General features: G+C 43.9%; 5 protein-coding genes and 1 pseudogene across 19 annotated transcripts; 3 read left to right on the forward strand and 3 right to left on the reverse strand.

Annotated features, from left to right (window-relative positions):
- Positions 1-85,466: 85,466 nt before the first annotated feature.
- Positions 85,467-683,912, forward strand: KALRN (kalirin RhoGEF kinase). Of its 14 annotated transcripts, none has more exons than XM_042954425.1 (60): positions 85,467-85,669; positions 213,290-213,364; positions 220,941-221,055; positions 248,158-248,350; positions 248,769-249,281; positions 275,582-275,704; positions 302,393-302,584; positions 306,262-306,393; positions 309,807-310,037; positions 328,762-328,884; positions 363,768-363,959; positions 373,361-373,569; positions 377,116-377,290; positions 391,453-391,648; positions 400,917-401,083; positions 408,658-408,777; positions 414,941-415,159; positions 418,836-418,985; positions 421,802-421,916; positions 425,698-425,813; positions 426,276-426,398; positions 434,234-434,416; positions 436,028-436,146; positions 439,224-439,290; positions 439,860-439,969; positions 455,927-455,996; positions 458,393-458,482; positions 463,575-463,667; positions 467,913-468,024; positions 469,791-469,981; positions 470,417-470,518; positions 471,834-471,976; positions 474,974-475,076; positions 548,048-548,294; positions 611,344-611,627; positions 612,822-612,926; positions 616,363-616,458; positions 626,016-626,146; positions 630,537-630,603; positions 631,397-631,500; positions 631,697-631,766; positions 632,115-632,201; positions 633,067-633,159; positions 633,954-634,004; positions 634,872-634,949; positions 638,253-638,438; positions 639,110-639,281; positions 642,833-643,071; positions 644,776-645,032; positions 648,624-648,747; positions 649,880-649,939; positions 664,008-664,035; positions 664,517-664,688; positions 666,264-666,385; positions 667,045-667,176; positions 668,789-668,953; positions 670,700-670,778; positions 678,178-678,378; positions 681,380-681,518; positions 682,101-683,912. In XM_042954425.1, exons 1-60 carry the CDS (start codon positions 85,603-85,605, stop codon positions 682,644-682,646), a joined length of 8,964 nt encoding a protein of 2,987 aa, XP_042810359.1. In that variant the 5' UTR covers positions 85,467-85,602; the 3' UTR covers positions 682,647-683,912. The 14 variants fall into 14 exon arrangements, with proteins under 14 accessions (XP_042810359.1, XP_042810346.1, XP_042810348.1 ...); XM_042954412.1 differs by lacking the exon at positions 85,467-85,669 and adding an exon at positions 163,369-163,400 and having other exon boundaries at positions 414,968-415,159; XM_042954414.1 differs by lacking the exon at positions 85,467-85,669 and adding an exon at positions 163,369-163,400 and having other exon boundaries at positions 373,361-373,530; positions 414,968-415,159.
- On the forward strand, positions 122,302-124,241 carry LOC122229387 (annotated as a pseudogene).
- Positions 683,913-690,475: 6,563 nt separating the features above from the next.
- Positions 690,476-723,325, forward strand: UMPS (uridine monophosphate synthetase). Of its 2 annotated transcripts, XR_006207361.1 has the most exons (7): positions 690,476-690,705; positions 699,563-699,716; positions 701,491-702,168; positions 704,524-704,699; positions 706,341-706,455; positions 707,889-708,076; positions 722,959-723,040. XR_006207361.1 is itself a non-coding variant. In XM_042956010.1 (6 exons), exons 1-6 carry the CDS (start codon positions 690,550-690,552, stop codon positions 723,126-723,128), a joined length of 1,449 nt encoding a protein of 482 aa, XP_042811944.1. In that variant the 5' UTR covers positions 690,476-690,549; the 3' UTR covers positions 723,129-723,325. The 2 variants fall into 2 exon arrangements, 1 of the variants encoding a protein (XP_042811944.1); XM_042956010.1 differs by lacking the exon at positions 707,889-708,076 and having other exon boundaries at positions 722,959-723,325.
- Positions 723,326-737,485: 14,160 nt separating this feature from the next.
- Positions 737,486-858,839, reverse strand: ITGB5 (integrin subunit beta 5). Its single transcript, XM_042955044.1, is given in 16 exon segments — positions 737,486-738,220; positions 738,883-739,049; positions 740,428-740,547; positions 744,058-744,161; positions 748,617-748,839; positions 770,870-771,299; positions 779,848-779,982; positions 788,793-788,882; positions 790,731-790,826; positions 792,507-792,583; positions 792,586-792,667; positions 815,048-815,216; positions 824,877-825,126; positions 837,147-837,351; positions 847,281-847,366; positions 858,734-858,839. Coding segments are annotated over 16 exon segments (2,400 nt in total). The 5' UTR covers positions 858,804-858,839; the 3' UTR covers positions 737,486-738,124.
- Positions 858,840-870,475: 11,636 nt separating this feature from the next.
- On the reverse strand, positions 870,476-894,982 carry MUC13 (mucin 13, cell surface associated). Its single transcript, XM_042955394.1, has 12 exons — positions 894,838-894,982; positions 892,446-892,925; positions 888,448-888,570; positions 886,956-887,062; positions 883,229-883,284; positions 881,362-881,525; positions 878,825-878,950; positions 878,365-878,497; positions 877,674-877,711; positions 875,778-875,862; positions 873,326-873,524; positions 870,476-871,712 (listed from the first exon to the last, which is right to left on the reverse strand). Exons 1-11 carry the CDS (start codon positions 894,980-894,982, stop codon positions 873,326-873,328), a joined length of 1,656 nt encoding a protein of 551 aa, XP_042811328.1. The 3' UTR covers positions 870,476-871,712.
- Positions 894,983-927,894: 32,912 nt separating this feature from the next.
- Positions 927,895-1,017,923, reverse strand: HEG1 (heart development protein with EGF like domains 1). The gene is made up of 18 exons (XM_042954357.1): positions 1,017,605-1,017,923; positions 989,139-989,426; positions 987,193-987,474; positions 980,124-980,477; positions 978,861-979,196; positions 974,702-974,968; positions 972,669-974,057; positions 970,248-970,364; positions 969,502-969,621; positions 965,278-965,381; positions 962,097-962,155; positions 961,687-961,847; positions 957,168-957,302; positions 951,860-951,902; positions 951,689-951,726; positions 938,901-938,988; positions 935,633-935,807; positions 927,895-933,166 (listed from the first exon to the last, which is right to left on the reverse strand). The coding sequence occupies exons 1-18, from the start codon at positions 1,017,921-1,017,923 to the stop codon at positions 933,017-933,019; spliced, it is 4,425 nt and encodes a 1,474-aa protein (XP_042810291.1). The 3' UTR covers positions 927,895-933,016.
- Positions 1,017,924-1,037,253: the final 19,330 nt, after the last annotated feature.

The following is a 1,037,253-nucleotide window of genomic DNA, read 5'->3' on the forward strand; positions in this document are numbered from 1 at the left end:
ACAAAAGGCCCTTTTCCCCACTTCACATAGACTCAGTAAGGTTTTAACCCGGGAAGACTCTGGGTAGTATATGGCCACTGGTTCTGTGGGAGTTTGTGGCTCTAGGAGCTCCTAGAACCACCAGCATTGGCCCAGACACAGACATCAGTGTGGTCACAGAAAAAATAAGTGGGGAGGGGGATGAAAAACAAGAGAAAACCTTTTGAGTGCACAAGAGATTTCCCTTGGGAACTCTAAAAAATGTAGGAGTAGAGGGTTATTGCCAGTAACAAGACAGATTCTCATGTACCACCTCTAAGGGAATGCAGCTTCCTTCTACCTTGGCTTTTGAGAGTCACTGCTTGTAATGAGAAATATTAGTGATGAGGAGCCAGAAAAAAAGTCTGAGAGACACTGAATCATAGGAAAGAGAAGGTATTTTCTTGGCCTGGCACTATGGACTCAAGCTCATAAGAGACACAGAAGCAGACCCATATCCCTCAGGCCTTACCATTTCAGTGCGCTCCTTCTTCCTACTGCCAGTATCTGCATTTTGGTGCTTGAGGACTTCATCTGGAAACCTGGAAGGTCACTAGGCCTGAGGTACATGGCAGTTCAGACATTCTGAGAGATTAACTGTCCCCTGTCCCCTAGAGCATCTTTCAACCAATAAGTGATGGGAGATGATGTGTAAATATCCCAGCAACCTCATCCCTTGGGTGGGATAATTCCAAGGTATATGTTTTGCATTGTTCCCCAGCAGGATTAAGCTGTGGTTGTCCACTGTATAGTTGGCTTAATAATTCACTTTTTATTGGCTGTCTTCCCCTCCCTGACTCATTTCCTCATGCTCTTGCTGGTATTTCCTTGGATTAAATCCCAAATAAACTACTTGCTCTCAAATCTTTGTTTCAAGGTCAGCTTCTGGAGGATCCCAAACTAAGACAATTCTCCATGATAAGTTAGCATCATGGCACACACATTGCCAGAGAGCTGCTAAATGAGAGACACCCTTCCTCTTATTCCTCTCTTCTCATCTAAGGGAGTGGGACCGGCACCCAGAGACCTATGCGTGTGTTGTATGTACTGTCATCTGTGCAGGCCTGGTATTGTGCAAACATGTTCACAGGCATTGAGGAATCTCTCATTGTGATCTTCTCAATTTCCTCACTGTTAAATGGAAGGTGATCACCATGGAAAGAGTGATGAGATGCTGTTCTGATGGGGGATGAGGCGAGCCACCTTTATTGACAGTGGCATCTCTTGAACTGTGTTCCCTGGTGTTTTGGGAGATGCTTAATAGGAGACCCAAAAATCAAGTTCCTGAGGTCGCATGTTTAGGAATTGCTGAGTTAAGCAGAGACTATTTTATGGTAAGACTTCTCAGGATCTTTAATAAGACAAGGTGCATTGTGATCTCTGAGAGATGGTGTTTTCCAAATCTCTCTGACCATAGACCTTTTGAGGAAACATCTATTAATACCCCACTGAAAACATTTTGGGAAGTAATGGTAGAGAGACACGTATTTTCCTTCTTCCAAACTCATGTCTTTCAATCATGAGTGTTTTGAAATGAGTTCTGGCTTCCATCCCAGTGGTTGAAATGTCTTCTGTCTTCTCTCTTCCCTGTGAAGCTAGACTTTGGTGGGGCTGTTACTCCTTAGTATATATGTAAAGTACCATAATCATCATAAGACCCAGAAATTTCCTGGCTTTTGCAGTCTCCAGACTGTGTTCCTATACATTAATCCTCACAACATCCCAGGAGGTAGGTCTTCTAGATCCTTATTTAATCGTTTATTTTTTTAATGTGTATTTATTTTTGAGAGAGAGAGAGAGAGAGAGTGAGCAGGGGACAGGCAGAGAGAGAAGGAGACACAGAATTCAAAGCAGGCTCCAGGCTCTGAACTATTAGCATGGAGGCTGATGTAGGGCTCGAACCCACAAACCGTGAGATCGTGACCTGAGCCAAAGTCAGGCTTAACGGACAGAGCCACCCAGGTGCCCCTAGATCCTTATTTAATAGGTGAGGAGTCTAGAGTTCAGAGGTTTTCCCAGGATCTCTTGGTAGTACCTCAGTGCAGGAAAACTGGGATTTGAAGAAAGCAACACAAGCAAGGGACTGTGATTTTCTCTAGATGGTCTGAACTTTGGGTAAAGATTCAGTCAACAGAGCAGACTTTTCTAAGACTTCGGGGTTTGAAAATGTCATTGGACCAGGTCCAGAGAGAGATGAAAGCACATCAGTTCTCAGAGGATGACATTTGGGATTCCTCCAGGTGGTCTGTGGGCTGGGTCCATGACACCACCAAAGGAGGTAGCATCCTGAAGAAGACGGGGTTTCCAAAGTGAACCTTGGGCTTGAATTTTTGCTCCATCATTTAGCAGCAGTGTGACTTTGGGCAAAGTACTTAAACAGTCTGAATCTCAGTTTCCTCATCTCTGAAGCAGAGAGAATAATATTTTTCATGGGGCTGCTGTGAGGATGAAATCAGATAGTATACCCAAATTTCTTCACACAGAAGGTGCCTGGCATATAATAAAATGAAAAAGAAAAATCAGCTCTTACTAGTAGAATAGTATCCACAATTTTTACTTTCTGGCATGAATTAATCCATTTAACAAAAACCAGACATCATTTTTGTTGGTGCCTTACTAGAAATAGTGCTGTTTTCTAATGACTTCTGGCAGTAGTTTTAAAAAATTGTTGTTGTTTGTTTTGGGTTTTATTTTTTGTAAAAATAGGATTAAGCGAGATAGGTCTTTGCAGTTTTTTTCCCCTCCAGTTACACAGCCCATCTACACTCCCTCACACTCCACCCTGCCCCCTGAAAAGAAGGAAAAAGAACAAATTGAGAACGTATGGAACCACAACTCAGAAACCTGAGTGTTTTCCATTTCAGCTTTTCTTGGAATAATTTGATGAAAAGCCTATGCTGTGGTTTTAAATGGCATTAGGGTGCCCATCTTCTGTCCCTACCCCTAAGCTCCTGAACATGATTTATATTTCCCTATTTTAAGCTAGTGCAGATTTATGAGACTTTAAACACCATACTTGGAGTTATTGGAGGTTTAAAGGGATTAAGCAGGTCCCACAGTACCTGAGGGGTGTACAGGTTGTTTGAAAGATTTATCAGTATTTCCATGTTAAAATCCACTTTTCAAGGATTCTCATAGCCTGGGTCTGAATCTATGTATTTTGGACAGAGGAATGAATTTTTAGGATTTCTCTTAGGTGGAAAAAAAAAAAATCCATCCATCTATTGCTTCCTGCTTTGTTGTATGGGTTGTGCCTCTGCCCTTCACCTCTTCATCTTTCAAGTCTAGCTTGCTTTGTCTTCTCTGGGGTTTCCTTTCTTGTCTCTGTCCCTGTCTTCTCTCAAGCAGTCTCTTGGTATTCCTCTATGTTCACGTGTTCACAAGCCCCGCCTCTAACCCATGAACCTAACAGCAGCTGGGAGGGAGTCTGATACTTCCCTGCTTGAGGGGGTCAGGGAAACCTGAAGGCAGGGGAGGACTGCAGCGGGTGATAGATATATGGCTGTGTAGGTGGGAATGCCTTATGCCACAGGGGTGACAGATCCCCAGGTTTACACCAGAGGGTGCAATGACTCCGTTGCTGAGAGGGGCTGGCTGGAGTCTGGAGTTTCCAAATAAAGTGCCCATTCAAGGCAAAGAACACAAAATTCCTAGGCAGTTAGGTTTAAGACAAGCTGTATTGTGTGACATTGAAAATAGGTTCAGGGCACAAAGTGGGCACATGCTCTTTGTCATTTTCTACCAATGCTGTGAAAAGCCAACGTTCTTCTCATTGCCAAGTATTTTCTCATCAGCCTCCACTTCTTACCTCTCCGATTTCTTCCACATCCTAGCTCTGCCCACCCTGTCAAATCACTGTGGGTGTAGGGAACATGAACTCATTTTAATATCAGCCTGAACCAGACATCACTTGGGAAGGAAATCAGAGAAGCTATTCCAAAGTCTAGTAAAAATAACTTTAGTGAGTACATACTCTATGATTCCATTTATATGAAAACCCTAGAAGAGACAAATCTAATCTATAGTGACAGAAAGCAGATTGGTGGTTGCCTGGGCGAAGGTAGGGGAAGATTAACTGAGATGGGACACATGAAAATGTTTTGGGATGCTGGAAATGTTCTTTGTCTTGATTATGGCAATGTTTGCACACCTTAGAACTCATTAAAATGTACAGTTAGAACACGTATAAGTTATACCTTAATTTTTTAAAAAAAATTTAATGTTTATTTTACAGAGAGAGAGAGAGAGAGACTAAGAAAGAGACAGAGTACAAGTGGAGGAGGGGCAGAGAGAGGGAGACACAGAATCCGAAGTAGGCTCCAGGCTCTGAGCTGTCAGCATAGAGCCCAATGCGGGGTTCCAACTCATGTACCGTGAGATCAAGACTTGAGCCAAAGTCAGATACTTAACTGACTGAGCCACCTGGACTCCCCTATACCTTGGTTTTTAAAAATGTATCCTATGGGCATCCATACTCCTCACCCCTCTCTTATGATAGATAGGGGAAAGCTGAGTATAAATCTTAGAAGGTTCCCTAATCTGTGGCTGGTTGTTTACCCAGCCTATGCTATCTGTCTACACAGAGCATGGAGATAATCCAAAGCAGTAGATAAACACCTAATCAGTTTTAATTGACTTTGAAATGCTTTCTATGCCTTTACTTTCCCTGAGTACAACCTGACTGACAAGGGCAGAAGGGAGCAGGCAGCCAAGAAATGTGGTGGGGAAGCCAGATTAAACAATTACCAGGGAGAGACAAGAACAGGGTGAATGACCACACAGATGATAAAGAACTGTTGACTTTGTAATATGAACTGCGCATTGTATGAAAGTGTAAAGGGATTGGTGAGGGGGAGCAGATGCTCATTAGAAATCAAACCAACCACACTGAACGGTCCTGGCATTTAGATTACAGGAGATCTTCACCAACTTCATCTTTTCCACATCTCTAATTACATCTTTGATATTGCTTAAGTCAGGCACAGTGCCCTATTCATTTTGGCTCCAAATATCCACTTTAAAGTTGGCCAGGCTCACCCAAAGGATGATGTAAATAAATCAAGGATGGAGTTAAGATTTAGGACACTGGAGTTTTGTCCCTGGTGTGTGACCTTCTGAAAAATTACTTAACTTATTTATTTGCTCACTGATTCATTTATTCAATAAAATTATGGAGCACCTGCTATTAATCAGGTGTTTTGCAAGACACTGGGGATACATGGCTCTAGGCATAACTTTCCTCATTTGTAAATGTTCATTCTGGGATCCTTGCACCATCCCCCCACTGTGTCCATGGATAGTATGGGTAGTGATGTAGTCAGGCTCTGAGACCCTCAGGGCTGTGCCTCAATGATAAAGCTGACTAGGAGGTATAACAAAAATCGGACTCCCTAACTTCTCTGATCTGTATCTTTCCAAAGGATAATTCTAGGCCACTTAAAGCATCTTTGGCATAAAAAGTTCCATGGAAATGAAATTAAGCATTTTAGTTTTGTTTGTTGAAAAAATGCCCTTAAAAAACCTTCTTAGGCAGTTTTTAAATTAATTCCTCACTGCTTCGAAGCACAAACTCATATATAGTTATAAACTAAGTTTATGTTTGAGCTCATGCAGAGCAGTAGACCAAGGCTTTTGTCTAGCCTTCCCCTGATTTGCCACATCCCCTGTCCTACCCACCCCCTCCCCAAGCAAGATTTAGAAGTCAACAGACACAAAATTGCTTCTCTTCCTGAAGTTCTTCTCACACTTATCTTCAAGTATACAAATTCTGTTCCTTTTCAGGTCAGCAAACCAACTTTCAGAAGAGTCTGACAGAGTAGGACTCAAATTCTACTGTATAATATGTGACCCAGGGGAAGTTCCCTAAATTTTCTGTGCCTCATCTTGAAGTGGGAATAACAATATCTACTTTGCGTTGTTGTGCAGTTTAAATAGGATAATAGATATAAAAATATCTAGCATGTAAAATATCTAGCAATTGTAGAAAACAAATTTATGGTTGTTATTAAAGCCAAGCAGAAATGAAGTCTGGGGATTGAAGGGAAAAAATCCCCTGCAGAGATAGAAGTAGTCCATTGATTCTTGGAATGGAGGAACCAGGACTTTCAGCCTTATTGAGTGGGTGGTAACTATGGGGGATAGGACCATCAGGTTGTGAAACTCATACCCCCAATCTGGAAGAAGGGTTTACTTTTTTATGAGGTAAATTAAGTCATCCATATGCCCTTGACTCAAGAATGGAAGAGTTTTTCTCTTTAACCCAGTATCCAGCTATAGGAGGAATGCATATGGAACAATGATGGAAAAAAAGTCATGCCCAGCTAGCTGTGATGGCCACATCAGCAGACACAACAGTCAGATTACTTCCATATTCTCTTAGGAAAGGTTCAGATCTCCTGGCCCTTTCCAAAGAGCACTGTTCCACCCAACAGGTCAAAATTAGTGTCACAAAGAGGGCTGAGAACCCGAAGATAGAGTATGCCTGCTGATCCAAGAACAACAGACAACTGGCTCAGGCTGTGATTAAAGTTGGTTGGAATTCACAGCCGTCAGAACAATGGCCACATTCATGAACTGAACTTCTGCTTACTCTCCTATTCCAAAGTTCTTCGTCTTCCTTCCACATGGACAGCCAGCTGTGCTGGGAGATTTGTGTGTTAGCACCTGAAAGTGTTGGATGGACTTGATTACTGTGTAATAGAATCTAACATGAATGACTTGAAAGTATAGTTAAAGGATGAAAAACCTATCTGTAATTACTGGGGACCGCCCCCCCCAGGCCCTTACCAAAGAAAAGCCCACTAGATTGTAGAGATCCTTATGAGCAGGGACTATATCTGTCTTCCTCACTGCTTTATATCCAATATCAAACACAGATCTTTGGGGGAAACTGACCATCTTGGTTTGCCTGGGACTCTGGTTTTAGCACTAAAAAATCCTGCATCTCAGGAAACCCCTATTTCACAGACAAACTAGGATGACTGGTTATTCCAGGCTTGGCACATAGTAGATGTTTAAAAAAATTTAGTTAAACAAAAGAAATTAAATAAATAAGCAGTAGAAGTGTAGCTGGAATTATAATGCAATACATTGGATAGGAGTCTACCTTCAGCAGATGCTGGTTTGAAGTTGAGTTTGGTGAAACCAGCATACTATTTTGATTGTATATAGGTCCAGTCTTGCTTTAAATATCATCTCATTTCTGTCCCTCCTTTTACCTTTTTTAAATACATCTGGGCCATCAGTCAGCAATAGGCTGCACAGTTTCAAAACTGTCAAAACATGGTGAAAATATGACTAAGATTTCTAAAGTCTTTTCCCATTTGGCAACTTTCTCGCCCCATCTACATGGAAACCAGGTGTTTTAAACTGATCCATAATATACACTTGGGAAGGAAGAAGCATTTCTCCAATCAAAGTAAACAACCCTTTATTGAGTGACTGCTCTGGGCAATGTGCTGGGTGCTGCAGGGCATTCAGAATTAGTGACATAGAATCCTTGCCCTTAGCAGCTCTCAACCTAGCAGGGGTGTGTGTGAATAAACATATATATGTATTTATGACATGAAGCAGGCTTGACACATCCATGCTATTTTAATGATTTCAGTTGTGCCCTATGTGACTGTGAGAGAATGGGAGATCAATTTTGAGATGTCATAGAATGCCTTCCAAAAGGAGGTGGGCTTTAGGGTGGGCTTTGAAGAAAGCAACAGGACATCAAATACTGGCTATGTGGTGAGGAGAAAGCAACTTTCCAGGTGGAAGGAGTAGTATGGATGTGACAAAGAGTTGCATTAGGCTATTCATCACCTGAACCTGTAGGGCTTTAACTAAATGGAGGCATCATATTCTTTGCAGGAGCTCCAAGGTGGCATCAGCATTCTAGGCTCCTTTCCTCCTTCTGCTCCATCATCCTTAGCTTGTGGCTTTGTTGTCTTCTGCTCCTAAGATGGTTACTCTACGTCCAGCCTCCTGTTTGTGGACCAGGCAGGAGAAAGAAGAAAAGAATGAAGGAACAAAAGGAGAAGAGAGAAAGGAGAGGCATGTGTGAGGGAAAGGCAGGGTCCATATGAAGAGGGAGAACATTTTCCCCAACTCCCAATCTGACTCTCAGAGTCATGTCTCATAACAAGAAATGGGTTACATGGCGCCCCAGGTATAAAGGAGTTGGGGCAGGGAGCATTTTAGCTGGGCACATTGCTCTTCTGAATAATATGGCAATTCTCTTAGTAAGGAGGCATGACTTTGGGGTAGATAACCAGCAGTGTCTGTGCCTTTGAGTAGAAAGCTAGGGATGGGGACAGGGCAGGGATTGCTGGGTAGAGAAAGAAAAGTAGAATCTTGGACATGAGATGGAGTGTGAGTGTATGTGTAGGCAGGACAAGATAGAATGGGATGACTTTGGAGGGTATGGAAAGGAGTAATTTGAAGAAGATAAGATTGGAAAAATATACACCAAATGGAGCAGACATGGGGTTTTTATTTGGCTCTTTAATTTCTCTGCAGAAGGTCCAGCACAGCCTAGATGATCCTGTTTCACATTCTGTGCGGTGGCTTTCATCCTTTACTCGCTGCCTTCGTCTTCCTCAGCCTCATGTTACCAAGCATCTTGGGTAGAGATATAAAAAACACCACTTTCACACTTGTCCCCTCATGTCATATAAAAAGATGATAATGGAAACATTTAAACCATTTTCTTTCCCTAAATTCACCTGTTATCCATATTTTAATTTTATATTATTATTATTCCTGTATTCTATTGATAAACTCCTTTAATTCCCTTGGGCACCATACTATACCAACTTTTACACCATGAACAGTTGTGAGTTGTGTACTGCTAAATACTAATTGGAAAAAAATGTATATACAGAAACATTATACTTAGAAATATACACACATAGATTTCTGTATATAGATTTCTGATTAGTATTTAGCAATACTAAAATTGTATCTCTCTCTTGCTCTCTCACACACACACTCATGCACACACACATACACACACACACACACACACACACACACATTTCCCATCCATAACTGTCTTTTGAGAGTCAGATTTGTTCTTCAGCTTTGCAATTTCTTTTGTACCTTAATGTAATTTGCTTTGGTCACTCTCTAAGCTACAATTCTGAATAATTTTCCCATTGCTTGGCTCCAGCCCTTTTTTCTTCCAGGATAATAGTTTCTGAAGATAACTTTAAGCATTAAGAACAGTTGAAGAACCACAAAGAGTTTACTAGTATTAGAGGAAATTATGACATTCTTTATTACTCTAAGTCAGGAGTCAGCAAAACTTTTATTGTAAAAGGCCAGATAGTAAATATTTCCAACTTTGCAGACCATATGGTGTCTGTCACAACAACTCAGCTCTGCTGCTATAACACAAAAGCAGCCATAGACACTAATTATATGAATGGGCATGGCTGTGTCGGAATAAAACTTTATTTATCAGACCCCTGCTTTAAGTGAACAGCAGAGATTCTCTCCCTTGCTCTACATCTCTCTCCATCTCTTTCTCTCTCCTTTTTTGTTGTCTTCTTATCACCATCTTTCTTCCATTTTTGTTTTTATTCCTTCTTCATCCCAACCTGTTTCTTGCTTTCTTTTCTACATCTTGATTTCCTTCTTGTCACTTGCTACAAGACATATCCCCAAGGGATGCTTGGCAGATCCTCCTTAGCCTCTTGAGATGGCATCAGAGAGGAAACTTTACTCTTCCTTGAGTCCACTTGGTGACACAGAGAGGCTCCTGGGGCTGACTGGATTATATGTCTGGTGACTTCTTAAGCATATGTAACTCTTCTTGGCTAGCTTAAGATATGCTTTAGTTTATTAGCTGCAGAATTCCTTCTGGCTTCCTTGGACCTGAATCTTTGAGATGACTAAAGAGGTCTTTCTTTTACAATGTCAGTGGAAATTGGCATGTATTTGAATGTTCTTTAATCTTTTTGAGTGCCCCTATCTTTTTAGGATAGGCAAGGCTGGCAGGTAACATGGGTGTACAGTCAATGACAACTTCCTTAGGATCTGGAGGAAATCCATGTTACTTTACCTGCTGCAGATTTCCTCATCCAGGCAGGCTTTTTGGCCATCACAGGCTTCCCCCGAAGACAGGATGAGAAGGAATTTGCTTCAGTTGGAGCAGGAAAGATTAAGAGTAGAGGTCAGGAAGAACTTTGGTTCTGTCACAACTGTATATTGAACAAGGCCAAGACCAGGGGATGTTTTGGCGTTCCCTTGGAATTGTTAAAAGAACAGGACAGATTACTTCCTATGCTTACTCTAAACAGAAAATAGTGTGACAAAGGAAGCAGCTTTGTGTTAGAAATTTCCTGTGCGGTATGGGCTGAGGGCTGGGAATCACGATTTGAGGCCCAAATATCTTCTACCAGCTTCCTCTATGCAGACCAACCCTCAGGATGCTGGCTGATCACTGCAACAGGGAGAGCCACCCACCCTTCCAGTTTCTGAATGACTCTGATAGTTTTCCTGCTTCAGAATTTTCTAACTCCCTCTTATTCTTTCAGTTGTCTCTCAAGTCTGCACAGCTAGCTCCATTTTGAAAACCAGATAGAAACAAACATTTGGAAACTTGATCGTACTGTGGAACGACTGTCTGTCTGTCTGTCTGCCTTCGCTGCCCAAACTTCAGGGACAGATGATTCAGGTCTGCTGCTTCCATTCCCCTCAGGACACATTGGCCCCTGTCCTATCTGCAGCCAGGTTCTGCCCTCTGCTTTCTCTCTCCAGGCCACTTGTAGCCTGCACTGACCAAATCCTGTCTCCATGCCCCAGTCCTTGCTGCCCCTCACTTCTCTGTGACATCTGACATTTTGGATCTGTCTGCCTGCCGACACCGCTTGTCTCCTATCTCCATGGCCAACATGCTCCTGTGACTTGTCTTTCTCTGTTTCTTTCATGTATTGGCTTTATTTCCACACCTTGCCTGGGAAAGCCAGTTGGCAAGCTATTGTAGAAATTCAAGATTATGGAGTCAAAACCTGGTTTGGATGGTGTTGGTGGGAAAGGAGGCAATGGATGCCATTTCAAAGGAAAACTTTGGCTTAATGAGAGCATGAAGGCAGGAAGTAGAGAGGGCAGAGGAGCCAGGCAAGTCTCCTAGGGTTCTAGTCTTTGACACTGGGATAATGAAGTCGGTAAAGTCAGGAAGAGGTGCTGGTTCCAAGGCAGATTTGATTTGAGTAGAAAGCAGGACATAGAAGTGGATAATATGTCTAAAGAGGGAAAGTTAATGGAAATGGATAGAAAACCTTTTATCTCATTTGCTGTTGCTGCTTCAGCCAACTTCTGGCTCCTTGATCAATATTTCCAGCTCCCAAGCTGTCCCAGGCTCTGCACTGACTGTTCTAATTGCTGGAAGGACACTACCACCTGGATGCCTATCATCCTTCAGACTCCTCGAGTGGGAGATGTGTTGTTATAGGGAAATAGCCTGGAAAACTGGCCTAGGAGTCATGAGTTCTGGGGTTGGCTGTGTGACTTGGGGCAGGTCACTTTACTCTCCAGTTTATAGTTTTCTCATCAGTGAACTGAGGGGTAAAACTAAATAACATCTTTGAAAGAGAGAGGGAGGGAGAGAGAATGGGGTAGGGACAGAGAGAGAGGGGGAGAGAATCCCAAGCAGGCCTGATGTGGGTCTCAATCACACGAACCATGAGATCATGACCTGAGCTGAAATCAAGAGTCAGATGCTTAACTGGCTGAGCCACCCAGGCACCCCTAAAAGTAAGTAATATTTAATCACTTTCCTGTATTTCCCCAGTTTGGTTTCTCACCTAGATTGTTTTTTCTTCTGTTAGTGGTGCCGCCATTTTTTCAGTTGCCTAGTGCCCAGAGGTATCCTGAACTACTGTTTACCACCATTCCCTCTTTCCTGCCCACATCTTCTCCCCTCCACATATACGCTTTCAACACATGCTATTGCTCTGTCCTTCTTATTGACTTCCACAACCTTCTGCTTCAGTCTCACAGCCATACCCTCCTTGAATTGTTTACCACCTGCTCTTAGACTGTTGCTATGGACTCTGGATTGCCCCCTCCAGTCTCCTGGGCATGTCTACCTTCCTAAGCATTTCTTCCATCCTGTCCCATTCTGATCCATTCCTCCTTAAATCTTCAAAGAGGAGTGGAGAAAAGGCAGTGTCTGTCAAGACTGAGAGTTTTTTTTTCCAAAATACTTGTACCTTAATATCTCTCCTCCTTCCTCCACCCTGACATTCTTGTACTCCATGTAAGAAAGACTCCCCAGGGGATGATTCCCTCTCTTTCTCCTCATTGTGAAGAATCATGTTATGAAGTTTTAAATATTTAAATATAATGTAAAAATTCTGAGACCATGAAAATCCCATATATTCCTCACATGATAACTGCTATTTCCTTGTAAGTACATGGAGCTTTACCACATTTTCCCCCACATTTTTAAATTAATTAATTAATTTTAAAAGTTTATTTATGTACTTTGAGAGGGAGAAAGAGAGAGCAAGCTGGGGAGGGGCAGAGAGAGGGAGAGAGAGAGAATCCCAAGCAGGCTCCACACTGCCAGCATGGAGCCTGATGTGGGGCTTGAACCCTTGAACCGTGAGACCATGACCTGATTTGAAGTTGGATGCTTAACCAACTGAGCCACCCAGGTGCCCCTATCACCTTCTTTTTAACAAAAATTATTTTAAAAAATAGCTTTATTGAGGCATGATTGATATTTGATAAATTGAATGTATTTAAACTGCACAATTTGATCAGTTTTGACATAAGCATACACCTAAACAACAATTGACACAATCAAGAACATACCCTTCACCTCCAAAAGTTTCAGTGTTCCTCTTCATTGTCCCAACTTCCTGCTCCTCCCCTCCCAGTCTCTGCCCTGCTGTTCATCTCTAGACAACCACTGATCTGCTTTCTGCCAGCATAGATCACTTCGCATTTCCTAGAACTTTATATAAATGGAATAATTTAGTATGTGTTTTTTTTTTGGTCTGACTTCTTTCACTCAGCATAATTAGTTTGAATTTCATCCACATATTATTGGTATAGCAATAATTCATTTCTTTTTATTACGAAGTAGTAGTCCATCGTGTGTATATATGGTAATTCGTTTATCCTATCACTTGTTAATGGATTTTTGGATTGCTTCCAGATTTTGGCTATTATAAATAAAGCAGTTATGAGCATTTGTGTACAAGTCTTTGCATGATATATGCTTTTATTTCTCTTAAATACCAAGAATGATTGAGTCATACGGCAGGTGCATGTTTAACTATTTAATAAACTGTCAAACTGTTTTCTGAAGTGGTTGCACCCTTTTACATTCCCACCAGAAGTGCAGGAGAGCTCCAGTTGTTTCACATTTTCACCAACACTGGAGATGAGCAAGTCTTTTTAATTTGAGACATTTTAATAGATTGTGGTATCTCAGTGGTTTGGAAATTTGTATATCCCTAATGACGAATGATGTTGAATATTTTCTCAAGTGTTTATTTGCCATCCATGTATCTGCGAATATGGGTTTCTTTTCAAATCTTTTACCCAATTTTTAAAAATTGGGTTGTTTTCTTATTTAAAAAATTTGAGGGTTCTTTATGTATTCCAGAGACAGTCCTTCATCAGATATGTGATTTTCAAATATTTTCTCTGATGGCTTGTCTTTTCATTATCTTAATATCTTTTTTTTTTTAAATTTTTTTTAGCGTTTATTTATTTTTGAGACGGAGAGAGACAGAGCATAAACGGGGGAGGGTCAGAGAGAGGGAGACACAGAATCTGAAACAGGCTCCAGGCTCTGAGCCGTCAGCACAGAGCCCGACGCGGGGCTCGAACTCACGGACCGGACCGCGAGATCATGACCTGAGCCGAAGTCCGACGCTCAACTGACTGAGCCACCCAGGCGCCCCTCTTAATATCTTTTAAAGAGTAGAACTTCTAAATTTTGTTGAAATTTCATAATTACAAGTTTATAATTTTTTCTTTTAGAGATTATGCCTTAGGTGTCATATCTGAGAAATCTTTGCCTACTCTAAGGTCACAAAGATTTTCTTCAATGTCTTCAAGAAATTTTATAGTGTTAGATTTTACATTTAGGTCTATGATCCATTTGGAGTTAATTTGTGTGAGATATTGATCTAAGTTTATTTTCTTTTTGCATATGGATATTATGTAGGCAGAATAATGCCTTTCCCCAAAGATGTCTATGTCCTGGCCCCCAGAACCTGTGGATATGTTATGTTACATTGCAAATGGGAATTAAGGTTTCAGATGCAATTAAGATTGGTAATCAGATGACCTTAAAATAGGGAGATTATCTTAGATTTATCTGGGTGGGCTCTATGTAATCACAAGGGTCTTTAAGAGTGGGAGAGGGGGACTGAAAGAGAACCAGAGAAATGGTAGTGTAGAATGGAATTGGCCTATATTGTTGGTTTTGAAGATGGAAGAAGGGAGACATAAGCCAAAAAAAAAAAAAAAAAAAAAAAAAAAGGCTTCTAGAAGATGGGAAAAGCAAGGAAACCGTTCTCCCCTAGAACCTCTAGAAAGAATAGGAATCCCTTTTAATACCTAAATTTTAGCCCAGTGAGACCTGTTATGGACCTTTGACTTCCACAACTATAAGATAATAAAATGTGTGTTGTTTTAAGCCACTAAGTTTGTGGTAATTTGCTATTTGAGTCATAGAAACTAATACAGGTTTTCAGTTTTTCAGGCACCATTGTAGACTATCCTTATTATACCAAATTTCCTTTGATCTTTGTTGAAAATCACTTGAACATAAATGTGTGGGTTTGTTTCTGGACTCCATTCTATTCCATTCATCTATTTTTCTATCTTAATGCCAAAATCACATTGTCTTGATCACTCTAACCTTATAGTGAGTCTTGAAGTTGGATAGGGTAAGTCCTCCTACTTTATTCTTTCTCAGATTTTTGACTTTTCTAGTTTATTTGGATTGAACCAACTTGTCAATATCTACAGAAAAAATAAAAACAAAAAATGAAAAAACCCTACAAAACAATCCTCTGGGATCTTAGTTGGTATTGCATTGAATCCACAGATCAATTTGGAGAAAATTGATGTCTTAAGCATTTTGAGTCTTCTGACCCATGACACAGTATATCTTTTCATTTATTTAAGTCTTCTTTAATTTCTTTCAGCAGTGTATTGTAGTTTGCAATGTGTGGGTCTTGCATATCTTTAATCAGAGTTAGCCTTCATCTTTATATTTTTCCAAGCAAATGTAAATAGTGATTTTTAAAATTTCAATTTCTAAACCTTCATTGCTAGTGTAGAGAGATACAATGTATTTTAATGTTGGTCTTACATCCTGAAATCTTGCTAAACACATTATTAGTTCTAGAGGCATTTGGATAGATTTCATGGAATTTTCTAAATAACCAATCATCTTGTCTGTGAATAAAGTTCTACCCCCTACTCTCTAATTTGGATGCCTTTAACTTCCTTTTCTTGCCTTATCATACTTGTTAGAACATCCAATACAATGTTGAATAGGAGTCAGAGTGGACATACTTGCTTTGTTCTGATCTTAGGGGAAAAGCAGTCTTCTACCATTAATTTTAGTATTAGCCATAAGTTTTTTAAAAATGTTTTTATTTATTTTTGGGGGGTAGGGGCAGGGACAGAGAGGGCAGAGGATCTGAAGGAGGCTCTGCACTGACAGTAGGTGAGCCCGACGTGGGGCTTGAATTCACAAACCATGAGATCAGAATCTGAACCGAAGTCAGATGCTCAACAAACTGAGCCAACCAGGTGCCCTGGCTTTTTTTTTTTTTTTAGTAGATGCTCTTTATTAAGTTGAGGAAGTTCCTTCTATTCCTAGTTTGCTGAGAGTTTTGATCAAAAACGAATATTGTATTTTGTCAAATGCTTTTCCTACATCTATTGAGATGATTGTATGGTTTTTCTTTTTTAATATGGTATATTAATTTTCTAGGGATGCTGTAACAAAGTACCACAACTGGTTGGCTTAGAAGAACAAAAATTTATTTTGTCAGAGCTCTGGAGGCTAGAGGTCCAAAATCAAGGTGTCAGCAGGACTGTCCTCCCTCTGAAACTGGGTGGAATCCTTCCTTGCTTCTTCCTAGCTTCTGGTGGTGACCATCAATTTTTGGCGTTCCTTGGCTTGTAGCTGCACCATTCCAGTCTCTGCCTCTATTGTCACATGGTGTTTTCCCTGTATGCCTCTTCTTCACAACACGTTTTTCTATCATAAGAACACCAGTCATATTGGACTAGGACCTACCATAATGACCCCATCCATAAGGCATTACATCTGTAAAGACCTTATTTCCAAAGTAGGTTATATTCACAGGTACTGGGGATTAAGATTTTAACTTATCTTTTGGGGGGGACACAATTCAACCCATGACATATGGTAAATTACATTGGTAAATTTTCAAATGTCAAACCAACCTTTCATCCTTGCAAAAAATGCACTTTATTATAATGTATTATCCTTTTTATATATTAGTGGATTTGATTTGCTAAAGTTTCATTAAGAATTTTGCATCTATGTTCACAAAGGAGAGTGGACAACAGTTTTGTTTTTGTTTTTTTCTTTTCTCCTCTTCATTGGTCTTTGTTTAGTTTTAGCATAAGAGTAATGTTGGTATTGGGGTGCCTGGGTGGCTGAGTGTGTTAAGTGGCTCAGGTCAGGATCTCATGGTTCATGAGTTTGAGCCCTGCATTGGGCTCTGTGCTGTCAGCTCAGAACCTGGAGCCTGCTTCAGATTCTGTGTGTCTCTCTCTCTCTGCACCTCCCCCACTCATGTTCTGTCTCTCAAAAATGAATAGACATTAAAAAAATTAAAAAAAAAAAAGAGTAATGTTTGCTTCATGCAAATAGCTGGGAATTATTTCTTCTTCTTCCCTTTTCTGGAAATGTGTGTGTGGATTGGTATTACTTTTTAAATGTTTCATAGAATTCACCAGTAAAGCCACATGGGTCTTGAATTTTCTTTATGGAAAATTTTAAGCTACAAATTTAATTTCTTTTATAGATATATGGCTATTTAAGTTATCTGTTTCTTCTTGAGTAAGCTTTAGTAGTTTGTGCCTTTCAAGAAATGTGTCCAGGGGTGCCTGGGTGGCTCAGTCGGTTAAGCGGCCGACTTCAGCTCAGGTCATGATCTCGTGGTCCGTGAGTTCGAGCCCCACGTTGGGCTCTGTGCTGACAGCTCAGAGCCTGGAGCCTGTTTCGGATTCTGTGTCTCCCTCTCTCTGACCCTTCCCCATTCATGCTCTGTCTCTCTCTGTCTCAAAAATAAATAAACATTAAAAAAAAAAATTTAAAAAAAAATTAAAAAAAAAGAAATGTGTCCATTTTATGTAAGTTGTTGAATTTATTGGCATAAATAGCTCATAATATTTCCTTTTGTTGTTTTTACATCTCCATTATTTATAGTGATGTCACCTCTCTCATTCCTGCTAATAGTAATTTGATTCTTCTCTCTTGTTTCCTTATTTCAGTTTGGCTAGAGATTTATCAATTTTATTGATCTTTTCAAAGAACACAGTTTTGGTTTCATTGATTTTTCTCTTTTTTTTTCAGTTTTTCAGTTATCTATTTCATTGATTTCTGCCTTTTTAAAATGCTGTTCTTATGCTTTGGGTTTCATTTACTCTTAAGGTAGAACAGGAGATCCCTGGTATGAGATATTTCATTTCAAAATAGGTATTTTACTACTCTAAATTCCCCTCTAAATACTGCTTTAACTGTATCCCACAGATTCTTATATGACATATTCATTTTAATTCACTTTAAAATTCTTTCTAATATTCCTTTCAAGTTCTTAGTTGAGCATGGATTATTCAGAAATATGTTATTAAGTTTCCAAATATTTGGGGGATTTCCCATATATTTGTCATTGATTTGTTTTTATTTTTCTTTTGAAATATGACTTTTTTATTTTAAAAATTTATTTATTTAAATTCAAGTTAGTTAGTACACAATATAGTATTGATTTCAGGAGTACAGCCCAATGATTTACCACTTACATACAACACCCAGTGCTCATCCCAGCAAGTGCCCTCCTTAATAATGCCCATCACTCATTCAGTCTAACCCTCTACTCACCTCCCCTCAAGCAACCCTGTTTGTTCTCTGACTTTAAGAGTCTCTTATGGGTTGCCTCCCTTTGTTATCTTACTTTTCCTTCCCTTCCCCTATCTGTTATGTTTCTCAAATTTCACATTTGAGTGAAATCACATGATATTTATCTTTCTCTGACTGACTTATTTCACTTAGCATAATATACTCTGGTTCCATGCACATTCTTGCAAATGGCAAGATTTCATTTTTGCTGACTGGTATTCCACTGTATATATATATGCCACATTTTCTTTGTCCATTCATCAGTCAATGTCATTGATTTCTAATTTAACTCTATTGTGCTCAGAAAACATACTTTATATGATTTAAAAAAACCCCAAACAGGGGCGCCTGGGTGGCTCAGTCAGTTAAGCCTCTGACTTCAGCTCAGGTCATGATCTCACAGTCTGTGAGTTTGAGCCCCGCGTCGGGCTCTGTGCTGACAGCTCAGAGCCTGGAGCCTGCTTCAGATTCTGTGTCTCCCTCTCTCTCTGCCCCTCCCCTGCTCATGCTCTGTCTCTCTCTGTCTCAAAAATAAATAAAAACATTAAAAAAATAAAAAAAAAAACCCAAACAACTGAGGTATAATTTACCTACTAGTCTGCATGGGGTTAATCCTTTTAAATTTGTTAGAGACTTGTTTTATGGCTTAGCACATGATTTATCTTGTTACATGTTACCTGTGCACTTGAAAAAAATGTGTACCTGCTGTTGTTGAGTGGAGTATTCTATAAACATCAGTTGGGTTAAATTGCACTGTTCATATTCTTACTGATGATCTGTCTCCTTATTCTATCAATTATTGAGACAGATATTAAAATGTCTGACCATAATTATCAATTTGTCTGCTTCTCCTTATAGTCCTATCGGTTTTGCTTCATATATTTTGAAACTCCCTTATTAAATGCAAAAACTCTTTGAATTGTTACATGTATCTGATGAATTGAAATGTCCCTCTTGATCTCTGGTAATATTCTTTGCTCTGAAATCTTCTTTGTCTGATAATGATATAGCTACATACATTTAAGATTTTAATACAAATTGCCAAATTGCCTCTCAAAAATTGGTGTTATATAAGGTTTTCCCCCATTCTGGTTCACATTTATTGAGACTTTGATATGAAACTTCTTCTAAACATGTAATGTTTCTTCTGAATTTGGGATCAGCTAATACTCTTGCCAGACTTCTGGTTCTCTATCTGCACAAGTAGCTGTTAACAGCTCTGCCATCATGTGTATGGGGGAGTACAGGAAAGGGTTTAGGCATGGGGTTAAGCGGAGGCAAAAGTTAGAAAAGACAAATGAGAAGTACTTTCATTGTCAGAAAAGGTGGTAGGTAGGGGGGCATCTGGATGCTTTAAGGCAATTTAAGGTATCAGATGAATTAGATCTCATGGCAGTGAACTTGTGATCTCAGCGTCACTATTAATCATTTTTAAGAAATGGAGCCTGATAGATGTACCCAAGACTGGAGACAGGCAACAGTACTTATATTTTTAGTGGGTGAAAAAAAATGTGTGACATTCAGTAAAGAAAGTGATGAGTACTGGGAGCTAGAAAGGGTTCACTAAAATCTTACTTAATTCATTCTATTTGCTGTTAGAGTTACCCAGTTAATAGATCTGGAAAGGTCCCAGGTGCTTTGAACCGGAGAGAGGTGGAACCAAAGACGTTGTTAGAGATAAATACATCCAGGAGTGGGCCATCAAATTTAGACTAGGACCTGGTTTTCCTATTCCGTGTGTTTTAACACATTAGGTCAGGCCACAGCCTCTCCATCTGCCTGGATGAGGCAGCAGCAACACCTCCCAACACACCACATTAAGTACTTAGGTCTAAAGAGCCTCTGTTTTGTAGTCTCTGCAGTCACTAGAACTATAAACAGAATACTGGCTAATTATTGTTTAATTATTGCTTAAAAAACCAATTGGCACAATACAATCACTGCATTAATTACCCCATACAGCATCTGCTTTCTTTTTTGCCGTCATCCCCATTCCTCCCCAGCCCCTCTCCCCACTTTAATTGAAATTCAGCTTGCCGTAACACCTCCTTTCTCCAGGCCAACTGGATCTCTCCATTCACACGAGGGAGAGGAACAAAACAGAGAAGGCCCCCGGGGATTAGGGAGTTTTGACAGCTGTCCAAGAGGAGCTCAGAGATACGGGCCAAGTACAGAGGCAGGACAGAGACAAATGAGAGAGAGAAGAGAGTGACAGAGGGAGGGAGAGATGGGCAGGGAGACATCGCAAGAGGAATGAGTGGGACAAAGAGTCACAGAGACAGGCAGAGATGTTTAAAGGGGCGCTGAAAAGGGGAAAAAGGAAACGAAAGGCTAAAAACGAGAGGAACTAAGGCGAGACGGAGAGGAAAATGCGAGAGGCTCAGGAGGGGAGGGAGACAGGAGAGAGCTTTGTCAGGAAGGAGAGGGAAAAGTCCGGTCTCTGAGGACAGGTCAGTGCAGCTTGGGTACCGGTCTGAAGAGGAGGCGGGCAGGCAGCGTGGGGTTCCCCTCGCATACCTGGGCGCCGGGTGGGGCGGAGGACCGCCGCCGGGCCGGGAGCATCGCAGCGCGAGCGGAGAGCTGAGCGCGCGGGACCGCGGCGGCAGGGCCCCTGGGCGAGCCCGGCGGCCCCGCACTAGCCCGGCGGCCCCGCCCCCTCCTCAGCCGCCTCCTTCGCCGGGGCTTTTCCTGCGGGGCTCAGGAAGCCGGCCTAGTGCCGCCACGAACAATAGCTCGCTGCTCGGGCTCGGCTCCGGGAGAGGCCGAGGCGCGGCCGCGGGGGAGGGAGGCGTCCGCGCCGCCGGGGGCCCGCGGTGAGCGGCCGGCCCGGGCCGGAGCTTCAGTTCAGCTCCGCGCCGTCCGGGTCATTGTTGGCCGGGACTGAGGGAGCGGGAGCCGGGGGAGGAGCTGGAGAGGCGACGGCGGCGGCGGCGGCGGCGGCGGCGGGAGCCAGAGGGGGAGCCAGAGAGCGAGCGAGCGAGCGCGGGAGGGAGGAGGTAGAGAGACAGGGAGGGTGGGAGGGAGGAGGAAAAATAAAGAGGAGAGCCGAGCAGGGCTGAACAATAGAGACAGGCGGACGGGCGAGGAGAAGAGCCAGCTGCCGCTGCTGGGGAAGAGCGGGCGCCCAGGCAGCGCGGACCCCGGCCCCGGCCCGGTCCGGCTCCGGCCAGACAGCAGGGCGGCCAGCGCCCGCAGGGAAGGGGTACCATGGGGGAGCCGGCGGCAGGCGCCCCCAGCCCGCCGCGCGCCTCCGCCTGAGGGAGGCTGGGCGTCCTCTGCCCCAGCCCCGCCGTCCCAGCCGCCCGAGCCGCCCGCCCTCGAAGCCGCGAGTCCTCCTGGTCTGCGGCCGCGGCCGCTGCGCCCCGCGCCCTCCGCCCAGCGGGCGCCCCGCAGCCCTCGGCCCCGGGCTCGGCCGGCCCCGGCTGCCCGCGGACGCCTCCCCCAGTCATGAACCCCCCGGAGGGGGCAGCGGAGGAAGGAGGAGCAGCCGACTCGGACGTAGATGCCTTTTTCCGGACAGGTAAGCTGGGCAGGGCGCGGGGGGCCCGGGGGAGGGCTGCTGCTCGGGACGCGGCGTCTCGGACAAGTTTGGGGAAGGAGGGCTGTTGCTGGGGTGTGCGTGTCGGGGGGCAGTCCTCCGTGTCGTCGGACTGGAGTTGCCGAGATTCTTGTTGTTATGGCAATGCTGCTTGCGTTTTGGGGAGGGGTGGGGGCTGGGAGCCCGGCACCCCTCGGCGTTCACCCCACTTGCGAGAGTCGGTGTTGGGGAGGCGGGAGGCGGTCCCCTCGGCCGCCTTCTCCTGGAGCGCGGGGATGGGGCGATGTTGGATCACTTTGCAGCGCGCGGCTCAGCTACCGGCGTCCCCGGCCCCTCCCTCGTCTCCCCCCTCCCCCAGCGCCTGTCAGCCAGCCTCCGGCAGCCCTGGGCTGGCACCCCATCTGGGGCCAGGGGCCCGGGGTCCTGACGTGTGGAGAGGGGCAAGAGGGGACCGGGAGTCGCTCACGCTGCAGACTGACAGTCAGGAGCCGGGCGGACCAAGGACGGTCATGCCTGGTGCGTGTGGGGAGTCGGCGTCTCGGACTTAAGAGGCAGACCGGGCTGGGAGGGCGGTGGGCGCCTTGGACCTCCTCCGTGTCCTCCTCTTCTCCAGTTCTGGGAACGGATGAGCTTTTCTTAGGAATCACTCATTCCTGGAAGTGTGAGTTAGCGTCCTCCTCATACACACCCACTGAATCTTTTGCTTGCCTGTGGTATAAGAGCCCCCAGATCTGTCTTTACAGCTGTTTGTTGCCCCTGCCACCTCCCATCCCCCAGGTCTATAGCTCTTGCTCCCGGGCTCCACAGCCCGTTCTCCAAAACAGACACCGACCACCCTCGTCTCCCACCACCTGTGGCCCTATTTCTCTGGCAGCCAGGGATTCCCCATCTCCCGTTTACCTGTGGCTTCCGCCAGTTCCTCATCTCCCGTGTCTGGAACCATTTTGTCTGGAATCTTTGTCCCAAGGAGTCCAATAAGTTATGGGGACCCTGCACATCTGCCCTGTCCTTCCATAAGTTGGATTAGAGGACATGAACTGGTGGGGTCAAGGATCAGGTTAGCTCTGAAGGCTCTCTGCACACCCATCTGTTTCCTAATCTCATTGCCTTGCCCTAGAGGTCATCTCTAGGGAAGAGGGTGGGGTGCTTTGTTGGGGAGACTTGTGGCTTTAGAAGTCAAGACTTGATTGGCCCATATGTTCATTTTCTGGTTGGTCTGAAGAGGAAAGAGCTGGAGGGCAGGAGATCATGCCAGGGCCTGGAGAAAGCAGAGGAAGCCTCTGTTATACGCTACTGCTTCCAAGGGCTCAGCACCCCCCCACCAAATCAGTCTCTATCTCTTGCACTCACACATACTCACACACACTGCCCAGGACCCAAAGCATGGATTCTAAAGAGGTGCCTGACCTAAGTTTATAACTTGACATCTAGGTTGTAATGTTCTGGGGCCTGAGTGATAACCTGAAATACTCATCAGGAGGTCTCCTCTGACACCCGCTGCTGCCCCACCCCCCACCCTCTCTGTCCTCCCATCTCTGGACAAAGTCTGCCTTTTCTTAGCTCTAGGGAAAAAAAAAAAAAACTCTTGGAGTGTGACCTTTCCCACCTTCCTTTTCTGGATCCCACTTTCATCTTTTGACAACCACTCCTCCTTCACCTTTCTTATTACCTAAACATTAGTTCCTGTCCATTCCTTGTCCCAGGCCCTTGGGCTGAGTTCAGTTTCTGGAGGTTTGATAATTTTGACAAATTCACACAGTGTTAATGGTGTTAATGGCCTATAATGGTCCAATGTGTTACTTTTCCCAGGGCCTTTCCAAATACAATGTGTGGCTTATGTATGGCTCAAATCACAGAATAAATAGCAGACTAGGGTCTGTCTCCTGCGGGACTCCTGTTGAGGATATTCCCCTTCCTCCTTGGGGAGCCTTTTTTTGGGGGGGGGGTTAGATCTGATGTGCACTTAGAATCAGAGAAAGGTTAAATCTGCAATGAAGAAGGCTGGAAATGACTGATGACCTGTAACAAGTTGCAAGTGGGGATGCACACTGCTGGTCGCTAGGTCTAGGACTGCTTTCCTCCCAGCCCCCCAACATGGTCCTCTGTGCTTTGCTTCCTGATTTTACCCTCACTAGTCTCTAGCCTGGGCTCTTGCTGAAGATTCTTAAGCCTGGGATAAGGCCACATTTTGTAACCTTCTCCCTTCTGATTCTCCATCATTATGGACCATAGCACTGTACCTGGTAGCTAGACAGATTATAAATTTATTCAGTTGAACTGAGAAAACTTCAAACACATTTTCAAAGTCCCTAGCACCAAAGTTACCGCCTACTTTCTGGTGGAAAATTTTGCATGCACAAGGACGAGACTGGCAATTGCTTTGTCAAACCCTGGCATACTGTGCTTCTAATTAGGAATGTTTCAAATAATTCTGTCATTTTGGTCCCTTACTAGTCCTCTTCTGATTATTTTGGTATCTCAAGTCTCCTGACCAATCGATAAAGCTATATTCCCTAAATTTCAACTCCCTTGCACACATGTACATATGCACACACACAAACACACACACATACACACATGTACACACACCAGCCCACTATTCTTATTGGTGGATTCCATATTGTCTTCTTAGGAATTCTCTGTTCTAAGCCTGGGAGTGTGTCACAATAGTTTTATTTATCATTTTTATTAGGTAGAGGAGGGGAAATATGGGAGCTCAAAACTGGGAATAGAAACCAATTGGAATAGAAAACCAACAAGGACTCGGGGCGCCTAGGTGGCTCAGTCGGTTAAGTGTCCGACTTTGGCTCAGGTCATGATCTCACAGTTCGTGGGATCGAGCCCTGCATTTGGCTCTGTGCTGACAGCTCGGAGCCTGGAGCCTGCTTCTGATTCTGTGTCTCCCTCTCTCTCTAACCCTCCCCTACTCATGCTGTCTCTCTCTGTCTCTCAAAAATAAATAAATGTAAAAAAATTTTTTTTTAAAAAGAAAACCAACAAGAACTTTTCAACTCCTACTGGGAGTCTTCTGCTGTCCAGGGTGCTGTGGAATACAAAAGAAATATTCAGAGTGGTCTTTGACCTCAAAGAACTTTTAAAAGGAGTTTGACAATTATTGCTCAATTGGAGATTAATTAATTGGTAAACATGGTTCTATAAGATAAGAAGTTGACAGAACTATAGATGAGGTAGAACCAAAGGTAGTTCTTAAAGGGGTTGGAGAGGGAGGAATGCCATGGGCAAAAGGCACATAGGAGTTTGGGGCATGGACATTGAGGTTTCTGGGCTGACCAAAAAAAGGGGTAGGTTAGGGAGGAATAGGAAACAGGGATAGGTAAGTGGGGCAGGACAGATAGGGAGAGTCTGGGAAATCCAAGAAAGGATTTGGATTTGATTAAGAGTTAGTAGGGAGTCATTTTAGGTTGAGCAAGGGCATATCATGAAGAAAGTGGCAGTTGGAAAGGTTAATCTGGGGGTAATATGACTGATGAAGTGGAAAAGGGAGAGAAAGAATCCAGGGAGATGGAAAAGTGATTCAGAGCTGAGGGGGAGGGGGCTTGCTCTAGGTTGGTGGCAAAAAGGATGGGGAGTCAGGGACAGCTCTGAGAGACATTTTCAAAGACAGAAAAGTGGGGATTTGTTGACAAACTGGCTATAGGGGGAAAAGAAAAGTAAGCCCATGAGGAAACAGAAGTAGCTGGGTTGAGAGTGTAGAGGACTAACAGTGTGCCATTGACATGGTCTGATTGGGACAGGAACCGATTTGCAAGGCAGGTAATGATATTGGCTTTGGAACTAGTGAACTGGAGATGACTGATGGACATCCAGGTGGAGTTTTTTTTATGTGTGTGTGGGGAAAATGGGACTCAATACAGGAGCACAGGCAGGAGATTAGGGCTGGCGCTGTGGACTTGGAAAGCTTCTGGGTCAAGGTTGGATGCAGCTGAAGCTTTGTGAATACACCATTTGTCAGAGGGAGGGACTGGAGGAAAGAGGGGAAGAACTAAAGTTAGAATTTGGGGGATAAACCCTTATTTATAACATGGCAGCAAAGGAGACTTGATCTTGGAGACCCCAGGGAGTCAGCGTGGGTTCTGAGGTGAAGACAGGCTGCAGACAGGGTGAGCAAGAGGAGTGCTGGGTAAGTGTCACCAGATGTGATAAAAACAAGGCCACTGTGAGCTCTCAGGAGTGCAGTATTAGAAGAGGCAGTCAGAGTAAGGATTTGGGGTGGTGGATAGGAACCCATTACTTGCACAGTTGATCAGTGAAAGGAAAAAGAGATTGGGTGCCAGTCAGAAGGAGTGTTAGTATGAAGAAAAGGAGTTTCATTTTTTTGCCAGAGAGTCAGAAGAGGTTTGCAGGTGGAAGGGAGAAAGCTTGTGGACAGGGAACACTGCAGATGCTACATTAATTGTTGACTTAGATACCTGGAACCTGAGACAAAAGTAGGTTCCCTAACAAAAATAAGAGCTTAGCTTTGGTGAGCAGAGGAGAAAATTCTTTTTTTTTTTTTTTTGAGACTAAAAGGAAAAAAGTTAAAAGTTATAAGTGAAAAGAGATTGATATGGAAATATCTTCTACCTATATCTTTCTGTTGAGCTTTGGTCCTGTGAGTCCAGACATTTTCAACTGAAGTGTTTGCTGCTACTTGGACTTCAGCCAGCTTCAAACTCAACTCTGTGTGTCTTTCCAACTCCCCGCATTAACTTCTTCTCTTGTCTTCTTAGTTCTGTAAGTGACATCTCCCCCCCTCTCCCAGTCATGATAGTTAAAACCTTGGTTTTGTCTATGAGGAGTTTCTTTCCTCTAACAAATCCTATTGAATTATCTGTCATCATCAGCCCTTCCTGTTCATCGACAGCCTCTGCCCTAGTCCAGGACCTGTTATGCTGCCTGTGACCTCCTTTCTTGTCCCTTGGAATCTGCTCTCTCACCCCCACTCCAAATTGGCACTGCAGGCAAGATGGCACTAATTTCATCACGTTGCTGCCTGGTTTATGAACCTACAGTGACTTCCTAGTGTCTTCAGGGTCAAGTCTGTACTTCATATCTCAGCTCCAGCCAGGCTGCTTTTCTCACTTCCCAAGGGCATCATCTACCTTTGCACCCCCACTTTCCAAATCCAGTTCATTCTTCAAAGGCTTGCGTCCTACCTTCTTCTGGGAGTCTTCACAGCTCACAGGACCAACTGTCTCCTCTGAATTCCTAAAACACTCACTTATCTATACTCATATTCTCACTGTATTAGTGGTATTATATTGTTTTTAGCCCTTTCATACGCATAAGGCTTGTCTCCCCCATTGAAGTTACTTGTTCTTTGCAGGTAAGGAAAAAGATATTTTAAAAACCTTGAAATTCATCAAAAACAAAAACAAATCACCTCCTCATAATATAGATAAAACAAAATTGGTAAAGTATATGCAGTTGTTAAATCTAGGTGGTGGTATATTGATATTTACTATATGATTCTTTAAACTTTTGTCTCAGATGACAACCTCATTCTTCCTGGACAGAGGAACTGGACAACATCATGTCCAGATCATCAAGAAGATGTTATTTTGGAGTAACACCTATTTTGTGCAATTCTTTGAGTAAATATCACCTCTCCATCTGTGCAGTGCCAGGCACTGAAGGGGAGTGGTTTCTTCTGCAGGAAAGGAAAACATCTCTTTTTGACACTGGGCTTGATGCGATGCTCCAGAATCATGCTTAATTCATGTTTGTTTTCCTTTTTGATTCTCTTCTACTTCTACCCACCATGAATTGGGCTTTAGGTCACATCACTTTCCAGGAACTTCTTGGGGAGTATGGAGAGGACTTTTTTTTTTCTGGAGATGGAATGTTGTTAATATTTCTAATATTGTATTTATGCAGGCTATTTCTACATTAATATATTTTAGAACATATCAACGACAGCCAAGCACACTATAAGATTTGGGAGGTTTTGCTTTATCCTGTGCCACCAATCATAAATAGCTTGATTATTGACACATTCTGTTCAATTGTATTTGAAAATCCTTTGGGGGAATGGAAGAAGTGTTGGAACAAACTGAAGCTGTAGAAAGAAATTAGGTGAGAAGTAATAAAAATCTCTGTGGCTCTAAATATCAGTAAAACACTAGAACTGGTGAATTAGGAGTCCTTCTCAGATGTTAGAGAATTAACACTTTTACTTTACAGACTTCTTTCTGCTTCCAGAGGTAGGCAGTATGGTATAGTCCAGTGGTTCTCAGGTGGTGACAATTTTGTCCCCCAGGGAACATTTGGCAATATCTGGAGAGTTTTTTGATTGGCACACCTTGGTATCTAGTGGGTAGAGGTCGAGTGTTCTGCTAACATCTTATAATGTACAGGACAATAAAGAATTTTCTAGCCCCCAGATGTCAATTGTGTTGAGGTTGAGAAACCCTGGGATAGCCTGAAGATCATGGGCTTTGGATCAGATAGGCCTGACACTAACCAGGGGTAGAATCTTGGGTAAATTATTTAATCTCTCTCATTTTCAGTCTTTTGCAAAATGGAACTAAGAATGCTTATTTCACAGGTTTGGAGGACTAAATAGGAAAAACGTGTTAACAGCATCTAGCCATTTCTGATACACAGTGGTAGCACAAGACATCCTAGCTGCCCCTGTTGTTCCTGTTTCAATTATTAGGTGAATATGCTTACACACAGGCTGGGGGATCTCCAAAAAGAGGTGTTGTGTAGGGCTTTTTCCAGGAGGTGGGAGAGGGTGCCAGAGAGGTACATGATGAAGTACAGGGAGCCTGTGTGTGGAATCAGAAGGTTAGGGTTTGGGCTTCAGCTGTCTTTTATTCATTCATTCAGTCATTTGTTTGACAGATATTTATGGCATACCTACTGCAGCCATGTACTGTTCTATGGGAGTGTATAAAATCATTACAACAAAGAATATAGAGCAGGAAGGGGAATGGATATAAATATACCCCTTCAGGGAGCACTTGGATATAAGAGGTGGGAAAGGAAGGAAAAGCCTGTGAAGGAGGCTGAGAAGGTCAGACAAGAGAGCAGGAGATGAACACTCCCCTTTGAGCTCTACTTCTCTGAATGACTTGGGCAAGTGACTTTAATATCTGTGTAGGATGAGGATAATAGCCCTCTCTCCCCTTTCCTGTATAGGGCTGCTGAGAGACTCAAATAAGATACTGTATGTGAAGGGTCTTTATAAGTTGTACAGTTCTATCCACATATATGTAGATAGTTCCTTCTAAATCGAACATTCTATTACTCTAAGTGCCTCTCCTGACAAATATTATTTTATTTAATCTGACCTCTATGAGATCTTTCCAGTCCAGGAAGAAAGCAGTCCTTTTCAATTTGGTTTCCCAAAGGGACTGGATGGGGCACCCTTCTTACAACAGGTCAGGACACTTCTGTTCTCTCTCCCTCCACAAAAGTATAAAGATGCCAACCCCCCAGCCCTCCAGACCCTGGCACATGGCCCCGTGCTTTCTGGAGGAGCCCAGTGAGAATGGAGTTCTTGCTTCTGCCAAGCCTCAGGTGGGTGCAGTGAATCAGTCCTTTCCTGCTCCTTCTCTGTCTGCATGCAGTTCAGACTCCTCCTGCCACTCCTTTGTGTGTGAATGACTGGCAGCAAAATAACTAGGAAATGATTGACGGCCACAGGGCTGTTGGATCAATAGAGCTGCTTGAAATCGTGTCTACTGAGGAGTGAGGGAACAGAAAGAATAAGCTGGGAGGACAGAGGAATTAATTTAAGGAAATAAAGAAACTGTTGGGGAATTAGCTTTGTCTCCTCCCCTTCTGCGTTATTAGAAGGGAACTGGAGACTAGCTAGAAAACATGGATACAAGGGATAAACAGGTGGGAAAATGAAAAGTGGCTGATGAGCTGTGCTGTCAAGGAAGTGGTTACTTATTGAGCTGAGGCTTGAAAGATGGGTGGGATTTAGATGGGGAGGACAGAAAGTGATGTGTTCCCATGTTGGGACAGTGTTAGAAGGAGGTATGAGGGCCCATGGCATGTTTGGGCCAGTAAGTGGTCCAGTTAATGTGACTCAGGGGATGCAGGTGGAGGGTCAATGGGAGATAAAACTCAGAAGGGGGTCGGGACGAGGTTGATTGATTGCTACATTTATCAAACATTTACTGGGCTCCCAGAGCCTACAGGGCTTTAAATGACAGGCCAAGGAGTTTGGTCTTTATCTGCAGTTTCCTTTTGGGAGCTGCTAAAAATTTCTGGATGGGATGGAGGCACGATCAGGAAGATAAATTTGGCAGCCCCATGGAGGGTCAAATGGAATGGGGGAGGAACTTTTGGCCAGTGCCGGATTAGGAGGCCACTGTGATAGGTCTGAACTTGAGATGCCACAGTGGAAATGGAGAGGAGGGGGTGGCTGTGAGGGACCTTGTGGACCTAGGGTCCATGGGACTTGACAACTTGAATGTAGAGGTGTCAAGGAAGAGGCAGTAATCAAGGATGATGCCAAAGCTTAGAGCCTGGGTGACTGGAGGGATGGAGGTACCCTAAATGAAAATCAGGAGTTAGGAAGAGGAGGAGCAGCTATAGGGAGGCAGGAGGAGAGGGAGGATTTGGGAGTTTACTTTGGGACATGTTGCATTTCAGGTGTCAGTGAAATAGCTAGGGGAGGTGTCGGTTCTGTAGGCGGGTAAGGAAGGGAATCTGGAGCTTTGGAAGGAGGCCAGAGCCAGAAATATAGGTTTGGGAGATATCCGTAAGAAGTTGTGGCTGGAGCTATCAGAGTAGATGAGATAATAAATGAAAAGCATGTACAGACTTAAGGGCAGAGGGCCAAGGACAGGGCTGGAGGAGAACCAGGGGAGAGCAGTGCTTGGAGAAAAATGCTGCAGATGGGTTGAGGGAGATGAGGACTAAGCATACAGACTTGGTTCTGGAAATTGGGGGATCAGCAGTAACCTTTGCAAGAACAGTTTCAATCATGTAGGGGAGGTGGAATTCAAATTGCAAGGGGAATGGGGAGTGAGTGGATGGGAGGAAGTGGTGGGAGTGCATAGAGATGACTCTTTGGAAAGGTTTGGCTGTGAAAGGAAGGTTAAAAATAGTGAGGTAGTTGGAGATGGGTAGCAGTTGAGGGGAGGCTTTTTTTAGGTAGGGAAGATACATGAATACCTAGGGGTGGGGAGGAAGAAGAAGGCAGGCATGGGGAAGAGAATGAATATTTAGGAAAGAGAGAAGTGGTGGATGGAGGAAGGTCCTGGATGGGTCTGGAGAGGTGGATCTTAAGGTCAGCTTAGAGATGAGCCTTGGGCCAGAGAAGGGGGTGGGGTAGGCAGACCTTAGTAAAGTAGCTGGCCAGAAAGGACCTTGGCTGAGGGCTCAATGTGCCTGATCAACAGCCCCACTAGAGGGAGTATCAGCTGGTTGGAGGTCTGGGGGCTACTGGTGGTGTGCTTGAGAGGGTAGCACGAGCTGAGGGCAGCTGTGAAGTGGACAGGCTGGGTTGGCATGGCCCTAGGAGGCCCTTGGGCAGAGAAGATGGGGAGCCGGCTGGGAGATCCCAAATTAGCAATCCTTTTCGAAGTGCTGGTGGCTTCTTTTTGTAGACTGAGGTGGGATTTGCTTCAGCCAATGGTGGGGTCTGCATAATTATCTCCTGCAGAGTATTAGGCAGAGAGGCAAGTCCCTGGGCTGGAGGGTAAGTGAGTAGAGGAGAGAGGGAGGTAGACCCATGCAAGAAGGTGTCACACGGCTTCCTGAGGAGGGGTACAGGCCTGGTAATGAGGCAGTATGTCTGTCAAGGATGGGACCTGCTCTTGAATTTCTAGAATTTCCTTAGAATTTCTAGAAGTCTCAGAACAAAGAGGAAGCAGAGTAGGGATTATGGGAGAGCCTCTTGCACATTCTTCTCCATGAGTGGGAACCCTTCACACAAGAGGGAAGATGCCAGTAAGCACACCCATTTCTTTGGCCCCAAAGCACTCCCTCTGGCTCTCATTTTAGGGGCAAATCCAAGAGCTGTCATCAAGTGAGGGGTCTTAGGTGGCCCTCCAGAGTGAGGGGAAGTAGGAATCCAGGGGCTGCTATTACCATAAGGTGGGGTGTGTGGGACTGGGTTTAGAATCCCTAGACTTAGAAGAAGTGGGAGTTTCCTTAGGTATGGCTATAAACAGTAATAGAAAGGGCATTATAATAGAGTGTAATTGTATGTATATGACTATTTTACACATATATTACGATCATATTATTAGATAAATCTTTACATTGTCCAAATGATGAAAATTATGATGCTTCAATAATTTCTTTCCCTCTCTCCTTCCTTCCTTCCTTCCTTCCTTCCTTCCTTCCTTCCTTCCTTCCTTTCTTCCTTCCTTCCTTCCCTCCTTCCCTAACAGTGCAGAGATAGATGAGGATGAAATTTTTGAGCTTGCAACTACAGTTATTCCAGGGCATGGCAGTCAGGGACTGGGAATGTAGCTAAAATCCCTGCCTTTTACACTCTTACCCTGCAGTGAGGGACAATGGCTGTATCTATTGGGGGGTGGGGGTGGGGAAACAGTATTGAGTTGGCAGCTGGACAGTGGGCCTAGGAAGAGGCCCAGGAGACTGGCAGATGGTTAATTGGATGTGACAAAAGGGGGCTGGGAGGAGGAGTCTGGGGTCTCCTGGGGGATTCCTGTCTCTGACTTCTTACTGTCCTAGAAATGATGTGAGGAGAGAGAGGAGTGGCTCCAGAAACAGTTGAGGAAAAAGGTTGGCAGGACTCCATGTTGGGTATGTGGCCATGGAAGGACAGAGTGCCATTGGGAGTAATGTCACAGCTTTAATTTGGAGGATGGGTGCAAGATATTAAGTCTCTTGTCTGTACCCCAGTGCATTGGCACATAACACGCTCAGATACTTAGATATAAAGAGAATACTTAACCAAATATTGGAACAATTTTCTAGCTATTCTTTCTGATCCCAACAACTGAGTTTTGACAACCAAATATCATTATTACTTTTGATAAGAACTGGACAAAGAACTGGTTAATTTTAGCAGAATATCAGATTTCAGTGAGTGGATCTCTTCATTCATTCTTACACTCATTCATTTAAGTGTCAAACACCAGCTGTACACCTACTAAGTGCCAGGCACTGGGAATACACAAACGAGTTGGAAATAATCTTTTCCACGGGAGGGTAACAGTCTAGTGGGATTGACTGATGCATAAGCAAACAATTGTGTTGTAGCATAGTAAGTGCCATAAAGAGGATTGGGTGTTGTACATTGAACGTATAGAGGGAAGATCAACAGCCTCACCTGGATGGGTGTGGGATTCAATGAAGAGGGGGTGCCTAGGCTGAAATAGATGAGGAGGTGGTGAAAATGAAGACAGACCACTGTTCAAGAAGTTTGGCAGTAAAAGTAAGGAGAAAATGAAAACAGTAATTGAAAGGACATTTTGGGAGTACAGTAGTGTTCTGTTTCTTGATCACAGATGTGATCTGTTTGTGAAATTTCAGAGACCCATAAACTTATGTGTACAATTTTATGCATACACATTGTGCTTCAATAAAAATCTTTAGGGGTGCCTGAGTAGCTCAGTCAGTTGAGCATCTGACTCTTGATTTCAGCTTAGGTCAGGATCTCACAGTCTTGAGATAGAGCCTCATGTCAAGCATGAGATTCCCAGTTAAGAGGTTATCTCGGGAATGGAGGGACAGTTCTTCTTCTGTGGCCATGGGAAAAGACCAGGTGGTTATAGGTCAAATGCTAGAGCTTTTATTAAACTGACCTGCATCTTCAGATAGCCAAGGTTATCTGACAGACTGAGGGATACTGAGAGCCTGAGAAGAGAGGAGATGAAATGGATCTATTTGCTGGAGAATGAGTGAGAATTGCATGAAAAATGATCTGTCCATTGGAGTTCAGAGTGGGCTGGGGATGCAGGCTTCTGCATCTTGCTCAGCCCTGGAGACTCTGGAGTGGATGTGACACCAGTGGACTCTTGAGTTCTTGGGTGGTGACTGGACAAGATGTCCGGGGTAGGGATGAGATGTGCAACAGACTTGTTTGGAAACTAGCCTCTTCCCTGAACCTTAATGAACATTGATGACCCTAACGCCTCTTGGAGGCCCTACCTTGGAAAATGGTCATGTCTAGTTTCCCCATGTAGGCTGTACATACCTTTTGCTTTGGACTTGTTTGTATTCTTCTCAACACCCAGATCAGTGCCTTGTGGTTAATACTTGCTTGTTTAGTATTTGTTGTCTTGCGTTTTTTTTTTTTTAAGAGCTATTTATTGGTGTGTAGGTCATTTGGGAGTTTCATAATAAAACACTATACTAAGGAAATAAATCATTTTTTTTGTGCGTGGACAGGCAGTTCTACCTTAAACAAATAGACTTATGAAATCAATATTGACTATGAAATATATCCCATAGCTCTTGTTGCTTCTGGATTAATTATAGGGGATCCCTTTTATTGCTTGCTTATAATATTCATATATTTCATAGCCACGGGAAAACTGAAACTTCACTCTTTCTTCAGAAAAACCCATGTAGAAAGTTCAAACACACAAATGGATTAGCTAGTCAATATTGAATGAGTGTCTGCTATGTGCCAAATATTATGCTAGATATTAAGGGTGCTTCTAAAGATGGGCAACAAATGGTCCCTATTTCTGAAGAGTTTATGGTCTTGTTGAGTTTAGGGGACTGAAATAGGAAAAAATGGCTAATTGGAGATCAATCAGAAAGGGAGTTTCACTCACTCATTGATTCATTTAATATGTGTTTATTGCCAATAAGCTAAAAGATCATTTAATTTAAATAAGTGGTAAACAAGGTCGCATTTAGAGAGATTTGATTTTTGGTATACCTTCATAGAACATTTATTTTTTATCCTACAGTTATTTTTCTATTATAAAAGCAATGCTGACTTAGTGTAGAGTATTTAGAAAATGTGATGGAGTGTAACGGATGGAAAAGCCACTGTAACCTTCTCGCCCAGAGAGAGCCCCTATGTTAATTTGAGATACTTCCTTGTGGTCTTGTTTCCTATGTGCATTCTCTCCCTTGATCTATGGTTTGTTTTTTGATCATCAAATTAAGGTGAAAAACAAATTGACGGGTGATAGACTTTTTCCTAAATGAGGCCATTTTTCCCAGTTAATATAAATATATGATGTACGTTTTTTTGTGTACAGTATACACATATCTGTTGAGCAAAGTAAGACACTCATAAGCCAATTAGCCTTTATATGGGGATAATGTAGGAAGACAGAGGATATGTTGGTTTTTTGGAGGGGTAAAGGCATTGATGCTTATTGTTAAAACAATAGTTATGCAAAACAAAAGTGCCAAATCTAAAGTCAAAAGCAAATACTATTTCTCCCTTCTCCTCCCTGATGTTAAGATAAATTCAACAGACATACATGCCTGTTGAATATACAAGTACATGTTTATACAAATGCATAGCTTTCTTTTTTATTGTACTTAACAAAAAGAGAATCGTGCTATACCTGTTATTCTGCAACTTGTTCTTATCACTTTATAATCATGGACATTTTTCCATGTCAGTACATATAACTCTACCTCATTTGTTTTAGAGTTGTGCTACTTTCTGTTGTATGGATGCGCCGTGTTTTATTTAACCGTTCTCCTAATGATGGACATTTATAACCTGGCTTTTCTGTGGACCAGTGTTTGATCTGGGACATTATTTTGTCCAAAGAGTAGCAAGAAGGGTCACCCATTATTTGATCTTTTTCAAAGGTGACTGTAGGACGACTAATCATAGGTTCGGGATGTTCTCTGCTTTTATCCTCAGAAGAGCGTGAGGACAGCTAGTCCCTGTTTTCTGAAGGGTACCACTCTATGTAATATTTAAGGATGCTTTTGTTAGTGACATTTAAATAAGTGGTCTAGGCCATTAGCCTCTTTTGCTGTGTGTCTTTAAGTGATTTAGGAGCCAGATTTGCAGTCATAATTAGCCAAAAAAACCCAAACCAAAACAAAACAAAAAAACCCACATGTGTTCTGTGGGCTTGAGTGAAAGTTAATTCCAATACCACAGGTATGGAAGTGTTGTGTTTTAGGTTGTGTGTGCAAAAGCCATAGTCTGCATTTGACTAGAAGAATCCAAGGATGTGATTTGAGAGACCTTGGTTTCCAATGCTCCCCACCATTAATTAGCTCTGTGACTTGGCCAGGCCAGTTAACATGTCTGTTTTTACAGATGGGGCCTCTCTTTCCTCATCTGGAGAAAGTGGTAAACATACTTGTCCTGCCATACCTCATAAGAAGAGTATGAGAGAAAGTGGGATAATAGAAGATCACTTTGGGCAAACAAAATTGCTGACTAAATGAAAGGAATTTTCATCAGCTGCCTTTCTCTGAGCTCTCCCTTGGTTCTAAGTGTGGTTGAAAGCTGAGCTAGGGGACTTGGATGGGAGTGACAGCCCGTACTGTGTTTGAGGACTGTACATTTTTTCATGTCTGGTAGGAAATTGGCAGCACTAGAGATGGAGTGAAACGTTTCATGATATGTTCCATTTGCTTTTGGAAGAGACACGTAACGTGTGTATAGGAATGAAGAGTGGCTGGTCTAACTGCCCAGAACAGGGGAGGTTTTCTTTCTGATGGGTGGCAGTGTGGCTCAGTTGCAAACTTTCTCCTTATTACCCAAATATGCAAAGAAAATGTAGCTTTTAAATTTTCTAACATGGAGCTAATCTTTCTCATGAAACCCTAACCCACCTTAACTAGTTTATAGTATATCAAGGTTTTTTTTTTTTTTTTTTTTTTTTTCTTTTTTTTTCTGTTCTCTTCTGGATTAGTTTTTTTGGATGATTGTTTTTTCAGATAAATTGCTCAATCACTCAGATTTTCTCCCATTCTCCCACTTCTCTTCAGTATGGCGTCTGGGTGTGTAGAGGTGGGGGAAGGGAGAGAAGGGTGCTTGGAGCTACTGTGTAATGACTGGTCTGGTCTGATGCTTGCACTGGTATTTGCAAAGGTGTGGCTAGACCTGTCTTGCTTTTTGGGGTATTTTGTTGATACTCAGCACTAACATTCATATTCTAACTATTTGCCTATGGAGTCGAAGTCCCTGTACATGACAGCCTCAGTGTTCTGACCTCAAGCCTTTGGTCACTGACTCTCTGAGTACCTCTGAGTACCATTATCATAGCCTCTTCCACCATGTGGATTATGGTATGTGATTGATTGGTAGGCATTCTACAGGCCCATTGCTTCCTCAGGGGTGGCCTTAGGGTTGTCCAGTGTCATCACACCCATTGAGATCTTCTTTTCTAAAACTGCCTCCCTAAAACCTATCGGGTGTTCAGTTGCTCATATAGGAGGAAACCAAGACCCTGGTGTCTGATTTCCTAGGCTGAATTTTCCTGTGTTCTCCTGATGTTTGATCCTTCCCTCATGGCAAGAATCTCTCTGTCACTCTTTTTAAACTTTATTTATTTATTCTGAGAGAGAGAGAGAGAGAGAGGGAGGGAGAGAGAGAGAACACATGCATGCACACATGCATGAGAGAGGGAGGGGCAGAGAGAGAGAATTTCATGCAGGCTCTGTGCTGACAGCTCAAAGCCCTACACAGGGCTCAAATTCATGAACTTTGAGATCATGACCTGAGCTGAAAACCATCCAAGAGATGGATGTTTAACTGACTGAGCCACCCAGGTGCCCCCTGAATACTCTTTACCTCTCATTTAAAGTGATCTTAATGGTTAAGTCCACCCAGTGTGGATCTTGATATGTTAATGGGAGTTGAGAATTAAAGCTGCATAGTAAAAAAACTCGTATCCTGGACGTTAGTAGCTGAACATTGATGCTTTCTCTTTGTCTGCTACTGTAACTAACCTAAACTTCCATGAGACAAGTAGATGCTTCTGGCAGCGTAAAGGGAGGATAAATATATGTAATGACATATGAAAGAGAAAAATACATTATATTTTAAAGAGTATTATCCTAGTTAAAGCAATAACTTTGGGAAGAAAAGGTTTAGAAGTGGAGCTTCTAAAGCTGTCTTCTTTAGGATTCCATCCACACACGTGTGTTTCTGTGTGCACGTAAACATGCCAGGGTATGATGATGTTGATTCTTCCTGCAGGCCTTTAGTGAGCACTCCTGACATCCCTTGCACTGTGCTAGAGAGGGGAGTATGGTACAGCCTCTGTCTTCAAGGGGCTCCCAGTCTTCAGAAGGTGAAAGAGTGGCAATGGATTATACACAGAGCTGCACTGCTGAATCCTGCTTTTCGAGAGGTTGGTGTTTCAGTCTGGTAACGTGACTGATGTTTGAGTTAGAAGTCTTAATGGGACTGGTGTCCCCTTACCTTGCTTGGATCTGCTTTTCAGTCCCCTAAAATGGCCAGTTCTGGTTAGTTTTGCTTTTTCCAAAAAAAACTAATTCCTTTAGCATCGGTCTAAGTTTCCATGAGCATATATTCTATAGAAAGGCCATGGTAAACAAGATCAATTTAAATTGATAATAAATAAATAGAGAAATGAAGTCCAACTCAGGGCTGTTGCTCTGCTTCTTCTGTGATGGAGTTGTTTGTTGTTTATAACTAAAATTCTTTCATCACTTTTAGCACAGGAAAACTTCTGTGTTTTATAGGGTGTTTCCACTCCAAGGCTCTGGGGCTCAAATAGTCCTAGTGGCTATGAGCAGTGTTTCTATTTTGACCAGGGAAAATGGGAGCTTTGGTCTTTGTGAAGGTGGCAGAAACTGGGAGACTGGCAAGTCAGATGGGCCAGGAAAGTACAGAGCAGAAATAAAAAAGCAGGTAAATATGGTGCCAGATGGTTGGGTCCAAGAGGAAAGAGTAGTGGGCTAGGTGCCAGGAGAACAGTATTGTTATTGATAAACTTGGTAAATCCCTTTCCCTCTCTGACACTGCTGAGAGTATTGAGCTAAGTGGCCTTGAATGCACCTACAACATTCTGAGCCAACTGGACACCAGAAAAGTCAACAGGGATAGAAACCAGGTGGTAAGTAGTCTCAGGACATTTATGCCCTGGTTCTGTGAAGACTTTCCATCCTTCTGAGGCTTTCTGTCTGCAGCTTGAGACTGCTTAGTCAGTCCACCTGGTGCCAGAGCTAGTAGGTGACCCAGCATTCTTGCTTGGGGAAGAAGGGCTCTAATTTCCTTGGGGAGAATCATCCTGGTGGTTAGCAAGTGGCCTCAAACTATTTTGGCCCTTAGAATCTTTTGAAATAAGGACCAAGTTCTGGGATTTCTGGGCCTGTGTTGAAAAGGCTATACTTTCTCAGCTTGTTCCTTTGGATCCCAAGCCTATAATTAGAGATATACCTCAATACCCTAGATAATGCCTTCATCAAGGCTCCATCAGAGCTTCTCTGGCAAGGCACAGGGAGGACTAACTTATTGATCTTCCTGCCAGCTCATGTCCTTGAACTTTTCTTCTTTTGGGTCAGATAGTGAAGATAGTGAAAGCTACCCGAAATCTTCATTTCCTAGGACATGTGCAAACCCAGCCACATCATCTCAAAAGGAGGCATGAGGTAATTAAGCAGCTTTCTTGGCTTTCTTCTAGGTTTCCTTCCACCCAGAACTCCTTATCCTTTCCTGCACATTCCGTAGACCTTCAGAGAACTCACATTTTGACAGAGAGAAACATTCCAATTTTGAAAAGTACACTAAAACATTCCAGGTACATGGTATGACTACGCAATGGAATACAGGGACACAAACCAGGGAGTGGGGAAGCCTATTTAGGCAACTGTGGTGGTATGGTGGTCATAGAGTAAATGTGCTTCAATGGCAGTTGGAAGATGAGCTCATTATCCAGTGTGACATGGTGGAGAGGGGCATTCCTGGCAGAGGGAGAAGGGTGGGCAAAGGCAGAGAGTTGTACAAGGTCATGGAGTTAGAGGTTATAGGGTGAGAGAGACTGGAGATACATGTGAGATTTTGGATTTTCATATTCCAGGATTTGGATTTTATCCTGTAAGCAGTGGGGAATCATAAGGGATTGAAGTGATGGAATAAAAATTATAACTTAGGCCAGTACAGTGTTGGAAGGGACACAATTGGAGATGAAAATTCTAGTTAGGAAACTACTGAAAGATAGTTGATGATACAAGGGATGTAATTGTGGTGGATTTCATGTCTAGTTGATGTAAGGTTGAAGGGGTGGTAAAGTGTCAGATAATCAACAGGGTTTTGGCTTTGGTTGTGGATAAAGGGCGATAGTGCTTTCACCAAGACTGGCACCACAGAAATCACACTGGAATCCTAGGAGAATTTCACAAGCTACCAGAACTTTTTACTGTGAAAGGGTTTAGCACTGCTGTATTCTTGCACTTCTTTCAACATTTTGAATACAAAACATAAACAAAATGACTGGAGGCTGGACAATTACACACCCAGATATCTTATTCCATGAGGATGGCAAGTGTGCATGCCTGTGTATGTGCATATATGTGCTTGTGTGCATGTGTGTGTTGTTGCTCATGCTCTGGATGCATATGTGTGTGCTGCTTCCATCATACTGGGTTCTCGACACAGTATCATTTTTCAGTATTATAATTCCCATCACCTCCCAGAAGTGCTCCCTTTAGGATCCATTTCTGCTTGGCTCAGTGTGCACAAACATTCCAGTGGGATTGATTGCTTGTGTCAAATTAATTTTTTCCCTTTCCAGGGAGTGTCTGCCATGTGCAAAATGGGGAAATCCCTAGGCCTCTAGCCAAATGCAAGTTCAGATAGACGAGTAAAGTCAGGCTTGGGTCAAGAATTGGCTTAGATGGCCACAGAGGCTGCACCTGTATACTTAAGACACTTTTCCCAGCATGCTTTGTGTCTGTTCCTAGGCAACAGGAAACTTGAGGCTGGGTAGAGATGGCTGCAGATGAGAGGCTTGGGTCTTTGTAGTATTAGCTGTGGTACCACTTCCTGATCTCTGCTCCATTTTCCTGTTACTGATTTATATAAAGGTTGCAAAAGCCTCTGGAAGCAAATGGAGAAAATGCTGACTGTCTTTCACCTGACTGCTGGGCAGTCAGTTTGCTGGACAAACTTTGGAGAGAAGCTCTGGGGTAGTTTTCCTTTCGGCCCCAATCCTGATGCTTCCCTGCAGGTTTTGGTGGATACTCAGAATGGACCTCCTAGGCCTTTCCCTAGCAGGTAGCCTTTAGTTGCATGGTGCTCAGCCAGCAGTCTTATCATATTATGCCTGTCTCCAGACACCAGACCAGGGACCTTTCCCACAGTTGGAACCATTGGTTAACTGACCTGTGTACACCAGGGTGGTCTAGGCTATGATGAACTAATTTGTATCTCAGCAGTTGAAGCTTTGTGAGATGTATGGTAAAGTTACCCTGAGGATGGTTATGTGTTCTTTTCCTATAACCTGAAATTCTGAAAGTCCTGATTAGCATTCATTTACTCTAAGTTCAGCTTTGTGGCTAATGGCTACCAGTAGTTCGAACCAAAGTTTCTTTAGAGGTTTATTGTCTATAGTCTAGTTGAATATAGCTCTTTAATTAGTGTGATTATGGCAAGTATCTTAGCTCATTCAGGTAACCATTAGCCTTCAGAACCTTTGGAACTTGAAGAAGTCTGATGAATTCCTCATCCCAAAGAGTAAAACGCTTAACTTCCACATTATCTCGTGTAACAGTTACTTCTTTTGGTGCGTGTATGTGGGATTTGGATTCCATTTGCGAAGAACTTTTACATAAATCAATAACAGAAATGATTTTTAGCATTTCCCAACAGATTCTGTAACGTATCACTTCTAGTGGAGGGCACACATCAGACTTGGTTATACAATTTAATTCTCTATAATTCTTATAGAATCTGATTGTAATGTCTGGTTTTTGAGCCAGGACAATTGGATTGCTGGAGGGGTACTGAGTTCACTGAAGTCTGCTAAACCGTTTCCAGAGTGTTTCCTCTTCCCCACCTCTCATGACACCCAACATGTCTCTTGAATCCAAAAGGAGGTCATCTAATTTCTTCCCTTTACCCAGTTTCTAAGCTCTTAGAGCCATTCAGTATATTCTACCTAGTTTGTTTTGATGTATTTATTTGATTTGTTATCCACAAGGGTAATTCTCTGACTGAGACTTTTTTCAGACCATCCTAATTATTTTATCTAGCATTATGCTAGTCGTGGAATAGGCATATTTGTGACTTTCCCTTTGGTTTTTAGTTTTCCTCATGAGAAAGACCAAGGTAGCTACTCAGATGAGGTCCTTTATGTCAGACCCAGAGCCAAATATGTAATCATGTGCTCCCTTAGGTTTCCCAGAGGCCCTAGGACTGTAGAACTCTAGATCTGGCTGGACCTGATGCCAAAAGTGGCACCATGAAATCCAACCCTGAATCTCTTTAATGTAGAGCAGAAGGACAATTCCTTTAGGACTCTGTCAAATACTCTGGTGGGTGCCATTTTTTCCATGTCAAGACTTTTAAATTCTTATGCATTTAAATAGTTCTGTATCCAGGTAAATGCTTTATTCATTCCTTCTGGGACTCTTGATATGTGCACTTGTGGGGCTTTGTTCTCTGGGACTTTTCCATTTCTGGGCTGTTGGATTCAATTTTATCTCCCCATACATCAGCTTATGGTGAGAACCTTGCAAATTCCTGGAGAGCCTTTGTGGAGGTTAAGAACAAAGGAGGTAATTTATCTCCTCAAGTGTCAGAGCTTTTAACCCTATGTTAGTTGTAGTTGGGGCTGTGCTTTCCAGATACTTCTCAGCCCTTGAAAGGAAATTTGCATATGATTGTTTCATTTTTTTTGGAGAGGGACTTACCCCAAAATATGAGCAGTGGAAGGCTGTTCTGTTTGGATGTCAGTAGAGATCTTCTCAAGTTTGCTGGCTGGCTTGTAGCACAGACTGTGGCTGCAGTATGGTACAAAGGCACATGTCCCCAGTCTGGAGAGCCCTGTGTGCTGCTCTTAGCTCTGCGCTGGCCTTCTGTGTGTTCTTGGACAGGCCACCTCACCTCCCTGGGCTTGAGTTTCTTCACTATAAAGTGAAGGTGCTAAAAGGGATTGTTACTGAGGTTCCCTAAGTCTCTAAGTCATTTTGAGGTCATTTTGAGAGTCTACTTAGGAGAAGGTCCTCCTTTGCTTATCTCAGCTCTGAGAAAATGCTGGCCTATAAAGATGGACTGGGGTGGGGGTGGGTCCTTATGTTTGCATATGACACACAACATTCAGAATAAATTACCACCGGCTGATCTGTTCCTAGCCATTAAAAATCCAACAATAATGAACTAGCTTGCCAATCTCTGGGTGAGTTGTATGAATAAATTCTGAGACAGTTATAGTATCCTTAGTTCATACTTTTATAGGACCTGCCAGATATTTATGGGCTTCCTAAGAAAGTACAGTCAACAATTTTAGGGTAGCTATAATCTATTTATAACAACTATCCTTAAACATGGTTTGTTTCCTCTCCTGGTCTGTAAAGAAGATTTTTAAAGGAAAAAAAAATTGTTTGAATTTTCTCAGAGCCTCCAACTTCTTTAAATTGGATATTTGGCAAATCTCTTTCCCCAGAGATACTCGTCTTGGCTGGCCCTGCCAGATCTTTTCCCTCCCTATTAGAGGGAGTTTTAACTTCCATTGATTTATCCTTTACCACATTTGGCTTGGTCAAGAGTTGGTGGGGAGAGCAGTTGTCAGAGTGCTCCTTCCTCTGGACATTATACCTCCCGGACCATATCCTGTTGTTGTTGTTGTTGTCGTCCTTCTTTTTCTCCTTCTCCTCCTCCTCCTTTTCTTTCTTTCTCTCTTTCTTTCTTTCTTTCTTTCTTTCTTTCTTTCTTTCTTTCTTTCTTTCTTTCTTTCGAGAGCATGATGTGGGGCTCAATCTGTGAGATCATGACCTGAGCCAAAATCTAGAGCCAGATGCTTAACTGACTGAGCCACCTAGGTGCCTCCTGTTCTTTTTCTTAGAACCTCCCCCACCACATCCCATCTTCTGCCACTCTGTCTTCAGATACAAGTATTATTCTGGAAGCCGGGCAGAGGGTGAGAAACTGGGACTGAGGAAACAGAAGCAAGGTTTAAAGGCCAAGAAATTCTCTAAGTTTATAGAATGGCCATCAGTCAGACCAGAGAGCATAGCAAGGTCAGAGTGCACTTCAAACCCAGATTCAGGACAGCAAGGGGCCAGGGAGGAGGAAGATAGATAAAGGCCAAGAAGATGAAATGGTAGAGGGTCAGTCAGGGAAAGCAGTAAAGGATCCACTCAGCATCTGGGGCATCTGCAGAAGTGAAGGGGCTGCAGGAGAGGGAGAGATGGATGGGAGTTCCAGCTATAGAAGTCTTATTGATTGAGGAATCTCTTCACTTTGTCCCTGTCCCCTGCATGTACAGGTGCCAGCTCCCAAATAGGAGGAGCCCAGTGACAGCACCTGGTTGGGCATGGTTCTTGCTGTCATTAGCTGCTATCCCCATACCTCCCTCTGGATCAAGTCATTCCATGAGGCTTTGCCATTTCTGCTGCTCATGGGCCTTCTGTTTTCTCCATTTAGTGAGCCTGCCTGTATCCAGGCTATTTTCTAAGCTTGGAGTTACAATTTGAAGGTTCAAACTATCTTACTGTTAAGAAAGTGAGACACTGGGCATCCACATTCCACACAGGACATTATCATTTAGTCCTAGAGGGTCTTCATATATGTAACTTTCCCCTTAAGTTCATGATAATGGAGCTACTACCTGTCTTTCTCTGATGCCACATCTTTGCGTTGAGTCCTTGGGTGCAGTTAACTCACTCTGATGGGTGGGCCAGGTGCTCTTTCTGGCCACAGATAAAACAGATTGTACCCCGAAGCGGCCCATTTATCTTTGTCCTTTTATTCTGTAAACACGGGTGACCCTTACTATTTTTTAATCCAAACTCTCCTCTGAGTTCTTCCCTCCCGAGCTTGCAAGTTTGGAAGTTATACACCTCCCTGTGGCGCCAGAGAGCATCAGCCTTATCTGTGGCCTGCCTCAGCACTGCAGGCTCTGTAGTCCTGACCTGCAATTGGATTTTTCTGGGATTTCCTACTAGAATTGATCCAGCCCAATGAAATCGTGAACTTCCCTGTAATATCTGTCTTTGCATCCTTTATCAATGGATTTAATGTCTCCTTCAACCTTTTCCAAATTGGCCCTTCCATCCTCCAGGCTGAAGATGAAAGTGTCTCGATTTATAATTTTTTTTTTTTTTTTTTTTTTTTTTTAGCATCTAGGTTTGAGTTTTGGAAGTAGCTTTTTAAAATGTAATGTGAGAAACGTCACTGTGCATCACTTATTGGTTAATACCTGGTTGAGTCCAGCTCTTGTTCCATTGGAGATATGCTCCTCATAATCCTCTTCCTTGTCCTCTCCTTGCAGAGACTTTCATTATTTGAAAAGAAGGGATTGGGTAGGGCAGAGGTTCCCAAACTTTCTCGGCTCATGGTACCTTCATGCCTCACTAATTTTCCCATGGCACCATTAGGCCAAACAAGACACTTAATAGATCTGTTCATAAAGTAGTTAGATCCCCAAACCTTAACAAGTACTTATGTACTTTACTAACAATGTAGTAGCCATTTGAAAAAGTAGTACACATAAATTGAGAGGAAAGTATTTTTATTTCATTCCTTAATAACCAAGGTTACTTACTACTGAGACATATGTACCTGTTGGGCACTGCACAACTTCTCAGACCTTGGAATCAGATTAGATATTACTCCCTTCATTTCCTGCTGTCTATTGATTATTGTGTTATGTTTGTTTTTTATCATAGCAACTGCCCCAACTCCAGTTTTGCAAAGATCTGATGTCATTGAAAGGAATGAAGTACAATTTAACGTTGAAGCTGACAACTGTCTTTTGCTAGTAGCCGTGTGGTGTTTGACAGACATCAAACATTGATATATTTCCCTCAAACATTTAAACATTCCACAGAGAACTGATGAATTTTCTGTGGTGCCTGGGTGCCTTGGTCATAGTTTGGGAACCACGGGGATAGTGGCATAAGTGTTGGGGAATCTTTTCTGGGGGTGATTTTAGTGCTTTTTATCTCCTCAGCATAGTTGCCGTTCTCTAGCTTGCCATATATCTCCTGAGAATCCCTTAGATTCCAGGTGGCTGTGATTATTTTTTTAATTAAAAAAAATTTTGTTTAATGTTTATTTATGTTTGAGAGAGAGAGAGAGAGAGAAGAAGAAGAAGGAGGAGGAGGAGGAGGAGGAGGAGGAGGAGGAGGAGGAGGAGCAGAGACAGAGAGGATTCAGAGCTGGCTTTGTGCTGACAGCAGCAAGCCCAGTGTGGGGCTTGAACTCACGAACTGTGATATCATGACCTGAGCCAAAGTCGGGTGCTCATCGACAGCCACCCAGGTGCCCCAAGTGGCCATGATTCTTAAGGAATGCTTTCTCTCCACCCTCCATCTGCTCTGCTGACCATTCTTGAGACTGATTTGCACCTCTGATATAAGAGGCCTATATCAGAGGTCTCTTTCATGAGAAAGGGCTACATCTTGTTCCCCTTAAAGAGAGGAAGGGGAGATAAAAGCAGCATTAAGTAGCGGAGCTGGGTGGGGTGGGGCTGGAGGCTCATATTCAGGATGAGCAACATAATTTACAGGGCCCAGTACAAAATGAGAATGCAAAGCCTCTTGTTCAAAAACAGGAAAAAGTGCCATTAAAGGTGTCAAAATATAAAGCCTTTCCTTTCTCCCACGGTCTCTCTCTTGACCTGCCATGTGTTTTTTAAATGTTGTGGTCCATTAGCCAGTACAGACTCTCACAGGTGCCTGGTCCCTTCTCTCTTGTCATTTGGATTGCTGGGTCCTGTCAGCTGCTGGACTCACCCCCTGGCCAGGGCCAGAGAGGATGAGCCAGGCGTCTCCCTTTTCCCATGGGCCCATGCCTCAACCTAGAATGGACAGTCCACCCCCAAGGATACTGCAAGCACAGGGACATGCTAGCTACCTAGATAGAAGGTGAGTGAGAGGCCTACTCCTGATGTTGCCTATTGAGCATGCTGTGGTATGGCCAGCTTGGAGGAGAAATGGCTGCCACCATGCCCTGTTTTGTCACTGTGGGTGTGTGTGTGTGACGCTGATTCCCCCACCCTCTGTGTTTGTGCTCAGGTCCCTGTGAGAGCCCAGGAATGGAGAGGCCAGGCAAAGCCCAGGGCCCCAGGGTATAGGAGAATGAATGGCTGAAAACCTGTCCCTGGAAGGTGGTCTGTGTATACGATTAGGCCCCAGTCCTCTGGCACGTGCTTCATTTCCCATCAGATTTCACTTACAAAACACAGATTCGAAGATTAAATTGTTAAGAATTTCAAGAGAGTGACCACAGAGCATTAAATCCCAAGCATAGGGCCTTCTGGATACAGGATCCTGTGTGGCTACACACCCATGAAGCCAATAGTGAGGGCTGCTAAGGACAGTAGTAAGTACCCAGACATGGCCAACAGTGCACACGTGTCCCTGTCATAGGCCACGTTGCCTATCAGGGAGTTGCCCCAAGAAAATAGAAAAGACTGAACCAGTTGCCTTTCTCTGTGTTTTGTCCTACAAGCAAAGGCCTATAAGCCTTTGAGAGCCAGGTTTAGCAGACAATGCTGCCTTGTGTCTGAGCATGTTGAGCTCCCAGGGGTTGAGGAATTCACTAACCTGTGGTTCATTGGCTGTGCTCACATCTCTGGAGATGTAACCAGTTTGTACTGAATCTCACCATGTGTCAGGAATCATGCGGAATCCTCATTTGATTCTCATAATAACCCCATTTTACAGATGAGAAAGCTGAGGTTAAGTGACTTACTCCAAATCCCGTGGTCTGTAAGTGGCAGAGCCAAGTTTTGAAAGCAGACAGGATGGTCTCAGAGCCCACCTACGAGCCTGCATTCCATTCTCTTCTGGGTATAATTCAGCTTTTGTTCACAGTGATAGTGCTACGTTCATCTCTATTTCCTGATCCCAAACAAAACCTTTCCTTTGATTGTAGACGTATTTCCATACAAGGACATTTATTTTTAACTTGAAAGTTTTTTTTCAAAATGAAATAATCTCCTAATTTACTAAATGTGTTTAAATTTTTTTTATATTGTTTTTATTTATTTTTCAGAGAGAGCAGAGAGAGAGAGGGAGACACAGAATCTGAAGCATGCTCCAGTCCAGGCCCTGAGCTGTCAGCACAGAGCCTGACGCGGGGCTCAAACTCATGAACTGTGAGATCATGACCAGAGCCGAAGTCTGATGCTCAACTGACTAAGCCACCCAGGCACCCCAAAATGTGTTAAGAACAGCATGTGGCTACATTTTTTTTAAGTCCCCAGTTTCCATCATCCCATTGCACTTCCAACATGGATGTTTTTGTGGCAGGGCCTAGGCTTGAGGTGTGTTAGCCCCATTTTGTTCTGGGCTTCCTCCCTGCAGGCTGGCAGTCAGTGTTTAGTGGTCTAATCTGAGGCAGCGATGCAGCCAGTCCACTCCACACAGTGTGGCAGAGGAAACAAGGCTATGCTGCTTTCTGCAGCACAAGCGCTCACTGTAAAGAAATAGATTGTTGATTTAGAACAAGACAAGAATAGTTATTTTACTTTCTGAAACCTCACTACTCAACGGGTGGGTCACAAACCAGCCGCAGCATCATCACCTGGGAGCTTGTTAGGAATGCAGGATCTCAGGCCCTCCCAGACTTGCTAAATCAGTTCTGCATATTAAAAAGAGCTTCATGTAATTCATTTGCACATTAAAATTTGAGATGTACTGTTTTAAGCATGTGTGTGTGTGTGTGTGTGTGTGTGTGTGTTTATTTTGGAAAAAGACCTTTGTCATTTATGTTAAACGCTCTGCCTTGGACTTGTGTGGCTTTGGGTAGGTAGCAAACCTCCTCTGAGATTCAGTTTTCCTTTGTGAAATGTAGAAGTGAGACCAGATAATTTCTGTGGTCTTATCCTGGTTCTATGGTTTTAGTAGAAATCCCTATGCAACAGAACTTTGTAACAGTTTATTGTTTCTATTTAAAGCTACTTTGGGCATTTTTGCATTTTTAGCCTTGTCTACTTTATCTTGTACACAACTACTAAAACCCAGCCTTTCCAGAATATGACTTGTGTGACTATTTGCACCAGAATCACTTGGCAGGGGCCGGAGGGGGAGGGGCCATTGTTAAAATGCAGATTCCTGGGCCTCAGCCCAGACTTCCTGAATTGGAGTCTCTCGGGGTGGGACCTAGGAATCCACATCTTTAACCTCTGTGTTCCAGAGTGAGTGTTAACACTTTTCTGTTACTTTCTAAGTACAAAAATCTCTACTGGACGTCTATGATTATTTTCTCTTGCTTTCTTAACATCCCACACTTCCTTGGTGCCTTAGAAAAATGGAGCACAATGGAAGAAAGGAGGACGCTGGGAAAGGGAGCTAATTTGGAGAGATTTGACACTGAGTGCGTGGTGATAGCAGGTGACTCCAATGCAGTTGTCTAGAAAACACTTGAGGCTGTGGGACTAAGCATATAGAAGAGAAGAGGGTTGAGCTCTGGATTTGGCAGTGTCTGAGCTAGGATTAGGAAACAGTAGGGCACTGAGAGATGTAAAAGAAGAAGAATGCAGTTCGTTCAAGTGTGAGAAGATATTTTTGCACAAGGCAGCAGAGCCTTCCCAGGAGTGGGAGTGCATGGGCAGTGGGAGGAGAGAGGTTGCAGGTGGCTCCATGACTCAGCTCTGAGAATGGCTCAGAGTTAGAGTTTGTGGGTAGAAAGGGGTCCATGAATGTCCAAGCTGCATTGGAGGGGCAGAAGGAGAGCTGGGACAGCTCAAGGTGAGGACACCAGGAGAGAAGAGTGTAGAGTGGTCAACAGTCCAACACTGGAGACCGGTCTATCTCCAGGACTCATGCATTTGTGGTTGAGGGCCTAACAGCACCATGGCAGCTAGAGTATATGTGATATAAGATGGTAGTGGGAAAAGAAGCTGAGGAAGGCAACAGGCCTGGGAGTGGGGCGATGGCACGGCTAGCACTTGTGCAGGGTAGGAGACCCACTGGGACACTGTGATGGTGGGCTTTTCCAGGAAGCAGAGCTGGTGGCTTGGCCTCCTCAGTGGGGTTGGGTATTTGCCCTTGGTGCCCACTTAGTGCTTACCCGGTAATGCCTGAGAAGTTGCCAGCTTGGGAAGGAAGTGATGGGGGAAGATGGTTGGTAAAGATGCAAATATTCTTGGCCAGTTGGCAAACATTGGGAGCAGCAAGCTGGAGGCAAACAGATGTCAGTATTTAGAACAAGATGTTTGGACATTTTGGAAGCAAGAGAGCCCTTCTCTTCACTCACTTCCAGGAAGGATTGGTAATTTTCTTCCTCCCTTGAACTTTGTCAGCTACTTAACATAATTCCAACACACTGTAGCTATATTTGGCAGATAGCCAGCTTCTCTGGGGAGCTCGGACACCATCAGGTCAATTCAACAAGGATTTCTTGAGGGGGTGCTCTATGTAAAGCACTGACTTTGGTGGAGTGAGGATCGAAAAAGTCTGGGCCAACTCTTCAGGAGTCTTCGTATAAAGGGATTGATGTCCACAACTCTAATAATAATAATAATAATAATAATAACAACAACAACAACAACAATGACAACAACAAAGAGGCAGACTTACACTCTTTCTACACAGACACAAGTTTTTTTGGATGTGTGCTGTTTTCCAGTTGCTTTGATTATCAAGTAAGCTACTGAGGAGCAGTTGGGATTTTTTTTTTTAAGTAAGAGGAAGTAGGAGAAAGAAACACTCTAGTGCCATTAGCAAGACACAGAAGGTGGTTTTGGGAGGAGTGCTGGAATTCGGTTCATTTTGACCAACCAAATGACTGATATCTGACAGGCCCTGTGTTAAGGATTGAGGGCACAGCGATACATAAGACATGCTTTTGGCCTTAGGAGCTCAGAGTCTAGCAGGGAGACAACCAAGGAAACAGATAATTACAGCTCATTCTGACACATCCTGCAAGTGGGTCATCACTGGATGCTAAGCAAGCAGAGATGGGAGCACCAAACTCAGGAGGTGATTTTGGTTAAGCCTTAAAGAACTAGGAGGGGTTTAAAGGGCTGAGAGATGGTAAGACACTTTTTTTTTCTTTTGTGAATCAGTGAATGAAATGATGTGATTCCTCTGGCAGCCCTTTAGCAGCAGGGCATACATTTAGGTATTTAGAGTTTTGTTGGGGACTTCCAGCTCCTGATTGTAAGCGGGGGGACTTCGGTGATGCTCTTGCTTCTGTACTCTTGTGCTTCTGTACTCTTCCCCCTCCATTTCTCCCTTCATTATGTTCCTCCTTCCTCAGAGAGGTCTGAAGCAGCAGTAATGATGACCCCTTCTGCTTGTCAACCCCCCACCGCACACAGTCTACCTGAGGCTGGGGAGGATGTCTAAAGGTTTTTGGGAGGGTGCCCAAAGATGACATCTGACCAACGAATGCGGTGCTTAGCTGGGAAATGAGGAAAAGATCGTGGTGTGTACATTAGGACTGCTTTGGGTTTGGGTCTAGAATATCAAAGGTGCCTCTCTGTACCTGTGAATGACCCAGTATTTCCCTTCTACCTGACACACACATTGTTTTCAGAGCAAGAGTGCCCCTTGAAGCCATGAAGCAGATTGTAACAATTTCCTCCCCTCTGGGTGAGACTCCTCACCTCAGAGAGACCCCCCTCCTTCCCTTCAGGAGCCTCCCCACCTGTCTGGACTTCCTTGAGTCCCAGCAGACAGAAGCAGTGCTGTGTCTCATGCTTGTTTCTGTGTCTGTTACATGGTCGCGTCTGCAGTTGGGCAGTAGCTACATTGGGAAAGTTGGTCTTTTCCAGTCATGAAAGACTGCTTTGCACTAAATTTATACAGAACTGTGTGGAAGGAGAACTGGAATAAGAGAGAAGGTTTTTCATTTTAAAAGACTATTTAAGAAGGAAAAAGCCCAGCAAGCAGCAGATAGCATAGTGGCGATGGGGGTATGTGCAGCATGTGAACTAAAACTGGAACAATTCAGACAAGGTCAACCTGGCCCACACAAACTCATAAAAAGCCCCACGTGTTGAATAGACTTGAATATAGACTAGTTATTAGATGATATGAAGGAATTATTATAATTATTTTTTAAATGTTTATTTTTGAGAGAGAGAAAGAGCACACTCATGCATGCCTGTGTCGGGGAAGGGGCAGAGAAAGAGGGAGACAGAGGATTCGAAGCCGGCTCCATGCTTTCGGCCTGTCAGCACAGAGGCTGACGCGGGCCTCTTACCTCATGAACCGTGTGAGATCATGACCCAAGCCGAAGTCGGATGCGTAACCGACTGAGCCACCGAGGTACCCCAGGAATTATTAAATTATTGTTTGGCAGGTGTGGTAATGGTATTGTGGATAAGAAAATACCCTCATATTTAAGAGATTCACGTTGTAGTATTTATGGATAAAATGTCATGCTGTCTGTAATTTCCTTCAAAATACTGTAAAAATGATGAAGCAAATGTGGCGATGAGTTAATAATTGTTAAATTTAGGTTATTAGTATATGGGAACTAGCTATACTATTCTTTCTACTTTTCTATATGATTAAAATGTTTCATAATAAAACATTACCAAGAAAAAAAAAAAAAAGAGTGAAGTCTCTGGAGCCAGACTTCCTGGCCTGAATCCTGGCGCATGGATTGAACTCTTTGTGCCACTTTCTTTCCTTTAAGATGGGGGGGGATGATAAAGGTACCGACTGCAGAGGACTGTGTGAAGATTGAATTGTGTAGCACATCAAATATTTAGATCAGTGTCTGGCAACCAAATAATAACTTTTATTATTATTACTATTATTATTGAAAAGAAACCATCTTGGGGCACCTGGGTGGCTCAGTTGGTTAAGTGTCTGACTTCAGCTCAGGTCATGATCTTGAGGTTCATGAGTTCGAGCCCCGCACTGGTCTCTGTGCTGATAGCTCAGAGCCTGGAGCCTGCTTCAGATTCTGTGTCTCCCTCTCTCTGTCCCTCCTCTGCTCATGCTCTGTCTCTCTCTCTCTCTCTCTCTCTCTCTCTGTTAAAAATAAATAAACATAAAAAAAAATAAAAGAAACCATCTCAAGAAGTTGAGATATGAAGCTCAGACTGAGACTGAGAGAGGGTCATCTATCCAGAGGCTGAGGGACATCCTACCATTGGTGACAACTCAGATGGGCCTAGAGGGCTTTATGCTGAGCAAAATAAGCCAGGCAGAGAAAGACAAATGCTACATGGTATCACTTACCTGTGGAATCTAAAAAAAAGAAAAAGCCAAACGCTTAGAAATAGAGTAGGAAAGTGGTTGCCAGAGGCTCAGGGAAATAGGGAGAGTTTGGTAGAAGGGTACAAACTTCCAGCTGTTAAGATGAATAAGGTGGGAGTAGCTAATGTATAACATGGTGACTACAGTTGGAATACTGTATTATATGATTGAAATTTGCTAAGGGAGTAGAACTTAAAAGTTCTCTCACACACAAAAAAAGATACGTATGTGAGGTGATGGATGTGTTAATCAACTAGATAGACAGGAATCTTTTCACAATGTATATGTTTATCAAATCACTGTGATGTATACGTTAAATATCTTATATGTCAATTATACCTCAATAAAGATGAAATTAAAATTTTTTTCTCTAAAGGCCAGACAAAAGCATCCAATGTGGGTCACCTTTAAGTTTGCGTTGTGTCTAGGGGGGCAGAGGTGGATCTGGGCTTGATGGGGTCTAGGATCCCAGCTGACACCCTTTTTGCTATAGGATGTGTGGGGTGTTGTCAGGGAGAGGTTTGTAAGTAGGAAGACGTTGCCGTGAGGGGTGACAAGCCTACCTCCAAGGAGAGACGTTGAGTCACCAGGTTGGGTGGAAGAGCTTGGTAGACAATGACATGAATGTTATGGTGCTTATCCACACGTGGAACTGAGGTTTTTAAGCCATTGTGATGCTTTTTGTTTTCTGTAGAACAGGAAATTTTGCAGGTAGGCATGAAGAGGGCTACAGAGAAAAGCTTCTGTCTGAGGATTCAGTTGCACCAGAGAAAGTCTGGAATGTGAGTTGCCTAGTGCATAAATTTTCAGAATGAATCTATCATTGAAAGATGGGACTAGGGAGGAAATGGATTCATTAAGTGTACCAGTCAGAGCCCCAGCAGGAAATAGGTGGCTCAGGCATGTTGGGCAATCTGGAGAAGGTTATGAAGGGGCTCTTTACATAGGTGTGGACAGGGACTAATAATGGGGGGGGGGGGGAGAGTTAGTTTCTCTAGACATACTTGAATGAGGGAAGGAGTAGTTACTAGACCCTGGGGACAGAGAGTCTGTGTGAGAGGGCTACCTCAAAAGGAGCCATGACTTTTGGTCTAGGGACACAGCACATCAGAACCCCATAGAGAGCTTGTGGAGAGCTAGGAATTATCCCAGGCTCATTCTCCTTGCTTCTCCTGATCTCTTGCTAGGGCTTTCCAGTGTCTGAACTCAGCAGGGCACCAGACAGCAAAGAAGCCTTGATGCAATCCAAACATGTCGGCCTCCCAGGGTGTGGAACAAGCTGGAGAAGGGTGGAGGATGTACATAACACTTGCTGGAGAGCGATGGAGGGTGGATCTGGAGGGGCAAACAGGAGACCTCTAGTCCACTAGGAGACTATGAAACTTTTAGGAAAAACATTTTTTCCCCTGACCTTACTCTTAGTTACTTCCCCATTGCTAATATAGGAGCCAAGAGGTCTCTTTACTCTACACAAGCACCAGCAGCTCTATGCAAACACCATTTCGAAGGATGCAATGTTAGCTATGGAGTATAAGCTGGAAGCAGAGTATATATTCCCAAATGGGAGATCCAGAAGAGATAATTTAGCCTAACTGTCTCATTTCTACAGATAAGAAAACTGAATTCTCAAGACCTAAAGTGATATGTCCACAGCTTCTTGGTGGCAGAGCTGGAAAGAGGTCTCTCAGTGAAATGATCTTTCCTTGAGGCCCTAATTCTACTCTGACTTCAGACATGAAATTGGCACTTTTCCTCCTTTTCTACATTGCCTGACCTTGATTCTTTTTTTTAAATTTTTAAAAACATTTTTATTTATTTTTGAGAGAGAGAGAGAGAGAGAGAGAGAGTGAGTGAGCGAGCGCAGGGGAGGGGCAGAGAGAGAGGGAGACTCAGAATCCGAAGCAGGCTCCAGGCTCTGAGCTGTCAGCACAGAGCCTGATAGGAGGATCAAACCCACCAACTGTAAGATCATGACCTGAGCTGAAGTCTGATACTTAACTGACTGAGCCACCCAGGTGCTCCAACCTGACCTTGACTCTTTAACGTCATCCCACCCACTCCTGTTATGATAAGAAATTGCCTTTATTCAATCGTGTCCTCTAAGTGTGCTCTACACAGAATGGGTCATGGAACTGAAGGCTCGTGGCCAAAGTCATGGGATAGGTTTATGCACTTAGGATGGGTTACCTGTGGGTGGAAGGACCACATCCCTGACTTCTGTATTCTACAGGGTCATAGGTCCTGTTTGTCTCACTGCCGTATCAGCCTTCCTGCTGCTGCTGTGGTTCTGGAAACCAGAATTGAGAGGTGAACAAGAGGGCACAGAAGGCAAAAGTTGCCTGTGGCAAGTACATATTTGCTTTTTTGGAGAGATTCTAGGGAGGTAAGCCTGGCCGGAGCAATTTCAGTGAATAGCTATGGATCTTGTGTACATGGTTTAGGCAGAGGATCCATGAGGCCTCAGTGAATGCCACCAATGAACGGTTGATGTCTGACATGAATGTTAGGTATCTACTTGGTCCTTCCCTCCCTTCCTAGCTTCTCTTCAACAGATGTACACTCTGTTTTTTTCTAAATAGCTAAGCAAGTAGCTCACAAAGCATGTTAGAGATGCTTAGTTTTATCATCTTTATTTTGTTTTTGTTTGTTTTCTGTAGAGAAGAATTGAACATTCTTAAATAACAGAGCAAATACACATTACATTCTCTGAGTATTCAGGCTGAATGTTTATATTTTGTACCTTAGTTTCTAGGCTTTGGAGATAAAAAAAAATTCTTTAACTTCTAAAGATAAAAAGAGCTAGAGGGCCCTCAAGTGACTTTTCCTCACTAAAATTACTTCCACCTGCCCGTCTTCATAAGTCTCAGAATTGGATCATTAGATTATCTCCAACTGTAAGATGTGAAGACACAGTCAAGAGGCTCCTTACATGGTCTGCTGACTGTCTACCTGCTTCTTGATGTCTTACATGTGTCTCCTCAGGACCTGTATTGTTAGCTCAGCTGGTTAGCAGTGGCAACCAGGAGGCCAGACCACGGGTCTGATCCCCATAGGGCCCAACTCAGGTTGCACCAAGGAAGACATGGCTTCCCTTCCACAGATGGTGCCTCCTTTTAACCCTGGGAAGCTATTCTGACAATCCCTTTGTGAAGGGGGCAGTATGACAAAATTTGGATAACTTCATTCAACCAGATCTCAGCTCTAGGATCAACTAGAAGTTGGGGATGGGGTGTGGTCTTCCTTCATGAAGGAAACCACTCCATCTCCGTCCATGGAACTCAAGGCCTTTGTCAGCCTCCACTTAGTGTAACATTGCTTTTCCATATGTGGCTGCCTCAGTGACATTCTGATTGTGACACTGAAGAGTCCAGTGAAATTGGGACTAAAATTAAAAAGGATGGTTGGTCCAGTGACACTGATGATAGCCCCAAACAGCACTTACTTTCTGAGTTCCTGGGAGAGGCTCTTTTGCTGAGTGTGCTATGGAGTGAGATTTAGCCCTTAGAGTTCATCTAGTACTAACCATTCCCTGCCTTTTCCATGGAACACACTCAGTACTTCTGTTTAGCCCAGAGATACAAATATGAGGCAGCTAGAATAAAACCCCTTTCCCTGCCTGCCTGTATCACAAACTAACAGTTAATTTTTCATTTGGACATCGAGACCTCCTGCTCCCTGCCATGTCTGGAGATGATAGAGAAACTGATGGAGTTTAGGTTTTTACTGATTCAGACCCTTTCCCCCAACAGTTGAATAATGCTTATTGACAGAAGCATTTGGAATATATCATTTTTACAAAAGGAAAAAAAAAAAAATCACGGAGCTTGGAGGATTGGGAGGGGTGAAGAGGTTCCCCTACTGAATGATGGTCTAAGGGAGGACTAGTGTGGCATTTTCCACTTGATGTATGAGGAAGCAATCCAATAGTGATAGGGGAAGGACCTCCAGGCTCTAAGCAGTGCCTGTGTTGAGACTGGAGACCATGGCCATGATGTGGGAGTCTGGCTTTCTGCTCTTGTCTTTTATGACAAGGAAGCATGAATAATAAGGTCACTAGCCATCAGTCATCATACCTAGTATTTATTGAGCACCTTCCAGTGTTTGGAACAAGGCTGAGCATTTCCACAAATATCTAATTTAATTTTTAAAATAACATTTGTGGTCCCTATTTTAAAGGTAAAGAAACAGAAAGGTCAGGAACTTGCCTAAAATCTCACAGCTATTAAATGGTAGAGCTAGAATTTGAACCTAGAAATTCTCTACATGTTTACTTTCATGGTCCATGTTCTTTCTGTTGCACTGCCCTAGGGGAATTAAATTCTTAGAGATCTAGGAGGAAGAGGAGGAGGAAGTGCTGAAGGAACAAAATTAAAATGTCTAAGGGACTGGGGATCTCCCAGAGCTGTGTCTACATGTGTGTCCCTCTAGCCAGTGCTCAGCCTGGGGATAGTGCTGGAGAGATACACACAAATCTTCTGCTCCCCTTTTACTTGTAGCATAGAATAGGACATGCTTGACGAGAAGCAGGCAGTTTGGATTATCAAACCAAACATGTCCCCAAAACATGTACACATCCACACACATTAGTGTGTAGGATGAAAATAGGAAATCAAACTAGGGTAAATTGGTGGTAAAGTGGGAGATTTGTTTACTGTGCAGTGTGAGAGCCATTGAGTGTTTTTGTGTGAGGGAATGACATGGTAGAGCTACTTTGCTGTAACAAAATTATTATTATCTTTTTAGTGTTTAGAGTGGATTATGGTATGGAATAGGGTATGTGCTGTAAGGAGGTGATGCCACATGCAATTGATCCTCATGAAGGTAGAGGTGAGTTAGGGAATAGTCTGTAGGAAAGGTGACATTTGGCTTAGGCCTGAAATGATGGGAGAGAAATACTATCCCTAGAGGAGAGACTGTAGAACCTCTTGTCAGATGGCTGTGCAAATGGGCTGACCAGCAGGCATGCATTTAGAGACCACCTTCCTTGTAAAAGGAGTTACAGCAGCTTATATAAAATATGCACTACAATAGGGTAAAATGAGGTGATGAAATAGCAGGAGAAAAAGTAAGGTAGGAAAAGTGAAAGGAAGGTAGGATTCGATCCCTATTTTCTGGGGACATGCCTTCCAAGATGTAGGACAGAGACTGCTATAAATGACAGAGCATATGTGCAGCAAAGACAGAGACAGTAGCACCAAGAATAGCTGGACAAACCTTTGTGGAGAGCAGGGATGAAGGCTGATTCAATGACAGAGTGGTCAGAGCCTGGTGGAGTCCAGATGAGAATTCTCTGGGGTCAGAGAGCATGTAGGAAGAGAGAAATCTGAGCATCTGACTCCATTGCTGTGTTGTGTGTGTTCGTGTGTGTGTGTGCTTGTGTACATGTGTGACCTCAGTGCCACAGTGATTGCTGAGAAAGTTGGAATCTTCAAGGTCTCTGCTTGGAGCACCAAGCTCCATGCTCTATGGTAAGAGGGCTAGGAAGCAGCCAAGTATGTAGTTACCAGGTTCTTGGAGAACCCGCTGTAGCTCTCTCATTACTGGCTTGAAAACATAACCATGCTGAGGTTAGACTCCAAGACTTCGCTCCTGCTGGAACCTTTGTTTGAATGTCCCTTCTATCCTAGCCATGCTGTGGGTAATCTATCCATTTTGTGAGGTTGCAGCAGTATCCCACTCCAGGTGGGAAAGAAGTCTCCTGTGATATCACTCTGTTCCCATCTCTGATCTCCTTGAATGCATCCCAGGACTTGTCATCACAAACCTTCTTTCATTATTGTTATTTCATATGCCAGGTGTTTTCTTCCCAGCTAGACAGATGTTAAACTCCTAGAGGACAGCTGGGGATGTTTTTGTAAGTCTTAGTGTTCTTATGCTAGTGTTGTTTATACAGTAGAAGCTAAATAAAGCTTGCCAGTCCCTTCCTCTGGTATCTTGTCTCATGTGTCAGCTTCAGGCATTCTGTGTAGTGCAGGATTGTGAATAAAGCCCTCCACCCGGTCAGGAGGTCTTGGTTTTAGGATCGATCTGTCCTTGCCTTGGATCTGTCCCTTCTCCTTTCTAGGTCTCAGTTTTCCCACCTGTAAAGTCACAGGGTTGCACTAAATGATTGCTAGAGTCCCTTCTACAATATAATTATGTGATTGAAATCACCTTAATTCTTGTTATTTTCTGCTTTGTCTTGCTCTCTGCACCACTTTTCTTCGCCTGTTCCATGCTAATGTCTGTCCTTGAAGGATTTCTATGCACATTTAAATCTATCCATTTTGTGAGAAAGTTGGAATCTTCAAGGTCTCTGCTTGGAGCACCAAGCTCCATGCTCTATGGTAAGAGGGCTAGGAAGCAGCCAAGTGTATACTTCCTGGACTCAGGAAGAAGCATTTCCACATGAAGGACCCCCAGGAAGGAGAGGGAGGCAGCCTTGTGTCTGGTTGGATGGCATGGGGGCATGGTGTTCCTGTGTCTTTAGGTGTGCTGGGATGCTTGGTGGTCTGAGCCCAGCCAGGTGTTACCTGGTGGTGAATTCTCCAAGTAGCATCCCTTATGGGTGTCAAGTTAGCTGAAAGTCCCCAGTAATAAGAGCAGCCATTGATTAAGCCCTTTGCAGATGTTATTGCTAGTCCTCTCCAAATGCTGAAAGGTAGTGGTTACTTCCATTTATAGCTGAGAGAATAGGTTCAGAGAGGTTAAGTGATTTGTTAGAAATTGTCAAAACCAGGTTCTTACCTAAGGCTCTCCGGGTCTAAGCATGAGCCCAGAGATATTGCCTTGCAACTCAATTAAACCCAGAAGAAGGGAACAGAAGACATCCATGCTGCAACCACATAGGAAGATGAGAATCCCCCAACTGGTAAGGTGTCTCCTCTGTTAGAATTTCCTTCAGGCACATTAGTCCTTGAGCCAGAGGGATTCCTGAAAGACCTCTTGAAGATCCTCTTTAGCCTAAGGAGCCTGTGGTTTGTGGAATAAGACATATTTCTATCCCAGGCTACAAATTTCTTTTTTCTAAACTAAAGCTGAATGTTCTTCCACAGGCTGTTAAGGCACCAGGGAAGGAAAAGAAGATATTAGCCAGGGTAAATGCAGTGGAAGAGGAGCTATTTCTTTTCAAGTAGTGGGCATCAATTTTCTAAATACAATCCAGGCACATGGCACATTTCCTTCTTTAATCCTTCTTCAAGTCCTTGTAAAGGAAACAGAGACAGCAGCTCAGTGCACCCTTCTTCCTGGTCTTGTTCTGTTCTGCTCTGCTCCTTGAGTCCTCTCCCCTCCCCCCATGCTTAAAAGTGGTCTTTTCCTGTATGAAAGCAAATGTCTGCACCTTCACTAACCAAGTCAGTCAATGCTATTGATGAGGTGTCTGCTGCTAATGAATTCCTCTTCTCACTGAAGAACCATGAAATAAAATAGAAGATTAGGATCCTGGTCTAGGGGAGTTTTGCCCATAGAGGTTTCATGGAGGTAACAGTGGAGTGTCCTAGGAACATGGAAACAACAGGAAGGAAGCTGCCTCTGAGAGTTAAATTAGGTGCATCATGTCTCCTGCATGGGTGGATGTGATGTGTCATGTACAGCTTTGGCCTGGGAGATGTGCAGATGAGTGAAGGAAGAGAAAAGATGCCGTCATTGTGACCTGGGGATAATCAAAGGGTTGCTGGGCTGAAATGTTACTGTAATTTAGTAACCCTAAACCTAATTAATTGCATTGAGTGCAGTCTGGGGAAGACTGTGTGTAGAAGGTACTGGTCAGCTGAAGTACTTCTGAAAGGCAAGTTAAAGAGGCAGAAACTGATAGTGCCCATTTTGGCTCTGTCCAAAGACGAGGGAACTTTGTTTCTCTGGCAGGTCTGTTCCTAATCTTGGGGTAGACACATCAGCCCATTATGGTCTTCTGCTACTGAGCCATGAATTATTCTGCAGACTCCCGTAACCTTGCTTACATGCTCACTAAGCAACTTTTGGATGATGGTTTGGTTTTCCTAGTCCATCAGCCTACACAGTCTATCAGCCTGCACTGACTTGAGTACTCCAGGTCCTATGACAGTTGTATTTTGCTGTTTGGGGACATCCAATAAATGGAGCTTCTGGTTTATATATCAGCTTTATGAACTTGGTTGATGAATGTTATCCAACAAGGGAACTGCTCTCAAAGTGCTGTCAAAGTTTGGTTTCAGAGTGCACCCTCTTTACCTCGACAGCTTCACTGAGGACAATGTTATTTGTTGACTCTTTTAGAAGCAATTAGTTGTCTACTGGTAGAAACCAGGCTTGCTGCCTGTTCCCATGCAGGCTTTTCCAAGAGCAGACAGCAATGACATTGGCATATGGAAGGGACTTACCAGTTTATAAAGCAATGTACAGACAGGTCTAAGCAAATGTTGCACAGAAGATAATAAAGAGACAACTGAGAACTGAGGAGTTGTAGAACAGAGGCAGCTAGAATCACTCACCTTTTGAAAAAGGAGCCTCTTGAAAGTTACATTTAGATTGAGAAAACAAGTAAGAACATCAAGAAAGGAATAAATAGATCTTCTTGGGAAGACATCGTTAGTACTAATATTTATCGAGTACTTATTTTGTGCCAGATACTGTATTAAGCTCTTTATAATCATGACCCCAATTGATCCCCAGAATTGCCCTTTGAAGTTGGTAAACATTATTATACCCATTTGACAAGTGAGGATATTGATCTCTGAGTTCACTCAACCAGTAATTAGTAGAAGCAGAATTTGCACCTATGCATATATCCCCTATATTATTAGAACAAACTTTTGCAGATGACACAATATAGAAATCTTTTGCTTCTACCTTCTTCAACAAGACACTGGCCTCAAGCACAGAATGGTAGAGGAAGTTTCAGGGTCCATGATGCTGGGGTATGCCTGTGGGGAGAAGTTGGGCCCTAGTTCTGACTTGGATAAGTGGAGATGGATACTGAGAAAGTGTAGCATGGACTCTTACCATGTGGCATTCATTCATGTGAGAAGCAGTAGGAGAGGCATAATAGGCAGATGGGATAGGTCATGGGGAAATGTGGGCCCAGAAAGGGATGCTGAGCTTCTTAGGTTTGCATTTCTGTCATCACCTCCTGCTATACGCTCAAGACAGAGGTGCTATAACAAAAATTATTCAAAAGAATAGGTAAATCCAATCATACTCTATTGTTTGTTTTAGAATTCTTGGTTCATAGCATCACATTGGCTTTTCTGTGAATGTCTGCCTTGGGTTTATAAACCTGAAGTTCTTTCTGTGTATTGCAGATGAGGGAAGAAGAGCTGATCCGTGGTGGGCCTGACTGGTCAGGGTTTAACCAAATGCAACGAACAGTCTCTCTCTTAGTCTAGCCAGAAGCATCTTCTTTGAGTTAAATCTGAATTGGTTCCACTCTTCCAGGAAAATGTAGGTTCTGAAGCTCATAATCATGAGGTCTGGGGAATGGATCCCTGAATTCATCTTATCTGGAGAAAGGAGACTAAGGAAATGTCATGGGGCAGGGAGATCCCATTTCACTGAAATTCAGTTGCCTCTTTTACATCAGCTCTGAGAACCTGAAAAGACCTTCCTATCATTCCTCTTGATCAGCAGTTCTTTTTCTTGCCTGGAAGAGTGTAGACCTGTAGAGTAGCTCATCACCAACACCCTCTAACGGATTATTTATAAGAATGTTATTTAAGACTAGTTCTAGTGTTGATGCCTTAACATCTTCATTTTTTTAATTTATTAACTTGAAGAAGTGTCGGTTTACTTTTTCCTTACGTTTCTGGTCTCCAACTCACTTCCATGAAAAAATGTTTTTCTTAGTGTATCATTATTCAATTAAAAAAAGTTTTTACTTTTGAAAAGGTACAGCATAAGGAGTATAGTCAGTGGTGTTGTAGTGTTGTATGGTGACAGGTGGTAGCTACACTTAAAAGTATAGATTTGTGGAATCACTATGTTGTACACCTGAAACTAATGTAACATTGTGTGTCAACTATACCTCAATTAAATTTTTTTTTTTACTATAATAATTTGCTAATAGTTTCTTGGAAATTTATGTAAATTTTACCCATAGATTCTCTTTCATTTGCATTCATATCTAACTCTTTCAAAAACTCTTATATATGTTCTCTACTCTTTTAAGAACCATCCTGTCTTTTCCTGTGATAGGTCATGCTTACATGCTCAGTGTTCTTGTTCTTCATATATTTTCTGCTGACTTTCCTGCTGTGAAAATGAGGATGCTCCCTGGATCCTTTCTTATGAATGGAGGCTACATGAGTAATCTGGCAGTTCTAGGGCACCAGTGACTTTGTAATAAGAGGTTACACATTTTGGCTAGCAGCTCCACACTTTCACCCTTGAATTCCTTTAGGACTCCCAGGTGGATGCCATATGGTCCTCATGATTTATTTACACCTCATTTGTCAGTCAGGTTCCTGAGCATTTACTGCAGTTTCAACCCTGACCTCACTCCTGTCCATTGAGGAGGGCAAGCTGGGAAGGACTTCTATTTTTGAGGATACCTTTTGTACCAGGAATATCACCAACTGGTCCCCCTAATTTTCCATCTCATCTCCCTTTGGTGGAACAAAACCTCTGTGATTGACCTTGGCACTGGCATCCGTCAGTTTTATTTTTGGCTTAAGTTCCTGGGATGTTGTTATGTGTTTATGTGCCATTTCTTTTCCCATGGCCTCTTTGAATTTCTACCTAGTCATGCAAGGACGCTTTCTTGTCTGAGGGTCTGGTAATTTGGGCTCTAGCCTCCCCCCATCTATCCTGGAATTCTAGTACTGTATTTTAAAAGAGACTCCAAGTTTCTGTGGACTTGTGGCTTTTTAGACTCTTTGTTTCAATCTTCCCATACCAGTGCATGTGTCTCTCTCTAAGATTTGGCATTTAGGGTTGAGGGTGAAGCTTGAGCAAGGACTTGGAACAGGAGCAGGACAAGCTGGGCGAGGGAAGTATTGTGCATTCTACTGAGAGGCCCTCTGATGATGGGGAGCTGAGCTTGCTGAGTCAGGGCAGACCAGCCCTGAGACTTGTTCTCTGAGTCAGGATCTGTGCCCAGAATGTCCCAAGCGTGCCAGCCTTGTGGATTTACTCGCCTCCCTGAAGTGTGGCCTCTGTGCAGGCTTCCTTTCCACACCCCAACTCCCCAAGGGCCAGAGAAGTGATTGACTAGAGCACACTGGCCTGGTTTGCTTTGCTTCCTGTGATGGGACCAGAATCTCTACAGGACAGACTGAGAGGATGGGCTAAAGTTGTGGCAGGAGAAGCTGATTTTGGACACAAGGGGAGTTTCCAAGAAGTCCAACTGGGAGGTTCAAAGAGAATGTGGAGCCTCTTTGGAGGTATTTAGAAGATCTATCCGTGTGAGTGGCAGATGCAGACCCATCTGAAGGGAGGGCAGTTGGGGAGCGGGCTTCCTGAAGCTTCTAGGCTGAAGCTGCTGCTGATCCAGATCACTTCTCTGCTCCAGCAGCAAGTGCCTGACCAGGGTTGTTAAGCTAATTGTTAAATTAGAGTGGCTGGGGAAGCAAATTGCTTCATGATGGGGTTTCTCCGACTGTGTCCAAAGCTGATGTCATCCGCCTTGTTCCTCCTTGGTGGGGTGGGGCTGGGAGGATGGTGGGCGGGCCTGACACACGTGTTAATGAACCTTCATCAGCTGCAGCAAGGCTCTGATGCTCTGAGAAGTCTGCACCTGCCATTGTGAGGTGCTGATTGCTAGTTTCTCAGTACCCCTGTTTACTGTCCCCAGTTCCTGAGCCTTACACTGATGACATTTTAGATCACTTCTTAGGTTCCTAGAGGAGCCAGACTATTAGTAGGAAGGATCGAAGTGGGCCAAGCATAGATGATGAGTGGAGACTAGCAGGGAGCAGTAGGGGTGGCAGGGGACTGTGGCAGACTGGAGAGTGGTGCCTCATCGAGGGGACAGCAGCTCCTCAGCTCCAGCTGATTGATGCCATGTGGCAATGTAAGCTCCTTGTTGCCAGATTTTCTTATTTCAGAGGATTCAAACATGCCTTTTCTTTGTGAGATAGCTTGGTTTTTAAATTAAGTTTTCAATGAAAAGACATTGTATTGGTCAAAATCCATTTGCAGGATGAGTTTGGCCTGCTGGACTCCAGTTTGCAACTTCTGATTCTGGTCCAAACTGCTTGTCTTACAGATGAAGAAACAGATCCAGAGACATGAAGCTTCTGGCTCACAGTTACAGGGAATCAGAATTCCTTCCTGGGGCCTGTAGCTCCTATCTGGCACCCTTCTGTTTCTTGGTGCTGGTTTGAGGCCAGGCATTCTCTGTGCCAGGGCAGGCTGTCCAGAGGAGAGTATACCTGGGTGGACATGGTTGTGTGAGGCCTTAATGCCTTGTTATGACTCCTCTCGGGGCTTGGATGCCCTGAGTGGTGGGATGGCCAAGGGAATTCTGGAAGTTTTTGCAAGTAGCAGCAATGCCTAGGGAGAGGTGGGGTGTGGGGAGGTTTTAGGCTACCTCCTGTTTAGGAGTTTCTGAGGACTTGCAGCAGGCTCTATGCCACCAGTGCAGAGTCCACAGAGCCCCATGCAGGGCTTGAACTCATGAAACTGAGTGATCATGATCTGAGTTGAAACCAAGAGCTGGATGCTTAACTGACTGAGCCCCCCAGGCACCCCACCAAGCACAAGCTTTGACCTTGGCATGTTCCTGATCAGAGTGGTTTCCCATTGTCCACTGGATAAAGTAATAACTCTGTAACTTGGCATCTCAGGTTTCAAAGTGCTGTGGATGACATTTGCTGCTATAGCAGGCTGGCATAGGTGTGGATTCCAGCTCTGCTGCTACTGGCTGTTCTAACTTGGGCAGTTTTCTTGACTTCTCTGAGCTTATTTCCTTCTCTGTAGTAGAAATGCCTTACATAGAATTATTTCAAGAAATGTAAAGCACTTAGCCTGGAACATACTATTGAATTAAAGGTATTGTTGAAGAACCTGCAGGCTCTGGCCCCAGTATTACCTGTCCTATAGCCTTAGTTCAAGCTGCTTTGAATTTCTTGGTGATCCCTGTGCCTTGGCCACTGGTTCTCCACTTCCTAATATCTATCCTTTTTGGTGTTGCTGTACCCACTTTGCACAGTAGGTATTTATGTATTTGTTTTGGCTTCCTTCCTCCACTGCATGTTGAGGACTGGGCCTGGGTTTGACTTATCCTGTATCATACCAGCACAAGGGACACTCAGGAAATGTTTGTAGAAGGGATAAATATTATCCTCAATGGAACAGCTGCCTGGACTTGGGCTTCACATTAATTAGTTAATTGATAATGTGTATGTTTATGATAGTCTCATGAATATTTATTGAGTCCTACTGTTTAGGGGATTCAGTTGTAAAAGAAACAGATACAGTCTAGGTCTTCATGGATCCTACAGTATAACAGGGAAATGGGCTGGTACAGAGGCCGTTGAAGTGCATGTAGTTAGGATGGTGGTAGGGCAAGTGCAGGGCTGTGACAGGGCAGGTGCTGGGCTATGGTAGGGCAGGTACAGGGCTGTTCTGGGGCAGTTACAAGGTAGGGTAAGGGCAGGTGCAGGGCTATGTTGGGGCAGGTGCAGGGCTGTGATGGGGGCAGGTATCAGGCTGTGGTAGGGCAGGTGCAGGGCTGTGATGGGGCAGGTGTCAAGCTGTGGTAGGGCAGGTACAGGGCTGTTATGGGGCAGGTACAGGGTAGGGTAAGGGCAGGTGCAGGGCTATGATGGGGCAGGTGCAGGGCTGTAATGGGGCAGGTGTGGGGCTGTGATAGAGCAGGTGCAAGGCTGTGATGGGGCAGATTTCAGGCTGTGGTAGGGCAGGTGTGGGGCTGTGATGGACCAGGTGCAGAGCTGTGGGGGGCAAGTGGAGGGCTGTGACCAGGCAGGTGCATGGCTGTGACAAGGCAGGTGTGGGGCTGTGGCAGGGCAGGTTCAGGATTGTATTAGCATAGGTTCTGGGCTGTGACAAGGCAGGTATGGAGCTGTGGTAGGGCAGGTGCAGGACTATGGTGGGGTATGTGTAGGGCTGTGGTGGGGCGGGTACAGGGCTGTGGTGGGGCAGGTGCAGGGCTCTGGTAGGGTAGGTGCAGGGCTATGGTAAGAGTAGATACCCAGCTATGGTAGGGAAGGTACAGGGCTGTGGGAGGGAAGGTGCAGGGCTATGGTAGGGAAGGTGCAGGGCTATGGTAGGGCAGGTGCAGGGCTATGGTGGGGCAGGTACAGGACTGTAGTGGGGCAAGTGCAGGGCTGTGACAGGGCAGGGCACATATCAGGAGCAACAACATAGTCTTAGGCTTCTGAAGTCTTCCTGGAAGAAGAGGTGTTTCACCTGAGACCTGAAAGAAGAGTAGGACCTTGACTCAAGCATATGGTTTATCGTGATGAACCTGCTTTAAATCTAAGTCAAAAAAAAAATCTTGTATCATTGGCATTAATTCACAAGCTCTTACCAGAATACTCCCTGAAAACTAGGGTTTCTAAAGTGATCTGTAACCAAGGCAGTGTTAACAGAGTTCTGGGTTGCTAGGGACTAGGACAAAGGTTGTTGATTGTATTCAAATTTTAGGCAACACTCAAGTCTACAGCTGTGGCTACAGAAGGAGAGTTTCTCTTTTCTCTAAGAGCTGGGTGGGAGATTATTCTCTTCTAATTGAGAAAAGATAATCATATACCTTCATGCTGTCAGGGTGGCGATTCTGCTACTTGGCTTATTCTGTGTTTATTTCTTGCTTGTTTTGTGGCTTCAGCTGTGTGGATATAGGGGCAGAAAAGATAGAAGCAGGAAATGGCTGGAGTGTTTCTCTGTTTCTCCCATTGGTCCCTCTCCTTGGGCTGGGAAGAAAGACTGTAGTAGCAGACATGGTCTGCAGCTGTGGAGGAGGCAGAGGGAATTTTTGCATTAAGAGGACACACAGGGATCTGGAACTGTGTACAAGTCAGGAAACTTGACACCAGAGAGAGGAGGCCACAGAAGTTAAGGGTCTCTTTGTAGACCGTGTACAAAAGAGATGCATAAGAGGGAAGCAAGTGATTAAGAATCATTGCAATGGAATCATCAGAAAAATTATGAATTATACTTACATGTATCCTTGAGAGGGGCTGCTTATAGGCTTAGTGCTTGCATCTGTTCCTTTATTATTATTTGTTTAATTTAAAAAGTGTTGGAAAACTGCAAACTTGAATTTTTCACATCTAGTATGTAGGACCCAGAGTCCAAGGCATCTACTGCCACCTGGTGGCAAAGTACACCACCTGTGGGATTTGGAGTTGATGAGGGTACATACTGATTGAAAATTGATTCTATAGTCAAAATATGGAATCATAGACTATTGGAGTTGTTAGAGATGTTAAAGTTTATATAGTTTTGCTTCTAATGTAATCCAGTATCTCTCCCTCTAGAATCTCTTACTTGAATGCTTCTAATGACAGGGAGCTCATGATCATGCCTGACAGACTATTCTATTGTCATTCATTCTTATTAGTTAGAATGTTTCTTTTTCAAATTTCTTTTTAATAGGAATAATAACTTGTATTTATTTGTCCTAGTATTTACCTCTGAAAAAAACCCAAATAAATGTTTACTGCATCATCTGTGTAATAACCCTCCACATATTTGAAGGAACCTGTCTATCTCCCCATAATCTTGAGGTTAAACAGTTGTGATTTCTTCAGTCATTATTCTTAAGTCATGCTTTTTCAAACTCTGCATAGGCATTTCTTTTTTCTGGTCACATTTCACTTCGCCAGTGTCCCTGCCTAATTGTGTTGTTGGGATTAGATCCAACCCAGTGCTGCAGACATGACCAGCTTAGTGATCCCTGGTACTTGCAGGCTGTCTGGGCACCAAGATTTGAATGCACTCTGTGTAGTATGAAATAGATTTTTGCAGTCTTTCCACAGTGCTGACCCCTATTAGGTTGTAAGGAAAACCCAAGAATTTGTGGCGTTTCCCATATTTTTGTACTTTTTTTAAAAGCTAAAAGCAAGACTTTACTTTAAAAAGGAAGCTAGGGGCACCCGGGTGGCTCTCAGTTGGTTAAGCATACAACTCTTGATTTTGGCTCAGGTCATGATCTCACCATTAGTGAAATCTTGCTCCACATCAGGCTCTGTGCTGACAGCGCAGAGCCTGCTTGGGATTCTCTCTCTCCTTCTCTTTCTACCCCCCCCCCCCCCCCACCTGCCACCCAAAATAAATAGACTTTAAAAAAATAAAAAGAAAGCTAAATTACACAGTTTCATATGATACATTCTGAATTTCAGATGCTGTAGGTACCCTTTTTGACTCTGTAACAACTTAATTGTTCCCTAGAGGTAGATCCTGGTATCAGTTTTTAGGGACCCTTCTAGATATTTCTATGCATTTACATGTCTATCTATCTATCTAGATAGATAGATGTGTAGAAATTTTTAAATTTCTGTCTGTATGTCTGTGAGTAACATATCATGCTTTTTATATCATTCTTTTTCTTTTATATCATCAACGTTTCTTCATGCAGTGACATGTCTTGAACATCTTCTGCATAGTATTTCTCATTGTGGATATTCCATAGTTGTCTTAGCAATTCTTCTATTCCTGTTTTTTACTTTTGTTTATTTTTTATCATTATCAACAATGCAGCAGTGAATGTTACTGAACATGCATGCACACACACACGTTTCTCTAGGGTAGATACAAAGAACTGGAATTGCTAGGTGAGGGATGTGTACCTTTCTATTTTAAAATGTTCTCAGACATAAAATGTGCTCTTGTTAATTTTGACCTAGTATTCAAATCTGCTGAGATAAACTTACATATTGATTTTGGTCATCTCTTACAGTATTAAGTCCACTATACCAGTTTTGTACCATCTGCCCATACTATAAACATATTTTTCATCTTGTCATCTTGGGAAATAATTTTTTAAAAAGGTTAAACACAGGGGTGCCTGGGTGGCTCAGTTGGTTAAGTGTCCAGCCTCAGCTCAGTTCACGATCTCATGGTTTGTGAGTTTGAGCCCCACGTCTGGCTCTGCACTGATGGCTTGGAGCTTGGAGCCTGTGTCAGATTCTGTCTGTCTGTCTGTCTGTCTGTCTCTCTCTCTCTCTGCTTCTCCCCTGCTCATGATCTGTCTCTCACTGTCTCAAAAATAAATAAACATTAAAACTTTTTTTTTTAAATACAAAGTTAAACACGACAGTCAAAGGAGGAGCTTTGTGGCCATCACCAGAGACCAGCATCCCACCTAATGCTCACTGTATTCCCCTAATAAACACTCTTTGGGCCCTGTAGTTTATCTGCAGCAATCCACCAATGATACTCTTATCCTGTTCGTTTTTCATTATCTTATCTACAAGGATATTGTGGAGGATATTTGTCAAAGGGTTAGCAGATATCCAGACAGACGTGACGTTCTCCTGACTCCTCATTCCAGTGGGCTTGTCATGGAGGAGAGTAAGGATGGCACTCATTGCTCCAAGGCAGGTGTCATTTAGAAGAAGTCTCAGTAACACTTTAATGAGCAGTGTTTTTATGTACTTCCATGTAGGAGTGCATTCAGTCTCAAAGATATCGGGACAAAATAAACTATCTGTCTCCAGATTGCCCTTCTTACCTACATGTTTCCAAACCAGTTGGTCTTTTAGGGAGACTGTATCTGGTGGCAGAGACACAAGTGCCTTGGTGACAAACTCAGTGCCTAGGGTTATATTCCCAATATTATTCAGGCTCCTTTGTCTGCCCTGACACAGTATATGGAGGTGTATTCACATGGGCACACCACAGGCTGACGTGCATATGTATGTGCACCAACTGATACACAGCCATCCGTGCATGTTTTCTCTCTCTAGTGCTCATGGTAAAAGGTCATTCTCTGAGTCACAGTCCTTACTAGCTTACTCTGCATTATCCATGAGAAGGATGGAAATGATGGGGTAGACCAATTTCCAATTCACTTTCATCTGGCTTTGAAATTCATTATATGACATGCCACAGATAACCCTCAAAATGGTAGTGGTGGTGGGACCAGAGTCCTGGCATGGATGAAGGAAGACAGAGGTAGCCTAAGTCTCCACAAACCCTCCAGGATAGGTGCCCAGTCACACTGCTACAGCTGCATTGGGTGACAGTGCTCTGGAGTTCCCTGCTCCCAGGGCTGGGGATTGAGAACACCATTGTCCTTCTGGAGGCAGGTGGCTTTGGATTTTTCATTGAGGAAAAGATCTCTTGTTGCCTCATTTTTAGGGCACTCAGGATGGAAGACATAACCTCAAGTATCTATGATGTAATCTCAAAGGGAAAAGTTGCCTAGGATTTTTCTTACTATAAGTAGAAATTCTGTTTCTTTCTTTCTTTTTTTTTTTTTTTTTTTTGCTTTAGTGGGCTTGAACCATCAAAGGCTTCTGGAAAAGTTATAGCCAAGTAGATCTCTTGCTCTGATCCTAGAGCAGGCTTCATTTTGCGGGTGCTGTGGTGGTGGTTCTTGTTCTGCTTCACTAGAGAAAAGTGGAAGGAACAAAAAATATTCCTTTAACTCCTGATGTTTCTTTTTTCTTTTCCCTTAAGCTGATAAACAAAACATAAAAAAAAAACCATAGTGAGAAATGCAGAATGATAGAAATGATACAGAATGAGTAAACTTTTCCCTGTTTGTATCCTGCAATATTCCTTTACCCTGGGCAAGGCACCATACTAGGCCCTTGGTGCCCATGGCAGACAGGAGGAGTGGGATGGGCTATAAAAATACATGATAATAAAATAAACTAAGACTTCTGTCTATAGGAGTTTACAGTCTAGTGAGGATAGTTTGCAGACAGCATGGATGTGATGATTGACCAGTGTTTCTCTTGAAAGAGTTAGATTGATACTCAGATAAATAAAGCATTTTTATAAAGAAGGGTCTACCTTTTGTTTTTCTTAGGTCATGCAAAGCCACATTTATTCTTCACATGTAGGGATGATAAACAGAATCTTAGGTTCAAGGCTTTTGTTGCTTGGTTCAAGTTAAACAGACCCATTCTAGGCCATCCTGTGTTTCCCTCCAAGAACCATCCTTTCCTTCTTGGACTGGGCTACCCCCACCCCATCTTTTTTATTGAATTACTGCTAGAAGGCAGAAACTGCCCCTCAGACTGTGAGTTTTTGGAGAGCAGCCTGGGTGTTCTGTCCTTCTGTATTTCCAAGCATAGTCCAGGGTAATGCACAGAGTAGGCACCTAGTAAATACTTGTTGAATGAATGAAAGCTGCTCTTCACCTGTGTCTTATTCATTTATCCATTCACTGAACACATATTTATTGAGCGTCTTCTCTATGCCAGGCACTAGGGATGCAGGACCTCGCTGAGGAGGTAGACATATAGACGATTGGAATAGAATATGATACTGAGGGTGTACAGATAATGGGTGCATATGCAGGACACGTAGCCCATATCAAGAAAGCCTTCCTACAGACTGGGAGAATTAGTCCAGAAAGCCAGGTGAAGACAGAGTGGGAAACAATGTCCCAAAGCGTGGGAGGAATCTATGCAACGTTCCAAAGGGAAGAGAAAGCGTGGAGAGTGAAGGCCAGACACATAATCATAATCATAATCGTAAACACATATATAATATTTGTTGTGTGCCGGGTACCTTTCTAAGCCCTTTACATTTCTTATTTAAAAACTATTATTTTCATCCTCATTTAGGTTAAGTAACTCAATCAATTTTATACAACTCGTAAGTGGTAGAATTGGCGTATGATATCTTGGTGGTGATAAAGCATTGAAGTCTGTGTGTGGGCAGCATTGAGTTCTGGTGGGAATCCTGGAATGCTGTTGCATGTGCATAGGTCCCGGGTGGTAATCTGCTTGGAGAATGTCTAGTTAAGATTGACTGGGCTTCTGGGGAATCCTAATTGTTGAATCTGCTTTCATCAGGCAGATGATGAGACTTTCCTTTGCCTCAGTGGATGGTTTTGTTGTGGGTTGTCCTCTGCAGACAGACTGCAGAGGAGAATGTCCTCAACTACCTGGAGAGGATAGACGTGGGCAACAAAGAACAGTTTAACCATGGATAAGCAAATTGCATTCTCCATTTTTATCTATAAATGGGGAGAAGAAGGCAGAGTGGTTTAAAGACCTCTACCTGGAAAGTGGATGACCTGTGTCCTGGGGCTAGGCCAGTGTGTGATTGTCGGAGTTCTAGATTGTGAGGGATGGGTGAGGAAGAAGGATATTTGGTTAATGGCCAGCTCAGCCTCTAGAGAATGGTTCTGAAGAGGGGTGGAGGTATTGGCTCTGCTTTTTTCTTCCAAGTGTAGAGATGGGTAATCCACCCCAAGTCATCAGCACCATGGGGCCTCGTGCAGCCCCTCCTGGAGGCAAGTCATGTTGCCTGGGCCTCTGCTTCTAAAACTTGCATCCTTCCCCGAAGACTTCACCACAACCACTTCCTCTGGAGCCCCACAGGCAGACCCTGCATGGAGAGGCGTCCTCAGCAGCTCCCTCACTGCCTGCTGCCACTTGCACAGGAACAGCACTCGAAATGCACATTGGTGTTTGGAAAAATTAATGCTTTCAAGATGAGCTTCACACAGTCTTAGCGCGTCTCTCTCTCTCTCCTTCTCTCTCTCTCTCTCAGCAGCTGAAAGAAAAGAAGCATTCTTAGACAATTACTCCCTAAGGGAGCCCAAAGACTGGCTTTGTTTATTGAGTGTTTTTAGTTACAACATGTGAAGTTTTGAGATTTTTTTGGTTTGAGTTTTTTTTCTTCTTCCTATTTTTGCTTGCAGGGATAGGAAAGATGAGTGAATTCCCAGTTAATAGGGCACTTGGATGTTTCAAAATGGTGAGAGGCCGGTTCTTATGTGGACATAATTGCTGAATCCTCGGAATAAGGAACTCTGAATAAGACCTGACAGATGGAACCCAGACTCAGGGCTTTCTTCAGGCCTGCATTGTACCCAGATGTTCAGAGCCTTCCAGCTGCATCTGTTTGGGGCCACATCTCCACCTGTTGTTGGGGGCTTCTTCCCCTTCCTCAGACTCTCCACACCTTGACCCTGTCTTCTGACAGACATGGCACTTAATGACACAGTCACACTCAGCTGTCCCCCCCCCCCCAGCCACCTCCCACCACCATCAGCTCCCCACAACCGAAGTCTAATACTGTATGTAGAGAGAGTAGATTTGCAAGTGTCAGAGACTGTGAGTCAGAGCCCACTGTACAAGGGCAGGGGTGACAGGCTGGATAGCTTGCATACTTACGGCTCTTCCTGCCTTGTCCTGGCAGATGTCACTAATTGATGGCACCACTCTTTCCTCATCTGTCCTGGGTATGGCCTCAGAAATTTTCTTTTCTTCTTTGTCTCGAAGATATTTGTTAATGCAAAGGGAAAGATAGTGATTTTATTTAACACAGAAGCTCTGGACAGTCACTGCCCCTTGGTTAGAACTGGGACTTGGCACGAAACATAGTTGCCATCTCTGACCAAAATCCCACAAGCTCTCTAAGTGGCCACTAAGTGAATGGGCTGAGAAGAGTTGGGGTTTCACTGAATGCTGGGGAAGTTCATGGAGCCACCATCCAGACTTGTGGTAAGCTGGGGTATGGAGCAAATGGGGGACGAACAGCATCTGCCAGCCGGTGGACAGGTACGTTAAGTCCAGGGAACTGGTCGTTATGAGCAGTGGGTTCTCTGGAGACTCACATTCCAGATCCTGTGAGTGGGGAGTGAAGAAGGAACTGGCAGTCCTGGCCCTGAGGAGCACTCATTTTCCAGAAAAGGCCTGAGCTGCTCTTTTAGTCAGCCTGATTAATTAAATGCCTTGAAAATTACCAAAGGTAAGAATGCTGTGGCAAAAAATTATAACAACATAAAATTTTATAAAATACATTTCTCTAGCCATCCTTCCCCATTCTCCAGGGATAGCCACTGTTAATGATTTGGTTATATCCTACCAGAACTCTGTGTGTTGAAATCCATTTTCCTGCTGTGTATGTGTATTTATATACCCATATCTATGTTCACACAAGAATAGGATAATAAGAATTATTTCAAATGATTTTGCAAATTGTGTTCTCCTACCCAACGATGTATTATGGGCATTCTTTCATGTCACTACAAATGAAATTCATGCTTGTCCTTTTTAATGGTTTCAAAATATAAAATATTGTATTGTAACTGTATTGTAATTTATTTTAACTAGTCCCTTATTGTTGGGCATTGGGATTACCTCCTGTTTTTGGCTGTTACAGAACACACTGCATTGTGTGTCTAAGTGCAGTAGGTGAGAGTCTTAGAAATAGGATTGCTGGCTTGGAGGCTATCCACTTTAGAAGTGTTGATAGGTACTGTCATACTGAGTTCTGAAACATTATATCAATTTGTTCTCTTACCAGATTTTATATTTATATATATATATTTCCATCCAGTGTGATAGATCAAATGTGGCATGATGTTATTGCTTTAATTTGCATTTCTCTGATCATTAATAACATTAGCACCTTTTGTTTGCATTTTAGCAGTCATTTGTTTTTCCTCTTCTGTGAATTGCCTGTTCGTATTTTTGACCCATTTTTATACTGAGTTGTTTAACTTTTCCTTAAGGTTTTTGTGCTCTTTGTACGTTAAGAGATTCTAATCCTTTGTATGATGTATTGTTGCAATGTAGTAGATATTTGTCTCCTAGATTATCTGTTAACATTATTCATGTTTTTGCAATTTTATCTATTCCTTTTTTTTCCTGTGAAGACTTAAAAAAAACCTCACAATTCACATTGTTCAAAAATTAATACAATATAAAAAGGTCTTTATATGATCCTATGCTTGTCTACCCAGTCCCCTCCCCCATAGGTAACTGTCAGTGTTAGTTTCTTGCTAAACTTCCCAGTGTTTCTTTTTGTAAATATAAGCAAATCGGAATCCATACTTATTTTACCCCCTTTTTTTTAATCAAAAGCAAGGGAATACTAACTATATTGTTCTATGCTTTGCATTTTGGACCTAAAAAATATTTCTGGAAGATCTTTTGATATCAATTTACAGAAAGCCTTGTCATTGTTTACCAATGGCTGCATAGTATTCCATTGTGTGAGTATACCACACATAGTTCATTGAGCTTTTAAGATTTTTTTGCTTATGCCTGCCTAAAAGAATATTGAAAACTATATACCACCCCACACACATTTAAGATGACATTAAACATTTTTTAACCATACATTTAAATGGTTGCAAATCATGTATTTTCTAGCATATTGTATATAGGCTTTTAATATATATATATACACACACATACATATGTATATATTTAATATGAAATTTATTGTCAAATTGGTTTCCATACAACACCCAGTGCTCATCCCAACAGGTGCCCTCCTCAGTGGGCTTTTAATATATTTTATTCAAACTTTTTGAGCTGCAAATTTAAGGATTAGAAAAGGCAGCTCTTTTTGTCAAAGCGTGCAACTAAATCAGACATATTTACTTCCTGTCAGAGAAAATCTGACTTCTTTTTATTTTTTTTTCTTTTTTTTTAATTAAAATTTTTTTTTAATTTATTTTTTTCACCATTTTATTTAATTTGTTTTTTAAAATTTACATCCAAGTTAGTTAGCATATAGTGCAATAATGATTTCAGGAGTAGATTTCTTAATGCCCCTTACCCATTTAGCCCATCCCCCTCCCTCAACCCCTCCAGTAACTCTCTGTTCTCCATATTTGAGAGTGTCTTATGTTTTGTCCCCCTCCCTGTTTTTATATTATTTTTGCTTCCCTTCCCTTATGTTCATCTGTTTTGTCTCTTTAAGTCCTCATATGAGTGAAGAAATCTGACTTCTTTTTAAAAATGGAAGCAAGCATGTTAATTAGACACCCTCTGTGACAACCCTTTCTTCAGGATTCTAATTCCAAGATAGGTATATAGGTAGATAAAAAAGATACAGTCCTGAGACTAGCCATACTTTTGTCTTGTAGATGAAATAAGGTACAATCCTTTTCAGTGCTTCCTTGGTGATTTCATCCAATCTTGTGGCTTTAATTGTTCTCCATTCACCAATGACTTCATTTTCATTTTATCTATTACACTCTGACAGGCCACCCCCAGTCTTAGTGGCTTAGGACAACAATTTGTTGTTTCTCATGATTATGAGGGTTGATGATGCAGTTCTTCTGTTTTACGTAGTGTCTGCCTGGGTGCTTGGAGGGCTGGAAGCTCCCCGGCTGGCCACACTCACACAGCGGCAGTCGGTGTGGATTCGGCTGGGACCAGCTGCAGTTCTCGTCCCAGGTCTTTGCTTCTCTTTCACGTGGCCTTTCCATGTGGCTTGTGCTTCTCACCATGTGGCAGCTGGACTCCAAGAACAGTTTTATTTATTTTTGACTTCATCATCTTAAGAGGTCTTTTAAAAAGTTAGGTGATGTAGTCCAAAGGTCAAAATTCAAAAGTTGTGAAAAGATATACAGTGAAAAGTATTCCTTTCACTGGTATTTTCCAGCCCTTATTTTTCTTAATTGATTTGTATATACATACAGAGATTTTAAAAAATGCCTATATAAGCCACCGTATTGAGTTTTGTGTCTTGCTTAGGAAAACCTTCCCACCCTAAGGCTATAAAAACTTTTCTTCTTCTTTTTTAAAGGTTTATTTATTTTTGAGAGAGAGCTTGCGAGTATGGGGAGACAGGGAGAGAGGGGGACAGAGTATCTGAAGTTGGCTCCACGCTGACAGCACTGAGCCTGATAAGAGGCTCGAACTCATAAACCATGAGATCATGACACAGGCTAAAGTCGGACACTCAACCGACTGAGCCACTCAGGTAACCCTAAAACCTTTTCTTCTTGAAGTTGTATAGTTTGTTCTTCTTCATGGGTATTTTTAAGTAGGCTTTCCTGTGTACATGCTATAAGACCAGACTGATGGGCTTTTAGGGAAGCCACATGGTTGAAGGACCTGGAAACTCCAGCAGGGAGCTCCATAAAGTTTCTCACCTCCTCAGTGCTGAGGGTCACCCACACCATTCATGTGGGCATAGTCAAAGGATTTTTGATAATTGAATCTTTCTTGGAACTTTCTTTTTTTAAAATTGTTTTTAAATGTTTATTTTTGAGAGAGAAAGAGACAGAGCATGAGGTGGGGGCAGGGGGAGAGAGAGAGGGAGACATAGAATCTGAAGCAGGCTCCAGGCTCTGACCTGTCAGTGCAGAGCCCAATGCGGGGCTCAAACTCGTGAACCACAAGATCATGACCTAAGCGGAACTCAGATGCCCAACTGACTGAGCCACCCAGGTGCCGCTTTCTTGGAACTTTCTAACCTGTCTTAGAGCAGGGGGAAAAAGCCAGATGAATTGGGGCAGTTGGGTAAGTAAGCTCTAGGAATCTGCCTCTGCCTGGCAGGTAGAGAAGCTGGGGGATTTGGTGTTGTGACTTTTCCCTAACTCAGGACTTCATAAGGGACATTTGGCTTAGAGTTGTCCTCAATGGCAAAACTGACACTGTTTTTTACTGGTTTATCTGTCCACTTAGGCTGTATGTAGTGAGAATTTCATACACTGATATGAGTTTTTTTCTATTGTAGAGAATGCACTAACTTTATTAAGCACCTACCATATATTAGGTATAGTGCTTCATATTTTGAATGTTATTTTGTTTTTTCCTCATGAAGGTCATTCCAATTTTATAACATCATCCTTATCTTCATCCAAAAGATGAAGAAACATAGATATACAGAAGTGATTTGTCTCAAATTACTCAGCTAGAAAAAGGGATTTGAAATTTGGGATTTGAATGCAAAGCTCAGGTCCTTTCCCAACACTAGAAGGTTTCAAATTAGCAGTATAAGCAGATTAGAAAGAGATTATTTATAGATTTACAGGAATTAGTTATTTTTGAGAACCATAAGCAGAATTCATTTGCTAAGAAGTAAAGTGATGATGGCAACTGATTCTTTTCTTTTTGAAAATAAAAGCCAAGGAAGTATGTAGCTACTATGGTTATCTATCCTTGGGGTGTGTGTAGGGGGGGGGGTGGGTAAGGGTATTCATGTGAGTCAAATATTCTGATGTGATAGTGGATTACCCTATGAAACACTCACAGAAAAAAACCCATTAGAATATAGAAAAAAATGTTTAGTTCTAGATACATGCTAACCAAAATTTAATATTTCTTTAATGGGACAATGGGCTCTTTTTGATCCTGTTTAACTTCACATTCATTATTATCAACCCCAGTCATTATAGCCTGGTGCCTATTTAGCCTGATTTTATTGGGGGGGGGTGAGGGGAGGGGGGCTATTTGGAAAAATTCGTGTAGGAGATGGTGAAGGCATGGGATGAAAACAGGAGAGAGAAGGGAGAGAATTCTCCTCAGTGGGGCTCCCTGTGGGCTGGGTGAGGTGTGAGGTTTCTGCTGTGGTGACTGACAACTTAGGTTTTCCTGATTCTGTGTTGATGAACTGTGAGAATTAAGAGACGAGAGAAATGGTTAAGAAAAACCTCACCAGGGTAAATGGACCCCAAGCTTGAGGTGGCCTTTAGTTTTTTGAGTCATACCACCTCTCTTGATGGGTGAAGAAACTGTTCTTAGTGGAGGTAAGATGGAGGCACCACCATACTGGCTGTGGGAAACAGGAGATAATAAAGAACCCTCTGGATTGATTACCTAGGCCTCTTGGGTTGGGTTCTGAGGTGTTCTCTCCAAGTATTGATTAGCTTTTCTTTTTTGTCTTCAAGGAAAACTACTTTATAATGTAGGTGCTGTAGAGAAGGCAACCTACCAGGTAGTCATGTTCTGAGTAGGAAATGGGAGGTCATGGGAGTGAGTTAAGGAGAACAGTGGAGGCACCAGCTCCTGTGAGTTGTCTTCATCAAGATGGCCTAACAGGCTAATATCTATGAGACTTAGGGAAGATAGTCTTGGAATCTCCTCCTTGCCTCCAGTGTGCATCCCCACCTCTGCTTATCTAAGGCCTGGACTTCCATGCCCTTCCTTTTTTTTTCTTTAACAATGGAATAAATTTGGGGCACCTGGGTGGCTCAGTCAGTTGAGAGGCTGTCTTCAGCTCAGGACATGATCTCATGGTTTGTGAGTTTGAGCCCTGCATCGGGCTCTCTGCTGTCAGTACAGAGCCCACTTCAGAGTCTCTGTCTTCCTCTCTCCCTGCCCCTCCCCCACTTTCTCTCTCTTTCTCTCTTTCAAATAAATAAACATTAAAAAAACTTTAACAATGGAATAAATTTACTTGTCATTCCAGATCATAATTGGTACAAATTAAGCTTTTTGTCATCAGAACATGTACATATACAAAAATCCCCAAAATAAAATGTTAATTTAGCATCTCCCATGATGGTAGAAATACACCATGTTACTTTTTCTATTTCCTTTTTAAAAATTAAGATATGATTGGCATATAACATTATATTAGTTTTAGGTATATAACATAGGGATTCAATATTTGTATATATTGCAAAATGATCACCGTGATAAGTCTAGTTAACATCACTCACCATATATAGTTACATTTTTTTTCTTGTGATGAGAACTTTTAAGATCCACTCTTAACAACTTTCATAATATGCAATATGGTATTATTAACTATAGTCACTGTGCTGTACATTACATCCCTGTGACTTATTTATTTTATTACTAGAAATTTGTACCTTTTGACCGCCTTCACCCATTTGCCCTCTCCCCTACTTTCTGACAAACACCAGTCTGTTCTCTGTATCTATGAGCTTGCATCCCCCCCCACTTCCTTTGAAGCAATATCTTTTGCCAAAATGTAAATACTTCCCAAGGGCCTAAATGTAAAGATCTCATCATAAAGACCTTACAGGGGATGAGATTATCATGATACTCTTCACATGCCCGGGATGGGAAAGCTTTGAAGAGGTAGAGAAAGATGGGATGAGTCTGGCTCTTGGGGCATGGGGCGGGGGGAGGGGGGGTTGGGGATGGTGTGCTGTGGTTGGATATTCAGGGCAACATGGGGTTCTGTTGACTGGTGGGGGTAGGGGAAGTATAAATACTCAGAGCAAGGTAAGGGAGTTTCTCCATTAAACAGTTTGGTTTAGAACCTCGTGTGGTGAAATGTTGTGTGCAGTCTTCATGAGCTGGGGGCTCCCCAGCCAACGGATACTTAAAGATCTCAGCAGAGGTTGGAGGTGAGCAAGGATGAAAGCGACAAAAAAGCCAGGGCAAACAGGCTAATTAGCTTCTGCCTTTCCCTCCTGCTGCCTGGCCTGATATTTGAGGTGACATTTAAAGTTATTGTACAGATGTGCGGTGGAGCCAAGGCAGAACGAATGCTTTCTGGAGCCTGCGGAGAGAGATGAGACTGATGATTTCCCAGCCTTCTGGCTAGCAGCGTCTCAACACCTCCGTTTGGGTCCCTCTAATGGACCTTGGGAGGTAGGACATCCCTTTACCATCCAGGACACTCTAGTCTGCTTTGAGACTCGGAAACTCCCTGCCTACTGGACTCTTAGGGTATATGGGGAGGTGGGTACACTCTAGAATTCAACCAGAAGAGTTAAATGAAGTCAGTGCCTTGTGTAAGAGAGGAGAGCTGGGGACAGAATCATCTGGGGAGCTTGTTAAATATGCAGGCCTCTGGGAGTGAGGCCTAGTTATCTGCATGGATAACAAACCCTCTAAGGTGATTCTGCTGCCCATTAAACTTTGAGAACCTCTGAGGTAGAGAATGAATGGGGTTAGCTGGAAAAGGCCTCTTGGGAGAGGTGGACTTGAATTTCAGTGTGATAGGTGATACTTGTCATAGGTGCTGTCTTCAGGTGCGGACCTAAGGAGCCTGTTCACCTGGGGATACTAGGCTCTCACAGGAGAGACTGGGGTGGTGGTGGGGGGTCCTTCCCATCCCATAGATGGTGTTGCTGAGAATGTGCTGCCACAGGCTCACTTCAACACTTGGGTGCTAATCGCCAAGGGGACAGAAGTGGTGTGGGAGGTGGCTGGGGATGGTGTCTGCTGGAGTGTTTGATTCATGTTGCAACTGAAGCACAGCTTGCAGGGCAAAATGGCAGCCTGATGGAGCTCACTTCCTGGGGCATGGTGGGGGGAAGAACGCCATGTCGACGGATTGTCTCCACTCTGGTATGCTACCATATGACCTCTTGTGTGGCCTCCACTTGTCTGAGAGCCCCGTGTGTCCAAGGAGCTGGCCAGTGCTGCTGTGGGATTGGTGGTCATTGTCCCAGGAGATGAGTGGGAAAGATTTGGGACATGATTGGTTCTCTCCTCCCTCTGTGCTGTTTGCCTTCTGCTCCATACACTGTGCTGGCTTTATCTGATCGGGAACACAGTGTTTTCATGTTGGGGTGGGTGGAGAGAGGGAGAAAGAACAGTGCCAAGTTAAGAAGAAGGATCAGTGAAGAGAAGGCATCATATCTATGATGTGACATTGAGTAACCAGTGATCCTCCAGATGGGCATCAGTCCTCTGGAATGGACAGGCTGTTTGCTGGACTGAAGATGCTACTTGTCCCTGGAGAATATGTCCCTGTAGCCAGGTAGGTGGGCTGGAGGGCCCATGCCAATGGCAATGGCCATGCTTGTTTTGATCATGAGGAAAGAAGGAGCCACTGAGGAAGCATTGTTTAAGACAAAACAACAGCAACAAAAGTTAATAAAGCTCTGTCCTGGCCAATACTCTGTCCTTTCTAATTGCACTGCAGCTAAATGGAAACTCTCAGAGTTTCTTGGAACATTTTATTCAACTTCTGGAGGTGCTGCATTTACACTAAGGCTTATGAGGCTCTGTGGGGGTTGGAGAAATGAGCAGTGGTGGGCCAGCGAGCTCTAAGGAGCCCAGCTTGATAGGTTAGAGCTGATTTTAGTAAAATTCCTGGCTGAATGGGTTCATCCTGGGCCTAACCCAACAGGTGATGCTTATGTTTCTAGGTTCATAGTTGTGTGGGGAGGTGTTTACACCCATATTGTTCTTTAACAGATTTATTCCTTTTCTCTTTTTGAGGCTTTATTTATTCCCTTTCTCTTTTTTTTATTCTTTTCTCTTTTTTGAGGCTGTGTGGAATTGCCCTTGATTACTAGAGGGAGGAGAACAGGGCCAGCTGCTTTCTTCTAGCCCAAGTGGGACATGGGATAGAGTACTCCTGTTCACACCGTTCCACACAGTCACTGGAACTGTCTTGCCACAGCCCATCTCTGTCTAGGTCTCCTGCATGGTGGGAGAGCCATGTGTGCCCCTCTCCCACCTCCCACCCTCCATTTCGGATTTCTCCCAAGTTGTGTTCTGGAAAGCCCCCTTTGGCATTCTTAGGAGACGCTCTCCCTTGGCAGCCACAGCCAGGAGCTAAAGAGAAAGGTGAAGGCCATTAATGAGGCCTGCTTACCTCAGCCTGTGCCCATGGTATGTCATCTGTATCCCGGAGGGACATCCTGTTGGGAAGTAGCCATGTTTCCCCAGTCCCTGCCCTACTGTGAGGGCTTCCATGGCTCTGGGAAAGATGTCACAGTTCCTCGGGGAACATTCCAGAGCCCCAGAAACTCTCTTTGGGAGGACACAGATGGTACATATCTCTTTCTCAGCCCAGCTACCTACTAGGCATTTGACTCTAAGCAAGTTATTTAACCTCTTGGAATGTGGGTTTTCTCTTCAGTAGACTGGGGAAAATGATCCCTGTCCTACAGACCTTGTGGGGCTGTTCAGAGACCCAAAGTAGATGATGGATATGAAAGTACTTTGTGAGCCAAAAAAGTACTGGCTACACCTGAATGATGGATTTTATTGTTTGGGAAGGAAGGGGGAGCCTCCGGGGTCAGTGCACTGCTGTCTGGAGAGAGGAGGGGCTTGCATTCTTGTATTAACTACAGGCTGGAGTCTTGTCCATTTAAGGTAATAACAAAATAATACTATTGGAGCCAGAGAGGTGGCTTCCAGGCAGTCTGTCTGCTCAGTCCCATTACTGCCCTTTCAGAAGGAACCACGATGCAGGGTGGTGCTGGTGCAGGGGCCAGGGGGTGGGGAGGTTGTGTCTGCGCTCACTTTCTCGGCTCCCTCCTAGCTCTTATCCCCACCCTCCCCCAGCCTCCGCCTCAGTCTGAGTTCTGTCAGGATCTTTGGCCTGTCTCAGCTCAGGGGCCTAAAGCTCCCAGGAAGGGAGGACTGAGGGAGGATTGCTCCCACCGGCTGCCCAATGAAGAACAGAAGGCCTGGGAAGCTAACATTTCTGTTAGGACAGTGAGAAGGCATTACTGGTTTGGCTGAAGCTGACACAAAAGCTGTGATGGGTGTGCACAGGGCTGCCAGGTACTTTTTAGGCTTAGAGGACAGAGTGGTCCCAGAAGCTAGAGTCCCCTTGGGTTTCACTTCTGTGAGCAGGACTCCCAGTCACTAGGGGTGCAGCCTCACTGCATGGGTGGCCAGTCCACTATAGAATGGGCTCCCAGCAGGGCAGGCATGGGGAGCCCCATCATCTTCCTACAGGCTTTAGCCAGTGCCCACGAACTGAGGTGCCATAGTGCATTCCTCTCCTTGCCATGAGAATGAAATTGTGTGGCATTCCCAGACTCACTTGCCTGTTCATTTATTCAGTAAGTAAATACTCGAGCACTTGTAAAGTTCAAGGCACTATGTGAAGTACATTGGGGGACACAACGATAATTACGAAGCAGTTCCTATGTTCGTGGAGTTTATGATCAAGTAAGGCAGCAGAGTCCTAGACAAGGAGAACGTGAAATGGAATATAAAGGGGAAGACCAGAGATGGCTGCCCAGTATGCGGTAGTTGAGTTAGACATTGGGAAAATCAGAGGAAGCCATGCTGTTGGCAGGAAGAGCAGGAGCAAAGGCAGAGAGGTAGGAAACCGTGGAATGTACGGACATGTGGGTGTGAAGGAGAGGGGTTGAGAGGTCAGGAGGATGAATGCTTGAGCACTGCTCTCCATTGAGTGCTATACCAGAAATGGCACATTTTTCCTTTCCTGGGAACCTCACAATGTTTCCGTGGGGCAGATGCTTTTCTCTCCAGTTTATAAGGAGGGAGCTGGGGCTAAGGGAGTTGAAGAAACTTGGTTGAAGCCAGGCAACTATTAAGTGGTAACAGGATTTGAACCCATGACTGTGTGACTCCAGAGCCTGTGCTATCTCCATGATAACAGGATCCACAAATGGACATAGGGAGTAAGGGGCTGTGGCCTTTTTCTGCTCATGTGAGTCTAGCATTCTTGGACAGGAGTGTCTCTGGTCCCTGTGGAGTGAGGCAGTGAGACTCTGGGTCTTCTGGGCAGGCCTTGGAATCCTGGATGGCTGAGCTCCTGGCTTCCCACCCCAGTCCTATTAAGGGAGCCACTGGCCTCTGTCGTGAGAGGCAGGGAAAGCAAGAATGTTGAGGTATTCTGGAATGAAATTTAAGACATGACCTAGAATGTGGATTTTCATTCCCAAGACCACCTCTAACCTTGCCTCTTTGTGACAGCTCTCCCTGCCTCCCCCCCGCCCCGCCCCCCACATCTCTGACCTCCTCTTGGGCCCCTGCAGACTAGGTCTGCACAAGGCGGCGGTGTTCTGCACTTGTTCCTTTGTTGCTGTGAAACGGCTCCGGCACAGTCAGCCTCTGTGTGGGAGGACTGGTGGCTTTCTTCACAGGCAGGCATTTGCTCAGAGCAGGCTGCGTGTGAGCCCAGCATCAAGTAATTCCGGCCTCCTCGAGTCGGAGGTGGTGGGATGAGGCTCTGCTGAGGGACTGGCTGTGAAGGATGAGTTCAGGGTGGGATGACGGACCGCTTCTGGGACCAGTGGTATCTCTGGTATCTCCGCCTGCTCCGGCTGCTGGATCGAGGTATTCCTGAGTGAGTGTGTGTGTGTGTGTGTGTGTGTGTGTGCGTGCGCACGAAAGAGAGAGAGAGGCAGAAACATGCCCATGGAAAGACACAGAGTGTGGGGAGCAGGGAGCAAAAAGAGAGAACAGGGAATGAAACAGGGGAGTAGCCAACCCATGGAAAGTAAAGACAGGCTGTTTTTCTTGGGACATTTGTGACCCAGCTGGGAATTGGGATCACAGTGCCATTTGGGGAGCATCTGTATATCAGCATCTCATTTCTTGCTGGTTTTTTTTTTTTTTTAAATCAAGCTCCATACTATAGTCAAAGACAAGTGTTGCAGGGCTTTTGATAGATCACTTTGAGAAGCCATGTAACGAGGAGAATGGTCCCTGCATCAAGAAGCTGGAAACAAACAGATGTAGGCTCAGATCTCAGCTCTGCCACTTACCAGCTCTGTGACCTTAGGCTGATTCATGTGACTTTTCTCAGCTTGGTTCCCCATCTGTAAAATGGGCTTGGTAAAGACCTATTTTCTAGGGTTGTTGGGGAATTATTATTTAATTTATACCTATAAAACACATGACATAATGTCTGGTGCACAATAGGTGCTTTGTAAGTGTTCATTTCCTCTTTACATGCCTTTCAGCATCATGGAGCTATATAGCACCTGTGCTGAGGACAGCTCCTTTTGTGGATTATCTGTAGATAGAGCCGGTTCAGAATTTGCAGTCAGTGGAACGAGAAGGGAAAGTCAGTTTTATTCCTCAGGTTAATCTAACCTTAATACATTTCACCCTCACATATTAATGTGTTTTAAATCTCTTGATAATGTGATGCAAATTCAGATACTCTGCTGTAAGGGAAAGCCACTACTAACTTGGTTGAGTAATTTTAAAAATATTGAGTGCTATTTTAAAAGCTTTGGCTCCTTTAAGAGGTTTTGGCAAGAATGAGATCAAACCCCTGATGGAAAAGATGGTCCTGGGGAAGCCCTGCTGTATACCCAAGGTGTATTCATCTCCATTGGGAACATTCTTAGGTATGCCAGGAGGTCAGTATAAGGCAGAAGCAGAAAGCTGCACAGAGCAGGTGAACCAGGGCTCTTATCAGGGAGAAATTAAAGATGGAGGACACATGTGAAAAGCAGTCTCTCACTGGCACTGAGAAACAGGCCAGTGGGAGCCCAGACTGGAGAGGAGATGAGAGTGTTAGGAGAGCCAGAACTTCTTACAGGTGGAGGTCATAGACTGGGGGACAGGGAAGAAGATCATAAGTGTGAATCCCCCTTACCTGTGTGATCTCAGGCAAGTTACTTAAACTCTCTGTGCCTCCTTTCCTTCATTATAAACAGGGTGATGATGGTAATAATAGCACTGACCTAGAGCGTTGCTGTAAGGGTTGAGTGAGAAACTACAAGTGAAATACTTTACCCCAGTGCTTGGTATGAAGAAACTGACCCGTAAATGTTAGTTTTTATTACCAGGACAGTTAATTCTCACTCTCCTACAAACATCCTGGGAAAAACAGGAGCAGGTGGTATGGAATAACCAGTAGCTGAGAAAAGTCTAATTAAGAATTATTAGAAGATTAGAGACAATTTATACTTATGTGAATTAAAACAAATTCAAACTAACATATGATACTAATTAGAAGAAGAGATTAGATGTTAGTGTATAAGGTGTAATAATAATTTATTTATTTTATTTTTTGAAAATGCTTGAATCCATGAATTGCAAACTTAGCTTCAAGTTCTGGCTTCATTACTTTCCAAGTGCCCTTGAATAAATGGTTTACTCTCAAATGGAACCTCAGTTTGTTAATTGAAAACTGGGAATATTATACCAATACTTATATTATAGAATTTTGGGGAAATTTATTGTTAGTGCATGTAAAAGTATCAGTCATTTGGGGTGTCTGGGTGGCTCTTGATTTGGGGTCAGGTCATGATCTCATAGCTGTGGGATCAAGCCCCACATTGGGATCTATGCTGAGCATGGAGCCTGCTTGAGATTCTCTCTTTCTGTCTCTGTGCCTCTCCCCTTCTCTCGTGCATGCTCACTCTCTCTCAAAATAAATAAATAAATAAACATTAAAAAAAAGAAAAAAGTGTCAAACATTCTTGAAATGCCAGATTAATACATTTATGGATTTGTGGATTAACCTGTGCCCCTGGATAGCAAAAGTTGGTTGCCAGAATTGTGTGTTCTTCCATGAATGTTTTGTCATCATGTATGGCTGTAGATGAAAGTTTACGGTCTTTCATAAACAGTGTCTCTAGGGTTTTCTTTACTATGAGGCTTTAAATTAGCCCTTCTTGTGAAGGGTATTTTATTTCTAGGCTTCTGGGGTTGAATGTTAAGTTGCCCAGTTCTGGTTAGTGGGTGTCCTAGTACTATACGTGTACATGTGTGCACCCTCACATCTGTATTCAAGCACAAGTTTTGGATAGAGAGCACCTCTCTAGCAGCTAATGTTACCTAACATTGTCTAGACAATGGCATGATTTCAAGTGGCGTGCTAGATTGAGATAACTCATGGGAAATGCTCAGTAAATATTTGTTGAATGGATGGATGGATGAATGATGAACCCCGTCCTCCCAGGCGGTGAACGAAGTTCTCTTAGATCTCTTCTTAGTGTATCAGAATTTAGCTCCCTTCATCTGTTTTAGGATTTCATGTCATTTCACCCTCATTATTGTCATGCCTCATGTCATCTTGAAAGTAACAGGGCTCAAGAAAGTGAGGAGAGGATAAGAAATGAGAAGAAGGGGGGAAATGATGAGCTCAGCCCAGGAAATTGAAATAATCGACAAGCTGTGTGCTGCCTGAGTCATTCTCTTGGCTGTGACTGGGGCATACAGGAATCTGTGATTTGACACATCTAGGAAAGGGGAGGAAACAGAACACATCGTGGAGCGGAAATAAACTTTACTGAGAAATGACAGTGATTGCTTGGTGATTGCAGATGAACCTTTTGTCTCCCCCATCATTTAAAAAAAGTTAAGGGTGAGGATTTTAAATAATAAAAGGGATTGTTTTTTAGGTCTTGTAGTTAACTATGTGTAAGGATATTTTTAGTCTATATGTAAGGACCTATATGATAGTGAACTACCAACTTGCTCAGACATGGTTATTTTGATGATTTATTTTGTTAATAGCAGACGCAGTTTTTATGGTGTTTGTTACTGGGTGTTGGTCAATTCTGCTGACTGTTCTGTGCTTACAGACAGTGACTGAGGAGATGGTTCCTGTGGTAGGTAGGGCTGCTCATGGAAAGAAAGGAGCTCATGCAGATAAGAAACACGAGTAGTGTATAAGAGAAGAGAAATAACATCACTTTTTGTGGTTGTTGAGTTTTGGCATGTCCTTGGGGACCTGACATGCGAAGCGGGGGTTTACATTTCTTTGTTTACACGTAATCATGTTGGAGTGAAAGAGGAAGAGAGGGAAGACTGGTGGCTCCTTCTTCATAGGGCATTGGCAGTGTTTCCACCATATGGAATGTCTACCACTGGTTGTCGTGAGATGATTTTAGGTGATTTACAGATGTCGCTGGAGGGTCTTTTGCTGGTCACTGCCTGGTGCTGTCCAGCAGACATTCTGTTCTGCCTGGTGTCTGTTTCTGTTGTGCTGTCCCCTGTCCCCACCCCCACTTCATCCAACGCAGGCCCTCTTCAGCCCCACTCATCTCTCAGATCGCCCCTCACTTCTAGCAGCCCCGCTTGGGTCTCATACTCAGCCTTGCCTTCATCTCTGACCCCAGCTTCTCTGCTTCCACAGCCTCTCTCTCTCCTTAGGGCTGCTTCTTTTTTTCTTTTTTCTTTTTTTAATGTTTATTTATTTTTGAGACAGAGAGAGAGACAGAGTGCGAGCCGGGGAGGGGCAGAGAGAGAGGGAGACACAGAATCTGAAGCAGGCTCCAGGCTCTGAGCTGTCAGCACAGAGCCTGACACAGGGCTCAAACCTATGAGCCATGAGATCATGACCTGAGCTGAAGTTGGACACTTAACCAACTGAGCCACCCAGGCACCCCTCTCCCTAGGGCTTCTTTAAGGGCACGGCCTCCTATAGGCACTTGCTACCTGTAACCCCATTCTCTGGCATTCTTCTGTTAGTCTCCAACCTATCTCCAAGCTTCCTATTTTCCTCACCCCATGCCTGTGCCGGCTTTGCCCTGCATCCTGGGTCTTCTGTCTTTCCCTGCCTCCTAACTTGAGTGCTTTTCTCTCTCAGGAGCAACTGTCTTTTCTTCTTTTGCCCCTGCCTTTTTATGTCACCTTGCCATTATCCTCAGTACAGTAGTTTCTTTTTAAAATAAATTTAAGTAAAATGGAATTGATTTAAAATACTATTGAGGAAATAACTGTAGGAGGTAATGGATATGGTTAAATGATGTCAGAAGTACATAAATGACTGATGTGTGGAAAACTTAAGTGATACATTGAATTTACAACATGGTTTTTAGACTGCTAATTTCTTCTTGGTGTTTTGTCCATATTCTTGTAGGTACCACACAGTACTTTGGCTTCTGGACCAGAAACCAACTGATTCTTACCCCTGGATATACATGAGAATCACCCAGGAGCTGTTAGAGAGTGCAGTGTCCAGTTCCTTTCTTCCCACCACCACCCGCAGCCAATTAAGTGAGACTTGCTGGAGCTGGACATTGGCATTTTTAAGGGCTCTGCAGGTGATTCTGATGGTAGCCAGGCTTGAGGACTGCTCATTGCCATCCTGTAACATGGATGCCAGAGAGGAAAGGCAAAAATGCCTCTTTAGCAAAATAACAAAATAAATGAGAAAATCAGCCACTACATGAGAATAGTAAACACAGGAGTAAGCATAGGAATGCACTAAGGAGTAAAATTTAAAAGAACATAATCTTTTGGGTATAATTCATGCAATTTTCTTCAAAAACTTCAACTGCAACCATTTTCTATCACTGCCTAGCTAAACCTTGACTTTCCTTATTTCTAGGAACAAAATTTTTCTTGTGTGCAGGATGTTGTCTGGCCCCAGCTTGCTTTGGGGTTTTTGCTGTCTGTTCTGGCTGCCTAAGGCTTTGGAGATTGGGATGGCAGTTTATCACTGCAGATGTCAAGCCCCTTTCATTCCTTCTTAGTATAGCCCCCAACAGCTGGGCCCTGCCCAGAATTCGAGAAACAAAAATCCCTTTCTCCTTTCTGATAGATGGGCAGTGAGGAGAGTAACTTCCCTTAAGCCTTCACAGTGTTGGGCTGTAGTTCAGCCAGGAATCTGTGTTTCTCACCAAAGTTCACCTCTTCCTGTGCAGCTGCTCTCTCTTGCCTCAACCTTCACATCTCCTAAATGTCCTAATCCAAGGATTGACTCTGCCCAGGTGCAGTCAGTACAGGGTCAAGAGGCAGCTAGCTCTAATGGCTGTGTCTCTCAGGCATCCTGATTGTAGATCTCATCCTTCCCATGCCTACAGCCCTCTTCCTGGCCCTTGGTTTCCCATCACTGAAGATGGCCTGTCTGTGGTCTGCTTGCTGCTCAGTAATCTGCCCAGCTCTGGTCCCTGACTGGGTCAGGGTTGGTGTCTCTGCTTAGTCCATCTGCTTGTGGCCAGTCCCTATTGCCATGGATAGTAGGATACCCAGGTGATCCTGGACAAATGGATACCCATTTTGTTTTGGCTTGTCCTGCTTTTGTTAACTGTTGCATATGTGTGCCCAGCTTGACGTATGTCTTCTTTGTGCCAACCTTTATGACTTGTTCCTTCCCTCCTATGGTCTGTGGGAAAAAGGAGAAAAGCACACAGCATGTGTATGAAAAGTGTTGGATGGCTTCCTGCACTAGGGATTTTCCAATTAAAGGAATTTAGGTTGTAATCACCTTCCCGTTTGAGCTGAATATTCCTATATATACATAAAGAAGTTACTTTAACTTAGCTTTTTAAGTTACAAATATGTATCTCTTATAGTTATTTATTTTTTAATGTTTTATTTATTTTTGAGACACAGAGAGACAGAGCATGAGCAGGGGAGGGGCAGAGAGAGAACAAGACACAGAATCCGAAGCAGGCTCCAGGCTCTGAGCTGTGAGCACAGAGCCTGACACGGGGCTCGAACTCACGAACCGTGAGATATGACCTGAGCCGAAGTCAGACACTCAACTGACCGAGCCACCCAGGTGCCCCTCTCTTATAGTTATTTAATTGGCTTTTGGCACAAGATCACTTTTCTAAAGGGACCAAGTGTCCTGTCCAATAAATAGTTTGAGCACAGCACCACTGGAAACACCATCCCAGACAATTCTTTGTTGCTCCGCTCCAGAATCTGCCCAGAAAGCTCCGTATTTTCCTGTGCTTCCACTAGAAATGCCCCAAGCATCTCCTTCTTATAGTTAATTCACACCCTTCCCCTTCTAAACCTTGAAACTCACATGTCTTCCGAAAAGGCTCCCCTAATTAGTCATACCTGGTTCTGTGTGGAGGCAGGTGGGCACTTAGGTGTCCATGATTAGGCGTTCCATGATACACAATGGGCTCCTGTGGGTAGTAACAGGACATGTCTCACGGGGTTGTTGTGAGCGCTGAAGGAGTTAATATGTGTGGCAGTGCCTGAGCTGAAGAAGTGCTTGGTAGGTGCATGCTGTCCTCCCAGATTTCTGCTGCTGTTATGAGCTTAGTTACTTCTGGGTGAGTGCGTTTGTGGGGGGTCCTTTCCCCTCCCTGAGAGTGGATGTTCTCTGAGTTTAGGTCCTTGTCCCACTATCCCTTTGTGTTCTCACCCAGACACCTAGTTCAGGGTTGTTTCCAATAAATCACTTTGGCTAACAGAGTATCTGAACTCTCCAGGGAACAAAGAAAAGATACTGATTATCATGGTATTGTTAAGGAGAAAAAAAGAGAACTGTAATGATGTGACAATTCTAATGTCTTATATCTGTGGGTCCTCATTATGTATCTTTGAGATAGATTACTTTAGTCCCAATTTCCCAGATAGAAAATAGGCTTACAGAGGTTAGGTACTTTGCTAAAGCCACAGAGCTGCTATCCAGGACCGCTGACTCCCATCTGGGCTGAGTTCTCTCTATATGTGCTATGGTACAGGTGGGTGGGGAGACACTCACTTTTCCTCCAGCACACATGTTAAACTGGGGATCCTGTCCACCTCCCTTGTCAGCACATATAGAGTATATCACTGGGATGTCTTGTCTGTGGTGTGAGATCACTAGACAAGATATATCTAGGCCAAGTCCTGGGGGAAGGACACCGATAGCTGTCCTGTGAGGTGCAGGTGTGATGTTTCCATCCAGTGAGGTGGAGGTTACCGTGATGTGAGAACAGCAAAGCAGCACTTTTCTGGGTGTGGCATGGCCTCCCAGGGCCTGTTCTTCTCTTGTGACATATTCAGTGATTGCTGATAGCCAAGGGGTTGTGAGGTTGCTGTGTCCCTGGATGGTCAGAATGCCAGCTGGATTCTCAACATAAGTGAAGAGTTTACCCTTCACCTTGCAGATGGAGGCAGTTTGTTATCAAAGAAATGGCCACAGCAATAAATACTGTTGGTGTTATTGCTGGCAATAGTAATCATATCTACTAAGGGTCTACGCATAGCAGGGAGCATTTGGGGATAATAAGTAGGCTTCCTGCCCTTAGAGAGCTTACAATTCAAACTCCTGAAAGACCACGATCTATCAGTAATTTCTGCGAGTCTCTGTTGACCCCTCTATCAGATGATGGATTACTAGAAGGTAGATACCTTCTAGTCATAAGGTTCCATGCTTCTATGTGGACAGTACTTGCAAATACCTGCAAAATAATATACCTGCAGTACCTAAATATAACTACATGGTGCTGTCAGGTATTATTTCATAAGAGGGAGAAATAGTCTGAATGAAAGAAGAAATGTTTGCTCATTCAATGAATGTCTTCTGAGGGCCTACTATATGCTGTGCCCAATTAAGGCTCTGGGAATACAGTGCTGAAGAAGACAGTATTCTTGTATTCATAAGACTTTATAGTCTAGTGGGGGAAGTAGACAGTAACAAATACTACAGTGGCAGGTAGGATTAATAGGACAACACTGAGTTAAGCTTCAGTGGTACTTAACTAAGAGGATGGAAGTCAGAGAGTACAGACTTCCTGGATTGTGTGTGTGGTAAGAGTTAAGTTTAGAGAGATAGGTTGGGGCTGCCTTGTGAAGATTCTTGCTTGCATGTCAGGTTAAAGGCAGATGATGGCAGGGTAGTAGCATTTAATTTAAAAATGCACTGAACAATTTCTGCATACCAGGCAGTAGGGAATGTAGGTACTGGGAATATGGTACCAGTGCCAGGTGCTGGAAATATGAAGAAGTATAACATGATATAATGCCCAGCGTCTTTAGGTTTATGTTTCTAGAGAACAGTTAGGGTAGCAGATGCATGATTTTGATTTATTGGCCTAAAAGTGATCATGAAATTGATATTAGCTCAGGGAAGACAGTATAGGGGGAAATGTGATTAGTGTCGACTGATCTTGGAAAGTGTGGACATGGGGAGACATGATCCAAGTGAGGAGAATATTCCCAAGGGTAGGAGGAGAGCCAGGACACAATAAATTCATGGGAGTAGAGGAGAAGGGACAGTTAGGGATCCCCATTTGCAGGGAGGTTGGGCAACTTTGAGGGGTTTGGTGACAGAAGGCTTTGGTGACTACTCACAGCCTTGTTTCAGCAGCCTTGGTGAGGAGAAACCAGATTGCAGTGGGAGGAGATGGTAAAGATGAGGCAGCAGCCGGCACATATTGTTTATTTGAGAACCATGTCAGAAAATGCAAGGTAAAAAATAGGTTGGTGAGACATTAAGGTCAAATGATGGTTTTGTTAAGGAAGGGAGGCCTGACTGTATTTGAGGATGGGGTGGGGCCAATGACAGAGAGAGGTTTGAAAATGATATACAGAAATGGATTTATTAATCCATTCAATAAATATTCATTGAGTACTGCCTATGTTCTGGGCCTGTGCTATTTTCTGGGGATACAGCATGAATAAGGCATGAAGTCTTCATGAAGTTTACATTCTAGTGAGTGAGACGGATAATACACAAGTCCAGCAACAGTTGAATTTCTAATAAGAGCTTGTGATAAGTGCTGTAAAGTGCAGCAGTGACCTGGAGGAGGTAGGAATGGGCTGAAGGAAGAGTACAGATGGAAGTGGTAGACCGGAGGAGGGGAATGCTTCCTCTGTTGGAAAGAGGGTAGAAGGAGGTGCTTAGAAAGCTATTTTTAAGTAGAAAGAAGAAAAAAAAAGAGGAAATGCAGTTCAGGTGGCCTTGATATTCTTAGCAGAAGAGTAAGAAATGTTATGGGCTGAGACTGGAGAGGTGGGCTAGGTCAAGACCTTGGATAGGCTCTCACCTGCTTCATTCAATCCTCCAACAACCCCGTGATGTAGGCGGTGTTATTCTCATTGTATTGATGAGATAGCTGAGGGGACTCAGAGAGGATCTATAATTAGAAAGTACAGGGGTGAGGCGGTGGGGAGGTCTATCACCTATAAATTCTGCCATTGAATGGTTTAGGGGAAACGATAAGTGAGTGGAGAATCATAAGCCTGCCAGTGAAATTGAGAGATCAGTCCCTCCTCCCTCCTCTGATACAAAACCCTATGCTGGGTCCTGTGGGAAACTCTTGGAGAGGAGATGACACCTGTGCATGGAATGCATTAAAGACATAAATCAAGCCATCAGCATGTATTTATGAGTATTTGGATTTTTAAATTTTTTTTTTCAACGTTTTTTATTTTATTTTTGGGACAGAGAGAGACAGAGCATGAACGGGGGAGGGGCAGAGAGAGAGGGAGACACAGAATCGGAAACAGGCTCCAGGCTCCGAGCCATCAGCCCAGAGCCTGACGCGGGGCTCGAACTCACGGACCGCGAGATCGTGACCTGGCTGAAGTCGGACGCTTAACCGACTGCGCCACCCAGGCGCCCATGAGTATTTGGATTTTTAAAGATTTGGGTACAGCAAGGGAAAAGGGCATTCCGGGTAAGAGAAAATGCAGTGCAAACGCTCTAGTGATTCAGAGGAAAGGTGTAATCAGAGAAGGCTGGAGCTTTATCAGATAAAAAGTGAATTTACTGGTTCAAGAGGTGGTATTGGGCCAAACAAGATCAGTGGTGAGAAGAGGTTTTGGTTTCTCACTCTCTTCACCTCCATAATTGTACCCTCAGCAAAAGAACAGACAGAGTTGGAAGAGACCTCTCATATAAGAGATGAGGAAACTGAGCCTGAAGAGAGGATTTCAGTTCCTGAAGCCATGCAGTTAGTTATTGGCTGAGCCTGCATATGAAAGCAGGACACAAAAACTCCTAGAGAGGCCTCTTTTCATTATATTCCCTGTGGTTTCAACCTCCAATCCTGCCCCCTTTAATAAGCTCAGCATCCCTGATGTAGTCATTGTATGTGGAAGAATGGGCAGGATGGAGAATTCATGGGTTTGAGGGGTGTCTAGATTGGATCCAGCATCTTAAGACTCCAGGCAAAATTTCTAAGAGCCCCCAAACAGGTTGTATTTCTTTCTCCATCCTCCCTTGTTATTATCATGAAAAATAAGCCAAGTGGAGTTGGAAGTGGCACCTCCTGGCTCTCCTGGTCTATTGCAGTATTGAGTTCTAAAGAACCCAGCCCAGAGCAAAGTCAGAGGAGTGTCTTTCTTATAAACTCAGGCTAGGAGGAAGAATTGGCATGGGGCTTTTAATCTACATTCATGCCAAATGAAATCTGTTAGATGGGATAATGAGCTCCATATTTTATGGACTATTTTAAGCCTGTCTCAAAATAAAGTACAGGACTAGGGGTGGAGGAAGGACGTAAGTCTTGGAGACAAAATGCCATGGCTTACTCATCAGTGTTTTCATTTTAATGATCCCAACCCCAGTACAAGTCCCTCAGTGACACTGTAATGGAAACCACATTCTTTTTTTCTGCTGGAAGTTTCGGGATGAACACAGCCAAATGCTTCAGGGCATAATTAAGGTTATAAACTCTCATCCCCGGTAAAACACAGACCTTTCACCCCAGGGGGCTCAGTTAGAGACAGTGTGGTTTGAAAGCAGTGGAAATTATAGAGACATTTCTTCTGCCAATCTCTAGCCCACCACAGCTTCTTTTCTGGGCCTTCCCTCTCTGTTCCTCCCCCCTCCTTTCCCCCTTAACCGCTGCCTCATCCCTGGAAAGGAATAAACCAACACATAAATAAATAAGAACACTGGTATTGACTCTTTCCCTGCCACAGGGAGAGAATCTCAGACAGCTGCTGCTGTGTTTGTAGAAGGCTGGACAGGACTGGCAGAGGCAGTCCATGTGTAGCAGGAAGGGCAGCTGGGGGACCCTGCCAGTAGATGTGGGGTACCGGAAAGAGGGAGGTGCATGTGTCATGAGTAGGTATGGGAGGAGGTGGAGAATGTTCTGCACAGTACAGGCTGGAAAATATACCTCATAGGAAGGTCTTGAGGAACTGAGAGAACAAGGTCGTCCCTTCTATGTTCGGACATGATGGGTTAAGAGCTGTCTTTGTTTGCATCTCCTTTGCCTTGACCAACTTTCTGAATTTGCAGAGATCAAAGTTAAGAAACTTGGCATGGCTAACTCGATTATGTGGGCTTATTTTCCCCCTCTCTTAACCACATCTTGAACACCTGGAATATATAAGATAGTGGGAACCCTTAGTGCATGTATATAAATTCTTTCTCTGGCCAATTTCAGTCCAGTCTTATCCACACAGGGAAGGATCTAGTTAACATAAGGAATAAGGAAAGGACTAGAATATTTGCCTCCCGCATCTCCACACCACTGTCTGCCTTGGTCCCATACTCTGCCCTTGAAGGTAGTAACTCTAGGATAGATCATGATGAGACCCAGCTAGATACTCTGCTTGGTTCCTTAGAGGTCATATCACTGCTTCATTTCTCTTCTCACTAACCTCATCACAAAAAGGCAAGTAGTCATGTCCATAATATTACCTTCAGGAAGATGCATTAAATGAGGGCATTGTCAACTCATCTATTTAACAAGTATTAAATACTTCTCTGAGCCTTACCTTCCTCATTTGAAGAATTAAGGTAATACCTATCTGTGGTAGTCACAAGTATTCACTAATATTTACAGTTTTCCACCTTATGAGCACACAGTAAGATTACACTTCCCTATAGCTTCGGCCATGTGATTTTTTTTTTTAGCCAATGAAACGTGAGCAATCAGGTGTTTCATTTCCAAATGGAAGTTTTTCAATGTTTTTTATTTATTTTTGGGACAGAGAGAGACAGAGCATGAACGGGGGAGGGGCAGAGAGAGAGGGAGACACAGAATCGGAAACAGGCTCCAGGCTCCGAGCCATCAGCCCAGAGCCTGACGCGGGGCTCGAACTCACGGACCGCGAGATCGTGACCTGGCTGAAGTCGGACGCTTAACTGACTGGGCCACCCAGGCGCCCCTCCAAATGGAAGTTTTAAAAGCCCCTTACTATTTACTTCATTCTACTTCACTGATCGTAGAAGCTAGCTAGGATAAAGTCTCTAACATCCTGGGACTGTGAATGACTATGAGCATAGCCCTCTGTTGAACCATGTTGAACTTGTAGTACAAACAAGAAATAATCATCTTTTCTGCTAAGCTACTGAGATTTCACAGTGGTTTGTATCCATAGTCTACCATGCCTGTATTGACTGATACATACTGCCTTGTAAGGCTTTGTGAGGAATTACAGAAAATAGAAATCTATATGCAATGCTTGCCACATGGTCAGTATTCAGTAAATGGTGGATACATTATTCTCACTATGAATATCATTTAGGATGCTTTTGGCTGCAGGGAATTGAACCCAAACTCAAAATAGCCTAAACAATAAATACGTCTGCCCCTCTCTTCTTGCTTCTTCTCCTGCTTGACAAGAAGTTCAGAAGGTGGGCTGTTAAATAAAAGGCTCAGTGGGGCGCCTGGGTGGCTCAGTCGGTTGGGCTGCCGACTTCGGCTCAGGTCATGATCTCCCGGTCCGTGAGTTCGAGCCCTGCGTCGGGCTCTGTGCTGACAGCTCAGAGCCTGGAGCCTGTTTCAGATTCTGTGTCTCCCTCTCTCTGACCCTCCCCCGTTCATGCTCTGTCTCTCTCTGACTCAAAAATAAATAAACGTTAAAAAAAAAAAAAGGCTCAGTATCATCACCAGATTCTCTCTTTTTTAGTCAGCTTGGGTTCATTAGATTTCTTACAGGAAATCTGTAGATTGTTGCATTTCATCACTTTTGGGAAAATTCTCAGTGATTATCTCTGTTCTTTCTCTTCTCTCTTTTTGGGATACCAATTGATTACAATAGAATTTTCTTGAATTTGAATCAATTTTGAAATTGATTGAAGTTGAAATTTCTCACTGTATCTTCTATATTTATTATTGTTACTTCTATATTTTTCGTTTTTTATCTCACCTTGGTGCATCCTAGATAGTTTCCTCTGATTTCTTTTCCAGTTTATTAATTCTCTAGCCAACTAAGTCTAATCTGTAAATAAATTTGTTTTTTGACTTCTTAATTTCAAATATTGTATTTTTCAGTGCTAGAATCCTTATTTAATTATTTTTCAAATAACTTTTTTTGAAGTTTTCAGTTCAATGAAAAACCTTTAAAATCTCGTCTTTTGTTTCCCTGAACATAGCAAACATATTTGCTTTATAGTCTCTAGTTGGATAATTCCAATATCTGGAGTCTTTGTGGTCTGTTTCTGTAGTCTTGCTGTTTGTGATGGTTCTTGCTCCTGGTGTCTTTTTTCCTTGTATTATCTTTGATTGTGTCCTGGTCATTATTTTTGAAAAATATTTTATGATAATAATTTGAAGCCTAGAATTGTAATTTCCTCCTATAATGATAATTTTTCTTTTGCCAGACATCTATAGATACTATCAGTGCAATTCTACGTTAATCCAATCTTTGAATGCTTGGGGATCCTTGGACCCAGATTATAGGTAGCTGTGTTTCAAGTTTCCACGAAAGCTGGTGTGTTTCTAGGTTACCTTTCCCTTAACGGTGAAGCCTTTTCTCTGGGTAAAAGCCCAGCTTAGAGTGGAATGTTATTTATCAGAGTTCCTTCCTTGAGAAGGCCTAGAATTTCGATTTTTGCTCCCCCTGCCCATGCTGGCTGTCAAAGGAACAGCTTAGTTTTGCCACAGTTTCTTGCAGATTGGCAAATATTCTGAGAGCAAAAGCTCCTTTGTGTTTTGGACCAATCTCTGGATTCTCCCCTTCTCCTAGGTTTTGGTCTAGTACTTCTTTGTTATTTTTCTTAGTTCTTTAATGCCTTTAAGAAGATTGAAAAAGTCCACAATTGCCATTAGTGGGAGGGTTGATCCTAATTGCCTTGCCTGCCATTAAAAGAATGGAGATCCCCAGGACCCCAATTTTTTTCATCGTTCCATTCCTTATAGTCCCAAGATGGCTGCCAAAATGCCATGTGTCACATGGAGAAGTGACAACTGAAAAAGCCTAGTTTTCATGCATGTATGCACATAGGTCTTTTTTAAGAGCAAGAAAACCTATCCCAGATATCCCTTGAGAGACCTTTTCTCATGGCTCAAAGGACATAATTTCCCCACCAATTCCTAAATAAGTCACTGGAAGGGGATATAATTTTCATGATTGGTATAACTTAATTAACATTTACCCTGTGGGGCTGGGAGCATCTCTGTTTCTCCTAAGGCTCTTGGATGCTGATTCTTGAACAAAATCTAGGTTCTGTAAGCAAGGAAGAAAAGGGTAAATTCCTACTCAGTAGGCAACCAACTGTATCAATCACACTCTGTGCTCAGCTAGAGTTAAGGATTAAGACATTTAGACATGTTTCTTGCCCTAATTGGGGGCCTACATGCTCTGAATGATGCAGAAAAATGCAGAGCCAAATTCTAATGAAAAGGATTCAGAAGTACTGGGGGCATGTCCCTTAAAAACACATTTTGTAACTTAAGAAAAAAAATTGAGATAGCCTGTGACCAAAATGTAATAAATTTATTTAATGAAAAATATTAAAAAATAAAATTCTGTAGTAGAAAGGATGGCCTTATTGCATAAAAACTAATATATCTGATGGAGTCATATGGCTCCACTGGGTGAGCTGGGTCCTTGCAAATATTCCTGGAAGAAGAAGGATCATATTAAGGTTAAAGAATCCTCACAGACCTTGGGAACACAAGCATCACTTCCCCAGCAGGGCTGGAAGGCTGTCCTTGCTATAATACATGCCCTTGTTACCTAGGAACAGGGTTGGAGGGCATAGGTGTGAGGTATGAGGGTACCAAAGATAGCCTTTCCTGAGGGCTGGCTTGCTCAGATGTCTCTACATCCTCTCTTTAGTTATAAGAGGCTCCAGAGGGAGGGACATTTATCCCCCTGCTCCCAACTGGACCCTCCATAGTTTCCACCTGAGAAGAGGAGGTCCAGTTTCTGAATCAATACCTTCTACAGGTTCAGGATCCATCTCTCCTTCCTCTCTTTTCCATATGCCATGTCTATAGCTTTGACCTCGTGTTAGATGTTCCCCTTACTAGTCCATCACTTGCTGAAGGTTGCTAGCTCTTGGAAATCCCTCAAAGAAGATACTCAAAGAAGATGTGCTAAGTAGGTTGAAAGTGTGCATGGAGTGATATTTTTGGTCATGGGGAGATGAATACAGCTAGTTTGGGGAGGTGGTTTCATGTGGGGTGAAATTAAGTTGAAAGTACACCTACATGTATCTTCTGCCCCCTTTTATCACCTCCACACTATTTATCCTTAAACTCTATCAGTTAAAGCTATTGATTTGCCTGATGAGGCTCCTTTAAAAACCAAAGCAAACCTAAAACTTAATAAAACTTGGAAGTTTCAAGCACAATGGTAGGCTTATTTTGCTGACTGACTTACCTTTTAGGCAGCGTGATGAGGCTTTGAAATCAAAATGGCCAGGGTTACCTCACACCACTCATCGCTGTGTATTGTTAGGCACCTCTGTAAGCCTCCATTTCCTCATTTGTAAGATGCTGACAATATCAATATTTACCTCATAGGGTTATTGTATGGGTGAAGTGGTGTCAAGCATGTAAAAAGCCCAATAAATGTTAGCTGTTAATTATTGACTGAAATCTAACTTTTGGATGAGGAGACCATGGTGGAATGGTCAGGGTGGGGGGGGGCGGTCTAAGGCCTGGAAGCTTAGGGGGGCAGGTTTCAATAAGCTGAGAAAGACAGAATGTGCCATAAGTGCTGGGTACTGGGGCTTTGAGAGGAGGCGACCGAAAGTTGGATGTGAAGGAGGGAACCAAAGACCAACCTCCACTTGCCTTGAAGTTTGGCCCCAGGCCTTGGGAAGAAACTTCAGCCTCAGGCTGCCCTCTGCACCTTATGACTGGGATGTGTTTCCAGAAGGAGCAGAGTCATCCATCAGTAGCTCCTTTTAAGGCCTTCTCCCTTACCTGGAGGCTACGTGCCAGGCCTCTGAGCTGGGCTACCTCCATGGGGGCCTTCACCATGCTGCCTCCTGCTGGCTCAGTCCACCAGCTCAAGGTGCTTCATGCTTTGCTGGAGTTCCTTCTCCATAAAGTAGATTAAGGGCTGGAATGACCCAGCCCAGAATAACGGACACACTAATTGGCAGTCATTAGAGGTCCTCAGCATTGATAAATCTTCAGGCCCTGGGCAGTATCTGCTGAAATCCATTTTTATCGACCACTTCAGGAGAGAAGGATTCAAGAGCCAGGGCAAATAAATGCCTGTCTAGATGCTAAGAGGGAGGGGCTGAGGCAACTGGTCCTCAGAGGTGCCGGATGGGTAGAGTAGGCTGTGTGCAGAGGCATTGAAAGAAGGAGGAAGGCAGAGGAAGGGCTTTGCTTTTTAACTAGGAAAGGTAGTAGTAGTTAGCACTTTTTGAGGACCTCAAACAGAGGCTGTGAGGGATGAGGCCTGAAACAGCAGATTGGGAGTGAGGTTATGTCAGAGGCAAAGGAACATAGCTTCAGTTTACTAAACTTCAGTTTAGTGAACATACTGTGACAACTGTTGGCGCTGGACATGTCCTGGCCATTTCATCAGAGTCAAGCAGCCTGTTGGTCCTGTTTGTATGATGGCTTTGAATGGGAGGAAGGGGAAAATGGGTTTTGGAGAGACCAGGTGTTCTCTTTCCCAGATGTTCATCTCCAGCCAACCCGAAGCCTGTGGGATGGCATCTGAACCCTCAGGAAAGGAGTGCTGTGCAGAAGTTGAAGGAACTCTTCTCATGAGGACTCTGTGTGGCATACAGGTACAGAGGATGCCACCTTGTGAACACAGAGTGGGGAAGAAGGGCTTAGCTTCCATCAGGGCTTAATCCTGGGGTAGTGGCGACTCTGGGGGCGCTCAGGTGGTTTGGCACTTGGAGTGCTGAGGATTTGAGAGCTCTGGAACAGCACTTTGGGTCAGAAGCTGGTACCCTCAGAGAATAGCACCTTATGCATCTTTCAGCAGCAGTGGGCGGCCAGAGCAGAAGAGGAAAGACATGGCAGATGTGGCCAGTGGAATGCTCAATGAGCACAGGTGAGCACAGGCTCCTGGACATCATGGGATCAGACTTTCCAGGGACTGAGATGCCACATGAGGAATGAAATCAGGCCAATAGCAGAATTGTCTCTGCTAAGGGGAACTTCTTATCTGATGAGGACTAGAAAACTCAAGTTACAGAAGAATTATCTTGGCATTGAGGTAGTTATTAAATTGGCAAATATTTATTGGATACCTACTCTACAAAGGTACTATTATGATAGTGAACAAGACAGGCAGTCTTTGTCTTCATGGAAATTACAGTGAAGGGAAGGATTATTTAGTTGGAAAGTGCCATGGAGCAGAGAAGAGAATTCCAGCTGTGGATTTGGCCTTGAAAGGCCTTGAAGGATGGCTAGAAGCTGCACTTGTGGAGATGGAGAAGAGCTACAGAGGAAAGGTACAGAGTGGGAGGGTTTGGTGAGTTTGGAAAATAGTCTTTATGTGGGGGTTGTGTGTGTATGTTCATTGCAAGTGCACGTGTAGGCGATTTGGGATAATAAGAGACAAACGGGGAAAGGTTGGGTAAGTGGGCTTTATGTTCCACACTAGAGATTTAGGATTTTATTTAGTAGTTTATGGGCAGCTATTGGGAGATTTAGAGCAAGGAAAGTAACTTGATCAATCTTTTCCTGTCCCTGGTTGAGGTCACTTAGTAGCACTGGTGCTGGGCAGGGCTTCAGGCCATGATTGTTTCAATATGTTCTCTTCCTGGCTTTCTCACGGGAGCAGTCGTAATTTTATTTTTACCCACATCTATGTTTTGGGTGTGCGTCAGATTAGCAGCTCTATGCCTCCAGTTGGAAGAGAGCTTCTGTTCAAAGTGCTGTGTGGGTGGAGTCCTTCCGCCACTGTCCAAGGCCTACTGCCCCTCCTGGGTGTTGACCTTGACTGTAGAGGGTGTGTTCCTTGATTTAATGTTGTTTGCTTCCCCTACTTTTTCAGCTCCTTCCCTGTGCTTCTGAATGACCCAGGGTTCCTGCAGGGAGATTGAGCAAGGGGCAGCTTATGGTTTGGGTGTTAGCTAGGGGCAGCAACTAATAAATGAATGGCCAGTTATCTCTGGAATGTAGGTCTTTGCTTCAGCCAGATTTACTTCCATTTTATCATAAATACAAGCAGCTTCATAAATTTAAATTGGTTTCCTGAAACAGACCCTGGTTCTAGGAATATTTCTCAGTGTGGAAGACAGGATTGTCAACAAAGATGGGGATGCATTTTTAAAGATAAAAATCTATTTGCCAAGACATGGTCTACAGAGAAACAAATTTGGTGGCTTAAAACCCTGCTGTATCCAAATAAAGTGTATGGAGCAGATTTAACTTTCAGTGACTGTGATGTTTAAAAATATCCTTATGGATATGGCCTGGACACTTTATTCATGAGGGGAAAGCTGTGGCTCAGCTCTCATCCCTTTGTTGGACAGATAACTTCTCTCTGGCCATGGTTAAAGACTGCATCTTTCTTTCATTCCAGCTGGTAGTCTCTCAGTAGCTTTTGATTAGTCATGCAAGGACCAGCAAAAATAGCATAGACAGACAACAAAGATCTAGTCTTCTACTGGAAAAAGAATTCAGGGAAAATGGCCTGTTGATTATGGTTGTGTTGTAATTTAGTTTTTGGACATTAATTGTGTATTTCCTATGTGCCAGGAACTGTCCTAGGTGCTTATCTCGGACTTCACAATAGTACTATCCCTGTTTTACAGATGAGAAAACTGAGGCTCTGAGAAGTTAGGTGACTTGCCCAAGTCATTCAACATATATAATGGATTCTAACCTAGGTTTTCCACTCCTTCATCTGGGAACTGTGATGAGAATACCCTAGATGCCTGAAGGAAGAATCAGATGTTGGACCATTCAGTGACATCTTGGGGTCTCCTCTGGCTATGAAAGTACATTTGGCTATGACCTTAGGCCTCTTCTTGCTTTGAGCAGAGTCATCTCTGTCCCGTTTGATGTCCAAGTTAACATCTGCTCATTGCCATGTGGACCTCTGGAGACCTTTATCTTCTAGTCCCCAGCTCCATGACAAATTGGGGAAGTGACAGATGGAAGAAGATCATATTTCAGAATTGAGGCTTCGTTCTGACCTGCAACCAGCTCAGAGGGAAAGGAGGGGTACTGGCCAGTGTGTGGACAAGTTGAGTTGCTACCCTGAGTTGGGGGTCCACACTGGGAATTTCTTTTATGAAAAAGAAAAAAACAGTGGTGTTTTTTCCTTAGGCATGTGGTGGGGAAAGAAACAGCAAATTATTTGATTATTTTTATAAATAAAATATTTATTAAACATTAGGTCTTGGAAAGGCAGAATTGGTGTGATTGGAAAGGTGCTAGGAAAGTGCTCTCTGCCCAGAGCCTCTCTTACCCTGGCAATGCTTGGCACTCAGAACAGTTCATTCATTCTTTTGGGCTAATAAACCTCAGCTAATCCTTTAATGAGTGCAAAAATAATGCACCCTGCTGTTAATTTAAGATTCCTTGGCTCCGGAAGAAGTAGAGGAACATTAGGCTGTGTGTGTGGGGGTGTGTGGAGTAGGGTGGGTGGTGTCTAGAGTGAATGGAATGAGTCGGATGTGGTGGGAGTGTTCTGGGATGGCTTCCTGGAGGAGAGAAATACTTAACATGGTGTGGTGGTAGAGGACTGTTCTTTCAGGAGCCATGGAAGTTACCGAACATCAGTTTTTAGTTTCTCAGATAATGGAATTAGCTCTAATAGTACAAGGTACAAAGCTGTTATTAACTTCTAAGCTTTTATAATTGCTTTTTGGAAGCCCTTTCTGCTTTGGCATAGTAAATCTTTTTCACAGTGCCAGGGATTTAAAATTTTTAGAAATGACATTTAATTAATGTAAAAGGTACAATCTCTTTGGATTTCAAGCTGCCTTGGGATTTTACTCATTCTGCCCCCACCAGGGCCTTACTGCCTCCTCTCAGGTGTCATCCAGGAAGCCTCCCTGAGGGTGGCATGGAGGGAGGCAGAGAAGAGCACCTTCCCTGAGAGCGACTGCTGTACTTTCTGGACTAAAGAAACATTCCATGGGGTTGTGGGAGACACTTCCATCTGTTCCAGGAGCCAGATTTCAGGGAGGCCGAGTGATGAGCTCTCAGCTGGGGTCAGGACAGAGGGACCACAGATGGCAGACGGCTCTGGCTGCCACCTGACGGGGGCTGTTCTTGGGGCTAAGGGGGTATGAGTGGCATCGACTGCTCCCTGTGAAGGACACAGGGGAAGCTTTTCTCCAGATCTAGGGAAGTTTTAGCAACAGAGTGGGGATTATGCTGTCTCTGTGGGAGACTTACTTGAGACTGTGAAGACATGTATAAATATGAACAGTTTAAAGCTGTAGCACACACATACATACACAGAAAGTCTCTGCCTCTGACATGGGTTCTGGATATTCCTAAGAGTTCTGTACATCTGTATATGGGAGTAATAGAAACATTCACTTAGGCCACATGTAGACAAGTTAGGCAGTGAGGCCTAAATAGTCACTGAGCTCTAGTAAAAGTAAACAAATTTCATTTCTCATATTTTTTATAACTATGTCTTATTTGAGCATTTACTATATACCAGGTTTGTCCTAAATACTAGAAATGTATCTTTTCACATGTCATGACAGCACTGGGAGGTGGCTAAAATTCTTTATAGTTTATAAAACACCTCCATCATCTCATTTGATTCTCCCAACAGTATGTATTTGCCCATTATATGGGTAGGAAAGGGACAGAAGTGGTGCCATTGGAATTGGAACTGAGAGCTCTTTACTGCAATTCCAGCCTCCTTTTTACCATACTGCAGTGCCCGGGGCTTTTCTTTGCCCCCTACCTTGTTCTACAAAGAGTTTCTTGGGATTCTGTGTCTGAGAGAGGTATCTGAGCAGGGTGAGCTTCCAGGTTGTGGTTTGAGGTTGAGAGCAAGGTAAGGGGGAGGACGGAATAGAGACTGACTGGCAGGGCCCTGGGGGATGTGTCAGGGGCAGTGCAACCATGGCTCAGGCTCCCCCTTCAGAGGGAGCTGGACAGGAAAACCTTCCACTTTGGGGAAGAACAAGGCTGTTCTCAAAGTCTCCTTATCTGTGGGGGGACTGATGATACAAAGACTCACTGATGAATGGGCAGAAGTTTTCGGACCCAAGAAGATATTAAAATAAATATTTAATTGGAACAAATTATGCTGTGAATCATTAAGACAAACATAAATCTCATGAATAAGGTTTCTCTTATTTCTCTGAATCTCAATGAAATATTTATTGAGGAAAATGAAGTGAGCTCACTGCTTTGCATGACTAAATGTCATTGCTGACTTTCAAGAGCAGCTTACTCAGGATCCATTGGGATCATGAGGATGGGGAAGGAGGCAGGAATATGTAAAGGCTGACCTAACATGAGCAGGGGTCAGACTGCTCAGATCTGGAAAGACTGAAGCAAAGTCTAGCATTGTGTCTGGGATAGAAAAGGGAATTCACTTTTGATTGGTCATTTGGTTATTTAATGTTGGTTTTGAAGGTCCCGGGATACTTTGTAATTTGGCGAATGGGAAGGATCGGCTTTAGGGTAAATGCTTTGAAGTTTGAGATGTTAAATCCTGAGACATCCTATGACTATGTCTGGAACTTAGAACTCTTTGATTTGGTGGGAAAAAAACCTCTCTGATTTGGATTAATGCCCTTGTGGGTGATACACAGATGTCCTAATCTGTGGCTGGCTGGCGTGGCGTGCTCTGCCAATGCTAAATCATGTAGTCATTGGCAGTATAGGTGGTAGGACCAATGGCCGCCTGTGGGGATTGAGAGGGCATCATCACCTCACCTGATCTCACCTAGGCTAGTAAAGGATATTGGTTCATCTCCCCACAGAGATCAACTCCAGCCCCTGACCTTGCTTAGCTGTCACATCCCTAAGGGTGCTCACAGCAGAGCTGGCTATTCTAGGAGGTGGATTTCAAGAGACGGAGCCAAAAGATAGCAATTATGGGTACCTGGGGCAACGAGGATACCCAAGGGCTCTGGTCTCACGGGACTGGTTTTGGCTGCAGCTGTCCCCCTGACAGGGTGGGTGGCCCTAACTCCTGGATTCATGATCTTTTGCCAGGCAGATCTTGTGTGGGTCGCATGATGGATGTTTCCATGGGTGGTCGTGCTGTCCAAAGTCAAGGCTTGCTGCTCCAGTTTCATTCTGGTTTTCTTCTTGGAACGCACAAGTGGCTTATGTCAGCCCTCCTGGATGAAAGATGACTTTATTCCTTCCTCACAAACAGTGCTCTAGTCTTGGAGAAGGCTCAGCCAGAATGTTAGAGGATTGTAGGTGACTTAGGACTGACTATATTGTTTTACTTGGCCTTAGGCTTCCCATTTTCTAAATCTAGGATATGATTAACAGGATTGGCATGGAAGGGGAACCCCCACTGCTAGCAGAACTACTGAATTCAAGTAAGTATGTACTGAGAATGAGCCATGTCCCAGCACTGGGTTGAATGCACTCGAAGATAGAAATGTTAACAGAGAGATTCTTGTCTTTGAAGAAACTTAGCAGCTAGATGAGAAAATTATACACACACACGTACATACACATCTGTTTAATTGTATATACGTATATTTATATATAAATATATATACTCATTTATATGTAATTTTTATATTAATTATACATATAACTTTTATATATTTATATATAAGTATATAGATGTTTATATATATCACATAGTTAGGTAAGTATTCATTCAGTGTTTATTTACTCAGCAGCTTCTTTTAGCAGACCATGAAGAAATCAGAAATGCTTAAGCTCAAGGTACTTAAGAAGACAGGTTCATAATTATAAAGTAAAGAGTAATATGAGTTTCAGGAAAATGTTCATTGTGAAGGGCTGTATTTAATGCAGAGGTATAAGCGTTTATTAGTAGATGAGAGGATGGAGCCACCAGACAGAGATTTTGACTGTTTAGATTGTTCTACCCCCCCAGGGGCACCTGGGTGGTTCAGTTCATTGAGCATCTGACTTCGGCTCAGGTTGTGATGTTGTGGTTTGTGAGTTTAAGCCCTGCATCGGGATCTGTGCTGACAGCTCAGAGCTCTGAGCCTGGAGCCTGCTTCAAATTCTGTGTCTCCCTCTCTCTCTGGCCCTCTCCCACTCACTCTCTGTCTCTTTCTATCTCAAAAATAAACAAACATTAAAAAAATTTAAAAATTTTTTTAGATTGTTCTACCCCCAGGAGCTAGTATCTGGTACATAGAATGCTTAAATAAATAAATATTGAACAAATGAATGAATTTTGCTAGGCTGGAGTGATCGGAGAAAGTCTTGTGGAAGAAGTCCAGCTTGAGTGAGCCATTTAAAACGTGATAGAATTTGGGTAGTACTGGGGAGGGCATTTTAGATTTTTCAGGGGAAATCATTGCCACCACCACTGCACTCTGATACTGATTTCTCTTTCATGTTTATAAACTATTGTACAAATCACTTATGAGCACTCAGCCATTTCTTACCTTCTTTATCAGACTGTTAGAGAAGGGTTGACTCTGGGGCCCATGAATCTGATTGTATGATAAAGTGTAAAGAATAGTGATTTATTTTTACTTGAAACATTTTTACAGTTTGGAGATGCCTTCCAAGCCCTGTTGAATGAGGCTATGGATTGGAATTCTCCAGAAGGCCATTAGTTATTGAGTTGTGTTTGTTGTAAAACAAAGGAGATGTTTATAGGTGTCAGCTATTGAAGGCGCAGAGCGAGTTGGTATCACCGTAAGTGCTTCCAGTCACAGGCAGACCTGGTAGCAGACATGCAGGGAAAAAGACCAGACACTGTCAGCTCACTGCTGTGGGGAAGATGGGCCATTAGTGGCTTTAGATGTCACATAGCAGCCTTCTCTCTTTGGACTCCCAGCTGTTTCCTGTTGGGCGATCAGAGATTTTAGTTATGACTCTGAAAACAAGTGCCAATGAGAGATTATGGGCCGTTAAGCTTGCCAAATGGTGAGGTGAGTGGTGCCAGGGAGTTTGGTTGCAGTGGTTGTAGTGGACGTTCTGCAGGTGGTGGTGCTAAGGAGAAGGAGGGAAAATTCCTGGTGTCATGGGGACGACTTACCTCCTGGGAAGTGGGACTGGATGTCTCAGTGTGGCCTATGCTGCTGGAGGAGGCTTGCCACCACTTTGTTACTGCTATTGTGTCCTTGAGCAGGCTCTGAGGGGTGGATCCACTATCCTGTCTCATGTCTGGGAATACATGAGGCCAGGCTGTAGGATCCTTCTCAGTGGGCATACACGGTAAAGCTGGGGAGAGGATCTCTAGTTAGCACTCTAGGGACAAGGAAGGCATTCAGTGGCAGTTAAGCCGAATCTGTGCTGAGCCTGCAGAGGGGGCACAACCCTATTTCAGATGCTGGAGTATAAGAAACAAAGTCTTTGCACCACCACCAACAGAAACAGCTACTTTACAATTTATAAAAAGTTTTCACATGTGTTATCTGATTTGAAATCCACAACAGCCTTCTGAGATAGGTGGGACAATGATTATTATCCTTGTCTGGATGAGGTAACTGAAACTCAAGCAAGTGAAGAAATTTTGCCTAAGGTTGCCCAGCTAGCAAGAAGAAGCCACGCCTTGAATTCAGTGCCTCTTGCTTTGTTCTGTTATTTCATGTTGTCAGTTCCTAGTCATGAGAATAGACAAATATGCATGGCATGACTCAAAGATGCTAATATTGTGAAGAGGGAGGCACAAGGTTAGAGCCAGTGTGGTGAGTAAGCATGGATTCCAGGAGCAGGTGACCTTGAGCTGTGATGCGAAGGAGAAGAAGCCATGATTATGATGGCAGAGGGTTGTATGCTGTCTTCCTGGGAATGCTGATAGGCATCAGCGTTCAGACCCACTCTTCATTATTCCTGGGCACGCAAGGGAAGCTGGGGGGAGTCGAGGGCACTGAGGGTCTGAATAATTGAAATCAGAGGAAACACAAACATCTCTTTTTAACTTACAACATAATCCTCTTTTCCTAGAAATGCTTTCAACATACTACTCACAAATAGAAAAATGCTTTGGAATGGATTTCTTCCACACCTTGTCCTTGATTCCCCTGTGAGCAGAGAAATACTTAGGAGGGGAAAAGAGATGTCAAGAATCTGGATGACCTGCAGTTAGGCCATCAGCCCCTCTGTTTGATTAGGACCAGGCTGTGCTGATCAAGTATTTATACTTGAAGCAATGGTGGCTCCGTGAGTCAGTGGCCCCATCTTGGTTTGGGCCCTGACTATGTAGCATAGGTGTGGAGAAAAAGGAGATAACCCACCAGCTTGTACCAAGAAACATCACATCTCATCTGCCAGTGCTCCCTGTTGACTCTGGCACACCCTTTAGCAACATCTCTTCTGCCTTCATGGCTTGCTTTCATGTTCACTATAGAAACATTGAATAAAAGAGGGAGTTTGTGGCTGAGAGTTAAGAGAAACTGCCTTACTTTTGCCGGGCCTCAAATGATTATGTTCTCTCCTTTTAAATAAATCATAAGTGAAAATTTCTCCACTTGAAAAGACAGACATCAGAAGGATTTTTCAGCAAGGTACCCTTATTTTTTATTCAAAATTATGTTTAAAAATAATCCAGTATTACTCAAACTTTTTTCAGCCCCTGTTTATGAGTCTTTTCTCACTCAACCATTGGACTGTTTCAAATATCTGAGCAAATGCTTGAGAGCCCTTTCCACTTCCCACCACTGTTCCATCTTAGGAGAAGCAGACAATGGAGGTTTGTCTGTGGTCTCATGACAACAACTGGCCACTCTTCTTCTTTGTGGTGATTTACCTCCCTGCTTTAAACTGAAGATAGTGGACAGGAATGACATCCAGTCACAACTTCCCCTTTCTAATTTGAGGGCACCAAAGCCAGATTCTCCTAAGAGACATAACACAAAGTTAAATGCTTGCAAGAATTTCTCATGATGTAACACAGAATGTAAAGGATATTCCCTCGCTATAACTTTGGGAAAGTTACTCATGGAAATGGAATGGCCCAGGCCCTGCTGTACCATGCTCTCCAAGTGACAGTTTCATCAAGTCCATATGTTCACAGATGAAGGAAGTGTTGTCACATGGCAAATGGCCAAGAACGCCCCTGACCCACTTCCACAGGATTGTCCAAGAGCGCCTGGCACATTTCACCCCTCAATTATTCCCATCGATTGTGAACAGATGGGCACAATACTCTTTAAGTCATAGTAAAGTGACTTGTATTTGGCCATTATCCAAGCAGAATGAAAGAAGGTGCTGTTGTCTATCTGGCTTAGCTACAATATAGGATTCATAAAATAATGACCCCTGGTTCGATAATGACAAAGTCCAAGGTTGCCAGGATGGGTGCTTTTATGGCAGCAGCTCAGAGACCATCATTCACAAGTTTCAAATTGGTTACAGATTTGTGGGATAGACTTGCTTTGTTGTTGGCTTCCTTTAATTTCAAACTCTATGGCCTCTCCACATTGCATCAGCTTGTTAAATATCTGGTAAGATTTTCACATTGCAGTTTGATCTAGTTTAGGATTATTTGCCAATATAGGAAGGTCTCAATTTACTCTAAACAGATGGTTCTGAGAATAATATGCATGGATCCTAAAGCATTCCTGACACAATTATTCTGGGTGATTTTTCGTATCCTCTTCCCCTTAGTGAGGTTTTTGGGTCTTACACTCCAATATTCATCGTAGTAATTAGACTAACTTGCCATTCTGTGTCACCTCCTTCCTAATTTCATCTTCCAGGAAGTCTACTTCGCTTGACTCTATTTACTTGTGATCATAAGTTCTAGACTAATAGAATCTTAGTTATTGATGAGATCTTAGAGTCCATTGAGTCTAACTTCCACTTGAAGCAGAAATTACCTTTGGACAATCTCTGACTGATGATGATCCATATCTTCTGTGACAAGGTGCTCATGACTCCACAAGATGACTCATTTTATTATTGGACAGATCTAATTGTTAGTAAATTATTTTATGTAATTGAAATCTGACTTTGTCTAATTTAGGCATGTTGATCTTAGTTCAGCCCTCTAGAGTAATACAGAGCTATGTAATTTCATTTTTACTTGAAGTCATTCAGGTAATTGAGGACAGCAGTTATTATTACCACACAGTCTATTTGACGATGCTTTATAGTTTTTGATTCATCCTTGTGTCCTTAATTTTGTTTTCTTTCTCTTATTCTTCACTTATTATTCTTATTCTACATTATTTTGTGTCCCTAAAGAATTTATGCCTTTGGGTGAGGATGTGGAGAAAGGGGAACGCTCGTGCACTATTGGTGGGAATGCAAACTGGTGCAGCTACTCTGGAAAACAGTATGGTGGTTCCTCAAAAAGTTAAAAATAGAACTACCCTATGGTCCAGCAATTGCATTACTAGGTATTTACCCAAAGGATACAAAAATACTAGTTCAAAGGGACACATGCACCCTGATATTTATAGCAGCATTATCTACAATAGCCAAACTATGGAAACAGTCCAAGTATCTACTGACTGATAAATAGATAAAGAAGATGTGGTATATATACACAATGGAATATTACTCACTCATCAAAAGGATGAAATCTTGCCATTTGCAATGACACGGATGGAGCTAGAGACTATTATGCTAAGTTGAAATAAGTCAGTCAGAGAAAGACAAATACCATATGATTTCACTAATATGTGGAATTTAAGAAACAAAATAAACAAGCAAAGGGGAAGAAAAAGAGAGAGAGGCAACCCAAGAAACAGACTGCTAACTATAGAGAATAAACTGATGGTTACCAGAGAGGAGGTGAGTAGGAGGATGGTTAAATAGGTGATGGGGATTAACGAGTGCACTTGTTGTGATGAGCGCTGGGTGTTGTATGGAAGTGTTGAGTCACTATATTGTACCCCTGAAACTGATATTACACTGTATGTTAACTAACTGGAATTTAAATAAAAACTTTAAAAAAGAATTTATGCCTTTGATGTATACAATGTTTTAAATTACTCAATTCTTTTCATCACTCATGTATTCCGTCCATTAATATTTAAGTATTTTTCTGTATGTGCAGGTCTATGGTAAGTGCTAGGAAAACAGCAATGACTAAGGCCAACTCCATGCCATCAAGAAGTGCTTATTGATGTGTCTCATTCTGACTTTTGTCAAGTTTTTCATTATACCTATAGTCAAAATGATCAGTGGAATAAAATCAATTAATGAAAAGAGAAAACCACAAGACTGGAATGTTGACACATACATGCTTTCAACTAATGTTACATTTGTTTAACTGATGACTACTCCTTGCCCCTCTTTCCACTAGTTACTTTATGTTTTTTTTTTAAATTTTTTAAAAAAATGTTTATTTATTTTTGAAGGAGACAGAAACAGAGCATGAGTGGGAGAAGAGCAGAGAGAGAGGGAGGCACAGAATCCGAAACAGGCTCCAGGCTCTGAGCTGTCAGCACAGAGCCTGATGCGGGGCTCAAACTCAAAAACTGTGAGATCATGACCTGAGCCAAAGTCGGAGCTTAACTGACTAGAGCCACCCAGGTGCCCCTACTTTTTGTATGTTAAAAGATGTTTGTCTTGGGGGTGCCTGGGAGGCTCAGTCTGTTAAGCGTCCGACTCTTGATTTCAGCTCAAGTCATGATCTCATAGATGGTGAGTTTGAGCCCTGCATCAGGCTCTGTGCTGACAGTGTGGAGCCTGCTTGGGATTCTCTGTCTCCCTTTCTCTCTGCCCCTCCCCTGCTCTCTCTCCCTCTTTCTCTCCCTCTCTCTCTCCCTGTTAAAATAAAGACATAAACATTTAAGAAAATAGATTTTTTAAAAAAGATATTTGTCTCTGAAAAAGATGTATTTCTTACAAAGGTTATTTAGTTATCAGACACTATTGAGGACAGAAGCCTGTGGTGAAATGAACTTTTGGGCTGAGAATGGAAGTCTCAGCCCAATCCTGTTTTTCTGATTGGCCATTTAAAAGTGGTAGTTTTACTTTTGCTCCATCCAGAAGAAAGGTATTCCTTATGAGTTGACAATATAAGGAAAAATAAATGAAAATTTAAACCAAGTGATAAGATGTCATTGGTCCCTCAGGAATTGAATAAGTCTATAGATTCCTGACAAATATTGATTTGGGTCCCCAAAAGATACCTGGATAAACAGCTTGACAGAGGGGAACATTATGAACGAAGAACCCTGGTATTGTGCCCCTACTCAGATGCTGTCTCTGCCCTCTTCAACTGGCCCTGAAGGGTTCTGGGGTCTAGAGTCACCTCATGGGCCTGACCCTCCTGTGCCTGTTCCTTGTCCCTTACCCTACTCCCCAATGCTAGCTGCCCTGTCAACATGGTTACACCTCTACACAGCAACAGCATCAGCTTTCCAATCCAGAAAAGCCATGAAGGTGTTCTTGGTCACTTGCACTTGACATCTAGAGAGCCAAGCCAGAAACTATGAATTGAGAAATTGAGGGCTGTAGAATGCTGATGAGCAAAATTGTGCACAGCCTTATCTGTCTGCTTATGTGAGAGTGTTTCTAAGAAAGTCCCTAAAGTCTCTGTCACTCAGACAGCTTTTGTTTGAGTGAGAGAGTCAAGCCATACTCAGGAGCAATAGCTGAATCATGTCCCAGCATGATAGTGGTGTGGAAAGCCACTTAGATAGGCTGGCCCTGTTTATAGATTCTAAAGGTCCCGTGTTTCTTCCTGCTCATGTCCTTTGTTCTCTTAGAGGTCAAAACACTCTCCATCACTGTTCCACTGTTCTGCCTGAAGTCTTACCTGCTCTAAGGACCAGCTGAAAACTCATCCACTCTGCCTGCACATGCCAGTCCATAGCTACTCCTTCTTAGATTTAGTGATCACCACAGATACGTTCTTTAGGTTTGGCATATTCTGTACTGTTAGGGAATATGTCTTGTCTTGGCCACTATACCTGGTGGTAAAGTGTGGCATGGGTAGCATGCTCTGCTTCAATCATTTGGGTAATGGCATCAAGAGAAAGTAGCTGGAGAAGCAGCAGAAGGAAAGCTGGAGTAGCCTTCCTTCTCGGAAAGTGGTGGTGGGCTGAGGTCAGGGGAGGAAGGGATAAGGTATAACTTGACCTAGTCCCAAGAGAAAAGTAGACATTGCAGTCATCACCTTCAATCACCCATTTACTCTATCACCATGGCCCTATGGGCAGGACTATTTCCCTCTTCATTTTCGTTCCCTTAAGACTTGTTTTCCCCTGCAGGGCCAAGGCCATTACTGATGTTTGTTTTAACCTCATTTATCTGTGAAAGAGATTGGCTGCATAAAGTGAGGGGAAGAAGGCAGGTGACACCATTCCATGTGATTTACTCTAGAGCCCTGTCCCATCAAAGGAAGCCTTGTTGGTTTTCTTTGTGACTTCCAGAATGTCTAGCTCAGTGACATAAAATATGTGCTTTGTAAGTATGTGTTGATTGTTTGAGTAACATTTGCCAAGCTACATAAAACGAATGAAATGAATAATAACTCATTTATTTATGGGGCAACTTTCACCATTCAGAAGATAGAAATAGCCTTATAGCAGCAAAGAAGCCCATGCACATTGAGACCAGAACTTATTGACTTATGACTGTGCAAATTAAAGTTCCTGATTGAGCCATCTTCAATATTTCTTAGAACAGAAACTAAAGGGAGGTGCTATGACTTGCTGGTATGTTAGTGATGTCTACCCAGGAAGGAGGAGACAGTGAAATTCCTAGATATTTAATATGGGGGCAGACATCTCTCTGTACATCTCAGTATGGTCTGGCAAGGGTTAGGTGGTTTACTCTGTTCAAGAAGTAAAATTGTTTGAATATTCAAAAAAACTGCTTGAAGAGTAAAGTCAGGAAATCTACCTGGGATACCTGGTTTCCCAGTGAGACTTTAAAGAAAAGTCTTTACCGATAATACCAAGTGTTGGTGAGGATGTGGAGCTCTTGGAACTCTCTTTGCTGGTAGACTATATATTGGTGCAGTAACTGGGAAAAAATTTAGGTGGTATCTATTATGTATCTCCCCATGACCCTACAATTCTGTGCCTGGATATGCTCAACAGGTATGAGGGTTTCTCTTCATTATAATATGTACAAGAATATTCATTATCAGCTTTATTCATAACAGCCCCAAACTGTAAACAACCATAATGTTTCTATATGCAGTAGAATGGCTAAATACATTGTTGTGTATTGATGCAACAGAATGTTATACAGCAACCAGAAAGAACACTCTATTGGCATACTAACAGCATGAAGGAATCTTACAAACAGAATGTTCAACAAACAAGCCAGATATAAAAGTATACATACTCTACTCATTTATATTAAGTTTAAGAACAAGCAAACCTGTTGTGTGGGGTAGAGGTCAGATAAAGATTAGTCTTGATTGGAAGGGGGAGTGAGGGAACATTTGGGTAGTTGTAAATGTTGTAAATTATTGTCTGGATGGTGGTGACATCAGTGCATACATATGCAAAGATTTACCCAGCTCTTAAGATTTGTACACTTTGCTGTGTTCAAGTTATACTTTAATAAAAGAAAAAGAAAAGGGAGAAAGAAAAAGGAGCTGTTACTAAAGTATGACACTGAGTAGTTTGCCCCAGACCTCTGTATCTTTATTTATTGGCAGGTTATCAGTGTCCTTATGGCTCTTGCCTCTGAAGCTTCTGGTGAAGTTTAGCTTCTTACTCCTGTTCTCAACTTGCTCTGGAAAGAGTTCAGGTCTGGGAGTCAGGAGGCTTCTGCTATAGTCTCTCTACCCCTCCTGCCAGCTGTTTACTTATGGGTAGGATCACCAGAGAAGTCTATGAAAGAGGTATCTCAATGCCTCCTTCACCTATAACCCACAGAGTTTGGTGAAATCATGTTAGGTACAACATGTTAAAGAGTTTTAGGAAAAAATCAAAAATCAAAAGCGTCACCCAAATACCAAGATGATTATTATACTTGAACTTGATGAAGTTGATAGCAGCTACTGATTTTAATCATATGAAATGCTGCCATTAAAGACCATGTTGTGACTTCAGACAATTGGGCAGTGATTTATGAATCATTTTGGTACTCAGCCCAAGGCAGTCAGTTGCACACGAGGGTGACTTGTGTGTAGGGAAATGCGGTGATTACAGAAGCAGCTATTGCCATGAGGCCTGGGGGTCCTCCAGGCGACACACAGGTCAGCATCAGGGGTTCAGGATGATGTTCTTTTCACAGTAAAGGCTTTGGACCAATGTAGCTAGGTGAACAGTGCTCTACTCAGACAATCCAGTCTAGTTCTGGCTATTCTACCAAATGGCTGTGTGACAGAGGCAGTCCCTTCACTTCCCTGGGCCTTAGTTTTCTTATATATAAAATGGGGCACTAGATGTCTTAGGTTCTAGAGCTTTAACTTCCTGTGTGTCTTCCTCATACAGCTAACTCTCAGTTATTTCTGTACATGTATTATATGGTCAACTTTAAATCCTGAACTGACTTTCTCTTTTCACGTGGCTGTTTTCTGTCTATCCTAGTCTTTGTGTTCAGGAAAGGCAGATTCATTTTTGAACAAATAGATCTTTCATAACTCAGCTGTGAACAATCATGTTTTCTCCTACCAATTATTCTGGATTATTGATTATCCATCATTTTGATCACCCAGTATCTTTCTACCATTAGTGCAGGTGACTAAGTGCTGCTGAATGACACCACTCTGTCCCTGTCCCTCCTGCTTCCCTCTGCTCCATTGGATTCCTAGCCTGGCATGCCTTGATGAGCAAAGCTGAGCATTGGTAATGTTCTGGGTTTGGCCACGTTTTCCTAAGGATCGTGAGGGCAGCTCCGTCAGTGCTTCCAGGGCCTGGGGTCTGGCACCTGAGCCAGTGACAGTACTGGTGTGAGGAAGATGAAGACAGGGAGGAGAGACCTGCCAGCGCTGGGGAGGTGAGCACTGAGGTGTAGCACGACATGCTTATGGGCTTCTTGCCCAGCCTGAGCTTTTTAAGGCTGAATGAAAATGCAGAGCCAAGGAGAAAATCTCTCATTCTCCCCAGGCCAGGCTGGGCAGAGGTCTTATTCTGCACGTGGCAGGACCTGGGGAAGGAAGAGGAGGGGTGATGGGGCCAGGAGAGGGTGACTTGGCAGTGTCTGGGAAGGAATCAGGCCCTAGTATTATTGCTCAGGGAACTGGAGAAAAGCTGCATGGCACCTTTATTTTTCCTGTTCCTTCATGACTGTTTCTGCAGGGATTTTTCTTCCTGTCTCATGTTCCAGATTCTTCTGTGGGGGTTCTGTGGGTCAGGGGCAGGAAACTAGGCCAGGCCTTGGCCTCTGAAGACACTGTTTTTTCCCTGGCAGCACCCCCCTCTTTGGAGAATAGTCCTGATTCCTGCTCTTGGGGTGTCTAAGCCCTTTTCTCTGAAGTTTTGTGCCTTCTTTTCTCTGTGTTGCCTCTGCCACTCCCTTATTTGGTGTGAGAGTTTGCTTTCTGAAGCCCCTCCTAGATGATGGCATACTGACACTTCCCTGCCCACTCCCAGCTGAAGCGGTACTCACTTCAAAGCAGGCCCCCAGTGGGGACTAAGGCCACTGATTCCACCTATGACCAAATCCTTTGGGTTCTGCATTCTGGGAACTGTTTTGCAATGTGGTGGTGCAGATTTCTTTTTTTCTAAATTATCCATAACAGTGGCAAAACCTTGTTTTTGAATGTTACTTTGATTTTTGGAAACAGCCCAGCTTCATTTGGGGAAATCTAGAGGAATAGGAAACCAAATCTGGGCAAGCTGAGTGATAGTGGTTTTAGTATTAAAAAAAAAAAAAAAAAAAAGCAAGGTTTGCCTGTGAAGTAATGATGCAATTTACTTATTGTTTATTTAAAAATGACAGTGAAGGTTACACTCAAGAAGAGACCAAAAATGTTTTCAGCATCTACTGGGATAAGCATAGAGCCCAGGGGGGCAACTACAAGGAAGTCCCCATTTTTCTGTTCAGTTTGGGTCGGGGGTTGCTTATGGGTCTGCAGCATCATACAAGGCCAGGGCACTCTCTGTGACTGCAGACACACTCCTGTGCCTTGTGGGGAGGGAGGAGTGGACTAATTTGGGGCTACTGTCAAGTCCCCTATAAATCCGAATTCAGATGTTGCTGGAGAGGGAGACTGAATGAGAGGATCTGTGTCAGAGAGGACCACCTGATGTGGACAAAGCTCACCCCAAGCCAGTGGACCTGCATAGAACCACAGGCAAAAAAAGCTTGAGAGAAGTGGGAATAGGTCAATGTGTTCCTTACGTAATTCAAGTGGCCTTTGTCAAGCTGTCTTAAAGAGCTGTTCTTTGAAAGAGTTGGGGCTGTTAGAGCCGGGGTCTGGGCTATGACCAGACAGTCTGGTTCCCAGTGACTCAGGCTGTTTTTCAAAACAGTGACCGAAGACATGGGGGAAGTTGAGATGGCTGCTGGAGAGAACTCTCGCCCAAAGCTGTCAACAACCAGGTTTTTCTTTCGTGGGTGGGGTCCTCGATGGTGAACTGATGTCGGGGACATTCTAAATACATCTATCCAGTTGCTGAGCTCAGAGTCAGCAAGGGGTCTATTCTGGGGTAGGGGGTAGGGCTGATGCAGATGGATCATCTACTGTGTACCAGGCATTTATATACATCATCTCAGGTAAGATGGACATTATGATCCCCAAGTACAGATGAGGAAACAGAGCTACATATAGTGAAGCCTCTTCCTATGATCTCCTCACTGCCTTCTCCCTTCTCATTGCACTCTTGTTCAGTCTTCGTGTTCTGCATGTTGCATTATGATTATTTTTCCACTCACAGCGATTCTAATGGAATTGGTTTAGGGTGGGGCCAGGCTTTGGTATTATTTTAAAAGCTCTCCAGGTGATTTTCATGTGCAGCCAGGGATGAGAACTGCTGGTCTAGATCATAGATTTTTCATTTTTGTGTATCCCCAGGATCTAGATCAAATTTGAGTGTGTTGCAGAATGAGTTGGAGAGTTTGTTAAAACACAAGTTGCTGGCCCCATTCTCAGAGTTTCTGATTCAGCAGGTCTGAGGTTGACCCAAGAATGTGCGTTTCTAACAAGTTTCCAGGCATTGCTGCTGCTGCTGCTGATAGTGGTGGTCTAAGGACTAATTCTGTAAGAGCCCCTGATCCCTTGGAACAAGTGTATGCACTCAGTGGATGCTGATTGAACTGGGTACACACCAAGTTGTGCAAGGATTTGAACCCTGGCTTGATTGGTAGCAAAGCCTGCCCTCTTACTATGATTCTAGGCCTACTGTCAGGGAACCTGGAAGGACAAATGAGGTGGCCCTGGTGTCTGCTTTACCTCTGAGAGGAGGGTAGAATGCAGCAGTCTTTAGAGTCTCCTCACAGGGAGAGACAATACCAGTTTCTTGCCAGAAAGCCTAGTGGCTGTTGCATGTTCAGAAATTCTGAGTGGAGGTTCGAGGCAACTAAGAGGTCCTAGAGTCCTAAGCCAGGACACAGGTTGCTGATGCAAGGTGTGACCTGACAAAAGATGGTCACGGATGTGCACATCCCAGAGTGTTTGTTATACAGGGCTTGTTGAATCTGCTTTAACAAATTCCACCTTGTTTGTGCTCCACAGGAAATTCAGAAGATGGTTTAGTGATGTCAGAGGTTGAGGAGTGGGGTCCTGAGCCATCCTGAGTAAGGGAAAGGTTTGTTGGGGTAGAGCAGCTGTGACAGTCTGGGTAACTGGAACTGGAAAGGATGTTTCAGGCCAGAGCAGGAATATGGTGTTTAGAAGAGGGGGAGGAGAGGTATGTCGGCAAATGCAGCAGAAGATGTGGGGAGTTCCCTTCTCCTTCTGGAGGGATGTCTTGGACACCTGGAGACTTATGTTACCAGGTTTTGTTGAACAATGAATGATTTTTAAAAATCCACCCTAAAACAAATCTTCATTTAGTGCTTGCTAGGTGCACAACATTGTTCTAAATGCTGTGTGGGGCCTCCAAAAAATAAATAATAAAATGCGGAGTATGATATGTCACATAATTGGTGCAGATGGGTCTTCAAGAATTGGGGGAGGAGTCCTTTGGGCTGTGCGCCTGTGGAAAGCTTTGGGAAGGCTGAGTCCACTGGTCCTGCAGGCTGAGTGAGTGTGAGATGGGCAGTGATAATGGACAGAGTGATGTTGGGATGTGGCTCCTAATGTATGAGTAGCTTAGGCTAGGTATAATGGAGATTTGTGGGGAGTGATGGTGAGGATGTGGATGGTAAGGGGAAATGAATGTAAGATCCTTGTTCTGGATTGTTGTTCTATTCTGCCCTCAAAGCATGAGAACTGGGACACTTGGGGACCCTCCTGGGGCCCCCTAACTTTGACAGTAGGGCTGCTGGTACTGACTACTTCTTAGAAGAGTTTCTCCAAGGAGTCCTCACACACAAAATTTCATCTCTTTGGTTTTCCAGAAATTTTGGAGTTGGAGGGAGGACAGGAAAGCTCCCCTCTACTACTTTTTACAGTTGGGAGGACTGGGATCTAGGGAAGGGAATGGGCAAAAATATGATGCTCTGGGTGTGGGTTGGATGCAGGGGATGGATGAGATGGACATGTGAATGGAATGCTGTTAGCTTAGGGCAGGGGTGAAGGGCACAGTCTTCCTGGAACAGCACTGGGACATGGACGCTTGATTCTAGCATTGTTTCTTGTGCAATTTGTATTTTAGTGGGTCTGGGAAGAAGTATGGAAAATAAGAGAGGTCAGAATGGTGGTGATGTGGGGACCATGGGGCTCGCCATGGCTACAAACCTGAGCCAGAGCAGGCTGGTGATGCAGGAGGCCTACATGTGAGTGGTCACCAAGAGTTCCTGACTGACTGGACTGTCTTTACCTATGAGGGTAACAGCAATGACATCCATGTGGCTGGCACTGGCGAGGGGGACCTGGAGGAGATGGTGGAGGAGCTCAACAGTGGAAGGTGATATATGCCTTCTGCAGGGTGAAGGACCCCAACTGTGGCTTGCCCAAATTTGTCCTCATCAACTGAACAGGTGAGGGTGTGAATGATGTGCGGGAGCATGCGCCAACCATGTCAGCACTGTGGCCAGCTTTCTGAAGGGGGCCCATGTGACAGTCAATGTGAGGGCCAAGGAGGACATGGAGCCTGAGTGCATAATACACAAGATAACCAGGGCCTCAGGTGCCAACCGCGCCTTCCATGGGGAGAGTTGCCATTTCCAGGACATGGGCCCCCAGGCCCCTGTGGGTTCTGTGTACCAGAAGATCAATACCATGTCTTATATCTGAGCCAGCAAAGACAGCTTCTGGGCCAAAGCAGAGGAGGAAGAGGAGGAAGAAGAGGTGGAGGAGGAGGAGGAGGAGGAGGAGGAGGAGGAGGAGGAGGAGGAGAAGGAGGAGAAGGAGGAGGAGGAGAAGGAGAAGACTCACAGGCTGGACAAGTGGCGGGAAGAGGAGAAGTGGCAGCCACTGGAGCAGGAGCACCGGGAGCAGGAGCTGTGTGAGGCCTCCCTCCAGGAGCAGTGCTATCGGGAGGAACAAGGCGGTGAGGCTGGACCCCAGGGGAAGTGTGAGCAGCAGGAAGTAGTTTCAAGGAATAGAGAGGAACAGGAGCCTGTGTGTAAGCAGCCAGCACATGCATGGAGGATTTTCAAGCAGAAGGAAAAGGCCATGTCCACCACGTCTGTCTCCAGCCCCCAGCCAGGTGAACTGAGGAGTCCCTTCCTGCAGAAGCAGCTCACCCAACCAGAGACCCACCTCGGCAAAGGGCTGACCCAAGCCTCATCAAGGCCCAGGGTAGATCTCCATTAGGAATCAGTACCTAGCACTCTGCTGTGTGTGGTACAGACGGAAGAGGCCCCAATGCTGCAGCACTAAGATGGTGGCTCTGAGCGTGTGGACCATGGGGCTGAATGGAAAAAGGCTCTGTGCTCAGACCCTATATGACTACCAGGCAGCCAAGGACACTGAGATCTCCTTCAACCCTGAGAACCTCATCATGGGCATTGAGGTGATCATTGAGCGCTGGTAGCATGGCTATGGGCCAGATAACCACTTTGCATATTTCCTGCCTACTCTGGAGCTCATTGAGTGAGGACCCTCCACTGCTGGCTGCACCAAGGCCATCCTTCCTTTCTCCGCCCAGATGTGCTTCACTTATTGCTGGGAGAGGTGGTGTTCATGGTGTGAGAGCCATAGACACTTCTCCAGGAATGGAGGAGTCTTGTCTTCCCAAAGAAGATAAGCCCTTGGGCTTTCTCAGTCTCAGTGGTTCAGCCTCTGTCTTTCTAAATGCAGCATTACTCTGCTGATTCTCAAACATGCTCTGGTAGCTCCCAGGGCCTGACCAGCCTGGCCTTTGACCCCAACAGAAGACATTGAATCAAGCCCTGCCCATGACCAGCCCTTCAGTGGCCTCTGCCTGAGGAGAATGGCACTGCCAAGCTGGGCGGGGGCATTTGCCTTTTCTTTCTTTTCCTCTGGACTCTAAAGGGTGTTGGCTATGGCTGTTAGTGACCCTGGGAAGCGTGAACTTAGTAGAGTTTATGCCTGAAGTCAGAGTCGGTCATGAAAGTTTGGGCAACAGTAGATCATCTTTCTGGATCCTGCTTTGTGCTCCCGGTCCTCTCTCCCTTTGCCTGGGCTGTGGTCTGTGAGCAATGGGGACAAGGGTGACCAAGCCTCCATCTGTGTATATGAAAGAAGCTATGAAAACATCAGCAAACATGTATCTTTTCGTGTGTTGAGCCCTCTTCTGCTGGCCCTAGTGTGTGGTCTTAACTGATTCTGGTTCAGGAAAAGTAACCAGAGTGCCTGTGCCTGCTGTCTCGCCTATTTCTGTCCCAGCCCACCTGTGTCTGCTTTCAGAGTAAGAATTGCCCTACACAGGCCCAGAGGTAATTTGCCCTGTTGTGACCTGAATGCCCATGTGTGGAAACAAACTCTTTTCCTGGGTGTCTGTGATGTGTTTGTGTGCACACAGTTACCTTCAGACCTTGGGCCAACCACTAGACATCTGAAAGAGGCATAAACATTAAGATGCAGGGGGAAAAAAGAAGGAAAAAGAAGAGAAGGGAGGTCAGAGCAGCCCCAGGCAGAGCATACGTTTCCAACATCTCTTAGTGGCCCCAGCAGGCTGGCATATCAGGGTTTGCAGGGCCTGTCCTGGTACTGTGGCTTCAGGAGTGTCCTCCCCCAACCAAAGTTCATGCTGCTTCCACCCTTCCAGCCTTCCCTGGGCCTCCATGCCCACCCCTGGGCCCAGTGAGAGCTAAACATTTAATCAGAACTGCAACGTCCTCTCTCCCTGCTGGATTGTCCATTAGACAGTGACTTAGCTGGTCTGGAGGAACCTCCTTGTGCCACTCCCCCTGCTAAAACCAGTCATGGCTCCCCTAACTTTGAAGTCTGCCAGATCTGACTAAAGGAGGAGGGGGAGGTGTTTGTGCTCTACTCCACCAGGGGTATCACCCGTGAGTATTTATACCAGAGAGGAGTGTTCTGTTGCCTTGGCAACTTTCTTGCATGGGTTCTGGTGCTCAGAATATCTGACAAATCTCAGTGTTTCACACTCAATGGGCAGAGATGGAGGAGCAGATGAAAGGGTGAATCTCAGTGATCAGGGCCAGGGCCAAAGATATAAAGGGTGGCTAAGATAGCATATGTCAGAAACTGCTGAGGTCACAGAGGTATCCTCCATTTCCTCCCTGTCTGCCATCTCTCCTTCCACCTTTTCCCCTGTAGTTACATCTCTCCCTTCGGTGATACCCCTGGGGCCTCTTAGTTCTATGCATCATTCAGTCACTGGCATGAACAGGGGTGACCTCATGGGCAGAGTGTCCTGCTGGGTGCTGAAGGGAAGTGGTAGGTACAGAGGGAGGAAGAATCAAGGTCCAATGTGTGGCTTTTCACCATTGCTTTGGTCCTTAGAGAGCTCCCACTTGGTGGGGGAGAGCATGGCATCGTTGCCATGGCATTTCTGCTGGAAGGAAAGGGAAGACAGTGGGGTGATGAGGCCCAAAGTTTAGGAGTGTGGTGTTCTCTGATGTTGTTCTCTGATGTTTGTGTCATGGTACATATAATCAGATGTGGGATGGCAGAAATAGTTCATTGCAGAAATAGTTGGTGCATCTTGGGCAAGGCCAGGGTCAGGGAGGATGCTAGAGGGCCTGCAGTAGGAGGGTCTGGGGAAGCTGGCTCTGACGAGGAGAGTCCCTGTGTATCAGAGAAGCTCTCTCCTCTCAGATTCCATCCATGGGACCTTTTCCTGTGATGATGCAGTCTTCTGTAAGAACGCCTCCTTAGATATAGGAGACCAGAATACTGAGGAGGCAAAGGGCCATGAGGTTGATAGCACCCTTTTAGGTTGTTCTTTGGAGAAAATATGCTGAATAGGTGTTTGTGTGTCTAAGTCCAGGTGTCAGTGTTGAATAAGTGGAGCTTCCTCAGAAATACAACCAAGAGCTGTACCTTCTGTGGCTTCCTATGATGGGATCCTTCTGACCCATAATTTGGCCAGCATTTGAAATGCATAACTGTCTCTATTACATCTGTAATTTATTATGTACCAGCCATATGCTAGGCTCTGTATGGTAGAGACTCTTTGGAGTGACTCTTTCCTGCTTTGCTGAGAACTGCTGGGCTATGGCTCCTCTGCCTTGTTAGGAACAAGGGGGTGAGTGCAGAGAGGAGCAAGGCAGAGCCTGGGTCTCAGTGAGAAGGAAAGTGAGAGTGGTCACACCAAGGTGCCTGGGATTCCCTCACACAGGGGTTTCAAGGAAGGTGTGGGCATTGGCTTTTAATCTGCTGAGGAGGTAGGTAGGTAGAACCCTGGGGTTTGAATGTTAGGACATCAGGGGTCATCTCTGAAGGAACAGTTTCAGGAGAGTAGTGGGGGCAAGGAAAGCATAGCTGAGAATTTTTGCATTATCTGGGACTGGTTCCTGGCTCCAACCTCATTCTCTCCTGGTGTCCCGTGATCCCTTTTATTTTGGTTCTGTGGGCAGTGGAGATGGCTTTTCTATGGTGCTTTGCTGCCTTTCTGCTACTGGGAAGTGCAGGGAGGTACTGTCTTGCTGACTCTCATTTTATACCCTCAGGGTCCCACATTGTCACCTGGTACTTCCAGCCAGCAGGTTATCTCTTTTATGACCCCTCTCATTCAGTGATCAAGGTAGATCCTGGTGAAGCTGTGAGCTTGCTCTTTTAGGTCCCTTTACCCTCTGGTTTCTAGCTCACTTCAGTCTCCCCAAATAGGATCAGTGATCCAGCTCCAAAACGACCCCTTCCTCCTCTCCAAAGCATCAGAATTCTTGCTCTCTCAGGCAGCTAATAAATTAATGTACGTTTTGTAACTTATGATTGACTGGTAATAGCTCAATGAGCTTTCCTCATGGGAGAATTTGATATTTAAAAGAAGAATGTTAAACTGAAGAAGTAGATCTCTAATGGTAGAATTTCAATTGCCATTGACAATCAGGTGGAGTTGATACTTTGGGAACCCTGAGCTGTATTTACAGAAAAGCAGTTATATCCGCCCCCCTTCTGCTTTAAGTCTGTCAGATTTTATCATGAGGATGGAATTTAGTTCATGGTTCCCCAAACCCAGCTCCAGGGGAAACATGCAACATTTGGCAGGTGGAAGAGGAAATTGACATTTTTTGTGCTATCTCAGAGCGTATAACTAACTGGGTCTTCTGAGTAGTATTAATGGAAAAACTATATCATTGACAACTGGATGGGAATGAAAAGGCCTGCTCTCAGGTGGAGCTGAAGGGAACTAACATTTAACTCATGCCATCTGTATGCCCTACATTATGCCAGGTACCTGACACTAAGACACTTGTCTTATTTACTTTTCAGACAGGGTGGACAGCCAGCCCATGTACACTTAGGTGGAGCAACTGTCATTTGTCCCCACATTGTTCTGACTCCAGAGTCTTATCCTGTGTCTGTGTACCAAAATGCTGGACAAGGTTCCCTGTGATCTTCTGTTCCTGGCAAGGCTGTGATCCCTCACTAGAGCACAGAAAGAAGTCCTTCTTGGGGAGGGAAGTGTACTAGATTCTTCTGGGCTTGACCCTGTTTGAGGGCCTCTCTTGCTCTATTGATGGGAATAATTAAATGTTGGCTCAGGGATTCTGTTTCCATTCTCTTCTCTTATCAGGACATACAGTTCCTAACTCACTGAGCAGCTGACTTGCCTTCCCTGGGGGCTTAGGGAGCAGCCGAGGGCTGTCTCACCCTGGGTGAATGGTGACCCCTCATGCCCTCCCCCCAGCTTCAGGTTTCCTTTTCCTGAGTTTGTGATTCATCATTTTTTCACTTGACTATCTTAGAGGAACCTTAGGCAGAATGTCTAATGTGAAACTGATCAACCTGATAATCACCCTTTCCCCCAATTTTATTTTTTGCTAGGCTTCTCTAGTTCTGAATATGGGACTCTGATTCTCTTGGTTTGAAGTTAGATTACTTTTGATTCCTCCTTCTCCTGTTCCCCAGTCACAAGGACTTTCATGTTCATCCTTGAAATAATTGGGAGACTAGTCCTTGCTTGCCATCCTCAGCACCATCCCCTAGTTGGGACCCTTCTCGTCCCATGCCTATCAGTCCCCTTCTCTGGCTCTCTGAGCATTGCTGCTTTCCTTTTCTTAAACTCCCCTGCCCGAGCACAGCCAGTGGTTTCTCATAGCCTTCTGGTCAAGGATTGGACCCTTCATTCCCTTAGCCTGGCCCCTATTGTCTCACACAACCCAACTGGTCTATAGTGTTTCCCACCAGCTCTTCTAAGTGAAATGGTCTTCCACAAAGCATGTTTCCTGCTTTTTCTCCTATGGATGAGATTTTTCCTGCCCCACATGCCCTCACTGTCTCCTTTCCACCCCCCCCCCCAACCCTCCCCCTGAATCCTTTAAGGCCTGCCTCTAGTCCCCTTTCTACACAGAATCTCCTGTGCCCACCAAAATCAGAAGCAACACTTCCCGCATTTAAACTGTGCTATGATTTATTTTTGTATGCCTTCTTTGACAATTTTTGTAACATTTCACTAATTGTTAATTTTCACATTTTATCACCCTGGTTGCAAATTAATTCAGGGCAAGGACTGTTTAATATACCATTTTCTTTTCCATAGCATTTAGCGCAACGCAGAGGGTTGGCCAGGGACTGCCAGGTTCTCATTCTTTCTATTCACTGCACCCTCCTCACACTCACAGCTCTGTTCTTATCCCCAGGAACCTTCCCTTATTAACCCTAGCAATTTTTCAGCCTATCAGTGTCTTTGCCCCTGTTACTTCCTGCAGTTCTTCTTATACCCAATTCTGATCCAAGTCTTACTGTCTTAGAGAAGCAGTGTGATCCAGTGCAAAGTGCACAGACCATGGAGCCAGGTGGGCCTGGGTTTGAATCTTGCATCTACTATTTACCAGCTGTGTGGTTATGAGTAAGTTAGTTAACCTCCTTGAGGCTAGGCTTCTTCAACTCTGAAAATGGGGGAACTATTTTTTTTTTTTTTTTTTTTTTTGAGAGAGAGCTCTTGTGGGAGGGGTACAGGGCTAGGGAGAGAGAGAGGATCTTAAGCAACCTCAGGCAGTGCTGAGCCTGAGGTTCAGGCTTGATCTCACGACCTTGAAATCATGGCCTAAACTGAAATTAACTCAGGGCTTGATCTCACGACCTTGAAATCATGGCCTAAGCTGAAATTAAGGGTGGGACACTTAAGGGACTGAGCCACCCATGTGCCCCGGGGAAACTATTCTTTATCCTCAGGTAGAAGTACACAATAGACCTTCCAAAAAGATTAGACTCCTTCCCCCACTACATCCTCAATTTCTCCCTCTTCCATATGGCGTTTCCTGAGTATTCCATTTGATACTCAATTCTGCTATCTCTGCAGTCCTGTAGCATTTATAGTGTCAGGGACTCAGGTGTATAAAAACTGCTCATTTCAGAGATCCAGAGACTGAGGCCCAGAGAGCCTTGCCACAGGTTGTGCTGAGCCCATGTGTGGCCAAGCCAGGTCTAGCTCTCAGGCCTGAGTCCCCCTAGTTGTCTGTCAGCACCATGCTATCTGTGGTCTGCATGCTCTGACCCACCAGCATGAGCCCTTCCTCAGCACCACAGTGTCCTGCACTTTGCAGAAGACACATGGAGGAGGTACTTAATAAGTACTTGTTGATGCTGTGTTTATGCATGTATGTCTTACTCCCCTGATGAACTGTATGTTTCCCCAGGCCAGAAGCACGCCCAGCTTTATGCTGTTCTTTGTCCCTTTTTGGTATTCAGTACAGACCTGGATTTAATAATGGTAGGTTAATTTCAGGCCCAAGAACGAGGATTTTTGCAGCTGGGCAGGAGGCCTTCTCTCGGTGGTTCCTGGGGCTGTCCCCACAATATTCTGATTACCTCTGGTGAGCATGATTCTGTGCAGTGTCCAGTTGTTACCTGCTCCAGGGAGGAAGCCTGTGTGTGCAGCGGTGGTGCACAACGAGCCTCCCATTCGGTACTCCTGGGCCTCCTCCTTCCCCACTTCTCCTCCCCCCACCCACTCCCTGCACCATGCTGCTGCTCTGCCTGCTCTGGCTAAGAATATATCATCCTGGTTGCATAGCAACGAGTTTGGTTTCCTTTACTTCTTCTCCTCCTCCCACAAAACTGCCTGAGCTCTAAATTTAAGGTAGTGCGTCGGGAGATGTCACTACCCCACAAATGCCTCTGAAACCCAGCATTGTTCCTCCTATACTACTAGCTTTATGAGGACAGAAAATGACTCCTTTGTTTGCTATCCCCAACAGCTAGTATGGTTCTTGGCATATAGTAGGTGTTCAGTAAATATCTGCTGGGTGATGAGTGAATGAATTGTTTTCTCAGAATCCCTGAAGTTGAGAGGTGCTTCTGGGACTGGGAAAGGTTATCACTGACTCTGGAATGGTCTGAACACTTTTGGCTGGACACCTATCTCCTTTTTTTTTTTTTTTCCTCCAGTCAGCTGAGAAGGTGGTGGAGGGCAAGAAGGCATGTATTTCTTCATATTTTACTGGCATGTGGATGGCAAGTATGTTTTCCTCTTTCTTTTCTGGAAGCTGGTGGTTCAGTCAATCCACAGGATTTAAGGAGCCCAGTGGGAGGTACCAGTGTAATGGGGCTTCCTGCCTTGGAAAGCTCACAGTCTAAAGGGCTGGGGATAGATCACTCTTGTTTTCAGGGGTAAGTTTTGAAGTCACAAAGTACTAGGTTTGAATCCCAGCTCTGCTAACTACAGGTTGTGTGACCCTGGGTGGGTCCTTTCGCTTAGCTCATGGATTGTAAGATTTATATGAGAAAAACCATGAATAGAGTCTAATAGAGTGTCAGGAAACAGGGGTGCCCATATTAGTGCAAATTTTCTTTCCCATTTTTAGTGAGAAGACAGAAACATACCAGAAAATGCTTGTTGTCAGTGCTAGTGACGGGATGCCATCAATATGCAGACCCTGTAGAGAAAGTGGGACCCAGGAGGTATCTGCTTTCGGGGGCCAGAGGGAATGCTCTCCCTGGACCTAATGCATTTCCTTTTTGATTTTTCCTGGTTTAAAAGATAAGTGTCGGATTTCACAACTGACTTCCCAGTTGCCCTGTATTCATTTCCTTCCAAACATCCCCACAAAACAACATTGCAAGATGACCTAGTGTAAGCCTCAAGGGGGAGTGGGAGGTTCAGGGTCCAGAGGCAGGATGAAAGTTCAGGGGCTTCTCTGGGGTCATGGAAATAAGCTAGAGAAGAGGAGGCTGGGAAGAGGCTGCTGTTCAGCTAAAAATAGTGTCAGCAGTGGCAGCTGCTTAGGGAGCAACCAGAGGTCAGAAGCTGTGGCAGCCCCAGGCACACATTCCTGGCGAAGAACTTGGTATGGCTAGCTGTTCCCTGCCCCTTGAGATGGGGTGGTGGGCAGTGCCTAATCACGTGTGTCACCTGTGCCTGCCCACAGTGAGCAGCCAGCATCTCATCTTCCCTTCCAGACCACACCACATGTGCACACCACATTGCTTCCTCCTCTTCCTGGTCACTTCACATGCTGCCCCCCTACCTTGCCTCTCTATAGCAGTACAACAGCAACATCCATTTACTAGACCTTTTACAAACCAGTCACTTTGTACTAAGTGTTCTCAGGCCTCTGTACTCTGGAAGTCTGTTGTCTGAGATAGCATCCTGGACCCATGGACTGCCAGAAAAACAATCGAAGAACAACCATTAAATAAACACAAAATAGATGAGATAACATGTTCCCATCCTGTATGAGTTGAGACCAGTGGTATTCATGGGGGCCTTCTGGGTGTGTATTTGAGAAAGCTTGGGAGTTTCCTGCTTGAAAAAGGTGAGGATGAGCTCTCTTAAGGCCAGTGATCCAGAAAAAGCCCCCCCCCCACCCCCCAACCAGCAAGAGAATGGAAGAGGGGTGTTTTCTGGCTGGAGTTTGAGGCTGGACCTTGGGAGAAGACGTACACCAGAGGTGAGGGGTCTGAGGAGACAGGAGTCAAAAGTGTCCACATTTACTGCAGACTCATTCTGATAATTGGATAGATCAATGGATTTAGATCCAGTTGGATCAAATTAGATTGATCAATGGATTGATCCATTGGTTGAACCATTCACTCAGTCAACATGTAAGGAACATTTGCTAAACACCAGTGTGGATGTGAGGGCATTCCAAACCAGTGCCTTTTCATCCTAGCCGCACATTGGAATTACCTATAGAATCTGAAAAATGGTGATGCTCAGGTTTCACCCCAGAAAAATTACATAAAAAAACATTTCTGGGTCTGGGAGGCAGGCCTGGGTATTTAAGTTCCCAGCTGATTCCACTGTGTATCCAGGATAGAAAGTCACTGGACTAAATGAGCCCGAGGCTCCTTCCTGTAACACTGCCACTCATTGCTCTTTTCTGGTCATGGCTACCCTTGCCTTCTGAGTGACATGACTGAAAATATGACCTGCGGTCACTGAGATACAGCCAGCACTCTATGGCCAGTTTACACGAATGCTTATTGAGCAGCTATCACGTGCCTGGCATTAGAGAGACACAGAGGTGAGATTAACAGTATCCCCTGGAAGTAAATTAGTATAAGCACTCCATTTCCTTGAATGTTTATTTGGTGAGCCAGAGCCAGATTTTCTGATGAATGGGATTTTATGTGATTTATCCTGTCTTGTCCCTCAGTGGAAGAGAAACAGTGACTATATCTGGTGCATTTCAGTTAAATGGAGTTAAAGCAGGTGGTGAAAATGACATAAACAGAAATAGATGGAAGGCAAATAGGGAAGGATGCTAAAGGCACAAAATGTGTTCATTAGGCAAGTTTTCACAAATGTGCAATCAGGTTGTCTAAATCATGAAAAAGTAAAAGTAACTAATATGCCTGTTTAATATTTGGATTATCAGCAAGGATTTGAGCCCCTGTGAACTACCTGTCCTACCCTTGGCATAGTGGACATGACCCAGAGAGCATGCAATATAGCTTGGGAATCTAAATTGATATAAAAAATAGAGATTTTAAAGTACTCACTTGTGACTAAAGCCATTAAGGAGCTTGGAGAAAGGAGGTACCAGACAGGTGCTACCTGAGGTGCAGTCCATGGCCCAGCTCTGTCAACTGTTTGTTATACAGTCAGTAATGAGAAGTAAAGAAATTGAAAGGAAGCATTTATAAACTTTTATACCAATTTCCCAGAGTAATTTTGTCTGAATCTAAAACATTTTTAAAGGGACTTATATTTTGTTTTTAAAATGACAATAGAATATTACTCAGCAAGGTAAAGGAATTAATGATACATATCAGACTGATAAATCTAAAAATATAGTATGTGAGGGGCACCTGGGTGGCTTGGTCAGTAAAGCATCCAGCTCTCCATTTGAGCTCAGGTTATGATCTCACAGTTTTGTGAGTTCAAACTCCACATTGGGCTCTACACTGACAGCACAGAGCATGCTTGGGATTCTCTCCCTCCCTCTCTCTTTGCCCTTTCTCCATTCACACTGTGTCTGTCTCTTTCAAAATAAATAAATAAATTAAAAAAAATAAAAAATAATAAAATAAAATCATGTTTCTCTAGTAATTCATTTTTATTGTATCTTATGAAAGTACCAGTCTGTGACAGATTGGAATAAGAAATGAAAGAAAAAACAAAAACCAAACTAGTTCTTTACTGAATAAGATTTAAAAAGCACTGGTTGGGGTAGCTGGACATCTGAGATGTCATGGCAAACTAGAGAGGTACCAGCAAGTGGGAGAAGGGTAGAAGTTCTATCTGATGTTACAAAGGGAGTAAGAGTGTGTCCTGAAAACTAGACCTTACTCATGCAGAAGACTCTCAGACCATGAATGTTTTAAGTTTTTGGTAGCTGCTGGAGCTATATATGTGCTTTGTATGAATTATTTTATTGCCTCCTCTCATAATCCTGTGTGATAATAGTACTCTTCTCTGTCTCTGTTTTGTGGAGGGCTGAAGAAGGAAAATAATATGCTCAGGCCACTGCTGCTGGTGAGTGATAGGACTGCATTTTAAAGAAAGGTGTGTTGGACTCTGGAGCCTGATGATTCATGACCCCCCACCCCCACTCCACATAGCCCCTCCACATGCCAAGGAGCATGGATCACAGACTCTGCCCATCCAGATGTCCCAAGAATAGGAATGAGAAGGCCCTGCAGATTCCAATCTCAGAGGTCAGGGTTGTCCTTCCAGAAGGATGCCCTACCTCCTAGGGAGGGCAAGGTGTGGACCTTTTTCTGACAGTCTTCTCTCTTCTCCTTGGTGCTCATTTCCAGAGGTATTTCAGTAGGTGAATCCATCCTGGTTTGGGTCTTTTATTAGTCTTTGAACTGTCCCATTAGCAGCTTTTGTCAGTGGGAGCTCATCCATCCACTTATTTCTAAACTTTTAATTTTGAAATAGAGATTCATAGGAGAGTGCAAAGAAACATACAGGGAACTCCTGTGCACCCTTTGCCCAGCATCTCCCACTATTAGTACAGTATCAAACCCAGGAAATTGATGTTGGTGTAATCTACAGACTCACTCATCCACTTTTTTCTATTAATTTCTTTAAAAGACTTTTTTTTAGAGCAGTTTTAGATTGACTAAAAAATGGAGAGAAGGATACAGAGATTTCCCTTTTATACCCAGCCCCGCTCCCCCACATACAATACACAGCCTCCCCCATTGTCAGCATCCCGACCAGAGTGGTACATTTGTGATAATTGATGAACCTACATTGACGTGTCATAATCACCTAAAGTCCATAGTTTACATTAGGGTTCACTGTTGTACATTCCATGGGTTGGACAAAGGTATGATATGTATCCACCATTATGGTATTATACACAGTAGTTTCACTGCCCTAAAAATCCCCTGTGTTCTGCCTTTTCATCCCTCCCTCCTGCTAACACCTGGTAACTAGTGATCTTTTTATTGTCTCCATGGTTTAACCTTTTCCAGAATGTCACATAGTTGGAATCATACAGTATGTAGTCTTTTCAGGTTGACTTCTTTCACTTAGCAATATGCTTTTAGGATTCCTCCATATATTTTCATGGCTTAACAGCTCATTTCTTTTTAGCACTGAATAATATTCCATTGTCTGGATAAATTTGTTTATCTGCTCACCAACTAAAAGATTGGTTGCTTACAAGTTTTGGCAATTTTGAATAAAGCTATAAACATTCATGTGCAAGTTTTTGGGTAGACATAGGTTTTAGCTCCTTTGGGTAAATACCAAGGAGCACAATGCTCCCATCTATATTTTCTCCCACATTCTGGGTACCAAGCTTGAAGAGAGGCATCAACAAGCCATAGTGTATCTGGAGGAGCAAGAGGGTGAGTAGTCTGGAAGCCAGGTCACATCCAGAGTTCTTAGGGACAAGTGTGACCATCTTGTATGAAGATGCCATATGTTATTTAGTTCTCCTGTCTTAGCACCTAAACTATGTGAGGCACATAGTTGACCTTCAACAGATGTTTTTTGAATTGACTGTTGATTTAGAGCAGAAAATGTGCATATAAACATAATAGTTGTCTTCCATATTGCTGGGCCTTCAATGTGGAAGAAAAGCGAGATTGATCTATGTCCCTTTGCTATTTGCATTGCTCTTGAGGACAGAACTAGAATTAGTGGATGGGATGAAGACATAAGGGGAAACATCCCAGCTGGATTTATGGAAGAACTTGACCGAGAATGGGAATAATGCAGCAGGGAAGTAGTCAGCTCCTCTATACTAGAAGACCATCATGATGCAGTAGAAATGATTCGTGTGTGTGTGTGTGTGTGTGTGTGTGTGTGTGTGTGTATTTGACATTGGGAATAATGGCTTTAATGGAAGTCCTTCCAGTTTCTTGATTCTGAGAACATGCAGGCATGGATAGAAATAGGACAGTTGGGTGGGAAGATCAGTTTATGGGTAGAGGGTATTCATAGAGTGTGAAGTCACAGCAAAAGATTTTTGTGGAAGAACACCTGCAGATTTTGAAAAGATTGTTTTTGCTTTTTAAGAGGAAAGTCGTAGGTAGTCAGATGTAAGACTCTCTCAGCTTTTCTGTGTAACCTGTGGAATTTGTCCAGAGCAACGTCTGGACTTAACCTGGCAATCAGACACTCATCTTTTCTTCCAGGCAGAATTTGGCAACATCAGTCCTAGAGAAAATCATGGGACTGGATTCTGACTACAGCTGACATGTTTTTGTCATGTTAATCACTTAGATTGGAATTAAGGAGAAGATTATTGCAATTTCTATTCCAGGAAATGAAGCAGGAATGAAGCAGGCACTGAGTTAATCAGAAAGCTTCCAGGCGAAAAAGAAAAAAAAAAAAATAGGTCAAGGTTCTTAAATTGGGCCATCTTAGGTTATTATCTGTTCATATATGATTATCCTGTAAGGTATGAATTTAGATGATTTATGTTTTTATTTTATTCTAGCTGCCAAGGAAGATGCAAACTGTTTGTAGCATATATTTTAAAAAACAAAAAGAAAACATTTTTTTTAATGTATGGAGTAGGGAAAGGAAGTAATATTTATTGCTCACTACATACAGGAACTTTACATATATTATTTCATTAATTTTCACAATGATTCTGATGCACAGGTATTATCATTGCTATTTTATGGTCAAGGAAACTGAAGCTCATCAGAGCAGAGTAACTTGTTCTGGGATGCATATCAAATGAAAAAGAGAGATGGAATTCAAAGCCAAATCTACTGGACTCTAAAGTTACTGCTCTTTATGCTGTTTGGTACTCACAATATACCATCTCTAGCAGAACCGAAACCTATCATATTCATGGATAGATTTCAGAACTATATCTTGTATGTTTCAAACCCACAGGTGTCAGTTCTCTATCTGCAGAAAAGCCTGCCCAGATGACACGTTTCTACCATTGCTGATGACTTTTCTATAATAGAGTCAGACTGAGGCATTCTGACCATTGTCACATTCAATAGCTAATTGCCCCTAGTCCTGGCTCCTACCCATGCCTGCTTTCTTCTCTCAGTGCCTCTGAATGTATGATCCTGAAGGTGTGAACACTATCCATGGGCTGGGGTACAGTTTCCAGCTTGCCTGCAGCCCAGTGTCTAATAATCCTAGACTAACTTTTTTTTAGGCCTTAGGATTGTGTTCTCATTGTCATAAGCAGGCTTGGAGGGGAGCCAGGAGACCTCATGGTACAGGAGTCAGAGCACGGTGCCTGAATGTGCTTTGTTCTTGCTGTGGACTTACCATTGCTGGGGCTGTGAGGAATCCCTCAGCTGTCTGAGTCTCAGTTCTTTCACAAGCAAAAAGGGGATTGTAATAACTCCTCTCTCTTCTTTTTAGGATGAGCGAGAGACTCATATTTGTATCTAGGAAACTTTGTAAACCATAGGCATTGTACAAATATAAGTTCAGTGAGTGAAAGAGAACGACCCCATCTCCTGGAAAAGCTTTCCTCCAGAAGGGGTGGAAGCCAGTGCACACATCTAGGTAGGAAACCACGAGCTCCTTCTGGCTGGCCAGGCTCTGTTTCACTGGAGCAGGTTTGGTCTCTGTGCACAATGCCTCCCCTCCTCCCCCCCGCCAGCCCCCCTTTCTCCTGAATAGCATGGCTGTGTTTCTTGGCCTGGATTACTGAGATAATTGCTCCCAATCTTCCCTTTCCAGTGAGCACGAGCCTGTTAGACCCGAACGATAGCCACTGGCTGAAGCCTTCCGAAGACTGATTGGATAGACTGTGTTTGGCTCAGTTGAGTTTGCTTGCTGGCTATGTAAATATTAGGGTTGTTAATCTTTATTAGAGGGTGTTAGCCAAGAAAAATTGCATTTTTAAAAACCCATATATTAACATGGGAAAAAAAGTAAAAGTAAACCAAGCAAAATTGAACAATTTTGATGTCCTAGAAGCTTCCAGTGAAGACTAAAAGGCCTCTCTAGTGTGTATTTATTCAGTAAATAAGGCTGTGGCTTCCAATTCTTTTTGAGAGTGGGGCATAGATGTTAAATTAAAAAGCAAATTTTCATTTTAGAACAGAAAAATCTGAACAATTAAAAGTCTTAATCTTGCTGTCATTTAATAGGTTTGGATTTGCAAGTCAGTTTTCATGGATTTTTTTCCCCCACAAAGACTTTCTGTCTTAAATCTAATTTGCATTTATATTTTCATATTGTAAACTTTTTACTGAAGTATAACATACGTACAGAAAAGTACATAAATCCTAAGCTCAGTGAATTTTTACTTAGTGAACACACTTGAATAACTAGTGTACAGATCAAGAAATAGAACATTATTCCAGAACACTGGCCCCCCCAGTGTCCCTTTCCATTTACCAGGCCCTCCCATCAAGGGCAATCTCTAGGGTGACTTCCAGCATCTTAAGATTAGTTTGCCTGTTTTGAAACTTTATAGAAATGGAATCTTCATGTATGTACTATTTTGTCAAGTATATACTGTCTTCTTTTTTCCAGCATTACCTGTGTGAGATTAATCCATGTTGACTGTAACAAATATATGTCACTTTCATTGCTATGTAATAGTGTACTGATTTTATCCTGCGATTTATTTATTAATTCATTTTACTGTATAAGGTATTTGAGTGTTGGGTTGTTTCCAGTTTGGGGCTATTATGAATAAAGCTGCTCTGTGTAGATCTGTTGATGACTACTTGCATCCAGTATTGTAGAGTATATATCTAAGAGGGTAATTAGCAAACACTAGGGTAAGAGTATGTTTAGCTTTCATTAAATACTGCCAAATAGTTTTCCAAAGTAGTTGTAACAATTTATATCTCCACTAGCAGGGGGGATACTTCCAGTTGCTCCACATTTTTGCTAATAGTTGGTATTATTTGTCTTTTCCATTTCAGCTCTTCTGGTAGGTATGTGGTGATGCCACTTTATGGGTGGGTTTTGTTTTGTATTTGTATTTCTTGGATGGTGAATGAAGTCAAGAACATTTTCATATGTTTATTGACCATTTGGATGGCTGTCCTTTTGTAAAGTGAACCTTTAGTTGTTCTGCCTTATCTTTGCTATTGAATTATCTGCATTTTTCTTATTAACTTGTAGGAGTTCTTTATATATTCTGGATATGAATCCTTTGAATATGTATAGTGTTAATATCTTCTTCCAGTCTATGGCTTGCCTCTTCATGCTCTTCATGGTGTATTTTGTTGGGTATTAATGGTATATTAATACTTTTAATGTAGTCCAGTCTATAAAATATTTTCTTTTATGCTTAGTGCTTTATTTTGGTGACCTGTTTAAGAAATCTTTGTCTACTCTAAATTTTGTACTGAAAAAACTTTGCTGTTTTACTTTTCACATTTAGATTGATAATCCATTTGAAAGTGCTTTTCCTGTATGGTGAGGGAAAGACTCTTCTTTTTTCTTCCTGTTTTGCCATCTAGTTGGCTTAGAGTCATTTGTTTAAAAGACCATCCTACCCCCACAGCACTGTAGTGTCACCCTGTCATAAACCAAGTGACCATATATGTGTGAGTGTATTTTCAAGCATTAAAATTTGGAGGTGCTGCCAAGAAATTGGTACTACCTTGAGTTTGATTGCATTAAGTGGCTAGCTCAACCCTTGACACAGGCGTGGATGACTAAGAGAGGCCAGGGCAGATCAGGGCTCCAGAAATTTTCCAGATATAAAACCCACTGACTCAGACTGTATTTAGTTAGATATGCTGCTCCAAATAAAATAACTCTAACAGAATACTGTCCTCTCTATTGGACAGTATTAGAAGATGGATATGCCATAAGAAATGGAGTTTAAAGGAATGTAATACCTACTTTCAAATTATGTATAAATTCTCACAAGATTGAACTGAAAACAATCATTATTTTATCTAATGCTAGTTCTCATAATGAGGGAATGCTTTCTTTGAAAACAGGCTTAGCTGGTGCCTATTCTTGGGGTTCATCACATCTGCCTGGTCTTAGTGCTCAGGAATTAGACCCCCAGACCCTTTAATTACTTGCTTAATTTAATGACTCTGTGGAGGGCCTTTGGTTTGTGTCCGACTACTTCCAGCAACCTGAAATCTTTTAGGTTTTCTAAGATGTTAAGGCAGCTGGGTAAGGGGTATTTCTTCAGATAGATGAGTACCCCTTTTCCAACTTAGACTATGGAGGACATTGGCTCTGTGATAGATCCCCAGCCCACAGCTCCTTTCCATCAGTGGTACCCAGGGTGGTTGATGAAGTTCATTTCTCCTTCCAGGGGACATGAACCTAGTCCAGGCACCTTTAAGCTTAGATAGCTACCCCTCATTCATTCCCATTTCCCTCTCTTGCAGCTGACCTGGCAGTCTGAGCTGCCATGAATGGGAAATATTGTTCAGTGAACAATGAAGCAGTAGCTTCTTTTGTAAGTTTCCATTTGATCAACACGTACAGTTGAGCATCTTCTGTATACTAGCACTGAAGATCTTTTCCCAGCCCTTGAGGACTTAGTTTATTTCCCACTGTGTTAAGTGACAGTCTCTGCTTAAATTTGGGGCCTGACAAAACCTTTCTGATGCTTGATTGCCTAACCTCACCTCTCATCCATCTCTCTTTCCCTGCCATGGCCAGATTTAGCTGAGTATATGGATGAATCTCACCTGTCTGTCCCTATATTGTACACCCCTCTTTATCTCCATTGTTACTTGAACTAATCTAGGGCCTGTTAACTAGGATGACTTCAACCTGGAGAGCAGTTTTTGCATAGTAACATCCAAACTGGCCACCTGCTGAAGCCCTGGTTGCCTCACCCAAGTTCTTACGTATCTTGAGATGCTGTTCTGATGCTCCAGGGTCTGCCACTTAGCTGTGACTTTGTCAAGAGACAATGGATTTTTTTTCACATAATGCCATCCATATGTTGGGATCTTGGCTTCCTTCTGTGCCTAATGGCAAAAGGTCTAGCAGTGACATGGAGTTAGGACTGTTGTATAATGTCCCGTAATTGTCATGTCTTGTTTCAATCAGCAGACAACCCAGTTAACAGTAGTCTTTGCCACTCCAGATGTTGTATAGCTTTGATCTCATCCACCCACTTTCTCTGTGTGTGAACACAGAATGGCTGGAGATTTCATTTTAGGCTCTTTAACTATGTCCTTTAAACTGGGCATTAAAAAAGGAGTCTTCTGTTTGTTTAAATAAAAAAATTTTTTTTTACTAATCTTTACACATTAAAAAACCATTGTATATAATAGAATAACAGACTTTTAGAACCCAGAGATATTAGATATCATTAGTTCAATCTTCTCACGACTAAATAATGTGAGATTTCTTTCCCTGGAGATATTTTTAAATGTCTTTTACAATCACAGGAAGTCAGAGCTGGAAGAGAACTGAGAACTGTGTGAGGCCAGCAAGCTCATTCTACAGATGAGGAGCCTGAGACTCTGAGGACACAAGTGACTGGATCACAGTGCTGTGATAATATCCCGGGTCTCCAGACTCTGCAATCTAGGCGTCCTTGCTTGTGTAGACAAAGCTGCTTCTTACTTTCAATTTCACTTCATTATTGTTACCTAGGGACAGCCAGGAATTTCTCATAGAATCTGTGAATGTGATTGTCATGAAACATTAATCTGTGCCAGAATTTAAGGTAACATAGAAATAGCCAAAATGTACTTTGGGCAAGAGCCACGAATCCCAGTGGGAGTGGGCTGGGATAAGTAGTTATGTTAATAAAACCTTTCCACATCAAAAGTGTGAGTCAGATTCAATATATGAATATCATCAAGAAGTTACACATAGAGGGAGTTAATTTTAGTACAAATAGATCACCTGTTTGCATCTCTCTTCAGAAATAAAGGGGGTGGAAGTTGTTATGTCTTTCAAATTAGATTGATTGCTAAAAAAGGGAAAACAATCTGGAGGATGGTTATTTTCCTTTGGACTCCTGTCCTGTGTACCATCTATTTCTAGCAAAGCTCGAACTTCCAGTTTAATAGCAGGTGGAAGTGGAGAGTGTGACTTTTCTCCCCTAGCGCCTTAGCTGCATTCAGGAAATTCCCATGCCTGCCCCTTTCCCCTGCAACCACCCTCCACAGCTCTTTCCTGATGCCTGTTGCTCTGGGCTGGTCTACAGCCTGCAAGGATGGCGGTGGTATGGGGCCAGTGGAAGCTTCCCGTGATGGTATACAAAGCTTTTCTTAAGGAGAAGGGAAGCCAAAGGAGTCAACCATCCTCCTGATCCTTGGATCTCCCTTCTTCTGCTTGTATTTCTCCAGGAAGGCCTAAGGCAGATGGATCAGAGATGTACCTTGTGGACCTAAGAAATTATTCTGCCCACCATATTCTGGTTTGCTCCTGCCCCCTCCATGTCACCTCCACTTCTCCCTCTGCTTCTTAAGGTGTTAAGCAGGGGAGTTCGTGGGTGAATGAGGAGGACAGAGAATATGGGGTGTGTTACAACCTCCCCTAGGCTTTGTTTCTGGTGATAGGAAGGGCCCTGATAGAGGAAGCCTTATGGGGAAGACGGTCCACCTTCTTGGGAAGATCCCAATGTAATCGCAGACAATAATCACCTATATGGTGTCCTCTGCTGCAAAATAGTACCTGAGCTCAGGTCACTTTGTTACCTCATAAATGCTAGCACCAGTCCTAGGGAAGTGCAACAGTGGGAAGAAACAGGATCTGAGCTGAGATCGTGATTCTGTCCTCTCTGGACAGACCATTGTACATAAGAGGTGTTCGTGTGTTGATTTGCAAAGCACTCTTGAGCTTCTCTTCAGGGATTTTGTCTGAAGGGGATCTCCATTCCTGGAATTCACTGAAAGCTCTGCCTGACATGCCCTCTGCAACTCATCATGTTAATGGGAAGGGAGGGCTGGAGGCCAGCCAGGTGCCCTGCCCCCAGCCATGTCAGGATGGCTGTATTGATTGCAGAGTCTGACGGAAGGTTACTGCAATGGATGGGGATTCACTGCTAGTGGAGGAATAAAGCTCTGGCCCTGGAGCCTGTCTTCTTAACTGGGCTCCCAGCCAGGGCTTTCTTGCCAACTTTCTACTCCTCCCAGTCCATCATCCACACCCAGCTAGCTCTGGCTTCCCTGAACACCACTTAGTCAAACTTCCCAATTGCTTCGAAACCATTAATGGGTCCTCTTGGCCTGGACTGAAGGCCCTATAGGATCAGGTACATATCCACCCACAGTAATCTTCACAACCGTGTCATTGATCCAGCCTACTCTCTGCAGCAAAGCCCATTGTGTAGTCAGATGTGTTCTGTTCACAGTCCCCAGAAGACTCCAGGGTTATTTGTATCTTCGTGCCTTTCCCCAGGTTGTCCCGTGTCATTTGCTACTCCATCTGTGTCATCTACTCTATCCTTCAGTATTTGATTCTTTCACTTTCTCGGGTCATCTAGCTATGCAGTAGCTCACTTCTCTTACATGCACTAAGCCCTTTGAGGGCAGGAACACCTTAGCCCCCAGCGCAATACTGAATGTGAGGTGAGCACACATTGCTTCTTGGGTGAATGGGGAGAGATGAAATAATGAACCCTTCTGGGAAACTTACTATTATTTCTTTCTTGACCTGGTGTCCAGGCACCCATTTTAAAGTGAGGTCTGGAGATGTTTAATGGGGTAGGGGGAATGGAGGCAGATGCCTCAGACTGGTTTTCAACAAAGTGGTCAAGAGTAGGATTTAAATGAAACAGGTACTGAAGGTAAAACCCAAAAAACTCCAAAGAAAACAAGAAATTGGATTTAACACATCTTAAAGATGAAAGATAGGTTAATGGGGGTTGAATAAGTGTCTTCTGAAAGTTCATGTCTATCTGAAACCTCAGAATATGACCTTATTTGGAAATAGAGTCCTTGCAGATGTGGTTAGTTAAGGTAGGGTGGGGTCATACTGGATTAGGGTGGACTCTAAATCCAATGGATGATGTTCTTATAAGAAGAGCAGAGGACACATATAGAAGAGGGTCCTGTGAAGGTGGAGACAGAGAAGAGTGATGTAGCTTCAAGCCCAGGAATGCCAGGGATTGTCAGGACCTACTAGAAACTAACAGCAGGCAATGAAGGATCTTCCCTAGAGCCTTAGGTGGGAAGGCTGACATGGCACTGCTGACACCTTGATTTTGGACTTCTGGCTTGAACTGTGGGAGAATACATTTCTGTCGTTTTAAGCCATCTATTTTGTGGTAATTTGTTGTGGCAGCCCTAGTAAACCAACACAGTGGGGTCAGGTCATGGCCAGTGCCACCCCTGTGAGGTGCAGGAAGGAGAGATCACACCAGGTGGAGTCTGTTGCTTGCTTCCATTTTTATGCAGAAGAAACTTGGTTAAAATGATCATCAGAAATAGAGGAGGTGTGTGCTGGAAAGAGGACTGGAAGAGGGTGTTATTATGGTGATCTTGTAAAAAAAGTGGATGGGGTGTGGGTTTGCTTTGATGCAAGGGAAGGAGAGGAGAGAAAGTACTAAACTACCCCAATTGGCTTTTGTAATGAATGATGTGAATGAGAACTCCCCCCCCCCTTTTTTTTTCTGGGTCCCCAGACAGCTCTGGCTCTCTGTCCTCAAAGCAGTGAGAACCCATAAAGTAGAGGGTGGGGCAAGACACAGCTCTGCCCTTGGAGGATCTTGTCAAGCACCACTTAGGCGGGGCCTTCTCTTCTTCCTCCTTAGTGTTAGCGGTGATGAGGTGCAGTGGGATGTGCACTGGAAGCCTAGCTCGTTTCCCATCTATTGTCACTGTTGTGTTTGAGCAAGTCTGTCCCCCTCTCTGAGCCTTGCTCTTCTCCCTTTTGCAGGAGGCATATAAGTCGTGTGTGCATTAAAAAAGAACACTTTGTAAATCTTAAAATGCCATATCATGTTGTATCTTAGAATTCTCCCCAGGGCTGAATGTGAAGCACAGGCAGATTCCTTGTGTTTTGGGGTCTGGGGTAGCTCACAGACTGTGTGAAAAATAATACAGTTTTCAGTTTGGGGTGATGAAGAGGTTCTGGACATGGATGGTGGTGATGGTTATACAGCAATGTAAATGTACTTAATGGCACTGAACTGTATGTACACTTAAAAATAATAGTTAAAATGCTAAATTTTATGTTATGTATATTTTACCACACACACAAAAAACCCACAAGCACCTCCCCCACGAGAAATGCAGATGACGTTCAAGCAAATTTGACATTCGAGTGTTAGTACAAGACAATTATTGCACTTTGTGGTGAATGCTCATATTTACGGTCAGTGTGAGGAATTAGCCCTGTTTACCAGGACTCCATTAACACAGTGGATTATTGTTATTACTTTTGGATGGCTTTAGAAATTCCCTTGGGAGTGGATAAATTAGATCACAATAATTGGAATTGAGATGAACTGTAAACTGTACTTAATAACATGTGATCTGAGGTCACCTTTCTGGCTCTGACTCTGCCCCAAGGTTATGTCCAGTCCTCAGCACTTTTCTTTCCTCTTTCTTCTTCCCTTTGGTACCCTATTTACTTTTCATCCCAAGATGTCAGGGTGCAAATGGATTTACATCTACAGCACAGAAACATGGGAGTCCCATGTGGCTTCAGGCACTTGACCAAAAGTGTCTCATGCTATCACAGACCCCAGTCCTTTGGCCCAGACTTTGCTCCCAGAAGCCAGAGCTATTTACACACCTCCCAGAGCATTTCATTCTGCAGGCCTATGGGCTTCCACATCAAAGCCTGATAGGATTACCTTCCAATTTTCTCCTCTCCTAGCTCTGAGCTGCTTCTGAAGATCAGAACCACAGGCATAAATATTGTCTGATAGCCTCTCAGTTTCAGAGGAGTCTCCCATAGCCTATGGGAGGCCTAAAGAATAACTCAGAAAGTGGCTGAAAGATGGACATGTTTTGGATTGAGAAGTTGTTTCATTTTAGCACAAAATAAAATGTTTGCATTTTCATGTTCAAATATTGAAACCTGTATTGTGCCTCCTCTAAGTCATCTCCGAAAATGACACAACACTGTTTAATGTAGAATGCCCGTGGTGCCAGATGATTTTGAGTCATGCACAGAGCCAGGCACAGCTCTCAGATGCAACAGCTACATGTGCTTCTGCCTTCAAGGCAGGAAGCCACTTTCCTGAGAGGGGGCTGGGGATAGGGAAAATCAGTGCCTTCCTTGTGGGCTTCTTCTTGTTGAATTTTGCTCCACAGGTTGGAGGACAAGTTCCTGTCCTCCTAACTAGGCCTTAAAAGTCTGGGTGGAGTGGACTCTCGCTGGAACCTGTGGAGATTATAAAACAAGAAGCTCACTGCCTTGCGTGGCAGGAGTAAGAGCCAGTGTGAAGTGTAGGAGTTGGAAGGAAGTTGGAAATCAGCCCCTTGTGGCCCTTCACTTTGAGATTCACAAAGAAAAAAGGGATGTCTCCTCTCTGAAAGGTAAGAGTTTAAATTCATCTGAACTCATTATAATCTGTTTTCGCTCTAGTGGAATATTTCCATAATGTATGTAAATTATTTTGAATTCTTGTGAATCCGTGCTCTAAGGCAAAGTCAAACACCCAGTCTTACTCCTGAGGTGGAGCCTTCAGAGGCGGAATACTGCCTAGTGCCCTCTGAAGGGGCGATTATTAGAGTTATATATGATGGAGAAGATTGCCTGGAAACTAGAGAAGCACCAACTACAGTTTTGTCCTTTTTCTCCTTAGCAAAATGGAACTTCCTTCCTGCACCTGAAGACCTTCCTCACTACAGGTTATTCCAAAGGAGAAGAAGCTTGACTTCCAAATACCATCACTGGAAATAAGGGTGTCTGAAGGAGACAGAGATGACTGAGTGCATCTCATGTGTGGGATGAATCTGCTGTATTAAGCAGTTCTTCATGAGTGAGAAGGGGTAACCTCCTTCTAGCACTCCACATCTCTACTTCCTGCTGCTGCTCTGTCCGAAACCATAGTATCCTCACCAGGACCATACAGGGAACAAATGCAAGCCACCCACAGTCCCCTTAGCTCTGTTCAAGACATGGCACAGAAAAAGATGATGTTCAAAGATGAGAGGGACAAAAATAAATAAATATATAAAAATTAAAAAAGAGCTCTGTGTTTTCCTGGCATGTTGGTATGAGTCCCTGAAAGTGGATATTGGCTGGAAGGTTACATGTGTACATCAGTTCTGGCTCCAGAAGGCATTCCTGGCAAACCTCTTCAGAGTGAGGACATGAACAGGCAATGGAAGCATCCATGAAGACAAGTGACTCCTGCAGGACTGCTGATGGGTGGTTGATCACTTACACAGAGGAGAAGGAACCGTGAATTCCATGATAGTGACACTTGAACCATCTTTTGTTTCCAGATGCATTAAAAATAGTCGGTTAAGCGTCCGACTTCAGCCAGGTCACGATCTCGCGGTCCGTGAGTTCGAGCCCCGCATCAGGCTCTGGGCTGATGGCTCAGAGCCTGGAGCCTGATTCCGATTCTGTGTCTCCCTCTCTCTCTGCCCCTCCCCCGTTCATGCTCTGTCTCTCTCTGTCCCAAAAAATAAATAAAAAACGTTGAAAAAAAAAATTTAAAAAATAGAAGGGAACCACCATGCATGGAATATATGAAGTCTTATTGAGAAGAGTGGTAAAGTATTTGTTTTGACAAATCACCTTGCAAGTGATATAAAAGCAGTATGGAGAAAAATGTCCTCATCTGATGCTGCATTAGAGTGTGCATTCTATAGCCTGAATCTGTTCATGACATTAAAGTAGATTTTTTTGTTCGTGTTCCTTATAGGTGTTTACAAGCTGAATGCACTCCAGAAAATGGATAGAAAAGAAAAATAGTTTGTAAAACACATAATAGGCTCTAGAATTGGAGCTGCATAAGAAGTAAAAAGAAACAATATAGAAGTAGAATAAATGTATAAATATTGCAACAGGACATGGAACTATTTTAGGATCTTTACTCAGGGTTTAAAAACATTGGATAAGTCTACAAAAGCCTCTGCGAGTCTGTAGAAAAAACTAGATAATGTAGAGTAGTGATGTCCTTCTGGCAGTTTAAAACAAAATACCTAAGTTATTCATGAAAATAAGGATCTTAAAGGACTATAAAGTATGGTTTTATAGCTCAGAAAGATTACCCAGTTCTGGGAACCCTTACCTCTATTCCAGACAGTGGTAGAGTTCTGAGTATATCCTGAGAAGATGCAGAGACAATTTCAGAGGATTTCTGGCTGAAGAAAGCATACTGATGACTGTCCTGAAGTCAGAAGTGACCACTCGGGCTGGGAAGCCCTTTACCGAGGACTTCACACATTTCACCTCTAGGCTTGCTCCGAGCTAACCTCCAAGCTCTGTGCTCCTCCTTCTGAGTTTATCTCTATGTAGTCTTGCTCTTGGGCTACCTGACTGATTTTTAATGCCTGCAGATTTGCTTCCATCCAAAGATGGAAAAGATGACCAAAGATGACCAAGCCTTGGCCAAGCCACTGTTTCTGTTGACACAGTAGCATTATCTACCTCTGCTGGGGATGGTCATAGCTTTCAGAGCTGACACACAGTCTAGCTTGAACCCAGTCACTTCTTTGGTCATTGTGGTAGCAAAAAGCACCATCTCTTGGATTCACTGCAGAACTCACACACTTAAATGTACAAAGTCAGTTTCTATGGATGGGTATTGCTGCATCCAGATTGGACAGCGACCTTGGCTGAGACATCCTTTACCTCTGTTTTCAGATAAACTTAGCTGGCATTTAAAATCTGAGTGCACTTCCTCCACCTTGTTCAGAGGAAAGTAAAATGAACGACTTTATCAAGAAATGGAGAAGAACTACATGGTTGGTCATTGCTGCTCTGCGAATATTGGGTCTGGAACTCAAAGGTGGCAGTCAGTATAAATGCAGATGGCACTGCTGCTCCGTTTGCCTGACATACATTTAAAATGTACAGCATATTTCAGCTTTCAGTGCTGGGATGGTATTTCAACTATAGACTCAAAACATGTTCAGGTGTTTGATTCTAACATAGAGCCAGGGATTCTGTTATGAAATGCATCCTGCTGCGTGGGGAAAGGACCCAGTCTTCTATGTCTCTTGCTTCAAATACTTCTATCTTCCAGAGGCTGGAGAAAGATGTGGGTCTGCATCTTGAAATATGTGCCTTGAACAAGAATTGCTAACCTGTAGGAAACTTGTATTACTTTGAATAAATTCTCAGTTTGCAGAAGCCTACGGAAATAGCAGAAGAAAGCATGAGAAGAAGCAGTAACTTTAGCAGTCATAAACTAAGGGGATAACCTGAAAAATAAAGTTGTATGTGCACCAAACTGTATTTAGTTTGGTTTTTTCCCCCCATCCTTTTCCTCTTTTATATTTCTCTTCTACAATTAAGTGCTCTTTCATGATCTACTTAATGTTGTGAAAGATGCCAAGTCCAGAAATTAGGATGGCTTTTCTTGAGTAATAAACATGCAGCATGGTGTGGTAGAAAAAGCTTGGTCTCCACTTCTGTCCTTGCTGCTAACCCTGGGTAACCTTGGCCTTGTCATGATACCTCTCTGAGCCTGCCTCTCTCTCTCTCTCTCTCTCTCTTTCTCTCTCTCTTTCTCTCCTTAAAAATATTTCCAAGGGTGTTTTTATTTTTATTATTTACTTTTATTTTTTTATATAACTTATTATCAAATTGGTTTCCATACAACATCCAGTGCTCATCCCAACAGGAGCCCTCCTCAATGCCCATCACCCACTTTCCCCCTTCCCCCACCCCTCATCAACCCTCAGTTTGTTTTCAATATTTAAGAGTCTAATGGTTTGCCTCCTTTCCTCTCGGTAACTTTTTGTTCCCCCTTCCCCTCCCCCATGGTCTTCTGTTAAGTTTCTCAGGATCCACATATGAGTGAAAAATATGGCTTCTGTCTTTCTCTGCCTGACTTATTTCACTTAACATAATACTCTCCAGTTCTATCCACGCTGCTACAAATGGCCAGATTTCATTCTTTCTCATTGCCAAGTAGTATTCCACTGTATATATAAACCACATCTTCTTTATCCATTTGTCGGTTGATGGACATTTAGTGAGCCTCTCTTTTTATATCTATAAAATAAAGGAGCTCTCTGGAGTACTATTCTGGTTCTAAAATCTACCAGTTCTGTACTGTTGATGGTTTCTTCTGTTTAAAAGTTTCTGGGTTTCTCATAAACTGTCATAAGGGCCAGAGTTTAGGAGGAATGGAAACTTGTGACTCCATTTGTGACAATGTTCAGTACTTTTAGATGTAAATGTAGTGTAATTAATTTGTCATCATCACTTGAATATATTATACTTTAAAAATACTGTATTCTAAAATATAATCTTTGGAAAAACAAATTTGTAATGGAAAATAAATAATTGTTACTGCTTGTCTCAAACCATGTAGGGCCCCTTAATCATCACCTACTGTGGTTCTCAGCCCTGACTGTACATTAGCATCACCCAGAGAACTTTTAAATATAATGGTGCCTGCCCTCCCACCTCAGAAGTTCTGATCTAATTGGTCTTGAGTAGGGCTTTATACCAGTATTTTAAGGTCAAGTTAAGAATCAGTGGCCTGCAAAATGACTGCAATTTCTGATGTCTAAGGTCTCCCAGGCATGGCTCATACCTACTTGGGCTCCATGCTGACTGACCACCTGTGGTCCTCTCCAGTGTGCCATCATGTTCACAGTGTTGTTTCACATATACACAAGTTTGCACCTGCTGTTATAGCCTGGAATGCTATCACACCATGAGTGATGCAGGTTTCCTTATTAACATAGTTCCTGTAATACTTTGTAATGGCCTGCTTTGTAGTCATTTTCCTATTATAAATATTTTATCCATAATTGTATGTATTTGTGTTATAGATCTGATCATCTCTGTCTCTCACATTTAAAACTCCCTAGTGCCTTCCCATTGTCTAGAAATAGCATCCACACCTTTTACTTGCCTATAATGCCCTATGTAATCTGCACCTACCTCTTCCTCAGAACTCTTCTCTGAACCACTACCCACTTGTTCACTTCACTCTGGCCTTACCAATCTTGTTCTCATCTCAGGGCCTTTGTACCTAGTGTTCCTTCTACCTGGGGCATTTTCTCTCATCCTCTCATTTGCCTCCTTCCCAACATTCAGACTTTAGCTCAAATGTCACTTTCTTAAAGTGGCCTTTCCTGACCACCGTAGCAAAAGTAGCACATCCCCCACCCCACCCATCATGCTCTATCCTACTGTTTTTATTTTCTTTTAGGACTTATGCTATCTGAAATAATAGTTTTATTTTGTACACATGATTATTGAAAGCCTCTCATTATTGGAATATAAGTTCTATGAAGATAGGAACTTTGTCTAGTAGGGGCTCAAAAAATACTGAATGGATGAATGTTACTTGTCTCTTCTATAAGATATAAGATGCTCTATGCCTAGTATAGTGACTCTAAAGAAGGTATTCAATAAGTTTTTGATGAATAATGTTTTTATGTCATAGTCATTTCTCTTTAACAGTATGACCAAAGATCTCTAAATAACACTAATAAAAATTGGCCTATATGCATCTGTGTTCTTCTGAATTTCCAATTTAAAAAAATCAGAGAAAAAGATATTTTCTTTTTATAAGAAAATTCGATTTTTTTCCCTCTCCATAACTTTAAAATCTTCATTTCTAGGACCCACACCAATGGGGGCCCCCTTTCTTCAGGGACCCATTCAGCAAATAACAAAGGGAAAGAAATTGCTCTGGGAGCCAGTTTTGCCTAGAAGCCTTCAGTTTAAACTGAGACCACTGCTCTGAGCTCATATGAAAGGAAAACAGATTTTTTTCTGAATATCAAATCAGGGACTTTCCAAATAGGTGACTGGACAAGTGAAGATGGACAGTGGGCAGGAACCAGAGAGGAACTGCTGGGCTCTGCATCAGGAGTCTGGCCCCAGCAACCCCCCTCTCCATCCCCCCACCCTTACCCCACCCTCTACGCTGGCTTAGCTCTTTGCCTGCAGTTTACAAGGGTCTGACCTCTGGGCCCTTGTAAATCACTGAGGAGGAGATCCTGGTTGCTGATGGTGATGGTGGTGATTGTAATCTCCTCCCCAGCTTAGCTCTTACCCTGGTAAACACAGAGAAACAGAGTAACTGGGCAAGTTGTCAGAATCTTTATGAGCAAGTATGGAACTACACAGGAATTCCTAGAACACATGAGGTCTGTCAGGTACAGTCTGAGGAGAAAGATATAGCATGTCTGTTTTCCCATGTATAAAATGAGGGGGTTGAGCTAGATAGTCTTTAGCATCTCCTCTGTTTCTAACCTGCTCAGTCTGTAAGAATGTAAGCATTTTGTTATTGAAGTGATCAATATCCAAACTGTAGGCAAAGGGTAATCCAGTTAGCCTTTTCATCTTGTGGTTCTTTTAGCACATATGTTAGGTATTCTCTGTGTAAAATTCCATAATGTTCTTTGGTCTGCGGAATACCATATAACAAACTGAGGTCATAAATTACCATTGCCCATGAGGTCTGGTTGGGATGCTGCAGAACCACATTGTCCCATATAGTAGCCACTACCCACATGTGGCTATTAAAGTTAAAATTAAAATAAAATTAAAAATTTAGCTTCTCTGTTGCATTAGCCACATTTCAAATGATCAGTAGCTACATGTGACTAGTGAATGGGGTCTGTATTGGACAGAGCAAATATATTCATTTCCATCATCATAGAAAGTTTCCTGGACAGTGCTGTTTTACAGGGCACCCCTGCTGAGGATAAGAGAAATCTAGTTAGAGAGATGCTGAGGACCTATCCTTCTGTAGGGTTGAGTGATTTTGTGGCTTTGTATTGAGAAGATCATATTCCTGCTTCTCCTCTGTTGAAAGTCTTTTGGTCTCTGAAGGTGCTGAGGCTGGTGGAGAGGGACAAAACAACTGTAAGGAGTTCCTGTCTGCCTGAGGACATTGTTATTCACCCCAAGAACTGCGGTGAGATTAAGAGATGATGAGATGATACTGGAAAGCCCTTTAAAAAGTTGAAGAGTTACATGAGTATAAGGCATGATGATTGTGAAGTGAATGTATTAGACACAAAGGCAGCTTGGTCCTGGCTCCTCCTTGATGTCTATACCTCTAAGCCAATCAAGGTGAAGTTGGATTTGCAGCAGTAGGGCTTGATTGCCATTGGCAACTGATTCTCTTGTCCAGGCTCTGGGAATGTCAATTAGACAATGTGGAAGAGTTCAGGGAATAGCATGGAGAGGTGACTTCTGCTAGGGAGAGTTGTGTTTGCCTTGGCTTTAAGGGAGCCCCCAGGTGGTGGTGACCTCCCTTTATGAGTGGTCATGTGGTGGGCCTGGATCAGGGCCCAGCTGGGTTCAAAATCTAGAGAAAGCTCCCTAGGGAGAGGGAGTGGTGTTATCTTCTTTCCCAGATGAAGAGGGAGCTCATAGAAAAGGTGACTCTTGGGGGCATCTGGATGGCTCAGTCAGTTAAGCGTCTGACTTCAGTTCAGGTCATGATCTCACAGTTCACAGGTTTCAGCCCCACACTGCACTCTGTGCTGACAGCTCAGAGCCTGGAGTCTGCTTCAGATTCTGTGTCTCCCTCTCTCTCTGCCCCTCCCTTGCTTGTACTCTGTCTCTCTCTGTCTCTCAAAAATGAATAAATGCTAAAAGATTTTTTTAAAATGAAAGGTGACTCTTTGTCTACCCTCTGTGCACGTCTCCTTGTTGGGCTTTCCCTCTCATGTCTTTTCATTATGGTTTTAACTCATGGAGTCCTATCATGACAACATAGTGTGTTAAATATCGTAGAAGGTGCATTGCTTTTGATGAATGTGGCAACTACATTCACATGCCCTTTTGTTTTGGGTTAGGTTTCAGTGGGCCTCTGATGAAGAGGACTCTGGGAAGGATTTGGAAAGTAACTTTGTTTGTTGCCATTGTTAACACTACCTCCAAGCACATGACACTGTGCTGGAGTGTAGGAAACCAGCGGCAAAGGCGCGAACTCCTAAACAAAGGCAGGTAGAGTTAGAATACATGCTAAGAGAGTGCAACTCTAAATGTTGACTCCTGGGTGTAAAGTCATGGCTTTGAGCTACATGGGCCTTGATGCAGGTCTTATTTATTGACTGTGTTACCTTTGGGCTGTATTAGCCTCAGTTTACTCATATGTAAAGTGGAAATAATAATGCCTTACCCACAGAGATGTTGTCGGAATGAATGATGTTTAAAGAATCAGGCAGAAGGGTTGACACATTGAGCCACTTAACAAATTATTTCCCTTCCCTTTAGGGGTTAGGACTATCATTTGGATGGGAGTGATGGAGCAATTATGGGGATCCATGTTTGGAGATTGGGAGCCACCACACTTTACAAATGATAGGGTATGGATAGGGGTGGGTTTGGCTTACTGGGTCAGGGAGGACCCCCCTATAGGATGAGGTATATAGGAACTTATTTCTCTCCAATCCTGAGTTAGTGGTTGATGTTTTAGAACTATAGGTTCTCCCTAACTATAGGCTATGGTTAGACAGGGGCTGATACTCGTAGACAATGTACAACTACTCATTCAGTGAAATTCCAGAGGTTGACAGAGGGGCAGCATGTGTACATTTAGGGGAAGGGGAGGACGATTTCGATGACTCCCTGGCGCCTCTTGTTCAGTGAAATGCTGCTTCAATCAATGGTATTGATTGATCTCTGATGGAAATTTCGTTCTGTTTGGCTTCCCATTTTACTATAGAATATGACTATGTATTTGTAGAAAGACAGGGAAAGAGTTATTACCAACAGTGGACTGACTTTCCTGTCAATAGGGGAGCAGGTAGGGGGAAAGGTGAGGGGCGATTATCTCTGGTACTTTCACTTGGCCTGGATGTGAGAGTGGTGTCTTGCTGGAGTGGCACTAAGAAAATGAGGCCTAGAGAGCTTCTTCCACTGAAGAAATGGGAGAAGGGGGTGAGAACAATCCCAATGTAGGACCAGTGTTCTGAGTACAAGAGGCAAATGCCCATTGTTGGGTATGAAGTGTAGGGTTAAGAGTAGGGTTGGCTTAGGACGCCTGGATGACTGTCGGTTGAGAGTCTGACTTCAGCTCAGGTCATGCTCTCATAGTTCATGGATTCAAGCCCCGCATCAGGCTCTGTGCTGACAGCTCAGAGCCTGGAGCTTGCTTTGGGTTTTGTGTCTTCCACTCTCTCTGCCCCTCCTCCGCTCAGGCTCTGTCTCTCTCGAAAATAAATAGACATTAAAAAAATTAAAAAAAAAAAAAGTAGGGTTGGCTTGGGTAAAACTCAACCAAGAGCATTTCTAAGTTCCCTTCTCAGAAAATACTTTAGCAAAGCCTTAGTTAGATGCCTGATTGCTGTGTAGATGTACTTGGGATGTGCAGTAAAAACAAACAAAGGACACAGGGACCTAGTCCGTCACTCTGGTCCCTTTTCAACCATATCCAACTTCAAGATAACTGTACCTCCTCCCTGGCATCTAACAAACTTTTCTGAAGGGATCTGTCTTCTCTGAGTTTGATGGAGGGTGTTGAACCATTGGAAAGGAAGTTTACATTTAGACAACATCCACTGTGTACCAGGGGCAATACTGGGCACTTTGTTATGTGTTACTTTTCATAACTTCCCTGTGATCTATGCATGTGAAATCCCAGTTTTACAGATTAAGAAACAGATTGCCAGGGTGAATAAATGGCAGTGCTAGGATTAGAACTCCAGATCTTTAGCCCCAGATCATGGAGAGCCTCTAAATGTCAACTAAGGAATTTGGAATTCTTTTAGAAGGCAACAAGGATTGGTTGACTATGACCAACAGCTTAATATATGAGAGAAGACATTTCCTTTTGAGTACACACAGAGAAGTTGTACATCAAGAAAAGCAGTCTCTAAACCTTTATCATTTTTATGAGCCCTTGTGAAACCCTTGGGCTTGGTTCTTCTTTATGCAGTTAAAACTATATGTGCTGTCTGGCTCCAGTCTTGGGGTTCTTGGAGCCTGCAGAGTTTCAGGCCATGAGCCACATCATCTGCCTTATCTGAAATATAGTTGACAATCTTTTTCAGTTCCCACAGTTTTTATGCCATCCCTGCTCTCAGAGGTGATAGATTTGTGCACTGGAGTAATCCTTTGTAAGGTGATTTGGGAAATTGGACCCTGAGCTACTTTTCTGCATGTTTCCCATTTATTCACATGTCTGCCCACCATGGGCACATGCTGTGGTGCCCAGCTCAACTGTACACTTCACATTTTGTTTTGTGTTGCTATTGTTTGGGGGCTTGGGTTGTTGACATATGTAATAAGTTCACTGAGGAAAGAGTCCTCAACTTACACATCTATGAATGCCCTATGCCTGCCAGCACAATGCTGGGCTTGTAGGATATCTGCATAAATACATACAGAATGCAAGTGTTTGTTGGGAAGAAACTTCTGAGAGAAGTCCTACACAGGGGTTGCCTAGAACCAAAGGGTTGCTGAGAAGGGTAGGTAAAGGAGGTATTCCCAGAGGCAAAGGGAAGATGTGTCAGTTATCTTTTGCTACATAACAAAATATCCAAACCTTGGTGGCTTAAAACAACTTCTTATGTGCTTATAATTCTAAGCCTCTGTCATTTGGGTTGGGATCATCTGGGTGGTTCTTCTGTTGGTCTTACCTGAAATCACTTATGTAGCTCTAGTCATTTGACAGCTTGGGTAGGTCTGGATAGTTAAGATGGCTTCATTCACATGTCTGGCAGTTGGTGCTACCAACAGCTGGGAAACTCTCTGTTCATCTTGTAACATCTCATCCACCAGAAGATCAGACTAAGTCTCCTTACATCATCGTAGAAATGTTCCAAGAGATGAAAGCAGTAGCTGTAACACCTTTAGAAGTTGAGGCATAGAAGTCACATAGTGTCTCTTCTGCTGTATTCTTTTGATTTAGACAAGTCTCAGACTAACTCAGATTCAGGGGGTAGGAAGATTAACTCCACCTCTTTATGGAAGGAGAGGCAAAGTCATATTGCAAAGGAGCATGCACAAATGAATGGGAGGATTGATGGGGCCAGTACTGGTAAACAGTCTATCATAGAAAGCCTTCTGTTTTTCTGACTCTCCCTTAGGTTTGAACTGCATGTTCCCTGAGGAATTTTTGGCTGTGGAGATCCAATTAAAATTTGGATTCTCAGGAAGATGGTTTAATAATTGCAAGTGTTTGCCATCAGGTTCCCAAATAAAATAATCTTTCTGGAGATTCTGAGGAAGGTTCTGATGGATGTCATAAGCATCCTCCCCATAAAACCTTACTCTACCTCCATACATTTTCAGACACTTAGTAAGGAGGGAATCTTGGTGGAGTGGAAAAGCATGGGTTTGGGAGTTGGGCAGACCTGGGTTTAGCCAATCCACCTTTAGTAGTGACTGGCCATATGGCTTTGAGTAGGTTATTTGACTTCTCTGAATCTTATTTTCCTTATCTATAACTTGTGTATATATATTTTATATGATTGATGTGAGGTGTCATTCATTCAACAATGGGTAATGATCTTCTAGGAATACTTAGAATCTATTCCATGGAAAGAATGAGCCAAGTTCCTCATTCAGAGTTCCTGAATCAATCCAGTCTCACCCCTATCCTCCTACCTCTTCTCCTTACTTTGGCATACTGGCCAAAAGATCACAAGTTTCCCCAGGTCTTCCTATTTTATTCTGTCATGATTGCTGTGAGCAGGGTAGGTCAGAATGGGCCCACCTACCTAATCCTGGTCCCCTGCAGAAAGGCTAGAGGAGGAAGTTTGAGAATAATAGCTAGAAAATCTATCTCATACAACAAGAAATTCTGCTTGAGTACTGAATGGAACAACCAGAAATTATGCACAGAAAGCCAGGTCACTGCTTAGGGAAATATTGTGGGATTTGGGCGCAGAAGATTGGGATCCTGAGCCTTCTAGTTCTGAAGTCTAGTTCTGAAGTTCTGAATGCTCTTGAGTGAGCATTTTACTCTAGTTATCTGTAGGATGGGGATCAGAAGTTTGTTTTGCAAGTTTGTTTAGAACAGGAGGGAAAAAATTGCTAAGAGTCTAGCAGAGTTCCTAGAATATAGCAGGAGTGCAGTAAGTGATAGCTTTGTGATAATTTTCAACCCTGTCAATACTGTGCATCATTGCTCCCGTGTACTGGGCCTGTGATATCCACAGGAAGTGATAGAATAAAACCATTCCATGCTTTGAATGACCTGCCTCCTGGGATGTGACAAATGTTTCCGAAAAGTTGTGTGTCATGTGAATTTTATAAGTTGAATCCTATTTCCTTATTGACTGATCTGATAATTGATTTCAGTGAAAGTTTATTGAAAAGCAGATGTAATAGGAATGACCACAGCTGCCACAACCAGCTTCCACCCCCAACCTCATTTTAGCCAGGAAATTTGGCTTCATGAGATTAAGTAAATAACTCATCCAAGGTCATACAAGTAGTAAGTGATGTACCTGGGGGAAAAGGCTATCTGATCCAGCTGGGAAAAAAAAAAAAAAAAGGAAAAATGCACAGCAACTTGACTAGAAGGAAACACATAAAAATATTATTTATGCTGTTAATTTATGAAGAATGAGATTGAGACATTAGGTCATTTTATTTACTCTATTTTTAAAAATTCCTATGATGAACATGCATTGCTTTTGTAATGACCAAAATACATTTGATAAAGAAGAAAAAGTAAATTTAGAAGGAGAAATTTTGGGAAAACAGAGCTTAAGTGGTGGCCAATGTTTGGATTCCAGATGGGTGTTCCAGACAGGAAGGGAATGTATTGGTCAGAGGGCACACAGCATCAGGAGTAGATGCTAACCTTCTCTTAGGCTTTGAGGATGGAACTACTTTGTAGAGGTGGTACTTAGGATGATTTGAAGTTTTGGGGTGATGAGGGGCATGTCGGAGTTAATAAACCATTGCACCAAAGCTTCCTCTGCTTCATTTGACTTTTTCTTGGCCTCCTGGCCTAATGATTAGGGGAAGGGAGAGTAGGAAGGAAGGGGCCAAGTTCCTATTGTTTTGGGTGGCCACATCTCAGGGCCAACTGGAAAGACTGGGGCAAGGCCTCAGAAATCCCCAGCCAGACAGAGATAAAAGTTCTCTAGGAACTTTAGAAGAAAATATATAAAACATATTTTTATTGATTCTGTGAAGTACAAAATGCCCCACTTTTCATTATTGCCAAGGGCATCTTGATGTTCCAGCAGACTTGCTGTAACAGTCAGGTGGGAACTCTTAAGAGTACAGCATTTGTAGGGTTGCCTGGGTGGCTCAGTTGGTTAAGTGTCTGACTTCGATTCAGGTCATGATCTCGTGGTTTGTGGGTTCAAGCCCCACGTTGGGTTCTGTGCTGACAGCTCAGAGCCTGGAGCCTGCTTCTTGTTCTGTGTCTCCTCTTCTCTGCCCCTCTCATGCTCATGCTCTGTCTCTCAATAATAAATAAGTGTTAAAAATTTTTTTAAAAAAGAGTACAGCATTTGTCCATTTTAGGACAAGGTTTACATTCTTGTCAGTTGCTACCAATCTCCTCGTAGGTTTGGGTTGTCTCTTCTGGACCCCTCTACCAGAAACTCCTGCATCGGACTCCTTTCTTGGAGCCAGAAGGGCCCCTCTTTCACCCTCAGGGTGCCAGACCATTGGGCAAAGTGCACAGAAGTCCAGAATCATAGCTGTCTCCCTGGAGAAGCGCCCAAGTAGATGATTCCCCTCAGGCCCTGGTACTGGGTTTCTGCTAGTTCCCCTCCCCCTGCAGAGCAGGCCTGACCTGTTCAGACCCATAGTCAATGGAGTATGTCCAGAGAGGAGCTTTCCTACAAGAGAGAGGAAGGAAGAAATCTATAGGCATGCTGGAGGTTTCCAGTGGGTATGTTCTGGGTATAGAGTCCTGAGTGTGAATGCAGGTTGTTGTTGCTGAGGTCTATTTCAGAGCTCAAGCTCTCGATTTTTGATCTCTGATCACATGAAGAAGGGGAGGGTGAACCACACTGGGACCCCATTCATCTGTTAGTGGGGAGCTTTATAGTACCCTCTGGAGAATGGATGCCTGTACGTTTCTTAGGCATTCCCTGACTCTAGTCATCCTTGCTGGCTTCTGCCTCAGACAAAAAGGAAAGAGATAGATCTTACCTTAAATATGTTCCTAAGTGACAGTAACTCTGTAGAAGTTGAATGCACCTGTTTGAGGAATATATCAGCATCTAGCTGTCAACTTGTCTGCTTAGCCCTTACCACATGAGTTGAAAGAGCTATGTGAGCCCTGCTATTCTCATTGTGGGGGTAGGTATAGAAAGACATATGGTGGGACTTTGCACCAGAGTCTAGGGAGGGATAGGAAGGTTACATGGTTGGGAACCGGAGTTGGACATTGGCCCAGGATAAACCTGTGTGTGTGGCCTCAGTTGAAGGTAGAAGGCTTTGTAGCCAAGGACTCACCCAAAAGGCCTGGAGCTTCCCTTGTTGGCCAGAGCCACTCTTTCTTTCTTGATTTCAACTCTTATTATCCTTGGCAGGGAAGATATTTGGAGGATGGCTTGGGTCCTGTGATCTAGTCATCATCTTCAGAATTGAGAAAACAGTGGCAGGATTTAATTCACAGAAGAGACTCCTTTTTTTGCCTGGTTAGTCTCTGTGGATACCTGGTATTGTCCTCCCAAGAGACGGGGGAAGCTGGTAGGACCAATGCCCCATGGCCCTGGGCCAGCTTGACTTTTGTTGTCTTGAAAAATGATGTGGCAGGTGAGACAGTTTGTGGAGCCCTGTACCTGACATGCACTGCCCAGCTTGTGTGTGTAGCCAGAGGAGGTTTCAGTTCTGTGCTTCTCTGTTCCCTGTGCTGTGTATGGTAATGCACATGGAATAACAACATACCAAGTTCTCTGCCCTCAAGATGCTTACAAAATGTTAGGAACAGAAGACACATGCACTTAGAGGCACTGAACCCCCAGCACAGTTTGCACAGCTGAGTGTCCAGGACTATCATGGATGTGGCCACCCTGCTCCCATCTTTAGATTTCTGGCTCTCTCTCTAGCTCTCAGCTCTGTGACCCTGTGAATATCCTGTTTAACATGTCTAAAATTAAATTCAGCCTCTTCTCCCAAGGTACAGTTGCCTTTATTCATCAAGACTTAACACCTTGAGTTTCTTTGTGCTTTTCTCTCTCCCATGGCTGCCTCATCTCAGTCTTCAAATCCAGTAGCCATTTTTTTTCATTTTTTAATTAATTAATTTATGATTTATTGTCAAGTTAACTAACATACAGTATAGTCTTGGCTTTAGGAGTAGATTCTCAGGATTCATCACTTATATAAAACACCCAGTGCTCATTCCAACAAGTACCCTCCTCAGTGCCCATTGCCCATTTTTCCTGCCCTCCCCCAAACCCCTACCTCCATTAACCCTCCATTTGTTCTCTGTATTTAAGAGTCTCTTATGGTTTGCCTCTCTCTCTGTTTGTAACTTATTTTTCCTTCCCTTCCCCTATGGTCTTCTATTAAGTTTCTCAAATTTATCATATGAGTGAAAACATGATATATCTTTTTCTGACTGACTTATTTCACTTAGCGTAATACCCTCCAGTTCCATCCATGTTGTTGCAAATGGCCGGATTTCATTCTTTTTTCATCGCCAAGTAGATCTAGTAGCCAGTTGTAACCACTTGGCTGCATCCCTTTTTCCTTATCATCACCTTTTAGCTTATCCTTAGGTGCTTCCAAAGCCTCCTGGCCAGCCTTTTTGGTCCTGCCTTGCTTCTGTTTAGCTTACCCAAATCCATCTTCTAATGCAGTCGCCTTCCACCTCCGAGAGTACTGGGACTGTATCAGGATTGCCTGGGAGAAGATCAAGTGGGATAATTGGGGTTACCAGGGAATCCATCCTAGGGAAACCCCCAATAGCATTTGGTGAAGTGATCATTTTTATTACCCGGGATTCTACACATAGATTACCCACATTGTGGTGCATTTATGGTGACTTGTAAAATCCAGGGCTGGTTTCTTTCTGCCATTCAATAGGTGGCCATGGCACCTGTCCTAAACCATCTGACTCAAGATGTGTCTCAGGATGTGTGTGCTCAGGATGTTGACTCTTTGGGATATTAGCTGGAACCAAATACCCCTAAGATGGTAAACCAGCTGCTGATGCCAAAAGTCAGGGCATATAGTGTTAAGCCAAAGGTGGTAGACCTAAATGGTGGAAGGGGACAAGCATGAGAATCCAGGAGTCCTGGGTCCAACCCAGTTCAACCATCAATAATATCACCTGTGTGTGCATTATTTCCCCAGTCTGGCCTCAGTTTCCTCAAATGCAAAACAAAGTCCAATTCTGGATTAATCATACTACAGCTTTCCTCTATTTTCAAGGGATTTTGGGAGGGAATTATATTTTCTGACTTTATGTCAATTGTCTCCTTACCTCATGCCAAAACAGCATCCTCAGGCCTTGGCTAAAAGGAATTATAGAGTGTTGGTATCAGGAGGGACTTTGCAGATCATCTGATTCAAACTCCTACCTGATTGATATCTGTGATATTCAGAAAGCAAAGGAGACAACAAATTGATTTTCTATCAGATTCCTGGGGCAGAGAGGCCCACTGGATCCGAGGGCTCAGAGCACTTAGTAAAGATCACTTGACCATCCCTGAGAAGGGATGGAGGTGATTTCTCTTGTTAGAGGGGGACAGAATGCCCAGCTGGGAAACATTACAGGAGGAGATAAGCTAGCTGGATTTCTTTGTTCTCTCTTTTTTCCCTTCCATGGGACCTGGGAATCTGGGCACTCTGTTCCGTGCAGATGGAGACCTTTGTGTATGTCATCTCCAGGGGAAGGTGAGTCACCTCCCATGCACTCAGGGCAAGGCTGTTGCTTGGCGAGTGTGGACTCAGGCAAAGCCCTCAGTTGCCTCTCTGCAGCATTTTAAACACAGTCAATATTCTGGTAACCTTGACTACAGCCCGTAGTCTAGTAAAAATATCAGGAGGGACAGTTATTTGGGGGCAACTTAGGGAGATGAGTGTCCCCAATGAGTCAGAAGCTAGGAAAGGGGTCATAAGGAATCAGAAGATACATGTGAAGTACTAGTAAGGAGTGGGTTTTGAAGTCTGTTGAAGGTAATTGTATTTTAGTGGCCAGTAGCCCAGAAGTTTCTTCTTATCCTCTGCAGTTTTCCCACAGTTTCCCAAGCCTCATGTCTTGCAGAGCTGTCACAATCTATTCAGTACATTGCTGTGTAATAAGTGCACTTTCCCACAGCTACTCGATCTAAGACAGTGTTTTCAGAAGTGTAGTGTGGACTACTTGCATCAGCTCCACTGGGGGTGGAGGGCTCTTTCAAAAGACAGATCTGGGCTCCACCTGAATGTGCAGGTCCAAGTAGTGGCATTCCAGTGTTTGCCTGAGATGAAAGAAGAACACAGGTTTTATATCTCTCTTGGGTTCACAGTATACTTCTTTATTAAAAGGGTGATGTTTAAACAACACTAAGCAAGCAGTAAAAGGAAGATAATCCTTTCAGAGCAAACATTTTAAAGAAACGAATGCCCAGGGTGCACAGCTGTGTCTTACTTATTAAGCCATAGCTTCCCTTTCCTCTGTTTTCCCCTATCATCATACATCCCAACATTGATCCACATGATGCTGAGTTTGAGTCTGGGGGGGAGGGTGTTTGGCCTTTCTTGGTTTCATAGTTTTGGCTTTTCAGCTGCTGATCTTGCCTTTGTCCTTCTCTGCCAGGGCTGTTCTGTGTTCACCTGTGGGAGAAGCTGTATAGTGGCTTTTGGAAAGAGTGCCCTGGAATTCTCTTTCTAGTACCCCTAAGTGGTTGCAGACCCAGCCTCTCCTGCCCTCCAGCTTCTACCCTGAAGGCCACAGGGTTTTCTGTGATTTGGGAAATACAAACTCTGGTTTTCCAGACTGTCTCCGCCAGTTTACTTTTGTGCTTTAGTATTTCCTTACCTTTCATCAGAAAAAGTGGAACAAATCCACCCTCTCTTTTTTGTTAACCTAGAAAAAGAAGGGATGGGTACACAGGGAAATGGCAAGAAGCTCTTGTTGGCTCTTCAAAAAGACCCAAGTGGAATCTTGACCCCAACACTTATGAGCTGTGTGACCTTCAGTGGGTTATATAAACACTCTAAGAATGAGTCTTCTCATCTGAAAAGTGGTAGGAGAAGATGACCTACCTCGCAGGACTGATGTGAAGATTCAGTACAGTAACAGTACAGTAACAGGGCTCTAGGTCAGTACCCCTCACGTATCAGTTACCCTCTGAATACCATCATCCTTCCTTCCACTCTCCTCCCTCTGGCTCTTCCCATAGCCAGCTTCACTCTCTGTTCTTTCTCTCAGCTCCACTTGGCCCCTTGATCATGTATACACAATACCCCTCTCTCATTCCAATGAATAACACCATCCTCACTCTACATGTATTTATAACCCCCATCTTATAAGTGGGTTATTTCTAAAAATTCATCAATAAGTCAAGGGCCAAAACTTGTCTTGTGCTTTTGGAAAAACAACAGCAACAACAACACATTTGTGTATAATGGTTAAATATTCCCAGGCTAGACCCAAAATAACTCACCAAATATCATACATTTGCAATGAAAAAAAAAAAAAAAAAAAGAGACCAACATTGTTTTAATAGTAAGCATAGAAAAAAACCTCAGCAAAGTGGGGCACGTGGGTGGCTCAGTCATTTAAGCGTCCAACTCTTAGTTTCAGCTCACGTCATGATCTCACAGTTCGTGGGTTCAAGCCCCACATCAGATTCCACACGACAATGCAGAGCCTGCTTGGGATTCTTTCTCTTTCTCCCCCTCTTGCTGCCCTTCCCTCCTCCCCCTTTTTCTCAAAATAAATAAATAAGCTTAAAAACAAACTCAGCAAAGGGAAGTCCTATTTTATTTTTTTGAAAACCTGCTTATGATCAAAAGCAGGTTAAATTAAATCAGATGATGAGGAGTTGGATAGTTGAAGCTTTTGTATGCTCTGATGTTGTTTTCGGGGTGCTTTCAAGGGCTTTAGAGTTGTTGGTTTTGGTTCTTTATTAGCTTTAATTTACTTCAAAATGCATGGTTCTGCCTTTTTTCCTGATGCAGGTGTAAATCCCTGGCATAGAGCTTGCACTTATCAGCCATGATTTGGATTATTTTTGGTTCAAAAATGGAACAAAGCAGGGAGGATAAAGTACAGGGCAAGGAGAAAGAAATCTTTTCCTGAGGTAGTTTGAAAAGAGTTAGACATAAAGGAGAGAGACAGACCTAGAATGGGTATGTATGTGCTATGAAGATATAGTTTCTGGTGGAGAGTGATTACTCTGAGGGATACAGGAGCATAGTATCTATCCTCTGATGGGGAAGAAAGGAGGAAATAGAAAAGAGAAACCAAGTCAAGTGGAAGAGTGAGTGCCAAGTTTTATAGGAACAGAGTATAGTGACCCTATAACAGATTGTGGTAAGAATCTTGTCACCAAGCTAAGTTTGGATGTTTCTGCATTAGCTTTCAGTATGCCAGGAGTGGCTTTATAGTGACTGCATCCTTTTGCAGTAGGAAAAGTCAATCTGGTGAAAATCATATACAAGGTAAAATTATCCTAAGGGAATTAGATACAATTGTGGATACTAGAAGATATTAACTGGTCAGAAGTCAAAACAATAGGGTGGCAAATATTTGGGGGCTAGAGAGAAGACTTTAGTGCAATGTATCAGTTACCTATTGCTATGTAGCTAGTTACTCCAAAACTTAATGGCTTAAAATAACACAATTTATTCTCTTAAAGGTTTTGTGGGTCAGGAGTTCAGGAATTGCTTATTGGGTCCTCATAGTCTCTCATGAAGCTGCAGTCAAGGTATTATCCAGGGCTGGGGTCTCATGTGAAGACTTGAGAACAATCCACTTCCAAATTCAATTAATGGTTATAGGCAGTTACTCAAGAGTTACTTGATTGAGGACCTTAGTTTCTAGTTGGCTGTTGGCTGATCTCAGTTCCTTGCCATGTGGGTCTTTCCGACATGGCAGCTTATTTCATCAAAGTCAAGAGGAAAGAGAGTATTCCAGGAGTTGGAAGTCACAGTTGTATGTAACCTAATCACAGAAGTGACATCTCATCACTTCTTCCATATTCTCTTGGTTAAGGAGCAAGTCCTTTAGGCCAGTGTATACTCAAGGAAAGGGAATTTCGTGAGAGTATGGAAACTAGAAGGTGAGGATCACTGGGCACAGTCTTAGAGTCTGCTTGCCACAGGTAGGGAGCATTAACCAAGACAAGGACTGGGAGATTGAAGGATCTGGTGTCCCAATCCCATGTGGTTCCATCTAGTGGCTCTTTAGCCATGTCAGTATTGGCCTCCAGTCCTGAAGGATATGCTTTCTGCCTGGGTTCCTTGTGCTGCTCTACCATGATGACCAAAACAGCATCTTTACTGATGTTCTTCCTCATTAAAGATTTTCATACTGAATGAAAAAACTCATAAGAAGAAACATAAAGGGATGGGGAAGAGGGGCAGAAATGTTAAAAATATTGAATATATATTTATATATACAGGATTTTATGGACTGAATTGTGTTTCCACCTTTCACATGTTGAAGCCTTAACCCCTAATACCTCAGAATGTGACTGTATTTGGAGATAGGGCCTTTAAAGAACTGATGGTTGATGGGGGGTGGGAGGCAGGAGAGGGTGGGTGATGGGTACTGAGGAGGGCACCTGTTGGGATGAGCACTGGGTGTCATATGGAAACCAATTTGACAATAAATTTCATATTAAAAAAAAACTGATTGAGTTAAAATGAAGCCATCAGGGTAGGCCCTAATCCAAAAGGACTGGTGTCCTTATAAGAAGAGGAGATTAGGACACACAGACACCAAGAGCGAGTGTGTACACAGGGGCAACCATGTGAAGATGCAGCAGAAGGGAGGCCATCTGTGAGCAAAGAGAGAAGCCTCAGAAGAAATCAACCCTGCCAGGACTTTGTCTCATGCCTAAGGCCAAAGTTTATCCTAGGGTCCCCTGCTTACTCTAGACTCCTTGAGTTTCTCTCCCTTCTCTATCAGAAGCTTTGTATTTCTCTCAAAGCTCTAAGTAAAGCTGCTAGTTATGGGGCTTCTTCATTGGGCCCTATACCCTGTGATCCTCCTAGATCCTAGGCTGAGGGTCTGCCCTCCTTGGAAGGTCTGTCTGGCTCGGACTCTTGGGTGACTAGTAGTTGCTACACTGTTCCTTTCTGTTCTCTCATTAGCATCTCACCATAGGATGCTCTGGCCTGGGCAAATCTGGCACACAGTGCCAACTGCCTTCTGTCATGCCCTGGGAGGAAGCTGCCTCATAAACTCACAAGGCAGTCAGGGACGAGGAGAAAAGGGTGAGAGGAATACCCAAAGCAATCCAAGGGTCATGTGTCAGCCAAGAACAACTCATCTCACCTCCAGCACTCAGATGGTAGTAGTGCCCATCTCCTGCTGCCAGCTGCCCTTCTGCCTTTCATTTTCAAGGCCACTGGGTGTTCATTTTGACCTGGTTTGTAAGCATGTTCAGCAGTGAGTTGGGGACAGACCTATGGGGTCTGCCCCTGGGCCAACGTAACTGCCCTTTAAGCCAGGTTAGGAGGGCAGAGACAAAGTCTCAAATGGTTAGTCCCACTTGAGTGGTGACCTAGAATGGAGTAACTCAGCTTGAGGGCACAGTTTGTTGGCGTCGGTTGCCTCATCAGAGGAAAAAGATGTGTTCAGTGGAGGATATTCACAAGACCCTGCGGGACAATTCCTAAAGAGAAGACATAGGACATCTTTGAGCAATAGTAATACTATTAGAATAATGTTGACTTCTTTGGGGTTGGCCTTGAGGAGTACACCACTCATGGATATTTTGGTGCCCCTGGTGTCTTAAACACATTCACCGTGTTGGTCAGATACGTGGATTCTGGAGCCAGATTTCCTGGGTTAAAATCCTTGTTCTACTTTCTTCTCCATTCCCCATTGTGCCCAATTGTAAAATGGGGATAATAGCAGTGGCAAACTCCATAGGATTTAAGTGAGGATTAAATGAGTTAATATTTTATTTTATTTTATTTTATTTTATTTTATTTTATTTTATTTTATATTTTTATTTTTATTTTTATTTTTATTTTTATTTTTATTTTTATTTTATTTTTCGTATGAAATTTATTGTCAAATTGGTTTCCATACAATACCCAGTGCTCATCCCAAAAGGTGCCCTCCTCAATACCCATCACCCACCCTCCCCTCCCTTCCACCCCCCATCAACTCTCAGTTCTCAGTTTTTAAGAGTCTCTTATGTTTTGGCTCCCTCCCTCTCTAAACTTTTTTTTTTTCCTTCCCCATCCCCATGGTCTTCCATTAAGTTTCTCAGGATCCACATAAGAGTGAAAACATATGACTTATTTCACTTAGCATAACACTCTCCAGTTCCATCCACGTTGCTACAAAAGGCCATATTTCATTCTTTCTCATTGCCACGTAGTATTCCATTGTGTATATAAACCATGATTTCTTTATCCATTCGTCAGTTGATGGACATTTAGGCTCTTTCCATAATTTGGCTATTGTTGAGAGTGCTGTTGTAAACATTGGGGTACAAGTGCCCCTATGCATCAGCACTCCTGTATCCCTTCGGTAAATTCCTAGCAGTGCTATTGCTGGGTCATAGGGTAGGTCTATTTTTAATTTTTTGAGGAACCTCCACACTGTTTTCCAGAATGGCTGCACCAGTTTGCATTCCCACCAACAGTGCAAGAGGGTTCCCATTTCTCCACATCCTCTCCAGCATCTATAGTCTTCTGATTTGTTCATTTTAGCCACTAAATGAGTTAATATTTTAAAGGTGATTAGAAGCATGCCTTGCAAAAGTAATAGATGTTACTTTAAAAGTCTTTTTTTTTTCATTTGTTTTTATTGTGGTAAAATACATAAAAATTTAGCATCTTAACTACTTTAAGTGTACAGTTCAGTGGTATTAAATATATTCATAATGTGCAACCATCATCTCCATCCATCTCTAACTCTTCTTCTTATAAAAACTGAAACCCTGTACCCATTAAACATTAACTCCTCATTCTCCTGCCCCCAGCCCCTGGCAACCACCATTCTACTTCTGTCTCTAGGATTTTGACTACTCTAAGTACCTTATATAAGAGGTACATAGCATACAGTATTTGTCTTTTCATTACTGATTTATTTTACTCAGCGTAGTGTTCTTTTTTTTTTTTAATATTTATTTTATTTTTGAGAGAGACAGAGACAGAGTGCGAGGGTGGAGGGGCAGAGAGAGAGGGAGACACAGAATCCGAAGCAGGCTCCAGGCTCTGAGCTGTCAGCACAGAGCCCAATGCGGGGCTCAAACCCACAAACTGCTAGATCATGACCTGAGCCGAAGTCGGACGCTTAGCCGACTGAGTCACCCAGGCACCCCACTTAGCATGGTGTTCTTAAAGCTTATTTGTGTTGTAGTGCATGTCAAAATTTCCTCCCTTTTTAGGACCAATAATATTCCAGTATGTATGTACCACATTTTGCTTATCTATTCATCTGTCAGTGGACACTTGGGTTGCTTCCACATTTCAGCTATAGTAAATAATGCTACTATGAACATGGATATACCATTCTCTTTGAGACCCTTCTTTCTTTTTTTTTTTTTTTAACAAGTGTTTATTTATTTATTTTGAGAAAGAGAACGAGCAAGAGGGGAGGGCCAGAGAGAGAATGCCAAGCAGGCTCCATACTTTCAGTATGGAGCCCGACACTGGGTGACTTGAACTTACAAGCCGTGAGATCATGACCTCAGCAGAAATCAAGAGTCATATGCTTAACCGACTGAGCCACCCAGGCACCCCTTAGACCCTTCTTTCAATTATTTTGGGTATATACCCAGAAGTGGAATTGCTGGATCATGTGGCACTTCTATTTTTAATTTTTTGAGGAACTGCCATACTATTTTCCACAGCAGACACACCATTTTACCTTCCCACAATGTGGCACAAAGTTCTCAATTTCTGTATATCCTCACCAACATTTGTTAGTTTCTGGGTTTTTTTTTAAATAGTAGTCATCCTAATGAGTGTGAGGGGATACCTCATTATAGTTTTGCTTAGTAATTCCCTAGTGATTAGTGATGTTGAGCATCTTTCATGTGCTTACTTGCCATTCATATATCTTCTAAAAGTCTTCTTTTTCTACGATCCAATAAATTTTATTTTTTATTTTTTTTAATTTGCGTTAGTTGACATATGGTATTATATTTGTTTCAGGTGTACAGTATAGTGATTCGACAATTCATACAACATGGGGCTCATAACCACAAGTGCACTCCTTAATCCCCATCCCCTATTTCTCCCAGCCCCCCACCCCCCCCCCCCCCTTACTTCTGGTAAACATAGTTCTCTCTAATTAAGAGTCTATTCCTTGATTTCTGTCTCTTTTTACCTTTTGCTTATTCCATATATGAGTGAAATCATGGTATTTGTCTTTCTCTGACTGACTTATTTTGCTTAGCATAATACTTTCTAGCTCCATCCATGTTGTGGCAGATGGCAATATTTCATTCCTTTTATGGATAAATAATATTCCAGTGTGTGTGTGTGTGTGTGTGTGTGTGTGTGTGTGTGTGTATGCCACATCTTCTTTATCCATTCATCTATCGATGGACACTTAGGCTGCTTCCATAATTTGGCTATTGTAAATAATGCTGCCGTAAACATAGGGGTGCATGTATCCCTTTGAATTAGTGTTTTCGTATTCTTTGAGTAAATACCTAGTAGTGTGATTGCTGCATCATAGAGTAGTTCTATTGTTAACTTTTTGAGGAACCTCCGAACTGTTTTCCACAGTGGCTGTACCAATTTGCATTCCCACCCACAGTACAGGAGTGTGGCTTTTTCTCCATATCCTTGCCAACACTTGTTTCCTGTGTTTTTGATTTTAGCCATTCTGATAGGTCTAAAGTGATATCTCATTGAGTTTTGGTTTGCGTTTCCCTGATGGTAAGTGAGGATGAACATCTTTTTATGTGTTTGTTGGCCCCTGGATGTCTTCTGTGGAGAAATGTCTATTCATGTCTCCTGCCCATTTTTAAATTGGGTTATTTGTTTTTTGAGTGTTGAGTCTTACAAGTTCTTCATATATTTTGGATACTAACTTTTTATCAGATATGTCATTTGCAAATATCTTCTCCCATTCAGTAGGTTGCCTTTTAGTTTTGTTGATTGTTTCCTCTGCTATGCAGAACCTTTTTATTTTGATGTAGCCCCAATATTTTATTTATCTTCTAACAGTCTTCTTAATGTGTAATTGCCTTTGTGGTAGGCTCTGAAGGGAGGGGCGTTGTCTTAAACATCACTGAATCCACACAGTACCCAGCCACAGCCTGTTGCAAGTAGGTGCAAATATTTACTGAATGAAATGCTAAGAACTCTGATAACTTCCTGCATGTTATATATTCATTAGGCAGGGGCTAAGACTAATAAACTTGTTCTTTTTTCCTTAGGAATAAAAACTTTCTCCCTGTTTTTTCCCTTAGAGAATCTCTCCAACCAGTTTAACACAGCCCAAATTTCAGCCTTTAAGTAACATTCCGTTTATGTAAGATGTTTCCCTCAGAATGCCCGTGTGGTGTTCCAAGACTGAGTGCTATCAGATCCCTCCTCAGTGATGGTTTTGACAGAGGAGACTGTAGAGAGAATGCGGGGACAGTTATTGTGGGCAGGCATGGTAGAAGAGGGGGATATTGCTGGAAGAAATGGCTAGTAATTTATTATATAGATAGACCTTGATGACTTGGCAGCACTGCCCAGACAGAGCTCCCCGTGGTAGTATCTTTCTGAAAGGCACAGCAATTAGAACGTGGTGCATGTGGATTGTGCTGTTTAAAGACCGATTCCTGCTTCCAGGATGTGGAATAGATGCTCTGTATCATTCTCCTTTCTCCATCCCATAAAGAATTAAATGTCTTACATTAGAGATACCTAGGAGCCTTTCTATTAAGTGGTACCCTCAAGAGCAGAGTGAGAGAGAGGCAGGTTTTCCATATCAGACCTGGTGAGTTTAGTGTCTACATAGAGGTTTCATGGAATCCTGGCCACTCATCCAGACACAGGGATGTGTAGAGAAGGAGGGACAGATCTTCTACAACTGTTCAGACTCCACTTTATTAGTAAAAGCTCCTAAGCCTCTGGTGAGAAAGACTGTCTTCAACCCGGCTTCTGTTCCCTTTCAAGATCTGGGTGCTGAGGGATGCGTGCAGAGAGGAGGGAAGCACGAGGAACTGACCACGAATGGCAGGGAAATAAGCTAGGTTTCTGTTTCTGTAGATATCTTAGCAAGGTGCATAAGGATTGATGGGTAGATGAAGTGTAAATGGTTATTTGGAGTGCCAAGGTAGAGTAAAAGAAAGGGAATGGGCCTATTAAATTTACATCATGGGGGTAGATTGCTATTGTAGGTGCTTTTTAAAGAATTCCAAAGTGAGGGCAGGTCTTAAGATTTATATTTGAGAGGCTTCTGGGTGGCTCGGTCACTTAAGCGTCTGACTTTGGCTCAGGTCATGATCTTGGGGTTTGTGAGTTCAAGCCCCGCGTCAGGCTCTGTGCTGATAGCTCAGAGCCTGGAGCCTACTTTGTGTCTCCCTCTCTCTCTGCCCTTCCCCTGCTCATGCTGTGTCTCTCACTCTCAAAAATAAGTAAATAAACATTAAAAAAAAGATTTATATTGAAAGGGGGAAGAACTAAACACATTTGCTGAAAGGCTATTAACATATTGGAATGGAGGAATATTGGGAACAAAAGTCTCCATTATATGCATTTTTACCTGGTTTCTGTTCCCAGTAGGGTAGATAGATAGAAGATTCTCAACCCTGACTGCAAATGGAATCTCTTAGGGAATCATGAAAAAAAATCCCATGCCTAGCCTCACTCCAGAGATATTATTGACAGTCTGTGGGCTGGAGCCCAGACGTCATGTTTTCATGTGCAGCCAGGGTTGAGCCCACAGTGTTTAGAACAAATTTTAGCATACTTAGGAATCACCTGGGGCACTTGTTTCAAATGCAGGTGCCAGGGCCCCACCTCCAAAGACTGATTCAGTTGGTCTGGGGTGGAGCAGGCATCTGCATGTTTTACTGTGTCTTTAAGTAACTCCAATTCTAAAGTACGGATACAGGACTGGAGGATGTGGGCATTTAAGACAATAAGAAAACAGTCATGAGGGGTCAGGAGAAAAGTTCTGTAGGGAAAAAGATGTTTCTGAACAGATTTCCCTTCAGAGCAAAAGCTGCTTTAGTTAGTGTCATTATCCCCTCAGTGTGGCTGCTTCTGACAGAAATTGGTGTCTACCACTCGAATTAGTCACTTAATTACATTTACCTTCAGCTTCTCTTGTCTTGTGCCGGCACAGACAGTGGGTTTTGTAGTCAAGGGTATGGCAGAAGGAAACACTTTGGACAGGGAGAGTGAGAGAGCTGCAGCAGGTGTTTCAGAGGGGAGGTGTGTGTACTCTATTACCTAGTGTCAAGAACCAGGAAGGGTCTGAGGTGTTACCTACTTGCCAGCTAACAAGTGAGCCTGCCACAGTGTCTTGGATGCTGACAGAAGACATGAGACTCCTGGGTCAGAAAACATAGGACTTCATTTCTCATGGCAAAAGAGGCAGCATGGCTTAGCATATTTGTGTTGGCACCCCTTACCCCAGCATGGCACAGGGGCAATGCACAGGGGCTCAGGGGATGCTACGTATGTGGTGGGTTTGCATCCAGCTGAAGAACCCTGAGGAACCCTGACCTTAGCTAACATCAATCTTTAAAGGGGCTACAGGCAAATCTGCCCACCTTTATCCTAGAGGGAGATGTCTTTATTATGCTGGTCAGCAAACAAATCTGCTGTCTGCCTCAGAGGGAGCCAATTTGTCTGTCTTCCAAGGCTATACACACTATATGAACATCCTCAAAAAGGAAGTTTGGAACAAAAGCTATCAGGGCCTCTACTCATAAGATGTGCAGATGTGAGAGGCTGCGGAGTCTTGTTTCCCAACACCTAACACCTAAGGTCTCCCGGTGAGTAGGTGGTGTAATGAGACTATCTTGGTCATGTCACTATACATTATAAGTTCAGGGAAGGCTAGGCACACAGGTTTGCCTTGGTATGGAGTGGAGAGTGTTCTGAGACTCTAAACCAAGTACCCATAAGTGTTTAAGTCTGAAGGTATTGATATTGTATGTGATGTTAGCTCATACCCTCAGAGCAGGCAAAGAATTCTAGGAGTTTTGAAAGAGGCACAAGAGGCAGGAGGTAGTAAATACTTCTCTCTCTAAAATTATAGATTATATGTAGGTTATATAGACAAAGAGCTTGTGTGAAAGCCCAAAAGCTAAAACAAACAGGAATCTTGGGGGTGGTTGACACTCCTCTTCTGAACCCTTCCGAGGCCTCTGACTCTCTCCAGTAAAGTTATATGACTGAGCGCTGTCATTTCTCTTTAAGACACTACCTCTCCCCCTTCCCTTTATTGCTAACCCTGATTTCATCTGTGGGCAGGTTACTTGGATCACAGTCCTGGGGGTAGACCAGATCACCTCTGAAGACTGCCAAACCAGCCACGTGTTCCATTTATCTACTGCTGACCCCAACACATAATGATGTGAGACAACAACCAATTTATTCTCACAATTTTGTGGGTCAAGAATTCAGGCAGAGCACAGTGGGGCTAGCTTATCTTTACTCCATAATGCTTGGGGGCCTCAAGGGTGGCTCCAATAGTTAGAGACAGCTGGGACCAGTGCACTAGGGCCATATGTTTGGGGTTTCAATTTTGCCTGTAGCTAGATTCCTACCCCACTATATCCCCCCATTGTGTCTGCTGGGGCTAGAATATCTAAGATGTTTTCTTTATACTATGTCTGATGCCTGGGGGAACAGCTGGGCTGGTCAGCCTCTTTGACTATCTTTTTCTGGTCTCTCCACATGGTTAGCCTGGGCTTCCTTACAGCACAGTGATCTCAGGATTGTCAGCTTTCCTATGTAGGAGTTGATTTTCCCAATTTGAATATTTGAAGGGTCCTGGGCATAAGCTACAAGGCCTCAAAAGTCCCAGAATGTCTCTCTCACTGCATCTATTGGTCAAGTAAGTCACAAAGCCCTAAGATTCAAAGGAAGGGGAATTGAACTCTGTCTTTAAATGGGAGGACAGCAAATAGTTTGTTACCATCTTCTGTCTACCACACTGGGCCTGGGTAGGTCAAATCTGTATCTCCAGGAGAGGGGCCTGGGAACTTGTGTGTGGGTTCAACAAGTGACCCAAGGGGACTTTTGTCATTAGGAGTTATTGAGTGTTGCTGTTAAACTAGAAATTCTGATTGCCTTGATTTAATTATAAAGTGTATAAATTTATGTTCCCCAGAAAACTCTCAGCATCTGTGTTTTTATTCCTTAATGACCTCACATAGAATCTATTTGATAGTTGATCTAATTTTTACCCCTTTCATGCTGGTCCTGGGACAGTTTGCCTTCACATCTCCCTTACTGCCCAAAGTCTCCTGCCCTGTCCTGTTTTGTAGATGCCAACCTCTGCTTACTGCATTTCCCAGGCTCCATGAGCACTGGCTCATGGCTGTTTGCTCAGGCACTGACAAGAGATTCAAAAGTAGGGGAAAAGGGGAAGTGGGAGTATCTTACCCCCTCTCTTGATTCCCATATTTTCTGGGTGAGGGAAATGGTCTTGGCTCTCCTGGTGTTTCCATGGGTGACCCCAGCTCCTGGTAATCTCTGAGTTTCCCCTCCATCCTGTTAGGCTTCTTAGCTTTTCTATCACTTGGATAACCAACTTCTTGCATTGAATTCTCTCTGTTTATAGTTTCTGGAGTGATTTTTGTTTACCTGGTTGGACCCTGAATGATATATCCTTTTAATATTTTTTCCTAATTTAATGAACTGTGTACACCTCTCCACCTCTAAGCTCACTCCCACTAATTCCTGTACACATAGCATCCAATTTAACATCACTCTGGAATTTCCTTAAAGTGCAATTTCTGCCATTTCCAAAAGAAAGAAAACTAAATGGAAAAATAACAGTCTTTCGGAGTCCCACTTGTCAGAAATAACCCCTCTTTAACCTTTGGTATATTTTCTTCCAACTTTCATTTTTCCTTTTTCTTTAATATATTTTCTCCAATATTTTTATGCATGTTTTTCCATAGTTGAGCTCACACAGTGTATCTATTTTTACATCCTCTTAGCTTGACATTTTGTCATAAGCATTTTCCCATTTCTTTAAGTGGAACTCTTCATAGACACCACTTTAAGCTTGTGAAAGGGGACCAAAAAGGTAGAATTAGGGAGAATTCTGATTTTTGAAATTATATACTCTAAAAGGAGAGTTCTAACTAAGCATTGCATCTGTGTCTCTCAGACTAGTTGTTCAACAGATATTCATTGAGTGTTTGCAGTGGCCATGGCATTGTGGGAGAAGTAAGAGAAGAAATGATGCAGGAGGAGGGACTGGTCAGGAAGTCAAGAGGACATGTATGAAACAATTAGAGGATTAAAAAAAATAAATTGCTAGGTGGAATACTCGAGACTATAAGTGTGATAAAAGAGCATAGGAGGGTGTGCTCGCTTCGGCAGCACATATACTAAAGAGCATAGGAGGGAAAGATCAATATGAGCTGGACTGGTCCCCAAAAGTCTTTCTGTGATGCTATCTGAATAGTGAATCAACCATGGGCAGGATTTAGGTAAATCTAGAGGAGCTCTAGGGGAAGGAAGGTACAGATTGAGGCCTTGGAGTCAGGCAGACCTAGGTCTAATCCTGGCTGTATCATCTCTTCTAGCTGTATGAGGCCTCCCTAGGCCCTGGGTGGTAATGATAGTGCTGTCTACTTCTTGGAGTGAAATGCAGTATTCAAAAGATTTATACCCTTATTTCTTTAATCCTCCAGGATTAAAACTTTCCTCTAGGTGAGCATGGAAATGAATAATCTTCATGTGAGCGCTTGCTGTGGGTTATCATTTGTGGTTGAAACTCAGTGTCCATATTACTAAAACTGTGGATGGCCTGCCCTACAAGAACAGAGAAGTTGGTGTCTGAGTTGAGTTTGGAGATGTATCTCTTGGTGTAGCTGAACCCAAGGGATACTGAGCCTTCTCCCAGTGCCCCTGACATGCCAGATACTATCAGAGCCTATGGGTCAGCGTGGCTTCTCAGAATTCAGCCTTGTCCTATTCCCTTTCTGGGTGGGCCCTTATCTGCAGCTCCATGGGAAGAGTGTTGTGTGTTGAGAGTATGTTCGCTAAGGCTATGTATTTGAGGACCCTGAAATGATAGACCTGAGTGTCAAGGAGAGAAGGTAGTAATGGTCAGGGTGGGAGAATTGGGGGTGGATGACAAGCATGAGAACATGTGTATGCGGTTGTTGTACATATTGCAGACTGATGCAAATGTCTGTGGGCCCAAAATACCTTAAGAATTTGTTTGCGAAACAACGTGGATGGAACTAGAGGGTATTATGCTAAGCAAAATAAGTCAGGGAAAGATATCATGTGATTTCACACATATGTGGAATTTGAGAAACACAACAGATGAACATAGGGGAAGGGAAGGAAAAATAAGATAAAACCACAGAAGGAGGCAAAACATAAGAGATCCTTAGATACAGAGAACAAACTGAGGATTGCTGGAGGGGAAGTGAGTGGGGGATGAGCTAAATGGGTGATGGGCATTGAGGAGGGCACTTGTTGGGATGAGCACTGGGTGTCATATGTAAGAGATGAATCATTGGGTTCTACACCTGAAGCCAAGACTACATTGTATATTAACTGACTTGAATTAAAGAAAAAAATGTTGAGCTCCTGGGTGGCTTAGTCGTTAAGCATCTGACTTTGGCTCAGGTCATGATCTCACAGTTCATGAGTTCAAGTCCCACATAGGATAAGCTTGAGCCCCAAGTTGGGTGAGCTCAAGCCCCACTTCAGGGTGAACCCCACTTGGGGTAAAACATGAGCCCCTGGGTGAGCCCTGCTTCTCCCCCTCCTCTCTTTCTCTCTCTGCCTCTCGCTCACTTGCACCCTCTCTCTCTCTCTCAAAAAAAATGTTAATGATGAAAAAAGCAAAGAAAAAAAAAAGAATTTATTTGCAAAGATGGCTTGTTAATACTACTAGGGGAGACCTGGGGAGAAGAATTAGTGGGGAGGTTAAGACTGAGAGAGAAACCATATACACTCAGAAGGTATGACAAACATTCACTGTAGCCCCACATTAACCAAGTTCTCTCTTGGAGTTTAGCTCAGCAGATAAAGTCTTACCAGACTTTTCTGGGCCTCATTCCTCCCCCCACACTGTCAGTCTCCTTACTCAAGACCTCCTGCGGGACATGCTCCTTAGGATGCTGCCTGCTGTAAGCCCATCGGCTGCCCAGTTCCTGTGCTGTAAGGATCAAGCCCACGGTGCATGTAGAAGTGCTTTGTCAGTGGTGGGGCGGGGGCTCCCGGGGCGCAGGCCCTGATTTTCTAAGAGCTGTAATAGAGCCTGTCGACATTTCCAGTACCTCCTCCTGAGGCTCCCCTGTGTGGGCAGAGTGGGGGAGTGGAAGAAATCTTTCCTTCCCCCTCTCCAAGGAGCTTAGAGAGCCACCATCTTGTCCAACCTGCCGTGAGAGGGGAAGTTCTTAAAATACAGAGCGCCAGTGAAGCACAGCTCGTGGGTACGCATTTCTAGGCCCGGAATCAGTTCCACACGAGGCCCTGTCTTTCCTCTGCAGCATCTACCTCTTCACTGTATTGTTTGGGTAACAATGAGGAGCCGAGTTTAGCAGTGAGCATGGGGTGTTTTGTCCACGCTTCTGCACAAAAGGACAGCTGCAGAAGCCTTGTGAAGGCCTGCTGACCTGCCAGAAATCTAATTTCAGACACTTGCATCAGACCCACCTGCACTGTAGTGCACTCCTGTAATTGTTTTCATTCTTGTCAAAAGTGCTCTTTTGCTTTGGGAGGAGGCCAACCTCCATAGAGCCAAGCAGAGGGAACCAGGGACCCTTCTTTCATGGCTAGCTTTGTCCTTAAAGCTGGGAACTCTTTCCCCAGCTGAATAATGTCCACTCTGAATAATGGGCATGCATGGGAAAGAGTTCTCATATTTTCCATGACTCCGCTGGTCTTTTTTTTTTTTTAATTTTTTTACATTTATTTATTTTTGAGAGACAGAGCACAAGTGGAGAGGGGCAGAGAGAGAAGGAGACGGAATCCAAAGCAGGCTCCAGGCTCCGAGCTGTCAGCACAGAGCCCAATGTGGGGCTCGAACTCACAAACCGTGAGATCATGACCTGAGCTGAAGTTGGACGCTCAACCAACTGAGCCACCCAGGCGCCCCCATGACTCTGCTGTCTTAACTCAAGAGCCCCTAGAATTGCCCCTCAGCGATGTCTGCATAGTATATGTGGTCTTCTCCTAGTTTGTGTGATCCTAGTGTGCATCCTTGAATTTACTCATTTGATTCCTGGTCGAAGGAGGTTTTGCCTCTCAGACTGAGACAAGCTGCAGGTGGGGTCCTACTCAAGGTCAACGCTCAGGTAAAGGTTGTTTTAAAGGCCATTTGTGTATGTGAAGGGCTCTGAATAAAGATGAGGTACTCTTCCCATGAGAGGTAATGCTACTGTTATTATTGATAATAATACCGGTAATAATGGAGACTGTTGCTGCCTGTTTCAGAGATTGGAGAGACCTAAATCCCTGTTCACGGACTGAAGATGAGAGAGAAGGGCAGGATGGGAGAGGGGCAGAATGACAGCCAGGAATTTTCTATAAGCTCACATCAAAGAAATTCCTCAGGAGCACATTCCCTTAGAGCTTTTTTTTGGCTGTATTGAAGTTGGTCTTTTCTTCATTTCTGAGGGCGAAAGTAATTTCCTGTTCTTCTTGGCTATTTATTTCTGAATCTTCATCTCATTTTCTTCATCATCTAAATATATAAAACACACACACGTATATGTGTGTGTGTTATAGATATATATAAACATAAATATATAAATATATGAAGAACAAAAATAAAGGATACATTGTGTTCATAATCTGCTTTCTAAAACCTAAAACACATTGTTTGTAAACATGTTTTAATATGATATTTCTATGGGCGCCTGGGTGGCTCAGTCAGTTAAGTGTCCAACTCTTGATTTTGGCTCAGTTCATGAGCTCACAGTCATGAGATCGAGCCCCATGTCAGGCTCTGTGCTGGCAGTGCCTGCTTGGGATTTTCTCTCTCTCGCCCTCTCTTTCTGCCCCTCCGCTACTTGCACACATACACTCTTTCAAAATAAATAAATAAACTTAAAAAATTATATTGCTACATATTATTTTTAATGGCTCAAGAGTAGGCTATCTTATGAATGCATCTTGCTAATGACAACAATAGTACTAGCTAACATATCCTGAACGATTTCTTGCTATGCAGTTATCTAGGAATATATCAAGCACTGTGCCAAGTAACAATACAAGGAGGCAGGTACTGTAATTAAGCCCATTCGCAGGCAAGGAAATGGAAGCATAAGGAATTTAAGTAATTTTCAAAAGGTCACACAGTTCTTGTGTTGCAAAGCCAGGATTTAATCTAAGCAGTCTGATTGCAGACCCTAAACACCAATTACACTATGCAACCATGATTTAACTGCTCTCTTATTGTTCGACGTTTAGGTTTTTTAATTAAAAAAATTATAAATCCTTGTTTAATCTTTGCATCCATGATGACATTGTTAAGTAGATTTGCTTTATCTCATTCTACTATTTTTGAAGAACATGGGATCCTGCAGATTCATAACATGTTAAGCCTTTTATTTGCATTCTGTGTTAAAATTTTTTTGTTTGGTTTCCCGAACATCCATGATGCTAGGAAGAGGTGCCCACCTTCTCCAGGCACTTCAGTCAAGCCCAGCTCTCTGATTGAGCAAGCCCTTGCATTTGGGCTTTAAGAGCAAGCTCTGGGTGCTGGCTGTAAACAGACATCCAGAGTGCAGTCTTCTCCTGTTCTCTCATTTGCTCCCAACCTGCTTTCATTCCATCTTGCCTCATTGATTCCAGACTCTGCCAAACCTTTCTTCTGCATTGTCCCCACCCCTGACCCTCCTGGCCATGTACTCTAATAGCTGTGGGCACCATCTTTTCTGGATGTTCTCTGCCTGGCTCACCCTCCAGCCTAGCCTCAGCATCTCTCGTGGCCAGCATGTGAAGGCAGTTCATTCTGAATGCCGTTTTCAACCCCTACCCTGCTCCAGCCCATCAGCAGGTACCTGGCAGGAAAGGCTTCTCCTTTGCCCTGACCCCGGGCCCCTGCAGTGTTGTGCACAGGAAGGAATTTATTAGGAGTTGTCTTATCTTTTTTTCTTGCTACACAGTTTATCTAGGAAAGCTGCTTCCATCTGCCAGCTAATTTTCCTCATTATATCTTCAAAGATGCTCCCCTGCATATTCTTCTCTCTGCAACTTCAGCTGTTTTCTGCTGTTTCCTCCTGAAATGTTACTTTCACCTCACTTCTGGTTCACACTCACTGACTCAGGGGATAGTTCCATGCACTGTCCAAAAAACAATACCACATTTATTTAGAGAAGTGGACACATAACCATGAGATATCACTTCTCTTTTTAGCTAGATTTCTGACTGTGGAATCAAAGGCTTTGAGCAACATGGAGGGAAGGGGGTTGGTTTTGGATGGTCCAGGGAGACTGCCTTTGCTTCCTCCTGAAGGTAACCTAGCCTTGGGACATCTCCAGAGTACAGTGCTCATAAGAGCAGAAATGGACCTGGAAAGGCCTGGGTCTCGTTCTGCACTGCATAACTCACTGTTTGTGACCATAGTCAATTCCTTAAAGAGCCCAATTTCCTCTTCTTAAATGGGATAATACCTACTTTGCAAGTTTATTGTAAAGATTAGATTTCTAGAAAATATATGTCAAGTCATTCAGCTTCCCACTGCTTACCACACAGTAGGGGTTCAGCATTTTTTTCATCAAAAACTTGTGAGGTGGAAGGGATCAAAGAGACAATTTGTGTGCTTCCCTGTGGGGAGGACAAGCTGAGAAGTGCCTGACTGAGCTACTGGAGTTCTCCCAGGGAGGGAGCAGCCCTAAAACAAGAGTTGTGCATGACCCCCTCTGGATCAGGAGTTGTTATTCTAGGTCTGTGAGTGGGCCTTTTGGGAGGTCTATCCAGCTCCTATAATTGTATAGACATTTTGTGATGGTATGTTTATGTGTAGTTGACTAGGACCAAAGTCTGGGACTTTCACCAGATTCTCAAAGGGATCACTGACTTCAGAAACGTTAGGAAATGTTGCTTTAGAGGCTTGTTTGGCTTCTGCATCCTCTTCCTCTATCAGCAGTGGTTGTGGGATGCAGTGGGAAGGGCCTAGGAATGAATCATGGAGCCTCAGCTGGACTCAGGAAGTACATGGAAGCATGATGGATCAGTGCTAGGAAAGAGTGGCAAGGATGGGACAGGTACCAGCCGTCAAGGCAAGGCAGTGGGGCACACTTAAAGAAGCTTAAGGAAAGGCCTGATTGGCCAGAGACAGAGGGGCTCTGAAACTAAGTCCGGGCTGCCTGTGTGACTGTGGCACTGAAAACCTGCCTGGGGGGTCCAGGTGGAGTGTCGGCACCAGTGCAGGCCTGGCATTCACTCTTGCAGCTCTTAGGCCTGACATCTCCCCATTTCCCTTCTCTTCTGGTTTCCTTGCATCAAGAAACCTGCCTGCCAGAAGTTCAGAGCCCATTTTCCTCTCCTTCTCACACATCCCACTCACCCCAGAAATGCAGCAAGATCACCTCCAATGCCATAGACCTCAGCCTCATTGGGTTCTTACAGTCTAAGAGGGTTCTGGATTTGTGCCAAATGGCTGAAATTCTACCCTCCCTGGGATCTGTGGAGTTCTAACTGGGCACACACAGGAGTGACCAGCTGTACAAAAAGAAATGTACAGCCACTGTAATAAGAAAGATTGGTGTTTTACACTCATATATTTGAATATTTTTTATTGAGAACTTACCATGTGCCAGGCATCATGTAGATGCTGGGGAAACAATATTAGACACCATCCTTTTATCTTAAGGGATGAAGGGTCTAGTGTGAAAGTCACACAGTGGTCAGGAAATTACCAGGCAGTGATAAAAGTGCTCTATTGGAGGAAAACACAGCCAGCCTGAGCAATGATGAGCCTGTGTGGCAGGCAACATGCAGTAGGCAGGTAGTCATAGACATGCCAAAGAACTTCAAATTCTGTCCATGCTGTTTGAGGATGGTGGAATGAAGGACGTGGAGGGGATGACCCCTGGAACACACCTTCTGTTTGTGGATTTGGTTTTTTAGGACCTCTTTTTGATGGGCTTTGGGAGAGCATCCTACCAAGCAGCACATTCTGTTGGCAAGAGTGAGAGTTTCCTGATCTTTTTCAGCCTTTTGTGGGCATTTGCCAGATTCCCCATGACCTCTCTGCTCTTTCTGCATTAATTTAAATCTTTTTTTTTAATTTAAATCTTAAAATGGGAAAGGATCATTGTAAGGAAGAAAGCGGGCTGCAGCAGTAGCAGGAACAGTCAGGCATGCAGCATGATGAGAATGACCATAAAAAAAAGCACTGGTTTGAGGCTAGACATCTGAGTTCAGAACTTGATTCTACCACCTATAAGCCATGGGACATTTGTCAAGTAACTTAACCTCTTTAAGCCTCTTTCTTCTTATCTAATAAAAGTGGGATGGATTACCCATGCCTAATAGTGGTAAAGAATATATGAGAGAATGCCTGTAAAAGTAACTCTTTGTGTTCAATAGGAGGGGACACATTCCAGAGCCTGAGAGGCTTTTCTGAATGTAGGGTGTGTGGGGTATATTTTTTTTTTATCACATTTGGGAGAACAGGTTCTAAAATGCATCCTACACCATCCTTCTTGGGAGGGTCTGAGTGTCCTTTTGATTTGTGAACCTGTGTATGTAGCACTGATACTGCAGGTTAGTATACTTAACATCCATTCCAATGACCTCATCCCTTTTCTTCCTTTATTATAAAGCGTGGAGGGTGACATATTGAAATTTCCAGTTTTCCTTGCCATGAAGGAAGACCATGTGACACAATTCTGACTATTGATATGTAGATGTAAGTCAACGGGAAGGTCTACTCTCCTTAAGTAAAGATAAAGCCATCCAAAGAGAAAGCTGTTTGCTCTTCACCCTTCTTCATCCCTAGAATGGGGACATGGTGCCAGAAGGTGTTGCAGCCATCTTGTGACCAAGAGACAAAAGCCATGTACAAGGATAGTGGATCAAGAAGATAATCACCACTGAGGCAGCTTGGACTGTCAGCTGCAGACTTTTTATTGCTTGAGACAAGGAAGCACCTTACTTATTTAAACCATTAGAGTAGGGTTTTCTGTTACTCTTAGCCAAACACAGTCAAAACCAATGCAGAATTATAAGGTGTGGGAAGTCCCAGCTGAACTTAGGCTCAGAGGGTGGTGGAGACACTGTGTGGTACAGGCTATCCTTCATAGCAGGAAGAACAATGGCTTCCCTTGACTCCGGCTGGCTAAGCTCCTGGTCACTGCAGTGTCTTGGCACTCCCCGTGGAAGACTGGAGCCTTGTGTATGTTTTCTTTTTTTAACAGATTTTGCTAGTTTTCAGAACTTTCCTCTTCCTGGAGAAGAATCCTTGGGGAAAATAGGGATTTATAATGCCATTCTCATCAAAAAGCATTTACAAAGTCCTGGTGTATGGATGCTCTGCTGGGGTCTGTACAGGTTGATGGGTGTGATTTCTGTCCCCACAAAGCTCCTGATGGGAAGGGAGAAGCATAGAGCTGCTCGTGGGAGCTCTGGATCTGATAGAGGACACCAAACCTCAACAAGTGATGGACTTGGGAATGTTTACTTTTTGAGAACGTTTAACTTTTAAGGACATGTTAATCAATTTGGTATGAATTATATCCATAAATACAACCAAGGGAGTTGCTCCAAGGATGTGGTTCCCATTTGGGAAGAAGTGGCTTCTACCCTGGGCTATATCCTCATCTCAGACTCGGGTTTTGGGGCTGTGACCTGGAGCTGTGGTAAGTGGGGCTCATCTGATTAGCAGGCTAGGGCCAGGTGAGCCCTTCTTGCTACATCTTATCCTTTTCACCCGCTCCCATCTCCCACTTCCCTTCACTTGCAGCAGAAAATAAGGGCTTCAGAGCTGGCTCAAGTAGGAAGTGTGGAACACCTCCTGTGCTTGGTATACTTCATTTACATGGAAGTGACTTAGAAAATTTAAATTAGAAAAAAGTCAGCACGAAGGCGAAGGCACGAAGGCCTAGGCTTTTCTCTCTGTGTGAAGTGGCAGCTGCTCTACCCTACTCCTTTAAATAGAATTTGAACTAACTTCCTTTGAACCCTCCCTCCTCCTCTTGATCTTTCTTTTCTTTTACCTTTCTTCAGGCTGCATTTTTACAGACTCTTCTGCCCTTCCCCTCTTCACAAGCCTGCCTCCTCCTCTGGTGGCATTTTTTGGTCTCTCTTGTGATTATCTCTTAGAACAATGCAACAGGGGTCCTTCCTCAGTAACTTTGCTTTGTCACCTTTTCTTCAAGACATACCTCCTCTCCTGTCTGGCAGAAAACAAAGTGCTGTTCCTTAATCCCTGAGAATTGTCCAGATTCTCTCCAGCTTTCGAACTCTTGGTGGGTGCTGCAGTGGTCTTCCATGGCCATCCTGCTGCTTGTCCGGCTGGCCACGTCTCATTTCTAGTGTGTTGTGCCAGCTGGCAGGCGGGGCCAGCAGCACTCTCCATGCTTGGCTTTGCTTGTTTCCTTTTCTCCGACATGTTCTGGAGGTAGCTCGAGTTCCATTAATGTTTTATACACTGCCCCCAGGAACCTTGGTTGAATTACTCTGGGGAAGTTTCCCATCCTCCCTCCTCACTGCAGAGCTCTGGGGCTGGAGAGATCATTTTGTTTCCCAGAAACTTGGTGTCATCTGTCATCAAGCCTCCAATTAGCTGAAGCTCAGTGCAGCAGTTTGGGGATGCCAATGATCTTCCTGACTGGGGAGGGAAAGCTCCTGGGGACAGTGACAGGCTGGCTCGTTATCCCTGGAATGTGTGAGCCTTCACATTAACCCCTTCTCCTGGGCTCTTCATTAGAGCTTCTGGCCAAGACAGGTTCTATTTGATTGTGTCCATTTGACAGGGCTAGAAATGAAGACCTAGGGAAACAGGAGGCTTGTTCAAGGTCATATTGAGGGCAGAGCCAAGTGAAAGCTGCTCTATTGCTTTCTGGTCATGAGTGCAGTGATTAGCCTCCTCTGTTGTCCACTGAAGACTGCCATGAGTCTGTTGCTGTAGGCTTCTGTGAGAGGGCAGTGGTTGGACGCACCCACATAGCAGCTTCTGTAGCTTTATATGCCTTAGCATGTTATTATGTTCCCAAAAGGTACAAAAGACGTAAATGATAATGAGGCAGTACCTAACAGTGACCTCCTCTGTGCCAGGGACTGTGACAGGTACTTTCCAGTCTCTAACAGCCTAGCAATTTTGGTGTGAATCTCCTCATTTTATAGATGAGGATTCTGAAGCTTAGGGATGTTAAGTCACTTGCTCTCCAAACGTTACTAATAAGTGGCAATTAATCTTCCTTCCTTACACTCAGAGTCCTGCTAGATCCTAGTGCAACTTCTTCAAAAACTGGAATCCCCTTCACACCCTCTCTCCAAACTGTTTTCCCTTCCCTGGCTGTTCTTGGGTCTGGTGGTCAACCTTACTTAGGTTTCTTCTTGGGATCCTTTAATTGTCCTAATTATTGTTTTGGTGTTATGCTTTTATGAGTCTTTTCAGCTCAGTTCTAGCAAACATACAGTTTCTTAGACTCACTGAATCTGTATTTAAATATAGATGCCAGAGTCTGTATTTTTTTTTTTTTTTTTAATTCTCAACCAAAGCTGATGATCAGGCATGTTTGGGAACAACTGCTGTAAGCCACAAATAAAAACACAATTTCTTTCTTTTTCTTTCTTTTTTTTTTTTTCATGGAGATTATTTTCCACACGTGGAATGTTTACTCAAGAAGAAAAAAGTGGATGCAAGCTGATTGCTCCTAAACACTCTATAAGCTACTATGCTCCTTCCTCCAAATATTGGGTAGCTAATTAAGATGCACTTTGATTGCAGAAGGTAAATCCTGTGCAGTTGATCAAAGATAATATTCCAGTCATTTACCTTTAGCTTTGGAATGCATCATGCGATTTTATTTTCTGCTGTGGATTATCTGTGCTACTGCATTAATATGCTAATTTTATGTTCATTAAAAAAAAAAAAGTCCCCGTTTCAGGATTTACCTCAGGAGGCTTGTGATGCCTCCCTCATTCCTTAGTTTAAAACTAAACTTCTGAGATCTTTCCACGTTACCCCAGAATTTAACTCCCCACCTATAGTTAGTAATCATTCTCCCTAATTGTTTCTTACCAGCTTCTTAGGAGAGCTCTTTGTGGAACTGTCAGAAGCTTGAGCCATATTAAGGGACACTTATTTCTGCCTTATTCCTTTATGTCTTTGTAACATTTGCCTTTACTTTTACAAGTTTTTGCTTGCAAGTCTGCAATCCAGGCCTATTTCATTCTACTTCTTATTCCTGAAATCTCGATAAAACGACCATGTTGCCTTGCCATATTGGTCCAAATAGAAAGGTGTAGTTACTGATGTGCTGGTAAATGCTTCCAAGGGGGAATGACAGCCCTGACGGTACCATTTGCAGCATTTGCTGATTTCCATTGTGTAAATACTCCTATTTGTGGCAGATTTTTCAAGCTACCAACCTATTTAACAACCAGTTGGCAAAAATCCTGAAAATTACAATTGGCTCTTGGGAGCCAGAACAGCAGGCTCCAGCACACCATCAGGTGTAAATAGTTGTTTAAGGGAGCAGTCTCATCGGTTTTGGTGTTTACATAAAAGAAAATTATGCTTTTAGTCCTAGTTACCAGTTATGTGACCTTGGGCAAATCATTTGACTTCTTTGAGTCTTAGCTTCCACATTTGTGGAAATAATGTCTCTATCTGTCTTTATGTGTCTGTATATCTACATAGACATAAAGATAGATGTCTAGAAATGATACCTATCTCAAGAAAGAATATGAGAGGATTTAGTGAGGTAATTACTATAATTATAATACATATAATACTATATAATTATAATTATTATATATGGGTCTGGCATATGTTAGGTGTGAAGCAAGCGCTCAAACCCCTCTCCAACATGATGGAGACACAAAGTTGAAAACTTGGAAGATTTTGGACTTTGGGTGCCATCTAAATGGAAACACCTCATGGTGGCTGGTGATGCAACCGGAACTAGGCTGGGTAAGAGACAAGGCCAAGGATTTAGATTCGGGATCAGTACCTTGTGTTAATATTCCTCTCTAAAATTTGCCTGGTACTTTCACATGTGTTTGTCAGAGGCATGGGTGGTTTCTTTTAGAGAGAAGAGTAGAGAGCTGGATGACTACTGGCAACTTACAGCCAAGTCCTCCCAAGTTTCCCTTTTTCCTGTGTTTATTGTTCTCCTCTTTGAAGTTCTCCTGCAGTTTTTGTACCCAGATCACTGAAATATACTTGTTTCTTTAAAAAGAGACCGTGTTCACCCCTTGCATAACATACGAACACCAGACAGAAGATTTTGGAATGGAGATCAAAAGTAATTTCTTCCAGTTTACCACACTGATATTTTCTCTAAAAATTATGTCAGCAATGTCAGTGTTCTCTGCAAATTGGTCCACATAGGTTGACTACTGTAATAATCTGCAATTATCAGGGGTAATATAATAGAAGCTTATTTCTTTCTCACATTGCAGTCCACTACAGGTGTTCCCAGCTGGATGACAACCCGGGACCCAAGCTCCTTCCATTCAGTGACTCTGCCATCCCTTACAGCCCTCTCCTGGAACCTCATCCAGCCAGTAGAGGACAGAGAGAGCATGGGATGATTTTGTGGGCCAGTCATGGGAGTGGCAGAGAATACTTCTTTCCACATTCCATTGGCTAGAGCTCAGTCACATGGTACTCCTAACTGCAAGGGAGGCTAGGAAATGTCAGAGTTGTGTCCTTCAAAAGGACAAATGGGCTTGGTGAGCACCTGGCCAATCTCTGGCCCATCCTTACATGGCTTGGTGGAAACAGTTGCCACAATGTATATGGGCCAATCTAGGTCACCTCAGAAGACTTCTTGAGCTTGGCCCCTAGGTGTGTCCTGGGTAGTGTGGCACCTTGAGAAATACATCTGCACCCCCACAGTCAGAAATTTCATTTTAAGTTAGATTTGCAGTTGTTGGATTTACTGTGTTATATGAGTTCTCCAAACTTTCTAGGACTGGAGCATTTTGCTGACTGTACTAGCTGGTTTCAAGTTAACACTTGAAGTTGGTAATAATATTTGCCGTCATGTTTATAATTACCATGTCATTAACAGTCAGTGGGGTGGAAGTTTCATGGGACTTTTCATTTTAATTTAGCCAATTGTAGTTGTTATCTGAAATGCCTCAGACAGTCTTTTATGGGTTGTTTTAGCCGCTTGCTTATATGAAGAAAACTGACTTCGTACTTCAAAACAAGATTGGCATTGGCACTTTTGAAAGGGTTGACAGAATGTCTGTCTGAGAGCTCAGGGACTGCGGGCTGGTCTGAAAGAGGCAAACAGTCAGCAGTGAAATACAGTGGATCCAATGCAGCATCACAAAAGCAAGTTTCCTTCAGACCAGCGCCACCATCCAAGGTGGGGGAGGGAGATTTGGGCAGTTCTAGGAGGGAGGTGTCCCAGAGTTCACAAGTGGCAGGAAACACTCAGGGTCTGGTGAGTCTGTGTTCCTACACCATGAGGCCATCCATCCATTCCTGTCAGGCCCCCAGACAGTAACTTGGGAGTGCAGGGAGTCAGACCTACTTCCTTCCCCTAAGGGAGTGCCAGGAGAGGGGCACAGCAAGGGATGAAGGAGGCCCTAATGGCTCAGGTGGGGTTTCAGAGCAGAATGCTAACAGCAGGGTACTAACTAATCAGGAAACTGAGGCACTCACCAAGTCTGACCGATCTGTGACTCCACAGAAACTTAGGAGCTGGAGACTCATCCCAGACACATCAAATTCTGTGTCTGGGGCTGTACCAAACATGGCTACATCCCAATCCTATAGGGATTGAAGCTCTGGATGTGCCTTGACTCAGAGTGACTTGGGTACTAGATGAGACAGATCCACATGGTATGAGGTTTTGTGCACAGGCTTAAGACAGACCTGAGTTCAAATTCTGTCTTCATCCTTTCCTAGCTCTGTGACTTTGGGTAAATTATTTGATTTCTTGAATCTTTAGTTTTCACCTATAAAATGTGGAAAATAATATATATCCCATTGGGTAGTTGTGAGAATTAATCAACATAAGATATGTTAAGGCACTCAGGGAGCCTGCACCTAGGTAGTAACCTTTAATCACATCTACTGCAAACATCTACAAACATCTGCTGCAAAGTCCCACAAAAGCAGCAAGAACAAAACAACAGCCAGGCAGAACAGCTGAAATTTGGGCTCCTGTGATGTGTGATTTACAAAGCCTATGTTTTGTGAACTAAGCTGTCACTGGGGTTGGGGATTGGGGGGGGGGGGGTGTCTTGGTTATGCCTGCTGGTTTCAGCAGCTGGGCTTTTTTGGGTGGTTAACTAGTGAGGCTGGGCACAGGCCTTCCCCCAGTTAGGTGTCTTTAGAACGGAAAGTAGGACTATTAAGTCAGCCCACATCCTGGTTACTTAACTTCTTTAGCATTTTCCCCTTCCCAGCTTGAGGGCCTGCCCTTTCTCCAGGCAGCCTGCAACATAATTATTACATATTGTCTTTATCATGTATGTAATGAGAAGCACAAAGATCCCTAAAAAGGTAGGAAAGGGCTGTTACTGTACTGGCAGTCAACCTGCAATGGTTGGAAGATTGAACATAAAGTGATTTGACCTTGAGCTTCAAGTGGCTATGATATCTTGAGGGCTGACCACACCTTGGAAAGGGGTTGGCTTTCACTTTAAGACAAGTAGGATAAATCATAAAAGGAAAAGGACTTCCTCAAGAAGCTTGATTTTTAAAGGCCTTGTACAAACATTTAAAGGAAGGTCAGAGAACTGGATTAAAGCCACAGGAGGCAAACTTGTGAACAGTAGTGGTAGAGGAGGGTTTGAACTTCTGTTTGGAGAAGCTGTTTTATTGTAAAGGGAGATGAAGACAAGGATACAGGCCTGTGGTTCTGCTCCTGCTGTTTCCATCTAAGAGAATGTGCTTCAAATTGGAAAATGCAAAGCAGATGATCATATATGAACCAATGGTCAAGAAAGGTGAGGAGATTGTAAAAGCACCAACCTACTTCAACCGTCGTAGCCATAATAACTGTCATGCATTGTCTACTTACTGTGTGCCACTGGGACGTTGTATACATGGTCTCTGTGTGAGTTTGGTGGTATCAGGCTCAATTTACATATTCATCTACAAGACATGGAGGAATCAAGCATGCTGTGTTGCTGGAACTAGGGGCGTTAGAACCCAGCCCAGCTGTCCTGTCCACCCCCACACACTGCTTTGGGAATGGCTCCATAGCTCAGGCCTGAGGGAACTGCATTCTGGAGTGCTGAAGGAACTTGCCTGTGTAATCACAGGGAAGTCACGAAGAAATCATTGACTACAGATGGGAAAATGCCCAGAACTTGAAAAGACAGCAATGGGTGGGTTCAGGAAACTACATAGACTTGTGATCTTGATCTTATTACTGGGCAAAATTCTAGAATCCTAGCTTTGGCACAATTGGCTGTGTAACTTTGGGCAAATGACATAACTCCTCTGGGCTTTTTAGTTTCTTTGCCTGTAGAGTATGTGCTTATATTACATTATTTCTAAGGTCCCTTCCAGTTCTAAGTATTTTATCCTAGTGAATTCTGTTAATGTATACTGATAGTTTTAGTGTTTTTGTCCTATATCCATCAGACAACTCATTTTCACTTTGTATCAAATGCTCCAGCCTTTCTTCAAAGGGTAAAGGGTTAAGAAGACAGAGTTTGGAGTGAAATAGTTGTAGGTTCAAATCTCACCTCTTCTACTGACTAGCTAGATGACCTTAAGCAAATTTTGTAAACCCCTTGTACCTCATTTTTTACCCCTTGTAAAGTGCTGATCTTTCGCACATTTCTATGTCACAGGGTTATTTTGGGGTTAAATGAAACAATATGTGTAAAACACTTAGCTTCATGCTTAGAGTATAACAAGTGCCCAGTTAGTTCTCATATTTCATTGATTCTAAGATGCCCTTTTCCTCTCCACATTTTTACTGTCTCTGCATCTTACAGTTTATGGTGTGTAGTAGTTTAATTGCAATAGTTTTTTCTTTCTTGATGGTACATAAACTAATGATGCATTTTACAATTAATTAAATATGGTATCTCCCCAGGATGATTCTCACCCCTGAGGTTCTCAATTTCTTTCTGGGTTGCCCCCTTCTGTAACTTCTTGCCAGCCACGATCTCTTCTACAGCAAAGCAGAATTAGGGAATGGAATAGCCAGGGAGGGGACAGTCTCAATCATCAGCTTGTCTGGCTTGTTCATTTTACTGGTGTTGAAAATGAAGGCCAGAAAGGGAAGAGACTTTGAAAAAGCTTGCAGAGAGCTTGGGTCTTTAGATTCCTAGTGTAGTGTTCTTTCCTGGGTCAGGAACATTATTTGTCTGGAACAGTACCAGAACTATCACTGAGTTGCTCTTTGCATGCCTGGGCCCCAGTTGGATGGTGAACATTTCCAAATATACATATGGATTTTGACGGAAGGATTTTAGTCATGGAGCCCCAAAGCTAGCATGATTAGATTGTTGACTACTCTTGCCATCTGCACAAACACAGAATCAGATACATTTAGAGTTGAAGGGAAGATTATTTTCCATGGGAACTGTAATGTCCTTACCTTTGCAGTAGTCTGAATTTGCAAGGCAGCTCTCTGGAGGAAGCTTATTTCCTCCTAGTTATTGTATCTTCAATTTCAGGAGCTGACAGCATGTGGATGGTTGTGTCTTAAATTGTGAATGGTTTTCTGCAATTTGACTGCTTCCAGGTTTGTACAGCTGATCCCAGTGACAAGTCAGTCACACAGTCCAGACACTTCATTAATTCATTCATTCACACAATCACCTAGCACTTACCGGACACCTGCAATCTACCAGTCACAAGGTATGAACATAATCTCAGTTAATTCTCACAATAGCCTTATGAGATTGGTGTTACTTACATTTTGCAAATGGGAAAACTGAGGAACAGTCACATTTTTTTGTGTGTGTTGGACACTGATGAATCTTCCATGTAGAAAATAGGGCTAGGGTATTCTAGAACAAGAAATAACCTTATTGTTATAAAAAATGTCTTAAAATTGAAATAGCAACAGGAATTATTTTACACTGCAAGATGTGAACAAATACAAAAATACACCCATAGCCTATAGAAAGAAATCAAGTGTTCATTGAGTATGTTACTAGCTCTAAGCATTAATTGTATAAATCACTCTTAATTGAGCGAATGGGCCTCAGAGTAGTTCCCTTCTTTGTCTTGTGTATAGTTAGAACTTCAGGTGTTAAAAATATCCAGGGGGCCTTGTCTTTTTCTAATCTCTGTAAGTGGCTAATTTCTCTCTCCTTTGGTCCCATTTTAATGAATGATTCTATATATTAAAAAGGATGTCTTTACTGGATTTTTTACATCTGTAAAGTTTTTATTGGCAGACATTTTCTTTTTAAAGTTTATTTATTTTTGAGAGAGAGAGAATGTGTGTGTGTGTGTGTGTGTGTGTGTGTGTGTGTGTGTGAGCAAGGGAGGGGCAGAGAAAGAGGGAGAGAGAGAATTCCAAGCAGGTTCCACAGTCAGCGTGGAGCCTGATGTAGGGCTCAATCTCACAACTGTGAGATCATGACCTGAGCCGAAATCAAGAGTCCGACACATAACTGACTGAGCCACCTAGGTACCCCTGGCAGTAATTTTCTTAATCTATTACTCAAAATTTTGAGTAGAACAGAACAAGTCAAATCTGTTTGCAAACGGGCTTTTTCTTTGACAGAATGTTCACCCAGTCCTTTGAATGACTTCTCACCCTGCCTTGTGTTGAACTGGGATTCAGAAGCCATTGGGCAGGTTGGCTTCTCACCATAGCATGATAGCCTGATGGCCTGATTTCCAGTATGACCATTCAGCTTTTTGTTGGCTTAATAGAGGGTAATTGGACATTACAAAGTGAGTACACATGTAAGTTTCAAATTGTCTCTTGAAAATGCTCTAGCTTTGTGAAGACTTTTTCCCATTAGGAACCTTCTCATTTAGAATTCTTGGTTTTCTGGCATAACTACCTCCCAAAGTGGCTGAAGCTCAAAGGCATCTACATGAAAGTTGGCAGTTAATAGCTGAAAGCTTTGGTTTCCACTGGGAAATTTGATCAAGTTTCAAAAGTTAACAATAACACTTTTTAAAGAAAGAAGTGGAGACAAGGGCGCCTGTGTGGCTCAGTTGGTTAAGTGTCTGACTTCAGTTCAGGTCATGATCTCACGGTTTGTGAGTTCAAGCCCCGCGTTGGGCTCTCAACGCCTAGAGCCTACTTCAGATTCTGTGTCTCCCTCTCTCTCTGCCGCTCCCCTGCTCATGCTCTGTTTCTCTCTGTCTCAAAAATAAATAAACACTAAAAAAAGGAACAAACAAAACTTTTTTAAAAAAATAAGTGGAAACAGAAGCCACTTGCTTCTTCCCTAGATTTATGTGCTTAAACCAAGGATGGCCATCTCTGTAGCTCTCCTAGATGGCAAATCTATGTTTATGGACCCTTGGTCCATACAGCCCCCCACTGGCTATATCATGGACTGTTTTGTACTCATTCAGTTATTGGTTATAGGATATGGAGAACATTCTCAGTACATTCCAAGAGAGCTCTTGACACAGACCCAGTACTCAAGGACTTAACCATTTGTTGGATATCTATCATCTATATGACTGACACTGTCAATAGAACTTTTCTGCAACGATAGAAATGTTCTCCAATGTGATAGCCATTAGCTACTTCAAATATGACCAATATGACAGAGGAACTGAATTTTAAATTTTATTTAATTAATGAAAATTTAAATTGCCTCATATAGCTAGTGGCTACTGTGTTCGGTAGCAAAGATCTAAACTATCATCTACCCATCCTTGCATTTTAATATGAATGCATCTATAGTGGGAATACTCTTCAGGCCATATGGTGTGAAGCAGAAAATGCTTGACTAAATTTGGGTTTATAGACTTACCATCTGACTTTGAGTGCCTTCCCCTCACTGGATTTTAGTTTTCCTTACTGTAAATGAAGGGCTAGCAGTTCTGTAAGGACTTTTAGATCTAGCATTCCATTTGGATCTGCTCGGTTCTGGCGTCTGATGGCCCCTCTAGGAAGGGGTATGTTTTGTCAGTGCTCTGAGGAGAAGGAAGGTTATTGTTTCTGCTCAACTCACTGGCATGCACTGTTTGTAAAGCCACTGGACACATTTAGGAGTTCTTTCTGGATGAAGTTAGTAGGAAGATGAGGTGAGAGGAAGTGATGCTTTACTCTGGGAGGCTGGTGAAGATGTTGAGGATGGAAACCCTGGCCCCACTCCTGGGATGGCAGTCTTTATGCATTACAGGGGTTTCAAAGCTATATTCATTTGTCAGAAGAGAAAGTGGTTAGAACAGGACTCTACAGGGGTGGCATTTCATGAATAGCTGAGAGTGTCTTTCCAGGTTTGGTTCATCTGAGTGACCTAGTGCAAGTTCTGAGACAATTACACATGTAGGAATTCAAGGAAGTGCCTTTAGTTACTTTGATACAGACCTCACCCCACATTGGGAACCATGTCCCCTGTGTTCCCCAAGTGGGAAAGGGAACATAGCCACACAGTTACTCAACTTCTGGCCCCATACTTGTCCTACAGATTAATGCCTGCCAAGAGTTCAAGGTTACCATGAGCACATTTATCCTGAGAGCTGAGACACCAGAGCAGGGTAGGTAGGCATGGGATGACCCAGGCTTTCTCTGATTGTGTCACCAATACAGGGGGCTGTCTCTCTTCCGAAGTTGGTGGTGATGGTGTTAGTGGTGGGAAGGTTAACTAGAGCCTAAAAGCACAGGCAGACTTCAAGATCAGAAAGGCATAAAACCTGTAATTGCTTCCACAGAAAGGCTACCATACAGACATGATAACTAATACCTGGCTTTTGTATGGGGCTCTGCAGTTTGGCAACTGCTTTACCTTGAATTTATTTAATCTTAACTGGGGTAGTTGTGAAATATCCACTTGAGGAAATCAAAGGAGAAGGAGCAGCCTCCCCCACATTGCTAAGTTGATATGAGTTGAAACTGATCATCTCACTATAAGTCTTTCTGTCACTCCATGGGGTCAAGAGCTTCGTGAGTGGCAAGTCAAGAGGAACTGGGAGAGGATGTGTCAGCAAGAAGTATGAGTCTTCATCATGTAGTGGGTGAGAACTCCCAACAGACATCTGGGAAGAATATAGAGCACAATAAGATGTCAGGCTTGGGGGGGAGGGGCACTGGGATTAATTCTTCCCAACATGCTGTTGGAGGGAAGCTGTGCAATACCCTCTTCCAAGCCTCCCATAGAACAGGGGCAGGAACCTTAGTCTCAGCCCTAAAGGAGTGGCAGTGACATGAGTGGAGAGGATTCCCCATGAGGAGGCTGCTGCCTTCTTCTGTGGTCCTTCTACTAATTATGGTCCTTCTACTGGCTACATTGGAGCAGTAGAAACCTCATGAATCTTGTGCCTGGTCTGAGAATGCTTCTTACAGGAAAGGGAACTGACAGCCCAGGTCAGACTCTTTCTAGGACCCTGCTTCTTATTCTAGGGATTAACTTGAGAACCAATTATAGAACATGCAAATAAATCAAAGGAGAGACAAAGATGAAGAGCATGGAGATAAAAAGATCAAAGAGGCAGAGGACTGCAAACTCTAAGCAAGAGAAAAAGGAGAGATAGTTTAATATAGATTTGAGTTTTGGGTGTTTCTTTATATGATCTTCATGTAATTATACAACTTTAACATTTTAATACATATTCATTGTAGAAAATTTGAAAAGTATAGAAAAGTATAAAGAGGAAAAGGAAATATCCCCATAATCCCACAACCCAGAAATACATTATATCCATATTTGGGATCATACCAAATTGCTATTTCTGAAGGTTAAAAAAGTTACGTCTCAAATTTCATATGATTCAACCTAACATATGTAGTACATGTATCATTAGATATTTTAGAAAATATTTAGATATTTAGAAAATACAATATTTTACTCTACATATTGTGAGCATTCTTCTATGAAATTATAAATTATTCAAACCATTTATAGCTATCTCAACATTGGTTAACTCATCCCTTTCTGTTGGACATTTAAGTTGTTTGCAGTTTGAGACCACAATAAAACGTGCTGCTTAAAACTCCTTGTCCTCAAGTATTTGTCCTCAGTGTTCCTCAGTTCCTCAGGATAGACATCCAGAAGGGGAATTACTAAATCATTGGCTATGCATGGTGTTATTATTCACGATTCATATTGCCAAATTGCTTTCTGGAAAGGTTACACTGGCAGAACTATGGGCAGGGAGGGCTAACACTGGACTCATGCCAGCATTGAGGATTATTGCCTTTTCAAAATCTTTGCAGATTTAATGGATTTTAAAACATCTCATTGTTTAGTTTGCATTTCCTTGATTAGTAATTAGGTTGACTGCTTTTTCTTATGTTTATTAGCCATTTCTCCTTTTTTGAAATGTCTATTCTTTGCTTGTTTTTCAAATAGGGAGTAGTATTAATCCTTATTCTGTCAAATTTGTTGTAAATATGTTCCCCAGCTTGTCCTTTGCATTCTAAATTTTGTTTATACTCTGACGTGTAGTTTAAAATTTTCCATACACAAAAATCATCAATATTTTCCTTTCTGATTTCTTTTAGTGCTTTTATGCCTCGAGAACTCTTTTTTCACTCAGGGATCAGTTACATTTACTCACCCATATTTCTTCTTAAAATGTTTCTTATATGTCATTTTTAAGATTTGGGTTTCTAATCTGTCTACAATTTATTTTGGTGTATGGTATAAGGTTGTGAGGATGAGCTTGACTATTTTACCCCAAGTAGTCCTTTTTTCCAGTGCCATTTATTGAATAATTTGTCTTTTCCTCATTGCTTTAGATTCTTTCCTTATCATCTATTAGGTTCTTAAATATGCCAGATCTGTATTAGGTCTATGAATCAGACTCCATTCATTTGTATGTTAATTCTTGTGTCTCCTCCACCTTTTAATAATGTAGTTTAAAAAAGTATATTTTAATATCTAGTGGGGCAAGCCCAGCCATTATTCATCTTTTTTTTTCTAAAAAATGTTTAATTACTTTCACCCATTTATTCCTCCAAATGGAAGTCTAGTAAAAAATCCCTTTGGCACATAATAGGTACTTAGAGATTCATTCAATAGATATCTGCTATAATATTTAGCTTTTTAATCCAAAAACATGTTGATTTTATTTGAATTTAATTTTACTTGAGTCTTCTTGAATGTCTTGCATTCCTGAGATAAACTCTATTTGCATGCACAGCAAATCTTTAAATGACATTTAACAAAAAATTAATTTTCTTTTTACAGCTTATTTGGACTTCATTCTTTCAGTTGTAAGAAAACTATCTGTGATGAATGGTAGCCTTTTTTTTTATTTGTCATGGAATCATATCATAGAGTAAACAGCTGTGGAACATGGTTATCCTAAACTTAAAATAAGGTCACTTTTAAAATGCTGTTTGCAGATGGTATCATAACCACAACCTAATTATTAAACTTTTTAAGTGCATGAATATTATACAAAGATCCTGTATATGAAAGACTAATACACAAAGGGGGGAATTTGCTCTTCTTGCATTATTTCAAGAATAAATAAGAAAAATTGGACAACAACAACAAAAAAATTAAAGAAACATTAAAATTCACATCAGCCATAATCCCATTTTCCAGAGATAACCAGTATGTATAGGTATGTATGCAGTTTTTATACACAGACACATACTAATATATTACAATTGGGATAAGTTTGTACATGCTGTTTTATAATCTATTTTTCCTACTTAACAGTAGGCCATGAAATTTCCCATGGCATTAATTACTCTTGCACAGTGTCATATTTAATGGCTACACACAGTGGATATTCCATGGATTACTTTACCAATCCTGTCTGGATGAACATTTAGATTTTGTGTGATTTTCCAATAGTATAAAGCCATAATAAGCATCTTTACACTCTACTTTAACATTCTTCTAGTCTTTAGCATGTCATCTGTGTATTGAGTACATGTGCATATTCATTCATGGATAAAGCAAACTCATGGCTCCCTGTCATGGCAGGGGCTCCCATTCTATGAGAAGCTGGAAAAGAACAAAGAGGACCAGGTTTCCCAGCCTCAGGAGGTAATCTGCCCAGATTACTGGGGAAAAAATTCAAAGTGTTGGAGAATTGATGGAGAAAATAGCTTCAGAGAGCATAGTACAGAGAATTTTAGCAGCTTTGGACCATTTGTTCTACTTAGCAGGTGGATTTGAAGGTCTGGCTTACCTGAGTTTGTATTTGCCACTTTCCTGTGCATCCACACCTAGCTCCACAACCTCTAGCTTTTCTTCTTCTGTGAATTCCCCATTCACAATGGCCTGACAGCTCAAGGCCAGCCAAGGAAAAGGCCCACAGGGAATGGACTCTTTGGGACTCTTACTCTTTTTCCCTGCAGGCAGCTGGGACTCCTTAATGGGGCTCTGAAGGGTTAACCTATGGGTAGATGTTGGGGCTACCAACAGTGGTATGCATTTGCAATGGAGGTACTTCTCAGAAATGCCACCTGGACCCATACACCTTTGTCTGGAGCCCAGCTTCATAAAGGCAGTGGGGGAGAGGAGCTGGGGAAGAAGGAATAAGACTGGCCAGCTATAGTCTCCAACACATAGGAATCAGAGTGGAGGGATGCCCATGACCATAGCCCTTTGGACACAGGAGGAAGGGGCAAGTGCTTATTCAGCTCAATCAGCAGCTGATCTTCCTTTGGGCACAGGAGGCTTTCCTTTGCATCTGAGGAAACTGGCTAGGGGAGCAGGAATGGTTGGAATGCTCACCAAAAAGCTTAGATTGGATAGGGGTGAAAAACAATAAAAATTCACAGGAACCACACAGATGAATGTGAGCATCATGGCTTACAGGCATGTAGTGGGAAGGTGAGGAGGCAGTTTTTAGCTGCCATTTTCTGAATTTACTTTATTCACTTAACGTGTACACTTACATTTGTTTATTGACACAATCAACACTTATTAATAAGCACGTATTATTTACTAAGCCCCATGTTAATGCTGCTAAGATGAACAGGGAAGAAGGAAGGAGTGTTATGTTTACTTAGCCATCAGTATATGTCTGATGCCTTCAAGTACATTTTGTCCTTTAATTATCACCACAGCCTGTGAGGTAGGTATTCTTATCTCTGATGAGGAAACAGAGACTCAGAGAAGTTAAGTAAGTTGTCTAAGGGCACACAGCTAATAAGTGCTAGAGCTGGGAGTCAGACTTAGTTCTGTCTGAATGCAGAGCTGTGCTTTACTCAGGGCCATGAGTGCCTCTCAGGATGTGCCTGCCCTAGGAAAGCTTACTATCTTATACAAAAAATAGCTTGTTGAGCAAATAGTGGCCAGGCATGCTCTTCTGTGGCTACCTGAGTAGGAACACTTGAGAACCCCCTTCTTATCCCACCATGATCCAGCCTCCAAGGGATCTTGTTAAATAAATTTGCACACCCCTTCTGCTGGCTCTAACTTTTTTCAGAACCCCTCATGGAGTCAGGAAGGGTCTTGAGTCAAGTTGTTATCCCTCTGCTAGCAGGGGTTAGAGGCTGGGCAATCTTCTATTAGGAAGGCTTCCAGGAAAGGCAATGCCTAGGCATCTGTAAAACTCCTTTCATGTTTAACTTCACTTCTTCTGGCTCTCAGTAACTCCACAGTGAGGGAGAACCACCTCTGGTTGAGCTCATCCTTAGAGCATAGGGTCCTGGTCCTGTACCCAGCCTTGACTTCCTACCATACGCCTCAACTGCCTTTTATTCAAGCTATGGAATCTAGATAATTTCTTCTTGGTTAATTTTTCTGCCAGCCCAAGCACAGGATTGGGTCCCATCTAGGTTATGAGTGTTAGAAAGTGTGCCATAAGTGAGTCAGATGCTGGATTATAGGATGAAGTGGTTAGAACTCAAGAGAGATTATAGTGTTTTTTTTTGTTTTTTTTTACTTTGTTTTAGACAAATGGTTCTCAGCCATTTAGGGAGTCATTGACCCCTTTGAAAATCAGATGAAAATTGGAATTACACAGATTCTCTTCTCAAAAACATGGGCACTTATGGACACATACGCAATAATTTGCATGCAGTTTCACGAGCTTTATGGTCCTCCCCAACCACACATCTTGAGGCAGGGTTAGGAATCTTGCTTTGGTTTATTAGGTAGTCCTGGATTGTATGGCTTAGTATGTGCACTGGTAAGCACAGTTGAGGGTTACCTAGGCAACCCTTTGTAGATCCCCCCCCACCCCCCCCCCCACACAAGCTTCTTGTTTTTTCCAGAATTCTGGAGAAGGATTCTAGCTTTGTGAGGTATTTGGATTACTTTGATTTCCTATTTAGCACTTGACATCATTATGCTTCTTTCTAAAGAAATAGCAGACATCATGAGTCAGACTCTCTCTTGAAATTGGTCCTTTCCTAGCTTATGCTGGCTCCTGGTTATGCTAGGTTCACAGAGGAAGCTTAGTTCTGTCTAAATGCAGAGCTGTGCTTTACTCAGGGCCATGAGCTGCCTCTCAGGATGTGCCTGCCCTAGGAAAGCTTACTATCTCACAGAGGAAGCTTTGTTGCTTATCTCTGGCAAACATTAACTCATCCTTCTGTTACTCTGGAGAAGGTTTAGGTCATGGTGGAAAAACCACATGTCTTAGCTACTCTTCTCCCTGTTCCCCTAAAACTACCAGAGAGATCATGGTTCTCACCAGTATCCTATCTGGTCCAGAACCTTGCTGAGGATCCTATAACCCTTTGCCTCTTCTCTAGATACTGCTTTTTCACTTTTTAGACAATTTCTTAGAGCTTGAGTTTTATTAGGCCTCTTCTGAATATTTATCTCTCATATGTACCTCTATCATTGTATTTCTTATATAATATTAAAATTACATGTTGATGTGCCTGATTTGCCTCCTATACTCAAAGTCCCTTAGCGGGGTCAGAACTCTACATTTTTTTTATCATTGTACCCATAGTGACTGGAATTTTATCTGAAACATATATGTGCTAAATATATATTTTTGAACTGAAGTGGGCAGTGTTTAGATACCCAAGGCAATAACTTAAGGAAAGTTTTAAAAATTGCTTAAACTCTAGAAATTTTTCCATGGCCAATCCATCTACTTCAGAGATTACCAGCCAGAAAAACATAGTACTGGGATCCATAAGTAGTTCATGCTGTCTCATTTCCCTGGGAGAGGTGTAGGTGTGTGTGTGTGTGTGTGTGTGTGTGTGTGTGTGTGTGTGTGATATGCATAGACTTTTTTCTGGGTTACTACAATTATTATTTATTAATTATTTTTAAAAATGTTTATTTTGAGAGGGAGAGAGAGTGGGGGAGAGGCAGAGAGAGAAGGAGAGAGAAAATCCCAAGGGGGGCTCGATCTCATGAGAACTTTGAGATCATGACCTGAGCTGAAATCAAGAGTGAGCCACCCAGACACCCCTGCGATTATTTAAAAACAATACCAGAACAAATCTTTGTATTATCTTCTGTAATCTTTCCATGTCTATGTCCCTTCAACATTTCTTCATATTTGTTTATCTCCCTGATATATCTGAAGGTCTCTTTCATCTCTGCCTCTTTCTCACTTGGTTCATATATCCTCGGACAGGCTGGAGAGCAGTCACTCTGAGTAGCAACTATGCAACTAGCTCAGGACCAAGGACAGCAGCATACATGTCCTTGAAGTGAGAGAAGGTGCTTTTGTTTGCTAAAATTTGTTCAATAATATGACCTTTGGGCATAGCTCTTCTCACCTGTCAGGCTGCATTTGCAATTCTGCAATTCTGGTTATTACTCTTTGCTTATTTGGTCATTGCTTGTGTTTGACCCATGTCTGCAGTGGATGTGTGTCCAGTCTGTGCCCACTATGTCCTTGTGGCATTGCTTCCACTGATGGGTAGTGAGACTAGGGCAAGAGTGGCACAGCTATAGAGTCAGAAAATATGGAGGTAGGGGTAGGGAGAAGCTCTGGACTGGGGTGAGGGGGACTGGTTTAGGAGCTCCCCATGAGGTCTCTTGCTCTGAGCTCTGCAGTCATCCTTTGCTGCTTTACTGCTACCCACATCTGAACTTCCAGCTATGGGGAGCAGGGCAGAGTGAGGGGAAGTACAGGGCCATTCATGTTTGCATGCCTGCTGTTCCATAGTGACAGGGGCCAAAGATGCATTTTCAAATCAACAATTTCATCTTTAACCTAAAGTCATGTCCTGATTAAATTAAAATTAATTCAAATTCAAATATTACTGATATGCACCTGGGGAAGAGGGAGGGGGACTGAGAGTGAGGGTCCCAAGGAGTGAGCCTTTTATATGTCTGAACCACAGCACATGCCTTCCGCCTCCACCTCTAAGTATCTCTGTAACTCTCTCTAAATACATTATATAAGCAAATATACTGCTAATGTTCAACAGCTGATTCATGTTCATCACTGACTAATTCATCACTAGCTAATGTTCTGTGTTACTTTGAGAACTCATGCAAGAGTAATACTCACTGTAACAAAAAGACAATAAATCTACAACCGTTACAACCCTCCATGAGGTATGAGCACTTTAAATAACCTAGTCAGTTAGCAAAGAATCTGTTTTTAAGAAGTGATGGGCAGATATAATCACTTCTGAAGTGGCCATTTTCTTGTGTCTAGAGAACACCAAATGTTGTCAAGTTTTCTGGGGAGGGAGGGAGGGAGAGGGCAAGTGAGCCTGTGTGCATTGCTGCTGAGGTCTCAACTCAGCTAATATTAAATCTTGTGAAGAATAAACAGAAACGGTTTGCTCATTAGCTGGGCTTACAGAGGTGTTACCCACATGTTTAAAGTGCTAATTAATAGTGATCTCTAATGCAGCTAATTTAGCAATGGTGTTACAAAATTTTGCTCTTCAAAAGTAGCCCATTAACCAGGACTTTATATCTAATATTGACTTTAGAAAGTTAATATTGAAATTGGCCACAATTAGAGTTCATGCAGAAGCCAGAGAGAGAAAAAAGATAAAGATGGGATAGAAATAGGCAGGGGAGAAGGCCTGGGGGAGAAAGAGGCACAGCAGTCAGTAAGCATCATTTGTGTGGAGGGCATCATGGCACTGTGGGTGAATAAGAATCTGTCCTGGGGCATTCCTGAGCACAAGCTGTGTACTGGGAATTGGAGATACAGATATAAACACCCAGCCCAGACCTCTGGAGCTTAGGGTCTCGAAAGGGATCCAGATGTTGCAGTGGAGATGACACAACAGTGAGGGGTCTGCCATGTGACAGACAGAGAAGGAGGAGCCAGCATAGCCTGGGCAGGGGAGGTGTCGGGGAAGGCACCCTGGGCAAGATACCCAGCTCATCATAGCACAGGGCAGGAAATGGTCATTGTGGGGACTGATGAACAAATGCAAATCAGACTTCAGAGAAAGTAAACGTTGCTTCTCCCTGGTGTAATGACTACCCAGTCTGGCTACTGTCATCTCAAGTTCCTGACCGCTGCATGAGACCTAGTCAGTTTGCTTGGAAAAGCTTAGTATTTAGCATTTGCCAAAAGAGGAGCCCTTGTCTTTGTTTTTTCCCTTCTCCTTTCTGTGTTGAAATCAGATTAGCTGAGGCTTGTGAATGTCCTTCTCTTAGAAGTGCCTGGGAGGAGGAGAGCTCTGCTACACTGTCCTTCCTCCCATAAAAGTGAGGGAGGTTGCTGCTGAGGCTGGTTTGACATTTGCAGGTGTCAGTGTTGAGGGACCGAGGCTGTGCTGTGGGCAGATGGATCCCCAGGTGGGGCAAGGCAGGTGGAGCTCCACACTGCACAGTGTGTTCTGTTGCTGACACAAAGCTGCCCAGTCTCTTTCTTTACCAGATTTATTCCTTCCTCTTAGCACACACTTCCTGCCTCAGTGGCAGTTGTTTTAACTAGAGATCTAAGGAATATATTTATAGTCTCTGGAAGAGTTTTCCAACAGCCAGTTTCCTCAATAGCTTGTTAGCATCTGTAAAGAGGAGACAAGACATTCACCTCCATCTCTGTGTGTGTGTGTGTGTGTGTGTGTGTGTGTTTCTCAACAGCTCTTTCTCTCTTGCTCTTACCCATTTCCTCTCATTCTTGCCACCCCTCTCTCTTTCTCTTGTGATAATAAAGGAAAGAGGTGAGGGAGAGAAGGGATAGTGAGGGGAATGAAGATAATCGCTCCCACCCACCAATCCCTTCCTTCCCATCCACAGCTGTACTGACAGTGTCTTCTCCCAGGGCTTTGCCCATCTAGTCCTACACATAAGGGATCATATCCTTAAGTCTCTTCCTTTTATGATTCAGTGCCACATTGCATCTTATTATGGTCTTACTCAAACTCCCAGCCTCCTACTGGCCTGGCAGCTCACATCAGGTACCTCACAGATAAGCATTCTTCCTGCCTCTCTTGGAACTTAAGAAGATAAAAAGAGACAAAGTTCTAGTGGCCCCCGTCCTCATATTCCAGCACCCACCTCAGCAAGGGCCACATGTCCCATCCTCCCCCACCTTTTGCACAGCAGAATGTGATACGGGGTTTGGGGTCAGAGCCTCCTGGCTCCAGCTCTGTTCTGGAACCACAGCCTTCCTTCAGGACCAGCCAGGTTCCACCTAGCTCTGGCCTGTGCTGCGTTGTTGCAGTCCCAGCTCTCTGAGCTTCCAATGGCACTTGCAGCCACTTCTCTGCTCATGCCTTCCCAGGAGCCCACCCTACTGAGATATCAGTTCAGAGTGTGATCATGGAGCTCAGCCACCACCTCCATGCCCTCTTTTCCATCACTCCCTCATCCTACTTTTCTGTTCACCCCGTAAGCTCTCTCCATCTTTGGCACAGGGTCAGCTCGCCCCTCCTCTCTGCTGTGTCATTTGCTGCTTGCCACCAGGACACTGTTCTGTGGCCCTACCCTTACTCAAACCCTGGTTCAAAGATCACCTCCTCAGGGGAGCCATCCCCCTGATGAATCACCTCCTACTCCCCACTCTTGCTCTCAGTCCTCTAGCACCTGTGTATGCTTGGTTTTGTCCAGTATATCTGGAGCCTTTTTTGCATGACAGGCACTGTGTGCTGAGTGTTAAGGTAAGGCAAAGAGTAAGACATGGTCCCTGCCTCCAGGGTTTCAGAATCTGTTAATGGTGAAAAGAATGAAAACATAGAAATGACTTTCAGGAGAGAGAGAGGAGGAGGCACAGTCAGGGATGGTTCCACTTGAGGAGAAGGTCAGAGAAACTGCATGGAGGAAATGATGGATTCCAGAAAGATTGAATGGGTAGAATCAGCAGAACCAAGCACTGAACTGATATTTGGGATGTAGGAGTGGGAGGAGTCTAGAAGGCCTCCCAGGTTTCTGTTTGGGTAAGGTAGTAGGTAATGGCACAAATAATTAGGATACAGGAGATATAGGGCAGCCAGGCTGGGGGAGTGTGGGAGGGTCTTTGTCAGAACCTCAGAATCTTAAATCGTTTTTCATACAAAGTCTGGTAGCATCCTGGTCTCAGGGGAATTGGGCACTAGGTATTTTATTAGGCTGGAAACTCTCAGAGGGCAAAAATTGGGTCTCCCCTCCGAGGGAGAGAATTGCACTGTGTTCTCATTAGACATGGAGCTCCCTAGGGTGTGGGCACCTTTCTTTCCTCTGCTTCTCATCCAGTATTGCCCAGTGTTCAGGGCTTTGTACCTTGTGGGTGGGAGTGCAGGTGCATTGAAGAGGCATAAACCGACTGGCTCCTCTGCTCTCCAGGGTCATCTTGGAGATGGCGTCTTGGTCTATAAATGTATGTATAGTACTGACAGCAGTTAGAGAAAGCAGGGATCTGAGGATTGGGTTAGTGAGGAAGATTTGTTGTGAAATTAAACTATCTGATGCCTGAGAGAGTGGTTTAAGCTACCAAAATTCTGAGCAGTTTGGACTGGTGTTATTCATAACCACTCCTAGTGCCAAAAAACACAAGACATGGTCCAGTCTTGGTGCCCTGGAGGGGAAAGTTATCTATCTCCTCAATGGTTTTTTTATTGCAGAACTGAGTCTGGGTGATGGGTTCCAGGATAGTGGCTGACTTTTTGGAATTGTTGGGCGGTGGTGAGAGGTCTTCTCACAGTGGAGGTAGGAGGGGTGGTGGGTAGCACTAGATTATATTTTAGAAGTTCTATTTAGACTAGAAGGATGTTTTTATGGATCTATGCCTCTGAGGCAATTCTGGAATAGAAAGACATACTTTAGTGTATAGATTTCTGTAAATGCAACATGCATATGAATCACTGGGGTTTCTTGTTAAAATGCAGGTTCTGATTCTGTAGGGCTGGGGTGGGACCTAGATTTTCCATCTCTAGCAAGGTTCTAGCTGGTAAGTGATGCTTGTTACTTTGAGTAGCAGGGCTTTAGGACTCACCTTTAGGAGACCTTTCCTTTGAGGCCCCTTATATTCTGTACAGATGATGTCCTGCCTCTAATAACAGTTCATTGTCCTGTCTACATATCTGTCTGTCTCTGCCTGCAAGCCCCCTGGAGAGCAGGGTCCATTGCCTATTTATCTAAGTACCTCCACACCTCACATAAGGCCTCACACATAATAGGTGCTCAATAAAGAATTGATGAAAGAATGACTCTGGGAATAGGAAGCAGTCCAAATTATACCCAAAGTAAGGCTTGGTCCCAAGAGCTCTTGGAACTCTCAACTGCAAACCAAATGTCTTCTGTGCAGCAGATCAGTCAGTGATTCAGGGCCACTTTGATCGAGGCTCCCATGCTGGACATACAGGCATGGACTGGAAAGAGGAAGTGGAGGCCTACCTGAGCATTGATGAAACAGGTTCAGGCCCACTCAAGGCAATGAGACAATATTAGAAAACTTAACAGTAACTTCTAAGTAAGTGCACATTAAGGGGATATGGCTGAGAACCAAAAGGAAATAGAGAGCAATCCGTGGGTACCCTGGCAGCTTGCACCTCCAAATGCTCAACAGTTAGCTGTTTGTGTATTCACTTGTTGAAATCAGGGTTGCCAGGGGAGGCTAGCATGGAGCACAAGGCACCCAGCTGCCCTAGGGTGCTCACTGCCATCCTGGAGCCATGAAATGACAGATGGGGGTGGTGTGGGGGTTGGGACTATGACCCAAGGGCCAGTCCTCCTGTTGCCATGTGGGGCCCTGCAGAGGCTGGGGCCCAGAGTGAAGGAAGTGGGCACTTTCCCGCATGGGGAAGCCTGACTAGGAAGAGGTGAAGAGGAACAGGCAGCAGCGATGTAAGCCTAACACATTTGGAGGGAGGAGGAGGCAAAAGTGGGGCTTGGAGAAGTCCCATGCTGGAGATCCTGGGGAGATGGCAGTGGTAATTTTTACTTCCCTAATAGATGCAGAGCATTTCAACTTTGCTAATTAACCAAACAGCAGGCTTGTAATTCTGACAGCAGCAGGACACAAATGGGGTGGGATGTGTGCTGAATGCCATCGAAGCATGCCTTTGTCCTTAAGAGAAAGCACGAAACTGACGTTGGGTCAGGTCCGTGAGGGTGCCCTCGGATTCTTTTTTCCCTGCAGTAACTCCAAAGGGCACAGGGACTTTCATTGCTTCTCAGGCTTTCTTTAGAGTTAGCAAGGGACCTACTGTTTCAACAGGCTTTCCTTTTAAAGGGGAAAGCTAATCTACAGTTGGTCTAGAGTTTGTAGTCTAATAGTGCTATTATCAAATATACCTTGTATCAGAGACAGCAACTTCAGAGATACAAATAACTTGCCTCTTTCAAGGTATGTATGCTTCACAGACGTTCTTCCATCACTAGCCTTCCACTTTGGTAACTTAGGCCGTCCACAGGACGGGGTGATGCATCCTAGGCATCCCAATCCCTAAGCTGACTCCTAGAAAAGAATATGCTGGGAGGTCAGGGAAGGGTTGTTTTATCTTCCCAAAAACACACTGAACCTTGTTAGGGACTTTGTTCCCAGCGCTTTCTCTCAAAGCATATTGATCTGATAATCTGAGGATCTTAAAGGCCAATAAATATGAAGAAAAGTTTAAAACATCTCAGACTATCGGAGCTGAGTGGGACCCTGGAGGTCCTCTACCCAGATCACCAGCACTTCGCGTGACAGATGAGGCCTGTGACCTTGTGCATGTCATTTGAGAAAGGGTTACCATTTCATTCATTTCTTTATCCTTTCATCAAATGTTTATTGAACATTTTCTATGAGTCTGCCCAGACATGTACCTGATAGTGAAAACATGTTTCTATTTCATTGGTCCTGTTTGAGTTAGTTTTCAGTGGACTTCCCCTTTATTATAGATGCTGACAGCTGGTTTCACAAGGGCCTGGGAGAATTGATACATAGGACCCTCAGTTGGTGCAAATAGGTTTTCTACTCAAGGTCACCAACTTCTGAGCTGCTGAGCTAATTAATTTAGCTCTACTTGGCTTTACATAATGCATATATTGTTGAAAAGTTGTTTGTAATTCAATTTTTAGCAAGTGAAAAACTAATTCAGACCATTAAGGCAAGTTTTATTTAAAGAGACCCTGGAGCAAATCCTTTTATAATGTGAAAAATCTTGTTGTTGTTGCAAACGATTATTTCCTACTTAAGGATTTTATAAATCCAGACACTTCAGGTTTTCTTATGGTAGACTCACAACCTGGGAGATAACTCAGCTGTCTCTGAACCAAATCAGGGAAGACTAGCCTGGGAAAAGGAAGCCCTAGGAATCTTAGACCAACCAGCCCAACCCAAGATACAGACATTTACTCTGGCCAGTGGTTGCAAGCTGCATGGACAAGCCCCAGCCTTTCTCTTAGGCCCTGGAGTCTGGAGGGGAGAAGGAAGAGATGGGGCATGATGAATGGGGTGTGAGGGATGGAATTCAGAGCTCCCTCTTGCTCTCACTTCATGCATGGGAGCGATGAGAGGTTAGTATAGGGAACCTTTTGCTTCCATTGTAGCAAATTCCATGCTCTTCCTTAATGCCTGAGGACTTCGTGGAATTAGAGCCATCTGTACACTTAAAGGGAAGTAAGGGAGAGGAAAAGCAGTGGGAAAAACAAGACAGGAGTTTAGGAGAAAAGAGGGTTATGTGGATTCTCATCATACAGTGAAATCTCATTCGTTTGGGCCTTGCTCGTTTTGAACTTGTAAATAACTTGAAAGACTGAAGTTTAACTTTTCTTATTAAATTTTTTTCCTACAGAAATTAATAGTAAATGTAGTAATATGGGGGAGAATGTTTTAAAATTGATGGATACAAAGGTGTATTTCACATATAAAAATAGGCTATTTTAGGGGCACCTGGGTGGCTCAGTTGGTTGAGTATTCAACTCTTGGCTCCGGCTCAGGTCATGATCTTGTGGTCATGGGATCAAGCCCCACATCAGGCTTCACACTGAGTGTGGAGCCTGCTTGATTCTCTCTCTCTCTCTCTCTCTCTCTCTCTCTCTCTTTTCTCTGCCCCTCCCCCCCTTGATCGATCTCTCTCTCAAAATAAATAAACTTAAAGAAATAATAAATTAATTTTAAAAAAGAAAATAGCTATTTTAATGCAAAGGCATTGTTCTACACAAACAATTCATGCATTAGCTCAATATGATCCTTGTCTAGTTGGTAAAGACTGATAGGACTTTTTTCCACCAAGGAAGCCCAAGCATCTTATTGTGTGAAGATGAAAAAACCCTATGTATCTATTTGTAAATTTTGTAATCATTTATATTGATCTTAAGCAGTTTCTACTAGTGAGATTTCATAGTTTTTCTGTGTTGGACATAAGGTCAGAGCGTAAATATCTGTACAAACTAAGGATAATAAGTATAAAACAATGCTTATAGTTAGAGCTTTCTTTTTTATGGTGTTTTCTTTCTTCTGTTGCTCACATCCGTCTCAAAGTGAGCCTTGTGGCTGGTTATTCTAGAATCAGGCACTCTGAGCCAGCTTATGAAGAGAAGCAAATGATGAATAAAGAGGCTCACTGTCTTCATTTAGTGAAAAATGAAGAAGAAATAGGTGAAATGGTCAAAGACACGTTGGAAATTTGTTGGGAGTTAGGATATAACCCCTGACCGTGGAAACTGGCATTCTGAGGACACATCTCTCCTCCTCTCTGGTTGAGTATACAACTGGCTCATTTTCCCTTCCCTAGGGCAGTGATCTTAATCCTGGGCTGTTGCCAGAATTCCCAGGTGCGTCTCTTGAAACAGTCAATGTTTAGAGGTTGAGACAGTCCTGAGTGGGACCATCCTCCCCAGTACATTTCTCTGTGGACTGTCAGATTGGGACCACATGGGAGTAAGCCAAGTGGAGAAAGGCACTGGAGCAGGTGTCCATGGGCTCTGGTTCTGTTTCACTGAGCCGATGCAGAACCTCTTCTCTTCTGGGGTCCATGTGTGCAATACACAGCAGAGGCTCCAGTTATAGCTCACAGAGTGTGGGCTGGCTCTCCCTGAGAGTCCTTGTGGGTGGTCGGGTTAAATGTGGGGGCACAGTGGGCTGGCCTGGGGTTTTGTGCCTGTGTGCTGAGGCTTGTCTTCCCACACACCTTGCACTCACACTGGGCTGGGTTGCCTTTGAGGCTGTTTCTCCAGGCACATCATTATATTCCATTCTATGTGAGCCCCAGGCCTCTGCCTCCCACCCCCTAAGAGGAAGTCAGCTGGACCCCAGAAGGGACTTTGCAGCTGAGAAGTGAAATTTAGGCAGAGAATGTGTTGCTGGAGAAGGGAGTGTGTTTCCTTCCCAGGAGATTGGTGTCTCCCCACCTCCTGTCTGTTGTGGACTGGTGAGGGTGACATTGAGGGGGAGGAGGAAGAAGGCTGTTGCATTCAACTTAGCTTCCCACTTGGGGATATTGTGGTTTACTTTTCCCATTTGTACAATGAAGACTAAAAGTCACTGTGCCAGGTAGAGGAAAAGCAATAAACAATTATTTAGGGCATTGTAGTCCATCTTGATATTAATAAACCTGTTCCATAGATGTTTACTGAGTGCTTACTGTGTACCAGACACCATGCTAGGCAAAGAGGTACAAAAGTGGCTTTTAAAAAGCCCCATCATCAAGTTGCTCACAGCAGCAGGGCTTGTGGTTGTTGCCTGCCAGGCACGGAGCTTTGTATATGTGGTGGGGGCAACTTGGACCATCCTTTCCCTGGAAGGGACACCTGCGTGGCCTGGCATCATGTGGAAGTGTCCTTCCTGTTGTGGACCCTCTCCTGCTCCATTGGGCTGGGCTGTAGCACCTGAACAAGGCACAACTTTTTGGCGCATGATAGCGTTGGGCCGTGGAGGGGGGTACCCGGGGATTCAGCCAGTTGGCCTCTTTCACCCTGATTCCTCTGTTTTGTCATCCCACAGGATCTTTTCGGAATGATGGTTTGAAAGCTTCTGATGTCCTTCCCATCCTAAAGGAAAAAGTGGCCTTCGTGTCTGGTGAGTGTTTGTGGAACTTTGCTCTATAAGAGACCTGGAGGAGTGTGTGTACGTGTGCATGCTAGCAGTCACTTCTTGGTGTGTGAGAGAGAAGTGGGGGATGGGGTGGCACTCAGGAGCCCCTGGCTGCATCCTTGCTCCAGAGGCAGGCAGAAAGAGGAGGGAGAGCTCTGATCCTAGCTGGGTGCTCTGGACGACATTCACCACCACAGGTGGGTGCCTCTCACCTCACAGCCCCCACACATACACCTTACCTCACCCCACCATCCCAGGCCTGTGAGGTCCCTCATGCACCACTAAGGTCCTTGTGGGAGATGGTCCAGTTGGAGGAGTCTGTTCACCTCACACATTCCCAGAGGTTTCATTTGGGTTCGTCTCTGACTGGATCACAGAGAGGACATTAACATTTTTTTCTGGTTCCTCTTTATCTCTCCTTCCTGGCAAAGGGAACTCAAGTGAATGTTTATATCCATTCATTTACTTTTCTGAGTAATGACTTCCAAATATTTATTTCCAACTTTTCTCTCCAACCCATCTTGTGCACCTGCATCTTTTACTGTCTGATTCAGGGGTCAGCAAACTATAGCTGGTGGGCCAGCCACCTGTTTTTATAAGTAAAATTTTACTGGAACACAGCCATGTGCATTTGTTCAGGCAGTATTAGTCTCCTATTGCTGCTGTAAGAAGTTATTGCAAATTTGGTAGCACACAGCAACAGAAATTCATTGTCTCATGGTTCTGAAGGCCATGAAGTCAGTTTACTGAGTCTGAAATCAAGCTGTCAGCAAGGCTGTGCTACTTCCAGAAGCTCTTATGGGAGAACTCACTTCTTGCCTCTTCTGGCTTCTGGTGGCTGCCAGCATTCACTCCCATCTCTGTCTCTGTGGTCACACTTATTCTCCTCTTCTGTCTGTGGCACATCTTCCTCTGCCTCCCTCTTACAGGATACCTGTAACTGCATTTAGGGCCCAGTCATTTAAGCCAGGCTCATCTTCCCATATCAAGATCCTTGACTCGGTTACATCTGCAGGTGCTTTTTCCAAATAAGGTAACATTTACAGGTTCCAGGGATTAAGACCTGATATTTTTTTTTTGGGGGGGGGCTACTATTCAGCCTGCTATAGGTAGTGTGAATGGATGCTTTCTTCCTTTAGTTTTTTTGTTTATTTTAAAGAGAGAGAGAGAGAGAGAGAGAGAGAGAACATGAGTGGGGGGAAGAGCAGAGAGAGAGGGAGAGAGAGAATCCTAAGCAGGGTCTGAACTGTCAGCACAGAGTGCTGCACAGGGTTCCAACTCATGGACTGTAAGATCATGACCGGAGATGAAATCAAGAGTCAGAAGTTTAACCAACTGAGCCACCCAGATGCCCCAATGGCTGCTTTCTAACTACAATCGCAGAGTTGAGTAATTTTATCAGAGTCCAGATAGTCATAAGCTTAAAATATTTACTATCTGGAGCTTTAAGAAAAGTTTGGTGGCCTGTGATGTAATTGAGGGCAAGCTACAGGTGCACCAGCATCACTCTGGGTGCCAGTTCTTGAGTTCTGTAGACTTCCCTTGTAGAATCTCCAGCAGGGGCTGGGATGATGGCAGTGCCCCACCGAGGATCACAAGCATTCATGCCTTGTGGACTGAGCATTTGTTTCTGGATGATCCTGATTGTCCACAAGGAGTGGTGGTAGAATCACAGGGAAGAAGTGAGTACAGTCCCACAGGGCATGGCTGCACATCATAGGTGCTACTGGCCTGGATGATGGGCAACAGACACAATGAAGAGAAGGGAGAGTGAGGAGGGGTTTAGAGGGAGGTGAAACCAAGCGGCAGGTGTCTTCCACCTGCTGAGAGGGAAGGTGAGAGACTGATGATTCAGAATGTGGAGATGGGATGTGAGAGCAAAGTATGAGATGGGAGTATGTAAGGTACTAGAGGTACTCCGTAGTAATAGTGATTCCAGTGTTTTATTGTTGTTGCTGCTAGGTGAGATTGACCAAGAAGCTGCCTTTCTCCATTAGCGTTAGGGGCTTGTCTACCTTGTCAGGTAGTGAACCCCTGTCACTGCAGATGTTGAAACACAGGCTGAACAGCCCTTGGCAGGATCATGTGGCAGCGATTACGGGTAGAGGGGTTGGTAAGGCAACCTCCAAAGTCTTTGTAAGCTTGGATCTGAGTGTTTGCTGAACATGTGGGAGGACCTTGTGTGGAGGTCCTGAGGGCTGCTGGGCAGTGCTAGGCCCCTGACTTCTGCTGCTGCCCAGAGCCTGGCTGTAGGACATTGCCCACAGCGTCTATTGTTTACTTTCTACTCCCAAGTAGAGCTCAATCAGATCTTTTCTTCTTTAGGGCCCAGAGCTTCATCTAACCTGATGTCCTTCCTGTCCCCCGGGTCTCCTGCTAATCCTCCCATATCTCTTGTTCCCAAACTTCCTCTACCTGCAATGCTTTACCCACACTTTCTGCCACTTTGAGCCTCTGTTTTTCCCAAGTAAGTGCCCACTTTGCCTCCTCCAGGAGGCCTGCCTTGCTTTAGTGTAGAGCCTCTGAACACCATCCTGTTCTGCATCAGTTCAGGGCATATGAGTGCAGATACAGTAAACTCTGACATGGGGACCCTTGTTTGATTGTTCATGGCTTATTTTTTCCCATGTGAATTCAGTTGGAGCCCTGAGGCAGAGCTCTGCCAGCCCTAGAAAAAACCTTCCCAACTAGATAGAATTGTCCTAAGGGAGAACATAGAAACAATGTGCCAGGAAGACAGTCCAGCATGAGGCAGGTAGATGCTTCCCAGAGCAGGAGCGAGGGGGCTGGGGCTGTGCAGCTCGCTCCCTTGAACTGATGTGGGCTGACCAGCCTGGGGTGCGTCTTACTCATCTGCACGTGGTGCCAGGAGTTTTGGGCTTAGGGGACATTGTCTTCCCATGCCTGAGAAGGATGCTGAGGATGCTAGGGAGACAGCTGGCTGCATTAAAAACAAAAACAAAAAACAAAAACAAAACAAAAAAACCCAGAAACAAACCAATAAAGCCTCTTATATACTGAGCTTTTAAAAGAGAAAACACAAGAATAAAACAAAACAAAGAAACCAGAATTAAATAATACAGTGTAGCAGCTGTATTTCTTTCTGAGAAGGAAGGTGGTGACCAGAGAAACGAACGGTCTCTTGTTCCTTTCCTCCTCTCCTCCTGCCCGCAGCATGGCCAGGGCAAAGGAAAGCGTGCTGCCATGGGAACGCACATTTGGAATAATCCAGTGCAGCCCAACAGCTTCTGTGTGTGGGCGTGTGCACGTGTGTGTGAGACAGGTTCTGTGGCTGTGCCTTAGGGAGTCTCTGTCATTCCAGCCTGGTGGTCCTGCTCTATACTCACAACCTGTGGGCTCCCCCTTTGCCCTCTCTGGCTTCCTCTGAGTGCATATGCCTCCCACTCACAAGCACCCATTTATGCCTTTTATCCAATCTGCTTGTACAGGGCTTATTTCACCCCTATTATCATTTTGTGCACTCACACCCTCCTTTTGGCCACCCCCTGATGTCTCTCTGCCTCCTAATCTCCCACCAGCAATGTTCTCTATGTTCCCAGGGAAATTTCATGCTGCCGTGGTACAGTCTTGTATCCTGGACCTGTGTCTCTCAAAGTATGTTCCATAAAACAGCAGTCCCACAAGATGGTCCTCAAAAAAATGAAAAGGGGTCCTATGCTTAAATAAGTTTGGGAAATGCATATTATAGCCACCTCATGGAGATTTGCTGTGTCCATTAAAGCACATGTCCATTAAACGCATGAAAGCATCTCCCAAACTACAGAATAACTTCATTCCCTTAAGGAAATCATGTGTATCCATTAACATCTTGCTAACTATTGTTACATGGGCCAGAATTTTGGTATGATGCCCTCAGTGTATTTTTCTTCTCCCACCATCCCCCACCTTCCCCACTTGCCCTAACTGGAGCCTGATACCCCCTGAAAATTTTTGAGCAGCATTGTTCCTCTGGCTCAGTCAGGGAAGCCCTAATGGTCCCTGCTTTTGGTCTTGCCTCTTCCCCAACCCTACCCTGCCCTGCCTCTCTGGAAGGGGATCAGTGCTACTTCTAGAACATCAGACTGTCCCCTCCCTCTTTATCCTCTTTATACCTGTCCTGTAGCTCCTGGCAACAAAGCCTCACATGCGCAGGCCCACGGCAGGAATGTGATGAGTAAAGGAATACCAGCACCTTTTCAAAACTTGGCTACTTGTGTCTCATACCCTCTGGGATCCACCTCCATAATGCACACTGACTTCAGCAGGGAGGATTCTCATTCTTCATCCCTGTGTATCACGCTCTGTAATTTCAGCACCATATCAACTATCCATCCAATCCTACACCTTCATGGCTTCTCAGCCTCCTTGGCACCAAAGTTTTCCACCTCCTTATTTAGGCCATGAATATCTACGACCTTAACCCTTGATATGTGCATCCATGGACTTAGCCTCTTACCTTTGACCCTTTCTGGTGTTCTCCTATAAGTTGGGAAAGGATGGATTTCAGATGAGCAAAACATCTGTCCCCTCTTCTCTGGGAACTCATGATCCAGTAGGACATTTCCTACCTGCACTGGGCCCTCTCCACTTATGCATGCATTAGCTTTATTCTGCCTTCACTCAGGTTAGAACCTAACATAGATACGATGGCTAGACCTCCCAAAAGAGGTCTCACTGTGTCCCAGTTCCCTGCCTCATTCCTTTTAGCCTACCTCATACACAGTCCTGCTGTTCATTCTCTTGGGACACTGATCAGTGATGGTCTTCTCCCCTTTCTCCCAGCACCTCGAACCTATCCTGATCCTTGACAGGTGACCTCATTTGCTATTTCACCTAAAGAGTAGTGTCCCCCAGGCAGGCTGAATTTCTCCCACTCCTTCATTTATTTGTTTCCTCCTCCCTCTCTGAGTTGTATCAGCCTGCTTCAGAGAAGGGGACAGGACCCCTCTTCTTGCACCGGCTCTGAGGCCTTGTTCTACCCATTGTCCCACTCTTTCCAGCACAGTGATTCTCTTTCACTATGCCCCTTCCTCCTCTGCTTCCTACACACTTGCAAGGTCATCTCCTTTCTGAGAAACACCTGGCTGATCCTGCTGCCCCCTCTTGAATCCTTCTCCATGCTTACTGAAGGGACCGGGCTGCCCTGACCCAGGCTTTCTCCTTTCCCTCCCTCTCCTCTGCCATCTGGAACCTTCCCCAGCCATATTTATGAAACTCTTATTTCCAAGGGCAGAACTAGCTCTATCTAGCTCAGGAAGGACAGTTCCAACAGTCCTACAAAGTCCGTAGTGAGTCTTTGCCAAACAAGCCAGTCTTGGCACTCCATGTTCTCATGGCTCTACTGTGTCTACGGAAAATCAGGAAGAAAGGCAACAACTGCAGTTAAAACCACCCAAGAGTGAAAATCCTTAGGATGGTTCATGGCTAGAGAGGAAGGTTGTGGGTACAAGAGATGCTCCTAGCTTCTGGGACGTAATGCCCCCGATTTCGAATCCAAGAGACCACCAAGGAGCCGATACCGATGCAAACGCACGAGGGTTTATTTGCAAGCTCGAGCTTGGGCCCGAGTATACCCGACACAGCGGAGCAGGGACTTGGACCCCTAGGTTAAGAGGCGTAGCAGTTTTATAGGGGCCAGTGGCCAATGAGATTGTAACACACACAGAAAGTTGCACATTCATGTCAGTCCACACACAGGTGGCCAATTGAATTACAATTTACCCTATAGTAACTGTTTGAACTAGCCTATCACTCTGGTCAGAATTGACGCGCAAGTTTGGCGAGCAAAAGGCGGGGTTTACATTCTTTGGCGGTTAGGGGTTCCACATTCCTAAATGAGCCGGTTTCCAGTAAGGGTGTGCTCAGCGGCTTGACTAGGGTGGGGGAGTGTCTTAAGCAATAAGTAGGTCATGTGGGGGTTATACATGAGATGGTGGGTGTAGCACAAAATGGAATTAGTCTTGCTCTGCTTGTCCAGGGGTAGGGGATTTTTGTTAAATTCCTTGGGTCCCACAGGGAAACCTTCCATTTAATCCTCTGCTTCCTTTTCCTCATGTGGAAGGCAGTTGGGAAATGGGGATCATTTCCAAGGTAGATGAGTTGGGGTGGTTTTTCATACAAAGAACCAGGGCCCATGGTATGGAAGGTCTGGAGCTAGGGGCCCAGGTCCCACACTGTGGTGTGTCTACACAGATCGCCCTGCTGTGGGGCTGGAAGTGGGGGTGGTACTGCTGAAATGTTTTCTCATCAGGGCACGTCCCTCACTGGCCTGATCTTGTTTGATCCTTTTCTCTTTGCAGTCTTCCTATTTCCTCCTCAGGAGTATCCTGGAGTGGTTTAGGTTTTGTTTGTCGAGCTTCCCTTCTGTCTGTATGGCTTCTGGACCCCACAATCAGAGGGAAACATGAACTCACACTTGGGTGGGGACCCTGGGAGGCTCTGCCTTTCCTTGAAGAGCTCCTTATTCAGAGGGCTGAGCTTTAAGCTTCTTTTCTAGTATTGGTGATGGCCATGCCACTTCCTCCCCCTTCTTGAATTGTATCCCCTTGTGGTCCCCACTCTGGAGGATGTCAGGCAGCTGCCTGGGATGTGTGCAAAAGTCTGTGATCATGACAGGGGTTTTCTGTGCATAATAACCAGTGCCTGTAAGGATGTACCTTAGCTTTGTCCTCTGTGACCCTCCTGAGAAACTTGGCCCTGCTTCCTAATCATAGCACCCATTAAAGGATAAATCTTTAAATCCTATAATAAATAGTGAAAAGAAAGTTTAGAAAAAAGAAGAAAAAGCAATCGTGTAAAATCCCAGCTGTCTAATAGCAACAATGATCATCATTTCACTATACTCCTTCCTGCTTGTTTTAATGTGATATTTAGAAAACATTTATAATCATAGTGTGTACATATGCATTTGCCATGATTAAGACCTTGAGCATCCTTGTTTCTGATCAAGATTCCTGTACTCCTCTAGCAGGAGTGACAGGTGGTACCTCAGGCAGGCAGACAGGCAGGGGTGGAATCTTGACTGTGTAGAAAGCACTTAACATCTTTTCTATGAATCTGAAAATCTCCCAGCAGTGATGTCCTGGATGGATGCTTTAAGGGTTTCTCACTACAGTAGTCAGTTCATCTTAAGCACTTCTACCTCACAGAGGTCTGCAAAGAGAAGTGAATTGAAGGTTAAATTTTCAAAGACCATAACACATTCGATAGCTTGTTTTCTCAATGAGAGCAGTCACCACCACCTTCATTATCATCTCACAGTTGTGGAGAGCTTTATGTTTTAAAGTGCTTCCCCATCAGTCCTTGTGGCAACCCTGTAAGATGCTCATCATTATTTTCAGGTGCACTTTGCAAATGAGGTGTCAGAGAAGTCAAAAAGTCTTGCCCAAGGTTACACATGTTAGCTACACCCAAACTCCATACCCTTCACCTAACCAGTGACTGCATTTCTCCGGGCACCATATTTCTGCCTGTTTCATCCAGCACTCAGATGGAATTCTTTTTTCTGTGCAGCATGCTTTCCAGCTGGTTTTCTTAACCGCCCTCCTCTTCCTCCCTACAGGGGGCCGTGATAAGCGAGGTGGACCCATTCTGACCTTCCCTGCTCGCAGCAATCATGACAGAATAAGACAGGAAGACCTGCGGAAACTCGTGACCTATTTGGCCAGCGTGCCAAGGTAAGGTGAAGGGGAATATCCTGCCGGGGAGTGGGGAGCTGGGCTCGTGTGAGTGAGCTAGAATGAGCCTCCATCCCAGCCCGGGCAGTTGTTTCTGCCCTTGGAGTGGATTCTAATTATTCCTGGAACAATGTCACCCATTGTTCACCTTGTTCTCATCATTCCCATTGTTACTGCTGGGATCCATATGAATGGAGTAGGAGCCCTGGGCAGAGGTGAGGACCAGGACAGGCCCTGGAGTGGAGACTCTGTGGCCTGAGGAAGAGGGTGGGAAGCTGCTGTTTTCCTTAGGGAAGTAGGAAGTTAGCTGAATCCACCTTGGCTTGTGCAATGGATTGTTTTCAAAACTTACGGCTTGTGAATATGGTTTATGGCTTTTGGAGTTTGGGACAAATAACCCCACTTGAATCATACAGTTAGACTCAGCCCTCAGTCCAATCTAGATGACACATTTTCAGCAGGGTTAATATTGTCTCTAAGGAGGATGAAAATTGGTTCTTGGTGTGGGGGGTAGCAAAAACCTGTCCTTTTATGTATTAAGCACAGGTATATATACGGTACCTAAAAAGGTATACAATATATTCACGGCATTAAATTTTCATTGACTTGACAATTGAGGAAGGAAGCATAGAAAAGTTCTTTTGGGGCAGGGAACGATGATCATTTTAACAGGTTGAGAAACATTGGTTTCCAAGTGTTTCCTGGTGGTGCTGGCCATGGAGTTGGTGGAGAGAGACGTGTTGAGGCCACGGTCTGTATCTTTTAAGAAGGGAGAATAAAGGCCTTTGTAGACTCAGAGAATCACAGAATGTGAATGCTGGAAGAGCCCTGAGAAGCTGTCTAGGCAACTACATGTTGTGCTCTGCTTAGGAATTAGGGTCAGTAGGGATGAGAGCTGCTCACCGGGCATCAGTGTCAGTGGCTGGCCTAGAACTCTGCCTTCCTGACTCCTGATCCAGGGCTCTCCTGTCCTTGCACTTGGCCAGAGAGATTTCTGTTCTCTGCCACTTAATGGAGCTGGAGCCTGTCAAGTGTTTCTTGTGGCAAATGAGAAGTGGTACTTTGGGCCTTCAAAATCTTCTTGTCTCTGTGCATTTTATAGGAGAATTAGTAAATTATAGACAGGAGCTCCATATTCAGCTCCGCCTCTGCTAGGAGACCTTGGATAATTGTTGCAAGCGCTGATTAGTTCTTGAAGCAGGTGTCAAATGAGGCAAGCGCTAGATCTCGAAGTGCTATGAGGGAGACAAATGTAAAGGGATTGCTGGATGGTGATGGGCAGGTGGTAAAGGAGTTTTAAGAGCAGCCATCAAGTGCTTGGGAGGATATTGAATAGAATGGGGAGCCCTGAAGAGCCCCAGGCAGAAGGCTGTGAACAAATAGATGTTGAATAGTGTCTATTTTTTTTCTTTATGATATCCGCTGGAGACCGGAAAAAAAGATAAAAGGTCTTAAGTTCCAACAAAAGGGACTTGGGTTCTATGCAAAGAAGAACTTCTAAACTTGGAGTGCAAGAGTCTTTGGATGAGGAATAGAATAGAATATATTTTTTTTTTCTTGGAGGTCTTTGGAGAGAAGAAATATTCCCATCTGTCTCAGAGGCAAGGAGATGGACTAAATAACCCATGATTGATGTAGGTAATTTAGCAATTTAGTCATCTAAGGGCTAAGCAGTTTTAAAAGCACCTTTCCCAAGTATACTACTATCAGGCATAAAACCAGGCATTTTCTAAAGCAATTTACAAGAAAAGTTTTCACGGAGACCCATGATGAACTCTTAGTTCTTTCAGAGCCAGAAGAAATTGGGGTCCCAGGAGATACAAAAGGTATATTTTTTTCCTTTCTGGTATGTTTTTCACATCCCTGCAGCTAATGTACACTTACCTTCTACAGAATAGAAGGTAAAAGAGTTTGAAGAACACTTTTCTTCATTCTGATTTGTTAAGCAAAGATAGGACAGAATAGATTGGAAGCAGTTAAAAGGAAAGATTTCTGCTGGGTGAAGGGGAATGAAACCCAAGAGGGGCTGAAAGGAAGGTCACAGATAAGGAGAAACAATACATTATCATTGAAGGAATATACTAGATGGTAGCTCTTTGCCTCTCAAAGGGTGGTCTCAGGCATTGCCCCTGAGAACAGAAGAGGTTCTTCACAGGTTCTGGCAGGTGGGAGGCAGGACTCCTGTTGCTGCCTTCAGTGGGAAGGATTTTCCTTGGAGTTCTGCCACCTCTGTCCCAAGGGCTCTTGTTCAGGAGGAGTGTGAGTACCTGGCAGGCTGCAGAGTTTACCAACTAGTCATGCCACTCATGTCCCCACGTTCACATATGACTACTGTTGGAAGCAAAACCTGGAACAGAATTGTTCTAAAGACACTGAAGTCTAGGGAGGGAAACTGAAGAACTTAGTGGGTTAGATAATATTTGCCACTCTTCTGCTAACCACAGGTTTGGGAAAGAAGGGAAACTGTGAAAATGAATAGTTAGACAAGGTCAATGATACTGATGAGAAGAAATGATCTATTCTGGGTCATGGCCCAGGAAGCTAAAAGACAGGCTCCTTTTGGGGTGGAGTGTGCTCTACAGACTGGTGTAATCATCTGTAGGTGACATTTGACATTTGTTTATTCATGCATTCATTCATTCTTTATTTATTTAACAAATATTTAGAGCCTCTGTATGCCAGGCTGACTGAGTGTTCATGGTGAGCAGGAAAAGATATTTTGGTAAAGTTAGGTAAAATCTGGATATTTCCCTACCTTGTACAAACCAGTAAGAATAAAGGGCAGTGCAATATATGACTGTGCTGGTAGCATAAGAGATGAGCTGGCTAAAAGAAGGCAGGCAAATAAGGACCAGTAAGTGATGAAAGAAGATCCTGAAATCTAAGGAATGAGTCATCTTGACGGCCATTTCTGGCACTATTCTAGAAAAGATGATTAAACAGATGGTTGTGGTAATTTATAAATGAATGGGAAGAAATAGTCCCACCATCCTCTGTGAAGGCCAGGCCACATCTGGACCACTGCATTCAACTCTGCAACACTGAACTCTGCCAGTCCATTTTTAAATTAAAAAAAAATTTTTTTTTAACGTTTATTTATTTTTGAGACAGAGAGAGACAAAGCATGAATGGGGGAGGGTCAGAGAGAGGGAGACACAGAATCTGAAACAGGCTCCAGGCTCTGAGCTGTCATCACAGAGCCCGACGCGGGGCTCGAACTCACGGACCGCGAGATCATGACCTGGGCCGAAGTCGGCCGCTTAACCGACTGAGCCACCCAGGCGCCCCCCATTTTTAAATTTTTAAAAAATTTTTTAAATGTTTATTTTATTTTTGAGACAGAGAGAGACAGAGCATGAACGGGGGAGGGTCAGAGAGAGAGGGAGACACAGAATCCAAAGCAGGCTCCAGGCTCCAGGCTCCGAGCTGTCAGCACAGAGCCCGACGCGGGGCTCGAACTCAGACCGCGAGATCATGACCTGAGCCGAAGTCGGATGCTTAACCGACTGAGCCACCCAGGGGCCCCTTTTAAATTTTTTTTAAATGTTTATTTATTTTTGAGAGAGGGAGGGAAGGAGGGAGGGAGAGGGAGAGAGAGAGAGAGAGAGAGAGAGAGAGAGAGAGAGAGAGAGGGAGAGAATGAGTGGGGGAGGGGCAGAGAAACAGGGAGACAGAATCTAAAGCAGGTTCCAAGCTCTGACCTGTCAGCACAGAGCCAGCACGGGGCTCGAACTCATGAGTTGTAAGATCATGACCTAAGCTGAAGTCGGATGCTTAACTGGTTGAGCCACCCAGGTGCACCTCTGACAGTTCGTTTTAAGAATGCTGTTGACCACTTAGAGTATTGTCAGGGGAGCAGTGTACTGAAGAATCCACAAACTGGGTGTCTCTGTAGTTGAAGGATTGAAGGATGTTTTCTGGCAGGAATGAAAATGGAAGAACAGTGATTCCTGACTTCAGGTGTCAGGAGAGCTGTCCCAAAGAGGAAGGAGCAGGCATGGTCCCTGCTGCATCAATGGGTAGAAGTGAAGAAAGAACCTGCCCACCTGGGAGCTGTTCAGCAGTAATGCTGCTGCCCCTGGAGAAAGTGGGTGGGCTTTCTGTCAGCTGGAGACTGGGTGACCTTCTGTTAGGGATACTGTAGGAAGAATTCCTCCATTGGGCTGGAGGCTGGATTAGATCATTTCTAAGATTTCTTGCCCCAAATTTTGTGTTTCTATGATATTGGGGGAAAAATGCATCATAAAATCTAGAACCTCAAAACAGAGTACTATTACCCCCACTAACATACACGTCATTTCTCAGGCTCACTAAAAAAGTTAGGGCCTGGGATTTCACTTCAGATGATGTCTACATCTGAAATCCTGAGAGAACTGCTTTCTAGTTCCTTTGGACTCTGTGGGAATTTGGGGGCATCACGTGGGACCAAGGATCATCCTGGAGTGTGACAGTTTGGAACAGTCCTGCTTACTCTTTTGGGATCCATCTTGGCAGGAATTAAGTTTTTTCCAACTTCCCTTTTGTGCCTCTGATGGCTTTGAGCACCCATCTCCAGGATCTTCTCCATGCTTTCTGTCATCTTGTTTTGAGGAATCACAGACTAGCAGTGTGGGAAGGGGCCTGAAAAGTCTTCCGGTTCAACTTGCTAATAAGTCCACTTACTGAATTCAACAATGTTTACTGAGTGCCTACTATGAGCCAGGGCCTGGATAGGCATCTTGGTGGGATCTCGTGTTATCTTTTCTGACTGTCATCCATGCTATACTTAGCTAGCTTTTTTATCCTGCTCTGCTATCTGTTTGCAGCTACTTGTACATGAAAGGAACAGAAGGCAAATACTCAGATACAATCAACTGATGAATTTTCCTAGAAATTGAGGGACAGGATAGAAAATGTAGCCTGAGAGTAAATAATTGCCCAGGCAGAGCTCACAGTGTGGATAATCTACTCACTGTGATTATTGAGAGTTGAACAAATGCTTGAAATAGGAAATTCTAAGTATCTAGTAAAAAAAAAAAAAACCTGGATTATTTTATTGCATTGAATTTCTCCTCTTCATCGTCCTTGTTATCCTGCTTTGTCATGACCATCTTTCTGCTACTTCTAAGGGCACTGATTGTTAGCCCCTTGATGTGTCTGCCACTTAATTCTGCTCTTAGCAGGGCAGCTGAGATGTTAAGTGTTCTGGCAAGAATTGCAGATATCATACTGGTGAGGAGAGATGACAAGAAATTAAGATGGGATATTCTGTAATGCCAATCAAACCAAAGTGCCAATATTCACAGCTTATTATTTGATAACACTTGCTCTTGTTCTACTGACTTCAGCAAGAGATAAATTGGGCTTATAGCCAGCACTGTCTTTGTACAGCATCACCAGAAAATAGAAATATGCAGAATGAGCCAGAAAGACAGTTAAAAGATGAGGAGGTAAAAACTGCAAGGGTTTCCTCCCACTATATTCAGCCTGAGAGAGCCCAAGCTATCCAAACTATAATCACTGAGTGCGTCTTATTGCAAGGGCCTGTTGAGATGTGTTGTTGGCATTCTGTCCTTTGTTCTGAGATTATCAATTAAAGGAGGAGGTAGGGAGTAGTGACGGGAGGTCCAGAAAATAGGACCAATGAGAGCATTGTCCAAAACTTATGCCTTTTCACACTCATTTTAAATTTATTTTGTTGCTTATGTATAGAGGGCTTATAATTTTTATTACAGTTCCCAGATTCTACACAAATTGAGCAATAACAGTTAAGTGTCCCTATTGTTAAGCTGTGTGTAACACAAGTCCTGAAGAGCAAATAGTGTTCTACTCTGCTGCTAAGGAGTGTAAAATCACAACAGTAACTACCCTCATTAGTGATCACTCTCCTTGGAGCTGTGCAGACCTTCCAACAAAGGGAAGAGAAGCGTCCTAGGATGGCAAAAGATACTGAGGTTCAGATCCCAGCTCTATCACTACTCAGTAAGGAAGCTAATGGCCACTCAACCTGGGTGATCTGAGAAGAGATTAAGGAAGGTACAATTTATAGTCATGCAGGCAGGGCACAGGGAAACCAACAAGGTTTGGATTCCCAAGTTATACCAGGGCTAGAAACAATAGGGAGGGGAGATGTTACTACTTCTAGCCCTGAAGGGCAAGACGATCAACAGTTCTTAGAATCTGGAGAGAGACGACTGTATGAGAGGGCCACCTGACAGGAGCTGTGGCTATGGGTGATTCCATGATGGGGGGCAAGGGGAATCCAGACTCTTAACTTCACTGTCCTTTCATTCTCTGACCTCCTGTCATCGTTTGTCATTGACTGAATGCAACCAAAGCCAGGTAAGCCCATTGATGCAGTCCATGTGGGTCAGCCTCCTAGGTCATCGGCTTGAGGGGAGAGGATGGAGAATGGATTTGGAGGGGCAAATGGAAGGTATTTGGCATGGGGTGAGACCTGGGGCATATTATTCAGTATTTCTGAGTCTAATGTTCTGATTTTTAATTTAGGAAAAGAATGCACATCCCACAAGTGTGTGGTGAAGAATTATCTAGCAATCTCTCTGTAGCACCCAGGCGCTCAGTACTTCTTAGTCTGTCTCCTAAAGTATAATAATAATAATTATTATACTTTATATATATATATAATTATATATATAATAATAATTATTATACTCTCTCTATATAATTATATATATAATAATAATTATTATACTATATATAATTATATATATAATAATAATTATTATTATTATTATTATCCTGCATATACACATGCACATATAGTAATATTTGTTACCTATTAAGGAATAGATATAATGTATATGTAAGTTACGAAGCATAATAATAAAATGAACATCTGAGAGCACACCCCTCAACTTTAAAAGTAGAATGTCACCTGTAGTGACATTTGAGGCTACCTGTGGCTACCTGAAGCTACCTGTGGCTCCTCCCCACCATGAACCCCCCTTCCCCCCCAAAAAAAAACAATCATTACTCTGAGTTTTGTGTTTATCCTCTTGCTTCTTTGGTATAGTTTACCACATGTTTTCATAAACAATATGTTGTTTAGTTTTGCTTGTTTTTTTTTAAATTTATTTTTACATTTATTCATTTTTGAGAGAGAGAAAGTGAGAGAGAGTGTGTGAGCAGGGGAAGAACAGAAAGAGAGGGAGACACAGAATCCAAAGCAGGCTCCAGGCTCTAAGCTGTCAGCACAGAGCCTGATGTGGGGCTTGAACCCACAAACTGGGAGATCATGATCTGAGCCGAAGTTGTACACTTAAGCAACTGAACCACTCAGGCACCCCTAGTTTTGCTTGTTTTTGAGTTTTATACAAAGGGTATCATACCATATGTAGTTTTCTTTGACTAGCTTTTTTAACTACTGTGGTATTCAACAACATGGATGAATTTTCAGATGTGATTTTAAGGGGGAAAAGACAATGTGTCCAACCCCTGGAATTGATCTATTAAGTAATAAATAAATGGCTAGCAATTATTATTTTTAACCTACATTATTGTGCTGTTATAAGTATTTGATATGCATAACTTCGAGGTGAGTATGTTTATTTCCTCTTTTACATATGAGGGGACTGTGGCTCCAAGAGGTTAGGTAACTTGCCTAGGGACACAGAGCCAGTATAACAAGAAGCTAGGTGCTTTAGCACCAGAGCTTGAACTTTTATCCACTGAAGGGATGAGGAGACAGAGTAAGGGAGGCCATGGTGATGGAGTGCAGGGGACACATCTGGGGAGAGTAGGATGGGCTAAAGATTGGATTGGAACAGGACAATGGGAGAGGGTGGTAAGGAGATGAGGGGGCCTACAGGTGTAATGATGGTGGGCAGCAATGGTCTATGCATCAAACCTGCTTTCTCTAAGGTTCTCTTTGGATTCTAAGTGTGAAGGTTGCTGCAGGTGTGGAATGCAGATGGCGATTGCCTCACACCTGGTTTCTACTGGTTAAGGCAGCCATGGTGACTGTGGATGTGCTGGACAATGGTGGTGGTTGTGGGGAGTGCCTCAGAATTTCTCCCCCAGGTGCAGATGTGTAAATGCTCCTTATTTATGCTCATCTGTGGATGATAGTCAACTATGCTTTAGTGACCACATAATACCAAGAGATGTAGTGAAAAAGCAGAAACACTTAAGACCATGGATACTATTTAAAGAGATAAGTAAAAAACTGTCAGTAGCAGCGACCCTGCATGTAAAGCCTGGTCCTATTGTACTCTAAGGATGGTAGTTCTATTCAGTTTCTTGGGTCTGAGTCTTCTTTCACTAGGCCACCTGTTTGGTTCATCTTCACTGCTCTGGTGGCAGAAGCACATTTCTGGCACTAGCATTATGCTGATACACATTTTGAAGCTGGTTTACTTCCTTGGCCATGCCATTGCTGGACTTGGCAGATGTGGCTGGCATAGCCCTAATGGGGCTGAGGGGCCAGAAGGGGCTCATGGAAACCCTGAGAAATGCAGCTGTGTGGCGGAGGGAGAGCTAGTGGTGATACTTCAAATGTAGAGGCATGCATTTGTGATTCCCTGGAGAACAATAGTCTGGATGATCAGAGGCAAAAACCATGTGGTCATGAAGTAACTATGGGAGTAGGCCTGGTTATTCCAGGAACCAGTGAATGTCTTTAGGTGATAAATCAAGGACCCAGCATTGGATAAGCATTCCTGATGGAGAGAGGAGCGTTGTTTGTCTGTATATGCACCTTCAGTGTGACCCTTGGAAGGTACCTGAACTTGGTGAGAGTGGAGCTAACAGTAGTGGACTAGCAGAGAAGGATGAGTGGGCTGAAGGGAAAGTACTGATTCTGGATATGAGGCAAGGGGTCCAGCCCAAGAAGAATGAACCCAGAAACTTCTGCTCTAGAAGGAGAAACGTGTCTGCTTGCTGACAAATTTTCTCACCTCGTAGAACAGGCAGGCATAAAGGGATTATGAAACACAGCGGTGGTAGAACATGTAGATGGAACCTAGCCCAGAACTTGGTACTCAGAAGGGGCTGACAGCAAATGGCAGGTCTTTCCCTCTTTTGGCTCGAAGGTGGTGACATTGGGGACTCCTGGGTGGCTCTGTCAGTTAAGCCGCTGACTGTCGATTTTGGCTCAGGTCATGATCTCACAGTTTGTGAGTTCAGGCCCTACATTGGACTCTGCACTGACAGTGTGGAGCCTGCTTGGGACTCTCTCATTCTCCCTTTCTATCTGTTCCTCCCCCGCTTGTGCACTCTCTCTCTCTCAAAACAAATAAACTTAAAAAAATTAAAAAAAAAAAAAGTAGGGACCTTGTTTTGCCACCTGTCCTTCATTGACCCTAGCACTGATTTTTCAAAGTCAGGATTAGGGAGATGGTTAAGGTTAGGATTAGAGCTAAAAGCAGTGACAGCAGTGAGATCAGAACCATCTAGCAAGCTTATAAGCAACACTGAATATATTAATAGATATACCAAGTTTTGATAAAGTCTTAACCTCTTCTATTAGTTAGGAAACCATTTCTTTATTATAGAAAATAAGTGCAGAAAAATATAAAGAATTAAAGAAAATACTTTAATCATGTACTGTATCATATAGAGATAGGGACAATTAATATATTGAAATATTTCCTTCCTGTCTTTTTTTATTTAGAGCTTTTAAAAAAACAGAATTGAATTATTGCTTATTTAATTTCCTTCTTGTTTTATTCCACTCGACATTATACCAGAAGAATATTTTCCTAACATTCAAAACTTTTTATGCATAGTAGTGTATATTGGAATGTACCATATTTTAATTGACCCTATCATTAGGCATCTAAGTTATTTTCAAAATTTCGTTGCTATATAAACTCCCAGTAAACACCTTTGTGTGTAAACTGTTGTCTACTTTTTAGATAGTTTCTTTGGGATAGATTTATGGCAATCAGACATTTTTTAAAAGCTAGTGATTCACATTGCCACATTGCTTTCCAAATTTCCCAATTTATATTTGCAGTATGCCTTGCCTTAGACTTCCAAGTCTTGACATTTCTCCAGATTTGTTTATTTGCTCATCAATAACCAGGCCCCACTGTGCAAACATTGTTATCACCATTATCAAGAAACCCTAATGTAGTTCCATGTGTTACAGACTTAAGTCTGATCCTGGATTTGAAAAGATAAAGGAGTCGGTCACAGGGCCTGCCCTTTGGGGGTCTGTCAGGCCTTTTTATTTTCCTGAACTAATAGGCCTCTAATGGGGACCATACATTAAAGTTTGGATCTGATATGAAATCTAGAAGGACTTAATTGCTTTTTGCCCACGGTGAGTTTTTAGTTTTGCCTTTGGATGTGTTTCAGCTCCTTGGCTGGTTGTACAGTCAGTTCTTGGCTTGGCCTAAAGTGGTTGTTAACCTCCTCTGTGCTCATCTGAACTGAGGTCCTTATCTGCCTTCTAAGTTAGGTCTCCTTGGAGTTTGTCTCTGGGCAGCAATGGTGAATGAGCCTCTAAAACTCAGGTGTAGCCCTACATTTTCTGCTTTAGGCTGCTGAAGGTTATGGCTCACCAACAGCAGGCCGATTGGGAAGCTGACATTTCTGGTGCTGCCTTGATTAGGTACATTTTAACATGTCAGGTGAAATAAGTCCCACTACATTCAGGTTTTTCTGGAATTCATGCTAGGGAATCAGGATGATTTAAATTTAGTTCTGATTTATTTGTCAATGCTGGAAATAATATAGACCTGAATATAGATGGACCTGAATATAGATGCTGGAGAGACAGCCTAGCGCTGGGGAAGAAGGATGTATTTTTCACTTAGTGGATTCTAGATTTGAGGCTGTTTTTCCCTTCTCTACCATATGATTGTTTTTTTTACATGTTTTGTATTTCTTGCTTCACCTATCATTGGTTAGGTATTATCATGTGCCCTTTACTGGTGTTTGGGGTTGTGTACATTTTTAGGTATATATGACATTTTATGTTATAAAACTAATTTTGTAGAGAGATTGTCCTTATTGTATACAAGCTGGCAAGTTAGGCATGCTGCCACCAAGTGGTGGAGTACCTCTGCTCAGCTACCCAAGGACACAGATTGGTTTTATCAGAGGCTCTAAATGACAGTGTTCTGCTTGGGTTTTCAAGGCTTTACATTTTTATTAAAACACTGAAAATTAAGTAAGCACTAAGTAATAATTTTTTTCCAACTACAAAATGGGTTTAATATAACCTTTCTGATAATGTTAGTGCATGTTCAATAAAGTTATGTTTGTGGAAATATTTAACTTGGGTATATACTAATTGCCATTTGAAACTGGGAATTTTATAGTGGTATTTTTTAGGGAAAATGCATAAATAATGTGATATATCTATACCAATTCTTAAATTTCTTTTAAAAAGCTTCCTTTTTATAATTTTTTCAAATTAAAAAAAAAAAATCCTTCCCATTGGTTTGTCTTCAGTCTAAGGTAGATTGAAGTCACAGTGCCCCAAGCATAGAAGTACTTGGAACTACTATCTCCCTTGCTATTTTCATCAGCCGCAAACATTGAAGATAAAAGTCTTCATTTGTCTTTTCAAGCCTTGCCTTTTAGACACTGTTTTCTTTCTCTGAACACAAAAGACGAGAATAAGAAAAACGCCACAACCTAGGGCTTTTTGTTGCTGAAAGTATAACCCTGGTGAATATACTCACTAGTTGCAAAAAATTTCTGTACCAGTTTGCCACTGTAGCTTTTACTAAAAGAAGAATGTCTCCCCCTTGCCTGTTCCACTCCATCTCTTCTCTTCTTGGATTGCTTTAAATAAAAACACTTAAGAAATTCTTAAAAGTTCAGCATCAATAACTTAAACAGAACAAATAATTTGAACAAAATTTGAAAAAGACTTTTGAATCTAGAGAACTCATCATAAAGCTGTGGTGGTCCCTGTCTCCTCTATAAGTTCTGACTGTCCACAAACCTTTCTCCTTGATGAATAGTGAGCTTCTTGAGGGCAGAAATGGTGAGTCTTGTTTAGTGAGTTTGTAGAGCAGTACCTAGCAAGTTGACAGAGTTCCATTAGACTGGCAGCTCCCCCAGGGGAAAGGGCAGTGTCTTGTGCCTGGAACCCTTGGGGCCCTTGCCAGCTTCTGTCTTCCAGACATGGAGTCAGTGAGGCCAGACCCAGGTTTCCTTTGGGATGTCATCTTTCCTGTGTAACAGACTGTACCCACAGGGCGTGGGTAGACTGGCTCTATGGCAGAAAGAAGGCAGGGCCCTTTGCCAGAGGATGAAGCATGGGGGAGCATGCGAGGGACCTGGGAGTGGACTCTGTCTCACCAAGGAGGAGTATTCCTGTTTCCAAGTTGAGCAAGTGTAACAGCCAGCCCCACTTCTCCCGAAACCCAGATAGGAGCACTTTGTCAGAGCTGTGGTAACTCAGCTAGGACAAATGCTTTTCTGGAGAATTTACTGACATATCCACGTGTATGTCCTGATGGCCCTGCTTTGTCTTTTCTTTCGTCTCAGAGCCTTCCCTCTCCCTACCCCATCTGATTCTAGGTCAGACGAGGACCAGACTTCATTTTGAGAGCTACCCAAAACCCCCCAAACCAATGTTTTTTTCCCTCTCATCTCCTAGACTCTTCTGTGCTGTCTTGAGCTGGAAGTTCATCTGTTGTCATCCCTAGTAATTCATGGGCCAGGTCTTGCACAGAAACTCCTCTTGGCCTGGTACCTGAGGCCAGGTCTCAACCTAGTGCTGTGACTTTCCCCTCTCCCCTGATTCTCTGCCCAGGAAGGTAATGTGCACTTATCTCCCAACAGTAAGCTGTTTTCCTCTGCAAGAAACTCGGGCCTTGAACCCATTTCCTGAAAGAAAACTCCCTGTTTTGGACTTGGAGGAAGGCAAGAATCACTCCTACCCTTTACCAGCCTTGACCATGGTGGGGTGTTCTACTAGGACACCTGCCAATTGGTCGAGATTTCATTCTGTGCATACACAGGATGATTGTTTAGTTCTTATATATGTACCAACTCAGAGAGAATGGTCCAATAATCCTCTGGCTTTTTCAGGTTGCCCCTGAACTTATGGGCTAATGAGGGGACACCCAGTTCTTGCCCTTGGGACAACTCACAGTGTGTTTGAGGTTCTAAGATCCACTGGAGAAGACAAAATTAACCATTTCAAGGCCATGGTTAAACAGGCATACCGGTTAAATGGACTTAACCAGAGAAGATTTATTGGACATGAAATTTGACCTAGATTTTTAAAAGAAGTAGGTGGATTCAAATCCTGGAGCTTGAGGCAGGAGGGGCTATAGAGGTCAGCCAGGTCAATTTCTTCACTTTAAAAGGGTAAAGTGCTGTCCAGAGAGTGCTCTGACATGCCCAGGGCTTCCCAGTTGGCCAGTGGTGTTGCTGGGACCAGTTGCTGCAAACTTACACTGCCCCCTGACATGGGCAGAACCTGTGGGACAACAGGTGACCCCCAGAGTGGCATGCACTGGAGGTCAGGACCTCCCCTGTGTCATAAGCAGAGGATTTTCCACTCACAGGTGAGATTTCTAAGGCTCTGAGCTAGCTGCAGGTGGGAACAAACACCTTTGGAGCCCTGCCTATTTAGTGTCAAGTTCCAAACATGTCCCCCTCCTTCAGGTTTCCTCTGTCTGGCTCGTTGTGACCTCCGTTGCTGCTCTCAGGCTCCCCCTCGTGCCTAAGCCATTACAGGGTTTTTCTTCCATATACATCACAGGGACCTCATCAGTGCCCTTGGCCAGGGCACCTCCGTCTGGGTGTCTGAGGGAAGGAAGGCTGGCTGCAGTACAAGGGCTTCCCGCCCCATGGGAAGGAAGTCTCCTGCGTTGGTAGAACGTGGTGGGCATGCAGGAGTAGCTGTGTGAGGGGTAGCCGAGGGTGTCTGTGTTGGTAGGTTTGTTTGGGCATATGTCTGCATGTGCTGTAGGCAAATAGCACTGGGCTTTCAAGAAAGTACCATTACTTGAGAAGGAGGAGGGGAAGGAGTGGAGGTGTGCACAGGCACGATTTGACCAAAGACGGTTTCCCAGAGGAAACGTGTGGTTTATTAATGAGGATTCTACCTGCCCTGCCAGGAAACCAGAGCCCAGCTGGAGAGTGGAGGGTCCCTTGCGAGGGTGGGGAGAGGTGACGGCGCAGCAGGCGGAGGAGAAGGAGTGGTGAGGGCAACAGGGATTGGGGTGAGCAAGGAAGGCTGGCAGCACTGGCCCCACCTTTGCAGCCTCTCTTGGGCCCCCTCTCTTCTCTCTTTTCTTTCTCCCTGTTTTGGAAGAGTTTCCTGCATCTTTGTTGGGGTGACTGAGGGCACTGTGGTTAGACAGGAACAGGGGCTCCATCTTTGCTTTACTACCCACAGATTTTTGATCAGTGATTATAATGACATTTTTTAACATTAAAAGATACTGTTGTTCACCCGGCCTGACTATGGGAGAAAGATGGGGCAGTGGAAAAGGCCCGGGGAGCTTGGCCCTGGAGTCTGTCTGGAGAGGACAGGGAAAGGGGAGGGCTGTGTGGAGAGGTTGTGGTTTCCGTTTCCAGTCCACTATTTCTTTTCCTCTGCTTGCTTTGGTTTCTGTTTTGTTTCTGCCTCATGTTCTGAATGCCCCAGAAGGAAAGGATGAACATCTCTGTGGGCACCGTGGGAAATGGGACAGGAGGCTGCTGTCGGGAAATAGCCACATCAGTTTCTATCCCAGCCTCCCTGAATGTGCCCCTCTGCCACTGTCCCTCTCTGCCAGCCAGCCCCAGACTTCTATAAGCAACAGTTCTGGTCCTTCTCTAAGACCTTCTAAGCTCTTCTTCCCCCTTCCAAGTGTCCTGCCCACAGGCCAGTCAGATTTAGAAAGCAAGGCCTCTTCCTTTGGTGAATGGAACGTGTGTTTGAGACTGTCGGGTGACCTGGCTGGTTAGCCGGGACACCAGGGTTTGTGCAGCTAACCTGGGCTGGTCGCTCTGAGGTAGCCATCCTTTGGAAGGCTGTGTACTTTCACCTTGGTACTGCTGTCACCCGTGCCATTTCCAGAACTCTCTTTGGGAGCTCCCTTCAGCCTGTGTCATTCTCTTTTGACTCCGAGCAGATTTGACTTTTTAGAAAGTGTTTTGTTTAAAGGCAGCATCTAGGACAAGTCAATAAGGCAGATGTGAGGTCCTGCTGTGTTTTTTAGGTCACTAGACGTATCATTGTATGGCCACATCTGGGGATACTTGGAGTAAGTAATCTTGGAAGCTGAGTCTGTGCTATTTAATATTTTACTACACCCTGGGTGGGGGTGGGGGAGGGGTGGCAGGTGGGATAGGGGAAGAAAGACAATCAGCCACATCCTTGCTTTGGGCACATTTGCAGCCAGCATTGTTTGTTTGTTTGTTTGTTTGTTTGTTTAAACAGCTTCATTTGAGTGGAATTAGGGAATAGACTTTAAAGACTTGGAGAATGTTGGCCTTCTTCTTTTGTTCTCCAGTGTAAGGCTTCTCTGGGACTCTGACTTGGGCAGGAGTTGGGTTTGTTTTGGAGAAAGTTGGGCCCAGGGAACTGACAAAGAGGGAGCTCCTAGACCTGGAAATGGGCAAGGAAATCTGCAGAATCTTTACCGTAGTAGTGACTTAACCATGGATGTACCTTTGAATTACCAGGGAACTTTTAAACACCACTAAGTCCAATCTCTGACCAATTAGTCAGAGTCTCCTCACTTTACAGAGGAGGAATTGAGGCTTTGGTTTAGAACAAAGCATTATTTTGACCTTTGTCCCCCAGCCCTGGCATCACAAGTCAGAGGCCCAGAGGCAAAAAATGTCTTGTTCAATGGGTAGAAAAGACACAAATTCTGTGGAATAATCATGACCTGGGAAAGTAGACAGTGTCTTCCATTACAACAAACAAAAAACAAGAAACAAAGAAAAAAACCTCTGGATGGATTGACATGGATTCTGAGGAGACCTTGATGGTAGATGAACCTCCCATTGTGACAGAAAGCCACCTGATGGTGGACCATCACCTGTGAGCCAGGCAAGAGAGGTCCACAACAGGCCAGGGAGTCCTGCCACCTCTCAGAGCTCCTCTCTCCCTCCTATCAGTCACCCAGCCATCCAGGAGCCCTCCACGTTTTGAAGGGTGAGTTTGAGAACTATCTGTGCCAGCAAATGCTCATTCACCGCACAATGTTCCCTGGAGAGTGGCTCTTTTCTCAGTAAGGCACTGTCTCCTCCATGTGTTCTTTTTACTGCTTCTGATTATACCAATTAGAAAGCTTAACGCAGGTGCTAATGTGTCTTTCACACTTTTCTTTAACACCTGCTGATTTCTGGTTGTTTAAGAAAATGGGTGTGGTGTGGTTTTGGGGCAATCTGCAGAGGGCTGCTGTGAGAATAGCAATAAGGAGTAGAAAATGGTTAACCCAGATCAGAGGGATGGATGAAAAACTGAAAGGAAATCTAGATCCTATAGCCAGAGACTCTCCAAGGCCTGAGAATGACATGTGAACTCCAACACATGGGTCAGGGGGATCTTTTCCTTCTCAAAGCTCCAGAGACCTTTCTTTTGCTTGAATTCTGAATGGATAAGTCAGCTCATGAAATGATTTCAGGGAGACAGGGGTACAGCAAAGTTCTAGGGAAAAGGACACAGCAGGTGACTCATTGGGGCTCCTCTCCCTTCCTCCCTTTGCTGGTTTCTGTCTGCTCATGGAGAACTGTCTCCAGGTATTAAAGGCTGTCATGCAGGATGGATAAGACTTCTCCAGTCATCCTTCCAAATCATCCTTCATTGCTGATTGGCTTGCACCTTCAGGGCCAGAGTTGTGTTGGCAGGGCCAGTATTGCCCTCATTAAACAGGGAGTCCTTCACTTACCTTGTCCTTCCTCTTTGTCATCCACTGCTCAGTGACCAGTCTAGCTCTTTACCACAGTGTTTAATTTCTTACCTTCCCTAGACAACTTGGTGAGTAGGTCTGATTTGAAAATTATTTCATCACAGCCCAAGCACTGGACCTTCCTGGGCGTCAGCACTAGGATTCTGATACCCTATACCGCTGACACCCTGTACCCCACAGTTTGCACCAACTGAACAGCCCGCAGCAGAACACACAAAGCAGAAACCCTTGTTGCCCCCTTGCCTGGTCTGCTGGGGCATTTTCATTGTGGATCTCTGCTCTCCCACCTGCCATCAAGATGGTTCGATGTTGTATTTTTTCCAGGAGCTGTTTCAAGTGAGAAACTGCTAGACATTCATAGACATGGGATAAATCTCAGGTGGCACCACAAAAGCTAGGGCAAACGAGGTCAGGTCATCCCTCTGCTGCCAGAGCACAGTGGAAACCATCAGCAGGATGGCCCTCCTTCCTGGGGAAGGGGCATTAGTACTCAACAGAGGTTACCCTGAACCTCCAAACCAGATTATCTGAGGTTGGGGAGAATTTCCCTTCTCATTTCCAGAGTTCTCATGGCTTAATAGAAGACCTGAAGCAGGGAGATTGACAGTTTGAGGTCTGGCCCACAGGGCCAAAATGTCCACCCACATGGCCAAAATGTCCGCCCACATGGCCAAAATGTCCACCCACCTGTGTGACCCTGAGCAAATCACTTTCTTGCTCAGGAACTTGCTGCGCTCAACTCTAAAATGAAGGATTAGCAGGAGTAAGCATTAAAGTTGCTTCAAGCTTAAGCTGTCTTTGTCTCTCAGACAAGGTAGCATGACAGATACTGGAATTGAACAGACCAGATTCAAATACTGATTTTGACTCTTCCTGGTGACTTTAAGCAAGTTACTCAACCTCTTTGAGCCTCAGTTTCCTTAGCTATGGAGTGGGATAATAATAGCAGCTACTTGTAAGTCTTATGTGAGGAATAAAATGCTTAGCATACATTGGATTCTCATCTGCTCAATAGAATCAGCTTTTATCATTAATATGTGTATGTCCCATTTTTATCAAAGACAACTGCTCCATTTCATTAGTTGTACTCTCATTTTATATCTCTCCCCAGCTTGATTTTTGAGCTCCTCAAGATTTAGAGCTCCAGCCTAGGTCTTGCTGCTGGTCCCCTGCTTGCTTACTGAACTTTGCTATCCCTGATTCCTCCTTGTAATGGAGGAGCAGCCAGCAACACAGGCTCTTTTCTACCTCAGGGCCTTTGCACAGGCTGTTGCTGCTCCCTGCATTATTCTTTCTACAGTATTTCCTTAACTAGCTTCTTCTTGGAATTTTGTTCTCTGCTTAAACTTCAGCTCTTCATAGTGGCCTGTCTTGACCACCTGATAAGTTCTTAAGACTTATCACAATTTGCATTTATTCTGTTTATCTACTCTCTTGTGTCCCTCTCTTTCCATAGAATGTAACCTTCATGTTTCTGTCTTGTTCACATTTATATTGCTAGTGTCTAGCACTAGGCCAGCCACAAAGTAAGGGCTTAGTATATATTTGTTGGATGAATAAGTTAATGAATAATAATGACATATTTACATGACACCATATTATTTATGAAGCACCTTCATAACTAGGCTCTCATTGTGAAGCCATATAAATCTCTGTGAGGGATAAAGAAATTGATTAGCCAGAGCCTGGCTGTAGTTACCCCACATATGACAGCTGTCATGCAGAGTAAGGTCAAGGTTATGGCAATGTGTGGGAAGAACCTTCATCCCAGGGGGATGGGAGGAAATGTATCAATATGGGAAGACTTCTTGGAGGAGGAAGCATGTGAGTTGAGCTTTGAAATGGGAGTAGGAGTTATCTAGGCAAAGATGGGGTTAGTATGGGCAAGCACAAAGGCATAGAGGTAGGAGAGGCCAAAGTCTAATATAAGATTGAAACTAATAAGTCAGTTTAGAGAGACATGGATAACATGTCCATTTTAACAAGGGGGAGATCCCTCTGACAAGGAAGTCAGGGGAAAGCCCAAGGGAGAAGGTGGCACTTAAATCTGACCCCTTAGCCAGATGACCAGGGATGATATCCAGGGTGGTTCACTGATGTGGCCCAAATGGAATCCAGAGGGATGGTCTGGGCTTCCCTTGGCCAGGGACCTAGGGAGGAGTTGAGGGAGCAGTGATTGGGAAGAAGTGGCATTTGGCTTCCTGAAGCCAAACCTGTAACCCAGGGTGAAGACCTGGCCTGACAGGCATTTTGCCCTGCTCTTCAGGTCCCAGAGCAACCCTTTGCTTGAGGCGCTGGTATCTCAATCCCTGCCCCCTCCCCGCAGGCTAAAGGCATTGAGTCTTCAGATCTATGAAACAGGGTTGGGATGATAATAGCAGCTAAGATAGAGGAGGCAAATCCAAAGGCCAACAAGCAGACAGATCAAGTGAGTGTGTGAATGAGCTGGAAGTGGTTTAAAGAACGGAGAGTTTAAGCCTCCTCCAAAGACACTTGAATGCATTACAAGCAATAGTAATAGCCTTGCCTAATAAAACCATTTTGGAGGACTGGGTTCAATAGTGTGCTGCTAAATTGTGATTTCTGTTTGCTGTTGGGGGCCACCAGGAGTAAAAAAAAGGTCAGTGGTAACATGCTTATTCATTGGTTCTTCACTGCCCACCACTGAGACCCTCCACACCTGTACCAATCAAACACCCTTACACCATTCACAGTCTAATGGGTCAAGAGACAACTCTGGGGCATCAGATGTGTGCAGGGCCTGGAGGACCCAGAGATAACCCAGGACTTGCCCAGATATTTTAGATAAGCCTGCCAGGTCAGGTGCATGATAAGAAGCTTCATAATAATCTAATGGCAATTTAGAAGTTCCTTTAGAGAGGAAGCCTGGGAAGGCAGGTCTCCAGCAGGTGTCTGGTTTGAACCCAGAATTGCTGTGTTGGGGAAGGCAGCCACCAGGCCTTTCAGGGAAAGCCTCTCCAGGCCAAGAGAGGAGGAGCTCGGTTTTGCAAAAAGAAGCCAGAGAAGTGAGCACAGAAATCCTCCCATGCCTGTGCTTCCAATAAATGATTCCATTTGAGAGAACATGAGGATAGAGAGAGAAACATACTAGCATTTTTGGCAGGCTCCTATAGAGCATAGCTGCTGGTTGACCTTGCAAACATTGCCCTGATGGTACAGCTGTGGGCTACCTGTTTATGAAAGCATATCCTAGTCTGATTTAGACAACGTGAGTATCACTAAAGCCACACCTAAAAGAGTCTAGGTATTGTCCTTGGATCACCTGGAGAGACTCCTGGGTCTCATCCTAGACTGATTTTCATCATAATATCTGAAAGGTTTCCCCAAATCAGCATTTTAAAATAAGTGTCCTAGGTGATAATGAAAGTCACTAAAGTTTGAGAAGCATTGGCATAAAGCAGCACAAATGCTTTTTTGAGATGGTACAAACTCTCACGAGTGAAAACAGCTCCAGTAACATGTAATGAACAAAAGACTAAATGGTCTAGAACTGAGTACAAGAAATATCCAATCATTCATAAAGTATACATTTATGTCCTGGGCCTGAGGGCTCTGAGAGTCCATGAAACAGTTTACCACGCAGTTTACCACGCACAAAGGGCAAGAAGGTGGCCCAGGGGGTCCAGGTCTCAAGCCCCAGATGGGAAACAAATGGGGCAGAGGGGTAGTGAGCAGTGGCTGTGTTCTCTGTCTAAAGGAAGGGGTGTGGGGGATGGGCAGGGTCACTCACTCTCCTTTCCTCTCTTTAGTGGACTTAAAGGCCTATTTCTCCAAGCTTCACCTTTCTACACTCCCTCCTCCCCATATACAACGTGGCCATATGTGCTGCTGATCATTTAACTTGGGCTAATAAATATTATTTAAAAGGTAAATAACCTAAAGGGAAAAGGAAGGCTACCTGTTTTATTCCAGGGTAAATTGGTTTACTCAAATTGCTCTCCATCGAGCATGCTGAGAGTAAAAGAGGTCTGGGGGCATGTAGGCTTGGGGCAGAGGCAGGCTGGGGAGCCACCTGGGGCTTGGGCAGCCAAAGAGCAGTGTGCAGACCCTGGCTGTTTCCAGAGTTGGGAAGACAGGGCCAGGGATGGGAGTGCACCAAAAGCAACCTCCGATGACTTTGACATTTCCTATAATCATCTCAGAGATCAAATAGGAAGACTGCTTCCCTGCTCCACCCAATCTCTGTGCTAACACCCCACTGAAATTGCCCTGACCAATGGGACCGATGCCTCTTAGTTGCTAAATGGAAAAGTTCTGACCTCAGTTAATGACTTACCTCTTTGCAGCATTTGACACTGCAGTTCCTCCTTGAAATCCTCCCTTCCCTGATTTCTTCCTCTCTTGGTTTTCTCTAACCTCTCTGCATTTTTTCCTCAGGCTCATCTACTTTCTTCTCCCATCTCTGAAACACTGATATTCCCATAAATTCTATCTTTGACTCAGGAAGTTTCTCTTTGTCTTACTCATTTTCACTGGGTGCTTACTCACTTCTGTGCATATCTACTACCATAGTTCATGAATGTATCCATTCAGCAAATATTATTGAATGCCTACTCTGTGCCAGTCACTGTACGATCCCCGAGTCAAAATTTGCAACCTGGATTTCTTTTAATTTCCAGGCCATATATCAAATTGCCTTCAGAATTTCATGTATATAGGAAATTTGTGGATGTATGTTTTAGGCTATGTTTCTTCAGATGGGGATTCAGGTATAAATTATTCATTAAGGGCATTCTCTTCAAGAAAACCTTTAAGGGAGTTGGAGAAGGAGGGTAGGGAAGAGGAAGGGCTAAGCAAGGATGTGGTCTCAGATAAAGTCTAGCCGGAGACCGACTTGGAGAATGAGAAGGCTCTGCAGTGTAAGTCACACTTCAGAGCTACTCCACCTTGTGGTAGAGGGTCTGAGCTTTGGCACCTTTGTAATAGAAAGGCACCCCCCCACACACACCCACCTGGTGTGAGGTTGTCACTGCCCACGTGTCTCTTGGAGAAGTGTCATCTATCAGCAGCAGGGAAGTCTCCAGAGATGGTCTCAAGTGTAAGCTGATAGCTACAGCACTTTTAGAGCTGGAGGCTGGGCACAGTGGTCAATAAAGTGTCCCTGGTGGGACACTCACCGCATCTCTTATAGCAGCTAAGACTTACGTAGTACAGATTATGTGTCTAGCACCATGGTAAGCACTTTATGGGCATTAACAAACTTAACCTTTACGTAGCCCTGTAGTATAGGCTATTAGTATTCCTGTTCATTCATGTTTTGCAGTAAAGGGGCTAAGGCATAGAGGTTAAAAGTAACTTGCCTAAAGTGCCTCAATAAGTGAATGATGGAGCCAGGATTCAGACCAAAGAAGGCTGGTTCTAGATTCCATTGCCTTAAGTGCCACCTCAGTGTATTGAGTCTTAACAAGCACCAGGCACTGTATTAGGCATTGGGGATCCAGCAGTGGAATCAATACAAAACTCCCTGCCCTCACTGAGGTTACTTTACAGTGAAGGAAGTGGGACAATAAGTAAATAAATAAAATATGTGATCCAGATGGTAATAAGTGCTAAGGAGAAAAATAAGGGCAGGGAAGTAGGCAGTGCCAGGCGAGAGCCATAGCCTTGAATAGGGTGGCCCAAGGGAGACTTAATTTAGGAGGCATTTTAGCAAAGATCCAAAGGAAGAGGGTTCTCCGCTTCTTCTGCCACTCCCTCTGGCTGACCCTGATTTACTCTCCCTCTGCACAGCTTCAGGGCAAGCCTTCCGAATCACCTGATCATGTTCCTTCCCTAAATGACACCCTTCAGTGGTTCTTCATTGCCCTTAGGATAAATCCAGCACTCCTGCCATGGTATGACATGCATCCTGATTTGAGGTCTGCTTCCACTCCTGTCTCTTCTAAGAAGGCCTACTTCTAACTGTGATGCCCAGGGCAAGAGTACAAATAGAAACCCACATACCCTATGTGTAAATATTGAAAATTAATATAGCAAGCTAACGAACTGTTAAAGAGTCTACCCTCTACTTTGATAAATGCATCTTCATAGCAACTTAGGAGGCCAACTTAACTTTTATATTTGTTGGACTGCTCTGAGTTCCATGCTAGAACTTGACAATCCAGGAAGACTGACCCCCAGCCCATGGTCTGCCTCCCTTCTCTGCCCACTGCCCAGCTCTGTCTTTCTGCATGCGTGTGGACACCTCAGCTCACATATCCATGTTCTAGCCACATTCTTGTGTTTGTACTGCTGGTATTTCTTGTCCTTGGGGGAACTGAACCTAGGAAAGAAGTACATGTGGGCCCAGGGAGTAGGCTAAAGGCCCTTTGGGCAGAGAATTTTAGGGTTTTAGGTGGTAGGAGCTTAGTCTAGAAGGTGGGTGAGGGCAACACGGACTCTATGGGGCAAGTTGCCTTGTTCCCTGGGGGAGAAAATGTGCAAGAGGAGGGTCAGAGCACAGAACAGGGCTCTCTAAAGCACTCAGAGCAGCACCCCCTCATAGCTCTCTGACTCTTACTCATGTGCCAAAACCAAAGTGAATTGCTGGAACTTTTCAATATGCATGCTCTATTGTTTCTGTGATTTTGTGATTTTGCACAGACTACATAATGGAAGGGCATACACTTGGAGTCCTTGTGCTAATTGCCCTCATCTCCAGTGAGCATCCTAATCCAATCCCCCATCACGAACTCTTAACCCCCACCCCCGATCACAGGAACACCACACGTAGCAGCAATACGGTAGGGTGTAGTATGATATAGTGACCTGAGCTTGGGCTTTAAAGTCCTGGTTTTGACCCTCTGTTTAGCCTCTTAGTGGTCATGTGACCTTAGGCAAATTCCATGCCTCTGTTTCATTATTCCTTACATGGAGATAACCATACCAACTTTATAAGTTATTGTGAGGATAAAATGAAAGAATGGGTATCAAGTGCCTAAGCATAGGCTCTGGCATAGAATAAGCATTGGTAAAAAGTTCTTTTCCCTCCCCCAACTATGCTTCTTACTTGAAACGAAACATACAGAGCACCTTAGGAGATAAGACTATTTTCATAGAAAGATGCCAATTAGATTAGCTCTCAGCACTCAGCCCCTGGGCATCTGTCCCCATCTCCTGAGCTAGGGAGAATTTCCTAGGGAATATTAGTGCCTGATTCCTACTTTTAGTTGTCAGGGATTATTAGTTCATAGTGTATAGGCTGCTGCTGCTCACCATATTTACATACTGGGATAGTCACTATTTGTTGTTAGGGATGTGAGCAAAAGGACAGTTACAGCAGTGGAACCTGAGGGGCAGGGAAACAAGGAAGCTGGGCATCTCGAAGGAAAGGCAAGACCCACGGTCAGCTTGCAGTGCCTGACATATAGTGGGCATGTAACAAGTGGAAGTCAAGCCAAACGAAGCTAAGAACAGTGAGAGAAGCCAGTAAACTCTAATAGAAAAATAGATAAGAGAACTCTTCAGGTAATCACAGGGAAATACTTATGGAACAATAAGCTATACCTGGTAATCAAAGAAATGTGTATTTAAATGTAATGCAGTATTTTTCCTAGAAGATGGGCAAAGATGTAAAAAGTTCAATGGCCAGGAGCACTTGGGTGGCTCGGTTGGTTAAGTGTCTGACTCTTGATTTTGGCTCAGGTTTATGAGTTTGTGCCCCACAAACTCTAACAGTAGACGCTGTGCACTGACAGTACAGGCTCGGGATTTTCTGTCTCTTTCTCTCTCACTCTGCCCCTCCCCCATTGCGTGTGCATGCGCGCGTGCGCACACTCTCAAAATAAATAAACTTTAAAAAATTAAAACAAGAAATTAAAAAAATTCAGTGGCCAGTGCTAATGAGACAGTAAGGGGGGGGGGCGCTACTCTCATGCACTGCTAGTGTGCACGGCAAAGTTGATTTGCCTTTCTGTAAAGAAATAATGAGAATGATTAAGTAAGTTAGAATATAGGTATAAGATGGCCCATGTGTCATTAAATGTAATAGTTTTAAGACATTTTAGATATGAGGAGAAAACCTCTGTTGCAGTGAAAAATAGAACACTATACAGTGTGAAAACCTCATGCACAAAAAAGACTGGAAGGAAATAGACCAGAGTATTGTAACTTCTTATCGTGAGCTTCTCTTATATAGGTCTTTGACTATTTTGACTTTTCTATAAATTAGCAGGTGTTTCTCTTATAATGGGAAAGAAATCCCGTACATTAAGAAAAGTCACATTGCTTTCAGACGATAGGGCAGAGAGAACGTTTTCTGGACGACTCTGGCAACTTGTCGACTCAGTACGCGTCAAAGAAGAGGCAACTCCTTTCCTTTGGGATACACGCTTTGGGGAGAAATAAAAGACTCAGGCTTCCTCTCTTGTTGAGTCTAGTCATTTGTAGCAACAACTTGCCTGGGGAGTTTCCTGTCAAACTGGGAAGCCTAAGTGAGCTGCCTTATGCTTGAGACAGTCACAAGGTCACAGGAGCTGTGATCTCTTCACCAGTCTGTGACATTCTCAACACTGGTTGAGATTTAAGATTGAAGCCTAAGAGGGGCTTTGATTCCTTTTGTGGCCTAAATCCTCCAATTGTGGCCTTACCTCCAGGAAGTGATTAATAGGCGGTGTTACTCCTCTGTGGGTCACACAACAGGCACAGTGGTTTAAGCAAGTGCTATCTGGGTAATAGGAAGTTAAGCAAAACACCCTAAAGCAATGCTACACCAGTATGTATATAAAAATGTGAATTGGGGCACCAGGGTGGCTTCGTTGGTTAAGTGTCCAACTTCACCTTAGGTCATGATGTCATGGTTTGTGAGTTCGAGCCCTGCATCGGGTTCTGTGCTGACAGCTCAGAGCCTGGAGCCTGCTTTGGATTCTGCATCTCCCTCTCTCTCTGCCCCTCCCCTGCTTGCACTCTGTCTCTCTCTCTCTCAAAAATAAATAAACATTAAAAAATTTTTTTAATGTGAACTAACCAAAATCTATTTTGAGTTATAAAATAGATACATATGTTAAGAAAACCAAGACGGGTGGAAGGAAAGACCCCTAACTACCAAAACATAGAATTGCTTCCAAACTGACATGTTATAACTATTTTTGCTTTCATTTTTTTCTTTGATTTCTTAGGAGTTATACTTAAAGTCCAAGTGCTTAAATAAATTTTGCTACTTAATAAGTTATATAGCAACATCTTGATTCACTTAGCCTAATTACTTTTTGGTGTTCAAGATGGTCACTGTCACTTCATCTGGCCTTGATTTCAAGAGTAGTTTCCCCTCTCTTAACTTCCTGAAACATGTCTTTTTACATCCTGACTGGTGTAATGGAAGGACGTGAGACAACTGGACCACATCCCAACCAGCCCCACCCTTGGCCATCTAAGAGTAATCAGCATGACTCAGCAACATGATTTTTTAGAAGCCAATACACATTTTAAACTACAAGTAATACATTTTTTTAATGTTTATTTTATTTATTTATTTTGAGAGAGAGAGAGAGAGACAGACAGACAGACAGACAGAAAGGCATAGAGAGAGGGAGAGAGAGAATCCCAAGCAGGCTCCACACTGTCAGCACAGAGCTCTATGCAGCGCTCAATCTCACAATTGTGTGATCGTGACCTGAGCTGAAATCAAGAGTTGGACACTTAGCCAACTGAGTCACCCAGGTGCCTTTACAAGTAATACATTTTAAATACAGTGGTGGCAAATATATGTTATCAATGCTCTGTGTACCATTGCTAATCCACTGGTCAAATCAGCCTAGAGCCCACTGAAGAAAAAGATGTTTTGGCCCACTTTGAGTTCAGTGGTAAAGCATACCAGTGTCTGTATTGAGGTAGGCACAGGGAAGGTCAGAACTCATACCAAAAGTTTTTCATGTCATGTTTAAGGGCAGTAGGGCCCTTGTCTTTGAAGAGCTTGTATTCAAATGGGGAAATCATGATTCATGCCAGGAGCAAGAAAAGGAGACAAAAATTAAAAGAAAATCAAATACAACTCTGAACGCTTGCACATAAACATCCCAACAAGTACGACTGACTGTAGGGAGGGCTGAGTTACGTGCTAAGTGCTGGAAGAAGCCAGGATGCCCTAGGTCAGATGGGGTTAATCTAAAGGTTTTCTGAGGCAGTGCATTTTGAGTTGGGTTAGAAAGCAGCCAGGAAACATGGTGTGAAGCTGGAGGGGTCCAGGTGAAAAGGAAAGCAGCTTTCTGGATGTTTTCTGACTGTGTTCCCCAAAGTCTTAGCCACCCAGAGTGACCGTGCCTGACCTCTGACCTCCCCACAGTGAGGACGTGTGCAAACGTGGCTTCACCGTCATCATCGACATGCGGGGCTCCAAGTGGGACCTCATCAAGCCCCTCCTCAAGACGCTACAGGAAGCCTTTCCAGCTGAGATCCATGTGGCCCTCATCATCAAACCCGACAACTTCTGGCAGAAACAGAAGACCAACTTTGGCAGCTCCAAATTCATCTTTGAGGTGAGCCAGACCTCTCTCTTAGCACCCCCTTTCCCTTCCCTTCTGCTACCCACACATTTCTCACTTCTGCTTCTCCACTTACCCTACAATATGCAGGATGGCAGGGGCTGATATTTCAGGATTCGTCGGCTACTGTGGCCTTACCAGTAAGTCTTGGAAGGAATAAGAGGCTCAAGAGATTGTCCCGGGCTGTCAGCCAGTCTGTTGAAACTGCTGACCCCGGCTGATTTGTGGCTCCTGACCCATGGGCTGCATGCTCTCCCACTCGCCCTTTCTGAGGCAGGCTGTTGTCATTAACGTGTGGATTTATGTCAGCCTTTCCCCTTGACTCTCTGTCTTCTGCCTGGGGCTGCCCTGGGGTCTTCCCCCTGCTCACTCCACATCACTGAGTCCCCCTCTCTGTGTCTACCCCTCTCAGACAAGCATGGTGTCCGTGGAGGGCCTCACGAAACTGGTGGACCCCTCCCAGCTGACCGAGGAGTTTGATGGCTCCCTGGACTACAACCACGAAGAGTGGATCGAGCTGCGGCTCTCCCTGGAGGAGTTCTTCAACAGTGCTGTGCACCTGCTCTCACGCCTCGAGGACCTACAGGAGATGCTGGCCCGGAAGGAGTTCCCCGTGGACGTGGAAGGCTCACGGCGCCTCATCGACGAGCACACGCAGCTCAAGAAGAAGGTGCTGAAGGCCCCTGTGGAGGAGCTGGACCGGGAGGGGCAGCGGCTGCTGCAGTGTATCCGCTGCAGTGATGGCTTCTCAGGGCGCAACTGCATCCCGGGTAGCGCCGACTTCCAGAGCCTGGTGCCCAAGATCACCAGCCTCCTGGACAAGCTGCACTCCACCCGGCAGCACCTGCACCAGATGTGGCATGTGCGCAAGCTCAAGTTGGACCAGTGCTTCCAGCTACGGCTTTTTGAGCAGGATGCCGAGAAGGTAGGAGGGGAGCCGGCCAGACTGAAGTGGGCTTGTGTGTGTTGGGAGTTGCTGCTTAGCTTTTTAGGGGAACTTACAGAGGCTGCTGGTCCAACTTCCTGATTAATAATACTTTTGTGGAAAGCTTTAAAAATGTGCCTACTGGTTTGGGATGAATTTATTTGGTCATTGATCACTGACTTTTTTAAAAAAGTATTTATTTTTGAGAGAGAGAGAGCGCGCGCGCGAGTGAGCAGGGGAGGGGCAGAGAGAGAGGGAGAGAGAAAATCCCAAGCAGGCTCTGCACTGTCAGCACAGAGTCCGATGCGGGGCTCGAAGTCACAAATCATGAGATCATGACCTGAGCAGAAACCAAGAGTCAGACACTTAACTGACTGAGCCACCCAGGCCCTGATCGTTGACTCTTTAAATCTCCCTTTATGTAGTGTTTATTATATGCCAGATACTGTTGTAAGCACCATGTGTAAATTAACTTATTTTAATCATCTCAAGAGTTGTAAGGGGTAGGTATATGACGGTTATCCCATTTTATAGATGAAGAAACTGGGAAGGCAAATAACTTGGCCAGACTGAGAAGTGTGATGTGATTGTGAAGTCCACACTTTTGCACTGTTGGATGCTGCCCCTCTCAGGACATGCAGTGAGTGGTTCAAGCCAGCTAAGCCACAAGAATAGCAATACTGTTACCAGTCGCAATAACACGACTTAGTGATTATTGTCCTGCAGTGTCCTTTACCGTTGACAAAGCACTTTCACATACAGAATCTTATTTAATCTGTGCAGCCCTTTGATCCTTTGAGGTGGGTGGTGGTGTTTCTGCTGATATACAGGGAAACGGGTGCTCTTTGATCCTGGGGCTATAATGGCAGACTTGACGTATGAATCCAGCTTTCTTCTGTTTGAAGTACAAGGTTCTTCCTTCCATACCACTGCTTTCTGGAGGATTTTCCTCAGCTGCTGTGTACTTTCTCAAGCAAGACCCCACTTTTCCAGCAGTGAATTTTCAAAGCTTTCCCCTTATCAGGGGACATGTGAGAAAGTGAAAAAGAAAAATATCATATAGTGCTTCTTTGCCAGGGATACAGAAGTATCTTCTCTAGATTCTCTCCAAGCTAAAGAAGAGAGTTTACTATTATATGCACTTTAAGAAGAGTGAAATAGGTTTTCCTCCTATCAGTGTTCTGGGGATAACTTCTATCCAAATGCATAATACCACTCTTAGGCATACCGTGACATTGTGGTAACCTGTGAGTTTTATAGACAGCATCTGATGCAATGGTTTTGTGTCTTTTAAGATCCTATATTGAAAATGTCCTTATGTGTTTGTAAGTAATGAAATCGGGATATAAAACTATATATAATTATGATCCCAATTTATGTGAGAGTGCCAACATAGGTATAAATGGACAAAATTCATCACAGTGCTAATAGTTTTGATTTCAAGGGTTTATGGTTATGGTTGATTTAATTTCTGTATAAATATTCTTTTTTTATATAATTTTTTTCATTTTTATTTATTTTGGACAGAGATAGAGGGAGAGAGACACAGAGTGTGAGCAGGGGAGGGGCAGAGAGAGAAGGAGACACAGAACCTGAAGCAGGCTCCAGGCTCTGGCCTGTCAGCACAGAGCCCGACACAGGGCTTGAACCCATGAACTGTGAGATCATGACCTGAGTCAAAGTCAGATGCTCAGCTGGCTGAGCCACCCAGGCGCCCCTCTCTGTATAATTATTCTGTGCTTTCTAATCTTTTATAGTTCATAATCAGATGAAAACCAATATGTGTAATTTTTAAAGATTACATAGCCCCTTTCTACAAAAGGAATTTTGAATCTCATTTAAGCCAGTTTTTGGAAGAGATATGTAGGAGAGTTTCTTGCACAACCTTAGGAGCTGTGAGGTCTCCCTAGCCTTCCTGAGGGCTCCTTGCCCAGTGGCCCAGTGCCTGGTTCCAGCCCTGGCCTACTCCCCTCTAGGAAGGGGTAGTAGACTACAGAGTCTACTTGGACTACAGAGTCACTGTCACTGCTCACCAAATGATGAGAGACACCAGGTCGGAAGCCAGATGCTCTGTGAAGCCAGAGGCGGGTACTTTGGCTCCTGTAACCAATAGTGGAAAGATCTGGACATCTCCTTTTTACTTGCAGTCTCTTCTGCTCTGGGGCAAGGAATCTGCTTTACAGCCTGGCCCGGGTGCCTGTTTCAGTGAGCCAGGGTCATAAGGGGAGGCCGAGGACTCAGGTCTGCCCAGAAGTGTTTTGTTTTAGGCACTTCCCTGCACCCATGAAGCTCAAGGATATGGGAAGCCTGCATAGGGCACAGATAGCGCCTGTCTCACAAACAAAACACACAAAACAAAATACCTTAACCTCAGAAGTCCCCAGGTAGGGAAGGCTGACCTTCTAGAGTCAGCCAAGCACCAGTCAGCCAGGCAGGAATTTTGGCCACACATGTATCTTCTCAATTCATGCTTGATTCTTTCTCTAACCCAGAGTGTGATTTTCTCAAGATCACACTCTTGGTTAGACAGAGCTAGTATTTGTTCTGTCTCCAAAGCCCAACCTAACTTTTAACCCAATAGCCTGCTATCTCTAACTCCCAGGACCTGCCTCTTGCTACCACTGAACACTGCCTGTTAGCCCCTAAGCCATCTGGCCCATGCCCTGATGATTCTGGGGACGACCTCAAATCCCACCTTCAAAGGCACACTCAACAGCAGGTGCTCTTAACCTTTCTGTGCTATGGACCTCTTTGTTCTGGGGAAGCCTATGGACCCTTCTCAGAGTAACATTTGTAAATGTACAAAATAATATATATGTACATGTACACACACATATATGTGTATATACACACACATATATACATACATATCATACATATATATATGTATATGTATGTATTACACACACACACACACACACATATGGCCTTGAAAAATAATTATTGAAGTACAGTTATTACATTTTTTTAAAATAGCCATAACTTGAATACTTCTTTAGGAACATTGTTAAATAACAAGTTCTATTTGAAGTCTTCTACCTACCATAATTTTGAAGTAGTGATGAGCATAAGTGACATTTCAGGGCAAAACCTGATGTGATCTGAGTGTGTGTTTCTGTTGATGTCATAGGCACAAGTATTGCTAACATTAATGTAGTTTGCTGCCTGCATTCATAACGGAAAGGAATGCTATATTTCAGTTACATGTTAGTGACAATAAGGGCATATTTTTTTCCTGTCCAAGTACACAAGCCCTGAGTTCTCTGCAGAGACTCTTAAGTTTAGGATCCATGTTCTGTGGTGTATTCATACCATAGAAAGAAGTATGTGTGTGTGGCATGTGTGTGGTGTGCTTGGTGTGTGTAGAGGGGGAGGGGAGAGAATATAAAAAATGAAACACGGAGTGAAAGGAATGATGGGAAGAGGGCAGCTCAGGAATATTTTGATATTGAGTCAGTGGTGAAAATGTTGCTCAGGCTTGACCCAGCTGCCACAGAAAATGTGCTCAGTGTGGGGCAGGAGAGAAAACAGCCCTTTTAAGTTGCTTCAAGATTAATTTAAAATATCTGTGCAGAGTCAAGTGCTCAGCCCTCGACTTATTTGGTGTTTTTGAAAGGGGATGAAGAGGGTGGTGGTTTGGGGTAAGGGTTGTCTGCGTGGATCCACATCTAAACAAGGGTGGGAGGAAATAGTTACTGCATGAGCCATGTCCTAGCCTCCCTTCTGGTGGGAGTCTTGTCGGAGGCCTGTAATTCCAGATCTGGGAAACTCTTAGCAAATCGAGGAGTCTGGTGATCACCCAGCTCCTACTTTTGTAAAGAGGTGAGTGCTGGGTCTGTCACCTCTGGCTCTGTGGGGTGACAGCTGTTTCCTAGGGCTTGAATAATACGTGGTACTCCCCATTTACCAGCTGGTCTTGGGGAGTGAAGCCATTTCTCATCACTTTCCTCTGACCCCTGAAATGATCCTTCCTCATCTTGGGGGTGGTGAGGAGGGAGCCATTTTCTCTGCCAATTAAACACTTAGGGAGGAAGGACTCTGTTCCACGATAACTCGTAAAGTAGGCCACTATTCATTTAATGAACTTCTGTGAGCAGTTGTCATGATCCCCAAACAAGGCACTTGGATAAAGATGAGTAGGCTAGAATTTCTGTCCTGGAACAGCAAGCTGTCACAAACTGCTATTTATTATTACTTATGTCTGCTATGTGCACCCCATGCCCTAGGCACAACCTCCATGATTGGGGGTTTTTAGAGAAGAGGGAATATTGCAGCTCAGAAATGTTAGGAAAACCTTAATGAGCAATTTGTGGGAGGGCTGGGCAATTCAGAGGTGATACAAGTAGTGCACAATGCGTCTTGTTGGAAGATGAGCAGCACTGCCTTGGTCCTGTGCTCTCTAGCCTGTAACTAATGGGCCTGTCCTCCACTGTGCTCACAGAACACAGGCGGGCTGTCCTCATTAGCCAGGTACAGATTACGACTCTCTTCGCAGACCTGTCTCACAGCTGATTGCCCCCACAGCTGCAGTGGACCTTGTATGATGGAGGTGTCTGCCCTGCAGTCATATCCCATTACCAGAGAGAAGGGAGGGCTCTTCCCCAGTAGGGGGCAGTTTGTGGTATTAATGTCATTAAGTAGCCTCATTCCATGTCCTCTTGCTCCTCAGTGGAGGATCCTTCCTAGCTGCTCCCCTCCCTTTCCTGGGTGCCTAGGGCACATCTTAGAACGGCAGAACTGGAAAAGACCTTGAGATCAGAAAGTCTACCTCCCACACTGTCATGATGACAGCCATTGTGACCTCATGATGCCCACCAATGTACTGATGCCAGTGACATATATCAGAAACTACTGGAGGTGGGGCTCCTGGATGGCTCAGTTGGTTAGGAGTCTGACTTCGGCTCAGGTCATGATCTCATGGCTCATGGGTTTGAACCCTGTATCGGGCTCTGTGCTGACAGCTCAGAGCCTGGAGCCTGCTTCAGATTCTGTGTCTCCCTCTCTCTCTGCCCCTCCCCCACTTGTACTCTGTCTCTCTTTCTCTCTCAAAAATGAATACAACCTTAAAAAAAAAGATAAAGAAAATACTGGAGCTGCTGCACCATCCAACTTTCCAGTCTGCGGAAGGCCCACAATCTTCCAGTCTTTGCAGGAAACAAGAGCCTCAAAGGGCTCCAGTGTATAAGGGACTTAACTGATGGAGAAATCTTCATCTATTCCTCTTCTGAATAAAAACTGATGTCTACCCAGGAGGCCCATGCTCTAGTCTTGCCCAAAGCCATTCTAGAAAGGAGTATATTCCCACTACCTTGTGGGAGAATTCCCAAAAGAGGGAGGACTAAGCCACTCTGCAGGGCTTCCAGTACTGGAATTATGCCTATTATTGGTTTATGCAGCATAGTGTGTTTGTTTCATGGGTGAACCAATGCTTGGGACATGCTCAAGACCACAGTTGGAGTGGTATTTAGGTGCCCACCTCCTCTGTAACCCAGGCATCTGCTCAGACGAGACCTTTGCATTTGCTTTGATGAGACTGGCCTCAGTGGTCATCTGAGCCTACCCTCACGATGCTACCTATGGGAAAGCTCCCTTTGCAGAACCTAATTCTAAATACCTTCCTGCATCTTCATCCTTGCATGGTGGAATTCTGTTTACATGCAAGGGTGCCATCTGGCCTGAAATGGAGCTGTGTGAGTGGGAATTCAGATTGGTTCTGAGGTGCCACTTTGTCAGTTGGGAGACCTTACACACGTCTTTAATCTCTGACCACCAGTTATGCTCCCAACAAAATAAAGATGAAGAATTCGGGCTAACTCAGTTTCTTTTAACTTTTCTGCTTCTACACCACACTATTCTCATTACTAATACTCTCTCTTTGTGAAAGTGCCTTTCAACGGGAGAAGTGTGGTGGTGAGGCACGTGTGTGGCTGTCGTAGTGGTGGCATTGTGGTAGAGAACAGGTTTGTAAGGGAACATATCAGAATCTCCAAAGTAGTTTGATAAAGACCCCCACCCACCTCAGTCAATAGTGCCTGTCATTCCTCTTCCTTTCAGACTTGCCCTACTAATGATATCTAAGCCTCTTTATAGCTCAGCAATTCTGTAAACATTTTTGCCTTTTTGTTATTCATTCTTCCCTATATATCTACAGTAGGCTCTTCTCTCTTCAGAGTTATCACCTTGGCTGGTGATGGAAAATAAGTCTTTCTCAGCAACTAAAACCATCATCTGTCGAGTTCTGTTCTTGCTTTAAAAAAAAAGGGGGGGGGGCCTGAGCTGCCTGGGCCTGTTATGAAAATCGAGTGGGGTGATGTGTGGAGGTGCCTGGCACCAGATTTCCCTTCCTTCTTCTTGTGATGGTTCAGTCATGGCTTCCTCTTCAATCACTGGGTGCCTGCCAAGACCACACAGAGTGTCATCCAAGCTATCTTCCCAATGGACTTGCTCCAGATAATTTTTGGTAATCCCTAAATGAAACAAAATTGAGGATTGAGTTGTGAGAGAAATTGGCAATTAGGATGTAGGTTCATAGGGGTCCCCAGAGGTCACTAGGTTGTGTGGTGCCCTGGCCCGAGGCACAAAGAGGAGCACCTAGGTCAAATGGGGGTCATATGTGATGGGTCCAGGTTTGGGAAGTTGCCACAGGAAAGGTCTCTTGGAAAACAGTCTGTCCCTGAAGCAGCCACAGAGGAAAGTGATTCTCCCAGGGGGATGGGATTGCCCCCTCCCCATGTACGTTATGTATCTGAGATACTTGTCACCTTCTGCTTTGCATTATAGCTAAAAGTGTATTTGTCTTATTCTCCTGCAAACTAGGGGCCAGAAACACTTCCTACAGTCCATCCAAGAAACACATCTACATATTTTGATCTTCTTGGAGATCGGTGCAAAAAAAAATAATGTTACTTTCATGTTACTATGAGAAAATATTTATGGGGCCCGCTGGGGGAAGGACATCGCAGCAGGCATCAGGGCACTGTGCTAAGGGTTACGTGCTTATTGTGTTTTGCTGTTTGTATGTCTGTTAACCACATTAGCAATTTAGGACATCCCCAGGATGCCCTGTCACTGGGCAAAGTATCCACTGCTGTTTCCTGTCCTCTCCCTCCAAGGTATAAACATTTCTGATCATTCCCCAGGGCCCAAAGCAAGACCCAAAGTCTTATCCTGCCTGGAGCGATGAGAACCACTAAGACCACTTGTGGAGAAATTCCTCTGCCTCTCCTCCCTGCCAGACACTGGCTGTTTCTCTTTGCCACACGTCTAAGCCCCACACCCCTCAAGTCAGCAGCAAGCATGACTCCATAGTCATTTGTCAAACTGAAGTGCCATTGTAGCAATTATAATACATAATATTTTTTTTAAATGTCAGTTTTTAAAGTCTTCTCACACTCCTGACCTTAGAGGTTTTGTGGTCCAGCCCTTCCTTTTACATAAAAAACTTTGACCCAGGGTAGAGACCCACCCAAAGTCATCCAGTTGGTGGTTCATCATTTGGTCTCCCATCTGCTTTGTGTAGCAGGCCAGGCAGGCGTGAATATGGGCATCGTTTCGTGGGTGGGAGAGCTGAGGCTTGGTGAGGTTGGGAAGTATGCCTGGGAAAGAGTTGGGTGGGCAGCGTAGGAAGATGGCCCTCTGCTCTGAGGCTGGGGCTACTCCCCTCCTCCAACAAACACACACGCACACGCACACACACACACACACACACACACACACACACACACACACACGCTGACCTTGCCCTGCAGGAGAAGGGGTGCACGGGCCAGCTAGCAACCTAGGAGGTGGCTGCAGGGGCTGGGGAGGAATGGAGGGTGGGGGTCCTCATCACTGCTCTAGTGAAAGGGAAGGTGCTGGACAGGTCTCCAGGGTACATGCGGCCAAGTCTCTGTGGTTCACTTGCCTGAGCCCTTCTTGTTGGGAGGATGGCTTCAAAAAGCTGCAACCTTGGGGCAGCCAGAGGGCAAGGTCTTTACTGGGCAGTTTGTAATTTCCTGCTTTTTTTGGAGAAAAGCTTCATGCCCTCTTGTTCCTGCCCTCCCTCCTCCTACGGGAGCCTAAACCACCACCCTCTGCACCCCCCACTGCCTGGGCTCAGGGTGAGGAAGTGTGTCCGTATCCCGCCCCAAGACAGGACACAGTGTCCTGTATTATTTCCAGCCTGCCGGTCCTGGGAATCTCTACTTACTTTTCTCATTTCCTCCTCTTGAACATTAGAAACATTAGAGTCCAAAAATAATCCAAGTCACAGTGTTCTGCAGAGTGCATGTGCAAGTGTTTTCTCTCAAAGCTGTTTTTCTCCTCCTTCCATCCTTTCTGCCTCTCCTGCATTTTCAGCCCCAGTGTATACAGAGGTCACAGGTCTGCAGGAGGCCTGTAGGTGTGGAGAGCAGATTGGAGGCAGGACTGGGAGGAAGTCTAGGCACGGGGCGAGGGGTGGAGCTCCCTCTCAGATCTCCCAAGGGGTGAGACCAGACAGCCATATGTAAATAGCCTGCATATGTGGCCTCTACTTATAAGTGGACCCTACAGAACTGTGGACCCCATAGTGGCCCCTTGGAATCGAGAACATGGACACTACATTAAAAATGTTTCCAGAATCCAGGTTGCCACACTGATTCTGTCTGTAGCAATTTAGGTGAGCTAGAAACAGAAGGTCCTGATCAGAGACAGAAGTTGTGTGAGGCACAGGAAAGTAACTGAGAAACACTGATTCACTCCCTTGTCAGCTGACATTACATGTCTACTATGTGCCAGGTCCTCTGCTAGGTGCTGGGGACTCTGTCTCCCACCCAAGCACTGGGTAGAGAAGCATAGGGAAAATCAGGTTCGGCATTGATGTGATTCCTGATAGCTTATGAGAAAAGGATGGCACAGAAATAATACCCACTCTGGTGGTTAGAGCCTGGTTCAGTATCTAGGTCTGTGTTGCTTTCTAGGTGGGAATTAGGGCTGGGGTGCCTAGAGTGTTTTTGGGAAGACAGTGGGTGGTAGCCCAAGGAATAAAGGTAACAGGTCAGCTCTGCCCCAGTAGGGGAAGTGGAAGGAATGTCTTAAGTACTGTTTTTGAAGAACAAAAAGAAATTCAGGTATAATTTGTTAAGTGAAAGAACAAACTGAGTCTCTACAGCAGGGACCAAAACACCTTCCTTCCCTTTTTCTTCTAGCCTACTTCCCTGCACCCTTCTCCTTCCTTTCCCATCTGTGACCTTTCTCCCCTGTGCCCTCACGCCCCTCCAGCCTGCACTCATGCCACTCTTTTTGCTTCCATTCTCTCTGAACCTGTTGCTTCTCTTCCCTTTTGTGGTCCTGCTTCCTTCTGTGGGTGGAGCTAAGGCAGAGCTCCGTGTGTGGTGCAGACCTCCTCTGGAGGGCAGAGAGAGCAAAGGCCAGAAGACCCAGCAACCCTCTGTGGCTTTGCAGTCACAGAGACCTGGATTTGAATCCCAGCCCAGCCTCTTGCTAGCTGAATGGCTTTCTGTGGCCAGGTTATGCTCTGTGAGCTGTCTTTTTATCAGTAAGATGTAGATTTTAATAAACGCCTTAGGATTGGTAATGGGTGAAAGAAAATGTGTATACAGCATCTAACATGCCCAGAGCCCAATAGATGCTCGGCAGATGGCCAGTTTGTGGAGAGAGACTCAAGGTGGACCATGTGCATAGATGGGATCAGGAATGGAAGAGAGGCATGGGGAAGCCTGCTGGGGCCTGGGGAAGGAGGGCAGAGAGTATACCCTCATTCACAGCAAGGGCGCTGGAGCAGACAGTGGGCAGCATGCGACAGCAGAGTGTGTAGGCGAGGTAGGTACCTGGTGCGTGGAGAGACCAGGAAGGGGTCTTGAGGAGGAACTGGTCAGTGAATAATAGCTACTAGATCTACTGCTAGTAGAAAGGAAAGGAAGTGGAAGCATGTGACCAGGATGGCAAGATCTTAGAACACTGTTGCTGAAGGTAAGCCAATTAAATAACTGCCAAATATTGTGCTGGGGCAGGCCACCAGCAGATGGGCTACCGTCAGGCCTTACCACGTTGGAGCAGGGGCGCTGGCAAACAGTTAGCTGCTGCATAGAGAAAGTCCACCGAGGTGCCTATCCTGGCTATGTAAACAATGCAGATGGGGAAATGTTCAGCTGAACTTGGGGTGCAGAAAGAGGGAGGAGCATGAGCAAAGGCATGGCAGCCCCAAAGTACAGGGTGGGTTCTGGGAGCATCCCTTCCCAGAGAGGCTGGAGCTCAGGCTCTAGGACAGTGTCCCTGCGGCATGGCTCCCCAGGAGTTACAACTGGGGGTCCACTCCCCGAGGAACCAGGGGCCATGGGAAAAGCTGGAATTTGGTGAATAGTTCAGGCCCTGCCAGGATCATCTTAGAATGCTAGAATCTTTGAATCAGCGGGTCTAATCCTTTACTCAGGGCTTCTCTGACATGCATCATCTAGACTCTCTGCTGAGCATTTCCTGGGTGGAGGAAGCCACAGCTTTGTGAAGCAGCCTGTTTGTTTCATCATTACACACCACTGTTTGTTAGAAAGGCCTCCTGCCACCAAACCAGCATCTGTCTTTCTGGAGCTTCCACCTTGTGGTCTCAGCTCTGCCCTAGAGCCCCCCAGAACTAGTTCCTTCTGTCTCCTGGACAGCAGCCCTCTGATGACTTGAAGAGAATCCTCATGGACCTTCCCAGTCTTTTTTTGCTCCAGGTGAGCTCCTATCACTTCTTCTGTCCTATTTTCACTTGATATGGGCTCTAAGCTCTTCAGTGTGGCATTCCTGGGACCAGTTTTTCAAATGTGAAAAGGGATGGGGAGGGGTCTGCAGCTCTTGATCTCACTTCTACAAGTGAGAGAGATTTTGTGTGTGTGTTTTGGGGGGGGGGGTGGTACACTTGTTTCTTGTAGTTCAGGTTAGCCAGTCTGAAACTCCAAGGTATACACACCCAGAGAATTACATTCTCTCATTCAAACTGAATGAGACACTATCTCGTATATGAGTAGAAGATGATGTCTTTTCACACGTATGCATAGAGAGGCTTTTCTAGTATGGAAATGTTGAGTTGACAGGATTCTGGTGCCCTGAGTTAGGTATGCCCAGATCAGGGATGTTCATTCCTGTGTCCCCTGGTGTTCCCTGAGGTCATTCCTAAGCAGAGCCAAAGCTTTGTGGTCTTATCTTGGAGAGTCAGAAAACTCATGGTAAAACACCCAAAGGAACATTAATTCCCTTGGAGGAAACCTGCCTCTCCTGAAATCCCAGAAGGCTTTTCCCCATGTTTCCCATTTCACCAAGAAACCCCAGTCTCTTACTCTTTGGCTCACCTCCAGCCCTTCTCAGAGAGCCTTTTCTAGGACAAGAAAGTCCCTGCTATGGGGATGGTTGCTGATGTGGTGAGAGAAGACATGCCCTTTCTTGGTATAGAGAAAAAGGGATGTTTGGTTTTCTCCATGCAGATCAGGTAGACCAACTGGTCCTACCTTAGAGCGGTGCTTGTCTTGCCCTAGGAGGTTTCCCTGGGAAGCTGACCCTTGTCATGAGGTGTCAAGAGGAGGTGCAAACCGGAAGGGACTACAATGGGGAATGAGACTGGACTTGGGCATTTGGGCCACACCTTCGGGACATCCTTCTCTGTGCTTTGCACAGCCCTACCGTCTCCTGCCTTTATACCAACCTCCCTCTCACTCTGCCTATTGAAACCCTACCCTAGCTGAAGGTCTGCTCAAACACTGCTTTACTCATTCTTCCCTCTTGGAAGTGGTCTTTCTCTCCTCTGGGCATCTTCCTGTAGCCATTATCCATTCCCCTCAAACTGGACTATTCCAACCTGTATTGTGATTTTATGCTCAGAGGCCTCATTCCTCCCAATATATTGCAAATTCCTGGAGGTCAGGTCCGGTGTCTTAAGATACTTCTGTGTCCCCCTGAGGCACACAGTCAGTACCAAATCAAGAGTGGACTGTGGCACAGTCCATGCTCACTGGGCTGCCTGATGGAGCAAAACTTTTGTGAGCATTCTGAGCTGGCACAAGAGCACCACCTACTGCTGAGTGGTTTCAAAGGACGCCACTTAAAAACTGGGGTTTTAGTAACTTTCATCTTGCAGTGCAGAGAGAGATTGGGAGGCAGGATCCCCACTTCTGGTCTTTTTATACTAATCCAAGGGTGAGCAGATGAGGTGGCAGTGGGAGTGGAAAAGAGAGGGGCAAACTCTGGAGACACTCTAAAGGAAAGGAAGTGGGACCAGGTGACCTACTGGATGCTGGGGAGGAAAGGGAGCTAAGGTAATGACCAGGCCTTCACCTCACGACAGTAGGATTGGAGGCTGGGGGTGGAAAGAAATCCCAAAAACATTTTGGGAGAAGGATGGGTGACTAAATTAAATTTAAATTTCTTTGAAGGCACAGAAGCATGACAGGAGTGGTGATCAGGCTGCTAAAAGCATTATGCCGTGAATAGTCCCATTACTACATTTCTGCCCTGCTCACAGGGACAAGGGCACTAACTGAACCCAGGAGTTCTCCGCAGGCCTCTGCATAAGATTGTTAAAGAAATGGAGGGTTTTCATAAGAGACTCTTAAATACTGAGAACAAACTGAGGGTTGATGGGGGTTGAGGGAGAGGGGAAAGTGGCTGATGGGCATTGAGGAGGGCACCTGTTGGGATGAGCACTGGGTGTTGTGTGGAAACTAGTTTGACAATAAATTATATTTAATATAAAAATAAATAAATACAGGAAAAAAAAGAAAGAAATGAAGGGTTTTGAGGAGTGATTAGGCTCTTCATTCCCTAAGTTCTTCCTGAGCATCTGCAGGGTGTGCTCTGCCCGGTGGGGTCTGGAAGCAGGAAGCATGACCAAGCCTCTCTTCCTAGATGTGCCTGAGCCTGGCTCCCGTGCTGCCCCTTGCCTGCCCAGACCCCACTGCCGAAGCTGTGGGAAGAGGGCAAAGAGAAAAGGGGGAGTGCCAGGTTCCTTCCTCAGCTGGAGCTCAAGCCCACCTAGCACACACCCCTGCAGCACAGCAGCCACCCTCTTCCCTCAGAGGGAGGGCCACCTCCTCCTTAGCCCATGTGGAATTTTTTCCCCAGATGTGCAAGTGATTGGCACAGCCGATTTTAGGATGCGTGGGAGGACTGGATGAGAACATCCAGCAGACGCTCCATTTTTGCAGTAACAATAATAGTTACCATTTACTGAGTGCATCCTGTATGCCAGGAACAAGCATTAGCTCATCTAAATTAACTTGCCAAGGGCCAGATCTCAGTTTATGTCTAAATTTAGCTTTGGGATAAAGTTGGGCACTCTTTTCTCAGCTTGGATTAAATAGAGTTTGACCTCTTCAATTCTACATTTTGGGAAGTAAGTGAAGCACATTTTCTCACTCCGTTGCTGAGAATATTTTATCAGCATCTGTGGTTCAGATGGAAGGAATTTGGCCACTCAGAGTCAATATCCCGGGGCTGCCTAGGCTGACTCCTGGCTTGGTTGGTCCTGTTTCTCCTCTGCTTGACTTGCTGGCTCCTGGATGACCGTTCCTTCCCCAGAGGGAGGGTACTGTGCATATTGCCAGTGCTGCAGGGAATTTGGTCCATCCAGGCAAACAGACTGGAAATGAAAAACACAAAAAAAAGTTATTTAAAGTCTGAAAGCATTTACATTAATTGTGGACTTGGTGAGACTTTTCACTCCATCACTTAGCATGAGGAAGGCATGAGTGAGGACCATGGCCTTTTAAGGCCTAAAGTGATCATGTGCTTCTCTAGGCTGAGCTACAGCTCATTTTCAAGGGCAGTGTGTGATTTGAGCAGGAAGTTTTGCAGTCTGAGTTTCTCTAATCAGAAAGCAACTACTTTTTGTGACTGCCAGCTTATCCTGCTAAACCTGAGGGAAATAGAACGGGATTAACATGCATTCAGCATCTATTATGTGTTATATTCTGTGCTGGGCACCTTTAATACATTATCTTTACCTCCTCCTTCATATTTGACCCAGACATTGAAGGGGTTGTAAGAACAAGGAGTGTGAGGGGAAAACAAGGAGGGAGTGGGCATGGAGAACCCTCAGTCGGTGAGAAGTCTGTAATGTGCTAATTGATTTTGTTCTGTGAGATCAGGACTGGCTCGGACTCCCCTTTGCAATGAGGTAAATCACTGTCTTATCTGGGGACCTCAGGGTAGACACCCAGTCAGGGTTAAAAACAGATTTGACCATTTTACTGCCCTTTACTGGTTCCCTGCTGCACACTGAATAAAGGCCAGTTTCTCTGCCTTTCAATCTTTGCCCCTCTGAGACCCAGCCCCTCCCTCATCTTTTGTCATCCCTTCTCACCACCTCTCACTTCTGGAACTCTGTGTACCTCCTCTCTATTCCATATTTTAAGCCTCCAGGCCTTTGCTCAAGTTATGTCATAATCATTAAGGTGTTTTCATCCACAGCTTCACCTGACCAAATCCTTTTGTCTTTCAAGTGTTGTTCAGCTGTTGCCACTCTCTGGAAGCCATTCATGTTTTTCCATACCTCTACCTCCGCCAAATGGGACCAATGCTCCTCTGTTGTCAGCTCCTGGTATATACTTTTCATAGTACTTTTCACACTTAAAGTTGACAGACTATTGATTACATTTGTCTCCCTCGCTAGCCTCTGACATTGCTGTTTATCATTAGTCTCTTATCCAATGTCCAGAATACAGTGAATACTCACTAAGTAAATAAAATATTGTGCTAAGTATCATGAGCATGTGACTGTATCAGGATGCTTTGGGCTACAAGAAACAGAAAACTGGAAACTCTGTTTCAGGTTCCATCTTTTAATTCATTTTGTCCCTTTCCTTCCTATTCTCTTTATGTTAATCATGATTATCTTGAAAATGTTACCTGCCAATTCATAGCCTGGTCATCTCTGAGTCTGTTTTCATTGCCTTTTGTTCTCTGCTTGTCAATCACTTTTCACTGTGTCCTCACATGGCTTGTAATTTTATACTGGATATTGCAGATGACACATTGTAGAGACTCTGGATTAGGTTATCTCTTTCTAACCTTTAAATTTTGTTCTGGGATGCAGTTAAATTACTAGCAGATCTTGATCCTATTGAGCCTTGGTTTAGGCTTTGCTATGACAGATCTACTTCCATCTTTTCATTAATCTGAGGGTAGAGCCCTTATTTTTAGGTTGTAGTTCCTACTCCTATATCCTGGTTCTTTCTGGGGACCCAACTCAGCGCCCAGAATGTTTACCAAAGTCTCCTCACACGGTTTGATTTAGACCTCTCAACATTTCCCCAGTACTGCATAACCTAAAATTTCTGTTCAGCTCTCAATATGTTCTACCTCCTGCAGCTATTCTCTGCTAGACTTTCTGGAGTCTTGCTTTGCAGGTGCACAGCTTAGGATTTGGCCAAAGACCTGAAGGAAATTTTAATGAAGATTTTTAGGGCTCCTTCTCTTAGTTCCCTCTTCCCTAATATTCTATCACCAAAATTCCAACCACCTTACCAGCTCTGAACTCTGTTTTTTTTATACCCATCAAAACTGCTGCTCACTACTCAGCTTGTAGTTCTCTGCTTCACAGAGGGCTTACATTATGTGCTTCTCTTCCTTCACGGGTCATTGGTCTATGTTGGTTGTTGACTTGTGCTTTCAAATAGTTTATAGATGGTAGGGTTAAGTGTGATACCAGCTACCCCATAGTGGACAGATGATGAGTCTCCACATGCACCATTTAAATAAAAAATGCAAGTGCACCAGAATCATCTAGAGAGCTCCTACTAAATCAGAATCTTAAGAGCAAAGTTTAGGAAGCTATATTTTTTACAAAAACACTTCAGATAGTTCTGAATTAAGGCTAGGTTTGTGAACTCCTGCAGTAGATTCCAGAGCAGAGAGTTTGGAGAAAAGAAAAAGCAGTATGGGTTCACTTGGTCAAAGAAGGCATGATGAGGAGATGACACTTTAATTGCATTTCAAAGGATGGGAATAATTTGGGTATTTGGGTGTGGAGCATTTCATAGGGGGAAAGATGTAGCACAAATATGGGGGTGGCAGTGAGCATGGTATGATGTATTTCCATGGCAGTGAATAGCATATGGCTCGAAAGGATGCTTGGTATAGGACAGTGGTATGAAATAATAGGGAAAGGCAGATTTGGACCAGCTGAGGAGGGGGGGGAGTGTCTTGAATGCCAGAACAAGGAGACTGGATTTTGTTTGCATTGTAGATGACAGCAGCAGTAATTGTGTGAATGTGTGTGTGTGTGCATGTGTGCATACACATGTGTGTTTTGACATGTCGAAAGCAGTATATTAGAGCAATGAACCTGGTAGGGGCAGATGGCTTGGTATAAGGGAGAAAATGGAGTCCAGGGAGACCAGTATGGAAGTGACTGTAGTAATACAGGCAGGAGGGGCTGTGTGGCAATTAGTAGCAGTAATGAAAAATAAAGGGCATATATCAGTTATTTGAGGGAAGGAAGAACAAATGGGATCTGGGAGATGGGGTGAAGATGTGGGAAGTCAGAAGAAGGTAATAGTTTTCATAGAAAAGACACAATAATTGAAGATGCTGTCTTGGGATATTCATATTGAGTTGAGTCACTAGGAATAGTCTGAAATTTAAGTGTTTATTTGGGAGACAGTTTGGTAGTGATTTAAAAGCATGGACTTTGGAGTCATGCAGACCTAGTGAGTCTTCAATATGCCATTTGAGTTTTCATTATGTGACTTCAGCCAAGTCATTAAATCTCTTTGAATCTGTTTCTTCAGCTACAAAAAAGGTGGTGATGATGGTATCCCCTAGCTCCCAGGTTTGAGGATTGAGACAGTGTTTATGCACAACGTTCATTGTGCAGAGCCTGGCATGTATTTATTCTTGTCAGTTATCTGGGAAGTTATGGTTAGAGGGCACGCCAGAACCAGGAAATTGTATGGATTTAGGTTTAGATGGACATGAGATTCTAAATTGATACTCATCACTTACAAGCTGCGGGATCTTTGACAATTTGCTTCAACTCTTCACACTGAGTTTTCAGCATATTTAAGATGGATTGAACAATACTTTCTTTGTACCATTATTATAAGGACCGCATGAGGTCATCTATTGAAGTTCTTGGTGTGGAACCTCAAGTACAGCTTGGCACATGAAATAGGAAACACCACTCGTGTTGTTGAAGATGTGAACTTAGATGGATGTTTAGGTGGGCAGAGCCTGGTGAATACAAGTCAGAGGGCCAAGTCTTGAGACCGTCTCAGTAAGGGTGTGAAGGACATGAAAGGAGGTCATGAAGGGGCAGTGAGAGAAGTGGGAGGCAAGTTTGGATAGATCAGTGTAGGACTGGACAATTGGTCAGTTTTCACAATGAGAGTGTTTCTATTGTTGGTTGTGTGGAGACACGAGGTGTCAGGGAAGAGTGTGAGTGTAGACTTGCTGGTGCCTCAGGGAGAATTTTGCCTGGGGCGGAGGCCTGTGAAAGCAGGAGAGGAATCTGGGCACGGCCAGAGAGAGGGAGTTTCAGAAAAGCCCGCGCTGGATTGTGAGGTGAGACCAAAGGGAAGGAGGAGTGGCAGAACCAAGGGCTCAGAAAGGAGGAGATGGTTGGTTTTCACTGTGGGTGCAGACTTACAGAAGTAGGACAGGTAGCCCCTGTTACAAGGAGTTAGGGAGGAAGTGGGTGGAGGGAAAATGGAGGCAACAGGGGCAGAATGTACTTCTAGAAGTTTGATAACAGGAAGAGTAGCCGGAGTGAAGCTCTGAGCACACTGGAAGTGTTAACAACAGTGTTAAGAGCATCAGCACCTGGGTTTGAATCTCAGCTAACCTCTCTGTGCTTTAGCTTCCTAGTCTGTCAAATTGAAATGATAATATTGGGGGCTAATATTGGGGAGATAATTATGAGATGAAGAGGATTAAATGAGTTAACATGTAAGTGGTTAGAATAGTGCCTAGCACATAGGGAGCATTCAACAAATGTTAGATGCTGTTATTGTTACCATTATCATTACTCTGTCACTGAGAGAAATTGAGAATGAGAGCGCAAGATGGAGAAAGAAGGGAAGATGAGAAGAGGCATGGTACTGTTGTTCTTATAGTTTGGCTCTGAAATTTGGAGACAACACCTACCAGGGAGTCTCCTTGGACTCTACCGAACACTGACTGCAAGACCATCATGGGTCACATTTCGCACTGATCTACTCAAGATGATATAATATGGCAACCATGGCTACCAACAGGACAGTCTTTGCAGCAGTCCAGCTCAGGTGCAAGAAGACAAGATTCACGGTGGGCAGCTACAGAAGATGTCATGGCCTAAAAACTCCATGCCCCATGGGAGCCAGTAGCTCTTATAACAACATCATTGGCACAGCTTCCAGAGTCCCTGTAATGGGCGTGCCATTAACATGAGTTGTCAAACTCAGGGAAGCCCAGGTTATGGTGTCCCCATCGGGTATTTACAGTTCATTGATTGTCCTTCCAATGCAGATAGTTTACCAGTCATGGTGGGTATTCTTACCATAGGCAACATGTAACATGTTGTCACATACTGTCTTCACCTGTTTCCAGGGAAACAGAATTGGGATATTAAATGAAGGTCAGATTATCATGCAGAAGGGGAAAGATTTTGTTAACCCACTGCTCACAGTGGGATATTGGCCTTTTTTATAGAGAAACTGGGACCATTCTAGAGGTGAGCAACAGTTAGAATGTTAGATCTGAGATTTGGGAATTAGGGAATTTGAATAGGGAAAGTGTAAGAAATGTGGTAGGGGATTGATAGGATATCTATAGGTCAGAGACAGAGCCTGGTCAGTGAAAGTGTTTGGTGTCCTGGTTGAGTCAGTGAGAGGGTCTCCCAGGTAACCATGCTGAGCCATCCTCCCTAGAGCAGCTGGGATTATGGTGGAAGACGAAAAATGGCTTGTCTTCTATACAACATATAGAAGTGTACCATCGACACGCCGAAAGCCTAAAGGGAAACAGGCAGAGCCCAGAGCACCTCCTCTCCCTCAGTGGATATTTATTGACACCTAGAGTGCATCAGGCACAAGTCCTAACTGCCTGCCCTTTCCCAGTATAAAGATGGCCTTTCAGAGCCCTGAGTGCCCATGGCCTGCAAGCCTTGTGGATACGCATGAGGTGACATGTCAAAGTCTCTCCAGTGAGGAATTGTGGGAACCTAGAAACTAGGTCCACATTTGGGGTCCTTTATTTTTTCTCCTTTTGTTCCTTTTTTTCCTTTATCAGGAGAGCTTGCAATCCTAGAAGAGTAGATAATTACAAACCAGAGTTGAAGGGTCTTAAGGGTTACGGAGTCTACATGTTGCCCTGTTTGCTTGAGAATATATGCCCCAGCATGAGTTAGAGTTCACATGAACACAGAATTGTAAGGTGGGGAGATTATCTTTGGTTTCCATGCACTTTTCATTCCTTGTTCCTTTCCACCTCTCTTATCCAGTGCTCCTCTGCCACCACAGTTTGGATCTCACCTGTGGGTCATGATCACAAAGGGCCTTACTTTCTCATTGAGCTGTTTCTGTATCCAGAATAAACTGATTTCAGGGGGGCTGTGGGAATGATGCATTTTAACGGGAGTCTGTCCTGAGTGAAAAGCTGTGAAGAGCCTAAGGGACTGAGACTAATAGTGAAAAAGTTGGGGAAGGCAGAGAGGATAAGGAAGGGAAGGTCTGGAAGCAAGGCAGGAGAGAGCAAGGTCCTGGTCCGGCCACACCATTAGGCCAGGAGGGCACCAGTGCCCTCAAGCTTAACCCTTAGAGGGGTGTACAGGTCTCTGAATCCTGTGTGGGCAAGGGCACCCACAGTGCCCCTCTGTGTATGTGAAAGTGGAGGCAATGGGAAGATGCACAGGTGTTTCTGGGCTGTGTCTGTGCAGCACCCTGTGGTCACTGTGGGGTACTTCTTGGGAAGGGGTGGGCTGGGGACATGTTTGTATATGAGGTGCAGTATGATTCCTATTTAGCCCACGGTGATTTTGCAGTAAGGTGAACCTACTGCAATTTTAAATCCATACTTTTCATCTGTTTTGTGCTCTAAATGAAAATGTTAGGGTAATATGTACACTAGAATATGTTCGTTAAATAGGTTTAAAAATCTATCAGGTATGCAGCACTTAAAGCATAAAACCATTACCTTATTTAAATCTCACTATTACCCAAAGGTTAAAATAGTATAAATTGTTATCCCATTTTGCAGATAAAGAAACAGATGCTCAGACCAATAACCTAGCTTACCAAAGTTTATATAGCAGAGTCTATATTCAAACCCAAGATTTGGAGGCTCTGTTCTTTGCACTCTAATACACATAAAACTTTATTGTGGAATGGACCACGTGTGTCCAAGATGTAGCCAGGTTCACCGGCAAGGAGTTGTTAGCACTGTTTAGGGCATAAGCTTTTTGGCTGGGTCACTCCTGTGTACAAGCAGGGTCCAGGAGACACAGGTGATACCGCAATGTATGTATTTAGGCAAAGAAAATCCATTGCTTGCCTTCTATCCTCTTAATCAACTTATCAAAGCTGAATATAAGCAACTTGAAAAACAATATAATCTATAATTACAGACAATATAAAATATTAACAGTAGGTGGTAAGGTGGTTTGAAAGTTAAAACTCTAAATCAGATACCATTGCTAAATTTGGCAAATGAAGGAAAATAAGCCCAAGATCCTTATTTAATTTCTTTGCTCCATGAAATAGTTTATGCTTCATTAAAAACAGAACAGAACAATAGTAACCTTTTTGCTATCCCTATCTTCATAAGAAAAGGAGAAAAAGGTTTCTGTTTATTTTCCTAATTTGCATTTAAATAGATTCTTTTTGTCATTTATTATATACTAAGAACTAGATTTTTATTTTTCGGCTGAATTGTAGCCAGCATGAAAAAAAAAATTACATAGTTTAGTTAAAAGCAAAACATGAAAAAGAAAAACAAAACAAAAAAAACAAAAATCCAAGTAGCTTACATGTAACATCTATCTTCTTAATGAGACGAAACTATGTTAGTTTTCAAACAAAGAGATAAAATTTCATTATTTAGACATGAACTTTCCTCTTAGAAGAATTTTGTTGTCATATTAAATTTTGTTAAACCTACCATTTGTAGCTTCTCAAAAAAAAAAAAAAAAGATCAAAATGTTTGAAACTACTGTGGAGATATCGTCTTTAGGTTTTTTTGTTTGTTTGTTTTCCTTTAGCTTTTTTGGGTCAGTCTAGTTCAAGTGTCTTCCAGAGAGCCCAATTCCAATAGATCAAATCATAAAATGACCTGGCTGGAATGGAGCTTAGAAAGGGCCAGCTTGTCTGGGAATTAGCAACCCCAGAGCCACCTCACGCATGCATTCATTCACTTGGCAAGTATTTACTGAGAGTAAGTGGAGCTGTTTGAATCAGCCATCCCCAGGCCCTAGTGGGGCAGACGTGAGGGGAGAGAAGCAGGCTGGGTATTGGAGAGTGAATGGCTTCATGTGAGGGATAGCACCTTACCTTATCTAGAACCTCACAGGGCCCTGGTGGCTGCTTTTTGTGTAGTAACTCCCCTGGGGAGACCAGGCACAAGAGGTCCTACAGCTATGTGCAAGAGGCAGGGCAATGTCCCGAGAGCCTGGCTCAACAGGCACTCAGTGAATGTGCACTGGGTGTAGTGAATGAATTCTAGACCCCGGCCTTTGCTTCTCTGAGCCTGTTTCCCAGTCTATAAAACAGCCCTAATGGACACAGTGAGATGAAGTGTTTGAATGGACATGTTAGGTAGAAGCTAGATATGAGAAGTCAAAGGCATGCCCTGAGGAACCTTCATCCCTTGACCTCAAAGATTTCAGAGTCCCAAAGATTTTATCCCAAGTGATAAAATGGGCAGTTAGACCTGAGCTCATGGCAAGAACAGTGATAAATAGATTGCACATGAGAAGCCTGGGGGCACAACATCCTGACCTTGGGTCTTCCAAGAGTTTGGGCCTGACTGATCAAGAGCCACAGGAGCAGAGCTTGCTCTCCTATTCCACCTCTGCCCCAGGGTAACCCTAGACTCATTACAATGCATTTGTATTGTGGGTACAGCCCCGCCCCCATGGAAAAGGGCTGCCATGAAGAGTCTGGTACTAACCCTGTGGGCTCAAAAACTCCCCCTCCCCACCTGTGAAAGGAGTACCCCAAATGATGGGAAGCAGCATCCGTTAGAGACCACCCTGCTGTGCATCACCACTCCTTCTAGCCCAGAAGGACCCACTGAATATCCAATCCCAAACAACCTAGGGGCCAGTTCCACCTCTCGGAACCTGCCTGCTCTCCCTAGATGGTATACTGTTGCTCTAATAAGACTGTTTTCTGCTTTTACTTTGGGCACTGATCCTTAATTCTTTATTGCATTGGTGCCAAGAGCTGAGACATGCTTTTTGCACTGACAGACATTTTGGACTCTAACACACCAGACAAATGTCGGGGCTGAGACTAAGCCTTTCTCTGGTTACCAAATAACACCAGTTTTCTCACTGTCATTCTTTTCTTCAAATGTTAGAAATGTAAATTGCAACAATGAATATACCTTCTGATCCAGGAGACTCATTAAAACTATTTTCTTCTGAATGAAAAAAAAAATGCATTCCATAAATTTCCGAACTGGGCTGAACGTAAAACCAGGAGCTTACCTCCTTTCAGGGAGCCACTTATCCCTTGCAAATGAGGAGAAACCCAGAAATGAGACTTGCCCAGTCTCATGGGTACTTAGTGACAGAACCAGGCTTGGAGCCAGCCCAGTCCTCATCCTACTCAGTGCACACATGCACATGAGTGCACACACACATGCACATGTGCACATATGACCACATTCTCTCCACAACCAGTAGTATTGAATGCAGAAGAAATGATGGTGACCCTTGCAGATAGCCAGGTTTGCAAGGGTGCAAGTTATATACTATAAGGCAGTAGACGCGGGCCCAGAGAAGACTTGAGACTGTCTCTTAGGAAATAGCCACCTTGGAGAGATTCTGGTTTCTGATGTCATGAGGGACCATCTGGTCCCCAGAGTAGGTCTTTTTTTCTTTCTCCCTGAGGTATGTATCACCTCTTTGGAGCTCTGCCTCCAGCACCAGTGATCTTGCCAGAACCCCCAGCCACCAGAGAGCTGCTGGTGTGCTCCACGGTGGAGGCAGAATTGAGGAATGGCCTGGGTGTGGACATTGTGTGAGAAGCCCATTCAGAGAAGTGCATAGTTTCTTCTGCGCACCCTACTCTTGCCTGTCTTTTCATTCCCTTCTCTTCTTGCTTTCCAGCCTGACTGGCCCCTGTCCAGCAAGCCCTGCTCTGTAGTCCAGCAGGGACTTGGCACCAGGCAATCTAATCATTCTGGTGCTAGCATGTAACTTCACTGCTTATTTGCGTATCTAAATAGTCATTTAACAGAAAATACAGGGAAGGTCACTTCTCGGCCACTGGGATATCCAAGAAAGCATATGGAGTGAGTGCTTTTCATCACAATTTCTAAGGACTTAAGGCATTTCAGATTTTCATTAACTTTATTGATTCTTTTGTCAATAAGGAACAGAGATGAGAAATTATTTTAAAATGGGGTTGAGAGGCGGAATTTTAAAGATCTAAAATTACAGAATAAGATTTCTCTACACTCCTGGGGCACTTGTCTTCTTTTTCCCTTTGTCCTTAAGAATAATTGCGGGGGGAGGGAGAGCCCTGACCTGTGCCAGCGCCCTGGAGTTGACTACCGCTGGCAGACCCAGGATAGTGCACACAGCAGATGTTGACCCAGACTCTGCAGGAGCCCCCAGCCTGAAACATCCTCTGATACTCGAAAGTGAGGAGTGATACTTTCCTTCTTCCTTTATTATCCCAGAGAGATAGCTGAGAGTGATCTGGGTAATTCAAAAGGGAGAATCACTTCCAAACCATGCATGATTGCATTTGGAAGGTGATGTGTTTATACTTAACTGTGAGTTACCACAGCCTTGATGTCTCTCTCCTGACCTCCTGACACAGAAGTCTAACTGCCCACAGTGCACCTCTGCTTGAAATTCTCATCAGCCTCTCAAACTTGGCACATCTAAGACAGAACCTGCTATCTCCTGATCCCCACCCCAGCTTCTTATCCTCCTCTTTATGTAGCACTCATGGTAGCACCTTTCCTATGAGGACCCAGGGTGCTGTGCCAGACACCTGGCTATTCCCTACCTCTTCCTCACCCTCCCTCCCAGAATAACTATGAGTCCTCGGTCCTGTTCCCAGGAGCTCTCAAGCCTGCCCACTCCTGCCCATGGCAGACTCCGCTACCATGCCCCTAACCCAGGCTTCCAGATTCTAATCCCCACCCACCCCTCATCACCAGGATTACTGTGACAGCTTCCTAACCCTTCTCTCTGCCCTGCCTCACCCCTCCAGTCCACATCCCTCAGTGCGATCAAAGCTCATATCACACTTCACTGCTCGGCTTAAAACCTTCCACTGCTGCTTGTTGCCCACAGAATGTAGTCCAGGTTTCTTAAAGCCTGTGTCCAGGGCTCTCCATAGTCAGCTGCCTCATCTGCCTCTCCAGCCACATCTTCTCCTCACGTCAGGCTCCGGAAGCACAGCTGGGATGCTTCCAGAAGCTGCACATACTGGCTGCCCCAAGTTCTGCCTCTTAGGTCTTCCCATTGCCTGGAGCTCCCATCTCCCTCACCCAACCCTGGCTAATTCCAGGTGACACCTCCTATGGGAAGCCTTCTCTGCTCTTCCTTGTCCCCACTCCATTAAGGGTGGGAGTTAGCATGGAAGAACATATGGGACTTGATAGATTTTTTTCAAGTCATGATTTCAATCAAGTCCTGTGCCAAGTTGTACTAGCATTATATCTGAGTCCTTGTCTGCTTTCCATACTGGCCTTTAAACCACTTAAACCTAAGAACCGTATTTTAGTCACTCTTGTTTTCCATTGCCTTGGACCGTACCTGGCACATAGCAAGTGTCTTGTAAATGTAAAAGGTTGAATATAATTGAAAAAGCAAATTCACTTCGCTGTTCAAAGGGGAATAATAAATGAGTCTGAGGTTCTGCCTCTAGGAAGGCTGGAGCCATCTTTCAGCTTCTCCGCCTGCACCTGTGCTCGGCTCCTCCACGCTCTGCTCTGCAGCGGAGCCCGTCCCAAACTATGGGGCTTCAGTTCCAAGTATAGCAGTCGTCTTTTCAAAGGCTTCACACCTTTCCTGTTACATCACTTGACTGCACTTGGATGATAAAGAGGATTTCTTGGTTTGGGTACTAGGGAGGTCCAGAAACAAGCCAGAGATCAGGCAAAGCTCAATCAGGGATCTGCCTGCCTCCTGTCAGTGTTTTGGCTATACCCTTTCTCTGCTCATCAGCTTCACCCTTAGGCTGCCAGCAGAATGGCTGTAATGGGTGGGGATTGAGGCTCAGGGTCACAATGACAGTATCAGAGGACCAGAAATTATATCTGAAGAACTAGGTTCTATTTTCCCAGACCAGTGTCTTATTGTACTGAATTGGATAACATTCCTTTTCTGAGACAATCCCTTTGGCTGGGAAATGTCCTACACTGACTGGCTTAGATGTGGTGTCCTGAGGATGGATAACCTTTAGAGTGATCCGTCCCTTGGAACTGGGGTTCTGGTCAGCTCCCCTTAATGTGTGTGGGCTGCCTGGGAGAGAGGTGGAAGCCGAAACAAAAAGCAGGGTAGAGAGCTAAGGGGAGGAAAATGGCTCAGTGCCCACTGCGCCAGGCAGTGCTCACCCTACCCCCCAAATCCCTCCTCTTCTGGTTCCTGATAGGTTATAGCAGAAACCTTGGAATTGGGGGGCTGTGGAGTCATGAGAAAAGGTGGTATAGTCCAGAGTCAATTCAACAATGTGTGTGGTTGGGTGACATGATATGGATCAGTGGCATGTTAGGGTGCCCTGTTGCTTCTCTTCTGCTAGTGCAGTAGGGAGTGGATTAAGCCTCCATGTTGTGCCCTCAGCACCTGTCCCTAAAACAAGCATGGTGTCCTTTTGAGGCTTTGTAAATGTTTTTCCAAAGGAGTAGTAGATAGGGGTAATAACAATAGCTTTTTCCCCCATCTCCCTGATTCTCTCATTCGTTTTCTCTTCTTCCCCTAGGCTCTGTAGAGTAGCACAGAGGCTGATGCATCCTTATGCTAAACGTGAGGGCTTTCCTGGGAGACCAGGCTGTGGGCCACCCCCACTCTGAGAATGATGACTGGTTCTCACTGGGCTCCGTCAGGAGGACTTTTTTTTCTCCAGTAGCTCAAAGTTTTGCACTGTTGGACCCATGACCCTTCTGACTACTCTGTACCTTCTTGTCACCTCTAGATGTTCGACTGGATAAGCCACAACAAGGAGTTATTCCTCCAGAGCCATACGGAGATCGGCGTGAGCTACCAGCATGCTCTAGACCTCCAGACACAGCACAATCACTTTGCCATGAACTCCATGGTGAGTAGAGGGCCTGCTCTCTGTACTGCCTCTGGGGGCTGGGCAGTGGGGGTGGGAGGACCTGGGGGGGGAGGAGAAGAAGGAGGGAGGGGTGGAAATAGACTTGAGACCTGAGTGGAAAGGAGGAACTCTAAACATGCGGATTCTGTAGCATTCTGTGGGGATGTGTGCAGGACACATGGCCAGCCTGCTGTTCCTATCGCAGATTATGGCTCCATTTCTGCCTCTAGACTCTGCTTTTCTTGGTGAAAGAAAGGTGCTGGGATTGTAGAAGGCATTTGCTCGGCACAGGACTATAAGGGAAAGTCACCAGTTCCACTCTGCTGATTTAACCAACATTTTTGGGTCCTTAGCATATGTGAGTGACTGAACTGGGATGGTGTGGGACCACAGGCTCATTGGAAACAGTTGAGTGAATTGGGGTTGTTTAGACTGGAGAAGGGCAGCCTAAAGGGATACATAATTGCTGCCTTCAGATATATGAAGGTTTACCTTGGAGAAAGGAGGGTAGAATTGCTTTGTGTTGGTCTAGAAGGCAGAACTGTGGGGGAGTGCAGTTGGAAGGGGAGGCAGGATGTAGCTCAGGCGGGTGGGAGGCCCTGGGAGCTAGCAAACTCCCCAGGTTGAAGAGTGTTCAAGCAGATGCTGAATTCACAGAGATATTTGCTAGCTGTGTGGCCATATGGAATTTATTTCTCTGGGCTTCAGTTTCTTCGTTTGTAAAATGGCAGTAATAACTACCTTATAAGGTTGTTGTGAGGGTTCAATTAGTTAATTGTAAAGCGGTTAGAGTTGCGCCTGGTTCATAGTAAGTTATCAGTTAATATTGGTGTTATAATGATGATGATGATGATGATGATGATGATGATGATGTAGAGGTCTAGTCCAGATAAAACCTATGATCCTTTGTAAACCTAACACTTTGGGATACTGTTTTTTCTGTGTGGTTGCCCCAAGACTTTATTTCAAAATTTTGTCTGCCCTTTGAACCTGCTTTATTCAAAATGCCTGTAGCCTAATTTTTCTCTGACTTACCTCCCTCTGTTCTTCTGCCAGCTCTTCCTACTTGTGCTCCTGGTCAAAAAGAATAGCTCCACTGCCACCCCCCCCGCCCCTCCCCCCACACACACAAACACCAACCCCACCATATATCTGAACACCAAAGACACCTTCTTATTTTAGCCAGTGGTGCTGGGAGGGGGGGCAAGTGTTAGGAAAACATAAAACATGGAGGATCACAGAGGCCAGGAAGGAAGGGAGTTTCATTTTCTACCAGGTTGTTTTAAATATGCTATGTACTAAATTTCATGTCCTGAAGAAGAAACCATTTGGCCTTAAGTTGTTCAGTGTCTAGTTGGGGAAATAACCCAATCATGATGTAGCTTGATATATGCAGTGATAGAGATATGCTGAGTTAACAAGAACTCTAATATCTCAGTGGTTTAAAACAATAGGGATTTATTTCTTGGTCCTACCATATGCCCATCACTGGCCGGTAGGAGTTCTGCTCATCAAGGTCACTGGGGACTCAGGCTGGCAGAGCAGCCGCCGTCTCACATGCTGCTGGTTGCCCCGCACTTGCTGGCTCTGAAGCCTTCTGCCTAGAAGTGTCACATGCCACTTTTGATCACATCTCATTAGCTGACATCAGGCATACGGCCACATCTAACCTGCTGAGTGGAGATGTATGTCCTACCATGTGTTCGGGAGAAGAGAGCGGGGTATTTGTGAATAGCCCTAATGACTAGCACAGGGAACCATAGCAAGGTGTAAGTCAGAGATGATCATCATGAAATTAGCATAGCAAGAGAACTGTGGCTACAGAATAGGAGGTTGTAGGACCAGGCAAGGAAAACATCAACACTGATTTTGTTATCAGTTTTGCCTACAATAGACTTGTGTCTTCATCTAAATGTAAAGACTCATTTCCTTCTAACTTGTCTCCTATAATTATGTCTCATCCCTGGCTCACTTTAGTCACAGAGGAGCAAAGCAATTGATCACAGGTGATTAAGAATGTGAACTCAAATCTAGTCAAGTTTGATTATCTGGGTGCCTTGTGGACATCCCCTGGTGAATTTTACAAATTCTGTGCCAGAATCTTCATGTCACCCAACTGCTTGGCCCTGAGGCAGACAAACTCATTTTAGTAAGAAGCAAAGACAAACATAATTAGGGAGGTAACTGCTACCAAGCCCCTCAAAACAATGAACTACAAAGCTAAATAGAGCCTTTGGCTTTGAATTATCTGCACCACTGCTCTTCTCTGTTAATACGGATCACTGAGAGTTAATGGCACAACAGAAACCTTTCTCATGACAAATTTACTTTGGAAGTCTCCATTTTCAGGACAAAAACAAGGGAGGGAATTTACTGAAGGGAAGCCTCTTGTGGAGCTGGGAGAGAGAGAAGAGATTTAATATACAACAGCTAATTAGCATGCTCAGCCCATCTCATAGTCTCCAACGGCTGGCTGTGAAGGCATGCCACACTCAGAGGCCTCCTTGGACTGATTAGGTTGGCTTTCCTCTCTGGCTGTAGGGCAAGGGAAGGGAAATCCCAGGGTTGTTTGATCAAACTGCCTGGGCACCAGTGCTTTATAAATGTGGCTTTGTGCCTTTGTTAACCAGTAGGTTTACAGGTTTGTTATTAAAAACAACTCCCACAAAGAGGGATGTCAGCATCCCAAACAGGTGAAAGGAGAGAATTATAGACTCCTTTTCTCTGGCCTGAGTGATGGATGTTGCTGCCAAGAAACAGATGAATGCAAGCAGCCACTCCTAGAGCCCAGTGACCATAGAATGATCAGCTACTCAGGGGAAGTGTGAATGTGGATTGTTCTGTAAATTTACTGAGGCATTTCTGTTACTGTTCTTGGAAATTATACACCCACCTATACATATGCCCACAAATCTGTCCATGTAAAGGTACATGTAGCATACTTTGATTCAGGTTATAGGTAAGTTCTTTGGTATTGAATCCTCTTTTACTGCTGAAATAGGTCAGTGATTCCATACCTTTTGGGAAAGTCACAGAACCCCTTGAAATCTAATAAGGGTTGTGGGTCCTTTCCCCAGAGTAATGTGTATATGAACACATTTTTAAAAGATAATTTTAGGGGATTCAAGAGTATCCTAAAACTTTTCAGTCAACCTTCCCAGTTTAAGATCTTAACATCATGACTTCCTCATTCATTCATTCATTCCACAAATAATTAAGAATCAGATACTGTGCTGGATATTGGGCAGATAATAGTGAACAAAAGAGAGATGGTCTGTTCCGTGGAGGTTCCAGTGTAGAGACAAATGTTTAATAAATAATCTCACCAATAAATATATAATTATAAACTAATAAGTCTTAGATTGGAAGAGTAGTTATGCTATGATAGAGTGTAATAAAAGGATCTCTATTTAAATGGGGGAGTCATGTACATTTAAAAAAATTTTTTTTACATTTATTTATTTTTTGAGAGACATAGAGAGACAGAGCACAAGTTGGGGAGGGGCAGAGAGAGAAGGAGACACAGAATCTGAAGGAGGCTCCAGACTCTGAGCTGTCAGCACAGAGCCTGATGTGGGGCTCGCCCACAAACCATGAGATCATGACCTGAACCAAAGTCGGATGTTTAATCGACTGAGCCACCCAGGTGCCCCTCATGTATATTTTTAAATTGACAGTCAACTCCGACTTAAAGCTCTTTTTTTTTTTTTTTTTTACTGATAGTAATTAATGTTCTGTGAATTAGTTCTACAATGGATCAAAGAACTTACAATTAAAGAAGCCCCAAGTATGTTGTTTTATAAACAAAAGTAATCAACTTTATCTGTTTTTTAAGTTTTGTTTGTGTCTAATTTTATATACTGGCTAAAGACCCAACTCCAGCTGAGATGACTACTACTGAGAAGTAACTACATATCATTAAATCATGGAAGAAAAGCCAGAAATTTCCCAAGTTCTGTCAATGAATTGGTACCAATAAAGGCCATGAATTATTAACACACCAAGAGTGTGGGAGTGATACCCTACTGCATAAGGTACATGAGCAACTCTGAAAGAAAAAAGATTAAAATTGGTCGATCTTTGAATTTTTGCCACAACATGTTCTTTTACAGTTCCCACTGGGGAATCCTAGTTTTTTTGAATTTCAAAATAACGATGATAATAATAATAAAAATATCCCACCTACATAACCTAGTAAGAAGATATTCTCTGGTTTCTTACAGTGCCTCAGAAAGCCAGGTTTCTTAAGCTCTCGGGGGCACTCTTCTTGCTTAATTTTGCCTGCTGCTGTGGGAGCCTTTCTCACAAATTCTCTTTCCTCTGAGTGTGGGCTTTTCCTCTGATGGGAGTGTGGACAGATGGAAGTAGGGTTGAGCTGTAATATGGAATAGAACAATCCCATAGCCATCCATGTTCTATTTCTTCATGAAAAACACTGACAGGAGTAAATCCAAACATAATGCAGCCTTATTTACAATTTTAATTAGCAGGTTCTTTGGGAAAAAGTAAATTGCTAATGGTTTCTGTCCAGAGTTTTAAAATATGGAATGATGTTCATTTTCTATTATTATGACTGTGAGGATTCACATTAATGATAACCATGTGCAGCTGGGTGGTAGGAATCCTTTTTGCTAGAGCATGTTTGATAGCTGCTTTAGTGCTATTAATTTGTTCACCGGAGGCACATATTCCCATTTGACTGTGTGTAAATCAGACTAATTGTAGCCAAGCCTTGGTGTTCTTTCTCTTTGTTTTGAGGAGAAATTACAAATGGTAGCACCAAGGAAAAGTCAAATCTGGTGCAAAAGAAATAAAGATTCTGAAGTGGGTCTCCTGCCCCCAATTTGAAAAGCCTTGTTCTGGGATTATCTGTCATCTTTGATGCTTGGCATCCCCAAGCCATGATGCTGCAGCAAGCCCCCAACCCCAAATAGGGAGCACTTCCTATAATGACAGTATTTCTAGATTTCAGTGTAAATACACACACACACACACACACACACACACACACACACACACTCTGTTGTGATGTTTAAGTAGCCAGTGTTTGATCCTACTATAGCTGCAAAGCCCCTTGGTAGATAAAGAACCTGCTTAAAGAAGAAGAAAAAGATGAAGAGGAGGAGGAGGAAGAGATAAATCTTATCTGTTATGCATTAATCTTTTTTTTTAAATATTTTTATTTATTTTTGAGACAGAGACAGAGCATGAGCAGGGGAGGGGCAGAGAGAGAGGGAGACACAGAATCCGAAGCAGGATCCAGGCTCTGAGCTGTCAGCACAGAGCCTGACACGGGGCTTGAACTCACAGACTGTGAGATCATGACCTGAGCTGAAGTTGGACGCTCAACTGACTGAGCCACCCAGGCGCCCCTGCATTAGTCTTTATAGTACAATTTTTTTTTTCAAAGATTCACATAGTAAGCTTGCTAAAAACTCCATTTCTTTTGGCTTGCACCCTAGTCAAAGAAAATAATAATCTCTGGAGGATGGGCCCCCAGGAACCTGCATTTTTAACAAGATTCCCCACGTGATTTATATGCACATTAAAGCTAGAGAACTATTGTTCTGTGGAATCTATATGTATGAAATAGTCACCCTCTAAAATAAAGCACTGCAAATTCTGAAAGATAGTGCACTTCCAGTATAACAGCATGAGAAACTCCACAGATCCAGTCTTCAGTGAAACTGGTGAAAATTATTTTATTTTATTTTATTTTATTTTATTTTATTTTATTTTAAATTTTTTTTAAACGTTTATTTATTTTTGAGACAGAGAGAGACAGAGCATGAATGGGGGAGGGTCAGAAAGAGGGAGACACAGAATCCGAAACAGGCTCCAGGCTCTGAGCTATCAGCACAGAGCCGGACGCGGGGCTCGAACTCACAGACCGCGAGATCATGACCTGAGCCAAAGTCGGCCGCCTAACTAACTGAGACACCCAGGCTCCCCAAGTGGTGAAAATTATTTTAAAAGAACCATTTTAAGTCTCTGGAAATGGTCCTAAGTGCATTCAACAAATGAAGAGATGCATATTCAAGAAAACTACTAAAACTCAATAAGAACGTTGAACCTATGGTATCTGACCCAAGATCCTCTCTCTCCCTTTCCCCTCCCAGTTCAATAAGATGAAATTGCCCTCCAAACTGGTACAACCAAGAACACAGGGCCCCTGGCTCTCAGTTGAAGACTGTCATTACAGGACATTTCTTATCCTATTTAAAGTTACCTGTTGCTGAAGCCAAATTCCAGTGAATGTGGCCAAGCAAAGAGGACTCCTTCTTCTGCCTAGCTCCTACTCAGGGAACAGAGGCTCTGCCATAGGTGCAACACTGCTGAGAATTCTCGGACTCCAGTCTCCCTTGCCCCAGCTTGTAAGACAGAGATTCCAGGCTGGGAAAGGCAAACGGAGGCCTGAGGCTACTCATCCCATTCACTGAGTGTTCAGCTACTAAATAAAGTAGGGGTGTCAGTCAGGAACTATACTTTTATCCCTAACCCCAGCTACAGAGCCATGGCTCAGAGATTTTGCCTGGGAGTAGAAACAAACTAAAACTAAGAGCTTTAAGTCTTTTCCCAAAGGAACTGACCTCATTTGCAACAGAGTGGAGAAGTTTAAGCCAACAGCAGTCTCAAAAATACCCTTAGGGAGATTCTGGTGGAAAGCAATTGGGAGATTGGTAGAGTCATTGGAGATATGGGATAAACAGTAAGCAGGCTAGTGTGCTGGAGAGAACTGGGGAAAGAGACTTCCTGGAGCCAGAACAGATCTCAAACACTGCCCTCACAGACTGTCCCTTCAAAGGAGACTAAATTTGGTTGGATAAGTCTGTGGAGCATTTTTATGCCCCCAGGACGTTGTTGAAAATAAGAGAATAATCACCTGGAAATTAGTGGAATTTCATAGCAACGTGGTCAGAGCAAGAGAAAATTTAAGAGAGTACTACTAAGACCACTGTCATCCCAGGATGTCCATGGGAATACACAAGGCTGCACCCCCTAGGGAACAACATCAGAGGTCACTCACTATGGGAGCTGAGGTGGAAATAGTCTTCACTAAAATAGTCCAGCCAGTCACAAAACAAGTAAGCAAGCAAATAACAATAACAAGCCCCAGGAGTGGGGGACTGGAACCCTGAGTTGCTATAATATATTATCTAAAATGTCCAGTTTCCAAAAAAAAAAAATTAAGACACACAAAGGAACAGAAAAATATGGCCAGGAAAAAAGGAAAAAACAGATAAAAAGCATACATTGGAAATAGCTGGCAACAGAAACTGCCTATGAGAGTGAGCAGATGTCAGATTTGATAAAAATTTCAAACTGTCCATTATAACTATGTTTTTTTAATTTATTTTATTTTTTAATGTTCATTTATTTTTGAGACAGAGAGAGAGAGAGAGAGACAAACAGAGCATGATCAGGGAGGTACAGAGAGAGAGGGAGACACAGAATCTGAGCTGTCAGCACAGAGCATGACGCAGGGCTTGAACCCACAAGCCATAAATTCATGACCTGAGCTGAAGTCGGATACTCAACTGAGTGAGCCACCCAGGCGCCCCATAACGTTTTATTTTAAAAAAATGAAACTAGGGGCGCCTGGGTGGCTCAGTCGGTTAAGCATCCGACTTCAGGTCAGGTCATGATCTCGCGGTCTGTGAGTTCGAGCCCCACGTCGGGCTCTGTGCTGACTGCTCAGAGCCTGGAGCCTGCTTCCGATTCTGTGTCTCCCTCTCTCTCTGACCCTCCCCCGTTAATGCTCTGTCTCTCTCTGTCTCAAAAATAAATAAAAATGTTAAAAAAAAATTAAAAAAAAAATGAAACTAAAGGAAACAATGATTAAAGAAGTAAAGGAAGTTTTGATGATAATGTCTCCATAAACAGAGAATATCACTAAAGAGATGGAAATTATAAAAATGAACCAAAAGGAAATTCTGGATTTGAAAAATACAATTACTGAAATGAAAAATTCACTAGAGAAGCTCAGCAGTAGGTTTGAACTGTCAGAAGAAAGAATTAGCGACCTTTAAAATAAAATCAGTATAAATTATACAATCTGAAGAATAGATAGAAAAAACACAGAGCCTCAGAAAAATATGGGCTACCATTAAGCACACCAACATATGCATAATGGGAGTACTAAAAGAAGAGGAGAGAAAGAAAGGAACAGAAAAAAATATTAGAAGAAATAATGGCCGAAAAATTCCCAAATTCACTGAAAAATATTACACAGCCAAGGAAGTTTACAAAGCTGTAAGTAAGATAACTGCAAAGACATTTACAAACAGGTACACCATAGTAAACATACTGAAAGCAAAGACAAAGAGAAAATCTTGAAAGCAGCATGAAAAAAGTAACTGTTACAAGGGAACACAAATAAGATTAATAGCTGATTTCTCATCAGAAACAATGGAAACCAGAAGGAAGTGAGAGAATATATTAAGTGCTCAAAGGAAAACACTGTCAACCAAGAATCCTATATCCAGCAAAGCTTTCATAAATGAAGGTGAAATAAAGATATTCCCAGATAAACAAAGATTGAGAAAATTTGTTGTCAGCAAACAAACTTTATGATAAACAGTAAAAGAAGACCCTAAACAGTAATTTGAATCCACACAAATAGACAAAAAGTACCAGTAAAGGTAATTATGTAATTATAAAAGACAACATAAATGCATATGCCTTCTTTTTCTCTTAATTGATTTACAAATTAATTGTATAAAATAATAATTATAAAATGTGCTATTGGGCCTGTAACATATAGAAATATATTTTCCAGTAACAGCACAAGTTGGTGAATGAGAACAAAGCTGTATTGGACTAAGGAAATTACTTCATATGGTAACTTGAATCCACAGATGCAAATGAAAAGACGCAGAAATGATAAATAAGGAAGTTAATATAACAAAAGCTATAAATATATACTTATTTTCTTTTTTTGTTTCTGTTTCTTTAAAAGACATATATAAAGGGGTGCCTGGGTGGCTTAGTAGGTTAAGCGTCCACCTTCGGCTCAGGTCATGATCTCACAGTTCATGGGTTCGAGCCCTGCATTGGGCTCGGTGCTGATAGCTCAGAGCCTGGAGCCTGCTTCATATTCTGTGTCTCCCTCTCTCTCTGCCCCTCCCCTGCTTGTACTCTGTCTCTCTGTCTCTCTGAAAAATAAACATTAAAAAATATATTTTAAAAACAGACATATATAAAAATTGACACTATAACAATCTAACCTTAAATTTATAGCATTTATAGATGTAATGTATATAGTAATAATAGCACAAAAAAGAAGGAAGGGAATAAAACAATATAGGAATAAGATTTTTATATCTCACTGGAATTAAGTCAGTATACATCTGAAGCTGATTCTGATAATGGAAGATATATATGGTAAGCTCTAGAACAGTGGCTAAGAAAATAACTCAGAGAATATAGTGAAAAAAATCAGTAAAAATATTAAAATGCTACATTATAAAATGATTACCTAATGCAAAAGAAAGCAGTACAGGAAAAATAAAGGTATAAAAAGTGTGACATAGATTAAAAGTAAAATGGCAGACATAAATCCACCTATATCAATAATGACATTAAATGTGAAAAGGGTAACCACTCTAATCAAACGTAGAGATTGTCTGACTGAATTTTTAAAAAAGTACAAGATCCAACTACAGATTGTCTATAGGAGACACACTTCAGATTCAAAAATTATAATGCATTGAAAGTAAAAGGGTGGAAAAGGATATATTATGCAAACAACAACCACGAGAAAGCCAGAGTGGTTCCACTAATAACAGACTTTTAAATAGACTTTGAAACAAGCAAACAAAAAAGTGTTACTAGAGATACAGAGGGACATTTTGTAATGATAAAAGGGTTACTCCATCAAGAAGGTATAACACTTATCTGAACATATATGTACCTAGCAATACAGCATCAAAATACATGAAACAAAAGTGACAGAAATGAAGGGAGAACACAGTTCAACAATAATAGCTGGAGACTTCAACACTCTCACTTTTAATAATGGACAGAACAACTAAGCAGACGATCAGCAAGAAGATAGAAAACTTGAACAAGGAAATAGAGGCTATAAACCAATTGACCTAACAAACATCATAGCATACTCTATCCAACAACAGCAGACCACACATTCTTTTCAAGGGTACATGAAAATTGTCCAGGATAGATCATATGCTAGGTCATAAAACAAACCTCAATAAATAAAAAGGATAAAAATAATACAACGTTCTCTGGCCACAATGGAATAAAATTCTCAATCAAAAACAGAAAGAAATTTGGGAAATTTTGCAAACATGTGGAAATTAAATAACATACTCCTAAATATACAATGGGTCTAAGAAGAAATAAAAAAGAAATTGGAAAATACTTGAAATGAATGAAAGTGAGACATAACTTATTAAAACTTACAGGATGCAACTAACAGTGCTTAGAGATAAATTTAGAGATGTAAATACCTGTGTTAAAAAAATTCTCAAATTAATAATCTAACCTTCCACCTTAAGGCACTGGAAAAAGAACAAAGTAAACCTAAAGGAAGCAGGAATAAGGAAATAATAAAATTAGAGTTGAAATTAATGAATTAGAGAATAGAAAACAACATAGAAAAATCAGTGAAACCAAAAGCTGGTTCTTTGAAAAGGTCAACAAAATTAACAAAACTTTAGCTAGATTCTAGGCCAAGAAAAACAGAATTACTAGATCTGAAGTGGAAAAGGAGACATTACTACCAACCTTACAGAAATAAAAAGGATTATAAAGGAATATTACAAATAATTGTATGCCAATAAATAGAAACTTAGATGAAATATACGAAAGCCCAGGCCCAGATGCCTTCACCACTGAATTCTGTGAAACATTTAAAGAAAAATTAATACCAATTTTTCAGCAGCTTTTCCAAAAAATAGAAGAAAACGCTTTCCAGTTTTCTATTATTCTATTCTATTATTATTCTATTATTCCAGTAATTCTATTATTATTAGAATTCTATTATTATTCTATTATTATTCTATTATTATTCTATTATTCCAGTAATACCTTGATGCCAAAACCAAAGACCTCACTCAAGAAAGCTACAGACCAATATTGCTTATGAATATGGATGCAAAAATTTTCACCAAAATACCGGCAAACTAAATACAGCAACATATAGAAAAAATTATATGTCATCACCAATTAGGAATTATTCCAGGATTGTGAGGTTAGTTTAACATCAGTAGAATAAAAAACAAAAACTACACGATACTCTCAGTAGACTTAGAAAAAGCACTTGACAAAATGCAACATCTTTTCATAATAAAAACATTCAACTAACTAGGAATATAAGAAAACTTTCTCAACCTGATGAAGAGCACCTATGAAAAACCCACAGCTAATATCATACTTACTGATTAAAGACTGGACACTTTCCACCTAAGATTGGGAACAAGACAAGGATGTTTGGTCTTGCTACTTTCTATTCAATATTGGAAGTTCTAGCCAGGGTAATTATTGAGGAAAAAGAAAAGGCATCCACATTGGAAAGGAAGAACTAAAACTATCTCTATTCTCAGATAACATGATCTTTTTAAAATATTTTATTATTTATTTTGAGAGAGAAAGAGTGCACATGTGCTAGCAGGAGAGGGGACAGAGGGTGCAGGGGAGAGAGAATCCCAAGCAGGCTCCATACTCTTAGGGTGGAGCCCAATGTAGGGCTCGATTTTACAATCCATGAGATCATGACCTGAGTCAAAGTCAAGAGTCTGTTGCTCAACTGACAGCCACCCTGGTGCCTGTAGATAATATGATCTATATATGGAAAATCCTGAGACATCCACCAAAAAAGTATTAAAGTAGTAAATTAGTTCAGCAAGGTTGCAGGATCTACAGCCGATTTACAAAAACCATTTGTATTTCTACATACTTATAGTGAATAATCTGAATATGAAATTAAGAAAACCATTCTATTTAGAGTAGCAGGAAGAACAACAAAATACTTGGGAAACTTTTAACCAAAGAGTTGCACAGCTTGTACTCTGAAAACTACAAAACATTGTTAAAAGAAACTAAAGAACTAAATAAACAGAAAAACGTCTCATATCCATGGATTAACAGACTTTTTATTGTTAAGATGGCAATGAACCTACAGATTCAGCACATTTTTATCCAATTCCCAGCTGGCTTGTAGAAGCCAATTCTAAAATTCACATGGAATTACCTGGGACCCAGAATAACCAAACAATCTTGAAAAAGTTGGAGGATTCATATTTCCTGACTTCAGAATTTTGCACAAAGTAGTAGTAATCAAGACAGTGCAGTACCAGCATGGGACAGACATATAGATCAATGGAACAGAATTGAGAGTTCATAAATAAACCCATATGTCTGTGGTCAACTGAGTTTTGACAATGGTACCAAGACCATTCAGTTTGTAAAGAATAGTCTTTTTAACAAATGGTGCTGGGACAACTGGATAGCCCTGTGCAAAAGGATAAAGTTGGACACTTTCCTCACATTAAATTAAAAATAAATAATTTGGACTTCATCAAAATCAAAAACCTTTGTTCTCAAAAAGATATAATCAAGAAAGTGAAAAGATAACCCACATAATGGAGAAAATATTTGCAAGTCATTTATCTGATAAGGGACTTGACTGTAGAATATATAAGGAATTCTTACAACTTAATAACAAAAAACAAATAACCTAATTTAAAAAATGAACAAAGGAGGGACACCTGGCTGGCTCATTCATTAGACTACGTGACTATTGATCTTGGGGTCATGAGTTCAAGTCCCTCACTGATGTAGAGCTTTTTTAAAAATTGGACAAAGGATCAGAATATTTCTTCAAAGAAGATATATAGATGGTCAATAAGTACATGAAAAGATGCTTGACATTGCTAGTCATCAGGGAAATGCAAATCAAAACCATAATGAGAAATCATTTTATACTCATTAGGATGGCAATAGTCAAAAAGTCAGGTAATAATAAATGTTGGCAAGGACAGTGAGAAATCAAAACCTACATATACTGCTTAAGGGAGTGTAACATGATATGGCCACTTTGGAAGATAGTCTGGCAGTCCTTCAAATAGTTAAACATAGAGTTACCATATGTCCCAGTGATTCAACTTCTATGTATAAACCTAAGAGGAATGAAAGCATATGCTCACACAAAATGTTCATACATTGTACACAAATGTTTATAGAAACATTATTCATAATAACCAAAAGGTGGAAAGAACCCAGATTTCCATCAACCAATGAATGGATAAATGAAATATGGTATATAGGTATAATGGAATATTATTTGCCCATAAAAAGGAATGGAATGCTGATATATGTTATAACATGGATAAGCCTTGAAAACAATTTACTAAGTGAAAGAAGTCAGTCACCAAAGGCCACATATTTATATGATTCCATTTATATAAAAAGTCCAGAATAGGTAAACCTATAGAGAAAGAAAGTAGATTAGTTGTTGCTTAGGGTTGGATGATGGGAGATGGGGATGGGAGAAAATAGCTAAAGGGAACATAGTTTCTTTTTGAGATGACGAAAATGTTCTAAAATTGATTGTGGTGCTGGTTGTGCATATCTGTAGACTAAATACTATTAAACTCAAAACCATTGAAGCATACACACTTTATTTTTTAAAATAAGTTGTAAAAATGTTTTTAATGTTTATTTCTGAGAGAGAGACAGAGCATGATCAGGGGAGGGGCAGAGAGAGAGGGAGACACAGAATCTGAAGCAAGCTCCAGGCTCTGAGCTGTCAGCACACAGCCCAGTGCAGGGCTTGAACTCATGAATGTGGGATCACGACCTGAGCCAAGGTTGGACGCTCAACTGACTGAGCCACCCAGGTGCCCCAAATCATATACACTTTAAATGGGTGAATTGTATAGTATGTGAATTATATCTCAATAAAACTGTTTTAAAAAATAAGAAAAAGACACCTGAAATGTGGGTGTTTCATAAGTGGGTTCCCACCAGCTTTAGGATATAACCTTATTAATAGTAAAAGAGAGTGACCATGACAGAGCTTGAACACCAACCCTGGTGGTATTATAAGGCTGAGGTAGGAGGTGGGGGCGCACCACTTGGCATCCATTCATTGGTATATTCAGCAAACTTTGGCTGTTTGTATTCTCTGTATTTTTTGCTAGACCCTGAGGACAGCGAGGTTCACAAGACGCAAAGCAGTCTTCACTGATCTTGCAGTTTAGCCATACTCAAATTCACGTCCCTACTGCAAAGAGAATTTTGCCCAGTAGGATATAAGCTACTAAGGGCACCTTTGTCTGTTTCATTCACACCTGTAGTCCCTGTACCCATGACGATGCCTGGTACCTAGAAGGTTGTTGGATATTTATTTGTTGGATAAATGGGGACATAAAGCATGCCACAGCATCTGTTGCCAACCAGGGACAGAGATTGGGCAGCAAGGATGCAGAACTGGTAAGGCAGGGCCTTGACTTCTGCAGAAGCTCTATAGGATGTGACTCTAGCAGAAGCTGAAGAACCACTGGAAAGCAGGTGAATGAGAGCAGTGGTTTCCATCAGGAGTAGGCTTGGGAGCCGGGCTGCTTACAAGGTTCCTAGGTGATACATACTAAATTCCAGAAACTATTGGACTGGAAGATCTTTCACATTCTGCCTCCCCTTGAGCATCTTTGTTTCTGAGGTTCTAATCCTAAAGGTGGAGACAAAGCAACTAAAATGTGACCCTCCCTGACAAGAATCAATGTGATCCTGTGTTTGCTGTTAACACTGGGATTCCTAAGACAGGCCTTCTAAGGAAACCTATGCTTGTAAAATATTGCACATATCACCAGCCAGACTTATTCTTACGAATCAAGCTGAACAGAATGCAGTGTTTGTATCTCCACAAACAGCCATGTGGGTGGAATTTCGCTTTTCTTCCAACTTAGTGGGAGGATTAGATTTTATTTTCTGATCGGCTCAGTATCCATTTATGAATCCTCGTTCTTGGCACCACTGACAGCATTAAACTTGTCCTAAGGAGAGAGGAGTGTGCTTTGGATGGAGCCTGGGGAAACGGTGCACATGGCTAAGGCAGCAGTCCTCATGCCAGCTGCCCACTGGAGTCCCCTGGGAAACTGAAAAAACACCACATCTGGCCCCTACTGCCCTAGACTCTGATTTAACTGTGCTGGGTGGAGCCCGGGAAATCTGTACAAGTCTGAGAAGCAGATTGAGAATCTCAGGGTGAAGAGAACTAGCAACTGATAATAGCCCTGGGGTCAAACCCTGAAGCTACTGAGTAATTAGCCTGTGGAATTAGAGGTGAGGATTTCCCTTCAAAGTCAGAAGCATCCAGAGAGGAGTATCTGTCTTTATCCCCTGCTCCTTGCTCCCCACCCCAGCCTTTCTAAGTGCCCCATTTACCTTTGCCCACTGGTCTCTAATTGGCTTGTTTGGGGAATTGGCTTTGATTTAATAGAAAAACGTAGGGAAGCTCCTTGGCTGAGGCTGAGGCTTTCTCAGCCTTGTCCTGATGCACAGTGCTGACTGGGTCCCTTCTGAAAGCCTGCTGTGAGCTGATCCCCAGGGATTGGCTGACCACTCCGATATCTGACTTGTGGCTGGCACTGGCCTGGTTCAACCTTCTCTTTTGATCATACGCCCCCTCCAGGTCCCAGACTTTGCTCTTCTGCCTCACTCCTGATTCTCTGCCCACAGCCCTCATGCCTCTTTTCTGTTCTCTGGGGCCTTCTGTCAGCATGTTCCTTGCCCTCAGGCTATTTGCTAGGCCCTCTTGGTGTGTATCCCTCGCGCCTTGTGGCTCAGTTTACCCGCACGCTCTTACATGTTCGCATGCAGCCAGTGTCTGCTCTCTGACAGATCTGCAGCTGCCAAGGAGTTAATTTGCCTGAAATTCAGCCAAAGCTGACTCATGCCTCTTCTTTGACGTCTCCTGGAGCCAAATGAAAAGCATGAAATCGTCTATGAAACCCAGCACGTCAGATGAGATAATATACACAAAAGGGCTTCAACTGCAAAGCATGACACAAATATAAAACATTGATAACAATAAGCAGCAGTAATGCTGCATATGCTATTGCATATGTCCCAGATAAGGGACAGAGACTGATTGAGGACATACAGGTGAGTTTGAGAACTGAGAGGCCAGGACCAGGTAGGCATATGGGAAGGGAGCATTACAAAAGGTGGAGGTCAGAGGGCCTGACACAGCCAGAGACCTACAAATGAGTAAGAGCTAAAGAATTTCCATCAGTAGGTCCTTTTGGTTCTACCATCAAAAATATATCCAGAACCTGGTCACTTGTCACCACCTCCACAGCCACCACACTGGTCCAAGCTGCCATCAGCTTCTTCCCGGACCATTATAGTAGCTCCTACCTGGTCTTCCTGCTCCTAGCTTTGTTCCCTTATGGTGTATTCTCAACACAACTGCCTGAACGTTCCTGCCAAGAGTAAGATACGTCATATTGTGTCACTCTTCCACTCAAAAATGCTTTAATGTCTTCCTGTCTTTCTCAGGATAAAAGCTGAAGTCCCCTACCATGGCTTACAAGGCTTTTCATGGTTGGGACCCCAGTTACCTCTCAGATCTCAGCCTCTACACCTACTCATCTGCTCCAGTCACCCTCGGCTTCTTGTCGTTTCTTGAACCTACCAAGGCCATTCCTGCCTTGTGGTCTTCGCCCCTGTTGTCCCTTCTACCTGGAGCTTCTTCCTCCCACAGCCACATGTTCACTCTCTCACTTAATTCAGGGATGAGCTCGGGTGTCATCCCTGACTTCCAGGGTCAGCCTGCCCGGACTTCTCTATTTTAAGTAGTGTTTCCCAACCCCATCATGTACTATACTTTTCTCAGCTATATTTTATACAGAGCTGAAATAAGAAAGGTACAGTAAATATTTATTAATTTTTTGTCTGACTCTTCTACCAAAATGTAAGCTCCACCTGCATAGGAGTTTTATTTGTCTTGTTTCCTGCTGGCACAGTGTCTTGCATTGTTGAATGAAAGTTAAATAAGACAGCAGATTTAAACTCCAGAAATACAGCAAGATATTGATTAAAGGGGCAAAAAGTTGCCTTAGTCTTGGGCTTTCCCAAGGTTCTGTGGAGACAGGGACCTGTTCTTCAAGGCGACTGGCCTTAGGTTTGCAGGTGAAGATTATTGGTTCAAGGAGGGAGAGGACAAAAGACTCCTGCCCATTCTAGAGTTGGACTGTTCTGGGAATTTTAAGGGCAAGTTAAGATCCCCAGCTGGGAGACTTCAGACATTCAGATATTTTTACTGACTTCTCTCTCCAGGAGCCCTTACTTCTCTGAGGTGCAAGTCTTTGAATCTTTGAGAGAAATTTCTCTTCATCATCTCCCCTTTCCCTTTAGGGACATCCTTGGCCAGCCCAACTGCTTTCACATCTGTGGCAAAATAAAATAGCATGGTGTAAAGAGCATGGACACTAGGTGTTAACTGTGGTTCTGTGTTTCCTGCTTGGTTGTGTGATCATAGGCAAGTTGTTTCAATTTCTCAGAGCCTTACCACTGGGTCTCTAAACGGGGGGATAATAATAGTATCTTTGCCACGGCTATTGTAAGGATGAGATGTGATCATGCATTTTAAGCACACTTGGCACAATGTTGTGCTTGGCAAATGTTCAGGTATTATTGTCAGGGTCAGGAGTGCTAGAAGAAACAGTTCTCCTTGTTCTCAGAGTTCCCATCTACAGAACTTCTCAAACCTTCATGTACATGCATATCACTTGGGACAATCTTGTTGAAATGCAGATTCTAATCAGAAAGTTGGGAAGGAGCTTGAGATTTTGCATTTCTCTTCAGCTCCCAGGTTGTGCCAATGCACAGACCAAACTCTGAATAACCAGGCCTACGTGAGAAAGGGCGGGGGGAGAAGATACTGGTAAATATGTTTCCATGAAGTTTTATAGCCTCTGAACTTAATCTTAAAGGTGGCCTGAAATTACTATATCTTAATCTAGAAGAGCTACATTATTCCCAACCTCTTTCCCCATTGGTGTCCAATAATCTGATTCCAGCCATACCCATCCCTCCCTAACATTAAAATCCTGTAGCACTGCCTCCTATAAAGACACTCACCCCTCTAAGGAAGTTTTGCTCGAGCTGAGAAAGGAAAGAGAGACCAGTTTCTCTTTTACTGAAATCTGCTCCTGGGTTTCCCTGGCCCTAGGACATATGGCCAAGGCACTTGTTTTCATGGCTGCTTAATGGTTTGTAAAGCAATTGCTGGAGGAAACATTGCTACAGCAAGCCAGGCCAGAGGGACAGAGGGATTCACGGGCCAATGTTATCTTTGCTGAGCACCAGGGCTGCTCCAGCTTCTTTCCTCCCTCCACCCAACAGTGACAGATGGCTTCCACATGGTCTGACCTACTGTCTGGCCAGACCTGACCAGATAGTCATCCATCAACTGCCCTATTTGGCCCCCTCGAGGGCACCCTATGGTTTGCAGGAGGCAGAAGTTGGAGGTTTCATTTAGAGCTCATCACATCTCTTAGCTATTGTAGTAGAGTTTCAAGCATGGACAGTTCTTATTCCAGATGTTACTATCCCAGTGTCCATATGTTTCGAGGTGGGATCAGCAGGTTTACATGGTAATGTTAAACTAATTAATCATAAACTGATGCTTTAACAGCATCAGGACCCAAAGTGGGTTTGGTAATAGCAACATGGGTTTGGTACTAGCAAAGATGTTAGCAATACATATGGTATTATTAGGCTGGAAAGAGGAGGTGAGGTTCAGCTTTTTCCATTGCTCTGGCACAATCTATTTTCTTACTGATATTGAACGCTACTCACGAAGCCTCTGAAAGCTGTATGGGAAAATCTCCAAGTATTTTTCCTTATGGCTCTCTCTGAGTATGACAAAACAAAATCTTAAATTAATATAAGCTGCAGGGCATGGGAAAAAGATAGCTATAAACAGGGGGTCATGCTGACTAGGAATTAGGAGGCTGGGATCTAGTCCCAGTTAGCCTTTCTTTTGGTGACTTTGAACCTATCACCTAATTGATTTAACAAATTTTTAAACATCTCCTAGGTGGATTCAAGAAATGTCTGGGTTTTATTATTATTTTTCCTAACTATAAAATGAGATTGTTACATGAACTTGGCTTCTAAAAAGCTATAATGAAGAGTTTATTTTCTTTTTCTTATTAAAACAGTATTTGTGGGGCGCCTGGGGCTCAGTCAGTTAAGCATCTGACTTCTGCTCAGGTCATGATCTCACGGTCCATGAGTTTGAGCACTGCATCAGGCTCTCTGCTGACAGCTCAGAGCCTGGAGCCTGCCTTGGATTCTGTGTCTCCCTCCCTCTGCCCCTCACCCACTCACGCTCTTTCTCTCTGTCTCTCAAAAAAATGAATAAACATTTTTTTAAAAAGCAGTATTTGCTCATTAAAACTTACCTATTTCACTGGTAGTACATTGTGCCTTACTTTGAAAAAAAAAAAGGCTTTATTTATTTTATTTTATTTTTTGAGAGAGAGAGAGAGAAAGAGACAGAGAGTGAGCAGGGGAGGGGCAGAGAGAGGGAGACACAGAATCTGAAGCAGGCTCCAGGCTCTGAGCTGTCAGCACAGAGCCTGATGCGGGACTCGAACCCATGAACTGTGAGATCCTGACCTGAGCTGAGGTCAGACACTTAACCAATGGAGCCACCCAGGCCCCCCTCTCCCACCAAAAAAAAAAAAAGAGATGGAGGAATCTGAGTAATTACAGCTTTCATGGAATGTGCAACCTGACCAAATTCATGAAAGATACATTAAAATAATTCATGAATCTAAAAAGTATTTAACACACCAAATCTGTTAAAATTAAAAATACTCCAAAACCTCAAGCATTATTTGTAGAGGAAACAAACCCAAACTAGAAACAACCTTTGTGTCTGAATAAAATGAATGAGTTTGATAAAAGTAAAAGATTGAATATAAATTCCCCTTTAGCCCCAACACCCATAGATATCTGATGCTTTGATATATGAACATCAGTGTGAGGGGAAGAGCTGCGCGATAAGATACGGTGTATTTTCTCTGCACAGTTTTAGAACACTTCCCCCCAAATACTAAAAATATGTATATACCAAAATTATTTTTTTAAATGTTTCTCTATAAACAAAAGAATTGAGATGAGAAAAAGAGCCTAGAGGAAAGTTTCTACCACCACGCATATCTGTACAAAGTAAGCATTCAATAACTAATGACATTTGGGTGTGCTTCCCTGGTACATGTAATGTTCTGTTCAGCTGAGGCCGTGTGTGTGTGTGTGTGTGTGTGTGTGTGTGTGTGTGTGTGTATTTCATATTTAGCATTTTGATTTAACATCCGTTTTTCATTTGACCCAAGTGATTTTACTGAGTGCCTTGGCCCTTGACCAGGTGCTTGCCTGGCTTCCCTCCCTTGGTTTTTGGATTTGGAGAGTCAAGGTGTCCAGGGCTTGTCTGCACTGAGCACGAGCCCCTTTCAGGAGAATGGCCTCTCTGTGACAGTTGTGCCTTTCCTCCTGTGGTGGCCTTCATGGATCACATCTTCCATTTTCATAATGATAATTTAGAAGCTGTAGCCCCATTAACTGGAATGGAATTTGGAACCCTGTGCACAGAACACATTCTTTCCAGAGATGAGACAGCTCTTCACTGACTCGCCTCTGCCTCTCTGGAGGTGAGCATGAGAAACATTGCCCCTGAGCGACAAGGTGGAGGGCCCCAGGCCAGGCCTGGGGAGGAGACTTCTGCCACCTTTTACATTAGAGTCAGTGATAAGGCAAAGGGGGGACAAGACATCCCCCCTTCTGGGTGCTCTGGGTATGCCAAAGTAGTGGAGATGCCTTAAGAAGGCTATCCCAAGAGACAAAGGCCTCTGTTTTTCCAGCTTAAGGTATGAAAGGACACCGTGTTGCAAGGGCATGGTTCATAGAATAAGTCACTTGCTGCTTCCAGATTCTCTGATCTCTCTGGGTCAAGGAAAGAGCTGTGGACAATTCAGGGCCCCAGGCCCTTAAATCCTAAGAAAATGGTATCTGCCAGCAGAGGAGGTGTGCTGTGCGGGGCAGTGGCCTGACAACCAACTAGAGCAGCTTCCCCTGCTGCAGGGCTGTGCACATGTGGCAGGCTTCTGTGGAAAGGGACTCCCGCCCAGGAATAGTAGGGGACGTTGTGGCATGTTTTCTGGGAAATACAATGGAAATTTGGATTGTTGAAATATTTACGTCTTGTTGGAATCATTAATTTTTCTTTTTTAAAAGTATTTATTTATTTTTGAGAGGGAGAGAGAGGGAGAGCAGGGGAAGGGCAGAGAGAGAGAGAGAGAGAGAGAGAGAGAGAGAGAGAGAGAGAACCTTAAGCAGGCTCCACACTCAGTGCAGAGCCTGACATGGGGCTCAGTCTCACAACCGTGAGATCATGACCTGAGTCAAAATCAAGAGGAGGATGCTTAACGAACAGAGCCACCCAGGAACCCCTTGATAGGTTTCTCTTTTTGTTATGCTTTTTACTGATACTTTGATTTGGTCTGTACTTGATTTGGTGAATTAATGCCAGTCTCCTGGAACTGGATGAGAGAAAAGATAGGTCATTCATCGAGTTAACAGTTATATGTCAGACAACTAACTAAATACTTTATGTTACCTCATGTAACCCACAGGACAGAGTTTCTGATTCAGAGTGGGGACCTATGACAAAGGTGTATAATGTACCCCTACTTTTAAGAGTGAAGTCAATGGGATTCACATAATACACACATTTGCCAATGATCTGCTCCTACCATTAGCCCCTGACACAGAGTTTAGGATTACCAAAATGATAGCTTCTATCAATTGATTATTTCTAGAAGAACCAGTATCTCTTTCAGAGTGTACTACATAAGTAACTTCATTTAGAGAGAAAATTTAGCTGGATTTTTTAATGGAAAGTTGTGATTATCTTGCAAGCTAACTTTGCATGCTTTTGTAGCTAGCCAGAACAACCGGGAACCAGGTTCAAAGTGAGAACCTTTTGGCAAGGCTGAAAACTTTCATCAAGATTCTGCCAAGTAATTATTTCAGGAGAGTGACTGCTTGCTTCACTGGTTTCAGTTAATCACTGCAAGATAGGGCCTTGGGAGAAGGGCTGTCCATCCTATGATCTCCAGTTAATGACTGCAAGAATGAAACAGGAAAACAGAGTTTAGGCAACAAAAGTGGAGGCAGGGTGTAAGTATAGAGGGTTTTTGAGTTAGCAAGATTATGCTAGAATTTAATTATATTTTCCATTGTGACCAAAGTGATGGAGGGAGAGGCCTCATCAGGGGGACAGGTAGGATGAGGTGGGTAATAAAACACACTGTGCTGCAGGTGCATTGCATTTTATAGAACAGATTCTGTTTACATCTTGGGCTATGCAGTACTTTGAATATGAAGATAATAATAGCACTGCATATATATAAGGGATTTAAATTAATAAAGCTGTTTTGAGGTAAGGGTTTAAGAAAATACTCATTAAGCCAGAATTGTTGGTCATATTACTGACTTCTGGCCAGGGAAGCTGGTCTAGGCAGCTCAGCTCAGGGGAAGGGGCAGGAGAGGAGAGGAGGAGGGAAGCATCTGGTCATTGGTCACCTGGAGGCTGAAGAACTCAAGGGGCCCAGCTCCAGCCGTGGCCCTGTCGTGACAGGCCAGAGAGCAGAACCAGGATCAAGGGCTGAGACACGTGGACAGCCAAGGCTGGGCTATGTCCCCTCCAGGGTAGGCAGCAATATTCTTGCTGTCTCACTCCATGCAAGCTTCTCCTTGCTGACCCTTGAGCTCACAGAGCAGTCTTTTAAAAGCGTAAATGAGATCACATCTCTTATTTAAAACATTCCTGTTGCACATGGACACTTGAAAGCTTTGAGTTATTCCTGTTTCCTCATGTTATGCCTTACCTCCTGCAGAGAAGAGGGTTTGGGGAGGGGAATAGATTTAGTCGGTATTCCCCTAAGCACTGAAGATAAGACAGGAGAAAACTGTGACCTCCCAAGTTCTCTCTACATTCCATCTGGAACTGACACTGCATACTCAGACGTAGAATGTCTGAGATTATTCAGTTCAGCCCTCTCATTTTAAGGATAGAGAAACTAAGGCACAGAAGAGACAAGTGACCTCTTAGGTGAGTGTTAGAGCTGGACCAGAACTCATGTCTCCTGACTCCTGGGCCAGTGACTTGGATGGAAGGGCATTTTAGGCTGGCAAAGAAGAACGGCAGTGCCAGACTGCAGGGAGTGGAGGAGACACCTGGTAGGGAATGGAAAGGCTATAAAGAATGAAAATATCTCTTCTTGTTGGCCATATCCCCAGGACAAGCATGACCCCCAAATGCTCCTTAACAGAGGCATAAACAGTGACACAGGAGAACCGCATGGCTAGATGGCCCAAAGGCCATGACATGTCATTTTTGCATAATGGCTAAGCACCCCTGTATATTCAGACTCTTAACCCAGCTCTTTGACCTTGCTCTTTCCTTTTAAGTCATGGGAGACCTTCTCTACCATTCTTATCTTTTCCTTTGACTTCTGGCTGCTGTTTAGAATCTAGGTGCCCATTTGTCTCAGGTTCTAGCTGAAGGAAAACGGAGGTGACGGTGATGAACCTGGGCAATGTGACTTGCCCCGCAGTGTTTTGCTGTTTTGAAAGGGGACTGTAGAGAAGAAGAATGCTCAAATTCATGAGTCAACATTATATTTATCCTTCTATTGTGAGGAATACTCCCTCTCCTTCTTTTGTGAAGCATAATCACTTGTTAGTTTTAGTAAGACATTTCTCTGCCCACTGATAAGGAAACAAAAAAGGCATTTACTGTGCTCGTCTCTAGAATGTGAAATGTAAGCTGTGGTCTTTTGTTTGTTTGTTTGTTTTTAGCTTTCATTTATGATCACAGGCTTCAGGGTTGAAGGGGGCCTTGGAGGACTGCCAGCCTCACCACCCCCTCTGTGCAGGAAGCCCCTTCCCAACATCTCTGCCAGTGGTTCTGATCCCTTTCCTCTGCACCCCCACAGCGAGTTGCCTCCGCCTCCGTAGAAACACTTCATTTTGCTCTAAATTGCAGTTATTTGAGGACTTTTCTTAAGTCTCAGCTGTGAGCCCCTGAGGGCAGGAATCCTGTCTCATTTCTCTTTGATCTCCCACAGTCCCCAACACAGAGCCTGGCCAACTTTCCATAAATATTTGAATGAGTGACAAAGTGTTAACAGCCTCCAGAGGCAACCACGGTTAGACATCTCTAAGAGCTAGAAAGTTCTTCCTAAAAGTGAGCAGAACTATGCCTCCCTATGTTCCCCGTGGGGAGAGAATGTAAACAGGCAGTGATGACAGAGGGCCAGGCATCCATAAGATGCACCTGAGGGACGCTGGAAAGAGGCTAGTGCCTGCTCTTATTGTTTTTCCTGCTTCCCATCTGGCCAAAGCACACGAGGTCTTTAAAAGCCAATAATCCTAGATAAATCCAGATAAATGTGGGGTGGGAGAGAGGGTCTTCAGAATTTGAATCCAGTTTGGAAGGACAGCTCTATCAGATGCTGTCAATGTCCCTCCTGTATCCTTTCAGCCAGCCCTGAAGGATAAATGCAGAGGGCTCCCATATGCCCTGATAACTTCCTGAGTTTCTCTGCCCATGGTCACTTTCTGACCTGGGAAGTGTGCTTGACCTGTGTGTAGGGCAGGCTGGAATTGCCAGGGAGTGACTCCAGGAGGGACCCTCCACCATGAGCAATGGCACTTTAATGCATGAATACACCAGATTCCTCACCTCCCAGTGAGACAGCCCAGATTCTACACAGTATCTTAAAAGGCTTCAGGAGGGATGACCTCCAATTGCTCATAGCACTAACCCACTCCTAAACACATGCTTTGTTCATTTTCGTTGTTTCTTTGACTTCCCCAGTCCCTCACCTTGCTTTTTGGAATCATGTCCAAATAAAGCATGCGACCCAAATACTTGTTGCAAGATCTGCTTTGGGGGCAACCCAAACTGAGACCGTGACACAAGCAGGAAATTTGAGGGAATCCAAATGTTATTCCCTTAGAAGACAGAACTATTAAAATCAGTGCATGCCTTTTTTTCTCTTTCTCTTTTCTTTCCAAGTACATAGTTGGTTTTTCTGTTAGTTCTATAAATAGAGTTTAATTTTAGGTAGAATCTGTGTCCTAACTCAGAAAACAAGGCTGAGAATGACTCCTAAATCTTTGAAGGATAGTTATTTCAAATAACAAGAGTCAGTAATATTCTAGCTCTATTAAGGAAATGCACTGCATCAGAAAGGTCTTAGGCCAGACTAAAGAAAGAGATTTCACATGGGGGTCATTAGACATCAGGATGGATTTGTGTTTGAGCATTTCACTTAACCTTTTAAACTTCCACAGGGACCTTTTAAATGAAGAGAGACCTTATCAACCTGGCTCAGGTTTGGGATGGAGTGCTTGAGGTCAGGGACAGCTAAGATGAATAGGGACCATGAGGGAAGGGGGAAAGGAAAACCAGAAGCCTTCATTTAGCCAATACTAATGAACTACTCCTGCACTAATAATAGAGCCAGGAGAAAGTGCCATTGCTGAAGAATATTTATTGTCATTTGAGAAGATTTGTAACAAAGAACGAAGGTGCACAAGCAACTTGCTGCCATGGTCCTTCTTCAGGAAGACATTGTGTGATTCAGAAAGGCTCCTTGTGGATGCCACAATATTACTTGGTTGTTTTGACACTTCAAACAATTAATAGGAGTTAGCAGCTAAAAATATTCATGCTTGCTACTGGCTTATGTTTGTGCGGTTTTTCTTTTGCCTTGTTCCTGGAGGGTTTTCTGTTGGCCTAGTAGGAAATAACACACATGCCGTGAATTTTTAATTGGAAATCAAAGATGGGAATGAATGTAAACAAAACACGTGATGAAAGAAGTCAGCGGGTCCAGAAGAGGCCTACAGATGCTTTTCGGGGATAACCCACAGATGCTTTTTGGGGGTTAAGTAGGGAAATAACCCTAAGTCTAAAGGATAAGAAAGAATCCCACATATCTTATTTTTAGCATGGAAGAATATTGTTGCTTCAAATGGTCTTTTTATTTAAATCTTGACTGATGGCTAGTGTCCCAGCTCTTTTGGTAGGGAGAGGGGCAGAGGTTTAGCAAAGTCTTTGCTTGGTGATAGGAAGAAGTGTAGTTATCACAAGACTTGTGTTCTTTGCTCCTTTTGATGAACACCACCGCCCTGTTGTAGGTGGCAACAATGCCCTGGATATAACTCTCTTCTGAGCAAGAGAGGTGTCTTTTGCCCTAGTCTGAGCCTCTACTTCCAGAGAGTCACTCTTGGAAGCACCATGCTATGCTGTTCCTGTGGCATGACTTCATTAGATGATTGTGGGGATGACTAAGACTGTCCGTGAAAAGTGATTCCATTCATGTGCATTAATAGTTGGCACAAAAACTATGTTGGTCCCCAGAATGAAACATCTTGGTTACTGTACCGGCTATCAGTTGAAATTTTATGTTGTAGACAGACTTCTCTTGGGCCAAAAATGGATACACTCGTGTGGCCTGTACTAGCCTCTCTCAAACTTTTTGTTTTGAGTAGGCTCCTTCCCCAAATACCCCACCCCAAAAGTGCTCAGTGGATGCTTTTCCAGCTTGCCCCACTAAATACTCTGTCTCCTCTACTTCCCAGAATGCTTATGTCAATATCAACCGCATCATGTCCGTGGCTTCCCGCCTCTCTGAGGCCGGCCATTACGCCTCACAGCAAATCAAGCAGATTTCCACACAGCTGGACCAGGAGTGGAAGAGCTTTGCTGCTGCTCTGGATGAACGCAGCACCATCCTTGCCATGTCTGCGGTATTCCACCAGAAGGCTGAGCAGGTGAGGCCAAGGGGGCTGCTGCAGCCACTGTTGGTCAGAAAGATGGGAGTATATGCACTGTCTCTCTCTTTGAAACACTCAAGGCCCTGCTGAGTAATTGCAATAGCAACCCATGTTCTACTGCTTTCATGGCCCCTGCGCATATAAGGAAATATCGGTAACTCTGGATGGTTTTGCTTAACATCCAAACAAGGAACATAGAGCCTGTTTACATTCGGCTTGGTAGTTTATTATTACTGGTGTGTGTGTGTGTGTGTGTGTGTGTGTGTGTGTGTGTGTGTGTTGACTACATTCTCAGAACACAGATGAAATGGGGGAAATTAAATACTGATCACTGAGTGCTGAAATCAGGGGGATACTAATCTTACGTGAAGCACTGGCTATGGATAATAATAATGTAGTAATTACACAATGAATAGATATAATAATTCTTTGTTGCTACTTATTTACTGGCTTTGGTCAGTGACATTACCAAGCCATTTTACAGACAGGAACACTGCAGCTCGGAGAGACTGAGTGACCTGCCTAAGACCCAGTGGTGTGTTGGAGCTGGCTCTAAGCAGCCTGTGAAGAGCCAAAGGTCAAATTTTCAGCAAATTCATGAGCTGGTTATTAAACATAGCCATTATTTAAAACTAAATTATATAAATTTATACTAAATATACTAAAAACAAAGGTAATAGGTACTCAAAACTCATCACTCCTAGTTATTTTACTACATTTTATTATTACCTGTGCTCCTTAAATTATATCTATTTGTCTCTGTGGTGAAAATACTATACGGTTGTGTGCTCCTGATGAGTTCTTCCCAACTCCACATTCTGTGATGTCACATTGGTAGCTTGAAATAGACCAAGGTAGACGTTTTAAACCACGGGAATCATCAAATGCTACAACCAGGGCTTGATTTATTGTTTTGTTGATTGCCTGGAGTCTTAAGACAATGAAGGAAAAATATTTAAAGATGCAGACTAAACTTGATTAAAGATGTGTCCTGACTATAGCTGTTACATTGTGAATAGTAGCACACCAGGTTGAAGAAATACTCTTCTGATATTCAAAAACTATTACTACATTTAGCACAGAAGTCACTCACATCACTGATGAAGGAATAATGCTCTGACATAAGTCTTGAGGTATTTTTCACTTTTGTCTTTCACCTTAATATTAGCAAAAATATTAGCTAACTTTCATATAAGTTTGTTGTTTGCAAACAAAAGCATCCTGTGAGAATTGGTCGGCTATATGGAATTTACAGTAAGGAACGTTGTATACATATATGTTGTCATTCTTTGTAAATTATGTGCTACACATTCTTTATATCAGTAAAGTTTACAATACTCTTGTGTGTGTACACACACACACACACACACACACACACACATGCTGTTTATTAAACATTTACTAACATACCACTGAGAAAATCACACAATCTGTGAACAGCTGGGATTTCAACCGAGATGTGTCTCACATTAAAGCTTGTGGTTTTAACCTCTAAATTCCTTTCTTTGTATGACATTTGGGTAGCTTGCAGATTGTGGGGAGTCCTAGATGAGGTCATACCTTAAATATCTCCCTCTGTTACCCACCTAGCATGGAAGGCAGCATGGGATAATTGCAAGAGTGTAGGCTTCAAGGCACATGTAGGCTCTAATAGTTAGCTCTTAGGCTAGTCACCTCACCAATCGGAGCCTGTTTCCTCATCTCTAATGCAAGGATAATCATAAACCTCACAGCACTATTATAAGAATTAGAGATGGAACATGTAATGTGCCTCATGTCCTTTTTAAATGCTAGACATCACAACTGTATTTGTTTAACATACTTCCTGGTATCTTTGTATTTCCTTCATTTGTGTCTGTTTCCACCTGAGACCTTCCCAAAGACTGAAATACTTGTATCATAAGTCAAGGACAGCCCGACACATTGAAAGGGATCTAGGCCTTTTATTAAAGGATGATGGTGGTAGTGACTGATAATGACCCGTTAGTTCATTCCAAGGACCAGGAGAATATTCATGTCAAATCTCCTGTTCTCTCCTCAACCCTACCACTTGCACATTTTGTTCAAGGTGTGTCCAGATTGGCAAGGGAGACTCCATGCCTCCCTTCTGTCTCTCTGCCTTTCTCTCCTTGAGGTGACCATTTTGTGGGGTCTGCTCTAGGGCTCTTGTTAAAGTATTACAGGGAAATCCCAAGGGCCTTGAAGAGGTGCGCCCCCCGTGGCTGACACACGAATGTCAGGTTGCTTTCAGGGTCCTCTGTGAAATGGTTATTGGTGGAGTAAAGAAGCTTCTGAGATGTTAGCAAGTGTGTGAAGTCTGATACTTGATGGCACCCTGCACACTTCTGGAATTGTTAAGAGATGGCCTAATGCGATAAAAACATTCAGAATAAAAAGTCAACCACAGTAGCCACAAGCCGGCGGCTTCAGGCTGACACACACCCAGACTACCCAGACTAGAACTCACGCAGCTGCAGAAAGTACAGTCCCAGAACTGAGAGTGACTTCTAGTTGATGTTTCCTGACTTGGATTGCTTTGGATCAGAAGCAATTTTATTTGTATCTATTTTTTAATGCAATTTCCTCAGGCATTACCAGTCCTTCAGGGAAACTCATAAACCATGCTTCTTTTTAGCTAGGAGAAAAAAACAAAAAACAAACATGCTCCAAACAGCAGATTCAAGGCTATTTTTTCAAAGCTATTATGCATTTATTTAGGCAGCTCTTTATTGTCCTCATATGGGCTGTTCTAGGCAATGAGATAAAAAGGTATTTAGGCAATTAATTTAAATGGAGCTGTGCACCCAGGCGAGAGGAATCACAGACAGAACCATTCCAGACTATTGGGTGAAGAATTATTTGCATTTTAGAGGTGTATTTTTCCACCCAATAAATCTGAGTGATTTCAGTTAGCTCACCTTTTGTGCATGGAGACCCATAGTCTTCCACAGTTGTTAATTTTAATTTTTAAACAATTTTATGTCTGTCGAGATCTATGTCTATATATCACATCCCAGGAGCCAGTGCCGTTATAGGCCCAGTGCAATTTGTCCCCCTAAGCTGCCCTTCCTCTCTCCTATCCCTGAGGATACTGACCCAACAGTGGAGATCTTGTTGAGCATTAATCTTCACCCCCTGTGGGAATGGCCTTTGCAAGTTCCCTGGGGTACCCGATAGTCTTGTGTGAGGTGTTTTTTGTGCCTCTGCACAACTCATTACACGTGTGTGGAAATCTCCCGTGCCATTATATGCAGCCTCTCACAGGCGCCTGTGAGTGTGCCTAGGACAAGAAGCTCTAAGGTGTATTGTAATGTAGTGAGCTCTTCCCACACCTGTATTTTGTAGCCAATGTGTGCATATAGCCTGTTGAACACGTAGACGGCTCCCCCCGTCAGTGGTTTCATAACAATCATCTTTGCTTGTGGAAACTGCACTTCCTGAACAGGCACTGGGTCTTCTGTACAGGTGGAAACTGCACTTTCTGAACAGGTACAGGTACTTCTTTCGTCGGGTTGGTGTTTGTAGAATTAGAAAACTCCATTCTCTGCAGTGGTCTCTGAGGCTCCCAGAGGTGCCAGATGTTTCTTCCAAAGGCATCTGACCACCTCTACAAAGATCTGCCCATTGCCCACCCCCAATGCTCCTGCACCAACCCAGCTGCTATCTCCTTCCAGTTCCTGTCAGGAGTGGACGCCTGGTGCAAGATGTGCAGTGAGGGTGGCCTGCCATCCGAGATGCAGGACCTGGAGCTGGCAATCCACCATCATCAGTCCTTGTATGAGCAGGTGACCCAGGCCTACACGGAGGTGAGAACCAAGCCGAACACCCAGGGCTCCTGGGTGTGTATGTATGTGGGTGAGTGGCCAGAGCACTGGCCTGCATGCTGTGAAATAGCCTGGGTGGACTAAGAAGGAGAGAAAGATCATTTTTCTCCCTTTGGAGACATCTTTAAGATCCTTGATCTATGAATGATCTCCATTCATAGATCTCCGGCCAGGAAGCAAAAAAAGTGTGGCCATCAGCAGGCACCACCTTGTCGCACATGTGCTCATGTGTGCACGCATGCCCACACAAACACACACACCCTTCACCCTGTGTGTGAAGATCAGGCTCTCTCCCCTGGACGAGGAGTATAACAAAGCAAGGCTGTGTTCCTCCGTTTGCTCTCTGCCTGGTGAATGGGTGTGTACACACTAGCCCTGCCACCCCTTTTATGAAGCAGCCCATCAACAAATACCAATTTTCTCACTAGAAAGTCTGGAGGAAAACTCACCATGGGGTGGAGGTAAGTGTTTGCAGGAGTAAGAAGCTGTCATGGAAGTTAAGGACAAATTAAAAGACTCTTTCACTGAAAAACCAAAGGGCAGGCACATGGTACAAGTTGAGAAGTGGGGGAAGTTTCTTGCTTTTGCTTTCCAAGGGAAAGGAAAGGGGCATACAGGCGTCATCTGTGTGGAGGTACACAAGTAAGTGAGTTAACTAAAGGGCGTGAATTCTGAGAGAGAGGCTGGAGGGCATAAGAGATGGACTAATTAAGGAAGCTGCATGAGGAGGGGAAAGTGAATTCACATCTGGCCATGGGGCAGGGACATTTGGAACAGTGTTTCTCCAAGCCAGTTCTGGGACCCTCTGTCTCAGACTCCCCTGCAGTACTTGTTAAAGGTGCATCTTCCTGGGTTCCACCTCCCACTGAATCAGAATGTCGAAAACTGGGGCCTGGAACCTACATTTTAATAAATATTACGCCAGGTGAGTTTGATGCGTGCTGAAATCAAAGAACCAATGTCTTCCTGGTAAGAGTCAAGGTTTTTGCCACAGTCAAAGCTGAGTTTGACTCTTGGCTCCCCTGCTTATAGGGGAGTGACTTGAGGCACTTCTGTGCCATCTTCTGTGAAGTGAAGGTGATAACACTTGCCTGTAGTTTGAAGGGTTACAAAGATAGTGCATGTAATGCACTTGGCCCAGTGCCTGACAGTAATAAGTGCTAAAAAAATGGTAACAGGTTTTGTTATTATAGGAGGCAGAGAGGAGGGCTTTTGAGCCAAATCTGATCTCATCAGCTCTGATCCAAATGGCCCAAGGCTTCTCTTTTAACAGAACTGTGCCCCCATCCATGGGTCAAGAATCTCTAAATTTACTCCTTGTAAGATACAAAAATAGAGCGTACCAATGAGATTAATATTATACTTAACATGTTTCACACTTGTGGGGTGTGTGTATTATTATATAGAGAGACACAATATTTCTCCCAAATTTTTGTCAGGCCCTAGCATTGTTGGACATAGACATTCCCTCCAAACCCGCCTCAGAGTTCAGTGGGCCGTCCCTGCCTCCTGCAGATGTGGACTGAGGCAGAGGACTGGAGCTCTGTTGACTTGGATGTTAGGACTTGGCCCTCCAACTCTAACCACCCTGCCCTTGACATAGCACAGTGCCAAAGACAGCATCTGCTCAGAGTTCCCTGAGGAGAGCTCTCCTGGGTTTGGCCACAGGATATTTGTCTTATTCACATCTCTGGAGGGTGTTGCCCCTGGCAATGCATTGGAGGCAGCAATAGTGGGATGGGGTAGGTAGAGGTAGTCACCTAGATTGGCTGTATTCCTCCAGCCAGGCTTCCTCTCCTGTCTCAGCCACAGATTCTCCACCCAGTATTCCTCTGAACCACCAACCCCCTGGCCCCACACTGTTTCTGTTGCCCCATGAACAGGGTGAGTAATAGCTGCCTTTGTGTTCCTGAACCCTAATAAGCTATTTTTAGGACACAAAGGTGGGATAAGGGGAGGCCTGGGCCCAGCAACAGCACGTCATTCACCATCGTAAGGCTGGAGGTGGGAACACACTTCCTTCCCCACCTTGATGGAAGAAAAAGAAGAGCATTCAACTCCAGACCAACTTTGATTTAATCTTTAACCGAATTAATTTAGGGCCTTAAAATCCCTGAATTCCCTAGTTACCACTGTTTTAAATTGAGAAGATACATGCTCTACTGGGTCCTCTGCCAGCTTTGGAGAGCCACAGGTGTCAATCAGATGATGCCACTTTCCAGAAATACTGGTGCCTGCAATTGTACCAAGATTCCAATAGGAATGACAGGGAGTGTCACCCCCGCTGGTCTCAGTGCTGAGGGCGAATGTTGGGGAACATAAGAACATAGATATTGTGTCTACAAGCTAAAGGTCCCTCCCTGGGGTGCCTGGGTGACTCAGTCGGTTAAGCGTCCAACTTCATTTCAGGTCATGATCTCATGTTCTGTGGGTTTGAGCCCCGCATTGGGCTCTGTGCTGACAGTTCAGAGCCTGGAGCCTGCTTCAGATTCTATGTCTTTCTCTCTGCCTTTCCCCTCTCGCACTCTGTCTCTCTCTCTCTTAAAAGTAATTAAACATTAAAAATTAAAAAATAAATAAGTAAATAAAGGTTCCTCCCTTACTCTACATGTTCTGGAAAGATGGGGGTGTTACCATGCTCAGGAGGGAAAAAAAAAAGGAAGTTGTACAGAAGGAGAGCAAAAGAAGGATAAATATAAAAAAAAGAAAGAAAATGAAGAGGAAGTAAGGAAGACGGGAGAGAGAAATGATGATGGTGGTGGAAATAGAATTAGGAACCAGTAGTACCTGCTGGCCCCCATTCTAAGCACTTCGCACATGTTAACTCACTTGATCCTCACCACTACTGTGGGAGGTTGCCCCGTTACTGTCCCTGTTTTACAGACAAGGAAACTGAGGCCCAAAGAGGTTAAGTAACTTGCCTCTGGTTACACATCTAGAAGTTTAGAGCTAGGTAGAAGAGTGAAGAAAAAAGAGGGGGAGAGGCTTATGGTGTCAATTTATATTCAGCTTCATTTCTGAAACGAAACTCTGCTGCTTGACATAGTCAAAGAGTCAGTCGAAATATCTATCAAGTATGATGGACCAGGCACTGTTCTAAGTGCTGGAGAGAGATGAACGAGGCAGAGTCCCTGCCCTTGTGAAGCTAAAACTCAAGGCTGAGAGAGACACTGATTGAGTACCTCTCCTCCCTCAGGATTCAGGATACTGTGCTGTCCCCCAGACCACAGGCTGAGCACCAGGACAGCTCTGGCTGGCACATTCCTAGGGTGTCATGGGGTCTGGGTAGGGCTGGGATTCTCAGTCCTAACCAGGGATCCCAGGGGCAGACTCTCCTCGCCTCTCTGTCCATGCCTGCTCCTTGGCTCCCTTGGTCTAACCTTTCCTTCTTGCAGGTCAGCCAAGATGGCAAAGCACTGCTGGATGTGCTGCAGCGTCCCCTGAGTCCTGGGAACTCTGAGTCCCTCACGGCCACTGCCAACTACTCCAAGGCGGTGCACCAGGTGCTGGACGTGGTGCATGAGGTGCTGCACCACCAGCGGCGGCTCGAGAGCATCTGGCAGCACCGCAAGGTGCGGCTCCACCAGCGGCTGCAGCTCTGTGTATTCCAGCAAGATGTGCAACAGGTAACAAACAGGCCGCTTCCAGCACGAGGCATCCATCTCAGGCAGGCAGGTGGCCCAAGTCCCTGACCCAGGTGACCGGGCCTGGGAACACCTGATTTACGGAGGGAAGAGGGCAAATCAGCCCCAGCTGCCCCCACCCCCTTCACCATATGGACTTACTAGTTGCATGCTTCTTGCCTAAGCAACTTTACAGATGGGCCTTCTCACTCTTTGGTGTGGGGCAAGAGACTCCGTCACAGCGCAGTTCCTTGCGTTTAGATGGCAGAGAACTTGACCCTCACTCAGGAGCTTTCTAGATGACTCCAGGGCCTGGGGGTTATTTGAGCACTGTCAGGGTTGGACCACACACAGTGAGCTCACTTCTCAATCAGGGACACAGGTGGTCTGCTAAAGTTGGGGTGTGATGGGGGTATTCTTTGGCAAACCGGATTTAAAACATGGGCTATTCATGATAAGGGGTTATTTATGGCTTAATCTGCCTTTTTGCATTATTATACCAGTCATAGCTTTTTCTTTCACCACAAACAATAAATAGTTATGTTTTGATGATGAAAGAACAGTCTTGCCACAAATGCCCTTTTGAATGAAATGACCCATTCGTTCCCTCTCATGCTTTCTCTGTCTGTCTCCTTGGGGACCCCAGGGGGCTTTGCTCTAGTGTGGATATTCTGGGGGATGGAGAGCTGGTTGGGAGCTTGAGACTGAAGCTGGGGCTTCACATCATCTCCCTGCTGTGAGAGGCAAAGGTGGGGGCACTCATGCTATCAGTGTCTGTGGCCAGCACATAACTTCAAGCTTATACATATAAAATAACATTTCACACTCCTTCTATACTCTCTGTGGTACTGGCCAGTTGTAATCTAAAAGTGTATCAAAATTTACATGAAACACTGAGAGCCAATTGGACATGTCTTTGGAGTATTGAACCCCTTCACAGCTGCTGTGGGAGGGGCCCCAGTGCCAGGTGCCCCAAGACAGAGAGGGGATGGAGGGTGAGCAGGACATCCTGTCACTGGCTGGGACACTCTCTGGGAAGGGGTTCACTATGCAACCAGGCCTGGGAGTAGGCAGATCTTCAGGAGTGTTTCCAATTCTCGAGCTACCCTAGCTTTGTTGAAGGCAGCCCTACTCCACCACCCCAGGCTGGAGCAGTGATTGAGTCATCAGAGGCGACAGACACCTCAGCCTCAAGAGAGACGGACACTTATATGCTGGCCCCAGCTCTGAAACCCTTGTGGGGCCTGCTGGGAAAGGAGAAGCAAATGAATCAGTTGCCTACTCCTGCCATCTGGAACTGTCCAGATAAATATATCATCCCTGAGCACAGGAGAGCACAGAGTCCATCTGTGATTGAGACAGAGTGAGGTGCCAGCCTCCAGAGGCATGCAGACAGGGTGTTACTATTTCAGTGAACTTTGAGTGACTCACGGAGGCAACCCAGGCTGCAGGTTGTGCAGTGTCCTTGGTGAGCTCTCCGTCCTCCTGCTGTTTCATGGCTGTGGTACTGGGATGGGCCATAGAGAGGGACAGAGGGGCTGCGAGAGGGAGAGGCAAAAGGCCTCCCCAACACGAAGGTGGCATTCAAACTTGGACTATCTGGGAACTGCTGTCCCCAGACTTTTCTGTGGCCACCTTGGCATCAACACTAAATCTAGAAAAAAAAAAAAAGTATAGTAAAACTACACCTATGGCCATTCTACACCATGGTCTTAAAAATGAGAGTATTTCTGGAATTGAGATGCTATCATGTCTATTGTACAATCACATTGTTGGCACTGAGCAAGAGTAAGTAGAATGTTAGGAGATGGATGTGATGGGCTCGGATCTTCCATGAGAACTAAATCCCCTAGGATGGTAATTCCATTGTTGTTTTCAGGATACGTGACTATCACTTCTGGAGCATAACTTCATTCACCCATTGTCTCGCTCAGGCCTTCATTCTCCATGTCAGTGACACTGGGACAGTTGTACAAAGAAGAGTGCGGAAAAACAAGGGCTACCTAATCTTGTGATGGGTCCCCAGTGTTTACGTTATACCCAGTTAATCATCAGTACCTAGCAGGTGGTGGACCTGGTGCTTCAAAAGGCTTCTGCACAGGGGCACCTGGGTGGCTCAGTCGGTGGAACATCCATCTTCAGCTCAGGTCATAATCTCACAGTTCATGGGTTCAAGCCCCACATCGGGTTCTGTGCTGACAGCTTGGAGCCTGGAGTCTCCTTCGGATTCTGTCTCCCTCTCTCTCTGCCCCTCTCCTACTTGTACTCTGTCTCTCAAAATAAAAATTAAAAAAATAAAAATAAAAAAGGCTTCTGGACATAACACACTCAATAGGTAGCATGAGAGACTTCGACTTTGGTCTCCTGACTCCCAGAAACTTAATATATTTGTCGTCTTTATTTTGCATGTTTTATGTCATCTTTTCTATATCTCCTTGAGAGTAGAAAGCATGACTTCTTCCTCTCTGTACAGCTTACAACTCTTAGCTGTATCTGACATGAAGCTGGGGTTCTCTTTATATTTGCTGACTTGAGCTGACATTATCATTAGAGGACCCCCAGTTTCTGTTTCTGTGGGGTAGCTCAGCCCATTTGGTAGTTGCAGGGAGTAGCTGGAGTCCGCCTGTGATGTGGTGTGAAATAGCGATGTGAAAGTCTTGAGGGTCCCAAGTATTTACAGCCAAGGTGGAGGATACGGGGGCATACCCTCAGTGCTCACAAAGTATCCCAGTGTTCATCAATTATTCAGAAAGTTCGGGCTTCTGCAATGGGCCTAGAACTGTACTGCATTAGATTCTGGCAGGATGCCTAGTTAGTTAGAATGGCTCAAGACATACCCATTTGAAAATACAAAGAACAGTTCTACCAGAACATGCCAATCAGTGTGCAGGGCAGTAGAGTATTGATGGAACAGTTATAGGCAGAGGCATGAGAAGTCAGAGTTGGTGTCTTGAGGGAGGAGAGGATTGACTGAACGCTATAGTCTGTATCCAAGACTCTTCAGCACGTTTGGGGTCTAAGATGTTTACTTGGCAGCCTAAGTGGAGAGCTTGTGAGTGAGCATCAGTGGCTGGAACAATACAGATTGTGCCTAGGAACACAGGCTCTGGAACCAGACACCCTGAGGGCCAATCCTGTTCTACAGGTCTTGGCTGTATGACTGGGCAAGGCGTTTCACCTCTGGTGCTTCTGTTTCCTGACCTCTAAAATAGGAACGATCATCGTACCTATCTCATTGGACTGAATGAGATACAAGTGCAAGGCTTAGCACCCTGGCTGCCCTGCATGTGGTAAAGCCTCCATCAGTGTGGTCTGGGTTGTTAGTCACATCCTCTGAGTGGTACTCGAGCGCCACCTGGTGCTTGTGCTGTTAGGGAACCCCCTCCCTGCCCCACCCCCCCCTCCCTGCCCCCCCCCCCCCCCCACACACACATGAGCCTTTTGTTTCTAACAATAGCGACTGCTTCTGGGGTCTTCTGAGTTCTTTTCATTCAGTGATAGAATTTCAGAGCTGTCAAGGACTTGAAAGACCATCTAGTCTAACCTACATTATGATTGAGGCACTTGAGGTCCAGAGATGTGAAATAACTTGGCTGTAACCACACAGCTAGTTAATGTAGTACCAGGACCAGAAGCTAAGTGTCCTGGCTCCCTGTCCACATATCCTACAAAAAAGCCACACAAGAGAGGAGCCAGGCAGATGGAGAAGGAGACCAGGGAGAGAGACAAGAAGCACACACGCATACTTAACATAGGGAGGGGAAAGACAGACAGACACATGCACATATCCCAAAACAGAAGAGGGAGAGACAGAGACAGCCCATGTGGCAAAGGAAGAAAGGGAGAAAGGTTTGAAGACAGAGGCAGAGAAACAGATACCCATGGATGGGAGGAGAAACATAAAGAGGAAAGTGAGGGAGGGAGGCACAAAAAAGGAGAGACAGAGTCTCCTGCTGGTGGAGAAGAGAGGTCAGAAGAGCGAGCCAGCCTCTGCCTGCCTGACTTGTTGCCCCATTGCCATTACTGGGCATGGTCTTTGCCCAAGTAGGAATATTTTGCCCATTAAGGGCCCAAAGCAGAGTAAAGCAAAAAGATGAAGACCAAGGGTAGGCACCAGTGAAAAAGAGATTTCATTGAAACCTCTGCAACCAGAAGTGGCCTGGCACATCACCCTGGTGGTTGCCCTCCCTTGAGTCCCAACAGATGTGCTCAGGTTTCTCTTCCCTGCTGGGCCTGAGGGCAATGGAAATAAATCTCTAAGGACCAAACTGGAATTGGGGTTCATTAAGCTGCAGAAAGGTGCAGATAAGCCAGACCCTGCTATAGTATCGCCAGCAGAATGATTTTCAGTACTATTGTTTTTCCTGTTTAGAGTAGGACAGCACTGAGCAAGAGCCAGAAAGGGCAGTCCATGACAACATCAGCCTATCTCCACCTTCTATTTCCCCCTAACTTCTGCGGCTTTCCAGGGGTGTAAGGGACTACTTCCCAGCCCAGAGAGGCCAGACTTTGTGCTGACAAGAACAAAGAGTAGCTAGATTCTTGATCTTTCTGGTAGATGCAGACTCTGTTCCGTTGTTTTCCACAGCCAGAGCAACTGGTTTTGAACACTGCCTGCAAGTCATCTTATTTTGCCTCCCCTTTTTCTTCTCCCTCTGTTTTTTGCAAGAATGAATTGATGAAATGTTTTAGAACACCTGCTGTGTGCAAGACCCTGTGCTGGGAGTCCGGTCCCTCGCCTGAGAGAAGACATATGCACTGAAGGATGTATGAATGGCACACAGCTGTCTGGGTTCAGAGCGAAAGAAGCAAAATAACCATGGGCTAGTGGAGTCAGAGCAGGGAAAGTTCCCTGTGCTTGGGGTGGGATTGCAGTGGTCCTTAGAGCTCAGGCAGAGGAGATGGAGATGGTGTTCCTGGGGAAGGCCAGGAAGCGGAGCTAAGTATAGCCAGGGGACAGAGAAGAGGAAGTCTAACTGGGTGCCCACCCTTGTCAGAGAACGTGGGAGGTAAGGCAGGAAGGGTTAGGGGTGGTCTCAGTGGTGTGGGTGGGACAGTGAGGTTTGAAGCTCCAATGCACTCCCTTAAAAACAATGTCTTTTGTTGTTAAGCAGTCCAGTTGGGTGAGCTGGTGAGGGGCAGTGATGGCAGAATTTATCAGGCTCGGTGATTTTCCCTTCTGAATGACTGTGTTAATATTAAAGTCCATAGTTCTTGTAGTACAAATGAATCTCACCTGTTTCTATCAGTTTTTTGGAGCCTCACATGGAAAATTACAGGTTTTATGATGTCAGTTCCTGCCTGCCAAAGAATATGTAAAAAGGATTTGAGAGTGATTTCTTTTAAACTCTAGATATTCAATCTCTTACTAGCAGTAGTGACTATAGCCCCTTAATCATACTAAACCAGTTTGGACATTGTATGATCCAACTGAAATTTTGCATAATAAAAGATGAGCACTTTGGGTTGCACATAGAATGATTAGTTAGAAAAGAGTGACCAGAATGATGATGGGTCTGGAAATGAACTCTTCTCCTAGGAAAGGATGAAAGTATCTAAGAAGGAAAATGCTCAGGGTGCAGTCCCAGGTAGATGAGGGAACACACAAGGGAGAACCATCTGCAAAATTTGAAATGTGAACTGGTTACTTGTTGAATATGTTGTGGAGAGTATTCAAACCTCAGAGAGATGGTTGGGTTCCAACCCTGAGATTTTGTTACTGGGATTAAATGTGCCTATAAAAGTTGTATTGTTTAAAGCTCAGGATTCATCATCTTTCTGAGTACATATGATTAAGCATCTAATCTCTTCACTTGCCTTTTCTTATTTAATCTGCCAACCCTATGAAGCAGGTGATAGTTTGGCTCCCATCTTCCTGGTAAGGAAATTGAGCCTTAGAAAGGTTTAATAAATCTGCCTGAGGTGACACAGTTAGTAGGAGAATAAGGATTCAAATCCAAGTCTGTCTGACATCAGGTCTTGCTCTTAGCCTCTCTGCTATGCCACAGGCACTATGCTACCTGACGGGAATGCAGAGAGATCCAGCCTCTCCCCTTGAGATGTTTGTAAATTATTGCTGGAATGCCATTGCTCAAAGGGCCCTGGTGGACAACTTGGTCCCGAAGGATGGGACTTGCCCAAGGTCATGTAGCCTGATAGCTGAGATTCATCCTCAAACCCCCTGTCCATAAGTCTCACACAAACAAGTCATACTCATACCCAAACACTCTTCCCCATCTACTGTGTCATTATAAAATTGCCTTCTACAGTCATTTATCTCTGATACAAGTTTCCCTAGAACAGACACTACCCATTCTCATGTTTTTCACACTCGTGTTCTCAGCATTGCTGATGCTCTTCTTTGTGACATGTATCTTGAATAATATCCGTTTGCCCGTGCGAGTACTTAGCAGTATTAAAGTTTCCAATTAAGTTATTTGATGGTCATAATCCAATCACTGAAATACATTCAAGAAGATGATAGGTGACTCTTTGGGGAGGGTGAACACCCCAAAAGAAACCAGGGTTGAGGCTCAGCTGCAGTGGGAAGATAGGGAGGGAATCGAGGGAGGGTTCTTCTCATTAGGTTTGCCTTCTGATTGGAGAGAAGATAGGGAAACATCCTAAACTTTAACCTCTCTGGTGTCCCTGATCTTAGAGGGAGCATTCTAACCCTCTGTCCATCCAGCCTTCTCCAAGTGTTCCCTACCTAGAATTGGCAAGGTTGGGGAGTGAGCTCTAGAGGCTTGCCTCAGACATGCTCAGACCCTCCTGCCTGGGAATTGCTTGGATTTCTAGTACCCCTCACACTCTATACTCTAATCCTCCAATCCCTCCCCACCCCACCCGGGGCCCCTTCCTCTTGGCCCTACTTTCTGTCTTCCTCTCTCCCCTTCCCTGTCATGGTCTCTCTCTTGGTGCTTACTTTGATTTTCTGTATGTAAACTCTTCTCTGATTGAAGAGTAGTCATTCCATGGTGAGCACTTTCTAAGGAAGGACCTAGGTGCCTCCAACTGGCAGGGCCAGGAGGCTGGTGGCACCTGGGAGATGGTGAGAGAAGTCCCTTCCTGGGAGTTACTGAGCCTCAGGGCTTCCTTGATGCATGGAAATTTTAAGTTCATTTAATGTCCTTAATTCCTTTTTATTATTATGTTAATTATTGAGAAGCCGGTTATCTTCCAGGGTCCTGTTTTTCTGATAACCCCTATTCTCACCGTGTCCTTGACCCAACAAGCTATTTCTGAAACCTTGAATACAAGGCTAAAGAATAAAAAGACTAGCACTTTATAACCAGTGGAGAGCTATTCAGAGATTTGAGCAGAGGAAACACGCTGTCGGAGTGAGTCTGAGGTGACTTGGTGCCAGTGGAAAGCTGAGTTGGAGTGCGAGGCTTCTGGGAGCCACAATCATCATGTGGCCATAAAGCATGAACTAGGGAATGGGGCAAGGGTAGATTTGAGAGCACCTGTGAAAAGATCACTAAGACCTTTTGTTAATGGAAAACAAGCAAGATGTCAAGTGCAAATGCGGAACTATATTTTCAGAGTGTGGTCCTTAGACTCCTGGCATTAAAATCATCTGCTCAGAGTGGAGAACTTGTTACAAACACAGATTATCTAGCCCTGTTCTGTATTTTTTGATTCAGAATCTGTGGATAATGTGGGGTCTGTTGTCAGTGAGCAAGAATGTCCTGTCCCATTCTTGGGGACCAAGGATTCCTATCCCTTCAAAGGTCCTTCTAGCTGGGCTAAGAATCAAATTGATATGAGAAAGATTAATAGAGTTTGATTAAATAAAATTTAATAGGTATATGTATGGGGAATCCACATAAACATGAAAATTCCAAAGACAGGCAAAATGAGGTATATACGTCATTCTGAACTAAGGAGAATGGGGTGGGGGTCCGACATTGCAGAGGAAAGGAATGCGTGTCACAGGGCATTAAGAAGAGCAGAGATGTTTGGTAATTAGATGTTTACCCTATGGGTCACTCAGATAAAATTTGTCTCTGCTAATAACCCTTATTCTAAGCCCAATTTAGATTCTTCTGTGTAGTTAAGGGAGACCACAGGGTCTCAAGTGCCTTCAGCTCAAAATAATCCACATGCCAAAGTGGCACATTTTGGGGGGTGGGGGGGGAGCTGCCCTGGACACCCTGCCCTAAGTTTTAAAATGAACACCAGGTGATTCTTAAGTATTCTGAAGTTTGAGAACCTCTGACTTAAGACATCCAGGCCTTAGTGGTGAGAAGTACAGGCATCAAGGCACCAGGGTGAAGAGATTCAGGGAGATGCCGAGGACAAAGACAAGTTCCTGTCACCCCAGCCTTGGCCTCATTGAGAAGGGACAGGTGTGGGCTGGCTGGGAGTAGAGGGCTGCAGGGTGGAAGCAGCTGAAACTCTAGGGCTTCATATCTGTTGACCAGCTTCTGCCCAGCATTGGTCTGTCAGGCCAAAGGACCACATTTCTCAGGGGAAAAAGAGTAGACACCTGCTAATGAGTTTCTGCTGAGATTTCTCAGAAAAATGATAGCTTCTCCTGCCATACCAAGACAGTTATTTTTATTTATTTACTTTTTAAATATTTGTTTATTTATTTATTTTAATTTTAATTTTTTAAAATTTACATCCAAATTAACATATAGTGCAACAATGATTTCAGGAGTAGATTCCTTAGTGCCCCTACCCATTTAGCCCATCCCCCCCAACCCCTCCAGTAACCCTCTGTTTGTTCTCCATATTTATGAGTCTCTTCTGTTTTGCCCCCCTCCCTGTTTTTATATTATTTTTGTTTCCCTTCCTTTATGTTCATCTGTATTGTCTCTTAAAGTCCTCATATGAGTGAAGTCATATGATTTTTGTCTTTCTCTGACTGATTAATTTCACTTATCATAATACCCTTCAGTTCCATCCACGTAGTTGCAAATGGCAAGATTTCATTCTTTTTGATTGCTGAGTAATACTCCATTGTATATATATACCACATCTTCTTTATCCATTCATCCATCGATGGACATTTGGGCTCTTTCCATACTTTGGCTATTGTTGATAGAGCTGCTATAAACATTAGATGCATGTGTCCCTTCGAAACAGCATACCTGTATCCTTTGGATAAATACCTACTAGTGCAATTGCTGGGTCATACGGTAGTTCTATTTTTAATTTTTTGAGGAACCTCCATACTGTTTTCCAGAGTGGCTGCACCAGCTTGCATTGCCACCAACAATACAAAAAAGATCCTCTTTCTCCACATCCTCACCAACATCTGTTGTTGCCTGAGTTGTTAATGTTAGCCATTCTGACAGGTATAAGGTGGTATCTCATTGTAGTTTTGATTTGTATTTCCCTGATGATGTTGAGCATTTTTTCATGTGTCGGTTGGCCATCTGAATGTCTTCTTTGGAGAAGTGCCAAGACATTTATTTTGATCATACTTGTTCCAAAGAAGGGACAGAAAATGACTTGCTGCTAAGTGGGCATTTCAATAGCGCCTACTGCTCTCCGGGCTCAGGTGATGGGAACTGAGTGGTACTGGCACTGTGTGAGCCACTCCTCTTCAGGACTCACATTCACTGTGCTCTGCCAGGAGAAAGAAATAATGACATGATAGACCGCCCTGGGTGCTCTTATACATCGTGTGTACTGGAACCTTTAACAGAACAAAATGTGTTGTAGACAGCTGATTTGTGTGTTTGCTCTTTTTTACTGGCCTCAGAATATGGTTTTCTGAAGAGTAGGAGCCTAGGGCCTGGGGAGGGGGGGAAGGGGTAGTTGCTGAGAGGGAGGAGTTCTTCAGTTTACTTAAAACAAGAAAAACTTCCTGCTTATTTTACTGTGAATCAGATTATGACGCAGGCTTAATAACCTGTGTCGAATAAGATGATTGATCAGGGAGAGCCAGATGAGGAAATCAGAGAGCTGGAATTCTGATTCCTCATGTGTTTGTAAGTTGTCTCCATTTCCTTTAATCATACAGAAAGGAAGTTCTCAAATCAGATGGGATGAGTTCATTCAGTCATTTATTTAGCAAATGCTCTCTGAGAACCCAGCCGCGAACTAACAAAGCCCCTGCTCACATGGAGCATACATTCAGGACAAAGAGAGAAAATACCACCACTAACAAATGGATATGTAATATTTCGTATAGTGATAGTCAGCGATGTATGGAGAGAAAGCTGAATGAATAAGCCATGGGGATGTGTTTAAGAAGAGGTTCCAGGCATGTGGAATGGGATCTAAGAAGTCCTTGATACCAGAATGAGCTGGGTGCATTCCCGAAGATGGGAGAATGGCCAGGGTGGCTGTTGAATAGACAGCAGGACAAAAGGGTGAGAAGTTTGAGAAAATGGTCCAAGTCAAATTAGACTTATAAGCTAGAAAGACCATTTGGATTTTCTAAGTATGGTCAGAAACAATTGTAGAGTCTTTAGTAAAGGGAATGTCGTGAATTGATTTATGTTTAAAGAAATAGGTCCAGCTCCTGAGTGGTTGTGGGTGTCATGAGTAAAAAGAGGAAGACTAGGGGAGCATGGATGGCTCAGTCAGTTAGGCAGCCAACTTTGGCTCAGGTCATGGTCTTGCGGTTCATGAGTTTGAGCCCCGTGTCAGGCTCTGTGCTGACAGCTCAGAGCCTGAAGCCTGCTTCAGATTCTGTGTCTCCCTCTCTTCCTGCCCCTCCCCTGTTCGTGCTCTGTTTCTGTCTCTCAAAAAATGAATAAATGTTAAAAGAAATATTGAAAAAAAAAAGGAGGAAGACCACTTAGAGGGCTGGGGGGTGAGGGAGGAATGCTGGTGGCTTGGATTGGTAGTGGTTGTGTAAGAAACTGTGTATAAGAAAGGGTTAATAAGAAAGAATCTCAGGCTTGCAGCTAAGCAGTGGGCAGATTCTGGTATCTTTTGTTGAAGTGGAGAACACCAGGAAAGGAGGCCAGAAGAGAATCAAGAGCTCTGTTTTAGATACGTTAAGTCTGTGGTGCCCATTATATGCCAAATTGGAGATGGAAAGGAGGCCATTGGGTATGAGTCAATCTCAGGAGAGAAATTCAGGTTGGAGCTGTGACTATGGAAATGACTAGCTTATCAATGATACTTAAAGCCATGGAACTGGGTGAGATAATGCAGGGAGTAAGAGAAGAGAGGGAAGAGGTCCAGAACCCGAACCTTCGGGTATTCCAAAATTTAGAGTCTGGGAAGACTAAGACAGTTCAGAAAAGAAGACCACAGTGAAGGTAAGTGAGTCAAGAGCAATTCCTATTGAGGACAGTGTCCAAGGAGCTAATACAGAAATGTTTCTGAAAGAGGGCAGGTTCTTCCTCTTAAGTGGGCCTGAGCAAGGTGGGCATCTCCACAGGGTGAGAGGGCTGCAGTGGCCCAGGAAGGTCCTGGCCTTATGTGGGAAGGCAGCTCAGCACCAGAAGTCCCCAAGGAAGTGTGGTCCAGAGAAAAGTGAAGAGAGAGTCCCTCTACAGGGGCATCCTGGTGCAGGGTGTTAGAGCACCTGTAAGAGAGGGTGGCCTGGGGTAGGTGCAGACTGAGCAGGGTAAGGAGACCATCCACAAGGGACGGGCCCTATGGTGTGCAGTGTCACGGCCCGGGCTGAGTGAGGAGGGCATCCATGCAGAGAGGGCAACCCCACTTAGAGAATCTGAGTCCAAACAGGGTGAAGAGGTGTCCATACAGGGAGGTAACCAGGGGAAATTTATTAGGAAGTGGTCTTGGAACCCCTGAGGAGGGAATCCTGACTCCACTATTTGAGAGGTGCACAAGCTCAGCCAAGTTAATTAACCTCTCTGAGACTTATTTGCTTCATCCAAACATGGGGATAATAACTCTCACTTCCCAGTGCTGTGGTGAGATAGCACAGATGAGGTGATGAGCCACATCCCCTGGCCTAGTGCTTGACAAAGAGTGAACCCTCCACAGACAATAGTCCCTTCTTCTGAGGAGGGGAGTTGCTGTACCCTCCGTGTAATAAAAGACCTCCATATAAATAAAGAAATATTTGAGTTGGAAGAAGACTTAGGGAGATGGTCTGATCCAGCGTTTCCATTTGAGGCAGTGAGGTCCAGAGATGAGAAGGTGAACACCCAGCTGGATCACAGCTGGTTAGGAGCAGAGCTGGGACCAGAATCTAGGTTCGTCTTAATCCCAAGGATGGTGTCTACAAATCATGCTGACCATGGTGGTGCCACATTTTAATGATGCTTTAGGAACCTAAAATACTTTTATATGTAAGTAGAGCTGAGATACAAACTTAAAATTTCTAAGGTGGATATCTCTGGTTTGCCTCTAAAACTAAGATTCCTGGGGCACCTGGGTGGCTCAGTCGGTTAAGCGGCCGACTTCAGCTCAGGTCATGATCTCACGGTCCGTGAGTTCGAGCCCCGCGTCGGGCTCTGTGCTGACAGCTCAGAGCCTGGAGCCAGCTTCAGATTCTGTGTCTCCCTCTCTCTGACCCTCCCCCATTCATGCTCTGTCTCTCTCTGTCTCAAAAATAAATAAAAACGTTAAAAAAAATTAAAAAAAATAAATAAATAAAACTAAGATTCCATCACATTAGAAGAATTCAAAAAATCAGTCCCATAACAGCAAGCAGCTAGGCCCTTGATTTTCTCCCATTAATTCATTTGCATTCATGGCCACCATTTAGAAAAATATCAATAGTTCTCTTCAAAATGACTTCTTTTCTTTCCCTTAGCAGCTAGAAAGGCCTGTCTCCTGCCCTGAAAAGTGCCCTGCCTTTTGTGTGCTCATTGGAATAAACACAATTAGATGAGGAAGAAAGGGGGCAATTAGGGAATTATGTGTAATGGCTGTTAGATTGGCTCCAGTATCCGGTTCAGGATGTGAGTATCTCTCTTGGAAAAGACTGTTCTGGGAAAGGACTAATTTCTGGTTGAACAGTTGGGGCTCAAGAAAGAAAGAAGAGCTTTACAAGTTGTTTTTAAGACAGCCTGCCTGCTGGAGTGGCCAGGAGTCCTGGGTGTTTGTTCCCAAAGAAAGGGCACAGATCAGGCCTCCAGAATAAGACGGCACAGCCTCTCTCAAGATGGTAGGGCAGGAGGCTCAGCCAGACTGCCCTTGACAGTAGGGCAGGAGGCTCAGCCAGTCTGCTCTTGACAGCTCCCAGATATAAATGTTCTCCAGTATCTCCCGCATGTGCAGGGCCGGCAGGGATGCTGGGGGTAGGGGGAGGTGGTGGAAGGGTAGGATACAGTGGTGAAAATCCCATACTCCTCAGGAATTAACCACCTGTCAGGTGGGACAGTGGGGAGGGTGGAGGCACACCAGGAGAGAAGTCTGGGTGCAGACTGAGAGAGGGTCTATGACAGAGTGAGGGAGGGGAGCATGGAGCTGACACATTACCCCAAAGTCTTGTGCTGGGGATGAGTGTGAGCCGAGTGCAGTTCAACACGTCCTGAGCAAACCAGGCTGTTCTGTGTCTCACAAGGATGTCAGAGTCTAGTGGGAGAGACAGACCTGGCGGCAGTAATTGTGGTTTGAAAAGAATCAGGGAAGAGTGGCATCCCACCCCCCAGCCCGGGCGGTTTATTGAAGAGAAGTCTTTATAATAGTCTTTCCAGAACTAGTAATTTTGAGATGGTGCTTCAAGGTTGAGTAGGAAGGAAGCTGGGAAGTGGATGTAGGGAGAAAAAAGGGACATGGACATTTCAAGTAAAGTTAAAAATAGTAAAACTCAGGAGGCAAGAAGCAGGTTTTGGGGCATTTAGGGGTGAGGCAGGGACTCACTGGAGGTGGGGTTGAGAGGGGGTGGGGTGACCACAGAGGACTTTGCATGTCAGGTTAAGGAGCCCCTCAAAGACTATGTTCTAGTGAAATGTCCACTCAAGAATGCACAGGTTAATTCCATTTAAGCCTGAATTTGTGTTTTTCAAATGGATTGGTGTCCCTATTTTTTTTATTATTAGCATCCAACTATATTAACAATTTATAACTTATTTTTAAACCTGAGTGTATAAAAATTGCTCCTTTGAAACTAAGGGCACATCTTGCCAGAATCAGATTGACAACTATCACTGGGTACTGCTTCCCACTCAAGTTCACAGGCATAACTGTCATTTATCAAAACCAGAGCATATGAAAATGGAAAGAAAACAAAAATCTGTTATCTCTGTGCCATCCCTCGTAACTCGTTTGCTTCTACACCGGTGACCGGACCTTTCTTCCATGCTGTATTCCAAGCCATGCCCCAGGGGGTCAGCCTCCACCTGCCTCTCCATTGCCCCCATACCCAACCACCAAATCCTGGCCATTCTCTCTCCCAAATATTACTCAGACCTGTGTCTCCACGGACACCGCCATCAGACTTGCCTGAGCCACCAGCACCTCTTGTCAGGATTTCCACAATAACGTCCTGTTTTCTCACCTCTACTCTTGTTTTCCTTGGAATCTCCACCAAGCAGTCAGAGCAATAGCTTTTAAATGCAGGTCTTTCTCCTCCTTGTAGCCCTTTGGTGGCTCTTAGGATGAACCCTGGAATCTGACTGGGCACACTGGGGCTCGGCAGGTCTGGTTCCTGCCTTCTCCCAGCTCATTTCCTGCTTACCCCTATTCAAGCTGTGCTGATGGTTTTCATTCCTTGCTTGGTTAAGTCCTACTCTCTCTCAGGTCTCAGCTAAACCTCACTTCTTCAAAGAGGCCTTCCCTGACTGTTGGCACTTTTCACCATTGCAATAAGTGACCAATTGTGTGATCTCATGCCTGGTGCCTGTTCCCCACACAGACTGAGCTCCCAGAGTCAGGGTGGTGCCTGCCTTGTTTCATACTGCACTCTGGGCTATTCTAGTGCCCGGCACTGGGGCACAGTAAGACTAGTAAGTATCTGTTTGAATATGTGATATTCACATCCCACAAGTGCTTCTTTGATCCCCGAAGAACCTGAACACAAAAACTAAAAAATAAAACCATCTTAGGGTATATGTGCCCCTTCGAATCAGCATTTTTGTATCTTTTGGATAAATACTGAGTAGTACAGTTGCCACCAACAATAGCCAAATTATGGAAAGAGCCCAAATGTCTATCACCTGGTGAATGGATAAAGAAGATGTGGTATGTATATATATGTTTATATATACACACACAAAATGGAATAGTACTTGACAATCAAAAAGAATGAAATCTTGCCATTTGCAACAATGTAGATGGAACTAGAGTGTATTATGCTAAGTGAAATAAGTCCTCAGAGAAAGACAAATATCATATAATTTCACTCATATGTGGAATTTAAGAAACACAACAGTTGAACATAGGGGAAGAGAAGGAAAAATAAGATAAAAATTGAGAAGGAGGCAAATCATAAGAGACTTAAATACAGAGAACTGAGTGTTGCTGGAAGGGAGGTAGATGGGGGGATGGTCTAAATGGGTGATGGGCATTAAGGAGGGCACTTGTTGGGAACAGTGGGTGTTATATGTAAGTGATGAATCACTGGGTTCTACTCCTGAAACCAATACTACACTGTATGTTAACTAACTCGAAAGAAAGAAAGCAAGCAAGCAAGCAAGCCACCTATGTTGGAAACACTTGAATACCAATTCAAAGCCATTAATAGGTATTAACTATCAACCTGTACTATCTTGACTGAAATTCGTCAATGATTATTTTAAGTAAAATTCCGTAAGATGAGAATTAAACAGGGATAGCTAATAAGGGGTACCTTGATGGGTATACACACTTTGGTAGGGGTTCAGGGATTTGGCTAGAAATTCAATTTATTCTTTAGCCAGTGATGCTCAGAGTCTGGGACTCACCAGAAACTGAGGGATATCCAGACTTCCAATGCTGCACGTTCATTCACAGAGTGTAATGTAATTGTCAGGCACTGCTGGTGTCTGCTCAGAAAGCACATTTCGGTGCTGTGCAGTCTAGTGGGAAGCTGGGTGGTACTCTCAGGATTGTGGGACATGGGATCAGGGTCAAGAGAGCATGTGGTCTAAATGCATGTCAGGCAACGATGGCTCTAAATGAACTGTCTGAAACGAAATAGTCAGAAATCAGCGTTTTAAACAGTACTTCCTATAGTGATTATGTTTCTCTATTCCCAGGTACTTTTGCAGTCTCTAGGTATTACTAGAGGAATTTTGTCCATATCCTAAATCATTTGCTTTTTTATTTGTTAAACTGATTTCCATGTAGTCCCTGCATCTTTGCTGAGATCACACGTGTTTCCCCAGCTTCAGTCCCAATGGCAGAAGTTAGGCTAAATGTAGACAATATAACAACACAGAGCAATCAAAATTATGTTTGAACTGATAAAAGCCTATCAAATATGAAATAAATACATTTTTAAGAGGTTAAGGTAGAGCTAATTAAGTAACCTTAGTGTCGTTAACTGATAATGAACTGACATTTTAAAGAAAGCAAAAGAACTTAAATAGGACGCAAATTGCTCTTTAAAAAACAGTTTATAAGTTGTGAAATCACCCATAGGGAGTATAAAAGCTAACCATTTGTGAACCAGTGGGTGAAAAGCTTTCCTGTTAAACCAATTTGTTTTAGCATAACAAACCCTATTAAAGCAAGAGAGAAAAAACAAAATGAAACAAAATAAATTCACTGAAACATTGCCAGACAAGCAGGTCATACTTAACTGCTCAAAACTAAATAAAAAAATAATAATTGTAATCTGAAAATCTGTCATAAATTCCAAAGCCTTTGTGAAAAACCAAAAGACAGCTCTTTTGTATATAAAAATTATCAAAATTATCCATGAATTTCAATTCATTCTCAAAAAGGGATTAATGCAAGTTTAAATATGCATAAAAATAAAACCGCACTGTCTGTGGTACACAATATATGGCAAACTTTGTGGGCCATGCAGGCTGATGCCCATCATCCTCGTTACAACAGAGAATTGTGGGATCAGATTGTGTCAAGTCAAGTAAAAATGCACTCTCCTGATTTTCTGTGTGTTGAAATTTCACCATACATAATTCTGGAGAGACGTGGGCTCTTCTTTCCTCTAAGAAAGGAACCTTTCGAGTTCCTTTCAGTGCTTCCTTTCAGTGCTTCCTTTCAGTGTTTGCAAAAGGTAAAAATCCAGTTCACTTATGACTGCAGTTTATTTTCACAGACATGCTTCTGGAATATGAAAAGCATATATTGCCAGAATTTGTTATATAAGGTATTTAAGTCTCTACACCCAAAGTTTATATAGTCATTTCCTAAAAAGCCTTTCTTTTCTCCTTTTTAATGGACATTCCAGTTTTGTTAAGTGAATGTTTGTCAAACCTCATTTTTATATTCATACATACATTTCTCTGACCTAATACCAATCCTATTGTGGGCTTTATGATAGTGTCGATGGAGACTTCGAAGGCTTCTATACTTTGCACAATTGCAAGTATAATTTATCTCAAATGTTAAAGGAAGTGAAGCCAAAGGCAAGGTTCTGTGGAGCCAGAACTCCCATGCCTGTAGTCCATGGAATGATCTGGTCTGTCTGCTTGCCACTGGGCAATCTGTAGAAGAAACAAAGGAAGGGACTAAAGCATCCTTTTAAACAGGCTCAGTTCATCTAAATCATTTTCCAGAAAGTCATTCTAGAACCTAGGAAGGCTAGTACATCGTTAATCAAATGTTCAGGTCAAGTCCAGAGTAACAGGAATGGAGTGGGCTTAGTTGTCTTGGCAGGGTCTCTAACAGGTGTGTCTGTGCACTCTAACTGATTTAATTGCAGCCACCTGCTTCACTGAGCATTAGCTCTTCAGAGATGAACTGAAGCACCAGGAGATGAACTGCTTCCCTCTCCCTGAGAGGCACACAGTTTTGTTAGGCCATCAATGTGAAAGCAAAACAGGTGTTAAAGGCTTTAGGTCCTGCCCTGCCCCCCCCCCCACCCCCCTGTACATTTCAAGGCTCCTGCTAAAGGGTTTCTACTCCTCCTGTCCAGTGTTCCCCAGGACAACATATTTTCTCACCTTCTCAGCATCCCCTCCCTTGTCCCTCTACTTCTCCAGCTTCTCTCAATACCAAGGAAAATGTCCTGAGGCCAAATCACTAGATCTTGAGCCTAGAAATACACCGGGTCTCCACTGCTTCCTGGCAGAGAATCATAGATACTACAGGCCTTAGGATGCAAAGACCTTAAATTATCTATTTGTTAACTGTTAGTTGGTCAGTGCTGGTTGGAAGACAGGGCTGGAAAGAAGCCTGAAAGGATGGTTTTCCTAGTGATCACTATCTGGAGCAGCCAGGTGGGGTCTAACCAGTACAGACTTTACTCTCAAGATTAGAAAGGGAGTCCCAGAAGCCCGAGGAGGCAGGGTTCCCATGACTAGTTGCCTCTGCTGTGAGTATTGTTACGGTGCAGTAGGGGAGGAGTAAGCCATGAGGGCCAGGGAACTGCCCTGACCTGATGCTGCCTAATTTCCTGCCAGCATCCCTGAATTTATGTGGTTGGAGTAAAGGTAGTAAGAGGTTTAAACTGTGCCCGATAGTCTGTGTAGCTTGTTTAAAATAACGGACTAATTAAACCTGGGAAAACAGAAAGAGTAATGAGGGAATATTCTGGACACGAAAGATGAGTTGAATTTAGTGAAGGGTGGGACTGTTACATTGCCAATGACAGCAATGAAACCCCTGGATGGACAGTGGATTGAACATTTCCAGCTGGACTGCTGCTTTCCGATTGGGATGGGAACTGTAGGACTCTTGTGGTAGCACATGTAGTCTCAGGTTTTTCCTTCTGTCTTCCTTCTCTGACCAGGTGTTGGATTGGATTGAAAACCATGGTGAGGCCTTTCTCAGCAAACACACCGGGGTTGGGAAGTCCCTGCATCGAGCCCGGGCCCTGCAGAAGAGGCATGATGACTTTGAAGAGGTGGCTCAGGTGAGATGCTGTTTGGTCGTGTGTGTGTGGAGCTGGGTAAGGGAGACCAGGGCTATGGCTTTGGTATTTGGTGGGGCATGTCGGGGTGATAGCCCAATGGCTTCTGGGCTGCCTTCCTGCCTGATGCAAGGAGACCCTTGTCTGTTTTTGGATCACTAGGTGAGTGATAAATAGACCCTTAGTTTATGATCTTCAAAGCAAATTTCCTGCCAGCATGATATGTAAATGCCTTGTCACAAGGTGGTAATGGTGGAAGGAACTGACATTAGAGACAGCAACAGCCCAGAACTACTGGGCTGTTGGCAAGTGGGAGCTGGTTATCCCTGTAGGCAAGTGGGAGCTGAAAATCAGCATTAGCTCTGCTTGCAAAGCTGTGCGTCTTCTAGGACCTGGAGGAAGAGATGGTACCTGTTCACCACATCATGTAGTCACAAGGCTGAATGTGCCCAGAGAACATGGTGTAATATTCAGTCTTTTAGCTGAGTTGCACATGTAATCCCAAAAGGGCATTTTTATCTAATTACACAAAGATGCTGTGAGAGGTCTTGACCATTTGAGTTCATGATAGTTATACAGGAGGGTTTTTTGTTCTGAGCCTCCAGCCCCCAAATTTTATCCTAACTCTCTTATATTCCTCTTTTGGGGAATCTCCGATGGATTCTGAACATCTTCATCTTCAAGATGAAATACTACCTTGTCCACTTATATTGTCAAGTGTGATCAGTTGCAGTGGAAACTAAGACTGAGGACTAAAGCAGGGAAGGGGCATCTGACGAGAATCCGTATGGGGCAGAAGGGAGGATGACAAAGCTAGGGTTTGCCACATGACAGCTTTAACCAGGACTGGCTCTGATCCCACCATCCGGACAGTCCTCAGTGTGGGTGTCACACTGGGCATTGTGCAGAGTGCTACCGCTCACCCAAGGAGGCCACCAGCCCCAGACAGATGTGAGCTGTGGGTGGGGAAGTTGAGACCCTGCCAAGAACTGAAAAAATCTTCTAAAGGACAGGAAAATGGTGGGAGCGCACCACATCTCTGGGGAAGTGGCAAGTATGTGCTGGAAAGTGAGAGGCCTGGCAGGTGCCAGAAAGACTGAGTCACTAGTGACCTCGAGCCAGAAATACAGATGGGTTAGAGCCGACCTATCCAATAAAGAAAGCCTCAGATAGCATCTTTGTGCACAGTTGGTGGGAATGTAAAGTGGTGTAGTCTCTGTATGGCAATTCCTCAAAAAATTAAGCATAAAGTCACCATATGATTCACTAATCCTACTTCTACATTTATACTCAAAAGAATTAAGAGCAGGGATATGAAAAGATTCTTGTACACCAGTGTTCATAGCAGCATCATGTACAATAGCCAAAAGATAGAAGCAACCCAAGTATCCAGATGAAAGGATAAACAAAATGTGGTCCATACACAATGGAATATTATTCAGCCTTAAAAAGGAAAGAAATTGATACATGCTACAACATGAATGGCTCTTGAAGACATTATGCTAGGTGAAGTAAGTCAGTCACAAAGGACCAATACTGTATGAGCCCACTTATATGAATTACCTGGAGTAGACACATTCACAGAGAAAGTAGAATGATGGTTGCCAGGGCTAGAGCAGGGTAGGGAGGAATGGAGAGTTATTATTTAATGAGTATCAAGTTTCAGTTTTACAAGATAAAGAGTTCTGGAGATGGATGGTGGTTGTACAGCAATGTGAATCTATTTAATGCCACTGAACTTAAAAACTTTATGTTATATTTATTTTGCCACCACTACAAAAGCAAAAAACTAAGCTTCATCCATACAAGGACCTTCTGCAGAATGGGCTGGATTATGCCAATGTAGTATAGACACAAGCCAAATATTCCTCTGGATGTAGCACAGTCCCAAAACATCTGAGTAGCCAGGCATCCTGGGTGCCTCTGCTGTCTGTTAGCGGGCAAAGGATGGGAGAGGGCCACATGGTCTCCCTGTATGCTGAGTGGGGAGTATGGTTGGTATCTGAGACAAACTATTGGAATAGAGCCATCCTATAGTTGTGTGGTGTTCCTGCCTTTCGTCTGTCCTTTGGCTCAGCCCTTCCTCACTTAGAAAGGATATCCCCAGAGCCACCCACAGCCCTGGTCCAGCCATCCCCCACCCCTTGCCCTCTTTCTGCTGCAGCCTCAAAGGCAATGCCAGCCTTGGTTATAGGCCCTTGAGGGAACTGTTGTTTTTGTGCATTGTTACAACTGGCTGCCACTGAAACTCTAACATTTCTACCAATTGCTCCCCTAGCTTCTCGCTGATACCTGATAATAAGCCTTTCACAAGGACAGTGCCTTTCAATTACTAGTAGAGACGTACTCACTTAAATTCATACTAAAGAAAGAATGGACACGTTTTTGAGAGCTTACACTTCCATTATATGTTTTAGCTCTCACCAATCCTGAATGATGCATAGGATTAGCCTTGTTTTATAGAAGACAACACTAAAGCTCAGAAAACTCAGTGTCCCCAAGTCATCTGGCTTGTCAGTGGCTCTGCTAGCATTTAAAACGTCTGACTACAGAGTCATGTTTTCACCCTAACTCACTGCTGTCCTTCCTTATTGAAGTATAGGAACTGAGGGCAAAAATCATTTCCAAGTGCCAGTTTGCTCATGAAAAGTACAGGACAAACAGCAAGAGTAGGGGGAGTGGGAAGGAGATGCTGCAGTGGTCATTCCATTTGATGTAGTACATTACAGCTTTTCCTAGGCTCTGCCAATCCACTTCTCCCTGTCCTTGTTTTCAGATAAGACTGTGTCTTTCTTAGGAGAGAGAGTTATATCTCTTTTTTTAAAAGGTCTATTTATTTTGAGAGAGAGAGAGAGGAAGAACCAGAGAGAGAGAAGGATAGAGAGAATCCCAAGCAGGTTCCATGCTGTCAGTGCAGAGCCGCACATGGGCTCCATCCCATGAACCATGATATCATGACCTGACCCAATACCAAGAGTCAGACAGTTAACCAACTAATGTGGTTAACCAGCTAACCAACTCATGTGTCCTGAGTTATACCTTCTAAAAGGCTCATGCTTTTAGAAATGTTTCCTCTGGAAAGGGGACAGATGTAGACAACAAAGCGTGTAAGCAAGGGGCCATGAGGTTGCCTTATTGCTCTGTAAATAGGTCTCTAGAGATGCATCTCATAGCCTTGTAATAAATCCTATTTTGTTTTCTCATCCCTACTCTGAGGAAAGGAGTGGGCAGTGGAACTGCCTAGTATCCTGGAATTGGTAGTCCACATAGGAAAACCAACTTGACCATGGCAAAGGCAGATGGACTGTCAGGAGCCTCAGACCTGCTTTGTTCTGTGCAACATGATCATCACACACAAGTGCTGAGAAAGGGGGTGATCCAGACAGGAAAGGGAGTGTTCTCTCTCTCTCTCTCTCTCTCTCTCTCTCTCTCTCTCTCTCTCTCTCTCTCTCTCTCCCTTCCTCCCTCTCTCTCTCTCTCTCTCTCTCTCTCTCTCTCTCTCTCTCTTGCTTCTATTCTCAATCAAGTGAGGGCCATTGGGAGGGGAGGAGTGGATTTAACCAGAAATTGGACAATTCTTGAGTCAGAGATCAAGCCAAAGCATGGAAATTCTTGTTGCTTGTTTTTTGGATTGCTGATTATGAGATTTAGTCAGGAAGGGCATCACAAATAGTGTGGTGTAGGAGGCTGGGTGGGGGGGTCGTTTTTCACCAGTGCTATTTTAAATTTTGTATTTTTATGATTCTTTGACTAAGGCTGACTTGAAACAAAATTTCAAGCACCGATTCTCTAAAAATTAAAGAATTAATTAAAAAATTATCTTGAATCAAAGCAGAAAGAGAGCTGTTGCATCTGTTACAGCTCCTGGGAATCTGCCTTTCTACAGTGAAGAGCAAGCACGCAAGTGGAGAAAATGGTTACCCGCAGGGAAAGGTCGAAGGGCAGTGTAAAGTCCTGGAACAAATATGTTTCTATTCTGTAGATAGTGTAAAGACATTTAAGGCAATAATAAATATAAATTATAGCTTTGAAAAATTAATGTAGCAAACTATTACCTGTCAGTAGCATTTAACTTAAATTTTGTGTTTATTAGAGCTTGAACGAGTTTTAAACAAATTCTTTAACTTTATTTGAAGGAAATGAATGAAGTAGTTATGGTCCTCAGTTCATCCTGCAGATGGCACTCTTTGAATAGTCTACATAGAAACTGAGCTGAATGAGGAAAGGAGCCACAGTCCTGACTACCTGGCCGGGGAGGCTCCTGACAGGCAGGTGGTGAGAGTCTGGGGCCAAGGATGTACCAGGGATCTGTCTCTATAGATCTTTCTAGTCCAAGATACTGAGATTTTCCATGCCCAAATAGAAGACCTGGGCACTAACGGGAAACCCTCTGGTCCTGGTATGTACTTGACTCAAGTTGCTGATAAACTCATCACATGAAGAATAAATCAGTCCGTAGAGTAAATCAGATTTCAAAAGACACTTATTATATTTATATATATAAATAAATAAACTACTGTGGCACAGTAGTCATTATCAGAAGTCTAAAACAAGCATAGGGGCACCTGGGTGACTCAGTCATTTAAAAGTCCAACTTTGCCTCAGGTCATGATTTTGTGGTCTGTGGCCCACATTGGGCTCTGTGCTGACAGCTCAGAACCTGGAGCCTGCTTCAGATTCAGTATTGCTGTCTCTTTCTGCCCTTTCCCCACTCATGCTCTGTCTCTCTCTTTCTCTCTCAAAAATAAATAAACATTAAATAACAGAAAAAAAAAATAAAAATAAATAAGCATAGGATGGAGTTTCTGCCAATCACAGCATAACTGTCAGGGGGTAGATGTATCCATATCTTTCCAGGAGGTTGTATGGGGTTTGGTACTGTTATTTTGTCCTGAGATATTTGCTATCACTCAGTAGGAAAGTACTCAAGTGCCTGTGGTTTAGATAGCAGCTGTGCCTGCTCTGTGAGTGGTCTGCTTTATGACCTCATTATCTGAAATGCCAGACTTTCTGTAAGCTAGCTTAGTAAAAAAATTAGCAATCATTTACATTCAAATATATATTATCCAAAAATCTCAAAGCACCAAATCACATTTAAGCAGCTAACCATATTAAATAGTATTAGTGTAACATTTTTGAAAGAACAGACCATTTAAAGAAAGATTTAAAGGAATATAAAAACATAGGCACAATTAAGTACTTCATTCAATAATCTCTGGTTAGTTGTTTATCTGACTCTTGCTTTATTCTCACATTTGAAGAGAAAACACTTTAAAAAAATTCATTCTGGGGGCACCTGGGTGGCTCAGTCCGTTGAGTGTCTGACTTTGGCTCAGGTTGTGAACTCATGGCTCATGAGTTCAAGTCCCGCATTGGGCTCTGTGTGGCACAGAGCCTGGAGTCTGCTTCAGATTCTGTGTCTCCCTCTTTCTCTGCCCTCGCCTGCTCATGCTCTGTCTCTTTCCCTCTTGAAAATGAAATAAAAATTTTTAAAAATTAAAAAAAAAATCATTCTGAATCTTGGGGTCAAAATAGGCAAAAATGGAAAGAAAACATTTTAATAGCCCTATCAGTGACCTTACCCATAAAAGATATTCAAAGTAAACAGCTAACCTACTGGAGCTCTAAGGGCAAGTAGAATAGGCAATTCATAGAGATAGAAAGCCCATGCCCTCAGAGTCAGTGGTACTTATCAATTCCCAAGCCTAATCAAGTCTGTGTTGGTCACCATGATAAATGAAAGAGATATAATAGTTCCTGTCTTGAAGGACTTATGATCCAAAGAAAAACATGCAGGAAACATATCCTTTATTTTTAATTTTTAATTTTAAGTAGGCTCCACACCCATCGTGGGGCTCAAATTCACAACCCTGAGCTATAGAGTCGCATGCTCTACCAACTGAGCCAGCCAGGTGCCCCAATAGGCAGGAAACATATTCTAACTCTCTAAGAAGTCCCATAGTCTGAGAGGAGGCATAATCTTTATTCTTCTAGGGTTTTAAAGAAGCATTTCTAGTGAAACCATTAGTTCGTTTGGTGATCCAGTAAATAGTCCTGCCTAGGAGATGGTGTAGTGATCTTTGGAGTACGTTCCATCTTTCTTTTCATCCCTGAGATGGTGACCAATTATAGCAACTGCAAATACAAGCAGGAAGAGAAGGTGGCAAAACTTCAATAGATGCTTTTTCACACTCTAGCTTCTTAGATAAGATAAAAGTTTCTTTGGTAGAATAAAAAAATAGTGAGGAAGAAAGCCAAGAAAATGCAGAGAAATTAATGTCATGAAGTGGGCAAGTGGAAGAATGTGAAAAAGCAGACAAATGAAATACAGTCTCCCCCTTTGGGTCTTGCATGACATTTGTCCCACTTGAGTATATTCAGGACATTCCCTCCATGAAGCACCAGGGAAAAGTAGCATGAGCTGATGGGAGGGCTCTTATGACCGCTCTCAGGAAGAAGAAAGATATGTTATATTGTGGGTAACTCCCAACCATTGGTTTTTGAAGGTCACTTTATGTGGAAATTGAGAGGGGGTAGGAGGCAATATCTAAGGTAGTATAGCGAGCCTGCCAGGAACCTCTTATCAAGACCATGAATTGTCCCCCACTTCTGCTGCTTCCTGTATGGAACAAATGGCACATTCAGAAGAAAGTGAGACTGCATTCCCCATGACTTGAAGTTCTGGGTAGCAAACTGAAAGACTCAAAAGCGCAGGTGGTGTTTTTATCTTTTGTTCCATGAATGAAGTGACTATAGAAAAGAAGGGAGGCATTGAAAAACAAATGGCTGCCTATGTAGATGGTATTTTAAAAAGTGTTCTGGAATATATCCTACACAGCCAGGTTGATGGACTTCTGGCAAGAGGTGAGTGCATCTTATAAAGATTGGGAAAGATTGGGCAGAAAGCTTTGTTGATATATCTATAAAGAATTAAGTGAACTTTGCAGTGGAAGGAGAAAATTATCCCAGTAAAGCCCAAACCAGATATGTGGGGCACCACAGAGGTGACAGAGAAGCATCTTGTGAAGGAAATGCCCTTAGGTCACCTTAGTAGGAAAATACAATACAAATATTTTGCCTGCAAAATGTATATACATATATCAAGAAAAGTCATATGTAACAAACAGTATACTTAAATTTTAATACAAAAATATAAATTATCAAACATTGCCGAGACTTTAGGGTATTTTAACTCATGGTTGCTTTTTTATGATCTGTCCAAAATCAGATGGTGACAGAAGAAGAATTTTTTTTTAAAGACTCATTCTAATTCTCATGAAGGTATATGAGAAAGAATCACATCTATATGAAATCTACAAACCTGAGGGTAGTAAACAATATGGAGAAGTAGTAGACATATGAGAAGGGGTGGGCGGGAATCCCTGACTGCTGCTAGAAAGGACCATGGTCTGCCCCATCGTATGGGGGATATGGAAATGCGGGTCTGATATGATTTCAATTCTGGTTCAAGGAAAACTATGGTAGTGAGGAGAGCCCTCAAATTTCCTGGCATCTCCCATAAATTTTGTGAGATCTATACGTTGTTGAGAGTGGAGGATTCTACCTGGGAGAGAGTGGATCATTGTAGAAAAGCTCAAAGGAGTGTAGGTTGTATCTAGTCTCAAGAACTTTGACCTTTAGATGAAAGGGTCTAGACTTTGCTCTTAGAACAGAGAGAAATATTAATGTCTTTTGAGTAATGATATAAATTAAAATATAGTTGACTTTTGAACAATTCAGTAGGTTAGACACCAGCACCTGCATAGTCAAAAATCTGCACATAACTTTTTTACTCCCCCCAAACTTAACTGCTAATAGCCTGTTGTTGAAAAGAAGCTTTACAGTTAATTAATACATATTTTTCTGTTTTGTGTATTACATGCTGTACTCTTACAATAAAGTAAGCTGAGGAAAAGAAAATGTTAATAAAACCATAAAGAAAAGAAAATACGTTTGCAGTACTGTACTGTATTTATTTAAACATGTAAATGGACCCACACAGTTTAAGTTCATGTTAATCAATGGTTAACTGTATAATCTCTAAACCAGAGAAATAAAGATTTCTCTATCCACTGGTTATTTAAATCATATGTATTATTGTGCCTAATTTGAGAAAATATATATTCAAAAGGATATTGAAAAACCATACTGCGATTGTCAGAAGATTGCTAGGATAGTGAAGTTGAAGTAACTGTATATATTCAGTCTTGAGTAAATAATGTTTTATGGAAGGCAGGGGGTTTGAAGTCTTCCTGTTAGAAGACATAAGGGTGGAAGGGATAGTGAAGCCAATTTTAGCTTAATTCAGGTATAACTTCTAACCCATGGTTGCTTTTTTATGAGCTGTCCAAAATCAGAATGATGCTGTGTGCTTCATATCACTGGAGGTTTTCCAGGAGAGGTGACCCTTTATTCCCTTAGGATATAAACATCCTCAAGTCCTTCCTACCTTAAAAACAACAACAAAAGAATAAAAAGAAACTTAGACTTTGAGAGAAGAGTCTATATTTGCCATCTCTATTTCCTCACCTCCTAGATGCCCTTTGACCCCTGCCATTGGACTTCTGTTTCCTCTGGGCAACTGAGGTTAATTTTACCAAAGTCTTCCTTTTTTGTTGCTAAATCTAAAGGACACTTTTCAAATATTAATTGGTCTTCATGAAGCATTTGACCATGTTGACCACCTCCTCCTTTTTAAATTCTCTTCTCCCATCTTTTCCATGACATCATGCTCTCTTGGTTTCCTTATGTCATTCTAGTTGGTCCTTCTTAGACTCTTCTTCCTTTCCCCCAGGATTTCCTCAGACTGGCTCTTCTCACTGTACACTCCATGCATGATTTTATACTCTTTCCTAGCCTCAGCTGTCACCCCTAGTCTGATGGCTCCAAATCCTTGTCTTGTCTCTGACCTCACCCTTGAACAACCTATTCATAAACTCATTGACTCTCTGGACACCTCCACTTTGATTTCTCAGATGGTTCTCAAACCCACTGTATCCCAAATTTATTTTATCATCTCCTGTCCCTTCTAGGTACGCTCTTGCTTCTGTGTTCCCCATACCAGTAAAGGGTACCAACTGCTCAGTTTCTCAAGCCAAAAACTTGGGAGTCATTCTTGACTCCTCCTTTGCTCTCACCCTCATGAGTCTGTTGCAAGGTCCTACTGATGCCACTACCTCTTTATGTGTCCCTTCCCTTTCATCTCCATTGCCACTGCCTGAGATCAGAATCTCATTATCTCTTGCTTGGTTTATCGCATTATCCTCCTTTCCCTGACTCCAGTCGTTGTCGCCTTAAATCCTTTCCCTCACTGCCACAAGAGTGGTTTTCCTAAAATGCACATCTCATCATGCTACTCCATCAGTTACGGAACTCATAGATGGCTTCCCGTTAGGATAAAGTTCAAACTATCAGTATCATAAACCTTTTATGATCTGGCTACTGCCTCTCTGGCTTTATCTTTTACCCTTCATGGGCTCCCTCTACCCCACCCTATACTTCTGCTGTCCTGTTATGAACCTGAATATGCCATGCTCCCAAGTTTCAGTGCTATTTGCCCTTTCATCACTCCCATTTATTTAAGTTGGACGTCCCCTGATAAACTTCTATTCATCTTTAAACACTCATCTCAAGTATCATCTCTTCTAGGAAGAGGTGGCCTCCATTGTTTGTGTTGAATGCCCCTTTGCTAGGATCCACTTATTCTGGTCACACCCTGTCATGGTAGTTATCACACAGTGTCATAATTAATTTTATGCCAGCCTCATTCCTCAGCTGGACTGTGACCTTCCTTAGAAAAGGAATTTTGTCTCATTAGTCTTTTTATCTCAGTGCCCATCACAGTGGGCTTAACATGCAATTGGCACTTGAAAAAGTAAATGAATGGTACGGAGAGGATTACTTTGTAGGGTGGATATCAAGTCAGGATATCCCTGAGATCCCTTCCAATTATAAGAATGACAAATGGAAGAGAAGTGGATTAGATGAACATTCATAAGAAGATAAACCCAAGACCCATATAGCCTGGGGCCTGAGAGCCACCCTGTTAGAATTACTGAGACTGTTCCGAGCTAGGATCAACCTGGACAGCCCTAGCCCAGGATCTGACACTTGGGAAGTAGCATTTTTTGAGTCAAATTTTGAGTGAGTTTTTAAGACTCTAATGTGTTTTTTTTAATTGAAAAAAAAAACTAAAAAATTATTTCATATGAACCAATCTTGACAAGAGGATGTGGTAATCCTTACTATGTGTATTTCCCCAGCCCCACTAAGTTTCCATGATTTTTCCAGCTGGGATAGCTACCATCACACCATACCTTTAACCCTCTTCCTCTGCTAGTTTATATGTAGTGAAGTTCTTTTCCTCTTGCAAAAATTCTCCTTTTTGAGAGATGAATGATATTGGCCTTTTTCAGAAGGATTTTAAAGGCAACAAAAAGTAAATTAGACAAAAGAAGTATACTGACTACTGATTTTGTGTTCAGTATATTAATTTTAAGTCCAAAACAAGTCATCTAGTCATACTTATTTTCATTCAGTGTATCGTGTTCATTGATAGACATTTTTTGCTGCTTTCTGTTGAAGAGACCCTAATACCAACAACAGTCCTGACAGTAGCATAACACTTACTGAGTCCTCTCTGTGTGCTGGACATTGTTCTAATTATTTTTTCTTATAATCCTCATAACTTCAGTGAGTTAGGTATTTCTTTCTTTTTCAATATTTTTTATTCAAGTATAATTCACATACAGTCTTATTTTAGTTTTAGGTGTACAATGTAATAATTCAGCAATTCTGTACATTTTTCAGTGTTCATAAATATAAGTTTCTATTAGTCTCCTTTATCTATTCCACCCATCTCCCCACCCACCTCCCTTCCAGCAACCATCAGTTTAGTCTCTGTATTTAAGAGTCCATTTTTTTGTTTGTCTCTTTTTTTTTTTACTTTTTTTCATTTATTTTGATTCTTAAATTCCACATATGAGTAGAATCATATGGTATTTGTTCCAGACTGACTTCTCTCATTTAGCATTATACCTTCTAGGTTCATCTATGTTGTTGTAAATGGCAAGATTTCATTCTTTTTTAGGGCCAAGTAATATTCCATTATATATATTAATATTATATATTAAAATTCCATTAAGAGTCTTTAAAATATATTTTAATATATATTAATATTCCATATAATAATATGGGTTTGGGTTACTTCCATATCTTGGCTAGTGTAGATAATGCTGCAATAAATATAGGGTGCGTATATCTTTTTGAATTAGGGTTTCTATTTTATTTGGATAAATACCCAGTAGCGGAATTACTGGATCATGTGGTAATTCTACTTTTGATTTTTTGAGGATCCTCCACACTATTTTTCATAGTGGATACACCAGTCTGCATTCCCACCAACAGTGCATGAGAGTTCTTTTTTTTCCACATCCTCGCCAACACTTCTTGTTTCTTATGTTTTTTATTTTAGCCATTCTGACAGGTATAAAGTGGTTTTTGTGGTCCTTGTGGTTTCAATTTGTATTTCCCTGATGATTAGTGATGTTGAGCATCTTTTCATGTATCTGTTGGCCATTTGTATGTTTTCTTTGGAAAAATATCTATTCAGGTCCTCTGCTCATTTTTTAACTGGATTATTTGGGGTTTTTTTTTGGGGGGGTGTTGAGTTGTATAACTTTTTATATATTTTGCATATTAATTCCTCATTAGATATATAATTTGCAAATATCCTCTCTCATTCAGTAGGTTGCTTGTTTGTTTTGTTGACGTTTTCCTTCACTGTGCAAATTTTTTAATTTGGTGTGGTATCAGTAGTTGAATTTTGCTTTTGTTTCCCTTACTTGAGGAAACATGTTTAGAAAAATGTTTCTATAGCCAATGTCAAAAGAATTACTGCCTATGATTTCTTCTAAGAGTTTTAGGGTTTCAGTTCTCACCTATAATCCATTTCGAATTTATTTTTATATGTGGTATAAGGAAGTGGCCCAGTGTCATTCTTTTGCATGTAGCTGTCCAGTTTTCCCAGCACCAGTTGTTGAAAAGACTGTTTTTTCCCTTTATATATTCACCTGAAGTGGAGCTCATGTTCACCTGAATCAGGGCACAAGTTCACCCGATGTGGGACGCGAACTCGCAAACTATGAGATCATGACCTGAGCCAAAGTCAGATGCTTAACTGACTGAGCTACCCAGGCACCCCTTCATTTCCATTTTCTAGCACAGACTGGTGGACTACACTTCTGTCTCTTTCCTTTCACCTTTTGCTCAGGTCAGGCTATCACTAACTAAACGTTTTAGTTTCCCAAATCAACTCCCCTTGATAGCTACCCAAGCCCATTTGAGAGTTCCCTCTCAGCTGTGATTTCCTATCTATTGGGATGTATGGTATAGTGAAGAGAAGCATAGCATTTGGAATCAATCTGTTCTTTCCTTTTATTGGCTTTGCACCAGTCACTTAATTTTTCTGAGCCTCAGTAACCTTCTCTAAAATGGAGATAGTGACACCTACCCTGAAGAGTGATATGACAGTTAGAAATAACATATGGAGGGCACCTGGGTGGCTCAGTCAGTTAAGCATCCACCTCTTGATCTCGGCTCAAGCCGTGATCTCACTGTTTGTAGGTTTGAGCCCCTCATCATGCTCTGTCCTGACAGCATGGAGCCTGCTTGGGATTCTGTCTCTCCCTCTCTCTGCCCCTCCCCACCCCTCTCAAAATAAGTGAATAGATTAAAAAAAAAAAAAAAAGAAAGGACCTATGGCAAGTGTGTAATAGAGAATTTGGTTCATAGGAGGTGCTTGATGAATAGTGGCCTTTGTGGCAGCAGTGGTCGCCATGGTAGTGTGGGTGATAGGATACATCTAAGCCTCATTCCCTTCCCTAGGTTATCAAGTACCCTGCTGTCATCTGTCAAGACTCAGCTTGGTGGGGTCTGCTTAACTATGTTGGAAAGTGTAGGTCTATCCTTTGAAGTGGCCAGATGCAAGGGGACAGATCAGCTATGGGTACTGAGAAGTCTGACCCTCAGGTTAATAAACATTATGGAAGAAATGGCCATCTAATATGACCAGTCAGAACCAAGGTAGCAAATGGCATAAACGTGCATTCTGCCTGTGGTTGATAGATACTGGGTACCCAGCACTGGGCATCCAGGAGCGAATGTGTTCAGAGATCCAAAGAGGAGAATGGACAGTTTGCAAGGCTCTAGCCACTAGGCTGCAAGTTGGAGGCAAGGTTACTGGGACACCAGTAAGGAAGGGCTGACTCCTAGGGACAGGACAAAGTCTAGTTATCAAAACGGGGCACCAGGGCAGGGCTAGATGGTTGCCAAGAGGACCTGATTTGTAGGTCTTTTGGTGAGATGTATGATTCCATTTTATTTCTGTAACTGGGCTGGAGCTGAGCTTGCCATGGGGCCCCAGAAAAGGGAGAAGGAGGAAAAGAAAGACTGAGCACCAAGTGAGAACACTCTCTACTCTAATGAATTCTCCGACTCAGTGCCCTCCTTACAAGGGTACCAAGACTGTAACCACTAGAGTTTCACAATGTGACAACATATTTACCATGCACAGTAAGAACAACACAGAGAGAAGAATAAAGAAGAGAAGAATAAAGTTACTGTCTCTCAGAAAGAACTGACATGGTTTCGAAAGGAAACAGGGAAGGCTGTTCCAGAGGAAAGCTCTTCTGTCTGCCCAGTATTGATTCTGAAAGCAAACCATTTATTATCATGTCTTCCAATAATTAATTTCAGCACAGGTCAACCTGCCCAGGTGAAGAGAAACCAAATTGATTTCCTTTCTCTTCCCTCTTCTTTCCATTTCTGTAACACCCTGAGCAGAGTGGGCCTCAGAAGCGTGCTTGCCGCCCTAGAAGCCAGCTCTGGCTGGGCTGAAAGTTAGAGGGAGTGCTGATGGATTTGCATACAGGGGATAAAAATATTTTGAAACGTATCTGCAAGCATCAAAGAATGAGTAATAATAATAAATGCCATTTATGTAACACATGACTTTACAAGGAATATTTCATTTAATCTTTGAAATCACTCTACAGAGTAGATGTTAATTCATCCTCATTTTCCCGATGAAGAATCAGGCCCAAAGAAGACCATTCAAGTGCAGGAGGCAAGATTTGAACCCAGGCAGGCTCACCCCAAAGCCCACACTTATACCCCATTGGAGTATGGGAAAAACTGAGCTGATTTAATGATCCTTTTGGGAATTTATTTATATTCTTTATTTTTTTTTTTTAATTTTTAATGTTTATTTTTGAAGGAGACAGAGTGTGAGTGGGGGAGGGGCAGAGAGCGAGGGAGACACAGAATCTGAAGCAGACTCCAGGCTCTGAGCTGTCAGCACAGAGCCCAAGGCAGGGCTCGAACTCACGAACCCCGAGATCATGACCTGAGCCAAAGTCGGACACTCAACTGACTGAGCCACCCAGGCGCCCCTATATTCTTTATTTTTAATTACAAAATCACACATATTTAATATAGAAAAGCAGACAAACAAGTAGGAACAAAAATAGTCTACCCACTCAGTTGTCTAACAGGTGCTAATACATTGGTGTTTATTCTTCCAGATATTTTTCTGTATATAGAGTATATGGGTATGTTGATCAATGCTAGCTATCGCTATGGTATTGCAGATTACCATGGTAGTCTACAATGTTATTTTTTTTTTCTGGTGAAGTCTCTAATATTAAGACTTCTTACTCTTCCCCAGATTCAAATAATTTATAATTATAGACTATTTAAACCAGGTACACATATACATATGTAAAGAGAAGCAAAATAAGCACTGAAAAGGGAGGGCTGGGTTTAAGCCAAGGATTCAGAATCTTCTCCCAAGAAAAACCTTCAGAAAATGGCAATTTATGAATGCCCTCCAAGCCTTTCCTGTTCCCCACAGTAGATGCCTATACATTACAATGCCTTGAGGACTTTCTTTTTTCTTTTTTCTTTTTTTTAAATGTTTATTTTTGAGAGAGGGAGAGAGAGAGACAGACAGACAGACAGAGTGCAAGCAGGGGAGGCACAGAGAGAGAGGGAGACATAGAATCTGGAGCAGGCTCCAGGCTCTGAGCTGACAGCTCAGAGCCCAAAGTGGGGCTTGACCTCACGAACCAGGAGATCATGACCTGAGCTAAAGTCAGACGCTCAACCGACTGAACCACCCAGGTGCCCCCCTTGAGGACTTTCTGAGTCCTTAAAACCTGGCTGTGGTAGAGGGTGGTGACTATGGTGTGGGGTGTGGAGGCGTGGGGGGGCACTTCAAAACAGTAGCCTTTGTAGCGTCTTTCCCCCTCCTCTTTCCTTCTCCTTCGCTCCTCCCTCCTCCTCTTTGTTTCCCCTTCATGTCTGTCCCATCTTCTCCTGGGACACACTTTCCTGAAATAGGGATTCTAGTCAGGGTCCAGGATATAGCGCGTAGCTCTGGTCCAAGAGCTCTGGTCCAAGAGTACTTTCAGGTAGGCAGTGTTTTCCAGGACCCCTGAGAGCTCCATGAGGTAAACACTCCTTTGCTGTGGCATTTGGGGTGTTGGAGCAAATCAGAAGCGTCTGGGCTGAAGGGTAAGGGCTTCTGAAAACTTGCTGGTAGATGGGGCAGCTGGGGCAGGTAACAAGTACCAGGAACCAGTACCTAAGAGCCTCTGAGGGGCTTCAGGCTGTATGTTACACAAACCAAAAAATAAAACACATATCACCAACAAGAATAGCCCACCAAGCAGATAAATCTTTTTTTTTTTTTTTCCCCTCTGCCAGTGAGCAACTGGAGGCATTTTCATGAACTAATTTTATTTGGAATACATTTTTAAAAGGAGAAAAGTCCACTGCCAAGTTCTAACAGGAACAAAGCATTACATCTGAGTTATTCCACCTGGAAAGAAAGGCAGGTTTGGGACAGAGGGAGCTGAACTCTTGTGGTATCCTATAGTATCAGGGGACATACAAGCCTCATTGGGATCGGCTTTGTTTGTCTTGGGATACACAGGCAAATGCCCAGTCAGCCCAGGGCATGCCCTTTGGGTTTCAGAGACTAGTGCAGCTGTCCCACTACATTCTAGATGCTGACAGCCCTAAACACTGGCAACCTCAGCTTTAATTACATATCTCCATGGTGTTTCACACTGTGGGCTATTTTGTACAATATATCTGAGTTTCAACAATGCCAAGTATGGCTCGAAATAACTCTAGTGGACGTTAGTCCGTCATATGCTTAGAATTTGAAAATAACATCGAGGGAAGGGGGCAGTGAGGCTAAAAAGAGAATTCCAATTCCATGTGATAGACATGTTTCAGTTTTCTTCTTTATGAGGCTTGGACTCTGCCTAAAATTATGGACTCTTTAGTTTCTTGGGAATTCACAAGGTCAGTCTGATTTGCTTGTTAAAATACAGCTACAGAAGAGAGTGTTATTTAGATGCAAATCTTGGGTCTGACCCACCCACCATAGTTGTCACTCCGATAAAAGTTTTACAAGTTTATGAAGTTAGAAGGGTTTGAGGTTCTTTTTCCAAGAAATTACATTCCATCATGGCTTCAGGTGGCCAGATGATTTGGCTGCATGACGCTGACACAGGTTAATTTCCTAGATTCTCTTTCCTTAGTCAATGCCTTACATGAAGGCCAGTTAATAATTAGTACCATTATCTCCCCATCAGTTAAATAGGAGTTACAGATTCTTCCTCCCTTCTTCCTTATGGGAGGCAAAAGATCCAGTGAGAAGGGTTCAGGGATTGGAACGCCTGGGTTAGAAGGCCTAGGCCTACTCCAGCTGCACATGTAGGTCACTTAACCTTGCCAAACCTCATATCTACATCCATAAAATGGGAACAATATTTATTCCATCATAGTCAAAGTAGGCATTAAATGAAATAATGTACTTAAAAGCACGTTAAGTCTAGAGCAGAGAGCAGATGTAAATTATCATCATTATTATTTGGGGGATATAGTGACAGTAGATGAGATCATGTCTGGAACACACTTAGAAAAGAGGAACTAAAGATACAGAAAAGATTGATGATATTGCCCCATACTGGGTGTCTCCCAAGAGAGAGAATGTGCTGACTAGTCTCGGAGTTTAACTGAACTCTTCATGCCCCAGGCTTCTTACACTGTTTAAGGGCCAGGATCCCATGCAGGGCAGGGTTAGCAGGGGAGACTTTCCACATCCTAAAGCTAAAGCTGTTGATTTAATGAGCTTTGTTCTGATGTTTATATAAGTGTAGATCTGTGAGATTTTGGGGTCAAAAGTGGATTTTGGAAGTGAAAATGGAAACAGCATGATGCTTTGTATATAGTGTACTCTGGCCACTTATCTTACCTGCCCTTCTAACCAGAGAGAACAGAGAAGCCCTGCTCCCAGTGACCTGCTCAGCAGCAAGCAGTACTGCCCCAATGCATCCCCGCCCCTCCCAGAGAGCCCTGTAGGTCTACTGTGGCTCTAGCACCCACCTTTTTGGGACTCGGTGAGATTATTTGTGATCTGCTAGACCCCGTCTCCTAGCTGGCTTGCTGCTCTTCATTGTGTCACTATCCACATAACCCCATTGCTTAACTTGCCCCTTGTAGCACTGAGGGTGAGTTTGCATGGAATTTCTTGCTGAGGCTTTCATAACTCTGAGGATTATGGGCACAGGCTAGGGTCATAGAAGATAGCTCTTGGCCTGTGAAAGTTGGGACCATTCAAGGGCTCCAGATGATGCAGTGAATGATGGGAGGTGAACCTGAACCTCATGATCCCTGTCTCACAGTCCCGTCTGCAGCTACTTGGATTCTGCGCTTTCCTTTGACCGTCCTGTGCGGGGAAACGTTGATCTCCCACAGCCCCTCTCAACCAACTGAGGAAATGCTCCAGTGGGTGAGCCTCTTCACGTAAATTCCTCAGGCCAGGAAATGGGAAGGACATGTGTTTTCTCTTTGAAAGTAGGCCCGGGTCTTGGCCCACAGTCTGCGGTGGACAGTCCTTGGTGGATAGATGGTGTCTCTTCTGACCTCAAATAAGTCTCCGAATACGGCCCTGTTTCAGAAGGGGATGCAGGTAGCCCCAATCCTAGTGTAGGTCTCCTTCCTTTGTCCCTCCTGCCACCTTCACACCTCTCCCACACCACAAGGTAACGGTCTGCGGCTTGTCCCACAGAGACCAGGGAACTGAGTTCTCTGACTCCTGAACTGTGCTTCTCCAGAGACAGATGACTTTTCCTCCTGGAGAGCCCTTAGCCACTCCTGCTATGTACCCCCAGTGAGCTTTCAATATCCAACCGTGACTCGAAGGAGAAACCCTCAGGACTGTACCTCTCTTAGCTCCCTGCCAAAGCCCCTCATGTCATCCTGACCTCCTAATCTGGACTTTTGCTCAAGCCATTCCCGTGCCTGGTAGATTCTTCCCCTTTGCCTTCACACTTTAGACTTTAAAACTGGCTCCAAAATTGACCTCCTTCTGAAAACTTCTCCAGGCTTATCCATCTTACCCAATCATGCTGTTACTAGTGTGCCCTCAGCATTATATCACTACTTTGTACCTCTGTCACACCTCATTTCTTTTGTGTCCTTGGACAATGAACTCTTCTACATAATTTAATTTCATAGAGAACCAAGGCTTAACCCTAAGTGCTTTGTGCTGCAACTTTACATTTCACATTTATTGATGGTAAACTTTCTGAAATATAGTATAAACTCTCCCTTCCTTGTATATAAAGCATTCTGAATATAATTCACTTTTTTTTTTTTTTGGATGCTTTAGGGACATGGCAATGTTCACTAATTCCAGTCATGAGTAGAGACACCCCCAGGGCCATGCAGAGGCTAAGGTTTTCCTTTCCCTCCTCACTGAGGGTTTTTCCCAACACTGCAGTAGCCTTCCGGGGGCGGGGGGCATGATCAGGGAATTCGGCCCCTCAAGCAGTATGTGTCACTCCCTGTGGGCCCTGGGGCAGTCCTGTGGCTAACAGTCATATTTATCCTGAATGATGATGATGATGTTTTTAAAAATTTTTTATTATTATGTTTATTGAGAGAGAGAGATTGTGTGTGTGTGTGTGTGTGTGTGTGTGTGTGTGTGTGTGTGTGTGTGAGTGGGGGAAGGGCAGAGGGAGAGGGAGACACAGAATCTGAATCAGGCTCCAGAGCTGTCAGCATAGAGCCCAACAAGCTGTGAGATCATGACCTGAGCCATGGTCAGACACTCAACCGACTAAGCCACCCAGGTGCCCTGATGATGATGATGATGATTTTAATGGTACACCTGCAGAAGGTGAGATGCAAGCAACTTAGGCTTTCTAAAGTCACCGAAATCCCAGTCCTAGAATGGACTAGTGAGACTGGAGGAGGGAAGATGATTCTAGAACTGGATCTCTCCTGTTACTGCTTTCACTTATGCGTCATACTATCTTTATTTTGATGATTTTTATTTAAAGGGCTCCAAGCATTTCAATCCACACCAGCTTGTCAGTTTCATAGACAGCAGCATCCAAAGACTGACTCCTGCCTGTCAGTGTGCAGCTGTCAGCTCATGCCACGGGCATTAAATGGCTTTGATATTTATATGACGGTGATGGGGAAGTCTTTCAACCAAACCATACGGCCCTATTCCAGACAGAGGCTCTTGGGGGTATTGTCCAAAAGCCTGTTTCACTTTTAAGTATTTTCAAATTTGACATGTCTCTTACTTCTGACTGCTGAGGAAAACAACTCAGGGTCATGGGTAGTTGATGCTGGCATTGTGCCCAGGGAGAATAATTTCTAGGACTTCATAGGTGATTATTTTTAACTGGATCTTTTTTGCATATATATGCCATGCCAAAATCATGTTACTTCTAAGCTATGATAAGCAATGTCATAAAGACCAAACTGAGAAAGATGACATCTCTGACTAGGGTTGCAGAGAGATTTTACATTTTTTGTAATTATATATTTCACTGTGGTTGGTCTAACATTAGTGTCTTCAGGATCCAGAGCTAGGAAATGCACCCATCTCTAAGCTAAATACATGGGTAATGAGGGGTGCCTGGGTGGCTCAGAGTCAGCCTCTGACTCTTGATTTTAGCTCAGGTCGTGATCTCACAGTTTCATTGGTTTGAGCCCCGCATCAGGCGTGGAGCCTGCCTGAGATTCTCCCTGTCTCTCTGCCCCTTCTCTGTGCTTACTCTCTCTGTCTCTCTCAAAATAAATAAATACACTTTAAATTACAAATATATTGTAATTGAATCTATTTATATTTCTAAATATAGTTGGTTCACAAAAATATATTAGATCCTTATCTTTTCCCTTAAAATTTCTTTCATTTGGTATTTTTCATATTTTGAAAGAGATTCCTGTTTGTTGTAATAACAAGTGAAATATTGCAAACATATATATAAATAGAAATGCTAATTATCTCTTTACTCCTACTTCCCAATCCCTCCCTTCCAAGGTAATCACAGTTATCTTGCACATCTTTCTTCTTACACATACAAAAATGAGCAAATGTATATAGATATAAAAATTTGTTTATTTTTTGTTGTAATTTCTAAAGAATGCATATATTATTTTTATACTTTGGCTTTTCCACTTTTTTTGTTTATGAAATTAACACATGTTCATCATAGGATGTGGAAAACAAGAAAATAGTGGAAAAGAAAAATCATTCCTAATATCATAGAGATAATTATATATAAACTATTAATGTTTATTGGCAAATTTCTATTTAGCACAGCAGAGTGCAAAGAGCATTTTGCTTGGGGTGAAACGAATGCAAATTCCAGACCAGTGTCTGCCATTCACCAGCTGTGGGAGCTTGCTCAAGTTTTTTTTTTTTTTTTCTTTCCAAAGCTCACTTTTCTTATCTGTAATTTAAGATAATGATGTAATCTACCACATGTAATAATGTTTGTAAGTGGATCCAAAACTAGCAGCCATCATGATCAGTGGTAGTTTTTTTGATTGATAGATAGATAGACAGACAGACAGACCATATGTTGGTTTACCTTCCTTCTTCATTTAATCTTACATTAGGAACACTTGCTCAGATCACCGAATAGTCTTCAAGACATAATTGTAATGACTGCATCATGTGGCTGTACCATAATGTGATGAACCAATCTCCTATTATTGAACATTTTGGTTATGTCTACACATCGTCAAAAGACAAGATTTATTTCAGCTCGAAATTTCAGCCCAAGCTTTGAACCCTGCCCTTAGATGAGTGGTTTTAACTTTAGATTGTGGCTGCCATTATAGCTTTTAAAAAATATGCTGCCAGATGCCACCCCCCCCAACCCCATTCTAATTTGAGTAACATGAGGTAGGGCCTATGTCTTGCTTTTCTCCTGCAATCTCCTTTATCTACCTCCTCACCCTGTCCTATAAGAACCACAGTACTAGATGATTTCTTAAACCTTCTGCCATCTCCAGATTATCAGGAAAGCACTGTAAGCTGAGGACATTGTATGGTCTTCCTCACTAGGGCTTCCTCTGTGGTCTTATGACCTAAAACAGTGGTTCTCAACTAGAAGGCAATTTTGCCCCCCAGGGGACATATGCGATGTCTGGGACATTTTTTGTTTATTACATCTAGGGAAGGGATTGCTGTTACATCTGGGTACAGGCCAAGGATGCTGCCAAATGTTCTATAGTACAAAGAATAGCCCCTGTATTAGTTTCCTAGGGCTACTGTAATAAAGTACCACAAGCTGGGTGGCTACAAATAATAGAAATGAATGGTCTCATAGTTCTGGAAGCTAGAAGTCTGAGATCAAGGTATCAGCAGGGCTGGTTCCTTCTGAGGGCTGGGAGGGAGAATCTGTTCCAGGCCTCCCTCCTAGAGTTTGATGCTTTACTGGCTATCTTTGGTGTTCCTTGGCTTGTAGCTGTATCACTCCAGTCTTGGCCTTCATGTCACATGGTGTTCTCTCTGTGTCTGTATCTTCACATGGCCATCTTTTTTTTTTTTTTTTCCTATGGTGAAAAAATTTATATTTAGAATTAGCCAGCTGGACTCAACTTAGATGATCCCAATTTTGTTGGCAACATCCAAACATCATAGTCAGGAGCCAAACATATGCCTTCTTCTTTCCATCAGACCTGATCAGGGTGTTGACCTTGGTCACCTCAGTGTCATAGAACTTTCTCATAGCCTGTTTGATGTGGTGCTTGTTGACCTTGACATCCAGGTGAACACAAGTGTGGTGTTGTTTTCTGTTTTCTTCATGGCTGAGTGGGTAGTTAGAGGGAACTTGATGGCATAGTGGTCAAGCTTGTTTCTCCTGAGGGCCTTCTTTCAAGGTTATATGGGCTGCTTTTGGAGACAGTGTCTTGGTCTTCAGAAGGTAGGTGACATGCAGATCTTTTTTTGTGTGACAATGGATACCTTTCAGCACTGCTTTCTTAGGTTTCAAAGCCTTTGCTTTGGCTTTGGCTTGGGGGCAGGGGCCTCTTCCTTCACTTTTGGACCATCTTAATAAAAACGGTTTCCAAGGCCACAGACCATTTTTTATAAGGCTACCAGTCATATTGGATTAAAGCCCACCCAGTTTCAATATGACCTCATCTTAACAAATTACATCTGCAATGACACTATTTCCAAAAGATGGTCACATTCTCAGGTACTAGAGATTAAGGCTTCGACATAATCTTTTTGGAGGAACAGAATTCAACCTGTGACAGCCTCCCAAACAAAGAATTATCTGGCCCAAAATGTTAATAGTGCTACTGTTGAGAAACACTTTCCATATAATCTGTAGATCAAACCCAAGGAGGTAGGTCAAGGTAAGAATAGGGCAGGTAGGAGCGGTCCAGGATCTACAAAGATGGAAAGTGAACAGGAACACCATCAGTCAAGAGGGTCAGTGACCTCTGCTCTTGCATCAGAGGCTGTGGGCCTCTTGTAGATCTGTACAGACATGGGCAGCTGCCATCCACGGGGTTGTATGTGACCAAGAGGAAGGAAGGACATGAAGGGGCACTATACTAACTGGGCTGAAGCAGAAATGTAGGTGGGTCAGAGCCTCTGCTTTGTTAACCCATTATCTGACCCCCATTTCCCTGGGTCAGGCCCAGCCTTTCCCTGTCTATCCCCTTCAGGATGGGGACAGAAGAAAAAAGTAAATCCCCAAGCCCACAGGTTTTCAGCAGTATTTTCAAGCCAACTGTCTTGTCTTCTCAGAGCCCTGCCTTCTCCCTCTCACACCCACTGCCTCCCACTGGCAGCCAAACATAGAACATGAAAAACAGGAAAAACAGCAACACTGCAAAGTTATATTTTCTGAGAGAGAACATTACTTTGGGTACACCCCCCCCCCCCAAGATGTCTTTAGCTGCCAAACCCTGCAGCAGGTGGCCCTATTCATCTTCGTTCTGTGGGGATGCTATCTCACCAACTGCTTGTTTCCTTGGCTGTAAGATGTCCGCATGAGAATGAACTTTTACGGGGCTAGGGTGGCTGGGCAATCCATGTATCCACTTCTGAACACTTAGGTCTACCTTGTTCACTTTTCAAATATTTTTGTCCACATTCTTCTGTTGTGCTTACACGCTCCCCTTCATTATTTTGCCAGTTTGAGTAGAGTGAAGGGAAAGGGGGTGGGGGAAGTGTGGCCAGGGTGGAGACAGTGTTATCAAATTCTGGGAGTGGTGGGTTGCTTACCAGCAGCAATGTGGATGCCAGCTAACTGCATCTGGGGCCTGTTAGCAGGAAGAGGATTAAATGCTTCCCTTCTCTGTCTTCAGAGCTTTGTGTCTTTAGGGCATTCTCCTGGTTTTGATCTTCTGATTGCTAAGTTCCCTGGGACCCTCTACTTTGCCCCAGGCTGGAGTTCTGGGACAATTTCTGGCCTCGAGTCCCCTTCATATTTGCTCTTCTTTGTGTTCAGGCTAAGTACCAGTCTTGGCTCTCCCAGGCCTGCCTACAGTCCTGTCTCTACCTTCAACTATTCTCCCTGTGTTGGAGGCATAGGTGGGGAGGGGCAGAGACAAAGTCCTTTCTTGCTTTCTGTCTCAGCCTAGTAGGTGTGGCCACATTTTCTGGAATCTTGACCAGTCCTTTCTTACAAGCTGGACCTGATGTTTTCTGTCCAACCTGTATTGGCAGCCTCTAGTATTGCCCTGCCTTTTGGTCCAGAAACAAGTTGTTTTGTGTTGTTGTTGTTGTTATTCTATTAAATAGATAATTTGCTAACAGTTAATTTTCATTGCTTCTTTTGCTCTCTTGCCTGCAAGTAACTAGATATTCAGCTTCCAACCTACAGCTGAGAGGAAATACATCAAAGTTTCTTTAAAGTATAACATGTAAATGAATACAGCTGGTGCAGAATAGAAGGATAGAGAAGGAATCAGTAAGAGAGAACAAACACCCTAGTGAAAAATAGCTGATATTCTTTTCTCAGAATTCCTAGACCTAGGTACATTCTTAAACACATAAAAATTAGACTCTAGAAAAATAACACTTTACTTAAAAAATTTACTTAAAAAATATGGAGTTCTGAAAATATACCATTTATTGTTAATAGGAAAAGGTGCTAAAGCGTTCCAGATATAGAGAGGAACATGTTCTCTAGCAAGTAGTGATGCACATGAGAATGGGACATGGTGGTGACTGTGTACGTAAGTGTGATACAGTCAGAGATAATCTCAACACCCAAACTATTGTGTTGGGAGATATTGGCATCTATAGTAGTTATTCTGGTATTAGTCCCAATTATTAGACTGAGTATTTGTACAGATAGTCTCCACTTTAAGGAGCATCTGATTAGGAATGTTCATTAGACATTCCTTGTTTGGACATACAAATGGCCTTAATGAAGGCAACTAGTGTTTGTTGCCTTATTTGGGAAGCCATAGGAAGATGTCCTTCTAGCAGGTGTAATGTGGTGGGCTAACCCATCGCTGGTTCCAAGAAGTAGTTTCCTCCTTTTTTCCTACTGCTTCCAGCCAAAGACCACTTTGCCATTGCCAGAGTCCATCCCATTCCTCCCCTGTGAGTACTAGCAAGTGGAGAAGAAATATGTGCCTGGTGCTCCAGGATGAAAACTAAAAAGCATTTTCCTGTATCACCCTAGTTATAAATGTTGACTAATTGTACATGATGTACAATGTTAGTACCAAATTTTAAACACATTATGTGCACAACTGAATTTCTTTATTTTTATCCTGGGAATCTAACTCCCATTTACATGGAAAATATATTCTCTGTACTAAATAAGAGGTTTACAAAGAAACTTTTAGGTCATTACGCATTTTTAAACTGGGGACTACCTACATTAGGAGATATGGTAAATGTCCATTTCCAACCATTACTACTGACAAGAGCTGGGCCGCACAGCTTTGGGGTTTAGTACCTGTTTAAAGGAGAGCACTGTGCCTAAGAGGAACATTTATGAGTAGTTGGAATAGAAAAAATGAGTTACATAGGACTCTTTCCTTCAAGGAGAATGTAATTCTCTCTGGAAGTCACCATGTACACTTTGAAAGTGTATTACAAAACAAAACAAAATAAAATAAAACAAAACAAAATAAAACAAAACAAAACAAAAAATAGTAGTTGCAAAAGAATAATTACAACATCATATTTTAAAAATCAAAGGCACAAGAACAAATATAATGCAAAGTAGCAGAGAAGCAGAAGAAGTAGAGTTTTACACTGAGTCTTAGAGGTTTCATGAAAAGTCCTGGAGGTTATATTCAGAGACATGACTTGCCATTGTCTAGCTATGTAACATACTTCAAACATGTTACTTTATCTTTCTGAGCCTCAGTTTTCTCATTTGAAAAATGTAATTAATAATGCCCATCTTACAATATCCTAAAGCTTAGAGGTAATGTATATTAAGAGACTAATACAACGCCTAGAACACCTGTAGGTACCTGATAAACTTACACTGCCTTCTTTGACCCATAAATTATTTAAAAGTATGTTCTTTAGTTTCCAACTCTTTGGGGATTTTCCAGTGATATTACTATCATTGATTTATAATTTAATTGTGTTATGATCAGAGAAGATATTTTATATGACTATATCCTTTTGAATTTTTTGAGACTTGCTTATTAGCCCAGAATATGGTTTATCTTGGTAATGTTCTGTGAGCACTTGAAAAGAATATGCATTTTTTTCTTGTTGGGTGGAGTGTTAATAAATGTCAGATCAGTTAGATCAAGTCTTCAAATCTCCTATATCCTTACTAATTTCCTTTCTACTTGTTCTGTTTAATTATTGGGAGAGGGACATTAAATGTCTGATTGTAATTGTGGATTTGTCTGCTTCTCCTTGAAAGTGTATCAGTTTTTGCTTCATGTATTTTAAAGCTTTGTTAGTAGGTGCATATATGTTTGGGATTATGATGTCCTCTTGATGAATTGACCCCTTTATCATTATGAAATTAATTTCTTTTTCCCCAGTAATATGATTTGCAATGAAATCTACTATGTCTGATATTAATAAAGTCACCCCAGTTTCTTTTGATTAGTGTTATTATGCTATATTTTTTCCACCCTTTTACTTTTAACTTATTTGTGTCTTTACATTTGAAGTGCATTCCTTGTAGACAACATATAGTTGGGGCTTGCCTTTTTATCCAACCTGACAATCTCTGCCTTTTGATTGTAGTGTTTAGATAACTTATATTTAATGTGACTATTGATATGTTTGTCTATCATCTTGTTATATTTTTTCCATTTTGTTTCATCTATTCTCAATTATTTCTCTCTTCCTTTTTCTTCCTGTTTTGGGTTAATTGAATATTTTTATCCTTAAAAAAACCCCAGATTTATTGAGATATAATCCACATACATACCATTCACCCTTTTATTTATTTTTAAGTGCATTTATTTATTTTCAGAGAGAGAGACCATAAGTAGAGGAGGGGCAGAGACAGAGGGAGAGAGAAAATCCCAAGCAGACTCTGTGCTGTCAGCATAGAGCCCATCACAGAGCTCGATCTCATGAACCATGAGATCATGACTTGAGCCAAAATCAAGAGTTGGGCGCTTAACCAACTGAGCCACCGATGTGCCCCACAATTCACCCTTTTAAAGTATACAATTCCATGGTTGCAAGTGTATTCACAGAGTTATGCAAATATCACTACAGTTAATTTTGGAACAATTTCATCACCCCCAAAAGAAACTCTGTGCCCATTAGCAGTCACTCCAACCTCAGTATCTCCTGGAAAGCAGTAACATCCTTTTAGTGTAGAACTAGAGAGTATAATGCTAAGTGAAATAAGCCAGTCAGAGAAAGACAAATACCATATGATTTCACACATATGTGGAATTTAAGAAACAAAACAAACAAGGAAAGAAAAAAAAAAGAAATAAAGAGGTAGAGAAACCAAGAAACAGACTTTTAACTGTAGAGAACAAACTGTTACCAGAGGGGAGGTGGGTGGGGGGATGGGGAAAATAGATGAGGGGGATTAAAGAGTACACTTATCATGATGAGAAGTGAATAATTTTTTATGATTCCATTTTATCTCTTTGTTGGCTTCTTAGTTATAACTCTTTATTTTGTTACTTTAATGGTGGCTTTAGGGATGTTTGTAATATGTGACTTCAATTATTACAGTTCACCTTCAAATGATGTTTTGCCACTTTACATATAGTATAAGAACCTTACAATAGTATAGTACACTTCCATTTCTCCCTTTGTGACCTTTGTGCTATTGTTGTCATATGTTTTACTTATGCATGCGCTGTAAACCCCATGCTACACTATTGTTATGTTTGTATTATTATGTTTTTTTAAGCTTTATTTATTTATTTTGAGAGAGAGAGGGAGAGAGAGAGAGAGAGGGAGAGAGAGAGAGAGAGAGCATGCACGCATGCGCGTGAGTGGGGGAGGGGCAGAGAGAGAGAGAGAGAGAGAGAGAGAGAGTATGGGAGAATAGTAGGCTCCACACCAGCAGCACAGATCCCAACACGGGACTGGAACCCACAAACTGTGTGATCATGACCTGAACTGAAACCAAGAGTCGGACACTTAACCAACTGAGCCACCCAGGCGCCCCTAAATTGTTATCTTTTAAAGAGATTTAAATAATAAGAAAAACTTACATTTTTTCCCCATACAGTTAACATTTCTAACGTTCTTCATTCCTGTGTGTGGATCTGTATTTCCATCCGATACCATTTTCCTTCTTCCTGAGGGACTTCCTTTAACATTTTTTTGTCATGTAAGTCTGCTGGTGAAGAATTTTTTCAGATTTGTATGTCTTAATATGTCTTTATTTTCACTTTTTTTGGACAAATATTTGTACTGGGCATAAGAATTCTAAGTTGACAAAATTTTTCTCTTTCAGTACTTTAAAGATATTGCTCTGCTATTTTCTGGCTTGTATTCTTCTGATGAGGAGTCTGCTGTCAATCTTTATATTTGGTGTGTGTGTGTGTAGCACGTCTTTTTTTCCTCTGGCCCCTTTTAAGATTTCCTTTTCTCTGTTTTTTCCCCACTTGGTTTGATTCAACTTTTATGTACCTTGGTGTAATTTTCTTTGGGTTTCTTGGGTTGAGTTTAGTTTCTTGTATCTGTGGATGTTTGGAAATTTTTTGGTCATTATTTCTTTAAATCTTTTATATCTTTTCTACTCCCCATACTCTCCTTTAGGGATTTCAATTACATGAGTATTAGCTTTATTAAAGTTGTCCCAACAGCTCACTGAGGCTTCATTTTAAAAAATTATTTTTCTGTCAGCATTTCAATTTGAATAGTTTCTATATTGCTGTGTTTTTGAGTTCAGTAATCTTTTCTTCTGCAGTGTTTAACCTACTTTTGATACAACCCAGTATATTTTTCATCTCTTGAAGTGCAAGATCTTTTTTTTCTTTATGTCTTATGTTTCTCTACTTAACTTTTGAACATATGAAATACAGTTACAATAGCCATTTAAAAAAACCTTGTCTACTATTTTTAACATCTATGTCAGTTATGGGTCAGTTTGATTGCTTTTTGTCTTCATCATAGGTTATATTTTCCTGATCCTTTGTATATCTGGTAGTTTTTTATTAGATACCAGACACTGTGAATTTTACCTTGCTGGTTGCTGAATATTTCTATACTCCTATAAGTATGCTTAAAAATTTTTTTTAATTTTTATTTATTTTTGAGAGAGAGAGCAAGCAGGGGAAGGGCAGAGGAAGAGGAAACAGAGGATCCAAAGCAGGCTTCCTGCAGACAGTAGAGAGCCCAATGCGGGGCTCGGACTCATGAACCATTAGATCATGACCTGAGCCAAAGTTGGACCCTTAACTGACTGAAGCATCCAGGTGCCCCCCTATAAATATTCTTAAGCTTTGTCTTGGGACACAGTTAAGTTACTTGAAAAAAGTTTGGTCTTTTTAGGTCTTTCTTATAAAATTTGTTAGGCAGGACCAGAGCAGTGCTTGGTCTAAGGCTAACTATTTACCCCTGCTGAGGCAAGACTCTTCTGAGTACTCTACCTAATATCCTGTGATTCATGAGGTTTTCCAGTGTGGCTGGTGGAAAGGGGTACCATTCCAGCCCTGTGTGAATACTGGGTGCCCTTACCTTTCATTCTTTCAGGTGGTTCTTTACCCCCAGATGCATTCCCTGCATACCTGCCCCCAGATTGTGTAAGGAAAGAAGGTGAAAGAAATTTATTGTTAACTTTAAAGTAGTATTCAAATGTAAAATTTTAGGCATCACTTTGATTTGTCTGCCATTCACTATTGTCAAAACTAGAGTTAAGTCTGTATCTTCCCCAATGCCTGTACTTGCATGTCTCTCTTTCCCTCATTTGCTCCTTTCCTCTAACTGCCCATGGGTTCCAGCTATACCAGCCTGGAAAAATAATCATCGGGAAAGAAATTCTCTCCTGGTCTTTTGGTAGTCACATTCTCCTGTCCATACCGCCTCTTTTGAATAGTGAAAGTGCTTCCTGGGCCTCATCCTTCTCATCCCCAGAGCATACAGCCAAGAGTGCTAACTTCATGTTACCAAGGAAATGAACTCTTGATGCTATAGGTGTTTATTTTCACTGTCTCTTCCACTCCCTGCCACTTGCCCTTCTGCTTCAGCCCAGGGAAACTGAAACCATACCTGTGTTTTGGGGATGCCTCTGTTTTCAGAGACAAGTTATCCTAGAAGGTTCTGTTTCTTCCATGAGGAGAAAGCAAAAAAAATAATGGGCCAGGCCTGCAGCAGAGGGAGTGGAAGGTAGACTGAAGGCCTGAATTATCTAGGGTATTTTACCTGGTTGACATAGGGACTGGGGAGAGAAGGACAGAAACTGCAGCTATATCTGTGTCCCAAATGTCTGACTCAGGACTATCACAGGCCTTGCTTGAAAGCCCCAAAGGCTGAAGGATTAATAACCCAGCTCTTAGAACCCATTTTTGGCATATCAGTTGGGTAATGTTGATAAGGGGTCAAGTACAAGGCAGAGGTTATGCAGCTGGGAAACCAAAGAATGCCCAGGAACTGTACTCACAGTGAAGTCCAACTCTGGCCTTGGGGCAGAAACTGCTGTTTATTTGGTCAGAAGGTGAACAGAAGCCTGTCGTGATCCATGCTCCAATTTGGGGTGATGATAGGCATCAATACAGTGCTTTGGTAATACTCCAGTTGATATTCTCTAAGCACATTTCTATTTCAAGACTGTGCCAAGAGGTAGGATAAACCAAATGGTGTTGAACATTGAATATGAATTATAGCATGTAAGGTCTTATACCAAGTAGTTGATGAGAGCCAAGGATTGAATATTAGGATTAATGGGGAGTGATGTACTCTTTAATATATTAATTAATTCATTAAATATTTATGGCATATTTACTTGGTGCCAGGCACTAAGGGAAAGAGATGAAAGACATTATTTGCCCCTAAGCAGACGAGAAAGGCAAACATTTGCATTAGAGTATGGCAGGTTGGCACAGATCACTCTGGGAGCTCAGAGGAGCACATCTAAGCCAACCTTGGGTGAGAAGTGGAGGTGAGGGTGGGGTTCCTGGAAGAAGTGGTGCCTGGTCTGGGTCTTAAAGGGTAAGAGTTGATCATGTAAAAAAGAAAGGAGGAAAACATCCCAACCATAAGAATAGGGGCAGGATTCCGTGCAATGAGTTCTGGAAGTGTAAACAATTTATTTCATAGGCTGTAGGGGGAGAAATGTGAGTTGAAGCTGAAGAGAAAAAGCAAGCATCATATGCAGAAGGGCCTTGCATGCCATGCTAAGGCATTTTACCCCAAAGGCAATGGGAAGCCACTGAACAGTTTTAAGAAGAGAGGTGTGACTGGATCTGAATCTTAGAAGCTCTTTCTGGTAGCGACAGGGAGGAAGGCTGAGCAGCAGGTAAAGCAAAGAGCACAGCTTTTAGCTTTGACCCCATTGCCCTCCCACATGTCTTTATTATCCCTTTCTCTTTATAAATGTGTTCTGTAGCTCTTCTCAACCTATCCAGTATGATTTCCTATCATTGTCTAATTTGTTCAGGTTGACTCAACTTATCAAACATACCATGCTCATTCCCATCTTTGTGCCTTGTTTATTCACCAAACATTTAATAAGTGCCTATAGTATACCAGCCACAGCTCCTGGCATGAAGAACCAAAGATGAATGAAACATGGAACCTACATTTAAGGAGCTCACAGACCAGTAGGAAGATACCCATGGAAGCACATTGTTACATGTGAGCCTGAAAATGGCTATGGAATGGGATAAACATAGAGTACCATGGGCATAAAGAAAAGTGGGTCCTGTCAATGAGAAGTCCTCTTCCTTTTCTACTGAGTCCTGCCCATCCTTAGGCTTCTGCCTTCACTCTGTATAGAGGCGGGGTAATGTCTCTATACACTATACACCCATCACATCTGTCTTCTGCTTAAAACTGTTCAGTGGCTTCCTACTGCCTTTGGGGTAAATCATCTCAGTGTGGCAAGCCAAGGCCCTTCTTCATCTGACATAATAGTGTAATGGTTTGAGCTTGGGCTCTGAAACCAGGAAAGATTTTAATCTTGGTTCTATCATATGAAACTTGTGACCTTGGCCAGAAATTATTTGTGCCTCAGTTTCTTCATGTGTAAAATGGAGCTGATGGCTGTACTGACTTCATAGCATTATTATGAAGATGAAGTGAGTTAATATGCATATAAATCTTTACATTGTCTTTGGCATGTGAAAATTATTCAATAATTATTGGCTATTTTTATTTTCAGTTTTTTCCATTTTTTCAACATCTATATCATGATGTCAGAGAACTTTAACCTTTAATTATTATTGTGTTACTTGCTCAGTTTTCTGTGTTGCCATATTATGTCACGGATGACTACACAATAATCTACTGAGGCAGCATACATTGCATATGTATCTGTACTCCTGAAAGACTCACAGCATTAGATACGTATTAGGGTAATGAGCCATCCCAACTTGCTTAGAATTGATAGGACTTTTAGTGTTAAAATCAGGAAAGTACCGGACAAACTGGGACAAGTTGTCTACTTTATATATACAGTAGGCACTTCAGTTTTGCTTTTTATACATCTCTTATTGGTCCCAAACTTAACTTTCAAGTAAGCTTGCTTTCACTTTGCCACAAATATTTATTTATAGCCTAGAAAATATAAAGTCACAACCTCTGGGTTTCTTTGGGGTTTCCTGAAATTCCCTAGGGTTTAAAGTAGAAAATCTGAGACATTCCTGAAAAACACTCTCTCCCATCAGCTCTGGGTGTATTTACTGGAAATTGTGGACAGCCCTGTAGGAGCCTTCTTCAACCTGGCCCACAGCCTAGGAAGTCTCTCCTGCCCATCATTTCCCATCTCTCTTGGTGTTTCCATCATGATTTTGAGTACCTCCTTCATTTGCTTTCCAGAATCAACATACCCTTAGTTGACTCAGTGGCAAAGCCTCTTTCTTCACACAAGGATCATGTTTTTTCCATGAATTCCCCAAGTGGGGCCAAAGGATTTTTCCTCTTTTTTGTGTACCACTACCACCCTACTTCAACCTGCACTGGGACAGCATTTGCCCTAGGCCATTGTTTTTCAGATAGCATTCCTTAAGGATCCACTGTGGCCTCTTTAAGTATTTCTCTTTTTTTATTATTTATTTATTTTTTTATTTATTTTATTTTTATTTTTTTCAATATATGAAATTTATTGTCAAATTGTTTTCCATACAACACCCAGTGCTCATCCCAAAAGGTGCCCTCCTCAATACCCATCACCCACCCTCCCCTCCCTCCCACCCCCCATCAACCCTCAGTTTATTCTCAGTTTTTAAGAGTCTCTTATGCTTTGGCTCTCTCCCACTCTAACGTCTTTTTTTTTTTCTTAAAACCATGACAAGTGTTTGCAGAAGCCCGGCCAATCTTCTCCAGTACAATCAAGGGTCTGTGTCAACAGTCTCTGCAAGTTTGTACCCCAGCGTGTTAGTTTCCTGGGTCTTAAATAACAGAAATTTATTCTCCCTCAGTTCTGGAGCCTAGAAGTCCAGGGTCAAAGGTGTCAACAGGACTGGTTCTTTTTGAGGATATGTGGGAGAATGTGTTCCATGCCTCTCCTAACTCTGGTGGTTTACTGGCAATGTTTATCATTCCTTGGCAGGTAGATACATCTCCCAATCTCTGCTTCATCTTCACATGGCATTCTTTTTGTAAGGACAGCAGTCATGTTGGATTAAGAACCCACTCTACTCCAGTGTGACTTGATCTTAACTAATTACATCTGCAATGACCCTTTCCAAATAAGGTCACATTCTGAGGTTCTGGGGCTTAGGGCTTCAACATGTCAATTTCCAGGGTTGGGGCGGAAGTGCAATTCAGTCTTTAATGCCCAGATCTTCAGGTAAGTTAAAAAAATAAAATAAAAACAAAATTCTGTGGACACTAAAGGCCACTTCTCCACCGTCATTGCTCATAAATCCATTTCCATTCTCCACTCACTTTGCATTTGATACTATTTCTGCTACAAGATTTGCATGGTTACCAGCATCCACTTATTTAGCACTCTATAGGGCATTGTATGACTGCAGGGATATTAAGAAATATAATATACACTTGACTCACCAGTTCTAAATCAGGGTATATCAGATCTTTTTTAAGGGAAGCCTGCTGAGGAAAAGTTGAATCAATGGCATAACTATTATAAAGGCAGTGACTCCCCTCCTGATGAATAATAATTACAAGCTGGTTGCCTTTTTAAATGCTCTAGAGAATAGCATGGTGTGTACAGACATGGATTGAGAGAGTGTGTGCATGTGTGCATGCGTGCGTGTGCATGTGCATGGAGTAGTTTATGATGAAATCACCAGGCTCCTCCCCAGTCTTCCTGCAAACATTAAGCCTTCATTGGGTGCACAGGGAATAGCCTGCATCTCCTCACTCTGACTGTGGCCGCTTGCTTCCTTCTGTCAGATCCCTGGAATTGCTTGACCTCTTCCCCTATAAAGAGATAGCTCTGTTCCAAAAGATAAACACCAGTAGTTACGGGGAACTTGGGGGAGAAAGTCGAACAAGCCTTCCAGTTATTGTTTCCCTGGTGTTCTCACGTAGAAACACAGACGATCTTTGTGGATGAGGTATTTCTGACTCTGGCAGTTACAGCCTGAGATGTGAAGGCAATGATGGATCTTCACAAGGGTGGGGAATCAGAGCACATGGGAGAGGGGGTTCTCGCCTTGTCTCCTCGCTTCTTTCCAGGGACACCCCACCTCTGAGAAATCCCGGGAACGGAGGAGGCACCTAGCTAGTGCCCATTTATGCTGAGCTGCCAGGAAGGCTGCTAGCTTGCTGAGAGGCGGCGGGCAAGCCTGGCACTCAGCTCCTCTGCTGCCAGATCAGGGAGCTGTGTGCTTAGCACCTACACCCTAGGCTCCAGCTCTGGGCAGCCCCAGGTGGGCTGGGGGAAAGCGTGAAGCTCTCAGTCGGTGGCTGCAAGTTGACTCTCCCTCACTGTTGCTGCTGGCAGAATACCTACACCAACGCGGACAAGCTCCTAGAGGCTGCAGAGCAGCTGGCTCAGACGGGGGAATGTGACCCCGAGGAGATCTACAAGGCAGCTCGACACCTGGAGGTGCGCATCCAGGACTTTGTGCGCAGGGTGGAACAGCGGAAGCTTCTCCTGGACATGTCTGTCTCCTTCCACACGCACACCAAAGAGGTAAGGCGAGTCGATGGAAAGGGGGCGTTGGCTGGGTTGATTTGTTCTGGCAAGGGTCAGGGCAGTTTCCCAGGAAAAAACGGCCTCCAAGGTATGCCCAGGGGCCTGGGTGAAACATTTGAAACATGTTGAAATGTTTCCTTCTCATCTCTAGTGAGGAGGGAGCCACCCAGGCAGGTAGTTTAGGGAGTCTGCTAGAGCATTCAGTCTGCAGCTAGAGAAACTGGGGAATCCCTAGTATAGAAATAGTCACTGCAAGAGGAAACGTAAAATAGCAGAGACTCCCTTCCCACCCCATACCCAGTTTCTTATGGTTGCTGTTTCCTATCAGAAATCAGTCCCGCAAAACTTTGATCATCTTTGCTACCAGCAAGAAACGTACGGAGTTTGCAAATGTGTTCTATGCTTTTCTTTTATTTTTTTAAAACAGAGAATTAAATCTTCTTAATGAGGTCTGCTCCAGGGTGGTGATGTTAATGTGAGTTTCTTCTCAACTTGTCTGATTGTGGAGTGGTGGCCAGTGAAGGAAGGGAGACTGAGGTACCCTCCATGCAGGAGGAAGCCAGCTGGGCTAAAATCTGGTCCTGAATCATTCACAAAGCAGAGACGGGAAAGGGGAGAACGGATTATGTTCCACCGTTGGCAGGGCAGAGAGGCTCCCAGAAAGGAGTTGGGTTGCAAACCTGCAATTGCTTTTCATTTCTGATTAACATGGGGGCATTTGAAATTGAGTAAGTGGCCAGTAAGGAGGCACATTTAGCATCTTCTATAATAACACCCTTGGCAGATGAACTCATTAGGTGTATGCATGCTTCTGTTCCCCCAGGAATTCATTTTAATGGAGTATTAATTAAAGTGTGATTGCTTCTCAGGAAAAAAAAAATTAACCCTACTTAATTAAGTTGATTTGTGATATTTGAAATGCATTAAGAAGCCTGTTTGTTACTACTTCACAGGCTTTTCTGACACTTGGTGGGAATGAATGCAAATTGTTGCAGTGCCTATCAGAGAAAAACATGAAAAGATAATGTTTTCTAAACTGAGATTCCCCAGGCAGATGAAGGGGCTGTGAGCTCCCAGAAGATGGCTCTGCTTCCTCTCTGTGGGATCCACAGCCCCTCTCTGATGAGTGTCTGTAAAGCAAGGGGATTAGCTTTAATCCAGGTTTCCTGCCTGGTTGTCTGCTCGCTTGTGGCTCACCCGATTCTTAATAATGGTTTCAGAAACCAAAGTCATGTGTATTCTCCTCTAATTATGAGCCTGTGGGTGATGGAATGGAGCATGAATGAACAGGAGTCATATTCCTTGTGAGGGCTGTGGGGGTGCTAGCTGCCTAGGGAGGTGGAGGATGAGGTCAGTTTAACTATATCTCCCACCTTCTGTACATGGAGCTAGAAGGCTGGGATCCTAGTCCAGATTCTGCTGCTGTAGAACCAGGTGAGCTTGTGCAGATCACCGTGCCTCTGGCCCTGGGCTGCCTCATCTATAAAATCATGCTGTTGGATTCAGTGGCCCTGAGATCCCTGATGGTTCTAAAGTGAATTCAAAATTCCTTTCTTTTTCTTCTTCTCCTCTGCATTATTTGATGTTGATAACAATAATAATAATAAATAATAGTAATTCAGTCTGAAGTAATACACCAAAGTGACAGACCTGACCTAAGATATGGCTCATTGTGAGCACTCAACGTGTAGTAGGTAGCATTTTTTTAATTGGGTACCTACTACGTGCCAGACACATGGAATCCTCATGACGATCTTATGATCTAGATTTTATTAAACATACTTTCAAGTGGGAAAACTCAGGCTCACTAAAGAGTCTGTCTAAGTTACGGAGCTTCTAAGTCATACAGCGGAGATTTTACCTGGCTTCCTGAAGACTGTTCACACTTGCCCCTGCTGCTCCAACACACTTCTGTTTTTCTCCTGCATCTCCTTTCCTCGTCTGCTCTTCTTCCTTCTCCTTACTCTTCTTTTTTCTCTTTACATTTCCAATCTCCGAAGCAGGCCTTGAGGGGGAGGGTGGATCTTAGCAGAGAAATGTAAAGTGTTGCCAGGTTGTGGGTGTGGGAGACAGATGCTGATAAGTACTGTCAGAGATCCTTCCTGCCTAGTTAGGGCTAATTTCTTCTTCTTTCCTTTCCTCCTTCCTTTTCTCTCTTCGTTTCTGCCTGCATACAATCATTTTCTGAGTTTTTGCATTAATGCCAGTGTGTAATAGAATGGCATTGTGGGATATAAATTTGAAGGAATTAGAGCCTCCTGTACAGGAGATTTCTGAGCAGGAACTGAGCATCCATCTTCCTAAGTGATTTAACCTAGACTTCCTGTGACTCCCCAGGCTGAAGTTCATAATTTTACTTTTGCCTGCTTCCTACATCAAAAGATTTGTTCTACTTAGACTCAGAGAGGAAACAGGAGGAAAATATGAAAAAGATATGCTCCAGGCCCATTTCTTCTGCAGATTTGAAGACTCTGTTTAATCCTACTGGTCCTGCTTTATGAATTCTTGGTGGCCATATGAGTCTGGAAGGTTAAAATCTTCTAACCATTTTATTGCAGTGTTATTCATAATTTGAATAATTAGAAACTATTTGAATATTCCGTGTTGAGTGATCCATTAAACATATCAGAGTGCATCTAGCTAGTGAAATATTATACAGTCATTATAAATCACATTGTAAAAGTTCATTAATAGCATGAGAAAGGGCTTGTAGTATAATACATAAAAAACTGTATATCCAGCATGACTACAATTTTGATATGCACATAGAATAAAGACTAGAAAGAAATATACAAAGAAGTTAAATGTTATGGGTGATTTAATTTTCTTTTGCATTTTTTTTGGTTTTATAACTTTTCTTCAATGATATTTTCAGCTGAAAATCAATAACAATCCCAATAATGTTATTTTACAAGAACAAAATTTGTCATCCCTACTTGGAGGGAAAAGTTACACTATAAAGAGAGGTGACAAACATGTGCCTGGGACCTTCCTATGCTTGCAAAGCCTCAGGTATTAGTATATATTGTGCTCAACTTTCAAATAGCTTCTTTTTGCCTGGGGACAGGAGGGCAGCTGGCATTTTGCTGGTCTGGAGAGCGAGGAAGCATGTAAGGAGAATTTAGCCAGGTCCTCATTTTCTTTGTCCAGGGAGAAGGCATTTGTAGCAGGTGTCATCTGCTCTGCAGAGATTGTCCAGACAGAATTCTCCTTCCTTGCTGTGTTTCCATGGAAATACTGCAGTTTCTGGGCTTTCAAAATATCCCTTTTTAGGTATTTTTGTAGTAATAATATGAGAGTCAAATTAACTGAAGAATGTGGCCAAGATAATCAACCTCAACTCTTTATTACACAGCTTAACTAAATGCCCATTTCTATTTGTTTCCAACCTTGTGAAATCATTCTTCCATGCTATTTCCTGCTCAAACAGGCACACACACACACACACACACACACACACACACACACACACACACACACACTTCTCAAGACCCTCACATGTACACATGTTCCTCTACCCACCACCCACCATAGAACCAAAACTAAATCAGTCTTCAAAAGGGATGATACTCTCAAGATCAAGACTGCTTCATCCTCTATTTCAATTGCCAAACTGTCATGGTGCTTATCGAAGAAATAAAAGCTGATAGTTGATGCCAAAGAAAAATGATCTCTTCAAAATGAGGGAGGGGCAGTTTACCCTGTGGAACTAGTGTCCATTAGACATCTTGGGGCAATTGATTGTATCATCACAGTGGCGGCCAGGGCTGTGCAGATGGACTAGCCAATCAGCAGGTGAAAGTGATAGAGTAAAATACCTCTTTCCTTAACCACTTATCCATAAGCCTCATTATTTCTACAAACCTCCTAGTATCTCCCTTCCTTGTCCCTTCCTGACTGCCTTTTTCCATTGCCTCTTTCTCAGGCTGTCCCACTTTGCAGGCAGGATAGGCTCCATGGGCTGGCCCCTCCTAAATTCACTGGTTCACTATTAGGACTAACTTTATGTAGGCTTCTAACTAACTTTAAGTCTTCCTTAACTTTACCCCTGCGAAGGTTCTCAAACTTCTCAAGCTAGGCCCATTCTTTGGGTATAGGTATTTGGGGCCACAACCACATGTGTTCTCTGAGAGAAAGAACACATAAAGCCTCTAAGTATGTATATCAACATGGACCAAGTATTCATTGCCAACCAAAGAGCAGACCCCTAAAGGGGTGGGTCACAGTACAGGTATGTTTGATCAAGAAGAATGTCTGGAAATGGCTGAAATGTGAGAGTCATTCTGGAGCACTGGATTAATGGAGAAAGCGCAGTGCTAATGTGTGAGACTCTCAATAAGCAGAAGATAAAGAGGATCACCCTAGGGGAGAGAAAGCAAAATGGAGAACAATAGGGGAAAAAAATACATGGTTGCTGTTACTGATTACCTTACACACTCCATGATTTTGCCCAGTTCTGGCAGTCGTTGCTTCTTGTAGCTTGAAGTGAGAGAGAGAGACCATTCTGACTAGGTCTCACTGGTGCTGCCTGATAATTAGTAAATTAGTAACAGAAGCACCTCTCTGGTGTGAATTCTTTTCAAAGCAACCTAGGCATGCTCTTTAGGGATAAGTCAGATGGACACATACACAGAAGGAAACCCAAAGGATAGGAAAATTGCAGCCTAGGAAAGGAATATTGATCCTTACTCATAGTTTAGTGACACTAATGTTCAGTTCTGTCCACTTTATGCCTCGGAGGTGCTTGTTCAGAATTATGAGCCTGCAATTTAAATTTGCTGCCACCAGGAGGTGACTGTGTACATGTGGCCTCATGGGATTGCAAGTGACTCACTACTCAAGCTTTCTAGGTTGTAAATAGTGTCTTAACTTGGTATCACAATTATCCTCAAACTAGTGTTAAACTTTTTGGACTTTGGATGTCTCAGTGTCTAAGTTGTGACTGCAGAGTTGCAGTTTAGAGAGGCATTTTTTTCTTTCTTTCTTTTTTTAACACACACACACACACACACACACACACACCTGTGTTTATCTGTCTATATCTATATATCTATAATATAAAATACCCATACGTATAGTTAAAATTCTGATTCAACACAAAAAAGTTTATTCCAACCTTCTCCCTTTCCCCTGGCAATAAGAAACCTTAATCCCATTGTATACAATATGTTTACTTCCTCAATCTTTCAATACACATTAAGCATTTCTTTACTACCCTGTCCTTGACATCAGCCTAAAGAGACACCATAGCATGTTAGAGCTGGAAGGGATTTTAGAGACAAGCTGGAGAGACCACACATATACATGTGTACACGTGCACACACCATGTTAAATATGAAGTAGTTGAAGTAAAGTAGTTTTTCCATGCTCACGGAATAGCCCGACAACGGCAGAATCAAGAATTATCACTAGTAAATATCAATTCCATTCAAGAGTTCCTTTCCTTCTGTTTGTTCTTTTAACAGAAGGAAAAACAGAGAAAGATGTCACTAACCCTTTGTATTTGGTGTTGAAGTTCCCTTCACTATCTCCAAGTCAAATTGTCTTTAATCATTAGCAATTTTATTTGACATTTTAAACTCTTGAATGTAGACTGCTTCCTTTTCTTATCAAGCTGCTAACCACTGGGCTGAGCTGCACTGAGTATTGTATCTTACTATTTATCTCTTAGCTGATTTTCCTTAGTAGGAAGTAGGTTTTCACTCTGCCTTAGACAAGAGTTTGTTTATAATACAATAGAATATGGGAACAGAAATGTGAGAAATCAGTTTCAGTTCACTGGTCAAAGAATATTTTGGGGGAGGACATGTTGTTTTAATAATATTGACTTCAGAGGCCAGAGTGTATCCTCATATGTCCCTAGTGTTTCCCTGGTCCCCTTGTTTGTAACACTGACACCTCATTTTTATCTGGAAAGTTCTGTCTTTGTCCCTGCTCTTTAACTGCATGACCATCAGGAGGAGGGAGTGCCATGAATCATGGTGGATGTCCTCAGAAAGAATGATGCTTTCTTCTGTACATCTACACCAGAGGTGTTCAAGTTTTATTAAGGATAAATAAAGGGGGGGTGGGGGAAGGCTATGAAGCCATTAAAATAGCTTAGGGATGGTACTAAGAACAAAATTATCTTAATTCAAATAAAATTCTCAAGATTCATATACGGCTCTTTTCTCTCTTATTCCTGTAACAATGAGTGCCAACCTTACCCTGATCAGTCTTCTATCTCAATGCCTGTCCTCCCTTGAGACATTGAGTTTCTTTTCCTTCTCTTACATGACAGCTTGGTGTCCAGGTTTTATCTCTCTCTCTTCATATCTTTTCTTCCTCTCCTCTCCTCTCCTCTCCTCTCCTCTCCTCTCCTCTCCTCTCCTCTCCTCTCCTCTCCTCTCCTCTCCCCTCCCCTCCTCTCCCCCTCTTCTTTCTTACCTTCAGAAATATCTAGGTTTTCCAGTCTCTAGGCTTTCCTTAGACATTCCAGGACAAAGCAGCAAAAACAGCAAAGAGAGGCCCAGCTCAGCCTAGCATTCTGAAGGACCAAATCCAGTGTTGATCTTTTACCAGTTAAAAATGGAAGAAGTATTTCACACTTTCCCTCTGCCTTCTAGTTGGACCTAGGGGTGGCTTGCATCAAAAATATCTTTTATTTTTGAGGTGCCTGGGTGGCTTAGTCAGTTAAGTGCCTGACTCTTGATTTTGGTTTAGGTCATGATCTCATGGTCATGTGATCAAGCCTTGTGTGAGCCTCTGTGCTGAGCAAGGAGCCTGCTTGGGATTTTCTCTCTCCCTCTCTTTTTGCCCCTCCCTTGCTTGCACTCTCTATCTCACACACACACAAAATAAACAAACATTTAAAAAATTTTTTTAATACATTTTTTATTTTTTATTTTTTTTAGAGAGAGAGAGCAGGGAGGGGCAGAGGGAGAGAGAGAGAGAGGGAGAATCTTGAGCAGGTTCCATGCCTAGCACAGAGCCTGATTCGGGGCTTGATCTCACGACCATGAGATCATGACCTGAGCTGAAATCAAGAGTCGGATGCTTAACTGACTGAGCCACCCAAGTGCCCCCAAAAATATCTTTTAAATATAGTATCTAGCATTTGCTATATACCAAGTACTGTTTCTAAATGATATATATAGATACAGATATCTATATAGATAGATATAGATATATCTCACTTATTTGTGTATATATACACACAGACATGCATGCACACACATATATATCAAATTAGTAATATTTATGACTCTGTGGGGATAAACACTACTATTATCCCCATTTTACTGATAAGGAATACTGAGGAACTGAGGTGCAGACAGGGTAGGTTATTTGCCCAAGCTTATATAGCTGATACATGGTAGAACTGTGGTTTGAAACTCTTTTTTTTTTTTTTTTTTAATGTGGGGCCTGAACTCATGACTCTAAGATCAAGACTGAGCTGAGATCAAGAGTCGGATGCTTAACAAACTGAGTCACCCAGGAACCACGGGGGTTTGAAATTCTTAACCATGCTACATGCCATATTGCCTCTGTATCCAGTAGTTTTTCAGAGAACCCATTATATTTTACCCAGGGACTTCAGCACCTTTAGAAAATGGTTTTGGTCTCCAGGCAAAATGGCAGCCATAAAGTATGAAATAACAAGAAGCAACAGTGACCAATATCCTGAACTTCCTGATTTCATACTGATTTGTAATAAATACATTCGTACTTATAGAAATATGAATCCAGCTTATATGGTCTGGAAAACTTGTTTTATGTTTTTATAATAGAAAAGGTTATTTTTAAAGGAAATAAACTGAATTACAACCAGATTATTAACTGCTAAATGACAGGAACACTGAATAATAATAATTTGTATTCCTTGCAGCTATCATCACAACACTATGAGCTTATTAATAATGCTATATGTTTACTTAAAGCATTAATAATAATTAAATAATTTAATATGCATAGTCTTTGATGAGCAGGGCAGATGTTACTCCCATTTTGTAGATTAGAAAACTAAGGCTCAGAGAGTTTCTCACCTGTCAAAGAAGGACATTCTTTATACCTTCTTACATGCTACCTCTAGGGTTTAGTGTTCTTGTTAACTCACCCTCTTCTGTCACATCCAGAACCTCTCCTATCTTAAGAACAAAGAATAACTTGTCTGAAACTTGAAGACTATTTTTGTCTCTCTTTATTGATTCTTTTCTTATCTCTAGTTACAAAGGCCATACCATGATTTACCATCCTGAGAACTAACTAGATGAGATAATATTCTTGAGATGGATGTTTATCCGTGTTCTTAACATGGAAGACATACATAAATGTTAGAACCAGAAGGCAATTAGCCATTTTATTTAATGCTTTCCTTTTTACACACGATGTCATAGATAGGCAAGGGTGAAGTGATTTACTCAAAGGCACCACGAGTTATAGGAAGAACAGAGGCCAAAATCCACATCTTCTGATTCTATTAATTTTCTCTCTATACTGTTTCCCTCCCCCCAACCCCCGCCCCTGGTAGAGCCCTGAGCTGATCTTTCTGGATAGCCACATGAAGATTCCTTATTTTTAAGCAAGCATCAGACTCGTCTTTCCCTCCATCATTTTATGAGCATGCTCCAGAGGAGTAATTAGCAGTAGAGCACTGTGGCAGGCCACTGGAGACCTAGTTTCTGTATGAGGAAGAGCTATCATTACATGAGTTTTCAGAATTCAGTTCAACTCTTCATCATTTCTAGTGCTTATTCTGCTCAAAACATTACACTTAGCTCTTTTAAAGTTGTCTGACCAGTCATATCACCCTGACTACATTTCAGTGCTTTGAATATCATGGGGGAAATGTCTCATACTTATATTGAAATTAAGATAAGCTACATTTTTAGCATTCAACCTTCTAACCAACCTAGTAGCCCTGAAAAGAAACAAATAATTTAGCATAGCACATATTTTTAAAGTTAATCTTCATTTGGTTCTTATGGAGCATCACATTCTTTTTTGCATATTTCCAAAATCATGATACATTTCTAGGAATCAGCATCTAGCTGCCTGAGGTGTGCAGAATCCTCCTTTCTGAAAGATGAAATAATATGTCTATCACCAGCCCTCTGTTCTTCCTACTTTCTCAAAGATGAGCAATCAGCCTTGCTCTAAGATTATAAGTTTCCCTGAACCACAGGGAGGTTAAGCCAGAGGTGGTGATCATCCTTAGGGAATGGAACCATTAATGGAGTAAACTTAGCAGAGATGAGTAATGAATATAAATATAGGTGTGCTGATGAGAATGATAGTCTGACATTGCACTGACTGGCTGAGGGTAGGTTGGGTGACCCCTGTCCCAACTATCTTGTCCTTGCTCCACCCCTGGCCTCTCCTGTCTTCCCTGAGTGGGGTCTCTGCTCTCTCCCCCACAGTTGTGGACATGGATGGAAGACCTTCAGAAGGAGATGCTGGAGGACGTCTGTGCAGACTCAGTGGATGCGGTCCAGGAACTGATCAAGCAGTTCCAGCAGCAGCAGACTGCCACTCTGGACGCCACGCTCAATGTCATCAAGGAAGGCGAAGACCTTATCCAGCAGCTCAGGTCAGCGCCTCCCTCCCTGGGGGAGCCCAGCGAGGCCAGGTCAGCATGGGCAGTGCTTTCCAGTGGGAAATGCCCTCGACTAGATGTGAGATAAGTCATGTCCCAGTCTTGGCTCAGCCACCACCAGCTTTGTGGTCTTGTGTGAGCTTCAGTTTCTCCATCTGTCAGATATGAAAATGCCTGTGCCATACCCAACTGGAGTTTAGAATGAGAGTAAATGGAAAAGCTCTGATGTTTCAAGGAATTATTTATCATTCATGCTATTATTTAGCAATCAATAAGTAACATAAGTACAAAAGTTAACAACGTTCAACAGAAAATAATAACATCTTCATTAAGAATTATGGCATATTCGGGGCACCTGGGTGGCTCACTCAGTTAAACATCTGACTCTTGGTTTTGGCTCAGGTCATGATCTCGCAGTTTGTGAGTTCGAGCCCCACTTCAGGCTCTGCACAGGTATCATGGAGTCTGCTTGGGATTCTCTCTCCCTCTCTCTCTCTGCCCCTCCTCTGCTCATGCTGTCTCTCTCTGTCTCTCTCAAAATAAATAAATAAAACTTAAAAAACAAAAAAGAGTTATGGCATATTTGGTCAGGTGGAGAAATAGCCATTATGGAGTATAGTGTTATTTGGTATCTGATCTCAAGCTGAACTCTGAACTCTAGTGCCCCAGCTGGCAAAAATGGTTGGCTTTGGGGATCCAAAGCTGTCCTCCATGAGGATATAGAGAGTTTTTATTGTCATCCCACTCTGTTCTCCATTACCCACGTATGACCCTTCCACCATTCCTTGCTGCCCAGAAAATACAACTCCTTCTGTATCAACCTAAACAAACATAACTAAGAAAGAAAATCCTGTCTAAAACCTTATATTCATTTAGAATCATCCACACCATTGCCTCCTTTCTGTTGGCATCAATATCCAGGTTCCTATCCCTGTCAAGGGCGCTGGCTCCTCAGATAAAGTGTCGTGAGGCCTTGAGCAAGCCCTCAGCACCACCCCTGTGCCCAGGTGCTGTATAAATAGGACTTGACGGTGCTAATGATGTCTGCCTGCAGGGACTTGTTCTATCCTAAAATCACCCAGTGCTGGGACCTCTGCCAGCTCCGGACCGGAATAATCTCATCAGCAAGTCCCAGGCCAGCGCTGGGCCCTGAGGGAATTACTTCAGTTGGAGAGGGCTTCCCCCACCCTGTACCAGTTGTCCAATTAAACAATGAAAAACTTACCTGGAGATAGCCCTGGCATGTTTTCTGTTGGAAATTAATCATGTCTATTCCAAACATGCACATGAGATGTTTTGAATCCTCCTGTTGCATACTAACAAGACAGCCTCTTTCCCTTCTTCCTCCAGCTCATTTTTACAAATATATCATACATGAGTTTTGTCTGCCTACCTAGGAAACCCTACTGTTATTTGCTTCTGAAAAAAAATTCCATATAACGGGCAGTCACTTAATCTCTCTGGCCCTCAGCTGTTTTGTCTGAGTAATTAAGGAGGTTGTTCTAGGAGCTCTGTCAGCTCTAGAATTTTGTGATGCTTAGTGTTTTCTCTCCAAATAACTTTTCATAAGCTTGGTCAGTTCCATTCTGTCTGAGTTGGATCTGTGGGGATGACATTTGCTCTCAATTGCCAACCTTGCATGATGCCTAAGGGCTGAAGGCTACTCTGTAATGGTAAAGGTAGTGACATGGCTGATGGCCGTTCTACAGGTTTAAATTCCATGGATGTCAGAGAGGACCATAGGTGTGTGATCAAGAACCACTGGTGACCATGTATTCCCTCATTAGCCTGACTCTAGCCTAGGATCCCCTCCCTAATTTCAAGACCAGTCAAAGAAGAAAAGAAGTGAATGGTGCCTAGTGGAAATGGGCAGGATGCCTCAACACATCTTCCCTAGGTCTCCATGACTTTTCTGGCAATCATTACTGATGCACCTAAGGTGGTTTTTGCATCATTTCTGTGATTCCCAGTGAGTGAGATGCTGACATAGGTGCTGTACAAAGTGGTCAGAAATCATTCTCTTTCTTCTGGAAGCTTTGTGATGGAAAAAAGTCTGAGAGGATCAGTCAGAAAGAACAAGCATATCCTTCCAACAACAAAGTCCTCAACAAATGCATAATTCAGCATATCAAGTGCATGCCTTATATTCTTTTCATGATTGGGGTGTCTGTGCAATGGTGGAGTTTTGTGCCCAAATAGGCCAGAGTTGCAGGTGGAATTGGGAGCTCTCAGAAGGAGGAGCTCCTGACAACTGGCCTTATGCCCCCTTCAGAAATATAGGATGAGCTCAGATCCTGCTGCTTCTGAGACAAACACAGGCTAAAAGGACTGGTTTTCAGAAAACCTGCTGATGGTTTGTCCTCCAACCTCTTACATTGTACAAGAAACCAGGATGCCACAAGATAATGAATGTGCCCGTCTATTTCAAGCTTTAGGACCATATAGAATCTAAACTTCTGAACTCCTGTAATTTTCCTATTATAATGATCTCTTAGGTGGCCTCACCACCCTTTACTTCTCTGAGCAGCTCAATTTGTTTACTTTTTGTTCCCCTCTATGACATGCCACCTTCCCCTCCCACTTTTGTATAGACGCTCCTGCTCAGAAAGTGCACCCCTCCTACCTGCTTGGCTGGGGTCGTCCTTTTCTTTTAACGCCCAAATCCAAATCGGAACTCATCCTCTTTGAAACTTTGCTGTTGTCCCAGCCTTTTGTGCCCTGTCCTCTACTCTCCCCAGCTGGGCCCCTGCCCCAGTCAGCACTTGACCCTTCTTTTGTGTCCTTTCAGGATTAACAGCCATTATTAATACAGCATGTTTCTGCTCACAGAGCACATTTCCATTCACTGTCTTATTTAACAGCAAACCACGAAGTGAGCAGGGATTATTAAGTTCACTTTTCAGGAGACAGCAGGGTCTCCAGGAGGTGATTTCCCAAGGCCACAAGCCCATGTGTGCAGAATGGGGACAATCTGGGCTTGTGGCCTCCAGATCCTGTGTTTTCCTAACTACAGCTTGGAGCTTGTGGAATAACACCGGCCCATAACTTTGGCATAGCGTTATAAAGTGGATGAATAATTTTGGTAGCCATGATCTCATTTTATTTTAATAGCAATCCTGTGAGATAAAACTAGGAAGGGTGATTTTTTTTCATATGCCTTTAATTTGTCTACTCTTACTCATTGTGATTAATGTGTCTACTCATATGCATGTGTATATGTGTGTATTAAAACTCTGCATATTAGGCTACATATATGTATGGAACCATTCCATTTCCTTAATATATTATGCTTTGTAGAGCCCTTTCCATGCATTCCTTTGTCTGATGGCTTTCAGAGTTCTGAGGAATAAAGAGGAGAGCAGCTAGTCTCGAGCTACAGTGCTATGAACCCCAAAGAGGATACAAGTATCGTTGGTTCACCTACTAAGGAGATAGTGCCAGGGTCACAGTAGGAGTTTGATAAACATCTTGAATGATCCTGTTGATTCATATCCACCTTGCTCAAATGAGGAAGGCCCCCTGCCCCTATATCACTTTTAACATGGAAAGGCCCCTCCCTTCTCCCCCACTCTGCCACAGGGACTCGGCTGTGTCCAACAACAAGACACCCCACAGCAGCTCCATCAGCCACATCGAGTCAGTCCTTCAGCAGCTGGATGATGCCCAGGTACAGATGGAGGAGCTGTTCCACGAGCGGAAGATCAAGCTAGACATCTTCCTGCAGCTGCGCATCTTCGAGCAATATACCATTGAGGTAGAGGTGGCGGAGGGGGGCACTGGGAAAGGAGAGGGAGGGAGTCATGGAGAGTTCTGGGGGGGGGGGTGGGCTGCAGAATGGGCTACTTCCTGGTCAAGGGCGCTGCATCAAAGGCTGGGAATGGAGCATCAGGCAGTACCCTAAGGGAATCAGAGGGGATCGTGCATCAAGGATACATTTTTATAATCAACAGATTCACAGTTCACATTCTACCATGTTCCATTCCTCTGTCCTTCTCACCTGCTCAGCCAAGAAGAGCCTCTCTGTTTCACTCTCTGTCTGGGATGACTTCACTAAGAAGGCTTTTGGTTGGGATTATGTGGACCCTTGGTACTTTGGTTCCTGAAAGACCATGGAGTTGTCTATTTGAGTTAGTGATTGGATCCTTTAGCATCAGGAGGAGGAGGAGGTAGATGTTAAAATTTGGAGGCCTCCTCAGTTGGTGACCTTGGTCAGGAACTAGATGAAATCACAGAGCAGCTGGGAAGTCAGGCGCCACAGGGAAGAAGACCTTTTCTTCAGTTTGCTTTGTGCTCACTAAGAAGGTAAGTCTGTGCTAAGGCCATCTTGATTCATCTCATGGACTCCTCAGTTCCTTCTGGCAAGGTCAGGATCAGATGTTATAGTATATTTATATCCTCTTTGTGATGCCTATTAATAATGTCTGTTCCACATAATATCCACCTTTTATTATTTTCTGCTTTGAAACAGTAACTAAAACCAGGCCAGGAGGGCTCCTGGGGTGTGGAGAGTATCTAACACCCAAGGCACTTTGTCCTTTTCAGGGATGGCAAAGGGTTAAATGAAAGATCCACTGTCTTCTCTTTGCTCCCTGCTGGTAGGGTATTAGGGAAAGCTACTTCTCCATCCATCATTCTTTTACATTTTGTTTTGCATTCCAACCCTCTCCTCACAGTTGGGGCTTCTGGGTGTCTGGGAACGATCTTCCCAACAATATCTGTGGAAGCTTCATGAAACTGATTTGGAAGGAAATTACTTTGTTTTTAAATGTTGATATTCCAACATCCCCAAAACAGTCCGAAGCAGGACCAGAAAACTGCCCTGGCAAAAGATGCTCTTTTCTTCAATTCTGTGACCAAAAATGTTTATATTGAGAATCAGAAATATAAAAGAAAAGGAGTCCTAAAGCAATCCTTCCTATCCCTATTGTCCTATGATTATTCTCTTCTCAAAAACATACCTCTCCCCTTGCCTCCCTGGAAGCCACTACAGTTTCTTGCTTAAAGACTTCATGGTCTAAAAGGTGCATTCTGGACAATTTCTGGAACAAAGGAAAAGAGAAGTCTTTAAATCTGGATCTCAATTATCCTTACAACTTGTTCTATAACTTTAGGTGATTTTTTGTGTACCCTTTACTTAATTTATTTTGAATCTACACTCAAAAGGATTTCAGGTGGCTACTAGTATTCAAACATATGTTGTAGGCCACTTGGCTGGCTCAGCCAGAGGTACATGCGACTCGTTCTTGGGGTCATGAGTTCAAGCCCCATGCTGGGTGTAGAGATTACTTAAAACAAATAAACTTTAAGAAAAATAAATGTATACTTAAGAAAATATGTTGAAAGACTAGTAGGAATACTAGTGGAAAGTTAGAGATTTGGGCACACAGCAGAGAGAACATGGTGAACTTCATAAAGCTGAGTAACAAAGGTAACAAAGAAGGAAAAGAGGGGGTGTGAGCTGTTAATCTTTGGTAATTGGGAGTCAGGCTCTCAGAAATAAGCAGTCACATTTGACTGCAGTGGACCAGGCCCCAGGACTTCTATCATCCCTCCTTGGCTCCACTTCACCTACCGAGAGTGAATATAGCCATTGGGAGATGATGTTAGCTGGTGTGGTGATATTGCAATTGTAGTCTTTCTTTACTCTTCTGTCATTCTGGGTCCACATCCAAAAATGCTTAAGAGGAAGGAGACAATCTGAGGGTTTGGCTGTTTAAGTTTTATTTCATTAGAGGGCATGGTTTTGAGGTCAGGGTTGCTGGTTTAGTTCCAGAATGGGACAGACAGCTTCAGTTTGCCATGAACTACACCCCTGACATGAGCCAGAGGGGGCGGGAGGCATCACCAAGGTATGTCTGCCTGCAGTGATTCTGGGAAAATCCATTTCCATTCCTGAAAAACAATCCAGAGTATATGCCAAAATTACCTTTAAAAAACAAAGCGAACTATAAATCAAATACTTTAAAAGTGGATCCTATTTAACTGTTGCACTAGAGAAGCTTATTTCAATTATAGGATTTGAATTCTTCAGTCTTTGCATTATATAAAACTTCCCTCTCCCCACCCCCACCCCATACTATACAACAACCTGGATACTTGGTATGCAGTAGAGCAAAGTGGGGACATAGTATGAGGGAGATAAAAATAGTGATTTGGTGGCACCCTCTGGTTTAGGCAGTGGCATCCAGGTTTTAGAAGGGGTCTTGTTCCCCACTTGGGATATGGCCCAAAGCTTGGGAAATGCTGCATTTCATCTCAGATCGAAATGGAAATCCTGCCAAACCTATGGAGAAGTTGTGCCCCAACTCAATTGTCAGAAGTTAGTTTTGAGGGTGATGAAATTATTTCAAATACCATCTAGTGTTTCACCATGGGCATGAAGAGTACGTCTAGAGAAGAGTCAGAGTGTGAAACTGAGGGTGGTTTCTCTAACGAGAGACATGTTGGAGCTGACATTAGCCAGGGCAGGGCTGTTACTGCAGGGACTTTCAGCTATGGCTTCCTAGAGGAAGCCTTCCTAGAGGAAGGCATTTGATGGACATGCTTGGAATTCCTGGGGATTACTGAAAAGCAGAGCAGGCCTGCTCCCCTGACATCTGGGAATCTAAGCATGACTCCTTAACCATGTCACTGATGCCTGAGATGGGCTAATTAATTTAAAAATTAAGGTAGTACTGGAGTTGCTCTACCAGTCACCTTTTCCTCAGTGAGAATGGTGTATATGGCGCCCACAGTATAACCTGGGGTGAAGTCATAGGGCACCCCCAGTAAGAGTGAAACTTAAATGTATTAGGCAAATGCTTAAAACTAGGACTGTAACTGCATTCCTGACATATCTTCTTAGCCTCCACGGAGACTGGACAGAGTGACCCATATCAGAACATAATGTTCTGTAACGTTTTTCCTGTACGTTCAGCTTCCCTCAATGAAAGATATTTTATATCAAAAGGTGATAATAGCAGAGACCAATAGTGTTTATTTTGTGGCGGTAAGAATGTGCGTGATTTTCTCTTATTTTTGAAGCTTCCATGCATTTCGAAGTTTTCTGCAATTGATGAGAATGATCAGAAAGAAATAAAAAATATGTTTAGAAGCAAGACTAGGCCAGTGGTCTCCAAACTCTTTTGATTGTTCACTCTCTTAAAATTTTTTTGAACTTGCAATTCCCTATCTGTGCATATATTAGTTTATGAATGGTACACATGTTCTGCTATCACTGACTAGTAATCTCAGAACTCAGTGTGCCCTTAGGGTGAAGTGTAGCTTTTTCATTAGAAGTTGTGGTTCATATTTCAAATCACCTTCTCGATAATTTCTAATCATTTTTTTTTTTTGGCCTGTTTTCTTGACAGTTCTGATTAGATTATCACTCTTTCTTTACCCCATAAGGTGGCTGACAGAGTTCAAAGTTCTCTTGTGCTTTCATGCTTATTATTATCTTCAAACTGCAGTTTCTTTGCAGGAAACTTGATAGGCCATGTGTCTTTCTGTGAAGATTAGTTAAAACTAGATAATAGATAAATATTTTTAACTGGGTTCATGAAAAGAGCAATAATTTAAAATATGCTAAAAGCAACCCAACAAACAAGCCACAGTCAGCCCCTCTGCTCTGTGCGCTCCCGCCCTCCTGGAAGAGCCCTCTTCCACCCCACCATCTGCCAGTGGTTGCAGTGAGACTCCAGCATCAGTCTGCTAGTAAAAGTCTAGGGAAACTTTGCATCTTTCTTATGGTTTAATCAAATATGTGTGCATGTAATAAATATGCACATACATAAGCATATTTATACGGTGAAAATTTTTATGTTATCAGTGGATAATCTGGGACATCCCCCGGGGTGGTCATACTCAAATTAGAGAGTACTAGAAATGACACCAGGAAAGATACTCTAAATAGGAAACTTTATGAAAAATGGGCCACAGTTACAGTTTTTCTTTTAAATCTCTGACTCTATAATTACAATCAAAGTTTGTTCAATGTACCTGAATATTAATCTGTGTAGTTAACCTGAGTAAGGAATGAAACAGCCAACTATAAATCTATAGAGGTCACATTAGGACTGGTTGTGGTTAGGCTGGGGCTGGGGAAAATATAGCCTTCAAGGAAGAAAATTCTGCCTTCAGGAGGGGCAGTTGATGGAAATTTACTGGTGGTCTCAACTCTTCAATTGGTTGTATGCAAGGGCGTTTAGTGTCTTGTATTTGAAAGAGACTGCTCCGTCAGCCTCTTGCCTGATCCAGCTCAATTAAACATTTAGTGAGCACCTAATATGAATCAAAAACTATGTTGGGCATTGAAGATACAAACCATCCTTGCCATTAGAGGGCTAGCTAGGGAGAAACAGAAAAATGGAATCATCATACAATGTGATGATTCTGTTGAGAGAAGACTCATGGTTGGATGAGATCACTGAGGCAGGAATATTTAGCTTAGTCGGGCTGTCCATGGAAGGTTTCTTGGTGAGATTACATCTAGAAGACAGGTAAAATTTGGTGGCCAGGTTTTGACATCTCCAGGGGATGCCACCACTTCTCTACTGGGGTAGAGAAGCCCCAAAGCCTAGATGTGGGGTTTGGGGGGAAGGGAGAAGAGGGCAGACGAGGGAGCTCAGGATTTCATCAATGTGTTGAACCAGAATCTCCACCCTCCTGCCCTTTAGTCCTAATTATGTTCTCCGGCAAAACAATAAATCTGTTCCCTCTTTTATTTGACGGCCTTAAAGATATTTGAAAATGGTCATCATAGCCTTCTTTTCCTTTATCTGAGAAATGTTGAGATTATATAGTTATTTCTACAGTCCCCTTGACTTTAAAAATTTGGTAACTATTTCTCTTCATCATCAGCCCTTCTCTGTGGCACATATACCCACCTTATTCATGTCCTTCTGGATATGACATGGTCTCAAGACACCATGGAGACCTGGGTGACCTCTGCTGAAGGCAAGGGCCATCCCTTCCTACACACTCCTGGGTGCAGTGTGTCCAGGACCCTGGCGCTCTCCTAGAGCAGGCCAGGAGTGAGGAGCCTTTTCAGTGACATAGACCCCTGCTTTGGCCAGGCTTGTGCTCCCTTAAAAGCCCCTGGGTGTTTTTTTCAAAGTGCTTCCAATGCATTTGACTTTCAAAAAACAAACTTAAATAGAAGCTTTTATACATTTCCCCTCTCAAATTGTACTTTTTTCTTCTTGGCCCAGTTCTTCAGCCTATCAAGGTAAATTTATTATTGCCTCAACATTGTAGCTATTTGAAATATTGGCCAGGTCAGGCAGGGCCCTGTGGTGCTTTACTGGAAGTTTTCCTTTGGTGATGCAGGGCCATCAGGCTGCACAGTCATTCTATTGCCTGGGATCATCTGAGGACCACATCATCTGGTCCACTTTCATAACCTCTTCTTCTACAGATACAGCGTCAGACTCTGCAAAGCCATGTGGTGCTCCATGTTTGGAACATGCCTCAAATCTGCCAACATTGTAACTATAACAAGAAAGAAAAGCTCTGTTTGAGAACTGTCTTTGTGGATTGCTCCCAGGGATCACAGTAGCATTCTCTAAATATGCACCAGTTCCTTTGAGAAGGAAATGCAGAATAAATTATATAAAGTAAACCAAAGTCTACACAAAATATTAATTTGATAGTCTCTTCTAGACTTTTGTTAAATTGATTTCGGGATCATTAGGGTAGGGGGTTGGGGGTGCTACTCCTACCATCTTCCTTCCTAAAAAACAAACAAAATAAAAAAATGATTATTCATACAGCTTTTGTATTCTGGCAAGTCACTTGTTTTTGGTAAATTATCAAAGATCCCTGAAGGAAATTTTTCAGATCACTCTGTAATGGGATATGTCTGGCACTGTGAGCCTAAACTCAGTGTGTAATATCAAAGTACAAATTCTATATGCTTATTTCTGGTGAGGATACTGGGGATTCAGTATAAGGAAGCAGATGTAAGCTCCAGGACTAAGTATTTCACTTACACAGGAAGAAAATCACTCTGACATTCAAGCATTGAGAAGTATGAATGAGAGGACAATATACGTTGTAGGAGCTCTTCAACAAAGGAGATATCTTTCAAAAACAGAATAGATTCCCACAGGTCTCAAACTCCTTAAGAGGCAAAGATAGGGACAAAATACCCACTCAAGATCCAGTCAAGACCCCCCTCAAGATCAGTCACGATTATATCAAAGATCTCTGTTTTACCATGATGTTAATGAAGAAAAGAACATGAAATTGTTCATAAAAATTATCCAGTTATCCAGATTATCTACTGGAATAGAAATCAGGTAACTGAATATTGTAACTCAACAATTATAGCATGTTTCAATATAAACTGACACTATTTTGCCAAAAATTAAAAATGGTTCAGTGGATTTATTTATTGCCAAACCCTTCTGCTTTTCCCAAAAGTTCTTGCTATATCCCTAGAGGTCTTTATTTAGCTATATAAATAAATATTTTAACTCATTAGACAAGTCATATATATATGTATTTCCTAATAAAACAGAAGAAAATGCTCTAATAAACCTTTAAAATAATATTAGTATATTAGTATATTAGAATTCACTAATCTCAACATTTTATAAATTGATTTTACAAACAAAAAGAACTCTCAGAAAAGAGAATACTAGACTAGACAAGAAGAATAAATGACTCTAGTAATTTGGTGAATTTTGGTTTCACAGTGGTAACCTATATCAATATACAAAACCTGTTAGAGATAAAAATAGCTCTTCCCATGCAATAGGACTGTCTCTTTAGCTGCAGTATGTCTTTCCCTATAATCTGGCACTTGTAGGTCAGTGGAAACTATTTAGCTTTCACTCTTCTCATCTTAATAAAAATAATGGCATCATAAAACAGAAAGATGCTCATTTTGCAGTTGACAGCCCTTGTGTTTCAGAGCATCTCACCATAATGAAGTGCTCTGGATCCTTGCTTCCCACTGTTAGTTGGAACAGGATTGGACCTTAATGTACACAATGTGTACTTGAACAGTTTCTCTGTGGCCTGCAATGCTGTTTGATAGCATTTTACCCACAGTAGAGCTTCCTTCAAGAAGAGGATTGAGTCAAGCCTCCCAAACCCTGCTGCTGCTTTATCAGCTAAGTTGAAGTAATATTCTGAATCCTTTGTTGTCATTTTGACAATGTTCACAGCGTCTTCACTAGAAGTAGTTTTCATATCAAGAAACCACTTTCTTTGCTCATCCCTTAGAAGCAACTCCTCATCCACTCAGGTTTTACCGTGAGACTGCAGCAATTCAGTCTCATCTTAAGGCTCCACTTCTGATTCTAATTCTCTTGCTGTTTCCCCCACATCTGCAGTTACTTCCTCCACTGGAGTCTTGAGCCCTCAGAGTCATCTGTGAGGGCTAGAGTCAGCTTCCTCTAGACTCCTGTTAATGTTGATTATTTTTATCTCTCCCTGTGAATTATGAATGTTCTTAATGCCACCTAGAATGGTGAATCCTTTCCAGAAGGTTTTTAATGTACTTTGTTCAGATCCATCAGAGGAATCACTATCTGTGGCAGCTATAGCCTTACAAAATGTACTTGTTAAATAATAAGACTTGAAAGTTGAAAATACTCCTTGATCCATGGGTTGCAGAATGGATGTTGTTTTAGCAGGCATGAAAACAACATTAATCTCATCATATGTCTCCATCAGAGCTCTAGGGTGACCAGGTGCATTGTCAGTGAGGAGTGATATTTTGAAAAGAATATTTTTTTCTGAGTGGTACGTCTCAACAGGGGGCTTAGAATATTTCATAAACCATGTTGTAAACAGATGTGCTGTCATCCAGGCTTTGTTGTTCCATTTATGAAGCACAGACAGAACAGGTTTGGCACAATTCCTAAGGGCCCTAAGATTTTCAGAATGGCAAATGAGCACTTCAGTCACCATTCAACTTCAGGTCACCAGCTTCATCAGCTCCTAACAAGAGAGCCTGTCCTTTGAAGCTTTGAAGCCAGGCATTGACTTCTCTCTAGCTATGAAAGTCCTAGATGGGATCTTCTTCCAATAGAAGGCTGTGTTGTCTGTATTGAAAATCCGTTGCTTCGTGTAGCCACGCCACCTTCCTTAATTACCTGAACTAGATCTTCTGGATAACTTGCTGTAGCTTCTACATCAGCACCTGCTGCGTTGCCTTGCACTTTTATGTTATGGAGATGGCTTCTCTCCTTAAGCCTCATGAATCAACCTCTGCTAGCGTCCAACTTTTCACCTGCAGCTTCCTCACCTCCTCCGCCTTCACAGAATTGAAGAGAGTTAGGACTTGTTTTAGATTAGGCTTTGGCTTAAGGGAATGTTGTGGCTGGTTTATTCTTCTATCCAGACAACTAACACTTCCTCCATATCAGCAATAAGACTATTTGCTTTCTTATCATCTGAGTGTTCACTAGAGTAGCACTTTTAATTTCCTTCAAGAACTCTTCCTTTGCATTCACAACTTGTGTAACTGAGAGAAGAGGCCTAGCTTTCAGCCTGTCTGGCTTTCAACATGCCTGCCTTCCTCATAGAGCTTAATCACTTCTATTTTTTTATTTGAAGTGAGAGACATACAGACTCTTCCTGTTACTGGAACACTTAAAGGCCATTTCAGGGTTATTAAGTGGCCTGATTTCAATGTTGTTGTGTCTCAGGAAAAAGAGAGGCCCAAGGAGAAGGAGAGAGATGGGGGAATGGCTGGTTGGTGGAGCAGTCAGAACGCACATAGTATTAAGTTCACCATCTTACCTGGGTGTGGTTTATGGTGTTCCAAGGTAATTACAGTAGTAACATCAAAGATCACTGATCACAGATCACCATAACAAATATAATAATAATGAAAAAAGTTTGTAATATTGTGAGAATTACCCGAATGTGACACAGACATGGAATGAACAAATGCTGTAGGCAAAATGGTGCCAATAGATTTGCTCAACATGGGGTTGCCACAAACCTTCAATTTGTAAAAAGCATAGTATCTGAAAAGTGCAATAAAACAAGGTATGCCTATACAAGGTAGATACCTTCTTCAACCCATGGCCATCATCTTCATCAGGATTACCAGCATCTTCAAATGATTTGGAGAAAAGGACCTCACAGTGAGATTTCCAAATTTGCAGGTGATAGTAAAGAGATAAGTAGATGGGAATAGACCAGAGGAAGAGGGAAGAGAAGCGGCAGGTGAATTTTGACTTGGGTAAGTACAGGATAAAACATTGGGAGGGGAGGGGCTGAAGTGTGCTCTATACGTAAATACTGGGGAAGACCCAGAAAATAGGAGGACCCAGTGCAGTGGGCACCCTGAGAACAAAGCCCAAGGCAGCTACTAAACCAAGTCCCTTGGGTAGTCTGTGTCAGCAGAATGCTGGATTCAGTGAATCCCATCTGGCAGGAAAGTCTTGGGCTTCATTTGGAAGTGAGCCTTCCCACTTCCCACTGCCTCTTATCCTTTCTTTCTGTTTTGCTCCTTCTCTGATTTCCCTTATGGCTATGGCTCTAGTAGACAATTGTTAGATTAGAAATATTGCCAATGTATCTCTCAAAGAGGTCATTGTATCCTAACACTCCAATTAATTCAGGAGAGAGAGGGAGATAGGAGCCACTGGAGCCAAGAGGGGAACTGAGTGGGCCAGAGCTGAGATGGACCTAATTGAGTGGAAGGAGAAAGCAAAATAGGGTGATTGAAAGCTGAATGCCCTGTGGGCAACTTGTGTTCTATCTTTCATTCATTTGGTTCAGGCCCTACTTTTTGCCCTAAACAAATTCTTTCAGGTTTCTTTTCCAAATGGAGTTAAATGGCCAAATTAATTCCCTAGTGCGGGATTTTCTTTTCATGGTCTCTGTATCAGCAAACAAGTCCATGTTTGGTATTACAAAATAAGCCAGAGAAAAACATCTGGGTCTGGGGGTGGTCATGAAGATCTTCACGTCAGAGGGTTTACTTTGAAGAGTGGTAAGGACTTGAGCAGACTAGGAGAAGAAACAAGGGCATTTCAGGGCAATGGGACCAGGGAAGGAAGCTGGAGAGGGCAGGAGCCAACTCTCAGGGTCAGCGAGTAACCAGCTGACTGGTTTATGTAACAGAAGAGCATGAGATAAGACTGGAAAGCTAGGTTTGTTCATTAACAGTAGGTAAGCTTTAGGTTTGAAAACAGCTTTTTCTTAAAAAAAAAAAAAAAAGGTTCCCCTGCTATGTACAAGTCTTACACCTCAGAAAGAGGGTAAGAAGGAAGAACGCAATGGAAGAACATCTTTTGACAAAACATAAAATGTGCAGGAAAGAAAATGAACTCCAGCAACTACTAGGAATACACAAATCAGACTTTTTCAAGGATCTGGGCATCACTGCTTGGGGGTAATTAGAAGAGCCAAACAAGAGAGAAAAGCGAGCAGACCCCAGAAGGCCTTAGAAGTCAGGCTGATGTGTTGAGTAGCCTCTTGGAATTCTCATCCTTTGGGCCCTCAACCTAATGATGTCAAGGTGGTTAGGGTAGAGGACGATAGGGAAAGGGAGAGGGAAAGAATATAGAAATACCAGCTTCAGAATGCTGGACATGTATCACATTTGTTTTAGATTCAGATTCCCAAGATCCCAGATTTCTGAGGCTCACTCTCCCAACTAAAGAACTTCAGCTGTGTCCTGCTCCTTACCAGGAGCCTCAACACGTTGTTCTCCACATACTCCTGCCTTTGGACCCCTGTGGAGTCTTCCTGAAGCAAACAGACCCTGCATAAACTCAGTTTCATGGAAACAAAACAGAACTTAAAGTTGAAAGAAAAAACAGGCTCTTCTTTCATGCTTGTTGTCTTTGTTTTATTCTAATTTTCTTTAGTTTATAGGTCAGGAAATAGGCTAAAAAAATTTATTTGGCTGTTGTCAGTATAATATCTGATAAAGGACTTATCCAGGATATATTAAGAACTCTTATGGGCACGTGTTATGGTGAGCACTGGGTGTTGTATGTAAGTGATGAATCACTGAAATCTACTCCTGAAACCAATCTTATGCTGTATGCTTACTAACTAAAATTTAAATAAATTTTTTAAAAAAGAACTCTTACAAATCTATGAGCAAAAGATAATTAACCTAGTTTTTGAGAACTGGCCAAAAGATGTGAAAAGACATTTTGCAAAAGTGGATAAGAATGGCCAATAAGCATATGAAAAATGTGCTCACCGTCATTAGTATCCTAAAACCATAATGAGGTATCACTTCATGCCCCCCAGGATGACTAAATTTAAATAGACTGATGATACAAAATGATGGTGACGATATAGAGCAACTGGAACTTTCACACATTCCTACTGGAATGTAAAATTGCTGTTGGGAATGTTTAACATGCACCTACCTTGTGACCCTATGACTTCACTCCCAGGCAACTCTCAAGAGAAATGAAAACATATGTCCACAGAAGGACTTGTATAAGAACTTTCACATCAGCTATACTTATAATAGGCAAACACTGGAAACAACCGAGAAATAACCCAAACGTTCATCAGCCAGAGAATGGATAAATAAATTGTGATACATCTATATAATGGAATACTATTTAGCAGTAGCAAAGAATGAACTACTCATACACATGACAATATGGATGAATATTAAATATAGCATGTTGGGGTACCTGGGTGGCTCAGTTGGTTAAGCGTCCAACTCTTGGTTTCAGCTCAGGTCATGATTTCATGGTTCGTGAGTTCAAGCTCCACATCGGACTCTGCACTGGAGGCATGGAGCGTGCTTGGGATTTTGTCTCCCTCTCTCTTCCCCTCCCCTGCTTGCTCTCTATCACTCTCTCAAATAAATAAACATTAAAAATAAATAAATATAACATGTTGAATACAAGAAGCCAGACCTGAAAGAATGCATACTGTACTATTTCATTAGTATGAAATCCAAGAATAGGCAAAACTACATTCATTGTGATAAAAATCAGAATATGGTACCTGAGGTATGTCAAGGAGTGGAAGTTGGCAGGAATTGACTGGAAAAGGGCACAAGCACCCTCCCTAGGGTGATGGAAAGGTCCATATTTTGTTTTTTGGTAACGGCCACATGGGTGTAAAAAATTGTCAAAACTCATAGAACTGAATGCTTAGTTAAATATGTGCATTTTATTGTTATGTAAATTATACTTAAACTTTCTTAAATACATGAAGGAAAAACATATATGGGCCTAGTCTATATACAGGCCTATTCATCCTATAAATTATAAATCAATTATCTCTCTTATTCTCATTTTAATTCCTTACTCTAGTTAGAGAAGTACTTTTAAAAGATGGAATACAACAAAATCCTGTTTTGTCTGTCAACCTGCTGGTTCCCAGATCCCCAAGAACTCCCCAAGATAAGTAGATACTAGGTTTTCCTGCTGAGCTCAATGGATCCCTTAGCTGACCTAAAAAGATGTGGGGCAATGAGGTGGGAACCTAGGACAGGAAAGGTGGTATTTTTACAATTCCCCCATCTTTGCTTCCAAGACAGCAACTACCCTTTCCATGAAGAAGGGTCTTAATGTTAGACAAAAAATGGAGTCCTGTGTGCCACAGATGTCAGCCCCTTGTGCCAGACCACTTGTCTATCCCATTCCAGTCTGCATGGCCCCAGCACAGGATAGAAGTGTGCCATCTCCCAGCTGCCTTAAGCTGGTCTTCTCCCTCCCTCTGTCCCCGGATGTTCCTGGAGCAGTAGTAGTTGTCAGCCACAGGTCAGTGGTTGTGGGGGCAGGTGGGGGGGGGGGGGGAGATGCATAATAATGGAAATCACTGAAGGGGACAGCAGGGGGGAGTGTCTAGGATTCGTGCCTAGGCTGCCTGGGCCATACTGCCACTGTCTGATGTGGGGTGAGGCTTTCATTCCCTCTTCTCAGAAAAGAAGGTGATGGTCCCTGTGCCATTTCCTTCACAGGGCCACCTGGGGGTATGAGCATGAGACAGCGACCCTGAAAACCATGTCAGAAGAGTTCTTTGATTCACCGATCAGGTGGAATTGCTTTTGTTCAGTACTGCCAAGTTCCCGTCTGTGAATGACGGCAGCTAGTGTAGAGGAAGTGTAGGATTCAGTCTCTCTGTGCAGTCATGTGTTCGAGGGTGAGCCAGGGGAAGTCACATGGGTGAAGGTATAGAGCAGTAACCAGTTGGCAAGTTTGTCTTAGGGCAGGGTTTTCATTCATTACATGCTTCAGTCTTCATTAGAATCATGCCTTTTTATAGCATATATCTGCTTGGATTTCTAGAAGTCTGCTCTTGTTTCCACCTTTAGTCACCATCTCCAGGGATTAGCCTTTGCAGGCAGAGAGTCCTGCATAACAGAACAAGAGAACCACATGGGGCCCCTGGGTTTGATGTACACCAGCTCTGATTGTGTAACCTGGGGCCATTCACGGGTTTCTCCAGCCCTCAGTTTCTGTTTCTCAGAAACAGTGAGACTTAGATATTTAATTTCTGAGGTTCTCTCCAGTGATGAGATTTTTTGAGTAACACCGTGGTATGTTGGACAAAGAAAAAGAATTGAGTTATATCCATAGGTATGTTCCTCACTAGCAGGGTGAACTCTGGGCAGATTCCATCTGTCTGAGTGAACACCAGCTTCCTTTTCAGTATGATGGACCTGGAGATCTCCACCCCGTGTGCCCATCTGGGTCATTGTGGGGGTGGAATAGAATGGGGTAGGCAAAAATTTTTTAAACGGTAACTTACCATCCAACATTTGCTGTTGTTCCTGTGCTGCTATCGACATCGAAACACACGGAGGCATGAAACACAATTACAGGTGTGCATATGTGGGGGTGTGGCGCTGGTGCTTAAATGAGTTTAGGAGTCAGACAGATGCAAAGCAGGGATGGGTCCATGCATGGGCTTGGAATGGGTGAGCTTCAGCTCAGCAGGCTCTCACGGACCTGAGAGCCTATACTGATGGTCGTTCCCTAACAGGTGACAGCAGAGCTAGACGCCTGGAATGAAGACTTGCTCCGGCAGATGAATGACTTCAATACAGAGGATCTGACGCTCGCGGAGCAGCGGCTGCAACGCCACACAGAGCGGAAGCTGGCCATGAACAACATGACCTTCGAGGTCATCCAGCAGGGTCAGGATCTGCACCAGTACATCATGGAGGTCCAGGCCTCAGGCAAGTGACCTCTCCCATCCTCCTTCTTCTGGCAGGGAGGTGATGAAAACAAGAATGCCAGCTTGACTCCAACCAGCACTCGTACTCTGCGCATTCATTCTATACCCTCCGACACAGGAACAGAGATTTTTGCCATTTTAAAGAAAAGAAAATTAAAGCATGAGAGCTGAAATAACATGTCTGAGATTGCCCCGTTAGGCACCAGTAAAGATGAGGATAGGTTTGGGGCGCCTGGGTGGCTCAGTCGGTTGAGCGTCTGACTTCGGCTCAGGTCATGATCTCATGGTTCGTGAGTTCGAGCCCCAGTCGGACTCACTGCTGTCAGTGCAGAGCCTGCTTCAGATCCTCAGTCCCCCTGTCTCTCTGCCCCTTCCCCACTCGCACTCTGTCTCTGTCTCTCTGTCTCTGTCTCTCTCTCAAAAATAAACATTAAAAAAGGAAGATACGGATTGGGCCACAGTCTCCTGGTACTGTGCAGAGAATGGGGAACACAAATCATGGAAATTAGCGCTGATTAAAAAACAAATGGTGGCCTGCAGGGACAAACCAAAGGGGCTCCAAAAGCAGCCAGCCAGCCATGCGAATTGTATTCAAATGTGTAGACATGGCACTTCTACTCCCCAACCTCCCTCTTCTGCTCTATCCTCCAACCCCAGCGCTGGCTCCAGGTCTCTGGTTCAGGCCTCTCACAGACCTGTTTTCTTTATCACTGGTCTGTGCATCAGTGTAAGAAGTGATGATAAAAATTTATGGCAAGGTCATATAATTTTATAACTTCTCAAAAAAACAAGGCTGAGTTACCCAGATTTCACTTCTTTTCGTGTTCAAGATTTATTCACTATTTACCCAACAAATACATGAACCCTTCCTGTTACACCTGCCGCTCTCCAAAATGGCCTTTGGTGTTAGAACTGGAGACAGCCATAGCTGTCCCATGGTCCAGCTAGTCCAGAAGGCAAGAAGTCACTCATGGGGGCACATGAACAGTAGAGTGCTGGAACACAGTCTCTCCACCTAGACCCACTCATTGCTTTCACCACTGGGTCCTTATTGGCTCAGGTTTCTCACCCTCCAGGAAGAAGCGGACAGGGGCTCAGACCATCAGCTCTTTAAAACACAGTTGGTCCATGTCCCTGTTGACCGTGAAGGATGTTTAGAATCATGAGAGTGTCAGGCAGACGTTAGTCTGCAAACAAACTTGACTGTAGGCTACTGTGTTTGTTTGAATGACCTGAAGGAATAAATAACAACATTCAAAGAAACTTCACTTCTAACCAGAGGAGAGACAATCTGGTAAATTCTGTTCACTTTGCTCAGCATAATCTTGCCGTGAATTTTCATTTGTGTTGTGAACAGCTGCGGCTGCCCAGGCTTGTTTCCAGGGTGTAGACTGTGCCGCGCATAGCCCCAAGAAGGGCCATTCACATTGCAGTCTTTCTGGTCACTCGTTTAAAAATGGCAGTGCCAGGCCCCAAGTGCAAATATTCTGATTTAACTACCTCTGAATGGGTCTTGAGCGTCAGCAAAATCTCCTCAGGTGACTCCACCGTGCAGCCAGAGCTGGGAACCACTGCTTTTATCGTGATGATTAAATCACAAGAGCTGATGTCTGGCGTGCCCTGGGACAGGAACTTTCAGGTGTGGTCCCCATATTGGCAGCATCAGCATCCCCAGAGAACTTGTAAAAAATGCAAGTTTGAGGGCCTATACAACCTGCCACATCAGATCTTGGGGTGGGGCCCGACAATCTGTGTTTCAACAAGCCCTCTAGGTGGTTTGAATGCACCACTGATCTAGGATCTACTCAGAGTGTGGGCCCTGGACCAGCAGCACCAGCATCACTTGAGAGCTGATTAGAAACATAGAATCCCAGCCCTTATCACCGACTTACAAATCTCAATCTGTACGTTAACAAAATCTCCAAGTCTGTCATGTGCACATTAAAATTTGAGATGCATGGTTGGTAATGGCTTGTACATCTTTAAGGTCTTATTAGGGAAGGAGGCGGGGGGGGGGGGGGGGAACAATGATCCTTTCTCTGTGATTGAGAGCCTTATCTGGACTCAGGGTTTCACCTTAGAGCCTGCCCTCAGGGTGCTCACAATAGCTGGCTATCCAGCTCAGGCTGGGAACCAGGAGAGAATGTACACCTAGTACATAGGAGAGAAGCTGGGATAGAGAAGCCTGGCAGGGATGCTCACCCTTCGTCCCTCGGTATTGATGCATCTGGCAGGAGGAAAGCTTGTCTGCCTACAAACCGCAGCACTTTATAGCAGGGGCCTGACATGACCTGGGCAAGCCCATCTCTGTCCCAAGAGCCAGGTATCCATGGTAACAGAAAGACTACCAGGAGCTGGCAGTCCCTGAAGCTGCTTGTGACTGGGGGTCAGCTGTGCTTGGTGGCTTCCTTAACCTTGAGGGCTAAGTAGGTGAAAACACCCCAGGCAGATGCGCTGCCCACACCCACAGTATCCTGATCCAGAAATGAGCTTTGTCAAAAGAGGCTTGATTGGCCTCTTCAGCCCTCTCTGCTGGGACTGGCTGTTCCCTCATTCCTACCACAGCTAGCTAATCAGTCTGGCATAGTCCATGAGGCTTCAAAGGGAATGAATCCAAGGGTTTCATGCAAGCTCACTTCCTGTCTGCTGCTGAATGCCTGGTCCTGCAGAGAATGCATCTACCTCCTCTCCGGCGTGGAAGAAGGGAGATCAGAGTTGCACCAGGGCTGGGGGGTGGGGTGAAGGTTGGGGTGAACTCAGGGTGGGTCTTGCTCCCCAGGTGGTTGAAGAATGCATGACTTCAGAGACACAGGACTGAGGCAATAAATGTCTTAGTCATTTATGTGTGTTTAATAAACTATATTTGAAGCAAAGGGTAAATAAACTGTTGTCGTAGAAAAAGGACAGTTAAAAAATTAAGCATTTGGTGTTTAGCCCTCCATGCTAAACTAGTTAAGGGCTTATGCTTAGATTTTATAGGAATAAATGGAAGTAGGGAATCTCCATATATTTATTTTCAGGTGTGAAATCTGTAACGTTGAGGCAGGTTCCATTAAATCCCTCTGGTGTGCCCACAGCTGTAACCAAAGCAAAAGCTGTTGCTTAAGTCAGCATTAGCCTTAGGACTAAAAGGCGAATCCTGAACACTTTCTTCACTTGCTCATGGTTCTTCCCTCACTCTAGCATTATCTATTTCAGCCTCAAGTTGGGAGGTGCCAGGTTTTGCTGGAAAGAGTCAAGTTAGAGAAAACATGCTAGGTGAAGTCAAGGTACAAATCCACTATCAGCAAACAGCCTTTGGAAGTTCCTGTTCTTTCTCTTTTTCTCAGAAAAAGACCTTTCTTTTTCTGTCTAGTGTGGGAGGTGGGCCTGGATTCCTAAAGTCCTCTCCAGCTCTTACTTGCCATGATGATTCAGCCTAAGCACCCCCGTTGGCTGTGCCACATCTCTCTCCAATGAAATCTGACCATGTGGCTATTACATGTGACCTTATAAGAAGAGAATAAGAAGAGCTGCATGTCCAATGGATATGTTGCTTTTGTGGTTTAATCAAAGCATCAAGCTCTTTTTTTTTTTATGTTTATTTTTAAGAGAGAGAGAGTGCACAAGCATGAGTGGGGGAGGGCAAAGAGAGAGGGAGACAGAGAATCTGAAGCAGGCTCTGCACCCTCAGCACAGAGCCAGATGGGGGGCTTGAACTCACGAACCATGAGTTCATGACCTGAGCCAAAGTCGGACACTTAACCGACTGAACCACCCAAGTACCCCTCAAGCTCTTTCTTTATGTGAGGTTTTTAAAGTGAAAACTTTTGGGGATCTGTGGCAATGATACTTAAAATTTACTGTGCTTGGGAAGAACCCACCCCTGGAATTTGAATATCAATAAAAATAAGTTTGGTGGGGATCACTCTTCTCCTCCTTGAGCATAGAGCTTAGAGTACAGGTGGGACAGGAAGAGTGCCTGGGTTGGCATCCAGCCGTACCCTTCCCTGCCTGGGTGTTCTTGAACATGCTGCCCCATCTCTCCAAGCCTCACCTTCCCTGGAAAATGGCAATCATGAGAATACCCACCACGTAGGGTCATCGTGAAGATGCAGTGTGATAATATGTGAGCATGGTAAGGGTTCAAGAAAGTTTGATAACTATGACGTATTGCACTTGTGTTCTAGCACATACTGTGTTCTGTTGCAGTTATGTGTTCCTGCAGCTTCTCCAGCAGCCTGAGGGCAGGACTCTTTCTTCCTTCTCTTTCCATTCCCCGCATCTAGCAGAGTGGTTATGTCTTGTACTCACTGCAAGTTCTCAATAACAGTATTTGCTTAGTTAATGGAGTGAACATCAATGCAGTGGAAGAGATGTGTAAAAATAACGGGCCATAAATAATTTCACTTGCATCATAAAAGGAAAGAAAAGCCTTGTGTTTTTTCCAAAAGAGGAGCTACTCTGGGGTTAATGGAAATGTGGATCTGATGGGGGCTGAGTGGAGGGGAAGAGAACTTAGATGTAAAACAATGGTTCTTAGCCTGGCTGCATATTTAGAATCACCTTCAGAACTTAAAAGTACCAAGGTCTGGGCCCCATTCCTCAGGGATTCTTGCTTAATTGGTCTGGAGTGAGCCCAGAGTTTTTTTTTTTTTTTAACTTCCCAGGTGATTCTAATATATGGCCAGGGTTGAGAATGCTGTTCTAAAAACCCGATTAAAAGATTTTGTAATTGCTGAACTGGGTGTTACATTGAGGGAATTGCACAGAAAGAGGAGTGAGGAGGGGAGGAGAAAAGAGAAAGTATATTCTCTATTGAAGGCAGGCTGATGTTTAAAGAACACACAAAGAGTTGAAAGACATATTTCTGAGTAGCATAGCCAGGAATACCTATACCTTACCCTAGACCACAAGCACCTCTCTCCTGGAGGAAGTTTAAGTGGTACCCTCAACCTGGCAACAAAGGAAAGTATAGTGAGATTATTAGCTGTGGCCTCAGGCTCTAAACAAACACAGTGTGGATCATTCTGCTGACTGAGTGTAGCATAAAGAATATCTCTGTCCCTGGATTGCTGGCCACTATACCCTCTTATCCAGTGGTTTCCCATCTCAGTTGTGTGTTTGGATCACCACAGGAGATTAAGACTTCCTGGTGACCGGGTCCCCCACCAAGACAGTCTCCTGGGTGTGGCCAGGGCATGGCAATTTTTAAAATTCTCCAGATCTAAAGTGAGCCAAAATTGAGAGCAGTGGTCTAATAACATTTAGACCATCACAGTTTCTAATGATGTGCACTGAGCAAGTCCATAAATACCTCATGATAAGATTTTTTATTTACATTTTTACAAGCCATTCAATGGTTCCATTGGTAATCAACAATGAGTATGTTGTAATTAACTCAAGGGAAAGGAAAAAGTGGGAACACAGATATTTTGAGCCTACTAAATGCCAGGCACTGTATATCCCTAAACTTACTTAGTCCTATGACACCCCTAGAAGACATTGTTGGGATTGTTTTTACCCAAGGTCAGAGAGGATTTCGAGCCTGGAAATTCACTGTTAATAGGGGGCAGAGCATAGATTCAAACCTAAGTTTGTCCTTTCCCAGAGCTAGCAGATGCACAGTAGGACATGACCTGAGCCCTTTCCTGAAGAGGCCCATACATTCACTGAAGAGGTATTTATTGGGTGTTATGAGTCAAGCACTGTGCTAGGTGCTAAAGATGCATAGATATATAAGACATGTGGCCATAGCACCAGGGAGCCTGCATTCCTGTAAGAACATGGACAAATTCATGAGGGAACACCCCCAACAGTGTTCTGGTGGAAGGATTGGTAGAAAATACCATGGGACACATCACGGGGCGCCTGGGTGGCCCAGTTAGTTAAGCGTCTGACTTCAGCTCAGGTCGTGATCTCACGGTCTGTGAGTTCGAGCCCCACGTCGGGCTCTGTGCTGTCAGTTCAGAGCCTGGGGCTTGCTTCGGATTTTGTGTCTCCTTCTCTCTCTGCCCCTCCCCCACTCGTGCTCTGTCTCTATCAAAAAATGAATAAATGTTAAAAAGAAAAGAAAAAAGAAAATATTGTGGGACACGTCAACACAACTTGCCCTAAAGAGACTGACAAACTGTTTCATTACAGATAGGTTTCACTGCTTGATGGAAAGGACAAATGTGTCTTGCTGCATTTCGGAGAGCCCCTAGGAAAACAGGACTGTGACTAAATTGAGAACAGTAATGTGAACACAAGCAAACTCCATTTGCTGTTGATTGATGGATATTTACCAGTTGATGAGTTCTGACTGGGACTCATGCTGATGCATTTGGAGGCACTGGGAGGGAGGGGTGAGCTTCTATCCTTCTAGGTGCCACTTGATGTACCTCCCATTTCACTTCATCTACAACACGATGTGTTGTTGAGCACAGAAGTGCAGTAAGCATGGTCTTCACCCGTTTTATTTCCTGTGTTCATCTCTCATAAAATAATATCAAGGGAGGTAGGTGCAGGTGAAGGGCTTGGGTCTCGGGGCAGGCTGGGAGCCAGCTCTGGATGGTATCCTAAGCAGGTGCTGGCCCCTTTGATGAGTTACCAGTTTAGAGGGCCCATTTACATGCGATGTGGCAGAGGTGAGCCATGGGCTTCCCAGAGAAAGACACTTTGTCCAAGCCTAGCATACTAAACACCACAGATGCATGTGGAATGAAAACAAGCTGGAAAAAACCTGCATTGTGGCTGGAACCAGGGAAGAGTTTCTGCTTCTGCAGATGGATCTTAAATTACATTTCCAGAAAGTAAATATGGAGGCCAAGGGTCATTGCACTATGCTGAGCACTGCAGAGATAGGAATTTTTGTATTCTTATTTTTCCTTTCAGTCAAGGAGATGCTCTACCTTGTCCCCTTGGTAAATGAAAATAGTAACTTCAGAGACTTGACTGCCAAAAGAACAAGCCGTTCTTTTCTGTCTCCTACAGATATTTCAGGAGCTGGGATTTGGAATTATGAAACTGGTAGAAAAAAATAAACATGAAAAGATACTGAAATTATTACCATGTAACACCAGAAAAGAAATTTTTCCCACTCTTCCATATTGTCCTTATATAAAACCCTATTTTTTGCCTCTAGAAATGAAGTTCCTTTAGCACGTGTACACTCTCTTTATACTCCTCCTCCCCATATCCGGCAGGTGTGTTGGTGATGATGGTAATGAATTTCTGAAGATATGAGTCAGAGTGATGGGGATGTCTCCCAAAGGGGACTTGTTTTCATGTGACTGTACATTGGGATTGGCAGGCTGCTTGGGTTGTGATCCCCATGGAAGTACATTACCCTTTTGTGATTTATCTGCTGGGAATTTTAGTCCCAACCCCATTGATGGGTGACTCCCTATTTGTGAGCTTCACTGGGTCATAGACTCGAGGATGAGGAGCTGGGGAAAGGATCTGGACGGAACTGAGAAGTTTCAGGGCCAAGTGGTGTCAGGGATCAGAAGGAGGCAAGCAATCCTGAGTTAGGATTTTCTAAAGCTGGTGCACCTGGGTGGCTCAGTCAGTTGAGCATCCGACTCTGGATTTCAGCTCAGGTCTTCATCTCAGGGATCATGAGTTCGAGCTCCACATTGGGCTCCTCACTGACAGTATGGAGCCTGCTTGGAATTCTCTCTCTCCCTCTCTCTGCCCCTCCCCACTTGCTCTCTCTTGAAGGAAATAAATTTTAAAAATTGTTTTTAATTAAAAATAAAAGGATTTTTCTAAAGCTGTGGGTCTGAGCAAGGTTCAAAATTAGAACTAGGTGGACAATTGGAACCAAGAAACAATACAGGTTATAATTTTCATCAAGTTGGAGTTAGATAGCAACCAAGAGGGCATGAATATAAGAAGGCAGAGAGTTGAGAGTTTAAGAGTCAGGAATCAGGAAAGCCATGGGACTAAGGAGCGAGGTCTGTGTTTATCATGTTACATGATGGATGCTCTACGTGCATTATCTCACTTAATCCTCCCAAGGAGCCCCTGAGCAGGTAGCTTATGAGACAGGTACGTATGTAAAGTCCTATTTTACATATGAGAAGAGTGAAGCTTCTGACAGCTTAGATAATTTGCCCATGTTCACAATCCTGACTCAGGACTGGCTCCAGAGCTAGCACACTTTTCATGTGAGGGAATCAAATTCAAGCCACTGGCAGACAAGTAGGCCTGTGATAACTAAGGCAGTCCCCTCACTCTGTGTCAGAGTTTAATGATCCATGCTGAAACACAGATCTGTTTGAGGAAGGCTCCTCCAGTCTGTCTGCTGCTGACGTATAAATAGGAGCACTGGCTTGGTGGAGAGAAAGAGTGTGTGTGTCCACACCTGTGTGGAGAGGTATATGGAAAAAGTAAGGAAGGTGGAGAGGTGGATGGACAAGGAATGAGCCACAGCTTCTGCGTAGTGAGTATTGACTGGAGGCCCCATCACAGGTCAGATGGTTGGCCGCTTATTAATGCTGGGTGACATATCCATAAATGTTGGGAATGCTTGTCAGTGGCTGCCTGGGCTTACTCAGTGCTTTGAATAAGCAGAAGGATGGTGAGCAAACTCTCCTTGTGTGGGCACAACTTTAACATGGTTTTTGTAAATGGATAAGCAGTCAGGACCCATGTGGTACTTCTGGGGTATGTTTATCAGGTGTATTTTCCTGTGTTTTGAGAAACAGTATATGACAGCTAGCATGTGCATTTCTAAGAGTTGCCTTTTTAGGGGACCTAAGCTGTTGATTAATAAAATCGCCACTGCCCAGAGACTCTCGTCAGAACAAACTTGCCATCTAATTATAAATTGCGTCTGACCGGCTAAAAGACTCTGCCTTTGGCAGAAGTTATGGAGAGAGGTTTTGGTTTTTGGTTTTGTTTTTTTTTTTTTTTTTTTTTTTTAGTTTTGTATTGTATTTCCCAATATGATTGAGAGCCTTGCTTGTGAATATTGTAGGTGTTAGCAAACCCCAACAGTTCCTACTAGTGCTTTCTTCTCTGGGGATGGACACCCTGAGAACCACCTCTCTGTAACTCCGGCTGATAATAAGCAGCTGATGAAATTCCCAGACAAAGGATCAGATAATCCAAAAGAGGTTGCATGGTTTGAACATCCCAAACAAAGGTTCAATATGACACTGTCTGGTTTCACAGAGGGATGTGTGAAGGCTGGGAGGGTCCTGCTCGCGGCTGTTTCCACATTCAGCTCTCCTCTGCTTATTGAAGGAAATGTCGTCTTTATAGTACTATTTTTATTTGTTTTTACATGTGTTTCAAATCAGGAATCGAGTTAATCTGTGAGAAAGATATCGATCTGGCAGCCCAGGTACAAGAGCTACTGGAGTTTCTCCATGAGAAGCAGCACGAACTGGAGCTCAACGCAGAGCAGACCCATAAGCGGTTAGAGCAGTGCCTCCAGCTGCGGCACCTGCAGGCCGAGGTCAAACAGGTGAGCCTGGCCCCAACACCTTCCTCCCTTGGTCTGGGCTGCCCACCTGGCCGGGCCCTGCTCCTGGTACGGGGTGAGGCATGCAGAGCCACTGGTGTAACCCAAATGCAGAAAACAGGTGAGTTAAGGAGTGGTCATTTAGTTTTGAAAGTGACGCTGCTATCTACCTACTGGATCTAACGACTAGATCTGATGGTGCAAGCCTCAAACTACAGATGTGTTAGTTTTCTCGCCAACAGTCTCCTGAGACTTCCGGAGCTTTCCCAAGTCGACCTCAGTCACTGAACCTATTCTCTTCCTTTCTATCCTCAAGCCTGACACACAGCTCATATGAAATACAAATCCTTCATCAATAAACATAGTCAGGCTTTCGAGCCAGGTTGGTTACCTTGGGGCACCTGCGCGCTTACTGCAACACCTGACACAGAGTTGAGAGTCACTGAGTGGTAGCAGTTCCCATTGTTCTTTTCTTTTTTTTTTTTTAATTTTTTTTTTAATGTTTATTTATTTTTGAGACAGGGAGAGACAGAGCATGAACAGGGGAGGGTCAGAGAGAGGGAGACACAGAATCTGAAGCTGGCTCCAGGCTCTGAGCTGTCAGCACAGAGCCCGACTCGGGGCTCGAACTCATGGACCGCGAGATCATAACCTGAGCCGAAGTCGGCCGCTTAACTGACTGAGACACTCAGGCGCCCCACCCATTGTTCTTTTCAACATGTGTGTGGTTCTTATAAGAAACTTTTTTGCCATATTAAAGTCAATTTAGAAAAAAAAAAGATTTTTTATCTGTATGAGACATTATACTGAACATTTTACCAAAGGACGCACCCAGACCTCTAGGAACCCCTAGGAAAACATAGTAACCAATGACACATTTTAAAAATATTACATGTTGGGGCACCTGGGTGGCTCAGTCGGTTAAGTGTCCACCTTCAGCTCAGGTCATGATCTCACAGTTTGTGAGTTCGAGCCCCTGCATCAGGCTCTGTGCTGACAGCTCAGAGCCTGCAGCCTGCTTCAGATTCTGTCTCCCTCTTTCTCTGCCCTTCCCACACTTGTGCTCTGTCTCTCTGTCTCTCTCTGTCTCAAAATAAAAAAATAAACATTAAAAAATAGCAAAATTTTAAAGAATTAAACAAAAATATTACATATTTATATTATGAACAGACTAAATTTTAAATATTAGCATAATGAATGGAGATTTTTTTATTGAGACAAAGTGGGATTGAAGAAATACAAATATAATAGTTCAATTTGTTGAGTGCTGTGTACCATTTACATCTGTCTCTCCATCAATCCTCCAACCGTTCTCCAAAGCAGATATCATTTCCATTTTACAGATGAGGGCCCCGAAGCCTAGAGAGGTCACCAAACAGTGGTCACACTGATGAAAGAGCATGTTACCACCCTCCACTGCTCCAGGAGGGCTTCCTGGCAGGGTGGGCTCCATGGCACTTTTGTGGTTGTTCCCTGTGCTCCACACTCTTTCAAGTAATCCTGACCCCTGCACCCTGTAGGCAGAGCCCCGCCCAACGTATCCTAAGCAGAGAAACATCTTCCTGCCAAACATTTTTTCTTATGTACTGTGGCTGCTACACTGTCGTATTTAACTCTATTAATTTAGTATAGGGGACAAAGACACCTTTTTAATTTAATCATTACTGTTCTTTTATATCCAGAGTATTTCTTGTTAATGCCTAGGTCTTAGCTATTATATTGTTATTTATTATAATGCACAAAATTGTCTTCTGTGCTCTGCTTCTCCCAATCAGTGCTCAGCTAGAGCCTGCATACGCTGTGCTAAAGATCTGTCCTCCATGCAGATGAGATCACTGAGTGCCAAGTAAGGCAGAATCACAGGGCTGCCATCCAGGCTGTTTTCTGTGTAATTACACTGGGACCACTCCTAAATCTCTGGAGAGATGTGTTATTCACAGGAATGTGGTGGAAATCCTAGCAGACCCAGAGCAGTGATGAGTATACAAGTTCTGAAGCTTTTGGTAGTAATGATAGTACTTACTCTTCGTATGAGAAATACTTCCTCATTTATAATCTCAGTTTTTAAAATAAATTTTTTAAACGTTTATTTATTATTGAGAGACAGAGAGAGACAGAGCATGAACACGGGAGGGGCAGAGAGAGGAGGAGACACAGAATCCAAAGCAGGCTCCAGGCTCCGAGCTATCAGCACAGAGCCCAACGCAGGGCTTGAACTCACAAGCCGTGAGATCGTGACCTGAGTCGAAGTCGGATGCTTAACCAACTGAGCCACCCAGGTGCCCCTATAATCTCATTTAGAGAAGAGACCCATGGAGAGAAAGGAGTGTCTGTTTATTTCACAGATGGGGAAACTGAGGTGGCATTGGGTTAGTGCTGCCAGGGCCTGTTGACTGCTTAGCTGAAACTTCAGCCCAGCTTCCTTTATCCACAGTCCCACAGTTTGCCTCTCCTGGGCCTCACTCTTGCCCTCGGGCTCTGGGAGAAATAGGAAGCAGCCCTCCAGCAGAACACAGCCTGGGGGTCTTCCTGGCCTTCACAGCACTACATATTAGAGCACAGGCAGGCACGGCCTGTGCCTGGCACAAGGCGCCTGCCTCATCAACAACACACTCCAACAGGTCATGGGAGTCCTCCGTCGTTCATGCATAGTTGTTCCCATCAGCCGAAGGTGGCGGGAGAGATCATCCAAACAGAGTAACAGGAAAATCATTCCTATTTGACTGTGAAATGAAATACATACTTTTGTTTTGTTCCTGGTTTTTAATTTTATTGTTTGCTCCAACATTAATAATAGAGCTCACACCCTAATTACGTTTTTCTTGACTGGTATGGAAATGGAAATGAATTTTCATCCTCTAAGTATACAACCTGTGTAGAATGGGGAGTTGGGATGATGATAGGTACTTTATCAAATGGGGAAGTGGGATGTCTATATATGAATAATCCAGGCTTGACTAATATCTGGATACATTCCCATTCAGTATTTCGTGAGTTGGAAGACAAAAAATTCTTCTGCAGCAGCAAATGGCTTCTCCCCACCATGGGGAAGATGACACATATGGGATTGTAGTTCAAAACCATACTGGATTGCTTAAGTCAGACTGCAAGAAACCCACGAAGGCCTTCGGGAAGGACAGAGGTCCTGGGAGGTGCCAAGGGATAGCTGCTTAGCTAAGCCACCATGCCTCATTAGGCAGACTTGTTTTCCTTGTCAGCGTAGGGCTCTTTCTTTCGGGAGTCGTCTGATCCAGTTTCAGAGAAGGCATTTGTGTTTGATGGAAGTTGGTGGAGCAGGAAATATTGATTTGAAAGCTGTTGACACTTGGAAAGAGGGAGTTAATTTAGATGTCAGTATTGATCAGTGGAGCTAAATTTAGACACCAGCTTGAGAGTTTCTCTTTTGAATATACTAAAAGAAAAAAAAAAAGGAAAGAAAGAAAGAAAAAAAGAAAAAGGACACCTTAACTGAAATGCCATTAATGGGGACGGAAAGGGAGAGACCCACAATGTGCTGTTACACAGCTCTGTCGTTAGAGCTCATAGATGAAAAGTTTAGATTTGGCCATCATAACCTATGGTGTAGTTACACCACAATTATATTAAACGTAAGCTTTGAGGAGAGATGATGCTACGGATGTTAGACTGAAAATTATTTTCAAGTATTGAGAACAAATGAAGTTGTTTAATGCAACCTGTGTTCTTTCTGAGGGATTACATAGGACTCTGTATCTTAGTTAAATGGCCCAAACACCTCCGGAGAAATGTTGACTGCTTAAGGAAAACCACTCCCCTGATTATAGCCCATGGTCCAGGGCCCTAGACCACTCAGATGCCCCCTTTCTTCTAGAAAAGTGGTTGAGATTACTCTGTATCCCACAGCATTCTCTGATTGCTTTCCAGGAAAATTACTACTCTGATAAAGATGACCTCACATTTATTAGATAATCCAAGAAGATTTGAAAAACTTACTCAATGGGCATAAAACTAAGTGAATTTCCATATGTATTACCCCAGAACAGTGCATTTAGCAGAAAATAGGCCAAAATGGATTTGTAAGATGTTGGGGCTCTAAGCTATGGGGAAATAAATCATACTTATTTGTCTACTAAAGGCATTGACTTTCATTACTCCTGTGGACCAAATACTGCCCAAAACTTGCTTATGAACAAAAGGGACATTGAAAACAAAGGAGAAAATATGATCCTGTCAAGAATACTGTGTTCAATTCTGTTCACCACACATAAAGGTAGAAAAGAGTTGGGGTAGACCAAAGGGACAAGTACTGTCCATTTGTTTCAAAATGGAGATAATTAAGAAGACATGGTCACAGTCTATAAAACCAGGAAGGATGATCACATACAATCTCTTAAATTGTGAATTTCTAGAACTAAGAAATGCTGGAAATATGACAGGCTCTGAGTTACCATCTGAGGGGTGGGCAATTTTTCCTGCGGCCAGACTTTCAGAAATGACTGTGCCTTGTGATAAGTCATCAGCAACAGCTGGTCTTAGAGTCAGAGGCCTTGAGGGCATCTTCATAGCTTCATTGTGAATGTGACCTAGAGAACCGTATACAAACAGCTTCCCAGCCTGTGTGGTTACAGGGTACAGCTTGCCCCACTGAGATGGCATCATCATTTGTGGGCATCCACGTCCAGTTAACCAAATCCAGTCTTCTCACTGGGGTTTACCTGAGCTTTCTTAGCCTGAAGAAGCAGTAAATCCCCATTTTCAGTTTGCCATCTCAGCTCTGACTGAGCTGAATTCTTGGCCAGCTCCTGAGTCCCTGAACAGTGATATGCCTCTGGTCCCTCATTCTTACCCACCTGACTCTCTCTGGTATCCTGTGGTTTGCAGGGCCTCTGAATTTTGAAAGAAGTATGGAATCCTAAATTCAAAGTGACCCTCAAAGATCATCTAACCTATAGGTAAATCGTTCCCTCAGATAATTGATCAACATAAAATGCTTATGTTTTGGACTACATTTTATGGTTTGCAGAACACTTTTAGGTTACTTCATTTAGTCTTTCTTTGTGACTTAAGCAACCAAAGTGTTACCATTTTGCAGATGAGAAAACCGAGATTCAGAGAGATTAAATGAGGTTTCTGAAATTACACAGGATTAGAAAAACATTTTCTCATTTTTTCTGACAGTATTTCTTCTATTCCCTTGCACTCATTTGGATGCTCATAGAATAAATAACCAATTTTATGAGACAAGAAAATAAAGGACTACAGTAATAGAAAATTATACCAACAAGAGTTGTCACTGATCAGACTACAAAGAATGGTGGTAACAAAACAGCCAAGGGTCCCACATCACATCAGAATTTGCCAGTAAGCTCTACAAATACTGGAACAAAAATTAATAGTCCTAGCCTTTTTTTTTTTCTTCTCATTGTGAGACGGGTAAATGAAGAATCATAGCATTACCTCGCTTTGCTCCAAAACTAAACATCACCACCTCTACCATCGGCAGGTTTTACATCTTATCAGCCCTGATGTAGAAAGGAAAGGTACTATTATGTTAATTTTGTGGATGAGAAAACTGAGGGTTTTGTGGTTTTTCCAGGTAGTAAAAAATGCCAGGTGTTCTGACTGCAGACTTTGTGTTTTTTCTTCACTATCCCAGTCCTACTTCGAGGACTGACTCGGGTATAAGAATCAGTCCCACCCCTGAACCTAAGCCATGGATATAAACATGCATTTTTATCTTCCTAAAATCAAAATTCCCACTCTGGTGACCTGACATGCCTTTATAAACAGCATTTGGAAGATCAAAATGAGTAAGAATATCAAGGATATGGCATGACTTAATGAACGACGCAGAGACTGGAGCCTATAATATCTAAATGGAAACCTAGTTAATGGAGATCCCCATCACCACGGCTATAACTGATGTTTCCAGTTGGCTGAAACTAGAAGGTAACATATGCCAGCAAGACTCAGGAGGCCCAGAGGGCGTCAAATTGCCCCTCAAACGTTGATTTGTGATGCACACAGAGTAAATGTTTCTCTGACACCCTCCAATGAATCTTGAACTAAGCAAAATGCAATGAAGCATGGCAGAAGGACTTGCATAGTTCAAAAGTATATATTGTGAGTTCCATTTTCCAAAGAGCTGAAGCTTTTGGCCACGCAATCCATGTATGCATGTACCCAAACTCACAGGCGGCTTTAGGAAATCATTAGCACCTCTAGCCAGCCAGCCACAGTACCCCACTGGCATCAGACATTTCCCACATACACACTCTGAGCAGTATTCCTGCGACTAATTGCTTTACAGATTTGGCATCTCATCCACAATCTGCCAGACTGGCCATGAGTTAGCATCTCAATCAAAATAGCCCAGCTTCCACAGGATTTTTGCCCTAGTGTTATCCATGTACAATATGTCATCAGTCATTTTCTGCCCAAGGAGGAAATTTGAGAACTGCCTATGAGGATTGTGGAATAGGAGAGCCCAGGCTTAGTATTTTTCTAACTATTGAGCATGAAGAAGTTGAGAGGGGGAAAAAAGTCTGCAAAAATCTGAAACAGATTGTGGTATCTTCTCCTTTGCCTTAAAGTAACAGATGGATGATATGTACTGATCTTGAAATTTCAGAAGAATCTTTATTTCCTCTCCAAGCGGGCTCTTAGACTCCCTAATAAAGAAAGTATTTGGCAATTTTCTGGTGACAAGACGCAAGGTAGATTTTTAAGGCCTGATTCTTCCAGTGTGATGATTTGCACTTGACTCGATCTTAGCTGGAGAATTGCCACATGTCCATTTCACCTAGGACTGTCTAGACAGTGTCAGCTGTTTCTCCTTCTATTCTAATATTCCATAACTGAATTCTCTTTCTCCAGTACTAATTAAGGTCACCTAGAAATTTTACTTAGCCTAGCCATTGCCTCTAGATAATATAAATCAATTATAACTTCCTCTCCCCCTGCCTTTTTTTTTTTTTAATGATCCAGTGTATGGATTATTTATGCTGTTTTACTTGTTTTCTTTCTCCCTCCTCTTTCCTTTGGGTCATTGACCTGTCAAAGCTCAGACTTGTCTACTTTTAACTATTTTGCAAGGCATAAGAGGTTGGACCCACTTGTTCAGGTGTGATTTGGGTATTGTCTATACAATAGATAATTATTCCCTTCTTCAAAAACATTACTGCATACTCACCACCTGCAAGGCACTGTGCTAGGCACTGTGTGAGACAAAGCATGACACGTATATTGCCCTAGTTTACATTTGGGGGGACAGAGTATGGTGGGATGTTGAACTTCAGAAGTGTACATACAATACAATCAGATAATGTTTAAGTGGGTGAGGAAATTGGGACAGAGGGGTAATAAGGGTAGAGTAGAATAAATGTATCGAAGAATGAGGTTGATACTTATAATAAGAACCTTATGGCACATGGTGCCAGGTAAGATTGCAGAGATGAGCATTATCCAGAGCCTTCCTGTCCTCTCTCCAAGTGTGGTCAGAAAATAGCAGGGTCTGACTGAAGGACCAGTCAGAGAAAGCAAGAGCTCTGGGGACGTTGCAAAGGCCATTCACCTGTGTTCTTCTCCTGACTCCCTAGGTCCTGGGATGGATCCGCAATGGGGAGTCAATGCTTAATGCCAGCCTGGTCAATGCCAGCTCTTTGTCTGAAGCAGAGCAGCTGCAGAGGGAACACGAGCAGTTCCAACTGGCAATCGAGGTAACACCCAAATCTGACTACACTGTCCTCCCTTCCCCATTCTGCTCTGCACTTCAGGCAAGATGATTCCTCAAGATGTGGGCATTTCTTTAGGTAGTGAAGCCTTAACTCTTTCTGGTTAAATGGTCCAGGTAGCTCCCTATTATGCAGGAATTGATGGAGAAGCAAATGCAAGGGTTCATTACCCCCAAGGAGTCCTAGTATGAGAAGACAAGTATTCACACCACAAATGTGCATCTTGGTTACCCATTGGTACCTTTCACCTTAAGGCCCCGGGTACACTGAGCTTTTTGTACATCATGGACTATACACCATGTGAGACTGGTAAAGCCAAAAGGTTAGAAGTCCGTTTGAAGATCACTCAGAATTGAAGATAGACAAGTACAAAAGTCATTTATACATTAGTATTCCATTTTAAAACCTTTGATTCCTAGGTAATATTTAGATTTTCTTGTCAGATTCTGCCTCTTACCAAGAACAATGAGCACTGGAGCAGGTTGCACCAGATAGTTGGCTTCACTGAGAGTAGCTGTTTGATAAGTCACGTTTCAAGAATAAACTGAAACCAGAAGTTCACCAGCCAAGACTTGTCTTAAAGACTATTTTAAAATAAAATTTCCTCTTACAACAATCTGATATAAATTTTTTCATCTTGCTTTAAATAATACCTTTAATTATCCTTTCTACTAGAACATTCTCCTTCCCAAAGAGAATTGAGCTGATTGCCTTAGAGTGGTGTGGGGGAAAGAGTAGGAAATGGGACATGGGAACTATATTAAAAATAAGTTCAGCACCAACGGGAACAGAGAGAAACCTTGAAAGACATCCATTACTTATGGTTCAGTATAAACGTCAACCCACTTTTGAGTGAATAAGAAATGCAAAGGTGTTATCATTTACTAAAAAAAATGATTGTTAATGAGAATTTTACACAATAATGATAAAATTTTAGCTGTTCATGCCCATACTTATATCTTTAATACAGTAATCATAGCCTGCTATCTTCGTAGGAACCAGTACTAGTCCTAGTTTACTGTCTGGGATTTGAGATTTTAAAATAGGCTATGTATTGCACACACAGTGTGGGCAAATCATTTGTTAAGGAGGAACTAAGGAGAGAAGAGAGGTTTTATTATCATCAGCTGCCTCTTTCCCTTTTACTGGCATGCCCAAATATGAAAGTTGTTAAGACCTATTCACTGTCAAGGAAAAATCAGGATTGGGGTTACAATTGAAAATCAGGCACACAGTGGTCAAAGCCCCATAGAGAGTCAGCATGAAGGGAACAGAGGTTGGGCAGACTAGGGGCATGGCATGGAGCTGTGAGAATGCTAGACAGAGAGAAGACCACTGTTGGCCACACCTCCTCCTTGTTTATCTCAGCTGTGAAGGTTTACCTGCCCTATCAGGTAATTAAATTCCCTGTTCCATAAGCAAATGTTGGGCAAGTAAAACCAAGTGTCATGACGTACTTGAGCATTTCAGTGAGCTAGTGGAAAACTGGGTAAATGCATCAGCTCTGCTAGTGAAGTGACTAAATCCCACGACCTGCATATGCAGTATGTATTAATTTGCAATGGTGCTGTCGCACTCTTACAGAATAGAAGCTCACTAAGCATGTAGGTTTCTTAATTACATGGGTGCAACTTGATCAAATATTCTTGGAATTGATATTGAGATATAGGCCCCTGTGGAGTATATGTCTATGGTCTGAAGAGGAGATAGCAGAGCAGATAGGATTTCTGGAAGATCGTGGGAGTGGAGGGTAGGCAGGGTCTGTCGCATAGTTAACATAATGAACTTCCAATTTGCTCCTTCTCCAGGGAGCCTGTGCTTCTCCCTAAACGTGTTGGTTTAGACCATGTTCTGCATCAAGGGGAAAATATGCCAAGGAAGATTGAAGCAGTTTGAAAGGGGATCTGACTAGCCTGGTTTGGCTTGGCCCACTTTGATGGTATTACTGAGGCCTTTCCAAGTAATGGCTGATAGAGAACATAATTTGACTTCTTGGACCCTGAGAAAAAATCCTATGTTCCAGAAGGGAAAACAAAATAAATTTGGGTAGGATGATCATATAATTTATTGTTAAAACTGAGACACTTCTGAGAGGGAAGAAGGGAATTATTACTAATTAAGCTAGAAAAAATAGGCATATACTAACACTATCATGGGCAGACTAGAATGTCTGCTTACCGTAGCCTGGGTGGATTTATGGGTTTTAAGGTTTTGGTCTCCCCGAAGAAGGCCAGAGTTTTTACTGGAAGTACCTGGGTTTCAGGAAAACAGAACAGTTAAGAACAGAGACCAGAACAAAGCACGAATAAAGCAAGATTTATCAACAGACCCAAGTTATTGTTTGTTAGTATGCAAAATGTTGTGGCTGATGGGGTTTCAAGAGCTGTGAATATCATAGAGATAAGCTCGATTTTGAAATCTATTTTATTTGAAATCCTCTTATGCATTTTAAGTATGAGCATTATGGCAGAAAAAGTAGTTAAAACTGGGTAATAAATTCAATTGATTTGGTTCAATTTTCTTCCATGTACTCCTATTTTACATCATATATTAACATCCTTGGTAATCCATGTCTTAAAGATATAATATTCAATAGGATTACATAGTAGAGAGTAGAAGTACATGCAAAATAATGACTCAGGCGTATCAAAGCAAGATTATGTCGTGTGCATAAGAGTTTGTCATTTTGGAAATTAAAGGGGATGGAGTTCCAAGGACTATCAGATATAATGAGTTTCTTAATAAGGAAGAGGATTTATTACATAGCCTAAATTATAGGACAATTAGAGTTATTCCTTCACTCTCAGAGAAAAAGACATAATGATGGGATTTTGATGACAATTACATGCTGATTTCATATATTGAGAAGCCAGTTAATTATCATAATCACTAATGTTCATTTGGTGAACCCTTCCTCCGAGTGAAGCACTGTAGATGCCATTCTAATTGCTAGAGATAAAACAGTCTGGTGTGATATGGTGGGAATGAACATAGGAATAGTCAAACCTGAATCTTATTCCTGGTCTCATCACTTCCTTGGCTGTAAATTTTTGGGAAAGTCATTCAACCGGCCTGAGCCTCATTTTTTTTTTTTTTATTTGTAAAATAGGAATAATAATACCCACCTTATAGTGGTGTCGTAAGAAAGAACAAATATACGTAAGCACAGTGCTTGGTACAGCATATACCCTTGGATAAATGACAGTTATTAAAGTGATTTTTAAAGCAGTCATTGCTTTGAGAGTTTCACAGTCTAAGTAAGGAGAATCAGCCAAATATTAGATGATTCAGAAGAGAGTAGTTTTTAGTGAGTCCAGCTGTCCAAAAAGATTTTTGTATTCAGTTAAAAAAATTCATTTTAATATAGTTAACATACAGTGTTATATTAGTTTCAGATGTACAATATAGTGATTCAACAGTTCTAAACATTACCCAGTGTTCATGATGATAAGTGTACTCTTAATCCCCATCACCTATTTTACCCATTCCCCACTGACCTCCCCTGTGGTTAGGATCTTCCTATCCAACCATCTTCCCCAGAAGTCCCCAAAAGACATTTTTTAAGTTTACTCATTTATTTTGAGAGTGAGAGAGAGTGAGAGTGGAGGAGGAGCAGAGAGAGAGGGAGAGAGAATCCCAAGCAGGTTCTGCACTGTCAGCACAGAGCCAGATGCAGGGCTCGAACTCACAAACCATGAGCCACCCAGGCACACCCCCTCCCCCCCCAAAACAGCTCAGATTTGAGCTGAGTCTCAAAGTACTACTGGACCATAAGTGGGAGAGAATAAGGGATGCTCATTAAAAGGCAGGAAGAATGAAGGTAGCGAAAATTAAAAAGTGCATAGTGTGTTTTCAGAGGGTTTTTGTAAGGAGGTAGTAGATGATAGTGTTACAGACTACATTGGGAGGAGACTTTAATGACATCTTTTAAGTTTGGACTTAATTTCACAGCAGTAGGGGAACCACTGAAGGCTTTTGAGTTGAGAGAAGGGAATGAATGATATTATAGCATCAAATTAGAGTTTCAGAGCCGGAAGAACATTAGAAGTCACTTCATCCAACAACTTCCTATTACAGGAAATCAAATTTATCTGTATGAAATGTGAAGGATGGGTTTGATGGATTAGAAATGGAAGGCAAGGAGACTAGCACTGGAACCACCACAGCAGTCTAAGCATGATGTGGGCTAGACCAGTCAAGGATGTTGTTCCTTGAGGAACAAGTCAAGGATGATGTCACTATTGGAACCCCAGGCGACAACAAGGAGGGCAGATGGTAGACTGCTGTTGGAAGATGCTTTCAGAGGAAGGAGTTTCATTTTAGATGCGGAACTTGAGAAGATCTCTAGGAGGAAGGTGGTGGCTCTGGCAGGGCAGTCAAGCCGTTTGCATTCACTGGTGAGCATTCCTCCTCTCCCCAGGAAGACCATTCATTTCTTTTACTAAGAATGCATCTTTGTAAGTGGCTAACATGGGGCAGGCAGCTAGATCAACTGAACCAGTGCTGCTGACCTGGAGTGAGAAGCGTGACAGGCAGCTCAAGACAATTAAAGATGAGGGTCAGATGTAGGGCGAGAGATGGATACTGAGAGTCATCTACAAAGAGGAAATAATAGCAGCCATGGGAATAAATAAGAGCTCTGCAGAAGTGAAGGAAAACCGAGAATGCACTTTGGGATACCCCTCTATTTAGGAGACAGGAAAAGAAAATGGTGCCGATAAGTAAAACAGAGAAAGAAGTCGGGGATTTATAAAGGATCATTTCTGCCCCTTAGTTTACTCTTTCTAGCCATGTTCAGCATTTAGGAACTCAAATTCTGATGTGGTCATCATGACTGAGGGCTGATTTAGTGGCAAAGCAAGGGAATAAAGGAGTCTAGGTTGCTGGAGGCTGTCGTGCTAACATAGCTCACACTGAGTACAGATTTCAGAACAGGGAAGGGAAGCCAGGAGATGGTTGACAGACTAGGGAAAATCAACAGGACTATGCAAACTGCCCTCTGGGATGAGGGTGAAGGGGAAGCAGTGGTGTAGAGGAGAAAAGGAGGGAGGTTGTACTCACACAGGGAGTGCTGAATGGATCAGCTCTTGGGGACTGTCCTTGCACAGCTGCCCAAGAAGAAGGGCAGAAGTAGTTCTGGAGTACATTACTGGGCTGCTAGCTGTCCCTTTTTACTGGAAGCTGAGCTATACTTTCTTAAACATGCAGAAGCCAAATTACCACTATGCCATTGAGTTGAAATCATCCCAATGGCTGAGGTTGCAATAATATTAGCTCTTTGAAGTCCTGTTTCATCCACATCCGTACTTTATTTTAGTAAGTTTTAATCCCTTTTGGCTCTCTCTGCCACCCTGTCCTCCAGCCTGGTCTCCCTACCTCCTACAGTTAATATGAATCAGAGAATGCAGACCACATTTAGCCTGAATAAGAAAATAAACCTTCCATGATATATATATATTATCCTAAATGCAAACATAAGTAATGTAATAATGTAAGGATTACACATTGAGCTAAATTATCTACTACACTGCTCTGTTCCCTTGGTGAGGTAGCGAAGTGATGGTGAGATGCTACTCTTAGGCTTTATTAACCTGCCAAATTTATTCCTTCTCCTGGAGTCCTTTTCAACTAATTATTAATGTTTAAAATAATTGCATTGTTGGCTGAGCTTTGTATTATATGGAGATTTTTTTTCTTATGTGCTATGTTTATTTGATCTGTAAAATGGGACTACAGCAGTAACTTCCTTTGAAAACTCACTACAGTGAACAATTTTATGATGAGATTTGAAAAGAAAAATTCACTAGTGTATGAACCAATCAGGGAGCAGATATATACACAACTGTTATTTTTCTACCACAGAAACTGAGATGTTTTTAGAACCAGTGATACAAGTAGGAGAGTGGGGGTGGGGGGTGGGCAGGAGCCAGGGTCCTGAGCATTCAGTTAATGAAAATGCATGATGTTCTTTTTTTTTTTAATACGCTTTAAAAACAGTGATATATTAATCGTCATGACAAAATGTTTGAATCTACCATTTAAAGCTCTTTAACTTTTCTGCATCTTTCCACTCACGCCTCACTCCACCCCCTCCTGTACCACGCCTGGGTCGTTCCCATGGACCTCTCTCTCCTCCCCTTGTGCCCAGTCCCTCTTTCATGCCACTTCCTTGCAGAAGACGCACCAGAGCGCCCTGCAGGTACAGCAGAAAGCTGAGGCTCTGCTCCAGGCCGGCCACTATGATGCCGATGCCATCCGGGAATGTGCCGAGAAGGTGGCCCTCCACTGGCAGCAGCTCATGCTGAAGATGGAAGACCGGCTAAAACTAGTCAATGCCTCTGTGGCATTTTATAAAACTTCTGAACAGGTGAGGGAAGGGCTGCAGGGTGTGAGGGACTGATGTTGATGGAGGGCTTTTTTGTTCCCCTCGTACTGCAAATCTGCAGTATCTCCCTTAACAAGAAGCTAGTCTTCTCAGTACTAACCTTTGAGAGTAGAAAAATGATGTGGAAATACTACAGTTAGCTTCCTTATAACATTTTCTTTAGAGAAGTGAGCCATGTGACTTGCTTCTTATGAATTTCTCAAACTCATCAGACGTAGATGTTAAGGGACAAATTGGGTGTGCACTGAATACTAGATTTGAGGGGTGTATGGGTCAGCTATTGCCACAATAATGCTACCCCACAACTCAGTGGCATAAAACAATAAGCATTTTGTTTTTAAGTATTTGAGTTCAGCTGATCTTGGCTAAGCTTGCCGGACTGGGCTCCTGGCTGTAGATTTGGTCTAGATCTGCTGTCATGTCTGTCATCCTCCTTGACCAGCAGCTATTTGAGGCACATTTATGGTGAAAAGCAAGAGTGCAAGAGCCCAAAATCTACTGTGCAGTTGCATCTCAAGTCTCTGCTTGTGTTACATGCTCTAACATCCTTTTGGCCGAAACAAGTCACGGGGCCAAGCCAACATCAATGAGGCAGGGAAGTATATGCCTCCTATGAAGGTCAGGAAGGTAGAGTGACCGTGATCTAATCTGCCACAGTCAGGCACTATGCCTGAAAAACAGTCAGCACTTTCACTCGTGGGGCTCTCAGTCTGATGGAGGAAACAGTTCTCTGTCATTGGTGGACCATGAGCCTAACTGGTAGGATGGTGCTGCCATGGGAGAAAAGGCAGGAGATACATACAGCAGGACATTAAAGATGTGGACCCTTTACTGTCCCATCTGTACAGCAATATGCTGTAGGATTACATACAGCATATTGTAGGGCTGTAGGGCCGAGAGGATTTTTAAATGATTCAGGTGCTTTTAAGGGAATTCTTTTCATGAAGTAGAGGTTTAAAACACAGTAATTTTGGGACACCTGGGTGGCTTAGTCATTTGAGTATCCAACTCGTGATTTGGGCTCAGGTCATGATCCCAGGCGCCGTGGGATCGAGCCTCACATCAGGCTCTGTGCTGAGTCTGGAGCCTGCTTGGGATTCTCTCTCTCCATCTCTCTCTGCCCCTCCCTCACTCGTTCTTTTTCTCTCTCTCTCAATAATAATTTTAAAAAAACAGAAGTAATTTTATTTAATGTAAAATACTTTCCTCATTTGAATTGCTCCCTGGTAGAAATCAATCAGAAATGTTCTCCTCTGGGTGACTTACAGGGGCCATGAGAAAGTCTGTCTTGAAGCAAATATGACATGCCTGTCAGAGGGCCCAGTAGCCAGTGTTCCAGTCTCCACACCTTTTCTCACTTCTCCTTTCTGTTGGAGTAATGATGCCTTTGATGGTCACAGAATTGGGAGCAGCTGAGTAGGATGGTTTATAGATGCAACACAATCCCAATCAAATCCCAGAAGGCTTTTTTTTTTTTTAAAAAAAAAAAAGATAATGCTGATTGTAAGATTTATGTGGAAATACAAAGAATCAAGAATAGCCAAACAATCTTGAAAAGAAAAAAAAAAAGTTGGAGGAGTTACACTACTTGATTTTAAGACTTACTCTAAAGCCACAATGATCAAGACAGAATGATGTTGGCGTAAAAATAGACACAATGAAACAGAATGGAGATTCCAGAAGGAGACCCACAAATATACAGTCAGTTGATTTTGACAAAACAATTCAAAAATAAAGGAAAGAATGATGCTGGACAACTAAATATAGGTTTCCCCTGCTATCTGAATGTAGAGCGTTCCTATGAAAACTTTTGTAAGCTGAAGTCAGATGTAAAGCAAAAAAGCAGTGACCACTAATTTACATGGGAAAAATTTTTGAACATTCCCAGACCCAAAAGTAACCTCTTGTAGGCCCTTGTGAAACCTTAGGGACACATCTTGCTAACGGACGCACAGAATAAGTCAAGATAAAGCACAGATGCTCACAGACACAGTTCGGAGCTGTGGCAGCTGGATGCTGAGAGGCTGAGTATAGTTCCTGGAGAAGGAGGCTGGGGACCACCCTCACTACTTGGGTGCATGCTGCCTCTGTGACAGTTTCCCGCAGAACAAATGCTGAACACTGTGTTTTACTTTTCACCTTTTTTCATAAAACTGAAAATCCTCGTATTTCTTTCAGTTAGCAAAAACAGGTACTAACATAGGTCTTTCATAAACGTGAAGTGGTGTTGTGAGCTTGTGAAAAGCAGGAAATACCTGTACCCAGATTTTTTTTTAATGAGGTTTAATCCCCGTCTAGTATCATACACCACTTTTAGTTTTTAATGGACCACGATGCTGAAGGGGACAAAGCCCTACATTAAGGAGTCAGTCAATTTGCCTTTGACCTTGCCAAAGGTTACCTTACCGCTCTGGATTTGTTTCTTTACCTGTTAAATTAAAGGACTTATGCTTGCTAATCTTTTCATTTCCTCTAGCTCCCAAATTGATTTTTAGTTCAGTATTATCATGGGACAGGCCTTAAGTACTCATCAAGTTTTTTGCATGTCTGTAATCCGTTTTCTCTCAAGACATGGGCCTTCCTACACATATTCATGCCTTGCATGAGGAGAGGTGTGTGGTGCCAGAGGAGGCAGGATTCAGGGACAGGCCTTCTCATGACATGGGGAGCATGTTGGCCATGAGGGTGATTTGCCTGGAACATTTTTCAGCTCAGTTCGTCACTCAGTAAACATCCTGTCTAGTACCACACTCTTCATCAAAAGGGATGGCCTTCTCAGGCAAAGGGGACACAGGATGGTTGTAGCTGTTCTCCCTGCTGCCATAGCCAAGCTTTCAAAGCCTAGTAAAAGAAAGTATAGGAATACAGGTTTCTATTTCCTGCACCCTTCCCTAGGCCCTGACACAAGGCTGCCCTAGGTCCCCTTCTGTTGCACCCAACCTGACTTCCATCCAAGTGCCATTTGCAACACTTTTGCTTTTAGAGTATGGCCTCTTAGCACTTTGAGAACCAGTATCTTTTAAGTTAACCTAGATTTGTTATCCTCTGAAGGAAATGCACATTTTCTAATAGAAGACCTGAAGTTGTCATTGCCTGATGATGGTAGCTCAAGACATTTTTGCTGGGATATGTTTGCCAAGGAGGAGGAAAGAAATCATTCACTTAGGACCCATAAATCCCTCAACACGGCCACTTCCTCCTTTATTTCTGTTTGGGGCTACTTCCTGTAGGGCAAGTACAGATGGTCGGGCAATCCTAGTATCTTCTCTAAACTTCGTTTTCCTGCTCTGCCATATTCACAGAGTCCTCAAGAGGTTCCAGCGATAGAATGAACATACACAAAACACTTTGAACCCCCCTCCCCCACAAATTACTAGTCTTTCTTCCTTTCTTACTCTGTATACTCTCCCTAAGTGATGTCATCAACCCCATAGCTTCAGCCTTCAGCCAATGACTGTCAGAAGATGACTCCAAGTCGCCCAAACTCCACTGCATCCTGGACTTCTCTTAGATGTCCCAGGGGTACTGCATGTTCTAAATCTACAAACGGAACTTCAAAAGGAACATGTCACCTGTGCAGGGTTCTGTCAGCTGAAGCTTCTCAGAAAATCCTTCCTGACCGAGTAATCTACAGAGCCTTTCCTCCTTGGTTCATTAGGTCTGTAGTGTCCTAGAGAGTTTAGAGCAAGAATACCGGAGAGATGAGGACTGGTGTGGTGGACGAGACAAACTGGGACCAGCAGCAGAGATGGACCACGTCATCCCACTCATCAGTAAACATTTGGAACAAAAGGAGGCCTTTCTTAAGGTGAGAGCACATTGTCATCCACAGTGTGAGACATCAGCCTTGCTCCTTGGTCTCCATTCTCTCTGACTCTGTCACACACGCACAGGCATCATATGAGCTTTCCATCCCCCTGTTTTCCTCACTTCTTATCTAAAGGGAGGTATTTGTAGAGAAGATAAAAGAAGATACTGGCTGGTTAGCCTGAAAGGTTGAAAAGTTACACTTCAAATATTATTTCTCTCAGCACTTTCTAGATGACTAGGCAGTTATTATATACCATTAGTACAGGTGCCATGTTCGAATATCATGACATCCCGATGTTGTTAATTGAGAAAAATACATAGTTTCACCCAGTGATGTTTGGTTTATAAAAATATTTTTAATTGAAATATATAAGCCCAGGGGCACCTGGTCGTCTCAGTCAGTAGAGCATGCGACTCTCGCTTTTGGGGTTGTGAGTTTGAACCTCCACATTGAGCACAGAGATTACTTAAAAAAATTTAAAAAGAAAGAAATATATAAGCCCAGATTAAATCAGTATTAAAATAAATATTTTATAAATGGATGATGCAAAATTTAGGGCAAGAATTAAATAAATTTAGACACCTTATTTATCAATCTAACAATTATCAGTAACCAATGGATATAACACCACTTATTTATTCTGTTGCGTGAAGAGAGAAATACCTCAGTTTGTTTGTTTTGGTTTTTAATAGAGCCCTGGTTTCTCAGGGAGGAAGCACAGTCCTGCTCTGAGCAGGCTTTCAGCTGGTGTGTAAAGTCCTAGTAAGCCTCTTTCCTCTAGCCTTTGATCTTCTCTCTGCCAGAGTCATCTGTGTCAAAAATTATCTAAAGGCTCTGTTTACTCTCAAATTTCTTGCTTTCATGTTCTGCTTCCTTTCAGGTTTCTGAAAGTACAAAGAGAATTTTTATACTCTGACATGTTGCTACTGCTTTTCTATAATTCTATAATTAACTGACTTTCTTTTATTAGGGATTTTCTATACTTGACCACCTCTTTGAGTTTTACTTTTTTCTCTCTCCCTTTCTCTCTTTTTAAGATAGCTTCTCCCTGCACTCCTCCTATCTATCAGGCACTTGCACCTGCACTCAATCAGAACCCTTAGTAATCAGCTCTTACTAATAAGATTAAATAAAAAGTCTTCTATACCAGGCCTAAGAGATTTTAAAAGTCTTTTCTAGTATAAAACAAAGTTTAAAACAATAATTTAAGTGGAACATATTAAAGAATTTTAAAAGAGGCATAAAGATATTACTTCATAAAATTACATGTTTCTTTTGAAGCCTGAAAGAAAAAAATGTTTTCCATATGTGCCTAAAATCATAGGTGAGAAACTCCCTATTGCTGTGGGAATCAAATGCCCAATGGCAGACACTGAGTTCTCCATTTATGTGTATTAGTTGATCTATGTTGGATACTTTAGCTTTGGACCACCATCCAGCTGTTAAATTCATGGACTTCATGGTGGATAGACTCATCAACAGTCTTTTACCAGAGCTCCCAGAAACAATTGTTACTAATGCAAAATTTAAAATAATTTTTTACAGCATAATTTGTGGAATCAGTTGCTAAATGTAAAAAGGTGTAAAAATTTGACAGTTTTGTTTAGAGATAATATTGAAAACTGTAGATTAAAAATTAGTGGACTAGCATGTATCATAATCCCCCTTATCCATGGGGGATATGTTCCAAGACTCCCAGTGGATGCCTGAACTTATATATACTATGCTTTTTCCTATGTGTGTATACCTATGATAACGTTTAATTTATAAATTAGGCACAGTAAGAGTTGAACAACGATAACTGATAATAAATAGAACAACTGTAACAATATGCAATAATAAAAGTTATGCGAGTGTGGTCTTTCAAAATACCTCATTGGACTGTACTCATCCTTCTTGTGATGCTGTGAGATGATAAAATGCCTACAAGATGAGATGAAGTGAGGTGGATGACGTCGGCACTGTGAAGTAGCGATAGGCTACATCACATCAGGAGGAGGACCACCTGCTTCTGGACCACAGTTGACTGCGGGTAACTGACACTGCAGAGATGGAAACTGTGGATAAGGGGCCCTGCTGCATTACTTCTGCAACAGAAGAAAACCTCAAGAAATTCAGAAATTCTTTGGCCTTGAGAGAAACTAGGAATAATCTGTCAGTAGTCCTAGATTCTAGCCCTGACATGCTTCATGATTCCTGCCCACTTGGGGCCTGGGTCTCCTCCAAGGAGAACGTGACCTGTCCTCTGCCATGCACAGCTAGCACGAATTGTCAAGAGGGTGGTGTAATGGCTCTTAGTCCTGTGTGTAGATCCTTATTTCCCAGCAGTAGGATATTAGTGTCACTGAGGTGGACGTGGATTTTATGGACAAATAAGTTTTTTTTAATGTAATTTCCATTTGGATATGGAATGTATGGTTAATAGGTTTGTTTACCAAATTTGCTTTCTCAAGTCTACACTAATGTTAAAGTGACTTACCCCAGTGGTCATATAAGAGGCATTCTGGTGGCAGAGGAAAACCAGCCTGAGGCAGTAACTATGACATTATTAACGCTGAATCAACATATAGAGAGTCTAGGGATGGCTGATTTCTGATTTTGAGCTGGGATGGAAAGGGGAGAAGCCCAGGGAGTGATTCTTTCTTCCACAAAAGGGTGAGCCTCCTGCATTGGGATTGGAGTATCTGTGAACCAGAAGTGGCCTCCAGGGCTCTGCTTACCCAGAGCTCCAGAAACCTCACTACCAGCACCCCTTTTCCAGTGTCTTAGACCCCATGCACCTGCTGGGGTCCTCACACCTTTGTCTCTCTCAGGCCTGTACCCTGGCGCGGCGGAACGCTGAAGTGTTTCTCAAGTACATCCACAGGAACAACGTCAGCATGCCCAGTGCTGCCAGCCACACGCGGGGACCTGAGCAGCAAGTGAAAGGTCAGTGTGGGGGCTTCCAGCCATGAGCCACATCGGCAGCACTGACCGGAGGCTGTGTACCTGGTCTTTATGCAATCTCAGATTTCCTGATTCTTCTCCTTGGATAAGAAAAATGTTGATGTGTGGGGCGCCTGGGTGGCGCAGTCGGTTAAGCGTCCGACTTCAGCCAGGTCACGATCTCGCGGTCCGTGAGTTCGAGCCCCGCGTCAGGCTCTGGGCTGATGGCTCGGAGCCTGGAGCCTGTTTCCGATTCTGTGTCTCCCTCTCTCTCTGCCCCTCCCCCGTTCATGCTCTGTCTCTCTCTGTCCCAAAAATAAATAAAAAAAAAAAAAAAAAAAAAAAAAAGAAAAATGTTGATGTGAGATGGCATGGGCAGTGGTGATTCCTGGGCAATTTTTAAACACGCATCAGGATTTGGAATGGAAAAATGAAGATGTAATTTCCCCGGCACTTTTTCAGTTATCTTGATCTAGAGCAACACTTAATTTTATGAAGTAAAAGAAATGGTCTGTATCTACACCGTTTGTATAGTAGCCACTAGTCACATGGGCTACTGAGCCCTTGAAATGTGGCGAATGCAACTGAGGAACTAAATTTTTCCTTTTATTGAATATTAATTAACTTAAATGTAAATATCCAGATGTGGCTAACATATATTGAAGAGCACAAGACTAGGGTATCTTACAGCCCAGAAACAAGACACAGACTGAGAAGCATAAAACCAAATTCTAATCCTGGCATTATGACTTACCATGTAAGCTTTTATAATTTCAGTTTCTTATTTTATTTATTTATTTATTTATTTATTTATTTATTTATATTTTTAATTTTGAGAGAGAATGCGAGTGAGCTCGGGGCAGAGAGAGAGAGAGAGAGAGAGAGAGAATCCCAAAGTGGGGCTCAAGCTCACCCGATGCAGGGCTTGAGCTCACCAAACGTGAGACCATGACCTGAGCCGAAGTTGGATGCTTGACCGACTAAGCCACCCCAGAGCCCCGTTTTCATACTTTAAAATGGAAGGTGTCTGAATTCTGGTTCCTCAAAACGTGGTCCCCAGACCAGCAGCACTGGTATCACCTGGAGACATGTGAGAAGCACAGACTCTCAGGCCCTGCCTAGACCTGCTGAGTGAGAAGCTGCGTTTTGACAAGAGCTCTTCCACCCCAACCAAGCAGATGATTTGTGTGCACATAAAATTTAGATAACTACTGGTCTAGATAATCTTTAATATCTCTCTGAAGTCTATATATCTACAATTGTATGAACAAATCAGTAACCTTCAATAATTGCTAATCAGGTGACCACTTTCAGCTTAAATGATTATCATTGGTATCACTGATGCTGGGCCATGCAGAAATTGGCCTTCGAGTGAAGAATTTAACAAGTGTCATCTCATCTTGACACAGCAGAGGACTGCAAGTCTGGAGACCCAGGCTAGGGAGGGAGCTGAAACTGACCTGGAGTGAGGGGTGGGGACAGGCTGAGAGCTGAGAAGTGGGTGGCACTGATCTGCCATAGTAAGGGCCTCCCTCCCTGCTCAGAGAGCTTGAGAGGTGGGAAGATCAGAGGCCACTGGGAAGAATTACACTTAGGAATAAAATTTGCTGCAGAGAAGAAGGAAGCAGGGTTCCTTTTCCAGATATGCTCCCTGTTTGAGGTCAGGGGACCCGTGGGTGGCTGGCATTATGTCACTCTGTCCTTCGTGCACATTGCAGTGCTGGCAGCAGTCCGGGTGAGGCCAACTGCCTGCTGAGAGAGCACGTGCCTCCCCCTACATCTCACTGTACCAGGAGTGGCAGGCACCCAGAAAGACCAGAGTATGCTGCACCTTCATAAGGGTGAGGGAAGGTTGTTGTGTCCATAGGAAAGCTTTCCAGAAAGGGGAGAAATGAAATCTGAAACTCTAGGATTTTTGCCTGATCAGGGTTGATTCTCTTAACCACCGCAGAAGATTCTGCAGTGAGCAAAACAAGGATTAGGAGGCCAAAAGATTAAAATAAACACAGGTTCTTACTTGTCTTTGCCCAATTGAAGCTTCCACCTAAGCAGGGACCTACAATTTCTCCAATACCTATTTCCTTTCCACCTGCTGCCTGGACCCAAGGCCAGGACCACTTATTTTAAGTTTGTATTACAGGTGCAATTATTATGGCATAACAAGCAAAAATTCAGTGACATTCAACTGTAAGCATTTATTGTTCAAGTGACTGCATTGGCTGGGGACCAGCGGTCTTGGCTGGGCTTAGCAATGCGGCTTTGTTTCATGCTGCAAGTCTGGCTGGCTTGGTGCCTTCACTGCAGGTTGGGTTCTTGCCTGTTCCACATGTATTAATTCTGGGACCCCAGTTGAAGGAGAAATTACCCGGGAAAACTCCTTATAGTGGTGATGGCAAGGTCATGTGCACAAGCAGACTAAGTTCCTGCTTGTATAATATCTGTTAACAACACATTTGCCAGATCAGGTCACACGGCTGAGCCTTAAAGCAGGGCAATTTGTCTCTTTGTGGAGCAACTAAAAAGTTACATAATAAAGGCATACATATAGGGATTGGTGACTAATTGAGACCTATGAAAGTTCTCAGCCTTAAAGGAAGAGAGACAGATTTTTGTCCTTCCAGGAGGATGCACTAAAAGTTCGAAGTACAAGCACTGTGATTTGATTGTGCCCTTTTTTGTAAAGCTTCTGTAGTGGTAGTCTGTGCTTCTCAGCTCCTCTAACCCAGAGGACCAAGGTAGCTAAGGACTCAGGCTCTGAGGTCAAACGTTTCTATCTGAATGACCCTGGGCAAGTTACCTAGCCTCTCTGAACCTCCGTGTCTTCATCTCTAAATGGAGGTATTAGTGGTATGTGCATCACAGAGTATTATGAGAATATGTGCTTGCTACCTAGCAAGTGCTTAATAAATATTAATTTTTCATATCATTGTGTATTTTATTAGTATCTAACAGAATTAGCAGGAAGCAGGAGGCAGACACAATACAAACTAAATAGGAGTGCTTCAAGCATAGAGCACACTATTAAAACACATAGGAAATTTAGGCATGTAGCCAGCTGCTGCTGGAATGACAGGAGGAGAGAGGGACATGACATGGATGAACACCTGCCGTGGCCCATCATGGTGCCACATGCCTGGTGCATGTCCTCTCACCTGACATCGTTAGAGGTAACGAGAATAGCATTCACCTTTTCTCAGCATGGAAATTTTGACCTAGAGACGTGATTCCAGGTAGACATGATCCTAACACAGCTTCCCGACACCCATGATTTCAAGGCTGTGCTGTGTGTGCATAGCCGCTTGTACAGGGCAGAGAGTGTGGCTCAGGACATGGGTTATCTATGCAGTTATACTGTCCCTCATACTGTTGTTCCTCTCCCACCCTCTCCTAGCACTCCAGAGTGGCTGGGATTCTTATCAAGTCCCCTTGCTCTCCATAGGCTCCAGAGGCCAACTGAGTTAGCTGTTATTTTAAGATCTGACACCTCCCAAGGTCTCTTACCATCAAGCACGGGCTTTGGTATGAAGAGAATCAGGGTCACTTTTAAGTTACCCTGGGGGCATCCTCTTCCTCCCTTAACTGATGGAACTTCATCAGCAGACCTCACACCCCCGATCTTGCTCCCCTCTGGGAAGTTCTCTGTGGACCAAGCTTTTGGTTCCCCACATCTGGCGCCTGGATTAGTCCCATGGGGAGATTTGCAAGTCACAGTTATCTGGCCCCTGGGGTGTGCAGATTTGCTCAGGGCCCCCCAGAAGCAGCGTTCCTCTCTTCTGCCCCACAGCCATCTTGAGTGAGCTCTTACAGAGGGAGAATCGCGTCCTGCACTTCTGGACCTTGAAGAAGCGACGGTTAGACCAGTGCCAGCAATATGTGGTGTTTGAACGCAGTGCTAAGCAGGTATGTTGCCCTGGCTTTGCCTCAGTTCTGGGGACTGTGTGGACACCCAGATGACCACAGCATGGGACACAGAGGAGGGTCACAGCAGCAGGCATAGTAGAGATGGGAGGTGGTGCCGACACAAGGAAGGAGAACAGACTGTCACTTAGCAGTCCTTCAGCCTTTACCCGTACTCTGTACCAGGAGTTGGGAGAAGATGCTGGGGTCAGATTGCCTCTAAGAGCTCATGGATGATTCTGGGCCTGGCCTAGAAGACGAGGATGAGACATTCTCTTTACTGGTAGGATGCTCCAAGTCTAACGGGAGAGGGCTCAGTCCTAAAATCAGCTTCCAAGCTCCATACTGACCAAATGGTGCCAGCATTTCTTGGGTCCGTCACACTGTCCCAAACAGTGTAACAATGCATGTTTTCTAATTGACAGCTGACTTTTGGGGGACTGGGTGGGTTGTTTCCTCCCACAGGCGCTGGACTGGATCCAAGAAACAGGTGAATATTACCTCTCAACACATACCTCCCCCGGAGAGACCACAGAAGAGACTCAGGAACTGCTGAAAGAGTATGGGGAATTCAGGGTGCCCGCCAAGGTAGGAAGCAATCTGGAGCCCTCCCCACACACACCCAGCACTCCCCAGTCTGGCCAGTTCTACATTATGAAAGGGAGAACAGCCTCAGTGCACAGAAATGTTGACCACAGGGGCAAGGGGTGGGGCGGCGGGGAGCATGGGTAGGATGATCTCCATTGAAACCTGAATACCCAAAGAATTGCAGCTGCTGGATGGAGCATCTGTATGAGAGAAGTCAGCTCTTATACACTGTGCTCCCAAATACTCACCTCCATGCTACAGGTGTAGACTCTGCTGTGTTCTTTTAGACCAAATAAGGCGAAGGGGCACACTCATGTGAAATGCACACTGCACTGTGAACATCTGCACCTATCCACACGTTCTTGACGTTTGAATGGTTTGGGAAGTCTACCCGTATAGGCCAGTGACTGTGGATGGGTTCACAAAACAGGTGAGTTTCTTATTTCCTGAACCAACGGCTTCCATATGGCCTCAGACCTGCAAATGAGCCAGGCCGGGGTCTCTGGGGAGCAAAATGTGCACTGGCGCACACAACACACGCCGTCACACCCCCATTCACACTGAGGCAGGAAATGCTGTCGTAGGAGGAAATCTGTTTTCACAGCCAGGGTTTGGTCTGAGGACCCTTGGGTCTGAATGAAAATCTCCTGTCTCAGTTCCCTCTTTGTGGCATCCTCGCGCTTCACACTGGGCTCCCTGCCATCGAGGAGCCTGTCTTGGCACCACTTCCTCACATGGCAGGTGCTCTAACCAGGATGAGAGCTGCTTTTGTGGGGGTCACAGTGGGGGGAACGTATTGATGCCCACCCCACCCCCCCCCCCCCGCCTGCCCCAAAGATCCCTGCTAAGGCACATTTCCTCTAGTTTCCTGTCACAAAATTAGGCCCTTAGCCTCTTTCTGAAACTGATACTTTACGAGTGGGTATTCACTTTATGAATTCTACACTATGAACTTCTGATAGTGGCAAACTTTCCCCTGCAACCCTGTGAGCTGCGGGGCCTTTTCATCCAATGTGAAAAGCTGTCAGTTCAGATAAGAGACTCATTTCAGTACCAACCAGAGCAAACAGCACTAGGAAGGTGACAGATGTCCAGAACTCTTTTCAAATCCAAATGAAAATAGCTTTTGAATGACCTATACTTTGTGTCTATCTGCCCCCCTCCAAATAATGAACCATTAACAAGCAGAATGGTATCAGATCCACTGGTGTTCCAACCCCATCAGATGGATTGTGGTAGATACCCAGAACTTGTTAGGATCGGAATCTGTTCATAACCTAAAAGGAAATGTAGAGAATTGTCTAGTCAACTTAACTTCCTCTTCCTTAAAATCTTCTTGCTGTCTTTCTCCTCTTTTCCATTCATATTCGTAACCACCCTAACTGGATTCCATGCTTTCAGCCTCTCCTTCCTTCCCATCCATCCTGCTCATCATTGAGGTTCATCTTGAAAACACTGGGTGGGTCCTGTTTCCACCCAGTCCAAGAACTTCAGTGATTCGCCAGTGTCTTCAGATTAACAACCTCCACAATAGCACCACCTCACCTCCCCAGTTTTATCTTCATTATTCTTTCGTGCAAATTTTATGCTCCAGCTGAATGGATGTATTTTCTTACCCTCTGAGAGATACATCATATGCTTTCTTGCCTCTGTACCTTTTCCATACTGTTTTTCTGCCTAGAATATGATTTTCTTCCTTCTGGTTTGTACTTTTAAAAAAAAAAAAGCCTGCCTTTCCACTGGAGTGCCTCCTTCTCTGTGATCATGCAGACATGCCGGGATGTGATCTGGCCCATCCCTGCATTCCGGCCACTGTTGTCTGTATAACCCTTAAGGGACCTGCCATGAACCATCCTGTTCTCCAGTAATCTGTGTGAAGTGTCATCTCATGTCTGAGCCAGCAAGATCCCAAAGGATAAGAACCACACTTTGTTTACTTGCCTGACTGAATCATGCATCAAAGGGAGGCTGCAAATATTTGTGAACATAGGGGAAAAAAGAAGTTTGGGTAGATTCAATGACTCCCTACACCAAATCTATATTTAATGTGATTCTATTACTTTGGCTCTCTCTGTTCTCTCTCCCTCCTAACTTAACTCCTTCCATAATGGGGTTTCATTTTCCCATCTATCATGTTCTAAGTCTCAAGAATATTTATTATTGGGATATCTACAGGGTAACGAATCCGGCTGAAGAGCTTCTGATTAAAGGCAACAGTTGCCTCCTGTTCCTCTCCAGCTGCACTTCCCAGAGGCAAGCCTCCTTTAACTAGCTACCTTTGATTTTAATCTTTATAACCAGTAAAGTGAATTGGAAACGGAAACCAAATTGACCTCAACACAGAGAGAAAATAGGGTGGCCCTCACAACTAAACAGGGCAATAGAGCATATTGAATATATTGAATTATTATTCTCTGCTCCAAAGAAACAGATCAAATAGAATAAACACTAAATATAAAAATATACTTTCTATATAGCAAGCCACAAGTGTAAAGAGAAAAATAAGATAAAGAGAACCGGGTGGGGATAAGAGGATAACAAAATTTTTCTTATTATGGTAGGCTGTAGAAAATCCAGTTCGAAGAATACACGAGATATTTTCCTATTGTGGGTTTCCAAATTTATAAGGAGTCAAAACACATGATGATAGGAAAGCTTAATCATTTTGGCAGCTGGAAGAAATCTATTTCTTCTAATAGCAAAAATTTTTTTGAAGATTCTTTGGTTTTTCATTTTTTACAATTCAGTGGATTTTCTATATTCACAAGGTCATACAACCATTGCCACTATCTAGCTCCAGAACATTTTCATTACCCTCAAAAGAAACCCTGTACCCATTAGCAGTGACTCCCCATTCCTTCCTCTCCTCAGCCCCTGGAGCCACTATTCTATTTTCTGTCTTTATGAATTTGCCTATTCTGGAAATTTCATATAAACAGAATCCGGGAATCCTGTAATACGTGGCCTTTTGTGTCTGGCTTTTTTCATGTATAATGTTTTCAAGGTTCATTCATGTTGTGGCATGCATCATTACTTCATCGCTTTGTCTGACTGAATAATACTCCATTATAGAGATATGCCACACTTTTTATCCATTCATCAGTTGATGGACAGTTGATGATGGACAACTGATGGACAGTTGATGGGTTGTTTTCTGTTTGAGGCCACTGTGAATAATGAATATTTGTATACAAGCCTTTGTGTAAACATCTCTTTTCAGTTCTCTTAGGTATATACCTAGGAGTGGAATGGCCGAGGCCTATAGTGACTGTATGTTTAACTTTTTGAGGAGCTGCCCAACTGTGGCTGTGCCATTTTACATCCCCACCAGTGGTGTATAAGAGTTCTGACTTCTCCACATCCCCTCCAACACTTGTTATCATTCGTCTTTTTAATATAGCCATTCTGGAGGGCATGGGGATTTTATTTACATCTCCCAAAGAGAACTGATGTTGAGAAGACACTTCTTTAAACTGGTAATTTTATCTCCAAAAGTGAAAGAAGCTATGAGATAAGTCAGACTTAATTCTTAACAGAAGAGAATTAAATGATAACAAAAGTGCCTTGTGCCTTAGCTGAACTAAATTAGCTAATTGAGAAATGAAGGCTGTGTGTAAAGGGGACACTGGGCTTGTTTGCAGGTGCTTTACACTGAGAAAAGTAGGATCTGAACAGTTCAGATAAAAGATGGGCCTGATTTTGTTTCTGAGACTCGTAAGAGGATATAGTTTACATGCAATAGACATTTTTGAAAGTTTTAGTTGCTCACATATAGTGACAAACTCTCCCCTGTGGAATGAATGTGAAGATGTATCTCAAGAGAACTTTTTACCCACACAGGGAGCTCAATAAATTCATATCTACAAAGAATGTATCAATAAATACAAGGAATATCAGCAATGAAAGGCAAATTGGAAGATTATAATGAGATTATGAGAATAATATCAGAAGGCTAAATAACTTTAATAACTTATCAAATGTGCAAAAGATACCAAAAGGGCTTTTTGAAAACTATATTCAGAGTAAGGCTCACTGATCAGGGAAAGATGGCATAATATTAACTGATCAAAGAAGGGAAAGAAGAAAAAGGGTGGGGGGGGGGCAGGAAGAAAAATAGAACTACTGACCCCTTTATTTTTACCTCTGACTTTTCTAGCAGATTACATAGAATTCAAAATAGAGCAAAACATACATTAGAGGAACCATGAAGCCCAGGATAAGTGAGATATTTATCCATTCTAAATTTCCAGGCTTAAATGAATTACATTTCCTAAAGGCTTGATGGCCCATACACCTGACCCTACCATTCAAGAGCCTCTGCAATCTGACCCCCATTTTATCAGTCTATATAAGTTACTCTGTTTTGGTGGCAAGACTTGAGATTCAAACTGGCTTGAATTATGAAAGGGAAAAGATATTGTATGGCTGTATATGGAAATGAATATAGAAGCCATGGCTAGACCTCCCAGGAGTCCAAGAAAATCTGAATGACTCAGCCTTATGGGAAGAACAAGAAATGTGGCATAGTCTCACCTCTGGATGTGAACACTGGGCTGTCACCCTACACCAGGGGCCATCCTAGCAATCACACTGTCTTGTCATCTCATGACAGGGGGATCAGGAATACATTATCACCGCTACTGTGATTCAGCTTCTCTTTCCCTTCTCATGTCTGCTGTCTGTTTTCAGTTCTACTCTGCAACCACCTATCCAGTTTTCCATGCAGTCCAAATCCCCAGAAAAACAACTGGGGCCAGTTCACCACACAAGAAGTCAGTGGCTTCATACTGATGGGCCACCCCAGTGATACAAGTGTTTTGCCTCTGATATCATCAGCTGTGACCAAGCATTTGCCAGGTCACATGGTGCCACCATAGTCACTCGTATGTGAGAATTCATTTCAGACTACTCTAAGTAGGTGCATGGTTGCAGTCCAGTGTATGGGTCAAATTTTTCATCTAATTCTCCCCAGTATAAACCCTCAACTTTTGCTGGTCCAGCTTTACTTACCTCCAAACACAATATTACTCACTAATTCATTTATTCAAAATTTATGGTATGCCTACTATTTTCTAGACCCTGGAGATACAAATGAATCAGATGTAACACTTACCTTTGAGATGTGCACGGTCTAATGAAGGAGACACATAAGTGACTCAGACTGATATGTGCTGAAGTAGAGGTACACATATAGTGCTTTAGGGACAGGGGAAAGAGCATCCCCCATCAGCTGGTGGGGAAGAGGGCCACTGGATGGAAAGCAGGGATGAGTAGGTACCACCCATGGCAGCAGGAGGGACATGTGAGGTCGGCATGACTGGTGCTTAGGGGCCATGGAGATCCTGGAGGCAGTCACTAAGGTAGGTGAGACCACATGAGGAGGGTTTGTCTACACTGCCCATTTAACTGTCCATTTGCTCCCCCAGGTCCATACATACCTGGGACCCTCTTGGTCACAAGCCATTCTCTCTGTTGCATCTGAATCACAGTTTCCAGGTTTCAGGATGCCATTTCCTGTGATGGAGCTGCCTGTAGGGCTGCTGCCACCAGCTGGCCATGAAACTCCCATTTCATGATGACATCTTACTAAGAGAGTAAATAAATAAAAATAAATAAGTGCTTTCAAGAGTTTTACATAAAGATTTCTTGATTATAGCTGCAAAAAATTAATCTCTGTTTTAAATAAGTAGCAAACCTTATAACAATTGTTTTCAGAGGGGAAAAAAAACCCCTAAATGTAGTGAGGTAGAAGTCCTTAGGATACCAGGGATCTTTTCTTAACTGATTCCCAATGCTATTATTCTTTGCCTTATCATGGCTAAGGAGATGCTTCTCCTGTCCCCATACCCACCTTCTTTCCTTCACACCAAAGTTTTTTGGGGCCCTCGTTTCCCAGCCTGGGTACCAGCTCATTGTCCTGAGACAGGAGACGCTCAGACATGTGTGTTGCTGAAGAGCTGGATTCCACATCTTTCTGGCCTTGCTTGTCTTTCTGGCCAGGAGGAGTCCCTTTCTGGCATTTCTTGAGAGGGTTAGTCTGTTGTGGGAGATGAGCCTGGAAAAGTGAGGGAGGAGGGTGGAATAAAGAAAGGCTCTTCTGGAGCACCTGGGTGACTCAGTTGGTTAAGCATCCAAATTTGGCTCAGGTCATGATCTCATGGTTCGTCGATTCAGGCCCCACATAGGGCTCTGTGCTGAGAGCTCAGAACCTGGAGCCTGCTTCAGATTCTGTGTCTCCCTCTCTCTCTCTCTCTCTACCCCTCTTCTGCTCATGCTCTGTCTCTCTCTCTCTCAAAATAAACATTAAAAAAAAAGAAGAAGAAAAAAGGCTCTTCTGTCCGTTCTACTTTTGCTCCAGAAATTTTTTGCCTCAGTTATCTAGATTTTAGCATGATCTAAATCTTGGACCTACTCTCTTCCAATCCAAAAGATAATTTTACTTCTCAGAATATTATTCCAGTATTCTTTACTGTTTCGTAAAATTAATCAAGCTTCCCTGATTTTGGAGTTTCAAAACCCAACCTTAGGATAAAAGATAAGCAAGTGTTTACTTCTTTGAACATTTCTTCTGTTTCCGTATCTTACTGACATAGTCCTGTTTCCCCACGAGACCTTTCCTGCCCATGCCAGCCCACCTTCATTTTTTCCTGTTTTAAAATTCCTGCAGTGTTAACTCTACATACTTCTCATGTTGACGTTCAGTTACATAATGCCCCAAGTTATTTAACCACTCTACATGACTATCTTATCCCCTCTAGAGATATAGACTGTTTAGGGAAAATGAGTATCTTTTTCTCTGCTTTTGTTTACCCCCCGAGCCTGTCCCCACAGCCTTCCGCACAGTGGTTTGGTACAGTGGTATGGACAGAGTAGATGTTGAACAACCTCTTGCTAGAAATGAAATTAATCCAATACACATCAAAACTCTACCTTAGCCCTGTAGTAGATACTAGCTTCATTAACTCCATTCTCTCTCTCTCTCTCTCTCTCTCTCTCTCTCTCTCTCTCTCCCTCTCCCTCCCTCCCTCCCTCCCTCCCTCTCTCTCTCCCTCCCCCTCCCTCCCTCCCCCTCCTCCTCTCCCTCCCTCCCTCCCTCCCCCCACCTCCTCCTCCTCTCCCTCCTTCCTCCTTCTCTCAGACAAGATCCTGGTAGTGAAAGGGGCAGACTTCACTCTTAAATATGTTAATTGGATTTCTTTAGATCCTGGCCTATGTCAGCTTACCTGTTGACAAGCCCACTTGAGGCCAATACAGTGAAGGGAAGAGAACTAGGCACTTTGGTCCAGAGGCAAACAGGCTGTGTCACTCACAGGTGGTATGAATTTGAACAAGCCCTAAGCCTCTCTAAGCCTCAGCTTTTTTCATCTTGGCTCAAAAAGACCCCATACCACCTCCTTCCATCCACCTTTTAGAGATACTTTAAGACTCAAATGGATCTCAGATGTGCCTTTAACCTATTCTGTGAACTGATAAATATATTAATGTGTAAGATTCTTACAGTAGTCATGATGGCTAACATGTATTGCTTCCTGAGCTCTTAATATGAGCACTATGTTCCAGGCACTGTTCTGAGCATTCTACATTGTCATTTCATGAAATGTTCACAACAACCTATGATGTAGGATTATTATGATCCCTATTTTGCAGGTAAAGGAACTGAGGCACTGAGGATTTAACTAATTTATTCAAGATCTCCCAGCTAGTAAGTGAGAGCTGGGCTATAAACCCAGGCAGGCAGTGAGGTATCTGTGGCTGCTGTGAAGAAAAGAGGGATGGGACTGAAGGGCCATGAGAGTAAATGTAATCTAGTAATTTAAGACCATCTTTTGGGACAGCAAACAAAGGAGAAGGTGAAGCTTCTGATTCAACTGGCCGATAGCTTTGTGGAAAAAGGCCACATTCATGCCACAGAGATCAGGAAATGGGTGACCACAGTGGACAAGCATTACAGAGACTTCTCCTTGAGGATGGGAAAGTACCGGTACTCCCTGGAGAAAGCCCTCGGCGTCAACACAGAGGTAGGCATGGGGGTTGCTTAGCTGGGACATCCTCCCTTCTCTTCTTCTCCATGCCACTGATCTCATTACCATGGAAGGAAGTGGGCTGTCCAGAGCAATCTTTCTGAGCTATTGACCCCTAGAACACCTGCCTTGTGTGGTTTTTCTAGTGGAGGGGATGGATCTTGGTAAGGCATTGGCCTCCAGCCCCTCATGATTAGTACTATACAGCAAAATTGGCTGGCCAGGGGTGGGACCCATGGCTACAGAACAGTTTTTCTATGTGTACAGTTAACTGTTGCCTTTGACGATTAAACCCTTTACCTTGGCTTCATCAGTACCATCTTCCAACCAATTATGTTAATCAGCAAATGTTAGGGTCCCCAGTATGCACAATAGTGCTCTTTCAAGAATAAGGGATGCAGTTGTACAAAGGCTATTTGACATTTCAGCTGAAAAGAGATACTATTTGCCATGAATCAAGGAAAGACTGACTGTTAATCTCTTCTTTGTAATAGAGGTCAGTAACCTATGAATTAAGAGCTAAATATAGGCTGGCAATTTAATCCTAGGATTTCTAATTCTTAAGTCTTTAAATAGGCTCATGCTCTGAAGCAGAGCAGACTAGAGAGTGTACTAGTTAAACCGCTAAAATTGAGGGAAATAATAACATATCCCCCATGCTTTAAACTGTGAGATTTTTTTCTAAAGGCTCCCACCCTGTATACATACAAAACAGTGGTTGAAATAAGCAGGGATGGGCAGCTAGAAAATTTCGTAATTGTTCTATCATTTAGCTTTCTATTTACAAGGGAAGTTGTTCATTTAAATAAAAATATTGGCTTTTAACATGGATGGAACTGAAGAGTGTGATGCTAAGTGAAATAAGCCATACAGAGAAAGACAGATACCATATGTTTTCACTCTTATGTGGATGGATCCTGAGAAACTTAACAGAAACCCATGGGGGAGGGGAAGGAAAAAAAAAAAGAGGTTAGAGTGGGAGAGAGCCAAAGCATAAGAGACTGTTAAAGACTGAGAACAAACTGAGGGTTGATGGGGGGTGGGAGGGAGAGGAGGGTGGGTGATGGGTATTGAGGAGGGCACCTTTTGGGATGAGCACTGGGTGTTGTATGGAAACCAATTTGACAATAAATTTCATATATTGAAAAAAAAAAGAAAAAAAATATTGGCTTTTATTATTTTCCCTTGACAAATGAAAGTTTTCTTATATCTTTATGTATTTCGGTTCCACACTGTTTTAATGGTTAATAACCAATCTTAGACTAATGTATATGTGTGTGTGCATATAGATAGATTGATTGATTTAATAAGGACTGAAATCCTTGGGGAAATATGACACTAATTATTAAATATACTTATTGTTTTTCCTTGCTATGGATATTAGCCCTGACCATTTGACTTGAACATTTTAAATATTTCTTATTTGGAAAAAAATGTATATTCCTTAAAGAAGAGCACTCATAGGTGGCCATTTGAGGGATTCCCCATCTTCTGAACTTGCTCCATTATATCTTTCTCCCGTTTTGCCTTCTACCTCCTCCCCTAACTTTGGTGAGTTGCTCTCCCGAAGCATCTCTCAGATGACCTCTGCCATCTCTCTCTGTGTAGGACAATAAGGACTTGGAGCTGGACATCATCCCAGCAAGCCTTTCAGATCGTGAGGTCAAGCTACGGGATGCCAACCACGAAGTCAATGAAGAGAAGCGGAAGTCAGCCCGGAAGAAAGAGTATGTTTTGGAGAGCTTTCACCCAATTAGCAAGCTCCTCTTGTTTTTCTCTGCTACATGACCCTTTTGACAGCTTAATGTGTCCTCATGACCACCCACAGAAGGATGGAATGGACAGACATGATGCTTCTAGCCACACTTCACACAAATCAAGAATTATAGAGCATTGGATAGTGGAAACAAGGAACCATGCCCACCATATAAAACATTTCTTGATCACTCTGCTTTCTTTATATTGGTGCTGGGGAATTACACATACCCAGAGATCTTGCAAGGGCTTTATGGAAAACGTTTTGACAGATTCATTTTTGGGTAGTGCTGGAAAAAAATAGTGTGTCCTAAAATTAAGAAGCCCAATGTAGTTGATTTTATCAAAATAGAGTAGGACCACAAGTCCCTTGGAGCTGAAGAAACTGAAGCCAGTCTGCAAAGCCAGAGCTTGTGTTTTATCTGGGAAGTGTATTAGTTTGTTTGGGCTGCTGTAACAAAGTATGATGAATTAGGTAGTTTCAACAGCAGAAATATATTGTTTCACAGTTCTAGAGACCGGAAATCTGAGATCAAAGTGTTGGCAGAGTTGATTCCATCTGAGGGCTTGGAAGGAAGGATTTGTTCCAGGCCTTTCTCCTTACCTTCTGGATAGCTGGCTTCAGGTGCACATGGCATTCTCCCAAAATATACTTATATACATATTTCTCCCTTTAAAAAAAAATTTTTTTTTTTTAATGTTTATTTATTTTTGAGACAGAGGGAGACAGAGCATGAACGGGGGAGGGTCAGAGAGAGGGAGACACAGAATCTGAAACAGGCTCCAGGCTCTGAGCTGTCAGCACAGAGCCTGACGCGGGGCTCAAACTCACGGACCATGAGATCATGACCTGAGCTGAAGTCGGACGCTTAACCGACCGAGCCACCCAGGCGCCCCTATTTCTCCCTTTTTTAATGACACCAGTCACTTTGGAACAGGGCCCTACCCTTCTCCAGTATGACTCAGTCTTAACTATTTACATTTGTAATGGCTATTTCTAAATAAAGTTGCATTCTGAGGTACTAGGAGTTGGGACTTTAACATATGAATTTTGGGGGAACACAATTCAGCCTGTAACAAGGAGGGTAATAAAGAGATCATACTTGGCCAAATCTTCCTGCTGGACTCTCTCAGGGTCACCAAATAGCCAGAGGATGTTAAAGGGCAGGTGGAAAAGAGAACAAAATGAGATGGAGGGTAGTGGAGCTAAATTATGAGGAAAGACAGTCAAGACTGCAGGAAGCAGATGGAGAAAAAGGGAGAGGGTGGAAGAATACCAGAAACCAAGGCAGTAAAATCAAAGATAACTTTTCAAAGCATCTCAGATTATGTTCCTCCTGATTTTCCTTCTTTTCTTGTCTACCAAGTACCTGCAGTGTATAAGAAACTTTGCTCATGTGATCTTACTTAATCCTTTCAGCAACCCTGTGTGATCAGCTGTTTATAAGTAGGGAGTCTGAGGTTTAGAGAAGCAAGTCCTACCTCTAGTAAATGACAAAATCATAACTCAGCTTCTATTTGTCTGACTTTAAAGCTCATGCCCTTTCCACTCTACCAATAGAATAAGAATATTAAGAGAGTGGCTACTTAACTCCTGCAAAAGGAAATTTTTTTTTAATTGATACTTTAATATTAATAGAAAGACCACTGCTAGAACAGTGTATTGCTGTAAGGAAAATCCCACAAAGGTAAAGGTCCAGGAAAAGATGCTGCTCATTTTCATATTTCTTGTGAAATTCCCCACAGGGGACACTTTAGGGATAGTCATTCTCAAAACTTTCATGTGATGGAGCACCTTCAAATTGGGGCTTTCGTTATGAACTACCATGAAAAACTGACATAGAAAGCCTATAAGATAAATGTGTAAGCATATACTTTGGCAAATTAGACATTACCGCATATCACATGTCAGCTAGGAAGCACCATTTTTTACTAAACATCTGTAAAAGAAAGAAAATGAAGTAGGTATACTTCAGTGAAGCCACGCATCATAAGTTTAATAACTGCCAGAGAGCATTGTGTTGTTTTGGGGCCCAAGTGGAAGGGAGCTCTCTCCTTACAGATGTGAAGCACAAGCTTTGCTTTACGGGAGACCGAAGAGCAGTCACAACATTGTTAACTTGTGCTGTGCCTGGATTTGCTTGCTCAGCTTCACTCACACCAGTCTGTGCTGTAAACAAGCCCCGTTAGAAATAGCATCAATGTGTACAGGATAATCTAGGCCAGAGGTCAGCAAACTATGGCCTACGAGCCAAATCTGACCCCTCGTCTGTTTCGCATAGTCTGTAAGCATAAAGTTATTTTTTAAATATTTTTAAGTGGTTGAAAAAATATCAAAAGAAAAATATTTTATGATGTGAAAATTGGATAAAATTCTTTTTGTATCCATAAATAAAGTTTTATTGGAACACAACCACACTTTTTCTTTTCATATTGTCTGTGGCTCCTTTCACATTACAACAGCAAAGTTGCCCACAAATATTGACTATCAGGCTCTTTACAGAAAAAGTGTGCTACCCACTCCTCCCCCCCCAGTCTCAGTGGCAGCGTCTTGGGCATCTGTGCCTGGCTTTTAAACCTGGTTTGACTTCTAGTACTGCTACCATTTTGGTAAAAGTCAACAGTTCTATTGAACAGGAAACAGAAATCCTCATTCCGGGAGCTGTGAGACTTCCATGCAGGAAGCTGAGAGTGGAGCTGTCTAGCTGGTGAGAATGAGTATGAGTGTTGCTGTGTGTTTGTGCATACATGTGAGCACACACGTGTAATGGAGGACACACGCGTGTCAGCAAAGCATCACAGAGTAGCGAGACTGAGGCAGGAAAGGGAGAGAATATGGAACTAGCTGAACACAAACATGCTGGAGGGATAGAGAACCAATGATAATACTCAGAGGCAAGGAATTTTGGAGAAAGGAAGAGACATGTTGGTAAAGCAGAAAAATGGGGTCATTCAGGAATGTCATAAATGCTGGGGTGGGGAAGGGAAGTTTGAAGGAAGGGAGGTATTCTGTCCCGAACCAACTAAAAGCCCATTTGTTTTCTTCTAGATTCATTATGGCTGAATTACTGCAGACAGAGAAGGCGTATGTAAGGGACTTACATGAGTGCTTAGAGGTAAGTCTTGCAGTAATCGGTTCACAGCTGTATTGGAAAAATGACAGCCTTGCCAGCATCAAGTCCTTGAGAGGAGCTCAGTGCTCCTTGTCTTCTCCCGGAGCTTAACACATAAAAGCCAACAAAGGAAATCTTTCTCCCAGAGTCAGTAGTAATTGCAGGGGATTTTAAAATGCTTTTGAAAAGAAACTCTTCTCAGATTGGAGCTAGCCCCAGCTAGCATAGACAAGACTTGAATTCAAAATAAAAACCATGACATAGTCAGTGAACTTAAGTTGAGTCTGCAATTTACACCTTCCCCCAGACACACTCAAACACACACACACGTTTAATAAGAGGAATGTGGAGTTTGTACTTTGCTAGAGTCCAGAATGTGAGTTTCCCTAGCAACAGTTGAAGGTAATGGAACATTTGGGTTTTCTTTCTTCCTGTTCTGTTTATTTACCATCTCACTTTTTACACTCCATATGCAAGCCCAGTCTGAGTCTTAGCCCTCCCGTGTGAAGACCTGTTTATTTTGTCTGCATTTTGTAGTACTTGCCAGTGATGAAGATGTTGCTATCTTACAGACCTACCTGTGGGAAATGACCAGTGGCGTGGAGGAGATCCCCCCTGGGATCCTTAATAAAGAGCATATCATCTTTGGCAACATCCAGGAGATCTACGATTTTCATAACAAGTAGGTTGGTGGAGGGTTTCCCCAGAGCATACTTAGGGCCATAAATACTCATCATCAGGGCCTCTCAGTGAGTGGATCAAAGCTGATTGGCAAATGTTGCCTGGTAATATTACCTGTTACTGCCTGGTGATATTACCTGTTAAATTTTCTTTTCTTTTTTTTCATGTTTGTTTATTTTTGAGAGAGAGCATGAGTGGGGGAGGGGCACCGAGAGGGGGACACAGGATCCAAAGTAGGCTTTGCGCCAACTGCAGAGAGCCAGATGCTGGGGCTCGAACTCACGAACCATGAGATTGTGACCTGAGCCGAAGTCAGACGCTCAACTGACTGAGCCACCTATGCGCCCCTACCTGTTAAGTTTTCTAAGTCAGTTGCTGTCAGACTTTTTTCTCACTCACCCCTATTTTTCCACAATTGTCCAAAATTGCTCATGGAGAGTGAAGTCAAGAATTCGGCAATGTCTCTCCCCAGTTCTCCTTAGGGCAGCATCTTCATATCCAATCAGAATGATAACCAGGCTTTGAGGAACTGAAAGTAGCTTCCCCTCAGCAAAATTGTGGGGAATTCTGACACTAGAATTCATCTAAGGCTAATTATTCTACCTTGTGGGCCATACGTATCAAATTCCATTGAAGTTTTTTTTCAACTTAAATTCCCCCTCTATCCCCAACTACCTGATAATCCCCACCTTCAACCAAAACAAAAACATATGTAAATAAATATATAGATAATCAGAATACCTAATGGAACACATTTTTTGACAGCTTATAGGGAATATCAGTCAACCCTCTATGTTTTGTTAAAATAGAACCATAGGGCCCTAAAGCCTCATAGTTCATTTTGTCCAACTCCCAATTTAGGTATCTTCTCTACAGCATACTAAACACGGTATATTGTTAACTGAGTCAGCAAGAACATTGGTTGGTTAATTACATAGCCAACAAATGGAAATAACTCAGTTTCCAAAATATGACAAAGAAAGGGAATCTCAAGACGCAAGAATAGTGTTGGTATAAAGTCCTAATGCTCTCTTGGAACTCTGTTGCAGAAAGGGGCTAAAGGTAGAGGTTGAATGTTGTAGGATACAATTCAGGAGAAAGTCCTATGGTCAGGCTCATCAAGGCATTTACCAAGTTAAGTAGTCATGCTGGAGATAAAACTACCAGCCCCAAGAGTTCCTGATGAGACCCTATGAACAGGTGAGGCAAGACCGTAGAACAGTACTATCCAATAAAGCTTTCTTCAATGTTTCTGGAAATGTTCTGTGTCCTTGCTGTTTAATACTATAGCCACCAGACTTGCATGGAAGTTGAACACTTGAAGTGTGATCTGTGCTACTGAGAACAGAGTTTTTCATTTTATTCAATTTAACAAATTTAGATGGCAAGTGGCTATCCCACTGGATAGCCCAGCTCTAGAAAATAAGACCTCAGGATGGCCCTTTGCTAGGAATAACTAAGAGCAAGCAAGAGTTGGATATAAAATGATCCAGAGCTCTAAAAGGTCTGAATAGGATGTGGAGAACCACTCTTCTCTTATCAACTCCTGATGATTAATACCCTGTTATGTCATCAAATGGCATCAGTTTTAAAAGAACAGAAAATGTGTAGTTCCCATGACATGATAACCTTGTCAGACTATGAAACCAGTAAGCTCTAAGGGAAAACTTTCTGGAGTACTTAATAGAAGTTCCCAGTCTTTACCTTCCTTCCTTCCTTCCTTTCTTTCTTTTCTTTTTTATCACAAATTTCAGCACTTTCCATTTGGTTTGTCTGGAAGTCTCCAGACATAGAAATATTCTTCCTCCTGTCTCTTTAATAAGATCCCAGTAAAGCCATTCTTGACCACTGATCCCCAGTTCTGTCCTCTGAGTCCTGCTCAGCATTATCCCACCTCCCTCAGGATATCTGAGAAGACATTGGACTGGTAAGCAGTAAGGCGTATTACTTCCACTTTTTTGATTTATGATCTCTGGAATTTAGTCAACAAGTCTCACTTTCCCCATTTTCTTATCAAACCGATTAGATATAGAAGTCTAGAGATCACAACATGCACTTCCTGTGAGCCCTGCTTTTGCCAAATCAATGTATAAGGGAAAAGAATATTCATTTCAAAGTAACAAAGTATCTACCTCTTACTCTTGTTTTGTGATATCACTCTAGTAAGCCATAGTAAGCAGTTTGGTAATTTTTAAGTAGCTGAAACAGCTACTAGTTACAAAATATAGTTCTAGGGGCGCCTGGGTGGCTCAGTCGGTTGAGTGACTGACTTTGGCTCAGGTCATGATCTCACGGTTTGTGAGGTCGAGCCCCGCGTCGGGCTCTGTGCTGCCAGCTCAGAGCCTGGAGCCTGCTTCTGATTCTGTGTCTCCCTCTCTCTCTGACCCTCCCCCACTCATGCTCTCTCTCTGCCTCAGAAATAAATAAACATTAAAAAAACAAAAACAAAAACAAAAACAAAATATAGTTCTAAGAAACCCTCAAGTTAAACCACATGGAATACTACATTCTGTAGAGGCATAAATTTAATTATCAAGAACACAGCTATTCAGCAAATGTTACCTATTTATAATGTTATTAAGAAACAAGAAGAAAATAAAAACCAACCTCTGAGCAACCAAAAGAGATATCACAAAGATACAGCTCTTATCTTTTCATAGTAGCACCTTTCTATCTGTCCCAACAACCACTTTACCCTTTGTTAGATTATTTAACAATCTTGTTAGATGGTTAGGTCATTTCCAAGACCATAGCAACTTAGAAGCAGTAAATAAGACTCGAGAACTTGAGCAAGTAATTTGATATTACTAGCATAAAGTAAAAGAAGATAGATAAACTGCAAAAAAAAAAAAAAAAAGGAAAAAGAACCCCTGAAATCATGGTGGACAAGGTCTACTCAGTATTGATTCTCTATCCCAATACAGAGCCCAGCACAGCCACTGTATTATATAGTATAGCATAATAACTGATATTAGTACTAATGCTGAATCATTAGTATATTCTACATTAAAAAGAAAAGAATTCTGCATATAGTAAGCTCTCCACCTGAAAAAAATTAATGTTTTAAATTATTCACACTTTAGGGAACATCCAAGAAAATCAAGCTGTGTATTAATTCTCTGCAGGATCTGGAGGCTAAGGCTTTTCTCATATTGTGTGCTTTCTCTTTATGCCATACATATGTTGATAAATTGAAAAAAGCATAACACCTCTAAAATCTCTAATAAATAAGAGAGAAAATGGCAATTAAGGCAACTTTGAAAATGCAGGAAATGTGAACTCCGTAAAAGACCATGTCTTTTACTGCATACCCTGGCACACAGTACACTTTAAGTAAATATTTGTTGGATGGATGGATGGATGGATGGATGGGCTCACAGACTAAAAATAGAATTACAGTTTGCAGACTAATGGCTAATGCCACTTAAGTCATAATTCAGTCTTTTGTTTGTGAAAGTCTCAAGATAGGGAAAACCATTAGGTATGTTTTTTTTTCCTCATCACTACCAGAATCTTAACAATTATAGCCTTAATAGCACAATGATTGAATATCTGAATGAAGGAGTTTCCTGGAGGCTTCTTTTTTTAATTTTTAGTTTTTTTATTTGTGTGTAGTTGACACATTAGTTTCAGGTGCACAACATGGTGACTTGATGAGTTTGTGTATTATGCTGTGCTCCCCACAAGCATAGCTACCATCTGTCACCATACAACATGATTACAAGGTCATCAACTGTATTTCCTATGCTGTGCCTTTCATTCCTGTGACATAATCATTCCACAACTGGAGGCCTGTATCTCCCACTTCCTTTCACCCATTTTGCCCATCTTCCCCATGCCCCTCTGTCTGGCAGCCATCAGTTTGTTCTCTATATTTATAGGTTGATTTTGCTTTTTGTTTGTTTAGTCATTTGGGTTTTTTAAGACTCCACATATGAGTAAAACCATATGGCATTTGGCTTTCTCAGTCTGACTTATTTCATTTAGCATAATACCCTCTAGGTCCATCCATGTTGTTGCACCTGGCAAGTTCTCATCCTTTTTACGGCTGTGTAATATTTCAGTGTGTGTGTGTGTGTGTGTGTGTGTGTGTGTGTGTGTGTGTGTGTTTACACCACATCTTCCTTATCCATTCATCTGTTGATGGGTTCTTAGGTCATTTCCTTATCTTGGCTATTGTAAGTAATGCTACAATAAACATAGAGTGCATGTATATTTTCAAATTAGTGTTTTTGTTTCCTTTAGGTAAAAATGTAGTAGAATTATTGGATCATGTGGTATTTCTATTTTCAATTTTTTGAGGAGCTTCCATACAGGTTTCCATATTGACTGCACCAATTTACATTCCCACCAACAGTGCATAAGGGTCCCTTTTTCTCCACATCCTCTGCAGTGCTTGTTATCTCTTGTCTTTTTATTTTAGCCATTTTGAGAAGAGTAAGGTGGTATCTCAGTGTGTGGTTTTGATTTGCATTTCCCTGATGATCAGTGATGTTGATCACATTTTCATGTTGTGTGTTAGCCATCTGTATGTCTTCTTTGGAAAATGTCTATTCGGGTCCTCTGTTTATTTTTTTTTTTTTTGTATTGTTTGGGGGCTTTTTGGTGTTGAGTTGTAAATTCTTCATATATTTTGGATACTAACTTCCTGGGAGCTTCTTAATGGGAGGACCATAGAATGGTCCGAACACCTGTTTGCTTTTCAGGAATACTTATGAAATAGTTACTTTTTAACCTGAAAATACCCAAAGGTTCTTTTTAACCCTAGTTGTTTGCATCTTTACAAAGTTACGGTTAAGTGCCACTAACAAACGCATTCCTCCCATTACTAGTGCACAGTTTAGGTTATCTGCCTATGCTCCAGAGAGTGAGGGAAGGAAGGAGGGAGGGAGAAAAGAATATTGGGAAGTGGAGAGATTGAGCTCCTGAATGAGGTAGCTCATACTACCTGAATGACACAGTTAGCTGAGCCAGTAGGAAATTATTACCTAGACCAAGGGTGATGTGAAGAATATGTTAAATTTCTCAGCTTGTTAGTATTGATCTTTTAAATGGTGTCACTTTGAAAAATGACAACCAAGATTAGTGTGTGTATGTGTGTGTTATCATTCTCAAGGACCTTTGTCTATATAAATATTGAACAGAGAAATTCTCAAGCACCAAAATTTCTGTGAAGAAGAACAATTCAATGTAAGTAATGGTTTTACAGAAACTGGAGGTATAAGTGGAATGATACTTAGTTTTTACCCTCTGTTCTCCCCATTTTCATACTATACCTCCTTTTTATAAAATCATAAAGATAATGAAACTTATATACACAAGAACTAAGTCCATTTCTATTATATTTTGCTAAGCATTGCAGGAGCACTCAGGTAAGATAGTATATTCCATAAATAGAGCCCCCAAACAGTAATGGTTTTTTTAAGTTTATTTGTTTATTCTGAGAGAGAGAAAGAGAGAGAACATGAGCAGGGGAGGGGAAGAGAGAGAAAGGGAGAAAAAGAATCCCAAGCAGGTTCCGCACTATTAGTCGTCATCCTGGCATGGGGCTTGAACTTATGAACTGTGAGATCATGAGCTGAGCTGAAACCAAGAGTCCGGCACTTAATTGACTGAGCCACCCAGGCGCCCCCCAAGTAATGGTTGTTTTTTTTTAACCAACTTGCAATTTGTAATTCAAAAAAAATATTTATTTTCAATTTGCCTTTATTAGATTCTCAGCTAAGTAAGGACAACGGTTTAAAATGCTTATCACCTTCAGTTAAATCTGAACTTTACTTTTTTGCTTTCCAGTTATTTTTATGTTATTTGTATGTGAGTCTGAGTAATAACATTTAAAAAAATTTTTTTAATGTTTATTTATTTTTGAGAGAGAGAGAGAGAGAGAGAGAGAGAGAGAGAGAGAGAGACAGAGTGCGAATAGGGGAGGGGCAGAGAGAGAGGGAGACACAGAATACAAAATAGGCTCCAGGCTCTGAGCTGTCAGTACAGAGCCCTATGTGGGGCTGGAACTCACAAATGGCGAGATCATGACCTGAGCTGAAGTCGGACATTTAATCTACTGAGCCACCCACACGCCCCAGAGTAATAACATTTTTATAAAATCTCTGCTGTCAGGGCTCTGACGGTCTTCCTCACCATCAAGTACAACTATCTCCATTTACAGATAAGGACACTGAGACCCAGAAAGGAGCCAGTGACTTACCCAGTGTGGGACACCCTCTCCCCCTTTAAAGATCAGGCATAGATCCCAGGGGTTTGGTTTCCCAAGTCAGTGCTCTCTCCCCTTCCCCCACTCCATAGACCACCAACTGGGACTGCAAAAGCTGGTTGATTTGATTCATATCTAACCAGCTTCTATGTGGATCCCCACATTTGAGGAACACTTCAACTCCGTTCTTCCACAGGTATGTCACCAAGGTCCCACAGTCTTACAATAATTACCTGAAATATGTAATTTTTCAGCAAGGGTTGGAAAGGCAAGTGGAAGACTGACAACCAGAGCCACATATCCCTCTGGTATACTTCTTCCCTGCTGGCTTGGCTGGAAGCTTAGATTTGGCCCTGGCCTCTACCCAATGCAGTCCCAGCCTACTGTTTCTGGGCTCGAGGCTGAGGGAGAAGGACCTGAGCTATGTGCGGCTAAGTTGGGAACACTGGCCGGGCCAAAGTCAGCCCACCAGGGTACCAGGTGGCCAAGGTCAGCCAGCAGCAGAGGATGGTGTGCAGCAGTGGGGGAGGAGCTGGGGGAAGTGATGGGAAATAGCAGTGAACCAGTGGCCCAGCCCACAGTTCCATTATCTTCCCAGAGTTCCTGCTTGGGCCAGCCCTGTGCTAGTTGGAGCTAGAACCCAGTGATGAATCAAACGCAGGCTCTGCTCCCTGAGTTCTGGGAATTATTTAGGTCCTTGTGATCAGGGTGGAGGGAAGCACAAATGCAGTTAAAAGGAGCAAAGAAAATAGCTTCCGTTGGAAAAATAGGAAAGGTTTCACAGAGGGGAGGGCATTTGAGATTGGATTTAAGTAGCTGGTAGTATTTCTACAACCAGGGATGGCTCCCTTAATGATGGAGAAAGTTTGAAAAAAGGCCTGCCAAGGGAGGAGAGTGGTGACGTCTAGCAAGGAGGCTGAGAGAGGCAACAGGGAGAAGTTTGTGTGTCAGTCTCAACCCTGGGGGAGGGGTGGGGCAAGGTCCCGGTGTCAGGCTCCCAGTTCCACTGTGTCTTGTGCTGTAAGATTGAGGTGGAGGAAGGGAGAGGTGGAAGAGGGAAGTAGTTCCGGGCAGAACTGACGTTGGCCAGGGTTGGGGGGCACAAAGCAAGGTGGTGGATAGAGAGGGATTAAATACCTAGATAGAGGAGAGGCTAGAGAGAGCAGTAAAGTGGGTGGGTAACAAGGGGAAGAAGAGGGAAAGGAGGGAGAGAGGGGAGGGAAGCAGTAGTCAGGGAGGTTAGAGAGGGGAGACAGAAGGGAAGTTATGGGGGCGTGGGGGGAGGAGAGATGGAGACCTAGGTAGATAGAGACCTAGACCTCCCTAGGGCTACAATTCTATTTTGGAAGGGAACATCAGCAAGGTGTTTATCAAACATGTTTGATCACGAACCAAAGAAAAAGTTTATAACATTGTGTCCTGATATGCACATTCTTATACGTAATAGGGAAACTAAATTTGTCAAAATAACACCCTATGTCTGATGCATTCTGATATTTGGGGTTAGGTTCTATTTCACTTTCTCCTTCTCCTTATTTAATGCTGGTTTCCACCCACTAAACCTGCAACGCCGTGGGTCCATCTGCAGCTACAAGGCGAGGAGCTGGCTCCACCCAGTGGTGAGAGAGAGGATGTGCAGCCTACAGCAGTGTCCGCTGGGCCAGCAGGCCGCTTCCTGCTTTACCTCTCCTATCCCTTCCCGACACACACACACCCTTGCTTAAAATATGCCTATTCTATGCCTTCTATGCTGCATCTCCCCTCCTAGTGCCCTTGGTATTAGTTTTATCTCATTTATAGAAATCACAGAATTACAAAATATAAAAGTTTGGGAAAAACCTTTAAAGACAATCTAGTTCTGTTCTCTTCCCTTGTTTTATGGAAACTGGAGCTTACAAAGGTCTGTGACCTGCCCAAGCCTATTGGTAGCAGAGCGAAGATTTCAGGTCTGAATAACTCCCTATTAAATCACACTGTCATTTTCTTAACATTCAAATGTCAGAGAAAAAGGAAGGGGAAGGCCTGCTGTGGTTTTTCTTGGGCCCTAAACCCATACCCTAAGGCATAGCTAACTGCAAGCCCTACACAAGCCATCAGGAGAGCCCATAGAAATTCACCTGTGGTTTTGTTGTTGGGGTTTGTTTTCTCAGTGAGCTGTGGGCATTGGTGTTGGTTGTGGATATTGGGGCACACCCAAAGCAAGACAAAGTGTAGCCATTTATGTGGATGTGTCAAAGTCATGTTAATTTTAGTTGTGCACACTAACTATTGAGCTTCTGTACCTAGTTGCCGAACAGCACATTAATGGGTATGAATGACATTAAATGTGAGATTTTTTATGCTTATTTTAACATTAAAATAAGCTATAGGTCTATGCAAATGCTTTTTGGCTCATCTGATCACACAAGTTAAACAAGATTAGAAAGCATTAGTGAAACATATTCAACAGGTAGCAGTGCAGCAAGGTAAATTCTTCTTGAGGTTGGAGCCTGAGGGCAGAAATGTGCTGAGGAGAAGCCCAGCCCTGGACACCTCTCCCCTTCATCTCTAATCTAGGCTGAAATTCCTGGTGTGTAATCAAGGGACAGAGAGGGGTGACTCACATGGCTCAGCCCAGGTGATCAGACTTGACTGAAACACCCCCCTGAATAATGCCACACCTTCCCTGGACTGCACACGACTCCTCATTGGTTTAATAGCTGTCCCAGTATGCTAATCAGCTGTCCTAGCCCCTGCAATCCGGAGCCTCTGAATCTGTCTGGCCACTGATGGATTCTTTAGAAATGATGTCTAGCTCCACTTATACGAAAACAGTAACCAGCCTGGCTTTGATAAGGAGGCAACATCCTCGACTTCCTGCAAAGAAGTGAACCTAAGAGCTTTCTCCGTACCCTACCTCCAGCTTTATTTATATATATATCCTCCTCATTGTTCTTCTCCTCCTTGCCATGGCCTCTACCTTCATTCCCCTTCTCACTACCTCTATCATTCTAACAAGTGCACATGCGTGAGAGTCATTCATACACACACACGTATGTACACACATCATCATCATCAAATATATAACCCTTTAAATGCAGACCGCCCCCTTGATGTAAAGGTCTGTCTGCTGGACCACACTGACGGATGCACTTCTCTAGAATCAGTGAGACCATTGAACAAATTTACCTTTGGAGAAAATAACAAAATCAAAATGACTCAATGTACATTTGGAATGGTGCTGTTTCCACAGTACTTCATCACAGACCATCTAAAAGTTTTTCCATCAATAATCGCTAGAGGTTTCATTTCCCAAGATTCCGTACAAAGCCAGAGGGAAGCATTTTCCTCAGAAAGTGTACGATATATAGCATCATGGTAATTTAATAGAGTAATGACTTTGTTTAGATTGTGACATTTCTTTAAAAGTTGTATTCATTTCAGAAAGAACCCCAGACATTCACACAAACACTTAAACTACTTGCTTTGTTTGTTCCCTCATGATCTACTATGTATAATTATTGAAATGGTGAGGACAAATGTGGCTATAGAAGAGCTGAGGTGGAATATTCTATCATTTGTGAAGAGTGTTGTGACCTCTTATGGTTTAATTTAAACTCATCATGTCCACTTGAAGCAGACAGAATGATATTGATCAGAGTTACATAATCTATCATCTTCATAAGCTTTAAATTAAAAAGCAAAATAAAGTTTAATATTGCCAGTTGCCTTCAACAATCACATTAAGATGGTAGTCAATGTCTTACTCAAAGTTATGAATTGATATGCCCAGCACAAAGTAGTTTTTCTAATTCTTAGATTTTTTAATTAAAAAATTAAGTCATACGGAGTCAATATAGAATCTGCCAACTGGAATCTGGGGTAGCTGCCATCAAATGCTGGTCTATGGAGTGGAATTACCCAGGGAGCTTTTCTGAATAATACAGCAGCTCAGATCCTGACCCCAAAGGGTGGTGCACAGCCAGGTACAGGGGCCATTAACTAGGGGTTTCCAGGAGTGTTCCTTGAGACAAGGTCTGATACTGCCCCCAAAAGAGTTCCACTTGCAAAGAAGTTTGGGAAGCACTGCACACTGTTTACTTCAGAGACTTATAATGTACCTCATCATTTTATAGGATTTTGGAAGCCCTCCAGTAAAGAAACCAGCTTAGCAATATTTCCCAAACTTAAATGATATGTGACCTTGGAATCCAATTTTTATAACACCCAATCACGATTTTCCCAGGATATTTTCCTTTTTTTTTGTTTTTTTTTTTGTTTTTTTTAACATTTATTTTATTTTTGAGACAGGAGAGACAGAGCATGAACAGGGGAGGGTCAGAGAGAGGGAGACACAGAATCTGAAACAGGCTCCAGGCTCCGAGCTGTCAGCACAGAGCCTGACGCGGGGCTCGAACTCACGGACCGTGAGATCATGACCTGAGCCGAAGTCGGCCACTTAACCGACTGAGCCACCCAGGCGCCCCTCCCAAGATATTTTCTAGGGAAAGGTAATCTAGTATCAATTTTCCAACACAGTCTCCCCTAGGGGAGAGTTCCCTAGGAATGAGTCTCCAGGAATGGGGAAGAGTGTGCAAATGTACGTTTATCAGATGATGACTTTATTAAGATTAGGAAGCACTGGTCCTAAAAAACTAGTAGTTATTTAATGTCTACTGTATGCTAGGCCCTGGGTTGGTCTCTTTACCTACATGGATTTATTAAATCCTCACAACAACCCCACGAGGTTGTGGTTCAAAGATGCAAAAAATGAGGCGTCGGAAGACACTCCCCCACACACAACTGTGAGTAAGTGTGAACTCTGGCTCTTTAACTTGTGCTTGGCTCTGGGAGGAAAGGAAAGTGAGAGACAGGATCAGTAGATGGGTGGGCTAGTGGCCGTTGCTGCTAAAGACTTCATTTTCCAGAAAGGCATTAATTATACAAATAGTATTCTAGGCATGTAATTCATTTTACAGGGCTTTCATTTCTTCAGAATTTTCAAACTGAGCATTCTCTCATAGGTTTTTGATAGCTGCTATCACAAAAAGTCATGGGATTGCTCAATTGAGAGTATCAGGATTTTAAAGAAAATTCCTAGCACTGTCTTTAGCATCTAGATCAAGGATCAGTTCTGTTGGTATAATTACCACTGTTTGCTTAAATTTAACCTTAAGTGACCAGGTCACTGACCTTGGGTCAAAAGTCAAGGAAAGAAGGAAAGTCTCCCTGAGTTGTATCCTGTGTGGAATGTCATCATCTGGCTGTTTTGTTTATTTGATCACCCTAACGTAGAAGGGCCTAAATACCGTGGGAGTCAGAGCTTAGGGGACTGGAGTGACATCCCAAGAGTGGGGAGGAAGAGGTTTTCCACAAGCTGAGAGAGTTTATCCCAATTGCCAGGGACCTTTGGATTACCCATTTTTTCCCTCTTTCTCTTCTTCCAGGACCTCTCTCCTTTTGGGTCCTTCTTTCTTTAAAGTAACTCATTTTCTTTTACCAGTCCTTATCCTAGAACAGCCCATCAGATTTCCTCCCTCGTCACCAAGCCATTCCAGTCCACACCCCAGGCCCTGTTCAGTCCATCATGGGACAGAGCTGACATTCTAATCATTGTCTTCACTGAGATTTATAGTGAAGATTTATATGAGAAATGTCCACGTAAAGAATAACTCAACACCTTCTGAAAGAGTGCTTATGAAGATGTTGTACATTATATTATTTAGTGTTCCTCACAGAGAAGGACCACATGATAAATGTCTTTTATTTATTTTTTATGAAATTTATTGTCCAATTGGTTTCCATACAACACCCAGTGTTCATCCCAACTGGTGCCCTCCTCAGTGTCTTTTAGAATTCAGTGATGACATGATATGATGGGGAGCCAGACTGCTTCTCTTGCAGCAAAAAAGAATGTTTCCTTTTTGGCCTGGAAAGACGTTTGAGCCTCAATTACAGCATTATATAATATTTTTTCCTACTTATGTTTTAGAAGTCATATTAAATACATGTATGTCACCTACAGTTCTTCTAAAAGTATCACTTGAGGCACCTGGGTGGTTCAGTTGGTTAAGCATCTGACTCTTGATTTCCACTCAGGTCATGATCTCACGGTTCATGAGTTCGAGCCCCACATCAAGCTTCGTACTAGCAGTGCAGAGCCTGCTTGAGATTCTCTGTCTCCCTCTCTCTCTGCCCCTCCCCTGCTCACTCTCTCTCTCTCAAAATAAATAAATAAACATTAAAAACCATGTCAGTAATGATGCTTTATTGATTTTTGAGCACTCCATATTTGTATTTTGAAGGCCCAAATTGCATTATAATTACTTCTGTTCCATGAGTCAAATCAGGATGCTCTAAAATTCACATTAGGGGAGGATGATTATCTTCAAATGGGTATTGCTAAGAGTCCCCCAAAATTTTTAAGTGACTTTTCTTTATTATTACAGCAATGCTCATTTATTATAGAAAAACTTGCATTGCAGGTGGACAAAAAAATTATATGTGATCCCACCAATCATTATTAGCATTTTGGCCTTCCAAATATGACTAAAACTAAAAACAACATCTTTTTATGTTGTTGAAGGGGAAACACAAGTAGCAGATACTGCCAGAATGCTTGGGCAATAGGAGCCAGAGTAGGTCAAATCAATACAATTTATTTTTTCCAATGCTGGAAGTAAGTAGTGGAATGATTCAGAACTGCTTTATATCTTTTAATTTAATTTTGAATTAATTTTAAAATTCAAAATTAAATTAAAAAATATAGATTGGGATTTCCAACTCACCACTATCTTTACCCTATTCCTTTAGCTGGTTTCCTATGGTAATGATCTTTTTTTGATTTTTAAATTTATTTTATTTAAATTTTAGTTAACATACAGTGCAACATTAGTTCCATACAACACCCAGTGCTCATCACAACTAGTGCCCCCCCTTAGTACCCATCACCCATCTAGCCGATCTCCCACCCACCTCCCCTCCAGCAACCTTAGTTTGTTAAGAGTCTTTTGTGGTTTGTTTCCCTCTCTTCTCTTCCCCCCTACTTACCATATGTTCATCTGTTTGTTTCTTAAGTTCCACATATGAGTGAAAGCATACGGTATTTATCTTTCTCTGATTGACTTATTTTGCTTAGCATAGTACATTCAGGCTCCATCCACATCATTGCAAATGGCAAGATTTAATTCTTTTTGATGGCTGAGTAATATTTCATTGTATGTATATGTGTATGTATGTGTATATATACATGTGTATATGTATATATGTGTATATGTGTATGTGTGTGTATGTGTGTGTGTATATATATATGTGTGTATGTGTGTGCATGTGTGTATATATACATTATATATATACAACGTATATTGTATTGCTGATAATGCTGCTATAAACATTGAGTTGCATGTACCACTTCGAATCTGTATTTTTGTATTTTTTGGATAAATACCTAATAGTGCTATTGCTAGATTGTAGGGTAGTTCTATTTTTAGTTTCTTGAGGAACCTCCATACTATTCTCCAGACCAGCTGCACCAATTTGCATTCCAACCAGCAGTGCAAGAGGGTTCCCCTTTCTCCACATCCTTGTCAATTCTTGTTGTTTCCTGTGTTAATTTTAGCCATTCTGATAGATGTAAGGTGACATCTCATCATGGCTTTGATTTGTATTTCCCTGATGATGAATGCTGTTGAACATCTTTTCATGTGTCTGTTAGCCATCTGGATGTCTGAAAAAGTGTCTATTCATGTCTTCTGCCCATTTCTTCACTGTGTTATTTGTTTTGGGGGGCACTGAGTTTGATAAGTTCTTTATAGATTTTGGATACTATCCCTTTATCAGATATGTTGTTGGCAAATATCTTCTCCCATTCCACAGGCTGCCTTTTAGTTTTGTTGATTGTTTCCTTTGCTGTGCAGAAGCTTTTTATCTTGATTAAGTCCCAATAGTTCATGTTTGATGACCTTTTTTTAAAGAAACCACCATAGCAAATTATGATTGACATGTAAAAAGTTGTACATATATAATATATACAATTTGATGAGTTTAGAGATAAGTGTACACCCATGAAGCTATCACAATAATCAAGGCCATGAACATATCCATCACCTCCCAAAGTGTCCTCCCTCTATGATGATGATGATGATGATGATGATGATGATCGTGATGACAATGATGATGAAAGAACACTTAATGTAAGTGTACACTTAGCAAACTTTAAGTGTACAATACAATATTGTTAGCTATAGGTACTATGCTTATAGTGGATCTCACGATTTACCTCTCATAACTGACCTTGTACCCTTTGACCATTAATTTCTTGGGTTGGAAATAAGAGTACATATTCCCTACTTATACAAAAGGCGGCGTGTTGTATACATTTTTCCACACCTTGCTTTTTTTACTTAACAGCCTGCCTTGGAGATCTTTCATGTGAAAACATAGAAAGCCTTGTCATTTTTGTTATAACTGTGTACTATCCGGTTCTGTGGCTATATGGGTTATTTTGTCACCTACAGTCCACCTTTTAATATTATGAACAGCAACACATTGAATACACATGTTTACATCATCCTCTACGTAAATAGATTAAAATATATACGAAATTTTCCAGGATTAAAGTTGCAGAAACAAAAGATAAGTATACATTTTTTTTTATTTTGGTAGATATTGTCAAATTGCCCTTTGAAAAGATTATATCTTCCATTTCCGTCAGTGAGTTTCCCACAGCATCATAATTATTTTTTATTTTAAAACCCCTGTGTGATTTCTAGTTTTTAATGTTTATTTATTCAGAGAGAGAGAGAGAGAGAAAGAGAGAGAGAGAGAGCAGGGGAGGGGTAGAGAGAGACAGAGAATCCCAAGCAGGCTCCACGCTGTCAGTGCAGAGCCTAATGCAGGGCTCGAACAAACTCACAAACCATGATCATGACCTGAGCAGAAATCAAGAGTCGGATGCTTAACCGACTGAGCTACTCAGGCACCCTAAAACTCTCTGTGTGATTTAAAAAAAACAAATTCCATTCTGGTGATGCTGGCTCATTAGAGCTTATATTCTCTGAGCCCAATCCAATTGTTTAATATATGAACTTGAAATTGGTATAGTCAGCCCTTCATTATTTATTCACACATAAAGGAACCATGGCATAGATATCCACAGAGGCAGATAATTCCCTGGTAATTCAATTCAGCTTTGAAATATATTGTGACTTTTTCCACATTGAATTTTCTTTCCTAATGATGTCTGCATTAGGAAACATTAACTCATAACTTTTAGCACAAAGTGCCTGCTGGTAGAAAAAGAAAGCCAAGAACTGGAAAGAAATTACTGTAGGATTCAAAATGTTTCCACTACATCTCCAGGATCATAGATGATATTTATTTCATTGTCTTTGGTATCTGTATTTACAAATTTTTTTAATGTTACCATGTATTCAGATTACTTGTATAAAAAATAGATTCATGGTGGCGGTTAAAATGAAAGTCCCAACACAAGTATAATATTTAATTTCTTTTCAACCTGAGAAATGTAAATCTGTAAGAGAAACAATATAATTTTAAGTAGCACTAATTAATCAATGAATATAAATTATAATGAAAACAGTTCTAATATATTTAAAACCACTCCTCACCATGTATCACTTCAAGAATGCAGAAGCCAAGTGTAAATAACGGAGAGCTTACGGGGTTGTGATGGCCGCAGCATAATCATCTGGGTGGGGAGGGAGGCAGTACAGAGATGTCTGATCCAGCCTTTCTCTCCCCTTACAGCATCTTCCTCAAAGAGCTGGAGAAGTATGAGCAGCTGCCTGAGGATGTGGGACACTGCTTTGTTACCTGGGTAACTGACCTGAAATGCTTCTTCTCCCACTGTGCCATCCTTTCCAGGAGGGTACATGGTGTCAGATGGCATACTGTTTGCTGCCTGACCTGAGGGCTAGTGTCACTGACATTCTAACACAGTGCCAGGGACTCTAGGGAGGGGGCACAAGTATATCTGAGAGGAGCAGACCATCCCCAAGGAGCAGAGTCCTCCTTGGGAAAAGTCTTTAGACATTGTGTCCAAGCTCCACATTGAGTTCTCTAGGAACTTTCTAAAACTGAGACATCAGGAGAGTGGAACAGGATCACCACCCATGATAGAGGAGCCACTCCAGTTCTAACCATTGGTTTTGTTTTGTTTTGTTTTGTTTTGTTTTGTTTTGTTTTGTTTTGTTTTGTTTTGTTTTTACAGGATTAGGATTAGGGCAAAATTAGGCCTTCAGGAATCCATCAAACCATTGGTTACATTTTCTTCCTTCATAGAGAAAAACAGATTCCATAGGTATCCATCCCAGTTCTGACCTACAAAATTAGTGTCTAGTCATTTTCTTTCCTGGTGCTATTGTCATGGGCCAAGTAAATGGGCTAAATGTACCAGGTTCTAATTATATAAATGGGAACATTAGTCTCCATTAGCATCCACACCATGTTATTCTGAGCTCAGGTTCATGACGGGAATGCAAACATCTCCAGGGAAATCCACCTGTGATACTAAGTGCAACTAAACATGGAAATCCTTCCCTGGGGTCAGGAGTTCTATTTTATAATTATCTCATTATAATTTCCACTCAAAATCGACTACTTTTCAAAGTGTATTCATGATTCAGAGATTTTATGCTCTCAACAACCTATGGAATAGGTAGGGCTATAGTTATGCCTTATATTTTATAGATGGAAACAATTTAGATGACCTAGGAGGTTGACTAGTCCACTGACATGTAATAAATAGCACAGCCAATTCCACAGCTCAAGACCTGAGTTGTTTTCTTTACATGAAACCTTAGTGTTTGCTTCCTGGCATACTCTCATTTCTTAAGGAAGTCTCAGACTTTGTGTTAATACATTTTCTACCTCTAAATACATGAGCCTGTGCACAGTTCACATTAATGCTGATCAACAATTTATGATCCCTTGCACAGCCAATGTAGAGGAAAAAAATAAGTGAAGGGATTTTTTTTCACATCTTGTTTCATACAATTTGTGGATCTGCCTAACAATCAGCCATAAGTAGGATTTATCATTATGTCCTAGGGCTGATAAATGCCTCCCAGGTAGTATATAAGCCCTAAAATTGGTCTCAGAAAACTTTTGATGATTGCATAAAACAGGCACATTTTTCCCAGAATTATCCCAAGGTGACTTTGTTAAGTCTCATAATCTTCACATATGAGGCTAGAAAGAGTTGTTTCAGTATACTGGAAGGCAGTGGTTATGACCAAGAAGCACGAAGTCAGCTTGCCTGGGCTCTACCACTTTCTAACTGTGGGGATTGAAAGTTACTTAACCAACCAGTGCCACAGTTTTCACATCTGTAAAATGGGGATGCTGCATAGTGTTCTCAGGAGGATCAGATGAGTTAATATATAAGAGAAGCTCTGAGAATAGTGCTGGCATGAATGAGACCTGCTATACTTAACACATATCTATCTGGGCTGCTGTCTCAGAAGAGGATATCCCAGGTGTTCTGTAGGCACCAACACTGGCAGCACTTCACAAATGGGAAAACTACTTAGTGGCCAACATATGCACACCTTTCCCAGTAGCAGGGACATGGAGTACTAACCCAGAGGGTATTAAGAGAAACAAGAAATGATTTTTTTGCCAAGCTACAAGGTTGTTGGCTTGAAGTTACAATTGGGTTAGGACTCATTGTTCATCCCTGTCCCCAGAGGGTCCCCTTGCTTTCCTTTCCCCCATCATTGCTTCTGGAAAATTGGAGATGATGGCATAGACACTTGGCATGGCCTACAAACTACCCCCAATGGAGACATTTGGGATACAATCAGGTCTTCCTCTGAGATCACACTTTATTTTCATTCTTTGAGTTTTGTTTTTAGAGAAAATGCTATCATTTTTCAAGATGGGAAGCACAATTGTAGGTAATCCAGAAAAGGGATGACGTCTAAACAGATTCTATCCAACTTCAAAATACGTTATGTGAATTGGGTTTTCAAAGTCTTTCTAGTACAGTCTAGTATTTCAGCAAGCTTTCTCCACCTGCAGAAAGGAGAAAAGTATCCCCAAGTTTGTTAGGGGAACACGGGCAGATAAGCCCAGAACATTTGCCACAGATAATCCTGTGCCACACAATATCTGAGAGCTTAACTACACAACCCCTGCTGGGTCCTTCAGGCACAGTCAACGGAAGGGAGCAGCTAACGGACGCTTACCTGTCATTGCCTTTGTTCTTTTCAGGCAGACAAATTTCAGATGTACGTCACCTACTGTAAAAACAAGCCTGATTCCAACCAGCTGATCCTGGAGCATGCAGGCACCTTCTTTGATGTAAGCCATGATTTTCCATTCTTGAGTCATTGATGAGTGGGTGGGTGGAAATGTTTCTCTACTTTGGGATAGTGGGTTTTTATCCTAAAGTCCTCTTTTTAATTTGGCCACCCAAACCTCTATCTCAGGAGTAAAGCATGGAGAAAAGCCAAAGCAGTGCTTGTCTTTTGTTTTACCCCATCCCATCTCAAGTGGTGTGGTTTTAGACAAGGAACATTGGTCCTTCATGCCTCAGCACCAAACTGGGATGGCCACCATCTTGTGTGCAGAGACCGGCAGTATAACCCACACATTAAGATGTTTCACTTCTACTTCATACACAGCTCCCTCAAATGCAGGGCTTCTCAAAGTGTGGTCCTCAGAGCAGCCACATCAACATCACCTGAGAACTTGTTAGAAAGGCATATTTTGGACCACCTCCCCAGATCTGTTGAGTCAGAGTCTCCAGGGCTGAAGCCCAACAATCTGAGTTTTAAGAAGCCACTCAAGTTTGAGAGATACTACTCACATGCAATTATTTCAACCTTGACTACACATTTGAATCACCTGGGAAGTTTTGAAAATACTGATTCCTGGGTCCCACCCTTGTGATTCTGGTATGATTGGCTTGGGTTTGGCCTGGACTTTGAGAGTTATAGCACAGCCAGTGCTGATCACTTGGGCTGTAATGGAAGCCAAGCAAAGATGGCACTGATGTACCTTTTGTCTGGTCCCTTGCTTTAGAACAAGGATCCATCCCTGCTAGTGAATGATGGCATAAGTCTACATATTGCTGGGCCCAAAAGAGTGACCTGTTGGCTATAAAGTGAACAGCATCAAATGGGCCAATGTAGGATGTAAGGGAAGAACGAGGTGTGAAGAAATTGGGGGAGGGAAGTTCACTGAGAAAGAGACTGTAGCAGTGATGGCCATTATGGTAGTCCCATCAGAAGTGACAACAACTTGAAATACAGAACTTTTTAATGTTTGTTAGTCTGTGTTTCTGCCTACCCGCTTTCATTTCTCCCATGAATATTTGAGTATTTACTATGGAGAAGATGGTGTTCTAGGCACCTTCAGGAATACAGACATTTAAACATCATTCCCATATTCAAGTTTACAAAATGAACCTCTGAGCATCTTTCTAGACTGATGCTGCCAAAATAGAAATGATTCCACAAGTGTCTCATTGCTCTGTAAAGGAATGACCCTTGAATGGGAGAAAGCCAGGCAAGAAAAAACATACATGACTTTTTTAAATGAAGCGTTGATATGCAAATGGTCCTGAGTGTCCCAAACTGGAATTTTAAGGTTAGATTTGATAAAACAGAAAATTCAAGAAAAGTACTTCTTTAACTTGGTATCTGAATTTATTGGATATCATACTGGATGTTCTCCACCACTATTACCTCTGTTAATAATGTATTTTCTTTAACATGTTTCTGGTCGATTACTCATCAATAGTATGCAGAAGGGTGTTTGTGAAGTTTTAAATGCATTGTGTCCTGTCTTCCAGGTAGCATTTTTCTGAACATCCATGCCCTGTGCTCTGAGCATGCCTCAGACTCCCCCGCTTCCTCGTCTTTGCTCACAGTGCCCTCTCTGCCTTACCACTCTGTGTGTAAAATGCACCTGCACAGACACACACACACACACACGCACACACTGTCACTCTTCGGAATTCTTTCTATCCTTTAAAAGTCAAATGTGTCCTGCAGGAACCCTTCCCTTTCCCTATGCATGTGTTATACTTTGTATCTCTCTTATAGTGTTTATAACAATTTCCCTTATGGGGGTTATCAATGTACCTTTCTATTACACACACCTCCTCCCACCTATGAGCCCCTTGAGGTTGGCTGATGATTTGCTTGGTTTATTTTGTACACATCATAGTGTGCGGTGCTAATTGGCCTTTTCCTTTAGTCCTATGGTCATCATATTCCTGTTTCTAGCCAATTTCTAGACTTTGACTAGTCAGTTAGATAACCTCCAAATTTTACACCCTTCCCCCACCCTCCATTCCCAACATAGTGCCTGATGAGCCTCTACTTTAGTTGGGAAGACCACTGGAAGCCAGGAAAACCGTCCACTAGGTAGGAGTCCCTGGATCTCGGCATAGAGGTGGAGAGGGAGAACAGTAACCTCTCAGTAACCTCTCCTGATTGTTCCTAGAGCTTTCCAGAACCCGTATTATTTGTAGCTTTTTTTCCGTTTCATCAGAAAGGGTTCCCTAAGTTCTTCACTTAGAAAATATCTGCTTTAGGCCCTCATTCTATAAAAGAGATAAGCCCTTAAGAAAGGCTGTCTTTTAGTATCCATTATCGTAAAGAGTGCACAGAACATTGAAGTTCCAGAAAGGGGCACACCTTCACACGATCCAGAATTTTCTACTTCGGATGTGAGAGCTGTGAGGCTGTGGTGTTTGATGCTAAGCTGGTTAGCAAGCATGGTTCGGCGGACCTAGCCCCCGGAGGCAACACCTTCCTCCCTTCCTCGCTGCCCCACATGCAGCCTTCCCAGAGCTGGCAGAGATGGACGGCTGTCAAAGGTGCCCTATTGCCGGTGCTCTCTTGCCAGAGCTGCCAAGTAAACAGACGATGTTCCTTTGCCCAGAGAGTCAGGCTGCCAGCTCTTTTGCCCATCACCCTCGGACAAGTCCAGCTAGAACTCCACACCTCTAGGGAAGAGGCACACGGGTGAGAAAGTTGCTACTTTCTGGGATAGCTGGCAGGAATGCGAAAATTGTTTTTTATTCCCTCTTCTTCCCCTTCCTCCATGGCCACATGACAAGTCCTCTCTCACATAACTTTAAAATGTTTCTTGGGCGCCTGGGTGGCTCAGTTGGGTAAGCATCCGACTTTGCTTCAGGTCATGATCTCATGGTTCATGAGTTCAAGCCCCACAGCAGGCTCTCTGCTGTCAGAGCAGAGCCTGCTTCAGATCCTCTGTCCCCCTCTCTCCACCTCTCCCCTGCTCAAACTCTCCCTCTCTCAAAAATGAATAACATTAAATTAATTAATGAATTGATTAATTAATTAATTAAATGTTTCTTGTATTCCTCCCAGTGCTTTGTTCTTACTGACCCTAGCCTAGGACAAGCCCGTGGTACACACCTACAGATATAGATAGATAGATAGATAGATAGATAGATAGATAGATAGATAGATATAGCTATACATTATATGTATATTTAAAGTGAACACTTTAATGGTTTTAGTATATTCACAGATATGTGCAACCATCTCCACAGTCAATTTTAGAACATTTTCATCACCTCAAAAAGCAGCCCCACACCCTTTAGCCATCACCCCACCTTATCCTCCCACCTGTCCTTAGTGCTAAACAACCAATGGTACATTTTCTGTCTCTACAGATTCACCTATTCTGGACATTTCATAAAAATGGAATCATATAATATGTATTCTTTTGTGACTGACTTTTTTCACTTAGCATAATGCTTTCAAGGGTCCATCTATGTTATAGCATATATCAGGACTGCATTCCTCCTCATGGCCAAATAATATCCCATTGCATGGATATCTCACATTGTATATCTCCATTCATCAATTGATGGACATTTGGGTTGTATCCACTTTTTCACTATTATTAATAATACTGCTGTAAACAGTGTATATAAGTTTTTGTGTGGGAGTATGTTTTCATTTCTCTCAGGTATATACCTAGGAGTAGAATTGCTGGATCGCATGGTAACTCTGTGTTTACACGCTTGGGATTTTTCAACAACCTCCTAACTGGTTTCTCCATCTCTATTTCCCAACCTCCGCCCTGTATGTTGTTATTAGGCTAAATATTGCTCTCTCTGAGACATTGCTTTCACCATGTTTTTCTCCTATTTAAGATCTACAGTACTTTTCCATTGAGAAGCTCACCACCAAATCCTAATTTTTTTTTTTTTTATCTAGCTCAACCCTATCAATGGCCTAAATATATCTTGCTTATCTGACTGTACTTTTCATTTTTTCCTGGACTCCAGGTATACATCCTCTATACCATTCTGCATGGTCCTCATTATCATATAAATACCCAATGATTATTTCCTGTGCATTTTTTATATGCTTTCCATTTATAAAATGCCACTCGTCCAGCTTTGCACTTCCCCACCCCCACTTATCCTCTAAACCTCAGCTGAAGGCTTTATCTCTACTAAGCCATCCACCACTCCTGGGCCCAGCCACTGCTCTCTGTTCTCGCTGGGAATACCTTCCATCTCCTTTGTTGCTATTTATGTGTGTGAGTATTCTCAGCCACCTGGTGTGTAAGGTTCTTGAGGCAAGGGGACTACATGGACCCTTCACTAACCTTCACAGCACCTACACCTTGGGGCGTGGAAGGTCATTTTGGAGGCAGGATAGAGAATGGTGTAAAATGAGAGGCTAGAGGCCCAAACAGCAGCTGGAGGTCATGGGTGTAGCCTGGGCATGGATGGCGTGGAGAGGAAAGACTTGTCACTGGGGAAAACACAAGGAGAACAACTAAAAATGACTCCATGGCTATCAGCTCAAGAGACCTGAATGAGGGAGATGCCATTGATCACAATGAAGAAGTTGTAAAGAATACAGTGGTGATTCTGGGTTGGGATGGGTCTAATTTGAAGAGAGAAGGGATGGTAAAGGAGATATGCCCTCGTGCTGTTTTAAGGAGACTGAGGGAGAGGAAGACTCAGGAGCCATCGGCATAGAAATCCGAGCCCCACGCCCTTATTCTCATCGTCCCACTAGCCCCTTGTGATCACCTCCGCTCTGGGTTGATTTTTCCTTTCACTTTCTGCTTCACCACCTCTCCTTTACCCTTCTGTCTGCTGTTACCTCCTCAGTCTCATTTTCCACTTTTATCCTTCCCCATTTCTTTATAAGTTTCATTTCTGACACACAAATCTGCTTTCTCTCCCTAAAGCTCCTCCCCTTTCACCACCTCTCCTTTTCTCTGTGTATTCGTCTTGGTCTCTCTTGGTTCTCTCCCCATCAAAGAACGGTTCCTCATAATTTTCTACCCCTTTTCCTTTTGCTCTCTTCTCACCCCACCGACTTCCTCCCAAGATACACGCATGCACACACCCTTTTGTATGTCATGGTGCCTGTTTTCATCCCTGTAGGAGATACAGCAGCGGCACGGTCTGGCCAACTCCATCTCTTCCTACCTAATCAAGCCCGTCCAGAGGATCACCAAGTACCAGCTGCTCCTGAAGGTACTTCCCCTCCCCTCTGGGCACCTCCTCCTGCACTACTGATCAGGTCCAGGGAGCCCCAGCTTTGCCCAGGATGGGAAAGCTTCCATCTCAAGACCTTTCCTCCATCTAGAGAAAAACTTCAGAGGTGAACCCCCATTGGCTTTGCTGGCTCCCAGACTGCATGACCTATCCTGTGAAACTCTAGGTGTTTATTTGCTGGGGGACAGAGGAGAAATGAGAGCACGAACACGTTTTGACTGCTTTCATACCTGCCCACCACTGCACAGTTTGGAGCAGTTATGGCTGACACTTAGGGCCTCACTTGCTCTTCCCTCCTGGGACAGATTCCTCCTGGTGGTCCCTCCTACTGTCAGGGGTCAAGGGGACACTGCCAGTCAACATAGACAGTGGAGGCCCAGGGTGGCATCTACCATTGCCTTAATCTCTGTGTTTATCAAGACTATGAGGTTTTTGAGAGAAAACACTCGAAGAGTACGTATTAAAACACAATGACGCTCTTGTGTCTGGAGGATCCCATATGTTAGGTAGGGGTTCTTTTGGAGCCAAGCAAACAGATTTGGATTTTCTCCAAAATATTTGCTTTGAAATTCAAATAATCAAATTATGTAAAATAGTAAGTAATGTGGGCTGCTTCTTCAGAGAAGGATACACCGACAGTCTGAAGATGTGACATTTCCCCCACAGAAAGCCTGGGAAATCGATATTATAAGCAGTTATATAACCCCTATGTATATTAATTCTCAAGGTGTAAGGGTAGAGTTTTCCCTGATTTGAATATTTGGCTGGTTGCTCCTCAAATGCAAAGGATAAAGGGATAGTGAGAGGCGTGTTGTAAGTAGTATAGCTCCAGAGAAAATCTGCTGAAATTCAACTCATGTTTAGAGATGCTTGCAGAATCCCACATATTCTAGCTTCACTAAACCTGAAAACCAGTCTAGTTTCACGTCTAGGTTTCTGGTCACACTGGAGGTGCCCACAGACAGCCACTAGGGTCTCCCTGCTTAGCACATGTGATTCCATGATGAGAAGAGCATGAGCCCCCATGGGCCCCATGAGCCCATGCCCTGGACCTCTTCCCCAGTGAGGGTCAGGTCAGGGACTAGAACCACCCTTTCCCTCCTGCCTCCGCCTTCAAACCTTCTCTTTCCTCGTCTCCAAGAAGAGACATTTTGGGCTTCTGCTTCCAGGCACTCAAGTCATCCAGCCCTGCAGAAATGGCTTAGAGAGTTACAACACGGCATCATGCCCTTGGCCTTTGTTGAGAACTCATGTGAGAAGTAACAATGTGCAGAACATCTTGGCTGTTTTGGCAGAATTGCTTTTGAAGATGTCATCTTTGTTTTTTAAAGTTCTTTATATAAAGACTCACAGAAAGTCTCATAAGATCTCAGAGAGTAGGGTGTGGGGGTTCTCTCATAAATAATTGGTGTACTCTCTACCTTTAAATCACAAGAGCTTTTAGCTCCTTCTTTGCCTTTGACTATCAGACAATTAGCATTGAGTCCTGTTACGACTACTGTATTGTTACTGGTTTCTCCTTAGCCCAGATTTCTGTGTGTAATGATCCTCTCCTTCCCTATCCCATTTAACGCTTGGCCCTTTAAAATGATTTTTCTTGTACCGGAGGATTTTTTAAAATTCATGTTTGTGGTTATTAAATTTAAGCATCTCAAAGCTTTTCAGGAATTGGTGGGGTTGTGAATTAAAAAGTAAAACAAAACAAAACAGAAACTTGCCCATCCACACTTGCCAATGCCTTAAATCGAGTAAGATCCAGTTCAGGGCTCCTGGGTGGCTCAGTCAGTTAAGCGGTTAAGCGTCTGGCTTCGGCTTAGGTCATGATCTCACGGCTTGCCTGCCTCATGACTTTGAGCCCCATGTCCGGCTTTGTGCTGACAGCTCAGAGCCTGGAGCCTGCTTCAGATTCTGTGTTTCCCTCTCTGCCCCTCCCCACTCGTGCTCTGTCTCTTTCCTTCAAAATATAAATAAACAATTAAAAAATTTTTTTAAAACGTAAGATCCAGTTCTAAGAGAAATATAGCTTTTCAGCTCTCCCTTTTAATCCCACAGGGCTGAAGTTCCCCGGATAATTATGTGACACAGATAAGAGAGGAAAGTGGAGGATGGACAGGCTGCCCTGTGTTTTGCTTTAGGTGATGGGTGGGTGGGCTCTGGGCCCTTCACTCTGTAACTGGATGTTTTAGGAAGAGATGACTGTGCAGGTAACTGAGAAGGGAAAAAAAAAAAATGAAGTAGTGGGAATTTGTGGAAAATCTGTAAAAAAGATTTACCAAGGTAATTTTGACCTCTTATAAATGCATTGGTAGCAGAGTACTGCGGAGTAAAAGCTCAGTTTGCTGAGCTCTTACTATAAATAAACAATATGGGATTTATTTTCTCATTAAAGACAGTTTTATTCCAAATAAACTGATATTTAATTATCAGTATCCTCTGGGATTCCTCACTTTGGGTGTTGCATGAAAGTCAAAACTATCTGTCAGTTAGTGTTCAATATTCTCCATGTAAATCTGCTACAGATATCCTTTGAAGTCTAAATTAAATTGGAGCTTCCTCTTTAATAACAAGTATAGCAAGGATCCAAGGAGAATTTATGGGCTTTGGTGGTTGATTGATGGACTTGCCACACTGCTTTGGGGGGTTAAACCATTTGGAATTTTCTATTGCACACTGAAGCATATATTTCTTATTTGTCTCTTGTGCTTCTGCCTGGAAATTCCTTTGAGGATGTATGGGAAACAAGGTCAGGAGAGTTAAAATTAGGAAAGGGTTGGGGAGAGTCAGAGAACTTCAGGTTGGCAGAAGTAAGTGCAACTTTCTGAACAGTGATGCCGTTATACCGACTGGAACCAAGGACCGAGCTGAGAACTGATCACTTCTGCCTCCCCAACATGCTCGAGGCAGTTCACCTCTCCTTTGGACACTCAAAGCTCCCTTCTTCATATGGGATTGTATCCAAGATGACACAAAGGATTGGACTTTCGTGTCAGATGCTCACTAATCAGATATCTTACCAAGTATAAAGCTTTTACTAATAATTTCAAGGATACAAATAATCCCAAGGAAGAGATAATGCAGAGAGAAGTCCAGAACCATCAACAGCTCTAAGCCCTTTCTTGGAGCATCAGGATATGCTGTGGCCCAGACTAATACACAGACTTTCTAAATGGTATATCTTGTATAATATCATTTACCCTGAAGAGAGCCATTTTGTTTATGAAACATACTATTTACTTAGATAGTTGCATAGCATATGTGATATCTTACAGGGAGCCATGCCCCTAAAGCCATAGATTCCAGGTTTGTTTACTGTAAGAAGTCCTAGAGAAACCAGATATATCCTACTAAAAGCATTCCATAGATAAGGACTCTCCTGCTAGGTACTACCATTAGCCAGGAAGTCTGACATGTTTACAGGGTTTGATCTGGTCAACTTCTTTCTTTCCTGGAAGTGCATCTCTACCCCATCCACCCATCCTCTGCCTTCACCAGCCCCTACAGAAGGAGAGGGTGTGGATTGCAGATCTGTTGCTTAACTGTTTTGTTCCCAGTGTCAAAACGAACAAAATACAATAACCCTCATAGGAAAAATGAATGCCAATATTCCTCTGGTTTGGGCAAAATCACTCCAAATGGCCCTTAGAATTTTTAAGATAGTTGAAGATTATTTTTTCTCCATCAACCAGATACTATATGTCTTTATGGAGATAATAGTGACCTAGTCTTCAATGAGGAAGTAAGAGAGGGCATGCTCTGAGAAGCCTCAGCGTGGTGGACGTCATGGGGGAGATAGGGTTGGCATGGTGGGTAGATTCTAGATTTAAGATTTAAAAAGAACTAGTCCAGAATCCCATATACTTGTCCCAAGGTATGAACTCCTGATTTATATGATCTAAAAATATGTTATAACTCTGAAATGCTATAAACCTATAATGTCTATGAGCCCGGGTTGCTCCCAGTATGGTGGGAAGTCAGCATTTAGGGAGAAGAGGTACATAAATAAATGTGGTGCCAGAAGTAGATGTCTGTTGCTAAGTCTAGGGAAAAAATATAGTGGTAGAATCCTTTGGAGATAACTCTCCATCCCACCCCACTTTTCTTATAGCTTAGAGGAAACCATTCCAGAGAACGAAGTTGGTCTGTAATCACCTTGATGGGTTAGGTGGTGGGAGGGTGGGAAAGCTGGGGCAAATGGCTCTAATTGTGTCTGGACTTTTTCCCCAGGAACTTTTAACTTGCTGCGAAGAAGGGAAGGGAGAGCTCAAGGATGGCCTGGAGGTGATGCTCAGTGTCCCAAAGAAAGCCAATGATGCCATGCATGTCAGCATGCTGGAAGGTAGCTGTCTTCCCAGCCTCCCTGGGGGGCCTCCTGCTTTCCTAAGACTAGGGAGCTTGTGTTGTGGGAAGGAAGTGGCATGACGTCAGGCAATGGGCAAGGCTGGAAGAGAGGAGAAATGGCAAGTTGCTACATAGGTTCTCAGGAGGTGTGAGAGGAGCTCCACAGGGTCCAACTCGATCAATACCTGCCTCCAGGTAGAATCAGACCTCAGCTGTTTTGGATGTGTGGATAACTCACTGCATGGGAAGTAGTCCAGGACAGGCCATCATCCTTACTATAAATGTGCCAGAACCCTGACCCACAGCAGTCCTGTTCATCTGCAATAGCATCTGCATCGCATTTGTCATCAGAATGAGTAGAAGTCCTGCATGCATGTGGACATACATCCAAGGTCTCCAGCCTTATGTTCTTCTTTTTCTTCTATTGTAATAAAATATACATCACATAAAATTTACCATTCTAACTATTTTTAAGCACACAGTTCAGTGGCATTGGGTATGTTCACATTGGTGAGCAACCATCCTTACGGCCTTCCTAGCAGGTGAGAAAAGTCCAGCCAGACAGACCTGATAGGACTTCACCAATGTACATTTAGTCCACTGGAACCATGGTCTTGGGGCCCAGAAACCTGGTAGAGTGAGACTCCAATAAAATGCCCTTAACACCACAGAACAGAGGAGCAGAGCAATTGCACTGGGGCGGAAGTTGTCGGATGAGTTCAGACTCCACATTCCAGTCTGGCCTGGAAAACAGATGTTAAGGGGGATCAGTGTACTCTGTTGTAAATATGCAGAGCTGTAGGCTGTTTTTTCTCCTCTGGACTCCATCTCTCACCATCACCTTCCCTCCCACTTCCCCCACCTCTAATCTTGGTCTGGTCTCACTACTTCCTGGGCCACTCTGAATATAGGAAGCTATAATTCTTCATATAGCGGAGCCCTGGTTACCTTCTCCAGACTGAGCACTAACCATCTGAACATATTCCTGTTGCCACAGTTCTCTGCCCCCTTTTCTGTTTGCACTCCATCCCCATCCCCAGCCCTGGGTGTCCTCGTCTGTTAGCACCCTTCTCCTCCAGCCTGTCCCTGACCTGTATTCTGGATCCAGTTACTCCAAGTATGTGGAACAGTAGCAGCAACACCTGGGAGCTTGTCAAAAGAGCAAATTCCTGGGCTCCACCCCACAGCTGCCGAATCCCAGTATTCTAGGGGCAGGAGTGGGCAGGAATCTGTGTTTTGACAAGCTCTGCAGGTGATTCTCAAGCACACTAAGTTTCAGAACCCCTGTTCAAATTTAAAGTGGAATAAATATAGCTGTTAAAGGCTTGTGCACCACATTGGACAGGAGCCATCAAAGGGAAGAGTCCTGGGAATGGACTGTAAGAAATACAGCAATGACAAATAAAGTGGAGTCGAGGGCACTCCAGCAGACAGTCCTCAACCCCAGTCAGAGCTCGGAGCCCAAGTCTGTGGGGAGCTGTAGAGGAAGAAGGTGATACGGGGTTTGCCCTTGCAGGAGGTCCCAGGCTTTTGAGAAGACACCACTGATACTGGTTATGTGTAGGAGACCGGTGCAGAAAGGGAGATCTGATTACAGTTCCCTAGAGCTATCTACTCAAGTATTTAGGAGTGTCAGGAATCAGAGAAAGCGATGTGGGAACGGAATGCTCACAGTCAGGGAGACCTTTCCAAGAGGGGAGTGGACCATGGCACCCAGATGGGGTGCTACAGAAACTCCACAGGGTGGAAACGGGTGTCTTTCAGGGTTCGACGAGAACCTGGATGTGCAGGGGGAGCTGATTCTCCAGGATGCCTTTCAAGTGTGGGACCCAAAGTCACTGATCCGGAAGGGGCGAGAGCGGCACTTGTTCCTCTTTGAGATCTCCTTGGTTTTTAGCAAGGAGATCAAAGACTCTTCAGGACACACGAAATATGTTTACAAGAACAAGCTACTGGTAGGTGGGGCAGGTGGGGCAAGACAAGTCTCCCTGTTGTCATAGAGCCTTTGGGCAGGAAGAGCTCTTGAACACTCAGCTCATCTCTCCCCTGGTGCCACACCAAAACCATCCTGGACAAATGAAAATGCCTCCTATTTGGAAAGCTGCCCCCTCGACTCCCACTTCTGCATTTTAGAGTCCATCGTTCTTCTTGATGTCTGCTTTTAGCGCCTCCCTCTTCACCTTCCCTCCCTGCAACCTGCTAATCAGGCAGGTGCTTGTAGATCCTTTCAGCCTGGGTAGAGGAACAAAGCTTCCAGTCTGTTGAAGTTTGATTGACAGAAGCCCCTCCCTCGGTCCTCTCCTCTTTGTCACCTTTCCCTTCCCACCCCAGCCCTAAGTTTCCCACTGCCCTCCCCTTCCCCGCCTCTCACAGGCATTTCCTGTCTACAGACCTCAGAGCTGGGTGTGACGGAGCACGTAGAAGGTGATCCCTGCAAATTCGCCTTGTGGTCTGGGCGCACCCCTTCCTCAGACAATAAAACAGTGCTGAAAGTAAGTATTGCTCTCCACTGGGGCTGGGTGCAGTGGTGAGGGTTGAGGGTGGCAGGAGGAAGGCAGGGGGCTGGGGCACATGATTCCTGAAAGGTGGGGCCTGGAGACTCCACTGGGAAGGGCAGTATCACATGGGTATCCAAAAGCAAGTTCTATCATGGACGTAGACTTGAAATCTCAAAGATCCGTGGTCCCCTAAGTCGATCCCCTCAAGCGCATGAAGAGGGAGGGATGCAGGGAGTAGCTGCTGTGCTTCCTCAGCAGGGCCCACTTAGATATGTTCTGTCCACGTGTCCCCTTCAAGGGCAAGGACAACTGACCATTTGACAAAAGGTACCTTGATTTGATCCATGTTCGTTCAATACTTTTTCCTGAACACCTACATAGAAGGTATTCTGCTCAGTGCTGCTTGTAACTACAAATGAGAGATGGACCTTGTCCTCTGGAAACTTACATTCCAGAAGCTCTCCTAAATCACACTAGCATGGGAATTATGTTGATTGAAAGGAGTACTAAGAAAGGGCCTTTCTCCAAATGAGGGCCTTAAGGAGTCGTTCTAACTTTCCAGAGCGCACACAGCCTGGGAATATGCTCGTGGTAGCGTACATCTAACCAAGAAGGGGTCCTGCGGATGGGGCACCCACCAGTCAGTTGCTTATCAGTGGGTGGCTATCACCAAGGAAAAGATGGTCCAACCCTGACAAATGCTTCACACTTGTTCACTAGGAATTGCCTGCCTAACCGCCACCTGCCATCAGACAGAATTAACTGAAAAAAATTCCACAAAGACAAATGGGATACTTATGAGATGGTAGAAGTGCCTTCAATTAACATGTTTACTAGGCTAAAAACCCAGCATTGACTTTCAGTCAGCATAAGCCTATGTAGCCATGCTAGGAGTTGAATGTGCTGATATGGATCCATACCACTTGGTGAAGAGCCACTGCCTTCAAACGCCCCTTGCTACATCTCCAGTGTTCCCCAGAACTCCCAGCATCTGGTAACTGATGTGTTCATCCCTGGCCCAGCGGGGGACCTCCACATATGCTCCCACACCAGGACAGATGTCAGTATTGGTCAGTGCCATGTGGAGTATTAAATACTTTGAAAATCACCCCCGTACAAGTGTCCATTGAGTCTTGAGGTTATAGCCCCATTCTAGGAGTTGCAGAAGAATTGAAGAGTCATATGTGTAAAATAGAAATGAATTCCTCAAACATTTGGTGTCCTTAAAAGTAGTGGGTTAAGCCTGCAGGAGGAGGATTGAGAACAAAGAAAGATGGGGTGTTTACTGTTTCTCTCTGTGGCACTCCAGGCCTCCAACATAGAAACCAAGCAGGAGTGGATCAAGAACATTCGAGAGGTGATTCAAGAGAGGATCATTCACCTGAAAGGAGCTTTAAAGGAGCCAATTCAACTCCCCAAAACACCAGCCAAACAGAGGAACAATAGTAAGAGGTAACCAGCGTCTCTCCTCTCAGCACTGCCTCACATGCTCCGGGAGCGGGAGTGGGGTCGCCCTCTGCTTCCACAGAAGGGGTGTGCTGTGCAGTTGGGACCATTCTCTGTGAAGTCCCGTCTAAGATGAGCAATCTTCTCTTTAAGCATCTCACCAGTAACTGTCAATTGAATTCAGCAGGGCTTCACTGGGCACCTCTTATTTCATAGACACTCTGCTGGGTGCTCTGAGAAGAGAAGGGGAAGATGCATGATGAGTCCCTTCCCTCGAGAACCATCTAACAGTTGTATCTCCCATGCAGAATGGTTAGACTAGAAGAACCAGTGCTGCTGATGGGGACAGTAAATGCTGTAAAAATTCATTCAGAGGGGACTTTAGATGAGCACTTGAGAGGAGTGTCCAGGGAAGGCTTTGGGAGGGAGGGGGGCCTAAGTGGACTGTAAATGAGTAAGACAGTAAATGAGTTTTGCATACTGTAATGGGTAGGGGATAGTATGATGGGGTTATCACTGCAGCTCTTCTGTAACCCTCGAGTCCTCACCTTCATTTATCTGAGATAAGCAGAGGGACTGATTTTTTTGTATCTTTCTCTCTCTGGGCCCTCCTGAATCCCAGTTGCCCTACACTGGTGGAAGACTTCCTGGGTGTTCCTTTCACAAGTCTCCATGTGACAGTCACTCACAATGACTCTTTTAGAGGGCACTTCAAAAGAAAGCATTCAAAACCATCATGTTAACTTTGAAACAAAACAAAACAAAACAGAGTTCTGGGGTGATAGTCATTGACGGCAACAGGCTCTCCTTTCCTCCCCTATTCATGAACAGGGTAAATCACAAGGATTTAGTTGACCTTTCGGTGCCAACAAGGATGCATTAACTGAGGACCTGTGGGTAGTAGCATTAGTACAAAGGGAGGTGGTAGCCCAAAGAAGGGTGTGACTAAAGTAGGGAGAGATACCACCACAGGACAGAAGCCCCCAAACCTGCATGGCCAGAATAAAGTCACCTCTCAGTGCTGGAAGGACAAATTATGAATGTGTTGGAGGAGGAATTGTTTGCATTTCAGTTACCTGCATCCAGGATCCAGGGATGGAATAGACTTACTTTAGCACTAGAGGCAGACCCTGCTGTAGGAAGCCTCTACTTTAATATAGAAGGTAGAGTGGAAGTGTTATGAACTCAATGTCCAGGAGCATGCAGGAAAGGATATTCAGGTGAGATTGGCTCAAGTTTCCCTGTGAAAGTGCCCCTTTTTCCTACGTAGCAGAGTTTGAGCATCTATAGAACATGAGGTGGACATATCTTGGAAATGCCTCCCACCTTTTCTCTGTCATTGTCCTGAAATAGGAGGGTGAAAAGCCTTGGCAGATTCTGCAGAGAACAGTCAGGCTGTCTGTAATTTCATTAGCTTGGCTCCCAAGATATGGGGACAGAGTTTACGGAGGAGTGAATTGGCTTGGAGAACACTACCCACACTCCTGGATGGGCTCCCCACCTCCCTCAGAACTGGCTTCATCTGCAATGGACCAGAAGGGCCCACGATGGGCCAGAATGGTGGGAAGCACAAAGTACAGCCAACTCTCAACTCTGTGCACATGGCAGGGAGCAACGGCCCAGATATCTAAAACAGCAGATGATCTACAAGTCCTTTATTCCTGGTCTTGAAATGCATCACGTAATTTCATTTTACATCAGAATTTCCTTCCTATGAATGTGTGGCTTACATTATTAAAATAAGTTGGCATTTCCCAGCCCGTAAGTGGCAGTGAGAAAGCAGTTGACCTAGAAGTGTTCTGAGCAGGAGAAGGCACTTTTTGATGACTAGAAGATACTGTACCCGCATGCATACTAACGTCCATGTACACCAGATCATAATTGTCTAGACTCTGTGAGGCGGCTTCAGTATATGGGGAATTTTGTCCATGTGGTGTCATCCTTATGCAGCAATTTCCTGATGCCATTACTTCTCCATAAGTAGCATCAGGGGAGTAACCTTCATAAGCTGGGAAGAACTGTCAATTTTTGTGCTAATTTTTCCATGTCCATGTCCCTGGCCCACACCTCCTTCAGTTTTTCCTGACACTGACCACCCAGCCTCACCAGTTCCCAGGCATCTAATCCCCTTTGCCCTGGCTATGCATTCAGTGCAGGACTGAGACATAATTCTTAAGCTGGAGAATTGAAGGGATATGTAAGTGGGACAGCTAAATGGTCCAGTGGCCCAGGAAGGGCATATGCCGGGAGTACACTCAAGAGATTACCTTACCGGATGCTCAGGAGCAAGCTGACTCAAAAAGCTACTGTGGAATCTGTGATCTTTGAGATGATGCCTTTGTGTTGATAAGAAGTCATCATAAATAGGCATGAGATCAACAGGACCCACCAAGTTGAAGGAAATAATCTCTTCCTCCATACACAGGAGTTGAGCATCCAGCATCAGGAACTCCCCAAAGATTATCTTCTCTGGAGGAATATCTCACATCGTTTTCTTAAGCAGAAGAAATACAAGTCAAAATATCTTATCAGCTCTGTTTTCTTTATAAGCCAGCTATAAACTAACCCCCATCCTCTTACAGCATGCAGAAAAACTATTTGAACACTTTAAACTCTGGGGTTGTCAGAGATCACCCAGTCAGCTGGATAGAAGCCTTGGTTCTAAGTAGGATATACCTCTTCCTACTGCCTATTATAGACCCATTCCCAGTAATAAATAAATAAATAACTACCTCCTCTATACCATGGGTCAGAGGAGTTATGGTGTGGGGGGATCATTCTGTGTTCAGTTATCAGCACAGGGATTGTGTGCTTAAGTGCAAAGGTGACATCTTCGAAAATCACATAGGGCTGCTCCTTTTAGTGGGATAATTTTAGACAAATCCCTGTTCGAAAGTGCTGAGACTCTGCTCTGCCAGCACAGCTGGAAATCCTAGTGTGCTCTAAACCCACAGTGGTTCCCCCCACCCCCACCCCTGTTTTTTTTTTCTCTTCTTCCTGCAGGGATGGAGTGGAGGATGTTGACAGCCAGGGGGATGGAAGCAGCCAGCCAGACACCATCTCTATCGCCTCTAGGACCTCTCAGAATACAGTGGACAGTGACAAGGTAGGACAGTGTCCCAACCTTCCTTCCCCCAAGACTTCTTGTTGACTTAACCACCCCTGGAGAGTTACCCTCAGAGGAATTTCTCCCACTGTGGAGCCCAGCCTCAGGAACCGGTTGTTTCTTTGTGCCAGCCAAAGTGGAAAGAGCAGGGCTGGAGGAGCTATGTCATAGTGTGGAGATGTCATCTGAGGGGACAAAAGACCAGGTGATCAGCCAGACCTCTCCTGTCGTGAGAGTTTAGCAGAAGGAGCAAAGTTGAAGGGTGAGAGGGTCTGGGTCTCCCGTCCTCTAGAGATGTCCCACTGGGCGGCTTGGGTGGCTCTGCCTCGTGGGAGGCTGGACCTCAGGGCGCTGAGGCTGGGATAGTTTCCTGAGACCTTAGTGGCTATGATTGGCTCCTATTTATAATGGTTGAATGGAATCATCTAAAATTAGACCAAGACCAGTGATTTGGCAAATGGCCACAGAGATGCTGTTTGGTAAGGGCCTTCTTTCCGAAGGGGCTCCAGTGGAAATGATGCCTTCCTTGGGCCAGAGTATCAGGGCTCAGTTCCTGAGGCACAGAGGACCAAGAAGTGGTGGTGCGTGAAGCAGCTTGGAGGGATGTAATAGTCTTGCAAGAAAGCCTGGTCACTTGGTCTCTTATATTTTGGGGCAAATAAGCAAGAAGTTAGTAGTTCTGGAGGCAGTGAAAGAAGGGAGACTGTAGCAGAGACCCTGTGTATTTGTTCAAGCGAGGGGAAGAATTCAGCTGTCTAAATTTGCAGCAGAGACAGGAAGATTTTTGTCTCTAACCCTACAATCATTTGCTTACCTCAGGGTTTTAGGGTATGAAATGATCTTTTGCAGCATATTAGTGATTTTATGAATGAAGGTATGGATTTCCAAAGACTATTTGGCCCTAGTCTATCAGGACCCAATATGTTGGCCTAGTCCTTCAGCCTCAGGCAACAGGCTGTGTCCTTGCTTCATTTTTGTTTTCTAAGTTATGTTTTTTTAAAGATGATCTACATTCATTAGGATTTTTCCTAAATTTTTTTTCTTACTGGGGGAAAAAAAAGACTGTGCTCCATGGTTTCCAAGATCATGGTGCTAAATCACACTCTAGACTAGTATTCAAGGACATTCAAGCTAATTCTGTCTGATGTCCTGCCTTCAAGTTTCTAAGCCATTTTTGACTATCAAAGTGGATGGAAAATTGTTTTTTTCCACTTGTAAAAACATACAAAGAAAACTATTCCTGTACCTCCCTTTCTCCTTTGATGTGTTGTTTAGAAATGTAACCTAGAATATCCCACAAATGAGTGTTTCTTTTTAAACAGTCAGTGGGTGGGAAGCAAAATGCAATGCTTCCCATGTTCAGAGAGAGCCTGTTAGCCCAGGGGATCCATCCCTTCCAGCTGCTACTCCATCCTCCCACAGCCCTGACCTAGACGCAGGGCATTTGTCTTGTCTTCAGCTCCAGCCATTCCTTGTCTTCTGGCAAGGTAAGTGAGGCTAGATTAGAACACTTCTGATGGCAGGCATGTCACTGTTAACAAAGAATCTTGGTTACTTACATGTTATTCTATGAATAAGGAAACTGAGGCCCAGAAAGATTGAGTGACTCAACCAAGAAGGTTCTAGTCATTAGTGGAAAAGCAGGAACTAGAACCCAGATCATTCTGCTTCACTGTCACATTTTTCCCTCACTCTCAAAGCCAAGGCATTGTACTCCCAATGCTAAGATTAACTTAGCTGGTCGGTCTTTCTACACATTCCATAAAAACATTAGTCACATATTCGTGAAAAAGCACCCACCACGTGCCGAGCTCTGTGCTGGATACTATAGAGTGATGTGGACTATTTGTTGAGTGTGAATCCTTCTTTGTGTAATTTTCGTTTGATGTGTGTCTCTATAGCCAGGCCGTTAAGCCCTGATGAGGGCAAGGTTGTCTGTCTGCTTCACTGATGTCCTGGGCCCACAGCACACATGGATGCTTGGGAAAGACTTGTGGAATGAATGAACAGAAGGAACATAGTCCCTGATCTCAGAAAATTCCAGCATTGAGGGGCAGCTAAAACAGCTGGTCTGAAAGCAGCCAGATATACAAACATTGTATTTTTAAATGTGCTAAAGAAATCTAGAAGTTCCCTTACCTCCAAGCAGAAAGCATTAGTCAGCTGGAGAACCTGGCCTGTTGGGAACAGGAACCCCCAAATCCCTTCTCAGACCCTGGGAAACATGGACAGCAAGTCTGGAGATCTTGAGAGATTCTGTGTTCTGTACCTGAAACCTGAAAAATCACCTAGAAATAGTCACACTCTCAGAATAAAATAGAGGGCCTGTCTGTGACCATGCACTGTAATTTAGAATGTTCTTACTCTTCTAACACAGAACAGTGATAACAGGACAGCCATATGTCCTCCTACACTCCCTTTCATCAGGCAAACCATTAAGTGGGATCTTTGATTTCATAGATGTCAACAGTGTTAAGCCTTCCCCTAACTGTACCAGAAGACCCGGAAACTGGTCTTGTTGGTTTCCAAATAGTCAGGTGAACAGACTCTGAAGAAGAACAAGGTAACCAAATGGACTGATTCAGCTAAACTGAATCATATTCAACAGGGCAGCTGTGACTCACCCCACAGGGATCAGGGTCATTTTAACAATGGGTTTCTAGAAAAGGCCCCAGTCTTCCTTTTTTAATCCAGAGGAATTAGAGCACAGCCCCGCTATATTGGGTAGATGAGGAAAACATAACCATTAAAGAGTCATGACAGACCAACTTGAGGAGCTGTGGGGCCCTAGGACCTCTCCAATCACCTTGTGTGTATTTTGTGTGCTGTGGTGGGGTGGAAGGAGTTTAGACACATCTGGGTTCAAATCCCAGCTCTGGTGGTTGCCCTCTGTGTCATGTTGTGTGAGTTGCTGTGCTTTAATTTCCCTATCTATAAGACAAGTAATACCCATCTCACTGAGTCCTTGGGAAGATTAAGTAAAATACATTTACTTGGCACCTATAAGACATTCAGTAAGGGTTAATTTTCCACCATTATTTGAGGGAAAACAAAAGTTTAGGCGCTATGAATATGAGTACACAATTATTTAACAAGCTGTGAGGATCTACTTCTTGAGTAGAATTCTGCCCTCTTTGCTCATTGACTATCAGCAGGTTCTTTTCTATACTATAGCTGAACAGATGTAGCTTCAACTTGCTTGTGTGTAAACAGAGCAACTTTACTCCTCTTTCCATTTGTTAACCCTTAGCATCTAAGGCTTAGATACTTGTTGTTAGCATTGGCTCGTGGGTTATTTGAGTAGCTGATGGGTTATAATTCATTACTGTCAGGTATTCATTTTAATCATCAAATTGTAGCATCGTGGGCCATTGGCAACCCCTGGACTTTAGATATTTGAAGACGGTTGTCTTGTCTTCTAATCTTCTGTCTATAAGTCCTCAGTTTCTCCAACTGTTCCTTGTATCAGTGTATTTTCATACACTCCCGTACCCTGGTTGCCTTCCTCTGGATTTCCTTCAGTGTGTAACGATCTGTATAAAGTGGGGCATACAAGAATGGTACTTAATACGGCAGATGTGATCTAACTAATACAAATTCAGCTTCTTGTTCTGGGGCTGCTATGCCTAGTCTCCTCCCTAAGGTGGTACATGTGTCTAGGAGTGGTGTGCAGTGGTTGGCTTATCAAATCTCCATGCCTGTTTTTGTGGACCCCCCTCATTGCACAGGTGACTTAGTAACCTGAGGGTGGGAACACTTTATATCTATCAGATTTTCTCCTGTTCAGTTCCATCCCAGTATTCTAGTACATTTTGAGTGTGAATTTATATTTGGAATATAAATTTTGTCCAGTACATCAGCCACATCTCCCAGCATTATTAGATAAATATACCATCTGTGGCTTCATCCAAATACTTGCTAAAAAGACAAGCTTGAGGATAGAAGACTAATGCCCAGCCCCTTTTCTGTGTAGCAGAGGATCTGGGGTTGCTTACTTGTGTTATGAATCTCCCTATGATGAGGAATCAGTCTGGTATTCTTTATTCTTCATTAAGTGCTAATAAAACCAGCATGGGGGCTTCAGTAAATAGCATTGATCGCTTTCCCCCAAGTTGCTTTTGTTTCACCCACAGATAGGTCTGCATAATTAAGTTCTACCTTACACCTGTCCCATGCAAAAGTGTTATTTTATGAAGGCAAATGGGTGTGCTTACTTGGTTCTGTTGTGCTCTGAGCCCTTTTCTGTTCCACCCAAAACATGCTCATGCTACTCTGGGCGTTCCACTGTTAAGACTGTTCTGTATGTGTGTGTATTATGAAGTGATGGGACTTTGCAACCACACTTCAAAGAAATACAGAATTATAGAATTCCAGGGAGGTAAGGCTCGGAATGAAGTGGCAGTGAAGAAGTAGCTTGTTCAACATGATGGATGTCTGCTGAATAATTTCCAGCTAATGGCCCAGAAGCAGCCACCTGCGCAGTGATGGCCCCTGTGCATATATTTACTGTGTGGGGTAGGCATGCTGCACATGTTCAGTAACTGCTTACTCCGTTGAACATTACAAACTCATCCTGGTTGAGATACTCTCCAACTAAAAATCACTATAAATTTGTAGACATGTCTGGGCTGGCTGAATACAGGGAAGTGGAAGTGAAATGGAGTTGCAGATGTTATTCTCCATAAAAATTCTAAGGGCAAGAACACTGTCAGAACATCCCAGAGCTGATTGTCATTCAAATGAGAAATTTCAAGTACAAGCTAATGTGATCTAAGTTAACATACAAGGTGGGCTGATAATGGCAATGTGCTGAAGGGGGACAGGAAAATTCGTGAAGAAACCTGGAGATTTCAGGATCTAACTTAATAGTTTTTAAACTGGACTGTCATATCAGTTTAGTGGGTCATGGCCAAAATTTTGTTTCACTGGTAGGGAAGTCTCAGTTTAGAGACAGTGAGGGCTCAGCTAAGGGGAAAGTCAAAGGATTCCTACAGTGTCACTCACTGCAGTAACATGATACCTATAACAAGAGGTGGGGAAGCCTGGCTGCAGGAGCGTTCTGAGAATAGACTTCCTTAGAGCCTCACCTGGTTTATCAGAATTTGGTAATCCTGATGCCTACACTTTGGGAGTACTTAGTAAGCCACTGGGTGCAAAGGCTGTAGTCAGAGAAGGTCCAACCCTTGAATTGGTGCATTGGTAACAGTGTAGCCCATGCCGTGGAGCATAGACACTGCATGAAAGAGTGTCTGTGTGCAGAGGAGACATGTGATAGGTCCCTCTCTGGGTTACTGCCCGGCACTCCCGTGAAAATGGACAACATGCTTCCTAGAAAATGGACAATATGCTTCCTGGAGTTTTAAGAACCCACAAATCACTGGGTTTTGCCACTGAAGAGAAAACCAGACACCTAGAAATGTGGAGACTCAACAGTGTAAGGACTAATAAACAATCCTATCAGTTCATACAAGGTAATAATCTTTGCTTGGCAAGTTCTTAAAAACCATCAGGTTGGTCCACCCAAGGTTGAGTCTTCAGAATGTGATTGTGACAGCTTGTTCCATTTAGCTGTGGTGCCAGAGCAGGTGAACCATCCACTGGAGATCTAGCCCATTAAATGCACTCTACCAGAAACCAAAGAAAACGTGATGGGGAGATCCCTCTGTACTTCTGCTACTCTGCCCTTGATCTCAGTGGCGCCTGAGGGCCCTAAGATATTTCCTTCTAGGGAGAGATTTATGTTACATCCTACCTAGTAACCAAACACGTTCTAACCCCAGAATAAATGAGAAGAGTATATAATTGTACTTCCAGTTACCAGGGCTTGGAGAAACCCAAACTTGACTTTATAAGCCAGTCAGTCACATCTCACCTCCATAACACTATGGGTCAGAATTGCCATGTGAATCCTAGATGGAGGAATTCTGGTTTTTCTGGAGGACTTGCTAGTCACTCCAAAGTCTCTTCCAATTTTAAGTGCAAATCGTGACCCCCCCCCCCCCCCCCCCCGCCCCCAGCCTCCCGCCAGAGGTTCTGAATAACCTAAGTCCTGGACTAGGTTTGAAGATGGCTTTTGTTCCTAGTACCCTTCCTGTGGTGGGCGGGGCCCTGGGGGAGGGGTCAGGTGGCTGTGGGCAGAAGAAGAAGCTGAGGATTTCCTGCTTCCCAGGAAGCCAGAAGCTCCCTCCTCATGTGCTGCTGTCACCTCCCCAGAAACACTGCTCAGTTCTCTCCTGAGCCACGTTCAACATGGTACAAATGTGCTGCCTTTTCAGAGCAAACTGATAAAGTGTGAGGAGTTGAGGTCACAGGTTTTTCTCTAAATAAAAGGTTCCTCAAATAAATGACTGGCTTCCAGCTGTTGCATACTACCAATGGGTGTGAAATACACTTTGCTGAAAAATGCAACCTAGGTTCATGGGGCAGAATCTCTCATGACGACATTATCTTACTTAATATTTTAATTTATACTCCATAGCTTAAAAACTTCCCTCAAGAGACCTACTTTTTAAAACTGCCAATCATCTGGAAAAGCAAGTAAGTTCCAGAAGCTCCAGCACCTGAGTAGCTTGCTGCACACAGGCAAATTGCAGGAATGCTCGGAAGTGCCCTCATGATGTTCATGGCACGGCAGCCACGAGGAATCTTTTTGGTTCTAGAGGCAGCAGTGCCCGAGCATCTGTTACAGAAATAGGGAAACGGCAAAAGGTGATTTGCTGGTAGATCAGGTCTATGTGTGATAGCTGCAGGGGTGGCCAGAGGCCAGATCTGATCCAGGTGAGTTTGGAACTTGGAAATAGAAGCTTAGGGAAGAAAGGAACTTTAGAGATCATCTGTCCCTCTGCCTTCACGGATGTGTTTAAAAGAAACGAAGTGACTTGCTCAGAGTCACAAAACCAGTTAATGACACACCTAACACTGAAATCCAACTCAGTCTCCTGCTTATTAAATAAATTGGGTTAGGGGTACCTGGGTGGCTCAGTCGGTTAAGTGTCCGACTTCGGCTCAGGTCATGATATCACGGTTCATGGGTTCAAGCCCCACATCGAGCTCTGTGCTGACAGCTCAGAGTCTGGATCCTGCTTTGGATTCTGTGTCTCCCTCTCTCTCTGCCCCTCCCCACTCATGCTCTGTCTCTGTCTCTCAAAAATAAATAAACGTTAAAAAAAAATTTTTTTTAATAAAAAATAAATAAATAAATAAATAAATAAATAAATAAATAAAGTGGGTTAAAAACAGTACTTTTAGAGTAACCCTGATTCCCCAACTTGTAGAACCTTGTAAGCAAAAACCAAACACTATTGTTACCCCCTTCTCCAACACCCTGCCCTGGCTATGCCCATCTGTGCTGGCCCAAGTAAATTACAAAGTGATTCTCTAGCCCAGTCCAGTGCCTCCAGGGCTGGCATGTGGCAAAGTGGGGAAAGAGAACTTCCCAAGTACAAATGCCTATCACAGACTCTTTGATACCAAGAACTTGTGACTCCTGTAGTGGCCTTGGTCGGGGAGTGATTCTGCCCCAGGCAGAGTCTTCAGGCCTCTCAAGGCAAATACTTGGTTGGGCTCTGAGAGCTTGGCAGTGAGCGCGGAGATGTGACTGATCCCTGCCTCCAAGCTGCCCGGGAGCAGTGAGTCCTGCTGTGGCTTGGCACAAATATGAACTCTGTTTTTAAAAATTTTGGTGGAAAGAGAAAGCAAATTTGAGAGCAAGCCAAAATGTTAAAGTGGATTAGCTGGCGACAGTCCAAGGCAAACAAGACCCAAGTGAGTATGTCTCCCGCCGGACATATTGTGCTCGGGAGGAGAGGCATGAGTGGGGGGATGGCACCCCGCTTGGGGGGCTGGGGGCAGAGAGAGAAGTGGCAGCTCTCAGGGCAAGGATTTTACTGGAGAGTTCTGCACAGACCTCTTGGCATATCACTTACCCTTTTTTTCTTCTGTGTTGGTTAAAAGGTTCTTTTAGTACAAAGCAAGAAGACTGAATGCCTTATTAAAGTGAACAGTAGGGGAAACAGGCTGTGAGAAGTATTGTTCTTAAAAAGTTGAGCTCCTGGAGGACTAGAAGTGACACCAGGAGTATGGTGTCTGGGGGTAAGCAATCCTGGTGGGTATGAAAGTGAACTCTTTCAGAAAATTCAGGCAGAAATGTTGCTGGAATGAACATCTGCAGCCACAGCAGTGAGACTAGAATGGACGAGGCAGGTGAAGGGGGCTTCGAGTGGTGTTTGTGCCTTAGCTGGAGCTACCTCTGTCTATGCTCACTGTGCTGTAAAGCTGGACACCGGTTACCTGTGGCTACAACATAGGATTCTTGGGAAAAGCCTGTTGGATAGCAAGTGCATCAGTGTTACCCTGTTTCTTGATCTTGAGCTTAGATGGGACATGCTTGCTCAGAGTTTACCCGCCTGGAAGCTCAGTGTCACTTCCTCGCTGCTCGACAGCTACTGCCCACCTGTCTGCATAACGCGTGTGCATGGGTCTTGGGATTTGTGGCACTGGGGTGAGGTGAGGCCAAAAAGCAGGTCCTTGTCAAGAGAAGTAAGTTTGAATGTCCAGCGTGGTGGCTCTCTACAAGGAGCAACAGTGAGGAGTGACTTTGGCTCAGGGCCTCTCCCAGGGGCAGTGAGCAGCAGTTGCCTTCTGATGGGAGCAGCCTGTTTCTGCCCCGATACCTCTGCCTGTTGAGAGAAACCTGCTAGAAGAAGATGCAGAACTGTGCACACGGGACCCAGGATAGATGTCCTTTCCCTCATTGCAGGCAGACTCTTGCCCCCAGCAGTCGGTCTTTCCATTCTTCCCCCACCACGTGCTGTGCAGAACGGGCCCTGGCTGTGCTGGAGAAGCCACTTCTGTGTATCAGGGCCAGTGGTCAGTTTTCAGCCTCCCCATACATAACGGCTTAAAATTGAGTCTTCTGAGTTCAGAAAGGTTCACCTACCAGGCTTTTTTGATGCTCTACCTGGTTCTGTTTGAAATTGGTAATTGCAGAGAGATGTATACACTCATGACAAGCTCGGGAGAGAGCCTCTGTTCTGCCTGGCCCCTGCTGATGCTGGCTGTGGACTGCTTAGTGAGTGTCCCGTACACAATGCTCTCACCCCCTACCAATGGCAAGGGCTTATATCCCCTCTGAACTTTATGATGCACCGAAGGGAAAGAAAGCCTCCACCTTTTACTATGTCTGTCTCTGGTCTCCTGCCAAATGGTGTCATTTCAGCTGCAGGAATGGGGTTTAACAAGTTTCATTTGCTACTTGCTATTACTGACTTACATGCACGTGGAAGACTTGATTTTAGTGAGCACCAGGGAGATTAAAAATTCACTATCTTCTTTTCCTTGGGATTTTGATGGATGCCACCTTTTTATGTCACGGATTCATCGACCACTTCTTGAGCTCTACTATATGGCAGGCACTGTTCTAGACACAGAGGATATGGCAGTGAACAAAAGAAAATACCTTGGTTTCCTGCTTCGACCTGTCTCTCTTTCCTGCTGATTGGCAGCCTAAATATGCTCAATTTTAAGGCATTTGTAATGCATTGGAACTGACTTTTGTTTTAACCTCTATCTCTATATGTGTATCTGTGACTGACACTTTTGGGGCTTTTATCTAAAAAGAACTCAGCAATCCTTTTAAAAAGATCACTTGGGAACACTTGGAGGTAGTCCTGCAATTTTCAGTTCTCTGATTCATAACCATTGCAGATCAGAATGCCAGATTACACACCCACCCACCCATCCCCCACCCCCCCCCCCCCCCACACACACACAACACTATTATCTTTTGGCCCTGATTGCGTTCGGCACATTCCTGATTAGAGAAGGTTACACTCATGGCAGGAAGACAGACATTCTAGACAAAGAGAAAAGAGGAGGAAGTATTCAACCTAACCCCCAAATACTTTTAAATTTTGTCTATCTCATGAAACAGTTAGGAATATTGGAAGGAAGTTGTTCGTAAAATAAAAATATTCTGATTTTTAAAAAAAGAATGTGAGGGTATGAGGAGTGGGAAAAGGTTTGTTTAAAGGAGGTGCTTCAAACTGTGGAATCTGAAATATGTAATGCAGAGTCCAGCTCCCCACTCTGCCCCACTGCACCTACATGTAACCCCGAAAAAGTCACAATTTTTATGCCTTTTCCACATGAAACTTTATTGCATTCATGAAAAAATTTTTGAAAAATCCCCAAAGAGGGAGATTTTTAGGATATGTTCTGTAACATTTAAACTCAAGACAGTGCTTCTGAGGCATCTGGGTGTCTCACTAGGTTAAGCCTCCAACTTTGGCTCAGGTCATGACTTCACGGTTTGTGGGTTCAAGCCTCATGTGGGGCTCTGTGTTGACAGCTCAGAGCCTGGAACCTGCTTCAGATTCTGTGTCTCCCTTTCTCTCTGCTCCTCGCCTGCTCGTGCTCTATCTCTGTCTCTCGAACATGAATAAATGGTAAAAAAAAAAAAAAAAATTAAGACAGTGCTTCTAACAGGAACGTGAAGTCCAAACCACTAGGTTGGTTGTGTTATTTAAAGAGCAAACTAGTTAGCACAACCATTAACACATGACCAAGTAAAAAAGATCTGTTAACAGAGAAGAATGAAATTAGCTAGAGGTAGAATAGAAAATTATTTCAAATATATTGGTATACTGATTTCATTCTTTTATTCAATGGAATGCTACTGGGTGTCCGCTGTTGACAAGATACCATGGAGATTCCCGATACCTAACAACAACCTCTGTCCTTTCACACCCCAGGTGTCTTATATGTGATGCCAAACACGGTGACTATGGGCATGTTTCATGTATTTATGAAAGGGACCATTGTACTTAGCACTTCCTTTATGCCAGTTGCTTTGCAAATTAGCTGAGAAATTAGAGACTTACCATACTGTATACTAGGTTTTGTAACGGAAGCATACCCACTTTGTGCAACAAACTTACCCCCGGGAAGGGGATGGCTTCTACACCAAAAGTGAAATTTGAGCTTTCACCATAAGGTTCATCTTTCTATCTGTTTCTCCTCCTTTGTATCAGTTTTGATACACAAATAAGTTATTCTAATCAGGGACAATATGTAGAAGAGAAGTACTACTGATACATCTGTATCAAAAGAATTACTTGGTTTTGATGTGGAATTTGGCTTTTTTTTTTTTAATGGGCTTTTAGCTCTGATAGGAACTGTTCAGAAAAATAGTTAGAATCTTTACCAAAATCTTCTTACACTTCCTCATAATAATTCAATCAAACCTGATTTTCCTTAAAGATATGCATTCAAGATTCTTAAGATGAACTTTTAAAGTAGTGAACTTTTAAACCCACATGTTTCAAAATGTGGGTATTCTAGAGAGGTTCTTTAAAAACATGAAGGCTCATATTTATTTACTCTTCTTAAAAATGTTTAAGGGTACATGGGTGGCTCAGTTGGTGAATCATGTGACTTTGGCTTAGGTCATGATCTTGCAGTCTGTGAGCTTGAGCCCTGCGTCGGGCTCTGTGCTGATAGCTCAGAGCCTGGAGCTTCCTTCAGATTCTGTGTCTTCCTCCCTCTCTGCTTTTCTCCCGCTCACACTCCATTTCTCTCTCTCTCTTTCTCTCAAAAATAAATAAATATCTTTTAAAAAGTTTAAACAAGTAGTTGCATACAATAGTACAATTTTTCACTTTTTTCATGTAACAAATTTGGGTAATTATACAGTGAGTCATGTAATGCTGCTTCATTCTTTTTGATGATTATGCAGTATTCCATTACTTATGGTACCATAGGTTATTTAACTAGTTCTCTGTTGATGGGTAAATGAGATGTTTCCAATCTTTTGCCATTACAAACAAGGCTGTAATTAGTAGCTTTGTATAGATATAGTTTCTCACACTTGTGAATTATGAGTATATTAATAGGGTAACTTCCTAGAAGTACAACTACATCAAAAGGATTTACATTTAAAATTTTGATAGCCATCGTCAGATTGCTCTGTGTGGATGTTGTACCAGTCCATACTCCCATCAGTTGAATTTAAGAGTCCCCACAATCTTGCAATTTAGTGTAGCATCGATATTTTAATCTTTTCTGAGCTGATATCAGATACTATAAAAATAATCCTTATTCATTATTGCCCTGTGTGTTTTGTTTAACTGATAATATTAGTTTCTTTTATTTTTATTGAAATGTCCAGTGTTTATACTGTTACCCAAATGAGACTTGTGGGTTTGTCTCATTAATGTTAATTATACTTTCGTTTCTATGGATAAAATACATTCCTAATTAAAAGTATTTGGTTTACATTAAACTTTAAAAAAAAATTTTAAAGTAAAATACAGGGGCACCTGGGTGGCTCAGTGAGTTAAGCGTCTGACTTCAGCTCAGGTCATGATCTCACACTTCATGAATTAGAGCCCCACATCAGGCTCCGTGCTGACAGCTTGGAGCCTGGAGCCTGCTTCGGATTCTCTGTCTCCTGCTCTCTCTCTCTCTGCCCCTCCCCCACTTGTACTCTCTCTCAAAATAAATAAATAAGTAAACTTTTTTTTTAAAAAAAGTAAAATACATATGCTAAAAATGCATACAAACTCCTAGACAATTGAATGGACAATTATAAAGTGAACATACAGGAAATAACCATGCTGGTCAGAAAGGCAGGACATTGCCAGCTTTCCAGAAGCCCCCTGTGTGTCCCTTCCTGGTCACAACCCTGTTCTTCTCCCTTAGAGGTAATCATTCTCGTAACATTCGTGATAATACTATCCTTACTTTTATTTCTATTTTTACCTCCTTTGTATGTGTCCCTAAGCAATATAGTTTCAATGCGGCTGTTCTTAAATTTCATATGACCGGAATTATATTGCATGTTTGTGTGCGTGTGTGTGAGTGTGTGTGATTTTTATGGAATTCATCCATGCTGAAGTGTGTCATTCATTCATTTAGTTGTTATGTAGTATTCCATTATACGACTATACCACAATTTATCCATTCCGTGCATGGGATATTTGGGGCTGCTGGCGCAATACTGCTATAAATATTCTTGTATCTGTATGCTTGGGCACACTTGCTTGAGCTTCCCTACAGTGTAAAGTGAGGCGTGGAATTTCTAGGTGAACAAAAAAGGACTTACTGAGTGATAGGGTATATCTCTGTCTATACCTTCAACTTTACTAGATGATGTGATTTCAAAATGCTGGTGCCAGATGGACACTCCTACCAGTATATTTGAGAGTTTCGATTGCTCTGTACACTAGCCTATACCTGACACTGTCAGACTTCAAAATTTTTGCAGGTCTGGTGGGTATATGGTAGTATCTGCTTATGGTTTTAATTTGCATTTCCCTAAGCATTAATGAGGTTGGACACTTTTTCATGTCCTTAATGGGGCTTTGGGTTTTCTTTTCTTTTTTTTTTTTTTTTTTTTTTTTTGATGCCCTGTTCAAGCCTCCTGCCCATCCATGTATCTAGTGAGTTGTCTAGGGGTTTCTTGTCTGCATTTTTAAGAGTTCTTCATACATTCTAGATATTAGTCCCTTATTGGTTATATATGTTGTAAATGTCTGTTCTCACTCTGTGGTTCATCTTTCTACTCTCTTTATTCTGTCTTGATAAACATAAAATTTGACATTTTGAAGTCAATATATTTGTAAGTTAGAGGTTCATGTGATGTCATACGAGACGTTTCCTACATTTAGTATTTTCAAATATAATTCACCATTTATTTCTCCTCAGAATAGTATAGCAACACGGAAACTTTATTTTTAATGCGGGTTTCTGTCAATCCCTAAGCATCCCTCCTCTATTTTAATGAAAGAATAAGAACTGCTTGACTTTTGAAGGTATCTGTCTGTTGTCCTACATTATATGACAGGTAACACAGCTAAAGCAATGAAGTGTGTTAGGATAAAAGGTAATAAATATATTGGATTTGGAACTCAGCTGTCCAACAAACAGATCCAAGACATAGGAAGTCTTCACGTAGCAAAACTAAACACGTATGCTCACAGGAAAGCCTCTTGAATCCTGATTTGGTATGTAATTCTTACCGTCTCGGCCATCTAGTTACTTAGATATTACTTAGAAAATCAGAAGAGGAGAAAGTTCCTTCTGTCTAGACCCACCAATAGCCACAAAGGCTGAGCTACTGTCAGCAAGAGAGGAAGCAGAAAAGCTGTGAGAGCAAAAGCTGATGGGTGCATTAAAACTCCCAACAGTTTGGTTCTCTTCAGTGAGGGTACCAAGATTTCATCATGATTGAGCATATCTGAGGACCCCCTTATATTCTGCACTACACCATAATTATTCATCATGGTGGTATTTATATTGTAAACAGAAGGGAAAATTATGCTCACTGTATTCTGTTTCAGAAGTTAGAGATATAAAGATATCCATAAAGATGGCTAAATCGGGGAGATAAAGTGCTGGTGTTTAGCTATTCAGAAAACTTGATTATCCCACCAGGCACATTTCCTAGGGGTTCTGGGGACCTGAGGTGATGCTGACGGGGGTTTACATTAGCGGAATGATTGGTGAGACTCAACTTTTCTCAGTCCTAGGGATTGACCCCAAAAAGACTGAGGGCTACACTTCTTACTGCGTCATTCACTGTAGTGTGAGCCGGTGTCCTACCACATGTGGCCTATGGGCAGAGCCTCCCCACTGTTCCCCGGGCCTTCACGCTTACCTCCCTCCGCTCCCTTCTCCACTCTGCAGGCAGTGTGATCTGTTTTTCTTTTTGTTTGTTTTAATTTTTTTTATGTTTATTTATTTTTGAGAGCGAGACAGAGCATGAACAGGGGAGGGGCAGAGAGAGAGGGAGACACAGAATCTGAAGCAGGCTCCAGGCTCTGAGCTGTCAGCACAGAGCCTGACACAAGGCTTGAACTCACAGACTGCGAGAACATGACCTGAGCCAAAGTTGGACGCTCAACTAACTGAGCCACCCAGGCGCCCCCAGTGGACAAGCTGTCCACATCACTTTATGGCCTTAAGCCCTTCAATAGTGTCTCTTTGTTCTGAGGCTGAATGTCAAAATCTTCACCATGACCTATGTGGCTGCATGATCTGGCCTCGGCCCACTTCTCTGGCCTCATGAGAACCACTCTTTTCCTCCTGTATTCTGCCTTGCAGCCTGTACCTGGCCTTCCTTGAATGTCCCAGGTTTCTTCCCATCCCGAGACCTGTAGACAGGGCCTGTGTTTTCTCTGTCTGGAAGATCATCTCTCCTCCCATGCCACAGTCCACCCCTTTTGCCCTCTTTTCTTTCTGATTTTATCCTGTCCTAATCCACTGCCCAAGTCCCCTCCCCAAGCCACATCTCTCACAACACTCTGTACTGTTATTTCCCAGTACCTGCCGCTGTGGCCATAAGCATTTGTGTGGTTATATGACTGCCTCCTATGCTAGACTTTCAGTCCGTGAGAATGGAGGGATGTCTGTTTTATACACCCATTGCATCACTGAATCCAGCAAAGTACTGACTCCTAGAAGGTGCTCAGTAAATATTTGTTCAAGGAATAACTGAATAACAAATAAACACAAGGTAACATGTTTGGCATTGTGGGTAAGAGAGAGATCTGGAAATTGAGACCAAATGTAATTAAGAAAATAAAAATCCTAGTTTGGGAGGATCAGAGAAGTTTTAGCATTAGACTTTACTAAGTGGGTAGAATTTATCCAGGCAGCACTGTGGAGGCAGGGGTGGGGCGCAGAGAAAGGTCATACTACATGGATGAAACAGTAAGAGCAGGTAAGGGAGAAAGGGGAAAATAGGATGGGTTTGGGGCTTGCAGGGGAGATATATGTCTGGTTGAAGTTCTGGGTCTGTGAGGTGAGCTGTGGGAGATTAAGACCAGAAGGATTGCTTGGCTCAGATCATGGAAGACACTGGACACCATTCAAAGGAATTTAGACGTTATTCATTAACATCCAAGAAACACTGTTGGTTTGGGGGTTTTGTTTGTTTGTTTGTTTGCATGATGGCGACTTTCATCCTCACCTAGATGCATCACTGTCATTTTACTCTGTCATTCTTTCTCTAGTCTCAGAAAGAGTCTAATGCTAACCCACCCATCCACAACCCTCTAAATCTCATCCTTTATACCCATTGGAGTATATCACTTCAACACCTCCTCTCCCACATGTCGTCAACCACTGCCTGCCATGCTGCCATCTACCACGTGTTGTCCCCTCATGCTCCAGTGAGAGCCACATTTGAACTTCTGCTCGTGATTCTTCTTTCTCTACATCACCCCGCCACCTCCAGCCATGGTTTTTGTTCCTTCGATTCTGATGTCTATGACAAAAATGCCAAGATTATAGCTCTGAAGTGACTTTTCTCCTAATGGCAGTTTTCACGTTAATTTACTCACCCACCACGTGCCGGGCACTGTTCCAGAATGGAGATGCAGCACTGAAACGAAACAGGCCAGTCCCCACCCATCTGAAGTTCTACTGAGGAACCAGAAAACCAATAAGCAAATTTGAGACCGAGTGGCCACATAATGAACACTGTTAGTGCCGGGCACCATTATTATAACTGGTCACCTGTGTGTTTCCAGTTTGATGTCCGACTTTTCCTCAGTCTCAGTCTCAGAAAATTATTTCTTTTTCTCTCAAACTAGTAACGTGGTCTGACTTCCCCATTTGGGGCAAAACAATATGATTTTCCCAAATACCCATGTTTTATCTTTGGGTCCATTGTCGGCATATTCCCTGACAGCCAGTCTGTTGCTAAGTCCTGAGAACGAGTCCCTCAAAATATCTGTCACACCACTCTGCCGGGCCTTGGTTACCCTTTGCTGAAATTCTTCTTTCAGAAACCTCCCTGCTTTCTGGGATTTTGCTCCTGTGTCTTATCTTTTCTCCTGATACCAGATTCATCCTCCTCAAACTTTTCCTTCAATGTCTCACTTGTCAGCTAAAAGCCTCAGTAGCACATTCACTAAGGATCAAGTACAGATGTTTATAAAGTTTTCCCTCCAACACATCCTTTAGAGACCTTTGCTGTCATATATGCTATAATGCATCTGCTTCCGATTAAATCATAATGAAACTGCCATTTTTGTGTATCCAAAATGGGTGAATCCTGGCAATTTATATGTTTCAGCCTAATTACACTTATCACATAATGGGTTGCCTATGTGTCTTTCTCCCATGTTACATTGTGAGTTCCTTGACAATCATGTCTCGGTGCTAATGATGCTCCCATCTCTACTGTCTGCGACAGCATCTAGCACATAATAAATAATGGCAGTTGAATGCCCCCAGCCATGTCATGCTTTGCTCCTGCTGTGTCCACCAGTAATGCTTACTGACTTGCGTAATCACATCTGGCCCACCCTTCACTGCCAGCCTGACTCATGCCTCCTTCATGCTAATGCTCACTACTTCTCCCACCACACCTCTGAGCACAAGCATTGCCCCCTCTCCTGTACCCTTCCCCACCTCAAACAAGTCAAATATCATTGTTTAACATCCAGGTCATATGTTAGGTGTTTTACATAGTGTTTGCCATGTTGTTTAGCATAAAGTTGCACCCTTAACAATGAGTTGAAAAATCTCTGTTTCTAGCCCTTATCTCTCACACTCGGGTCATTAGTGCGATGTTTCCAACTGTCTGCGGCCGAACTGCACTTGGGTGACTCACGCGCTCTCTTTGGCAGACCTGAAACTGAACACATCCCCTACCATCTCCCAGACAATCTTTTCTTAACCCCCATCTACAACTGTACCTTTAAGCCATCTTGGCTCTCTTTCATTCTTGATCCTTTTCCTGAAATCCTGTTGCAATGGATCATCACAGTGATTGCATAGTCTTCATCCTGACTCTAGATTTTCATGGAATATGTAAAGTCTATCCCTGGCAGCTTTAAGAGGAGACGCATGTCTCCCAAACCACAAGAACATTCTCTAGGACTTACAGCCTCCTGATACACAGGCCCCTTACACCCAGCCCTGCCCCTTTTCTGGGTTCCTTACTGTCTGCAAACCTCTCCTCTAATATATGTTTATATGTTTTCTGGTAGATTATCTGTGTGATTCTCTTCACTAAAATATAATGACCTTTTAAATAATAATCGCCTTTGTCTACCAACCTATCACAGATATCACTATGTTTCCAAAACTATTTCTCTGTACTGGTGGATACAGGAAAAGTGTTGTTGAAACAAGTTTTCTTCATTATTGGAATGATTTCTGGAGTCCCTTCCCTTAGCACTTTGTGAGACAGCATCTTCTTCTGGTTCCCTTTTGTTTCCTTTGGGCTGGTTTTTATGTCAGCAACTGAGTCCCGAGATCCATAAAGACAAGGTTCACGTGGGATACCTTCTGCTGTGTTCAGTGCACTGCCACACAGTTAGACATTCATAGACATGCTCAGAAATACTTGTTTGAATAATATGTTTTATGTGTATAACTTCTGTTTTTGTATATTGATGAATTGTGTGTCTCTGAATGTGTTTCCCATACACTGTCTAGGAAATATTCATCGATGTGGTCTGGGAGGCAGGGATATCTTGAACATATTTTCTGGCCATCAGGCCATTGTAAACCATTATGTCATGGGCTCCAAAAACTCATGGCTGTGGGCGGCACAGGTGAAGAGCCTACCTGAGCTGCAGCATGTAATTCCTTTTCTTCCCACCTGCTTGGGAGTCTTCCTTTTCCTTCTAAACATGAGAGACTAATTTTTCTGTGTTAAACATAAAAAACGAATGTGTACGTGTATATATGTGTGTATTGTGCTTATGTATGCATATGTACATATATATGTATATACATATATGTGTGCATGTATGTATATATGAAGGAAATACACCAAAACGTAAATAGTGGTTATTTCTGGATGGTGGCTTTTTCCAAATTTTCTAAAAGAAAATTACTTCTATTAACAAAGAAAACCCTACTAGATGTTATTTTTAAAGGACAGGAAAGAACATGATTATTAAATGGTTGCTTAGGTCCACCCTCAGCATGAACCTAAGACAAGGGACAAGCAGGTGTCCGGTAGGAAACAGGGTGATCGACATCTCAGTATCTTGAGAGGAGGGAAAGTGACCAGAGAGTGAATTTGGGCTGATGTGTAGGATGGGCCAAGGTTGCGAGCTGAGGAGCTGGAAACTTTGGTTGTGAAGGACAGGAACCTTGGACGGTGAAAGGAAAGAGAAGGAAAATTCAGGGGGTGGGCAGTTGGGGAGGACGAGGGAATGAGTTCATCAGGGTTTCCCCCCGAATGCAGCTATTTAGTGAAGCATGGAAAAAGTAAGGAAGAGCTGAAAGTACACTTTCAAGTTCATGAGGAGATTCTATGAAGAGATACACAGTGTGAGAGACAGAAAGCAGACATGTTTCAAGTTTGATTTTAAGCCCCTGTAATTCCAGAGGGGTTTCAGAGTGACTGAGCGTGGGGATATTGGGACCCAGGTTAGGAAGACACAGAGAGCCTCCAGGAAGGAAACTGGTTACCCTGCGTGGGCAGCAAGGTTTCGAACACGAGATTCATCATTAGGTCAAGCCCCAGCTCTTCCCCGGCCCCTCACCTCCCTCTCTCCCTTCAACTCCCACAGTCTAAGTGTAGAGGGAATGTTTTCTGATAAGAATTCTTGGGAAAGAGGCAATTTCTAACCTTTCTGAACTTGAAACAAAAAAAATAATTACATGAAACCAATATTTTCAAGGATGTTTCTCCCACACTTCCTGGTTCCATGGTGCTCTCAGAGGGTTCCCTGAGCAGAGGGGAAAGCAGAAAGAAGAAAAACAGGGAGATGAACTCTTCCTTCCTGTGACTGATTTCTTTCACGGGGGTGGCCTTCCTGAGGTGGGGAGAGCCTGGCCTGTCACTTGGGAGGGAGCACAGCAGGGTGTAACTCTGTGCCACCTTCCAGGCCAGTTGGTCCTTCTCAGTAGCTCCTAACAGCATCCTAGATAAGGAACCCTGGGGTCCGCATGAGCAGCAGACATCTATAAGCCAAAAGGAGACCCTTCAGGCAGAGTAGAAAGCAAGAAAGAACACATAAGAAAGTCACAAAATCAATCCTTAAAAAAGCTAAAGTAAAAATATACTTTCTGGTGTTTATATCTTTCCTGTATGCACGATTCAATATTTTTACTACTCTGTATCGCAGTTTGTGATTCTGATGGCTACATCAAGGAAAATTTCCAGTCTGGGCTCTACATTGAAATTTGGGGGTAGAAAAAGGTTCTTTTAAACCAGTTAACATAGTATTTGCAGAGTTCCCTGTGTATAATGGAAACAAGAGGGCACATAAAGTCCCCATCAAGGATAATACCCCCGCCCCCTGCTGCCCCATCTAATGGGGGAGATATAGTCCCTCTGTAAGAAGTCCCTGCTATAATTGGGAAGGCCAGGGAAAGCACAGAGGCTGCCTGCTAAGGAAGCCATTCAGAGCATAAACAGCTCACAATGACAACTGCCTCTCTTACTGAACTCTTAAAATGAGCCTGGCATTTTATGTATAATCTTTCATTTGGTCCTCACAACAATTCTTCAAGGTAAGTATCATTATCCTCATTTTGCAGATGAGGAACATGTCACTCTAAGAGGTTCAATAACTTGCCCAAGGTCACACAACCAGAACGTGGCAGAACATAGATATGAACCCAAGTCTTTCTGGTGTCCACTATGCACACTGCCTTCCACTGGACAAGCTCACTAAGGGAAACAATTGGATAATTCAAGCCAAAGCACACAAAGTAACATTTTACCCAAATGGTCTAAGTCCTATCATTTCCCCCTTGATCATCTGAGTAAAACACACCTGCATTAAAATACCAAGAACATTCCATGTTCCCTATATCCCATGTGTCAATCGCTCACTGGGTAGCAGAACAAGGCATGAGACAGGAATGTGGAAGAGGCTCTTTATTATGTCTTAACCATGGGAGTAGTAATTCAGGCATACTTCTGACTCACTTGCTTCCCAGTCCATCAGAGAGAAACATCAGAAGATACAGCCAACTGAAGATGCACTTAAAAACATATTGCCAAATAGTTGCCTCAAATTCTTTATGGACCAAGAAAGGGTTTAAATCTATAATATATAAATATGTTCCCCATTCGTGGCTATTATTATACCACTGGATGTCCAATGATGTCTCTTATGCACCCAGGGTCTGCAGAACATCTCCAGTAGCTCAGAAAGCTTATGTCATGAATGTCTAGTATTTGAATGGAGCCTACATTGTATTATATAAAGTATTTATAAAAAGGGTGTCTATACCTGAATAGTGGGAGATAGGAGAAATATCAACATAGGGCCCTCCTTAAAGATAAAAGAATAATGAGGAGGTCTGGTTAATAAAAGCCACTGCTCTACTGAAGTGGGTCCCACTGATTCTTGCCCCTCATGGAAAATGCCAAAGACAAGTACTTCTGGACAGTGTGTGCTGTCGGATGTGAAAATGCAGTTCAAACACTACAAAACTCAGGTTTTCCAGCGATGGAGTGTGCCGAGGATTCCAAACCAGGCATCCCACAGAATTATGAGGGAAATATATCTAAAAGCTAACTACAGGCCCCTACCCTGGCCTACTGAATTGAAATGCCAAAGGTATAGGGTGATTGGATGTGGAACATATATATGAATTCCAAGCTGAGAGATATTTTCTAAATAATAGAAATAATTATCATCCAAACAAATTTAATGGCCTTTCCCCCTGCCCCCACACTTTCATTTAAACTTTTCTTATTAGTCCTTTTTAATGATGATTCTTAGAAAATCATCTCAAAGAGATTATGAATGGCCATCATTTTTGAAGTTAAGAGCTATGCATTGGTGTTCACTACTCTTTCATGAAGTTACCAACTGGGCTATGTAAAATAATAGCCTCCTTATGAATGTGTCTGTATTTTCTCAGGGTTTAGAGAACAAGCATTCAGTATGCCTACATGCATTTATTTCTTAGATGTCTCACACATCAAACTAGCAGACAGATGTACAGGTGCACAGAGACAATTATAACTTGAGGTTTAAAAGGGGGTAAAAATTCTTCTGCAAGACCTAATGGATATATATATATATATATATATATATATATATATATATATATATATATATATATATAATGAAGTGACCCAAACCTCTTCTAGATAGGTCCTTGAGGATAAGATGGATCTACAAAATACGTGAGATGCTTTCCAAGACCTTGGGAATCCACAAACATCCAGACATCACTTAGGAGATCAATTCTCCTTTGCAGGAGCCACCATAGCACAGTGGTTAAGGACAGCCTTGGAATCAAACCAACCACAGTACAGATCTCACCCCCTTCACTTGCCAGTTGTATGATCCTGGGCAGGGCCTCTCAGGGCTTCAGTCTGCAAAATGGAGGTAATGGTATTACCTACCCATAATGTTGTGGTGCAAATTACATGAAATGATGCAAGCCAGACACTCAGCTCTTTGCCTAGCATGTGCTAAACACTCAACAAATATTAGCTATTAATAATAATAATGACAATAAAAATATTTTTAAAAACTGTCTCTCCCTTCAGAATTTTAAGAACTGTGTAAAGAATAAAATGTCAAAGTCAGCATCTATAAAACCGTTAAATTCTGCCACTAAATTCTCCAGATCTTATAGCACATCTATACATTAAACTGGCAATGACAGTAACTTATAGTGTGGGGAACTAACTAATCAGGATGGCAGATACCACCCCTCTGCCCCACCTCCCTATTAATGTAATGTATATAAAATTCCTAAGACCCTTTGCCTTAGTAAAGATGAACTCTGTGGTCACCAGCACCTTCTATGAGTTACTTCACAAATGCTTGTGTACAGCTCCTGGCTTTCTTCAGAATCTCCTCTCCTTTCTGAATTCTAAGTATCCCCTATCTTCCTCACAGCTCAGAGTAACTGCCATTTTACTTTGATGCTGAAGTGTTTTCTTTCCCTAATGAACAGTTTTTGGCTGGCTGGAGTTCTTACTAAGGGAGTTTGAAATTGTTTTCTCATTTCTATATGGCAAGTATGATGGAACCTTTAGCATCATAATCTGAGCCACAGTCAAATATGAGATCATACTCTTTAATTTACCTTGGACTTTTCTCTTGGCTGAGCCATTGCTTTTTAGAATATTTCACACCTCCAATAGCACTAGAAGTTAACTTTCTTTGAGGGGCCTTATTAAAGAAACGATTCCATTGCTTCTGGTGTCTGAGTAGAGTAGGTGTGGCCACACTGGAATATGGAAGCTGAGTCTCTGGAAGGCTCCCTCATTCACCCATTGATCCACTCCTTCAGCCAGCCATGTGGCCTCACAAACCAACCACATGCCTTGGAAAAATCACAGATTACCACATGTCACGAACCCTAGAGATACTTGAAATCGGGAATTTTAGGTCACTTACTGCCAAAGACGTGCTACATAAATGGTTAAACTTTTCTCGGTTTCTTTCCCCCCAAATGAATGTCATAGTGAGACTTGCTGGCAAGGCACAGGGATCCTAAAAGAGTTGAAACAAAGAAACAAAACAGAAGGGTATGAAATAAACACTAATGATCACTGTCACTAGGACTTCATATTTAACGCATCTCTCTTTATATTCTTCCTGGCTCTCCTCCTGCTTTTATGTGTGGGATGTTGGGAAACTACAGGACTGCTCAACGAGCATCTAATGCGAGGAAAAGTATATGGATTTGAGCCCTGCCAGAGTTAGTGAAAGTGGCCAGTCAGCGATCCTCATCTGGATCCTGGACTTGGTTGGCTTCTTCTGAACCTTCAGACCAAGGAATGTCCTACACAGCACTGTGTTCCCTCCATTTCCTCTTCTAAAAAAATGATGGTGTATCTGCCAGGTTGCACTCTGTGCATTGGGTTGCTAGAAATACAGTAGGTTGCACTGATGATTTAACTCTGTTTTCTATAAAGGGCTACGGGATCTCGTGCAGATTTTTGCAAAGTCATATGCAAATCACAGAGCCCCGGCCCTTTTCTTAACAGGATGGCAACCTTGCTCCTCGGTGGCACCTGGGACCTGGAGATCCTTTCTCCACTTACGTTTAGCGCGCAGCCTGGGACTTGTCCCTGCAGCTCACCGGGTTAGCCGTGCCGCCGTTGGGACCTCCCACCTGGACTCCCATCACCCACCTCTCTTGAGACTGCTCTGGCAGGGCTGGTGTGGGGTACAGCCTTTGCTCAGAGGGCAACATGTTCCAGGCAAAATCTGCCCCCCTGGGCCATGGGCTTGCCCCTCGGGCTCCCTGCTTCTCTACCAGGTGCGATTCGAGGTTGCTGAGCTTCTCTCCAAAGTTGAAAATGGTGGGACGGTAGGGATCTGTGAGAGGCCCCATGACCCAAGCCACTCCCCCTGACTCCCAATCCAAACACCAGGCACCCCGGGTCCTCTTCGCCCCAGGCGTCTGCCATGTGAGTGGGCATGCTCATCCGAGGGACATACTTATCTCTGGAGTTTTTGTCCAGATTGAACATTTCTATTGTCAGTGGCTCCTGACCTGGAAAACCCATCATTCTAATCTAGCCCTCCTCCCCCACATCATGAGAAAGAGGGAGGAGGAATAAGGGGTAGTTTATGGTAGAGAAGAGGAGGGTTAACTCTAGCGGTTCCCGAACATTGGCCCAACCATGTCCCCAACCAGTGTTCTCTCTGTGTCAGCCTGCCCAGGTTTTGTCGGGATTTCCTGGCTCCTCTAACTTCACTCTGGTTCAAAGACCACCCTCCTGACTCCCAAATTATCCTGTCGGGGGTGGGGGATGGGAAGAGGGAGAAGAAATAAATGAAACAAACTGGCTGCATGTTGGTAACTGTTGAGACTAGATGGTCGGTTCATGGGCATTCATTATACCATCTCTCCACTTTTGTATGTGTTTGCAATTTTTCATAATAAAAGTTAAAAGTTTAAAAAGCCCTCCAGCTTCCAAGACACTCAAGAGAGCCCCATCCCCTAACAGAGTTTCCTGGAAACCCCACACCAAGGCAAGAAAGAGGCAAAGAGGATTCCATTACCTACATATATATATATGTATATATATATACTCATTTTCTAATTTTTTAAGGCCCACTGCTTTATTTTCAATAGACTAAACCATATTTCTAAGAGGGCCCCACGTTGGGCTTACTTCCTCCAGCTGGGTTATGGGGGAGGGCTGGGTAAAGGGGTCTTTAAAATCCTGAAAGTTTACACTTCCATGTACCTCGCAATCTTGTGAGGATGGGACTTGTTCAGTGTTCTGAACTTTGTGGAGGAAACACGCGCCCAATTCACAGTGTCACTCCCTGGAATTGCACCTGGCTCAGGAAAGGACTGTCTTTGTACTTGAACTTAATCCAATGGAGAACCTTAACACGGGCATTTGCATGACTGAGAATTGCTGCTGTCTTTTTTCCGTATGTCACTTTCATGAATGTGTTCTAATAAAATGATTCTAAAGCAGGCTGTTGATATACAGTGATTTATAAATACTCTCTGTTGAGTGCTGAGGCCATTAATTTTCTACCAAGAATCCACCCCATCCCACTTTCTGGAAAGGTCTGTCTAGCTGGGGACAGACGCAGTGAGCATACATGTGGCATGCCGTCATGGCGGCACTTCTGCAGTTGCTATCACTAATAAGAATCATGTCAACCACAGCAATTTTGTGTTCTGGTTGCCTAGCAGCAGAATTTGTTTTCCAGAAGAAAGATGGCCATATGTAGTAGATTAGTATGGTGGGGAGAGCGGAGGAGGCAGGGCAAGAACAGGAGTAGAATTCACTTTACCAGGGAGGGGTGGGTGGGGAGCAAGGTGGAAGGGGAGACAAAGGCAGCCAAAAAGAGAGACAAGCAAAGTTCAAACTTGTTCAGTGATAAATCTCAGCACATTCAAAAGATAGTGTTGTGAAATTTTATTTACAAAATAGCACCTTTTGCTCTCTAGCCATAGCAAGTCAGAAATCTCCAAATCTCATTAAGCAAACTGGAAGCAAAAGAAGAAAATCTATATTTCTGAAGGTAGATATTTTGAGAAACACTTTTTATCCCAATCTTTATTCCCCTCAGCCGGGCTGGCCAGGGCACTGCCATGAGCTGGTAACAAACTTAGTCTGGTTCTCTGGGGAAGCAGGCATTGTTAGAAACGTCATGGGGCAAGGGGTGGGTCAGGAGGGCAGAACCAGACAAAGAGGCTTCCATTTACTGAGCACGTTTCTCATACAGATGCTGGGAAGGCACCTGATATACATCATCTCCTCTAATCTTCACAGTCATCCTGAGGGGCAGGCAGTTCTGTCTTCATTTTCCAGCTGAAGAGGCTGAAGCTAAGAGAAGTAAATAACTTACACGATAAGTCATAAAGCTAGAAAATAGCAGCTCTGAGATTCAAATGTAGGTCTCTCATCTCCAGATCCATGCTTTTTCAAACCACAGGCCTGATGGCCCAGTGCCATCTTGGGATCTCCCCTGTGTACTGTCACAGTCTTCACCTTAATGAATTGTGCACCTTCTGTATGCCATGGGGGTAGGGGGCGAGCACAGCCAGTATCCTGCTCTTCCTTGTGTGATTGGAGGTCTCTTCCAGGCCAGGTCTTTGTGGCCACATCCATGTCCCTGTGACTTATGCAGAGCACAGGCTGATGAGGCTAAGATCACCATCTGGCTTTCACAGGGATTTGCTCACTCAGCAAATACCTAGTACCTGCAAGTACTGGGCATTATGAACTAGGTGGACAAATATAGACTCACCCCGTTCTCAGGGAGCTTACCAGTAGAGGAGACATACATTAATCAAGTAACTCATCAATGGATCTATAATAACCGCTGAAAGGGACCTTGAAGATCACTGAGATCAACAAATGAAATGAGACCCAGAATAGCTACCCAGTTTGCCCAAGACTACACAGCGAGTTAGGGGCAGAGGACTAGAACTCAGAACTCCTGTTTTTCACTCTTAGACTACTGTTTTCCCTGCCACATCACACTCTAGTCTGCTACAAACATAGACTGCCCCCAGCCCCAAACAGCCAGATAAACATGTTGATCAATCAGTACGCTAGCCCGTCTAGGAGAATCCAGATAGCACATTTTGTAATGATAATCAAAGAGTATAGTGAACCAAATCCCCAAGGATGGCATATACTCAAGCCATATTTATAGACTTATTTCAGAGCCCAAAGCAGGAGCAGAGAGGCAAGGCTCTCATGTTGTAGCAACCTTGCCTAATAAGGATGCTCGCAGGTGTTTCGGTGTTTTGGTCTGACCCCAGTATTTCCTCATCTCCCAGGTTCAGCAGATATTCATTCACTCATTAATTCAGCAGATATTTACTGAGTGTCCACTAGTCCACTAGGCACAGTTCTCAGAGCTGGGGACACAGCAGTGAACAAAATGGACTGCCCTTGTGGAGCATACTTTCTAGCTTAGGGGAAGACAGACAATCCACCAAGTAAAGAAGTAAATAACACAGCAAATTAGAAAGTGATAAGTGTTACAAAGAAAAGTAAATCAAGAAAGGGGTAGGCAGTCTCTGAGGCGGGGATGCATTTTTAGGGTGGTTGGGATAGAGACCTACCTGAGAAAATGATGTTCCAGATCATCATTTACATACACACACACACACACACACACACACTCACACTATGCACTGTGAAGAGTCCCGTAAGCCTTCCCCTACCTCCTGCAGAAAAATAAGTTTGTCAGTGGAATGTCCCAGAGTCTGATTCCTAGCTTGCTTTTTTTGTTCTTAAATTTGAGCATGTATCAGACTCATCCGGAGGACTTGTTAAAACAGATTGCTGGGCCCCACTCCCAGAGTTTGTGATTCAGTAGGTGGGGGTAGACCCAAGAATTTGCATTTCTAACAAATTCCCAAGTAATACTAATGCTTCTTCTCCAGGGACCACACTTTTAAAGCCACCAAGTTAATCTATTATAGATGGAAGGTCCCTGTTACCCAAAAAAGGATGCATCCATTCACTAGGGTGCATGGATATTATCAGAGTAGCTATCCTTGAAGAGCAGGGGTCTATCAAGAAAGGGGACTATTTTTAATTGGGGTAAGCTTCAGAAACCCCAGCCTGAGGCCCCAAGCACTGAGGAGGTAGGGCAAGGAACAGTTCCTGGAAAGGTGGCAACAATAATATTTCATTGCTTATCTAATAGTGCTTTGCATTTTCATAGCATTTAATACTTTTGCAAGTCCTTTAGCCCACTATCCTCTTTTGGCACAGTTAGCTTGTGAGGTAGACAGAATAGGTGTCATTATCACATTTTTTGGAAACTTGAGACACAAAGAGGTTATATGACCTCCCTTGGGCATCAAGGAACCCCAGTGGCCTTATGACTAGTCCAGTGTTCTTTCTCTTTTAACACTTCATAATGCTAGCTATGGTTTCCTCCTTGGCCATCTACCCATTGGTCATTGAAATCCAGGACATCTAGTCACTCTGCCTTTTGCTCTGTTTAAAATCCCACTCGCTGCAAGTGGATCATCCATGTGGGCGATTAACTGTGGCAAATACTAAGCCTTGCATGAGTTTCCTCTGCCATAAACACATCTCTTCTACTACCAGCTATTGTGCATAGAAAATGCTAACTCATTTTAATATTAGCCTAAGCTAGAACTAATCATTATGAAAGCAAACCTGCTGGGGGAAAAGCACACATAATACTTCCAAAGGCAAATAGAAATGGCATTTTGATTATATGTACCATTGCTTCCTTTCCATTAGCGGAGATAATTGAAAATTTTCTGTATCACTAAAGCACACAGCAAAATGAGAGTGGGTTTTGTTAAATCTGATGGCTGGTGAATCACTTTCCCAGGTATTCAAATATATATTAAAAAAAAAAAAACACATGGGCATGAAAGGTAAAATTCTCCCTTCCAGTATTTGCTCTTCTGGTGATTTTCTCCAGTCCTGCACTGATTCCTCACAGTGAGAGAGTGAAGTCTCTCATTGGATCTCACAGACACTGGGTTTCAAAGAGCTGTCTCTTTTCAACTTCCATACTGTTTTTGACCAACCAAGAGCCCAAGGTTTTAAAAGTTTTATTTCTAAAACTGCCCTCATCTGTCCCTCAACCCATTGACATTCTGACATCTTCCTTTAGTACTGCCATTGGGACCACTCATTGGTTCAATAAGCATTTATTAAGCACTTATTGTGACCAGACCTTGTAAGAGCCACTGAAAAGGCTATAAAATTGAGTTAGAACTAATCCTGTCCTCAAAGAACATGGCATATAATAGAATCCCACTATAAATTATATAGAATAATTAACATTCAAGTCTATTCTGGATGCAAATTATAAACCCATGTAAGTTTCTCCCATTTTCATTCTCTTTACTCACTGTATGCTTAATTAAAGCTAACTGATGAGTTATTTTAGCTTCAACATAAAATAGGCATCATTAGGAAAAAAGATGTACCTGGGAAGGAAAAGAGTGGGATGGAGAAGGAGCACTGCTCTCTATTCTGAGCTCGCATGGAGATCTGCATCAGCAGCCCAAAAGCATGGTAACAGGGTATAGGATCTACAATCTGCTGTTGATTTCCACACATGGACTGTCACAAACTGACTATATAAGGGCATAAAGCTTATATGATTAGAAATTCCATATTGATGAAAGATCCAGTGTGAATGTGTTTTTACTGAGTTTTAGAGTCCAAAGTATGATATAAAAATGACTATTCCTTAAGAAAAAGTCCATGCCCACTACAACACAGGGACTGAGCAAATAAGAAAACAGGTGGATCTGGGGGAGATGGGGTGAGATGCAGAAGATTCTATTAGTTGGGTCAGTGTTAGAGAGTCCATGAGAAGAAGAGATTCAGACCACAATCCAACAATGCATGTGTATGTGCATGTTTGTGTGTGGATATATACACAATTACCTATACATAGAAAGGTGTTGAAGGCCAGTAAAAAGGATTTTGTAAGAATGTGAGCCCTTAAATAAATTTTTTTTTAATTTTTTTTAACGTTTATTTATTTTTGAGACAGAGAGAGAGCATGAATGGGGGAGGGTCAGAGAGAAGGAGACACAGAATCCGAAGCAGGCTCCAGGCCCCGAGCTGTCAGCACAGGGCCCAACGCGGGGTTCGAACTTAGGGACCGCAGGATCATGACCTGAGCTGAAGTTGGCCACTTAACTGACTGAGCCACCCAGGCACCCCTAAATTCTAAATTCATAATCCAAAAAAGAAGATGAGTTTACCAAAAGTACAGCTGAAAGATAAGGATAAAATTGTAGTTCTGCTGACCAAGTGACTCAAAGAATACCACTAACACCCTTCCCCCTGTTTATTGGGCCACCTGAATGTGCAGCACCTTAAAGTAGCTGCTCAGGCTCTGACCCCCCTCTGTGTTAGGTTGGGCTTTGTGGATAGTAGAATCCCAAGAGAGGGGGTTGGGGCAGATATGCAGCTAAATCTCAGATCTGTCTCGTGAACTCTGTTTCTGCCAGCTCTGCAAGCCTCTCCTGGCCCTAGAGGGGGTTTTCACAGCACAGGTGCTATATCCAGTCTTACCAGTGACTATCAAGCATGCTAGTGGCATGATAAAGTAACCAGGCATACTGTGGGTGGATGTGGTCATGGATAGTGGTAGACACAGAGAGAATTTAGAGGATTCAGAAATAGCAGAGATGGGGGATGGGGTCTCTATGTATCTGCCTTTGAGTTTCTGGGATGATGGAATAAGGAGTGTCATTCTGTTTGTAAGAATATCCAAGGACTTTGTTGTCTATTAGTGGTGGCCTTTTAATGGGCCTTACACCCAAGCATAACCTAGAGTTTTTAGATTTGGTTTTGCCAAGTTTTGCCCAGTTGTTATGGCACCAATCAGGGTAAAAAGAAGTAATAGGGTGGGAGTGGGAACTGAAACATAGTTGATGTAAAAGCAGGATTTAGATTGCATTGGTTTGGCACACTTACTCAGAGAGTGACCCAAAGTATGGCACTCCAAGTATTGCTCTGGTGTCGCATAGATTCATGAGGACTTGCACGGACTTCTTGGCCCTGAGAAGAGCAAGTCAGTGATAAAATTGATTTACATAGTTCAGTTCCTCCAAGACCAGATGGAAGTTAAGATGGAAATAGGAGGCTTTGTACTTTCCAGACTCTTCCTACATTCTCATTTGGTGTTGAATGTGTTACATATTGCTTTATTTTTTGGTATTTCTGGGACTATCCAACCAACAGATTTGTTGGAGAGCCATAGATGTAGACCTCCAAGCCCAGCCATCACAAACAATCTAAGTACTCTCAGGCTTAGAGATGGAATAGGTCATTAAAGAGGGGGGCCCTTGTAGGGCACAATTGATTGGTTAATGTTGCAGAATATAAGTGGTGACATTTCAGCTTCATGGCACAGTCCAAGATTGTTGATAGGGCCAGCAGGTGCCTAGGCTTCTAGGAGAGGCCATCAACTCAGCATTCCTAGCTTCTGAGGAATGAATGACTCAAAAATTAAAGTGAGAAGGTAATTAGTCCACTGTGTCTGATGGTGTAACAAATACAATTGCTTAGATCATCCCACATGCCCATTTCCCATCATGCTATTGGCCCCATATTTGGCCATAATAGTCAGAAACCTGGCTTGTTTTCTCCTGGATTAAATGTCTTATATAAGAATGCATATACAAGTAGAGGTGGAGAATGTAGAGGGTTGGGATGGGGTAGCATCAATAGTTACATTGGACATATTGGTCTCTTTGGCAAATGCTTGACATGGGGGAGGCATGTCAAGGATTATGCCCAAAGTAATGTGATGATTTGGGTTCTAGATGGTCCCCTCAACTATCAGAGACTTGGGAAAGACTAATACATCCAAAGGGTCAATGAGGGGGTCATTCATCAAAAAAAAAAACAAGAAAATGGATGTTGTCAGTAATTGGTGACTCTCAACAAATACTTAGATATCCATCACATAATTTATTCATTCAACAAATATTTATTGAATACCTACTCTGCCAGGCACTATTTTAGACAACAGCAACAACAACAACAAAACAGAGATTTCCTACCCTCATGGAGCTGACATTCTGGTGGGAATACAGACAAATAAGTAAAATATATAAAGTGCAAGCTGATGATATATGCCATATAGAAAAACATAACTTCAGAGGGAGGTGAGGAGTGGAGGGGGTGAGGGAAGAAGTGAGAGGAGGGTCTGAGTTCTATTGACTGACATGAACAGGGATATAGATTATAATGAAATTATACTCACTCCCAAGTCACATAGTGGTGATGAGGCTGTGAGTGTTGGAGGAGGTGGTGGTGGTGAGGGTTCTAGTAGGAGGACACACAAGGTTTTAGAAATCTCTCTCCATTACTCCCCAGTCAAACATGAAGATGTGGGGAGGAGTGGTCTTACCTAGGAACAGATAGCAGCTCTCAAGTAAGATGGCTTCTTCCCCAGCCTTCATGCCTCCATTGGAACCAAGAGGATGCCCAAGAGTGTGCCCTAGAATTCACATGGGTCCCCAGACTACTCCCTCGGTCTCCACCAGTCCAAGGGAGCCTTTCTGATGTGGTATTAGGCTGGGTCAGAGGAAACTATATTCCATTCAGACTGATAAGGACCTCACCTGTACTATTTCCAAACATCCCTCAAAGTTCACATGATAAGATCCTTGAACGTAAACCCATATATGGTCCAAATATAAAATGAATCTAGGAACCAAGAGTTCATGGAATACAGTATGCAAAAATGTCTGGAAGCTCCAAGGGGCATTGCAGATCATGAGAAGTGTCACAGTATTTTTATCCTTAATAGATTGAAAATATCAATTCCCTTTCATTACCTCCCCCAGTTCCCAGTAGACTGCAGGGTGCCTTAAGTGTAGCTTGATAAAGGTTTAGCAGCAGCAGGAAGAATAGTTTCCAACTATGCCTGTTTAGAGACAAACCTCAGTCACCAGTACTAAGGCAGAGAGAGTCCTGGTTCTCTTTATCACAAACAGCACAGGGCCCCAGGAGACCCATTGAAGAGGTCCGGAAATTCCTGTTAAAGTCTTGAGATAGGAATCTGTTTCTTGGGTGCAAATAATAGATATGTTCAACCTCTATCTGAGTCCTTGCCAACAGGAAGATGGCTCACTTACAGTTGTGGTATAAATGGAGTTTCCCGATTTCCTCTCCCCAGACCTTATTGAGGACTCATTAAATGTAGGCAGCAGACTTGGGGGTTAAGGAGAAGCTGGCTGTCTCCTCCCACTTATGGGTTTGCCCTAGAGAGACAAGCTTTTGAGATTGAAGCCGAATGAGAGAGGAACTCAGATACTACCGTGCGTATGTGCACATGCACACGTTCATTGTGTGATAGCTTCTATCTAATGCTAAGCCTTATCTCCAGAGAGATACACTGTTCGATCAAGTCCAGAGAGTTGTCTCCCAGAGCTATTTAGAAAGGTTAGTCTCAAATGGCGTTGGTTAGGCCCTCTGGAAAAGGGCCGCATGGGACAAGTTCCTTGCAGCTCAGCTCTTGGTCCAGGAGCCAATTGGTGGCAAATAAAGTGACAAACAAAGTCACATTTTCTGTGTGGCTGTGAGAAATCAAATGTGGCACTTAGTTACTTTCTATTTTCCTGGAGCAACATGTGTTGCCTGTGTGGCAGGGGACTTCTGACCATACCTGATATGGGTCAACTGTCTTTTGGCCTGTTTCGATGAAAATTTAGTTGTAAACTAAAACTAAAAAAAAAAAAAAAAAAAGATGCAAATGGATGTAAGTTTGAACTTACATGCAGATATAGATCATTATCTAGACAAGGAATCAGGACAGTTTTATAGGATCCACGTCAGATCATACTAGGAATTGGACTTGTCATTGCTGCAGGGTAAGTTCTGTGAGGGCAAGTATTCTTGTATGACTTTTTCACTGTTGTATCTCCACTGCCTATACCAGTGCCAGACACATAGTACGGACTGCAAGTCCAATTGCATAATGTAGAGCATTAGTGTGCAGAAAGACAGAGAGAAATATTCTACATCTTTAATGCAACCAGACTGGCAGCCAAATACCTGCATTGCACCACCAGGGAGTAGGAGGGCATTCCACAGAATAATGTCATTCTTGGCAAAAACAGGATCATGATGCTTGAGTTCCATCCAGATAATGCAAGAGTAGAAGACAGGTCTGGTGTGTGATTGTACAGGCAAAGTTCAAATGTAAGACTGAAAGCCAAGGAAACCAATTGAAAATTTACCAAAGAAATTGCAAGGTCATAATCCAAGGAGCAAAGGGCAACCTGGCTGCACAGCCAAGTGTGGGAAACTACCATGAGGTTGGTCGCTGACAATTCAAAGGATTCTGATAAATGCCAACTCCTTTCTCAACAGTTTTTATTGTATTACCCAGTCATGAAACTTTGAGTGAATCACTTGGCTTTTGGAGCTCTGTAGAGCATTTTTAATTAAGAATGGCAAATGGGAAGATTAAAAAAGGAAAAGCACCAAGGGCCAGGAGCTACAGAGAGAATAAACCCAGCAAAACACATGTTCAAGAAAAATGAAACACTTGCTCTAAGAAGTCAATTTGAAAAACGTCTCTCACTTGATTTTCTTTACTGAGTTGGTCACCAATGAGGAATAAAGTTCTAAAAATAGTGTCGATTGGGGGCACCTGGGTGGCTCAGTCAGTTGAGCGTCCAACTTCGGCTCAGCTCGTGATCTCACGGTTAGTGAGTTTGAGCCCCGCTTGTGCTCTATGCTGACAGCTCAGAGCCTGGAGCCTGCTGAGTTCTGTGTCTCCCTCTCTCTCTGCCCCTCCCCCACACACATGCACACACGTGCACACACATGCACGCTCTCTCTCTCTTTCTCTCTTTTTCTCTCAAAAATAAACATGAAAATAAATAAAAGTAAAAATAATGTTGATTGAAAATGCACTTCTCCTCTGCCCTGCCCCACCCCCATGCCCTTGACTCTTATTAAGCATTCCTAAGACTCCAGGAAATGACAATGCGAGAATTAATGCCCTTGTTGTGAGTCAGCCTAAGAGAAGGCCAACAATGGTATCTGATGCAAATTCCCTAATAGCACGTGAAGCTGGCCTTCAGCTTGATTTTAAGACCATTCCAAAGTATACACAAGGAATATAAAATATGGTCCTTAACTAGAAGAATTATGTAGTCCAATTGTGTGAGGAAATATAAATACTCAAAGAACAAAATTCACACTATGTATAATGAATAGCTTTTGCATTAGCCTGAGGGATCCAAAAACTAGGATGATCTGTCCTCCCTTTGTGTCTTTATCCAACACCAAGGATGAGTCATATCATGTAATAACAGTAATCTTCAGGTTGTTAAAAAAATAATAATAGAACTAATAATAATCATGGTAGCAGTAGTAACAGCAGCAACAATAATAAAATCCAGTAGGTTTACACAAATTGCATTCAATTTGTATATGTCCATATTTGTCTCAGAATGGCCCCATTGCAACTCTCTCCCTTTCTTAACTTTATCTTTCCTACCACTCTCTCAATGTTCCTGGAGTCCTACCAGTATCCTTCCCTAAGACTGTTCCATCCAAAGAAGAGAATTAAAGTAGATGTATTTATCAGGATAAACTAGGTTATAGTGTGTCAACAACTCTGAAAATATTGGTGGGCTTAAAACAACAAGGATTTATTTCTTGCTGACACTATTATGTTCATACTGGGTTGACAAGGGGCTCTGTTCATCATAGGGAATCAGGGGTTCTGGCTGATAGACCAGCTTCTAAAGTTGTCAATTACCATCCTAGACAAAAAGAGAATTCTTCAGGATCTGAACCCACAATTAAATGATCCAGTGCGGAAATGACTCAGCATCAATGGCCAGAACTAGTCTTAGGCCCTACAAAACCAACAGGAGCCAGAAAAAACAGCTGAGCTATGTGTCCAGAAGGCAGAGGGCTAAAAATATTTGGTGAACATCAGAATAACTACATTAGCAGTTAACATCAAGTGGTGTTTGCAAATAATTTACATTTTGGCTCTTAACTCGATTATTTGGATTTTGGCTCTAACTCAGATTCTCAAATTTTGGGTCTGCTCAACAGATGAGTGTGTGTGTGTGTGTGTGTGTGTGTGTGTGTATGAATTTCAAATGTATGTAGGCATACCTTGAAGATATTGTAGGTTCAGTTCCAGACCACTGCAAAATAAAGCAAATACTACAATAAATTTAAAGCAAGTCAAATGAACTTTTTGTTTTCCAGTGCATATAAAAGTTAGGTTGGCACTATACTGTATAGTCTATTAATAAGTATACATTAACATTATTTCTAAAAAACACTGTGTATAACTTAGTTAAAAAATACTTTATTGTTAAAAAATGCTGACCATAATCAGAGCTTTCAGCAAATTGTAATCATTTTACTGGTGGAGCGTCTTGCCTCTAAGTTATTGGCTGCTGACAGGTCAGGGTCATGGCTGCTATAGGTTGGATGGCTGCAGCAATTCTTTTTTTTTAATTAATTTTTTTAAATATAATTTATTGTCAAATTGGCTAACATATAGTGTGTTCAGTGTGCTCTTGGTTTTGGGAGTAGATTCCCATGGTTCATCGCTTACATACAACACCCAGTGCTCATCCCGACAAGTGTCCATCACCGATTTTCCCCTCTCCCCCACCCCCCTATCAATGCTCAGTTTGTTCTCTGTATTTAATAGTCTCTTATGGTTTGCCTCTCTCCCTCTCAGTTTGTAATATTTTTTCCCCTTCACCATGGTCTTCTGTTAAGGTTCTCAAATAAAACAACAATGAGGTTCATGCACAGATTAAGTCCTCTGTTCACAATTTATCTGTAGCATGCAATGCTGTTTGGTAGTATTTTACCAACAGTAGAACTTCTTTCAAAATTGGAGTCAATCCTCCTAAAGCCTGCTGCTGCTTTATCAACTCAGTTTTTATAATATTCTAAATCCTTTGTTGTCATTTCAACAGTCTTCACAGCATCTTGCCCAAGAGTAGTTTCCAGCTCCAGAAACCAGTTTCTTTGTTCATCCGTAAGAAGCAACTGTTCATCCTTTAAGATTTTATCTTGAGATGGCAGCAATCTGTCACATCTTTAGGCTCCACTTCTAATTCTAGTTCTCGTGCTGTTTCCACCACATCTGTAGTTACTTCCTCTGCTGGAATCTTGACCTTCACAAGTTCTAACCAACTTCTTTCAAACTCCTGTTAATGTTGCTATTTTGACCTCTTCCCATGAATCACAAATGTTCTTACTGGCATTTAGAATGGTGAAAGCTTTCCAGAAGGTTTTCAGTGTACTTTGCCCAGATGCATCAGTGGAATCACTGTCTATCACAGCTATAGCCTTACAAAACGTATTTCTTAAATAATAAAACTCAAAAGTTGAATTTATTTCTTGATCCATGGGCTGCAGAATGGATGTTGTGTTAACAACAGTGTTGAAAACAACATTAATCTTGTACGTCTCCATCAAAGTTCTTGTGGGTCCAGGTGCATTGTCAGTGATGAGTAATGTTTTAAAAGGAATCTTTTTTTCTGAGCAGTAGGTCTCAACAGTGCACTTAAAATCTTAAGTAAACCATGTTGTAAACAGATATGCTGTCATCCAGGCTTTGTCATTCCATTCATAGAGCACAAGTAGAGTAGATTTAGCATAATTCTTGATAGCATAATTCCTAAGGGCCCTAGGATTTTCAGAATGGTAAATGAGCATTGGCTTCAAATTAAAGTCAGCAGCTGCATTGGCCCCTAAGAAGAGAGTTAGCCTGTCCTTTGAAGGTTTGAAGCATTGACTTCTCCTCTCCAGCTATGAAAGTCTTAGATAGCATCTGCTTTCAATAAAAGGCTGTGTTGTCCACACTGAGAATTTATTGCTTAGTGTAGCCACCTTCATGAGCTATCTTAGCTAGATCTTCTGGATAACTCGCTGCTGCTTCTACATCAGCACCTGCTCTTCACCTTGCACTTTATGCTATGGAGACAGCTTCTCTCCTTTAAACGTCATGAGCCAACCTCTGCTAGTTGCCAACTTTTATTCTGCAGCATCCTCACCTCTCTCAGCCTTCACAGAATTGAAGAGAGTTAGGACCTTGTTCTAGATTAGGCTTTGGCTTAAGGGAGTGTTGTGTCTAGTTTGATCTTCCATCTAGATCACTCAAACTTTCTCCATATCAGCAATAAGGCTGTTTCACTTTCTTATCATTTGTGTGTTAACTAGAGTAGCAATTTTAATTTCATTCAAGAACTGTTCCTTTGCATTCGCAACTTGGCTAACTGTTTGGTGCAAGAGGCCTAGTTTTTGGCCTATGTTGGCTTTCAACATACCTTCTCATAAAGCTTAACTATTTCTAGCTTGTGATTTAAATTAAAAGATATACAGACTCTTTATTTCACTTGAACACTTAGAGACCTTTGTAGGATTATTAGTTGGCCTAATTTCAGTATTGTGTCTTAGGGAATAAGGAGGCCCAAGGGTAAGGGGAGATATGCGGGAATAGTTCATCAATGGAGCAGTCAGAACATACCACATTGATTAAGTTCATTGTCTTACATGGACATAGTTCATGGCAAACAATGACAATAGTAACATCACAGATCAACATAACAAGCATAATAATAATGAAAAATTTGAAATACTGTGAGAATTACTAAAATGTGACACAGAGACGCAAAGTAAGCAAATGCTGTTGGAAAATGATACCAATTGACTTGCTCGATGTAGGGTTGCCACATACCTTCGATTTATAAAAAGCACAGTATCTGCAATGCAGAATAAAGCAAAGCACAATAAAACAAGGTGTGCCTGTATGTTGAAATAATATTATTCATGTAAGCTGGGGTTTTTTCCTGTTACTCTCACTGCCTAACTTCCACCAGGCTCTGTCCATGACTGTTAGTCCCTATGTGTATTGGATAAGTGTTAAAGTTAATGTCTAGTGAGAGTATAGAGATGAGAAGGCTTCTTGTTCTTCTTGAGACTTTTTCTAGACTTAGGGAACCAGTTTTTGAGGGTGCAATGTCCTGATGGGTCTAGAGGGCTGAGACATGTATCTTAGGGCTTAATTTATTACACTATTTATACATTAGCCTGTAGAATTCTCTATTGGCTTCTGGCTTTGGACTCTACACAGTAGGTATTACACAGTCAGGATGTGAATTTATTAAATCCTCTGTGGCAGAGTCACTGACTAATGTTCAAAAGGATGTTTTACCCAAGTGTAAGAACATGACATATGCACCGCATTGCTCCTATTGTAAGTAGTGCTTTAAGATTGCATGACCTTATTCTAGAAATCTTGTGGTCAACCCAACATTAAGTAGTTCATGGTATCACTGGGAAGCCAGGGCAAGCTGTACTATAAACCACATTCAAATTGTCTACAAACACCGAGTATTGGATACAAGCAGACCTGGGTAAGAAAATACAGTACTGCTGTGGGATGGAAAGAACCTTAGGTTGGAATCAAGAGGTTTGGTTTGGGTCCTAATTTTGTTGTTAAGCAGCCATAAGAGCTTTGAAAAACATTTTAGCCAAATTATCTATATCCTGAAAACCTCAGTTTTCAGTTTGTCAGTTTGTCATCTAAAAAATTGGAAAGTAATAGGAAATTATTTCTAAATTTCATTCATGCTTAAACATTCTGCTTTTCCATTACTGACTTAATTATTAACCTGAAGTCTATGGCTTTTGGCTAGAAAAATAAATAAGCACACATCATAAGTAATGTAGAATTGAGGAAATGACAGTTATATGTAAGGGATAATCCAATTTTATATATAATTGTTATTTATATGGATAAAAGATATATAGTACTATAAAGCAATGATATTTAAAAATTGTTTAGCTTTGAATTATAGGCAAAGGGGTTGTCAGAAATTAACACATATGCTCTGTTTTCTCATGTATTTATCCATTCATTTTTAAATATATTGTATTTCCACTATGTAAACAGCTGGGCTAAATGAGCAGAGAGGAGTGAGGAAATTGAAGACATTAGCAAGAGCATTACTAAAACAATGGATCATGAAATCCAAGGTGCATAAGAAGGAAAGTGATGAAGGAAGAGTATTAATGGACTGGGCAAAAGAAAGGCTCCATGAACTAGAGGTCCCAGTGAAGTTAAAGAAAGGTCATAATAAGTGTAAGTAAACAAGAAAGTTGGAAGGAGAATAAGTTATGGTCAGGAAGGAAGATGTGAGACTTCTGATCAACATAGAGAAGCAAGGACCAGATATACACTCCCCACCTGAAACAACCAGAAAACCAGACACAATATAAGAAGCAACCATTTTCAAGACCCTGGACATCAGACAACAAAGGACAGTGATCACTGAGAGATAGGAAACAAACAAAGTGAGCCCTATGAATACCCTAGCTTGCCACCTTGCGTTTCCAGGTTTAGTGCAGGAGACATAACTCAGCAGTCTCTCTGAGTTATAAGATGGAGCTGAGTGTCCAGTGAGACCAAGGCAGCTAGACTTCATGGGACAGAGAGTGGAAAGAAGAAAACTGCACAGAAAGAGAACTCTGGAGATCTTCAGAGGGTCTCCCTTAAGTATTCCTCAATTATTGATAAGCACATGCATATGAAGAAACTTCCCTAGGTTGAGAAAGAATTACCTGAATAATTAGAGTGAAGAGGTCCCCAGTGCCCACAAAGGGGGAACAGTGCCTGTTCCTACCAGCCAGATTAGAACACCTGAAATTCATAGGATATCAGGTAGAGATTCAGAAGGGCCTTGCCTTCATAGTGGTGAATAGTAAACCCTTGGCCAACTAGGTTCTGGTTTCACCTAACAAAATCTTAAAAGGATCAATCTGTCAAAGCAATTGTCCAGCATGCCAGGACAAAGCTCATGAATAGTTGGGGACACAAAACATTAGGATACAAAATAATAGGAATACAAAAATATTGAGCATCCAATAAGATAAAATCTGTGATGTCATCCAATAAAAAATTACCAGGCATGCAAAGAAGAAGGAAAATTGACCCATAATTGGAGGGGTGGGGGGAGGGAGAGATCAACTGAAACTTAGGCAGAACTGACACAGAGGTTAGAATTAGCAGAGATAGACATAAGAGCAGGTATTAAAGGTAGTCAAAAAGAAAAAGTATTCCATACATTCAAAAGTTAAGTAGACACATGGAAAACATAAAGAAAAATGCACGTTGAACTTCTCAGTGAAAACTACAATGGCTGAGGTGGAAAATACCAGGATACAATTAACAGTACATTAGATGGTGCAGGAGAAAACCTAAGTGTACTGGAAAGCACAGAAATAGAAACTATCCAAAAGGAAACACATGGAAATAATTTTTTAAAAAGAACAATCAGTGAGCTGTGTAACAACTCAAGCAGCCTAATATTCAGTAATTGGAGTTAAAATAAAAGATAAAAAAGATGGAATGAAAAATCATTGTAATAAGAATTCTGTAATAAAGTGAGGAGGATGGCAAGAAGACATTTTTCAAATAGAAAATGGCTAAGAATTTTCTAGAAATAAGGAAATATAAAAACACTGTCCTGAAAGTAGAGAAAATCAAGAATAATAACAAATCTTAACAATAAGAGAAAGAACCAGTTACCCAAAAGGAAAAACAGTTTGTTAGCAGTCTTCTCATCCACTACCACAGAGACTAAGAGAACAGAGTAAGAGCACCAATGTTCTCATAGAAAATCCTTGTGACCTAGAATTCCATGCCCAGCAAAATGATAATTTAAGAATGTGAAATAAGGATATTTTCAGATGTACAAGAACATAGAGATTTCACTACTCATAACTTATCACTTTTTGCAAAAAGAAAAATGAACCCAATAGGGAAGGATTAAATGCAAAAAGATACATTAAAACATTGTGGTAAGTTAAAGAAAACGTTAAAACATTGTGGTAATTATAATTTACTGTTGAGTGCAAAAAATAAGAATAAAATACTAACCTCTTAAAACAAAATGCAGTGATCTGAGGAAGCTTAAACAAGCTCAGATCTTTGTCTGACTTTACAGCAGGGTAGAAGTAGGGATTAACTTAAAGTTTGTTAGAAAAATATACATTTGGGGTGCCTGAGTGGCTCAGTCGGTTAAGTGTCTGACTCTCGATCTCAGCTCAAGTCATGATCTCATGGTTTGTGAGTTTGAGCCTTGCATCAGGCTCGGTGCTGAAAAGGCAGAACCTGCTTGGGATTCTCTCTCTCCCTCTCTCTCTCTCTCTCTCTCAAAATAAAATAAATAAACATTAAAAAAAAACAAGGCCAAACTATATGCTACCTATAGGAAATGAACTTTAAATATGAATATACAAATAAGACTTTTTTAAAAAAAGTATACCATCCTAACTTTCTTCCAAAAAAAATCTTGGGTGGCTACATTAATATTTTCCAGAGTAGATTTCAGAGCTATATATATTACCAAGGATAAAGCTGGCTATTTCACATCTTTTGTTAGGAAGACCTAACAACTCTAAACTTTTAAGCATGCGATAACAGAACCTCAAAATACAGGAAACAAAAACTGATAGAACTGCAAGGAGAAGTAGACAAATCAACAGTTACCTTTGGGGGTTTTAATATCCCTCTTTCAATAATTGACAGGATCAATAGAAAATCAGTAAGGATGTAGCAGACTTGAACACAATCAACCAACTTGACCTCATTGACATTTTTAGAACACTCTACCCAACAATAGCAGAATATACATCCTTTTCAAATTCACACAAAATATTTACCAAAAGGGACCATTCTGTGGACCATAAAATAAGTCTCAATACATTGAAAGGGATTCAAGTCAAAGTATGTTCTCTGCTACAATAGAATTAGAAATAAATAGCAGAAAGATCTCTGGAAATTTTCCAAGTATTTGGGAACTAAATAATACACTTCTAAATAATCCATGGGTCAAAGTGGAAAGCAAAAGGGAAATAAGTAGAATTGAATGAAAATAAAAATACAACATACCAAAATGTGTAGAATGTTGTTAACAAAGTCAGATGTTTAATTTAATGATGGGGCAGTCAGAACAGTCAAAAATGGTGACCATGAGATCAAAGGGTGGCCATGGGAGGGGCTTCTGAAGTAGAATGAAGGAGGAGCTCGGAGGAGACGAGGTCAAAGAACCGAGAGGCCAAGGTGCTGGAGAGGCTGCCCATAGGGAGATGAAATCACTCAAGATGATGGCAGAACTCAAGGTGGGGAGGCAAAGTATCAGCCTGGAGCCAAAGTAACCAATAAAGGAAGAATTTATGGTCCCAGCCCCTTGTCGTTGCAAAACACTTTGTCTCTCTGAGTCTCTGTTCCTTATGTGTAAACAAGGGAGTTATAAATCCCCCCTCTCTGTTACTTTTGTATTTTAAATGTCTTAATATATGTTTCTTACACAAGCCTCTCCAGATACTCTTTTGGGAAATGGCTAGGCATTAAATGATAAATGAACACATAATCCCTTAGGTTCCGTTGAAACCCTGGCATTCCCTGATTATGCCTATAAACAACATCATCTCTAAAATGGCGCTAGGCAGCAGTATCCTCCAGTTACTATGGACAGTCCAGAGAGGATTAAACTGTACCGACAGTAATTGACTCTGTATGGACTCTCTAAAGAGGAATTCTCCTGAATCTTCACAGCATCAAGAGAAAACAAAGTGAGGGTTGCTGGAAGGAAGGTGAGCAGGAGATTGGCTAGATGGATGATGGGTATTAGGGAAGACACTTGTTGGGATGAGCACTGGGTGTTAAATGTAAGTGATGAATCACTCAATTGTACTCCTGAAACCAGTATTGCACTGTATGCTAACTAACTAAAATTTAAATTTAAAAAAATAAAAGAGGCTGACTTCCATTGTCACAGTTACAGTTAGGCCTGAGAAACAGACTTCTTTCTTGTACCCAGATGGTGAGGCCAGGAAACAGGTTCGCTGGGTGGAAAACCAGAATTTGGAGCTCCACCCAATTGAGCATTCAGGTGGTTGCAGTTACTGACCCCTTCCACTGCCTCCCTAATCCTGTCCCATTCACCATGATTATAAGGCTTCCAGAAAGTGAAATGCAGCTTCTCCTGATGAAAGGGTTTGATTTCACATAGCAATTTCCTCAAGAGGAGACGGGGACAGGACCCATTGTTCCTCGCCATGTGTCTTCTGAGGATCTAGAACAACTATGAAGTCCACAGTCCACTCCTCCTGGATTCCCTATCCTTGAAATTTGCAGATTTGTTCAATAATTTGAGTATAGTTAGCTCTCTTTCGATATTGTCTCAAAACCGTTGGCCATATGCTAAAACACAATAAAAAATAAGTTATATGAACCATCACCTGCCCTTGGAGTGAGGAGTGGAGATGTGTGGGGCTGGGTAGATAGTGCCATGTTGTTAAAGTAGCCCCAGGAGGAAATTCACTCACAGATACAGAAGAGCAGAATCTTAGATTTAGAAGAATCCTTAATCCTTAAGGATTATCATTTTGTAGATAAAGAATCTAAAGCACATAAAGGTGAAATAACTAGTCCTGAACTCATATAACTAGTAGAACCAGGGCTAGTTTTATGTCTCCTGACTTGCAGTCCACTCAGGCATAAAGGAAACACATAGTCTATGAGAGTGTGGAATAATGCTAATTTAACAAAGCCATGCATTTAGAAGGACACATTTCGTTTATGGGGGTGCCAAGTGCATTGAGGATGTAGTGAGGAGATGGTTAAATTGAATCTTGGAAAGTTTTTAGTTAGCCAGGAAAAACTTCATACAAGAGAATGGAGGATGAGGGAGAAAGAAAGCTGTTGTGAGGAGGAGACTCCCTACATGTCGCGAAACTTTCAAGAAAGGATGCGCAAATGGTTGTGTTTGGGACAAGATTCTCTTAGATGGAAAAGGCATGTTAATGACAGGAGAAAATGTATATTCACTTTATTAAATGTCAGAAATTTTAAGGAAATGACCATGGTTGAAAACTGGATGTGTGTGTGTGTGTGGAAACCTAGTTCATAATCGTTCAGGAGGACTCCTGGAGGAGATGAGCCTGTGAATTTAGCATGGGAGAGGGTTGGTTGGCAGAGTGAATGAAGAGAAAAGGTATTTTTCATGCATCCAGCATGGCCTGAGCAAAGGTTCAGAAGCAGGAACAGAAGAGCTTAAAGAAATAAATGATGAAAAGGCTCTCGTGGTTGGGACTTGAAAGCCTGGACGCTAGGACAAATCAGATGAATACAGGCTGGGAAAGGTGTGGGGAGTTAATACTTACAGTACTGGAGAGTCTCTGAGGCCTGACATCTGCAGAGGGCTGCATTCACGCGGGCAGGACTGAAGGCGGCAGGACTGAAGTTCATCGTGGAAGAACACAGAACAACCAGAGTAAAGGAGAGCCTGGTGAAAATACTAGACGGTCAATTTGGGGTTAAAGTGAAGTTAATTGATATTCGTCACTGCTTAATAGGTTTAGAAATTCAAGACTAGCCCTCCAGAGGCTAATTATCCCATTGCTCTCACTTGTCCTGCAATTTTTGTAGCTCCTACCAGGAGACTAAGTGGGTTTTTTAACGAGTGGGAAAACATCAGAGTCTCCCCAGGAATGTAAATAAGAAAGAAAGAAAGAAAGAAAGAAAGAAAGAAAGAAAGAAAGAAAGAAAGAAAGAGAGAGAGAGAGAGAGAGAGAGAGAGAAAGAAAGAAAGAAAGAAAGAAAGAAAGAAAGAAAGAAAGAAAGAAAGAAAGAAAGAAAAAAGTACATGACTGTACAAGTAGGCAGGTAAGGGGATATTTCTTTTATTTTTATTGTTTATTTATTTTGGAGAAAGAGAGACAGAGAGAGAGGGAGCAGGAGATGGGCAGAGAGAGAGGGAGACAGAGAACCCCAAACAGGCTCCACGCTGTCAGCACAGAGCCTGGTGCAAGGCTCAAACTCATGAGTTGTGAGATCATGATGTGAGCCGAAACCAAGAGTCAGATGCTCAACCAGCCGAGCTACCCAGGCACCACTCTTTTCTTCCCCCAGTGTTTATTTATTTATTTATTCAGGGGGCAGGGAGGGGCAGAAAGGGAGAGAGAGAGAGAGAGAGAGAGAGAGAGAGAGAGAGAGAGAGAGAAAATCCCAAGCAGGCTCCCTACTGTCAGCACAGAGCCCATTGTGAGATTCGATCCCATTAACTGTGAGATCATGACCTGAGCTGAAATCTAGAGTCAGATGCTTAACCAACTGAATCACCCAGGCACTAGGGAATATTTCATGTAAAGATTTTTTTTAGTCTGTAAACTTGTGAACATTCTTGTATATATTAAGCTTGTGAACATTAAAATATATAAAATAAAGAAACTTTGAAAAGAATGTTTATTATATACAAATATTCTCACAAAACCTCAGTCATGGTCAACCACTCTAGGTTGCCCTATATTTACTTCTTATACTGATTCACAGCTTGTTTCTTTTCTTTTAGATGAGACTTTCTGGGCTCAGCTTGTACCAGTAGCCCTTGAGTTTTCTAAGAATGCTGCAGCCTGACCTGTGTGAATACTTGTCCCTTCAGTCTGTTCCAATCTGTTCTGGTCACTGGAGTTTCAGAGAAGCCGAGTTGCTGGCATTGCTGTCAGCTGAGATCTCATAATTGGTTCTGTGGCATCGCCTCACTCTGTCTTCTTTTGTCAAAGATGTGGTCCCCTGATCCAACCTGCTTTTGAATTTGCTTTTCTCTCCCGATCAGAATAGAAAATTATGGAGATTAAAAAACATTTCCAAAACTCCCCTTTCTACCTTCATAAAACCCTCTCATCTATATCAATTAGGATTAAAAGGCTTAGCTACATAAAAAAGCTCCAAATGACACTGGCTTAAATAAAATAGAAGTTTGTTTTTCTTTCACATAGTAGACCCCTGAGGATAAGCAGTCTAGGACTGGTGGAGAAGACCCACAACATCATCAGTACCCAGGCTCCTTCTAGCTTATTCCTCCACTATTTGTAGAGTGTGGTCTGACTCATAGTGCAAGAGGGCAAGTGTTCCAGGGAGCATGCTGCTGGGCAAAAGGGAAGAAGAGCCACCCCCCACACATTAAGGAGACTAGTCACAACTAGCACTCAGGCTTTCATCTCACTCGCCAAAGTCTGGTGACATGGCTACTTTAGCTGCAAGGGGACCTGGGGGAATGTACTCTTTTACTAGGTGACAATGTATAGCCCCTCAAAAAATGAGTATTACTCATGAGTATTACTAAGAAATCAGGGTAGAATGGACTTGGGAGACACCTAGAATTCTTTGCCAGACTATCTCTTATTATCAGAAAAATAGTAGCAATCCATCATATATCTCCCTAGTTAATTCCCTCCTCCACATCTTGTGTTTATTTTGTACGGAAGAGTATTAAGTATAGTAAAAGGATCTTTGAGACTCATAACTCCTCTTTCCATATATCGTAAAGGATCATTGTTTCCCCCTCTTAAAATATAAAATAGGTTTTTAAACAGATTAAGTTTTAGGGGTGCCTGGGTGGCTCAGTAGGTTGGGCGTCCGACTTTGGCTCAGGTCATGATCTTATGGTTCACAAGTTCAAGCCCCGCGTCAGGCTCTGTGTTGACAGCTCAGAGTCTGGAGCCTGCTTCGGATTCTGTGTCTCCCTCTCTCTCTGCCCCTCCCCTGCTCACACTTTGTCTCTCTCTCTCTCTCTCAAAAATTAATAAACATTAAAAAATAAATAAACAGATTAAGTTTTAAAGAATTATGAGGAAATTCCTCAAAATTAATTATGGTCCAATGAAAAGCCCAAAATTATAAACCAATAAAAAGCATTTAAACTATATACTCCACCTATTTCCAGAAGTACTTGGAAGTGTAATTAAAACACTAAAAAAGATGAAGAATTTCAAAAGTAAACATAAGAGAGTCCAGATGGAGGAAGCAGGGGCTGTAGAAGTTTCAAAACTGTGAGGTCTCAGAGCATAGCAATTCCCATCTATTTCAGCAAATTTAAAGCAACAATAATTGAAAATCCTTTCTATATAAGAAAAATTTAAAAACCACCCAGGCTGTACTGTTAAGGCACTTTCAGTCCTGTGGAAGATACAGGAATGTACAAACATCCAAGCAAAGATGTTCTATAATGTATATAAATAGCACTCTGCTAGAAAGGTAGGGAGGAAATTATTTGAAACTGGTTGTGGACGGGTTCATGGATGGGGCTACATCTGAGCTAGGTGTGAAGGCGGGAAAGGATTTCCAGAAGGTGAGAGGGGTGTGGCTTGGGAGAGGGAGTTAGAACCCACTCTGGACAGAAAACACCATACATGTGAATCAGGGGGTTGACAAAATGTTGCTATGTTTGGGAATCAACAAGTATCGCTGTAACTTGAAGCAGAGGATCAGTCTTGGTAGCAGATGAGTTGGAAAGGAGGAATTGCATGTGAGAAGCCTTAAATTATATGCTCAGGGACGTGGACCTGGTTCTCTAGGCAATAGAGGAGTAGGTGAAGAAGAAGGTCGAGCGTGTTCACGGTTTATGACCTCTCGTTCCTCAGAAAGTCATGAGCAGGACTACTTACTGTGGGTGACAAGTTTGTTAGCTTATGAAGAATGGAAAAGGTTTAGAAGGTAATATGATGAGAACTCAGAACAGGAATGAACAAAGGGTTGTGAGCAATCTGAGTCCCCACTGCAGTGATGGAAGTGAACTCGTCTTGAAGTTTTCTGACAGCAAGAACAAAAAGGCAAACGTGTTAGGTTAAGTAACATTTTGGTTTTTGACAAGCACAAGTATACCATGGTGTGTTTTTCTTAAACCGCATGGATTGACAATGCAAGATGTACCTTCTCTCGCTTACCTACTTTCAGACCGTGGGATGATTTTGACTGACCTTGATCTAGGAACCAGGGAATCACATTGAGTGGCACCAGACAGAGACAAAGAAGAGTGGTATTTGCTACTTTCAGTTCTAACTAGTGAAGGATAAGCGGTCACTGGCAGTAGCTTGTGGTCAAAGGTATAAGACATGTATACACTGTGGATAAGCTGGCTGACATTTGGAGTAAGTTCTTAAAGCAGTGCTGGATATTCCAGGACAAAGTGACACTAAAAGAAGAGAACACGATTTTCCATGAGGAAACTTTTAGCAAGAGAAATTTTTAAATGGGAACTGAATTATTGTCTCTAGAGCAGGAAAGAGACAGACTTCTCCCTTATTTCTTTCAGAAGAGTATCGTAATATCAAAATGGCAATGATAAATATGGAGATTTAAACAGAATGTCTTTCAGAATGACAGCCCTACAGCAGAGTAAATCATGGGTCCCCAGGAGGCCACAGAGCTACTCACCAACCACACTTGCACTCAGTCCTTGGCATTGGCCCCAGTGACTCGGGGAAGGTCAAGCTGTGAATCAGAACACAAAGCTAGAGCCTGAGGATGCCTTTACATGTAGTTTGTTTATGTACCCAGTGATCTCATTGATAAATGAGTGAATAGGTCCAGAGAGATTCACAGGCCTGCTCAGGATCACCAGCCATTTAGCAGAAGAACCAGTGGCCACCCAGACTCCTTAACTCCTGGCCTAGGGCACCACCACCACGTCTACCATGCTGTTGCATGGTGTCATAAGGGCTAGTGGAGTCCACTATGAGAGTGCCACACTCTGTGCCGGGCCCAATGGCTGATCTTGTCACTCCCAGAGAAGGAGGGTGGGCGGGGGGTGAGCTGTAGCCTGCAGATGGAGAGGTGCTGAGGGAGGCAGTCAGATGGAGATTTCAGGATATCCTAGAATGGTTTTAGAGGGTTTTAGGAAAAAATCTACTTACCACCATGTTTCAGGGATATTAAAATGCTGTACGAACCACCCTGCTGCATTTAGGCTCCCTGGGCCTTCTGGGGACTGATAGATTTTCTTTCTAAAGTACATTGATCCTCTGAGGGAAAGAGCCTGCTGTCCAAGTTCCAAATCCTTTCCCAAACGAGAGACAAGAGGCTGGAAGTTTTAAAGCACTGAATGTTGTTCCATTAGAAATGATGAGCATGACAATAGTTGTACGAATCACTTTTCCACCAGCTCATGGTCTCCCTCACTGAGGCCCAGGACCAGATGCACCCTGCGCTCCTCCAGCAGGTGGATGCTTTAGGGCTTAGTGCAAAGCAAAATTGGAGGGGAATGTAAATACTGTGCCTAGGGGTTTAATGAGATGTCAAATAAACAGGGTGTGACCACTGGCATTTTTATAAGAAAACCTGAGAGAAAAGAGCCAGACAAACTTAGGTTTTCCAGATTCTTTTAGAAAGGAGTAAGAGAGGGAAAAGGGGCAAGAGGTCAGAGTTGTATATATTCAGTGCTCTTGGCCGTGAGTTATTTTAAATGTAAATGAAATAAGAGGGGTGCCTGGCTGACTCAGTTGGTGGAGCATAAGACTCTTGATCCTGGGGTTGTGAGTTCGAGCCCCATGTTGGGTGTGGAGCTTACTTTTAAAAAAATGAGGTAAGAAATGAACTATGCAAACAAGTCCTTTTTATTTTTAGTCACCCGTTCAGGCTCTTCTAGAAGAAGAGAGGGCCTGGGAGCCATGGCCCAAGTGTATACATAAAGTAGTTTATGGAACAATTCTGATTTTAAAGAAGTTGTCCTGTGGCCAGACCATGCGTCCTGGTTTTTTGTTTGGACTTTTCCAGACATACTATGGGCATGTGGTCCCCATCCGGGTACGGTGAGTGACTACTTGAATAGCCAGCTGTACACTGTGTTGTTGAAAATCTTACATCACACTTACACACTTTCAGAGTGGGAATAGACCTTGATGATCTTTTAGCCCATGTTTTTTTTGTTTTAGAAATGGAGGAAGTCGCTTATCCAAGACACATAGCTACTAAGTGACAGCTGGGGGCCTATCCAGGACCCTTCATTGTCAGTGGGAACTCTACACTGTATCAGTCTATCATGCTGCTACAAATGTCAACTTTTTGGCAGGTCAAGGCTACTCAGAGGGCACTGTTTAACAAAATGCAGTCTTTTATGAAGTACGAGTCCATCACAAGTGACTTTGAGAGGGTCACAAGCCTGTTCCCTAATTGTTTGCCAGTCAAACCCCACATGTATCATAATTGGTCTTTGTGTTACTGTGGGCTGACTACTCCTCTTTTACAAGGTTTGGAGCAATTTCTTAAAAACTGGAAAACGGTTGGTTGGTTCCTAGTCACAGCTCATCCTGTAAGGGAGTAGAGCCCATGTTCTGTGTCCTGGTGCCATGAAATACAGCTTTTGGTGTCACAGGTGTTTCTGTTGTCAGAATCCATGGAGGTCTTTGTGTATGTGTGTTCTGTTTTAGAAAACCCTTATGATTATTGGAACTTTATAATCACACAGTTTTGTGTTTTAAATTTTAAAGCAGCCTTGGCAGCCCTAATTAAATTCACTTAGTTACAGGTAAGAGCACTCTGCAGATAGCTCAAGGAAGAGAATTGATGAGATGGAATCACATAGGAATCAAATATAAGTGGCCACACTTGATTTGCACCTCGTGAGCCTGAGCCCATAGGATGGTCCTGGATCTGGAGGGCTATAGGGACCTCACTTCTGGCTCTAGTTTAAGCCCCTCTCCCCAAGTCCCACATGATATGTACCTTTTCTTCACTTTATTGCCACCACTTGCTCTGAGCTGCTGTTCCCTCATAATCTTGGCTTGCCTGTGGCCCATTATGGCCTGTCTGACCTTTCTCCCCCTCCTAAAAACCTTTACTGCCCTTGGGTAAGTGTTCTTGAAAGATGGAATCTAATTGGCCACACTCATCTTTTTGCCCCAGGCCATGTCATTTGTCACTGGCAGCCTTTAGGGCAGCTTCCCAAGGACAGATGCCCAGTCCGGGGCAGCCGCCTACAGGCACGAGGCAGAATGGAGCTGTGTGATAGGGCATGTGGCACTGTCAGTAGCCTTAAGGAATGCAGCTTCTTACAGAACAACCATGGCCATGCCAGGCAATGTCCTCAACCTGCCCGGTGTAGCACACGGTCCGGTCATCAGGGAGGCAGCTGAGAGTAAAAGAAAGCAGAATGCAGCAACAAAGAGTCTGTGGTTCCGTTTCAGCTCTGGAACTTTACAACTGTGTGGCTTTGAGCAAGTTACCAAAACTTTCTGAGCCCCAACCTTCCATCTGTAGAATGGAGATTTGTGAGCCCTAAGTGAGATAATATTCATGGAAACGCATTAACTCTGAAGACCACACCCATGTAAAGCATACTGCCTTCTCTAGGCCCCTCCTAAGCATGAAGCCTTCCATGTGTGCAATTTTTGTTTCTCCAAGTTGAATATCACATCCCAGAACACAGCTAGCATCTGTGAGTTCAGGTAATGACCACCTTGCTATCTGAATCTCCAGAAATACCCCAGAGAGATCAAGACTGTCACATTTTACACATAGCTGACCCAAACTACATTATTCCTGGAGTGATGTTGTTGTTGTTCAGGGAATATAGGGTGTAAGAGCAGGCACTCCTTAGAGTCTTCTGACCCCCTTTGCTAACAGCTGAGAAACTAAGGCTTAGTGAGGTTAATTGACTTCCTCAATGTCAGTGATAGAACCAGAACAGAACTCAATTATTTATTGCTGTAGAACAAATTACCTCAAAGCTTAGAGACTTCAAACAACAAGCACTTATTATCTAATAGTTCCTGTGGGTCAGGAATCCAAGAGTGGCTTGGCCGGTGGGTCTGGCTCCAAGTTTCTCATGAGGTTGCAGGATGCCAGCCACACCTGTAGTCTCTGAAGGTCTGCTGGAAGACCTGCTTCCAAGACAGCTCTCTCACCTGACTGCCTAAGGGTCCTCATGACACCGTGTCCTCATGACATGGCAGCTGGCTTCCCCCACAGCCCATGATCCCACAAAGAGCAAGGAGGAAGCTATGATGTTTCCTATGTCCTCACTTCAGAAGGTGTTACTTCCAGCCTATTCCACTCATTAGAAGCAAGCCACAAAGCCCATGCTTGAGTAGAGGAAAACAAAGGGTGGAGTTATGAAAGAATTTGTGGACATATTTTTGAAATACCACACATTTCTTTCATGACATTATTTTCTCTGCAAACGAGTTTCCATAAAAAGATCATGTTTGTTTCCCCCAGTTATTTGGTGAGAGGCTGTTCTCATTCAGAAATCAGTAGCGGGAGGGAAATTAATCTATGACGATATGTTCTCAGGAGAGTATTAAGAAAACCTCAGTTGCAAACAGGAGAGTAAAACAAGGAGAAGAAGCTGTAAGAAAAAAGCACCAAGGGGCAGAGACACAAGCAGGTGCATTAGATTCTGACTTCTATGGACAGTTCTCTCTCAATTCAGGAAACACCGCGTGAACAGATGCTGAGTAAAGAGTGTCTAGGGGCTGGAGTTTGGAGGTACAGAGCCCTAGGGGCTCCAGTTCCAGTTGCAGAGCACCACCCACATATATAAATAGCCCCTATGTAAATACAAAGAAGCTTATGCTGATACCGTAACAGAGATACCTACAATGTACATTAGGAATGCTTAAGGATACCACCTCACCACCACCACCACCACCCACACACCACACTCCCTATTCCCTTTCCATTCTCTGTTTTTCGTTTCAGTGCTTACCACTGTCTTCCTAAGGTTCTGCCTACTTGGCCTGTTTATCTTGTGTACTGCCTGCCTCCCCTATAAGAATGCGGACTCCATGAGGGTAAAAGTATTTGGGGGGGTGGCTAGTGCTGAACCCCAGCACCTAAAGGAGTACTTGACACATAGTAACTACTCAACAAATATTTGTTGAATGAGAAAACCAGGTAATTAATCAGGACCTAAGGAAATCGAGCTCCACCATAAAGGAGAGGGAAACTGGCAGGAGGGGACCAGAGGGAGGATGTTCCAGGTGGACGGGACAGTTGACCAAAGGTGCTTGGATGTTCAGGTCCTGGACGTCTATGGCTACAACTGTGGACTGTACGTTGCTGTGGTTGAAGTTAAGACTGAGAGGCGGGTGGCAGAGGATACTTGTAAAAAGGTTAAGATTTTATTATGTACAAAGGAGATCCACTTAAGTTTTAAGGCCAGAAGTGACACCTGTGCTGTTTCCTTATGGTCTGGCTGTATTTAAGAACACACAACACTAGGAAGACCCCTACAATTCCTACGTTACCTAACATTTGATTTGTTGCACATTGGCCAGAAATTCGGACTCTTCTACTGTAGCAAACAGCATTTCATTCTTCATTTTCTCTTTCTGCCAAAGGAAGGGTAAAACTCTCTAAATGCTGGCGTCTTTTAGGTTCTCCCTCCTTTGCCAGTGAGCCTGAGGTCAACATTCGACCCTGGGAGACTTGGTGGCATCTATGGCACCTGTGACACAGTGGCTTTATGCCTAGAGAATGAATGAATCATGTCGTTCTTGCTATAATTTTTGAATTCCCTGATGTGTAGGGTGTCTTTGTTTTCTCAAACTTCATTTTCTGAGACAAAAAGAAATCCCTGTGGCAGCTGCTAGCAGCACCTGTGTTGAAGTGTGGGCATCCACATAGAGACACAGGGATGTTCCTGGAGGCTCAGCAAGTGAGGGACCTCTGCTTCCTGCCCTTTTCCAGGAGAGGAGCAGAGCCGGGACTGGGTTCCCAGTGCCCTCTGCCCAGGGGGTTGCATTCTTTCCTGGCTGTGAGTCCAAAGGCAAGGGTACTCAATACATATTTGTTGTATGTATGTATGTATGTATGTATGTATGTATGTATGTATGTTATGTATGTATGTATGTATGAATGAATGAATGAATGAAAACTTGAGGTCAGCCTTAAAAGGAGAATTTCTATCTTTATGTCTACCTTAGATTACCTAAGCAGTCTCTCACCTTCAGAAACCAAGTTGGTTTGAAGTTGACCAGACCTTCCAGAAGGGGTGATGTAAATGCTGGAAGAGGAGTACAGCTTTGTACCTGGGATGAGAGGTGACCACCTCTCATTCAGAATTCAATGTATTACCAGTAGCTGAAGACGCAGGAAAGTGGGGATATTCAGGGTGGGCTCCCTCCCCTGTTGTGGTGCTGAGGGTGAGTGTGATTTCCCACTTGTATACCGAAGTTTTCAGCTCAAGCAGGAGACTCCCTTTTTTGTTTTTTTGTGGGGTTTTTTTTTGGGGGGGGGGTTCTGAAATATACCAGATACATCCCAAGGTTGGCACTACTAACCATCTCTATAGTTAAGCTCATTCTTGTCCTTAAGTGCTAAAATTTAGGGCCTTGGAAGGAGCCTTCCCATGAGTGCAGGCCCCAAGTTTTCTTTAACTTGCCCAAGTGCCGCCCAAATTCCTGCCTTTTCCTAAAGATGTAAAGACATCTGCTGTCCACCTACATGCTACCACCAGGGGCTCCTAGCCAGGCTGGTGTGTGATCCGGGTTGTCAGCTTTGTTTACCAAGTCCTCTCTCTCCACTCCCTTTTTATTCCATCTGGTCAAGTGGGTCCTGCCTAGAGGCCAAACTCCCAATCACAGGCAAAGGGGCACAGGGAGGAAAGAATTGTAACATTTTAAAGATACCTAGGGGCGCCTGGGTGGCTCAGTCGGTTAAGCGTCCGACTTCGGCTCAGGTCACGATCTCGCGGTCCGTGAGTTCGAGCCCCGCGTCGGGCTCTGTGCTGACTGCTCAGAGCCTGGAGCCTGTTTCAGATTCTGTGTCTCCCTCTCTCTCTCTGACCCTCCCCCATTCATGCTCTGTCTCTCTCTGTCTCAAAAATAAATAAATGTTAAAAAAAAATTTTTAAAAAAGATATCTAAATAGGTGTTTCCTCTCTTTTCGCTGAAATTGTGTGGATGGATGGCTGCTCGTGACCCACGTTTGGCGTAGTTGCTTTATATTTAAAGGAGAATAAAACCCTCATCTCTCCCTAGTCCATGGAGGGTCTGTGATCTTGACTTTGCATTCTGCTATAGCTGTTAAATATTATTCTAGCCAAGACGTTCCAATTGGACCTACAGTTTAATATTCTTCTATAGTATTCTAGCCCTAGCTCCTGCGGCTATCAGAGAAAGTCAAAATTGTCTAATTCTGCTGAAGCCCCACTGCTCAGAGCCACTGAGTCAGTCAGGAAGGCAGTGGGACAGAAGTGACAGAACGGAGTATGCCAAGTTCTAGGGATCTGCTATACAACATTGTGCCCGTAGTCAACAGTGCTCTATTGCGCACTGAAACATTTGTTGAGCAGGCAGATCTCATGCTAAGTGTTTTCGCTATGATAATAAAAAAATGCTAAGAATAGTGGATTGTGGGGGAGTAGTGCCCAGGAGTGTGAATGAGTCTCCTGTTCTCTTCCATGATCTGGGAGCTCATTACACAGATGTGTTCAGTTTGAGAAAATTCATTGAGCTGATAGATGCACTTCTCTGTGTGTATGTTATAAAAAATTTAAAAATAAAATGAGTAATTGCTCTCTCTATAAAAAAGGGGACTTCATGACTCAACCAATCACACCAAATAATAATGAAAATAGCAACAACAATGACAATAGCCATTAACTAGACAGTACGTACGTCACATATGTTACAGTCTTTAATCAAAATAGCATATTCTGGGGCGCCTGGGTGGCTCAGTCAGTTGAGTGTCTGACTTCAGCTCACGTTATGATCTCATAGTTTGTGAGTTCGAGCCCCACGTTGGGCCCTGTGCTGACAGCTCAGAGCCTGGAGCCTGCTTCGGATTCTGTTTCTCCCTCTCTCTCTCTCTCTCTCTGCCTCTCCCTCACTCATGCCCTGTCTCTCTCTCCTTCAAAAATAAATAAATAAATTTTAAAAATTGAAAAAAAAATAGCGTGTTCTGTTATCACTAGTACCTTGATATTTTTGGTGAAGAACTAAAACACTATCGGACCTTGTATTTTTAACACTTCCAAGGTAATGGCCAGTCATCGGTGGAACTTGGATTCAGTCAGGGATACTGAGTTCAGAATCCAGACTCTGAACCACCATGCTGTCATGCAGTGAACTCCTAGACTTACCAGTTCCTTCAGTTGCCCCCTACACCATTGCCACCACTACTAACTGAGACACAAATTCTAAGTTAGAAATATTGGCATATTTTTGGTGGAAAAAAATTCAAGAAAATAAAAATTATGAAGAAAAATGCAGTAATTTTTTCTAAACCAAACACGGAGCTCTAGGATGTCCCATTGTCAATACGGTGCCATAGAATAGGAGAAAATTGATAAAACTAAGAAGGCAATCTAAATATTCAGTCACTAAGCCAATAGCCAGAAAATATAATGTTTTGTAGTATACGCACATACACAAGCCATCCAAAGTGAGGGATCTGTTGGGTTTTTTAAAATTTTTTTGATGTTTATTTATTCTGATAGGGAGAGAGTGCACACATGTGCATGCATACGGGAGGGGCAGAGAGAGAGAAAGAACCCCAAGCAGGCTTTGCCCTGCCAGCGCAGAGCCCAATGCAGGATTCAAACCCAGGAACTGTGAGATCATGCATGACCTGAGCCAAAATCAAGAGTCAGACACTTAACCGATTGAGCCACCCAGCTGCCCCAAGGGATCTGTCCTTCTGACTACTCATGTATCTGAATGGATGAGACAAATAAGATTAATCCTAGGAAGAGGAAAGCCCTTGGTGGAGATCACTGCCAAAGAACATGTGAAATATGAGATACTGGGGAAGCCAGCACCGTACGTGACCTTTGACAGTGGGGAACATGAGGTCTGGAGAGGAAAAGGGAAACTTTCAGTTGGAACGTCACCCATCAATAGAAGTCCAGAGGCAGAAATGACCAGGACATATTCAGGGAACCATCAAGACACAAAACAGAGAAAATCTATAGGCAAGTAGTTGAACAGGTGGCTGGGGAGGATTATGAAGAGCCGTGAGTGCCTGGAGGAGGCTGGTAGAACTTGAAAGGCAAAGTCTATATAAATTCTGAAATAATAGGGGCTCCTGGGTGGCTCAGTTGGTTGAGCGTCCGACTTCGGCTCAGGTCATGATCTCACAGTCTGTGGGTTTGAGCCCCGCGTCAGGCTCTGTGCTGACAGCTCAGAGCCTGGAGCCTGTTTCCAATCCTGTGTCTCCCTCTCTCTCTGCCCCTCCCCCAGTCTCACTTTGTCTCACTCTGTCTCTCAAAAATAAATAAATATTAAAAAAATTTTTTTAAATAAAATAAATAAATAATTCTGAAATAATAAAGTGCATGAGGGTGCAGCATGGGAGAGAGGAGACAATGAAGAGACAGTGAGGTGGCCTGGATTAACAAGGGAGCTGCCCAGAAAACAAAAGAAAGATTTTTAATAACCTGGCAGGACTCAGTGACAACTTCGATGTAAGGGACAGAGAAAAGAGTCTCGAGTGACTACTGTTTATCCAAAAATGTTTCAAAAATGGACTGGGGTGAGCAGGTGGTTTACCTGGGTTGAACCACACAGGAGGAGCAGGGCTGATGGACTGTGTGATGGAAAGGCACACTGGCCTGAGGACGAGACCAGATCCTGACACCAGCTAATTTCCTGATCACATCACTTGCTTTCTCATTTCTAAAACCAGGAATTTCATCCAGGAAACGTTTATTGAGCATTCACCCTGCACCAGGCACTATGCAATTGTCTGTGTGTTTCCCACTTAGGTGGGTAGTGATGTGCCCCAGCAAGTAACCTGTGTGTTGCCGGTTCCTTTAGTAAATCCTAGCTTCTGCTTCCCTCTAGTGGCCACTTAGTGCCACTTTTGCTCTTTTGTTCCTAGAATGCTGATCTGAATGGAAAGTCAAGAAGTCTCTAAGATGGAGCTGAGTCATAGATCATGTGCATAGACAAGGGAACAGGTTGTAAGCGGTGTCTAAAGGGCATGTCCTGATAGTTGGTAACCAGGAAGGAAGGTGGTGGTAAGAAAGATCCACTGTCATTAACCAGACATGAGATGGGGGTGACAGTCAAGCCCAGAGCAAAACTAGCCAAGAGCAGCAGACAGAAGCAGAAAATCCCATTAGGACTCACTCAATAAATGGGCAAGGCTGGACAAGGAAGAAGTGTTGGGTCACAGATAAAGGCCCTTTCTTCATGCTGAAGGGGCAAGGATAGGACCAGGGATAAGGAAAAGTCTGTAATTCACTGATAACATAAACTTGACAACTTTTTTTTTTAATTTTTAATATTTATTTATTTTTGAGAGAGAGACAGAGCATGAGCGGGAGAGGGGCAGAGAGAGAGGGAGACACAGAATCTGAAGCAGGCTCCAGTCTCTGAGCTGTCAGTGCAGAGCCCGATGCAGGACTCGAATCCACAAACTGTGAGATCATGACCCAAGCCGAGGTCGGACACCCAACTGACCGAGCCACCCAGGTGCCCCTAAACTTGACAACTTTTGAGGAATACACTGTTAAGACTCTAGGAACCCCTTCATTTGCTGCTGCTATTCTCTTCCTTGCTGGGCACATGTTCTAGATCATTCATCTGGACAACTGGCATCTCCTCTAGCTCCCACCACCAGGGTGGTGCCCCACAGCTGGGGATGGCTGGATGGTGATGAAGCTGAGCAGGCTGGCATAGGACAGGGTAGATGCTCCGGGATCCCACTGGCTGATGGGTAAGCAGGAGAAGAGTTGTTATCAAGTGTCACAGCCAAGGGCAAGTGACATAGACATGTCTGTATCATGTCTGAGGAGACACAGCCATGGCAGTATCCAGTGCGCAGTTGGGTTAGGCAGTAGTGGGAAGAGTTAATCACTTTCTGAGGAACCCCCGTTGTCATACGTGAGGTGTTTGTACACTATTCCTCATCGGACAGTAAGCTCAGTGAGGGCAGGGCCATCCTGACTATCTGCTTCAGCCCTCTGTGCCCTGTGTGCAGCATAAGGGCTGGCTGGTGAGTAAGCAAATAAGTGATGGGTGACATAACTGGATTTATAAGACTTGGGGACCTGCCTTTGCGATCGATGTACTGCTCTGATCCTGAGCAAGACAGTTCACCTCTCTGAGTCTCCGTTGCCTCATCTATAAAATAAGATCATAATGCTAACTTACAGAATCCGTGAAGATCAGATTGATGTCTGTGAGAGAGTTTTGTAAAGGGTCACACAAGTGTGCAGTGTTCTCTTATTCTGCTTGAAAATGGGAAAGTAACCAGATGTCCACTGGCATCTCTTTGGGCCTGGTAAACAGTGACTCTGGATGTTTGCTTTCTGAGTCAAAGCATTTCTTCTGAATGTGCATTTGAATTCCCCACCCCCTGCCCCACCCCGGGCTGCCATCACCTGGCTGGCTGGCTGTGTTTCTGAGACAGGTTCTCCCCCCCACCCCCCCACCCCCCCCCCACCCTCCCCCCACCCCCCCCACCCCCCCCCCCCGGCAGTCAGCAGCACACCCCTGCACTTCACCTATGCCCTCTACCCAATTCTGGTCCTGGCAGACTTGCTCCCTGTGCTCAGATTACATAACAATATTCAGGCTGACTGGTGTTCTCTGGTCAATCCTGGGGGAAGATGGCCTCTTTCCAGGGATTATTTTGCCAGGTATCTCTATGTGAGTGGATATTTGTTATTGTTGTTATTCATTATACATTGTTATTCACCTGATCTGGCAAGTAGTTCCAAGAAATCTCTCCCAACCTGATGTAGTCTGTTGTCTCTCTAGGAGGCCTAGTGTGGAAAAAGAAGAAAAGTTCCTATCCATGGCCCTACAAAGGGCAATTGTAACTTAAATCATACCCTAAACCCAACTGCCGGTTTTCCCTCAATATGTGTCATTAAGGATGCTTTAGAAATGGATTTCTATACCCTACGCACATGATATGGGTACAGAAAATATGCCTTGGATATGTGCTGAGTTATGATTGCTGGGTAAACAGTAGGTAGCATTTATTGAGCACGTGACGCGTGGCATGGTACCTGTGTGAACTCATGGAATCCTTGCAATGACTCTGTATGGTAGGAATTCATATTTCCCCTATTTTATAGTTAAGGAAGATTAGCCAAAGAGAGGCTGATTAACTTACTTAAAGTTATACAGACAGTAACGATGGAGACAGGTGCAAACCCAGCAGTCTGACTCCAGACCCAGTGACCCACAACACGGAAAATGGTGACCCACATCTGAATAACTGAGGTTGGATAACTTTGTGTACTTTTGTGAAATCCTGCCTGGTCTTTGGCCAGATTTTCCCTGGAGCTCAACTTTTCAGTGTTCCCTGACCTGCACAGAGAACAATTTGCAAGAATGCCTGATTTGCAAGAATGCCTGAGGGCAGCCCACAACTTCTTATCTCTTTGTTCCTGGAGAATGGCTGTTTGTAATCCCTGCTTCTCCCAGCCACCTCTCTCAGGCTTCTGCTGCAGGTAAACTTGGGTTTTGAGAGCTGGTGCCCTGGCTCTTTTCCCCTTTCCCAAGTTATGGTGTGTGTTGCAGGAAAGTGCCTTCCTGCCCAGGTACAGTCAGAACATCAGTAAGGATAGGGAAGCACAGAGGAGCCAGGAGATGCCCTGCGCTCCCATCAGGACCATTGTCTCCAGACTAGGGGGTCAGTGTTGCAGAGGCCTGTGTTCATGGACAGGCTATGCATCCTCTCAGCCCTGTCTGCTGACAGCTTGTGCCCAGTCTAGATGGTCTCTGAAGCCTGGGCAGTGAATACAGAGGTGAGGAGCAGACAGAATTCACAATCCGTTTGCAATTCCTCCCTTCTTTGCTGGAGAGCTCTGACCCTCTAACCAGCATTTGGCAAGTTCTTGTTGGATGAACAAATGAATAAACATTAAGTTAAGCCAGATCTGAGACCCTATAACTTCCACCCCTGGTGTTAATTATGCCCAAGGCAAATCTAGTTCCTCCTCTGGGTAGATGGTGTCTGTCTGCTACGAGCTCTGTCCTTGTTCCTACTTTGTTCTCCATTGAAACATACATTTCAGGTTTGCAGATGACACAAAGCTGGAAGGAATCACTAATCTGATAGATGAAAGAGTCAAGAACACAACTCTTTAGCTAGAAATTTAAAGTTAACAGAGATAAATATAAATTTCTCTGAGTTAAAGCCTCACGTAGAAAAAGGGAAGAAGCTAGCTTGAAAGGACCCTGTGAGTCAGATTGGGGTCTTCAATAGGCAACATGCTCACTAGAAGCCAATGGCTTGACTTAATTAAAAGACTCTGAGACCACATCGATGGAAGTACAGTGTCTAGACCTAGAAGTGAGTGCTTTGCTTAGCCTGTGCTAGGCACAATAAGTCTAAAGGATTCAGTTCAGTTCTGGGTGTTTCTATCAGGAGGGACAGTACATGCCGATGTTCATCCAGAAGCATATGATGAAAATGTTGAACTACACATTTGAGATCCATTTGAAGGAATGTTCGAAAAAGAGAAGACTTAAGGAATTATCAATCTGGTCTTCACATATGTGGAGCTCCATAGAAGAAAGGAAGATTTCTTCTGTATCACCCTAGAGGGCAACTAAGAACCGTGGATGGAAATTACAAAAACAAAGAAAATGTTCTGAAAATTGCAGCTTTCCACCAGGAGGGAACAGTGTCATAGCACAAAGAGCTAGATGTTGTTCAAAGGGTCCTGCCTTGAGTGGGGGTTGGGGTGGAAGCTCATGAGGGTCCTGGGTTTCTGTGATCTGTAATCTCAGCTGCCTTTCTCAGCCTCGTGTCCTCTGCAGCTTTGTCAGGCATGAATTTGAAAATCCTCTTCCCACAGTGACGCCAATCCATATATCAATACATGAGGTGCAGGTGTGAACCGAGAGCCTTATGACACTCTCCTCAAGCGGTAGCCATCATTAATTGAGCAAGATCTAGTGAGAAGTGTTCTGAATCCAGAATTTGAAAACCTGAGTCTAGTCTTAGCTCTGCTCCCAACTATCTTGGGGTCCTCAGTTTTTCTACTTATGAGTTAAAAGTATTGAATCATCTCTGGCTTAACTCATTGACTTACCCACTAACACACTCATTCATTCAACTAATGTTTATTGGGTATTTACCATCTTTTAGACATGATCTTCCTTAGGTAAGTCCTTCTTCTTTGGAGGATTAATTTTCCTCTTCTGTAAAATAGGGGTATTGGATTTTGGATGAACCCTTGCACCTTAGCTAGGCCATGAATCCACCTCAGTTCACATTTCATAGCTTTGGTTAAAAGATTGTCACATAAGGCCTGGATGAAATCTTTGCTAAATAAAAAAACAACAACATTATGTGGTTCAGGCACTCCTCAAATATGTCTATCTATTAACTCATTTTTTAAAAAGGGAATGAAGGGATTAATTTTAATTTGCATCTATCAAAGGCATACCACATTAAGAGAAACAAACAAAAAAAAAAAAATAAAGAGAATAAAAGAGAAAAATTGGGAGACCGACATACTAATCATAATTGTTGCCACTCACGGAATGTTTATTGGTGCAAATTTCTGAGACTTTGAAAGTGTAAAAATGTCTTTAGTGTGCCCTCATCTTGACTGACAGTTTGGACACACAATTCTAGGTTGGTAATAATTCCCACGCAGAATTTTGAAGGAAGTACTCCATTTTCTTTAACATTCTAAGGCTGTTGTTGAAAAACACTGTCATTATGATTCTTGATTTGTTGGATTTTACCTGACTTTTTCCCCTCCTTCTCTCTCTGAAAGCTTTTAGAATGCCCTTTTTACTGCCTATGTGTCCTGACGCTGTGATTTAGAGGAGGTCTTTTTAAATTAATCACAGCAGGCACTTGGAACATCGTATCAATTTGGCACTTTGTGCCCTTCAGTCCTGGGAATTTTTCTTTACAATTTATTCCTTTTCATTCTGTCTGTCTTAATCTTGTTAGATTGATTCTTTAATTTTCTTATATTTTCTCTCTTACTTTCCTCTCTCACTGGTCTTATTCTAGTCTCAAGAAAATTTCTTTGACTTTATCTTCCAATCCATATATGAAATGTTTCATTTCAACCATATTTTTAATTTTTTTATTTTTTTAATGTTTATTTATTTTTGAGAGAGAGAAAGAGCGCAAATGGGGGAGGAGCAGAGAGAGAGGGAGACACAGAATCTAAAGCAGGCTCCAGGCTGTGAGCTGTCAGCACAAACCTTGAGTTCATGATCTGAGCTGAAGTCAGATGCTTAACTGACTGAGCCACCCAGGTGCCCCATATTTTTAATTTCTGAGAGCTCTTTCTATTCTGTAATTTCCCCCCCTTTCTGTAGCAGCTTGTTCTTTTTTTATGGACACAATACCTTTCTCACCTCTCCAAGGACTATAGTAGTGTTGAAGATTTATTGTTTTGCCTGTATCTTGTTTCCTCTGAATGGCTGATCCTTTTTGTTTGTTTAGTTTGGTTTCTATCAGAGAGGCTTTTCTGCAAAGTCTGGTGATCTTTGACTGAATCGTACTCATATTTATGAATGGGGCACCAAAAAAGCTGAGTGGATACTCTGTTTAATGGATGGAGTATATTTACTGGAAGGTTTCACTCTGCAGTAATCCAGCAAGACACTGGAGGTTTGGGGGCGGGATCTCCAAATGTCAGTGTTTGAGTATCTGTGCATCTTTTTTGGTTTCTCCAATGAAAGATCCTCAAATCCACCTAAAATGTTTATATTTGGCTGCCAGTATCCTGGGAGCCAATAAGATCAAGGATGGTGGCCATCTCCCTCTTCTGTATATGGACCTTCAGTGAATTCCAAGTTCTCAGGAAAGTGCACATCACATACAAGAGGGACCTAGGGGTCTACTCCCTTTACAGACTTTCAACCCCTCTTCCCTTTTTTAGCCCCACCCATACCCCTACCCTCAGTGCAACCTGGTGCTTCCACTTCCTCAGTCTTTCCGAGGTTGTGCAGGGCTAATGGCAGGAACATGCATCTCATTTTCTCCATTCTGCCAAGTCAGAATCCACTCTTGCAGCTACTTTCTGTTACTCAAAAAAATGTTGACTTGTCTATTACTTCTCATTCTCTTTATTCTTGTTGGTTTATCTTTGCCCTCTTGTGTCATTTTTTTCAGATTTAGGAATTAATGACGATATAGCCAAATGATCGAAGGGTAAGATAATTTTTCAAAAGGGAATTCAGAACAAATAAACTGGGGGCTAGAAGACACTGACAAGAATAGGTGGGCAGCCAGTGCGAGAGACCGCTCGGGCACTGTGGGTCCACATTGCAGGTATGCAGTTATGTAGCAGGAAATAGCTTGAGGACCTCATTCACTCCGGCATTCAGTGAGTATCTGTTGATCACCTGCTATGTGCCAGACTCGGCAGATGTGACTGTGAGCAAGACAGAGAAGGCTTCTGCTCTTCAGGACCTTATATTTTCACGTGCAATAAGGCCACAAATAACAAATAAACAAGGCAACCTGTTAATGATAAGTGCTCAAGAAAATTAAAGACGGTTGTGTGTTAATGAGTGACCATAGGAACTACTTGAATGGAAGGGCCCCTGAAATCCAGTTTCCTCATCCTAAGAATGAGGAAGTTCAGGTACTGAGAAGGGAAGGGACTTTCCCAATGTCACACACAGTTAGGACCTGCACCAGTACCGAGGAGGCCTCCTGATTCCCACTCCTGCATTCTTTGTGCTATTAATTTCTCCGCGGTTCTTGAGACCTCTGCTGACTGCAGACCACACCCTTGGCCTCTCTGTGGCTCCGCTTTCCACCATGGAAAACAATCAAGCTAAATAGCTCCTTCAGCTGAGGTCAGGGAAGCCCCAGCTCCAGTGAACAAAGATGAAGCAAATCATCAGCTTTAGAGTCTTTTTTTTTTTTTTAACATTTATTTATTTTTGAGAAACAGAGTGAGACAAAGCGTGAGCAGGGGAGGGGCAGAGAGAGAAAGAGACACAGAGTCTGAAGCAGGCTCCAGGCTCTGAGCAAGAGGTCAGCACAGAGCCTGATGTGGGGTTCGAACCCACAAACCGTGAGTTCATGACCTGAGCTGAAGTCAGACGCTCAACCGACTGAGCCACCCAGGTGCCACCAGTTTTAGAGTCTTAATTGGACTTGGCAGCAACACAGGCTGTCTACCTGCAGAGTGAAGGTGGCCCCTCACTGCCCACATATTGTGTTACGCCTGTTTCAAATCTCAGTCAAGGTAGAAACGGAGCACTAAACTCCTGTCAAGAGACCAGCTTTCTGGAGAGCTCATCTGGATTTCACAGAAGTGCAAGGACAGAGGTTTATAGGGATGGATTTTGAAGCCACTAAACTGAGGCATCATGGGCAACACAGGGCTTTTCTGAGGTTCACATGGTGATCCTGGAGCAGAACTGGGAACTATCCATCTGTCCACTGACCCTTTTTTCCCTCAAAGTATTATGCCTCCTTCAAATATTGCAACCCCCACCCCCGCTGCCATGATATTGTTGATCTGCTGTACATGTTGTTATTGTTACTTTCATTATGAAATAACTCTGGAAATAGAAGGGAGGGGGGGAATCACGCAGAGTTTTCCACCCAGTAAAGCCAGTCATAACATTCTGATGAATTTCCTTCCTGTGAATTTCCGACGTTATAGGGTTGTTGTTAGTGATGTTCTCCACCTAGTTATATATGCAACTTTACTGTTGTTAGTGATGTTCTCCACCTAGTTATATATGCAACTTTACGTCCTGTCCTTTTCCTTAAACTTTGTATAAGTTCAGCAATTTGTAACTGTTATAAAGCTTTATGAATATCTAATGACCGCTTAATTAAACAGTCACTTTATATATCATAATTACTTAACTATTCCCTTCCTGTTAGATTTTTGTATTTTAGTATTAGGTTTTTTTTTTTTTTATGTTATAGCTATTGTTTCTCGCACTTTAAAATGCTGTTATGAACATACTCATGCTCAAAGCCATATGAGTACAACTGCCTGTCACCTGTATGCTACTTCTCATCCCTTTGCAATTGGAAGGGGGTCGTATACATACTCTGCTTTGAGATGTTTCATGGTAAGGAATGTTATCTAACGAAATTAATCTGTGGCTGTGGGAACAGAGGCATCGGCAGCAGGCACAGGGACCGCTGGGGGAGAGAAGGACTGTTTTGAACAGGAGCTGGCAGGCCCTCTCAGTGCCCCTGAAACCTCACCAAGTAGACACCCTCTCACTTCACATTTTTCTAAGGCCGGCTCTGGCCTCCCTTGTTGCCATTCACATGCAGACGTTACTTCAGAGAACTGTGCCTCCCGCTGGCCCAACACCGTGGAGGACTTAACCAGCGTGAATCAGAGGGCAGGCAGCCAGGAGAGGAGGAGGAGGTCTGGCTTATCTGATGGACGAAGCGATGGCAGGAGCTGATGTCCACAGTGTCAGCAGGCTCAGGTGGCAAGTGTTGTGTGCCATTGTCAGGCTCATGGGTAGGGAGGTGGTCATCAGATGGGTGGTACGCGGCAAGCAATGAAGAATGAATCTTCATTTTCCATAAAGGGATCCAGGGTCCCACCATCCCTTGTTTTTTGCAGAAAAAGTTTATGCTGACCTGGGGACCCTTAAAGGCATTTGAGTCACCTTCCCTAAAACCTTTCAGGCCAGTTCTTTTCATTGCACTGGTTTAGGGTAAGACTCCATTAAGATTATTAAAGAGGGAAAAGATCTGATTTACTTACATAATAATTTTCATACCTGTGTACATCTGGTGCAGTCTATCCAAGGACAGTGGGCCATCAAATTAACTCCTTTTTTCTACTTCTTCTCTACTTGGTAACTTTCCTCTCATATTTAAGTAATAATGATAATTAATTCCTCTAGAATTTATTTGTAAACAAGCACTTGGAGAGCTAACTCTGTTGGAGCCACCGTCCTAAGTCCTTTAAAAATATTATCTCATTGGGGTGCATGGCTGGCTCAGTTGGGAGAGCATGTGACTGTCAATCTCAGGATCATGAGTTCAAGCCCCACATTGGGCATGGAGCCTACTTCAAAACAAAATTATTTCATTTAATCTTCATAGCAATCTCTGAAGCAGATACCATTATGTCCCCATTCCACAGATGAGGAAACTGAAACCAGGAGGTTAAGTAACTTGCCCCTGGTCGCACAACCGGTGAGGGGCTCCAGAGTCCGTAGCCCTCGGGAGAATCTGGTGGAGACAGATGCAGGCTGAAGCTGAGGCCCTAAAATGACAACAGTAGAATCCTGGGCAGGGTGCTGTGCTACCTCTCCTAATGTCACTGGAAACCCCACAGGGAATAATCTTACCTTTTTCCATAAAATGAGGAAATTCTTAGGGGTAATCTGGCTCACACTGTTTATACACAGAGGAGGTGCAGTCAATCTCCAAATAGTCACCAAGCAAACATGGACCTCAATGAAAGCAATAGTTTCTGGCAAATATGAGTAAGAACCAGGGAGGTTATGATGTCTCCTCTGCATGTGTAGTGGTACCAGCTAGAAAGAAGACAACCGGGCTATGGCTGAGAAGCAGGAGGAAAGTGAGGGTGTGAGGAGCTCCTTCCGCCCCTCAGGATGCACCTTGGAGTGGGAAAGACAAAGTCCAGGGACTGGACAACATAGGAACAAGTTTCCTTGGGAAATGGCCAGGACCCAGGAAGGAGAGAGGCTGGGAAAGTAAGGGGAAAAGAATCAGACAGTGATTCACTGGGGGGGGGAGCACCCTGAGGGGGAGGGCAGAAATCCAACTAGCCATTAGCATCAGAAAGGTTTAGCAAGCCCTGGGCAAGGTCCTAAGGAGCTAAGCAAAGAAAACAGCTGAGACACTCCCAGGAAGGGGCCACCTCAGAGACTGCTGAGATGGGGGGGGGGGGGGCACCGTGAAGGAAATAGGCAAGAGAAAATTTTAGAAACTGCGGTACACGGTCAGAGAAGACTCAGAAACACCCGACTTCATGCTGAGAGTCTGTGTTATCAGCTCACGGCTCCCAACATTTCCCTCCTAGGAATGAGTTTGGTCTTAGAATCTGGAGTGGGATCAAACTGGTAGATTGAAAGTCAAGCATCCATAGCCGACAGTTGGAAAATAAACAGGACAGATAATATGCAGCCTTGGACTTTTGAGCAGGGTGTGATAGCCCCTTCCTGACACTGTTGAATCACCAGGACCTCTGTGGTGGGGAGAGGTTGGGCTCCCTCCCTCCACACCCCTGATTTCAGCAAGAGGGTGTCTGTCAAATTGGAACATGGTTCCCTGAGACAATACCTTAAAGATTTCCAAGGAGGATGTTGAAACCGTTCTTAAAAGGCTTTGGGGAGGAGAAGAGCGAGGTGAGGACAGATGTTTGCAACATTCTGTGCAACACGCTGTTGGATAAGACCTATTTAAATTTCTGGGACAGAGATTCAGCTCAGAGAGAGGAGTGTGGACTCCTGAATGTGCCACTGTAGAGGAGTACAGCCCTGCAGAGAAGAAGGGACAGTGAGAGTGGGGACATGGTCACTGGGCCTGTCCAGATGGGAAGAGGAAGAAGAGAAAGTAATGACCCTGGGGCCCTGTGAGACAGTAGACCTGCTGGCACCCAACAGAACTGGTCAGAAAGAAAAATACACCCCTACTTTCCTAAGAAATTGATAATCTAGTGTCTGTGAGGGAATTTGGTTTTATTGGTTAATGAGGGGAACACTCTGTAATTAATGTTCAGTAGGTGGTGTGGCTCATCACAGTCCAGGAGAAGTCTTAGAGCATGCAGCATGAATGAATTATTTTGAGGGTTGCAATTAAAAATGCTTTAAGCGTGCCCAGATTCCTCAAAGGTCTTTTGGCCCCTCTGCCCTTGCCCCCTCCCCTACTGGCAAGGGCTCTTAGAACTTTCCAGGGCTAATTCTAGTCCTGGGTTCTCTGAAGCACAGTTTGTGAAGTGTGAACTCCGAGTCCCCTGGGCACCTGAAGCTCCCTTGTTGCTCTGGGGAGGAATTGTTACAGGGACGGCTCTGTCTGGCCTCTGACTCATCCATTTCTCCTAACTCCCTCACTGCCACTGTTGAGAATTCCCTTGTTGCCCTGGAGTGGGGACCGAGTGTGAGAAATCTATTTGATCACGCCATTGAGGTGAGGCAAAACCAGGACATTCATCCTCTATTTGAACCGTAATGTTTTGGGGCTGGGTCTCTGAGCACCAGCGAAACTGACTGTTGATCATCTTTCATCATCTTTTGTCTGGCCTGGGCAGCCTACAGCAAGCAAAAATCGCCATCTAATGGTGTTTTCCAGCCTTCTCTCGATCTTTGAATTGTAGAAGCACACTGTCTGGCTGTTAATCCTCTCCTGCCTCCCACCGTAACTCCCTGCCTGCCCGTGGGTGGGTCTGGCTGTAACTTGTCCTGAGGGGCAGTGGGCCTTGTATCTGGTGACATGCTAGGCTGTTTGCAACCAGAGCTTTAGGCGCCCTCTGCTTTGCAAAAGTCTGCAAAAGGGCCATACCCATCCCTGAAAGGGCTGTAAATTGCATCTCAGGCCATGTGTGCGCTTGACCTTGGGAAAGAATCCTGAGGTTGGCACAGAGGAGTGACTCCACTGAAGCATAGAAGCTCGGTGACAGAGATTCTCAGAGTTAGCAGGAAATGTTGTGGTCATCTAGTCCAACATTCTACAAATGGAATTTGCAAATTCTACAAATTTCCATTAGTGGAAAGTGGAATCAATTTAGTGGGATGCCACCAGCAAGTGAGAAAAAAAATGAAATAGAATATCAGTGAAATTAACTCAGCGAAACTTGTGTTTCAGTGAAATTTGTGTTTCAGTGACGTAGCTGTTCGTATGTTAGTGCAGACTGGTTAAGATTATAAACTGCAGTCCGGAAAGTTTAAGCAACTTGTTGTAGGCCAAGCAAACCCTCAGAGGACCAGTAGCTCAGGCCAGTGTTGTCTTCTCTCCACCTGTCTCCCACCCCCTCCAACCACATACATACCTAAAACTTGTACATAATTTGCTCTGGTATGTGGTTTAAGGAACATGGGATTTGTGGTGGAAGGCTGGATTCAAGTCCAGCTGGGTGACTGTGGGAAACCATCTGGCCAGTGTTTCTCAGACAGTATCTCAGGGACCCTCCATTTAGAATCATGAGTTGGGGGAGTCTTGTTAAAAATATACATCCCTGGGTCCCCTGAATCAGAACCTGTGATTGGAGGCTAGGGCAAGTGAGAGACCAGCAAAGGCATCTGCACGTTCAACAAACTCCTGAGGCAATTTTTATGCGCACTCATTGTCCCAAACAATGATCTTGATGTTTCTGAGCTTAAAGTTCTTGATGGATGAGGTGGAGATGGTAGCATCGCCTGGTTGTTGTGAGAATCAAGTGGATAGTTAACGTGAGGGTGAAAGCACTCTACAGACCTGAGGTATTACCATCTCACAACATCCCTCTCAAAACGATGCTTTGGGAAGATGGCACCAGAAGGGCACAGAGGTAGAGTCTGTGCATTTAATGGGACTAGGAAAGTTAAATGGAAAAATGAGCCAACAAGCATGTTTTCTCCTTCTTCTGTCTCTTTCCCTCTTCCAACTTCTGTCCTACGAATTTCTCTTCCTGATCCAATCTCAATGGCTGCGCCCTGCCCATCCCCGGACACGTGTTTAGAGCAGGCTCCTTACTCCGTGGTTGGGAGCCATACATTTTGCAACCATCATTTCAATGCATCGTGTAACCTTCTCAAGCCCACTGTGACATTCAAGTTCCTTTAACAGGAAATTCTCACAGTCCTGAATGCTGAGCTCTTGGTCCTGGTGGGACTGTTGTTTCTCTGCATACTGGGCTGCTTGCTGTATTTACCATTCAGCAGAAGCTTCCCGGGACATATGGCTACACAATGTACTTGGACTGGTGCGTTAGTACAACTGCTGGTGCAGGCAATGCAGGCCCTGAAGGCTTCAATTAGAGATGTACAGACTGAGGCCAAGTTCCTTGGAGGTGGTAGCTGGACTTTCCCACTGAGCCGCTGTCTGGGCTGAACCTTGGGGAGAATAGGCTGCCCCTGTGGGCCTCTGGGTCTCCCACTCCTTCCCTTATTTCCCCTCTGCCCCTAAGTGCAGCTGCTATTTCAAGAGAGAAGCTTTGCAGGGGCGCTTGGGTGGCTCAGTTGGTTAAGGGTCTGACTCGGCCCAGGTCATGATCTCGTGGTCATGGGTTCAAGCCCCAGCTCTGAGCTGATAGCTTGGAGCCTGGAACCTGCTTCAGATTCTGTGTCTTCCTCTTTCTCTCTCTCTCTCTCTCTCTCTCTCTCCCCCTCTCCCTCTGCCCCCCCCCCCCCCCGCCCACTCACACTCTGTCTCTTTCTATCTCTCAAAAATAAATAAGACATTTAAAAACATTTTTTTTTAAGAGAGTGGCTTTGTGCTTAGCTCTGTGAGACAAACTAATAACTAGTGGTTTCTCATGATAAGTGAAAGTCTCAGTGTTCAGCTAGAAGAGGTTGCTCTTATCCTGAGGTCGCTCTACCCAGTTTTACTGGTTCTGCCCCAGAACCAGTACAGTGGGGAAGTGCCAGGCCCAGAGGGAGGGTAGGCTACGGTACTGAGGATGGCTCCTAAGTAAGATGTGACCCCTCTTCCTCCCTTCCCATTCTTTCTCCTGGTCCCCAGTAGTTGGGCTAAGGTAAACCAATTCTATTCCCTTCTCTTCTGCTTCTCCTTTGTGTTCACACCTCATTCTTTTTTGTGTCACTGGCAACATCTGTTTTAAGCTGATGGCTCCAGCTGGGGGTGGGGTAGGGAAGGTTGCAAAAGTTAGGAGGAAGGAGGTTGTCTCTTCCATTATTCCCAAATAAGAATTCAGCTAGAAGCAGGTAAGAGTGAGTGAGTTAGAAATGGTGCCCAGTAAGAGTCTGAGGGTGGTCATAGGGGCAAGGAGGGGCGCAGGGTAGTGCCCTGGGAAGACATAAAGAGACATACTGGGAAAGGGGGTAGAAGGCACAGCTAGCTGGAAGCTTGGCAAAGGAAAATGAAAATAACTCCAAGTGAACAAGAAAGAATTAGAATTAAGCTCGGTTCTGGGCAGGCTCCAGATTGTGGCTGGAGCTAGAGCAGCAGAATGATTGAATGGCACTGTGTCAATTACTTTATTTTCTTGTTTTCTTTCCTGTTCCCAACTCCCTCTTCTGCCTTCTTTCCACTCCGGACCCCATCTTTCCCCCCTTTTCTTCCTCCTCCTCCTCTTTTCCTCTGCACGCATCCTTTCTCCCTCCCCCTCTCACCCACCCCCTCCTCCCCCAATCCCTCACGTTCCACTCCACGCCCCACCCCAAGCTCTCTGGCGGATGTGAGTTGACCGTGGTCCTCCAGGACTTCAATGCAGGCCACAGCAGCGAGCTGACCATCCAGGTGGGACAGACGGTGGAGCTGCTGGAGCGGCCCAGCGAGCGGCCGGGCTGGTGTCTGGTCCGCACCACGGAAAGGAGCCCCCCGCAAGAGGGCCTGGTTCCCAGCAGCGCCCTGTGCATCTCCCATTCCCGAAGCAGCGTGGAGATGGACTGCTTCTTCCCCCTGGTGAAAGGTAGGGGGACTGAGGGGGGGTGGGCACGTGCAGAAGGCGCTGGGCACGAGCCCACCCTAACCGAAGAGCACCACTGAGCTATCCTGTCTCGTCAACCTATTCTGACCTTGTGGGATTTCTCTTGACCTGCTTGTGAAAGGAGTGGGTTGGGGACTTGAGGAGAAAGAGCTACCGAGTGGCCATGTGACTTTGGAAAAGTCATTTAACCTTTGTGAGTCCATTTCAGCCTAAAATGAAAGCTGAATTAGATGGCCTCTAAGACCTCTTCTAGCTCTCCCACTACATTCAGAAAAGTCTTCTACCTGTGACCAAGCCTAGACTTCTCCCTTCTGCACTGAAGGCTCCAGAGCTGCTTTGGGCTCCCTGGCCCCCCACCCCCACCCAAGTGCTAGCATAGCTGAGTTAGGTTTGACCCTCCCCTCAGCCCTGCCAGGGCACAGGACACTCATTTATGGGGCCTTCATGGATACGTTCTTTGAGCCCAGGCTTCTGTTTTACACAGTTCTGTGTTATTCATTTTATATAAGTTCTCTGCTTATTTATTCATTTTTCCCCTCCCACCAAGGAGACTGAACTACTTAGAACAGTGATTCTCCAAGGGGGGGCGGGGGTGGGGGGTGTCTCAGGATTGGCAAGGTCAATATCCCTCTGGAACGCTTAGAAATGCAAACTCAGACTCTGCTCCAGACCCACTGGGTCTGAATAGCTGGGGTGGGGGCCAGCAGTCTGTGTTTTAGCAAGCTCCCCTGTGACTTTCATGCTCACTCTCGAATGAGACCCTCTAACTTTGACAGTCAAGGCTGGCAGGGGCTTTGGAGTTACTCATTTTACATTGAGTAAACTGAGGCGCAGAAGGCGACGCTGAGCTCTCCTGGGGTTCTGAGCTTCTTTTCTTAACTGGTCACATGACCTCCGTCGGGGGCGCCCTCTGTGCAGACCCATGCTGAGTATTTGTGAAATAGGAAGAGGGTAGGGGCCTTTGGGGAGGCAGGGACACCAGGGTCACCACAGAGACCTGCTACAGACTTCTCGGTAGGTACTGCAGGCTAATTAAATTTCTGAAAAGTTGCTAATTCTGCTGGAATTACATCCGGTCCACCTCTAAAACCTGCCATCCTCCTTTCAACCACCAGATGGCAGTAGCAGGTTGCATTATTGGAGCTGTCCAACTCTCCCAAGGGGCGTCCCTGGGTTTTTTTCCATCAGAAGAAAACTGGAAACTAAGACCCTCTTCCCTCCACACGCACACACCCTCGTGCCCCCTTCCCTCTGTTCATCCATCGCTTGCTTCTCCCCCTCCTTTTCTCTGAACACAGGAGGAACTGTGTCAGGAAATTGTGTGGAATTTGTAATTGCAGATACAGCTCCCCGGTCCTTTGAAGTGTCCACTGGAGAAACTCGTGGTACCAGGAAGAGATGGGTGAAACTCAGGAATGTGGTTCTGTTTGAAGTCTAACCAAAGGGAAACTGGGACCCAAAGGGGCTAGAAGTGTGAGGGTGAATGATGCAATATACACAAAACACTTAGAACAGTGCCTGGCACGCGATGCGTGGTAGTTGTCATGATAAGTGATAGTTATTCCATTTTTTGCCATCGATTCTTCAGCAAAATAGCTACCAACTCCCACATATCCAGTCTAGAGACCCCCATCTTTGGAGACAAAACCAAGGATGGCACTTCCTTTGCTGGGGAGGGCTAACTCGTCATAGATCTCTGGTGTGCGTTGTTCATCAGGAAGGACTTACCTTGCAGAGAGGAGCTGAGACTTTCTGACAAAGGCCCAGCCTCTCCAGCCTGTGGCTGGGTAGGATATGCATGCCTTCCTTGCCCCTGACCATCTGGGACCCTACCGCTTGTGGCAGGAGCAAACGCACAGTGGAGAGGCAGAGAGCAGTCAGAGGGGATCTGTGATCCAGAGGCATTCAGGGTGAGAACTCTAGAGGGAGAGGGATTAGTGGAGGGTCAACTGCTAAATGGACACTAAGGAGGAGGGATGGAATATAGAAGCAAGAGAGAAAGTGGAGAGGGAGACCAGCATGGAACTTTCTGGCGCACTCCACCAGCAGGCATGGCTTCTTAAAGGCAGTATCCTACCAGTGCCTGTCACCCATTTACTTGGCTCTGTTGGTTTGTAGGCTGGTTCCTCTCTCTCCAAGCATAGGCCAAGTAGGTGGGCCTTCAGATGGCCACCTGTGAGCTCTTACTGCCCTCTCACCTGTGTGGGCTCAGAATACACAGGTGCCCAATTCCTGACAGGCCTCCATGGAGCAGCCCTAACACAGCCTCATTTGAAAGCGTGTGCTCTCATGCACACACCCCAGTTTGGAAAGCCATCTCCCACTCCAGGGCCTCTTAGCAGAAACTCCATAAACTGTTCCTTCTCCCCATTCTGAGGGCTGCCTGCTGGCCCCCTGGCCTTTTCCCCTCCCAGCTGATGTGTCTCCAGCAGGCGCTTCACCTTACAAGTTATGCACAGCAGGACTGAGAATGAAGCATTCCTCTGGGGGTTGTGGACTAGTACAGGGTGGCCTCACCCAATATCACTGGAGGTCAAAATCTGTTCCTTTTTCAATTCTTAGGAGGGAACTGGTCCTCTTAACCTTTGTAGAGAGCATCAGGTCAGTGCTTCTGTGGACTGTGAGAAAATATGCAGTGTTTGTATGATGTGCTAAGTGCCAGATGAGTGCTCAGGCCATGACTGTCACCCCCCAGATATGCAGGTGGAAGAATCTTGGAATGTTAACACTGAGAAGGGAACTTGAAGAACCACTAGACCAGGCTCTCAACCCTGGCTGCATGGAATCCCCTGGAAGCTTTACTGAATGACAATGCCCAATCCTCACCCAAAACAACTAGATTCAGAATCTCTAGAATGGGACCTGAGGGTCCATGTTTTTAAATGCTCCTTGGGTGAATCCAAGGTACAGCCAAGTCTGAGAAACAGTGCACTAGTCCAGTTTCCTTTCCTCTAGGGCCACTCTTGGGCACAGGAAAGCAAGATGACTTTTCAGAAGCCACAGGGAAGTTGATGGCAAAGCTGGAGTAGAACCAAGGCTCCAACCCCCTTGCCCAGTGCTCTCCACCACACTGCCTATGGTGCTTCCAGGTAGCTCTGGGCTCCTCTCTTGTCTTTCCTTCCTGTGCCTTCTCAGGAGATAGCGGTTGGTTGTTTCTCCCAATATATCTGTGGCAGGACTGGTGATAGGGCTGCGTGACAAAGTGGGGGGCCTGCCTTTCTTATTTCTTTGCTGCCACCTGACACTCTCACTGGGGTTGGACCCTGTGGGGCCTCATCATTCCTCTTCCTAATCTATCCCCTCTCACTTTCTTAGCAGCAAGTGGTGGAGGGCAGCACCTCCCAAGGGACAAAGACTTTGTAGCAACAGTTTCAACTCTGGGTACATTTTAGAACCACTCAGAGGAGACTTTTAAAGTCTACTGATGCCTCACACCTCACCCTAGACCAATTAATTCATAACTACCTGGGCATCAGTATTTTTTTTTTTTGGTTCCTTGGTAATTCTGTTGTTCCATGAGCATTGAGAGTCACTGCCTTATGGATTTAGCAACTCCCAATTATCAGGCATAGGAGATTTTAAAGATGAATTGGGAGGGATTAATACGCAAGTTATATAAAGAACTCCTACAACACAACAACTACAAAAAACAATTTGATTTAAAAATAGGCAAAGGACTCGAATAGACATTTCTCCATAGAAGGTATACAAATGGCCAATAAGATGAAAAGATGGGCAACATCACTAACAATTAGGGATCTGCAAATCAATACTACAATGAGATACCGGTTTATATCCATTAGGGTGGCTATTATTTTTTTAAAAAGCATAGGAAATAACAGGCATTGGTGAGGATGTGGAGAAATTGGACCCTTCTGCACTGCTCATGGGAAAGTAAAATAGTGAACTGCTATGGAAAACAGTATGGGGTCCCTTAAAAGCTTAAACATAGAATTACCATATGATCCAGGAATTCCACATCCAGGTATACACCCAAAAGAATCAAAAGCAGGGACTCAAGGAGCTACTTGCGCACCCATATTCAGAGCAGCACTATTCACAAAGGTCAAAAGATGGAAGCTCTGGTGTCCATCAGTGGATGCATGGGTAAATAAAATGTTCCATACACATTGAATGGAGTATTGTCCAGTCTTTAAAAAGAAGGAAAATCTGGGAGCACCTGCATGGTTCAGTTGGTTCAGCGTCCGACTTCAGCTCAGGTCATGGTCTCACGGTTTGGGAGTTCGAGCCCCACATTGGGCTCTGTGCTGACAGCTCAGAGCCTGAGGCCTGCTTCAGATTCTCTCTCTCTCTCTCTCTCTCTCTCTCTCTCTCTCTCTCACTCTCTCCCTGCCCCTACCCCACTCACTCTCTTTCATTCTCTGTCTCTCAAAAATAAATAAATGTTAAAAAAATTAAAAATATATAAAAAGAAGGAAAATCCAACATATGATACAACATGAATAAACTTTGGAGACATTATGTTGTGTGAACTCAACTAGTCACAAAAGAGCAAATACTGGATGGTTCCAGTTATAGGAGGTACCTAGAAGAGTCAAATTCCCTGAGACAGAAAGAAGAATAGTGGTTGTGAGCAGCTGGAAGGAGAGGAGGAATGGGGAGTTAGTGTTTAATGGGTACAGAGTTTCAGTTTTGCAAGATGAGAAAAGTCCTGGAGATGGATGGTGCTGGTGGTTGCACAACCAAGGGAGTGTTGTTACTTAATGCTACTGAACTATATACTTAAAAATGGTTAAAATGGTGTTTAAAAAAAAAAAAAAAACCAAAAACAAGCGTTGGTCCTGGGTGCTTCTGCCTTTGGACCCAAAACCTGTCTAGGCTTTTCTCTACCCAGCTATGTAAGACTTCTGTGTCCCTTTTCCTTTCCTACCCAGTTTCTTCCTGGCTCCAGCTGAGTGCCTGGAGAAGCTATAAGGAAACACCTCTTTGCTTAGCAAAACCTAGCCCAGGAGGTGAGCCCTATGAGCAGATGTCCTGGAGGAAAGGGGCAGGGGCCCAAAGTGGCCATTGCTTATTCACAGGGAGTGCTCTCCTGTAGGGTCTCCTGATGATTTCTGCTATCATCACCCAGCTGCCCTCAGGAACAGCTTACCCAGGCTGTGGTGTGCAGGTCTAGAACAGTGGAGAAAACCTGGGCTCTGGAGATACACCTCACCAGCAGCCTGAAGATGCTGAGCAAGTCTGTGATACTATTGACTTACATTAAGTTTGTAGTCAAGTCATAAAAATACCTGACATTTATTGAGCCTTCCTATGGGCCAGGTTTCTAGGTTAGTGCTTTAATACGAGTAACAATAATCTTTTCTCACTTTATAGACAAGGAAGGTCAGTCTTAGAAAGATTAGGTGACTTGCCCGAAGTCACATAGCTCACAAGTGGAGGACCTTGATTTGAAGGCAGGTCTGTCAATTTCCCAAGGTCTCACTCTTTAAGTATGCTCTATACCCTCCCAGGTCTGAAGGCATTTGTGACAGGTACTCAAATTCACTGAGCTTCCATCTGACAAGGCTCCCCTTTATGCAACCAATCTAGCTGGATGAGAATTTGGAGAGAGATGGCCACGCATACTGCTCTCTCACTCTCCCTTCGCCTCTGGCCTTCATGTGCTCCCTTCCCTAGAGGTAGTAGCAACAGACAGATTTTGTCCTGTGGGTGCTTTGCCCACTAGAAAGATCTTGGTGTCCCTGGCTAGAGCAGAAAAACTCTGACCAGCCCTGTGGATCGTAGGTGGAACTGGGTCCAGTTAGGGACTTGATAGGGGCTGGCCTAATCCTGGAGCTGGTCCAGGCTGTCCAACAGATTTTCTGCAGGGATGGGAACTTCCTGCACCTTCTGCTGCCAGGAACCAAAATGAGCCTTTCCTATCCCCTCTGCTGTCAGAGACTAAAAGCTTCCTTCTGCCTGCGGACTAGAGAGTCCACTAAAAGTCTCTCTCTTAGTTTTCAGTGTAATTCTGCATTAAGAGAAGCTACTTCAGGTTTTAGTTGACTCCATAATGCCTACCATGGGGATTCACCATGGGAAGCTAAAAAATAATTGTCACCAGACATTTCCCTTCAGGTATGAAGTGACATATTAAAACTATAGTCTCTGGTCTACACTCCTACTCTGTTTGGGTGTCTGTAACTGACCTGCTATGAGGAGCCACCCTGGAATTCAGAACTCATTTTCTTCTAGAACAAAATTATACCCCGGAGAAGGATGAATGGCAGTGGGAAGAGTTTTCCATACTATAGCCCACAAAATTGTATTTAAGAGTAACATAGCTGAGGGGCACCTGGGTGGCTCAGGCGGGTAAGCATATGACTCATGGTTTCGGCTCAGGTCATGATCTTATGGTTCGGCGTGTGGGCTCGAGCCCCACATCAGGCCCTGCGCTGACAGCATGGTGCCTTCGTGGGATTCCCTCTCTTTCCCTCACTCTCTGCCCCTCCCCTCCCTCTCTCTCTCAAAATAAAGAAATAAACTTATGAAAAAAGAGTAACAGAGTTGAATATAGTATGTTTGCAGTGAAAAATGATGGCAAGGTTGTTTTTATTAATTGAAACCAAAAAATAATGCATTTGCATGAGAAATGTAACTAACTTGAGTGCTGATACTTCTTGAAGAAAAGTGTGTTTTAAGACAAGTGGAGATGCATTGGGAGAGATTCTAAAAGGAGGTCCTAGTCATTTTTCAGAATTATAAAAAATTAGAATTAAAATTTTTTCTTTTTATAATTGAATAAAAGTCCTTGATTAGATTTCATTTCACTTCAGAACATAGGCTTTTATGGATTCTCGGAATCTTAGAATTGAAAAGCACAATAAAGGTCCTCCAATTCACTCTTTCCCTAATATAGGGACCCCATTCTACACGCCTCTGATACTCAGCCAAGCATTACTTGAGTGCTCCCCAGGACTGGGAGCTCATTACTTCTAGAAGAAGCCTACTGCATTTTAGTACAGTTCTAATGGTGAGAAATTCCTCTTACTTAGTGCTGAAACCCAGATGCTTCCTACCCATCCCTCCTGCTAGTCTCCTTCCTCCAGTCCCCCACTTGAAACCTACCAGTCCTAACTCTCATGCTCCATCTCCTGATTCTTATCTAGAACAGACTAATTTAATTTTCATATAAAATGTTAGACACTTCTTTCCTAAGGTACAGTTTAATAAAAGCCTAGTAACTTTTCTGTACTCTTTTACTGAATCCGTGGGGCAGCACAAAACATCTTGGATTAACTTCAACAACCTTCATTTGTTTACAGTGATTATTTGTGTGTGTGGTTTTAAATCCTCCTCACCATCCTTGGATTTAAGAACATCCAGCCATCCAGCTTTACGTCAGGTGCCCCAAAGCCCCTCATGCTTGGGAGACCTGGTCCCCTGCTCTCTGGGCACAGCTCAGAGGCAACTGAATTGCACTCTGAGGCTCTCTGCTGGCTTGTCTTTTTTCCTGGTTATTCCCTACTGTCATTCATACCTTCATCCCTATCTTTCTGAATTACCTGTAGGATCCCCTCCAGTTCTAAAGATGTCTGGTTTTTTCTTTCCATATCGGGTAATCATCTTTGATAACCTAAGGCAATCATCCCATATTTTTCTCAGAAATGTACTCGCACATCTTTGAGGAAACAGGCGAGGGTTTGGCTCTCGGGGAGACAGGCCAGGAAGAGGACAGGGTGTGGAATTAGGGAGAGTCACTTTATCTTAGTTTCCATATCTATGCAAAGGGAAGCTGACAAAAAAATACCTATCTTACAGAGTTGCTGGAAGACTCAAAGGTGGCAGTGTTATTAAGTAAAAGTACTTTTTTATTTTAGATTTTTTAAAAGTAATCTCTACACCCAACCTGGGCCTCGAACCCACAGCCCCGAAATCAAGAGTCGCAGTCTCTACCGACTGAACGAGCCAGATGCCAAGAGTGGTTTTAACTGTAAAGTTGAGGGACACCTGGGTGGCTCAGTCAGTTGAGCATCTGACTTTGGCTCAGGTCATGATCTCACGGTTCGAGGGTTCAAGCCCCACACTGTGCAGAGCCTGCTTCAGATTCTCTGTCTCCCTTGCTCTCTTCCCCTCCCCACTCATGCTCCGGCTCTCTCAAAAGTAAACATTAAAAACATTAAAAAATAAATAAGTAAATAAAAGAAACTGTAAAGTTGGTGATACAGTTGTGTACATAGGTGGTTTAGAATGAAACATGGATGGCTTGGCTACCATGAGGCTTTGCAGCATATGTAGCAGGCCATAAGGTGAATGATAACAGGTGCGGAGAGACTACAAGTCTTGACGTGAAAGACCTGGGTCTGAATCCCAGCTTAGCCCCTGACTAGCTCATGACCTTAGGCCAGATCCTGAAAGTCAATAAAAAGGAGCAACAGTACTTGCTTCCCTTGAATTAGACTTCCCCACCTAGGTACACCTCACTAGAGGTCAATTAATGTTCATCTCCCTGCCTGCCCTTTGTCCCAATGCTGATAACCCCATAGCGATGACTCTAGGGCTTTTCCAGCCTGAATCCATGCCAGGGCTATTCACAAGGACAAGGTTTTGTTTCTAGTTTCATCCACAGGTTCTGCAGAAGCCCCCACACTGTCTCTAGTCTGTATCCCCTTTCCCTCAGTTTCTATTCCTGGCCTATCCCAGGCCCTTTCCGCAAGCTACTAACAATAGTCTGTCTGGCTCTATGATTTCCCCCCAACTAATGGTTTATTCCTGTCTTCTTTTTTTTACCTTCGACCCAGAGAGTTGAGATCATATTTGAGAATAATTGAACTGAAAATTAAAGTTATTCCCTGGCTTGCACCTGCCAGTGACCTATTCTCTTTCAATGATTAACTCGGGTCATTGAAGGAGGCATTCGGATCACACTGTGGAGATGGGCCCACCTGCGTGATGGAGGGCAGTGCGAGACCTTGAGTGTCAGGGTGGGTGTGGGTGTATCATTCCTCAATGGGATGGGCCAGAAATGTCTCAGTGGTTATTGACCAACAATCTGGGAGCCCTCAAAGGATGCAGTTGAAGGAAGAGGGAGATGTAGGGGCCATCCAGTCCCACTCCCCACCCCCCACTTTCTTTTAAAAGAGTAAAAGAGAGCAAGGCCTACTTGGTTCTTGGTGAGATGTAGGCCCCAGGTTCATTATGTTCCCCATCCCCTAAAAACTGTAGTGGAAACTGGTGTAAGCTTTAGCAGGAGCCCGAGGATGGGAACAAGGAGTAATGTTCTGATGTTAGGAGTTTTGACCGAAGAAGTCTTCGCATTCCTGTTTCCTGGGAAGTCTTCTCTGGGGACACATGGGCCAAGTACATCTCATTTATTTGGAATGGTTGAAAACTCAGAAATATAAGGATGGGCAGTGTCTCCTGCATTCCTCTTATCATTCAAATCTTTAATAAACTCACCCAAGGAGCACCTGGGTGGCTCAGTCGGTTAAGTGTCCGACTTAGGCTCAGGTCATGGTCTCACAGTTTGTGAGTTCAAGCCCCGTGTCGGGCTCTGTGCCGACAGCTCAGAGCCTGGAGCCTGCTTTGGATTCTGTGTCTCCCTTTCTCTCTGCCCCTCCCCTGCTGATGCTCTGTCTCTCAAAAATAAATAAACATTAAAAAACTTTTTTAAATAAATAAACTGACCTGAGCTACATCAAGGCAAAATCCACTTTGCATTTGATGCCTGAGAAACCTCTGCATGGCTGCCATGAGTCTACAAGCAGCTGCTCCTGCATCGGGGGCAGGGAGGTGGGAGGACCGCGTCGAAGTGCCAGTGCCATCCCATGAAGTGTCCTGTGAAGGCAATGGTGAGCCTTCCTGAACTGGAACTCAGCCACAGCGATAGACTGGCACTTGTTACTGCCCTACTTCAGGAACACTTTGACCTACTTACAAGTAAGCATTTCTGGATGCAGATAAAACCTGGAAGGGTTTGTTTTTAGCAACTCCAGCATCAGGCATCTTTCACTTTGATAAATAGCTTGTCTCCTCCAGAGCACAGGCAGCCGCTCAGCACAGATCTTCAGGAAGCCGGCCTGGCTGCCCGCCGCTCTACCTCCCTGTCCCCATGGAACAGGAAGCATTGGCTGTTCTAGGGAGACACCTGGGTCCTCAGTGAAATGCCACTGACTTCCTCAATACTGCTTAGACCTCTCCCCCACCTGGGGCCTGGTTCAGACGGGAGAGTGATGGGTGAGACTTCCTTCCTGGGAAAACAAAGAGGATGATTGACGGGATATGCTGGGGCTTAAGGTTCTTGAGTGTAAGTGAGTCAGAAGAAAGAGGCAGACATGTGTCAGGTGGGCAAGCACAGAGGAACCCATTTACACGTATAAGATGAGCTCAGTGATGGTTTCATCACTGGAGTCTCGGAGCCTTCACCAGGTGGGGGGGTTAGACCACACTAAATGGGGAAGAGGGTATTGCATATAAGGCTGGCAGTCATGCCTTTTCTGTAGACACTACTATTAAAATAGCACATATTGCCAGGGAATAGTTACCCATGCAGACACTGTATAGTTTTGTAAGATATATCTGGAGTTCAAATTAAATATAGTAAAGCACACCTTCCACCTCCATTCTCTAATCTGAAGTGTTTCTGGTTACTGATGATGATTATCTCAGTTCCTCTTTTTCACCTAAAGACAAAACCTCTACCTATTCTCAGTCCTGGTCTGTCTCCAGTTTCCTTTTTCTGCCACAAAACAATTAAACAAACTGATTCTCCCAGAACTCACCCAGTTTTTGTTTTTGTTTTTCATATTTGCTCAAGGTACATGTCTTATTCAATTTATATTTCTCATAAATTTCCCAAATTCCTGTATACAGTTTAGCTAGGTGACTCATAGACAGTAGATGTTCAAAAACCAACCATTTGTTAAATAAACAGTAAGAATCTTAGAGTTTTAAGCCACAGTCATCCACTGAAGCCAGGAATGGGTAATTTGGGAAAAATTATGAGCCACCCTGGCATCAGCAATCAGGCAGTTCACAGGTCAGAAGTCCACAGAGGGAAGATGAGGATAGGGACCTGCAATTAGCAACTGGAGAAAGTAACAAGCCGCAGAAGAATGAGTGAAGACGCCAGTTGTCAGAGTTTGAGAAAGTGAAAACATCTGAGTCCCGTTGCTCCCTAAACTCTGTATCAACCGTTGAGGAAGTAGTCCCAGGGTGTAGGTGGCCTTGAGCCCCAAGGTCTGTGGTTCTGAGCCCTGACTGGACACTGACATCTTCTGCGGAGCTTTAAAAAACTATCAATCTGAATCTGGATCGGAATCCAGAAGTTCCAGAATCCATCGGAATGGGTGCTAGAAGTGTCGCTGCTGGGGGAGGAAAAGGCAGGCACAGGACTCTCTGGGGGTGGGGGCGGGAGGAAAGCAGGGCCTGTTTCCACATTCACCCGGAGCCCCGGTGCAGCCCTCTCCAAGCCTGATCAGGCATGTTTTCTAGAAGTTGTGCATGTACTTGTCACAGGGGTCTCTAGGCCTGAGGTGGGGCACAGTTGCTATTCCCTATGTCTCTGCGCTGAGCTCTTACTAAGAAATGTGGGGAAGTGCTATGAATTTGAAAACCTCTATGCCTGTAAATCTGAAGAGAAGAAGCCTAAAGGAAAAAATTGGACATATGTCTGTTGGTGGAAAAGGCAGATGCCTGAGGTCATGGTCCAGTGTCAGCCTGTGGCTGACATGGGGGAGAGGGCAGTCCCTTCAGTCTCTAGTATCAGGCCCCCATTATGGTGTACTGGGCCCAGTATGTCTGCAGGTTGAGACCAGCAGGAATTCTTTGGGGTTCACTGGGGGCAGAGTGGAGACGAGACATAAAGCGGACACACAGGTAGGTAGAAAGGCTAATTCGTGCAAAATGGACTTTGGAGGAGGCCTCACGATAGAGGCTGCCAAATAAGAATAAATAAACTCTGCCAAATAAACTCTGCCAAATAAGAATGAGGCTCAGCCATCTGTTTGGAAATAAGAACACTCTAAAGATATTGCTATAGCTCAGGGATTCTTAGCCTGCACCTTGGGAGTGGATGGACAGGTGTTTGAAAACCCAGAGATTAGAGATGTTCACCTGTCTTCTGCAAAAAGGAGTTTATCTGGGTGTGCAAAGTCCAGGGCTCAGCAAGCCTGTGGGAAAAAGTGTATCCAGTTATTCAGGTAATATCAAGCCTCTCCGCAACTTGTCTGTCTTTCTCTCTGTCTCTCCTATCTCTGTCTCTAGCTCTGTTATATCTCTCCTCCATGTTGACTCAGGCAGCTTCTTCCTATGTGGTTATGGGCAGATGGTCTCCAGCTGCTTTAGGTTAATATTCCACCAACTTAGGAGGACACTTGTTGGTCTGAACACTGGGTGTTGTATGGAAACCAACTTGACAATAAATTATATTATAAAATACATAAAAAAATAATAAAAAAATAATAATATTCCACCAACTTAGAAATCTTGTGAGAAGAGATTGCTGCCTTCCTTGTACTTCTTGCTAGGTGCTCACCATTTATGCTCCTTGGCTAAAATTGGGTCATGTGTTAAATTTGAACCAATCCCTGTGACTGACTGACTGACTGGCAAAGCCCAGGTCATAGGCCCATCCTTGAAGTGGAAGGTGGACGGGGAATGATGTCAGCTCTACCCAAAAACATGGTCTGAGAAGGGACAAGGGCTGCTTCCTCTAAGAAAAATCAAGATGCTATTACAAAAAGAAGGGAGCACAGGTTGCAAACACATGGGGGGAAATTCTCTATGCTATTAATTCTCAAAGTGTGGCCCCTGTACCAACATCAGCATCCCCTGGGAACTTGTAGAAATGCAGATCGTCAGGCCCCACTCCAGACCTACTGAATCAGAGACTCTGGGAGTGGAGCCAGATCATTCACGTTTTACTCACCCTCCAGGTAATTCTGAGGCACACTCAAGTCTGGAAACTACTACATTACTGGTTCTCAAACTATGCTGCATGTTACAAACACCTGGGGAACTGTTAAAAATACTGATGCCGAGGGGCACCTGGGTGGCTCAGTCGCCGAAGTGTCCAACTCTTGATTTCGGCTCAGGTCATGATCTCAGGTTCATGGGTTTGAGCCCCTCATTGGGCTTCCATGCTGATAGTGTTGGGCCTGCTTGGGATTCTCTCTCTCTCTCTCTCTCTCTCTCTCTCTCTCTGCCCTCCTCTGCTTGTGCTCTCTCACTCTGTCTCTCAAAATAAAAAAAACAAAAACAAAAACTTTAGGGGCACCAGCATGGCTCAATAGGTTGAGTGTCTGATTCTTGATTTCGGCTCAGGTCATGATCCTAGGGTCGTGGGATCAAGCTCTGAATCAGGCTCCCTGCTGAGCGTGGAGTCTGCTTAAGATTTTCTCTCTCTCTCCCTCTGCCCCTCTACCCTGCTTGCTCTCTCTCTTTCTCTAAAATAATAATTAAAAAAAAATACTGATGCCTAGATGCACCCAAAGTGAATTAATCTGAGGATTTGAGGACGATCTGGCTGCGGTCACCCCATTGATCACCAGGGTTGATTCTTGGCTGTTCTGGCTGGCTAGGCCAGTGTCCCCTTCCTTCCTCACCATTCCACATGCATCCCTCCCACAGCTGAGTGCTTGGTTGAAGTAGACGACCTTCCTGATAGAGGAGGACCTGTTCTTCAGTCAAGGGTATATGAGTAGCTGTGCCCCCCCTGCTAGAATCTCTAAAGAAGCTCTCAAGTCCATTGTAGAAGAACATAGGGCAGTCAATCTTCTGAGACTCCAGACACATCCAAAGGAGGCGCTGCATGTGGCCGTCTGCCTTTCTTTAGGAAAAAAAAAAAAAAAAGTGAAAAGAGTGAATTAATCCGAGTCTCCAGGGGGTGGGGGAGGAAGACCTAGGGCATCAATTCTTAAATTTTGTTCTGCCCTGGAATCACCTGTGGAGACTTAAAAACAAAGAACAAAGAACAAAAACAAAAAAAAACTAATGCCTAGAATTTTTTTATCTTAATTCCAGTATAATTAACATACAGCATTATATTATTTTCAGGTGTACAATATAGTGATTCAGCACTCTATTACAACACCCAGTGCTCATCATGGCAAATGAACTCTTTAATACCATCACCTATTTCACCCATCCCCCCACCTCCCTTCTGGTAATCATCCCTTTGTCCTCTACAGCTAAGAGTCTGGGTTTTTTTGTTTGTTTGCCTCATTTTGCTGTTTGTTCATTTGTTTCTTAAATTCAACATGAGTGAAATCATATGGTGTCATTCTCTGACTTATTTCACTTAGCATTTTACTCTCTAGATCCATTCATGTTGTTGCAAATGGCAAGATTTCATTCTTTCTTATGGCCGAGTAATATTCCACTATACACAGATACCACATCTTCTGTATTCATCCATCTATCGATGGACACTTGGACTGCTTCCATAATTTGGCTATTGTAAATAATGCCGCTATAAACATAGGGATGCATATATCTTTTTTGAATTAGTGTTTTTGTATTCTTTGGGTAAATACCCAGTGGTGGAATTACTCAGTATTTTTACTTTTTAATTTTTTGAGGAATCTCCTTACTGTTTTCCACATTGGCTGCACCAATTTGCATTCCCACTAGCAAGGCACCAGCGTTCCTTTTTCTCCACATTTTCTCCAATACTTGTTGTTTCTTGTGTTTTTCTTTTCTTTTTTTAAGTTCATGTATCTATTTTAAGAGAAAGAGTGTGAGTGGGGAGAGGCAGAAAGAGAGGGAGAGAGAGAGAATCTCCAGCAGGCTCCACACTGACAGCAGTGAGGCCTATGTGGGACTTGAACCCATGAACTGTGAGATCATGACCTGAGCCAAAATCAAGAGTTGGACACTTAACTGACTGAGCCACCCAGGAGCCCCTCTTGTGTTTTTCTTTTTAGCCATTCTGACAGCTGTGAGGTGATATCTCATTATGTTTTTGATTCACATTTCCTTGATGATAAGTGATGTTGAACATCTTTTCATGTGTCTGTTGGCATCTGTCTCATTTGGAGAAATGTTTGTTCATGACTTCTGCCCATTTTTAATTGGATTATTTGTGGGGTTTTTGATGTTGAGTTATAGAAGTTCTTTATATATTTTGGATACTGACCCCTTATTGGTTATATTGTTTGCAAATATCTTCTCCCATTCAGTAGGTTGTCTTTATTTCGTTGATTGTTTCCTTTGCTGTGCAGAAACTTTTTTTTTTTTTTAAGTTTACTTATTTATTTTGAGAGAGGATACAAGCAGGGGAAGGGCAGAGAGAAAGAATCCCAAGCAGGCCCCAAATTGTCAGCACAGAGCCCAATGTGAGGCTCAGACCCACAAATGGTGAGATCATGACCTGAGCCACAACTGAGAGTCAGAGGCTTAACTGACTGAACCACCCGGCTGCCCCAGAAGCTTTTTATTTTGATGTAGTCCCGATAGATTATTTTTGCTTTTGCTTCCCTTGCCTCAGGAGACATATCTAGAAAAATGTAGCTACAGCCAATGTCAAAGAAATTATTGCCTATGCTCTCCTCTAGGATTTGCATGGTTTCAAGTCTCACATTTAGGTCTTTAATCCATTTTGAGTTTATTCTTGTGTATAGTGTAAGAAAGTGGTTCAATTTTATTTTTGCGTGTAGCTGTCCAGTTTTCCCATTTCATCATTTGTTGAAGAGACTGTCTTTTTCCCATTGTATATTCTTGCCTATTTTGTTGAAGATTAATTGACCATATAGTCATAGGTTTATTTCTGGGCTTCTATTCTGTTCCACTGATCTATGTGTCTATTTTTGTGTCACTACCATATTGTTTTGATTACTACAGCTTTGTAGTATGTCTTAAAATCTGGGGTTGTGATACTTCCAGTTTTTTTGTTCTTTTTCAAGATTGCTTTGGCTATTCATGGTCTTTTGTGGTTCCTTAAAAATTTTAGGATTATTTGTTCCAGTTCTGTGAAAAATGCTATTGGTATTTTGATAGGGATTATATTAAATCTGGATTGCTTTGGATAGTTTGGACATTTTAACAATATTTGTTTTCCCAATCCATGAGCATGGAATATCTTTCCATTTGTTTGTGTCATCTTCCATTTCTTTTATTAATGTTTTATAGTTTTCAGAGCACAGGCCTTTTTACCTCTTTGGTTAAGTTTATTCCTAGGTATTTCAGTATTTTTGGAACAATTCTAAATCACGCTGTTTTCTTAATTCTCTCTCTGCTACTTCATTATTAGTGTATAGAAATGCAACAGATATCTGTATATTGATTTTGTATCCTGCAACCTTACCAAATTCATTTGTCAGTTCTAGCAGTTTTTTTGTGGAGTCTCCAGGGTTTTCTACATATAGTATCATGTCATCTGCAAATAATGAAACTTTTACTTCTTCCTTACCAATTTGGATGCCTTTTATTTCTTTTTCTTGTCTGATTGCTGTGGCTAGGATTTCTGGTACTATGTTGAATAAAAGTGATGAGAGAGGACATCTTTGTCTTGTTCTTGATATTAGGGGGAAAGCTTCTAGTTTTTCACCATTGAGTATGATGTTAGCTGTGAGCTTTTCATACATGAATGCCTAGAATTTTTGAAAGCTTCTCTGATGATTCTATAGACACCAGTGTTTAATAACCATTTCCCTACCATCCCCTTTAAATTGTCCTGAGGACATTGCCATAAAACATATAGATGAAGTTTAGAAGAAGCAGGCATCTATTTTCTTAAATCCCTCAACTCATAACTTGGTCAGAGGGGTGCCTGGGTGGCTCAGTCGGTTAAGCAACCAACTTCAGCTCAGGTCATGATCTCATGGTTTGTGGGGTTGAGCCCCACATTGGGCTCTGTGCTGACAGCTCAGAGCCTGGAGCCTACTTCTGATTCTGTGTTTTCCTCTCTCTCTGTGCCCCTCCCTCTGCTTGCAGTCTGCCTCTCTCTAAAAAATAAACATTAAAAAAAATTAAAAAAAAAACTTAGGTATCTGATGTTGATTCCCTTTTCTTTCACATTCTTGGTGAGTCTGTCTTAACAGCTGGCTCCACAGGGCTGGGATTGGTTTTGTTCACCAATGTAGACCCACTACCTAGAACAGAGCCTGGCACATAGTAGGCATTCAGTAAGTACTTGCTGAATCATTGAATAGGTCTGCAATCAGTCTGTCTCAGTTGTGTTCAAGACTTTCTTGTCAGGTTGTAGACATCACTGGTGTACTGAGGCTGGCAGTTACTGGTTACTGAGTTATTGGTGCTAACCCCAGAATGAATCTCCATTGGATGTGTTGACTTTATCAACTTAAGATGGGTTGGTGTTCCTAATGGTTTTACATCTTTGTGTCGATAATAGGATGGATCCTGGGTTATAAGGACCAGTAGAAATATGTCTGATGGATTCTTTTCTTGGAGACTAAGACTACTTTAGGGCCTACTCATGCTCTGATTTCTGAAGTAAAGGCTGGGTCTCACACAAACATCTAACTCAAGCCAGTTTCTGCAAGATGATGTCATCAGCCTCTTGCAAAGGATTATGACAGAAAAGTGATCAAGGTAACCTGAACACAAAGGCCCAGAAGGAAGATTTAACTGAAAAAGTGTTTACCAAGCAATTTTGAAACATCTTTCAATTTCTGTCAGAATGCCTGAGAAGTATCCAGAGAGGTGGATTAGGTAGATAGACCAAATATAGACTATCATATCATAGCCCCATGCAGTGGATCACAAGCAAATAAAGCTCACTTTATTAGAAGGGCTGAGGTCCTGGCCAATTATCTGCTCTGCACTGGAAAGGACAGCAAAGTGGGTTTTGTCTTAAGAGAGAACTAGACAACAGTATGTGTTGGTTGCCACAGGTCAGAACTGGAATCCAGGGTAACTATGATCCTGAAGTCATTCAGGCTGGCAAGATGAGACTGACCAATAGGATGATCAGTGAATCAGGAATCTGGGGTGCAGGGTGCATGAGCAATTTGAACTTTTATTTCTCTGTTTTGTATGTGGATTACCGGGGGCATATTTCCTGCTCAACGATGGGATTCTTATATAACCCTTGCCAGGAGAGGCTATCAAGGAAATGGCAGTGGCAAAACTAGAAGTTAGATTCTGACTCTAGGTTCTACTGTTTCTATGGGGTGAAGCTCTTTAGAGTTTCTCTTTAGGCCCAAACCATCAAAGCCTTATCATAGTTCATGCAGCTTCCTCAGTTATAAAAGAGGACCCTTCCTTTTAAGGGGTGTGTGTTTGTGTGTGTGTGTGTGTGTGTGTGTGTGTGTGTGTGTGTGTAAATGAGTTGATGTGTACAAAGCAATTAGGAGAGTGCTTGGCACAAATAAATGCTCAATACATGGTAGCCACTGTTACTCATTAAGTGGTGCTGCTGTTATTTACTGAGCATCTACTGGGTTCCAACCATGTGGCAGGTGCTGCAGCATTGGATCTAAACATGGTTCAAATTGAGAAATGAAGCCCCAGATCCCAGTCACTTCTAAAAGGCTTGTCCCCTGGCTGTCTTTCTTGCAAGTGGGAATTGGTTACCTGAGTGATCACCTTCTGTTTTTGATTCCTCTCACAGATCTCCCTTTTTTCTGATCAATGGGCCCTCTCTATGAGTGTTGTATGTCTCCAGAAATTCCTTTTTCCTAAATCTGGACACAAGGGGATGGGTGAGATGACCCGTGAGTGATAAACACAGTGGTTCATAGGAAGGTCCAGTGGATGTGATCCAGGTGGATTTCACGGAGCGAGTGAGGGATATATGTCCTTAAATATGAAAAATATCTTTAAAGGAAAAGCTTAGGGAAATAAGTAAAGAAATGGTAGACCCATTAGGTGTGGTTGGAGGGATGGGACTCTTAGACATCTAACAGGCATTTGCGTGGACATGTCTTTTAAAATTCTACTGGCAATCCTGTAACATAAGAACTCTTTCTCCTTTTATTTTTTAAATGAGGAATTTGATTATCAAAAAAGTGAAGGGACTTGCCTAAAGTCAAACGGTTAGCAGGCGACAAAACAGCTTTGAATTTTGGGTTTCATCATTATGGGCGCGGAGCCTAGAAAAAAATCCCGCGCTATTATCATTTTTAGCATTCACTATTGAAAGGAGGGAAAGGGGAGGGTTAAGTGAAGGTGTTTTCAATGCGGAGGGGACGTCCTCCTTCCCAGGCTGAGGGGAAGGAGAGGGTGAATCTGTTAGAGAAAAGGCATTATTGGGTCTTGAGCCTTCTAAATCTGCTCCTGCCCCACCTCCTTGGCCTCATCTGGTTGTATATGTTAAACCGAAGCTGAGGAGAGGAAGCTGCACACGAGGAGAAACACCTGTTGTGTGCCGGAGGCGGGGGTATACCCCAGACCGCCCCCCCCCCAGTGCTCGCCCAGGGTCACAGCAGAGCCGCTGGCGGAGACTCCGGCCAACAGCTGGACTTTGGAACTCCGCCCCCTTAGGCCCTCCCTCCAGGCCGGCACCCCGCCCCTCCTCCCCAAGGTGGCTGTGGCTCCCAGAAACAGCGGCGGCCGCGCTGCGGGGAGAGGACGGCGGGCGGGCCGGCCGGGAGGAGGGAGAGAACTGGCTCGCGGCCGCGGCGCTGAAGTTTCCTGCCCGCCGCGCTCCCACCCTCTGCTGGCGGCCCGGGCCATGCCGGAGCGCTGGGGTCGAGCGGCAGCATGAAGGGCGGCGACCGCGCTTACACCCGAGGTCCCTCTTGGGGGTGGCTCTTTGCTGCCAAGTGCTGCTGTTGCCTCCCGTGCAGAGGTGAGTAGCTGTTTGCGTTCTCGCCTTCTTTTAGCAAAGCCCGGGACCGCGGGGCGGTGGGGTGGGCGGGCGTGAGGGAGGGGATGGGAGGGCCGGCCAGGGGGGTCGCGTCAGTTTCCCTAGCAGAAAGCGGGCTCGCTCGCGGGGAAGTTCGGACTCGGAGGCAGAGCTGCAGTTTGGCAACTCAGTTACTTACTTGTCAGCGACTTTGGATGTCAGGACTCCAGCCTGCCGGGGGGGAGGGGGGTATGCGGGGGGATGGGGAGGAGGCCCTCTGGAGCTGTGCGTCCCAGTAGTGGCCGAGTCGCACTTCCCTCATCTCATTTACATATGGATCTAAGCGGAAGGATTAACGAGTGACTCCTAGCTATAGGAATGTATTTGACACTTGTCTTTACACTAGGAACTATTTTTGCCAAGTGACAATTTTCTTTGGGGACTGGAGCGGGCTTTTCTTTGCCTGGGCTTTCGCAGGCCAGCTGGGTGTGCAACTCTGGGCCGAGGTTCGCTCATTAATTAACCAAGAACTCTCTATGTACCCAATTAGGGCTGTATTTAACTATTCTGCTAATTTTAATGTTGTTGAGGAGATTGCGGGAAGCAACTAATTTCCCCAAAATCAGCCTGCAAAGCAAAATGGTGAGAAGGTTCACAGAGAGGTCTATCAGTTGTGGAGCCTCACCTGAAAAAGGAATCGGGCGTTTCCTAGACAGAGTTGACATATGTTCCTAAAACTGTCCCTGACACTTTAACACTTCAGCTTGGAGGCTGGGGGAAGAGAGACTTTGTTTCTGTGTGGTTAGAAGTGAGAATATAGCCTCTCACTGGACACTTGCCATTTTTAAATTTCGCCTATTGGACCTCTTGCCTCCACCCCAATTTACAGTGCCCCAGTCTCCATCGCCATCGTCATCTGACAAAGTCCGGATGCAGCTTTCTCTCTGAGTTACTGACAAATAAACTTCATTCATCATCATCTACGCCACATACAACAGAGACCTGACACAGTCCTCATCCTGAGCTGATACAAGGCTACAAAAACTAATTAAATCTGAAGGACCTTTTCCCAAGTCATTAAGGTTCATAATGCCAGCATTAGGTTCTCAGTCTCTGCATTTAATTAGAACAGGCTGAAACTGTGTGGTAGCCAGCTCTAAAAGCCAGAATTCAGATGGAGAAGGAACCTTCGAGGGCCGGGGACCCTCACCAGCATCCGAGCCTAGTTCAGAAACATTCAAAACCAAGGCTGGGAATTGAAGGAAAGGGACATTTAGAAAGGAGAGGAAGCAGGAAATGACCAAAGGGAATCTGAGTGGGTGGGATTGCTCTGCAGTCTGGGCTGCTTTCATGGGGAAGGGTTTCCAAGCAGGATTTCTTGGGAGCCCATTTCCTGTCAAAAGGCAGAATTCGGGAACTTGGGCAGTGCTTTTCTAAAGCTCCTGCAGCTGCCTGCTTGAATCCAGATGTGTGGGAGCCCCAGCTTCCCTGCAGAGGAATTCTCCTGGGGTCTCTCAACCCTTTGCTTTGTGTATTGCCCCGGCTTCCCCTCCAGCTCCCAGGCCCAGGAAGTAGGGGTGGGGCGGGGAGCCCACCTCCTGCCTGCAGGACTGGGAAAGCTGTGGCTGCAGGCTCTGTGGCTGGCAGAGGGGGCGTGAGAGGGAAGGGGGGTGTTGCAGGAGCCAAGCCAGAGCTCCAGGACACCACTGACCCTCAGCTGAAGGTGGAGGGAAGCCAAAGACCCAAGCAGTGAAAGCAGCATAAAAGGAGAAAGGGGGGTAACAGAAGTGGGTGCCTCGTCACCTTCTTCCACTTTACTCCTTACTCTTTCCTAGATGGGAGACATGAGGAAGATGGGAGGGGGAGCTGAGATATCCACCCTTTAAAGAACTCCTGGCCTCAGTGGCAGGGTGGTTATATCTGAGGTATGGGGCACTACCCCGAGGCTCCCTAGGTCCGCTCCAACAGAAAAGAGAGATCTGCGTCTCCACCCAGACTGGAGGCATCTATTCGGAAGCAGATTGCAAAGATAAGTCTTGTACTGAGCCTGAACAGAGCCCCGAACGCTGTGGGAGAAAGCTCGCCCAGTTGCAACACAGAGCAGGACCGAGGGAAATCTGAGAGGCTGACTGGAGTGGAGGGCAGCACAGCTAGGGACGGTTGCTTCTCTTTTCAGCCGAACCAGTTTCTCTGGTTGTACAGACTTCATACAATTGAAAGGTAGCTTCCCTTTTAAATAAAGGCAGCTGGCTATTTGGCCTCTCTCTCTCCTCAGAGAACTTGGCTCCTGCTGTTCCAGTAGCTGCACTCTGAAGCTAGTGGGTCAGAACCGAGGTTCCCAAGTCAAGGGGCCTTCCCAACTGGCTGCCAGTCACTCAGAATTCAAAGGGCTGAGGAAAGTCTAAGCCAAGTCCTTCTAAAGTCCGAAGAAAAGAGGAATTGGAATGTTCTGGTTATTTTTGATCGACCCAAAGCTAAGTGAGGCATCCTGGACTTTCCCTGGGTGGATCCTAAGTGGCTATACTTGTTAGCACAAGGGTGAGTCAAGGTTTTAGTGATATACCTGTGTGGTTTTTAAATATCGTATTTGAGAAAAACATGAGTGAAATTAGTTGAGCTTGTCTTTTGACTTGGAAAAGTGAGGAAATCAACTATCTGTTTTCTCTTCCGGTTTTTGGCTCTACTGAGTATGAGTATGGTAAAGGGGTTTGATGTGAGGTGATCTTTCTTCCCTACCCTGAAACTGGTGTTGAAGAGCAGAAAAACTGAAGACCAGGGATAGGCTGGAAATAGACATCAGGTGCAAAGGAAGAAAGACAGCAAATACATTTATAACTGCCTTTTTGAAAGTGAAAAATAGCCACACGTGAGATAATAGCATGTGTGCGTCCGAAAGCTGATTAATCATTGATGTCACACTTTGTGAGAAGTTTCAGGATTGCTGAGAGGCTATTTAGACTTTCCTTCAAGCCTGAAGAAGTGGGTCACTTCTGGATTCTCCTTCAGTTATCTTAAATTTTTAAAAAGCACCTTGTTTCAGAGACAAAAAGGAATTCAAATCACCGGGAAGTTGCTAAGTTCTGTGTTGCAGACTGAAATTTGTGACTTCTTAGATCATGGAGCCTAGAAATTCTTTCTGACCTTGCTAGGTGGAAGCCAGTTTTAGAGCCTTTAATTTTCTAGTCCACTTGTAATTAACTTTGAGTATGTGGACAAAAGTGCCCTTCTTGGAAATCCTTCCTGATGGCTGTCCTCTTCTGCTTCTCTACAGTGTGTGCAGGATTTATTTATATTTATTACTGTATCACTGACCTTGCATCTCAAACCCTCCTGCCATTGTGTGTCCCCATTCATGCTGCAAGTGCCAGGTTTAGGAGTCTATCTCAGAGGTAAAGAGAGAGAGGAGTGGTGACTTAAGCAGACTGAATCAGCTTACAGGGGAGATGCTGGGATCACATTCCCATGGCTTTTTCACCAAGTGGGCAGTTGGGTTCCAGCTTGACTCTGACGTCATGGGGCCTGGGTAAGGGCTATGAGGCTCCACAGGGCATCCCACGTCATCATCATCTGTTAGCTCTCTTTTTCCCCTACCTTTTCTCAGAATCACTAGACAGGGACCTTATGACTTGATGTGACTGTCTTTTCTATGGCCCATAAATTAATATAGCTCATTTTATAAACTGAATTTAATGTGTGAAAGCATGACATCAAGTTCCTTTAGAAAGGTGCTAGTAACCTCAAAGAGCAGCCCTTGTTTTTTTTTTTTTTTTTTGTTTTTTTTAAACATTTTATTTATTTTTGAGACAGGGAGAGATAGAGCATGAACAGGGGAGGGTCAGAGAGAGAGGGAGACACCGAATCTGAAACAGGCTCCAGGCTCTGAGCTGTCAGCACAGAGCCCAACGCGGGACTTGAACTCACGGACCGCGAGATCATGACCTGAGCCGAAGTCGGCCGCTTAACTGACTGAGCCACCCAGGTGCCCCAAAGAGCAGCCCTTGTAACATTCACTATTACAGATTTAACTCACCACTCAAGGCACAAAATTCTTGGGACCTTAATGCACATACCCTTTCATTTCTTCATCTTCCAGGAAGTGCCTGTATCACAAAGAAAACTGCATCAACCATTTAGCATGTATGTTTTTCCAGTGTATCTTTCAGGTTTTCTGCCTCCTGAGGAGATTTCCTAATGTAAGGAGAGTTCCCACACATACCTACTCTCCCCAACCCAAATCCTTCCTATGTCCCTTCCCCTATCTGATTCTCTAAGGACTAGGAAGAAGGACATCCATGGTTACCTGGATAACAGTACTTCGTGCCAGTTGTAATGTCCCTAGTAGAAATGGCAGTGTATGGGTTTGGTAGGATGAGGTGGAAATTGGAAATGGAAGCCAAATATCTCTCCCCTGGTACAGCTGTGGGTCCCGTAATCACCCATAATGCCGTAGGCATCACCCCCATAGTTCCATGTGCTACAAGTTGGTTAAGTCCTAACATGAGATAAAAAAGCAAAAATTCAGACTCTGTAACTATGTTTTTATGAAAGATTATTTTAAAGTTAAAAAAAATAAGGGGCACCTGGGTGGCTCAGCTGGTTAAATGTCCAACTTCGGCTCGGGTCATGATCTCATGGTTTGAGGGTTTAAGCCCCACATCATGCTCTGTGCTGACAGCTCAGAGCCTGGAGCCTGCTTCAGATTCTGTGTCTCCCTCTCTCTCTGCCCCTTTCCCACTTACACTCTGTCTCTCTCTCTGTCTCTGTCTCTCTCTCTCAAAAAATAAATGAACATTAAAAAAAAATTTTCAAGTTAACAAATAAAAGTGAACATTGGAGGTTCACTTTTGAGCCCCATACTATAGACATATCTTACACTGGAGAAGGGTTACTGATATTCTACTTCGTGATCATTCCCCTCAAGAATCTTGATGCCGTTGTGCTCTTCTGCCCTAAAAATATTCCTTATCCTTTGAAGCGCTTCTCCTCTTTCAGTGAGTGAGTGGCTGCCCTCTCCTTCAGACCAAACCCCAGATTTTTCCTGAAGGAGGGCCCTACAAAAAGCATGGATCTGAAACCAGAGGGAGGGCTTCTTGAACAGAAGGGTCTAAATCATGGAAAGTTGGGGATCACTGAATAGATCTTTTATAGAGGAGGAAGCTGAGATATAGCCACTTACTAACAGGTCAGAACTAGAGCCCTTTTCCTGCGCTCTTTCCTCAACTCCGTTACTGTCTTCACGGGTGTGGACACAGGTGAGGTCGAGACAGCTGAGAAGGGTAGAGGCAGTCCCTAAACTGGAACTAAGGTGTTGGCTGTGGATTATCCATAGTTCTGTGGGATGACTGCATTGCCTGGAGCCATTTGGAACTAGACCTGTCTGGTCAGCTTGGAGGGCTATTTGAAGGGCTATCCTGACCACAGAAGGCAAAGGCTGTCACATCCCTGACCCGAACCAGCTTGTGTGCATGTTCTTGATAAATATCTGTTCGTGTTTTTCCTTCTGGTTCAATTTTTTTCAGAAGGTCCCTTTTCTCCTTTCTTATCCCTTTTCTTGAAATGTGCCCTTTCAGGTGGAAATGAACCAATGAAATGCATTCCTATCATTCTATCTTTGAGTGCCTCTGGTTTTTATGTAACACACAACGTTTCAATTCATTTGACAGATGTTTATGTGCTGACTGCCTGCCAACCCTGCACTAGGTACTGGGGGAGAATGGATGGGAATCATAATGGTGCTGGCCCCATTTGGGTGTTGTGAGGATGAGTTAAGAAAATGTATGTAAAGGGCTTAGCATAACGCCAGGCATATAAAGTGGTTTTAAAAAGGTAGCTACTAATGGTAACAGTAATTTCATTGCTAGACATAGACCCTATCCCAATGGGACTCCCACCTAAATATTTGTCAGTCCTCTGGGTGGTAATACTATAAGTCTACGTTCCTAAGCAATTTCACGCTCTTGGTTCAAACCACTGTCAGCTGTGCCTCAATGCTGTGGCATCATCACTGTGGGAAAGAAAGTTTGTGATGTAGAAGTATGATAGGGATCTCCTCCTTCCTTCTATTAAACCAATTTTAAAAAGAAACACATAACTCTCCTAGTGTTACAATCTGTGTGTTACATGGAAGAACATTCCCAAAAGGATACTGGCAAGAACACTAAGCATCCCTGAGTTGTTCTTCTCTGAGCGAGAGCACAAGGTACAAGAATTGGAGCATAACTACACTAATATTAAAATTCACATCCTGAGGACCCACCTGATATAAAAACACATCACTTCTTCTTTCCTGCCCTTTGACTTTGGCTAACAATCTAATGACACACATTTTTCTATTTACTTCAGCTAACATTTTTTGCACATGTGTCATATGCAAAGCTTTGCTAGTCTTCTTTTTTTCAATGTTTATTTATTTTTGAGAGAGAGAGAGAGACAGAGACAGAGGGTGAGTGGGGGAGGGGCAGAGAGAGAGGGAGACAGAATCTGAAACAGGCTCCAGGCTCCGAGCTGTCAGCACAGAGCCCGAGGTGGGGCTCGAACCCATGAACTGTGAGATCATGGCCTAAGCTGAAGTCGGATGCTTAACCGACTGAGCCACCCAGGCACCTCTTTGCTAGTCTTCTTTAGACTCTTTTTGCCTAGATAAAAATCATCACCTGCTGCCCACAGCAGCCCCCACGGTTCTGAGGTTTGGCCAGTATCTTGCGTATTTCTTGCAGATGGCGGACATGGGTAGTTTGGCTCCTCCACTGGGTCTGTTCAGTGACTAGTGGAGGATATCTTTCCTGGTTGACAAGTAACCTTCTGTGTTATACCTCGTGGAAGGAGGGGAAGCCCTGGTCACACCTGTGAGACAGCAAGAAGGCTTCCAGGTTGGCTTCAGCCAGGTAAAAGAGCAAAGATCACAGTTACAGAACAGGTTGTTCCACATTCTTCTTGCTTTCCTGGTGACCACAGTGAGGAAACTGTCCAATTGAAAGGAAGGGAAATCCCTTCTACCACTAGATTGAAACAGTACCTCATAAAACATTTCTGTTTCCAGGTGTTTGCTTTCCGTGGGGCAGGATTAGTTGAAAGCACGTGTTTGTTCTCCTGCAGCACCTGGTGTGTAACAGGCTCTCAGGACATTCCCACTATCTGCCCTCCTGTCGTTAGAACCTCCATATTGCTCCCATGGAAAAAGGGATGTTACCTTTCCCCATCCAAAAGGGAACCAAGCCTCGCTGTTAGAAAGAATGGCAAACACTCCACTTCTGCAAATTTTGAACCTCACACACCTGTGCACTGCCTCTTTCTCTTCTCTCTCTACTTGGAGCAGAAATTCTTGAAGGATGGTCACTGGGGAACATGATAGAAATGCAGATTCTTGGATCCATTGACTCAGACCCTGCAGTCTGTGTTTTAACAAGCCCTCCAGGTGGCTTGGATTTTTTGTTTGTCTGTTTGCTCTTTTTCTTTCTACTCTCCACTTGACCCCCTCCCTCCTTCTACCTCCCCCCTTCTCCCAGCCCCAGCAAAAGCAGTCTATAACTGAAGATGTCCAGCTTCCCTGGGGATTCCTGCTTTGAGAAGTGGAGGAGGCCCCTATGAGACTCACTTTTCACTTGTGCGACTAGTGAGCTAGAAATCCCCTACATTTTTCATGAACTCCTTTGCTTTTGTTTTGATTTTATTATCTGCTTTTATTTCATTACTCTTAAAGCTAACTATGCTCGCTGCAGAAAAAGTCAAGTTAGGCAAACAGAAGACCATATAAAAGCATAACTTTTAGGATTATAGCATAATCCTAACCACTTAGAAACAACTACTTAACTACTTAATAGGTTCTTTTCTATATGTTTCCCGCCTTAATAAATGGGTTCATATCTTACATAGTGCTTTATAACTTGATTTCCCTTAATCTTCTGAATGTCCTCCCAGGTAGAGGCATTTCCAAGGCATTTTTAATGGCTGCACAGTGTTTCACTGCAGACAAGACTTGATTGACCATTGTTAGTATTGATTTAATATAATGGGTAAAAGTTTAGTGAAGAGGGATGAAGAAGAGCCCTGGGTGGAGAAATAGATCTTTCCAGAATCAGATTCTACACCAGACTGATCCTTGTCCTGTGGTTTACACATTTCCACTCCCTATATTCCACCTTTCCTTTCCTTGGGATGTATGATTTACCCCACCAGAGAGGTATGATTTCTTACTCAGGAGATCAGCATGCACTGTAACAAGGACATAGGTTTCCCCCACTCATCCTTCTCTTCTTAAGTGGTGTTAGGAGTCTTCTTGCTCCTTAGGCACTGAGCAGGCCTAGGAATTTTTCTTTTCTTTCTTTAATTATTTTAAGACATACCTTTGAAAATAGGTCATTTTTAAATTATTGTAACTGGGAAAGAGCCTTGATTAATTTTTTCCTAGAAAAATCATATATAAATGTTGGGAAAGCATTTGGAAATACAAATAAATGAAAATAAAATCTCATTACCTAGAGATAGCCATAGTGACACTTTGAATAAGCCTTTTAATCTTTTTTCCCATGTATCTATTTTTTTTTCCAGAAATACGACATAGTAGTATTATAAACTTCCTTCACATAACATATTGAACAACTTCTATGATGCTTTTTCTGTATTCATTCAGTGAAATGCTGGAGCCAGGTTGAGATCATTAAATATTTAGGGTTTTGAGGGTGGATTGTTAAACCATTGGTAGCTTGAGATCATCCATGGCGGGATGTCATGAGATACCACAAATCAAGGGTTTTTTTTTTGTTTTTTTCAAAGAGCTGGTTTCTCAGCATACCACTAGATGCACATTTTACCTTGTGTGAATATGTTTTTTTAAATTTTCAATCTGTCTTTGCTTGTTTCTACTTTTTGCTATTATAAGCAATATTGTAATGGCCAGTCTTATAGTTAAGTCTTAGCATACACCCATCATTACTTCCTTAGGATAAATCCCTAGAAGTGGGGTTCCTCCATCAAAGAACATTCAGGATTTCACAACTCCTTTGTTGCCAGTTAAACCCCCCTCCCCTTCCCCTTTCACACCCTGTGAAAGGAAGAGTGTACTGCTTTTTGTTTTAAGAGGATTTATGAGAAACCTCTGGGACAAGGAATTTCATCTCTCTCCTGTTGTTTGCTTCTGTTTACATTTTCTGAATTAACTTAATTCTTTTTATATAAGGAAACGCCCTGGCTAAGAGCCTTTGATTCTTAGGCTACATACTGATATGCAAGTTGTAAAAAATATGTTTTGTGTTTGTGCTGGATTGAGAGGCAATATATCATGATGATTAAGAGCTTAGACTCTGGAGCCAGAATGAGTTTGAATCCCAGCTCTGCTACTTATCTGTGTGACCTTGTGCAAATTATACAAACTCTTTGGCTCATTTTCCTCATCTGGAAAACGGAGATGATGAAGGAATGTAGTCTTGGGGTTTCTACAAGGCTTAGATGAGTTGACATACGTAAACCACTTAGAACTGGCACATGGTAAGTTCTAGGTAACTGTTAGGTTATTATTAACATTAACAAGTATATAGAAGTCTCCGTGGAACTGTGCCAACTGTCACATTCAGATTATTTCATTAGCTCCTTCATCATATGGGAAATCGAGCTGAGCATTTCTTGTATCAACCCCCAAATATTTGAGTACCACGTGGCAGGTATTGAACTAGCGACAGTAGAGAACTTAAAATGTTTTCATCCCCTTGAGGATCTTACAGTCCAACTTGAGAGCTCTTCCATAAATATGAAACAGTAAATAATAACAAAAAACAATGGGGAATAGTTGCTGAAGACAATAAGGGGAGAGATACTCCGGGGTCCTACCTGATTGCTGACTAAAATAATTATGCAAAATCTGCTGGAAGCACAGTGGCCTGGGCCGGTCTGGGAGGACTTCTCAGGAGATACAAAGTTGTCTCTGGGCCCTAAAGGGTAAGATGGGGTTTTTAAAGGGCTGAATATATGGTGAGAGCAGAGCAGTGGGTACATGCAGGGGACCCCAGAGGAAATCAGGTCAGACCTGCCTTCTAGAAGTACACTGTCCAGTTCGGTGGCCATTATCTGTATGCGGCTATTGAAGACTTGAAATGAAGGTAGTTCAAACTGAGATGTGCTGTAAGTATGAATTGCATATCAAATTTCAAAGAGTTAGTACAAAAAAAAACACATTGAGAATCTCAATAATTTAGGTATTGATTGATTGCAATTGAAATGACAATATTTTGGAGATTTGGGGTTAAATACAGTATATTAAAATTAATTGCACCTGTATATTTTTACTTTTTATCATGACACTAGAAAAATTTTAATTATATAAAACTTATATAACATTATTTTATATTACGTAAAAAATAAAATCATATGTGTGGGTCACATTTATGGCTTGCAATTTATTTCTGTTGGACAGAGCTGTCTGAGAGCTTATAGTCCATGATACAGTGATGTGCCAGAGTAGAAAGTTTCCATCCCATCCCAGGGCCAATCCTAGGCCCTCTTCCCAGCCATCTCCGTGATTGTAGGAGGATGCAATCTCTCTGATGCTGAAAGATGCCCACGGGCCTTCTCAACCTAAACTTTTAAGAGAGGCAGTTACCTATTTTCATTTTTGAGCAACAGAGTTTGTGAGGAAACAGGGCTTAAATTGCAAGTTCTCCCACAAAGCTCAGACAAGCCAGCTTTTAGGAACATAATGAGGGAAGATCCTGAAAACAGTGCTAAAAACAGGAAGAGTGACAACATGCTACCATCTCCCAACCCCGTAACCCCTCAACCAAAACCCTCCGGTCCTGCTCCTTTATGTAACAAAAACAGCATTGCTGGCTGGCATGTCCCCAGGGCCTGAGGGGAAGATGGCTGGTATGGCAGGGCAGAATGGAGATGGAGAGATGTGACTAGGTGGGTCCGTGGAGCCCCAGGCTGAACTCGGGCAAGTTTCATTTTGTCCTTTAACTAAATGATGTGTGAGTGTTCAAATGTATCATTCTGAGCAGCATTTTTTATCTTTATTTTTGTCCTCATGCAGCATCACCAGGTGTCTCGCTGAGCACAGTGCTATCCAGGGTATTGGGGTCATTTCCCTATTTGTCTAGAGAAAGCTGTACATGTAGCCTGTCTTGATTATACATCATAGAACACTAGAATTTTACAGCATGTCAGATCATAAAGTTCTGAGTTTTATACATGAGAAGAACACTTAAGAAAAAAGAAATGACTTATCCGAGGTGTCAACTGGTAATTCATAAAATGAGGTCATTCTGTCTGTAACATATTGCTTGTGTTTTTTAGAGAAGATGATGAAAGGTAGACTAGTCCTGTCATTTTGTTTGGGGGGATGGAAAGGGTAGAGGCGCTGGATCAAGTCTGAGAGGAGACCCAGCTCTTTGGAAGGAATCTAAGGGCTGGGGATCCTAGTGAATCAGAAATCACTCTTAGCTTCCTGGAACTGTGTCCTAGCTACCTGCTCTAGATTTGCTCCTGTAGAAACCTGCCCCATGGTGTCCACTTGCATCTGGTGTTTCTAAATGTCTAGAGGGATTCTGGGGGAACTTACCTGCTCTGAAATCGCAGCTGGACTCCCCGAATTTAGAACTGAGGGCTAGGTCCCGCTGGCTCTGATGAAATCAGGGTCTGACCCATTGGCCTGGAGTCTCCAAGCAAGACTAGCCAATTCAGGGGACCTTCTTGGGATATCTCAAAGGGCCTTTCTGTGACCTTCCAAGCAAAATGGAAGGTCAGGTTGATCTGAAGCCAGGCCTTGATAGCCAATGTGCTCCAATCTAATCAGGTTCCCATGAGGTCTTCCTGGAGAACCCAGGATATCTGTGGCTGCCACAATATTCCAGGGATGTTACCCAAGGTCTCTTGCACTGGTCATTTCTGACTCCTCCAAGACTGGGGGATAATCAGAAATCATAGCCAGGGAACAAAATAGACATGGCACTTCCCTCAAAAAACTTACAGTTTAGAGGGGACAACAGATATCACATACCTTTTTCTAAGTGTTCTCAGAGGATGCTGTGAGAATATCTGTTGGTAGTAGGAGTCAGGTGGAATTTAGATTGGGGCAATGGGAACTCTGCCTGAAGAACTAACAAAGTACCTAAAGTCTAGTTACTACCACTCTTCTGGTCCCCAAATGAGTATTATTTGCATTCTGGACCAAGCTAAAGAGTCCTTCCAAAAGGTTTTGCTAAATATTATGGGAAAACACAAGGGAAGTAGAATAAAAGAAGCATAAAGCCAGACAGTTTTCTAAAATTCATTTTTTTTGGTGCCTTGTTCAAAGCTGGCTTGCTTCAGGGGCTCATGTACCATTCTTAAGTCCCCAGGCACCAGAGGAACCTGTACTGTGTCCATAAGGGATCATTGCTGAGGCCCTCACTTGCTATCATGACATGGGGAGCTGTCATCTTGTGATCAGAGCTCCCCTTCCTACATATTTTGTCCCTGGAATCCAGTTAAAGGGGCCAGATTCCCATTCACCATTCTGCACTTTGGGCCTTCCCATCTGGCTTGTTTCTGCTCTAAGGCGTTGTCATCCACCGCTGCTGTCTCCCACAGTGATATGCCACTGATCATGCATGCTGGCAGGTCCCACTGAGGCTAAGTGACCCTCTCTTGGCAATGTTATAGACTTGACTCTACAACATGTGGGACACTGTGCTCAGAGTACCTTGAGATCTTTCCCAATTCCCATTTCAAAAGGGGATTTAAAAAATACGTTTACTTGGATTCTGCATGAAAGCAGGGGAAGACCTCAATAACCTTTTGAGGTTTTTTTCAGCCTTTCTAATTTGTAGGTGCCTTTTTATGTGTGTGCACTATGGTTAGGAAGTTCTACCCCCTTCTCAATTTAACTTCTATCCTAACCACCAAATAGTGCTTCCATTTTAGAGTGGCAGCAACCAACTCTACCAGAGTGTCTGTGGATGTCGCCAAACAGCCGGTTTCCCAGCCCATTCCCAGTGAGGTGGTCAGGTCTAAATTTAACCATGACCTTCTGCCAGCATACACAAGCTAGGGCTGCAAGAGCAAAATCAGAGCTGGACTGTTCTCAGGGGTGTGTGTGTGTGTCTGTGTAGGAGTTAAAAGAGAAGGTAAGCAAAGCTTCCCAAAAGGCCAGATGAGCCCTGGGAGAAGAGAAGATGTTCAGGGCAGGGAGAGTATAGTCATCCCAAGTGACTATGGGAGTTTATGCCAGCTTGGCCAGGTCTTGTGGAGAAAATCAGCCAAATTCTCCACTCTCTCAGTTTCCTCCCATATAAAGTATCTGTGACGTAATTCACCTGGATTTGTAATTACCATGGCTGCCTGCCAAGCATTATACCACACTTATGTGCTCACTCTTGTCTCTTATTCCACAATTACTGATCCCAGGTTTATGAGATACAATCTGCACATTGTCTTGTATAGACAATGAGGGGCTGAAACAAGATTTCAGCTCTTGTTTACTTGTCTGGCTTGCATCTTTTTCTGTATCAGTGGGTACGTATCTCAGACACATGTCAAGGGCAGTGCTGTAATTCTATTGGTGGAATGGTCTTACACATTTTTATACCAAATATGTATGAATGCAAAGCACTGAAAGTGGTGTAGTTCATAAAATTTAGCTCATTATAATTTAGTCACACCTTCAATTTGTATTTATAGTCATGATTAACATCCTATACCATAAAATTTATAGGCATATATGTGACATCATATATATATATATATATATATATATATATATATATATATATATGACATTTTTAGAATGGCATCAGCTTAGGACTCAAATAGGACAATCTTTTTTTAAGTAGGCTCCACACCCAATGTGGGGGCTTGAACTCATGACCCTGAGATCAAGACTCACATGCTTTACTGACTGAGCCTGTCAGGCACCCCGCAAATAGGACAATCTTTATTTTCTGTTTGATCCCTAACAACAGATTGGAAGTAATGTAGAGGCAGGTTTGGAGACGCTGCCTTGAATCTATGTCTTTCTGAAATGCCTTGGCTCACAGCTAAGAGAAGAACCACACTACAGAGCTTCTGGAACTGGGGTTCTAGCAATCTCTGAATGTGCCCATCACAACAGGGATGTGTCTAAGAAGGGAGCATGGGCCAGTTGGCTCTCTTGCGCTCATCTGTCATTTTCTGTAGGTAATTTAGAGGAGTTCTACAGGCAATTTTCTATTTAGCTCTAGTCTCCAAGGGAAGGGCCCACATTAGGGAGGGTCAGACTGGTTCCATCAGGCAGCACTTACTAAGCGCATTGCGTTATTCTAGTTAGTGAACTTCTTTATGCCAGTTTATTCATCTGTATACTTGGGAAAATATACTTATCTATGCCTAAGGTATTTGTAAGGGTTCAAATAAAAAAAGATGTGGACTGTGTGTGACATTTAGTATATAGTTCCTGGCTTCCTGGCCCATAGAATTTACTTGATAAATGCTAGTTTATGAAAAATGATATTTTTTCTTATTATTAGACATTTCTCTGACATACAGAGCAGTAGTTTTAGGTGAGCCATTAAGTGGGGTGGGGATTAGTGAATATTTTTCAAAACTCTCTGGGAAAACAGACATATAACTTACACTTGTAATTACTGGCCTTTTGCTCAATTTTTGGTCCCTAGGAGTGTCCCTGTTGAAAACAAGTTGCTGATCTGGTGGATCATAGGGCTGATTCAGGGTGACAGTTTTTAGTAAGAAAGAGATAAAAGGTTGGGGCACCTGGGTAACTCATCCAACTCTTGATTTAGGCTCAGGTCATGATCCCAGGGTCATGGGATCAAGCACCAAGTTGGGCTCCATGCTGAGCGTGCAGCCTGCTTAGGATTCTCTCTCTCTCCCTCTGCCCCTCACCCCCACTCATGCATGTGCTCTCTCTCTCTAAAAAGAAAGAGATAAAAGATCTCCTCCCTACATCTGGAGGCCAATATGTTGGGTTCTTAAGCAATTCTTCAGCATGTCCTGCTAAAGATCTTTATTTATTTGTTTATATTTATTTCTTAGTGTATGCCATTATCCTTTGTTCATGTCTAAAGCGAATCATCTTAGATGTGTTTCTTTAATTAGTACAGTTATCAGCTGTGTTCTGGTAAATATCTGATCTGCCATTTATGGGTCAGAAATTTCTGTTCTGTCATCAGTAACCAATCAGCACTTCTTGTATTTAGTAACCACATTTATCACTTTTAGACAAAAAAACAAACAAACAAACAAACTTGACATTTTGGTTAAACGTGTTGTTGGTTGGATTTAGATTACTTTCTGCAATAGTGAAACTCACTTATAGATCTTCAGGTTCAGTGGGAAGAGGGAAGTCAAAAGTCCCCCAAATTGACTCCCATTAGGCCTGTCTACACTGAGTCCTGTCATGTGCCCATCCTTGAATTGCTCCCCATGTCCCAGGAAATAAAATACTCATGTTCTTTTTGGCCCTGCCTCTGGCGGTGGGGTTGGAGGTGGAAATTGAGCAGGAAACAGGATTTCTACATACAAAGCTGGGTAATCTGGGATGCTCTTGTGAAGGGGAAAGAGAAGTGGGTACTGGGGAGGGGACCAGCATGTGTCCTCTCTTGACCAGTGTGCATCTTCGTCTGCTGAGAAACCGCAGTGAGGTTAAGCCCAGCTGAAGTCCCACTGCCTCTCATGTTGTACATGCTCAGAGGACAGGGTGACTGGCCCCTCTAGAGGAGAGTAAGGAGATGTGTGCAGGTGAGGCCTTGTGAGGAAGTAACGCAGGGACTGGGTCTTGAAGGGGAGGGAGAGGGGGGGATATTCTTCATCTAAGAAGTTAGGCAAAGGAAATAGCACGAAGAAGGACATAAAGTCCTGGGTGCGAATGGAGTGTTATGGAAATGAGGAACAGATAGTGATCTACCGTGTGACTCTAGTGTCTCCTTTGGTCTCCAGCTTCTGGGAGTCAGCCTGCACATTTCACAGATGAGAAGACTGAGGCTCAGAGAGACTAAACCGTTCTCCCAAGAGCATGTGGGTAATAAGTTGAATCCTGGTTTTCCTCTCCAAGTTCTACTCTTTCTCCTGCTTACCCTGCTGCAAACTAGATTCTGCTCCTTGTGTCAAGTTCTATTTTTTTATTTACCATCCTGGAATCTGGTACAGTTCCATATTATGTCCCTGAAACTGTAGGATGGCTTAGCAGTTCCACAAGCAGCCTTTCTTGTGGGGTATTACTTTTATTTGCATATATAAACCTTGTGCCGCCAAAGGTCTTAACATAAGCATTGCCTGGCATACACACACACACGTTTATACCCTAAATAGCAGAGGCCTAGAAATGTTTGTCTACTTTTGCCAACATCTGACTGTGATTATCTTTAACCACAGTCACACTGTTTGTCTCTTAAAATAGCACTGACTCTCCCAAGGAGGCTGTTTCTGGTTGTCACAGCGCTCCCAGAACTGTTCCACCTGCCTTCTCCTGGTAGCCTCGACAGCCCATGATTTACTGTGATTACTTTCACTGCTCCCTTATGGTGACCCTCCAGAATTCTTCCTTAGGATTCACAGACCTCTCCAGGTGGTCCCAGAGCCCACCTCTTGACTCACGTATAGCTCTCCCTGCCATGTCCATTGGCCTTTTTTCCTTCCTACTCCTGGGTCTGCCCTCAGGCCATGTCAGTATGCTGGGCTCGACTTCCCACTTCCCCAGAGGAGAGCAGCCCAAAAAGGTCAGGCTATGTCTGACCTGTGGGATGGACCTGGCCAATTTTGGAAAGGCTGCCCCCCAGCATGGATATTAAAAATTTGTCCTTGCTTGGGGTTCTGCCTCCCAGAAACTCAATATTTCCCTATGCTAGCCCTGGGTTCTTTTGCTTTAAAGTAAAAGCCTGATTTTGACTTTGACCTTGATGAGAGTAAAAGGAGAGAATGAAGAAGGTATTTTTACCTTATAGTTTCTACCTTTGCATCACCCTGTCCCACCCTCCTCCACCCCTTAGAATGATACATCATACCAAGCTAGGGGAAACCACTACCTGAAAGAGCCTAGTGATCTTTCTCAAACCATCACCAGGATCAAGGGAATGAACATCAACTTACATACGTGATTCTGGGTTGTGTGCTCTGGGCTTGGATCCTTTCACTAAGAAATCCTTTTTCTGAACAATTGGGGCGACATGTGGGTGGCAAACACAAAAGCCAACAGAGTAAGAACGGTGAAAATATAGATTGTCAGGATTGCTTTCCCATTTTTCAGGCTTGCTCTGTAATTTGAACAGTGTGTTCTCCAGAGCGGGCACGTGGAGGTCACCCGCTGAGCTCTGGTAAGAGCTACTCTTGGTGCCACTGTTGGACTATATTGCTCTCCCTGAACCACAAAGGTTCTTTCTGCATAACCTTGTAAAAGTAGAATTGAAAGTCGAGGTGCCTAATTGTGGAAAATAGGTTTGGGAGATGAAGATTACAGATGAGCTCATGAAAGCCCTATAAATATTTTTATGATCCTTAAAATAAATTATCCCACTAAATATAAGGAGAAGGAGCACCATGCAATTTCCATTCTGTTGGAGTAGAAGTATTTCAAAGTTTCCTAATGCAAAATTTGAACTAGATACTTTTCAATTCATTTTTGGGTGTAGATAATGGGTGTGTTAAGACACTTTCAACCCCACCCCCACTGTGGTCCCTCATCCAGATGGGACTCAAAACTTGAGAAGAATATAGGCTTTAGAGCCCAGCAGACCTGCCCTGAATACTCACTCCGTCATTTACCAGCTGTGTCACCTGCGATAGGGATTTCACGTCTCTGGGCCACATTCTCATGGGCAGCAAAATGGACATAATAGCACCTATGTGCATGAAGTGTACAAGTGTTACTGAGAATGGCATTGAAATGCTTAGCATTTCTGTCATGTAGTAAGTTCTCTTAAAGAATAGCTTATAGGGGTGCCTGGGTGGCTCAGTCGGTTAAGCGGCCGACTTCGGCTCAGGTAATGATCTCGCGGTCTGTGAGTTCAAGCCCCACGTCGGGCTCTGTGCTGACAGCTCAGAGCCTGGAGCCTGTTTCAGATTCTGTGTCTCCCTCTCTCTGACCCTCCCCTGTTCATGCTCTGTCTCTCTCTGTCTCAAAAAAATAAATAAACGTTAAAAAAATTAAAAAAAAAAAAGAATAGCATATAAACGTACAGACGATGATTGTAAAACATGGTTGTACATGTACAAGGGGTTAAAGTGGTAACTTTTGTGTTGTATAAATTCTATCACGATAAAAAGAATTTTAAAATTATACCCCCAAAACGCTAAGTGTATGTGTGAAAGAGAGCATTTTATTAATTTATAAGAAACTAGAAGGAAGCTCACCAAAACATGTTATATGGAAGGATTCTGAATGACTTTTTTATCCTCTTCCTTAAATTTTAATTTTTCTAAATTTCTACAATAACATTACTTACTTCTGCAGCTAGAAAATATTAAGTTACAACAAAAGCCTAAATGGACAGATGCATAAACAAAACAATGGCAGGCCACCCACACTGTCAAGCAGGTGCCAGGACTCTTTGCTGTCCACCTGCCCTGTCATTCTTGGAGCTGATGGGGGCAGGGTCACAAGTGCAGTCTCTCCCTGTCCTTCTCCTGCACTGCCCTCTGCCCTAGTCAGCTGTCTACCATATCCATGGCCACAGTCAGGGGAGGAATTGAGTGGGACAGTATAGATGGTTCCTTGTGACCCACCCCCCTGAGCTGCGGTGACTATAGGTGCCACATCAGTTTTGACTCCCATCTACAGAGTTTCTGTACCTTGGGGTTTTTTGGTGTCATGTATTTCGTAAAGATGCATGTGCACCCAGAGGTGTTTTTCAGTCCCTGTGCTTGATCTGTGGCATTGCGATGTGTCAGAACACCCAAGAGCAGGGCAGCAACTTCCCCTACCTACACTACTCACCCCTTCCCATTGCACATGACTGAGAATTCCCTTCTTCCAAACATATACACTAGAATGGTATTCTTGACATTAGAGCCTCTAACCTCTCCTGAGACTTCATTGGAAAATCTACTTGTTAACTTTATCCCCCTTATCATCCCAATGCCCAGCCAACTCCTTCTGATTATCTCCAGCATGAATGATTTAAAAATAATGATGCATTAATCCAGCATTTATTGAACTTAAATATACTGAAACTTAAAACACAGAGAAAAATAAAATCACATTTATTGTAGTTTTTGCATGAAGGGATTTATGCTTTGGAGTAATTATTCTGTACTCCTCACATGGGACATTTTATGTCCTTAAACTTTGGTGTTCAGTGATATCCTCTCTTATATGGGGACCCACAATGGTGACATGTGGCCCAGAGGAGCATAGGAACTGCCCTCAAGAGCCAGAGCCTGAGAGATCTATCTGCTTCTTACACATCTGGCGAGCTCAGTGCTCCCACAGCACGCTGCATACACTGAGCTATGAAAATACCCAGGCTATGAGATGTATGACAAAGCTTCTTAATCCTTTCTTATAGTCCTGTCTCCTTAAAAATTCTATAACTTTGATTTATAAAATACGGGGAGTTTATCAGACAAATATAACATGAGAAATGTTATATTTGTTATATAACATGACAAAACATAAGAAAGAAGTTTCTCATTTACTTTTTTTTTAAATTTTTTTCAATGTTTTATTTATTTTTGAGACAGAAGAGAGACAGAACATGAGCAAGGGAGGGGCAGAGAGAGAGGGAGACACAGAATCTGAAGCAGGCTCCAGGCTATGAGCTGTCAGCACAGAGCCTGACGTGGGGCTCAAACTCACAAACTGCAAGATCATGACCTGAGCCGAAGTCAGATGCTTAACCGACTGAGCCACCCAGGCGCTCCTGAAGTTTCTCCTTTAAAATATTTTCCCTGACATTAAAGTAAGGTAAATTATGTCCACAAATAACATTATAAATAGAAATAAACTATAAATGGATTTCAGACAAATAGACACTATAAAAGAAGTTAGGACAAATAATAAAACCAGGGGAAAATACTTGCACCCTACATAATAGACAAAGAGTAATATTCAAAATACATCAAGAGTTTTATAAATCAATAAGAAAAAAAGCCAACAACCCAATAGAAAAATGGGCAAAAGTTATAAACAGGCAGGATTTTTAAAAAAGCAATAACCTTTGAAAAGATAATTATCAGAACTAATCAGAAAATACAAGTAAAAATAGGATAACTTTCACCCTTCAGATTAGCAAAATTATAGGTAAGGGGGTAGAGAAGTAGACCGTTGTATACTCATGGGAAAATAAATTGATGTAGTCTTTCTGGAGGGCCATTTGGCAGAATCCTTGCAATTGAAAAGATATTATGTTTTTTGACCTCCTTCTAGGAGCATGGCCTAAAGAAGTTCTCCATTTATCTCCATTTATCCCAGGATGTCCATGTGGTAATTTTTGTAATAGCTGACAAGGAGATGGGCAGTAGCATTATTTCCAATAGAAGAATGGTACCATTTTACTGTGCAATACTATGTAGCCATCTAAAACAAGCAAAAAAGAAAATATAGGCAGGAAAATCTTATACTTATTAAATGAAAAAAATGTATAGAAACCTTTATATAGTGTGAATTGCTTTGTGCAGGAACTATGCATGTGTACGTGTGTGTGTGTGTGTGTGTGTGTGTGTGTGTGTGTGTGAATGCATGAAAATGCTCTGAGAGTCCTATATCAGCCATGGTTACCTCTAGGTAGGAGAGTGGGACTGGGATACAAGGGAATACCTGGGAAGGAATTGGAAAGATTAGCCTATAATTTTCTAAGATGTTGTTTAAAATTTCATGTACATTTATTTACATATGATATACTTTTAAATGTTTATTTATTTTGAGAGAGAGTGAGAAAGCACATACAAGAGGGGCAGGGGCAGAGAGGGAGGAAGACTGAGAATCCCAAGCAGGCTCCATGCTGCCAGTGGAGAGCCCCATGTGGGGCTCGAGCCCATGAACCGTGAGATCATGACCCGAGCCAAGATCAACTGACTGGCTGAGCCCCTAAAGTGTAATATAGAAGATAATTTGGAAAACATAGGAAAAATTAAGGAAAATATATCACCTATAATTCTAGACAGCTTGACTTTAGTTACTTACCCCTCAGTCTTTTCTACGTGTACGTTATGTGTGTGTGGTGGGGGGCGGGTGTTCAGTTTTATACTCAACGTTGTATTCTGTTTCTTTCACTTAATGTTTAAGCATTTCCCCATAGTTTTACAAACTTACTCTCTGGTACCACCTTTGAATGGTCATTATATATTCATTCCTTATGGCCATGAGGAACAGGTACCTGGAGACTGAGCACCTGCCCTGCCTGCCCAGGGGTGGTCAATGGTGGGGGCAGCTAGGTCAGGCATGAGGACTACATGCTGGAGATCCGAGGAAACCATGTAGCATCCTCTCTCCCCTTTCACCTTCTCTGGTTATCAGTGGACCTTCTGTTTTTCTTTCTCCCCAGCTCAGGCTCGAACTCTGACTTCTGGGAGCTGCTTTCTCTGCTCTGGGCCTGTCTGAGAATTGAGGCCAAAGGGCAAGATTTGAAATTTTGGCCCTCCCCTGGAGTGATGGCATCTGAAAGGCAGCTTAGAACATAGGCTTCAGTCTCTGAGTTAGAAAGGTCAAAGGAAAGGATTAGTGCCGATAATCTAGAGTTGTTCTTCCATTTGGTAGATTGGTAAACTGAAACCCAGCAAGATTGAGATTTGCCTAAAACCATGCGGCAACTCAGCAGTAAAGCTGGAATCCTCTACTGGGATTCTTGGTGTGGCCCAGTGCTCTTTTTACTCTACTGTGAAAGGTATCTAAGCACCATTCAGGCTGCCTGGAGCCCTGAGACTTAGGCAACGGCACCATGGGCTGAAGAAGGTTCACTGGGCCTTCAGTTTTAGTTCATTCATTCAGCAAATATCCTGCTCTACACACACACACACACACACACACACACACACACACACACACACACAAAGATGAAGTAAATGTTCCAAAGTAGTATAGATGTAGCTATTACATGGTGGTAGGTTTACTGAAACTTTGTTTTTTCCTATAACGGCCATATATTACATTTGAAAGCTTCACTTTTTTAAAAGTCTTCCTGTTCATTTAAATATTTTTAATTTTCAAAGTCATGAAGTACTTCCTAACTTTAGAGTAAGAAATGGGTGCAACCGATTTTGTGAACCAGATAAATCTTCTCTTCTAATGTGAGTCAGATGATTGTGGGGTCTCGGACCTGAGTTCACGAATGCCCTGTGTCATGCCATGAACCTGTTGGCACTTGTCATGCACATCTGTGAGTGTGTGTGTGAGAGAGTGTGTGCGTGTGTTTGCACTTGCTGGGATCTGCTTCTGACTCTGTGACTGATGAGAAGCAGCAGGCTACAGAAGGGCATAGGAGTAAGTGCATTCTCCTTTCGCTGCTGTCGGTGAAGGAAAGTGAGCAAGAATTCGTGGAGCAGGTGACTCAGACACAGCGGTCTGATGGCTCAGGATCAGGGCTGGCCATCTCCCAGGCCCTGTAGGCACGGCTGTATTACAACATAATATTGCTTATTGTCATCCAGCTGTCATTATTATCATTGCTGTTTATCATCATGTAATAACCTTTCCCTGTTACTTTAAGGGTGCATCATTATGTCACGGGGAGGTGTCGCTTCTCCCCAGTTTATAGATGAGGAAACCCAAGTTCAGAAGGGTGAAGAGGCAGAGCTGGAACTCAAATCCTGAGGTCACCCCACTCTACCACACCCCTCCTGTATTTACCCATGCACACACAGGCAAGCACCTTGGCTTTTTTTATTATTCATTTAATATTTAAAACATACTCGTTGAGCATTTTCTCTGAAATCTTTTTTCCAACCAGTGTCTACTGAATGTTTTAATTCTCATGTCAGGGGCTCTTCTAGGTGCTGAGAACACAATAGTGAACAAAAGGAGACAAAAACTCCCTGCCCTCGTGGAGCTCATATTTTAGCGAGGAAAGTAGAAGAGAGAAATAATAAAAGTCAATTCTATAGTAGGTATTTTTTAACAGGAAAAATTTGCGGTTCGCCAAGGCCAACAGATGAGGGGATGCTTGCCTCTGAAAAGACAGCCTGCTCTTCACATTGCCACCATGCAAGGCCATAGGAGAAGACACGGAGCTTGTTTGCAGGCAGAGAGAGGAAAGGAACCAGGGGGCTGAGGCTTTTAAGAGGCTAGCCAGGGAAATCAGGCTTCGGGTTGGCTAGTTTGAATAATTTCAACAGGCTCTGGCATGTAGGGGCTCTCCCCAGCTGTCGGTTCCTGGCTCTGGGATGCTTAGGGCAGGTGGATGGTGGCCCCAAATGCAGAGCTCAATGAAGAAGATGGTTGGAGTGTGGGCTCTGAATTGGTGGGTTTGTGTATGAAAGGCTGAAAGGCATAGTCACAGTTGAGTTGTTTGCTATCTCTAGGAATTAGGTAGCCCTGGGAAGGACTGTCCCTCCACATAGCAACACATCAGAATGCAGAAAATAAAAAGACATGGTTAATACAATAAGCTAAATGGCAGCAAATGGTACAGGAAAAATAAAAGGGGAAGGGAATAGGGACTATCAGGGTGGAGGGGTGAGATGTTGCAGTTTTAAATAGAGTAGTCAGGGGAGACTGTACTGGGAAGGTAGTATTTCAATAAAGACCTGAAGGCAGAGAGGACATGAGCTACATGGGATCTGGGGGAAGAACTTTCTAAACAGGGAGATTAGCAAGATCAGAGGTGCAAGCATATCTCATTGATAATGCCACCTGAAGCTATATCAATATGCATAGCATATTAGACCATAGCAGGAGACATAGTTGAGAGCTCAGGTCATACATAGGGGTTGGAAACACAAGCTGATAGTAGGAAGGAATGAGGTGGCCTTATGTGTATGAGTATTTTGGCCTATATATGGAGTATTTTGTCCGGAGACCAAATTTGAATATCCTGATATTTCCCGTTCATCCATATTTGGTACGATGTTTCTCCCCAGATCCTTAAAAAAGAGGTGATTCTTTTTCTTTTCAATTTTTTTTTAATTTTTTTTTTTTTTTTTTTTTTTTTTTTTTTTTTTGAGACAGAGAGAGACAGAGCATGAGCAGGGGAGGGGCAGAGAGAGAGGGAGACACAGAATCTGAAGCAGGATCCAGGCTCTGAGCTGTCAGCACAGAGCCTGACGCGGGGCTCAAACTCACGGAGTGTGAGATCATGACCTGAGCTGAAGTTGGACGCTTAACCGACTGAGCCACCCAGGCGCCCCAGAAGAGGTGATTCTTGATGGAAAAGTGATTCCAGTTCAGAAGAAATTTATCTGGCTACACAACACAGACCAATCAGAAATTAATGCTTGTCGATTAAAGTAAAATTGTATCTCATCACATATCCCTCACCCCAGCCTTTTTTGAAAACCCTCCAGTGGTTTCCCATTCCATGTAGGATAAAGTTCTAACTCGCTGCTATGGCCTGCAAGGCTCTGGGTCCAGCTGCCACCTTCCCAACTTCATTTCATATCCCTCCACCCATCACCTATACTCCAGCCACAAGAACTTCCATAATAACTTAGACGTCCCAAACTTTTTTCTGCCTTAGGATTTCTGAACAGGCTGTATTCTTGGCAGAAGGCCTTAGTCCTGTCTTTACATGGCTGGTTCCTTCTTGTCATTTGGGTCTCAGCTTCTCAGAGAGACTATCACCAGCTTCTCCCTCTAAAGATGTTATTATCCAGGCCCTCTACAGCTCATTAACCAGTTTAATTCTCTAAAAATTGTTCAACAGTATTGGAAATTTTAAAAACTCATGTATTCGTTTATTATCTGACCTCACTCCTACCCCAACTAGAACTTCAACTTGACTTTTTCTCCTTCACTGCTATAGCCCAGCGTCAAGAGTGGCACCTGGCACATAGATAGCACACAGCAAGCATCTGTTGAATGAATGAATAATAACATAATATCTTCATATATAAATGTTATATAATTGAGCCTATAGGACCTAGGAGTTTAGAGCCATCATAATGGGCAGGATCTAGGCAGTCTTCTAGGAAGGAAGCACTCTTATGGAAATAGTCTAATTGTGTATCTTTCCTGTGAAGGTTATCTCCAGAGATATCTGTGGTGCTGGATGATACCCCATCCCAATCATTGCTGACCATGAAGCTGGGGGTTCCAGCTCTAGAAAAGAGGAGGTGGTCTGTCATCCTTGAGCAGGCATGGCAAAGTAGCAGCCCTTGTGCCTTTGGTCCCAATGTGTAGTATTTGGTGGCAGAATACTTGGATTTTTTTAAAAAATATGAATATGAATATGAATGTCTTTGGCTGACCTAGCACTGTCTTGCCACATATGCCTCTTCTAACTGTCCTGTATCCAAAGTCTTCTCATGTTTGCCTTACCAATGAAGACATCGGACCTAGACCCTTGACCTAGGGTAAATAAGTGCCCTGTTCCCTAGGAGTCCATTGGGTAGTCTGGATGTTTTTCCTGATTGAAGGGAAGTTGAAATACTACTGATAAATCTCAGGAACTAGCTCATGTTTAGAAGAGTAGGTTTCAGCTTGTCTTACTTACCTCTAACCTTCTTCAACCTCTAACCTTTTCAGCTGGTCAGGTCCCATACTGAAGACTGTAGCAACCAGCATTCTTTGTCATGTTGATCTCTCTGTATTTATTAGTAAAATATCATAGGTAATTAACAGAGCCAACCAGCCTTTTATGACTCCCTCAAACCCACATCACCATTTTCAATGACAATTTCAAGATCTATTGAAGGGACTCATAGGTCAAATACAAACCTGACCCCAGACTAGCTTTCAGAATTCCCATTTAGGAGTATGGATTTCAGTGTGTAAACTTCATGTTGACTAATAGTGTACTCCCACAAGGCCAAAGTCAACCTTAAGCAGCAAGTCAAAGCACAAGTTGTACAGTTTTAACAATCTAGGTCTAGCCTTTTGCATAGCCACCATTTTCATTGTTAAATCTGTTTTCAGTGGAGTGGAAAATTACTCTCCTCCCATACTCATGATCAGGAGATTATTTCATGAATGGAATTGGGTATTATATGCAGGAATTGCATTCAAACATGACATACAGTTGATTTGTACCAGAATTTTAAAACATCAGTACTGAGCAAGTATGCAATTCAACTTGATATATTAGAAAATTGTACCAGAAACCTTAACTGAGAGATCAAACTTAACATCACTAGAATTGGATCAAATCAATATTACATGTTTCCTCACATGGTACATCATTTTCAGGGATATTCCTACTAAAAATGCACACTAAATCTAATCATAAGGCAACATCCGGCAAACCCAAACTGACAGATGTTTTACAAAATAACTACCCTGTACTCATAAAGATATCCAAGTCATCAAAGACATGACCTTTTTCTATAAAGGACATTATTTGAACAATTGGCAATATTTGAAGAGAATATCAATGGTAAATTCCTGATATGGCTAATTGTACTGTGGCTATGTAAGAGAACACCCATGTTTTTAGAAAACATACACAAGTATTTAGGGATCAAGAGGAATCTTTAACTTATTCTCAGCTCAGAAAAAGAGAAAGTAATTGAGAAAAAGAGAAAAGAAAAAGCAAGTGGTAAACTATTAATATTTGGGAATTCTGGGTGAAGGATATATAGAACTTCTTTGTACTAATTGTGCAACTTTTCTCTAAATCTGAAATTATGTCAAAATAAAAAGTTTTAAAGAAGCCATGGGATCGTACTTGTGAATCTCATCCCCTTGTAAGCCAGGCAGTGGGTTTTCCTGGCCATGTGCACTCTTAGTGTTGAATCTGAGCTCTGGGTCTGAGAAGGCAAGGGAGGATGGCCATGAGGGCACTGTTGCGTGAAGAACAGAGGAGAGAAATGTAGAATGAGACATTGCTCTTGGTTGGGAAGCTTAGACTGAACTCAGTTTGTTTGTTGCTTTTTTTCCAAGCCAGGTAGCAAGGACCCAGAGAAAGACTCACTTGGCACAGGTGCTTGGGGGAAGCAGGGCCTGGTTAAGCCTGCAGGGTCTCAAACTACATTAAGCCCAGGACACTCTGTACCCTAATACTTTCTTTCCCACCCTCCACCCACCCCCCCACCCCCCAGCACACAAAATGTAGTTTTCCCAAAAAAGGACACTGAAAACATAGCCATTGACCACCAGCCACTTAGTTCTTCCTCCAGGTATGCAGCTTCCCCTCTTCTTCCCTTGGGTTCCCTAGGAGAGTTTCCATTGCAACATTTTTAGTTAAGTAGCGCTTAATTACAGTCTTAAACTTTCCAGCGTCACCCTGCTTAACTCTTTCACTCCGCCTCTGTAATTAAGCCTGGCATGGCTAACTTTGGTTTAGGTTACTATTGAAGGACATTGTAAGTTGAATCCAGGACAGGCTTCCTGCTGACTTCTGGGAGACTCTGAGATAGCACGTAAGTCGAAAATAACTGGACTGTAACTTACCTCCTACTTTGGTGTTCATAAGATGTTTTAAGTCTGACTGGCAACCCTGCTGTCAGGATAGCCTCCTCAGAGTGTGATTCACCTTTTGTGTTCTAGACTGAGTGGAATAATAGCCAAGATCAATGCTAACCACCTTGCTTTCTACAACATATTAATAGAATTCTGTAAATGTTGTATGTTCCCCTTGCGTTGTCATCATCTATATGGCATGTTAATTAGCATAGTAAAGATTCCAAGAAGTCTTGCAGTAAAGAAACAGGTAACTTTGTTTAACCCATCTTTAATTGCCTGAGCAACACAGAACATCTTAAGGAAAAGGAGGCACTAGCCTATGTTGATAGTCACCTTGCTAAGTTTAAGGGATGAGCACCTCACCAACATTGACTTTTTCTTAGAGGTCTCTGGGCCTAAAAATACTCAGGCTCCAATGATTTATCGTTCTTTGTCCTTAGCCATTCATCACTGACCATTTAATGAGCTCCTCTGCGCCCAAAGAGTTTGGGCTGAGGATACAAAGATGAAGGACATCTCTGTCCCCAAGGACTTTCCTCAGAGTTAGGGAGGTGAAGGCACATAAACAAGCATCTGTCAGTGCCGAATGAATGGTACGAGAGGTATTCTCAGAGAAAAAGGAGAACATGCTGGGCTTGGTCATCCAAGAAGTGGTAGGTAGGCTTTAGACGAGCAGAGAGGCTGCAGGGTGATATGAGAAATGAGGACCACACCATGGCTGCTGCAGCAAACTGACTAAATGAATTATTAGACTAAAGTGGGGGGTTCATCTAAAATCATCATTTTCAGGGGCATCCGGGTGGCTTAGTCCATTAAGCATCTGACTTCAGCTGAGGTCATGATCTCATAGTTCGTGGGTTTGTGCCCCACATCGGGCTCTATGCTCACAGCTCAGAGCCTGGAGCCCACTTCGTATTCTGTGTCTCCCTCTCTCTTTGCTGCTTCCCTGCTCGTGCTCTCTCTCCCTCTCAAAAATAAATATATATGAAAAAAAATTTTTAATCATCATCTCTGCCCCTCCTTGGCTCACACACTCTCTTCTCTCTCCCCACCCCTTACTCTCTCTCTCAAAAATAAAGAAATATTAAAAAAATTTTTAAAAATAAAAAATTAAAATCATCATCTTTAGGGGAGCATGGGTGGCTCAGTCAGTTAAGCGTCTGACTTCAGCTCAGGTCATGATATCGCAGTCCCTGAGTTCGAGCCCCATGTCAGGCTCTGTACTGACAGCTCAGATCCTGGAGCCTGCTTCAGATTCTGTGTCTCCCTCTCTCTCTTCCCCTCCCCTGCTCTGTCTCTCTCTTCCTCAAAAACAAATATATATTAAAAGAAAAAACTAACGACCCAATGCTAATATCATCCTCAATGGAGAAAAACTGAGAGCTTTCCCCCTAAGGTTGGGAGCAAGACAGGGATGTCCACTCTCGCCACTGTTATTCAACATAGTATTGGAAGTCTTAGCCTCTGCAATCAGACAACACAAAGAAATAAAAGGCATCCAAATTGTCCAGGAGGAGGTCAAACCTTCACTCTTCGCAGATGACATGATACTCTATATGGAAAACCCAAAAGATTCCACCAAAAAACTGCTAGAACTGATTCATGAATTCAGCAAAGTTGCGGGATATAAAATCAATGTACAGAAATCGGTTGCATTCCTATACACCAACAATGAAGCGACAGAAAGAGAAATCAAGGAATCGATCCCATTTACAGTTGCACAAAAAAACTATAAAATACCTAGGAATAAATCTAACCAAAGAGATGAAAAATCTATACACTGAAAACTATAGAAAGCTTATGAAAGAAATTGAAGAAGACACAAAAAAATGGGAAAAGATTCCATGCTCCTGGATAGGAAGAACAAATATTGTTAAAATGTCCATATTACCCAAAGCAACCTATATACTCAATGCAATCCCTATCAAAATAACACCAGCATTCTTCACAGAGCTAGAACAAACAATCCTAAAATTTGTATGGAACCAAAAAAGACCCCGAACAGCCAAAGCAATCTTGAAAAAGAAAACCAAAGCAGGAGGCATCACAATCCCAGACTTCAAGCTATACTACAAAGCTGTAATCATCAAGACAGTATGGTACTGGCACAAGAACAGACACTCAGACCAATGAAACAGAATAGAGAACCCAGAAATGGATCCACAAATGTATGGCCAACTAATCTTTGACAAAGCAGAAAAGAATATCGAATGGAATAAAGATAGTCTCTTCAGCAAGTGGTGCTGGGAAAACTGGACAACGACATGCAGAAGAATGAACCTGGGCCACTTTCTTACAACATACACAAAAATAATCTCAAAATGGATCAAAGACCTCAATGTAAGACAGGAAGCCATCAAAATCCTCGAGGAGAAAGCAGGCAAAAACCTCTTTGACCTTGCCCACAGCAACTTCTTACTCAACACGTCTCTGGAGGCAAGAGAAGCAAAAGCAAAAATGAACTACTGGAACCTCATCAAAATAAAAACTTCACAGCAAAGGAAACAATCAGCAAAACTAAAAGGCAACCGATGGAATGGGAGAAGATATTTGCAAATGACATATCAGATAAAGGGTTACTGTCCAAAATCTATAAAGAACTTATCAAACTCAACACCCAAAAAACAAAGAATCCAGTGAAGAAATGGGCAAAAGACATGAATGGACACTTCTCCAAGGAAGACATCCAGATGGCCAACCAACACATGAAAAAATCCTCAACATCACTCATCATCAGGGAAATACAAATCAAAACCACAATGAGATACCACCTCACACCTGTCAGAATGGCTAACATTAACAACTCAGGCAACAACAGATGTTGGCAAGGATGCAGAGAAAGAGGATCTCTTTTGCATTGTTGGTGGGAATGCAAGCTGGTGTAGCCACTCTGGAAAACAGTATAGAGGTTCCTCAAAAAACTAAAAATAGAACTATCCTACGACCCAGCAATTGCACTACTAGGCATTTATCCACGGGATACAGGTGTGATGTTTTGAAGGGACACATGCACCCCTATGTTTATAGCAGCACTATCAACAATAGCCAAAGTATGGAAAGAGCCCAAATGTCCATTGATGGATGAATGGATAAAGAAAATGTGGTGTGTGTGTGTGTGTGTGTGTGTGTGTGTGTGTGTGTATCTGTGTGTGTATATGTATATATATATATGTATATATTCACATATATATACACAGATACACACACACACACACACAGTGGAGTATTACTCGGCAATCAAAAAGAATGAAATCTTGCCATTTGCAACTATGTGGACGGAACTGGAGGGTATTATGCTAAGTGAAATTAGTCAGAGAAAGACAAAAATCATATGACTTCACTCATATGAGGACTTAAAGAGACAAAACAGATGAACATAAGGGAAGGGAAACAAAAATAATATAAAAACAGGGAGGGGGACAAAACAGAAGAGACTCATAAATATGGAGAACAAACTGAGGGTTGCTGGAGGGGTTGTGGGAGGGGGGAGGGGCTAAATGGGTAAGGGGCACTAAGGAATCTACTCCTGAAATCATTGTTGCACTATATGCTAATTTGGATGTAAATTTAAAAAAATAAAATAAAAACTTTTAAATTGTCATCTTGAAACTTGAGCATACATCAGAATTACTTGGAGGGCTTGTTAAAACACAGTGCTGGGTCACCCCCATAGATTCTAATTCAGTAGCTCCAGAATGGGTCCCAAGAGTTTGTATTTCCAGCAGATTCCCAGATGATGCTTCCACTGTTGGTGTGAGGACCACAGTTTGGGAACCTCAGATTATCAAAGAAGGAAAGCTCATAGAGCTGGAAAGGTGAGCAGGCCTGACCATAGAGTAGTTTAGTTTAAGTAGCAGGCTGACAAGTTATATATATATATGTGTGTGTGTGTGTGTGTGTGTGTGTGTGTGTGTGTGTGTATACACACACACACACACATATATATATACATACATATATATGTATGTATATACATATATATACATACACACATACATATATACATATGTATATATATATATATATTTTTTTTTTTTTTTTGAGAAAGAGAGCACATGCAGAAGAGGAGGAGCAGAGAGAGAGGGAGAGCTAGAGAATCCCAAGCAGGCTCCACTCTGTCAGCACAGAGCCTGACCTTGGACTTGATCTCACAAACCGTGAGATCATGACCTGAGCCAAAATCAAGAGCCAAACACTCAACTGACTAAGCCACCCAGGGGCCTCTAGATTTTATTGATCAAGTGATTTCTGTAGACCAATGTCATTGTTCTGGGAGCAGAGATATGTCAAATGGATAAGAGAAAGAGATTAGATGCAGAGGAATCCATTTGAGACTGTTACATAGGTTAAAAGATCTGAATTAAGGCAATGACAAAATTAAGGCAAAGAAAAATATCCATGCAGAAGGTCTTTGTGAAGGAAGAATCTGCTTCCAGTTGAATAAACCTGAAAGACAGCCTTGGTCATCATCTGAGAGAATCTTCAGTTACATGCTGTAATTTGTGTAATGTTAGTTTGAGGCTTTGGGGGTTTTATTAGGGTTGAACTGGTTTATGTTCCCCCAACCTGAAAAGAAAAGTGCAAAATGCTGCTATTTAAGTGAACAGCCTAAACTTTTTATGGAGCTCACTTAACCTACTGGAAGTCTTATTTGAAGGCCTAGGAGAAAACTGGGGTATAAATACATCCTGGACTCCAGAGTGACCCTTTTTAACCAGAGAAATTTGGCTTACCTGCCATATATGGAGGTTAGGAGGGCTGAAAATTAAGCTGTAAGAAGATGTCTACCCCAGGCTTGGAACTTGGCAGATGCCATGGGTCATGATTTGAGAACCCCCTTGTGCTCATCATATATCTTTATAGATGAAAGCTGATCTCAGATGACCTTGGTTCCGGTGGAGCCACTGATTCTTGTTGCCTTACCATAAGTAGAAACCATTTCTAAAATAAAGTTCTGTGTTTAGGTTTTATATGAATGTGGCAATGTCCTTTTCTCGGTCTAGATTTGTGAAGTTTCACCATGTTCTCTTGGTTATGTTTTGAGCAGTTCAGAAGCCTTTTAGGAGGATTTCCTACACTATACTGTAGAAAAAAAGGTACATTCCGTCTCTAGAAGCTGTGGACAAGTCTGGGGGAATGAAATGGGCATATAAATGGAAATGTCTAGAATGTTTACTCTTGGAAGAGCAGCAGATATGTTTTCACTGACTTTTGACAATCTGATATGTCAAGTTTCAGAATCCACCCCTTGGAATATAGAGAGGATTTTTAGCCCTTGACTTCCAAAGGCCACCAAAAAGGTAGTGAATCAAGTGAGTCATTGTAGCAACATGTCACAGCAATGGACTGCGTGTTTAGAACATACATATCTGGGATGGGAGGAAGGCACTGACTCATCGCCCTTTGAGGGCTCTCCTCACTCTGTGTCTGTTGGAGAGAATATTATACAAGGGAAACTAAGGCCAAGGAGACAGTGAGAACAAGCAGTTGGAAATAGTCACTTTACCCACTGTGTCCCATGGCAACCTGATGGGAATCAAGGTGGCAGGGGAGGCACTGAAGGAGCCAGCAGTGATTGAGTGAGATCTGGACCGAATCATAATAGAACTCGAAAGAGTTCATCTCAATTGAAGCTAGAGGTACTGGCTTTTCACCCCTGTGGAGATTGTTTAGTGTGTTGGAGAAGACCCTGATACTAAGAGCTAGTGTCCCAATGAGCTCTGAAGATGAAAAGAATTTCTGCCCTATGTGGAGCCACTGGATTTGGAATTCTCAGATCTCTGCACATTCTACCAGGTAGGATCAGCACTACAGGGAAGAGAAGGGGACAAGGAAGTAGAAATGAACTAAACTGTAGCTCAATACAATGTGCCTTTGAGGCTCAGAGTGATCCTTCATTTTGTACTCTTTGTTTAATGGGAAAAATCAGGAGTTCCAAATCCATAGGGATTTAGATATAAAAAAAAAATTAGAGAAAACACGTGAAGTCTATGAGTGAGATAGAGTAGTGAGATAAAGAATAGTGGGTTGGCAAAGGGCTCATTGGAAAAGACATTCCTGAACTAAGTATAAAAGCAGTGTAACAACCAGGAGGCAGGGGCTTGCACTGTGCATTTGAGACTTGACTATTGTGGAAGAGATGGGAGAAGGAGTATCCGGAGCCAAGAAGTGTTTGCCAAGATTAGTCGCAAGTTGTGGTAGGGGCAAATTGCAAGGGCTACAAGTTTTCTAGTGTTAAGAAACAATGCTTGTGGGTGCTCCTGGGTGGCTCAGTCTTGTTAAGCATCCATCCGTTGATTTGGGCTCAGGTCATGATCTCACAGTACATGAGATCAAGCCCCAAGTCGGGCTCTGTGCTGACAGCACAGAGCCTGCTTGGGATTCTCTCTCTCCTCTCTCTCCGCCTCTCCCCCTGTGTGGGCACTCTCTTATTCTCTCTCTCTTTCTCTCTCTCTGTCTCTTGTCTCTCTCTCTCATGTGTGCACACTCTATCTCTAAATAAATAAACATTAAAGAAACAAAACAATGTTTGTGGACCAGACTGATTCTCCCCCTTTCCCATGTCCTGTTATTGTCACTGTAGCCTGTAGCTTTCTTCATCCTCTGGCACCAAGTAGTCCAACCAAATGGCCAACCAAATGGCCAAGCAATGGTTTGCTGGGAAGCCAGCCATTCCAGGAACTGGTGATGCATAGCCTTAGGACCTCAGCTAAATATGCACCCAGGAGTTTGGCTTTCAAAGCATTCCACTAAAAGACCTGTCAGAGCCATCATCTTATGCCATGAGGGATATATTACTATTTACTGTAGATTTTGTGTCTCCATGCTTACAAACAATTGGATTTATGTATTTATTACCCAAAGAATTTTTATCCTTGACCTTCCCATCATCCCCTTCTCTAGATGTGCAATTTCCAGTGTGAGAAAAATTTATATATGATACTTCTATAATTTTTATATTAAGTAAATGATTTATAGCAAAGCCAAAGAAAACAGGAGTGTTTGGGTATCTAATCACTGCAAACAGATGTAATGAAACGCATTTGCCTTATATAGCTCAAGCCACAGAAAGCAATAAGGATGAGTTTATAATTATTCCTGTATCATTGGAAATCAAGTAAGACAGAAGAGCAGGGGGTTAAAGGGCTCTTCTGTAAATATCTGGTGGATTTTAGGAGTCTGCGTTTTCTTCCGATTTCAGCCATTGGAATCAAAGCTTCCAGTAGAGTATTATAAATGCCAGAGGGACATTTGTAGACTCATTGACCATCTAGATAAAACAGGTATGATTGATATAGAACACCTAGACTTCATATCTTTTAGCAATTGCCTAATACAATATGTTAAAAAAAAAAAGCCAGCCTTTGGGATGTGGTTGAGTACCATCACTGAACTGCAGCAGAATGGACTGAAAATGAGTTGTTCATTCTTCATTTGCATCCCTCAAGCCAGTATAGAAAACAGCTGGCCAGCTTAGTGGGTTGGTTACACACCCAAGGTGCTCACAGTCCACTGAAAGGTTTGGTGACCTTACACATGCGTATGCTCTCTGCAGGCCTACCCTAGGCCTTTAGAGGACAGTGTTCCTGGACTTTGGGGATACTAACCCCTCAAAAGTAATAGGACTCCCTTCTCATTTTGTCTAGGAGGTTCAATCCTTTATTTTCAGCTTCCTTTGAGGTCAGTGCGAAGAAGGCTGATGAATCAGTATTTTATGATTGAATAAAATCATAAAATAATGAAATAGTGGATGCAGTACTATGGAGGCAGCCATAGTCCTTTGACATGTCTTACATTTGCATTCTGTGATGGCTTGTGCAAAATGTATTCTGCTTTCAGAATAGTTTTACAAATTTTATACCAGACCATAAACGGTAGAAGAAGCTTTTTTTTTAAGGTGTAACATAAAAGTGAAATAAATATGAGTTGAAACTTTTTAAAAAGGAAACTGAATTTATAAATGGCTGTATTAAATATAGCACATTTCTTTTTTTTTAAGCTTATTTATTTATTTTGAGAGGAGGGAGGGGCAGAGAGAGAGGGAGAGAGAGAAGCCCAAGCAGGCAGCACAGAGCCCAACATGGGGCCCGAACTCACAAACCATGAGCTTATGACCTGAGCTGAAATCAAGAGCCAGATGTCTAACCAACTGAGCCACCCAGGTGCCCCACCACATTTCTAGTATATTCAGTTACTATCCATTTGTACACAATTATCTTCTATTTTGATAGCTAATGAAGGTCTATTCAAGTAAGGAAGGACCATGTTTGACCTAGACAATGGATTTATTAGGATGTGTTCAGTTGTGCCTGCTTTCATGGGTTTCGTTCCACTTTTCCTCTTCACATCAAGCAGACAGGCCTCATCTCCTGTACCGCTTAGAAACATGCTGCTGTGATGAAATCGTGGAGTCCTTGTCCAAAGGCTTAAACCGATAACACTAACATGTTTATTCTAACCCCACGATGGTATTTGAGACCCTAATATCAAGAGTTGTTCAATTGGCCCTAAAATCCATCTGAAGCTCCCATTCTAAGAGACACCCTATAAAAGGAGGCATATGTCACTTCCAGGAAATAATAACCTGTGCTGCTTAAACTTCCAAATAGTGGGAAAGGGGGACAACTATGGCCACATAGCCCAAGGATATGGCCACCTTATTCTCAGACAAGAGTGGTTCCCTGAAGTGAAGAGGGGAAAATGACACAGAATGGCAGCTGGTAGCATTAAGTGTTTCTTTGCTTTCAGGAGGCATGAATATTTAAGGGTAAAAATGGCCTTAAATCATCTAGTCTAAGCTTTAGAAGACCATGAGATAGAATGAAGGAACATAGAGAATAAACTCACAGTCATGGACTTAGGGGAGCTTTTTATGGTTTTATTAATTTTTATTTAACTTCTATCATGCTTCTATGGGTTTAAAGTGTTCTAAACACTTTACAAACGTTAACTCCTTAATCTTAATGGCAACCCTATAGGGTAGATACTAATATTATCTTCAGTCACTGATGAGGAAACTGAGATACAGAGAGGTTAAGTAAATGGAACAGAGTCACACAGCTGGCCAGTGGTGGAGCCAGGCTTTGAGTGCATCCTGTCTAATCTGTCCCAGTGTCTGCCCCCTAGTTAGTGGCATAGAAGGGCCAGAAGCCAACTCATCTCTTTGTTGCAATCCAATGACGAGGCAACAGTGGGTTGTTCTTAGGTCATACAAGCAAGGCAGGAACATTATATGAGCAGAGTTTCTCTTTTCATCAACTTCAACAAAAGATCATTAGGAGATGAGTGTTGAGGTCAAGAATTCTCTAGTCATCGGCTAAGCTTTGGAATGTGTTGTGTGACCATGCAGCCTGTCTTCTGTCAGGTGTTAAGGAGGAAATCAGATGGTTCAGAGAGGTGGCTTGGGATTTGAAGGAAGTAGGGATAACAAATAGTGTGCAAGTCTGAAGGATAAGCATCGGTTGTCGATTTATTTATTTAGATTCTCTTGATTTCATTAGTATCTTTATATTCCCATGACCAATCAGCTAAGCTATCCCACTCAGAGCCTGTGAAAAGTTGGACCTTCAACCTCAGGGATTGCCCTGACAAGTTTTCTATTTCCCCAGTTTGTGGCTAAGATACCAATTATAAGATGCATTTCCTACCAACCTAGAGGCACTGGTTTTTACCTTTTCATTACTTCTTGAGACATTCTACTTTAATCTCAATTTGTTTCCTTAAACTATGTGCTTTTGGGTAGGAAGGAGACATTTAATTTTTCCAGAGGAAAATTGTATGCTAGTGTACATAACGAAGCATCAAGAGGAATGCAAAAAGATAAGAATTCTTTTCTTTTTTTCCTTTCTTTTTTTTTTTTAAAAATCAAGATCTAATTGACATATAACATTATATTAGTTGCAGGTGTACAACATCATGATTCAGTATTTGTATCGTGAAATGATCACCATAATCAGTCTACCTAGCATCCATCATCACACATAAAAGGTTTTGTTTTCTTTCCCTGTGATGAGAACTTTTAAGATTTATTCTCTCAGCAACTTGCAAATATATAATACAGCATTATTCAGTATGGTCACCATGCTGTACATTATATCCCCATGACTTATTTATTTTATAATGGAAGTTTGTATCTTTTGAACCTTCACCCATTTTGTGTACCCTCCTTCCCCAGCTCTAGCAACCAACAATATGTTCTCTGTATCTGTGAGTTTGAAGTTTGTTTGGTTTTTTACTTAGATTCCTCATATTAAGTGAGGTCATATGGTCTTTGTCTTTCTCTGTCTGACTTATTTCATTTAGCATAATGCCCTCAAGGTTCATCCACCTTACTTTTTGTGGCTAAATAATATTGCAATGTATACATTTACCACATTTTCTTGTTATTTATTTATTTATTTATTTATTTATTTATTTATTTATTTAAGAGAGAGTGGGGGAGGGGCAAAGGGGGGTGGGGAGAGAAGGAGAGGGAGGGAAGGAGGGAATCCCAAGCAGGCTTCATGTTCAGCACGGAGCCCAATACGGGGCTCAATCCCACAACCCTGGGATCATGACCTGAGCTGAAATCAAGAGTTGGATGCTCAACTGACTGAGCCACCCAGGAGCCCTGTACATTTACACATTTTTTTTTAAATCTATTCATCCTCTGATGGACACTTAGTTTGCCTCTATGTCTTGGGTATTATGAATACTGCTGCAATTAATACAGGAGTTTTAATATCTTTGTGAGTATTTTCATTTCTTTCAGATAAATACCCAGAAGTGGAATTTCTGGGTCATAGGGTAGTTCTGTTTTTAATTTTTTGAAGAACCTCCATACTGTTTTCCAGAGTGGCTGCACTAGTTTGCATTCCCACCAACAGTGCACAAGAGTTTCCTTTCTCCACATTCTCACCCAACACTCATTATCTCTTATCTTTTTGGTAATAACCATTGTAACAGGTGTGAGGTAGCATCTCATTATGGTTTTGATTTGCATTTCTCTGATAATGAGTGATGTTGAGCATCTTTTCATGTACCTGCCGACCATCTGTAGGTCCTGTTTGGAAAAAGGTCTATTCAGATCCTCTGCCCATTTTTTAATCAGATTGTTTGATTATTGTTTGATCAGATTGTTTAATCATTGAGTTCTGTGAGTCCTTTATATATTTTGGATATTAACCTCTCATCAGATACACGATTAGTAAATTTTTCTCCCACTTGGTAGATTGCCTTTTCATTTTGTTGATGATTTCCAGAAGATGAGAGGTTCCGTGCAGTGTTGGTGGGAGTAAATCAGGGTGCAATCTGGCAGTACCTAGTGAAGGTGGTGAGGTGTCTTCTCTAAAGCCCAGCCAGTCCACCTTGACATACATGCTCTGGATGCCATAAAGTTGAGAGCAAGGTGTGTTCTCCTCAGTGTATGATCTGTACGTGGGAAAGGTTTGTCAGCCCTTTGTTTCCAGTCCACAGGGAGGTAAGTACAGAAAATGGGAATAAGCATTTAGAAGCTTTTATAGCAATCTGACACTTCCACCACATTGAAGAGTATGATTTTGTATTTTATAAAAGTATTGGTCTGAAACAGATTGGACATAAGAAAAGTAGATCCTTGACTCCCTGACCACGAGTAGTTTGGAAAGCACTGCCCTGGAGGAATTCTCACAAATCTACAGAGACCTGTACCGGACTGCTTAAAATGAGTGTGCATGTGTGAACATCCTCAGTATCCATCATTAGGAAAATGTGTTACAAGCTCCACAATATGTCCTGTGAAAGAATATTATTCAACAACTAAAATCAATGAACTAGATCTACATGACTGAACATGGATAAATCTCAGATAATTTTGAATTAATGAGTATGTTGAAAAATGACATATTAGGATAATGATATAAAGAACACTGGATTCCCATACAAAGTAAATGGCTAACTACATGGACGGGAAAGATGCACACCAACTTGAGAAGGGAAGGGAAAGTGGTGGGTGTGACTGAACGGGTGGAAAAAAATTTAAAAGCTTCAACTGTATGCACAGTATTTTATTTCTTTTTTTATTTTTTTTTTTTTTTTTTTTAAATTTTTTTTTTTTTCAACGTTTATTTTATTTTTGGGACAGAGAGAGACAGAGCATGAACGGGGGAGGGACAGAGAGAGAGGGAGACACAGAATCGGAAACAGGCTCCAGGCTCCGAGCCATCAGCCCAGAGCCTGACGCGGGGCTCGAACTCACGGACCGTGAGATCGTGACCTGGCTGAAGTCGGACGCTTAACCGACTGCGCCACCCAGGCGCCCCTTATTTCTTTTTTTAAAAAGCTGAAGGAAATATGGCAAAACATATTTACATTTATCATACCTAGATGGTGGGTACCTGGATGTTACATTTTTTCTACATTTTTATCTATCTTAAAAATGTCTCATAGTAAAATCAGCCTCAGAATGTGACTTTTTTCTGATCCAGAAAGCTAAGTTGAACATACTGGAACATCTGGGGAACTTGATTACGTACAATGCCCAGGGACACATTTGTTTTCCTTGTGACTTAAAACCAGATATTAGCCTTACAGACCCCTTCTATGCCGCAGGGCCGGAGAGGAAGCACTGGTTCAGAGTCCTGGGGCAGATGTAGAGATGCCTGACTTCTGGTCCTAGCTTTGTGATCAACTCATTTGCGACCATGGATTTCTCATATTTAAACCTTCATTGCTTTATCTGTAAAATTAGACAGTTTTCAGCATTGCAATTGTATAACTTGTATAAATCATGTACAAATGTATATTTGAAATGTTAAATAGACATAGCAGCTTGATGTTCCTTTCACAATCATTATAGAGGCTAAAGGGATACATACATGGAGTGAATACAGATGTAGGAATAAGATGAATATACGTGCAGTGGAGTCAGATCAGCATTTAGGTCTTGCCTGTCTGCCACTTAACCAACTATGAGCCTTGGTTTCCTGAAAAACTCTGATTTTCTGTTTCCTATGACCAGAATCCTAATAAATAGCACCTCCCTTAGCTTGGAATGGTTCAATGTAACAGCTGCATTGTTGCAGCTGTTACAAATCAGTCACTTAACTTTTGTGCCTGGAAAGGTACTAGAATAAAATCTCCATTGTCTGCTAATTGTAGACATCTTCCAAAGATGGGGTGAGCATAGCATGCCAATTATTCTTTAAAGCCGTAATAAAGTAAGTACAAATTTTCTAAATCGTGCCACATTCTTTTTTAAATTTTTTTACATGTTTATTTATTTTTGAGAGAGAAAGAGAGAGACAGAAAGTGAACGGGGGAGGGGCAGAGAGAGAGGGAGACACAGGATCCGAAATAGGTTCCAGGCTCTAAGCTGTCAGCAGAGAACACAATGTAGGACTTGAAGTCAGGAACTATGAGATCATGACCTGAGCTGAAGTCTCATGCTTAACCAACTGAGCCACCCAGGCGCCCGTGCCACATTCTTTATAATCATGCATTCAAAGTAATTTAGTAAAAATTCTCATCACACACACACACACACACACACACACACACACACACACACAAAGGTAAGTATATGAGATGGTGGATGTTAACTAGACTTATTGTGGTCATTTCACAACAGATACAAGTATCAAGTCATTGATGTACGCTTTGGACTAATACCATGTTATATGTCAATGATATCAAAACCAGAAAATAAAAACGGGAACAAACAAGAAACAAAGTAATTTAGAAATGGCCCTGTCTCCATTCAGGACCCTAACAGTGAATTATGGATTGCTTCGGACACGTGACTTCTCTTGTGTGTGGGCTGTGATTGAATGGCCCTAATTTTTACACAGAGTAAACTTGAAGCAACAAAAGTGAGAGTACACTTGATTGTTAACCTGGACTCTTGTGAGCATTTGTACAGAATGCACCAAGGCAGAGCCACAGGACAGTGGGGAAGGACAGTCCATCAAGATTTGCATTTATGAATCTCGAAGTCACGCCATGCTTTGCGATGGAACAGGGAAACTGGAGAGCTGCCTGCCCTGCCTAGTAACACAAGGCACGGTTAATGTGATTGGGCCTCTAGTTCTGCTGACACAGTATGTGCTGATTAAGTTTTTGAAGGCTTGGTTTCATAGAGCCATGTGCTATCACAGGGGTCTGGTGAATGAAAAGCTTTTGCAGCTTATCAGCAGAAAGATAACAGAAAGGCCTGGTTCCACTACCAGCCCTGGGGAGATGTTTATCACTCAGGCTTCTGAGAACAGGAGTTTGAGCCATACCAAACACTTCAGAAATAATGTCAACATACCCAGGACCACAGCCAGCAAGGAATTCCCTGAGATAAGATTACAACTTCGTCCTTAAAGGGACGCCAACCAAGTCAGCGGATCCCAAATGTTCCCTGAGCAGAGCAATCCTGTATATTATCCTTTATACCAGGGGACTTTAGGACCTCAATTTTTGTGCTACTAGATGCAAATGTTCAGGTGTTGCTTTCCAAAGTACACACAAAACTCTAGCAGCATTGAAGAAGATCCCCGCAGGGTCAAGATCCTGAGCTTGCAGCCCTCAAGGTCAGCCAGTTGTAGAAGCTGGAGACAGCTGTCTATTGGCAAAAAGGATTCATTCACCTTCTTATGGGATTTTGTTTCTTCTCTGTCGGCTACGTCTAGGCCAGAAGGCCTCTAAAGCCAGATTAGTCCTCCAGGCTGGGTCTAGGATGAAGTCGTTATAGGAAAAGATGATTCCGTCTTTGAGAGGAGTAGGTTTAAAAAACCACTTCAGTCATTTGTTTCTATACCTAGTCATGTGTTTGGTTTAAATATCAGTATGCGAACTGGCACCACCGGGGCGGTGGGCCCATCAGGGGTCAAGGCAGAGCGGGTCAGGTATTCTCCCAAGACCATTTTTGCAGTGAGAAGCAGCAGCATGCAGAGAGGTGAGTTGTCTTTGATTTGTCATCCAGACACTTCTTGCTTTGGAGTGCCTCACATTCATTCCTCTGCACCCCTGTGCACAGCCCCAGTGTGGCCGTCTGGACTCTGACTCCTCCTTCCCAGGGCTATGCTGTCTATAGTTACCAGATGAATTAACAAGCAAAAAAACCCTTTTTATTGTGTCCTTTATAAACCCTTTTATTGTGTCTCATAGTAAAGGTCACACACTATTTGATTATTAAATGACCTCACTAATACTTTCTATCCAGTTTCTCCTTCTCCATCAAATCTTTATTTCATTCAGAGGATCTACTTATTTGGGCTGTGTTCACTTACTTTTCAATATTCGTACCTCTGTGCTTTTGTTCCTGCTGTCTCCCCCTTTTGAAATTCCTTCTCCCCTTCATTATGCCAATTCAGACCAATCCCGCCTACACTGATCTGACCTTCCTCTGAACTCTGCTAGCTTATCGCCTGAAGTCCATACCAGCCCTGTGGCAATTAATCACATACCACTTTGTGAATTTGTCTTTATTTTACATGCTCCGTCTTGCTCTTTCACTCTTCTTTCACACACTCTGTGTGTGTGTGTGTGTGTGTGTGTGTGTGTGTGTGTGTGTAGCTAGATAAGAGGTCTTTGAAAATAAAACCTACGTCTTATACGTCTTTAAAATACACTACCTAATAGGTGCTCCATGACATTGTTTTTGGTTGGTGATTCTTGCTTAGGATTTTAATTTTGTTTCAATGAAGGTAGGATTCTTTGTCTTCTCTTCAGTCCTATATCCACAGAACCTGGAGCAGTGCCTTGCACATTAAAAATTGATTGTCAGCTGTTACTACCCTCTAGAGAGGGTTGCCTTGACCAGGGTCTGCAGCTGGCCTTGACATTCTTCCTTGTATCCTAGCTTCCTGAGGATGGAGTTGTCTTACTCCCAGGCCAGCCACCTCCCTTAACCGCCTCTGACATGGCCATGTCTGTCTGTTCTTTCTCCTCAGATGCATACTCCCATTCCTCAAGTGAAAACGGAGGCAAGTCTGAGTCAGTGGCCAACCTGCAGTCTCAGCCCTCCCTGAACTCCATCCACAGCTCCCCCGGTCCCAAGCGTTCCACTAACACCCTTAAGAAGTGGCTGACGAGCCCCGTGCGCCGGCTCAACAGCGGGAAAGCAGATGGAAACATCAAGAAGCAGAAGAAAGTACGAGATGGCCGGAAGAGCTTCGACCTGGGATCTCCCAAGCCTGGGGATGAGACGACCCCTCAGGGAGACAGTGCAGATGAGGTACTTCCACGTGGCCCTGGAGCCTCCCTCAGGAGGGGGCTTCCGACATACATCCTTCCTGGAACTTTGTGAGGCATCCTTCCGTGGGTTCTGTATACCAGCCAGTCCCTAGTCCCCAGGAGTTTGTGTTCTTGAGCCCAAGTGATCTGAGCTTTTGTACTAACAAGACCTTGCCAGTCTGATGTGTGACCAATTCAGAGACTGGCACGTAGAATTTCCAGCAGATAGCCAACATCTTGCCAGATTTGGAGATAGGGGCATGGGCCTAAAGGGAGTCATCTGGTCACCTAATCCCCTACCTCTACTAAGGACTATATCAAAACCTGCTAGTTGAGAATAAGAATAAAAGCTGAGAGATTATAGCTGTTTTCAAGTATCTAGAGCAGTGCCACATATGAAAGGGAGTGGACAACTCCATGTTGCTCCAGACGGGAGAATTATGAGTAACAGGTGAAGGTTTACAGAAGGCAAGGTTTCAGCTCAGAGAGTGACTTTAATGGGAGTCAACCAGTGATGAGGTAGGCTGTCATGAAAGCGAACGGACACCTGTGCTAGAAGGGGTGGGTACCACATGACCTCACAAAGCAGTCGGAGAGGTCCCTGTGTTAGCCCAGAGGTCAGACCAGGTGACCTCTGAAGTCCCTTTCAGAGCTGAGATTCTGTAATTAAAATACAGTGGGTATGTTTTAGTTGAGAGAATGAGAGCTATTTTTTTTTTTTTTCTGGCAAACCCACTCTAGTCCCTGATGTGGCTAAGCAATTCTTCCTGCTGTGTAACCAGACTCTCTTTGTAATTTCATGCTATCTGCCCTTTCTCCTTCTGAGAATGACAGTAGAGCCTGGTGATATTCAGATTGTGGTTTAATAGTCCTTCAAAAGCTTAAAAAGTTAGGCTCTGACCACTCTCAGCTTTTTCTTTTCCTGGCTAATCAATGAGGTAGATGTTTCTCGTGTGTGTGTGTGTGTGTGTGTGTGTGTGTGTGTGTGTGTGTCCCTATTTGAACCTCACTGTCCTTTGAGATAAGAAGGTGTACCCATTCCACAGAGGAGGGCAGTGAGGCTGAAAAAATATGGATGTATTGAGAAAGGAGGTCTTACATGTTGCTTTTTTAAAAATTCTAAGTCCTGAACCATTGATATCTTTAACTATATAATACATATGACTGTATGACTAATACTGCTCTTTTGTTCTAGAAGAACAAGAAAGGATGGGGTGAAGATGAGCCAGATGAAGAGTCACACACCCCCCTCCCTCCACCTATGAAGATCTTTGACAATGACCCTACGCAGGACGAGATGGTAGGATTTCCTTACTTCCTGATCTGAAAGAACAATGTGTAATACATGCGATTTTGTTGTGTGTGTGCGGTGGGGGTAGTAATACTCTCTCTTCCTTGTTATCTCTCCAAATCCATGGTGATGTAGGTTCCCTCTGTATTTGGTAGGTGTCCCCGCCCCCAGCCCTGGAGGTCTGATTTCATTCTGGGCAGGGTAGGGGCATGCAGAAGTGGGAATCTCTCTGGTCTCTCCTCCTGTTGATGAAGGGTAATGACTCTGTCTTTGGAAGCTATAGATCCCAAAAGAAACTGTTTGTCTCAAAAGGAGTCTGAGGTGGTTCCAGGCCGTGATCACTTTGTTGCACCTGACTTCCGACCTCTGTTTTGGTTGATTGTTTTTCCCTATACTCAACTCTAAAATCCAAATAATGGTAACTTCCAGTCAGCCCAGTGGTATGAAAATTCCGCAAGTACCGCGTGAGGGATGGAGGCGCTGCTGAGGGGAGGCTGCCGGCAAAGGCGGGAGAGCCTAAGGTGCAGGCTGCCACATTCTTGGTGTTACAGAATTCCCTGAGTCCCAGCATGCATAGGCTCACATGCATAGGCTCACTTCGGTGTCCGAAGTGTGGATGTCTCCAAGGGCTCTAATCGCAGAGCGATCGCCCTGATGGCTCTAGAGCAGAGGCTCGGCTTGGATGTGCTTCCAAGCGTGCTGGCCGAGACGTGGGCTGCTCTAACTGCGTGCTCTGTTACTCATCTTGCTTGCAAACCATGCTTTCACCTCACTGGGTTTTTCCTGCCTTCTCTTAGTGTTGCTATCCTGTTGGGTTCGACAGGTTGGAGTGGTGGTTTCAGGTTTCAATGGTGCTTTACATTTTCTTTTCAGAGTGGTTTGTGGTTGTGGTGGTGGTGGTGGTGGTGGTGGCCTAGCCATCCCTCCGGGGTCTCCTTGTATTGTCTACTGCCTTGCCTTGTAGTAGCACAGCCTCCCCTAAGGTGGTGAGCCCAGCCTGGGCAGGGAACACATCTTCACAACATCACCTGGGATACAATTCAGAAAGTACTGTTTGCCAATGCTTCAGTATTTCTGGTGCTGTCCCCATTCTTGTTTTAATTCCCTCTGCTTTGCATTTGGGTCATTATTAACCCACAGACATTAATTGAGGTCTTCCTGGGTGCCACGCTAGAGGGACAGATTCTAGGGACAGGATGATGACTGAGATGACTGAGATGCCCCCCTCTGTGGACTCAATCATGAGAGGTGCACAGTTGTGTGGCCCCTCCTAAGGTGACGTTGGTGGCCCTGACTCTTAACTTTTGGAAGGAAAAGTGTCAGGAAGCATGGCATGATGCCCATCCTAGATTCCCAGGGGCAGAAATGCCCGTGCTTCACACTGAGATCAGAATGAGAACCAACCTGCTGCGTTCCCAGAGGCCTATCCTTGTAAAATGTTCCACAAACAGTGACAGCGTATGTGGGGAGTGGGGAGGTCATGTGACTGTATCTGCCACCCCACACAGCACAGCGCTCCACACGGAGGTGCCAGCTTGCGTAAGATAAGTAAAGGTCACGAACCCTCTCCCTCAAATTCCCTCAAACACAGCTTGTTTTGGGAAAGAGGATGTTATGTTGTTTCTGGATAATCTTTAACTGAAAATGCAGACTTACCCCAAACATTCGTGTAGGCTTTTTGTTATCCGGAAAGAGGGCAGACACATTAGCCCTCCTCAGTCCTGCTTGTTTGATTCCCAGAAATTTGTTTCTCTGAAATATTTGCTAAGCCTCAGAACTTCTAGCAAATGGAGTTGAACTTACTAAGTAATTTTTACAACAGTCTATGAGGAATTTTTAAGTCTACCTATTGTAATGTTATCTGATCACCTTGATTCTCCATGTTTCCTTCTAATAACTGTTCATATGCATGTGTGTTTTATTTTTATCATTTTAATATGCACATCTTATGTTCAATGCTTTCCTTAGTATTTTTCTAAAATTGTGTTGATTTTACCTTCGTAAGTGTGATTTTTAATAGCTGGGGACAGTGTCACTTATTTGATGTGCCATAATTTGCTTGACCAGCCTGTTTTGGGATATCCTGGGGTGTTTTCAGTTTTTGCTCTCCTAGATAACACTGCTACAGATCATTTTGTACATACAGCATTTGTTCTTTTGACGTCTGTCCTTGGAATAAGTTCCCAGGGGTAGGATTACTAAATCAAAAATTTGATAGCTTGGATTTCCAAACAAACTTAACCTCCTTTCCTGCATTCTCCAGAAGAGGAAAAAGAGTGTTGTTCTATCTCCTTAATTACATTTATTTGGCTTTTTTCTTTTTACCCTATCTCCGAAGCAAAGACCTAAACTAACTTTTAAATTAGACAACAAGTAGCTTCCTTTTTGAAACTCTTCCCCCTAACTTAAGGGACAAACTTGAAGCCAGACCGTGGCCGGAACAGTCAGCTTTTTACCCTTGCAGTGATCAGTGTCAGACGCTGAAGGAGCATGTGTCCCGGGCCCTCTGTTTTGCCTTCTGCTTTGCTCTGCCAGGGGGGGAAAGCTCATACATGCATGCAGGGTCAACCATTTCTCCCCAGTTTCTTCTCAAGTAGGAGAAGAAAGACAAAAACCACTGTCCCTCCATGAGCAGGATTCCCCAAACCAATGACAAAACAGCCACATAGACCAGTCCCTATTGCTGATACAGGGGGATGGGCAGCAGGCCCTTGGCTTGAACCTCCTTTACTGTGAACAGGATAGTCCTTGGTCACTTCAGCAAGACACACAGAACTCCTTGGTAAAATCATTTATTACATCCTGGTGTTCCAGTTAGGGGCCTTACCAGAAGCAGCTCTATGTGTGGTGTGTGTGTGTGTGTGTGTGTGCGTGTGTGTGTGTGTGAATGCATGTGCACACATGTGAGTGGGGAGGGGGTTTCTAGCTTCCTGGTCTTTAAGTGCTCTGCCCTTGAATTTTTGTTTGATACACACTGAAGATCTATATTTTAAATCTGTATTTAGCTAAAGCAAAAACAATTTCTTTGGATACATTTGAGGCTAGGTTTATGGACTCCTTTCATACCCTGGAACGGCAATGGGCAGCCCTTTAACAGCCAAAATTCTGTCTGTCCCTCTCTCCTGTTGCTGACAGTGGGTGCAGCCCTTACATTTGGCCCATCAGGAACTCAGCAAACCCTGCCCTCAGCTGCTCCAGAAGCCTGCCTAAGGAGAGCCTAGTCCCATGCCTGCTTTGCTGCTGGCCAGAACTCCTGACAAGGGGACAGGCGGGCCTGTCCCCATACCCACACTACCTTCTATCTCCCTCTGTGATCTCTTCCCTCTAAACATAAAGCTTTGCTTCCCTTGCCTGCCTTGAGCTTTGGACTTGCTGTTTTGCTTCTTAATTGCTATTCCTCATTCCTTGCTAATCTGCTTTTCCTTTGCTGCTCAATGTCTTGCAGTCCTCCTCTTTGCTAGCAGCCCGGCAGGCTTCCACTGAAGTACCTTCTGCTGCAGACCTTGTCAGTGCAATAGAACAATTGGTCAAAAGCAAGCTGGTAAGTGGGTGTCCTGGAGGCAGTTCTGCGTGTGTGTTACCTCCATGTGGCTCCCAGGACCTGGCGTCTATGTGCCGTGTCCTCCTTTGCGCCTATCCCCATTCCTCCTATAGGATTGTTTCTGGCTAATGGTTTCTAAAAACCTTTGCCCCAGAGCCTGTTTTTGTTTTTTGTTTTTTGTTTTTGGAATGGGCATAGGCAATTAACAGGCCCTTTGGGGATTGTGGCATTGATGAAAGGAAAAAAGTATCCAAGACAAAATAGCCTTCCTGTGAGACCAGTCCACTGGCCTACAGGGACGCGGCATTTGGACAGTGACTGATGTATGTCTGGTTAGCCCTGAAGCTAACTTGGCTGCTGAGACACAGAACATGGATTGGATCTTTGAAAGCACCAGGTAATTTTATTCGGGGACCCCAGACAATTTTCTAGCTTGCAGAGTCTGCAAGATTGCTAATTATAAAGGGGAATGGGCAAAAGGGTATGGATGCCTGAGCACAAGAGATCAGGGGTGTCGGTGCATACTCCATTCATGGGGGCAAACCAAACTTCTACCACTGAACACTAGCCTAGCTTGTGACTGTCTCAAGGGCCAATCGGACCACTGCAGAGAAGGGTTCTGGGTCTCGCTGCTGTAGGTTTTGGCACCACGATGGTGAAAGAGCTCGTGTTTGGATAATGCTGTTCCTCTACTCCATGTTGGTACACTGACCCGTACCCCTAAAGGATGACAATTTGAAGCATTTTCATTGCCTTCACTCTCATCCAGGTTTGGTGTTTCCTGCAACTCTCATTAGGATAATGACTGACTTCTGTCAGGCAGTCCTGCTAATCAGCACCATTTGCACCCTTCTCCCCTTGGCCCAGGAATTAGAGGAAAATGATAGATGCTGTGCCGATGACACTGCCTGATAATAATTCTGATTATAGTATCTCGCTTTTCAAATCTCGCAGCTTAGAGGGTACCCATGAAATTCAACACATGACTTTCTTCTTCTCCTTCTAAGTTGTCCTTCCTAACTTAGAGTAGTTCAGCTGATGTCTTTAGTAGCTGTGTCCAGCTCTTGAAAGTTGTCCATTTTCCCCACCACCCTCCCTGCCTCGCTGGTGGGATTTCAGCGCTCTCGTGGGCACTGCATTGGCCTCTTAAAGCTCGCCTCTCTGCCCACTGCCCGCTTGCTCTCCTTTCCTCCTCATACTGACCCACACACCCTCCTCGTTCTCCAAATACCATTACATTTTTTTTCCCCTTTTACCACCTGAGCCTGAGCCCTGACCTCATGCCTGGACTATTGCAGTACTTGTTTGATCTTCCCCTGCCCCAGTCAGCCTCCCCCGACCCCTGGGGCCTCAGTCTCCTGGTGGGCCTTCTACTGCAATTACCCCCCCTCCTCAATGAAGGCTCCCTGCCTCCCTCTTGCCTACATGAGCAGTCCTCTCCAATGGGAGAAGTGCCTTTACGTACGTGAGACACTTTACTGAGGTATACAGGAAGACAATTTCAGAATCTCTTCATCTCATTTAAAAATTATTTGGGGTGTATTTTATTACATACATAAGGATAACACAGCAGTCCAGAAATGTAATTTATAAATAGGTTACATGTTTTGGCAACGCATGACCAAAATTGTGTGTATTGATAGAGGTATACAATCAAAGATAAAAGATAAATATAGATAAAGTTCACACTTATCCTGTAGTCTAATGTTTGGTAGCCAGCCTACACCCACTTATTTATTCTGGTTGATGAACTCTGCTCCAACCGAATTGTTTCCCTCACTGTCCCCAAACATGCATTTGGCTTTCCTCTCTCCAAGTTTCTGTTCATACCACCACCCTACTTCTCTGGAATGTTCCCCCACTCGTTCTTGCTTTCTAAAGCATAACAGTCCTTCAAGGCCCCACTGGAATCTCATCTCTCCAAAAGGGCTTCCCTGACCAGCCCAGGCCAGATTTCCTCTGCGGCCCCATGGCAATCACTATGTAAGCCACGTGCTGCCGGGGACAGCTCTTAGATAGTTCCGTTGGGTTATTTGTTGAAGTGTCTTAATCTCTTCATTGCCTTCATCTTCACAGCTTCCATACCCAGCTAGATGATCAGTCATTTAGGACATTTTCTTCTCCTCCATTAACACACAGGAATCTTTCACACTCACACTTTCATCAGTACACACTTGTTTCCAAAAGGTTATATTTTCCTATATTTTGGATTACCTGTATCCTGCTCTTTGTGCTCACCTTAGCACTGTTGGGAATCCCTGCAGACCTCTGGTTATGTAGTTGCCGTGTCTGGTGTTAAACAGGTAAGTGCAGATATTGAGAAGCCCCATAAGAGCAAGTCTCCCAGAAGAGAGGGAGCATAGGATGGAGTCAATCAGCCCCCTAACAGGCTTTCAGCAAATGTCTGTGAGACGAGTGGTTTTTTTGTGGTGTGTTTCCCATAAGAAAAACTTTAACTTCCTTCTCCACCAATAATTACTTCTTGAGGACCTGTGGTGAACCCAGAATTAGAGAGATTTCTTTGGCCAAACATGTGAAACCAAGCCCATATCATGGAGAGGAATGAGGGAACGGTAATTTGGTTTCTCAGAATCTTCTCACCAAAATTTTGCCCTCTCCTTTGCCCTCTCCTCTGTTTTCTCTTTCTTCCCATCCTAGTACGCACCCACTGTGGGATAGCAGTGAAGCAACGGTGGGTGGTTGTCTCCCCTGCCACATTTGGAAATCCTGAGTTGCATTCTTACTTCTGAGACTTGTATTTTTATTCTTCATTAGCTCTTTAGCTTAAAAGAGGGTAGGATCTAGGAGCGCCTGGGTGGCTCAGCAGGTTAAGGGTCTGACTTTGGCTCAGGTCATGATTTTGCGGTTCGTGAGTTTGAGCCCCACGTCAGGCTCTGTGATGACAGCTTGGAACCTGGAGTCTGCTTCATATTCTGGGTCTCTCTCTCTCTCTCTCTCTGCCGCTCCCCCCGCCTGTGCTCTGTCTCTCTCAAAAAATGAATTAATATTTAAAATTTTTTTAAAAAGAGGGTAGGATCCAGAACCTATGAAAGTTCTGGAGTTTTTATTTGACTGTAAGTTCAACAGTGTGACTGCTACCAAAATAGCTTGTGTGGTCATAGGCTAGGTTAACGAAAGTACAAGTGTACAATCAAGGAAAGTAATAGTTCCATTGTAGTCAAAGTTCTTTAGCCCATACCGGTCATGAGTAGTGTGGGAGTCATGTATCAGACTCTGAGTGCTGCATTCTGAAGTGTTCTTGAACTCAGTGAAACGGCCCCAGAGGAGGTAACCAGTACCATGTGGTCCGTATCCTTTGAAGGAAAGTTGAAGACACTGGGTTAAGTATGGGGAGAAGTTAGGAGAGAGAAGGCTCATGAGAGCTATCCTGACATAATTGAGGACTGCTGTGGGAAAGAAGAGTTGGTGTCACTCTTTGTTGCTCCAGAGGGTGGAGCCTAGACCTGTGGGTAGAAGTTATCTTAGTTCAGTATAACATGAGCTAGTAAGTTCCTTTCCAGTGTACAGGCTGGAAATTTTACAGGAGCATCTAGTATACTTGGACTTTTATATCTAGGGCTTAGATTGTTTCTGCTTTCTTTTTCGGTTGCTCCAGAGGCAGCACCAAACTCTGCTCCACCCAAAAGTCCTGAGATCCCTTGTGTCTCTGAGTCCCAGAGCCGTCCTTGGTGCTTTGTGGTCACATGGTCATGGCTGCACTGAGGCGGCTGCCCCAAAGGTACCATCTCCGCTGAGCGGCTGGTAGGAAGCAAGGGTAGGTGTCCTCTAGCTCACCTGCAATGCAGATAAAGCCCTTGAAGCTCCCCCACAACCTCCTTTGGCAAGTCCCTCTGGACCTTAACGGACACTGGAGTTCTTCTCTGCCAGCCCTGGTCTTTAATCACTGCTTTTATTTACCAGCAGAAGATGCCCACCCACCTCTCCCCAAATAGAGCTAACACATTTTTTTCCACATTTTGTATTAAGGTATTGTCTCTAACTTCAAGCCAGGTACAAGGACTCCCCCCTTCTTTCCCTGTGTGATCTTTGTTTTTACTTTTTTAAGTAACCTATACCCCCAACATAGGGCTCAAACTGACGACCCTGAGACCAAGAGTCACATACATGCTCTACTGACTGAGCCAGCCAGGTGCCCCTCCCTGTGTGATTTTTAATAAAGCTTTTCCTAGATGTGTGGACTGGTGGTGGCAGTGGTGGGTGTGTAAGGAATCAGAGATCTAGCTGGTAGTCCTGCCTCTGCTACTTTACTGTGTAGCCTTGGGCAAGTTACTTAGTCTACTGGGGCCTCTCTTTATCTCCTTTATCAGCAGTGAGGATTCTGTCCACCTGAATCTTAGCTCAAAAGAGATACCATGATGATTGAGTAGGTGTGAATGCGCTTTGTAAAATGATAAGTAAGCATCCTACAAATGTTAGCTCTTAGCCACCTCATCTGTACTTTGAATGGCAGGGAAAGGGAACAGTGTCATCCCTTATCTCCCACAGCCCTGTTCGAGTCATGGGAACATAGAATGTGTCAGCCAATAGATTGCTGGTTGGATGAAAGTTGCAGGGTGATAGCTTAACAATCTATATGACTTGGTTTTATCCCTCAAGCTTGAGGAACAAGAGCTTCCTGGCCATGTGAAAATGTGTCTTTGAACTTGGGTCTCTAAACAGCCGCAGGATTTCACAACCTGCCTGAGATGAAAGATCAAGACTCCTCCCTGAGCCCTTGTCCTCAGGTGGCATGTCACAATAGTTTATTGGGCTTGGGAAGGTACCAATGGCCCCTTGACTGATAATCCCCTGCCTTTGGGGGAGGGGCTGCCCGGGATTGAGCTCCTGTTCAGTCTGCCTGGTAGCCTGGCATCCTAGAATGTGTCTACCTGCTTCCGCAAGACTTCCTGCCCTCTGATTCTTCTACTTTGATAGCATTCACCTCCCAAGGCCAGCCATGTGGGCCGAGAAACATGTCTAGGGCCAGGCCGCATCTGTGTGTGTGCTTTGCCCTCTATTAGGTGAATCAGCCTGCTTTCTCAGTGGCAATCTAGTTAGCCAAGTTCAGAGCCCAGAGAAGAGGAAATAATGGCTGCATCACACCCATGGTGGAGGTGTGTGTTTTCAGGAACTGGGTTCCTCTGGCATCCCTCGATGGAAAAGTTTCAATTTCCACCAAAAAAAATTTTAAGGCAGTCACAAACCTGAAATGTCATTTGCCTGAAAAGTCCAGACTTCAGTTTTCTACTATACAGTTATCTTCCCCATCCCCACCCTTAATTTGTCTGGAAATGACTATGATCTAATACTTTTTGTCCAGAGAATGTCATACAAATTTTTAGAAAAGGGTGGGGCAGATAAGAGGTTGGTGTGCTGCCGGGTGCTGGACCAGCACCCTTTTCCTATTTTATCAGATGACCTTTGATCACTCCCCCAGATTCCCACAGTACATTCAATAAATTCTCAGAGTCCTACTGTGTGCCAGCTCTGAGATCAAGCATAGAATCTTCCATAATGAAGCTCACAGTCTAGGGTTAGTGCTCACAATGCTCTCCTGCCTGGACTGTTAGAACATTTCCTCCCTGATTTCAGTATGACATCTGTCTACATGACTATCAGACAGATTTTCTTTCTTTTTTTAAAAGAACTTTTTAATAGTTCTTTTTTTTTTTACTAATAAAATAAGAATATGCTTATTCAGGAAAAATTGGAATAATAACAAGAATATAAACACAAATTATATCTCTGATAATTATCATCTAGACATATTCAGTGCTAAATATTGATACATTTTCTCCTAGACCCTTTGAAAAATAATGTAGTTAATCAGAATACAGAAAAATCCTTTTTTGCCTTACTGTCATATCAGGGACATTTTCCCAAGAGATGAAAAGCCCTTAGGAATATTAAGAGTGATCTTCCTGGAGCGCCTGGGTGGCTCAATCTGTTAAGCATCAGACTCTTGACTTCGGCTTAGGTCATGATTTCACAGTTCCTAGGTTCCGGTCCTGCACTGGGCTCTGTGCTGTCAGCACAGAGCCTGCTTGGGATCCTCTGTCTCCCTCTCTCTCTGCCCCTCCCCGCTCACACTCTCTCTCTTCTCTCAAAATTGTTTGAATAAACATTTAAAAAAAATTAAAAACCCTTTTTTCATTCATTTTAGAAAGTACAGTCTCTACTTATTAATGCTACACATAAGGCTTTACACATATGATTTATCCCTGTGCACTTCCCCAGGGTTATCTACCTCACCCTTTACCTCTTCCTTCCCTAGCACTCACTCACCCCAACTCACACAACACACAATCACTTGCCACCAGCCCCCACATCTCGCCCTTTCATACCCCATATCCCATCTGTGTCAGGCTGCTTCCAGCTTCCCAGGCTGCCCTGGGAAGGTTCACAGCTTGATCCTTTACTCAGAGTGCTGCTCCCACCTGGGATGCTCTCCCATCAGTGTATTTATTTCTCAATACTCACTTCAAGCATTGCCTCTTCCATTAAGCCTTTCCCTTCCCTCTCCACCCCACCATAGAGCTGCCCACCCCCCTTTTCATCCTCCTTGATACCTTTTCCATCTAGAACAGCACCCAGGATAGGTAAGGTAGGAAGCCAAATCTTATTCATTTTCATTTCTGCAGTTACTTGGCAAATATTCAGCATGTAGTAGCTGTTCAATAAATATTTATTTGAGTACAAACAAATGATCAATTGCAGTTCTGTGTAATGAATGCTGTGCAGGGGATGTGTAAAGGGTGCTTAGAGGAGCCCAGACGAGGGGGGTTTTATGGGTGTGTGATCCACGATCCAGCAGACAGGAAATGTGTTCATTTTTATTGTGGTGACAGCTCTCCTCTCTTCTTAATCTACTGCTTTGAATCCTATTTGCATTTCTGTTCCCTGACCTTGGACCAGCTAGAGGAACTTCTGTTGTTCTCTTCCTTGTATACTTTCTCCTTTGCCTCCTGAGACTGTTGTGGGCTGAGCCCCAGACAAGGCAGAAGTCTTCCCTGTGGCTACACAGCCCACTACTCATCAGACCTGTGCCTGCTTCCCCCCAGAAGCAGCACAAGCACTTGCAGGTCGCCCCCAGCTGCCCTTGCCTGGGACCCAGGATCCCCACTGTAGCACAGGTAGCCAGGTCTCAGAGGGAATCGTATTTGAATTATAAGCACTGATAGCTAACACCATTATTTGAGGCAGATTACCCAGACTACAGCTTGGCCAGACCCTTTATTTCTCTCTTCCTTTCTCACTGCCTCTGCTCTGCTCACCCTCTCGCAGAGAGACTTTCCCCAGAGATAATTTGGGCTTCTTTGCTCATAGAACAGGTCAGGCAGGAGGATATGGAACATATTTCCCCATGTGACACTTTGGACTCCACAGATGTCCTTCATTCCACAAGGTTGAAAATGGCCCACACTAAGCGGGATGTTGCACAGGAGAACCTTGCAGGCAGAGATGGAAGCCTGTCTCCCCGGGCCTTGCAGTCAGCATCCTGCCAGCCAACAGGCTGCAGAACAAAGGTTGTAATAGGACAATGGGCCAAGGAGGAGGGGAAGTAAAAGGCATGTAATCAGATCAATCACCAGCTGGGTCCATCTGCCTGGGGAGCCTGTCTCTGGTGATGCCACCAGCAGACATGTCACATGTCTCGAAAAGCCTGCCTGTCCACTGGTTTGTCAGACCTCAGCACCAGACATTCTCATTTCCTTAATAACTGGTTACAGATCCTGAATCTATAAATTTTTCTAAACTCTCCTTGACCTTTCTGTATTTTTAGCCTATGCTGCTTCTAGGGATAACTTCCATGGTTGATTACTTGTCCTATAAAATAACTTGTCAAGTTAAAAGAAACTCTCTCTCTCTCTCAAACTTGAAGACACTATCTTCTTAATTCTGGTTTCTACTGTTGTTAACAAATTCATGCTTGGCCCTTGGTACACTTTGTTGGTTTCGGGGTGGGGTGAGGGGCAAGAAGGTTGACGTCTCTTCTCAGCTTTAAAATTTTCACCTTTAGGGGCACCTGGGTGGCTCAGTCAGTTAAGCGTCCGACTCTTGATTTCAGCTCAGGTCATGAGATAGAGCCCCACGTTGGGCTCTGCACTTACACCACAGAGTCTGCTTGGGATTCTCTCTCTCCCTCTCTCTACTCCTCTTCTGCTCCTCTCTCTCCCTCTTCTTCTGCTCACACATATGCTCTCTCTCTCTCAAAAATAAAAATAAATATTTAAAAATTTCAGCTTTAAGTCTTAATATTCCCCACCTGTTCTCATATAATGACTGGCCCATTGGGCACCTCATTTGCTTTTTGTTTCATTCCCCTGGACTTCTCCTACTTTTCTTTGGCCTATCTTGAAATAGAGCAGCTGGGAGAATTTGGACAGATACTCTAAGTACAGGTTGTTTAAGACCATGCTGAAGCCTTTTGTTTCTCCTACCTTTTTGGACACTTTTTGATTTTTGTGATTTTAACCTTAGGGCTGATGTTTTCAAAGACTACCAAAGTGAAGCCTTCCCTTTGAGCCTCAGAGGCTGTTGTAAATAGGCCCCTTGTATGGATAGTTTGGACTAGACTCCCACATTTGTTTTGGAGTTGCTCACCTTGACCTTCATCTCCAGTCTTACTGTTTATCCACATTGCTTCTGCCAGTTTCCATAATGAAGTGCTAAGCGTCACTGTGTGATCTTTCTTCAAGGACACCTGTAAAAATGCTAAGATCGGCCCCATTTTTGAGTATCCTTCTTGTTAACAGTTCCATCCAAGGACGAGGGTGAACATTTTTAATTTTTCAAGGGATCTACAACTTTTATCTCTGTCTATTCCGTAGAAGTCTGTAGAAAGGAGAGATCTGATCTGAAAATTGAAAAAAACTAAAGCATACATGGGATAACTGTAGCTGTCTCACTCAAGATCGTCCAGTGACTAGGAGATCTGGGGTTAGAATCCTTTGCCCTTAACTCTTGCTAGAGAACTGTAGTAATCCCTTTACTTTGTTTCTCAGGACTGCAGCACCTTAATTAAAAGAAAGGGATTCATAAATGAAAGAAAACCCTTGGTAAATAACCTTAGCAAAGATATTTTTAGGAAAGGCTAAATCTATTGCTCTCTTCTTGTCTACATCTCATCGGCTCTTGGGGGGAAAATGTAGCTAATTTAACACACGTGGATTTAGCCAACTAGCTCTCCTATGACTCCCCTCTCCTTATCAATTGGATAAGGACCATCAATTGATGGTTCTACAACTGATTAGCATTACCTCTGGCGCTCTTACCCAGAGATGTCACTTTTGACAATTTTCATTATGGCAGGAAATTGGTAGCCCGTGACGCCAAGTTCCTCCTGATTGCCCAAGAAGGCGGCAGTTCTGGGCTGTCTGCTGCTGGAAGAAGAGAGTACCTCCAGGTACCTCCTGGTACCTCACTGACATTCAGTGAACACAGCCTTGGCCACTGACCGACCAACTCAGCTGCTGCTAGGCTGAAGGGGGACACGAGGACTTCCAGATGACTTTTCAATGTACAGTTCTCTAAGGCTATTTTTCTCCTCTTTCCAGAGTCTAGAAGGAGGCTCATACCGGGGAAGCCTGAAAGACCCTGTAGGCTGCCTGAATGAGGGAATGACCCCACCCACACCTCCTAGAAACCTGGAAGAAGAACAGAAAGCCAAGGCCCTGAGGGGCAGGATGTAAGTGACTCCTCCAGATTCTATCCTGGTGCACATGTGTATGGTGAACAATGAGCTAAGGTCGGAGAAATTTGGGGGAGAATTACACTATGTTTCCATTGATATCATTCATTCTAAGTAAAGGTGACCTAGATCTGTGCAGTGTAGCATTGTGAACAAGGCACTGTAGTGGCACCGACTTTAAGAATTTTAGGCTGAGGTATTTTCTGGGAGATAGCAGCTATGGCTGACCAAGTGTGGTTATAACCAAGGTCTGTTAGAAATTTAAAACATACTGATAAAAGGAAATCAACAAAGTTTAGGAAACTCTGGGACTATTACTATGCTCCCATATTAGAGAATCCATGGCAGAAAGTTGGAAGAATTTCATCTGAGGAAACATTTCTCAAAATGAAGGGACATAGTATATAGGAAAAGGGAGCCATTGTGCCAGCCAGACAGGGCCTAGCTCCACTCCTTCTCTAAAAGTTTAGTTTTGCATCCATTTGTGGACTTAGCTCCAAGAGAATCTTTTCACTTTTTTTAATAGTTTGGGGGGGGGGGGGCGCAAATACAATTCACATTGCAGTCCATTTCACAAAAACCCATATATTATGCAAGGTTTGAGTGATCCGCCCTGATGTGAAGTCAATCTTCTATTACTTGGGCTGATCAAGAAGATATCGGATACCATGAATGCAAAACCACAGTTCCTCAAAAACTTTAGTTTTCTTATTTAGGGTTTGACTCCATGTTGGAAGCAGAGCTTCATGAGCCTTGGACATTGCCTGGTGTGTGTGAGATAGTAAGCACAGAGAACTGGTCCCTCCCTGTTGCTAATTAGTCTGTTTTCTCCCTCAGACTCCTCATCCCTTTAACCTGGTCACAGACATGAGGATTAGCAAAAGTGAGTGAGGCCAGGTCCTTCTGTTGCCTGGAAACAGGCCAAGTGAACATTTATAACTTTCTTTCCTAGGAAACTGAAGTAGAAATGTCATAGCCAAGGCCTGGCCTCAGAGCAGGGCTGTCACCTCACAGTGGAGCTGAGCAAGTGTCTCTTCAGTTCCATATTTACCCCTCAACTTTATGGGTACTCAGGGGAACCTCAAGAATGGAATAGAGATAGAAAAATACCATCTGCAAATGGAAATTTCCTAGGACTTGCACAAAGCTGGTTCTCTTTCACTTCTAGGGTTGTTTTTACATAGATGAGAGCTGGAGCCAATGTTCCAGTCCTTTGCCAAGCCAAAGTAAAACTCAGGTCAGGGAGGAGAACTTTGGGGTAGCAGGTGGTCCTTGGCAAAGCCTGTCACTGCTCTTGTCACTTCAGTTGGAAGGGCCCACGAGCAGTCATGGAAGCCATTGCCCTGCTTCCAGATGTGATATTATCTGATTTTGCTCCAACAGGCAAAAGTCTGTTGCCTCTTTAACTCACTTTACCCATTTCTTCTCCCTCTTCTTATTCTCTTGCGTGAATCTACAGCTCTCCACATCCTGAGCTATCCTGAAAATCCAACTATTAGAGTATCTCATTGCTCTTGCTGTAACTTATGGCCACAATGAAAGAGAGGATATATAGGTGTCTAATTGTGAAGGCTGTGTGAGGCTAGAGGCTGGGTCGGGCAGGCAGGTACAGAGAATGGAGACTCAATACAGACATTGAAGGGTTAAATGGGAGCTCCATGGAGAAAAGATGAAAACAAAAGGAGAAGAAAAAAGGCTGAAAGTGGACTTGATTGTCCTAAAGTTTTAGTCACCCATTCATTCCATAATAGGTGTTGAGGGCACCTGGGTGGCTTGGTTGGTTTAGCATCTGACTCTTGATTTCGGCTCAGGTCATCATCCCAGGGTCATGGGACTGAGCCCCTCTAAAATTAAAAACTAAAAAAAATAGGTGTTGAATGCCTATTATGCACTAAGGCATAGGATATATCAGTGAATAAAATAAACAATAACAACAAAAGAAAAGTCCTTGCTCTCACGGCAAGTTTGTACCATAAAGGGAGAAATAATACAATAAGCAGAATAAAAATAAATTATTTAATATATTAGAAGCTGGGAAAAGAAAAAGTAGTGAGGGAGATTCAGAACATGGTTGGGGCCATGCTGCACTTTTAGATGGTTCTGACATTTGCACGAAGATCAAAAGGAGGTAAGGAATTAGCCATTAGCCATGGAGGAAAAGTGTTCTTGGCTGAGGCAACAGCCAGTGCAAAGGTTCTAAGAGATTTTCTGTGCAAGACCAGCTCTTCCCCACCATTGTGAAACACAGAGGTTAGAAGGAGGTCTGAGCTGTAGCTGGTAGAAGTTTTGTTGGACCAAAGGATAATATTTACCTCGTAAAGAATCCTTACTAATAAGAACTGAACATTTTCTAAAATTGCATGATCATCAGTTCAGTTTTTTTGGCAATTGATCATGCATGGTCTTGTGATGCCTGTAACTTAAATCTTTTATGTACCTCTTCAGACTGTCTGGTAATGTGTCATTATCTCCCCAAGTATTTCATCAGCCCTTCAAGGGAAGTGATGCCAGGTCCACTAGCAGCACCCAATTTAATCAGTCCCCTTTCCTTCCCTCGAGGCTGGAAAGCCGAAGACAGCCCTCAATCTGTCAGCAGATAGCATAGGATAAAAATATCCCCTGGGGACAGAGAGCTGGACTTCATCTCCAGAGGGCCCTCCCAACCCCAAATTCCAACTCCCACTTTCCTGTGGGTTTTCTTTTACCACTTTCTTCCAAGCAGTAACATGGGCCATGCTAAAGATATATTTAAATGCTTTTATTTGGCCTTGCCGGTTCCTTCCTGTGGCCTATAACGCATGATTGTGGATTGTGTGTGTTAGAGAGAGGAAACTGGTTGGAAGTACTGGACATGCTGATAAAGAAGTGCATGTTCCTTTTGCTTTCTCCCTGTCACCCTGAGGCCCAGACCTGGGGATTCGTTGGCTTTTCTGTGTGGTATAGACCAAGAATTTCAGATGAATTGCTTCCTGGGTTCAGAACAGTTATAACCCTTATGCCGGGGGTCCCCTCTGGACATCTCAGAACTTTTTCCTTCTGCCATTTGGGCCCAAAATGCAGTTGTGTGGCTCCAGGTGAAACTCTTTCAAACTTCGCTAGGACGAGTCAGACTCCAGTAAGCTGCACAGCACCTAGCCTGGCCTGCTCCAGTACATGGCCCTGAGTGTTTTATGTCCAGCTCTTTACTCTCTGGACAGAAAGAAAGAGAAGGGCTTGGTTTTGAGGCCTTGGGGACTCCAGAGAGCCAGTCTGAATAGTTTGCCAGGCAGCAGGTGACAATGAAAGAGCAGAGTCTTTGGACTCTGGTACAATAGGTTCAAATCCCAACTCTGGTACAGACTTTGTCACCATGGGTAATATGGCCTCAGTAATTTTCATCCATATGAAATGGGGCTTATAGTACCTACCTTGATATAAGCATGAGAAAACCTAGATAAAGCACTAGCACAAAGTAAATGCTCCAAGAGGAGGAAATCATTAACAAGAAAGAAACCACGAAAGCAAGTGTCCTTGTAGTGGTTAACCCCCCCATCTGGTGGGTGAGGGGAGGCTGCTGCATGGAAAGTTGTGATTATGAGGTGTCGGCAGTCCATCTTTCTGGCCTTGACTGGGGGTTTTGCAGGCCAGTTACCAGGGACACCTCTCTGAGTAATTGTAACTTCTATATCTCAGAAGCCTCATTTGGTATTGGTATCTCTGAGGCCTCAAAGGTTGTTTATCAAGCAAATGTCTTTCTCCTCTTGATAAGCAAAGAATGGAGTTGAAAGAAAGGAAGAAAAGCCTCACATTGATTCCTTAGCCACAAAGCTTTCATAACTCAGTTTTGCCCAAGTGCCTGTTATTCCTCCTGTCTTGTGTCAACTCGACTGTTCAGTTATAGGTGAGGGAGGAAAAACCATTAAGAACAGAAAAAAAGGGGGGCAGGTGGCACCTGGATGGCTCAGTCAGTTGAGCATCTGACTCTTGATTTCAGCTCAGGTCACCATCTCCCTGTTTGTGGGATAGAGCCCCGTGTTGGGCTCTGTGCTGACAGTGCAGAGCCTGCTTGGGATTCTCTCTCTCCCTCTTTCCCTGCCCCTCCCCCCTCAAAATAAATAAATACATTTTTAAAAAGAACGGGAAGGAAAATGAGGAGTCCTGAGCATTGGTGTCCCTCTGGCTATTGTGTGCCACCTGGGAAAGCCCCTCTCAGCTCGGTGCCCTCCCCTCTTCAGCAGGACCCTGTCACAGGGAGAGCAACAGTAAGCGCCTTCCAAGGGCTCCCAAGTGTGAGGTTTGGGGTGGTCTTCTCATAAAGGTGCCAAAGTAACTTTCCTGTCAACTTTTGTGCGAAGGTTTCTTGCTTCACAGTGAAGAGGGCCCTCATTGTTCTTAATCTCCTGCTCAGGTTTGTCTTGAATGAGCTGGTACAGACAGAAAAAGACTATGTCAAAGATCTGGGGATTGTGGTGGAGGTGAGTATGTGGCTTGGGGTGGGTCTGCGGTCACCCAACCAGGGGCATTTTGGACCCTACCTGGGCCGAGGGGTTTGTAACTTGAAGGTTACATGTTTTTAACTTAGTGTTGTTTACTCTCTCTGGGTATTTGCAGAAATTAAACGAAAAATGATAATAGATCAAATGAACTATGTAGGGTGTTTTTCCTTTTCTCTTTGAAATATCATGAGACATTCAGAGAGAGATGGGGTCCCAGATGTTGCAGCATTTATGGGAGCCTCTTGGTTAGAGTTGAGTCCTTTCACCTTGTTTTTGGTGACCAACTTTCTAACTTAAGAGTTCTTTGGCATTTAACCATGTGGACATATATTCTTCAGAACTACCGGTCCCCATGGGCACTAAGCAGGACACTCCTAGTGAGAGCTTGAGGCTTAGAGTCTCCTTAGATTTTAAGAAGGATGTTTTGGCTACCGAGAGGACAAGCAAAAGTCCACGCGTAAGACAAGACCTTGGACAAGTCCACAGTTAGGAGTCAACTTGGTAGTATATAAAACAGCTCTCTCTCCTCAGGGATTTACTTTAGGGGCATTTAGATACTTGGGTGAGAAAGACTTTCTCTTAAGGGGTTGGAGACAACAAAAGGGACCCAGAGCTCCGTCAGAGTTGTGTCTGTCACTCTGCACGGGGTAAAGTCCTGGCTGCACACTGAGAAACCACAGAGAGTGGGCACTTACGCGGGGCTGCGGTATGGGGCTTGTCAAGAAAGCTGTCTCCTGAAAACACCCTGCTGACCGCTGCCTCTGCCCTACAGGGCTTCATGAAGAGAATAGAAGAAAAGGGTGTCCCTGAGGACATGCGAGGAAAGGATAAAATCGTGTTTGGAAATATTCACCAGATTTACGACTGGCATAAGGAGTAAGTGCTATGTTGTCCTGAGGACCAGGACCAGGGGACGTCCTAGGAATCCAGGACCCTCCCACCCTCCCCCTGCATCTGGCCTTAGGGGTAGGGTAGGGTTTGGGGAGCCTCTGGTGTTGTTTATCTCCTCACCGAGAAATAATGCAGTTCTGAAGGACGTGGCTTCCTTCCCTTACCCCTTCCCTCCTTTTAGTTTTTTCCTGGCTGAACTGGAAAAATGTATCCAGGAGCAAGACAGGCTGGCACAGCTCTTCATCAAACACGTGAGTTCTTCTTTCCCCCTCTCTGCCCACCCCCTCCACCCACCCTCCTCACCCCCCCAACCCCCACCTGCTCCTGTGCTTGCCTCTGAAAATTCCTTCTCTCTCCTGCTCTTCCTCGACTTGCCTTCCCTCCTGTCCCTCTCTGAGTTGTTGCCTTTTTTGTAACCTCCTTGGCAATTTGAAAGATGGGCTCTTGCCTAGCGCACGTACTCTCCTACCGTCAATATTTAACTGCCTTGGCGTGTCCCCGAAGTGTGGAGCGTGTGTGTTGTTCTCAGGGTGAGCAGACCAGCACCCTGGGAGCCCGAGGTGCAGGGTGCCTGAGTGCCTTCTTCCCTGCCTCTGCAGGAGCGGAAGCTGCACATCTACGTGTGGTACTGCCAGAACAAGCCGCGCTCAGAGTACATCGTCGCGGAGTACGACGCTTACTTTGAAGTAAGCTGCTCAGGCTTTGCTGGGCCGGGTGGGGGAAGAAAGTCAGGCCAAGGCAGCCACATTCAGAAATGCCAGCCTTATCTATCCCCAGACCCCCCCATCCAGTGCCGTGACCCCTTCGGGACAGGGAGAGCTGGCTCGACGGGGCTGTCAGATTAGCTAGATTCCCGATGACCACCTTTCCTCGAGAGGAGCTGAGGCACCCAGGGTGTGGACAGCTCTCAGAAGCCTCTGTCTGCGGAATGACTGTCAGCCAGAGACTGCTTCAGAAGCTCCGTCCCCCTTTGGTGACCCCAGCTCAGACCGTGCCCACACACTTCCTGCCAGTCCCTGGAGGCCCCTCCTCCTTGTCCCCATGCTCCAAGTCACCCCATGCTCTCTGCTCTCATTCCCAGAGGTTCTGTCAAGCACCATAAAGTGTTTGTTTTGCCCCAACCTGGAAATGCTTATTTTGCTGGAGGAGAGGCAAGGCTGTCCCTTGGAAAGAGCTCTCAGCTGAGTGTTTGCAGATCTGCATTGAGGGCCCAGCCCGTGAGGCCTATGTCCCAGGAGAAGCCCTTCATTCCTGATGTGGGCCCTGGAGCAGCAGAGAGAACAGAATACCCATCCCAGCCTGTCCCCAGGGCTAGGGTGAGGACACAGGCTGGGAAAGTGCTAGACGTGCAGAATGGTGTGGCAATGTGTGCTGCGTGTTGTTAATAACACATTGGCAGTTGTGTGGGCAACTCCACCTCTCATGTGGGTTGAGGATTCTAAAACTTTATTGGCAAAAGCGAAGTCCTGTCTGTGTCACCTCGAACCCTAATCCCCAGGACCCCAGTTCTTTGGCTCTTTTTTCCCCTAACATATCTCCCTCGCGTTCCAGGAGGTGAAACAGGAGATAAATCAAAGGCTGACACTTAGTGACTTCCTTATCAAGCCCATTCAGAGAATCACAAAATACCAGTTGCTCCTCAAGGTAAGAGAGCTGTGAGCCCGGGTCAGAGCCGGAGAAGGGTCTTCTCCGGCTCTGAGCCGGTGAGCAGGTCAGCGTGAGGCTCAGTCTCCACCACACTTTCCCCGCGAACTAGCGGGGGCATCTGTGGGCTCTTACCTTGCCTGTTGGTTTCTTGTGTCAGCTCTGCCTCCAAATAAATTGCACGCAAGCCATTCCTGCCTTTAAGGTTGGTTTTTCGTTCACTATCTTTCTTTCAATTCACTTTCTTCCTTTGTCACCATCACTAACTTGGGACTTTTAAAAAATAAAAAAATAGTAAGAGCATAAAAATAGAGCAACCACAAGGAGAAAGAAAAGCAAAGGCAAGACCCTCCCTCAAAAGCTTAGATGAGCAATACCTACAATTTGATCATATTTTACTTTTTTACAATGGTTTAATTTCATTTGTCTTACAGAATATGAGGTAAATGGAAGAGAGAGGTTGAGCTTTCCTTTCTCCCAGCCTTTCTGGACATAACTCCCCCCGCCCCCGTTCCTGCTCACAGTCTCCCTCTCCCTTCTTCCCTCCCTCCCCACCTCCTTTTTCCCATAACTTTTAATCTCTGAGTATTTGGGGTTTTTCTCCATGTTGTTGTTTCCAATATGACTCATAAGTTCATATCTCAGCTTCTACAATGCACTGTCATGTCTGTTAGGGAGGAAAGTAGCCTGGGTATCATCACAGGTTTTATGATGCTGGGTTTTTTTTTATAGTGCTCTGTTTTCCTAACTGATGTCACCCTCCCGCACCCATCCCCGCTTCCCCCACTTGCTAGGACTTCCTGAGATACAGCGAGAAGGCCGGTTTGGAGTGTTCAGATATCGAGGTGAGTCTTCTGCTCACAATGCTGGCTGCTGTAGGAGCCAGTGTTGGATATCTGTCTCTAACGGGGAAGAGCTGGCTCTAGAGGACCAGCGGTCCAGGCTAACTCCTCTCAGTGAGAGCCCCTTGCAAACAAGTGCTCCACAAGATGAGAAATGGCAAGTAATAATGAACACATTGAGTCTTTTTCTGAAACCCAAGAATTCTGTCCTGGGACAGAGCAGAGTTTCACCCCACTCCTGTTCTCTATGTGGCTCTAGTGACATAGGATAAGAAAGGGGGGTATTTAAGTCCCCTGACATCCTTCAGAGATTGAGTGTTTCAGTGTGCAGTTTTATCCATGAATCCAGGTACTATTGGAGTTCAAAATATAACATATCCCATTTTCACTCCCTCTTCTACCCCCAAGGATTACTCCCTAAGTGAAGTCCTTTGAGACAATGTCGCCATGGGGATTATTTTAAGCCAGAGAGGTTATAGACCATTCTGGCATGTTATTTTAGGTTCAGACCTCTAGTGTTTCGCAAACCAGGCTAAGCTGTTGCTTAGGCAGCCAAGAAGCAACAAAGAAGAAAGAAAATATGAGAAGGAAAGAGAATTGCTAAATGAAAGTGGGAAGGAGGAAAAGGCAGACTGGGTAGCGTGCCCCCCACAGGTGGTCACTGGTTCATTTGGAGCCCTATACTGATGACCAACACCCAAGCTAGAACAGAAACCCCTGCCCTTTTCTAGGAGTGGGTGGCAGGGACCAATGTCCTTTCCTAGAATGAAGGAGCCGCTAGGAGGTCCCTGACTTCCAGCACGGAATTGCCTTAAGCTTCCTGCATGAGTGTTCATCCCCTTCCTGAGCCACTGTTGTTCTTTCCCACAGAAAGCAGTGGAGTTAATGTGCCTTGTTCCAAAACGCTGCAATGACATGATGAATCTGGGACGCCTGCAGGGCTTTGAGGTGAGCCCTTAAGAATGCTTCCGAGCCTCTCTCTTCTGGACAGCGGGAGCCTGGGCTGTGAGGCAGTTTCCCTTTGAAGCCCTGTGCCTGCCTCCGCTGCCGCCTCCACTTACCATCTGTGCCTTTGTTCCAGGTCTCTCTGGCTCACGGGCCCAGAAGATTTATCTAATTAGGATATGCAGTGATAGGGCAGTGAGAGAAAGTTACAGAGCAGTCCACAAAGCTGGAGTCACAATTCCAATGGGGCTGGAAAGACCCAAAGTTCCTTGTAACTGTGGACCTGGCAGCAACCTCTTTCCTTTCTTGCTTGCTTGAGGAGTGAGTGCTGGGAATTTGAGGGAGCACAGAACTATGGCATGGAAGTACACCTGAGGAAAATTGGAACACATTTTTTTTTTCTTAGAGAGGATGCTTCTAATAAAGAGATGCACATATTGGCTGGCTTTTCAGTTAAATGAACATTTAAAGCTTTAACACATCATGTGCACATTTCTATTCTTTGAAGAAGAGAACCAAGTCTTAAGAGAAACAGCTAGAAGTCCCCAAAATTTTGGCTTCTGTGAATGAACTAGTTTGCTAGGGCTGCTATAACAAAGTCCCACCGGGTGGCTTAAACAACAGAATTTATCGTCTCATTTTTCCGGAAGCTAGGAGTCTGAGATCAAGGATAGGCAGCGGTGGTTCCTTCTGAAGGTTGTAAGAGATGGATCTGACCAGGCCTCCCTCCTTGGGTTGTAGATTGCTGTCTTCATGTTCACATGACATTCTTCTTGTGTCTTCACATTGTCCTCCCTCTGCACATTTTTCTGTGTCCAACTCTTCCCTTTTTATAAGGATACCAGTGATGTTCGAGTAGCACTTACCATAATGACCGCACTTTAACTTCATTCCCTCTGTAAAGACCTTATGTCCCAATATGGTCACATTCTGAGATACTGGAGGGTTAGGACTTCAACATATGAATTGCACAGGGGGAGTAATTCAGCCAATAAAGGTGAACCTTTGAAGAAAAAATTGACTTTCCTACTTTAAGCTGGCTAAGTGGCTGCTGTTAGTTTATATCCAAACCTCATATGCTAACTACATATAGTCTGAGAATTAATGTGATAAAATTGGAACTGACACAATTATTGACTGGGATTTAATAATTGTTGAACGACTTAGAGAAAGGTGGGGATCTTCTAATCCTGTTTCCTGATAATCCTGCAACCTAAGACTTTATTACTTTCTAGAGAAAAGGGGTTCCTAGAAGTTGAGATAATAAAGAAAGTAAAAGCTTTTTTTCCTTGGCTAAATTAAAATAGAAAAGAAAAGAAAAGAAAAGAAAAGAAAAGAAAAGAAAAGAAAAGAAAAGAAAAGAAAAGAAAAAAGAAAAGCAGCAGACTTGTCTATAAGTAAATTTAGGAGATGCTACATTCAGGTTTGGGTTAATTAGTTGGATTCATGATATTCTTGAGCCAAATTCTCTTGTCCTCCTTGCCCTCCAAGGCCTTTCTGGTGTCCCTGTCTGCCACTGCTTTGTTATGACCAGGAACTATGTGGAGTTTTTCTTTGCTGTTTATTTTTCATAGATTCCTGATTCTCCACGGTACACCTGTGGCATTAGAGTAAGCAGGGGTTTGCAGCAGAAATCTACTCTGCGTTCTTACATGGTTTTCCTCTAGTCATACTGGATGAACTTTTACACTTTTTCCCTTGGGGCTATGCTAGGTCTGAGGCTATTCTGAACAAACCAAGTAATCCCTTTTGGTCTTAAGCCTTGATGTCCCCGTGTTTCTGAGGAGGAGTCTGGCTTGACCTTCTCTGAGTCTTTGGAGGTGCTGACCACTAACAGGGGAAGAGCATCTGACTGTGTTGGCTCAAGTTAGACTCCACAGGAGCTGTGTCGTGCATGCACGTGTATGTCCACAGAAGGCCACACACAGACTACAAAATTACCTTCTCTTTTCAGTCAAACACCACCATCTCCTTTTTCCATCCAGTTGCAGGGAATCTTCTTTGCATTCCTTCAGCTAATTAAGAAGGGCCATGAATGTCCCTACGTCCTTTCTGAAGCCCAGGGCTTTAGACCAGGGAGAAGTTAGCCTCCCCACTTAGAGACTCTCTGTCTTTTAAATCCTCTAGCTTTCCCTTCAGCATCAGCAGGGCTATCATTCATGGGTCAGGTTCTTATGTAATATTAATAGAGCTTTTAGAGCTTTCCTGGCTAGCTGGTCACTGGCTTAATATTAACTCTGGACCAGAGAGAGATAAGCCTGTTTGGCTGCCGACCTTGGCAATAAGGAGCCATGATCCAAGCAGAGGGCAGGCATTTCTCAGGAATAGGGAAGAAAAATGACCCATGTGCCAGGTACTATTTGGAATAAGGCATCATGTGCAGCAAATGGCCCACATTTTTACTGAAGGGTGAAAGTCGTCACCTGAGAGAGTATGGTTCAGAGGTGGCCCTCTGGCTGCTATCTCAGGTGTCGGCGTGTTCTTGCTGCAGAACAGTAGAGAAAGCAGGGGTCTCCAATAGCATCTCTGAAGACCTGCTGGGCTGGGCCATATTCCCTTTGAAGATGTGAAGATGTCTCTGAAAATCGGGTTAGAAACTGGCAAACCAAATAGGCTCCACTACCTAGGCTGGCAAGTGACCTGCTAGCTGGAAGCATTTTAAGAAGGATCACAGGACCCAAAGAAATATCTATCAGCTTATAAAACATGGGCACCTGTGTATGGTACTCCAACTTCACCTGCTGATCGGTAGCAGGAGACTAAGACTTCAGAATTAGACTAATTCTAAGACTTCATCCTGAAATAACAGATGGAGAGGAGAGCGGCCCAATTCAGATTACCTGTGGTCCTGCCTGTATCACTTCCCTTGGCCACAGGTTGGTTTGTGGCCATAAGGGTAGCCGAGGTCCTTGGCCCATGCTGCGAGGGAGCCAGGAAGGCAACAGTTCTCAGAGCCCTAGGGGCAGAAAGGCTACAGGTGTCCCCTACTTTCTGCTCTCCTTTTAATAAAAAATAAGAAGAGCCAGGATAATTCCTGAACATCGTTTTAGCTAATAATTTTACTTTTCTTCCTTCTGGCATTTTCTCACAGCTGCTTCTTAGTGGTTTCTTTCCCTTTTCCCCCAGAGCTCTGTATCTGCCCTAGCTGAATGGATGGGTCTTAATTCAATCTCTTACTAGAGTCCTGGGGCTTTTAGTGCCAGGTCTGTTGTCTGTGTCCTCAGTGGGGCAGGTCCTGTGGACCCAGAGGGCTGTGGCCCCCTGCCGGGTTTTCACTTCCTTCACCCCAGCACCTCCTTCCATCAGGGCACCCTGACTGCTCAGGGGAAGCTGCTGCAGCAGGACACGTTCTATGTGATTGAGCTGGACGCGGGCATGCAGTCCCGGACCAAGGAGAGGCGCGTGTTCCTCTTTGAGCAAATCGTCATCTTCAGTGAACTGCTAAGGAAGGGATCCCTCACCCCGGGCTACATGTTCAAAAGGAGCATCAAGGTAAGGCTCCCAGTGGGGATGACAAAGAGCAAGGAAGAGCCGGGGCGCCTGGGTGGCTTGGTCGGTTAAGCATCCGACTTCAGCTCAGGTCACGATCTCGCGGTCCGTGAGTTCGAGCCCCGCGTCGGGCTCTGTGCCGACAGCTCAGAGCCTGGAGCCTGTTTCAGATTCTGTGTCTCCCTCTCTCTGTGACCCTCCCCCGTTCATGCTCTGTCTCTCTCTGTCTCAAAAATAAATAAACGTTAAAAAAAAAAATTTTTTTTTAAAAAGAGCAAGGAAGAGCCAAACCCAGGGAGCTGCTTCCCTGAGACAGAGACCTGGCGTGAGTACCAATTCACAACCTTGACAGTCTTTCAGCCCGACATGCAGGGGGCATGAAGGTTAAATATTTTGAAAGAAAAAGACAGGCTGAGTGCAGGTCCTACAGATCCTGCAGGCTCTCCAGTACCATGTCATTCATCAAAGACAGAAACCAAAGTATTTAGCTATTAGATCCAGGACAAAATTGTGGAAATGTCTCCTGAGATAAAAACTTTGAGGAAGTATAATATGTTGTTGATTTTTTTTTAATATAATTTATTGTCAAGATGGCTAACATACAGTGTATACAGGGTGCTCTTGTTTTTTTTAAACCACTTAAATACCAAAAGAATCAACTTGGGTTCTTCCAGATGAATTACTTGGTCCTGGAGGAGAACGTGGACAATGACCCCTGCAAGTTTGCACTCATGAACAGGGAGACTTCAGAGAGGGTCATTCTGCAAGCTGCCAACGCGGACATCCAGCAGGCCTGGGTGCAGGACATCAATCAAGTCTTAGAAACACAGCGAGACTTCCTAAATGGTAGGTATCAGTGGGCCTGGCTTCCAGCAGCCATTTTCAGGGAACCCCATGCCTCTGAGCTTCCTTGTGTCTGGGCTCATGGTGACTTCATGAGCCCAGATGACATTTTATATGGATGACAAACTTGTAGTTTTCAGGAACACTTTGTTTAGATTTGTTCTAAGCCTGAATACACCAGTGGAACAGATGGAACATGATAAAGAAACCCCAACTTTCCAAAAGAAGAGCTATTCTCTAGAGCCTAGACATAGGGTGTATGCTTTGTGGCCAGCTGCCAGTTGGTATTAATTGTGGCAAAAGGCTGAGTTGGGCACATCAACGATCAGTGACCTATGTTTTCCCATTTGGTGGCTAACGGCTGGTACTTTCTCAGGTTCTCTGGTGTTACCTAGCAAATACTGGGAGTTTGACAGATCAGTGCGAAAGCCTAGATGAGTCCTCTTGCTGGCCAACCTGAGCCCTTTCAAATGAGAGGTGATCACTGAATTTCGGTAATACTTTGAAACTTTTCAGAACAGATGACCACACACAGAATATAGCTCGCTACGGACCCTGCAGGAGCCCCCTAACCAGAAATGGCATTGCTACCTTGTTTACATTTCTATATTTTTTTCACTGCTGGGATTGTCTTCATGTTGAGCTTGGCATGTGAGAGGAAGTATAGGGTGTTAAACTAGCACTCACCTCTCAAGCTGATGAGCTCAGAAGTTTCTCTGAGCAGAAACAGAGCTTGAAGTTGAAGGCAGAATATAACCAGTAATGAAGTTACCCCAGAGACTCAGCAAGCCCATATGGCTGTATGTACACACACACACACACACACACACACACGTGCACACACAGACTCAGTAAGCACATATGCCTGTATGTACACACACATGCACACGCATGCACAAACTGAGCAAGCATATATGCCCATATACACACACACACTCACACACATACACATACACACACACACACGTGCACACACAGACTCAGTGAGCACATATGCCTGTACGTACACACACATGCACACACATGCACAAACTGAGCAAGCATATATGCCCATATACACACACACACTCACACACATACACACACACACACACACACACACACACACACACACAGATCCACTATCAGATGTGTCACCTCTTGCCAGTACTGGAATCTGGAGTCTTTCCCATCGCGCAAACAGCACTTGCTGGGTGTCCGGCATGGACCTGAATGCTATGGGGGAAAGATGAAAGGTGACATGCCATTTAGGACTGTGGGCAGGTCACGACATTTCTCTGGGCCTCTGTTGGCTCATTGTGTGAAAAAGAGGGACGATCTACTCTGCCCACGCTGCACATACTGTGTGCACCTGCCAGCGGTACTGGGAGCAGGCAGACACGGCCAGCTCCCTATAGTGTCAGTCTTACTCCTAGAACTTTGAATTAATACCTTTGTTGATAAAACAGTTTTGTGCAAAAAAGAGCACGTATATAAAATATGTCATTATATTGCATTCTATTAGTTAAGCATTTCTGATTCTAAGCCACAATGAGATGTTTAAGTTTATCAAGTCAGTACAAAAGACAAATAAGAAAAAATTGAAACTAGAAATAATTGAAGTAACAATAATGGCTCACACATGTTGAGTCCTTTCTCTGTGCCAGACACGATGCTAAGCAAGTATTCACATGTATCATCACATTTAATCCTCATGTCAACATGGAAAGGTAAGTCCTATCACCCTGTCGTTTTCAGGTGAGGAAAAGGAGTCACAGAGGTTAGTAAACTTGTCCAAGATCACAAAAACAGTAGGTGATAGAAAAAGGACTTGAACCCAGAACCGTATAACTTAAAATTAGGCTTTTAACCACAAACTACAGATAGTTGCTAATGGTAGGGCACGCATGTATCTATGAACTCCCTAGCAAACAAAGCAAAGAAAGAAACAGGATCAGGCATAAGATGCTGTATATCAGCCAGAAACAAACCCTCTCAGGAGGGATTAGCTTCCCTGATCCTAAGACCTGAGCTATACAAACTGAGACTGACTAGCAGAAGAACAGAGGCTCGCTGTGTCATTCATTTAAAAAGCCATATTATTTTGAAACACTTCAGCACAGTTATTACACCTAATCAAGTAATACCCCAGTTCCATGTGATGGGTACTGATTCGTGAAGTTAGTTCAATAAGGCCTGCTTCCAAACTCCCTGCTATCTACTTAAAACTTAGAACTGCATTTCTTTGGGCATAATCAGTGATTCAGACTTTTACATGGTTCCAAGAGATCTTTCTCTTAATTATAGTGAATCATGGAGATATTACTGAACTCAATTATCAATACCTAAATATTTAATGCCTACAGAACACCAGGGAGAAAGGCTGAGCTCTGGCAAGAGCCTTTGACACACTCAGGAGACAAGGATGTGATGATAGAGTAGGGCTAGCCTTTTACTTACAGAGGCATATGCAGGCATCTCAGGGCCAATCTTTCCCTCCTGAGACCTCAAAGAGAAGTGTGAACCCTATGTTGAGTCCTACTGAAGCACACACTTATTGCTATAGAAATATCCCTATAATTGAAAGTTCTCTGGGCCCCAGCTGTTAACCTACTTAAATATTTTTTGCAGAAAATACTGATAAAAATGACAAAATTGGGCCAGCTGTGGAAGTCATTATTACAGAATTTGACCTGTATGACTTTTGCCTGGCTATACCTCTTTAGCACTCAAGCCTTTGAACTTTCTTATTTTAAACTCTGTAAAACAAAGCTCATGTCTTTCCTCTGTCTCCTGAGTTCCACTGACGACCATTCTGCCAGACCCCAAACCGGAGTGACCATCAGTTCTTGGCTTCTTCTCCCATCCAGGCTGTGGCAGAGTCTAATCTCCCTCTGAACACCTGCCACGTCATATCCATTCTACATTTTCATTGGCTCTGCTCTGCTTGGGTCGCTGGCTTGCCACTGTCTCATGGTTTCTGAACCGGCCTCTCCAGCCCTCCTCCCAACTGCTGCTCCAAGGCTAATATATTCCTCAAAATGTGGCTCTGGCGAGAGAATTTCAAATGTTCAAGTTCATTTAATCCAATCACTTCTCAAGATCTTTGGAATTAAACCCAGCCTCGTTAGCAGGGCTTTGCAGATTTTTCAGTCATGGTGCCAACAACCTCCCTTATGTCTCATCTCTTCCTCCACCGATGGTCTTCTGCTGCAGGTGATCTGACTCCATCCTGTTGCCCAGACACACTTCACACTTGCCTACCTCCTGCACAGTCTGAAGCTTAGTACCACCACCACCCCCATAGAAGTGTCCACCCACACGCATGCACACACTTCTCTCCATCCTTTTGCACAGCACTTTGTACCTCATATATGGCACCATTTCGTTTTTGCATTTCCATCATTAACGTAGGTTTCTTCGTCCTCACGGTAGATCATAATTTCCTTAAAAACAAGAATAGTGTCTTCCTCGTGTATTACCATTATGCCTGGCATAAAGCCTGTGTGTACTAAGCTTCCAAATCCTTGTGAGATTCCTAGACCTCAGAGTAACTGTCTGCTCTTACCCTGTAGCACTACAGTCGCCCATTGAGTACCAGCGGAAAGAAAGGAACACAGCTGTGATGAGGTCCCAGCCATCTAGAGTTCCCCAAGCCAGCCCCAGGCCCTACTCCTCTGTCCCCGGGGGCTCTGACAAGCCCCCAAAGGGCTCCAGCTATAACCCGCCTCTGCCACCCCTGAAGATATCTACCTCCAATGGCAGTCCAGGGTTTGACTATCACCAGCCTGGGGAAAAGTTTGAGGCCACCAAGGTAAGTGACAGCCTATTACCCCCAGCCTCACCACTCTGAGGGTTCAGCCTCTGTGCTCACTTTAGAAAAAAGAAGTAGCTTCTTTTTATGCTGCTCATTTACCAGAACAACCCACTGAATACAGCCTCGTCTCAATTATTTCTCTTTCTTCCCCTACAAATTGAGTGAGTTAGACCAGCTCCCTGTGCTCAGACATTCTGTGTTAAAGAGCTATTGTCATCTGCAGAAACCCTGCAGATATAAGGTAATATTGTAGTGGCAATGATGACTTATACCAGAGTAGTCGTGCTTTGGATCACCTAAAAGTCACAACTCTAGTGTTTGACGTCTGAAAGAGATCATGCTTTCTAATGATGAGCTGCTGAAGTGAGCTCACAGTCCTTTGCCCTCCACTGACAGATGCAGTGCGGGGAAATGGCTCATCTGTGTGTGAATGGGAAAAGCAGGCTTGGATTAGACATTTATCACAGATAATCCACAATTTAAACATCACTGTGAGGACAGCATAGAACTAACTGTAGACCCATCCACACAGCTGTGTAGGACCCTACAAAGTGGTAGGCATGGGAATAAATGGGAAAAGTGCTAGATTAGGAATTCAGGCAATCTGGGTTCCAACCCAAATTCTGTAACTCACTTGCCCTAGAACCTCAGGCAGTTCATTAATCTCATTAGGCCTCAGTTGCCTCTAGAACTCAATGGGTCTGTGAACAGGAACGTCTACATTTTTTTTTACTTACATGTTCTGATTTTATACTTTTATTTGTTTTATCCGAATTGGATGATATTGATTTTTTAATTATTAATGAAAATATTTTTAAAAAATCAACTATTAATATATCCAAGTTCAATTCTGTATTAGACTAACTGTACTGACCTATTTCATCATATTACCTGGAAATGATTTTCTACCTTAAAAACTCCTTGTGAATTAGGTGAAGTCATAACAGCCTTTTGTCAAATTTATTGAAGAATTTCTGGCTCTCATCGTGCTCTGTGAGGTAGCCAGGCCTCCATGGGAGGTACAGGTCTAGAAGTAGCTTTCCTGGTATAGTCATGTGAAAAAGCCACAGAGGTATGACCTCTTGTTTTAATGAACACAGGCAGGACCAGAGGAGTTTTGTTCCCACTAGAGTTGGGTCAGGGTAGGTCATGGTCTTGCCATTGAACTGGGCAAATGTCTCATTGTTACTTCTGTCTCAAAGGAGATCAGAATGTAGCAGGAAACTGATGCTTTTTCACAAAGAAGAAAAAATGTTTCAGAAGGTCTGTCTTCTTTCCATTAGGGGGGTGTGACCCTGACCTGACCTTTGCCCTGACCTCACTCTGCCCAACTGCTTACGTATCCCTGTGCCACCCTCTTCCTTACGTTAGAGGATGCTGGCAGGAAGGTTGCATGCTAGTGAGGGGCTTCCAGGTGGAAGGTGTGTTTATGCTTTTCCCTAGGCTGGACAGTTCTCTACCCATTCACCCCTGATTATAATATTATATACAACATTGCTATAACAAATAGATTTTCAGAGCACATTTGTACATTAATTTTATTGCTCAAGATAATCTTCTGCCTGCTATTTACCCTGCTGGTGGGAAATTTGGCCTTTAAGCACGCAGTAGGATTTGGCCTTTAAGCACGCAGTGGGATATAAGGCTACCTGTGTGAACCAGCCTTCCTGTATCCATGTCCCCCTTGCCCTTGTCTCCTAGCAGGGCGACCTGGGGGGCTGCAATGGGACCTCCTCCATGGCCGTGATCAAAGATTACTATGCACTGAAGGAGAACGAAATCTGTGTGAGCCAAGGTGAGGTGGTCCAGGTCCTCGCCGTCAACCAGCAGAACATGTGCCTGGTGTACCAGCCGGCCAGCGACTGTTCCCCTGCGGCCGAGGGCTGGGTCCCGGGCAGCGTCCTGGCACCCCTCACCAAAGCCACCGCGGCAGCAGAAAGTAGTGACGGAAGCATCAAGTAAGTGCCTCGTTGGCTTCCCCGGGAGAGGAGTGTGTGGATTAGAAAATCAAAACCAAACAAAGAACACAAAAATGCAAACACACGCTAGGGAATGACCGCTGCTTATTCTCGACAGTGCCACCGGAACCAATATTTGAGTGCTGGAACCGCACGCAGCATGGGGCATCCAGGCTGGATTGTTCCGGGCTTTTTTTGTGGTTGTTGACGGTAGTGGCTGTGGGTTTTTTTCCTTTTGGGTTATAATTTTCTGTTCATTTTTTTTCTCCCCCTCCCCCATTAAGAAAAGAACCCTACTGAAACCCTAGATGACAAAAGGCATGCCTTCCGTTGCTCCATTTGACCCACCACAGGATTCACTGGACTGGACTTTATTTATATTGTATTAAGTTACTGATATATATATATATATATATATATTTTTTTTTTTTTTTGATTGACACCAAAAAATGACCTTAGCACCAATGCCAGACCTGTGTAGGTCAGAGGCCTGCTGCTTCTCTCAGGAGAGAGGGAACTTTTTGGTTGTCTATGGCAATTCCTGTGTACAGATTGTAACTTTTTTTTTTTTTAACTTCTCCCCTCCCCTGTCACTTTAATATATGTTCATGGTAATTTGTAAGATATTTCTTTTCCTTAGTTTGGTTGCGAAGACCCTTTCGAACACATTCCTGTATAAAGTATTTTGCACTATTTAAAGAACCCCATATGGATGAAGTCAGGTTGTGCAATATAAATGGAGAGCCACAATGTTCATCATTGTACCTGTAATGTAACTAATAATTTTAAATGTACTATTTTAAATATGTAAAATAAATTTTCACCATGAGCATGTTTTAATGAGGTTAAAGACTAGTTGACCCTCTTTCCCCTATTTCACTATTCTGGGAGTTTTAAATGTGCAAACAATTCTTTTTTTTTTTTTTTTTTTTTCCTTTCTGTATTTTAGGAATTGGTTGAATGCATTGGCAGTTTTTCCCTACACAAAAAGTGCTTTTGTCACCCAAGCTCCAATACTAGGCTTCCCTTCTAAACAGCCCCTATTTTTTTTCTCTAACCTCTGAGATGTGGAATGATTCCGATTGGATGCTGTCCCGCTGGGCGCCTTTGAGGTGCTGACATGAAGTGGTGACTTGAGCACAAGACAGTGTTTAGATTGCATCCCCCACCACTCTCCAAGCTCAGTGGTCATCCATGGCACAGGTGGAAGGGACTCCCCATGACATAGCTGAGCAGGGGCACAACAGGACACAGTGCTTCTTTGGCATTTCTCTAGTTTGGAGGATAGAGGCTACCAGCCTCACCCTGGCCTTTCTACGTAACCACAGACCCAGCTGGAAATCAGTGGGGGTCTCTAAGGCACCATAGACCCAATCCAGTTTACTTTTAAGACATTTGTTTTGGTACCATTTAAGAAGGCTTGGAAATAAAGGCCCTCAAAGCATTGAAGTTCTTATTAGTCAACGGCCTTCTAGAGCTCACTTACCACGATTTGTAATCTAATTATCCAGGCACCCAGCACTACCTCCTCACTTTTGCACCTTTTTCCTGCCTTCCATGGGAGGGATGTGAGCCTGGGTGAAAGAGAACAGATCCAAATACAATTGGGTCATTCTGGTTCCTTGTCAGCCTCTCTTGTGCAGGGGTTGGTGGGGATGGAACGGAGCGTCTGACTCAAAGTGGCTGTCAGTATTTATCAGGGAAGGACACTCACCGCACCCTCCCCAGGGACTGCTGTGACCACAAGGGGCAGAGTTGGTTGTGATGCCCACAGCATAAATGTCACTGAAACCCTGTCTCCACATCAGTTCCTGGGCTTGTGGCCAAGAGATGGAAGCTCCCCAAACCATGATGACGACTTCTTCTGGAAAGAAGAATATGAAATTGACCCTGTCCTGCCACTGATACTACTGAGTCTTCCTTCTGAACATTATTTGTCACATTTCTAGTCTCTCACCAAGCACACTGAATGACCCAGAGGGTTGTGATAAATGCAGGAACACACCCCCACACTCATGCACGCACGCACCGTGCTGTTCGCCCTGGGAATCTTTTCAGCATGGGCCTCCCTGACTCAAGATGTTCTCAAACTGGGTCAGGGATGCAGATTTGGGGGGTAAAGATATGAAGTGAATGTTGGAAGTTAACAGTGATATTATCTAAGGTTAGTTTCCATGACTGGTTCTTGCTCAGGTACAACAACTGAAGCGAGTTGCTGGTGTGCTTAGAGAGCCTGCCTATTCAGGAGATACAAGAGAAATTCTGGCCAAGAGATTCTTGCTTTCTGGTGGAGCCCGCTTGACCCCCAAATTGAGAACATGACTGTTCTTGCCCTTTCCTATTCAGAAGGGTGATCACTGAGCATGTGTGTTAGTGATAAATATTTTGGGAACACCGTCAGAACATCCTAAAATTCCTGACATATATGGAGTTTTATGGAGGAGATGCTATGCATTTTGAAACATTCTCCTTTCTCCTAAATCTCATATGCCTCTCTCTCTCTCCTCCTTCTCTCCTCCCTCCCTTACTGAAGGCTCTTTTCATCAAGCTCTGTCTGCAAAGGACCAAATTTGACAAGGACACACTGAAGGAAAGCCAACCTCACTTATTCCAGGCAATGATAGAACTTCATCCAAATTCTGTGACCACACCTGAAATTGAGGATGCCTGCCCAGGGTCACTAATGTTCTTTGTGACTTGGCTTTTGCTGTCTTTGTCTTTTGAGTCCTGACATATATGCAACTCAAGAGCTCTGCTCTGAGTTTTTCTTTACAGGTCTGTGAAGTAGCTTCCAACCCCCTTGTGGGAAGGAAGAAGTTAAGGGTAGTGTGAAAGGGGATTGCTGCCCTCACCTCCTTGAGAGCACACATTGGGTCTTCTCCCAGCAGGAAAACTCTAGGACTTCTTAGTGGTCGACAGAGCTTTTTATTCACAAACACTGAGAGATGTGGAGGACATAGACCAAGAAGCACTTCATCCTAAAATGTCCAGATAAATGAGTGGTGCTCAACCATGTATCAAGTCAAATGCCCCAGAAAAAAGTCCTATCTGTAGTGCAGTGTGCGGAAGTGGCCACAGCCCAAATACAAATAATGGGATGAAAACCTCAAAATCATCCCTTTGGGTCTTTATATCTGGTCCTGGGAAAGTGCCAGTAGCTTATACACTTATAAAACACACTGATCTTTTCTGTTTTACTCCCCCCCCCCGCCCCAACCCTGTTTTTCCACCACCCACCATACTGTTCAGGAAGGGACTTCCTCAGTCCTCGAGGGATTCATCATCAGTATGATATAAAAACTTTCCTTGGTAGATTTTAATAATCCGGTACTCATATTTTCCTCAAATGCTGCGGCCAACCTGGCACATCTCTCAAGAGGGGTCAAAGCTCATCCTCACTCACTTCTTATTGGAGGTGAGATCAACTAGCTACCAGCCACCACATGAGCTGGCACACAGATTTGGGGCCTCTGGAGCTGGGGCTTGACTGGAGCACCTCACCTACTGACTCACCCAAGGGTGGTGAGCCCACCCACCGCCTCACTCTGCCCTGACCTGCCATTTTGATTGGTGCATTTTTTGGTACAACAGGAAGTCATGTTCATGGCATACCCTACGAATGAGAAAGCGGGCGGAAGTGGAGAACACGGGTAAAAATGAAGCCACAGGGCCTCGTAAACCCAAGGATATTCTGGGCAACAAAGTCTCTGTTAAAGTGAGTAAGGTATTCCAGAGCCGTGCCCCACCTCTCATCTACTCCCACCCTGCAGCATTCTCACGAGGCAATTTGGGTGGATGGGGATTTTTTTTTCCCAGTGTGGGGACCAGAGGGGAAGTAGTTTAGCAGGATTTTGCATGCAAGATCAATTTATTTTTTATGTTTTGTTTCTCCTGGCAACTTCAATTCAAATACGTAAGTATCTTTTATTTTCTTTTATACCTTTCTCTTTATACCGTGCACATGTTTTATAACAAAATTATCTGCAGCATTCTTTTTGTAAAAATGCAAGATGCTTGATTCATACTAAAGTTCCCAAAGCTGCCCGTTCAGTATCCTAGGTTTGAAAATACACGCAGGGTAAGGAGATTAGGAGTGCCTGTCAAACCTTCAACCATGTGAAGTCTGAGGTTTGGAATTTAAGGGCCACTGTGGCCTTGGTAAAGTTTCATTTCTTTTCCCCAGAATTCAGACGATGACATTTTCAGGCCTACACGTGGGCAGGAAAGGGAGGCACGTTGGCGAAGCCCAAGTTACTGTTTTGTAATAATCCACCATCTTACTGTGAACCCACTGATTCTAAGCTTTGGCAGGCCCTTGTTGTCCATCTTGGAATGATGGGATCTGTTTTTCTTACATTGGGCCTTCTGGAAAGATCTGACTCTGGACCATGGGAGTTAGACTGCTCATGTTTAACATTGTTATAGCGTGTGATTATCTACCTGGCACTTTTCCCCCTTCCTGTGCAAAAAAAAGAACAACCGAAGCCCATTCTAACGTCCTTCTTGGGGAAAAGAAATTGCGTTCCCTCCTTCACTCTCATCTGGGAAGTCCAGCCTCACAGAAGACAAGAGTTTAAATTATCCAGCATTCATGCTTCATGTGGTTGCTTCCACTGCTATTTCCTGCGAGATGCTCGGCCGCACACAATCCCAGCCTCCTCCCCCTGGAAAGAGCATGCTGCCACCCTTGGTGATCAGCACCCCCTCCTTAGAAGCACCTGGGTTTTTTTCTCTGCCCAACTTCCCATTGCTCATGCCTTTCTGAAGTTCTCCTCACTCCCCAGCAAAAGCTGCCTGTGGTTCTAACTGTTTTCTCTTTCTTCCCCCTCCTCATGCTGCCCTTCAAGGAGACGAACAGTTCCGAGGAGTCAGAGTGTGATGATCTTGACCCTAATACTAGCATGGAGGTAGAAGCAGCTATTGTTGTCCTATTTCCTATAATGATTGTCTTTTTAAATGTGTTCTATAACAGTGACCTTGCTGAAGTGATCAGCCAGTCAAGGATAAATTGTGATCTTAGGGCATATCTGGGTGTCCCATCCCAACTTAAAAACAAAAAAGAAAATTCAGCTCAATTCTGATAGAAAACTTGACCTAGATTATTTAAAAAAAAAAAAAAAAAGACTAAAACTTCTGGTTCTCTTGAATGCTTACTTAATATTTCCTTCCTTGGCGGGTATGGCTTTGTTTAGAAGATATCCAACTTCATTACTGGAAACTTAGAGCACATTTTCCCCCCGTGGAAAGTGGCATTATAAAGAGTGGCTGGTTCCCAGTTGAAAGACAACCCTTTTAGTTATAGTTTCTCCTTCATTTGTTTCTCCTTCCTCCCTTTTCCCTCTTTTTCTTTCCCCTTTATCCTCTTCATCTGGTTCTTCTACTAGAACCTATTCCTCCCTTGAGGCCCCAGCAAAATTATGGACTAGGTATGGCCTGGTGGATGACCTGGCCCCTAGTCACTGTGTATCGCTGGCTGAGAGCAAGTGAGTGATTGCAGCCTCTGCCTGGCCCTAGGGATCCTGGGTGGTGGCTGTCCCACCAGGAAGTAAAAGCGGCCCTGGAATGGCCTCCTTCTGTAGCCTTAGCAGAGGTCTCTCTAAAGATTGAGAGACTAGAAGGTTGTCAGGGGCCTCTCTTACCTTGGAGGATTCCGGGGGTATGGGAGTGGAATTAACACCTCCACCAACAGGAACATCAAATCAAATCAACTTCTGACCCCTTCTTGGCTAGAAACTATCTTGGGTTAGAGAAACAGGACTCCTACATGGCTTGCCACTGAGTGACAACCCTCATGAATTTGCAAACCCTAGACAATTAGAGCAAATATGGAGCTGGCTTTCCCTGCCATTTCGTCTTTTAGAGGAAATTGACATGTTTTTCTCCAAATCTGTGTTCCCATCACCAGGAATAGACAAAAGTTTAAAGGTTTCCTCTAAGTACAAAATAGTATTTTTTTAAATTATTTTCCTTTGTATAGACCTAAAGTTTTCACTTAACTGGATGGACTTTTATTATTCTTATTCTAATTTGACCTGATCCCAAAGAAATGCACCAAAAACCCAAGAAAGACCATTCTTCCCAAGAAGGGGTAAATGAGCTGTGGAAGATGCCAATTGTGTTGAATGAAGCCAGAGACAAGTGGTTGAAAGCAAGAGTTCTGCCAGGATACAGTGGTCACCTGTGGCTGTGGGTATTGCCACAGGCCTAAATTCGGCATGTGTAGGTCAATGCAGTGCTCCCCCATGGGAGGAAGTGGGTACGGCACTCATAGCCTAAATGTATCTTGGAGAATGAGGCAGCCAGGGGAGATTTCTGGCTCTGCTTTCCTTGCATCCCATGGGATAGGCACCCGCTCCCATGGAGCCCACACCTGTCAGCTTGTAGCCCCCTTGTGACACCTGCATCCTCAGTCTAGGTGTTGCTGGCCCGTGTCAGGGATGTCATCCGTAAGTAGAGGAAGTCCAGGCAGAAGGAGGGGGACAGCCAGGTATTTGTGATCTAGAGGGCAATTTGGGACCTTTTTTCAGCTCAGGTGGACCAGGGAGAGAAGAGTGGCTTTCCCACTCTTCAGTGTAAGAAGTGGGCCCAGAGCGATGCGGGGCCAGGGGAGCAATGCAAAAGGAGAAAGTTAACTGATGTGATCAGACGCTCCATTATACGTTTAGGGAAGCAAAACTATGTAAATGCGCACATACACATATGTCAGCCCTGCTTTGTGAGTTGAACACATTTCTGAGGTTCTGATTCATCCAAGGCTTGCAGCCCTTTGCATAGACTAAATAAGATGGGTCCCAGGGAGGTGCTTTGGGATGTGTAAGCAAAGGCATTAGGATGTTAGTGCTGAAGGGAAGAAAGCCATGAATTTTGTTGATGTATGTCTGAAAAGTTTTCAAATACAATGCTCGAGGCAGACATTTCAATTAACTGGCACTGTTGAGGGGCATGCTGTTAGAAACCAACCAAATATTCTGGTTAATCCAAGTTTTCTGTCGTAGGTATGTATGCTGCCCTTGCACATTCCCTCCATACAGATCCTCTTAAGCATCAGTGAGCTCTTGTGTGCTGTATTGCCATGTTAAATTTGAGCACATAAGCAGGTGCTGCGGGAAAGCAGGCATCTTGGCATTGCTAGCTTAAAATTTTCAGACACAAATAGCAATTATGGTATAGAAAGTCAACCTGTTCAGCATGAGTTGAGAATTCCCCCACAGGATAGGTAAGGAGAACTTTATCGCAGTGTTCATTGCAGAGGGTAAACGATGGCCAGGGCTGTATGCTAAAGAGAGCTATTCTTTAACGACTCAGCTTGAGAAACAGGTGGCCTCCTGAAGGCCGCTGGCTGCTAAATTAATAATTTGGGGCATCATTAGCAGGCCCATCCTGGCCCCCAACCTCACTCCTAATTCCTGAACCTGATTACTCTAATATGTGTTGTCTGATTGAGAGTGTGTCCTGTGCCCTTGAGCTGAACTACAACTCCCGTGGCTTATGCTCTGAGCCCCTGTGCCTGGAACCCCAGCTGACATGCCGACCTATTCACCCTGTGCACTGCTCCGTGCTAGGTGTCTGAATGCTAAGTCCTGCCCTCTTGACTGCCTACCCCTTGACCTGATGCCAGCATGTTGATTGCAATCCCAGCTGTATTTAGGCTCTTTTCCCCTGCTTCCACATGTATATGACTATCAAATTGTTTCCTTTACTATTTTTCTCAGTTGGTGGATTGAAGGGTTCTCTTAAGGAGCAGTTTCTTTGGGTCTTTGCATATGTCCCACCATATTGTTTTATGGAGGTTTATAGGCACATCCTTGAATGCTAATTAAGAGGAAAATGAAGCACCTTGAATCCTAAGAATCTGGCTTACAAAGCTTTCCAAGAACATATAGTTATGTAAAAAGAGGCAATTCTGCTCTAATGTATCTATCCTTTTTCTTCCCCTATAGAGAAACACTTGTGAATATTCTCAGGTACAGCCCCCACTTCCCACTCCCAGCACACAAGCCACACCACCATTCACTGCAAGATTGGCTCCCAGTCTACATGATCCTCTGGTGGTCTGGCACCCCCCTCTCTCCTGCTGATCTGCAACCACACCTTAGAGATAACTATTCTAGAAAGGGCAAAGGTCTGCCCATAGTTCACCTTACTTTATCTTGTATTGATTACACTTTGGGGGCTAGAGGAGATTATATATGAGAGAAATGTTTCTACGTGGAAGAAGAATCCAATCAGGCCGAAAATCAGACACTAGACTGTTTGAGGAACAAGTTAATATTCATTTATTTCCAGTACAGCTTACACTGCTGACTGCCTCTTATTGATGAGGACTGCAGATGTGATGGTGGGCTGAGCATCATATCCCCACCTGCCAGCTTCCCAGTCCTGCCTCTGCCCCAGTATCTGCACTGATGCCCAGGTTAGAGCCAGGGTGCAAGGGTCAAGGATCTGCACCCACCCTCTGAGCCAATGCCCACCTCCGAGAAGGCTGGATCCTCCCTGAGCTGTACCAGTTTCCCTTAGGACCCAGGCTAGGCAGGTCCCCACACCCATGCAGCTCAGAAAATCATCCGAGGACCATGTTGAGACTTGAGGTTTTGCACCTGCCCTCCAGCCCCAGAACTGCCACTTGCCTACATCATGTGCTGGAGTAGAAAGGCCTGAACCAGCCTCCTAGACTTGGGCCTTCATCTTCAGGGATGAAGTTTCTCTGTCCAGTTTTTGTGTCAAGCCCAATTAAATAAATGCATCTTAATTAAAAAAAAAAAAAAAGCCCAATGCCACTTTTAGCAGAGAACATCAATCTGTCAAATTGAGGCGTCTCAATTCCAAAAATGTTCCATCTCTGTCCCAGCCATTTAACAAGGAGCCAACCTCATCCTCATCCACGACACAGTCTAAATGTAGACATTACACTCAGTCATTATACCAGCTGCGAGACAGTTAGCTTGGGGGGTTACTTTCTGCATAAGAACAGCGTTGGGGTCTTGTGCGAGAGGGTTCTGAGAGACGAGGGGGAGAAAGTACCTGGAAAGGCAAATATACTTTGGAAGGAAATTTCCAGTCAGGGTAAGAACCCTAGACTTGGAGAGTTGACAGAAACTTAGAAACCTTCAGTTAACCCTATCCCCTTAATTTTCTTATTTTTTATTGTGGTAAAACATCCATGACATAAAATTTACCATTTTAACCATTTTTAAGTGGCATTAAATACCTTCACAATGTTGTACCACTGTCACCGCTATTCATTTCCAGAACTTTCTCTTCATCCCAAATTGAAACAGTACCCACTGAACAATAACTCCCCGATTCCTTTCCACCCACATCCTCCCCACCCCTGGGCCCTTCAGAGACTTTTAGAAGGGGAAACTGAGGCAGAGAAGTTGTAACTTTCAGTTTGAAAATGAGAAGCTGCCCTGAGGGCAGATTCTGGCTTCTCCTAGCCATTGTCCCCCCACCTACACCATCCTGCTCCCTTCTTAGAATCCCCCATCTCCAGGTTGTTTTTAATCTAAAACACAGATCCTGGCAGATGAGAAGACCTGCCTTCCAGTGCCAGTTTTTCTATGTGGATTTCAACTTATTCAACTTTCCAGCTCAACAAAGAGGAATATCATTTCTGCCCAGCATTCCAGGGCAAAAGTATGACTTAAATAAAAATCACAGAAAGGTGGGGTGCCTGGCTGGCTCAGTCACTAGAGCATCCGACTCTTGATCTTGGGGTCGTGACTTCAAACCCCACATTGGGTGTAGAGATTACTTAAAAAAAAATCACACAAAGGCAGCACCACATGGAAAGAACACTTTAACAGGAGTCAGAAAGCCTGGATCGCAGTCTGCATGCTGTCAACTGTGAGGCCTTGGCCACTTAGCCTTTCTGAGTCTCGGGTTTCTGTGAGAGGTCGCATAGCTCTGAGGGTCCAGGTGTTTATGTCTGTGGTGTGGAATGAGCACCGTGCAGATCCAAGGCGTGATGTCAGTGGACTCTGAGACCCTTCGCTTTCCTGAACTTCTAACTGAAAACACTGAGACCCTCCAACAGAAGAAGTCGAGATTCTGTGCCTTGACCCTGGAACTTGCTTTGAAGCGGGTATGCCAGAAATGGCCTGGGTACATTTCCTCCTGAGACCAGACTGGAACGTCCACCACCAGCCCTGGGAAGGGTCTGGGTGGCCAGCACTGACCGTTCTGCCCTTGCCCCTACCCACAGTTCCCCAGTCCATGCTTCCACATCCTGAAAGAGTCAGCCTGCTGCTCCCACCTCAGCTGCTTGTGCTCCTTGTCCCAGACTCATGCCTTCAACATAACCTGGCCACACAGATTGAAGGAAACTTTTACACCCCTAGTCAAGTGACTGGCCTCCTGGCATCACCAGTGTGTTTCCACCCATGCCTGGTAATGCATTATATAAAAAGAATTTTTTTATGAAAAGAACTCTGGAGAAAAGAGAGTGAAGCATCACATTCCTCTCTTTATTTTTACAAAATATTTTCTTTGTAATATATCTGATAGGTTTGGCCTGGACACTCCCTTGTGTTGCCTAGCTTTGTTCTGACTCTACGTGTAGACTGATTTATATTCTACCACTGAGGAAAGGGCACTTTACTTGCCAGAGCTGGCATTTTCTCTCTCCTAGGAGAATTACAAGAAAATCTTCCCCTGCATATTCATTTCTGTTATGTTTTCTGTTCCTTCCAACGATCATGTCAAGATGGGGTTTTCTTACCCTCCTAGAGGAAACAGTGTCAGAGAGGTCATGGTCACACAACCAACAAAAAGAACAGGTCTGAGGTGCCTGTCTGGCTCAGTCAGAAGAGCATGTGACTCTTGATCTCGGGGTCATGAGTTGGAGCCCCATGTTAGGTGTAGAGAATACTTAAGAGAGAGAGAGAGAGAGAGCAGGTCTTGAATATGGTGAGGTGAGAGACCAAACCTGGCATGTGATATGGAGGAAATCTGCTCACTGAAGTTCAGGTACTTTCTTAAGAAGGTTCAGGCCCTCCCTTGTTGCACATCTGCTTGTTGGAGGAGAATTTCTTCCTCAACAACCTTTTTAATCCCTTGATGTGGCCTCACCCACACCCTACCCCAGTGACTCAGGAGTTCAACCACAGAAGCCAAGAAAGGAGACCCAATCACACTGGTTGGAAACGTCTGAATTGGTTTCTCAGGCCAATACAGTCACCCAGCAACCCCCAGTCATGTGTGTCCTGTGGTATTGTCACCCTTGTCTAGAGGCCTTAACCACCTCATTTATGTTGTACATTAATGAGATTATGAGGTGCCATTGATCCAGGAGAAATTGCTATAAGAGCCAACTGTTAGAGAAGGCCACCACCTCCCTCCCCAACCCAGCGCTGTCAAGGTTCACCTACAGGCTCACTCAACATGATATCCTAGTCAATTCAATTTATCAAAAGTTAATAACACAAAGCACTGCAGTAAGTACTATGGAAAGCCAACAAATTACATAAGATTAGGTCCCATGCTTAAGAAGCATGCAGTCACGTAGAGAGAGGCAGTTTTGATTAATGTTCACGTTACACAGCAAACTTTACGTGCTCTATTAAGAGTCATGAGGCCATTATTCATTCAGTGGGAATTTACACACCCACTCAGGCACTGGGATAATAATAATAGCAGCTACTGTTTATCAGTGTTCCCTGTGTACCTGGCTCTGCTGAGTCCTTTCCTCCCAACAGTGTCAATACATAGGTACTATTATCATTGTTTCTGTTTTACAGATGAGAAAACTGGAGCACAGAGAGAGAGGTTAAGTATCTTCCCCAAGGTTGTATATTCACAGCCTATCTCCTAGGAAGGCTGTGAGAACAATCATTGGCTTCACATGATGGTAGTGTTTGGGTTGGGTGGACTACTAGAATGTAAACAGTTTTGGAGAAGGGTAAAGTGGGAGGAAAGAGCATGAGCAAAGGGCCTGAGGTATGAAAGTGCCTGGCACATTTTGAGAAAAACATATGGTCTGTAGCTGGAGTTCAGATACATGAGAAGACCTGTAGGAAATAAAGCCTAACAGATGAGTTGGGACCAAATTATGAAGGCCTCGAGGAATTTGCTAGGAAGCCTGGACTTGACCCAGTGGTCAACAAGAACAAAAGTAGGTTTTTAAGCAGAGTCTGTGTGTTTCATTCTGCACTTTAGGGAGATAGCTGGCACCTGAGTAAACAACAGGTGCAGACCTATTAGAGAGCTGTTGCAGTAGACCTAGTGGTAGGTGAAAAAAGAGTAAAGATAAAAAAGTAAAAAGCAAAAGAAGTTTTGGGGATAGGAATGTAAGGACGGTCAAATCATTAAGGGATGAGACCTCAGAACATTTATCCATAAAACCTTTATCCAAGGTCAAGATCTTGACTTCCAGGTGGGACATGTGCCATATGAAAAGGCAGTCCTAGCAACCCCCCTTACCCCCAGTCCCCTCTGAGCAGAACTGCAGGCTGCTGAGAGCACGGGAGACCCATGCATGCACAGTAATAAACCACCTTCTGCTTTAACTATTTTGTGGGATGGGCGGTAGGTTTTCTTTTTCATTATTCTGTTAAAAGTCAAATTTTTATCCTTTTTATTTTCAAGGACATGCCAAATGTTCTCTAACCAAAATACTGAGAAGGGGTGGAAAGAAGAGTCAGACTAGCAATCCCCATAAAACAGCGAATGTGTTTGACATGTGAACATTCATAGAGACCTATATCCAACAGCTAGTGCTTATACATTCTTGTCAAGAACACAACTTTTTACAAAAATCAACCATGTACTGATAAAGCAGGTCTCATCAAAAATCAAGGAATTAGTATCCTATAGAACAAGTCCTCCAACCACAATGCCATTAAGTTAGAAATCAGTCACAAAAATAATTTGTAAAACTCACAATTTGGAAATTTTAAAACATTTTATTACAGCCAGGTCAAAAGGGGAAGAAAAGTCAAAGTTGAAGAAAAAATACTTAGAACTAGACAGTAATGAAAATACTCGGGGGTAAGAAATGCCCCACCCATCCCTGCCCCACCCCAGAAAAGCCTGGGGGGTGGGGGGTGGGGGGAGTTGGTTTGCCTGAGCCCAGTTCCCTTGGATAGAGCAGCTTTCCTTGAACCAGGCTACATGTTGATTCATGTAGCTTTCAAAACTCCCATTGCTGTTTGGAATTGTGTTGCATTCACAAACTTTTTGTATTGCAGCTTGCTTAATGTCCACTTAGAAATAAGCAGAGGTAGGGATATTTCCTAAACATTCAAAAAAATTATGTCTGGTTTGACCAGATCGAAAATAGGAAGGGTTATGAGGTGCCTAGGCGACTCGGTTGAGTGTCTGACTCTTGACTTCAGCTTAGATCATGATCCCGCGGTGTGGGATTGAGCTCCTTGTTGGACTCCACATTGAGTGCAGAGAGCCTGCTTAAGGTTCTCTCTCTTTCTCCCTCTGCCCCTCTCCCCTGCTTGCACTCTCTCTCTCTCTAAAACTTAAAAAAAAAATTTAATTAAAAAAAATTAGAAACAAGAACCTGTTAAACCTCCAAACCAGAACTCATACCTAAATTTTTAAAAATTGGTTTTCTTATATCTATTCCAAATGTCCTTGCCTAAAATCATCTAAAATCCCTTCCCTTCCTCTTTTGAACAGAAATTCCCATGAAACAAGCACAAAAGGAATAGAAAAATGAGGCAGGCTATACAAATTCTGAGTTCATTCAAGGTAGTTGAGTTGAGCTTAGAACATCTGGTTTGAGTTTCTTTGGGCCATTTTGGTTCCTAAATACATGGTTTTGAACTGTGCTTTGTGACTGATGATGAGGGATTGAGAAAAATGGGGTGGGTGTGCTTTCCTTCTGGAGTCCATAGACACCTGGTTATCTAGACAAGGATTTTGTCCTCACTCTCAGGACATGGGGTCAGAATCTTGGGCATTGACTGGCAAGAAAAATAGGCTCAAGATTTCTTCAAAGCTCAGCTTCTTATTCAGTGCTGGTTGATTTTACCTATAACTCTTTCCCATTACCTTGCTGCCTTCCCATTTTGAAGACAATCAAGAAGACATTGGAATTCTCCCCAGAAGGAAGAAACTAGGTTGCCAGTGGACCACATTGTGGTGGTTCTTTTCTCCCTGAGGAGAAAGCGCTACCACCTGCCGCCCTCTGCTGTTCAAATAAAACCAGATTCCCAAGCAGCTCTTTGCCATGCTGTCTATACCAGCCTTGCCCTCTTGGATTTGGGTCTCCCAGAGAGAGAACATGTGCAGTGTATGCAACCGGGTCATCTTCCTCCGCTACCACATCCGTCTCGATTTCCATTCTCTCCTCTTTCCCATCTACCACTATCCATGAACTCTCAAACTGTTTCTAAGGAAGGAAAATGTGAGGTTTCAAGAAATATGTATAGCTTATGATGAACCCGTCTGGCCCCAGGGGCTGATACCTCACGTCTCTGACACCTTAGACAAGGTTGTCAGGAGGCCTAAATTCTAGTCTATTAATTGGGTGAGTTAATTTGATTCAGCAAATACTTGGTCTTCCACTATGTGCAAGATGCTATGTGCTACTGTCTTCAAAGGGTTCATGAGTCTGGTAGGATAATAGCATGCAGGGAAGATGTCGTGATAGACAGAAGCATGTGACCATATGTACCAGCCTCTGGAAGAGTGGGGAGGAGGAAAAGATCACTGTTGCCTAAATTTCAGGCAAGGACTGACTGATGAGATTGTAGAACTAGTCACATTCCAATTGATGGAAATAGGAAAACACTCCAAGTTCATGGCAAGACATTTTCTTAACTCCCTGCCCCCCCCCAAAATTAGGATCCCACCACTTTATTATTTATTTGTTTATGTACGTATGTATGTATTTTAGATTTGACAAATATCAACGGAGCTCTTATGTGCCAGATATTGTGCTAGGCTCTGAGGCAACAACAGTGAACAAGGCTCTTGCCTACATGGATCTTGCAGTCCATGGGGAGCCACAGACAAATACATAGACTGTTCCACTACCGTGTGAGAAGGCTGTCATGACCCTCCATACTGTACCAGTCCATGCTGCACATCGCTTAAAAGCAGAAAGAGGAAAAAGGAGGGAGGAATCTTCGATGGGCATAATCCAGGGTCAGAGTTAGAAAAAACATTAGCATGGATTTCAGCCAAGCTCTTGGTCCTTGCCGGAGGAGTTTAAATGGGAGGACTAGGTAGAAATGGGATGGAGAGCCAGGTTAGGGAGCAAAGGGAAGCAGGCCTTTGACATCAACGACAAAGTGTCACAATGCTTTCCCCAAGACCTTGCTTGTACATGGAATGGTAAGGTGGAAGGAGCCTTCTGTGACCTTACAGGCACTTCTCTGTCTCATCTGGAAATGGGAACAAATAACACCTGCTTGGCACATCCCCCCAGAGTTTTGGGTGAGCAAATGAAGGAGTTTGTGAAAAGTTTATGCCAATTATATAATACTACACAAATCACTGATGTTATTACCATTATGAGCAACACTTGGGCTGCCCAAGAGGCAGAGGAATGAACACTGATGCCTTCCACAAGCCTCTTCCAGATAGAGAACCTGCAAGGAAGCCTTGTTGGCAAGCTTTCTCTCCAACTTCCCCACCAAAGTTTACCTCCAAACTCGGAAGATTTGCTTTTTAAATAGTGCGTGTGTGTAACAATATACTAACCGCAGTTGGTATTGATGAGAGAGAGGAATAAGGCAGGAAATTCCCTAAGCAGTGATTTGGGGTGCTATTTTATAGACATACTGCCATAGTGCAGGTTTATGAAACCCCACTTAAAGTGTTATGATGTGGGAAAGTGCCATTTGCCCCTTCCAAGTGTCATTTGTCTCCTCGCTGGCACTCCTGGCATGCAATCACTGCCTTACTCCCTTGTGGATTCCCATCAGGATGGGAAATACAGGCCACTGGACAAACCTGGCCGCATTCCTGTATCGTTTCTACCCTAACTGACAGGGGAGGCGGGACGAGTGAGAAGGCTGTGCTCCGTGTCTGCTGCAGGCTGGGCGTTAACAGCAGCCAGGCACCATCCTGGACACTGTGCAGAGGTCTCTTAATTGCATCTTCCCCACCAGACTTTTGGCCTAACGAGGGTGGTGAGCATATCTGCTTCACTCCCTGCTGGCCACAACCAAGGAGCTGCTCAATAAATCTTCATCAAACAAATGAGTCCTTGTGTCAAACAAACTTCCAGGGGGGCACCATTATCCCCAATTTACAGCTAAAACTGAGGCCTAAGCTTCTTAAGAATGTTGTCCAAGGTAAGAGAGCACGTCTGGCTTGGGGTCTGGATTCTCTGTGCTCTGTCAGCTCCTGGAGTTTATATTCCGTCCTGCATGGAACGCCGCTAAGATCCTCCTCTCACAGAGGCAATGGATTTTATTGTTTTTAAATCATTTTCCAAAAAGCTTGCAACCCATCTGTGTTTGAAAACAGGCCCTAGTCAAATATTATTAGTAATATACCCTGAAGTAATTATTTTATAGATCTTAAGGACCTAGTGCCTCAATTCTTGGAACCAGTCCTCAATTCTTGGAAGAACTGAAATGAGGACACAGGTCAAATATTCATTCAAGCAGCATGTATTAAATTCCCATTTTGCAGCAGAACCCAGGCTAGGGGTCTGAGGACGTGCCCCTGTCCTTGAAGAACCTACAGTCTAATGGATCTGACTGTGCCTTTTTTTGTCCTTAAGAAAAAATTACAAAAGTGTAAGATACTAATTGCAGAATATTTGGAAAGCCCAGGTAAGAAGACAAAGAAAAAACTCACTACAAATTCAAACACTTCCTGACTCCCGAGGGTAGGGCCTCCGTCCTGCATATCTGTATCCATAAAACCTGGCACCAGCCTGGAGGAGGAGGAGGCCATGTTTTCTGAACGGGGAAAAGCCACCCTTGATCTCAACACCTTGTGATAAACATTGATAATATTTAGAAAATAGTCCTCATCTCCTTTTCTTTGTGAAGTGACTAGTGCAGGCATCATTCTTTGCATCCCCTAAGCCAGGTGGCCTCCGAGGCCTCCTTAGCCTTCTGCAAGTGATATGCTGCCACCTTCCCGCGTTCCCTGGCTGCAGCCCCCCCCCCCCCAGCCATGGCCCCGCGTCTCCTCACAAAGTGGGGGTCTCTCAAGGTGTGGGAAAAGCAGCTCCACCAAATGCCCTCACCTACCCCCGCCCCACCCCAGAAAAGCCTCAGAGGCAGGGAGTTGGTTTACCTGAGCCCAGTTCCCTTGGATAGAGCAACTTTCCTCCAGCCAGGCTGCATGTTGATTCACCTGCCACAACTTTCAAAACTCCGGATGCCTGGCCCAGGCCTGAGGCTTTTTCGTGCTGCTAAACCTGCCAGGGTTAAGGACTGCGAACCACTGATTTAAAGGAAGGCCAGGCGGTGGTATAGTGGCCTCTTGAGACTAGCAGAGGACACTGCAGTGGCCAGTCTCAACACACACAGCCCCAGGACGTGGCATTGCAAGAGTTTTCTGCAGCTCACTTCATGAAAAAGCTGGGTGGTATATGTGGGCAATTGGTTTGCAAACGGAAATCCAAAGGGGGGAGTAGCACCTTTGTTCCAAAGGGCCCATATGGATCCTGTATAAGGGAAGGACGGAAACTGTGTTCACTTATGACACGTGTTCACATAAATACAGGGAGATAAGTATGAATGACCCAGGGAGCCGTTTGTAAGACACGTGAGCTTTATGGCTTCATTAGGAAGGAAAGAAGACTTTTACAACAAACGCTTAAGAGAAAAGCCACTGTAACAGTAGGCTGCTTTGCAGAAGGGAGATGTTTAGAATTAGATAATCGTTCTTTACTTAAGTAGTCATTGAATACTTGTTATTGGTCAAGCACTGTGCTAAGCACTTGACATATGTTGCTCATCTAATCTTTGCAATAACACTTTGCAATAGGTATTATTTATCCCCATTTTATAGGGAAGCAAATTGATGTCATAAATCTTAAGTGGTTATCATAAAATCACATGAAACAAAAGAGGTGAGCCCCATCCTCTCTGACTCCAAAACCCATGTTTCGTTCACTCCGCCAAGCTTTTTATAACCTGGACCCACACAATTAGAGGTAAAACAAAAGATGGCAGAAAAATCAAGAAGGGATGACTTTTCAGCATGGCTAGTCAGCTGGAAGTCGATCTTTTGTGAAGATGCATGGGGTCACGAGGCAGCCTTTACAGTGTGTGTAAAGAATCCCCCCACCCCGCAGTGCCTCTGCCAACCAGCCATATGACCAGACAAGTCATTTAGTTGGCCTAAGTCCGGTTTTCTCACCTAAGCAGCAAAAAAAGGGCCAGAACCTCCAGGTCGGTGCTTTTCAATTTGGCCTATGGAAGCTTGGGCTATAGGAGGCCATGCTGGGGACAGGATGGACAGGTATGACCTCTCTTTCCCCTTCAACCAGACAAGCTCTGCATTTAACTGCTTGAAGAGAACTCTCTCCTGTTTGGGGGAAGGGGGTACATTTGGTAGGAAACCATTAGGCTAATGGTTAGTGGTTAAGGTCAATGACCATTCCAGTTCGATAAATGTCAGGTGCTCTGTTTTTGAAAATTTGTGATGCTGGGAGGAATCAGTGCCAACACATTGCTTGAGTGCATGTTGAAGGGGGGGGGCAGGCAGGGAGAATGACTTTTATGCATGTGACAGAGAGGAAGAGCAATAAGGAAGTAAAATGCAGGCAAGAGAGGCCAGCTGCAGCCAGAAGAGCTTTTGCGGTCATGATACACCTGCTTGGGACCCTGGGTCACCCAGAGGCACGTGAAGAAGCAGAGTAGAGAGGAAAGTAAAGCAGGTGCCCTGGGTTGTTACTGCAATAGTGATACAGTCACAAACAACAGAGGCTGGGCTCCTGGCTTCATCTCCCTAAATGGTGCTTCCTTTTTACTCAATAGGGTCAAAGTCTCCTGCTCTCTTTCAGTAGTTTAGGATTTAAGCAGTTTTCTGTCTCTTTGTGTTTTTCAGATCTTAAATCCAAATTTCATCCAAGAAGGTGAGTTAAAAAGTAGAACTGTGAACACGAGGATTGGCTAAATAAATTGTGGCAAATCCAGCAGTGAGGTAGAGGCTGTAAATATTGGTGATGTCATTCTGTGCTATGGACAAGAAAAGGTGTTTAGAATAAACTGTTGAGGTAGAAAAGACTACAATTTGCCATATGTATAATTCGTGTAATAAAAAGTGTGTTGATAAAAGCCAAAAAGACATACACCAAGATGCTCACGGTTGTTAATGTCTGTATCAGGACATCATGGAGCTTTTCATTCTTTCTATTTATCTGTACTTCCTAATTTTCTACAATAAACATTTATTACTTTTAAATACTTGTTAATGGGACATGGATGATTGAGCAACATAAGCTGAAGGATATTTGAATCGTTACACGTGGGTAGGGAATGAGAGGGTTGTGTTGTAAAATGGCTGTGTATTCTGTTTATTCTAAATGATGTGAATTTATGTCAATTTGACCACAGTGGCCCCAGAATTCCTTGTGCCCTTAGTGGATGTGACCTGCTTGCTTGGGGACACAGTGACATTGCAGTGCAAAGTCTGTGGGCGGCCGAAGCCCACCATCACCTGGAAGGGTCCAGACCAGAACATTCTTGACACCGACAACAGCTCGGCCACATACACCGTCTCCTCCTGGTAAGCTGATCGCCCTGCATCGACACTCCCAGCTCCTTGGTGCAACTCCCATGCTGGTTACTTAGTCTCTCCAAGAGAACAGCTGCCCTGGGTCCTATTCTAGCACAAATACTTGGCATTGATTAGGAGAGAAATTGAGTCAACAGTGTACCCAGGGCTGGGAGATTTAGGTATGGCCTCCACCGCTCACTACAACCTGCCATGGAGCCTGTCAAACATCTGGCTGATGGCCAGCACACAGCCACATGCTGCTCAACATCACGTAGACATGGCTTAACAAATGAGAACAGTTTGGAAAGACTGCATTCTGGACCCACATTCAATAAATTAAAATGTAAAACTTTATATGTCAGGTCAACCATAAACCATACCTTCAAAGAGCTCTGGCAGTCACTGACTTACATTCACCCAGTTGATCTTTCCCAAAAGGATCCCCAAGAGAATCTCTATGTTAGTGGAAATGGCAAAGCCCCAGACTTGTGGAAGCAATGTGGGTCTCCCATCCCAACATCCCAGTGTTCTTTGTGCCCCTCAGGATCCTGTGAAACAGTGATCTATTTAATTCCTTCAATAACCTAAGAATAATTTTCTTAGAAGAATAAAAAAAAAAAGACTTGCTCCAAAATATGCAATGCTAAACAGAAAATCTAGCCATAAACATGCTTCCACACAGAAAGGCTGTTTAACAAAACCTAGTTGACTGCCTCCCAATCATTGTGTTAGCATTTATTGCTACTAATGATGAACTTTATTGTGCACTACCCTTTACAGTGGACATGCAGTAACAAGCCCTAAGTGCTTAAACATTTATCAAAGAATCATTTAGAATCAAACTCCTATCCATTAACTTAATTTTTGTGCATATGAAATGGTATTTCCAGCAAAGATGGCAAGGGCTGGCCAAGCCCTAAGATTAGGGGGCCCAAGGAATTTAGTGTAAGAGCCAGTGCTTGGTGAGGATCCTGAAGACCAGCAGACTCCGTATGTCTCAGCTGGAGGGAGGGAGCGGGGTTGAACATGACTGCTGCATTTCACTCTTCCTGAGCAGTGCTATCCCTTGTGACTGGGACTACTAGGGAAGTTAGCATTTAGTAGAGGAATTTGCCCTTTACTTAATTCACTTAATTGTTTTGAGGGTCCCATATGTAGAATTTGAAATACTTAAACATTTTCATTCTTCAGTCTATTTTCTTGTATGACTTATTATTGATGTGTGACACTGAGAATATTTTAGGACAGTTACTCATAGTAATAAGGCTAGTAATATTGTATAGGGCTTTATATATTTCAAACCCTGCTCTAATTCTTATCTCATTTTACTTCTTTTCTATCCCTACGCCCCATATACAACAAACATGAGAGTTGGGGGTGACAAGAATTCCCCCCCCCATAAGGAAATGGGAATATAGAAAAATAAGGTGATCACCCAAGGTGTGTAGGAAAATAACAGAGCTGGGATGAGACCTTGAGCCTGAGGATTCAGCTCAGCACACCTTGTGCCCACCCTGGGGATTTTACCCATCAGTCAATTGACTCATTATTGGAGTCTGAAGAGCATCCTTTTGGTGTCTCTAGTGATTCTGGGGAAATCACCCTGAAGATCTGCAATCTGATGCCCCAAGACAGTGGGATTTATACCTGCATAGCAACGAACGACCATGGCACCACATCTACGTCTGCTACAGTTAAAGTGCAAGGTACAGGGTCTTTGTTAGTCAAACCCTTTTTATACTTTTAAGATATTTTTTATGGTGAAATACATATAACATAAAATCTATCGTCTGCACCAATGTTAACTGTACATTCTGTAATGTTAAGTACATTCATATTGTTGTGCAACCTATCTCTAGAACTCTTTTCATCTTGCAAAACTAAGGTCTATATCCATTAAGCAACAGCTCCCCAACCCCCCTCCCCACTGCCCCTGGCAACCACCATTCTACTTTTTCTCTCTCTGAGTTTGTGTTAATCGAATATTTTACGTGGACATTACAAGGGTTCCCTGCAACCTGGGGAAGAAGAGGTCCATTGTGAAATTCCAAAGTAAAGGTCTAGCAAATGGAAGAGAAGGCGTCTTCGCTAAGAGCTATCTGTGGTCCCCCATAACTTCCCGTATCGTTCCCTGGCCAAGCTCTAACTCCAGTGTGCAGTCTTTAGCCCAAGGAAGAAGTTCTAACCCCAAAGTGTATCTCCCAGGCTTCCCCAGGGCCTGAAGAGAGGTGTGCCACTTGGTAGAAAAGACCTTGGAAAAATTTGAGACACGGGGAAGGTAATGTTTCCTGGGTAACTTTCAACCTTAGTGTAAAGTGCCAAGTTCTGCAGAAATAGCACTTGACCGTAATTTCTGTCCCCAAAGGTGTTCCAGCAGCCCCTAACCGCCCCATTGCCCAGGAGAGAAGCTGCACTTCTGTGATTCTCCGCTGGCTGCCTCCCTCCAGCACTGGGAACTGCACTATTTCTGGTTACACCGTGGAGTACCGGGAGGAAGGTACGCTCGCTCCCCTGCCCTTCTGTTTCTTCCTTCTCTTCCTCGAAAGGAGATCCTTCAGAGTCATGAACTACTTGCCTTCATGCCTTTCATTAGCTGTCCCTTCTTGTGTCTTCCAACTCAGCACAAGGACCTCAGCTCCAGGCCACAGCCGCCTCCTGCTCTCCAACTTCGCCCAAGGGCTGATGACTCTTGGCAAGTTTCAAAGTGCCTTCGCGTGCACTTTTGTCCTCTACAAGCCTAATCACCCAGACAGGAGCAGTCAGGCCCGTTTTACACATGAGGAGGCTAAGGCCTGAAGAAAGTTGAGGAACACGGAGGCAGGAGTTAGTAAGAGACAGGCCTGGCATTAAACCCAGGTATCAAGTTTGCTAATTTGTGACCTTTCTCCCAGAGTAATAACTAGGGTAGCATGAGCAGAGCTTTACCCCCATCCCCAGATAAAATTTAGAGATTTTATATATATATAGCATATGTATATGTGTGTGTGTATATATATATATATATATATAGCATATGTATATATATATAGCATATGTTATATATATATCATATATTTTGTGTGATATTTAAATTTTATATATATATATACACATATGTATAATGATTTTTTAAAAACTGTTCATTTTTTAATTTTGTTACATTTACGTGCTAAGGACACATGCATTAGTTCAGCAGTTAGAAACACCTAAACCTGTCACCTATTATCAAGAAGAATTAGTTAAATAAGAAGCTTCCAGGTAGCTCTAGTTGTTAACACATCTCTGAACCACATAATGAATTACAGAACTGAATTTCAAACAACTGCTTGCTGTGGCCAGAGCCTAAATCATTTGTGTTACTCACCATTACTCGTAGTTTTTTAACTCTTCTTTCTTCTACCAAACAGGCCCTGTGCAGTTACAGAGCTGTTCATTTCTGCATCTTTCTGAAGCTGTTCACTCTTGGGTCTCCCCACTCAGCAGAGAGGTGTTCGTGCTGAGCTGGGAGACATGTCTCACAAAAGCTTGCACTTAGTTCCGCGCTGTTGGGTTCATAGTTCATCTTATTAACACAGTTCTCTTGAGAAAATCACTTCCTCTTTCTGAGCCTCTATTTCTTCACGTATAAAGTGAGATCTGTGTTCCCAACCTCACCGGTTTCTGGAGATTTAAGTGCGAAAGTTAAATGAGAGAATCCTGGGAAGACGCCTTCTGCGGTATTTTACATGTATGGCGTGCTCAAGGCATGTTCACTTCTATTTTGTTTCCATTTCCAAATGTGTATTTTCTCTCATTTTGTTATTTATATTTTTATGCCTTATTAAGAATTTGCCACACGTCCTTCTGTCAATTCTGTATGATCTACATCTTTTCCTTCTCGCACATACACATTTGGAAATGACCAGAACCCCTAGGCCAGCTGCTTCCACACCCCCCCATGATATACGCAGTCATTTAGGAAACTGAGCCCTAACCTGCCACCGTTGGCCCACAGGCTTTCAGAGCCCACATTGTAACCCCTTGAATGGAACAGAATGTGTCAGCTTTCCTTTCTTTGTTTGCTGAAGGTCTTTGAAACAATGTCCCTCTGGCGTTTTCTTCTTTCCCTCTCCTTGGAAATTGTGTGCTAGGTTCCCAGGCCTGGCAGCAGTCTGTAGCTTCGACCTTGGACACTTACCTCGTCATCGAAGACCTCAGCCCTGGGAGTCCTTATCAGTTCAGAGTCAGCGCCAGTAACCCCTGGGGGATCAGCCTTCCCAGCGAGCCCTCAGAGTTTGTGCGACTCCCAGAGTACGGTGAGTCCCAGCCATGCCCAGCAGCCCTGGTGGAGGCAAGGCACCTGGCCAGCTGTCACACACTCACTGGTGCCAGCCACCCTGCGGGAGGTAACCTGGATTGTCCAGTGTCTTCAGTCAAGTAACATTTCAGAAACCTGATGAAAAGTGTGATTTCAACCATTTTGGAGCAAAAGTGTGGTCTGCCACCAGTGTCTGCCCTGGGCCTGCCAGGGTCCCTGGACACCCGCATGTGTCTCCAGGAACAGAGAGGGGTGAGAAGGAGTCATGAGTCATATGGATGCTGCCCCTTTTCCTGGATGGGAACACCAACCCTCCTCTCCCTGGGAACCCCTGTCAGGCCTAAGTGTGCCTCCCAGCATCAGACACAGCCCCACTCACCAATTTAAACTGGGGAGAGGAAAGCAACCTGGTTGAAGGATTGGAATCAGAATGACTATTCGATAGTTTCCCCACCCCTAGCCTTCCCACAATGTCTTACTTCAAAATGGACACATTTTTATGTGGATGTGTTGGATGATGAAGATGTATCCATAGCTACACATGAGTATTTCACAAATGTGGTTCTCGTTTTGGCCCCCCATTCACTGTCTCACCAAGCCGCTTTGGTCCCAAGAACATTTGAAAGAGGACACTTGCTAGCCCAAAGAAATCTCCAAGTGGTGAGGTATTCCGTGGTGCAAAGGGGTGGGGAGTGTGTTGGGGTGGAGGAGGAGGCCACCACACTGAGAAGGCAAGAAACCCGTGTCTCTCCAGAGTCAGAGAATCCCAGAGTACCCAGGGGGCTTCAGAAACCCTCTAGGGCCCTTGGCTATAGCCCAGCCCCCAGCTGAGTCTGGAAGTGTTCCCCAGTGCGTCCTCAGGGGCTAAGCTCCCTCCCAGTCACCCTGCTCCCTAAGACCCATGACTCACTGGGAAACCTGGGCCCTGGGTCTCTATTGTGTCAGAATTCAATGTAGGTAAGGCACCTGAACCTCAGCCCAGCTGTGGTCAGAAGACCCACACTGCGGGGGTGGTCCTCTCCTGTGGAGCTACTAACTAAATTCTGTCACGTTTCACTTCTTGTGAGCCTTGTTCCCCAGGGACAACACAAATACATACTGGTGTGCATGCGTGCATGCGTGTATGTGCATGTGTGCATGTGTGCGTTTAAATTATTGCCAGAGAATGAACACCTCTTAAGGTAATACTGCCACATTCTGCTCAGGCACGTATTTTGGGTTAAGCTAAATCATTCAGCATTCAGTATACCAGATAGGCTCGTTAATGTCTGAGGACAGCAGGGTGAGAGAGAGCAGTAGTTAGGGTATTTCCAGCACATTCCTCTCCTTTCCTCCTCTGGGCCTTGTAACTCTTCCCTTCTCCTCTGCTGCCTTCACCCTCAGCCCTGATTCTCACTGGCTTTTCTAGGCCTTCCATGTGTTTCTCTCTCTGTCTCTTTTAATTTTTTCTACCAAATTTCTATTTTTAAAATATCCAGAGGTTGTGTCTCTGATTGTCCCAAGTTTTCTTTTGTTTATGTAGATGGCACAGGGAGGGGGAGTCTGCCTCTGTCATGTCAGTTTCCCCTGGGATGATATTTTTAAAAATAACATTTCAGAGAATCCTGGCCTTTTCCCACTGAGCTAGACTCCGTATTTGGCCATGAGAATTGCTTTGGGGCAAGGCGGGAGCTTTTCTGTCAACCTTTTCTTTATTCTTACATGACTTCCTCAGTGTCATAAATGGATTCTCTCTCTTCCAAAGATGCTGCTGCTGATGGTGCCACCATTTCTTGGAAGGATAATTTTGATTCAGCTTATACTGAGCTGAATGAAATTGGAAGGTAACGACCCCATTTTCTATTCCTTCATGAGCACTTAACAACATCACATCCGAATAATGACTTGCTTTTACCGTTTGTTTCTTTTCCTCCGTGTACTCTCTCTATAGTAAGAAAACGCTAGAATATTTATGTGTACTTTTATTGCCCTTTTTTTAACTTTTTACATTGGAGGCCTCGCTCATCAACTATCAGCCTTTCTTCTGTTCTAATATAAGAATTTAAAGCTCAGCCTTTTCTTTAAGGTGCAATTTTAACTACCTCCCCTGAGTTCTGGTATGTGGCAGTTTCATTATCATTCAGTTCAACCATGATTATTTTCTTTGACCTAATCATAATAGAAATATTTTAAGTTTTTCAACTGTAGGGGCTCCATCGGTTAAGCTTCCGACTTCAGCTTAGGTCGTGATCTCGAGGTCCATGAGTTCGAGCCCCACGTCATGCTCTGTGCTGACAGCTCAGAGCCTGGGGCCTGCTTCAGATTCTGTGTCTCCCTCTCTCTCTGCTCCTCTCCTGCTCATGCGCTCTCTCTCTCTCTCTCTCTCTCTCTCTCTCAAAAATAAATAAATAAATAAATATCCTTTAAAAAGTCAATTTTTCAGCTGTATGAGAGTTTTACAAACTATCTACTTGTCACTGATTTCTAACTTAATTACACTGTGGTTGAAGAACTTGATTTATATGACACCGATGCTGATTTTTGTTGGGACTTCATTTATAAGCAGTACATGGTCAGTTTTTGTTAAAAGTTCCATGTGTTCCTGGGAAGAAGGTATAATCACTAATTTTTGGTACAGGTTTCCATTCTTGTCCATGTTTCAAGCACAAGTGCATTGTTTCATGGATGTTTTCAATCCAGTGCCCCCTACATGCACACACGCGCGCACACACACACACACACCTCTGTCTCTGTCTCTTTCTCTCTGTCTCCGTCTCTCTCTCTCGCTCTGTTTCTGTCTCTTTCTTTTGGTTAGAAAAGTATGCCCCCAAAAGTAAAAAAGATAAAAATATAACTTTTAACAAAATAATGAAAAAACTTTATCACCTGGCCCACAAAATAGTTGATGGGCCGAAACGAAAAGGGGGCTCGTCTCTAGATGTGCATCAGTTTGCACGTGGTCTAGGTGAGAGGGTAGGTAGCACTGGCAAGTCTCCCACTCCCTGAATGTGTAAATAAAAGAGCACCCACAAACAATGGGCCATTAGCATCTTCTCCATCTCTGATTGACGTCTCTCAATGAAGCATAAAATTTCCTAAGTGAGGTGGTTGCGACAGAGGTTGTGGAGAGAGCCAAAATGCTTATTATTCCCATTTCTTAGACAGGATTTAAATGTAATTCACTGCCTTTCATTACAGCGCTTTTCGTCAAAAACCAACTTTATCTCTGGGCGCCTGGGTGGCTCAGTCGGTTGAGCGTCTGACTCTTGATAAGGGGCTCAGGTCATGATGCCAGTGTGGTGGGATTGAGCCCCACATCAAGTTCTGTGCTGAGCGTGGAGCCTGCTTGAAATTCCCTCTCTTTCTCTAAAAAACACACAAACAAGCAAACAAAAAACAACAACAACTTTAGCTCAGCTTTCTCTCTTCTTTGTACGGCCAGAGGGGCAGGGAAGGGCCAATGGAAATTTCCAAGGTGATAATGATGGTGCTTATTGAGTTTCTGCAGTGTTCCAAATACTATGCAGGTATTATACAAAAGGTATTAAATCTAATCCTTATAACACGTGAGGTGTAGTGTTTGAGTAGATTTCCAGGAAAGGAACTCAGGCTTCGGGAGGTAAGTAACTTTTTCAAGGTCCTACAACTAGGAAGTAGAGAGCCAGGATTCCAGCCCTGGGCTACCCAATTCTTAAGCCTGTGTTTGTTTTACTAGCATATGTGGTTTCTCATTGTAGAAATTTTTGTCGAAAATAAGCTCTAGCAATTGAAATCTAGTTTGCCGCATTATATAAGTTTGTGAAGCTAGGCATGACTCCAGTAGTGAATCCCCACCTGGTTCTTTTTTTTTTTTTTAATTTTTGTTTGTTTGTTTGTTGAGAGAGAGAGAGAATGAGTGCTCACAAGCAGGGGAGAGGCAGAGAGAAAGGGAGACAGAGGATCTGAAGCAGGCTCTGCACTGACAGTAGAGAACCTGATGCAGGGCTCAAACTCATGAACGGTGAGATCATGACCTGAGCTGAAGTCAGACACTTAACAGACTGAGCCACCCAAGTGCCCCTCCCCACCTGGTTCTAAGTGAAACTGGTGGCATCACCTGGATGTACCAGTGAATTCCTTCCCGAGAGATGCATTTACTGTTGATAGCCACGGGCTAAGGCATGTTTTACCTGGAAGAGATGGATGCTTTCATATTTCCTGAAGGGGAGATCAAGTTTCTGATTTGTTCAAAGCAATCAGTGTTTTATGAAAAAAAAATCTCATCTCCAACAATCTGAAGTTTTGCCTCTCTTCCAAGTATAGTCCTCATGGTTTCAGGAGATCCTTTAAAAATGCTGTATGTTAACAGAAAGGAAATGAAACATGTAGATACTTACATGAAACACATGAAAGGTATTTGTGGGCCATAGAAGTGAGTCAACTTTCTCCATCACACCTAAACCTAGAATTCTAGGCTTCTATGACTATCTTGTTAAAAATAATTCTCTGGTGGGGTGCCTGGGTGTCTCAGTCGATTAAGCATTCGACTTCAGCTCAGGTCATGATCTCATGGTTCGTGAGTTCGAGCCCCGCATCGAGCTCTGTGCTGACAGCTCAGAGCCTGGAGCCTGCTTGGGATTCCGTGTCCCCCACTCTCTCTCTGCCCCTCCCCCACTCACATTCTGTCTCTCTCTCTCTCTGTCTCTCAAAAATGAATAAACATTTAAAAACTAGTTCTCTGGTAATAAGATATTATAAAAACCATGGTGCAGAAAGAAATATCTTCTCTGCTAAAGTCCATCTGAAGGAAAGAGCACTTGAGCATAGCACGGTTAGCTGGAAATAAACTAGATGGGCACCTCTATAATATAAAGAAGTCAGAGATTTATCCCTGGGAATGCTGACTGGTTACCTGCACAGGATCCAACAAGGTAGCAGGGCCAGGTCTCCAGGTAAGGAAGGCAAGTTGAACAGAGCCATCAGTTTTCCCTCCCTCCCGAGACTTCACCGAATCTGCACTAAAGGACTTTTTCGAATCAGGCACATGAGGATGAAGACACTGGACGAAGAGACAACAATAATAACAGGTTAGAGGGAGAAAACAAGTGACAGAGTGACAAATGACCTAGCACTCAATCCGAGTCAGTCGTGGGGTCAAGTGAGAGGCAGTGCAACTTTTGCAGCAGAATTCCCCCAAAGGCTCGGGTACTGGCAGCACAAGTACTTCTGCAAATCGGTGTAAAGAGGATACTGAAACTGGAGGGTTGGCTGAAACTCTGTGTGAGAGGCTGCGGCTCCAGATCTCCAAATTGTCCTTCCCCATCCAGGAAGATGCCGGAGGCTCATTCTCTAGACAAGGTAAAAGAAAGTGTCTTTGTTCTCAGGGACACCGGCACAGCTGGGAGCAGCAGAACCTGACTGCAAGTGGACCAGTTATGAGACCAAATCCTTGCTTGGATAACTCAGGACCCCAGCTCTCTTAGCCAGTGGGCTCCAGAAGTGGATAACCGGGGCTTCACCACTAGGCAGGGAGGAGGAGGATCTTTCTCTGGGAAATCTGACCAGCCCAAGAGGAAAGTCTTAAAGATACTGTCTTCGGAGCTTTCCCAAACAGTCCACTCAGATCACCCTACTGTGAAGGTCGAGTTGACAGACACCACACCCCTGATCAGAGCTTGCAAACAGCTGTTTAGTCCCCAACTTTTAGAATGAGCCAACCCCCAGTGCCGGCCAGGACAGAGTAAGCCCAGGGTAGCCTATCCCACTGATGACGACCAGAAGCCCTGGACAAAATCCAAAATAGCAACTACCTCAGGATTCTGTAAGTCAATAACATGGAGAATGGGGAACCAAGTTAAAACTTGAAGAAAGTCAAGGATTGTAGCAGAGAGTTCTCTGGTTTGTTTGTTGGGCTTTAGCCCAAGCGTGGGTCAAAGCAGGGAACTGGGCAGCATGCACAGGGTGCAACTCCAAAAGAAACCCATCTTTCTGGCCAAAAGACAGGAAAAGAGGTCCCTTTGAGCTGAAGAGAGCAGGAAAATGCTTTTCCCTCCCTCCCTTCTTTCACTATGTTACTCCAAGCCAGAGGCTAAAACTCTGAGGGAATCCCATCCACAAAAATGGGCCCTTGGGAGCCAAAGAATGAGTGGGAAATCTCAGTGAAGAGATAGCTAAAGGAGATCCCCTAATTCTGTGCATGGAACAACACAAATCCCAGGCCACGTTCAAGCTGTGCACGGATAGAACATATCCACAGAAGCAGAGCAAGGCTCTGAGAATGGAACTGTGATAAAAAACACCGCTCAGTCACACTGCGGTGACTTCTTAGTCCCAGACTAATCTTTGAGTGGTGCTCATAAGGGACACACTTTGTCAGAAATGATGATTGAATTCTATCACAAGGAAAATAGTCATAGTTTACTGGAGCTTCATCTGTGAATAGCCCTGATCTAGTCGCAAGAATGGAAACACTGAATATTGATTAAGGTGTCATTCTGTTGGGGGCGCCTGGGTGGCTCAGTTGGTTGAGCATCTGGCTTTGGCTCAGGTCATGATCTGATGGTTAGCACGTTCAAGCCCCATGTCAGGCTCAGTGCTGACAGCTAGGAGCCTGGAACCTGCTTCAGAGTCTGTGTCTCCCTCCCTCTCTCTCTGCTCCTCCCCTACTCACACTGTGTGTGTGTGTCTCTCTCTCTCTCAAAAATAAATAAACATTAAAAAAAAATTTTTAATATTCTGTTGAGAGGACAGGGGATGGGAAAAGTGGTCACGTGCTGGGGACAGGGAGGGAGAGAGACTAATATCTCACTCCCCATGGTAGGTATCAGCAGATTACAATGAAGACTGAAACACTAAGAAGTAGCCACACAAACATAGACTACCTGAATAATCAGCTAAATATAACTAACTGCTATATTAAACTGCCTCTAGTGTAAGGGAAAATGGGGGTGGGGGTAGGAGAATGGGATACTATTAGTTTTAATAAGAAAACTTGTTAAAGCTAATTGACTTTTTAAATCATGGGGATGCATAACTCAGATAAACACACATGTTTTTTGTTTTTTTTTTTTTAAATTAAGGTGTAGCGGGGGCAGCACCTGGGTGGCTCAGTCGGTTAAGTATCTAATTCTTGATTTCGGCTTAGGTCATGATCTCATGGTTTGTGCGAGCCCCATGTTGGGCTCTGCGCCTGCTTGGGATTCTCTCTCTCCTCTCCCTGTCTGCCCCTCCCCACCTCAAAATAAATAAATAAACTTTTTTTTTAAGTGTCCAATTCTTGATCTCAGCTCAGTTCATGATCTAATGGTTCATGGGATTGCCCCCACCCCCACCCCGTCCCATCAGACTCTTTGGGATCCTCTCTCTCCCTCTCTCTCTGTGCCCCTCCCCACTCAAAATAAATTAATTTAAAAATTTAAGGTACAGCAGTACCTCAACATGACCACTTAGTTCAGGAGAGTTCTCCCCAATATTCAATTGTTCTCATGCATCTGAAGTCCTCTGGAAGGAGTGACCTCTAATAATCAAACAAAAGAATGCTGTTAAAAACCAGAATGGAGGGGCACGCACTTGGCTGGCTCAGTTGATATATTATGCAACTCTTGATCTGGGGATCATGACTTCAAGCCTCATGTTAGGCATAGAGACTACTTTAAAAAATACAAAAATGGCAATTTTTTTTTAGAATGGCAATTTATTAATTTATGATGTAGAATAGAGCTGCCAGTTTGACCAAATATTTGCTTACTATGCAAGAAGAATAATGTCTGCTATTTAATAGGCATTCAATTAATATTTACCTAATATGTGCTTTATTTATTAGCACATTATTTCTTTTGTGAAAATCTATGGTGGAAAAACACTTATTGTCAGAAAATCACTTGGTGAGCACAGAGTCAGGTCAAGGAGTCAGTTGGACAATCTTCATGGTGGTGTCGGATACATACATTTCCTCTAGAGGAATGGACTGCTCTTTGGACCATTGACTTCTCTACTCGTGGGTTAGGGTGCCTCAGGGGCAGGCCTAGGATGGCACTGTCTTGTCACCTCTTTGACTCTCCCTTTCTCTGACCAGTTGTTGGTAAGTTCCCTCTTCTTCCCGTTCTTACTACATCCTATTGGGCTACTGCTGAGTCTGGAAACCATTCTATTTTAGATGTGGCAAATTTTGTTAGATGTGAAAATGGCATGGTGGTTATACATTTTTTTATGTTTATTTATTTTTGAGAGAGCACAAGCGGAGGAGGGACAGAGAGAGGAGAACAGAGTATCTGAAGCAGTCTCTGTGCTGACACAGTGAGCCCGATGTGGGGCTCAAACCCAGGAATTGTGAGATCATGACCTGAGCTGAAGCCAGAAGCTCAACCTACTGAGCGCCCCAGGGCCCTGGTGGTTGTACATTTTTAAGTATTCTTGTCAATCAGAGATGCAAACTCAAGAATTACTGAATTAAATAACATGATATCTGGATTTTGCTTAAAATACTACAGAAAAAAAGGCAAGAGTGGGAAAGGAATAGATGAAATGAGGTTGGCAAAATGTTGACAATTAATGAAGCTGGCTTCTGGGTGCACAGATCTGTTATACTATTCTTTCTACTTGTGTGTGCATTAGAAAGTTTCCATAACACCAAGATAATAAAAATAAAATTAAATTTAAAAATTGACTCTTTATTTTTTTAATGCTTTTATTCATTTATTAGTGAGAGAGTGAGAGAGAGCACACACACTCCCGTGAACCGTGAGACCATGACCTGAGCCAAAGTTGGACGCTTAACTGACTGAGCCAGCCATCCACCCCAAAAATGACTCTTTAAAAATGTTTTTGAAATTATCACAGACTAGAATTCCTCCTTCTTTAACATTACTATTGTTGTATTTTATATAAATATACTCTGCTTGGAAAATTGAACCTGTGGGACATCTGGGTGGCTCAGTCGATAGAACGTCCAACTCTTGATTTCAGCTCAGGTCATGACCCCAGTGTTGTGAGATCGAGCCCCGCATAGGCCTCCACACTGACAGTGAGGAGCCTGCTTGGGATTCTCTCACTCCCTCTCCCTCTGTCCCTCCCCTGCTTGTGCTCTCTCTCTCTCAAAATAAGTAAATAAACTTTAAAAAATATTAAAATATAGAAAAGGTAGGATTCCTAATAAGATGCTACTGTCTAACCACTTCAGATAAAAATTTACACACCCTTGAATAAAATAATACCTAATTGATCAATGAAGCTTGGCAAAACGCTTTCTTCCCTTTCGCTTTCCAGAGGCCGTTTCTCCATTGTAAAGAAATGCATTCACAAAGCTACCCGCAAGGATGTCGCTGTGAAATTTGTTAGCAAAAAAATGAAGAAAAAAGAGCAGGCCGCCCACGAGGCTGCCCTACTTCAGCACCTGCAGCACCCCCAGTACATCACTCTCCATGACACTTATGAGTCCCCCACATCCTACATCCTGATTTTGGAACTGTAAGTACAGGTGTCTCTTAGTGGTCCCCAGCTGTCTGGGGTCTGGGTCATTTATTGTCCACTGGAACATTTTATGCAACGTCTTATAGTGTACAAAGTGTTGTAAGTAACATGCATTCTCCCATCCATTTATAAAAATGCGGTTCCCATTTATAGATTAGAGAAAATCAAGGATAAGGAAGGTCCTTACAACTAGGGGATGGAGAAACTGGGACTTGAACCCATATCTCTCCCACTCTGATTCTGATGTGCTTTCTATTATGGACTCTGGGGCTGGGCAGGAGTTTAGGAAAAGCTTCTTGACAATAGGGGGCAGAGCTGAGATGAAAGAGGGGTTTGTGCATCAATTTACTGCCATGGCATGGTCTACCACCCAAGAAATTCTTATAACGTGGACACTTGCCTTGAAAATAGTCTACTCATTCCAGATTTTCTAGGAATTCAGGCAACCATATACTTAGCTCCAGAATACATCAAATAAAGCACATTCTCCCCACTGCTACCCCAAGCTAAGGATGGAGATCATGCTCTGTGGTTTACAGAGATCTAACAGAGGCTAAAGAGAACAAAGTCCTTTCAGAAGTATTGAGCCCTCCCAGCAATGTTATCAGATGGTTGCTGATGACCTGGCACCCAACACCAGTGCTGTGTATGGCTCCACATGAGCCTGTGTTCAGAAGAGAAGTGTCTTCACTTACAGCTTTTCAGGTGCCATTTTAGTGTTGCTCTTATGTGCTTGTTCGTCTAGGTGTTTGTGTATGAAGGCCTTTAGAAGCAATAACTTATAAATTTATTTATGAAAAAAAGACAGCCAAAAGACAAACCTCTTTGGCTACATTTTTTGATTGGTTGCCAAGAAACAAGAGAAGACAAAACCAACTCTATTAATACTTGTAATTCTTGTTTGATACTTTATATAGCTGTGTAGTCGCTGGTCAATTGTCACTTTGGACTTAACAAATGATACTTACAAACAGTCTTCTGGAACCTAACGTTTTGTTGGGACAGCTTCCTAATTCACTTCTGTTGGCAGTGAACTATTTTCATTTGCAGGTGACAATGTGTTGTACCCAGGTAACAATAAAAGATATTATCACTCGCATATCAAAGTAGTACGACTGACTCAGAAACTTGGCCTCTTCAGATTCACTAACCGTCATTCCAAGGGAAGGTGCTGTTTACCAGGCTGCCACAGTGCAATGGAAGCAAACCATTCTTGGAGTAAAGATCCTGGGCTCTAATCCCCTCTCTGTGATTTGGGGCAAGATCTTTAGATTTCTGGTCCTCACATCTTCATCTGTGAAGTCTGAAATAATCTGAAGTCTGAAATAAGTCTGAAATCTGTGAAGATTTATTTCCACTTCTCAGACTTGTTACAGGGATTAAATGAGATGAATAGTGGATTGAGCTTGTTTAGCAAATATTTATGAGTACTCCCGTGTGCCAACTGCCGTGTGGACTTGGGCCAGGGTGGAAGGAACAAAGATGGAAAGGTGTGGTTCTTGCCCTTGAGGAGCTCAAAGTCTGATGAGGAAGACCAGTCACTGAGTAAATGATTTCAGTTTCATGTGGCAAATGTTGAGAAAGAAACACACATTTTGGGGAGGGTTGTTGTGAGACCATGGAAGGGTGTTCGTTGGACTTGAGGTTTAGGAGATGAGTGGAGAGGCAGTGTCTGAGCTAAACCCTGTGCTAAAGCTTGGTAACGCTCTGACCAGAGGTCCCCCCTTGTCACTATCCAAATCCCTAGTAGAGCTTTTCTCTGCTGGGCAACTGGGGTTCTGATCCCCTAGTCTAGGGTGGAGCCTGGGTGTCTGCATGACCCAAAAGTTCTGAGAGTGAACTTAATGCTGAGGCTTTCAGGTCTCAGAGCAGTGCTGCAAGAAGTCCAGGGGTGGGGTGCATCTAACAAACCCAGTCCTACTCCACTCCACTCCACTCCACGCTAATCACTCCCACCCCACCCCTGGCAAGGCCCTAGGCTTTACCCCCATCCAGGAGAGCAGGAGAGACCAGTGGGAAGGAATAAGCTAGAGCGGAGAATGGGAGCATGGCTGGGGGTGAGGCTCAGCTGTGCTCAAAGGTTGTTTCTGCCTCTGGTTCAAGCTCCTCTGCCTGAGTATTTCCTGGGGATGTGCCTTTGACAGCCCAGTGCACATTAGAATGTCAGTGTGACATCTGGTCACTCCTTGCTAAAGAGGTCACAGGGTACCTGAAGATACTTACTATTTATTGAGCATTTACTATTTCTACTAATTATGTTTAAATGCCACATTGCCTCACCTGATTCTTGCACAACGCTCATAATGAAGTAGGTGTTATTGCTGTTGTTGTCATTCCCACTTGAAAGATGAAGAAACTCAAACACGGAGTTTAAATGTCTGGTCCCAAGCCCCCAGCCTGTAGGTGGCAGAATCAGGATTCAAATCTGGATCAGACTGGCGCCCCCCACCATGTCCTTAGTCAACAGTTTTTAAGATTGGAAACTTGCTCCAAAGGCAAAGGATCCAAAAAGGGGTCAAGAATGCCAAGGACAAACTTTGTTCACTTTCCATTTTCCCCAATGAAACATGGACAAATAAAAGCAATTTGCAAAACATATTCGGAGCGGCCTGCAGCCACCAGGTTCCAGTTAATTGGAATATTGAGGGAAAGCAACTCTCTCTTTCTTTCTCAAGACTTTCTTTTGCAATCTAATCTCTTAAGAGTGTCAGACCTTTTTCCTCGTGAGCGATTTTTAGCAACATAAAATGTGTCTTAAGGTTACACAGATTTCTTCCGTGGGGCACATCACATCTATAATTTTTTTAATTAATTAATTTTAGTTCTGAGCCTTAGAGTAACTTTGGGCTCTAACTAAAATATGCACGTGTGGCAAATAGATCTTCATTTCTAAGGGGGATAGGAGAGATTTTAGAGCTCTTGCGGATTTGTATTGTGTTACTTTTCCATTTCTTTCCAAACGTATCTCCTCTGCCTTTTCCTTCCTCCCTGCTTCCAGGATGGATGATGGCCGGCTCTTAGACTACCTTATGCATCACGATGAGCTGATGGAAGAGAAAGTAGCTTTCTATATCCGAGACATCATAGAAGCTCTGCAGTATCTTCACAACTGCAGGGTGGCCCATTTGGACATCAAGGTAATAAGAAATAGCTACCCTTGCAGGGAGATGGCTTGTTCATCATTACCCTTGAGAGATGTACATTCTAATTCATTTCATTTCCTTAGATTAGAATCCTTAGGAATAGTAAACAGAAACTGGGTTGTCACACAATTTGAGTGTGTTTCTCGTGAATTATGAGCACTCACCAGAGTCACAGTGACATCCGGGGTGAGAGAAGGTAGGGAAGCTTTTACCGCTTCATCTAACATTTTAGAAGGAAGCCAGTAAATGTCAGTTTTTTGACGGTGCTCCCAAAGAAGGCTCTGTTTTCCAAAATGAATAATTCATTCTTTTTTTCTGAATCAGTGCAGAAGTAAGGGGTGGTTGAGAAGACATGATTTTCAATGTCAAACAGCTTCTCTGAACTGCCACCCAAACTCTGAATTTAGTCTAGTTTGGAGCCCCCTGTGCGCTTTGCATGGGCAATTTCTCATGCTCTATAGGCTTTTTCAAAGAATAGCAGAACCGTGTTTGAACCACCAGAGTCGTACTGGTAGTCAAGACAAGTCAGAGAGCTGAACTTGCCTTCTCTTCTCCCTCACGCCTGGGTCTCCTCAGCCGGAAAACCTGCTCATCGACCTTCGCATTCCAGTACCTCGAGTGAAGCTCATCGACCTGGAGGATGCCGTCCAGATCTCGGGCCACTTCCACATCCACCATCTGCTGGGGAACCCCGAGTTTGCTGCCCCAGAAGTGATCCAAGGCATCCCCGTCTCTCTGGGCACAGATATCTGGAGCATCGGGGTGCTGACATATGTCATGCTGAGTGGGGTGTCCCCCTTCTTGGATGAGAGTAAAGAGGAGACATGTATCAATGTGTGCAGGGTGGACTTCAGCTTCCCGCACGAATACTTCTGTGGTGTGAGCAATGCCGCCAGAGACTTCATCAATGTGATCCTACAGGAAGACTTTCGGAGGAGGCCCACGGCAGCCACCTGCCTGCAGCATCCCTGGCTGCAGCCCCACAATGGCAGCTACTCCAAGATCCCCCTGGACACCTCCCGCCTGGCGTGCTTCATAGAACGCCGCAAGCATCAGAACGACGTGCGGCCTATCCCCAACGTCAAGAGCTACATCGTCAACCGAGTAAACCAAGGGACATAGCCATCTCCTGGCCCTTGGGGTTTCACATGGAAGTGCAGTGTGAACCAAAGCAAGACTGAATGTCTGTAAATAATTCTGTTAGTTCACTCCATGCAGTTCTCTGGATCGAGCGATGTACCTCTTAAACCTCGTCAGTGGTTATTCAGGGTCTGGGCAGCCGTAAAATTACCCTAAATCCAGGGACATTTCAGAAGGTCGTTTGGAAGAGGTAAAGATGCAAAGAGTCACCCAAAGCATTAAAGAGAGGGCCAAGGAGGACAAGGATATTAGCTGTTAGACAATTTTAATAGAGTGTTCCAAAATGAGTGGTTAACCGGGCAAACCCAAAGCTCACTGTAGTGAGTATAAAAGGTTTCTAACTCTGCTGAAATTTTAAGCAAAAAGTTCTATTTAACAGAGACATCATGTATGCCAACTATTCTGGTTTAGATTACTTAGATATAGTTTCTTAATAGGATACATATACACATACAGTAAAATATATCCCATTCAGGTTTCAGAGTTTTATAATATAGAGGTATATATGAAATCAATCATAAGTAACTTTGAGTGCTCCAGTTAAGACAGTAATTTATTTACCGAAGCATTACGTTGTTTTGACTAAGCACAATTAGATGACAAGTTTTTTAGAGCATTTTATAAATCTTGTATAGAAATCTTTTACCAGAACCCGTGCATTAAGAGAAAGCAATGTTACCCTTTTGCAGTCCGCGAATGAGAAGATTTTTCTCTCAGTCACAAGTATTTGATTAACATAGGTTCTGTATATGAAATGCTACCCCCAAATTCACTGGCAGCTCAGAGTTCATCTGGCAGGCAAGCCTGCCAGAAAAGAAGTCCAAATACAGTAAGAGTTTTGGGGTTATTTTTATGTCTACACTCGGTCTGAACTAGGTAATGAATATAACAGGTTCATACAGAAGGGCAAGTAGAAACCTTTCCTACGGTTCCTAAGAACAACGTTAACGACACTTTCTGACTTCTTCTACAGCTGTAGAAGGCAGTCCTCAGAAAGTTGGCTTGCTTTATTTCTAACCCCTTCTGGAAGCTAAGGGGTGCTTACCAAAAGGAGGCAGCCATATAGGCCTTTTAAAGGCCTGGTCCCAAGTCCTTTTTGAAGCCATGGAATAAAATCTGATATATCACTCTAACAGAGCATTGAGTTTCAACTGTGATTGCAATACCTGTCACCACTCAGCCACTGATATTTCCCTGGACCAAAAGGACTCATTGCACTTTGAGGCCAATGCTGCTTTCTGGCATGTATTCTCCACACACAGTGATTCTGAACTGCCCTTTCCCCTGCTAGTGGGGGGAAAAAAAAAAAAACAAACTTCAACCTGGGCATTTCATGGTTGTTTTCTTTCTTTGTTTTTGAGGAACAATTTTGGGTTTTTTGTGTTGGTACATGACCCACCCTTTGTTTTCTAGGATGTGTTTTAAAAGTTGCTATTATGCAAATAATATTTTAAAAATATAACTCAAGTGTTTATCCTCCAATCAGGTTTAATGGCATTGCTTCTCTCCTGTGATAGGATTGAGAAAATTAAAATCGAGCTGCACAAAAGTGCAAGCAGAGAGTTTAAGAAGGATAAATAGAATTACAAATCTGTCTAAATGAAAAAGAATGGTGGAAATGAAGCCTGAACTTTAATATATTAAAACACTTATTCCCACAGTGGAAATATAGAATTAAAAATACTCATCTGTCTTTTCCATTGGTCTCAGAGCCAACTTCCTCATCCACCCTCCACCTCATCCCATCCAAGATTATAGATTAATCAATTAGTAGAATGTACAAGCAATAAGACTAGATAGCATTTCGTATTTTTAGGATTAACCAAATACGTGGAAACTGATTCCGACTGTTATTTGGTTCCTAGTTTCGAACGGCCCTGGGTCACCGAGGTGCCCTCCCTCAGACCCTGCCCTTGACCAACCCTCTCTAGTCTTCGTTTAAACCTACATGTATATACAAATAGTATCTGATATAATATTTTAAAATTTAAAACATATTTACTAAAAAACCTTTTAGTAAACATGTCTTCATTGTGAGATCTAGCCTAAAAGAAGAAAGCCTGGTCCCTAGGGCTTCACGGGATGGAGGGCAGGTGCTGAGGATTCCAAATACCCATAAAATGTGGCTTGGCAAGGTCTGTTTCATCCACTGTGCACAGCAACTAAAGAACTCTCTGCCGAGTCCTTTTGAGTTTGTATGACCATGTAAGAGATGGGTTGAGTTTCTGCTGGAGAAGATTTGGGCCTCGGACAGTGGTGCACAGAGGGCACAGGAGAGCATTCATGAAATCATGTTGTGGGAAGGCAGCTGACAGAATGTTATAGCCAAAGGTTTTATATCAGCTTTTACATCAGAGTTGGGACAGCCCAGGTGTGGGGTTGCGTGAAATTTCCCCTCCCCGCAAGTACACATGCTGGGGAAGTGAGGAGACAGGACAAGCAGGACATAGAAATGAAAAGTAGGATGATTCTGTTAACTGGAGCCAAAGTACAATCATTAGAGTAGAATTCATTTAATAGAGGCCCCAAGAGAAAGGGTGTGTATTTTATATAGTTTGATAACGGAAGAAAACTAACAGAGAGGTTCCCTGTCTGCAAAGCCCCTGCTCACTCCCCTGCTATCCCAAGTAAGAGAGCAGTCCTGGTTCAAGATTTCTCCACAGGGCGTTGGGAATAACAAGGAAGGCTTTAACAAGGAAGCCCAGAAGGTGGGGCTGGGAAACGTACTTGAGGTTGCGCTGTGGGCAACCATGGTGAGGGACAAAGGATTAGTAACCACTTTCTTGTACCTGTTTTAGCAGATATGACTTTCTGGTAGAGAGGGGAAGAAGAGAAAATGGTCCACTTCGACCGCAGTTCTTAAAATCAAAACTTAACTGGGAATTAGTGAAAGTGAGCTTCTAGTTGAAATGGGAAAAATTAATGTTGGTGAAAGTCCTAAGTTTCTTGCTTGTTGTTTTTCATTGCATAGAGTTTTGAGGTTTGTTTTGTAAGGGTGGGATGCAGAAAGAAGAAAAGATCAGGGACAACCCGTAATAATTTTTTAAAGATACCATGATTTACTGCATCTTCTACATTTGTTTCAGATTAAATAGATTTATATCCACTTACAGCTGAATGTGGGAAAATTTTTAAGAGAAAAATTGTAATGTGGAGGTGTCCTTCAGGACTCTCACAGCCATAAACACTCGTGGGTGAGTAGAGGAAGCAGAGGAAAAGCTGGCTTCACCGCTTTGTTGTTCACAAAGCCTTTATAAATAGTAGTGCCTTTCAGAGGGGAGGTGGGGAGATAAAGAAGTTCATTGTATTTAGACTGACTGATACTGCAGCATTTTTTTTCTTTATGTTAAAATATCTTTTAAATGAAAACATCTGAATATAGGGTGAGGCCAGGAATGCTTGAGTTTCAACCTCAGCTATTCCTGATTCGTCCTTTCTTACAGAAAGTCTTTGTTTTTTTCTGTCCCAAATGTCCCCATTGTTGAAATGGGATGGGGGGGGGGGTGGAGAGGAGGGACTTTAATCTCATAGGAATGTTGGGAAAATAGCATAGTTGGGATGCCTAAAAAAACACTTTGATTTTTTTAAAGTGCTACACACTGCCAGTGCTAAGAATTTTATTGATAGTAACTTTGAACATTCCAGGTTTTCAATATCCATGTTTTAGGATACCATTTGCAAACTCGTAAGATTAAATTCTGTAATTTGATTTTAATTGGAAGTACCAGGTGCTCTTTGTCTAAATGTTATTTGGTCTTAGCCTGTAATTTCAATCATTTAAAAAGCATGTCTACAGAAAAAGGTTAGGAGACCTGATGGTCTTATGTGAATAAACTGTTTTCTCCAGTATTTCTGATGGCAGACACAGATTAGGGTGCCCTCCAAAGCAGCTGCTGCTCTCTCTTCTCAAGCTATATGCTTGGGAAACATTGACAGAGAAGAACCCAAACAGCCACTTTCCTCACTGGGAGGACAGAAGTAAGAATAAAATATTGTCTGATATCACAACTCATTTCTTCAGAATCTCACTGGCATCCACCGTAAGAAGCAAATTACATGTACAGGTGTAGAAATGAATAGAACTGTTGGATTTTAGAGGGGAAACCTTGGATTTCTCTCTCTCTCTCTCTCTCTCTCTCTCTTTTTTAAGATACTTAAGGGTTTCTGGAGTAGCATATTTGCTTTCTTATAGTCTCCATGATTTAGTGCCCAGGAGTTAGTCATTCCTGTTTGCTTGCCTATGTGAAAGAGCATGGAAATTTAGATTTGTGAGAACATGAGGGAGCAAATACGTTATAAACTAGGTGGTGGTCATTTCTGTGTATTAACTAAAACTTGGTCTCACAAATTTGATAGAGGAGGAAATATTGCAAACATAAGGGGTCTCTGCAGTAGGGCAAAAGTGCAAACTCACCACTCCCCTGTTTGGTTTTGAGGAACGTGGGCTTTATTCCTTTTTCTCCTGTGTAGCATGTCTGTGGAGTCTGGGTTAGGCTAACACTGTCTGTGGGCTTCCAGTGGATTTATTCGCATTATGATTGTTCTTAACTATTTAAAGTCTAGGGGTCATTTGGAAATTAACAATTAAACCTGGGGCAGGTTTAGAAAAGATAAAGTTCAAACATACTCCACTAAGAAAAGGGAAGCTACCGTATTAATATTTATTTTCTAAAAACTATAAGGCTCTCAGTTGTTTCATTAATTCTAGAGGATTGGAAAGAGCTGAAATTTGTGCATAGCCCTAGACATTTTGATAGGAAATATTATTCATGTGAGAAATCTATATAGAAATAGAACACAGAAATATCATAGGCTGTATCTTCTATGAAAGGCATTTCTGCATTTTTCATATGTGTAGAAGTTGGAGGAGAGGAGAAATCAATTACTCTTAAGACAAATTTTCATCTTTAAGGGTCATTTTTGGGAATCTTGAAATTAATACTCGTGAAAGCCTGAAATACTCATAGGCTATTGTGTTTTGTCAGCCTGTTTGTTGGGAGATTCTAAAATGTGGTCAGATTTAGTTTTATTCAAATGATTGAGATTAATTGTTTATTCAGATGCCTGTTATTTCAGAGGGTGAGGATAGCTGAGAAAAAGGTGGGTAGTGGGAAAACAGTGCAAATAAAATTTAACAAGCTAATTTGCTAGCCCAGGGATAGCTAGCATTAAGAGTTCCATCAATGCCTGACTTCTATCAAGAGATGAATCCACATCGTGGAGTATTATGGGGACTGTTACCATGCTCTCAGAGACTGTGGTTATGAAGTTAACAAAACATATATCTCCTCTTACTAACTTAAGCCATATCTGTCATCTCTGTGTCTGATTTTTTTGACCCTGGTGCTTTTACTTCTGTTTCTGCCAAACTCCAGCCTGCTCTATGGGGAAGGTGAGTAAAACCAGTAGTTAGGACCAATGTGAAGACTGTGAAAAACACTAAACATACCCGTCAGAATGAGATCCTAGTCAGAAAACAGTAGTGAGCAAAGTGCAAACTGTTGGAATATAAGGATATATGTACATCTGTACATGTATATAGTGTATAATATGTATGTATATGTTATTGCTCATATGCAGAAATCTATCCAGTTGAAGACAGCCCAGGTCAGTCAGTTTTTCTACTGGAAAACCACTTAGAGCCATTCAAAACCATTAGGGCTGATGGGTGGAGTTAGGGTCTACTCATTTGGGAATTACTTGCTGTCCTTTAAAGTCCACAGAGCCAAGTGAACAAAGCCTGAAACATAATGGGGCCATCATTTAGGTTATCTGTTTACCTGGGGTCAGGAGTATCTTTATATTTGAATTATTAATAGTTGGTTTGCAAACTGCATAGGTACCTCTTGGTTTTGAGTGACCCATCCCCACCAAGTCTTTTGAGAGTTTGGGGTGGCTTCTCTGGCCCTTGAGATCAAGGGCCTTATCCATAAGTGGATAGGTTTCCCCATAGGGACCATTACACATATACATATAAGTACATACTTCCATCAGGCTTGTAACAATTGATTTAAAACCACTCCACAGTATTGATAAATAGCTCTATATTTTCAAGGTGCAGAAGACTTCCACAGCCTTAATTATTTCAGTGTCTTGCTGGTCTGCCTTAAGTGTATCTTCTGGGTTTTTGGTTGTCTTATTATTTTTAAAATTTTCTGCAGTTCATTTTGTATGCACACAATGTCGTTTTGTAAAGGTAGGTTGTAAATATTTTATTTGTAAGTCAAAATCACTCACGTGTAATGTTGTAAAGTGATGACCTTCTGTCTTGTTATTACTACAGTAAATGTTATAAGTCATGGATGAAACTTCAAAATGTACATCTCACAAGTTATGCATTCCTATAAATACACTATACTAAAGATATTATTTCTGGTGGTCTTTTTCTTTTCTTTCTAATTAAAACCATTGTTCAAAGGAAAGAGTAATTTTTTTTCTCTTTCCCAAATATATGAAAGCCTTTGACAAGATGAAAATATCACATTATTATTACAACACTTTTTGCCCAGCATTTTGGAAAGAAAGCAACAATTTTGCAGCCTGGAGAAGTATCCTAAGGCATTTCCCTACCTCCCCCCCCCCCCAGAAAAAAAGGAAAAAAGAAAAAAAAGTCAAGTAAATCTCAGGTGTGTGTTGTTAACTTCAGCCTTGTGTTCCAAATGCCAACTTTCTTAGAAAATTGTCAGGCCTTCTGAGCTGGATCTCAGAAATTTGTGCTGCTGAATCATGGTCTGCTCTCAGAATCTGGATTAGCTGATACAGACATGAACAGGTCTGGGTGAGCCACCCAAGGTTAAGTGAGGCTAGCTAAAGTATTACAGATCAAGTGTTTTGATTAGCTTACTTTGCCAACAAGAACAAAACTGTTATAAACATTTGGCTTTTCATCAAAATTTTACTGTATTTATTTGAAATGAGAAACAACTCTCAAAAGCATGGGTTCTTCATACTGGATGGTCAGCACAATCTCTTCAGAGAACATACAGACATTAGAAATATTGAAATATAGAAATGAAATCAGAATCACTTTAATGAGTAACCATCATGAGCCCTATGGTTTTAAGGGTTATTTCCCTTAAAGTACTGCCTTCTACACATAATGGGAATTCCCCCACATTCAGAGATTTAGTTGTAAGGACCAAATACGCTTGCATTTTCAGATTGGCAAGATTATCCTCCTGGATAACCTTGATACGGAGCAATTTATCCTCCTCTCTTCTCCTCCCTCCCTTCCACATCTGCTGTACCCTTACAACGCGCCAAGCAGCTGAGCTATTCTAACAGGAATTAACACAAGTCCTCCTCCAGGACACAGTTCCGACAGAAGAGGTAATAAACAATTACCTAAGAGCTTTATGGTCCCATGTACGAATTGCTATGACATTGTCATGTGCCAGATGCCATGAAGTTAACAAGAATTAAGACGTATCCCTGTCTTCGAGAGCTTTCAGTCTATTTGGAGAAACCAGGGTCGAGGCAGGGATAGGTACGCGGAGGGAGGGAGGCGGGAATCATGGCTAACATTGGCGATTAACGACAGGCTCAGCCAGGAAGTAGATTAATTAAGGGGCCATTGCGCTACAAAGTGGGCAGGATTTACACAAACTCTCTAGAGAGCCTTGGCTTTATGACTCGGGAGTCAATCTAGGTATTCGGAACTTTGAACTCCAGCGACCCGATCCAGAGGCAGCCAGCAGAAGCAGAAGCCACTGCATCCACCTCGCTTCCACCACAAGACAGCCCGCGCTACTTTTAGACTGGCAGAGATGCGCCGTGACCGCCGGAAGTCAGGGAGGAAGAGGCGGGGCTTTCTCGGGTGACGGTATCGGGGCGCCGCAGGCCTGGCGCGCTTTGGAGTTTAGAATAGGACCGGGAGCGCGTGGCCATGGCAGCCCAAGAAGCGGATTTGGAGTCGTTGGTAACGGGTTTGTACGACGTGCAGGCTTTTAAATTTGGGAACTTCGTACTGAAGAGCGGGCTCTCTTCCCCCGTTTACATTGATCTGCGCGGCATCGTGTCTCGACCACGTCTTCTCAGTCAGGTGCCAGCCGGGGAAAGGGGAAGAACGGGGCTGGGTGGTCGGAATGGGGACCTGGAGGTGGAGAGGGTGAAGGAGTTGGACTGTGGATGAGAGCAAGAAAGCCGAACAGGCAGCCGACACTACTTACTGTCGGCTTGGGGAGTCGATTTGAGAAGCCCAGAGACCAGGCACTGTTAGGCTTTTGCGGAATGTTGATGCAAAATGAGCAAACCTTTCTTAAATTTTAAAGGAAAAGAGTTTTATTCGGACCCAAGTTAGCCGCTCTGTATACAGTCTTCACAAAGAGAGAGCTCCAGGGAAGGAACATTTGGTGCAGGGTTATACATTTTTTCTTTTTTACACAAAGAGTTAGGAATTACCATGGCCAAAGGCATTTCAGAAAGTTACAGATTTAATCTTAGGTTTTTAGTATGTAGAAGGTTGTATGACTTTAATCTTATAGGAACCTAGGAACCAGGGAGGTTTGTAAGCTTTTTTTCCCCCCCTCATGAAGCAGATGTACAAGGTGTGCTTTGGGCAGAAATAGAGCCCATGCGGTGAGGATTTGCTTCCCTGGGAGCCCAGAAGCAGGGCCCACAAACAGGAAAAATTGTTTCCTTTATTTTATCAGGATGTAGAATGCAGCCTGCTCCTTGACACGCTTGCTTTGACACGTGCTTTGCAAGAGAGTCAGGAAGCCCAATTTGGGGCACTGTCCATATGTAGCCCTGAGAAAACTAGATGTGGGGATAGAGGAAAAGATGGGTGGGGGAAGAATTTTTGGAAGGGCTTAAATATTTGGAAGGACTGTTGCTTAGAAAGGAGGATTTGATTTTGCACTTTGTGGCCAGGAGGGAGAATGAAGGCCAAAGGATGGCGTTTCGTGGAAGCACTTTTTTGGTCAATATAAGGAAAAACTGTACAAATTAGAGGTTTCTAGCACAGTGCTTCTCAATCTCTGAGTATATTTGAATCACCTGGGAATTTTGTTAAACTGTGTAATCTGATTCAGTAGATCTAAGGCAGGGCCTGAGGTTATGTCTTTCTAACAAGCTGTCGGCCAAAGCTGCTGACCACACTGAGTAGAAGGGTTTGTCCTGTCCGTTAGAGTTGCTACTAGCCTCATCTGAATACTGAACATTACGAATTTTAAAGTTGAAATAGTCACATGTGGCTAGTGTCCCATTGGACAGTGCAGATGTAGAACATTTCCGTCCTCACGGCAGTTCAGTCAAGAAGACACATATATTTCCTCCACCGCCTAAGGGTTTATTCTCATCCTTTGGGAACCCTATTTTGTGAGGTTATTTATTATACAAAGGATTGAAGCACTAGTTGAAGTGGGTTGGTCTATTCTCACCGTCCAGAATCATACTATGGTACATCTGTCTCAGTCCTGAGAAGGTAAATGACTAGGGAATCTTCTAATGAAAATTTGGCTTAGGTTTTATCAAGTCAGTTAGTTGATGACTAAAAATTGCTTTTTGATACTAGATCTTAGTGTGCATGTGTGATTTTTGGTAGTTAACTCAGGAATTGAAAACGTTGAGAAACCTGGCTGTAATGGAACTCCTTTCGTATCTACTTAGTTATGCGAACAGTATGTCTCAATATTTATACCCCCCAAAAACCCGATTGAATTTACACTGAACTCTGACTTCCTGGTTGTAATACTTAGCGTAAGTAAATACATAAACAGATGAGGGGGTACCATTCCTCTCACTAAGAGAGAAGTATTTCCAAAATAATCCATTTTTCTGCTTCTATCAAAATTTGCAAATTTTTATGTTTTAATTAATTTCATGTTTGTAGTAATTGTAATAATACATAACAGTTTTCAACACTTAAGGGGTTTATGGTCATAGGAATTGTTTTAATTTACAGTTTTAAATTTGAATTTCTATACATTTTTGTCGTGGAGAAATATGATAGAATGATCACTAAAAGTTTTCCAAGTATAAACTTAATTACATTAGAATAAAATTCTGTGCACAGTGGAATGAAAAGGAGTTCCAAAAATGTAAAATTTTCCACCTTTCTTACTGCAGCATTTTCATATTTTTTAAAAAGGAGATGTTCAGTATCAAATCACTACAGCATTTGCATCCTATTGTGTTCACTTTTAAAAGAGTGACATAACAGTTCTAGGAAAACATAATTTTTTAGTACTCCAGAAATTATATCTTTTGCAACTTAAAAATATTCACGGAATTTTCAAATCTTTAGAAGTATAGGTGCAAAAAATTTTGAAGACCTAATCTAGTTCACTAAGCAATTTGTGAGTGATTGTTTGCTTTCCTTTTTTTTAAAAAATAAGGTGGATGAGAGTGTGCATTCTCGCATTAAAATGTGATGATTTATGTGGCAAAGGATATTATAGTACTTCACACAGTAGGCACTGTACTTATGAAACTTTTTCTTTTTTTAACATTTTGGTATGTAAGCTTCCTGTTTTGTTTTTTTTTTTTTCCTTCAGTATTATTGACTATAAACTCTATGCTGTTCATTACATCTCCATGACTTATTTATAACTGGAAGTTTTTGTCATTTAATCCCCTTCATGTATTTCACCGGCTCCCCCCAAACCCTCCCAACTAATAACTGATAGTTACTTAGTTTGTTATCTGTGTCAGTGATTCTGTTTGTTTTGTGTATTCATTTTGTTTTTTAGATTCCACATGTAGATGAAATCATATGGTATTGCTCTTTCTCTGTCTTGTTTAACTTAGCACAGTAAATACCCTCTAGGTCCATCCATGTTGTTGTAAATGGCAAGATTTCATTCTTTTTTTATGGTTGAACGATATTCCATTGTGTATATGTGTGTATTGTGTATATATGTGTGTGTATACACATACACCACATCTTTATCCATTTATCTACTGATAGACACGAAGGCTGCTTCCACATCTTGGCTATTGTAAGTAATGCTGCGGTGAACATAGGGGTGCATGTATCTCTTCGAATTGAAGTTTTTGTTTTCTTCACATAACTACCTAAAAGCAGAATTGCTGGATCATATGATACGTCTATGTTTAATTTTTTAAGAATCCCCATACAGTTTTCCATACTGCCTGTACCATTTTGCATTCCCACCAACAGTGTATGAGGGTTCCCTTTTCTCCATATCCTTAAGGACACTTGTTATTTCTTGTGTTTTTGATAACAGCCAACCTGACATGTATGAGGTGATACTTCATTGTAGTTTTCATTTGTCTTTCCCTGTTTTCATGTGCCTGTTGGCCATCTGTATGTTTTTGGAAAAATGTCTTTTCAAGTTTGTGCCTCTTTAAAAAATGTTTTTATATTGTGTAAGTTCTTTATATATTTTGGACATTAACCCCATATTGGATATATGATTTGCAAATATCTTCTCACACTAAGTAGATTGCCTTTTCATTTTGTTGATAATTTCCTTCACTGCACAAAAGCTTTTTAGTTTGATGTAGTCCCATTTGCTTATTTTAGCTTTTCTTGGCCTTGGCCTGAGGAGACTGGTCCGATTACTAGGGGCACCTGGGTGGCTCCGTTGGTTAAGTATCTGACTCTTGATATCTGCTCAGGTCATTATCTTGGGCTCTGCACTTACAGTGCGGAGCCTGCTTGGGATTCTCTCTCCCTCTCTCCCTCTCTCCCTCTCTCCCTCTCTCCCTCCCTCCCTCCCTCTCTCCCTCTCTCCCTCCCTCCCTCCCTCTCTCCCTCTCTCCCTCTCTCCCTCTCTCCCTCTCTCCCTCTCCCCCTCTCCCTCCCTGCCTCTCCCTCTCCCTCCCTGCCTCTCCCTCTCCCTCCCTGCCTCTCCCTCTCCCTCCCTGCCTCTCCCTCTCCCTCCCTGCCTCTCCCTCTCCCTCCCTGCCTCTCCCTCTCCCTCCCTGCCTCTCCCTCTCCCTCCCTGCCTCTCCCTCTCCCTCCCTGCCTCTCCCTCTCCCTCCCTGCCTCTCCCTCTCCCTCTCCCTCCCTGCCTCTCCCTCTCCCTCCCTGCCTCTCCCTCTCCCTCCCTGCTTCTCCCTCTGCCTCTCCCTCCATCTCCCTCTGCCTTCCTCTGTCTGCCCCTTTCCTGCTCACCCTCTCCCAAAGTAAATAAACATTAAAATACATTAGTAAGGCCAGTGTTAAAGAGCTTAATTGATTTTGAAGTGTAATTGACGTACATTATATTAGTTTCAGGTGTTCAACATAATGATTGGATATTTGCATGTATTGTTAAATGATCACAGTAAGCCTAATTAGTGTCTTTCACCACACATAATTTTCTTCCTAATTGAAGTTGAAAGATTAGTATCAGGTAAACAACATACTGATTCCACATTTAAATACATTATGAATAGCTTACCATGGTAAGTGTAGTTACCAACTGTTGCCTTACAAAATTAATGAAATATCATTTATTATATTCTCTATGCTGTACTTTACACCCCCATGACTTATTTATGTTCTAACTGGAAGTTTGTATCACTTAATTCCCTTCACCTGTATTTCCCATAGCCCTATCCCCTTCTCTGCAACAAACAGTTCACATTCTGTATTTATGAGTCTGTTTTGTTTTGCTTTTTAGATTCCATATATAAGTGAAATCATATGGGTTTTTGTCTTTCTCTGTCTAGCTTCACTTTGCATAACACGCTCTAGGTCCATCCATGTTATCACAGATGGCAAGATTTCATTCTTTTTTTAGGGCTGAGTAATATGCTGTTGTGCATATATACAACATCTTTATCCATCTATCAGTGGACACTTAGGTTGCTTCTATATCTTATCTATTGTAAATAATGTTGGGGTGCATTTTCTTTTCAAATTAGTGTTTTCATTTTCTTCAGGTAAGTACCCAGAAGTGGAATTACTGGATTGTATAGCATTTCTGTTTATAATTTTTTGATGAACTTCCATACTGTTTTCCGAGTGGTTGCCGCAGTTTACATTCCTACCAACGTTGCATTGCACGACATTGCACGAGGGTTCCCTTTTTCTCCCTATTGTCTCCAACTGTTGTTTCTTGTCTCTTTGATAGAGGCATTCTGACAGATGTGAGGTAATCTTCTCATTGTGGTTTTGATTTGTATTTCCTTGATTAATGATGTTGAGCATCTTTTCACTTGCCTGTCGGCCATCTGTATGTCTTCCTTGAAAAAATGTGTATTTGGGTCCCCTGCCCATTTTCTAATTGGATTGTTTGTTTTGTTGGTGTTGTGTTGTAGGAGTTCTTTATATAGTTTGGATATTAACCGTTTATTGGATATATCACTTGCAGTTATCCTCTCTGATCAGTAGGTTTCCTTTTTGCTTTGTTGATGGTTTTATTTGCTGTGCAAAAAGCTTTTTATTTTGATGTATTCCCAGTTGTTTATTTTTGTTTTTGTTGCCTTTGCCTGAAGAGACAGATCAAAAAAATATTGCATAAAAATTAAATCTTTAAAAGGAAAAAAAGGGGGGTCCTGGCTTGCTCATTCTATAGAGCATGTGACTCTTGATCTTGAGTTTGAGCCCCATGTTGGGTGTACAAATTGCTTAAAATCTTAAAAAAAAAAAAAAAAAAAAAAGACATTGCTAAAACTCTTGTCCAAGAGCTTATTGCCGCTGTTTTGTTTTAGGAGCTTTATGGTTTCAGGTCTTACATTTAGGTCTTTAATTCATTTTGAGTTTATGTATGGTGTGAGAAAGCAGTCTAGTTTAGTTCTTTTGCCTGTAGCTGTCCAGTTTTCCCAACAGCATATATTGAAGAGACTGTCTGTCCTCCACTGTATATGCTTTCCTCCTTTGTTGTGGATTAATTGATCATATATGATTGGGTTTATTTCCAGGCTCTCAGTTCCACTGACCTGTGTATCCACTTTTGGGCCAGTACCTTACTGTTTTGGTTACTTTAGCTTTGTACGATAGTTTCAAGTCTGGGATTGTGATGTCTCTAGATTTGTTCTCCTTTCTCAAGATTTCTCTGGCTATGCAGGAGTCTTTTGTGGTTCCATACATATTTTAGGATTATTTATTCTAGTTCTGTGAAAAATGCTGTTGGGATTTTGGTAGCGATTTCACTGAATCTACAGTTCCCTTCGAGGAGTATGGACCTTTTAGCAAGAATTAATATTGCTAATCCATGAACATAATATATCTTTTCATTTATTTGTGTCATCTTCAATTTCTTTTCATCAGAGTCTTACGGTTTTCAGTGTACACCTTTCACCTTCTTGGTTAAATTTATTCCTAGGTATTTAATTCTTTTTGATGCGATTGTAAGTGGGATTGTTTTCTTGATTTCTCTTGTGTATAGAAACACCACAGCTATCTATATATTGCTTTTGTATCCTTCAACTTTACTGAATTCACTTATTCTAATAGTTTTTTTGGTGGAGTCCTTAGGTTTTTTTCCTTTTTTAAAAATTTTTACTTGAAGTATGGTTGACATATTAGTTTCGGGTAGACAGCATAGTGATTTGACAGTTATATGCATTGTGAAATGTACACCACAGTAAGTGTAGTTACCATCTGTCACTGCACAAAGTTCTTATGATATTATTCATTGTATTCTCTGTTCTGTACTTTTCTTCCCAGTGACATTTATTTTAAACCCTCAATTCCCTTCAGCTATTTCTCCTACCCCCCCACCCCACTCTGCTCTGGTAACCAACAGTTATCTATATTTATAAGTCTTTTTCTTTTTTTTTTTTAATTGTAATATAGTTGTCACACAACTATAGTTTCAGGTGTACATCACAGTGATTGAACAACTCTACTTTCTGCTGTGCTCACCGCAAATGTAGCTACCATCTGTCACTATTCCCTACCTGTACCTTTAATTCCCATAATTTATTCAGTCCATAACTGGAAACCCGTATTTCCCACCCCCGCTTCACCCACTTTGCTCATCTCTCCGCCCTCCTCCCCTCTGGCAACAACCAGTTCCTTCTCTGTTTTTGTGGGTCCGTTTCTGCTTTTTTGTTTGTTCTTTTATTTTTTACATTCCACATATAAGTGAAATCCTATGGTATTTGTCTTTGACTTACTTCATTTAGCATCATACCTTCTAGGTCCATCTGTATTATCATGAATGGCAAGATTTTATTCTTTTTTTATGTCTGAGTAATATTCCATATGTATATATACCAAATCTTCTTTATCCATTCATCTATTGATGGACACTTGGGCTGCTTCCATATCTTGGCTATTGTAAATAATGCTGCCGTAAATATAAGGGTGCATATATCTTTTCAAATTAGCGTTTTGGTTTTTTTTTTTTTTTTAATAAATACTCCAAAGTGAAATTGCTAGATCATATGGTAGTTCTATTTTTAATTTTTTGAGGAATGTCCATACTGCTTTCCATAGTGTTTGTACCAGTTTACATTCCCACCACCAGGACACAAGGGTTCCCTTTTCTTCACATCCTTGCTGACACTTTTTATTCTTGTCCTTTTGGTGACAAGCCATTCTAACAGGTGTGAAGTGTACCTCACTGTGGTTTGGATTTGCATTTCCTTGTGGCTTAGTAATGTTGAGCATCTTTTCATGTATGAGTTGGCCATTTGTGTTCTCTAGAGAGAAGTGTGTTTGAATCCTCTGCCCATGTTTTAATTGGATTGATTGTTTTTTGCTATTGAGGTATGTGAGTTCTTTATATATTTTGGATATTAGCCCCATAGCAGATAAATGATCTGCAAATACTTTCTCCCATCTAGTAGGTTCTTCATTTTGTTGGTGGTTTCCTTTGCTGTGCAGAAGCTTTTTAGTTAGATGTGGTCCCACTTGTTTACTTTTGCTTTTGTTGCCTTTGCTTTTGGTGTCAAATCCAAAAAATCATTGCCAAGATCTATGTCAGGGAACTTACTGCCCATTTTTTTCTAGGAGTTTTTATGGTTTCAGGTCTTACATTCAAGTCTAATCCATTTTGTGTTATTTTTGTGTATGGTGTAAGATAGTGGTCCAGTTTCATTCTTTTGCATGTGGCTGTCCACCTTTCCCGACACCATTTTTTGAAGAGATTGTCCTTTTCCCATTGTATATTCTTGGCTCCTTTGCCATAAATTAATTGACCACATAACTATAGGTTTATTTCTGGGCTCTGTTCTGTTCCATTGATCTATGTGTCTGTTTTTATGCCAGTACCACATTCTTGATTACTCTAGCAGCTTTGTAGTATAGTCTGAAGTCAGGGAGTATGATGTTTTCAGCTTCATCTTTCTTAAGATTGCTTTGATTGTTTGGTGCTTTTGGGGTTCCATTCACATTTTAGTATCGTTTGTTCTATTTCTATAAAAAATGCCATTGGAATTTTAATAGGGATTGCATTATATCTGCTTTGGGTAGTGTGGACATTGACAATTCATAAGTAAGGAATACTATTGCATTTATTTCTGTCTTCACTTTCTTGCACCACTGTTTTACAGTTTTCAATTTACAGGTCTTTGATCTTGGTTAAATTTATTCCTGGGTATTTGATTCTTTTTGATGCAAATTAAACAGTATTGTTCTCTTAATTTCTTTTATGAAACTTTTCACTGAAGACTTCTTTCAGGCAGAAAATGTAGCTAGCAGGTTATAGAAAGGTTTAGATAATCAACTCATAATGGATTACTAAGGGAAACTGGGAGGACTGGGAACCCTTCTTGGTCTTTGGGGTCAACATCAGAGCCTTCCCTAACACATACCATGTTGCCCTCAGAGTAGACCCTGAGTCGTCTAGACAAGTGGGTTCATTCTTGTGTTTTCATATTTGTAAACTGGGATTTATAGAGAGGGAACCATTTAACAAAAAGGCATACATATTTTTCTGATCAAGTTTGAGGATATCCCCTATGGGGTTATTACTGTCTTTAATGTTCTGTTAACATGATTTATATACCATTCAAGATAACAATAATATATAGTTTACGTGTTCATTTTCTTACAGGTTGCAGAAATTTTATTCCAAACTGCCCAAAATGCGGGAATCAATTTTGACACTGTGTGTGGAGTACCTTATACAGCTTTACCATTGGCTACAGTTATCTGTTCAACCAATCAAATTCCAATGCTTATTAGAAGGAAAGAATCAAAGGATTATGGTAAAATAAAAGTAGTATAAACTTTAAGTTGATATGTAACCTAATAATAGAATTTTTTCATCTTCTGGGCACTGATGTTTTACCAAAGTCACCTTGAATATTCTTCATATGAAGGTCCTTTAGAATTGGTTAACTATTACTGTAAATCACCTTCCTTTCCTTTAGATTCTAGGGGTGAAATGTTTTGTATTGACTTAACAATTTAAAAAAAAAATGCTTGTTTTGCCCCGCATATATGAAACCCAACATTTTTAACCAGTCCTTCCCTTACCAGCAGAATGTTCTAAGAGATTGTACTTTCCTAATATGTTTGTTTATAATTTAAACTGCATAAAGAGAAATGCCACATAAAATTCTCTAAATGAAGATATTTTTTTCATGAGTCCTTGGCAGGAGGTTATCAGGTGTGTGTTTTATACATATGAGCTTGCTTTAAAAACAAAACAATCTAGGGATGCCTGGCTGGCTCATTTGGGAGAGCATGAGACTCCTCATCTTGGGGTCTTGAGTTTGAGCCCCATGTTGGGTATAGAGATTACTAAAGAAAATAAATCAATCTAAAAATATTGGAACTGACTTCATATTTTTTCCTATTTGATTACATTAAGGAATTAATAGGTCTTTTTGTGTTATGTTGGTGTGATAGTGTTTTTAATAGAGTCCTTACCTTTTACAAGCTGCATTTTAAATTTTTTTATGATGAAAATCATATGATATCTGGAGTTTGCTTCTAAAAATTGTGGAGGGAGGGAAGGGGGGGTGGGGATGTAGCTGAAACAAGATTGACCTTGAGTTAAGTGGCGAAGTATTTATGGGTGTTTGTTATACTTTTTTTCTAGTATTGTTTGAAATTCTCCATTTAAAAAAGCCTGTCTGTATGAGTCCTGCCCATTAGGAAACTGTCGTTTGTCTTTATTATGTTTTTAAAAATATTTCTTAGAATAAGATCAGCAATTGTTAAATATGTATATAAGTATCATAGGCTTATGTACTAGTCTAAGCTGATTCACTTCAACTTGCTCTTTCAAGGGGAGGAAAGGAATGGGCAAGGGCAAGGATGGTACCTGTGATAAAGCTCAAACATTGGGCAAATTGCTCACCAATTCTTAGGTTTCAAAGTAAGACAAATTTGGTAGTAGAAACTATAAAATGAGTCTATAAAGTCTATAGCCTTAGATACTTAACATTTTGTAGATTATCTGAAAGTAGTCTATAGTAGGGGTTGGAGTGGGGAAGTACATTCACTCACATTGCATTGTATATTCGTAAAGTTGTAGTGATCTAAATGGTTGCTGAATATTTTTTTTCATGAATTTATTTCTCAAAAGGCTAGTTAGTTGATCTTGAGTAGTGAACTTGTTTGTTGATGGAAGAAAAAGCAGTGATTTCATTGATGGTACTGGGTTATTGTTTCATAACTTCTTGATCTAGGTCGGTTATCTTGCATTAAAAAACCCCATATTTGAAATTTTGATCATGAACATGTTAAGTGGTCTATTTACACTATAAAGTAATTTGCTAGTTTTACTGAAAATATTCTATACATGTAACTTTGGCAATTTTCAGATACAGGGACACTGAACAAAATGGTGTCATGGCTCATTGAAGGTTTGTCAGGAATAAAGTTAAAGTAGCTCTAAAGTAGATTATCAGAAAATAAGATTTAGATCATCCACCTCTTCATAAATACATGCCAAATTTATAATGTAAGATACGTCTTGAGTTGGCTGAAATATATAATTTTAAATTGAAATGATTGTTTTTTTTTTCCTAGGTACTAAGCGTCTTGTAGAAGGGGCGGTTAATCCAGGAGAAACCTGTTTGATCATTGAAGATGTCGTTACCAGTGGATCTAGTGTTCTGGAAACTGTTGAGGTTCTTCAGAAGGAGGGTTTGAAGGTCACTGATGCCATAGTGCTGCTGGACAGAGAGCAAGGAGGCAAAGACAAGTTGCAGGCACATGGGATCCATCTTCACTCAGTGTGTACATTGTCCACAATGCTGGAGATTCTCGAGCGACAGAAAAAAATTGATGCTGAGATGGTCGAGAGAGTGAAGAGATTTATTCAGGAGAATGTTTTTGTAGCAGCTAGTCATAATGGTTCTCTCCGTTCTGTAAACAAAGCTCCCGCTCCTGGAGAACTCAGCTTTGGTGCACGTGCAGAGCTGCCCAGGGTCCACCCAGTTGCAGCGAAGCTTCTCAGGCTTATGCAAAAGAAAGAGACTAATCTGTGTCTGTCTGCAGATATTTCAGAGTCTAGAGAGCTGTTGCAGCTAGCTGATGCTTTAGGACCCAGCATCTGCATGCTCAAGACTCATGTAGATATTTTGAATGATTTTACTCTGGATGTGATGAAGGAGTTAACAACTCTGGCAAAACGCCACGAGTTCTTAATATTTGAAGACCGGAAGTTTGCAGATATAGGAAATACAGTAAAAAAACAGTATGAAGGTAAGTATTATTTAGGAATCTACAAAAATACAAATTTAGCTCCAACTGTCTGAAGAACTAAAGGAAATGCACTGGCTCACATCACAGAGTCCGGCCATAGAACGGTCTGTTAAGCGTGGTTAGATCTAGGAGCTCAAGTGCAAGTCTTTGGACTTGCCTTCTTGCCATTTTTTAGCTCTGCTTTCTTCTCTCTTGACTTCTTTCTCAGGTAGACAACACTCCTCATTCCTACCCCAAAGTAATCACTCAGGCCTGGGTTATAGAATACCTTTATTAGCTTGGTAATATATGCCCCACTTCTGGTGATGTGAGGTTGTTAACTATAAATTTTTTGAACCAGAGTGTGGTCAAAGGTAGTTTCCCCATAGAAAATGGGTGTGCTGATGCCAGAAGAAGGGGCTGCAGGTCCTAGGCAGACAAAAATGACAGATGTTGGCCCTGGCAGAACACACCTAGTTCTAAATATTTGAAAAATGAAAATTGCAGGTATGGGAAACAATGAAATAGAAGTGTAAAGTTGTAACATTTGCTTTTGGCCAAAAAAAGATCTGTTGGTGTGCTTTTTTGGTTGTTAAATAGGAACTCAAAGCCAGGTATATTGGTTGAGAAAGAAAAACTATTTCTATCCATTATTTTATGCAAGTTTCTGTCATTGTATATGACAGCTTTTTTTGTTTAAATAATAGGATAAAATGTCTATTAAAAGGTTAATGCTTATCAGCATCTTTAGAGATAACAATTTTTCTTAAAGTAATAACATGTATGCGCTTAAGCTGTTTCTTTGGGATAGATTTGTGTATGACTTTCTTCCTGTGCTTTAAGGTGTTCTACTGGGGCGCCTGGGTGGCCCAGTCGGTTTAGCGTCCAAGTGTCCGACCTCAGCTCAGGTTATGATCTCCCGGTTCATGGGTTTGAGCCCTGCATCGGGCTGTGTGCTGACAGCTCAGAGCCTGGAGCCTGCTTTGGATTCTGTGTCTCCCTCTCTCTCTGCCCCTTCCCCACTCACACTCAGTGTGTCTCTCTCAAAAATAATAAACAATGAAAAAATTTAAAAGGGTGCCTGGGTGGCTCAGTGGGTTAAGTGTCTGACTGTTGATTTCACCTCAGATCATGAGCTCAGTATTTGTGGTTGAGCCACACATCGGGCTCTCTGCTGACAGTGTGGAGCCTGCTTGGGATTCTTACTCTCCCTCTTAACCCCTCCCCACTTGTGCGCTTGTGTGCACATGCTCTCGCTCTCTCTCTCTCTCTCTCTCTCTCTCTCGTACATGCGTGAAATAGATAAACTTAAAAAAAAAAAAAAAGATGTTCTATCATCACATTGCTTAGTTTTGACACGTTTACATACTGTTTTTTCAGAAATCAATTAGGGGTATTGCTGTCAGTTTTTTTTTTTTTTTTTTAACGTTTATTTATTTTTGAGACAGAGAGAGACAGAGCATGAACGGGGGAGGGTCACAGAGAGAGGGAGACACAAGATCTGAAGCAGGCTCCAGGCTCTGAGCTGTCAGCACAGAGCCTGACGCGGGGCTCGAACCCACGGACCATGAGATCATGACCTGAGCCGAAGTCGGACGCTTAACCGACCGAGCCACCCAGGCGCCCCATGCTGTCAGTTTTTAAAATGAATACAATTGCCTGCTGAAATTAAGAGACCTAAGGAACAAGTAGAACTTTTGAGAGATAGTAAAGTTGCTGAGAGATTCCTGCAGAATGAAAATTTGTCATCTTCAGGGGAATTTCAGAATGTTGGTATCTTTGGTCTCAAATGCCCATCTTCACTGGAGTCCCATTTCTTTTTTCTTTTTAAGTTTATTTAGTGTGTGTGTGTGAGTGTGAGTGAGTGAGAGAGAGAGAGAGAAAGAAAGCGAGTGGGGGAGGGGCAGACAATCCTAGGCAAGGTCTGCTCTGCCAGCACTGAGCTCAACGCAGGGGTCTATCTCACGAACCATGAGATCATGACCTGAGCCAAAATCACGCATTGGACGCTTAACTGTCTGAGCTGCCCAGGTGCCCCTGGAGTCCTATTTCTAATTACATAGGTTTTATTGGTGGTCAGAAGTCAGCCTGCAAGGAAAACCAGTCTTAATTAGTGTTATTGATAAACTAAGTGCAGAAATTGTAAGACATTTTTCTCATTATGATCTTTTAGCCAGCTACCAGGTGAATAGTTTTTCATAGATGGAACCATAGGTCCACTGATGAGCACTAAAATTTTTGAAGTGCTTCACTATGACATTAGCATGTTACTTTGAGATTATTTCTTACTGTAGTTGGTTGGGCAAAAAGTTAGTGGTTTTTATTTGAAAACTTACATTTTTCTTTTTTTTTTTTTTTTTTTTTTTGCCTTTTTAGGTGGTATCTTTAAAATAGCTTCTTGGGCAGATCTGGTCAATGCTCACGTGGTGCCTGGTTCGGGGGTCGTGAGAGGCCTGAGAGAAGTAGGCCTGCCTTTGCACCGGGGGTGCCTGCTCATTGCAGAAATGAGCTCTGCTGGCTCCTTGGCTACAGGCAACTACACGACAGCAGCGGTAAGTGACAAAATGGCTGGGGTGACAGGGGGCCCAGGCTGTTGTGCTAGAAGTTACAGGGGAAGAAAACATCTGACATTTAAGATTTATGGAACCTCTGCCAAATTAAAAAAAAAAAAAAAATCAAGTGTTGTTAGGGTGACAGTAATGCTAGGTGGCTAGAGTTTCCTGATAATAGCATTTTCTATCTTGTAGTGGACACTTAAGAGATATAAACACTGAAATATAAATATTTGGTTAAATATCTACCTATTCTTGGTCTTTAAGATACAATTGGTTTTTTTTTTTTTTTCCATTTTGCCATGAGTTGAAGTTGAAGGGCTTCTTGCCAGACTTGCAGTTTCTCAGAATCCCCTAAGTCACACAGAGATGCACGTTCTCATGACAGCAGCCCAGATGAAGTACTTTTATCTTTTTCAGTCTTTGCTATTGATTGGTATTGGGTGGGAAAGCTGTAAACTAGAGTTCGGACATACTGTTTTCTCCAGTAACTCCCCCATTTTTGAAAGTTCTTATAACACTACATGTTAATACCCAACCCCTACACCTACACACCAGATTAAATTGAATTGATAATTATTTAGTTAAAAAGTTTCTTTACAGGGGTGCCTGGGTAGCTCAGTCAGTTGTGTCTGGCTTTGGCTCAGATCATGATCTCCTATTCTTTGAGTTCGAGTCCCGCGTCAGGCTCTGTGCTGACAGCTTAGAGCCTGGAGCCTGCTTCAGATTCTGCGTGTCCCTCTCTCTCTGTTTCTCCCTGCTTGTGCTCCGTCTCTCTCTCTCTCTCTCTCAAAAAATAAGTAATCATTAAAAAAACCAAACTTCCTTTATAAATATGTTCAAGACTATTACTTTTAAAAGTAATAAAATTTTAGTAAAATGTTAATTTTTAAGCGGGAATTTATTATATTATTTCAAAGACTGGAACTCTGAAGAAATCACATGGCCCTCGGGCCAGGTTTTAACCTCACCCCTATATTGAACATAAATGTGATTTCCCAGATCTCATAGCGGAGGGTCCATGAATCAGTGCTAATATTTGGCACTGGGGTTCTGGGTCTGCCTCAAGTACAAGACATGGCTTGATGGGTGAGAATACTTGGTGGCACGAATAGAACAGTATGAGCCTCATGGAAGAGCCTTCTATAAATGTGAGGAAATGCTATAGAAATTGTGGAGATCAGTTATAGGCAAACGTAGATGAGATTTCTTTAGCCCTTGACAATATGGTAGGTATCTGGATATGGAGTAGTACCCTGTGTGGGTAGGAATTAGTCTTCAGTTTGGTTTTGTATCATCATAAATGTATTCTAGAGTACTTTCCACATACCCTTTTTAGAAGTAGGTGGGTTCTCAAGCATGATCATGCAGCATCTCAATTTTAGATGCACATGGTATAGGATTCTGTAATGTTTTTAAGGTATGATTAATTGGGAGAAGGGGTTATCTCAGGGTCTTATTAGATAAAATATAGAGAGTCATAAATTACTTGTTTTAGATATAATGAGTTTAATATCAGGTGAGATAAGACATATATAAAGTAGAAGTTTCTTATTGTTAATAGAATCAAGTTTTTACTTGTAGAGCTGTTACTCTGTGTAATTAACTACTTTCTTGTAATCTGTATTACGTTCCTTATAGGTTAAAATGGCTGAAGAGCATTCTGAGTTTGTGGTTGGTTTTATCTCTGGCTCCCGAGTAAGCATGAAACCAGAATTTCTTCACTTGACTCCAGGAGTTCAGTTAGAAGCAGGAGGTAAATCTGTTTATTGGTCATGGTTTTTCCAAAATGCTTCTTTACCCACAATAAAATTTTGTTATTACAAAGTTACTAAAGAGAAAGCTTGTTCGCCCAGAACAGTAACGAATGAGCCCTTTGGCTTGGTAATCCTGACCTAGATGTGCAAAATAACTTGCAGGCTAATTTTAGGGTGAAAGTTTAGAGTTACTTTTTGTTGAAATATGCCTAGAAACTGATAATTTTAGTTTAGTCTATCCCAACTAATGTTCTGAATATGCTGCCATAAAAGGTATTCTATGATCAAGGAAGAATGCTCTAAGCTAACAAAATCCAACATTTATTTCTTTGTCAGAGGACTTTGCAGAACTGTTGACATGTTAATGCGTATTGTGCCTTCTGAGTGTGGAGATAGATGGTTCTTTCACATCTCCCAAACATAAAACACTTTCAGCAGTCTGAGAAAAGTAGTTATAGTGGAAAAACAGGACAAACACAGTCTGTAGTGAAGGGAGTGATCTGGGTTATAAAAATATGCATTTTTTTTTTTAATTTTTTTTTAACGTTTATTTATTTTTGAGACAGAGAGAGACAGAGCATGAATGGGGGAGGGTCAGAGAGAGAGAGGGAGACACAGAATCTGAAACAGGCTTCGGGCTCTGAGCTGTCAGCACAGAGCCCGACACGGGGCTCGAACTCACAGACTGTGAGATCATGACCCGAGCTGAAGTCGGACGCTCAACCGACTGAGCCACCCAGGCGCCCCATAAAAATATGCATTTTTAAATGTCCTGTGGGACTCAGTAAAATGGCTTTGGTTTTGAATGGGGAAGAAATGATGACCTAGAAACATTTTTCCTGGATTGATTTTTGTCCAAGAAAGATTGCTTATCACAGGTAGGGGAGTTCATTCTATCCCGTTTTCTCTCTCTTTCCTTCTTTATGGGTTAGGCTTAAGAAGTTGGAGTTGGAAACTATGAGTAGGGTTCTTCTTAGTTAGCAAAACTATTTAAAATGACAACAGCTGTGCTTGTCTCCCCTCAGTGCAATTTGTCAGGTGTTCAAAAGGTACCTGTGAAAATATTGTGAGCAAAGTAGGTTTTGTATTAGTCATTCTTGTATACATCATGCTCATCTTTCATTTGCACCCTGCATTCCCCAGTCTAGCTTTCCCCTCCAAATGGTGTGTTACGTATCCTTCGAAACCTTTGGCTTTGTATATACTCACATATGCAGGTAAAGTTTAGGAGAATGTTTTCTGTATATGTGGCTATATTACATTTTTACATCCAGAGTTAACCTTTTAACAACTACATAGTGTTTCCTAGTTATAACTGGGCTAAAATTGTTTAACCATTTCCCCTGTTGATAGATTTGGACTGTTGTACAAACAGTGAACATTATTGTATATATTTTTGCACATGTGGAGTATTTCTGGAATATTCTTCTAGGCTAAAAACTCCTTGAGGATGAGAACTCTTTCTGAAGATTGCATATCCTCCAGCACAATGCTCCTGTGCTTCATAAATGGTCTGTAAATACTCGTATAAATGTTGAAGGAGTGAACAATATGCTGTATAAGAACAGTTGAAAGGGTTGGTGTGACTGAGACGATAATATGAGAACGTGATGATTGAAGGTATGAGTTTGGTAAACCTTGGTTTTCTTTTTAAACCCTGACATACTAGGACTAGTGGATTCCCGTTAGGTCCTTCAAGGTTAATTATTTTATATAATACAACCATACTTAAGGAAGGTGCCACCTTTTGGGGGTTTGGTGGTTTGTTTTTAATTGTGTACTTTAAGCAGAAAACATTATAGAAAGTTAATCAGGAAGAAACTCATAGGCTAATGAAAATTCAGGTAAGTGAATGAATGGCGGCTGAATCCGTGGGGTTAACAAGTATTGGGGGTTTTACAGATTGTATTTGCCACAGAGCAGGCTGCAGCAGAATGACTCATTGAAGTTTGCGACAGCTGCCTTAGTGGTGGACGACTTTGACATTTTAATTTTGCACTAAATGTTTTGAGTCAGATTTGGATTTCTGGCCCTTCCATTTAGCAACCATGTATATTTGGACAAGTCACTTCACTTCTTCCGGTTAAATGGGAATAATAACAGCGTTGACCTCTTACAGTTGAGAGGCTTATGTGAGATAGTGATGTATAGAATGCACTTCACCCAGTGCTATGCTTGTCAACTGTTAATGTTCATTATAAGCCGCCCTAATTCTTTGACTAAAAAGGATCTAGGCTTTTAGGAACATTTAAAGCATCTTGGATTTGAAAGATAAGCCATTTAGCAGAAGACTTCAAGAACAACAAAATTTAAAAAGAAAAATGTGGTACTCTGGTTCAAGATGGTGATGTAGGAAGATCCTGAACTCCCCTCCTCCCACTAACACACGGAGTCTACAGCTGTGCATGGAACATTTTCTCTGAAAAAAATCCTAATGTCTGGCTGAGCAAGAACTGTGTATGTGGCAAATGAGAAGAAAACCACATCAAAGTGGGTAGGAGATGCTGGGACTCAGTCTCACCATAAAGCAAACTTAGGAGGGAAGTCAAAACTTGGAGCATCTCCCTGAGGAGTGAAGGAGTTGAATTGCACATCAGGTACTCCCAACTCTTAAGACCTATACCCAAGAGACACAGTTTTGTAAACCAACAGGGCTTATATCCATAAGGCTAGTGGATGGCTTAGTCGGTTAAGCGTCCAACTCTTCATCTCAGTTCAGGTTTTGATCTCAGGGTCTTAAGTTCAGGCCCTGCATTGGGGTCTGCACTGGGGGTGAAGCCTACTTTAGTAATCTTAGAAATGTCTCTTAAAGGGCTCAGAGATAGCTGATGGTGCCCAGACTTTAAGTAAAAAAAGGCTCATTTGCTACTGTTAATGTGCTGCCCTAGGGGCAGGCACCTAATTTAACACATATGTTTGAGAGCCTACTACAACACTTGTCGGGGACAGAGACTGGTGAGCGCCATCTTCATGCTCTTCCCCTGACTACACTGCACAGTACCAGTATCTCCCAGAAGGGAGTTTTTACACATACCTGGTGTCCTGATTTTTACATCTGCTGCCAAGGCGTTCCCCTTATTTACTCGGATTCACTATATATATTTGATTTTAAATTGGAATTTAAATAAAAACTTGGAGGAAAAAAAGTAAAAAAAAAGTTAAAGACCAGGAAGACTCTTAAAAGCAGCAAGAGCAAAACAACTCCCTTGTATGTATACAAGGGAAGCCCCATAAGATTAAAGATTATCTGTAGATTTTTCAGCAGAAACTGCAGGCCAGAAGAGTGGTGAGATAGATTCAAAGTGCTTGAAGAAAAAAAATCTTCCAACAAAGAACTCTCCTCAGCAAAGTTTGGAATTGAAGTATAAGAGAGTTTTCCAGAATAGCAAAAGCTAACAGAGAAGTTCATCATCCCTAAACCAGCCTTATAAGAAACTATTAAAGGGGTTTTTTTAAGCTGAAACAAAAGGATGCTAATTGGTAACAAGAAAACCTATGAAAGAATAAATCTCACTGGAAAGGCAAATAGAAGTAGATTAAATGAACTTATTAAAAGGAATTATTTATTTGAGAGAGAGTGAGCATGAGTGGGATAGGGGTAAGAGAGAATTCCAAGCAGTCTCCATGCTGACATAGTACAGAGCCTGATGCAGGGCTCAAACTCACAAACTGTGAGATTGTGACCTGAGCCAAAATCAGGAGTCAGATGCTTAACCGACTGAGCTACCCAGGTGCCCCTAGATTAATCCCTTTTAAGTTAAAAGACAAAAGTAATAAAAAAATATTCTTTAATTCTTGTAGTTACAATTATAAGATAAAGTGTGATATTGAAAATGTGAAAGGGAATAAAAATGTAGAGCTTTATTATTATTATTATTTTTGAGTTTATTTTGAGAGAGAGCACAAGCGGGGGAGGGGCAGAGAGAGGGAAAAAGAGAGAATCCCAAGCAGGTTCCACATTGTTAGGGCAGAGCCTAATGTGGGGCTTGAACTCACAAACCGTGAGATCATGACCTGAGCCACCCAGACACCCCCCAAAAATGTAGAGCTTTAGAATGCTGTCAAACGTAATTTGTTAAAATAGATGTAAGTTGTTAAATGTAAGCCTTATTGTAACAACAAAACACATCCTTAATTAGATGCACAGGATAAAGAAATCCAAGCATACCACTTAAGAAAGTCATCAAATTACAAAGGAAGAGAGCAAGAGAAGAACAGAGAGCAGCCAGAAAACAATTTAACGAAATGGCAAAAAGTATATACCTAACAAGAATTATTTTATGTATGTATGTATTAGAGTGTGGGGGAGAGGAAGAGAGAATCCATGCTCTGCACGGAGCCTTATGCAGGGCTCGATCCCACGACTCTGGGATTGTGACCTGAGCCAAAATCAAGAGTTGGATGCTCAAGTGACTGAACCACCAAGGCTCCCCTTAACAATAATTACTTTAAATGGACTAAATTTTCCAGTCAAAAGACAGAGTGGCTGAATGGATTTTAAAAACCAGGCCTATCCTTGTGCTGGCTATAAAAGACTCCATTCAGGTAGAAGCAAAGTATAAGAACTCACTTCATACATAGACTGAAAATAAAGAGATGGGGAAGATATTCCATGCAAATGGAAACCAAAAGAAATAGACCCTTATCAGACCAAATAGACTTTCAAACAATGACTAATGAGAGACAGACTAAGGCATTACATGATAAAGGAGTCATTCCAACAAGAGGATGTAACATTTGTAAATCTTTTTGCATCTGGCATAGGAGCACCTAAATATATAAAGCAAATATCAATAGGCCTAGAGGGAGAACTAGTAATACAAGAATAGTAGGGAATTTTAATATCTCACATCAGTAGATAGACCATCCAAACAGAAAGCCAGTAAAGGAACATCAGCTTAAAACAACACATTAGATGAGATGGACTTAACAGATATATACAGAACATTCGGTCCAAAAGCAGAATAGAGGTTTTTCTCAAGTGCACATGGAACATTCTTCAGGGTAGATAGCATGGTAGGCCACATAATAAGTCTTAAACACCAAAACCAGATAAGAATGCCACAAGAACAGAAAATTAAAAGCCAATATATTCCTGATGAACATAGATGCAAAAATCCTCGACAAAAGAGCAAACTGAATTCAGTGATATCTTAAATGGATTATGCACCATGGTCAGCTGGAATTCTAAGGACACAGGGATGGTTCAGCTTCTGCAAATCAGTGTGATATACTACATTAACAAAATGAAGGGTAAAAATCATATGATCATCTCAACACATGCAGAAAGAGCATTTGACAAAATTCAGTATCCATTTATGATAAAGGCCTAAGGTGGCTATAGAGGGAACATACCTCAACATAATAAAGGCCATGGATGACAGGCCTACAGCTAACATTGTATTCAGCAGTGGAAAGATAAAAACTTGCCCTCTTAAATCAGGAACAAGACTTGGATGCCCACTCTTACCACTCTTTTTCGACATAGCACTAGATAGAAGTCCTACCCACAGAAATTAGTCAGAAAAAAGAAACAAAAGTCATCCAAATTGGAAATGAAGATGTGAAGCTGTCAGTTACTATTTGCAGATTATATGATATTATTATATAGAAAACCCTGAAAGACCACCAAAAACAGGTTAGAACTAATAAACGAATTCAGTCAAGTTGCAGGATACAAAAATCTTGCATTCTCTGCACTTAATATCCTGTCAGAAAGGGAAATTAAGAGCATCGCATTTACAATGGCATTAAAAAGAATAAAATACCTAGGAATAAATTTAACCAAAGAAGTTGAAGGCCTGTATACTGAAAAATGTAAGACATTGATGAAAGAACTGAAGAAGATACAAATAAATGGAAAGATACTCATGCACATGAATTGAAAGAATTAATATTGTTAAAATGTCCATACTACTCAAAATATATCAACAGATTCAGTGCACTCCCTATCAAAATTCCAGTGAGATTTTTCACTGAAGTAAAATAAACTACCCTAGTACTTGTATAGAATCAAAAAAGATCCCAAATAGCCAAAGCAATCTAGAGAAAAAAGAACAAAATTAGAGGTTTCACACTCCCTGATTTCAAACTATAATTACAAAGCTATAGTAATCAAAACAGTATGGTAGTGGTTTAAAAACAGACACAATGATCAGTGGAATACAGAAGAGAGCCCAGAAATAAACCCATGCAAATATGATCAATTGATTTATGACAAAGGAGCTAAGAATATACAATGGGGAAAGGACAGTCTCTTCAATAAAATGGTGTTGAGAAACAGATGTTGGCGAGGATGCAGAGAAAGAGGATCTCTTTTGCATTGTTGGTGGGAATGCAAGCTGGTGCAGCCACTCTGGAAAACAGTATGGAGGTTCCTCAAAAAATTAAAAATAGAACTACCCTATGACCTAGCAATTGCACTAGGCATTTATCCATGGGATACAGGTGTGCTGTTTCAAAGGGACACATACACCCCCATGTTTATATAGTAGCACTATCAACAATAGCCAAAGTATGGAAAGAGCCCAAGTGTCCATCGATGGATGAATGGATAAAGAAGATGTATATATATATATATATACAATGGAGTATTACTCGGCAATCAAAAAGAATGAAATCTTGCCATTTGCAACTACATGGGTGGAACTGGAGGGTATTATGCTAAGTGAAATTAGAGAAAGACAAAAATCATATGACTTCACTCATATGAAGACTTCAGACAAAACAGATGAACGTAAGGGAAGCAAAAATAATATAAAAACAGGGAGGGGGACAAAACAGACGAGACTCATAAATATGGAGAACAAACTGAGGGTTACTGGAGGGGTTGTGGGAGGGGGGATTGGGTAAGGGGCATTAAGGAATCTACTCCTGAAATCATTGTTTCACTATATGCTAATTAATTTGGATATAAATTTTAAAAAATTTAAAAAAATAATAAAATGGTGTTGAGAAAACTGGACAGGCAAAAGGATGTAACTGTGTCACTTATACCATACACAGAAATTAATACAAAATGGATTAAAGACTTGAAATAAGGCTTGAAACCATAAAATTCCTGGAAGAAAACATAGGTGATAAGCTCCTTGACATCAGTGTTGGCAGTGATTTTTCTAATCTGACACCAAAACTAAAAGCAAGAAAAGCAAAAATAAGTGGAACGATATTAAACTATTCTGTACAGCAAAGGAAATCATAAACAAAGTTAAAAAGCAACTTACTAAATGGGAGGAAATATTCACTAATCATATATCTGATAAAGTGTTAACACCCAAAACATATATTAAACTCATCATGTACATCAATAGCCAAAAAAATAATCCAATTAAAAAATAGGCAGAAGATCAGAAAAGGCATTTTACACAGATGGCCAACATGAACAGATGCTTAACATCACTAATCAGGGAAATGCAAATCAAAACCACAGTGAGATATCACCTCACACCTGTCAGATTGGCTACTATCAAAAAGACGAGAAGTGTTGGTAAGGCTGTGGAAAAAAGGGAACCCTTGTGCGCTATTGGTGGTACGTAAATTGGTATAGCCAACATGGAAAACCATGTGAAACTTCCACAAAAAGTTAAAAATATATGTCAATCAGCTCGAAGCAGGGAGCCTGCTTCTGCTTCTGTGTCTCCCTCTCTCTCTCTCTCTCTCTCTCTCTGTTCCTCCCCTGCTCTTTATCTCAAAAATAAATAAAGATTAAAAAAAAAAAAAAAAAAAAAAAAATATATATATATATATATATATATATATATATATATGTCAATACTACCCAAGGCAATCTACATATTCAATGCAATACCTATCAAAATAACACCAGCATTCTTCACAGAGCTAGAACAAACAATCCTAAAATTTGTATGGAACCAGAGAAGACCCCAAATAGCCAAAGCAATCTTGAAAAAGAAAACCAAAGCAGGAGGCATCACAATCCCAGACTTCAAGCTGTATTACAAAGCTGTAATCATCAAGACAGTATGGTACTGGCAGAAGAATAGACACTGAGATCAATGGAACAGAATAGAGAACCCAGAAATGGATCCACAAACGTATGGCCAACTAATCTTTGACAAAGCAGGAGAGAATATTCAATGGAATAAAAACAGTCTCTTTAGCAAGTGGTACTGGGAAAACTGGACACGACGTGGAAGAATGAACCTGGACCACTTTCTTACACCATACACAAAAATAAACTCAAAATGGATCAAAGACCTCAATGTAAGACAGGAAGCCACCAAAATCCTCAAGGAGAAAGCAGGCAGAAACCTCTTTGATCTTGGCTGCAGCAACTTCTTATTCAACATGTCTCCAGAGGCAAGGGAAACAAAAGCAAAAATGAACTATTGGGACCTCATCAAAGTAAAAAACTTCTGCACAGCAAAGGGAACAGTCAGCAAAACTAAAAGGCAACCGACAGAATGGGAGAAGATATTTGCAAATGACCTATCAGATAAAGGGTTAGTATCCAAAGTCTATAAAGGGCTTCTCAAACTCAACACCCAAAAACTAAACAAGCCAGTGAAGAAATGGGCAAAAGACATGAATAGACACTTCTCCAAAGAAGACCTCCAGATGGCCAACCGACACATGAAAAAATGCTCAACATCACTCATCATCGGAAATACAAATCAAAACCACAAGGAAATACCACCTTACACCAATCAGAATGGCTAACATTAACTCAGGCAACAACAGATATTGGTGAGGATGCGGAGAAAGAGGATCTCTTTTGCACTGCGTAGGAACACAAACTGGTGCAGCCACTCTGGAAAACAGTATGGAGGTTCCTCAAAAAATTAAAAATAGAACTACCCTATGACCCAGCAGTTGCACTAGTAGGTATTTATCCAAGGGATACAGGTGTGCTGTTTTGAAGGGGTACATGCACCCCAGTGTTTATAGCAGCACTATCAACAATAGCCAAAGTATGGAAAGAGCCCAAATGTCCATTGATGGATGAATGGATAAAGAAGATGTGGTGTATACGGAGTGTTACTCGGCAATGAAAAAGAACGAAATCTTGCCATTTGCAACGACGTGGATGGAACTGGAGGGTATTGTGCTAAGTGAAATTAGTCAGAGAAAGACAAAAATCATATGACTTCACTCATATGAGGACTTTAAGAGACAAAACAGATGAACATAAGGGAAGGGAAACAAAAACAATATAAAAACAGGGAGGGGGACAAACCATAAAAGACTCTTAAATATGGAAAACAAACAGGTTAGTGGAGGGGTTGTGGGAAGGGGGGTGGGCTAAAAGGATAAGGGACATTAAGGAATCTACTCCTGAAATTGTTGCACTATATGCTAACTAAACTTGGATATAAATTAAAAAAATAAAAATTAAAAAAAATTTAAAAAAAGAACTATCTGACCCATTAATTCCACTTCTGGCTATTAATCCAAGGAAAACAAAACACTAACTCAAAATGATATGTGTACCCCCATATTCATTGCAGCAGTATTTATAATAGCCAAGATATGGAAATAACCTAAGTGTCAATGGATGAATAGAGATGTATACGTGTGTGTGTGTGTGTGTGTGTGTGTGTGCGCGTGTGTGTACACCATGGAATATATATACACACAATGAAATATTATGACATAAAAATAATGAAATTTTGCCATTTGTGACAACATGGATGGACCTTGAGGGCATTATGCAAAATGAAATAAGTCAGAGAATGACAGATACCATATGATCTCACTTGTATGTGGAGTATAATACTAGAACAAGTTTCATAGATAAAAAGAATAGACTAGTGGTTGCCAGAGGCTGGGGTAGGAAGTAGGTGAAATGGGTGAAGGGTGTCGAAGGTGCATACTTCCAGTTATAAAATAAGTCACAGGGATGTAATGTACAGCATGGTGACTATAATTAGTAATACTGTATTTCATATTGGAAAGTTGCTAAGAGAGTCTTAATTCTTATCACAGAAAAAAATTTTTTTGTAATTAAGGTGATAATTGTCAGGTAGTCAATGTGATGATTTGGCAGTGTATACAAATACCAAATCATTAATTTTGTACACCTGAAACTAATGTTATATGTCAGTTATACCTCAATAAAAAAATATTCATCATAGCATTGGAAGTCCTGCTGACAGCATTTAGGCAAGAAAAATAAAAGTCATCTAAATTGAAAAGGAAAGAAAGTAAAACTCAGTAGTTGCAGATGACATGATACTATACACAGGAATACTTCAGAGATAGTGTGGCTTCAGTTCCAAACCAGTGCAATAAATAGTGCCAATAAAGTAATATTGCCAATAAAGCAAGCCAAGTGAAGCTTTTGGTTTCGCAGTGCATATAAAAGTTGTGTTTATACTGTAGAGTATTAAGTGTGCAGTAGCTTTATGTCTAAAACAACAAAGTACATACTTTAACAATACTTTTAATTTTTTTAACGTTTATTTTTGAGAGAGACAGAGCATGAACGGGGGAGGGTCAGAGAGAGAGAATCCGAAACAGGCTCCAGGCTCTGAGCTGTCAGCACAGAGCCTGACGCGGGGCTCGAACTCACAGACCACGAGATACGACCTGAGCCGAAGTCAGATGCTTAACTGACTGAACCACCGGGGCGCCTCTAAAAATATTTTATTGCAGGAGCGCCTGGGTGGCTCAGTCAGTTAAGCCTCCGACTTCGTTCCAGGTCATGATTTCACAGTTTGTGAGTTCGAGCCCCGTGTCAGGCTCTGTGCTGGCAGCTCAGAGCCTGGAGCCTGCTTCGGATTCTGTGTCTCTCTCTCTGCCCCTACCCCGCTCATGCTCTGTCTCTCTCTCAAAAATACATAAACATTAAAAAAATTTTTTTAAATAAAAATATTTTATTGCTGAAAAGCTAACCGCTATCTGAGCTTTTAGCAAGTTGCAATCTTTTTGCTGGTGCAGAGTCTTGCCATGATGTTGATGGCTGCTGAGTGATGGTGGTGGTTGTTGAGCATTAGGGTAGCTGTGGCAATTTTTAAAAATAAGACAGCAGTGAAGTAAGTTGATGGACTCTTTCATGAACAATGCTCTCTGCATGCTCTCTGGAGCATGCAGTGCTGTTTGATAGCATTTTTAACCACTAAAAATTGGTGTCAGTCCTTTCAAACCCTGCCATTGCTTGATCAACTAAGTTGAGGTAATATTCTGAATCCTTTGTTGTCCTTACAACAGTCTTCACAGCATCTTCACCAAGAGTAGTTTCCATTTCCAGAAACCTTGTCTTTGCTCGTCCATTAGAAGCAAGTAACGGGGCGCCTGGGTGGCTCGGTCGGTTGAGCGTCTGACTTCAGCTCAAGTCATGATCTCTTGGTTTGTGAGTTCAAGCTCCATGTCGGGCTCTGTGCTGACAGCTCAGAGCCTGCTACAGATTCTGTGTCTCCCTCTCTTTCTGCCCACCCCCCTCTCTCTCTCAAAAATAAACATACATTTAAAAAAATTTTCTTAGAAGCGTCATGTGTTATAGTTTTATCTGGAAACTGCAGCAATTCAGTTGCCTCTTCAGGCTCCACTTCTAATTCTAGATCTCTTGGTGTTTCTACTACATCTATAGTTACTTCCTCCACTGGAGTCTTAAGCCCACAAGGTCATCCATCAGGGTTAGAGCCTGTGAATGCTGGTATTTTGACCTCTTTCCATGAATCACAAATGTTCTTAATGGCAGCTAGAATGGTGAATCCTTTCCAGAAGATTTTCAGTGTACTTTCCATCAGAGGAATCACTGTCTGTAGCAGCTATAGCTTTATAAGACCTATTTCTTAATAAGACTTGAAATTTGAAATTACCACTTGATCTATGGATTTAGAATGGATATTGTATTAGCAGGCATGACAACATTGATGTCATTGTACCTCTCCAACAGAGCTCTTAGGAAATCAAGTACATTGTCAGTAAGCAGTGATTTTTGGAAAGGAATCTTTTTTTCTGAGCAGGTCTTAACAGTGGGCTTAAAATACTCAGTGAACCATGTTGTAAACAAATGTGCAGTCATCCAGTCTTTGTCCCATTATAGAGCATAGGCAGAGAAGATTTAGCATAATTCTTAAGGACCCTAGGATTTTTCAGAATGGTAAATAAGCATGGTCTTCAGGTTAAAGTCACAGACTACATCAGCACCCAACAAACTTTGAAACTTTGAAGCCAGGTATTAACTTCTAACTATGAAAGTCCAAAATGGCATCTTCCAAAAGAAAGCTGTTTCATCTACATGGAAAATCTGTTGCTTAGTGTAGCCACCTTCACTAATTAATGAATTATTGATTACCTGAGCTAGATCTTCTGGATAACTTGTTGCAGCTTCTACATCAGCACCTGCCTCTTCACCTTGTACTTTATGCTATGGAGACGGCTTCTTTCCCTAAAACCTCATGGGCCAACCTCTGCTAGCTTCCAGCTTTTCTTCTGAAGGTTCCTCACCTCTCTCAGCCTTCATAGAATTAAGAGAGTTAGGGCCTTGCCCTGGATAAGGCTTTGGCTTAAGGGCTGGTTCAGTCTTTGATCCAAATCACTAAAACTTTCTCCATATCAGCAATAAGGTGGTGTTGCTTATCTTTCATGTGTTCGGTAGAGTAGCACTTTTACTTCAAGAAATTACTTCAAGAATTTTTCCTTTGCATTCACAGCTTTGCTGTTTGGTGCACGAGGACTAGTTTTCAGCCTGCCTTGACTTCTGACATGACTTCCTTGCTGTTCTTAGTCATTTCTAGCTTTTGATTCAAAATGAGAGACATGCAACTCATCCTTTCACTTGAACACTTAAGAGGCCATGTAGGGTTATTAACTGGCCTGATTTCAATATTGCTGTGTCCCAGAGAATAGGGAGGCACAAGAAGAGGGAGAGAGATGCTGGTGGAGCAGTCAGAACACACATTTACTAATTTCACCATCATATATGGGCAGTCTGTTGTGCCCCACAACAGTTATGTTAGTAACATCAAAGATCGCTGATCACAGATTACTATAACGATGAAAAAGTTTGAAATATTGTGACAAGTACGAACATGTGATAGAGATACAAAGTAAGCACAGGCTATTGGAAAAATCAGGTCAATAGACTGGTTGAATACAAGGTTGCCTCAAACCTTCAATTTGTAAAAAAAAAAACAACACAAAACAGTATGTGCAAAGCACAGTAAAGTGAAATGCAGTAAAACAAGGTATGTCTCTACAGAAAATCTGAGAGTCCACCAAAAAATTACTAGAATAAATGAATTCAGTAGAGTTGCAGGATACAAAATTAACATGCAGAAATGAGTTGTGTTTCTATGTACTAATAATAAGCTATCAGAAAGCAAAGAAAACCCGTTTACAATTGCATCCAAAGAAATAAAATACCTAGGAATAAATTTAACCAAGGAAGTCAAAGACCTGTACTCTGAAAACTGTTAAGACATTGGTGAAAGATTTGAAGATGATACAAATGTAAAGTATTATGTGCTCATGGATTTAAAGAATTATAAAATGTCCATACTACCCAAAGCAATGTACAGATTCGGTACAATCTCCATCAATACCAGTGATATTTTTTACAGAACTAGAACAAAGAATCCTAAAATTTGTATAGAACCACAAAAGACTTTGAATAGCCAAAGCAGTCTTGAGGAAGAGGAACAAAGCTGGAAGTCTTAGGCTTCCTGATTACAAAGCTATAGTAATTGAAGTAGTATGTTATTGGCATAGAAACAGACACATAGATGAATGGAACAGAAGGGAGAGCCCAAAGATAAAGCCACTCTTAACCTCGTCAACCTATGACAAAGGAGACAAGAATTCACAATGGGGAAAAGATAGTCTTTTTATTATTTTTTTAAATGTTTATTTATTTTTTAATGTTTGTTTTTGAGAGAGAGAGAGAGACAGAGTGTGAGCTGGGGAATGGGCCAAGAGAGAGGGAGACACAGAATCTGAAGCAGGCTCCAGGCTCCGAGAGCCCGACGCGGGGCTCGAACTCACAAGCCATGAGATCATGACCTAAGCGCAAGTCAGACACTTAATTAACTGAGCCACCCAGGTGCCCCATAATGTTTATTTTAGAGAGAGACAGAGTGTGAGCAGGGGAGGGGGCAGAGAGAGAGGGAGACACAGAATCTGAAGCAGGCTCCAGGCTCTGAGCTGTCAGCACAGAGCCCAATGCGGGGCTCGAACCCATGAACTGTGAGATCATGACCTGAGCCAAAGTCAGATGCTTAACTGACCGAGACACCCAGGTGCCCCAATAGTCTTTTTAATAAGTGGTGCTGAGAAAACTGTACAGCTACATGGAAAAGAATGAAACTGGACCACTTCTTAAATCATACAAAAATAAATTCAAAACGTATTAAACTTGAATGTGAGACCTGAAGTTATAAAACTAGAAGAAAACATAGGCAGTAAGCTCTTTTAGCACTATATTTTTGACAGGTCTCCTTAGGCAAGGGCAACAAAAACTAAAATAAATGGGATTGCATCCAACTAAAAAGTTTTTGGACAGTGAAGGAAACCATCAAATAAAAGGTACCCATTGAATGGGAGAAGGAATTTACAAGTAGTCCTATATCAGATAAGAATAAAAGGTTAATATCCAAAATATATAAAGAACTTAAACATTGTATTAAAAAATGGGCAAACGGGGGCGCCTGGGTGGCGCAGTCGGTTAAGCGTCCGACTTCAGCCAGGTCACGATCTCGCGGTCTGTGAGTTCGAGCCCCGCGTCAGGCTCTGGGCTGATGGCTCGGAGCCTGGAGCCTGTTTCCGATTCTGTGTCTCCCTCTCTCTCTGCCCCTGCCCCGTTCATGCTCTGTCTCTCTCTGTCCCAAAAATAAATAAAAAACGTTGAAAAAAAAATTAAAAAAAAAAAAAAATGGGCAAACGACTTGAATAGACATTTTCCCAAAGGAGACAGGTAGATAGTGGTCAGCAGGTAGACGAAAAGATATCAGCATCACTAATCATCAGGGAAAATACAAATCAAAACCATAATGAGATAATACCTCATGCCAGTCAGAGTAGCTAATATCAGAAAGACAAGAAATAACAAGTGTTCACCAGGTTGTGGAGAAAAGGGAACCCTAGTCCACTAGTGTTAGTAGGAATGTAAATTGGTACAGCCATGGTGGAAAACAGTACTGGTTTCTCAAAAAATTAAAAATAAAGCTGTCATACAATCCAGGAATTCTAGTTCTGGGTATTTATCAGAAGGAAAAAAATCCCAGTTTGAAGAGATATATGCACCCATATATTCATTGCTGCATTATTTACAATAGCCAAGATAAGGAAGCAACCTAAGTATCCATCAATAGATGAATGGAGAAAGGTGTGATATATATCTATAATGGGAAAAAAAGGTGAAGTCTTGCTATTTGCGACATACTGAGGGTATTATGCCAAGTGAAATAGGTCAAAGACCAGTACCTGATGATTTCACTTATATTAGAATCTTGAAAAATCAAACCAAACAAAGCAGAAACAAACTCATAGATACAGGAAACAAAGTGTTAGTTACTAGTTGAGGGAGCAGTTGGGGAATGGATGAAATAGGTGAAGGGGGGATTAAGAGGTAAACTTCTAGATATAAAATAAACCACGGAGATGTAATGTATAGATATAGTCAATATTGTAATAACTATATGGTGACTGATAGTAACGACTTATTTTGGGGATCAGTTCCTAATGTATAAAAATATCGAATCACTATGATGTACACCTGAATACTAGGATATTCTGTATAATTATACTTAACTAAGAAACAAATTATTGGGGTGCCTGGGTGGCCCAGTTGCTTAAGCCTCCAACTCCTGATTTCTGCTAAGGTCATGATCTCATAATTCATGAGATCAAGCTCCACATCAAGTTCTGCTGACAGTCTGGAACCTGCTTGAGAGTCTCTCTTTCCCTCTATGCCCCTCCCCCACTCATTCTTTTTTCTCTTTCAAAATAAATAAACAAACATGAAAAAAAACCAAGTTAAAACAAATTGTGATAGAGTAAGAAAGGCAGTAGTCAAAACTAAGAATTGGGATTTGTACATAATCTGGTACTTAATGGGTGCAGAAAGGCTCACTTTGGCTGTGGTCAGATTAGAGGTTTGTGAGGAATTTTTCAACCGTGTCACAGTGATTCTAAGACGTATAGTATAAATGTCTGATTGCAAGGTCAGTTTTTATTGGGTTTGCTATTTTGGTAACGAACTTTTTTTGGCAACATAGAAGATTTATGGTTTTTTGATACTGTTAACCTATAAATGCTCTAAAATTAGACATTGAAGAGGAGTTGGCTAGCATCGTTCTCTGCCCTGGGGGTCTCTGGCCTATCCAAAGAGTCACTTCACCTGCTTTTACTCACTTGCTGTCCAGCAGGGGCATGGAAAGGAATGGCACATACTGATTTAAAATTGGCTAGGTACTTGACAAATTTCATATTTAAAAAAAAAATTGGTTAGGTACTTTTTCAGAAAAGTCATGATCAGTTTCTTGATTTTTTTTTTTTTTTTAATGTGTTATTAACGAACAGTGACTTTGGTGTTTTTGCAGGGGATAGTCTTGGCCAACAGTATAATAGCCCACAAGAAGTTATTGGCAAACGAGGATCTGATATCATCATTGTAGGCCGGGGCATAATAATGTCATCAAATCGTCTGGAAGCAGCTGAGTTGTACCGAAAAGCTGCTTGGGAAGCTTATTTGAGTAGACTTGGAATTTGAGTGTCTTGGATACATGTTTGTGAAGACCTTGAAGATACATGGTCTCCTGAGAAGCGTGGCGTGAAATAATAAGCAGCATTTAATGGATTGGATTCTTTCATGGGTTGTGTGTTGGAGTGACTTCTGGATTTCTAACAGTCTTTAGGAAATACTGAATGATGAGTAATCACTGCGTTGTTACTATAATAAATTTATTTTCAAGCTTTTTTTTATTGAGATTGATGTTGGTTAGGCAGTCACAGTCCTGCTTGTGTTGGGATCTTTCATATTTGAAAGATCAGACTTTCTTTTAATTGTTGTGACACAAAAATTTTAAGACATCAAAAGGCCCAAACCGTTGTAGTATTTCATGTGCCTTATGTGATGCCCAAATAATATTTAAATATTTGCTGTTCTCCTTTTCTATTTAAAAGTGATAGTCGAGGTATCCATAGGGAAATAGGAAGTGGGGAAGGTGATGGTAACTGCAACCCTGAAGCCAATATCTGGCTTTCATTTCGATCACAGGCAGCAGTTATGGACCTGTGCTGAAGCAGGCAGAGCTTCCTCATGCCTTATTGGATTACAAGTGGACGAGCTGCTCTTTCATTTGTTTAAAGACAATAGTCAAGACATCTAAGGTTCCATTTGAAGGTTTGCTCAGATCCTGCACAATTATCCCAACTACCCTGGACAAGAAAGTCTGCCTTCACCAGAAATAGAAAGGAGCCCAGCAACAGAGCTGACGCTGTTACCAACATTTCTGGGTTTCCACTGAGGTAGGGCCAGGGACATGCACCTTCACAGGCCCCACCTGCACGCATGTGCCATAACCAGTTGAGCAGCCCCTCTCTGGTCCCAGATACACTATTTTTCCCACCAGTTCTTCTGAGTTTCTGCACGATCCCTCTTTTCCAGTAGTGACAGAGATTTGCCCCCATTCTATATATTTCTTTTCATCTTTTCAGGAACAGTCTTGGGAGTAAAGGGTACGAGCTCAGATGCCCATTTTGAAACAGGTGGCCCCACCCTGTATGTTCAAGGTCTTGTTTAGGAGGGTCAGTGTGGCAATTGCAGCTGAAGGCTCTCCGTCCTTAATCCATCAGCGTGTTGAGAAGCATGCTAAGAACTACTGAACTGGTAAGATATGTTTTTCAGATACAATGAGACATCTTGGGGTGTCCCATTCCCGCTGGGTCACCTACACCCGGCCTTCACAGGTATAAGCTCTGGCCACATCAGTATACTAGCACTGCCTCTTCTACTGAAGCTCATCCAAGACCCACTAGGTAATGAAATTAGAGACCCTGACCATGCATTTAAAATGCAAATTCTGGGCTCCACCAGAGATGCTGCCTCAGATTTGGGGTAAGGCATTTCTAACAAGTGCTTCCTGTGATTCTGATGTTTGAGAATAAGCCCAGCGGTTTTGCAGGCCTTTTATCTAAGCAAAAACCCCACCCGGACTCATAAAACTTTGGAACACAAACTGATTCAGATAAATAACTTGGCTATCTCAGGAACTATGAGAGTACTTTTCAGCTTGGAAGTATTTTGGAGACATTAGATCATGTAGCCCTTTCTTAGTCAAGGCATATTTACGGAGCATAAGTACTGAGCATTATAACCTGTCCTAGTAACAAAAGGGAACAGCCTTCACAGAACACGTGTAAGACTAATGGAGTGGAGAATTCTATCCCCTGGCTTCTTCCAGTATTCTAGGCATTTAGTAATGCATAAGCCAATTGCTTTGTAGTGCTGGAAGTACCTAAGAAATCTGGTCTGGTTCCCTTACTGTTCAGCTACAGGAGTATAGACCCAGGATGGTAACGAAATCCACTCGCTGCAGCTTGTGGCTAACACAGTCCTGGAGTCTCAGTCCCAACTCAACCTTAATCATTGATTGTAGTTACCTCTAGGAAAAGTCCCCTAACGTAGCCCCTAGGGACTGACAGAAGGCACCTTCAATGTTACTTCCTCTCAACTCCCATTCACCCATCTCTCTGAAGAAAATGGCTGCTGGGTTCATTCAGGTAAGGCCTAGAAGCATGATTACAGGCTCTGCCAATATCTCCAAAGAAGAGAACAGGTGCCAGGTATTGTCTCCATTAAGGTAGAAGAAGGAACAATAGTGAGGAGGCTCAGGACTTGTGGAGGAGTGTGTGTGTGTGTGTGTGTGTACACCCCAGCGGGTCAACTGGATTTTCCTTGGCTAGGGAGGAACTGAGGTTTCTGACAGAGATTATCCTAGTTACTGTAATGCTGGCCCTTAGAAGTCTGTAGGCCTCCTACCAGCCACAGGTTTGCTGTTCTAGGAGCATCTGCCCCACCTCTCAAGGTGTACAGAGCCAAGGGTAGACAAAGTGAGGAAATCCAGCAACCTGGGGAGGAAAGCAAAAAAAACCACCCATAGTAGCTCCAAGAGAGCAGGGATTCAATCTTGGATTCATTGCAATACTCTCTGTACTTGGGATGGGGCCCAGCAAACTTTCTGAATGTTCACACAAGGCTTCTGGTAAGAGTGAGCTGCCCCAGGAAACACCACACTTCAGAGACCAAAGTACCAAAAACGAGACCTGAGTTTTGGGAGAACTTAAATAATTTTAGTTTTGAATTTGAAAGTGGGATGGAAAATTTTAAAGATGGTATGATAATATTGAGAACTACATTCATGGGCTGGAAGAGCAAGTGGAAGAAACCATTAAAATTCAGAACAAGGAGACAAAAAAATGGAAGTAGTAAGGGAGTAGATGACAGCCTTAGAAGACAGATGCAGCAATAAAACTGGGAGGAGAGGCAATCATTTTAAAATAACTGACCTCTCTTGGGGGCGCCTGGGTGGCTCAGTCGGTTAAGTGTCCGAAGTGGACTCAGGTCACGATCTCGTGGTCCGTGAGTTTGAGCCCTGCATCGGGCTCTGGGCTGACAGCTCGGAGCCTGGAGCCTGCTTCCGATTCTGTGTCTCCCTCTCTCTCTGCCCCTCCCCTGTTCATGCTCTGTCTCAAAAATAAATAAACGTTAAAAAAAAAAAAAAAAAGAAATAACTGACCTCTCTAGTTTGAAAAAATACTTGAGTTTGCAGATTAAAAGAGCCCACTAAGTTCTAGGCAGGAGTTATGGACAAAGGCATAGACTTAGGCATATCCTATGAAAATTATTGAATTTCTAGGATAAAGATTACTAAAAAAAAAAAAAAAATCAGACCAGTAGCAGACTGTTACCTTTAACACTGGAAGCCTGGAGACAGGTAGTGACACATGGGGGCCCCAAGAGGAGAAGATGGCCATAACCAATAATCTGAGCCCAGCCATATGATCCCCTGTCAGGTGGTAGCAGCCAGTTGTAAGTGTTTCTTAGGCTTCCTGTTCACAGGGTACTTTAGGACTCAGACTCAGTGTCTACATCTAGATATTAGAATAGAATTGCAAAAGGATACAATACAATCGCCACTTTAGTTTGGTACTTTCTATCCAATCCTGAGAAGATTCAGTATCTTCCTGGAAGAACATGTCTCTTGAGGCTGATAGGAAGGAAAATCTGGCTGATGTCTCTTATGATGGTATGGAAGTCCTTTTCAAAGTCTAAAAACTAAGTTCCATGATGACCAGGACAGTGATAGTCTGGTGCACTTCCTGTATGCAAGAAATACTTGGTTGATTAAATGATGAAAGAATATACATATAGCTGCAAATCTACATATAGACATAAAGGGGTAAAAAAGCTGAATGTATCTACCTCTATAGAAAGGGGGTAAAGAGTATAACAAAAATACCAAATTGTTAGTCAAGAGACAGGGATTCTCATCCTAAACTCTGCTTGTAATTAGCTCTTCTGCAGCCTTGTACAAATCATTTCTCATTGGTCCTCAATTTCTTCATCTGTGAAATGGGGTGATTGGATTAGATGATCTCTAAGGGGCTTCCAATTTCAGTTCCCTAAGATTCTGAGATTTCCTAAGATTCCAAGTCACCACTTCAGCTACTAGCAGATCCCAGTTCTATTGGCTAGATACACCCACTCTACCTCTGCGCCACCAGCTTCCACCTGACGGGCCCTTTAAAAGGCACAGGCTCAGTGCATCTCACTTGCTAGTGTAGATATTGAGTAAGAAAAAAGTAGAGTGGAGCCCACACCAACCTTCCACAGGAGACCCAGCTGATTTATAAGCATAATAATAAATGCTTATTATTGTATGCCATGGGATTCTGAGGTGGTTTGTTATGCAACGGTAGCTTAACGATGTGTTGCAGCTCTCCAAAACCTACCCCTGGTTACCAGGAAGACAAAAATTTTATTCCACCAAGAATCAGCCTTCCCAGTCCTCCCCTCTGGGTGCTTTCAGTAATCTCTCTAAAAGAAATGGCTGCCTGACTGTGGCAGACGTGCCAACTGCAGACAGTGAGTCTGATGGCTAGCTCTGCCCACCAACGAGAGCCTTTCAGTTAAACAGGAAGGGAGCAAGACCTGCCCCAGGTGTGACAGAAAAGCTAATTGCAGACAGCAAGTCTGACTGTTAGCCCTACCTGCTAATGAGCCCAAAGTGGTAGCCTCAAACAGGCTTCTCAACAGCATGGAGATCAAACCCTGTGCAGTACACCCACAGCAGACAAAGCAGGTCATTGCAGCTGGCTGGGCTGAAGGCCACCATGGCTCAGCCACACACAGTAGGGCACATGCAGCCCACACAGGGGATACCCCAGGAGCACCTGGTGCTGGTGACCAGCAGGGATTGCACTACAAGATGACACAGGACTTCTACAAAAAAGATACTACTTTTAAGACCAGGAGCTGTAGCTGACTTACTGAATACATAGAAACAAACACAGAATTAGATAAAATGAGGAGATATAGGAATATGTCTCAAATGAAAGAACAAGACAAGAATCATAGTAAAGGAGCTAAATAAAATGGAGGTAAACAACATGCCTGATAACTCAAAGTAATGGTCATAAAGATACTCACTGGACTTGAGAAAAGAGTATATGAGCTCATAACTTCAACAAAGAAATAGAAGATTTAAAAAACAAGTCAGAGCTGAAGAATTCAATAACTGAAATTAAAAAATATACTAGAGGGAATCAATAGCAGATTAGAGGATACAGAAAAATGGATCAGTGATCTGGGAAACAGTATAAGGAAAACAACCAGTCTGAAAAGCAAAACTAAACATAATAAAAAAAAAAAAATAGAATAGGGTAAGGGAACTCAGCAACACCATCAAGTATAATAACATTTGCATTATAGGGATCCCAGGAGAAGAGAGAGATAAGGACACAGAAAATTTATTTTAAGAAATAATAGCTGAAAACTTCTCTAATCTGGGGACAGGAACAAACATCCAGATCAAGGAATCACAGAGAGCTCCCAGCAAAATTAACCCAAGGAGGTCCACTCCAAGACACATAATAATTTAAATGGCAAAAAAATAGTGATAAAGAGATTTTCAAGAGCAGCAAGAGAAAAGAGTTACATACAAGAGAAACCCCATAAAGGTATCAGCTGACTTTAAAGCAGAAATTTTGCAGGCCAGAAGGGAGTGGCATGATATATTCAAAATACTGAAAAGAAAAAAAACAAAAACTCAATAACCAATACTCTACCCAGCAAGTTTATCATTCATATTAGAAGGTAAGATAAAGAGTTTCCCAAACAAACAAAAGCTAAAAGAGCTCATCACCGCTAAACTAGCCTTAAAAGAAACATTAAAGGAGATACTTTAAGTGGAAGGAAAAGGCTGTAAATAGAGGAAAATTATGAAAGAAATTCACAGGTAAAAGCAAACCTATAGTAAAGGTAGATTAATCACTTATAAACCCAGTATGGAGGTTAAAACATCAAAGTGATAAAATCAATTATACCCACAAAAATTAGTCAAGAGATGCACAAGGTAAAATGTTAAAGATGACATACATAGAACATGGAGGTGGGGGGAGTAGAAATTTGGTGATCTTAGAATGTGTTAGAACTTAAATGACCATCAACTGAATAAAGACTACTATAAGATGTTGTACATGAACCCAATGGTAACCACATATCAAAAACCTGTAATAGACACACAAAAGTAAAAAGAAGGGAATGCAAGCAAAACATCAACACAAACCATCAAACCACAGGGAAGAGAGCAAGAAATAAAGAAAGAAACGGAGAAGTTACAAAAACAATCAGAAGACAAATTAACAAAACAGCAATAAGTATAAACCTACCAATAATTACTTTAAATGTAAGTGGACTCAATGTTCCAATCAAAAGACAAAGGATGACTGATGGATAAAAAAATAATAATAATAATCTATTTGCTGCCTACAAAAGACTTATTGCAGACCTAAAGACACATGCAGACTGAAAGTGAAGGGATGGAAAAAACATATGCAAATGGAAGGTGGGGGGTGGCGCAGGGTAGCGATACTTCTATCAGACAAAATAGACTTTAAAACCAACTGTAACAGTCTACAGCCATACCACCTTGAACGTGCCTGATCTCGTCTAAAACGGACTGTAACAAGAGACAAAGAAGGACACTACATAATGATAAAGGGATCAACCCAACAAGAGGAGGATATAATAATTGTAAATATCTATGCATACAACCTAGGAGCACCTAATACCTGAAGCCAACATTAGTGGACATAAAGGGAGAAACTGACACCAGTACAATAATAGTAGGGGAGTTTAACACCTTACTTACATCAATGGATAGATCATCCAGCTAGAAAATCAACAAGGCAGCAATGGCTTTGAACAATACATTAGACCAGATGGACCTAACATATATACAAAACATTCCATCCAAGAACAGAATACACATTCAAGTGCACATGGAACATTCTCTAGGATAATCAAATGATAAGCCCAAAGCAAGTCTCAACAAATTTAAGAAGGTTTAGGTCATATCAAGCATCTTCTCTGACCACAACAGTATGAAACTAGAAATCCATTACAAGAAAAAAATCTGGAAAAACACACAGGGAGGCTAAACAACATGCTACTAAACGATGAATGTGTCAAGGAAGAAATCAAAAGGGAAATTTAAAAATACATGGAAACAAAACACAGTCGTCCAAAATCTTTGGGACACAGCAAAAGAAGTTCTAGGGGAAAGTTTAAAGTGTTATAGGCCTACGTCAAGAAACAAGAGAAATCTCAAACAACCTAACCTTATACCTAAAGGATCTAGAAAAATAAGAACAAAGCCCAAAGATAATAAAAGCAAGGAAATAATAAAGATTAGAGCAGAAATATATGAAATAGAGATAAAACACACACACACACACACACACACACACACACACACACACACACCCCAAAACCCCAATGAAACCAAGAGCTGGTTCTTTGAAAAGATGAACAAAATTGATAAACCTTTATCCAGACTCATCAAGGAAAAATGAGAGGACTCAAAATCAGAAATGAAGGAAGAGAAATAATAATCATGTGACAACACAAATACAAAGGATTATAAGAGACCACTACAAAAAATTATATGCCACAAATTGGACCACCTAGAAGAAATGGATAAATTCCTAGAAACATACAATGTTCTAAAACTGAATCAATAAAAAATAAAACATCTAAATAGACTTACTGGTAGTAATGAATTCAATCAATAATCAAAACTTTTCCAACAAACAAAAGCCCAGGACGAGATGTGGCTTCACAGGTGAATTCTACCAAACATTTAAAGAGTTAACATTTACTCTTCTCAAAGTATTTCAAAAAATAGAAGAGGAAGAAAAAATTCCAAATTCATTCTGTGAGGTCAGCATTACCCAGATACCCAAACCAGACAAAGACAGTGCCCTAATCAAAAACAAAAACAAAAACACCTACAGGCCAATATCTTAAATGAAAATAGATGCAAAATTCTCAACAAAATATTAGCAAAATGAATTCAACAATTCTTAAAATATACCATTCACCACGATCAAGTGGGATTTAGTCCAAGGATGCAAGAGTTGTTCAATATTCACAAATCTACCAACATGATATATCACATTAACAAGAGGAAAGATAAAAAACATATGATCATCTTAGTAGATACGGAAAAGGCATTTGACAAAATACATCCATTCATGATAAAATTTTCAACAAAATAGGTTTAGTGGGAACATACTTAAACATAACAAAGGCTCTATATGAAAAACATACAGCTAACATCACACTCAGTGTTGAAAAATGGAAAGCTTTTCCTCTAAGGTCAGGAACAAGACAAGGATGTCCACTCTCACCACTTTTACTCGACATAGTACTGGAAGTCCTAGCCACAACAGACAAGAAATAAAAGGCATCCAAGATGGTAAGGAAGAAGTAAACCTCACTCTTTGCAGATGACACAATACTTATATGTAGAAAACCCTAAAGACTCCACCAAAAAAACTATTAGAATTGATAAATGAATTCAGTAAGGTTGAAGGATACAAAATTAAGGCACAGAAATCTGTTGCATTTGTATACACTAATAATGAAGTAGCAGAAAGAGAAATTAAGGAAAATTTACAATTACACCAAAACAAATTACCTAGGAATAAATTTAAGGAAGTGAAAGGCCTGTATTCTGAAAACTGTAAGACACTGATGAAAGAAATTAAAGATTTTGACATAAACCAATGAAAAGCTATTATATGCTCATGGTTTGGGACAATTAATATCATTATAATGTTCATAATCACCCAAAGCAATCTCTATCAAAATACCAAATTTTATCAAAATCCTAAAATTTGTGTGAAACCAAAGACCCTGAATAGCCAAAGCAATCTTGAAAAAGGACAAAGTTGGAGGTATCACAATCTCAGATTTCAAGACATACTACAGCACTGTAGTAATCAAAATGGTAGAGTTCTGCCACAAATGCAGACACATAGATCAATGGATATGTGAGCATAGAGAGCCTAGAAATAAACCCACACCTATATTATCAATTAATCTACAACAAAGGAGGCAGGGGTATATGATGGGGAAAAGAGTCTTTTCAATAGGTGGTGTTGGGAAAACAGCTCCATGCAAACGAATGAAACTGGACCACATTCTTCCACCATACCCAAAAATGAACTCAAAAAGGGTTAAAAACCCAAACGTGACACCTGAAACCATACAACTTCTAAAAGAAAACATAGGCAGTAATCTCTTGGACACTGCCTTTAGCAACCTATTTATGGATGTCTCCTCTGGCAAGGGAAAGAAACGCAAATATGAACTATTGGGACTACACCAAAATAAAAAGATTTTGCATGGCAAAGGAAACCATCAACAAAATGAAAAGGCAACCTACTGAATAAGAGAAAGTATTTGCAAATGATATATCTGATAAGGGGTTAATATACAAGATATATTAAGAACTCATACGACTAAATACCAAGAAAAAAACACTTGATTAAAAATTGGACAGAAACCCTGAATAGACATTTTTCCAAAGAAGACACACAGATGGCTAACAGACACATGAAAAGATGCTCAACATCACTAAACATCAGGGAAATGCAAATAAAAACCACAATGAGGTGTCACCTCATACCTATAAGAGTGGCTAGTATCAAAAAGATGAGACATAACAAGTGTTGGTGAGAATGGGGAGAAAAGTGAAACCTTGTGCACTGTTGGTGGGAATGCAAACTAGTGCAGCCACTATGGAAAACTGAATGGTGATTCCTCAAAAAAAAAAAAAAAAAGAAAGAAAAGAAAAAAGAAAAGAAAAGAAAAAGAAAAAGAAAAAAGAAAAAAAGGAAATATCATATAAACCAGTAATTCCACTTCTGGAAATCTATCTAAAGAAAATGACAACATTAATTTAAAAATATATATGCATCTCTATGTTTGCTGCAGCATTATTTACAATAGCCATGTTATGGAAGCAGCCCAAGAATCCATTGATAGATGAATGGATAAAGAAGATATGGTGTGTGCGCGCGCACACACACACATATAGTGGGATATTACTCAGCCATTAAAAAGAATGAGATCTTGCCATTTGTGACAACATGGATGGATCTAGAGGGTATTGTGCTAAGTGAAATAAGTAAAAAAAGACAAATACCATATGATTTCACTTATATGTGAGCTCTAGGATAAGAAGCCAGTCACACATTTTCCAGAAGGTGCAGTATGGGTGGAAAATCATCAAACCAGAGAAGGGGTCCCTGAGCTGGGGTCTAACACTCGCCCCAGGGGTGACTGACCTCAATTTCCTCTTTTGTAAAATGAGGAAATGCCTTCCCTGAACACCATGTGGGCCTATTGTGAGTGTCAAATGAGGAGAGGCTGCTGTTAGTCTCAGGGGTTTGCTATTTGAAGCAGGTTAAGACCAACGAAGTTTTAATTGGTGAGCCTTCCAGGGTGTTTCTGGAGTCAAACTAAGATGGTAAATGGTAACCAGTTGCCCTGATAAGTAGGTCCAGACTTTTTTATATGTTACCTATTTATATATTTTATATGCATTATTCTGACAAGGGGTCAGTAGTAGTCACCAGAACAAAAAAGTAAAGTATCCTCCTATCCTAGAAAGTTAGGGCTTATGGTTACTTACAGTTTAGATCTTGCCTTTATGCACCAAGGTGTGAGGCTCTTCAGATGAAGAAATGACACAGAAGGACATGGTCAGAAGGATCCAAAAGTGTGTGTGGAGGGAGGAAAGGTGTGAGGAGGGGGCAGCAGAGAAGACAGTTCAGGGAAGAGGTCAAGGATCTCAATAAGAATCAGAGGCAGGTTATATTTTGTTGCATTTAGTTTCCAGCTTCCTGACAATCAAGATATCCAGACAGACCAGGTCCCATCATATGACAAAATGAAGCATCAGAACTTCCTGGCATTGAACTCTTAAGATAAATAAATTGGATATGAAGACCTTCTCACTGGGACACATCACCCAACCATCTCAGAGGCTGCTGTCAGGCTGATGGGCGGTGACCATCCAAGAGTTCCTCCCACAAACGCGACCTCACCAGGAGGGGCCTTGGGAGCTGAGAAGGGGGGCTCTACAGACACGGCTCTCCCTGCCAACACCACCATCTCTCCCCATCTCTCCTCCCCCTCCACTTCCCATCCTCCCTGGAGGGGCTAAGGCCTGAATGGAGCCAGGTCCTAAGACATCGGGAGCCCTGAGCAGGGGGGGGGGGGGGGAAGGACAGAAGCCAGGTGGGAGAAACCGAAGGCCTCAGCCCGCTGCCCCGAATGAGAGGGACCAGAAGGTCTCATTCCCAGCCATGCTAAAAGCCACAGCTGTTGGAGTGCAGCTACGAGACAAGCCTAAGCAGAGAAACTGCTCGGCCCTTGCTCCCGGTCTGCATTTTCAGTGCTGGCCCAACACGCACCACCCAGCATTCCTTGGTGCCTCAGACACAGGTCCAACACTTACCTCCTCCTGAGTTTCATCTGAGCACTGCCAGCTTCCTCCTCTTCACCACTGACCCTCTCAGCCAGTCACAAAGCACCCACCAGCGGCCTAGTGCCCCAGGATGGCCCTTCTCAGAAGCAGGCAGGAGCCAACACACTGGAAGCCCTCTCAAGAGAGGGAGGAGCCAGCCAGTTAAAAGGTGATACTGGAGCAGAGATAAAAGACCCCTTCCCCCTTCCCATTTCCCCATCTGTTTGTTGTTACCTGTAACCCAGCCCAACAGTTTAATGATAATGAACCTCACGCTTTGGTCCTAATTAAACAAATTTAAAAAAAAAACCCATCTGTCTCTTCCCCCAAAGAGGTGGCTGTTAGTTACTTTAAGAACTAGTCAAACAAGTGGAATGAGGATCCCTGGTCCTTTTAAAGAGGGCAATAATTGGGGCACCTGGGTGGCTCAGTCGGTTGTGTCCAGCTGCAGCTCAGGGCATGATCTTATGGTTCATGGGTTTGAGACCAGCATCAGGCTCTCTGCTGTCAGCACAGAACTTCTTCAGATCCTCTCTCTCTCCCCAAAATAAATAAACAAACATTAAAGAGGGCAATAGTTGAATCCTAATTTGGTGAAAATTTTACACACACACACACACATACAGAAAAAGACTGAAGTCATACACCAAAAGCTGGAGTAGTTACCCCTGCTTGGTATAATTATAAAAGATTCTCTATGATATCTTTATATTTTTCCATCTTTTCCATGCATTACTTTTGCGATTAGAAAAAGTTGTTTAAAATCAGTCAATAAAGATAAGCACCATTTGAAAACCTATATTAAGTCAGTGTAGATTAATTACAAAGGCAAATAGCCCCCACCCCTCCTTTCCAACAAGTGCATCCCTGACCATCTTTCCAACCAGATACCAGGAGAAGCTTTTCCAGAGACTGCCAGGTGCTCTTTGCAATCATGAGAACTCCCATCTGTGTGCTTTCGCAGCAATGGCAAAAGGGCAGCGACCATCTGCCCACCCCCAGCTCCTGCTCCATTATTTGTATTAATGGAGGAGTGCTGGTGGTGATGCCTGTGTGTGGGGGCGGGGCAGGGTACCAGCATGGACACACCGCCTAAGGAAAGGAATAAGAATCACAAACTGGGGGGTGCCTGGGTGGCCCAGTCAGTAGAGCCTCCAACTTCCCTCAGGTCATGTTCTCACAGTTTGTGGGTTCAAGCCCCACGTCAGGCTCTGTGCTGCAAGCTCAGAACCGGGAGCCTGCTTCTGATTCTGTGTCTTGCTCTCTCTCTGCCCCTCCCCTGCTCATGCTCTCTCTCTCAAAAATAAATAAACACTACAAAAAAAAAAAAAAAAAAAGAATCACGGAGTGGGTCAGAATGTCAGTAGTCAGGTCTCCAAATAGCTAGTCCCAGGAGCTTCCAGCAGGGGGCAGCAGGGCGCTGTGAGCAGCTGGCTCCCACACTAGCGGTGGGTGTCACAGATGAAATAGACCTAACTTCTCTGTCAGGTGGACGCCAGGAGCAAGTAATCCTTTAGAGTGTGGGGCTCAGGAACTGAGTGCCCTTACAGAACTGCCTGATAGAAAATAAGACTTTCAACAAGTTGATGATTGTCGCCAGGAAACCACAATTGAACAGAAGAGAAACCCAATTTCTTCCAAAATCATATTTTTCTCAATTTAGAATCTCAAAGTCACCATTTTATGCATTTATTTTATATATTTATTTACACTTGGACTTACTACAAAAAGGTTTTAAGGCAGCTTCACCAAGTCACGAGGCCTCTGTTTCATCCTAACTACACAGAACAAAGGAAGGTGATAGGCCCTATTTACTGACAGACACTTGTCTTAGTGTTTGCCAAAATGAAAGAACGGTACAGGGCGCCCTGGTGACTCAGTCGATTGAGTGTCCAACTTCAGCTCAGGTCATGATCTCACAGTTGATAAGTTCGAGCCCCACATCCGGCTGGACGCTATCAGAGCAGACCCCCCTTCCGATCCTCTGTCCCCCTCTCTCTCTGCCCCTCCTTAGCTCGCACGCGTGTGCACTCTCTCTCTCAAAAGTAAATAATAAACATTTTTTAAAAATGAAGGAAGGGGAATTTGGTCCAAGGCTGAGAACAGATGAATTTGGAATGAAAGCCTAATAGCCCTGAAGTGATGCCAAGAGCAAAAAAAACTGGTCAGTGAAAGACATCCTACAAGAAAGAGCAGGTATTAGGAGGCCAACACTCTGGCTGTCATCAGTTGACCTCCTGACACGTGTCTGGGCAAGCAACTGCCCCTCTCTCACAGCTTCCTCTTACATAAATAGGGGATAGGATCAGATAATTTGTCAGGTCCCTTCTATCTCAGATATGGGAACCTAAGGGAACTTCAGGGGTCTACAGGGAAAAAAAAAAAAAGCTGAAATGGGTTTTGTGCTTTAGGCCTGGTTGGGACATAGGAATTGAGCGGGGTAGGCACTGTTCTTTTTTTTTCTTTTAACATTTATTCATTTTTGAGAGAGAGTGTGAGCAGGAGAGGGGCAGAGAGAGAGGGAGACACAAAATCCAAGCAGGCTCCAGGCTCCGAGTTGTCAGCACAGATCCCGACGCAGGGCTTGAACCCACGCACCGCGAGATCATGACCTGAGCCGAAGTCAGACACTCAACCTGAGCCACCCAGATGCTTCCTGTTCTTATTAAGGTGTAGAGAGTGACTATTTGTGGAAATCACATCTTGACCTTTCTTTACGTGCACAATCCATTTCCAGCCTCAGCACCTTGAAACAGGGGAGGCAGGCCAGTGTGGTTTTCACAATTTCTAGCTTGGAAGTCTTCCTTTTAACCAAAACTGGGAGGGTCCAAAGGCATAGGCTTAGGTCTCCCTCGGGCATCCCATGAGGCCCTGTTTGAAGAGCCCTGGTCTGGAATAGGGAATTGGCTCTTGCTGGGTCCCCGGAGGAAGTACACAGCCTTTTCAACCCCCCACCGGGGCACCACTTAAAACCACGTCAGGATAGGAATACGCGCGTGACAGAGAGCGTCAGGCAAACACAAAGTCTTGTTTAATCTTTACTTTCAATCCCAATCTTTTCCCCTTTCATTACAAAAGTACTAAACAAACACAGGCAGAATTGGAAAACTGACATCTGCAACTATGTGCCTTCGGCAGGCATCTCAATAATCCCATCACCAACACCCCTGTGCAAGGACAGACATCAGGCAGATAATTCGCAGTAATCAGAACTATACCATAAATGCATGATCTTTTTATTTTGTACAAAAATGATCAACACGACAAAAGCCAGAGCGCGTGTTGGTTTTGCACACTCTGATACTCCCAAGATCCTTCTCCTCTGGCCAGGCTGGAGGCTCAGCCTTCCTGGAAGGGAGAGACAACCTAGACCCCCAGCAGCTCACCCGAGTCAGCAAGCTGGATGTGGTGTGGAAAGCTGAGAGTGTCAAAGTCCCAGGCCTTTCCTGGGCTTGGAGTGGTGGCGGCCTGGTGTGGCTGTGGCCCAGAAGCCAGGTGGAACACTGGCTGCCTTCCTGTGCAGGCAATGGGCTCCTGGCCCAGGCTCACAGGAAGGTGTCTTTGCTTGTCCCTCTAGGGAGCTGTGATCCAGTCGAGCAGCTGTCCAGGGCGTATCAGTCTCCGACTTATCGTCAGCCCCCTCTGGCCCTCCTCGGAGGAGCTGTCAGTCCACTGTGCCATTGTAGGGTTTGTTGAACTTGTTAAAGGTGAAATCCACAGTGTGTGTGGAGATGGGCTTTCTGTACAGAGGGTTGGAAGCCTGCAGAACACAGAAGGCAAGAGGACACGTGTGTGTCCATTCATTTGAACACACACTCTAGGGGTCAGAGGCCCTTCCTCAGTCAGTCACCCCGGAAGGCGGAGCACGCAGGCAGTGGCAGCCCCGTCCTGCAGGACCATCCCTGCCTCCACATGTCATGCCCTGGGAAGGACCCTCCCTGTCTCTAAGATTCCCTCTTTCTCTCTCAGACAGGCTTGGCCAGATGGTCTGTGAAGTTCCTTCCAACTTTAACAGAAACTAAGTGGGGATTCAGGGGTGCTGCTCCCTGTGCTGCTCAGTCCTTCAGGAGCATGCAAATTGCTTGGGGAGACAAGACTCGCACAAATGGATGCTATCATAGACTCTAACAACTTGAGTTCATTTACTGAGTCTGCAGTCGCTCTAGGACTGTCCAGACTCTTTCTCTGAGGCTGCATCAAGCGCCTCTTCCCTAGAAGAGTCCTGAGCTAGGTCTGGTGTGAGGCTCTACACAGAGCCCCCTGTGCTTCTGGACCGTGCATTCTCACCTTCTAGAATGGAGTGCACACCACCTCTCTTTGATTTCAATGCCAAAGATGTTAGTGGGCCTTAAAGCTTGTCTGACCTCAACCAGATCTCTAAGCTTGACTTTTTTTCTTACTTCCGGCTCCCCACTGGCTTACCATTTCATAGCGGGCCCTGGACCTCTCACTCTGGAACTTTGCAAACTCTCTCCGGTCATGGATGGTGACGAGCAGCTTCCAGATGGCCAGGAGCGCAATCCCAATCAGGAGGATACTGCCAACCACAGCCAGGAGGATGGTCGTGGCATTGGGGGCAGTTCCACACTCTGGAGGGGACCAGGAGAAACCATGAGCAAAGCCACTAGAATAGCATCCCTACCCCCTCCCCCACAATGTCAGGCCTATCTGGAACAACAGGTGCGCCTCTCTTCCTTCCACCTTCTACCAAACACCTTCCCTCTCTTCTCTCTTAGATCCTCATGCTGCTTTTGGGAGACCTGGGGGTGCTGGAAATTTTCTCCAATGCACACAAAGGGGAAGAGTCAAAGAGGGATGGTGACTGTTCCAATGCCACATGTAGAAGAGACCCTTGGTGGCCGCCCCCCTTTCTCCCAGACGCCATGGTGCACTGTGTGCTCAGCAGCACCTCCCCTTACATGAGTGTACGTGTGCCGGCCTGGCCCATTCTCCGCTCTCCAGACTTGATGTGTCTCAGCCTCCATGTAAATGGTTTCAGAGGCAGACTGGGCAGGCAGGAGGTTTCATGAAGCCGTATCCACAAGGGCTGGGCTGGAGGCCAGCCAACGTTTGTAACCCCAGAGTGTGGCCCTTTGGAGCGAATGTGCTTATTTTCAAAGAACCACAAAGACAGCGCTTGGGAACAAAGCCTCATTCTTACAGGCATGCATCTTGGGCTGGTACCACAGCACTTCCTCTGCCGCTGGCCCAGAGAAGGCGTATTATGTGGTCTGGCTCAATTTGGAAAAACAGTTTGCAAGGCTGTAAATTGAAGGGAGCAAAACCTTTTCTCCTCGCCCCTGTCCCCCTCCAGGGAAGCATAAAAGGGGTCATACTAGAAACCCTAATTACTCCAAAGCAAAAGGCCATTAGTCCCAGGGTCCAAAGCATGAGGCAGAATTATCAATGTCTGCACTAAGGCTTGGCCTCCTCAGTGGCCCAGGAGCTGAGCGTGGCAGTTTAACCCAGAGCCCCGTCTGCCCTTCTTGGACTTCACGGTGGCAAGTGCAGCTGCCCCTCCAGGGCTGTGTGTGTGTGTGTACCCAGATGGCCTGCCCAGCCTTGACCGTCCACGCCACCACCCCCCACCCCCCCCGCCGCACACCCCCTGCAGAGCCTGTAGCTGCTCACGGCCATCAGCGTCAGCCGTGTAGGTGAAATGTGTGCTATGGCCACTTCTACCCCTGTGCTCCGTCTTTTCCAAGATGAGACACTATAACTCCCGTGCCTCTATGCCGTGACCTCCAGAGCTCTGCCCGGCAGTGGGTCCCCAGGTGTACATCGTCTTTCTTCCAAACTCCAGGAACTGGGTAGGGGTGGCCTTAGATCCCGGTCTTTATACAGAATTGTGACCCTTGTCTCTCTGGAGTTTGGAAAGCCAGTGAGGACAGAAGGGCGACAAGCCTAGAGCAGGGAAAGGTATCAGAAGCTGAGCTCCCAGGGGGAACAGAGCCGGCCCTCACCCACCTGGCTCCCTGAGGACTGTCAGGTTGGCCCTCCCGCTGGGGAGCTCTGTGTAGGCGAACATCATGACACAGTCCTTGGCGGTTTTGTAGAAACAAAGCGCAGCCTCTTGGTCATCTTTCACTGGAAGAAAACCAGGTACAAGTGTCCTCTCGGAGCAACCCAGTGTGCTGACGGACAGGGTGGGGAGTCAAGCACCTCAGTTAGGAAAGGGGGTGCAGGGAGGCATGAAGGGGAGGCTGGGCCTTCACAAATGAGTTCGGGTTTCTCACGTGAAGAACGTGGGCCCAGCACGGAATCTGAATTGCTCTGGGAACACGAATCCCCTGAATGGTGAGGACTCCCTGGGGAATGCAAGAGCCCCCCCAGAGTGTTTGCTGGGAGCGATGTGAAACGGAAGAAGGCATTATGCTTGGAGGCGAGGTTGGTAAGTGGAAGTGCCCTGGACATTAAAGGGACACAGAAAAGAAGGAGCCATTCCGATGCCCTTTGGGGCCTGAGAGTTCACAGTTGAGTCCACTTGGCTGAGAGCCAGCTGTAGTGGCCAAGCATCAGCAGCTCTTTGGTAGGGTGTAAAACCAAAAGGACCCAAGGATGACGAGGACGTCTGGACAAGAGCTGGGCACCTGCCGTGGTGCCTCACCCACAGATGCCACGGGCCAGCACCCGAGGCCAGGGCCGAGCCCAGACCACCCGCTCCACTCTTCTAGGGAGCAGTGCCCACCTGTCCCCACATGCCGTTAACCCAACATGATGGACTCATAATCCCCTGTCCAGATGTCACCTGCACTCCAAGGCTTCTCTGGGGAAGGGTTAGACTGATCTCTAGGAGGAAAAAGGAGCAGGGAAGAGGAAAGCAAAGGGGACATTGTTCAGCAATGGCCAATTGGTCCTGAAAAACAGCTGTGGATTGATGTTGTGGCGTGAAATGCTTTTTAGCTCTTGCCTTTGTGACCCTGTTGCTCAAAGGAGGGTTTTTTTGGTTGTTTTTGTTCTGTTTTGTTTTGTTTTGAGAGCGAGCGTGAGCAGGGGAGAGGCAGAGAGAGAGGGGGACAGAGAATCCGAAGCAGGCTCTGCATGATAGCAGAGAGCCCAATGTGGGGTTCAAACTCATGAACTGTGAGATCATGACCTGAGCCGAAGTCAGAGGCTCAGCCAACTGAGCCACCCAGGCGCCCCTGCTCAAAGGAGTTTTAACCTGGAACCAGACAAATTAGTGTGGTTATCACATGGGAAATCCTGGACTTTTTCTCCTAGGCCCCATCCATAAGCCTGGCCTGGGTGAGTGTATGTGTATGAAGAAAGCTGAGAGAAGGAAGAAAGGAGGATAAACAGTGAATCTGAACAGAAAGCTTCTCACTGAGGATTACACTGAGAGGCAGCTGTGCATAACAGCTCAGAGCAAGGGCCTCAGTCAGGGGGCCACAGGAAGGCAGCATCTCCTTCCGACTGTGTGCGCCCAGGCGGTTGGGGCTGGGGAGTGGCGGGCACTGCCCCAGGTCTGCGGGCAGAACTTGCTGTGAGCCAGTCCTGAAGCACCAAGCAGACACGGTGGCAGGAAAATGGCCACGAGACAAGACTCGGTAGGCTCCCGACCGGCTCCCCTGGTCTAACACAAGCCCCGGCACGCAGGAGATGCTCAACGAACAAGTGCAGGCTGAATGCATGACTCAACATACTCGGGAGCCTCATGTGGCCACAGCGGTCGGTCAGAACCAGGGACGTCTACAGAGGGGGTGAGTCAGGACCAAGAGAGAAGGCAGGGGCTGGGAGCCTGCAGCAGCTGAGGTCAAGGTAGAGGGCAAGGCTGCTAGCAAGGGAGCCTCAGAGGCAGAATCCCTTTCATGGTACACAGTCTTGTTCCCCTCCTGCCCCGCCTCACCATTTTAAATGTATAATTCAGTGGCTTTAGTATATTTACAATGTTGTGTAACTATTCCATCCAATTCCAGAACATGTCCGTCACCCCAAACAGACACCATCTTTGTTAGCGCTCAGCCCCAGTTCCCTTCTCTCCCAGCCCTGACAACCACCAATCTATTTCCTGTCTCTGTGCTTTTGCCTATTTTGGACATTTCACATAAATGGAATCCTACGATATATATCCTTTCCGTGTGGCTTCTCACACATAGCATAGTACTTTCAAGAGTCATCTCTCTTGCAGTGTGCATCAGGACGCCATTCCTTTTTCCACTGTATGGATGTACCACATTTTATTTTTCCATTCATCAGTTCATGTACATTTGGGTTGGTTCTCATTTTTCACTCTAATGAATAAAGCTGCTATGAACATTTGTGCACAAGTTTTTGTGTTGACGTGTTTTCAGTTCTCTTGTGTATATACCCGGGAGTGATGTTACTGAATTGTGCGGTAACTCCATTTAATTTGCGGGGAACTGCCAGACCATTTTCTAAGTAGATGCACAAATCTACACTACCACCACACTGTATGAGGGTTCTGACATAGGGGCACTTTGATTCGGTGTAATTATAGTGCTCCAGACCACTTCCAAAGCCAGTCACGTGCATACGGGGCTAAGATATGTGATTTGCATTTAGAAACTCCTCAGCCTGGACAGAAATGTCTGTACTAGTAAAGGGATGGAGGCATCCCAGAAAGGGTGAAACACAAAGGTCTGTGCACCTCTGTCTGAGCCACCCTGTGGGCTCCCACTCAGAATGGACTTCTAGCCATTTGTTCAGAGGTAAAGCAAAGGGTTGGATGGATGGAGTCAAACTAGAGAGGTCAGAATGAGAAGAACCCTAAAATGTGATCTGCCACGAAAGATAACAGAACAAGGAGTGAGCGACAGCTGCAGGAACAGGTGCCTGTTGCCGGGGGGACAGTTGGGACAGCACTCAATCCCAGTGCTGGGATCACTGTGCAATCTAGGCCACACGAGACCCCTGCCCCTTCTGATGCCTTGCAGCATCATGAGAGCCACACCAGGCTGAGGCCAATGTGGTAAAGACTAGGCAGCCATTCATCAAACAGGGTTTCCCTGCCTCCTGGGCACACGACTTGACTACATTTCCCAGCGACCCTTACATCTAAATGTGTCCAAACAACTGAGTTGGAGTCGTGAGCACCATTTCCAGGCCTGGCCGATAACAGCATCTCACGTGATCCCTCACTGTCTTCCCCCATTTGCTGACTGAGTGGAGAGGATTCCAGGGACCTTGAGGAGAATAGAACCTTCAGGTAGAGGGAGCCTGGTTTCCTGAATGACCTTATCAACCAAGGCCTTATCAACCAAAAAGTCTTCAATGGACTCTCAGTGAGTGACTTATATTTAGTTAAGTCACTGAGGTCTGGGATTTGTTATAGCAGCTAACATGACTTGTCCTAACTAATATACCAACTTCTCCGAGAGCCTGGGAGATGTGACTAAGATGGGGCTCCAGTGATGGTGCAGAAAGTTATGAACAAGAAGTCTTACACCCCAGAGAGCCCAGGGACCCAACAGTAGTATCCAGGACACTGACGTCATGCTTCTCAACTCCAGACTAGAACCATCCTGCTCCCTACCAGGTGGCCCTGAGAATCGATGGTCTCCACAGAGGAGGAAGCCTCAAGGTGTCTACCACAATACAAAAGGGAACAGTTACCCAGGGCCGCTTGGACACACTCACCGATGGTGTCCACCCACGTGATCACCTCATCCTTGCACAGGTTTTGGCAGGTCTGGTTGTCGGCCGGGTCCCCCACGTGAAGTAGCAAGCACTCAACACAGTCTCTTTGGAAAAGAGGCAATAAACGAGGGTGTTAGATGCTGTGCGGTGGTTCCCCACAGGTAACTGAGCTCCCAGGGGTGCACTGCCCACTCTTCTGCTGGGCCTGGGCCCTTGAAGGTTCTACTTCACCCTATCTTCAGATTTTTGGCCTCAGTCAGTGTTTCTGCTGGCCTCTGGTTGCCCAAGGGTTCTTGGAGAAACATGTGAGTTTAGAGGCATGCCTGGTCTACACATCAAGTTGCAGGTTAGAGACTTTCCCATTTTTTTTTAAAGTAGGTTCCATGCTGGGTCTTGAACTCATGATTCTGAGATCAAGACCTGAGCTGAGATCAAGAGTCATCCACTTAACTGACTGGTGCCCCAGAAACCATTCAATTTCTGATACCAGGAGCCAAACCCATCTTCACTCAGCTGTATCACATGCCTTTGAAGAGTCTGCTCCAAGCAGGAAACTTTGGAGTGATTAAAAAAATGGGGTTCCTGGCCTCATAGAGGGGTCCTCACACCCCCCTGGCCAGTGCTTAATGCTGCCAAATTGCCCCATTTCCCAGGATTCCTACTAGGGGATCACTGCCAGGGCAGGGCCCTTAACCCTCCCACATATTAGACTCTCCAGGAGGCTTTCTAGAAAATACCATCTCCAGGGCCTGACCACACCAATGGGATCCACACCTCTGGGGCAGAGCCTGGGCTTCTGGATTCAGATTCACACAGTGAGGGTTGTGAACCATTGTCCTGGAGCCCTTCTCCCTCCCAGATGGAGCCTGCCTGGAGGGTTCTACCCTCTATGAGTTGGTCTACACTAGACTCTGGTAGAGGCTACAGGGTGGCAGTCTCCTTCCAGGAAACCCACATTTCAACAGGGGCCTTCTGGAGAAATTGGGTTAGGAGCCAAAAAGTCTCGTTTTGAGCCCCTTCTCCTCCCACCTCAGGTGCACAGTTTAAGTCAGATATTGTTATTGTGTAAAAATGCTTACATAAAATGCTCAATTAAGGATCAGTACCCTACTTCCCATAGTCAAACCCAGTTCCAGACAGTCCCCATCTACCTTCACTTTACATCAGTGAGAACAGAATCCCGAGGCTGTGGGGCCAGAGAAGCAAAGCTTTCACAAAAGGTCTGTGATGCCTGCAGTGGTGGGAGAGGGGCCCGACCCCTCTGGGGGACTGTGGGATGGGGGAGCACAAACAGAACCCCAGGGAGGAGCGGGCTGGGCAAGACAACCAGCTGACAGTTAATTCTCAGGGACTTAGTGGGGTGATGGTGCCCGGTGGCGATGGGGGTGGCTGCCCCAGAAGCAGGGGCTTCCTTGAGACTGGGTTAGGGCCCAAGGGCCGAATCTGTGGAACACAAGTGCTGATACCACAGAGCCACAGTGACCCGGGGGATGGCCACTCTGCTTACCCATAGGCCCATGGGGACCAGTGAGGTTATGTGTCTGGAAAACTCTCTGGCAAAAATGTAGAGGGATGTACAACCACGATGCACGGCCTGAATTACCATCATCTGTTTTTTTAATTCCTTGAGATTGAGGCCAGTTACTAGATTTCCAGGGGAGAAACTTCAGGGGAGCAGCAGAACTGGAAAGGAGCTGGACAGCACTTCAAGCGCCCCCCTTTGAGGTCAGGGGAGACAGCAGGGCCATGAGACGCTGTGGCCGCAGCTGCAGCACCCAGTGCCCTGCCTCTCGGTAAGCCCCTCCCAAGTCCTCACTTCCCTTTCTGAATGTTGGGGAGGAAAGCAGGCAGGACTTTCTTAGGAATTCAGGGGTGCCGAGGTGGCTCAGTTAGTTGAGCGTTTGGACTTTTGATTTTGGCTCAGGTCATGATCTCATGATTCATGAGATCCAGCCCCACATCAGGCTCATGCACTGACAGCTTGGAGCCTGCTTGGGTCTCTCTCTCTCTCTCTCTCTGCCCCTCCCCGGCTTGCGCTCTCTCGCTCTCTCTCAAAATAAATAAACAAGGAAAAAAAAAAAAGGAATGCAGCTACCCCAGAATTGGCCATAACATCCCACTCTCCTGGAACACTCCATAGAAACATTCTGGAGTTACAAACAAGTTGGTAATGTTTGCATTTCCCCTGAGGCCAGAGTCCCAGAGTGCAGACAACTGAGACTTGGCTGCAGGCCAGGAAGGGGCGGTTTAGCTCTGGCCCTTTCTCCGGCCTCTGGGATTAGCACACCACAAGTGACCCCCAAGCTGACCCTCCTCTCAGCGAGGATTTGCCAGCCTTCCAACTGCAACCGTTGTTATTAAACCACAGGGCCACTTCCAGGAAACGTTCCCTAATTATCCATGTGGATTTATCAGTCTAACTTGTGTGCTCCACATACTGGGCTGAAACTTGTGATATATTGTAGTCATGTGTTAAAATAAGTCTGGCCTTTTAAACAAACAAGTTGCTGAGAGAGACTTTACTCAGAGAGCCTGTTAATTGAAATCAGCTGAGCCTGAGTGTGAACTCACCCAAGGTGAAGGGTATGTTTGGTTAGTTCTAGAAAGTGGAGACTGGCTGTTCTGAAACCCCAAGTGGGGAGGGTGGGGAAGACAAGGCATTCAAAACCTGGTGGTTCTTGGCAAACCAACAAGTAGAAAAACATCACATAAGTCACTTTCAAAGGGAATGTGTTTAAAAAAAAAAAAAAAAGAAGTTGCAACTAGGCTTTGAAAGAAACAGAGAGCATCAGTGTGGCCCAGAGATAAAGAAAAAGGAATAGTGAGGTTTCCTTATGGCATCTCTTTGCTCTCCTTGTGTCGTTAGTATTGCTTAATGGATAACAAATTATCAGATACTGTTTCTTCTCGGAAATGAATGCTTTAAACATTTAAAGCTACGGTTGTTGTGCCCTTTTGACCTAAAGCTAATGTTGTCGGGCCTTTTAACTGACCTACGCCAAAACTGCATTGCCTTGCTGCTCGAGGGGAATGGAAGAAACGGGCTTGATCTACTTTTATTGATTCCATGTGTGTTGTCCTAGCTTGCCCCCCTCCCTCCGCTAACCTCGTGTGTCCCAAGGACAGCCCGAAACAGCTCTGCGAGAGGAGCTGGGGGAGCGCGCCCCGCTCCGTCATAAAACGTGGGTGATGGCTGTGATTCCACGCTCACATGGCCCCAGCTACTTGGGCTCCAGATCCAGGATCCTACCCTCCTCCCCTGGGACGTTGCTATTTGGATTTCTGTCATTTCTCCACTCTTAGCAGGTCTAAAGTGGGTCTGCTTTTCTTCTCCCTCCCTTTCCCCGGCTCTTCTCCAATTACACAAAATAAAATCTGGTCCTGTCTATCTTGTCTCTCGATCTACAGCCAGCTTTCAATTACCCACGCCTGGATTATTTGAGGCAAACATCCAAGTAGGGGTTGTGCCACCCAGAACATTTCTGAGCAAGGACCGACCAGCAGCCAAGGCAGGCTCGGAGAGCATGAACTCCTTTCTTTATCAGCCCAAGCCAGACATGTGGAGGGGAAATCTGCCAAAAGAAAATTGCACAGTTGCGTTCCCCAGCCCAAGAGAAACGACGTCTGTACTATTATTTGTTTCTGATTATCTGTGCCTGTTTCCCTCACGCCGGGCCCCCTAGCGTGGATGATGATGACACAGCTGTTCCGTTAGCAAAATTCAAGAGAAACGGTCACTCATGCCTTCCTGATGGCATAGCTCCTGGATCCCTTTAATTCCCGCCCATTCGCACTCTGGCAGAGGGGGAAGGGCAGAGCTGCGGGGAGGTCAGCATGGAGAACGTGACCCCGTGGCTGAGTCAGTGGAGGCGCGGTGCCCACTGTCCAGACAATCTCTGCATTCAGCTGCAGTGCAGGGCCAGCGTTCCATTATCTGTATAAATGGAGCAGAAAATTCAAAAGCCATTGTGGTTTGTTTCTGGCATGTCTTATCTAGGTCGAATGCCCTCCTATCTGATCCATGTTCTGATTATGTTTTGTTCCAAGCAACATTTGCCATACGGTGTCCTGTGAAACATTATTTGGGAAATGTTAATGTCGGGGAGGGGATCCAACTTGTTTGAAAAACAGAAGCATACTACATCCCCCTGTGAAATACTCAATAGCACTCAAAAGGCTCTGAGAAGCCACTATTTTGGTACCCAAACCAGTTGAAATTAATTCAGTGATCTGGTAACTTCTAAGTTGGGGAATAGAATAACAGTCTTTTTTTTTTTTTTTTTTTTTTTGGTTCTGTTTTTATTTTCTTACAAAATCCCCTTTAACTGTATATTAAAATAGTGTCTTTGAAACACTGGTTTCAAAATAGTGTTTCAAAGACACTATTTTAATATACAGTTAAAGTTTAGTTAATGTTCGTATGAGTTTAGCTCCCCAGAAAAGGCTGGGCAGTGGAAAATGCGGGGGATGGGGACTAAGAGGTGGGCCGGCCGCAAGGGCTGACAGGCTGAAAGATGGGCCTGGTCTGGGGTGAGAAGCGGGAGTGAGGGTGCCATTACCTCTTGGTGCTGCAGGCATCTGGGCAAGTCGGGCATTTCTCACACGTCTCCCCAAAAGCTCCTGGCTCTGTGCACTGGCATTGCCCACAGACACAGTGCCCACGGTCGCTGCAGATCTGGCCATCCTTGGCCAAGCATGTGCTGATGTCTGTTGAGCAGTTACAGTTGTCCCCAATGTAACCTGCGTGGCACTTGCATTCTCCACAGTGACACTCGCCGTGGCCTAAAGGAACACACACAGCACATCAGCGCCTGCCTGCATGAACACATAACCAACCACCCAGCGTCTGCCTTGCACCAAGACAATGGGGAGCCAATACAACTGTGCCCTCCAACTCTGTTTGGGCAGACAGAGAGGGCCTAGAGCCCACATGCTTGCATAGCAGGGGGCCGGGCAGCTTGTGTGGCCCAGCTAGGTCTGGGGCGGTGCTCTACGTTGGTCCAGAATTTGACCAAGTAACACCACAGGACCATGACCCCAGAGAGTTTCTTCCTGTCTCAGTTGTCATGTGAAGAATGGCCACCAAATATGTCCGCTTCCAAATCCCCAGAGTAAATGTTACCTCCTGCAGATATGACTAGGTGAAGGATTTTGAAATGGGAGGTTCTCCTAGGTTCTCCAGGTGGGCCCCAATGCCATCACAAGGGTCCCTAGAGGACGAAGACAGAGGGAGACTGGACCACAGTGGTGATGGGACAACAGAAGCAAGATGCTAGCTCCTGCCTTTGAAGATGGAGGAAGAGGCCACAGAGCCAAAGAATGTGAGGAATGCAGCTCTAGAAGCTGGAGACGGCAAGGACATGGATCCTCCCGAGAGCCTCGGAGGGAGTATGGCCCAGTCAGCCCGGTGACTTTAGCCCAGACCTCCAGAATTCAAGAGAATAAATCCATGTTGTTAAAGGCCACTAACTCTGTGGTAATTTATTACAGCCACGGCGTGCAGTGATGCTGAATTCTGGCTCCGGCCTCAGAGCCGTAGCCCCGAGTGGGATGATTCGGGCACAGGTGCCAAGGTCAGCAGTGGCTAATTGAACAGCACTCCCTATATACACATCAGGCTTTGCAGCATAAACTTGAGCAGTTTCTACAACGGGGCCATGTGGCAGGGACTGTTCCCTCCCTCACATCACAGCTGCCGCAGATGAGACACAGAGATGAAGCTGCTTGTTGAAGATCACCTGCCTGTGGTGGAGTCAGGACTCACACCAGGGAGTCTGAACCCCAGCACCCACTGCCTCTCTGGAGGAAAGACAGCAGAGTAGGCCCTAAGCAGGTGGACAACCAGTGGAAGATTGCCCTGCTCTCCTTTGTAGGAGGGCAAGGGGCTGGGCATGCCCCTTGCAGGCGTCAAGGGCAGAGGCTCACTGGGCTCAGAGGACAAGTGTCAGCGTGAGTGAATGTGTCGCTCAGGGAAAAAAAAGCATGGAGAGCGCCATCTTCCAAGAGCGCCAAAAGCCTGACAATGGATTCTCGATCCTCTGCACTAACAGAGGCAGAAAGCAGCGCTACGGCACTTAACTTTACAAAATTTCCCTTACACTATTATGACAGCATGCTTTCCTTCCTGATGACATTTTGCTAAGGCTAAGACTAAAAGAACCAAGAATTGGGGCGCCTGGGTGGCTCAGTAGGTTAAGCGTCCTACTTTGGCTCAGATCATGATCTCATAGTTCGCGGGTTTGAGCCCCATGTTGGGCTTTGTGCTGACAGCTCAGAGTCTGGAGCCTGCTTCAGATTCTGTCTCTCTCTCTCTCTCTCTCTCTCTGCTCCTCCCCCACTCACGCTCTGTCTCTCTCTCTCTCTCAAAAATAAACAAACATTAAAAGTAAATTTAAAAAATGAACGAAGAATCTGTATCATTGCGCAGCCAGTTACATACTAGCAGGAGACCGCAGCAGTGGGCCATGGGCATCAGACAGGTGGAGGCCTTGCATTTTACTCCCACACCTGAGCCAGTTATCCCAGTAGCTGGATCCCAGCACCTTCTGTGAGACCACCAATGAATGTGACCCACAATTTAGTTCAGGACCTAACTCCAGAGAGCTTCTTCACCGGCCACTTACTTCCTGCCCACCCCCCCTCTCCTGCTCTGTCGGCTCCGTGGTGCCTAGAATCTGCAGGCAGGAGGGAGGCCATCTAGAGCGACCAAGTCTCCCAACCTTCCCGGGGCCAGACAGCCTCTCTGTTTGCACCGAGACTCAGAGCCTCAGCAGATACTGTACCGGGCGAGAGCCCCCTCCCATTGCCTGCGCAGTGCCGAGGCATATGGCAACCCTCTGGGAAAGGTGAGGAAAGCCAGCAGGAGGCTGGGTGCAGTCTAACTGCCTAGGAGCTGGCATGTGAAGGTGAGGTACAGGAGAGGGCAGCACACCTACTCAAGGGTTACACAAGGTGGGGGCAGGGGGCTGGAGGGCACTGGCAGCAGAGTGCACGGCTCCCACGGGAGGGCGGCTGCAGACCCCTCCTCTAGCACGGTCTGTGAACAGTGCAGGTTTCAAGGCTTGGCAGGCAGGAAGCCACCCCCCACAGGAAGCCTTCCCGAATGAAATGGATCCAATCTGCACAGCCCCTTCACTCTCCAGCCTCAGGGGCCACACTGGTCAAGAGCCTGTTTCAAATTAAAAATGGGTCACTGTCGAGGGTAATTCCCCCCCCCCCCACCACCACCATTTTATTATGAAAGTTTCCAAACCTGCAGCCAAGTTGAAAGGATTGTACAGTGAACATCCATATGCTTGCCACCCACATTCCACCATTAGCGTGTTACCTGCTGCTCTATCGCACATCCACCCCACCCCCTCCACTGGTCAGTGCAGTTTCCAAAACGCGTTTCCAAGTGAGCTGCAGATATGAGTGCACTTCTGGGGAAGGTTTCGAACATAGCTCTGGCACTCCCCAGCAGCTTGTATGCCACACTTCCCATAAAGCATGGTCAGTGCCGTATTTACAAGCAGCACGACAGTACCTGGGTCAGAGGGACTGCTTTGCTGGAGACAGCGGGTGCTGTTTTTCTCCCTGCTCTAATTGTGTGTGGCAGCAACATAACATTAGCCAATAACAACCTGACACCGTATTCCAACGTGCCAACATTCTGGAGAAGAGGCAGGATATCATTTGGTTGAAGAGTTGGGTTTCAGGTGAAGTGTGTGTGTGCTGAAGGAAGAACTTGCTCCCCATGGTGACTGGGCATCGAAGTGACAGAACCTGCTTGCTGAGAAGGCACCTGCTTGAGCCAAGTTCAAGCTCTGTGCTCTCTGCCATGACGCCAGATCAGCAACGAGCCTGGCTATGTTGGATACATCTGACACCACACAGGCCCGAGAGCCCCCAAACCCAGCCAGAGGTCAAAGGAGTTGAGTGCGTCCCAGATCTAGGGCTCAGGCAGAGAAAGTTAGGGGTCAAGGGCAGGAGAGGGACAGGACTCCCCACCAGAGACATGAGCCATTCCAGAAAGCCTCCCACGACACCTGAGCAGTGAGGACATGACAAGAAACAATGTGTAAGATAAAGTAGACAGAGCACAGACAGCCCCTGCCCACTTAAGTAGGGTGAGCAAGCAGCTGGGTGCTGAGGGGCTGTGGGACATCAGGAAATCCTTATCCATGTGGCTTTTGGCCTCAGAAATTTGACAACTCCAAAGTCAAGTCCCAGCAAGTCAAAGCAGGGCAGCCTCCGGGTCTGGTGAAATGGCGGCGACCTCTCAAAGGCTTGTCCTCACTGGCTCCCTGGCTCCCTTGCCGGCCCCAGTTTGTCCGGCGGTTCTTCCACTCTCAAAGACAGCTTGAAGCAGCTATGGCAAAGATGTGGCCTGTGCTCTCATGTCCTCCTCCCCATCCATGGCACATCACACCATCTGATCACGGGAGCCTTGGCTTGGTCTCAGGATCCCCCTCAACACAGTACTCCAAGCAGGTTCTACCAACTAGGGGGACTGGCACAGAAGACACAACCATTTGCCATCTTGGTTTAAAGCTTTCAAGCCTCCTTGAGAAAGCATGACCCATACAGGTTTTCAAAAACTGGGTCAGTATGGTTACACTTTACCCTGATCCAAATGTCTCAGATCCTGTAGTTGGGCCTCAACCTGTATGCACGGAGGTTCCCCACATCTTGTGGTCGGCCCTTAGTCTCTCCCAATGCCCTAGCAGGAACATGTTATTAAAATAACAAGGGTCATTTGGCCCTGTCCCAAGGATCAATAACCTACCAATCACCAGTAAAACTAAATGGGGGACTGGGGACATTATCCTGGTTAACAACACCCAGGGGGCCTTAAGCAAGGACTCTTCGGCAAAACACAGCTCCTTTATAATGCTACCCCCAACACCTTGGCAGAGTAAGTCGAATTTAATGATGCCTGTTTAATACCGTGCAGACATAAAAATATTTTCATTGCACATAGGTAGGGATACTGAAAGGCATGCGAAAGCACTTTGTAAGCTGTGACTTGCTACATGTGCAAGTTATTAATAGTACTACCTTTGTTAGAATGATTGATAGCTAAATGGACAGGAAGTTGTAAATGTGTCTATTTATACAGAATTTCAGCTCTACAGAATTCAACAGCTTTCCATCAGCAAAACAGTGCTTGTGTGGGCTGTGGGCCAAGACGTGGCCCCATGCCTCCCTTTATAAAATAGAATATCGGCGATTTAGGGGAGGGGAGCCCTTAAAGCAGGCTGGGAAGGAGATGCCAGGGACAAGCGGGGGAGAACCAGTGGTTTGGAAGCCCAAAGAGACATGATCGGAAGCCCGAGCAAGCGCAAAAAGAGATCAGGAAGTGCAAATCCCAGGTGGCTACTGTGGATTTGCCACAATCTGGAGGGGTGAGGGCAGAATCCAGGGGGCAGTGAGGTGGCTGCAAGCAGGCAGCTCCCACAAGTGGTCTGGAAGTGTGGGAAGAGATGGGGAGGAAGGCAGACAGGATATTCTGAAGATGGGGTATATTTGTGCCTTCTTCTGACTGCAGACAAAGATTCAGAAGAGAAATGGTTTGGGAGGAAACGGAGAGATGGAGGGAATGGCACGCTCTAAAGAGAAGAGATTACAGCAGAGAAAGAGGCAGAGAGAAAGAGAGGGGACACGCTGAGGGGTGAGGACTGTGGCCAGAGTGCGATGTGCAAGTTTCCAGCTCCAGCCATGTTGAGAGAGGCTGAGAGGCTGCACGGAGCCAAGTTCAAGTATGTCCTCCACCATTCACTATGTCACCATGGGCAAGTCCCTAAACCTGTCTGATGATCTGTTTCCTCATCTGTCAACGAGGACAAATGCCCTCCTCGTAGAAATGTTGTCAAGAAATACGGTGCTATTGCAGGTAAAGCCCTCACTCAGCATCTGGTGCGTGGGGGCGCCCAGGAAACGGGCTAGAATTGCTATGAACCGCCACTGGAGCTGAGCAACAAGGCGCTTGGAGACCGATGCATTGGACAACTGTCTCAGGGAGATGCAGGGATGGTGGGGCCTGAGGGAGAGGGGGGAGCGTGAGGCGGGTCCCAAGGTCTTTGAGGAATGCAGGGATGGCCAGGATGTCAGTAAGGGGGGAGGGAGGGGAGAAAAGTCAAGGTGCACAACTCAAAGGAGGGGAGGGTGTGGGAGTAGGTGGAAAGCAAACATCCAAGGGGTCCTGAGGAGCTGGAAGAGTGCCGACCAGGAGGGGCCAGACTCCCAGGCTCCCCCAACTTCCCTCAGGGACCACCAGGAAAGAGAAGGGAGGGGGGGATTTCTGCACAGGCCCAGGATGAAGAGCAGCCTGTTTACCACGGAACATGGGTGGTGGAGAACAGGGTGGGGACACAACATTGGGAAAATGAGGCAGTGGTGCGTGGTGAACATGTGGCTTCCAGAATCACAGTGCCTGAGCTGGCCTCCTCAATCTGCCACTTACCAGCAGTTACTAACGTCTAACCCATCTGTATCTTGGTTTCTTCATTTTTTTTTAATGTTTATTTACTTTTGAGAGAGACAGACACACAATGTGAGTGGGTTAGGGGCAGAGAGAGAAGGGGTCACAGACTCTGAAGCAGGCTCCAGGCTCTGAGCTGTCAGCACAGAGCCTGACACGGGGCTCCAACTCACGAGCTGTGAGATCATGACCTGAGCCGAAGTCGGACGCTCAACCGACTGAACCACCCAGGAGCCCCAGTTTCTTCATTTTTAAATGGGGCTCATACGGGACACCTGGGCGGCTCAGTCGGTTAAGCATCTGACTTTGGCTCGAGTCATGATCTCGCAGTCTGTGAGTTCGAGCCCCACATCAGGCTCTGTGCTGACAGCTCGGAGCCTGGAGCCTGGAGCCTGCTTCGGATTCTGTCTTTCCCTCTCTATGTCTCTCTGTCTCTCAAAAATGAATAAATGTTTTTTAAAAAATTGTTTTTTAAATGGGGCTGATACAAATGCCCCCGTCATTGGTTTGCTGTAGGAGTTAATCACTTAAACCTGAATAAAGCACTCACTCAGTGTTCGGCATATAGTAAGTGCTCCCTCACTGTTGAGGAAGCTCAGAGTAGATCTCGGAGGATGGGAAGAGAAGTACTTTCTGCGAGGTTGGGTCAAAAGCCGCCAGGGTTAAAATCTCCCATGAGGTTATGTATCCATGTCCAGCCCGAAGCGAGCACACCCAGGACCTGGTGCAGCTGTTCTGAGGCCTCCAGAGCCTCGGTGGGAAGGCTGATACCACAAAGACACTCGAGGCCCTGTGGGACGCTCCCTGAGGCATGTCAGGCAGCACATAAGCGGTCCAGGAGGGAAGCCACCGCTCGCCCTCACCCCCAAGCTGGACTTGGACTCAGGGCCTGCAGAGGACCCAGATGGCCATGGGGTGACCTCGGAGGAGATGCCTGAGGGCAGTGGGGCAGGCCTGAGATGGGCAGAACCGAGAAGTGATTCTCTTCTCCCCATTCTCACCCAGCACAGGAGCAAGGGGTCACAACCAGGCAGACGTCAGACCCTTAGGGCACAAGCCAACTCTCCACAGCTGGTCCCCAAATAGTTTCCATCCAGCTCCGGAACACACTGTGGCTTCCTTCAGCAGCGGCTTCAGGCCCCTCCAGGAGTCCCAAGTCCGGTCCTAGCTCCCAGAAGGCCGGGGAGGGGAGGGAGGACTAAGCCCAGTTCCTGAGACAGGAAGGGCGCTTCCCTCCTCTTTCTCACGGTCCTGCCTCCCTCCCTCCCTCTCCCCACAGTCAGTGTCCCTCCCTCACACAAGCAGTTCCCTTCCTCTCACCTTCCTAGTTTCCTCTCCTCACAGACCCTGCACCCCTTCTCTCAGGGCTCTGCGTCTGCTCCCCAGTCTCCCCTCCTCTCATAAGAGGCAGCCCTGTAAATAGGAAGTGGTGAAGAGGAAAGAAAAAGAAGGGGCGTGTTCTGAAAATCTCTGCTCATTCGGGTGGCTACTGTGTCACCAAAGTCGGGTCTTGAATTCTCCAACAGTTGGCTTAAAAAGAGCAGGAGGCCAACTCAGAACGTTACGTGCCTCCAGTCACCCCTGTCTGTGAGACTCGCGGCCCTGAGGGCTGCCAAGCCAGGGCACCAGGGCAACCAGGGTCAGAGGCCACCGTTCTGCCTCCTTTGACATCAGGGGGGGTGTTTGGAGTCCCCATTCGGAGCCTGTGGACACACAGCAGAGGGCCCTTGGCACACGTCCTGGCACAAACACAAATCGAGGAGAACAAAACCAGACACGGGCTCACCTCTCTGTGGCCAAACACATATGCAGGCTTCCAAAGGGCATGGCCTCTCTGTGTGGGGCTCCTGGGCAGGAAGGGGAAATCCCTCATAGGAAGTACTCTTCCTGGTTCGCTGCTGACAAGCAGGTTAGAGTTACATAACAGGCCCTCGTGTCCTCACAGGCCCTGCTCTGCCTGTGCTGCCTGCTATCCTCAGGGTGTCTCTGAGCCTGGTCCCATGGGAATGTGCCCCTCCCGTATCTTATCTTTCCCTTCTGTACACTGACTTGGTTCTAGAAAAAGTAAAGAAAGGAGAGATTTGGGATCTTAGCCTGGCTCCAGGCACTTTAGCAACAACTAAATAAACCTCCAGGGGCAAGAGAGATGTCGTTCTTGACAAGTGTACCTTTGCTCCACAGGCTTTCTGAGGCTGTAAACACAGCATTCTCCTGCCAAGGACCGTCGCTGACTGGAGAACTCGCTCTGCAAGGGCGGCTCCCCAACAAAGAAGCATAGCACTGCCCCGCCCCACACCAAGCCTGGACCTCAGCTCTCTCTGTCCTATCCTTGTCACTCTACTTGAAATGCCTCAGAAAAGCTCAGTTTGGGGACATCCTTTTTCAGCGGTGCTGCTGTGCAATCTCAGCTACCTACCTGCTATCTCGGGGCAGTGGTCCGGTTTTCTCGTCAATGAAAGAGGGATACTGCCTTGTCCCCCGTACAGGATTGGGAAAATTCTTTGTAATGTGCAATAGAGAATGTGTGGTGTACTGCCTCCAAGAGATTTTTAATTTCACTGGGACATCAAGTCACTTTTAAAATCTCTTCACCTAGAGAAACTTCATGGAATACTTACAACAGACTAGGCATTGTTCGAAGCCCTTTACATGGATTATTTCATTAGTCCCCCACGTCCCCCCCCCCCCCCACGCTGATAACCCTGTGCCATGGTACAAGCACCACCCTAATTTTCCCAGAGCTGGCAAATGAGGCACAGAGAGGCCAAACGAGGCCAAGTAATTTATCCAAAGCTGCACAGCAAGCAGGTGTCAGGGCAAGGATCTAAACCACATTTGTTTGACTCTGGAGCCCATATTCCTAACCACTGCACACACTGCTTCTGCAGTATCATCCAGTCATGATTACGTGATAACAATTAAAATAGCATATGGGATATGGGGAACCTGGGTGGCTCAGTAGTTTAAGCGTCCTACTTTGGCTCAGGTCATGATCTCATAGTTCGTGCGTTTGAGCCCCGTGTTGGGCTCTGTGCTGACAGCTCAGAGCCTGGAGCCTGAGCTTCGGATTCTGTGTCTCCCTCTCTCTCTGCCCCTTCCCGGCTCATGCTGTCTCTCTCTGGCTCTCAAAAAAATTTTTTTTTAATTTTAAAAAATAACATATGGGATAAATGTTCAAAGAGCCCAGGATGTGGTACAGTTAAAAATGTGCAACACAGCCATCCACAAGACTCGCTCTTTTAACCACTGATCCTTCAAGTACTCTTGGCCTCTTCTGTAAAGCAAGGGTGGTAGATCAGGTGGGCTCTCCAGTTCCTCCACAACCATCATAACGCTGCTTAAGGTCAGGGCACAGAGAAATGTGGAGAGCCCGATGTGGGCTTCAGGCTCAGCTGTGGGTTTCAGAATAGTAGAGGAGAGAAGGCATTTGGGATGCAATAAAGCAGCACAAGCTCACACGTGACGATGAATAGGGTGGGCAGCTGGGAAGGGAAGTATTTGAAGAGGAGAGGTTTTGGGGAGCCTGGGTGGCTCAGTCAGTTGAGCGGCCGACTTTGGCTCAGGTCATGATCTCGCGGTCCGTGAGTTCGAGCCCCGCGTCGGGCTCTGTGCTGACAGCTCAGAGCCTGGAGCCTGTTTCAGATTCTGTGTCTCCCTCTCTCTGACCCTCCCCTGTTCATGCTCTGTCTCTCCCTGTCTCAAAAATAAATAAAACGTTAAGAAAAAATTTAAAAAAAAAATGAAGAGGAGAGGTTTTGGGGAGCCTGGGTGGCTCAGTCAGTTGAGCATCAAGACTTTAGCTCAGGTCATGATCTCTCTGTTCCCGAGTTTGAGCCCTCCGTTGGGCTCTGTGCTGATAGCTCAGAGCCTGGAGCCTATTTTGGGTTCTGTGTCTCCCTCTCTCCCTCTCTCTCTCTCTCTCTCTGCTCCTCCTCTGCTCATGTTCTGTCTCTCTCAAAAATAAATAAAGATTAAAAAAAGAAAAGAAAAAAGGAGAGGTCTACTAGGATGGGAAGAGAGGGTGTAGAAATAGATACAGGCCTATTGCATGTACATATATATGAATGAATGGACAAGTAGATGGTAAAAGGGAGGGAAGGAAGGAGATTATGGAGGAAGGAGGCCTGAGCGTTAGACTAAGGAGTTTGAATTTATCCCTTAGGCCCTAAATGGCCTGACAATAGACTCCTATTACTTGAGGTAAGCCACAAGCCTCACCTGGATGCCACAGCATCCTCCTGGCTGCCTTCCCATTCTATGGTCTGTCTCCCCCCCAAGTCAGTTTCCACCTGGGCTCCACAGCGTTTCTCTAAAATATAAACTACGTGATGATGCTCTTGCATAAAGCCCTTCCATGGCTTCTCATCACCTACAGCATAGCTTCTACGTCTCTACTTTGTGGTGCAACATCCCAGGCTACCCTGTGAGTCTCTTCAGCCGTCCCTGCTTTCCAAGGCATCCCGGGTTCTGGCCATCCCCACAAACGTGCAGCCTCTATGAGGTGCTGAACATCAGCATGTTTTGGTTTTGCAACGATTGCCTTGCGGTGTGGAGAACAGATAGACCAGGATGGTGGTCAAGGAGTTGAATTTCAAAGAAATAAGAGGTCAGTGGACGACCTGGTAGCATATGGGATGTAGGCATTGAGGAAAAGGTGGGAAAAGGATGACTCCTAGGTTTTTGGCTTATGCAAACAGATCAAAGGAGAGATAAGGAGAATCAGAAGAGAACCACGGCTGGGAGGAAGATCATGAGATCACTTTGAGCCATCTTGAGGCTGAGGTGCACTGAAGACACCCACTGGAGATGTCAAGAAGGCAAATGGTGGAGGGAGCTCAGCAGCAGGTCTGAGCAATGGAAGGTGTGGGTGTGATGAGATTCTCAAGAGAGAGTGTTGGGAAGGGACATCCAGGCTATGCCTTGGACAAGTGGACAAGCCAGCATTGAGTGGGTTGCTAGAGGTGAAGGATCCCGCAAAGGAGACGCCAAAGGAGATGGCCAAAGGCTGAACGTGGGAAGAGAGGAGTTCAAGGTGGGGGTGGTCAACAGTGTCAACTATTCCAGAAAAGTCAAGGGCTAAAAAAAAGTCTATGAGATGTAGCAGCACAAGGCCATTAAAGATCTGGGAAGACCTATTCTGAATCCAAACTGGACTGAGGTTAAGGCTGACTGGGTGGAGACAAATGTTGTCAGAAATATAGCTGTGAATACGGAGGAAAGAAGGGGACAGTGAATGGGTAGGAGGCTGAGGGTTTCTCTTTCTCTATTTTTTTCTAGAACAAAGGGACCTGAGCATGCTCAAAAGCTGATGGGAGGCTTAGTTAAGAGGAAAGCTTAGATATAAAATCACTTATCACACAGATATATCTGTTTGTTTACTTGTTTGCTTCAACCCATTAGTCAGCAAACCCAAACAAAATCAAAGATGGCATTTTATTTTTCTTTGTCCAATGCCTAGAATCGTCAGGCCCACATAGGATGCTCAGAACATGGGCTGGAGGCTGAGAATATCATCAGCACAAACCTGAAGCCCTGGAGGAAGATATCCAAATCTGTAAATTAGAAAGGGAACAGAAGCATTATTGAGGCTTATGAACTTAAATAGGATTCTTGAGGTATTTCAAATTCTTAACATGTGCCCAAGAAATCCAGAGACTTAAAATACCATGAGAAAAAAATGGTTAAGAATTCTCTTTCGTTTGGCAGGTCAAGGTTATAGTCCAACAGCACAAGCTTTGCACCCCGCTATTGCTCTTGCATATTGTTCAGATTTCTCCAGCAAAAAAATGTCCTTCAGACATGTGAACAATGATGCATCGTCAGTCTCAAGGCCAACAGCTCCTCTGTCTTTGGCTTAGTGCTAATGAACCAGCCCTGACAAGGTCAACTGATGGTGCTTCCCAAAAGTCAATGCTCCAACAAGCCTCTCGCCCTTTGCCTTCATCTGCCGAACCATATGTTGCATTCATGTTGTATCTGAGCAGCAAAATATGATGACCACTAAACAAATAGGGTGATGTTGCTTTAAGCTAAGCTTCTCCAAACCTCAACATTACTTTCGGAGATGACAGCACTGGCTAGAAAGCTAAGACTCCACTGTCAAAGGATGTTGGCATCCCAAAGGATGCCTTTGCCTTTCTTGTCCTCACACCTGATTTCTCAATGCTGAGGCCCTGCTGCCGAGCCCCTCAAATTACTATTGCATTTCACATGAGGGCAGCAAAGAAAGGACTTGGTCTCTGGCCCAAGTCTATCGATCGCAGGAGACTAAAGCAATGGACGCAAGAGGGCAAAATCTGTGTTCTTTAAGGAACTCATCTTTCCAGTCTCAAAAAAATCTATAAACAGCTAAGCGAGATGAACCACAGTCCTCACAGGACCCTAAGGAATGCTGACTCAGAAAGAAAAACAGAGGGCCTGTGGCCAAAAGAAACCGAGGTTTCTCAGATCAACATCTTCAGTTTGGCTTAACCTGCCCAATCCACCTGGCAGGCACTTCTGGGGGAATGCCAACCACATCCGGAGAGATATAAATTCACTACCCTTGGTCACTGCAACAGGATGGGAGAGTTACTATTTTCAACCTGGAAAACCGTCATGTTGTTGTGGTTGGTTAACAGCTGCCATGTTCCACCCTCAGCTGGCCACTGTTCAGAGCTGGGTGCAGCACTTTCAATGGACAGAGCTGGTTTGGAATGTCACGTGAGTGGGCCACGTTGAAGCTTGGCTGCCAGGAGCCCAGCTAAGCCACAAGATGGCAGGAAGCAGGTGCCCAGAGAAGAGAAGAGCGCTCCCCTAGAGTTAGGGGAGGTGGGCTTTTATTGGGTCAAGGATTTGGGCCAACCATTGGTGGGGAGTGTGGCCAACGTGCCAATCTTCTCGGCCGCAGCCTCCTCCACTTGGGTCAGGTCAGTAACAGCCACATCAATCGCCTGGTAGAGTAACAACAACTTAATGACATCACTCATGTCAAAAGCATTTTATAAATTAGAACAGGCCCACAAAGGTTCATTTAAGGAAAGTGGGTTTAGCATAACCAATAACAACAGCCAGACACCCACTGAATATGAAGGGGAACACTCTGTCTTCCATCAAATAATAGTCAGAAAAGGACAGCTACCTCAGCCTGTCCCCTGGTCCACGTGTGTCCTTCAGCCTGGTCTGCTGTATCTGATATGTCCTTACGTAACCCAGACAAACACTCACTTAGGAAAACAGACACTAAATGTTTCCTAAAATTTTGACCGAAATAAAGAGCACTTATTAGGTAAGACTTGGAAAATGCAGGCTCAATGCTTGGGTGGTGGCAGAGAAAACTGGATTGGTAATTCAGAGATTTGGGAAGGGCCTCAAGCTAATCAAAATAAGTAAAATTTGGTAGAAATGAGGTAACTATTTACTTGCAAGGTTCTCCTGGTCTGAATCTATAACCAAGAATCCCAGCAAGCTTTAGTCCAGGTTCTGAGTCTCAGTTTCCCCAAATGTACACAGTCAAGCGGGTAGTAAAATGTCAACCCACTGTGTGTGACAGATGCTATTAGCAAAGGCACAAGACACAAATAATCCTACTATTAAGTGCTTGCTCATTATGAGCGCAAAATACTAACAAATGAGCCTCAGTTTGTTTCCAAGGAAACCACCTCAATATAGTGAAAAGGGCATTAAAATAGATGTTCCTTATATTATTACATTTGCCTATTACTAAAGACCAATGTTGTGTCAAATAACATACCAACATGGGAAGGATATTCCTTTAGCTTAGGAATGGTGGGGTCACCTGATCAAGACATGGTGGTTGTGGGCTGGAGTGATTGGAGGTCCCCTCTTCTGGGTCCCAGGGTGACCAGCAGGTGTCCCAGACAAGGGAAGCCAAAGGTGCAATAGGTCAGACTCACTCAGAGCAGCTTCCAGACACCAGGGAGTATTAGAATCTGGGTGGGGCTCTTAGGTCAGTTTTCATAGAGTCATGGACGCTCATCCCAAAGGAAAACAGGGCTACTCCTTCCAATTCCACCCCACCCCACCAGAGGCACTGAGCAGCGGAGGCCTATAATCAGTATGTCACAGTTTCCAAGTCGAGATCAAACTCAAAGCCAGGGCTCAACATTGAAGAAATGAAACCAATACGGGAGATCATATAGTTCTCAATTTAACTAAGAATGGAAAATTGCCTAATGTGTTATCCTATAATATCAAAAAACTAATGCCACCCAAACCTATACATGACTAAGATCTTATCTTGGGCATTCTCATGGCCTTTCTAGGATTTTCCTTTGCTTTTTAAGTTTCATGATCTCTTTCACAAGCCAAGTGTCATGCCCTTCAGGATCAGTCCTGAAGTTCAAAGGCATGTATGGGTTCTTCACCACAGGGGCTATGCTTGCACATTTCCCTTTCTAACTAGCAAGAGAAGGGCAGTGAGGTAAGATCCAATGCTTAGGATGGTCCATTTTTCAGAATCACTGGTGGACTGTTGCTTAAGATCTTTGCAGAAACAGGATCTGAGCAGGGAGCAAGGGCAGCAAGAAAACTCCACCCAGAGCTGAGCTCAGAGCATGGAACAAGGCAGGTTCTCAACCCAGTCTCCCAATACTCTCTCCCTTGTCTTTCAAGATCTCATAAAGTCGGATGGTCAAGGTAGAAGTGCGAATGACTCATATCCTCATTCCTCAGTCTCAGAAAGTTTCTGAGAAGTGGAAAAGTCTAGGGGCAACAAACATTTAGAAATTAATTCAAGACTGCAAGCAGCCCAGCTGTGACCCTGGCTCAAAGCACAGCCCTGGCAGGTGAACAGTGCTCAGTGAGCTCTTACTGCAGGACACGGAATCAGCCACTCACCTAAAACAAGATGACCCTCAGGCAGAGATCACGGTTTCTGCATCTGCAGCTGCACTAACATCGGGTACTTGCTACGCTCTGGTTTTCCCAAAGAACTCTCTCCAATCACAAGCTGCAAGAAGCTGGCTGACCCTGGGGAGAGCAGCTCAGTGCACCTGGTTCATGCACTGTTTTGTGATATGACTAGGCCCTAAATGTGGGTCCCTTTGTGTCTTTCAAGTGAACTTGGGCAGTATCTGGATACAGATGGAATTCTTACTAAATTCTTGATCATGGAATGAACTTCTGAAACCGACCTGTTCCGATGCTATGAATGTCTCTGATGCTTATCTCTATGCAAGAAGACATGCTCCAAGAAGGGGTGCACGGGGGAGGTTAGGTAGTGACATTTACTCAAACCCCCAACGTGAGGCAGTGTTCAAGGAGCTTTACGGACATTGTTCTATTTGATGCTCACAACCCTCTGGGGTATTTGACAGATAAGAAAATCTGTCAAAAGCTGTTGGTTACCAGAAGTGGGGTGGGTGGGGAGATGGGTGAAATAGGCGATGGGGATTAAGGAGGGCACTTGTTGTGATGAGCACTGGATGATGTTAGAATTGTTGAATTGCTGTATTGTACACCTGAAACTAATATTACACTGTAATTAGATGGTAACATCTAATTGGAGTTTAAGTAAAAACTTACAAAAAAAAAAAAAAAGAAAGAAAAAGAAAGAAAAAATCTGTCAGGGAGGGTAAGTGAAGAGTCCAAGGTCACAGAAGTAGAAAGGGGCAGGGCCAGGTTTAGAATCCAGATTTGAACATGGACTGGTAAATGGAAGTGTCTTTACTAATTAGGGGTATGTCATTCCTTATGATCATAATTATTGAAGAATCCTGTAACAAATTCTGCTCTTAGAGCCACCGTATTCTGAGTGCTCCACAATGGAATAGGACCCTCTCAACTTCTGCTGTCACGTGCATAATTAGGATTTATGTAATAGCAAATAAGGGAAACTGCTATGCAGGACATTCCTGTGGGGGACAAGAGGCCCTTTCTCTAGAAAATGTATATATTTTGCATTTTTATATTTGCAAGTAGCACCCACGTAACCATCAACAAACTAAGAAGAGATTAATATACATGCAAAAACCTGAAGAATTTTCTAGGCTCTCTCACCTGAGGCTCTACAGGGGTAGCAATCCCACCAAGAGGCCCCTTTCTTGGAAAATTAAAGGTGTCAAATCATGGTTCATTCAAAAGGTACTTTTTGAGGCCTCTGTTGTGCAGCCACATTCAATTCGGTTTTATAACAAGCCATTTATGATCTATACAAATTGCAATGCAGTGGCAGAAAGTACCGTGACCACAGACCCAGGAACAGCACTGGGATACTTACCATGAGTGTGAAAATTACATTTCTGAAGAAAACAGGATAAATATGGTGAGAAATATTGTTATGAACATAGCTGGATAATTGTTGCCAAAGGAGGTGTTTCATTTGGCAAGAATCAAGAAGTCTAGAACCAGGCCTTAATGTCAGAGGTGTTTTTAACTGGAGAGGTTTCACACAGCCTTGTGAAGCCTTCTGGAAGCCATCAGCCCAGCCTCAGCCCCAGCGTTTAGATGCTGGCTCTGGCCACTAAAATGATGCCACCATTGTCACTCTCCCATTTTTTTTATGTTTGAGAGAGAATTGCAGATGTCCCTTAATCTCTAACTGCCTGCCACACATTAAAGAATTTTTATATCTATATAAAAATCTGTATGGAAAAGAAAAACATAAATATACGTATATATGTATGTATAACCTGGCCAAAAAGCCTATTAGAGGAAGAAAAATATTTGAGACCTTACTTAGAGGTACTTTTGGGATCTCACAGTCAGAAGACCTAAAGGGCTCTGTTCAAAATTCCCTATCCTATTTGATTTAAATTTTCTCAATATATGAAACCCAAGAAGTAGGCTGACTATTAATTAGCAAGCTATTCACTGCACCCCAGGGCAGTCATCCAAGGCACAGAGAGTGCTGAAATCTTCCATGTGGAGACTGATTTCAACAGTTTACCACAAAGAAGTAACTCAAGTCCCAGGGCATGCACTGTTTGGGTATAGAAACCAACAAAGAACAACAAAGAACAACAAAGTTTGAGCAATAATCTTTTACTACATTAAAAACAACTAAACAGGGGCGCCTGGGTGGCTCAGTGGGTTAAGCATCTGACTTCGGCTCAGGTCATGATCTCGTGGTTTGTGAGTTCAAGCCCCGCATCGGGCTCTGTGTTGACAGCTTGGAGCCTGAAGCCTGCTTGGGATTCTGGGTCTCTCTTTCTGTTCCTCCCCTGCTCATGCTTTGTCTGTCTGTCTGTCTCTCTCTCAAAAATAAATAAACATTATGTAGCAACGTGGATGGAACTGGAGAGTGTGATGCTAAGTGAAATAAGCCATACAGAGAAAGACAGATACCATATGGTTTCACTCTTATGTGGATCCTGAGAAACTTAACAGAAACCCATGGGGGAGGGGAAGGAAAAAAAAAAAAAAGAGGTTAGAGTGGGAGAGAGCCAAAGCATAAGAGACTGTTAAAAACTGAGAGCAAACTGAGGGTCGATGGGGGGTGGGAGGGAGGGGAGCGTGGGGATGGGTATTGAGGAGGGCACCTTTTGGGATGAGCACTGGGTGTTGTATGGAAACCAAGTTGACAATAAATTTCATATATTGGAAAAAAAAATAAAACAAACATGTTATTTGGAAAAAAAAATAAATAAACATTAAAAAAAAAAACAAAAACAAAACTAAACAGACCATGTCCTACTTCTTATGTTCCACTGGGGGAGGGACTCTGAAGGGTCAACACTTTACGAGACTCAGAAGAATAGAAACCTCACAGTGGCTCCATAAAGCTCCCTTTGCACACACAGGGACCGTCTGTGGACAGAACCATTCCCTAGGTTATGTTGTCTCTAGAAACCAGAGAGAAACACAACACGCACACAGGGCATTCCTATGACAATGTGTCCTAAAAGTCACCGCTTCCAAACCTTAGTCTGATTTGCTTCACTACCAACTTTTATGCTGAATGACACATTACAAACTTGTACTCTCTTGCATTCCCCCCTCGGTCCTCTCTGGGGGTAGGGCAGACAACAAGACAAGGATAGACAAAAACGCCAGAGAGAAGTGGAAGGAGCTTCTCTAGGATGTCCCCACCGAGCCTGGCCCTGGCTCCCTGCCTGACCCCCCCCCCCCCCCCCCCCCCCCCCCCCCCCCCCCCGTCTGAAGACAGACCACAACCACACGGCCCCTTGCGGGCAGGCTGCAGGGAAAGGGCGGGAAGGACTGTGGGAGAACGCTGAAGTCAGCTGCCCATGAGCCTCTGAGTCAGCACCTTCAAGACCAGAGTGGCTGCTGGGAAACAGACTTCTCTCCCACAAAAACCCCAAATATAACAGCAGTCTAAGAGTTTGAAACCAATGGACACAGTTCCAGGCGGGAGTTCCAAGCTGATCATGGGTGCCAAGGAACTGGGGAACGGAACCCATCACCCACCCAGTCACGGCTGCCTTCCCGAGACAGCAGCAGTGTTCGAGAGACAAGGAAAGATGAGTGGGGTGCTACATGGATGTGCAAGAGTGAGTCCTGCCTGGAGCTGGGCTCAGTTTTAAGTCCTTACCGAATAACCAAACACAACAATGACCTCATTCCAGAAACTGTTTTCCCCAGGAAGACTTGGATGGCTTCACGTTTCAACTTAGTTGTTGCTTTTAAAGTGAACGGGTATAGAGGGTAATTGGGGATGCAATGGAAAGAGACTCAAAATGTTCTAATCAATGAGGTATGAAAGTCATGCAACTTTAAGTACGTCTCAGGATGTATTACCCGAGAAAAGCACAACACAAAATTGTACACAGACACACACATACTAACTTAGAAAAAAAGTTTAGAAGGAAAGATACTGACTGACCTCTCCAAGTATGAGTGAAGGAATTATAAACAATTTATTTAAATTTTTTCTACTCTTCTAAACCTAAGAATTCTCCAGCTATCTGACCAAGCACACAGTTTCACAAAGGATGTACGTTAACCAGTACGGGAGGAAGGAGTTCCTTGTCTGGGTCACCAGATGTTCCAAATTAATCCCAGTGACCAAGACGGATGCAGACAGCAAGGACAGCCAGCACATCTATCGACAGAATTATTTTTCACATTCTCTTTAATGAATGTGTATGGCTTTTCCAACGGGGGTGGAAAACATCCTAAGAAGTTAGTGGCCTGAGGCATCATGCATGTGGGAGCCTTGAGAGCTTCAAGAATCTGCCTCTTCTCTACCCAGGGAGAGTCTCTCAATACTGTAGGATTGTATGGGGTGAAGGGAGGCAGAGAGAAACAGCACCCGGGCAGAATTCTGAAATGCAAGCTTAACTCAGAACTGTGCATTCCGGTGGTTGGACAAAACAGCTGCGTACTCTCTCAACTACATAATACTCCTGCTTCCAAAATGACAAGTTTTCCATGCTGAGGCCACTCACACCTCACCCACACCCGCCCTGTACACCCAGACTCTGCACTGTATGCAAAGAAATGTTAACATCTGTCGGGGGGTGGGGGAGAGGAGGCATCTACTGCATGCTGGGCCCCTCTCCTAACTAGCACCAGGCCAGGTCCTTCCTCTATGTCTTCTCCTTCAAAGTTCAAAATAATGTAGAAACAAGGGGTTGTGAGCTATTTTAAGACAGGAAACCAGAAGTACAAGACAACCCGTCAGTAGGCTGAGAAACTACGGGGATGGAATTGGCACGTGTCATCTGGCTTAGAAGCCCTTGCTCCCAGGCAATGTGGACACAAGCAGCCTTCTGCATAAAGACATATCAGGGGATTGTTTCTGGCTCCTGAAGGAGGGACAGTTTCATGAGAATGGTTGTGAAAGTTTGAAAAAAGAAAAAATGCTGCTAAAAGCCAGTTACGGACACTGCCAGGCTCCTTGGGGCTTTTATGGTGCTGCTAAAGGGAAGCAAGGTCCATTCTGCCATGCTGGCACTCCTTAGGCAAAGCCTGGTGATTCACAGGGGGAGGCCGGCCCCTTCTGCACATTGGGCAGCGGCTGCAGCGACCAGAGGTGGTGGCACTGACTCATAAAGCAGCCAGTGGTCACTGAGCCCTCCTTTTGTTCCAGGCTGTGCACTGGGTGCTTTATTCACATTCTCTCTCGTTTGCAAGAGCTCTATGCCCAGAGTGACACAAGCAGCAGGTGGTGTTATTGGATTCAGACCCAGGACAGCCTGATCCTAAGCACTTTTCCTGCTAACACAGATAGAACCATGTCGCGAATCCCAGACCCTCATCTCTTTGACAGAGGAAGAGTGGATCCCTGCTGCACGGTCAGCACATCAAATCCTCATTCTTCCACCGGTGACATTTCTCTAGGACATTCACATGCCCTGTTCACAACTTGAATTGCTCCAGAAGGTACAGGGCATGTGAATGTCCTAGAGAAATGTCACGGGTGGAAGAATGAGGATTTGATGTGCTGACCGTGCAGCAGGGATCCAAATCAAATCCCAGGAGGCCTCACCTGCTAACCCATGTCCAGGCCACCCTCAGCACCTGCTCCTTCCACAGAGGGATGGTCATTCTTCCACAGGGACAGGTCATTTATATGCTCTGGTTTGCTTCCTATGTTTCTGCTTTCTCTTCCCTACTATATTCAAAGTTCCTTTCAAATCAGTACTTCCCAACTGTAAGACCATTTGCAAGGAGGAATCACAGAAACAACAGAATACACTGCAGAAGAAACTAAGATCCTGCCTAAAATTGTTCCACTTACTGTATTTGCAGGCAGCATGGTTTTGGACGGAGTGACCCCTCTGAGACACGATTTTACAGTATCTCATAAGAATGCAACTTCCAGAACGGGAGCTGCCAATTGTAATTTCACTGGAATCCATGGAAAGTCTTATTCTTAGATTGAAAACTTCAAGCACTCAAACAGGAGACAACAAACACTTGGCTTGGCCATAGTTCATTTAAAAAATTAAAAACCTTCAACTTTTGGTAGTAATGTTTAAAAGCACCTCAACAGTATCATGTGATTGTTTAACAGAAAATAAAAAGTGGACATATTGTTAGGATGTGTTAATGGAAGTGGAATGTCCAGATCACAGAAATGTGCAGCTGAACTCTGGGCCGAGCCCTTGTTATCCAAAATGACAACACACTCGATGCTGAGAAGTGCACTTAATAAACTGCTAGAGTCCTCAGAGGAGGAAGAGCCTTGGTGTCTTTGTGGTAAGAAAAGAGCACAGAGTTGGGGTGCCTGGGTGGCTTGGTCGGTTAAGCGTCTGACTTCGGCTCAGGTCATGATCTCACGGTCCGTGAGTTCGAGCCCCGCGTCGGGCTCTGTGCTGACAGCTCAGAGCCTGGAGCCTGTTTCGGATTCTGTGTCTCCCTCTCTCTCTGCCCCTCCCCTGTTCATGCTCTGTCTCTGTCTCAAAAATAAATAAACGTTAAAAAATTAAAAAAAAAAAAAAAAAAAAGAGCACAGAGAAACGTAAAGAAATTTTCAGATGTTTGACAGGCTGACATATGGAAGAGGGGGTCTAGAACATGAACCGGTGAGTAGGAATTACTGAGAAACAATGTTCTGTTCAATCAAAAGAAACTTGCAAACTGTGCCTGTGGGAGGCAGAATGACGGCCCCCAAAGATGCCCACGGCCCAATCCCAGAACCCGTGTCTGTGTTACCTTAAGTGGTAAAAAAGGACATATTTGCAAGTTTGATGAAGTCAAGGATCTTAAGATGGGGAGACTCCAGGATTAGCCTTGTAATCACAAGGCTTCTTATAAGAGGGAGGCAGGAATATCAGAGAAAGAGATGCGACAACAAAGCAGAGGTCAGACTCAGAGAAAGATCGGGGTGCCACACTGCTGGTTTTGAAAGTGGAGGAAGGGGCTACAAGCTAAGGAATGCAGACAGCTTCTAGAAGCTGGAACAGGGTGGGGAACCACAACGGAACCGATTCTCCCCTGGAGCTTCTAAAAGAAATGCAGCCCCACAGACACCTGAATTTTAGCTAACTAGTATCCACTGTGGACTTCGGACTTTCAGAACAGTAACAGAATGCATGTGTGTTGTTTTAAGCCACTAAGTCTGTAGAAATTTGTCAGAGCAGCAACAGGCGATGAATGCCATGTCTAACAAGGGAATAACCACTACCAGCCCCAGTGAGCTCCCTGTCTCAGAAGGCAATCCAGAAGAGACTGAACACCTACCCATCAGGAATGCTGTGCAAGAAGGCCTGGATGACTCACAGCACACACTGTGACCCTGAGAGTCCACATGCACTTGGCTGGTCCTTCTCCTGCCATTGTGTTCAACACACTGGTCTCCACCCCAGCCTGGTGGCAGGCAAGGCTTGCCCTCGCCTTCTCCCAGGAGGACAGCAGCAGTTAGTAAAAGGCACACTTTGAGTGGGGGATGTCCCAGTGGTGCCTGGGCCCGGCTCAGCACTACAGTGCTTGCAGGGTGCCTACCTGAGCAGAGGACCCCTCTGTTTCTGGCACAGGAAAAGTTGTCACACTGGCAGAAAGCCCCGTAGATCTTGCCGAACTCGCTCTCGAAGCAGGAGCACTGGTTGCAGCTGCACTCCCCACGCCCGCTGCACAGGGGCTTGCCCTCTGCTTCCCGGCACAGGTTCTGGTATCCACTCTGGCTCTCCCCTTCCTGGCACTCACACCTGGTGCCCAGGTAGCTGGGGTTGCAGTCGCACAGGCCACAGACGTAAGTCCCGTTCCCACTGCATCTGGCGCTGTCGGGCTCCAGCCCTGTGCTGCAGCCGCACCTGCAGCTGTAGGTGACCCCCACCTCCAGGCTGTCCCGGAACCCCACTGGCCGCAGCGTGAACGTGTGCTCCGCGTGCTTGCCTGGACAGCTCCGGGCCTCCGCCGACACCTCGAAGGACGCCTGTGCAGAAAGAAGAGAGGGGATGTGGCGTGGCTAGTCAAGAGCTCTGGGGTATCTGCACCAGCCTCCTAACCCCCCCGGGGACCCAGGGAACTTCCCCCCCACCCCCGTCCTGAGGTCCTTGATGCAGAGCTGCCACTGAGCCCCAAGGAGGAAGAGGCCCCAGGCCACCAAGCGCCCTCACTGTACCGAGGACGAGAACACTCGGGCGCGCCCGTGTTTGACGGGCACGTTATCTTTTCATCTGCACGACCCTGAGGAAACTTTGGGCTTCCACAGAAAGGTAGAGACTCATTCCAGGTCACACAGTTCTTCCTGCATTTCACTTGTATCCTATCCTCTCCCCTGGCCATTGTGGAAGTCACTCAGTCAACAAGTACTTGCTAAGCACGTCTTCCATGCCGGGCACTGAGCTAGTTCTCCCTGACCTCACAGGGCACGGAGGTCCATGGACCCCGGCCGATTACCTGCCCCTCTGCAGAAAGGTTTCCTTTCCTTCTGGAGAGGGGACGGGATGACCCTGGGTCCCTTCCAGGGTATCTGTCTTCCCACAGGTAACACCTGAAGCCTCGCTCACGCTCGACCCAGGTTCCTCCTCTGGCTGGTCCTCGTAGCTGCGTCTTTCACGATCACGGCCCCAAGGTCGTAAACAAGAGTCATCACAGATGAAACACTCCACACACACGTACAATATTTCTCCTTTTAAACAAAGCATGAAGAGAAGTGCCGCTACCTCCTGAGCTTCTCATGGGTTGCCCTGGAAACAGGCAGCAAGGTGGTTCTAGGTGGCAGACGGTGGTGCAGGAAAGATGCCTGTTGGCTGCCCACAGGGCTGCAGTGTGAGGATGACAAGGACACAGCAGCCTGGCTCTCCCAGGGGGCGGAGCCTGGCTCCCCGCCCCCCCCCCCCCACCTCCCACCGAGAAAGGAGCCATGTGCGGTAGTCATCCAACACTTGGCTCAGAGCCCAGCACAGGTGGGGTCCGCAGACAGGTAGCTGGCACCCCCTGACCAAACACTACTCTGAAACACTCCTCTCAACGGTGGCACTCTCTGACCAGACAGAGGCCTGTGCCCACTCCAGAAACTGACTCACTGCATCTGGCCAAATGTCTTTATTTTATTTCATCTCATTTCATGTTTATTTTTGAGACAGAGACAGAGACAAAGCGTGAGCAGGGGAGGGGCAGACAGAGAGGGAGACACGGAATCCGAAGCAGGCTCCAGGCTCTGAGCCGTCAGCACAGAGTCCGACGCGGGGCTTAAACTCATGGACCGCGACATCATGACCTGAACTGAAGTCTGACGCTTAACCGTCTGAGCCACCCAGGCGCCCCTGTTTTTGAAAAAGTTCCTCAGTTCATTCTGAAGCTCAGAATGGGTTGGAACCAGTTTTAGCTGTTGTTATTTTTAATTCTATTATTTGGGCTGGATTAAAACTGATTTTTAAAAAGTCATCTAGGCTTAGTTGGTTATGCATCGACTCTGATTTCAATTCAGGTTATGATCTCACGGTTCGTGAGTTCGAGCCCTGCGTCAGGCTCTGTGCTGGCAGTGCAGAGTCCGCTTGGGATTCTCTCTCTCCCTCTCTCTCTGCCCTTCCCCACTCATTTCCCCCCTCAAAGATGAATAAGTACACATTTAAAGTTAAATAAATAAATAAATAAATAAATAAATAAATAAATAAATAAATAAATAATCCTCTATTACTTGTTTTACTGTTACTTAGGTAACAATGCGTATGTTTAGAGAACACTGAAAACATGTTTTTTCTAAATGTTCTACAGATCCCTATCACTTTGGGGTCTTTAATAATTCTAAAGGGCTTCCCCTCAGATTCTAGGACCTGTGGGGCCACCCCAGTGTAGGGGTAGGTGAGACTGAGCAGGAGGACAGACCCAGCACTCCAGGTGCCAGAGAGAGGTCCTACTTGGTGGCACACACGGCTCCAAGGGGACTCAACAACAGACATCCAGGAATCAGTGTTAGCCAAGGGGTATCACAGGTGAGCTGAGGATGGTGACCACTAGCCAGAATCACAGGGTTCTGGGAGAGCCAAACCAGCAGCAGACAGTAGGGACTAACCCATCCCCTTTCCAGAGAGGAAGCAGGGTTGGTGGGTCAGGGAGCTTAATGCTGGTCACACAGCTGGCGGGGGTGGGACCGGGCCTGTGCTCTCCTTGGCACATCACTTCCTGGAAGTGGGGAATGCGCCAGATGTTCAGTGTCCTTATCTGGGGACAGAGGGAGAGGTGGCCCAGCTCACTGCAGGGACCACTAGATGGTGATCCCCAAGGTGGTGACCAGAGGTGTCTCCAAATCATCCTGCCTTGTGCTAGCCTACAGATAGGAAGTGGGGGGAGGGGGGGTACTTGACCGAAGCCACCCACGGGACCATCGAGAATGCAGAGGTGAGCATCCCTCCGTTCAGAGAGAAGCCATGGCTTGCTCAAGGCTACTACTTCTGAGGGCTACAATTGTGTGGGACCTATGAAGTGAAACGCCCTTGCCTCCCAAAGGCATCTGTGGGTCAGAAGTGGAATAAGCTACAGAGGAATAACCCAGACCAAAAGCCAAAGGGATTTAATTACTGAAAGATGGTGAGGAGTGTCCATCTGTGAGCATAACCTTCCCCCAGGGAAACGTGCCTGCATTAAGGGACACAGTAACGAGAGAATTAAATCTCCCCAGTCTTACCAGTGTGTCTGTGTTCTCCAGGGCCTAAGTGCAGAAGCTAGGGGAGCCCCTGCATCAGTGCAGGGAGCCAGTCACCCAGGACTTAGAAAGGCTCACATGCCGTCCGCCTGGCCAGCAGCACAAGGACGACTGGCTTTAAGCGGTCCCGGTGGCCTTCCCCAGCCAAAGTTGTGGTCTAACCGAGGTCCTAGCTGTCGGGCCCGTGCAGCCAGCCACCTGATCACCAGAGAATGACTCTAATTCAGCCATGGGGTCTCATGTCCTGCCGGGCACAGGAAGGCTATAAAAAGCACTTCAGGAACAAGTAAATCTGTTCTGCTAACCTCCTTTCAGAGTCCATTCCCTGAGGGATCAGGAAGGAATCCAGAGTCTGTCAGGCAGCTGGAATGAGACTTTTCCCTGATTACCACAGACTTCAACTGATACTGAAAGCTCCCCAGTTCCTTGAGACTTTCCATCTCCCACTCGGAGATTCCAGAGAAAGGTCATGGACACAGCAGCCCTCCCTCCCATCCAGTCTTGTTATTGAAGCCTCATTGGGATGCTCCTGGTTTCCCCACAGGGCTCTTGGCCTGACCCTCGCTTTCAAAAGGGCTGCCCAGCCCCCACCCCAAACCCACCAAACCCAGGGCTGTACAGACGCCAAGTCCACCAGGAACTCACTGAAACAAAGCGCTGGGCACGGGCATGCGGTACAGAGCCCCACAGGAGGTGACAGGAGAGGGGGATGCTGTGGGAAGCCCGTGATGGGCTCACTGCGTCCTTTGTACTGGGCGTTAGTGCTTGCTGCACGGCTGGCCACTTGCATACTGATTTGTCAAAGCCGGTTCATGAGAAAATCAACTCCCAGTGGCCGGGCCCACTCCATCAGCACTGGCTGGTGTTGGGGCCAGAGGAGGAAAATTAGAGAAAACACAGAAATCACTGGAGAAGAGAACCTTATTGGATATGACACTTTCAACATTTTATTTGAGGCGTGTTTCTCGTTGAGGATGACCTTGTCCCTTACCCCCTGCCATCTTTCCTGCTTCTTGCCCAGAAGAGCTCTCTTAACCCAGAGAACACAGGACAGTCACAAAACCGTGGCCTCTGGTTGGAAGTGACCATAGAGTCCCTCCCTGTGGAAGCTTTAGCTACAGGGGTGAGACCCACCTGGCTGCCACCTGAACCCAGCTGTCCCAAGACTGCACCCCACACACGTACCCCATGGGGCCCATCCTCATCCATAGACCAGACCCAGAGGTACCCCATGACAATTATTCCCTGTGTACTTTCCCTAATCCTGCTTCCCTAAGGTAAGTCCCCGAGCCCTTCTGCTCGCTCTACACTCCTGCCTACCTCATACCATTCGCCACCTTGTCCATGGGGCTCCCAAATCATGGCATTGAAGAAAAACACCCGGCTGCCAAATAACACCAGACACCTTGGCACATCTGTCCTACCCGTATGTCCCGGCCCTGCCTCTGCAGCCTCCACTCCAGCCACCCTCTCCTTAGGCCCCAACACTCCCCTCAGATGCTTCCTCCTACAAAAGGGCAATGCTTGTTCACAGCCTCAGAGCCTCACCTGCTGCTCACCATGCTATGCCCACTCCTCCCCCTCCATGCCTGGAAAATCCCTACTCATGCTTCTTAGCTCGAACAGCACCCCTGTGATGTGGTCCTTCTTCCTTGGGGCTGCAGTGACACCTTGCTGAGCTTTTATAGCCGCACCCATCACCCTCTATGGGGCTGCCTCATCTGCACGTGTATTTCCTCTGCCAGATTTGTCCTTGAGACAGATGTTAGAGCAGGGAAGTGCCCACATACTCAGTAGCCGGCCTGGTTGCTGAAGCCCAACTGTGAGCCCCCTAGAGAAAGCTCAGTCTGGAAGGAGGGACAGAAGTTTGCCTTCCTGGCCCAGGGCTAAGAGAATCAGATTGGCCTCAGCCAGAAGTGCAGAAATGCATCTCTCAGCAAAAAGGTGGCTGAGGGAGCGCCCCCTCATTCCCTGCCAGGGCCGGCTCCATGGGCCTGTGTCTGTGCACTCCCAGGGCCCCACACTCCGAAGGGCCCTGTGCTGTTTAATCCTCTGCTGTTGTCACCTTCAGACTCTGCATTTTTGAACAAGGACCCCATGCTTTGATTTTGCACTGGGCCCTGCACCTTATGCTGCCAGCTCTGCCCCCACTGCTTCTGGGGCCCTCAAAGAGCTGAGTCAAAGGGACGCTCCCGGCACAAGCATGCGGAAGAGCCATCGAGGGCACCCGTGTGGAGGCAGCGCCCTTCTTTCTCTATCGCAGATGCTCTACCAATCATCCCAAGACAGCTGAGATTTTTTGTGTTTGCGAGAAGATGCCATTTAAAAATCTTTTTTTTTTTTTTTTTTGTCCTCTGGACAATGTCCTTACTGTTTCTGAGCTATCCTGGCAAAAAAACAAAATCTGTACAGCACGGTGTCTGTATGTAAGTGGTAATGATAGCACCTTGGGCTTCCTTGAAAGCTTTTTCTTCCAAAGTGCATGAGGTATACCACAGGCTTTGGTACCAGCAGCTTCAGTTTCGACTGCTGGTGTTTGGGGTTCAACAGCAGCAGGATTTCCGGCAAGTTTCTCAGGTCCCCCTTGGAGCCTCAGTCTTTCTCACATGAAGTGGGGAAGTAATGTCTACCTTACAGGCGCTGCAAGAAGCAGAGGAAGCTGCAGTAAATCCCTACGGCAGAACGGGGCCCATTATAAACCCCCGGAGTGGTACTCATGTTATCCCCTCCATGATAAGGAGGACTAGTCAGATGACCTTGGTGTGAGTGGCATCCACTGCTTGCTAGCTGGGGGATCTCGGGCATGTTGTCACACTCCCAAATCTCAGTCTGGCAGCAATGGGTGCAGCGTCCCATCCCCCACCTAAGCCAGGGGGTGTGTGCACTGAATGAGGTGAGGTGCCTAAAGGCACTCGATGAACTGTGTTCCCCGTGTGAGGGCCCCTATTCTTTGTTATCATGCTTTGCTTCGAAATGAACCCTCTGAAATAGATAGGACAGAACAGAATCATAGGCACTAAAAGGCCAGGGAAAGGTGGTCTAGGGTACCAGCATCAGAGCCAGAAAGCCCCAGCTTTGAATTTTCACTTTGCTACTTATGGTAGTGGAATCTGGGCAATTCAATTCTTTGTGCCTGAGTCTTTCTCATCTGTCAATATAAACAATGGTATCTTCCTCACAGGGAAGTGGTGAGGAACACAGAGCTAACTCACAGTCTAATTTGTTCCTGGTCTTTCCTAAGGCTAACTGCATGTCCCTCTTGGGTCCATGAGGGACCCCAATATTCTCATAACAATTTTCTCATTTTTGCTTAAGGCAGCGTAAATTGCCTGAGTTTCTTGCATATCCCAAAAGAAATCTAACTTTATGCTGTCATTATCAAAAAACACCAGTTCCTTTGACCTTCCTGGTTTCTAGACAATTCATCGTGATAGTTGCTTGTCATTTGCTCTTTGAAAAAAAGAGAACTGAGCACAGAACTCCATATGTAGTCTTACCCACACGAAGAAGAGTGGAACCATTATCTCTGGGGTTTCAAAATACTTCCGTTAATATGACCTCAATGGCCTTTTTTTTTTTTTTTTTTTAAGCAGCATTGTTTATTCACATTAAGCCTTTGAGAATCAGAATCTTCCAGGTCCTTATCTTAAAAACTACTAGCAAACTAAGTTTCCTCTACCCTGTTAATAGTCTGAACTAAATGCAAGATATCAGTCCTGTGATTTCAATACTGCTGAATTTTGAAAATGATTTTAAGTCTTGGTTTTCCTGGAGCAAAGATAATCTGTGTTTTCTAGTTCTGTGACCTTTTCATACTTGATAAGCAGTCTTTCGTGAGTTCCACTCAAGCCAGTAGAAAACACAAGTAGATAAGAGACATTTGGAACCTCATTCAAGTCTTCCCTCCAGCTGACATTATGAACACTCCTCAGAAGCAAGTTTACTCAGCTACAAATCTGCCTAACTGTGCTGTCATCAACTCACATCATTTATCTTATCCATAAGGATGTCATGAGACATTGCCAAGAGCCTTCCTGAACCCCAGGCGTCTTGTGTGTGTGCTGTGGGTCCTCTCTCTCACTTCTGTCCCACTGCACCTATTTCTCCAAGTAAGGATTCCTTGCTGGGTGTTTTTCATGTGTTATTCTTGCGCCTTCCTGACACTGCCCCAGGCATTCTAGCCACAGATCCACAGAATTCACTTACATGTCATTTTCTCTGGTTATCTCTACCTCCTTCTGTTTTTCATAGCTGTCTCTCTAAACCCTGTGACAATTAGGCGTTGTGGTTTTCAAAAAATCATCTGGATTGATCAAAACAACACAAATATGTTGCAAAATTTGACAAGTATTAAAAAATAAAATTTTCTTGGAAGTGCCTCTTTAATGAGATGACGCTTTCCCCACCTAAACAGTCCATGTATATAGTATTACTTATTGCTAAATAAGACAGGGATCAATTCTATTCCAATTTTGTATTGGTCTAGATTAAAGCACAACCTCCAAACAAACTTATTCATTTAATTAGGAAGATGGGAATGGAAGGATTTTTGTATGGCAATGTTACCTTATTCTATGAGTGCCTTCCGAGTTAAATGCCACAATCATTTTTAATTTTTAATGATTTATCATCTGACAACTGATTAGGACCTCTTTCACTTTTTTTTTTGTAAATAAACTTGGAAAAAAACATGCTTTAGAAAAACAGTTGTTACTTAGAGTCCTTCACTTTCTCAACACTGATGCCATGTTCTGAATTTTCCCTTTGACAGGGCGAGGCACCACTGTAAGACTTAGAACAGGCGAGACATCCACCTGTGTGTCATAAATGAGGGCTGCTGTGAAGGGGAAGGAAGGAGAGGATCAGGCATGGCATGTGGGAAAGGCCCAGAAGACCATATGGAGGCTCAACCAGACACATGGCTACACCTACTTTTAGAGCTCTTTCCCCTAGAGCCCTGGGTATAAGTGTGTGTGTATCCACTTTGGCCTACGTTAGTGCTTAGTGCCCCCAAAGATATGGTCATCTATTTTCAAGGTCCCTATCCATTTTTTTTTGGCTCTAGTCAGATTCTTTTATGTGTGGAAGAGAACTTTCTCTCACTGCCTTTCTGTTTTCTGAGCAATGAAACTATCAACATAGCAAGGAAAGGATCCACGGTCTGCTTCTAAGCAGCAGGAAGCTCTGGAAGACGTGTGGACAGCTCTCCATCACCACTCTGCCTGCCTCTGTGCCTGTGTTTGTTCTTTGTTCTCATCACCCATATATTCTCCCCCTCCCTTAAGCCCTTGGCTTGGCACATAGGTACATATCTTTACATACAATATTTCTTAATTATACCCACTTAACCCACACAGAGCTTCTAGGCCCTCCATTGCTGTGGAGTTATCCATTCCATGTGACCAAATCAGAAGAAATGGATGGCTTTCTTCATATTTTGCAGAAGAGAAAAGTGAGGGTCAGATTATCCGAGACACAGAGCAGGCTGCAGAGGACTAGGAAGGAAGGCCAGTTCTCTTAGATTCCCACCCATACTCGCCCACATGATTTCATCCCTGTCAAATGAAAATAATAATGGTTGAAAACACCAAGGGCACAATGTCAACTTGAAGAAGCCTTAGGTGGCGATGCACTGAACACTGTCGACTGACCAGATCCACCCGGCACCTTAAACACACAACACAGAGCATGCCTAGGAAGGTCCCCCAGCATGTTATGCTGAGTTGGAAGACAGAATATAAACCCCTAAAGGACTCTAATAAGTCATAAAAGTTACCAGAAGTCAAAGAATGATGACCAATGCTAACAGGTATAAATGGGGATGAGAACTTACCGTGTCCCCAATCTTCAGGCCTTCACACTTCCTCTGGCCAGGGTAGGACATACCATCCTGGCAGGTAGCAGTAAAGAAGAGATTAAGATCCTCAGGCTGATCCCAGACAGACAGCTCCACTTTAGACCGGATGCTCTGAACAGAGAGAAAATGGAACCAGAACCAGTTAGTAAAGCCTGCAGTTCTCCACACTGGTTCTCTGAGGCCCACTTGACTATCTCTAACTCAGGAGTCTCAGGCCAAGGAAAGTTGGGCTTGGTTCACTGCTGGTCCCACATCCTTTCCCTTCTCTCCACACGTATGCCATCTTGCTAGACCTGGCCCAAAATCTCCCTCCATGAGCTCAGAGAGGTTGATAATGGTCCACCCGCCATATGGTAACTTTATCTACTTCACAGGGGTGATGCTCTGTCCCTGCTCACCATTCCAGAGTCACTTGTCATCCCCACTCAGCTTCGCACATGCAGCTCCTCAAATCTTGCCATGTGCTCTCTAGACTGTGGGCCTTTCCATGAGCCTGGGAGAGTGTTCCCCTGGTCAGTGGCCCTTCTCTCTTCTTTTTCCCTGACTAGCATCTTGTCAAACTTCAACACCAGTTCAGCAGGCACTTTCTCCTGGAACCACCCTGCCAATCCTCATGCTCACACCCACCTCCAGTAGATGAGGGCTACATGTGCTGAGTTTTGAACTGCATTCTGAAAGAGTCATATCTTACATGTGGGTGATGTTCTCAAGATGGTGACTGAAATCAACATCAAGCCAGAATTACCCACCAGAATAGAAAAAATAAAAGACCAAAAATATCAAGTGTTGAAAAGAATGCAGAGCAATAGGAGCCCTCACCCTGCTGGTGTGAGTGTGAATTGGTATAAAAACGTTTAGAAAACCATTAGGCAGTATCTACTGCTGTTTGGACCAACCTTAGATCTACCAATTCATTGTAGGATTATACCCAACAGAGATATGTAGTGACCAGAGATATGTATGAGAATGTTTATAGCAACACTGTCTCATAATAGTTAGAAAACAGAACTACCCAAATGCCTATCAACAGCAGAACAGACTTTTAGCAAGCCAAGTTATGGTGTGTTCGTATAGAACACCATACACTAACAATTAATGAAACATGACTACATTCCATGACATAGATGAATCTTAGGACACTGCCTGAAAGAAGCCAGACACAAAAAGCATACATACTTGTACGATTCTATTTATATGAAATTTAAAAGTAGGCAAAAATTATTGGTTACCCTTGGGGGATGGCAAAAGAATAGGGCACAACGGGTGCTTCTGGGTGTTAGTAATATTCTGTTTTTTGACCTGGGTCCTGGATACTCAGGTGTATTTAGTTTGTGAAAAGTTTGTGCAATTTTCTGCATGCCTGCAAGTTTAAAAACTTGCCAAATCTCTAAGGACATGCCTTTGGAGACTGAAGCCAAATGAACCAGCTTGTGTCTAGGGGCCACATCTTACAAAAAATACATCTGTTTATACACTAAATACATTCAGTATGACAGGATGCACACATTCTGAGAGACGAAAGCACACATGGACCCCAAGATCAACTGATGATCCTCCAGGCTCCCACTCCCCTTCTCAGGTGCACTTTGGGGAACATGGCATTGAACAGATGGCAGGCAGAACTTCCTCTTGCTCACGTGGGGTTCTTTTCTTTCTTTTCTTTTTTGCTGAGCCTATAGTGCTAAACTTGAATATGTTACATATGCAGTTTTCCCAACAAATTAATAGCTTGTTGAAAATACTCTCTGCAAAAAATAGTCTCCTCCTTTGCAACAAATTGTTCAAGTGCTTCCACAACTCTAAAAATACTCTTTCTTCAATCCATTTCCTCTTGTGCCAGCCTCAACTGGCAGAGAGTTTGGTGAGCACCTCTCAACATACAGCACTCAACAGCACTCTCCTGCTAAACACAATCAGTTATTTCCAAGGCTGCCTTCCCCACTGAGCTGTGAGTTCCCAGAGCCATACCCTATTTCTCCTTAGGACTGAACACAGCTTCTGTTGAATGAATGGATGGATGTCCTAATGGCAGCTATGGTAATGGGCTCAGACCGAGTGGAAGAAACTTAAAAGTTATTTCTGAAAAGTCAAAAAGTTTATTCCTTTTACCGTGTCTTTTATTCCTGTGACTTATTCATCCCATAAGTTGAAGCCTGTATCTCTCCTGTTCACCCATTTTGCCCAATCCCCTACTTCCCCTCCCCTCTGGCAACCATCAGTTTGTTCTCCTATGTGTAGGTCTGATTCTGCTTTTTGTTTCTTTTTTTTTTAAGATTCCACTTATGAGTAGAATCATTGGTATTTGTCTTTCTCAGTCTGACTTACTTCACTTGCATAATACCCTCTAGGTCCATTCATGTTGTCACAAATGGCACAATATCATCCTTTTATGGCTGCATAATATTCCATTCTATATATACAACATCTTCTTTACCCATTTGTCCATGACGGATACTTAAGCTGTTTTCATGTCTTGACTCTTGTAAATATGTAAACATATGGGTGCATATATCTTTTCAAATTAGTGTTTTCACTTTCTTTGGGTAAATACCCAGTAATGGAATTATTGGATCATATGGTACTCTATTTTTAATTTTTTCAGGAAACTCCATACTATGTTCCACAGTGGTTGTACCAATTTGCATCCCAACAACAGTGCATAAGGGTTCCATTTTCTCCACATCTTTCGCCAACACTTGCTATTTCTTCTTGTCATTTTCATGTTAGCCATTCTGACTGGTGTAAGGTACTCTCTCATTGTGGCTTTGATTTGCAATTCCCTGATGATGCCAAGCATCTTTTCACGTGTCCATTGGCTATCTGTATATCTTCTTTGGAAAAGTGTCTATTTGGGTCCTCTGTCCATTTTTTAATGATCATTTTTTGGTACCGAGTGGTATAATTTTTTTTTAAGATTTTATTTTTAAGTAATCTCTACACCCAACATGGGGTTCAAACTCATAACCCCAAGATCAAGAGTCATATGCTTTACCAACTGAGCCAGCCAGGCACTCTGAGTTATATAAATTCTTTTTATTTTAATATTTATGTATTTATGTATATGTATGTATGTATGTATTGATTGATTGATTTGAGAGAGAGATAGCAAGCAGGGGAGGGACAGAGAGAGAGACAGAATCCCAAGCAGGCTCTGTGCCATCAGCATAGAACGTGGTGTAGGGCTTGAACCCATGAGATCACGACCTGAGCCAAAATCAAGAATCGGACGCTTAACCAACTAAGCCCCCAGACACTCCTATAAATTCTTTATAGACTTTGATGAATATTAGCCCTGTAATTGGATATGTCACTTGAAAATAAATTTTCCCATTTAGTAGACTGTCTTTTTGTTTTGTTGATGTTTTCTTCAAGTGTGCAAAAGCTTTTTATTTTGATGTAGTCCCAATAGTTTATTTTTGCTTTTCTTACCTTTACCTTAGGAGACATGCAGAAAAATGTTGCTATAACCGATGTCAGAGAATTTCCTACCTGTGCTCTCCTCTAGGATTTGTATGGTTTCAGGTATCACATTTAGGTCTTTAATCCATTTTATTTATTTTTATATACATGTTAGAAAGCGGTCCAGCTTAATTCTTTTTCATGTAGCTCTCCAGTTTTCCCAGCACCACTTACTGAAGAGACTTTCTTTGTTTCATTGTATATTTTCATTGTTTCATTGTATACTTTCACATAGGTTAACTGACATACAATTGTGGATTTATTTCTGGAGTCTCTATTCTGTTCCATTGATCTATGTGTCTATTTTCGTACCAGTACCATACTATTTTGATTACTATAGATTTATATTATATCTAAAACAAGGTCAATTTAAAAAATATGTATGTTTGGGGGTGCCTGGATGGCTCATTCGGTTCAGCGTCTGACTTTGGCTCAGGTCACGATCTCACAGCTCATGGGTTCGGGCCCTGCATCGAGCCCTGCTGATAGCTCGGAGCCTGGAACCCGCTTCGGATTCTGTGTCTCCCTCTCTCTCTACCCTGCTCCTGCTTGTGCTTGCTCTCTCTCTCTCTCTCTCTCTCAAAAAATGAACAAACATTAACTTTCTTTTTGATATATATATTTTTGAATTGCAAATAACTATGAGAATAAGGCAAATCAATGTATCATAAAAGGGCTAGGTAGACTGGAGCTACATAAAAAATTACTTGGGATCAGTCACATAAAACATGAGGGCCCTGTAGCTCACCAACAAGACATTAGGAGGAAATACCAATCCTCCCTCCCCATGAAGGTCTGCTGGAGCTGCCACCCAGAAGGGTTAATGGGGAATTTGGTAGGGGGAGAAAGAGCACTGGGGACTGGGACTCCTACTGAATGAATTGGTAACTATAATGGATAGAAATTAAATCTATGCTGTAGTCTAGACCCCCAAAGCCTTGTGTTGTGATCTGAAGTTTTTATTACTCCTGGCCCCCATAGGAATCAGAAACTCTTAAGATGTTGACAGCGGGGGGGGGGGGGGGGGGGGGGGGGGATAGGAATCATGAAGATTATTCAGTTTAAACCTATCAGTTTATGGAAGTGGGAACTGAGGTCAAAGAAAAGGCATTGTCCAGGGTCATTCAGCGCCTAGAGGCAGGCAGGACAGAACCAGGCCTTCTTGATCTCCCTGCAGTGCTCTGACCTTGGAGAATATGGACAATCAGGTTGTATTCTGATCATAAAGGTCTATCTCCTATAAAAGACTATGGCCTCCCAGAGGGCAGGACTGTATTCTGCTTGCTGTTTTTGTTTTGTTTTGTTTCTCAAGATGTAGACGGTATCTGCCACACATTAAGCCATTATTATATATTTGCTGGACAAATGAATGAATGAATGGAGCATAAAATATAATAAAGAAGCAAAGATACAGGCAATACATGAAGACTTACAGATGACTCCTGAAATTCAGTTAACTCCTACTAGCCCTGCCCCTGAAGACATTTCCTTACTCCTCATCCTGGGACAAGGAGACAATGTCAAGAATGTCAGAAGTTTAAAGGCTATTAAAATGCTCGGTCAGGCTAGGTCACATCTGCAATTGCTTTAAGTCAGGCCAGCTGTGGAATGGGTGGGCGCAGACTTTATGGCAACAACAAAAAGAGAAACATGTGCTCCACTAGGAGACACATACACCACAGCCTCTGATACCACCCTCCACATGCAATTCTAGCGGTTTCCAGCTCCTTCTGTTCTTTCCCATTCTGAAAAGAGCCCCCAGTGATTCTCTGAGTCCTTGTCCCCTTTCTCAATGTGACACAGTGCTCGTGTTCTGTATGTGTGCACCCAGGGCCTCTCTCTGGGCTTGGGGCTCTCCTTAGCACCTCCAGTACAGCCAAGCTCCAGTTTAGCCAAGCTAAACCCCCTTGGGAGGACTTGGTGATCTCTCGCAATGAAGAATTTGGCAGAGAAAGAAAAGATATATAAATCAAAGCCCAGAGTTGAAGTTTCACATTATGAAAGCTGCATACAACAGACTTGAGTCTACAAGACATTAAACATGCCCTTCCCATTCTGCTCCCTCCGCAGCCTAGCTAAAAACCACAGCTATTTCATCTGTTACATGTGCTTCAACCAAAATCTTTTCAGAATGTCCCCACAGACGGTTTGCCAGCTCTCTAGGGGAGGTCAAAGTCAACACCCATACTTAGTCATGTGTTGCATGACTCATATGGGATCCGCCACAAACTGCCGAGGCGGTAAGGTGACACAGAGAAAAGCAAACAGTCCGGTTAGAGTTGGGCTTAGATCCAGGCCAAGGAGAGGAGCAGGTGAAAGGATAACCACCGCTAAGCTCCCCCACACACACGCACACACACACGCACACTCAAGGCCCAGCCTGGGCCCTCCCCTCTGTCAGAAATGACCACAGCCAGTGAAGCAGGTCCTAATCACTGTTGGGCACCAACACGGCTTCCACCCGCTGGACTTGGCTCCAAATACCTTGCTGTCTCACATTCGTATATTTAATAGCTTTCAAATCCCCACTGAGGGAAAGAGGCAGAAGTAGGGAATTACCGACGATCCTAACTTTTTGGGTTGACGCACACGTTCAATACCATGATGGTGGTGGTGATGGTTTCAAAGATGGGTACACGTGTCAAAACTTAACAAGTTTTACACTTTCAATCTGTACAGTTTATTTGTTCCCCATCTCAATAACGCTGCTTTAAATTTTTCCAGTGAACTGTTGATAGCATTCCAGAATCACCCATGTTAAAAGTTGAGTTTCGGGGCCCCTGGGTGGCTCAGTCGGTTGAGCATCCGACTTCGGCTCAGGTCATGATCTTGCGGCTCGTGAGTTCGAGCCCCACGTCGGGCTCTGCGCTGACAGCTCAGAGCCTGGAACCTGCTTTGGATTCTGTGTCCCCCTCTCTCTCCACCCCACCCCTGCTTGTGCTCTGTCTCTCTCTGTCTTTCAAAAATGAATAAACATTAAAAAAATTAAAAAAAAATAGTTGAGTTTCAAATGTTCATTCGTAAGTTGTGTGTCTCATTTCCTAACGCATTCTTTCATAGGAACCAGATGAACTCAGAGCTAAGCTACAGTCCTGGATTCCCAGACTTCTTCAGGGGTTTCATCCCAGGTTAAATGTAGCTCCTGCCTAGAAAAGATCATTTTCTATACTCATCCCAATCCTGACTCCTTAACAGCAGACAGGGCTCTCGGCTCCTCTCCTAACCTCCACCAACCACACGAAGCATATTCCCCAGGTCCCTGGATTTTAATTAGGAAAATGAATTTAGGGGCACCTGGGTGGCTCAGTCAGTTAAGTCTCTGACTCTTGGTATCGGCTCAGGTCATGATATCATGGTTCATGAGATCGAGCCCCACATCCGGCTCTGGGCTGACAGTGCAGGGCCTGCTTGGGATTCTCTCTCTCTTCCTCCCTCTCTGCCCTTCCCCTGCTTATGCACTCTCTCACTCTCAAATAAATAAATAAACATTACAAAAAAAGATGAATTTATATGTAATAAACCTGCGCAGAGCCACTGTAACACATCTCAGGGAAAGAACTCCCCCAGTTATGTACAAGCTCCCACACAGAAAACCTACAATGCCTTGTGCTCCCTGGTTATTAGTGGTCCCACACACACAGGTATCAAAGTACAGAACCACCCGGCCACACAAAGCACCGACAGAGCAGAGTGTTTTTTCCATTTCTGGCAAATACCATCCAGTCAGTTCTGTGCAACTCAGAGTCATTATGCTCTCCTTTCTTAAAGTCATGAGGAGCAGAGGGCCTAGGCCTTCAGCAGGTAGCACTCTTAGGGGAGCCCCAGAGGTAGCCCCAGAGGCTCCTGGGGAGCCTCCCAGCAGGATCTGAACTCAGGAGCTGACTGAGGATGAAAATCCTCCCTAGAAACCCAGGAGAAATTCTCACCCACCCTAGAGCCCAAGATGGGCTTGCTCTTCAGCCACTTATTCCCCAAAGGTGTGGGCTTGGCAGGAGGCAAGCTATGGTCACCCCCACCCCCAGTGACAGCAGGCCTAGCAGCAGCCCCTCTCCTTACCCAGGGGTCTCTCAGCCACGGTGCCCCCAGAGGCAGCAGTCCTAGCTCCTACTTTAATTCCTTTGGTCCAGCATCCAGAGCTTGAGGCCAAAGAAGTTCACAAAAAGAGAGGCCCTCAGAAAGGGGGTGACATTTGGCAGGCCTGGGCCCCCTCCCTCACACACACACTCTCTTCCCAGACACTCTCTCGGTAGGTCACGTTTCCACTCACCGTGGAAATGTGAAAACCACCAAAGGTGAACCTGGAAACCCTGGCCCATTGAGTCTGGTGAAGACTTAAATGTCAGGGAACAGAAAAGAGGATGTCAGTATGTAGGGAAGAGGGTAGGAAGAGGGGAAGGAAGTCTGGTTTCTCTCAACAGGAAGTTCTAGGAGTGAGGGGGAATCAGAGCACTTGTGAGAGGAAGAGGATCCTTGTGTGCAATAGAAGATGGGGCGAGCAGAGGACAGAAAACCATCCACAAATCCTCACTGCCACTCAGCTCACGCTAGGACCAGTGAGGGCTCTGGGGTCCCCCAGTGGTGAGGACATTACCTCTGACTCCTGGTCTAACTGAGCAGTATTTTGTAACTCAAAAGAGGGCTGCACCAGCAGGTTGACAAAGTCAACCCTGGAAAGGCAGAGTTCCACATACTCATTTGTACATCAGTCATGGTTGGGAAAGTAAGATGGCTTCTCTACCACACATGTGATGCCATAGTGGATAATCAGGTTCCCAGGTCTGCCCACAAATGTCTATTTCACATGAGTTTAGGACCAGCAGTGCTACTTCAACTATAGTTGCTTTATGTAGAACTTTGATTTAACAGGAAGATGTACCCTGAATTCCAATTTGTGAATTACCTGGCCCCGTGAAGGACTGAGTGGACACTGGAAGCTATAACCCTAGCGGGGCTTAGCAGGGAGGGGAGAGCTGAGGGTATAAAACTTGCCAGCATGAGAACCTGTGCTTGCCATTTTCCTGAGAAAAGTAGGTCTGAGTCAAGTACTCCTCGGGTATCTGGAACTGAGGGAAAGGAGGACAGGAGGGAGAACCTGTGCCCACCCAACCGTGGTGCTCCAGTGGGGGGCACAGGCTATCATGGAGTCAGAACCTGAGCATGTCCAGGGGCCACTGGTCGGAGTCTGACTGAGCCATTTGCTGCTCACTGGGTTCAAATTTTGATGAGAGTCAAGAGAACAGAGGTGAGGGGAGAGGATACATCAAGTAGGATGGGGGCCTTCTCCACCACAAACCGGAGTGAAGGAGGAAGGCACAAAACTCAAGAGGCAGGCAGCAGGAAGCAGAGCCATGTACGCAGGCTGCCCATGTATGCATTCACTGCCCACCTGCGTCCACAGCAGCTCCTGGAGCCTCAGCGGGAGAGGGCGAGAAGCAGCAGTGGGGAAGAAACTGGTGACTTACGTTGTACGCATTGATGATCAGCTGAATGATATTTTTGGAGTCTCCATGTAAAATCTCCACTGTTGTTCCAGGTATCAGGGCTGTAAAATTCTTGAAGGAAAAAAAAAGAAAAAAAAGAAGAGATATAAGCCAATTTTGTCCTTCTATACCATCAGAGTAAACACCGGTCTCCTGAGCTAGACCAGTAAGGGCCCCCCAGCACCACACTCTGCCAGTCTCGCACACCATAAACTGGAGAAGGTGCCACAAGGAAAGCCGAGCACGGGCCCTGGGGGACAGAGCTATGCAGCAGGCTGTGGAACATCAACCTTCGAAGGTCTAAGTGCAAAGGGGCCTGGCAAGATCTGTTCCCAAAGTAGAATGTCCTGCTCCTTCTGGGAGGCCGCTCCCATCTGGTATGTAACAGACAACTCTCTGAAATTTCATCCTCTATGGACAACATACTCTTGATATTCTTGCCATCTTTCCTCAAGTCTACCTAGATCCATATTCCCAGCTTCAGCTCGAGGATGCTCACAATCTTTTCAGCAGGAGTAAAAGGGGAATCTCTTTTAAGTCTCTCAAATATGGCCTCTTTCCTGAATAGGGAACTGACATGTGAATGATGGCCTCCCAAGGACATCTGGGTATCTCTGGGTGAAATCCTGTGGCACAGAAGGCTGCCTTGAAGTGGTTGCCTTTCCTCTTTCATTTGTCCTAATGACTATGTCACTTATTAAAGTTTCTAGACCTCTAGAAACACCCACTGCCCTCAGCCTGCCTTGGACTATGTGGACCTACTCCCTGAGCAAGGTGTCCTTGGTTCTGAACAAGGATGGCTTAGGCCAAAGTGGATCAATTCCATCTTGAAGTATCTGGAAGCATACCAAGTCTAGTCGGTGCAATCGATCCCTCTAAAGAAGTTACGTGTAAATGGCTGGGTTTTATCCTGCTATCTTCCACTGAACAACAAAAAAATAAAACCAACAATCCTCTTCCTTTGTTTTCATCTTCTAAAATTGATTCAGACTAACAGAAGAGAAAGAACTGAAGTTTTAAGTGGAATTTTATCAGTGATAATCTCAGGCAGGAGCAATAGAAAGACACGATCGGACAGAGGTTATTCTGTGGATATTTAAGAGCAGCCCAGAGAGGGGACTGGGGCGGGCAGTCTGAGGGGTGGACAGGGTTGGGGAGGGATTGCTGACTCAGTTCTCATAACCTCTCAAGTCAAAGGAAGTCAGAGGTGAGCCGAGTTTTACATTTAGCTTACATGAACACTCCTTGAGCAACTCAGATAGTTCTAGTTCAAAATGTGACTTGCCTGTGGTTGTGAGGAAGAACACATTCACGAGAGGATTTTATAACGATGGCCCAGAGGATGGCCCAGGAAAAGTCTCTGAGACAGAATAGGTTCATACACAGACTGCTCTATTCGCCCAAGACATTTATTGTTTTCTTTGGGAAATCCTATCTCAGACCGACCCCTTGGTCTGCCCTACTCTGTGAGTAAGGCATAAAACTCTGGGAATACTGGAATTAGTAATGTAACCTGCTTCAATGCCTTAGTTTTCTTTCTGTACACTTTTATTTTATATTGTCCTTCCCTATGGATTACATTGTATATCCATTTCATCATCTGAAAAATGGGAGCTCCTACTGTCTCAAAAGTTTTTCTCAGGATCACATCAGATGCCCTATGTTTAAATTGCTTATAAAGGCATGTGCTGCTAAGTGAATGTTGAATAGCTTCATCAATACTATTATTTCCCACTAGATCAAGGCAGGGCTATATTTCACTTCTCCCTTGGATCTCCCACATAGAGGAAGGCTGGTAACACTCCTCAGACCACTACCTCACACTTTGCCTCACCCCACATCCTAATCTCCTATTCACCTTCGGGTCATCATGGGCCCCAGAATCAGGCCATTGGCTCCCCTCATTCCCTCCAGGCTTACCTTGTAGAGCATATAATGGCTTTTTGTCACTGCAAAGATGAGGTTGATGTTGTTCTCTGCCAATTTCTCTCCAAGCAAGGCAAGAGATGGATAGTCCTAGCGCCAAGGCAAAAGGTCAAGGCTGTAACGTTTCCTTTTTTTTTTTTTTTTTTTTAATGTTTATTTACTTTTGAGAGAGAAAGATAGAATGTGAGTGGAGGAGGGGCAGCTAGAGAGGGAGACACAGAATCTGAAGCAGGCTCCAGGCTCTGAGCTGTCAGCACAGGGCCCAACATGGGGCTCGAACTCACAAACTGTGACATCATGACCTGAGCTGAAGTCACTTAGCTGACTGAGCCACCCAGGCGCCCCAAGGCTGTAACATTTCTAACAGGCCGAGATACCATCCCCAGCTCCAACATGCATTCAGGAACCCACACTTGCTAGGAAAAGCATCTTCCCCTGGCCATCCTTAATAACCAAGCCCCATTGGCAGCTCCAAATTGGGGAAATATGCAGAAAGGATGTCCAGGTAAGGGCCATTTGGCACTTCCCAAACTAGATGCATTCCCCTCACCCCTCCCAAGCCAGAATGGAGACATAATGAGTGGAAGATTCCCACAGCTGGTCTGTGCCTCCATCCTTTTAGGAAGGATGGGGCATAGAGGAGAGGCCCCCCAAAGTCCAGCCACCATACCCTATAATCTACCATCAGCAACCATTATCTTTATCTTCCTTAGGACTTCTCCTCCCTAACTCCTTGCCCTACTTTCCTTCTCCTAAGCCCAACAACTGGGCCCCCCAATGTCTCTCATGGGTCCTGCTCACTACTCAGAATGGGCAGAAGAGGCTGTTGACCTCTCCCTTAAATGTTGGGCTATGGTGGGGGAGGGGTCCAAGCAGGAGGGGAGGGTGGAGGCTGAGAGGCAGTCTAATAATGTCCTGAAGGATTTTAAGGGCTAATGATGGGTAGAGGGGTCCTCATTAGCTCTACAGTTATCAAGTTCTATAGCTAGGAGTCCTTTTTCCAGACTCCATTATTCTTGGGATAATATGGAAGGCTTGAAATTGGAGAATAGGGGCTTGCCCAACAAAGGAAATTACAAAGTATTTCTCTCTAGCCAGACACCACGAGAATGGATTTGGGAAGGAAGAGGGTACAGGTTTTTGTTTGTTTGCCTGTTTGCACAGTAAGTGTGGCAAGATCTTGGTAACTATTACATCTGGGCAATAGGCATATAGGGGTTCATTCCAATTTTCTATTTTTATGATATATGTTTGAAATTCTGCATAAATTCTTTTCAATGACATGGTGATGGTCATAGACTATTGACAGTGGAAGGTCCTTGGGGCCTCCCATTCTGTACAGGACACCTACAGCCCCACTCCTGAAGGTGACAGGACTCGGTGCCTCAGGGAGCCCATTTCTAGAAGTCACAATGTCTTATCCTCATTTATTTTGCCCTATAACTTCTATGCAAGTTTTGATCTCTGCAGGAGCACAGTCCCTGGCCTCCTGTAAGTTCACCTCTCCCCTCTGAGATCTATCTGGTCTCCCCAAGTCACTTCTTCCTTAACTAAATGCTTCCATTTAGGTGCACGATGGCAGAAGATGAACCAGCTGCAGAAATCTGTGAGAAATGTTCTGAGTTAATGAGTTCTGAAAGCCTAGCTGGAGAAGATGGACTAGAAACCCAATTCCCAGAACGGACTGGAAAGTCCATGAGTAGAGGGCCAGGTGAGCACCTGGCCAACGGACAGGATCATGGGAGAGGGGCTGGGACCCCTGGTCCTCACCATCTGATTGGACACTGTGTACTCGTTGGCCTCATTCAGGTGGCACTGGCCATCGTGTGGCTGCACCAGGCCCCCAGTTTTCCATCCAGTGCAATGTGGGGCACGTCGTCTGTAGTGAACACCAGCAAATGCAGCGCATCCTTTCTCCAGCCGATCTTCTCCTAAAGGACAGAAGTTTGAGGGGGGCCAGGAGCTTCTGACTGCTGCCCAGGCCTGCCCCAGGACATCAGAAAGCGCACTGGCCCGTCTCCCAGGGTCGTGGTCTGAATCAGAGGCATCCTTCTACGTGCGTAGCCGGGGAGCACTCATAGAAACCACTCAAGAATGATCCACAGAACTCAGAAGAGACACAGCCTGAACTGGGGAAGCCTAAATGCACAGAGACACAGCTGCACAGCTGGGCCCGTGCAGGCCCAGGCACCCGGAACCTCCCTCCCAACCACCATATGCTTCCCTGTTCCTTTTGGTTATACTTGAGGGCTACCCCTTCTGGACATTTCCCCTCTGAGCCTCCTGTATTATTCCATCCCTGGAAAAGCCTTTAACCCACCTCAACCCAACCCCTGACAATGCACTCGGGTTAGCTGGCCTTATCTAAGATGACCAGTAAGGGAACATTTCAGTCCCCCAGTGAGACACAAATCACCCAGAATGGAGTGTTCCAATGGTCAATGGATCTTGCCTTCGGAGGATTTGGTAAAATCTGCCATCTATTCTGATAGGTGTAAACCACTCCAATCATTAACTGAAATGCCTCAGTGTTTAAGGTCAGTAAGATTAGCTCTGTTCTCCCTTTACTGCTTCATGTATCCACTCCAGCAAAAGGCACAGCTACATACAGTCTGTATTGCAAGAGAAAGACTCTATTTCTCACATGCAGCCACTGTGGCCCCAATGCTACAAACACCCCAGCCATTATTATTAGGAACAGCTGGACCCTGATACAGAGCAACAGAAACTGAGATATGGCCACTTTCTTACTAACAGTGAAAAGGCATCCCCAAATATGTTGGTGGCAGAGTGAATACATGCCGGGAGTTATCTACACATGCACCCTTGATATGGAAGCCAAAGACTGGATTCACAGACTTTACAAGTTAAAAGCTGTTGTTCTTCCAGCAGATGAGGAGTTGAAGGCATCACCCTCTTTCTTACCACCATATTGATGAATTTAACAGCCTTTAAGAGCCATAATATTTTCTCACTTGCTCCAAAAGCGGCGTGGAAACAAAACAATAATAATAAATCACAAAAAGTCAGACTAATGGGGGGCGGGGGGAATGTTTTGTCCCAGATCCCAAAGAGTTTACAGTCAAATGGAAACAGGACTCCAACACATCCCCATTAAGGTGCTAATGAAGGTAAATACAATGTCAGTGGAAACCAGAGAGGAGGAGGCTTGAAAGCCTTCTCAGGGCGCATGAAACTTAAGCTGAGCTGGAAGAATAGGAAGGGCTCTTCAAGGAAGCTGGAGGAAGAAATGCCGGAGAAGGCAGAAGAGGGGGTGGGCGTTGTAAGCACTAGCAAAGGCACAAAGAGGAGGCCAAGCACATTTTTGGGACCTGGAATAAGAAACCTAGAAGGTCCCTGACAGCAATGACATCTAAGCCATGACAAAACTGATCTGTGATGTTAGAAGGCAAGACAGTGGTTCCCCTTGACAGCATGAATGGGGGTAGTTAATAACTGAAAAGGGTCACAAGGAGGCTTCTGGGTTGCTGGTAATGTTCTGTCTATTGACCTGGTATTTCTACCTTGTGAAAACTGACCGAGATGCTGCACTCTTTGTACAGTTTTCTGCAGGTATGTTAGACTTTGGTAAAGAGTTTAAAACTGTGAAGTAGTTAAAGCAGTACATTACAAGCCGTGGAAGGGAGGGCACGATGCTTTGGAGATAAGGCATAATCAAGAGGGTGTAAAACAACAGTGCTTTTTGTAGGAAAAATGTGGATCTGTTATTCGCAAGGACACAACAATGTGCTAAACACCCTGACAAGAAAGTAGAACAATCTTTCATTTGACAATGTGTATTAAGAACCTTAAAGGAAATCAGAGACCTAAAAAAATGGACAGAAAGATAGTTTCCATGGATCAGAAGTGTCAATGTCACTGAGAGGTCATCTGCCCCCAGACTGATCTATAAACTCAATCTATAAACACAATCTATAAACACAATCCCAATCAAACACCCAGAAGGCCTTTTTGAGAAAATGTAAGCTTAGTCTAAAATTTATATGGAAAGTCAAACAATGGAGACCAGAAACAATTTTCTAAAAAGAACAACCAAGTTGAGGGACTCATTATCTAAGGTCAAGGCTTACCATAAAGCTACCATAATCAAGATAGTGCATTAAACATAAAGACCAATGGAGCAAGATAGAGATAAATAGACCCACACATATATGGTCAATTCAACAGAAGGTACTAGAACAATTAGACATCCATATCGAAAGAAATGAAGCTCAAGCCAAAACTCCCTATATATACAAAAATTGATTAGGACTAAGGCAGTAAAGTTCTTGAAGGAAACAGGAGAAAGCCCTTGTGACTTTCATATAGGCAAAGATTTCTTACATATCATGATTTATGGGATAAAAATTGATGAATTGGACTTCATCAAAGTTAAAAACATCTGCTCTTTGAAAGATACCAATAAGAAAATGAAATGACAAGGTATGGACTGGGAGAAAATATTTGCAAAGAAATAAAAATCTGATAGAACCGATATCCAGAATACATAAAGAATGTTCATAAGTGAATAAGAAAACAAATTGAATTTAAAAAGATAGAGACTTGAATAAACATTTCACCAAAGAAGAGAGAGGAATGAAGATAAGCACAAGAATGGAGTCTCAACATTGGTAGTCACTGAGGAAATGCACATTAAAACCACAATAAGATAGCTATTAGATAGCTCTTCCAATGGCAAACACACCAACCCTAATAATACCAAGTGGCAGTAATGGTGTGGAGAAATTGGAACTCTCATAATTGCTAATGAGAATACAAAAGTCTCAGCAACTTTGCAAACAGTTTGACAGATTCTTATAAAGTTACACATACACTTACCATCAACCCCAAGAGAAATGAAAATTTATGCTCACATGAAAATTTCTACGCAGCTTTATATTTTTAAAGATTTTATTTTTAAGTTATCTCTATATCCAACGTGGGGCTTAAACCCTTTTGAATCAAAAGTCGCATACTCAGGGTGTCTGGGTGGCTCAGTCAGTTAAGAGTCTGACTCTTGGTTTCGGCTCAGGTCATGATCTCACAGTTGTGGGTTTGAGCCCTGCATCAGGCTCCATGCTGCTGATGGAAAGCCTACTTGGGATTCTGGGATTCATTCTTTCTCTCTCTCTCAAAATAAATAAATTTAAAAAATCAATTTATAAAAAAGAAAAAAGAGTTGCATACTCTACTGACTGAGCCACCCAGGCACCCCTCAATGTAAATACTTATTATAGCAGTTATTCATAATCATCAAAAACCAGAAACAATGTGCATCAAGTGGTTTACAGAGAGACACAATGTAGTACATCTACACAATGAAATACTGTTCTGGAAAAAAAAAAAAAAAAAAAAAAGAATAAACTACTGACACATACAACTTGGATGAATCTCCAAAGCATTATGTTAAGTGAAAAAAGCCTGACTCCAAAGGCAACTTACTGTCTAACTCCATCCATGTGATACTTGGGAAAAGATAAAAATATAGGGACAGAAACAAATTGGTAGTTGCCAAAGGCTGAGAGTAAAGGGAGGGGTCGGCAACAAAGGGATGCTAGGAAACTTTCAAGGGTTCTAGAAATAATCTCTATCTTCATTGTGGGGGTGGCTAGAAGACTTTAGCCTAAAAAGGTGAATTTTACTCTGTGTAAACTATCCCTCCATAACCTGGAGGGACCCTCTGTGTAAACTATCCCTCCATAACCAAAAATTCCCTTAAAGACGTATACATCTTTTGACTCAATTATTCTACTTCAAGAACTCTCTCTGCAAGAAGTATTCTGAAATATGCACAGCAATATTTTCACTAGTAGTGACAAAAAGGGATCTTGTTTAGGAATGGTTAAGTAAATGGAGGTATCTTCTCTCTGGCCAACAGAAATTATGTTCATAAAAAGTATGACCTTATGGCCAACAGGTATAATGTTAGCTGGAAGACGAAGTATACTTTAATGGCAGTGTGATTACAGACCATGTAAGAGATGAGCATTACTTTCTATTAAAAAGAGAGTAAGACCCATTCATCAGTTGATGGACATTTAGGCTCTTTCCATAATTGGGCTATTGTTGAAAGTGCTGCTATAAACATTGGGGTACAAGTGCCCCTATGCATCAGCACTCCTCTATCCCTTGGGTAAATTCCTAGTAGTGCTATTGCTGGGTCATAGGGTAGATCTATTTTGAATTTTTTAAGGAACCTCCACACTGTTTTCCAGAGTGGCTGCACCAGTTTGCATTCCCACCAACAGTGCAAGAGGGTTCCCTTTCTCCACATCCTCTCCAGCATCTATAGTCTCCTGATTTGTTCATTTTAGCCACTCTGACTGGCGTGAGGTGATATCTGAGTGTGGTTTTGATTTGTATTTCCCTGATAAGGAGCGACATTGAGCATCTTTTCGTGTGCCTGTTGGCCATCTAGATGTCTTCTTTAGAGAAGTGTCTATTCATGTCTTCTGCCCATTTCTTCACTGGATTATTTGTTTTTCGGGTGTGGCAATATGGCCTTTTGTAGCGACATGGATGGAACTGGAGAATGTTATGCTAAGTGAAATAAGTCAGGCAGAGAAAGATACCATATGTTTTCACTCTTACGTGGATCCTGAGAAACTTAACAGAAGACCATGGGGGAGGGGAAGGGAAAAAAAAAGTTAGAGAGGGAGGGAGCCAAACCATAAGAGACTATTAAAAACTGAAAACAAACTCAGGGTTGATGGGGGGGTGGGAGGGAGGGGAGGGTGGGTGATGGGCACTGAGGAGGGCACCTGTAGGGATGAGCACTGGGTGTTGTATGGAAACCAATTTGACAATAAATTTCATATAAAAAAAAAAAAGAGAGAGAGAAAGAGAGATTGAAACAAAATACACCATCATGTGGTTGGGGTAGAGATGACAGGCAACATCTTTCTCTTTTTTCCCATTTTTCCCCCCAACTATCTTTCAGAAGCAAGTATTACTTTCACAAGACTGGGTTTTGAATGCTGCTGGTCTGCTGTTTAACTGTTTCAGTCTCCTTTTGCTCCACAACAGCTTCCCAGAGGACTTGCAGGAACATAATGGAAGCTGGCAACAAGGACACAGAACAATGTGGAACCCAGGTGCCCCAGGACAGGCTCTGTAATGTTGTTGCCACCCCTAATTACTCATGTAGCTTTGACCTAATGAGTTAACACTTCAAAAGCTTTTTTCTTGATAGGAAACCAGGAATAATAAAACTTAATACTTACTCCACCTCCACCATGCCACTTCATCTTCATCACCACCTCTGTAAAGCAGGTAAAATACTGCCCTCGTGCAGATGAGGTAACTGGTGGTCAGAGGCATTAAGTAACCAGTCCAAGATCACTGCACTAGCAAGGGCCAGAGAAGCCAGATTCAGATGATCTGCTTCTTACTCACAAAGCGAAACTACCCAATCATACAGGAGGAGAGGATGGTGCAGGGTGTGTGTGCATGTGTGTGCATGCACGCGTGTGCATGGCCAACGAGAGAATTCATTCAAGTACTTAGTAGGCTCTCCACTAATGATTGTTGGGTCCAAGATAAATGTCTGTCAAGTTGAAAGGTGGCATCTGACACAGAAATAGCTCTACAGATGAAGAATGGCACAGCATAATAATAATAATTCTGTTTTCCCTGAAGTGGACTCCTGTTATGTAAGTGATGGCCCAGAGGCTGGGCTGCAGAGCACGAGTCAGAACCTCCTCATTCAGTAACCCAGGCTTTTGGGCTCAGAGATTTTTTAAGCAGTGACTCCATAGAGAATTTACATTAGAAAGAATTTTCCTACTGTCCGCCTAGACTATCTTGAAGGCTTAAGTTCTGTATTCCATGTTTGGAGCAGAAGGCAACAGTGGGAAAATAGATTATGTTTTGTTTTGTTTTTTAAAGAAAGAATAACTACAAAATGCAGTATGGTGTGGGGAGCCAGAGGACATGAGCTTTCGAACAGATGAGGCTAAGTTCAAATATGCTTTGCGCTAACTGGGACACCTCTCTCAGCCTTGCTTTCTTAATCTGTAACATGGAAAAAATCCTATTTTGCAGGGTTGATGCTAGGTTTAGACATAATTGTATTAAAAAGCCCTCAGCACATGAAAGGCTACAAAAAGGATCTGTAATTATTACTTTTTAAAAAAATTTTAATGTTTATTTATTTTTGAGAGCGAGAGAGACAGAGTGTGAGTTGGGGAGGGGCAGAGAGAGAGGGAGACCCAGAATCCAAAGCAGGCTCCAGGTTCTGAGCTGTCAGCACAGAGCCCAGTGGGGGGCTCAAACTCCCAAACAGTGAGATCATGACCTGAGCCGAAGTTGGACGTTTAACCGACTGAGCCACCCAAGGCGCCCCTATAATTATTACTCTTAAGACTGGTAATAGGGGCGCCTGGGTGGCTCGGTTGGTTAAGCATCTGACTTCGGCTCAGGTCATGATCTCACGGTCCGTGGGTTCAAGCCCCACGTCAGGCTCTGTGCTGACAGCTCAGAGCCTGGAGCCTGCTTCAGATTCTGTGTCTCCCTCTCTCTCTGACCCTCCCCCGTTCATGCTCTGTCTCTCTCTGTCTCAAAAATAAATAAAACATTAAAAAAAATAATAGTAAATAAAATAAAATAAAATAAAATAAAATAAAATAAAATAAAAAGAAGACTGGTAATAATTTCTACATTTCTTCTCTTCACCTTTCACTACTTGATGTGGGAGGCTCGATAATCATTGTAGGGACTATGAAGTATTGCATACTGAAAAGTTTTTAAAAGCCTTGAATTGGGGTGCTTGGGTGGCTCCGTCAGTTAGGTGTCTGTCTCTTGATTTCAGTTCAGGTCACGACCTCATGGGTTTGTGAGATCAAGCCCACATCAGGCTCTGTGCTGGCGTCGTGAAGACTTACTTGGGATTCTGTCTCTACCTCTCTCTGCTTCTCCCCCACTCATGCTCGTTCTCTCTCACAAGAAATAAATAAACATGGAAAAAACTTTAAAGCCTTGAATTAATACCACAATGAGATTCTACCTACCACACACCTGATAGAATGGCTGAAAGTGAAAAGACCAACCACACCAAATGTTGATGTAGATGTGGAGTCACACACTGCCGTTAGGAATGTAAAATGCTATGTGTACTTTGGAAAACAGTCTGGCAGTTTCTTGAAAAGTTAAACACCTACCAGATGACCCAGTAAATCCACTCCCAAGTCTAGAGATAAAAGAAATAAAAGCAAACATCTATACAAACACTCGAACACACTTACAACAGCTCTGTTTGTAATAAGCAAAAACTACCAGCCATCCAAAACAACCCAAACATCTACCAACAGGACAGAACAGATAGACAAAAAGTGGTCCATCCACGCAAAGGAATTCTACTCAGTGACAAAAGGAAAGGATGGAGACACTTGACAGCACAGATAAATCTCAAAATAACTGTGCTCAGTGACATAAACCAGGCTAAATAAGTATTTATACTGGATATATACAATTTTTGCAAATGCAAACTAACGTATAGTGAGAGAAAGCAAATTAGTAGCTGCCTGGGGTGAGGAATAGGAGGCACAGGAGGGAGCAAATGACAAAGAAGCATAAATGCTCACTGTGAGGGAAAGGATATGTTCATTACCTTGATCATGGTATATATATATATATATATATATATATATATATATATATATATATATACATATCTCTCACAGGTGTAAACATGTCAAAACTTCTCAAACTGTACACTTTCAATACGTGTAGTGTATTATACATCAAGTATACCTCATTGAAGCTCTTTCATTTAAAGAAGACTTGGTTTGCTCATAAAGTCTCTTATTACAAGAATTTACACGAATAGACTGATGTCAGTAATGTGCTGGGAATACCACTTACACACGTTCTTTTGTTTGGTGACACTATCGAGTAGCAGTTAGGGGCTGGTCTGGCCAGTCTCAGGTTAGCCCTACACCTGCCTCAGCTTGTCCTTCTGGCCTAGGCAAGTTACTCAATCCTTCCCAGGCCAGCTTCTCTTCTATAAAATGGAGATGATAATAAAAGTAGCAATAAAATAGGGTGATGAGAAGATTAAACAGAGGAGGAACAACCAGCTCCGTGACTGTATGTGGTAGGCAACTACAAACTGACAGTGATCATCATCAGTATTTCCCTGGACTTGAGAATCTGTGACTTACGTCCGTAATTCAGAAGCATACAATCTTATCTTTGGACTGTAGGTTTATGGGTGATGTTTATTCTCCTTTCTGCTTATCTGCATTTTCTATATTTTTAGATTGAATATATTCTCTTAAGAAAAAAATTATTTTAAGTGAAACCAAACCTATTTATTTAGCTAAATTTTCTCCATGTCTCAGAGTAAAAACAAAAATTTAAAAGCCAATTTCATTTGGGGCACTGGGTGGCTCAGTCAATTAAGTGTCCAACTTTGGCTCAGGTCATGATCTCATGGTTTGTGGGTTTGAGCACTGCATCAGGCTCTCTGCTGTCAGTGCACAGCCCACGTCAGATCCTCTGTCTCCCTCTCTCTCTGTCCCTCATCTGCTTGCTTGCGTACTTTCTCCCTCTCAAAAATAAATAAACATTTTTCTAAAAAAAGCCAATTTCATTAAATGTCACTGAAGTCAGCCCTTAGATGAAAATGTCAGGGGCTGGGCGGGACGGATATGTACCAGACTCAGAAGCAAGAAATCCGGCATCTGGCCAAGGTCACGATTCACTTAACTTCTCTTTGTTTGATGCTCGGACCTGCATCAAATTCACCACAAGGTCTGTTTCAGCCTTCAAGCCCCTAGTGCCCACACTCGCTCAGGAGGTGACCTTGCCTTTTTCATCACCGAAAGAAACAGATAACGGGTCTTGCCTCCTCGTCTACTCCCAGTGGCTCAAAGTGTCTGGTCCCACAGCCTGAGGATGGCTTCCAGTCACAGGGGCATCCTCCTGGCATCTCTGATCTGTCTGCCCCCAAAGAAGAAGTGCTTCTTCCACCCCAAGGAAACACAGCTCATACAGCCCGCCCTCTTTGGAGAAGTTGTTCTCTCAGTCTCTCTTCTGGTTCCCATCCATGTGCCTAAAATACATGCTCGTGAGCCAATTAAAATAACCCTTTTTGTGACCCGGCTACTCTGCCAATCTCACTTGCTTCTTTCTCTTTGTAAGACTGGCAGATTTATGGCCTCTGTTTCCTCTCCTCAATTCCTTATAATCAGACTTCTCCACATGACCCCTAGACAGCAGTTCTTGGATCCTGTCTTCCTCCCTCATGCACACAGGGTTCTCTGCCCTGGCTGCACTTTAGGGCCCTCTAGGGAGCCTCACCAATACTAATGCCCAGGGGTCCTGACCTAACTGGGCCGATCTGCCACCCTGCCCTTAGGGTTTTTAGGCTCCCTGGATGAGCCTAACGTGCAGCTGAGGATAAGAATTAATCCCATGGCCTTGGGCCTCACTCTTGTGGCCTCTGCACTGACTGGGAACTCCTGTGAGCCCCCTGCACTGTCCTACCCCTGCCCCTCTGGCTGCTCTCCCGGCAGGTGGATGAGGTCAGAGATAACATTCCCCACCCCTCCATCTCCCTTTGTGGAGATTTACTTGCATGACTCACAATCACAGCCCGCACTTGACCTTTCTCCTGAGCTTTACTCCCAGGTCTGCGCCGAAAACCAAAGTGTCTGCTGTGACCTGGAACTCAACTAATCGGAAGACGCGGCACCACATTTACCCCCAGATCAACCGCCCCTCCAGGCATCCCCATTTCTGACAATGGGGCGATCACATGCCTTCTTTAGAAACTTTGGAATTATCTTTTTTATCTTCTTTCTCTGGTTCTATGACAGCACCAGGCCTGTCCCAAACTGTCAATTCTCTCTTACAGACAATTCCTGTGTTGAACCAGAGCCCCTGGACAATGCTACATACAATTTCCAGAGTTTTCTCTTCACTTCCTAACACACCAGGTTAGCAGGCATAGCCTGAGGCTCGCCTTCCTCCTGGCCACCCACCTGCACTCTGCCAGGGAGGTATGACTGTCACCCCGTGTATTCCAGCTGTTCCAGGCAGGCAACACACATGGGTAGGTGACCATACTATGTGACACACAGCCATCCACAGACTGTGGCTGGGAGAACCGTCACCAAGCCCCAAATCTCTGACTCCATCCACATCCCAGAAGGCAGACCTTCTAGTTCTATGGGGACCAACCGGCCTGACCAGGGCTGGGGCCAAAGAACTCTTTCCCAGGGTGGAAAGCTCAGTGGGTGGGGAATTTGTCCTCAGAAAGCAGCAAAGATCTGGGGCTGAGGGAAAAGAGAAAGGGGTGCAGGACCCAAGCCCCAGAATCACAAGAGCACTGTGCCCAGCACAGGCTCAGCACTCAGTGAAAAAGGAGCAAACGAACACACAGACAGAATCAGAGCTGGGTACCAACACCCTCCCTGGCCAGGTTAGAAGTCTTCGATCATGACACTCACGGTACCACCAGCTCCACGTACGCTTTCCAATCTAGCAAACACCTTATTTGAAACCCCCAAATATGGGAAGAGTTAAGAGCTATCGAATCGCTTGCCATCTGCTAGGAGCTGCAAGAGCAGGAGAGGGGCGAGGCCAGGCAGTCACTGGGGATGGTTCCTGGGACGGCCCCAGGCAGCCAGGCCTGGAAGTCAGCCAGGGGAACCTGGGGCTCTGTGCAACGGTGAAGAGGAGGCCGGAGTCCAAGAAATGGGGAAGCAGGAACGGAGATACTAGACCAGGTCTTCCCAGCTTTGAGAAAATAAATAAAAATTGGCTCCTCCCCAGGGTGAAGACAAACTTGGTTTGTTTACCTCTAACATCTGGCCCAGGACAGCACGGGAACTGGGCAGTAGAGGATGTGGTTTCTCTGTCGTAATCCGGGACTGCAAGGTCTGACAAAGGAGGAAGGTCACTCAAGGGACCAAAAATAGGCTTCCATCTCCCTTGTCCACTTCCAGTCTGTCCCTGGGTCCCTCTTAACAGCTCCCCCACTGTACCTAGACTTTTACGTCATGGCAAGGTGGCTCCGTGGCAAAGCCACTGGGAGCAGGGAAAGCTTTTTTAGGCACCAGGTCAAAGTAAGCTGTGCCTGGCACACAAGTGAGTGTGCATGATAGGGTTCATGGTCATGGCAGCCAAATACAAAGGCGGCTGAGAGGGTACACTGCTGAGAGTAACAGAAAACAAGCTAGAAGGGGCTACTCCAGAACAAACACACCAGGGGCTACTGGGCCCAAAAACTGACTCAGAGGAAATATATAGCACCTGCAGTTTGGAAGGAACCCAGAGGTTATCTTGTCCTCGCTCCTGTCCAGTACATGGAGCTTTCCTCTGGTGCCCCCACTACGTGGGCAGGGGGCCCACACACACAGTCACTGCCCCATCTGGCATCTGGCAGCCTGCTCCACTGCAGAGCAGAGATCTTTGTTAGAGAATTCTTCCTTGCCTTGAACTCAAACCTGCTTCCCTGCAGCTATCCTAGCACCTCCCCACCCCTGAATAGCCAGGGGAGTCTATTCCCCCTTCTATGACGATGTCTGAGGTCACCTATGCTTTTCTCCAGGTATCTCTCTTCCTGGGTAACCTTTAACCATTCCCTCTAAGATATGGCTTCCAAGCCCAGCACCATCCACTTACTCACCCTCTTCCACTCTCTCACAGTCAATGTCCGTCTTAAACACAGCCCCCGGGGCCTATGCAGTTCCTGGGATGTGATCTGAGCTCACAGAGGAAAGCAGGGCTGGGACTCGGGTGTTGCATTTGGCAGCTGAATCTTCTGACTAGCTCAAATTAAGCATGTCAGTCCCCAGATCCATTTCATAGTGACCTGCTTACACACAGGGACCACAGCAGGGCATGTGAAGCGATGAGGGTAGCCTCAATGACGCCCGTACGGGAAAGTGCCAGGAAGGGCCTGAAATCCTGGTTCGTGGGAATGTGGAAAAGCTGATGTCCCTGCTCGGCTGCCTTAGGAAACATTGATGGATGCCTGCCTGAATGTGGGCTGGCCTGCTTGTTCAGAGGCGATACTCACAACACTCTCTGGTAAATGGTGTTCAAACCCCAAGGTGGCCTGAAGTCAATACATCATTCCAGGGGCATTTTCAGTGAAGATGGAAGCACTAGCTTTAAATGACTGAGTGTTCTGATCTCAAGGGCAATCTAATTAAAGTGAATGCTCACCCAACATAAAGGTATTAATACAACACATGGGCCTCAGTTGTCACTGAAGAGTCACCAGCCACATGCCCCCTTATCGCTGGAAAAGACCCACCACCTGAAAAAGTGTCTTGCCACAGCAGAACCACTGAATTATGAATGAGAAGGCAGATTATCAGAGTCCCCATTTTACAGATAATAAAGCCACGGTCAAAGATAAGCATGCTTGCTCAAAGGGCTGGGGTCCAACAGAATTCTGACCTTGGGACGGTACAAGTGGTCCCTCTGGAAAGTGCTTAGGGCTGCCAGAGCCATGTTATAAGTGCTTCCTGATAAACAGGAAACTCTTAGTTCCAGAGAACAGTTGCATATGCAACTGTGTTCTCCTGGGACTGTACCAGTCCTCCTTACCTGGGAAATTGTAATGGTTCCTTAGAGGAGGACTTTCTGTCTTTGGAAGCACACACCTCCCACTGCTCTGCTCCGGTGTGAACACAACAGTCTGCAGGCACTCTAACGTCAAGGTTAAGAACTCCGGCCTTAGAGCAAGGGGGCTGGGTACAGTTTCCATCTCTGGCTCTGTCATTTCTAGCTGTAACAACCTTGAGAAATTACTCTGCCTTTCTAGGCTTGTTTCTTCATCAAAAGGGGACAATAAAACCACACTCAAAGGATTAAGTAAAATAAGCCCTGTGAAGTACATGGCATAAGGCCGGGTTCTCAGAAAGCACTGAACCAATGGTAATCAATAACATCATCAGCATTGGAAACCAAGAGGCAGGGAGACCAAGGGAGACACTGAAGGAGAAGATGCTGTGATTCAGTCAGCGGCTCCTAAGGTGCCGTCTCTGTGCATTCTGCTGTGTGCTCCACTGGTATTTCAGGTTGTTGGACAAGCACCTGTCATCCAATCACAGTCATGAGCACAGGGACAGGAGCTGTGGCTCATTCATCTATGCATCCCCGCAGCACCTAACACGGTGTCCTGCACGCAGTAAGTACTCCACAGATCTTCAAAAGTAATGACGGAACACTGTATGTTACCCTTTCGGGCAAGCACTCGGGGAGAGAACAAGTTGTGGGGAGGAAATGAAGAAGGAAAAAGGACTGACCTGACCAGCCAGCAGGCAGACCCCACAGCAGATCTGAACACGGGGACCGAGTCTGAATTCGAACATGGCACATAAGGAAAACCGAGGTTAGTTCTGAGATTGGCTTCCTCTACCAGGCTGACATTCAAGTCTATTTCGGGCACTTTATAAAATAATCGTGTTCCCATTAGTTGTTTTTCCTGCTTCCATGCATACTTTTCAAATGAAAAGTTAAAAAAAAAAATCTTTTCTGTGGTTAAACACAAGAAGGACAAAAGTGCAGTAATTCTTTCCTTGGGGAAAAGAAATCTTGGCCTGTGAGTCAGGATTTAGACATTTACTTTGAGCCCAAGCCCCAACAACACACAATACAGCATGTCTGATGTGGACTCCATGAAAGAGTCCAGTCTGAATGGAAGAGAAACATTTGGAATGTTGGCATGGCTGAACCACATGAGGTTCTTATTTTTGCAGGAAAAATTATTAGTAGTCAAGTATCAAATATCATTGATTGTCAAATATCAGTAATTTCATGTGGCTCCCTCTAATGTTTACAAACCGGTTGTTTATAACCTTCCGGTGGATCTACAAGCTCAAATCAAACCCCTACAAGCTCAAATCAGAAGCCATAGGGACTTTTCCCCATCTTTCTTTAGCTTTCCCCATCATACCTGCCAGTATACACTGACTAGGCTGAGTTGGAAAGTCCTGCCAGCTAATGGCATCTGGTTCTCTTCAGTGGATGTCCACGTAGCACTGTAAATGCCATGGAGGCAGCCTGGTACAACAGGCGGGTGGACGGGCTTGGAGCCAGGTGACCTGTGGGTTCCTGAACTCAGAAGCATAAAGGAATCTGTGAGAACAAAGCATCTGTTTATTCACCAAATGTTTAAAGAGGGCCTGTTATGTGCCAGGCAATGTGCTGGGTGCTAGGGAAATACAGCAGTGAGAAAAGAGATGGGGTCCCTGCCTTCAGGGGGCTTACTGTCTCAGAGAGGAGGTAGACATCACTCAAGGAGTGGCCCAAATAAAAACAAAATGGCTACTGAAGTAGTTGTGACCAAGGGCTTTGTGCTCTGACCTCATCAGAAGGCTCAATCAGGGAAGTCTTCCCTGACACATAGACAAGTAGAGGTCCAAAACAGAAGTAGGCAGAGACTACACATTCCAAGAAAGCAGGTTTGGGGATACAAAGGAAGGAAGGAGGAAGAGAAGTAAAGATTTTTAGGGCAGTAAAACTGTTCCGTAGGATAGAACAGTAGTGGATACATGTCATTGTACATTTGTCCAAACCCACAGAACATGCAATACCAAGAGTGAACCCAGAAGTTAACTATGGACTCTGGCTGACAATGATGTTCATGGACTATAATAAATATACCACTCTGGTGAGGGATGTTGATGGTGGGGGGGCCATGGGGCTGGAATGGGGGGGTTCAGGGACAGGAATTATATGAAACACTGTACTTTATGCTCTATTTTGCTGTGAACCTAAATCTGCTCTGAAATGAAATAAAGTTTATTAATAAAAAAGGAAAAGAAAGAAAGAAAGAAAGAAGCAGGAATACAGGGGAGGAGTATTCCAAAGAGAGGAAATAGCATGTGCAAAGGGCCCCATAGTCAGAGTAACTGATTCAAGGTCATTTGGCTGGAATGCAGAGGCCAGGGGTGAGAGGTTTGGGGAGAGAGCAGTTCCAGAAGAGCCTGAGAATAAATCTTTGTCTCTTTGCCTCTTTGCCAAATGGACATGTAAAGCACAGAGGAGCCCATCGCTTGAAATCAAAACTGACATTCTAACCAGATTTGGAAATATTGCCTCAGTCATCGAAGGGGCCTTCTAACCTTTCTGCAGGGTGTTTCTTTCCTGCCATATCATTAGTCAAGCGAGCCAAGGGGTGTAAAACACCCTCAACACAGGGAACACAGGCTTATGCTGGAGGACCAAGAGACAAAAACTCTCATCCGTGCCCTGGTGACAGTTCTGAATTGTAACTGAGTCAGTTCCCATCCCTTGTGTCAATAAGCAGCTGTCAGCAGGGTAGTAATACCCAAACACAGTTCATGGGCACGAGGCAGAACAAGGAAACGTCACTTCAGGGCCGGACACAGTCAAGTGATTAAAAAATGCACATTAAACCACAAACATCTGCAAAATAGAAAGCCAAGAGAAACTTTCACCACCTCTGGCAAAAAAGCTGCATGGGCATGGGCAGAAGACGTGCATACCTGCACACATGGCCCCTAAAGCTTCACTGGGCCACAGGAAGTTCAATACTTTCATGGTGTTTCACCAAGACACTGAGCCAGAGGAAGAGCAAGCAGGTTGGGGCTGGAACAAGCCCCCCAAACTTGGTGCAATCCGCTAGCAGAAGCAGTTCACGCATGCTGACAGATAACCCAGATGGTGAGAAAACAGAACACGTTAGGGACTCCTTTTCAGGTGACATGAAGTGTCAGGGATGGCTGCCTTCTTCAAGGAATTCCATACATTTCTCAACTCATGCTTGGAAAAACAATGCAAGTCTGAGGTCTAAAAGAAATCAGGCGGGGTGCCTGGGTAGCTCAGTCAGTTAAGGTTAAGCGTCTGACTCTTGATTACAACTCACGTCATGATCTCAACAGTTCCTGACTGAGCCCCATGTCAGGCTCTGCGCTGACAGTGTGGAGCCTGCTTGGAATTCTCTCTCTCTCTCCCTCTCTCTCTCTCCCTCCTCTGCTCATCCTCTCTCTCTCAAAATGAATAAACTTGAAAAAAAAAAAGTTCCTAATAAATACATAAATAAATAAACAAAAGAAATCAGGCAACAAGTAAAAACAAAAACAAACAAAAAAACCTCAAATTAACTCTGTGGGAGGCTGGGACAGGGGAGGGGGCAGAGTAGAAACTTCTAGCAGTGCCTGATTCCAGGGATGGGGAATTTTCCAACCTCTATAGGTACCTGTGGCAGCCCCTCCCTGGCCTGAGGCTCAAGACTGAACAGGGAGTGACCAAAAAGGCAAAATCAAGGGCTCTGAGCAAAAGGGGAGGAGTCCTTTATGAAAAATAGCACCGACCAGCCCAATGGAGGGCATCCTAGAGATCTCCCTTCCATTCCCACCTCCTTGCATTTTCCAGATGCTCTGCGGCCCAGAGAGGTCAGCTGGCCTCCACAGAGTCAGTTAGCAGCAGGCTTAGCTTGATTAGGACAACATGACTCTAAGTTGAGCTTCCCTGCTCTGCAGGGTACTGTCACTACTTCCCAAAGCACCAGGTACCAGGTAACAGAGCATGGGCCTCAGAATCAATCAGATCTGGTTCAAATTATGGCTCTACTCCTTATTAACAGTAAGTTTCATGAATCCTTGTCCTACTCCGTTTCCTTCTCCATAAGCAGGGGACAGCCCCCACTGCCAATACACTGAGGGGCTGTTGTGAGCATCAGAGATAATGTATGTAAAACATCTGGAGCATGGATGAGGGGTGAGCAAGGGCAGCAATTATTCTGTTTCTAGAGGTCCACAGAATTTGCATTCCTACAGAAAGTCTTGCCAGGGTAAAGCTGTCCCCCCAGCAATTCTGCAGCCGGGTCTCCATTTTAGATCAGAATGCTCACACCAGCGAAGGAATAAAGGATTCAGATCATGCTGCAGACTTTTTACTCAGCATGTAAACTTCCTTTGTTTGCTTTGAGACTCACTCATCCACCTATTTCTGAGAGGATATACAATGGTTTAAAAATCTAACATACAATACAAAATTAGAGAATCAAGGTTCAAACAGGAAGTCTGCCTGAAGGATGTGGAGGTTCTAGATGCTGAAACAAAAAGGGGAACGTACTGGGTGGCAAAGATCTTATTTTCTTGTCTAACTGTTGAAAGCAGCCCATAGAACCCTGTGCGGCCAGGATGCACCCAGCCAAGCTCAAACTGGCAGGTCACTTCTTTAAGCACGAACAACAGCAAAGTGGTGACTGGCAACCTGGAAGGCAGAAGACCTCGGCCACCCCTCCCCTGCACCCGAGGCCAGGGACAGGCCCAGTTTAGGGAGAGCAGGAAAGCAGTCCTTGTTCCAGTCTGAACCACTCATCACATTTTTATCCACACAATTTCAGAATAAACAACTTACAGTCAACTTCTAGTAAGTTCTGGAAGAACAAGAAAAGTAGTAAAGGGAAATTATTATTTTGACCAAGGAAGGTTCAAGAATAGATTTCTAGGTAAGGATAAGAAATTAAGAGCAGGAGCATTCCCTCATCTGGCCTAGCCAGATACAGTGTGTTGCGGAAAAAATGCCTGCATTGATGACAGAGGTGTCCCTTAGCTGTGGACACTGTTAAATGACCTCTCACAGCAATGTGACCTGAGCGGGATAAAGACTTCCTCCCACTCGTAGAATCAGGGTCCTTGTCCTAAATGGAATCCTACATAGAAACAGTTTCCTTCTTTTTGCAAAGAACAGCTTTCTAAGAAATATAAAGTGGGCCACAGAGGTGGGATTTAGGGCCAGTCATATGAACATACTCCTAAATCACACAAGTTGATAACTAACAGTCTATCCCAGGAAAACCAGAGCAAGAAGGAAACCAGAACAAAGAGCCCCCTGTGAGCTGCGACACAGGCCTGCTTATCATCTCCAAGGGCTCAGGGTCGCTCCCTTCAGGGGAGGTAGGAGCACGGGGAGAGGTTGGGGGGCGGGGGGGGGGGGGGGGGGGGGGCACATGCGCTGCCCAGCCAGCTCCAGCCTTCCTGACACCACTCTCCAGCCAGAGCTCACAGGCCTGTGGGCTCTGTCACAGTCAGTTTGCAGGATTCAGTGGAAGCACCTTTAATCTGCCCAAATCAGGAGGCAGCAGAAAACTCAGTAAACAAAGTAAGAAATGCTTAGGACTCTTAAAAAAACAACTCTCAAAATCTAATTATTATTACAAATCTAAATATCATTGAAATAAATGGTATCTGGGATTTACTTCAAATAATGGGAGAGAGTGGTTAGGCACACAAATCAGATCGTCTAGGAGTTGGTAACTGGCAAAGATGGACAACAGGTACGTGGGTTTAATTTCACTGTTCTACTTCCATATGTTTGAGCTGTTTCATTATAAGTAAAAAACAAAAACAAAAACAAAACAGGGGCACTGGGGTGGCTCAGTTGGTGAAGCATCCAACTCTTGATTTTGGCTTAGGTCATGATCTCAAGGTTTCTGAGACTGAGCCCCACGTTGGGCTCTGCACCGACAGTGCGGAGCCTGCTTGGGATTCTCTCTCTGCCCCCTCCATACTCAAGTGCTCTCTCTTGCTCTCTCTCTAAATAAATTAAAAAAAAAAAAAAAAAAAGTAAAAACATCATACCAAATCATTGTGAAAATGTAGGTAAATATAAAATTAAAAAAAAAAAAACAGAGAAAACAAAAACCACACATAATCCTATCACCAGAGACAACCACTGTTAACACTTCAGTCTATATACTTCCAATCTTTTCCACATACTTCTCTCTTTTGTTTGTCAAGTATGTTGTCATATGTTTATGCTGTTTTATTACTTGCTTTCCCTTCCTCTCTTACTTTATCAAGAATTATTCAAATCCTTGGGAATGCAAGCTGGGGCAGCCACTCTGGAAAACAGTACGGAGGTTCCTCAAAAAACTAAAAATAGAACTACCCTACCACCCAGCAATTGCACTACTAGGCATTTATCCATGGGATACAGGAGTGCTATTTCTAAGGAACACATGCACCCCAACGTTTATAGCAGCACTATCAACAATAGCCAAAGTATGGAAAGAGCCCAAATGTCCATCGATGGATGAATGGATAAAGAAGATGTGGAATATATGTACAATGGAGTATTACTCGGCAATCAGAAAGAATAAAATCTTGCCATTTGCAACTACGTGGATGGATCTGGAGGGTATTATGCTAAGTGAAATTAGTCAGTCAGAGAAAGACAAATATCATATGACTTCACTCATATGAGGACTTTAAGAGACAAAACAGATGAACATAAGGGAAGGGAAGCAAAAATAATATAAAAACAGGGAGGGGGACAAAACAGAAGAGACTCATAAATATGGAAAATAAACAGAGGGTTACTGGAGGGGTTGGGGGGGGATGGGCTAAATGGGTAAGGGGCATTAAGGCATCTACTCCTGCAATCATTGTTACACTATATGCTAAGTAATTTGGATGTAAATTTAAAAAAATAAAATTAAAAAAATTAAAAAAAAAAAGAATTATTCAGATCTTTAAATGTCCTTTAAGGGTATGATTGCTACATGGTCTTTTATCAAAAGGTAAGCCAAAATCTACTTCCAATATATGGTTTCTATAAGTAAGGGTGTGGTGAACTAGGAAGGATGACATTTGTTATAAATAGGTGATTCCAAGTAAGAAAAACTGCATGAAATGTCCCCAAGCAGAAACTGACAGTACACATGAAAAGAAATACTAAGAGAGCCACTGCTGGCTCATAGACTACATAATTCCCAGCAGTTAGGAACCTTCCAGGTACTCGCCATTGCAAAGGCCATGGTGGGAAGAAGAGGAAAATGTCAACACCTAAAACTGAAATACACTCATAAAGTGAGCAATAATTCACACAGTACATTCACACAGTGGTTTAAGAAATCTGCCAGCATCTCTGAAATGCTGGAGTGTTGATATACTGAGTTTTCAAAGGGAAGAAGATTTGCATGGGCTTGGGGTGGTATGGGAAGGTTCTGTAAACACAAGAGTAGATCCTGCGGCTTCTCGGAGACCACTGTGCCTCAGGCATTCAACCGTGGCCTTTCCGATCACTCTATCAGAATTAACATAACTGGACATGGCTTTGTTCTGTCACTGAGTTCTTTCCCTCAAGCCCTAAGGATGATTTCCTCCCCCATAAAAAGAAAATCCACAAAATCCTCGAGCTGGGGAGATAGACGAGAGGGATCCTGTTTTCCCTGCACTATTTGTCCCTGCCAAGAAGGAGATTCGGCAGAATATCTGCGAAGACAACGCCTCATATGATCAATGTCTGAATGCCAGTCAAAAATGTAATTTTTCTTTCTGAAGCAAATCCATAAATGGCCTATATTGTGACACACTGTAAAGACTGAGAGCTGAACACATTCCAGCCATGCTCCGTCTGGCTTTCCTGGGCTGCTACAAACCACCAGAGGCCTCTGAACCAAACTGTTTAGCTCTGGCCCAGCAGCCAGGAAGGGAGGCGCAGCCACCGCAAGGCCATCTTCTCTAGGGGTGGCCCCGAGAACACAGTGAATGACGACAGAGCTGCAGGGGGACCAAGAAGGGAACCGCAGACGACTACACTTTCTTCCCATTTTTTCCTTCCCCTTATCCCTCCCTGTCTACCATTTCAGTTTTTTATTTCAGAAAGGACAACTGTGGCTCTCTTATCACCAGGTCAAGGATGGAGTGGAGAAAAAGTGGGTCTGTGACACACTGGACACGTGCTGAGGTCAGAAACTATGTAAGTGGTTAATTAAGTGCTTACCACTTGGTAAACGAACAGCAGCCTCTCCAAACTGAGTTTTAGCCCCTCCCCCAAACATGGGGGTCCCAGCGATCGCCCTACTGCTGAGCCACCGAAATTTTCAAGAGGGCATGCTCAGTGATGAGCACTCTGAAAAAATTGTGAAAGTATGTGTTGGAATGGCAAATTCAAGAGTGATATTTTTTAAAAATCTTGCTGTTATTGAGTTGTTTTGATAGTAGAAAACTAGTTTAGGAATAAGTTATTACCTAACAAGTGTCAGGGCGGATGTGGAGAAAAAGGAACTCTCATGCACTGTTGGTGAGAATAGAAATTGGTAGAGCCACTGGAAAATCATAGGGAAGTTCCTTAAAAAGTGAAAAATATAAATACCATATCATCCAGTAATTCTACTACTGTATTGACCAAAGAAAATGAAAACACTTGAAAAGATCTATGTGTTCTATGTTTAATGCAGCATTATTTACAGTGCCAAGATATGGGGACACCCCAAGTGTCCACTGAGAGATGAATGGATAAAGAGGAAATGGTGTGTGCACACACACATACACATATAATGGAATATTATTCAGCTACAAAAAAAGAAGGATATCTTGACATTTGCAACAACATGGATGGGCCTCGAGGGTATAACGCTAAATGAAAGAAGTCGGACAGAGAAAGACACATACCATATGATGTCACTTACATGTGGAATTTAAAAAACAAATCAAATGAACAAACAAATAAACAAAAAGCAGAAATAGACCCAGAGAACAAGCTGATGATTGCCAGAGAGGAGGGCAGTGGGAGAATGGGCCAAATGAGTGAAGGGTCGTGGGAGGTATGGGCTTCCAGTTCTGGGAAGAATAATGTACGGAGATCAAAGGCACAGCATAGGGAATGTAGTCAGTGGTATTATAACACATACTATGATGACAGAGGGTAGCTACTCTTGTGATGAACACAGCATAATACATATGTTTATCAAATCACTATGTTGTACACCTGAAATTAATGCACCATGTGTCAACTATACTTCAATTAAAACAAAAAGCTATCACCAACGTTCCATTTATCTATTTCACTGGGACTGGAACCTCTCAGAGCATGGGTTCATTTCTGACCTAGGTCTGTGTCCTCCCTCTGGATTCATACACCACAGAAAAGCTGGAGAAAAACAAATAGAAATGCAACCTGAGATGACATGCAGTTCTCTTTTTCAGCCAGATTCGCTAACCCAGCAATCTTTAAGGTTGGCCAAAACTGGGCCAGAAGGCTCAACAGGCCTCATGCATAGGGCTTGAACTTTACCTTTTCCCACCAAAAGAAGCAAGAGTCTAATGCATAAATGCAGAACAGCTGTCTTCTGGCAAAGACAGCGTCCCGTCACACACACATGGCCACACCCTGAAACAGAGACATACACCCGCCCCGACCCATCACTGAGCTCCAGCTGACTTGACTGCTGTAGGTTTCCCCAAAGGTCCCTGAGCTCACCCTCGGATGTAAGAATGGACACGAACCACAGGCTGGGGTGGCTCAAAATCTGCCATCTCCTACCGGCAGGGCCAACGCCCGCCCACATGTAAAGATGAAACAGAAAGAAAAGTTACCTTGCAGACAGCCGCCTGGAGTATTGCATCAAAGCCTCCTTCGGGAGCATCGCGGTTCCGGGACACCCTCTGTTTCCGAACCTCCTCATTGAAGCTGTCAACTCTGTCTGTAAGGGGCAGCAGATGGCGGAACCCAAAGGATGGGACGCAGTTTGGGAATAATTTGTAACTAGAGAGAAAGAAGAGAAGAGTCACTTTCCATCACTGTAGGTAAATCTTAAGCAACCAAGTACTCTGTGTGTTCACTGAGTGCCTTGAGCAGCAGTAATGAATATTTACCCAGCACCTACTGTGTGCCCCTGGGACACACAGAGAGAGAGACAACATGGTTCTTACTCTACAAAGGCCAAGCCCTACACCACAGGCAAGTCAGCATATCCAGGTTGTATGTGAATGGAATGGACAAATGGTTCGAAAAAAGGAGATAATAGCAGACTACTGCTGTCAGAGGAATACGTCACAGAGATGCCCTGCCATGGGCCTTGAAAGATGGGAGGGACCAGTGGCATGGGCACCATGGCCTGGGCAGCACAGCAGGGAAGGATCTTTTGGGCTAAGAAAGGTGGGCAGTGTCGAGTGAGAGCAGCCTGAACAGAGGTACTGTATGAAAGCAGCTTCCCACATCAACTCTGCTGCTGCCATGTGTTAAAAGATCACATAGAATCCCTTTGAGTGAACCCACTCAGAGACGCGCAGGACATCCTGGCACATGAGCAAAAGCTAGTGGAACAGGAATGAAGACATTCTATCTGCTACTTCATTCATTTATAAATATTGTGATGATAAGCCACCAGCTCTCCTAAATGCAACAGAGATCACTCAGAAGCTAACTGTCCTCAGATGGAAAATTAGATGTGGCAATTTGGGAAGAGGCAAGTATTGCATCTCAATAGTAAGTTAATGCCACATCTTTCTCCTGCAATACTGGGCGATCTCATCTTCAGTCTGCAGTAGAGATCCTGAGTGGTTCCATCCCTGGAGGAAATTAGATTCCAATTACAGATCTAGGAGTCTCAGCTTGACATGCAGTCGCTGACACAGGAAGAGAGGCCTTCCATTGTTTCACCAGTGGATTCTCGAGGGGAGAGGGAAGAGGGTCCTGGCCAGAGAGAAGCACACATGCAAGAGCCCCGTGGCAGGAGAGAACACAGGGAGCCCAAGAACAAGGAAGGCCAGTGAAGCTGCAGCGGGGGCAGACAAGGTGAGGATGGGCCAAGGGGAGGCTGAGAAGGCAGACTGAAAGAGACTGTGCAAGTTTGTGGCCACGTTAAGAAAGCCTCTCTTTTAGAACAAAAGATGGAAAAAAAAAAAAAACAACAACAACACTAACAGAGAGGCATGGGCGGGGGTGGGGTGGTTATAATCCAACTTAAGCCATGTGCATGGAGAGGGAAACAGGCTTAGCAACTGCTAGGGAATCCTGCCTAACTGCAGCCAAGAAGCAGCAGCCAGGGCAGGTCTGGACAGGTTCCCTTCCTCCAAACAAGAGGCAAACTTTGGCTTTCTAAGAGGCCATTCCACTCTCCTTCAGGACCTACAGTGCCTGCTCCATCCACCAGTCACCGCAGCAAACCGGCTCTGGACAGAGTCAACCCCACTGCCATTCTGGCCACGACTCTCTCTGGATGGGGGCGGGAGCTACAGGCTTCATCCATCTGCCTTCCCTTGGCTTCACTCTCTCCTTCTTCCTCAGACTTCACTTGTACCTTGTGCTTGGACAGGACAGACTTTTCTATATATGATCTGGACCATCAAATTTTTTATTCCCATCTCATTTTTCCATGAAGAGAAGGTCACGGAAATTATATTCCCGGAGAGAAGAAGGAAATGAGCTGAGGTCCTATTGGTAGTTATTTGACAAATGGACAGGTGCAGGAGGAAGCAAACACACAAATTTTCCCTTCCTTCAAGCCGCTCCTCCTCTCTGTGTGGTTCTGGTCTACTATGCAGGACTTAGGGAATGTGATTGTTGTCACAGTTGACCGAGTGGGTTGAGGAGAGAAAGGAGAGGAAAAGAATGATAACTGCTGTTCAGTGAGAAAGCCAGGGAAGCTGTGAAAAGCTCACCAAAATTAGCTTGGCATTTTTTTACCTTTCCCCTTTTATTCGTGCTAACAACATTAAGTAGATATATTTTTACTTGGAGAATTACTATTAAATAATCAGGAAATAGAAAATGTGTTTGCCAGAGAGAAGCCTTCATGGCAGAGAATTTACTACAACCAAATCAGTCATCTCTTCGAGGAAAACAGCTTTGTCACACAGATCCTGCCGCATGTCCCATAGTCACTAAAATACGATGTCCCCTGTGACTATTTAATTTAACCTCTGGCAGAACTGAGTGAACTGAAGGTCTGGGCACTTGGGGGTCTAACTCCAGGAAATGCTCCAACCCCCACCCTGTGTCTGTCTGTAGAGCCCTGTTTGGGGCCATGTATAGGGAGTTATTCCATCAAGGATTATAACCAAGAAGGTAAGTAAAATATATATGCTTAAGTTGCTTGGGGGAGCATGTACATATGAAAAGTGATTCCAATTTGAAGACGCTAGACCCAGGCAAATCCAGAAAACAATCTATGGCTTCAGGACAATATTGTGGGACAAGCTGACTGGAAACAGCTCCGTCTTAGTCTAAATACAGAACTGCCAGATAACATATAATTTTTCAAAATGCTCATATGTAAATGTTAATATGGAAGCTTAGCAGGGAAATCCCAGCTGCCAGAGATGAAGGAAAAAAAAAAAACATTCAACAAATGAGTACAGTTACGAGATGAGGTGGGCCTGGAGTAAGAGCTCATGCCAAAGAGCTCCCGGATGTGCCAGGACCCGACAGAGGTCCTAAGGGTTGGGGGCATGATTCTAACGGGGACGGATGAAGCACTGGAACAGGGCTCTCTTCATAAAGCTAAGCTCTACAAAGAGCTGCCCTGTCACCAAAATGAAAGACACAAATTCCAGCCACTAGCCTGGGAAAGAAGCAAGGAAGAGCCATTCTGGGCCGAGAGCAAGATGAATCACCCATAAAAATTGTTAACTCCAGGCTCGAGCAAGTCAGGATTCACTACTTTATGGTGAAGGAACCCCCAAAGGAACAATAAACAGGAAAACTAGTCCCATCGAAACCCGGAGGATCCAGGCAAACACATAACTGCCCTACAAGGATGGGGCTGTGATCCTCACCCAGAAAACCACTTCGGATGAAGAGGAGCTTATGACAAACTTATGGATCCCGTGAGAAACAAACCACCATGAAGGAATGTCCACAAATGCAACAAACTGAATGATGTGCCGTTCAAGAAACAGAGATAACAGAATGATTTGAAGCACTGTAAACGCAAGGATATTTAAAACATTAAAGGAGAGGAAAGAATACATACCAAAAGTCAGAACAGGATATTATTAGAAGAAAAAAAACAAGGCTGTGAAAACAAAACAATATAAAAAACAGAAGTTTGTAAAAAGAACCAAATAAAAACTATAGTCAGTGAAATTCAAATATGAAACTTCAGTGTATGGACTAACCAACTAAAAACCAAAATGGTAAACTAGAAGAAATTTCTTACTAGGGAAATTAGCGTTAGAAAATGAAGAGGAGAGGAGCCCCTCAGTGGCTCAGTCAGTTAAGTGTCTGACTCTTGATCTTGGCTCAGGTCATGATCTTACGGGTCATGGGTTCAAGCCCCAGGTCGGGCTCAGCACCGACAGTGCAGAGTCTGCTTGCCTGCTTGGGATCCTCTCTCCCCTACTCTTTCCCTTCCCCAACTCGTGTGCACGTGTGCATATTCTCTCAGAAATAAATAATAAACATCTTTTTAAGAAAGAAAGAAAATTAAGAAGATAGAGGAATCAAAGAGAAAATGTCTGAGAATTTTCAAGGATAAAGACGTATTCTCCGATTAAACAAGCAGACCAGATTCTGAGCAATGTAAATAAAAGCAAATCCAATCTAGACACATTCAAATGTGTATCATTATAGAATATGAAAAGCACAGGAAAATATTAAAAGCCACCAGAGAGAAGGAAAACCATTAGATGGACAGCCACCTTCTCATCAGCCACAGGACATGCCAGAAGACAATGAAATAACACCATCAAGGTGATGAAGGAATACTATGACCCTTGGAAGAAACACAGGGAGGGTAAGGGAAAACATAAATGATGAAGGATGAACTATGTCAGTTTACTTGCCCAGATTTTTGCATGTGTATTTCCATTTTTGTTGTGTGGTGAGAACATTTAAGATCTACTCACTCTCTTCCAAGTATACAAGTGCATGTTCCAAGTATAATATCGTTAACTAGCATCACCGTGCCATACGCCACATCCCCAGGACATACTCATCTTATAACTGGAAGTCTGTACCTTTTGACCAACATCTCCATGTTCCCCCCACCTCCCAGCAATTACCAGTCTACTCTGTTTCCGTGAGTTTGGCTTTGTTAGGTCCCACCTAAATGAGACATGACATGTATTTCAACAACAGCCCGATACCTCGAGCAAAAGGAAATGTCTTCAGGGCCGGGGATAACAGGCTGCATTAATCCTTCAAATCCTCCATCAGTAAATCCCACATGACTTTTCCCAGTGACACTCTTCCTGTTACTCAAAATAGCAAGTAAACAGATCTTTAATCTGGTGATTAAATGATACTGTGCCTTTTTTCCGATTATGGCAGCCCTGTTACTACTCCTTACTCCAGTCCTGGCATTTCTAGCACATTCTAAGATAGGAAGGGATGAATCTAGGATTTTGATCCTTTGGCAAAAACGTCTGGAGCAGGAGGAGGGACAAACCTCAGGAAAGCCCCATGAAAAACCAGCTCTCTTTTCTCTGAGGTGTCCTACATAGGTGATTAAGTCACTCCTGACTCTATCTTCCCAAAACTTCCTGGGGGCTCTTGCTGTTCCCACTCCCTCAGGGGAGAAAAATCCAACTGAAGGGGCCATCGGAGCTTGAGGAGAACCCCATGACTCTCCTCTGCGCACTAGCTGAAGGAAAAGAATAGACGAGGATCGCAGGCAGTGTGCACCGGGCCAGGGATGAAAGGCAGACAAGGGAGGCGGGCCAGCTGTGCGACATGAAGAGTGGTAAGGACAGCAGCGGCCGAGCATGTGGTACAAGCCCAGCTCCAATACACCTGCCCGCTGTTCTAGAAAACCTGGAAATCCTGGCTATTCTTGGTCAAATCTTCTAACAAAGCACACACAGGCTGGATCAGGTATAGGGACAGCCACCGTTCGCTGTTCTCCCCAGGAACAGCGGGAATCTCTGGGACCCAGGACACCACATGCATTCCACTGCCTGGCCGTGCGGAGATAAACCTCAGCCTGCTCACTGAGCCAGAATGACTCCCCGATGCGGTGCCCAGCTTACAGAAGAGAGATTTGCATGACTCAGCCCTGCTGTTTCCTTCAGAACTCCCGTTCTTCACTAGATTTCCTACCTTGCGAGTCTTTCAGGGTGCCTGTGCTCACTGAGAAGACTTTTAAGTCTACAATTGGTTCTGCCTTCCAGGCCTTCAAGAGGGACTCTGGATAAATTGTGTGTGATAACCCTGAATATCTGAATGCTGAGTCTCCAGAGATAGTCCCCTCCATCCTCTCTGGGCTGCCAATCTAGCACATCTTACAGTGAGTGGATGGTCCTGGGGAAGTGACCGTGGAGATACACCCTGTCTGTCCAGAAACAGGGCCCAATCAGAAGGCAGAGGTGAAAAGAAGCAGACAGAATCACTCTTAGGGATGAATTGAAAAAGGCTTTGGTTAAGCTGCTGTTGTACCTGGTAAGAAGCAAAACTCCAACAACAGGTCACAGCACTGAGACTCAGCTGAAAAGGCCTTGGAGACGGGACCAAAGTAATAATAATGCCAGAGGCCACCTGTGGCCAGGAGGAAGCTAAACCCAGCAAATGATGACACCTAGGCCTCTTCACAGTTAAGGACTTTAGAATTGCTTTTGTATTTAAACCTTTTTCTTATCTATTGTCTTCCCCACCATTGTGTCAGTTCCCAACCCCTGGGGAACACCTAAGGGAGCTTCTAGGAGATTTACAGAAAATTAGGAAAGATTCCGGAAAACATACATTACCAGCATAAACACCACTGCATCCTGACCACCCAGCCCAACCCAGGCCTGGGAGCTGTTGAGGTTGTGGAAGATTAGCTGGGGAGCTGGGCAGGCTCAGGGGTTTAGGAACAGCTCTCTTCCCCCCAGGGGCAGCCAAGTAACCCAAGAACTGAAAATGCCACCACAGGTGGAAGGTCCTGGATCCGAGTCACTGCTGAAAGGAAAGCTGCCGTGGAAACCAGTTCAGGCCTCATCAGAGTTTGTACAAGCAAGAAAGATACTCTGATGGTGCTGAGCCACTGAGATTTGGGGGCTATGTTACTGTTGGATCACCTAACATTACCCTTAGGCAAGCGCCTTGAAGGTCAGGTCGTTTGGGGATGGGCGTTTGTCCTCAGACTCAGGTAAAGCCTCTGTGCGGTCATGTGATTTGAATGGGGGAAAAGCAAGCACCATATTAATGGGAATGCAGACTCTAAAACTAGTTTGTCTGGACTCTTACCCCAAACCCCCCTTACAAGTTGTGTAATCTTAGGTAAGTGGTTTATCCTAAGCCTTGGTTGGCTCACATAAATCTTGGAGACCTCAAAAGACTGCCATCAGACTTGAATGAGATAATCCACATGGTGCAAGGCATGTAGTACAGTGCCTGATGCTTGGTAAGAATCTGTCTTAGCAGCTTCTTATCTAGTAAGTATTCTGGGGTCTTACATCCCAAAGCCTAACTAAAGTTGTATGTGGGGATGAGAAAGAAAAACTTGGCAGTTACCACTCATTGTAATCCTGCCCACATCATCCTGACATTTACAGGAACACTCATAAGACTAGAAAGGAAACAAACCAACCTTGTAGAGGTTGCCTTGGGGGAGTTGAAGGCTGTGACCCTCCACCCCTCACACAAACGCACCATGGCAGAGTCCTGTCCACCAATCCTGTTTCCTCTTCTTCCTGAGCACAACTGAACTGGTTTCCAGCCTCATTGCTAGAACTCCATCGGGTCTGATAAAGTGCAGAAGTGGCAAAGGCTATTCACTGGTGGCCCATAAGCTCCTCCTATGAGCGTCTGCCCAGGCACAACGACCCTAAAAGCCACATGTAGAAGATGGAGGAGTACAGGGTGGGCAGAGCAAGGGTCCCTGAGTCACCGCGTGGAAGGGAGGTGTCCACTGGATTTAGGTAAGCAGGAAATAAGCTTCTATCACGACACACTTTTGGATTTATTTGTTGGGGCAGTTAGAAATTCCTGCTCTCTGATAATCTGTCAAATATTTTCCAATTCAAGTACTTTACTTATGTTGGAAAAAACAAAATCATACCTTTAAAACCCAGGACTTCATTTCATTTTGTCAAGGTAAGTTATATTTACATAACAACAGGGACAGATTTTGAATTCACTTATCCCCAAGCACCTCAGTTCACCCCAAGCAAGAGGAAAGGTTACATAGGCATGTTCTGCCTGCTCCCTCCCTGAACCTGGGTGTCCACTTACTGAAAACATTGTCTCAAATCACTCAATGTAGAGGGACGCCTGGGTGGTTCCGTTGGATTAGCGTTTGACTCTTGGTTTCGGCTCAGGTCTTGATCTCACAGTTTTGTGAGTTCAAGCCCCACTCTGGGCTCTGCGCTGGCAGCATGGAGCCTGCTTGGGATTCTGTCTCTCTCCCTCTTTCTCTGCCCCTCCCCCACTCACACTGTCTATGTCTCTCTCAAAATGAATAAATAAGATTAAAAATAAATAAATATGGCACAAAAACAGACACTCAGATCAATGGAACAGAACAGAGAACCCAGAAATGGACCCACAAACATATGGCCAACTAATCTTTGACAAAGCAGCAAAGAATATCCAATGGAATAAAGACAGTCTCTTCAGCAAGTGGTGCTGGGAAAACTGGACAGCGACATGCAGAAAAATGAACCTGGACCACTTTCTTACCCCATACACAAAAATAAACTCAAAATGGTTGAAAGACCTAAACTTAAGACAGGAAGCCATCAAAATCCTCGAGGAGAAAGCAGGCAAAAACCTCTATGACCTCAGCCGCAGCAACTTCTTACTCAGCATGTCTCCGGAGGCAAGGGAAACAAAAGCAAAAATGAACTCTTGGGACCTCATCAAAATAAAAAGCTTCTGCACAGTGAAGGAAACAATCAGCAAAAAGGCAACCGACAGAATGGCAGAAGATATTTGCAAAGGTTTCGTATCCAAAATCTATAAAGAATTTATCAAACTCAACACCCAAAAAACAAATAATCCAGTGAAGAAATGGGCAAAAGACATGAATACACACTTCTCCAAAGGAGACATCCACACGGCTAACAGACATGTGAAAAAATGCTCAACATCACTCATCATCCGGGAAATACAAATCAAAACCACAATGAGATACTACCTCACACCTGTCAGAACGGCTAACATTAACAACTCAAGCAACAACAGATGTTGGCGAGGATGCGGAGAGAGAGGATCTCTTTTGCACTGCCAGTGGGAATGCAAACTGGTGCAGACACTCTGGAAAACAGTATGGAGGTTCCTCAAAAAATTAAAACTAGAACTACCCTATGACCTAGCAATTGTACTACTAGGTATCTATCCAAGGGATACAGGTGTGCTGTTTTGAAGGGGCACATGTAGCCCAAAGTTTACAGCAGTGCTATTGACAATAGCCAAAGTATGGAAAGAGCCCAAATGTCCATCGATGAATGAATGGATAAAGAAGATGTCATATATATACATATATATATATACATACATACATATATATATACATACATATACATACATATGTATATACATACACATACATACATATGTATATACATACATATACATACATATACATACATATATGTATATACATATATATACATATATATGTATGTATATGTATGTATATGTATGTATATGTATGTATATACATATGTATGTATGTGTATGCATATATATATGTATGTATATATACACACACACGTATACACATATACATATACACATATATATACATACATACATATATATGTATATATACACACATATACACATATACATATACACATATATATACACACATACATACACATAAACACACACATACATAAAATGGAGTATTAGTCGGCAAACAGCAAAATGGAATTCTTGCTATTTGCAACTACGTGGATGGAACTAGAGGTATTATACTAAGTGAAACTCATCAGAGAAAGACAAATATCATATGACTTCACTCATATGTGGAATTTAAGATACAAAACAGATGAACATAAGGGAAGGGAAGCAAAAATTATATATAAACAGAGAGGGGGACAAAACATAAGAGACTCTTAAATATAGAGAACAAACAGAGGGTTACTGGAGGGGTTGTGGGAGGGGGAATGGGCTAAATGGGTAAGAGGCATTAAGGAATTTACTCCTGAAATCATTGTTGCACTATATGCTAACTAACTTGGATGTAAATTAAAAATAAATAAATTAAAAATACATACATACATACATACATAAAATCTCTCAATGTAGAAAACAGTGCTACATCAGGCAGGAAAACAAATGAGCTATGATCGTTATGCCTTCCCACAGCCTTGCAACAGTTCACGTCTTCACACACAGCTGAGGGGACAGGACTAGGTCATCACTGATCAGATTAAACACTGAAGCCTGCCCCATCCCCCAATATGCCTTCCCTAGTCCTTTCTTTGGGCTAAGTTTTCCTGCTACTCCATTCCCCCTACACTTAAATACCCAGCAGAAAGATGACTGGTCACTCACCCAATGCATGGATTGGTCTGGTACCTCGGTGCTGTGTAGGAGAAAGGGGAGATGTTCTTGTCTACAAAAGACCCGAACCCCAACCGGAAGTTGCTGGTGAGCTTCCTCATCTCCTCAGCCAGCTTGGTGCCCAGGTTTCGGATGCTGTCCAAGTCATCCTTCATGGACAGGGAGAGGTCCATCAGGTAGTACAAGTCCACAGGGTAATCCTCCACCTGTCGAACCTGCAGCTGGAAGGTAGTCTTATCGCCTGTGCCAACAGAGAGGCCATGCAATTAGAGGTCATCCAACTCACTGGGAGCTGAAGGGATGGATTTTACTTTCAAAGCTGGTCCCCCTCTTACTTTTCTTTAGTGACCACATGCCTCTCAAAAGAAATATTGTTCTTAAAAAAAAAAAGAAGAAGAAGAAAAATTTTTCTTGGAAGAAGAATAACTGAAGGGAATATGGTGTTGAGGGTGAAGTTCTAGGTTCTCCTTCCAAATACTTCGCTCGGCATTTTTGAGGAAACTCCTTAACAACAAGTCTCCCCAGTGGTGTTCTGTTTTGTCAACAAAAGGACTCTTGGGCAGTTGGTGGATAATGGACCAGACAATTCCATGGACACAGATTAGGTGAGAGTTAACCCACCAACCCGCACCAACTTCAGGGAAAGGAGAAGCCAAGGTGGGAATGTGGCCAGGAGGAGACTGCCAAGGTGTGTATGAAACAGAAAACAGGGAAGAAATAAACAAGAGGAGGTACGGGAATGAGTAAGAACTGAGGGCGAAGGGAGAGAGGTATAAGGCAAGCGAGAGCAGGGACACACTGTCACTTAAAGTACACCCAAAGGGCAAAAACATTTTTTGCTTGTGCCATGTCTCCTATTTCTACTTTCCTAGGCATTTATGGGCAACAGTATTTAGTTCTTGGGCATATTTGACATTTTGGGATATCATAGACACAAATTATTATCATTAGAAATTATATGTACAGGGGTGCCTGGGTGGCTCAGTTGGTTGAGCATCCAACTCTTGACTTTGGCTCAGGTCATGATCCCAGGGTCATGGGATCAAGCCCCTTGCCAGGCTCCATTCTGGGCACAGAGCCTGCTTGAGATTCTCTGTCTCTCCCTCTGCCCCTCTCCCCTGTTCATGTGCTCTCTTGTACTCACTGTCTCTAAAGTAAAAAGAAAAAAAAAATAAGAAGTTATATGTATAAAAATACAGGAAGACAGATTCTAAATTTTAGCACCATCAAAACAAAGGGGGGGGAAGAAAAGAAAGAAAGAAAGAAAACACTACTAGATTTGTCTACCAGCTACAAGAAAAAGAAAATAATTCTTGGTTGTAAAATAAGAGTCAGAGACAGAGGAAAGAGGAATTAATTCAGAGAAAATGAACAAAGAGAAAAGCCAGTGTCTGGGAGGTGTGGCCATCTGCAATGTCACCTCCCAGGGTTTACAGAAACACCCAAGTCAGTGCAGCAACCAGGGGACCCATGCCAGGATAATTATCCTGCATCATTTCATAGGCTCTAAAAACACATCATTTAGAAGCGACTTCAAGAGGCAATCATACCAAGTAATTCTATCTGTCCTTGAGCTTATTAGTTTTTCAGAGGCACCAAGATGTCCTTGAACTCTCTAGGTAGGATTGCTGCACACACACATTTGAAATCTGGACATACTCATGTATTCAGAAGAGCACAGTGAGGCTGGCCTCTCCTGCCCACAGAGTCCACACCTGGTGGTGGCAGTCACCTCTCAGAGAAGCTGGTCTCCCTGAACGCGCCCAATCTCGTCTGATCTCAGAAGCTAAGCAGGGTCGGGCCTGGTTAGTACTTGGATGGGAGAGAAGCTGGTCTCCCATCTCGAGCTGACAACCAGCAAGCTGAAGCCTTCTTGAACTTGGAGGATAGGGACCCCAATCCCATGTGCTCCTTCTCCTTCTCCCACCCCAGACAAGTCGCATTATATTAACTAGACCATGCAGATTCAGATGACCGAAAGATTTCAATCCAAGTTCCAGCTCGGTCCCTCAACTAGGGGAGCAACCTGAGCCTGTGTCCTTAGATCAACAATGGAAATAATAACAGCACAGCACTGATTAAGCCTATGAAGCGCTCATTTGAAGAGCAGTGTTTGGTAAGCAGTAATGCCTGCACAAATGAAGTATAATTATTATAATTACTATTTTTTGCCTGAGCGACAGCACTGAGCCTGCTTCCCGGGACTTGTCTTTGCGTGTCCTGTCCTTGCCTCCTCAAGACTGATGCAGTTTGGGTTGTCTGTTCATAGGAGCCTATTTTTAAAAACCATCAGAGTCTGACTCAAGCTGAGGAATGTTGGAGATTTCTTCCAGAATGAATTCTAGACTGCTGTAATGTCTGCCTCTGGCTCCCATCAGGCAGACAGAGCAGGTCCCTGCTCTGAGCCCCTCCCAGCCCTGGATGCCACATCACAGTGGGGGAGGGGCAGGAGGGAAGAGAACTTGGGGGAAGGGAGAACCTCCTTGGTCTTTGTGTGGGCAGACCACAGACCCCAAATGGGCAGAGCCTATAATCATGTCTGCTCTGTCCAATCCCATGACCTCTTGGCAGAGTCTTCTACATTTTCTGTCCACCTGTGCCCTTCCCCCCAACTTCCCAACTACATCTTCTTTTATCCAGAATCCACTTCTACCTTTCTGTGGATTATGAGTAATGAACAGATTGAGGACTTTAGGACCAGAGAGCGATGAACAGGCTTGGACTTGGGAGGCACCCCTGGGAGGGAAGAGGGCACCAGATTTGGAGAGCGAGAGCTGGGTTAAAATCCAGACCTTGTCACCCAGAACCTGGAAGACTTCAGTCTCCTCTAAATTTGCTCCTCAGTTTCTGGATCAGTAAAATGGGAGGATGTTAATTACTGTGGGGATCAAAGGACACAATGTATCCTAACACCACACAAATGCTTGTACACAAGGAAAACCTCCCCTGGGTTCCCCCAAAAGTCAGTTATTAAAGCAATTTCTGTGGCACCTGGGTGGCTCAGTCGGTTAAGCATCCGACTTCAGCTCAGGTCACGATCTCACGGTCCGTGAGTTCGAGCCCTGCATCGGGCTCTGGGCTGATGGCTCAGAGCCTGGAGCCTGCTTTGGATTCTGTGTCTCCCGCTCTCTCTGCCCCTCCCCCATTCATGCTCTGTCTCTCTCTGTCTCAAAAATAAATAAACGTTAAAAAAATAAATAAATAAATAAAATAAAGCAATTTCCCCTAAGGACAAAAAGGGAGATAGAAAATTCTGCCAGGAACTTAATTGTGAACGGCTCTAGCCTTGGGTATTAAATTTTAACTCCACATTTTTCAGGCATGAAAGCAAAAAGACAAACAAGGTAGGATATACACATTTGTGTGCATTAAGGTGCTATCTACTCTGAAGTCAGAAATCTCTTTGGCATCATATTCTGAGGGAAACTGATTACTTTAAAAAGCACACATGGGGGGCTGCAAATATTAAAAAGAAGTATTTCTCCCAGTTTTCCAAAAACTGAAGGGTATAAGAAAGAGGGTAGTATGATTAGGGTTCAGAATGAGGGTTTACTGCTATGTCAACTCCACCTGATTTTTTTTTAATTAATTAATTTATTTATTTATTTTAATGTTTATTCATTTTTGAGAGACAGAGAGAGAGAGACAGAGAGCAAGCAGGGGGTGGGGGGAGAGAGAGAGAGAGAGAGAGGGAGACACAATCCAAAGCAGGCTCCAGGCTCTGAGCTGTCGGCACAGAGCCCAACACAGGACTCGAACCCACGAACTATGAGATCATGACCTGAGCTGAAGTCAGAAGTTTAACCTACTGAGCCCCACTATACCTGATTTTAAATGCCACAAACTCCTGAGGGGGCCTTGGCAATATTGGGATGTCCCATCAGCAGATTTTGGAAGGAAGGACATTCCTGGACCAATTCTCAGCGTGAGTGCTAAGTGTGGGAGTTAAGCAGCCATGCACTAGCTCCCCTACAAGCAAGGCCTTCGAGGTCAGCCGACTGAAGGAGAGGCCACTGCCACGTGCAGAGAGAAAGTCTGGGACCGATTTTCCATCTTTGGGCACACTTCCAGAACCATGCAAACTTAGATACACTCTGGCAATACATCCAACCACACAGCTCTGCACCACCGGAGACCTGTCACTTCCATGCATCCAGCAGAGCCCTTATCAACTTCACCATGAGCACTCCATCAGTGCCCGCTTCTGGAGACACCATCCCAGCCCACATGCCCCCCTGCCCCACTCCAGGTCAGACCACTACAAGCTCGTCATTCCCTGTGGCTTTACCCCTCCTCTCTGGGGCCATTCCACAGGACCCCCATTTCACCAGCAGCAGGATCAAACAAATGGGACAAAGCACACCCCCCAAAACAGCCAAGCACCTCGCACCTGCCCTGCAAGCAGGCCCTCTCATGTCCTGGTTTTTCCCATTTCCAAAGTTCCCAGCTCTGGCGGTGCTTTGCACAAAATGCCTGCCTCTTGCTCAGGTTCCCCCACTGTAGTCAAGTATCAACCACCTGCTTCAAATATACTTTCACAGTTTGTTTTCTCTCTGCCGCCCCTTCAATAAGAAGTGGAGACAGTGAAGGTAGGGATTCCACCAAGAATCCCTGGTGTGTTTAAGATCGATTTTTGTTCAAACATTCAGACAAAGCAGTATTCCAACCGACAGAGATGCGTGCCATCCCCAAGTGAATGTAAGTAGTTTTTGATTCCCCAGAAATACCCTTCTGTGCCAAAAATTGAAAGAAAGAAGGGACACCTTAAAATCAGGTATATTGCAAACAGGACCTACAGGGAATTAGGGCCCAGGTGCATACCTCAGGACTCTCATCTAGCTCTTCTGTTTACTGTAGCCGAAGGTAATTAGCATCCAAGAATGAAATCCAGACATGGAGCAAAAGAATTGCTTCCCTGGTCAAGGACAAGGCTGGTGTGCTGCAACCCACCCCACTCCTCAGCACAGAATTCTGACTCTTGACAGATGGAACCCAGGAAGGCACCACATGAAGACACAGTTGGCCTCTACAGTGTCCACCCCTGAGCACTAGGGCTTGGCATCCCTAGTGTCCTTGAAAATAACCTTGTCTTGGTCCATTTGGGCTTACAAGTACCATAGACTGGATGGCTTTTAAACAACAGAAATTTCTCTCTCACAGTCCTGAAGCCTTCAAGTCCAAGATCAACATGCCAGCACGGTTGAGTTCTGGTGAGAATCCTCTTCTGGGATGCAGACTGCTGACTTCTTGCTGTTTCCTCACATGGCAGAAGGAACAGGGAGCCCTCTGCAGTCTTTTATAAATTCAAAGCAGTAATACCAATCACGAGGGCTCTGTCCTCATGCCTTAATCACTTCCCAAGGCCCTAACACCTCCTGATACAATCACATTGGGGGTTAGATTTCAATTTATAAATGTTGGGGGCAGGGCGCCTGGGTAGCTCAGTCGGTTAAAAGTCTGACTCTTGGTTTCGGCTCAGGTCATGATCTCATGATTCATGAGTTTAAGCCCCGCCATCGGGCTTTGTGCAGACAGCACAGAACCTGGTTGGGATTCTCTCTGTGCCCCTCCCCTGTTTGTGTTCTCTGTCTCTGTCTCTGTCTCTCTCAAAATGAATAAACTTAAAAATAAAAATAAATAAATAAACTTTGGAGGGAGGCCACAAACATTCCATCCATAGCCAACCTCTTATCTACCCACCATGAAGTCTTTCTTAGTCTTTTTAATAAAGTATATACTCTGTCATTCTGGGTGGCAGAAGCAATCCGTAAGTCAGGTAACTGGCATCCCCAAAGTAGAACCTGGGAGGAGGGGAAAAAAGCACAGACACAGACTGGCAGGAAACCCATCTCAAAAGCAACCAATCACCTGTAGTTTAGTTAATAGTGCTGTACCAATGTCAGTTTCCTAGTTTCAGTAATGTACTTTGGTTATGTAACATGTTATCAGGGAACACTAGGAAGGGTATAAAAAACTCTATTACTTTTGCAACTTCTTGTGAACCTAAAATTATTTCAAAATAAAACACACGAAAAAACAAACTACTGGTCAATGAGCTAAAGGATCAAGGCAAATGATGACTTAAGTAAATCCCTTCTAACTGCCCCAGTGCTTCAACCTACCTATGGCCTTTTATTCACCATTTCAATAACCTTTATTCCAAAGTTTACATCCTTTGTTAAGAATTTTTTAAGGTTGTTATCCTCACATACAGTTTCCAGGACTGAAAACAAAATGGAAAACATGATCCTGTGTTTATACAAACTCTTGCTTAAAGTTGGCAGTTCCTCAAAAAGTTAAACACAGAATTACCATATGACCCACAAATTCTTCTCCTAGCAATGTACTCAAGATTACTGAAAACACATGTCCAAACAAAAACTTGTGCATGAATTTTTACAGTAGCATTAGTCATGACTGCCCCAAAGTGAAAACAGCCCCAGTATTCATCAGCTAAAATGTGGTATATCTATACAGACCCAATGGAATATTATCTGGCCATGAAAAGGAAGGAAGGAAGTGATAAATGCTACAACATCGATGAATCTTGAAGATATTTTGCAAAGTGAAAGAAGCCAGACATAAAATGCCATATACCATATGATTTATATATAATGTCCAGAATAGGGACACCTGGGTGACTCTGTTGGTTGAGTGTCCCACTCTTGATTTCAGCTCAGGTCATGATTCCAGGGTCATGGGATTCAGCCCTGCATCAGACGCAGTGCTGAGCGTGGAGCCTACTTAGGATTCTCTCTCTCTCCCTTTGCCCTCTGTCCCCAACTCATGCTCTTTCTCTCTCTCCAAATTAAAAAAAAAAAGAAAGAAAGAAAGAAAGAAAGAAAGAAAGAAAGAGAGAAAGAAAGAGAACAATGTCCAGAATAAGCAAAAACATAGAAATAGGAAGTAGATTGGAGGCTGCCAGGACCTACGTGGCAGGGAGGGAAAAGATAAGGAGGGTATGTTAATGCATATAGGGTTTCTTTTTGAGGTAAGGAAAGTATTCTGGAATGAGACAGTGGTGATGGTTGCACAATGTTGCAAATATACTACAAACCACTGAATTATACACTTTAAAAAAAATTTTTTTAAATGTTTTTTATTTTTGAAAGAAAGACAGAGCATGAGCCGGGGAGGGGTAGAGAGAGAGGGAGACACAGAATCTGAAGCAGGCTCCAGGCTCTGAGCTGTCAGCACAGAGCCCGACGCAGGCTCGAATCCACAAACCATGAGATCATGACCTGAGCCTAAGTCAGACACTTAACCGATTGAGACACCCAGGCACTCCTGAATTGTATACTTTAAAATGGTGACTTGGGCACCCAGCTGGTTCACTCAGAAAAGTGTGCAACTCTTGATATCAGGGTTGTGAGTTCAAGCCCCCTGTTAGGTGTACAGATTATTTAAAAAACCAAATACGCTTAAAAAAATTATTTAAAAACATAAAAATAAGATAATAAAATTGTGACTTCTACAGTATGGGAATCACGTTTGAAAGAAAGAAAGAAAGAAAGAAAGAAAGAAAGAAAGAAAGAAAGAAAGAAAGAAAGAAAGAAAAGGAAGGAAAGAAAGAAAGAAAGAAAGAAAAAGAAAGAAAGAAAGAAAGAAAGAAAGAAAGAAAGAAAGAAAGAAAGAAAGAAAGAAAAGCAAAACAAAAAGTTCTGTATAGAGGGAAATTTTCCTTTCTTTTCCCCAGGCTTCCCCTGGAACAACAACTCACGCATACTATACCAAGGCTTGCCTTCGATTAGTCTGGTATAAGGCTGGCAAAGGGTTACACTTCACTCAGCAAATATCTATGTGAGGGAGGAGACAAAAAAGCATTTCTAAAAATAAATAATGGAAAAAATCACTATATCTCAAGGGCTTCTCCAGAGTCAGGGGGTGATTAACTTAGGTTAACTATGCACTTGGTAAACTGAATGTTGCTGACTACAACATAGCATTCTCTACCTCCCCCAAATAAATAAATATCTGGGGCCTGCCTGTCCTTCTCTTTAAAAATATTAAAATGTTCAAGATTTTAAGAGGCTTCATTGGCTTCAGGTGTTTCTACATTTCATAAATATATTTACAAGGTTCTAGACCTTTAGGAATTCATATTTTCATCGGATCTCCTCCAAGTGTTCATCTCTATAGACAAACATCCTCACAGTTTGGGCATACCTTAACTGGGCAGCCAGTCCCTCCATCACCTTGACCTCCCAGAAATGGGCTCTCCATCACCACATACACAATCAGAGCCCATCCACAGCACCCACAAAATGATTTTGTCTTGAAAAAAGGATTGGGGCACCTGGATGGCTCAGTCAGTTGAGCGTCCAACTCTTGGTTTCGGCTTGGGTCATGATCTCATGGTTCGTGGGTTCGAGCCCCACGGTGGGCTCTGTGCTGACAGTGCATGGAGCCTGTTTGGTATTCTGTCTGTCTCTGTCCCTCCCTTGCTTGCTCTCTGTGTCTCTCTCAAAATAAATAAAGTTTGGGGCCCCTGGGTGGCTCAGTCATTTAAGTGTCCAACTTCGGCTCAGATCATAATCTCGCAGTTTGTGACTTCAAGCCTGCATCGAGCTCTGTAATGACAGCTCAGGGCCTGGAGCCTGCTTCAAATTCTGTGTCTCCTCTCTCTGCCCCTCCCCCACTTGTGCTCTGTCTCTCTCTCTCTCTCAAAAATAAATAAATGTAAAAAAATTTTTTTAAATAAAAAAATAAAGTTTAAAAAAATTAAAAAATAAAAATAAACAAAAAAATAGAAAAAGGATCACGCTTTCCATTTTATTTCCAACACCAGAAACTGTATCACAATGCTTAGCATGAGATGAGACTCTACCCAGACTGCTAACATCAGTAACCTCAACTAACCCCAGCACTAATCCCTGGCGATCCAGCAGGGCCCCATACACCCTTTTTTTGTTCATTTCTGAGACAGTTCAGTAGGCAAAATAATGCATTTCTTAAATATGTGATGACTTGGAATTCTAACAACAAGCATATTAGAATAAGACTGACTTCTTTCTTCTTTAACTGAGCATACATTGTGCTTTGTGCATAAATCAGTGCTGTGCATAAATATACTGCCAAGAAAACTTTGCACAAGGAGGCTACCTTCACTCAAATCACTTCTTTAACTCCTCTTTGAGAGCTGTTGAAAAGCCAGTCGGTAAGTCAAGTCATACAACAGTTTCTCTGCCTCACAGTCATACCTTAACTCTGATTTTAAGAAGTAGAATTAAAACTATAACATCTCTGGCTTTGTGTGACTTCCAACTCCTTCCTAAACTAAATCTACCCTGAAGAATAAGGATTTGCCACCTTGAAGGAAAATACTTCTTAGAAAACCATGGGCTCTGAGAGCAATTCTAAATGACAAGTTGCAAAAATATAAGTTAAAAACCTCCCTTGTTGGTGACCCTGAAACTATAAACTGGTTTGGAGGTACAGATTTTGTTCTTTGTTAATTACTGAAGACAGTACATGATTATAAATACATTATAAGTATATGAAAAATATGAACACATGAATAGAGACAGGATCTAGTAAAAATGAAAAATAATATTGCATTAAAGTAGATTTTTCAAGAATTTCCTTTAAGTTACTGTTATACTATAATTAAATAAAAAAGAAGACACATCATTCACATTAACGGCCAGCCACTTTACCCTACACAATGTTCTAATATCTTAATAGTCTACCACAATTCCTACATCCCCTTCTGGGTCACAGCCCCTGACCCTGAGCCTGTCTTCACATAAGGAGATGAGTTATTTTAACCCAGAGCACATCACCAAATAGCTACCCACATAAAGGCTCAGCTGACTCTTCTCTACGCTGGCACACAGCTCTGCCAGAGCTCCCTTCCTTCTCTCTCTCAGCATGGTATCTCACCAAACAAAAAGCCTAAGTGTCACTTACAGTGGACTCATAAAAATAGCAACCTCAACTAATCCCCACACTAATTCCTGTGATCTGGTAGTTTGTGCCCCTCTAAGTAGCAGAGCCACATACACCCTTATTTTGTTTCGTATTTCCAAGACCATTCAAGAGGCAGAACAAAACAATTCTTAACCATAGGATGTCAGTAACAAGAGCAAGCATAGCTAAGTGCTTATGATAGCGGTGCTGGGCTAAAACCAATTCTGAGACACGGAGAGTCACTATTCAAACCCAGACCTGACCGACTCCAGAATTGACACCTTTGGCCACTACTCTTTGAAAATAATGCTAATTTTAGGGGCGGCTGGGTGGCTCAGTTGGTTAAGCCTCCGACTTCGGCTCAGGTCATGATCTCATGGTTTACGGGTTCGAGCCCCGTGTCAGGCTCTGTGCTGACAGCTCGGAGCCTGGAGCCTGCTTCAGATTTTATGTCTCCTTCTCTCTCTGCCCCTCCCCCCCTCACACTCTGTCTCTCTCTCCTTCAAAAATAAACAAACATCAAAAAAAATTTTCTAAGGGGCACCTGGGTGGCTCAGTCGGTTGAGGGACTGACTTCGGCTCAGGTCATGATCTCACAGTTTGTGGGTTCAAGCCCCGCGTCGAGCTCTATGCTGTGACAGCTCAGAGCCTGGAGCCTGCTTCTGATTCTGTGTCTCTCTCTCTCTCTGCCCCTCCCCCACTCATGCTCTGTCTCTCTCTGTCTCAGAAATAAACATTAAAAAAAAAAATTTTTTTTTAAAGAAAATAATGCTGATTTTAACTTTTTAAAGTGTATTTAGGGGCGCCTGGGTGGCTCAGTCGGCTAAGCATCCAACAGCAGTTCAAGTCATGATCTCATGGTTTGTGGGTTCGAGCCCCGCGTCAGGCTCTGTGCTGACAGCTCAGAGCCGGGAGCCTGCTTCAGATTCTGTATCTCCCTCTCTCTCTGCCCCTGCCCCACTTGTGCCACCCCCCTCAAAAATAAATAAACACAAAAAAAATTTTTTAGGTGTGTCTACACAAAAAGTCTCATTTGTGACAAAGACCTTGAGATGCTAAGGAAAGGGCTAACCTGTCCATGCCCTCTGAGCTAGGGACAGAACCAGAGCTGGAACCCGGGACGGCCAACCACATCCATGATTCTTGCCACTGGCTCCAAGCAACTCTGAGGTCTATATAAACCCTCTGGAAATAGTTATTGCCAATGGATTTTTAGGCAATGACATAGAAGAAAAGACTAAAACTCAAAGGAATTTGGAAATAAGCTATCTTCTCTTGATAATGTGGTATTTCCTAATTTAGACACATGCATATCTACTCTTTGACATCATAACAATTCTAATATGTAGAATAATATATAACAAAAGTGATGAACTAGAAAAAAACAGCAGTTTTACAGTCACAAAGACCTGGAGCTGACTCAGAGACCATTTCTAAGTGGGAGACCTTGAGTGGGTCGCTCTTCATGTGTAAAATGGTATTAGCTACCTTAGAGTCGGCCAGGTATTCAGCACACAGCAGGTATGCAAAATCTGTTAGTTTCTTCACATCACCATCAATTCTAGGGATTGCAGGGGCTCTAGGGTTGTAAGACAAAACACCTCTACTCTGAAAGTCTGTCCCTTCAGAATGCCATGGACTCAAATGGAATTTGCTGACAAGAAAACATACTCTTTCCTGGAAGCAGCACTTTCCTGAGAAACTTGCATTCACTAGGGAGTAAACCGGCCAGTATCCTCCCATAAAATGCAATAATGCTATTTATAATAGCTGAAAAGTGGAAGCAACTCGAGTGTCCACGGATGGATGAACAGACAAACAATGCAGCATACATGTATGAGGGAGTTTCAACCAGCCTTAAAAAGGAAGCAGATTCTGACACCTGCTACAACATGGATGAACCCTGAAGACATTTTCTGGGTAAAACAAGCCTGACTCAGAAGGAAAACTACCGTATGAGTCTACTTATATGGGGCACCTAGAGGAGCACCTACAGTGGTGGCTTCCAGGGGCGAGAGTGAGGGTACAATTGAGAATTCATGTTTAATGGGCAGTGTTTCAGGTTGGGGTAATGAAAAGTTCTGGAAACGGATGGTGGTGCTACTTAGACAACTTGGTGCATGAATGTACTTAATGCCACTGAACTATATACTTTAAAATGGCTAAAATGCTAAATTTTCTGCAATTAAAAAAACAGCAAAGCTACCCATCTGTCCACGGGGGCCTTGGACTCTGCTTCCTGGGGTCTGGGCCACACCTTGCCATTTCCCTCTATCAGCTCTGCTCTCAGCCTGCCCGGGCCGGGTTTCTCATTATTAACACGTCCCATCCGTCCCATCCGAGGGCACTCACCGGGCCGCAGGCTCAGGGCCACCTGCTGGGGCGTCATCTGAATGACATCCGAACTCGTGGGACTGGAGCCCTTGCTGCTGAGAGGCAGGCTTCGCAGGACCCGGGTGCTGCTGGCTGGGCTCTCAAACTCGCCTCCGCAGCCGTTTTTGACCAGGTTTGCCTCCAAGTCACACCGGGAGGTGACTGAGCGCAGGCTGCCGAAGTCCTAGTGCAGAGACAGAGGAGGAGAGGGCACACGGTGGTCAGGCTGTCTTTCCAGAGCACCTCAGGTGGTAGACCCATCACCATCTCGTGGACCTGAAACCCTCTGCACTCCATTTTTATCGTCTGAAAGCGGTAAAAGTGATAGCATAGACCCCAATATGCCTCACCGAGGATTACAAGAGTTAATTAAAGTACTGGATATGACAGCACTTTGTAAACTGTAAATGCATAATGAAACTGTTTCATTTCACTGTTCCTTTAATGGTCAAAATTCTCCTGAAAAAATGCATGTGTCTACATGATTAGCGGGGGGGAAGTAACTGGTCAGTTACACAACTGAAAAATTTTGAAAGATGCTATATAAGTGGACAAGTAGTCATTCAGGCAATGAAGAGTTAACTTTTGAGCCATCCACTCGTCTACTGTGCAGGACCTGTACATTCTGCGCAGTCATTCTGTTAGACAACATGGCAACGAACACGGTGCCCTTTGACCCAGCAGTCCACTCCTAGGAATTTATCACAAGAAATCAATCAGAAGGGGAAACTCTGTAAGAAGATATATACTGCAGCGTTATTTAGAATAGCATGATCTTATAAACCTAAATCCCCAAATGATAAGAAAAACATGGTATATGATCTCCATACACAGTCATTCAAAACTATGAAGACTAAATCAGAAAATAAAATCATATCTGCATTGGGATTCAAAACTAAAGTTTTTTTTAATTAAGGATAGTTGAGGCATTAGAGTGACTAAAATTATATTTTATATTATCTTTACTGTTATTTGAATAATAAACAAGAAAGGTACTTTCTTTTCTTTTTGTTAAAAAATTTTTTAATGTTTGTTTATTTTTGAGAGAGAGAGAGAGTGTGAGCGGGCAAGGGATAGAAAGAGAAGGGGACACAGAATCCGAAGCAGGCTCCAGGCTCTGAGCTGTCAACACAGAGTCCGATGCAGGGCTCGAGCTCATGAACCATGAGATCATGACCTGAGCTGAAGACAGACGCTTAACTGACTGAGCCACCCAGGCGCCCCGACACTTTCTTTTCTTAAGCTGGATTTAGGAGAAGGTTGTGTATCAGACTGACCCAACCTTATCTGGGCATCAGGAGTTTAGGCCACTCACTTTAAAATGAAATAATATACTCTGTTATAAAATATGGTACTTATAAGTATTCATCATTTTGCAGTAAGGGGATTTTCAACAGCAAAGTAAACCCAAGATTCTCTCTGAACATCCTTTCACTGATGGATGTAGAAAATAAGATCACCTCCACCAGCTGGCTGAATGCCAGTACTCCATTAGATAATCCTTGTAATAGCTAGAGGAGTTACGATGCTGATCTCTTCCCCTCCCCTCTGTAACATTTTGTCAGAAAGCCTCAGATGATTCAAGTGTCCTGACTGCTGTGTTAGGAGCCAGACTGCTGGGAGAAGCACAGACACTCAGAGGACTCGCCGTTCATCATGGTCCAGGATGTCCCAGGACTAGCCAATGCCTATTAGAGCCTTCACAAGGTTCAAGACCAAGAAGTCAAGAACAATTTGCAGTGTTTTTATATAAGTAAAACCAGATGTGTTGTTCTGGGCCTCTGTGATTTTGTTGGTGTTTTTTGTTTCATAATTGATTTTTTTTTTTTTTTTTTTTTTTTTTTTTTTTTGTATATTGAACCCCTGGGATCTTGCCTGTCAACCTCAGGGCTGGTATTGTAAGTGGCTCCAGACACTTGTGGAACAGGTGAGAAAAATAATTATTCCAGCTAAAACTAATTATCCTTGAAATTATACAGGATTTCAAAGCTAGGCTTTCCAAACTGGGTTCCACATGGCCAAGTTCGGCTCTGATGTAGACATTCTAATGAAGCAGTACAAAAGCACAGGGATGGGGGAAGGGAGAGGTCTGCAGTCCTGAGCTGTCTGCAGCGGAGGTCTAATTGGCTGTCCAGAGCTGGAAGGGCTCAGGGGCTCGCCTGCTCAGAGCCTACTTGGCGAGAATTTCTGAACTTCTTGCTGACATACTAGGCCTTGCTGCCAGCTCCTCCAATTCTGACGAGCTGGTCGTGCTTGGCCCAGTTCTGATTGTCAAGGTACACCGTCTTGAGCTGTCCAGGGCAAAACTCTGCCATCAGGTTGGCAATGAAAGCATCTTTGGGTCCCCAGAGTGACAGGGAGCCCTGACATCCCTCCCATTGGTCTGGAGCAGCTTGCAGTCTAAAACAGACTAGGTTACAGAGCCAACGTGCTTCCTGCAGGAGGTGGTTGCATGATTCCTAGTCCATAGCCTTGGCGATTCATTTCAGCTTGGCCATCGAGATCATGCCCTACAGCCCAGACACCAGCATTAGCAGTGAACTTCACCCAAGCTTCCTAGTCATCCTGCTCAGAAGATTTTTGACAGACACTACTGGTCCTTGATGGAGAACTTGTACAGGGCCACCTGCTGGCCAGGGAAGATGCACCTGCTAGGATCATCAGCCGACTTAGAGTCCAGGTCATCCTTCCTAGACCTGACGGCCACACCCGTGCCAAGTACAGCCTTCTCTGTGTGTCTGGCTTTAACAACGGTACTCTAGCGGCTCTGAGGCCTCTTTAATCTCTAGGATGTTAGGAGCAACGCTCTCTTCATTCCCCTCACTGGTAGCAGCTTATGTCTCCTTAATAATATTCTTCAAGGTTGTGGTAAACCTTCACTACAATGCACGTGGCTTCCCGGAAGTTTGCTGTGCAGCCAAGGGAGGGCCACTGACCTTTGTATTGTCACCTGGTTGCCAGTATGAGAACTACCAATGACCATATTAAAACCGCAACTCATGGGGCAGCTGGCTGGCTCAGCTGGTGGAGCATGTGACTCTTGATCTAGGGATCGTGAGTTCAAGCTCCACATTGAGGCTTGCTATAGAGCTTACTATAAAAACAAAACAAAACAAAACAAAACTCTCAAGGTGACTTCAGTAGTGCCAACCAAGTCAGAAATGGGACACTACAGAGAGCCCCCTTCTCAGCACACAGCCAGGGACACCCTACAACGGCACCTACACCAAATTTAGACTTAGTCTCAGTGACCTCCACCTCTATCATCAGTTTGTCAACCTTCTCCTATTTCACAAAGTTCAGTGTCTTGTTATTTGGGGCAGGCCCAATGGTTTCACTGATGTGTTCAACAGCCTTTGAGACATCTTTACCTATTATTTGAGCCTTGTCATTGTCCCAGGGCTCTAAGGCCTCAAGGACACTACCTGAGGCACCTCTAAGCTTAGCAGGTCTGAAGCACCTTTTAAGAGTAAGGCAGCTCCCTCAGTGGTGGGATTCCCACAGTAGTTGAAGGTCCATCTGGCACAGTCTTCCAAAAATAGCCAAGACTAATTTCCAGCCATAGGTTCTTGCTGGTCAAGCAAAGGACAGAGTGCTGCAGGCCCAACAGGAGTGCTGACCCCACAAGCCCAGGTGAGTCTCCTCTATTCCTGAACTCCTTTCTAGATAGTTTAATTTTGAATGAAAACAGATGCATATTTAAAGACAAGGACCTAGGGGCACCTGGGTGGCTCAGTCAGTTAAGCATCCAACTCTTGATTTCTGCTCAGGTCATGATCTCATGGTTCATGGGATCGAGCCCCTTGCATTGGTATCCACAATGGCAGAGCAGAGCCTGCTTGGGATTCTCTCTCTCCCTCTCTCTCTGCCCCTCCCTTGCTCATGTGCACTCTCTCAAAATAAATAATCAAATTAATTAATTAATTTAAAAAACAAAATAAACACAGGGACCTAAAACCACAGAGATCAGGGGCATACACTGTAGTGGTTATAACCTTCCAAATATGCAAGCATTATAAATAAAAGGAAATGTCTCAATATCTCCATTTTAGGCTTCAATTCTGTGAATGCAGATGCCCCAAACTATAAATCCCTGGAGGAAAGAAAGACTCATGATTGAGAAAAGTCTTCCTCACATGAATGACATCCCGCTATCTGATGTGTTAAGAGTCTTCAGATCCCAGAGGCCAGATATTTGGAACCACTCCAGGTGTCAGAATACAGCGAGTTCCAAGGGGAATGGACTTCAGATGCACCACCTGGTGTCAGCCCCTCCTCTCTACGGGTGAGGAATCAGAGGCCCACATGCCAAAGTTCATGCCAAACTTCACCCAAGAAATTCAAATTCATCCGGCCTCAGCTGCCTGGACCGCAGTGCTCTTTGCATCACCTACCTTCCATCTCAAACAAGGCCATGGTTGAATTCTGCAGCAAGAAACTAACTCTGGGTCCCCGGATTCCATCCCTCTGAATTTAGTACTTCCTTGCTGCCCCCAAGGCAGAGATCTTCCTGCCATCTATCAAACTTGGAGGATAAATATTCTCTCTTATGCAGAAAAACAGGTACGGAAGGAGAGTGGGGACTTCATCTCAACTTGGAAAAATGGAAACTAGTTTCAGGAAGGGCTTCTAATTGGGCACAGCTCGACCGTTGCAGGTGCTCCCGATGCTCGATGCTAAAAGTTTCACTTCATGGAGGAAGCATCTGTCCATGATCTCCAGAAACGCATCCATCAACCCTCCAAGGACTCATAAAAGGAAACTGCATTACAGGCAAACTTCCAAAAGAAGCAACAGAATGGGAACAGGAACTTGAAACATCTTTTATGGCTTTTAGTCACTATGCTGTGATATAAAAAAGAAAACGGAAGTGTTCCAAATTTAGATCCCTTTTAATTTGCTACCACATTGGCCTTTGCAAGTTGTTTTAACTTGCTCCCTTTCACTGCCTCCATCACCTACCATGTAGAAGATACAGTGAGCTCCACTGTTTGTAACATTGTAACACCTAACTCCCTGTACGATTGGCTCACCAAAATCTCTCTCCCTGCAGTGAAGGCCTGTGCCTGCATCGCCGCCAGTGCGAACAGGTTCATTCAGGTTCTAGTGATTGTGTCATAGCAGTCATTACATTATCTGCACCCCATCCTGCCTACTCTGGCTGAAGGTTCAAACTCTAAGAAGATGTGGGTGGTGGTTTGGGGGAAAGGGTGGATTTTTGTTTGTCTCTGAAACAGCAGGGGTGGGTGAGCTGAGAAACTTGCAGGCCCTGGGAGAAGAGGAACCCAGGCAGGAAAGAGACAGTCCCAATTTCTGGGATGAAAAGGGAAGAAACAAACTTGTGAATGGGCAGAGAGCCTGGCAGAGAAGTGGGCACAGGTGGGGAGCTGACCACCATCTGAGGCTGGCCTCTTTCCTGGGATATGGCAGGGCCAGGCTAGCCCCTCAGAGCCCGAGTGGATGTGGGGGCAGTGAGGGGAGAGGGTAAGCGATCCAAACCAAAATCTGTGCATAAGCAACACCCTCCCACATGTACCCTCTGCCCCGGGGATGGAGAAATCCCTCCGGCAGCTTTCAGGCGGCTCATTTAATTCACTGAACAAATATTTATGAAGCATCCACAATAGGTCAAGATTATTCCTTTCATGACCACAAAGAGATGCTCTCAAAGAATCTATATTTTATTGTGAGCTGGAGTGAATGCTCATTTTTTTTTTCTTCATTTCCTCCTAGTTCAAAGGAAAATACAGGCAATGTGTCATTTATGCCCCAGCCACCATAATTTCCCCAGAAGGTCCGCTTGGCCTGTCTTCTTTCCCAGCTTCTAAAAAGTCCCCTTCCTCATTTTCCTGCACCCGGCCCTATTGACCCTTCATTTCTGCCTCTCCATGTCTACCTCCCCGGCAAAGACCCCTCACCCTGGCCCAGGCTTCCCCAGTCTTCTTCCACGTCCATCCCCGTTTCCTCCTATCAAAACACCACAGGCCAGCCTCCCTGGTTCTTCTCCTTCTGGCTTCTCAGCAGCCTGCGCTGCCGTGAACACAAGGTGCCTCACTGTCATGCCCAACAGACTCCCCACTTCCCCAGTCCTGTATGCAATCCCCTAGCCTATCTTTGTCTCCATTCGCACAAACTCTGCTCCCTCTATCCTCATAGGGAGCCTGGGTGCTTCAGCCCTGTCCACTTCTCCCAAACCACCATCCTCCTACAAGCCACACTGGCTTCCCTGCTTCGAGCACATTCTGCTCATGCACAGGGTCTCCCTGGGCACTCAGCTAGGTCCGGTCTCCCAGTTCTCACTGCACGTAGGCAAAGTGATGTGACTGGGTCATAGGCAAGAAAGTGTGTGTAGAAACAATGCAGGCTGCCCGGGGCCTCCGAAAGCGCGCGCACGCACACACACACACACACACACACACACACACACACACACACACACACACACCATGCCCTGCAAATTCCTCTTCACAGCTAACTGGGTTGTGAAACTTATAATCTTAGATCAGGGGAAATTTTCCACTAAAAAAAAAAATGACAGACAAAATGGATAATAAGCTGCTGGGGTTTGTTGTGTGCTTCATCCTGTGCTGTACAAAGAGCCCCATAAGTATTCATGCTGGTTGAGAAGCAGGGGCCATGGGGGTATCACAAAGTATGAAGGGCAGGGGCTGAGGTGTGCAATGGGAACAGGTGAGGACAGGCAGCCTCCTACACTCCTGGTCTAAGAGTACAAAAAAGCCTGGCAATTCTGGTCTTGAAGCCAGAGGGTGAGTCTGAAGCCACCAGTAAACTACATCAGGAAACAAAGACAAGAGGGATGTCTGGTTGGCATCAGTTGGTTGAGCATCCCACTCTTGATTTCAGTTCAGGTCATGCTCTCACAGTTCGTGAGTTCAAGCCCTGTGTCAGGCTCTGTGCTGACAGCACCTGCTTGGGATTCTCTCTCTCCCTCTCTCTCTCAAAATAAATAAATAAACTTTAAAAATTAAGAAAGAAAGAAAGAAAGAAAGAAAGAAAGAAAGAAAGCAAGCAAGCAAAGACAAGAGAGCAAAAGAGCCAGGTTGACAAGGCCATTCAGGGGGCACCTGGCTGTCTCAGTCAGTAAAGCATGTGACTCTTGATCTTGGGTTTGTGAGTTCGAGCCCCACGTTGGGCATAGCGATTACTTAAAAATAAAATCTTAAGAAAGGAGAGGGAGAGGGAGAGGGAGAGGGAGAGGGAGGGAGAGAGAGAGAGAGAGAGAGAGAGAGAGAGAGAGAGAGAGGGGCAACGCAGCAGAACTCTGTAGAGAACCAGAGTGAGGTGCTGAGCAGGAGCTGAACAAGGGCAGACTCAAACTCGATACCTGTGGGAGAATAGAGTAATGGGAGGGCAGACTGGATAAAAGAAGTGGAATTAGGTCACAAGGAATGTTAAATGCAGAGTGAGGGTCCTCACCCCACCTCAAGTAAAATAAGAAAGCACAGTGAGTTCAAGAGCAGGGGAGTCTTGATGGAATATGTTCTGAGATTAATCCGTGCTGGTGTGCAACGACAAGGCAGGTGGGTGGATCGGAATCCACACAAACACACTGATTAGGGACCTGGCCCTCCCTGGCTGTCCATTAGGCACCAGCCCTCAATGTACATACACATCATACACTCTTGGCCACGCATTACCTCTCTGATGACGTCCCAGGATATATGGTTAAGAAGGCACTCGGCCACACTTACTCTGTCTTGCTAAAGGGCAGAGACTGATCAAAAACTATTCCTGAACTCTCCAAACTCAGCTCCCTGAAATACACTCAGGCCCCAGGGGCAGTTCGCCCCAAGAAAATGAGGAGTTCTTCAGCCAAGACTGAGGCTCCGCCAAAGCACAGGGAACCAGATGGGCTAGAGAGGGAACCCAAGTGTGGCCTGGGACAATGACATGTTCCTTGAGATAATGTCATTCACTATCAATATTAGGACATCAGACTCGTGGAGGTACTAGCACAAGAAAAGGAAGAAAACCAAAGCAGACCACTGACCCTGGCTTCCAGATCCCACTGCCTACATTTACTAGAAAATGTCACTGACAACAGAAGCAGTTTGCTGGATAATACTGATTCTGTTAATTAGCAGTCCCATTCACAAACCCTCTCGCGGCCTGATCTCATTCTACACTCCCAGTTATGCTGGAGGGTGGGAGCTGTCACCTTTGTTTTACATATCAAGAAACTGGGAGGAAATATGGCAAAACTGAGATTTAAATTTTGGTTTTCTAACGACATGTTGTTTAAGCCCACCTCTTTTATCCAATATGAATTTCTGCCAGATTCTTGGCTGAATCTGGAGCGGCCAAGATGAGTAAGACATAGTTTAGATTTTCAAGAAGATGATTTAGTCAGTAACCGGCCTGAAAACAAATTAATAACAATAAAAGGTTATAAGTGCTACCAATGAAGTACAGAATATGGGGAGACAAAGAGGTGGTCATGGCCTGCACGTGCAGATAATCAATAGCAATCCAGTGAAAGCCTTCAGCCAGTATTTATTGAGCAACTACTGTGTGCCAGGTTAACGCTCTATGTACTAGGGATCCAGCAATGCAGAAAACAGATAAAACCCCTGCCCCAACATTCGGGAAGAGAAAGATAACATTTCCTTGCCAAATGGCGTGGATGGACTGAGGGATGGATAGGTGGACAGATGTGTCTGGGAAAACCATGAAAGTCTTCATAGAAGAGATGAGTCTTGGACTGATTCTTGAAAACGGGGGAAGACAAATGTTGGTCAGGAAAAGGGGGGAAGCACAGGAGCACACACAGGAAAAACCATGAGGGTATTCATCAGGCAGGGCTCTCTAGGGATCTTTGGGTAGTTCCCTCTGACCAAAGTGCTGGGGGCAGGCAAGTGATGATGGTGGGGAGGCAGGTGGGGGCCAAGGAACTTGGATTTGTCATGCAAGTCATAGGGTACCAGTGAAAGGTTTTAAAGAAATTTCATAATAAACACACCACAATTAAGCACAAACACAATGAAGATTCATACATTGAGAAGATTTCTTGGGATAAATTTATTGGGATTGGAGTAATTTATTTAGTAATCTTACTCTCTACTAAAAAAAAATTCTAGAGAGGTCACACTTGAGAGGCCAAGTGGCCTCGAGGAAAGAGCTTGGACTCAGAAGTCCAAGAAGGCAGACTGAAACTCAGCTTTGGCACAATGCGTAGTCTTGAAAAAGTCACTTCACCTCTCTGAGCCTTCAATTTTCATCAATAAAATGGCTGTTATTCCCACCTACCTGACGGAGCTGTTGTGAGGGTTGGAGATGCCATGTAAAAGGTGTGCAGTATCTAGCGGGGCTCCCCGCACGACCATCTGTAGCCATCAAAGAGGAAACCAATCCCTAGGCTCCGAGGCTGCATCGTGGTGAAGAAGCGTGGCCTCCCAGGACCCCTCTCTTGTCCTCCTGACAGGCCCCACGCACTGAATTGCAGACACTTAGCCAGTGCGAGATAGCAAGTCTTAGCTTCTTCAAAAAATAACCTTAACAGGGTGCTTGTGCAAAGAAGGTCTGTGCCCTGTGCTTCTGACAATAGTTTTGACAAGTAATCCAGAAATGTCCTTCAAGAGAGGAATTTTAGAAATTGATCATTTGCTGATGAGGGCACCAAGCTCTGGTATTTGCGTCGCTTTATGAAAGCAGTATGCCTAACATCTTTCTGAACTTATAACCCTTCTTACAGGGTGGGAAGAAACAGCAACCATTATTTTTAACTATTCCATAAAGGCTGACTCATAATACTCATCCTCAGACGAGCCCCATGAAGATGGCTGGCCTCCACCAACATGCCACCCACCACTGTAGGTTCTGAACTGTCACACAACAACTCACTTCACATGCTCACATCTCTTACCAAAGAGCAGAAAACCATACGAGGGTCATAACTGGCTTCCCCAGAAGGGGAAGGAAGGCCCTGTTTTCCTAAAATAGGGTGAAAACACTCAACACGATCTGAAGACCCATGTTATAAATGCCCTAGAAAAAAAGAGGAAGACACAGTCTGCAGAATTTTCTGCGCAGTCAATTTGCGAGCCGTGGGGTAGCCTGCCCCTTCTTCCCCCCCCCCCCACCCCCGCCACGTACCTCTTTGAAGCACCAGGCACATTTCGGGTGGATTAACAGACATTCTTCACAGGAGGTGGCACTTCCACTAGTGCATATGTTAAGACCTTCAAAGAAAGATAAAGATGCACCAATTAGTTCCAGGCCATAAACCTGATTGATGAGGCTTTTGTATGGGGTGGGGGGAGGGGTCACTTCCTTTTTTAACAGGGAGCCTGGGTAAGGCTGAAGGGTACAGGCCCCAGTGCTAATCGCAGGTTAAGGCTCATTGGCCGTGCCCTAAACGCTGTGACAGTTTTTGAAGCACTCACCGAGCATGCCCACTAGTGTGAGCAACTCCCATTACTTCTGCTGGATCCCCGTGGACTTCCAGCCCCATCACACAGGAGGGCCTCCCTCACAGAAGGCCTCACTACACTCAGTCCACCCAAAATGACAAAAAGAAATTGTACGATAAAAGGAAAGAAAAAAGAGGGGCGCCTGGCTGGCTCGGTGGGAAGCGCTTCTAACTCTTGATCTCAGGGCTGTAAGTTCGAGCCTCACATTGACCAGAGAGAGGACTTAAAAATGAAATCCTTATTAAAAAGAAAAAAGAGGGGCACCTGGGTGGCTCAGTCAGTGAAGCATCTGACTCTTGGTTTCAGCTCAGGTCATGATTTCATGATTCACGAGTTGGAGCCTTACATCCGGCTCTGCGCTGGCAGTGGGGAGCCTGCTTAGGATTCTCTCTCTCCCTCTCTTTCTCTGCCCTTCCCCCACTCACTCTTACTCTCTCTCTGAAATTAATTAATTAATGGGTTAAGATAAAATCCATTAATTCAGTATACCTACTAGTAGGTCAAATAAGAAAAACCATATCATCACCTCACTGGGTAATAAAAAGGCATTTGACCAAATTCAAAACCCATCCTGATTTAAAAAAAAAAAAAAAATCAGAAACTAAGATTAGAAGGGAATTTCTTTACCATCGTAAAGCTTACTTATTTCAAACCAAGACCAGTCCTCTCTTTCCCATTAATCTGGGAAGGGGTCTCCCGAGGGGGGTGCTAAACTGCAGTGGTGAAGTTAAATTCGCTGCCCCCTCAACTCCCTAACCCACACCTGCACCCACCCTTCTTCAATCTTGCGAACCTTGAAACTTATCATTCTTTTCTTTTCCTTCTTCTCAGAAACATCAAGGACACAGTTCTTTTGACCAAGAGGAGAGGATGTTGGTATTTCTCTGAATGAACATGGCTCTCTGTTCAGCTCTCATAGCACTAAGGACCCACTAGTCTCTTCTGGTCATTGCCCTGAATTTCAAGAAGAGAGAATGTCCACTGAACTGATGGAAAAAAGAGAAACCCAGGGCCACCAGCCCTAGAAAGAAGGGTCCAAACTGTAAGGGGAAAAACAGCCGGAAAAGATTAAAAGGGAGAGTGGAGGGGGAAAATATAGGGAACTCCATGAAATACCATAAAAACAACTATTGTAAGACCTCTTGAAACCCTAGCATTTCCCCAATTTGCTAGTTTTAACTCCCTGCTTCTCCTTTGCCACTAGCAGTAAAACAACAGAAATAGACACAGGGAGCTGCACTTAGTCACCACGAGGGACACTAAAGGGAACAAATACCATCTGGGATTAGAATGGCCACCGGGGTGGAAGGGAGGAGACCCTAGCAGGACCAGAGATGCTGGGAAGAAAGGAGGAAGGGCTTTGGAGGCCCAGAGAGAGTAAAGTCAGATGCTTTCCCCCAGCTCGATGCTGCACTCTGGGCTCCTGGGCACCACCAGCCGTCTTGCTGAGCCCCTGCCACACCCACAGAGCTGGGGGACTCCAATCTCACTGCCAGGACTGCAACAGGACCTCCTGGGTGCAAGCCCTGGACTCAGAACGCATTTCGCTGGAGAAACAAGCTGGGATAGCATGCATAACCTCATTTCAGCAGAAGAGCCCTTCCCAGGTCCAAACACTAACCAAGAAGGTCTTTGAATCCAGCCCACTGGGAATTTGGGCCTGCCTGCCTCCTGCTTGCACTGACAAGTTCCTTTCTCATTTTAAAGTGAATCCACTCACTTGATGACTTTTAAATAGGCTTAAAAAAATATGTAGGCAGGAAGAGTTTCAAAATGCCAGTTCCACTTTGTGGTCAAATCTCCTTACGTGTCAGAAACTCAAATGGGGATGGAGGGATCAAATCCAGAATGAAAGTGACTTTCCCCCTGCTCTCCTTATCAAGTACAAATTCAGGCCCTAGAGGCACCTGGGATGGCTCAGCCGGTTAAGAGGTGACTCTTGATTTCGGCTCAGGTCATGATCTCATGGTTCATGGGTTCATGGTTCATATGGCTCTGTCAGAGCATGAGGCCTGCTTGGGATCCTCTGTGTCCCTATCTCTGCCCCTCCCTCTCTCTCAAAAAGAAATAAATGTTAAAAAATTAACAAAAAAATTCAGGTCCTTGTGGCACACCATCTCCTTTGACACCCAAAATCATTTCCATAAAATCATGGGAGTTGAAGACCCTCAGAGCTAGAACTGTTTTAAAATGAGCTGGCCAAGTCAGCTCATTTTAGAGATGAAAACATGAGAAAACAGGAGTCAGTGACTTGAAACAAGGAGCCCCGTCTGCCAGAAAGAGGTCAGAAGGGGTGCTGGTTAGCAAGTGCCCAAATCGGGGACCTGCCTGGCAATCCCTGACCCAGCCCAGGCTCAGGGCAGTGTGACCAGTGAGCTCTGGGATCTCCTTGAGGAGATCTATAACAGGCTCTCAATCAGAAAAGAATTTGAGGTCAGCTGTCTTATTCGTGTCTCTGCTTAGATGCACAGAAATTCACAAAGACCACTTTCTAAATACCAGGGCCCCATTCATCACTGAGCTTTAGGAACTTGGGTGGAGGGTCTTGAGCTCAAGGCAATAAGGCTCCTCAGTGCGGACCCAGACAGACTGGGCTCTGGTCTTCTGTTTTGTCAGCCTACAAGAGCTTGGAGGTAATACTGAAGAGGCTCAAAGGATGGGACAGACATCTGCTATGAAAACATACTGAACAACTGTAAAATACGTGTTGTCCTGATTTCCTAATTGATTCCATTATTACATATTGAGAAGCAACAGTAAAGTAGTTGTGCTGCCCTTGAAATGATTCCTCTAAAATTAGGCTCCTGGGCCAAATTCAAATTCAAGAAAGCCTGCACGAAGCATGTACTAAATGCCAAGCTCTGCACTAGGGGATTCTAGAAATACAGAGATGAATGAGCCTTGCTCCCCGGGAGCTCGGTGTACCAGGTAACAGGGACCAGACAGGCACTCCAGGAACCAAAAGCATAGGTTGTGCGCTGACACCCACCACAGCACCAGAGCTCTTCCTTTGGCATTTCTCCTCTCTCCACCTATTAATATTTCAGAGTTTGGATTTGGCTGGATGAGTCACTCGGCACCAACAGCATTTTGAAAGGACGGAAGCAATGAATAAAAAGCTAAACAGCTAGAGTTCCCAAATGTCAGAGTGTCGTGTCTAGGTCATGGAAATAGGCACTAGTGGCCCAGACGATGGCCACATCTTTTCTTGGTTTGCACTGTGACTATTTCCAGTCCAACTGCAACTGCCTGCAGCCCTTAACACCCCCGAAGCCGGGGTTTAGTGCAAACCATAATCTAAAAATATGCTTTCCTTCCGAAACTCATTGACTCACCCCTCTCTTTCATCAATCATATCCAGGCAGCTACCACGTCCGGTCGATCATTCCTTCAAGATGCATGAAATGTTGCTTTTAATCCAGCCCTTCCTGCCTGCCCTCTCTGGCCCCACAATGCCCAAGCCAGGCCCTCTGCACTGAGTCTAGATTCCTGCAGTGGCTTCCTGCCAGCCTCCCTCCATGCAGTCTCTCCCCATCTCTGTCCACCCCACATGTCCAAGGTCAGACAACACCTGCTACAGCACACATCCAGCAGGTGGAATTTCCTGATCCAAAACATTCAGTGGGTTAACAGAAATGAGTACCAAGCTAGAATAACCCTATACTGGCAGGGAGAGAGGGGACATGACACTATTCAGCCGGGAGAGTGGGAAAAGCATCGTGAGTATATAGGGTGTGTTCTCACCCTAGAAAGCACATTAACAGTAACAGATCGTAACATTCAGAATGGTTCATGTGTGTGTCATCTTCATGATTCAAGCAAGAAGCGGGGTTTCTCATGATCCTAAATTACATTTTAGTCACTGTTGTCAAGACAACAGAAAATAAAGACATTTCATTATTGTTGTTTTCTTTTTTAAAAAGTGGCAACGGGGGCGCCTGGGTGGCGCAGTCGGTTAAGCGTCCGACTTCAGCCAGGTCACGATCTCGCGGTCCGTGAGTTCGAGCCCCGCGTCAGGCTCTGGGCTGATGGCTCAGAGCCTGGAGCCTGTTTCCGATTCTGTGTCTCCCTCTCTCTCTGACCCTCCCCCGTTCATGCTCTGTCTCTCTCTGTCCCAAAAATAAAATTAAAAAATTAAAAAAAAAAAAAAAAAAAAGTGGCAACGATGGAGTGCCTCTCCTCATATCCTGAACCACGCCCCCCATACTTCTCATACAATAGATGAAATGTTTCTGGTACAAAATCTAGCAACTATTTGTTGGTCCAAAGATGTTACCATGAACTGTAAATATATGTCTCAGGAAGGCCAGTTCCCTTCTTAGACTACCTTTCTGAACATCACACATCTGCGGAACACCCCGCTTGACAGATATGACTTGTATTTTTAAAACAAATTCATATATTTGCATATAATATGCAGTTTTAAAAAAGAATGCGCGTGCTCCCTATATACTGATACGAACCTTACCTCGATATATTAAGTTGCAAATAAAAGGCAAATAAAATATACAACAGTGTGTATAGTGCTTTCAACAAACATAGGGGAGGAATATTTGCTTTTTAATTTTTTTAAGTTTATGTATCCATTTTGAGAGAGAGAGCGCGTGAGAGAGCAAGGGAGGGGCAGCGAGAGAGCGAGACAGAGAATCCCAAGCAGCACTGTCAGGGCAGAGCCTGATGTAGGGCTTGAACTCACAAACCACAAGATCGTGACCTGAGTCAAAATCAAGAGCCGGAGGCTTAACCTACTCAGTCAACCAAGTGCCCCAGGGGAGGGATATCTGTAACATACGTGTAGAAAACACCCTGGATACATAAGAAACCTAACAGGGGTAATATGTGAGGGAAGGAGTCAGGGCAATATGCTAGACTGATGGGCACTGAGAATGGAAAACAGATTTCTCACTGTACAATTGTTATACTATAAAAAAAAAAATCATGTGACTATAATACCTATTCAAATAATTTTTAAAAAGGCAATTGATTACCTCTATGGCCTTCTCCAAAAACCATAACTCCAGCCTAATCATGAGGAAAAACATCAGACAATCTACAAAATATCTCCTCAAAACTGTCAAAGTCATCAGGGTGCCTGGGTGGCTCAGTGGCTGAGTGTCCGACCTCAGCTCAAGTCATGATCTCACCACATGTGAGTTTGAGCCCCGCATTGGGCTCTGTGCTGACAGCTCAGAGCCTGGAGCCTGCTTCAGATTCTGTCTTTTCCTCTCTCTCTACCCCTCCCTGACTCATGCTCTGTCTCTGTCTCTCAAAAATGAACATTAAAAAACATTTTTTTAAACTGTCAAGGTCATCAAAAACAAGAAAAGACTGAGAAACTGTCACAGTTCAAAGGAGACTGAGACAAGGCAACTCAATTTATGTGGCATTCTGAATGGGATCCTAGAACAGAAAAGGGGCATTGGGTAAAAACTAAAGAAATCAGACTAAAGTATGAACCTCAGCGGTACCTGGCTAGCTCCATGAGTAGAGTATGTGACTCACAACCTCTGGGTTGTGAGTTCAAATTTTTTCTTTTTTTTTTTCTTAAGTGGGCCTGGGGCTTATTAAAAAAAAAAAAATTAAATTAAATAAAGTATGAACTGGGGCACCTGGGTGGCTCAGTCGGTTAAGCGTCTGACTTTGGCTCCGGTCATGATCTCTCAGTTTATGAGTTCGAGCCCTGCATCGGGCTCTGTGCCAACAGCTCAGCCCCTGGAGCCTGCCTCAGATTCTGTGTCTCCCCCTCTCTCTGCCCCTCCCCTGCTCATGCTCTGTGTCTCTCTATCTCTCAATAATAAATAAACGTTAAAAAAAATTATTACAGGGGCGCCTGGGTGGCTCAGTCGGTTAAGCGTCCGACTTCAGTTCAGGTCACGTTCTCACGTTCCGTGAGTTCGAGCCCCGCGTTGGGCTCTGGGCTGATGGCTCAGAGCCTGGAGCCTGCTTCCGGTTCTGTGTCTCCCTCTCTCTCTGCCCCTCCCCCGTTCATGCTCTGTCTCTCTCTGTCTCAAAATAAATAAACGTTAAAAAAAAAATTTAAAAAAATTATTACAAAAATAAAGTGTGAACTGTAGTTAATAATAATGTATCAATGTGGCTGATTAATTGTAAAAAACATACGGTACTAAGGTAAGATGCTAATAATAGGCAAACTGGGTGTGGGGTATATAGGAACTCTCTGTACTATCTTCTCAATTTTCCTGTATATCTAAAACTGATTTACGTTTTTAGAAAATTGAGGGGTTTTTTAAAGACCACTGAAACCATGGGGTAGTGGAGTGGGGATGGGAGGGGGGATCCATTGTGGCTGTATTAGGAACCTAAAGGTAAATAAGGCCTGGGTAATTTGCCACGCAGTATGTGAGGGGGACAACCGGCCCCTAGTGTAACAGAATGTGCTGTGGGAGCAAGGGAAGGACAGGCCAATTCCACCTACCCGAAGGGGGCAGAGTAGGCTTCACAGAGGAGGGGACATTTGGGCTGGAATTATGGGAAGAGGCTATCCTGGACACAAAAGATCCAAGTACTTGTTCTGCCACTTACTGGCCACATGACCTTGGGCAAGCCACTTACTCTTTCCAGGCCTCAGCATTCTCATGCAAACAATTCAGGGGGTGCAATACACGGCCTCTATCATATATTCCAGCTCAAAAAATCTTGCCAAGACTCAAGCTCATCCGTCCATTCAACAAATATGACCCAGGCAATATCCTAGGCAGAGGCCACAGTGATAAACAAAATCAACAGAACTCTCTGCCCTCACGGTGCTTCCGGTTGGGGGAGAATCCTCATTGGGGGTTGGGGGGAGAGGGCACTGACAGTGAACAAGATCAGTAAGTACACGAGATGACAATGAGGGCTGAGGAGAAAAATTAAGGAAAGAAAAGAGACAGGAAGGATGTGGGGCAGGAGGTTTAGTTGCGAGTGGCCAGGGACAACTTGCTGAGCAGGAGACTGCCAAGAAAGGGCTGCAAGGTGGAGGCAGCATGCCCTATGGATATCTGGGGAGACAGTACCCCAGGCCCAGAGAGGGGCCCGCTGTGCAGCATGGGTGGCGTGCTGGAAGAAAAGGGAGAGCCAAGTGCGCCAGCGGGAGTGGTGAGAAAAATTAAGTCGGGGAAGTCAGAGTTCCCAGAGAGGCCTGGCAGGCCACTGTCAGGACTTCTGGAAGCCACTGGAGGGTTTTAAGCAGAGTGCATGATCTGACTTGAGTTTTAACAGAATCACTCTGAGTGAGAGCTGAGGATAGGTAAAGGGGACAAGAGCAGGAGCAGGCCCCAGCTATACGAAACAAGCAAGCATCTCAGAAACTCTGGTGTTAGGGGAGGAGAGTGAGTGAGGGAGGGAATCCAGTAAGGAGGGTAGGCCACACTACCTGCCCCTCCAGCATCCACCACAGGGGATGTGTCAAGGCCTGTCTATGAGCAAACTTTTCACCAGGTGGCCCAGGAATCAAACCCTGCATTCAACAGAAGCAAGAAGAAGCCTCACAAACAAATGGGGCCTATAAATAACGTGTTCCTTTACATTTATAAAGGCCATTAATCCCATTCCAAGTGGAAAGAAAGCAAACAAACTATAGCAGTGGGCTTTTTGAAGCTTCACCCCCAGCCAACAGAAAATACCTGTGAAAAGAGATGTCCGCGCCACCCCCCCCCTCCATGAACCCAGCTGCACACTGCCACATGAAAAGGACACTATTATTTAGGCAGTAATTGTTCCACATTACTGATATCGTGAAAACTTTTCAGAGTATTTCCATGAGCCGGCTCAAGAAGAGAAACTAGTTACCAGGGTAGGCAGGCACAAAAAGCCTTTTGCCAAGTATTTAGGTATTTTAATTCTCCGTTGCCTCAGTAGCTAAATAAGCACGGAGAACAAGCAGGAGGAGAATACTAATTAGAGCTAATTAGACCCTGCCCTCTTCTGCCTCAATCCCCTTTATAAAAAGCCCCCCTCCCCCCGACTCAAGGATGATGGAGCTAAAATGTAAATACCCAGGGTAAACAGCAGTCTCCAGACCAAGCCCACTGTTTGCATTTCACTGCCCCGTTATTGCTAGACCCAGGCCTGGTTACCTGAAGAGAGCTACAAACCCAAGGCCGAACTCCAGCAGCCCCCTCACAGGCCATGAAACATGTGGTGGAGGAGAGAGCACTGTCAGCAGGAGCCCACTAAATAGAGTACAGGGCTCTCCTAGGATTCAGAGCATTCTAACTGGCAGGGCATTCACTAAAGGAACATATGATTTTTTTTTTTTTTTAATAAACTATGATAGTAAACATGACTCCAGTCCTGCAGCAGGATCAATACCACACTCCTCCCCTTCCCTCTCAGGGAGCAAAGGCCTCACCCCAGAGAAGCCCTTCTCTGGTTTTGTGGGAAGACCATGTCCTCAAGTCCTGTCCAGAGGCTCTTGGCCATGGGATAAGGAGAGCAGGAGATAACTCTGAATAGAAGAGGGCTGGTCAACCTGCCAGAGACTTGTTTGAAATGAGTCCTCTTAAATTAAAAGTCTGCTTCCTGCTGGATTAAGCACAGGGATGGAAGTGTAGTGAAAGCAACAGACGTGCAACTTGGCCACAGGTCCAGGGACACCCAGGCAGGCATGGCCCTGTGGGTCACCTCTTTCTTTCACTGGGCAATGAAGGTTTTTCTTTCCAGTCACGTTCCTAGGAGCGAGACAGAAACAAGCTCTGGGAAAAGTACCTGTGGGGCCTCAAGAAAAAAAGAAAAGGGAAGGAAAAGAAAAACTGTTTCAAAGTCTGTGTGAAGCCAGCTCAGCAACCCTGGGGCACTAGGAGAAATCACACAAATATGTGTCAGTCTCTTCTAACCTTGAGAGGCTCCGGGGCTAAGAGGGAGGTGACCGGTCTGGAGGCCAGTGATGAGCTTGCTCCATCATGGCCCTGCTGGCCCACAGCAGGCTGGCTGAGCTCTAGCAGGCAGCAGCAGAAGAAAAGGGAATTCAGAAGGAGTTGGAAATAAACCACCAAGACTCAATGCTTTTCTCCCTACCTAAACTGCATCATGTAGGACAAAGGGCACTAGACCAAAAAGCTTTTGAGATCCATCAGTGGATAAGGAAGAGTGGGCAAGTCACTTTGCCCTTTTGGGCCCATTCGGAAAATGGACATCACTGTGAAGATGCATATGAACTGTGAAAAACGGAAATCACAATGCAAATGGAAAGCAATATATTAAAAGAATTCTTCACAAATGGAAACATTTGAGTTTTTATTAGAATCGCAGAAGGTCAAGCTGTAAGGCAACTTAGAAATCATCTCCTTTAGCAGTTGCCAAACTTTGGGATTTCACAGAACATTGCGAACAAAACAGGGGCGCCTAGGTGGCTCAGTCAGTTAAGCGTCTGACTTTGACTCAGGTCATGACTCACAGTTTGTGGGTCTGAGCCCTGCATCGGGTTCGCACTGACAGTGCAGAGCCTGCTTGGGATTCTCTCTCTCTGCCCTCCCCCCACTTGTGTGCTCATGAGCTCTCTCTCTCTCCCTCTCTCTCTCCAAATAAATAAACTTAAAAAAAAAAAAAAAGAACAGAAGAAACAGAAAAAGAGGAGGGGAAATTTATACAGGATTGCTAGATTTTTTATTTTGCCAAAAAGAAAAACTACCCTCTGTCATCACTATAAATCACTAAAAAAATAAAATAAATGAAACCAACTATACCAACCAAAAATAAAAAAGACATCATTTCAAATTAAAGGGCAGTCCTGTGAGGCAGGGGACCACTGACAAAGATAAACTCCTGTGTGTGCCACAAGCTGCCATCCTTCTCTGAGCTGTATTTCCCTGAGAACCCATGAAAACATCAGCGATGGGCACTGGTTGCCAGATGGGTGTTTGGAAACCACTGATCTACTCCAAGTTCTACAGTGATTATTTTCCCATAAAAGATATCTTGCTCCAGTATTAAGTTTGTATTAGGGCCTAAAGGAGTTTTTGTTTGCCCAGAACCCTCCTCCTGCTCAGAGGTAAACCTCCAGGTCTTCATGTAAATGAGGCCCCGTAGGGGACTAGTGCCCTCTCCCTTGGCAGCCAGGCACAAGAGCAATCCAGTATCGTGGGCCTGCTAGAGAATGAAGCAATAAAGGACACAATTATTTCCTCCGGGAAAGGAGAAAAGCTAGAGCTTCCTGATTTTTTGGTAGGGGCTCGGGGTGGCTTATCTGTCTGTCAGCCCCTGCGCAAAAACGGAGCATCCTTCCTCTGGGGCCTCCTAACTGCCACATCCACTCTCGTCCCAACTCGGAAAACTTAAGCAGGTAAGTGAGGGCTCCTCACACAGCCTCCAGCCCCTGGCAGTATCGCGCCAAAGCAATAGCACACCTCCTGCCCTCCGCCCCAGAATCCTCCAGAGTTAGGGGAATGTTCCGGGGCGAGTGTTTCGTGTATCTCGGGATAAACCCAGGCAGGAGTCAGGTCGGTAAGTCCCAGGTGGGGCTGTGACTTGGGACGCCGGTGTCCCAAGGGTTTGGCGGTGGCTTCGGGAGGAAGCAAGGGGATTAAACTTTAGAAGAAGGCCGTTAAACTGGGTGCTGTGAAACTCTAGGATGCGCTTAGGGGCCCCGAGCACCCGCAGTTCGAAGAGACAAGCCCTCCGGAGTAGCCGTGGCTCCAGCAAGGACTCCGGCTCTCGCGCCCCCCTCGCTGCCCTTCGCCTTCTGGGGACCAGGGCACTGGCGGCATCCCTCGGCGCCTCCCCGCAGCCCACCCGCCCCCGGCCGTCCACAAGGGCCGCTTTGTGCCCGGGAGCGCGGCGCCCCGGCCCCCACGCAGGGCTGGCGGCGGCCCTCCCCGGGCAGAGGGCGCGGGCGCACGCGGGCCGGTCAGCAGCCGGGCAAGGCTGTTTACACAGGAAGGGGAGACTCCTCCTCGGCCCGGGACTGACCCGCGGCCGACGACAGCGCGCCGGGGCGGCTGCTGGCTACGCGCGGGGTGGCGCACGCACCTCGCGAGCCCCCCACCGGGCGGCACCCCGCCGCTCGCCCCCTGGGGGGGGGGGAGCCCGGAAGACGCTCCCCCACCCAGACAGCGCCCCTCGCCCCGCCCTCCACGCCGCCGGCGGGAGGCTCCGAGCGGGACAAAGTTTCTCTGCGCGGCGGGCGACGCGGCTTACCTGGGAGGCTGGGCACCAGCGCGCAGAGCCCGAGCAGGCAGGCGTACAGGGGCGCCGGGGCCCGCGGCATGGTGGGGGCGCCCGGCCTCAGCGGCGGCGCGGACGGCGGGCTCCGCGGGGGCCCGGGGCCGAGGCCGGAGCGCGGGGGGCGAGGGCCGGGGGCCGCAGCCGCATGCCCGGCTCACAGCCCCCCTGGCCGGGCGGGAGGAGCTGGCGGCTGCGCTGGCCGGCGCCCCGCCACCACCATCCCTCCCGCAGTGCTCGCAGCCGAGTCCCGGGGCTGCCGGGGGATCGCGGCTCGGGACGGCCCCGGCGGGCGGCTCTGGGCCGGGGAGGGGCGCGCTCCGCGCTGGGGCCGCGACTTGGGCTCCGGGACGCGCCGCCACACTCTGCCCTCCGCCTCCGCCCCTTCCCTTCCTCCCTCCGGCCCGCCAGGCTCCACTTTCCTCCCTCCTCTCTCCTCCCCTTCTCCTCCCTCTAAGCCCCCGCTCGGCTGCCACACGGTCAGTTTACGGCGGGGCGGGGCGGGGCGAGCTCCGGGCCGGGCCAGCTCCGCCCCGAGCGGGGACCCGCCCGGGGACGCGGAGCCCGGGGCGCCCAGGTGCAAGTCCCTTATGCCGCGCTTACTGGGGGCCCCGGGGGAGCGAAGTCGCTAAGGAGGGTCTCGCTCTGCTTTCTTAGCAGCCTGGCGCCACAGGGAAAGACGGGCACGCTCCAAGGGGCGAACCGCGATTACTTTGAATTGCTAGACTTCGAGACGGAGAGCAGGTATGGTGAGATCCTGCCTTGGCCGTCTGGCTCTCCCAAAGTCGCACCTCCAGCAGCGCTATCGCCCCGAGGAGAGACGGAGGCGCCTGCGGGTGTAATAAGAGGAGACGCGCTGGATCTCGAAGGGAGGGCATGTGGGGCGTGGAGGCACATGTAAAGCCCACTTTTCCCTCAGAAGCGCTTTGCCGTTTTCGAGGATTCGAGCCTGGACGATATGCCGCTAGCCTTCCTCATCCCTGGCAGTTTCCGTGAAGCTAAACTGATAAACTCAGAAACAGGTGCCCAGGCTTTCACCTTATCCTTCAGCAGAGTTGGTTCTGAACTTACCAGTAGCAATTGGGGAGCTTCCCCTGACAGCGCGTGAGAAGGGACAGGTGGCCTTGAGCTGGGCCACGATGAATGGGTTAAGACTGGAATGGTTTATAGGCAAGAGGAGGAGAGGCAGTCTTCATGTAAAAGGCAATAGAAAAGGGCATGTCTAACGCGGACAGAGAACAGTGCTAGCAAGGCACGGCACTAAATTACCTTGTTAACTCACATAATCGTCCCCAAAACCCTACTGTTATCCGGATGAGAAAACTGAGGCACAGAGGTGTTAACTTGCCAGAAGAAGTGACAGACCTGGGATGCCTGTCCAAAGGTTCAGAATGCCTTTACTAAAAACGGAAGCAGTTAAGGAGTAAAGAGCAAAGTGGCAGCTCCCAGAGGCCAGGCAGGAGATAGTTCTGACTGCCCAGATTAAGGAGTTTGCAATTTAATATGCATGCCCCTTTCCCCTCCCAGACTCTGCTGGGGTGGTGCCCTGATGCCCAAGGATGTAAACTTCCTCTTGGAGTATACTGGGCCTAGATGAAAAGCTCCAAATTTCACTGAAGGCCAGGATTTTGTCCTTAAACTGCATGCAAACATTGGATTCTACAATATCCCCATGTTTGTTCTGATGTAAAAATCGTACTTATCCCCAAATATTTTCCAAGAGAATTGGTGCTGCAGAGCGCCCCCCCGCCCAGCCCCCTTCGAGGTCTATCTAGTGTCTTCCTGCCTCTCAGGGGAATGGCCTTGGGAGCTACTCTTATCCAACCTTGGGAGGCAATGGTCATAAATAATGGGAAGCTAGAGAAGACAGTTTGAACCGAGAACTGTCATGTGCCAAGTGGTGATTTCAGATTTGTCTGGCAAAGATGGAAAGATGGATTAGATGGAAGTAAAGTTAAGTCTCAAAAACTGGGTAAATATTGCATTGATAAGTACAGTAATTTGTATGTATCAAGCATTCTCTGAGTTTAGGCCTTTTGATGTCCGATCTTCTGTGCATCACTTCCCCCACCCCCAACACAGTGTTTCCCAGTTCAGACCCTTATTTGCTTACGTGAAATAAGCTAGACACAAAAGGAAAAATATTGTGTGATTCTGCTGATATAAGAAACCTAAAATAGGCCAATTCTTAGAGTCAGAATGTATAATAGCAGTTACTAGGGGCTGGAGAGAGGGGGGAATGGGGAGTTATTAATGGGTACAGGCCTAACACAGACCCCTGTTTACCAGGACTGCACCTGGAAAGTGCTGCAATCAAGTCTGCCCCTATCCCATCCCACCTGGTAGTTCCCAACCTGCCCAGACCTGCCATAAGCCGCCGAGTCCCAAATGATGACAGCATTCTTCCATGCTCCATTATCTTAGAACTATTTTGCAAATGCCTTTTCTAATTCCTCTGAAGCTTTTTGTTTCTAGTTTGCGCCTTTTACCCTGTCCTAGAACTCTTCATTTCATTATGCTGGGGGATGGAAGTCCCCTTCAAATGCTTTGCCTTCCTCTAAGGGGCAGAGTCAGGGTGTACAGATGCACCTGCTCAGAAAGGGAGACCCGCAGCAGTGCCCAAGGCGTCTGGAACGGCTTCCCTTCTGCTGGGAGCACATCCCATTGCCAATCACTGCTGAGCTGCCGGGCCCAAAGAAGACCCCTGGTTGGCTTGGGGTTCACTCTCAAGGTTTGAGCAAGGATAACCCAGAGAAATGTTACGTGTCTTCTAGTGTTAAAACAAGGTTAGTTCTTCAAAAAGTTAAACACAGAGGGGCACCTGGGTGGCTCAGTTGGTTAAGCCTCTGACTTCGGCTCAGGTCACGATCCCACGGTCTGTGAGTTCGAGCCCCGCGTCGGGCTCTGGGCTGATGGCTCAGAGCCTGGAGCCTGCTTCCGATTCTGTGTCTCCCTCTCCCTCTGCCCCTCCCCCACTCATGCTCTGTCTCTCTCTCTCTCTCTCTCTCTCTCTCTCTGTGTCAAAAATAAATAAACATTTAAAAAAGTTAAACACAGAATTACCCATATGATCCAGCAACTGCTGTTCTGGGGATATACCCAGAATAATTGAAAAAAAAAAAAAAAGGACTCAAACAGCTGTATACCCGTGTTCAAAGCAGCAGTATTCAAAATAGCCAAAAGGTGGAAACAACTCAGATGTCCATGGACAGATGAGTGGATAAACAAAATGTAGTATCTACATACACTGGACTATTATTTAGCCTTAGAAAGGAATTCAATTCTGACACGTGCTATAACACAGATAAACTGTGGAGCATCTGGGTGGGTCAGTCTGTTGAGCATCACACTTCAGCTCAGGTCATGATGTCACAGTTTGTGGGTTCAAGCCCCGCATCAGGCTCTGTGCTGACCGCTTGCTCAGAGCCAGGAGGCTGCTTCAGATTCTGTGTCTCCTTCTCTGCCCCTCCCCCACTCACACTTTGTCTCACTCTGTTTCTCAAAAATAAATAAATGTAAAAAAAAAATTAAAAAAAAAACACAGATAAACTGTGACAACATGCCGAGTGAAATAAGCAAGACACAAAGGACAAATATTATACGATTCTACATATTTGAGGTATCGAGAATAGCCCAATTCAGAGCGGGGAGGGATGGGGAATTATTAATTAATGGCTATAAATTTCCAGTTTGGGGTAATGGAAAAGTTCTGGGAATGAATGGAATGTAGTGATGGCTGCACAACACTGTGAGCGTACTTAATGCCACTGAACTGTGCACTTTAAAATGGCTAAAATGGTAAATTTTATGTAATGTATATTTTGCCATAATTAAATTTTTTTTTTTCAACGTTTTTTATTTATTTTTGGGACAGAGAGAGACAGAGCATGAACGGGGGAGGGGCAGAGAGAGAGGGAGACACAGAATCAGAAACAGGCTCCAGGCTCCGAGCCATCAGCCCAGAGCCTGACGCGGGGCTCGAACTCACAGACCGCGAGATCGTGACCTGGCTGAAGTCGGACGCTTAACCGACTGCGCCACCCAGGCGCCCCTATTTTGCCATAATTTAAAAAATAGTTAAAAAATCAGATTAGTTAAAACTTTTCTAATTCACAATTCAGATTTACGTGCCAACTCATTCCCATAGTGAGTTGGCACATTGTGAAATTCAATCTATAATCCAGATCAAAAAATTTTTGCCGATACATAGTTGTAATTTAATATGCAGGTCATTATTCAAGGTGAGAGGAGACGACAACAACACTGGGGTGTTCACATTAGTTTAGATAATATGCTTCATTTCCTCTGCTTTTAACAGTCCTGCCTAGGATTTGTCACGGTGCAAGAAATGAATGACCCTGGTGACAGAATGTTACAAAATTCCTTTGCAGCAATTGATAGGACTATGAAACATGTACAACATTTTCTTTAAAGTTAATATTAACTTTTTATTTTAAAAATACCAAATTCTAGGGGTGGCGGGGTGGCTCAGTCGGTTGGGCGTTCAACTTCGGCTCAGGCATGATCTCACAGTTCACGAGCTGGAGCCCTGCGTCAGGCTCTGTGCTGACAGGTCAGAGCCTGGAGCCTGCTTCAGGTTCTGTCTCTCCCTCTCTCTCTGTCCCTCCCCCACTCGCACTGTCTCTGTCTCTCTCTCTCTCTCTCTCTCTCAGAAATAAAGTAAACATTGAAAATTTAAAAAAAATACCAAATTATATTTCTTTAAAAAAATATTTATTAGTTTTTGGGAGAGCACAAATGGGGGGACGAGCAAAGAGAGGGGAACAGAGGATCTGAAGGGGGCTGATAGGCTGACAGCAGCGGGCCCAATGTGGGGTCAAACCCACAAACCGCGAGATCATGATCTGAGCTGAAGTCAGATGCTCAACCAACTGAGCCACCCAGGTGGCTCCCCGAATTCGATTTCTTTTTATAGGAAAATGTTCTTTATAGGTTTTTCTCCTCCTGTGCACCATGGTCCTGGGGTTAGGAAAATATAACCCCTATACGGGCTCTCAGAGTTTACAGCCACTAGGGGACCACCAAGGACACAGCTAGAGGCAATGTCGAGGTAATGGGTACACACGGGAGATAGGCACATGACAAGCCGTGGTGAGCACACCAGGTTCCATTTTGGTGAAAATAGCCTACGATGTTAACTGGCCTATAGTAGATCCCTGTTATTTTTGTTTGTTTTTGGGTTAAGCACTCACATTGGGGTTATGCCAAGCCTGAGGTGGATAGAATTTCACATGAAGAAATGGAATACAAAACAGGTCTTGACAGAAATTTTCAACAATAAGGAATGGGCTTTCTGTTTGTTGTTGCTCTTAATGTAAAAATGTAGCCGTAAGTCATAGAAATGTCACATTTCTCTGAGGCTAAGAAGCATATGCAAGCATTTTAAACTCATTTATGAAGTAGCTAGCATGCTCTTGCTAAATAAGCTGCATGTTTTCAGCCCTCGTCCTGTTCATATAATTATCAATTCTGAAAACACTCATTATTATATCTTTCTGAGAGCAATTTTTCAAAGGTTAGTTTTGAAAATATTTTTAAGATTATCTATTCCAGAGGGAATATCTGTTTTCTGGCTTTCATGAACTGAAACATTTAAAAATAATATCCGTAAATTAAATTACAGTGAAAAGTTGTTATGTTTTTCAACTAATTTTGGCATGTGTGTTTTCTTTTCAGAAAACTTGTCTTTAAAATTATCCGTAGGGCTTGGACCCCAAGGAGACTGCTGGAGTCCTTCCCTAAATGTGCCTTCTCCACGCCAGCAAAGCCATCACGATATGTTTCTTTCTTTCTAGAAGTTACTTCACACCACCTAAAGGCATGGATTCTTTTCCAGTTGTTTCAATAAAATTACAATGAATGAATACAAGCACACACACACACACCCCACACCTTTTAAATTAATCACGTCTAGAGACCTGGAGAGTAAGTGGCAAGAAAAAAGGAGCGAGCAGGGGATGGGGGGAAGGGGCACAGAGCAGGTGCGGTCCATGCAGATGTGGCCTGGGGAAATGCCACAGAGTAGGAGGATGGGACAGAAGGCAGTGAACATAGGCAGGGACGGAGACATCTGAAGACAGGAGGGAAGAAGCCAGTAACTTGGGAATGCTCCTGGAAGCTGAGCATTGGCCACCTGAGAACCACCTTCTTTTTATCCTCCTTTTCACGTACACTCCATTCCCTTACTTGCCACCTCCCACTTTCTTCCTGTCTCTCTCTCCTGCCTTGTGTTAGTGCTATCAGCGGTCCTTAAGACAATGCTTAGCTAGAAGATCAGCAGCTTTTCAAAAGGTAGGACAAACTTCTGACCCCCTATGTCTTCCTGGGGGACCAGGTCGGGGTGGGGTGGGGGCATGGAGATGAGTAACTGCTTGGGGACAGGGTCTACAGGAAGCCAAGGGCCAATAGCACTGCAACAAGCATCAGGCTACTGCCTGGGATCCAACTTTGGCCTGTGTGCAGGGCCCGCTGCCCTTCTGTGGAATATAGCTCTTCATATATAATCGCTAGTGGAGGAAAACTAGCAATCTGGGCTCCAAATCAGAAGAACTGAGTTCCGGTCTCAATGCCGTAACCTAGCTGAGCAGCCGTACAACAGCCTGCCCCTCTTTGGACCGCAGTTTGCTCACGTGGAAAGAGAAGACTCTAGTCCATGCCAGACCTGGTTCTGTAATTACTACTTGTGAAGTCAAATGTGTTTGGCACTTGGCAGCAGGCTCTGCTTTACATAACCTGTTGTACCTTCTGAAAGTTGTCCCTCGAAAAACCACTGCCTTTTAACAGAGGGTGCAAGGCCTGTGGGAAGACAGTGAAGATCTGTCTTGAGAATGGACTCTGAAGATGGTCACCCTACCTCTTAAACAATTTTTTTAGATGTTTATTTTTGAGACAGTAGAGTCGGGGAGGAGCATGGAGGAGGGGCAGAGAGAGGGGAAGACAGAGGATCCAAAGCAGAATTCAGGTTAACAGCAGAGAGCCTGATGTGAGGCTTGAACCCATGAACCATGAAATTATGCCCCGAGCCGAAGTCAGACGCTTGACCAACTGAGCCACCCAGGCGCCCCTGATGCACCTCTTTAAATGATGTCCCAGGATCTTCCATAAGCCCCCTAGCTAAGATACTCTGATTGTTTAATCATTAATCACAGCAAATTCTTCATTCCATGTAAACCCAAGCTCCTTCTTCGACAGTTTCCTTTTCCCTGGCTTCAGTAGAGATAAGTCACTGTCTGCTCTAACATTTCAGAGATCATGAAATAAGCCACGATGCCTGCAGTGGCCACCTGAGGTCCCTCCTGGGTTCAACTAAACATTCAGACCACAAGCCTTCCAGAGGCCACACTTGACTTTAGTCAGAAAATGTGGCTAGGAATCCTAGCTGACCAGCCTGGCACTATCCACAGTTCATCACATGGAGCTCTGGTGTTAGCCAAGCGTCGCGGTCAGCTCAGAAGGGCCTTGTTGCACTGTAGGAGATTTGCTGGCCTTCCAGCTTCCTCACAAAGACACAGTTCAAAAAGTTGCCGTGCTCAGGCCCAAAGGATGGTGCCCAGCCAGGTATGTATAGTTCATACAAATCATCACTGTAAAACATGCCTTATTCTTCCCTTTTGGACTGGAGCTTAGAGAAGTGATAAGTGAGAGAGCCAAGATCTTCTGACTCCAGGGACCATTCTTCTTTCTACTACATCACAGCTGCCTCATTTGGAATTTCTGATCTTCAGCGTAACTACGACATAGTCTTAACATAATTTGAGTGTTTTTTAAAGAAATACACAGTAATATTGTAATATTTTCTAAAGTGCAATAGGTAGTCTTACGATTATTTTAGAAAATATTTGTATGCAGGTTAAATTAGTAAATACATCTGCAAATTCCTGGTACGTGGTAGGCATTCAGTAATTATTAACTGAACACTTCCTCAATTTGGGAGATTCCCTGAATGACTTCTAAGGGCAATAGCTTTGACCTACAAGTCTAAGTCATGTTAAACAGATGGCCCCTCCAGGGTTACAGCAGGCCTTTGGTCACAAGAGCTCTATGCTGTATAGCTGTCCTTCCAGCACTCGTCCCCAACCACAATTAAACCCTCACTGACAGCAAACGCAGGGCCTTTCACCCTCAGATCAACAGGCCAAAATGTAATTAGCTGAGGGGTGTGTGGCTCTTAGACGAGGTCACCCAAATCACTGTTTTCCAAGTGGCGCGGAAGGACAGAGCCAAGTCAGACCCGAGGCAGGATATTCACAGGCCTTAACTTGAGCAAGCTGGGCACCTGCCTTCCAAAGAGACCACGGAGGGCTTGCAAGTTATCTACATCAGAAGATGTGGTCAATGCCTTACTAATTATAGTTGTTTAGCCTGCTGTTTAGAAAAAGAAGATGGGATACATACTTGGTATAACTGAAAGACCAGGAATCCAGTGATTATGTGACACACAAGGCCCTTTGACCCCCCACCCGGCGTTTCTGCCTCATAAACACACTCTCACCTTTGCATGTTGGTGTTTCTTCCTCGCAGAAGGCCTTATCCCTTCTCTCTTCCGACTAGTCAACTCTGACTCATCCCTCGATACTTAGTCCAAACTTTCCAGAACTGACCTGTGCAGAATGTTTTCCTTCTCTCACCTGAAGGCAGAAGAAAATTCTTCTATTGGACCATATGTCATGACTGTGGGCTCAGAAAATCAGGTCTGCAGGAATTATTAAGCCTTTGATGATTTGTCCCAGGCTTCTTTGAGTAAAAGAACACACATTTCATAGACTGGAGGTTGAGGGAAAGGCCCCTATGCTGTGCCCCAGGCCTTTCCTCAACATCATTCCCTTAAAAAAACAGCCAGACCTGCTCACCTCATGAAAGCTGATGAAAGAGACTTCCTATTGGTGGCATTTTGTACTTTTACCTTAACTGAAGAATTTTTCAGTGAAAATGAATTTCCTTTTTCTATTTTGGAAAATTACCATGAAATAAAAAATCGGTTATCTGAACAGTTGTATCAAATTTTATGCACAACGATGTTAACATGACTTCTTCAATACTCAGTTATCTTAGAGCCAATGAAGGGAACCACGTATGATCTCTAATGACCCAGGGAAAATGATGCAAATATTACTAGAGTGAGATTACAAGAGTCATATTCATGTTTCTCTGGCACAAGAGTGAAGATTGAAGAGACCAAGAAGTCAAGGGGAAATTAGTATTAGCGCATTCAAACTTAACAATTTCAAAGGAGTCTTTTGAAAGCGCCGCCCTACCAGAGGTGGGGTTTTTTGCAAGTCAGAGGATACAGCGCCACCTACTGGCCATGGAATTTGCCCAGCTGCTAGGAAGGGTTGGGGGGACTTTAGTTCAGGGGCAAAACTGCCCCAGAGATTTGAATCTCAAGCCAGTTTGGTGTTGACGGCATCTGGTGGTTGCTTCTTGGGCACAACGGACTCTCGGGAAGGAATTGGAAATGATGCGATCTGGGTTCTGGCTCTGAGGGGCCAAACCACTCACTGATCTAAAACAGTGGTTCTCAAAATCTGCCGCACATCCCAGTCACCTGGGGGCCTTAACGATCCTGATAGGCCGCCCTAGACCAGTGAAGTGCTCTGGGATGGGCCCCAGGCATCAGTGAGTTTTCAATCTCCTCAGGTGACTCCAACGGACAGCTGAGACCTGTTGTTGACAGCCAGTGTCCCATCTCCAGTTGGTTCCCCCCCACCCCCCAGTGCTGACCCCAGAGAAACTTTAGTGTGAAGAACAGCAGAATAACACGTACATGTTCCTGCCCTGTCTTAGGGCTGTGATCAGAGAATGCCTCCCTGAAGGTCTGAGAGGACCCTGTGTGAGAGTCCGCCCCCCACTTACAAAAATAACTTTATTGAGGTATAACTGACCTACAATAAACTGGAAATATGTCACGTGTGCAACTGGACAAGTTTTGATATAGCCGTGAAACCATCACCACAATGAACCGTCACCACATAATGAACACATTCTTCAAGACTGAGCTGGGAGAGTCTGTTTCACACTGCTGTTTCACAGTCATTTAATATCCCATGCCAGGCATTGTGCTGGGGAAAAGGAAACACGGACTCGCCATGCACCACCCCTTTCCTGGGGGAGCTGGCTTCGGAGCATAGCTGGGATGTGAAGGAGGCATGCCTCTACCTGAGAGCACTGGTGGGGGAAGACAGGATTGGGGAAGCTGGTCAGAGGGGATTGATGGTTTAGCCGATGAAGACAGATGGAGAGGATTGTTAGCAGTTGAAGGAAAGGGGCTTTCTAAGCGCAGGGAACAGCGTGAATAGAGAATTGGAGGTACAGAGAGGAGGTGTGTTTGCGGAGCGACAGCTGTGGCCAGAGTGTCAGTGCCCTGGGCATTAGGCAAAGCTGGAGCAGTTGGTGGTGTGATGGGCCACAAGAGTTTGCCTCAATTCCGTGAGCTTTAGTCTCTCAGGGGAGAACCCCCAAAAGCCTGAAGCAGGGGGCATCGTGATCTAATTCACATCTTAGAAAGTTCATTCTGATAGCCCTCCGAGGTTGCAGAACAACCAACATGGGAAACCCTTGCAAAGTTCCCAGTGAGCAGAAACAAATGAATCGTAAGTCATATTATGTAAGAATGAAAAGCATCTTTGTATGTGAAAGCCATTTTTGTAATGTAAACATTACACGTATACATATTTAGAACAATTTTTTTATTTAAACAATAGCAATGAAAGTCTCTGAAAAATGGATGATAGTCCAGTCCATGAAGCCCAGAGTTATATGGCCCAGGATGTTTGAGAAGTGATGGAGACTGGCATAAGGTGATGGGGGCACAAGGACGGGGCGGGGGGGGGGGGGAGGTGTCTATTTAGAAAAGATGTTCAAATAGCCTACTTCTAGTACTGAATCCAGAATCATCTTCAAATGTAAAGGAGGTAACACACAGATGATCTGTGATGACAAGTTATAAGGTCAGCCAGTTTTAAGTTACATCTACATAAATTCTTCTGCTGTGAACTGATGGCTGATGTCTTTATAGGTGTTAACAGTTCATAAGAGTGTTTCCTTTTTACCGTTTACCACCCAGCCTTGAGAACACGAGAATAAACAAAGTGATATCCTTGAGGATGCTTTCAACTTCAAAAACAGAAATAACTATTCACAGTGGACTAACAGTCAAGTCCAGATGCTTCAGGCATGGTCTGATCAGAGCTCCAGCTCCATTCTTCCTTGGTTCTCTTAGCTCTGCCCTCCTCTACATGTTGGCTCAGCAAAACCGAAGCAGTCCGAGGCTTCATACCTTTAAGCCCTCTTTGTCAAGGGAACAAAGGATTTCTCTTCCTCCAAGCTTCCTACAAAAACTGGGGCTTTTTTCTAATTGCATCCACTTATGCCATGTGTTCACCAAATCAATCACTGGCAAGGGGGATGGGGTTCCACTGATGGGCTTGGGCAAACCAAGACCCACCCTTGGAGCCGGGGGTCAGATCGGTCCTATCCAAAATGCTTGGCTGCTTCATAATGTGAGACAAGTTAAGATGTGCATGGGGAAGCAGCTGAAAATGTCTACCGCATGATTAAAAATTACCCTGGGTAGTCTAACAGCCCCTAACAAGGACAGAAGATATCAGTCTTGTTTGTCATGTGTCACGTTTGCTATTGAAAGTGAGACTCACTGCTGTGTGCATCCCCAAACGCCCATACACAAGGAAGGACACCGCCTACCAAACACACTTTATTTGTTACCTTCACAGTTAATAGTCAAGAACAAATAATAATAACAACAAATAAAAATAACTTGCAAGGGGACCAGACATCAGACATAAACAAGAACACTATTAACAGTAAAGAAAGCCTGTACTGGGCGTGGCTCTGTGTGGGCGGGTGGCCGCTGTTGAGCCTCTGTCCCCAGGGAAGGCTGAGGCCTCCACGAAGCATCTCTGAACTCTGTATTACAAGGCTGGACACGTGGATCGGGTCACAAGCTCTCTCTTTCATCAGCAGCAGAACAGAATATCTGCAATTTCAAAGTGACTTCCAGCTCTTGCTCCTGGGGTTTTGTCTTCACTCTTGTATGTAGGCTCTGGGTCTCGGGTAGGACATAAGTGGGAGGAAATGTCCGTTCACTCATTGAGGAGGGGATCTGAGACAAAGGTGATCATGCATGCCTGCCTTCATACTCATCCTCCAGGCCCAGACTCCTGCCTCTGTTCCTTCCACTCCTGGTTACATTTTTCTTTCTCCCTGCCTCTACCCACTCCTGGCATTTCGACAACTTTAGAATGTACTCCATGGTGCACATTTCTAGTCTGGGCCTTCTAATTAACATTAAAAAGATCCTGGATTCCCAGTCACTTCTCCTCCAAAAAGCTGAGAGACAGGTCTTCTTTCTGTCTTCTTGGTATGAGACCAGGTCACAAGATCCTGGCAGGTCAAAAGTGATGAAATCCCGTATTTGAGGGCTAGAAGTAGCATCCTATTTTAACTTGTGAGAGAATAAGCCCGAGAACCTTAAAAGATGGTAGTTCTTCCCACCCCTCCCTGGGATCTCCATACCTGATGTGTAAGAGTCTCTCAGAATTAGGTCACTGATCGGTAGGTTATCACAGTAACATTCTCCCAGGTGCGAACAATCCTGGGGAGCTTTCCTCTAGGTTGGACATGGTTATTGTTGCCAGGAAAAACAAAAACAGAAACCTAACCATTGTACTGATTGGACAAAATCAACTGCCTTACAAGTGCGAATCGCATCTATATGCATTTAATTTCATAGGTACTTAGCAAACAAGCATTCACTACAGTCACAGCTTCCACTGAGAGAGGCTAGGTGCTGGGTGGCAGAGAAATACCAAAGGCCAGATCTTTGTGGCTGCTCACTTGTCCATTAGTCTTTCAGACACTCAAAGTAAAAGCTCGTACACTAGGTTGAGGCCATGGATGGTCCCCAGTTTTTGCCATTCTAGACAAAAAGAGAGAAAGGGAGAGGGGGAGGGAAACTCTTAGAAAGGAACTAATGCAACAACAACATATGAGAAAATTTAGATCAATAAATTATTAACAGTACTTTAATTAACATTACTTGAACAGTATTATTCAAGTTAGAATAGTCACTGGGCTAGGTTTTTATACATATTAGCTTGTTTTTTATCCTATGATATAGGCTTTATTTTGTCCATTTCATAGACGAGAAAACAAACCTAGAGAAGTCAAATAACTTGTCAAAGATCACACATCTATTAACAAAAGATTCAAGGCATCAAACTCAGGTCTGACTCTAAATCCCATGCTTATTCTACCTCTAAAGGATTCTCTTTAGAGATTATGCTTAAAGTAAAGGCTCCCTGCATAAGGAGGAAAGGGGGTTTTACTGAGTTTGCTGGTTAGGGTTCACCTTGGTGGGAGGGCAGCAGACACTCCCATAGGATGCTCGTTCTTGGCTAGACCACGTGTCTGACCCACCATGGCACCTTCTTGTACAAGTCAACTGCTTGCACATACATTTACCGTTCAGACTTCCATGACTAAAGAAAACTTTATGTGCAAAACAAATCATGGGATTTCAAAATAGAGATAAGCCAAGTTTTCCCAGAATGTCCCTAGAACATTAGGATCCTTGGAGGCAGTGTGCTCACCTGGGCAGTCTGTAGAAGTGTAATGTGCACAGAGAATGCGGAGCCTATGCTCCCCTTCCTCAGCCCCCTCTGCCATCCTCCCGTGTCCTCCTCTTGCTTTATCCTCTTTATAATCTACTCTTCTGGGTAGGCCTCACTCACACCCCTCCCTCTTTCCCTTCCTCCCCTATTCTTCATCTTTTAAGAACTCATTTCTCTCCTTGCTGCTCTTCCTTACCTCTCTCTTCTCTGGCCCCCTTTTCCCCTTCCTTCCTTCCTTCCTTCCTTCCTTCCTTCCTTCCTTCCTTCCTTCCAGCTCAGGCCCCTAGTCCCCTTTCCCCATAAAAGTGGCCTCTTACAGTTTTCTTCAGATCACACTAAACAATGCCAGCATGATTATCCAATACAAATCTAATGAATACAAGCTATGCGCCTTGAAAATCCTCCCAAGGGAAATAAAGCATCACCAGCCTAACTTGCCTTATCTCTCTAGAAATTGATTGGGTTATGCCTTGAAGTCTGGGGAGAGGAAAGGAGAAATTTGCCTTTATATGGGCAGGCTGGAAGGAATCCACAGAACCATGTTTTCATCCAACACTTCTTCCCAGGCCTGACCTCGGTCCTAGGCCCTTAAACAGCCTAGGAATTTTCATCACAAAGACTGAAGTCATATCTGTAGAAGTTTGTAATTTAAAGGGACCTTGAGGACATCTAAATTGTTTTTATAGCTGAGGAAATAGAAGGCCAGGGAAATTAAGTGATGTGTCTAAAGTTACATAGATGGTCAGTGTTAGGGACCAAGTGGTGACTGTTTAACAATAGGAGGGAACATCCTCTAACCTTTCTCTTTTGATTAGAAAATAAACACAAAAAAAGACGGCAAGGCAGCCAGGACTTGAAGATACAATAGCCCAGTGCCTGCTCTGTCCTGGGCATTTTACTCAAAAGCCAGCTGACTCACCTAGTAGTCGGGGCGAGGCATACTTCTCTGGTTTGCATAGGGATTGTGTAGCTGACTGGGGACGTTCGTCCTGATTTTAGGGAAGATACTCCCGTCTGCTCCTAGATTGCTGAAGCCTGTAGTCTGCTTCAGTCTCAGATTTTGAAAGTCGTTCTCAATCAAGTTCTGTTCTTCAATATTCTTGTTTTTGTTCTTTGACCTATAAATGGTAACAAGAATTAGTAGGATCTGACAATGGCAGAAAGTTCCTTGAAGCAGACATTAATATCCTTTTTTAAAAATATTTTAAAATTTTGAAATAATTTCCAATTTACATATAAGGTACAAAACAAAAAATACATGCAGCTTCCATATGTCCATCACCCAGATTCCCCAATTTGTTAACATGTCTGAACCATTTAAGAATAAGTTCTTAGGTGCCCCAGGACCCATGATACCTCATTACTCCCTACGTTTTAGGACAATCTCCTCGTAAACTCTCTGTAACCATCAAAACCAGAACATTAACACTGGTCCAACAGTGTCATGTAATTCGGTTGGTCTCATGGAAATCTTGCTAATAATGTTACTATTCTTAAGGTACTTTTGAATCATATATGGAAACAATCATAGAGGTCAAAGAGAAAAGCTGATTGGTGGCACCATTTTTCATTCAAGCAAAGTCAATGTGTGTGGAAGCACCTAGGTGAACAAAAGAAGTTCGAGGTATAAAGGTCTTACAAGGAGAAAAAGGCATTTCCCAGGTTCTTCTGTGACCCCCTCAAGGACCTCAAGTGGAAGCATTCAAAGTCAAGGATACACACTTGCAGGTGAGGGAGGTACCTGCCCCGGATGAACTCTGTTTCCCACACACAGACCTGCCCCTGCAGTGCCCGGATGCCACAGTGCGGAGTGCATTGGTTGCATCTCTGATGCCCACGGGACACTCCCGGGGTGACAGTCATCCACCGGAAATGTCATAAGGGAAGACCCACTCACCCTGTGGACCCTGGTGGCCATCCCAGCCTACAACAGAATTGCCTTCTTTTGAGAGCACTCCTGTCTAAGGTGCCTGAGGAGAGACTTCCTTCCCTTTGAAATGGGCAAGAAATTATAATTCTTGATGTGTTCCCAAGAATCATGAATGTGAGGCTGAACTAGGAGCAAACCTGGCTCTGTAGCAGGAAGGAGGAACTGAGAAACATAGCTGTCACGGGGTCACAAGTTTCCACAAACAGGCCTGAGGACACTGGACACCCAAGACAGTTAGCCATCCTCCTAGGAAAGGAGGAGACAGCCTTGGTCCAGAACAGAATGTTCTAGCCATCTTCCTAGAAAAGGGAAATTCACATTCCCATTTCCCAGCTTTGCATCCTTATGATAAAGGCTCTAGAGGAAAGAGTTAATATCAAACTGGAATAAAAAAAAAAGAGAGAGAGAAGAAGAAACAAAATCTATTTATCCTCTCACATTATAGTGCAAAAATACCTATTTTGCCAAAATATAAGATATGAGCTAAATGTTACAAACAAGTAGCTTTGTTTTTGCCAAAGTGCACCCGCACTTGGCACATTTAGAAGGGGAACAGAGATAATAGTGTTCTCTCTCCCTGTTAATGGAGGGAACTTTATCGAAATATTTGTCGAATAAATGAAAAGACTCGACCCAAGTTCTTAGGAAGGGCACTTAAGGCACCAGGCTGCCAAGTGGCTCTACTGACATTGATGTGAGAACCGCTGCTGCAGGGGTCTGGGCCAGTCCTTGCTGAGAACAGCACTTGACAACACCAGTGGGGTTGAAAACTGCTAACAAAGGGTTTCGGTGACATCAGAAAATAGTTGCTATGTCACATTACGTGCTAAAAAATAAATAAATAAACCTTAACCATATATGTTTTAAAACACAAAGGATACAGGGGGCCTGGGTAGCTCAGTCGGCTGAGCGTCCAACTCTTGATTTCAGCTCAGGTCATGGTCTCATTGTTCGTGGAGTTTGAACTCCACGTCCGACTCTGCACTGACAGTGGGGAGCCTGCTTGGGTTTCTCTCTCTGCCCCTGCCTCCACTTGCTCTCTCTCCCTCTCCCTCTCTCAAAAATAAATAAATAAAAATTTTAAAAAGGAATAAAAAAAAACCCACAAAGGATACAAAATTATGTCTATAATATCATTGAAAAAGAAAAACAATCTGGAAAGATATATGCCAAAATGTCAGTTGCCTCAGGGTGGTCAATTTTGTGAATGATTTTTTAATTGTGCTCCTTTACACATTTTTCTGTTTTCTTCAGTGATCACGTATGGTTTATATAAGCCAAAGAAAATTAAGGTAAGAAAAAAAGCCAACACGCCCACAGTATTAAAGAGGCCTCGCCTTATTTCCCTTCTCTTGCCGCGGGAAGGCTGGGTATGTTTAGAACCTCGAGCATGATGTTGGTGGTGCTGTGCCCTAGGGAAAGGGACCTGTCCACTCCGTACCTCACTGAGAAGATCAATGCAATCACCAGGCCAAGAACGAGGATGCCAGCGATGCTGCCCACAATAGTTAGGATCAGCTGAAATTCTGAAAAGGAAGAGCAAAGAGTAGGCACAACCTCCCATGAGCAGCCCCCCACTGTCTACTGCAAAGGTACATGTGTTCCCAGTGGTCCCTGACTGTGAAGACAATCAGGCTCTGGTCCCTGACCCCACCAGGGGCAGCTTGGGTGGCAGGTTGGGTGGGAGACTCATCTCCTTTAGCACCTCCCCCACAACTGTGTTTTCCGAACCCAATCAGGAGAGGATGCCTTTCCAGATAAAAAAAGACCAAAAACCTAAAGGAGGCCATGGTCAGTGGCAGGGCCTTCCTAGACTTTGTAGGAGTGGAGATCTCAACTGAGGTCCACATCCTGGCCTCACCTCTGCTGCCTTTTCCTGCCCACCATATCTGGCCTTGTTGATAAGCAGGGAGAACTAGACCGGACTTAAATTTCTCACTAATAGAGGCTTAATACAATCAGCAAGGGGAGAGTTCATTACAGCCCATTCTCTTCCTCTAGAGCTGCTCTGGCTAGCACCATCGAGCACTACAAATGTGGCTACGAGATGGCCTGTGAGTATAACACCCACAGCAGATTTCAAATACACGGTATGAAAACAAGTAAAATTTCTCATTAATAACACTTATATTGATCACATGTTAAAAAATGATATTTGTGATATATTGAGTGAAATAAAATGTTATTAAAATAATTTTATTTATGTATCTTTTAAAAATTGACTTGGGGCACCCAGGTGGCTCAGTTGGTTAAGTGCCTGACTTCAGCTCAGGTCAGGATCTCATGGTTGGTAGGTTCGAGCCCCACGTTGGGCTCTGTGCTGACAGCTCAGAACCTGGAGCCTGGTTCAGATTCTGCGTCTCCCTCTCTCTCTGTTCCTCCCCCACTCACTTTCTGCTTCTTTCTCTCTCAAATATAAATAAGATATTAAAAGTTTTTTTAATTTACTTAGAATTTTTTAAATTTGAAGTTAAATATGGAGCTCACATTACATTCCTATTGGACAGTGCTATTCTAGAACCCTTTCTCTCTGTCTGCTTTGTGACTGCCATATATGCCACCTCCAACTTGGATTCATGGGGGCACAGACCACTCTGGAAATGACCTCAGAGGTCATTTGGTCCAAAACTCTCATTTTGTAGGTGCAGATGCTAAAAGCCCAGAAGGAAGAAATGACTTAGCAAATACAGCCTTGCAACCAAATATAGTAGAAATTGAGAGCATTTTTCATCATGAATTTTGTGGCTCACTGGGAGGCCACAGTCATGTTTCCTTCATCTTGGATCATTGGTCTTTAGTTTGTGAGGTAAGATTTAAAATATAATTAAAAATATAAAGTTAGTATTGTCCTAGACTGGTGGCAGTGGGATGTGGGAGAGAACAAAGCATCTGAACTTGCAACAACACACCGCAAGCTAGTAAGTGGCTCTGGAACAAAAAGATTTGAGTATCTCAATGTCTGGGTTTTAGTTCTGCTCTCCCACGATCACAGACATTTTTGGAACATACTGGTCTTTTACCCTTACTAGTAACAGAAAATGCATATTTCAGCCGATGTACAGAATGAACAGAATGTTTGGACGCCCTCCTCTGGTCCGGCCAAGTGCAGAGGCGCCAGCCTCCCTCGTGGGCTGGGTTCTGTTATTTCCTACAGCTGAGGTGCTGCTGCTCATGACCTAAGGGCAGGAATGGGATGGCATGACCCAGAAGACCAACTGGAGGCAGAGTTTCTCACTCTTTATGAAGGGAGCCAGAGACTTTGGAGTCCTGGGCAGAATTTTGAATGTGCTCCATATTTCTCAGATGATTACTAACAAAGCAAAACTTTTATACTCACGGTCTTTACAGTTGACTCCGTTGTAGCCAAAGGCACACCTAAAATACAATAACGGAAACCATGGTACAGAGTCTCCATGGGGAGCATGTCAGACTTTCCGCCCAGCCTCCAGTCTTCCTTTCCATCTTCCTTTCATTCTCCCCCCTCCTTCTCCTCTTCCTCTTTTCTGCCTTACGCTTCCATTCTTCTGGGTGAGCACCTTCCATGGAGCTCTGGAAGGCTGAAGAGGGTACACAATTCCCAGTGGCCCCATTTCCTACTGACTGAACACTCCATCCTCTGGGCTCCAGAAAGATTCGGCAATTCAGGCTACGCTGAACCCTAGAGGCATGGAGCACTGTGGGTTCCCCTTGGCTGCGAGGCCACATGTCCCTGCCACTTATCTGCTGCCCTGTGAGCTGGGGCTTGTTATTTACATTCTCTGAGCTTCACTTTCCTCACCTGCAAATGGGGAACAAATCCATTCCCGACAGCATTGTTTGGGAGACATATTACCTAGCATGGTTCCCAGCGCACAGAGAATGTTCAAAAACCATTGATGATGATGACAGTGATAGGATCATGCTCTTATCTTACCAACTTATGGAAGCATTCCAACATCCTGACCCTAAACCCACGCATATGTCTACAAGTTCTATCCTTTTTGGCTAGTTCAAGCTATGGCAAGATGAAAAAGAGTGGTTTCTCTTACTCTCGACAGATTCCATGATCATCTTCCTCGTAGCCTGAGAGGCACACGCATTCGGGGCTCCCACTGTTCTTGTTCAGTAAGCATTGCTTATTATGGTCTGCATTGCAGGTGTCAGGACACTTTGGAGCAGAGGCTTCAAAACAGAATTTCTGGGTGATTTTCAGAAACAACGCCTTCAACCCCCAAGTGATATGTCACAGAACACAATTTTTCACATTGCTTTTTCTGGGTCAGGTGAGGTGCTCCCTGGCTGTGCACATGACACGCTCCCTGTGAAGCTGCACATGGGCTTCCTCACCAGCTCGGAGCCAAGGCCTCAGTCCAGGCCCATGTGGCTAAAGCCCAAATGCACACCCCTGAGACACATGGACACTTGAGCAGTAAAGCTTGTATTTTGCAAATGCAAAAGGAGAGAAGGTGGGAGTTGTGAAGAAATTTCACAAGCAGGTAGAACACTCACCAACACACACAGCGATCTGGGGGTTAGGTCTTTCCATCCCCGGCTTGCATTTACACAGCAAACCGTTGTCACATTTGTCTTGCTGGTTTTCCTTTTCACAACCATAATAATCACACAGGCTTTGAACTGAGAGGGACAAACAATTCAAGAATACAGTCAGAAAGACAATATGAATAAAGTAACTTGTGAAAGCATTTTACTCCATTGCTATACACACCTTTCTATACAGTTTGGGATTTAACAAAAGGAAATCTGGGATATTGAAATCCAACTCCCTGATTTTCCCTTCTATGACCATGTCCTTATAGTATTCAATTCAAATTAATTCAATAGAAGGTAGTACAATTATGTTCAAGGGCAAGATCTCTTTTTCACTTAGTTCTATGCTGGGATCCACAAGGGACACAGTAGTTATATAACTTTTGGGCCCCATCTTTGTGGAGTTACATGTCTGAGCCCACAGAAAGTCCCCCCAGTCAACTCACGGTCCAGACTTTAAGTACAATGGGAATTCAGAGGCTCAACTAGCTAAAGACAACCTTATGAAGGTTCTAGGAGGTGGGCTAAGTCTTGAAGGATAGGGAAGATTTGAGCAGTCAAAGGAGAGGCAGTCTGTCAAGTGGAGAAAAGTAGGCATGAAAAGCAGCAAAGGACTCTTGTCAGGGAGTAGTGAAGTTGTCCTTGGGCGGGGGAGAGGTGGTGTGTCGAGGTGGGAGAGAGATGAGAATTCTTGGCCCTGCCATTTACTGGCTATGAGCTGTCTGTTCGGTTTTTTGATTTTTGGTGGATCCAGGTGTCCTCTATCTATAAAACGGGGCTAATAATTCTTGTTTCACATGATTATTGTGAGAATTGAATGATGTCAATGCAAGTGCCACACCAGGAACCTCAACAAATAATCATGCTTTTGTTCAGTCACATGTACAGCAGAGTTTGAATGCCAGGCTAAGGATGCTGACTTTTATCCCACAAGCCTGGGAATCCATTGGTAGATTCTGAGCAGAAGCATGGCATGAGAATGCATTCTTTTAAGAATGTTAGTCTAGAAGCATGTTGAAAGACATTAGGGATAAAAAAAATGAATCTGAGAATAGAGTAAGGGGCAAACATAGGAGCAGGTAAAACAGAAAGTAGTTATTCTCTTCTAAACATCCCACACCTGTAACTAACCTTCCTTCATCACCTGCCATTTGAAAAGGCCGACTAGGGGCACCTGCATGGCTCAGTCAATTAAGTGTCCAACTCTTGATTTCAGCTCAGGTCATGATCTCATGGTTTGTGAGTTTGAGCCCTGCATCAGGCTCTGCACTGACAGCACAGAGCCTGCCCAGGATTCTCTCTCCCTCTCTCTTTATCCCTCCTCCACTTTTTCTCTCAAAATAAATAAACTTAAAAAAATAAACAAAAAATAAAAAGAAATAGACATATGGTTTGCACAGGAAATTCTCAGATGAGATTTATAAACAAAATACAGAAAGAAGGTCCCATAACCAAAGACAGAATATTAATAGTGTAATAAAATCTAGAGCCCCAAATGAGATCAAGCTTGCCACAGACAAAACCCAAACAACAAACAGGAAAACCGACAACAAAGAGCAAACGGGTAAAATAGAAAGATAGGTGAACGAATGGAGGGTCATGTGTGTATTTCATGCTATGGAGCCCACAGAAAGGCCAGGTCTGGCGGCTGTCATGTTGATGGGTGACATGAGAGAAACACAACTAGTCTTCTCCAGTCTCTTCTGCCAGGAAGGAACACTCAGTGAAGAGTTGAATGCACATTGCCAAGAGGCACCAAGGAGAAGGTATGGTGCAGAGGGGCCTCCATTGTTTCAGGTAGAAGGTAAGTGCTTTACCCCAGATCATTTACGTTCCAGATCCTGAGAGAACAGTGAGAATCTGGGTGAAATCTCGAAGAAAGTGGAAAGGTGCTGGAAAGCTATACACGAACAGGATTTGTGTATTTCCAAAAAGAGAAAACAGTTTTGCAAACTAGGCCATAAAGGTTACATTCATTAAAAAGCAAAAATTTAAGAGACTCAAGGAGAAGTTTCAGCAGGAGCAAAAAGAAGGATGAGAGAGGCCAGGAGGGGAATTATGGCCTTACAACAAATAAATGGTTGCTGTTTCAGGACGCTAAGGTTGGGGTGGTTTGTGACACAGCAAAAGTGAATTGTTCCAGCTGTGCTAGGGGCTTGCGTGTCAGCCTAAAGGGGAAACAGAGTAAGGAAGGCTTTCTATGATCATTTGGAAGCTACAAGTTGGTATAAAGCGTTCTTGTTTCTCCTTTCTTTATCTTTTCCTGTCCAGAGACCATCTGTTCACGACTGCCTTCCAAAGAGAGGAGCAAAGTGGTCAGAGTGATAAGTAGAGCCAGTGAGGGATGAGAGGGAAGAAGAATGACTAATTAACAGGCATTGGGCCCATCAGTGGATTCAATTCTCCTGCTTTTCTTGCCCTCTTCTCACATGTAATGGAAATGTTTTCAAAAAGGGAGGTTTTTAGGTAAACTTCGAATAAAATTACTGAATACTTACTAATATATCCTGTAATGTCATCCTTGTTGTTTTCAATTGCTTTCTGAATGGATTCAGACACGGTCACCTCATCTTCTTTTGTAGTTCGTGTGAAAATGTTTACGACTTCTACAGAGACATCCTTATCACCAGCACGTGTTTCCGATCTTGCTGAAGGAGAGGTCCTAAAAATGAAATGAATCCATCACTTGATGAACTGAACTGAAGAATTGACAGATTGATCTTCAAACCTCCTGGACTCCCCAGTCTCTCAGCTCCAGCCCTGAGCCACTGTCTTATATCCACAACTGGGGCCCAAACATGAAGGCCTGGCCTTGTAGTATGCTAGCAATTTAGAGGCCTGGAGCTCTCTCTCTCTTCCATGTGCGCTCAGAGGAAATCTATGGCTAAAACGATGCCCTATTGGAGGATATTGAGAAAAATTGTGGACAATCCGTTTTAGGTGCTAAAAGCCTGAAACTGACCAGAACAAGAACAAGTAACATCTGAAATAGTAAGTTGTCACTTTCTGTAGAAAATCAAGAGTAGGTCTTAGAGCACCTGTGTGGCTCAGTCGGTTAAGCATCTGGCTTTGGCTCAGGTCATGATCTCCTGATTCCTGAGTTTGAGCCCCACATCGGGCTCTCTGCTGTCAGCATGGAACCCACTGTGGGTCCAGTCTCACTCTCTCTGCCTCTCTCCCCTGCTCGCTCGCGCGCTCTCTCTCTCTCTCAAAAATAAATAAACATTAAAAAAACAAATTAAAGAAAAGAGTAGGTTTCTTGCTGAGCTGGCAAACCTCACTTATACTTTAAGGGAGACAGAAGGGTGTGAATGTGCATTCCTCTCTTGCACAGAGAGTGCAGTAATCAACCACACTGAGTCTGGGTCATTCCCCAGAGGGCCAGGGAGGTCAGCAGGCAGATTCAGCTCAGACACTGAACGAAGGAGGGTGGGGCTACAGGGAACATGAGCACAGAACACCACATCAGATCCCCTGATTGTGAGTGCCTGCTGTGAGCAAGACATTGCATGGTCTGTCTCCACTGGGTGCTGCAGTTTGGAGCCCCAAGAACCTCTGTGTCAAATTCTAATTCTTCCACTGTCCAAGAGGAATCGAGTGATACAATCACTAAAAGGGGTGGGGGAAAGGACTTTCAAAAAGTCCTTCCCTCTCCAGCCTGTGGCTGTGTGTGTGTGTGTGTGTGTGTGTGTGTGTGTGTTTTAAGCAGGCTTCACACCCAAGCACAGGACCCAACATGGGGCTTGAACTCACAACTCTCACATCAAGACCTGAGCTGAGGTCAGGAGTCAGACACTCAACCGACAGAGCCACGCAGGTGCACCATTGGCTATGTGTTTTTTAAGATTCATGCTATATTTTTCCTGTTCTTTTTTTCTTCTAGACTCCATTTTGACTTCTGAATAAATATCAGAAGGTTGAAAACATAGCCAACCTACTTAGGAAATGTTTACAGCCATATTAATTCCTCAGAACAATTGAGAAAATCCAAACTCAAATGGTCACCGCAAAAGGGAGTCCGAAAAGCAAAATGGGATTCAGATTCTAATTTAAAATTCCCTCCCGTGATTAATTCATGATAGGATTTGGAGGTGACGATGGAACAGACAGGGCAGTGAGAAAGGGGTATTTGATACAAGTCCTTTATCAGGTGAAAAATGACCAGAAATCTATAGAATAATTTTGCAGTAGGGCTAGGAAGGAAAGGCTAGCCACAATTCACTCACTCAAAGAACCTACTAGCACACCCTCCAATTCAGGAGGCAAGATATTACAACGAAGGGAAAAAATGGAACCGCTGTGTATTTAGTGACAAAACAACGTGGCATATTACCTGCCTCCAAAGTCCCCCATCGATCCACTTACCTTACTTCACGAATTATAGTCTGTCCATAATCAAAACTGTTAAATGCATTCACAAACTGTGAAGGAGAAGAACAGATTTAGTAATAACCACGAAGAAGGGGGGAAATGTGATACTATATCTAGGTGTTCACAAAAACACATTTCTAACCTCTTTGGTGTAAATATACATGGTTAATCACAGCAGTTTGCTCCTTGCATGTGCTCTAACACATTTTGATAATTTTTGTTCCAAAATAGTAAGATTCTGATGTAAAGTCAGCGTTCTCCAGGAAAAAAGACAGACACCTAAAGCACCCAGCCAAATCAATGGTCATACTTTTAAAACTAAGGAGACTAACTTGTTAAGTTTGTATTTTCAAAGTCACTGTGAAGTTTTGCATATTTGTTAGACTTATCTATAAAGCATGCTTCACACACTCATCAGTCTACCCAAGGAACGCTTATTTAATTTCCCACCTTGCTGAGGCAGGATGCCAGACACAGAGGTTACAAAGACGGCAGGCTGTGCCCTGAGATCGGACAGGGGACTACACCATGAAGTTGAGACAGGTAAGCACCACGGAGCAATACGATCTACCATAGAAATCCAGAAATACTCTCTTCCAGTTGCAGAGAACCAGAGAGGGCTTCCTAAAGCAGACAAGCCTTAAAGCATTTCGGAGGCAGTGCTGGGACACAGAGAGGGGGAAGGAGCCCACACACTAATGTTCAGAAGCAGTGTGGCTCAGAAAAGAGCAGGCTGGACTGGGAAGAACACCTAAGGTCACAGTTCTCCATGTGTCAGCTTTTGTAGAACTTCTTTGGACCTCATTCTTCTCATGGGAACCCTTGCTGTAGCAGTAATTCCTACCAACAGGGCTATTATTGGTATAAAATGAGATGGAATTGATACATGACTTTGTGAGCTGGAAGGGGCTCCAGCACAAGTACATGTCACTAGGCAGAATTGTGTCATGGGACCTCAGGCAGGGGTGAAGTGGAGGGGGTGTGGGACCTCAGGCAGGGGTGAAGTGGAGGGGGGTGTGAGAGGGTCCCAATTAGAATGTAAGTTTTCTCTTTCTCATAACCTCCCCCGCCCCCACCCCATAGCACTCAACACAGGTCAATCCCCAGGAAATGTTCAACAAACACTGGCTGACTGATGACTGAATAAATTAAATGTGAAAGACATGACCTTGAACATGTCTTCCCTCCTGTGGGCCCCAGTCTCCATATTTTATTATATGAGTGTTCCACTGGGTTGGTGCAACCTTTTTATAATCCAATGACTTTTTACTATTTTTCTCCTCATGGTGACCCAATGCTTTAAAAGATCCTGGTAACCAATGTCGTTTAAAAAGATGTTAAATCATTTCTCTTTTATTCTAGTCAAATTCAAACAAATCTGATGCTCTAGTGAGTCTGGGTAGCCTTACATCCAGAATACATCCATATGCCTTTTAGTTCTTTTAAATACGAGGAATAGCTGGCATTTATGTAAACCATCAGGGGCCTGGGAGTTCACTTAGCAACAAGTTCATTGGTCATCCTCCAAGGGCCCTCTCATTCCCCTACTGACCATTGTCCACTTAATTTTCTCATGCCTATAGAAGAGATTACAAAATTAGCATCTGACATAGGAGAAAGTATCTCTGTTTTTTTGTTTTTGTTTTTTGTTTTTTTTAAATCTTCCAGGTCACCCTTTGAGGCTGTCCGGATATACACATATCAAACTGAAGGGCTGTAAGTCTGGACAAGAAGGCAGTAGCTATCCAAACAGGCCTGCTGGCCCTCTACTGCACGACACAGCCAGCAGGTGAGAAGGAGAAGAAGCAGTTTTGTGGTCAGGCAGGTCTGAGTTCAAGTCCCTACCTCCTCACTCATCAGCTGGGTGACCTTCAGTCAGTTAATTAACCTTCCTGATCCTTAACAGCCTCATCAGCAAGATAGCACCATTGTACCACCTTCTCCATTAGGTTGTTTTGGGAATTAGAAACATTACACATAAAATGCCAGGCACGTATGCAACAGGGAAACTCCACATCCCTTTGCAGACTGTCCATCTGGATCCAGCTGGATAGAAAATGGGCCCTGGGAGACATCTTGGGGCCTGAGCTGGGACTGCCCTGGCTACAAAGTCTGCTAAGAGGACCTTGAAGAAAGTCAATTATCTCTCTTTTCTTGTCTGTAAGAGCCGCAAATGAGTTCTGGCGTATCCTCTTCAGAAAAAAAACTTGCTGAAAATTATAAGAATGCTCTCTCCCCTTCGTGGTCCCTCTGAAACCATCAAGACCTGACTGAGACCAAGTCTCAAAATCGGTCTCTGAAGACCAGGGCATAGGTCTGTAGCAGGAGGGCGCTTGTGGACACTCATACCCAAAGCAAGTTTGGGGAACGTGGTGGCCACAGGGGCCACTGCTCAGTAAAGCCACCTGAGACAGTAGAGGAGTTCCCTGGAAATAGGAACACATGGATGTTGCTGTCCTCAATGCACCGGAAAATCATCCAAGTGGGAGAACTGGAATGTAGATCTAGGATTAGACGATAGGTCATGGCCAGCTGGCCCGTCGTGCACAGGCGGTATGTGCAAGGCCAAGGCCAGGAGGCTGCAGTCAGGTTTCACCCTAGCAGTGCCAGGCACCGGCTGTTTGGTCGTGAGCACTAGCTGTCTCTGTACAATCTGTAAATCATCTGGACAATAATGTTTTATGTTTTACCGTTCTACTAGCAAAACTCTTCTGTGATGAAATAATTCAGAATTGAAAGGTATGGTCTTCCATGTCTTTTTAACTTTTAAAAGTGTTTCCCCACCTAGGGTTCTAAGACATATTTACTGGCTCCTTGTTTTTTTTTTTTCTTTAAAACTAAACTTTCAGAAACACTGGTCTAACATAGATCCAGAATGGAGATTTCCACCCCTTTTCATGCTGGCACATTCACTCACAATCATCAAAATGAAATGAAGCTAAGGTTCATTTTGACTTTTTCGACAGTGGAGGGAGAAAAAGTAACAGATACTAATCTGAACAGAGTTCCTTTTCCAGGCATTAAAAAAAAGCCCGACTAGGATAGAAGTATATGCAAATTTGAGGGTAGAAAGGAAAAAAAGAAACCTTAATTTTTTTCTCTTCAATCCTACGAAAATATTTTATTTTTTATTTTTTTTCCTACGAAAATATTTTAAAACATCATTATATTTATGTGTCCATTTTAAAATATTCTTTTCTTTTAATGTTTATTTTTGGGAGAGAGAGAGAGGATGCAAGTGGGGGAGGGGCAGAGAGAGAAGGAGACAGAGGATCTGAAACAGTCTTTGGACTGAAAGCAGAGAGCCCGATGTGGGGCTAGAACTCACGAATTTCGAGACCATGACCCGAGGCGAAGTCTGCCGCTTAACTGACTGAGCCACCCAGATACCCCTCCATTTAAAAATATTCTCATAGCTTCTGTATCAAAGAGTATGGTATGGTTGGAACAAGCCTCAGAGGGCCCTCTGCTGTGCTTAGTGTTAGTCATCTAGGTGCAGGATCATGGGGAGGCCTAAGCGTCCTAGCAGAAGGAGCCCGGGCAACCAGGTGCCAGGGGCTCAGGACAGTTGCTATTTACCAACCAGTAAGGGTGCATTTCACTATTTCACGGACTAATACAGCTGCACCAGTGTGTATGGACTGAATACCAGTCCTACATCCGTAAGTCATTGTTAGAATAAAGGACACTTATGCAGGAAGAAAGGTAGGAAAATACTTACAAATTCAGTAACTTTAATATGTAATTTTTGATAGGCCATAGAATTTTCATCTTCTAAACCAGACGTTTCTGATACTTTTACTGTAATTGTTCCAGGGAATAGCTTTCCTGAAATTTAAGCAGAATCTTTTTTGTAATATTTAATGTAAAAAGGGTTAATTTCCATTGTGTTTAAAACATAGATTATTCTCTAAAATTCTAAACATCATATGATGATTATTATGGGAAGTCTGGAAGTATGAAAAATGTTGCCCCAAATCTCACCCAGCCTACCACAACCATTTTTGCTTTGGTACAGTTCGCCCAGCTTTTGTTTTCCGTGCATAGTTTGCATCGTTACAATTCCATGTTTACATTGTGAGTCTTCTTTACCTATTGTCACATAATAAGCACTTTTCCAAATAATTACCTAGTCTTCATAACCATTTCATTTACTTGTATGCTTATTTATTAAAGTAGGCTCCATGCCCAATATGGGACTTGAACTCGTGACCCTGAGATCAAGAGTTGCATGCTCTCCCAACTGAGCCAACCAGGCGCCCCCCCATAACTATTGGTTTTTTTCCGATAACTATTATTTTTAAAGACTGCAAAATACTCTATGAAATATACATTATCTTCATTAATAGTCTTTATTTGTTTTAATGCTACTGACTATTTAAAAGGAAAAATAAAGTTTGCAGCAAACATCTTTATGCACAAACCTTTCTATATTTGGGATCCCTTACTTAGAGTGGATGCCTAGAAATGAGATTATTAGTGCTGAAATATGAACGTCCGTTTGGCTTTTGGGGTATCTCTAATCCCTGTGGCCAACACGGTACATTCATTTCCTGTATAATTGGTCTGCTCTGGCAGGGGGAGATATTTTTCATTCATGAAACAGAGAACAATTTCTAACTCAGGAAACAGCCTTGGACCTGCAGAGCACCCAGCTGAACTAACCAAAAAAGGGTTATGCCAGAGGTGTATTGATTTGCTCCTAAAGTCCATTTCCGGAGCCAAGAGGCTCTTAAGTCTCTAAAAATGGAGCTTTCTGTTGGGAGCAAGCAAATTCTGTGACAGAGAACTGAATCAAGGTCAGAGAGTAGGCTCTCAGGTTTGTCTTAAGTATGGCACCTTATCCTGAATTGGTGTCCCCATGTAACAGCACGACTTTGTATTTATGCAGTTGTCAGAATTTTCCAGGGGCTGCAACACTCATCATTTTGTCCTTATGGCACCGTTCCCTTTAACCAGTACAGTGAAGGGACACATCCACTCCCAGACCTTTAGGACAAGCTCACACACACCTTTGATTTGGTCCATCTCCCATCCCTCTAGTTTCCACTGAAATAAAAGCAGGAGCTTTTTCTCTACTCAGCAGGCCTTTGTTACCTATAAATCATCCTCTACCTCCACTATTCTGGAAGCTCTTTTGACATTATTTTACATTTTCCATTCCACTTTAGGTCTGAAATGCAGCTCTGCCCGGTTCATCCCTTGTAACTCACCTTCTTTGCATGTGGAAGAGTTATAGTAATATCCTAACGAACACAGGCAAAAATAGGTATCATTCAGGCTAACACATGAAGAACCGCCTTTACAGGGAGCTCCTTGGCAAGGACTGCTGGGATCTGAGATGGAGGAGAAAGAGATTAAAAATCCACAGAATGACAACAAATTACACCCAGAAACATACTTCAAAATCTTCCTGCCTCCCTCTGGGCACTTTCCATTCCTTGGTTATGTTACTCTACAGCACACCCTTAGAAGAGCTAGAAGCAAATACATATTCCCTTACATCTCAAGGGAGTTTGTTGCTGAAATTCTGGAGCCAGAGGCTTGTCAACGGTAAAGGGCAGGGGCCGGTGGGCAAGAGTGTACTTATAGAGACAGCAGTCTTCTAATTCCATCGTTGGAATCTTTGGATTGCAAGGATCCTTCAGAACCTTGATGTCTGTGCCTCTGACACTAGGCACAGACTAGGTGTTAACTAGGTGTTAATGCCTTAACACCATTTGAGAGAGAGAATCCTATTTTCTAGGAAAGTATGAATAACTGTCTTATAGGGAGGTAGAGGCAAGAAGCACCCCCCCAAGAAACTAGGTGTTCTATTTGAGTTAACAAACATAGCACACAGGTGCATGAAGAAAGGAAAAGGGACAGGAAGGGGCCCCTGCAGATTAACTCAGTGAAAATTCTCAGAGGAAGTGATGATGGCACACACTCTCCCCTGGCTTTCTGAGTGGATGACTTGAATAGTTGGTGAGAATTATATTGCAATGGTGTCCACACCATTGGGTGGTGCTCCCAGACCAGGCAGGGTACAGCCTCTTCCTCTCTCTGGAGAAGTGGTGGGATCGGGGAGTGGAGTTAGGTCAGAGGCCAAATGGTTGTCTTGGCTGGCCATTTTCTCCACCTCTGTCGAATGAAATGATTCTGAGCTTTGATTTCAGAAACAGTCAAGTGACTGATCAAAAGGTGTTAATATTCTTACAAACTTATAGGTAGAAATTGTTGATTTTTTTTAAAAAAGCTATATATAAGGTGCAATGTGTACAACATGCTTTCTTTTGTGATAAAAAGAGAGGAACATGCACAAACACACAAATGTGTACGCTCGTATTTGCACAAATTCCTCTGGAGAAAGATATGAGAAGCTGGCCACAGAAGTTGCCTCTGAGGAAGGAAACTGGGGTCTGGGTCCTAGGAGCTTAGGATAGGAGGGAGATTTAGTTTTTACTGAATATACTTTTGCCCTGTTTAAGCTTCTTTTCTTCCATAACTTTGGGCCTAATTTACTTTAAAAAAAATTTTTTTTAATGTTTATGTATTTTTGAGAGAGAGACAGAGCATGAGCGGGGTAGGGGCAGAGAGAGGGGGAGACACAGAATCCGAAGCAGGCTCCAGGCTCTGAGCTGCCAACACAGAGCCCGATGTGGGACTCAAACCCAGGAACCGAGAGATCATGACCTGAGCAGAAGTCGGATGCTCAACCAACTGAGCCACCCAGGCACCCCTACTTTTATTAAAAAAAATAGAAATTAGGGGTGCCTGGGTGGCTCAGTAAGTTAAGTGCCCAACTCTCGATTTGGGCTCAGGTCATGATCTCGGTTTGTGAGATCGAGCCCCCACATCAGGCTCTGCACTGACAGCACGAAGCCTGCTTAGGATTCTCTCTCTCCTCTCTCTCTCTGCCCCTCCGCTGCTTGCACACTCTCTCCTCTCTCTCAAAATAAATAGATAGATAGATAGTGCTGATGAGGATTTGGAGCAATGGGAACTCTCATTGGTGGGAAAGCAAGATGGTATAGCTTCTTTGGAAGACAGTTTGGTAGTTTCTTACAAAACTGAACATACCATATAATCCAGCAAGCACACTCCTTGGTATTTACCCAAAGGAGTTGAAAACATGCCCACTCAAAAACCTGCACAGGCATATTTATGGCAGCTTTATTCATAATTGCCAAAATTTGGAAGCAACCAAGATATTCTTCAGTAGGTGAATGGATAAAACTGTGCTACATTCACAGTGGAATATTATTCAGTGGAATAATATTCAAGTGGAATATTATTCAGAGTTAAAAAGAAAGGAGCTTTGAAGCCCTGAAAAGACATGAAGGAATCTTTTTTTTTTTTAATGTTTATTTATTTTTGAGAGAAAGAGTACAAGTGGGGAAGGGGCAGAGGGAAAAGGGGACAGAAAACCCCAAGCAGGCTCTGCACTGTCAGCACAGAGCCCGACGTGGAGCTCAAACCCACAAACCGGGAGATCACGACCTGAGCCAAAGTCAGATGCTTAACTGACTGAGCTACTCAGGCACCTCGGTATGAACTAATATTCTAAGTAAAATAAAAGGTGTTTTCAAAAATCCCCACATTGCAAGGATGATTTGGAAAATCCTAGGGAAGGAACGGAGCACAACCCCACTCAGGATACACCAGGCAGACAAGTCCTGGAATGCTTTCTCTCCGGCAATAAAGGACAGACTTGTCAGCCTGTTCTGTGCGACAGGAATAAAGTCACAGGATGTTGCAGCCGGAAGGGATTTTGATGGCTATTTGGTTCAGTCACACCTTATTACAGATGGGTAAGTTGAAGCCAGGAGAGAAGTGACTTGCCCCCTCCCCAGGTAGCTAGTGGAGGGGTTTTACTCTGAGGGAATGTCCGGGGAAGCAGAAATGGCTTAGAAAAGTTCTCTTTCCTGACTTCGGTAGAGCTGATTGTGCAGCTGTGACCCAGGTGGCCTAGTCTTCAGAGTGGTCCCTCCAAACATGAAGGCGGACCGGGACCCAGGTCTCAGATACAGGCTCTGTCTCCCTTTGCTTAACCAGCCAGTTCTTAGATCTATCTAGACCCTTCAAGCCTAGGTTTGAGGATTCTTTTAGACCAGGGGTTGGTAAACTATGACTCATGAGACAGATCTGGCCCGTCTTCAGTTTTTGTAAATAAAGTTTTACTGGTGTGCAGCCAGACTCATTCATTTGTGTCTGGACTGTGACCGCTTTTGTGTTAAAATGGCAGGCTGGAGTAGCTGCAACAGAAACCCTATTGTGGCCCACAAAACCGAAAATATTTGCTAGCTGGCTTTTGCTGATAAAGTTCGCTGACCCTTATTCTAATAAGACCAAACTTTGGGAAATGAGGCAAGTGGTTTCTGTTTCAATAATTTTGACTTGAGGTCAACTGCCAACTCTTCAGGACAGTATTCCTGAAACATCTGTCCTTTGGACAATGGCCCCATGTCTAGGACCATTTGAGCACTGCCGTTGTGTGGCTTTTTATTCCTCAGACTCACATTCCGTGAATTAACTCAAACTCCAAACTGTGAACAGCCACCATTGCAATGTCATACTTTCCCCCAACATTGAGTCAGGATAGCACTGACTCCTTCCTTGCGTAGATCAGGGAGACAGACCAGTGGGGCTGGAGAGACGGTGTTTATTTGGACCTTGCCTTCTCAGAGAAGCTGAAACTATTTCTTAAAATATCCTAGGGAGATGGAAGCTAGAAAAGTAGCTTTCATGATGCCCAAGTCTATAAAAATATTCCATAACTAACTTGAAGTAGGATAGGTGGAGGGCAAAGGAGAACAGAATGAAACTGTGGGTTATCTTTTAGGGTCTCTGCCATGACTACTAGTCTTTGTGACTCAGGGTTTGTTTTTTTTTAATTTTTTAATATTTATTCATTTTTGAGATAGAGAGTAGGGGAGGGGCAGAGAGAGAGGGGGCAGAGAATCAGAAGCAGGCTCTGTGCTGACAGCAGAGAGCCTGACGTGGGGCTCGAACTCACAAACCATGAGAACATGGCCAAAGTCGGATGCTTAACCGACTGAGCCACCCAGGTGCCCCTTGACTCAGAGTTTGTAATTCCAGGGGTTCATGTTCAAGGAAACCTTGGGTCTCTCTATACCCACTTTCCTCCCCCCACAGAACACACTTACCTACCATCCTCCACAATGCTAGGACTCTGCAAAGGAGCAGTCTTTAAGGAAATCGCTCTTACCTGGGGGACCAGGGCTTGGGGGTCTGATCTCAGGCGAAGTGACACTGCCAGAAGTCACTGAAGGAACAGCCTCTGAGGAATTACTTTGGGGGACTGTGATGAGGGATGATCCAGTGTCCGTCTCTGTCGTTTGTGTTTCTGGAGAAGTAACCACTGTGGTTGGCTCGTTGCTCCCAGAAGAAACGCAGCCAGGGGTAGGTGCAGTTGTTGTGTTTTCACCTGTGCTTGATTTACTTGTTGTAGACGTGACAGTGGCGTCTGTAACTGAACTCGATATAGAAACAGAGGCCACAGAGGAAGTAGGTGGAGTTTTTGTGGCAGTTGTGACAGTTGTTGTGGCAGTTGTGGCAGTTGTTGTGGTAGGTGTTGTGGCAGTTGTTGTGGTAGGTGTTGTGGCAGTTGTTGCGGCAGGTGTTGTGGCAGCAGTAATTACGTCATTTACGGTAGCGCTACTTGAAGGAGTTGTATTTTGCCCAATGGCTGGAGGAACAAAGATACCAAGTTTCAGAAGAAAGAACATTCGATATATAACGGCAGTTACTTATTCTTTAATACCAATTAGTACCCAATCATTCTTTCTTGAAAAATAAATATAGTTGACTACATTAAAAACGATATACATGGGGACACCTGGGTGGCTCAGTTGGTTGAGAGTCCAACTTTTGATTTTGGTACAGGTCGCAATCCCAGGGTTGTGAGATCGAACCCTGCATTGGGCTCCGTACAGAGCGTGAGCCCTGCTTAAGATTCTCTCTATTTCTCTTTGCCCCTCTCCCCACTCATGCACGCTCTCTCTCTCTCTCTCTCTCTTTTAAAAAAAAGTAAAGAAAATACATGACTACTTCGGTCACACACACACAAAACCCTCACAATAGATAAAATTAAAGAGAAAGAAACTGGAAAAATGTTACTGAAATATATTACAAAAAGTTAATATGTATGAAGACAAGGACCAAGAAGTAACATCATTTAGGCCTGTAGTTGCTGGACTATTAAATCCGGGTTTAATGTTCTCTAGTAGTCTTCTGTGAGGACAATTGACAATGCCAGCAGGTGGCGCTGTTACTACCTGAAAGTGGCAGTCTTTGTCTTTTTTGTCTTTTTATAGTTTAAGGCAATAGTCCCCATTTTAGGGAGGGCAGGGGAGGGGGTTTATTTAAAGAGTGATGAAATAAAAATACCTCATTACGTATGTATTAAACTTTCTCCAAAAATTGTTTCCTAGGGATGTTTACCCATTAATAATTTTAGACACATTAATTTTTTAAAGAGCAGGATGAGTAGAGATGATTTTTGCCCTAAGGGCTACGGTGATCATCAGAGTTGCCTTTTTTCCAACTCTTAGAAACCCCTGGACACATGGAACAGTAGTAAACTCTTAGTGACCCAGTGATTACTCTTCTAGAACCCTTGTCTCAAAGAACGCTGACACTGACAACCAGTTTAAAATCAAATATTAGAAGGTTTCGTGAGAAAAAGAAAAAAGAAAAAAAAGTGTAAGTGAGGAAGCAATTCCTAACCCCTCCGGTATAGAAAGACCACTGATTCCCCCACAAGGCTGTGAGCCCCTGGATGGCAGAATCTGGCTCTCCACCTTCAACAGGGCCTGGCTTAAATAGTCATTAAGTGTTGAAGAGATAAACCATTGCTCTGCCAGGAGCAAGAAAATAGTTCACCAACTGACCACCTTTTTTTTTTTTTTTTTTTTTTTTTTAAGAGTGTATTTTTAGGTAATCTCTACACCCAACGCGGGGCTCAATCCTGAGACAGAGTTGTGAGCTCCACTGACTGAGCCAGCCTGGGTGCCCCACCAGCTGGCCATCTTCACTGCTGCTCCTCCTATTCCTGCTACTCTTCTCATTTAACAAGGGCTCACTCTGAGTCAGAGAGTAACTGTGAGATTGATACACGCATCCATCTTTGATAGAAGAGCCGGCCAATACCCAGATGGGTTTAGGGATTTGCCCACAGATAAACCGTAATTCCCATGTAGAAGGAGACAAAAGACTCCTGATGCTGGAATCAGGGATTAAACCAGATCCCTGCATTGCATTACGGTCCAAATGACATTTGGGGGCCAAAGAAAAGGCTACTGTAGGGCATCAGGCCCTCGGAACCTACTGAGTTGTTCTTGTCTGGCCTGAGGAACTCTGGAGGACAAATCTCTGGCTTGCTGAACCCCACACCTTAGCCCAGAGCCCCCTTTACTTGTGCTCTGTCTTCCTTCATCGCACTGAAATGCCCTACGTCTTTGAGCAGAATGGGAGAGGAAACTTCAGCCATGAAATAGTCTGCTTTGTTGGACCTTGGAGCTAGTAGCTTAAGCCCGCTGGTTCTATCTCAGAGACAGCAAACGTGATTAAAAGAATAAAAATTGCAAAATGTTCCTTACCTGAGGCTCCAAAAAGGAGGATGAGAAGAGCGAGGTGAGGAAAGGCTTTCATTTTAGATGTTCTTGCCAGGCAATCCAAGGAGGAAATGACTTCCCTCCAACTGTCTTCAGTTTTAACCCTCTTTTGGGTACAAAGTCCAGTCATTAACTGACGTCAATCAGCCAGAGGCAATTACTCCTTGGGGTTTGGTCATATACCATAGGTCTCTTCCGAGCTTTTGAGATAAAAGAGGTAACCTGGACTTAGAGAGTATTTTTCTGTCCAAAATATTCTGTCCAAAGTATTATAGTTCAAAATAGCTCAAAACAGCCCAAACCTCCTTGGGAGGTTGCGAGGTGTGTGTGTGTGGGGGGGGGGGCAGGGGTTAGTCGTTAAACATCCCAAATGTCCCTGAGCTACCACGCTTTAGGAGGTCACCATTCCTTCGAACACTGCATGTAGTGTCTGTGCTCCACTTCCTGCCATATGAGCGTGGAGAGGGTAGTTCCAAGAATCCCTGAGGGGCTCTTCCATGTTTTCCCCAAACCGTTTGCTGTTTAGCTTTTCAGGGGCCTCCCTGATGGTCACTTCTAGCAACTTTGTAATCCTATCTCCAGGCTTCCATGGCTCTCCACAGATCACTTTACCTGGACGCTGCGCCCCATAAATACCCGCAAACACAGTTAATATTGAACTGTAGCATTTAGCCTAACTTTACTGAAGGCTTGTGGGTGACAGCTCAGGGAGGGGAAATACAGTACAGAAAGGGGAAAAACTTAAAATGGATGACCGTAGCTCTTCACTCCTGGTTGTTCGTTCGCTGTCCTGGCCTCCCTCTCCCAGCTCCTCTACTTACCTCTTGTCCCCGAACCCCTGAGCCCCTGACTTCTCACTACATTTCAGGAACCAGCCCATCACTTAGAGTAGGGTCTTCTTAACTCAGGCCTCCCTCCCTACAGCTCAGAACCCCAATTCCCCCTGGGTCTAGCCCCGGACAGAGGGGTGAAAACAGTTGCTCCTTGTGAATATTAGGCAGTTTTACCTCTGACCTTAGTGAAGACAAAATTTTTTGTTATTACACAGCAGGTTAATTCCTTGTTGTCCCCAAGGTCTCCATTCAGGAATAGAATTTCGGGTTTGCTCTTATATAGCTGAGAGGCCCATTTAAATATTTTTCCCAGGCAAAACGCCTGTGCTGTTATTCTCGGCTTGAAGCATTCCTGGCACCAGAAGTTAAACTAAGGCCTCTTTTTCGTCTCTTCTGTTTTCTTTTTAAATTCACTTTATTGAGTTAGGTCTAATTTACATCACTAAGCGAATCCATTTAAAGGGTAAATTTTGGTGAGTTTTGATAGATGTGTATACGTGTGAAACCACCATTATAATCACGACATGGAACATTTCTATCGCGCCCCAAAGTTTCCGCTTGCCCCTTGGCAGTGTGTTCCTCCCTCCACCCCCCACCCCAGGCAACCACTGACCTGCTTTTGTCACTAGAGATTAGTTTGCTTTTTCTAGAATTGTATATAAATGGAGTCATACAGCATGTATTATTTATTCTATGTCTGGTTTTCCCCCTTAGTACAATGATTTCACAATTCATCCAGATTACTGTGTCTATCAGCCCTTTCTTTTTCTTTTCTTTTACAACTTTATTGAGGTATAATTTATGTAATATGAATGCACATATTTCACGTTTTGATATGGGCTTATACCCATGAAACGATGATCGTGATCAAGATACCAAATATTCTCACAATCCCCAAAAGTTTTGTGCCCATCCTTCCCCACACCCCCAGTCTGAGGTAACCACTCCTCTGTTTTCTGTCACTATAGATTAATTTGCATTTCCTAGAATTTTATAGAAATGGAGTCAAACAGATGTACTGGGTCTGGGGGGCTTTTATTTTTTGGTCCGGCTTCTTTTACTCAGGATAATTATTTTGAGATTCATTCATGTCGTGCGTGTATTAATAGTTTGTACATATAATTTTCCATTCATTTGGAAATCTTTCCTTAGGATAAAGTCCCAGAAGTGAATTTCTCAGGAAGTGGGTAATTTTTTATGTCATGTCTCAGTCAAAAAACCATTTTCTATGGCTCCTGATATCTGTTGCCGCATTTCCTTTTGAAGGGAATATAGCCTTTGTAAGCTTATTAAAGTATCTGCACCCTCACCTGAATTGACTGCAAACATTTTTAAAGATGTAAAATGTTATTTTGTTTTGCTAGTAGCATATCTGTAAAATGAGTGAAGGGTATTTCCCTCACATTTCTTTATGAATTTTATTTTCTCTTTTTATGAATAATTTGATAATGGCAACCAACTTTTGGAAAATAAGTTATCCAAATATCTGTGAGCCTGAAGACCCATGACTATATCTCATTTACTTTGCATTCCTTACTCCCTGAATCTAGAACAGACTGAATGGCATTCGGCCATCCTTTCCTTTATTCCATAAATATTTAGGAAGCACCCGCTTTGTGCCAGCTGCTCTGGATGCTGGGGACAGAGGAGTGAACAAAGCAGGGAGGCTCTCATGGAAGAGGAGCAACAGACAACCAAACCAACAAAGAGACCACGGAAGTTCACATTGTGAGGATGGCCATGCAAAATGAACTGGGGGCCTGTAGTCAGGTGGGGAGAGGGGCTCCTTTAGATGAGACCACCAAGAACCTTCCTGTTGTTGCACTTAGACTAAAATGTACACTCCCTGTGGCATCAGGCCACACTTCTCTGACATCACGATTCCATTATCTATCTTCTGGAATTAAGCTCTTGGGGAAGTGATATGGAGGGGCTTTCCCCAGGAAGCAGCTTCACCTTTCACACACCCAGCTCCCCTAATGGGATGACGGGAGATTCCATGTAGGGGAGGAAGGTCCCTATCGCCTCCACCAACTGTAATTCAGATTTCCTCCTGGAGGGGTGAGTGGTTCAAGAGATTATAATGCTGCTGTTAGGGTGCTAGCACTAGGCCTGGGCTCGTTGCTCTTGGAGAGGAAAACTGCCAACAACAGAGGAGAGTACATTAGCACCTGTTTAGGGATCGCAGTGGTTTCTGGTTTGCACCTGCCAGCGTCCCCAGTCCAGTTGCTCCTAAAATGGGAGACAACGCAACGAGCAATGAGGGCAGTGGCCGTCAAAGTGTTCCCCGCACCAGCAGCATGCCCACAACTCGGGAACTTTTTAGAAATGCACATTTCAATCCCCAGCCCAGGCTTACTGCATCAGCCATCTGTGTTTTAACAAGACTCCAGGTAATTTTGCTGTGTGCTCAGGTGTGACAATCACTGTGCCCGTGGCACAAAGTTGATTTTAAGTGGTCTGTGGTCACTGTTAGAAAACATTGATTTACTCGGAGGAGGAAAGTAATTGCCTTTTCAAACGCATTTCAGACACTCTGATTACACAGGGAGAAAATCACGCTGACTGCCAATGTATCTGTGTTCTGATACTTGCATATTTCCTTTACAAGGAAGACAGAGCAGCCCCAGGCACAGAGCCTTTGGCAGAGATATGCACCTAGAACCCACTAACACTTAATTTTTGTTGTGTTCATTTTATGATGACTTTCTATTTATGAGAAAGGAAACTAGTTTTTTATTTAAGGTGATGATGTAAAGTTTATTTTAAAAGTAAATTCATTTAGGTCTTAAGTCAATTTCCAAACGATATTCTAGAGGAAAGAGTAAAGATGGCATGTGGTTTGTCAAGAATCCTGAGGGTGGGACAAAACTGCCTGACATTCAGAGGACACCATGCTGGGACACATCCTTGGGTGAGTTGAAGAAAAGACCCTTCAGAGTGTGGGGGTGGGGAAGCAAACAAAGTAAGTTAGTTAAAATATAAATAAAAGAAATACCAAATATCAACACCATGAAAAGTGTCACTTTGCACTAGGAAAAGAGAAAACTAAACTAAGCCTCATTTGAAGCTGAACTCTGAGTTATTTTCGAATGGAATTTAATCAGATAAGTGCCTATTCTTGGGAATTTGGCTCCTAGACCCCCCAGCTGGCTGTCAGTCTGGGGAGGGGGAGGGCCATAACATTTCATTTGACATTCAAGGCTTGAACTCAACTCAACTCCATAATCTTTAACCAGACATTCTTTTGAATTGTTGTTCAAGTTACCTATGAAATCTCTCTTCTAAGAAGGAATTTTTGATTTGGCTTTCTAAGGAACTGTTTTCTTTATGACAAATTTGAAATAAAACGTCAGCACATGTTCACAAGCAATTACCCGAGAGGTTGCTCAGCACCAGGAACCAATTAGATACTATGGCTGTGGGCCTATTTTGAAAGATTGAAAGATTGATAGATCTTGAAGATTGAAAGATTGAAAGAATGATAAGATCTGCTGTTGGCAATGGTGTGTGACCAACATGTCATTACAGAAATTGCAACATGTATTACAGACCTTTAAAAGTGGACAACTTCTGGGGCACCTGGGTGGCTGAGTCAGTTAAGTGTCCGACTTTGAGGTCATGATCTCACGGTCCATGAGTTCGAGCCCCACTTGGGGCTCTGTGCTGACAGCTCAGAGCCTGGAGCCTCCTTTGGATTCTGTGTCTCCCTCTCTCTCTGCCCCTCCCCACTTGCACTCTGTCTCTCTCTCTCTCTCTCTCTCAAAAATAAATAAACATTTAAAAAGATGGACAACTTCTGGGAAGATGGCGGAGTAAAAGGATCCTACTAGATCCTATCATCTATTCCAATAGACACACTGAGACAACAGGCAGATTAGTGCAGGGAACTCTGAAAACAACCTGACTGGCAGAACAGACTTTCCACAGATAAGTGTAGAGAGGAGGCCGCATCAAAACGGGTAGGAGGGGCAGAGACATGGCTGAGAACCAACACACCCCAGCAGGACTAACCACAAACAGGAAAGATACCACAAGCCAGAGAAGTTAGCACTGAGAGAGGATCAGACGCCACCCTAGGCATGGGTGACCTGCATTGGGAAGACAGGTTCTCATAACATCTGGCTTCGAAAACCAGTGAGGCTTAACTTTTCGAGTTTTTACAATAATCAGGGCTTAACTCTGGGTACTTTAAAAACCATCCGGACTTAACTCTGGGAAAGCTGGAAGGCAGGAGGAAACTGACACCCCGCCCTTAAAGAGCCCGCATAACAACCCCACTGAGAAATAGCATAGAAGCAGCTGTTTGAAAAGCACCTGGGGTATATGTGAAGATTTATTTACTAACCTCAGAATGTGCGCTGGAGGGGCAGGGATTTTTAGAAGACTTGCCCAAGAACAGAAGGGCTGGCACACACCTCCCCCCTCTCCACCACCCAGCAGAGATATCAGGACACTTGCAGAACCAGCGGGAACACTCTCCACCAGGCTCTCCAACACCTAGCACCGTGCGCCCCACCCACGTTCTCCTGCAGAACCACCCCATCCAGCTTGTCCCACTCAGCAGCGGGAGTCTCTCCAAGGCGCTCCTGCCCCAGAGAGGGGAAGACAGCCACACGCTCTGGTGCACCTGCGGTCCCAGCAGCCAAACTCGCAGGCCACAAAACAACTCTCAATAAATTAAAAAAGATTGATACCAGATCATGCATCTTTCTGACCACAGTGGCATGAAACTAGAAGTCAATCACAAGAAAAAATGTGGAAAGAACACAAATACGTGGAGGTAAGTAAAATGCTACTAAACAATGAATAGGTCAACCGAGAAATCAAAGAGGAAATCAAAAATTAAAAATAGAATTACCATATGATTCAGTAATTCCACTGCTGGGTATTTACCTAAAGAAAATAAAAACACTAATTTGAAAAGATATTTGCACCCCTATGTTTATTGCAGCATTCTTTACAATAGCCAAATTATGGAAGCAACATAAACCCAAGGGCCCATTGATAGATGGATAAAGAAGATATGGTATAGATATGCAATGAAATATTACTCAGCCATAAAAAAGAATGAGATCTTGCCATTTGCAACAACACGGATGTATCTAGAGGGTATAATGCTAAGTGAAATAAGCCAGAGAAAGACAAATGCAATATGATTTCATTAATATGTGGAATTTGAGAAACAAACAACTTAAAAAAGAGACAAATACCAAAACAGACTCTTAACTACAGAGAACAAACTGATGGTTACCAGAGAGGAGGTGGATGGGAGGATGGGTGAAATAGGTGTTGAGGGGCATCTGGGTGGCTCAGTCAGTTAAGCACCTTGACTTCAGCTCAGGTCATGATCTCTAGGTTGGTGAGTTCAAGCCCTACAGCAGACTCTCTGCTGTCAGCACAGAGCCTGCTTCAGATCTTCTGTCTCTCTCTCTGCCCCTCCCTCGCTCACTCTCTCTCTCTCAAAGATAAATAAACATTAAAAAAAAATACGTGGTGGGGATTAAGGAGAGAGCTTGTGATGAGTATCAGGTGTTGCATGGAAGTGTTTGTTCACTATATTATACACGTAAAAGTAATACAACATTGTATGTTAATTACACCTCAATAAAAAAAGAAAGCAAATAGACATATCCCTTGACCAGCGATTTCATTCTAGGAATTTGCCCAAAGGACATAACTAGACATGTACTCAAAGATGCTTGTACAAGGATGCATTACTATTATTTTTCAAAGAAAAAAACATAAAACTATATAAATGTCCAAAAGCTGAGCTAGGTCAAGACAAATTTGGTGACTTCTTGAGAAGAATATTAAGCAGTCATCATAACAAAGGAAATTTTCAACAGAACTGTATTTTTACTAAGTGTGACTAAACTATCAAATAATCTACATAGGGAGGCATTGGACTTGGGGTCCGCCACCCATTATTGACTTTAGATTATTTCCTTTATTCACCAAGTACATTAGAGCATCTTACAAGCACCAGAGGACCGTCCCAGGCTCTGAGGTTATAGCGATGAATTGAAATGAGCATTTCTGAGATAACTCTGTACAAAGCGCTATGAGGGACACATTCAGGATGTGGTGGGAGGATGTATAAGGGGACGAGCTCACCTTGGAACACTCAGCAAAGTGCACCCAGGAAGCAGGACACCCCACAGAAGCCAGCACGCAGTAGGCGTGCGATAGCCTTTGACTGGCTGACATTGTTCACGGGTGTGAAAATAAAAGAAACCTCATTTAAAACCAAATTGGGGGGGCGCCTGGGTGGCGCAGTCGGTTAAGCGTCCGACTTCAGCCAGGTCACGATCTCGCGGTCCGTGAGTTCGAGCCCCGCGTCAGGCTCTGGGCTGATGGCTCGGAGCCTGGAGCCTGTTTCCGATTCTGTGTCTCCCTCTCTCTCTGCCCCTCCCCCGTTCATGCTCTGTCTCTCTCTGTCCCAAAAATAAATAAAAAATGTTGGAAAAAAAAAAATTTAAAAAAAAAAAAATAAATAAAAAAAATAAAACCAAATTGGGGAGCTCTGAAGGGGATCTCTCATGCAGGTACCGCTCCGTGCAGCCTGTATAACCAGCAGGAAGAAGGAAGACCATTCTTATCTTGACAGGAGAGGACATTTTTCACATCAGAATGTCACTGCCTGCTTTTAAGAAAAAGAAGGAAGATCCTTCCGGGCCTATGACCACTAACTACCGCTTGCAGCCAGTGAGAAACCGCCACTGAAACAAGCTCCAACTCTTGTTCTGCACCAGCGAACTTGTATTCAAAACAACCCTCCCTGATTTCCTCCTAAAAGCTAATAGAAGCTGACCTTCCCTTCCCTTTGTCTCTGGACTTGTCTGTCATCCACCATAGTTTCCAATTCTTCTGTTATTCTCCCATAAACGTTTTTGCTGGTAAAATAACTGGCTATTTTATTTTTAAGGTTGACAGGTACAAATATCCCCATTTCTGCTCCACCCCGGGAGGAGCTGCTGCCTCTCAGGGCAGGACCGGAAACCAGTGTCCCCTCTGACCTTCTGTCCCAGTGTGGGGCCTGCCTCTCCAGGAGCACTCCTTCCTGTATGGAGACTTCTTTCCCGGTGCCCCTGCTTCCTCTCCCCAGAAGAGAGAGGAGAGATTTAAGTCTCTGTAAATCATAGGGATGGAGGGGGGGAGGTGCGCAGTAATCTCTGCAGAACTTCTTTCTGGAAGCAATCTTGTCTTGCTGAGTCAAGCTCCCTAGTAATAATCTGCCTGTAAGTATTTGTAGTTCTTTGAAAAACATTTCCACATTTCCCAATAATGCTTCTTAGAGGGTTAAGTAAATGTGTAGTTTTGTGAACTGGAAAGCTACCAGTAGGGCATAATCTCTGGGATCCTTTTCTCCTATGAGAAAAATTTAGATTTTAGTGGAAATACCCCGATGTGCTCTTAGACCTGGGCTCCCAGGGTGGTGTCCCCACATGGACCCAACCTAGAGTGGTGAGGAAGGTAGTTTTCCAACACCCCATGTCAGAGAATTAAAAATGAACTGGATGTTACTTTACAGTCACTAGGAATGCTATAATAATAATAATAATAATAATAATAATAATAATAAGCAGATTAATTGCAAGTGTTGGTGAAGATGTGAAATCAGAGCCCTCATACTGCTGGTGGAAATGCAAACTTGGTGCAGCCACTTTGGAAAACAGTTTGGTGATTCCTCAAAATTAGACATAGAGTTATCATGTGACCCAGTGATTCTACTTCTAGGTGTCTTCCTAAGAGAAATGAAAATATGTCTACATAAAAACATATACATGAGTGTCCCTTGTTCATAATAGCCAAAAGATAGAAAGAACCCAATGTCTATCAGCTAATGAACAAAATTGGTATTTCCATACAATGGACTATTATTCTGCCATAAAAAAAAGAAGTACTGATACTTGCTACAATGTGGATGAAGCTTGAAAATATTTTGCCAAGAAAAGCAAGCCAGTCACAAAAGACCACATTTCAGATGCTTCCACTTATGTTAAATGTCCGGAACAGGTAAATCTATGGAGACTCAAAGTGGATTAGTTGCGGCCTAGGGTTGTGGGGGAGGTGAGAGGATTGGGAGATGACAGCTGAGAAAGTGCAGGTTTCCTTCTAGGTTGATGGAAATGTTCTAAAATTGGTTGTAGCGATGCATTGAATGAAATGAGTGAATTGTAGAGTATGTGATTTATATCTCAATAAAGCTGCTACTAAAAAAATGAAAGAGGAGGAGGAGGAGGGGTAGAGGAAGGGGAAGTGAGCAGGGATAGGGAGGTGAGTGGGAGGGAGTGGCTCAGTTAGTTAAACATTGGGCTCAGGTCATGATTCACGTTTGGTGGGTCGAATCCCGTGTTGGGCTCTGCGCTGACAGGTTGGAGCCTGGAGCCTGCCTCAGATACTGTTTCCCTCCCTCTCTGCCCCTCCCCCTCTTGTGTGTGTGCTCTCTCTCAAAGATAATAAATAAACCAGGACACCTGGGTAGCTCAGTCGGTGGATCATCCAACTGAGCTTAGATCATGATCTCACAGTTTGTGGATTCAAGTCCCATGTCGGGCTCTGTGCTGAACACTTGCTCAGAGCCTGGATTCTGTGTCTCCTTCTCTCTCTGCCCCTCCCCTGCTCACGCTCTGTCTCACTCTGTCTGTCAAAAATAAATAAATGTAAAACAGACAAACATTTAAAAAAAGTTGAGCTGGGATGGATTAGGTAGAAACCACTTTAGGACACTTTTAGAGAGGAATGTCTTAAAGGACATTTTTACTCGCTGACAGATAACCTTTTTTGTAATGACCACAATTCTATAGAGTTCAGACGAGCTATAGAAATATAGCTATTAATGTTAATAACTTGCATTAAGAAAGCACCTACCACATGCCACCATTCTACACACTTTACACTTATTAACTCGAAACCATGAAGTAGATTTACTATCATAGCATAGGTAGGACTGTGACTTAGATCCAGCTTAGCAAATACTTTCTATAAAGAGCTAGATAGTAAGTAATATAGGCTTTGTGGGCCAAGAGGTAAGATTGAGGATATTATGTAGACATTTGTAGAGGAAAGAAAACAAATTTCCAAAATAAATTTTATTGATAAAATGTAAAATATAATAATAATTGAGCACAATTTTTGGTAATACTGGTTTACTAATAAAAGAATGGAATTCTTTTTTTTTAGCAATCAATTTCCAGTTTGTTTGTTTTTTAATATATGAAATTTATTGTCAAATTGGTTTCCATACAACACCCAGTGCTCATCCCAAAAGATGCCCTCTTCAATACCCATCACCTACCCTCCTCTCCCTCCCACCCCCCATCAACCCTCAGTTTGTTCTCAGTTTTTAAGAGTCTTTTATGCTTTGGCTCTCTCCCACTCTAACCTTTTTTTTTTCCCTCCCCTCCCCCACGGGTTTCTGTTAAGTTTCTCAGGATCCACATAAGAGTGAAAACATATGGTATCTGTCTTTCTCTGTATGGCTTATTTCACTTAGCATCACACTCTCCAGTTCTGTCCACATTGCTACAAAGGGCCATATTTCATTCTTTCTCATTGCCACATAGTACTCCATTGTGTATATAAACCACAATTTCTTTATCCATTCATCAGTTGATGGACATTTAGGCTCTTTCCACAATTTGGCTATTGTTGAGAGTGCTGCTATAAACATTGGGGTACAGGTGCTCCTATGCATCAGTACTCCTGTATCCCTTGGGTAAATTCCTAGCAGTGCTACTGCTGGGTCATAGGGTAGGTCTATTTTTAATTTTTTGAGGAACCTCCACACTGTTTTCCAGAGTGGCTGCACCAGTTTGCATTCCCACCAACAGTGCAAGAGGGTTCCCATTTCTCCACATCCTCTCCAGCATCTATAGTCTCCTGATTTGTTCATTTTGGCCACTCTGACTGGCGTGAGGTGATATCTGAGTGTGGTTTTGATTTGTATTTCCCTGAGGAGGAGGGACGTTGAGCATCTTTTCATGTGCCTGTTGGCCATCCGGATGTCTTCTTTAGAGAAGTGTCTATTCATGTTTTCTGCCCATTTCTTCACTGGATTATTTGTTTTTCGGGTGTGGAGTTTGGTGAGCTCATTATAGATTTTGGATACTAGCCCTTTATCCGATATGTCATTTGCAAATATCTTTTCCCATTCTGTTGGTTGCCTTTTAGTTTTGTTGATTGTTTCCTTTGCAGTGCAGAAGCTTTTTATCTTCATGAGGTCCCAATAGTTCATTTTTGCTTTTAATTCCCTTGCTTTTGGGGATGTGTCAAGTAAGAAACTGCTACGGCTGAGGTCAGAGAGGTCTTTTCCTGCTTTCTTTAGGGTTTTGATGGTTTCCTGTCTCACATTCAGGTCCTTTATCCATTTTGAGTTTATTTTTGTGAATGGTGTGAGAAAGTGGTCTAGTTTCATCCTTCTGCATGTTGCTGTCCAGTTCTCCCAACACCATTTGTTAAAGAGACTGTCTTTTTTCCATTGGCCATACTTTTGTGGATCTAGTTCCAGGGTTTCTATTCTATTCCATTGGTCTATGTGTCTGTTTTTGTGCCAATACCATGCTGTCTTGCTGATTACAGCTTTGTAGTAGAGGCTAAAGTCTGGGATTGTGATGCCTCCTGCTTTGGTCTTCTTCTTCAAAATTACTTTGGCTATTTGGGGCCTTTTGTGGTTCCATATGAATTTTAGGATTGCTTGTTCTAGCTTTGAGAAGAATGCTGGTGCAATTTTGATTGGGATTGCATTGAATGTGTAGATAGCTTTGGGTAGTATTGACATTTTAACAATATTTATTCTTCCAACCCATGAGCATGGAATGTTTTTCCATTTCTTTATATCTTTTTCAATTTCCTTCATAAGCTTTCTATAGCTTTCAGCATACAGATCTTTTACATCTTTGGTTAGATTTATTCCTAGGTATTTTATGCTTCTTGGTGCAATTGTGAATGGGATCAGTTTCTTTATTTGTCTTTCTGTTGCTTCATTATTAGTGTATAAGAATGCAACTGATTTCTCTACATTTTGTATCCTGCGACTTTGCTGAATTCATGTATCAGTTCTAGCAGACTTTTGGTGGAGTCTATCGGATTTTCCATGTATAATATCATGTCATCTGCAAAAAAGTGAAAGTTTGACTTCATCTTTGCCAATTTTGATGCCTTTGATTTCCTTTTGTTGTCTGATTGCTGATGTTAGCACTTCCAACACTATGTTAAACAACAGCCGTGAGAGTGGACATCCCTATCGTGTTCCTGATCTCAGGGGGAAAGTTCTCAGTTTTTCCCCATCGAGGATGATATTAGCTGTGGGCTTTTCATAAATGGCTTTTATGATGTTTAAGTATGTTCCTTCTATCCCGACTTTCTCCAGGGTTTTTATTAAGAAAGGATGCTGAATTTTGTCAAATGCTTTTTCTGCATTGATTGACAGGATCATATGGTTGTTATCTTTTCTTTTATTAATGTGATGTATCACGTTGATTGATTTGCGAATGTTGAACCAGCCCTGCATCCCAGAAATGAATCCCACTTGGCCATGGTGAATAATTCTTTTTATAAGCTGTTGAATTCGATTTGCTAGTATCTTATTGAGAATTTTTGCATCCATATTCATCAGGGATATTGGCCTGTAGTTCTCTTTTTTTACTGGGTCTCTGTCTGGTTTAGGAATCAAAGTAATACTGGCTTTATAGAATGAGTCTGGAAGTTTTCCTTCTCTTTCTATTTTTTGGAATAGCTTGAGAAGGATAGGTATTATCTCTGCTTTAAACGTCTGGTAGAATTCCCCAGGGAAGCCATCTGGTCCTGGACTCTTATTTGTTGGGAGATTTTTGATAACTGATTCAATTTCTTTGCTGGTTATAGGTCTGTTCAAGCTTTCTATTTCCTCCTGATTGAGTTTTGGAAGTGTGTGGGTGTTTAGGAATTTGTCCATTTCTTCCAGGTTTTCCAGTTTGTTGGCATATACTTTTTCATAGTATTCCCTGATAACTGCTTGTATTTCTGAGGGATTGGTTGTAATACTTCCATTTTCATTCATGATTTTATCTATTTGGGTCATCTCCCTTTTCTTTTTGAGAAGCCTGGCTAGAGGTTTATCAATTTTGTTTATTTTTTCAAAAAACCAACTCTTGGTTTCATTGATCTGCTCTGCAGTTTTTTTAGATTCTATATTGTTTATTTCTGCTCTGATCTTTATTATTTCCCTTCTTCTGCTGTGTTTTGGGTGTCTTTGCTGCTCTGCTTCTATTTCCTTTAGGTGTGCTGTTAGATTTTGTATTTGGGATTTTTCTTGTTTCTTGAGATAGGCCTGGATTGCAGTGTATTTTCCTCTCAGGACTGCCTTCGCTGCATCCGAAAGCGTTTGGATTGTTGTATTTTCATTTTCATTTGTTTCCATATATTTTTAAATTTCTTCTCTAATTGCCTGGTTGACCCATTCATCTTTACTAGGGTGTTCTTTAACTTCCATGCTTTTGGAGGTTTTCCAGACTTTTTCCTGTGGTTGATTTCAAGCTTCATAGCATTGTGGTCTGAAAGTATGCATGGTATGATCTCAATTCTTGTATACTTATGAAGGGCTGTTTTGTGACCCAGCATGTGATCTATGTTGGAGAATGTTCCATGTGCTCTCGAGAAGAAAGTATATTCTGTTGCTTTGGGATGCAGAGTTCTAAATATATCTGTCAAGTCCATCTGATCCAATGTATCATTCAGGGCCCTTGTTTCTTTATTGACCTGTGTCTAGATGATCTATCCATTGTTGTAAGTGGGGTATTAAAGTCCCCTGCAATTACCACATTCTTGTCAATAAGGTTGCTTATGTTTGTGAGTAATTGTTTTATATATTTGGGGGCTCCCATATTCGGCACATAGACATTTATAATTGTTAGTTCTTCTTGATGGATAGACCCTGTAATTATTATATAATGCCCTTCTTCATCTCTTGTTACAGCCTTTAATTTAAAGTTTAGTTTGTCTGATATAAGTATGGCTACCCCAGCTTTCTTTTGACTTCCAGTAGCATGATAAATAGTTCTCCATCCCCTCACTTTCAATCTGAAGGTGTCCTCAGGTCTAAAATGAGTCTCTTGTAGACAGCAAATAGATGGGTCTTGTTTTTTTATCCATTCTGATACCCTACGTCTTTTGGTTGGCACATTTAGTCCATTTACATTTACATTCAGTGTTATAGAAAGATATGGGTTTAGAGTCATTGTAATGTCTGTAGGTTTCATACTTGTAGCGATGTCTCTGGTACTTTGTCTCACAGGATCCCCCTTAGGATCTCTTGTAGGGCTGGTTTAGTGGTGATGAATTCCTTCAGTTTTTGTTTGTTTGGGAAGAGCTTTATCTCTCCTTCTATTCTAAATGACAGATTTGCTGGATAGAGGATTCTTGGCTGCTTATTTTTTCTGTTGATCACATTGAAGATTTCCTGCCATTCCTTTCTGGCCTGCCAAGTTTCACTAGAGAGATCTGTCACTAGTCTTATCGGTCTCCCTTTATATGTTAGAGCACGTTTATCCCTAGCTGCTTTCAGAATTTTCTCTTTATCCTTGTATTTTGCCAGTTTCACTATGATATGTCGTGCAGAAGATCGATTCAAGTTATGTCTGAAGGGAGTTCTCTGTGCTTGGATTTCAATGCTTTTTTCCTTCCCCAGATCAGGGAAGTTCTCAGCTATTATTTCTTCAAGTACACCTTCAGCACCTTTCCCTCTCTCTTCCTCCTCTGGAATACCAATTATGCGTAGATTATTTCTCTTTAGTGCATCACTTAGTTCTCTAATTTTCCCCTCATACTCCTGGATTTTTTTAATCTTTTTCTCAGCTTCTTCTTTTTCCATAATTTTATCTTCTAGTTCACCTATTCTCTCCTCTGCCTCTTCAATACGAGCTGTGGTCATCTCCATTTTATTTTGCAGCTCATTCATAGCATTTTTTAGCTCCTCCTGGCTGTTCCTGAGTCCCTTGATCTCTGTAGCAATAGATTCTCTGCTGTCCTCTATACTGTTTTCAAGCCCAGTGCTTAATTTTATGACTATTATTCTAAATTCACTTTCTGTTATATTGTTTAAATCCTTTTTGATCAGTTCATTAGCTGTCGTTATTTCCTGAAGATTCTTTTGAGGGGAATTCTTCCATTTCGTCATTTTTGATAGTCCCTGGAGTGGTGCCGACTTGCAAGGCACTTCCCCTGTGCTGTCTTGAATAACTTGCGTTGGTGGGCGGGGCCGCAGTCAGACCTGATGTCTGCCCCCAGCCCACCGCTGGGGCCACAGTCAGACTGGTGTGTGCCTTCTCTTCCCCTCTCCTAGGGGCTGGATTCACTGTGGGGTGGCATGGCCCGTCTGGGCTACTTGCACACTGCCAGGCTTGTGGTGCTGGGGATCTGGCGTATTAGCTGGGGTGGATCAGCAAGGTGCATGGGGGTGGGAGGGGGAGGCTCAACTTGCTTTTCCTTTGGTGATCCGCTTCAGGAGGGGCCCTGTGGCACCGGGAGGGAGTAAGACCCACCACCAGAGGGACAGATCCGCAGAAGCACAGCATTGGGTGTTTGAGAGGTGCAAGCAAGTTCCCTGACAGGAACTAGTTCTCTTTGGGATTTTGGCTGGGGGATGGGCAAGGGAGATGGTGCTGGCGAGCACCTTTATTCTCCACCAAGCTGTGCTCTGTCATCCGGGGCTCAACAACTCTCCCTCCTGTTGTTCTCCAGTCCTCCCGCTCTCCGAGCAGAGCTGTTAGCTTATAATATTCCAGATGTTAAGTCCCGCTTCCTGTCCGAACACAGTCCATCTGGCCCCTCCACTTTTGCAAGCCAGACTCGGGGGCTTTGCTTTGCCAGAGGCTGCCCCTCCACCCCGGCTCCCTCCCTCCAGTCCGCGTAGTGCACACCGCCTCTCCGCCCTTCCTACCCTCTTCTGTGGGCCTCTCGTCTACACTTGGCTCCAGAGAATCCGTTCTGCTAGTCTTCTGGAAGTTTTCTGGGTTATTTATGCAGGTGTGGGTGGAATCTAAGTGATCCGCAGGATGCCATGAGCCCAGCGTCCTCCTATGCTGCCATCTTCAAGCCATTCCAAGAATGGGACTCTTTAGTGGGGATAATATTTTGCTTAATTGAGGTTCAAAACTAGGTTCCCGATCATCAAAAATCATCACAAATGTTCAACTGTTCATGCTGATTTACAATGAAATTTTATGTATTTCATTTTTAAAATGTCTGTCCAAATAGATAGTTCTGCCAAATGCTGGTATCAGTCCATGAACATGTAATTTTAATTATGTATATTTGTTGCTTGAAAGGCAGTTATAGAATTCTTTTTTTTTTTTTAATGCTTATTTATTTATTTTGAGAGAGTGCAAGCGGGGCAGGGGCAGAGAGAGAGAGAGGGAGACACAGAATCTGAAGCAGGCTCCAAGCTGTCAGCACAGAGCCTGACATGAGGCTTGAACCTGAACCGCAAGATCATGACCTGAGCTGAAGTTGGCTGCTTAACCAACGGAGCTACCCAGGCGCCCCAGGCAGTTATGGTTATTAAATTCTTCTTTTGGTGGTTGCCTTTTAGCATGTCATTATATTGCAAATTAATCACTTCCAACTGAAACTTAAGTAAATGCTCTCCTTGATTACATAGTAAAACAGATTTTGGGATATGGAAATTTTCTTCACACTTGCGCTGAAGTATGAAAAACACTGCTGGAACTGTAGTTTAAGTTCAAAAACTATGTCAGCCACAGATCTGTATGGGAAGGAAGATCTTGCTTCTCATTTTAATTTTTGACCACACGTGGAAAGTATAGAAAGCAGCTTGACATTCCTTGGGAATTACACGTTAGTTGTTAAAAGGACTTTACCACCATATAAAATTTGCGTGTTAGTGCTGTTTTGCCTTGTAATTGTAAGTTGAATTCATCAGGAACCATTATTAGGTTTTCAGCAAAAGAGAACTTCAAAAGCCATTCTCCTTTGATTAACAGTGGTTGAGTGGTTCATCTCATTCAGAAGGATTTTAATCTCAGCCCTGTGCTCAAAAACTCGCAATAAAACTTTACAACTGCTAAGCCATCAAATTGCTTTACGGTAGGATAAGTCAGGATACTAGCCAGCTTCTATATCTGATAAAATGTACAGAACCGCGGTGCCGAGCTGGCTCAGTCGGTAGAGCATATGCTACTCTTGATCTCAGGGCTGTGAATTCGAGCCCTACGTTGGGTGTAGACATTACTTAAAAATTAAAAAAAAAAAAAAGCTTTAAGAAAGTAAATTCACAGAACCAATGATGATTTTTTTTAAACAAAATTTTTTTTTTAATTTTTTTAACGTTTATTTATTTTTCAGACAGAGAGAGACAGAGCATGAACGGGGGAGGGTGAGAAAGAGGGAGACACAGAATCTGAAACAGGCTCCAGGCTCTGAGCTGTCAGCACACAGCCCGATGTGGGGCTCGAACTCACGGACTGCGAGATCATGACCTGAGCCTAAGTCGGCCACTCAACCGACTGAGCCACCGAGGCACCCCAGAACCAATGATGATTAAGTCAACTGACAGTGAAATGAAGTTCACTACTGACGCTACTGGTTTTGTAACACGTATTTCAATATTTTCCACAGAATACTCATGAATAATGTGATGAATTATCGTAAGCTTTATTTATTTTTTTAAAAGCTTTTTAAATCTTTTTTTTTTATTTTTGAGAGAGAGAGAGAGACACAGAGTGGGGGGGGGGGGAGGACAGAGAGAGAGGGAGACACAGAATCCGAAGCAGGCTCCAGGCTCCGAGCTGTCAGCACAGAGCCCTATGTGGGGCTCAAACTGTGAGATCATGACCTGAGCTGAAGTCAGACACTTAACTCACTGAGCCACTCAGGCGCCCCTATTTTCTTTTTTAACTAACCTCTACCCCCAACGTGGGGCTCAACTCACAACCCCCAAATTGAGAGTCACGTGTTCTACTGACTGAGCCAGCCAGGCATCCCTTATTACCATAAGCTTTCTGAATGAATCCAATCATAGCTTTGTTTGCTCCATGTGTTTCTGCTACCCTCACTTGTAACACATCTTAGCAGATTCTACTTCAGTTTATAGTGAAACGGTGGTTTCTCAATTTCTTTGAAAATATTCTTAAAAAAACACACAGCTTTATTGAGACTTAATTCACACATCATACAATTCACCCATTTAAAGTGTGTAATTACATTTTGAAAATATTCTTTCCTGTAGTTGTTCCGCAGAGACGTACCATGGAGGCTAATTCCTCAGTCACTTCCAACTTGTCACTGACTCCTTGAATAAACCACCACTGAATAGTACTGGTAACATTTATCAACTCGTCAAGAGCCAGGGAAATCCACTCAGAGCTATTTGTTAATTGACTATTGGTACTCTTCTCAGTGTTCTCAACTCTATGAAAGACCGTTTGTTCTTGCCAAAACAATCTGAAACAAGTTTCTTTCCTCTGGACACATTTCTTTGGCTGATGCAATCAAACACAATTTAATTAACTCATCCCTAAATGACTTTCCTTGCTTAGGCAACAAGTGAGCCACTTGGAAACTTGCTTTGATTGTGGGCCTCACTTTCATTACTTAATTGGATGAAGAAATTCTGCTGCAATGAAATATTCCACCTAAAATTTTCTGGCTTTCTGATGGTTACTTTCCTGTGAGTTGGGAATATCCTGATATGTTTTTAGTATGGTAATATGACATAATCTATTGTTTTAGCCCATGTATAGATTCACTGCATAATAAATAATGTTTGCCATCTAGTTTGGTAACAAAATAATCCATGCTGTGATTTAAAAGCATGATATTTAAGGTCCATTTTTCTCTTCTTGTTTTGATGTGATGAATACGCCTTGGTAATTTTAAGAAAAAAAATGTCCTGTTAAGGCCATACACGTGGCATTTGAAACACTGTTGAGTTACGACTACATTACTGCGATGTGTGGGGAGCTCTGGGGAGCAGTGTGAAATAGAGTATCACACATAATCTCTGTCTTGACTACTGGACTCTGCCATTGTAGCGTGAAAGCAGCTAGAGACAATATGCAGGCCCATGTGTGTGGCTGTGTTCCAAGAAGATTTCACTTGCGGACACTGAAATTTAGATTCCACCTAATTTTCACATTTTATAAAATATGATTTTTTTAAAGTGATTAACAAAATATAAAAATCAATCGTAGCTTGTCGATCCTGCAAAAACAGGCAGCTGGCTGAATTTGGCACACAGGATGTAGTTTGCTGACCCCACTCCAGAGTGCAATCAGCCCAATAGGGTTAGGGCCTGCCTCATCAGGGAAGGAGCTCATCCCTGTCCAAAAGCTTTTGGAAGATCGACAGAGGCATTGGTGTTTTTAACCTCTCTGAAGGACCACAAGCCTTGCCCTCCATGAGAATGTCACAAACCACCATCTTCCAGAGCTCTCTGCAGGGACTCTGAGTTGAATAATACAACACATCCATTGTCTCCTTTACCTCAACCCTGAGAAGTCAGTTCGATGGACAAGTTTTTACAGACTAAAAACCTAGGTCTTAGAGAAGTTAAGTAACAAGGGGATGTGTGCCAGACCTGAGACCATGTTCCAGCTTTCAAAGGCCACGCTCTACTCCCCATGCCCCACTGTTTCTGTTTCATCCTGCCCCTGTTCTCCAACCAGGCCATCTCACAGAATCACTGAAAACTTCTGCCTCCATTATGGAGTTCTGCCATGTCACTCAGCATAGGTGGGCTTGCTGGCCTTGCCCTCCCTCTCCCATATGCTCATGGAGCTCACATGTTTTCATGACATGTGCCCTAGAAATCATAATATATTGGATGTCTAGACCCTGGACACTTATCTCAACCGTCCTATGGACCAGTTATGCAAACTTTGGATCTGCCCTTCTCTGATCTTCAGTTTCCTTATCTGAAAAATTGGAGGGGAGGAGGGTGGATCAATACCATCATTTCCTGAGCTCTTCATCAGTTTTAACTTTTCATGAGTCAGCTGCCTTGCCTTGTTTTATTACCCACATGTTGCCACATCCCTTTATAGTAAGCATTATAGAAAGTTACTATGCTGATAAACCCAGAGAGGCAAGGACCCTGAACCTTGCTTTAAGGTATGTGACGCAAGAGTCTATTAATAATCATGGCACATGCACAACAAGGACACTTCAGAACAAATTAACTGAACAAAGAGACCAACTTGATCTTCGGCCAAATGCACAAACTAAAGAGGGTAGAGGATGGGGAATAAAGGAGTGAGGGCAGCTGAAGTGACAGCCACTGCTGCCCATCTCTATCAAGCATCTATCATGTGTGTACTGGATAGAAGACAAAGAGATAAATAAGACTGACGTCCTTGCCCTTGAGGAGTTCACAGTCTAGTGGGTGGTAACCAAAGAGCTAATAATAGAAACTGAGGAAGAATAGGAATGTAGGAGTAATCACAATCAAGTTAGGGAGCCTTTTGACTGACCTGCCTCTGTAGAGAAATAGGCTGAGAAAACTTATTTTATTGTGATGCCTATCAGGGAACAGAGAGCCTCGGGGGACACTAACAGCCTCAGAATTTCATTTTTCCTGAAGGTTAACCTGACTTAGTTCTTTGGGTACAAGTGTAGTGTTGGCTGGCAAAGGAGTAAGAAAGACGTCCCTCTCAATGTTTTTTTTCTTTTGTACTATTTCCTTAGTACAAATTCCAGGGAGTAAAATTACTAATTCAAGAGATAAAAAGTTTAAAGCTTTTAGAAACGGTTGCCAAATTATCTTCTTAAAAATTTATATTAACTTACACCCTTGAGGTTTTCCTCTCATTCATTAGCATGAAGCACTTTCATTTTTAAAAAGTGGGCCTTCTTTCCTACCACAGTAGGTGAAAAGTGATACCTTAGTATTTCAATTTTCATTGATTCGACCACTAGGAAGGTGAACACACCACACATTTGTTATTTGTAATTCCTGTTCATGATTTTTGTCTATTGTTTTAAGAGAAGGGCTATTCGTAGTGTTCTAATTACAGTGTATGAGCTTTTTATATATCTTATGGATTAAAGCTATTAACCGTGGTCGGCCCTTCATTGTCACCCAGGCTTTCCTGCTTCTGAGTTCAGACCCACAGGTTATAACTCAAAGAGAAGTCCTCTAGTGGTAACTTCCCATTCTGATGTTACCTGCCAAAAAAACCCTTAATTCCGGGGCAACATTGGCCCCCTTCTTGCTCCAAAACCCATTGCTGAATTCTCCTACAGGAAAATTATTTTATGTGGAGATTGCTACCACTGAAAGTTCACTGTCATCAACCTGTGTCCAATACCAACTCCATGTCCTGAGTCAGCTTCCCCCCACATTCCTAAATGGCTTCTCCATATGTTCTCTCCTCCCCTCCTTTCAGCCCCTCCACCCCCTTGCCTTCTCTTTCAGGAGGAGACCTTGTCTTCTTTTTCAACTGAAGTATGATTGACATATAACATTGTACTTGTTTTAGGCGTACAACATAATCATTTGATGTGGGTTTATACTGTGAAATGAATACTACAATAAATTTAGTTCACATCTATCCCTAGTTATGAAAAATTTTTTTTCTTGGGATGAGAACTTTTTAAGATCTACTCTCTTAGCAATGTTCATGACAATGTCTCTCTTGTTATAAGGTGATTCTCAACTTGTTTTGTGGTTTAGGAATTTCTCAGGAATATGATAACTAATAATGAATTAGTGAGTTGCAGGATACAAAATTAATATACAGAAATCTGTTGTTTCTATACACGAATTACAAAAGAGAAAAGAAATTAAGAAAACAATTCCATTTATAACTACATTAAAAAGAATAAAATACCTAGGAATAAACTTAACCAAGGAAGTAAAAGACCTACACTCTGAAAACTAGAAGATGGTGATGAAAGAAATTAAAGAGGACACAAATAAATGGAAAGATAGACTGGAGAGATTAATATTGTTAAATGTCCTTACTACCCAAAGCAATCTACAGATTCACTGCAATCCCTATCAAATTACCAATAGTATTTTCAAACACAAATAGAACAAATAATTCTAAAATTTGTATGGAACCACAAAAGACCCCGAATAGCCAAAGCAACCTTGGGAAAGAACTCAGCTAGAGGTATCTCAATCCCAGATTTCAAACTATCCTACAAAGACGTAGTAATCAAAAGCAGTATGGTACTGGCACAAAAAGACACACAGATCAGTGGAGCAGAACAGAGAACCCAGAAATAAATCCATGCTTATATAGCCGTTTAGTCTAGGACAAAGGAGGCAAGAATATACAATGGGGAAAAGACCGTCTCTTCAACAAATTGTGTTGGGAAAACTGGACAGCTACATGTGAAAGAAAGAAAATGGGACCAGTTTCTTACACCATACACAAAAATAAACTCAAAATGGATTAAAGACCTCAATGTAAGACCTGAAACATAGAACTCCTAAAAGAAAACATTGGCAGTAAACTCTTAGACATCAGCCTTGGTAATATCTATATCTATATCTATATCTATGTCTATATCTATATCTATACCTATACCTATACCTATATCTATATCTATCTATATATATATTGGCTTTGTTTCCTCAAGCAAGGGCAGCAAAAACAAAAATAAACAAATGAGAGTACATAAAAGTAAAAAACTTGTGCGCAGTGAAGGAAACCGTCATCAAAATGAAGGGGTAACCTACTGAATAAGAGAAGGTATTTGCAAATGATATATCTGATGGGGGTAATATCTAAAATATATAAAGAAGTCATGCAACTCAACAGCAAAAACAAAATAGGCAACCTGATTAAAAGTTGGACAGAGGACCTGCCACATTTTTTCATAGAAGACATATATGTGGTTGACAGACACATGAAAAATGCTCAATATCACTATTCATCAAGGAAATGCAAATTGAAAATGCGATAAGATATCACCTCACAGCAGTCAGAATGGCTAGTATCAAAAAGATAAGAAACAACAAATGCTGATGAGGCTTTAAAGAAAAGGGAACCCTTGTGCACTGTTGGTGGGAATGTAAATGGTGCAGGTGCTATGGAAAACAGTATGGAGGTTCCTCGAAAAATTAAAAATAGAAACACCATATGATCCAGCAAATCCACTTCTGGGCATTTACCTAAATAAAATGAATGCATGAATTCAAAAAGATGTAGGCACCCTTATGTTTATTGCACCATTATTTACCATAGCCAAGATATGGCAGTGATGTAAGTGCCCATTGATACATGAATGGAAAAAGAAGATGTGGTATATATACACAATAGAATATTACTCAGCCCTAAAAAAGAAAACAATCTTGCCATTTGTGATGACATGAATGGACCACAGTAGAAGGTATTATGCTAAGTGAAATAAGTCAGACAGAGAAAGACAAATACCATACGACTTCACTTATATGTGGAATCTCAAAAACAAAACAAATGAATAAACAAACAAAAGAAACAGACTCATAAATAGGAGAATTGGTGGTTGGCAGAGAGGATAGAGGGGGAGGGATGGGCAAAATAGTTAAAAGGGATTAAGAGGTACAAACTTCCAGTTATAAAACAAATAAGTCAAGGGAATAAAAAGTACAGTATAGGGAAAATAGTCAAAGGTATTGTAATAACTTTGTTTGGTGACAGATAGTAACCATACTTATGGTATTTCATAATGTATATAAATGTTGACATTTACGTTATATACCTGAAACTAATGTAGTATTGTATGCTGACTATACTTTAATTTTTTTAAACAAAATGAAGAATGGTGTTTCCACTTTTTTTTTTAAGAGAGAGAGAGAAAGAGAGAGAAGAGGGATAGAGGGAGAGAGAGAGAGAATCCCAAGCAGGCTCCACTCTCAGTGTGGAGCCCAATGAGGGGCTCAATCTCATGACCCTGGGATCATGACCTGAGCTGAAATCAAGAGTCTGATGCTCAACCGACTGAACCACCCAGGTGTCCCTACTTTAATTTTTTAGAAAGGGGGAGGGCAGCAAGGTTTAAAAAAGAAACCATATGAATAATATTTTCCTTTTACTTCAAAATATTTGTAGCATGTTTATAATGGCAATATAATATTCTGTCAGGAGGAAAGTAAACATTTACTAATTTAGTTAGATAATTCTAGACATTTAGCTTGTTTCCAATTGCTCACTTTTATAAATCCTTGATGAACATCTTTTGCACCTAACTCTTTCCGTATATTGAATTATTCCCTAAAAGAAGATTCTCCCCAAGTGGAATTTCTGGGTCGATGGAAATTAAATTTTTATGGCTTTTAGTAAGTATTGACAGATTTCAAAGGATTTTTTAATTTACTCACCCACCCATAGACTCTTAATGAGAAAGACTTTTTCACCTTATTCTCGTGAGCATTAGGTTTTGCTCATTTAATAGGTGAAAAGAGTTTGATTTGAATCATACCAGTCACTAGAGACATAGCTTGAGGAATGAAAACACCTTGGTCTTTGGAGCCTGAGAGACGTATGAGTTCATTTCCAACTTTGCCAAGTGATATCAACAAGATACCAACCCTTCTGAACGTTAAGTTTCCTTGCTTATAACATGCGAGGTATGATATTTAACATGCTCATGGTTTTGAGAATGAAATAAAAACCAATGCAAGATGATTGGTCCCCAGACAGTGCCAGCCTCCTTTCACCTTCAGCAGTATGTGAGAGTTAATATTTTTTATACCATGTGTCTTCTTGCACTTTCTTGTGAATCATCTGTGCATGTCCTTTGTCCATGTACCTGTTGGGTTCTTAGTGGGTTTTTTTTTTTGTTTTTTTGTTTGTTTTTTAAGTAAGGTCTACAATTAATGTGGGGCTTGGACTCATGCCCCCAAGATCAAGAGTCACATGCCCAATTGACTGAGCCAGCCAGGTGCCCATTTTTTTTGTTAAGTAATTTGTAGGAGGTTTGGAGCATCAAGATACATTAACCTTCCTTCCATCATATCTGCTGTAAATCCTTAGTTTATCACTTGCTTTTAATATTTTTCTTTATGCAAAGTTTACATTTTTTATAACTCTGTCCCTCTTTCAGCTAAGAATCGAGGGGCCTCTGTACCACTGTTTACATCAGATAAGGAGTCCCTTCTCTGAGATTTTAGAATTTTATGTAAATATATTTCAATGAATTAGCAGAACCCTTGGATAAGTAAGGAACCAATTTACCAAAATATTCAAGTACTCTTGGGATCCTTGTGGTCTTCGGATCGCCAAGCTTTGTAAGAGAAACTTAGGAGGCATTGCCTATAGTGATGGCCCTCATTCAGGCTGTCCATCTTTGATCACCTTCGTGTATGTGGGGGTCTCCTCCATCACGAGTCCTGTGTTTCCAAGATAGAAGCCAACACCTTGCTTTTGCAACTTCTCCTATCTCTAGGATGCAGGCCTCTGACTTTTTGCTGTAAACCAGAGGCATCTGCACAGGACTTGTATTTGGAAGAGAGAAACGAAAGGAAGTAGCACCAGATGAGTCCACTTTCTGGCTTTTGGGATCAGCAGAAACTGAGGCGCCAGCATCCTGCCTTAGTTCCGTGGTCAGAGGTGTGGGGTCTGTGCAGAGCAGCGTTGGCAGTGGGCTTGTCCTTACTGGAGCGCTCCTGCAGGGTGACATGGCCATCGTTCCTGTCTGCAGATCTTCTGGGTTCCTCCTGGAGTTCTGTGAGCCACCTGCTGTCCTTTAAAAAGCCAAACGGAATGGATGCCCACCTCTGCAACTAAGAATCCCAGCTAATACAGGAGATTATTATAGTCAGGATGTAAGTCTCTTCTTCTCCCCAAGAAAGCAATAATAACAGCACCTGGCATTGAGTACCTCCAACATGCCAGGACGTGTGCTAGGCCATATAGGTTTGTGTCTGTGTTTGTGTGTGTATGTATATGTGTACATATAAGCGCACACATCACTATATATGGTATATGTACATATATTCTTTCAACAATTCGGTAAATTATATATTGTCTTCATCTTATTTTTTTTAAGTTTATTTGTTTTATTTGTGAGAGAGAGAGAGCACGCGTGCATGCCAGTGCAGGGGGGAAGCAGAGAGAGAGAGGGAGAGAGAGAATTCCAACCAGGCTCTGCCCTGTCAGCACAGAGCCTGACGCAGGGATTGAACTCATGAACTGTGAGATCATGACCTGGGCCAAAATTAAGAGTCGGACACTTAATCGACTTAGCCACCAGGTGCCCCTGTCCTCATCTTATTTTTTAAATTAATAATTTTTTTATGAAAATGCCTCATCCTTGTTAAAATAAATTCAAGCAACATAGGAAAGCATGAGGACGAAGGGAAAAGCCACCCACAGTCTGATGACCAGCGTTAACATTTTGTGGATGCCACGTGAGATACCCCTGTCCATGCATGTAGACTGGAGAGAGAGAATGGGTGGAAGTACATAGGTGGATAGGTATAATTTTATAAGCATGGGCTCATAATATAGATTCCTTTTTTCAAATGGAACAAGACATTTAGTTTTTGATTTGAATTAACAGACAAAAAATCAACTGAGGCGAAGATGAAATAATTTCTAAACTTAAAAAATGTTTCTTTACTACAAGAGATACTATTTCCCAAAACACTCCTTCGAGATAAAGATGAAAAGTCAGGCACACCTTGAAGGTATTGCAGGTTCAGTTCCCGACCACTGTGATAAAGCCAGTATCACAATCAAGCGATTCAAATGGATATTTTGGCTTCCCAGCTCACATAAAGTTATGCTTACACTATACTGTAATCTGTAAAGTGAGCAATAGCATTATATCTAAAAAATGCACATACCTTAATTTAAAAATACTGTATGGTTAACAAATACCGGCCATCACCTGAGCTTTCAGCGAGGCATAATCTTTCTGCGAGCAGAGGGTCTTGCCTTGTTGTTGATGGCTGCTGACTGATCAGGGTGGTGGTTGATATACCTCTGGCAGCTATAATAAATAATAACACTTGGAAACGGAAATTACTCCTTGATCTATGGGCTCAGAATGGAGGTTGTGTTAGCAGACAAGAAAAAAAACCCCAGGAATCTCATTGGAGACCTCCATCAGAGCTCTTGGGTGACACCGTGCATGGACAATGAGCAGTCATATTTTGAAAGGAATCTTTTTTTTTTCTGAGCGGTAGATCTCAATGGTATGCTTAAAATATGCACTGACCCACATTGTAAACAGGTGTGCGGTCATCCACACTTTGTTGTTCCATTTATAGAAACAGACAGAATAGATTTAGTACAATTCCTAAGGGCCCTAGGATTTCGGGAATGGCAAATGAGCACTGGCTTCAGCTTTAGGTCACCAGCTGCATTAGCCCCTAATAAGAGAATCAGCCTGTCCTTTGAAACTTTGAAGCCAGGCATTGACTTGTCTCTGGCTATGAAAGTCCTAGATGGCATCTTCTTTCAATAGAAGGCTGTTCTGATCACAGTGAAAATCTGTTTGGTGTAGCCACATCCATTAATTACCTGAACTAGATCTTCTGGATAACTTCCTGCAGCTTCTGCATCAGCACCTGTTGCTTTGCCTTGCACTTTTCTGTTATGAAGATGGCTTCTCTCCTTAAGCCTCATGAACCAACATCTGCTAGCTTCCAACTTTTCCCCTGCAGCTTCCTTACCTCCTCCGCCTTCACAGAATTGAAGAGAGTTAGAGTCTTGCTCTGGATTAGGCTTTGGCTTAAGGAAATGTTGTGTCTGGTTTGACCTTCTATCCAGATCACTAACACTTCCTCCCTATCAGCAATAAGGCTTTGTCATCATTTGTGTGTTTACTAGAGTAGTACTTTTTCTTTTCTTCAAGAAATTTCCTTCACAACTTGGCTAACTGTCTGGTGCAAGAGGCGTAGCTTTTGGCGTGTCTCAGCTTTCGATGGGTCTTCCTCACTAAGCTAAATCATTTTTAGCTTTTGCTTTAGTGACAGACACGTGACTCTTCCTTTCACTTGAACACTTACAGGCTACTGTAGGATTATTAACTGGCCTGATTTCAGTACTGCTGTGTCTCAGGGAATCAGGTGGCCCAAGGAGAGGGAGAGAGTTGGGGGAATGGCTGGTTGGTGGAGCAGTCAGAATACACACATTTTTCTATCAAATTGGCTGTCTTATATGGGCTCGGTTCATGGCGCCCCCAATTACAATAGTAACATCAAAGGTCACTGATCACAGATCACCATAACCCACATAATAATGAACAAGTTTGAGATATTGTGAGAATTACCAAAATGTGAAGGAGACATGAAACGAGCAAATGCTATTGGAAAAATGGGGCCTGTAGACTTGCTCAATACAGGACTGTCACAAACCTTCAATTTGTAACAAATGTAATGTCTGCAATGCACCATAAAGTGAAGTGCAATAAAATGAGCTATGCCTGTACTGTGAAAACCCATAAGACATAGTTTTTAAAAACTTATTATTTAACTTCAGACAGTATGGATTGATCCACCTGCTCTGAAAAGTAAGGGAAAGAGCATCTCATTCTCATATACTTCGTGTTTTTGTTACTTACATTGTATTTTTACTTTGCCGGGGTTTTGTAAGCTTTATATTCTACTCCTAAATTTTAATTATTTTTCTTCACTCTTAGGTCTATAGTTAAACAGTTTCAATACTTACCCTCATGGCTTTTCCATTCCTAAATTCAGGATTTTGATTTTTCTCCTGGTTGGCTGGACTTCACCATGGAATAATTTTTTGGGTGCTGGGTTCCCTGAAATATTTTCTTTTATACAACCCCTCCCTATTGCTTTCATGATGAAATAAATAATTTTGTAGATATTGCTTCATTGTCCTCAAGCTTTGTGTGTTGCTGTGAAGTCTGAGACCAGCTTGATTCTGTCCTTTTGAAAAGGACTTCGTTTTTATACTTGACAATAACCTAGTTTTAAAAATGGAAAAAATACCCAATGACGACTAAGATGTGAGGAATGCCACAGCTTTGTCAAGACCCTATCCTAGTGAGTGGCTCATAGGGGCCCAGGATTTGTATCCAGATCTGCCTCTGAAGCCTGTACTCTTTTAAGCACTGTGTGATGATGCTTCTTTCTTGGACAACAACCAGGGACAATAGGAAACTTTGGGAAAAGTAACTCAGGCTCATAGGGCTTTCGTTTCTTCTTTCATAAAATGGCCTAGCTGGAACATGTCAGTGGTTCTCAGATTCAAACGTGTAAAAAAACAAAACAAACAAACAAACGAACAAAAAAACTAGTGTTATGTCCCAAACTAGTGATGTGGAGGAAATGGATACAGAGGTGCTTGCTAACTAAGTGTGGGCACAAAAATGGAAAGAAAGAAAGAAAGAAAGAAAGAAAGAAAGAAAGAAAGAAAGAAAGAAAGAAACTAACTACCATTTGCTATCACCATTGTTTCATAAAATAAAGATCATTTTATAACTAAAAAAGTAGAAAGGATATTATCTCCTAAAAATATATTATTTAAAAAATTTTTTTAATGTTTATTTTCAGAGAGAGTGCACATGTGCATGTACACACAGGAGAAGGGCAGAGAGAGAGAGAGAGGGAGAGAGAGGATCCCAAGCACGCTCCACACTCAGTGCAGAGCCTGACGCAGGGCTTGATCTCAAGACTGTGAGATCACAATCTGAGCTGAAATCAAGAGTCGGACGCTTATCCGAATGAACCACCCTGATGCCCCAAAGATACCACGTTTAAATTGAACAAATTTAGCTTTTTGAAAAACTCACTACTTATTTCATGCATTGGCCTCAGCCCAGTGATGACTTCTTCCTGGCCCAGCTCCTCTCCAAGGGCAGGTTTTGTACACCACTGGCCTAGACCTCACCGAAATGCTCTCCAGGTCTCATATTCAAAGATTCTATGAGCAAAGATGACCCCATTCTTGCTTTCCCAGGTTTGGATGGCTATATTCCAATCCCTTGGTCTTTAGAAAGGAATTAGTTTCAATGTGAAAGGTGAATCAACCAATAAGGAAGTAAGGAAGCTGAGAAATCTATGGTTGGGATGCTGGGTGTGGAGTGACAATTAAGATGGACTTTGTTCCTCAATTTCTCGAGTCATCGCTGGGCTAAATATAGATCAAGTTCCCCGTGGAGAATAACGTACTGTATTGTGCAACTTTTGTCTTATTGACATCATAGTGATAATGCCTGACAATGGGATTTGGCAGCTGTGAGGTAAGCAGGAGGAAAAGGCAGAGGAACTAATATTCTAGCTTTATCTGAACAAGACAGCTGCTTCAAGCGCACCTACCGTGGAGCCTGTGAAACACATCTACTCAATGCCAGCTTCGTCCCAGGCCCAGAGGTAAACGATGCATCCTATTGTTCAGATACACTTTTTATTTTTCTGGTAACTTTTTGAAATGTTTTTATTTTTGAAGCAGGGGAAGAAGAGAGAGTGCGGGAGGGACAGAGGATCTGAAGTGGGTTCCACACTGACAGCTGAGAGCCCAACATGGGGCTTGAACTCATGAACTGTGAGATCATGACCTGAGCTGAAGTCAGAGGTTCAACCAACTGAGCCACCCAGGCGCCCCATTCAGATACACTTTAGAGACATCCTATCATTTAATCTCTCAACATACCTCTGAATTAGGATATCATTATTTCTAATTTCATAGAGGAGGAAAGTAATGATCCGAATAGTCAAAAAATTCATCAAGATCTCACAGCTAATAAACTGTTTCAAACCTAGGTCATTCTGGTTCAAAAGCTCATCCATATCACAAAGTTTCAAGCATCAGGCTTAAAAAATATTAGCCACTATTGAAGGTCTCTAATGTGACCTGCTAAAAAACCAGACAAAAAAATAATCACACAAACCTAAAATCACTTAGTTGGACAATTTCAATGATAATCATAAATGTTCCATGGCATCGAACTAGTGACCAAGCAATTCATGTAAACATCAGTCACTGGTGTTAATTTTAGAGCGCTGTGCTGGTCAGGACGGACCAGGTAATGCTGCAGTAAATGACTCCTAAATCTCAGTACGTAACAAAGCAAAAGGATATCTCTAAGCCCGATGAGCCAGGGTCCCAGGCCAACAGTAGTGGCTGCACTTCAACATGTATTTCCATGACTGCTGAGACAAGAGGAGTGAACCTTACACACTGGCTCTTAAAGGGTCTTCCCAGAAGTGTTACATTTCACTTCCACTCACATTTCTTTGGTCAAACCAAGTCACATGGCTCTATTTCAAAAGAGGCGGGAAGTGCATCCTACCATGTGCCTGGAAGGAGGAAAGCTGGAAATGTTTAGAGAACAGCAGAAATGCCCCTCCCTACCTCCAAGCAACCACTCATCTGTTTTCCTGTCCCCACAGTTTTGTCTTTTCTGGAATGTAATATAGATGGAATTATACAGTATGAAGGCTTTTATGTCTGGCTCTTTTCACTTAGCACAATGGTTGTGAGACTCACGCAAGGGGTGCTGCCTGCTGCGATAGTTTGTTCCTTTTCTTTGCTGAGTAGTATTTCATCGTACCATTGTTCCACAATCCACCAGGCAAAGGGCTTCCTGGCGCATCTTTAAAGCCCTGCTTGGGCTTTGCTACAAGAGATCTTTGCTAAGTGTTCCTGTTCATTGTGTGTCATAGCCGTGTGCATACTCGCTATCATGGAGCCTCCAGCCTGCAGCTACTGGAGCGACTAAGTCTCCAGGACCTCCAACTTCAGTGTATTTCTCCTGTTGCAAAGTTTCAACTTCCACTTATTCACTCATTGTGTTTTAGCAAATGCTTGTTAGGTGCCAGGCACTGAACTTATAATATTCAATAGGACAGGCTCCATTCCCACCCCTAGAGTTTACAATTTTGCAATCATTAATCCCTTCATGATATGGGGAGCAGGTGGAGGGACGGGGAAGGGAATTGTCAATACTTTGACAGCAAGTCCAAAGTCTTTGGGACCAGTTACTAATGAATCAACTTTGGTCTGACATCATGGTCTGGGACAAACAGCCATGACATTTAGAGAATGTCTACCAGTGGTCAGAGCCCAGGCCTTCTGATGCTACTTTAAGTTTTTATGAGGGCAATAAAAATCAACAAGTGTCTTTATTCCTGGCATCTCTCTTCTTTCTGGAGTTCATGCTTGCTGCGTGAGATGGTTGCATGATGCCACAACCCAGTTCTGGGGATGTCAGAGATATCTTGGCCATCTAGTACCCCGTACAGAAGGACTCTGGCCTATCTAATCTATAGATTATGCCCCTTACCTTTCGTCACTTCCCAAGCAACTGGAACAACTCCGTGTACATTGGTGAAGTCCTTTTACAGATATTTTTTAGGTCTTTACTTACTGGCGAATCGATGCCTGAGGTGGAGGCACAACATTCCCGGGTCAGATGCACAAGAAGGGCAAGCTCTCCGGCCAGTTTGTCAGTGGACAGCATTGGACCCGTTTTAGGTCCCAAACAGATACCAGGGGTGAGTGGGTCTGAAAACGCCGTGATGTTTATCACGTCTGGCTGAGCTGGGTAGGAAAAAGAGAGGGGTCAGTCCTGGGCTCCTGTGAAGATCTCGGTTGGGGTGGCCTGGGAAAGCGGAGTTGGGGGGAGCCGGGTCAGGACAGGAGAGTGCTGCTGGTCATCTCCATTCTGAGATGTTTGAGGGACTGCAACCCTGATCTAGTCTGCCCGAAGTTCACCATCATGCACCAAGCTGCCATTATTAGCCTCTCCTAGTGCCCAACGTTTCTGTCATAAAGCATCCAGGAGGTTCATCCATCCCTGCCATGAAGCAAATAATTAATGAACATAACATCTAGCCAGGCAGCCACATTCACTGGCCAGTGTAAGGGAAAGGCTCAGGCTCATGGCCCATCTCTTCAAGTTCCACGAATTCTCCCTGCCACAGAGCACAGATATGCTTATAGCCCTTCCCCTTCCAAGATGGGAAGAGTTGGCCTGGGGTGGTGGAGGGGGCCATTCAGGAGGAAATGTTTAACATCTGAATTGGTTACCTAAACTCTCCAATCCACAGAAAGAAAAGTAAGGTAAACAAAAGCAGGTGTTATACCTGAATTAGGCTTTTTATCATTTAGGTCAGTGTGACTGTCCATCCACCCATCATCAAAAGTGTCTTTCCTCACTGTGCTGGGCACTGAGGATACAGAAATGACTCAATCCCTAGATTTGCCATGCAAGAGTTCACTGCACAGTCCCACTGTTAACTTGTGAAGGGTAACTTGCTGTACTCTGGTCTAATTAGCTTGTTAGTATGAGAAAAACACACAAGGAAAATGATATTCATTTTATTGCATCATTTACTGACTAGAACGCCAGACTTAAAGTAGGTATAAGTATAAAAATAACCAAATTCTTACAAATAATACTTTGCTGCTACAGTACTGAATAATTAGTGGAGGTTGCAATTATAATACAACTTTAAATAACATTCTCATAATGGTTTTAACACAATCAACCAGGGGCTAAGGTTTAAAGGTTTGCAAAAAGAAACTCGGGACAATGTGAAAACTCAAGAAGTTCATATCCCAGCTACGTGCTTCATTTAACCATAAATCCAGCAACACAAACAGTAACAAAACTCACAGCAACCCAGGATGAAAGACATTTTTTTTTTTTTTAAAGAAACAGGCCAAGGTAATACAGAAATCTGTGTTAGTTTCCCAGGTAAACCTGGTTCCATCCCACTTCTGTCCAGTCCCCTCCTTCCTACACAAGAACTCTGCACCTGCAGTGCATGTCCAAAAATACATATAAAACCAGAATCTAATATGCAGATCCTTTGAAAGCCTCTTGAAAAATGCAGAGGGGACAAAGCTGGTCTAAGACCTGTCTCTTTGTAAACCTTAATTGTCCCCTTTGGTTTCACAGGCTTTTCTGTGAGCGGTTGACACCAACTAGGATGGATTATAACACTATTGAAAAGATATTTTAGCACAACAAATTCACTGACATTTAATACTCTGATGTTTCTAGTATTTTAACCAGTTTCCTTCTCTGGGGATTTAAGAAAAAAAAAAAAAAAAAGAAAAACAGAACACACACTCAAAAGACAATTCTACAAAACCGTAGCTCTCTTCCAAAAATGCACATGAGAGCCTCAGAATGATGCTTTGTCAAGAAGGAGGAAAGGACAGGTCCCTTTTAACTCCACACAAGTCTTCACATAGAAAAATATCTTTGATATTAAGGGCAGTTTGAAAGATAGAAAATACTGAACTTTGTATTCTTTCTGTCTCCAAAGAAGTACTCTTGCTTTGAAATCAGTGTAAGTATCTTAGAGCTATGGGTTTCAACCCTACTTTGGGGTACACTGGGCTGACCTAAGCCAGGAGCAACTAGAATGCTCAGCTTTGGCTTCTTCAGGCAAAGTTCCCAGAGTTACCGCACACCTGGGCACTTCGCCAGTGGGCAAGATGGCTTCATGGAGGCCCCACAAAGCCACGTGTGAGGGATGACCCTAATGTGCCTGCTCTGGGAACTTTCACATCTGAAAAATATCGTCCTTCAAAAACATTTTCTCTGGCAGCCATCCTGCCTTGTCTTGCAAAGATGCTGCCCTTCTGTTTGGGCCAACTTCTTAAGAATTACCTCTTGAAGAGCTTAATACTCACATCTTTGTTTATAATTTCAAATGCTATCAGCCAGCTTGATTACACTACCCATTCAACAATTTTGGCTCTAAATGACTTAGCTGCTTCTGAAAATAAAATTTCGTCAAAGAAGGAAGATTTGTCAGCATTTAAGACATTCAACTGAATATGTTCCCAATTTCTGATAACGTTCACAAAAATGTGCTTGCAGTATGTGGGAGCCATAGCCTTACCATGGGAACAAGGCCAAACAGCCCTGAGATGGACATCTAAGTCTGGCTGTGTTTGTCAGAAAACTGGGTCATCGCCTTACCCTTCCTACACTCAAAGCCACGCACCAGTATGCTTCTTGCTAAGCACAAGCCAGTCGTTATTAATGATGACCTCAAGTGTCCAAGAAATATATGCAATAACAAACCCGAAAGGACTTTTTCCAAAAGGATTCAACTTTTTTTTTTTTTGCATTTCATCTCATTAGTTTAGTTAATGCTTAATAATATTAAGGTTATTTATTTTTTCTTAAGTATATTTTAAGCCCAGTCTCTCATGCCCTCTTTGACATTTAAGGTACATTTAGACGGCGAGGCATTCACCATGATGGCAAGGCAGGGAGAAGGGTTTGAATCCTGGCTCTCCAAGGCAAGATATTTTTCCCTCTGGAAGTTCACAGGTACAAGAAACGGACACTCTCATGCATACTTCACAAGGGTGTGGTGATTGAGGCCAGGGACGTTGCACAGAGCCTGGCCATAGTGGGAACACCAGAGATTCTGGCTGTGACAGGTAGACTTCGTAAGTTGTCTCCAGTGTCCTGGGCTGACTCATGGGGCAGAGAGGAAAAGACAGGAGAAATAAGAGCCCCTGGAGTTTAAACAAAACCCACAGTTGCCAGGTGGCTGGCAGGTGAGTCCCACCCTGCTCTGAGAGTCCCAGCAAAGTGCTTCCGCTTGCTACAGGACGCATGGTTTCTATTCAGTCAGCTCTCCCTGCAGAAGTTTAAGCCTCTCAAGAGCAGTTAAGTGTCACTTTTCCCTTCCACCTTCCCCTAGCTGTGGGGCCCCAGGGAGGCAGGACCATGGTATTTCTATGAGCACGGATCACACATTCCAGGTACAGGGGCTGATACCGAGCACCTATACGGGAGCTGAGAGCTTCTGCTTGCCAGGGGTGCCCCCAGCCCTGTCCCTTCAATCCAGCAGCTGCTGCTGTCCTATTGGTTGTTTGCCCTAGGCCCAGGCAGGTCCTTTAGGAGGTATTAACCCCAGGCCGGGGCAAAGCCAGCCTCTCCCTTCCTCACTCAGGGTGGCAGCTGGCACCGGATAACAATCATGCTGTTTGCATACCTTCTTAGACCCTCACGCTTTTGAGATACACCTTCTCCAACCCCACAGCCTCCTAGAAATGAGATACATATGAACTTAACATTGTACGGGTCCTCCTTTTTTCACAGTAAATGAAAAACAATATTCTTAATCCATTTCATGTGCACAAAACGTACTCACAGGAAAGCATTCTTGGAACTCACAGGACACTGTTTTCTGGACTTTGGGATTCTTCCCAAGAATGCTTTTGAGACAGAACACTTCATTTTATGTAACTTCTAGCTTCTAGTCCTGACACAGGAGATGATTTGTCAGCTGTGATGTCATCCAACACCCTTAGCTGAGTAAGCCTGGGAATAGCTCCCCGCCATGGCTCTGGGTCCCTGGGAGGAGGAAGGATCAATATCAAGAGCCAGGAAGCTAGGCTACTCGCGAGACAGCCGAGCCTGTCGGCTATGGTGAGCCGGAGTGCAGGGGCTCAGAGCTCTCCAGTTAGATGCAAGACCAGGAGGCACAAAGGGCTGTTTGCTTCCCCAGAGAGATCCAAGACCCAAGGATTCTGAAAGGTGATGCTCTGAAATTTTAAGTCGGCATCCACTGACAAAAACAGAATTCTTTGCGTATCTCGGGAGATGAGTGCAATTTAACGACTAAGAAGCATCACACCTGATTTGTGTTCCTGCTGCAGCAGGGTATTGGTGGCTCGTGGAGACCCCGGGACACAGGAGTTGACACTTAAGACTGTTAGGACGAGGATTACATAAGAATAAGGATGAGATACATTCTAAAAAGAGAACTCTGAGAAAACAACCACACCCAAGACTTAACTGTCCCCGAAGGCTACACCGCTTCCATGAATGCAGGTGCCACGGAGCTCCAAGCTTCAGGATGGGAACAATTCTTTTGCCACTGTGTTCTCATCCCAAAACAGGATGTTTCAAAAGCAGATGATGAGAACAACTGCAGTTCCCCAAGCAGCACTTAAAGACGCTGAGTACGGGGTATGCCCCCTCCTCCCAGGACCCATCTCGCAGGCATAATAAATAAGACAGGTGGAATTTCCTTCCCAAAGGCAAACTCTCAACTCCTTAACTGGCCACAAGTCTTTAGCTCTCCAATGCCGACTTAAATGATGTTTCTGGAGGGAACCATGCAGCGGTATAAAGAGGTACAAATTACTGCATGAGTGAAAATAAGTTATTCAGTGAATAAACAGCTTTGAGCAGTTGGTTGAAAGTACGCACTGAGTCAGTGGACAAGATCTGGGATACAATCAAAGAAGGCTGCACTAGTAAGGAAGCAGACTCACAGACGGGACGTGTGGCTCTATCCCAGCTCCCTAGGCTTCCTCAGGAACCCACATGGCTTCCCAAAGCACTGGGTTTCAGGAAACTGAACGTGCCCCATCAGCCTGCTCCTTTCACCACATTCAGCTGCGGGGACTCCATCAGGCTGCTTTTCCATTTGTGGTGGAATGCCCCTCAGACCCAATCTGCATTCTGCTCTCCATTTCTACTGCATACACATAGTACTTGGGCCTCAAAGGTGGGGGGCGAGGCGCTCAGGGACGAGAAGCACCCCACCGCCTCCAGCTCTGAGAGTCCCCCACCAGGGCCCTCGCCCAGCGCCTGTGCCCACTGCTACCTGCTGGGCCTCACCACAGGCAGGGGGCGCCTCTATTGAAAACCACGTGGAGCTTGTTTTGCCCGGATCCAGACTTATTTGAAAAAGTGGGATGTAACTGCAGAGGGAAAAAATACTCCTAAATAAACGTGTCACCTTGATTAAAAAACAAAGTGGAGTGTGTGCTGTGCCTCATAAATTTCAATTCCTCATTTTGAGGGTGGGCTTGGAAACTGCAGGAGACCTAGAAGCCCATGGAAATACTGTATGTTCCCCTACAGCATCTCCAAACCTTAGCGGTATGTTTATCATCGTCATCTGTTGTTGAGCATGTAGATACTGGGCAGGAACACAACAAAAGAGCCAGTGCTCTGCCGTAAATTAACCACCACCCAACTGAGGCCTATGGAAGTGTCTGAGGAAGAGAGGCCTTCTTTCTGGAACAGTCTTGAAACAAATCCGAAAGGAGACCTCCCTATCCAATTTACTAAAGTGCAAACTGAGGAAAGACTAGGTCCTGGTGAAGGTGCCTGACCATGTGCCTGGCTAACAGTCAGCCCTCGGCCGGTGGTGGCTGCTGAACTGAGAGACTCCTGGTACCGGCCCACGTTCACGTTCACAGTAACAGTGCAGGTGCCTAACAAGCAGCCCTCAGTTCCACGTCCCCGCATCCATCTGTCTCCTTCCACTGTGGTTACGCCCCTCACGCCTGTCCCGCTTCCTACTTGCCATTCACATGTGGCTCCGCGAGTCCTGGGAGCAGCCAGTATTCGCGGGCCCCCCTGGTACAGTACTCTGAGCAGCCGAGATCCCACAAGTTGCTCAGAGCAGTGGGCCCTCCCTCTCTCTTCCGCACTTAGAAATAGTCTCTTCTCCTGCTCTCATCACTGATGAAAGATGGGTTATACTGTCCAGGGAAGATGCACGAGTGCCGTGACCCCGGCAGTCCAGTGTAGGCCGGGTAGAGTCCATTTCGTTCAAGTTCAGGATTCCTTACACCTGTGGGCTGGTAGTCAGAAAAAAAGGAGAAAAGTCAATTTATTATTCATGGATCTAATTTAATGTGTGTGTGGTTTTGTGTTTTTAAGAATAATGCTATGTTTTAACAAACCTACGATGGAGGCAGCTAAACACAGCAGAGCAGGGCCCGACCCAGAAGTCAGAACCTTCCAGACCCTCCTTTCGTGAACCCTGGGATACTTTTGCCTATATTTCATTTTTTCTTTCTTTTCTTTCTTGCTTTCTTTTCTTTCTCTCCTTCCTCCCTCCCTCTTTCCTTCCTTCCTCTCTTTCTTTTCCTCCCTCCCTCCCTCCTCTTTCTCTTTCTTTCTCTCTCTCTTTCTCTCTCTCCCTTCCTTCCTTCCTCCCTCTCTCTCTTTCTTCCTTCCTTCCCTCCCTCCCTTTCCTTTCTTTTCTTCCTTTTTTCTTTCTTTCTTTCTTTCTTTCTTTCTTTCTTTCTTTCTTTCCTTCCTTCTTTCCCTTCTCCTCCCCTCCCCTCCCCTCCCCTCCCCTCCCCTCCCCTCCCCTCCTCTCCTCTCCTCTTTCTTTTCTTAGTAGGCTTTATGCCCAGCATGGAACTCAGTGCAGGCTTGAACTCATAACCCTGAGATCAAGACCTGAGCTGAGATCGAGAGTTGGACACTTAGCTGACTGTGCCACCCAGGTGCCCCTGCCTATATTTTAAAAGGAGATTAAAAAAACTATCAAGGGGAGCCCAGCGATTTTAGACCAACATAGGAAAAGACCTGGGCTAATTATCAAGATTATTACCTGATTATTACCAGGTGTGTCTGTCTCTGTGGACCACAATGGCTTTAAATCCTCCCTGGCATTTAGCAGAACACTACTGTCTCTGCCATGAATGGGGAGTTGACTTTTGCAAGGTCATAGGACCAGCTGTCAAAGGTGGAGTGAAGACCTCAGAGCAGGAGGCCAACAGTGATTCTCAGGTGTCTCTGACCAGATCCTAGCTGAGAGCATCATGACTACCTAGCTGATGTGCAAAAGAAGCCCCCAAGGAATGACATGGCTACTTTGAAGAGGCCCTCACTGAGGACCACCAGGAGAAAATGCTTGCCTGGCAGAAAGAAAACACTGGATACGGCATATAATGAACGTGAATCCTCGGGGTGCCCAAAGTACACCTGAGACCACTGTGAGGGACAGCCTTCTCAGGTGACAAGCTGCTTCACGCCATAAGCATAGGCCCTGCTTCTACAGACTGCTCAGCCTATTTCCGATGTGCAGATGGGGCTGGTCTAAGTTCCTGATGATATCTATTTAAGGCAACTCTTTAGCTAACTCCATGGAAACGAAGAGGAGTTGGTCCTACAACACCACGGGTCTGTCTGTCCCTATGTGATCTCACCACGCTGGGGTGAAGAGTCCCTAGTAAAATGTGCAAGTGTGCGGGCACACTTGGGTAAGCCCCCTGCTTGGTTAGCAGATATCTGCAGATACATGGCTGCAGTTATTAGAGTAAAAGGAGTTCCCAGACTGAGAAGGAAGCAAAGCACTTATGCAGAAACATCAGTGGGAACATTTCAACTAGCGCTGTTTGTGTCTGTGTTGATTTTTCCCCTTATTCCCCTTGTTCTTCCTCCAGTTTCCAGTTCTTCAAAGGGTCCACTGTTAACAACAGCATCCTTAGCGTGAACCCCTCCCGTCCAAAGTCTGAACCCTCACGGTTAGTCCCCATAGTAACCAGAGGTGTTGTGACTTCTGTCACAGGATTGCCTAGTGCTATTAAGTTCCCACAGGGCAAGGTCTCATGTTTATTGCTACCTCAAACGGGTCTACGTGGGATGAGAGGTCACCTATGTCTGTTTACTTTTCAGCTCAGGGTTGTGTTTGCTGGAGGGCTGAGGCAGCGCGATGGTGAAATGAACCAGGCAGCACATGGGAATAAGACAGGGGTTATTCAATGCGGGACAGAAGGAGCAAGGGTTCAAGGTAGTCTACCATCTTTCCAAACGATGCAGTCCAGGGCTGGGTGCAGTCAATTATTGAAGACCTACGGAGTGAATACTCTCCTAAACCTCTGAGAAGTGCTTGTTGAGGATGACATTGAACTGTTCTCCTTATATCTGTTTCTAATCCCCCAGTTTTAACTACCCAAACCACAGGAGGTAAAGCATGTGCCAGGGCCACAGGCTAAACGTCACGGAATTTTCTCTCAGTTTCCAATCTTATAACTTAAAAGCAAATTCCGTAACAAGAAGGGTTACTGCTACAACCCCATGAAGGTAATGTGTTCTGTGGAAATATCCTTTATATCTTGATGTCAAGACTAATAGACACCATGCAAATAGATCGTAAGTAAACTGAATATTAAATTATGTAAATAAGAGGCTCATGCCACCGTTCTCTTTAACCCTCAACTGACTGGAGCGTCTTTACCACCAAACACAGTCCAGAGGGAATCGTCAGAGGGAACTGGAGCCTGAGCTGCACCAGGCAAAGGGATACGCACCGAGTAATACACATCCGTCATCTGGAGGAGGTTTTTGGTACTTCCATTCTCATGCATTTCAATAGCTTCTCGGCCCCAGTCTTGTGAGCGAGGGTTCTTGGGGTACTCAGCATAGGGAGACATTTGGAAATCCCCACTTTTGAAGATGAGTTTGCTTATGTCATTTTTACTCTTTCTGTGGAGTGAAAAACATTTGGAAATTTAAATGAATAAGTTATGTCAAGAAATGATATCTGTGAAACACGTTCTATTATTTTAGAAGGTAAATTAGACTGAAAGCTACCATTATATTCTTCTGTAGATGTCCACTGAAAAATGGCATTATTATTATTTTTAGTGTTTGCCTAAAACAAGTGAAAATGCAATTAGATGCAAAAAAAAAAAATGCAAAACAAAAAAGTCTTCCAACTCGAAGGGACAGGTTACCAGGGACAGGGAGGACAAACACAGCTGTAGTGAGGCAGACAGTCTCTTCTGGGGACAGAGGTTGCTGCCTCACGGTGGAGCCAGGGAAATCAGGGTCATAAATTCCCAGAATGCTGGCACCAAAGGGCCTTTAGGATTCTTCAGTCCAGTGGTTCCAAACCTGCCTGAGCACAAGAATGTACATGGAAGCTTCTAGATCACACCAAGATTTACTAAAAAGAGGAGCTCTGGGGATGAGACGGTTCTGGCTTTGCAAAGAGATGAGACTTGTGCCCCAGGTCACATTTTGCTACTAGCAAAGTGGGACTAGAGTTCAGGCCTCCCGCTTCACCAGCCAGTGCCCTTTTACCACATGAGGCTACTTCACAGACCATAAAAACAGGATATTTCACCTGTAAAAATGCCCACCTGTTTATAGTTCCCACACATATTCTCCTTTCAGCAGGTTAGGGAAAGCCCAGGATAAGTTCCCTACCTGTGAGGGTTCACTAGCTAGAAATGGTTGAAATATGTGTGATTTGGGGTGCCTGGGTGGCTCAGTTGCTTAAGTGTCAGACTCTTGGTTTCGGCTCAGGTCATGATCTCACAGTTCATGGGATCAACCCCCGCATCAGGCTCTGTGCTGACAGTACAGGACCTGCTTGGGATCTTCTCTCCCTCTCTCTCTGCCCCTCCCCTTCTCTCTTTCTCTCAAAATAAATAAACGTTAAAAAAAAACAAAACAAGAAATATGTGTGATTCACTTATCGAATGGGCCTAGGATCAGACATTTTTAGTTACATTTGCCCTGGGTAAGATATTCTGAAGTTTCTTCCTTTTTACCTCACTTTCCTATAAATAAACTTTCTGGGAAGGCATGAAATGACTCAGGGTCATAAAACCAAATGTCCAGCATGTGGCTTAGGCGTTGTCTTTCCTTGCACGTTAAGAACAGACCTGCCACTGTGTTGCTCCCTGGAGGGCAGGGCGTCCGGTTTCAAACAATGACTTACTAATTCACAGTCACCTTCCTTTTGCCGCCCATGGTCACAGGCTGCTTCTCCAGGCGGTTATACTACCTGGTACTGCACCCTCAGCAAATATGAGACTTACGTCTCCTTGAGGTTTAATCCCTCTAGCTTCTAGTCTCATACCCAGGATTTTATTTCCACTCATAGTTTGTCTTTGATGATTTGGTGGTAACTTTGTAAATGACAGGCAAAGGACCATGTTCCCGAATGGGCAGTTAGGGTACACTGCTCTCTGCAGCCTTCCTAGAGGTGAAGGATATCTTAAAATGTCATTCATGCCAACGGTCGAAAAGATAACTTGCTATTTTGGGAAGTGCCATCCTTCTGTTGCGTCAGAGAAATTCCTGCCATTTATAATCATCTAAATCAAAGGTCATAATTTTCCCTTATCTGAATAGATAATCACTGAGAATCCAACTCCTTCCTTTCTCTTCCTTTTCCAGTAGAAACTCAATCACACTGGCTTCCAGGAGGCCCAGAGCCAAGCCTCGTGCTGAGCACCTGCTCACCCCATGTGCCTGCTACAAATTGTTTACTGCTAAATTATCTCAGGTAACCCTCTTCATCTTTGCTTCTAAATGTGCCCAAAGTGTACACACCAGTGGTTGTAGTATATTCAGACTTGTGCAACCATCATCACAATCAATTTTACACTTCCATCACCCCAAAAAGAAACCCCTTACTCCTTGGCCATTACTCCTCAGTCCCCACTCCCCCTCCACCCCAGCCCTAGACAACCATTAATCTACTTTCGACCTCTATTAGATTTGCCTATTTTGAACATTTCATATAAATGGAATCATATAGTAGGTGGTCTTTTGTGACTGACTTCTTTCACTTAGTATAATATTTTCAAAGTTCATAAACTTTATAGCTTGTGTCAGTACTATGCTCCTTTTGATGGTTGAATAATATTCCATTGTGTGGATATATCCCATCTTGTCTATCTATTCATCAGTTGGTAGATATTGGGGTTATTTTCACCTTTTGGCTCCTATGAATAATGCTGCTATGAACACTCATGTACATGTTTCTGTGTAGACATGTGTAGACACACATATTCAGTTCTCTCCATAGCTACCTCAGAGCAGAGGTGCTGGGTCAAATGGCAACACTATGTTTCACTTTCTGAGGAACTGCCAGACTTTTTCAAAGCCGCTGCACCATTTTGTGTTTCCACCAGCAGAGTGTGAGCATTCTAATCTCTCCACATCCTCACCAACATTTGCTATTTTCTTTCTTTTTTTTTTTTTTAAATAGCCATTTTAGTGGGTGCGAGGTGGTCTCTAATGGCAATTTCATTTGCATTTCCCTAATGGCTAATGATACTGAGCATTCTTTCATGTGCCTCCTGGCCATATGTTTATCCCCTTTGGCGAAATGTCTATTCAAGTTCTTTGCCCATTTTTAAATTAGGTTGCATCTTTATTATTGAGTGGTAGAATTCTTAATATATTCTAGATACAGTCCCTTATTAGACATAGGACTTTCACACACTTTCTCCTGTTCAGTGGGCTGTGTTTTCATTTTCTTGATAATGTTCTTTGAAGCACAGAAGTTTTTACGTTTGATGAAGTCCAATCTATCACTTTTTTGTTGCTTGTGCTTTTGGGTATTCTCTTTTAGTAAAGGAAATAAAGTCCCATGTGGTATCCTTTTCTTTGTTCAATGGCACTACCTATCAGGAATTTCCCTTTCTCCTTTTTTTAATGGTTCAGTCATACATTATGATTTAATACTGCGAACCACCCCAACCATTCTTTAACAGAGTAAAAACTGACCTGTGCTTAGCAGAGGCAAAGAGAAAGAGAATGTGAACCCCCATCACTCACCGGCAGCAGGTAACAATCAGCGCAATGCCTAGAATAAGGAGAAGCCCGCCTCCTGCTGCTGCAATCACCACGGTGATCAGCTGATAGGCTAAACAGGTTAAAAAAGGATAAAGTGGACAGGTAAGAGGTAATAAATAAATAAATAAATGCATACAAAGGAGTGATTCCCTCCCCAGCTCATAGCTATCATCAGGCCTTAGCTGGGGACCTCACCTTTCATTCCTGGGCCCCTAGGAAGGGCTCCTCAAGGCCAGCACTGCATTTTCTCTGTTGGAGAATAGTACAGTATACTACCCCAAATATTCCTTGTTGGCATGCTTATTTTGAGCTGATTATTTTTGAGAAACTGCAACACAGGAGAAGCTCTGAAAAGAGCAGGAGTAACCCTCGGGTCGCCTGGCTGGTTCAGTCGGTTAAGGGTTTGACAGCTCTGGGGCCTGCTTCAGATTTTGTCGGCTTCCCCCTCTGCCCCTCCCCCGCTCATGCTCTGTCTACCTCTGCCTCTCCCTTGCCTCTGCCTCTGCCTCTGCCTCTGCCTCTACCTCTGTCTGTCTCTCTCTCTCAAAAATAAAATAAACATTAAAGGGGCACCTGGGTGGCTCAGTCGGTTGGGCGGCCGACTTCGGCTCAGGTCATGATCTCACGGTTGGTGAGTTTGAGCCCCGTGTCGGGCTCTGTGCTGACAGCTCAGAGCCTGGAGCCTGCTTCAGATTCTGTGTCTTCCCCTCTCTCTGCCCCTCCCCTGTTCATGCTCAGTTTCTCTCTTTCTCTCAATAATGAATAAACATTAAAAAAATTTTTAAATAAACATTAAAAACAATTTTAAAAAAAAGAGCAGGAGTAACCCTTTTGTAAGGGAGATTTACATTAGAAAAGGGGCCTATGCCAGGAAGGCTGCTGTGACCAAAGATCACTTTTTCAATAAAGAGAACTGGTCTTCCCCGCCAGGCAGCCTTTGTTGACCTAACATTTCCCCCTCTTACCTTCACCCGCTTGCCTTTGCAGCCCCTGACACCTAGCCCTTTCCTTAACTCAGAAGGGTATATAAGCATCAAATATCTGGCTGCCTCTGAGCCTCATATCTTTGTGGGGTTCCTGTGTGTGCTATATAATTAAAATGGTTTTATTTTTCTCCGGTTATCTTTTACTGAGGGGAGGGAGGTACGGTTCTAGAAGGATAAGGGGGAAATTTTTTTCTTTCCCTACCTACACTGTTTTGAGAAGACTTATCCTTTCTCAGCCACTCCTAGAATGGTGCATGGATCCCAAATTCTACCTGTAGACCAGCCCCAATGTCATTTTCACTAACAGAAAACTAAAGGAGATGCATGAAGTCTTCAAAAACTGAATCTGTTGGTTTTAACAACTGTTCTAAGATTTTATCCTTCCTACTTTTTTTTTTCTCACTTAAGATGGGTGCATTTTATTATGTGTAAATTAGGCCTCCAGTAAAGTTGTTTTTTAAAAAAAGTAATGGAGAAAATAGAGAAACATTTCTTGACTACTTCCCACACTTTGATATTGTTTTTAAAGTTTTTGAATTGATGATGATAGAGTAGATATAAAAATTCTTTATTTGGTTTTAGGTTCTTACTTGATAAGATAAAAAGTAGGCAACCCTATATTATAAGAAATATTACTGGTCAACTAAGTCTAGAGTTCGGGAATCACTGCATGAACCATGCTAGGCACTGAGTTGTTCACTGAATACATACAAACTGGATTTAACTACCAGATACTAGCAGTCATATATGTAAGCACACATATCATATGTAATAAACAATATTAACATTTTAATTAATTGGTTTTATACCTGCATATTTCTGGCAAAATTACATTTTCAATAAAGTATTCAGAGGCACCTGGGTGGCTCAGTGAAGCGCCTGACTTCGCCTCAGGTCAGGATTGCACGGTTCGTGAGTTTGAGGCCCATGTCAGGCTCTGTGCTGGCAGCTCAGAGTCTGGAGCCTGCCTCAGATTCTGTGCCTCCCTCTCTCTACGCCCTACCCCTGCTATCTCTCTGTCTCTCGCTCTCTCCTAAAAATAAATAAACATTTAAAAGAAAAGTCTATTCAGTATTCGGATTGGTTTTTTGTTGTTTTGGAAATATAATTAAAATTGTGTTCCCAGGTTGTAAGGTGTAGGATGTTTAAAAAGGGCCAATAACCAGACTTTCTATAGTAAATTAAGACTGGAAACATGTTCTCTTGGTATTCAGGTAAAGTCAAAGTAATGTGCAGAGCTGACAGCAAGCAGACTGTGTGATAAAAGCAAATAGAAGCTATCCAACCACTTACCTATCATTTATTTAAATAAATAGCACAGAAACCTGATTATCTTGAAAAACCATCAGTATTAAGGCATATAGGAAGCAAAGGCAAACCACGGAATGAGCTAATCCTCTCCCACATCTCCTGACACCTGTATTCAAGTTTCACTTTCAACAATATCTCTTGAATCTGTTGACTTTTCTTTGTCCCCACCAACACCACCCTAAACTGCCATCAACTTTTGACCAGGCAACGGCAACCACCTCCCAACTCACTTTCCGGTGCCCAGTCCTGCTCACTTATTTCAAAGAACAAGTCTGATCAAGCCGTTTCTCTGCTTTAAAATCCTACAGTGGCTTCCTTTGTTCCTAATGAAAGGCCGAAGTCTACTCCTGCTTCACCCTCCACACCAAGTTCGAATTTGCCCACTTCCAGGAAAACGAGCAGGCACTCATTTTAGAAGCCACCCTTGCAACTGGCTGCCAGTTGTGGCAGAGTCATCCTTGGAACAAAAGTTTTGTCTAAAAAGAAACACAGATGGGGGTGCCGGGGTGGCTCAGTTGGTTAAGCGTCTGACTCTTGATTTAGGCTCAGGTCACGATCTCATGGTGAGATCGAGCCCTGCTTTTTGGGCTCTGTGCTGACAGTGTGGAGCTTGCTTTGGATTCTCTCTCTCTCCCTCTCTCTCTGGCCTTCCCCTGCTCACTCTCTCTCTCTCTCTCTCAAAATAAATAAATAAATGTTAAGAAAGAAAGAAAGAAACAAACAAACACACACACAGATGGAGTAGACCAGTGCTTCTCAAACTATCTGCTGCCAAAGACCAGTTCTTCTCTGTTGGTGATTTTGGGTATTGTTTTCAAATAAAAAAATACAGCCTCATTGACAATTCCTGCCTTTCCCTACAGGCACCAATCATGAACTTCCCTTTCTCCATTTTTTAAGGAGTCCTGTGGACTGGTTGTATAAAATAAAATAAAACTTTCATGCTTGGATGTCACAGCCATATCGAATTAACATAAACATTCCCAGGTGCTCCCTCTCCAGTTTTGTATTACTCTTGTCCTAGTCCAGGAACGGTCCACAGAGCACATTTTGAGTAGCAAAGGTACAGACCAGCATTTCTCAAGCTTTCCTGTGCATCTGAGTCACCCAGAGGGCTTGTGGGAACACAGATGCCTGGTCCCCAGCCTGAGAGATTGAATTCTGTAGGTCTGGAGTAGGGCCAAGAAGAGAGATGATCTCTGGCAAGATTCCGGGGCATGGTGGTGCTGCCAGACTGCAGACCAGACGTGGGGTGGCACTGGCTTCAACTGCACAGTAGAGAAAAGAACACTGTACTGAAAGCAGAGGACCTCATGCACATGAGCATAAATGGCTGGAAGGGGATCCACCAAAACATTCATAGAAGTTGGCGCTGCCTTGGGAAATCATGGCTAAACTTCTACTTTCCTCTTTGTGCTTTTCTATACTTCCCAAATGTTATTCACACACACACACACACACACACACACACACACACACTCACACACACACACTCACACACACACACAACCTCCTCTTTTTTAAAGCGTATGTTCAATGCTCTTTGGCAGTTAGGTCTTATTACTGGGAACTTGTAATGAGCTTATGGACAAGATAACCCATAATTTTTTCCCTCATATGTGCTATCAAGTGAGTTCATGAACTAAAACAGACCTTTTGAACTTAAGACTGACCTTGGATTTATGATGAGGCCACATAATGATGTACAAGAGCATGGGGTTTGAACAAACACCAAATATAACATTTACAGTTTTGTGGGTGTTCTGTTTATTTATTGCGGTGAGACAGAAGGCAATGAGTGCCGTCTTAGGCTTGTCCATCCCATCCTTTCTATTTGAAGAGATTCTCCAGAATGATGAACTTGGAATTCTTAGTTCTACTTTCTCCTTGACATTTGTTGATATTTTACAGCCTATCTTTTCTTTATTCTTTTTGCAGTTTGATCATAGGTTGATGCTGCTGTCGTTGTTGGGAGCCCATTGTGGGCTTGGTCTTTCCTATAAGCTACATTTGTCCTTGTTTATATGCTCATTTGGATGAAAACTACTACAGGACTGTTTAGGCAGCCCCTCTCTGGGAACATTCACACCCCTCATGTGCAGGTTACACCGGGGGTGGTTAGAGTGGGTTACGTTTGTGTTTATAGCACCATCCCTGGCCACAGCTGACTGGTCCAGGAGTAAACACATGATCCAAGTGGATCAGTCAGTTCCTTCCCAGGATTTGCAATTTGGTGAAGAGAGAGAGAGAGAGAGAGAGAGAGAGAGAGACAGAGAAAGAGCGCATACACGCCTTCTCTTTCAAAATGGCTGAACGGTGACATGTACTTGAAGCTGCCTGCTGAGTCTATTTTCAGTCATGTTGTCTGGGAAGGAGGGAAAGCCTGCACATGGACACACACAGCAAAGAGTGAAGGTGAGAGATAAAGATGGAGTCTTGTTAATGTGTAGTCTGAAAAGCAAGCCCCTAAGCGCCAGCTGCTGTGGTTCCCCACAATTCCCTGCTTCTTACTCCTTCTGACCCTGGAATTCCATGACACACCCCAGGATCCTTCCACTAAACTGTCTTTTGTTGCTTAAGCTAGTGAGGCTGATTTACTCCAGAAGAACCTTAGCCAACTGTGATACTGTGATTTATAACAAGAAATATATATTTGGTCTTACCCCTTCCTGGCACAAAGTTTTTAAAACCCTTGGAATTTCCTAAGTGAAGAGAACAGAAAGGTGTCTTTTGTTATATTAAAGAGGTGACTTTTGGAAAGTGCCTGAGGATGGAGGGCTGGTTGCCAGGAGAATCAACCATGTGATTAGAGGGTTGGAATTTTCAGTTCCCATCCCCTGACCTCTGGGGAGGGGAGAGGGGCTGGAGGTTGAATTCATCAATGGCCAATGACTTAGTCAATCATGCTGATGTAATGAAGCCTCCATAACAATCCAGAAAGACAGAGTTCACAGAGCTTCTGGGCAGATGAACATGCAGAGAGCTGGGGAGAGTGGCTCCCTGGGAGAGAACATAGAAAAACTCCCCAACCTTCCCTTGGGCCTTGCTCTGTGTGCCTCTTCCATCTGGCTGTTCATGAGTTACATTCTTTTATAATAAACCGGTGATCTAGTGAGTACACTATTTGAGTTCTGTGAGCCACTCTAGCAAATTAATGTAACCCAAGGAGGGTATTGTGGGAACACTGATCCACAGCTGGTTGGTCAGAAGTGTAGGTAACAGGCACTCAGACTTGCAGTTGGCATCTGATGAGGAAGGGGAGACGGTCTTATGGGATCGAGACTTTAACATGTGGGATCTGATGCTGTCTCCAGGTAGATCATGTCAGAAGTGAGTTAAGTGCTTGGTGGCATGGAAAAAACACACACGTCACAAATGGTGTCAGAATTGAACCAACCAGTACACCTTCTTTTAAAACTCTTGAGCCCATTACAGACTTTTCTAGGTGGCCACATTGTTGTATTTAAAAATTCCTTCAAGGGGCGCCTGGGTGGCTCAGTTGGTTGGGCATCCGACTTCGGCTCAGGTCATGATCTCGCGGTCCGTGAGTTCGAGCCCTGCGTCAGGCTCTGTGCTGATGAGTCAGAGCCTGGAGCCTGTTTCAGATTTTGTGTCTCCCTCTCTCTCTGACCTTCCCCCATTCATGCTCTGTCTCTCTCTGTCTCAAAAAAATGAATAAACGTTAAAAAAAAAAAAAATTCCTTCAGCTATCTCCATGTTCCCCCTCACTGAGCTCATTAGTAATGCATGGTTAAAATTTTGCCTTTTAAATCTTTCCATTCCTCTTGCCTTCAGAATCTCTGTTCACAGCATTCTTTTTCTTGTCTGTAGCTTGTGAAATGTGTCTTTCTCACATCTATAGGCTGTATGTGGCCATACCCAAGAGGAGATACAGAGCAATATTCCCCTCTCCCAAGCCCTGCTTCCTTTCTGTTCTGACACTAAGTGAGGTCAGTCAAGATTGCGTGAGATGTTGGCTTCAAGGGGAATGAAATTTCCAGATGACTTCTGGACAATTAATTATCTTTTTTCGTTCCTAAGCAATTTAGTGCTGTCATCCTGGATGTTTGTTATGAGTAACTGACTCCTGCCAACACACAGCATTTCCACTGGTGTGAATCTATTTAAAGCCTAGTGTAATAATACAGTGAATGCACTACAAGATACTTTATACATTGGTCACCAGATGGTGGGATGGGTGGGAAGACCATGTAGATCTTTAAGTTGAATGTTCTGGTTTCACTGGAAGCAGAGAAAGAGGTTCATATGTGGGGAAAACAGGCTCTAAATCCTTGCTGGCCATGCTAGGAGGTTGGTGGGGAAGGAGTCTCTGCTGAAGGAACACAGGACCTTTGAACAGAAAGAATCCTCTACAAAAAGGCATGTTGTGAGGGGCACTTGGTGAGCTCAGTCTGTTAAGTGTCCGACTTTGGCTCAGGTCATGATCTCATGGCTCATGGGTTCGAGCCCCGCGTTGGGCTCTGTGCTGACAGCTCAGAGCCTGGAACCTGGTTCAGATTCTGTGTCTCCCTCTCTCTCTGCCCCTCCCCCACTCATGCCCTGTCTGTCTCTCTCTCTCTCTCTCTCTCTCAAAAATAAATAAAAATTAAAAAAAAATTTTTTTTTAATTTTTTTTTAACATTTATTTATTTTCGAGACAGAAAGAGACAGAGCATGAACAGGGGAGGGTCAGAGAGAGGGAGACACAGAATCTGAAACAGGCTCCAGGCTCTGAGCCATCAGCACAGAGCCCGACGCGGGGCTTGAACTCACGAACCGCAAGATCATGACCTGAGCCGAAGTCGGACGCTCAACCAACTGAGCCACCCAGGCCCCCCTAAAAAATATTTTTTTAAGGCACGTTGTGAACATATAAGAGGGATGGGTAAAAACGTCTGCAGCCAGACAAAGGTAATCTAGGAAAATTATGCGAGTTCTATAATCACAAAGTGACAAGAACCACAAAATAGAAAAATGGCTTAGAGGATGGGAATATAAAAAAAGACATTAAAGAGGTAGTAAGAGGGGAATGGTGTATCTGCAGAGTAGAATCATAGTTATCGAAAGTGACCTTATAAAATGATGTAAATGAAAACACTGCACAGCTTACTAGACTTAAAAACAGGTTACAAAACAGTATATTCTGTTAGAAAGATGCACACATATGTACTTCTGGAAAGATACATAATACCAGTGCTTCTCAAAGTTTAATATGTGTATAAATCTGCACATTAATCACATTGAGGGGTCTGGTTAAAACTCAGATTCTGATTCCATAGGTCTGGAGTGGAGAGGCTTGAAATTCTACATTTCCAACAAGCTCCTGGGGGAAGCTGGCACTGCAGGTCCTGTGAGCCATGCTGAGTAGCAAGGGTAGATGCCAGGGTATTGACAGGGCAGTTTAGTAGGTGATGAGAGTGTTTACTGTAGTTTCCTTCTTCCCTCAACTTCTATTTTCTAATTAACTTGAGTTAAAAAATGAAAATTAACGGGCATGTGTTATTTTATATTACAAAAAAACAAAATTAATTTATCTTAAAAAGAGAAAAGAGGTGAAGCAAACCAAGATGGCATGGGAGGTGCAAGGAGGAGCCAGTGTAAAATCCAAGCAAAGGAGGAAATGAGGGCACCTGAGAAAAGGTAGAGCAGAAGGGGAAGCAGGGGCATCTCTGTTGACAGTTTGTAAGATCATTCTGAGGCCAGTATAAGAGCTAGAAGGCAGAATTGTTAGGATCTGTGGTGTGAACAAGTGTCTGTTTATTGGACACGGAAGAAAATAAAAAGAAGTACAGTGACAGGTGCAGACTTGAGCTGAAGGGTGAATGCAGGGGGTGCAGGTGGCCCTACCAGGTGCTCCTGGGCCTGTGCTACCTCTGAGACGAACGGGGTTTGCAAGAAAGGCTTGTCCTGACCTCTCCAGCTTGAAGAATATTCTCTATGAGGAGCAAGAAGTGGAATCTGCACATAACTCAAAAGCTAACAGAAACTTTCAGAAAGGCAGGTCATAGGTTATGCCTAAACCCAGAATGTAGTGGCGTGGGATGACTTCCAGAAATGCAGGAGTGAGGGAATCTCAAGACTTGGCTAAACAAAGGTGAGCTCTCCAACTCGTTGAGCTTGGGTAGATCATGTGCCCCAAGAAGTCTGCATAGAGAAGCATTTCTTACCTGTAAAGAATCCAGCCTAAACCATAGCCCCAAGAAGGCACTCACTGTCATTGGTGGTGAGAGCAGAAGTGACAGCAGTGAGTGGTCAGAGTGCTGTTATTTGGCACAAAACATTGAGTGACGAGCCAGATTCCACAAGGTGCTATCACCACAAATGGGGATGAAATTCAGGTGTTCCCATTCCTTAACCAACACTGAGGGCCAACCTGAGATCTCAAACAAAGGGATAGGTGGAAGGTGCTATTTATTATCAGCCACTATTGACTGCTTTGCAACACTAAAACAGATATCAAAATTGTACAGTGATATTCACACACCGTCAAGGAGTTAACAAGTCACCAACACAAGGTGGCTGGAAGCGGGTCATCCAGACAGAAGCCTGCCCTCTGCTGGACATAATGATAACAACTTGGATGAAAGCGGAAGGAAAAGAAGTCTCAGGATCAGAGAGAAATATCCTGGCTACTTCCAAGACCCCACAAACATAAGGGGAAGACACAGGAACTTACAGAACAATCAATGGATATACGGGTATATCATCTCCAGACCTGTATAGTCTTTAATGATCTCTGAAGAAAAAATCACTAAATGCCACTTAGAACAATGCCCTACAGTTCACATCCCTTTCCCCAACCCTTTATGGGGCTTTCCCCTATATCCATTTTCCCTCCTTGGATCACTCTTCCACTCACTGAGAAATCAAAGCATTTTCTGGTAAAGCCTATTTAGGGAGCTGTTTGAGCAAACGCGGTTTGAAGTACTGGCTCCTGAGAGGCCTGTCAGGACCAGGAGACGCCAGAAGGATGTGGCAGATGGCGTCTCCTACTTCCTGCTCCCTGGCTTAACCCCAGAGCCAGCCACATCTCCACACTCCTCACCTGCTTTCCTCATTCTCCCTTTGCCATCTGATGGGGTTCTATTCAAATAAGTTTCTTGCACATGTGATACAACTCTACTGTATCTTGAGCCTTCCTCCTTCCCTCAAATTATTCTAAAACCATCCTCTATGACATTATCTAAAGCTTCTCCTTTTCTAATACTTACAGTGTCTTAGAATAAGGTTTACAGGCTTGTGGTGCAATCGCCACTGTTAGCTCTAAACCATCTCTTCTAAAGAACTATATGTACTCTTTAGTTCTAGTATTCCATCATTTGGTGAACACGTCTCAAATTATCGTAAATGTTTTGTCTGACTATTTAGGCTCCTTCTTTCTACATTGAAAGTTCTAGGCTTTCTTCTGTCTATTTTCGTGCGCAGGCTACTCCATTCTCTGATCAATTTAAGAGTGTTCTATGGCTTGGTTCTGGTTTTAAGTGAGGAGTGAGATTCACACTAGAAAGTGAACAAAGATAATTCTGCACCCCAGGCAGCCCCTGTAAAGCACAGATACCTTCCTGAACACAAGCATAAAGATCCTGAACCCAGTTGACAAAGCTCGTCTAAATAGCGATTTTTATAAAGGGACATATACTGCTATCCACACTGTTTTACATAGGCCAACAAACCTCAGAAAAAACAAAAAACAAAGACAAACAAAAACAAACCCAGAAAACAAAACAAAACAAAAAACCAAAACAAACAAAACCAAAAAAAAAACCAAAAAACAAAAAACAAACCAAAACACAACAAAAAACAAAAAAACCCACAAAAAACAAAAAACAAAAAAACCCTGAAGCCCCCAGTTACGGAATGGATAGGTCACAGGAATAAAAGGTCCAGCATAGGGAATATAATCAACGGTATTGTAATAGCGATGGATGGTGACAGATGGTCGCTACACTTGTGGTGAGCACAGCATTACGTATAGACTTGTAGAATCGTTATGTTGTGCACCTGAAACATTGCGTGTTGACTGTACTTCAATTAAAAAACAAAAACAAAAAACTAAAGTCTACTTTTTTTTCCCTGAAGATCTAATTGGCTTTATTAAGTGGTTCATGAGTCAGACAGCATCCAATCCCATCTAGGAAGTAGAGAGGAGTTCAGAAGCCCATTTTTTCAAGCACTGATATTTAAAAATAATTTTTACTATTTTATAATTTTTAAAAAGCATAATGTATGATAACTCCCTCCTCTTGTTAAACTGAGTACACCTGTGATACTGCGATATACTAAGAAATTTTTATTTGGTCTACACTCCTGGTTCTTAGCCTAAGAGCTTCTAAAACCCTTGGAATTTCTGGATGAAAGGGGTGAGAGTTACACCTTTTGTTATTCATTCGGAGCCTTTCTCAACCACACCTCGGTTTATGCTAATAAAGTAACCCTCCAAGGATGGGGGCTGGTAGCTGGAGGAACTTAAATCCCACCTCCAACCTCCAATGGCCCATGACCAGTGATATCATTTATTGATACTGCGTACTGGAACTCCCCCCAAAACCCTAAACAAGGAAGTTTTGAGAAATTCTGCAGTGGTGAACACTTAAAGGAGTGGGGAAGGTGGTGTGTCCAGGAGGGCATGGAAGCTTCCAGCACCTGCCCCTATACCTGCCTCTGCATCTCTTTGTTTGGCTGTTCCTGAGTTGCATCCTTTATAATAAACTGGTAACATTAAATAAATTTCTTGCATACATGATACAACTCTACCGTATCTATAAATTCTGTAAGCTGTTCTAGCAAATTACTGAACCTGAGGAAGGGGTCGTGGGAACCTCTGATTTATAGTTGGCTGGTCAGAAGTCCCAGAGGCCTGGACTTGGGATTGGTGTCTGAAGTAGGGGCAGTCCTGGGACACGGAGACAGTGTCTGACACTAACTCTGGATAATGTCAGAATTGCTTGGTGTGAGGAAAACCCTGACACATTTAGTGTCAGAAGCTTTGTAAGTAAAAAACAGTTCATAATAACATGGAACACCATTTGGTGTGTGATGACTTGGGTCCATCATGATGAATATCTGTACTTAAGTGGTTTTATGGCATGATGGTGTCCTTAGGGATTACTAAATAAGATAGGGTTGTCTACCTCTCCATGGCCTCAGCTTACTACTTAAAACACACACACACACACACACACACATACACACACACACACACACACACACACAAAACCCTAAGTCACATTAATTCTGTGAACTCCTCCCTTTGTTCTGTATGACTCTATACATATTGGCTTTAAGCAATGCTTCCCCAGTCTTTCTCTTAGGCTATTTACTGTAACCTCTTGCTAGTTTGCAGTCAGGATAAAGCCAATGCCCAAATCACCAGTAATCATAGATGGATATGTAATTCTAAGTCTCTAGACTCTGGCCTTGCAAAGTGGCTCCGTGCTGGGCACACCAACATAGCTTTATGTCAGTTAAGTATTGAATTTGTTTTACTTTATTATTTTAGTTTATTTATTTATTTATGCTCAAAGAAAGTACAATAATGAAACTTTCTAATAGAAAGCTTTATATGCAAAGAAAATACCAGTGAAGACATAAAATGTCAGGTATACTACTGGGGAACAGGAACTGGGCACTTTTACACATATTAAATAAGGTCATGTCTACTTTTGGTCTAATAAACTTCGACTGTTGGTATATTCATCTATAGAATGAGGGACAAAGCTATCCTAAAATAAAGTACTGAATGTTATTATTCCTATTGTATCATATATCCAGAATTTCCTTCAATCATTTCTCAGCTCTCCGGATCACAAAATGTCAGTGAAAGTGATCTTAAATAAGTCGCAACTGCTTTTCTCAAAGAACAGAACCCACCCTCCTTACTGAAGCCTGACCCGATTTTCTCGATCAACTGCTATCTTCTCTTGGACTCTTGCTTCCACCATGGATACTGATTAGAGTTGAAAGTCTCAGGCTGGCCATCAAACACCAGAACAGCGTGGTCCCTTTTTCTTCTGCCAAACTAATCCTCCACTCTGGCTTCCTCTCCTTCTGTCCTCAGCCACACCACACACATGGTCCCTGGAACACCACCAGCCCAGGCTGCCCCAAGACCTTCAAGTTGTTCCCTCTGCCTGGATTCCTTCTCCTTCTCCTTCTGCCAGTTGAAGTCTTCCAAAACGTCCAATTCCATCCCCTCCAAGAAATACTGAGGAAGCTCTTCTATTCTCCTGGGCGTGCTCTGTCCTGCCTCCCACCTCCCACCTAGCTTCTTGTATTAACACTCCACCGTCAGGGCTGGTCAGGAATATATTCATCTCCTCCACCAGACCTGGAGCCCCTGGAGAGCCCTCCACTTTCCCCACACCTCCCAGCATAGGGGCTGAGAGGAACCAAGGGAAGGGGAAGACATACACCCTGTGCAGGACAACAACATTGGCCCCGCCCACACGAAAATCCAGACCATTGCATACTCACGGTTTCCACAGTTGAGACCACCGAGCCCAAATGGGCAACTGCAAGACAACAAAGAAAAAGAACAAGAATTACTTTCAAAAGTCAAAAGAAGTAATGGGAGGCAATCTACCCAAGTAACTTCTAAATAAGTCCTGTCACAAATGCATCAGAATATATGAGCACAGAGCCTACCTCATACAGGTTTCATTTTCAAGCCTATATCCATCTTCACATGCTGAAAGAGAAAAGGGAAATCCATGAATAAGTCCCAGGACTTCCTTTGTCCTAAACTGACAGTTAGTAGACACCAATCCCTTTAAGTCTCCAAGAATATTCTAGAACCAGAAGCCTACAAATAGCTTTAGAATTATCTAGTACCTGCCAACTCAACCTTTTATTTTACCACAGAATTTTCTTAACCTTTTAGTGGCTCTCACTTTCCCATCTAATAAAAAAGGGGATAATAACAGCAATAGTAGTATCTACCTTGTAGTTTCTTGGAAGGAATTAAATAAAATAAGGCATGTGAATGGTTTAGCACAGTGCCTGGCACATAGTTATCACCAAATAAATGTTTGTAGTTATAATTATTATCCAACCAATGTAATTATTTTTGGAAGTTTTCTGTGGCCCCTGTGTTACATTCTTCCACATACACACAGACGAATGCTTTGGTTTCTTTAATGTAAGTCAAACCTTTAACCTGCTGCTGCCCTCACTGACCCCTTCCAAGAGGAAGTAGGAGCTGTGACATCCTCTGGGACATGGTCAGGGTGGAGCTCACCCTACCATCTGTGCAGGGGATTCTGGACATATCTAGATGAGTGCTAATCAGCACATCACCCAAGAACATAACTTTGAACCCTCTGGTGCTGCTGCTCATGGACTGAAGGGCTGTGGCCCAGCCATTCCTGGGGACCAGCAGTTTCTGAATTTATTTGATCATGGAACACTACAATAAGCTGACAGAACAGCATGAGCTATAACGCATGCTTGGATGGAAGCAGACAATAAAAAATGGCCTCATAGTCAAATTCATTGCTGCAAGCAGTGACAGGAATTTGATTCATGAATAATGTACGATATACTGCATAAAAGATGACAGATAAGAAAAGGTACACAGCATACAGCAGCAATCCCTGGACAGACAGCACACACGCTAATGGTAAGATGTGAGTGTCGGCAGCATGCACAGATCAGGGGGTGCATGCCCTGTGGGCTGGGACAGGAGGTCTCTCACAGGCGTCCTGCATCCTCTGTTACGTGTAATAATTAGTGTGTAATAATATTAACTTACGTAGATGTGCCCAATGCTGTTCTTCCTTCTGTTTGTTTAATTTTTAATTTATTTTTTTTATTTTTAGAGAGAGAGACTGTGTGAGCAAGGGAGAGGGGGCAGAGGGAGAGAGAGAAAGAATCTTAGGCAAGTTCCATGCTCAGCGCAGAGCTGGACACGGGGCTCGATCCCATGACCCCGGGATCATGACCTGAGCCGAAATCAAGAGTTGGATGTCAACCGACTGAGCCACCCAGGTGCCCGCTTCCTTCTGTTTTTAATGTTAGATGCTAAATGTTTCTAGCATCTATTTTGTTGTCCTAGATTATCGAGATATCACTAGAGTTTCGTAGAATAGTTCAGAAAACACTGCTCTAAATAACCCGCAATTCTTTTATAGCAGATCATTAGAGTTGTCACCCTGGACTGCGTTGTTTTGGCTCCACAGAACCACTTTTCCTGAGCTCCATCCTCTTGTAGTAAGGGCTATTATAAGCAGCAGCCCTGGGAAGGCCCCCAGTATCTACTGCAGGATGTCACGGGCCACACTGCCACAACACCACACAGTAACCTCTTGATGAGGACGCCCCAAAGAAATTTCTCTTGGGCCTTGGGGCCTACAAAGATGGGGATGCTTCTGAACGACTGTACTTTGTTTTATGAACCCTGACTCTCTCTAAAACTGTATTTCTCTCTTTGCCTCAATGTCCAGAAAGCTCAGAACTTGAACGAGTGGCCTACCTTTAGCAAACATGCAGGACTTTACAGCATATCTTTCTGCATATTCACTTTCCTCTAGCTTCAGCAAAGTAGTAGCTTTATTTCCACTTCAACCTAATTTATCTTTTAAATTAAACCTTATTTAGTTTAAGTTTAGGCTTTTTAGTAGGTGCTTCCAATCTTTTTTGCAACAAAGTAGGGCATGATCATATTCCATTTAGGGGAGGAGGAACGAGCCCCTTCACCACATCTTGGGACACCTCTGAGTTCGCTGCTGGCCTTACTCGGGTGGGGCCTTCTTAAGGAACAAGCTGAGAACTCCTGCTTCCCTGGGCACGGAAAGCACCATCCCTGGCAGTCTTCATGCTACAGTGGTTTGTGGGAGCCGGGAAGCCACTCCTGGGTACTCCACGGCTCTTTCTCCAGGGCAGCTCCACGGGGACCGCTGGCCTCCCTATGACTCATCCCCATCCATCTCAGCACTGAGGCAGGCTGATGTCACAGCAGTCTGTTCTATTCTGAACACTTCTTCCCGGAAATGTTTTTACATCAAATCTACCCACCCAGCCCTCCTCTGCTGGGTGGGAGCTTTCCATCCTGTGGCTGTCATCCTGCCAGACGTAACGTCCATCTGTTGCCCAGGCTGTGAGCTGATGGGTTGGGCTGTTTTCACTCAGCCTCAGAAGTGGCCTGACTTCCTGGTGTAACGATATTTTTTCTTTACTTCGAATGGGCTCCTTTGGTCATTCACCAACGACAGAGTGCCACCGTGGGCCTGGTGCTATTCTAAGGGTTCTTAGAAAGAAAGCTCCAGTGCGCCTTAGGACCCAGCTCGTCATCTCCACACCCTAGTAGGACTGACCCGTGGAGCACTGGAGACAATGGAAATGTGGCAACTGCTAGTGTGTATGCCCAGATTGGGTTTCCCCTATTGACATGGAACATAAGCCAATTCAAGCCTCCTGGCCCTTGATAAAATAAGCAAGTGGTGGAGTCTTCAAGACTCTCTTGTTCCCAAGCTCTGCCATTTGTGTTCTATCATATTTGCTACCCTATCATCCAGTTGTTAATTCAACAGACACTTGTTAAACCCCACAATGTGCTAAGCATATGCTAAACACAGTTCTGGCTCTCCAGGCACCTGCTGCCTGGTGAGAGAAAGAGGCCTGCATGGCAGAAGAAAGCTAAGACACCTATGGGAAGGACACCTACTTCAATTTTGTATGATGCTTTGAACGTCTGGTAAAGACACTGTGGAGATATTTCATGGGAGACATTAAGAAGTGCATACATACGTACAACAGAGAACAATAGAGTCCTGCTAATGTACAGATTTAGAAAACACACCTACATACCTCTCTTCCCCATTTATCTGGGGACTGACCTTGGATGTGAAGTGTCCAAAAGGGGACTTTTTTAAAGAAAAAAATGTGTTTATTTATTTTGAGAGAGACAGAGAGAGAGAGCACGAGTGGGGGAAAAGCAGAGAGAGGATCCCAGGCAGGCTCTGAGCTGTCAACACAGAGCCCAAAGCGGCTGGATCTCAGGAACTGGAAGGTCATGATTGTAGCTGAAATTAAGTGTCAGTTGGACTGAGCCAGCCATGCTCCCCAGGGACTTATTTTAAATACCCCAGTGCTCCAGCACTAATGGCCAGAAGATGTCACTACAATCCATCAGAACCCGGCCAACGGGGCTGTGCCCAAGGAGCTGCCGAAGCCATTCATCAGAGGCTTTCATCTGACGGATGAAAATCTAAGCGACAAGGATACTGCAGAAACGGAGGCTTTGTGGGGCCTTGGCAAAAAGCCCGAAAGCTGACCAAGGTTTCCTTATGCTGCATCTTAGGTCATTACCTGATAAACATAAGGTTGCTGAAGCCTGTATCCCTGCATTTGGAAAGTCTCTGACGGCCTTGCTATTGCTAATGCTAGTCTGTAAGTGACACGATTAAATTGCTGACTTGGAAACAAAGGCAAGTGGCTGGGGCCAGCGAGAAGCAGAGGTGGCAGGGCTGGCTGTCCTTGAGGCTGTGGGAAACTCCAGAGACTCCACACGCCGGTGCCACCACTCCCGCGCGCTCCACTTCTGCCCACTTTGCCTTCCCTCCTGCCAGCTACACAGCGCCCCAGCACATGGATTTTAGCAGAGGTCACCTTCCCACATGCCGCGGGACTCAATGCCCCAGTTTCCAAGAAGGGCCAGGAACACATGGCATGAAACCAGGTAAGAGGGAACTAGGAAGCATCATCTCTTTGTATCACAGGGGCAGACGGACATGTGCTGAAAAGCGCTGCAAGGCCGTCGTGCCTCAGGACTGCTGACCGGCACACGGGGTCAGCCTCCCCTTCAAAGCCCACCGCAGGGCTTGCGTGTGGAGCAGAGGGGGTGCACTTTCAAAGCCAATGTGTGTAAACCTAAGTCAGAGGGTCTGAAGCTCAGGACGACAGCACTGCCCCGAATGTATTTTTATCCTCTCCTGATGGAACGAGCCCTCTACTGGGGAAGTCCTGATAGAAATAAATGACAAGGTCACCTTTCCCCAGTATGTGACTTTCACTCAGATTCCAGTACATCTGTCACCAGTGGGTGTTGGCCAAGCAGGAAAACTGTGTCATACACATTCTAATGTGGTACTATGCTTAAAACCACACCATGGCCTTTATATTGTTAGTTTTCCTGGTGATTACAAATTCTAGCAGTCGTTTGTAAGTCAGGGACACAGTGCTCTGGACTTGAATTAATTTTACTTTAAAGTAGTATTCTTGCCATGCATTTACTGAGCATTTTAGTTCAAACTGAATGGATTTAAGTCTCACCTACAAGGCTAGCAGGATTAGGTTTCTGCCCTCACACCGTTCATGAAACCTTTAAAACTGGAACTCATTAATTCAGCCACATCCTGGGTAAAAAACAAGGGCAAATGCTGATGGCTTTCAAAGTACCTCCATATACATTGCTTTCTTCAATCCCCAGAATATCCAATGAAGCATCAGCATACCCATTTTGCAGAAGAGGAAACCAAGGCGCAGCAAAGCAAAATGTCTTGCTCAAGATGATACATGATCCATGAGGCAGAGTCGGGCTCTGATTCTCTTGAGCCTCAGCAGTACTTTGTCTACTAGGCCACAGCTGCCTCTAAAAGAGACAGGCCCGACTCCATGCCTGTGTTTCCATTTTCAAAGATTAGCAGACAATAGAATAAAGCTTTGGGAATTAAAACAACAATTTTCCTAACTTCCTCTAAAAAAAAAAAAAAAAAAAAAAAGGCACTGCCATAGGCATTCCATTCTCTCTTCTTTTCCTTTGAATTTGATTGGCCAGACCGGTTTGCGCAGGTCAGAGATAATGCTATTATTCTAAGGAGATAACGCATTCAATCCTGCTGTGAGCAAAATAACAAGAACTAGTTACCCCTAGTTTAGAACAGTCACACCTAGAGCAGAGAAAAACATCTTCCCTGTCCCTGCACGGGCCACAGAACCCTCGGGAACTTGCTGGTACCTCGGCAGGAGTGATCCATCTTGTTGAATTGGAAATAGCCTGACTTGCACTGGCACAGGGCGACACCGTCCAGGTCAGTGCAGATGGAGGTCTCCTTGTCACATTCCGGAGTCTTCCGCTTGCACAAGCTGCCCGCTAAGATGAAAAAACAAAACAGTGAAACAAAACAAGACCTCCTCCACTGCAAACCTCAAGATACATCAACTTTCCATTTAAAGAGGCTCTGAGAACAGTTTCTGAAAAGCGCCTGGTACAAGTCTCCTTTCAGGGGCCCGCTTTTAGCTGCCTTGGCCACTCCTTCCCTGTGTCAGCCCCAAGCCTCTGTACTCCAGGTCACACCGCATGCCATGGGACAGAGGACCCAGACAGAAGAAACAGGGTGCTGTCTCCGACCCCGGCAGCCACCGTAAATACGGCCCTCGGTGCCATGGTGTCTTCTGTGCCTGCATCCTAACAGACTGCGGAGGAGAGCCAGCACTGAGCCAGGAAACATGATCGTGTCCTTCTTAGGAAGCCGTGAGGCTCAGACCTGTCTCAGCGGAGGCACAGCTCTGGGTCTGCTCTGTGTCTACATGACCTAACGGGAGGCTGTGCACTCCTCTGGCAGGACAGCTTGCTGCCCACAGACCTATTCCAAGGGTCGGTGTGGAAGACAATCTGCTGCCCCGGCACTGTGGTATCATTATGTTTCCTGTGTCCCCACTACACTGGCCATTTCTTGGGGCTTACTCATCTCCGGGGCTTCAGCACCTTGCACAGGGATGGTCACACACAGTGCTCAATACATGCATGCTGAAGGTGCTTCAGGTCACCAGTCACCAGGCCATCACCACGGGAGACAGAGCTGGGTAGAGGAATGTGTCTTTCTGGCTTGCTACCTCCTTCCCTTTAGGGCCTTATTCTCTACATGTGTATCTACTTGGCTTGTCCAGCTCTGGGCATGTGGGCCATGCTCATTTCATGGATGACAAAGAAGTATCTCCTTGTTATCAAAAAGCACTCATTGTTGGGCATGTGGCCCTCTCTGAGGCTGCACACAGTAGACCCTCTCTGTATACACGAGACACATAATGAGGGCACGTTCACTAAGACATGCCTGACGAAAAGGCACATGTAAATGGGGGCACACAGTAGAACAAAAACGCACAACTAACTGGTTAGTGGACAGTAACTTCTTCACAGCCAGGTATAGAGCAAGGCAGGACTGACATCTGCTCTTGCTGCAGGGAGGTAAGAGCAAGTTCACGACCGGGAGAGCTGCCGAAGGGTGATGTGTACACTGTGCAGTGAGGCCTGGTCTCCCCTTTCCCATCTTAAGGAAGACACCAACCTATTCAGAAACCAGGTACTGGTTCTTACCATGGCAAAACTGCCCCGACCGTGGTGATGTGAGCTGACACCCACACAGGGTCCCCACAGCCGCCTCCTTTTCTGAGTCCCGAGAGCTTGGGACCTAGGGGACAGCCTGGTCACAGGGAGGCGAGCTTAGGACACAGCCTTTAGTTTTCAACACTGCATTTCCTGTCTTTATCATTGGAAGCTGGTGTGCTAAATCAAAACTCAGCTTGTGTGTGCGATAGAATTTCCTTTGTTTATTGTGAAAGTTGGTATTTAAAAGAGAAAAATAAAAAATGGAAAATCTCACCAGACAAACCATAAAGCTGGCATCAGAGAGGTACCAAACGCCCACAATTCGTCGTCTAAACTTCTGGAAAGCTTTGCCAGTCCTCAAGCTTCAATATAAAGGAATACTTCCAGGGTAAAAGGCTGGCACTAGCCTTGTCCAGTAGCCAGACTGAGTTGCCTGGCCTGATTAGATATTTTCTGGAAGTCAATGTCACATTTTCCTTCCATCCTGCCCATTAATCCAGCCTGTTGACAACTACTACTCGCCCTGCTGAAGCAACCCTTCCCTACAACGAAGCAAAGAAGCCAGGCCTTGCCTCTGCAACAGTGGAGTTGCTATCCTAAAAATCCTTAAAGAACATTCTGCCATAAATCCATCAAATGCAACCACATATAATCCCATTTTCATTTTAAGCCTGGCGATGTGATTTTTCTACATCCACAATTCCCATGGTCTTTCCTGGGCATAACATCCGCCTGACAGACAATGAGAACTTATGTAAATCTACGGCTGAGACACTCCTTGGGGGATTTCCAAAGACTCTAAACCTCTGGAGGCATTAGAGCTGCAGCTCTTTGGAAGTTGAGGAAGTGGACATTTTGCAAACTGCAGGGTGAAAACCTGCCTTTGCAAGGGCAGCGTCCAGAGTAGCCCAGCATACCCATGTGTTGGAAACACCCAAATATCAGAACCTGACAGCTCCTGCCTGTCAAGGCTACCTCTCCAGCACTGAGAAAGGGAGCAAAGAGACAGAGTTGGGTATGTTGGCAAAGCCAGGAGAAGAACTGGGAGGAAAACCAGAGAAGTGAGCCTGTTTTCAGCCAAGAGGCATGGCTGTCTTTGTTTTCGAGGGCTCTGGAAGGACAGGTACAGAATGGGGACCAGAAGCACATGTAGGGGCAAGAGGCCATGTGAGAAATCCTCTCAGTTTTGCTGTGACCCTAACGCTGCTCTAAGAAAATAAATAAATAAAATCTAAAAAAACAAAACAAAGAATGGGACCTCAGCAAGGAAGCTAGGAAGCTAGGGGCTTTCCCATAGGCCACATCCAAATAAGAGAAAAAAATGGGGTCAGAGTGGGCAGGCCTGCCATGAGCAGGATCTTACAAATCCAAGTATGTGGCCACTTGATTTATAAGACATGAAACACATTTACTGGAGACATAAAACTAACCTGGTACTATGCTGACTATATAGGATGAACTTTTTTTTTTAATGTTTTTATTTATTTTGGGGGGAGAGAGGGAGAGAGAGAGCACACACACACAAGTGGGGGAGGGGCAGAGAGAGAGAGGGAGACACAGAATCCAAAGCAGGCTCCAGGCTCCAGGCTCTGAGCTGTCAGCACAGAGCCTGATGCAGGGCTCGAACTCATGAACCATGAGATCATGATCTAAGCTGAAGTCGGACACTTAACTGACTGAGCTACCCGGGGGGCCCCTAGGACGCACTCTTTAAGTGTTTAGTGAATGAAAAGGTCCCCTTCCTGCTAACTAGAGATGAAAAATTGGGACCCTTGAATCACTGGCAAGAGAAACAAAGAAGAGCTCTTGCCTCAAAGTTTAGAGCACAGTATAATGGGGCGTACACTTTTTAGTTAATTCCCCAATGAGGCTAAATGACAGCAACTTCAATTCCAGAAAGTTCAGCTCCTTTCTTCCCCCATATGAATAACTAGCCTTGAAAGGAGCTAAAGCTACAGCATTCACAAGGTTATGCTCCCAGTTCCCCAGCTCTGCCATGCACAGGCCTGTGAGAAGAGCCCTGTGGATCAGTGCTCAGAAAGCCCTGAGCCCCTGGGAATGCCCTGGATCTTCCAGCAGATACAGCCCCAAACCTGCTCCCTACAACTTACATCCAGCGTCTGGACACCAGATGGAGAGGCTCAAAGAGTCTGCATCCTTTGCTAGTCCTAACTGTCTAGCACAGGGAGCTAACCAGACCTCACTCTGATCACTTACGAGACAACAGCAGGAATAAGCCTCCTTTGTGAGGAAGCAATTTTAATTCTAGCAAAGTTTTCCCAACCCAGAGGCAAAACTTCCTCTCCAAGATCCAAGTCTGCCTTCTGAACTCATTGTCTATAATCCCTCTCTGTATCTACTTCACAGTAGATGTACTGCAGAAGTTTTGACAAAGCAGATAAAGCGAGAACAAGAAAAGGGAAACCAGCAAGTAGTCTGGCCTACATCGTTCCGGTCTTGTTTCTGTGCATTGGTGATTTGCAAACACACGAACAAGATGGGTAATACTGCACATGCTTTTTTTTTTTTTTTACTTAGTGGACTATCACGATGAAGGTTTGGGGTATTGATAAGCATGTATATTCTGTGCAGGAATTTCTGTTTCCCTCAGAGAGAGCTGGAACTTTTTAAGGTAAAGAGGAATGATTTCATCGCATCAGCTCCTGTATCCCATCATCTCTTATACACCAGAGAAGAAGAGGAGACAAAAAAGAGGCAACATGCCAAGGACCCGGTGACTTCAAAGCTATGCGTGTGTGCACGCACACATGTACAAAGATACAGACACACAAAGGCCTTTCACTTAACACCCATTTCTTTTTTTAAGTTTTTATTTATTTTTGAGAGAGAGAGAGAAAGTGCAAGCAGGGAAGGGGCAGAGGAAGACAGAGTGAGAACCCCAAGCAGGCTCCACACTGTCAGCGGGAAGCCTGATGTGGGGCTCAAACCCATGAACTGTGAGATCATGACCTGCACCAAAGTCAGACCCTTAGCAAACTGAGCCACCCAGGAGCCCCAGCACCCATTTCAAAGATAGACTGGCTCTGTGACAAACTTCTTGAATCTGAGCCCCGAGTGCCTTACATATCTATCCTAGGTCTGTGCCTAACTGTATAGGTGGGGTTCTCCCAGAGGGTCATTCTCTTACCTCTGAAGATCCGCCTCTGAGATCCCAAGAGCTGGCAGACCTCAGCAGAGGACCTACAGGAGTTGACACATTTCTGCATCCCGTCAGCCAGGTCAAACAGTGTCACATTGGAGGCCAAGGAGAACGTGGTTTGCAGGGACATGACCACTGCACTGGACTCCCTGTAGACAAAGTGTGTAGGGTTTTGACTGTGCTAAAATGACATGTGGGCCCAGGGCTTTTGGAAAATGAATCCATCTCCGTTCTCCAGGAAGGGAATGGGAGAGCATGGAGGCCCAGTGACTTTGGCCCCCCCTGGTCACTCTGTGGCTTGGTCAAAACAGAGCCCGGTTTAGTTGCTGTCACCTATGTTAGAATAGCCTCCCCTTTATGAAAACTGGTTCACAAGTGAGAGTAATTCTGTTACTTACCTAGAAGCATGAACTGTGGATCGGGTATAACCAGGAAACATTGAAAAACACACATTTAACTGAAAGGAAGAACAGGTTGGTCGTTAACTGTGAGATAGATAAAAGCCCTAGACCTAGAACCAATTTCCTATTTTCAGGATAAAATAGGCATTTTCTAGCTATCAAGTTATCAGCAGGCAGCTTTACAGAGGAGTGGTGTCCTTTTTTTTTATTCCCTTCTTAAATGCCTCTCTGCTCTTGTTCTGTTGTTCCCTGAGTACAAAGGGAAAGAGGCAGATAGTAAATCAGTGGGGAAAATCTTGGCAGGAAATGATGTTCAGAACAGCACCCTTGGATGCAAAACATCTTCAAAGGAACAGATCTCTTCTAAGACCCAGGGTTTCAAAAAACTCAGAGGCAACTGTTTATTTGGACTTTGCAGAGTGAACGAGGCTCACTGAAAAGACTTCAGCTACCCCCGGTCTGGCAGGCCTGACACAAACCCCTCATAATCTGCAGTGAGTTGACCTAACTCAAAGATAGGTCCTCTTCAAAAAGGCTCTCCATGGGAAATTACATTACATGGGTCAAGAGCCCCTTTGTCGAGAGCAAATTAAGAGTGACTCTCCCTGTGTTTGCCTTGTGCCCTCAGAGAGAGCAGAAAATCCCTCTAGGGCATCAAGTTCCATGCCTGTTTTTCTGCTCCCCCAACAGTGGAGGCTGGAGATTCCTTCTATGCTGCGGAAGGTTGTAATACCTTGACCTATGCAGACACGCCTCTCTTCAAAGCCTGTGTGTCAGACACATTTATTGTTCATAGGATGGAATAAAACATAGGATGTTATCAAACCTTTGGCTTTGTATGGCATTGCTTTCTATTCTAATAGGCAATGATTTATTAGTAGTATAATTACTTAAACGTTTTCCCCCAGGTAAAAACAGAAAAGGCATATTTCAGAACAGAATGGTATCTTGGGAAAGGCCACTTGAAGTGGCTTCTCTAGTCTAGTCTAGTCTATGGGAGTGGGGATGTCACATCACTAGTAAATTATACACTCATACCTGGTGAAAATGAACAAGTTAAGTAAGTCACTGAGCACCGTATACTGGGAGGGACAGCACCTCTGCACAGGATTCTAAGCCCCTGTACTCCCTTCGAAGGAAATACTGACCTATAGCACACCCAAGAGGCAGCTGTGGTGAAGTGACAAGAACACCAGGTATAGGGCTGGTAGACATAAAATCCTGCTGTATAGTAAAGAATTTAATCTTGCTCAAACAGAGGTCTGGCCCTTGGCTCCCAGAAGCTAATCAATAAGCTTTTGGAATATCCTTTGTCTACCTGGAGGCCCTGGGCCACTCCAAATATCTAATAACGTGACTTATGCAGGGGTTTGGGGTTATATGGTATCAGCCTAACCTCGAGAGGGGCTGGAGACTGAGGTCAGCCATGTGAGCGGTTGAATATGTCCATATATTTGCTCTAGACACCAAGATTCAAGTGAGCTTAGCAATACTCCATGAATACTGTATACATCATTGCCAGGAGGAGTTAACACAGTGCATGGCTCCATGGGGATAGGACAACTGGATGCATCAAATTTGGAATCCTCCTTGACTCTGCCCTATGTGTCTCTCCCATAGCTGACTGTAACAGGGACCTTTTCACTGTAATAAACCATAACCATGAGTTTAAGAGCTTTCACTGACATCTGAAGTCCTTACAGTGACTATCAAATCTGAGGGTGGTCTTGGGGATCCCCAAACTTGCAAATGGTGTCAGAAGTGAGGATGGTCTAGTGGGCTGTTCCTTAACTTTGCATCTGCTCTGTGTGAACTCAGGCAATGTCATTAACCTTCAGGGTCTCCCCAAATTCTAGCTGTAAATGTGTTGGCAATACCTCTTACAGGAGTGAGGCATCTGGCAAAGTGCCTGTCATAGACTAGATGCTCAATAGATACAGAGACAGAATTGGAATCTAAATGTCATGCAAATAAAATCTACAGTCCTATAAAATCCTATAGGTTTTGGCTAATATACTCTTACCTATAAAAAACAAGTAAAACTGAAATCAGAAATCAATTAATCTCTAAAACTTATATTAATGGCAATTTTCAATGTTCTGAACACCAAATCTTAGACTCAGGTAGCAGTTGAGAGGTAAAATTTACTATTTGAGCTTCTTTTTTTTGAAAGAAAGAGCAAGAGCGCAAGCGGGGAAAGGGCACAGAGATTGGAGGATAGAGGATCCGAAGCAGGCTCTATGCTGACAGCACAGAGCCTGATGTGGGGCTTGAACTCATGAACCGTGGGCTCATGCCCTGAGCCAAAGCTGGATGCTTAACTGGCTGAGCCACCCAGGTGCCCCTGAGCTTCATTTTTATCTCGTTTTCCTTCTTTTTAATTTTTCCTTACTTTTTCCACCTGACAAAAAGTAGGCAAAGAGGGAAAGAAGAGGAATCAAAGGCCTCTCGATAATCTTTAAAAAATTTTTTAATGTTTATTTATTTTTCAGAGAGAGACGGAGTGCGAGCAGTGGAGGGTCAGAGAGAGAGGGAGACACAGAATCCAAAGCAGACTCCAGGTTCCAAGCTATCAGCACAGAGCCCAACGCAGGGCTCGAACTCACGAACCATGAGATCATGACCTGAGCCGCAAGTCTGATGCTTAACCAACTGAACACTGAGGCTCCCCAAAGGCCCCTAGATAATCTGTGCAGTGAGTTCTCAACCCTGGAAAATCAGGATTAACTGTTATGTCTTTGGCATTCTCCTGAGGAAAAAGAGCATCATTCTCCCCAAGTTTGGAAACACAGAGCGAAAGTCACACAGCATGTCAACTGCAGATGGGAGAGTAGGATTTTCTGGATCTTTCCTCTTTGCCAATAGTTCTTATTGGTGCATACCATCTAACCGTCTGTGACTATGAATCTGCACAGGGAAAAGAAACGCCAAGGCACTGATAAAGGCTGCATGTGAGAGCACACCGAAGAAGTGCTTCTCCTGGGCGTCACTGGATCTCAGCACCTCCTTTCAATTTCCAAGACGCTTTTAATTTTACCATGAAGTTTACCTCCCAAATGTAATGGAAATGAACAATAGCCCAGGAAATATAGCTGGTCCTCACGAGGTTCCCAATTCTGAATGAAATTTGTTCTAGAAAACAAAGGACTCAAAGAAAGATGCTTTTCAGGAAACTTACTGTTCTGGTGATCTCATTTTCAACTTCACGTAGGTCTGAGTGTTTCTCCATGGTGGTATTGAGAAACGTTTTCTTTAATTTAAACTCTGTCACGAAGGTCCTAACTGAAAATGAGAACATAACCCGTGAGACCACGCAACTGGCCGACCGATACATAGCCGTGTGTTTGTAAATCTCTAGCATATCACTCTTAACTCCACCTCACAGGACAACCGTGGTGCCTGTCCTTCTCCTTGAGGATAGAGAACACCTCTCCCTCTTCTAGCTCCTCTCTAGGAAGGTGGGCTTCCACTGAGCAGAAGGCTCAGACTCAGTAAACCTTTGGGTCAAAAACTCCTTTTGCACGTGTGTGTGGGCTGCTGTGAGGAGCCATCCTGCCACCCTGCCAGTCGCCTCCTACATAGTAGATGCTCAGTGAAGCTGGGACGAGGAGGAAAGACCAGCTGGCCTAAATGACATAATCCCAGGAGGAGGGGGAGGGGATGTGGGGTCAAGCACAAAACATGCTCATCAGGCCTGAGAAAGCTTTCGATAGAGAAACGCTGTTGTTCTCTAGCCTACACTGCAAAGCCCTCAGCTTCAAGGGCAGGCTTTGGTTTCCTCTTCTCATCAGAGTTACCCCACCAGCCGCCATCCCTCTCGCATAGAGGAAATGCCCATTTTGTCGCTGATGAAAGAGACTTCCAGAAATCGGACAACGGATTCAGGACGACAGAGAGGCTGTGGAGGAAGGTGCCAAACATCTGTAGTGGGCCCAAGCTGCGGGGACTGCCAGGCCCCATGGTCACAAGCCAGGCAATGCAAACGACCCATATTCAAGATATTGTTTGAGCTCAGACTTGAAAGAAAGCAGCCCCGTTTTCAAGGCCCATTTCACTCATAAAATAAAATAGTACTCATCACTTTGTGCTGACTGGGCCTGAGGAGAATGGGACTTACAAATGGGCAGGCGACCAAAAATTAGCATAGCATGCTTTCTATCTGCCTCTTATCTTCCTTTATATTAAATTCTTATCTTTCCCTCTGGACAGGGAGGGAAAAAAAAAGACTCGAAACCCAGGAACCCATGAAGCTGCTCTTTCACAGAAAGCTTGCCTGCTGAATTAAGAAAAAGGCCCACAAATGAGCCAGGGAACATATTTAACATCTTATACTTACTGTCTAAAGCCCTTAATCCTTATTTAACATCTTTTTGCTTGTTCTACAGTTCACTGAAGCCAGCTGCTTAGGACTCTTTCTGAGCAGCAGGGAGCTCTTTGAAAACATTCTTGGCCAAATGAAAGCATTTCAGCATGCTCTAATTTGCATGTTCCTCTGATGTTTATGAACAATGAAGCTAAATGACTTGAAAAGGGAAAGATGATTGTTAACACAAAAGAACGGCTCTCCTCCTGATCTGAGGTGCCTGTGGGACACTGCACACAGGCTTCCACAACTCCCACCCCACTCCTTCATCTTCCTTCCTCACCCATCCAGACTGATACCCAGACTCTCTGGATGGAAATATACATATTGTAACTGTTACGTACACAGATCTCTTCCGAATCATGACAGTAAATGTGGCCTCTGCTTTAAGAGCAGCTCTGAAGACGGCATCACGCAGCGTCCTGCAGCCCCTGCACTCTGCCCAGCACACTGACGTCTTCATGCCTGCCTTTCATCATCTGGCTTTAAGGCAATTTTTTACTTCACATGCAACTAACTGCTGACTTATACGGGTTACATAAATTATTTTTTCGTTATTTATTTATTTTTATTTACTAAGTTTTTAATTTCAATTCCAGCATAGTTAACATAGTGATACATTCATTCCACATGTCCACTGTACACATCCATGCATCACCATGTGCTCATCCTGACAAGTGCCCTCCTTAACCCCCATCGCCTATTTTACCCATCCCCTGCCCGCCTCCCTCTGGTAACCGTCAGTTTGTTCTCTGTAGTTAAGGGTCTGTGTTTTGGTTTTCCTCTCTCTTTTTATAGAAATGAATTTTTAAAAGATCCATAAGTATTACTTTGTATTCAGAGTACTTAGTGTTTTCATTGCTGTCAATTCTGGTCCAAGAGGTTGGGGGCTAATGTTAAATGATACCTCCCATCTGGAGAACTCCCTCATTTTCAAAGCTTGCTCAGATACTTCATTTTATTTGCTCTTCACAATAACCTTGAGTGGGAAGCAGAGCAGGTGGTAATCTGATTTTACAGATGAGAAAATGGAGGCTCAGGGGTCATGGGCCGTAGGTGGTAGCTCCAGAGCTGGAAGCCAGGCAGCTGAGCTCCTGGCAAGAGCATTTTCCACACTGCTTCACAATAAAATCATTCCATCTTCACCCTCCTTAAACCAAAGACTCCTGGCCTATTTCTTCCAGGGGGTAGCTAAATGGAATCGGTTACCCCCAAAACAAATAAACTATTAGAGTAAGAGGAACTCTTGATTTTGAGTGATGTCTATATGCCTAGATTTTTTTTTCCTTTAAATAATGCTTTGACTTGATCCTTGTATTTTGAACAATTTCCAAAATCCTACCATTATTTTAGTAGGGTATCAACTGTTTGAAATACATTTCTAGGCCCAGGATGGAGCTGCTCCTGCCCAAGGTGCCACGTCAGCCAACCGAACTTTCGAGTTCTGTAAATGCCCCCCCCCCGTGACTAAAAATGCAGCATATTCAGTCGGTCAATTCCCCAACGCCAAGTCAACTATTGGCTATATACTTACTCCCTTGTCCTTGACCTTTCTAAATAAGGGCAGATATGCAAGCCTAGCCGATCATGCCGTGTTTCAGAAGTGATGCCGCTTCTAACACTCTATAAAACTCCTGCTTGCCCAAAACCCCTCAGGGAGAGAGCTCCACTGTTTGTGAGGCTCCGTACTCCCCCAGTCCACGACTGTTCCCCTTTAAATAAAGGACATCAAACTCATTACCTAGCCCTTCTAGTTTTGTCATTTGACACAATCTTTTTAAAAAATCTGATGATTCCCCTCAGCCTGTTAATTCACGCAAATATCACTTTTCAGAGGTCACAGACATTCATTCTCTCAAAAAAATATTTACTGAGCACTTTTTGTGTGTTAAGTATCACACCGGTCAATCAAAGGTGAGTCACTTTACCTACCAGTTTCCTTATCCAGACTAGATAACTCTATGCCCTTCACTTCTAATTTCTTCAACAAGTTCCATGTTGAACTGAACACTCTAACGCAAGGTTATACCCTGTGTGGAAGAAAGCTTTTATGATGAACACATTATTATGTGATGGGAGCTGTGGGCTGAAATGTGGCCTCTCATCAAACAAGCGTAGATACTTGGCCACTTAGCACCTGGTCAGGACCTTAGTTTTCACGTGGGTTGTTTGCTTTTTAACATGTAAGCTGGAGATTATATTTAAAATCAACCAGCTTCAGAACTATCAAATTAGGGAATGAAGTAGGACAATCTGTATGGTACAATTATGGCAGCTTTGGAAAAATGTATCTGCCTATGAACAGGACCATGAAGATCATTTTTAAAAATGAAAAGGAGGGGCGCCTGGGTGGCTCAGTTGGTTAAGCGGCCGACTTCGGCTCAGGTCATGATCTCACGGTCCGTGAGTTCGAGCCCCGCGTCAGGCTCTGTGCTGACAGCTCAGAGCCTGGAGCCTGTTTCAGATTCTGTGTCTCCCTCTCTCTGACCCTCCCCCGTTCATGCTCTGTCTCTGTCTCAAAAATAAAAATAAACATTAAAAAAAATAATAATAATAAAAAAAATGAAAAGGATGTGTGAATGTGGTAGGATAATCAGGGTTTTATTCTCTCTTTTTTCTCCTTAAAAATATATTTTTTATTATGTAGTTAGAATATCCTTTTGATATATATTTTTCCTAACTGTAGGGTGAACGGTTAAGCAAATAGTGTTATGCACAAATAATGGCCTATCCATGTACTCATTAGGAAGTTTGTAAAATATTTTTAATAACATGGAAAAATGTTTAAGATATAAAGTTTGTACAAATACTACATGGTTGCAATTGTATAAAAATATAATGCAGAGTAAAAAAAGATTGCAAATAAGGTGCTGTATCTCTGAGTGGTTGAAAAATAGGTAGCATCTTTACTTCTTTCTATATTCTTTAAGTTTATACCTTGGAAAGATCCTGACTGTTTAGGGAGGAAAACAATAAATGTTATTTTTAAAAATATTTTGTGGTACAGAAAAAAATTCCAAGATAGATTAATTCTCTTACCCAGGTTGCATATTCCTTTTTCCAACTGGTACCCAACCGGGCATTTGCAGGTATAGGATCCCTGAGTATTGTTGCACATGGCCAGGGGTGGGCAGGGGTTCAAGAGGCATTCATTCACATCTACAGAGGAGAGAAAACGGGGCCACACTGAACCTGCGGCAGACAGCAGAATCATTACCCAGTGCAGTGAGCACTTCCGAAGGGCCAAATGGCACTGGGTGCAGTGGGGCCCCAGAGATGAGTGGGATGTTGCCCTTGTCCTCAAGGGGCTGTCTATCTACAGGGGATGGAGGCCATCGTGTATATGACCAACTAGAAACAAATCAGGCTTTGAAAGTACAGAGAGAGTAGGAGATCCTGATGGAAGGGAGATTAAGGACTATTTCAGATAACATCTGAACTGGGACTGGAAGGACTTTAACAAGCAGATGGGGGTGGGGTTGCAGCCTGAGGCACCAGCAGCGAAGGCCACAGGCAGGAAAGCATAGGGGTCTTTAGGGAGCTATAGATGGCCCAGTGCAGTAGGGGCATAGGCAGCCCACCGAATGGAGCCGGATCATGGAGACGCATCAACATTATCGTCTGATGTTATTCCGCAGACAACACTTAAGTATGCCAACTCTCAAATAAGCAGGGTTTTTACTTATGAAAAATCTTGCTTTCCTACATTTTGAAGGAAAACAGCATTATTGCCTATCTCAAGGACATACTGTAGTACAGACCACTGGAGACACTTTTCCTCTTACCCATACTGCAGTCATCCCCTTGCCAGGAAGGTGAGCACATGCATCGATACCCACGGCTGCTGGAGTCCACAGAGCATTTCCCATCATGAAGACAAGGGTTAGTGGCACAGCTGTTAACTAAAAACACATTCCAGGAATAAAGCAGTTAATCACATAGGAAATGTAAAAGCAGCTCTAGGTAAATATTTAATTCTCCTGGCTAATATTTGATTTTTGCTTATTTCTGTTTACTTGCCCTGAGAGGTCGCACTACTAAAATAGAACGGGTTCCCGGGAGGTACAGAAGAGACGCTGAGGGACCGGATCCTGGCAGTAGTTTGTGTACGTGCACGTGTGTTAGACAATTGGATCCTTGAATGCAAGAATTGGTTCCAATCCTAATGCTGCTTACAGGTCACTCAGTTCAAGGCTGATGATTATATCGCCTTTGACACTCAGAAAATTCTACTTGAATCTCTGCCAATTTAAAACACACATCGGGGGAGAAGTGGTCCCTGATTAACCATCCTCCCTGCTCCAGGATTCCCCCGTTCCAAAAAAATCTTAAAATATAACTGGGCCTCCACATATGGTGCAATCATTTGGAAAAACAATCGAAGTTGTGCACTGCAGTGCCCTCTCTTTACATAATGTCACTATGAACCCTATCTAATTCATCTAGGCCCTAATAGTGCCCAGGCTTCAGCATCATCTTAGACTCCCGGGGCGGAGACCACAACTCTCTGTTTTGGTATCTATAACTAGCATTGTCATGCTCTAGTTATGTAATAACTGCGTAATAAAGCCTTCTGACACATGCTCAGAGAAGCTGAAACCCACAACATAACTGCATCATTTCCAAGCAGAAAAATTGCTGGAAGAATGAGAAAAGGATGGCAGGAGTCAAGAGTTGTAATGCCAAAAAAATAATCCTGAGAACAAATGAGCTAAACCTAACAATGGTGTTCCTATTTTGCAAGGCTACTTTAAATATACCTAAAACTACCCAAAGAGGCACAGGACATGCATAACCAAACACCGTACCATGGATACTGTCATAAAAAATATATTAACAGGAAGTAACAATGTTACTTATTCTTGCCTAGAGTTATCATTGTAATGACTACAATCGGCTTTAAGGGAGATTTGTGAATTAGGTTCCATCTGGTATTGGAATAGATTTGGCTGGAAATGAAGCCCTGTGAGTCCTGAAGCAGGGCTCCCAGCTTCCCTGGAGAAGGATCCACCTTTCATTTCCCAGAGGTGTTCAAATCACTGGCACAAAAGAGACACTGATTCGCCTGACATGGGGGGGCTGGTGGCAGGGGTGGTCATGGCCCTCCAGCCCCCAGGCTGACCGTGGCTGATTGGCTGGAACTCAGACACTAACTGAGCTCCCTTGCTCTAGTCACTACAAAGTACTTCTCTTCTTTCTTCTTTCCTTAAGACGTCAAGCTCCAGGGGTGCCTGGGTGGCTCAGTCAGTTAAGCATCCGACTTCGGCTCAGGTCATGATTTCACAGTTCATGAGTTTGAGCCCTGCATCAGGCTCTGTGCTGACAACTCAGAGCCTGGAGCCTACTTCAGATTCTGTGTCTCCCTCTCTCTCTGCCCCTCCCCCACTTGTGTGTGTGCGCGCTCTCTCTCTGTCAAAGATAAATAAGGATTTAAAAAATTAATTTAAAAAAACGAAAATAAAAAAAGATGTCAGGCTTATATAAGCCCTTCGCAGTTTTCCTTTTCTGGATCTGGACAAGCCGAATGTACAAATTTGAACACGACATCGAAAGATATACCATTCTAATTTCTTCTGCCTTTCCTTAAACTATGAAGAATCATGTGAATGGTTTGATTTCCCTCATACCAGCCACTTCAACATGAATATAAAGATAACCTCAAGAGTAATGTCAAGAAGCTCAGGTCACCCTGTCACTATCAGAAAAGGTTAGTTCATCATCCCTTTGCCCGCATTTGTCCACTAGCAACACGTTCTTAGGAAGACCAAGGAGCCCAGCTTCCCTTGAATCAAGAGAAGCCTTCCCAGTGACTGAGAGGCTGGCTGACTGAGAGGCTCAGGGCTCTGACCGGCGGACAGAGCCTACTCATTCCCTGTGTCAGAAAGGCCACCTAAAGCTTCTCGATGCAGTTCTTCCACTGTCCCATCCCACAGCACTGACCCTCTCTGGCCTCACAAGACTTAAAGGCATGCCTGAAAGGCTCTTGCATTTCTGGGAATTATAAGCCACAACGGTGCTACCTACTGATGCCATACACGGCCAATGGCATCCTCACCTCTTCCTTTAGGGAGAGTTAGGTAACTCAGAGGTGAGAAAATTAGGTCATCCATGACATTGTGTTATAAGAGGACAACACAGACACGGAACTATTGCAAATCTGCCACACATTCACAGGCATCCTGAGCCTGTGCGGCTCCGCCTTCTACCTGGAGCTGCCGATGACAGTGCTGTCGGTGACGGTGTGCTGCCCCGAGCAGCGAAGGTAGTAGATCTAGGAGTCAGTACTTGGTCTGTGGAAACGCCTACGGTCTGGGGAGAAGGAGATGTTCCGAGGAAGTGTGAAGCCGGGCTGTTCTCTTCCGTCACACCGAGCCCCGTGGTCGGTCCTTTCGCCGACGTGGGTACACTGGTCAGGGGCACCAACTGGGTGGTAGCATCTACGTGGGCTTGGCTCCTTTCCGTGGTGACAGCACTTTCTGTTGAGATTCGTGGTACTGGAATTTCAGGGCTGGTTGGCAAGAGCTGCTTTCCAGCTGTAGTCTGTACTGTTGTGGGGTCAGCCATCAGGGCTGCTGTGGTTGACGCAGAGCTGGGGGGATGAGAGGTCTCAAGAATGGTGGTTGTCAAAGCTGGAGACATTCGGGCTATGCTGGTGCTTACGGCTGGAAGGGTTTGCTCAGTGGAGGACTCTGTTAAGGCCGAGGGCATAGGGATCCCTGAGGTAGACCTCATTGTTACAGCTTTGGTGGCCTCTGTGGGCAGAGACTCCAGGCTCGGTGGCTTTGACTCTGTAATGACTTTCTCATGGTATGGGTTACTCTGGTTCTTAGGATTTGCTGTTTGACTACTGGGGAGCATTGCCATAGACAATGCCATTGTCGCTGTCTGAACTGGAGTCACAGGCAGGACCAGGGTAGAAGGTGAAGGTGCCAGCGTTGTTTGGGAGGTGGACAGCGAGGCAGGGGTAGATGCTGTCAGGGACGCTGGTGAGGAAGACACAGGTGTGGGTGCATGGGGAGTGGACTGCAGTGGAAGAGTAGAGGCCCCGGTTGATGGTAAGATTGAGGAGAATGACTGGTGGGACTGGGATACTGAGGGCAGGGGCAAAGGGGGTCCCGAAGAAGAAGAAGAAGAAGAAGAAGAAGAAGAAGAAGAAGAAGAAAAAGAAGAAGAAGGAGAAGGAGGAGGAGGAGAAGAAGAGGAAGAAGAGTTGCCAGTCGATCCAGCATCAGCGTCCAGAAGAACCAACGTGTTTGGCATGTTAATGGTGGATGTGTAGGACGGAAGGTTGGCTGTGCGCAGAGCCAGGGACTCGGTGGAAGGCTGGGCGTACTCCCCTTCATAGGATGACACATTACTTCTTTCAGTCTGAGCCTGAGAAGAGGAAGAATAGTCTGAATGTGAAGAGTTTGAGATCTTAGCAGAAGAGGTCGAACTCTCCCTTATGTCCGGGGTTGAACTGTTGTCTACAATGGACAGCAATGCCCGTTCTCCTTTGGTAAAAGTAGAGGAGACATAGGTGTGGTCTGCGTAGTCGCTGGAAGCCTTCTGTTCAAAGTCCGTGCCACTCACTTGACTGTAGCTAATTCCAGTGACTGTAAATGGAAACACCAAAGTTAGGTCAACTAGACATACAAGAAATATCCCAAACACATACTAAACGCTTTCTTTGGAGAGGTGGTTTTCAATGGCGAGCCCTCTGGATGAGCAGTGTGGGAAGGCAGGAACGGGCAGGGTCTGCGCAGAGTATATTTACCCTCCTGGGAGGAGTGTGGGTGGCAGCAATGCAAATGGTAATAAAAGAGAAGTGGGGCCAGGGGCTGAAGAATAGGGAATAGGTCCAAATTCCTTCCACATGCCTTTTTTGATAAAAGCAAACTGGTATCTGAAAAGCTCTTAAGACCCCGACAGAACAATTGTTCTGTCTAAATGGAAAAAGGAAAACCCTCCCCATTTTCCATTCTGTGTAATGATAATGAGATATTTCTTTCCCAGGAGACTGGCCTTGGCCACAACTGGTTGGTCTCCTTTATTCCAAGTATCCTGGTGGACAACACCGTAAGTGCCTTAGCCAAGTGCGTGTGGGGATGGGGTGGGGGGGGTGAGAGAACCTAGAAAGTTCTCTTCAGACAGAGCTTGTAAGGTACTTTCTGGGTTGACAGCAAACGTAATCCTTCTAGGACTGTGAGTACGCTGACAGGTGAGCTGAAGGAACGTGGGAAGAGACCCTGCTCCTCACCTCCCAGGGCTGGTGAGGCCGCCAGGGAACCGGAGACCAGGTGGGCGTCAGCAGTCACCGTCACGTTCCCGTGCTGGGTGGCACTCTCGGTTTCTCTGGGCACCACAGAGTGCCCCACTTCTGCAGAACTTGTGCTCGTGTTGGTGAGAGACCGTGACGTGCGCTCTGCAGTCCCCGGGAAAGTAGCTGCAGTGTGCGGGTGGGGAGCCTCGGCAGTCCCCTCCTGCGCGGCAGAACTTCCTCCAGGCTCAGGACCCTCCTCGGTGGCTACAAGGAGATTGAAAGGGGATGGCCAGTCAGTACAGGGGTGCAGCAGCACTGTCAGAAGCCTCAGGAATGAGCCTCCCTTCGTGCACTAAGTTAGCCGAAGTGCTTCCCTGTGCTTTCCCTGGTCTTTATGTGAAACTCACACGTGGGAAAACGAGATGCGTTGTCCCCCGCCCCACAGATCACAACCACAACCTCAAGAGGCACTGCCGACCAGCATATCCGTTCAGGTGACCTGGATTTATGGGAAGGTTTACCACTTCAGCGAACAGGATCAATATTGTATTTCTGCTCCATGATACATAACAAATAGAGTTTACATCAGGGAAATCGGTGGTGGTGGCAGGGGAGGTGAATGCTCAGCAAAAGGCTAACAACCCCTTTGGGGCTTTATACTTTCTGACAAGTCACAGGAGGGAGACCCCCAGGACTCTGAAGGCTTTTTACTTCCTGGTAGGACCAGTGATACCTGAACTGAATGGGGTTTGCCGTTCTTTTAGAGTTTTGGTTTTTCCCCTTAATGCATGGTGGTTGGAGGTAAAGATGGGCTTATTTTCTGTTTTGTGTTATTTTTTTAATGCATTTATTTATTTTCTTGGTGGGGATGGAATAGGGACAGGTGACACATGAAAACATCCTTTTCCTCCTTTCTTGAGTGTATGTTTTATACTATAAGCTCAAAGAATCTAATATTAGATTATCAAATAAACTCTTCTTCTCAGAAATTATGGAAAGGAGGTCTAACTCTTCTTGGCCTAAATACTTCCTAATCTGGATCTATAAGAAAACAAGTTATTTCCCTGGTTCTTATTCCTATTCTCATACCAGACTAGCTCTTTTTTTTTTCTCAAGTTTATTTATTTATTTAAGTAATCTCTACACGCAATGTGGGGCTCGAACTCACGACCTCGAGATCAAGAGTCGCACACTCCTCTGTGCCAGTCAGGTGCCCCCAGACTAGCTCTTGATGGACACACCCCAATGGAAAACAGAGGTAGAGCTGCATGTTAGGTAAGTTCACCTCATGATACGTTTGCATTAACTGACAGACAGGAATGAGTGTGGGGACAGGGATACACAGTGAGCTGGAGCAGCACGGAGACAGCCAGGAGGCAGGTGAGATGTGACTTGACCAGGCTGAAGGGCCTAAGAAACTCATGGGAAGTCCACCAGGAGAGGCTTGAGGGCCGCAAGTTCCCCGGGCAGAGAAAACAAGGCCTGGGGTGGGAGGATTGTAAGACTCTTAAATGGAATTTAGGCGAACCACCACATCAGGCTTCCAGGGTTTAGAAAGTGGAGAATCGTGACCTGAGATGGAGGGGCTGCATCCAAACCCAGAAAAAGGAACAGACCATGAACTCTGAGGGGCTGGATGGCAGAATCAGTTCACTGTGAGTGATTCAGAGCAAATGAGATAAGGCATTTGGCTAACCGACAGCGAGTTGGTTTCAGAAAGGAGGCTATTCCTTATGTAGCTCTTTATAACTGAACGCTGAGACCTGCTCACACTGACATCACAATTTCCATACAAACCAAGGGCACACGCATTATGGAGCAAAGGGTCCTAGCACTGAAGAGATGCACGCGGGAAAGGCACCTGAGCTCCTGGTCTGAGGAGGAGAAACGTTGAGCCCCACATTGTGAGGGTGGAAAATGACTCCTTTTGTTTAGGAGACAGATAATGCATTTTCCATGCACACACACGAAAGAACATAAATATTCTCCACCCATGCATGTGGTATTCTTTCATGACAAGCATATGCTTTTCCACGTCACATCAGTAGTAATAAACGCGAGTTTTCCTCACCAGTTAGGATGTTCATATGGGGGAAAGGGAGCTGCTATTATTAGTAGTGGTGGAGAGGTAAGAATGTAAACCTGTTATAACCTTAAATGATCAATTATTGCATTTTTGCTTTAGTCAGTACATGCTTTGCATTGACAAGGTTGCTGAGAATGGTTTATGAAATTGCCCAAAAATGTTATTAAAAAGGACCATCCAAGAAAAAGTTTTCTCAAATTGATAAACTGGACTTCATCAAAATTAAAAACCTTTGTGCTGCAAATGATATTGTCAAGAAAGTGAAAAGAAAATGCACAGAACGGGGGGAAATATCTGCAAATGCTTTATCTGATAAAGGACTAGTGCCCAGACTACAGAAAGAATTCCTAACTACTTTTAAAATGGTCAAAAGAGGGGCACCTGGGTGGCTCAGTCGGTTGAGCGTCCGACTTCGGCTTGGATTATGATCTCATAGTCTGTGAGTTCGAGCCCCAAGTCGGGCTCTGTGCTGACAGCCCAGAGCCTGAAGCCTGCTTCGGATTCTGTGTCTCCCTCTCTCTCTGACCCTCCCCCATTCATGCTCTGTCTCTCTCTGTCTCAAAAATAAACATTAAAAAAAGTAAAAAAAATGAAAATAAAAATAAAATGGTCAAAAGATCAGAAAAGACTTTCCCAAAAGTGAAAAGATACACAACATCATTAGTCAGCCAGAAAATGCAAATCAGAACCACTCGTGACACCACTTCACACCCCCCAGGATGACTAGAATCAAAAAAAAGATGAACAACAGGAGGTGAAGAAGCCGAGAAACTAGGATCCCCCATCCTTCCTGGTGGCGGTATAAAGATATAAAGCAGTGCAGCTGCTATGGAAAACAGTTTGACAATTCCTCAAGAAACAGGGCTACCATAGAAGCCAGCCATTCCAACAGAATTTAAAACACATATTCAAAAAATAAAAAATAAAATTAAAAAAAATAGGGGCGCCTGGGTGGCTCAGTCGGTTAAGCATCCGACTTCAGCTCAGGTCACGATCTCACGGTCTGTGAGTCCATGAGTTCGAGCCCCGCGTCGGGCTCTGGGCTGATGGCTCAGAGCCTGGAGCCTGCTTCCGATTCTGTGTCTCCCTCTCTCTCTGCCCCTCCCCCGTTCATGCTCTGTCTCTCTCTGTCTCAAAAATAAATAAACGTTAAAAAAAAAATTTAAAAAAATAAATAAATAAAAAAAATAAAACACACGTCCACACAAAAACTTGTACTGGAATGTTCACCATGGTACTACTCACAAGAGACGAAAGGTGGGAAAAACCCACATGTGCAATCGTTGACAAAAGGAAAAACGAATGTGGCACATCCGTGCGATGGAACTAGTACTCAGCCACACAAAGGAACGAGGTACTGTCACACGCTACAACATGGACAAACCTCCAATGCACTATGCTAAGTGAAAACCACAACAGGCCACCTATTGTATGATTTCCTCCATAAACTGTCTAGAATAGGCACATCCACAGAGACAGAGAGTTAAGTTAGTGGCTGTCAGAGGCTGGGAGGAGGACAGAACACAGAGTGACTACTGATGAGCACCGGGTTCCCTTCTCGGAATTAGACAGTAGTGGTGGCCGCGCAACTTTGTAAATACACTAAAATACACTGAATTGTATACTTTAAATGGGCAAATTGCATAGAATGGGGATTATATCTTCATAAAAGCTGATTAGACAAGAGGGAGAGTTGCTCTTGACGAATGCCCGGACTTGGGGTGAACAACCACCCATGAGAAGGTGTAATTTTCACCTTCCAGAAGCTGTGTGATTGAGGAAGGCATGGGGGTGTGGGGTAGGCTACAGGGCGAGGAAGGACATGGACACAGAAGTCCCTGAGCTGTGTGTGACAGGGGCGGGTGGCAATAGCAGCTCCGGGGAGATGTACCAGAAAAAAAAGAGATATACAGATAGAAGAATGGCCTGGGAATAGTGACAGCAGAGGGGCCTCTGGAGTGGTCCATTAACGCACGGCCTTACTGTGCCACAGAAGAGCATGAGCCTCGTAAGCCCTTTGCCTTCCGAGTGGTGCAGTTCTGTGAAGTGGAAACTCACTTGAGCACTCACCACGTGCTGCTGAGGAATCCAGGCTTTCTGAGGAGGATGAGGACAAAGACTCGGTGGCCGGCTCAGAGTAGCTCCTGTCGCCCAGTGCTGCGTCACTTCCTCTAGACTGGGACACAGAGGCTGAGAACCGGGTCAGCACTGAGGCGTTCACAACTTCAGGATAGGAAGTGGAGCTTCCTGTCGCATCTGCGAATGTCTTGCTATTGGTCAAGAACCAGCGTGCTGTGCTGGCTCCACTTCTGCCCGACAGGACTGACCTAGACACAGTCTCAGTTTGAGACATGGGACTTCCATCCTCTGCGTCTGAGCTGCTGGCAAGCTGCTCTCCTCCCAAGGCTGTAAGATGTCAAGGAAACAAATGTCATGACATGGATGTGAAAGAGATTCCCCAACAGCTGAGACGTGAGTCTTCTCTAGGGAAAGGTTCCCTTTGCAAGGATCTTGTATGGTATTTATTTTACGTGTAACCTGGCATGCATTTTCATGTTCTAAATAATTATTTCAAAACTCTTCAGTGTCAATAAGATAGCAATACTAAAAATAAGCCCTGGTGAAGAAGGGAGCCTTTAAAGAACAAGTGCAAAGTAGCAGAGCAACTTCTAGGCTGTGGTGTTTTACTCCCTTTCCCCAAAAGTGGTCAAGGGAAGGAATATGTTATGTCCAACAACAAATATGATGTGCCTACCTACAGTGCTTAGTCACATGCATCTTTCCAAAACAGTTCCATTATTAATAAAGATTATTCTAAGTTGCAAGTATAGCAAACAAAAAATAAACTATACGGCATAACCTGAAGCCATGAATTTGGAGGAATATATTTATACCTGTACATTTTATTTGGAAGAATGATCTGTACATAAAATAGCTCCAGCTAGTCTGAAAGAGCAGGCCAGCCCTCACCTTGAAGACAATCCCACAGAGCGATAACATGCAATTGACAGTGACCGCTCCAAGGCCAAGCTCTCAGCTCTGCTGTGAACAAGCTACATGCCCGTGCCCTCATTTCTTAAACCCTCTGGGTCTTAGTTTCCTCGTCTATAAAAGAGCAGGAGGAATGATGCCTGTCTGATGAACTTCACAATGTTCGCATAAGGACAAAAATCAAAATGTGATAATGTGGTATACCAGATAAAGGAGATGGTGTTAGCTAAGAACACACTTTATTTATTTTTTGAGATTTCAAATGGTCTTGAAGTGATCTTTTAAGGCAATCCAATAGTTTTTAAAAGTGCATGATAGATCAAGTAAAAATTAAATACTTACTTGGGGAATCATTTTGCCAGAATTCCACTGAGACCCCAGAAGATGTGAGGCCAAATCCATTTTCTGTGGATGGCTCAGTGAATTCCCCATCCCCTGGATTCCTGATTACTCCACTGCCTCTTCTCAGCTCTGCCTCAAAGGGTGAAGAACGGGCTGATACTGAAGTCATGGCAATTTCTGAGTCCTTGGGGGAATGCTCCGTCTCATTTAGAGGTCGTGGACTGCCGGTTAAAGACTGGAGCATCCCTGGGACACCACTGGGGAGCGTGGTGGTAACACGCACACTCTGTGTCCCATTCAGCAAGGTGCTTCGGAGAGTAGTGGAGTTGTTAAGCATCTCAGTGCTTCCAGAAGCTAAAACAGAAGAAAATATGCTTTAAGACTACTCAAGAGTTGAGGGCGCCTGGGTGGCTCAATCAGTTAAGCTTCCGACTTTGGCTCAGGTCATGATTTTGTGGTCTGTGAGTTTGAGCCCTGCGTTGGGCTCTGTGCGGATAGCTCAGAGCCTGGAGCCTGCTTTGGATTCTGTGTCTCCCTCTTTCTCTCTGCCCCTCCCTCACTCATGCTGTCTCTCTCTCTCTTTCAAAAGTAAACAAACATAAAAAAAAACACTTAAAAAAAAGATTACTCAAGGGTTTAAGAAAATCAGGGATGTATCTAGATACAAATAATGTTTATTACATTTTGTTGGATAAATCTAGATAATGTAGACCTAATATAGATAAACACATTTGACACTCTCTCTTCACAGGCTCTGATTCTCACAGAGTTCAGTGAAGAAGCAGTGAGGTCCTTCAAGCACAATGAAAAGCTTCGGCTCTGGCTGAAAGGAAAATGGAACAAAGCCTCTAGACATTCTTTGCCTTGGCTTTTATAGAGGAAGGTAAAAACTTGTACTCTTGAATTCCACCTTATAGATCATGTAGGGACAGGCCATTGTGATAAGGTACAGGTTTTTGTTTTGTTTTATTTTAGCAATGTAACCCTTTTGTTCAAATGCTATTACAGATTAAAACCCGTATGTAAAAAATGAATAAAAGTAAGGCGGTGGTAGGAGCCCAGCCCCCAGGTCACCATTGGGGAGGCCAGGGCTCCACAGACCACAGTGGGAACAATACTAGCCTAGAGCAATAATTTCTGGCCTTGTCACCATTAAGGGTTCTTTATTATTTCCTACTTCATGGCCACCGTAACCCTTATGTTCTGAAAGACTATAAACTGAACTGCATTTAAGAAGTAACAGAGCTTCTAACCAGCAGGAGATACTCAGTGTTACCCCACTGATTTGATTTAATTCCATCCAAAAGCAAACAAGCTTCATTATCATAGTTAGCCTCATTGGGCTTTGGACACCGACTCTCAAGCTTACATACTACCCCAGTGGACCACTAGCAAGTCGAAGACTCCAGGCTGGGAACAGTTTTTCTGATGAAAAGGATGGCAGGATGGCAGACACTGGATTAATTTGCCAAGAACCTCAAAAATGGATTGATAGGCCATTTTGGTCAAAATGCGCAGCCTGTTCCACAGGAGTACAGGTGGCTTGCTCATGTCTCCCTTCCACAAAGAACTTTCCAAAGGATACCCTGAGAACTGGCCTCCGGAAGGGCACACTGACGTGCTCATTCCAAACAGGAATAAACTGCAGGAAAGCTTGGTGAGTGGGAAGAAACATGGCAGGCAAGATCCAAAGGCAAGAAAAAACGTTTTTCTTTTCAAGCCAAAAATAATAAAAAGTACTCTATACCTTTATAATGAAAGGTTTCAAGCTGTTATTTTTGACCCCGAAAGGGCAGAATTAACTTGCCATTATAAATGGTCCCTTGAAGACCAGTCCTATGTGTAGTTGTGACCAAAAGCACAGATAAATATTAAATATAACTAGAGAGAGAGAGAGAGAGAGAGCCAGGAAATAAAGGCTCCTCTTACTCTTGTACAAACCATGGAACCTGTACTATATATACCTAGAACACAGCAGGCAGTTCTGGACACTGGGCCACAATGAAAGCGAAATGAAGAGGTAAGCAAGCCACACAAATAGACGGGACCCCAAAGCGGAGTCCCAGCTGACCTGACCACCCCCCTCGCTGAAAAACATAAACAGCCAAATAAAAACGCATTAGTATAAAAAAAAGGAACCCATCATATATGTATGCCCCAAATCCTCACTAGCCACTTAGCCTCTTAGGACCTAACGTCATTAGAATCATCGTCTAAATCTGCCCGTTTTCAACCTCCTCGGTTGCTGGGTGCTCTTTCAAATCACTCTCATCCCCAGTCAACTGCATTATTTCATTGATTCACTGTACAGCAGCAGCTATATTGGACTCAGCCTCCAGACCTGTATAGCAAATCGATGGCCACAGAGACGCAATTACAGAAGTCACAAATGCTGAAAGCCACAAAAGGAAAATGGCTGCGTTCTCTCTCCCTGACTGGGGCCCCATGGAATGCTGCTTCACCATCTCATCAGCATTATTAAAAGCTGCCATTTACCGACCAAGTACAATGCGCCCGTATTTTATATATACCTTTGTACGTTGTGCTAAGTACTTGATTTACATAATCTCATTTAATCCTCATGGTAAAGCTATGGAGCAGTACGAATGCTTCTATACAAGTGGTGACAAGGAGAAAAAGTTAAAAGTTAATCTATAACCACCACTTTTACTATTCAATGAGCACCTGCTGAACACATCTGGGGGAAATCTGCCATGTTTCCAATCGACAAGCCAGCAATATTGGTTATCTAATAACTGTCCTTCCTTGCTCATTTCTACTCTTGAAGCACCCACTCAAAAATGGGAAGACCATCCATTTGGGAGCAGAAACAAGCCAAGTTCCCTAATCTTTATAACAGGAGGTGGAAAGAATGCCCACTCATCTGGTAAAAGTATGTACATCACTCTCCAACCACAACAGAAAATGCTGGAACCTCAGGCATGCAGCAAGTGCTCAACCTTGGCTTGACTGCTGTCCAGAACCTGCCAAAAATCCAGCTGAAGCGGCAGATAGTTGAGAAAGATACACTAAGTCTACAATCTTCTGAGTTATTTATGCTCTCTTCCTTTACAAAGTGAAATCACCACAAAGCAATTTACCTGGACCACATTAGCTCAGCTACCCACAGAAGTACTTTCATGAGTTGAGATCCATTATTACACTCTCAGCTCCTACTGAGAATCTATATAAAATATCACCTTTTAAAGAACATTAGCACAATTTCCTCAGAACAGCAACTGATGGCATTTTTCTATTACGAGTCTCAACATTCCTTATATAAATAGTCCTCTTAGAATTCACTGCCCCCCATGGGAATGCAAGCTGGTGCAGCCACTCTGGAAAACAGTATGGAGGTTCCTCAAACTAAAAACTAAAACTAAAAATAGAACTACCCTACAACCTAGCAATTGCACTACTAGGCATTTATCCACGAGATATAGGTGTGCTGTTTTGAAGGGGCACATGCACCCCCATGTTTATAGCAGCACTATCAACAATAGCCAAAGTATGGAAAGAGCCCAAATGTCCATCGATGGATGAATGGATAAAGAAGATGTGGTATATATATACAATGGAATACTACTCGTCAATCAAAAGGAATGAAATCTTGCCATTTGCAATGACATGGATGGAACTGGAGGGTATTATGCTAAGTGAAATTAGTCGGAGAAAGACAAAAATCATGACTTCCCTCATATGAGGACTTTAAGAGAAAAAACAGATGAACATAAGGGAAGGGAAACAAAAATAATATAAAAACAGGGAGGAGGACAAAACAGAAGAGACTCATAAATATGGAGAACAAACTGAGGGTTGCTGGAAGGGTTGTGGGAGGGGGGATGGGCTAAATGGGTAAGGGGCATTAATGAACCTACTCCTGAAATCATTGTTGCACTATATGCTAACTAATTTGGATGTAAATTTTAAAAAATTAAAAAAAAAAAAAAAAAAAAAGAATTCACTGCCCTCAAAACACTCATGCCTGTGGATGAAATTGTATGCTTACTTTATCTGGCAATGATCACATGCCCCACCCGGTTTCCCTTTGTGCCCTCGTTTCCAGGAAGCTCAGTACTAAATTTAGTGCTCAACTATAGCCATTCTCACACAATTCAATATACACAGATATCTTTCTGCCTTCAAAAGAGAACTTTTCCCCCTGTGAGCTGCTGTACTTACTTTTCCCCCAATGATCAAATAGTACATGTTCATTACAGAACATATGGAAAGTACAGGAAGATATAAAGCAGCAAGAAAAATAATTTCAAATGGCTTCTGATCGCTTTTTAAAAATCTGATTTAGCTGTCTGGGCCTATCCCTGCTTTAATGCATCCATCCCTGGCATACAATTTATTTTCGGAGGCAGGGAACTCCTGGCTAGCCAGGCCTCAGACGAGGCGGTGCTACACGCACGTTTCTGTGTAGCAGAGCGAGGAGAGAAAGGAGGCACAGAACACAAAGGCTGAATGTGTTTGGAATAACAGATGCTGGAGCTAGAAAGGATGTTTAGGATCATCTGGTCGAATCCCTTCATGTTTCTAATAGGGAGCCCCATCTCCCCAGGCCAGGCTCCTGGTGGCCGCGCTAATGTTCACCTCCAGAGGAATACGGCTCATCTGACCGGCCTAAGTGCCAGGACTTTCACTGGGTCACGTTTACTGGTGGATGGAGCAGCCAAGTGTCAACAGAGACACGCCCCCACCTCCCTCTCTCTTCACTTCCCTTCTACAGAGTGCCAGCTGGGTCCCCTCCGAGCCTGCCTCTGGCAAGTCCTACCGGCTCCCTCAGTGCTCCTACATGTGTGCCTAGAGCCCCTCAATCCTGTAGTTAGGCAGGGATAGTAAAGTGTCAGAATTCAGATTTAAGGGGTGGAGGGAGGAGGTATACCGGAGTGCTGGTTAGGGGGTTAGCAGCTAGTAGCCCAGATTGGAAAGTAAAAGCAGAATTTTGCTTCCCATATGGCTTCAGGTCTCTGTGCACGTCCCCCTCTCAGCTTCCCCGCAGGGAGGAGGGGAGGCTGGCAGGCTAGATCTAGACAGTCCTGGATGCCTGGCTATTCCCTCATTTAACAGCACTTAGGGCCCTAGCGTCTAGTATCTCAGAGGGAGGTGGGCCTCTACCTAGCACAGAACACCCAGTTCAGTAAAAAGGAAGAGAAATGCTCAGTGAGAGACTCAAGGAGTAGGAAAGATATGGTGGAACTCTTCAACAATTAAAAGTAAGACGTTCTTTTTTTTTTTTTTTAAGATTTTATTTTTAGGTAATCTGCACACTCAATGTGGGGCTCAAATGTATATGCTGAGATCAAGAGTCACATGCTTTACTGACTGAACCAGCCAGGCGCCCCTAAAAGCATAAGGTTCTAAAAGGATGAATGCTCAAGGAATTTGAAGGCCAACTATTTTTTAATGTTGAAAAACCCAGGTGACTACAGGGTCAAGTCCGGTAAAATTGGAAACAGGCTGATTTTCAAATAAACCACAATAGTGGGTTGAATTTAAATTATAAATATTAAATGACCTTGACCAGAATCAAAGTGTAGCTTCCTAGAAAATGCTTCCTTTCCACCATTTAGTAAAGTTGGTTGTAAATCACTGAACCACAGACCTTTGCAGCTGGAAAGGCTTGTAGCTTTTATCCAATCTGACCAATGTTTACAAATAATCTTAAAAGGAATCTCCCAAAAACATGAATCATAAATTATATACATACCTAGTCAGCAGAAACTGTATACAGAGTATATAGAGGAGGAATTGGCTGCTTTAAATAGGCATTACAGAAAGGACCTCCAGGTTCAGTTTTTGCTCTGGTGACATAAACCCAAACCCCCTAGTACCTCTAAAAAACCTGTGACCTACAACAATTTTGAAATGGCAACTTTGAAGGCAGTCTAACCTCTATTTCCAAGAATATTTCCAGCCCTCTCTGTGCTGCTTCCTAAGGCATGCACAGACTCTGAATAAAACCTCAGAGAAGAGAAGAGAAAAGGCAGGCAGAGTTTCCAGCATTCTCTTTGGTCTGTAGCTGGATGAGCCCTGTGATACTGGGGCACATGCTGATCGCCATTACTTACCAACTGTACCTTGTCCTGGGATGGCAGGGAACCCAAGAGAAGTAACCAACATAGCCTGTGTCCTCAAGAGGATTACACACTGAGTACCAGATAGGTATTGGAGAACCTAATGCGACAAGGTGGATAGCGTGGAGGATGAGAAGGTTGAAAACAGTTCCAGGCTAGACATGGAACTGCCAGAGAGGGGCCTTACGATGACTAGGAGCTGAAAAGGCAAGGAGGCGTGTTCTCCACCGCTGCAGCTTTGCAAACACGTGCACTGTCTGGGTTTCTTTTCTATGACGCCTAGCAAAATGTTTACCTGTGTTATTTTTGCCATTGCAAGAAACAAGTTGGCCGTAACGAAGCAACACAAATCTAACTCCTAATCAAATGACTCAGTGCTCACCAGTCCACTCACCCCAGAGCGTGGCCTCTGGTGCAAAGGATACACACCAACAACACTTAGTCCCTGTTGGATGCGTGTACGTGCGTGTGTGCAGGGGGTAAGGGGACAAGCAGGGGTTGGTGGACACAAAGGCCCAGAGCAGCCCCCTGACCAACTCCTATTTTCCCTCCTATGCAGTTAAAGAGAACATATTTTAAAGACGAACTTCAGGGGCACCTGGGTGGCTCAGTCCACCCAGTCAGGTAAGTGTCCGACTTTGGATCAGGTCATGATCTCACAGTTTATAAGTTTAAGCCCTGCATCGGGCTCTGTGCTGACAGCTCAAAGCCTGGAGCCTGCTTCGGATTCTGTGTCTCCCTCTCTCTCTGCCCCTTCCTCGCTCTCTCCCTCTCAAATATGAATAAACGTTAACAAAAATTTAAAGACAAACTTCAGTATGAAGGTAAATTGTGCGGATGGTACTTTTCCCCCAAATACTTTGCGTTTGTCTTTAATGTCTCCTCGCCTCGGCCCCTGTGACAGGTATGTTACTAGCAAGATGTACGCATCTATTACTTCTATTCTGAATGATTTCAGCAGGTGAGACTGGGATAGGAGCACTCACATCCGGGGTGGTCTGAGGGAGGGGAGTGAGCCGGTGTCCTGGAGAGCGCTGGTCCTGAAAAATTTCTCTTCCTAGACAGCGTGGTCTCCTCTTCCATCTCTAAAGCAGGAAGAGGGGCCTGGCTGAAAACCCAAGTGGCAGCCAGTTGGGTGTGCACGGTCACGTCTTCGGGGAGCCCCTTTCCTCTTGCCAGGGACCCCTGGGTCGTTCCGCTCTCAGTGTGAGAAGGGGCAGTTCTTCCTTCTGACCCTGAACTGGATGGCAAGCGAAGTGTCCCCAATGCTGAAAGCAGACACCAACAATTAAAATTCCACCAGCAGACTTCAAAATGTCTGAATAATGTTTGAGTGGGCTCACCTCTGACCTCCATGAAAACAAATTAAGAGCAATTATTCATTCTATGAAAAATTAACTCCTGAGTGAGAGATCACAAACCAAGACAAAGACTGTTTTCAGATCTCACAAACAAAGGCTGCATTTTGTGGTGAAGTTACTCTAAAAGGGGCACAATGAAGCTAAGTATCAGATGATATGGGATCAAAGATCGGACTCTGATCACCATGATTCATCACTCACATTCCATAATGCTGGCCCCAGAATTATTTACTTGAATTCAACATAAACAAAATTTCCAAAACCTGGATGACCAACAAACTCAGGCAGCATCAGGCGCAAGTCTAAGCTCTGTGTCCATCATGTCATGAAGGGAACATAAAATACTGTCATTCGTACTCTTTATAGAATTGAGTCCCTCAACCCGACCCCCTGCAACAAGCTCATGAAAGCAGGGGGCCATCTTTGATGGCATCATCTTCTACTTTTAGGCTGTTACCAAGTTCGTATCAATTTTCCTTTGTGAAGAGTCTTTACCAATTGCTTCCTCTCTACCCCTGAGGCCACCAGGCCATGGATCTTAGCACCAGGCATCTGGACTTCTATGTCCGCCTGGGTGGTCCCCCTGATGCCAGGTTCACTCTGCCCCATCTCCCACCCCAGACATCTTATACCTGCCTGCCAGGTGAATCCCCCCCAAATTCGCTTTAATCATGTCACTGCCTTGTTCAAAAACCTTCGGTGACTCTTCCTACAACACCAAATCTAAACTGCCTGGTTTTCTAAGTCCTCTGTGACTCCTCCTCACCCCATGCACACAACTATCCTCTCCTCCATGTGTGACTTACACCCTCCCCCATGGGAAGCTGCCAGCCTTCCCACTCCACAAAAAGACCACACTTCTGTCCTTTTCCTCACATGGTCTGTGCATCCCACTCCTAAGCTATCCCTCCCACCGTGCTCAGACATACAGACTTAGGCTCAAATCCCAGCTTTAAAACCTATTAGCTGTTTGACCTATACACCTCTGATTAATTACCATCTCTACCTTCAGTTTCCAAATTCCTAAAATGAGAATAACGTGACCTCATCGGCTTGCGGTGAGAATTGAGAGAATAGATATGTTGGTATACAGTAGGTACCTAAGCGGTGTCAGTTTTCTGTGTCTTCCCTTCCTCAGTCAAATCTTACACATCCAGCCCTAGCCATTTCTTGAAACTTTTTGCTAGAAGTGGCAAGCCACCGAGCTGTGCAGATTCAAGCAGGAACCGCCATTTGGGCAGCCACGCAGCCTACCAGACCAGATCTGGTATCTCTGAGGCTGTGGTGTGGGGCATGATCAGCGGGTGTCCTTTGGACTCAGTCTGGCCATGGAATGTCAATTCCCAGGACTTCTCGGGGCTGTAGGCAAATCTGCACCCTCAGCTGGTCTATGCTGATAACTCACTTAATCACAGCATGCCACAGATGGAGCCTGAGCCACAGGGGTGAGCTACCCCAGCCCAGGACCCTTGGATGGGCACTCAGGATGGGGAAGAGGGAGACTGGCAGAAACTTCATCTTCCAGGACCGGACATACATGAATGAAATGAGCATCGTTGGCACAAACTCACCTCTGGTGAGGCTCTGGGAAGTCAGAGCTGTTGCTGTGTCAGACCCAACAGGGGAAATGGTGAAATTTGTTTTCCTGGAAGAGTCATTTCTTCCTCTAGCATCTGCTGCTTCAGTTTGTGGAATGAAGTTTTCTGGAGCATCTGAAGAAGTGTGGCTCTTTCTGGGGGTCTGAGTCATCACGCCCTCCTTGGAGACCACCGTTGAAAAGTCCATTTGGTTCTGATCAATGGTGATGTTTTCTATGTGGGGTTTGGTGCTACTTTCTGGCCAGTGGTTCCTTACCACAGCTGAAACAATAAGAAAATGGATCAGTAAGAGCCTGCTGGTTCTCTGTCTGCCATGAGCAGATACTCAGTAAAGAATTGGATTCAGGTAGAATAATTTCACCTTTCTTTTTTTCCACACAGTAATTATTCTTACAATGCAGTGGGAGAAATTATGTAGCAACAATACTATGGTAGTATTGAATTTTACAGTAAGTGGAATAAATGATGAAAACGGACAGAAAGAGACCAATACAGGGCTCAGGGGAGAGGACCTGAAGCTCTGGGATCCAGGCAGACTCCGGGAGGGGCGCAGGGGACGCAGGTCAGGTGTGAGCAGGGGGAAGGAAGCACTCGCATGCATCAAGGTTGTGAATTGTGTCTTCTGCATGGTAGGAGGGTAAAAGCTGGCAGCTCTCGATCCTGACACCTACTCTTGCAGGCAGGGGGTGGGAGGTGGGACATGCCTAATTCTGGAAAAACATGTGAAGGATTTGGCAATATTACCAAAACCTTTGTAACGTAAATAGGTTTGATGCAGTGCTTTTGTTTTCTTTGAATTTATCCTAAGGAAATACTCAAGAATGTGGACAAAAATTTAGCTGCACTGATAGTCATGATGTCATTGTTTATAATAGCAAAAAAGAAAGGAAGGAAGAATAGAAGGAAGGAAGGAACAAACAAAACTGAAAATCCTACAGCCGCAGATCAATTAAACCAGTTGCATTGTGTCCGTATGGAAGGACATGATGAGGTATTAAAATGTTATAAAAATAAAGACGTTTTACAGGTATTATTGAGTTAAAACAACAGGTTTCAGGGGCCCCTGGGTGGCTGGGTTGGTTAACTGCCCGACTTCAGCTCAGGTCATGATCTCGCAATTTGTGGGTTCAAGCCCCACATTGGGCTCTCTACTGTCAGTGTGGAGCCCACTTTGGAGCCTCTGTCTCCCTTTCTCTGCCCCTTCCCTGCTGTCACTCTCTCTCAAAAATAAAACATTAAAAAATTTTTTTTAAAGTTTCAAAATAGAATTGAGAGTATAGTCTCATTTTGGTAAAAAAAAAAATATAACAGCAATCATGTATGTGTGTGCATGCCAACCACGGAGGTATGTTCTCGACATGTCCTCATTTGTTCAACCCTTGTGCAATGTCAAGGTAGGTGCTCTTCTCCAACTCTGCCCGGGAGGCAGAGGAGGTACAGGGCGGGGGCTCATATTGCTTGCCCAAGTCACCAGACAGCCTGCTCCCTGCCCAAGCCCCTGAGCATTCAGCTGTGCCCAGTGCTCAGGACAAAGCGCGTGGTAACAAATCCTCCTGTTCCCCCTCGCTTCCGGCGCAGGGGTGTTGAGGAAAGGTTGCTTATTAGTACGGACTGTTATTTGACATTTATAAATTAGGGGATGGATTTAGATTAGTCGGGAAATATACTGAAGTGATCATTTTCTGCCATATTGCCCAACATGATGGCAGAGAGGGCATGAGTTACAAACATCACGATCAGGTGAAAGTTGAGGGGAAACCGGGCGCAGAAGCAACCATCTGTGGAATTAGGTATCATTTATCAAGGCAGGGGGTTCAGAGTCAGGGCCGGTTGGTGGGACGCCCAAGTCCAGCCCAAGGAGGGTGCCTTGTACTCTGAAGATGTGTGCACACGACGCAGCCACGGCTTGGAAGAGGGAGCCCCACCACTGCTGGGGTGTCAGCTCCTGAAACCAAGACTAAAACACAGACCACATTTTAAGAGCCATTTCCCTGGATATCCAAGCTAATGTGGAAGTGAATATGAAATACATGTGCTAATTGGAGGGCACAGAGTTTAATGAGTTTCTAGAGAAAGCAATGAGGACAAGGACCATTTAAAGTTATTGCTGATTACATGGGTCCCTTAAAAACCTATTTTTATTTTCCTCATTTGGGAAGGATATTTTTCATTCTGCTTAGGATCACGGGCTGTGAGCACTGCTGAGAGACCTCGGTGGGAATGAATGAAGTCACTTCTATCTGTATGAGTCAGGCAAAACATGGCCAGCCATCTGACCAGTAGCGGCTGCAGGCAGAACCTATGGTTCAGCTCAAAATATCACACTTTCCCAAAAGGAACGAGTTATCTTCTAGATCAGCTCTAAGAGATGTATAAAGTAAGACGCAAATGCAAACCACATATGTAAGTTTACTTTAAAAAGTAACAGATGAGGGGCGCCTGGGTGGCTCAGTCAGTTGGGCGACTGACTTCATTTCGGCTCAGGTCATGTGATCTTACAGTTCATGACTTCAAGCCCCACGCTGGGCTCTGCATTGACAGCTTGGAGCCTGCTGGGGATTCTGATTCTCTCTCTCCCTGTCTCTCTCCTCTCCCCCTACTCATGCGCTCTCTCTCGCTCTCTCTCTCTCTCTCTCAAAATAAATAAATAAACTTAAAAGTAACAGAGGAAATTAATTTTAATAAATATTTTACATACCTGACACATTCAAAATAGTAGCATTTCAATATGTAATTGATATAAAAGTTGAGATACTTTGCATTCTTCTTTTGGTATGACACTGTAAATTCCAGAGTATGATACTAGCTGTACTTCAAGAGCACAACAGCCACATGTGGCTAGTGGCTACAGCACTGGACAATGCAGTTCTAGGTCAATGGTTCTCCACATTTCCTCCACTCTGGTCCACTCCCACCAGAAGTATGGCTCATTTATTGGGGTTGGAGGGGTAGTGATTTTTAAATCTTCCATAAGAGATTCTGACAAACTTTCTTAAAGGAACCCTTTCCTCCCCAAATCCCTTGAGAATCGCTGCTTTCGTGCTTCTTATTCTGTTTCCCGTAATTGATAATTAACAGAAACTTCCTGGAGAGGGGAGGGACGTTGCCAAGCATCTGGGTTCCTCTGGGGTCCAGCCCCAGACAGGCAAGGACCACATTCACCTGAAAATGGGATTTGGAGGGGTGTTTCCAGGGGCAGCCACCAAATCCACAATTTCAACTTGAGACCAGAGACCCACACAACATCTTCCCTTTGTTCTTTCTATTTGAGCTGCAAGGCAAATTGTCCTCTCCAGATAAGGTGAAAGGGTCTGAGGATGCTCCCTCTATCCTCCTGGTCATTTGGGCACAATGAAGAGAGAGTGTTCTTAAAAGAAGCCAGAAAAAAAGTGATTGTGGGGAGGTAGAAGCGACCCAAAACCAATGCCTGGAAGCTGGTAAGCCATGAGCAAAGGAAGAAAATGAATTTTGCTCTATTATAGCCTTAAGATGAGGGTGACACTTGGCTATTGTTGAGCCTCTGAGGAAGCCCATGGCTGAGGAAGCAGCAACATGCCCTTCTTCACAGAACTGGGAATGTCCCTAGGAGTTCCACTGCAGTCTTTAGAAGGTATGGAATGGCCACATAAAGACAAGACATGAGTCGCACTGAACCATGCTGTCTCCCTGGAGGGGTGACAAAAGATGGAAGAAGGAAAAAGAAATGTACCCTATAAACAAAACAAAAAAGGCAGACCGTAGTCTTGCATTGTCCCAAATCATCCTACCACTATAAACGAAATATACTAAATAAAATATGTTTTACACAATATTTCTAAATGCATTGCTGAGTTGGCAAGTAAGTAAAGAATCACATCTTCTAAGGCCAAACATGAACCAAGAGCTGGAATACAGAGAAGTGAGCTAATTCTCGGCAGTTAGAAGCTGCCCTGGGGCACCTGCTCAACTTTTGTGAGCTTGAACTTCTGGTCTGATTATTAGGAGGATGTAGGAGACAGGAGACAAAACTCTTAAGGAGAGAGTCTGAGAGGAAACTCAGACTGTATAAAGCTGGGACTAGGGCTATACTATGGGTGTCAGACACATAGGGAAAAAAAATCTGCCCTGCAGAAGGGGGCCAGCAGGGAAAAGTGGCCTTTGATCTTGGTTTTAGATGAAGGAAAATAAATCTCACTCAAGAATTTGTAACCGGAAAGGTAGCCCTCATGTGGGTATGCAGCACAAACTCACAATACTTGTATGGTCTAAACCTCAAGCCAAGGATATATTTTAAAAGTGGTCTTGAACTTTGTGAATATACTAAAACCACTAAATTATATACTTTAAGAGGGTGCATTTTATGGTATGTAAATCATATCTCAAATACACATGCACATATGTGCACCCACATATACCCCATTAGTATGAAGGAAAAGTGGTTCGGATATACAGTGCCTCTTGCTTTGCAGAAATAAATGTGAATGCTCTCTAAATGAACATACCTTCAATCCGATTTTATCATTCATTGATAAAATTCTAAGGAATAAGAGATCACTGTCAAAAAGCACAAAATATAAAAGGAAAAAAGGCATCAGTGGGTAAAAGTCAGCAACCTAGATAGGCAAAGCCTTCAAATACTGGAAATATCAGTCAAAGAATGTAAGTATATAAAATACATAAAAAGAAATAAGAAACTAAAAATGAGAGAGAGACTATAAATAATGGCCAAAAGAAGTGAAAGAACTCTAAATGGAAATTCTAAAAATGAATAAAATATAATGATTGAAACTAGGAAACTTGACAGATTTAGATACGGCTGAAAAAAGAACTAATAATTACAAGACAGATGATGAGAGAACACCCAGATGATATAAAAAGATAGAAGATATGGAAAAGAGAGGAAGAGACAAGAAAGATAGGAGTGAGAAAGTCCAATATATATATAACTGGAGTTCTAGGCGGAGAAGAGAGAAAAGAGAGAAATGGCGATATTCAAAAAGGTAATGGCTGAGAATTTCCCTCAAACTAAGGAAGCCCAACAAATCCTTAGAAAACAAAATAGTACAGAAATATAAACTCACATCATAGTCAAACTGCAGAAAACCACAGACAAGGTACATCTTAAAAACAACCAGAACAGGGAAAATGACAAATCATGTATAGAAGATGACAATTAGACTAACAGCTGATTTCTCAACAGCAATAATGGAAGTCCAAAACCAGTGGGTAAATATTGTACATTCAGTAAAACTATCTTTGAAAAATATCCTGAGACTCTCTTTCAAAAAAGAAACATTTTCAGTCAAATTTCAGTTTATCAACCACCTCCACAAAAGGAAATTAGGGAGAATTTTATGTCAAGCAAGAAAAACAATGCTAGATAAAAGCTAGAAGAGGCAAGAAGATATAATGAGCAAAGAAAATGGTAAATATGTGCATAAATCTAAAGCAACATTGAATTTCTAAAATAATTTCTCATCTGTGGGATTAATAAAACAAGATAAAGCAAACCATGGATAACAATAGCGCATAAGTCAGGAGGGCATAACCAGAATCATGTTGTGTTGAGGGTGACTTTAAGTTGTGTAAAAAATGCATTTTCAAGTTCCTCAAGCTGACCCTGAAGAACAGAGAGTGTATCACTTCCAACTGGTAGAGCTTGCAGTAATATGAAATTTCCATTGAGAGAAACTAATTAATATTGCCTAAAACCAAAACAATGAATCAACAAATAGCAATTTAAGCATGTTACTGAGAGGTATGGACAGGATTACTAAAAGAGCTTGTTAAAAGGGTTGAAAGTGGCTGATTCTGGGAAGCGGAAAACGATTGGTAGTAGGAGTGGTCAGGGTTTTTTATAATAGCCTTATAAAACATATTTGATCTTTAAACTATGTATGAGTTTGATAAAAAATAAGAATTTAAATTCAAAGAAGTTAGATAACGAGCCAGGGTAAACGCCTACAGCGGATGATAAAAGTTTAGCATTCCTAACACGTGAAGTTTTTCAAAGTCCTAAGATGTAAAGGGCACCTGGGTGGCTCAGTCTAAGGTTAAGGGTCCGACTAGATTTTGGCTCAGGTCATGATCTCACGGTTATGAGTTTGAGCCCCACACTGGGCTCTGCCCTGACAGCACGAAGCCCGCTTGCGGTTCTCTCTCTCCCTCTCTCTCTGACCCCTCTCCCACCTCTTTCTCTCAAAGTAAATAAGCTTAAAAAAATTCCTAAGATGTACATCTCACAAAGAACATGAATATGTGATTCACAGAAGAAAATGTATAATTTGAGAATAAATACATGACAGTATTGTTGGAAAGAAATAAAATACAAATGTAAACTAGAAAAGCCTTTTTTTCAACTTTTTATATAAATTTATATTTGCCTATCAAATTGGCAAAGACTCAAAAAATGATAAGATGTAGTGTCACTGAGGGCATAGCAGACTGGCACCTCTATACAACACCAATAAGAATGTAACTGGCACATTCTGGTGAGAAATTCCTCAATCCATTGCAAAAGTCTTAAAAATAGGCATATATTTCGACCCAGGAATTCCATTTTTGGAAATTAATTTCAAGGAAATTCTTAAGGATATGCACAGATTCAGGCACAGGGAAGTTTACCACAGCATTGTTTATAATAATGAAAATTGGAAACAACCTAAATTTCTGCAATAGGACCTTGTAAGTAATTATAAGACAACAAGATTTTAAAGGGCTGACCAAAATATATTATTGATACAGTTTTAGATATGTACTATGTTCACCCTGTACAGTTAATTAAAAATATAAATTAAAAAATGGCATGTACCATATGACCTTATGTTATTAAAAATAGATGTGTTTAGGGGCACCTGGGTGGCTCAGGTGGTTAAGCATCCAACTCTTGATTTCAGCTCAGGTCATGATCTTACAGTTTGTGAGTCTGAGCCCTGCATTTGGCTCTGCACTGACAGCACAGAGCCTGCTTGGGATTCTCTCTCCCTCTCTCTGCCTCTCCTACTCATGCTCTCTCTCTCAAAAAGAAAATAAACATTAAAAAAATATATATGTATATATAAACATAAATAAATATGCATATATTTATAAACATAAACATATATATACCTATGTATCTGTTTAAAAACCTGCATCTCCTGGGGTGCCTGGCTTGGCTCACTTGTAAGAGTATGCGACTCTTGATCTCAGGGCTGTGAGTTCAAGCCCCATGTTGGGTGTAGAGATTCCTAAAAATAAACTTTAAAAAAAAAAAAAAAAAAGCATCTTCTAAGAAAAAGAACAAAAAAGTTGGTATCTTGGTAAAAGGACTCTAGGTCTGGAAGCCTTCTTAGAAGGGGCTTTCTTTGGTCCCTAGACTGCTCCCTAAGGTAGGTAAAGCCTGTAGACTTTCGATATAAAGGTGGCTCATGCAACTTGCTCATAATACAGCTATTTCTGAAACATAAGCATTATGAGTGGCCTTGAGCACCCAGCTGAAGGACTGATGAGTTTACCTGTGTCTGGACAACCAGCCTCTGGGTACCTAACCACTCAGCACCAGCTGTGGCCATAGCTGGTGGCCTGATCAAGGGGATGACCATCTGTCCACAGCAACTAGAGACTGAACACACCCCTGGTCAGTACTGCCACTGCTGGGCCCTGTGGGCGTTAGGGACCTGTGGGCTTATGATGCCACCTCTACCCTCTTTCCCTCAGTTGCAGGTGCCATAGCCACCTGGATTGATCAGAAATTCTTACCTGTACCGTCACTCTTCTTCTGGGGATGTTTCCCTTTCTTCCCCCCGGAACACATGACGGGGAAAGTCACCTGCTTACCCCACCTTGAGAATCTGTGTTCTCTATGTGGACACTCTCTCATCTAAAAGGAAAGGAGCCTGCCTCCAGCTCCCTGTCTGGATATAGAAACTCAGTACTTACTTAACAAGAGAAGCAGTGGGTAACATACAAACTGGCTAAAGTCAGGCTGTCTGTGTTAGACTTCTGGTTCTACCATGTACATGCCGTATGACCTTGGATGACATATGTAATTTCTCTGCCTTGGCTTCTTCGTCTGTAACAGGGGGATAATGACAGCACCTACCTCACTGGGCTGTGACACAGTACACACACATGTGAGAGTGTCAAAGACTATCTGGTCCGTAGTGAGTGCTACACCCATTGCAGCTGTTCAAGGGGTCTAGGTCTCTCAATGTGAACGGACAGATTTGGACATGACTTTGGCAGGCACTGCTAACCAACCCCTCTACAGGCAGCAGAGCAGAGCTAGTTGCAGAGGTACAAGCTCTGCTGGAAGCTAGGGGTGCACCCCCTGAAAGGACTGAGGTGGGCTCTGTGAGCTGGGGCCTCGCTCTGGCTTTGCTCCAGGACACTCTGCCAGCAGATGCAGGGAGAACTAGGAAGGCACAGTGTGAGAGCCAGACCCACCTCTGGCATAAGCCCCTGATGTTACTGGCCCAGGGTTCCAAAAGAATAGTATTCCACTGCCTGCTGTTGAACTCTGGATGTCCCTCTACTTCTTTATTACCTATGAACTACTCTTCAGAAGGGGATTAACTAACCATGCGGCACCCCAGCCCACCCACTCTGCCACCCATTCACAATCTTTTGATTGTGAACATGCAAGTGCTTGACATGATTCCATGCTCTATCTTGGTGGGGGAACAATGAGTCCAGTGCTAAAATATTTATTGAGGTCCAAGGATGAATCCCTTCAGAAGCCCTGAGTTGTTTAGGAGTACTGTGGTTGAATTTTGGTTTTGCCGTAGCTCCCTGTTCAGCACAGGGGTAAACCCCGAGTGGGAGAGAAATTTAGAGTAAAGCGGCTAGGAGTCAGCAGGGACCTAACACGTGCAGGGGGAGAATCCAGAACCTGCTCTGACTCTTGGCAGAGAAGAGAAATGGCCTTGGAGAAATGGAAAGAAGGTACACCTCAGGCTTCAGAGTCTGGGCCGGAGAAGGAGGATGAAGACCCTGTGCCCTACTGGACACTCAGGGGCAGCCTCTGAGGCTGGCTCTCCTCACCTCACCCATCCCTCTCCCCAGATAGTCAGAGGTACTTGCTCAACCTCACTCACATCCCACGGCAACTGAGCCGCACCAACCAGCCTCATACTGGAGTTGAGATGTCCCAACCTCCCAGGTATATTTGAGCTGGAAATACCGTCTTTCCCTCTGCACTCAGCCCCCTGTGTCAAGACAGTTTCATTGCTTTGCCTGTTTTTTCCCCCAAGTTGACAACTTCCACTTCTGTAGTGTCTTCATGTTCTAAAACATCTGTTTGTGAACCAACATCAGGGATGCTAGCACAGCCTGGAGTAGGATTTCCTAATTAGCAGCTGCTATAGAGTCAACTCCTCACCACCCACCCCATGATTTGGGGTTTTTCAACATGCATTGTTTCTGAGCAGTGGAGTGGGTGTGTACAGGGAGTATGCTGTGTCATCCAAAGAGGCAATTTCCTCCCAGAGGGCCCAGCCCGCCCCCACATTGCACTGTCAACCACTCCTGTGGGCCCTATGTCACAGAGTTAAAGCAGGATCCCTTTATTTTCATTTCCCTCCATTTAGAATCAGATTTCACAAACAGCTACTCAGTGCTTACCACGTGCTAAATGTTTTCAAGGGCATTTATCTCATTTAATGAGAATGACAGCTGGTCAAGTGGGTATCATGGCACCCGGGAAGAAGGGCAGAAAGATTAAGTGGTTGTTCAAGGTCATGCACTAAACGGCAGATTCACAATCTGAACCCAGCTCTTGTTCCCTCACATCCCAGCTTATTCTGTGACATGGGCTTTAAGGCATTGGTCAGGGAACAACGTCCCCCTGGTCTTCAAACCCCGGTCTCAAATCCATGAGCAATGTCCCACTCCTCCCTAAGAGGAGCAACCTAGCCTGTGGCACAGGGGCTTTGGAATCAGACGGGTTTGGTTTGATGATAGCTGCACTTATTAGCAGGAACACTGAGCAAGAAGACCTCTAAAGCAGCTTCTCAGAGATAATTTTAATGAGTAATGAAAAGAATAATAATAAAGAGTGGAGGCAGAATGGAGAATGAGTTTGAGAGACAAGAAAAGCCTGTTTTCAAAATATGAAGTGAGGGGTGACATTATAACTTCCCACTGGAAATGTCTGACAGGCCGTTAAAAATTTGGGACTGTCAATTAGGAAGAGGGATGAGGAGATGGAGTATGAAGGGAAAAGTGACGGTCGAGGACTGAATTAAGGGGAACCTTGAATCAGAGGGAGAGGAAGAGTCAGTGAAGGAGACACAGAGGACCAGGGAAGGATAGGATGAATTGAAATAGGAGCCAGCAAGGCAATGAGTGCCGAGACACCACAGAGAGGCAGGGGCCAAGCCTGTGGAAAGGCCAGAGAATAGTCAACCAGAGTCCCCGGGACTTTCCGGAGTGTCACGTGGCAAAGAGAAGATGAAACTCAGATTGTTAGGGGTTAAGGCTCATGAGAGAACGTTCTGGAAAAGACACTGACTTCCCCCCCTCCCCCAGCTGTGAATTCCCTGTTTCTGGCTCCCCCTCAGAGCTTTCCTGGGATCCCTCAACTTGGGGAACACATGGGAGAGCTGGGTGCTTTCTAGCCACATGACTGCATGTGCTAGCATGGGTTCTCATACCAACGATAGTGAATTTCTTTATAATTTTTAGAGATTTTCCTCAGATTCAATTGCTCACACAGGACTAGAACTGAAATGAAAAAGCTCACTTTTTAATCCCCTTTTTGGTATGGTAGATGGCTGTAAACCACAAGAGGAGCAAGACATTGTCCACTGGAACTTTATAGGAGGATGGAATTTTGCCCCTATTCTCAGAGATCGAATTAAGAAATCCCACATGTTTACAAACTGCAAAGCGCTTCTTTACTTGATAATTTCAGGGGGCTAAATTATCCTGTTGGGTCCTGACATTCTGCATGGCAAGCAAGATAGGAATTCTTACCCCATTTTAGGAACAGAAGGCTAAGCCTCAGTACTAAGGTCACATGCCTAGAATAACCCAGAACTAAGTGGCAGGATGGAGACCAGAGCCCAGCCCAGCCCTTTCTTTCTGGTGTCTTTCCTAGTTAACCACACCCAAATGAAGCCAGTGAGGACTGAGAAGACAGGAGCTCAGCCAACTCTTCCCAAACTAATTTATGGCATGTAGCCTGCTTCGCTAGCTAACATCCAGTGCTTTGCATCATGCATTCTGGCCAAAGTTGGGAAATTGCCTGGGTTGTCCTTGGTGCCCCCATCCCTCTCTGAAAGTGACCCCTGCCCTTAGGGACCATAGCAATGAACTAATCTGACCCTCAGACAGGACCGGGGTCCAAGAGGGACAATAATAGCGCCAGGTCCATAATACGTCCAGTGGGTGGCATTTATAAATTCAAAAGACTGTTTACTTTCATACTCATTAGGACAGCTATTATCAAGGAAAAAAAAAAGGAAAAGAAAAAGAAAGGAAAGTAGGTGTTGACGAGAACTTAAGAGAAATTGGAACTTCCGTGCATTGCTGGTAGGAATATAAACTGGCACAGCCACTGTAGGAAACAGTTTGGTCATTCCTCAAAAACTTAAACATAGAATTGCCATATGATCCAGCAATTGCACTGCTAGGGACATACACAAAAGAACTAAAGGCAGAGAATCAAACAGACATTTGTACACACGTGTTGACAGCAGTATTATTCACAATAGCCAAAAGGTTGAAGCAACCCAAATGCCCATTGATGGATGACTAGATGAGCAAAATGTGCTACATACATGCAAGAGAATGTCGCTTGGCCTTAAAAAGGAAGGAAATCTGACATACACTGCATGAATGAACCTTGAAGACGTCATGCTAGGTGAAAAAAGCCAGTCACAAAAGAACAAATATTATATGATTCCACTTACATGAGGTACCTGTAATAGGTAAAGTCATAGAGACAAAAAGGAGAATAGAGATTAGCAGAGGCTGGGGAGAGGGAGGAATGAGGAGTCATTACCTAATGAGTTCCCATCTGGGATAATGAAACAGTTCTGGAAATTCATGGTGGTGATGGTAGTACAACACTGTGAATGTACTCAATGCCAATAACTTGTACCCTTAAAAATAGATAAAAAATATATTTACTGAGCATCAACCACACACAAGACACTGGATTCTGCCTCAAGGGGCCTATCGCTTCCAAGAGAGCTGAATGGGGTTAATAAATTCCTGTGATGTGGATGTCAGTGACATGGGGGTGTGAGAAGAGGCCCAGCTAGGCAGAGAAGGTATCCTGGAAGTTTGGTAGGCAGAGAAGCTAGGGAGCTGGGCAGAGAAGGTATCCTGGGTGCAGGTTTGGGACAAGAATCCCATCCTCCCTTTCAGGGTTGCACTGTCTCTCCAGATCACGGCCTTCACCCCAGGAATCCAACAAACCAGGGGGATTTCCTGCCGGATGGCCAGCAGGTGGGATATCTGGGGGTAGACAGGAACCTTGGGGACATGGAGGGAAGGTGGCTGCGACCTCACCAGAGGGCAGCCGCCTACTCAGTGCGGCTGCTCAGGGCTGTGTTTTGAAACACTACTGCGGATGTAATGATTCTGGGTGGAGGACGTTTAGGAGCCAAATGAGTTTGTGTGAACAAAAGGCAGCCCTCGATCTGGACTGTCCAGGGCTCTCGGGGAGTTTCATTTCCTTCCTTGTTCTTGCCCTGAAAGGAGCAGCCCTAAGAAAAACCATACACATTAAGAAGTGTTTGGACCTGAGACCCAGTGATCTGATTTTTTTTAACGTTTATTTTTGAAGGAGAGAGAGAAAGAGCGTGAGCGGGGTAGGGTCAGAGAGAGAGGGAGACACAGAATCCGAAGCAGGCTCCAGGCTCTGAGCCATCAGCACAGAGCCCAATGCGGGGCTCAAACCCACGAACTGTGAAATCATGACCTGGGCCAAAGTGGGACCCTTAACCGACTGAGCCACCCAGGCGCCCCTCCAATGATCTGATTTTTAAAAACAGGTCCCCCAGGAACAGCGTCTAGTAATGAAAAGTATAAAATTTACAAGGCATATTATCCTCTCCTCCTTGTGAGAGTCTGCTTTTGTCTAGCTGAGTATCCTCTGGGGAGAAAGGCAGGCTTGTGGGACTGAGCTGTGACCCATGACCCAGGGTGGGGCTGGCCAGGACCCTCCCCCTTGCCCCCTCCCCAAAGTCCGGGGTCCCGCAGGCTTCCAGAAACAGAATCACCTCTGAGGTAGCCTGAGGGTGCTAAGGAGGGAAGCAGCCTAACCCCAGGCAGGAGAGGAAGGTGAAGGACTCTGATGTGACCTCAAGTTCCTTGCTTTAAAAATAATTCCATAGGATTAAAAAAAAAAAAAAAGGAGGCTTTGAAAAATAGCCCAAGGGTCATGTCAGAAGATTCCCAATTAAATCAGTAAACAAAAAGGCTGTCTGAGGGGGGTGGGAAGGCTATCTTGTCCCCGTGGGCATTTATCCATCTGGTGCCTCAGTTTTCTTTGCCCCTCTCATTCTTTGAAAGATAAACAGCTCGTGGAGGGGCTGAGAGGTGGCTCAGCAGAGGTGGTTTCAAGAAGGGGGCCTAAGGGGCAGCTCCCTGTGGCGCCTGAAGATGAAGTTGGGGGGGTGGGCAGGGAAGCGGGCCTGTCTCCTGTATTGTCACCCTAACATTCACTCACACCCAGAGAGGAAGCCCGGTGGCAGAGCCCCGCCAAAGGAGGCCTGCCAGCTTGACGAAACAATAAAAAGGCAAGGAAAAACATCCTGGTTCCGAGGAGGAAGAGGGGAGGTGGGAGGGAGGCGGGGAGGTCGAATGACATGAAATGCGGCCACCTGACTTTTGTTAAGTTCTGCCATAATTTGTTCCGTAGACCTGTGTGAAGGGGCCCAGGACTCTAAGGAAATCATAGAAACATCATTTGTCTGGAAGGTTTACAGTGTTAGAAAATGTACACAGTGGAACGATGCTGCAGCACAAAGGGCCCGCGGGGCCAGGTGGGGGAAGGGAAGGGAGGAGGCCGCAGCTGTCACCGCCAGCCCCAGAAAGGGGTGCTCTCACCGTGGGCCACTGGGAGCCCGTGGGGGTGCATATATAAAACCTATTTAGAGACATAAATGAAAGGTTTACCAATAGGCCTTTACAACTAAGTTGGGAAACTTGACACTTGATTCAAATACAAGTTTTATATATATATATATATATATATATATATATATATATATATATATGTAATATATACATTTTTTAGATTTTAGATTTTTTAAGTTTATTTATTTATTTTGAGAGAGACAGAGACAAGTGTGAGTGGGGGAGACACAGAGGGAAAAGGAGAGAGAGAGAGAGAGAGAGAGAGAGAGAGATTGAGAATCCCAAGCAGGCTCTGCCGATGGCTGTCAGCGCAAGGCCTGATGTGGGGTTCCAACACACACACACATGTGAGGTCATGACCTGGGCCGAAACCACGCTTAACTGTGCCACCCAGGCGCCCCTCAAATATAACCAATATTTTTAAAGTCAGTTGTATGCTATAGCCAGTTAAGAAAAAGATATAAAATGAGGGAGTAGAAAGAAAGGGAGAAACTTACAGAGAGAGGAGGAGAGAGTAAAGCTAGGGAGGAGAATGCCAGAGTAGGGTCATTACGACGAAGACAAGGATGAGGATAATGACAGCAGCCCAGATACACGCTGCAGGCACCATGCCAGGCATTGCACATGGACTGTCCCAGTTAATTCTCACCACAACCCTGGCAGGTGGGCACCATTATTGTCCCCATTTTTTTTGATAAGGAAACTGAGGTGTCGAGAGATCAAACAGATGCTCAAGGATCCCACAAATAATACACTGGGATCCCAGCCCAGGTCTGTCTGACTCCAAAGGCCTTCAATATAAAATATCTAAAATAATAATAATAATAATACAGAAATAGAAAAAGAATGAAGGATAAGAATGGCAAGCACAAGATGAAGACAGAGCTACAGAGACATGGCAACATACTCTGAGAGGGAAAGCCAGAAAGACACAGGCAGGGCTCCTCAGGCAGGCTTCCAGGGTGTCTCCCAGGACCCCTGGATCCAAACTGCAGTTTCAGGACCCGAATGGGGACATCCCGGCAGCCCACGCTGCCCACTGTCCGAAAGGAATTAAGAGTATGGACAGGATTCAGAAGAAGAAAGAAAGTGACAAAGGGAAGAGTCGGTGGTGATCCCATGTGAGTGAGAAAAAGCCGCGAGACAAAGACGGCTGAGGTTCTGAATGTGTGACTGAGAAATTAACGGGACCATAAACAAGCAAAGGAAGGACAGGTTCTGGGGGGGGGGGGCAGGGGGAGGGGGGAGATGACATGCCTGCATTTATAACCATTATCTGTTGTGTTGAAAGTGAAGCACAACTGTGCAGATGTTTGGCAGGTGGCTGAAGGAATCGGACTGGGTATCTGAAGAGAAGAAAGATAGTTGTGGGTATCACCTCCTCAGAGAAAACAGGTGAAGCCATGCTATGTCTTCCCTCTGTGCCTCTGTTTTGTGGACTTCCCTACCTAAGTGCCCTGCTCCCTTTCCCTTGGGCCTTGGCAAAATCTGACTGCTTTCTCACAACTGGCTCAGGGAACACCACTCCCAAGAAGCTTTTTCCAGAGAGAACTCGCTCCCTCTTGACTACTGTTTTAACTTGTTGTATAATTATAACATATTCGATCATATTTCTATGTCCCTTAGGAGAGACCGTGGCTCCTGGGAGGACTCAGTAAACACTCACTGAACCGAGCTGCAGGTAGAAGGCCAAGGGCAGGCCTGTGAAGAACATCCTACTGGTTGGGTGGGACAGAGGCTGAGAAAGAGCTAGCCACCAAGACCAGAGGCAGCTGAGAGGACAGAGATGGAGGACTGACAACAGGCCAGTGAGACATCCCAGAATGCTGTCCCTCTCTCCCCTTCCTCTCCTACTTTCTACACATCCCCCTGCATCTACCTGCTCCACAAAGGCCACCTCACTTAGAGTAATAATAATGCTGGAGGCATTCCCAAATACACAGCACGTGCGTGTTCACAAAGCCTGTCCACGAGGATGAGTTTCCATCTCACCCCTATGATAGCACTGCGAGGTGGATGGAGCTGGGAGTATCTTCGCCATTTTACAGATATGCAAACAGGCCCAGAGATGGGATGCCTGGCCCAGGGCACAGTAAGTTCATTGTATTCTGACTCAAATTACTCGCTGTGTCTACATTTAAACATGCCTTTGTGGTCATAATTATATTTGCTCCTCCTCGGAAGCCTTGTCTAGGAAGCAGGATAGATAGCATTAGCCCCATTTCTAACATAGGGAAAGTAAGACCCAGGGACATTAGGCAGCTGCCCCCTGCCACACAGCTAGAAAGCAAAGAGGTTAAGACCCTGTCAGAGTTCTTGAGCCACCACTGGCATCTCTCTGCCCGAACTCCGCCTGTGGCTATAGACAGCAGCACTCCGTTACCACAAGGCACAGCTATACTATAAATAATTCCTAACCAACCACAGGAATTCACCTACCAATGAATATGGTCCTCTTCAAAGAAACCCCATTAAGATCTTACTTAATCCAACAACACTGTTACTCCTCAAACTGTTTCCTAAAATTCTCTACAATCTTCAACAGCGCCTGAGGAGTATTTTTGAGTTTACTGAATAAGGACACATTTTCATCCCTTGATAATAGATTTGGATTATTCTGGAAACACACAAAAATTCCAAGCCCAATTTAGTGACTGATGCAGGGGATCGAGATAGGTGTCTCCGTTTTGGATCCAGGATGATGGAGAAGTACAAAGAAACACCAATGAGTTGCTTGTGGCCCAGGCACTGGCTCTAAAGGGGGCTCCCAGCTCCTTCGAATGCTTTTTGAGGTATGTGTCAATAACCTCCAAAAATTCTGACCTGAAGGAGAGTACCCTTTGACAACAGAAGTCCTAGCATGACTGATTTTAAAGGTTTATTACTTTCGAGTCACACCTCACATACCATTTTTATTGAATCCTTACTGCTTCACGTGCATTATTAATCTGGTCTCCGCAGATAACTGCAGGTGAGGGCTGGATAGGTGGCACTTAGTTGTTCTGACTTAAAATCTTCAAATTGTGCTCTTTCCTCCCTGCATTGGAAGCTAAGGATGGAGAGAAAGTTCTAGGAATACCAAGAAGTGAGGTTCGGGGGGCCCGGGGAAGGGGAGGGGGACCAAGTAGCAAATGTCCTTGGAAAGTAGACCTGACCCCTTTGCATTCAGAACTTGTCCCCCATCCACTGAACCTGGAGGTGAAGAGGGTGTTGTCATCAGTCCAAAGGTCAGTATAAACAGGCAATGGTTTCAGGAGCATCCTCGTGGCCAGTATTTACAGAGCTCTCCTGCCCAGCAACAAGCAGTCTGTTTTACAGAGGCTATATGACCCTTACATTCCTGAGTAGGGCCCATTAATAGCCCATCTGACAGATGGGAAACTGAAGGCACAGAGAGACTGAGTAACCTACCAAGGTCCCACAGCTTGCAAGTGGTACTGTTGGGAGTTTAAACTGAGGCTGTCTGACACCCAAGCCAGGACCTCCCCAGGTCTGTGACTGCACAGCCAGAGGGCTCTTATACATATCCTAGCAACAGATGACCCCAGAAAAAGTCTCACTGCATGGCACAACGAAAGTCCTGGTGGCCCCAGAGGCTCAGGAGTGAAATTTATCCCCATGTTGAAGCTGTTTCCATCTCCCCCTACCACCCAGGGAAGGAAAATAGAGTAGTTTTCAATACTAGCCTGATTCATGATAATCACCAATCATGACCTTGCACAAAGAAAAACATCCTACCAGATTCCAACCAGGCGTCTCTCTCCTATATTTTCACTATTCCCTCCTCCAATATGACTGCTTCAATGCACATGGCCCAGCATGGCACAGGGTCAGCTAGAGAGCTTGACCTTGGCCTCCACCTTCTTCTTGTCACCTGTCTTCCTCCCTGGACTTCTTATCCCAACTTATCAAAGACATTGAGCAGAAGTCTGTCAAAGGTATCACATCCATCTCCTCACTTCCAGTAGCTCAGCTCCTTCCCAGAAGAGACATGGAGGCTGCTGTTATTCAGGGTCTCCAGTGAGATCAGAGCCTCCCCTGAGGCCCCACAACCACAGGAACTGGGAGCACAGAGCCTGCCTGCCATACCACCAGACCTGTTAGCTTTCCTCAAACATTCCTACGTGACAGGAAAGCCTGCATAATACTGCAAAGCTCAAGTATCCCAGAACCAAGGTATAAAGCAAAAGGAATGTGTCCATTTTTAACAGTCTCTGTAGACTTCAGAGATGGCCTTTCTAGCTCCTTAAGAGATCTTATGACAGGAGCCCTAGGTCACATGGTGGTGCAGGTGCTGCTGTAATACCACCTGGGCAGTGGGTGGCAGCCACAAGTTGGATAGATGCTCCCTGGGCCAAGGCCAAAGATGAATATGACCTGTGCCTCCTCTCAAGGAGCTAGAGGTCTAGCAGGCCCACAGGTACACATGAAGACCCACTGTGAGGTACCCTTCCTCGTCCCTCACATAGGCGCCACAGCTCCCGACCCTGAGCTAAGAAGCCAGATGTAGAGTCTCCTCACACTTCAGATCAACATCAGGGAAGTCAGGAGGTATTCACAGGATAAAGCTGGGACCCTCAGGAATGAAGCTTCTGGCATCAGATGGCCAATCCGTCATTCCACAGATAAAGAAATGGAGGCCCAGAGAAGGAAGCAATATGCCCAAAGTTACCCCGTGTCTAAGTGGCAGAGCCAAAACTTGATCCTGAACCTTCTGGACCAGCCCCCACCTCTGGCCACTCCACATTGCTAGAGCACCATTTCCAGCCCCAACTAGAGCTCTGCCACTATCATGGTTGTCTAATTGTTTCACTGGTTTCCAGAACCTTTCCGGGAAAAACCACGTCTGTGAAATGCAGCCAGTCATATCACTCAATTGGAAGTGTCTGGATTTGTCACATATCTCCTAATCTAAGGTGACCTCAAATCTTGCATCATGTCCTGAACAAAGAGACCAAAAGGTTCTGAGAGCAAAGTGAAATTTACTGACTCTGACTGGAAATCAACCAGGGTAAATGAGGCAAAAGAGTGACAGCCCCTTTCCCTACTTATTTTGGAAACAAGCCTGCCATTTAATGAATAAAGACAGCTTTTTAAAGTTCCCTTCAAACCTGGAGAGTCTAGGATTCTCTGAACATAAAGAGAAGTCTCAAGATGTTCTTATAGACCCCAAACTGAAATCTAATTTTGCCCAGTATGCCAAAATTTAAAGGATCAATATTGCCAATGCAATGGCTCTCATTTACAAGGTCCCTGTGGTGTTCTCTTGCTCCATCCCAAATTTTGCATGACAGTTCCTTCTCAAATACTCGTGTTGCCCTTCTGCCTGGCCACTTTGCCCAAAGCACTTGGCTTGGATGCCTCCCTGCCCAGATGTAGCCACGCTGACACAACACGGTGGAGAGCTTGCTGCCTGCTCTGGAGGAACCCACCTCCACCAGCAGCATCCACCACACTTCCTGCCGGTCAGACACCCTGCAGAATCAGTCACCCACTGAAACATCCTCTCTTCAACTTGCTTCAGACCAGAGGATAAGGTGGAGCCCCAGCAGCTTCCGGATATAGGGTTAGTAGAGAGATGCTGTGATTGACCACACCCAACATACACACACACAGACACACCGCTATCTGAAGATATCTGGGTGAAAAAGAAAGACAGGAGAAGGGTACCGTGTTTTAATCAAAATCCCTGGTGATACACAGAGTGTGGTGAGATCTACATTGTGAGATCACACAATGCTGTTGAAATAATTTGGTATCATTTGGTAGTATTGTCAAGGATCTTAAAATTTTCCACATTCAGGAATTAACACTAAGCAAATAATCAGAGACAAATACAAAAGCTGATTCACAAAGACGTTCATCACATTATTTATGATAGTGAAAAACTGGAAACAGTTATATATCCAATAAAGACGTAGCTTTAAAAAAGTTACAATATACTAGAACAGTATCCATCTGGATACCATATGGAAATATACATGCATTATATGTGTGTGTGTGTCCTATTTTTTAAAAGTCAGCCCCGATGTGGGGCTCAAACTCACAACCCCAAGATCAGGAGTCGCATGCTCTACCGACTGAGCCAGCCAGGCACCCCTGTGTATCCTATTTTAAAAATATATAGTTTTAGGGGCGCCTGGGTGGCTCAGTCGGTTAAGCGTCCGACTTCGGCTCAGGTCATGATCTCGCGGTTCGTGAGTTCAAGCCCTGCGTCGGGCTCTGTGCTGACAGCTCGGAGCCTGGAGCCTGTTTCAGATTCTGTATCTCCCTCTTTCTCTGACCCTCCCCTATTCATGCTCTCTCTCTCTGTCTCAAAAATAAATAAATGTTAAAAAAAATTTAATATATATATATATAGTTTTAGGGGCACCTGGGTAACTCAGTGAGTTAATCCCCGATTTCAGCTCAGGTCATGATCTCAGAGTTCATGAGCTTGAGCCCCACATTGGGCTCTGTGCTGACAGCTCAGAGCCTGGAGCCTGCTTTGGATTCTGTGTCTCCCTCTCTCTCTGTTCCTCTCTGCTCACATTCTGTCTCTCTGTCTCTCTCTCAAAAAATAAACATTAAAAAAAATTTTTTAAGTACCTACACAATTTTGTATTCCTTGTAAATGAGAAATATAACAACTGCTAATGTTTTAATATATTTCTGGTAGTTGGCATATAGGTGGTATTTCATTTGGCACTTTCACTTTTCTACACCTTCCAAATTGTATATGATAAATATACAAAACGAACATAATCAGAAAAAAATAAAAGTTCTGATTTTTAAAAGGCAAAGATAACCATGCACCTTGGAAATACCATAATGCTTGTACTTCATCCTGATCCTAAGTCAGAAATGTCACCTCATGGCCTCACTGTTGACTGACAGCAAGGCAGGCTTCCAAAGGAAGCAAATATCAGGGAGATGCATCCTTGTCCTCTGACAACTCCCGGGCAGGAATGCAACAAGGGAGGCAGGAAGGCAAGCAAAAGACAAACACATCAGAGACATACATCAAAACCCCTAACTCCAGAGATCCCCTACCACAGCAGCACCACAGCCCAGGCACCCTGCACTGCACCACAGCAGTGACACGGGCCACTCTGCTCTGATGACAGTCCCTGTGCCCCCTCCCTCACCTGGGGAAGACTGTCCAGTGCACTGTCCTAACACTTTGGGAGGTAAAGTGTGAGGAAGGTATTGCCTGTCCCATGTTTGATGATCCAAGAACATGAGGGCTGCTCAGTCAGAGAAATATTACCACAAGCATGGTTCTTTCTACCTCCAACTTTTGTGTTTGGGCCTAGCTTCTATTTTAGGAATCATTTATTCAACAAGTACTATGCATGCTTACCGTGTGTCAGGCACAAACTAGCTGTGGCTTCCCACCTTCACTTCCTGTCTTGCCTTCCTAGTCTACTCTCCGCATCACTCCTCTGCTAAAACCTCTCATGGCGCTGAGCAGAAAATCTGACCTTTCTACTGTGGTTCTCACGGCCCCACATGATCTGGCCACCATGGCCTTCCTTCTTTCCAATCCCGAAACACGCAACCTTGTTCTGGCCTTCGGGCCTTTGCACTGGTTGTTCCCTCCCTCTGCCTGCACTGGTTGTTCCCTCCCTCTGCCTGGAGAGCTGTTCCGCTATAGGCATGGGGCACCGTGTGCCTAGTCTCCAGGACAGGAAGGAGTCTGGCATGTGTACACAACTATCTGGTGTGGTTAGAAGGGGGTCAGAGAAAGAAGAGGCCAGAGAGTCAGCGGGTCAGGTCCTGGTATTCCAGCAGGGAGGCTGGATTTTTATTTTACTTTATTTTATTCTAAGTACAATGCAAAGCCCTTGGAGGGTTTTCAGCCTGAGAGTAAGGTGACCTGAATTACATTTAAGAAGATCGCTCTGGGCTCTGTGAACACGGATCAGCGGGAGAGTGTGCATGGAAGCAGGGAGAGCAAAACAGAACAGTGGAGATGGTGAGGGCAGATCCCTGATATATCTATCGAAAAACAGAATCAAGAGTCCCCCTTCCCCACCAAAACAAAGATGCAGAGGGTGAGGGAAGGAGCTGGATATCCAGTGCTTCTAAGTTTCTCATTCAAGTAACAAGTGGGTCCTGTTGCCAATTCCTGATGGCAGAGTGGGGTGGGAATTCAGAGTTCTTGTCCCTGTTAAACTTCATCCGGGGTGGTGGGCGTTTGCTGTCTCCCTTAAGGTAAACAAACTCTTCCTGTGTTCTTAAAGTCTCCCCTGAAGTTCTCAGAATCAATCCAGTGGTCTTTCCTCAGGCCTCATTCTTCCTGGCTCCCTCTCCCCTTTAACCTGGATATACCTGGATGAGAAAGCAAGTTCAGGCAGGTTCATGTCAACCTACCTGTACCTTCCTCTGCCCATGCATGGCCAGCTTCCAGACTGCCCCCCTCTCAGCTGCACCTTCAGGCCGCTTCCTGGCTCACCATCTACACTGGATGCTCTTGACCCACTGGGTCTGAGTCTGCCTCCTCTTCTCCAGTGGCTTCAGCTGCTGTTGAGGTTCGCCCTTCCAGGCTGACTCTGGCCCTGGCTTCCCCCTAGTTCAGTTCCACGTCTGTGACTGCACAATATTTCCGCTGGGACAGGCTGCAGGCTTTACAGTGAAAGCACCTCCAACAGAGGCAGCCTCTTGCAGGGCCAGCCAGCTCTTTGCCATTGTCCTCGTCATCCCCACAGCCAGGCAGTCCCCAGGCCCTCCCACCTTCCTCTTTTAAATGGCCCTTGCAACGCTCCCTCTCAACTTCTACCGCTCCCATTCTAGCCCATGCCTTGCTTGCAGTGTTTTCCTCCCATCATACCGATACAACGCCTGCCAGCATTCTCAGACTTCTGAACTAAGTCCTGGACTGTAGGAAGGGCAGAGACCCACACGTGGTTCATCCTCAAGTCCCAGCGTCAAGCACAAAGGAACACTGACCAAGCACGCAATACTGCTCCTTCCTCAAGGGCTCTCAGGGCTCCTCAGTGCAGATGTGACAAACACAAATGCCTCAGGCAGGTCTCTCGAGCCCTCCACCATCGGTACAAATCCTCCTTTCCAGTCTGGTCTTCACTCCAGTGACTCTGGACCCTAGCAGGTCTCCCAAGTCCTCTTCCCCGGACTTCCCCGCTACTGATCACCTCCATTTGAAAAGTCTTAAGCTTTTCAGTATTTGGGGTTTTGCTGATGCCAAAACCCTACCCCCTCTGTGCTATCCATATCCCAGCCCACACCTTCCTCCTGCCTGGACTACCGGCACCCAGCAGCCTCTTCACCTCTGCACACCATTCCTTGGGTCGGCATGATCTGCTTGTGACATTTCTTCACTTCTGCATCACTAACACACCACAGTCTCCCTGGTGACGGGGTTGAGGGGCACCACCGACTTGCTCTGCAGCTCTCCACAGGTGGAGAGCTGCAGAGCCCCTCATGTGTAGAAAGGGCTCTTGGCCGTGTTTTCGGGTCTACAGATTAGCTAAACTGACACAGACTGACACATCTGCCACACTCCCACAAAGGAAGAGGGAGAAGCCAGGATAGAAACATCTTTGTTCTGTCTGTACCAGATGAACAGGGAACGGGTAGAAGAGGGCATGCACAGACGTTAGAAAGAAAACAAGTCTAGAGCATCAGAATGGGGTACCATCCAACCTCTCCTCCTGTTGAGGGGGTGTTCATACCAACTGCCCCATAACACCGGCCACGTTCCCAGCAGAGTCCATTAAGAATGTCATCAACTCATTTCAGTTTGGGCGATAATTAACAGAGCTACCTCTGGTATCAGTAACATATGGATTGGCATATAGATGAAGTGTAATTCACAATGTCTATATAAAATGCCATTTTTATACATATATACAGACTTATGCTCTTGTGTTGAGCAATTTCCAAAAGAAAATTTTTGTTTGGATCTCCACTCAGCAGGTTGTTCCCATCACTGCTGTCATATCCACATCCACTGCTGTCATATCCACATCCTGCCTCTCATCCCTGATCTCAAAAAAACAAAAACAAGGGGCAAGAGCAAGGGACGGAGAAGAGAAGAAGCAGAACACTGCACTGGTCTTAGAGATCCAGAACCATCAGGCCGCTGAGAAAACCGGGGCTGCACGATACCATGGAAACAACAGGTGAATCTGGTCAAATCAGTCTGAATGTTGGCTCCTCCATTCACTGTGTGATCCAAGCTCACCAGGATTCAGTTCCCATAGCTGTAAAAGAGCAGTGCTATCCCTCACAGGACTGTTTTGAGGGTTAAATGGGAAAGCGCCAACCAGACCACACAGGTGCTCAAAGGCTTCAAGTCCAAAGACAGACCCAAACTGATCTCCGTCCCTGGTATTTCCCACTCACACAAAAGCAGGGCGGGCAGAGGGAAGCCACGGAAGAAGGCAATAAGTGGCTAACGGAACCACAACCGCCACCTGTTCTTCGCTCGCTTTGTGAGAGTCTCTGAGAGAGCAACAAGTCATCTCCAAGAACACTGCTTCCAGCCAGCTGGGCAGGGCTGCTCGGAGACACCGGGACCACCGGGAGGGCACAGACTCCTTCCCCAGCCTCCCAGGACTAGGTATGCAGTCACTGCCCAGCTGGGCACCAAATATCTTTTGTTCTGCCTCTATCCGCACCAGTCAGGTCTTGGGCAGAAAATACCAGTTCAGCATTTGCACGCCCATCGAGGGAAGCAATAAGAGGGTTCTTGCCAGGTTAAAAGGATGTGGCTTTTAAACACACGCACGCCACAGAGAATCCCTTTCCCCACACCCTTCCTTCTATTTGGAGCAGTCTCCAGCAAAGCAAGCGGGCTCCTCAGAAATCCCTACCACCACCACTGCCAGCCTCAGCCAGGGGAGAGGTAGCCACACACACTCCCTTCCCTACGGGGCTGCCTCCTGCCCGGCCTTCGTCTTCACTGCACTGTGTAGTGGTTCTCCCAGCAGCTAAAGCTAGTTGGCCTGAAACGTTACAGCACTTCAGGGGACAGCGATGGAGCAGTCCAGGAGGGGCTGGGTTCACAGCGCTTCCTTTACTCCAGGGAGCTGCATTTTTCTAAGATTATTATTCCTTGGGCCAGCTGCTCAGCTACTCAGCGTCATTTCCCCTTTGGGTGGGAAAGTTCTTCCCATCTGCATTGATTTTCATTAGGACTTAAGCCTTTCGCTTCCCCTTTCATCTGCAGGTCTCACAATTAAAGCATGGCCTATGGAGCACAAAAATCAAGGCATATAAACTTAAGCGCTCAGAACTGTGGCTCAGAAGCCCTAAGCTGTTAATACACACACCAAGAAAAAGAAAATCTCTAGGACTTGGCATCGTCTCCATCTCCACCAGCTCAAACACCAGCGATGAATCTGAACAGCCAGCAGAATGATAGGTGGGTATGCAAATGGAGGACCTGCGGCCTAATGCTGGCCAACAACCCACAGACAGAACACAAGCAAGGTTACTCAGCAATGAGACCCCCGCACTCTGCCAAGAGGAAAAGGGCTAGAAATGGCCCCCAAGGGAAAAAAGGACATCTCTGGCCCCTGCCATTGATGCCTGTGTATCCAGAAGCCCAAGCCATGAATGCCAGGCACTGACCACCTGTATCCCCACAGCAGAAGGGGCTGCAGCAGTTTCCCGGACAATCAAAGGAAGCACATCATTTGTAAGACTTGGGGCTTATTACCAGCAGGAGCGAGCACCTCCCCAAACACAAAAACGTTACTGCAGAGCCTGGATGGCCATCTGTCAGGGGTGCTGAGAGGGCAGATACCCACATGGGACTCAGTGCAGACCAGAGGGCCTCTGGAGGTTCTCTCAGTGTTGAGACTTTGCTGCCTTGGGAAGTGACTGATTATACTTTGTGATACATGGTGGACAATCAAAAAGGGTCCGAAGAAAATCCTGAGAGGTTATTAGGAAACTCGGACTCACTGAAATCACTTATTGCTGGATTTCTTGTTCGTTGTTTCCTTTTCCCTCTAAGTGACATTGTTTGTGCCACCACCAGAAAACAAGCACAGGACATGCTCGCATCCTCAGCCGTGTTACTAGTGTCTAGCAGTTTTTAACAGGCAATCAATTTCCTTTCTTACTCTCACCGTTCTAACATCCCACCTGAGGCCCAGCCTTAGATCAGCTGAAGAGCAGGTGCATCTTGGGTGGGCTTTGTGGGGGTGCCAGGAGAGACCTGCTTAGGTAAGAGAAATTTTGGACTACTCTGGCTCCTGCTACCTGCTCTTGGGACTCCCACATGCATTTTTCCAGAGCCTCATGCACCCAAAGCCTCCATTGCTCTCTGCTCCCAAAATGCATCCAACGGGAAGGTTGCAAAGCCAGGACTAGCAGTGTTACCTGCCACATCTATGAAGAAGTGTGGGTCACTTAGGGCGGGAGGGGAGGATGTCCCAACTAGCAAAGGAGATCAGCCCCAATTCTTACCTGCTGAGTCCCCCACTATGTCCCAACTAGCAAAGGAGATCAGCCCCAATTCTTACCTGCTGAGTCCCCCACTATGTCCCAACTAGCAAAGGAGATCAGCCCCAATTCTTACCTGCTGAGTCCCCCCCCTATGTCCCAACTAGCAAAGGAGATCAGCCCCAATTCTTACCTGCTGAGTCCCCTAGGCTAATTCCCTCCACTGTTCCTCTCCCTGTGTAACACCCAGCTCTCTGTGATGTGTGAGGAGTCCCAGCCATGAGAAGGAATGAGACTCAAGTGCCAGCCTTATCCAGTCATGTCCCTGCAAGTTAGCATCCCTTCCACCTACCCCTAACAAGGCTGGGGCCCCACAGCTAAGAATGCCTGACCCCCAGCCAGAGAAACCTGCCTTCAGCTCCTGGGTGTCTCCTCCGAAATGGCCTCTATCCCCTACACCCGCTCTCCGTTTAGAAAATTTACAAAATACTATGCAGTGTTCCTTAGTTACTTTTCTAGTGTGAGAAAGTCAGGGAATGTTCTCTTTTATGTTCTTGATTCTTTCTCGTGGAACTTAGAACAATATATGCTGTAAGTTATCTGAAGTTACACAGTGGGTAGGTCTCTGGTAGGTCTTTTATAGCTTCTCTCTCCCCTCTCTTCCCTTGCTGTTACTCAGTTTCTCAGTCTTGTGCCAGTGCCTTAGATATTCACAAGGACAAGGCATTCTGCAATGATGGGAGTACTCCTGCACGTGGAGTTGACTTTTTCCTGGGAGGTGTATTTTTTTTAAAAACATTTTTCTTATTTAGAGGAAGCATCCCTAGGTTCAATGAAGCAAGCTAATTCCTACGCGAGATAGTGTGTGTGATATGAGAAACTTAAAGTGCCAATTAGTTAGATGAAATCTTCTCAACCTTCACGTGAACTTCAAATCAATGCCTAGTGTTGCAAGCAACCTTGCTTTTCCAGGTAACCCTGAGAGAGAGCATGTGCCTGGTGTCACTCACAGGAAGGCAGTGGCTAACACCACCACGTTGCTGACTAGTCAAAGCACTTTCATTTATTTTTACTTTCATTTTGTCACACCATCACTAGAAGGCTAGGAGAAACAGGGATCATTGCTTCCATTTCACAGATGGAGAAACTGAGATCAAAAGAGGTGGCATTCTCAAGGTCACAATGGTGTCACAGTTAGAATTCCTAGGTCGTTGGCATTTCTTCCAGATCTAAAGAAGGAACTGGATAAAAGTCCAGAGCAGAGGGGGCAGGTCCCTTTCTGAGCAGGATAGGCAGGGGCTATGTATGGAGCAGCAGCCCATTGGGAAAGTAAGGGGAGGCTCAGGGGCAGTCCTGTGTCACCTTTTGCCTCGCAAGGGTTTGCCCTTGTAACTCCCCACCTCCACACTGTCCCCCCCTCCCCCGCCCCCGTCCCTCCTCTGCTTTTAGAGAGAACCAGTAGAGTGTTGTGTTTCCAACTACATCCTTTGTCCTTTACAATATTCTCAAGGCTAGAACCCTTAAATATCAGTTATTTATCTTCGAAAGTTACGCTCTGTACCTGGAGAGGCCATTTCTGTATCTATAGGAAAAGACTGGGATTCGGGAATTGACGGGAAGATGTTACCACCTCCGAGGTGGGAGAAGCGCCTTTGGAAGGTTTCTGGGGCGGAGGTTCTTTTCTTTTTGTTAAAGGGACGTGTCGGGCAAGAGGTCCAGGGTACGCCACGGAAGACAAGTTTTCTTCCATGGATGGGGGGAGAACAGGACGGTCACACCCCCCAGTCCCGCCACCAGCGATGGAGTCCAGGACAGCACTCTCCCCGCTCGCCACCCTCCCTCGCGGCCCACCCCCGGGGTCCCCAGCGGCCCAGGTAAGCGGGGCGGGCGGCCGGGACCGAGCGCGCGGAGGGGCCTAGGGCGGGGGATGCGGCCCCGAAGCGCGCCCACGCCCCCCGCCCGAGGCTTCCCGGCGCCCGGCCGCGGCTCTCACTCACCCGCGCTCCCGCCTTGGGCGGCCCGGCGCGAGCGTCCCCGGCGTGTGGCGGCGGCCGGCCCGAGGGCCGTGCGGCTGGGGCCGGGGGGCGCGGGCCCGCGGCGCTCCCGGGGCGGCGTGGGCGGCGTCGGCTCGCGCTCGGGGCCGGGCTCGGGCTCGGGCGGCCGCGCCAGCCCCGCTCCTGCGAGGGGCGCCCGGCTCGGCGCGCGGCGGGCCGGGGAGGGCGGCTGCCCCCACGTCCCGGGGGCGGCCGGCGGCGGCAGCAGCAGCAGCGGCAGCAGCAGCAGCAGCAGCGGGAGCGGGAGCGGCGGCGAGGCCATGGTGGCGGCGCCCGCCCGCGCTCACATGCCCGGCGCGCGGGGCGGGCGCGGGGCGGCCGCGGGTGCGAGGGAAGCGGGCGGCGGGCGCCGCGCGGGGCCGGGGAAGTGAGCGAAGTGAGGCTGCGAGCGCAGTCCCCGCCTCAAAAGTTGTGGGGAGCCGCGGGAGGGCGGCCGGGGCCGGGCGGGCGCGGCGGAGGCGGAGGCGGCCCCGGCGCCGCTACATGCTAATTAGCCCGGGCGGGCCGCGGGCGGGCGGGCGGCTCCTCCTCGGGTTGACATCACCGGCCGAGCGCGGCCGGGCCCGGGGGCGGGGAGAGGGCAGGAAGGGGGCGGGGGCCGGCCGGGGACCGCGGGGTGAGGGCCACGCTGCAGGCCAACTTCGGTCACACTCACACACGCCCTCCCCACCCCCATCACTGCTACTTTGCCACTGGGAGAAAAAAATCAGAAAAACCGAGTCCTCCGAATTTCCCAAGTCCTTAAATGCACAGTAAATGGGTAAAAAGCAGGTACTGGGTGATGTGATTTGCGCTAACTGGATTGTACAAAGTGCTTTGATATGGGAGAGAAGTGGAACCTGTTCCCCTGCTCCTCACAGCGCGCGGTCACTGCCCCTTGCTCATTTGAACTGCCCTCCCCACCCCCACCCCCGTTCCCGCCACCACCACTACTCCTCTGGGCTGGTGCTGGGTTCGCTGTTGCCAAGCCTAACGCCTCGCCCTGTGGCCAACCCGAGAGTCATCCTATCCCCCAGCGCCTTCTCAAGCCCGGACTCCAACCCCATCGGACCACTGCTCCGATGTGAACTTTGGCTCGCACGAGAGTTCGGCAGAAATGTCACCTCCCGGACACCCAAACAGGCCGCAGGGAAAAGAAAATTGTGAATTCAGGCACGGCTAGGCAAACTCGTAATCAGAAAAAGGGCCGCAGATCAAAAAATTAAACAGAAGGACACACAGGGATCACTGACTTTTAAATGAAAACTTTCAGGGGAGAAATTCAAAGATTTAATGAAAACAACATTTCCTGGCAAATGAAGTTCCATTTGTGTCCATATCCCTTCCCTTCCCAGTAAATAAATGTCTAAATTTTAGGGACTGCAAGAGTCTTTACTTCTAGGTGAAGAAAGAGGGGCTCAAAATGGGAAAATAATTGACTCAAAATTCTGAAGCTAGACCCAAAGATTAAGAGGTTTACCTGTAAAGGACTGTGTGGCATTATTAATGCTGGTCCCATAATACAGAATTTGCAATAATCTAGACCATGTCTCAACTGAAATGAACACTGGAGTTCCTTGGGGAATCTCTTCAGTTCCACTGGGGACTCCTATCTGACCACCAGATGCTCAGAAAACTATGAGTATGGACTTCCCTTTCAGGCCTGGCTCTCCACCCCATTTCTCCGCTTCTCTCTGCTGTCTCCAGAGCTCCATGACCCCCACCTCCAGGGCCATGAGCAGATCATGGTGTCCAGGACAGCTGCAGATGGATCTAGGCCCACTTTCTAGTGATTCAGTCCAAGTGAGTCACTTGGCAGAAAACATAAAGGATACTGTGTATAAACAACCTCACCTTAAAAGGGGGAGTGGGGAGTAACGATTTGGTTTTGTTTTATTTTGTTTTGAACAACCACAAGACAAACCCAACTTGCCAGGGCTCTCACATGGAGTTTCCAGGTCTTTCCAAGAAAGTACCATACAATGATCCCCTGTAAGTAACTTGATTTGCTCTCGTGGCCCCAGCTCAACTTCTCAGGATCGTGTTCTCATATTAACAGGCAGAACTACCCAGCTGTCCAGACGCAGCCAGACAAGCCCCAACAAGCCAAGACACTGCACTCAGAGGTTCTGGTCACCACCACCCCCTCCCTTCCTCGGAGTATATTTCACATAGGACAGGCACCCTCCCAGGCAACCAGTAACAACATTTAAAGGTTTAATGGCTTCTCATGTGGATTCAGAGATCCCACTAGAGAGTCTGCAATTCATTACCAAAGCCCAAGGAGCAAACGTGCACGTGGGACATGTTCCTCCCTTTTGGGCACCACAGATCTCTCTCTCTCTCTAATCTCCTCTCTGCCTTCTAAGAGAAATAACCAAGCACGCGTCATGTCAGCTGGGAAAGGCTTAACCTGTGGAGGAGGAGGGGAAGATGCAGGAGAACCTGGAAAGACTGAACACGGTGAAATGGACCCTGGCACTTTTTCATCTCCTTCTAGGACAGAATAAGAGAAAACAGCAGGAGAGACTTGGAGGCAGATAGAACCTTAGAAAGAGTAGTCAGCTTGGTCTTGAAGCCCTGGCTTCTTGTCCTGACTTTACTATTGTTTAACTGTGTGATCTCAGCCTCTGTTTCCTCGTCTGTGAAACAAAGACTGTCTGAGATGATTGCTAAGGAGTGCTCCAGCTCTGGTGTTTTAGGGTTCAGTAAAGACCTCTGACACAGCAAGGAGGTATGAAACAGACATTTGTGGTGCTTCCTTCCCAGGGATATAAAAATCCAAATAAGATTTTTGGTCACCCTAGATGGCTTCGAAGAGGCCCTATCTGGAGCCAGGGGACAAATCAGATGACCTTTCAGATGTCTCCCAGCCCTAGGAATCTACTGATCTAAAATGAAACAGTCGGGAAGCCAGCTTGGACCTGGTTCCCAGATGGAGTGAGTTAGGAGTCAGGCATTCCTAACCTCTCCATGGGTGGGAGTGGGGACACTCCGAAGTGGTTGACAGTGAACTCAGCAGTAAGCCAGGTGTCTCTACCACCTAATACTGCATGTGGTCAGAGTTTCTGCAGGGGCTTTCTGTCTCTGCTTGCGTTGGTTAGATGAGGTTTAGGCCAGACTGCAGGACTACAGGCCCCCAAGTGCTACAGCCTCACATCACAGATGTTTTCTTCTGGTTCTCCCAACATCCTTAGGCACTGACGTTCAGGTCAGCGGCTTGCTCTTTTCCACACAGCCTTCCAAGGATCCACACCATGGCAGCTCTACCATTCTCAATGTATGGCTTCCAAGGTTGCCCTTGGAAGTGACATCCCAATCAGCCAGAGGTGAAAAGAACATGGAGGTGTGAGCATGGGAGGTTTTAAAGGGCCAGGCCTGGAAGTGGCATCCTTCACTTCCTCTTACACCCCACTGGAGAGAACATGGTCACATGGCTCACCAAACTGCAAAGGGGTCTGGGAAATGCAGTCTAGCCATATGGGCAAAGAAGGGGAGAAGGGATGTGGGTAGACAGCTAGCAGTCTGTGACCTACCACTCACTATCAGAAGGGCAGGGGAAGGAACGGGAGGGTAAAGGATTTTCATTGCTTTGGCCTCAGTTTCCTCCCTCATAAAACAAGGGTGCTGAGTCAGATGATCTCTGAGGGGCCCATCTGCTTTAGCATTCTGTGGTTCCAAGAGCTGATGAAATGTCCTTCTGCACCAAAGTAAACAAGCCTACAGACTCCTGCTGCAGCTTATCCTTGGCCTGAGGAGCTGTCCTCTGCCAACTGGTGTGGCTGGTGCGACCCCATAGAGAGGGCTTTGGTTTCTCTCCAAGTTCCGTTCCCAAACTGTTCTCACTCCTTGGCCAAGTCCAGTGGTCTCCGTTGGCCTCAGTCTCCCCACCTGTAGAGTGGGGAGAGAAATCATTACCCTTTGCTGCATCCCCAGGTTGGTCTGAGGATGTGATGAGATCACTGTCCAGAAGGCACAGAGCTCTTCCAACTGAAGCACTCCACAAGATGCTCTAATTGTAACCAGAGCCTTTAATAACACTGCACTCTGCTCAGGCCTGACGTGTGCCCAGATCCTTAGGACAGTGCCTGTAGGATTCGTGGCAGTGTGGGGTGGCATTGCCATGGATGGGATACAGTGGTGGCTGCATAGCAGTCACATCACAGGACTAGGATCCCTGAGGGCTGAGATCAGCCAGCAGACACCTGGACTGAGCTTCATCCGGGGGTGGTGAGCGGGGCCCAGACAGCACCGTCTCCTCTGGCGTGCTCCTCTTCTATGTACTCATCACCCCATTATACCCTGAGTCTGTTTAGTCATCCTCTCGTTGGGTTGTCCCCTGCCCCCATCCCCCAATTTATGAGCTGCTTTCTGAGAAGCTCCATGCCTCATTCATCTCTGTATCCCCAGACTCCAACACAGTACCTTCTTTCTTTTATTTAGTCATTCAACAAATATTTACTAAGTGGCTACTTTGTGCCTAGCATTGTGCTGGGTGCTGGGTGAGTCTCAGACTTCATAGGCCTTAAAGGTTTAGAGAAGACAGACAGTAATCAAAAGAACATAAATGTAAATTTGTCATTGTGGAAAGTGCCCGGAAGGAGAACACTTGGGAGGGGTCTTCAGTTTTCCTGTAAACCTGAGATTGAGCCACCCTCTGAAAGCCATATAGGCAATTAATAGGCTGTTCATCAGGCAAAGGAGAGCAGGGATACTATGTGCAAAGGTCCTGAGGCAAGAAGAACTGGGATAAATGTAAAACACCAAAAGAAAACTAATGTGGCTGGAGCACAGAGTGAGGAAGAGGGAGGGAAGTGAGGTTTGAGATCTTGATAGCAACCAGATCAGACAGACCCTAACAGCTAATTTCAAAGGTTTTTGCTTTACATTAAGAATCTAGGGAAGTCATTTTAAGGCTTTAAGTTGGGGAGGTAGGGTGAGGTGGGAGTGGAAAAGAGAAAGGGGGTGAGGAGTGACATGATTTGCAACAGAATAATAAATCATTATTCTGGCTATGATAAGGGGAATGAATGACTTAGAAACAAGAGCTGATGTCTGAACTCTTGGAGTCCAAGTGAGAAATTATAATTCTTGGACAAGGATGATAGAAATCAGTTCATAGAAGAGATCTGAGATTGTACGAGGCAAAATCCATAAGATATGTTGATGGATGTGGAGGATGAGGGGGAAGAGGTCAAAGATTTCCTGAGTTTTTAGCCTTCACGACTGGCTGGATGGTAGTACCATTCACAAGGAGAGGAAACAGCGTAGGACAACTAGATCTTTGAGGTTAAGATCATTAACTTTGTTTTGGACTTGGGTCTGGGTGACTCTGAGATATCTGAGTAGCAATGTCAAGTGTGCATTTAGATGTGCAGATGTGGAGCTGAAAGGAGAGGTCCAAGTGTGAGGTCCAGATCTGCACACAAGGGAATGAGATCACCTAGAAAAGAGAGCACTATGGTAAGTGAAGAGAACCTAAAAATGAGCCCTGGGGCCACAAGATGAAATGGCTGGGGAGAGGAGACTGAGCCAGGAGGAGATGGGGAAGGATGTGGGAGGAGACCCAGGAGAAAGTCACGTCACTGGAGCAAAGGGAAGGAGATGTTGATTAACAGTATGTGACCCTGATGAAGGGTCAAGTAAGGTGAAGACCGAAAATACCCATTGGCTTTAGCAACATGGAAGTCCCCTCTGACCATAATAAGGAAGGTATGAATGTAGCAATTGGAGCAGAGGCAGCAACAGAGTAGGGAGGGGCGGGAAATGAAGAAACCACACTGGTAAGATGATGTATCAAGAGAGTCTGGCTTTGAAGGGGAAGAGTGAAGGAGTAGGGAAGTTTTCCTTACTTTTAGGGGAAGAATTTGAGCATGGGAAGGGTCTATGTGGGAGAGAGAAAATCAGAGCTCTACGGAAGAGAAAAGATGGTGGTCAGGATAAGGTTTCTGAGAAGCAGGAGGAGATAGAATTCCTAGCACAGGCAGAGGGACTGGCCTTGGAAGGAGGAAAAGAGGAGAGGGGGCACAGCGAAGGGGTGTGGATTTCTGGCTGAGGACTTCCATTTTCTTTATTAAATAGCAAATATAAGATATCTGCTAAGTGTGAAGGGCCTGAAGCAGGAGCAGGGAGCAAATATATTCATTCACTTCCTGCGGTTGCTATCACAAAGTGCCACAAACCTGGTGGCTTAAAACAACAGAAGTTTATTCTCTCACAGACCTGGAGGCTGGAAGTTCAAAGTCAAGGAGTCAGCAGGGCCAGGCTCCCCCCTGAAGGCTCTAGGGGAGAATTCTTCCTTGCTTCGTCCTAATTTCTTCATTTTTTTTTTAAGTTTATTTATTTTGAGACAGAGAATGGTAAAGGGATAGAGAGAGAGAGAGGGAGAGAGAGAATCCCAAGCAGTCTATGTGCTCACAGTGCAGAGCCTGGTGCGGGGCCCGATGTCACCAACTGTGAGGTCACAGCCTGAGCCGAAATCGAGAGTCAGATGTTTAACCGACTTAGCCACCTAGGCACCTCGCTTCATCCTAATTTCTGGCTTGTGCACACATCACTGTAGTCACATGGCCTTCTCCCTTCATGTCTGTGTCTCCACATGGCCTTCTTAGAAGGACAACAGTCATTGGATTTAGGGCCCAGCCTAATCCGGGATTGTCTCCTTTTCACTTGATTACCTCTGCAAAGACCTTTTCAAGTAAAGTCACATTCACAGGTACCAGGGGTTAGGACTTGAACATATCTTTTTGGGGACACCAGTCTACCCAGGACGATGAAGACATTTAGAAATAGTTGTAGAGTGGGAGAAACATGCTAGAATACCCAGCTCTGTCAAGGGTTCACGGATGTTGGTGGAGAGCGTCCAGCAGCACTAGCGGTTTCCAACTTGCCCCTCGTTGCTGACCAGTGTCCAGCATCCTTGGCCTGAGCTGGAGCACCTTAGCCTGTCCCACTTCGGGGTAGATTCCCTCCCACCAGGAACAAAGACTTCTGACCCCCCTTGACATCCCCTCCCCTCCTGTCTCAGCCTCTCCATCCCACTCAGTATAAGAACCTCTGCAAACAGAAGCAACCGACCCTGGAAGCACATGGCTTACAACAGAGGAGGAAGGATTTAAGCCCCCCCGGCACACTTACTACACCAGCACCATTTTTGTTCAGAGACCCAGAAACTGAAGAAGCCTACTGTCCCCTTTCTGAAATGTCAGGAATGGTTTCATTTTGCCCAGGTCCAGCTGAGCTGCTTGCTGGACCCCAGGCCTCAGGAGCCCTCGCTGCATCTCCACCAGCTGGTGTATTTGCCTTGAGGGCCAAGGTGAGATACAAACACCACAATTCCACCGCAAACCGCTGGGACCTCCTCCAGGGAGGAAGGCTTGCTCATGGCTTGGCCAGGCTCCCAAGCATCATGTACGGCAACCCTGAGTTCTAACTTAGACAGCTTGGGGTGGGTCCTTGAATGACCTTCCGTTTCTTGTCTGCCCATCTGAAAGGACCACTGCATTCCAAATAACATTCCTCCGATAAAATCGGTTACACACTGGAAACGTCAATGAGCCAGGAACATTCTCCGACGCAACAGGATTTTGATAAAGTGGTCTTATTTTGCAAAATCTTCCAGCATGAAAAATCCTCCCCGGAGCAGGCAGGGAAATTCCTAAGATGCCAGGACACTGGGCAAAGTGGCCAGAGCCCTAGGGAAAGAGCAGAATACTCAGAGGTGAACTTCCCACTGCGGGCAGAGGGGCCTGGGGTTTCAGGCATCATTTCATTCAGTCAATAAGTCGATACCTATTTGATGAGTGCCTCCCAAGTGCCGGGCCCTGATCCAGAGTCACTGGGGAGCCAATGTCTTCATGTGATTGCAAAGCTCCCTGCCTTTCAACAAGCAGCGGCAATCCAGTGGTGATCAGGTGCAAGACCCACACCTTTATCTCTCAGCTGGATTCCCCCTATCCCCTTGCCGCTCCTCTTTGCCTTGTGCTCTGAGTCTGGGGGGGTTTCACCTTCCTCTCTGGCTCCTTGGGCTCCCCCTTTGCCCCCTGCCATTCTTTTGGCCTTTCTCTTTTGCTTTCTGTTCAAAGGTGTCTCCTCCATGGGGCTGTTTCTGCTTACTTCCATCTCTACTTTTCTTCACGTCTCACTCTGCATCAGTGAGTGCCTCCTTGGTCATCCGTATCCCTACTTCTCCATCAGGCTCTTTTTTTTCTCTCTCTCTCTCTTTGTATGGTTTTCTGCAAATACCTCATGCCTGATCTTTCTGTCCTTCTCTTTTCTGTTTCTTCTCTTTAACACACTATTACTTAGAACTAAAGGTGTTTAAAAAAAATATTTGTGTTATCAACTTTTACATTCTCTGGGTTTTATTTTTAAAGTCATTGGAAGACCATGTGTACTTCTCTGTGTTGTCTGAATTTCTCACAAGGGCATGAGCAACTATTTGAAACTTTTTATTAAAATATGATCTACAGGGGCACCTGGGTGGCTGTCAGTTAAGCATCTGACTTCGGCTTAGGTCATGATCTCACAGTTCATGAATTCCAGCCCCGTGTCGGGCTCTGTGCTGACAGCTCGGAGCCTGGAGCCTGCTTCGGATTCTGTGTCTCCCTCTCTCTCTGCCCCTCCCCAGCTCACAATCTGTCTCTCTCTCTCAAAAATAAATAAACATTAAAAAAATGTTTTTAATAAAATATTATATACATAGAGGGGTGCCTGTGTGTCTCAGTTGGTTGAGCACCCGACTCTTGATTTTGGCTCAGGTCATGATCTCACAGTTTGTGGGTTCGAGCCCCGTGTCGGGCTCTGCGCTGACAGTACAGAGCCTGCTTGGGATTCTCCCTCTCCCTCTGCCCCTCTCCCCCTCAAAATAAATTAAACTTCAAAAAAATAAGCAGAGAGAAAAGTACACCTGTGCCATAAATATGCCATGCGGAGCTCAATGAACAGAGCGTTTGTGTAGTTAGCACTCAAAGGGAGAGATACCCATGTTCCCTTCCACTCTCCACCCCCACGGGTCACTGCCATCCCGAGTTCTTTCAGCATGGGTTAAACTAAATAACAGTTACATTATGAGTCTCATGATTTATCTGTTTTTAAAATTTGGAAAAAAGGAATATTTGAAGCTGTGGCTTTCATTACACAAAAGATCCCTCTAATCTCTGACCCACTGTGGACAATAAAAGATAAGTAAATCTCTCAAAGATAATAAATAATAAAAAAAAGATAATAAATGTCTCAAAATGTCCTGTTTCCAAAGGTCTTTGTTTCACATGAGCAAGCGGAAACATCGGGCCTGTGACATCTTTTGCTCCTTCCGAGTGGCCTCGGGGGTTGGGGGCTCCTCGTCAAGACAGCAGTAAAAACTCCACTGACTGAGCTGCAGGGACCTGAGCGATAGGCCCAGGACCTGCAAGAGGAGGGATGTGCCTGCAGAAGACACACAGAAGGCCAAACTCGAACTCATCTTCGGACACCAGCCCAGTGCCCTCTCCTCTACCTTGTACCATCCCCACTTTGTAAGGAGAGGATTGGCAAAGAGCGTGGGACAGGAAACAGGGCTGCATGCCTGCTAGCGGAGCAAATCTAAGGCTGGGTGCTCTGTGCTCTCTGCCAACAGGGGGTCATTTACTCGTGTAGGGAAACGGGTGCTGTCCACACACTGGTGTGGAGGCAGGCTAGGAACACACCCAGTTCTTCCTCCCCACCCAACCCAAATAGATCCTGTGCTCTCAGGGGCGCCTGCCTGGGTGGCTCAGTCAGTTAAACGTCTGATTTCCGCTCAGGTCATGAACTCGTGGTTCATGAGTTGGAGCCCCACGTCAGGCTCGGTGCTGACAGCTCAGAGCCTAGAGCCTGCTTCGGATTCTGTGTCTCCCTGTCTCTCTGTTCCTCCCCTGCTCGCACTCTGTCTCTCTCTCTCTCAAAAATAAAGAAAGATTTGAAAAAAGAAAAAAAAACAAAACCTGGGTGCTCAGGCTCACACTCTGCAGGGACCTCTCCCAACACTTGTAGCCCTGTGCTTGGTGCTCTGGGGAGGCAAACCTACAGGGTCCCTGCCCTTGTCGGAGAGAAGGGTGGTCTGAAGGAGAGAGAGCAATTTGGGAAGAGGCCACATGTGTGAGAAGGGTTCTGAGCAGGATCTCCTGCGGAGATGGAGAAATGAATGAGAGTATGAAAACTAAGCATCAGACAGACCAGTGATTCTCAATCCTGGCTGGGTATTACAATTGCCAAGTGAGTTTTTACAAAATGCCAGTGCTTAGAACCCACCTACGTAATCCAAATCTCTGGTTATGGGGCTGGGGCATCAGTAGTCTTCAAAAGCTCCCAGGTGATTCTAATGTGCATCCAAGGTTGAAAACCACTGCCTTAAACTTAGTGCAGCGGGTAGGAGAGACTCAGTGTAAGCTTACAGCAGTAGAGGAATGTGATCAAAGTGGTTGCTCAAGAAGCATTTAGTGAGTACCTACTCAGTACCAACAGGCACCACGCTAGGCTCTGGGTACACAGAGATGAGGAAGATAGATATAGTCTCTGCCCTCGACTGGCCAGCAGATTAGGAGAAAGTACAGACCTACAAGTAAGTAGAAGAAGTTATTTTACAAAAGTATGAAGCAAGTCCTCTAAGAACATTGAGGATTTTCTGGAGAAAGCTTTCTTAGAGAGGTAATATCAGAATTTTTTCCTGAAGGAGTTTGTCGAGCAAAGAAAACAAAAGAGAACATTTTCAGTGCAAGAGAGAGTATTTGACACGGGTGCTGAGGACTACAGCAGGGACAAGACTCTGGAAAGAATGGTGAAAGCAAACACCAAGGCCCTGATTCTACTTGAGCTCTCAGTATCTGAGAGATGAGCTCAGGAAGGGGGAGGTAGGGACACCAGTGAGGAACCTCAGTAGTGATTCAGACAGGAAGTGATGGAGGCCTGGACCAAAGAATTGATGGCGGAAATGAAGAAGAGTGCAACCCAAGAGACATTTCCAAAAAGGGCAGCAGAGGGACACCGGGGCGGCTCAGTTGGTTGGGCATCCGACTTTGGCCTAACTCATGATCTCACTGGTCCTGAGTTCTAGCCCCACGTTGGGCTCTGTGCTGACAGCTCAGAGCCTGGAGCCTGTTTCAGATTCTGTGTCTCCCTCTCTCTCTCTCTCCTCCTCCCCTACTCGCACTCTTTCTCTCTCAAAAACAAATAAACATTAAAAAAATTTAAAAAAAAGGGGGGGCAGCAGAATTTGGTAGCAGAACAGATGTAAGGAGAAAGAGAGAGACAAAGACAAACTAATTTTGGACAGCAGGACAACACGATACCATGGCCTTTGCAAAGATGGGACACCAGGTAGATTATATGAATTTCACCGAACTCCAAGACATCCACATGGAGATGTGTTCAAAAGGTTAACTGAAGGGCAGAAGCTGGAAGCTGGATTGTGGAAGGTAAGGAGGGAAAGTAAGGAGAGAAGGTGAAATATCCAGGTGTAAACCCTCTCTATACCAGTCATTTGGACACAAAAGAAAGAAAAATGGGATGGGACACAGCAGATCAGGCAAAGGTGTGTATTTGCCAGGACTGACCCGTGGGTGGTGGAAACAGGAGGAATTAGGAGGAAACAGGGGTTGCTGAGGAGCTAGGTCCATGAGGTACAAAAGCATGGCATACAACAAAAGAGGGGAATTTACCTTTAGGAAGGATGGGTGTTTCTTCATGGGGACACAGATGTCTGAGAAAACTCATTCCCAAGGGCCTGGATCCAGGTCAATACTCTCTAAAGCAGAGGCCAGGAAACTGTTTCCATAAAGGGCCAGACAGTCAATATTTTAGGCGTGTGGGCCATATGTTCTCTGTCACAACTGCTCACCTCTGCTACAGTAGTGCATAAGCAGTCACAGACAACATGTGACTGAATGGGCAGAACTGCAATAAAACCTTATTTTGAGGGGTGCCTGGGTGGTTCCTGAGATTGAGTCCCGTTGGGATTCTCTCTCTGCCTCTCCTGTGCACACGCTCACACTCTCTCTCTCTCTCAAAATAAGTAAATAAACATGAAAAAGAATTTAAAAACAGGCAATGGTTAAAATGGCTCATTTTATGAATTTCACCTCAATTAAAATAACAACAAGCCCTGCCCTCGATTTGACCCAGGGGGCTATAGTTTGCCAATGCCTGCTCTAGAAGTAAAGGATGAGCAGCTGAGGACCTACAGAGAGAAGAGAAGAGCTGGACTTTCTTCCACGGGGACTGTGGACTGTGAGCAATGAATGATCTGAGTTCAAATCCAGATCTGCCACTTACCAGCTATGGGGTCTTGAGTACATTACTTCATTTTCCTGAGCCTTAATTTCCTCATCTGTAAAATAGGGGAAACAGCAGTACCTACCTCACTGAGTTGTTCTGAGGATCAAACGAGACGATGCATATGGGTATCTAGTATAACACCTGGTTCAGGAAAGATTTTATTTAATTTTTAAGGATTGACCATGAATTGCAGGACCCCAGCTGCAGTTGAGTATCATGACCATGGAGCCCTAGCAACCTAAGGGGTGGGACTGGAAAGAAGGGAGGATTTGGGGGCTGGGGCAGAAAGCAAGGGGAGGGTTGCACTAGCTAATGGCAGAGAGAACAAAACATATATATCCAGGTCTACAGATAAATAGACCCACAGCTACAAGCAAACACACACACACACACACACACACACACACACACACACACCTGTGCACTCACATGCACACCAAGGTGATACAACCCAACTCCACTATTCTTAGTGGAATGAGGTTGTGAGATGCTTTGTCTCTGGCTAATCAGTGTGGCCCATGGGGAAGTGCCTCCCTGCAGGGCGGTTTATTGGACCCCGGCACAGACCAGCTTACCTCGCCAGCACACATCACATAAAGCTCTGGTCTGGGAGTGCTAACGCCTATCACAGAGGCTGGAGATAATAAAGACAACTAATCTCAGATTCGGGTCAGCCCAAAGCCTTTCCACCTGTACTTCTCAAACTTGAGAGAATCGCCTGGGGAAGCAGTTGCTTAGGCTGATTCAGTAGATCTGATTTAGTAGGTCTGGCAAGGGCCCAGGAATCTCAATTTAGCAAAAAATCCCAGGTGATTTCTTACCTTAGTGATCTGAGAACCACACTTTCAGAAATAAGGCTTTGCCCCCTCATCTCTGAACACAGCTGTATGATAGAATGATGGGATCCCCAAATTCGTTCCTGGAACTGCAGCCAGAGAGCATGATCCACCCCTATCTCTTACGCTTCTAGCTACTGCTTGTGGGGAAAAGATAAGCTCAGGCCGGGTGTCTTGGGGTAACATGACTAATTCTAAAACAGACGTGAAGATTTTCCAGGGCACTGGGTTTCCCCAGAAAAGTAAAACTTCAGTCCAGAGAAGAACTGATCTAATCTCTTCAGTCGATTAGAAAATCTTGCAGATAATTACTCTTCTCAGAACACTTTGGTTGAAACATCCAAGTGCAGTCTATTCCAAGCCCAGTTCCTCTCTTCCTGGCCATCCAAGAAGTCTGTACCCAATTATTGCACACCTTGGTGTGCATCCTAGAACACTCTGCTTCCAGCACCTACAGACTGAGCTACAAAGCAACTGCTGTCATCTGGTTTCACAGTTTCTTCCTTCCTTTCTTTCTTTCTTCTTTCTTTCTTTCTTTCTTTCAGAGTTTTGCACATATAGACTTCAATACTTACCAAGTGAGTGACTGAACAAATCCATGATAGGTTGGATAAGTTGACAGAGCACATAAAAAAGATTTAAAACCACGAATTGGGATGATTTATAACTGAAGGTCTTTCATCTGGTTAGGCAAAAAAGACCACAGGTCATGAATAAAAGAGCGCCTGAACCATAATCGCTGTCACTCACTGCACACACATACACACATATGCATGCATGCAAACCCACACAATTTATCTCAATAAATGCCATTCTTTTGGGGTGCCTAAGTGGCTCAATTGGTTAAGCGTCTGATTCTTGATTTTGGCTCAGGTCATGATCTTAGGGTTTCGTGAGTTGTAGCCCCACGTCAGGCTCCATGCTGATTGTGCAGAGCCTGCTTGGGATTCTCTCTCTCTCCCTCTCCCTCTGCCCCTCCCCACTCTCAAAATAAATAGACTTCTAAAAAACTTAAAAATAAATACATGATATTCTTTCAAGTTAGCCCTTTGAGAGGTCATGTCAGTCCTCAAAATGTGTTGTGTTGGGATCTCAACTTTGGAAATTGCCTCAAGAGTCAGTTGGCTCTGTGCTCACACTTCATTTTTGACCCAAAGAAGAAAATTTAGCTTGATTGGTCCCCTTATTCCGACTGGGTTCCTAGTGATTTGGGGGTGCTTCCAGAATTCAAATGAACCCTCAAGGAATAAAAACTTGCCATTCATTAGAATATTCACAGGCTCTGAAGAGAATACTAAACATGGAATTCTATGCACAATTTAAGGAATGGCAGAACCATTGGATCAAGTGTGGTGAAACAACATGGAACAGATTAGGAGATTCACTCATTTGCCATCAATGAGGAACCCACTCCAGCTGTTTACATCCTGAGCACAGTGGCAGAGGGTGGCAGACAGCAGCCAGAGGCCCACCAAACCTGATTCCTCTCCTTCCTGAACACACAGCCGCTCTGTATTTCCCAGTCAGTCTTCCCTTTAGACAGTCTATATGTCTAGTTCTGGCCAATGGAGCATAGGAGGAAGTGACATGAGCCCTTTTAGCCCTGGGCCCAAAAACTTCTATGGCATCCTCCACGTGTCCCTTTCTTCTTCCACCTACCAGCTGGATGTTGAGAATTCAGGGAAAGACCCTGCCTGCCTAGACAATGTTTGACTACTAAACAGAAGGAACCTAGGTCCCTGAATTACAGTGAAGAGAACTCTCATCCCCTTCTCACTTATATCAGACTGGAACATGAGCCAGAAATAAATGTGTAAAGTGTCAAGTCAATGAGATTTGAGGGCTATTTGTTGCAGCAGCAAGTCTACCCTGACTGATACAGACACACATAGTTACACAGAATAGCCCATCTGATAAGCAGCTCAGTTAGAAGCCGACACTGCCATTTGGAGCATCTGCCCTTGTGACTTTCAGTTTGGGGTTCATATCTGAAAGCAGGGCTGTTTTCTCCATCTTCGACCTATTATCACGTATGCTGCAGGTCACATCACAAAGATCAGTGTTCATCAAGCCCTTCTGCTGGCTGCTGGGGGATAGCTACTAATCCTTTGAAATGCCACTCACCCTCAAGGCTTCCCAAAGTGAATCGGATGTAGACCACATGGCCCCTATTTTAAGCCAGGTTTCACATTTGGTGAGTCCAGCTTCTTTTATATAGTGACTTCTCTAACAGACAGGAAAGTGCATATACACACAGATACAGACACACAGACACACAGACAGACACACACACACACACACACACACACACACACTTGTGTTTTCAAACAAAAAATAAAACAGGGAAAAGCCCAGGCTCTCCATTAGAGACTCATTTATAGAACTCCTTCTGCCTCTTTTGGAAGAAGGCTGTGGCCACCCTCACCTCAGTGAATGGTGGTGAGGGTCAACTGCTATCCAACCTCTACTCACTCCCAGCCCATCAGACTAGGGAACAGAGAAAGGGTACCAGCCTCGATGCTGCAAGATGGGCTGCCTGCCCAGGAGCAGAGCCAACTGGGGACCCCCTGATGCTGGTGGGCCTTTCTTGCCATCTGCTTTGCCTTTTACTTGAGTATGACCTTCTCCCCAAGAAGAGTACCTTGTCAAGAGTCAGGGGCTTATGTCTCCACTCACTGCCTCAAACTGACAAACTGGCATCTATTTCTGCTCACGAGGCCCCTCAAAGGAGCCCAGGCACATCTCCCAGATGCAGGGATGCTGAGCAGTGTGTGATGAGTACAGACTTCGGCATTCCCCTGTCCGTGGAAAAGTGCAAACAGTACAGAATTACTGCCCTTCCTCCCCCCCACAACCCATGTAACCACTATCTGATCTTCTCCTCCTGGGCTCTATGTAGACACCGAGGGGATAAGACATAGCAAGAAAGTGGGTTATTTGCTCTAGAGTAAGTCTTGGTTCAAATAAACTGGTGAGTAGGTTTTTTGATATTTAAGAAAAACACCCAAGGCTCTGGGAAGGGAAGAGAAGGGAGAAGCTTGAGAGGAGAAGTGGTATAGGAATGTGGCCAAAGAATCTGATAAGCTGAGGGGGTGATGGGGAAGCGCAGATTGAAATGGCAGGAGGCAACTCTGCCGGCTTGCCTCGCTCTTGCGCATGCGCAGATTTCCTGCTGCCGGCTAGCGAAGGTGTGTCCCACTATGTCTGCGGCTGAAGCAGTAGGACTCCACTCTGCTATGAAATTTCAGGCTAGTAGACGCCAAGAATCAGTGCAATGATTCGTGGATTTTTTTTTCTTTCTGTGTCCCCCCCACCCCCCCACCCCCCCAGTTAAGTGACACGGAATCAGCAGCGCTGGTAGAAGAACCCTTTTATGACACCTCCTCCACCTTTATTTCCTCCCCCCCAAAAATGTGCATCTCATCTTAGTACTCACAATGCCACTTGGAGTCAGGAAGGACTTACAATTCCCATTCCACAGAGAAGGACATCAAGGATCAGAGAGGCTAAAAAGCCTCCCTAAGATCGCAGAGCTGGTAAGTGGTAGAGCCAGGATTCAAACGGAGATTTGCTTCCCCAAATCCCATGAATTTGCAACTACACCAAACTCCCTCCAAGTGAATCCACTTAAGAGTCAAAGGTAGGAAGAAGAGTCATTAGGCTGAAGGGAAGACCTTGCATTCTCTTGCTTTGGTCCTTCTGTCTCATTTGTCCTTGAACTTCATTCTGCTGTTTCACAAACCTTGCCATATCCTCTGCCCAACCTGGTTCAAAACCCACTTCCCCAAAAAGTCTCCTGGATGTCTTCCTCCCTCCATGTCTCCTCAGCATGTGTGAATTCAACTTGTAGAGTGTCATTTGGCTGTATGCTGCACTGCTGTGTGGCTGTGTACCTCCATTGTCTCCCTGGTCCTCAGCCCCCAAAGATGGCCCTGAACCTATGAAACATTTCTTACATGGTCAAAGGAACTTTGCAGATGGAGTTCAACTAAGGACCCTGAGATGGGGAGAATATGCCGGATTATCCAGTGAGCCCAATGTCATCGCACGGGTCCTTGAAGGCAGAAGGTGATCTGGCTGCGACATCTGTCACCCCACTGACAGCCAGGGTTGATTTGGCTGATCTGGCTGGCTAGGCGGGTGTGTCCCCTTCCTCCCTCGTGGCTCGATGTGTGTCCCTCCAGAAGCTGCGTGCTTGGTGGAAGAGGATGACCTTCCCTGATACAGGTGGACCGTTCTTCAGCCAAGTGTATAGGGGTAGCTGCTCTCTCCTGCTAGGATCTCCAAACAAGCTCTTAAAAGCAGGAGAGGGAGACAGTGGAGTTGGAGAATATGTGGTAACAGAAGCAGAGGCCAGAGCACAAATGATGGCTGGTTGCTGGCTCGGGAGATGGACGGGCCCACCACCGAGGCCCGCAGGCAGCCTCTAGAAGCTGCAAAAAGCAAGGAAATCTCCTATAGACCTTCTGGAAGGAACGTGGCCTTGCCGATGCCGTGATTTTTAGCCCAGTGAGACCCACTCCTAGAACCGTACGTAAGAGAATATATTTGTGTTGCTCTAAGCCACTAACTCTGTGGTAATTGTTACAGCAGGGGATAGGAAAGTAACACAGCAGGACGGAGGACTCTATCTGTTCTCTTCTTACCCTGCACCTCCTCCTGCCCTGACAGCCCATCCTCACCAGCTACTAGTGCGGCTGGGACTCAGAACACAGCGGGCCTTCTGGGAACCTCGGGTGATTGGTCCCTGCCCCTGCAGATTTCAGGGCTGGTTCTGCGGCCTCTTCCTCCACTTGCTCTGACCTCAGGAGTGAAAGCCCACCACTCGCCCCCCTTCCCTTTCCAGTGCAGAAGGTCAACATGTGTCCAGGTAGGAGTGGAGCTGAAGCTGGAGTGTTCCTGGATCGTGCTTACTTAACTCCTATAAGGATCTTCTGATAAAGTCCCATAAAATATTGAAGACGGGTTTTTGTTATCATTTCTCAGCCTTCCCTTCTCCTAGCACACAGAGTGGGCTACAAGCCCCTTCAGGACCTGGCCCTTGCCTTGTGATTTTCTCGCCTCACACTGCCTCACTCTTTTGCCTCTGAAATCTTGAATCACCACAAACACCTTTCATCACGCTGTCCCCTCTGTTGGGAATGTCTCGCCTCTCCTCTCTTCGGCAAGTGCTTGGATGCAGGTCAGATATCTCCTCCTCTAGGGAGCCCCCCCTGACTGCTATCAAGGGTGGCTTAGGGCTTCTCTGCCTATTCACAATCCCTGTGTCTGCCTCTGTCACTGTTCTTACTGCTTCTGGGGTCCCTTCAGTTCTCCTCACTTTCCTCCTCTGCCCATGGAGAGGATGGAGCTACCACCCAAGCTCCCTCTGCCACACCACGGCAGAAGCAAGGAACATTTCTGGCCCCACCCCACCTGGCTTCTTATATTTGCTCCTCCCCATGGGAGCAGGAGGCCAATCTGATTGGTCAAAGCTGGGACCACGTTTCATTGGCGAACAGGACCCAGAATTGAAAGGCAATGTGTGGTCACCTTATGATCTCTGCTCATCTGTTACTGGGTGATGAGGTCAGCTGGTCATTCTCTCTCTTAATTCCAGCTCCTCATCCCAGAGTCTTTGGGAGAAGTGATATATATTCAAAAGGAACACAGACACCACAGGCCTCGCTTCGATCTTCTGACCTCAGCCGCATTCTCCACTACTGCTCTTACACCTTTGTCCAGGTATTAATACATAAATTGGAACATTGTTTCCCATCCTTAAATATACATCCTCATTCAGAAACCTGGAGAGGAGGAAGGCAGATGGAATCCTGAACCTCGAACTTCCACATTAATTTATAATTGTTTATACAGGATATACTCTATTGTGTAGGTCAGAGGACTTGTTAGCATGACTCCCAGAGACATCTGAGCCCTGACAATCAGGGCTGGTTCCCAGCCCTGAACTCAAGGATGTTCTAGAATGGGGCTGTACTCACCCTGGAAGTGTGAGGGTGGTGGCTGAGTTCATCTCTGTTTGAATGGCCTGTAGTCATATTTTTACATTATAAAGCTCTGAGATTGGTGAGGGGTACCTGGCTCAGGTGAGGTGGTCTTGGGCATGTATACAGTGGCTCCAGCCATGGATGGATAGATGGATGGGAAGGTCAATGGATGGGTGGGTGGGGGCGGTGGGTAGATAAATGGCTAGATCAATACATGAGTGGGTAGGTGGATAGATAGATGGGGGAAAGATAGATCATTGGATAGATTAATCAATAGACAGCATGGCCTGAAAGGTGACAGTCATGGTCCTAGAAGGTGTCATATGACCCTCACTCATTCACATTCTCATCCACGACAGTGTACCCCTTGGTAAAATCTTTAGGCCAGAACCTTCCCCTCCACCTATTTTAGAAAATGCTCCTAGTCTCACTGCCATAAACCCCGACTACGCTGACAGTTTTGAGCAGCCTTTGGATAAGCAAACTGAATGATCCAGTG

The sequence above is a fragment of the Panthera leo genome, chromosome C2 (genome assembly GCF_018350215.1).
Source record: "Panthera leo isolate Ple1 chromosome C2, P.leo_Ple1_pat1.1, whole genome shotgun sequence".
Taxonomy (NCBI): Eukaryota; Metazoa; Chordata; class Mammalia; order Carnivora; family Felidae; genus Panthera; species Panthera leo.

What these genes read in the sequence shown, in the direction of transcription:
- HEG1 (XM_042954357.1), bottom strand. Translation starts at nt 1,017,923, where the DNA reads ATGGCCTCGCCGCCGCTCCCGCTCCCGCTGCTGCTGCTGCTGCTGCCG. An exon ending in TCCCTCAGACCACCCCGGAT is followed by an intron (nt 980,478 to 987,192) that starts GTGAGTGCTCCT and finishes CTTCTGTTTTAG; the next exon opens with CTTCTGGAAGCACTGAGATG. An exon ending in GGATTCCTCAGCAGCACGTG is followed by an intron (nt 974,969 to 978,860) that starts GTGAGTGCTCAA and finishes ATCTCCTTGTAG; the next exon opens with CCACCGAGGAGGGTCCTGAG.
- MUC13 (XM_042955394.1), bottom strand. Translation starts at nt 894,982, where the DNA reads ATGACTGGACTTTGTACCCAAAAGAGGGTTAAAACTGAAGACAGTTGG. An exon ending in CCTCCTTTTTGGAGCCTCAG is followed by an intron (nt 892,926 to 894,837) that starts GTAAGGAACATT and finishes TTGTTCCTCCAG; the next exon opens with CCATTGGGCAAAATACAACT. An exon ending in CCAGATCGCTGTGTGTGTTG is followed by an intron (nt 878,498 to 878,824) that starts GTGAGTGTTCTA and finishes TCTGTTTTGAAG; the next exon opens with CCTCTGCTCCAAAGTGTCCT.
- UMPS (XM_042956010.1), top strand. Translation starts at nt 690,550, where the DNA reads ATGGCAGCCCAAGAAGCGGATTTGGAGTCGTTGGTAACGGGTTTGTAC. An exon ending in GAAAGAATCAAAGGATTATG is followed by an intron (nt 699,717 to 701,490) that starts GTAAAATAAAAG and finishes TTTTTTTCCTAG; the next exon opens with GTACTAAGCGTCTTGTAGAA. An exon ending in AGTAAAAAAACAGTATGAAG is followed by an intron (nt 702,169 to 704,523) that starts GTAAGTATTATT and finishes TTGCCTTTTTAG; the next exon opens with GTGGTATCTTTAAAATAGCT.
- KALRN (XM_042954425.1), top strand. Translation starts at nt 85,603, where the DNA reads ATGACGGACCGCTTCTGGGACCAGTGGTATCTCTGGTATCTCCGCCTG. An exon ending in TGACCCAGGCCTACACGGAG is followed by an intron (nt 306,394 to 309,806) that starts GTGAGAACCAAG and finishes TCCTTCTTGCAG; the next exon opens with GTCAGCCAAGATGGCAAAGC. An exon ending in ACAGCGAGACTTCCTAAATG is followed by an intron (nt 639,282 to 642,832) that starts GTAGGTATCAGT and finishes CTTACCCTGTAG; the next exon opens with CACTACAGTCGCCCATTGAG.